This window comes from Lissotriton helveticus, chromosome 4_1 (genome assembly GCF_964261635.1).
Source record: "Lissotriton helveticus chromosome 4_1, aLisHel1.1, whole genome shotgun sequence".
Taxonomy (NCBI): Eukaryota; Metazoa; Chordata; class Amphibia; order Caudata; family Salamandridae; genus Lissotriton; species Lissotriton helveticus.
In genome coordinates this window covers 1,567,657,358-1,568,794,654 of record NC_136063.1, presented here as the reverse complement: position 1 = coordinate 1,568,794,654, position 1,137,297 = coordinate 1,567,657,358, and the positions used below count along the sequence as shown (strand labels likewise).

The 1,137,297-nt window shown below is 45.1% G+C and overlaps 3 protein-coding genes across 5 annotated transcripts in view; 2 read left to right on the top strand and 1 right to left on the bottom strand.

The window, feature by feature from the left end:
- The window catches only part of STK17A (serine/threonine kinase 17a), a 252,980-nt gene extending 242,069 nt beyond the window's left edge, over positions 1 to 10,911 (top strand). Inside the window, exon 7 of the mRNA XM_078688192.1 lies at positions 4,757 to 10,911. Coding sequence (XP_078544318.1) covers positions 4,757 to 5,105 — 349 coding nt within the window. The 3' untranslated portion in view covers positions 5,106 to 10,911. The remainder of the gene's footprint in view (positions 1 to 4,756) is intronic.
- Positions 10,912 to 182,148: 171,237 nt separating this feature from the next.
- Positions 182,149 to 519,383, bottom strand: COA1 (cytochrome c oxidase assembly factor 1). 2 transcript variants are annotated; one of them, XM_078688190.1, is made up of 7 exons: positions 519,058 to 519,382; positions 488,157 to 488,267; positions 378,787 to 378,873; positions 269,702 to 269,803; positions 198,325 to 198,476; positions 191,365 to 191,441; positions 182,149 to 182,349 (listed from the first exon to the last, which is right to left on the bottom strand). In XM_078688190.1, exons 1-7 carry the CDS (start codon positions 519,149 to 519,151, stop codon positions 182,223 to 182,225), a joined length of 750 nt encoding a protein of 249 aa, XP_078544316.1. In that variant the 5' UTR covers positions 519,152 to 519,382; the 3' UTR covers positions 182,149 to 182,222. The 2 variants fall into 2 exon arrangements, with proteins under 2 accessions (XP_078544316.1, XP_078544317.1); XM_078688191.1 differs by lacking the exon at positions 488,157 to 488,267 and having other exon boundaries at positions 519,058 to 519,383.
- BLVRA (biliverdin reductase A) lies at positions 518,613 to 738,703 on the top strand. Of its 2 annotated transcripts, XM_078688188.1 has the most exons (8): positions 518,613 to 518,884; positions 518,928 to 519,069; positions 594,452 to 594,580; positions 617,083 to 617,202; positions 630,287 to 630,384; positions 657,508 to 657,615; positions 691,713 to 691,884; positions 736,916 to 738,703. In XM_078688188.1, exons 3-8 carry the CDS (start codon positions 594,453 to 594,455, stop codon positions 737,169 to 737,171), a joined length of 882 nt encoding a protein of 293 aa, XP_078544314.1. In that variant the 5' UTR covers positions 518,613 to 518,884; positions 518,928 to 519,069; position 594,452; the 3' UTR covers positions 737,172 to 738,703. The 2 variants fall into 2 exon arrangements, with proteins under 2 accessions (XP_078544314.1, XP_078544315.1); XM_078688189.1 differs by lacking the exons at positions 518,613 to 518,884; positions 518,928 to 519,069 and adding an exon at positions 523,665 to 523,798.
- Positions 738,704 to 1,137,297: the final 398,594 nt, after the last annotated feature.

The window sequence follows — 1,137,297 nt, the reverse complement described above, 5'->3', positions numbered from 1 at the left end:
TGGTGGTGTTGTGGGTGTGGTGTGGTGGGTGGGTGTTGGGTGGTTGGTGGTGTGTTGTGGTTTGTGGGTTGTTGGTTGATCATGAGTATTCCCTCTCACTCACTCCCTCTCACTCCCTCCCTCTCACTCACTCACTCCCTCTCACTCCCTCTCACTCACTCTCACTCACTCACTCCCTCTCACTCACTCTCACTCACTCACTCCCTCCCTCTCCCTCCCTCTCACTCCCTCCCACTTACTCACTCCCTCCCTCTCACTCACTCTCACTCTCACCCCCTCCCTCTCACTCACTCACTCTCACTCACTCTCTCCCTCCCTCTCACTCCCTCCCTCTCACTCCTTCCATCTCACTCCCTCCCACTCACTCTCACTCACTCCCTCCCTCTCCCTCTCACTCACCCCCTTCCCTCTCTCCCTCCCCTCCCACTCACTCCCTCTCACTCACTTACTCCATCCCACTCACTCACTCACTCCCTCCCACTCACTCCCTCCCACTCACTCCCTCCCACTCACTCCCTCCCACTCACTCCCTCCCACTCACTCACTCCCACTCACTCCCACTCACTCACTCCCACTCACTCACTCCCACTCACTCACTCCCACTCACTCACTCCCACTCACTCACTCCCCACTCACTCACTCCCACTCACTCACTCCCACTCACTTACTCCCACTCACTTACTCCCACTCACTTACTCCATCCCACTCACTCACTCACTCACTCCCTCCCACTCACTCCCTCCCACTCACTCCCTCCCTCCCACTTACTCACTCCCTCCCTCCCACTCACTCACTCCCACTCACTCACTCCCTCTCACTCACTCCCTCTCACACCCTCCTTCCCTCTCACTCCCTCCTTCCCTCTCACTCCCTCCTTCCCTCTCACTCCCTCCTTCCCTCTCACTCACTCCCTCCCTCTCACTCACTCCCTCCCACTTACTCACTCACTCTCTCACTCCCTCCCTCTCACTCCTTCCATCTCACTCCCTCCCACTCACTCTCACTCACTCCCTCCCTCCCTCCCTCTCACTCCCTCTCACTCACTCACTCCCTCCCCTTCCCTCTCTCTCCCTCCCCTCCCACTCACTCACCCCTCTCACTCACTCCCACTCACTTACTCCATCCCACTCACTCACTCACTCCCTCCCTCCCACTCCCTCCCTCCCACTCACTCCCTCCCTCTCACTCACTCCCTCCCTCTCACTCACTCACTCACTCACTCCCTCCCACTCACTCCCTCCCTCCCTCCCTCCCTCCCACTCACTCACTCACTCACTCCACTCACTCACTCACTCACTCACTCACTCACTCACTCACTCACTCACACTCACTCACTCACTCCCACTCACTCACTCACTCCCACTCACTCACTCCCACTCACTCCCACTCACTCCCACTCACTCCCACTCACTCCCTGTCACTCCCACTCACTCCCACTCACTCCCACTCACTCCCACTCACTCCCACTCACTCCCACTCACTCCCACTCACTCCCACTCACTCCCACTCACTCCCACTCACTCCCTCCCACTCACTCCCACTCACTCCCACTCACTCCCTGTCACTCCCACTCACTCGCACTCACTCCCACTCACTCCCACTCACTCCCACTCACTCCCACTCACTCCCACTCACTCCCACTCACTCCCACTCACTCCCACTCACTCCCACTCACTCCCACTCACTCACTCCCACTCACTCCCACTCACTCCCTGTCACTCCCACTCACTCCCACTCACTCCCACTCACTCCCACTCACTCCCACTCACTCCCACTCACTCCCACTCACTCCCACTCACTCCCACTCACTCCCACTCACTCTCACTCACTCCCACTCACTCACTCTCACTCACTCCCACTCACTCACTCACTCCCACTCACTCACTCCCACTCACTCACTCCCACTCACTCACTCCCACTCACTCACTCCCACTCACTCACTCCCACTCACTCACTCCCACTCACTCACTCCCACTCACTCACTCCCACTCACTCACTCCCACTCACTCACTCCCACTCACTCACTCCCACTCACTCACTCCCACTCACTCACTCCCACTCACTCTCTCACACTCCCTCTCACTCCCCCTCACTCACTCTCACTCCCCCTCCCTTTCCCTCCCACTCTCTCTGTCACCCTCTGTCACCTCACCCTGCCTTTGTGCCAGCCGGGGCACACTCACAGCCGCACCCGAGCACTTCACAGATCTTCAAAAGACCATTTGAATGTTAATGAGGCCTTTGTATTTTACCTCTTCTTAGGCCCCTGCAGCTGTACTCTGGCCATTGCTAGGATCGCCTGGCCGGCAGCCCCCACAGAGCAGCAGAGTCTCTCGTGCTGCTGCAGACACTTAAAAAAAAACGTAAAACACAGGTATGATGTCTCGGGGGTCCGCGGGCCGCCAGGGAAGGCTTGCTGGGCCGCCCCTGGCCCGCGGGCCATACTATGAGTACCCCTGCTTTAGAGTATCTGCAACCTGGAGCAGAGCGGACTCTGTCGAGGGCTTAGAGCGGAAGTCAGACTGCTGAGGATGAGGAATGTTGGCTTCTTTTTAGGAATGTCATTAATTAGCACCAATTTTTCAATGATTTTACCAAGGACAGGAAGTAATGAGATGGGTTGAAGGATTAGAGAGAGTTGAAGGGTCTGCCTATTGTTTTTATGAAGGGGTTTAATGGCAGCTAGTTAACATCTGTAGGGACCTTTGCAGTAGACAATGAAGAAATATTAAAATCTTAATAATCATTGGAGTCCCAATGTTACCTTTGTGTGAAGGATGTATGGTGGACAGGGATCAAAGGGGGATCCTGAGGGAATACTTGTGGTGCAACAAAAGTCCAACTGATGATCGTTCGACTTCTTCTTTATTGTTGATTCAAGATAGTCATGATTCCAAACTTTACAGCCAAAAAAGAGGAAAAGAGGAGAGCCCCCCCATCGACTGGACCCAAAAAGAGCTGTAAGGTTTACATCAATGGCACCAAAGACCACCGAGTAGAACCATCGAGTAGGTGATGAGCTGTTTGAGAAGTTGTCTGCGGCAATGGCAAGACAGAAAAAGACTTTGTCAAAGTGGGTAGTCTTCTGCATCAACTTCTGCAACGCACTTGCCAAAAAGCCACCTCTGAAAGAGTTTAAGGCTCATTCCACCCAGACCACATGGCTAAAACGTCTGCACAGGCATGCGGAGTACCTGTCTTCTATCTGTTGGGCTGTGAAGTGGGCCTCAGTACACGTTCAAGATGCATGACAGCTAGGTCCATTGGGAAAGGCAATTCACCCCTTTTTACTCCAGGACTTTTTGTTATGAACCTTTCCACAGACCCACCACTGGGGAATGTACTGCTTTGGATTCTATTCTAAATGTGAGGAATCAGTGATTAGAAGCATCCATAAGAACAATTTACTTAACTTGGGTAACGCTCTTTCTGACAAATACTTTAACTCTTTCTTCATCTAAAAAGTTTCCAACTTAGAGAGATGTAGACTGGTACATCTAATTGTTGGGCTCCGCAATGGAGCCAAGAAAGAAACTGACACAAATTTACAGGGGTGGTGCTTGGATACAGCTCCATCATCACTTCTGGGGTGGAACAAAGTAAATCCAGAGCCGCTTGATGCCACCTACCGACACGTGTAAGCATTGCTTTTAAAATCTTCCCAATCCAGTTTGGTGCCTGGGGGTATACTAAAGCAGAGGATTCTGCGGTTAGCTATAGATTCCACCAGAAAGACTGTTACTGAGTGTAAGAACTTCTGTTCTTTAGAATAACTATAATTTTGTTAGTAAAAAAATCATTAAGGTCATATTGACTTGCCCACTGGCTGCCACTGAGCTACAGTATCATCTTGCTCCTATCCCGTCTTGCTGTTTTTCGGGCACATATTAAAGTTTGAGTCTTAGAGACATTGGTCTTTTAGTGATTTTATATACCATGGGTCGTGACCAGTTAGGTTCTGTTGGGAAGGGACTCCCTCATTAATGAGCAGGGATTATTTAAATGGGTTGAGGCTACTTAATAAACGGGGAAGCTGCCCCTCCAAAACTAAGGTGGGCTGATGGTCAGGTAGTAGCTTCCTCCCAGGAAGTCTCAAATTCTCAACTCGCTACATGAGCACCACTTGCACTTTTATCACTGCATAAGCACTTCAGCACTTTATGCATTTGTTTGAGCAGTTAGCCTATTTATGACAACGCCTATGGCTTGCACCCGGCACTTTAAGCACCTCTAGGATGCTTTAACCCATGCTGTGTGTGCTTCAGTTATCTTAAAAATCCCTGTCAAGCATATTGATATTTTTATGGTTTACTTGGCTGGTTAGCTTAGTGAAGATACTTCTCACATCTAAGGCTCTTGACACCGTATGTGCCCTGCTGGCAATTTGGGGTAGCAACTAGGTGGTCCAGTGCAGGGAGGCATTCTTGTTTAGAAGTGGTAGGTGTCTAGGCCCCCAACAACAGAGTCATCCAAGATAAGGAGAGCTGGTCTTATATTAAATGTTATCATTGTGTGTTAGTATATTGATTTTTATTGGCTGCGATGTTCGTGTACATTTTAAAAGATTTATGATTTTAAACACATTTTTGACTGATTTTCCCACATAGATTTGTGGAAGAGCCCTCTGTGCCCTTGAAAACTGAAGTACTGTACAATTTTTTTTAATTCTTTGTTCCGTAGGCTGTATTAGTTTTACAATTTGTTTGTTTTTTAATTACTACCTTGATTTTTCTTAAATTGTTCTTTTCGTTTATAGGGGCCGTGCTACAGCAGAGGACTGTCTACAGCATCCATGGCTGGCTCATGATAACATTCCAGATCTACCTACAAGTGCCAAGATTACAGTGGGGGAGCCAATCATAGATGAAGAGAAAGGAGAGGAAGATTCTGCTACGGAACACACTGTAGATCCAACCCCATCATGCACTCCAGAAGCACAGGAAAAGACATTAACAGAGGAGTTGCTTGTAGTTGCTTCCTACACACTTGGACAGTGTAGACAATCAGACAAGGAGACTCAGACTGATACAAAAGCAATATCAAAACGCTTCAGATTCGAAGAACCTTTGTTGTTGCAAGAGATACCGGGAGAATTTATCTATTAAGCACTTAATTGTGGGACTGTAAAGATGTTCAGCACCGCAGTATTCATGCAGCATCATATTGAGAGTTGACTTGGGGCCAAAGAAGACTGGAAAATGTGTAAACCCAATAGCTGTTAAGCCTACTCTGATATGCCATACTTCTAATTCCATGAATGGGTCAGTTGTGCCAGATTTTCTGGATTTTCCAAGGTTTGGAAAATAAAGAACATTTATTTTGTTGGGCTTTTGTTTACACAATATAGTCTTCTTTTATTACAAATGCATATTTATTTTATATGATCGCATCAGGGATAACTTAAAAACAAAGTTCTCTAAATCTTAAGGCAAATGTCGTCATGTGATGCAGGCTAATTTGATTTTTTTCTAGAATTGCAGTCCTTTGAAACAAAAAATCAATAGCTTGCAATGAAGTATGACCTAATAACTTTAGAGCCCCACATCATTTTATTCGTATGCAGTTAAGTGGATAACTATATAATTAAGGTAAAAGGCACATTAGCAGTAGAGGATGATTTGGATGTGTGGTCTTACTAACCCGAGTCATTTGGGGGCTGGAGCATTCCAGTATTATTGGGAACTCACCTGTTTCTGCCTCACGTGTTTCTGCCTCACGTGTTTCTGCCTCACCTGTTTCTCCCTCATCTGTTTCTCCCTCATCTGTGTCTCCCTCATCTCTCCATTCTCTTGCACTTTCTACAGTAAATGACCAGTTTCCCTAGATCTGTTTTCTGCTAGTGTTATGTGCAGTTTTGCTGTAACTGCATGGACCATACCATAACTATTTCGTAATCTGTTCAAACGTTCCATTAGTTGCCCTGGACAATAGACCATTCCAGCAATAAAAGCAAAGAGCACGACAAAATGCAAAAAAAAAGTATTGTGCCTTTAAAGCTTTCAAATACTTTTAGCATGATGTAGCATTACGCCTGCTGCCACCATTACGTTTGATTTACGCTGCCATGTAGATTCCAGGAACACTTACTCCTGACTTAGTGAGGCTTTCATTTCAGGAACAGTTTTTCTTTTTGTGCGATTTATGTGGCATCTTGCTTTTTCTTACTTTTATTGTGTCTTATTTGATGTCTACAAAATCGACCCTACATATGTAGCGTGAAACATTGTAAAGTCAGCCAAAACCATGCAGAGGAAAGAATGCTGATTCTCTACTTTCCTGAAGCTTGTATTAAACTAGCAAATTAGACAAGTTGCAAATGCAGCAGTGCGAACAGTAACTGAAATGAAGGCTCCACACAAGAACCAAGTACAGCCTTGGCTCTCCATATAGCTTTCAGGGACGATCAATCAATTATTTGTTAGATCACTGCTGCCCTTCCTTGGGAAACATGTGCTACATTCGCCATTTAAAAGTTATTATTGGTCTCGTTACCAGAGAAGTCTTTTTGTAAAGGTTTGTTCAGAAAAGCTAGTCCCCTGATAAAAGGGGGAATGTTTCCTGTGCAGACAGTACTCGAGGTGCATACTTTATGCAATTTCACCATGGAGATGTAAGCAAATCCACATTTGGTATCTGATTCTAATTTTATGGTTCCCAGTTTAAAATCCCGAAATCGATCCAGATTCATTTTTGAAAATATGCTTTTTTTTTTTTTTTTTTACAATTTTCTGGTTAGCAGAGCCGTATCCTGCTTCATGGGTTTATTCATGTCAAGTTTGAAGCATATTTTTATTTTCTTCATGTTGTAGGTTTCTCTTTTTCCTCATTCCGATAGTGATCTCTGTACCTGAGTTGATTATATATAAAGGATACACACATCCACGTCCTCTGCACCCATGATATATGCATATGCTAAGCTTTATAGATCCTTACTTTTAAAGTATAGTTTTAACTATATATGAATAAAACAATAACTGTATGGTGCCCGTTATACATTAGTGAAGGCCTATCTACTCAAAATAATTTGATGGTATTTCCATTCTAGGATTTCATTCCAGATGCATTTTCAGAGAGAAGATGGGGCTATCTGGCCCATAAATAACAGTTGCCCTTAATTGTCGCATACAATTTCCTTATTTTCCTTATGTATAATAGTTGTTCAAGCTGGCATTGGCTATGCTGTTCTGTTTTTGCATTGAATTAGGGTATCACAAAGAGAATACATGCACAGGTTCGAATGTAAACTCTCCTAGCCATGGAAATATTAAGTTCACTAACACTAGAGTTCGCGTGAACATTAGGTTACTAATTTATGCAGAACAATGTATTTGTTAATCAGCGTGATTTAATCTTAGCCCAGAGTACCATAAGGTCCATCATTTGGGAAAGCAGGGATATAAATCTAGTCAATGTCTAAATTGAATAACGTCTGCACTACTACATCGTTTTCACTATTTCGTTTTTTCCCCACACAAGTCATTTTGTACAACAAACTGCATTCAATTTATTCCATTTGGTTATTATATGGCATCATTTTCACAGATATTGATAGACATAACCCCTTGTTGAGTTTTCCTATCTGTCATGTTTGTATTTTGGATTCTTAACTGTCAACAACAGGTTTTATATTACTACATGTTTTTTTGTGCCTTACTAAAACATTCGTTATTTTATTTAGTGCTTTTTAGAATAGCTTGGTAGCTTTTTTGTTTTTCATGTAACAGTCGTTTTCAGCAAGTAACTCTTTCCAGAAGTACTTTCCCATCTTCCTTTTTAAAGTTTTTAGTATTTTGTGATGGGTTTGAACAGTTTTCTTGCAAATAATATTTCGGATCCAGTTTGGAGCATAGGATACTACTCTTTGAGATGGTCCGTAGATGCAATTTTTAATTTTTGCTTATAGATCCCATTTGTTGTGTGTCTTTTGTTCCCTAAACTAGATGAGCTACATAGTTCTCAGTCCTTCTTGGAAGACTATGCACAGTTTGATCTGTCTTGATATGATGCTTTGCTTTAATCAAGATCATGTGCGTTTGATTTCTTAAATGTTACTGTTCTTTGATCAGTCATTTTTGAACAATCTCTGTTCCCATCATTTATTTGGTATAGAATTACAACTGAAGGTTCTAGGTGGGGCTAATAGGTCATGTGTCTATATTAGGCTAAAGCTATATGATTATCAAGTATGACCTTTGTAAAATATAGATATGTTCTTCGTTGAGGATTTGAAGTGCTGATATGCCAGTGCCCAAGGGAATATTATTCTTCTGGTGGATGTATGACAATCTGTCCATGTTCTGCAGGTGTTTTATATTAGCTGCGTAATCGTGTTCAGATTAAGGGATGGGTCTAGCATCAGTATTTCCTATAAGTTGGTTGTTGCTCTTCAAAAACCCTTCATCTAGTATATTTTTTAATTTTATATTGATCTTCTCCCTGTTAGTCACTGCAATTACTCCACAGCAGTGAAAAACAAAACGTGTTTTCCACTGCTGTAAATTAACAATGTTCTGCCAGCAAACACCATTCCAACCACGACTAAGGACATACTTTAAGAATTTCCTGTAGGTGTTACCGCATTTATATAATTAACAGTGATAAATCACTTATTAAAACAGTTACTAATCCTTTTTTAGCTTTCTTTTTGTCCAACACACAATAAAAAAAATGATAAAACCTGTTGACTATAGTGGGTGGCTATGAGACCCTTATAAAAATTAAAGCTAGGTCCAAGTGAATAATGGGGATATTTTTCCACCTCAAGGTTTTGAGTAACATCCTAGACAACTCAACCATTACTCTTTAGCTGATGTTACTCAGAACCCCTCCGTGAAAATCACCTCTGTCATTCACCAATCCAACTATAATTCGATCTGTTACATTACTATAATTCCACCTGTATCACTAATTATTTAGTATGGGTATCTACCTCTAAATTGTGATAACACAGAAACCTAAAGAAATGGACACCGTTAACATTTAAATATATAGGTTTAAAGATCCTACATTTAATGCAATACTATTTAATTGATAGCATAAGTTTAGGTTTACTGCAGAAGACAGGATAAAGAGTAAGGGCCAGGGTTAGGATCTGGGTAAAGAATGTTCTGTCTAGATGTCAAAATGCCATGTTTCATTACATTTTATCCAACTTATGTCACATCATTGAAAATAGGGTTTAAAAAATGACCAGGGTGATTCTAACAGCATTAGAGTTACTTTTTGGGATCGCTATAAGTCTTAACAGTGTGGGTAAAATAATTTTTTCATTTTAAAGGAACTTATTGCAGTAGTTTCTTTTTGGAAGTCAATCGTAATACGTTTGCGCTTTCCTTTCCAAGGGACTTCTCTGTAGTGACATGTTGAATTCTGCGACTATTCTCCCCAAAAAACTGACCACTTTAAAAGGGTGTAGTTCTTCTTTCAGTTTGGAGGGCATTATCTGTGAATCTACAGAAGGGGTGTTCCTAAATGTTATGAAGCAGTTGAAGGTAGAATGGAGAGTGTCTGAAAAAACACCACTTAATATATTTTAGTCCTTTGAACACACTGGCAGTAGACAGTAATTAGGAGCACAGTTCTTTTACTTGAAAAAAGGTGCTAGAGCCATCCCTCGTACTCCAGGTCCCCGTGCCAATGCCTAGTTTGTTTTATATTAACTTCTTAGAGGTATGCTACCCCCACTTGCATTGGGTTGTCTAACTGTCTTCTGGATTATGTATTACACTTTACAACATAGACCAACTGTCTCTACCTGAATGGAATTATATAATATACTTTGACTGCTAGCTACAAGTTATGTATTCCACAGTGCCCCTGACAGCTTGCATTATTTTCGGGAGGAAAACTCCATGTTCTTGGCTGCCTAAATGCTTTTCTCAGAAGGTGTTGGAATGTAATGGTTCAACTGCTCATTTCCCATGAACAACTGATTTCCAGACGACAAATTGAAACCCCTGATGGCACTGAGGAGTGTCCATCATCAGCTACATTTGTAGTTTGTTCTTGAAATTAGCAAAGGCACTTAAGAGATCAACTTCCATACATTATTGTCATATAATAGGTACCACACAAGGCTTAACATGTAATTTTCGATATTTACTTTTAAATTGATTACCTTTACCAAATGTCACCGGCTAAAAACCTAACTATATGATATTTTCGTTGGATCACAAAGAAACATTTTTGAAGTAACCATTTTAAAGTTACAGATGTACATGAGTTAGCTAAATTATTTTGTAAGTAACCTGTTTATAATGTTCAGCCAGATGTACATGATTTAGTTGATGTGTTTGTAGGAAAAATGTTTATAGTGTTCAACTGTTCTCAGAGGGAAAATAACTTTTTACGATTCTGAACAACCCTAACTAAGAGTTGGTTGGTTTCCAGAAAAATCAAGTTTGTTTTAAATGTGAAACGAATCCATTCGCAATTAAAATTGGTCCATAGCAACAACTTGTGAAATCCATATCATTCAACGTTTTCTAGCACTGTGCTAAGATTCTGGAACAATTCAATTTTCTGTATTATTTAATATGCATTGTAAAATACTTGAAAAAAGAAAAAAAGGTGGTCCATTAAATTGTTGCAATTGTTACAAAGCCAGTTATTTGTTGGCTGCTCTGGGTCTTGTTCTATTTTTTGTTACTATTTGTTGTGCCTTAAATGTTGTTTTGTAAAATAGTTTTAATCCGATCTGAAATTTAGTATTTTATATAAATGGTAATATAAAAATGTAATAATAAGTTATTTTGGCCAGAGCAATATGCTCTTAATTTTCTGGAGAGGGCTTGGGGAGACAGGGTTACAGACAAAGATGTTGCTTTCAACATATTTTTGCAGAACTGCCTGAATCCCTCCACCCAAAACACACAGCCAAAGTGGTGTGCAATAAAGTTATTTTCTATTCTATGAGTTGGTGTATTCTTAATGATGTTATTGCAGCTTTTTAAATGGGTAGAGATTAACTTTGTTTTGTTACTGAATTACGTTTGTTAGTAGTTGGTCATCTTGCACTCATTCTTTTCCATTCTGGTCAGGATTCTTCTGCCAATAACTTAGACTGAGAACTGGTCTAACATATACTGGAGCTTTGAATTATCTTAGCGGTCCGCCATGATTGTGCATCACTCCATGCATCTGAACCTGGCCCATCTACACTAGTTTTTCTGCAGCTGTTACCCAAGTTCCCATTCTTTCTACCTCGTATTTGAGGCAGTAATGATTTTTAGGTCTCGCTGAGCCAGCGCATGCGCTGCTCTGCGAGACACTTAAGGCTGTAACACAATGAGGCTAGAGAATACTTCTCAGGGGGCAGGGGGCAACATGTGTGAGCGTGGTTGCTTTTGTGGACGATCGGGGACGGGCCCAGAAGGAAAAGGACTCCGTCTCTTCCTTACTGCCCAGAGAAGACACAGACAATGTCCTCTTCTTTTCTGTGTTGGCAGCTGACCCCCCCTTCCTATTATTCCCTATCTTTCTGTCTTGCTCCTCACTTACTGAAAACAGTGACTTGAAGAAACTGTTCACAACCTCTGTTTCCTTCTTTCATTTAGTTGCTTCCCCTGTGAAATGGATCCAAAAAAGAAAAACACTCTTGAGGGAAATGCCCTTTTTCTGACATTTTTCTATTCCAAAGTGCAGCCTCGGGATGGAGAGAAATAAAAGGTTTTAAATATGAAAAGAAATGCATAACTAAATAAAGCAAGACAGAGTGGTTGCAAAGTGGGCATATTGGTTTTATTCACATCCAAACACATCAGCCTCACTTTACAGACTTTGCAGTGAAGCGCTACTTTTCTTTTGTCGTCTTTCTTTGAACAGCATTGTAGTCCCCAGGTGGGGAAGTGCACCATCCCTGGATGTATTGCAATACCTGGTTGATGGGTGGATTGGAAAACAAAATGTGTACCTCTGTGTTTATGGATGTGGTCTTTTTAAACCATACTGTTTACGTTTATTAAGGAAATAAGCAATGGACATTGAAACGGTTCCTTTCAGGGCCCTGTAGTCGTAGTCATTGTGAGAAGTTGGCCTGATATATAGTGCTCACTATTCTAGTGATCACTTTGTATCATACCAAACAACCCTTATTGATGATTGGTTGTAAGTCAACCTTTTAGACCAGCTATCCTAGTAGCATGGACACGAGCAGTCTTCAGGCTAAACTCTAGAGGGCGTGTTAAGCCAGCTGTTTTACCATCACATATACCCCTTGAACACCAAGTGAAAGGACACCACACAAGTTGTTATAAAAATATAGGATATTTATTAATAACAGTTCTACCCTGATCTCTTTATGAGTCAGGGAGCTAAGCACAATACAAAACTCTTACGAAAATACTTTAAGTTGCACAATTTACACAAATGCCCGAGGGGCACGAAAAACCATATACTACAAAAGTGGAATGCGAAATACTAGCAGGTAAGTAACAAGATCCAGAGGCTTCAGGATCGCTAGAACTACACTACTGAACCTTAAGATTACGAGCAGGAGGCCTAGGGAGATCGGGTGCAGAGTGTGCACTCTCACGCGGGATGCGGGAAGAAGTCTATGGATGCTAGATTTCGTAAAGTTAGTGTTATCGGACGAATCCGACCAGTTAGGCTGAAAACGAAAAAGGATCTGGACACTTAGATAGTGAACCTGTGCTGGAGTACCGAAATATTCAAGTTACCTAGCCCAGGGGCCGCGGCTGCATAGGGTTCAAAAGACGTCTGGAATCCTCGTTACAGTCTATGGAGCCTGAAAGAAGAAGTTGCTGGCAGGCGACCAGTGATGAAGTTCGATGGGATCCAAGCCTGGATCGGAGTTGAAGATGACCTGAAAGCAGAGGGGACTCTGTTCTTGATCACTAGCCAGTGATCAGATGGGCACCAGGATGGCACCGGATGAGGGCACCTCGACCAGGTGAGTGGGCGACGCTTGGCTCTGCAGTCTCTCGGACCAGGAGGCGTTGTCGGCGACCAGGATGGAGGGGCGAGCTGTCCCACGAGGGTGTCTGCTGTCGGCGCTGCTGAAACCAGGATTGGAGCAACAAGCCTTGGCAAAGGCAAGCCCACGCGGTGGACTCAAGATGGCGTCTGGAGTGGACCAGGAAGGTCTAGGGTGCTCCTCTGTTGGAGGGGAGCAAGGGCCAGTCTGGAGCAACCAGACCAGCGGTGAAATCGTCGTGGTACGTCGTCAAGAGGGTCACTAGCCAATGGGCAAGTGACCGGACAACGTGGCAAGCAGCAAGGAAGCAGAAGGGCCCCACGCAGATCTCGTGGATGCTGGGAGGCTGGACTTCGGTGCTGGAGCTGCTTAGGGTTAGGGCTTCTCAAACCCCAGTGCACTTACTCGGGTCTCTCGGGGGTCGTGCTGGAGAAGCGTCGTGCAGGTCTTGAAGATGGCCGGTCCCACGGGTCTCGTCGCACCCACGAATCTCAGCTGTGCTGGATGATGTAGGTAGAGGTCAGAGATGGAGGGAAAAACGGGTCTCGTCGAGCTGGGCAGGCTTGATCCGGAGGATGGACTTCAGCAAACCGCAAGAGCTTCGATGGTGCCTGCTGGTGCAGGGTGGCTACTCCTTAGCCACAAGGGAGAGTCTTCAGAAGAGTCAAGAGTTCCTTTCGTGGAAAGTAGTTTCAAGATTCAAGATTATCTAATTTGGGAAGGGGGCCTGCTCCTATCTTTATACTAAGAAAAGGGGCTGGCACGCGACTAAGTCCTGCCCTATGGGTGGGACTAGGAGGGGGGTGGTTACACCCCTCTCCTTTGTCCGGTCTCTCCCCAGCTCAGGGGCTGGTGTGCCCTAGGAACTGGTTTGAGCCGGCATATGCACAGTGAGCACCGGGGTGCCACTTGCAGTCACCTTCCTTTCAGCCCTGCCTACCTGGGATACACAAATTCCTGTCTGGGATGGTGCTAGCACCGCCCCTGACAGGAAACCCTTTGTCCAGGCCTCCGTTGCTGGAAGGACTCCCAGCAGCAGGAGGGCAGACTTGTGTCTCGGTGGCAGCATCCATTTTGTGTAGCTGAGGCTGTGTCTGACTTTAACCGGGGTTCACAGTTACATACATGTCGTGTCCCTCTAGAAGGGTGGAATGCTAACCCCGTCGCCAGAATTGGCGAGGGGTTAGTATTCCAATTCGTATGACACCTTACTCGACATGTTTTGATAATGCTATACCAAAGTTAGCATTTAACCGCGAGGATTATAATGCACTTGTATATGGTATAGCGTTATCATGGAACAGCTATTTGGACTTGGTTCCGCAAGCTGCAAACGGGCTCAGCTCGTGCCAGAGCACCATCTCACATAATTCCAAGCACTCTGCCTTCAGGATTGATAAGGCCTGCCATAGGAGTGACTGATAGGAATATATGTGTCCATTTTAGGGTTAGATATAGGTATACTATATCTAAAGCAAAGGGTGATTACACCACCTTGCCCCAGCTGTCTTGCAGCCAGTTGTGTCAGTTTATGGATGGCCAGCCAGGGGTGGCATAATACATGCTTCAGCCCCTGGTAGGTCCTGGGTACACCTATGCCCTGGATACCTAAGGTATACTGTACAGGGACTGATAAGGTGGCTCAGTATCCAATCAGATATGTACCTAGGGTACATGGAGTCCATTTTAACAGAGAGAGCAGGAAGCCTGGGGTCCTGAATAGCAGGATCCCAGGCCAACTAAGTCAGAAACCAGCAAAACACTAGGCAAAAAGTTGGGGGCAACCATAGTCAGGTATCCACCTTCCTACAGTCATGTCCTTAACTTTTCAGGTAAAACCACTCGCTGATTTCTGAATAGTGAGTGAGACATCGTTAAGGTAAACATGTTGTTTCTGCTTACATTTCACATGCTTTACTTAACTTTTAAGGACAATAAAAAGTTGTATTTGAATATATATCCCTAGAAAACATGATAATTTCTAATATTGAAATGTCTTTTCTCTTAATGGAAATTAAATGTTAATGTTTCTGATCAAAGCATGTATTTTAAACACGCGCTTTTTAATCGATGAGTGTAATTTTTAGTTCCATTTAGCTTCAGAGCCGTGTGGGTGCAATACAGATTCCATATGCTTTTCTCATCCGTTTCTGGCAGCCTGCTGTAAATCGCGTAGACAACTTGTACCCAAATGGAGCTAATCACCCGGGACACCGACTTTTATTCCTTTTCAAACTTGTCACAGACAGTCTCAAAGCTCTCCCTGCAATGCCCCTTAACTGGTCTTGGTGTTCTGCTCGCTCGGTAAAAAGACAACGATTCGAACAGCTAAACATGTCAAGGCTGAATCAGGAACTACGGGGCATGTGTTTGCCTAGGACAACTGTCTGGCTTCTCAGGAAAGGAGCAGTAACTCATTTGCCTGGCATGAATTTATTGTCTGATTGGCACTTCTTAGTGCCGCCTGTTGGGAACTGCTTTGAGACAATTTATTAAGATTAGGTGTCTAGGGAAGAAGTATCGCCTGTGTCCGATAACTCTTTTTATGGTGTATAATCTATCTTCTGCAGATACTTCACCCCTCCCCCTTCTCTCCTTTTGAGGTTGGGCCAGTACTAGAAAGGTTCCATTGTAGGGTTGAGTTGATACTTACATCTGTCTAGTTTCCCCCCTCCTTAGGCTTTGGTTGGCCGCCAGGAAAAACAAGCATTGGCATAGCCAGTAACAGTTGATGTTGATGCACCAAGGATATTGTGCTGCATAACAAAATACTTATAAGGTCCCAAAAGCGAGACCCATTGGCTATGCCAATGCTTGTTATCATTATTCCCTATCTGAGAAGACTTCACTTCACCTTAGTTCTAATTCATTATATTCACTTTCTTTACCATAGGTTCTGTTTGTTTCATTTGTTACATTAAATGACAATGCATTGTATGTGACTTACACCCTGAGAGCCTATCTTTTAATGGATGTTTAAGCCTTATTTGTAAAATGCCAGTAAAATGTTTAAAAACATCATTGTATTGCAGGTCCTTGCAAAAGTAAGTTTAATAGAATTTGAATGTTGGAAACTCTACAAATATATAATGATACAGAATGTGATAACCAGCATGTTTCACATTTATTTTAAGGACAGAATTCATTTTAGCCTTAAATTTTTAGAAATATCTAATTTTTCAACGGGGGTCAATTTACTTAGTAGCAATTTGGAGTTACTATTAATGCAAAGGATCTTTCAAATCAGGACTGGGATATCAGACAAACTAAATAATAACTTTGACCATCACTGTAGCAGTATTCTTAGATTGTTCATCCTGATTGTGCTGTTGGGTTTTTCATTATCAAGGTCTTACCTTGTAGCAAACAACCATTCAGATAAGTGCCACCATTGATTTAATCAGGTTAGACAAAATAAGACATTTGACACCGGTATACCGCCATTTAATAATACCACATTCCTTTTGTTTCAGGCAAGATTTCATTTTCCAATTCGAACATCCAATGCAATCTTCTTTTATTTCCACTTTGTCCGTAATATGCATTTCCTACAAATGTCAGCACAACGCGTTCTTTGCACTTAAGGATTTCAAAGATAATAAATCCACCTCGGGTTACAAAACCTCAAGTAATCTCTTCATTCAAAATGGTCTACTTTCTGAACAGTTTACTTTTTGTAATGCGTTTGTATTCCGATTCCAAAAGATTTCTTAATTCGCAGTGAAGTAGGGCTCAATGAAAGGCGAGTGAAATGATGTATACCATGATCACAAAACTGTCAGGAGTACATGTTGGGTTCTTAACCTATCTGTTCAAGCCTGAATTTGCTACATCTTATCTTGAACCTTTACTCTGTTGTATACATTTAACAATAAAGCGTAGATGATGCATCAGAAACTTGATTTATGTTGCAGTCATATGCAACAACTGTAATATGATTAGGAATATTGAAGCGTTGGTACCATAGTGAGGGTTGCAGCAAAGTGTCTGGGTTTTCAGTTATCTCTAGAGTTTAGTATAAAGGGCATTTAGTCCATAGTGTTGCACTCATACACCACTATGTGGAAAATCCAAGTTGTCCCCTTTAAACCGGCCTGCATACACAGCTGCTCTGACCGACCTCAAAAACTACAGCCCCATCTCCCTGCTCCCCTTCCCAGCAAAAGTCATCAAGAAAGCCATCAACAGCCAACTCACCACATTCATCGAAGAGCACATCATCCTCGACTTCTCCCAATCCGGCTTTAGAAAAAAACACATCACGGAAACCGCCCCCCTCGCCGCAACAGATGACATCTGCCCCCCCCCCCCCCACTGGACAAAGGAGAAACTGCAGCTCTCAGCGGCGTTTGACACAGTCTCTCACCACACCCTAATACGCAGACTCCTCGACACAGGGATTCAAGACAAGGCCCTCAACCGGATCTGCTCCTTCCTCTCTGGCAGAACGCAGCAGGTCAGACTCCCCCTTTACTCTCAGACCCTACACCAACCACCTACAGAGTCCCCCAGGGGTCATCCCTCAGACCCATGCTCTTCGACATCTACATGGCTCCGCTTTCCCCCATCGTCAGAACCTGCGGACTCAACATTGTGTCATAGGCAGACGACACCCTACTCATCCTCTCCCTATCCAACGAACCCAACACCGCCAGACACAATTTCCGAGAAGGCATGGAAGCCGTCGCCAAACGGTTGAAAAACAGCTGCCTTCAATTAAACACCAACAAAAAACAAAACGGAAGTACTCATCATGGGCCCACACCCCGACGCCTGGGACGACATCTGGTGGCCCCCTGCCCTTGGAAGTCCGCCCACCCCCACGGACCATGCACACAGTCTGGGAATTCTCCTGGACTCTGAACTCAAAATGGGCAGCCAGATCAACGCCGTCTCGTCCTGCTTCCACACCCTCTGCCTCCTATGCAAGACCTTCAAATGGATCCCCCTCAAACACAGAAAGACCGTCACTCACGCCCTGGTCACCAGCAGACTCGACTACGGCAATGCACTCTACGCCGGAATAAACAAAAACCTCACACGAAAGCTACAGAACATCCAAAACGCCACTGCAAGACTGGTCCTTAACCTGCTAAGACACTGCCACACCTTCCAGCACCGGCACACATTCCACTGGCTCCCCATCGAAGCTAGAGTCACTTTCAAGATGCTCACCCAAGCTCACAAGGCCCTCCACAACACCGGACCAGTATACCTGAACAGCCGACTCAGATTCCACACACCCCAAAGGACCCTATGATCAGCCCAGCTCTCCTACGCCGTACCCCCCGCACCAGAAAGACCAGATCAGGCGGACGCTTTTTCTCCTTCCTCGCAGCCAGAGCCTGGAACGCCCTCCCTCTCTACCTCAGACAGACATCTCTCCCCATCTTCACAAGAAACCTCAAAACCTGGCTCTTCGACAGAGCCCCCCCTTGATGGAATCGAACCTGCAAACCCCCCCCCCTCCCCCAGCAACTTGTGACCCTCACGGGTGAGTAGTAGCGCTTAACAAACACATGATGGATTGATTGATTGTTTGACTGCTCAGCAACCTGAGGATCATTTTCGATTCAAAACTCACATATGCCCCACAAACCAATGGAGTTGTCAAAGGTAACAGATTTCCATCATTTGGGGGAAAAAAAGAAATCTCCAACCCAGTCACCACAGAGAGCTGGAACAAGACCAAGTGATGGTGCTTTTAGGCTACTACATAATGATATGCATCAGCCTTTGAAATAATCTCATCAGTAGGCTACAAAGATTACAGAAAGAGGCTGACACAATGTTGTTGCATTTACACAGATGAGGTCATCTTAAACTATCTAGAGTGCAATCCATTGGCTTCCAGTGGAATACAGAACCGAATTTAAAACTTTCTATTCACAAACCTCGAGTAAAGGTCCTTTTACTCCAAAATCTGGCACCTCATGGTATCCCAGCCAGGATCTTAAAACCAGGTTTCTTACTTCTACGGGCTTCTTAAGGTTAAAGGGTGGAGGCAGATCTTGGGTGCATAAGGTCCAAAGCTGATCTGTTTCAATTTGTTTCTTAGTCCAGTCTAGAAGTACCTGCTGCCTGAACCACTTATTTGTAGTATCTTTGGGCCTGATTCACATCGGTAAACTTACACTTTTGTATAAGTTTAGATTGATTGCTATTCACAAAGGTATTTTACTAGTAGTATCTTTATGGCTACTGAGTCTTCACACATAAAAATATAGGACAGCCGTTTACTTCAAATACAAGTCTCCTAGCAACAAAATTCATCATAATCACTGGTAATCGTTCTGCTGAGTCCGCATTGTCTGTTAACTTGGGGAAAGTATTTTACTTTGGCTTTTTTAGGTCCAATAATGAAATACCTTGGAGGACAAATAAAAAACAACTACCAGCTAATCGAACACCTGCACAGACACCTACCTCCTCTGATAGAAGAGACCAACTTAACAATTCTGGCAGGGTTTGGGAGTGGGATCCTAGAATTAGGCAACTTTAACGGGTACACATGCACTACTCACCATTTAAATAAGGGTGACGTTTCAGATGTGCATTTGGTTTTACTGACCTGTAGTCTTTTAGTGAGATCTTGCAATAAGCATGTGCAGTTGGCTTTTCTGTGCATTGGTCCTTGTTTAGGAACATGAACCACATGTATTATTGTTTTATCGTTTGCAATGTATCTTTCACAAAGCCCCCATTGACTGCAGCAGCCAGCTTTTAACTGTAAAAGGTCCATACTCAAATGCATCCTTAAATATTCCCTATGTTTTCATATCACAGCTGCTAGAAATTGTGTTACTGCTTGATTGGGGTTTGAGCCCTGGTCAAGCAGCAACCACAATACTAGTCTAAGTAAGGCACAGGCAAACCCCAAATTAACCTGTGTTCACTCCTTGGTAGCTTGGCAGAGACCAGTCACGCTTAACATAGAGGCATTGTGTAAAGTATTTATGCAACACTTCAAATGGTAAAACAGCAAAAACACTACACAAAAAGGATCACACGCGAGGTTAGAAAAGTACGGCTTAATTTATTAATAAAACAAGACCCAAACGACAAAGATGAGAGGTGCAAGGACCTGCACAGAGGATACATTGCACAATGGCAGTTCCGAAGGTAATGTGGGCTGCGGCGATGATGCGAGTCTTTGCGTTGGGTCCAATCCACGCGGCTGTAGAGAGGCTTTGGTTCTGCTCGAGGTTGAGTCGCGCAACAGAGGTGATGCGTTGATTTCACTGGATACACAGAGGCTGACAAAGCACCTTAATCCCACTTCTAAGGGTCCAGGCCTGAGGTGGCACCACTTGGCATGGTAGACAAACAAATGGCAGAGTCCAGGTGCAAGGTTGTTGGAAACCAGAGGCTTCAGATCAGGAGGCCAGACAGCTAGCCCTTGGAGTCACACTGGTTTCAACAGATGTAGGTCCAGTCCTTACCTAGGCAAGAGGGTGGTAGGACAGCAGGGCAGCAGTCCGGCAGAGTGGCAGTCCTTGTAGCAGCACAGCAGTCCTTCCTGGCAGATTATCCACAGGTCAAGAAGAGTACGTACTGAAGTGGTGGTGTCTGAGGTTTTCTTTTTTCACACAGTTGTGCCTTTGAAATGGGGAGAAACTTCTAGAGGCATGCCCTTAAAGTGTTCAGGTGACCTGCCTGCTTTGCCCTAGCACCAGCCTAACTGCAAGGGGTATGCAGTCCTTAGTGTGGAGACAGGACACAGCCTATTCAGGTGTAAGTGAGGCTGGGCTCCACACCAGTGGAGAAGTGTGGCTCAATGGTTAGAGCAGGCAGACCTTGATGCAGAGCTCTGGCCAGGGACCAGGGTTCGATTCCCGCCTCGGCGGGTCTCCGGCTCATTAATTCCCCTGACTGGATATTCTCGCCTCAGTGCCTGTTCTGATCATGGGTCCCACGCTGCAACTCTGGGCAATAGCTTGCTTAGTCTCCACAACGGCCCCAAAAGCGCTGGGATGCCTGGCTGCACTTGGGGGGGGTGCCCAGGAGTGGACATTTCCCAGGAAAGCCAGGAAGGGTTCTAAGCGGTATACGGACAGCGCCGGGACACCTCCGGTGGAGGTAGCTGTGCGCTTTACAAATTCCGACATTTACATTTTTTTTTTACCTCCCTCCCGTCCTGCCAATGATGTCCCAATATCCTGCCTAAGCTCACATTGTGTGTGGCTGTCTAGGAGGAAAACACAAAGCCCATCTGCCAACTACATTGAGTCATGTGACCAGAGACAGGCTGTATTTTCAGAATTATAATTTAAAATCTGACTTCGCCATAAGTTAGGAGTTTAAATTAGGATTCCAGAGATACTAAACATGAACCAGTTCTCTCTTCCCGTTTTGAAATTACACTTCTAAATGTAATAAGGCAATGCCAATGTTATCCTATGGGAGGGATGGGTCTTGCAGTAGTGAAGGTCCATCTTCACTACTGCCCCCTGGCCTTGGGGCTATCCAGAGCCTTGCTTAATGGTGGCTTATATGTATATGTATTAAAAAAGAAGATTTGGGCCTGGTAAAATGTGTATGTTGCCAGGTCAACACTGCAAACACAGGCTCTGCAATGGCGGGCCTGAGACATGCCTAAAGGGTTACTTAAGTAGGTAGCACAATCAGTGCTGTAGGCCCACTAGTAGCATTTAATTTACAGGCTCGGGGCACATGTAGTGCAGTTTACAAGGGACTTGTAAGTAAATTAAATATGCCAATTGGGCACAAGCTTATGGTACCATGTTTTGAGCGGAGAGCACAAGCACTTTAACACTGGTTAGCAGTGGTAATGTGTAAGGCCAGCAAAACAGATGTTGGCAAAAACAGGAGGCCTGAAAGCAGAATGTTGAGGGGAAACCACGCCAAAGATGTCCGGTCTAACAGCCCAACTCATCTGTAGGATCCGACATTTGCAATGGTTAAAACCCTCGCTGTTAACTGTTCTGTATGAGGAGAAGAGTAATTAATAGTTGTTAAAGACTGGCAGAGAGTGGGCAATAAGGCAGTCCCAGTAATTTTACCAAACAGGCCAATTTCTCCCCTATGTACTCTGTTCCCTGCTTCGCACTCACATGAAATTTAGAAAGCAGTCAAACAATAGTGGTTAGTGCCAGCTTGCTGGGCATTCTGAATGGCTGAGCCAATCACATCATCTCGTTCAAAATAATATTTCAAACATTGTTAAAATCTCCACTTGAGACTGATGCTAACAGTTTGAACCTTTTGACATCTAAACACTATTTCTCTTACTCCATTTTACTGCTGACAAACGTGTGAACGAGCATGCGCTTTCCTTATGAACTGCACTTCTTTTACAAAACGATGGCACTTTCCACATTCTTCCTTCCTTTGTTTTCCTTTAATATCTCCATGGAAACCAGGTGCCTGATTCAGAAAGGTTTTTGAGCACTGATGTTTCACATAGGTATGAAAGTACATTTATTTGCAAGTACAGATTCTGATCAGTGTTTCATGTTATCAAGAATTGTGTTTATTTGCACTCATGAGTAACATTTCTCACACAGAAACATCAACAAGAATGGCAACATTCCTGTGTGAGGAGAAGTGCTCTATGGTGATATTGTGTGCATTCCATGCAGAGTATGGTGACGAACGTGTAACACCCCCTCCCCAGGGCACCAGTTGCAGTGGTATCTGAATCGTCATGAGCAAACATACATGTGTGTGAACTATAACCTAGGCCAAGCTCATGGACTGCCGTCTGCCTAGACAGGGATGGGGGTCCAAACCATTACCTGAACGAGTTTTAAGGCTTCTGCTATCTGGAATTAAGTAGCGTGGTGATGGTAGTGTATCATGTTTATAGTGATCAGTAGAGTGAACAGGTCTGTTTTACTAGAGCCTCCTGGCCCTGCCTGGTACAATTATGCTGCTGTGTGCTTAGGTTAACCCTTGGCCTTCATTGGGTTGTGTGCAGTGGGAGGATATACAAGTGCCTGAGAGATGGTACAGTGCAGGAGAAATAGCGTGAGCTGGGTGTACGTTGATGAACATGTGCCCGGGAGATGGTTTAGTGCAGGAGAAATAGCACAAGCAGTTGCATGTGTGAGTGTGGATGTAGATGTACCTGGCAGATGGTACAGTGCTGGAGAATAGCAAGACCAGCTGCATGGGGGCTGAGATGTGTGTGTGTACCTGTGGGAAGATAGAGCACATAGGAGATAGAGATGTTGTAAGAGTACGCTACGATGTGTGCCTAGGAAGAGGTACAGTTATTGGAGACTGCATGTGTCTGAATGTGTGTGCACTTGAGAAGAGCACAATACACGGAAGACACTGGGTCTATGCTGCAGACACAGGGCTTGCTGGAGGAGCAGGGTGTGGTAGAGGCTTCCCCCAGACAGATTTGTGGACTGCTGTATTTCTGAGAGGTGGGTGGGACACACATTGAAGGAAGGAGAGCCAAGCTCTTTGGTGCACTTAAATCGGAGCTCTTTGTTTCTGAAAAGTCACTGGTTAAAGGGGCCTGGGCACACCTGAGGAAGGAGGTGGGGCTGTTGAGAGAATCATAAAGAGTGGGGCTGGGGTTCTTTGGTAACCTTTTGAAGCACATATCAAGGAGGCTGACATCCAGTTGTGAACCTCTAGTCATTCACTTGGCCTGTGTTTGGGGCTGTCCACATTGGACACTGTCCTTCTGTGATAGACTACTGTCTGGAGGAAGAGCAGAACAAAGAAATGGGCACTTCAATTTGAGCAACCCCCAGAACATGGACTCTAAATACAGAGACACCAAATCACAAGTGTGTCTGGAATTAGACTAAATAAAGGGGTCCTTAATTCCTTAATGCAAGATCTATATTAGCTTGTAGAAGCTCAGCATGATTTCTGGATGTTGTGACCAGGACTGGGGGATTAAGAGTCTGCCAGTGGTCTTTGCTAGGTGAGGGCACATCATCCAGAACACTCACACACTCTCCTGGAGCCTATAGCACCAGCTTCTGCCTGACTCAGTACTGATGTGCCCTGTGAGGGGGAGGAGATTGTGTGGAGGGAGTCAGGTTCCCGGGATAGTAGTGTGATATTCTGATCTGTTGGGGCTACCACACCATTTGCGCTCCGGGCCTATGTGCCAAAGTGTGCAACCGCCTTGCCAGGTGGAGCCTGCAGTAAAGATTAATGGCCATCGCCCATGGCGCTGGACTGTGATAGATGTAGGGCTATTGCCCAAAAACAGCATCATCACCCAAATATGGCCATCACCTTGTTTGTGCCACATATGACTGGCAGAGACCATGGAGAAGAGAGCGGGCCTAGCCATGTGTGTGCTGCTCAACCCTAGCTGTGTGTCACGAGGAAGGAGCATTAAAGTAGGAAGAGAGCCATTGCCCTGAACCGACATGTAGCTAGAAGATACTGTGAGCCGTGACCTGTGGAGAGAGAAAGCAATGATTTCAACTCCTGGACCGGACTGCTGAGGTGCACCTGGGGATTCTGCACCGCCATTAATGAGAGAGCGGATAAGACTGACAAATGGGCCCCCATACTCCTCAGAACGCGCTCTTAAATGACACCCTCCAGCGCAGGACCCTGGGATCTTACTAAAGAGCCTGTATAGTACTTCTGAGACTTCAGCGCCTTAGCGGGGCTTAGCTTGATTGCCACTGCATGTGAAAGGGGAATAACCATCAGCTATAAACGTTGAAGTGGGACTGGAAAACTGGCCCAGGTAACACTCGTGGGTATGCCTCAGGAAGGCTGTGTATGGCGTTTTGCAGTAAGTTGTATTGTACTTTCTGTTAGTAGATAAATACACATTTTTACATAAAAGCAAGTATTTGACTGGACAATCATTTCTTGGGGTTGCTGTGTGTATTTTGAATTTGAGTCTGTGCTCGCCTTGCACCTACTTCCTGCCCGAGAAGCCTTGGACTGCTTGACCACGCTATCACTGAGTCAAGTGCTAGAGAGGTACTGTGCTCAGTTTCTCAGAGTCCATTGTAGGGCAGGCCCTGGGATACCAGGAATAAAAGGCTTTAACCATCAAGGTTGAGCTCAGTAATTACTGCTTGCTCTGTGGCCCTCTGAAAGCGGTTTTGGCAGCGAGTCTTCCTACAAATGGTGGTAAGAACCTATAAACTCATGTTTGTGGGTATTCCCCAAGCCTTTAATGGTGGGTCACCAGCCACCTGGAAACAGTCAAAGAATGATTCCTGCAAATGGCAAGAGAAAATCTGTTTTCAAGGTTAACATGAGGAGTGAACCCCACTTCTCCTAAGATTTGTGGAGTAGGTGAAAGATTTTCTCCAACAATATTTGGACAAATATTTGCCTGTTGAGAGGAAAAAAGGAAACAATAGCAAAAATAAACTATAGCATAACATTTCCCTACGTTAAAATAGGCACATGTTCATTTTAGTTGTTTAAATGTGATTACTCTTGTGAATCTGCTTTGAGAATCTTACAATAATTAGACAGGTATTCAAAATAGAGTAACAAGCCTGCATGAGAAGATTTCTGGCTTTCAACTGGAGAGATTTCTGGTCATGGTCTAGGAGATCTTTCTCGGGCCTTACCCTAAGATCACTCCACTGCGAATTAAGAAATCTTTTCAGAATCTAGATACAAACACAGTAAACAAATGTCCATAACTTGAGGTTTGGTAACCTGGGGTTGTTACAATATTGTCGCACTCCTTAAGTACAAAGCCTATGGGCCATATCTAGGTAATTTCTATTTACCGATTCCTAAATACCGAATTTTACCGATTCGGTATTTAGGAATCGGTAAATAGTATGTAGGTAAAAAATCGGAAATTTTTACCGATTCGGTAATATTTGTTATTACCGATTTCTGTGTTTAAGGAATCGGTAATAAGGAATACTTTCCCATTCATTCATATGGGCCTGGAGGCCCATGGGAATGAATGGGAAGCCATTCACTATTACCGATTCGGTTAATACTGAATCGGTAATAGGGGGAGCATATTCAAGGGTGGCAGGGTGTCACATTGACACCCTGTTGCACCCCTGAATCGTACATGTGGTGCACATACATTCTCTTAGGGCATGTATGTCTGCCACATGGCACTTTTAAAAAAGCACAACATTGCTTTTTTAAAGGTATTCGATATTTACCACCAACTTGTAGTTGGTGGTAAATAACGAATCCTTAAATCAAAAATGCACTCACTTGAGTGCTCCCTACATAGGATCTAAGGATTCAGTACTTTACCGAATCAGTAAATTACGAATCCTTAAATCCTGCTACCTACATTAGAAAAAGCTAAATACCGGTCGGTAACGGGAAATTTACTGATTTTCGGCCGTTACCCACCGGTATTAGGCTACCTATATATGGTACAAAAGGGGATGATGGACGGAGCGTTTGAGCAAATCAAACACTCACCCCCAGTCAACTGATCTGGGTTTAATCCATCACCATTCTTTAGCCCACTCAGCCACCCCATTTCAGACATGGCTATATGCAAATCAGTCTGACCCTGTGCCTCATGGGAACAGTCCAGCCCGAACTGCCAAGCCATGTCTTCCATGGACCAGAAACAAGCATCCAGGGACCGGTTTCGGATTCATAATCCTCATCAGCCAGGCTATCTTGAATCCAGTGGCCAAGTGAGCAAGGGACTCACGTCTGAGCATACCCTGCCACACTTAGGGCGAACAAAGCGATACAAAAGGGGATGATGGACGGAGCGTTTGAGCAAATCAAACACTCATCCCCAGTCAACTGATCTGGGTTTAATCCATCACCATTCTTTAGCCCACTCAGCCACCCCATTTCAGACATGGCTATATGCAAATTAGTCTGACCCTGTGCCTCATGGGAACAGTCCAGCCCGAACTGCCAAGCCATGTCTTCCATGGACCGGAAACAAGCATCCAGGGACCGGTTTCGGATTCATAATCCTCATCAGCCAGGCTATCTTGAATCCAGTGGCCAAGTGAGCAAGGGACTCGCGTCTGAGCATACCCTGCCACACTTAGGGCGAACAAAGCGATACAAAAGGGGATGATGGATGGAGCGTTTGAGCAAATCAAACACTCACCCCCAGTCAACTGATCTGGGTTTAATCCATCACCATTCTTTAGCCCACTCAGCCACCCCATTTCAGACATGGCTATATGCAAATCAGTCTGACCCTGTGCCTCATGGGAACAGTCCAGCCCGAACTACCTACATATGGCCCTATGTCACGTTGTAGGGATGCATATAACTGAAATAGTGAAATAAAAAAATTGCATCGCATGTTCACTTTGGAAATCTAGATCTTGCTTATAAAAGAAGTGTGTGATTATTAAATGGCAGAATACCGGATAGTGTCAAATGCTTAATTTTGTCTAACCTGATTAAATTGATGTGACATATATATGGTTGATTGTTTTCTACAATGCAAGAGCCTTGATATTGAAGAACATAAGTTGAAAAGCGCTTTAGACCGAGGTATAAAAGCACAACCAATGAATAGTCAAGCTTATTGTTTAGGTGGTCTGAAATCCTGGCCATGATTTGAAAGGTTCTTTGCATTAATAGCAGTGGCGGTTTCTCTTTGTGGGCGTCGGGGCTCCGCCCCAGGTAATTTAGCCCCAAGTAATTTATCACGTTTCAGTGGATTTTAAAAATAAAGATCACCAGTACGTTTCTTTTTTATTTGTAAAAAAACAAAAAAAACGCAAAGAACACGAGGCACTGTCTTGGAGTCTGCTGCCTCCCACTGCCAATACCGCCGCGCTGCACCACCTGCTATGTCTTTGCCGGCTGAGAACCTCACAGCCCTGAAGGCTGTGATGTCATCAGGTAGGCAAAGACATAGCCTGGATGCCCAGTCTCCACCCCCTGATGGCGTGGAGATTAAGTTAGCCTCGGGCGTTTTTTAAACAAGCCCGGGATTACTAACGTCTCCACGTCAATCAGAGAGTGGAGGAGAGCTTGCTGTTGTGTCACCCCACCCCCTCCCAACTCGTCACAGGGCGTGGTGAGACCCACCCTGTGACGAGTTGGGATAGGGACCCTCTGCGCAGACTCTGACTAGTTCTTCCCGCGCATGAATGCTGTTGGAGGAGAGTAGCAGCCATTTTGCAGTCTTTCCCTGCATTAGAGGAGTGGTCAAGCGAGCGGAGACTAGCCGGGGTCAAGGTCGGAGCCTCAGAAGAAAGCGGACCGGTCGTGCCCTGCAGCAGCAGCCTAGTCCATCCATTTTGGTTGCAGGCTGCCAGGTTGCTGTCCGGACCGGGTCACCGAAGTAGAAGAGACGTGTGTGAACTCAACTCGGGCAGGTAGGGCCCCACAGGCGGGCGGGCAGTTTTTATCTTATTACCGTTACGAATCCTAATTGATTGGAACGTGATAAATATTACACTGGAAAGGAATGTCACAGTCTAAGACCGACGTTGTCTTCCAAGATGCCGCTCTCCTCCCCTTGTCATCATGCTGCAGTGCAAACTCTTCAGGTCTCTGGAGTCGGGCCTAGTAGTGCGATATCTTATTTCACGGTTGGATATCTTATTTCACGGTGCCTCCACCTTGTTGCTCATCAGAGCGCCCTGAAATACACGAGTTGGCGATGTGCGCTGTTTAAAAACTTATTTTGTGTTTAATGTAGTTGTTTGTATTGCGTTGCTCCATCTATAATAAAGAATAAAGAAGACATAGTGTAGAGAGGACAACCGACTTGCCTCTTAATTCACTTAATGGCGTTATCGTAATGGCGGGGAGGGTGCAGGAATGTTTCGAAGATCAAAAACGTTACTTTTTAATAAATGCCACCAAGTGCATAGTCCGCTATAAGATCACACGCTTCTGCATATATTTTTGGAAATTTGAAGAGACCTTATGGTATTTTTATTTTTGCTACATGGTTTTCTAGGCGATCTTAGTCATGACTCGTGCACAGGCTCCTAGAGCCAAGCCAGGCCCATAGCTTGAATCTCCTCATTCGTTTGTTGGTTTTCTCACTGCTAATGTCGAGACAGGCGTGGATAAGCACTATATACAGACAGATCGAGAGATAAGCACACACAGACAGGCACATAAATTCCCCTAAACTGAGAGCAAGAGACACAGCTCAGGGATTGTGAGCCTCGCAAGGTGATCGCTCCAAAGCCATCCTCTATATCCTTCATAGGGGCATGCCGGCCTACCTACAGTAAGAGCAACAAAGACACGCAGGCATATCTCGGACCCCCCCTGCTGGGCTTGTGCTCCAGTTCAGACCCCTGGTGCCCCATGCTGTGTGAGAGATGGGGGGTCCACAAAAAATATTGTCTTTTAAGTATGTGCACAGAATAGCCCTAATCAATATTTTTTATTTAAAAAGGCATTACTCATGCAATTATATTCTAACACACAGCACAACCGCCGTGATCATTTTAATGATTTGTCCCTATGGATTAATATCTTTTGCCACTAAGATGACAAAGATGCAGTTGCTTCGATCACAAATAACTCATTTCTTTTGAACAAGAAAACTCTTGAGTGCCAAGGGTCCAGTAGACCACATTTCCTTGTATACATATAATTTATAATTTGCACAGTGGCTCAGTTAAATCAAATAGAACCAATTTCCTTCTTACCCAAATAATATTATAAGAGGTGATGCCAACTGAGTAAACCATGAACTTTTGTTCCCATTCTGTTATTGTATGGTTCAGATATTTGCTGGTGGTCGTCTTCTGGAATAGAGTAAAACATGTGGAGGCAAATATTTTGAAATTCAAACCAAACCATTTGGATTTCCTGCCTGCTTATTTGCTTTGATGATGCTTGGGTTCTTAATCATAGGCTGAGAGCAGTTATAAATTAATTGTGACGTTGAGATTGTCCAGTTATTTAACTGACAGCTCATCAGGGATGCAAGGGATCAAACCACAAAGTCTTTTCCCCTCATTAGAAGATATACTTGTTTGTGTGGGTTCTCTGATGCACCTTAGGCACGGGCTCACAGCTGTTATTATTCACACAGCTCTGATGATGCACCTTAGGTACGGGCTCACAGCTGGTATTATTCACACAGCTCTGATGATGCACCTCACGCACGGGGCTGACGCAGTTATTATTCACACATCTCCGATGATGCACCTTAGGCACGGGCTCACAGCTGTTATTATTCACACCATGAGACCTAAAAACGAGTGTAACAGAGGGCAGAGGGGCACAAAAAACGAGGGGAAAACGAAGTGGAACAGAGGGCAGAAAGGGACAAAACACGAGAGGAACAGAGGGCAGAAAGGCACAAAAAAACGAGTGGAACAGAGGGCAGAAGGGCACAAAAACGAGTGGAACAGAGGGCAGAAGGGCACCAAACAACGAGTGGAGAGCATATGCACACCACAGAAAAACATAGTAGGCCTCGTTGTTTTAGTGGTCCCTTTTGTGGTGTGGCCTATACTGATTTGCATAGGGGGCTTGCTGTGTGTATTGGAACAGTAAGCAATAGACTAGAATTCGTCCCTGGGTAGTTACATTTGGCTGAGATTCATTCAATGATTGCACCCTACACTTCAGATATTAATAGGCTGACATAGGTGTTCTGACTAAACTGGGCCTAGTACACTGGTTATGCTTATGGGGTCACAGTTTGAGTAGGCAAGGAAAGCTCTTTTATTATACTGAAAAAGTATGTTCACTTGCATACAAGCTTATGTACTATTAAAATGCAAATCCACACATGTTCCCGAAGGCATGCTACTATATTTTATGAATCAATTGCTATTTCGTTTTTGTGCCTGTTTTAAGACCACTTATTGCACACTTACATGATTTTAAGAGAGTTCCCATTTTGTGAACCTGTGCTGTAAATACAAACCTTTTTTCCTCCTCTACCCTTCTGCGTGCTATCATTCCAAATAACTGACTAACCTATCCACTACTTAAAATGTACTTGCATGTTTCACTATATTAATTCAACACTAATCCTCTATTGGTCCCAATTTTTTTAATGTTTAGAATGTCACGAGCAAACCATGACTCATTTAATTTAAATGTTGTTGGAGGCATCCACTCCCACTCTTATGCATTCCTCCATTCACCTACGCAATTACATCCACACATCCTACCCTTACCCATGCCCCCAGCTATGCACTCACTTAATCTTTGGCCCAACCACCCTTGAACGCACACTTATCCTGCTCAGTTATCCACATGGATCTGCGTAAAGTTGTATATCCACCCATACCTATTCATCCCTGAACCACCTTCAACCAAGCACATATCCATCCACTCTTAGCTGCGCATTGATCCATCCTCTAACACCCGGCTGTTCACCCATATGTTCGCATGTGCATCAAGCTACTTATGTGATTAACACTGATCCACCTTAATATGCACATACAGTCATCCAACAGTCTCTTTAACTATGTATTCCTCTTAAAAGCCATCAGCGCATCCATTGACAACCACCTGTGTTTGCATGTTGCCTTTTGTGTATTGTCTCACTGCATATCTCTCTACATTTTGTCTGTATATGCTTCTGGGTATGCTTATAGTGAAACATGAATGTGTTTGCTGTTTATGTATCTAAACAACAACAAAGACATTACACACAAGCATTGACATAGCCAATAGGTCTCACCTTTGGGACTTTATAAGTGTTTAGCAGGGGTGGGGAATTCCTATCTCCCGACGCCCGAGACATCTAGATTTCTTACAAGGGCAAGAGGTTTTAATTTCTAAGTTGTCCAAAGGACAAGTAGGCAGTTTTATGGTAATCCGATACACAGCTGTTCAACCCTTTTGGTCACAGCCAGTTAATAATGAGCTCTGAGCAGTTTATTGGCAGTGAAAGGGTCAATGCAAAAGCTGGGGCCTGCACTTTAATTTCCCCAGAGCAGAACAACAACATGATGGAGCAGAGCTCAAAGTTGCAGCACCATATAAAACATCCACAGCACGGTCAGGTAAGTCTTTTTGCTTTCTCCCCGAGGCTCTTGTGTGGCTTCCAGGCCCTCCCCTGGTCCTTTCATTTTCTTCGAACACAAGACGCAGCTCCAGAACACAGACATCACTGGAATGTAAGAAGCTGCCTTAAGGGCCTCATGGCTCCTGCTCTAACTTTAACCGTGTGACCCCCTGCCTTTTATTCTGTGCTTAACCCTTGAGCCTCAAATCGGCCCCAAGATCCCTCTGCTCCAGGCGCCTACAGTAAAGCTCATGCTTTCCCTTCTCATGCAGCCCCTGCACAACCCTCCTTTACACTTTGCTTGGCCTGTACACCTTATGTTTCACCCAGTGCCTGTTCTTGCTAACCCCACTCCACCCCACCCCCCTCTGCTGCCCCCTCTGACTGCCCTGACCCGCTCCCCTTGGCTCTCATATTTTACCACATCCAGGGCTTACATTAAAGTTAATAAGTTTGCCCATGGGGAATTGATGCAATCCTCAGGCGCACCCTCATTTCTCTCCTTGCACTGGGCCTCTAGTATCACTTTGTGCGTGCACCGGGGCATCTTACAAAACCGCTGTAGCAGCTACAGCAGCTACGGAGTTCTTAATGGGCCTCTTCTTTCTGCAGGTCCAGACAAAGGTTCATAATTAACGTGAAATGGTGGATGGATAAAAGGATGTATGTAAGAATGGATGAGTGAAATAATGGATGGATGGATGAGTGCAAGGGGGAATGAATTGATGGATGGGGTGAAAGTGGATGGATGGATGAAAGGATGGATGAGTGAAAGAATTGATGGATGAGTGAAATGGTGAGTGAATAGATGGGTTGAAAGTGGATGGATGAGTGAAAGGATGGATGGTTGAATAAAAGGGTGGACTGATGGATGAGAGAGAGTGGATGAATGGCTGGAGTGGGTGGATGGCTGGGTGAACGGATGGATAGATGGGAGGAAGGATGGATAGATTGATGGAAGGATGGATAGATTGATGGGTGGAAGGATGGATAGATTGATGGCTGGATAGTTGAATGAAACGGTGGATGGAGGGATGAGTGAAAGGGAGGATGGATATGAGTGAAAAGGTGGATGGATAGGAGTGGAAAGGAGGATGGCGGGTGAACGATGGAAGAGCAAAAGGATGGCTGGATGGAGGTATGAGTGAAAGAGTGGATGGATATGAGTGAAAGGGTGGATGAGGGGGTGAAAGTGGATGGATGGATGAGTGGATGGATGTATGAATGGAATGAAGGAGGGATGGATGAGTTTGAATGATAGATTTGGAGCTGGAAGGATAGGTTTTGCCCCAAGGGCATTGTGAACCACTCGCTTTAGCAGCTATATAGGGGGTGGAGCTCTTGATGAGCCTCTTCTGTCTGCAGCTTGGAAGACAAAGGCCCATAATTAACGTGTAAGGGTGAGTGAGTGAGAGGATGGATGTGTGGGTGAAAGGGTAGATGAGTGAGTATGAGTGTAAGTGTGGCTTCCTAGATGGATGAATGAGTGAAAGGATAGATGATAGGGATGGTGGATGGACGATGAATGCGTTGATGAAGGAATGGGTGAAAAGATAGATGGGTTGCAGGGTGGATGGATCAGTAAGTCAAAGGATGGATGAGTGAAAGGGTAAATTGATGGATGAGCGGAAGGATGGAAGAGTCGAAGGGTAAATTGATGGATGAGCGGAAGAATGGGTGAAAGGATGGACAGATGGCTGAGATGAATGGATATGTTTGGGGATGGATGGGTGAATTTAGATATGGATGGATGAATTGACAAACAGAATGATGAAAGGCTGATGAAAGAATGCATGGAAGCCAATGTAAAGGTGAAATGCTAGATATCAGTGGGTGAATGAAAGGATAAATGTGTAGATCTGCAGAAAAGAGGCAAAATAAGGAAATCACCTGTATTCAAATCCTTCTATACTATGAGCCTGACATAACCAGAGAGGCTATTATCCGAGCTCTTATATAATGAGTGCTGCCAATTTTTGACGGTGCACTACATGATGGTACTAAAGGGACAAGTGGATTTTGTACAGGACAAGTAGATTTATGAAGCTGTCTGTCCCATGGACAAGTAGATATTTTATTAAATTCCACACCCCTAGTTTAGTTATCCAGCACAATATCCCTGGTGCAACAACATCAACTGTTGCATGGCTAAACACTTATATGGTCCCAAAGGCGAGACCTCTTGGCTATGCCATTGCTTGTTCTTAATTATTATTATTTAGTAGAATTGTAGGGAAACGTGAGGAATATAATACATACTTGATTTTATACACTGTTAAAAGGAAAGCATTTTTAATAAAGCGCCTGAAAAACCACCACCTCAGCTGCCGCTGAATAATTCTCTGACCTGTTGTAAAAGCTTTCTAAAACCCTGTTTTGGATCTGGTTCGTGAGGTACTGGGCACGTGTAAGCGTTAATGCATCTGACAGCCCAGGCCTCTCTTGGGGCCTTGTTGGCGCAGTCTGGGTTGTAATTAATGTGACCGAGTATATTCAATTCTATGTGGAAAAAGTAGGCATTTTACTCTGATGGGCTACCTTGAATGCCACTTTATCTCAAGTAGCCACTGGGTCAGTAGACAGATCCAACCTATTTATGCAACATTGTTAAAATTAATTGTGGTTTATTGCAATTTGGAATGGTTTATTCATGAGGCCTTGGAACTGATGATAGTTTTAGGGGAGGCAGTGGCCTCTTTCTGTTAAGCAAAATGGCTTCCGAAAGTCTTGAAAATCCACCATTTGGCTGCTAATTTTTCAAAATTTTCTCGGGGGAGAACCCCCCCGAACCCTCCTTAGGTGGTTCGGGCTCGCTCGCTGCGCTCGCTTGCACGGTGTGCTACACCAAAAAATTTCAGCCTCACCACTTTCAAATCTCACCAGCCGCCACTGATTAATAGTAACTACTAATTGCTACTGTGTAAATTGGACCCCTGATGAAAAATGGGACTTGTCTAGATATTGGAAGATAAAAATTATGTGAATCATACCGATTATCACATTCTGTATCATGTATATATTTGCTGACTGTCCTACATACAAATTCTATTATACTTACTTTACAATCGCCTGCAATGCCAATATGTTTTTAAACATTTTATTAGCATTTTAAATAATAGGCTTAGACATCCAGTAAGTTTTTAGTGCCTTACATTTAGACCATGGTTCCATATAATCTTCATCCTTCAAAAGTCACTATAATGAGTACATTTACACTGGATTGCTACCACAGATGATAATACTGCTAATGGTGCTAAGAGAACCCACATTTTTGGAGGTAACCTCAGGTACATTTCTTTAGTCCTCAAAGTAAACTGCAACGTTTGTAGAGACTAGGAAAACAAAACAGATATTTTTGAGTTGCACTGTGGGGAATGAAAAATTGCTTGGAATCCGACAGACATGTCTGGGAATCTTTTGCTCAGACAGGGGAAAGGAAAGGGGCCCACAGTCTGAACTTCCAAAATAAGTGTGCACACAGATGCTGGTATTTAAAAAAAACAAAAATAATTGTAAGAAATGGGGTTATTAGTTATGCATGATGTGAGTCATGTACATATAATATGTGCACAATGGTCTCCCTTCCGGTAACCAAGTACCCCACTGTAGCACTTGGCCCTCAGGGTAGTCAAGCAGAGTAGTCCAGGGCCTACTCAGGAAGTGGTGTGGGCCAGTAATCTCCATCCTCTAGCATGCAACAACACCACAATAAATCATTGTCCTGACAGTGCTTTATGCTTGAAAAGTAAAAGAGCATTTATTACACACACTACTAAATAGTACACATTAATTTACAAATAGATACACATTAATTTACAAATATATACGTAAGGTAGATGGAAAGATCTTTAGTCACAATCTTTAATCACATTTACCCTCCAGTGTGTCATGATCCCCATACTCCTAATACCCCCAACCTATACTAAATGCAACATCACAATATAAGAGTGTTTTATTTTAAATAAAGCAGACCTACTGGCTTTGTCAAGGGGTCACCACATTAAAATATAAGGCCATGATCACATACTAGGATTCTCCATTACAATTAATTAATGTATTCATATTTAAATGGATTCACTATCAATAAGCATTGCATTGTTCAGCAAAAAAGTTGTCAAAAAAGCATTTGTATTCAACACTACATTAAACGTGTTGTAGTCTTTACTTTGACAATTTAGCCTACATAGTGCAGCCATAGTGCCAACTACGAGGAGTCTGTGCTCTCCCGAGCTGAAGAGGGTCAAGTCTCTGCTCCGGAAAATCTTGGAAAATAACTAGTCTCCCCAGTTTATTCATCTTAAGACCTGAGAGACAGTGTCATTTTACAAACTCCTTCCAGGTGGCTGCTACACCTCCTACAGCCACTCCACCGGCCCGCTCCAGCGGTAAGTAAAGGAAGCAGCTGTGCACTGCATATTTTATGGTATGTTAAAATGGGTGCACTTTTCAAGGAGCATAACTATGGCAATTTTCTTAATCTTGGGCTCGTTTTGCTCCTAGTGGTGAGCTCTAGCCACCTAAGCCTTATCATCCGCCACAGACCTCATGGCTCCCTGGCGGTCTTGCAGGGCACCTGGAGAGAAGTGGAGTCCAAGTCTTCCCTCAACTGGTTCTCAGAGAGCATAAGGGGAGCGGCGCCAATGGCCCCGGAGAGACCCATCTAGCCCTGGGGGTCATTTGTAGGCAAAGTCCTTAGTCCATCAAGCAGCATCTCCTTTCAGCTGTCCATTATTCTGGTGTCGTTGGCGTCAGTTTGTAAGTGTAGGTGGAATGTACTAGATGCCAGACACACCTGTCCAATATTGTAAAACTAAATCATCCCTCCAAGCCTGTCCCAGCCCTCCTGTACAACATTCTGAGACAATCCAATATGGCAGAACCCGGCTTTCCCTTGTAACAGCTCATGTGCCTACTTAGTGGTGTGACTATGATAATGGGCATCCCCTCCCTTGTGCTCACTCCTAACCAGTTCTTAGGCAGCCCTCCCTTCCACTGGGTTTGGGCCAGGCTTGCTAGAAGGACAATAGAGGGGCATGCCCAGATATTCGCTACATCAGTCTGTGACAGAGAAGACATATTTGAAGTTAATCCAGTTACTGGCCACAGGCCAAACTGTCAAGGAGGGAAACTCCCTCCTTCCACCCAGGGCCCTTTGTCTTCTTTTTTGGGAGCAAGGCACATCTCATGAGTGACACTGTCCAGCTGCTAGGTGTCAGTTGAATGCTTCCAGCTTTAGAAAAGGAAAATGGTAACTTTTTTAATGTGCCTTTTGCTCAGTATGTAGAAAGAATTTGATTTCACCATTAAACTGGATTTTGGATAACTATAAGGATGATTCCTTGATTTATTTCTGTAGGTGCTACTAATCAGAATTGAACATTTATTCAATGTAACTATGTATCCCAGTGTTTTCCTATGGAAGCAACCAGCCTTGCTACAGTGAAAATAGCTTTTGGGGATATTACATTGTAAAGATATGTTCCACATTAACTTTCAAATGTCCGACTTTTAAATACCATACACCCTGCCTTTACGAGCATTAAGGCTTACTTATTGGTAACATATTCATATTTAAAAGGAATGATTAGGCCTGTCAAAGGGGAGTATTTTGACATTTCGAATTTGCAGTTGAAAATTGCTGTAGACATGGTACCAAAGTACAGCTATTGGGCTTCTCTTGACGTCGGTATCTCACATGCAGCTCGCACACGTTTAACCAGCCCAGAGCCCATTACTCAATCTATGCTGCAGCAGCCCTATCTTAGAAGGAGGACATTGGCAGTAAACATGCCCAGTCCAAATACCATGAAATTACAGTTAGTGAGACTTGCCCATAGTAAAGGTCTAAAAAAAACAGAGTGATCAAAAGCAAAAAAATCTCGCAAGCTCAATAGGTGGGACCCATTTGCAACAATCCTAATTGTTTTATGCCATTCTTCTGTAAATCAATTAAGAATTACTGTCATAATAGTGAATGCCTCAGCAATTACAAATAATAAAAGAGTGAATGAGACGTACTATCACACATATGTTCATCACACATTCTTACACAATTAGTCTAAAAACTCTGGTTTACTTGCGGTATTATATTATTTTTTTAGCTCGTTATTGAACCACATACAAGCAGTTCCTCTCTCTGCCCCTGCAATTTAGGGTGAATTTGTATACCTTTTCTTTCATAGTACTGTCGTAGCACTTTCGAATGTATAACAATGTGTACATTTTTGGTGGATCCTATTTCTCATAATTAGTGTCTTCTTATGGTGTATAGACTTGTAACCAATGAACTAATGATGTACCTGGAATGAGTTATCAAAGTCATTTAAAAGAGTAGACAATGAGGTGAGTAGATATGCCACATTTTTGTGCGAGACACCATTATTTCTAAAATTAATGTATATTCTGATGTTCTGTTCAAACTGCTCCTGCTCATTCCCCCTCCCATTAAGTGTCCTACTGTAAAGCCATCTTGCATCTTGCCTCTAAGGAACACCAAGTGAATTATGTCAATGTGATGGCGATTAACAGCGTTGTTAGAAAGTCTGTATTATGAATGAAGCTTCCATCATGTACCCATAGTATCATTTTCAAGGACTTTCACTGGAAGTGTTAGTGTAGATGTTCAAATTCTGTGAGTTATTGTTAAGGGGATATTTCATGTTGATCATCTCCGGAGGGCAGTTGCTGAGGGAGAAGATGGAAGATTTCTCTTACCTTAAGAAACAGGTTAGCGTTAATGCTTTAAAAACTTATGTGAATGTTTCTGATTTACCAATGCGACCCTAATTGTGATCATACTATGCTGAATCTGTAGACTCTTTTTATTTTATTTTAGAAAGTGTGATTTTGTGTATAAAAGCTCTTGGACATTAGCTATTCAGTTTAGTTTTAGGTCCATTAGGCTGTTTTTTTTTTGGGGGGGGGGCGGGGGCGGTTCTGTTGGATTTTTCAGATGTCAGTAGGATTGCTGTTACTGGGGACTTTATTATTCTATGTCCATTTGAGTTAGACTCACTATGGGATGTATCTATACTCTTCATGAGTTTAAATTTTAAAGTTCTTACCTAGATTTTGTTAACCAGGAATTTAGGAGCTCAATCTTTCTGGTGGTTCCAGATCAGTGGTTAATTTGTAATAACATAAGTGCCAAGGCTCTTGTCAGGAAGAGGCTTGTACCAGCCCATTTCTCCTGTTGGCGCCGCCTAAAACAGAACCAACTACTAACCATGGAAGTGGGGAGAAGATGTGGTGTAATGGCCAGAGCTGCTGACTTCAGAGCTGGGGAACGAGGTTTGAGTCTCGGCTTGAGGTCAACATCCTGTGATTTTGGGAAAATCACTTAATCTCCCCGTCCATTGGACTTAGACTCCATATGGGATGTATCTATACTGTTCATGAGTTTGATATTTAAAGTTCTTACCTTGATTCTGTTAACAAGGAATTAATCCGCTCAAACTTTGTGGTGGCTCCAGATCAGTGGTTAATTTGTATTTAAAAGAAAAAGCTAGGAATCTCGTCAGAAGGCAGCTTGCGCCCGCCCATTTCTCCTGTTACGCCACCAAAAACAGAACCAACTACTAACCATAAAAGACGGAAGATGTGGTGTAATGGCCAGAGCTGCTGACTTCAGAGCTGGAGAACTAGGATCGAGCCTTGGCTTCGGATCAAAATCCTGTGATTCTGTGCAAATCACTTAATCTCCCCGTAAATGAATGTGCCCTTAACTGGTGCTCATGAAAAACGCTGGTGTTAAGCACCGGAAACCACCGGTTCTAATTAACCTTTGCTCCAGATCATCCAGAAGCTCCAACACCTTACTTCTGAAACCACAGAGATTCCACTAGAAGAAAACATAGAACTGATCGTTTTCTGGGTTTGCCCTGAGAATTTGGAACATCTAGCCTCCTGAAGTCAGAATGAATCCCCACAACTGTATCCTTCAAGAAAGAAGTCCAAGTACTCCTTATAAACAAATGTCTTCCCTAGATCCTACGATACTGATTTCTCAATCAAACTCATGTCTGCTATTTTAGTGTTTTCGATTTCATCAGGCCTGACTTAACCCTCCCTTTTCTTGGCACTGCCTGATCCTGCTGTTTTCTTGACTGATATTTTTGGTTTTATTGGCTTATTGCCTCTGCTCTCTAAACATTGTAAAGAGTACCCCCCTTTTTCTCGGTATTACCCTATCCTGTATTTTTGTTCTCAAATATGATATTTCTCTGCAAATTTGTAAAGCACTCGGATACCTGCAAGGGTCATGTTCACGCTATAAAAAACTATCAAAATAAATAAATGAGTTTGCATTTATTAGGCAATTCTGTATTTTGTGCCTAAGTTGCATTTCATGCATATTTTCTCTGTACCGTATTTTAACTATTTCTGTATTCGAATTCCACGTTTTGCTCTATTTGTGGCCTAAAGCTCAACTCTTTAAGTTTATAATGTTTATTTCCGTTAACTCTGGGAAATGTTGTTATTCTGATGAGGAATGCAGTCTGTAGCTGCTAGATCAACAGGATACGCTGAAGCTGAATTGCTAAGGTAAAATTTTGGGGTAATCAAATTTTGGGGTTCTGATGATTTTTGTAGTTCGGCTCCCACAGTATCTCTGTAGAGCAGGTAAGGTCTTACACAGAGCCCCTTGCTGAAACACAAGACTGAAATTGATGCATTTTTTTGAAGCATTTTGGAAATATTCGTCCCTGTTACTTTGCATCCTGATACCACAGAAGTGGAAGCTGTTGCAAGGTCATCCTGCAGAGTTTATAGCTGCAGTACTGCTAATATACAGCCAGAAAATGGAAAGTTCCCCTCTAGGAGAATCGCCATAGGCCAAAACGTATGGCAATTGCCTACACACAAAACATTACATCCGCTTCCAAAAAAAGCTGACATTTACTTCAAAGCCTGAGTTACAGGCCTAATGCACTTTTACTAAGTGAACACACACAAAATACTCCATTCATGGCACAAACGGGGATTATGTCAAACATCATCAAATGCATATAAAAGAAACCTGCGCACGTCACTGGGTTTTGGCTCCCCAGGCTATTAGTGCTTTATATAAGCAAATAATTAGCCTTTCTTATCCAAAATGCCTTTTCTTTAAACTTTTATTTTATTGGAAGCCAAAAAAAAGTAGAGAATTAAGCTGTTTTCCTCCTGTTACTACTCTTCATCCGGTTAATCTCTCACTTGCTCCCCAACAACAGCTGAACATTTTCTTAACAGAGTTTAAGAGAACTGTATTGAAGAAAATCGGTTCCTTTAAGAATTTAAAAAGGACATAAAATACATACAAGTGATAATCATAGATCTAAACGTTAGACCTGCCCCTCTCCAGCCCCAAAGAGGAAAAGCTGACAAATTGGAAAAAATGCATGCAGGGTGGTGTGGAGTCGAACACGCTAACACGTCTGCAGTTGTATGTGGATTTATTTCTATAAAGAAGCCAGAGTACAACCTTCTTCCAAGCTCCCTCCAACATCTCCTCTGCACAAGCCATCCCGTCATCGCACTCCACTAAAGACAAGACGCACTGACATAGGACATAATGTGTGCAGTACTGATTACCTCCTACAAAACTATGAGGGGAAAATGTACAAGCCCCTTGCAGCATTTTTGCGCCGCCATTGAATCACTTTTTGTGACGCAGCGGTGGCGTAAAAATGTGCCCCATTTACAATGTGACGCATCTAGGGAGATGCGTCACATTGTAAAGCCCTGCATCACATTATACCTGCATCAGGTATAATGTATGCAGGATAAGCGTTCCCACGCAAACAAGCCTCATAGAAGTGACGCGGTGAAATCTACAAGATTTCACTGCGCCATTTCTAGGACGCCATTGTGGCAAAACCTTACGCCTGCTTGGAGCAGGCGTGACGCAGCACGATGAAGATAGGCCTCCCCATGCATTGCTCGAGTTTCTTCGTGCTTTCGACACGACTCCAGTAATGCATGACTTTTGCGCCAACAGATGCATTAGAATTTCTGATGCCGCATATGTCAATCCTTGCGCCATGGTGCGCCTTATTGTAAATACGGCGCATCCATGGTGGCTCAAGGGTTTCTCAGGGTGGCGCAGGGAAAGTGACACATCTCTACAGATGCGTCACTTTCTTGTAAATCTGCCCCTGAATGTACAAGCATTACTGATGCCAGATTCTTGGTGAAGCTTGCGCTGCAGGAGTGAGGAGCGCCACAGCGCTCTATCTCCACTGCAGTGGTGGTATTTTTTAATACCATTGCTATGGGAGAACTATGCAGACCCGTAGGGCCAATGGGGAATTACAGGTGTGGGGGCCATTTTCAGGTGTATTCAATCGTTCTCATCAAAGCACCAGTACCCTGTACAACCAGAGTTGGGGTTGTGGCAGGTACTGTCTTCCTTTGTTGCGAATTCTTGTGTCAGGAACGGCAAGTAGACAATATGTATTCACAAGATGACTTTATTCCAATTACCAGGACCCTCACGCCAGCAGGAGAGGCACGTACAACCGTCTCCTCACCGACCAGTCCCCATCTTGAGTTCTCGGCATTCCACCCACACCTGTACATTCTAATAGGCGAGGAACAGGTGATGCAATAGAATACTTACTCACAAGAACGACCCAACACATCCCCCTTCCAACAATATATATATTTTTTAATGAAAATGCATAAGCAATGCAAATCCAACTACAAGTAAATCTTACATAATAGCATAAGTAAAACAGAAAACGGAACAGAATACCTACAAATGTGTAAAGTTGTATAGTGAGCAATTAATATCCCATGAGGAAAACTTAATGTGAAAAAATCATCTGAGAGTTTTGGCTTCATCCAATATGCCTTAAAAATTATTTTCGTCCACTATGGACTCCTGTTCAGCTGCTGATCACGCACCCATAACTACAGAAAAACAATGTTAAAACATCATGCAGTGTGGGGAGCGAGTCTCTGTTGCCAACGCCAGAAGTATGGAGCCAATAAAAGTCGTGTTCTTATACAGGACACTTGGCCTCCTTTGTGTGCCACAGCCCGCACTAAAATAGTCGCAGTTGGTAACTTTGTTCTGTATTGTGGCACCGGTTGCCGGGCTGCGTTGCCAAGGCAAAAGACTGTGCGATGCTGCAAGTGAAAAGGTTAGCAAAGGCGGGCGTGCGTGCGTGTGAGTGAAAGAGAAAGAGAGACGAGCTACAAAAAAACTGTTGTGCTGTTAACATAAACTGGAGACTACTGCCCTTTCACCTGCAGTTTGGCACCCAAAATCGGATCGTCGTTGTAATTTCCGTATCGCATGATGCGCATCCCCGAAAAGCAGAAGCACTGTGTGTATATCCCCTCATGCTCCGTGATTTCACTTCACCCCCCCCCCATACACACACCCAAAAAAGAAACTACACATTATGGAGGTGTATTCATGCGTAACAGATTTGTCTGCAGTAGGTTGTTACCAAGCACTAACATGCTATTGCATATAGCAACCCCCTTAATGTTTCACTGCCCACGACCCAAAAAATAACACTCCCTTCAAGTGATAGACACCTGATGTTTAAGTATTGCTAAGTCTTTTTTTGTTAACTATACAAAAGTGGAGTATCTTTATTGCGCTGTGGTCAGAATTACATTTAAAAGTTATGTTCATTTGCGCGGTTTCTCTTTAAGGTCTGGTGCGGGAAAAGGATTTCTTTTCTTACTAAAAAAAACACACTTTGCTTATTGGATTCAATGCCAGTGTTAGAAAGCTCTCTGATTGGCGGCTCTACCTCTAGCACCTCAGGGTGGATGTGTTTTGTGAACCAAACATTTCAGCCTTTACAATAAAACCTGGATATACAATTTAGAGCAGGCTTATGGGTTACAGTTGTTCGAGAGCATCATGCATCATTAGAATAATTGATTCAATCTAAATGGATCATAGGATACAGCGAGGTGCATCCTCAAACTCTCTGTACCTGACGTTTGTTTCCATGCTGGTTGAGAATCATGAGGGTCGTACCTGGGAATGAACTTCCAATCTACTCAAAGCTCTGAGTTGGCCATATCTCACAATAGGTTATCTACTCCATTTCTAAGAAAATGCAACACTGGCAGGCGAAATAAATTAGTAGGGCTAGGACATAATCTGGTTAGAGTTTATTGTAGTACAGGGGTGGGTATATACAATGGTGTAGCTAGGTGGCGGCAGAGGTGAGCAGCACCTGTCTGTCGACTACCACCATCCCCAAGAACAAGTCATCCATCAGCTGCCAGACCGCCCACGAACAAGTCGTCCCTTGGCCGCAGTCGCCACCCCTGCTCTTACCTGCACTGGGCGTCAAGCTTAGGGTCCGGCTACGCCACAGGGTATATACTAGGGGGGGTTGGTTTTCCTTCACTGAAGCGTGCAGTACGCCCTGAGGATGTATTAAACCATTGGTTATATACTAGTGTTGTCCACATCAGTCAGTGTTTATAGATATGGATGCATGTCCCTCTAACTATGCTTCCTCTAGCCTTTCACAACTCGCCGGCTGCTTGCATGATTTTAACTAGAATTGCTAGACTGGTACAGTATATTTCTCATCTACACGCCAAGCACCCCTTCTCTTTCACTTTCTGTGATGGTGCGAGTTTACCAGCTTAGTTTATTTCTTTACACCATACTCACATGGGCTCATAAACATTCATACTATAAGCTGGTAACTCTACCACTACTGATATTCCGAACTTAGTGTACCTTGAAAATATACTTTACCTGTACACCTTTTCTTTTACTATCTATATTTCCTCTGGTCGATGAATCAGGTAGTTAGAAAAATAAGCATAAAATAACATTTATCTTGTTACTCCAGATGACCACAGACTTGGGAGCGTTTTCAAACTTTTATCTAGGCAATATTTTGTGAGTCAAGTACCAACATACATCAGTCACCAATTTCTCATGGAAGAAAATAATGATCAAATTAAGAATCTTTAGAGACTTAGTAATATTTCTAGACATTGGTACCTGGGAAGGGTGAGAAAGGGAAACAAACAGTACAGACATACCACATAGAGTTATATTTATCTAGAATGGTGCGAGGACCAACCCCTGGCCAAGGGCTGGAATGAAAGGGCTACCGACTAGACAGGAGCCAACAGGTCAGGACAGGTACAGGACTGGACAGGTAACCTCTTCTAAGTGTAACACCAGTGTTACACCCCTCTCTGGTGCTACTCTCGGTCCCCTTCTAGATGGACAGAGTTTTCTCCTTCAGCAATCTCCCGAATCTTCTTTCAGAGTGCTCGACCAGCCCTCTAAGCTTGGTGACATCCACGATCCCCTTTAGCATACGTTGGGTCAGTGACAGGTCTGTGACAAGTCGGACAATCTAACTGACTGAGCCTACCTTAGTTATACCATTTTCCAGGGTATGTACAACCCCCTAATGTTTCAATATTCATGTATTCCCTGCATTCGATTGGTCAGTGGGATGTGGAGAGGTCATCACACCATACTAATATGAAGTGATCTTTTAGTTTAATTTCTAAGTTCCCACCCTTAATTTTATTTTCTCATGCTTTTATTCCACCCAGCAACATTCACAATATTTATTGTACAATGTATAACATTTTATTTGAATCTTCTTCCTCTCTTCGGGACAAGAGGTAAAGTTCTCAGGCACACTGCTGGTAAGGTGGGAATTGGCAGCCCTTCAATGTCATTGTCCGAAGTGCGGCAGTGTTCCCAGCACATGCGCATTCAGATTTCAAGATGGCGATACAAGTCATCCTTCAGGCCCAAATACGAGCTAATAGCAAAATCAAAGAAGGACATATTAGAATATGAAAATAAATGAATGCACTGTATACCACTTATTTCTACTCTATCCCCATCACTTTATTTTAACTATTTCATTAGTAGATTAGCAAAACACTCAAGGTTTAGTTCAAGCAGAAGCATATGCATTAGCATGTGAGGTTCAAAGCAGCCATTTTAGGCACTAGTGTGCAGCTGCAAAGAATTCCCACCAAAAGCAAAGAACGTCATACTACTTAGATGCAGCAGACGCCACCGCAGAAAAGTTCCCGTGTTTTCAGTAGCCATATAACAAACACTATATTTATTTTGAATTTTATATAGCGCTGGCTAGACCCGGAGGTATCAGAGCGCTTTACATAAGGATCCACAAAGTTACAAAATTACATCAGATACAAGTTATATCAGTTCCCAATAACATTTCCAGAGCATCAGAAGATGAAGAAAACAGTGGCGGCTGGTGACATTTGAAAGTGTTGGGCGTAACTATATTGTCCTAATGCACCGCAGCGAGCAAGCCGGAACAACTTACGGAGGGTTCGGGGGAGAACATTTTGAAAAAAGAGTGGACAAATGGTGCATTTTCAAGCAAATTTGAGAAAGCAGGAAGGTCAATAAAGCAATTGTGAAAGTGCAGTTATTACATTAATAAAGAGATGTCATATAACATAGGTAGCTGCTTATTCAGTATGTGTGTCTTTGCTCTCCCTGTGCCCTTACATATCACTCCTCTGTGTCTTTGCTCTCCCAGTGCCCTTACATATCACTCATCTGTATCTTTGCTCCCCCTGTGCCCTTGCATATCACTCCTGTGTGTCTTTCCTTTGTCCGTGTCCTAACATATCTCTCATCTGTGCCTTTGCCTCTCCATGTGCCCTTACATATCACTACTGTTTGTTTTTGCTCTCCCCGTGTCATTACATATCACTACTGTTTTTTTTTTTTTTTTTTTGCTCTCCCCCTGTCATTACATATCACTCCTGTTTGTTTTCCTCTTATTGTGCCCTTGCATATCACTCCTGTCTGTCTCTGCTCTCACAGACCCCACTAGCTGGACACAGCAAGAACAATTGTCACAGTTAAAATACAATTTACACCAGGGAGTCTAAAATCGGAGCAGTAAATTTCATACGTAATTATTGCTGGTATTAATCTTTTACATCACACATAACAACAAATAGCATTGTATCTCGATGCTTCATCGTCATACCTGATATACACCTGATATACCTGATATATACCTGATATACACCGCCACTAAACAGCAGAACTGCGAGAATCCCTAACCGTGTCCCCAACAATGATCGTACATGTAGCAGCAGCATATTGCTTCGATTTGAAAGACGAGCTGCCCCATTGAAGGAAGGAGATGTTTCACAGAACAGTAAATCTGCCCTCGCGCTGCGTACACCCACAGCTGCAGGAACGCAAGAGCGTTTCCTCGCAAACAACCGCAGCATCCATTAGTCTTCACAAATTTGTTTTCTGGCAGCAAGTGATATATATGTGATTAAAATACATGATGCCTTGAAAAAACATGTCAGGCAGCCATGCCAAAGCCGTAATTGCACAACAGGCATTTAAAGATCCTGCGCACAAACTGATCGAGGGGAGAGCAGAAGAGAGGATCGAAGGTGGCAAGGCTCTGCGCTGTGGAGTGTTGTTTGACATGGCAGTTACCTAATAAGGGGTGTGTGATGCTGTAAACACTTTATCATGCAAACACCCCTTCAAAGGCAGTTGCTTCAGGAACCTTTCTCATGCGCGGGCTGTTGGCCCATCTCTAACTATGTTAATTCTGGCTGTGTGAAGCCCCGACCACCGCAACTGGTTTAAGCCGGGCCAGCAGAAGACACTGGTAGCGGCATACCGGCTGCTGAGAAAGAAATATTTCTACTTCTTCATTAACCAGTATCAGATAACGACGCAAAAATCTCACATTCAAAAACTGTGCCTGTTCGCGCAAGAGATGAGAAGGAGGGGGTGTGTGCAGTTATTTCTTGAGCATTGTATGATCAACAGCCACAGAAGCCGTCAGTGCATTGTTTATTTTAGAAAGCACTATATCGTGATAAACCAGTTCAAATGTCACTTGTGCTACTGCTCCTTATTTATTACATATGTGCGTCTGTTTGTTATTAATTGGAGAGTGGCAGAATTCTCTACAAAAGAACAATCCGTGGCTTAGGCCCTCATTAAGAGATGCAGTTTCACTCGGAGCGCTTAACTCTGAGTTATATTACTCCACCCACAATCACAGTGTCTCCAAGTGTGCCCCCCGCTCATTTTACTGCGGCAGGACTGTAGACTCTGGGCAGCAGCACAGTCTGCCACCCACAGTCTCCCTCCCCCCCCCACCCACCAGCAGACTAGTACCGACAGAAACCCAGGACTCCCACCCAAGCCACCCGCCTGACTGCAGCTCTCCAACTAAAACTTTCTGCCTGCTCGGAATTAGTAGCAGAAAAAGTCCATAGTTTTCTCCCTGGAATGGGGGGAAATTCATGGCAACAAATCATGTCTTTCACCCGGTATATTAGGTTTTGAGCCTACCGCAAATTTGCTCCTCGCTTCCCCCCCTCCCCGCCCCCGATATCCCCTCACCAAGTTGTTCCAGCCAACTTCTAATGAGTATTTTAGTGGTTTAATGTTCACTCTGTCATCTTCTCGGCTGGAGGTTACATTGAAATCATACCGGCGTCTGCCTGGTCGGAACGGAAGAAAGATTCAGCACATTGAAACTCGCTTCTGCTCATAATTCCTCTGGATTGGAATCATATCTTTCTACTTCAAAACATTATATAGTTTATCTCCTAATTTGTGCTTCTCTTCATATTGTGGAACAAACCTGTACATTCAATAGTTCATTTGTTTCCCCTTTTCAGGCTTCGCGGCTCAAGCCAGTTTGACTACAGCAGCGACAACAGTATGTAACAACAATAATGAGGGGAACGCAGTACGAACCAGGCTTGGATTTTCAGTTGAGAAAAGTAAATAATAAACTTTTACCTAACTTACCTATACCTTCCCAAGTTCCCTCCTTCAAGTTCCGACTCGGACTCCAGCAGACTCCCGACTCCCGCCGTCCTGTTTAACTCCCATGGTGCTCGATGTCATCACGCAGGAAGGCTGCAGGCAGCCTCCCTCCACCATAGCACAGCGCTGTGATTGGTTCGGCCGGCTGCCCCAACACCACGTGATTTCTCTGTATGCTGCAGCATACAGAGAACAGGGAGAGTGGGAGGGGTTACTCGAGGGCAGGGGGGAGCGGCTTGCCCGCTGTTATTATACAGTTAATACTGTCTGTTTGGACAGCCTCTCAGGCTGCCCAAACAGACAGTATTAACAACAGTGGGAAAGCCACTCCCCCCTCCCCTCGAGTAACCCCTCCCACTCTCCCAACCAGGAACTTCATCTTTCTCGCCGTGCGAGAAGGCAGAAACAACACACTATTTGTTTCTGCCTTCTTGCACGGCGAGAAAGCAGTGGGGCGGCGCCCAAACGCCCCCATGGAGGATCCGCCACTGGAAGAAAATGGAGCTTGAAGGGAAAGGGGGTAGGGTATAGGAGGGGGAAGGATGGAGATAGGATGGATGGAGAGACGAAGGACAGTCTGCCCAAAGTCCGGCTGGGTAGGTGACGGCCGAGGGGGAAGTCCACAGCCCATCTCCTCTATAGCTATCAGGTAGCTCCACCGGGCATTAGTCAAGCGGCTAGGTCTCAATGGGAAAACAGTTGGAGAGCAAAGAGGAGGAATAAATGGAGAGTAAAGGGGTAGGGGGAAGAGTATGATGGAGAGACGAAGTAAGGTCTGCCCCATGTCCAGCTGGGTAGATGAGGGCCGAAGGGATAGTCCACAGCCCACCTCCTCTATAGCTATCAAGTAGCTCCACCGGGCATCGGACAAAAGGCACGGTCAGAGGTAGGTTCACAAATTCAGAATCCTGAAGGGTAGGATGGATGGGGGATGAGTTTGAGGACATGTCGAAGTCCGGTTTATTCAGTGAAAAGTAACCGAGGCAGGGCGGACTGTGTTTACTATTGATGCCCCTGAGGAAGAGTCCCAAGGGACTCGAAATGCATCGGGCTACTACAAGGGCCACTACAACTGTTTACTACTAAGCATGATTATGTAGTCCTGTTGTGAAATTGTCATTAATTGTTAATACCACAGTTGAATGATACAAATTATTTTTGTTGATCTTTGCAAATTAAAAAGCAAATATTGATTTTGAAGTGTTGAGATTTATATGTTAAATTTTGTGTATAGTTCATGAATGTAGAACACAGTATAAAAAAATGAAGGTGAATCTGGTCTGACCCACTGACCAGGTGTAACAGTGCGCAAAAGTTGAGTGGTCTCACCACTCTAGATAGGTTGCTCAGTTCAGAGGCACGGTGTTTGGACAAACGTGCCACTTTTGCTGCACGCATGGTTATTAAAATAACTAAAATTCTATAAAACATTCCCCCAAATATTTTGTATAAAAAGAGGTGTGCTTCTCATTTTGTAAACTTCGTGATGTGTAGTACTGCCATTTTCACTGCTGAGCGCTGTCAGTGCTTGTTGGTCTATGGGGAAGGCACAGAGCCCCTTCTACTTTAAAACCCCTCCTGCTGCACTGTTATTGGATGTTGCTGGGGCACCTAGCGCAAAGCCTCTTTCATGTATTCATTCTTCTGCTGCATGCCAGCTGCCGTTTTAGGGTCAGACACGGCTTTGGTTCGCTGCTGTTTTCTAGCCGGTGTACGGCTGTCGGTTACTGAAATTGCTCCCGCTGCCCTAAAACCACACCCGGTTTAAATGCGCTCCCGCCTCACCGGATGTAAGAATTTTGCCTTCCAGGGGACCATGTGTCCGCAACAAGGGTCCCGACCGAGCTCATCCGGTCACGTTATGCAGCGCCCCGCTCACCGCTCATTCAGGGATCACGATGGGAGTGCAGCCACCACAAAATCTCCCAGTGCGCTCCGACGATGCGTATAGGGATCAGCAGCTCTTCCTCCCTCGGAGTGCGGAGGTCGCCATTTTGTGCCGCTCCGCTGCAGATCTCTCTCAGCCCCTGCGATGCTCAGCAAAAGGTCCTATATACGTATCCGTGGCACTCGTTCAGCTCTTAGTGGTTCTGTAGCATTTTCGCCGCCTCTGAGGCAAGTTTGGCGAGTTTTAAGGGCGCTAATGTGCTCGGAACACTGAAGCCGACTGGGAGCCGAGGTGAATCACGTCCACTCGGCTCCCGAGCGATATACACTCAGGTTACTCGTTAGTAAAGCACATTTAAACGCTTCCCCTAGATACAGAAATGTTATATGGTGCAATTATTAGTAATCACAAAACATGTTGGTTAACTTATTACATGTTATTTCGAGAGGTTTGAATTCAAGCAAGTTTCTTTACATATGAAACCTTGCTCCATCACCTGTCCTCATTCTGCAGCTTCATGATGTTGAGACTCATAAGTCAATCGCTCATGTTTACTGGTGTGGTTCAGGTGATTGTAATGTGAAATGTATCACAATGTCATAAAATAGATTTAAACATCCCTGTTTATTGTTGTACATTAACCATAAAACTGTACTTATGGCTAACATATATTCTATATTCTGTTAGATACAAAGGGATAGATTTTCAAGGTTTCTGTGCAAATGATGCATATATTTGGTTTGCAAATGCCTGCACATGGCAATCTCCTTAGGTTCCCCAAAAAACACTACAAAGTATAGCACAGTGCACATACATGGACGTGGCTATATACCACGCATGTACAAATGTGCCCTCTCACCAATAAATATGTATGCTTGAGCTGCTAATTTTACTAATGCACTTAACATAAACACAGCATTGTAAAAGTACCAAGAGTTTTAGAACTATACTAAAATCCTAATCCTGAGGCAGATTTTAGGGACATTTTCAAGAATTGTCAAATTTTCACAGTCACAGATTTAGGGTTATGCATGGGTTTGTGTGCGCCTGTTCTTGCATGTTCTATATGCAACAGCAGACGAAAAGCCACAAATGAGTACATTTGCCGGCATTCAAACGCAGGGGCGTAGATATTAATAGTTCATCGGGTGCAGTGACACCAGGCTTTAGGGACATTAGAGGCCTGTACACACAAATTATAGCTGTATTTTACTGTTCAGCCAGTGGATGGGGGCCATTTACCTTGCTTGCACCAGAGACCATGGCACCGCCGCAATTCAAATGCCTCTTTGTGATTCCCAACCTTGAAATCACAGGCAAACAGCCTTCAGTAAGGACTGGTGTAAGTATGTTTCAAGAATTGAAACTGGGTGGGAACATCACCCAGTTTAATACAGGGGTATGAATAGAGGGAAAAAAAGAAAGCACTTGCAGGTGTAGACTTGTCAGATTTCCATATGCAAAATTTTCAATTTGTACTATGGAATACCGTATATTGTTCCTGTCAGTTATTTAGGAGAAATCCTGGGATACAGTGAGAGTCTCTTAAAAGTTGTGTCATGGCACAAAAAGGAAATTCCCTCTCCTTTTTAATTCACAGGTGTATGTGTAGTGATGGATTCGTTCAGCAGTAGCAGAGAAACAGAACAGACTTGAGTCTCTCTCGTTCTGTCCATTGCATGTATAATGTCTACGAGTGTCATATTCCCATTGACCTTCTTTTAAAAGACACAAACAAAATTACCAGAGTAGCAGCTGAATCCAATACAATGTTTCATGAGCCCTATTAAAGTGGGGCCTGTTTTAAACACCTTTTGCCCCTGTATTGTGAAAACAGGATTCAGAAGGTGGTAATGTGTGATGAAAATGTTTGCGCACATTTGTGGTGTGGCATTTTCTTGCTGATGATGAGGTCTGTTATTTTTAGTGCTGCCCTCTTTTGTGCTGCACGACTGCAATGTGATTTTGTTTTGTTGTACTGAAGTTTTCATGTTGTGGAATATGCTATGTTTTATTTGTGGTGTTATGTTGCTCTGTGTATATTATTGCGATATGTTTAGTTGTTTACTTAGGCTATGTCAACAAACACTGCTATTATTTCCAGCCAAAAGCAGCCTTAAAGTTCCTTTTGGCAAGTAACCATTTACCACGGTCGGTAAAATAGCCCTGCTCCAACTCTTCAACTATGTAGGACACCAGGCAGGCCAAAACTGTGGCCACGCCATATGTGATATAGGTATAGCCCTAATGCTCTTCGCTACAGACAACCCACTGTTCTGTTGCATTCAAACACTGCTTGACACAAGTTATTGTCCCTCACCGAGCTAAGATTACCTTCTCAGCCCACCACAGTGATCGTCAGAATGAAATATATTGTTAAACGCGATCTTTGACCTCCGTGCTTATCACGTGTACGCAGAATGGCACAGTTCTCTTTCAGCCAGCAGTCACGTTGCTTGTGACGCTCACCTGAACGCGAGTTGGAATAAAGTGGGTGTCAGACAGATGTCACGCAAGTGGTATACAATTTTCTCATTTCCCAAGTGTTGCTTTTTTGCAGGGCAAACACTTTTTTTGAACGTGGTAACATCATCCTCTGGAATACATCACAGTTGTCTTACCTGGAGCTACTTTTATCAGAACACCGTGATCATGTTCCCATTATGTAATGCTCTCCCTGTGGTTCCCAAGCTCGGGTTGAGCTTAAGTACGCAACCCAAGTAGCGCCTGCATTGTGAACCGCGGACCGCCAGAGGGACTTCATTACCTTTCTCACCTGCGTCACAGACCCCAGCCTGCCGCGCGCCTTTCCTCGCGCTGCACGCAACAACTGGCACGTGACTCAGAGTTCTAGGCTTTCCTTCTGCCCTTGTCAAATCACAACACTGCCATTCCAGTTCACCCTTTCATTCTTGACTACCTCGAATCAAAATTATGACAATGCTGCTCTGTATTTATTGGAGCAGGGCTGCCGTTCGATATCAGAGCATTACCTTCCATCTTTCTGTTTACATTTCTGTATATTTTGGGCCTTATTTAGAGTTTGGCCAATGGGTTTCTCCGAAATAAACATGGCGGCTGTCCTGCCATCATATTACAAATGTATTATAGCCCACAGTACATGCAGGCAGGATGTCTACCACGCTTTGACCGAGTATCCGATCCACCAAACTCCAAATATGGCCGTTTGTCTGCATACCACTATTTTTAATTGCTTCTACTCTAGGTTGACCAGATCTTGAGAACCAAAAAACAGGACATTTTGCAAAAATAGAAGAAGGACTACAATTTTACATCAACGGTGCTGCGCAGAATGACAAATATTATCAACATAGGACCACAGAAGAAGCACTAAGAAAATAAAGAAAGTGTAATTTCTAAAACCAGCATCATACCTGTTAATTAAATTGCTTACTTATAACAACTGTTAACTAGCACAACTTTAGAACACCCAATTAGCGTCCCTCACTGGTTTCAATGGCCCCTATCTAAAAACCGGGACATGAGCCGAAATTGCCGAAATCTGCTGGGACAGCTGGTGAAAACCCAGGACTGTCTGGGAAAATCCGGGACGCATGGTCACCCTATTCTACTCCCGCTTAAGAAAGGCAACAGTGATAGGAGTAGAAAGATGACGGGCCCGATTCACAAAGGTAAAGTGAGACGAAAGTCTAACTTTCAACTTTTGGTATTCACAAAGAGCATTTATGAGTAGTAAATGCCCTTTGTGAATACCAAAAAGTCTGTAAAGTTAGACTGTCGTGTCACTTTACCTTTGTGAATCGAGTCCAATATATTTCACTGAGCCCCACTCATAATTGTCGATCAGTCATTTACAGAGCCAGTTTGCACGTAACTTGAAAAGCTTGCAAGTGTAAAAAGTTTAAGGGAGGAAAGACCACAAATTCATGCAGGTTTTGGAAAAAAGTGCAACTGCAGATGCAAGTTTGCTTTACATTTTCATATGCAGAAATGTACACCATGGGGAAGATTGTAAAACGACTTGAAGTAAAGTGTCAATTCTATTAAGGACAAGCAGGTGAGGATTCTGCTTTTCGTTATTTACTGCAAAACTAGAGTAACTAAAGAGCGTGCAACGTTATAGCGTTTTTTACTTTATTTATCATTATCAAACAAACAAAAAAATAGATCATAGTATCCACTATAAAACATTTTCTGCATGGCATACATACACGCCATCTAGAATTTGCATGTATTGACATCCTCAAGTACTGTCCGGCTTAATGTACGCAATGTTACACAGTTCTATGACATGACACAATTTCTCTTCTTAGCATGCAGCCCAATCAGGGAGTATCAATAGTATCAATAGGCTACTACAAAGCCAAACATCGAAGAAACAGAGGCCAGTGTCGCACACTCTGCACCTGCAGCGCAACAGTTCATAATGTTAACATTTGCCTTTTTTAAGCAATTACACATCAGTCCGATTTGTGGATGCATCATTCTCCATATTGGCCTCTTTTTTGTGGCACTGCTATGCTCCAGTATTTGATCTATTCTTCAGCTTCAGTTCTATTTCTGTTCCTTTCCAACAAATATGAACAGCTGCAAAGTAAACAGTTAAAACCCATTTACCTATCCTCATTCCCATTGAAAACAAGGACAACTTTACTTAACAGGCCCAGAGATGAAGATTATGCTTCTTTAAAGCATTCTGACCTCCAAAGATGCCTCCCTCTGCACAGGTTTCACATACAACTTTAAAGCTCTTATTTACTTAAGTTTTGTGTGGGCACTTAAACAACATGATGCAAACCACAGTGTCAATTTACTAACAATGTTAATTTGTTGCTTGGCTTCCTGCATAATCCATTTGACCTATGGAACAACAATAAAACAATTTTTAAAAAAACAAGGAAAATGCTCCCTAAATTAAGTTATACGCCATTGAGTCATTCGTTTATCTTAAGTCGGTGCTTCCCGAACCTTTCAGAACCACAACCCACATTTTAGCATGACCAACTTTTGCGAACCGCCTAGCTTTAATTAGGTGATTTTTTTACCTTTTTACCAAAAATCTTATTCCCTACTGTCCCCCCAGAACTCTACGCTCCTCTAGTTCACATGAACTGGTGGTACCTTGTACCAAAACTGTTTCATGGGGAGACAGAAGATTTCTTGTGTCAGCGCCCAAGCTTTGGAACATCCTACCGCAATCGATTAAAACATGCCCATCACTTTGGTCCTTCCGCAAACAACTTAAGACCTGGCTTTTTAATCTGTAAACTCAGCTTCCTCTTCTTTGGCTAGACAATGCAGATATCTTAGCGCCGAGATGCCCTTGGGCCTTCGTTCGCGCTTTATAAAAGCTGTTAATAAATAAATAAATAAAATGTAACTAAAGCTTTAATAGACATGTGGCAAGTGATATTTTTAATTTAACTAAAGCATCATGTGGTAGCACACTGTTATATACAGAGAGCACGTTTTCAGTAGAAATGGGCATACAGTTTTACTCAAATAACTCCATTCTACATAAATGATAATGTTTAGAAATCGGTGTTCAGAGAATATTTATCATTTGCGGATCATCAAGAAAAAGTACTCTGATTTGTTTTGATCCAATTATTTGTTTCCATCACACTTTAGAATAATAAAAAATGTGCTTCATTTTTGCTTTCCCAGCTGCTGAATATGTATAGTTTATTTACAAGTATTTACATTTTGTTGTGTTACAAAACATGATATCCTACAGCCTTTCCTTTCACACTCTCTGTACCCTAGCAAGATTGTCAAATAATTCACTTTACTTTTTCTAAATGCAGAGTGCTAGGACACCAATACCCATGTTAAAAACAAAAATATCAGCAATTTGTCAGAAGACATTGCCTAACATTTGACCTTTTTCATTGAAGCACAGCAAATGTGACAAGATAAATACAGAATTCAAAGGAATTTTTATTAATTCCTTGGACTTTCAAAGCCCACCAAAAATCGGCCAACTGTCTTAAGTTATGATGGTACATACATTTCTGATGGTCCAGAAATTTGGTAAGTACCCATCTGGATGTTGTCCTACTGATTAGGTAAAAGTTTGTCTCCCTGGGGTAAACACTATAAGATCAAAGTCCAATGCTCACGCAGCAACCTCTTAAACATGAAAGCCAAGATTTACTAATACTATGCATCAGGTTTAAATTACTTTTGTTACGCAAAACACATGCATAATGTTATGCTGGGATTTAATATGCAACGAAAATTAGGACTTGCAATGGATAGTTGGCTTATGTGCTCCTTTACGTTACTTTTGGTCATGGGGGCATTCCATGGTTGGTAGATGGGCATTCCCAAGCAACCACCTATCGGTTGTGACGTAAATCCTTTCTACAAACATTGGTAGACAGGGATTGTGTCGAGATATTATTTTTCTCATTGTTTTTCCTATTTTGCATGCATGCTGCTTTGTACAGCACACATACAAAGCAGAAAATATGCTAAAGAATAGTTTTTGTACTGGAAGTATCCCTTTCCAGTACAAAACCTATCCTTAGAGAACATAGACAACCTTGCACTATTGTCCAAGGGTGAGTGCTTGGCACAGAACAACCTAAAGTTTGCCAGAACAACGAGAGAGGCAAACAGTGCTGTGTCTAAGTAGATATGAAGCTGGTTACTCTCTCCCTTTCATGCAATGCAGTGCAATACAAATCAGCACAGCGACTTCAAACTCATTAACACAACTCTCAACACAAGAACTATCCCTGACATACCTAGCACACAAGGTAGCATTTCACAATATGGCTTATGTCAATAAGACATAGTACTATGCATCAACCCACCCACTCATTAAACACCCAGAACAGTACCACATAAACTGCCAGTACAGATCACACACTCTGCTAGACATTTGCAGCTGATCACCTACTCAAAACGCTCATGAACACTTCTAGACTACAAAACAATCAGAAGCACATCTATACTCTGTGAGAGGTAAAACTGCACAAGGAATCCTATCGGCCGTTTGCGACCATAAAAAAGCATTTTCTGATGTACCAAACCTTATTTGCTATTCGGTAACCTATTGCCGAATCGCAAATAAGGTTCTGCGATTTGGTGTTGGGATGGGCCGTGTTCAGAATCTTTTGCAACCAAAATGTGGTTGCGAAACATTAGCATTTCACCACCAACTTCAAGTTGGTGGTAACCCTTCGCAAATGGGAAGGGGTCCAAAAGGGAACCCTTCCCCTTTTTGAATGGTAGTACAAATCTTTTTTCAGAGCAGGCAGTGGTCCCGTGGACCACTGTCTGTCCTAAAAAAAATGAAAAGAAAACTTTTCATTTTTCAACACACTCATTTTCCTTTAAGGAAAACTGGCTGCATTTATAAAAAAAAAAAGATTGCTTTATTTAAAAGCAGTCATGGGCATGGTGGTCGACTGATCCCAGGAGGTCACCATCCCTTTGAGTTTAGGGATTTCCAATGGGTCATAAATTGTGACCTACCTCATTAATGTTCATGTGGTAGGTCGATTTGTGACCCACTAAGAATCGCTAAATGAAACTCATGGAGTTTCATACATTAGGAATAGAGATTACCTAATTGCGATTTGGAGAAAGTTGCAATTAGGTAATCTTTATTTGCACTATTGATACATGTATCCCGAAGTGAGGCTTGAATTCAGGGTGCTTAATGAGGGCCATATATTAAGAGTGAAACACCATGCATCTGAATTTGGGTTTGTCAGTAAGGTACCCCAACATATGCTACCGTGTGTGTGTCTGAACAGTAGACAGTGCGTGATAAAAAAAGATTATCACATGAACATATCCACTGGTGGCAACCATAATGGCAAGGTAATATGTAAATAGGAATCCCACAAGTCAAAATGAACTTGTACCTTTCTCCAACTCAGTGGCAACAATATTGTTCTGTCAGTTTATCACAGCTCTTCTACCAGTTCTTCCCACAGCGTGTCTTCTTAATGTTGAATCCCTACTTATTCTGGGTAAAATGGCGTGGAAAGGGTTGGAAACTGTGATAATCAGAGCATCCACTTAACAGTAGTAGGCCATGGGAAAGCTAAAGGGGCTTCCAAAGACAAACAGTGTCGATGCAGTCATATTGATGCGATTGTCAAACACCAATTCTAGCAATACAGCATGCACATCTTTATTTCAGCTATTGGCCATAAAAGAGCAAACAATATTGAATAAAACATTAACTCCTTCGCCTTATTTACAAAGGCGGCAATAAGCCACTTAACGTGGCTTAACGCCGCCTTTGTAAATAATGCCCCTATTCACCTAGCACTTAGCATGAAAGGGACATGCAATGGGTGTTGCTGTGGGCATTCTGCCGCAACACCCACTGCGTTTTGATTCTGCCCTATATTTACAAGGTATGGGGCAGCGCCAGAAATATTGCCAGGGAATACCTGCTCTTAAGCTGGCGATACATAGAGAAATGTTTCATTTCTCCCCGTATTTTGCTCTTTCTACGTCTGCTACATTCTGCAGCACACATTGAAACTGCAAATCGCCTGTAAAGATTGTTTATGTGCAGGAAGGTGTGCCTTCCTGCACATAAACAATCACCCCTGCAGAACAGGCACCCTTGCAACATGGCACAAGGGTGCCTGCACTGGCACTAGGCAGCTTCTTTAGCACCAGCTCTAGGGGAAATGCAGGGGTGCATTGCACTCTTCTAAATACGGCGCATCCCTGCGTTTTGAAACTGATGGAGCACAGCGTTACCAATTTTGGCATAACACCATGCTTCGTTAGTTTCTAGTGCATATGCCCCAGAGTTTCTAATGGCACCTTATGCATTGATAATGTACAGATACAGTCATGAGCTGCAACGTCTCAAAGTGTAAGTGCATGAGGGGAAGCAGAGACACTAGGAGCAACCTGTGCTGTTGTGATATCAAGACCCGCATTAAGCTTGGGCATCAAGAGCCTAGTCCTCTCCATTGTCAAAAGGTAATGAGAGACAGCAAAAATAATGCTATGTCTTCTGTCATATCTTAAAATACAAAGAGCCTCAAAATGTTTTTTAACCCCTAAAATCCGGCATGCTGGGTGTATATATTTTTTCCTCCCCTTCACATAGGCGGGACAGAAAAACAGTGCATGCACCACAGTTTCTTTAGGTGCACCACAGTAGAGGAATGCCCACCTATCCTGTTCATGTGGCCAACCCCACCCTGAGGTGAATGAGAGCAGGGGATGGGTGCTATGAGAAAACTGGAGATAGAGTTTACTAGCTGCCACAATACAGCCGTAGCTCCAAATTTGTTTTAAGTCACTAGTCATCATTCATAAGATTCTTCATGGACAGACCCCCTCATTTTTAGCCAATAAAAGTGTTTATTCACGGTAATTTGTGAGCACTATGCTAGTCTGGTAAATACCTACTCAAAATCCACACAGTCTCAACTATTATTTTTGGCCAGAGTGCGTTCTCATTTGCCGCAGCCAAAGAAAGGAACCTGTTTCCTCTGGCTGTACACTTGCAACCCTCAGGCTCTTTTCAGAAAGAAGTTAAAAACCTGGTTGTGCAACATTTATTTTCATTTATCTGAACCTATTTTGATAAGTGTTGGACGTTACCCTTTCTTCAGGATGATCCCCAAAGTTTTTGCCTTCACCTTCCTGTTTTCATATTATGTTGGCTTTTAGGACTCTGCACACTTTACCACTGTTAACCAGAACTCTCTCCTTTAAACATGGTAAAATTGGCTTACACCCAACTGGCACATTTAATTGACCTTTAAGTCCATAATAAAAAGTACTACATGTACCCAGGAACTGTAAATTAAATACTGCTAGGTGGCCTGCCGTACTGATTGTGCCACTCACTTAAGTAGCCTTTTAAACATGTATCAGGCCTGCCATTGCAGACTGTGTGTGCAGTTCCAACTGCCATTTTGACCTGCTAAAATAAACCTTTTGCCAGGCCTAAACCTTCTTCTTTAGTACATATAAGTGACCCCCAGGGTAGGCCCTAGAGAGCCGATAGGGCAGGGAGCAATCCATTCAAAAAGTGGTTCATGTGTTTAATGATTTACATGTCCTGGAAGTGAAAAAACTCTTGAATTTGTTTTCACTACTGCAAAGTCAACCTCTCATGTAGGATAATATAGGGTTACCTTTTTACATTTAATAAGTGCTAACTTTCAATTGGGAGCAGGTAGGAAGATCAAGTTTGGTGTCTAAAGAATTGTCATTTAAAACCCTCTTTAATGGTAAAGTCGGATTTTAAGTCACAATTTGAAAATTCCACTTTTAGAAAGTTGGCATTTTCTTGTCATAACCATTTGGTGCTTGCAGCCTGTATCCTGGGTCACATGACTAAGTGTACCTAGCAGTTGGCCTTTGTGTAGTTCTCCAAAACAGTGAGAAAAAAGTGGAATAGGTGCTGGCAGGATGGGCCATCTCTGAGTTGAGGAGGGGGAGGAGCTATCTCTCCCTGAATTCTCTCTGAACTCTCAGCCCCTGGGGCGGCTCCGCTAAGAGAACATTTCCAGATTTAGACTGCCTTTCCCTAGGCTTTGAGACTTTCTCTTGACCCCTCTTCCTCAATGTCACTCCTCGGATCCCTCGACCTCTCTACCTCAACGGCACACCTCTGACGCTCAGCAGAACTGTAAAGTTGGTTTTTTTTGTGAACTTTTTCTGTATTTGCCTACCATGCCTTTGCCCTGTATTTTTGTCTCCTCTTCTTCATGTTGTAAAGCACTCCGATACCCTCGGGTCTGGCCAGCGGTATAGAAAACCTCTAAATAATAAATAATAAATAATCACCTACCACACTTACACATCACAAAGGCTTGGCCAGAGCACACTAGTTTTTTGTGCCCCCATTCAAACTGGGGCCAGATCAGGGAGGCAGGAAATTCCAAACACCTCAAGGGGTGGAACCTTCTAGAACCTTCTCCTACTTCAAGGCTGACACCATGTACACATATTGAACCTTGAGACCCAATTCTCAGTACACATGTTTATCTGTGGATACTATAGAAGAAGGACTTCTGTGCTGCTCTTCTGTCAGAAGGGCTGCTACCCGCGAATCTCCAGCAATGACCGTCCGCGATACCCGACAGGATTTTCGCACTACAGCGACAACAGTCCACAATGCCTGGCCTGCTCTTTGCGCTACAGCAACGACCACCCTTCATTCCAGGCTGAAGTGACTCCAAGGGTCAGCTGACTGACCTCCTATCCTGACCTACAAGGACATAACAAGCTCCAGAGCCCTCCCTTCATCTGCACAGCGGACATGCTGCATGGACCAGCAACTAGACCTGCCTGAGTCCTGCAGGCATCTGCTGGAGTAAGTTCCTGATGCCCAAGAGGTGCTCCTCAGGTCCTGGACCCTTCCTGTGGCATCAATTGAGCTCCCTCTTCAGGAAAAGGAGAAATCCTGATGTTTTGGGCCTATCCACATCAAGATGTTGCCACCCTCGCTGCCCGCCAACGTGACGCTCTGGTGAACCCAACTCTTCATGCCACAGCGATCACCAGCAACGCCCGGCAACGTGGGCACTTCAAGCTACAGCATCGAGAGTCTGTGGTTATCGCCAATGCAAATCTCCAGCAATGACCATCTGCCACACCAACTGGATCTACAGTGACAAACCGTCCACGACACCCAGCCTGTTCTTTGCGCTACGGCAACAACCTTCTGTGACACTCTTCCTGTGGCCCACTATGAACAGAACTCTTCACACTGGACTTTAGAAGGTAACTCTTTCAGTGGAAGTAACCTGGTCCCTGTATCTGGCCCGTGCTCCATCGTGGTCAGCCTAAATTTGTGACTTTCACCCAGCCACGCATGACTAATTAACCGCGAGTAGTGCTTTGTGGTTTTAGGTGCTATTTTTACCTGAACTCTTTAAAATTGCAAATCTTTGGTTCTACTTATTAGATTTTTATTGTTTTGGTCTAAAATAATTCCTTAGATTTTACTCTATATTTCTAAATTGGTGTGGGATTTTTGTGTGTTGTGTTTTTGTTTTATTACTGTTTGAAGTGCTGCATAAATACTTTACCCATTGCCTCTAAGTTAAGCCTGACTGCTTTGTACAAGCTACCAGAGGGTAAGCACAGGTTAATTTGGGTTTGCTTGTGACTTTACCCTGACAGGAATTGTGTTTGCTGTTTAAGTAGGGTTTCGCTCCTCTCAATCAGTAAACCAGTTTCCTACAATGTGTAATATGCTCTTTCAGTGAATAGTTAGGACTTTAGTACCAGGAAGCTATGGTTATCTTCGCTTAAGAAATACCATATAGTGCCTGCTCTCATCCTCCCTCCGATGACAAGGATATCTTCAAAAATAGCACCATTGTCAAACAGGTGGTTCAAATGGGGAAAATGTCAGTATTGCAAGCAATTTAATTAATAATGAGTGCTGTGGTAGCTGCTTCTCTGCATACTTGAAGGCCAGAACCCTCAAGTTTCATTGCTATGTCATATGATCTCATGCTGCCTTGTTGTTTCTTGTATGGATTCCATGTTCCACAACAGCTGCTCCTTGCTGGCTGGTTTACCAGCTGCATACCATGTGGGCTCCTCATTAAAGGTTTCTACTTGCTACAGTGTTGTCTTCCTTATCGCCACAAGTGCAAAGAAGTCAAATAAAGTAGCCCAAAAAGCAACAAAGTTAGTAAAGGACATTTGTATTAAGAAGTCCCAACAAGTTAAAGGAATACCAGAAAATGAACTACTAAACAGTGCTCTTCAAGGAAGTAATTCAGCGGTTGTAGGAAGCTCGCTCTGTATATACTATACCTAAGTACAGTAAAATGTGCACAGAGTCCAGTGGATCCCCAGAGGCTTTACAGAGGCTAAAGTAGATAATACTATTACTCTAATTTGTGGTAGTTAGGGCGAGCAGATAGGTTTATCCGAGGGCTGTGTCAAGCCATTGTTATACACACTCAGGCAAGAATGATTACACACACTCAATGACTAAATCCCAGATCAATTGTTTGTAAAAATATTACTTTCTGTATGTTTATTACTTAGAACCAAAGATACATAGTTACAGTAAAATACGTTTTGGAATGTCACAGTTTTTAAGTATAAAAAGTGGAGACAGTACATTTTTAAAACAGTTCAATGTTAACCTACGGAGGAATAGCAATGACAATTTCACAGATAAGTACACAGCTTACAATTCTAATCTTCGGGTTTTAGTATCAACACTGGTCAGGGGTCCGGTAAGTGTAGAAAATGCACCACCAGGGTCACTGGGGCGGCCGGGTACAGAGGTCAAATTCGGTCACTGGGGCCCAATGTTCATCAATTGAGACTGAGGGCACTTATACCTCGAAACTTACTTTGGGAATCGTTGAAATGCCAAGGGGTGCCAGACGAATTACTTGTGCAAATAATAAGATTACACAAGGATAATTTCGCACAAGTAAGATGGGGCCAGAGGGGCGAACTCACCAAGGCTATCCCTGTAAGAAGGGGTGTACGCCAGGGGTGGGTTCTGGCGTCCACCTTATTTTCATTGTATGTGTTGGACTTGGCCTTTTTGGCAGGTTCACCCCGAAACTTTTTGCATTCTCCTAGCCTGTTTCTGTACCCTGGTGTTGGTGATTTTAGGTCTCTGCGCACTTTTTCACTGTGGTCCAGTGTAAAGTGCGTGCGCTCTCTGTGTATGTGTGGTGAGAGTGGCCTGCCCTCCCATAGGAATGCAATGGGATATGTGTGTCCATGGTAGTTCCTGATGTGTGGGGAATGCAGGGGCGAGTTTGGTATGTGCAAACTCGTGAGATTAAATGCTGGACGACGGTGTGCCCAGATTTAATGTGTCTAGTGTAGAAGTGCCACTTTGAGAAGTTTTCATTTCTGTGTGCAGTGAATGTGAATTGACTGTCTGGCTTGTGATTGACAGGAGCTGGCTGGTGTGCTTGGCTCCAGGAGCCAGGATGGGTCTGCCCGGTGGTGAATGGAGAGAGCTGCATGTTGATGGAAGGGAGAAGTTGCACCTGGGACCTGAATAGGGCTGTGCCTTCCCTACACAATGCTGGCTCCACCCCTGTGGTGCGTCTGATGTCCCTAGCCTGTCCCAGTGAAAGGGAGAGAGGGGCTGAGCAAAACGAAGTGCTCAGGAGTTCCCCTGAACCAGTTGTAGCTGGTTCTCCCATTGCCTGCACCCTTTTAATCAAAAGAAATGTGGGCATTAAATGGGGGCTGTGACCCCATGTAAAATGTTCTTGTTCTCCTACTTGAAACTACCAGGGGCGTGCAGGCTTGCCTCCCTGGGCCCTGCCCAGCCCCTGGATGCCTGATGGACTTTCTTTTGGACCTTTTGCTTTATTTTTGCTTTAGCCAAGGCTTGCTACAGCCTTCCTGCGCCTTATTTTGGGGCTGGGCGCGCTTTGATTTACCTTCCCTAGGAAAGGGAGAGCCTGGGGGCTGAGCAGCGCGGCGCTGCAGCCCTTGCCGAGGGAATCTCCCTCGTAGGGATTCCCTCCCTCCTTGTGGGCTTATTGCGGGTGCCACCCCGCTTCTTTAATTATTTATATTATGGGTGCCCACCCCGTTTTGCGTGCCAGTGGTAAAGCAGGTGCCACCCCGCTGTGCATTTTTTAAATTATAGAGGGAGCCTGCCCCTCGTTTTTGCCCCCGAGAATCACCGCCGCGGCCCTCGCCGAAAACCAGAAGTCAGGTAGGCCGCCCGGGACGTGGGCGGGACCTGCCACCCAACCGGAAGAGGCCGGCGTGAGCTGCGATGCGGGGTTCCCATGCGGAGGGGAGAGCCCCGCGGTTGTGGCAGATGGCAGGAAGCCCTGGGTCCCAGGAGGGGGCCCAGGTGAAGCAGAAATGGCGGCCGAGGCCGCCAATGGCAATGTGGGGATCCCAGGAGTGCGGCGAAGCCCCGCAGGAGAAGTACTGCCGCCGCCCGAGTGGAGGAGGAGTCGCCCATCAGCCCCGGTGAGTGAGGGCTGGGCGGGCGACATAGCCGGTGCTGCTCTTCAGGGCAGCCCCGCTCGACAGAGGGCTGCCCCAACAGTTGTCCCAGGCGGAGTCCAGGTGGGGGAGAGGCAGAGCTTGAGCGGTCCCGCTGGGAGAGCGGGCCGCTCCAGAGTAGCACAAGTTCCTTACTTGTTGTATGAGCGGACATGCCGTTGCGGGCCGCTCCACCGATGCCCCTCTTTTGTTTCAAGGGCCCCGTGGAGGTCCTGAGGTCCCGGGGACCCGTGTTCCCCCAGAGCCATGGCGCTCAAACGATGGGGCATTTCTTTTACTTAGGGGGCAGTGTCAGGCCCCACAGTTATTTTCGAGCCAGGTGGCTCCAACGCCCCTAAGCTGTTTCTAGAGCCTAGATGGCTGCAACGTTTGGCTCAATTTATTCCCAGGGGCCAGTGAGAGCCCATGTTGCATTCTGACTATTTACAGCTGCCCTGCAAGTAGTGAGTAGCTGCACAGTTTAGGCGCCATTTGAGTAAGAGTCCCTGAGAGGGACAGAAGTGGCACAGAGGTGCCAGGCCTTCCACAGCTGCGCAGCACTTAGTGCCAGCTGCAGCGTTTAGGCCCCGTTATTGTTCTCAGCTACCCAGCAAGTAGTGGGCAGCTGCAACGTTTAGGTTTGCGCAGATGGCGCACTCCTGACTGGCGCTGCCTAGGCAGCACACCCTGACATTCTGGACACAGGGCATTTGAGCCCTTTTTTGGAGATGGCCAGTTGGCCAGGGGGACTGGTAAATGTATAGGGCGCAAGGCCCTAATGTGATTTATGTGCTGAAGTGATTATGGTGCTAGAAAATGTAATGCATTTAGTATGTTTTACGCACCCTGTTTTGATACCTCTACATATGGTTTATGATTAGGAGGTTATTTTGCATTTCATGTGGTTATGCTAGTGAGATTATGTTTCACTGTGCGAGGTACGCCCCTAATGTGAGTTATACTTAGGAGGTAGGGTCTAATGTGTTTAGACTAGTGAGGAGATTGCATAATGTGTTTATGCTGGTGAGGTTGGCGCAGAATGTAATTTGCGCCTTATGTCACTGTGCATAATGTAGTTTATGTTACAGGTTGAGTTGGAGTACAGTGATTACCAGTAGTTACTGGTTGTATGTTTATGATCTATTTTTACTTGTACCAATTTCTGCTAAGTGCTGATCCTGACAGTGGCTCACGTGGCCCTGTCTTGTGTAAATAATCCTTTGTGAATATTGCCCATGCCAGTTGGCACAGTGTATGTTATGTGTTTACTATTCTAATGTGTTATGAGAATACAAAGGCTATTTTTATATAACCTTGTGTGGAGTTCCTTTTGTGGTGGTCCTGGGATGTTGTTGCAGTGTGCGTGCGCAAATGCTTTACACATTGCCTCCGGGATAAGCCTGACTGCTCGTGCCAAGCTACCAACGGGGTGAGCAGGGGTTATCTTTGGCATGTAACTCCCTTGCCCTGACTAGAGTGGTGGTTTCTGCCTGGCTTTGGCGCATAGGAGAAAACAGATTTTTTAGAAGATTATTAAGTCTACCTGTACAAACACCCTTAATTCCCATTGTTCTGGACCTAAATGTCAAACTCACAGACCACCACGCTATATTAAGACCTCTACTATTTTGGGTGCGACTCTTGTCAACCATATAACTGACACACTATAAGGAAGGCATAGAGGAGATCCTAAAGATTGACCAGAGCAGGAGCATCCTGTGGCTTAAGCATGTTTCTTCTTGGTTAGGGAAATTAGGTCTATCTTATTTTTGGGAAGAACCAACTCAGTTGACATTACTTTCCAGGAAACTGTTAAAATCCACCTTCTGGGCTTACATTCAAAATAGTGTGCTACATAGCTCGGTAACTGGCACACTAACAACAAAGTTCCTTCTTTTCAATTAGCCAAATCTTTATACATGAAGTTTAGATATGGTGTGCTACAAATGAATGTGTTCAGAAAAGGGGGTGGTGATGAACAGAGTGTCTGAATTAAGCAGACTTTTACTCTTACCCAGTCCAAAGATCAGGGCTTGATCCATCACCGTTATTTAGCTCACTTCCCCATCCCAGCTCAGAACCTGGCTATATGCAAATTAGTCTGTCCCTGGCCCAGTGCATCATGGGAACAGGGCAGACCAAACTACCAAGCCAATTCTTCACCAGAAAGGAGACAAGCTTCCGGGGACCGGTTTCTGCCATTTCAGGCGTCGTCGGCCCGGCTTGCTTGAATCCTGATGGAGCAGTGAGCAAGGGACTCATGTCTGAGTATACCCTTCCACGCTTATGGTGGACAAAATTATTCAGAAAAGGGGGTGGTGATGAACAGAGTGTCTGAATTAAGCAGACTTTTTTACTCTTACCCAGTCCAAAGATCAGGGCTTGATCCATCACCGTTATTTAGCTCACTGCCCCATCCCAGCTCAGAACCTGGCTCTATGCAAATTAGTCTGTCCCTGGCCCAGTGCATCATGGGAACAGGGCAGACCAAACTACCAAGCCAATTCTTCACCAGAAAGGAGACAAGCTTCCGGGGACCGGTTTCTGCCATTTCAGGCGTCGTCGGCCCGGCTTGCTTGAATCCTGATGGAGCAATGAGCTAAAAAATGGTGTTGGATCTAGCCCTGATCTCTTGACTGGGTGAGAGTACTCTGCTTAATTCAGAGACTCTGTCCATCACCACCCCTTGTTGTAAATAATTTTGTCCACCCTAAGCGTGGAAGGGTATACTCAGATGTGAGTCCCTTGCTCATTGCACCATCAGGATTCAAGCAAGCCGGGCCGAAGACGCCTGAAATGGCAGAAACCGGTCCCCGGAAGCTTGTTTCCTTCCCAGTGTAAGAATTGGCTTTTGTAGTTTGGTTTGCCCTGTTCCCATCATGCACTGGGACAGGAACAGACTAATTTGCATATAGCCAGGTTCTGAAACTGGGATGGTGCAATGAGCTAAAAAACGGTGTTGGATCTAGCCCTGATCTCTTGACTGGGTGAGAGTACTCTGCTTAATTCAGAGACTCTGTCCATCACCACCCCTTGTTGTAAATAATTTTGTCCACCCTAAGCGTGGAAGGGTATACTCAGATGTGAGTCCCTTGCTCATTGCACCATCAGGATTCAAGCAAGCCGGGCCGAAGACGCCTGAAATGGCAGAAACCGGTCCCCGGAAGCTTGTTTCCTTCCCAGTGTAAGAATTGGCTTTTGTAGTCTGGTCTGCCCTGTTCCCATCATGCACTGGGACAGGAACAGACTAATTAATTTGCATATAGCCAGGTTCTGAAACTGGGATGGTGCAATGAGCTAAAAAACGGTGTTGGATCTAGCCCTGATCTCTTGACTGGGTGAGAGTACTCTGCTTAATTCAGAGACTCTGTCCATCACCACCCCTTGTTGTAAACAAATGAATGTGAACACATCAAAATGGGATAGTAATCATGATGGAAATAATAATGAGTTCTGTGTATTGTGTCAAAATGAGACTAAAGAAAATGATTTACATATATTATTTTTCTGTCCCGCATATGATAAACCCAGGAACAAATGGATCAAACCCATTTGTAGAAACATGAATACTAGGTTTTGTCTAGAGGCGGAAAGGATATTGAAAACAGATACATCCCCAAAAATAGTTTTCAGTATTAGCAGATATTTATTTAATGTGAGTTTCATAAGAGCTAAAGCCTGCATGAAGTTTTAACGATTCACGAATATGTACACTTAAGCCTATGGTTTTAGTAAGATACGCAAATGATCTTTATGACTTCATGGTGTTACAAGGTAACTTTATGACTTAATATTTGCACTAAAAAAGTATCTGTAGTTTTTAGAAGATCATGTAAGGAATTGCACTGAAAGGTACAAAAAATGGAGGACAGGGTAATTATTGAGTAACGGATACTGATTCAAGCGCTCCATACAAATGATTTTACCAAATAATAAATGCCTAGTTTTAATGTATTTATTATATTATATATTTTAATTGTTATATTGCAGTTAGGTCATTCTTTTTTATTTCAAATAATTTTTATTTAAGAACAAAAAGAAACACAAAAGTAAAAAGTACATTACAAAGAAGTACACTGTTTGGTCACCGTACATTGCTGAGTTAACTTTAGAGAGCAATCGTTTACCGGCGTCTGTGATTGTAATACACATATATAATAAACAGTGATACAGAATCAAAAATTAATAAATAAAGAATAGCGAAATAAATGAATAAGCATACAATTACATACAAAAGTCTGCTGTTATCGGCTAGGTCAAGTCCAGGAGATCATATCCTGCAGGTGAGATTAAATATTGATTGGAACATACACTAGGTTACATTCATACAATGGGACATAGTATGACACACCAGTAAGTCTTGCTGGGTTACATCATCAGGTCATGGAGGATCAAAGTGGAATGAGGACGCATCAAGCGATTTCCAGAGTCTTTTGTTGGATGCTCGCCAAGGGGAGGAGTGCAGCGCTGGATTATCAGGCCCTCTCAGAAAGGATAGCCAATCCTGCCACATTTTAAAACAGACTGCCGATGAATTTTTCCATTTGCACAAAACCACCTTACATGCCAACGTGAGCATGATGTCTATAAGCTGGCGATCCTGTGCATTTGGTAATTGTGGATCTAGGGCACCCAGTATAACATATACAAATTCCCTCACTGGTTGTATTTTGAAAACATGTTGTATACAATCAAAGATTTTCCCCCAGTAAGTTTGTAGGGAGGGACAGTGGAACAGCATATGCGCTAAATCACCAGTACCAGACTGGCAATTCCAGCAATTTGGGCTATCTCGTAGGTGGCATTTAAAGAGTCTATCCGGGGTCCAAAATGTCCTATTAATTAACATGTATTTGGACTGAGAGAGGATTGGGGATACCTTATTAGAAATGGCATTACTGTGGATCGTATTCCAGTCAAACTCAATGCCCGTGGAGTTGGGGTCTGCTTCCCATTTAATTTCCTCCTGTCTGTGCGATTTCCTAGGTAGAGGAAGGAGCTGCTTATATACTTTAGAGACAAAGTGACCGGCCGCAAGTAGGCGCGGCGTGTGTGTCTTGAGCCAGGGAGTGTGTGGGGTAAGGCAGCGCGCTGAGATAATGCCCTTAAGTTTCAGAAAATTGTAAAAGTCCATAGGGGTTAGGTTATGCATGGTTTGAAGTGTGGAGAACGGTAGAGGCTGTGTCCCTTCATAGAGATCCTTCACCATATTAATGCCCTTCTTGGACCAAGACTCCCAGTAGAGGGTTATGCCTTCCGTTTTAAAGTAAGGGTTCCGCCAAAGCGCCATCGTCGTTGATTTCCTAATTTTCAAATTAGAGTTATGAGCCTGGTCTAGTCTTAAAAGAGCGCGCCTAGTGTTCAGCAAAATGTGTTTGGAGTGTGTTAGGTGGGAGAGATCCATGGTGAGTAGGGACGTCAGTGGCATATTATCTATGATGGCTTTATCAATATTTAACCATAGCGGGACATAAGACGGGAGTCCAACAGCCATTGTGCCCCCTGTTTGCATAGGAATGCTGTCTGGTAATTCCTGAAGGAGGGCAAACCCAGGCCTCCTTTTTCTTTCGCCAGCTGTAGCTTTTTCAGTGATATCCTGGCTTTCTTGCCTTGCCACAGGAAAGCACAAAACCGCTTGTCTACTTTGTTAAGGAAGTCATCAGTGAACGTCATCGGTAGCATGCTGGCTAAGTAGTACACTACGCGTGTGACCATCATTTTAAGGGTTTCCGCCCTCCCCCACCATGAAAGGTATTTAGGTGACCAGCCATCTAGTAAGGTAGAAATCTTCTTTATTATTAATTAATTTTTCATTGATTTTTAATGTGGATACTAGGTCCTTATCGAAATCGAATCCCAAGTATTGATACAATGTGGCCGCCAAGTCAGACCCGAGTCCCCAATGATATCTCTGTCGCCTATATTGTTAAGTAATTTCACCTCCGTCTTATCCTTGTTCAACTTGTATCCTGACACCAGCGAAAATTCGTAGATGGTCGACATAAGTGCGGGTATGGCCTCTTCTGCTTTTTCCGACATAACCAGCATGTCATCTGCATAAGCAGTGAGTTTAATATAGCAACCCGGAAAGGGAATACCAGCTATTTTGTCATTATTCCTTATATGATAGAGGAACGGTTCAATGGCCAACAGAACCAAAAAAGGGACAGGGGGCACCCTTGTCGCGTTCCCTGCTGTAAGTTAAACGAGGAAGAGAAAGAACCCCCTGCCCTTACCTTCGCAGTGGGGCAGAAATATAAGGATATTGTTAGCTTCGTAAATGTTTCTCCCAAATTGAATTTATTTAGGACTGCTTCAAGGAAAGTCCAGTCCACTTTGTCAAAAGCCTTTTCGGCATCCAGGGTAATTGCTACTGTGGGGGTGTCTAGGAGTTTCGCTTTTTCCAAAACATGCACTAATACCCTCGTGTTGTCACTCGATAGTCTGTTTTTTAAGAACCCTGCTTGTGATGGATGGATAAGTTTTGGGAGTACCTGTTGAAGACGGGCTGAGAGAATCATGGCTAAGATTTTACAGTCAAGATTGATGAGGGAGATGGGTCTATAATTTTTCGGGAGAGACGTATCTTTGCCCTCCTTGGGGAGAACCGCAATAGTGGCCTCAGAAAGCGTACCCTTAAGTTCCTCAGTGCGGTTTATTTCCTGAAAGAGGTTTAGAAGAGGTTCAACTAGAAGAGAGGGGAACTTTTTGTAGAATCTAGCTGAAAACCCGTCAGGGCCAGGGGCCTTCCCGCTTTTTAGTGCTCTAATCGCTTTCTCAATTTCACTAACCTCAATTGGCGCGTTAAGATTCGATTGTTCTACATGGGAAAGTGTTGGGAGGTCACACTCATTTAAATATTCCTGAATCTTGTTTTCGTCTACCATTTTATTCTTGGCGTAAAGAGTTTCGTAGAATTCTCTGAACACCTCAGCTATCTTATCAGGCTCCGAGTGTGCCGCCCCAGAGGCATCTTTTATGGTGTTAATTGTGTTCTTCTGTACCTTAAATTTCAGATATGCGGCAAGGCTCTTACCCGCTTTATTTGACTCGCAAATTTTAAACCTACGCCTCTTGTCTAACCAGACCCCAGCTCTTTCACTTACTATCTTATTATATTCGTACTTTTTTGTTGGCGATTTTATTCAGTGTTATGCTATCCCTGGTTGCCTGATGCCAGTTTTCTAAGGTTTGTATCTCTTGTTCTAAGGTTCCTAATATCATGTTGTGGTCTTTGTTCATAGCTGATCTAATCCTAATGCACACCCACCTAATAGTGCTTTGTAGGGCCTCCCATCTGATGAGTTCAGAGGTGTCCCCCTGTTTATTAAGTTGTAGGTATGATTGAATAGCAGTCTGGATAGTTTCCCTGTGCTGTTCCTTTTCCAATATCTCATTGTTTAATCGCCAGGACGACTTCCAGGAAGAGGGCTTTACATTAGTGATTGACAGTGAAATGCAGGAGTGGTCCGACATAACTCTTGGCTCTATTGACGTATCTTCTATTCTTGGGATACCATTTTGAGTGATGAGGAGATAGTCTATACGGGAGTAAGAGTCGTGTGGGGAGGAATAGAATGTGTAATCCCTGCCAGTGGGGTTCTGTAGCCTCCATGAGTCAACCATGTGGAATCGAGTGCACATGTTAACGAAAGCTTTATGGGATTTGTTCGTCCGGAAGACGCACTTGGAGTCTCTGTCAAGGGTAGGGTCCATGGGGAGATTGAAGTCTCCAGCCAGGATATGTACAGCTGAGTTTGGAATGGTTTCAATTTGTTTAGCTAGATCCGACCAGAATTGTAGGTCACTGGTATTTGGGGCGTATACATTCGTTACATAAAATTCCGTGTTGTCTTTAGTTAGCCTCGCTGTAACCCACCTCCCTTTTCCATCTGCTGTTGATGAGAGAAATTCCACACGTGCTTTTTTCGCGATTAGTGTTAGTACCCCATTCTTCTTGCCCACCGCTTCAGATCCCACAACCTCTGAGTAGTATTTATTCTTTAGTGTGTAGAACTGTTTAGCATCAATTTCAGTCTCTTGCAAGAGAACAATGTCCCCCTTCTGCCTACGCAGATAGTCCAATATCTTTTGTCTCTTGATTGGCTGGTTCAGCCCTTTGACGTTCAGAGAGAGTTTTTTCAATTTGTCTAAATTGGACGTTCCCAGCGGTGTATTAATTGTGGAATTTGCCATTACAAAGGGTTACCGAAAAGGCTTCACCGCCCCCCAAGTTAGCATTGACCTCCAGAGTACCGTGTATGATTTCCTTCGTGGCATTGGAATGGTGTTATTGACAGACCTGCAAGAAATATTGTTGGACCAGCCTAGACAGCAAATAATATCATCAGTGCATAAAATAAACAAAACATACAAAAGGAATAAGACAGAAATGAAATCCTCTCCCATCCCCTCCCCCCACCCACCCCACCCAACTTTAGATCAACAGGCATGGTGACGAGGGAAAACGGCTTCCCTCCCTTGGCATATACCTAAGGATGTCTAAAGTTCAGAAACTGAACTTAACTGGCTTACAGAACCTTCCATGTGCATAAGAACTATCTTATAAAAGCTTACAAAACCATTCTGCCCTGTCAAAGTTTACAGAGCCATTTTAGGCACATAATAACCTGGAGTAGTCAAACGTGTGAACTTGTATTTGACCAGCGAACAAGTGCAGTTAGTGTATACAAAATCTTTCGCTCGCATAAGGACCATCTCTTACAAACTTACAAACCCATAAGGCTATGTCAGTTTATTTACAAAACCATTTTAGATGCCTAGTATTCTAGATTAGCAAAACGTGTATTCTTGTACTTGAACCGCACTCAAGTGTAGAGGTTGTATACAACGTTTCCATTAACCATAGACTCCCAATTGCCTTATGTCCATCAGTTCGGCTCTGTTTACCAGGGTTAGTCCGTGAGGCAATCATAAAAATAGACAACGTGAGATAACTGTGGAACCATTGTGAAGCCATCATGGCCCCTTGTTCTACCAATTAGAGTAAAGTAAAAGAGGCACGAGCCAGCCCCAACAGACCCCTATCCTGCGGTCTCCAGTATAGGTGACACTCTAGTTATCATCATAGGTATCACCCGTATATGAACTCACATATAAATCATTTACACAATGGTTAACGTATGCTGAAACAGAAAACATACAATAGCATGCATGAGGCACAAAACTGTATAAGGATATTATGGTGGACCACGTGCTGAGACTGCTGACGTGTCCATGTTGATCTCATCCGTGTCGTCCAGAAGTCGCTTCAGACTTGTGGGGTCCGAGAAAATCTGTGGGGAGCCCTTAATGACCACTCTATATCTTGCGGGACCTACAAAGACAAATTGGTATCCCAGGGTACGTAGTCTAGGTCGGAGATCGAGCAAGGCCTTCCTAATGTCGACTGTTTTTTTGCTATAGTCTTGCGATATGTATATCTTGGACGTCTTCCATAGTATGTGATTATTCTTTCGTACAAAGCCCAGAATTTGCTCGACATGTTGATACCTTAGCGGCTTACAGATGATAGCTCTCGGCCCCTTTTGGTTCTGAGGAATTCTGCCTGGGACTCTGTGGGCCCTATCAAACTCTAGTGGTTGGCGGAAGTTGAGGTTGGTGGCCTTTGAAAATATATATAAATAATATATCTTTCCTTATGGCTGTGATTTCCTCCTTCGTGGATTTGGTCACCTCATGTACCTCTGCCAGCTTATTCAAGATCATGTCCATCGTTTCATTGATGTATTTTTTCCCTTTTAAAGGTGATACCGGTGCCGGTGGTTCTGCCTTGAGTCTCTTGAAGGTTTTCTCTGTCTTCTCCCCCATGTTGTCCAAGGTGGTGAACTGGGTTCGTTTGGCTCGCGGTTATTGATTATGCTGCTGTGTTTGCGCGCACTGAGGCTGGTCTTGCCTTATTATTGCAGGCTTTACGCTGATACAGTGGCGAAGTTCGTACAACATATACCTCAATTTGTCACGCAGTGTACGCTGATTGCTTTATGTATACGCCAGTTAGTTAATATCGCCACATCTGTGCGCCGTTTTCATGCCTTCATTGCCATGAGAGCCCTAGGATCTTACTGCATTTCAGGGCACCTCAGCCGGTGTAGCGTGAACAGTGAACCCTTGCTGATCTAGGGAATAAGCAGATATCTCCTTAAGCAGAAGTACGATTGCATTATCTTGATGAAGAGCCCGCCATTTTGTTCAAATTTTCCGTCTGGAATATGATGAAATCTTCCGTGCACATATCTTATAGAGTCTAAATATTCACCGGTTCCCCACCTGGGTCAAGAGCACTCATCAATGGGATCATGTCATGCTAGTGCCATTGGTTGGTTGCGCTGAACGAACTTCAAGGCAGCGTTTCCCTGCCTCCTCAGGTTGTTAGACTACACTTCCTCTGCTACCACCGCCATATTGCATGACAAAGTTTACTTGGTCGCGCTGGTGCGATCGTGCTAATGGCCAGATGACAAAATGAAATTAAGCAGGTCCTGGACTCTGTCTGGCAGTGACTCTGCCCAGTCTTGCCTTGCCTCGCAGCCGGAATCCTCCCGCGCCTCTATTCACATTCTGGGGGCACGTTTTTCCTCTTTCATTCTCCGCCGCCATTTCGCGAGCCGCAGTCGCCGTGAGCGCGCTCTATAAGTCGTGTAGGCAGATTTTAGGTATTCATTCCCACCAGGCTTTTGTGACAGCAGCATGCAAGGGGCAAGGTCGCTTGAGGTGTGGGCTCACTTACTATCAGCACACTTTTCTTGATGCACGCATTTCCTTTTCAGCCCGAACGCTGCCTGTGAGCCGCCATTTCCGATCCGTGGAGGCAGTCCGATGCGCTCGATTTCTGAACTCGGATTTCTCGGACTCTGAGCTATGAATCCCCGCTCAAGAGGCACCAGGGGAGAGCCTTCACCTTCCGATTTACTATTCCACTCTGCTAAGCCTCGTTGCACCGCTAATTACGCTCCGGGCATTACTTGAATCAAACGCCAAGGGAGGAGGTGAAACCCTAAGCCGCCATCTTCCGCGGCATCCAAACCACGTCCCCCGCAGTTAGGTCATTCTAGTGTCTATTCTTACTATTGCCCCTTACCTTGATGAATTGTTACTAATTGAAGGCAAAGCTGTATCAATTGTACTTAAATAACTTGTATGTGAATATTTACGATGTATCATTTATGGTTTTAATTGAACCGAAATAAAGAAATTTTGAATTTGAATTTGACTGGGGGCACTCAAAGAGGTGCCGGTTGAAGGTTAGTAAAATTGGAGTTGTGGGACAATCTCCAGGGGTATAGACCTGCACTGGGGGGGCCATGAGGCAGCACCAAACACACACCATCAGCGGTGCAGAGGTGGCCAGGTGCAGAGTGCCAACACAGTGTTGGGCACCCAACGTAAATCAATGGAGAATGAATATTTCAAATAAAGGCTGCAGGCTCGGTCCAGGAAGCTGGACGAATGGAGCCGGTGGCTCTGGAGGTAAGTTGGAGTGTTGAGGAACTCAGGGACCCCCTGAGTCGAGCTCCCCAAGGCCTGGGGGTTGTGGGTAGTGGGGTGTTTTTGGACATCAGAAAAGTCTTACCAAGCTGGTCGCGGTTGGGGGACCCTTCGTGTTGCGGCTGCAGGTGTCGTCATGGAGTCCAGGAGAGGTCACTCTGGTGTGGACTCCTGCTCAGGACCGCTGGGGAACCTTTTTGGGATTGGTAGGTGTGAGGTGGCGCCCCCGCGGCCCCCCAGGAGGGCTGTACTACCCCGCACCTACCTCGGTCTTTTTCACCACCGGGACTACAAAAGCGCACCCCCTATCATATGGCGAAGACAGAACCGGGCACTCCGGCCATAATCCACGAGGCTCCGCCCTTCTCTCTTCCCCAGGGACCAACCAGAACCACGAGCCCGGAGGAAGCATATCCCTCCGACCCCGGAAGTCCCGCCTTGGCGGCAGAGTCAGCACAGGATAAAAGCGGGATCCGAGTAGAACACCCCGTCGGAGTTTTGTGGCAGGAGATTCAGACCGGAGCCGGAGTAGGAGAGCAGACGTGTGACGAAGAGGTGTGGACCGAAGAGTGGTGGAGCCCACAGGAGGTGGCTGAAGAGCGGCCGTAACTCACTTGGAGAGTTACGGCGGACCGGGTGAGTGTCTTAAGCCTTCCTTACCCCGACTCATTAGGAGTCTTAGTAACGCCCTGTAAATATACCCTTCTCTTTAGCATCACGTCCCTTGCACTGTAGCATATTTGTATAGCACTCGCACTGTTTGAAGCGGCCCCCTGTCCCCGTTCCCACACCTCCCTTCCCGACACCCTTTCTACAAACCCCCCTTGTGTTCCGGCCTCCCTACGCCCTCCTTTCCTCACGATATCTTTTCTCTTCCCGCCCCCTCACGACCCGGGTGACGGTGTTCGGTATAGCATTGGAGCATAAGGATAAGACTAACGGTCCTTTGTTTCTTTCTCTTACTGCCCTCCGTGGACCTCCCCTACATCGGAGCTGTCGTTGGAGAATCCCAGACCCAGGACTGCACCCAAGACCCGGAGCGGACTGCGAACCCGGACTCTCTTTGCATTCCTTTTTGTTGGGACATTGATTCTGCCTCCTTGTATAAATAAACTTACAGAATAGCACACTACATACGGCCTCCTCGCCTGCTTTTCCGGCCCGCAGATCGCCCAGCCTTACAGTAGGCCACTTCAACTCGGGCCAGAGGTGTTGGGTGCAGAGGTAGGTCCGGAGGTCTGGTTGTGCAGTTCAGCAAGGCACTAGACCTCTTGGTGTTGGTTTCTTTGTGGATACAGCCGCTGTCCTCTGGAGTTTTTGGTCTTTGGGGAAGGCAGGCAGTCCTCCCAGGGTTATGGAGGTCACTGGGCCTGCAGGACGAGTCGTTTTTTGAAGCAGGTTTCTTCGACGGCTGCAGAAAGTCTAGTAGGGCTGGGGCCAGGACAGTTGTCGTCTGGAGTCTTCACTGCTGGTACAGCTTTTTGGCCCTTCTTCTTCTTTAGGTTGCCAGGAATCTAAGGAATAAGGTGCAGGGGTGCGCCTAAATACTAAATTTAGGGGCATTACAGGTGCTGGGAGGTAGCAACCAATGGGCTACTTAACTTTAGAGTGACTACACCCTTTGTATGTCTACTCCCTTTGGGGAGGGAGCATACCCTAATCCTATTGGCTGAAAACCTCACAAACAATATGGAGGATTTTCAACAGAGGGGGTCACTTCAACTCAGTACACTTTAGGGGTGGTCCTGGCTGAGAGGAGACACCCCTCTTTTGCTTACTAATTTTCCCGCCGACCTTGCTGCCAAAAGTGGAGCTTGGTCAGGGGGGCAAGCATCTCCACTAGCTGCAGATGCCCTGGCTAACATAACAAAGGCTCACCGCCCTTGTATGCTGGTCCTGCTCGGGTGTAGGTGTGAAGCACTTCTACCCAGAGCAGGCTTTGTTTCTGAGCCACGGGAGCACAAGGCTCCCACCTCAGGGGGTCAGAAACATGTCTGGAAGTGGCAGGCTGGTGCAGACTAGTCAGCCGCAAAGAAGCGATTTGGTTGGTTTTCAGGGGCACCTCTGAGGTGCCCTTTGAGTGCATTCATTAATGAATCCAACACTGGCTCAGCGTGGGCTCATTAGTTTGCGATGCTTTGTACCAAACACCTTGGGATTCGGTGAAGCCGTCATGGAGCTGTGGAACTCATATTGACACGCTTCCAGCCCATGTACTCCGTATGTCTTTACTATGCCCTTATAATGCCTATGAATGGACTTAGACACTATAGGGGCATATCTGGTCATGCAGGTATGCCCTCACCAGAGGTATAGTTTGGTGAGAGGCCTCTTAGGGTGGCATAATACATGCTGCAGCCCTTAGAGACCCGCTCTGGTCACAATGCCATTGGTACCTTTTACAAGGGTCTTATACGTGGGCCAGAGGTGTGCCATGCAATGTGTTTTTTTCGCTTTGCATGTGTGCTTCATTCTGCAGGACACAAAGAAAGAGCAAATCACAATTATTGATTGTTTATGTGAAGGAAGGTGTCCCTTCCTGCACATAAACAATCGTCCCTGCAGAGCAGGCAACCTTGCAGCATGGCAGCAGGGTGCCTGCACTGGCTCTGTGCAGCTTTTTTTGTGCCAGTGTTAGGGGAAACACAGGGGTGCATCATATTCTGGTGAATGCGGCACATCCCTGTATTTTAAAAATGTCAAGACAGCCGCGCTGCCAAATTTGGCGCAGAGCCGCGCTCTGACATATGTTTTTGTTAATATGCGTGTGTCTAAAGAAGGAAGCTATGTGCAGAAAGTTGATGATTCAAGATTCTTTACCCAAGTGTGCTCTAAGGATTGTTCATTAGTTGTACTGTCTATTGTTTTTATTTGTTGCAAAACTTTAATGGTATTTCCTACCTTTCCTTTGTATGCCTTATTATAAATATGTATGAAACTAGTTGTGACGGAAGCACTCTTTCAGCCTTCCGACTCACTTCCTTCCCCCGTGATACCCACCCCGTTACACTAGTGTTCCTAAATGTTTTTTATTTCGTGTATCATAATTTCTTGAGAAGCCATTAGTCCGTATGTATTTTACTTTATTAGTACAGCCCTACTACGTCCGAGTTTGCCATTTGTGTGGCTTTCACTGTCTGAAACCTATAAAATGTGCTTTTTTTGGGAGATGTGACATACTTTTCTTACTTCCACAAAGGCAGACTCCACGTCGCTCTGTCTATACTCTTATCTATTTTGCTTTTCAAACTGAGCAATTTCGATGTCACTCTGATTATTTATACTTAGACTTTTTGCTCAACTCCACAAAGGCAGACTCCTCATCAGTCTGTCTATATTTAGACTTTTCCTGCTTTTTGACCTCTGTGCTAGTCTGTCTTCTGACTTAATACTTAAACTATTTAAGCAGATTCTATGTTAGTCCTCTGGCCTTCATGGACTCCCTATGTATACCTATATAAACATTCTTATTGAAGGAGCCCACTAAGCACCAGTGCCAATGCTGCAACTTGGAGAATGACCAAGGATCACTGTGGTTAGTTTAATTAACTATCAAAACAAAATGTCAGTAATTAGCTCCTGCTGGAATATGGGACATATCGAGATTTAAACCTGAAGAGTATTTAACAAGTATTCAGCAGAAGTGTGTAGAACAAGGTTTTTTTAACGAATAATGGGGTTCAACTCTGGCTTGCTACCAGCGCTTTCCAGTAATCGCCTGTGTTCAAATGATGGCCACTGACATACATTGGAACATTCACTACATCATCCATCATGCAATCCTTCATAAAACCCAACTCCTGGTTCTAGGTAAAGCTTCGGGATACAAAGGGGCAGGTGTTTTTGTTTTGCGTAACGCAGTGCAGCTACAAAAGATGAAATCGGGAGAGGGCTGGCACATGAGGTTGAGAGGGTAAGACTGCAGGAGGATCTGGGTATGTGGATGTGTTGAGTCGGGTTAGTGATTACAAGTGGGGCAGTGGAGTAGAAAAGTATAAAAGGGTTACAGAGGAGGTGCTTGAGATAGGTCATGGGTGGATTTGGACATGTTTGACGGTCATCTGTGTCATATAAAGGTAATGTGCTAAAGGCATACCTGTACAGCTGAGGACAACTTGGTATGTCAAGCTTGGATTTAGGGAACAAAAAGTAGCCCCATTCCTACAGCAAGCCCCAGATAATCAGTAAGGGGATGTCTTGCTTTAGTGGAGTAGATGTTATCACATCTGAGCAATTTAGGTGAAACACTGTTGTATCCCATTCAGGAATGTAGCCAAAACAAATGAAATGACTATTAAGACTCAAGCTGGAATACTTATTTTGTCATCTAAGTTTCTGTTCGCATGTAGCTTGTTGGAGGGGTCTTAAGAGCACTGCATATAAGGGGGTGAGTGTGTGAAAAGCTGGAGAATCATTATTTTGCACAAGTGAATACCATCTTAGAAAGGTAACATTTTGGAGTGAGGACACAGAAACTTGGCGAAGTGGTGGTGGAATTCACCACAGAGCTGAGGTGACTTGTTTTTTGTGACTGTTTGGAGAGCAGTTTGTTTTGAAGAGCTATCGTGATAAAGTGTCAAAGGAATTGTGGTTAAAGGGCGACAACTCCTCTAGATAAAGTAGTGTTGTGGGCAAAGCTAGTGGGACATCCCATGGCATGTGATGGGGAGATAAGGAAAGAGTGAAATAAATGTCAGTAGACAGAAAAAAGAGAGAAAATATTGGGAGATAAGAAAACTAATATAGGGTTATGTTCTCAGTGTTGGACGCTGTGGTATAAAATTCGTTGTAAGATGAGGCATTTTGTTAAGGGTTGTAGGAGTGACCACAAAAATAGACAAGATAATGTTTGAGGGTATTGAGGTAAGCATGATGTTCAATTCTTCTGTGAGGCTTACAATTTCTCTTGCAAACTTTTAATACGTTTAACAGGATACCACCAAGGAAACCTGTCATAAGGCCTGGGGCAGGGAAATGGTGAAGAACCTATTAAGATGGGTGTTGTTTTTAATCTTGTATTGAGATATCAAGTTGACACACTATTGGCAAGTGTTATGGTTTGGTGATGGGACATAGTGTACTTGGACTGCAGCATCAAAAGAAGCTGGGAGTAAGCCTAGATTTCACTAGTTCTCCACAAGCTGTGGTCAGTATGAGAGAGAAGGATGATCTGATTTTTGGGAAAGCCTAATTTGGGGAAAGCCTGAGGCCTGATATGCTGTCTGAGAAGGAAGGCTGGACCTGCACCCTTTATCCCAGGCTGAAGTGACTCTAAGGGTGTGCTGACTGACCTCCTGTTCTGAGTTATAGAGACACAACAAGGTCTAGAGGCCTCTCTGCTAATGCCCTACTAATCTGATGCAATGGACCTGCAACTAGACCTGCATGAACCCTGCTGACCTCTGTTGAAGTGAATTCCTGATCCCCAAGAGGTGCTTCCCAGGTTTTTAGGTCCTTGATGTGGCATCAGTTGACCATCTCCTGGAAGAAAAGGAAAAATCTTGAAGTTTGCACTCTTCGCATCCACGAACAGGCCCGTTCGTGCTAAGATCTTGCCGACTCCCAACACAAAGCTCAAGTGAACCCAGGTCTTCATGCTACAGCGACCACCAGGGACGACTGGCAATGTGAGATCTGCACTACGCTCTATTGCATCAATAGCCCACTGTGACTGCCAAAGTGAAGCTCCAGCAACAACCATCCGTGATGCCCCAAAAGATCTTTGCATACATCGAGGACTGTCTGTGATGTCTAGTCTGGTTTTTGCAATTGAGCAACGACAATCCGCAACACTGCTCTTCGCGGACTCCTCCACTGTGAACAGAACTCTTTGGGCGGACTTTGAAAGGTAACTTTTTCAGCGGGACTAATAAGGTCTCTGTATCCAATCCATGCTCCATTGCGGTCAGCCTGAACTTGCGATTCTCACCCCATCTTACACAACCAGATAATCACAAGTGAAGCTTTGTGATTTTAGGTGCTACACTTACCTTGAATTTTTAAAATTGCATATCTCTGGTGCTACTGATTGGATTTTTGTTGTTTTAGTGTCAAATAATTTATTACATGTTATTCTATGTTACTACATTGGCGTGGGATATTTATTGTATTGTGTTTTCACTTTATTACAGTTTGTGTGCTGCCTAAATACTTTACACATTGCCTCTAAGTTAAGCCTGACTGCTTTTGTGCCAAGCTACCAGAGGGTTAAGCACAGGTTAATTTAGTGACTTTTGTGGTTCACCCTGGCAAGGATTCTGGATGCTGCTTGAGAAGAGCTCACACCCCCCTTAACCAACAACAAAATGTCTTACAAATAAAAATTACACTTCAGAAACACAGCAGTCAGTGTAAACATCTATATTTAACTGTACAGGGAATGAAAGGAAGTCTAAAGTAGGCGCAGTGAATACTCACAAGTAACACAAAAATCGCTGGGATTCTAGAGAACAATGATGCTAGCAGAAGCAGATTTTCTGCCCCTAGTTTTTCATAACAAAATATCCACAGAGATTTCTCTAATAATGATGGAAACTCTCACCCGCATCATTTGGCATGCTTCATCCTTGAGTTCCTCCTCACTGTGACTAGTTATGTATTTGTCCATGGCGGGCTCACCAGGAGCTCTACAGGTGGGAAAGGTGAATGCCAACATTTCTCAGCGGCACAGTATACAGTCTAAAACAATCCACAGACATGTTGTGGATCATCAGAATACCTCACCTTTCTGCGTTCAAATCATAATAATCCAGTTAAAAGTTTATTGGGAGTGTACATTAGTGGCTCAGTTTTAATCTTAACATATCTATCACATCATTAAAAATGACCTGGCTAGGGCGTGGCTTGGTAAGCCAACATGGCGGACGTGTGCTAAGCCGGCTCCGTCCAGCCCGCCAAATATCCGACATTTATCCTAACATCCTGGGAAGATCGTCGCCGAAAAACAAGCTTCCGCGACACCGCTCTGGCTACTCTATTTTCCGCGGTAAATTTGACGCTGGGGGCTGCCCAGGAGCTGAGATACGATGCAGGGGTGAGGTATGGCCGAGTGGGGACGGACCGGTGCGCTGCGTACGGTGCTGCAGTCCTCGTTTGGGGGCCGAGATAAGACTCCGTCCTGACTAACGGGCACACCCTGCTGCGGCGAGCAGAATGCTTCGACGGAAGAGCCCAGCCGTGGCTCTGTGGTGCAGACAGCTGGGCTCCCGGTGCGGACTGGGAGGATCCGGTGGCCAGATCGGGCCACGGAGGTAGGGCTGTGCCGTTGCGGCAGGAGTGGTGGCTTGGGCCAGGCCCCCTTGACAGCAGTGGTGTGGCTTGAGTGTGGAGGCGGCCGGCGATAGGGGCGGCTGGTCTGATCCACGCGGTGCCTCCTTCGCCTTGGTGCTGCGGGGGGATCAGTGGCACGGTTGGGCCGCGCGGGGTGCTGTTGGGGACCGGTAAGCTGCCTTGCCCTCCCCCTGGCAGCGTCCCGTGTCTCCTGTGGTTGTGGCGCAGTGACGGTGATTGGGGCCCTCCCTGGCGCTGTGGTGGGGATTGGCGGCATTGCCGGGCCACTTCAGTGCGCCCCAGATGGGACAGGATCTCTGGGGCGACCGAAGGGCCAGCGTGTAGGGGTATCTTACTGGCTGGTGCACAATTGGCGGTTGGGGCGGACCACGGGATCTGACACTATCTGGGTCGGCCCGGAAGGCTCGGAACGCAGCCATGACCAGAGATAAAGGAGGAGGAGGGTCGACCAAGCAGGGGCCTATCGACAAGTTTACCGGCCCGGGAGCGGCGGCTGGTGTCTCTGGGAGCAAACCGGGAGTGGTGCCAGACAATGCGGCCCTCATGGCTGCTAGAACCCAATCCAGGGACATTTTGGATGCAAAAATAGGAGCGGTTGGATCGGACGTGATGCTGCTGCGGCAGGACCTGCGAAACGCGGTGTCCCGCATTACAGAAACTGAGACCCGCATATCGGGAGTAGAGGACGACGTGACGGAGCTGAAGCGAAAGGAGGCTGCAATGGAGACCATCCAAAAGGGCCTCATGCTCAGAGCGGAGGATGCGGAGGGACGGGCCCCACGCAACAATCTCCAGAGCGGAGGATGCAAAGAGGGCAGTATGGAACGCTTCCTCATGACCTGGCTGGAGGGTTGCGTCCCCCCTGAGGCTATGTCCAAATGTTTTGTGGTGGAAAGGGCTCATAGGGCGCTTATGCAGAAGCCTCCGGTGGGGGCCCACCCACGGCTGGAAACTGCCAAACTACTGAACTTTCTGGACAGGGACGCCATCTTGAAACAGGCCTGAGCCAAAGAACCCTTGTTCTTCAATAATACTCGTATTCTGATATTCCCTGATTACACGTGGCAGGTCCAGCAGCAGCGTCAATCTTTCATGGCAGCTAAGGCCCGTCTGCGAGAGCTTAAGCTTCCCTATGCCTTGTTGTTTCCGGCCCACCTTCGAGTGGTCTTTCACTCCCGCACTCATTTCTTCGATACCCCGGAAGAAGTCTTCCAGTGGACGGACAAAACTGTTCGGGTGAGACCCCACACGCCGCCGGGCAGAGAGTCGGACTCGTCCTTGAGTGATGAGGCCGGGGGGGCCCTCGTGGTCAGCGGCAGAGGGGCAACAGAAGGTCACGATCACGGCGGCGCCCGCAGTCCTGTGGCGCCTCCTCCCGGGGGGTGCCGGCCCCGGGGAGCCAAACACTGGAACCTTAACTTAGGATGCTGGAGAGGTGCTGTGGACCTACATTTACTGACTTCCATGATGTGCTGAACTGGGCTTGTCTTACGGTCAGGTTTGAGCTGGCGGGAGCCCTTCCAGGGGGACATGGGCTATGAGTTGGGGATCCATTTGTTGGAGCAGTGCCCATCCCACCATTGGGGATCGGGGACCAGCCCTGCCACAACAGATACTTCAGTGTTCTTGAGGTATGCGGTGGGGGTTTGTTGGGTGGGGATTGTTTTTGTTTACAGGTCGCACTTACACTGCAGGTCCGCCACAGATTACACGTGTTGAACTATAATGCCACCGCTTATGGCTAGCATTCCTGACTGTGGGTGGGGGATGCAGAGCGGCCACCGTGTCCTGAGTTGTAACGTCCGCGGGCCCTAGACAAGATCAAGCGGGGGCCATACTCCACCATGCAAAGAGGGTGAAGGCTGATATCCTCATCTTGCAAGAGACACATCTTATGGGCTTGAGCAGCAGTGGACAGACACGCAGGGGCGCTACTTGTTTCTACGGGGTAGGGTTGGGGAGAATCCTTTTTTATTTTGGGCAGTGTATATGCCCCTCCCCCATTGCAGTGGAATTTGATTGAGAGGCTGCAATCCCTGTGGGCTGATATGCCAGATGTATTGTCCGTCGTGGGCGGGGACTGGAACGATGTCATGGACACAGCCACGGATAGGACCGGAGTTGGAGGTGGCCATAGGAGCGTTCTCCCTACAAAACTATACTCTCTAGTGAAGGGGTGGACTGGGTCGAAACCTGGCAGCGCGCCCGCGGTGCGGCTCAGGGATTCACATACCTCCCAGGCATGATTATATCTTTGTTCCCCTGGTGATGGCTAACAGAGTGGTGGCGGCGGGGATTTTGCCCCGGGGCCTTTCGGACCACTCCCCGGTGTTTATAGACCTATGCATGGGCAAGGGTAGACAACCGTTTCGATGGTGCCTGGCGGTGTGGCTGCTTGAGAACGCGGAATACGCGGTGGATATGGGTGAAACCATTGCCCAATATTTGTCTGCGAATGTGGGTTCCGTTTCTGGTGTGGCCACCTTGTGGGAGGCACTGAAGCCCACTCTGCGAGGAGTGGATATCCCCTGGTGTGCGGCGGCTCGCAGGAAGCGTAGGGAGGAACTGACTCGCACTGAGACCAAGGTAGAGATGCTCGAGCGACAGAAACATGAAACAGGGAGTGATCTAGGGGTGCGGCAGTTATTGTTGGCCCAACAGGAGTGTGCCGCACTGCTGATGGATGAGGCCCGTCAAGTCTGGCTGGCGACGCACAGTAGAGTGTATCAATGCGGGGAAAAGTCTAGCAAGATGCTGCAACGCCTTTGTTAAGGCACGTTTCAATCTCAGGCCCTACCGGGAATCTTGGACCAGGCGGGGACTCCGATCACGGACCCTCCCGCCATCACGGAGAGTTTTGCTACATACTACGCGGATCTTTATGCCCCCCGGGAATGTTTGTCAGCTGATACGATATATAAATTTATCACTGACTTGCCACCTAAGGCGCTACCGGACCAAAGTCAAAGTCAAAATAAGCTTTATTCGATTTTTAAATTGCAAAATCATTGCACATGTTAAAAGACATGTTTTTAAAAACAATCTGTACAATTAAAAAAAAGTAAAAAAGGATAAAAATAGAAATCGAGACTATGTACAAGGCTATAAATCATCAGAGGTGACAGCGGGCAGATTATTTCATTAGAACGAACTCAGGGTTAGGATAGGATGATCATACACATATATACATGTGCACTGCCAACATTTTTCTGAACCAATACTATGTTTATTTATTTATTTATTTGTGACATTTGTAGAGCGCACTGTTACCGTACGGTGTCCTGGCGCTATCTTGATAACTCCTAAACTGCATCCCCGGAACTAGTTTACAAAAAGCCACGTTTTTAGCTGCCACAGGAAGACCATTCCAGGCCAACGCCGCCCCTCGGCTAAAACTCCTGCCTCCCCAACACACTTTCCTGATGCGTGGGGTCTTGATCAATCCCAAAGTGGCAGACCTCAGAAGTCTACCTGGTTTATACAGGGGAAAGTGTTGCCCCAGGAATGCTGGGCCTATACCATGGGTCGCCTTATAGACAACACACATGCTTTTAAATAGGATCCGCTTCCTTAAATGCATGCATTAAATACATGGGATCATATGATATTCCTAATGCAAACAGAATAGGTAAATAGAAGAAAAACAGAGTACTGCACATATATCACATAGTGTTCCTGAGACTGATAAGTATCCTTAGATAGGAGGAGACCGCTTTTATGACAAATTCAGATTCCAATTGTTTTAATTTAAGGATTGCCGCTCTACATCCCCTTATTCCCCATTTTGTAAGGATCGGTTTCAGAAACCTTTTCCTGGGAGTCTCATAAAATTTGCAAAACAAGATGCAATGGATGTTAGATTGTTGGGATGAGTCATCGCATGGGCACTTCACCAAATATTTAGACCAGTCGTTACGTTTGGGAAATGTTACCATGCGAAAGTAAGTATCAACACGGAACCTAGTTAGCAACATTCGTGAATAACAGCTTCGGTCTAATAGTAAGTAAAGCTGTATCCCTACATGAGAAATGAGTAACTGATTTGCCATAGCGGTGTGTTTACCCTTTTCAGATAACCACCTTTTCTTATCCAGATGTTCCAGGATCAGTTTTTTGAGGGTACGTCTAGGTATCCTTTTTATGCTTGTTGGGGTGTCAAAAAATTCTCTATGCCCAATATCAGACATCATAGTTTTTATATAATTTAACCATTTTATATTTACAACTCCATCTAGCGACAGACAATCAGTAACGATATCTCTATTTAAGGTCGTTTCCGGCGATACCCAAATTTTGTGCCATAAAAGCAATGGAGAGGACTTAATCGTGTCCGAGATATATGGTAGCCCAACTTCGCTATGGCTGAAATAATTGGACATGGATTTAGGGGCTGCTAATAGGTAGCGGATGAAATAATTTTCACAGTATTGAATCTGTTCTGCCTGGACAATCCCCCAGATCCCAGCCCCATAGATGCCAGTAGGAGCACATTTGGTTTTATAAATTTGGATGAGTTCGTGTACCAGTCGCCCGCTCAATTTTCTGGCAAAATTTATCAGGGCACCGTTGGCCCTAGAAAAGGCCAATTTTCTTGCGAACACCGTCGCGTTCCATGTTCCTCTGCTATCAAAGTTAATTCCCAAATAAGAGAATCTATTAGTATTCTCGATCTTATTTTTATCCAGAAAGATTGCCCTACTAGGTCTTGTCGTGGTACCACAGGTCATAGAATATGTTTTTGAGACATTGATTATTAGCCCTCGAGTACTCATATATTCTGCAAATTTAACCACTGCCCTTTGTAGGCCAATGACAGTTCGTGACATGATTGTGGCGTCATCCGCATACAATAGAATGGGAATCGGGCTTACCTCCACAGAAGGGTAGTCAAACTGAAATTCCTTTAGATATTGTCCTACGCTATTGATGTACAAGGTGAAGAGAAAGGGCGCTAAGATACCCCCTTGTCTCACACCTCTTCTTATGTTAAATTTGGCAGAACATTCTCCCCTCCTCCCATACCGTACCCGGGCCCCTGCATCCCTATACAATTCCTTGATAAATGATAGAATCTGTTGGTCTATGTCCATATCACTAAGACTCTTCCATAACATGGAGTGGTCCACGCAGTCAAACTCGGAACTTAAGTCCACAAATGTAATGAATAAGTTTCCTCTCTTGGCTTGAGTGTATTTAGCTGTTAGTAGTGCTAAGTTTAGGCCCTGTTCAATAGTGCCCTTGCCTGTACGGAAACCATATTGTAAGTTGGTAATAATATCTTTTTCCTCCGCCCAGACCTGCAGCCTATTAAGGATTATCCTGCCAGCTACCTTCATTAAAGCATCTAATAGGGATATCGGACGATAACAGACGGGGTTATTCCTATCCCCTTTTTTAAAAATTGGTATGACAATCACTTGGGGCCAAGTTGAGATAAGGCCGAAAGCATTGGAGCGGTTTAGAACATTTGTTAACAAGGGTGCCCAAAGACCTAACTCGGATTTATATATGTCTATCGGGACACCGTCCGGGCCTGGTGCTTCCCCTGGAGCGCTTTCCTTAATTGCCCTGATAACCTCTACGTAATCGAATACGATCCCCAATGGGAACGTATCTGCTAGACCGACCTCTTCAAGTAGTACAGTTTGGTTATCTGTATCTTTATGGCTCTCAGCTGTAGTAGAGTTATCATATAAGTTGGTAAAGTGCGTAACCCAGGTGTCCCCTGGGATAGCTAAGTCGATGATGTCCGTTTCCTTATCTTGCAGAAAGGGTGCATTAACTGCTTTCCAAATGCTATATTGTCATTCCTTAGGCATGCCTCATGAAGGTTCTGCCAGGTTTCGCTTTTTAGCTCTCTTTTCCTTCTGGCTAAGGCAGCATGGTAAGATCTTCGTGTCTGCCTTACTAACTCCGTCAATCTAGGGACTTTGTGTAGGGCACGTTTCAGGTTGTGATGTGCCCTAGAACAGTCTTTATCAAACCACCCCTGGACTTTATGGGTATTATTTTTATTTTCCTTGTTAGTTGTTTTTTAATTTTGTCCGTAATTTTACTGAAGAAATCAAGAACTTTGTGGTTCTCTTCGGACAGTGAGAGACAAATTTTCATATGGTCATAAATGTTAATTACCAATTTTCGAATAAAAGCTTCGGGATCTACTTTGTCCCAATTGATGGTATAGCCATTGGAGCTTGCAAGGTTAATGGGGGAATTATGAATAACCTTGGGATTTGTTTCCACTCCCTTTATTTTCAAACAGAAAGAAATAGGATAGTGATCACTCATGGGGGTATCAAGTGTCTCCCATGACAACACAAGTGACAAATATCTGGAGGACAAGAGGGTGAAATCAATTATGGAGTTTGCCCCTCTCCCATTGAATGTTGGTTTGAAGTCTACCGCCGGTGTGCATCTTTCTTAACATAGATTAGGTCAAAATGAAATAGCAATGTATTCAGCAGATCCCCTAGCCTGGAGTGGATAAAGTGAGTTGGAGCATCTTCCCTATCCTCCCCCAGGCCACAGGTACCAGTAACGCTGCGCGTGCAGAGCGTACAACTAAAATCACCCACCCATAAAAGTGCCAAGTCGCCATCCTCTTTTTCCTCTAGGCTGGTCAACGAGCTTCTGAGACTGTTAATAATCTCTTCCCATAAGGATGCATGAGCATTGTTATAAAAGTTAATAATGGCCATGTTATTCAATCCTGACCAGTTAAGTAATAAGATCTTGTAACAATCTGTAAAAATAAATTTAGCAACTGAGATCCCTGCTGTGTTTGAAATGTAAATACACAGGCCCCCTTTATTTCGACCATATGGGCTTACAGTAGCGGGTGTATTGAAAGTTTGATATCCTATTAAGTTAATTTCTTGGACCGTCCAGGTTTCTTGAAAGCACAGTATATCATAATTGTTTACTATGTCTGTCCATTCTTGAAGGTCTACTTTGTCCTTTAGGCCCACTATGTTCCAGGATATAACTGACTGGCCCTTTGGGGTTGTCTTTTCAGTGACAACAACCTCCACAGCCTTAGTTCTTGTGTCAGATGTCCCTTCTTTCCTGTATATCGTATCACTTGACAGTATGTATCGGTGCATAGTGGTCCCTCGGCACCTCATTAATAAGTCAGTCTACCCCTTCCAATCCAGAGAGTGAGGCGAATCGGTTAAAGGTAGAAATATTAAAAATAGGGCCTGCTGGATTACGCATATATGGATTCCAGGGTCTTGATGGATTAATTAATAAGGCTTGGGGGTGGAAGTAACTTAACTCACGTGTTGATATTCCTTCCCCGCCTCTCTCAAGGTACCAGTCTCTAATATGGGTAGTTGCCCTGCGATCCCTGAAATTAATATTAATAACAATCCCCTGTATATCTTTCGGTCTGTGGCCCATCCAGCCTAATCTTCTTACATGTAAGATTTCACCATCTATGTTCTTTCTCAGCCAGTGGACTACTTTGTTTTTAAGTTCTAAGTATCCTTCTGTTTTCCCCTCTACCAGTTCTGGGACCCCAGTGAGTGCTATGACATAAGGCACCGCCTCCGGAGGGAGATCTATTTGTTGAGTGGTTCCTCTTAAGTTCTTATCAGAGTGATACACCCTGGCAGTATTTCCATGATTGTTATCTGGCTTGCTGACTTGCCCTCCGGCTCTTTCTTCCCTAGGTATCCTATGGCCAGTATCTGTTTTCGGGGGGGGGGGGGCAGTGTGTTCTCGTGGGGTGAGGGTAATAAATCAACACTATTCAATACGTTAGTTATTTTCGGCCCTGTGGATAGCACACAAGTGGTCTGGTTCTGCCTATTTGCTAGCAGTTCCCCGAGTAGTTCGGTATTAGTTGCAGTCGCTTCCTGGATGGACCCCAGTTGTTCGGCCATTCTTTTCACTCTCTCCACAAGTGGTAATAGTAGAGATTTGACCAGGTGTTCAATGTTTCCCATTAGGTCTCGGGTAGAATGGGAATGTAGGGCAAGTAATCTGGCACGGTCTTCCTTACTGCAAGTCTTGGGCCCTTTAAGGGGCTCAAGAATATTTTGTGTGTTTTGGCGCGCCTACCCATTTGGCTATTCCCCCCTGCTTTTTTTTATTTGTTGGTCTTAACCCCCAGTGATTTATTTTGTATATTCTTTTTGGTGGTGGGCTTCAGGGATGTCAGTGGGGTAAGCTCCTCAGAAGTGATTTCTATTGGGGATCCTATGTTGGGGTCGTTGGTATTAAGCTCCCTACTTATCTCTGCTGATTCTGTTAGGTCTTGTAACTGTGAAGGGATACTAGTGTCATTAATTGAATTTTTATCCGTACCTTGATTTGGTGGTGTGGTCGCTAGCTGGATGGGACCCAGGGACGAACGTTTGTTATGCAGCAGTTCTGAGGACAGACGACGCTCAGTAATAGCAATCTCACGTTCTAACACTGAGGCGGCCCTGGTTATGAACTGATCTAATGTCCCTCTGACAGTCCCTCCCACCAGGGATTTCCTGCCTTTACTGGGGCGTGAATTCATCTTTCTGTTACGTATTTTTATTTTACGCAGCTAGTGGTACGAAAATAATATCCGGATCACGGGGATTATATTAACACAAATGTTACACAGTTCAAAACTGTTAGAAATCCAGTCATTGGTGCCACTTATGGAGTGATGAAATCTTACTTTGATTGTCCCGGGGAACCGATGTAAAGGGGGGGGGGGCCCAGCCCGGCCTCCTCTGGCCCCGGACGGCCACAGACGGCCCGCCCTTTGCCCGGGCTTAGCCCGGGACGGCCCGCACGCGTCTCTTGACACGGAGGAAGCGCCGTTCTTTTCAGCGCCTCCGGGCACGGAAGTGGGAGGGCCTGGGTGCGCAAAGGATTCTGGGGGCTGTAGTCCCCCCGATCGGCGGCCGCGTTATGCTCCTATGGGAGGCAGCGGAGGGGACCAGCAGCCGGAGGTGTCCGCGCTCCAACAGCGCTATGCAGCAGCTGGGCAAAAGATCTAGGTGGCAAGAAGTATTCAGGCAAGTCTCTGACAGCGTCTCTGGTGAGGGACCAGCTGGAGGCCCCCTTGACGGAAGAGGAGCTGGGATCGGCCTTGGGAGAATTTAACCCTGGGAAAGCGCCCGGACCCAATGGGTTTCCGAGTGAGTTCTTTTGCCGGTACAATGTGCAGTTGGCCCAGCATTACCGGGCGGTGGTGGAGGAGGCCCGGGAGGAGGGTGTGCTTCCGCCGGACTGGAGACATGCGGAGGTGGTGGTGTTTCACAAGCCCGGGTGTCCCCCGGAACAACATGCTTCCTACCGTCCTATCTCCCTCCTAAATGTGGAGGCCAAAATCCTGGCGAAGGCGCTGGCCAATCGCCTGCTGCCCCATTCCACATCATTTGTGCATCCCGACCAGGCGGGGTTTATGCCCCAGCGGGCAACCCGGCACAACATTAGGAGAGCTCAGGTGGCGGTTACAGCGATTCAATGAATTGGGGAACCGGCGGCACTACTCTTGGCGGACATGGACAGGGCGTTTGACTCCCTGAGCTGGGTCTAACTGTTCGCCCTGCTCCATAGACTTAACCCAGACCCGCACTTCCTCTCCTATGTGAAACTCCTCTATACGGGTCTATACGGCGTCGGTGCGGGTCGCCGGCGCTGCCTCCTCCACCTTCCCTATTCAGAGGGGCACGCAGCAAGGGTGTCCTCTGTCTCCCTATCTTTTTGCCTTGGCCATGTAGCCTTTGGCGGACTGGGTGTGCATAGACGCCCAGGTACGGGGATTTGAATGGGCCACAGGCTTGTCCGATAGAATTGTGCTGTATGCAGACAACGTTCTTTTATTCCTGACGGCAATTGACAGGACGGGGCCACGGCTTTTGCGAATCATGCATATTTTTGGGGAAACATCGGGTCTGTACATGAATTCTCGCAAGTCCACGCTGTGGGTGTTGGAAGGTCAGACGAGAGTGGGCGCGTGGGCATCTGCGGTCCAGTCGGCCGCGGGCGGTTTGAAATATCTGGGAGTGGTGCTTTCAGATGTACCGGCCATTGCCTGGGAGCGTAATCTGACACTGGTATGGGAGCAAGTTCGCGCAGGCATTAAGTCCTGGTCACTTATGCTCCTGACACTGTACAGTAGATCGGCCATCTTCAAAATGGTAGCACTCCCACAACTTCTTTACCAGCTGCAGAATCACCCGTACCCGATCCAACCTAAATGGTTCCAACTAGTGAATTCTGTGCTGGGGCAGTTTCTGTGGGAGGGGGAAAAGTGCACATGGCTATACGCACATGTTTTTTATCCACTTATTGTGGAGGTCTGGCTTCTCCGGATCTTCTCTCATATTAACAGGCCTCGCACCTGCTGGTCCTCAACGAGTGGTAGTATGACGATGGGGGGGGAACCCGTCGTACGTGCTGAAACGCTGCCTGATGGGACATCACTCACTACACACACTGCTGTACTCGGTGCGGCTCCGTAGCACGCTGCCATCAGCCACACGGGTAGTGTTTATGGTTTGGAGGCAGACCTGGGAGACCCCACTATGGAACAATGGGCGACTGCCCCAATTGGCGGCCCTGCCCGGGTTTCGGTGATGGGACGCCATAGGCATCTCCACCCTGGGTGATGTTTTAGGGGGCACTACACTCAAATCCTTCTGGGATCTACAGGAGGAGTTTCATATGCCCCGGACACAACTCTATCGATATTTGCAGTTGCACTGTCCCCTAGCCTGCAGGGCCTGGATTCGGTACCCGAATTTAGCCCCACTGAAGCAAACGTTTTTATGGGGGATTTGCAGGAAAAGAAGATTTCTCGCATTTATCAGTCCTCGGTCATGCACTGCTCCCCTACACTCCAGAAACTCCGGGGGGGACTGGAAGGCAGATGTGGGCGAGTTAGAGGAGGAGGATTGGACGGAGGCCCTGGAAGCTCCACGGGGGCAGCCCGGCTCCGCCTGGTCCAGTTTAAATACCTCCACAGGGTCTACTATACTAGGGCACGTCTGTGGCGGGCGGGGTGTCTCGCTGTAGTCAGGCAGAGGGTACGTTTATACACACGGTATGGCAGTGCACATCACTGGAGCGCTTCTGGAGGGGGGGGTTTGCATGTCTGTCTGAGGTCCTGGGTTGGGAGCTTACACGCACACCACAGCTGGCGCTGCTCCATGTCATGGAGGGTGTGGGCGGTAATATTTATAAACAACATCTCCTGCTCCTAGGCCTTCCGTTGGCTAAACGAGACATTGCTAAGGCATGGAAGGCGAAGAGGGCCCCCTCGGTGGCTGCCTGGGAAAATGGCCTGGATTTTTGCTTGGGTCTACAGCAACCCATATTTGTGGCCAGGGGGTACCCGCGCAAACACTACAAAATATGGCTGCTATGGGCGGAGTATCAGGGCCTCTGGCTGGAGCCCCCGGCGACAGAGGAATCTTCACTACCAGCATGAGTCTCTTGGGCCGATACAAGGGTAGAGAGGGAGGGAGCAGGGTGGGTGTGAGAGTCAGGATTAGGACATTTGGATCTCCTCTAGTAGTTGCGGATGAGACAGTGTGGGGTTAGTGTGATCTTTAGGGGGGAGTGGGAGGGTGGGAGTTGGGGAATGGGTGCAATGTCGCTCAATGATCATATGTATTGTATTATTGCTCCTGCAAAAGTCGTTTGCTGTCATGGTTATATTTGGTTTGCTTTGGCAGATGACTCTGGTGTGCAGAGCTCTGCGCAATATATGCGAATTGACAAATAAAAATATGTTTAAAAAAAAAAAAAACGACCTGGCTATATCAGTTTGTACTGTGTGCCTTTATAGTCAATCTGTCATCTACATGTTTCTCCCCTTTAGTTGCCTATCCTGGATCATGGGAAAACATTACAATGGGTTCTTAATATCTGGTTCTACCTACATCTATCCTAGCTCTAACAAGGGAATGTGGTAAGAAGACATGGCGACAAATGCACACTCATCCACTTGGGTACGTGTACCAAAAGAGGAATTGCCCTCCTTCTCTTGTTCTAGCAACGAATAGAAGTCAAGTGACAGACAGTAGGAGAATAAAATAATTTCTCAGTTCATCAAATACCCTTTGTATGATTTGTCCTAGTTATTCGTCCTAGACTATTTAACAAAAATGTAGCTCTGCGGTAATTTTTTCGTTACTCATGTTACTATCAGTGACATTAAAAAGAACTCACCCACATGCTCCAATGACTTGCCTGACTACAAGTCATGCAGAGGAAAATGTGAAAAAACAAGGTTCATTTTTTAGGTCTCGCCTAGCGCTGCAGCGCGAAAGCGCTGCCATCGCTTTGCGAGTCATGCAGTATACACTATAGTGGGGGAAGCTCTGTTTAAGCTCGCCCACTCTCCGCCCATCTTTAGGATTGGCTTAGATCGTAAATGATGCCTTCTGATTGGTGTTTAGCTTGCTAGTTCCTCTTCCTGACGGCCTTGTTCTGATTTGTATCCTTCCAGGGCTCTCAGCCCCTTTACTTTAAAAACAATTTGGTTGCCGTGGCTCACCCCCTTCCCTTTTGCAGTCCATGGCTTCTGGGGCGAACCACACCCGCTCTCCCGTTCATGCCTTTTTGCCCACCTTAACTCCCGTTTTAAATGCAATAGAACTTGCGTAAATGCGAGTTCTATTGCATTTCAAATGCTTGTTTTTAAAGTAGTTCCTCCAAATTTCAGCAGCAGTTGCCTGTTTGTGGGCAGCAGCGCGCATCACTTCCGCCTCGCTAGAGCTTCCCTGGAGCCCACACTTACCTTTAAATATACATTTTACAGCAGCTGTCCGCTAGCATTGAAAGCGAAAGCGCGCACAATATAAACACAGCACTTCCTGTTTGTCCAGACTTTTCGCGGCGCATGCGTACTATTTACAGCATCGCGCTCATGGTGAACATACTTGTGACAGACTTCCACACAAGGAAACCGGACGCCGGTTGTGTTTTGTCATGTGTCTTGTGCGGTTTTTAAAATGTGAAGTTTATCGCTTCTAGGCACGTAGAACCATTGCGTCCTTGCAATTTGTATGGATTTGCGGCGGGGATGTTTGATTTTTAATTCAGCTTACTGATTGGAAGAAGGTAAGACACGTGCTATGGTTCGAATCCATTAAAACCTGGTGTCCGCAGCATAGGGTGTGTCACATAAAGATAGATCGCAGTAATCCTTCAGTTTCCCATCCCTTTAAGCTTTGTTGCCACTATCATTGGCCTTGATTTGTATTTCTTTTTCATGTGTAGGACAGTACCTTATACACGCTCGGTGCTTCCGCTCTCTACCTCTTTGGTGTTCACCAACATGTTGTTACTAAGTCCTCTTGTTTCTCTCTCCTTTCCGTAGCATGTACCCATCCCTCCTTTCATTCCCCAATGTTCTCATTATGCCTGTCACCCCTTTCACCCTATCCTTGCCTTTTTTAACCCTTCTCTTGCGTTTCTTCCCCTACTGGTCTACCTTTAGCTCCGGCTTCTGCGTCAGCTCTTGCATTCTATTTCCTACCACTCCCTGCGTTTCTCTTCACCTGCAGCTTCACCCTCTCACATTGTGTCTCTTTCACTGCTGGTTTATCTCATACTACACAGTTGCTCTCCTCCGCTATTACCTCACTGCATCCGTCACTCTTGTTTTTCTCTGTCCTTTCCTTTGCTCTCCCCCCTGTGTTTCTGCCCCTCCCCATTTGCCTCTCCTTTTGATCCCCCAATGCTGTTTCTCTGTCTTTCCCTCTAGTCCGCACCCGTATTTTCTTTGCCAGTTTTATATAGCGCAAAGTCAACCCAAAGGTATTGGAGCGCTTTACATGAGCACCAGTTCCAAAAGCAGCCTCTCTGCCACTACGCCACATCTTTGCTCACCTTCTCTCTACTTTTTCCTCCCAACTCTCCATCTGCTGTTTCCCTATCCTCTGAAAATTCTGCGACCTCGTCTTTCCTGCTGTTCCTATATCTTCCCTGTTACTGTACTTTCCCTCCCATCCCTGCGCGCCGTCTAGCACTGCTGTTTCTTGCACCCTCCCTTTGCTGCTTCTTGACCCATCCCCTCTGTTAATTCGCCCCCTGTTCTGCTGTTGATTGGTAGGAAAAGGCTTGAGGAACGTATCAGGTGGAGTATTGTGTCTTCTTTACGTTGGTGTAGGCGTTTAGTTTAGGAGAAGTGGCACAGGAAGTGCTACTGGCTGTGTGTGTACTCGAGCTAGTAGTTGGGCTACTGTGTTGCTTGTTTGTGTGATGCTCTGTGTAAGGCTCACCCGAGTCCGTGTACGAGCAGGGGGTGGAGAAAGTTTTGGAAACGCAGTTTGGGGCTAATTTTCCCTCCATGTTAAGGAACAGTAGATGTTTCAGCACACAGTCTAATGTGCTGCATAGCTAAATGCATATAAGGTCCCAAAGGCAAGACCAATTGCATTGCAAATGCTTGTCTTACTGGCCATTACTCCTTAACTTTGACTTTGTCACCTACTGGTGCACTTTTGGATAAAACAGACATGATGGTCAACTTTACAAAAAAACTAATTGTGGCAATTATAGTCAACCACGCACCTAGGAATCAGACTGATAGAAATGGTTGTGATCATGGTGTATCTACCATTTAAAACAAGCTTAAGAAGAACATCAATAAATATTGGAATATGAACAGCCAACTCTACCAGAACCCTATTGTCTTCCTTCATAATAGGTATCAATGGACTAAAATTTCCATACTACACCTTTTGAAAACAGACAAGGGCAGACACAATCCACCATTTGGACCCTAAGAAGTCATGTGCCACTTACCATGTGGTTTTTATAGTGTCTGTAATTTGATCACTAGAAATAAACAGTTGAATCGAGGATTAGAAGAAAGAAATGTTACCAATTGCAGTTGTAACTTTAGTGTGTACGTGCTCAAATGCCTAAGCCTTTTTAGATATATGGGAATGACCACCCGAAGAATAAAAACAAGGATTAAAAAACACCGAAGTAACATCAGGAGCTGGAAACTTACCACTTAATTCATATCACACTGTAGGGAGAATAATAAAATACTAGTTAAACCCCTAATAGACCCCATCGTATATAAATTAATTTCAATTCAGACATCTGAACTACATGAAACTCACTTTTTTAAACAAAATATATAAAACGGCAATACTAGAACATTACATAATAATTGAAATAAAACAAATTAAGCATTTTAAAAATGTCACTTCATTTTTTAAGAACTTTATAATTCAAATAATACCACCTAAAACGGAAAATAATCACATCACAAAAAATAACCACCTCAAAGAAAAGAACGTACTAATAAATATTAAAACTAGGATATTAATGCTAACTTTATTAGACACCACAATCTTTTAGTAAACAATATTTTAATAAAAACATTTATTTAAAAAAAATCTACTTACCTTCGTCTATCTATGCCACAATATTTTTGCAGTCACCCTGTTTTATTACCATGATATTGTGGCCCAGTCATACTTCAGACTCCATATTTAGGTATCATATCATGGGTGAGAGAGTTGAAGAAATGGAAAACAAAACAAATGGGTGAGGTGGGAGAAAGAGTCAAATTATTACATTTTCTTTTTTTTTTTTTTTTATTTCAAATCGTTTTTATTGAAGTAAGAAACCAAAGTAAAAGACAGTACAGTAAATCTTCCGTTACAAGTGATTCGATACAGATATTGTCAGACAAGCACAGAAATTACAAATAATAAGAAAGAAAGAGAAAAACAATTCTTGCTTATCTCATTGATACAGATTAATATGCCGAACACTCAACGTGTGGACGTAGCGGGTATGACTCTAATATATGGACGCAGGTGCACACTCATATATCTCAAGTTACTATAATAAGAACAAGAACACACTGTATCAAGGTGGATCAAAACGGAAGGAGGATATATCTAACGATTTCCACAGCTTCTTATTGGATGGACACCACGTAGAAGACTGTAATGCCTGATTAGTAGCACCTCTTAGGAAAGACAGCCATTCCTGCCAGATCTTGAAATGTACCTCATTGGCACATTTCCACTTGCATAACACTACCTTACAAGCCAATGTTAACATTAAATCCAAAAGCTGGCGATCTTGCTCATTTGACAGTCGTGGTTCCAGCCCCCCTAGAATGACATACACAAAGTCCTGTACAGGTGTTATCTTAAAGACGTGATGAATGCATACAAATATTTTCTCCCAGTATTCTCTTAGTAAGGGACAGCTGAATAACATGTGAGCAAGATCCCCAGTCCCCGATTGGCAATTCCAGCACGCAGGAGAGTCACGTAATTTACATTTAAATAGCTTTTCCGGAGTCCAGAACGACCTATTTATAAGCATATACTTCGTCTGGAATAGGATGGGTGATACTTTGTGGGCAAGTGCTGACTTATGAATCAAGTCCCAGTCAAAATCTATTCCTGTGGAATTCGGTTCCGCTTCCCATCTCGCTTCCACAGTTTTGTGAGATTTCCTGGGCAACGGTAGCAACAGTTTATACACCCTAGAAACGAAGTGACCTGCGTACATAATGCGTGGGAGATGCGTAGTCAGCCATGGAGTGTAGGGTGAGAAGTTGCGGCTAGTTAGTGTCGCTTTGATTTTTAGGAAATTATAGAAATCTATCGGAGGTAGAGCAAACTTCTGCTGTAAGCTTGAGAACGGGATCGGGTCTCTATTGTCATACAAATCTCCCGCTAGGTTAATACCCTTTTCGGACCATGACTCCCAAAAGAGTTCCATACCCGCATGTCTAAGGTAGGGATTTCTCCATAGTGACATACATGATGACTTAGAAAACGTTAATTTGGTTTTGTGCGTTTGGTCAAGTCTAAGTAGGGCCCTTCTGGTATTTAGCAATATATATCTGGAGTGGGGCAGGTGCGACAGATCCATGGTGAGTAAGGACTCAAGAGGAGCGTGGCCCACTATTGATCTTTCAATGTCAATCCACACAGGAGTATAACTTGGTGATTTTATTAACCATTGAGCACCCTGCTTACAAAGAAAGGCTGTCTGATAATTCCTGAACGAAGGCAGACCCAGGCCGCCTTTATCTTTCGCCAATTGTAGCTTCTTGAGAGATATCCTGGCTTTCTTGCCCCGCCACAGGAAGTTACCAAACAGCTGGTCTATTTTGGAAACAAAATTATTCGAGAACGTCATAGGGAGCATACTGGCCAGGTAGTTAACTAAGGGAGTCGACATCATTTTGAGAGTTTCAGCCCTGCCCCACCAAGAGAGAAATTTTGGGGACCAACTTTCTAGTAGAGTAGATATTTTTTTCAATGTCAATTCTTCATTTATTTTCAGAGTGGAGACTAAATCTTTATCGAAGTCCAACCCCAGGTACTTAAAGCATTTGGGCTGCCATGTAAGACCAGAGTCTCCTAAGATCCCCTTATCACCTATATTGTTTAGGAGTTTGACCTCTGTTTTGTCTTTATTGAGCTTGTAGCCCGAGACCCTAGAGAAATCTTCAATGTCCGACATGAGTGCAGATACTGCCTCCTCCGCTCGTTCAGAAAGGACAAGCACATCATCTGCATATGCTGTTAATTTGACCGTGCAGTCTCCAAATGGTATGCCTGCGATTTTAGGGTCTTTCCTTATATGGTATAAGAACGGCTCGATTGCCAATAAAAATAACGAGGGCGATAGAGGGCACCCCTGCCTCGTACCTTGCTTTAAGCCGAATGAGGACGAAAACGATCCACCCGCCCTAACTCTTGCCGAGGGGCAGCAGTATAGGGACATTACCAGCCGTGTAAATGTTTCCCCTAAGTTAAATTTGTTAAGGACTGCTTCAAGGAAGGACCAATCGACTTTGTCAAAGGCCTTTTCGGCATCTAACGTTATTGCCACCGTGGGGGTATCTAGAAGTTTAGCTTTTTCCAGCACATGTGCCAAAATCCTTGTGTTGTCACTGGACAACCTATTCTTAAGAAAGCCCGCTTGAGATGGATGGACTAGCTGCGGGAGTACCTTCTGAAGACGGGCGGAAAGTATCATAGCTAGGATCTTGCAGTCAATATTAATTAGCTAAATAGGCCTGTAATTTTTTGGGAGCGACGGGTCTTTCCCTTCCTTAGGAAGTACTGCGATTGTTGCCTCTGCTAGAGTACCTCTGACTTCACCAGAGCTATTTATCTCCTGGAATAGGTTTAGTAAGGGTCCAGTCAATATAGAGGGGAATGTTTTGTAAAATTTTGCTGTAAAGCCATCCGGGCCTGGTGCCTTCCCTCATTTCAATTTTTTAATTGCACTTTCTACTTCTTGAGCACTAAACGGGCCATTTAGACCAACCTGATCCTCGTCGGACAACCGTGGAAGATCACACTCACCCAAATAATTCTTAATCTTATCTTCCTCCACCTTTGCATTTTTTGCATAAAGGTCTTCATAGAATACCCTGAATACCTCAGCTATCTTATCTGGCTCAGAGTGTGAGTTCCCCGAGGCGTCCTTAAGGATGCTAATAGAATTCTTTTGAACCTTAAATTTCAAGTATGAAGCAAGGCTTTTCCCAGCTTTATTGGATTCACAAATTTTAAATCTCCGTCCTTTGTCAAGCCAAACTCCCGCCCTTTCACTTATTAATTTATTGTGTTCATATTTTTTATTTGCCAAAGCATAAAGAGTCATATCGTCTCTAAGCCGTAGACGCTTCCTTTCAAGATCTACAATTTCACTTTCCAGGGATTCCAACTTTGCATTATAATTTTTATTCATGGCTGACCTAATCTTGATACATACCCCCCGTATGGTACTTTTCATGGAATCCCATCTAATAAGATCAGATGTGTCCCCTTCTTTATTAATTTGCAGGTAAGAATCAATCGCAGCTTGTATTGTGGATCTGTTTTGAGCATCGCTTAGTATCTCGTCGTTCAGGCGCCAAGACGTCTGACGAGGGGAGGATTTGGCATTTGCGATGGATAAGGAGATACAAGAGTGGTCAGACATCACACAAGGCTCTATGGTGGTAGACTCTATTCTGGGTACCCCATTCTGTGTGATGAGGATGTAGTCGATCCGGGAGTACGAGTCGTGCGGTGCAGAATAAAAATTATAATCCCTCCCTGTAGGGTTCTGAAGCCTCCATGCATCCACTAAATGAAAGCGTTGACACAGATTGATGAAGGCTTTATGAGATTTGCTTAATTTGAAAGGACAATGGGAGTCCCTATCTAACGTTGCGTCCTTCGGAAGATTGAAATCACCACCCACTATGTGAATAGAACTATCTGGGACATTTTCCATATGTTTATTTAGATCCTCCCAAAACTTGAGGTCATTGGCGTTAGGGGCATATATGTTCGTAACATAAAACTCTGTTTTGTCCCTACTTAGTTTGGCCGTAACCCACCTCCCGTCCACACTCGCCTCGGAAGACAAAACCTCCACCTTTGACTTCTTCGCAACAAGAATTAAAACACCATTCTTTTTATGTACTGACTCGGCTCCCACAACCTCACTGTAAAACGTATTCCTCAGGTGGTGAAACTGTTTAGCCTCCAGCTTTGTCTCCTGTAACAATACAATATCGCCTTTTAATCTTCGTACATAGTCTAAAAATTTTTGTCTTTTGATCGGTTGGTTCAACCCCTTAACATTGAGAGATAATATCTTCATTTTGTCCATATTACTTACTCCCATTGGAGTATTCACCGTGTTATGTGTGAACAGTTAAGTGATGCTTCATCCGGAGAAAGACATTCATCACAAGGGACCACCAGTAGTATGATAATCTATCAACCCCCTGAGACTCAGAAAGGACATATGAGCGAACATAGAGTCTATGACCCTCACCACCATCAAGTGTTAGTGCAATAACGAAAATGCAAGCAAGAAGAATCAAAATTAAAAGACATGTAACACAAACCTGAACCCCTAATCCCCTCAACCCCCCACCCACCCCACCCCACCTGTATTCAGTAGGCATGGTGATTGGAGAGAGAGTGCGATGCAGCCTCCCCGTGCCTAAACATATCCATAGGAGTTTGGAGCATACGGACCTGTGGATAGTCACTGCATTCTCGTAATATGTTGCTAACTAATGTAACTACGTTAAACCATACATCTAGTAACCTAGTGCATATGATGGAATTCAAAGACTGCAAGAGAAAAGATAAATGAAACATGGCATTTCTTTAGTGTGTGTGAGTTACAGAACCAACAGCATTACCAACTGGTATAGGCTTATGTAATGAGGCATACTAAAGCGTATTAACTTGAGATACAAGTATACAAATGTGGAGACATGGACTCCGTAACCAAAAGACCAATAGAAGCGCCAGCGCGCCCTTAACCTGGGCCTTAACCTGGACATTCAAAAGTACAACAGATTGAGCAACACAAGAGTTGGAGCAGATTCTTGCGCTTACTGCATCCTTTCACAACTAAGAAGAGAAAACCATTGGAAGATGTGTGCAGCATGATGGCCTTCACTTATAACCTGAGGCTGAAGCTTGGCCAGATGAACTTTCAGGATTGTTTGTCTCCATATCTAAGTCCTCAGGGCCATCCAGCATACGTTTTAATTTCAGGGGATCGGAAAAAATGTGCGGAGAGCCCTGAATAATCACTCGATACTTTGCCTGACCAGCGAATCCATATTGGAAGCCCCTTTTCTTCAACAGCGGTCGGAGCGCCAAGAATGCCTTCCTGACGTCAACCGTTTCTTTACTATAGTCCTGCGAGATATAGACCTTAGCAGATTTCCACAAAATGTGATTGTTTTTTCGCATGAAGGTAAGAATCTGTTCTACATGCTGGTACCGTAGCGGTTTACAAACAATAGCTCTGGGACCTTTTTGATCCTTAGATATCCTGGCCGGGACTCTATGGGCTCTATCAAATTCAAGTGGTTGTAGAAAAGTCATGTTAGTAGCTTGGGTAAACCAGGACTCAAGAAAGGCCACGCAGCTCCCTAGTTGATCCTCCGAACCTTCCGGAATACCAAAAATGCGTAGATTCCCCCTTCTATTCCTGTCTTCCAATTCAGCGAGTTTCCGTGTCGTTTGATCTGCCGCTATGCATAAGCGTTTTACGGCGTTGCAGGTCTTGACTTCCATATCCTCGAGTCTGCTAATCCTCGTTTCTGTCTCTAATAGTTTTGCATTGGTGTCGCGGTTATCTTGTCTGATCGCTGCTACCTCTTCTTTGGTAGCTTTCGCCAGATCTCTGACTTCATCAAGTCTGTTAAGTATTAAGTCTATCGGATCCGGGTTATCCTTCCTTCCTTTGCCAGGTGAGGGCAGATCAGACTTAAGTCTCTTTAGGCTTTTTGCTAGCTCTTTATCTGCCATAATCGCTGATGGTGTAGACTGACTGGTCGTTGACGGTGGACCTCCTGTCTTTGTGCCTGATCGTTATGGTGCACTCTTCTTCGCCGGCCTCCGGTACTCTGTTCCTGGCCTGATACCAGCAAATGACCAATGATAAATCAGGGCCACCCAGGCGCCGGAGCGATAATCAACCTATTTGTCCGTTTCCTGATTGGGATCAGGCACCGTGATGAAATGTGCGTTTCCTCACTTCAGGGTAGAAGCCTGCGTCGCCATTTTGAAAGCCACCACGTGCACCACTCTCACGTAAATCCTGCCTTAGTAGGACCACCTTGTCAGCCTACCTTGCTTCAACCTCAATAGTAGCGTTTAGTAGGGGCCAGTCCCAGAAGCCTGCATCCAAGCATTCACTGAAATTCTTCTTTCCCTTTCCTCGTTTACTGGTGTAATACATGGGTCAGTTGTGGTTCAAAAATCCCCACGTATTGCGTTCCTCACATTTATCCGGCACACAGATTTTGTAAAATGCGAGGTGTGGAAGTCACAGTCATTTATCATTGCAATGATTAAGCACAGCGTGTAGCAGGCGCAAGCTTCAGGAACCTACATCCAAGTATTCACACAAATTCCTTTACCAGCCCTTGGTTTTGCACATAGCTTATTTGCCCATTATAAGTCACCAAATATCACTTTCCTCGCATTTAACCAGCCCTCAGCCATCACAATATACGAGTTGCAGTAATACTAGAGCCTTAGCAACACCTCGCTTAATTTGAGTAATTTGAGACCATGGCCTGCTTTCACATGCAAGTACGTAATAAAGCCTCAGAATTCGAAAATCGCCAGAAAACACATGTCCGCTTGTTATTAATTTGATTGGAAAGCGTCTTCACTTCTTTTCCCCGTGGTACATGTTGGTAACAGCAGAGCCAGATCCGATGTGCAGATCCTCAAAAGTACGTTAGGCCGCCATTTTGTATGAGCGCGAGCGGTGAGCACCTCCTGAGCTGCTCTTGTTGTGCCCCAAGCGCTGGTATTACTCACGGTTTTCTTCGTTTTCGTTTTCCTTGCGCTTATTTCAAAGTCCGGTCCGCCACCGGAGTCCTCAGCTGTCCGCCCTTACATCGCGGGGGATCCTCGCCTGTCGTCCGCCGGCATCCTGGGCGGTCACGCGGTCCTTCCTCCGCCGCAGTTCACTGGAGCCCGGCAGCAACCGGAGCGGAACTACGGAGCAGCCAAAACCCGACTTCTCCCTCGCGGAACTCGCCGATCGAGCCCTCTATGTGATCCTCTCACATTCCGGCGTCCGATTCTTCCGTTGTTGTCGGCGCTGAAGGAGTTTTACACGCTCCAGATCTGAATTACGGCCACAGCACGGGCAGAGAGACTCACAGAGCCGCCATCTCTCTCGGCGTCCAAACCACGCCCAAATTATTACATTTTCAAGTATTTTTCCTAGTATTGGATTGTGGTGTTAGTGGAGGTATTCCCCTAATATAGACTTCTTAATCAGCACTGCTGTTTTAGATTTACCGATTTATTTGAAAAGGTTAGTATGTGTATTGTTTGTTTTTGAAAGGAAGATGCCTGATATATCTCTACTACCTTTTGCTTATGCAATGTAGAAAATGTTCTTGATACCAAAGTTCTACAGAAAGAGTGATCTACAAGGTTTGCAGCCACCAGCATGGAGCAGCATTTGATACCAATGGGTGAATGCTGAATTCCCTCATTATGGAAAATTATTGTTTTTTTTTTTTTTTTTTGTTTTTTTCCGGTGTAAGAAGTTTATTGCACTTTTCATCACATACAAAAAAAAATCACATACAGTGTATTCGCCTACAACCGCAAAGGGCCGGCTACAAGTAATCGCAACCGAGATCATTAGTATTAGTTGTACACAGCCCATCAGCCGACATCCAGCGGCGTGTTATCCGATAGCTCCCACTTGTATGTCAGTGCTGTACCCGCCTACTTATACATCAGTAGTCTTACATTTTCACATTTTTTGCTTAACTGGATCAAACATAACAGTGTATTACCCAACTTGTAATTCTCCCCTTGCTGCATTCACTCTGCATCACAGCATCCTCCCTCCTCAGTACCATTACTATATAATTTTTCGCATTGTGTTGTCACCTTCAGACGTTTACTTCACTCAACTTCCGCTTCTGATTCTGACGCACCATGTTCTAGTAAATAGGCACGCAGGTACCCCCAATAGTCTTTGGGCCTAGAACTGACTGGCAACTCCTCCTCGTACGTGGTAAGCGTGTCTCGACAATAAACCATATCCTCAATCCAGCGCTTTACCTCCGGGGCCCTCTTGCTGTTCCAGTGCATAGACACCCTTCTCTTAGCTAGCAGTAGCGCAATAGCACAGAATTTGCGCTTCAAGGCTCTTAGTTGCGGAACAATACCCAACAGACAGACTTTCGCGGCACACAGCATGGAAACCCCGAGCATATCGTTCAAAATTTGTATGACTTGTTCCCAATACCCTGCCACTTTACGACAGTGCCATGCTAGATGCATGAAGTCCGCATCCTCTTGTTTACACCTGCAACATTGTGAATCCTCCCTCAAGCCGTATTTATATAGTCTCTGAGGAGTGTGGTACACTTGATGCAAATACTTGTAATGTATAATTTTCAAGTTCCCGTTTGGTGTCAGCATACCCGTAAGCATGCAGGAGGAATCCCATTCTACATCCGTTAGGGGTTCTGCCAGCCCAGCGCTCCATTTGTCCCTAGCCTTGTGTGTATTTTCCCCCACCGCCCCCTGTATATTCGCATATAGCTTGGATACTAGGTGAGATGCTGTGGGTGTAGTGAGGAGTAGTTGTAGGGGTTCAAGGGTAGGCGGCTCTTCCGGATGTGATGGGTAGTGTTCCCGAAGTGCTCTCTGTAGCCTATAGTAGTTGAAACTAAAAAGTGGAGATGGGTTTCTGATGTATTGTAGCTTGTCTAGTGTCTGGAATACGCCATCCTTGTACAGGTCCCCCAGTGTATCTATTCCAGCCCGCCTAAACAGATCCATGCCGACCCGCTCTTGCGTTACCGAAAGGGCCGGGTGATGTGCCAGTGGAAGCGTGGGTGCATATAGTGGTAGGCTGTCTGCTGCTTTACCCATCAGTCTCCATGCCTCTATGGTTGCGTTAACCGGATTAATGTCACGGTCGTGTAGCCTAGTGCGTTTATGCGTCAGTATATTGGCTAGCGGGATCGGGTCAGTGTCCCCCGCCTCCACAGCCACATGCGTCAGAAAGGGCACTTCGTGGTACCAGAAGTGTGCGTATTGCGCCTGAGCGCATAAGTAATATAAGTAGAAGTCTGGTACTTTGAAACCCCCCCTAGCATATGGTAGCGTCATGGTGCGCAGTTCCATCCTCGCCTGTTTCCCCGCCCACAGCAAACTAAGTACCAGCGTTTTGATATTACGGAATACAGCAGCTGGAGGTTTTATTGGGATATTGTTAAATAAATACAGGAACTTCGGCAGAAGCACCATTTTAACTATCGCGGCCCTGTCTGCCAACGATAGAGGAAGTCTGTTCCAACTTTTAATTTTGTCTTCCAGGGATGCTATGGTTCGCCCGTAATTCGTCCTAATAACCAATTCAGGGTCTCTGTGGAACCATATTCCCAAATATTTGGTGGGTTCCTCTTGCCATTCCAGCGGATAGTCCAATTTCGTCGGACGTGTGCTGTCCGTCAGTGATAGGACAAGGGATTTATTCCAGTTTATCTGCAAACTGGATTGTTGGCCAAATTTTATGTACTCTCTTAGGAGCGGATTTAGGTGTTGTTCAGGATGTTTAACATATAACACCATGTCATCCGCGTATAGCGAGATATGTATGGGTCGGGAGGGCATTTGAATCGCCGAGTAGTGGTGATGTTGCCGGATTTTACAGGCCAGTGGCTCCAGCACTAACGCGAAGAGCATCGGCGAGAGTGGGCACCCTTGCCGAGTACCTCTGCATATTTGAATGGGTTCTGATATGTATCTGTTTACTCTGATGCGTGCCGTTAAGTTTGTGTATAGCATCGCTATCCATCCCAGAAATATCAATGGAAATCCCATACGCACCAGTACTGCTTGGATAAAGGGCCAGCCAATAGTGTCGAACGCTTTAGCCGCGTCTAGTAGCACTGCCACAGCCTTCGTCTCCGGAGCAAGATAGTGCGCCAATGCGAACAGAGTGCGGGTGTTATGTGTGGTGGCCCTGTCGGGGATAAATCCAGACTGATCAGGCCTGATCAACAGCGGCATAAGCGGTTTTAACCTGTCTGCCAGCAGACTAGCTATGATTTTGGTGTCTACATTTAACAACGAAAGGGGTCGGTAGGAATCACATTTATCTACTTCTTTGCCTGGTTTCAGCAACGCGATGAGTAAGGCTTCCCTTAGAGATGCTGGCAGCGTCTGGGCCTCGTGCGCCGCCCCATATAGTTGCACTAAATGCGGGGCGAGTAAGTCAGCGTACGTCTTATAGAATTCCGTTACGAAGCCATCCGGCCCCGGCGCTTTGTTATTAGGTAAGCGCCTAATGGTGTCTGTAACCTCTTCTACTGTTATAGGGCGTTCTAAGTATTTCCTATGCCCATCACCTAGCCATGCCATTTCTACATCCTCCATATACTTCAATAATTCAGCCTGTGATGGTGATGGGCGTGCCTTATAAAGTGTGCCGTATGAGTACATAAATTCTTTCAGTATCCCCTTGGTATCCGTAACCACCTCCCCGGTTTCGGTACAAATGGACGCTATAGTTTGTGGTGATTTACCTGCGCATATCTTCGTGGCCAGTTCTCTGCCGGGTCTACCCCCTTCCCCATACCTTCTAGCAGTTGCTCGCTTAGTCACATATTGAAGCTCGTCCGTTGCAAATTTATTGTGTTCCGTTAACAACGCCTGAATGTCCCCCAATACTTTAGTGTCTCCCGTCTGGGTGTATGTCTGTTCCAGTGTTTGAATGGCCTTTTCTCGTGTGTGTAGTTGCTGTCGGATATCTTTGAGGATGCCTGAGGTTGTACTGATACAGACTCCCCGAATTGTAGCCTTAAAGGCCTCCCATAGCAAACCCGGGTCCTCAGTTGTCGGGCCGTTAAGATCAAAGTAATCCACTATTGCCCTATGTATGGTGGTAACGTATACGGGGTCTCGCAACGCAGCTGCGTTGAAGCGCCAAGTGAAGGGTGGTGGGTCGTAATGTGGGATAGCTACCTCCAGCAGTACCGGACTGTGATCTGATAGTGTTCGTGGTAAGTGTTTGACATCTATAACCCATGAAAGTACTTCTTGTGTGCCCAGCCAGTAGTCTAGCCTAGACCAACTGTTGTTCGCCGCGTGTATGTGTGTCGCTGTTGTCACCCCTGGGTTACGTGTTCTCCACAAATCTACCATATGTAGGTCTTCCATGGCGTCCCGCAGCATTGTCCTGGCATTCCCATGTTGTTCCAACGTATGTGCTGCTCTGTCTAGAGTGTCTCGCAATGTAACATTGAAATCCCCTCCCCATATTACGTGAGTCGTCTGCATGTCAGTGATGATGTGCCATATCTTACTGAAAAACCCCGGGTCATCCACATTAGGGCCATACGTGTTCACCAATAGTATCTTTTGTCGTCTAACCGTGCCAGCTACAATCACGCTCCTCCCATCTGTATCTCTGTGTATGTTTGTAATCTCAAAGCCCGTTCCCTTTCTTATCAATATGCTCACCCCTCTAGAGTAAGACGAGTAGCTCGAGTTGGTTACAGATTCAGCCCATTTAGTACCCAGTGTGGAGGTGCCGTCACGTACCAAGTGCGTTTCCTGTAAAAAAACGATGTTAACTTGCAATCGGTCAAAGTAAGCAAACAATCGCCTGATCTTTTTCGGGTTGCCTAGACCTCGCACATTCCAAGTGAGAAATTTCAGCGTACTAATACTTGCCATGAGCGTGCACTTGCAGATTAATTATACATTTCAGGCATTGAGCCTGCTTCCTATTGTGCGTGTGTGCAGTGTCACACCTTACAGCAACTGAACGTGACAGCGGTATACGTTGTACGTAAACATCATTCGCATGATAATACATGACTAAGGAGTTCGCCATGCTTCTCAGACACAGAGGTTGCAGTTGGATAGATCCTGTATTTCCCTCCCTCCCCCCACCCACTTCAGCACCCAAACTTTGCCAAAGCCATCCCTGAACAAACTGGTATCGAACATGCTTCGGGGTACACCCTCCTGGGGGTGTCACCAGGTTCACACATCTCCATCCACATAGTGGATGTGGACGGACGCATGCGTATGTTTCGGTATATAACATGTGTGTAACTTCCTCTAACCCCTCAACCCCTCCAATAGAACCAGCATCGATGAAATGGTACAATGACAGTCCACCAAACTCCCCACAATTACGTGTCCTAGTGCATCGGAGAGGAGGAGCCGTGCCACGGACATTGTCTCTCTCGCTAGTTAAGCTGTATAACGACAGGCCCAGCCAGGGTGCCTGCCACCGACCTGCGGCCCCACACCCCCATCTGCTGGCCTACCCAACTCCTCTCATCGCCATCAGCACTCTTGATACTCACATCTTGATTGTCTCTTCCGCGGCACATCATTATCAAGGTCCGTATTCACAGTAAGTTCGTAAGTGCCTCGCCAGTCCATCGTCAGCTACATTCGTATTCGCCATGTCACGTTGGAGTGTCCGCAGTCGGGTGCAGCTACCGCTAGCTGCGTCTTACACGTGAGCACCGTAGTTTAGTTCAGCCCATCCTCAATCAAACTTAGTCATTCCACATCACTCGTTGGTTCATTCCGATCCTGCTGTTTTCGTCGTTTCCCTTGTTGCCTAACATATTCCTGTGCCGCCTGTACCGTCTGAAGTATGACCGGTTTCCCGCCGTTGGTGATTTTGAGTTTCGCCGGATATAACATGGCGTACTCCAGACCAAGTTCCCTCAGCTTCTTTTTTACTGGAGCGAATTCCTTCCGAGCCAGTTGTACCGCCATGGTGTGATCAGGATAGAACTCCAGTGTGTTTCCCTGATGAGTAATTTTACCCAGTTCTCTGGCCAGCCTCAAGACCGTGTCTCTATCCCTGTAATTAAGCATGCGGGCAATGATCATGCGCGGGGCAGCGCCAGGCTTCGGTACGGGCGCCAGCGATCGATGAGCACGTTCCACCAGGAACACTGGGGACAGTTTCTCGGAGCCAAAGATCTCTCTCACCAGTGCTTCTATATAGGTCTCCATCTTCCCTGTGTTTGTGGATTCCGGCAGACCCGAAATCCGGACGTTATTCCGCCTGGACCTGGCTTCCTGGTCCTCCACTCTGGCTCGTAGGCTTTCCACTGTTTTTTCCAGGCCACCGCAGGTCTTGGATGTGGTTCTTTGGTCATCTTCCACCTGTGAGATTCGCTGTTCGGCTTCCACAATGCGCCCGTCGTGCTGTTCAATTTTCGCCGCCATATTGTCCACCCTCTGCACCACGTTATCAAGTTTACCGTTCATCTCCTGCAGGCTCTGCTGGATCGCCCGTAGTACCGACTCCATGCCCGTGCCTTCCAATAGCTCTTGGCCCCCTTCCGCTTCGGTGTCAGTCGTAGTATTTTTGCCCTGTTTTCGTGTTTCGAATTGGAGCTTGGTTTGCTGCCGGTCCGGTTTCCCCATTTCGTGGTGTTGTTTTGGCGTAGACTGCCCGGTCGTCTTAGGGCTGCCAACCGTCGTCGCACTGGTCGTGGAGTTGGCGCGATGTGTGGATGCTGCAGCCCCCCACCGTGCTGTACGTGTAGTCATCAGCCGGCTAACGCAGGTGTGGGTATGATTGGGGCCGTGGTGGGTTAGCGCCTTGCAGGGTCAGCGGGTGTTGCCGTCCATGGATCCCTTGGGGCGCAGCAGAAACAGTACCCCACACCTTCGCACCCCCTTGCTGGAAAGATAGCTTCTTTTAGATCGGTGGAGCTGGTGTGATGTTATGGGCAGAGTCCATAGGTCTGTGGCGCGGCTTTGGACACCGTACACAGCGTGCGCGCCTTGTGCTCCGTGCGAGTCGCAGACCGCTTCTCCCACCTCGCGGGATCCCGGCCACCGGAATGTAGCCTAGTGGTTCATTTCGCAGCACAGCTAGCAGCGAGGGTAGGGAGCCCCACTCATACACCGACCTTCAATGCTCCACATATCCGCCAGGCAATTATGGTAATCTTCACCACACCCGGCGCCCGGCTTGATCGTTCGCCGCCGCCGGTCATATGCGTTCCAAGGGCGCCGCCATCTTGTCTCTGGTGGAACGCACGGCAAATCTCTGCGGTTCTTCGCCCTGTCACTGTCCTCGATCGCCGCACCGCCTCATATGTTGGTCAGCACCTGCAGTCCTTACGGCGCCGAGTAGGCTCCTAGTCCCATTCTACCTGACTGTTTCGCAAGCACTGACCTGCCGATCTTCGCAAGCGGCCATTTTGTGGCGCCGCTGTTAGGTCTCCGTTAGTCGGGTTGGATCTACCACAAACAGCCCATTTGGCGTCTTCTCCTTGCAGGACAATGTCGGTCTCGAATTCCGATGCCCAATTCACTGTCCGTTACCGCATTAGCTGGGGATCTAAGGGGTCAGAGGCCGCTAGGCGCGCGACCGTCCGGCGGAGCTGACACACTAGCCAGCCATTCTGCAGTGCGCCCTCTAGCGCCCCCATGGAAAATTATTGTTGCTAACCTTGTATCTATATGTCATGTTTATTGAAAATTGTTTTCACTGCCGGAACAACTGAATTAGCAGTTTTATTTTTGCTAAACTACTGATTGTAAATGTTTATGCCTTTCATTTTCCCATGTGTGATCATTCCCTCTACCCCCTTTTGATTTAGGTTTAGCACATTGCATGTTATTAGTTGTATTCCATTGCATGGAGTGTTCTATTATTTTCAGTTGGGAACTTGGGGGCATATTAGCAAGAACCTCGTTAAAATTATCGGCAGGAAACTGCGCTTTAACGGCGATAATGGGCTTGCTAATATGCGTTATAGAATTCCAACAGAAGCCCAGATTAGATGTCCTGGACATCTAACCTGGGCTTCTATTGGAATTCTATAACGCATATTAGCAAGCCCATTATTGCCGTTATGGCAGCAGTTTCCTACCGCTAAAACGCCGATAATTTTAACGAGGATCTTGCTAATATGCCCCTTCATTCTTACTTCATATTTCTCTTGGTTAAGTGGAGACGCTAGTAGCTGGTAACATGATTGAAGTCCTACATTGGTTTTCGCTCTTAGATATATTCTGAGTTTCAAGACAATCCAGCATAAGTCACATTATTAGTGATGAGGTTGTGAAGCAACTCGAAATCCCTGCCCTTAGGAGATTGTAGATCAGTTCTTCATTCAGGACTACATACCAGTTATGGGGAACTCAGCTCTATGCAGACAAAGTGGAAGTGTCTGTCAACACTCAGTGTGTCAAGCCTTTTGCAGGTGGCATCTGAAACACAAAAGAGAGGCATGCACAAAGATGTCGTTTGTGCAAACAAAGTTTGCTTGTTATGCAGCTTGATTCCATTGATTCCATACCACTTTTTGGTCACTGTTGTCTGTGCCTCATTCATGTGAATAGTATTTCTGTTTCAGTGAATATGTGACTTGGAGATAGTGGACGATAAGGACATTGTTTTTGGCAGAGGTTCTTCACTTGTTAGTCACATTACTAAATTAATCCTGCCAGTGGCGCAGCTAGACAACCGGGGCGGCCCCTAAGATTGCCGTCCGGGTGCAGGTAAGAGCGACGGGTAGGGGCAGGTGGCGGCCGATGGAACACTTGTTCTTGGGCCGGGGAGATGGTGGTAGTCGATAGACAGGACTACTGGTGCCTCCAAAAACAGTGCCGCCTGGTGTGGACCGCCCCCGGCTTTCCCTAGCTGCGCCACTGAATTCTGCCATGGGTATAATTTTTGGGTCATAGTTGGTCACGAGAAATAACACCTAAATGTCATCATTGTATTTGCTTTCCATTTCAGCATTATTAGAATTTTCTTTTACTGTATTACTAAATATCTGCATGGTTGTAGTCTGTGATGTCAATTAGAGAATATCACCATACCAGAATACCATTGATACAGTATCTAGGACCTAAATATGGAGGATGTAATTATATATAGTTCAGTATATATTTACCATTCTTAATTCCAAATCTACATAACTTAAAGGCATATGTATCGTTAAGTTACGTATATGTGGAGTTAAGTATACTAACTGTATACTTACCTGTATATATTTACCCGTCAATTGGTCCTCAGCATTTCTGGTAGGATATTTTGGTATTGATATTCCCTATTCGATATTTCATACCTCCATCAATCCATTTAATTTGCCTCACCTCAGTTACATCCTTTAATTAGGGCTTTATTACATTTTCTTTTAAAAAACTGCAGATGTTTTTGAGTAACCCCAACTAACGTTTGGGAGGAAATTCAAATCATTTGATGTGACATTATCACTCTTCCTATTCCCAGCCCTAATCACAGAGAGTGACCACCCCAGCAACAAGCATTGGCAATGCCAATAGATCTGGCTTTAAAGGAATGTTGTATGGTAATATGAAGCATTATCTGTAAATAGCTTGGGAATGTATATATGTATCTGTGTGGAAGCAAATAACTGTAGAATAATATTGGCTTAGTTTAAAAGTTCAGGTGACAGTTGCACTGTGAAGCCAGACCTAAACATCTATGTAGGTTAATGACTGCCTGCCTCCATCTGTGCTGCTGCCAGAGAAAACACCATAAATTATCTAGTCATCTAAGACACTTTAATAGCATTACAATGCCATGCGTGTGCCCTTGAAAGTTCAAGCTCAGTCAGCTGGATAAATAAAGAAATTATCACAGCTGAGTGGAGGGCAAATACTTTTTTTTGTGGAAGCACACAACTTATTCCCAATCAAAACTGTACTCTTGGCTCCCAACATGTGGGCGGAGCCACAGCCCCTTTCTAGTGAAGGTCACACAAATGCCTGATGACAGCTGCACTGTCAAGCCAGACCACAACAATGCTCCTATTCTGCATGTTAAAGCAGTACAAAAATAAAGTGCATCCTACCCTAAGTCCCCATCCTCCTAAGGTTGACATATTGCCCAAGGGAAGAATAAGTCCAGTACCTAGCAGTACATGTTTCTGTGTCTGGATGGGATTGATGCATCTGGTGGTGTTAGCACAGGCACCCTCTAGGTCTATTGAGGTAACCATTAGCTTTGGCACTCCCTATGTGTGGTCGATCCATTGATAAACACAATATGTCATTAATGTATGGCGAACCCTGTGGAAAAGGCAACAGCCATAAGTAGTAGAAGAGGATTATGTGTAGGGACCTGGATGTCACAGAGTTCAGGGTCACTTCATAGAAATTTATGCCGAAAAGATGTCCCAGGGGCAACCTCAATTCATATGAAGGTTTTTGAGAGGTTCTGCTATTTTCCATTTTATAGAGGATATTTATCTATGTTAAATCCCACCAGCAACAGCAGCCCTCTACTTCCTCTTTACAATAGAGGTCCTGCATCGGCAATGGAAATAATTGAGAAAGCCTGCCTCCCCTAGACACTAGCCATGGCTTTGTGCTGTTGGAAGATTAGAGCAGAACTTTGAAAATCAATTTTGGAATGGTCCCTCTGCTACTTTGGTGTTTACCCTGTTGCCTGCAGGCTATGGGCTACCTTCAGAGGAGGAACACCTGCAGTGACCCAACATTGACCCCAAAGCCACATTCTTGCTGTGACCTCCCACAGGGTGTGGATGTTATGAAAATGTTTAGCAGGACCTATTTCCAAGTCTGGCGAAAATTTCACTGGTTGCACTTTTATTGTATCAGATATGAGACTCAAAACGCTGTTGGAAAAGGGGTGAAGGTCTCTTGAAATTGATTTATATGATTACCACTGTCTCCATCTTGGCTAGAACACATGTGGGCAGTGGGGTACAATCTAAGAAGGCTAACGCCGTACTTCTCTACTGGAGAGGCTACAGAAGAAGATTGAACTGATTTCGGTTATTTTAGAGGTTGGAATCACTATTATCAGCAGTTGATTCAGAAAATTGAAGTTGGACTCAGCCCACATATCTGTGACTCAAACTGTCTTTTTTTTAGGTGGGAAACCTTTTCATTTGCAGCTCAAGAAGATGAAGCAAAACTGTGAAGGACAGCAACTCGCTTTTAGAGCAAAGTGTCTTACCCACTCCAGGTGGTACCAATTATCCTGGGACTAAGTTTGCTAATCTTTCTTGTCCGGGTGTAATCCAGCTGGGAAGGGAAGCTTAAGAGGACTGAACCTGCTGTCTGAAACCTGCGAAGAAAGTTGAAGACTGGGCCTGCCCTCCTTCTTGCAGCTGACCTTTTTTTAAATTTACCAGGACATAATACAAGGCCTTTTCTTGTAACTGACGAGCTGCCAAGTGGCAACTGGGCCTGGACTGAACCCTACTGTTCGGCCTCTGACTGAGCCTCTAAGTGACTCCCCTGATGTCCTGGAGGGCTTTAGAAATGTACGCCTGTAGTGGATTGGGACTTAAAATACTAAAGTCAGAAGGTGAAATCTTTGACCAAGACACACCAGGCTAGTGTATCAGACACACGTTCCAGCTCGGTCAGTACCAAATTGCACCTGAGTCTGGGTCTTCGGCGAGCAATGACTATTATAGGCGCTTTAAACTTTTAAAATCCTTATCTCTGGTTCCTCTTATTGGATTTCTCTAATTTTGTTTATTAAATTGCACTCTTTTTTAAAATTCTTTTTGGGATTGTTATTGCGTTGCATTTCAACTTTATTACTGATTTGGCTCTGCATGAATACTTCACACGTTGCTCTAAGTTAAGTCTGTCTACTCTATACCATAGCTAGCAGGGGGTTAAGCTCAGGGTAATTTGGTCACTTTAAGAGTTTAGCCTGACACAGGTTGTGATTATTCCGTCACCCAACCCACTTAATAATCCAAATTCTTACACTGAGCTACTCTTCTTTCCTTTTCCAAATCCAGGATCTGTAGGGATGCTTAGCCAAGGACAATATGGCATACAGGGTAGAGCTCGATTCAAAATAAATATTTTATTAAGTTTGGCATGAGTAAGACATTAGGTTTCCCATTAACTAAAGGACTATGGGGTCCCTCTGTGGTGCCGAGATCCTCCAGCTGGTGTAAACTATCACCTATTGGAAAGTATCTACTGGCCTTTGCTCCATTTCTTCAAGGATATCTGGGGAGGAGACATGATCTTGCTTTCTGGATGATTTGGCCCACAGGTTGGGCCTGTGGGAAAAAGTAAACCTTGTTTCAGGCAGTGTACCTTCTGAGGTTGGAAAAGATCTGAGTGAGCCTTTTGATTTGAATATACTCATTCTGTATGATGTGATGAATATTCCCAAATCAGATTTGTCTTGCCAAATTTGTCTTTAGTTATACTTTTTTTGTAGCTCTGAACAACCTTCTGCTGGACATATGCTCCTGGCCCACAGATTCCCCCCCACCCCCGCCCCATTTCCTTTGCCAGGGCGCAGGTGCCATACGTCATTGTTTTCTATGAGCTCTTCAATGGATGTGAGTCTGGAATGGGGTTTGTCTCAATCCATCCTCATTTCTCATAGCAGAAGCTTTCATCCAAGAGGGCTTTAAAATCCCCCACCTTATGAGGTCATTATTTGCTGTTCCAAAAATACTTTCCCCTTAGTGTTCCCATACAAAAAAAGCACCAGAATTCTTACACACATGATGTGGCATGTCCATCACAGCAGCGTTTGGAATGCCAACTCCCCATATTTACACGATCTCTCTGGGCTTTATGTCATCCCCCAGAGTAGCAGATGGGAGATACTCAATTTTTCTCATAAAAAGATGGACTCAACATATGTAGGGATGAAGGATGCATTTTACTTTCTTTTAACTATGTAGTTATTGCTTTTCACAGTACATAGAATGTTAACATAAACGAAAGGCCATTCTGAGCCCACAGTGCTAGTCATATCTCACATAGTACCACATGAGCAGAGTAGGAAGATACTTCAGTACACCTAAACCACAAAGTGTGCTTTCAGTAAAGAGTAGTAGCATGCTTTACTTCTCAGGTTGTCCTAAACCATTCTGAGTACTCCTGGGAATTTTGGGCACTTATGCCTCATAGACATCACACCTCTCAAAAAAAATTGAAAGGAGGGCGTACCGGGGAGGAAAGGACAGGGAAGCTTAACTCTGGGAATAGGGGAATGACTGGGCCTAAGAACGATGGAAGGGACTCAGTGACCAGTGGCTCGGTAAAGGGATTCGTTTTTCAAAGCAGGTGCAGAATGGTCCTGGCCTGGGCCAGATTTTTTATTTTACAGACTTGCACAGTACTCAAAATGTTGTTGACTGTTGTAGGAAATTGGGGTATTAGTTGGGGGAGTGAGTACCAACCTCAAATAATAGGCGCAATCCTTGTCAAAGTCACTTAATTAACCTAGCGCACCTCCTGACAGAGCAGACAGCTTTCACTTTGAGGCAATGTGTAAAGTATTTATGCAGTATCAAAACAGCAATAAAGGTAAAGCACAACACAAGACAATTCTCAAATCAATTTCGAAAAATCAATCAATCAATCAATCAAAACACTTGTATAGCGCGCTACTCACCCGGAAGGGTCTCAAGGCGCTTGGGGGAGGAGGGGCCGTGATGGAGCGAGATAGAAAACAAAATTTTGTTTAAACTCGCAAAGTCACATTTCCATAACATGAATAAAATTATTAATGATTTGTGATATGTCGTGCTAATACAACCTAGATTAAACTTTACACGTGGGGGGACTAACATGTGTGCTCATAAACGTGCATAATTGTTGCATCTTTTTGTTCGTGCAAAATAATAAAATAATTTATTGTTTTCGTTTTTGTCATTACTAACTGCTGCAAACTTAAAATAAGCATGTGCTTGTTTTGCTTTTCCTTGTCTGTGTGATGTCATTTCTACTATTCTAGGTGCATATGGGTCTCATTGAAAAACGGAGACTGGTAAATATAAACGCTGCTTTATTTGTTTGCAATGGCTAGGTAACATTTTGATTAATCGGGTGGGCTAATTATTTAGTAAACCATGGGGTGGATACAGAATATACTTTATTTCTTACATTAATACTTTTCTTGTGTTTGTTTTATACTAGAGATCATAAGTTGCCTGCTTTTGAGGCCTAGCTATTTGAGCCGCAAAATGAGAGTTGAACTATAATTCTGCAGAAAGTCACGAGACGCCCATTCTGAATTAAAACGTTTATTGAAGCTGCATTCACAAAGCAAAAACTGATGAGCTGACATCATTCTGTCGGACATGGCCAAGGTCGAAAGTGAACTTTTTGTCAGTCCTTAACTTGGCATCCGCGGAAGTTGCACTGTAAGACTATGGAAGCTGCGAGGATGACTTAAAACAAAGTTGCAATCGCAGGAAGCCTCTGGCTTCACGTGGAAGAGACAATGGTCTTTGTAAGACATGATTTTGTGGAACTTTTTAAGAATCGGGTGACATGTCACTTGTCACTCTCAGCCAATGGGACGTCGAGTATTTCTGAAAACTTTCCTTTGCTAGTTTAGTTAGCGTAGAAAGGTATAAAAAGTCATGCCCTTAGGGTTGGGCTGGCTACTGCTTTCTGACTTTCCGATGAGGGTGATGTGCTGCTGGACTTTGCGTGGAGCACGTAAGAATCCTCAAAGAACTTTACTTTAATTTCTGTCTATTTAGCTCAGTTAGGGAAATAGGTTTTAGAAATGCTAAACTTTATATAATTTCTTTAAATTAATTCAATTGCTTAATTTGTATTTTTCTTATTTCCTACCATCATGCTTGCTTTATTGCTAATAAATTTCATTTATAAAACTTTCAACATATATACCATAATTTAGAAAATAAAATCTTACTTTTGACAAACAAGCTGGTCTTGGTTATTTAGAAGTATAGGTTACCATTAGCTAGATCACGTCGCCTATGGTGGTCGTTTAAATGGTTGAGTTTTATTCTAATGACAATATTCTTTCTGCAAATGTATAAAAATGTATATTTTGTGTAGATAATGTGTATATAGATTTATTCTGACCACCTGATTCAGTAGGCCCAAAATATATCAGGTTCATAAATGGGTCCATGTTTAGTATAGAATTTTGTTTATAGGTTATGAAGTTGGGTAGCGTAGTTTATGATATATTTTCTATAGCCCGCTGGATCAATTATCTGGTAGCAGAAATTGATGGTTGCTAAGCGGTAACCAAGGTAACATGTTGGTTGCTAAGGGTTGCGTCATGGTATGAAAATAGGATCAATGTTTTAACACTCGTTATGTTCGTTTTTCGTGCCTATCTGTAAGCTATACCGGTATAGATTGTGTGGCGAGAAATTAGTCACGCAAGCCATCTGTTCGTTTGTAGTGATATCGCCGAGTATCACAAGAGGTATCGCCGTGTACCATAGTGTTGTCGCCGAGCAGCACAGTTTTAGGGCTAGGTCTGAATCTTGTATAGTGAGGATTTTCTAAGAAATCAAAGCAGCATGAGAATAGGGACAAAGCGCCTTCCATAAAACTCACTGTGATGAGAGTATTAGTTATATCCAAGCTTGAGTGAAGGGTAAAATTAGCGTCGGTGCATGATTATCTATAAACAGGTTAGAGTCCTGTACGGGTACATGTTTCATATCTATAAACAGGTGAGAGCCCTGTACGGATAACGTCGTTATTTTGCTAACGGTGCATGATTTCTATAAACAGGTGAGAGTCCTGTACGGATTTCGTGTGTGTTTGAATTTAGGGAATTTTCCGTGTAAAAGTGCGAGTTTGAGTTGTATTTTATGTTCAAGTGGAACTCTTAGAACTTTCACTTCGCGGTGGGTTCAGAGCAAAGCGAGTTCATAATTATACGTGTTAGAAGGGTGGGGTAAGGTTACTCTACTGACAATTGAATATTATCCTTAGTGTGAATAGCGCCGTCTATTCCGAAGTGTGGATACTTGAATGTATGTAAACTATCCTAAATAGTGAAACGAACAGATGTTGTCTTTATAAGTCATTGTTAAGAATTAATTTACACTGAAAAGTGTTCTTAAAATGGCGCTGTGAAAAGATTTTGTGAAGGAGGGGTAAGCGCCAGGAGTGAGAAGCGAGAAACCGCAGCTGCTGTGTACGTCACAGAGCCGCGCAGGGATTGGGTGACCTACGTCACAAGCTGTATTCTGATTGGCTCCTGAGTCTCTGACGGCCTGTGAGCTGATTGGTTCTTAGGAAAATTTCCAAAATTATTGGTCGAGCTGAAAAGTGACGCAGCTCAACTGCCATTGGCTTGTTGGTGTGTTTCGCGCACGGATTGGTTGTTTGCGGAACATCCCGGAAATATTTTACGAACGATTTTGTGAAATAAATTTTACTTTTGAAAATGAGTTATCATTTTAAACATGTTGAGAAAAAGACAACATTATTTCAGAAATTTAAGAATTTATTTTCACCTGACAAGAAAATCGAAACGCGAGGTGGTAAACTACTTCATAAGTATAAAACACCTGCAGCGTACATGGAAGGTGAATACGGATATCATACTGTCTTATGGTTCGACAGTTGGAAACGTTATACTAAAAACGATGGTGTTTTGGCTTGGCCTGATGATGGTTCATTTAATGTAAGAGTTTTAAGAAACTTACGAGAGAAAATGAATGCTCTTGTTCCAAAACCGAGACCAACTCAATTTGAAGCTTTAGTTGAGTGGGAAGATGAAATGTATCAGTTACAAAGAGAAGCTAGTGGAATTAAAAGACCTTCTAAAAATCCATCATGGAAAAGAGAAACTCATGAAGATAGATTACGAATGTGGAGACAGGGAAACATGAGTGAAGGATTGTATTTAATTCATGAAATGGTAATGGGTTCTCCTACAGGAAAATCTATGGAAAGTGAATCTGAGGATGCAGTTATGGAAGAAATATATACAACTGCTAGAAAGAAACAGCCTAATCAGCCTTTGAGACCTCCTAGATCATGGTCTACTCCGGTGGTTTCTACTGAAACTTCACCGAGTGCACCTCCAATTAGCGAAGCTCCTAAACTTTATCCAAATAATAGTGAAATCACTGAAACTCCTAGAAGACCAGAATTTGAGAATGCTCGAAATGAGGGTAGACATTTTTCAATGACTCCAAGAGCAAGGGAACCTCCAAAAGATTATACAAGAGAAACAAGAAATGTTGAGGATGATGATTATAATGAATACTTAAGGTCTAAAGAAGAATTAATCAAAAGAATGACAAAAGGCATGGAAGCTGTCACAGTTCCAGTAACAATAGGTCCTGTTCAGCCTGTATTTGATCAAAGAAATACAAACAAAACTGGATTAACTATTCCTTTAAATACAGAAATTCAAAAGCCTGCTGAAAAATTTTATTCAGATTTGACAGAATTAAACACTTCTAGATCGAGAATGCCTGATTTAACCTTTAATGAGGATTTATCTCCAAAAACACCAATGGGTGCTATGTCAGATGTAGGAAGTCCTGAAGTCAGGGTAACTACACCAAAGCTTGATGTGGCCAAATTAAAAGCAAATATTGAAGAATTAATAATTGGAACAATTGGCCCAGATAGTTTAAATTACTATCGGGATGATGAACTATTATTCATTTGCAAAAGTATTCAATGGAAAACGAAAAATAAATATGATCAATTAGAGGATCTAGCTGCAGAACTTGAAATCGATGTAAGTAAACAAAAGAATTTTGCAAAACATTACAGATTAGATTTCTCAGAAAGCGACATTGAGAGTTTGAACTCAATGGGAAGAATAGTTCACATTAAAGATTTGATTGTCTATATCAAAAAGCTAGGAGAACTGAACAAATGGAGAGTGAAATGGACTAAAAGGAAGGAAGATGAAAGATTAGAAAGAATGTCAAAACAATTTCCAATGAGAGAAGTTGCAGGTGGAGGATATGTTCATGTCCCATGGTCGAGACAAGACATTCTGTTATTTACAAATGATTTTCCAAAATTAAGAGAGAAACCTGTTGAGTGGTACAGACAAGTCGATAGATTTATCAAAGTATCAAAAGTTCTGTGGATTGATTTGGATGGATTTTTTGACATTGTTGTTCCATCTGATCTTTGGACGGAATGTAAAATATCTATTAGTTGGCCAAAAACAGAACCTGAGCGAATCAAAGAAACAGGTGCCCCAAATCCACTTGTAATGGATTTTTATGAGAAAGTAATTGTTTGGATGAAAAACAAAATTCCACCCAAAGAAGTTGATTGGGTTAAAATAGAAAGAACAGAGCAGGAAACAAAAGAATCAGTTCATTCTTTTTATGAAAGACTACTGTTAATCTTTAAACAATACAGTGGTTATGAAAAATTAGATGAGAAAGACATGAGTCATTTTATCTATAGATTTGTTTATGGTCTAAAACCTGAAATTGGAGAAATGATCAGAACTAGTATTGTCGGATGGCAAGCACTATCTATTGATGATATTCTGAGAAAGGCAAAATATTGTAGCGATGAATTAGAAGTAAAACAGAAGAAGCTGAAGGAGAAAGCCATGTGGGCACAGGTAAAAGTGGCTGAGCAACAGATTGCCAGCATGGGAAATAAGAACACTAATTTTGTTCAAACTGGAAATACGAACCAGATACAAGGAAAGTTTAAAGGTAATAATTTCCAAAAGAAATTTAGCCCAAAGATAGAAGAGCTGAAACAAAGATTACCTTGTTTTAATTGTGGCGAAATTGGACATTGGAGGGACGAGTGTCCTCATCCTCCTAGAAACTTAAAGAATCCCTTATTGAATCCACAGATGCAGAATGGTGTTAACGTGCAACAACAGCTACAGATGCAACAGGGGTTAAATGAATTTAATATTCAGCGACAATTACAACAACAGCAACAACAACAGGTGAATAATCGTCAGGACCAGTTGCCACAACCACCTTTTCCGAATTGTGGGGGAGTTCAAAAATATAATCCAAACGTGGGATTTCAGGGATGTGAACAGGTAATAAAACCACAAAAACAGCAAAAGCAGCAAAGGGTTCAAATGCAAAATGCTTCACAACAGTTTTTATTGACAGAAAGCCAAGACAGTGATTCTGATGATTATTGCTGACGGTGCCCGAGAGAGGAGGAAGAGTGTGTTGTTGGAGCCACTCTTGAGGTTGACCAGTCTGGTCCTTATGTAAACGGGAAAGTTAATGATGTAGACATCACTTTTCTAGTGGACACTGGTGCTACCCGTTCTACTGTTAGATCAGTGGAAATTGAAAACCTACCTCTCTCTGGGGATACCATCCAAGTTGTCGGAGTAAGTAATCAGCAAATTAAAACAGACCTAACTGATCCAGTACCAGTTGAAATTGGAAATTACAGAGACAAACACAGATTTGTGGTTTGTAATAGTAGTCCAGTAAATCTATTAGGTAGAGACATCCTATGTAAAATGAATTGCAGAATATATTGTTCTCCTGAAGGAGTTGAATTACAAACAATGGAGGAAGATGGTTTGTACAGAATGACAATGATGATGATGGAAGCAGAAGAAACAAAATTGTTTCCTGCATTTGAAGAAAAAGATTTACCTGAAGAGCTAAAAGAAACAGTGAAATCTGAAATATGGGATTTTACTGGGAATGAGATGGGTCTGATGAAAAACGTAGATCCTGTTAAAATTGCATTGAAGCAGGGAATAGAATTTCCAAACACTCCACAGTATAAAATGAAAACAGAGACAATTGAAGGTATTACACCTGTAATTGAAAAATTAATCAAGCAAGGTGTATTGGAAGAAATGAAGAGTAGCTCTTGTAATTCACCAATTATGGGAGTTAAAAAGGCTAACGGAACATTTAGGATCGTACAAGATCTGAGAAAGGTTAATCAAATTGTTATTCCATGTTGTCCTGTGGTTCCAAATCCAGCAGTGATTCTATTTCAGATTCCATATGATGCTGAATGGTACACAGTCATTGACCTTTGCAATGCATTCTTTACTGTTCCTCTACACCCAGACAGTTATGAAATCTTTGCTTTCAGATTCCAAGGTAAGACCCTTGGATGGACAAGAATCCCTCAGGGCTATACAGAAAGTCCTTCAATCTTTAACGAACTGTTAAAAAGATCATTAGAAGATTTAGACTTACCAGGTAGGTCTACGTTGGTGCAGTATATTGATGATTTGTTAATAGCTGCAAAGACAAGAGAAAATTGTGTAACAGACACAATAATTCTGTTAAATCGCCTTGCAGAAGAAGGACATAAAGTGTCCCCAGCAAAACTACAGTTTTGCAAACAGGAAGTGAAATATCTTGGTCACAGAATTGCAAAGGGAAAAAGACAAGTAACAATAGAGAGAATAAAAATGATTCAAGCAATGTTACCGCCAAGAACACAAAGACAGGTCAGAATGTTCCTGGGAATGGTAGGTTACTGTCGACAATGGATAAGTGGATTTTCAGTAATTGCGAAACCACTACAAAGACTGACCAAATCAGATGTAAAAGATCCAATTATTCTCAATGATGCTGAGATGGAATCTTTTGAGAACTTGAAAAAGAGCTTATGCCAAGCTCCTGCTTTGGGTATGCCAAATTATGAGAAAGATTTTGAACTGTATTGCAGTGAGAGAGAAGGATGTGCATTATCTGTGTTAATTCAGAGACATGGAAATTTAAAGAAACCTATTGCATATTTCTCTGCAGTTCTTGATCCAATTGCAAAAGCATTACCAGGTTGTTTAAAAGCAGTTGCAGCTACAAGTATCAGTCTTGAACAAAGTGAAGGAATCATTATGGGATTTCCTGTGAAAGTTTTTGTGCCTCATTCAGTTGAAATATTACTGACAAGAGGTAAGACTCAACATTTAACAAGTAGCAGATTGACAAAGTATGAGAAAATCATACTAGGAGCAGATAATGTTTCGATTTCAAGATGTTTGAATCTGAATCCTTCTACATTACTGCCTGATTCTGAAATTGTTGATGACATCGAGACAGAACATGAATGTTTAGATGTCATGGAATTCTGCACAAAACCAAGAAAAGACATCAAAGACAGACCTTTGCCTGAATCGGATTTTGTCTACTTTGTAGATGGCTCATGCTTAAGATCCGAAGGTGGTGTCTTGAAAGCTTCATACTCAGTTTGTACAGTCGAAAACATTAAAGAAGCATCATGCCTTGAAGGAGTTCGTTCAGCACAAGTGGCTGAATTGATTGCTTTAATTCGTGCATGTGAAATATCAAAAGATATAAGAGTTACCATCATTACTGATAGCCAGTATGGGTACGGAGTTGTGCATGATTATGGACAACTCTGGTCACAGAGAGGATACATGACATCAACAGGATCACCAATTAAAAATGCAGTTTTCATTAGAAGATTAATTGAAGCAATACAATTGCCAAAAGAAATTGCCATAGTCAAGTGTGCAGCACACACTAGAGGGACTGATTATATTTCCAAAGGAAATGCCTTCGCAGATGAAACAGCAAAGTACTGCGCAAGGAAAAATTATTCTTACAATCGGAATAGAAGTACAGAAACTGATTCAAATTCATTAATGCTAACAACTGTTGTAGAAACATGGAATGAGATTAGAGATTTACAAAACGAAGCAGATGATGAAGAAAAAGACCAGTGGTTAAGATCAGATTGTAGACAACGTGATGAAGATGGAGTGTGGGTTTACAAAGATGGCAGAGTAGTTTTACCAAATTGCATGATTTCTGACATGGCCAGATTATATCATGGTCCTGCACATTTAGGAAGAGATTCTATGGTCAGACTGTTTAAAGAAACATGGTTCAATACCAAATTTAGAACCATTGCAGAATCTTTTTGTCAAAGGTGTTTGTCATGCCAACAAATGAATCCAAACAGAAAATCAGTGGTGGGGACAGGAATAATTGGTCGAGAGGGTGGTCCCTTTACCAGGTTACAAATAGATTTCATTGAAATGCCCTTACACAACTGTTTGAAATATGTACTTGTAATTGTATGCTTGTTCTCAAGGTGGGTAGAGGCTTTTCCTACACGACATTGTGATTCAATTACAGTAGCAAAACTAATGCTCAGAGAAATCATCCCAAGGTACGGTTTTCCAGTCACTATTGAGAGTGATGGAGGAAGTCATTTTGATAACAAACTATTGAAGTTAATTTGCGAAGCTATGAGCATTGAGCAGAAAATACACTGTGCATACAGACCAGAGGCATCAGGTGTAGTTGAACAAATAAATGGAACTATCAAAAACAGAATTGGAAAAATGTGTCTAGAGACAGGAGTTAAGTGGACTGATGCTCTTCCACTTGTTTTGATGTCAATAAGAAGTACACCAGATAAAAAGACAGGTTTGAGTCCTCATGAAATTTTGATGGGAAGAGTTATGAGGCAAGCTTTTGTACCTGTAGGTAAACTGTTGAGCATAAATGACAGTGCAATTTTGGATTACTGTAAAAGGTTATCTGATATGGTAACTTCTGTGTCTAATCAGGTGGGAACTGAAGCACAATCAAATGACAAAGTTTTGACACATGATCTGAGACCTGGAGACTGGGTCAGAACGAAAGTACATCGGAGGAGGAATTGTCTATCTCCTAGATGGCAGAAACCTAGGCAGGTAATCTTGATCACTACTAATGCTGTAAAGTGCAGAGGATTGAAGCGCTGGATTCATCCAAGTCATACTATTCCAATACCAACTCCTGAGAATTCTGATGTTGAAAGTGATACCACAGATGACTCTGATTCTGAAGTAGAAGACAGAACAGAAGGTGAAGTAATTCCAGATTCTGAAGATCGACAAGAAAGTCGACATCTGGAAACTGTGCCAGTGAATGGAAATGTGACAAGAAAAGACTTAGAAATAATTGAAATAGATTCTGAAGGTGAAGAGAATCTGCTAAAAGGAAAGATAACTGAGGATTCGGTTGTCTATGTTGAAGACAGAGAAGCTGAACCAAAAGAAGTTTCAGACCAGGAGAGTATCGAAAGGCAGAGAACAAACTCTGAAGTAAGGAACAAAATTCCGAAATCTGGGAAGCTAGAGGTAATTGAGGAAGAGGAAGAGAACGAATTACCGAGTACCAGTGATGGAAGACAAAGTGAAGTTCCTGAAGGAGTGAAATTGCCGTATAGAGAAGTTCCTGAGTCAATTGAAATTTCAGACTACGAAACTGAGGAAAGTGACGTGGAAGGTGGAAGTGAAAGCAGAAAGAAAAGGACTTGGAAATCTGAATCGAATAATTCTGAACCAAAGAAAAAGTACGTGAGAAAAGCAGACTACTGGCCTGGTGGAAGATTGAGAGTCAGATTGATTAAAAAGCCAATAGAACAAGTTGAAGAAATCAGTAGTCAAAAGAGTCCTGGAAAAGAGGTTGGAGTTGGAAGGAAAATAGAAGTGATATCAAGAAAAGGGAAGAGAATAATTAGACCAAACCAGAAATACAAGTCTCCTGAGTGGACTTACTTAGTAATTCCACCTGTTATTGACATATATGATAGTAGTGAAGAAGAAAACGAAATCCAAGAAATTAGTGACAATGATTGAAGTACAAATTTATTAAATTGGCATAAGGCTGAAGAAATCCTGTTAGTTGACACAAGGTCGAAGAAAACTGTCTAATAGAAGAAAACTTATGTATGACATAAGGTCGAAGAAATCTTGTTTAGGGTTATAAAAGAAAAATATATTTTAAAAGGGGGGTGTATATAAATTTTAAAATTTATTTTTTATTTTTATTTTATTTTTGAGGCTAAAACTAACCTAAAAAAATGCCTTACATTAAGGAGAGCACTTCAAAATGCTCTGTTTTTAAAAGATGCTGTAAGATGACTCTGGTGTGTCTGCTCATTTTAGTTCTGCTCTGGTTGGTACTAGCTGTGATTATACCTTTAGAAATGAATAGAGAATTACACAAAGTTAACTTAACAAGCAAAGCTCTGGTTAGCCAAACTAAACATAGTGCATCTGCAAAAGTAATTGATCATCAGCCTAACATTCATCAAGATAAATCAATAGGTGATTTTTCAAGCAATACTTTCACAAAGCTTTTGAGTGAATATGTAAAGGTAATGGATGCAAAGGATTGTTATGTATGCGTTAAGTTACCCGCTTCTGTTTCTGAGGGAGTAACATATAATATGCTTCCTCTCACTTATGCTGTTACATGTAGTGTATTAACTAGTTTATTTTATCAAACTGGTCGTTTAGAATATTACTATTCAAATTATGATGAGATTTTTGCTAATGTCAAGATTGATAATGCTTTAAATAAGCATAAGAAAGCTAAACAATTGAGAGAATATTTCCTTGTTACTAACGAACTCACTTATGAGTATGCTTACAAGAATAATCTAACATGTAAATTAAGTGCTGAAGGGAAGAAATTTCTGAATATGGTTGAGGAGAGAAGAGCAATTTATAAGAGAAATGAATTAGTCAAGCAGACTAAGTCATCATTCTGGCAAAAAGAGGATGAGAAACTAAATGGCAAAATGCTTGAAAATATTGCAATTCACATAGACAAACCTGTTAGTGGAAAGCTTTGCATTAGAAGAGATAACACACTTTTTGATAATTATTTTGTAGGTGCAAGCAACTGTGAAGATACTTATCAGATTATGGGAGGTTGGGGATTTAAAGGTGGAAAAGATCCTATCTTTCCTGGAATTTATTTTGTTTGTGGTGACAAAGCCTACTACAACCTTCCAGACCATTGGTATGGAACTTGTTATGTGGGAATTGTTTTTCCTAAAGTGTTTCATGTTGACAGAGATTCAGAAGGATTATTTAAAATTCATAATTATGTAAATAGAGCTAAAAGAGAAACTTTTACTGAAGTTCTGGGAGATATTTTTCAAGCTGTAATACCTTTTGTTGGTATAACCCTAAATGCAGGGAGAATCAGAAAATTGTCCACTATAGTTGATAGATTATCAACTGACACTGCTGATGGGTTTCAATTAGTGAATGTTGAAGTTATTGCAATTAGATCCATGGTAATTCAAGACCGTCTTGCTTTAGACATACTCCTAGCAAAAGAGGGAGGAGTCTGTGGCATTTTACATGTCCAACATTGCTGTACATATATACCAGATGAAAGTAAAAATATTGAAATATATATTAAGAATATCACACAAATGCATTCTGAAATAATTCCTTTAGAAGAAGAAGATTTTACTGGGAAACTTTCAAATAGGTTTCAAGCAATTAAAAACTGGTTTCATAATATCGGAAGTTCAATTCTTGGCAAGATTCTGGCACCTTTGATTATAATAGTATTCATTTTTATTTTGACTAAAGTAGGTTGTTTGTTGCATAAAAGAAAGAAGCATATGAGAGAAAAGAAGAGAATCTATAAACTCAGAAAAGAAGAGGAAAGGGAGATTGAGTTGCAGGAGTTACATAGAGAGCGTCATGTTAATTGCAAGGATTATGCTGAAACAGACTTTTAGGTTTACTAATACAATGAATTTGAATCGATTTCTTATAAATTAAATTTACCAAAATTTTGAGTGCTGGTGTGGTGATTTGTTAATCACCAGATGAGGGAGTTGATGGAGCGAGATAGAAAACAAAATTTTGTTTAAACTCGCAAAGTCACATTTCCATAACATGAATAAAATTATTAATGATTTGTGATATGTCGTGCTAATACAACCTAGATTAAACTTTACACGTGGGGGGACTAACATGTGTGCTCATAAACGTGCATAATTGTTGCATCTTTTTGTTCGTGCAAAATAATAAAATAATTTATTGTTTTCGTTTTTGTCATTACTAACTGCTGCAAACTTAAAATAAGCATGTGCTTGTTTTGCTTTTCCTTGTCTGTGTGATGTCATTTCTACTATTCTAGGTGCATATGGGTCTCATTGAAAAACGGAGACTGGTAAATATAAACGCTGCTTTATTTGTTTGCAATGGCTAGGTAACATTTTGATTAATCGGGTGGGCTAATTATTTAGTAAACCATGGGGTGGATACAGAATATACTTTATTTCTTACATTAATACTTTTCTTGTGTTTGTTTTATACTAGAGATCATAAGTTGCCTGCTTTTGAGGCCTAGCTATTTGAGCCGCAAAATGAGAGTTGAACTATAATTCTGCAGAAAGTCACGAGACGCCCATTCTGAATTAAAACGTTTATTGAAGCTGCATTCACAAAGCAAAAACTGATGAGCTGACATCATTCTGTCGGACATGGCCAAGGTCGAAAGTGAACTTTTTGTCAGTCCTTAACTTGGCATCCGCGGAAGTTGCACTGTAAGACTATGGAAGCTGCGAGGATGACTTAAAACAAAGTTGCAATCGCAGGAAGCCTCTGGCTTCACGTGGAAGAGACAATGGTCTTTGTAAGACATGATTTTGTGGAACTTTTTAAGAATCGGGTGACATGTCACTTGTCACTCTCAGCCAATGGGACGTCGAGTATTTCTGAAAACTTTCCTTTGCTAGTTTAGTTAGCGTAGAAAGGTATAAAAAGTCATGCCCTTAGGGTTGGGCTGGCTACTGCTTTCTGACTTTCCGATGAGGGTGATGTGCTGCTGGACTTTGCGTGGAGCACGTAAGAATCCTCAAAGAACTTTACTTTAATTTCTGTCTATTTAGCTCAGTTAGGGAAATAGGTTTTAGAAATGCTAAACTTTATATAATTTCTTTAAATTAATTCAATTGCTTAATTTGTATTTTTCTTATTTCCTACCATCATGCTTGCTTTATTGCTAATAAATTTCATTTATAAAACTTTCAACATATATACCATAATTTAGAAAATAAAATCTTACTTTTGACAAACAAGCTGGTCTTGGTTATTTAGAAGTATAGGTTACCATTAGCTAGATCACGTCGCCTATGGTGGTCGTTTAAATGGTTGAGTTTTATTCTAATGACAATATTCTTTCTGCAAATGTATAAAAATGTATATTTTGTGTAGATAATGTGTATATAGATTTATTCTGACCACCTGATTCAGTAGGCCCAAAATATATCAGGTTCATAAATGGGTCCATGTTTAGTATAGAATTTTGTTTATAGGTTATGAAGTTGGGTAGCGTAGTTTATGATATATTTTCTATAGCCCGCTGGATCAGCCGCTACTGCTCGAACAGCCAGGTCTTGAGTTGTCTCCTGAAGGCGAGGTGGTCCTGGGTCAGCCGAAGGTGGATGGGGAGGGAGTTCCATGTCTTGGCCGCCAGGTAGGAGAAGGATCTGCCTCCGGCGGTGGCTCTCCGGATGCGTGGTACTGTGGCGAGGGCGAGGCTGGCGGACCGTAGCTGTCCGGTGGGCGTGTGGAAGGTCAGGCGGTCATTGAGGTACTTGGGGCCCAGGTTGTGGAGAGATTTGTGTGCGTGGGTGAGGAGCCTGAACGTGATCCTCTTGTTGACGGGGAGCCAGTGCAGGTTCCTCAGGTGGCCGGAGATGTGGCTGCGTCGAGGGATGTCCAGGATGAGTCGGGCGGAGGCGTTCTGGATACGCTGCAGTCTTTTCTGTAGCTTGGCTGTGATTCCGGCGTAGAGGGCGTTTCCGTAGTCTAGCCGGCTGGTGACGAGGGCCTGGGTGACCGTCTTCCTGGTTTCGATCGGGATCCATCGGAATATCTTGCGGAGCATGCGGAGGGTGTGAAAGCATGAAGAGGAGACAGCGTTGACTTGTCTGGTCATCGAGAGGGAGGAGTCCAGGATGAATCCCAGGTTGCGTGCGTGGTCTGTTGGCTTGAGGGCGGCGCCCAGGGCTGGGGGCCACCAGGAGTCGTCCCAGGCGGAGGGTGATGGTCCAAGGATGAGGACTTCCGTCTTGTCTGAGTTCAGTTTCAAGCGGCTGTTCTTCATCCACTCGGCGACGTCCTTCATCCCTTCGTGGAGGCTGGTTCTGGCGGTGTCGGGGTCTCTGGTGAGGGAGAGGATCAGCTGGGTGTCGTCGGCGTATGAGATGATGTTGAGGTTGTGTTGGCGTGCGATGGCTGCAAGAGGTCTCATGTAGACGTTGAAGAGGGTGGGGCTGAGTGAAGATCCTTGCGGGACGCCGCAGATGACTCCGGTGGCCTCGGAACGAAACGGGGGGAGGCGGACTCTCTGTGTTCTTCCCGCGAGGAACGAGATGATCCACTTCAGTGCCTTCTCTTGGATGCCGGTGTTGCTGAGGCGTTGGACTAGGGTGCGGTGGCAGACAGTGTCGAACGCTGCGGAGAGGTCCAGGAGGATGAGGGCCGCTGTTTCCCCGTTGTCGAGAAGGGCGCGGATGTCGTCGGTGGCTGCGATGAGGGCGGTCTCGGTGCTGTGGTTGGCTCTGAAATCGGACTGCGAGGGGTTGAGGGATCCATTCGTCTCGAGGAAGGCGGCAAGCTGTCTGTTGGCGATCTTCTCGATGACGTTGGCAGGGAAGGGGAGGAGCGAGATGGGGCGGAAGTTTTTGAGGTCGGTGGGGTCCGCTGTTGGTTTCTTCAGTAGGGCGCTGAGCTCGGCATGCTTCCAACTCTCCGGGAAGGTGACGGTGTCGAAGGAGGTGTTGATGACGTCTCGGAGTTGGGGTGCGATGGTGGAGTCGGCCTTGTTGAAGACGTGGTGGTGTAGTGTAGTTCCTATCTTCCCAATAGGCTCTGCGCATTGGAATAATACCTACAGCAGTAAAGGCCTAGGCCAGACGTTAACTAGGTCTACTACTGTCGATACTAGACTTAAAGTTTTGGGTTTGCCAGCTTAGCTCAGAGTTCACTAGAAACTTTCTCGAATGTTCAAGGAGGACTTAACTTCCCTGATTAGACAAGAAGGGATTTAGTTTCTGACAACCATAGAACATGACAACTTTGCTCTCCCCTAATCAAGAGTCAATCTCGAGAGTCGTGTGAACAAAAGGCAAATTATTTTACTCAGTCAGTACGTGCATTCTTAGTCTCATCAGAATGTAGAGAAAAGGAAGAGACGGGCGTGTTCAATAAAAAGGTGTTATTTATTGATCAGTCTCTTTTCTCATACAAGAGAAATGGATCGATATTATTGCAATACTTATAGTTAAGTAAAGTGCATACATTAAGAGCAGCAGTATAAAATAATACTGTAAAAACATTGATATAGTTTCTAAGCCATAAGATGTTTAAAATGAATAAAATATATTACATACACATATACATTTGACTAAACGTACTCAACTGGTGTTTCTAGATACGCCTACCCCGTGTACCTGACCTAAGTCTAATACGAGGGCGGGAATAGATAGTTACAGTTTAAGTTAAGTTTGTTTTTGCCAAGTGAATAACTAAAGAATTCTCTGTGAGGGGTTATTCAGTTCTGTACCTGGAAGTTAGGATGAATGAGGAATGGTATCTCTCTCTCTGGTCTCGATATTCCAGGCTGCCTGCGAGGGCTACCCGGAAACGCCGGTGCTGGATTCTCGGCAGGAGAAAGCAGCTTCTCTCAGCGCGTCAGGAAGGCGGGGCTGCTGCCAGCGGGGTCTGCTCTGCTCTTGGCTTCGGCAAGTATGGCTGCTCCGTCTCGTCACCACGCGTGTGTTTGCATATGGCAAGATCGGTAATATTTATACCTTTAAGGTGCCGAGATTGACGTAAGGATGGACATAGATACGTCAATAAAGATGTCATACGATTTGCTCGTTAGCACATTCTTTTACTAAAGTTCTCGGTGAAATCAAAACAATCGCCGCAGGGTTTTGCCCAGGTTGTCATAGGTTTGATTTGTTATGAGAACTCCGTATGCCTTATCAGGGGCTGGAGGAATATCGCTTGTCTAATTAGATCGCAAGCGTTATGACCTAATCAGATAACACGTTCCTGTGCCGTAGTGTGACTGCGTCAGATAACGGTATCTGCATCATGGGGGTTTTCTGCCTCATGGGCTGACTGCTAGTTAACTTGTTGGTTTGTTTAACTAGAATAGGGTCAGGAATAGGGGGATCGATTCAGAACCTATAGGAATACATGACACCCACTCCACGCTAACTATGGACATATTTACTAATCTAGGCATAGTATAACATAGTACAACATACTATAGAGTAGTGTGTATACCTTACCACCCCAAAATACATAAATGCATTTTGAAATTCTTCAAATATACGGAAAATTTGCAGACATATATATTGTATGCACTCAAGCTGTAGAATAATGCCAAAGTAATCGCATTTGTATACATTATTTCTCGTTTGGTATATGAGAATTACACATGAAATGGTTTCTTAAGTACAGAAAAAAGATTCGAGACCATTCCATCACAGAATAAAATATTTATGAACATACCAGCTGGCAGCTAAAGTCTATAAAGTATCTAAAAAATAGAAATCTTAGTTCTTTAGGAATAGTTTCTTACTTTAAGCAGAAGATAAGTGTCCCGAAAAACCGAAAAAATGAATTGGGGCTTCTGAAAGAGTTGCTGTCCGTGAACTGGAGTGAAAAATAGTTCATGTGACTTTATTATTTAAAGTTGAAGGCCGAATTCAGGGAACGCCGTGTGCGGGTTTGTTCAAAAGTCTCTATTTCTGTTCGGGTGAGAACATCATATCATTTAGGCTTTCGAAAAAACTGTCAACAGCTTCCTGGGAAAGTTCCACTAACTCGGAAATAGGTGTAATCATGCATTCTTGTGCATGATTGTCTCCATTGACATTCTGATTCGCATTGCTGACAGAAGGTCGTACCTGTTCGATGCTGCTTTCATCTTGAACTTCACTACCCATCAATCGTAGTGGTGAAGCTTCCACGAATGCCGTCATCAGGATTGGTAGCCTTTGAGGGCAGCACAAAGCATGAACCTTGATAGGGCTCAACAATGTTTCTGCATCCATCGGCGCATCCGATTGTAGCGTCAGACAGGTGTCTAACACGCATTCTTCACCGCATAGCAGACACCTCAATACAGGTAAAACACATCTTTGCCACATTGGTCGAAATGATAGAAACCAAGTCATGTTCAGGTCTCTAAGCCAGGAGAGTCCCAGGATTTTTGATATCCGGTCCCGGTATCCAATGGCTAGGATTGTTTCTTCCCTTGTCGCAAGAGTTTTGTCTGTGACATGGGTTGCCATAACGAAAAATAAGGACTAAGAATAGGATTCCTGCAATTAGTCCCAGGATCAGGGGAAGTCCGCCAAAAATTGAATGGACGAAATCTGGAAAAATACCCAGTATGGCTTTGAATGGTGTTAATGCCATCGAAAATACTGTCTTAAATACCTTTGAGACCCCATTGGTATCAGAAATATTTAAGATTTCATTCAGGATTTCCGCGAAATGTACGGGGGAATTAGTTGATAATAATGTATGTATCTCTGCAGTCGTCCTTGCGACTTGTAGATCATACGTTTCTTTTGATGACGAGAGCCTGGTAGGCGTCTGAAGAAGCACTGTTTTCATTCTGCTTAAAGTATCTATTCGAATAGAAGTAATTTTCAAATCGGGCCATGCCCTTGCCTCCCTGTCTGGGAAGGAGCTGGGGAACAATGAGCGCCCACAGCACTTGACCTTCGCAGTCGTAGTTACTAGATAAGGAGTCCCTGGCATAAGACTACAACATCTACGGTCTACAATAAGAATGTAACTCCCATTATAGAGTCTTTGAAAGAATGGTTCTATTTCTGTTGCAGGTGCGCCTTGCTGGTGACATGAAAGGTTGTATGAATTCCCTTCACAGGCTCCATGCAAACTAATTCCGTTACACAGAAGTGTGCCACTTGGTGACATCGCACAATTGTTGCCACTAAGAAACACTTTCTGTCCTTTATTACTGACACATGCATGTGAATAGGGCAGGTTCCATGTTGTTTTAATGTACCCCTTTCCCAATTTCTCGTACATGCCAGCCTGTATATATTTTTGGCAGTATTGAAACCTGAAGGTTGAGATTGGAATATTAATTATCCCATGTATTATCCATTCACTGACAGGTCGTTCTGACATTGTCACTGGTAATCTTTCGAGTTTTTCAATGCTCAAGATTGTATAATCAGCACCCTTTTGTGCCATACTGATTTGTCTATCAGTAAGGTTAAAGATTTGGAATAGTGACGTTGTGTTGATTAAACGCCAAGGCACATAGCCTGAACGCAGATTTTGTAACGTCCAGCCAAGCTGTACAATAGAACGCAATTGAGACTGACCGTGTTGTAATAACAGTAAGTCTTGCGATAATATGTCGATTGCTGAAGACACAATGCTGTCCAAAGAAAAAATTCTGGAGGACAGAGTCATTAACCCATTGTCCACTACAGAAAGTGATTTTTCCAAATTAATACGGTCAATTTCCCGTATTCTCAGCCTCATTGTATGCTGCATATACAGAGGCTGCTATGAAACGCTTTTGACGCTGTTTGCGTGGTCCCAAAGTGAAATCACGCAAGTCAGCACCATCAGTAAGTAAAGTTAGGTGTTGCTTAATTTCTGCCAGTGTGGAAGTTTGTAGCCACTGAAGGCATAATTTGCCCACACTGTAGGTGGTTATTATCCCTGGGTGATGTCTTTGAGGATATCTAGGGTCTGGCCTGGTCATTTTGAACCCCTGTGTTTTGTTCAGGAATCTGTCTTGACAGTTATTAGTATCTGTGGGCCAGATCAACCACTGTTTCCAATCAGGATGTGTTCTGTTTTGGTTTAATATATGGTTTACTATATGGTTTACGTCTATCTCTTCATCTGTATCAGAGTTATTGCTAAACATTGTTGGCTTTGGAATAGACGGTTTATTTAAATCTTTGATTTTGGCTAGGCCAAGACAGGTGGTTTGTTGAACAGTGTCATTTAAAAATATCATTTGTTCTGGGATCATGCAGGCTCTAAACAAAGCTTCTATACCCTGTACTTGCCATTCTTTTGTACCCCAAACACTTTTCAATTCAACATTTTTGTCCCAATATTCATAACCAAAAGTATTCATTTTTTCAAAGAATGAGTCTGAATATAACAATTTTGTGTTGGTTATCATGGTCTTGGTCCCTGTTTTGTTTGACAATTTAAAATAAAATGTTTCAGCATTACTTGTGTTAAAACCTGAAAAATATGAATATTTGTCGTAAACGGTTCTTGAGCTCCCTTTTGGAGGTGTTGCACAATGTTCCCATTGATTATAATTTAAAACATTTCTAGGTTGTGCAGATCTATGTAAAAACTGGTTACCATAGTGGTTATAGCAATACATACTATCATAATTTGTAGAACCCTGTAAATAATCATGTTTGGTAAATTTAGCAGACATTACTAAGTCAGACATCATATCATTAATGCTTTCGAAGTCCCAATCATCAGCAAATGAGTTTGGTTTTGCAAAGTCACTCAAGGAGATCTTAATTTGGTGTGGATATTTCAGGATTTCGACCGGACCATAAATTTCATAGTCAGTGTTGTCCCAGGCTACCCCACCCGGTATCGGATTGGCTGTGAAGTTGGCTGAAGAAAGTTCTCTTTTCTCGACGTGTGAGGATGTGTGTGGTTTGAGGATCAAGTTGATTTTCTGACTTGCTGTGTCCATTTTAGCATATTTTCCCTCAATGAAGCGTCCCAAAGTAAGTACCATGATGAGCCAAAGTATGAGGATAAATGCACCAAAACCCACCCAAAATTCAATCCATGGAGAAATCAGATATGTTTCTTTCAGTTGTTTCAAAAGTTCCTTAGCTTTATCTTTAAAGGTTTTTGATGATGGCTGTGTCTTTGATTCACTGAACCCTTCAGAGGAATCATCGAAGTTTATGAAGTAGCCGGAAGCAGTTCTGTCAATTGTTCCAATTGGTTCAGGATTTCTGTTTCTTGCATTTTCACTTGTTACTTCATTATAGATTGGTGTGTCTCTGCTAAATGTTTTTATTTGGGTTTTCAGAGGTCTGAGTTCTATTGCATTGCTGCATAGTCCTTGTTGTTCTTCTGTAGGCGTTTCGAATGTGATGAGCCTCTTTGTTAGGACCTCTGTACTGGTAGCAAACCTTGGTGTTCTGCTACTTATTGGGAGTCCACTTGGCCTACTGTTTGTTATCGGCCACATGTTGTGGTTTTACCAGGTCGATGGATACAACTCGGTTCTCCTTTTTTCCAGCAAGTGGCGGTAGTACAACTGATCTTGTCCCGTTGACAGACAAGACAGGAACTGCTTTTCTGTAAGAAGGCCCAAATTCCTTCTTTACCGCGATCTTTTCCCTGACTAGATCCCCGACTTTTGGAATCCAGACAGGTCTTGCTGGGACAGGTGGTGGTTCTTCAGTGGTTGTTGGCTGTTGTTTCAACTTTATGTTGCTCAGGTCTTTTCTTGTTTTGTTTAAGTCCTGCAAAATAGCCAAACGGTCTTTGATATCAAAGGTTTTTTCTTTCACCACTGAAGTCTGACTATCAATGTCAGAGATCATCATCCTAGTTCCAAATGATAATTCGTACGCACTGAATCCCTTCAGAGAATTTCTTGGCAAGTTATTGAGACTACGTTGGACACTTATTAGATGTTTGACCCACCCAGCTCCCGAACCTAATACCTTCGCCGTTATAGATTGCTTTATGTCACGGTTTTTTCTTTCAACAATTCCGTTCCCCTCAGGGTGAAATGGACAAGAGTACCGCAATTGCACGCCCATGCTGACCATGGCCTCCTTATAAGCCCGAGAGCTAAAAGCAGGACCATTGTCCGAATGCAGCATGCCAATTGCGTATGTGCCGATAAAGACTCGCAAATCTTTTATAACAGTTCTGGCGTCAGCCGTTCGCTGGGGCCACATCCATATGAATCTCGTGCACGAATCCACTGCGACCAAGATATATTTATAGTTACCATCCCTTTGTAAGGGACCGCAGTGGTCTAGATAAACACATGCTAATGGTTTATCCGAGATTAGAAGGGGCGTCTGAGCTGGACGTCTCACCGTTGATACTTTCATTCTTTGACAAATTTCACATTCTAGAACATAGTTCCTTGTTTGTCTTCTCATTTGTGGCCACCAGTATCTCTGTTTTAATAATGATACTGTGGCTGAGACGCCAGCATGTATAGAAGCAAGCCCTTCGTGTGCCGCTATTATTAGTCCTAACCTATGTTCAATGTTTGGAATTGCCCTATCCCCCACTCCAGGGATTCGAGCAAAAGGAACATTGTTTGGGGGGAAAACATGGCGGCCGGCTAATCAGCGGGTCGCGGATGTCGGAATAGTGGTGGTGTTAGTTTGATGAGAAAGGGCCGACTGTCGGCGTTTTGACTCAGGGTTTGCACGTACCAGGTTGTTAGGCAGACTTGGTGGAAGTCACGGCGAGCTACCGGCAGATCCTGGAGGCTGTCTGCCGGCTGGGTCCGGGAGACCAGCAGCAGCAGCAGCGGCAGCGGCAGCGGCAGCGGCGGATGGCGGAGAACCCAGCCCTGCAAGCTGCCGAGACTGAGAGTGAGGGGGCGGAGTCGCGCTACCTGCCGGCCGGGAGATGGGAGCGAGCGGCGCAGGGGGTCAGCAGAGGACGCCGAGTGCTTGCGAAAATCGGCACTCCAACAAGCGGAGGAAGGGGTCGAGGGCTGGAGGCCATCACGAGCAATCCCAACCCCAAAGGCATACCGCAAGGGGCCCGTGCGGAGCAAGTAAGCAGGGGGGTGAACGAGGGAGGAAACCCCACAAGATACCAGTTAAGGAGTAAGAGGCTGGGAAAAGACATTCTTGTGGGGTTAAATAAAAGTGATAGCACACAAGGGGGGGTGAAAAACGCTGAGACAGAGGAAAAAGCTTTCCCTAAGCTTACAGCATATAAATCTAAGGTCTCGCCTTCAAAGAGAGAAAAGAAAAAAAGACAAAAAAAAAAAGAAACTGGATTTAAGACCCCAATAGCTCCTTCACTTAACCTCTATTTTAAGCCAGTCCCAAAGGTGCTGGTGTTGAAGCCTGACTCTACCCCTCAACCTCAAGTTAGGGCTGGTGAGGCAGTAGAGCTCGAGGAAAAAATTGAATATACATCAAAGTCTATGGAAGAAGAGGAACGTGAACAGGACTGGTCAACTCTTTCAACACCAAACCCATTTCAGGTTTTGGATACAGAGATGGAGGCAGATAAGGGGGCTAGTTCTGATGTAGAGGTATCTATGGAGCAGATATTCCAATCTACAACATCAGTCACATTAAATATGTTAGCTGAAAGCTCACTTGTCGTCTCTGCTGAATTGGGAGAGAAGGCGGTAGAGGATATATTTACAAAGAGGGATGAAACCCGTAGTAATGAAAAGACGATGTTCTCCACAATTGAGTTGGGCTCAGGACAGCAAGAGAGATCTGCCTCATTAGACGTGTCCGTTATGGAACTCTTAAGAAAACTGGAACAGGATATCCATTTAGGTTTCGAAGCCTCTAGGAAGAATCAAGAGCGTATTAGTGCCACATGTGCGTTGTTAGAGGATAAGATAGATAAATTAACGACACGTGCAGGAGAGATGGAATCCGCAATGAAAGCTGTGCAGGGAAGAGTTCTGGATAACCGTAAGGAGATAGAGACTCTATATTCTAAAGACAGGCAAATGGATGAAAGGATAGAAAGGCTGGAAAATATGCAAAGGCGCAACAACCTAAAAATTCTCAAACTTCCAGAAGGAAAAGAGGGGACAGATATAAAGACTTTTGTAGTGCAGTTGCTGAAGAAAGAGTTAGCACTAGAGGAAACTGAGGAAAATTTAGTCCGTGATATTCAGCGAATACATCGAGATCCTTTTAGGTTGAATCCAGACCGGGCTAAGCCAAGAAAAATTTTGATTAATTTTGCGATACTCATTAAAGGAGAAAATTCTGTCACTTGCTTTAAAGAAAAAATCTATTGTGATAGATGGAGTAACAGTTGATATCAGGTCTGATTTGTCACCAGCTACAGCAAACAGGCAATGGGAGATGGGAAAGCGATTGACACCCTTAAGAGAGATAGGAGCTACGGCTCAATTAAAATTTGCCGCCTTTCTAAAAGTCATGTGGCACAACAAAATGTATACATTCCGTACAGTGGACGAGGTAGATGCTTTTTTGGATGTTACTCATAATGAAAAGAAATAGAAACAGATTATCGGCCATAATATTTGTAAAATAGTAAAAAGATACACCACCACGGAGACATCCACAGGCCTAGGCCATGGGAGTAATGGATGGGTTTTCCAGGGAGGGAAGTGAGTGTAGGGAGAGGGGAGGGATAGGGGCAAGGGAGAAAATTAAAAAAAACATTCCTCATGAGCGGTCTTGCTGTGACTTAATCAGAAAGAAAAAATGGGCAGTATGTGACAAGCATGACAAGTATGATGAGCAGGGCTGGAAATAAGGAGTTACGGTTCCTTACATGGAATGTCAATGGGCTCCGAGTTAAATCTAGGAGATTACTGATTTTGAAATATTTAGAAGATTCACCAGCGCAGATCATCATCTTGCAAGAAACACATTTAACACAAAAGGAAAGCAAAGAGGTATTTAGTACTCAAAAATGGATTGCAAATGCTATTTTTACATCCCAAGACTTGGTTACAAAGGGAGTAGCTATTTTGATTAGAAAAGGATCTGATATAGTAGTTGAAAATAGTGTAGTAGATGGTAGAGGAAGATGGGTGATCTGTAGATTACGACTGTCGAGTGAAGTGCTGACAGTTGTAGGCTATTATGGTCCGAATATAGATGATCCCACAGTTTTAGAGAAAGTTGAACTTGAGTTATTGGATTTTCCAGGTAAAATCATTATGGCAGGGGATTTTAATACAGTATTAGACGGTAAGCTGGATAGAGCAGGCAACGCCAGAGCAATAATGAATAGTAAAATGACGGCCAAGGTTAAGTCAATGATGGGGCAACTAGGACTCTGTGATATTTGGAGATTTAAATTTGCACAACAGCTAGGGTTTACTTTCTACAATAAAAAGTATAAACACAGCTCACGGATAGATTTTTTTCTGATTGACAATAGACTGAAAGAGAGAGTTATAGGTGTAGATCACATAGGGGCGCATTTGTCAGATCATTCTGGTGTGAGTCTAAATTTGAGGTTGGAAGCAGAAGAAATCATTTCAGTTTGGAGACTAGATCGGACAATTTTAGCTGATGCAGAGGTCCTAGAAACTCTTAAAGAAGAGATACAAGTCTTTCTAGAAGTAAATGTGGGCTCAGCTAAGGAAGATATAGTATGGGAGGCGTGTAAAGCGTTCATGAGAGGTAGAATGGGAGCTCAAGGGGCAAAGAAACGAAGACTGTATTATAGTCAGGTCTCAAAGTTAGAAAAAGAGATTCGAGAGTGCGAAATCAATCGAATCCCCCAGGATGTGACTACTTCAGATGGCCCATGGGAGAAAAATCTTTTAGACTTAAAGGTTCAACTTACTGCAATACTTACACAACGAGTTAAAGAGAGATGGGAAGCTAGTCGGTTGGCACATTTTTCATATGGAGAGGGATGTGGCAAGTTACTAGCGTGGAAAGCCAAGAAAGATGTCGTACGTAATCATATTAAAGAGATCAAGAAACCGGGCATAGATCAAACTATAACAGAAAACAAACAGATTGTAGAAGCATTTCAGGAATACTTTACGAATGTTTATACAGAAGACCTTTGTCCAGATAAAAATGAGATTGAGACCTGGCTAACCCTAATAAAACCACTGTCAGATGAGGATATGCTTGGGCTTAATAAGGAAATCACTCAAGAAGAGCTGATGAAAGTGATTAAGGATAGCAAAAGAGGGAAAGCCCCTGGATCAGACGGTCTACCCGCAGAAGTGTATAAAGCCCTAGGAAATACGTTGGCCCCCACTCTGTGTCACTTGTATAATAGAATTTTTAGGGGGGAAGTGAAAATTCCAAGCTCTTGGAATGAGGCAAACATTGTTCTAATACTTAAACCAGGGAAATCTCCAAAAAACATGGATGCCTATAGGCCGATTTCACTTTTAAATTGTGATTATAAATTCTTTTCTAAAATTTTGGCTGATAGGCTTGGTAAAATAATCCATAAATTGATACATGAAGACCAAAGGGGTTTCATTAAGAGTAGGTACTTAAAAGACCTTACCTACTCTTTGATAGGTTTGATAGATTTAGCCTCTAAATATGAATATCCCTTGGCAGTGATAGCATTAGACGCTGCCAAGGCCTTTGATCGAGTTAATTTTGCATACTTAAAAACTCTCCTGCAATATCTTAATTTAGGAGACAAATTTACGCAATCCATTTTTTCATTATATTGTGCCCCGACTTCGCGAGTACTTATAAATGGAACTCTTACGCTTCCTATTAGGGTAATGCGGGGCACCCGGCAAGGATGTCCCTTATCACCTTTACTTTTTAACATATATATAGAGCCTCTTGCTTGTAAAATTAGAGCCTCAGAAGAGATACCTCCTTTTGCTGTGATGGGTTGGGCAAAGAAATTAGGTTTATATGCGGATGATATTATTGTTTATTCTACTAATTTAGTTAGATCTTTGGAAAACTTAGTAAATACAACAAAAGACTTTGGTAGGATTTCTGGTTACCAGTTGAATCAAGAAAAGACCGAGATAATGACCTGGAATCTTAACACGAGAGGGGTAAAAACTACAGCAGAAATGAGATATCTTGGTGTCAGGATTACACAGAAGATTGAGGACTTGGCTAAAACTAATTTTGACAGAGTGAAAAAAGAGGTTGGCGATACGCTAAAAGGCTGGATAAACATACCTTTGTCAATATATGGGAGATCTAACCTTGTAAAGATGGTGATTATACCAAAAATTACTTTTTTGTTTGAGACTATTCCGTTGTGTTTTAAAAAGGAATGGTTGGCGAAAATACAAAGTATGATAACTTCATTTATTTGGGCGTCAAAATCCTCTCGAATTTCATGGAAAACAATAAGAAGAAGGGTAAATAAAGGAGGGTTGGCGGCTCCAGATTTACAAGTATATGCATGGGCTTTTTGTTTAAAAAATTGCAGGATGTTATTGGGTACCCTTGTTCAATCTCAGATCGGCGGACTTTTTGGGATAATGCTGAAGATATCAGGTTATCATGAGTTTGGATACTTATATAAGTTTGGAGACCCTAAGTTTTTTAAAAAGGTGAAACTCAAGACTCTGAGGGACCTGGCCGAGATTTGGTATAAAATAAGAAAAGTATTTAAGATCCCCTATCTAAGTTATATGGCTCCGATATGGGAATCGCCGGGAGCTCCTTCCTGGACAAGAGACGCTTTAGCTTTAAATTTGATAAAGGAGCCCGCCTTGCAAAGATGGAAAGATTTATTTCTAGACGGAAATTTAATTTCTTGGAGTTCTTGCCAGCAAAAGTGGGGCCCAGTTTTTTCAAAATACAAGTACTTACAGATCCAAAGTTGGGCAAATCAGTCAGAATCAGGGATTGGTCGGGAAAATGATTTTGAACTAAAGTTGGAGTCAATGGTTTTTAAGAAGGAAGTTGCTTGCTGGTACTGGCGAATTTTGGAAATGGAGGATGGAACATTTGATTTACCAGAGACCCTGTGGAAGAAAAGCTTGCCAAGGATCGCGACAGAAGACCAATGGCAAGTAACTATGAGCATGCTATAAAGAATTGTTAAACCTGCAAACCTAAGGCGAAATGTTTTATTTACCATTCACAGGGCATACTGGTCCCCGTACAGGCTCTCTAAATTTAAGGATGGAGGAATAGTCGAATGTCCAAAATGTAAAGCTCCAAATGTCGATGACTTACACATGTTTGTATCGTGTCCGAATATCAAACAATTCTGGATTGAAGTGAGTAACTCCCTTTCCAAAGCATTGAACCAACCCATTGAGGTAAGCCCTGAATTAATTATTACCGGGAGATATGATTTACAAAATAGAGTTTTGGGTAACAATGTTAGACTTACTTTTTATGCTATGTTATTAGCACGCCGAGAGATATGTAAATTATGGGTCTCACCACTCAGTCCTACTTTATTGGACTGGATCTTAGCCATGAGATACATGGCTAAGCTTGATATGTTAGATCGCTCTAAAAGAAATAGAGGTTTTTGGATACCCTTCCTGCTAAATTTTGATTAAAGTTATATTTATGTTAAAAGTCGATGATTAAGCCCGTGCCTGTCTAGCTGGTATATGGATCATCCGAGTACGAGGAATAGAGATGGTGGAGGATACACATCTTGGGTCGGGTGGTCAAGAAGGACAGTTGAGAGGAGACCAGAACCAAAAATATGTGTTGTCTACGCCCCATAACTCTAGACCAGCCTAATAGACAATAACAGCCCAGTGGCGGATAAGTACGAAGTTATGGGCGGCAAGTGAGGATAAAAAAAAAAAAAGAAAAAAAAAGGAACATTGTTTGCATCAGTTATGTATGAGTATTTTACTGGAAAGCCTTTAGGGAGTGGTTCTATCGAATCCTTTTCTGAAGCGCTGACAGCTTGTAATATTTCGCTGTCTATTTTAGTTTTTGACCGGGTGACGGCAGCTACGGAAGCCGTTTGCACAGCTGCCTTCGCGGCCTCATCAGCCAATGAATTCCCTGCAACGTGAACGCCAGCACGTTGATGACTCAGTGTATGTATCACGTGAGTCTTTGGTAGTTCTTTTTGTAAAAGAACTACTTGTTCCCAGAGCATTTTATGCTTGATTGTGCCACCTTTCGCATCCTTGAAACCATTCTGAAGCCAGATCTGCAAGTATTCATTGTAAGATTGAACGCAATAATACGAATCGCACACTATGAGTGTAGGGAATTCTCGATCGGTATTTTCAAGCGCCATCTTGAACGCCAGTAGTTCAGCTCGCTGAGCTGTACAATCTCCTAAAGATTGTGTTTTAGTGATTGCTGGTTTAAATTTTCCTTCGTGCCAGCGACCTTTAACGATCACGCACGCAGCACTGTAAGCTTGCTTACCCTCCACTGCGGGTTGTGCTGATCCGTCTGTATATATTATACAGCCGTAGTGGTCTAGAGGCAGAATTTCGGTCGGCGGAGGACATTCAAATTCATATTGGAGAAATTCTTGTGTTTTTAAGTAAGGATCAAATTCGTACGCCACGTCTGTTGCAGCAAGAGAATTAGCCCATTGTATCCATCTCGGATGGAGTGCTTTAGCATTTGGAATGCTTGCCTTTGTTACCGCCTCTAAGGCTGGTATTGGTGTCACGATTATTATTCGTTTACCTTGTGCCAGGGCTCGTTCTTTTGCTATAGCTGTCTGTGTTGCCGTAAGAATTTTTTCCGTTGGGCTAAATTTCATTTCAGCCTTAGTGTACAAGTGTGATTTGAATGCAATTGGTACCTTTTCTCCCTCATTAGAGGTCAGGTATGTGAATCCACATCTCCCTGGGATGACTCGAATCACAAGATTGCGTGTGTTATCACGTGTTTCTAATTTTGTTTTAATTAGCATGTCTGTTTGTAAGGATCTCAAAATTTCTGTGTGTATTTGAGTCCAATTGGATCTTTTAAAATCTGGTTTAATTAGATCATAAAGGGGTTTGACCCTTTCTGCGTAATTTGCAACGTATGTTCTTCCGAAATTTAGGAAGCCTAGAATCGACTGTAAGTTTTTTAGTGTTCTAGGTGCTTGGAGTACGGCACATTTCTCTAGGAAATTGTCAGCCAGGCTTTTGCCTTCACTTGATAACTCATATCCTAAGAATAGGACTGTCAGATGGGCAATTCTGGATTTTTTAAAGTTGAATTTGTAACCCTGTGCAGCGAACCCAAGTATTATGGTGTTCACTCTTTTCAAGTGAGTCTCCAAGTCATCATCTGTTAAGTAAATGTCATCGACATAGGATAATGCTTCATCATCATACAGATGAAGTAATTCTGTTACTCTCGCTGAGAATAAACCCGGGCTGTTCTTGTACCCCTGGGCTAACCGACAGAATTGTTTTTGAGTGCCATTTACTGAGAATGCAGTTAAATATCTGCTCTCTGGTGCTATGTTTTGACAAAAGAATCCATTGGAGATGTCTAAGGTTGTTTTGTATTTTTTGCGCACTATGTTATTCATTAGTGCAGCACTGTGTGAGTTTTGCACTGCAAAAGTTTTGCAACATGTGTTAAGGTGTCGGTAATCCAAAACTAGACGATAAGAAACAAAGGGTTGTTCATTTGTGAGGTGCAAGTTTCAATCACCCCCTGGTATTCTAGCTGATCTAGTATTTCATTTACCTGTTTTTTAGCTTCTTGCTTAATTTCGGTACTGCCTTTGTGCAGTAGGTTGTGATTTTAACTGGATTTTGTGAGGAGGGGAGTCCTCATCCCATCCTACATGATTTTTATATAAAGCAGGCGCTAGAGCCACTGCCCACTTTCTGGCAAGTGTGTATTTTTTATGAATTGGAATTTGATTTGAGAAGGCAGGCATAATTACTTCTTCGCCATGAGAGCACTCCCTGACAAACTCTGGTGGCCAGTCTTTTTCAGCTAGAAGGATGTCATAACCCTTGGAGAGGTTATCCCAAAATAGTCCCCTTATTTTCCTAGTCTTATCTCCCTCTATACGTAATGTTATCTCGTATATCTTGTGAGGTTTGCTAACCCTGGTGTCTGCAGTTTCCACTTGAAGATATTCATTCGTGTCCACTGTCTCCAGATGATTCATAAGGACTTTGCGAGCTATGCTCACTTCTGCTGCGCTGTCTAGCATTGTCTGAGCCCACTCTCCGTTTTTCAGTTGTGTCCTCAGTATTCTCGGCATTGTTAACTACCTTGATACTGGCTACCTTCTTTTTTGGAAATTGTAATTTCTTTTTTAGTTGAGCAGGTTCCTTGTCTTTGGACTTGGCGTGCTCTTCTCTTTGTTCTGATCGTCCTCTTCTTTCCGATTTCTGCGAGGAAGTCTGAAAAGATTGAGAGGGACGTGTATCAATGTCTTGATATCTATCAGGCTTTTTTATATTATCCCTATTTCTAAGGTTATATCTTTTCCCAGAGGAGTCACTCTGGGGTGACCTGTGTCTTTGGTTCGGAGATTTCTCTCTTCGCCTAGGAGACCTTCCTCTGGACTGGAATTTCTTTTCTTTAGGATTGGATTGTTTGTTTCCATCCCAGTTCTTTTTTGGTGAATTATTATTAAAAAATATTTTTTCTGGACTTTCAGTCAGTTGCGGTTTTACTGGTATTCCACCTAAACTATCTCTACCTAGTTCCTCATAGGATTTTTCTATGATTCTGGCAATTTCAGCTGGTTGGTCTGCTATATCTGTCTCTTTTAACCTCTGGCGGATCGCCACGTTTGCTGCTTCACCTTTTATGTTGGCTAATAATATAGCCGAGACCTGTTTGAAGTCTTTCAGTAATTTCATACCAAGAGTTAAAGCAGGTTCTGGACCGTATTTGTCTTGAATTTGTTTTAGCACATCTGGTATCACCGAAATGGATGGAACACCGTGCGTTTTTGTGTAGATGGAAGCAAAGACTGTACCCCAAGTGTCACAGTCCTCTATGTGTGGTGCGATTCCCATTGGGAGACAGATAGTCAGAATCCTGTGTTTTTCTAGCGGGGTGGTGTCAGGAAACACCGCCTCTATTTGGGTAATTTTCTGTGCCAACCAGAATGGTATTTGTTCCCGTTTAGCCGGTACTTTACCTAGGCAGGATTGGATGTTCTGTGGTGTAATTTTATTTGTGTTCCCCTGGTGAGGGGTCAGCTGTGGAAGTTTAATCGCTGGCTGAATTGTTGAAGTCCGCATCACATACTGAACTAATTGTCTATGAATTTTTATTAATTGTTTTAGCTGGGTTAACAGCTCTGCTGCAGACATCCCATTGATGTCTGGATGTGGTGTGTATCCGGCTAGGACCGGCCACGTTGCTCCTGGTCTTCCTAAAGGACCGAGCCTGGTGATGTGATTGTTATGTTTTAGGGCGCCATCAAATAAGAGCAAATGCTCTTGGAATTTGAGTGGTACTTCCACCTCCTCGAAAGGAGTGTACTAATTAGGAGGTTCCTCTATTTTGTAATAGTGGAAGTACTTTGTTACAGCATTTGCTGCTGGAAAATGTATCCATGAATAGTATACCTCTGTCTGCCGATATTCGTGTGCCTCAATTACGAATATGACTGTACCACCTCTAGGTGTCAGTCCATTTTCTATAAGTTTTAAGGTTATAGATTTTCTTTTAATGACCGGGATGAGTATTATCTCCGGGTCTGCATTTTGTAGTGCAGTATCAGCTTCTGCTATGTCAGCTGCTAATCTAACTGCCTCTCTTTCTTCATCACTGTCTGCCATTTTACCGACAGGATGGTTATTTTGTTTGTTTGCAGATCAGGTTTCTTATGGAAACAAAGATTAGATGCACAATATTTTGGAACTGTTTATCCTTCAACGTTGACTATACCAAGAACCATACATAGGAGTTCCCTCCTGCGAGGTCTGGCGGATATAACCTTTCACCCACTCCAGACGTCTTTGGAGTATTATGGGAAAAGGGGTCTGAGTGAGAAAGCACGACTGAGTTACTCTAAATGTCTTACGTTGGTTTTATCGCCCTTTCCAAACGCGTTGGGCGCCATGCAGTGTAGTTCCTATCTTCCCAATAGGCTCTGCGCATTGGAATAATACCTACAGCAGTAAAGGCCTAGGCCAGACGTTAACTAGGTCTACTACTGTCGATACTAGACTTAAAGTTTTGGGTTTGCCAGCTTAGCTCAGAGTTCACTAGAAACTTTCTCGAATGTTCAAGGAGGACTTAACTTCCCTGATTAGACAAGAAGGGATTTAGTTTCTGACAACCATAGAACATGACAACTTTGCTCTCCCCTAATCAAGAGTCAATCTCGAGAGTCGTGTGAACAAAAGGCAAATTATTTTACTCAGTCAGTACGTGCATTCTTAGTCTCATCAGAATGTAGAGAAAAGGAAGAGACGGGCGTGTTCAATAAAAAGGTGTTATTTATTGATCAGTCTCTTTTCTCATACAAGAGAAATGGATCGATATTATTGCAATACTTATAGTTAAGTAAAGTGCATACATTAAGAGCAGCAGTATAAAATAATACTGTAAAAACATTGATATGGTTTCTAAGCCATAAGATGTTTAAAATGAATAAAATATATTACATACACATATACATTTGACTAAACGTACTCAACTGGTGTTTCTAGATACGCCTACCCCGTGTACCTGACCTAAGTCTAATACGAGGGCGGGAATAGATAGTTACAGTTTAAGTTAAGTTTGTTTTTGCCAAGTGAATAACTAAAGAATTCTCTGTGAGGGGTTATTCAGTTCTGTACCTGGAAGTTAGGATGAATGAGGAATGGTATCTCTCTCTCTGGTCTCGATATTCCAGGCTGCCTGCGAGGGCTACCCGGAAACGCTGGTGCTGGATTCTCGGCAGGAGAAAGCAGCTTCTCTCAGCGCGTCAGGAAGGCGGGGCTGCTGCCAGCGGGGTCTGCTCTGCTCTTGGCTTCGGCAAGTAAGGCTGCTCCGTCTCGTCACCACGCGTGTGTTTGCATATGGCAAGATCGGTAATATTTATACCTTTAAGGTGCCGAGATTGATGTAAGGATGGACATAGATACGTCAATAAAGATGTCATACGATTTGCTCGTTAGCACATTCTTTTACTAAAGTTCTCGGTGAAATCAAAACAATGGCCGCAGGGTTTTGCCCAGGTTGTCATAGGTTTGATTTGTTATGAGAACTCCGTATGCCTTATCAGGGGCTGGAGGAATATCGCTTGTCTAATTAGATCGCAAGCGTTATGACCTAATCAGATAACACGTTCCTGTGCCGTAGTGTGACTGCGTCAGATAACGGTATCTGCATCATGGGGGTTTTCTGCCTCATGGGCTGACTGCTAGTTAACTTGTTGGTTTGTTTAACTAGAATAGGGTCAGGAATAGGGGGATCGATTCAGAACCTATAGGAATACATGACAGTGGGGGCAGTGGTCAGTCGGGGATCCGGAGTGGATGGTGTTCATCGTGCGGGCTGTGTCTTCGGTGGTCACTGCGGTCCAGGTGCGGAGGGTCGTGGTGGGGTGCGTTGGTTCGGCGGTTGGGTGTGAGGATGGTGTGCCGAAGCTGTTGTGGATGTCGGCAATCTTGCGGTGGAAGAACGAGGCGAGGGAGTCGCAGAGATCTTGTGAGGGGGTGATGTCGTTGTTGCCGGTGCTAGGATTGGAGAACTCCTTGACGATGCTGAAGAGTTCCTTGCTGTCGTGGGCGTTGTTGTCCAGTCGATCCTTCCGTGATTTCTTCTTGGTGGTGCGGATGAGCTGGTGGTGCTTGCGGGTGGCGTGTTTGAGGGCGGTCATGTTGTCTGTGGTCTGGTTCCGGAGCCAGGCTTTCTCGAGGGTGCGGCAGTTCTTCTTGGAGTCCTTGAGTTCGTCGGTGAACCAGGCGGCCTTCTTGCTTCTGGGTCTGCTGGGAGGGTTCTTCAGTGGTGCGAGGTCATCGGCGCAGGCGGTCAGCCACTGCGTGAAGTTGCGGGCTGCTTCGTTGGGGTCCGGTGTGCTGGCAGGTGGGTTCTGGCTGAGGGAGGCGGTGAGCTGGTCGGCGGTGATCTTGCTCCAGCTTCTGTGGGGGACCTGTTGCGGGTGGTGGTGGGTTGTGGTTTTTCTGAATCTGAAGTGGACGCAGCTGTGGTCGGTCCAGTGAAGTCCGGTGGAGTGGCTGAAGGCGATGTGCTTGCTGGATGAGAAGACGGAGTCAAGCATGTGGCCAGCGTAGTGGGTGGGGGTGTTGACCAGTTGCTTGAGTCCGAGGTTTGCGAGGTTGTCCAGCAGGGTGGCGGTGTTGCGGTCCTTGTTGTTCTCCAGGTGGAAGTTGAGGTCCCCTAGGAGGATGTAGTCGGCGGAGGGGAGGGCGTGTGGGCTGATGAAGTCCGTGATGTCTTCGCTGAATTGTGTGCGTGGTCCCGGGGGTCTGTAGATGAGGGTGCCTCTGAGGGTCGTCTTTGGGTCGGTGTGAATCTGGAAGTGGAGGTGTTCGGCGGCGGTGAAGATGTCGTCGGCGTCGGTCGTGATGCGGATGGTGTTCTTGTGGACGATGGCGATGCCTCCTCCAGTCTGATTTACGCGGTCCCTCCTGATGATCTTGTATCCATCCGGGATAGCGATGGCGATGTCGGGGGCTTCAGATTCAGAAAATAGTATACGTTTTCATAAATAAAATGACACTAAAAGATAAAAAAACAATAAAGGAAACCAGATTTTTAATTTTTATTAAATTTAAGTTTCATAATAACATCAAAAAGCGTTAAGCGCTAACCAAGTTGGATACGAAAACAAGGTTTGACCTGCTTGGAAGTTCTACCTTCAGAGTTAGAGCCTGATTTAGAGTTTTGCAGATGGGATACTCTGTCAAACACCTGATGGATATCCTGTCTTTAAATATAATAAATCAGACCCTTTCTATAAATGTAATCACTTTTTTGGATCTCAGATTCAACCAGCAAGGCAAGGCTGCAGGCTGTTGCTGAATAGAACTCGAAGAGGCGGGATACTTTCGCTGCGAGGTCCTGCTGAATTGGATTTGCTACTGCAGAAAAGCTCCGAGCGGGAATACCCTGAATCTTTGGTCCAGTGGCAACGCACCTTCATCAGATTGGCTTGTCAGGTTGGTCCCAGTCCTGCAGAGATCTTTGAAGCCAAAAATATTCTAAGCCACAGGTTTTAGGAAAGGTTAGGGGGAATGCACTTTGACGCCAGCCAAGATTTCAAAACCTTGGGGAAAGCAGTGTGGGTGGACAAGACTCACTTCAAAAGAGGCCAGCAGCATGGTCCAAGACAGGTCCAGGCGGGACTTGTCAGCTGGGCAGATGCTGAAAAAGCTTGTTGTGCCCCTGTAGATGGAATAGGATGATAGCTTTATGACCATTGGAGCCAATATTTTTGTCTTTGTTACAAGATGGAGAGGAGGCCCTAGGCTCTTCGCAGGTCACAGGCAGCAAGTCCTGACCACTTCTGTTCTTCCACACATCGACAAAGTGTTCTGAGGTGCATGCCAAGGGTGCCAAATTTATGCCGGATACCAACCTGCGGTTTGCGGGAGACTCCTGGCCCCACCCGTACCAATATAGTACAAATTCTCACGGACAACCGTGCCCACTATTACAGCACTTCCTGTGTGCCTTACTGCAACCAACCCCACAGTGACCCTCTCTGCCTAAACCCAAGATGGCAAAACCCTTCTCCCCTTGAGCAGAGCCCTTGTAACTACTCCAAAGGGGTGGCCAGGGAATGAGCAATCCCTACTCTGTTGTTACTCTAAACCAGTTTTGGGGGCAGCTCCTCTCCCACTGAGTCTGGTGACTGCCTGACTGGAGGAACTGACTGCCTGTCTGAGGGAACAAAGGAGGGCCCTGCCTTGGTTGCAGCTAGCATTTGCATGTGACAGTGTAGGCCTTTTTGAAAAGTTCCTGGGCACAGCCCAGGTGGTTATCTTCCCAGAGGAACCGAACACCTCCCCACATCCAAGGCCTTTGTCTCAGCACTGAGAGCTAGATCCCACTTTATTAAGGGAGCCGCTAGCTCCTGGGTGACAGTTGGAGCTCATGCAAATGGGCCAACAGAGGCTTTATGCAATGAAAATGTAACTTTCTATAAGTACATTTTCCAAACTATTCGACACAAATCCAACTTCACCAGTGAATTGGGCTTGTAATAAATATTTCAAAGATTCCAAGAATTAAATTTGCATCTGTTTCCTAGCTGTAGATATATTATTACAGTTAATATTGTATCCCGCTGCTTTCCTATGGACCAGCCAACCCTGCTTTCGGGGCCTTTTCCCTGTAAGGACATGTTGAACAATAAACGTGTTTACACGTACTTCTTTTAGATACCATGCATCCTGCCTAATGGGCAGTAAAGCCAACTTGGGGGTGACATATTAAGTTGTAAAAGGAAGGTTAAGGCCTTAAAAATGAATTATTGTAACTGATAGAATTTGCAGTTTTAAAACAGCACATCAAGCTACACATGGTAGGCCTGATGGGAGGTTTACACTGTCAATGTAGTGAATGGCACAAAAGGTGCTGCAGTTCACCGGGGACATTTAACTTACAGGCCCTAGGTGAACATTCATCATGTTCAAAGGGGGAGCACAGCACTTTACCACTGGTTAGCAGGCGTAAAGTGCACAAAATTATACAGCCAGCAAAAACAGTCAAGGAAAACATCCGAGGGTGCACCACACAAAAGATGGCCATTTCCAACACATATCATAAGTCATATATGTGTATGATATTCCTATGGCACGAACCAAGCCAAAAGGCAGCGCGAGATGTACAGGGTCAAAGACAAACATAAAGTCAACAAGTGATAGTAGAGGTAGCAGGGTTGTGGATGGTTAATGCATTTTAATATAGTGATCTTTAAAGAGGTGAGTCTCCATTTCTTTCCTAATTTGGAGCAGCGTTATGGTGGTCCTGATGGAGATGGGTGCATATCCTCGGTGCATAAATGGAAAAGGCCTTCTGCCTTGTTTCAAATTTCTTCATCTGAAGTTCAATATTGTCCTGGCTCTGGGTGTGCAGAGACCCGCCAGAGATGGTGAGCTTGTCTGCTAGTTAAGCGACTGTTCTGGTCTTGATGGCTTTGTAAATGATGCACCTTTATATTGAAGATAGTGCAGGTTTGGCAAGGGGAGCCAATGGAGTTCCATCAGGATGGCAGTAATATGATCATATTTCTTCAGGCCTTGTGAACTCCAACAAATGTGTGCCTGTGCATGTTTGCTATTGTGCTTTTAGACAGAAATATCTCAAAATGAATGCCTAGCATCTGCATAAGCACACTTATACAGTGAAACAAATATGTAAATATGATAATGAATATAGTCAAACTATTTCCTTCTCAACTGACCAAGGCTGAGACCAGCAAAGCACCATGCAATGTCAACCACCAACAAAATCACCCCACCAGCACCCCAACTAGCTCTCCAACAAAAACCTCCCCTCACCAGCATCACTCCAACAATACAGAGCACATCATCAACAAACAACGTCACCCTCATCAACCAGACGAATCTTTGAACCCACAGATGGAAACAGTTGTCTACCAGTGCATCCGCAAGCCATCCCAGTCAGAGCAACGACACTGACAGCAAGAAACTGAGCTGTTCCTGAAAAAAGTGTGAGGGACCAGATGCAACCAATGGACGCGTTCGTGTTCTGTGCCGCTTTGCATGTGGCAATGCCACTGGGAAATCTCTGGTGCAGGAGAGTCCAGGGAGGAATCTGGATGCTATGGATTGAACATGGAGTCAGTTGGAGATTGCAGTGGAAGTGGAAGACTGTGTTTGGTGGCTTTACCAACAAAGCGCTATGTGATTATGCTTTACAATCATCAATTACAGTTTAAATTCAGCCTGGGATCCTTTATGCTAAGTTGGCAACTGTTCAGCACTTCATTTCACGTGTCCACAATCTCATCATTCAGGATGTGCCATCGGTTCTTTGTGCCTTGTGTAAGGGGCGCCATTTCAGGTCAGTGAGCGGATGAGCTCACTGACGAATGTCCACTTACTTCCTAATTACAAGACTGTCGGTCGCCAAACAGCAACTATCTGAGTTGATGACAAACATGACAATGTTGCTGGCAGTGACTCAAAAATGTATTAGCTTCTCAGTTACAAGATGCAAATCAGGAGACAACAAAAACGTGAGATAAATCTGTCTCTACGCCAAATACCCAAAGTCACCCATGGCTTATCCGACAAAGACTAAAGAGGTAAAACTCGACGCCAGGAAAAGACCACGGCTGCTGTCACATAGCAGCAGACAGGCGTTAGCAGCACATTTTGGAAGACACATTGACACACACGACATGACAGGTTTTGTGAGTGAGTTAGGTCTGTACTGAGTGCCAGGTGGTATAGTGCTGTCGGTATGCCCAAGAGAGCAAGAGTAGTGTATAAGCTTGGTCTAGACTAGAGTAGTTTGTGAATTTACAATTGGCAACTTACCTACAGAGGTTTCCTTAAAATGGTGATGAGATGTACATATCAATCAATCAATCAATCAATCATTGTTTGCTAAGCGGGACTACTCACCAGTGAGGGTCTCAAGGTGCTGGCGGGGTGGGGGCGGGGGGGGGGGGGAGTATGGCGGGTTGGCTGCAGGTCCTGATGGGTGCTGAGGTTTAGTCGACCTATGTACCTGCTCATATTGCAAATGGAAGGGTAAGCTAAATCACTATAAAGATCACACTATTATCACATGGAAATGGTCTTATTAATCAGTAAATAAATGTCTCTCTCCTTTTTTCCTGTCCTTTGATTTGCTCTACTTTTGAGTTTCAGCATGCCTCTTCTACAACTCTGAAATTAGGCGTACTTGACAGAATATGAGTTTGCACTAATGATAATAACACATTGGAAAAGTCCATGGGCCTGGACAAAGTAGTAAATCTGCTCCTGCAGATTCACTTCTATGTGTGGATTTACTACTCCTGGGAATTCACCAGTTCCTATTGGAAGCTGCTCCTGGCACAGGTTTCTATTCGGATTCCATTGGGAATCACTTGATTCCAAACTTTTGTTTCCATGCCCTCTCTATCGAGGTTTCTTCAGCATAAGAACTCTGGAAGGTGGAATGGATTCCCTTATGCAAATCCACTTTTTCCCTAGAAGGAAAATTATGCTAGCTCTGTGCTGGAGTAAATCTCCTACCATTTCCAGGAGATGGGTCTGATTGTGTGTTGGAAATGAAGATACAATTCGATATTTGTGGCCATTTCCAAAATGTCAAGGCAAGCTTCCCCTTAAAACGCACATTTTCCTACTCTTTTAGTTGATTCATGGCTGTGGAAATATCTGCACCCATGGCAGAGATCTCTGCCTCCAGAAATAGGCTTACGTCTGCCAGAAACCCCTTTATAACTTTCCAGCAGGCACAGAAAAGGTCAATTTGACAGTAAACGTACAGGGTGAATAGGGCTCTTCATATTTTTGTACAGAAGATGCACACAAAATGTGAGAATATGTCCACATAAAGGAAATAAACATGGACTAGAATGCCTGCACATATCTATATCACAAACATTAATAGCTACCAATGTATTCAGACCAACAAACATACATGCATAAATCCACACACGCCAAGGCACACATTTTTTTATAAACTTTATTGACATTTTCATCAAACCACCGAGTCATGACCTCTTTCAGCATAATGACAGGTTTGTTCCGAAAGAAACTGAACACAATATGTCGTGATACAATCAGTCAGAGCCGTAATTGACATGTATTAATCTTTATCATGCGCATGGTCTGATCACCATCTCATTTATTTTGCTATAAACGGCCTATCTTCAGTTAAATCATTGAGTGACACGAAACTATTGACCAGAAACCGGAACCTTGTTCGACTACCAGATTTCCTAAATACGTTGCAATCTACCCTCCCGCCCATAATGAATAATGTTAATGAGCTGGAGAGAACCATCTCCAACTGGCAATTACGGGCATGTGAGGGGCATGTCCCAATTACAGAGGAAAGAAAGGTGCCTGAAGCGGAATGACACCTCTAATTGGTTCACTGAAGAGCTAAAACTTGTAAAGCTTAAAACTCGCCAGGCGGAACGGAAATGGCAGAGAAGTTATTCCCCTACAGAAAGGAAAATGTATTAACAGCACTAACAGATTACAAAGCAGCTATAGTGGAGGCGCAAAAAGCCTTCTACTCTACCCGGGTACTTAACTCTAATAACAAATCTAAAGTTATCTTTAAAATTGTCAGAGAGCTTACCAGTCCTGACCGAATTACTCTGGCCATTACCCCTTCCCAGGCCTTATGAACACATTTTATTGAAAAATTAAGACCATTCAGAACTCTATCTCCACTAGCCCTCAGGAATGGAAATCACATAAGAAACATGTAAATCCCATAACGATGTCCACCTTTCAAACCATTACCGCCGATCGGCTTGAGGAACTTAGAAACAAGATACAATCTGGCTCCCCCAATGACCACTGTCCTATTAGGATACAAAAAGGACTTATTTTTAATTTTCCGGCAGTAGAGCAGTAGAGTGCAGTAGAGAGCTGCAGAACGGGAGTCGCAGCAATCACAGCGGAAGCAGGCAAGCGAGCGGTCGGCGGTCGGGCGGCAGTACGAATGCCGAGAACGCCATTCGCCAAACCCGCTAGACTCGGCAGCTTGCATTAGGAGCTAAGCCAAGCCAAGCCGACTCTCCTGACATTTGCAGTGCGATCTGAGCTAGGACTGCGGCAGCGGCGGCGGCGAGGCAAAAGCGAGGTGAAGGGCACTGCAAGGAGAGGCAGCAAGAGGTGCACTGCAGCGTGGTGAATTGGTGCTCGGAGAACGCCCAGCCCCTGCCTCTGGACTGCGGAGAGGTGAGGTGAGGTTTGGAGAGGCGCGACGCAGGGAGAGGCGCTATGAAGTGCACTGAATTGATGCCCTGATAACGCCCTGCATTTTGCTTCTTGCCTCTTGCCTCCCTGCCACCATACAACACCTGAGACAGCCTCCAGACAGCCTTCCTGCGTACGTTACACAACAAACCGCAAACACCAAACGGCATACGGCTCCCCACCCACGAGTGAGGGAGGGTGAGGGAAAGCCGAGCTGCGGAGGACCATTGACTGCATCAAACGGTGAGCAGGGTAGAGCGGGGTGAGATATTCAGGCATCTTGTTATACCAGCATCAGCAGATCCCTGCGCTTAACAGGCTGTTATTTGCCTAACTAATAGCTGACATCATATGCTTACCTACCTAACTCCTGGGTGAAATTGTTGAACTTGTTGAACTTATATGAATTTGTGTACAGCCAGAGGTGCACTTGAGGACGCTGATTGATAGCGCAATTAATATTTACCCCACCTCCAAAAGTGGTTATAGGGGGATCTGAAGGCAAAGGCAAAGGCGTAGGGTGAACAAAGGAGGTAACCGAATCACAAACAAAAGTAGAACAGCACTTGGAAATTCAGCCTTCTCTCTGTCTTCAAATACACTTTGCCACCCTCCTAAGCAGCCATTTGATCATTTCTTCCATCCTCGCACTCTATCTTGTCCACACGGGATGAGATCCGGCAGGCTAAGGACAAGTGCACCACAAAAGAAAAAGAAACGTAGAGGGGAAATTGCGCTGACAAGTACGGAATCTGATCAGATTGTAAATCTGTCGCTGAGTGACCCTGAAATCTTTATAGACAATACTTCTCAACTTCCGGGAAGGGTTCTGTCAGGCTGGCCCGCAAATCCTTTAGAAACCAACCAAAAATAACATCAAATTTGCCCTTCTGAAAGACGCCGGGTCAGTCGTCTATTCAAGCAATAAGGATATTGTGGGCTTGCCAATTCCCCTGAGTCCCATAGTAAACATCAAAAAGGGCAGTCTTGGTGGAAACGTGGTCAGCAGTCATCTGTCCGGCATCAGCAAGTCTGAAGTGGCAGCTCAACTCGAAGACAAGGTTCCGGGAAATCCAGCAACTAAGCCCACTTTAACCCACCAAGAGCTGTTCAATGCTACCCATAGCATAAAGGACGTTCAAACCGAACCAAATGGAGGGTCAATGAGAAATTCAGTTGTAACCAACCCTGCCCTCCGTGAGGCCAGTTTCAGTATACCATGCAGTCAAACTTGCGATCCCGTAACTTATCTTAAAAAGGCTAGTAAAAAGGAAACGAAGAAGGAAGACATTGACACCCTTTCTCCACTTGAGGACGGCGAAACTGATCACGTCCAACGGGAACATCCCACAGCCAGTGTTTCTGAGCCCATGACACTCATAGAGGAAACTGATCCAGCTGAAAAAGATCTCTCCTATCTTGAGTCAAAGGAATGGGAAAAAATGCTGCTCTCATACGGAAATGCCATCCCCGGTAATCCTGGGCCATCGTCCTCACCAAAGGAAGTGAAAAACGAGGACTACACTCAAGAAAAAGCATGGGCCACTGCCTTAGACATCCTCCACAGGTCAGCCGAAGCAATGACCTATCAAGCTAACAAAATGGATATCCAAATCAGTCTCCTGAATACACTGGCTGTGTACGTAGTCAAAATCGACAACAAGATCTCAAACCTTAACAGCTTGATCAGACGGGCCCAGGCAGCAGCAGACCTCCCGCAACAAGGATGCGACTGCTCACCAATAATAAAGAAACTTAGCACACTCCCAGGGATAATGGAAAAACTTTTGGCAGATCTAAAAGAAATTACAAATCTTAAGCCCCCCCTGGGAAACTGCAGTGACGGCGTCCTAAGTGAGGACAACATAGTAAAAATGGGAACAAACTCAAATGAACGAGGAGTCACAGAAATCGATTTCCCTCAATCAAATGATACATCGGGGATTGTCTGCCAAAAGAGTGAACAGCAAAAAAAACCAACTGTCGATAGAGCAAATTCCACCCCTCCATCTCCAATCGAACAAGCCTGGGGAGATCCTGCGGGAAAGGGGAAAAGACAAAGGAAGCGGAAAGGCCGCAACAAATTGGGTAAGTGCAAACAAGAACTGAGCCTTTACCCGATGTTTAACACCCTTAGATGTCCGACAGCTACAGAGTGTGTTAACCCAAAAGAAACTGAGGAGTCAAGAACTAAATTAGAAGAACTACCAACACTGCTGGAAAGGAAAAGCAGGACGAGCGGGGCTTCCCCCACGCCAACAGAAAAGCTATCAATTCGGACAACTTCAGGAAAAAAGGCGGGCAGCGGGTCAATGGAGCAAATAATAACTACCGACACGCCTCCTTCAAATACTCCCCCGCCGCAGGACGTAAAGGTGCAGCGCCAAAATTCTAGCCACCCTGCAAAACAAGTCGACAGAAGCATCACTCCAAATCAGGTGCATACCAACAGTTCTGTCAAAAACCATCAGGGTGCAAGCCCTGTGAGAGATAAGGGAGCTGTGGCAGGCAGAAAACCCCAAAAGAGCCCTAGCGATCAGAAGGAGGCACTGAATCTTGACCCCTCGACAAGTACAGATCATTGGCACTGCGCCCAAACATCAGAGGCAAATTCAAGGCTGAATAGGGCCCCTTCATGTGGCGACTCCAACTTTACACTCTTCTACCCGGAGTACAAGTCCAAAGGCAGCCGTTGACATTCTCAATTGTGGTAACATCTTAAAACTAATACAAGCCACTGGCCTGTTAAATGGCATAACCACACAAGATATCACATCGATAGAATGCATTGCACCAAGTCACGGCCAAATAAACGAAACCACAAAGGTCACTTGGAGATCGGCAGAGGTAATGAACACCATCCTAGGGCACACAGACTCCTTCAAGCAGTGGGGCACACTGCTACAACCTGGTAGGGTAGCGGGATACCCACATGTCTTGCTGGTAAGTCAAGATCCTAAGCATACACGGGCAGAAAGGGGAGAAGTGTACTCAGTCCTCAGGGGCGCATGCAATAAAACTCCCACCTGCGACGACAAACAAAGAATACTGAGAGAAGACTGGATCACACCAAATAGGGATCGGGAAGAGGTAGGCACATGGTCATGGTTGGCAGGCACCCTAAATACAACTCGCCTGTTACGATGACAGAATAACAGTGAAAAGGACCTAAATATGTGTCCTTTAAAGATATGTTCTTGGAACATTAACGGACTAGCCAACAAACTGGAAGATAAAGCCATAATCTCTTATTTTCAGGAATTCAAGATACTACTACTTCAAGAGACATGGTTTCTCGAACCGCAGCAAATCGAAGGTTTCAAAACACATCACATTCCAGCACAAAAACTGAAACCTTCGGGAAGAGGCAGTGGTGGCCTAGCAATTTACATATCCATCAGAAATGCAATCGCTTCATGGGATTTAGGTGGTTCATCACATTCCCTCCAGTGCGTGGGAATTTCCTTTATCTCCGACAAAGCCCAGCGCAGGACCCTGTTTTTAATGAATGCCTATGTCCGCCCGAACACAGCATCAAGGCAATCCTTCGCAGAAGAAGCAATAGCAACTGTACTAAGAGTGAAAATCGGATCCCTCGATCCAGAAATAATTCTATCAGGTGATTTCAACATGTGGCTAATGCCAGACCTGGGCAAAAACGAGATAACCAAATCACATGAAAGCATTTGGGTCATACCCCCGCAGGACCCCCCAGGTTGGCACAAGGACGACTCGAAAGGACGCTCCTTACAAGGCAACCTAGAAAATCTGGGCCTCAGAGCCTTAAATGGGCGCTTTCCTCCAGACAAGCCACCTTGCTTCTCCTATCTGAGTAAAAATGGCGCTTCGTTAATTGACTATACCTTTGTCAGTCTTCCACTTCTCCACCAAATAACAGGTTTTAGCCTTGGAAGCAGAACTGAAAGCGACCACTGCCCACAAGAAATATCACTTATGACCAGATTAATCCAACATGAAGAAGACAGGACACTGCCATTTGATGCTACACGATTAACTTAAAACGAATTAAGTGCTCTTTCAGCAACTTTCAACAAATAGCAGCAGATGCTAAACTTATTATGGAGAGCACCAGTAGGCCCACAAATGATGAAATTGCTAACTGGTCAACATTTGCAATCGAACTGATCGATAAACACGCAAAACCAATAAGGCAGGCGAACCTGTACGGGCAAAGGCAGACGCCCAGTCGCAACCCCGCAATACAATCTGCTACAAGAAACATGAATCGGACATGGCGGGCTTTAAAAACAAATCCAACGGATCCTTAGTTAGTAACAAAATTGAGAGAGGCTCGCAGCTATCTAAAGAAGGCAAAAAGAGAACAACGCAGAAGTCTCTGGAACTCCTTCTGGGCTAAGCTGCAGAATGACATTAAAACAAACAATTCTGCTAGGTTCTGGCGAACCATCAATAGCATTTCTGGGCGAGCCCCAAAAGTCGCGTCCTCATGTATACTGGAGACTGAGTGTGTCGCCTCCCTGTATCTTCACTTTAATGACCAAAAAGTAAAAACCCTTCATCAGAATTTTAATGTCGAAGATATTTTTGCTCAAAAAGCGGCAGCTAAGCCAACTAATTGTATCATCAAATCCCCTTCAATGAAGGAATCTTTTAACGTTGGCCAGAAAACTGCACTACCAAATGAGTGCCCCAAGACGCAAAGCAACAAAGAATCATCAACAATCGAGGCGGCTCAAATCGAAAAACTGATCAAAAAGGGTCGGAAGGACGGTGCCCAGGGCCCTGGTGGAATCCCTCAGGCTCTGTTTAAGGAGGACACAACCTTCTGGGCCTCGAAGCTAACCACCCTCTTCAACTGTATCCTGCAAAATAACATCATACCACCCTCCTGGCAGGGATCAATTTTGGCACCATTCTTCAAAGGTGGGGACAAAAAATCTCCCGGGAATTTTCACCTCATAGCCCTCATTGACAATGAAGCAAAGTATTTTGCTGGTCTGCTTCTTAACTCACTTAGGGCATGGGCTGCGGAACATTCTGTAATTCCTCTGAACCAAACTGGTTTTACAAGTAACACCGGCACCTCGGTCAATCTTATGACCCTCTCTTGTCTGATCGACCAGGCGGAGGTAAGCACTTGCCCACTTTTTTATGGGATTTATTGATTATAAAGCTGCCTTCGATAAGGTGAACAGAGCCAAGCTCTGGCAGAAGCTGTACAGACTAAACATCCCAAATGATCTCTTAAGAGCTATACAGCTTCTCCATCAGGACACATGGGTCAGGATAAAGATTGGGGACGGGTCAAGACTATCACGTCCAATTCCGACGACAAAAGGACTCAAACAAGGATGTGTCCTTGCCCCAATACTTTTTAATTTGTTCCTATCCGACCTTCCTGAAGCCTTAAATAAGGTAAATTCTCATTCACCCAAAGTAGCTGGTTTCCTGTTGTCAAATCTTTTATACGCTGATGATGTCGTACTTCTTAGCAAAACAAAGATCGGCTTGCAAAGACTCATGGACGCCATCTCTGACTATTCAAATAAGAATGAGCTCCAGATAAACAGCAAGAAGACAAACATTTTGGCGGTACGTTCAGGAAAGGCCAAGAAGTTGGTTTGGGTCTTGAATCAACAAAGGATTGCTGAATCCAAATGCCATAAGTACCTTGGTGACTCTTTTAACAACAACGGCAGATACAAAACTCATTTAGAAGAACAAAAAAAGAAGGGTTCCGCGCTTGCTTTCGCAATCAGTTCTATACATAAGAAACTACAAGGCCCAACGTTTGCTCCAACAATTCAGGTAGCGCAAGCAAAAATTATTCCCACATTACGGAAGCGAGGTTCTAAAAGGCTTGGATAGCGGCCAACTGGACAAAATTATTGCAAAATTTATAGAATAGTGTTCAAGCTACCAAGTCAAACATCACCGGCCCAAATTAGGTTGGTACTGGGAATCTGCCACCAATCACTAGCCAGAGCCATGAGTTTTCTAACGTGCTGTCATAAATTGAGGTCATCGAGGGAAGGCAGCCTAGCGCAACACCTATGGTCTTGCCTTCAAACGAATCTATGGCGAGCAGGGCATGCATATTGGGAAAGAGGATTACAAATATTAGGCCTGAAAGACCTTTGGGGCATGCAAGTAAGCCATAACGAATTCAAACGTCTAGCGAAAATAAGCACAAAAAAGCTCTCTTCAGTGGAAGACAAGGCTCGGCTAGCAAAAAGAAGTCACTGATGGATGTCCTTGCAATCCTACGTCCAGTTGACCCCACAGGAGTACCTAACTCAACCATTCACTGCACGAATAAAATTAAGTTTCCTAAAGTTGAGAATGGGAGTTATCAACCTGTTGGTCCATTTGTCAAAATGGAAAAGAGCCCACGGACAGGAACAATGCAGACTCTGCGGGAATCACAAAGAAGACATAGTACACATCTTTTGTCTTTGCCCAAACCTGCTGAACGAAAGACGGTCCCTCCTGAGGAAACTCTGGAACACAAACATGATTAGATCGTGTAGAGCAGCAGTCTTGGCTTGCTTTGACCCTCGGAACACTAAATTAAACTGTGCCCTAGTAAGGTTTTTGGAACAAGCAGAAAAAAACTTGGAAAGGCACAATTACAAACCTAGTTCCAACTGCCACCTTACTGTATAACGGACATGATCCTTAGCTCTCCCTTTTTATAAGTATTTTTTTATAAATTTTTACAATTTTCATAACGCATATGATCCTATACTCATTTTTACATATATTTATTGATATATCGTTCTTAAAATTCTGTAATTTGCAAAGGTTTTTTTAAATCATGCAATAAAGACTACCAAAATTTTCCGGCTACCTTTCTCTCGCTCTCCTTAACACCTCCTTAGGGCAAGGGTTAGTCCAGCGTGCCTTCAAAGAGGCAGTGTTAGTCCCACTACAAAAGAAGGCTGGAGTACACCCCAGCCTTCTAAGCAACTACAGACCTATCTCACTCCTCCCTTACCCGGCAAAATTGCTGGAGGCTCATGTAGCTAAACTTCTTTGTGCCTTCATCGAAGAATCACACTTTCTGGACTCTCACAGGCAGGCTTCAGAACATTGCACTCTACTGAATCAGTCATCTTGAGTGTCTTAGACAATCTGAAGGAAGGAGCAGACAGAGGATGTACTCAGGCCTTGGTTCTACTAGACCTGCCCGCTGCGTTCGACACAGTGGACCATTCCATCCTAGCGGATAGAATGGCAGTGGCAGGTCTGAAAGGCACGGCTCTGGATTGGATGCTCTCATTTTTGGGGGAACGCACCCAATCAGTCAGGCAGGATCAGTACCACATGTAGGGTACCTTAGGGGTCATCCCTCTCTCCCCACCTGTTCAATATCTCTATCTGTCCCCTGATCCGAGTTCTCAAAAAAAGGGGAGTGGAGGTATATAATCACGCAGATGACATGTAGCTGATCTTTACGATTGATGACACAAATGACTCCAAGGTCTTTTTCCAACATACTATGCTCTTCATCAAGGAATGGATGACTCATAATTATCTCAAATTAAACTCGGATAGAACTGAGATAATTATCTCTAACAACAGAATAGAACAGTGGACTCCGGCACACTAGCCAGCTGCTCTGGGGACTCCACCCATCCCAAAAAATTCAGTCAAAAGTCTGGGCATTAAGATAAATGCTAATCTATCTATGCAGGAACAGATTAACCTGGTCACGTCCTCGTGTGTTTTTCACTTGAGGACCTTTATGAAAATTAGGACATTTTTCTCCAGGGAGGCCAGCATAGCCATCATGCTTGCCTCAATAATGTCCAGGCTGGACTATGCCAACACCATCTATCTAGGGCTCCCTGCTAATCTAACTCACAGGTTACAACTGATCCAAAATCCAGGCTAGTCTTTCAGCAACCTAGAGACTGCCATACCAAGCCGCTAATGAAGCAGCTACATTGGCTTCCTGTGACTCAGCTATCCATGTTTAAAACCGGATGCATAATTTTCAACACACTTCATGAGACGGACCCCAAATTCATCTCCACAAAGATCTCAAGATACTTACCCACACGGAATCTCAGATATGCTGACCATTCCTAGATTCAAGCGATAGAGAATGGGTGGCTCTCGCTTTTCGGTACTGGGCCCCAAACAATGGAATGCCTTGCCAATAGAAATCAGATAAACACCAGAATATACCAGTTTTAGGAAACAAAATGAATGAAAACATGGTTATTCACTCTGGCCTACTGTTAGAGCCTGTAAGACAGCTCTCCCTCTCCTCCCAGTGCCAAGAGACCGTTGGTAATCGTGCGCTTAATAAATTCCCTAAACATAAAGATAAACATTATCAGCCTGTGCCTACCAAGTCAGCAACAGATCAAATAACATTTGAGGTAGGGTAAACAATACTTAGCAGGATACAACCAAGGCCCACATTTACTAAAGTTTTCCCGGGCATATGCATGGTGCAGTTTTAGCACTGAACATGCTGGCCTTTATAACGTTAAGTAAATTGAAGACATTTTATGCATTATGTGAGCACCCATGAAAAACATTCGTAAAAGTGTGCGTTAGGTGGTATGGAGTGATATGCACCAGAGAAGCCCCAGGTGATGTGATTCATTGGAGCACTAGGGATCTTCAAATTGTGCACCAACTTTCTTTATAAGTTGTAAATTGCGACTTACTACAAAATGGATGCCTGTGATCCCATTTTAAATAAAGTCAACTTTACAAAAAATGCAGCCCATTTTCCTTTAAAGAAACAGGCTGCCTTTAACTTTTGTTGGCTAAGAGGGCAGCAGGTAGGCGGTCAGCACAGCAAGAAAGCAGTTCTTTCAAAATAGCAGTCCAGCAGAGTGGCAGTCCTTCTTCCTAGCAGAGAAACCACAGGTCCAGAAGTGTACTGAAGTGGTAGGGTCAGAAGTCCAGTTCTTATTCCCAGTGGTGCCTTCAAAGTGAGGGAGACTTCAAAGAAGTGCTTTGAAGTGCACAGAGGATCTCCATTCCTGCTCTGGCTCCAGACTCACTACATGGATGTATACAGTCCTTTGTGTGGGGACAAGACATAGCCTATTCGGGTATAAGTGTGAGGCTGTACAAAGAACAACTGATGTAAGGAATGCTGAACAATGTCAAACATTCACATCCAGTACAGTGATCTGGGCCTAAATCCATTGTTTATTTGCTCACCATACCATTTTGGACCCAGCCATATGCAAATCATTCTTGATCCTGTTCCCCATGAGAACAGTCCAGCCCGAACTGCTTGGCCAGATCCTCCCTGGACCAGAAACAAGCATCCTGGGACCAGTTTCGGGGTATCACCCCTCAACAGCCAGTCTAGCTTGACTCCAGTGGCATGTTAAACACGGGACCCACATCTGTGTATACCCATCCCACTTGGGTTGACAAACGCAAAAAAAAAATTGATGGACAGAATGCTAAACAGTGTCAAACATTCACCCCAGTACAGAGATCTGGGCCTAAATCAATCGTTTTTTTTGCTCACCATGCCATTCCAGTTTGGACCCTGCCATTAGCAAATCAGTTTTGACCCTGCTGGCCATGGGAGCAGTCGGCCCGAACAGCCAGGCCAGGTCCTCCCTGGACCAGAAACAAGCATCTTGCGACCGGTTTCTGGGTATCACCCCTCATCAGCCAAGCTAGCTTGACTCCTCCCTCTCATAATTGCCCAGGATGGTCCATCAAGAAGTCAATGGCCCATCAAGTCACACCTAAGTTCCTTTTGTGTTTGGCTGTCTAGAGGAAATGCACAAAGCCCAGCTGTCACCCACCCCAGACGTGTATTGGCGACCGGCTGCAGGCAGTCAGGACTAAGAGCAGAAAATGGCAATCTTTATAAAAGTATCATTTTTAAAATGGCAATGCTGCATTCGACCTTAAAAGTAAAGAGGATATTGGGATAGATTTACAAGACACTGACACATCTGTAGAGATGTGTCAGTTTCCCTGCACCAGCCTGCGATACCCTTGCGCCACCATGGATGCACTGTATTTACAATACAGCGCACCATGGTGCAAGGATTGACAGATGTCAGAAATTCTGATGCATCTGTTGGTCCAAAAGCTCTCTGCTTTAGCCCCACTGCATTACAATTTCCTGAACAGGTGACCTCCTGTGATCCCATTTTAAATAAAGTCAACTTAAAAATTAAAAGAAACAGGCTGCCTTTAACTTTTGTTTTTGAGGATTGGCAGTGTTCCTGTGGACTACTGCCTACTCCCCTTCCAACATTTTTTTAACACTTACAAAGTGGAAAGAGTTTGTAAGGGTACCTTTCCTATTTGCGAATGGGTTAACACCTCCTTTGAGGGGTGTCAGTAAAATTGCAATGCTTTGTTTTGCTACCTGATTTTAGTTGAAAACACTGATAAATACCAAAACAAATCACTGTTTGGAAGGGACACCCTACACTCACCTCTTCCAAATAGTGATTTGTTGGGTGTTGCTTAACTCATTTTGCAATTCGGTAATGTGTTACAAAAAGCCATTTCATGAATCATGGTAATTTGCTTCATGGGAGTACTCAATACTGTGCATCAGGGAAGCACAGGGCATTTTTCATGAGATGAGCAATGAGTCTTGTGCAATACAGGAGTCCTGGATGATGTACCATACTGTAACATGGCTGTGAGAATTATGGGTATATGATTATGTGTAGAGGGAACAAAGGTTGATGTGCAAAAAGTGGGCACATAACATGCCACAGTGCCTCGTGTCATGCGTAACACCTACAGCCTGGGTTTTAACCAGCATCATTTTGCATGCCCGGATTTTAAGCCTGTTCTTATAATGGTGAAAGTAAAAATATTCATGCCAGAATGGAAAATGTTATTGGCTAAATGCCTTAGCATGTCTTAGCCATATAGCAACTATATACGTGGAGGAATGGATAGGGAGAAAATACAATGAAATGTACATGTTTTTGTTGTGCTGCGTTAATGTGTTCTCTGCTTTTTTGATATTCTGCATTCTGAACAAAAAGTGTGCAATAACAAAATCCCACATTTTCCTTAACTATCATCTTCTCATTGAAATGCATTAGCCATTTCAAAATGTGGCAAAGAAAGATGTATGTCAATCATTTTCCCAGACTCCTGACTTGAAAGAACTTGCTTGGTATGTGTATTAAGTTGATAGATAGTGCACTCCACTAACACTATTGGTAAAGGTTTCTGCAAAATATGAAACAAGCATTTACAATGCAATGGTTTCGCCTTTGGAAAAGTTTGAGCTATTGGCATTGCAAATGACAAAATTTGTATTCATGTGTTGGTTTTGAAAACAGATAAATAAATGGTATTGTTATTTACATTGCCATTAGCTTTATCTCTCGCAAATGTGAGACCTATTGTACCCTACGGATGAGCTCAGCAGACAGCAATTACTACCACACACACACCCAGAGCCAGCCACACACACACCCAGAGCCACACACACACACACCCAGAGTCACACACACACACCCACAGCCACACACACCCACACACCCAGAGCCACACACACACACCCAGACACACACAGACACACACACCCAGAGCCACACAGACACACACACACACACCCAGAGCCACACACACCCACACACCCAGAGCCACACACACACACCCCCACACACCCAGAGCCACACACACACACCCAGAGACACACAGACACACACACCCAGAGCCACACAGACACACACACACACACCCAGAGCCACACCCACACACCCAGAGCCACACACACACACCCAGAGCCACACACACACCCACACACCCAGAGCCACACACACCCAGAGCCACACACACACTCACACACCCAGAGCCACACACCCAAAGCCACACGCACACCCAAACACCCAGAGCCACACACACACCCACACAACCAGAGCCACACACACACACACACAGAGCCACACACACCCTCACACCCAGAGCCACACACACCCACCCAGGGCCACACATACAAAAACGTCCCTAGTTACAGTTTAACCGGCTTGTATATGGCTTTGTACTAATGGAATATGTTAATGTAACAACCCACGGTATGATGTTTCATTGGGTTCTCTGCTCGTGATGCATAATTCTGTCCTCAGTAAAGTTACCGGAGCGTTCAAAATACCGCGATCGTCCCCAGCAGTGGCAAAGCCAACGCTGTCTGTACAGCACTGGCAAAGTAAGAACGATTGGATTTGCCAATGCTTGTTTGCTGTATTTGTATCACTGGGAAAACATTTTCCCCCCCAGCACCCGAATCAGATTAGAGGGTTCCTTTACCGCCCTCCACCAAAAGAAGGGATTAATTCTTTCTTTTGGAGACATTAAATGTCTGAATATTTCCTAAGTAAGAAAGTGGTGATTAATAGTGAGAAACCTGCAGCACGCGGCGCCCCAGGCTCCCAGGAATGTGGAAGGAATCCCCCCCCCCACCTCAGTGACTCAGGGCTTGGTTTAGAGCTCGGCGGGGTGATTCACTTAGAAAAGGAGGATGGAATTTCCCTAAAGTTTGTGGCGAGCCCGCCCTCCCCACGGCAGCGTTCCAATGCCCCCTCAATGTTTTCACTGTTGCACAAGTGCCAGCCCGACCCTTGTGCACCAGGCAGGCGCTGGGCTGTGTGTAGGAAGCATGTGTGTAAGAGTTGTAGGGAGTTTTGTGAGCGGGCGGGGGGCGAGACATCCTCGTGCACGTGTCTGTGTTCTTGGACGGCTGTTCACGGGCACGAGCAGGGGGGGCACGTGTAAACGATCCGTCCGGAGGGGGGGGGGGGTGGAGCATCATCATATCATTTATAAATATCGCCGAGGGAGCCGCTGGTGGGGCATCCTTTCCAGAGCTGCGCCCGAGGGTGCTGCCAGGCTGTGCCCACGCTGCTCCAGAGAGGCCCGGTGAGTGTATGGGGGGCTTTAGCGCTTATCGCGCCTCGAGGCGCTAGGGACCAGCCAGCAAAGCTCGTGGAGCGCTTCAATGTACATCCGGAAGCGGTGCCAGGGACAGTTTATTTTAAGAGTACTCAGTAAGAGGCGAGGAATGCGTGGCACGGGGCCCGGTGGACTTTTTTTCATTTTACGCACAAGTGGTTGTTGTTCTGAGCACCAGAATGGTACAAACGGACAGTGACGCAGCCTAGGGGGGTGGGGGCGGGGGGGAAGGGGCGTGGGGGCGGGGGCTTTGCAGAAGTCTCCAGCAGCAAGCACAGACTGCTCCCACAAAAGGAGAGGTTGTTCGAGGTGTTTTGAATGTGTTTGTCTCTTTGGCACAGAGCCCTGCGGCGTGTCACCGCACTGGTCACACCAGGCCCGGCTCCAGGAACTCATCGGGGGGGGGGGGGCTCTCTATACGCTATTAAAAGAAAAATTCTATATTGCCTTGTCAATGTTTGTTACAAGTAGGAAGTGAATGCAGCGTGACTTCCTTAAAATAGCTGTGCGGGGCTTATGCTTGTTTTCAGTGTGGCTCAAGCAGTTAGTGTTGGCAATGAATTAATCCGCGTTATAACTTGTTAATATCACAGCATCCAACTGACCCTATGTACGACCTTCGTGTCCTTCAAGCTTAGGTGCGGCCGATGCCAGGCAGACGTCACTCGTTGCGGTGCCTTCCAGGAGAAATTACCAAAACAAACCTTCAACCAAAAAAAAAAAAGCACCGCCCACCGCCGCATGACGTGGGCAAAAGCCTAAAATTCTCGGGAACGCCCACGAATCTGCTCTGGCATAGACGGACAGATCTCTGTTCCAATGGCTAGCCTCCATTTATGGAGCTAGCCAATGGAACAGAGAGGCGGTGACCAAGCCACATACTGTTCTCATTAGATTTCGCCTGCGCCGAAAAGCTGCGCGGTGCGCAGCTTTCGACCAGGCGAAACCTAAAAAGCAAAGATACATGTATTGTCTAGAATTCTCTCACTTTGCTGGGTTAGCCGATGTTTTCTATACCCTGGCATATATCTACTTTTTTGTCATAAGTCTTCCTAATGGGAAAAGACTCTGCTAACTGGTTTTGTCTTTTGATTAGGGAATCGACATGTATTAGATAGCACATTGAAGCACTTGTCTACTGTCTAAGATTTTTTTTTTATTAAAACATGGCATGCTATCAGTAAATTACAAACCAATGTAAATAAAATGTGATAAAAGAGCAACCTCCTTCACATAGCATGACTCCAGCAGTTCAACCAATAGAAAAGCTAGCAATTCCACTTTATATCATATACGATTTACAACTGATTATTTCAATAATAATTAATTAGAAAAGCAACCGGAAAAAAGTGAGAGATATTTTAGATAGTTTAAATTTTGCTGATAGATTTTTTAGAGTATCTGTATTTTACTTAGAACAAGAGACATTTTAGAGATAAAAGTATATATGTGCAATTATGTACATGTGATGTGTGCACTGTTTGATCCAAACGTTGGACATAATGTAGCGGAGACCGAAACATTCACGTGTAACCCATTCTTCCTTTTAGACACTGTTAAATTAAATTATTTTTGAGTTTCTGATTCCTATGTTTAGGATCAAATCAAGTTTTGATTTTGTGGAGATGGATGTTGATACAATGATGACTAGTACATATCCATCTTCGATCTATTTTTGACTTTTTTTATCAATGTATGTGAGAACTGTTGGTTAGCAACCCGTTTCATGTAATCAAACTACCTTTTACCACTCCCAGTTACTGTAATTGATTTACATATGTGGTCATGTGACAGAAGATATATTGAATTATTTAAAACATATCTTTGAGAATAAATCCCTTGTAGGCAGCTCTACTTGTTTAACTTTATTACCCCAGCCCACAGAGGTGTATTGGGTCACCCATAGTTATTAATATATATCTTTATAAAAGTGGCATTTTAAAAATTATAATGATAAATTCAACTTTACCAGTAAAGAGGATTTAGAATTACAATTCCAAAGGTAAGAGTAATAATGAATCCCCGGTGTTAACCTACAGGAGGGGTAGGCCTCACAGTAGTGAAAAACGAATTTGTTTTCTTTTCTACTACCAGGACGTGTAAAAGGTAAAAGGACATATTCTACCTTTTAATTGAACAAAAATGTACCCTAAGGACTACCTAGGGCCTACCTTAAGGGTGATTTATATGTAATAAAACAAGAGTTCAGGACTTGGCAAAGGGGTTGTAAATGCCAAGTCGACCTGGCAGTGTAAACTGCAAACAGAGGCTCTGCGGTGGCAGGCCAGAGACCTGTTTGTAGAACCACTTAAGTGGGTGGCACAATCTGCAGGCCCACAAGTAATATTTAATATACAGGCCCTGGGCACATTTAGTGCACTTTAATAGGGACTTATAGGCAAAGTAAATCTGTCAATTGTGAATAAGCCAATGTTACCACGTTTTTGGTGAGAGAGCACAAACACTTTACCACTGGTTAGCCGTGATCAAATGCACAGAGTTCTAAAGCCAACAAAAACCAGTTCAGCAGAAAGGGGAGTAGGAAGGCCAAATGTTTGGGGGTGATCCTGCAGAAAGAGCAGTTTCCAACAGGACTCCCCCTCCAGCCTAAAGCCAGGGTAGACTAATCAACCCCTTGATGGAGCTCCTTTCTTAGGCGATCGAACGTTGACAATGGCCCACTACTGCAGGGACATTTGTCAGTTCAATGCCTCACTAATCTCAGTTGGATCCCTCTATCTATACTCTCCTGAGCCACTGAAGTGCCCCATGGGGAATCCTTCTCCTCCCCTGTGGACCACATCTGTACAGTACTTAACCTTAATTTGCTCACATATGTATTCCAGTAGGCAGATAAAACCACCATGGCTGACAAAGTGATGTGAACCATTTCATCCCTTGGGTTTGACTTCTGTCCTCAATCCAGGGAAAACTCTGTCCACAAGGGCAGCAACCAACAGAGACAAATGACAGATGTCAGTATCCAGAGGCAGGCTCCAGGCCTCTCTGACCTCTGAGGTTCATCAGTGTGTTGGGTGGGGGGGTTGGGGGGGGCAGTTGCCCCAGGAGCCTTGCCCCCTTTTTTCACTCTCCCTCCCACCAGTTCAGGGATGGTATTCTGAAACTGGTCGCTCAGCCAAGGGTCTGTTTTATTTTTATTTGCAAAGTTTTATATAGCACTGGCTATACCCGGAGGTATCAGAGCGCTTTACATGAGGATCAGCAAGTTACAGGATACATAGTTATATCAGTTGAATCAGCGAGTTACAGGTTACATAGTTACAACCGTTTGAATCAAAGAATCACAGAGGGAGGGGGAGTGAAGGAGACACGAACGGGGAGAAGAGGAAAACAATGTCAGATGACCGGCTGGGTAGGTGACGGCCAAGAGGCCAGACTCCTCTATTTCTGTGTAAGACAGCTCCACCGGGCATCGGCCAAAGTTGCTCAGGCTCTGTGGTAGTTAAGAACAGTATTGGTATCCGCCCAAGGGGCGTCGTCATAGTTCCATCGAAGGCGGAGGGAAAGAGACATAGACGGGGAGACGAAGAAAAAAACAATGTCAGATGACCGGCTGGGTAGGGGACGGTAGCTGCATAGGACAGCTCCACCGGGCATCCGCCCTGGGGCTGAACAGGGGTCAAGGGTGAGTCCTCCCTCATCTCGGCAGTACATCTGGGCTTCTGCTTGGGAGTGGTATTACCAGAAAACTGAACTGTCAGGGCGCCCTGGGAGGCTATCCCTCAGTTCTCCTGACACCACTGGCAACTCGTTTCCCAGAATGCAGCCTATGAGCATCTGGGGACTAACTATGACACTTCAATTGGTCACCTCCCCACCCCATTACAGGGATACCAGAGCTATAGGGCAGAAAAAGTCCTGCCCATGGGCCTGATTCACCCTACACACCTGTCCGGTGTACTGGTCTGGGGAAACTAGCTTTTGTGCTATCATAGTTTGGCTGTCCCTTTATCCCCCAGGACAGTGACTGGGACCCCATTTACTTTCACCTGGTGGTCTATATCCCAGCTGCGAGAGATGATGGCATGGGTCTATGACCTGTCCCGGCGTACTACTTACCCCTCAGGCCACATTAGCTACTCCTGTAGAGTTCCCACCAGTGGGTGGTCTCTTTGGACAGAGACCCCTGCTTGTGTCCTAACTGGGAACAATCAAAGCAGTGGGGGTTGGAAATGGAGCGCCCTAGGCCACCGCCCACCAGAATCTCCCTCTTTCTTCTCAGAAGGGACATGGGAACCCTTTCCTTACCCCTTAACCTGAGACTTGTCTGGGTCTCCCTTGACCTCCCCCTCACTCAGCTGGAGGGAATCACCCTTCTTGTAGTCACCCCAGGAACTATTGGACACTCTGGGGCAGACCCAGAGGTCCCCCTCCTCAAGTGTCAGCTTGCTATCAACCAGTGTTAGCGCAGCTCTGTAAAACAAATAGCAAGCATATGCTACCACAAAATTAAGTTGTCTAGCCCAGTATGATCCTAATCCTTGCTGCCCCTCACCCAGCCCTTCAGTGCCTTGCTGGAGTAATCTAGGAAGTCCACCCAGGTCTGTGTGGGAAGTTTGTGACTGCTCCTGAACTTCTGTCTATACCTCTCAGGGGTCAACCCAAATGTACTAATAAGTCGGGCCTTCATTAGAGTCTATTGTGTGTGTGGTACTATAACTCAAGTGTTAGGAGTGTGTCCCTCCCCACTGTGGGCATGTACCTCCACTAGTTACCCCACCCCCACTACTCCACAGGAACCTTGTGCACCTACAGAGCCACTTCATATGCAGAAAACCACATATCAAGGTCATCCCCCATCACATAATTGGGTACAAAATCCTTTGGGATGCTGGCCCTCCCTTCTCCAGTGGACACAGCCGGTACGCCGCCACCATTACTGCTGGACTCCACTTGCATGGCTTGGATGTCCAGCGGTCTGAGGCTTAGCTCATGGTCCATTCACTTTCGCTCCATGGCCAGCCTCCTTTCTTGCAGAGTTTGCTCTTCCTCCAGCTTAGCAAACTCCAACATAAGCTTCCTCTCCTCCCGTCTGTCCTCCAACTCCTCTGGGGGCAGGCGCCTTGATGACACACTGCTCTCTGCAGTGGAAGCTCCAACCTTGGAAGGATGTTGTCCCCCTCCTCCACCGGAAGCAGTTCAAAACCCTCCTGTGAGTCTTGATTCAATTCTTCCTCATCATCCAGCTCCTCTTCCTCCTTATTGTTTGTGGGGGCCTGACGGGCCTCTGCACTTACCCTTACAGCCTTTTGGAGCTCTGCCTTCTTAGTGCTCCTCTTGGCAGGCAACCCATTCTCCTGGCAAAACTCCTTTAGGTGGGCTGCAGTGTATCTCTCCAGGTTTGCCAGCTCAAACTCAATTTTTGCAGGTGAGATCACAGATCCAACAGGAAGGTTGAGAGAGGATACATTTGGAAAAAGTAAAAATGCCATTTAGGGAGAATTGACTCGAATTGGTCTTAGGTATGGGATGGTAGTGTATACCAAATGACTGTATGGCACTGCACAAACACAAGTCCTATCCCCACCGCTGATCACCAATGTTAGCAATTGGCTTTCTGGTTGGCAGAGGAATGCACCCTGACCAAGCAGGACCCACAATCCTGGTCAGGATAATGCATAAACACACTATAAATTAAGATGTGCTGATCCCCTGGTAGCCTGACACAGAGCAGCTAGCCTTAACTTAGCCTTAACTTAAGAGGTAATGTGTAAAATATTTGTGCATTACTTGAAACAGTAATACAGTGAAAACACCACACAAAGAGATACCCCACCTGGTTAGGAAAATAGAGTTTAATTTAACAACAAAAATCTAATAGGTAGAACTGGAGTTATGAATTTTTAAAGAATAAACGGCAATGTAGTGCTAGAAACCATAAAGCGCCAACTGGGGTTATCTAGTCACGCCACACCGGGTCAAAACCAAACGTTTAGGTCGACCAAGATGGATCGCGGGTCGAATGCAGGGTCCCGCTATAAAGTACATTGGTTGCATCATCGTTGAAGAGGAGATGCGGCGACGTCAATCCACACAGATAGGCAATGTGTTGGTTCCGAGTCGCGGGACGGTGATGATGCGTCATGAACGGGATCGATGCACTGCACGGTGATGCATCGGAGTTGACCCTTGCAAGGGCAGAGATGTGTCTGTATTGGAGGAGATGAGTCAGTTCTGAGGCCTTGCGTCAACGGCAGTGTGTGGATTCTGCTGGAGCAGCACTTCAACCCCACTTTCATGGGTGCAGGACTGGGTTGGGACCATTTGGCAGGGCAGACTCACAGATGGCAGAGTCCAGGTGCTGTAGCAGGTGAGTTGGAAATCTTTCATGTTCCTGAGACTTCAATCAGGAGGCAAGCCAGGAAGCCCTTGGAGTCATTCTGGGTCTGGGTTCAACTGATGTCGGTCCAGTGCTTCTCACCCAGGTAAGGAGGGCAGCAGGTAGCTGGTCAGCACAGCAAGAAAGAAGTTCTTTCTGAGTAGCAGCCCAGCATAGTGGCAGTCCTTCAGTAGCACAGCAGAAGGCTGAACAATGTCAACCATTCACCCCCATCAGCCAGTGTAGCTTGACTCCAGTGACATGCTGAGCATGGGACCCACATCTTGGCATACCCGTCAAACTCGGGCGACAAATGCAAAAAAACTAATTGTCAAACATTCACCCCGGTACAGAGATCTGGACCTAAATCCATTGTTTTTGCTCACCATGCCCTTCCAGTTTGGACCTAGCCATATGAAAATCAATCTTGACTCTGCTCCCCATGGGAACAGTCCTTCCCGAACTGCCAGGCCAGGTCCTCTCTGGAACGGAAACAAGCGTACTGGGATCGTTTCCTGGGTATCACCCCATTTCAGCCAGTCTAGCTTGACTCCTCCCTCCTATCCTGCCCAGGATGGCCCATCAAGATCTCGATGGCTCATCAAGTCTCACCTAAGCTCCTTTTGTGTGTGGCTGCCTAGCAGGAATGAACAAAGCCCAGCTGTCACCCACCCCAGACGTTTATTTTGGATACCGGCTACAGACATACAGGGCTAAGAGCAGAAAAAAGCCATCTTTATAAAAGTGGCATTTTTAAAATTGTAATGATAAATTCGACGTTACAAGTAAAGATGATTTAGTATTACAATTCCATAGGTACTAAACATGACAGCTCTACCTCCCCCAATTGGGAATTACAGCTTATTAAGTGTAATAGTGAATCCCCAATGTTAACCTATGGGAGGGGTAGGCCTCACAGTAGTGAAAAAATGAATTTGGGGGGTTTCCGATACCAGGACATGTTAAATTTAAAAGGATATGTCCTAACTTTTAACTACTCAGCACCAAGTCCCATGCTACCTAGGGCCTACCTTAGGGGTGACTTGTATGTAATAAAAAAAAGAGTTCGGACTTGGCAAGGGGTTATAAATACCAAATCGACATGGCAGTGTAAACTGCACACATTGCTCTGCAGTGGCATGCCTGAGACGTGTTTGAAGGACAACTTAATTGGGAGCCACAATCAGTGCTGCAAGCCCACTAGCAGCATTTACTTTACATGCCCTGGACACATGTAGTGCACTTTACTAGGGACGCATAGGTAAAGTAAATCTGGCAATTACGGATAAGCCAATGTTACTACGTTTTAGGGAGAGAGCACAAGCACGTTAGCAATGGTTGCTGAATTTGTTGGTTTTAAGACCCTGTACACTTTACTGCTATGAGGAGGAGAGGCGGTGTGTTGAGTAAATTTATTTTTTGACGAGCCCCCTCAAATTCCTTTTTCGTTGGCTAACCTAAACATTTTATTTTGCTATTCATACACCAATTATCCTGTGCTTGTGGCAGTGATGAGATGAGTGGTGGTCCAGTGAGGTTTATGCGTGGTCACAGATGCACATCACTCTAAGCTGTCGTCACTTCTTTTTTCAAAAACCCTTCTTCTCCCACCTTTAGTCTTAACCCTCATGTAAACTCTACCCTCAAGAGCTCTGCCCACTGTGTCTGTTGACAATTCATTGAAATCAGATTGTGCTCCTTCATCCTCTTCTGGAAGATATGTAAGATAGCAGCACCTCCTTCCTCTTCATTACAGAGATGTATTTGCTTTATGTATAGAAGCATGCTTGGCCATGAACTACAGAACCTGTTCGTGATATTATCCTGATGACTGCTATGCTATGCCCTTGTGCGAGACGTGCAATATTTTTGTTTATGTATCCTGCAACATAAGAGTCGTTTGTTGGTGAATAAACCAAAACAGCTTTACCTTCTCCATGATATACTAATATGTTAAGAGGATATTTAAAGTATAAGATATATAAAATAATGATATTTTTAAAAAAGAACTGTTTCTCATATACATTAGATTGAAAAAAAATCCTCTGTACTAAGGAAAATGACTTTACCCGGATGCATTGTAGTTTGAGTAAGTTAAGTGACTTATGAACGTATCCAGTGACACTCAAATACTACTTCAATAATCAGTGTCACAATGTTGGCTTAAGGAAGAAAAACAGTTTTTTTTATTACTAAATAAACCAAAAAAATAAACAGTTGCAGTGGTGAGTGCAGTGTTATGATCGGTCCGTCACATCTTCAGAAAAATAGCCCTGCTCCATGTCTTCAGTGCTGACACCTGGAAGGTACACTGGAATACGCTGCCCATCATTTAGATGTAAAACGACTTCCTGGAGGCACCATCTTATGCAAACAAAAAGAGAAGAATATATAAGCACAATTTTAAAAGAATACACAGTTGTGATCTCACATTTACTACTAACAGCTAATGTCGTGGGTGTAAACACTTTTTAGGAATTCTGCCTGTATTTGTAATTTGTTTGAAATTAATATTTGTATTGCTAGAGCAATTGGTTCTTACAGAATTTCTTAATGCAAGGATTGTCCCTAATTAACAAGATTGTTTAGTACACATCATAATTTTCATAATATACAGGGTAGGAAGCAATTGTGCTTGGGGGTAGATGGTAGTATTTGAAAGTAATTGCAACTTGTGTTAAAATATATTAACACGCCTTGTGAATAGGCCCCATTGTACTATTTCAATTGTTGTTTAGCATGGTTAATCATTTGCTGCCATGTATAAGATGTCTAGTTCGCCTGATAGTTAAACTTGTCTAATTTATATTGCTTTCATGATCTATTACAGGTGAAGTCTAGTTTCTAGGGGTGTGTTCAAATTGTGTAAATTCGTTGTGCATAATTGAGTAAAAATTTTGGAAAATTAAGCGAAATTGAGCATAATTAAATGAAACACAAATCTGTCATTTAGTTCTAAATGTTAGCGCAAAATATGTCCTCTTGTCGGTTTTTGACATGAGGAAGCATTTTGCCCCAACACTATGGCAAGAAGAACAAAATAGCCACAAAACAACAGTCACTGTTCTTTGCGTTGACCCTGCACTACTGCACTATAATTTACCCATTAACAGCAGCATAATTACGCAGGTTGGCGTAACGATGAAATTTCAGGAATTTTGTGTAACAGCGATATGCCACATTCCTGAAATAGTTAAAACAATATATTGTAAATTTTGCTTAACTTGGACGGAGAACCAGATTTGCATCTTGGCATGACACGAACCTATCTAACATTGGAAGAAGGAAAGCATTCGATTTAACTAGCAGAAAAAAAGTAATAGTTGAATCAAAGTTAACTATTGTAGTTTTATGCGGGCATTTTCCATTCAAAGAATATTAAATTCACTTTCACCATTGCAGACTGGGACCATGCATCCACGCTACCTCCAGCAGACAGATGTGAGACGGATTTCAGTTTGGGGTCTGACCTTTGGAGCAGATTATTTTTGGATCCACCTTTACACGGAACAAACTTATAATGATGATGTGCAGTTAGCACTCTGTACACTCATTGTAGTCTAATAATATTAATACAGAATTGAATTTCATACGTATTTCTGAAATGTTCCCTGGTAGAACAATAAAATCACATAGCATGTGCATACTAATGATTAAGATGCCTCATGAAATTGTAATTCTCACTAATAGCTACACAAATGTTTTAAGATGTAACATTTAGTCAAAAGTCAATACATATGTACACATGACTGTTTCCATAAAGTATTCATGCTGTTGTATTCACTAGTGACCATGCGTGCACATATATTCAAATGTCGAGTCCACGTTAACTATTTTGTTAAAGTTATAGTAACTAAAGGCCTTAAGCTTTTGGATTTTAATGTTGAACCTTTATCGTGAAAGTTGCTTGCTTGCATGTTCTCTCCTCTACAGGCGCAAACCGAAGGCTTCATTAGCTAGTGAGAAAGGCATTGTGTATTATAGTGATAGTAAGGTACGGGATCAAACTTTTGACAAGAAGACGACGTACTAAAGAAGTTGGAGACAGGTTCTCATGGCGGAGAAGGGGACGCTCAAGGTCGATCAAATGTTCCAATCTGAAGGTGTGGAAGAAAGGAGAAAGTTGCCAATTGCTATCGTGGAAGCTGGAGATGTGCTGAAGATGATGACGTGGGTTATCTTGAATGCTTTATGTGTCAATTGGTGTGGTATTGTTAGAGAGCAGAGACCCTTAGGATTTCATAAGGTGCAGACCTCCATGCTTTATACCTGATTGTGTGGCTTTATGCAATACATATTATAGACTTGGATCACTTGTACTGAATTCTCCATTATGCTGACACATTTCCTTGTTTCCTCTGCTTAATTGGGGTTCTTTCCAAGATCCAGAAAAGAATAGGGTAAGCTAGGTTTCTTTAGATTTGCTAATAACTAGGCAGGAGGATCGAATTCTGTAATGTAATCTTCAGATCCTCTTTCTCATTAGCTGCATCACAGCAGCTGAGTTCCTTGTAGGTTTCATATTGTTTAGACTGAATTTCAAAAGCAGATTCGTATTTATTTTGGTGATTCTGTATTTTTACAATATACTTCTGAGACTCATTTATATCAGCTTCTTTCTAACCTTGTAATAAATCCCTTTAACATCACTTAGTAGTTCTGGCCTACTTGAGTGACTAAATGAGTTACACTGTTATTGAGATTTAAAATTGATGTCAATTCCCTTTTACCACTCAAGCAACTACCAAGATTTATTGACCCAAGAAGAAGACAAGATTGAAGGGCTCAGAGCTTTCTCAGATGCTAGCAGAGCAAGGATGGTTATTTCTTGAAGTAGAGGGAGATAGAAATGTTATTCTAGACTAATCCAGTCCTAGCCCCAGTACCTAGAGTCCATGTCCCAACTTGGAAGACTGGCGGAGTTGAACCAATTCGGGAGAAAGTTGTAATGGCAGAGGAGTGAGTATCGATAGGGTTGTGTGTTGCAGTGGCTTAGACTTAGCTTGTGGGTTGTATGAGAATAGCATTCTGTCTATTGGAGATGTTCTGAATGTTGTGTGAGTGAAGTGTTAAGTTGCAGTTATCAGGTCCGACGTGGCCTATGATCCCAGGATAATACTCAATAGTACAGAAGAACACTGTATTATAATTGTCTGCTAATAGTTTGTGATGTTTGTTTTGAGACGTCGTCGATGGCACAACTGAGTAAGGGACATTGGTGTGTGAAAGTAAGATGAGAGGTGCAATGGACCCTATGCACATGAAGATGTTGTACTAAATGGAGTGATTCCCTGTAGGTCGAGGTTTCAAAGATGTGATTGAATAGGTCGGAGAAAGGGTCATATATGAACCATTTATTTTATGATTGAACATTGTTGAACAAGTTACTTATCTTTGTTAACGCATTATCTGGTAGAGACTTTATCTAGCTGCATATTCATTACCTTTGAATTTCCCAGGAGTCAGGCTGGATCTGGAAACTTTTCCTCGAGCAATACCCCTTGACCGTGCTGTAGGGTGGCTCCATTTGGCTCTGCGTGACTTTTTTGGCATCGTTAGTGTTGGTTATGACGTCACGGTCACCTATATAGGCACCACCCAGGCACGCGGACATAACTACTTTTAGTTTTTTCCATGGCAGAAGCACAGAGAACCACAAAGTAACTGACGTAGTTGTGTGCAAATCCAGGGCCCTGAAAAGGGGAGTAACCCTAGCCCTAACAAAACCAGTCTGTAATGCGGGGAAGCATGGGTGGGGCTGTACGGAATCTGCAGCTATATAGAGTTTCTACCAGATAATGCGAAACCAAAGGTAAGTAACTTGTTCATATGATAGAGACTTCAAGCTGCAGATTCCTTACCTTTGAATTGAATAACTAAGCCATACTATCCAGGCGGTGGGTTTGGACCAATACCTTACACTAGGAAGTCCTGCAGGACCGAACTGGCAAAATTCCCATCCCTGTGGACCTGACTGGCCAGGTAGTAGTGTTTGGCAAACATGTGCAAGGATGCCCATGTTGCTGCTTGACAGATGTCCAGGACTGAGACACCCCGAGCCAAGGGCCTTAGTTGTAGCCTTTCCCTTGGTGGAATGGGCCCTTAATTCCTCAGGGGGCTGCTTCTTAGCCAGTACTAACAAAAATGGGCTGGCTCCTATCAGTAAGGCTGAGCCTATTAAACAGTCTAACAAGGAAGTATGCCAATACTGATATATTCATTTAACACACCTCATGACAACCAAAGAAGAAAAGAAATTCAAAAATGGGAATTGCTATTTAAAAGCTATTTATTCTTAATTGGTTTGGAGAATTCCAAAAGTGACATTGCAAGCGCAAAATTGAGAAATAGGACATGAAAAAGAAGGTAAAATCTCAATCACCACTTCTATGTTTGATATTTGAAGTGGTGATTGAGATTTTACCTTCTTTTTCGTGTCCTATTTCTCAATTTTGCGCTTGCAATTCTCCAATTTATTATGTACTAAGTGTCACTTTTGGAATTCTCCAAACCAATTAAGAATAAATAGCTATTAAATAGCAATTCCCATTTTTGAATTTCGCTTCTTAGCCAGGGCATAGCAGATTTTAATGCAACAAACGACCCAGCGAGAGATGGTCCTTTTTTGCACTGCACGCCCCTTATTAGCTCCCACGCACCCCACAAAGAGTTTGTCATCCACCTGGAACTCTTTTGTGCTTTTTTTGGGTCCAGACAGTGGAGACGCTCCTCTTCCAGCATGATGGATTGACCGAGATGGAATAGGGCCACAACCTTTGGCAAATATGAAACATGCGTGCAAAGCACCACTTTGTCTGGAAGCGTGCAAGATGGCGCCTGCTACTTATTCACCCTCAGAGCAGATGTTATCACCCCCAGAAAAGCTGTCAGTATGGTAAGCAGCTGGTGGTGACAGTTGTGCAAAGGAGCAAACATAAGAAAAGTGATGACCAAATTAAGGTCCCACTGCAGCACAACAAAGGGTGTGGGCGGAAACAAGTGTGCCAGCCTTTTTAAAAACCTATTTACAATTGGAGACCTAAATAGAGAAGGTTGGTCTGGCAGCTGCAAAAAAGTGGATAGAGCAGAAAGATAACCCTTGAGAGTACCCAACTCAGGGCCCTGCTGGGCAATGGTTAGCATGAATAGAAGAACAGTGGAAAGAGAAGAAGAAAGACCGGTCAATATATATCTTTCTGTACAGTATATACAAATTTCTGCCACCAGCAGGCATATACCGTTTTAGTGGACAACCGCCAAAATAACGTTGCATACCTTGGGAGGAAGGTCAAAAGCCATCAACTATCGCCGCTCAATCTCTAAGCATGGAGTCGCAGAGTTGACAGGTTTGGATGGGGGACCGTCCCCTGCAGCCGCGACAGAAGATCCTCCCGCAGGGGCAGCCTGATCGGAGTATCGATGCTCATTTTCAGAAGCTCTGAATACCAGCTTCTCTTTGCCCATTCCGGAGCCACAAGACTGACTTGGGCCTGGTCACTCCTGATCTTCTTCAGAACCCTGGGCAGGAGTGGTATGGGCGGAAAGCTGTACAGAAAGCGTGTGCTTCATTCACGAAGAAAGGTGTAGTTGAGTGATAGCCGCCTTGGAAACTCCAACGCGCTGTATTGCTGACACTGCACTGTGTGTTCTCTTTGGAGGTGAACAGACTTAACCAAGGATCTCCCCAGTGCTAAAAGAGACCTTGCCCCACCTCCGACTGGTGACGCCATTCGTGATCTGCAAGGCATCAATGGCTGAATTCATCCTCCCTGGCATTAAGAGAACCTGCCGGTGTTGAACCACCAGGGTCATGCCCTGATGTTCCAGCCATGACCAGAGACGCAGGGCCTCTCGACAAAGGGTCCACGACCCCACCCCGCCCTGCATGTTGCAGTAACACATTGAGGTGGTGTTATCCGTGAACACCTGCAGTACCTTCCCCTTGACAGAGGGAAGAAATGTCTTCAATACCAATCGAATCGCTCGAAGCTCCAACAAATTGATGTGGAACCCCAACTCTGCTGGAGATCAGTGTCCCCTGATCTCCACCTCTCCCAGATGGCCGCACCATCCCACAAGTGACGCATCTGTCACCACTGTGAGATCTGGTTGGGGAAGGTAGAGGGGTCTGCTGTTGACCCAATCGTGTTTCATCAACCACCACTGAAGATCTCTCACAGTTCCTTCCGAGATCTGGACCATGTCGGTGAGATTTTCTAGGTGCTGTGCCCACCGGAACTTCAGGTCCCATTGCAGAGCCCGCATACACCACCTGGCAGGATTTACCAAGAGGATGCAGGAGGCCATGAGGCCCAAAAGCCTCAGAGTCAGTCTCACCGAAATCCAGGATAGAGGCTGAAACATCGGAATCATAACCTGAAAATCCTGGACTCACTGCTCGGGAGGATAGGCCCGAAACTGCTGTGTGTTCAGAACAGTCCCAATGAAATGGAGCATCTGAGAAGGAGACAGGTGTGACTTCAGCACGTTTATAGAGAACCCCAATGAATGTAGGAAGTTCGCCGTAGTCTGAAGGTGGGAGACAAGAGCCTGGGGCGAGGATGCCTTCAACAGTCAATCGTCAAGGTAGGGGAAGACTGACACCCCTAACCTGCTCAGATGAGCTGCGATCACCGCTATCCCCTTTGTGAACACACGAGGAGCACTGGTATGGCCAAAGGATAGCACGATAAACTGTGAGTGCTTGCGGCCTACCCTGAACCGCAGGTAACGCCTGTGGCTTGGCAGGATAAGGATGTGAAAATACGCATCCTGCAGGTCTAACACTACCATCCAGTCTTCTTGGTCTAGGACAGACAAAACCTGAGCTACAGTGAGTATCTTGAGGAAGAGATTGACGGTCCGAAGATCTAAAATGGGTCGCAACCCTTTGTTCTTTTTTGGAATCAGAAAGCAGCGGGAATAACACCCACTGCCTACTTCTGAATCCGGGAAACTCTCTACAGCTCCCTTGGCCAAGAGAGCTGTAACTTCCTCCTGAAGCAATTTTAAATGATCCTCCACCAGCCGTTCTTGCTTTGGCAGAATAGGAGGAAAACAAACTATTAGTAGCTTGAAGGCTGCCGCTGAGTAGCGCCCACTTGATAATTGCCCTTCAGCAGTCTTGAAAATGTTCAGCTTCCCACCTAATAAGGCAGCTATTTAAAACACAAAGGGCCTGATTAAGACGTTGGTCGGAAAGCCTCCGAACGACATGGTAGGTTTAAAGTCTGACCGCCGTATTATGATGACGCCGGTCGGAGTTTAAACCGGCCTGGGAATCCGACGTGATTCAGACGGGCTCAAGGAGCCCGCCAGCCAGTCGGAAAGCCCTCCTAATCCCTTAAGGATGGCGTTTCCTTCGTCAGATTTTGAAGTCGGTTTCGAGAGCCAATCCATGTCAGCCTTTCCAACATGAATTGGCTGTCGGAAACTGACTTTAGGGGCACCTAGCAGGGCCCTCTTTCCCCCTGTGTCTCTGCAATTGGCCCTGAGGGCACCTATGGAGCCCCCTAAACATCCCTGCACTTTGTGGCAGGCAAGTGAGGTGCCTGCCACACAGTGCAGGGATGTTTTAAAACTTACATTTTTCAAAGGGAGCTTGTGATGGGGTGGTTTCAGCATGTCGCACAAGCTCTCATTGAAAAATGGATGCCTCCGATTGCACCATGTGCAATCGCATCCAAATGATGCAGTTGGAACCGCCAATCTGAGGTCGGCAGGTTCCCAAATCGGCAACGGAGTCAGATGGAGGCAATTCGGACCGACATCGTATTGAGGGCCTATGTCGTTTTATGTGAAGCTCAAAGCTCAAAGCTGACAGTACAGTATGATGCAGTCTATCCTTTTCTGACAAGTTATTTCTTTAGTTCGTTTTCACCTTTCTTTCTTGCAACTCATTCCTTCTCTTTTTCCCTTGCTTTCATATTTTTCTCTCAATAAACAATGTATTCCCTCTCTCCTGCTTTCACTTTCTTCCACCTTCTTTCTCTCTTTATTCCTATCTTCTTACACTACATCTTTATTTGCCTACTTGTTTCTCTCTTTTCCTCTCTTTGTTTAGCATTCTTTTCAGTTTCTTTTTCTTTTTTCTTCTTGTCTTTATTTTACTCTTGCCATATTTTCCTACATTTTTCTGGTCTCCCTCCATTTTCCTCTTCTTCGCTTCTTTCTTACATTTTGCTTACTTCTCCTCTTTCATTCTTTTATTACTCCCTTTTTCCTGTTTTTCTTTTTTACGCTAATTCTTCCTTCTTCATTCGTTTCTCTCCATAATTCTTTCCTTTTTCATTCTTTTTCATCCCCTTTGTCTTTCTTCTTTACCATTTATTTATTCCTCCTCCACCTTCTTTTTGCTTTCTCTCCTTCTATGCTTTTTTGTCCTATTTCTTTATCTGCTTCTTTCTTTCTCTGCTTTTTTCTTTTTCTTTACTTATTTTCACCCTTTCATCCAGTCCTATATCATTTTCCTGTCTTCAGCTTTCCTCCTCTCTTTTATTCTTTCTGTCTTTCCCTTTTTCTTGCTGCATTTGCTTATTGTACACTTGCCTTTTTCCCCTTTCTTCCTACTCTGCTGTCCTTTTCTCAATGTTTCTCCTTATTTCTTTTTTGTTCTTTTTTTTCTACTCCATCTTTACCTTTCAGCTCTCATTTTTTCTTTTCCATACTTTCAATCCTTTTCTCATTCTCGTTTTATTTCTTTTCTCTTTCTCCGTCGTGCTTTTTCTTATTTTTCCTACTTCTTAGTTTATTTTTTCGTTCTTCTTTTTCTTTCATTGATTCCTTTCAGTTTATTTTATTCCACCTCTTTTTTTTTCTTCTTAATTTCTTTAATATTGTATCTCCTTTATTTAGCTCCTTTTTCTGTTTATTTTTACTCATTCTTTCTCTCCTTTCTTTTGTTTTCCTTCCCTGTATTACTGTGCTTCTTTATTTCTTCTTTTCCATTCTCTCTTGCCCTTTTTTCCCTCAGCCTGTCATCCTTTCCTTTCCCTGTCTCCTTCACGCTTCCTCTTCTCTCGCTCTTTTCCTCTTCTTTTTACCCACACTCTCGATCTTTCTCCTTCTCCCTTTCGCTATCTCAAGAGGAAAGAGACAAAACTGACCCATAGAGACGCCAAATATAAACAACTTACAGCATAGATTCTGTGCTATTCATTTTGTATTCTCCGTGTCAGTGTATACGTTCTTTGGCGTCTGTGCAGATCTATCGAATCCCTTAATAGGCAGTAGCTCATAACAGTTTTCAATCTTCGGAAGTAGCTCACCCTGTAGGAAAGGTTGAAGTCCCCGATATAACCCAAGCTAATAACATATCGAATATATGAGCCAAAGACATTGAGGGTTATGCTGCAAACTATACTCAGAAAAAAACCTGACCTGCTGTGGGAGATGTCCCTCACAGAGCTGGTGTAGAGATACCCGCCCGACTTCGTTCCAGACACCGGTATTTTCATCTGTAAAAGTCAGATAATAAGGCAGGCTTATCAATGCAGAGGAAGTGTAATACAATTTCCAAAATAGACATGGTCTGCTTCGAAATAAGACCGCATGGAATCCAGATGTTCATCCTGAAACAGTCTCAATTCACCAAAAAAACAAAGTACAGGTGTAGATTTAGATCTCTGGCTTAATGTACTTTCACTTTTTTTGGTATTCACCATCATTTCACATTAGTGTGCCTGTGAAGCTGTGCCATGTGCAGGTTTCCAGGCAGTTACATCATGAACCCCTCACTTTACCAGCCAGATTGGGAAGTGGGTGACAATGAACCGATCTGATTAATATAAAACATTTTTATTTTGATCACAGACGGCTCCGTCTTCAGTTAGCTACTGATGAATACCACTGCAAGAAGATAGTATGCTAGCACTGTGGAGTGGTGGACTAAACTGGAACAAGCGAACACTGAAAGTAGGAAGGAGGGTGATGGATCGATCTTGGAAAGGATGAAAAAGGTAGACAGTTGGAAAGAAAGAAGGGAGGAATAGTGGATAAACAAAAATAATGAGATAAATATGAAAACAAGACAGAAATAATGATTGAGACAAGGAAGGAATGAAAGAAGGAAAAAGACTGAAAGAAGGATGGAGAAAAGGGAAAAAAAATCAGAATTTGTTCAAGGAAAGCAATCCGCTAAGTTGCTGGACTTGCGTGCTTCATATGCTCACTCACTACTATCCGGGATATGGTTCAAAGTGGGGGTATTTTATTACTCTGGCTAATACTTTGTTTCCAGGTGCACTTCTGTGAATGTCCTATGGCTATTCCAGTGGGTTCCTAATCTAGCTGTATGGAGTTCTACACAACACAGAAATCTGCAATGGGTATTGAGCTTCCTGAGCAAATGCAATGTTTTTCTCTGCTGAGAAACCAATTTTTCTGTGCAGAAGGCTCTTTCCCAACACCTTCAGCACATCTGGGTGACTGATTCCCCTTCCTATCCTAGAAAGGGATTTGATGATGCAGATAAATTAGCTTGCAATATATGTGTTTAACTTGTGAACATATTAAAATCAGAATGCGCAAAGAATAGAATAACTAGAAAATGTGGCTTTCATTCAATGTGTAAATAACATGTAGCATGATAACATGAGGATTATTTCTTAGTAGTAAGCATCTATTCCTATCGCAGTTCCACTGCTAAGTTGGCTAGGCCTCTTTTATATTTCTCAACCCTTACTGTGCCTTAAACTTTTTCGGAATAAATAAATTGTGCTTTTAGGAAATGTTGAACTATGCTATAATAAATAAATAACACAATCAATCATGGGTAGCAGAATGGAAAAATGCACGAAAAACAGGTGTTTAAAAATAAAGCTATTGCATTCACTTTATGTATATTACAGAATAATATACATTAGTAGGGGCACAGAGAAAAGCAACCAGACACACACATGTCCAGTGAGTAGGTTCAAATAAACAACAGAAGAGTGAAGCTAGAAAGCCAGAGGAGCTTTCAACTGGGATCACTCATGTTTGTTAGAAGAGCCCTCACTCTTCTAACAAACTTGAACATTTTAATTAGGTGTCCAGGGCCTGACTTCTTCTTGGATGCACTTAAGCAATTTACTCAACCACAGCATCCACCTCAAGTTTTTAACCTGGCCTTACTCTCCACCTCATAAAAATTCTCTATGGGAAGCAGTAAGCCCATTTTAATCTCTCCTTATGGACCAGCACTTGTCACCCAAATAAACCCACTACACTGTAATCAGGTGTCGTAGCACAGCGGAGAGGCACTCGGCCTCTCTGGTGGAGGCCCAACGATGAAGCATGTCACCAACTAGGTTGGTGAGTGAGGGCTCTTCTAACAAACATGAGTGATCCCACTTGAAAGCACCTCTGCCTTTCTAGCGTCACTCTTCTGTTGTTTATTTGATATTTCCCAGGAGAATAAGAGTGGAAGCAGCGATTTACCTTTCTATCTTTTTATTTATACACAGTGAGAAGGTTTGCCATGATGTTACAATAATCACATGTGAACCAAATGTATGTCAACTCCACTCTCTGAAACATTTGGGGAGAGGATGTAGCCTAACGGCTAGGGCAGTCGATCTCAAATCTGGGGAACCAGGTTCGCATCTCGGCAACAACGCTCAACATCCTGTGATTCTGGGCAAATCACTTAATCTACCCGTGCCTAACAAAAATTAATGTGTCCTTACGTAACGCAACTGGGGCTCATGTAAAGCACTCTGATTCTCGATACCTTCGGGTCAAGTTCACGCTGTATAAAACTCCAGAAAAAAAATCCAATGAACATATCCATAAGCAGTAGAATTAATTCTAAGGGTAAGTAAATTACAAATGAGTAGTGGACTGAATGACCACCTTGTTGGTTATTGACTTCAGTTGATTCTGTTACCCAAGCACGCAAGGAGTTATTGGGTTGCCCTTCCTTCGTAACACACTTTTAGAAAGGTAATGCGTTCTTGTCCCAAACATTTGTACCTCCAGCTAGTGTCCTAGGTCACAATACTGCGAATGGCTCTGCTGTTGGAGTTGGAGTATTGCTTCCAGAGAGCAACACAAAGGGGGCTTAGGTGTGGACAGAATGATTCATCCTAGCAGGATAACTGGGGCGGTGCTGTGCCCAGTCCTACATACATTTCAAAGAGTTTTGCATACTACACACACAAAGAAACTTGACACCAGGTCTGCCCTTCCTTTAGCCACCCCAACACAGTTTGGGGCCTTGACAGAGGAAGGGGAAGAACTTTCCAGAACCAGATGTAGGGGTAGGCAGGAAGCCCCCCATGCAAAGGCTAACACCAGGTATAAATCCAGAGCCACTCACCAGAATACTCTCAGACTTGCGGAAGCTACAGAAGAAGGACTACCCTTGTGCAAGAGGTCTGCCCTGACGAAGGACTGATCTGCTGTCTGAGAAGGTAGACTGGAACTGCTTGCCTGCATCCCAGACTACCCCGAGTGACTCCAAGGATCAGTTGACTGACATCATGTGTGAGCTACAGGGGCACAACAAGCTCCCGATGTCTCCCTGCAACTGCCCAGCAGGACCTGCCTGGACCTGCAAATGCACTTGCCTGAGCCTGTTGCAAACCTCTGCTGGAATGAATCCTGATCCTCAGGAGGTATCCTCCAGGCCCGCGACCCTTGGCTAGCATCAGTGAGAGCTCCTACTAAGTGAAAGGGTGAAAAATCCTTCCGTTTGGGCTACTCATTAATGGGCCTGTTCACACTGAAACTCTGCTGCCCGCCAAGACTACCAATGCGAAGCTCTGGTGGGACCAGCTCTTTGCACCGACAATGACTGTCTGCAGCGACTGGCAATGTGAGTTCAGCACGTCATGCTACAGCAACAACAGGCCGTGACAACCACAAACACAAAGCTACAAAAATGACCATCAGCAACGCCCGACTGGCTCTTTGCACTACAGCAACAACCATCTACGAGGCTCCACCTGCTCTTTGCGCTACAGTGATGAACGTCAGTCACGTTCAGCCCCCTCTTTGCTACCGCTGCTGCTGTCGCCCAGAACAGAACACTTTGCATCAGAGTTAGAAGATATCTTTTCAGCGGGATAAACCTGGTTCCTGTATCTGATCCGCGCTCCATCTTGCCGGCCTGAACTAGTTACTTTCCCCCTGTCTAGATCGACCAGATGTCTGCGAGTGGCGCTTTGTGCTTTTAGGTGCTATTTTCATTAAAACCTTTGAAATGTAATATCTCTGGTTCTACTGATTACTTTTTTTGATGTTCTTTTTTAATTTTATTTATTAAAATGTACTCTATTTTTCTAAATTGGTTTTGAATTTTTCTTGTGTTGTGTTTTCACTTAATTATTGTCTGTGTGCTGCATAATTTAAATATTGCCTCTAAGTTGAGCCTGTCCTCTTTATGCCAAGCTTCCACAGGGTTAAGCACATCTTAATTTGGGGTTGCTTGTGACTTCACCCTGACAAGAATTGTGGTTGCTACTAGAGTAGGGTTTCATCCCCCCTCAACTAGCAACCCACTTTTCTACAATAAGTAATATGCTCTTCTTAGTAAGGCATAAAAAGAATAAGAATAAGGATATATTGCCTTGGTCGTGTAGCTAATATAAGTGGAACATTTTATAGCACCACCTGGAGATAACGGTACCAATGCATTGTGACTGTTTAACGCGCTAGGATTATACTATAGCCAGGGAGGTGAGTACTTACGAGATATTTCTCCTTGTAATTATGAGGCTTTCAGGAATATGTTAACAATACAACTAAGTTTATGAAAATGGCAATATAAATCTATACGTAAACAAAAAAAGGAATATGCTTTTCTTTCAGTGAATAGTTAGGACTTTAGCACCATGAAGCTATGGTGTATCTTGCGCTTAAGATATAGTCTTCAATCCACTATCAGACACTCCCTGTCCCTTTTTAGGTCTCGCCTGAGCCAGCGCATGCACTGTCCTGGCGAGACATTTAGGAGTGGAGTTTTAGAAATCCTACCACAGCTTTTTTTTGGTAGCATAGAGTTTGCGGTTACGCACACAATGATGAGCAGAGGCGCCATCTGGCTTTCCTCTCTCGTCATGGTGCGCTCACATTGCACACCACTCGCCTGCCTGCTTTCACTTTTCCCGGCGCGCGCATGCACCACTCGCTTCCTTTTTTTTCTTTTAGCGAGTGCGCACACACATCTCCCGGGCTTTTTTTTTGTTAACTTTCACTTTTTTGTCCTCGTCAGTTACCGGGCTTAAGCACGCAGTCCGTGCAATAAATTTTTTCAGATGTACGGAAACTCGACCCGAAGGTATCGGAGCACTTTACCAGTTGCATTATAGATGGACACATTCGTTTTTTAAGTATGATTTGGCCAGAATCACAGAATGTTTCGGCCTCTCGCCAGACTCGAACCTGGCTCCTCAGTTTCCAAGTTGGTCGCTCTAGCCGTTAAAACACACATCGGTAAACTGAACCTGCCGACTGGTATTCTAAAATCCACCTCAATGCTCGTTTATTTAGCTTTCCACGTCTGTAAGCGTGTAACCATAGACAACAATACAGCATAATTTGAGGTTTATCACATTTCAGATCTAGAAAGAGAAGTCGGTTTACCCTTGGGCATAGGTTAAACGAACCACTATCTTGGAAAACCTCATTTGCAGTCAACAAGATAAAATATTTGAAAAAAATGCACAGTAGTAGAGTGAAATTTTAAAATCTTTGCATTACGTGCTCAAATTTCATAATATATCTAATGTGAAATGTTTGTAAAAAATGCCATTTGCACCAATTACAGACTTGTAAAATATGCGCTTTATTTTGTCTTACCACATTGATTAAAGCATTTCTTTTTACGTTCGAAAACATGCTGTATTAAAAAAACCTAATGTCCAGAGAAAAAAGTTATTTGTTTTGCGCAGTCCTACTTCTATCTCTAGCAGCAGCTTTCCCCTCCCTGCTATTATGCTGCATGACGGCTCAGAGCAGTGATAGTGCTGTAGCTTCATTTTCGAGAATCTACTTGGGAGAAACTTGTTCAGCCAGAAACATGTCTACCTCGATCCGCAAAATAGTGCCTCGGAATTTAGCATATGTCATTTTTACGTTTAGTTATAGCCAGATTTTGTTGTTTTACCTGTCAAGTCAGGTAATGCAGGGAAGGAAGAAATACGATGTCAAGGTAGGTGCTGCGTGTTTATTCGAAAATGAATGGTTAAAGTCTGTTTAATTCTGTCTTTCACTCAAAGTTTTAAAATATATTGTAAGTGGGGATGTTCTGTGCTAAAGTTTTACTTTTTAATTCTACTGCATATTTTGTATTAGACTAATTTCATTTGTTGTTTAAGTATCTATCTGTAATTCGGTATTTACACAAATGCTGAGATTACACCAAACAGGATTTAGGAATAGCATTGGTGCACAAAACCGAGTGTTCATTTGTACGTCTGTACACATGTGATGGCTACACATGCCCGATAGAAACCCATATCTGAACTTTGAATAACTTGTACGGACACAGCCAACCTCGCTTGTGTTTCAGCCAATGCTATTATATATCAAATTGCCCTGGAGTTATTAGGCGACCTGTATTAGCACTTCAGAAAATGTAACAAGTAAAATAGATCAATGTTTAAATGCTTCAAGCTGCGGTTAAAGTCGATGTGGTGTACAGCCTATACATTGAAAGTTTGAAAAGGGGACAGACACTGATCACATTACAGCATCATATTATAGTTGTATGTAGTACTTAGCACCCCTTATGAAGCACATTTGTAAACAGATTACACTCCACTGCAGGGGCTTGCGCTCAGATGAGGTACCTTTGTTTTGATGCTCTGCACGAGGACCAAAGCTTGACTCCTAGTTCACTTTTATTGTCAAGCCTTGGCATGTGGCCAAGCTAAAAGGTGTGCAAGATAAAACGCACAGTCTTATAAGGTGCTAGGGCATCGGTGGAAAGTATCCGACTGCGTGGCTGGCCCATGTGGGAAGTGTTTTAATCTGTCAAAAGAAAACATGGGTTCCCTAATTACAAAAACAAGTATTGACATAGCCAATAGGTCTCGCCTTTGGTACGTTATACGTGTTTAGCCATGCAACAGTTGATGTTGTTGCATGCATATTGTGCTGCATGACTAAATACTTATAAGGTCCCAAAAGTGAGATCTATTGGCTATGCCAATGCTTGTTCTTATTCTTGCAGGTTCTTGCGTTCTCCCTTTGTTGCGGTTTTGCTTGCTTTCTCTTCCTCTGTCTTTCTGATCTGTGTGTTTTTCCCTCTTACACTTGGTAAATATCTGATGAGGAAACATAAGTGCCAGTGGCCCTCATTGGCTCAAACTAAGCTCTGCCAATAACTAAATAATAGCGGACGTGATACATTACCCGAGCTGTAGACTTGTCAATGCGGTTGTTGCTGTCAGTCAGTCTTATGTTATGAACTTTAAGTGGTGGTGCACCAAGTGCTTCTAGCGCTTTTGAATTAGTACCAAGCTGATCAATGGCTGACAGATAGTATTCTTTCCTGGCAAAGTTCTCTAAACAAAAAAAAAAATAAAATAAAAATGCTGTTAAGACTTTGAACATGTATTGAAACAAATATCTAAGCGTGTGATATGATATGCGATATGCGTTTATAATAGTCTACAGCAGTTCAAAACATTGTCAACCAAAATATGGATTTGCCTATTCCTCGTGGAGGTTGGCACAGCAGTGATATGTGTAACATTAGGTAAAAATAGATATGTCTGAAAATCTAATTAGCAGCAGTTTAAGTGCTGAAGAAATTCAAAGCTAAATCTAGGGTAGTAAATTGTGATTTTGTGTTCCATGGACATGTAAAGCGTTATATCTTTCATGTTAAAGCGATTAACAGCATGAAAAAAGCACATGGCCCAAATATTGGTTGAGGACAAACCCGTACAGTAACAGTCATATTGCAAATAAACGGTGAACTAACCAATAAAGTACCATTATTTTAGTTTGTACATGATCTGGCTGAGAAGCTGAGATGACTATTGGAAGGTATTAATCGGAATGTATATAGTGACATAGATTGCGAATTTAGTTTCAAACGTAATACAAAAATTTTAAAAAAAGCAACAGAGCACAACACACTGAGCTACCTTTCAAAGTTAGCACAAATCTTTTTTGTGTAAAGGAGCCCTATGCATAAAGGAGTTCCGGCCTGATATTTATATATATATCAATATAAATAAATATATATCTCGATCTATATATCTATCTATCTATCTATCTATCTATATATATTACCTACTGGCGGTCGCCAGTAGGTATATATAGTTAGGATTTTTTCTCTATGGGATTTTTGAAAATTCTATGTCTAATAACTTTGGCGTTTGTGGACGGAATTGGCTAAAATTTTCAGGAAAATGGCACATTTTGTTTCTGAGCAGCCCTTGAAAATTTGGGGGGGGTTCGTCAAGGGGGGGCCGAGAAAAAAGGGGGGTCCCAAAACGTGTTTTTAACATTGAGTTTTCCATAGGGCGGTTGGCCTCACTTTTAGCCCGAACGGCGGAATGGATTTGCACGAAACTTGGCAAAATTGTAGGGACTGGTAGCCCGATGTGCCTTTGCTAGGTCTCAATATATGTGCTCCAGTGGATTTTGAGAAATTAACGTTCAAAAAAAGATATATATCTGTAACAGCGGACCGGGCAGCGCTCCGGTTCGCGGACTTTTCGCGGTACGGAGCTTTGTGAAGCGAAGCTGATTGGTTCTCCGGCGTCTGTGAACATTCCAAACAGTCCGTAGCGGCCGCCATCTTGTCTCTCGGTAGGATCGAGAGACAAGAGGAGGCCAAAGCGAAGGGGCAAATGACCATAAGGGGGCATAGTAGATCCTCGCTGACCCCCTAGGTTTGATGTGGAGGTTTTAAAAGGGCCCCGCGGGGCAAAAAAAAAATATAATAATAATAATCGAACGGCTGAATGGATTTGCACGAAACTTGGTAAAATATTAGGGACTGGTAGCCCGATGTGCCTTTGCTAGGTCTCAATATATGTGCTCCAGTGGATTTTGAGAAATTAACGTTCAAAAAAAGATATATATCTGTAACAGCGCTCCGCTTGGCGTAACGGAGGTTTGCGAAGCTGATTGGTTCTCCGGCGTCTGTAAACATTGCAAACAGTCCGTAGCGGCCGCCATCTTGTCTCTCGGTAGGATCGAGAGACAAGAGGAGGCCAAAGCGAAGGCGCAAATGACCATAAGGGGGCATAGTAGATCCTCCTTGACCTCTTAGGTTTGATGTAGAGGTTTTAAAAGGGCCCCGCGGGGCAAAAAAAAAATAATAATAATAATCGAACGGCTGAATGGATTTGCACGAAACTTGGCAAAATTGTAGGGACTGGTAGCTCGATGTGCCTTTGCTAGGTCTCAATATATGTGCTTCAGTGGATTTTGAGAAATTAACGTTCAAAAACAAGATATATATCTGTAACAGCGCTCCGCTTCGCGGAGATAAAATTATATCTGTATTACCTAGCTGTTGCTAACACCAGTTAGCGACGGCTAGTAGGAGATAGCGACCATCTTGGGCCCCACTTTGCATGTGAGTGATATTTATCACTAATGACATGCAAAGTGGGCATGCCAAGATGTTAGCGACTGGAAACAGTCGCTAACATCGCTATCTCCTATTATCAACTTTTGGAAATATTCGCGATAAGCGCGAATATCTCCAAAAGCTAGCACCTGCCCTGAGCAGTTCTTAGCCATGTTATCCAATGGGAGGTGGATAACATGGCTAAGAGCATTAGCTCGGTAATGCATGAATATCGCTGAGTTTTCAGCGATATTAATGCATTGCGGTCGTTTTTTATCGTATTTGCGATAAACCTTGATAATAGCAAGGTTTATCTGCGATAATTTCTGACGATGCTTAGCGGTAAAAAAATCGTTGCTAAGCATCGTTAGGGATAAATATCGCTTAACTTTGGTAATATGCCCCAACGTCTGTTAACGTTCGATTCGAAGGAAATCAGGAAGTGTTGAAAAACATTGTCTGCGCCATCTTGTCTTTTTTCAAATGCCACACTTTTGTCGTGCACGGCAGTCATTTTAGATGCCTTGACCAGACCCACTCTGTGCACGCTGTCGATCCTTAGCATGGCTCCCCACCCTCGCAAGCATCTCCCCCAGGCAGTGGTCACCCCCGCTCTCTGTCTTATGCATGGGTAATAAATCTCCCCCCATCTGCGCTGCTCTTCCCTGAGAATCACACCCTGTGCCCGCCCGACACCTCCCTTTCGCCCTATTCACTACCGCACCCTCTGACACTCCTTTTCCTCTGTGTCCGATTGTCCAGGCCGGTCCTAGGGTATCAGCTAGCCCTGCAGATGTAGTTTATGGCCCCAGCTGTAAAGAATCACCCTTCTTCAAAGGAGTTATAGTAGATCAAGGCCCACACTCGATGAGATCCGTCACAGCAGACGCGTTCCTATTATCTGAAAACCATCCTGTATTGTGATTGGGGAGGGGACCGAGCCTGAAGCGGAAGATTCCAGGGATGACTCTTTGTCAAAGTTTTTACAATTATGTGTCACATAAAAAATATATAGCACTCCGACAAAGTAGTAAGATTATAAAACGTTAATAACTTATAAATATATACAAGAAAACAAAAACAGTAATAACATATAAACATTTTTAGGGAAAAACAACGAAGTAGCGGTCGGCTGTGCGAATAGTCCCAACGCAGCACAACGTCCAGATTTCTGGCGTGGGGCGTCGCAGGGGGTGGGTCATCAGTAGCAAACTGTTGTGCGAATAGTTCCAAGGCAGCAGAACGATGGCACCAAGGTGATGTCCAGTAAGTTGCCGCACTGGTTTTGGTATCCTACAATGCTGCTCCGAATAACGGCGTGGGGCGCCCCGGGGGAGGCGGCGTGAACGGGCCTCTCCAGGTGGAGTCTCATCTGTTGTAGTGGGGCGCCCCTTTACCGTTTCAGTTGCCATTCCGTCCGTTTTTGGTCCACTATGTCAAAAGCCGCAATTCAGCTGAGTTGCGCCCACTCTTGCGGTGCAGCGATAGGCGGCTGTCACAGGACTCTCAAAATGGCGGCAGGCTGTTTCCTTTTTGGGCCTGGTCCACTGAAATGGCCCTGGGACACCTTGGAAATCGGACGCTTGTCTGCTAGGTCTTGGACCCCATTCTCGAAAGCGTCCCCTCCGCCTTGAGGATTCATCAAAAGTTTTGGGGGCCCCCGACTCCTGTAGGCTTCTGGTGGGGAGCGGCTGCCATGATTGCTCGCGGAATGACCACGACGGAGCTACGAGATGGTGGTGCTCTCATGCTGACGCCAGCTTCAGTCTGAAACATCCAGAAACAAGGTGGGGCTTTCATCGTTTGGGAAAAAAAAAAAGTTTTCATCCAATGAAAAGTGTTGTTTTTAGGTCATATGATCAAGCCTTCCATCATTAGGAAACCAAAAGTAAAATGAACCAATGAAAAGTTTTATAAACAAGTCACATGACCTGTTATGCGGCATAGGGTATAAAATGCGGAGAAAATACGTTGGCACGTGAGGCGGCGTCAGTAGCGGACCGATGTGCGAATAGGCCGAAGGCAACACAACGCGCCAAGATCCGGATGGCACCGAGGTGGTGTCCAGCAAGTTGCAGCACTGGTGTGGCCATCCTACAATGCTGAAAGTCGGCGTGGGGCGCCCCGTTGGCCTGTGAGTTTGCGTCAGTAGCGGACCGATGTGCGAATAGGCCGAAGGCAGCACTACGCGCCAAGATCCGGATGGCACCGAGGTGGTGTCTAGTAAGTTGCCGCACTGGTGTGGCCATCCTACAATGTTGAAAGTCGGCGTGGGGCGCCCCGTTGGCCTGTGAGATGGCGTCAGTAGCGGACCGATGTGCGAATGGGGCCAAAGGCAGCGCAACAATATTTTCGGAATAGAAGACACCACAAGGCGCTGAGATGCCAAGATCCGGATGGCACCGAGGTGGTGTCTAGCAAGTTGTGGCACTGGTGTGGCCATCCTACAATGGTAAAAGTCGGCGTGGGGCGCCCTGTTGGCCTGTGAGATGGTGTCAGTAGCGGACTGATGTGCGAATGGGGCCAAAGGCAGCGCAACAATATTTTCTGACTGACACCACAAGGTGCTGAGATGCCAAGATCCGGATGGCACCGAGGTGATGTCTAGCAAGTTGCTGTACTGGTGTGGTCATCCTACAATGCTGAAACTCGGCGTGGGGCGCCCCATTAGCCTGTGAGATGGCGTCAGTAGCGGACCGATGTGTGAATAGGCCGGAACCAGCACAAGGCGCCAAGATCCGGATGTCACCGTGGTGGTTTCATAGTTGAGAGGCACTTCATCTGCAGTGGGGCGCCGAGATCCGGATGGCACCGAGGTGATGTCTAGCAAGTTGCTGTACTGGTGTGGTCATCCTACAATGCTGAAACTCGGCGTGGGGCGCCCCATTAGCCTGTGAGATGGCGTCAGTAGCGGACCGATGTGCGAATAGGCCGAAGTCAGCACAACGCGCCAAGATCCGGATGTCACCGTGGTGGTTTCATAGTTGAGAGGCACTTCATCTGCAGTGGGGCGCCGAGATCCGGATGGCACCGAGGTGATGTCTAGCAAGTTGCTGTACTGGTGTGGTCATCCTACAATGCTGAAACTCGGCGTGGGGCGCCCCATTAGCCTGTGAGATGGCGTCAGTAGCGGACCGATGTGCGAATAGGCCGAAGGCAGCACAACGCGCCAAGATCCGGATGGCACCGAGGTGGTGTCTAGTAAGGTGCACTGGTGTGGCTATCCTACAATGTTGAAAGTCGGCGTGGGGCGCCCCGTTGGCCTGTGAGATGGCGTCAGTAGCGGACCGATGTGCGAATGGGGCCAAAGGCAGCGCAACAATGTTTTCTGAATAAAAGACACCACAAGGCGCTGAGATGCCAAGATCCGGATGGCACCGAGGTGGTGTCTAGCAAGTTGTGGCACTGGTGTGGCCATCCTACAATGGTAAAAGTCGGCGTGGGGCGCCCTGTTGGCCTGTGAGATGGTGTCAGTAGCGGACCGATGTGCGAATGGGGCCAAAGGCAGCGCAACAATATTTTCCGAATAGAAGACACCACTAGGCGTTGAGATGCCAAAATCCGGATGGCACCGAGGTGGTGTCTAGCAAGTTGCTGTACTGGTGTGGTCATCCTACAATGCTGAAACTCGGCGTGGGGCGCCCCATTAGCCTGTGAGATGGCGTCAGTAGCGGACCGATGTGCGAATGGGGCCAAAGGCAGCGCAACAATATTTTCTGAAGAGAAGACACCAAAAGGCGCTGAGATTCGGTTACCACCGAGGTGATGTCTAGCAAGTTGCCGCACTGGTGTGGCCATCCTACAATACTGCTCCGAATAACGGCGTGGGGTGCCCGAAGGGGGGGGGGGGGCGGCGTGAACGGGCCTTCCTAGGTGGAGGCTCGTCTGCTGTAGTGGGGCGCCCCTTTACCGTTTCAGTTGCCATTCAGCTGAGTTTCGGCTGCTCTTGATGCTACAGCGACAGGCGGCTGCAACAGGACTCTCAAAATGGCGGCCTGTTCTTTGGATTTGGGCCTGGTCCACTAAAATGGCCCTGGGACACCTTAGAACTCGGACGCTCGTTTTTTTTTTCCTTTCCTGTACATGCAAAAAAAGGTAAATGCCCGGTACGTTACACGCTTCATCTGCCACGATGAACTCTCCAGAGGAACCGAAAAAAAATATAGTTATGGTAACTATACCATGCATCGTCATATGGAGAGGTGGCACCAATTAATTATAGTGCTGCATAAAAGAGAGATTTGGAGGAGAACCCCTGACCTGCTAGTACATTCATCAAAGAAGTGGCACTGACAGCATCAGAGGCAAGGGAAACGGTCACAAATATTTAGAAGAACTTTGGAAAGGTTAAAATGACATGTTTAGATTGTGGCAAATTAATTTCATGTGGACAGATGAGTGTTACTCTAATAAATACAGCATATGAACATCATCATAGTCGATGGTTGGTAGAGACATTTTGACTATATCCTGGACCTGCCCGTCCTCGCCCAAAATGGCGCCGGAATAAATGGGACTCGTAACTCCTTGTTGTGTACTGGTTGCAGAACCTTGAAATCACGAGATACGTATGCAGTTTTGAAGCACATGGCGGGCTTTGATTGAATATTTCGACATCCCTATTGATATTAAGTTCTGATGTGTTATTGATTACTGTACTATTGAAAGTTCGAATTAACGTCACCCATGGTACTTGCCCGCAAATGTATATCTAGATAATTTTATTGTAACTGGCCCTGTCGTATTTTAATTATAAAATGTACGTCCACCGATTCCGTAACTGTTAGACACCTTAGTTCTTGCAACCTAATGGCCCGCCCGTTACGTTCCTCTACAGTGTAAATGTCTACTCATCATATACGATTACAGTTTGCTCCGTGGCTGGCCCACGTGGTTATAGGCTCGTATTTGTATAATGAAATTTTCACAATAAAGGTTTTTAAAAGAAAACATGGTAGTAGTATATACATTGGTAAAGTTTTTAATAATAGTCACTGTTTTAGAATCATTAAAAGGCAAGTGAAATAAAGCAGACCAATTACATGAAGGGTAAAAGGTTTAATACGAAGGAACGCAGTAAAGATAAATGGTCAAGGGCTGTTGTGTTTTCTATTCCTGCAACATAAAGTGATCGATAAGAATCTCATATTCAGGCGTATCGGCGACTAAGACAGCAGGTCGACCCTCTTTTGCTCAACGGCTCCGTCATGGGACGAAGAAACGCTCTTTTTCTCGAAAAAATAATATATTTTACTTGCAGGACAGTTGTAAATTTTCCGGGAAAGTACATTACCCTGGAACATTATAACATATATTTAAGAAAAAATAATGTTCGGAAGTAATAAAAAGCGTAATTTTTAGGTCATATGACCAAGCCTTTCATCATTAGAATAAGAAAAGTAAAATGAACCAATGAAAAGTTTTATTAACAAGTCACATGACTTGTTATGCTTACGTTACGCGCTGCGCGCCCCGGATGACTTCCGGATGCGCTAACGCGGCGTGTCATATGACGCATTACGCGACAACGCAGGTCCAGAATATAGTCAAAATGTCTCCACCAACCAGCGGTCGGAACACAACCCCTTTCAGCAGGCTAAATAGTTCTGTTAAATGACAACAGAAGGGACAGGCAACAAGAACCATTAGTCAAAGAGGGGAGGGCTAGTTCTTCTCTACCGGGTTACATTGGGGCGCTACCGGAACTGATCGAATTGGTAGTCTACAGTGTTTCTGGATGTTTCAGACTGAAGCTGGGGTTAGCATGAGAGCAGCACCATTTCGTAGCTCCGTCGTGGCCATTCCGCAACCAATCATGGCAGCCGCTCTTTATCGTTATTTTGGGCGGGGTGGGTGGCGGAGCCGAGCTCTTTTGCAGCCATCATTGTGTGGAGTTCAGTTCATTTCACTAGTTTTGTATTTGTCATGAGGGGTTGTTCCTAATGTTTCTATTTTAGCGAGGTCAAAAAGAGATCCCATTAGTGGCCTACTGATTTTGCTCGATTCCTTTTCTTTTTTCTTTTTACACGATTTTTCGTTATCTGCAAAGACTAAACAGAGTATTGCGACTCTGTGTTTGTTTGTAAATAGAGAATGAACCAAAGAGAACCAATTCTAAAACAGTAAATACTTGGATAACAATCAATCAAATGGAGAGAGAAGCAGGCACGACGTATTACAACGGGGGCAAAGGCCTGCGTTAACTACCCTTCACTATGTGCAAAGAGAGAGTACTCCTAATAGAAATGAGGGGGGGGGGCACCATTCAAAGCAGATCAGTGTGCATAAACACGAAAATGTTTTCACTTACCACGTACTTGACATTCGACAGCTTTTGATATTTGCTATTAAAAAACCATTGAAATTCACTGAAAAAACCATAGGTTATAGACCATATATAGTTAGGAATTAGCATTTACAAAACCTTGAAAATTCACTGAAAAAACCATAGGTTATAGACCATATATAGTTAGGAATTAGCATTTAAAAAACCTTCTTTTACTCACACAAAACCATTGAAATTCCATATATAGTTAGTTGCACTAATTATATATCGCGCACCCGCAATCCACTGCTGATGATGTCACATATTACATCATTCATGACATGGTCAGTGACATCACTGATGACATCACTGATGATATCTCAAATGACATCACTGATGACATCACTGATGACATCTCATTTGACATCAATGACCACATCACTGATGATATTATTCATGTGACAATACAATGCATCTCCTCACATTTTAATATAACCTCTGTTTCACCCAGTGTTAAATACAGAGTATAATTTTTGAAACCATTGACACACCAATACTGGTTACTACATACGTACTCACTGATTCCTACGTCTACACACACATTCACTCATTCACCCATACAATCATTCATACATACAATCACTCATCTTTACAACACTATCATATGCACTCATACACCTATACAGACACTCACACTCTGCCACTCATCCATGGAGTTACTCACACACCTAGTCAGTCCTGTAAAGAATCAATCATACTTCCATTTTCTTGTCTATACAGTTAAACATAGAGCACCTTACATTTTCAAACATATACTAACACATACTTACTTTCTTATACAATCATTGATACAAGTACACATTGATCTGCACAGAGTCACACATCTCCCAGCCAGCCACACACACACTCAGTCTCCCATACAAATACTTGGACAATCAATCAATAACCCATATAGTTAATCATATAGCTACTGATCAACACATGCAGCAGTTTACAGAACAACAGACATAATGATGCACAAATTAAGACAGTTTAGTCACTAACCTATGCACTCAGTGAGACACATTTAATCACTCACTCATACATTCAGTCATGCACCTACTAAATCCTTCGTCCAGACAGTTATACATCTACTCATTCTTCAATATGTAAAACATATTTAAACTTTACAGAAACACACAGTCACTGAGTGATGTCATCAGTGATGTCATTTGAGATGTCATCAGTGATGTCATCAGTGATGTCACTGACCATGTCATGAATGATGTAATATGTGACATCATCAGCAGTGGATTGCGGGTGCGCGATATATAGTTAGTGCAACTAACTATATATGGAATTTCAATGGTTTTGTGTGAGTAAAATAAGGTTTTTTAAATGCTAATTCCTAACTATATATGGTCTATAACCTATGGTTTTTTCAGTGAATATATATATATATATATATATATATATATATATATATATATATGTATAGAGAGAGAGAGAGAGAGAGAGAGAGAGAGAGATATCTCTATATATAAATATATTTATTTATTTGTTTGTATATATATTGCTTTGACATGAAAAGAAACATGCATGTGAGGAGCTCAGGAAACACGAAATCTAAAATGCAACAATTAAAATATTTAAAAAATATACTCTTTTGTAGATTGTATAATTGAGGCGAGGCTTGTGTTTGGCAACTGGACATGCACACAATTGCAAATAGTGTAGGTTGGCTTATTAGATCGTTGATAGATTCTGTATGAACATATCAAATGATATTGCACCAGTCAGCATTGGGGAGTCCAGGTGGGGCTTGCACATGCATTCTGGGAAAGTAAGTTGATTACAATCCTCATGTGAAGTTCATTGAGGTGCAAAGGGTCTTGTTTGAGAGTGACGCACGGAACTGGATTTTCAAATATATTCTTTGATGATATAATTAAAGAAAATATGCGTGCAGCCTTTTACATTTCGTATGCAAAGGCCGTGAACAGAGGGACTTTGTGGCACATGCATACACAAGTTCTCATTTTCATATCAACTGAGGACAGATGATAAATGAATGAACGAAAGCAAAGTGTATTGTATAAGTGGAAGCAAAATGTTTTTGTTCAAAAGGTTTTGCATTTTGCGGATTTCCATATCTTTTTGTATGTTGCTGGTGTTGCTACAAAGGATTTTCTGGTTCATAGGATTGTATGCTCGCTCACCTGTCACTCTGTAAGTTCGTTTTTAGTTCTCCTAATACCACAAAAGGTCAAATAGCAGAGAGAATTGTTTCTTCAAAAAGCATGCATGCACTCATTCTTTAACAAACATTGGCAAAGCCAATGGATCTACATAGTAAAAGATTGAGACATCTATCTCCCTATTCTTGCTTGCATTAGTATTAGTTAATGACAAAATGGACTATAATGCCACACGATGCATGCACCCCGCATTAATGTGCATGCAAGCATCAAGAAAGATACGCAGATATCTAGGAATGGGTTTGTATTAAAGAAAAGCCATTCCAAAATGGTTCTCAATGAGTATACATGGCTAGTGGCTATTTTAAAATGGCAAAGTAAAAGCAAAGAAAGACGTTTGTTGGGGGTGTGAAAGAGATAGCGAGCAACGACAGCATTATGCAGCTGCCATGCCCTCGTAAAATACATTACAAAAAAATGTAAACAAGTAGCGGGATCAGGGCGTGGGATCGGAGAACAATATGAAGTGTGTGTGTGGGAGCAAGAATGAAGGAACAATAGATGGGAATTAAAAAGCATAAATGGAGAGCAGAGGGTAGGAATGCAGGAGGAACAAAAAGACTCCTGCACTACCGGGGAGTGCTGAAAGGAAAAGAAAAAAAGAGTCCCTTTAAATCAGAAATGGAACAATGAAACACATCCAATTAGAACACTTTGAGATGAAAATGCTTCTCCCCAGGACAAACTCAAAAATAAGGTGCAAAGACATTGAATTAAGAGCACAGATCCGAGACAGGCAACAAAGGCATCCAATCATTTCATGAACATTTCATGAATGTGGTTGCCACCAATAAACGCAATCAGAACTCCTTTGCCTGCCTGGAAGCACATGTTAAGAACTTTCTAAGGTGCCCTGCTAGTATTCCTCACCATGGCCAGTGTGCTTCCCTATTAACTGTCAAACAGATGACAAAATTATCATACTGTGAGGTTATATCCAAGGAGACAATAGAGGAACTGAGGAAGGATTGAAAAGTAATGCAAGCAGGTTCATAAGGTGAAGATTAGGGTCCTTTCCATCCAAACATGCAAAGTTACCGGAACACCACTGTGAGTGACTTTCGCCACTGGTGAAACTAAATACACCACACATTTCGAAGATCAATGCTAGACAGAGGCTATGTGAAAGTGGAGGGAGAGCTCACAAGGCAACATGGCTATTTAAACCTTTTCTTGGAGAAGAAATCACTAAGAAGTTGTGCTGGACCTCAGTACCTGTAACAGGGCAAGAAAGGACATCAGGAAGCATTTAATAATGACTGCATTATTCTGCAGGACTCAAGGTTCCCCAGGGTCTTTTAAATGAGGGATCTTTAGAGTTTCTGCTTGTGGAGCTACAGCCGGCTCCACCATTAGAAACCCATCACCTCTCCTTTATAGGGCCATCAGGTCATAGTGATAGTCGCACCACAGTCACTTGTTTTTCCTACCTGGAAAGACATGGCAGTCCCAGATTGGGAAATTGCACAATGACCCCCAAATGTAGAAACAAAGAGCCAGTGCACCAGCCCATTTGAATGTTTTTTTTGCAAGTCCAATCTAACATTTTGGGATTGTGTACATGAAAATCACAATCAGTTGCTGAGCAGGCATAACAGACATTGTGCCTGATTCCCCATGTTCAGCGCCTTTGATGGATTCTTGACACTGGTGACTCCACTGAAGTCATTGAGATACCTGACTGCTTAAGAGGAACTCTAAATTTAGCAGGCACTTTTCAACCAGGGCAGCTGAAGTCATAGCTGCAAATGAACTGGTGGACTAACGGGCTGCCCACCAGGATCTAAATGACCCAGTTAGTGTCTTTACATCATCTTGGCAGTGATGCTGCCTTCTACCAGCTCTTCCGTCTTTCATCTTCCAGAGATACAAATTGTGTGCTTCAGGAATGTTCAGATTTGGGCTTCAGTACTTTCTAAATGTTTACTCTAGAGATGATAAGGTGTGTTTCCAGTTGCGTTTAAATTCGTGCTAGAGTGTACTTTCCGAAGGTTGGAGGTCTAAAGTCTCTGAGTGACATGATTTGCAGGACCTCAAAAACTATGTTAGAGCACAGTTTATTAAAATCAAATAAAAAATAACGGTATTTCTTATGATACCCTTGATCGTAGAATGTAAATATAAAGCAATTGTTGCTATATGACGCAGATAATTTTAGCCAAAAATGTAAAAAGACAGTGGCTACATTTTGGGAAAGACATTATAATGGTTAAAAGCATCTGCCTTGAGGGTATTGTAGCCATAATACAGCAGTAACTAGTGACAACATTGTCCTCGTAGCATTCTGGCTCACAACTTACCTAGGTACTTTATGAAAAGTACGATACTAGAGAAACACAATATGTGGAGCGCGCGCGGCGCCGATCAAGTTGGCCGCCTAACCCCCGAAGTGCCGTACAACAGCGGGGAATGCCGTGCTAATTATCGCTGCCCCAGCAAGCTTTCATCGGTGAAACGGAGAGATTACCAAATCGGAAGAGCTCCTGCAGGTTTCTCTTCCTTTTTTACGCGCCTCCAACGCTTCTGTCTCCTGAAATGGCATAATCTCCCGGAAAATCGGCGCCGGCCGCCATTTTGTTTTTTCTATGACAGAGATTTCAATCTTCTCAGGTATTTTGAGCGCACAATGACTTTTACTATTATAATTCATGTTACTTTGGAATAACTATTCCTTTGTGTGACCAGGAGTACACCTTTATTATGCTTGTGCTGCGCCAAATTCCTGGATTCACCTTAATATATGACTTTACCTCACCTATAATGCTCTTTTTCATGTGCCTTAAATTCACCCCTTGGCTTTAATTTTTGCTATATTTGCGAGGTACCTGATCTCCTAAGCGCAATTGTATTTCTTCCTATTTCAACAGTGCTTCAGTGCTTCACTAGTTCCAATATTCTGTACTGCGCAGTTACTTCAGTTGCTGTGGTTGTTGCTGGCGGTTTCTCCTGTGTATCACTGAAGTGTGTTGCTCCTCCATTTTATGGGTAGGAGTAAGAGGTCACTTACTACCAGCAAGAGATTCCCGTCTCGCACCCCTGTTTTGAAACCCCCTCATTTGGACTCTGTGCTCAGTGGTGCTTTTGAAATGGCACATTCTGGTTCTTCAAAATCTTCAACTTTATCTGTGCCCTCCACCAAAATGCAGTCTCCGGCTTCTACTGTCAAACGTCTCAAGAAAGACCCTACCTCTCCAGTGAAACTGGCTTCTCCTGTTTCCTTAGATATGGTCCTTGACGAAATTCGCACCTTACGCCCTTTCATTGAAGAGACTAACTCACGTCTCCAGTTGTTGGACATCAAATAGGCATCTATGGAATCCCATATCACTAATATGGAGCATCAAGTCGGTGACTTTCGGATTTTTTTCCTATTAAAATATCTACTTTAGAGAGGGAGGTCTCTTTGCTCAAGAAATCGGCAGAGGACCTTGAAAACAGAAAAAGACTGACCCTGTCCAGTTCTTCAATACCTTTCATATAAAACTTCTGGACCTTGCCCCTTCTACAACACTCAGCATTCAATGCACTCATAGCTTGGTTCCTCATTTATCCTAATCTGCTGCACCTTCAAAGCCAAGGGGTGTGATCTTTTTATTTTTTAAATTTACAGACCTGCTGCTAATCTTAAATGCAGCCAAACACAAAAAGCAGCTAATTTGGCTAGGTTCAAAACTTTACATTTCACAGGATGTCTCACAGGCAACAGCTAAATGACGGAAAGAGTTCCTTGATCTTCGTCCAGCCTTGTGTTCACTTGGAGCACGTTACAGACTTTTCCATCCGTGCATGTCCAAGGTTACCTTTCAAAACAATACTTCTTCTTTTGATGATCCAGCTGACTAGAAGAAATCTATCCATTCACATTCCTCCTCTTCTATGGAATCTTCTGGCCCTCGTACTTCCTCAATCTCCCCCTTAACGTGACTCTCTCTCATTTATTACCATGTATGGTTACTTGCTGTTCTTTTGTTTTCTCTAACAGGTTGTTGATGGTGACTATTTACCACTGTGTTATCTTTAATTCTTAATGTGAATGTATTCTTCTTGCTTTTTGCAGATGTTTCCCTTGATGTCTCTCTCTCTTCGTTTCCCAATCATTCCATTTGGTTCCCCATTGTGTTGCTTCTTCCCCGGTTGGTTGTGTCGTATTCTTCTCTGTGTCGCTACTTCCCACCTGATTCCTTTATTTATTCCCCTTAAAAGGTACGTATTACAGTCGTCAATCTTTCCTGTTTTTCCACTTTGTTTATCATTTCAATTTGTATCAATTGTTGATATGTTCTGTCTTCTTCTATTGCTCTTTTTTTTTCCTCTTCTCTTTCCTTGATCAATCTCTGTTCCTTCTCTCATTTCCTCACTATTGCATATTTTGCTTAGTATACAATTTTAATGGATTTACATTCAGAGTTATATCCTGGAATGTGAAGGGTTTTATTAATCCAATTAAAAGACAGAGAATCCTTTCCCATCTTGCCTCCTATAACTCTGATTTGGCTCTCTTACAAGAGACCCACCTTACAGAAATTGAAGCGTTAAAATTAAAAAGAGGCTGGGTGGGTTCAGTTTTATTCTCCCCGTCTGCCAAAGGGAAAAATGGTGTTATAATCTTATGCCACAAAAAATTTAATTGTAAAGTTATTTCCCACAAAGACGGTAGATGGTTATTAGCGAAGTTGTTAATTAATAATGTTTCTTTATCTGTTTTTAATGTTTGTGGCCCTACACATCCTGATTGTTCCTTTTGGCCATTGATTACGCAGAAATGTATTCAATTTAGAGAGGATCTTTTCATTTTAGGAGGCAATTGCATTCAAGTCGTAGATCCATTTCTTGACTGACAGTCACATGTTTGTTTTGTTCCCCATAAGACTCACAAATATTTTAAAACTCTATATCTCAAGCACACCTTGTAGATTCTTGGAGACTTTCCCACCCAAACACTCTCGACTTTTCTTTTTTTTCTCCTCCTCACTCCTCCCTTTCCAGCCTTGATTATATCTTTCTCTCTCAATATTTGTCTCAGAACCGGTTATCTTTCTCTATTGAGCCTATAGTTATCTCAGATCATGCTCCAATAGTAACTGATATTGATTTGCTCCCTCCACGTCCCAGGTCTTCCCGATGGCGTTTTAATAACGCTCTTCTTCTAGACCCTCTTTTCTCCTCTTCCTTTCACTCTTTAGCAACATAATTTTTTTACCATGCTCATTTCCCTATTCCACTGCCCACGATCTTTTTTTACAGAAGTTCACTAATCTAATGACAGTTATTCTTGATGCGTATTACTCTCTTTCTTCTTCGTCCCCTCCTATTGTTCAAAACTCTCTTCTTCAAATACTCTTCTCTCTGTCTAAGGCTTCCCTTATTTATAAGTACTTCTTAGCCCCTAATCCAGATCATGTAAAATCCAAGTTGGAACACTCTTGGGAATCTGACCTGGCATGTGAATGGAATGTAATCTTTTGGGACAAACTTTGGTCCCGCTCCTTAAAAATATCTTGTTCCGCTTCACTTACACAATCTCTATTTTTCCTTTATCACAGACTTTATCTCACACCTGTATCCATTTCGCGCTTTTCACTTTCTTCTGATCCTAATTGTTGGACCTGTGGTTCTTCTAACGCTGGTTTCATGCACCTTCTCTTTCTTTGCCCTTCAGTTTCTATCTTTTGGGGGAACGTCTGGTGCTATATCTCTCGCCTGTTTCATATTTCCATCCCCTATTCTATTCCTCTTCTTTTTTCTGGAAGTCTCTCTGACTCCATTGATATACCTTCCTCTGATCATGGTCTTTACGATCTTATGCTTGCTTTAGCTTTCCAACATATTTCTCTTAACTGAAAAACACTCACAAAACTATCTGTACTACATTAGTGGAATAGTCTTTGCCAATTTCATCGACTTGACATTGCTTTCACCTCCGCCTATAAGCCAAGGATTAATAGAGATTTTTTTGGTTACCCTTTACTAAATATTTAGATCAACTAGTCTTAACAGATAAGTCTTGTTTACATTCTGAACATTTTAAACCTCCTTGAATATATGTTTTCTCTGTTCTTCTATTTATAACCTTTGTTGGCTTATTGTTAGGAATTAATTATTAGATATTCTTTCACATTTCTTTGTAATATGCATTACCCTAATATACCATTGCATAAAACGTTCTCCTCTAATTTTCCCTTCTCTCTTCCCCTTACCCCCTTTTTCCCCTTCATTTCCTATAAAATTTAAAATAGCTTTGATTTTTTAAATAATACTAACCAATTCTTCTGTTATATTCCTAGTGATTATACTTACTCTGTATTGTGGGTTCCTTATATATGTTGTTAATTTTCAATAAAGCCTTTTAAACTCAAGAAACACAATATGAACCAGGGACCACTGGGAGAATTTGAGGGCAGCAATCGAGAAACCACTGTTAACTCTTAATTTCTTGTAGACACTGTTGCTAACTGAGTAAGTCCAAAAGCCATTAAAAAGCCATGAGACTGGCATTCTCTAAGCGTAATTCTTAGAGAACCCTTGTGACAGTCTCAACCCTAAAAACCTTGTACAAGTCAGGAAAGACTCACACCCTGAGACATTCATTTTAGAGCTCTTTTTCCCGCTGCTGAAGCGTATACAAAATTGGACAACGTACGTCTACCCTTACTGCATACTCCATCTTACTGCTGTAGACACACTACATAATTTCCTGTGTCAGGGTCCCATTGAAAATGTAGCAAGAAATAGGTGACATAGGTTGCCGGCTTTCAATTATAGCTAAAGTTTTCAAGTGATAAATCCGCTCTTATTGCAAGATTAAACAGAGGTTGTCCATTGATTGGTATGATTAGTACAAGGAAGGACTAGGCAGCAAAACAGGGTACTCTAAGAGAGGTGTCGCTTAAACGTTATATATCCTTGCACTGCACTGACAACTGTGAGTAACTAAAAAAGGTGAGGAGTTATGAAGAGTTTTTGTTGTTAATGTTTGCTTTTGAAAATTATATGAGAAGTAAGGGCCATATTTAGTTTAATGCACAAGGTACTCTGTCACAAATGTGGCAGATGTCCTGTCCACTGAATTGCAAGTGCACTATGGTCATTGGCACTTGTAATATGGCGGTCGGAAGAGCTGCCCTGTTTGGAATGGACACCCTGTAGCCAAATTCTATTTTGTCAGGTAAATGAAACACTTCAAAGTAAATGAATATACAGTTATGGGATTGAGTCTTGTAAAAAAAGAGGAATTGGATTCTAGCTCAAGACTTTCATATGTGATGTAAACCTTTCCTCTGACCCATATGTTTAATATGGTTGCACCCAGTCATCTAGAACTCTGTGGCAGAGGTCAAATTTAAGCTTGACTTAAACAGCTGCGGTTTCTTCATGAGGGCAGGGGAGCATCGCCCCCCTCCACTCCCCAGCCCGCTGTGAGCCATGCTAAATCATTGCGAAAAATTAAATGTCAATGAAATTATGTAATCTCCATTTTATTATTCACAAAGTGTGTCGAAGCCATCAGCCTGCCAGGGAGCCGAGATAAAGGATGGGAGTGACCTCTGCTGCACTGAGGTCTGGTAAAAGTGAGCAAGTCAAAGTTTGCCCAGATGTCTTCAGCCAGTTAAACTGACATGCACACTTTGCAGGTCTCCACCAAGCTGTCACAGACAGCTGGGTGGAGACCAAGCACAGGCCTACAGGGCCTAAAGCAGTATCTAGCCAGCTGCTCTACCCAATCCAGGCACTGCTCTCATGCAGCATGAGAGCAGCGTCTGGACTGGTTAGGGATGTTTCCTCTTCCACTGGTGCCCATGGAGTCACGGACTTCAAGGACACTTAGGTCGCAGCCCAAGTAACTGCATTTATTCTATTTTTAATATAAATGTAATGCATGCAAGTGCTTTTATTTTAAATTCTAGTTTTATGTAAATGTGTTTTGGGATGCAGTGGAGCACTTAGCTCGCCCCACCACTTTTTTATGTTACCAGCTGCTCCTTGACTTAAATGATACTTGCAGTTCTACACCTCCAACAAGCCTGGTTGACTAAAGGAAAAGGTACTTGACTGTGGTGGTGCATCATGCTACCTGGTCGGGGCTTACAGAACCTAATGGGGTGAGGATATTAAGCTGCATTATTAATATATGGCCTTCAGTTATTGTTCTATGATAATATAGTAGCAATATGAGTGTTCCAAGAATCTCTGGGACAACTGATTCTCTCACACTTAGACTTCGATGTGATATTGCTGGAAAGAAATACAAAAACCCTGATGAAGTCCTTTCAGAGCAGAGACGAAGCATGTTGGCCGGGCTGTTTTTTTGAGGTTTTGAAGAATAATAAAGAGACAGCCAGTACTGAACATGGTAGAAGGGGCGGAGAAGAGACCCTACCGTTAGAGAGATGAGACTCTTTCTCCTTCCCTTTAAATCCATACATCTGACAACCGGTTCTGCAAAAGACATCATCCAACATGGCAGGAAAGCCGCCGACGCCAGCAATTTGCACCCGGAGGTGCTCACCAAAAGAAGACCGGGAATCCCGCAGTGCAGGGAGATTCATGAGCACTAGAGTGGGGGCAGACTTCAAGCCCCTTCATCCAATACTGCATTGAAGCTGCCGACACCAGCAATTCAAACCGAGGGATGCTCATCAAAAGCAGGTCGAGGATCCCGCAGCGCGGGACACACCTGGGCATGGCCCGGGCAAAGAACAGGCCCGTCTGTGCCAGTCTCTGGCCTTAAGAGGCTGGGCTGGGCATCCCCTCTAACATGAGTACCTCGAGCTCTTGCTGGGTTAAATTTTCCTAAATCCAGGTGGACTTTTTCATTATTTTCACCTTGTGACTGTAACTGTTTTAGCACAATGGGGAAGAGGAGAGGTAAGGGCATTGCCATGGTACCCCACAAACATACAACTATTAAAATGATGCTAGAGAGAGGGGTGATAATCACTGAATTCGCCCTTACTGAGCGCAGGCTCTCTCTCTGGCAAGGCAGTGGCATAGGGGAAATAATGCATAATGTGTCTAACTCCGAAGCTGACCGTAGGATGTCCGAAGGGGAGTTCAAGGAAAAATGCTGGCTAACTCTGGCATAACAGACTCTTGTGTCCCCTATTAGCCCTGAAGGTGTCATTACCACTGTGGATATCCGTAGCCCTGAACCAGTCGTAGAGAGAAAGAAATTGACCAACCTGAAAAATCGGGGGGGGGGGAGTTGCCATTGCTGATTGATTCAGAAATTGGGAGCGCAGGAGGTCAAACCCTGTACCACGACTTTATATCTCCCTCCAGAAGCCTCTCCCTGTGTCATGGCTGGAGTGCCCCCATTGAAGAACAGTCAAACAGAGTCATGGTAGCAAGCTCGTAACAAGATGACAGATTGGCTTGAGGTCAACAGAAACTTTAAGTCGTCAGATGGAAACAACATCTTAATGGTCCGCAGGATAAGCTGAGTTGGGACTGTCCCAAAAGACAGACCTGCAGGTTGTATCCTAGTCAGCTTTCAACAACCCTGCATTGTGGGGGACTTGTTGCATCAAACTCTTTTAAGAACATTGGGTAAACCATCTATTGTTACACTTCCATGGGATACTTTAACAGACCTCCCCAATCGCTATCTTACACCCCAGCCGAGACTATCACTTGGAACCTTTGTGGGGCTTGACAAGTAGTAACAGATATTCCCCACTGATTGATTGTAATGAGGTCAACTGACAGCACTTTCTTCTCACTCTCCTTTTGACAACAGTCTACTGTCAAAATGACTTATTAAATATGGTTTGTTCATAAAGATGATATAAACAAAGATTTTTTTCTATTAAATACTGTTGTATTTGGTCCTTCTCTCTGTGATATTACTCTGTATACAGAATAACTAGTTGAATGACCATTTGGATTGAATTTCTAGTCCTTTGCGCCTTTTGTGGGCTGAAAAAGATACGTCAGGACCAATTGTTTTATGACTGAATTCATTCCCAGGTCCTCTGACGCTCTCTGGGAGAACCCCATTAGCATGTAATGGTAGCCTGTGATATGGGCATGTCAATTCTTTGGTTGACTTATGTGAAAAACTCGTTTGTTGAGGTTGGTCTTTCTCAAGTTTTACACGACACCACTTCATGTGCATCTAATTAAAAAAAGGGGTCTACATTGTTACTAGCTCAACTGTATGATAAGACGGTCAAAGTTGAGTCACAGAAAGTAACTATTGGAAAGTATTTGTTCTTTAGTGTGTAGGCTTCCCCAGTAAGTTATGTCTGGGAATCTAGAAGGGCCTGAGAGCTTTTTTTGTTATTTAGGTTTAGAGCTGACACAGTGCTGTACCTACTCTGTTTTCCTCTAGGGTATTAGCCGAATTTAGATGCGATTGCAGGTCTGTGCAATAGTGGTGCTAACCAATCTACGATTCATATCCTTTTTTCTGTACATTGTATGCATTGTATACCAAAACATTTGGGGTTCCATTTCTGAGAGTCAGAAATTTGAGACTTTGTGCTTTGGCCTGCGGCTTTCTCCAATGTCTTTGGATTAAGAAATGTGTATGGCTGTAACTTGTTTTTTACGAGCTGCTCTTCGCTTGTGTGGCACTATGGACCATATTTAAATGATGTGACACTGTAACATATTTTATGGGTTGCCATTTTAAATGTAAGGTACTGTGCACTATACTTCGCAGGGTTTTATTCTGGATTTTATTGTGTGTGGTTTTATTTTTTAACACTCATCAAATATGGAAGCATTTGATCTGTTTTTATGTTTTGTATGCTTTTATGGTTGTTTTATCAATCGAATAACGTTATTTTTTAACTTTGAACATTGACTAGAGGAGTCACTGAGATCAGAGACAAATGGAAGGGCAGTAGAATTAGTCACATTACAGGAAAAATACTGTTTACAGATCGTCGTAACTGCCTATTTTGACTGGAATCAACTTGCAGCCATTAATAGCAACACTTCTTTACACTACATTCTAAAAGATCGTTATTAGATGTAAAAGATACTCCTCTCGTATAAAGATAATATTTTTTCATTTAACTTGAAACATAGGCACTGCAATTTTTCCTTCTTTTTTACAACCTTCTTTTTTGATTTGCTATGTAATATAAAATCATAAAGAGCAATAAAGCATAAATAATAAAGAAACATCCACAACCAGCCAGTTGCAATAGACATTCAAAATTTACAGTAACCGTGCATTTAACATGTACTAATGTCTGTTGAGTTACTATAACAATCACCCTAAACTTCGTGATTTTTCTGGGGCATCCCATTGACTTGAACATAAATAGCTCTGCTTTGGGCATTAGTCCATCACCCGAGTCTACTTCACCGCTTAGGGAGCAAATTCTGACCTTCAGTGAGGTCCAATATCCACTGGAATTGGTGCAGGGGAGAGGATTCCTACAAGAGGAAAAAGGTTCCTCATTGAGGAAACCAAAATAATCAAAACAGCAATTCAACATATGAAAACTCATTTTGGAGATACAGTTGTACTAAGGTGCATGCAAAAGAAAACCATTTTGTATGCACCTAACTAGGAACCAAAGTTCAAAAATCCTTTGCAGGTGTAGTCCCGGAAATCTTTGCAAATTTCTAAAATTCACAAATTTGTGACCATTAAGCATTAAACTTCCCCTTGCAGATTTGCAAATTGATTTAAGAATTGGGCCATAAACTTCTTTCAGAAGACGTTTGTGACAAAAAAAAAAGTGTGAAATTGCAATGAAATTGTAATCATAGTTTTCTGGACTTAGTACAAAACCTGAATATACAATATCTTTTGGCACATAAAATAATACTTTTTTTCCCTTCTGTTCCTTCTTTGCTCTGATTGCGAACTGCTTATTGAACAAATCTCTGACTGAAAATATCAATACATTTTGGCCTGTCTATGTCTCATAGCTTACTGATAAATTAATGAAAACAATTATGGAAATAAAATACCGCAGGTCAGAAAGGCTCATTTCATACAACGATTGGGGCAGGCCTTTAAGAGGCCTGGAATAATATCATGGGCAAACAACTAAGAGGTTTTTGTCCAAAGCCCTATTGTGAGAATGTTCAGATAAGCAGATGGGTAAACATTGCTAATGGCTCGGTTGGCCAGGATCTAGTAAATGCTGTCAAATAAATAATTTAGCCCGTAAAAACTGCAATGCAATCAGCAGATGATTAAATTAATAAATAAACGGTATGCGAATGTCACGACGTGTCACCATGGCAACACGTAAATATGACTAGCAGACCGGCAGGTAATCGAATTAGTGTTGTCAACTCCGTTTCACCACAATATAATATATTCAAGCACATCGCACAAATCAACGCGAGCCAGGCAGCCTTCAATACTGCTGTGTAAATGCCTATTTTAAGACTCTGAACTCGTCACTGACAGGAAGGAGCCATATAGATGCATTTATCAAAGTAGTGAGAAAATAAGCAACTGTATGCGGCTGAAGGGCACGCAGTGTTTGAAATCCATGGGACCCTGCCTTGCAAATTTGTCGTTTAACTAAACAGATGCGTGATCTGCTTCTGAACTAGGAAGCTCTGGAGGTTTTAAATCTGAAATAGAAAATCCGTGGCCTTATCGGGCCCTGTGCTTGAGAGAGGAAGTGCCTCCGGATGTGGTGAGAAACGGAACAGTGTGCTCGACAAACTGCTTTTAAAACAGTGGTTCTGCACACTTGTGGTTACGGAAACGTGCAAGGCTCTCTAACATAGCAGACACAGAGGGCTCATGGACACACTCCAGGCTGCACGTTAAGCGCGCACATAACAACTTGCAAGTCAGTGTAGAAAGCATCCTACAAGGCGTGTCCAGTTATGGAGCATGATTTTCAGGACACAAAACACTTTCATAGACCGAGTCCCTGTAAAGAAGCCCCCTGCAAGCTCATCTCTCAGACTTACCCAGTGGGCATTCAGGGGAAAGAGCCTGGAGGTGTCAGAGAGGAGCCCAACCTTAACAGCAGCTACCACTCTCACCTCAACCTTGGAATAAAAGGAGGATAAACAAATGCAAGGCACAGCAGACATGGCAACTGAGCACTTAGGCTCTTTATTCTCTTACATGCACTCACTTAGCCTGCCCCGTGTGTGTCATTCATGCTATGCAAAGTGCAAGCTAACTTTTAACAGCATACCTTTTTTATTTGTACACAATGACATGCCCACCTAATTTACTTATTTTGAAACCCGAATGGCCATTGCATTCTGTGAACTAAAGCCCCACCCACCTAAAAAAACAAGAGACGAAAAAAGGATTTGTACAAACAAGGGCGAACACGTTACCAATTCAGCCCCTTTAATAAATAAAGCCAAATTTTAATAGGCGGCAGATTAATAGACGATCTAGAATCTGATTGTTTCGATAGTAAAACGAGAGTGTGTGGTTTAACATGAAATAAAGATCAATGGAACTCAACTTTCAGACCTTAGAAGAGGAAGAAGTAGCAACTCATATTCCATTCTCACCAAACATTATTGACTATTTCTGTTAGTACCCTGAAATGCGACAACATCTTGCAACATTAATGGCGACCCATTTAAAAGAAAAAAAAACAATAATATGAAAACATGAGAAGCTAAAACACAAGTTATTTAATATATTTGACAAAGGGGGGGAACTGCAAATGCTACAAATAGTATGAGACACCACACGGAGTACTAGCAGTACGGAAGTGACCCTTGTCATAGATTCCTAAACCAAACACTCGAAGGTGACACCAACATAGAGGTAGGACACCTATTTGGCTGAGACAATTGGTCAGAAAGGAGGGACTACAATGACAACATCCACAACATAAAAAATGAACTGAGCCAGAGGCCCCAACGTCCGTTTTTTGTGGTAATAATGAGAAAAAAATAAACACAAATTTAACACACATACACAGCATCATCTAAACTACTACATACGTTGATTACTAACGAGTGATGCTAACCAATCCTGCAGGAGTACAGTGTGGAGATTCATAGCACTCTCAAAGTGTGTCGCAGAGAACTTGATCTGCTACACACTGCCTCAACTTGGTAGATTTGGGTGACAGTGACACACAATAAAACTATGTTCTTAAGAGAGCAACAGCTTCTCTGCTGCTCTGGTTAAGAGAAGAGAAAGAGGAGCCAATGAGAAATGGTCCTCTCTTAAATTTGGGACATTTATTTCATTTATTGAAATTTGTAGGGATGCTGAGACTACCATCCAAAAGTGGGACTGTCGTGGCAAAACAAGGATGCAAGATCAACCATCTTGAATGACAGCACATATATAACTCTGTACTAGCATCTTCAGGCTCTTTTGAGGAAGTAATGTGTTGAGTAGTTTTGTGTTTATGGAACAGAAGTAGAACGTACAACGTAAAAGGATAATCTATAGTATTCTTTAATGCACATGGATAAGTGCTGAGAAAGAGATGGGTCTGCCTGGAGAGGTACAGTTCACTGACTTAAGATATACTACCAATGTAGAGTAGCACTAATGGCTTCCCTAGAACTAATTGTTCACACCAAAATGTAATAAAAGAAAGCACCACCTTGTCTAGCATAACTGATAATTAGAGCCATGCACTTTAATAAAGTTCCATGAGAAATGAGTATTTGGCTGGAAATATTTCCTGAGCTAGAGATATGCTACTACCTATGTTCCAGTTCTATGTAAGATGGAGTTTACGATGAGCCACCCCTTATGGGCTACATAGAAGAGCATCTACATGGGCCTGTACTTTGGGCCAGTGCCTATGTTGATTTAACCATTCAGCTAGGATGTGTAATTGACTGTTTGAGAGTGCTTGATCTATTGTTTGGGTGTCTGTCAGTCAGCAAGGAGGCCATGGTGAGTAGCTTGGTGCAGTTTGTCTTGTTGAAATGCGTACATGTTCACTAGAAGAGGTGACCAAAAAATCAAGCAGGCCAACCTCCTCATTAGAACTTCATGTCACTCTTCATCAACACAATGCCCTTGCATATCACTACCACACCACAGGCAGAGAATTCTGGTGCCTCTTCTCTCAGCTCAACCAGTGCTACCCCAATCTGCGATTTTCTTTTACACAATGGAGCTACTATATTTTTTTCCCATGGGGTAGGTACTAAGGCAAAATAATGGATTGGCTACAGATTACTTGTAAAATGGGGTCAATAGCTACTTAACCCACCCGAAGGAAGCGAGCTGCAAAGGAGCTTAAGGGAAATGAGAAAAAATCGAAAGGAAATGCTGTATAATCCATTCACGAAAAGTGGGCATGAACTCAGAGTACTGGAAATTGTAAGACCAGAGAAGGAGAAGAACAGCGAAAGTAAGGTCCTTGGAGATTGCGGATGTTGGATATGCCTTACAGATATTGTTAATCTTGACGGCAAATAAAATAGAGATGCCCTTGCACACCTGTAAGAGGATCAAGTGTGGTGTGGCAGTATTTAGGGCAAGACAATAAAAAGCTCTTTAGAGGGATATTAGAGTGAGCAATTTGGGAGTAGTAGTAATTAGCGCTGGAGGTACAAGCTAGCTTTTTATAAGAATAGAGAGGCAGGCAATGCATTATTGTACTGGGAAGTGACTAATCACACCACCAGATGCATTCTAGTACTTTTCAGTGAAGTTTACACCTTCTTTCAGTTACAACCAGGGGGAAGGATGCAGGTGGTGTCCTGAGACGTTTTAACAAGGATAGTCAGTTTGAGACAAGCTAGTGAACCTCTTATACAAAACCATTAAGATGCCATTAAGCACGGTGCTAAAGCTAGAACACATAGGAAAGTAACGAGGAGGTGAAGTTCTCCTCAGTGAATTTAGAAAAATGGTGCTTAATTGTGGGGAAGGGCTGCTTATTGAGCCTATTGTTGGAGACAATGGGGAAAAAAACCAAAAAAAACATGGAATGTGGATTCAACCAAGACAGAGGAACAGGCTCGTTACAAGATACCTGTAAAATAAATGGGGTCAAAAAGAAGGTCCAAACAGAAACTAATTGAGTGTTGGGTAGTGCAGTTAATGAGTAAACCAGTATAGGGAAGTGAGCATGTGTCCTGCTTAAGTACAGAAATCCCCAAGAAGGAAGCAGTGAGAATTGCTGACTATGATAAGGTTAAGTCGGTCAGCTTCAGGAGAGCTTAAGTTGCTAAAGAGCAAGGAAGAGTAGTATCACAAGATGTCAGTAAGGCTATATGTTGGTGAGACATCTATTTTACAACTCAATAATATAGCTATGGAAAGGTTCAAGAGACAGAGGGGAGAGCTTTAGAAACTCCTTAAAAATGATGGCCAAATCACCATATTTTTAGATCTGGTTTGATAGAGCAGCTACCACCAGGCATATTGTGATCAATCTAAAAAAGAGCTTTCAGGGGTACTACGGAGAGAGGCTTTGGCTCCTTCTACAGGTTGGAAGCCAGGAGCATATGCTTTCTTTGTGCAGAAGTTGTGTGTTTCCACAGAAAAAAAGTGATTCCTCTCCACAATGCTGCGATTATTTTGTTTGTTTATCCAGCTGTCAGAGTCAGCAGTAGTAACACTACCTTAGAATGAACATTCAAGGGCACACACATGGCATTGTAATACTGTTAAAAAGCCTTTTACTTTACAATGCTTGTTTTCCTCTGGTAGCAGCACAGATGAGAGAAGGGCAGTGTAAAAAATATATTACAGCCCCAGCATCCTCCTCTTCCTTCCATAATTAACGTTCAACTTCATAGGACAGATTTGTGTTTGAAAGAAGTATGGCTGCCTAGGGCTACATGGATTTTTAGGTCTGGCTGGACAGTACAGCTGTCAGACAAATGTATGTGATCAACAAAAAGAGCTTTCAGACAACTACTGAAGGGGCATGATCTGTTTATAATGAAATGTTATGATAATGGCACTAGGCCTATTTATTATAAACAGCATATTTTAAAGTCAATAGACATGTAAGAGTGGATTGTTATTACTCTATACAAAAGCCTACATATAGGTATTGTTTACATGGAATCTCACAGATTGCTTTAGTAGGCAAGCGTTTTGGTGTTGCTTAACCCATGTGACTAACCGAGGCTATAGACGATTGGCTCTGTGAGAATATATTAAAGACAATGGGCTTTTAAAGATGAGTTGTTATTGCACTATGCTAAAGCACGTAGACACAACATATCGGTAGGGTAGCACACCAACTGTTTACTCAATTAATTTTACTTGAATCATGTCCATTGCTTTGTGTATTGCGTGCTCACTGGAAACGTGCGCAGCCCATGAAGCACGACATCAACTGAACAACATCCAAAAAAGGGGCACATTCCGGCCCAAACCTGTGGCACAGCGTTTTTAATTGCATTTGCATCCATTTTAAATCATTTGTCGCTTCTATCTATTTTTTATCATTTTTCATGCGTTTCTTATTCTATTTTATCATTCCTCTCAGTTCTGTATCCTCATGCAAGGAAAAGCCATTTTCATGGTTTCTTATGTTCCTGCGGGGCCATCCGAACCTCTCCCAAGAACACGACAAATGCTGAATCCATTTAAAAGCAGTTTATTAAATCCCAATGCATTTCAGACCTCCAAGGGGTCCTTCGTCAGGGGAAACTGAAAGCAAACAATTAAATGTACATTACTTATATGCACTGATAATACAACATAATCTTATTCATTACACAAATATTTTTATAATGTTCACATCAACCCGAAATGTATTCTGAATGCAATCTTTTGTCTAACCACGTCTTCCTCATAAAAGGTCAACATCATCCGCCCTCTTGTTCCCGATAATTATCAGAGCAAATCTTAGTGCGTACATTACTCTAAGTTCATTATCATTATAAGGCTACCACTTATGCATTTCCTTACCCGCTGGTAACTTGACAACTTCCTTACTCAATCTCAATGCCGGAAAGGAATCCCCTTCCCTTTGCGACAAACTGATTTTATGCTTAACCTTCGCCCCTCCTCCCATGAACCTCCCTGATTAGTGCAATGTATTCGCCAGCTGGTCCGTGGTTCAACTCCCTGTTTTGCCTCAGAAAACTCAAACACCCATAATGCAACCGATCGCTACGTCGTGTAATACATCATGTAATCCATTGTGGGCAATGCAACTGTCGCTCCTATTACCAAACACAATACTAGACATTGAATCATTCTGTGCGCATATTATTTCTAAAATGTCCAATATTTAAAATTTCAGTTATGTTCTGACTTGCGAAAATAAACTTGCTTCAAGGACCAAGATATTACGACGAGCATGAGGATGACGAGGCGTTTTCTTCAAAATACTTCAATCACTCACTTCTTTGAGGGTGCTTACCCAGGGGGCTACAATTTAGAACATAACATATCTGTAGGGTAGCACACCAACTGTTTACTCAATTAATTTTACTTGAATCATGTCCATTGCTTTGTGTATTGCGTGCTCACTGGAAACGTGCGCAGCCCATGAAGCACGACATCAACTGAACAACATCCAAAAAAGGGGCACATTCCGGCCCCAACCTGTGGCACAGCGTTTTTAATTGCATTTGCATCCATTTTAAATCCTTTGTCGCTTCTATCTATTTTTTATCATTTTTCATGCGTTTCTTATTCTATTTTATCATTCCTCTCAGTTCTGTATCCTCATGCAAGGAAAAAGCAATTTTCAAGGTTTCTTATGTTCCTGCAGGAACATAAGAACAGAACTGATACAGAACTAAGAGGAATGATAAAATAGAATAAGAAACGCATGAAAAATGATAAAAAATAGATAGAAGCGACAAAGGAATTAAAATGGATGTAAATGCAATTAAAAACGCTGTGCCACAGGTTGGGGCCGGAATGTGCCTCTTTTTTGGATGTTGTTCAGTTGATGTCGTGCTTCATGGGCTGCGCACGTTTCCAGTGAGCACGCAATACACAAAGCAATGGACATGATTCAAGTAAAATTAATTGAGTAAACAGTTGGTGTGCTACCCTACAGATATGTTGTGTTCTAAATTGTAGCCCCCTGGGTAAGCACCCTCAAAGAAGTGAGTGATTGAAGTATTTTGAAGAAAACGCATCGTCATCCTCGGCGTAATATCTTGGTCCTTGAAGCAAGTTTATTTTCGGAAGTCAGAACATAACTGAAATTTTAAATATTGGACATTTTAGAAATAATATGCGCACAGAAGGGTTCAATGTCTTGTATTGTGTTTGGTAATATGAGCAACAGTTGCATTGCCCACAATGGATTACATGATGTATTACACGACGTAGCGATCGGTTGCATTATGGGTGTTTGAGTTTTCTGAGGCAAAACAGGGAGGTGAACCACGGACCAGCTGGCGAATACATTGCACTAATCAGGGAGGTTCATGGGAGGAGGGGCAAAGGTTAAGCATAAAATCAGTTTGTCGCAAAGGGAAGGGGATTCTTCTCCGGCATTGATATTGAGTAAGGAAGTTGTCAAGTTACTAGCGGGTAAGGAAATGCATAACTGGGTAGCCTTATAATGATAATGAACGTAGAGTAATGTATGCACTAAGATTTGCTCTGATAATTATCGGGAACAAGAGGGCGGATGATGTTGACCTTTTTATGAGGAAGACGTGGTTAGACAAAAGATTGCATACAGAATACATTGCGGGTTGATGTGAACATTATAAAAATATTTGTGTAATGAATAAGATTATGTTGTATTATCAGTGCATATAAGTAATGTACATGACGAAGGACCCTTGGAGGTCTGAAATGCATTGGGATTTAATAAACTGCTTTTAAATGGATTCAGCATTTGTCGTGTTCTTGGGAGAGGTTCGGATGGCCCCGCAGGAACATAAGAAACCTTGAAAATGGCTTTTTCCTTGCATGAGGATACAGAACTGAGAGGAATGATAAAACAGAATAAGAAACGCATAAAAAATGATAAAAAATAGATAGAAGCGACAAAGGATTTAAAATGGATGCAAATGCAATTAAAAACGCTATGCCACAGGTTGGGGCCGGAATGTGCCCCTTTTTTGAAAGCACGTAGACAGCCATTTCGTTACCTAAAATCTTGGATTACCGTAGTAGGCAAGTAGTTGGTGACCCACCAAAACAAACGCGAAAGACGAGTTGCACTATGATAATCCCTATTAGGCTCTATTAATAGCGATTTTATATTGTTTTGACAACTGTATTTTGTACGTATTTGTAATTTAGTGTTATGTGGGAAGGCTTTTGACCAACAAGTAGGTCTGGTTATGGGGACAAGCCACGGATAAAAGTTATAGACCTGATTGTTTATAATGAAAAGTTACAATAAAGGCTCTAGGCCTGTTTATTGATTGTGAAAAGCATATTTTAACTTCAATAGGCATTTAAGGGTAGCTTGTTATTACTCTGTACAGAATGGCATTTTGTTGCATGGAATCTCACAGGTTACCTTTGAAGCAGGACTAATATATTAGGCACGGGTTTTGATGCTGGTTGTCTCTCTGACAAACCAAGGGTATAGCAGATGCGTACTATCTAAATCCTTGTTAAGCCCTCTTAGGAGAGACAGTATTTTGCTTTGCCAAATGTCATTTTGTATACTATGTAAATGTATGACTGTATGCCTGATGGCTGCCTTGTGGGAAAGCTTAAAATACGTACAGAAGGCCTCAGTTGGTTATGGTGACAAGCCAATGATAATAGCTAGTGGCCTTAGTCATTCACTAGGAAAAAGTATTTTAAATCCCAAAAGTCTATTCTGATAATTATGAAACGTTATGATAAACGCAGTAGGCCTGACACATTGATTGTGAATCCAAGTGCTAAAATCAATAGGAATTTAAAGATGGATGATTATTTCTCTGTGTTAAGTATATGGGCAGGTATTTTGTTCCATGAAAGGTCACAGATGACCTTTGTAAGGAAAGAATGTGGTGTTTGGCAGATACAGCCACACCACAGAACTCTCCTGGTCCTATCATTCCATCGTACACTTTACCATCACCGAATCCCCTTGCACCATCCCCAACCACCACAGCGCCCCTTTTCACTGCTGGACCAAGGTAATACAACACCAATATACCGACTCCCTCACCCTCTTCCAGCCCAACGCCTCCTCCAACCTGAACCAAGCAGTAGAGAACTTCAACGCCTAGATCACCTGTGCCGCTGACTGAGTCGCCACCACCAATCCAGCCAAAACAAATGGACCCACCACACGAGCTAGCTGGTACACCCCAGAACTCAGTGCGGCGAAACGCAGATGCATACAACTGGAAAGAAAAGGGTGCTCCAGCAGAAACAACAGTGATTGAGCCATCTTTAAGTCTGCTCTCAACAACTACCACTACCTCCTCAAAGCCGCAAAAAACAAGGCCCGACACACCACATCGAGTACAGCACCGACTAGACCAAGGATGTCTTCGCCATCGTCAGAGAGTTCCCCTGCCCATCAGCCATAGAATCACCAAGGCCCTAATGAACTCCATCCACTCAGGAGCCCCTACTGACCTGTGCTCCGATCGACACTTCAACCCCAGAAGCGACGAGATCAGCCATCAGCTCACCACCATCCTCAACACATCCATCATTATAGCCACCTTTCCCTGGAAACACGTAGAGGTCCAACCCCTCCTCAAGAAACCCTCTGCCGACCTCAATGACCTCCAGAACTATGACATCATCTCACTCCTACCGTTTCCCGCCAAAGTCCTGGAGAAATCCATTAACCTTCAATTCACGAACACCTGAAAAGAAACAACCTTCTAGACTCCTTCCAATCAGGATTCAGAGCCAACCACAGCACTGAAATGGCCCTGATCGCAGCGAAAGACTACATCCACACCCTACTTCACAGAGGGGAATCAGCCACCCTGATTCTTCTCCCCCTCTCTGCTGCCTTTGACACCATATCTCTTACCACACAATCATCAACTGACTGCACCAGAGTGGAATTAAAGACGACGCTCTTAGATGATGGCATCCTTCCTATCAGGGCGCACACAGAAGATCCATCTACCTCCCTTCACTTCACAGCCAAAGCACACCATCTGCGGTGTCCCGCAAAGCTTGTCCATCAGTCCCACCCTCTTCAACATTTACATGATGCCGCTAGCAGACATCGTCAGAGCCCAGGACCTCAACATCATCTCCTACACCGACGACACCCAGCTCATCCTCTCACTCTCAGCAGACCCAACTAAGACGAAAACCAACTTTTCCAATTGCATGAAGAACGTCTCAGCCTGAAAGAAAGCCAAATACCTGTAACTCAACTTGGACAAAACCGAAGTACTGATCTTCAGCAGCCACACCTTTGGAATGACTCCTGGTCCCCATCGGAACTCAGATCCACCCCCACTTTGATAGATCACTACAGCAACGTTGGCATCATCCTAGACCTCTAACTCTCCTTGAAACAACAGGTCAATGCTGTCACCTCAGCCTGCTTCCACACGCTCTGCCGAATTTTCAAGTGGCTACTCACCGGCAGCAAAAAAACAGTGACCCAGTTCCTTATCACCAGCTGTCTGGACTCTATGCAGGCACCACCGGCGAACTTGTGTAAAGACTCCGGCGCTCCCGAACGCAGCAGTCAGACTGATCCTCAACATGCCCAAAGGGACCCACATCTCCCAGCACCTGAGAGACCTCCACTGACTCCCCATCCAGAAGAGATGCCATTTCAAGCTTTGACCCATGCCTACAAAGCCCTCCATGACGAAGGACCAGCATACATGAATCATCGCCTAACTTCCACCAGAAACATCTGCTCCACTCATCTCACCCTCACACCGACACTGCCCATCTGCTGCTGTCGCACAGGAGGACGATTCTTCTCCCACCTCGCCGCCAGATCCTGGAATGCCCTTACTCTCCACCTTCAAACATCACCCTCATTGGCGGACTTCAGGAAGGGACTCAAGACCTGGCTCTTCGACTGAGGCCCGCAGACCAGCACCTGGATACCCTCACGGGTGATAAATCACGCTATATAAGCACAGTTTGATTGATTGATTGAATGACTGCCTCTGACAAACCCAAGTGGTAGAAGATTTGCACTGTAATAATTCTTGATAGAATCTCTTCTTAGCTGTCTACCAGGATCTTTTTGTAATAAAAAAAAACAATTAAATAACACATACATCCATATACATAAATATATAGATAGAGAAACATAGAGGGCCTGTGGGTCAAGTCTGTTCCGCTATTGGTATGTCCGAGTGTGATTTACTCTCTGCTTCCACCCATGACAGCACACTGACTATGGCAATGGTTCAGGCCAGATCAGTCATTGGCTTTCTTGTCCTGTGAATGATCGCATTTTCTGATCACATCTGTACATCCACCTGAAAATAAGTGCACTTCTGGGTCAGGGGTGGTTGTCCAATTCTTTAGTTTTTTTTCAATTTTTCCATTATATATCCACTTTCATTCCTAGCTTCTCTCCTTATTTTAATGTTTCTTAAGAGGATACTAGAGCTCTACATGCAGCACTAACAAGTTGCCTGATTGTCACTCATTTCATCTGCAGGGCGCTACATCCAACGAGGATACTTCCCCTAAACAAGGTGACCAATATGGAATACTGTTATAAAAAGTGTTTTATTGTTTTACCATTCCAAGATCCCGAATGTGTTGGTTCTTAATGAGGTAGCCAGGATGGAACTTTAAAACAATGATAGACTAATTACAATACTTCTGCAAGATGGACACCCTCTGCTACGTTTAGGTTGGTTATCACTGCTGGCCACATGCGATATTGTATCCTTATATATCAGCATTCCCCTAGCAATCCGCCTTGGAGGTGGGTGAAGCAGCTTTAAACTGTAGATCTGCTCCTTGTGCTGTGCCCACTGAATTCATTATCGTCCTTTTGAGAATTGCAATGATGAAATACTTCTTCATTTTCCAAAACACCTTCTATTTGCAATAGGGGCTACTTTTGCCCCTGATCTAGCCATTATTTTCATGGACCATTTTGAGAGAAACTATGTCTTCAATGACCTTAATCCATATCGTACCAACATAGATTTCTGGATACGTTACATAGACAATATTCTAATGTCTGGGCAGGCAGCACCACTGAACTGGCAATCTTCCACACCTGGCTCAATCAAAGAACGCTTGCTATACAATTCACCATACAATCGGACGTTCAACGCATTGACTTTCTGGACATCGCCATCTATGTGGTAGACCGCAAACCTGCAGAACCAAACTCGCTTCTCAGGTACAACAGCCATCATCCACAGGGACTAAGGGACAATTTGCCCTTCGGGCAATTACGCCGCATCCGTAGGAATTGTGCAAACCAATCGAATTACATGTCAGAATCTGAAGATCTTGCAAACCGGATGATTGAACGCGGTTACCCCACAAGATTGGTGAAGAAGGCAAGAAAACGGGCTTGGTTCAGCCCCCGAGAAACCCTATTACATCCTAGAGAGAGAGCAGACCCAACCAATCAAAGGATGATCTGTGTCACAACCTTTTCCACCAGGAGTAACGCCATAAAGAAGGTCATTAATAAACACTGGAGTCTTAAATCGGATGATATAGACCAGGTGGCACCCCCTATGCACTCTTACAAGAAGGCCAAAAGTATCCGTGATCACATTGTCCGCTCGTTTCTGGAACCGCCAGTGACTGTACAATCATTATGGAACCTACCACCTATTCTCGGCCATCACCGCTGTGGACACTGCAAGGCATGTGCGATGACAATACAAACCAAAGATTTTGAGTACAAACAACTCAAGATTACCCTGAAAAGTCACACGAATTGCAACACAAGCAATGTGATCTTTGGGATTGTATGCCCATGTAGCCTGGTAGCCTGGTATACATCGGCCAGACTCAGCAGAAGATCAAAGTAAGGATACTGCAACATTGTAGTCGGATCCGCTGTGAGGTCGCTGAAGCACCTTTGGTAGATCATTTCAGAAGAATGGGGCACGCCCCTGAATCCCTCTGCTGGCTCGTTCTAAAAAAAGCCACTTTGGGCCCCAGAGGGGGCGACATTGGTCAAATATTGAACACCAGGGAATCCAAGTGGATGTCCCTTTTTGACTCAATCAGAAACGGTTTGAACGAAATGGACAGCAGCCATGCCCAACTAGCCATTCTGTGTCCTTAGATTGCTCATTGCAACCCCTCCATACCTTTTACTCCTGTGTTAGGTTTGTGTGCAACTATTTATAACACTCTACCCTTCTGCATTTTTGAGGTACCATGTTAGTTGTTACAGACCTTAACTAAATGTGTTTTTTCATGACTCTTCTATTTTGCATAAGACGACTTACCCTCCTGCGTTGAGCGGTACGTGTCTCTGATGGCTGGTCCTGTCTTCACAACCCAATCAATTGCGCAAATGTCTCCACCCTCCTGTGAGAGAGGTGCACAGATGGGTGCCATGAACAATGACACATTTTCCTGCTTTATTCTACATGTCTCATTTCCACCTTGGATCAGAGAGTTTTTTACCTTGACTGTCATGTATTATGTGTTACCATAAGGCCGTTTTCCTCCATTTTCCACTCTCGAGGCATTTCTCAGTTTAACTACTACGTTTGATCGGAGAGTCTTTTTCCCCAATTGTTTTGTGAAAATTCCATTGTGGTTTTATATTGCAATGCTATTCCCAGACCCTATTCTGCCCGATACCGGCTGTTTCTTACATGCGAGCGTTACGTGATTTCACTCCATACATTTTTATTATCAATACTTTTAACATTCTGTGTTCACGTAGTTCATCTTACTAGGGTATTGGATGCTCTACCGCCCGATCACTATCGCGGCATGTATGCAGTTTTTCCTCCCTGGCTGCCAGCCCTGTAGTTTCACACATTCGGCGTGTCGTAACGTGCACGCGCTGAACCTTCCTCGGGGTGCTTATCTACGACCCTGACAGTCCGCATTGTTTTTGGATTTACAACAGACACGGCTTCGAGACATTCACGATCTCAGGTAAGGAATGGGAGCGGACACCCCCGCTATTGTCGAGTGTGTGTTACTCACACCGATTGTTAGGTTCTAAAAATAGTTTTGGCCTTGCTTTTAATTCTCAGATTCCGTGATTGCGCTGACCGAACTCGGCGGCATTTAACACCTTCACTGCAGCGGCTATTCCGCCGCAGCGCTAAGGGGCCACGCGGCGCGCCCTTGCTGGTGACAGAACCGCTCCGTCACCAGCCTCGGTTGAGCTGTGCTCATGACGGAGCGGTTCCGTCATGGCCCCGCCCGCTCAATAGAACGCGCCGCGCAGGCGCGAAATTAGCGCCGCACAGGCGCGAAATCAGCGCCGCGCCGGCGCGTTGGGCGGGCCATGACGGAACCGCTCCGTCATCAGCACAGCGCTACCGTGGCTGATGACGGAGCGGTTCCGTCATCAGCACGGAAGTGGTTAAAAGCAACTTTTTCTCACATGCGTTTGAGACCCAACACATGACCAGTAAGTATGCACTGGCAACTGCTGGTACTGACTCTGTTTTGTACCTACTGTACCGAGGTTTTTCAGCCCGGTTTCTCTTTCTTTATTCCCTTATCGTGTTCAGGGAATCCTGTTGGACATATCTCCCCACGTCTGGAGCCTCTGCGCCCATACCACCATGTAGATTTCACAGTGCAACACAGTGTCACGGTAATTATAATTTTTCCTTCCTTTTCACCCAATTGGAAATTAGTTAGACCTTGGAGCTATTGATTCTTTGCTATTTCATCTTAGGTATTTGGCCCCTTCCATTCCCGCGTCCCCCCTGTCCTGAGGAAGACCCCCCCACTAAGGTTACATCGTTACCTAGAATGTATTTGGGGTCGAAACGTCGAGAACCGTTGAACCTCCCAGCACTTACCTCAGTTGGGATATGTTCACTATGGTTTTGTAAACATGGCACTTAAGAAATTGCTAAACATTTATTGTTTTGACGGTGGCTCCTTTTGGAAGCCATCATTTCTGTATTTGTTTCTAAACTTGGGTCACTTTGACCGGCACTTTCCCTGAATTCCCTTAACCCTTGCACACATTTGCACTGATCCTACTCCCCCCCCCTCTCCCACCCTGGGGCACTTCTTTTTGTCGTTTTTTGAACAATAATGTTCTATTGGTGTCGGATTTAATCTTCCAAGGATTTACCCTTTTCATTCATTGTGATTAAACAGTGAATCCATGCACTTTGTTCTTTGAATTGTCCTTAAATGTTTTTTGAATACTGTTTATTCTTAAGGAATTTGTACTGGGACCCCTTCTCTATGCACCATATTTAGATGTCAGCATGCTTTCGGTGTGTTTTATTATGGTTGTGTCAGAGGGAGAATGTAAAAATGTATTTCAGTATGGATGCATGAGTGCAAAGATTAGTGACAAGCTGTGCGTATGATAATGTATTGATTGCCTAAGCCCATCAATGACACAAAAAGACCTTCTAGTCATAAGCGATACTTATTGGCATTGTTATTACTTCTTTTAGAGTGTGGGGAAAATGAAAGAATCTATAGCAAGGGGGAAGTTAGAACAAGGTCAGGCGCTGAGACTTCATTAGTCCAGTCTTCTTTAGTGACTAAGATTAACATCAAGAAGTTCACTAAGAGATTAGGAGATGCAGGGGAAGCATACTTCACTGTGAGGAGCAAAGTTGCTGGTGCTAGATCATTACCAATGCCAGACTAGCCGTAGTGGGCACTGGGCATTTTCCCTGTTGGCCAGAAGGGTGGGGGCCGGGTTTGTTACTGGGTGCAATATCGGCCCCCTGTAACAAAAGTAGCACCAGTATTACCCCAGCAGCACCACCCCTCTCTCCCCGGGGCCAGTCGGAGTTAATTGGCAGGCCTTGTTTGCGTCTAACCATGATCATTACCATGTTTCACAATGCACCTACCCACCCCCACCCCCTGGCATTTCTTTCGATGTATACACACCCAAAACCACTCTGAGAACACATAGTTAGTAGCATTTGACAAAAGCATTCAAATAAATTAATAATTTCTGTATACAAGCAGTGATGGACATGACATGCAAAAACATCAAGAAGCAATGAGAACGTGAGGTGTATCTCCCTTTCAGAGGTCGGATCTATTTATTTTGAACCACTAGACCTTTAAGGGTGGGTTGTAACCTATAGGCCTTAAGGGTAGATTGTTATTAAATTGCGTTAAAGCTTGGAGATGTGTATTTTGTTACATGGAATTTCACAGACGACCACAGTAGGCTAATGTTTGGTGTTGGCAACTCCCATGACAAAACCTCAGGCAAGAATCTTTGCAGTTTGAGATTGCTGGTTCTGCCTTTTTAAGTAAAGGCTGTATATTGTTTTGCCAGCTATAATTTTGGATATATTTGTAATTGTATGACAGTATACTGATAGCTGTCTTCTGAGAAATCATATACCGGCTACACTAAACCTAAGTTTGGTTATGGTGACAAGCCAACCATAACTATACGCCTGATTTATTCATTGGCAAACGTTATGTCAGATGCTATAGGTATGAGCTGTTCATTATGAAAAGTTATGAAAAAGGCAGTAATCATGAGCAATTTATTGCGAAAAAAGTAAATTTAAGCCAATAGATCTTTAAAGGTGGATTGTAATTACACCGTGTTATAGGCTGTTTACAGATTTACATAGAGCCCCACAGATAGTCACCTCCTCTGGCAAATACCTGGATTAAAAATCTGCAATGTGGTAATCTTTTTTTAGGTAATTTTCAGTGGCTTGTGTGTTGTTTTGCCAACTGTAATTGTAGGACAGTATGCCTGGTGGTTGCAAGATTATGCCTAATACAGGTGGGCGTCAGTTGGTTATAGTGACATGTCAATGATGAAGGTTATAGGTGTGATTGATTCTTTGGGAAAGATTATCTCAAATCCTATATGTCCTATCTTTAAATTCTGAAAAATTATGATAAAGGCAGTAGGCTTGACTTATTAATTGTAAAAATCATATGTCAAAGCCAATAAATAGCCTTTAAGGGCAGACTGTTATTATACTATGTTAAAGCATGAAGGCAAAACATTTATTGCATGGAATCTCGCAGATTACTCTTGATGTTATTTACTTAATTAGACATGCCACGGTGCATGAAGATTAATACTGTGCTAATCTTTGCTAGACCCTCTAGGGAAGACCTGGCAGGCGTAGTTGTTTTCCAGGCTCTTGTAATACAAAATAAAATGTATATCTACAGACATACATAGGGTCTTTAAGTCAGTCTTTCAATATCATTCACATTCTACTTTTCTCCATGACACCAGATTGAATGAGGTAGTTGGTTCTATTGCTGTGTAAGTGACAGTAATTTGCTTGATGACGTGCATGTCCACCTGGAAATAAGGGAGTTGCAGTGCATGGGCAAGTGGGTCAATCCTGCAGTTTTCTATTTTTATTTTCTTCATAGGTTCATTTTGTATTTCTTTCCTTCTTCCTCGTCTTTGAGACCATGCTGCAGCTCCCAAGATAGGCCTACCTGGCTGCTCACTTGCCACTCAGTCAGTCAAAACACTTTTATTCGATAAAATAATATCATAAAAAGACATGGGTACAATAATATTCACAACAACAATTTTCCATTTTTTTTTTTATTTTAAAAATTCATCAAGATGAGGAAAATCAAAATATCAGTTTCAGAGTCAGGTTGAAATAATTGGGGCACATATACTCTTATTCTTAATCCGCACACCAGCTACTAAGAAACTAGCGACGTAAAATATAGTGGGGGGACTACTTAACAATTGTAAATACAGGAGGGCTGGCCTAACCTGTAAAAACCCCGCCTTCCTCAGAATAGGCAAGAAGAACTTCTTCCTAATGTCTGAGTAGTACTCGCAGAACATAGTAAAATGTAAAGTGTCTTGTGCAGAAAAGTTATTGCATTTACAAGGGTTAGAATTTTCAGGAGTGCCCCAGGTAGGGAAACAGCCCAATGTCAAATGCATTAAATTGAAACGAAATCTGGTTAACAGGTGCCAGTGAAAGGGACTGGTCACCAGGGTAAGATAGGGCTCGAGTCCAGGGGAACTAACTAAAGCATAGTTCACTCGGACTGTGGGTTTCCTCATTTCCAACTCCTCCCTCTCTAGAGACAACAGATTTAGCAATGCATTTTTTGACTGTCTGACATCGTCTCTTGTTATGCTCTTGGGGGAGGAGAAAAGCTCACGTCGCCCTATTTTAGAAAATGTTGATTTAATGTACGCCAGCCATGGGATCCTGCTGGCTCTATCCAACGAAAGGCAATCTTTAAGGATCATATGAATCAAAGAAATTTCCTGGTTAAGCCAGGTCTTCAGCCAACAGGTCAAGGGGGGTCAATTTTTATTAGATCTGTTACATACCCCACCCCTAACTCTGGGGCCGATTAGGATCGCGGTTTTCCCGCATCCTCCGGGCCGGCGGAAGCCACCGCCGGCCCGGAGGATGCGGGAAAACCGCTGGGGAGGCATAAAAGACCCACCGCCAAATTAGGATGGCGGTGGGTCTCAAAATTGGTCCGCAGCTTTTCCGCCGAGGTCGCCTTCTGACCACGGCGGAAAAGCTCTAACATGGCTGGCGGTGTCTATCAGACACCGCCAGCCATATTAGGATGGCGAAAAACAGATGCCTTTCCGCGGCGGATTCTCCGCCGTGGAAAGGCATACGGTGAATTCTTTGGGGGCCCGTTGCGGGCCCCCAGGGTGAGTGGGGGGTGCACATGGGGGGGTACCTATGTTACCCCCCTGCATTTGCGTGCACGAAGCGGCAGGCACCGCGCGGTGCCTGCCGCTTTGTGCATGCAAATGCTAAGCATGCATATTTAACCTTGCGGCGGGTGCTGCTTCAAGCAGCACCCGCCGCAATGTTAAATATTGAGGATGTGACCGCCAGGCTGGCGGTCACATCCTAATTGCACTGGAGGGACCGCCGCTGCCCCTGCGGGCGGTCCCTCCTCCTCTAGGGTGGCGGACGAACGCAGGTCCGTCTGCCATCCTAATGAGCCCCTCTGTGTGAATGGTAAAAGTGACGGTAGACTGCGGCACTGTTAATACCGATCTTAAAAATTTATTTTCTGTCACCTGAATTCTATCTTGAGGGGAATAGCCCCAGATTGAAGAACCATATGTGGCAATGGCTAAACATTTAGCTTTATAGACCTTTAAAATTGCCTCCATTGGTCTAGCCTCCAACTTTTTTGTAAATCCCATAAGGGCTGAAGTAGATCTGGCAAACACATTACTGGCAAACACATTACTTGCCACTCATTTAATATGCAATGTGGCACATCCTGTGCGCCCACTACTTCTAAACTGGGTAGCCATCTGGAATGGTATTGTCTATAGTGTATAATTGTTCCATCATTCCAAGAAGGCCACAATGTTTAGAATCATTATGTTGGACACCTTGGATCAATACCACAGTGATACATTGTAGTGCAAGGTTTACTGAGCAGCCCACTTGGAGTGGTATTGTGCATACTGTATCATTGTTTTTACCACTGCAAGATCGACAACTCATTGCTTCTAAACGTGGCAGATACGGTGGAACTTTAAAACAATACTATACCATGACAATGCAATTGTAAGGCAGTCTCACACTGCTACGTTTGATTTTAGTTTTATATTGTAGGTTTATGCCAGAAAAATTAAGGTGGCAGCATGTTTCCTTTTCCCATTTTCTTTTTTTTTAAATTATCTATAATTTGCTTGATAAGTATGTTCGTCTGTTTATGTGTGGAGGGTTAGGTGTGTGAATGTAAAAATTAGTCACTGGGTGGATAAATGTAAGTATGAGTGCATGAATGAGCAGGAGGGAACACGTATGATGGCTCCTTTGGTGTCTGAGCTTATAAGTGATTGAGAAGGAACTTTCAGTCATAAGTCAGACCTTTTGGCATTGCTATTACTTGTTTTTCTTAGCTGTTTGCCTGCTGAATGTTGTGTGTCACCCTTCTTTTCCAGAAACTAATCACATCTTGCAGGTTTAAGTTTAGAAAGGTGTGACATTTATTTACCCATTCAAATTGTGCATCTTTTAGCAGCCTAATAGATTAAAAAGGTTTTTAGCATGTGCTGCTAGGCACATGTGTGGTGAGAGAAATTTCTCTTTATTTAGGTGTAAGAATGAAATGAGCTTCTTTATGTGTTACTGAAGCATGTGCCAAAGCCAACTGATTGGTGAATCCTTAGTAGGTTTAATTGTGATTAAAGAGGATTAAAGAGAGAGAATAGAAAAAGAGAAATATACCACAAGAGGAATATATATATATATATATATATATATATTACCTACTGGCGATAGCCAGTAGGTATATATAGTTAGGATTGTTTTCCATAGGGAAATCGCAACATTCTATTGGGAATAACTTTGGCGCCGGTTGAGGAATCTGCCTGTAATTGTCCTTAACTTTGCCTCGCTGCGCTCCGCTCCTTCCCTGAAAGTTTTGGGGGGATTCGTCAAGCGGGGGCCGAGATAAAAGGGGGGTCCCAAAATGTGTTTTCCCCATGTTAATTTCCATAGGGCGGTTGGACTCACTTTTAGCCCGAACGGCTGAATGGTTTTCCACCAAACTTGGCAAAATTGTAGGGACTGGTAGCCCGATGTGCCTTTGCTATGTCTCAAGATATGTGCTCCAGTGGTTTTTACGAAAATTAACTTTGAAAAAATATATATTGGGCTACATTGGGCTATATATATGTTAGAGCCCAAATGTAGCCCAATGTAGCCCAAAGATGGCCACCAGAGACAAAAAAAACAAATGTAGCCCAAATATCAGCCAGATGTAGCCCAACTATAGCCCAATGACAGAATGTCCCAGAGTGTTCTAAAGAACAACTAGAGCGCTAACAGTCTTACTTATGACAAAAGTATGGCACACCTGAAGTCATCTTGATTGGAATAAAGTGTTAACACTTAAAACATTTAATTTGCAAAGGAACAAAATGAGGGGGTTCATTTTGTCATAGAAATTATGATTAGTGCTGAAGAAAGAAAAATTAGGGCACATTTTTAGTGACTTCTCAAATCCTCTTATATTTCATTAAAAAAATTCTGATATGCAGTCTCCCAAGATGGCCACCAGAGACAAAAGAGCCCAAATGTAGCCCAAATATCAGCCAGATGTAGCCCAACTATAGCCCAATGACAGAATGTCCCAGAGTGTTCTAAAGAACAACTAGAACGCTAACAGTCTTACTTATGACAAAAGTATGGCACACCTGAAGTCATCTTGATTGGAATAAAGTGGTAACACTTAATACATTTAATTTGAAAAGGAACAAAATGAGGGGTTTCATTTTGCCATAGAAATTTTATATATATATATATATTCACTGAAAAAACCATAGGTTACACACCAGTTATAGTTAGGAATTAGCATTTAAAAAACCTTTGAAATTCACTGAAAAAACCATAGGTTTCAAGCCTTATATAAGTAGGAATCAGCATTTAAAAAACCTTTGAAATTCACTGGAAAAAACATAGGTTTCAGGCCTTATATAGTTAGGAATTAGCATTTAAAAAAATTATTTGAAATTCACTGAAAAAATCATAGGTTTCAGGAGTTATATAGTTAGGAATTCGTTTTTAAAAAACCTTTGAAATTTACTCAAAAAACTATAAGTTTTAGTGGTGTTATAGTTAGCTGGACATTTTACTCATACAAAACCAATGAAATTGCTCCTATATAGTTAGTTGTACTAACTATATTTCGCGCACCCGCAATCCACAGTGATGTCATTTGAGATGTCATCAGTGATGTCACTGACCATGTCATGAATGATCTAATATGTGACATCATCAGCAGTGGATTGCGGGTGCGCGAAATATAGTTAGTACAACTAACTATATAGGAGCAATTTCATTGGTTTTGTATGAGTAAAATGTCCAGCTAACTATAACACCACTAAAACTTATAGTTTTTTGAGTGAATTTCAAAGGTTTTTTTAAAAACTAATTCCTAACTATATAACTCCTGAAACCTATGGTTTTTTCAGTGAATATATATATATATATATATATATATTCACTGAAAAAACCATAGGTTATAGACCATATATAGTTAGGAATTAGCATTTACAAAACCTTGAAAATTCACTGAAAAAACCATAGGTTATAGACCATATATAGTTAGGAATTAGCATTTAAAAAACCTTATTTTACTCACACAAAACCATTGAAATTCCATATATAGTTAGTTGCACTAACTATATATTGCGCACCCGCAATCCACTGCTGATGATGTCACATATTACATCATTCATGACATGGTCAGTGACATCACTGATGACATCACTGATGACATCTCAAATGACATCACTGATGACATCACTGATGACATCATCCAGTGACTGTGTGTTTCTGTAAAGTTTAAATATGTTTTAGATATTGAAGAATGAGTAGATGTATAACTGTCTGGACGAAGGATTTAGTAGGTGCATGACTGAATGTATGAGTGAGTGATTAAATGTGTCTCACTGAGTGCATGGGTTAGTGACTAAACTGTCTTAATTTGTGCATCATTATGTCTGTTGTTCTGTAAACTGCTGCATGTGTTGATCAGTAGCTATATGATTAACTATATGGGTTATTGATTGATTGTCCAAGTATTTGTATGGGAGACTGAGTGTGTGTGTGGCTGGCTGGGAGGTGTGTGACTCTGTGCAGATCAGTATCAATGATTGTATAAGAAAGTAAGTATGTGTTACTATATGTTTGAAAATGTAAGGTGCTCTATGTTTAACTGTATAGACAAGAAAATGGAAGTGTGATTGATTCTTTACAGGACTGACTAGGTGTGTGAGTAACTCCATGGATGAGTGGCAGAGTGTGAGTGTCTGTATAGGTTTATGAGTGCATATGATAGTGTTGTAAAGATGAGTGATTGTATGTATGAATGATTGTATGGGTGAATGAGTGAATGTGTGTGTAGACGTAGGAATCAGTGAGTACGTATGTAGTAACTAGTATTGGTGTGTCAATGGTTTCAAAAATTATACTCTGTTTTTAACACTGGGTGAAACAGAGGTTATATTAAAATGTGAGGAGATGCATTGTATTGTCACATGAATGATATCATCAGTGATGTGGTCATTGATGTCAAATGAGATGTCATCAGTGATGTCATCAGTGATGTCATTTGAGATGTCATCAGTGATGTCATCAGTGATGTCACTGACCATGTCATGAATGATGTAATATGTGACATCATCAGCAGTGGATTGCGGGTGCGCAATATATAGTTAGTGCAACTAACTATATATGGAATTTCAATGGTTTTGTGTGAGTAAAATAAGGTTTTTTAAATGCTAATTCCTAACTATATATGGTCTATAACCTATGGTTTTTTCAGTGAATTTTCAAGGTTTTGTAAATGCTAATTCCTAACTATATATGGTCTATAACCTATGGTTTTTTCAGTGAATTTCAATGGTTTTTTAATAGCAAATATCATAAGCTGTCGAATGTCAAGTACGTGGTAAGAAATTTTTTTCTTCGTGTTTATGCACACTGATCTGCTTTGATTGCTGCCCCCCACCCCTCATTTCTATTAGGAGTACTCTCTCTTTGCAGATAGTGAAGGGTAGTTAACGCAGCCCTTTCCCCCTTTGTAATCCGTCGTGCCTGCTTCTCTCTCCATTTGATTGATTGTTCTCTTTGGTTCATTCTCTATTTACAAACAAGCACAGAGTCGCAATACTCTGTTTAGTCTTTGCAGATAGCGAAAAATCGTGTAAAAAAACAAAAGGAATCGAGCAAAATCAGTAGGCCACTAATGGGATCTCTTTTGACCTCGCTAAAATAGAAACATTAGGAACAACCTGTTGAAAATAGCAATGCGTATGTATATAAGCGGCGTTCATTTGTGTTCACAGTACCCCTTGTTGATTGTTTCAATCGAGCATTGAATTGTTCGAAGTTAATTCTCTTAACGATCTTCTCTACCTGCAAACGAGGAAGAATAGGAATATTCTATCTCCCTTTGCAGATAGTGAAGGGTAGGTAACGCAAGCCTTTAACACGTCGTACCTATTTCATTCCTCATTGATTGATTGATTGTCCGAACATTGACTGTTTGGGAATTAGTTATTTTTGGAGGTATTCCCTGTTTGCAAATAAACGTAGGAAAATCTTTGCAAGTAGTGAAAGGGTACGTAATGCGGACCTTTCTCCCCCGTTGTAATCTGTCATGCCTATCTACTCCCCACTGATTGATGCACCTTTTTCACCCGGACCATTTACTAGAGATACGTCATCTGGCCCGACCAGAGAGCACCCCTAGTGAAAAGGACATATGCAATAATAACGAAGTGATCACTGTATCCTGTTAACAGAAACTTTACCATGAAACAACCTGGAAAGAAAAAAATAGGAAAACGAAAATCAGTAGGCCACTGATGAACATGAACTTTTATTAAACAACAAACAAAGAAACGATAACATAACGTAATGATAAAACCTATTAATGTCCTAGAAACAAGAAAACGTTAAAGTATGCCAGTGGTGAGAGACCAGAAAAACAGTCCGAGAAACCAAATCACCCCTCGCTGTCCCAACTCATGCACTCTGAAAGTTCAAAGTTTTGAGGAGTGCTTGTAACATTGTCTGAAGCCTATTTGCAATTGCTTCATCTTCACTATTCTTAAAGTAAGTGGGGGCTGTTGTGATGCGGTGCCACCCTGAACCGCTTGACGGAGGCCCCCGAGGGACGGTGTCATGTCGCGGACTCGGAGGGGGCGCTTGGCTCCGGCCCCCTCCCCAAGTCGTGTTGCCCTGGTTTTGCCTGAGATCGCCCCCGACATAGGTGGCCGGCTCCCGGGGTCAAGCGGAACTTTTTTCCTTTTGGTGACTCTTCCATTCTTCACCTTGTCCCACAATCCGTTTCACCTAAAGACACGCTGTAGTGGGGCACCCCTTTTCCGTTTCATTTGCCATTCAGCCCGCTTTTGCTACACTGTGCCTCTTCCGCTATTCAGCTGTTTACCGCCCGCTCTTTCGACTACAGCGTCTCGCTCACCATGTACTTGAGTTGCTCCCGCTCTTGCGGTGCAGCGATAGGCGGCTGCCACAGGACTCTCAAAATGGCGGCCATCTCTTCAGATTTGGGCGTGGTCCACTAAATGGGCCTGCGACACCTTGGAACTCGGACGCTTGTCTGCTAGAGCTTGGGCTCCATTCTCGAAAGCGTCCCCTCATCCTTGAAGATTCTACAAAAGTCTTGGGGGCCCCCGACTCCCGCAGGCTTCTGGTGGGGAGCGCCTAGCATGATTGCTCGTGGAATGGCCACGACGGAGCTACGAAATGGTGGTGCTCTCATGCTAACGCCAGCTTCAGTCTGAAACATCCAGAAACACTGTAGACTACCAATTCGATCAGTTCCGGTAGCGCTCCAACGTCACCCGGTAGAGAAGAACTTGCCCTCCCCTCTTTGACTGATGGTTCTTGTTGCCTGTCCCTTCTGTTGTCATTTAACAGAACTATTTAGCCTGCTGAAAGGGGTTGTGTGCCGTCCGCTGGTTGGTGGAGACATTTTGACTATATTCTGGACCTGCGTTGTCGCGTAATGCGTCATATGACGCGCCGCGTTAGAAAGTTTAATAAATTATGAAACACAATAAACAATCCTTAAAAAATAAAAAAAATAAAAAAATAATCAACAAAAGCAACAGCTAGGTAATACACATATAATTTTATCTCCGCGAAGCGGAGCGCTGTTACAGATATATATCTTGTTTCTGAACGTTAATTTCTCAAAATGCACTGAAGCACATATATTGAGACCTAGCAAAGGCACATCGGGCTACCAGTCCCTACAATTTTTCCAAGTTTCGTGCAAATCCATTCAGCTGTTCGATCCTACCGAGAGACAAGATGGCGGCCGCTACGGACTGTTTGGAATGTTTACAGACACCGGAGAGCCAATCAGCTTCGCTTCGCAAAGCTCCGTAACGCGAAAAGTACGCGAAGCGGTGCGCTGTTACAGATATATACTTTTTTTTTAACGTTAATTTCTCAAAATCCACTGGAGCACATATATTGAGACCTAGCAAAGGCACATCGGGCTACCAGTCCCTACAATTTTGCCAAGTTTCGTGCAAATCCATTCAGCCGTTCGATTATTATTATTATTATTTTTTTTTGCCCCGCGGGGCCCTTTTAAAACCTCCACATCAAACCTAGGGGGTCAGCGAGGATCTACTATGCCCCCTTATAGTTATTTCCCCCTTTGTTTTGACCTCCTCTTGTCTCTCGATCCTACCGAGAGACAAGATGGCGGCCGCTACGGACTGTTTGGAATGTTGACAGACGCCGGAGAACCAATCAGCTTCGCTTCACAAAGCTCCGTTGCGCGAAAAGTCCGCGAACCAGTGCGCTGCCTGGTCCGCGCTTACAGATATATATCTTTTTTTAAACGTTAATTTCTCAAAATCCACTGGAGCACATATATTGAGACCTACAAAAGGCACATCGGGCTACCAGTCCCTACAATTTTGCCAAGTTTCGTGCAAATCCATTCAGCCGTTCGGGCTAAAAGTGAGGCCAACCGCCCTATGGAAATTAACATGGGAAAAACGCGTTTTGGGACCCCCCTTTTTTCTCGGCCCCCCCTTGACGAACCCCCCCCAAATTTTCAAAGGCTGCTCAGAAACAAAATGTGCCATTTTCCTGAAAATTTCAGCCAATTCCGTCCACAAACGGCAAAGTTATTAGACATAGAATTTTCAAAAAACCCATAGAGAAAAAATCCTAACTATATATACCTACTGGCGACCGCCAGTAGGTAATTCCAGCAAACAATTCTCTCAGACATAAAGAGAATGCACCGAGCCCCAATTCGTTGTTTTCAGCGCGTATTTATTTCAAACAGAATGCGGCAAACAGCACCCGACGCGTTTCGAAACCTGTAGGTTTCTTGGTCATGGGTCAGATTGGAGTTTACCATGGTCACATGATAAATACAAGTCACATTTCAACATAATCAAGAAAGGACTAGAAAAAAGAAAAAAAAAAAAAGATGGAAAAAGATTTGACCATCTAAGAGATAAGGCGGTTTCTAGTCCCGTGAATATGCCAGCTGGAACCTCAGTGCAGGATGACATGCCACTGATTCCAACAGAAACAGCCACTACCTCGCAGAACCAAGGGGTAGTTCAACAAAATAAAACCCCAGAAGGAGTAAAATCCAGCATTTTAAAGGAATACGACATCTTAGCCAGGGGAAGGCAGGAAACAGCCAGTCCTCAGTCGGCAAGAGGTCGAGGTCGCGCAGGCAGAGGCGCCAAGCGGGCCGCAAAGCAGCCCGGAAATATCCAAAACCTCATGGGAGTGATGACACGAGGCAAAACGGCGACAAAATGAATGACAACATGACGGTACTGAACCTTTCAGACTTTACTCTTACTAAAGATCAAATTAATGTATTGTCACTAGGCCTGACTTTCTGCCCTACCCGAAGTTTTAACTACACTGAAAGTAGAATTGACTTGTTTTTCTTTACTCGGCGACCTCGCCGGTAGCCCGCCACCATTGAGAAGGCAGAGGTCATAGCGAAGCACGTATTGACCTATATATATATATATATATATATATATATATATATATATATATGCATACATACACAACTGAACAAAAATATTAAAGTGATGTTATAGTTAGGTGTTGAACTGTGATAAGAACAATTATTTAAAAAAAAACACTGAAATACGCCAGCTAAAGTTTAGTCAATTAACTACAACTTGTGTCCCCCATCGTGCAGTGCTTATGACCTCACTGTGAAAAATTGGGTTGTTGGTTGACTGGGGTGTGAGCCCTGGTCAAGCAGCAACCACAATCCTTGTCAGGGTGAGGCACGAGCGAACCCCATCTTAACCTGTGCTCGACCCTCTGGTAGTTTGGCACAGAGCAGTGAAGCTTAACTTTGAGGCAATGTGTAAAGTATTTGCTCAAATCTTAAAACAGCAGTAAAGTGTAAAACACCACACAAAAAGATACCACACCAGGTTACAAAAATAGAGCAAAATGTAGCTTGTGCTGTGAGCTCCCACCAAGCAAAAGCAAACAGCTACTTCCCGAGTGTGGGCACCTCAATAGGTAGCAGGAACTGGCCCTGGAAGGTGGCATTCGCCAGGGCCATTCATGACTCCAATAGGGCTCCGGACGCACCCCCTCCATTAAAGTACTTAGCCCCGGGGAGGTGGTTGTTCCTGGGCTGTGCCCCCCCTTAATTTGAACAAATTGCCCTGGAGAAGTGATAGTCCCCGGGGCTGCTCAGAGCCATGGTGGCCCCCAACGTTAATTTTTAGGCCTCGCATGTGCTGCTCTCGCCAGAGAGGACCTTTTGGAATTGATTCTGCCAACACCTTACACGCACGCGCAGGGATGGAAAAAGATGGCTGCTCTCGCCATTTGTCCAAACCAAACAGCATGTGTGTGCATGTAAGGACAGTGGACAGCCCACGGCCATATTGATAAACACATGCTTTCACTTTAAAAGCAGTTTAAAGTGAAAGCACGCCGCCATGCGCGCGCGTGTGCACTGCGCGCCAGTCCGGCCGACCTCCCTTGTTAGAATTACTGTAGAGAGAAAATCATTAAATTCCTGACACCTAGAATTGTCTCTTGCCTAAAAATTCTCAGCGCTTCGTTAGGGGTAGGAAACGCTACATAAATTTAAATACAACAATGAACATGCTCAGAAGAAAGCCTACTTACATACGTCAGTCACCAGCACGTGAGAGCCTCGGCCGCTCCTCCCACACGCCGCCTGCCAAAACTCTGCACATTAGTGAACCCACAAGGGGAGAAAGTAGGGTCACCAGTGTGGGGCGTCCCAGGGATCGCTCGCACTGCGCAGCTTCGTCATCACTCTTCCAACCGGAAACCCGCTCCAAATATCTGAAACATTTCTGGAATTAGCAAATACTATTCCCATTGAAAGTGTTTCCAAATGCATCGTGTTCAGGGCGAGTACGCTGTGCTACGCGCTTTTTTTATTCCCATTATGGCAGTAAGGTCTCCCCGTTTGCAGTCGACCGTTTTTGCAAGTGTGACTTTTGAGTGTGTTGGGAAGCGCCACGTGGGCTGAGAAGCCAGGTTCTGCTTCCAGCGGGCAGTGCTTGTTTGCTGAAAGGTGCAGGCTTTTTGCCCTCCTTCATTCTTGGGTACCAAGTTCTGTTTCCATGTCTGTTAAGGGGCACAGTGCTAAAGTGTTTTAATGCACCATTCGTACACAATGCGGAATCCTCTGTGTCGGACGCCTGCCTTGAAGGGGACCCATTGCCAGGGCTTGGGGGAGGTGGGGGCCTGAATCCATCTCAGCTTTGGGTCTTCTGTCGGGACATTTATTTTTTAATGTTTGCAGTTTTTTTATAGCGCGTACTTGGCCCGAGGGCACCGTAGCGCTATACGTGAGCATTAGATTACGTTACACAAGGTCAGAATACTTTTTTGGGGGACTGTGGGCTAGCGAGGCTCAGGTCATAGCGTGGCTCTACCGGCCATATCACGGGCACAGGGGAGGCCCATTTAAGACATTACTGGGCATGTCATGCTGTTGGAAGACGGAGCTGAAGTGCGGAACACTGTTGGCATGTCACGACAGCTCTGGTCATATCTAGCAACTGCTTAGCAGCATACCATGAGCACTGAGGAACACTGAGCTAACCCAGGCGGTACTGAGGTCCCCAATGGCCCACGGTAGGCACTAAGCTAAGTTAGTGTAAGTCCTTGGACGCTGTAGAAATAAAAGCTTTTCGGGGGAGAGGGAGCGGACGCAATCATACAACACACAAAGCATGCACACATGGACTAAACTCCCTTCACACTGCTGGTGTCATTTCCATTCACCTAGCTGAAGCCTGTGACAAGATGTCCCCACAACACGGGTGCGTTGCTGCAGACACTAGGCCTGGCATAGCGACACATGGGCAGGCACAATGGTGTTTTACCCCCTCATGTTTTACCTTGATCCCTCGATGGACATAGTGGCATGAGCAGTGACACTGCCACGCACTACACCGCGCCATTATCACAGGGCGCGTCTGCCCCGCACCATCTCTCATTTTGGGAGCTATCATAAGGACAGGCAGGTTGGCGGGTGTACGTCATCTGCTCATGATGACACACGTCACAGGAGATCACACAAATCACAGTTCACCATACAGTCCCTAGTCTTGTTCTCTGTTAATGTGTGCGCTACCCAGTGGATCTTGTCTTAAACTCAGCCCCCCACTGGCCGGTCAGAGATATTTCGAGTTGAGGCATATGCACTTAACTATGGGCAAGCCTTAGCATGAACTGAGTATATACATGATGGTACATGCTTTGCACCGTTACCACATGCGTGGTTTTGCTGTGACCACAATGCCCGTGAATAGCACACACCACTGACTTCCGTTTGGAGTACTTGGGTACCAAGAATGAGTTCTGTTTCCATGTCTGTCTCTTGAATTTCTATTTAAACAACATGTGTCGACAATGGATTCAGCCACATTGATTGAGGAACATTGATAGTACTCCGTTTTTATATACGCTTTTTAGACATTTCATTCCCTTATATTGCAGAGAAACTATAAAATGGTCCTGATTAATGGCCGACACTGCATTGAAGGGGCTTTAGATAGGGAGAAACATGTTGACCCCTCTACCTTAATTGGGTTGAAATATCACTCCCCTTTTTCAGTTTTAGCTTAGGCAGGGCTACAAGTGGGACAGGTCCTGCTGTTGCTCAGCACTGGCAGCACTAAAAAGCAGGTGCTGAGATGGGTCTCTATTAGGGTCTTCATTTTTGCCCTCATCCTCGGGGTGAAAACACATAATCTCAAATCTACAGCAGTGTCCCCCTTCACTGCCTTTGATGTAACTTCAAAGAGACTTGTTATAGTTCTTTCAGTCTCATTATTTCAGAACGGAAGCATTTTTAATATGCTGTACAACAAAGCCATATTTCTTGCTTATTTATCTTATGCAACTAACAACCATTGACAGATCCAATAGTCCTGGCTTCTTGTAGGTGTAATGTTACATGTTGTATTATATATCTGGACACAATGGCAGAAGAGGCAAAATACTAGTGGGGCAGCACACTATGCTAAGCACATATTTTTAGCTTAAATGTTTTACGCCACGCTCTTAATGACATCGACCAAGCCCCTTTGAGGAACCTCCCAGATTTTTCATCCCACTTAAACTCCTGAGCTTAGATATCCTCACCCTTCACCAACATCTGCAAGAACATTTAGGGTCTTCACTCCTAACTACTCCATCAAGTACCCCTTCTGCATTTGCGGTATTTTAAGCTATTGGCATATTAAATGACAATGCCTTTTATTTATGTTTAAAAAATGAAAGCAAAAATAAAAGGCATTGTCGTTTGCAATGTCAATAGCTCAAACTCGCATAAATGCGAGACCTACTTCATTGCAAATGCTTGTTTCATTTAGCCACGGGGAGGTGGCAGTGCCCGGGGACGTCGTGAAGGCAGTATGGGTCCCCCACATAATTGGCAAATGTTTTGCCCGAAGGAGGAGGAGGCCCCTGGGGCTTTGGGGGCCATGTGTGCCATCCCCCATTTATTTAATGTGATTTGCCCGGAGGGGGTGGCGGCCCCCAGGTTGCAGGTGATGCCGGGCAGTCACTCCCTGCATACATTAAAAGCAGATGCCCTGGGGAGGTGGTGGTCCCTGGGGCTTTCATAAGCCCGAGGATGGGAGCCATGTGTGCCCCCTCCCCTATTATTAAGGAATGCCTCTAGGAATTGGCCCACCCATGGGGTTATTAAAAACAAGCGTAGGAGCCCGTACTTTTAAAAAAACAATACCACAAATTAGCGAATATCGCGATTTCACAGCAATTGTATTCTAAAAAATGTGCTTTTGGCATGGCAGGGGTCCCCCTAGGGCCCCAGGAACAACTTTAGGGAGTCAGGATATTCCTACCCTGCTCCCTTTTCTTTTCAATTTTTTTGTGTGACTCGTCTGAAGCTGCTTCCTGGTTGAAGTGTTCAAAGCCAATCACAGCTCTGCATTTCCATGCACAAGCTTGTCATTTTTCAAGATTACTCGCGAAGGACCTGCGGCCACAGATATACAAATCTGGATTTCCTTTAATTTCTCAAAAACTACTGAACAGATTTACACCACATAACAAAAAGCATGATCTGCTTAACCAAATCTACCTTTCTGCCAAATTTGGTGTATTCCGTCTAGCGGTTCAGGCTGTAGGTGTGTTCAAAGGTCCTATGGAAATTAACATGGAAACACCCACTTTTTTTACCCCCATTTTTCTCCACCCCCTCTTAATGGATCACCCTAAAACTTTTCATGCACAACAAGACTCACTATGATCCTTTTTTGGGGAAATTTTCATGACCATTCGTCAAAACGGCACCAAAGATATGGCAAGTCAAAAAACGCTTTTCTATGGAAACATGGTCCTAGTCCTAACTATAACTACCTAAAGGCAACTGCTAGTAGGTAATATATATACAGCAGCTGCTCCGTAGGGGCTAAGGGGCTCAGCACCCTTTATTTTTTTACCTCAAATAATAAGACATAAGATGCAATAAATAAAAATGGACATACACACTTACAGCACAACTCTTCATCTGTCCCAGTCACCCTCACGCCTCAAATACTTGTCTTTGCACGGCACCGTTAGTAAAGTGCTGATGCGCATGTGCATATACTTTAAATTGCCAACGGTCAACAATTGCCGGGCTGAGTAACTCACAAATCAGAGGTCCATGATGTCATCTGCTTGGCAAAGTAATAGCCTCCTGGCATAAGCTACACCCCTAGATGACACTGGACTAAAGTAAGCCTCTGGGCACCTCAGGCTCAAGCCCTACTGCCGCAGAGGTTATATGTCAGTCAAGGACTCGAGCTATGTCACCCTACCCTTCCCAACTCGTCAGTGAATTGAGAGGGTACATTAGCTTTCACTGACTCCACCCCACCCTGTGACGAGTTCAGGAAGCCTGGGCTTAGGTGCTCCAGACAGGAAGATCAGCACTGGATTCTGCGTAGTGTATCAGCTCGAGATTCGATGAGACTGATAGAGCGCCCTGTTGTTTGAAAATTGTAGGGGTGCACCATAATCCCAAGTAGTCAGCACCCACATATTTAGTGGGCCATGTTATTGAGTGACTTTATAATGTAGCACTAGGCCGGGGATCAGTGCAATATATAGTTGTGCGCATATATTGTTTAAAGAACTAATGTAGTGCCATATTCGAGAATATGCTTTAAGTAATTTAGAAATAATTGCTTCACGTGTTAAATGTGTATTAGATTTGAACGTGCCATATTAAAGTTGCACGTGTAGTTTGTCACTAAAGAGAAGTGGTGTTCTAACGTAAGAAAGAGTAATGTTTAGGAATGCTTTGAAATAATGCTTTTATGATGATTTAAATGTGAAGTTTTAGAATGGGTTTAATGAAACGCTTATGTTGTTGTATTAGAAATGCATTTAAAAGTGTAAAGGCCTGAGACATGAAAACGCCAGCAGAGGCCCTACTCTGGGTTTCTTAGCATAACCAGAAACGTAGAGTTGAATATTTTCCTTTGGAAAAGGCTTCCGTTTGCAGTTAAATTTCGAATGGTAACTTAGAGCATGTAAAGGATTGCTTCTCATGCATTTCTTTTGCAGGTGCAAGGCCATGTAGCTTGTTAGGTAGAATGAGCCTTTGTTTAGAAGTTAAGCTGGTAGGAGTATGAACCAAGGGAGTGCGCAGGAATGCAGAGATGCAACATTTGGCGGAGAAGGTGCCTGGGACCCAAGGACACAGTGACGATTTCTGGAAGAAGATGGACCTGTGCTGGAAAAGTACGAGGAGCTGCACCTGCCTGAAGGAGGTGTGCCATGGGCGTGTTTACTGTTTTGGGATTTTGTATTAGGGAAAGTGCCCAGAGGGTGGAGAGTTAGTTGCTATTGAAACTAGGGTTAGAGTCAGTTGGAGTTAGACTGAGTCCTGTATAAGGCAGTCTAATTGGATATGTAGTTAGACATGGGACTTAGAGGGGACTAGGCAGGAGAAGTTAAGGAGCATCTTAGAACGAGCTCAGTAGCTTAGGCTATGTACCTGGAAGGAGTGAATGTGCTTCTTAGGGAGCCTTCACAGCTGACACCTTTTCCTCTTACTTGGGAGATGTTAAGTAGGGATGTCACCTTAGTGTTAGTGTAGGGACAGATGAATCTTTCTTTTCCATTGGAGCAGATGCAGTCGAGACTTCCAGTGGGAACTGTTATTGCTTGTCTAATGCTTCTTGAATTAACGTTGCTCTTTATTTTGAGTCGCCTGAGACTCCTGCGTAGGATTATGTTTGTATTAGTGCCAGTCTATTTCTTGAACCTCTTGCTGAGGTGCTTGTATGTTCAGTTGTTATTAGCTTTGTAATAAATCTTTAATTTTTTTCGGAGTCAGTGGTCCTTTAGAGTGAGATGTAATCGTTCATTGGTAAATTGTTAAAAGTATGAAATTAGAGAACTTCCTTTACACTTCTATGCAGACTAAAGAGATGCATCGACCAGGGATTCTTGAGATTGGTAAAGTATAAATCTAGACGAGAATCCCAGCCTCGTTAACCCACTGCGCAGAATCCAGTTCCAAGCTTCCCGTGCTTAATTGATTGTTTTGCCGAAGAGAGTCTGAACATGCACTGAAAAACAGTGAGTGCTGCAAAGCTCAGGTAAGCTCTTTTGTGTCATTATTTACTGTCTGTCTGGTGAACTTCTTTTCCATAAAAACAGCCACCTCCACTAGATAATTGGTGCCTCAGTCTGGGGACCATAGCTGCTTGTTTGTGGTGACCGGGACTTTTGTCAGATGCATAGTAGGCAGTCCCAATGTTTGCAGAAACATTGAAATGGTACTGATTGTCTGTTCTGTGCTGGAGTAAGGTGGTCCTTCACTTCGCTCCTCGCTTATTTCAGTGCTGCACAGTCAGGGAGGTGAGGTGATAGTGGCTATCTTTGCCTGCCTGAGGCTGGTGTTGTCATATCTGTCATGAACGAGTAATGACGTGGGGGTGTTAAGCACTGCATAGGCCCTGGGCATTTACTAATACATCCAAGATCACACGTGGTGATATTACAGTAAGTGCACTATTGCGAGAGATAGCCACACTGGGAATGGAATGTCCTCGTACCTGGGGAACAGCCCAGCCTAAATAGCTGGTCAAAGCAAATACAAAATGTCTACTAATGAGGTAATTTTAACCTTCTGCCTCATGACAAGATATGACTCAGAAGTGTGACCTACCCAACATGCATGCAGTTTCAAAGGTCATAATTTGCTTTTGGAAATTTCTTCAATGATTATCTAAAATTGCAAAGGCTCGAATCCGCCTGTAAATAAACTTCCATTCAAGCCCAATCCCGGAGGGCAGACCTTGAGCCTGCCGATGTATTAACTCTTTCTACGATGCCTCTGACACCCTCAGCACAATCTGGTATCAGCGTTGATGAAAAATTGCATGTGCAGCATTAAATCTGATTGTTAAAACCCAATTCCTCAACATCAATTTTAGATAGCAGGGACAAAATAATTTTCCACTAAGCCATCTTGTCTGGTTATGTGAAGGAAGCTACTAAATGAATTGTGTCTGGTACAACAGCTTTGTGTCTTAATGTTTGTTCACAGCGTACACCCCCAAAGTCACAAATCATGGCCTGGTGTGAAGAATTACCTTCTCCTTTCGCCATGGCAAACTTCAGTGTACTTTTTGGTTTAGCTGCCAGTGAGTGGTGGTGTAGAGAGCAGTGTTTACATAGCATAGTTTGCGCCTCCTGCTTTCTTCCGCTCTGACACTCACATTATCCCAATAAGCAAATTTGTGTCTTCTATTTTCATATTTGTTCGTTTGTAACTATTATGCATAAGAATAGTCCATAGTTTATAGACCTCAAAAGGATGAAAGTCCGTTTAGCCAGGTTTTAAGCAATCAATAAACTGCATGAAAACAATGCTCCTGTTCGCTCAAAAGTGTTGTAAGTGCACAGGAAGTTCCTATGCTGAAATATCTGTAAGGGGTGCAGTGCAATAAAACAAATACTCAGAGAAATGAGAAATGTTATGAAGGTGGAACAGCAAGCAAGGAAACAGGCTGCAAAACATAATCAACACTATACTGGTTGAAAAAAGGCAGCAGACAATGGAGGGGGGGTTGGCCAGCATGGGAGTAGAACCCCCTTGGTGACGGGCTCCTAGGATGAACAGGGAGATTAGGGTGCTTTTACTTTATTTATTATTTTAGTTTGCATTTTTTCAAAGAGATACAAACCGAGGTAAGGCAAACTCAGAATGCTTAAAATACTGTGATGGAAACACTGCAGAACTTTACATCTTTACAACGTAGCAGAATATCCCTTTCAGTTCACTCACTTCAACACCATTCCTCTCAGCAGGACTATACCCATCATCATGGCAATGCTAGTCAAGGCATTCACTAGATTTGCATGTATGCCCAAACTCTGCCACAATACTAAGAAGCCTTGACACCGGGGATTCTGGAAGCTCTTCTATCCACCACTATCTCCCGAGCCTAGAACAAACTCTTGAAGGTGTAACTCACAGGTGGTACTCTATATTCAAAAAGTACCGTTAGTCAAGACTTTTTAATTTTACTACTTCCAAAGCCACAGAAGTATTTCTATCTGCTGCAAAGCCACTGGCTCCTTGATCTGGAAAGAAGCTTCCCGAACTCTCCTCATGAAAATCTCGTTCGCTAGGCAAATTCCCAATTGTTTCTTTTACGCCTCACCACTTTCTAAGTTTACCAGCCACCACTATGTATATTTGCACCCCTTTTAAAAGTTTTACAGCTGCCACTGTGTGTATGTATATGTATATGTATATGTATATGTATATATATATATATTACCTACTGGCCGTCGCCAGTAGGTAGTTATAGTTAGGACCTTGTTTCTAATCAAACCGCGTTTTTTCTTTACCAATAACTTTGGCGCCGGTTGACGAATCTTCGCAAATTTCAGGGTGATTCGGCAAGCGGGGGCTGACAAAAAAGGGGGTCGCAAAACATGTTTTCTCCATGTTAATTCCCATAGGAAACTTTAGACACGGCTACAGCCCGAACTGCTGAACGGAATTACATCAAATTTGGCAAAGAGGTAGCCCTTGTTTCAGAAAAAACTATTTTTGTTAAATGGTGTAAATACATTCAGTAGTTCCTGAGAAAATCTAAAAATAGAGGTCGAAAAATGCATTTCCCATAGGAAACTTTAGACACGGCTACAGCTTGAACTGCTGAATTGAATTATTCCAAATTTGGCATAAAGGTAGCCCTTGTCTCAGAAAGAACTCTTTTCCTAAATGGTGTAAATCCGTTCAGTAATTGCTGAGAAAATCAAAAAATAAAAGTTTCGATATTTAGAGGCACGGAGGATCCGCGGACCCTCCCGACCACGAGCTGTATTCTAATTGGCTGTCAACACTTCAAACCAGGAAGTGTTGGCAGCCATCTTGTGCCTTGGTAGAACCGAGGCACAAGAAAAGAGAAAAAGAAACATGCAAAACAAGAAAAGGGGGCAGGGTAGAAACACTCTGATACCTAGGCTGCTCAGGGGGTCCCACAAGGACCCCCAGGGCCCCAAAAAGCATGAAAAAAAACCCAGAAAAATCCAAAGGGGATCCCGGATCCGTCCGGGAAAATAAAAAAAACGAAGAGCGGGCTCCTGCGCTTCCTTAATATTTAGCCCATGGGTGGGCCAGGTCCCGGGGGCAGTGAAAAAAAAAAGTGTGGGGGGGCCCCAATCCCCCCACACTGCCCCGGGGACCGCCACCTCCCCATGGCTTGATTTCATAGTTGGGGGGGTCACGCAGCCCCTCCAGCCCCGGGAACCGCCACCTCCCGGGGCTAATTTAAAAATGTCCTCCACCCCCCAGGGCTTTCCTTTTTTAATGTGCGGGGTGGCTTTTTATTAATTATTTAGCAGGGGCACACGCCCCCCACTGCCTCAGGGACCGCCACCCCCAGGAGTTTCTTTAAAAAAGAATATCAGACCTGTGTGAGGGGGCTCGAGCCCCCCCACACGCCCCAGGGACCACCACCTTCCCAGGGCTTTGCAATTGTTGGGAGGGGAACTGCACGGCCCCCCTCCTGGAGCTCTTGATGGCCCAGGGGACCGCCAGCCCCCAGGGCCGGCTCCTGCAGTGTCCCGGGGTGCCCACTCCCGGGACACGGCTGTTTGCAATGACAATGCAATGCAATGTAATGCAATTAGTGGTCCAGGCCATGCCCTAATGCCAACTAGCCCACCAGGTACCTCCAGTAAGCGCCACAGGGCTGCCTTGCAGAGAGGTGGTCCAGGCCACGCCCCTTTTGACACCTCTCTGCAACGCAGCTCTGTGACGCTTACTGGAGATACCTAGTGGGCTAGTTGGACCCCAGGGACCCTCAGGATTCAAGGGGACTTAATCCCCCAACTTAAAACGTGCCACGGGGCATGTTAGCACAGTGGTGAAGGGAGGGAGGTGAGGCCTGAGGTGACGTGTGCAAACACGCCCAGTGGCGTGTTTCAAGTTGGGGAAATAATTCCCCTTCAATCCTGAGGGCCTCTGGGGGCCAACTAGGCCATCAGGTATCTCCAAAAAGCGCCAGAGGCCTGCGTTGCAGAGAGGTGGTCCAGACCACGCGCCTTGTTACACCTCGCTGCAACGCAGCTCTCTGGCGTTACTGGAGGTACTTGGTGGGCTAGTTGGACCCCAGGGCCCCCCAGGATTTAAGGGGACTTGATCCTCCAACTCAAAACGCACCAAGGGGGCGCGTTTGCACAGTGGTGAAGGGAGGGGGTGGGGCCTGAGGTTACAGGTGTGCAAACACGCCCTGTGGCGCGTTTTAAGTTGGGGAATTAATTTCCCTTCAATCCTGAGGGCCCCTGGGGGCCAACTAGCCCATCAGGTATCTCAAAAAAAGCACCAGAGGCCTGCGTTTCAGAGAGGTAGTCTAGGCCACGCCCCTTTTTACACATCGCTGCAAAGCAGCTCTGTGGCATTACTGGAGGTACCTGGTGGGCTAGTTGGACCCCAAGGACCCTCAGGATTCAAGGGGACTTAATCCCCCAACTTAAAACACACCACGGGGCGCGTTTGCACAGTGGTGAAGGGAGGGGGCGGGGCCTGAAGTTACAGGTGTGCAAACATGCCATGTGGCGCGTTTTAAGTTGGGGAATTAATTTCCCTTCAATCCTGAGGGCCCCTGGGGGCCAACTAGCCAATCAGGTACCTCCAAAAAGCACCAGAGGCCTACATTGCAGAGAAGTGGTCCAGGCCATGCCCCTTTTTACACCTCTCTGCAATGCAGCTCTGTGGCGTTTACTGGAGGTACCTGGTGGGCTAGTTGGACCCCAGGGACCCTCAGGATACAAGAGGACTTAATCCCTCAACTTAAAATGCGCCACGGGGTGCGTTTGCACAGTGGTAAAGGGAGGGGGCGGGGCCTGAGGTGACATGTGTGCAAACACGCCCTGTGGCGCGTTTTAAGTTGGGGAATTAATTCCCCTTCAATCCTGAGGGCCTCTGGGGGCCAACTAGCCCACTAGGTATCTCCAGTAACTGCCAGAGGCCGTGGTTGCAGAGAGGTGGTTCAGGCCACGCACCTTTTTACACCTCTCTGCAATGCAGCTCTGTGGCACTTACTGGATGTACCTGGTGGGCTAGTTGGACCCCAGGGACCCTCAGGATTCAAGGGGACTTAAAAATCACCTAACTTAAAACATGCCACGGGGCGCGTTTGCACAGTGGTGAAGGGAGGAGGCGGGCCTTCCTGCACCTCTGACTTTGGGGTAGTTTTAATCCCCCTGCCCTATTATGTACTAGGGCTTTACAGAGGAGGTCATGCTAATCACAGTGATACCCCAACGCATAGTGTTCCTTAGTGTATGTAGGTGTTTTCACTGTATTCTAAGTGTCTTTTAGCATAGCACTGTCTCTAAGCCTGGTTAGTCAGAGTCAGTTACCACCAGTATCCGTCTGAAAAAGTTGGGGACACAGGATGATTTTGCAACAATGCCTCTTTCTGCTCCTCTGTTTGTTATTTCTGCACGTCTTGCTTCTACCTGCACTTTTCTTCGTCTTTGAGGACCCCTGTTTCTTCATTCTGCATTACTTTTGCTTCTTTCTGTGCGTTTTTCTTCTTTCTTCACATGTCGTACCTCTGTAGGCATAGTAAGAAACTAGCATATAAAAAAACCTTAGAAATTTACTTAAAAAACTATAGGTTTCAGGCACGTTATACTTCGAACTTAGCATTTAAAAAACCTTTGATAATCACTGGAAAAAACATAGGTTTCAGGCATGTTATAGTTAGAAATTAGCATTTAAAAAACCTTTGAAATTCACTGAGAAAACCATAGGTTTCAGGCACGTTATATTTAGAAATTAGCATTTAGAAAAACCTTAGAAATTCACTGAAAAAAACATAGGTTTCATGGGTGTTATAGTTAGTTGGACATTTCACTCGTACAAAACCAGTGAAATTCCCTGTTATAGTTAGTTCAGCTAACTATACCTCGCGCGCCCGCAATGCACTCCTGATGACTTCACATATTACATCACTCATGACATGGTCAGTGGCATCACTCATGACATCACTGACTATATATCAAATGTATTGCTTGATGGATAGCCATGTTCCTTAATTTGTGAACATAATATCCATATAATACAAAGTGCCATTTTTGACCAAAAAATAATTGTCCTTGTGGTGTGTTCAAGCATTACGGTTTGGTTCTCTAAATAGTGACGTTGAACCTTTCTCAAAATTGTAAATGTTCTTCACAAAAATTGAATGTTGTGGATACATTGATTTCATTGGACAAAGCAATTGACATTTTCCCGACGGAACCACTTCTTTATATATAAAGGAGGAGGGCACAAAGGGACCCACTCTTAGGGTATTTATATACCCGGAGACCGCCACCTACCTGGGGTTTCATTATAGGGGGCTGCCTGGACCACTGTGCCCCATGACCACCACCTTCCCGGGGCCAATTTGTAAGAAATAGTGAGGGCCAGGTGTGGGGGGGGAGGGGATTTTTAAGGATGATGATGATGATGAGGGAAAATTAAATAAATAATACATTTTCCCTCATCATTGTCCATCAAATTCGAGTAAGCTATAGCATGTAAAATGCTCTTGCTTACTTGAAGCAGAGCAGAATTGCTTTTTTGGACAGAGGGAGCTGAATGTTCAGCAGCTCCATCTACCCGAAAGCAATGCTGGCTCCTGCAGGTCGCAGGAAGCCGGGGGCAGCGGGGGCCTTCAGGGTCCCCCACGGTCCCCAATGAAAATTAATGGGTGCCCTGGATGGGAGCATGGTGGTCTGGCCCAGGGGGTGGGGTCCCTGGGGCAAAATCGGCTCATGGAAGGGGCCTTCAGGCTCCCCCACGGTCCCCAATGAAAATTAATGGGTGCCCTGGATGCGAGCATTGTGGTCTGGCCCAGGGGGTGGGGTCCATGGGGCAAAATTGGCTCAGGGAAGGGGGCCACGCAGCCCCCTTTGATTTATTAAAAAAAAGGAAAAAAGTGGACCTGGGGAAATGGGGTCCCTCGGGCTGTAATCAACTTGGGAGGGGCGCCACGCGGCCCCCTCCCCATTCTAAAAATACCTGGCCTTGGGGATGGGGTCCCTGGGCCAAAATCGGCTCATGGAAGGGGGGCTACGCAGCCCCCCCTCTAAAACAAGAAGAAAAAAAACGCTCGCATCTGGCCAAAGGCCCTGCCCCCTTTCTCCGCCACTCTGGAAACGCACCTCCTTCTGTGCTTCTGGTTGAGGGATATAGTCACCTTGGCTGCTGATGGTCCTTGGGGGCCAACTAGACCTCCTGTTACCTCCAGTAAGCGCCACACAGTGGGATTGCTGGGAGGTCTTTGGAGGCCACACCCCCTTTCTCCACCACTCTGCAAACACGACACCTGGTGTGCTGCTGGCTGGGAAGTGAAGTCCCCTTGCCTCCGGAGGGCCTCAGGACTAAAGTGGACTTCTTCCCCCAACCAGTAGGTGCGTTTGCAGAGTGGTGGAGAAAGAGGGCATGGCATCTGACGGCCTCTCAGGAATCCAGCTGTGTGGGTCTTACTGGAGGCAACAGGAGGGATGCCTCTCAGTGGTTCAAAAAGGTGCACAGACTATATGGTCATTCAATCCTTGGCATCCTGCAGAGACCACAGGTCAATGATCATGTTCTTCAGTTGAAATTGTGATACTGCAAAATGTGTGTGAAGGAGATACACAGCTGTCAAAATATTGAAGGCTAAACAAAAAGAAAATGCAGTGCTTACCGGTGTGTGTGTTGTGTTTTTGGGAGTGATTAAGTAAAGGAGATGCGAGGAAGTGCATTCAGGAGAGAGCGGAAAGGGTGCTGAAAAGGAAATAGATGAGGTTTAAGATATGGTGATGGGTGAGATGTGGAGCGAAAAATGGCTTACATGTCTAACATGGAGTGAATATTACAGAAGTAATTGAGACACTTTGAAGACCACTACCCCTGCACAGGCCTCAGTAAGGTTTAATTTAGGCTCACAATTTTAGAATTTAAACCTATTCAGTACTATTCACAACAAAATCATTGCTATTAGTCATTGATCTTAAAGAGCTAACAACCATAGACAACGCCAATAGCTATTAACATATCAAGTAGTCCTGGATCATTGAAGTGCATGTCAGCGGAGTTATATATCTGGCTGCAATAACAGGAAGCTTAAAGAGGTACCAAAATATAAGTCAGCTGGTATACTTTGGGAATCCCAGGAATTTAGTTTACATGTTTAATCCACACCCTTAATGACACAGACCATGTCACTTTTAGAGACACCCCCCACGTCATTTTTTCATTCCACTTAAAGCCCTGTCATTTAGAGACAGTAAATCTCCATTGAATGACCACTAAATCTGGACAAACAGTTTTACTGATAAACTTATGCAGCCCACAAACGATGATTGGAAATTGGGTTTCCGAGATCATTATAGCATCGCCAAGTAAAGTGTCTTGATTTGCTTTTATCCTATTAAAATCTTTGTTTCCTTCAGCATCAGGAATTACAAAAAGGTGCTTCATATGTATTTTTATAGCTGCTAAAATGCTTTGAAATATTTGTAGAATGCATGTACAGATATTTACATTTTGCTACATGTTATAAGAAATTAACGTCCAACCGCCTTTCACTTCACACTCCCTGTACCCCAACAAGACTTTCATAAGTACAGTTCACAAAATCCTCCAACTTTGCAGTAAAGAAAGTAAACACCAATTTCAGTGTAAAAAGAATAAGCAACAATTTGACATTGACCTCCGTCTTTGAACACAAAGCTAAAGTGACAAGGTAAAAACACAATTGTAGCCATCTTTACAGCTCGTCCGTCTTCTTTTGGGTAGGGGGGCTGCAGTAACCAGCGCATCCCTGCTTTCAGCACCTATGGCAAAAATACATCTTGTGGTAGTAAACCCTGTAATTTTGCAAATTGCATGGTTTGTAACAGAACATTTTTTTTTTTTACATTTCTTTGTTGTCTTAGAGAAAGACGCTTTGCCATTTCCTACTTCCTGTAGGGCAATCCCCGACAAAGGAGATCGACGTCACTGCATTGCATAGATAATTCAGAACAGGGCAATATAGTTCAGATTGTGGAACTAGCCAATGTACGCCAGTAAAAGGCAGTTCTTGCTAACAAATGTCTTAATAAAATGTAAAGAGAAAATGATCAATATGCAAATACAGTACATCTACGTTTAGGCGCATTTGCAATAGGATGCAATAAAAGCAGACAATAAAGTAGAAAAGAGCGTGCTATGTATGCCACACACTGCTCTTGGTTATGTTATGTTAAGTGGGATTTGTAAAGCGCGCTGACACCATGGGTTTCCTGGCGCTGTAGAACAGGGGTGAGGCTGAGGACGGGAGAGGCGGGGGATTTAGCAAGGTGGGGGAAACAGGAAGGCTTTAAGTAGTTTCCTGAAGTGAAGGAGGGAGCTGCTGGATTTGATGGTTAGGGGAAGGGGATTCCAGAATTTAGGGGCCAGGAGGGCAAAGCGACGGCCACCAAATTTGTTGGTTTTGGTTTTGGGAACAGCAAGCAGGTGGAGGTGAGCTGAGCGGAGGTTGCGAGTGGGGCGGTGTTGATTGATGAGAGAGGTCAGGAAAGCGGGGCTGGTGCAGTGGAGGGTTTTGAACGTGAGGCAGCCTAGCTTGAAGGCCGCCCTTTGTTCAATGGGCAGCCAATGCAGCTTATGCAGTAGGGGTTTAGCCGACTGCCATTTGGGGGTTTTGTAGATGAGACGGGCTGCTTGGTTCTGCACAACCTGGAGGCGGTGTGATTTTGGAAGTCCGTGATACAAGGAGTTGGAAAAGTCCAGGCGGGATAACACCAGGGAGATGATAACCTGAATCAGAGCGGCTGGTGGGAGTAGATGACTGATTTTGTGAATTTCTCGAAGCTGGAACGTGCAAGCTGAGATGACAGTGCCAACTTGGGGTCTGAGGGAGAGTTCGGCATCAATGGTCACACCGAGACTCTTCACCGATTTCGCAGGAGTTGGGGGAGGGCCTAGTTTGTTAGGCCAGAACTGCGGGCCCCAGTGAGAGGGGCTAGATCCGGGGAGAAGGAGCTTGGTTTTTCCCGGATTTAGTTTTAGTTGATTGCAGTTCATCCACTCCTTAATGTGTATCATGGTGGAATGAAAGTTGGCCACAGCATTCGGAGAGTGGAGTGGGAAAATGATCTGCAGATCATCAGCGTCGTTGTACACTGTAATGTCCCATTTTTGAAGTGAGTGGATCAGGGGTCGAAGGTAGAGGTTAAACATTAGGGGTGACAGGGAGGAGCCCTGAGGGACTCCACAGGTAGTGGAAGTTTTGGAAGCTGTGTAAGGGCCCAAGCAGACGGCTTGCGTTCTGCCGGTCAAGAAGGATTGAGTCCATTTGAGGGCAGAACCCTGGATGCTGGCCTGCTCGACACGGTGAAGAAGGATGTTGTGATCAACCGTGTCGAACGCGGCCGACAAATCCGGGAGTACGAGGGCCTGGGGGATTCCAGTGTCAGCGTTCCTCCTAAATGTGTCAAGGACTGCCAGGATGACAGCCTCGGTGGAATGGGCTGGCCTGAAACCGGCCTGGTTAGGTTCCAGGTGGCAGGAGGTCTCGATAAAGTTGGAGAGACACCGGGTGACATGAGCCTCCATTAGTTTAGAGAAGTATGGCAGGAGAGAGATGTGCGGTAGTTGGCGAGTTCCACCGGCTCTGAGCCAGGTTGCTTCAGGAGGGGCACTAGGATGGCCTCCTTGAAGGAGTTGGGGACAGTACCTGTGCAGAGGGTGCCATTCAGCAGAGGTAGGATGCAGTCGGGCAAGTTGAGGCAGACGGTCCGTAGGACCGAGGGAGGACAGCAGTCATTTGGAGAGCCTGATTTTACCCGGTTCGCGAGTTCAGCTAGTGAGTTGGGGTTGAGGGTGCGGAAGTGGGTAAAGATCAGTGAGTTAGGCAAAGGAGTGTCTAGGGGGGGTGTCTGAGGGAGGTGGGGGATGGAGTCCTTGATTTTATTGATTTTCTCGACAAAGAAGAGGTTGAGAGCATCGCAAGTCTCTTGAGTGGGGGTCTGACCTGGGAGAGTTCTATCGTCTGAGGTGAGTTCGTTCATAATTTTGAAGATCTCTTTTGATTTGTTGTCCGCGGACGAGATTCTTTTAGAAAAGTGTTCTGATTTAGCTAAAGAGATTGCATTTTTGTATTCCCTGCGAGCTATGATATATTGTAGTCTGTTAGATACGGAATAGTTGTGTCTCCATGTCCGTTCCAACTGGCGTACCTTCAGTTTGTGTTGCTTAAGGTCGTCAGAAAACCTTCTGTGGGAGTTGGGGTGGCGGGTGGGTGGAACTTTGGTGAGGGGAGCGAATTGGTCGCTGGCAGATTTTAGCCAGGTGCGATGTCGCTTTCCAGCCTATCGATGTTAGTTGGCGGGTTGATGGTTGGTCGGGTGTCTGATAAGGTCGAGAGGAAGCCTTGGGAGTCGTGGGAACTCCATTTGCATGAGAGGCCGCCAGCCATTAAAGGGCCAGGGGTTCTGCCGATATAGGAGGAGGAGGGTTAGGGCTCCTACATCCGTTTTTAGGCTGAAGATTAGATTGTCTACTTCCGGGAGGGCAAGGGAAGAAGTGGAGGTAGAGTTGAGGTGTTTTGATATTATGGCTGCCACCCCACCCCCAGGGCGATCTCCGGGGCGATCGGTATGGAGGATGTAATAGTCTGGGGGGAGGGCCGCCAGGATGTCAGGGAGAGAATCTGTGGTCAGCCAGGTTTCTGTAAGCAGCAGGACGTCTGGCTTCTCGGTAGACAGGAGGATATAGATGTCGGCTTGGTGTTTTACTAGGGAACGGGTGTTCAGATACAGCACCCGGATGAGAGTGTCACTTCTGGCCGGTGTGCCGAAGGGGGGTGCTCTGACGAGGGGGGCGGAGGTCTGACCGTGCAAGGCCAGCTGTAGTGATGCGTCTGGAGGTGGTAGGGGAGGGTGAACAGTGAGGGAGTTGTAGTTCTCTGAGCGAGTCAGCGGAGTATTAAATGGGGTAACCAGCTTGACTGGCCCCTGGGCCCGGTCTGGCGCGGACGGGCGCAGACGGGCTTACCTTTGGCGCGCCCGCTGCGCTCGCCCGCTGCGCGTCCGGGGAATGCACATTGATGTAGGGTGGTGGGGGGCGTGGCCTCACGTAAGTGGGCATGGCCAGGGGCTTGGCGCGAGATGGCGGCGATGGCTTTCCCAACACGCGGCAGCGCTTACATCCGTTGCGCGGGGGAATTTAAGCAGGAATTAGAGGGGGAAAGTGCCCAGTAGTGAGTGACCAATTCTGGTAAAATACAAACAAATACAGTGATTTTTAAAACAATTTAGCGAGCGATTCTCCCGGCTTCCGCCTCAGGAGTGTTCAATGTCCTATAGCGCGGCTTGTAGTCAGCGCGGCTTATGTAGGCTGGAAGAAGTGGGCGTGGCCTCACGTGAGTGGGCGTGGCTAGGGGGCATGGCGCGAGATGGCGGTGATGGCTTTCCCAACCCGCGGCAGCGCTTACATCCGCTGCGCGGGGGAATTTCAGCAGGAATTAGAGGGGGAAAGTGCCCAGGAGTGAGTGACCAATTTTGGTAAAATACAAACAAATTCAGTGATTTTTAAAACAATTTAGCGAGCGATTCTCCCGGCTTCTGCCTCAGGAGTGTTCAATGTCCTATAGCGCGGCTTGTAGTCAGCGTGGCTTATGTAGGCTGGAAGAAGTGGGCGTGGCCTCACGTAAGTGGGCGTGGCCAGGGGGCATGGCGCAAAATGGCGGCGATGGCTTTCCCAACCCGGGGCAGCGCTTACATCCACTGCGCGGGGGAATTTCAGCAGGAATTAGAGGGGAAAAGTGCCCAGGAGTGAGTGACCAATTCTGGTAAAATACAAACAAATACAGTGATTTTTAAAACAATTTAGCGAGCGATTCTCCCGGCTTCCGCCTCAGGAGTGTTCAATGTCCTATAGCGTGGCTTGTAGTCAGCGCGGCTTATGTAGGCTGGAAGAAGTGGGCGTGGCCTCACGTAAGTGGGCGTGGCCAGGGGGCATGGCGCGAGATGGCGGCGATGGCTTTCCCAACCCGCGGCAGCGCTTACATCCGCTGCGCGGGGGAATTTCAGCAGGAATTAGAGGGGGAAAGTGCCCAGGAGTGAGTGACCAATTCTGGTAAAATACAAACACAGTGATTTTTAAAACAATTTAGCGAGCAATTCTCCCGGCTTCTGCCTCAGGAGTGTTCAATGTCCTATAGCGCGGCTTGTAGTCAGAGCGGCTTATGTAGGCTGGAAGAAGTGGGCGTGGCCTCACGTAAGTGGGCGTGGCCAGGGGGCATGGCGCGAAATGGCGGCGATGGCTTTCCCAACCCGCGGCAGCGCTTACATCCGCTGCGCGGGGGAATTTCAGCAGGAATTAGAGGGGAAAAGTGCCCAGGAGTGAGTGACCAATTCTGGTAAAATACAAACAAATACAGTGATTTTTAAAACAATTTAGCGAGCGATTCTCCCGGCTTCCGCTCAGCAGTGTTCAATGTCCTATAGAGCGGCTTGTAGTCAGCGCGGCTTATGTAGGCTGGAAGAAGTGGGCGTGGCCTCACGTAAGTGGGCGTGGCCAGGGGGCTTGGCGCGAGATGGCGGCGATGGCTTTCCCAACCCGCGGCAGCGCTTACATCCGCTGCGCGGGGGAATTTCAGCAGCACTTAGAGGGGGAAAGTGCCCAGGAGTGAGTGACCAATTCTGGTAAAATACAAACAAATACAGTGATTTTTAAAACAATTTAGCAAGCGATTCTCCCGGCTTCCGCCTCAGGAGTGTTCAATGTCCTTTACTAAATGCCTACCTAGTTCCACTCCCATCACATATCTTTGCTTTATTTGTGGATATTCTTTACGTTTTTCGCGAGCCACTGAATTGCTTTCATGTTTTCTTTTTCAAATGTTCCGACATTTGTTTTCCTCACTTTACAAAGTGACTATGTTCACTTTTCAAGCTGGCCTGGTTGCCTGGGACTCACACTTCGATAAACCACAAAGAGAATATTACACACCTTATACGCTTCATTTTCAAGCGCAGCATCATGTTCTTTCCCATAGTCCCTGAAATGTAATTGATTTACTACTGACTCACCAAGGTGTTTGTTATTAAACCTTTAATACTGTAATCCCATGACTAAAAGATAACCTTACAAACCATCTGTTTCCTGTATTTAAATATTTCACAAGTTGAGCACACAAGGCGTGAACCGATTACAATGACGTAGGCCGTAAGAACAAAACCCTGGTTAGGAGACAAACAACTTACTTTGCATGTAATAGTACATGAGAGCAGATCCTCCTCCAGACACCACTCCCAGGTATATGGCCATTTGTTGCAGCCCTTTGATAGAAGCAGGCATCCTGCTGTCTGAAAATAAAGAGAGAATGATTATGATGGACAATAAATTTTAGCATGACAATGCTATTTACTGGTTACAACTAAAACATCCCGATGAGTGAAGAGCCTCAAGAACAAAATGTAAGTATTGTCGGGTTATTGGCAGTTATATTTCCTATTACCGTGTGGCCACCAAAATCAGATGGCCTGCATCAGGTGGTAATTAACTAAAAGCACCAAGAAATATTATATAAAACACTCACACGCAAGACCATGGGTGTTTGCAGCAGGACAATTCAAGGCTCGCAAGAGACACCCTTGATACTACCAAATGCTGCAGTAAATTGTAAAACAGCAGCAACAGCAGCTCGCCAGAAGGAGACTGAGCCAGAGAAGGAGGGCAGAGGGGTTACCTTACCACTGGAATTCACTGGATGTGATGCCCATTATGTACTCACAAGATTTTGCTTTGCTATACTACACTGTCCACTTTGGCCATCACTGAAGAAGGACTGCAGTCCCACATTGGCATTAGGACTTCCAACCCGTGCTCCTGTGTCTGTAAGTAGTCCTCCATCCCTGTGACACTGGTTCTGGCATCATCTCTTGGCATTACCACATGGAATATGTCATACCCCCTTAAGTCACATACTGGAAAGGTAATGAATGCCTCTTTGGAATGGAATACCATGTTTCCCATTGACAAGGAATTCAGTGGCACACGCATAGCATAATAACCACAGCAAATGACTCCAGATCTCCTTAGCCATTTACCTGCATCCATGAACACACACAGATGTTTGTGGGTATCCTGGCAAAGCATCATATACATATACATGCACTAGATCAATAATGCAAACATCTGCACACACCGCACACTGCATGTGCATTTGGGCAAATAAAGTCAAGATTTCAATGCTTGCACATCATGAACTGCTGTTCTCCTTGGTAAGGTGATACATGTTTCACACCACAGTGGTAGGGGGCTGCATGTAGCCAGCAAACCCGGTCTCCTCTTCCCCATTAAGGATGAACCAGGCCTAAAATCAACCATAAGGTATATGCACTTCACGATGAGGGTCAAGAACCACATGAGAAGATGTCGTCACCAAGGCCAGCATACTTAACCTACCACCTACTTAACTCCAAATTAGCTTTAGAATATTGAAAAAACACAGTTTGTAGCTCATTTTATTTATATATACATTATTTCTCCTTCTGAGGAGCATATAATGTTTCTACTGTCACCTAGCGTTTTGCTACAAGAGATGGACTTGGGAAATTTGGTGGGACTCGGGGCTGACGATGATGTTGGCCTTGTGGAAGTAGAGTTGCCACTGCTGACCAGAACAAGAACCATTTGTGGCAGTGCTCGGTACTGGTGCCTTGGAGTAGTGTTGTCGGTCTACAAATGAATCTCGGACAGCCACACTGCTATGAGCCATCGCGTGGTCAGGCACGGCTGGAGTCTGCCAGATATGTAATGATATGCCTTATGCAGCACACCTCTCAGCTGCCCCCCTCAGTGTCCTCCGGTTACCTAGTGGCCTTGCTCTAGCAGAGTGCTATATGCTTATTATGGCAACTCCACAACAGATTGCACTGCGTAAACAGAGTTCCCATCCATTTGCGATCAAAGGACTTCTAATCGTGATCGACTGCTTGTAATTTGATGGTAGCAAGGCAAGGGTGCCAGCTGAGGTTAAAATGGCAGTCTCGTGGGCAATGCTTTTTTAGCTTTGAATCCGTGCAAGTAGAAAGTAATATCCAATGTGTGTTGGTATCAATTTTCCTGTCATCGAAATAACAGCACTTGGTCTGCTGGCAGCAATCTTCGGGCAGAGGGGATGTTGCTTTTCATATGTCGGTCTAATCAGAAAGTAGAAGGCCAGGAAAGTGCTATTCCTGGCTATACCATTATGCTTCAGGGAGTCATTATTTTTTTTTTAGACATGGAAAGAACAAATATGAATACATTTCACCCTGACTGGGTGGAAAGGCACGTGTTGTCTCAACCACATCTGAGTGCGGGAGAGTAATTTCCACTGCATCCAGTTTTACAGGAAGTTTTTAGATGCACACACTCAGATGTAGTGGATTGCTTTCATATGTTGTGGTCCTACCCCCAACCTACAGTCATATTCGTGTCGTATTTTTGCTTTTTTCAGGAAAAAAAATAATTTTATATCCTTTAGAATTACATCTAAAACTGCCTTTTAGGAATCACTTCTGGACCAAGCTTATTTTTGAGGGGGTGGAGAGGAGAGGACACCGTCTGGTTATAGTTGTGACTGTAACTCAGTTTGGTTAAAACTAAATAGAAATCAGACTTCCCCGCGTTATACTTTAGCAGGACATCCAGGATGTTAAAGATTTGTCAATTGGGATATTAGTTTGCAATGAGAAACAACACAATTTCTAAATGTAATAGTTTTGGAACAATTTTACAATAGCCAATGGAGTAACGCAAAATGATGAGGTGAGGCGCATAGCTTGGCCAGTAAGATTGTGGGTGTGTGAGCTGTAGAATTTCCAACAATTACGCTGGCACACAGGAGTTTACTTACCAAATTCTTATGCAGTGCTGAATCCAAAAATGCTGTGTGTGCTGCATGGGAAGGAGAGAGCAGGAAAGCACAGATATGGCACTCTCCTCCATTCTCCTTAGCGCCTGTGGTAGGCGGGCACCACACACACTTCTTTGCACAATAGTGCAAGGGTGGCTGCAAGAGTGTAGCATAGGTTTTGTGCAGGAAGGGTACCCTTCCAGTATAAAATACAATGCTTAGACTAATTTTAATACTTTTCCCACTTTGTATTTGTGCTGTACAGTGCAGCTCACATGCAAAGTCGGAACACAAAAGAGAAATAAAAGCATTTCTCCTTGAGAGTGCCTTTTTGAAAAGGGCATTATATTTTCACGCAAAACTATCTACTTTATTTAGTAAATACGATTTTGCATCAAAAAACCATGGGTTGTTGCATGGGAACGCCCTTGGCGCTAAGTAATGCAAAGTAGTGATATGCTCTTATTTGCATCACTTTCAAGTGAATTTCCAGTGTAGTGTAGTTCCTATATTCCCAATAGGCTCTGCGCATTGGAATAATATAAACAGCAGTGTAGATGTAGGACTGAGGTTGACTAGGTCTCTACTGACTATATTAGACTTAATTAGTTTTGCCAGCTAGCTCAGAGGTCACTAGAAACTTTCTCGAGTAAACAAGGAGGAGTTTAACTTCCCTGGATAGACAAGAAGGGATTAGCTTCTGACAACCATATAAAATGACAACTTTGCTCCCTCAGAATAAAGAGTGTATCTCTAGAGTCGTGTGAAAACAATAGACGGTTATTTCACTCAGTCAATCGTGCGTACTTAGTTTCACCAGAGTGCAGAGAAATAGAGAGACGGGCGTTTTCAATAAAAGGTGTTATTTATTGAGCATGCAAGAGAAATGAATTGTCACAATTGCAATACTTAACATAAAGTAAAGTGCGTACAGTAAAAGGAGTATTATGAAATAATACTGTAAAAGCATTGATATGGTTTCTTAGCCATATGATACTTTAAAATGGATAAAATATATACATATACATAAAAACATTGACTAACGTACTCAACTGGTGCTTCTAATCTACGCCTACCCCGGTGTACCTGACCTAAGCCTAATACATGGGAAGGAGTAAGTAAGTTGCAGTTTAAGTTAAGTTAGGTTTTTGCCAAGGATCTGAATCAAGAATTCTGTTAAGGGTTTAGTCAGCTCCGTACCTTGTTTCTTAGAATGAAGGAGGTCTTGTATCTCTCTCTCAGGACTCGATATCCCAGCAACCCGCAAAGGCGGCTGGAAACACCGGAGCTGGATTTTCTCGGCTGGAGAAAAAGACAGCGTCTCTCTCAGTGCGTCAAAAGGGAGGGGCGGCTTCCTTCGGCTCCTCGCATCAGCTGGGCTTCCGGGCAAGTAGATGGCCGCTCTGCTCCAAACCACCGTGTGTTTGCTTAAGGCAACGTTGGTATATTTATACCTGAAAGGTGCCGGGTTTGACGTAAGGTTGGACATAAGACGTCACCAAGAACAGTTCTTTCTGACTCTAGGAGTTTTTGTGCAAATCAAAACAAGAGCAGGGGGATTTCCCGGGCTGCTGGAGGCTTGGTTTGTTTAAAGAACGCGTTGTACTTTCTAGGAGTCTAGGGGAGTAGCCTTGCCGTATTTGGACTGCATGGGCTATTACTAAATATGGATATGATTCTTATGCCTTTATAAAAGTTACTCCTGATAGGTTCACTCAAGTCTGGAAACAGCCAGTCTTTACAAGCTCGGATGACATTGAGATAGCTCTTTTAAAATTTGACTCCTCACTGATGGAAGCCATTAACACTCTGGCTCCTCAGAAAATAGTCAAGCAACCTACCATAGCTAAAAGGGAAGCATGGTACACTGAGGCCCTAAAAACAGAAAAACAGGGGTGTAGGAAATTGGAGAAACCATGGAGACGGTCACATAAGGGGGAAGATAAAGATCGCTATTTAACAGCTATGGCCACCTACTATAAAAATATAAAAAGAGCAAGGAAAGTCAGTCTTACCTCCCAAATAACAGAGGCAGGTAATTCCACCCGAGAGCTATTTAAAATCATACAGACTTTTACCAACCCTGTAATATGTGAGAGCCCGGATGTTTTTACTCAAGATCTCTGTGATAACATCTCCCAGTTCTTTGAAGAAAAAATTGAGGGAATATATAAAAAAATTACGAAAGTCACAGGTCCTTTAGAGACTTTGGCTCCTGAGACTCTCCCCACAATGACCCCTGATAAAATGCTTCATGTAATCCCAGAAGTTACCTTAAAAGACCTGACCACTCTTATTGGTAATATGAAGACTGGCTCCCCCACTGATCTGATCCCTGCAAAAATGATTTCCCCTTTGGTGGAATCATTAGGCCCCACTATTCAGAAGCTTATAAATCTTTCCTTTGCCGAGGGACAACTTCCACAACCCTGGAAAGAAGCGGTAGTGAACCCTATACGGAAAAACACCACTCTTCCCTGGTCAGAACTCTCCAACCTCCGCCCTATTTCCCTTCTCCCTTTTATTAGCAAATTGGCTGAGAAACACGTTAATACCATCCTTTCCAAATTTATCGAGGCGACAGGGGGCCTGGACCAATCACAATCTGGGTTCAGGCCCAACCACAGCACTGAATCGGCCCTCCTCTCTGTGACTGATAAGATCAAAATGTCACAGGATAGAGGAGGTTCCATGATATTAGTGCTGTTGGACCTGTCTGCGGCCTTTGATACCGTGTCCCATAACATCCTTCTCAGCCGCTTGCAGGGAGTAGGGATCGGAGGCTCAGTACTATCTTGGCTGGAGAGTTTTCTTTCCGGGAGATCGCAATCTGTCAGCCTGGGCCCCTATCGTTCCACCTCGAAGGCGCTCACAAAGGGGGTGCCACAAGGCTCATGTCTCAGCCCTACATTGTTTAATGTATATGTGGCCCCCCTTGCTGAGATTGTGCGGAAGTATGGGTTCATACCGGTTTCCTACGCTGACGACACCCAGCTCCTCTACCCTTTCAGCTCCCTTGGCCCTACAGTCAAGGAAAATTTTGCTGAGGGTATGAGGGCAGTGTCACATTGGATGGCCGCAAATTGCCTCCAATGTAACGTTGCAAAAACAGAGGTTATGCTCTTTGGCAGGGCGAGCCTTCTCTGGTCTCCTGAATGGTGGCCGCTGGACTTGGGCCCAGTTCCTACATCTAAGCCTCATGTAAAAAATCTAGGGGTTAAGATTGACCAAAAACTGACCCTTAAGGAGCATATCAATCACATTGCAGGACTTTGCTTTTACACCATTGGCCTCCTAAGACGAGTATTTCCATATCTTCCTGATACTTACAGGAAGACACTCGTGCAGGCCTTGGTCACTAGCCGCCTGGACTACTGCAACGGCCTGCTGACGCTAGCAAACGCTGATGCAGTAGGTCGTTTGCAGGTAGTCCAGAACACGGCCAGGTTGGTTATGGGTGTACCGGCCAGGACTCCCTCTAAGCCTTTGTTGGTAGAGCTCCATTGGCTCCCTATACGGCAGCGTATCAGCTTCAAAATATGCTGCACGGTCCACAAATGCTTATATGGGGACAGTCCTAAATATCTATCTCAAACTCTTGAACTGTACCAACCCAGCCGGTCACTTCGTTCGAGTAACCAAGCACTCTTAAAACCCCCTGCAACAAAAAGAGCTAGGCAGGGAGACCGAGCATTCTCATCGGTTGGTCCTGCCCTATGGAACAAACTTCCCATAGAAATAAGGATGAATACCAACCATCTATCCTTTAGAAAAACCCTGAAAACTCTCCTCTTCCAGGAAGCATTTCAGGCCCTTTGATGCATTTAAAGACTACGATAACTTTTGGCTGGCAAAGCGCGGAGATACCCTTATGGGATTGATTCCAGCGCGATACAAGAAATTAAAATAAAATAAAAATAAATAAATAAGGATATTATTTATTATAACCACATAAGGGCATAAATCGGGAATATCGAATTAGGGTCCTAGATAGAAACACAACACCCACTCCACGAATTAATGTCCATCATTACTAACAACTAAGCAATATTAACATAATTGATGCATGTGTGTTTTCCAACCCACCCCAAAATACATAAATTGCATTTGAAATGGTATATGGCAAATACATGAAAATGAGTATTGGTACTGTACGCTTTTCAAGCAGTGTTATCAGTCAGTTAAATGCAAATATATATATATATCAGCTGAATGAATTGCGAAAATTACACATGAAATGGCTCTGAATACAGAAAAGAAGGTCGAGACCATTCCATCACATATTTATACAAATGCTGTACATGTGCTAGAGGCTGAGGTAAAATATTGTCTCTAGAGTTCCTAAAATAGAAGCTCTGTTCTCTAAGAATAGTTCTACTTTAAGCAGAGTACTTTGTGCCAGAAAAAGGGTAAATATTTTGGAAGTGAAAAAAAATAATTTCGCTCTCAAGGGAAAAAACAGTTCCAATTGTTTTCAGTAGCTGTGTTTATCAAAAACTGAAGGCCGAATTCAGAGTTCAGGGAACGCTGCGTGCTCGTTGTTTAAAAAGTTATTCTTTTTGTTCAGGGGAGAACATCATTTCATGCACAAAATTCGGGATAATGCCCAGAACTGTTTCAAAGGGTGCTAACAGTCCCGAAAAAATTGTCTTAAATACACATGCGATGCCACTGGCATCAGACATGTTTAAAATTTGACCTAACATTTCTACGAAATGCACGGGGCAATTTGTTGATAATGGGGAATGTATCTCTGCTGCTGTCCTTGCAACATGTTCATACGTCTCTTTGGACGAGGTTAAAAGCACAGTTGTCTGTAAAAGAATGGATTTCTTTCTGCTTAAAGTAGCAATTCGTATAGAAGAGATATTCAAAGAAGGCCATATTGCCTCCTCCATGTCTGGATTGCTGTTTGGATACAATACTTGCACACAGCAAGTGACCATGGAACTAACGCTCACGAGATAGGCTTTTCCTGGCACCATGCCACAACAGCTGTGGTCACTTATTAGAACGTAGCTGCCGTTGGAAAGCTGTCTAAAGAATGGCTCTATCTGTGTTGCAGGAGTGCCGTGCAGGTGACATGAAAGGTTATTTGAAGACCCTTCGCAGGCCCCATGCAAGTTAATACCTTGACACAGAAGTGTACCGCTTAGTGATTTTTTACAATTGTTACCACTAAGAAATAGCTCATTTTTCCCTTCACTATAACATTTGTGTGTATAAGGTAATTTCCATGTTGACTTGATGTATCCTTTACCCAACCTTTCATACAGGCCTGCTGGTATATATTTTTGGCAATACTTAAACTGGAAAGTTGTTATTGGGATTGTTCATTCTATGTATTATCCATTCAATAACAGGTCTTTCTGACATTGTTAATGGTAATCTCTCAAGTTTTTCAATGCTCAGAATCGTATAGTCTGCGCTTTTTTGTGCCAAACTGATTTGTTTATCAGTAAGGTTAAAGATAGAGAATAATGATGTTGTGTTGATTAAACGCCATGGCACGTAGCCTGAACGCAGATTTTGCAACGTTCAGCCAAGCTGTACAATAGAACGTAATTGGGACTGACCATGTTGTAACATTAGCAAGTCCTGCTCTATTATATCAATAGCAGATGATACAATGCTGTCCAGTGAATATATTCTGGAGGGCAGAGTCGTTAACCCATTGTCCACTACAGAAAGTGATCTTTCCAAATTAATACGATCGATTTCTCGTATTTTTTCAGCTGTTTCAATTTGTGTTACTTTCCAAGCCTCGTTGTAAGCAGCGTATATACCGGCGTATATGAAGCGTTTTTGACGCTGTTTGCGAGGTCCCAGTATGAAATCACGCTAGTCAGCACCGTCTTTAAGTAAAGTCAAGTGTTGCTTAATTTCAGCCAGTGTGGATTTTTGTAGCCGTTCGAGGCATAGTTTCCCTACACTGTAAGTTGTAACTATCCCTGGATGTTGTCTCTGGGAATATCTTGGGTCTGGCCTGTTCAGTTTTAACCCCTGTATTTTGTTCAGGAATCTATCTTGACAGTTATTTGTGTCTGTGGGCCAGATCAACCATTTTTTCCAATCAGGATTTGTTCTGTTTTGCTGAAAAATATGGGATACGTCTATCTCCACATCTGTAGTGCTATTACTATCAGGTATGGGCTTAGGAATAGACGGTTTGTTTAAGTCTTTTATCTTGGCTAAACCAAGACAGGTTGTTTGCTGAATGGTGTCATTCAGGAATATTATCTGTTCTGGGATCATGCAGGCTCTAAATAATGCTTCTAAACCTTGGACCTGCCATTCTTTTGTACCCCAGATGGTTTTTGTTTCAATGTTGTTTTTCCAGAATTCAAAACCAAATGTAGTCCAATTTAGCTTTATTCGATTTTGTTTAAAAACCATAAAAGCATACATGTTAAAAAAGAAATAAAATAAAACAATCATGACAATAATTTCATACAAAATGCATAGAATGACAGAAGGATAAAACATTTGTATATGCTGCATCAATAAATTCTATTCTTTAGCAGTCATTTTTTTTCCCATGCCCATGTCCAGAGTACATTTTTTCAGGGTGATTAAGGGCAGGAAAGCCATGGCCACAGAGTACACGGGTAATTCTGCCCTTCGGATGAACTGACTCGGCCCTTGGTTTTAGGCAGGTGGTATATGCCATACTTGGGTAAAAGTCACGAAGATCCCAGACAGATATAGGGCCAACACCTTCACGGGGATACGAAGTTCGCATGTAGGGAACAACTAAACTGCTTCTAAATTTAATTAGAACAAGATCACCATCAATGTCTTTTTTAAGGGGACCTAGCCAACCCACCCTTCTAACGGCCATGATGGTACCGTCCAATCCTAAGGGCAGGGGCCTATTTTTAGTTAGCCAGTGCGTGGTTTTGTTACGTAAATCTTCGTCCCGCTCAATGTTCCCACGTTTGAGTACTGGAACTCCCGCAAGAACACACACAAAGGGTGCAGCCTCCGGGGGTAACTGTATGTGTGCTGTATTATTTGGCTCTACTCTTGTAGCTGTATGTTGTTTGGGGCCGGATTTGGGTTTAGCTTTAGGGGCATTGGAGGGTAAAAGGATAGGGACTACATGGTGAAGTTGATTATTACTGGTTGTAACAGATGGATTGGGACAAGTTGGTGCTAAAGGTTTATCGGCACATAATTGGTTGGACTTAATACATTTCTCTATGCCCAACAACCTATCCTCTAGGGTGGAAATCTTAGCAATCAATGGTGAAATAAGTGAACCGACCATTTGTTCAATCTGGGACAAAATATTTGAATTAAAAGTTATTACCAATTGGTCCATTTTTTCTTCCAGTTTTAGAAAGGGGTTAGTTGGAATCAATGGAGAGCTAAAAGACAATTTTTGTTGTTTTAGTTTGTTCCCTGTAAGGTTAAGCCCATCCCTCTTCCTTTTGCTAGTTTCGTACTGAGGGTTAACTGTGGTTGGTGTATTAACGATTTGGGATTTGGGAGGATGTGCCAGAGGACTTGGGATTGGTGTTGACATAACAGAACAAGGTAAGAGAGTTTTAGTGTCATTTCTCGGTACCACAGTGGCATAACTAGTTTTGCAAAGAGAATTTAGCTCGTCCAACAACGAGAGTTGCACTATACCATTAATTGGATCTAGCGACTGATCAATGAGTATGCTAGTCATTGCAGATACGTTCGTTAAGGTAGTAGGTGGAGATGGCATACAAAGAACTTGTGACCCTGGGAGCAACCCTTTATGGCTGATGGGTTTATTGGTCATTCCCTTGTAAGACATAGTAAAATATGCAACGTTAAGATCTAACAAAACTGCAGAAATAAAACAGAAAGTGTAAGAACTATTAGCAACTTAAGTCCAATGGCCAATCTCTTGCCGGAGTGTCAGAAAGATCTACCAGTTATTACCTTGACAGTGTCTTAGGGTCAAAGGGGGTGGCCCCGTCCCGTCCTCTTCGTGCCTCTGAGGGCCACAGAGGGCCCGCCCTTTGCCCGGGCTTAGCCCGGCGGCGCCCGGGTGTATTTGAGCGCAACCGGGCGTCTGGACAACGTAGGCGGCGTCCTGGCCGCAAGATCTACCGGGTAATGTAGTCCCTTGGTCCCGGAGTAGGCGGGAGGGGTCAGGAGCAGGAGCACGGACTGCCTGGTGCTCCGTGCGGCAGAACGCAGTTTGCGGGAGCAGCGTCCTGCAGGTGAGTGCCCCCAAAAGACTCTGGCAATATCCCCGCTTCGCCGGGGCTCCCAGGTGTATTTGAGTCAAAACCAAATGTAGTCATTTTTTCATAAAATGTTTCAGAATAAATCAATTTAGTATTTGTCAACATTGTTTTCATTCCTGTCTTATTTAACATTTTAAAATAAAACGTTTCTGCATCACTTGTGTTAAACCCTGAGAAGTATGATAATTTCTCATAAAATGTTTTCGAGCTGCCTTTAGGCGGTGTTGCACAATGTTCCCATTGGTTATAGTTAAAAACATTTCTAGGTTGAGCATTTCTATGCAAATAGTGATGACCATAATGATTATAACAATATAACTTTTCATAATTTGATGAACCCTGCAAATAATCATGTTCTGTAAATTTGGCTGACATTACTAAATCTGACATCATATTATTAATATTATCAAAGTCCCAATCATCAGAAAAAGTACTTGGTTTTACAAAGTCACTTAATGAAACCCTGAACTGGTGTGGATATTTCAAGAGCTCAATCGGGCCATAAATTTCATAATCCGTTTTGTCCCATGCTACCCCACCGGGTATTGGATTGGCTGTGATGTTCAATGATGACAGTTCTCTTTTCTCAATGTGAGATGACTTGTGAGGCTTTAGGACCAAGTTGATGTTCTAACTTGCTGTGTCCATTGTACTGTATTTTCCTTCAATGAATTTTCCCAAACATAGAACCATGATGAGCCAAAGTAAGAGGAAAAGTACACCAAACACAATCCAAAATTCAATCCATGGAGAAATCAGATAGGTTTCTTTGAGTTGATGAAAGAGTTCAGTTACTTTGTCTTTGAATGTTTTTGTTACTGGCGTTTCTTCATGTTCACTTGGATCATCAGAAAAGTCATCGAAATTGATGAAGTAGCCAGATGTAGTGTAGTTCTGTCAGTTGTTGGAAGTGCTTCCGGATTTTCTTTAGTCTTTGGATCTTTCTTTGAGACATTAGTATAGTCCGATGCTACATCATTGTAGATAGGTGTTTCTTCATGAACTGTTGCAATTTGGGTTTCAAGAGGCACAAGTTCCATGGCTTTGTTGCATAGTCCTTTTTTATTCACTGCAGGTTTATCGAATGTGATTAGTCTCTCAGTTTGAACCTCTTGGATTGTAGCAAGATTTGGTCTTCTGCTATTTCTTGGGAGTCCACTGGGCCTACTACTTATTATTGGCCACATGATTGTGGTTTTACCAGGTCGATGGATACAACTCGGTTCTCCTTTTTACCAGCAAGGGGCGGTAGTACTACTGATCTTGTTCCGCTGACAGCTAAGACAGGTACTGTTTTTCTGTAAGAAGGCCCAAATTCCTTCTTCACCGCGATCTTTTCTCTGAACAGATCCCCAATCTTTGGAATCCAGACAGGTCTTGCTGGGGCAGGTGGTTTTTCTTCAGTGGCTGTTGGCTTTCACTTTATATTACTCAGACTTCTTCTTGTTTCATTTAAGTCCTGCAAAACAGCCAAACGGTCTTTGATATCAAAGGCTTTTTCTTCTACCACTGAAGTGTGACTATCTAAGTCCTGGATATGCATTCTAGTACCGAACAATAGTTCGTAGGGAGTGAGACCTTTTAGAGAATTTCTTGGCAGATTGTTAAGACTACGTTGGACACTTGTTAAATGTTTGACCCACCCATCACCCGAACCTAATACCCTCGCCGTTATAGATTGCTTTATGTCCCGGTTTTTTCTTTCCACTAACGCAATTCCCTCAGGATGGAATGGAGAAGAGTACCGCAATGCAATGCCCATGCTGGCCATGGCCTCCTTGTAAGCCCTAGAGCTAAACGCAGGACCCTGGTCAGAATGTAGCATGCCAATTGCGTATGTGCCGATAAAGACTCGCAAATCTTTTATAACAGCTCTGGCGTCAGCCGAGCGCTGGGGTCTGCATTTTAAGTGAATCTAGTCTTAATATTTATGGGATCGCATTTCTCCTGCTGGATTTTTGCGTATAGATAGCCTTATGCTTTCTAATAGAGGTGTCCTGGCACTAGTCTGGTCCGGTTCACGACTGCGATCTCGGTTGCAATCAGGACAATCTTTTGCAAATTTGTAATGTTGCAAGCTCATCCCCGGCCACCAGTGTTCTGATTGTAATTCTTTTAGAGATTTCACGATCTCTAGGTGTCTTAGACCCAATCCCATGTGTGCGTCTTCAATCAAGAAGACTCTCCGGTTCGTGTTTGGAATTACTCTATCCCCTACTCCGGGATTTGAGCAAAAGGAACGGAGTTTGCATCTATTATGTATGTATAATTGAGTGGATAGCCGAGAGGTAATGCTGCATAGTCGCCTTTTAATGAAGCTTTTACCGCCAGCATGGTTTCTCCGTCTATGTATTTTTTAGAACGCTTTTTTGTGGCTACGGAAGCCGGTTGGTCCGCTTCTGCTGTGACTCTGTTAGCCAATGAATTCCCTGCAATGTGAACGCCATCACGTTGATGACTCAGTGTATGTATCACGTGAGTCTTTTGTAGTTCTTTCTGCAAAAGAACTACTTGTTCTCAAAGCTTTTTATGCTTTATTGTGGCACCTGTGTCATCTTTGTAACCGTTTTTGATCCATGTCTGCATGTCATTATTGTAAGACTTGACGCAGTAATGCGAATCGCACACTATGAGTGTGGGGAATTCGCGATCGGCATTTTCAAGCGCCATCTTTAAAGATCTTATTTCTGCTCGCTGAGCTGTACAGTTTCTGAGTGATTCAGTTTTGGTAATTATTGGTCTGAATTTACCAAAGCGCCAGCGACCTTTAACAATCGCGCACGCTGCGTTGTAGGATTTTTTCTCTACATCGTAGTGTTGTGCAAATCAGTCCATGTAGATTACACATGTGTACTGTTCGAGAGGCAGAATTTCGATTGGCAGAGGATATTCTTCTTCATATTCTAGATCTTCTACTTTTTTCATTTTCGGGTCAAAATAGTATTTCACGTCTTCTGCAGCGAGAGAATTTTCCCATTGTATCCATTTTGGATCTAATGCCACAGCAGTCAAATTGCGTGGGCTTGTTAATGCCTCAAGGGCTGATTCTGCTGTTAAAACAGTTATTCTTCTGCCTTGGGCTTGGGCTCTTTCTTTTGCTGCAGCAGTTTGAACCGCTATTAGAACCTTTTCAGTAGAACTGAATTTAATTTCAGCTTGTGTGTACAAGTGTGATTTGTAAGCTATTGGTAACGTTTCTCCCTCATTAGAGGTTATGTACGTGAATCCGCATCTTCCTGGGACGTTTTCGCGAGTTTGCAATTTAGTTTTAGCTAACATGTCTGTTTGCAATGATCTTAAAATTTCTGTGTGTTTCTGAGTCCAATTTATTGGTTTGAAATCAGGTTTTATTAATTCATAGAGAGGTTTAACCCTCTCTGCATAATTTAGAATGTATGTTCTTCCGAAATTCAGGAAACCTAGTATTGATTGTAAGTTCTTCAGCGTTTTAGGTGCTTGGAGTACAGCACACTTCTCTAATAAGTTATCTGCTAGGCTTTTGCCTTCACTTGATAATTCATATCCTAAAAATAGGACAGTTAGATGGGCAATTTGTGACTTTTTAAAGTTGAATTTGTAACCCTCAGCTCTTTTCAAGTGTGTCTCCAGGTCATCATCTGTGAGATAGATGTCATCGACATAAGATAATGCCTCATCATCATATATTTGTAGTAACTGTTACTCTTGCTGAGAATAATCCTGGGCTATTCTTGAATCCCTGTGGGAGTCGACAGAAGTGTTTGTGCGACCCCATTATTGAGAAAGCGGTCAAATACCTGCTTTCAGGTGCAATGTTTTGACAAAAGAATCCATTAGAGATGTCTAATGTCGTTTTATATTTTTTGCGCACAATGTTATTCATTAGTGCTGCACTGTGTGAGTTTTGTACTGTAAATGTTTTGCAGCAGGAGTTTAGGTGTCTGTAGTCCAAAACTAGACGATATGAATCGTCTGGCTTGGAGACAGGAAACAAAGGATTGTTCATTTGTGAGGTGCATGTTTCAATCACCCCCTGATATTCAAGTTGATCTAAGATCTCCCTGACTTGCTTTTTAGCTTTTTGCTTAACAGGATACTGCTTTTGTGCAGTAGGTTGACTTTTTATTCTGGATTTTATGGTAAGGAGAATCCTCATCCCATCCTACATGATTTTTATATAATGCAGGAGCTTGGGCTACTGCCCATTTTCTTGCTAATGTGTATTTTTTATGAATTGGAATATGATTTGAGAAGGCAGGCATAATCATTTCTTCGCCATGAGGGCACTCCCTGACAAACTCTGGTGGCCAGTCTTTCTCAGCTAACAGGATGTCATAGCCTTTCGAAAGGTTATCCCAAAAGAGACCCCTTACTTTCCTAGTCTTGTCCCCCTCTATACGTAATGTTATTTCGTATAACTTATGGGGTTTGCTAACTCTGGTGTCTGCAGTTTCCACTTGAATGTATTCATTCGTGTCCACTGTCTCCAGAAGATTCATCAGGATCTTGCGAGCTATGGTCACTTCTGCTGCGCTGTCTAGCATTGTCTGGGCCCACTCTACGTTTTTCAGTTGTGTCCTCAGTATCCTCGGCATGTTTTATTATTTTAATATTGGCTACCTTCCTTCTTGGAAATTGTAATTTTTTACTTTGATGAGCAGGTTCCTTGTCTTTGGACTTGACGTACTCTTCCTTGTGTTCTGACCGTCCTCTTCTTTCCGATTTCTGTGAGGAAGTCTGAAAAGATCGAGAGGGACGTTTATCAATGTCTTGATATCTGTCAGGTTTCCTCAATTTATCCCTATCTCTAAGGTTGTATCTTTTCTCAGAGGGCTCCCTCTGGGGAGACTTGCCTCCTCTTTCCGGAGATCTATCTCTCCGTTGAGGAGACCTTCCTCTGAACTGGAATCGTTTTTCCCTGGGAGTGGATTGTTTATTACCCTCCCAATGCTTTTTAGGAGTATTAAAATTATTTTTAATAAATGTTTGTTCAGGATTTTCAAGTAGTTGGGGTTTTACTGGTTTCCCACCCAAACTATCTCTACCTAGTTCTTCATAGGATTTTTCTATGATTCTGGCAAGTTGAAGAGGTTGTTCTGCTATATCGGTTTCTTTTCATTTCTGGAGGTATGTTATATCATCCATTGCCAATTGAACTAATTCTCTATATGCCTTTGTTAATTCTTTTAGTTTAACTAAAAGTTCTTCACTTGACATTTTTTCAATGTCGGGATGTGGTGTGTAGCTGGCTAGAACCGGCCACGTGGCTCCTGGTCTACCTAGTGGACCGAGCCTGGTGATATGATTTTGATGTTTTAGGGCGCCATTAAACCAGAGCAGGCGCTCTTGGTAAGTTAGTGGGATTTCAACGTCCTCTAAAGGAGAGTATTCATCCGGAGGTTCCCCTATTTTGTAATAGTGGAATTCGTGTGTCACAGCGTGTGCTGCTGGAAAATGTATCCATGAATAGAATACGAATATGACTGTACCACCTCGTGATGATACTCCATTTTCTATAAGTTTTGTAGTTATAGTTCTTCTTACATTTGCCGGAATGATAATAGCATTCGGGTCTTCATCTTGGAGACTTGTGTCTTCCGCTAGGAGTTGAGCTGCTGTTCTAGCTCTATCCCTTTCTTCGTCACTTTCCGTCATTTTTACTAACAGAAAGCATTTTGTTGCAGATCAAGTTTCAAGGAAACAAAGATTAGGTGCACAATATTTTGGAACACTGTATCCTTCAACGTTGACTAAACCAAAAACTATACATAGGAATCTCTTCCTACTAAGTTCCGGCGGATTTTAACCTTTTACCCACTCCAGACGTCTATTGGAGTATTTACAGGAAAAGGGGTCTGTGTGAAAAAGCACGCCTAAGTTACTCTAATGTCTTGCGTTAGATTATCGCCTTACCAAACGTTGGGCGCCATGTAGTGTAGTTCCTATATTCCCAAAAGGCTCTGCGCATTGGAATAATATAAACAGCAGTGTAGACGTAGGACTGAGGTCGACTAGGTCTCTACTGACTATATTAGATTAGTTTTGCCAGCTAGCTAAGAGGTCACTAGAAACTTTCTCGAGTAAACAAGGAGGAGTTTAACTTCCCTGGATAGACAAGAAGGGATTAGCTTTTGACAACCATATAACACGACAACTTTGCTCCCTCAGAATAAAGAGTGTATCTCTAGAGTTGTGTGAAAACAATAGACGGTTATTTCACTCAGTCAATCGTGCGTACTTAGTTTCACCAGAGTGCAGAGAAATAGAGAGATGGGCGTTTTCAATAAAAGGTGTTATTTATTGAGCGGTCTTCTTTCTCATGCAAGAGAAATGAATTGCCACAATTGCAATACTTAACATAAAGTAAAGTGCGTACAGTAAAAGGAGTATTATGAAGTAATACTGTAAAAGCATTGATATGGTTTCTTAGCCAAATGATACTTTAAAATGGATAAAATATATACATATACATAAAAACATTGACGAACGTACTCAACTGGTGCTTCTAATCTACGCCTACCCTGGTGTACCTGACCTAAGCCTAATACGTGGTAAGGAGTAAGTAAGTTGCAGTTTAAGTTAAGTTAGGTTTTTGCCAAGGATCTGAATCAAAAATTCTCTTAAGGGTTTAGTCAGCTCCGTACTTTGGTTCTTAGAATGAAGGAGGTCTTGTATCTCTCTCTCAGGACTCGATATCCCAGCAACCCGCAAAGGAGGCTGGAAACACCAGAGCTGGATTTTCTCGCTGGAGAAAAAGACAGCGTCTCTCTCAGTGCGTCAAAAGGGAGGGGCGGCTTCCTTCGGCTCCTCGCATCAGCTGGGCTTCCGGGCAAGTAGATGGCCGCTCTGCTCCAAACCACCGTGTGTTTGCTTAAGGCAACGTTGGTATATTTATACCTGAAAGGTGCCGGGTTTGACGTAAGGTTGGACATAAGACGTCACCAAGAACTAACAGTTCTTTCTGACTCTAGGAGTTCTTGTGCAAATCAAAACAAGAGCAGGGGGATTTCCCGGGCTGCTGGAGGCTTGGTTTGTTTAAAGAACGCGTTGTACTTTCTAGGAGTCTAGGGGAGTAGCCTTGCCGTATTTGGACTGCATGGGCTATTACTAAATATGGATATGATTCTCATGCCTTTATAAGGATATTATTTATTATAACCACATAAGGGCTTAAATTGGGAATATCGAATTAGGGTCCTAGATAGAAACACAACGCCAGTGCAAAACGTGAAGTAAATTGGGAAAAAGATTTTGCATCAATTTGAGTAACTTTTGTGATGCAAACATGGAACAAAATCTTAATAAATATACCCTATAATGTTAAAATGTAGAATACGACAAGCAGGGGGCACAACAAGAGGGGCTTAAGGGGCAGTGGAAAGGGCAAGTAATGCAAATTGGTATGGGTACCAAGTGAGAGAAAACACATTATTTGTGAAATAACCAAACAATGTTAAATGTTCTTTTCAAACAGAGAGAGGGAGAGTGTGTGCATTTTTAGTTTGTGTGTGTGAAATCCAACAGACACCTCACTTTGCCCTACTGAAAACTCCTGTAACCAACTATTTATCACAGAAGACATTTATTAGGGCGGTGTAACATCCCAAGACCCCGAGAAGCTATGTACCTGAATGGGGTCCACCAGGAGAATGTGGTGAGTAGTCTATGAGACTCCCATTTCTTTCAAACATTCATATGTCATAAGCTGAGCAAGGGGCCCTGAAGGTTGGGGGCACTTGTGCCACAGGGGCTGTAGGGGCTTATATTATGCCCCGTTCTCTATCATCCTTAATAATGAATTGGTGGAGGAGTAATGTTTTACAGATGGAAATTAGTGTATTTATGATGTACATTTTCTCAGTTTTTATCTTGGCATGTGGAATAACAATCAATGTTTACTGCTTTTGTATGTGTTGGTATCTAACCAATAAAACTTGAATCAAGTTGGGGGGGTAGGTGAAGTGTGCGTGGCTGCAGGTATATGGAAGGCATCTTGTGCAACATGCTCAACTTTTGTCAGATCAAGGTGGGATCCTTGACCTTGCGCACCTTCACCACATCTCCTGACCAGAGCTGTTAGTTCTAGAGTGACTCGTTTACCTGGTCGTTACCATCATTCGCTCCTTTTTCCACTCCCTGGCCTCCAACCACAAAGGCTACGACAATAGCATGGGAATCTAAACATTAGAAAGACCACAGATAATTCACGGTGGATATACTTCTTTGCAAACCATTTAAATTCTCATGCTGTAGTCTGTTTTGAGAATAGAAGGTATTGAAGTACAGGTGAGAAATTGAGGATTCCTATAGAGAGAGAGAATAGTTACGATGCACATTGTGTTTAATCTTGAAGCTCTATAAGGTGGTTTAGGTGAATTTCAATTTAACTATTTGATTTAATAAGGTCAGTATTAAAGAAGATTAGCATGATTCTTCATATATATAGGTCATCATCAATATCAATATCTTTATGTGAAGTTTGGTGCGATATATCAGTATGACAGAGTTCATGTCTATTATGGATTTCTCTTACCATAGGTCAACCACTGTTAGATGTAAGATAAATGTTTTTTTTTAAATATATAAAGTGTTGTATATTTACTTGTTATAAGATTATTAACTCAATTGGAGACTACACTATTATCATCATCTTGTGAACAGTTGGATGTCTTATGTAATATAGGAAAATAATAATATGAAAATTACTCTCACAATTATTTTCCTTAGATGTTTAGAGAAAACGAAGTCTATGATCTCCACAGTTTCTTGTTTAATACTCTGTATATCATGAGTGAGCATATACACCTGTAGTTGTAGGTATTTTGTGTAGGTGTATTTGTGACAATTAATGTTCATATTTGTGGTCTATCTCATAACTGTTGAAATATAAGGTTTTTATCTAATTATAAAACCATTTTTAGGGATTCTACATTTTTATATAGCTTTTTTCAACAGCCTTAAAAAAGAGGCTTGTCCATGAAACACGTGTTAACGGGGTCCACCAAAAGAATGTGGTGAGTGTCCAATGAATCTCCGCTCACTAAAGCCCATCACAGTACGGAGTTCCCCCAATTCCCCACTGTAAACTCCAGAATAATAATAATAGTAATAGTTTGATGACTCAGTTGCAGTGTATTGCACTACCATTCCAGGAAAAGCCTTTCATATTTATTTCCTCTGTAGTAACCCAAAATGTCACTTTCAGTACAGTGGAGGCAGAAGCTAACCCGGAGTCATAAAAATGTCTTGGCTTTCTAGCCAACCGAATTTTGTAGTCTCTAATTTGTACTTTTGCCTTTTCCTTAAATATGGGGCTACAAGCCCAAATCAACTTGAAGAGTGAACTTGAGTTACATAACTCAATGCCTATTTTGGAGCGAAGGAATACTCTTGACCTAAGCCAACACCCACACTGCCCCTCTCACGTACATAATCATGACCACTGACATAACCGTGAGCATTTTTTAGGAGAGTAATGATGGAAGCCAAAGGTAACTCATAGGTCACATGCAATGCACCCATTATATCTACCACCACTTAAGCTATAATCAATCATTTACATTCCCAGACAATTTAAGTTTAAAGTGCATGCATCTCACCAAGAAGCCAGTATTTCATGATTCCTTTGTATAACTAACTGGAAGAACCCTGAATACAATGCTTGCAACATTGACGGTGAAAGACAGCCTTTACAACGCGGACATTACAACACAATGCCTTTTATTTTAGTGATTAGGTTAAAGGCATTGCATGGAAAAGGATGTGTGGTAAAAGCATGCGTGGGCAATGCATAAATTGTAATGTTCTACAACTCCATTGGCAGGTACTTTTCAGGTACTCGACGATGAGCAAACACTCTGCAGTCAAATCCTCTCTCCCAGGCAGCACCATTTCAAACTGTGATTAGCTATAGGGTGGATTCTTAGCAACATGTCCATGTCAGATTCCTAGCTCAGGAGAAGTTAAGCTCTAAATCAGAAGTCTAGAGGAGGGTAACCTTAGTCAATAAATGTGGTAATTATAATATTTGATGCTGTTTTATGACCACTTAACGAGGACCTTGTGATTTATCTATGTAATTGTATTTTACTGACAGTTATAAAATGTAACTTTGAAGCAGGATTGCATGTTGTAGCAACAGAAAGTAACCATGGGTGATTTTCCTAGCCATTTGTGTGCCCAATTCCATTGTACTATCATGGCTCTTGACACTGGGTCTGATTCAGCCTTATGGAGGGATATATTTTAGACCAGGATGCCCCATTGATATGTGCAATTCAGTGCTTTCCTATCAATGTTAACCCACAAAGTGGAAATTGTAGTAAGAATATTATTTGATAAATGTAGTGTGCTAAATAATAGCTACATGTTTGGTGAGGGTAGCTCCTCAATGGCAGTCATAGCATTACGTTCTGTATTCCCCAACCTGGCCTTTTTCGCTCCCATATGAATGATTTGATGAATGTTTCTATCCACATTTAAAGACTTTTGTGGATGAGGATAGGCAGCATTCCCAAGTATTTTGAGCACTGCGCCACAGTCCATTTTATTATTTGAATTCTAACACATAACCAGTGTTCTACTTTTTCCCCAATGGACAAAATCAATCTGCATGTGGGATATCAATGGATTGAGGTTATCTTTTACCATGCTTTCTATAAGAAAGTGGACTAATATTTGCAGTCGTAAACCAACTTCCAACCTTCAAACCCTTTACCAACCTTGTCCCAAACTCCCTCTGTGCCAGATCATGTATCTAACGGTGGATGTCAGTAATGTTACTTATATACTTCCTCAGATCCTTGCTATGGTCTGAGATAAAAGCGCAACACTGTTGAAGCCTCAGCATTTTACAGACTCCTCCTTCCTTTGCTAACAACACATCTAAAGCAAGGCGGTTCTGCATCACCATTGCTCTTATCGACACCATCTCTCCATCCACAAGCAACAAAGACTGAGCTGTATTTGCTGACAACTTAGTTGATAACCTTCTGATCTTTACGCCATTCAGGACCAATAATAAACTTTGTATCAGATCCAAGATCCATAAGGATCAAACAAATCCACCCTACAGGCCAATTGTTTCCACAATTGGGACTCCACTGGAAGCAATCTCCAAGTTTTTAGACCAAGTTCTACGACCATATATCTCTTTGGCACCATCATACGTGAGAGATACAGGCGACATCATTAAAAAAGTGGAGAATTTGCCATTCAATGAGGGCAGAGATCTACTTGTGACCCTAGACATAGAGTCATTGTATAGCAATATACCTCAGAAAGAAGCCATTGAAGCGACCTTATGGTTTATCGACTTACATCAGATCCCTTGCTGCAAGACATTCATTGAAGAATGTCTAACGATGGTTTTAAAGGAAAATTTCTTTGAATTTGGAAGTGATCTTTTCTTGCAAACCAAGGGCGTAAGCATGGGTGCTTCAATGGCGCCCTCGATAGCCAATATCTACATGATTCATTTCGAAAGCAAATTCATTCACAATGAAATAGCACCATTCTTCGAGTCTGTTTCCCATTGGTCCCGGTACATAGACGACATCTTTTTTGTATGGACCGATGGGGAGCAGACTCTGAAGGAATTCCTCCTCTGGTTGAACCTCACTGATAATAACTTGCACTTTACTGCACATATAGATGAGTCAAAAGTTGAATTTTTAGACATCTATATACAAAATAACGGTGGCTCCCTTGAGGTCAACCTATATTCTAAACCTACTGCCCGGAACACACTCTTGCACTTTAGCAGTTACCACCCGCGGTGTCAGAAAGACAGTATACCGTTCTCTCAATTTTTGAGAGTTAGACGGAACTGCACGAATATCAAAGATTTTGACATCCAAGCAGTAAAAATGAAAGAGAAATTCATACAAAGAGGCTATCCGCACCGCTTAGTAAGAACAGCCTATAAAAGAGCTCGTTTTTACGACCGAGACACCTTATTGAATTCCCAAAAACAAAAAACTGATTCCAAACTAGTGTGCGTAACGAAACACTCAACGATGGATTCAACAATAAGACATATATTCAACTCCAATTGGCATCTATTAAATTCCTCAGATGACCAAGAGAAAATCCAGAAACCTATGTATGCACATAGACGCAATCGGAACCTAAAGGATCAGATAGTTCATTCCCGACATAAAATCAAGACACAGAACACCACTTTTATCCAGAAATCGATTAATGGAACAAACGCAGTGAGAGGCACCTCACGGTGCGGTTCTTGTCACTCATGTGACAGCATTATAACTGGTGACAGCATGCATTTTAATGGAACAACCATTCAGGCTAAGGAACTATGGAACTGTAACACGAAAAACGTGATATATCTGATCATATGCCCCTGCAATTTGGGCTATGTCGGTGAAACATCACGTATGATTAAAACAAGAATTACAGAACATAGGTCAGCAGTGAAGACAAAACGACTGGCAGCCCCACTTGTCAGTCATTTTGTGGAGTACAAACATAAACCGGAGGACATAAAATGGCGCGTCCTGGAGAAAATACATTTGCCAGAAAACCAAGGCGGTAATCAAATTCGAAAGAAACGTGAGGTCTTTTGGATCTTTACCCTTGGGACGTTTAACCGGGGTTTGAACCAAGATCTACCCTGGGAGAACGCAATAATCTAAGAAAAAAGTAATCGTTATCAAGCACTTTACCCACAACCTATTTTTATTTGAACATTTAATTGTTGGTTAAAGTATTGGGACATTTACGTTTAAATATTGAGACCCGCCCTTCCCAATCTTTAGGTTAAACTGTGAATTAGGTAATATTCTTTTAAATTTTGACCCCGCCTTCACTTTTGGGATCACATTTAAAGGAATAGAAGAAGGACTTCTTGTTATCGTTCATTCAATCGCTTGAAGCCCTGACGGAAGGAGACGCGCCGGATCCCGCTATCTCAAACACGGTAAGAGCCGACTCGACTCTGTGCCATACCTGCTCCTCTGCAGGTCAGCGGGCTCTATTTTGCACTGGAAGCCGCTTTAGTGAGGCTCCACCTTGGGGATTTTAGCGGTTAGTTAACCATAGAATATTTACCATGGACAATATCCTCTTTTTTGTTATATCACCCCCAGAGTCTTGGGCCATTACCACATTATAACCGGTACCGAGCATAACGCAATTGATACCTTTGCGGGAACACCACACGAAGATAGGACCCTGAAAAGCGACTAACACACGGACGTCTTCGTCTCCGCTCATCAAACCGGATTAAAGCCGCCAGGTAAACAAAACGTTAAGGGACTAGGGTGAAAAGTTCATGAGTACCTGGCTAGATCATCGACCAACCCTAAGGGAAAAATAACAAATAATTGTTACTCTTTCCCTTTCCCTTATTCTAGAATGATCCTGGAAGAGTGTAACAATCAGTGTTTTTAACTTTGACCAAAAGTTCGTGTAAGACGCGGGACAGGGCGAAGTTGAACCACGTCCATACAAACCGTAGCTCCTGATAGACACAAAGCCATCAACACGTTCTGTGTTATTTACAGCAACTATAGCTAATAAATAAGGTAAATCATGAAAGAATAGAGAATGATAAACGTGAACATTACCCGAGACTGTTAAATAGCATGAGTAACGAAATAAATAGATTTGAGTCTATGCTTGTCATATTTACACAGGAACTTTCCCTTTTATGAACGAATAAGTAAGTGACGGATTTACCTACGGCTACAGAAATTGGGTCGCGGCATTATTCAACGCTGAAGACTCATAAAAACTGAACAGAGGAGGGAGTGAGAAGCTTGCAGTGAATACTGCCATACCAGGTAAAACCTCCAATAAAGATATATTTTTTAATGAAATAGGGGTCAAATTTGGCAACCGGTCTGGTTTTAAAAAAACTAAAATATGTATCAAGAACTTTTTAATCCCAAAACGGTTTACCTCTTTACTAAACAGATATCACATACCGTCCTCATCTAACAAAGAGAAGGTGCCTCACTCCCAACTCAAGTTTCTCGAATAGCTGCAACTAAATGATGGTGAATATATACTGTGATTTGCTTGATTACTTAATAATGCACTTTTAAAAGACTGGGAAGATAATTCTCATAATGACCTTTGATCCTGTCTATGAAAAATAAACCCCTAATGATTAGATAACATGTGTAGATAAAAATACTTCTGCCTCGCCATAGACCTGAATTCCCTCTGCTTCATCTATTATCTTGAGACAATGGTTACCCATCTAGTCTCTCTAGAACTTAGATATAGAGAAATATAAAGTAATACAGTCATCAGTAACAAAATGAATACGCTCTGTTGGTTTCTACGATTCTGTATTATCATATATATGCAAATACAAGTCTGGCTAAGGAAATGAATTTATTTCTGATTCTTTTAGAACGGATGTATAATACTTTTTAATTATCAATGGACTGTTATGCACTGTTGTAATGTAGTGGTCACTTTCGGTTATTCAAAATAAGAATTGTTAACTGTAACCTAGAAAGTGTTAGCCGAATATTCATCTAAATATTGTTTTATTTTGTTTAGAAAAAAAGTGGCTGCATATTCTAAAAAGTCCTGATGAAGACAAAAGATTGTCGAAACGCGTTGACACAGCCCAAGTCCAACAAAAATTTAGAGAAACATCTCTAAAACTGAATCTTAACTGCTTTCTTCTTTTTGATTTTGATTTTGATTTTATCAATATACTATGGAATTGTTATTTAATATCGATGCATCAAATTTATAAACATCATACTCCATATATATTCAAGTGATATTCACTGATTCGTCTTTTTATAATGTTTTAAATGAATTTAAAATTAAAAATATATTTTTTGATATCATAACAGTCTGTTGTACCTATTGTTCTTTTTGTGTATTTATCCTAATGTGTTCACACAAATATGTTGTGATTTAGCCAGTTCTTTGTAGCCTAAGTCTGCCTGGGTGTGTGCTTTTTCAAAATTAATGAAGCCTCAGCATTTTACAGACTCCTCCTTCCTTTGCTAACAACACATCTAAAGCAAGGCGGTTCTGCATCACCATTGCTCTTATCGACACCATCTCTCCATCCACAAGCAACAAAGACTGAGCTGTATTTGCTGACAACTTAGTTGATAACCTTCTGATCTTTACGCCATTCAGGACCAATAATAAACTTTGTATCAGTGCTCCAAATACATCTCCAACAATCTCTCCTGCACTTGTACCACGTTTTCTCAATGATGTGACTCTCCACAAGGAAACATAACAGCCACATAATGTGTGCCATACCAATTCAGTGGCACAGTCTACATGAGCCCCCTCGCAGCCATCGCACGCCAGCACAACCTCAACATCATCTCCTATGCCGACGACACCCAGCTGATCCTCTCCCTCACCAACGACCCCACCACCGCCAGAGCCAACCTGCACGAAGGGATGACAGACGTAGCCAAATGGATGTCGAACAGCCGCCTGAAACTGAACTCGGACAAGACGGAAGTCCTCATCCTGGGATCCTCACCCTCCGCCTGGGACGACTCCTGGTGGCCCCCCGCCCTGGGCAGCGCACACAAACCAACAGACCATGCACGCAACCTGGGCTTCATCCTGGACTCCTCCCTCTCCATGACCAGACAAGTCAACGCCGTCTCCTCGTCGTGCTTCAACATCCTACGCATGCTACGCAAGATCTTCCGAAGGATCCCCTCCGAGACCAGGAAGACGGTCACCCAGGCCCTCGTCACCAGCCGTCTGGACTACGGCAACTCCCTCTACGCCGGAACCACCGCCAAACTCCAGAAGAGACTCCAGTGGATCCAGAACACCTCAGCACGACTCATCCTGGACATCCCCCGCCGCAGCCACATCTCCGGACACCTGAGAGACCTGCACTGGCTCCCGGTCAACAAGAGAATCACCTTCCGGCTCCTCACCCACGCACACAAAGCCCTACACAACCAAGGCCCAGCATACCTCAACAGCCGCCTCAACTTCTACGCTCCCAAACGCCAACTCCGATCGACCAGCCACGCCCTCGCCGCCGTCCCTCGCATCCGAAGAGCCACCACAGGAGGAAGGTCCTTCTCCTACCTGGCCGCCAAGACTTGGAACTCCCTTCCGACCCGCCTCCGCCTGACCCAAGACCACCTCGCCTTCAGGAAGCAGCTCAAGACCTGGCTGTTCGAGCAGTAACGGACCCCCTCCCCCCCCAGCGCCTTGAGACCCTCCGGGTGAGTAGTGCGCTATATAAATGCTTTGATTGATTGATTGATTGATTGGCAATAGGACATAGGCACAAAATACACATTTGGCACCACTTATACCGCTTCCTGCAAACATTTCTTTGCAGTGGCTTCATTTGTGAAGATATGATCAAACACACTTTGTCCCACGAAAATCTTATCATAATAGGTTTGTAAGTATCTAATGCAAAGTTTTCCTCACTGTTTAAAATCCAAAGCTATTGGACCATAACTCCGTTTACCCGTATGAGCTAACTCCTCCTTAAATACTATGCATCTTACCTTGTTGGCAGCACGGTGCACTTAACGGTGACTTATTCAATGTTTAAAATGAGGATGTCCTCACCTGTCATAAGGGTAGTTTGACAGGTTTGTGCAGCAGGGTTCAAGCTGCTGTTGTACGGCAACACAGGGTAGGCCTGAAGCCATGTTTTCACTGCCACTGCAGTGAGTGGCACAAAAGGTCCTGCAGTCCACAGATGACATTTAACTTTCCATGCCATGGGTGTATTTCTGCACCAATTGCTACGGCCTTATAGGAAAGTTAATTGTGCCAATCAAGGTTAAGCCAATTTAAGCATGTTTAGGGGGAGCACAGGCACTCTTGGTTAGAAAGGGTATCAGTGCACAGAGTTTGAAGTCCAGCAAAAACTAGGTCATAATTTTTTTAAATAAATCTGGGGTGACCATGTGGAAAATGAGGATATCCTACACACTCTAAACCTCTATTAATCACTACTTCTAGGTATTTTGGGTCGTTGTCATACAGTGCATGGGGTAATGGTTTAACTGCAACCATGGAGATGCGAGTCACATTTACTGCAATTGACTTTGTATCCATAGAACTTGCAGAAAGAGCAAATCAAGGTGATTACAACTGGCAACAATCTATCTGTATTAGTAATAGTCAACAGTATATCGTCCACATACAGAAATGATTTGATCTGTCCCTCAATTAATGTGTATGGTCTGGATCTCTGGAGATGATCTGATGGCTGTTGACAGGCGCTATAGTGCTAAAAGAAATAAGAAGGGAGCCCTGATGGGTACCTCTTTTGATACTGAAAGGCTGTGAAAGGTATCCCCCTCAGTTTACTTCTACTACTGTTATATTATACAACCATTTGCCATTAGATATGAAATCATTACCAAGACCTACCCTTTGTAGCATCCGAAAAAAGTATCCCCAATCTATCCTGTCAAATGCCTTTGCGCATTTAAAGACAGAACTATTGCCTCAAGTGGTTGATCCTGCATGTACAATAGGGATGAGTCAATGCTTGCATATGTAAGCTATACATGTGCCAAGCACAAAAACCACCGGGATTCATGTACCAAGGATAGGAACACTTCCCACAGCATGGCAGCCAGTATCTTTTGATATACATATTAATCAGTGATATTGGTCAGTGACTGCCTCAATCTAATGGTTCATAGGGATATTATTGCCATTTTTTAAATATAGCCAAGGAAGCCTATTATTTCAGCTTCGTTATATGCTGCATGCAACATAGGGGCTATGAGGTGTGATCCTGTCTTGTCGAACACTTCTGGGAAGACATCATCTCCGGGGATCTACAAATGTGCAGGAGTTTAATAGCTTCAGATATTTCCTCAAAATTAGTCCTATCAATAATGACCTCTCTTTTTGACTTAGAGATGTCATTTTAAGTGGATTTGAAAATTCTTCTGCACCTGCAAGTTCAGCATACAAAGCCTTCACATAATGATGCAAATGTTTAAGCTATATCAACCATTTCGTATTGTGGAATAGTTGAGTGGAATTTCTTTGGCAAGCTGAAAAGACAGTTGCGAGCACAATTTTCTGATCCCAGTCATTTGTGCAGTATTGGGGATGGATGTGACGCATACTGGGCTGTCAGACTTTTGACTGATGACTCTAATCTGGTCTGTTCCGGTTTGGAATTATGGCAAGCTAATGCAGAGTGATGTTTGCTAAATCCTGTCCACAGGTGGCTCTTTCAGCTGAAGTTGGACCCCTTCGAGAATGTAATATTTTTAATAGGTAATAGTCTAACAGACCATTGCCTACTCTTAAAAACATCAAACTTAAAAGATTCATTTTCTTTTTTTAAATGCATCCCGTTTTCCTTTAAGGAAGACGCCATTTCAAAACAACAAAAAAAGCAAATGCAGACATGGTGGTCTTCTGATCCCAATAGGTCATTGTGTTGGCTATCATTCCTAAGGAGTCGCAAGCTGAGACCTACTTCAATAATATCCATGAGGTAGGTCAATTTGTGACCCAGTTGGAATCGCTATTCAAAAGCACAAAGGTTTCTTACATTAGGAACTGTGATTTCCAAATTGTGAAGCGGTAACAATCTCAATTTGGTATTCGAAATTCCTAATTTTTGTACATCTGTCTATAAGAATCTTACTTATATATGCTAGCCAAAGAATTTTAAGAGAATAATCCAATCCACTGCAATCCTTAATTACGGCCTTAGTAAACTGTGACTCAGCCTTGCACCACATGTCATACCATAAGTGGACCAAAATGGTTTGGATAGAGTCCTCTTTACAACCTAAACACATCTCCCCATTTAAAATAAAAGAAGGTGGACATTTGAGGACTGCCAAAAGCTGGCTAAGGAATTGATTTTCCAGTCTGTAAAAGAGTGCACCCCAAAGATGCACAAATACTACCCCATAAGAAACACTTGCTTTTGTAACATTTCCCAGATGGGTTTATTACCAAGTTTTGCCGCAAATCGAATCACACCTTACACAGTATGCGTAAGGTGAGTCTGTCTGTTTTTGATATGTGTGCTCCAATTACCACTAGAGCAGAATTATACACCCAAATGAGAGAAAGGATTAACTCTAAAAAGTGGAATGACATTCACTTTATGCAGTCGGGTCATTGGTTTCCCCAAATCATGGTGCAACATTTATCTAAATTTACTTTCGGATCCCTATCCTCCATATATATAGTAAAAGCATAAATAAGGCTTTGCAAGCCTTTCGGGGACCTGGTAAGCAGGACTTCATTGTCCGAATAGAGGGTGAGTCGGTATTGAGGGCCACAAGTTGTTTATCCACGCCATTAATATAAAGGGTCAATAAGAAGGGGTCTGGACACACCATTGCCTCAACCATCTCTTCATCCTTAAGGGTACTGCACATTCTCCTTGAGGTTCATATCTGACCTTAGCTGTATGTTTTTCATACATGCGAGAAAGCAGCAAAATCCAATTCTCGGGTGTGCCCAGGCATCTTAGTGTCTGCAATTATTTAGCATGGTTGATTATGTCAAAAGTGCTAATCAGACTCCTAAAACAGAGGTGCAAATGCAAAGTTTTTTTCCTTGTGTATTTATTTACTAACAAGTACAAATTAAGACACTGTTCAATTGTTCCCATACCCCTTCTGAATCCATACTGTGCATCTGAAAGGAATGAGTTTTCTTCTGCTGTGATCTCTATTCGTTCCAAAAAAATTTCTCTCAGAAACTTTACTGATGAAACCAGAAGGGATATGGGTGGAAACAATTTTAGGTCAGTCTTATTTCCCTTCTTAAAAATAGGGGCAATAAATGTCTCTAATTAACTCAAAAGAAAGAATTCCGCACCTAAAACTAAAACAATAGTGATGAGCAACCCCCAAAGATCAAGATTTGTATATCATCCAGAAGGCAGCTGCCCGAAACTGGGACCAATCCTGTGCCATAATTATTTAGAGCAGAATAGTCTTCATTCTAAATGATGGCCACAATGTTTACTGTAGACAAGCTTCTTTCTCCTCAACATCAGAATGCCTGCCCTCCTTCTTTGGGTTAAGGTTTGTGGAGAAATAATCCAACAAGTCAATGTATAAGACTGACACTTCCAGCGTAGGGGTTGATTTTTCTCTAAAAACTGGCATATTTAAGATTTTCCAAAATAGGATATTTGAGTTTCTGTTGCATGAATCAAATCATCCCAAGCATTTTGCTCGATTTATTGTTTCCTTCTTGCCAATGCCTGCAGATAGATGTCCTTCTCTTTCGTTGATTTCACACAAATCGTTACTTGAAATTTTTTATGGGCGAGCGCCCAGGTGTGATCAAACCATCCTCTATTCATATGATGAATCCTGTGCCAGTGTGCTAAGTAATTGATTAATCTCAACACAAATCAAATTGTAGGCATGTACCACATTCTTTTAACTGTGTAAAGTGAAGGAAGCTTGACTGTTAGCTTTTATTAGCGTTGTGAGGAAGTTATCTGGATTAACACCAACCCATTTTAATCTTGTCCCAGTTTGCCTTTCTGCCATATAATTCTCTGCTCTACTTCCCTTTGAAAGACAGAGGTTGCTTAATTATAGTGACAGCACTAGAGGAATGTGATCACTCATGCAATTAGGTACAACTTAAAAATATAATGGGAATCCTAAATGATTGAAGGAAATTTAATTAAAGTCAATTGCACTAAGTAAACCCCTATTTGTAAACATAGGTTACATAATTTGCATGACACTACAAATGTCATGTGTCATCAATGAATTATACTTTATCATTAATTTACTCTAAATGGGTTAGGCCCTCACCGCATATATCAACCACCCCACAAACTTCTTTAGGTGGAAGTAAGCACCTATTAGTGTTGAAGTCCCTGGCCCAAAATATTAAGAAATCTCTAACCCAATGTGAAACAAATATATCTAGTTCCTTTTCCAGTTCAGCAACAATATTAGATTGTGTGATGTCAAATATATTATTATAATAATTAATTTTAACCAGGTGGGCATTTCCCTCCACAGATTGCATGATGAATTAAAAAAAATCTGAATATGTATAGGTCTTTTTTACCGTGGCTAATAGCATACTTAAAATTGAAGTTACCAGCCCACCCTTCGCCTGACCTGCTCTTGATAGAATAGGTGGGGTGCTGATTTAAAGAAAGACATTTATATTCACGTTGTTCACCAGCCAAGTCTCCTGCAAATCTACCAGAAAGAAATCAGCTATAATGTTAAGAATGCCTGAATCATTAATTTTTTTTAAACACCCTCTATATTCCTGGAGATTGTGTTTACAATGAATATAGAGGAGGGTTGCGTCTGAAAAACAGGGCAAAGAGAAAGGCCTGACTCCACGCTTTCCTTCAAAACTGGACCAATGGAGTCCTCATTTGTGGTCATAGGTATAGCCTGATTTTGACCATCAGAAAGTCAGTCGAGTTCATTCAAGCAATCTAAGGGCATTCACGTATTAGAGGTTGGGACAGGGTCCACATGTAATTCATTCCTCAGCCTGTTGTGGTAATTTTCCGAAGTAGAGCTGTAAGACTCAGGTCTATAAAAGAAGCCAAAATGTAAAGGCTGGATCTGATCTCCTGCTCGGATTGAAGGGTTATAGGTGTTGGATAACCTATGTAATAGATAAATCCCCCAAAATTTGAATTACGAAAACCAATGAACACACAATCCCCTTCCCTCATTTTTCCGACCCATGACATCTTCCTCACTATTAGCATTTCATGGAAAATATGTTGGTACACTGCCAGCCATGTATACAAACCAATGGACTACTTAGTTCTTCAACTCAACCAAGTTCTCAAGATAGTTGGAATGTAGAACGAGCAAACCTTTTAAGATGACCACATATTGGGTGGCTTCTGGGTGGAGATGAAGATTTTCCCGCTGGATTGGGTTACAGGCAGAATGAGTTTCAGATAACAGGACTGCGATAATGTTCTTATTATTTGCACTCTCTGTATTTTTTCCACAACCTCACTGAGAAACACAATACCTTGAGCCAGATAAATTGACCCATCTTTACAGGTATGTCACTCGTTGTTGGAGAGATGTGTTGGAGATTTGACCATGACTGGTGGGCCTGCAGTTGGCAGACCCCAAAACTGGCTTGAGATTAAATCATATCTCTTGTTAATACTAGCCACTAGATTTTCAATTGTTGACTCTATGACCAACAATTTGCTCTGGACCTCATCTAGAACAGACTTAACTGACAACTCCATGGTACCCAGAGTATTATGCAAATCATTTAAACGGCATCAATTTCTCTTCAGGGTGGGCCAAGTTTCCTCAAACACACGGTCAATTACAGATTATTCCTTTTTTGGGGCTTCATTTTCAGTCGGGTTTCCCGAGCAGAGTAATTTTTCTTTTTAGGGGTGGGTGAATTATGAACATTTTCATTGTGGATATATATTGTAAAGAGAGAATCATGCAGCACGCATAGATTAGAATTTGTAGCTAATATTTCCACACCATTATGTGTTGGCCTTGTTTGCAAAGCCAGCCCCATTTCTCGAGGAGACTGGGAAATATTTAGCTCAACGTGTTGCTACATACAAGTTCTGCACGTATTCAATCTCGCTATAAATCAAACCCATTGCATTAGTTAAATAGTAATGGAATTCGAAACCCCTTATCACAAGCACCTTACATTTTTCTCTTCCCCGTTCTTAAAAAGATGTATGGGAAAAAGCCTGATGTTAAATGTCAGAGGGGTTGCCCAATCCAGCTTCCATCAAGCACGGATGGGCCCAGAAGGGGCAGGCTTGGCCCAGTCTTCGCCTTGGCATGTCCCGCGCTGTGGAGCAAAGTTAGTGCTTAAAAGCACTTCAACTGCAGGGAGGAGGGGCCCACTTTGTCTACCCCCTACTGGCGATGGCACTGGAAACGTTATATGGGACAAGTGGTGCCACTGACATCCACAACAGAAAAGCATACCGCACCATGGAGTAAAAGTTATGGGGCAGCTAGTCATGCACATCCACAATAGAAAAGCGCCCCACCAATTTAATAGCTAACAACAGCCTCATTGAGGATATTGCAGAACCCTGGGGCATGAAGATTTTGACATTATCTGCAGCCAGTTTTAATTCAGCATCCCAAGAAAGACATTTACAGGGGTGCCCTCACACACCGTAACTATAGTAGGAGGTGAACTGCCCATTCTGTCTCTCTGACCACTTTGCTAATGGACTGTAGACGAGGAGGCTACTTTGAGAGAACGGGAGGCTGTCATGATCCACCCATGTCTAGAGGGCTCCTAAGGGAAGGCTAAGATAGATTAGAAGGGTCAAACTAGTAGAATGAAGTTTCAATGTCTCTATCTTTGCTCACCAGGGACTGTTTTATTGTAGGTTTCTCTCACAACACACCATGTTTATCTTGTTTAGAGCATTTCCTAGTTCTAATGGTGTCTTGTCCTTCCTGTATTTATTACAATACAGTATTCGTTGAGCCAAGGAAGCCTCTTCCCACCAGGAGTAAGGCATCCCTCAAAGAAATTACAGGTAGGTAGTATTGAGCACTAACAAACAAGAAAAAAGTTGTCTCCTCTCACAATGTCTTTCTATTCTCAATTCTTCTTTTTCTTCTCTATCACCATCAATGAAAATATGAGACTTCATCTTCCTTTCCTATTTATGTTTAACATCAAGTTTCAATCTTTTTAAGATAACAAGATGTAGAAATGTTTCTCTCTTACCCCCTCTCTTTTCCCTTATAAGAAAGGTCCTGAATTCCTCTGTTCTCTCCTGGTGGAGCATTTCTTCTTTACTTCTGATAAAAATGTTCACATTTATTTTCCCATTATATAAACACCCTTTTCCTTCTTATTGAAACGCACATTTATTGGTACTTGTCCGCTGCCATTCCCCCTTTTGTCAACTGCTTTCATCCCGTCCCCCTTCACCGGGACACTTGCCAGCCACAACCCGCCCTTGGTGCATGGAAGAAAGTCGATGCACTTCTAGTTGTGGAATTGAGGATGCCACAAATCCCCAGCTGCTTCGGTTCTTTTTCTTCTTCCACCACGTGCTACAACCCACTTGACAGCCTTATTGCAATATATAATACAGTCCCTCAAGAAAGTGCTGCAAACAACCTTCCAGGAAACCCAAAATTTCAGCAGGGGCCACATCACCAGAGAAGGCTAATGTCAAATCTCTTTTTCAAATCTCTTTTCCCAACCTTCAAAGCAACCTATCCAAATCACACAATGTAATGGCCCTTCTACAGCGGAGAGAACTAAAGCGAACCTCTAATGTGACCAGCAAACGTTTGAACCTAAAGCTTGCTAACTGATGGGCACCACCCCACCTAGGGGGCGTGGTGCCTTTAGTGGCAGCAAAGGGCGGAACAGTGTAGGAATCCCATCCGGGTCGAGAGACCTGGAAGTGGAAGGTGAGGGCTCACAAGCAGAGAATTCCGGAAATGCCGCAACCGGATACACGTCACGCGGGGTCCCCCGGAAACAGGAACTGGTGGGGGGTTTAAAAGCCTGAGGGGCAATAACGCCGCCCTCTTTGTCCACTCGCATGCGGAAAGGTCGGAGGTCGCGGAAGAGTTATCACGCGAGAGCCGCGTCTAGCATCGGCGGTCCGTGCGGAGCAGTAGCGGTCGTACGACCTTTTAGCAGGTGAGAGGGCCTCACAGTGAGGTACAAGCGATAATGGATACGGAATATAATTTTGAGATTTCTGTTTTGGTGATATCGGAAGCATGATCAGAGGGGGGCTGGGGCCGCGAGCATCTGCGCTAGCCCCACTCAGGAATCTAATTGCACGCGGGTCGCGCTAGCTGGGGGGGGGGGGCTCGGAGAACTTTGGCCAATTCCCGCCCGCCTGATAAGGCGTGCGAGCCTAGGGTGGGGGCGGTGGTCGGCCGAAGGGCGGCAGCGAGCTCGGGGTCTCATTAGAACTGCGCGGCGAGTAGAACGACCTGCGCGTGCGGATTTCGGAAATGAGTCTGGGCTCATTCAGCAGCGCTCCGGTATAGTCGTGATACACGCAGGGAGATCAGAGGAACAGTTGCGCCGCGCCGCAGTCAGGGCAATCTGCGCGCATTATTTACATTAGCGAGTCTGGGCGCATGCACTCGTTGAGGAGAAAGACAGCCGGGTGAGCGCCGTTTAGTCAGGGATTACGGCGCATTGGCTGACAAGACAGCGTGCTTAGGCCGGGAGCATTCGGTGAGCCCACAAGGCCTTTTTAACTCATTTGTGGGAACCGCATGCAACAAGCATTGGTTAAGGAAACTGATCCCTGCCATATAATTCATTGGTTTCATCGGCTATTAGCAGGGCGACAAGAGGGGATATGCACATTTGTTAAGGGAAGATGGTGAGAGGGTGGGGGGCATTTAACCGTGAGTAAAGGTGGGTACGGGTGAGTATTACCAGCACTGAGTCGACCAAAGGGGAGGTTACTTGCACGGCGGCATGTGACTAATGAGAGTGATATGGGTGAGCTGGCGGTGGTATTGTCAGCGCCCTGAGGAAAAGCATGGGGAATATTTGGCACGCAGGTATGATAGCGTCAAGAGCAATGCATGTGCTACAATAAAGACAAGAGGGCGATGGTGTTCAGGGGTGGATCGCATGCTCAGGTTAAGAGGGCTACACTGGCGGAGTAAGTATGGTCAGTGCCCCGGGCAAACGCATGGGGTAGGGGGTTTAAGCGGCAGTGAGGAGCCTCAGGACCTAGGGCAAAGGGAGGCTAGAGGGGAAGGGAACGAGGACTAATGCGTTTCTGTATTCATTAAGTGCAGAATGCCTCCTAGACGGGCTCGAAAGGGCAAGGACGCCCCAGCCACAAAGGATGACTTTCGCTCACTGGCAGAGCTGTTGGAGGTCACTAAAGAAAAAGGCATCGACTGGGAGTTACGGACATTGTCGCAAGGGGCTGGGACTAGCGCACAGGAAGACGCAATAAGGGTCAAGCGGGTACGGCGGAAGCCGGAGAGGTTTAAAGATGCGCAACCAGATAAGCGCAACAAATCGAGGGACTCTCAGGCCACTCTCAGGCCCCACAGCGGGAACCCAATTAATCAGTTACATGTCTATGAATCATGGGGCGGCATCAGAATTCCCAGGGACAAGGTGGCTCCAGTACGACAACAAATTCAGGCAAATGAAGGCGGTTCATCCCGAGGTAGCGTGGGACCAGCGCGAGATTAACATATGCACTCTGTGTTTTGCTCTACAATTCCAGTGAATAAGATGAGTCAGCCCTTTCGGGGGGACAGGAGGTCTGGAGATAAAAAACTGGCCTGCTGGAAGTTCAATAAGAACGAGTGCAACCGGGGCACAGCATGTAACTTTAAACACTGCTGTTCCTTCTGTGGCGTTCAGGGACACCCAGAGATTAGATGCTTCAAGAAGTTGGGGAGGCCAAAAGAGCAGCCTGCCCACACCCAATCCCAAGCTAAGGGACGCCCCTCCCAAGCACCCTAGGAGCTTACAAACGCCCATCCAGCTTCACGTCCTGACACATCTCCTTAGTAAATATGACAAGTTACAAGAGGCTCAGTTCTTACATAGAAGCTTTAGTTTTGGCTTTCGCATTCCATCCTCGGTTACCCCGTCCACGACTCCACCGCGCAGCCAACGCTCAGTGCTCCAAAACCTAGAGGTGGCTAGGCAGAAAATCGAGAGAGAAGTATCCTTGGGGAGGGTGGCAGGCCCCTTCCAACAGTTGCCGAGGCCCGACCTCGTATGCTCACCATTGGGGTTAGTACCGAAAAAAGATAAAGGAAAATTCTGTTTGATTCATAACCTGTTGAGCCCACCAGGGCTGTCAGTCAATGACAAGCTTGACCCATAGCTGTGCACAGTGCGTTACACCACTTTTGATATGGCAATCCAGAAGCTATAGGGTCTAGGGGAGGAAGCGTTGATGGCTAAACCAGACATCGAGGCAGCCTTCCGCCTCCTGCCAGTACACCCTGACGAGACAAGGTTCCTGGGGTTCACCTTTGAAGGGGAGTTTTTCATTGACCTCTGCATGCCAATGGGGTGATCCATCATATGCGCGGTGTTTGAAATGTTCAGCAGATTTCTAGAGTGGACAGTGGAGCAATTGCTAACATCAGTGACATCTGTTGAGGTCGTGCATTACTTGGATGATTTTTTGTTTTTGGGACCACAGGGCTCCCTTGTGTGCAGGAAGGCCCTGCTGGGCTTCCAACATCTGGCAAAAGCGCTGGGCGTACCTTTGGCCGCGGAGAAAACAGAGAGGCCAACCACTCGGTTAACTTTCCTAGGCATTGAAATAGATACCAAGGAAGGGGTATGCAGACTTCCCGGGGAGAAGGTAGCAGCATTCAGGTCAGCCATTGAGGCTTGCTTGTCAGCACGAAAGGTGACGCTTCACCAATTACAAGTCCTGGTGGGGCAGCTGAATTTCGCGCTACAAGTGATACCTATGGCAGGGCTTTTTCAAGAAGTATCGGGAGGGCGATGTCTGGCTTGCGGGCCAAGCATCATCACACCAGGCTCCCGACGGATGTCAGGAACGACTTAGCCATTTGAAAGGATTTCTAGAAGAATTCAATGGGACGGTGGTCTGGCAACAGCCTAGTCACCCCAATGCTGATTTGGAATTGTACACAGATGCAGCGGGCAGCGTGGGCTTTGGGGTGGTCTTGGGCCCCAGGTGGTGTATTCAGCACTGGCCGGAGGAGTGGGTGTTGTCAGGCCTCACCCACAACATTACATTCTTAGAGCTGTTCCCAATTATTGTGGCTTTGCATTTGTCGGGCGACATTCTGAAAAACAGGCATATTGTATTTTAATCGGATAGCATGTCAGTAGTGATGGCGATTAACAACCAGAGGGCGAAATGCACCTGGGTCCTGCGCTTATTGAAGGAATTAGTCTTGCGATGCTTGCAGCGCAATGTACACTTTACTGCCAAACATGTGCCGGGGGTGGACAACACAGTCGCTGACGCCTTGTCCCGTTTTAAGTTGGCAGAGATTCACACCTGATGGTCGCAAGCAGACAAACAGATGACGAACTTCCCGGAGGGACTATGGAAGCTTGGTGCCCCACGGCCCCTGAGTTGATAATGGCGTCATTGGCCCCAAGACCAAGAGTATGTATGAGAGGTCATGGCAATCATACCTGACTATCCTAAGGGGGTCAGGGTCAGTAGAGAGGTTCTCACCACAAAGTGTACTGGAGTTCATAGTTCATCAGAAAGGGAGCGGACGATCATTAGCTATGGTGAGGAGACAACTCTCGTCAATAGCATTTTATGCGGGTTTAGGGGGGTGGTGGATCCCACAAAAGACCCAAGGGTGAACAGAGCAATGAGGGGTTGGGAGCGCTCAGCATCAGGAGTGAAGGGCAGTAGGAGACCCATGGATGCTAGCAGACTTACAAGTATCTTGGAAATACTGCTCAGAATCTGCTTTACGCCTTACGAGATGCAGTTACTCAGATTGGCATACTCATTAGCGTTTTTTGGGGCATTTAGGATTTCGGAATTGTTACCAGCGTCAAAATCAGACAAGGAAGGGGGCATACGTTGGGAAGATGTAATCCTGACCAGGGAATCACTTCAGGTCAGTGTGCGGAGATCAAAAATAGACCCATTGGGTAAGGAAACCTGGGTCCAGCTATGTTCAGTTGTGGGAGCCACCTGTTGCCCGGTAAGCTTGGCCAAGAATCTTTTCCAGATTAGACCCCTCTCACCAGATTTCAGTTCACTAGGATATGCAAGCATGCTCTGGAATGTTTAGGGGTGGAAATGGCACATTTCACATCCCATTCATTCCGCATCGGCGCAGCCACGACGGCGGCTGCCCTATGCCTCCCCGAGGAAACCATTACGAGGGTGGGTCGTTGAAAGTCAACATGTTTTGAGCGATACGTATGCCCCCAGTTAGCATGAGTCGTCAGTCAATTCTTCTCCACTTGTCCCGTCTCCCGCTGATTTTATCCATTTCTAAATTTGATCTAGGTATACTGTGCCAGAGGGCCCAGATATGCTGGTGTGGCCATTCTTTTATTCGCAGATCAGGGCACTTCTTCAAGAATTCGCGTGAGGACAGAATACAGAGTGCGAAGGGAATTGACCACCATTGGGTTGGGGTAGGCGGACAGCAATTAGCGGAGGTGCCAACCGATCTGCGGACGCCATGGCCCAGGGCATGCCTGTTCCCGATATAGTAGGGATTCATTCAGGTGGCAATGATATGATCCCAGCGGGAAGGAGGGGTGTAAAGTAGGCCCTTTGTTCCGTTCTGTCCATGGTTAAGAACATGTTGCCTAACACTAAAATACTATGGTCTGAGGCGATACCGCGTCAAGTATGGGCGAAGGGAGTGCCGCCGTAGGCAGTTAATAAATCAGTAAAGAGACTGAACCAGTCAGTGGCCGAAATTTTAAAGAAATCCAGCATTCGTACCATCAGGCACAAGTTAATACAAGTGTCAAGGGCAGAGCTGTATGCGTCGGATGGGGTACACCTGTCCAACGTAGGTTTGGAGTTGTTTATACAGACTATTTTGGGAGCACTTGCTGAGGAGTTAGAATGCCCAGGGGGGGAGGTCGAGTCCGCCAGTGAGCGCCTCGCCCTGTGGTGGGGTCCTGGGCAAGAGAAATGACAGGGACTCCGTTTGTCGCTGGCTGCTTGGCCCCAGAACAGGGCTTGCAGTCTATCGGGGCTCCGGGCTGGCGGGAGAGGGGGCTGACCGGCTGGTGGCTTTGGACTCTTTGGCTCTACCCAGGAAGCCGGCGCTTGTCACAAGCAGTGGAAAATTATCTACCAGCTGCTCTGTTGGCCGGGGCGGTCAGCTTAAGGAGAGCAGGGTATCTTGGTTGTGGCCTGCTGGCACAGCCCGAAGGTAAAGCAAAAGGACCTGTGGAGAGACCATTGTAAATAGAATGGAAATGTTTAACACTGATATCTCATTTGCGTGCTGTGGTGTTTTAATTAAAGCAAGAATAAAGGATGGTCACGAAATTAATAGAAGTGAGGCCAATGGAGTAATTGGCCGTATCTGAAGTTAATGAAGTTTACACTGTGAAGACCAAATACTGACTCAAGTGTTTCTATGCGAAGGGAAATGGGAAGGGAATGTGAAATTCACTTTGTATGCCAACTATTCGAGTGGTTCTCAGGTTTATAATATTTTGCTTGACGTCACGAATCAGGAATGCACAAAACCAAGATATCTTTTGTAAAGTCAGGTAAATAAAGATACTCAAAACGTCTCTCTGAGCTTGTTACTGCTCTTCAAGACCTGTCAGTTTCTTGAAAATGACAATCCTCACATGCCTTAGTGACAGCCACTAAATCATATCTCTTTATCCTCCTACAATCCAGGGGTCGCTACTAGCTTTCCTAACCCACCGTACTCAGGTAGCTAGAAGAATAACATTTCCAATCTACCTGTCAGATCAAGCTCAGATACATTTCTCAAAAAATTCAATCTGACATACACGAAGCCTTGGACCTATGAATATGCAAGTTAAGCGAAGAGGTTACAAATGACACAGACAGAGCTCCAACTGAACTGCCCTCACACATCTAAAATTCAGAGATCATAGTAGTTCATTCCACAGATTACAACAGCTCTTCACAAAGATTTTAACAAAATACAGTTCCACGCTTCAAATTAGTTATTGATTCACAGTCGGGACAAATATACATCAGCTCACTGACGTGAGGGCGAAATCATTAGCTCAACATTTCACATTTCAGTCACTCATTTGAAGGAGCAGCTGTACAAGGCATACAGTTAAAGGCAGGCCTGAAAGCATTCTTCAGTGTTGCATGTGATGCCCGAGGGCCTTGTTTTTGTGTCTCTTCAACAGAGCCTTGGTGTCCTCGAATAATAAAATCCATGTCATGAGTCTGCACAACAGTTTCTGCCTGAGGGTGATTTATGACAAATTACTGAGAATAAATAGCCATAAAAATAAAGGAGTTCCCGCAATTAGTATCGCATCATTTTATTCAAGGTTTATTCTAGACTTGGCTTTGGGGTAATTTAGCGCCATTCATAGCTCATGGAGTGCATACAAGTTAAGAATGACGTGCGGCCTGGAATGCAAAATTGGAGGCGAGGAAGGATAGGATTTCAGATTTCAGAAAGGTGGCTTCCCTGCCTGTGTCCTTGATGGGACACACGTTTGCTGCAATTTCTTGAGTGAATTTCATAGCGTGACCTGCTTGGCAAGCATACACCCCTTCTATATCACTTGGGTGGATTTCCTACAGAGATTAATTTTACTATTTTACACAGTGGCAAGGTCCCTTGTACTGGTTTGGAGTTTTACCCCCAAGTCCCTTCTTGGCCTCCATTGAATTATCCTCTCAATATTCCCATTGCAGCTGAGATGCCAACTTGATGGTCTTCAGAGTTTGGGCCCTTTCAGCAGCACTCCCAGTACAAACTGGGAGTAGAGTCCCACAATGCAAGCGTTTGCTTTTTATCTGGTATTTTGGAAGTGGCAACATAAGCAGTAAACTTGTATATCTGATGTAACTACTATAATGGGTTATGTGCATGGTGAATATCGTATGCCCTCTAATAACTATACAGTATAAACCATGGATACAGCCCTGTAGCTTCATAAGGACACCCAGGGTATATCATCATTGTGTCCCACCACATTGGTGCAAAGCTTGTAGATCCATTTCTGCTCCTTCATAAAAAAGATATTTTGTGATGTTACTGATGTGTGATGGTATGAATGGCTTCTCTAATACTGTCCATAGGAAGTCTTCTTCTCGATGCTGTTTGTCAAGAAAATGTTTGGTCAGACTGGTCATGGATTTTCTGCAACGAAACGAGCTCTTATGTTCCAGCATACGTACGCGTACTTTCCGCATCGTCATACCCACATATCTGATCGAACATAGGCATGTAAGCAGGTAGATCAAATTAACGCTGTTGCAATTCGTGAAGTCGGTCTGTAGCCAAGGCCGGTCAGTACCGATGTCTATTTGCGTCGAATCTTTAGTTTGAGGGCAAATGGAACAAGTTCCACAGGGATGGTGTCCTGTTACTGGAGGCAAATCCCATAAGGTACCTACTGCTCTCCTAGGAGTTTCTTTGGGCCGGGTATGCACCAAACGATCCTGAATGTTACTCGATCTCTTGAAAGCAAACAAGGGTTGGGCAATACAGTTGCATTTTTAACCTCCCATAAGGACTGGACTTTTTACTTGTGTTGTCCACAGTCTGCTTTATCCACTCTATGAGCACTATTTTCTTTAATGATCTTCCATTATTCCACTCACCACGTGCTTTCCTACAAGGCAGCACGCCGCCCTTTTTTATGTTTGTAATAGTAATAGCTGCTGGTCCTCATTAACTATAGTGGCCGCACTTATTTATTTATTTAATTTGCAGTGCAGTCCTCTTTAAGGATGGCGGACACGCTTGTTTTATTAATTTAATTTTCCAGCTCGAGACCAATTGCTTTGAAAATGCTTGTTATTTTAGACCGAGGGGGATTAAGTTATTTGCATAGGGTAACAGCCTGGAAGTTGAGAATGCACAGCTTGGCCACATTTTCCCAATGTTTTAATGGGGGTTAACACTGCCTCTCTTCCCCCTCAGTCTTACTGGGAGAGGAGGGAAATTTGAAAGTATACAGTGAAGTTTAGGTTAGCTCCTTATAATCCAAGCCTTTTGAGTAAAGATGCTCTATAAATGATAACATGACATTAAATTTGATTGAGATACACAAGCAAATTCCCAAATAACCCCTAACAGTTCTTTAGACTCTCAAAATGTTCACTTTTAATTTGCAAAAAATTAAGCGACTATGGGCAATATGTATCAAGCCTTTTTCCCGTTTGCAAACAAGCAGAATGTCAGAATCTGCCCGTTTGCGAATGGGAAAAAGCCTTTTCGGATGTATCATCCCAAAAGGCCATTGCAAAATAGAGAATCACAAAATTTACGGTTCTCTATTTTGCGAATGCAATTAAGGAATTGCAAATTGCGATTCCTTAAATGCAATTCTGGAAGCACCAGAAATTTGCTATTTGGCCTTAAGGCATTGCAAATTACCACCAACCTCAACTTGGTGGTAATTTGCATGTATGTGCGCAAAATGTGCACACATGCATATTTCAGGGGTGCAACAGGGTGTCCTTTTGGCACCCTTAAAACCTTAAAATTGCATTCTCAATTTACGATTCTCTATTTGGTAATCGCAAATTGAGAATGTCTTCCGAGTCATACCTATAGGCCTCCTAGCCCATAGGAATGAATGGGAAGGTATTCCATATTTGCGAATCTCAATTTGCGATTCGCGAATAAGGAATATGTAGGACTTGCAAAAAATTTGGAAAATCCTACATACATTGCATTTTGCGATTCTCTAATTGCGAATCGCTAAAAATCGCAATTTGAGAATCGCAAAACTCTTTTTTTATACATATGGCCCTATAACATTGCACCGCTGTTACAATTCTCTTTTACTTGTAAATTACAAATGCCCAATTTGGAAAAAGGTCTAAACTGTTCATGCTATTTATTACAGATTAAAAGTCAGCCTTGCGCATATAGTGTATGAATAATTACATTAAAACCAACATCTCTGCTTCAGGACCTGAATACAAAGAATGGTTCTTCAAGTCTGCCAGATATCAGCAGCGTGAGTCACTTCCTCAACTATTAAGCAGAAATTGCTAATATAATTTGCAGCAAAAAATAAGTATTCTATGGGTTGACACATTTGAATGCATGGGGCACTGGCTGGGTGCCTTTGTCAGATGACTAATTTAACAATTTATTACTGAAAGAACTTAAATGATTCATGCTCCCCGGCTAATAAACTTCCTGGGGATTAAGAGTATCCTGCATCCTGTTTTAAATTAACCATACAAGCGTGACAAGCAACTTTAGCTGAAAATTGCCCATTTAGAAGATTACACAAACGTCTAGGAAGAACAGCTCTGGATCTCATAAAACATTTCCGTACAGGCAAGCTCTTCGGGAAAGGATTTACAACTACATGGGAGTGCTGGTGAATAGGGAACCTCATGAAGGCTTGCTTTAAAGGGCTAGCATTTTGAGTACAAGTCCTGTCGGAAGCCGTACGTTTATGTATCACCCATTCCTGCACAAACAAATAAAAGCCTTCATGACTCTATAAAAAGAATGCTTTGCAATCTGGAGGTTTACAGGCAGAGGCAATATTTGAAGGTACACTTCATGACTAATAAATCACCATGCATAACAGGATTTCATTAATTATTTAAACTGGCATTGCACAGTTAGTCATAAGGAGAACGCCTTGTAGTTCAAGGTGTTCTTTGTCAAGACTTGCATTCGGGTGTAAAGGTTAGCATTGATCCTGAATCTTGTTAGGGGGGATTTCTATACTAGACCCTACACTATGACAGGGAGACACTGAGCATACAAGATGCTTAAGCAAAGTATACCAGTCATAGTTTTTGAAGACCAGACAGATGTATTCAGAACTAGTCCACAAAATATGACCCCCATTTCTCATGTTATTCGCAGGCCACAGGCGTAGACTAGAGAGTCGTACCCAGTGTGCCATCTACCACTGTATTTCATCCATTATAATACACTGGTATCCTCCCTATTGAACTGGGTGTTTGATTTTGGAGAAAAAATACAAACATTAAACAGCTTGCGCTAATGATCCTTAATTTCAAAGTCAGATCATGAAAACTTTCCCAACTCACCAAAACGGACTTGTTTTTGAGTGAGGGATTGTGAGAGGTCTTCGGATCAACCATCTCAGACACTCAGATCTATAGTTTTGTATTTAAAATGTCTAATATCCTGATTACATACCAAGATTGTGTTACTCAGATTCGTCCTCCCTTACCCGACACCTCATAGACAGGCTCTACACTGAATGAAGAAGGTGATGACGAAGGAGAGATTAGATTACTATAAATAGCCATACGTCTTCTGAACATTATCTACTCATCTTCCTTCCTTATCCCTATCCTTCTAGGTGTCAATGACTGGACACAATGAAGCTCTGTGAAGTTTCTTCTTGTTTGCACAAGGAAAGAGTGACTCTTCCCAGCAGCCAGTGTCACTCTGCACATAGTATACTTAGAAGGTTCCCAGTTAGGGGTAATATACTTAGAAGATTCCCAGTTAGGGGTAAACATCATAAAAATGCCACAAAAATCCTCCTTGGCAATCTTGGTAGTTCTTGATTGATGAAAATGAAATAATGCTGGTGTTGGAAAGAAAGAAACAAAACAACCCTGAACTAGGGTTGAGAGAGAGGCAAGTATATATCTTCCAGAACAAGAATTCAGGCAGGAGTCCAGCCTCAAGCACAGCAATAAATCAAAGACAAACATGGTAAAAAGAGGGCAATGGATGTGATGAATATAAGGGAAGGAAATGAGTTGTGAAGAATGCATCTCTTGTAAGTAGCACCTTAAATATAGTCCAAAAAGGAAATTGCACCACAGGAAATATACAACCTCCAGCTTTGATTGAGAACTTCAGACAACAATCAAGGAACATTCAAAGGGTTCCATAGAAGGCCAATATCTTCAGTGATATGGTGTCTTGTAAACAAGAGAAAAAGCCCTATGTTTGCCATCCATCTTTCCCGTGAGCTTCTAGGTCCCCTCTACCACACCTGAAGCCAGTACTCCATAGGATTCCTGGAACACCTTTCTGTTGACTGCATCTCTAAAACACCAGTAGAGTTTCAGCTGTGAATGGAGAAACATCTTCCTTTGTGTTGAGCTCAGAGGCAAAACATTTGTCTCTACATGCGCTGACCACGGAAACCACCTTCTCATAACTGCACATCACTGCCTCTAGTAAGTTCCAAGAAAAACCAAAAGTGGTGATGGACGGAGCGTTGACAATACAAACACTCACCCCCAGTCAACTGATCTGGGTTTAATCCATCACCGTTCTTTAGCTCACTCCGCCACCCCAGTTCAGACATGGCCATATGCAAATCAGTCTGGCCCTGTGCCTCATGCGAACAGTCCAGCCCGAACTGCCAAGCCCTGTCTTCCCTGGACCGGAATCAAACTTCCCAGGACCGGTTTCTGGCATTACAGCCGTCTTCAGCCGGGCTTGCTTGACTCCAGTGGCAAGGTGAGCAAGGGACTCACATCTGAGCATACCCTGCCAACTTAGGACGAACCAAGAAAAAACAAAGGTGGTGATGGACGTAGCGTTGACAATACAAACACTCACCCCCAGTCAACTGATCTGGGTTTAATCCATCACCGTTCTTTAGCTCACTCTGCCACCCCAGTTCAGACATGGCCATATGCAAATCAGTCTGACCCTGTGCCTCATGGGAACAGTCCAGCCCGAACTGCCAAGCCATGTCTTCCCTGGACCGGAATCAAGCTTCCCAGTACCGGTTTCTTGCATTACAGCCGTCTTCAGCCGGGCTTGCTTGACTCCAGTGGCAAAGTGAGCAAGGGACTCACGTCTGAGCATACCCTGCCAACTTAGGGCGAACCAAGAAAAACTAAAGGTGGTGATGGACAGAGCTTTGACAATACAAACACTCACCCCAAGTCAACTGATATGGGTTTAATCCATCACCGTTCTTTAGCTCACTCCGCCACCCCAGTTCAGACATGGCCATATGCAAATCAGTCTGACCCTGTGCCTCATGGGAAAAGTCCAGCCCGAACTGCCAAGCCATGTCTTCCCTGGACCGGAATCAAGCTTCCCAGGACCGGTTTCTGGCATTACAGCTGTCTTCAGCCGGGCTTGCTTGACTCCAGTGGCAAAGTGAGCAAGGGACTCACGTCTGAGCATACCCTGCCAACTTAGGGCGAACCAAGAAAAACCAAAGGTGGTGATGGACGGAGCGTTGACAATACAAACACTCACCCCCAGTCAACTGATCTGGGTTTAATCCATCACCGTTCTTTAGCTCACTCCCCCACCCCAGTTCAGACATGGCCATATGCAAATCAGTCTGACCCTGTGCCTCATGGGAACAGTCCAGCCCGAACTGCCAAGCCATGTCTTCCCTGGACTGGAATCAAGCTTCCCAGGACCGGTTTCTGGCATTACAGCTGTCTTCAGCCGGGCCAAGCCGAGCTGGCCAAGCGGCCTAAGGTGCCGTTAACGATTGAAAATTGAACGGCAGCGTTTTTAATATATGCCAGCGTATATTGCGAGAAATTTCCAGAGCGCTGTTTGGCCATATTTAAATATATGGACGTGATTCGGAAAGCACAGATTACGGGGAGTGGGTATGCATGGGCGCAATATGACGAGTAGTTCAAGGCCCGGATGGCATGGAATCCAGAGGCAAAGTGGGGAGAATTGGATTCTGACTTATGGCAGCATACAATGGGGGCATCAGCTGGGGGTAAGACCATATTCACAGCAAGCGGTTTGCCTTTAGTGTCCTGGACCTTTCAGGGGAAGCCCACCCGGGGAGGGGTGGGGGTTGCAACAGCCACACAAGTTGTGTCAGGAGCATGCTGGGAATTCAACAAGGGCATGTGCACAAGGGAGTATTGCAGGTTCAAGCTCGAGTGCTCCCAGTGTGGAAAGAAACACCCTTTGGTTAGGTGTTGGTGACCCAAACCCCAAGGAATTCAGCAGTGGCAACAGACAGGCGCTAACACATCAGGTTCCTCACAGCAGTTCCAAAGCGGTAGAGGTGCTAAGGGACCTCAGAGGGCTGGGCCCAAGGGCTCCTACGCCAGTTAGTTTGAATGCATTGAGAGCTGGTGTGCAGGATTATGAAGATTTGGGAGCCAAGCGGGTACTGTTGGAGAGTTTTGAAGAAGGGTTTCGTTTGGGGTACAAGGGGCCACGGCAGAGGCGGTGGGCAAAAAACTTGAAATCAGCCTTCGAGCAGTGGTGCAGGACAAGTTGGATAAGGAAGTGAGAGAAGGTAGGATGGCAGATCCGTTTCATGACTGGCCCTTGGAAGACTTGATTGTGTCCCCGATCGGGGTGGTGCCCAAAAAAGAAGTTGGTCAGTACAGACTAACTAATACAACACTTGTCATTGGCCGGAGGGATTTTCGGTCAATTATTTCATTGACGAAGAGGCAGCCTCAGTGTCATATTCCTCAGTTGACGTTGCTATGTCACTGGTTGTGACCGCGGGCGCAACTGCAGAGATGGCGAAATGCGACATAAACTCTGCATTTCGTTTGCTTTCTGTACACCCGGACGATTGGAATCCTTTGCGAATCCATTTTGAAGGTCAATGGTATGTGGACAAGGCTTTGCCGGTGGGTTGTTCAATGTCTTGTGCTTTGTTTGAGTGTTTCAGTACTTTTTTACAGTGGTATTTCACACAACATACTGGTCACAGGCTGATAACACCCTACTTAGACAACTTCTTTTTTTGTGGCTTCCCCGGGCTCCGCGGAGTGCCAGGCAGCACTGGACAAGTTCCAGGAGCTTATGGGTGAGCTGGGTGTGCCTTTGGCGCCAGAAACAACGATGGGTCCTTGTATGACCATGTCTTTCTTGGGCATTGAAATTGATTCAGTTGGTATGCAGGCACGATTGCCAGTTGAGAAGAAGGAGAAAATGTTGGATTTGTTGGAAAAAAGGCTTTCTAAACACAAGGTAACGGTAAAAGATATACAGGTTTTGTTGGGACATCTCAATTTCGCCTGCAGGGTGGTCCGGTCGGGGAGGAATTTTTGCAGGAGACTGGGGCGTGCTTTGTCAGGACACCATTTGCCGCACCACCATGTCCGCTTGTCGGCAGGGGTGAAGGAGGATCTGCGTATGTGGAGAACTTTTCTGCATTCCTTTAACGGTATACCATTGGCCAGGGACGATGATTTTCAGTGGGATGTTCAGATTTTTTCAGATGCGGCAGGTAGTGATGGTTTTGGTATATACTGGCAGAGGAGGTGGTGTGCGGAGCGATGGCCTGAGCAGTGGAAGGATGGTGGGAGGAGCATCGCCTTTTTGGAACTCTTCCCAGTGCTGGTGGCGCTGACATTGTGGGGTGAGAAACTGGCCCATAAGAAGGTGTTGTTCAGGATTAATAACATGGCAGTGGTTCAAATCATCAACAGACGCCGGACACACACTCGACCCCGTCTTCTCATCCAGCAAGGACATCGCCTTCAGCCACGCCACCGCACTCCACTGGACGGACCACAGCTGCGTCCACTTCAGCTTCAAAAGGACCACGATCCACCACCAACAGCAACAGGTTGCACGCAGAAGCTGGAACAAGATCACTGCCGACCAGCTCGCGACCTCCCTGAGCAAGAACCCACCCACCAGCGCAACGAACCCCAGCCAAGCGGCCACCAACCTCACGAAGTGGATCAGCGACTGCGCAGATGACCTCGCCCCTCTGAGGACCCCGCCTAGCAGACCCGGCAGCAAGAAAGCCCCATGGTTCACCGACGAACTCAAGAGCTCCAAGAGGAACTGCAGAGCCCTTGAGAAAGCCTGGCGCAGAGACCCAACTCCGGACAACATGACTGCCCTCAAGCTCGCCACCCGAAAACACCACCAACTGACCCACACCACCAAGAAAACTGCATTCAAGGAACGACTGGACAACAACGCACACAACAGCAAGGAACTCTTCAACATCGTTAAAGAGCTCTCCAACCCCAACGCCGGAAACAACGACATCACCCCTTCGCAAGACCTCTGCAACTCCCTCGCCTCCTACTTCCACAACAAGATCGCGGACATACACAACAGCTTCAGCACCCAACCGACGCACGCCACGACCGAACCACCGCCCCCCACCACCACCCTCCGCGCCTGGACCCCGATCAGCATTGAAGACACCGTCCGCACAATGAACTCCATCCACTCCGGATCTTCGACCGACCCCTGCCCTCACCACGTCTTCAACAAGGCCGACGCTGTCATCGCACCCCACCTGCGGGACATCATCAACACCTCCTTCGACACCGCTACCTTCCCAGAGAGTTGGAAGCACGCCGAACTCAGCGCCCTACTAAAGAAGCCATCAGCCGACCCCACCGACCTCAAGAACTACCGACCCAGTTCGCTGCTCCCGTTTCCCGCAAAAGTCATCGAGAAGACCGTCAACAAGCAGCTGGCCGCCTTCCTCGAGACGAACGGATCCCTCGACCTCTCGCAGTCTGGCTTCCGGGCCAACCACAGCACCGAGACCGCCCTGATCGCAGCAACCGATGACATCAGAGCCCTGCTCGACAACGGTGAAACAGCGGCCCTCATCCTCCTAGACCTCTCCGCGGCCTTCGACACTGTCTGCCACCGTACCCTAGTACAGCGCCTCAACAATGTCGGAGTCCAGGAGAAGGCACTGGAGTGGATCATCTCCTTCCTCGCCGGAAGGACACAGAGAGTCCACCTTCCCCCGTTCAGATCAGAAGCTACCGAAGTCATCTTCGGCGTTCCTCAAGGCTCCTCGCTCAGCCCAACCCTCTTCAACGTCTACATGAGTCCCCTCGCAGCCATCGCACGCCAGCACAACCTCAACATCATCTCCTACGCCGACGACACCCAGCTGATCCTCTCCCTCACCAATGACCCCGCCACCGCCAGAGCCAACCTACACGAAGGGATGAAAGAGGTAGCCGAATGGATGAAGGACAGCCGCCTGAAACTGAACGCAGACAAGACGGAAGTCCTCATCCTGGGACCCTCGCCCTCCGCCTGGGACAACTCCTGGTGGCCCCCAGCCCTAGGCAGCGCACCCAAACCAACAGACCACGCACGCAACTTGGGCTTCATCCTGGACTCCTCCCTCTCCATGACCAGACAAGTCAACGCCGTCTCCTCGTCGTGCTTCAACATCCTACGCATGCTACGCAAGATCTTCCGATGGATCCCCACCGAGACCAGGAAGACGGTCACCCAGGCCCTCGTCACCAGCCGACTGGACTACGGCAACTCCCTCTACGCCGGAACCACCGCCAAACTCCAGAAGAGACTCCAGCGGATCCAGAACGCCTCAGCACGACTCATCCTGGACATCCCCCGCCACAACCACATCTCCGGACACCTGAGAGACCTGCACTGGCTCCCGGTCAACAAGAGAATCACCTTCCGTCTCCTCACCCACGCACACAAAGCCCTGCACAACCAAGGCCCAGGATACCTCAACAACCGCCTCAACTTCTACGCTTCCAAACGCCAGCTTCGATCGACCGGCCACGCCCTCGCCGCCGTCCCCCGCATCCGAAGAGCCACCACAGGGGGAAGATCCTTCTCCTACCTCGCCGCCAAGACTTGGAACTCCCTCCCGACCCACCTCCGCCTGACCCAGGACCACCTCGCCTTCAGGAAGCAGCTCAAGACCTGGCTGTTCGAACAGTAGCAGACCCCCCTCCCCTAGCGCCTTGAGACCCTCCGGGTGAGTAGTGCGCTATACAAATGCTTTGATTGATTGACAAATGCTTTGATTGAGCAAGAGACGAGCAGATTTTGAAGTTGCTGCGGGTGTTTGTTCTTGGTTGCCCGAGACAAGATATTGCGTTCAGGGCTCTGCATATCCCTGGTGTGGACAATGACATTGCGGATGCTTTGTCTCATTCGCAGTGGGAGAAATTCCATGGGCTGGCCAAAGAGGCAGACAGGACACCGACACCAATGCCGGAACATCTGTGGTATGTAGGCAACGTAGGGTTGTACAGCCGGTGGTAGGTTCATTGTCAGCTTCTACTCGTGAAGTTTATGCTTTGGCCTGGAGGGAATTCTTAGCGTCAGATGCCTGTCGGAGGGAGGAATCCTGGAGGCTCTCTGAGGATGTGATTCAGTTTTTGCTAGATCTTATTGGAAAAGGTCTCTCTAAGGTCACCATCGCAGGGAAGTTGCCAGGTATTTCTTTTATGGGAAAGCTTTTGTGGGGTTATTCCCCTTCTGCGGGGGAGGTGGGGAGGAGGATGTTGGAAGGGTGAGATAGGGAGCGGGGCAGTGCACGTTTGGCCTGAAGGCCTTTATCTTGGCAGACTTTGGCGCGTTTGGTGGCAGTGTTACCTGTCGTTTGCAGGGATGGTTTTGAGGCATGTTTGTTTTCTACACTCATGGTCTGGATGTTTTTTTGGAGCTTTTAGGGTTTCCGAGTTGTTAGGTTCCAGGCTTAGAGTAGGTATCACTTGGTTAGATGTTTTCTTCGCCGAGAAGGGAGTTCAGATTTGGCTGGCCAGTGCTAAAACAGATCAGAGAAGTTGTGGTAAAGGGGTTTGGCTAGAAGCAGCTTCCCCGGTGTCGAAATGCCCTTTATGTTGGGCTCGGCGTTGGAGGAGGCTATCGGGCGGGGAAGATAGTTTGAGGGTTTTTCATCATGCTGACGGGGTTAGGGTGACGGACTATCAGCTGCTCATGGTGCTGCGTAAGGCACTGAGACAAATAGGCCTGGATGGGGCTCAGTTTGGGACACATTCCTTTAGGATCGGGGCAGCAACAGAAGCTGGTAATCGAGGCTGGTCTATGGGGAATATTATGCGACTTGGGCGCTGGTCATCCAACTGCTTTCAGCTCTATGTGCAGAGCGATGCAGATGAAGCGCTTGCGTCAACCTATTTTTCTTGAAGCTCATATTGTTTTTTCTTGTTTCAGGTTCTGTAGCGGGGCCCCGCTCTACGGAGCTGACCATTTGGATAGTGGGGCACTCTTTCGTAAAATGGGCCCATGTACAAGCTGGCAGTTGTTATTTCGGATGAATGTTGGGATTCAACGAACGCTTGTTTAAAATTCTTTGGAAAGGGAAGGGGGGAATGTTATGGAAGGAGTTGGTTCCGTCTTTGAATAAGTGGTTGGTAGGGGGCCAATGCCCGGATGTTTTGTTAATCCATTTGGGTGAAAATGATGTGTGTGAGGTGAAGGGAGTTGTTTTGTTGAGGGCAATTAAACGGGATTTGGCTCTTTTGAAGGCCAAGTGGTCTGGTTGCCATGTGTTGTGGACTGAGCTTGTGCCTCGCAGAGTTTGGGGGGGCACGTAAGAAGGTCAATTTGGAGATTTCTAGATTCTGCAGGAGCCTTGGCTTTGGGAGAGTGTGCCATAGGGACATTAAGTTCGACTCTGTGAACTTTTTCAGGAGCGATGGAGTCCATTTATCCCGGATGGGTATGGACCTCTATTTGTTGGAGGTTAGAGAAGTCTTATCTAGGTGTCTTAACGTGCTGGAGCATTCAAAGGCAGATTAATTGAGCGCTTAATTAGAACAGTGTGAACAATGGAGTCAGTCAGGCGCTGTTACATTTTGGGGGGGCAGAAAGGGAGGGGTAGTCTCCTCCACCCCCTCACCCCCCCTGGCTTTCTGGGTGGCGGGGATTTGTGGAAGTTTTGCCAGGATTGGCTGAGTTTTGTTTTGGCTAGTTAAAGTTGGGTCATCAACAAGGATTGTTGGGGCAGGTTGATTGTTGGGGCATTTACAGAGGTTGGGTGATCGTAAGTAGTGAAGGGGCAGGCAGGGGAGTTTTGTATAATAGATGTTCAGTTTTATAAGCTTATGTCATATGCATTGATTTATTGATATTGTATTTTGTAATGTTGTAATGTTCAGGTGGGGGCGGGTTTCAAATAACGGTTAGGGGCGGGGGAGTGTTATTTAGTGAGGTTTAGTTTTGTAAGGCATTGGCCAAGGAGTTTTAATTGTTATGTGCACCTGTTCCAATAAAGCGGCCTTTTTCACACACAGAAGTTGTTCGTGGTGTGCTCCCCCCACCCCTCCTTCCCAAGGGGGGCTTGAGGGGGGCGGCCAACCGAAGGGAGGTCCCCCCCCCCCCTTGGCTGTTTGGGGAGGGGGTGGGGGTTTGAGCACTAGCGGGCATTTTGTTTTGGGCTTCTTTTTATGTAGCCTAATTGTAGCCCAACGTATAAATGCATTGGGCTACTGCTCCCAGCCACCATTTTGTCTTTGGTGACCTAGTGGCTGGGAGCGTTGGTTAGATAAATTCCCCCACCCCCACCGCCTCTTAGTTTTTTGTATTTCCCCTCTTTCTTTTTCTTAGAATTTTTATCTCATTGATTGGGTATTTCCTTTTTCAACAACTTCCCCCTTTTTTCTTCTCATGGATTTCTTTGTTGGTTCTGGTGCGCAGGGTAGGTTTGTTGTATTGTCGCTGGAGCAGGTGCTGTGCAGTGCTGGGATTTGTGGAAGTTTTGCCAGGGTTGGCTGAGTTTTGTTTTGACTAGTTAAAGTTGGGTCATCGACAAGGATTATTGGGGCAGGTTGATTGTAGGGGCATTTACAGAGGTTGGGTGATCGTAAGTAGTGAAGAGGCGGGCAGGCGAGTTTTGTATAATAGATGTTCAGTTTTATAAGCTTATGTGTTATGCATTGATATTGTATTTTGTAATGTTGTAATGTTCAGGTGGGGGGCGGGTTTCAAATAACGGGTAGGGGCAGGGGAGGGGAGTAGGGGATTTAGGTATGTGTTATTTAGTGAGGTTTAGTTTTGTATGGCATTGGCCAAGGAGTTTTAATTGTTATGTGCACCTGTTCCCATAAAGCAGCCTTTTTTACACACAGAAGTTGTTTGTGGTCTGCTCCCCTCCCCACCCCTCCTTCCCAATGAAGGTGCACGTAAATTTTACACTTCATGACGCACCTCTCCTTCTCCTCTGGTTGTGCGCACAGTCTGCTCGGGAGAGCGTTTGCACACCTCACTGGTGGCACCTGAATATGGGCTCCCTAAATGTCCATACACATGCTGTAGTACCTTAACGGGCATGTCGGCACAGTTGCCCTTACTATGTCGTCCTCTGCCTGTCTGCCAACGGCCTCCTTTTAAAGCTGGTATATGCTCCAATTCTCCGTCTTCACACAACGCTCCATATAGGTTTGTCGCGGTGGATCTCTGGGCACCGCAGAGTGTCACAAAATATGCAGTAATAACTCGTAGTTGCACAACACACTTCTTTCTGTCAAGAGGTGTATTATCAAGTGACAGGAACCACCTGTGTCTAAGCCAGACACAGTTACAATAAAGTCTGTCAACCACTTAAGCGCAGAATGTTGACTATGTCATCAGAATGTTCATATGTCATAGCAGTCTCAGCCTAGCTGAGACTGCCTAATAATATTATGACCGTGATGTTGCAGCCTAGGGTCATGTTAAGACGCAGAACTCACTCAGAGTCTACATGCAACTCCAATGATGTGCTAATATTGTTAACATAGTTTTATTATCAGTTCCGGCTGGACTGTTCCCATGAGGCACATAGTCAAGACTGATTTGCATATGGCCAGGTCTAAACTGGGGTGGCATGGTGAGGAAAACAATGATGGATTTAACCCAGATCTCTTGACTGGGGGTGAATGTTTTGATTTGTTCTGCATTCAGTCCAGCAATTGTGTGTCTTTTACCATAGTTTTATTGCCATTCTCATCAATGTAAGATACAATCAATAGACAAGTACGCTAAATAGAATTGAGGAAGTATTTCTTTTGTCATATGATTAATAGGTTTTATTTTGTGATATCCATAGTTTTTGCTGGAAGGTGAAACAATAAATAAAGTTATATAAAAAAGGTTTAAAAAACAGGTACACTTTGTTCCATATTTTCCACTAAACCAGAGGTCATGATGAATATTTCCTCTTTTGAGTCTCACATTTCCAACAAGCGTTGGCAATGGGGGGGATTCTCCCTGTGAGAATTTTTTTTAAAAAGTGGGCAAATTGTGCATTTTTCAGCAAATTTGAAAAAGCAAGAAGGTTAATAAAGCAATTCTGAACGTGTAGTTATGACATCAATAAAGAAATTTCCTGTGAAATGTCCAGAGGGCAAACAAGACAGGTGGAAAGGAAGGAACAGGAAAGATGTATTACGAAGATATCCCAGTGAATAAAATGATCTCCTGCAAGGAGCTATAATATTAACCGAATCATCTGCCCCATTGTCCAGTTGGCCTTACCTTCAGCAAAGCAGCTTCAGGTCGGCAAAGCATTCAGTCCTTCTCCCTGAGGGCCCGTGCTCTGCGCTACTTCAGGGGCAGCTTTTGGACGGGATCATGTGATGCTATAGTGTTGATTACATTAAATAAATTTAGCAGGTGAGATGAGACCCAAGCACGAGCGAGCAGTAGGCAGCACTGTCTGGCAGTAGGCAGCAGTACTCACGAACACGAGCCACGAGTGGTCTGTGGCGCGGTCTGCTCCCCTCCTACATGACGTCCGGTCACAGTCACGCTTGCGCCTTCAGCGTAGAAATGGCCGATCACTGTCTGCATGGCTTTATAAGCCATGACAGTCATTGGTCATGCTTGGTTACACAGTGCCCACGGGTGCCGCCCAATGCTTAGGACTGCGAGCCAATCCAGATGCTGCTCCAGCAGCGCCAGGATAACAGGATTGGATTGGGCTGGGGATACTCTCCGCTCATTAGGAGACCGGGGGCTGCAGCATGAAACAACCCTCGGTCTCCTAAGGTGCAGCCTAGTGCGCTTGTTCGGGCCGGTCGGAAAAATAATCAGCCTAAAACCGAACATGCGCACTAGACCACCACCACTGACCCTTGCTGCATGTTGTTGTTATGCCTGCTGCCAGTGCGTTCCCCACCCCCTTCAGAGCCAGCCATTGCAAGCCTGTTGCCTGACTGCCTCTGGCGTGGCCCGGTGACCCGCCGGCTGGCCGGATTAATTATACTAGTGGTCCTGGAGGAGTAAGGTAAATTAACTTAAATTGTTTAAGTTAATTTAGTGACACAGCACCCCCAATTGTGTGCAGTGGGCCATCGCCCAAGCGCCCTAATGAACGCACCGCCACTGATTGGTCCGTGCTCCAGCAGAAAGAAAAAGTGAAGCCAGCTTGAGCTGCCCAATAAGAAGGCAACAAATGAGAATGACAATAAAGCCCACCAATTGTAAGTAATGGGCGGAGGCCAAGCCCTTTCAAGTACACAATATCTCTCACAAGCGAGACTACATGAATTGCGCATGTGTTGACCCAGTCAAAACCTATAAACCTTAGGAGCCATACTACTGAGTGCTAGCCTACATGCATTTCATGATTTGCCGTGTTCTAATAACTAACCACAGCTTAAGTACAAAGTGCACTTACTATATACATGGCCATTCACCTTTCCTCAGACTAATTACTAACTGAAACATTATCTTAAAAAACAGCACTCATCTAACTACAAGGCACATAGGCCCAATATAAACTGAGAAAACTCGTAATTGGATGTCCTTTTAGGAAGTACTTGGGCAGAGACAAACATTTTCATGCTGTCCATACCAGTTTCACTATGGCAGTGTTGTGCTGCTGTTTACACTTATAATTTACTCCTGAAAAGAGTACCCAAAATGGTAGATAATCAAGGTAAATTGATTAGATAGTAAATGATGAAGTTTTGAAATAGTTATTTTGTCTTTGAATGTAGCTTATTGTGCTATGCCGAATATACAAACAGAATTTAAATTAGCTATTGTTTAATGTAACATCTCAAATTAACTTTCTTCATATACTTTTTGCATCAATAATTATTTTTTTTTTTTACTTCAAATGGCATATCTAGTGAACATAGCCCGGCGCAGGTCAGAGTGCGGGGCTGGCAGCTGACTTGTCCACGGGGGTGGGGGGGATAGTGGTAGTCGACAGACACGACTTGCTCACCTCTGCTGCCCCCAAAAACAGTGCCACCGGGGCAGACCGCCCCCCTCGCGATGCCACTGCAAAGCAATTGTTCAACTTTATATGACTTGTGATCAAGTTCTCCGACCAAACCAGTGGTGTCCAACATAAGCACCAGGGAATGTTTACATTGGCTTTTCTTAGACTTTAAAAATATTCCTTGCATCGATCCAGAAGAGTAGATTAAATACAAAGAGCAGATACACAACTACCTGAAGCAGGTAATCATCATAGAACTCATAAATAAACCAACAATGGATATTCAGGTCCCAGCAAATTAAATACATTTTTAAATATCCAGTAGTCTTGTACGATCTTTGAAAGTGGAGTCACAATACAATTTCAGATATATGTAGAACAACACGAACCACTACACAACTGCAAATTATGTTTTAGGCCCAAAAGGGGACTGAAATAACAAATATTAAAGAAGACGCCTGCATCTTACTAGATTAATGCTACCAAGCTGCACCATTTGTTCTTAATCTCCATGTGCATACAGCCAAATAGATTACTGTATCCCAATGCAAAGACTGACAGTGGATACATTCATTCATTTGCAGTCATAGCAAGTTGATAAGATATAAGACTCCTGAATACTTCCAAATTACAGCTTAGTGGAGCCTACCTCTATGGTTAACTTTATTCCCTCTACGATTGAACATATGTATGTCCATTAGCAAAGGTAATCGAAAATACCACAAATATATGAGATGACAACCAGACTTACTTGGAAAATGAAGTTGGGTGGCAGCCCAACAGAAACTGCCTAAAGCAAAGGTGAAACTCTATGGAAGAGAGCTTCCAGTGGCTTAAAGGCTGAAGCACAGAAATCTTTGAGGGCAGAGTTCAAGCATTCAAACTAGTGATAGCCCCAAGCTTCAGTTATGTGTTTGGTATGTTGCCTTTAAAGATCCCCTTAACCCCTCTCAAATCAATAGACCCCATGATACAGAAGTTTATATGGGTTTGAACTCTATCAAGGGTGACCATATGAAAACTTTACACTGCTATTATTTCTGGAGGGCTGTGTCCACCCCAAATGCTTACCTTGTATAAAGCCATCCACCTCTCATAGATGGCCTACCATCTAAACCCTCATAAAGGGGCTTCATTCTGGACCGGGTTAGAATGCAGCTCCAACATAGCGCTAACACCTCTTTATAATGGGCGCAAAGCCTTGATAGATCCCATCAACCCCATGTTGATTGAAAAGGATAGTGTCTGGCTCTCGGCTCACAAACAACTGGGGGAAAACAGTTTCAACCATAGAAAATATGGCTTTAATGATTCCAAATTCCTCCTTCAAATGGCAGGACTGGAACACCAAGAGAATAAGATCTTGGGACCATGTCATGACTGGTGATAAACTAAAACTGTTTGATGATCTCAAAACTGATTTGCATCTGCCCAGCCATCAGCTCCGACATTGCTTGCACTCCCATTTGGGAACGCCACAAACCCCACTTGCCTCTTCTTGTCATACCTACTTGGTTACATGAGAACATTACAAGAAACTGGTCTCCGGCATTCGTGAACTGCTGGTCATAAAACTCTACTATGACCCAAACGAAAGGTCACTGAGACTCAAAGGGGAAGACCGGCTCCAAGTTGCATACTTTGACAAGGATCGGATCCACCTACTCCAAACACATGATAAGAGGTTACAAGAAGCATATGTCAAATTTAGCTTCTTTAAAATCCTTCATGACTGGGATTGGATACCAAGTGAACTGCACCAAGCCTGCATGTCTGCACAGATGAGTAGTTTTGGTTCTGTGACTCGCCTGGAGGAGACATTTTACATATCCTGTGGTCCTGCCCTGACATCTAGGCCTATTGGAGTTGAATCTGGTACTCTTGACTTCCTTCCCCTGAGTGCCAGACGTACGGTAGCTGTAGCCCTTATAACATCAAGGTTGGACTATTGCAACAGCCTTTATGCAGGACTAAATAAATCTGCCCTGCACAAGCTTCAAATGGTCCAACACGCAGCTGCCAGACTGGTTCTCAGGATGCCTAAGAGATCCTCAGCCTCCACAGCGTTGAACACACTACATTGGCTTCCAATACATAAGCGTATCCTGTTTAAGGTTCTCCCAATTACCTATAGAGCCTTCTACCATCATGGCCCACTCTATCTGCGTAAATACTTCAGACACTATCAACCATCACGTTCTCTTCGGTCCTCCACTGCAAACCTGTTGCATGTTCCCAGGTTCAAAATGACAACAAGAGGAGGAAAATCCATTGCGGTCATTGGAGCAAAAGCCTGGAATAAGGTACCCATATGGATGCGCCAATCCACCACGGAACAAAATTTCAGAAAACTTCTAAAAACTTGGATCTATTCCCTGCCCAACTCTGAATGTATGAGGCTCCTAGGATATGTTGCCTAGCCAGGTCACCTTTCTACCTCTTTTACCGCTTTTCTGCCTGAAGGGAATCTAAGCGCCAAGATACTCCTTGGAGTGGTAGTTGCGCTATACAAGTGCTTTCTCACATCACATCACATCACTCTCAAGGACACGAGTGGGATCTCACTCCACCCCTCTCCACAACTGGTGATACTGTATGACGCAAAGGGCATCCTGGGGCTCAATAACCACTGGGAACACTGGATTGACTAAGCTTTGGAGACTGTGAAAATCTGCCTTTTCCGCTGATGGAAAATGTCGGTTCCCCCTATACAGACAAACTGGATGGAATCCATGGCCATAATGGCTTCCCATGAACAACTGATATACAAAAGGAATGTTCAGGTCCGGGAGTATTCCTCCTTTGACTGTCTATTTCAGTACCTATTCTCGCATGCTGACTATCTTCACTTGTTGCTCTTGGACTGGTCCATGGCACTCTTTGATGTGGTAAGGTCTACCCCTTACGTGCCCCACAGCTTTATTGTTACTCCTATAGTTTCTATCTTTATGTTCACTGATGTTGCTCGATTTTCTTTTATGTCCAGCAACGCTCTGTATTAGTCGTGTAGACTCCTATAAGTTCAAATGTATTATTACAGTAGAAACCATCACGTTATGGAAGTTGTTGTAATAATGGAGTATGGTTACTACCCATGTTGGTGGCTCATTGACTGTGGTTGTTTATTATTCGGGTGTCCCCTTTAAGGGGTATGTTCTGTATTGTGTCAGACATCTTGAATACTGATGGGTATTGTTGACTATAAACAGATTAAGAAAAGAAAATAGTGCTAGTGTTATGTGATCTGTAAGTTGAAATTGCTGCAGACCTGCTAACTTTAAAAAAGTCACTGTGTAAGGAGGGGTGAAGCATTGGAAGGCTGTTGACCTTGTGCTGTAAACTACCGAAGAGGCACCCTCTCCCACCAAATTCGCCTCCTCCTTCTCCCCCTCAAAAAACTTGCTAGGCCTGGTGCAGATGTTCTGGGTGTTTTCACGCCCCTAATGAAAATCAACAGTTCATAGCCTCCAAAGACAAGCTGGAAATACATACACTCTTTGCAGTGGCTTCCAGATCAATTTTGCTGCCACCGGGTGATATCGACTGTCCATCAGGTGACTGTGTTAAAGTGTCGAATGATGGGTCTGTTGCTATGAATAACAAGCATTTGCAATGCAATCGGTCTCGCCTTTGGGACCTTATATGTATTTAGCTATGTAGCCCATTAGCCTGGGTGCTGAAACATCTACTGTTCTTTAACATGGAGGGAAAGTAAGCACCAAACTGCGTGACACGCCAGGTATGGGAACACATGGAGAGAAATATTGCCTTTCAGCGGGAAATGGTATAGTCCAAAGGTCTAGTTTTAATATAAAATCAGGGCCTTTTGTGATCATATCACTGAAAATACAAGATTTGAAAAAATATTATTGTAAACAAGTGCTCGTGGCAGAACATTTCTATGGACTGGAATCTAGAGAATGCTAAAGTGATTCTGGTACATGTTTCTTGTTCTCTGTAGTCTTATCTACACACTGTACATACTTCATCTGCTCCTGTTTTACAGTGCCTCAGATCCTATACATGTCTTATAGATAGCAGCATATATTTATGAATAAAATAAAAATGCACATATAAAATACAAATACTAATTCATCTTGACCTCACCCATCTACCATGTTACTGCACAGACTTTAAAACTCATTACAGAAAAGTGAATTGGTAGGCATATTATCACAATAGGCCAGGCATGAAATGCTGGTTACGTGGCGCAGATATAATAAATATGTGATTCAAGAGTGAAAAAATCTTGCCACACGATTTGTTAGCCATAAAAGGGAAACATCCTTTACAACGCAACTTTTACCACGCAGTGCTTTTACATCGCAACTTTTACAACGCAAACCATTACAACGCATTGCGCTGGGGGGCGCTCTAGGATAGGGAATAGATTTAATTTACTATCCAACACCTTCCCTACTATCCACGGGCACCCCAAAGCGATATGTGTTGTAATGGTATGCGTTGTAAAAACTGCGATGTAAAAGCATGCGTGGTAAAAGCATGCGTTGTAATGTCATACATCCGCCATAAAATATTAATTGTGCACGTTTTAGCAGTGGCCACCTCCAGGCCCTTTTCAGGAAATGATCAGGAAATGAATTACGCTGCTTTGCTGCTTTCCTAATTAATGGCAACGTATTCAGAACACGTCCTACTCAACAATGCCAGTCAGGAAATACATTCGGTTTCGACGTGGTGATGGCAAAAGGCCAAAATATCCTGCCGCATGGTGATTAAGCTGGACACGTATCCTGTTGCGTCATGGTACTTTTATATATTTAATCTATAAACCTCCAAAAAATCTACATCTGACCATGGGCACTTTTTGTCCCTCTAGTAGTTCAGGACTTTTCCAAATTGCCTTTATAGTGGAGTGTTCAGTTTAATCAGGTATTGTATTTAGCAAAGATTGGAACTGCCAGTGCTCCGGTATTATGTCGTATCCAGCAGGTAGTGTCAAAGAGAGGCCTTCACACTCCATACCGCACCTTTAGACGATTGTCTGTGTCAAGAATGATCAGCATGCACTTGTTGGGCGAACACAGGTCCTTGGTGGAAGCAGCTTTGTTTATGACCTGTTCTTGGCAACAGTTCTTCCTGAGTTAACAAACAATGCCTGAGGCTTGAAATCAAGGACATCACGTGCCTTCTCTTCAAAGATCCGCTCTGACAGCTATGGTGGCCCCACTAGACTTCACCAAATGGAGAGCCGGGTTTTCTCGAAGAGTGCCGTGAAGGCTGGAGGATATACACATCTCAAACGTTCAGAAAGAGCAACATAGAAGCATACCGTAATAAATTGGCAAAGATGCTATGATGTGGTTAATTTTCGATTAGTGTTTTTGGTGGAACTATACGGGCAGTATTTTTGTTAATACGAAAAAAAGAGCTGGGAGTGCGATATTTATGTCAGAAACAATTTGAGTATTTAATGAAAAACATATAAATCAATTAATGCGAAAATACAATCAAGATTCTTCTCTTTCTCGTTTTCCAGCAGCCGACGCGTTTCGTCCTAGAGGCAGGACGTCATCAGGGCTGCAATAGTAAACAAACAATACAAATACATCATTATATGTATACAATATCACTCAATAACCTTAGTAACCTGTGAAACGAAACAACATATCTACAGGTAACATATTAAATACAATACAGCTCCTGGTGCCGAATGATACTGTCCGAACATTAATTGACATAAACAGTTCTGCTGATAAGCGGGAATACATTCCTCAAATTATCCAATTGGTTCCATCAAGTGCATATTTCACAACATATTTGTTGTGCCTGATTTTACACACTAACATGTTTAATCTACATCCTGTTATGAAGTGCCAGCAAACTGTTGTACAAGTGTTAAAAAATAATCATTCATGGATAATGGACCGCTCACCTAATATTTGTTGAAATGAGAATCTTCTTTTGTTATGGCTCCTAATTTTAAACCAGTGGTCTAGGCAACAGTTACTTCAAGAGGCCAATTCTTCATATACACTCTCGTAATATTGTCAAACTGAGGTGAGGCAAAAAACGGAAAAAACCAATGAGTTACCCAATCAGTTCCTGAATATCCACCCAGATAACCTTCACTACTCAGGTTTTCATTATTATCCTGTACTAACTCCAAGTGCCAAACCATGATAGTATCCATACCTTATCAAACTCAACGTTTCGTCTTCTCTCTAAATCGATTTAACCATTCTTTAAATCGAGAGTCTCTTAAAAACGATCCACCCGTGGCTTCTCGCACCTACAAAGTATCCAGAACACACTAATATAATCTAGAGTTCTATATATCTCCTCTTTAATGTAAGCCCAGGGTGTTTCCCTATTAACTCACCGCTTTCCAATATTGTGCAGCCAAGCGGGAAAACAACTTCTATGTCTGCAGTCACAAAGTCCATCTATTCATCAACTGCTTATTCTAAAAAATATTGATGACAAAAAAAAGGAAAAAAGGAACAGATGCTGTAAATTTGGCATATCCTATATTCGAATTTCTTTCTTATAATCCTCACTACCTCAGTATCTCGCTTACCTTCGTAAACTCGCCTCGTGAAACCTATGACCACGCCAACCGGGTGCGATAAATCCCGGAAGTGCGGTTGCTCCGATCTCCCTTGGTTAAAAAAGATTCCTATAGCCAATCAGAGCTCTCAAAACTTGCGCGCGCATTGTTATGCCGTTCACCTGTCAGAGAATGTGAGTTCCCATTCAGGTCCGCTATCGTTTCGTTGCCGCCTGTCATTTACCAATCATGCGCACTACGCTATTACGAGGTTGGGTCGCTGCCTCTGTTCATTTGTTGATAGTATATCCGGTCATGCGCAAATAACTGTTCTGCAAGTCAATTTGATTCCAAAGTCTTTCCGGTCCTGCGCATTGGATGGGCATAAGTTTCCAGTCTGGTCCGCAAGTGTCGAAAACTATTGATATATACTAAAAGGAGGTTTTCTGCAAGTCAATTTGATTCCAAAGTGTTTCCGGTCCTGCGCATTGGATGGGCATAAGTTTCCAGTCTGGTCCGCAAGTGTCACAAACTATTGATATATACTAAAAGGAGGTTTTCCCTGGATAGTTCTTATAATCTCTGCATCATGATAACCTCTAATAATACGCATATGCCCGCTCGTCTACAGTCATTGCAAAGCCGTCTACACGTGCTCCATTACACCATACACCACGTACACCATTGTCCATTTCGCGCGAGACTACTTCTTAGTGTATTTACTCACACGTTCGTTGTGAATGTCCCAAAGCCAGTTATCAAGCTCTCATCGGCAGAGGCATCTATCTATCCAATAACACCGTGTGCCAGCACACTTTTGACAGAAATAACATAGCTACCTCTATCTCTTCTTATTGTTGCTATACTTATATGTTACTCTGGTTTACACAAGATTACATCTTTATATATTTACTAACACGTTCGTTTAAAATCATCAAAACCCATTAGCAAGCTCTCATCAACAGAGAAGTATAACTATCCAATACCTCCGTGTATCCGCACACTCATAACAAAAATACCGTTGCGACCTCTACCCCTTCTTATTATTCCTATGCTTGTGTATCCCCCTTTTTTAGTCAATAATTTGCGAGTATGTCTTCATATAGATGATTATTACACCGGGGCATATTAATGTAGTATTACCATATTATCTCGGAAAGATTACCAACCGATTGGTCTAGTAATGGATTATATATACATGCACTCGATAAGAGAGTATCCCATGAAAAATAAAGAGACCAACAGTTTGCCTGCTCAACATCTCAGGATGTGTACAATGGACACATTAAATCTGCACTTCATAAGGAAGTATCCATAAAGAAAACAATAATTGTTAAAGATTTTATGCCAAAAAATGGTGCAGTTCAGAGTCAATATTTAAGCCATGAGTCATACTGCGACATTTGATTATCCAACGTGCTTCTGTTTGGCGGATTCGAAGTTCCCAATTCCCCCCCCTAACATGCTGTGGCACCTTTTGTATACCATGGAATTTAAATCCCAAGTTGGCACCATGCTCCTTTTCCATATGCACGTAGAGTGGGGATCTAGTGTCACGATTCATCACTGCTCGTCTATGTTCCTGCATTCTTATTTTCAAGGGTCTTTTGGTGCTGCCTATATATACTTTGTTGCAGCTACAGATGATAACATAGATTATTCCTACACTGTTGCAATTAATGAAATCATTAATGTAAAATTGCTTGGATCCATTAAATCTGAAAGTTTTTGTTTTGTTAATGCCGTGCGAGCATATGACACAGGATCCACAGGTGTAAAAGCCTTTAGGCTGGGTGGATAACCAATCTGTCGTTGGCTTCTTTGTTGGACGAATATAATTCGTCGAAACTTTATCCCTAATGGTCGGGCATTTTTTGAACGTGATTGCGGGTCTATCATCCAGTATTGTGGATAGACCCGGGACACCTCTCAATAGGGTCCAATTCCTACTTAGTGCTTGTCTGATTTTTTCTTTTTGGACACAATATGCAGTGACAAAGGAAAGTTTGTGCCTAACTAATTCTCTCTTTTTTGGAAGTAAAGTGGTTGCTCTGTCAATTTTAGATACTTTCTCACTGGCCCTTGCAAGATCTTTTTTGGCATAGCCTCTCTTACTTAGTCTCAGTTTCAATTGATTGAGTTTATGAGTATAGTCTTCATCCCCACTACAATTTCTGCGGGTTCTGACCATTTCACCGTAAGGTATTCCCCCAATCACAGATCCTGGGTGAAAACTGTCTGCTCTTAAGATCGAGTTGGTGGCCGTTGCTTTTCTAAATAGACTGCTGCTGATTTTATCTCCAACTGCTGTCAGTGTCACATCTAAGTATTCTATACTTGATGTACTGTGATTCATTGTCAGTTTCACATTGAAATCATTATGATTCAAGTAGTTCAGATATTTTTCAAGCTCATCGGAAGTACCTCTCCATATTATTAGGATGTCGTCGATGAATCTGGCCCAGAATACCACCAGATCCATCCACTCACCAGCTCTGCGGCACCAGGCGTGCTCCCTCTCATACCAGCCCATAAATAGATTGGCATAAGAGGGAGCAAACCTGGATCCCATCGCCGTGCCCCTGATCTGGTGGAACCATTCATCCTCAAATAGGAAGTAATTATTTTTCAAAATTAGCTGACTCATTTGAATTAACATTTTAGAGTGGTGTCTTAAGCTCGCACTTCTGCTGCCCAAAAAGTACTCTAGCGCTTGAATACCTTTGTCCATCTCGATGCAGGTATACAGACCCACTACGTCTAATGTTGCCAAGATCATCCCATCTTCCCACTTGAAATCCTGCAATTTGTTAAGAATGTCAGTGGTGTCCCTCACATATGAAGGTAAATTCACCACTAACGGCTTAATAAAGCCATCAACAAACTCTGACATACGTTCTGTAACACTGCCAATGCTGGAGACTATGGGCCTACCTGGTGGATTAGCCCTGTCCTTGTGGTGAACGGCATAACAATGCGCGCGCAAGTTTTGAGAGCTCTGATTGGCTATAGGAATCTTTTTTAACCAAGGGAGATCGGAGCAACCGCACTTCCGGGATTTATCGCACCCGGTTGGCGTGGTCATAGGTTTCACGAGGCGAGTTTACGAAGGTAAGCGAGATACTGAGGTAGTGAGGATTATAAGAAAGAAATTCGAATATAGGATATGCCAAATTTACAGCATCTGTTCCTTTTTTCCTTTTTTTTGTCATCAATATTTTTTAGAATAAGCAGTTGATGAATAGATGGACTTTGTGACTGCAGACATAGAAGTTGTTTTCCCGCTTGGCTGCACAATATTGGAAAGCGGTGAGTTAATAGGGAAACACCCTGGGCTTACATTAAAGAGGAGATATATAGAACTCTAGATTATATTAGTGTGTTCTGGATACTTTGTAGGTGCGAGAAGCCACGGGTGGATCGTTTTTAAGAGACTCTCGATTTAAAGAATGGTTAAATCGATTTAGAGAGAAGACGAAACGTTGAGTTTGATAAGGTATGGATACTATCATGGTTTGGCACTTGGAGTTAGTACAGGATAATAATGAAAACCTGAGTAGTGAAGGTTATCTGGGTGGATATTCAGGAACTGATTGGGTAACTCATTGGTTTTTTCCGTTTTTTGCCTCACCTCAGTTTGACAATATTACGAGAGTGTATATGAAGAATTGGCCTCTTGAAGTAACTGTTGCCTAGACCACTGGTTTAAAATTAGGAGCCATAACAAAAGAAGATTCTCATTTCAACAAATATTAGGTGAGCGGTCCATTATCCATGAATGATTATTTTTTAACACTTGTACAACAGTTTGCTGGCACTTCATAACAGGATGTAGATTAAACATGTTAGTGTGTAAAATCAGGCACAACAAATATGTTGTGAAATATGCACTTGATGGAACCAATTGGATAATTTGAGGAATGTATTCCCGCTTATCAGCAGAACTGTTTATGTCAATTAATGTTCGGACAGTATCATTCGGCACCAGGAGCTGTATTGTATTTAATATGTTACCTGTAGATATGTTGTTTCGTTTCACAGGTTACTAAGGTTATTGAGTGATATTGTATACATATAATGATGTATTTGTATTGTTTGTTTACTATTGCAGCCCTGATGACGTCCTGCCTCTAGGACGAAACGCGTCGGCTGCTGGAAAACGAGAAAGAGAAGAATCTTGATTGTATTTTCGCATTAATTGATTTATATGTTTTTCATTAAATACTCAAATTGTTTCTCACATAAATATCGCACTCCCAGCTCTTTTTTTCGTATTAGCTCAGTTTCATCCGGGGTGGGACGGTGCCCCGGTAGTTGGTGGAGTGTCCATAAGTGTGATTTTTTGTGTACTATCCCTAGTGCACCGTAGTAAACCCAACGTCGTCCTAAAATCTTGGTTATAAAATTGTTATTGGGGTTGTAGTAGCACAGGGACCTGTTAAATTATGGATGATGACAGAGATAAACTAGCCGCAGAAGTTTTTCAGAGTAGACAGCCCAATGGTGCCGCGGGTACTAAAAGAAATGACACCAAAATTAGTCTTAGAGATAAATTTTTGAAATTAGAGAGGCTTCGTAAATCCGAGTTGAGCAAATGGTGGGATGGTGTAACCCTCAAAAATTACATGGAACAAAAGAGGGTACCTCGAGGACTCCGTATCCTCATATTCCCAACTTATGATGATCTTGATGAAGACCACTTAAAAGAGTGGGAAGAGAATCTGTACACTTCATCATTTACTATGATGAATATTCTGATTAAGAATTCGGACAGGAAAGTAGAAAAATTAAGAGTTCAAATAGCTGATTTAGAAAAGGAAATCAAAGAGATGAATTTACCTGAACTTACAGACAAAAATTATCTTATTTTGAAAGATGTTATTAACAAACATCAACTGCAAATTAAGGATAAAAAACTAAGTAAACTAAAAAGAGATGAGCGGGACTACAATGAGGGAAGAATCTTTACGTTTGCCCGAGGGTATGATGAGGTGGCCAAACCTAAACCTAAATCTAATCAAATGGCTGGGGCAGCACAATCAGGTGATTTAAGCACATCTACAAATTATAGTAGTTCTAGTATCTCCTCTATTGAGGATAACACAATGGGTGCTGCAGGAGGAGCACCGAAAAAGAACTCTTCTTTTTGCGACGAACTAAAAATGATCAAGAAGGGTCGGAAAAAGTTCACAGGAGGACTAGAAGGGGGAGGAGGAAATCCCACAAATACAAGGATGGGCACCAGGAGTCAAAACAGGAACAAGAACTAGAACAGTGTCAGGCTGCCCCTGGGGAATTGGAAGTCATTAATCTGTCGGATAGGCACTTAAATGAACATGAGGTTTCAGTTTTGCAAAAAGGATTAAAATATTGTCCTGTATACAATTGTGATTACACAGAGTTACATATTGATTTGTTTAAATTTTGTAGGAATTTAAAATTGAAAAGTTTTTTTTCAACACTGGATGTAAATGTGCAGAACAAAATACTGAATAAAGACTCTGAAATGACATTATCCGAGTTAGAAGATGTTCATTTGTTAATGACTTTCTCAGGGGAAATGGATCTCACTGTAGACGATGTTGCAAGTCTATGTGAAATAGAAACAAATTACCAATGCACCAGCGGATTGCGTAGTAAATCTAAATTCATTCCCCATGGCAGCCAATACGCAGCAATTGACCTTTTTATGGAAAAGACTTTGCAGGAATTTTTTAAACTGCAAGATAATTATACATTGAATCACCATTATAAAGATAACCTGTCCCGGCAAGAAAGATTAGCCTTATCAAATTTAAAACAAGATCCCTCAATAATCATCAGGGAAGCTGATAAGGGAGGGAACATCGTTGTGATGAATAGGGCAAATTATGTGGCAGAGATAAGGGAACAATTGAAGGATGAGAATTGTTACAAAAAAGTTAAAACTAATCCGTTGAAAGAGGTTTCCCAAAATATTTTGGAATACTTATGTGTATGGAAGGAGGAAGGACTGATAGAAGATTCTGAATATAGGTACTTAAATGTTAGTCATCCAATGTCTCCCTTCCTTTACACATTACCGAAAATCCACAAGGACAGGGCTAATCCACCAGGTAGGCCCATAGTCTCCAGCATTGGCAGTGTTACAGAACGTATGTCAGAGTTTGTTGATGGCTTTATTAAGCCGTTAGTGGTGAATTTACCTTCATATGTGAGGGACACCACTGACATTCTTAACAAATTGCAGGATTTCAAGTGGGAAGATGGGATGATCTTGGCAACATTAGACGTAGTGGGTCTGTATACCTGCATCGAGATGGACAAAGGTATTCAAGCGCTAGAGTACTTTTTGGGCAGCAGAAGTGCGAGCTTAAGACACCACTCTAAAATGTTAATTCAAATGAGTCAGCTAATTTTGAAAAATAATTACTTCCTATTTGAGGATGAATGGTTCCACCAGATCAGGGGCACGGCGATGGGATCCAGGTTTGCTCCCTCTTATGCCAATCTATTTATGGGCTGGTATGAGAGGGAGCACGCCTGGTGCCGCAGAGCTGGTGAGTGGATGGATCTGGTGGTATTCTGGGCCAGATTCATCGACGACATCCTAATAATATGGAGAGGTACTTCCGATGAGCTTGAAAAATATCTGAACTACTTGAATCATAATGATTTCAATGTGAAACTGACAATGAATCACAGTACATCAAGTATAGAATACTTAGATGTGACACTGACAGCAGTTGGAGATAAAATCAGCAGCAGTCTATTTAGAAAAGCAACGGCCACCAACTCGATCTTAAGAGCAGACAGTTTTCACCCAGGATCTGTGATTGGGGGAATACCTTACGGTGAAATGGTCAGAACCCGCAGAAATTGTAGTGGGGATGAAGACTATACTCATAAACTCAATCAATTGAAACTGAGACTAAGTAAGAGAGGCTATGCCAAAAAAGATCTTGCAAGGGCCAGTGAGAAAGTATCTAAAATTGACAGAGCAACCACTTTACTTCCAAAAAAGAGAGAATTAGTTAGGCACAAACTTTCCTTTGTCACTGCATATTGTGTCCAAAAAGAAAAAATCAGACAAGCACTAAGTAGGAATTGGACCCTATTGAGAGGTGTCCCGGGTCTATCCACAATACTGGATGATAGACCCGCAATCACGTTCAAAAAATGCCCGACCATTAGGGATAAAGTTTCGACGAATTATATTCGTCCAACAAAGAAGCCAACGACAGATTGGTTATCCACCCAGCCTAAAGGCTTTTACACCTGTGGATCCTGTGTCATATGCTCGCACGGCATTAACAAAACAAAAACTTTCAGATTTAATGGATCCAAGCAATTTTACATTAATGATTTCATTAATTGCAACAGTGTAGGAATAATCTATGTTATCATCTGTAGCTGCAACAAAGTATATATAGGCAGCACCAAAAGACCCTTGAAAATAAGAATGCAGGAACATAGACGAGCAGTGATGAATCGTGACACTAGATCCCCACTCTACGTGCATATGGAAAAGGAGCATGGTGCCAACTTGGGATTTAAATTCCATGGTATACAAAAGGTGCCACAGCATGTTAGGGGGGGGAATTGGGAACTTCGAATCCGCCAAACAGAAGCACGTTGGATAATCAAATGTCGCAGTATGACTCATGGCTTAAATATTGACTCTGAACTGCACCATTTTTTGGCATAAAATCTTTAACAATTATTGTTTTCTTTATGGATACTTCCTTATGAAGTGCAGATTTAATGTGTCCATTGTACACATCCTGAGATGTTGAGCAGGCAAACTGTTGGTCTCTTTATTTTTCATGGGATACTCTCTTATCGAGTGCATGTATATATAATCCATTACTAGACCAATCGGTTGGTAATCTTTCCGAGATAATATGGTAATACTACATTAATATGCCCCGGTGTAATAATCATCTATATGAAGACATACTCGCAAATTATTGACTAAAAAAGGGGGATACACAAGCATAGGAATAATAAGAAGGGGTAGAGGTCGCAACGGTATTTTTGTTATGAGTGTGCGGATACACGGAGGTATTGGATAGTTATACTTCTCTGTTGATGAGAGCTTGCTAATGGGTTTTGATGATTTTAAACGAACGTGTTAGTAAATATATAAAGATGTAATCTTGTGTAAACCAGAGTAACATATAAGTATAGCAACAATAAGAAGAGATAGAGGTAGCTATGTTATTTCTGTCAAAAGTGTGCTGGCACACGGTGTTATTGGATAGATAGATGCCTCTGCCGATGAGAGCTTGATAACTGGCTTTGGGACATTCACAACGAACGTGTGAGTAAATACACTAAGAAGTAGTCTCGCGCGAAATGGACAATGGTGTACGTGGTGTATGGTGTAATGGAGCACGTGTAGACGGCTTTGCAATGACTGTAGACGAGCGGGCATATGCGTATTATTAGAGGTTATCATGATGCAGAGATTATAAGAACTATCCAGGGAAAACCTCCTTTTAGTATATATCAATAGTTTGTGACACTTGCGGACCAGACTGGAAACTTATGCCCATCCAATGCGCAGGACCGGAAACACTTTGGAATCAAATTGACTTGCAGAAAACCTCCTTTTAGTATATATCAATAGTTTTCGACACTTGCGGACCAGACTGGAAACTTATGCCCATCCAATGCGCAGGACCGGAAAGACTTTGGAATCAAATTGACTTGCAGAACAGTTATTTGCGCATGACCGGATATACTATCAACAAATGAACAGAGGCAGCGACCCAACCTCGTAATAGCGTAGTGCGCATGATTGGTAAATGACAGGCGGCAACGAAACGATAGCGGACCTGAATGGGAACTCACATTCTCTGACAGGTGAACGGCATAACAATGCGCGCGCAAGTTTTGAGAGCTCTGATTGGCTATAGGAATCTTTTTTAACCAAGGGAGATCGGAGCAACCGCACTTCCGGGATTTATCGCACCCGGTTGGCGTGGTCATAGGTTTCACGAGGCGAGTTTACGAAGGTAAGCGAGATACTGAGGTAGTGAGGATTATAAGAAAGAAATTCGAATATAGGATATGCCAAATTTACAGCATCTGTTCCTTTTTTCCTTTTTTTTGTCATCAATATTTTTTAGAATAAGCAGTTGATGAATAGATGGACTTTGTGACTGCAGACATAGAAGTTGTTTTCCCGCTTGGCTGCACAATATTGGAAAGCGGTGAGTTAATAGGGAAACACCCTGGGCTTACATTAAAGAGGAGATATATAGAACTCTAGATTATATTAGTGTGTTCTGGATACTTTGTAGGTGCGAGAAGCCACGGGTGGATCGTTTTTAAGAGACTCTCGATTTAAAGAATGGTTAAATCGATTTAGAGAGAAGACGAAACGTTGAGTTTGATAAGGTATGGATACTATCATGGTTTGGCACTTGGAGTTAGTACAGGATAATAATGAAAACCTGAGTAGTGAAGGTTATCTGGGTGGATATTCAGGAACTGATTGGGTAACTCATTGGTTTTTTCCGTTTTTTGCCTCACCTCAGTTTGACAATATTACGAGAGTGTATATGAAGAATTGGCCTCTTGAAGTAACTGTTGCCTAGACCACTGGTTTAAAATTAGGAGCCATAACAAAAGAAGATTCTCATTTCAACAAATATTAGGTGAGCGGTCCATTATCCATGAATGATTATTTTTTAACACTTGTACAACAGTTTGCTGGCACTTCATAACAGGATGTAGATTAAACATGTTAGTGTGTAAAATCAGGCACAACAAATATGTTGTGAAATATGCACTTGATGGAACCAATTGGATAATTTGAGGAATGTATTCCCGCTTATCAGCAGAACTGTTTATGTCAATTAATGTTCGGACAGTATCATTCGGCACCAGGAGCTGTATTGTATTTAATATGTTACCTGTAGATATGTTGTTTCGTTTCACAGGTTACTAAGGTTATTGAGTGATATTGTATACATATAATGATGTATTTGTATTGTTTGTTTACTATTGCAGCCCTGATGACGTCCTGCCTCTAGGACGAAACGCGTCGGCTGCTGGAAAACGAGAAAGAGAAGAATCTTGATTGTATTTTCGCATTAATTGATTTATATGTTTTTCATTAAATACTCAAATTGTTTCTGACATAAATATCGCACTCCCAGCTCTTTTTTTCGTATTAGCTCAGTTTCATCCGGGGTGGGACGGTGCCCCGGTAGTTGGTGGAGTGTCCATAAGTGTGATTTTTTGTGTACTATCCCTAGTGCACCGTAGTAAACCCAACGTCGTCCTAAAATCTTGGTTATAAAATCAGTATTTTTGTTAAGAGCATAGCACGAGGTAAAACAGATGAGGGGCAAACTTTTAAGTGATATCACTGTTTGACACAGAGGGTCTATGTTACAAAATGGAGGCCAAAGACTCCAATGTAGGCATCCTTGTCCTTCATAGATTTCCTTCACATCAATTCACCATCGTCTCAGACTCTCAGTGCTCTTTTCTTTTTAAGGGGCATCACCACCAACCTTTGCTCCCTGCCCTCTTGACATCCTTCCTCTCTGTGCTTCCCATGATGCATCCGCACTGCAACCCTCGTCTCACGAGGTCTTCAGAGGGTAAAAATTGTTGACATTATTTGCAATTAAGTTTCAAGCTGTCCATTGTGACGTTTGGGGATTTAAAGTAAGTGGAGTTGTTACTAAGTTGCTAAGTTGTTAGAGGTTTCAGTAAGTAGGAATGTGCGTTGTTTCACACCTGCAGAATGTCCCGGCACAATGAACACAGGCTGGAGGACAAACCGGTCGATCCTGTCCTTCCCGCATCTTACTTGCTGGAGCTGTCACAGCGGAGGCTAATTAATTTAAGTGCACGTTTATTTACTGACCTAATGTTATCCAACTTTAACAGATCCCATAACAATAAATCAAATGTATTGTATTTTTTATTTGTAAATAGAGGGCGAACGTGTTGCAATATACAGAGTTAGTTTTGTAAATAAGCTCTCTGACCCACAAAGGTGCTAGCTTGGTGTGGCGCCAAGATGCTCCTTGGAGTGAACGTTGTGCTTTATAAATACCATCATTCTTTCAAAGAGATTATCAAAAAGATGTAATCTCGCCAACGCCGAGCTAGTCAGAGGCAATCCACACAAGGACAGTAGTTGACTGTTGAGAGCTGGATTCATAGAATGTTCCAAGGCGAAAAGAAATGGAGGGGGAGGAGAGGGAGTAGAAAAAAGACTTTGGGGAAGGGGGGTGGTGGGGGGAAGCAAAGGAAGAAACAACACATGTCCTCACCTAATGAGAAACCGGCACTAGGTACATAAACAAATAAAACAATGTGATCAGAAAGCTAATGCAATAATAGGGTTGAAAACGCAGAGACTATAATAGCCACAAGGATAATGCCATTCGAAAGATAACGCACTAATACCACAGGTGAATGCGATCCATTAATTGCAATGCAGTGTTAACACGTAAGTAATTATGAAGATTCAGGACTTGACATAGGCCTGATTACGACTTTAGCGATGCATCGCCGGGTGCGCTGCACCACCAAAGCCGTGGTCAGACCGCCTGCCAGATTAGGAGTTTCCTCCTGTCTGGTGTGCTTCTTTTGGCATTTCCACAGACGTGTCTCTAAAAATGAGCACCGCATTCGGAACGCCAAAAACAGTTCCTGCACAGCATGGAGGAAAAAGTCCATGACCTGCAGGAACTGGTGTGCATGCACACAGGTGAGCTCATGTTGTGCACCCTGTGTGCATCCACAGGGCACTGTGGGGTCCCCTTTGTTTCCTCTCTGCCAGGGTTTTCATGGAGAAGGAACCGCCATGAAAACCCTGATAGAGAGAAAACTCCTAAAATGCTTAGCATAATGATGCCTCAACACTGCCGCTTGACTCATAATAGCGTGTTTTGGAGACTGCCACTGCTGTGCCCCCACGAGTCTGGCAGTCCATAGACCTCCAGATTCGTAATCGGACCCCCCTAATCATTATGCCACGTAGTCGTAGCATGCACATTCCTCAATGCTGTGACTGCCCCTGATAAGACAGACACGTGGTCTATGGGTGTTTTCAGCAGGCAGCACACTTGGTTGTACATTGACTCACTGTCCATGCTACAGGTTTATCAATTCTCAAGGAGAACAGCATTGCACCCAACTGACTAATGCGCTGGGGATGAGAAAATCTATCACCATCACACTTCTGTAAAGTAGGTAACTTCACACATACCCAGACTCCCACACAAAATAGACTTCTTCACGCCAGCATGCTCTCATATGTTTCTTTGTACCTTGATTAGTGAGGCACAATTTTCTCCATAACCACATTCCCGATCACATCAGTAGAAACCCTTTTCTTCACCAGAAAGGTGTCATTGTAGTTCTGGGATAGTTCCCTTTAAAGGAAACACAGGGCGAATGTTGAGACGGAAAAATCTTCTGCATGACAATGGGCATGCAACCTTGCCCTTTATGCCCCAAATGTACTGATAGCTGCATCCCTAATGCTGATTTTTGCTGTCATAGGCAAACACGGATCATGCGTGTGCACCATGACATAGGCCTGTACCACGATTTATAGTCTTGTTGGAATGGAAGGGGTGCCCAAAGCACTACCATCATAGCAGTGAAAGGCAACTGCCTTCACCAGGAGTTAACCAGTTCAAGCCCAGTGGTGGCAGGATATAGTGTAGTGATCAGTGGGGGTGAACAGATCCTTTTTACCTGTGTCGCTGGAGTGAAGCCTACAGGCTCACTCGTTTAAAGTTCTGCTGCTGTGTACTTAACTCACCTTGACCTACATTAGTTTGGTGAGTAGTGCATGTGTGGAGAACTTGTTCTGGGTGTCTGTGCGCCTGTGAATGGAACAATACAGAGATAATGCAGTACTGTGCAGTGCGTGCATGGTAAATACAAGTTCCGGGTGTATGTGTGTCTGTGAGCGATACAGTACATGAAGGGTACAGTGTTGTTCAGTGCGTGCATGTTAAATGCATGTGCTGGGTGTATGTGTCCATGTGAACAGTAGAATTCATGGGCGACTCTGAGTTTCATTTTGGGAGACCTAGGGCTGAATGGTGAAACATGAGGAGAGTAGGTAGAGAAATCCTCCCAGACAGATTTGTGTATTGCTCTATTCCTGTAAGCTGGGTGGGACACACAGGAGAAGGAAAAGCCAGGCTCCATTGGTCCACTTCAAATGGTGATGCTCTTTGATTCAGAGAGAGGTCACAAGGAAGGGACCTGGCCACCTCTCAGGAAGGAGATGGGACTGATAATGGAATTATAAAGAGTAGGGTTGAAGCTTTGTGATAACCTTTTTATAAACATAACACTATGGCTGACATCCAGGTGTGAACTCTAGTCACTACCATGGCCTGTGATGTAGGGCTCTCAGCTTTGGAGTCACTCCTGCTATGACTGCTTTCTAGAGTAAAAGAGGGCAGAGGAGCGGGTACTTCAAAAGGAAGTACACCGCCAACATAAACTTCAAAGCCTCAGATTCTACATCACATTTGGTGTCTGGAAATGGACAATAAAAAGGGGAGCTTGAGACTCCAAAAAATGGTTACTGTCAAGCAGACACTCAGGCATGTCGTGGAGGAGAAGCTCTGGAAGACTTGTGACCAGGATTGAGGATTAAGGTCTCCCAGCTTTGTGAGGGGATTTCACCCAGGGAATCCAAGACCATCTACCCTGGAGCACTAGCACCTGCCTGCTTCCCCAGACCAGTGTGCCCTGTGAGGAAGAAGAGAGTGTTGGAGGGAGTGAGGTCCAGTGGGGAATCCTGTTGAGTGGACTCCCTTTGTGAGGTGTGAGCGACACCTGCTGCACGGATCAGGTCACGGCACATGACAAAGTCAGTGACCTCTGTATGCCAGAGAAGGGTTGCCATAAAGTGAGCCGTGATCATCGCCATGCCCAACAGGTGTTTGGCTGTGTACGGTGACCCCGTATGCTAGGAAGGACTTCCATGCAAAGATTGCCAAACTGATTGGGTTGTAGCCCATGCGCAGTGGTGAGCTGGTGACATCATATGCCAGTAGGGGCCGCTACAAAGGAATTTGCTGTGCTGATCAGATCGGAGCCTGTGAACATGGAGAAACGGTGACCCCATATGCTAGAGGGGGTCACCAGAACCAGGCAAGAAGTGTGACCTGGTTGGGGTTGCCACCAGAGGAGAGAGGCTGCCGTGGGAAACCATGTGGACCCACACTGAGACACACGGTCAGTGTCAGGACCTTTGCACTAATTCCCCCCTTCCCACTCACCCTGGGACCCAGCCAAAAATATACCTGCGTTGAGGAGTCCCGATGAACCTCGGGTTGCTGCGGCAAAATAAATGATTATGACTACCTTTACACAAACATTGACAAAATGTGTGCAAAATGTCATGTTGTAAAAAAGGACACCCAAATATAATTTAGATTCTGCTTCGTAAAAGTTGCAGATGATAAGATAGTGTTGAGATATAATATATTTTAACTAATATAGATAGGACTATTAACCATGAATCATTATTTTCACTCATTTGTTTGTGTTAGAATAATGTAGGAGGAAAATCTCACGTTATGGATTTTTAATACTAATGGATTAGTTTTAATGTGAAAAAGCTACAAAAATGTATTTAATGTTGTAATGTGTACACCGAAAATGACAAAACAAAAGTAGGTGCTACATAAATATACTTAAAGTGCTTTCATGAAACTTACTTAACGTGTGTTTTATATATGTATCAGTTGAATAACATAAGCAAAAACAAGAATTTATATGTATTTTCTTATGTCATTAATGTTGACATTTACAAACTTTTTAGGAGTACTCTATACTTACATGCATTAATTATGAACAAATTGAAATGTTTAATAATGTATTCTGGAATGATATGCTACTTTCCTATTGATGTGCGATTCACAATTTAACATGACATCTCCTTGACTGAATAGCGTAGTTGGAACAATGTCTGTTACATTGTGGAACAGCTGCTTGAGAAAGAGCACACATAATTTCTTATGTTTCTCTTTTTAAATGTCCTTTTCTTCAATGGGTCCTATGCTTACATGACCTTAGGAAGCTGCGTAATTGATTTACTTAAGTTTTACAGATTTGTATCCTCTTTACTGCTACATTATACCCATCTACTTGGACTAAACAGTGGATCTGTGTGGTCTGGTTATTGGGTAATGCCAGGGGGTGGCACCCCGGAAACCTTGCCAGTATAATTGCTATATTTTGGGATCTGGTGGGCGCAACAGCTTTCTTCCTTGATATGGGTTTCTGATCTTTGATTCAGATACCAATTCTGCTGTCGGGACTAGCACGCATTGCTCTTGACTGGGGTTCTAGCGCAAATTGAACCTTTCGGATGAAGGGTTCTTGTTATGATGTTGTAACTGTTGTTACAGCAACAGACTGAGACAGATTGCTGTCTTGACGAACTGGAACTGGTTACTTGGAATTTCGCAGAACTTTCCTGAGAGTCTTTACAAGGCTCACCTGGCTTCCTAATCCTATTGGCACATACCCTGTATGCGTCCAAATCTGCCTCAGCTGAGGAACATTTTCCTCCATCATATTCTGCCTCAATCTAAGAAGCTTGGTATATTTCATTAAATCCTTTACTAATTGATTATTAGCGATGTTTGCACATTTTATTTGAATTCAAATGTTCTTTATCTATAAATGATTAACTAAGCTTTAAATTCTTAAATCTGATTCTGCTGTTCTGGGAGTGAATTATTTGTTTTGTGTTACTTATAGTCACTGTGGGACATTTACTTAATTGAAATGTATTTGAGTTGAATATACAGTTATCCTTCTCCTGGTCCTCATTGGGTAACTGTCCATTCTTCTGATATTCAACCCCTTTCATCAAAGAGCAAGATCCATCGGAGGACCAAACTATATGTATAAGGTAGCGAGAGGTTACAGTACAGTGCATCCTATGCAAGGGCCCAATAAAGGCCACAGCAACCCTGTGTGAGAATTTTAAGGACCATGTGCAGCCCATCTGGGCTGCATGCAGAAAATCCACCAGAACCAACCGCTGCTGCTACAGCACCTGCAGAGGGGTCACACTCAGGAACTCCGGTCGCTCCGATGCTGCAGTGTGGGTAAGACTGATTTCAACCTAGTTGGCCCTCCGTCCATCATCTCCTTGTGTTTGCTTTATCTCGTTAATAAACTCTTTCGTGAGCTCCGCAGCAAACTGCACACCATTGTCAGTTATGAGTACTTTCAGGATCTCTTCTTTGTGGAAGACATTCTGAAAGAAGACAAACAATTCCATGGCTGCACGGTGTACACATTTAATTACCACCCAGCGGTTGTGAAAGTTCAAGTTAACCAAGATTTAACACTAAGATAACATTTTTTTTTGTGAATATGTTCAGTATGGTCGAGTGTTGCAAGAAAACCATAAAAGTGATAGTTTTAAGTGGTTTGTGTTGGAAAAAATTAAAGTTAGCCGACGAAGTGGCAATATGGAAAAAGTCAGGACGAAGAGAGAACAGTGGTTCATATTCACTATGGATACCATCAATAAAGGCAGTGGATGTCTTGTGTATCATAAGGCTTTCGATATAACTGGACTTCAGTTATATCTTTACATGGATAGAGACAAAGAAACCATGAAGATAAAATATAGGGTCCTATGGGAAGTGATAGATGATACTTGAAAAAGGCTAGGATGGTATCTATTGGGGAACTTGTAGCTAACTAAATATAACATTTTGTGCAATAATTGTTATTGCAACATAGTCCTCAAGACTGTACCACCCTCATTCGAGAACAGGGGGTCTAGTCCATTTTATTAAACTAGAACAGTTTTTTTTTATAAAATATGCCTATAGCACCAAACCTCACGGGTTTAATACATTTGTGCATTTTATATCTAAAGACATTGGTGCTGTAGTAATCTTTGCCCGATACCTTTGAAGTCATACTGGTGTTTTCCGATTTTTTAAAAATATACAAGAAGGAGATTTACTATAAATAATACAAATAATCCTTCCCGAATCTTTACGGCATATAAATATGCAAGGATAGACTTGTCGAAATTGTTTTTTAAAGAAAAATCTTTTGAATGATTTAAAGGTATATTTCTCCGGAGAAAAGCGAGTTTTCTCTTTTTTGAGATGGCGTCCATGTTAGGAAGTATAATCAGTAACCGAGAAGATCGACGTCATTATATCGCGTCCCAGCTGACACGGAAGTTGTGGGCCATGCGAGCGCCAGAGCAGTGATTACTCTCACGTGTGCCTTTTGAAAGGTGGTATATATAAAGGGAGTTAAAACGAGTCGTTGTTTTAAGACTGTATTTTATCCGAGGGTGAGGACGGTCAACCTGAGTGGGGCAATACTACGGTAAGAAATTCAGCCAATCCAGCTAACGGAGTTGCTTTTAAATAATTGTATTTAGGTTTAGAAATAACGGCTAGGTAAAGCATTCTCAGTAGGATTTGAATAATGCCGCGAGCTTTATTCCCAAGAAGGGCTCAAGAATTAAGTGATCAATAAAAAAGAGCCCAGGTTCGTCTGTGAATACACTATAGAACCAAGAGTTCATGATAAACGGGCTCGTAAAGTAAAAAGATTAGCTAGAAGAGCACGGTTTTGTCCTTAAGTATATTTTAGGATGTACAGTCCCAAGCGAATCGGTGGGGGTATAGACATAAGTAGAACAAAGGGTTTCTCCTCTGAGCTATATTTTTATGAATAGCTGAAGCTATGAGCTTTAGTTCAATTAAATTCAGGCAGTGCCTAAATTCTGCTGTAAGAATAGAATAGCATTGTACAACGAGCCTTTGAGGTGAGAAAAATAGAGCGAAGTAGGGTGGCTTCAACATAAGGATTAGTGCCCATACTTCAATACATTTATGAATTAGGGCAAATAGGAATAACTAAGGTGTATCCATAAATAGAACATTATGATTATAAAAATCAATATATATATAGTTAGGGTACATACAAGAAAGTACATTAACCTTGGGAAGTCGTATGCCACAGGATTGTTAATCCAACGCTAAATAATACTGGAGGGATATCAATGAAATAAAGCCAGTCTCTAATATAATAGATATAAAGAGGTTCTGGAGAGATATGAAGAGAACGGTTCAGGTATAAAAAAAAAGTTATTTTAAAGAATCTTATTGATTGATTTTTTTTTTTAAGGATTTTTATTGTTTTCAACATTCCTCATACCCTTTCAAATAAGCGCCACATTTAGAGCCATTACGCAGATGGCCCATCGAACATTTTCCGTGTCAATCAAGGTTACTCAACCGTCCCCTATCCCCAACAGTCCTAACACCCCCTCCCCTTTACCCCCACCCCCTGTCAGTGTGCCCCATCCCATTTAGCCCTGAATGTAGCTACTGAACTGTCCTATCTTCCAGCCAATCAAACAGGGAAAAAGAAAAACAAAAAACAAAAAAAGGAAGTTCCATTAGCAAACTACATGTTCCCTTGCGTCACCGCTCTAGCCCGCTAGTACCCTTAACACTGGAATATGCAAGGCGGCCCTCCCTCACATTACAACTTGGTACGCCATCCCATGCTTAACTTCTTGTTAGTTCGCCGACGTCGCTCTCTCCCCCTGTTCTATCTCTACATCCTCCTCCCCTTCCTCAACATCCACAGCCGGGGTTTGGAGATCTGCCACCAAAGCCCCCCATGCCCTGGTCGCCTCCAATGCCTTATCATTAGCAGTGCGCCTAGCCAGTTGCAAGCGAAGAGTCCCTTCACTGCCCGCCCAATTTAAAAAGCTTGCTCTCCATCTCAGATAATTAGGCCCTGTCTTCGACTTCCAGTGCATGGTAAGCTCCCTTTTCGCCATAATTAACCCTAAGTCATATAACTTACTAGTAATCTTCGTGTTGGGTGTATGTGGGAACCAAATTAATAAGCAAGTCCCCATCTCTGCTTCTATCGTTCGTCCTGTCACCTGATTTAAGCATGCTATCACATCCTCCCAGTAAGACCCCAACCCCGTACAAGACCAGAACATGTGACGGAAATCAGCTCCATCGGCATTACACCTCGGGCACTGTGACAGGGAGCCCCCGAAATACTGTAGGATTTTAACCGGCGTCAAATAGGCCCTATGTAATGTGAAGAACTGAACCAATTGGAACCTGGCGTTACGTGTACCCTTCCAGGCACGCCGCATCAACTGAGGCCATGTCGTCTCCGGTATGGGCTTACCAATATCCGCTTCCCATTTGCCTTTCAGAACATCTAGGGGTGGAAGCTGCTCGGTCGGCAAGCGTCTGTAGAGGCACGTGATAGCCTTGAACGTACCTGCTGCCATGGTTACATACTGGCAACCCAATGAAGTCGGGGGTTCCAATAGCCCCATCTTCCACTGTCGTTGAATCCCTACTATTAGGGCAGCATGCAATAAATAGTCTCCCCGCGGTAACCCAAAAGTGCTCTGCAAGTCTTGAAATGAAAACAGAGCTCCGTCTCTGTATAAATCACTCAACATATGGAGCCCAAGCTCCTCCCAAACAGCCAAAGCAGACCAGGTAACCCCCTTGCGGAAGGGCTGTACACATGCCATGGGGGATCTCCGGAGCATATGGGCGAGGAAATCCCGCTCGTTTTTGGCTCCGGTTCCTGCATAAGCGGAGTGTGCGTTCCTCAAGAGTGAGCTGATCGAGACTGATCTTCTGTTGGAGGACTATAAATGACAATACATGCCGGGGAATTACTCTACCGTGCGGTCCATCAGGGTCTCTAAACTCCCGAGCCACCGCCTGCGTGAGCCACTGTAACTGCGATGCCAGATAGTACCATTCAAAGTCAGGGACCGCCAGTCCCCCCTCTGCCCTCGGTCGCATCAGCGTGTTTAGCGCAACTCGTCTTCTACCCAAACCCCAGATGAACCCTGTAGTCAAGGCCCTAAGCCTCTGAAAGAATGACGCCGGGCCCCATACGGGTAACGTGCGAAAAAAGTAGAGCAAACGTGGGAGCGCCACCATTTTCAACAGTGCCACCCTCCCGGCCACTGACAGAGGGAGGGTTCACTAGAACCCCATACTGCCCTGAAGCCCCCTCATCGCTCTGCCTACATTGCCCTCCAGGAGGTCGGGCTGAGTATGATAGATGTGAGCACTCAGGTAAGGTAAACACTGGGGTTCCCATCGCAAATCCCCCACCGTTAGAGGCACTCGGTCAACCGGGGTCAAAGGGAACAAACAGGTCTTACCCCAATTCACTTTTACCCCGGAAAAACAGCTGAACTCCCGAAGCAGGGCTTTGGCACCCTGCAGAGAGTCATCTACATCAGCCCAAAACAACAATAAATCGTCCGCATACAAGGAAATGTAGTGGACCTCTCCTGCAGCGATAGACCCTCATACGACCATCCCAATCGAGCGTGTGACGCCAGCGGTTCAATGGCCAGGGCAAACAGTAAAGGGGATAAGGAACAGCCCTGGCGAGTACCTGTCCCCACCCAATATGCTGCTGAGATGGCAAGCCCCGTTCGAACCCTAGCGGTGGCTGAGTTGTATAACCGTTTAGTCCACCGTATGAACTGATCTCCAAGGCAAAATTCCTTCAAGACTTGAAACAGATACGGCCATTCCACGCTATTGAAGACCTTCTCAATGTCGACCGAGAGCACCACCGCGCCCGGTGCCCTATCGTGTCCTTCCCCCATAACCCTAATAAGCCGACGTATACATGTCGCTGTGTTCCTAGTGGGGATGAAGCCCGCTTGATCTGGGTGTATCAGGGTACCCATGTGTCCCAGGAGGCTCGTTGCAAGAATCATACTCAGAATTTTGTAGTCCACCGTGAGCATTGAGAGTGGCAGGTATGCCGATCCAGAGCAGGCATCCCCCCCTCGCTTCAACAACGGTACTATGATCGCTTCTCTAGCAGTCGAAGGCAACCTGCCCAGTTCCCACGCCTCCCTGTACACAGATTGTAAATGCGGTGCAAGGAGGTCTACATACACCGCATAAACTCCACAGGGAGGCCGTCCGCTCCTGGTGTTTTCCGCCTAGCCATGTGCCTAATCACTGTTCGAATCTCTCCTAGTGAGATTTCCCCCCCCCAGCCCGCCCCCCTGTTCAGGGTCTAAACCTAGGAGCTGCGCTGCAGACAGGAAGTCGTTAACCCCGTCCGGCAGGTCTTGCATCGTGCTCTTATAGAGCGACATGTAATAGATCAGGAACTGATCATTAATCTCCTTTTGTGAGTATACTAGGTTCCCGGCCGCTGTAGCCAGCGATAAAATCGGAGTGCCCTGGGCTGCCGGGTTAGCCAACCAAGCTAGTAGGGAGCCCACTCTGTCCCTCTCTGCATGCGCCCGTACCAAGTATTCCTTATAGTCAAAACAGCGTACCGTTCAATTTGAGTAGCCACTTTTTCGCTCGCTGCAAGGACTGCCTCCAGTCCCTTTGGATCTATATTGCTAGCCTTTTCTGCCTGGCGCAAGCGATCTTCCTCCTGCTCTATATCATGCAATAATATTTTGCGAGCCCCTGTTGTGGACGAAATACACACCCCTCTCACTAAAGCTTTAAAAGCGTCCCATTCCTGGGCCCTGCTCGATGCTGTCCCCTTATTCTCCGTAAAGTAATGCTCAATATCATTTCGGACCTCCACACAAAAAACTGGGTCTTCAGTGTCATGGGGTTCAAGCGCCAAGTGGGGATCACCTGTCGCTGCCTGGTCCACTGTACCGCTATCAGACAAGGGTTGTGATCAGATATCGTCCTCGCCAATTATTCACTATGGTAAGTCAGCCCCTGAGCTGCCGGCGAACATAAGATACTGTCCAGCCGTACATGTAAATCATGCGGCACCAAATAGAATGAGTAATCTCTATCCGTGGGATGGTGCGTCCGCCAGGCATCGACGAGACCCCAGGTGCTCTGCCACTCCCGCCTCACTTTCGCTAGTCGGTGAACCGCAGATTGGGCCAGCGGAGGATGCGATCGGTCCAAATCTATGTCAGTGACTGAATTAAAATCTCCCCCAAAAAACACCGTGCCAGTCAGGAATGACACCAGCTTCCCGGACAACCGTGAAAAGAAAGCGGACTGTTCCACATTCAGGGCATACACACTACACAGTGCGACATCCCTCCCATCTAGTCGCCCTTGCACCGCCACAAATCTCCCCTCCGGATCAATCACCGTCGTCAAAGGCTGGAAGGGAACACCTGATCTCACCCAAACCAATGTCCCTCGTGCATATGCAGAATAAGTAGTATAAAACAATTGGCCCCTCCATCTCCGCTGCAACGCCGCCCCTCAGTCTGATCAATGTGTGTTTCCTGCAAACAGGCCACTTGAATCCCCCTACGCACTAAATATGCATGAACCTTGTATCGTTTCGTCATGGAACTCAGCCCCCGCACATTCCAGGTGATACATTTCAACTCAAGTCGGGTCCCCATACCTGAGCATGCTACAGAACAACCTCTCCCTTAGCTTGGTAGGCACACTGACATTCCCCTGGAACCCCAAACATCCCCACAAGCCCTCATCCCTCCCCTCCCCAGAACAGGTGCTAAGCCATAGTTACCCATTCAAACCCAATCCCCGATAATGGGAACTCTCTGGTAGCTACCAGAGTCTCACAACTAGCGTGAGGTCGAGGGGGTAGCTCTACACCAAGTCAAGCTGGACAGCGACTCCACCGCCCCTCCACCCACGCTCAGCCTCAGAAGTAAACCCCCCCCACTCCACCATGTCTCAGAGGAGCCCCCTACTAAACAATCGCAGGTCCCGTCCCACTAATCTATGAAACATTGGAATAAACCTCCTGCTACTGTCTCAAGGCCTACATCTGCGCCCTCTTCCATCGTATTCCATAGCTAAGATTCCACCCCCTTACTGCGTACAAACTGGAACAGGTAAGGTTCATTCGTCCAGGAGGCCATCAGCAGTCCCCGGGGTAACATGAGGCATGTTCAGGCCGTCCTCCTCTGAGCCCTCCGACACCAACTCCTCCTATCCCCGCTGAGATCCTGAGTCCGCCAAAGGTGCAGTGGCTGCTGCTCCCGATATGGCGGAGACCGCCTGGAGGGCCGTCTGCCATTCCAATTCAGTCTGCGACGTCGACGGTGTTTGGCTAGGTACCGCTTGTTTCCTGGTTCGTCGGCTTCGACGAGGTTTCAGTCGGGCCTCCATCGTCCTCTCCTTCCCCTTATGACCATCAGTTCCAGCTCGATATATTTCTAACCAGCTCCATGCATCATCCGGGGTACTATAGAAGGACGCTTTACCATCCACAATCACTTTCAGACGAGCCGGGAACAGAAGAGAGTACTGTATGCCCTCGTCTCAGAGGGCCTTTTTGACCGCCAGAAATGAAGAGCGGTTGCACTGGACTTCATAGGAGTAGTCAGGGTGGATGGAGACAGAGGCATTATCCACTCGATAGGGGCCCATTGTCCGTGCTTTCTGTAGGATAGCGTCCCAGTCTTTAAAGTGCAATAGGCGTGCCACCACAAGTCGAGGGGGTCGGCCAAGAGCCGGTGGGCGGGCCGGTATCCGATGAGCCCGCTCCAACGTGTAGAACTGCGACAGTACATCGGGGGCAACCACATCACGCAACCAGGTTTCCATGTAGTTGATCATACTGTCCCCTTCAATTTTTTCGGGTAGGCCCACCACCCGTATGTTATTACGTCGATTACGTCCTTCGGCGTCCTCAGCTCTTTTCTCCAGGTGCTGCACCCTTCGCAACAAATCCCCCATCTCCGCATCTGTCGCCTTTTGGGCCGGTTCCAGCACTTCCAAGGTAAATTCCGTGTGCTTGACACGGTCCACTAATTTTCCGTGGTCCGCCCGCAATAGCCCCAAACTCATCGACACTTGCGCTATTTCATGGTGTAATGCTTCCCTCGTGTCCGAAATGGCCTTCAGAATTTGGTCCATCTGCTGTTGTTGTAGCCCTGTCGTCAGTGCTCTGGATGGATCTTGATCCTGACTCTCCGGTAGTTCCTCAGTGGGGTCAGGAGGTATCGCGCCGGGTTTCGGCCGTGGTTTCCCCATATTCCAGGTCTCCAGTTACTTTCCAAGACGTTCGCCAGTCGGGACCTCACAGAAGCAGTCCCCAGTGGTATGGGTGCTGGCACGGGCTGTCAGCCGTCACCACTCAATGCTGGCAGAGTCCCAATCGTTCTGGCCACCCTTCTGCAGGTCTTGCGCGGTCACAGGTGGGTACCCCAGGCGTCCAGCCGCAACCACCCGAGACCTCCGTTGCCAGGCGGCTTTCCAAGCACCACCAGGCGCTGGGCAATCACGGATGGGCTTCACCCTCAGCGATGCAGTACCTCTCCGCAGCAGCCCCGCTAGGCCGGCTCCAGTCGCTAAGGGCCAGCGCCTATGTCACCGTCCCAAACTCCGGACGAATGGTCTCGTGGTGGCCACCCCTGCAACCTCTGCAGCATGCACCGGGTCTTCAGTGCCGCCGCACTCTCCAATGCTGCCCCTCAGGGTTATGATCCATTTCAAACACCTCCTAGTGTAGGGGAAAGGCCTGTTAACCTGCCGCGACACAGCTCCGCCCGCTGCTGGCCTCTCTCAGGCCGCTACGCCAGTCGTGCGGGCATCCGGCCTTAATCCCCCTGTGGCAGCAACACTCACGCCGATGGATGGGTCCCCACCGCGAACGCGGCAACGTTTTGTCGTCGGGGGTACATGTGTGGCTCCGAGCTGGCCGTTCTTACAAGCGATCGGGTGTCCTACGCCCCTGCACCAGTACTACGTGTTGTACGGGTCTCCTCTCGTCGCCACCAGCCCTCGGTCACAACATCCCCCGGCTACTGGGATCTCCTGCTGCACTTCACCAGCAGCTCCGACCACTGTCTAGGTTGCAGCAACGCCACCTCCGATCACTGGTGATAGGCGCACTTCACCGGACTCAGCTGCAGCCGGCTCGTCCCCTCTCCGCGACGGCCTTCCAGTCACACGAGGCCGAGGATGCAGCGTTCGGAGCAGGCCCCACCAAGATGGCCGGCACTCCCCGAGAAGGCCGGCAGGAATCTCCGCTCCGGTGCTGCAGGCAAACGTCTCCTACGATCCCCAGTTGTCACACAGGGATCCACGCGGTTCCAGGGGGCCCCTCCGAACCACAAGCGCCGTCGGGGCAGCAGTTAAAACAGGATAAGCATCGAGGCGAGCGCGGAGCTCTCAGCTCACGCGTCCATGCTCGTCGGTGGTCAAGCCACGCCCCCCTTAAAGAATCTTATTGAGGACAAGCAGTAGTCATATAATCTTCTTTTTTATAGGTTTTTGGACCCTAATCAGAAAAGGCCACCTGAGAACTAATATTCTACTGCAAGTAATTACAAACGCCCTAGAAGGTTCTATAAAGAGCCAATGTTATCAGTGTACAACAAACATATGTCTTACTAAAGGTAATAAAGATGTTTACCCACTAGCAGTTATATAAGAGAGGGTGCAAGTGGGTGGGAGTCATACATGATGAGATGTTGTGCATTAAGTACATATATGTTCTATTTTGTACAGATAGACTCTCTAAAACAGGACAGAGCTATCTTCTATATAAGACTGAATATTCCTCAATGAGGTTTCTGACATTTTAAAGCATACGGTGAGGTGCTTGGATCATAGCTATGCCCGCATCCTAGATAGGTAGATCAAGCAAGGCAGCACACTAATAATAAGTCGTTGTTGATTCTTCTGCCAACAGTCTTTTATACAAAGGTTGTCTTCACAAGCCTTGGATGACCATATTTCCCCCAAATGCACAGATGAGAAAGGGTGCTAGCAGGGAGATCTCACCCATTTAAGCAGGTGAGATAAGAGTGTGCATCCATAAGTGTAGATTGATGCATTGCAGAGTGAGACAGTAGTATAAGATGTATGAAGATACGAGTGGTTTGAATGCTATCAATATGACTGAAGTGGGGTAGTAGGAAGATTGCACCATATCTAAAGGGAAGCATATTTTTGTTATTTACAGTTCTTTAGTTACCTTGTTTGATACTGTATTATTTTTAAACTGTGTTGGAATGTGGTATGGTTTATGAAGATAACAAAGGAGATACTGTTTATAACATCTCCAGCCGGTCCGCCCAATAATTAGCAAATGGAAATCTTCTGTTTACAATAGATACATCGGGGTGTTGCTATTGGTGTCGTAGATGTATTTTACTACGTGGTTTTGGAGAATAAATATACCATTGACCGTATCTCATTATAGGTGATTGTATGAATACCTTCAATATAAGACAGAGTGCACAATATAGAGGTCTTGATAAAGATGGACTAATAAGACAAAATTCCATCGAAACGTGTCAACGCTACATTCTGATACACAATCCTGTCCTTGAGCATTGGTGAAAGAAGGCTAATTGTATATGGCATATTCCCAGGCTTGTAATACCATGTTATGACGGAGGTGTAAAGTGTTAAGACCAATTTTTCTGTCTAGCTTTTAGTGTTTCACTCTTGATGTTTTCATGCTTATTGTGAATCATTTTTTAATGTGTTGCATTTAAAAAAAAAAAAATTCTTGTGTTATGAACTGTATAAATTGATGTGCTTTTTTAATTGTAATATTTCGATGTGTGAACATTGAGGTTACTCTTTAACATTATTTACCCCAAGGGATCTTCCTTTTTCACTCAGTATGGTCGAGTGCCAATTGGACTCATGGCCTAATTAAGAATTTTAATGGGTGAAATGGGAACTCTTCTTACAGTATGGGTCATGTCACTTTCGGCATAACTATGACAACACTTAAACTTATTTTCCATTAGTTGTCCTTGCCAGGCTACCAGCTGTTAGACCGCAGCTTGCTTTTAGTAAAGCTTGGCCTACTTGACTTTTGTTTGACAAATCCACAATCTTATCTCTCTAACCACATGGAGGAACAATTGCCTCTGCATACCACACAATCCACAATGAATAGTTCAGATCTAAATTCCCAGTATTTAGACGATCAGACAGGAAATTCAGGGCCAACTCTCCTGATTGCTAGTAATTAGCTCTTTCAATGCTTTATCTTCTCTCATGCTCTCTTCCCATTCATCTTTATTCATGCCTGTGAATTTAACTGCAAGGACCATCTCATCAACTGTTTCCTCCTCATCAACCAATTCAGCTTTCATTGGCCCATGGGCCAGACAGTCTTCAACAATATTTTCATACCTGGTAGATATTTTATCTTAAAATTATACCCCTTCAGGCTCAGACCCCAACTGTAGATCCTCAGTGTAGTAAGTTCCGACCCTTTAGTAGTAACAGTATATACTGCAATCTTGTGATCAGTCCTAATCATGAATGGCATTTCCCAAAGGAAAATTTGAAATGCTTGACCACCCAGTATGTAATCCAAGACCTCACTTTTGACCACCGAGTCCTGATTTTCCAGTCCCATCAAAGCACATAAACAAAAAGCTACAGCTTGCTTGTTTCCATCTACTGGTTGTGTGAGGCGGCACATAGCCTTTTGCTGCTGGCATCCATGGCAGCATAGTTGGTCTGTTCAGATCAAATAGTCCCTGAGATAGGACTTCTGTAATAGCCAATTTCATTTGTTCAAATACAGTTTAACAAAAAACATTCCATAAGGACTGCACATTTTTTTTAAGAGAGAACACATCTGTTCCACTAGGCTGGCAAAGTTTGTAACGAATCCTGAAAACAATTCAGCAAATTCCACGAAGGACTTCAACTCCTCTTAGTTGTGTGGGACAGGAACCTTTTCTATAGCTTTCATCAGGTCATTGTTTACATTTGTCTTTTTTCTTTCTTGATATAGCTATTCCTGCTGGTCGACCATCTACTAGGTAGGAGATAGTGGCCCGACTTCAGCAGTGGAGGCCATACCAGATGAATTTCAGTGGCTGGTGATTCTGCAGGAGGAGAAAGAGGAGGCAGATGCTGCTGTCCACGGCCCCAGCCAGCGTCTTTAGCCTCCCGGCAAGAATAATGCCAGGACCGCTGGCAGCTGCTCATCACATCACTCCACTTAGCTGCCACTCCTCATGCTCAGATCGCCTTTTCTCAGCACTGCATCCTGCATAGGCTGGCGCGTCTAGAACGTTGAACTGCACACATTGAGGGGCACCTCAAGCAGCGTCGGACCGGCATGTAGTGCTCTCTTCTTTATCTCCTTTTTTAATATTTGTTTTGGTGGGAGGGACTTGTGAGTGGAGAGGGTGGGAGTTGGGACCTGGACTGTTTCTTTTGTCTTTTTGTTGGACATGGTTGGGGACAGGGAGATTTGTTTGGGGAGAGGGGTGGGCCTGTTGTGGGTGGAAGGGGTGGGCAAAGGGTAATAAATAATGATATTACTTTATTCATGTCTAAAATCTTTTTTAGTTGTTTTACTTTGCACTGCTGCCTTTAGTGCAGCCTGTTTTTAAAAACATCTGCTTACAAAAGTGTATATCATTTATGAAGCACAGTTATAGCACACCCTTATTCGTTACAATAAATCCAAAATGCATGTTTTGGATATGTATATATCAAGACAACAAATACTCAAGTCCAAAGGTGAGTATACTCTATTCCAATCATATAGGGGTTTTCAGGATAATCCACAAACATTATCCATTGAAAAAGTTGATTTATTGATGTACACGAAATTCCCACCAGTTATTGAAGCCAACCCGTGTTTCGTCTATACATATCCGTATTTAGACTTTCTCAAAACAAGATCACTATGTTGTAGGCCGAGGTTCCAAAGCGCAACGGGTCATCCGCACGACTAGTGTTATGATGTGCACTACCAGTTACTAAAATCAGAGCGCATTTCCAAACTTCGGCCAATAATTCAATGTGCACCGGTGTAAGTAGCCATAATAGTGTTCTTATACAAATAGGATAATGATAATCCTATGCAAGCGTCAATTTCTGAAGTGGTACTAAAACATTGACGGGCCATACCATGATAAGTCGGTCACCTTTTGAAACAAAGTAGCTGAACAACACACTGTTCGTATGTGACTATCCGTGAAACAAATGGTTTGCATAAGGACACTATTATGGCTACTTACACCAGTGTGCATTGAATTATTGGCCGAAGTTTGGAAAGCCTGCAGACAGTAAAACAGAAACAATATTGTATACTCAAGGAGAAGGACAGAAGGTAAGCTTCATGAGGAGTGTACCAAGAAGACTCTGCTGCATTCATTAATTTTATGACTTCTGTGCGATCAATTAACTGAAAAGTGAGAGAAAATGACAACCAATCAAGTGGCTGCATGAACTACCTGACTGATCAATCTCATAACTATCATCAAAATATTTAGCCAAGTGCGTGCATAAGGTGATGATGTGACATCACATGTCTGTCTACAGTAGTTACAACAGGCCCCCCACTCGACCACACAACAACATGATAGAGGAGATTCAAATTTGAGCCAGAACACACTAAGCAGCAATGCATTTCCCAAGCCACCTTTCACCAGTCCACAGAGCTGATGTGGCCTCTTAGAGCCATTGTCATGTGGGTTTTCCTGGAATTGATAACTTTCTTCTTCTAGCTGTTATTGAGGTAATCCAGCCCTGAGGGAGGGGTGGGGGGAAGCAAAGGAAGAAACAACACATGTCCTCACCTAATGAGAAACCGGCACTAGGTACATAAACAAATAAAACAATGTGATCAGAAAGCTAATGCAATAATAGGGTTGAAAAAGCAGAGACGATAATAGCTATACGGATAACGCCATTCGAAAGATAACGCACTAATACCACAGGTATTCATCATCCTCCTGACTCCAAATAATGAATCTGTCCAACGCCGTCCCGAATCCCGACCCAACCCAAACGTGAGAGACAGACCTGTAGTGCACTGCTGCTGATGATGAACAAGAAGAGAAACATTGAGTAATTTCTTTGTGTAGATTTGTGTTTGTTAACTAAACAGACTGGTCTGGTCTTTGAGGATTGTGAACTAGAAAAAATAGAGTGGACCCGGCAAGCAAATCTCGCAAAGTGTCAAAAGGGAAGGGCCAATCACCTTCAGGAAAAATCCCATCAAGCCGCAGACATTGCAAATCATCCCAATCAAGCTTACAAATTATAGTTGAACCCCTTCGCACACTGTCTGCCACCATATGAATAATCACTCACAATCACCCAACAATATATCACTCTCTATTGCAATATATTTACCTGTTACAATCCAATCATGATGGTACATAATTGTTGATCCTCTTTGATGCTTGCAACATACATGGGCAGTCTTGTAAATCAAATGTTCTGGGGCAGTCCTGCTAGGGGATAGAAAAAATTATAAGCACAGGATTTAGGCAGGCATATTCTCTCTAATGTCCTTGAAGGAAAGGGGGGCTTCTTAACTGAACACTGGTCTAACTCTGATCCGGCCATACATGTGCCTCAAACCGTGTGGCTGCCTAAGTCAGACACAGCCAAATAAAAAATATATAAGGTTCCTCTAGCTAGATCCATTTTTTTAATAGGAGTTTGGCGATAAACTCCTATGGTGGCCTACTCAGGGAAGTAGAGTTTGTCCTCAAACTCAGGTGGTTCGCTTAGAAGTTGGTCAGCTAACACACTATGACCTGAGTTTGACTAATCACCCTCATCATCCTCATATGGTATTTTAGGTATATTGTAATTCAGTGGTATAAATTGTAGGTTAATTTTGATCATTGTCAATCTCTCCAAGCATTGAGGCGAGGGACTGGTCCTTCTCAATGCACTGATCACACACTCAGCAGACACACTGGCTACCGAATAGCTCAGATACTTTATTGCCAGCCTGCTGAGCTGTGGCTAATGGCTCATCTTTGCATACCAATACACCAATGGGTTTTGATACACATAGACCTCTCTTGGGTCATCCAGATACTCATGGAACATCCTCTCGATGGTCATTAGTTCTGCCACTTGGTCGACCTCTTTTGCCTTCGCCTCTGCACTGGACCTAAGCCCCGCCATTTGATACCAAGTAAATGCAGAGGTTGTGGATGATTCTTGTGTTCCTGTTGGTGTTGCCTCCGGTGTTCTTGCTGCTGGTGCTGGCTGCATTGAGACAACAGGACTGCCCTCTCTGGAAGTTGAAGGCAGCACCCCAGAACTTCTTTGCTTGAGAGGGACTCTAAGTTACAGCTGTTCTTCTTCCAGGACTCAGACTCGTTCAACAATCCACATCTCATATTCTGGAACACTCCCTCTGGAAAAGGAATGAAAGTGGCCAGTATTCATTTTTTTTATGTGGATCCAGTATTGTGGCACAAATGTACTCTCTGGAGGACACAATGTCTCTTTGCAGCCTTGTATTCTCACTCAAGCAAATGATTAAGGTCTGAACTAAGGTAAACGCATTGGTCCTTTAGCAGATTCAACAATGGGATAGCTTGACCCATTGTTCTGTCCTCCTTGCTGACTTCCCATGTAAAAACCTCAAAAGGAAGTAGCATCTCTGTCAGAGATTGGACTAGTTTCCATTTGTCCATCTCAATGGTCATGCTTTTAGTTACATCCCCTCCTCTTTGCATGACATACTCATTGTTTGCTTTGTACTGCTCAAACAGGCATTACAACATGTAATAGGTTGAGTTCCAACGTGTTGGCACCTCCTGTATGAGGGCTTTAACTGGTACTCTATTAGCAAGCTAAATGATCCTCACCTGATTCCCGGCTTTAAAAGAATGGCTAAAATGAGGGTAGATTATTCTGCAGATGGTCAGTAAGTTGCTGACTAGGTCTTTTTTTAGAAAGTCCTGCACAATGATGTTGATGCGATGAGCCAAACACAGGACCCTGAAATAGCCACCATCTGCCATGGCCTCAACAATATTATTTCCCTTGTCCGTGACAACAAACCCAATTCTGAGACCTCTGGATCGCAGCCATTCAAACACCTTGCTGTTAAAGTCTTCCAAGATATATGCAGCTAAATAGGATTTCTCCATGGTGAACATGGCTACTGTTGCATGCCATTGAACACCCTTAAAAGTATCTTCAGCACTAATACCACTCGATATCTGTTGCTTAACCCCCACAAAAGAAGTCCAGTGTTAAATGATACACATAAAATCAGTGTCTTGACAACTGGTCCACATGTCTTTCGTCAGGTGGATAGTCTGAACAGCATTCTACTGTAAAGTTTTTCCAACCAATTTCAGCACATCGTGATGGAGCGCTGAAACAGCCACTCAGGCAAAGTAGGTTGTGCCGGGAACCTTCCAAACAGGGAAAAATGGAACCACAAAGTGTAAAAAAAAGCACTCCTTCCACAAAAGAAGAAGGGAGGAGGTCCAGCGCTAACGTTTTAGTAAGCTTCCTGTTGTACAAACGTGTTGTTGAGGTGTTTCGTTCGTAGTGCCCCTCCTGCCTAAACATGCCCATTATAGTAGCCTAGATTTCTGTCTTTTGTGGTGCCACTGACGGAGACAACTTCTGGAGAGAACCGGGAGGTGGTAGACTCAATGTGCATCTTGGGGCAGTCACTGTATGCTGTTGCTGTTGTGTCTCCATTCGATTCTTGTGCCATTGGGAGGTTGCGGAGGCGGGTGATTCTGATGCACTGTTGGGGAACAGGGCTGCTTTGCATAAAGATGTCACCCTGTTCTTCCTTATAACCTCGACCTCCACTGTAATTGGAGGCCCTGGAGCCAATTTCCCTCTCACATTACCTTGACCACCACCACCATGTGCAGAAAGTTGATTAAGGTCACCTCCCAGAAGACTGTGTGATGCTTTTTCAAATGGGTCTCTTAGCCTCCAGGACCATTGTGTGTACCAAGCTTATCTCAACGAACACTAGAAAAGAAGGCCCAAACTGCGGAGGTGTACTTTTTATGTGGGTCACTGGTGGCACTGACAATGCAAGGAGAACTGGAGGTAGGTTGGTGTGTCGATGATTGGGTCTATGCATTTTGTGCTTCTACTGAGCGAGTGGTCGATGCTGGTCTCAGTGTGGGCTTTACAAATATAGCAGCTGGCATTGGCAGTGGTGCTACATCCCTCAAAGCAGGTTGAATAGGAGGGGTAGTGTCAGTCTTCCCTGTCCCACTCAATATATCCCACTTTACTGTGCCAAACCAAAATGAGAAACGCTCCAGAAGAGCAATGGCCGAAGGAGGCTGGCCCAAAGCCCCCCTTTCTGTATGAAAGATCATTATGCATTCATTTATGAGATTGCAATAGACTGCGACTCAATGTAGCTGTCTGTATGTAAGACCACAAAAGTATACATGGCAGCAAGAGTCCTATTTAATTTCAGTACTTTCAGTTCCTTTCCCAAACCTTTTAGCATAGTATAAATCAGGAGTCTCCTGAGGGGCAGAACATCAACCATGTAATTTCACCAGGGTGAAATACTGTGTAGTATGGGTATTATGTTACAGTTGTATTCTCTTTTGTTACTGTGAATGCTTTTCTGCATGCATTATTTTTTTGAGCAATTTACCTGTCATGCATGAGGATTCTAGAGTGTGAGCATGTAAGCAAACACTTGATGTGCTGCTGTACATGGAAGCGGTCGTGGGTCCTTTATAAGAATAAATCTTTCTTTATGAAGGTATACATTTGCACCCAGATGTCTTATTTCTACATTGGATGCTACATCTGTATGGTGAAGAGCGATTGTGGGCATACAGGGACCTACAGACAGGCTACGAGCAACATATTAAGCAGATGCGTGCAAAAACAGCAGACCGTGATTCATAATAATGAATTTGAAGATTTTTCACTTCTGTGGTTGTAACTTTTTAACTCCTGTATTGTGTACACTTGACGCATGAGACTTTTTATTTATATCTGCAGTCTTCGGCTTTGTTTTAAGGGCAGCTGAAGGGCAGTGAACTCAAGTGATGTACTTGCCGTTCAGAGCTCGAGCATGCAGGGCCGGCTTTAGCACTGGTGGCGCCTAGTGCAACAATGCTTTTTGGCGCCGCCCAATGACCACCTCCGCCACGGATTCCCTCCCCACCACTCTTTAACAGTCTCCATAACCAGTCCCTCTCTCAGAAGCATTTAATGAATTTTATAGCGTTACTCATAAAAGTGAAGGGTGTCAGAGCACTTTAAATGTAAATGCCAGCATTTGTAAAGCGCACAGCTACCTCCAACGGAAGTGTCGCAGCGCTGTCCGTATACCGCTTAGGAACCCTTCCTGGCTTTTCCCTGTGAAATGTCCACTCCTGGGCACCCCCAAGGTGAATCCAGGCATTCCAGCGCTGTTGGGGCCGTTGTGGAGATTAAGCAAGCTATTGCCCAGAGTTGCAGAGTGGGACCCATGATTAGAATAGGCACCGAGGCAAGAATTATCAGGTCCGAGGAAACCAAGCCCAAGACCCGCCGAGGTGGGTATTGAACCCGGTTCCCGGACCAGACCTCTGCATCAGGGTCTGCCGCTCTAACCATTTGAGCCACACTTCTCCACTTTACATAACACACACATTACACAGAGACTATCAATCATAGGTGTGTAAATCAGTGTATAGGAAATGTTACATAAGACAGAGGACAACAAGGGGTGGATTCACATATTATCCATACGGGTAGGCAATATAGTTGAAGAGTACTTGGTCTGGAGAAGCACAAACTCTGAATTTAAAATGTAACACAATGGGTTGGGGCTCTCTTTAATAACAGAAACTGATTTCTACCGAAATGAACCCTTTTTGCAACATTAGAATAATGAACGTCTGGGGCAAAAAAAAAAAACCATACACTCTAATCTATACCTTGAAGTCTACACACAGTTCTTTGATGACAGTTAACAGCTCACTGTAAACTGCAACTAACAAAAGGAAGTCTCTGACAAAAGCAGTAACCTCTGACCTGTTTACATTACATTCACTTTGTGATCTGCATGGTTCATGTTCTTCGCAGCAGGCATACTAATCCTCTGCCCTACCTTACCATTTATCAAAACTTCCATGAGTCAAAACTTCTACAAGACAAAACTCCGATCTCGCATGGAAGAACATTATTCACCGGAGTTCTCTTGACATATTAATTGTTGTCTGAAAATTGCTGAAGGCCAGGAACGCAGCAGCAGGTGCTTTTAAACACAATATAAACTAGTAACCAGGCGCCCCCATGCGAAGTCAGCGCCACCGGTCACACCGCCCTAGCGCCGACCCTGCCAGCATGACTGTACTCTATATGCGCGCTGTTCCAGAATGCGAGAGATCATTTATTTGAGGCATTTACCAGCGGAGCAGAGGTGTCTTCATTCTTCTTGCTGGGTGTATGCAGGACTATGACGTGGTATTGTGTAATTCAAGCTCTATTTCCTTTTGAAAGCACATTGGAACATGTTTTGGACGGCCATCCTGGAAAGTTAGATTATTTTATTTGATTGACTTGGGATTTATGACGTTCCTGGGCAATTTTGTCTGTGTTTTTAGTTACGGCTGTTTACACTCTTATTTAAAACAATGATTGTACTTATTACAACATTTCCGTGCTGACGCCTCAATACCCAGGACATTGCCTGTTTGCACGCCAGGACAGGCACACACGTAACATTCCATTTTACAGTGATTACGACTCTCTCGTCTATGGAACATACCTCACATATCTTCTAAGGTTGTATATTCATTTCATGTGCAATTTAGCTACAGTTCAGCGGTGACAGGTACACCTTGCTTGTTATTTTTTTTTCTCAATTTAGATTAGATCCATTGGTTTCTATTGGTATTTACACCTTTCCTCTTAATGGCTATGGCCAAAAATGTGGTACAACCGCCACCTTTTCTAGAGAATCCAGGCAAACTATCAATGGCCTAGAATAAGTGGCTTAGGAATTCTGAAAACAACTTAGTGGCAATAGATGCATCTGAATACAATGTCATTAGACATGCAGTTTGTTGTTTAACAATTTAGAAGACACAGGTCAACAGGTATTTAATAATCTACTGACAGTAAGCGCACCTGATGGTGATGACACTTGGGATGTTTACATTGAAGCATTAGCCCGCATAGGTGAACAATACACTGATGAGCCTTCTGTTATGCTAAAAAGGCATAATTTATTTTAAACGTAAGCAAATGTTAGAAGAGTCTTTAGAAGATTCCTTGTCTGTACTCATAGTTTTAGAGGCAAAATGCTAATTTGGGGCCAATTTAGATGTATACTTCCGCGATCAGCTAGTATTCAATTGCAATAACAAAAATATTAAAGAATGTATTTTGACATGCAAGAACCCTTCTTTGAAGGAAGTTCTTGATATTGCGTGCAACATAGAGCGTTCTTATAAATAATAACGGAAGAGCTTAGGAGTAAAACTATAGATTTTAGAAATAGCAGGCAGGTGGCTGCTGTGGCAGGAATAGATGATTTTGAGGTTAGTGTAGTTTTCAGTAGAAACAAAGTTAAGAAAAGCATAGAAAAGAAAATGACAGAAGCATGTCATAAGTGCAGGCAAAATATCACATGGGAAATAGTAATATGCGACCTGCATAAAGGCAAGAAATGCAATAATTGCAACAATAAAATTACATTTTTATACTGTATGCTAATCTGCAAAAAAACACCTAAAGTTAACCAGGTTAATATGGAGGACAACGCTTTCTGTGAAAGTTTGAAAAATGTGTTAACTGTAGATGTTAATACACTTAATGATTCTCGTAAGAGATGTAAAGGTCAAATTTGTGAGGTGCAATTTGGTGCAGTCAATTTGAAGTAATGGCTGACTCTGTCTCACCAACCACCACTCTTGTAGATCTTACGTTTGAAAAGTTGTGGTTCAGACATTATTGAAAGCTACAGATGCAAATCCAAAGGTCTTCAGAGTCTAGGATATTATCATAAAAGGCTACTCTACTGATGATTCAAGGGTTTGGAGATATTTATGAAGATCTATGCAGCACTGAATACACAGGATATTTTAGGGTGGCAAGATCAAGCGAAGTTTGGAATCATGCTTAGATCTGGCCACCCGGAAACGGTGGTAATGGGAGACTTACCTGCTTTATCTGTAGAACACGTGCACAGAAGTGATAATGATAGTATCTTAGATGGATTAATCATAAAATGGGTTTGAGCATACTATTAATTTGAAAAGTGATGCCACACCAGTTGCTCAAAAGGTCATATCTGTGCCCATTTCCGCAAGAGAAAAAAAAAATTGTTGGTTGAAATAAGCACACAAGGCACGATCACACCGGTTGAGACTTCTGAGGGGGTTTCAGCTGCCTTTATAGCCTGAAAAAATCTGGAGATAAACGTTTATGTGCAGTCATAAGAGTGTTGAACCGCTATATACTAGTTGATTGCCACCCTCTTCCAAGGATTCATGATATTCTAACCAGTCTTGGTGGTAGTAAGCACTTCACCATCATAGATCTGCATTCAGCATATCACCAGATTCCCCTTACTAAGGAACCCCAGCCATTGACAACTTTAGTTACCTCATTTGGTTTGCCTGGCATCCGCTGCCAGTGTTTGTCTGAGGAACGGACTGAAGCGTTTGCTTCTAAAATGCTAAGTGCAGCAGAAAGAAATTATAGCACTATCGAGAGGGAAGCACTAGCTTGTTCATTGGCGGCAGAAAAATTCAAAATGTATATTTGGGGTTTACGGTTTGAATTATTTACTCATCACAAGCCCTTGATATATATGTGAGTGGCAGTTGCTCTAACAAGGCCTCTTCAAGACTAATTAGATTGTTGTCTAGATTACAAGAATTCAATTTGATATAAATATCTGCCCGTGGGTAAAAATGTCAGAGAGGACTGTCTCTCACGTTTACCTGTGAAAGATGATGGAAGTCATGAGAAGTACATGGATGAAGATGAATTTTTGATGATGATAAATGATGCTACAGAACAGTTTAGAATAACAGACAAGGAATGGGATGATACTTGTACCAATGATAAATGTCTGAACAGCGTTAAAAAGTACTTAATGGATGGGTGGCCATGTGATAGAAGTCTAAGTATGGAAATGAGATGTTTTGCTCAGGTGGCATCTGAGTTATTTCTGGTCAATGACATCATTGTGAGACAGGACATCTTTGTGCAGTCTGTAGGATTGCATAGCAAACTAATTGCTCTTGCTCATGAAGGACATCTAGGGATTACTGCTACTGTCAAAAGGATTAAACAGAGTTACCGGTGGCCTTGAATTGATGGTCAGTTTAGGAAATTTGTAGAGAAGTATGCAGAATGTTTGTGTTCTGGCATACCAAAAGCTGCTTGGGAGAAAATTGAGCTGGATTTCTCTGCTCCGTTCAACATATTAGGTTATGATATAAAAAAAAATCTCATTGCAGCTATTGACTACTTTCCAAATGGTTGTACTTTGCATTTATCAAAGTAGCTGACTCTCATAATGTGAAATATTTGGAAAAGTTGTTTTTTATGGAATGTATCACTAAGGAGATTGTAACGGTTAATGGCATGCACTTCATCTCTGTGGAGATGGCCACATTTCTCAGAAAACAGGACATCAATCATATCAACGTGGCATTGTATAGACCCTCTTCCAATGGTCTTGTTGAAAGAGCTAATCGCATGTTGAAAGAGGGAATGCAGACAGCAATGGCTAACAAACTCAATATAGCCAATTATTTAGAAGATAAAGTGTGGAGTTACAATACAACCCCAGACAGTGCCACAGGTATTGCTCCATTTGTTCTTTTAAGTGGAAGAAGGCCTATATCTGCTTTGATTCCTGCATGGTTGGATGATACATTGGGACAAACCAATGGAGTATTAGATCTGGAGAAGGTGCATGAACTTGTAAGAGAAAGACAAGGAGCCTGTAAAAGAAATGTTGGTATACATAAACATGTGATGGATATGACTGTGGTGCCTGGAAATGTGGTTTTTCTTAAAAAGCCAATGAGAGAGGTGAAAGGACATGCTACATTTTCTAAACCTTCCAAAGTACTGAAAGTGTCCAAAATGGTTGTTTTGCTGGAAGACAAAGGGTGGTGGAATAAAAATGCACTTGTAAAATTGAGCAAAGAACAGGCAAGCATTTTAAGAAATAGAAACATTTGAGGGCGTGAGAGTGGGAAAAATGACACAGGAAATGAAGATTTGATTCCTCTTGGAGAACTGTTAAACTCATCTAATGTAGAACATGCGACAACATCTAAAGTTGTTTCTCTTGCCATGAGCGGTAGTCGGGGTGTGATAGTTTAATTACTACCAGACCTTTCATGCACACTACGGGATAGAGTAATACTGAATGTGGAGAGGGAAGGGGTTTACTCAAAAGTGATAAGGTTGGAATAGCTCCTATCAGGTTCAGAGATTATGTGACTTTTTTATCTGTTTTTGACAATGTATATTTAGAGTGTGAGTTATGTACTTTACTTGTAGTTTTTATAAAAAGGGGGATAGCGTGGTATGGGTATTTTGTTATGGTTGTATTCTCTTTTGTTACTGTGTATGCTTTTCTACATGCATCATTCTTTTACGGAATTTACCTGTCACGTATGGGGATTCTAGAGTGTGAGCATGTAAGCAGACCCTGGATGTGCTGCTGTGCAGGGAAGCGGTCATGGGTCCTTTAACAGAATAAGTCTTCCTTTATGAAGATATCCATTTGCGCCCAGATCTCTTATTTCTACATTGGATGCTACACAGTGCATGACATAACGTGTTATATGTGTTAATGTATGTTCTGGAGACGAGTGCAGCAGGTCTACCACCTTTAGATCTTTGTTCTTTAGAGTTACAAACAATTGTTCTTAAGTTACAATTCACAATGTCACTATTTAGCTTCTGAGTTCAAGTGGAATAAGAAAAAGTGTTGCCATCTTTCAATCTCCAATTCACAATTTAGGTAAAAATTGACCGGTACGTCTTCACTACCATAGCAGTTTAACCAATCTACAGATTGAAATCTTTTCAATGTATGAGGTAAGTGTCAGTAATACTCAGTATATTTAGATACTTCTATACAGGGAAAGGGGGCACCGGTATACTTTACATTCAGCTCTAGAGTATGTGGCTGCCAGGCTCATCACAGAGGTTGAAGGTGGCATGCTGCCAAACAATAAAAATACTTCAAAATGTGTGAGTACTAGACCCTAGATATTTCAGTAGTGGAACCGACTGAAAAAGCAGGGAACTTTTGCATTCAACCACTTAGTTATATCATGAGAGAAAATAAATCATTTTAAATCTAGAGGTGGCAGGAGTCATTAAATATCCTGAAAGGTAGATTTTTGGCTTGTTCCTGAAAAGAATAAGTTCGAATGCTTAGTGCAGCAGGACCGAGGAGAGATTTAGATTGTCACATTGCATACCGCATCAGGGCACACAAGTAATGGTGGCAGAGCTTGGCAACTGAAGCAGAGATGTGTGTGTGTATGGGGGCTGCATGAACAGCCGAGTGCTGACTCCACCACTAACATTTCTGAACAATATATGGGGGGGTGGGGAGGGGGCACAATTATGTCACTGCACTACCACCCAGCAAATCTTATCTGTTATTAGATGAGGGACCGACGGTATCCAGGCTTTTTGGGTGTTGAACTGTAATTAACACCTATCATATTTAAGTTAAACTTGGAGGGACTTGTTTTTAATGAGGCAGTAACTGCCCTTTTCCAAGGTACTTCCAAAACACTGGTGATAACCTGGCACTCTCTGCCATGCTATTCGCTGTGCTGCTGATTGAAATCAAGTGTGTGGCTTCTATCTGAGTCTCAGAGCCCTCTAGATAACGTGGAAGTTGGCACAAGTAAGCAAATAAGGATCCCACTTCTCAAACAAAATATGTTGTCCCTCTACTTTCTAAAATTCCCAACACTTTAAAACGTCCTCCCTAATTGCATGCAAAACAATAGGAAAACACATTATTGCCAAATGTTGGCACACATGGCCATGTAGGTGAATGCCAGGTTTGGTTCACCCACACCTCTCCTACTTCCCCTGCAGAGCATATGGTGTGCGACACTTGGCCCACCGTCCTCATTTTTTCTAGAGGTTCTTCTTAAAGGGCTGTGTTGAGTTTAAGTGGTCTCACACCATGAATTGTGACTTCTTTTACAGTTTGGTTTCCCTTTAAATTCTGGCACTTGTACTTTTACTCCCCCTCCCTTAATAAGTGCAAACATATAAGTACCAAAGAGCAAAGTCAAATAGAAGCAAACTACTACCATGGGATGTTTGAGATCTTTAAGCATGTCACAGCGTTAAAACCGAGCATCCCACTGCTATGTTCGCTCTCACTACCATAAATGCCCAGGTGTTCCTTCAAATAATTTCCCAGTAAGGCAGAAAAACAAGTCTATGACACTGCATCACACTGAATTCCTCTCCGCTGCGCCCACAGGAGGAAGCCCAGACGTGGGTCCCGTGCTCACTACGCCACTGGATTCAAGCTAGCCTGGCTGATGAAAGGTGATGTCCAGAAACTGGCCCCATGATGCTCGTTTCCGGTCTAGGGAAGACCTGGCTTGGCAGTTCGGGCTGGACTGTTCCCACAAGGCACAGGGTCAAGACTGATTTGCATATGGCTGGGTCCAAGCTGGGGTGGTGTGGTGAGCAAAAGAATGATGGATTTAACCCAGATCCTTGTGACTGGGGGTGAATGTTTGCATTGTCCAGCATTCCATCCATCAATTGTTTCTTTTGCATAGGAGGAAGCCTCAGTACCTCATTGGATTCTGAAAGGCAAGACATATTGAGTTACTGTCTTTGCTACTCCTAGCTATCAAAGGTGTTACTACTCTATTGCTATAAGACTATATTTTTCTAGATGAGTTCTATTTAATAAATTAGTGTTGTTGTGTAAGTTATTGAGCAAGTGCGAGTTCTTGCAGCTGTGTGTTCATGTAGAAGGTGAATGCATTTCCACTTGTTGGGGTGCTACTGTGTTGTGAACAGTCATCACGTGGATGGATGCTTGTGGCTCTGGTTGCATGCACGGATCATGTGTACTCTCATTGGTTTGAGGATAAATTCTTTTCATACATGTACATGGAAGGTGTGCACACAGCTATGTAGGAGTCCCATTGCAGTGGTTGTTAGAAGGCAGAACATGTACACGTGTGGTGTGTACTTCGCTGTGAGTGTGTCTGTTGCTATGGCTGTGAATAATCAGTATTTGTGTGTGTGGTGGATGCACCCCCCACTGAGTCAATGTACCCATTGCAAAGAATCAGTATATATGTGCGTGTGTGTGTGTCCATGGTACATGGGTCGCTGCCCTATGTGGTTGCTTCGGAGTTGACTGTATTGCCATGAATATGTGAGCATATGGAGGCGTCGCCATGCGGATTGATTCCGTAACTTCTTGTTAGTTGAGGTGGATTAACAGGTACCAGGTAATTTCTAGTTGGAAGATTGTCGCTTCAGGTTCTTGCTTTGTGTACTATGAATTTTATTATCATGTGTTAATACTATTGCTTAATTTCTCCTTCTAGCTTCATTCACATGTGTTTGGCACCACTAGGACAGTGTGCTTTAAAAGCTCTTCGAATTCCCTTAGCAAACTTGGCAAACTGCAGCAGAAACTCAATCAAAAAGTGATGATAGCATAAATGGGGACATTTCTTTTTATCTCCATTCCAAATGTAAAATTTGAGTAACATATAAATGACAGTATCTTAGCGTATTTTATATTCTCATCTGCTGTGAACGCACCTAAAAACACTACGTTTTTTTGGACATAATCATGTTATTATTGGTTGAAGTGAAATGATAAAAGCTTAATAAATCACTTCATGAGCTTTTGATAATACATTTTTATTTGTGTACTGCATTCTCGTACAAAGACATAAAGGTCAGGGGTGTGACCTGTGCTTCTCAGATACACCACATACACCTGGCACTAAAGGTGCAGCAGTAAATAGGCGTTACCATGGCACTGTGTGAATGTTGTTCCTACGTGTCCTTACAGTGTGATTTTACACGAATACGTGGTGTACTTCCACATCAAAGAACTGAATGGCGCACCCTTTCTCTTTGCAAGAGTAGAGATAAGAAATTATGCCAGGAAAACCACAAAAATGTGACGCACAGATGTTTGCAGACTTTTGGACTAGATCCAGTAATACTGAAGAATTTTTACCAAAAACAAGTTCAAAGAAAGGGCTAACCTGCTAATCTAATCTGAAAGTACTGCAGGCTTCCAGCCAGCGGATGTCTTGATGAATCCTCAATTGCATGGTATTGGATCTGGCCCTTTTTGCAAGGCTATCCTCTAACTCTTGGCCTTCCTCTCATTTTATTTTACCTGCTTTTTGAGGTTTTAGGACTTTGGGCACTTTACCATTGCTAACCATTGCTAAAACGCATATGCTCCATGCCTAAAAGGTATTGGTGACTGGTTTATGCATGATTGACATATCTGATTTACTAGTAAGTCCCTAGTAAAGTGCACCAGGTGTGCACAGGGCCTGTAAATCAAATGCTACTAATGGACCTGCAGCACTGATTGTGCCACCCACATGAGTAGCCCTGCAAACACATCTCAGACCTGCCACTGCATTGTCTGTGTGTGCAGTTTGAAACTGCCATTTCGACCTGGCAGGTGCCCCCTCTTGTCAGGCCCAAACCTTACCTTTTACTGCATGTAAGTCACCGCTAAGGTAGGCCCAAGGCAGCCCAACAGGCAGGATGCAGTGTGTATAAAAGGTAGGACGTGTACTGGTGTGTTTTACATGTCCTAATAGTGAAATACTGCTAAATCTATTTTTCACTACTGCAAGGACAATCTCTCCCATAGGCTAACCTGGGGATAGCCTTGAAATATATTTTAAGTGTAATTTCTCATTGGGTGCCGATAGAGAGATACCCACACAGCCTGAAATTACTCTAATTCATAAAGCTGACAATCACAAGTCTCATCCTTACCCTAGAGCCTCACTCCCTCTTATGATGCAATTGGTATTTTGTTAGTGGTTGCTCTTCCTCACTAGAGTGTCAGACCTCATTTCCCTGCTCCTTAAGATGCCCACCCAAGGCTGGCCTCAATAGAGGACCCCAGGCAGACTCTGCACATCCTATACCAGACTTCCGTCCACCCAGTCTCAGGACAGGAACCCTAGCAGCCATATTAACGCATCAAGCCCGGACAGGGTAGCTGTCGCTAAAGCACTTCTTGACTCGGTCAATGTAAATCCCCCTGGCCCATGCCCCATACCCCACCGGTGTCAATTCCTAGCTCTCACAGATGTATTAAGCGACTTCCTCAAGATTCTTCAGCCCTTGCCAGACACAAAAGCTTTCATAGGAGTTTGAACATCCTGTTAGATTTGGCGACCATATTGGACTTGGCTTACATTTAAAAAAAAAAATCAGGCCCGGTGCTACCTTTATTTAGCTTTAACCTGCAAACAAGGGCAGACATGACATCAGAGCTTACCAGTAATTGCGTGAGAGACAGTTACTCTCGGATTCGACAACAGCCACAATAACTTCTCCTGAAACCGATTTTCTTGCTCTTCCTGACCTGGAAAGGGAGCAAGAAAATGATACTGTTTTAACAAATAAATAATCACAGTATGAATCAGAATTATTGTACGTTAAATAATGCTACATTTAATTTGACCTTTTTATGTCATTTGCGATACAGTGGGACACAAAATGTTTGCTCAGCATTTACCCTTTCATACGTGTGTACACCATTAGAATGCTAGAGCAACAGAAACTTCAATCTGGCAATAGTTCAACCAAATGGAATTTGTTATTTATTTTATTGTCATCAGACAATGAACTAGAACAAGAAATCACACTACTGGCACCCAGTGAGCCCAGTATCTCCAAGAACCAGTAATTACCCTGCTGAACAGTAGAGGGTGACATTTTTCAGAAAAGTGCAAAATACATGGCACCTGCTTTTTCGCTGGCACTTCATTTCACCTGGTCAGTCCCTCCCAGACTGGAAAAGCAGCCTGAGAGAGTTACTTGAAAGAAAACCACTCCAAACAGGTTCAGAGGGTTGAGAGTGAGATAGTGAATTCACAACCTCTCTTTAAACAAGCATTTTCAATGCAATAGGTCTCGCATTTCTTAGAGTTAGAACTATTGACGTTGTAAATGATAATATGTTTCACGTCTGAGTTTAGTGTAGTGGATATATGTAATGTATAGTGGATGTACATTGTTTGTACTGTGTGGTAGGTTGAATAGATGTTAACTTGCACTGAAGTGTAATACGTTTTAAGTGTCAGATGTAAATTAAGTTTTCGGATACAAAAATACATTTAAGAAGACCTCACTTTACGGGTCTAGCTATTATATTTGAACTATTCTGTGATCTGTGGTTATTGGATAGGGTACTGGGTGTAACATGTTACTCTATATCTCAATTACTTAGTTTAGAATTGCTTCCCAAACAATGCCAGTTTAAATGTCATGCCTTAGGTCCCTGTTACAACAGAGGTCTGAACACACTATAATTGAGAGATATATGTGTATTTAGTCAAATGTCAGCATTTGCATTGAGCTGGAGATAATATAATGTGAAGACATTAGGAAAGTCACAGAAAAGAGCAATGTTTGTGATTGGAAAATATCAAAAGTAATCAGTTTCTCTCCGGACGAGCAACAGCAGCAAATACAGCACAAGGTGAGGACAGCAAATCTATAAAATACCTGGAGCTGACACTGTCCCTTACACATCCAGAGTGGGTATGTTGTATTTGTGTGGGCACACGCAGCTGTGTGTGTGTGAAGGACGTGGTACCGAACGTCAAACGACGCCAGAGTTTAAAAATACATTCTATATCGCAAAACATTGAAACAAACACAAGGGGTGAATAATATTGTTTGAGCTCCTACCTCTACTTCTGGCACGTCTCTTGCTGACAGGGCAGTGGTGGTGCAGTTCGGAACGATCAAGAATCTGAACTTAAGACACAGGAGTGTCCATCTGTGCCATAAGCCCAATGCGAGAAGACAGATCTGATATCTGAATGCTCGAAATAGGGTAAAAACGTGTTTCTATCACTAACCTCTTCTCAAGTCCTTTGTCATGTAATTAAAGAAATGACGTAAAGTTTGTAATCCCGTTTTTGAAACACTGGGGAGACATTTACCGTTCATGATTTCACTGTACAAATATCATCCAATACGCAGCCGTCCAACTAAAACCTGTAATAGAAATGGTTTTAGGCCTGCCCTGGCCCGCCGCTTGTACATTGTGGCAGCGCCTGCAGAAACGCAATAGCTAGTGAGCCGCTTTGCATCCTGGGGATTATAATTTTCACTCGAAGCTCCTGTATAACGTGTTGTTGCTTGTGAACCACAAGTCACACAATTCTCTGGGAAGGCACTTTAGAGACTAGATGGGAGGAATAGAAACCGAACTGGTCATGTGACCTATTCATCCACCTCCATAGTTCCTTTGGCTCTCCAGTCTGTCGTCGCTGCTCTGTTTCATTTGCTGTGGAGATCCTTGTCTGGTACCGGGATGTGAGAGAAGACTCCTGGAGAAGCCTTATGTCTGTGCATAAATTAAACAAGGGTCAAAGAATCATTTGGTTTCCCACTGAACCATTTCTCTGGAAGGCTAAACACTTGGAGAAATATGGAATGCCTTCAGCAGTCAACGATGCCCAAGCAAACCAGTGGTGCGTGCGCACCACAGAGGAGCGGGGGCTAGGGAGCGCGGCAGCAAATGCGCGCTGCTGCGATTGCTAGTCACCGACGGGAATGAGCAGAGCAAAGGCGGGGCACGCGCCCGCCTTTGCCCAATTGCGTGCTGGCTTTAAAAAAAGTACGCGAAAGCCAATAGAGCCGCGGAAAGCAAAACCACACGCACGAGCATGTGAGCAGCTTTCAGAACACCATACAAAGGGCTCTCGCTGCGCGTGCAATGCTGTGCACAGCAACACAAGCACGAGCCCTAAAAATATGTTTAAACGTGGGACCCAAACCAAATAATTTTCTTCCAGCCCCAATTTCTTTATGACCAAGCAAGGAAGCGTCCCCAGGGTTGGTGTTTAACTGACAGCTGTCTCCCATAGGTGAGGGGACAGCGCCTGAAAAGTCTACTGGAGGAGCTGAGGGTATGCCTAGTGCCTGGTGTATGCCTGTTGAGAAAGGGAATGAGCCTGCCTGCCCTTGGAGGAGGAGGAACTGTGAAAGAAGAGAATGCTATTGTGTTCCCCTTGTGTGGAGCACCCAGAAAAAGCAGACACTACCAGGGAGCGAAGTCAGGAGTGACCTGAATTTTGAGGGGGTCCTCTGGTCTCTCGGTGCGGTCCCTACCTCAGATAAGTCCCAAAGATTGTTTACGCCATGCAAGGACATGTGCTTTCCACTAGGGCTGTGACTCTGAGTGGCTGCTACTGCACTGTGCTCCTGTTGGCATGCAAGGCCTCAACTGCACTATGTCGGCCTAGTAGACTGTATCTGCACATCGCAGGTATGAACCACACTGGTCCAGCGGCCCGTACCTGCACGTGGTCACTAAGAATCTGGCTTGCTGAAGAAGTGGCTCAGGCTGGCGAGACCACGCCAGGACCCTCAGACCTGAACTGCACCCACCCAGCGACATAGACATCAGGGAGTGGCTAGTACAAGCACAGGTGCCCCATCACATTGCCTTACTTACCTGTGAAGACCGGCACACAGGCATTTCCAAGCTTCCCCCTAGGACCAGAGCACAAGCTGAGACCTGCTCAAAGGAAGACGAGTGCATGGACTCGAGACATTCTACCCAAAGTAAACTAAGGGCAAGTTTGAGGGACTGAATTGCACTTCTAAATCCTATGGGGTAGCTGTGATAATCTGCAACTGTGACTAATTTGTGCCTCTGCCACTAGATATTGGGGACTACAGAATCTGGATGTCGCCTAGAAGACGAGACTATTGGGACGGTTTAGTGCCAAATGAAGAATGCAACCAGGTATTTAACCACAGAATCTTGAGAATATTTGGATTGTGCAGTATTAAGTTCTCTTGTGTAATTAAATAATGTTCGTGTACTAAAGCAGAAAACAAGAGCTGGGCTGGACATAGAAGTTATTTTCTGTAGGATGATAAAGTCCTGAGCTCTTGCTTCTCACACTCCCTCGGAAGGCTTGGACTGCTCCCCCTCGCCATAATGAAAGTCTAGTGCAGAAAGGGTTGTACTTTAGCCCAGTTTGCAGGGCCATGGTAGGACGGACCAAGGACAACAGTGGCAAATTATCTCAACTGGCATGGTTGGGCAGAGTTAGGGCTGGCGCTAGGCATAGGCAGTGTGGGCAGCTGCCCAGGGACCGGAGCCAGCTCACACTCATGGGGGTCTCGCAGCACTGTGCCACGTTTCCAAGGACCTCAGTGTTATGAGGCACAGGGGACAGGTGTAGCCCCTCCCCTAGGCTTCCCAACCATGGTTAAGCGCTGCGAGGCCCAAAAGACAGCCCTCCCTCCCCTGTGCCTCCCAGCCGTTAAGAGAAAGGGCTTCAGCCCATTGCCAGGTGCTTTGGCTGGGCTGCTGGCTGATATTCCAGTTCCATTGAGCAACTTTTAGTGGCATCCCTCAAGACATTTCAGCTCAACAAGTTTTGATTTTTTTGTTCTTTATCACCTTCCCTTCTTGGACTTTCTATCTGGGCCTAATCGCTGTATCTGCAAGTTAACACTGATTCTTAAAAGGGTACTTAAAGTCCCCTTGTTAGTGCTTCTTGCCCCCTCATGAATGAAATGCAGGGCTATCCTACAGAGATCACACTCAAAACAAAGAATGACGTCACATCACAATGGGCACTGCTCACCATAGATAAAGGGAAAAGGAGTATAGCAGAGCATAAGCAGGTGAGTTGATAATAAAATGGGTAAAACAAATGGTAGAAGGTGCGAGGATGGCGGAGAGCGGACAGGTGATTGTAAAGTAGGGAAGATAGATAGGCAGAATTGGCATGGAAAAGTAAGTGGCTGGAGGAAAGGGAGGTTGGGAAGAGAAAGAGATGGATGAAACAGGCAGAATCAGTGCGAGAAGGGAAGAGCCTGGAAGAGAGCAGTAGCGTAACAAGCATTTCATGGGCCCCGGGGAAAGGAAAGAAAATGGCTCCTTTGCTGTTGGGGTGTAAAATACAGCAATTATCAGGGCTCAGGGGGGCTTTAGGGCTCTGGGCCCTGGTGCCACTGCACCTACTGCACCAAATGGTAGCTACGTCCCTAGAAGAGAGATGAGATGAAGGGCATAGCGTGCAAAAGAGAGGGATGTAAGAGGGGCAGAATCTGCTCAAATAGGAATGAGGATTTGGGAGTGCAGAAGGGGTAGTGGATATAAAGGAGGAGAACAGGTGAAGTGATGTAAAAGGTTGGGGGGGTAGTGGTGAAGACCAGCACATGGTGGGGAGAAGTGGATGTTATAGGGTGAGAACCTGCAAGAGGATGGTACAGTGAGGAGAGATGAAATATGAAGAGAAGAGCATGCAGGGGAGAGGTGTATATTTGAGGGACAGAACGAACAAGGAGGGTAGAGATGAAACTTGAAGACTAGAACATGATGGTTGGAGGTGATGTAAAAGGGGCAGAACAAGCAAAACATGTTGATGCAGGAGGGAAAGATAAAAGCTGGAAGATAGAGCATAGATTGGAGAGGCAGAGTCATAAGAACGTAAGTGGCGGGAGAGGAAATGGTGAGAGGTACAGTATGATGCAAGAGGACAGGACTACCAAGCACATGTAAGATGCTGTGGGAGAGGCACAAGGGATGGATGGATGGATAGATAGATAGATAGATAGATAGATAGATAGATAGATCGATCTAGGAGGGGCAGACCCAACAAGAGAAGGTTAGAGGGTGGAAAGAGATGAGAGGTGAAGTGTACAGCAGACAGGAGAGAGAGGTGGATGTAAGAGTACCAGAATCAGAGAGAAAGGTAAGCGCTGTACTTCATTTGAGCAGGTGGCTGTCAATGGGAGCTGTCAGGATTAATTTTTCTGCGTCAAGCAGTTACTGAAACCAAAAGAAGGAAAAATGCTCACAGAAAAGAAGGAGAAAGAGAAAGGCAGAAACACGGTCACCAGGGGAGAAAGCAAGAACCTCGAAGAGTGAGATAGAATGGTTGGCGGTTTCTAGCAGTGGATTAAAGATGCTTGAGGTAGATTCAGGACTAGGCAGGCTTGGTGTTTGGCATGCTGATATTTAATGATGCTGACCATGGGTTTCGGAGCAGCGCTTTGGGCACTGGCACTCAGTGAAAAGAGGTAAGAGGCTGGAGGGTGAAAGGGGAGAAGTGGGTGTGAAGGGGAGAGGTGGGTGTGAAGGGGATACACCAAGTACAAATGTTAAGAGGCGGGGGAAGAGATGAGAGGTGAAGGGCAGTACACGGATGGGAGCTGTAGAAGTAAGAGGGGCAGAATCAGTGAGAATGGTAAAATGAGGTGAGATGAGGTGAACTGTAGAGGATGGAGGAGAAAGTTGGATATCCGAGGGATAATACCAGTAAGAGAAGAGACAAAGATTTGAGAGAGGGGAGAGATGGATGTAAGAGGGGTAGAGTGCACAAGAAAAGGTAAGAGTTTGGTGGAGAGAAGAGGATGGTGAAGAAGAAGAGCAGAGTATGGTGGGGGAGGTGGGTGTAAGAGGGGTAGAATCAACAAGATAAGATGCTTCAGGAGGATGGCAAGGGAGAGGTGGATGTAAATGGGGTAGAACTAGTGACCGAAGTTATGAGACTTGGAAGGATGAGAGGTGAAAGGTAGTGTATGGAAAAGAGAAGTGAATTTAAGAGAGGCAGAACCAGCCAGACAACATAAGCAGCAAGGCCTGGGAAAATTGCTGCTTTTCAGCAACATAGTTACAACTGGCCTCATGAGGGAGATGAGGTAAAGAAGGGTGAGCGCACAAGGAGAGGGGGGGGCTGAGGAGTGGGGGGCATTCCAGAGAGCACATCAAAGCACATGGAATGAACTGCTAATCATTGAGCCTATATGAGTAGGTGTCCAGAAGGCTCACGGAGACAGATGTTGCATTGGAAAGTTGGAGGGCCAAAAGTGTTTGGTTAGGAAGCTTGGTGCATGACTAGACTGACTTGCGGATAACCGAAGGGGTCTTGCAAGAGTCTTGTATTCAGTTATCACTTTAAGCAAAATCCAGGGGCAATTTGGTTATTACATCTTAGGCTAAATAGGGGTTGAGCAGCTTGGTTCTGTACCCATTGCATTTTGGCAAGTGTCTTCCCTTTTTTTAAATTGGAAATCTCTGGGATTTTGGTAGCTTTATTTCGCAAGTCAGACACCACCATCCCCAACCTATAGATATTCTACCTTGCTGGTTTTCCGGTTGTTTTGTTGCATTAATTTACTACTTGCCTGCTTAGGGACTGGTACAGTATAACTTTGGGAGTTTTTTCTTTGCTAATGGCCAATTGTAGTCTCTTTTCAGCCATTTCTTCTTTATATCTTAAAGTTAGCTCAGCTCTTTGCATCTCTTAAACATGGAGTTTGAGAGTAAATGATGTATCTATGTGTTCAGTGTGTTGCTGTGGTCTTGCATTTGGTGCTTTTTTTCTGCCAAATATCTCAACGCCCACTTGTGTAAGACATCTGTGCCATTTGCAGTTCACCCACGTCATCTAGCACTTATCTCTTAGTGTGTTAAGCCCCCTCGTCTGCTGAAAACCAAAAATGCCTTATCCATCAATCTCATTGGCATGAAGGGAAGTTTGGAGTGTCACTTGAAGATTTGCTGCTTAGCTCTAAAACAATATATCTTGGAATATTAACCATCCACTAAACTGGAAACAATCAGTGAACATTGCAGCAATGATATTAGTTTTGGAGAGAAATATGCTTAGCTTTTCCTCCTGGTTCGATCATTTTAATGTACTTCACTTAATAGAGCTTTACATTATTTGTAATTGTTTTGTTAGGATTATTATTTATATTTCAGCCTTTTATTGTTATCCACACAAGGTAAGTAGCTTCTTGCAAAGTTGCTTCAGAGATGCCAGATAATTATTGTCAATTGATGTTACTTCCTGTGATGTCACTTGCTGTGAGTTTACACTTTATGTGAACTATAGAGGCTCCTCATGTTCCTATTCTGCCCAGGGCCCAAAACGTCCTAGGACCAGCCCTGGGCACAGTAGCCCCTGTCAGTCTTGTAGCCCCCCAAGCGAGGCCTCCTCTTCTCAATACCATCACAATGGCAGTCATTCAGTGCAAGATTATAAACGGTCTTCAGTCTATTTTTCTTTTCTAGTAGACAGAAGGCAAACCGTTTTAATGTTGCATTCAGGACTCCGCTTGGAAGCCAGGCCTTTCAGCATTGCCAGAGCTTGTACCCTTCCCGACCTCAGGCAGAGAACCATGGGAGCAGGGTTAGACAAGCATTTACAATGCAATGGTTTTGCCTCTGTTAAAGTTAGAGCTATTGGCATTGCTCTTGACATTATTTTTATTTATGTTTTTTTTTAACATAAATAAATGGCATTGTCATTTACAATAGCAGGGCACAGGGAAGGGGGGGCGAGGAGAGACTAAGGAGAGCTGCGGGCTCAGGGAAGGGGGGGGCGAGGAGAGACGAAGGAGAGCTGCGGGCTCAGGGAAGGGGGGGCGAGGAGAGACGAAGGAGAGCCGCGGGCTCAGGGAAGGGGGTGGCGAGGAGAGACGAAGGAGAGCTGCGGGCTGTTGTAATGCTTGCATGGATGAGTTGGTGGATGCATGGATGGGTGCATGCATGGATGGGTGTATGGATGGGTGTATGGATAGATGCATGGATGGGTGGTAGGATAGATGCATATATACAGCCAATCCCTCAACAATTTATGCAATCCACCAACCCATACAACCAACAACCCATCCATGCATCCACCCATACATCCATGCATCATGCATACATCCATCCATCATGCATCCATCCACCCACTGGGTCCCACTACGACCCCTCTAAATATAACTAATTTTTTCTGTATATAGAGATGACTGTATTCACTAGTATATGCAGTAGACCGTTCTACTCTAACATTCCTATGTGACTCTTGCAGTACATCTATTCATATCCCTTCCATATGTATATAGAAATATAACGAGAATCAACAGTCTCTTCTTTGTGTGACTACATCTAGTACATTTCAATTGTTTTCCTGTTGGTATCTTTTACTTAACGCATCTAAATCAAAGTCCTTAGGTTTGGCAACTGGTTCTTATGTAAAGCGCTCTGACACCTTCGGGTAAAGTTCACGCTACATAAAATCACATTAAATAAAACTTTACCCCACAATTCCAACCATCCATTTGTGCCTAGGCTTACATTTGTGCCTAGGCTTACATTTTACGGCCTCGAAGCACACAGAGAAGGGACAGTTTACTAAGTCGAGGCTTTGTAGGGTGCATGGCAGGGGACAGTTTTAGGCGGCAAGGGAGGGTAGGGAGCAGAGTCAGAGTACTTCACGGAGGTAGGGGGCAGTTTTTTATGGTTCAGGGCAGGGGGCTTCGGTACTTTTTGGAGCCTGGCCTTATTTTAAAGGGCTCAGTTCAGGTGGAGGAACGGCACAAAACACCAGGCAGACAGAGGGCAGAAGGACACAAAAACGAGGGGAAACAATTATAACTGAGGGCAGATTGGCACAAAAAAACTAGGCAGACAGAGGGAAGAAGGACACAAAAACGAGGGGAAACAATTATAACTGAGGGCAGATTGGCACAAAAAACTTGGCAGACAGAGGGAAGAAGGACACAAAAACGAGGGGGGGATGATTCTAACGGAGGGCAGAACGGCACAAATTACGAGGCAGACAGAGGGCAGAAGGACACAAAAACGAGGGGGGGTGATTGTAACAGAGGGCAGAACGGCACAAAACACGAAAAAGTGCAAGCGATACCTTTACAATAGCACTTCACCAAATACCACCTAGTCGTCACACAAATCCACATAAGGGGGAAAAAAAACTCATTGCAATACCTGAAGTAAAGCACCTGTTGAAGGTCATAGATTGATTATAAAAATTATATATTCTTGGTGCTCAAAAACGCTGGTGCCCATCACCCGCAACCACAAATTAAAACCTTTTGCCAGAAAAATCTCTTGGCGAGTCTCCATTGATAATACTGAACATGTAATGCCTTTAGCAGCAGTGCTTGCACCACCTTGTAATACTGTCATAAACATGCCAAGTCACTCATTCGCTCAAAAAAAAAAAAGGGCGCAGATGAGAATGCGTCAGAGCAATACCAATAAATGCAGTATCCACGAAGCAGGTGGTCTTTTTATGCAATACATTTTTAAATTGTCTGAGAAGAAGCAGGAGTGTGTGCTATATAAGCCGAAGAACAAATGTTGTTGTTTCCCCCTGTGAGTATGTTGTGCATTGCTGGCTCTGCAATGAAAATACAAGCAGCTGCTGGTGATGGCAGAGGTCTCCAGTCTGCCCTTTCCGAAAGAACTTGAGGCTTCCTTGCATCCACAGTCCTTAATTATGCGTGGGAAGAAAATGCAAATGGAGATGGCCTCCAGCAAGGAGGGGTAATGTGTGCGCCCCAAAATCAGCAAGAAAGGGTGAGAATTTGGCAATGAACAATAAATGAAATGGGCACAATTCATTAAAAAGAAAATAACAGGAACAGTCGGGGATCGAACCCCGTGCCGTTTGATTGCATGACCAGATAACCAACCATGTGAGCCGTCCTAGACTTAAAGATGAAGCAGCCACACTTTCCAGAAGTAGGGTTATAAAGGGGCTGCAAAGTGCACTAACAGTAGTTAACTGTGAAGTCCTTCTGTATGCGTTGATAGAAAATGTATGTGGAGGCTCCTGATGTGAGCAGGCTGGTATTGTTAATTACAACAGAAGTGAATTCCTGCTCAGAGAATCGCTCAGAGGATGGTCCCGCTCGTCAGAGTGTGGTAAGTTAATGATGAGGTACCCAGGCAGAGCGGCGCCCTCGAGTAGGATGTGAGCTGGTGGGTATGGTAGTAGGAGCACGCGTATGGCTCTGTGTATTACGCGGGACCCAAACGGCCTCCAGTAGAGGGCTAAACTGTGTGCAGCCCTAATATCATCACGAAAGGGTACAAATTTTACAACGAAAAATCAATAAAACAGAGAAAATTAGTTAAAAAGAAAATAACTGGAACAATCGGGGATCGAACCTGGCACCTGCTGATTGTATGCTCAGATAACCAACCGTGTGAGCCACCTTCCCCATTAACAGTATTACGGAGAGCGGGAGGGGGGGGGAGGGGGGAACTGGCACCGGGAGAGGCTGCAGAGCAGCACCGCCAACACCCAGAGATGCAGGCCGGGCCACGGGATTGCCAGCAGCCGCCGCTGCCCCCAGGACAGAACCACATCGCTGCCGGCGGCTGAGATCCCCGGGGCTCCTGTACTCCCGAGCCTCCTGCACGCACAGGTCCTCCCACAGGACACGGCAGAGTGAGCTCCGCTCCGAGGGGAGCCGACCCTCGCTGCCCCTCCGAGAGGTCCAAAGGGAGAACTCTCCGACCACCTCCAAGACGAACGGAACCACGCCCAGGGAAAAAAACGCTGGAACGCCCCCGAATCTGGTCCGGCCTTGATGGACAGATCCGGCTCCCAATGGCTAGCCTCCATTTATGGAGCTAGCCAATGGGAGCCGGGGGTGGGTCATCGATCCCACATAGAACTCATAAGGTTTTTTAGCGCATGCGCACTACGTGTGCACTTGCAGGCAAAACCTAAAAAAGTCAGTCACAAAAGATTTTTAGGAATTAGCCTGTTTTTCGGATGGACTCAAGTCCCTCTGCCTGTAAATAATAGCGTGGACTCTCTACCGACTGACCAGCACAGTGAGTGAAAACAACATTTGAAAGGTCTTTGTACCTCAGCAGAGCCTGCTTGGTGGAGGGCTGTCAGTGACTAGCAGACTTTTGTTTCACATACGAAGAGCTTCCTCTTTTGTGGTTCCCATTAGCAGGCAGATATCGGGAACCCGAAGCACGCTTCTGAGAAAAAACATTAGGTAATCACGAGAGGCGCAAAGGCAACAACCAGTAAACAACAATTTTAGGAACTTACTTTCAGGGGGCCTGCATGGAAAGATACAAGGCCGGATCGCACAGCATTGTTGAATTGGCTATATTGTATGTCCTTAGTAGTAATTACGTAGTAGTTGCTCCCAATACCTTCTACCACCGTATTATGAAAACACGATTCTGGAGGTTGTAATGTGTGACAAGAACGTCTGTACATATTTGCGGTGTGATATTTTGTTGTGGTTGTGTTCAGTTATTTTTATGCTTCTGTGTTTTTGTGCTGCATTATTGAAATGTAATGTTGTGTTGTATTGGAGTAGTCATGATAAAGATTTTACTTTCAGTGGGTTTCTCTGGTAATACATCTTTTAAATTTTTTTTAATTCATGTAATATATTTAAATTAATTAATTATTGAATTTCAACTTAAGTTAATATTGCTGTAGCATTTGTTTTATTTTGCTTGACATTCCAATTAAATATACACAATTATTGTACATTAATATTTAGCTTAAAAATATTTCTAACGTTTTTTAAACTTTAGTGAACTTTTAAACTTTTCACTGTACCTTAACAAAGGTAGAGCTCTGCTTATCTAAGCTATTTTTTGATGATTCAAGCCAGTGACCAGAGATAACCACAGAGCTTCCCCACCTACGTACTAAGTTTGTGAAGTAGATGAGAATTATCTCTGATCCGGAAGCAAAAGCTCCAGAATGAGGGCACTTTGAGCTGAAAGGGCTTGTAATTCAACCCTGAAAGCACTTGCACATTAGGTCATGATTGTAAATGTTAATTGGATGTAATAGGTAAGAGGTTGCCAGAGGTGGACCCCTCATAGGTACATGATGTTTATGGGTATGATACTAGTAAGATGGAATAGAAGATGAAGGGATATGTGTATTACTAGGGCTGGAGATCTCTTCTGATCACAGGCTTAGTCATCTTCACTTCTGTTTGCCCCAAGATTTTGCACTGAAGCAAAGCATCTTCAGCCTGTCTTTGTGGCCAGAGCTACCAGTCTACCTCCAATTGTCTTGTAGCTATAGTATGTTTCTGCAACATTAAAAGAGGAAGTGTTACAGCATCCAGTGTAAGAGGGATGGATGTGCGGTAGTGATCGTGTGGCATGGTCAGGGTGGCCCAAGCCTGGCAGCCATGGGCATGTGGCTGGCAGCCACTAAGAGCACACAAACATCTCCAGTCCTCCCTATTTTGATTGGTTTTTTTTGAGGAGCAGGAGCTCAGATGCAATACACCACTGGAATTTCAGCAACGGCTGTGCTTCAAACGTGTGCTACTTATTGCCATTTGCAAATTGATACAAATTTGACTGATCTGTTAAACTTTAAAAATTCTGGTGGTCTCAGTTAAATTTATCTTTTAGGACTAATTCATATTCTACATTTGCATATCGTACTTTAAGTCTTCGATTAGAATGATTTGCGTACCTTCAAGTAAGTAGTCAGTAAGACTAACACTACATTGTTTGTGGTAATATCCTGTCTATCCAGTTACTATAAATTAACTGTGCAGATTTATTGGTGATCCAAATGGTATATTCAAGAGACACTAGTTTGCCTCAAAAGATAATCTATTAGGGTCAGTACTTTACATAAGCTTGCCACCTGCTGTGCTCTGTACACCTACTTGTGTCAGGTTTTCTGTGCATTCAGGGCTGTCAACAGAGCGCATAGTGTTCAACTGATCAATGTATCATATTAGAGTTGAGCCCCAATATCTCTCCAAATATGTATTAAACATCCCAGTAATATCAGGTTCCACATGTTATTCCCCATTAAGGGACTCATACTTGTGATGGCAGGTAAATTAGGTGGTAACAGCAACTAGTAAACATAACACTGGTCACAGCATTACCACACCAATTTTACCAGGTGAATCATAAGGAGTCCATAAAAGGTGTTTGATACTTTCATTACTTCAGGCATTGTGTCATTAAAAGAACAGAATAACTACTTGTATTTTTATTTTTATATTGAACAATTTTGACATAACTCACCATCACAAAATCAAGAATAAGCGGCATCATAATTACATATTTCCAAACATCAACATCATATGTCAGGTCACATTTACAATATTAGAGAATTCAAGGGGTTTCCAGAGTTTCAGTATCTGTCTGGGGAGTAGGTGGAGTGCAGATATCCCTCTATATTGATTCCATGTCCCCCATACCTTTCTCCAATTACCAGGGCACCCTCTTGCATCATAGACTGACTTCTCCCTAAACATGCACCAGTCTAAGTATTCTGTCCATTTGCTCAGTTTGGGAGGTTGACTCGCTCCCCACTGGTGTGCTATATTCCTTTTTGCAATCATGTATGCCAGAGTTGTCCATTGTGTAGTGTATTTATTGAGATCTGTCGGCTCCCAAACATTAAGGATACACCTTCAATCCTCGGCAGTATGTCTATATGAAGGACTTCCCGTAGTGTTCGGTGTACGGCCTGCCAGTATGATTGTATGTGTTGGCAATTCCACTGGATATGTATAAATGTCCCTGTTTCCCCGCACCCTCTCCTGCACTCTTCATTCTCTGCTTTCCCCATTTGCACCAAGCCAGGCCCTGTAATGTAGATCCTATGCAATATTTTGAGCTTCACCAACCTCAGTCTGGCCTGGATGGCAACCTCCCGCGGGGAAGAAACTGCTTCCTGCCAGCCCTCTTCGTCTAGCTCCAAGCCATCTCTGACCCATTTCTCCTTTAAGCATTGCAGCGGATATTCCATGTTATTAATCAGTTTTATTTATAAATAAGTGAAATGGCCCTCTCCGGGAGATGGCCATCAAGTATTCTGTCCTCTAGGGGGGAGGCTTCTGGAAGTGTGGTGTTACCGGATACCTGGGTGAGCAAGGCGTGTCGTACTTGAAGATATCGATAATATTTAGTGTCTGCCAAGCTGTATTGCTGATTAAGAGAGGGGAAAGGGATAACCGTCCCCTCCCCCCAGATATCTTTAATTTGCGAAATTCTGATTAGGTCCCATTTGTCGAAATCCTCTTTTTTCCACAGGCTCCTCAGTCTCTCGGAGCTCCATAGTGGAGTGGCCAGCGTGAATCTGCCGTCCCATCCCAGTTGTTTGTTGGCCGCATGCCATACATGGATTGAGTGTGCAGTTGGTACAGTGAGAGGGAATCTGCGGGTTTTGGCATATAATGCTTTATTGTAATCTTCCCCTGGGAGCAACCACCTGTCCATGGCGTATCCGGGATCGTCCGGACAACCATAAACTCCATTGTTAACTGCAGCAAGGTGGGGTGCCCAATAATACTTCCTAATATCTGGAAGACTGATGCCCTATTGTACCAATTGAGCGTCAACCTAGATAACGCAATTCGGGGCCTGCCGTCCCAAAGGAGTTCTCTTTGAAAGTCTTCTATTTCTTTAAAATAGGACGCAGGGACTGGGTCCATTCCATTCTGGAGAGCGTATAAAAAGCAGGGCAGAGCCATCATTTTGAAAAGGGCCGCCTTGCCCAATAAGGAAAGAGGGAGAGATTTCCAATGTCGGCTATTCAGCCGCCGTATAGGTGGTTCCAGACAGTTCCTCGGTAGAGTGGGTGATTCTCCCTAGAGGACAAAGACTATTGACTTTAACCAGTTTAGGGTAAAGCCAGGGTATTTCCCAAATATTGCGAGAATTTCAAAGAGACCGATCAATGAGGCTCTTGGGGAAGTCATATAAAGGAGAATGTCGTCTGCGTATACCAAGATCTTGCCCTCCCAGCCTTGGGCCCATCGCATTCCGCAAATTACTCGATCCTGCCGAACCCAAGCCGCCAGGGGTTCCAGTGCTAATGCAAAGAGGAGCGGAGATAAAGGGCATCCCTGGCCTGTGCCCCGGCTCAGCTGGGAATCTGGAGACTTACAGTTATTCACTACCACCCGGGCCATGGGATTGGAGTACAACAGACCGATCCAGCTCACAAAAGCAGGACCAAACCATAATTTGCTCAACACTGCAAAGAGAAATGGCCATTCAACTCTGTCAAATGCCATGGTAGCATCTAGTGATACCAACATGTATGGTTGATACTCTGCCCAGCACCCCGTGCAGGCGGCGCAAATTGAGGGCCGTATTACGGTGTGGCATGAAACCCGACTGGTCAGGGTGGAGTAATGTGTTAATGACTTTAATCAGACGTGTTGCCAGCAGCTTTGCGAGGACCTTAGGCTCTACATTTAGTAGCGAGATAGGCCTATAGGACGCACAGTCAGATTTGGATTTGCCTTCTTTATGTATGACTACTATGTTTGCGACCAGCTGATCATACGGCAGTATACCTTTATCTCTGCTTTCCACAAACAAGGAGCGGAGATAGGAGGCGATCTTGTCCGGCCAAAGTTTGTACAGTTCAATGGGGATGCCGGTAGGACCTAACGCCTTTCCTGAATTGGTCCCCCTTATCGCCTGTGCTTCTTCGTCGTCTGTTAGCAGGGATTCTAGATAAACTTTATTTTCGTCTGAGAGGGTGGGAAGCCTAATGTCCTTGAGCATCTCTCTGTTTTCGTCCTCTGTGAATCTACCTGTAGTGTGGTACACTGCCCGATAATGTTCCCCGAATGCGTCAGCTATTGCCTGTGTGTCTGTTACGGGGGTGGGGCCTTCGCCAGGCAATTCCGGTACCAGGCGAGATGCCCAGTCCTGTCTGTCCAACCATGCTATTAGCCTTCCCGCCTAATCACCATGTTCACAGATTCTGTTCTGGACCTCTCTGCCCTGTGCCCTGGCCCTATCCTCTGCTATGCTTTTAAATTCGTCTTGCTTTAACTTCAGGAGATGGAGTCTTTCGGGCGTCACTGCCTGGGCTACTTCCTCTTCTGCTTTTAACACTTCTTTCTCCGCCTGCATGAGATATGCCTGTATTTCCCTCTTTTGCCCGGCTATCAGGGAAAGGATCTCACCCCGGACGACCATTTTGTAAGCCTCCCATATCGTCTGAGCTGAATCGACCGTACTCATGTTTTTTTAAAAATAACTGTCCGTAGCTCGGACAATGCTCCTCCGGGTGTCCGGGTCCTTCAGATACCATGAGTTAATGGGGGCAACGCTCCCGGCATTCAACTGTCTCGGTACCACTCTCATCCAGACCAGGGAGTGATCCGAAATGCCTGAGCACCGAGACAGCCCTCATCGCCGCCACAGATGACTTCAGACGCCAACTAGACAACGGCGAAACATCAGCCCTCATCCTCCTGGACCTGTCAGCCGCCTTCGACACGGTCTGCCATCGCACTCTAAACACGCCTCCTAGAAGCCGGAATCCAAGAGAAGGCCCTTGACTGGACCACGTCCTTCCTCACCGGCAGAACCCAGAGCGTCCGCCTCCCACCCTTCCGATCCGAAGCCACCGACATCATCTGCGGCGTCCCCCAGCGCTCATCCCTCAGCCCGACGCTGTTCAACGTCTACGTGGCCCCACTCGCACTAGTGACCCGCCATCACAAGCTCAACATCATCTCCTACACCAAGGACCCACTCACCGCCAAAACCAACCTCCACGAGGGAATGAAGGCCGTCGCCGACTGGATGAGGAGCAGCCGTCTGAAGCTGAACTTGGACAAGACGGAGGTCCTCATCCTCGGATCCAGACCCTCAGCCTGGGACGACTCTTGGTGGCCGACCACACTGGGAACAGCACCAACACCCACCGGCCATGCACGCAATCTAGGATTCATCCTCGACTACTCCCTCTCCATGTCTAAGCAGGTCAACGCCATCTCCTCCTCCTGCTACAACACCCTCCGCATGATCTACAGGTGGATCCCGACCGAAAAAAGAAGAATGGTGACACAGGCCCTCGTCAGCAGCAGACTGGACTACGGCAACGCACTCTACGCAGGAATCCCAGCCAAACACCTACGACGACTACAGCGCATCCAAAACGCCTCCGTCCGACTGATCGTCAACGTCCACCGCCGCAGCCACATCACCCCCCACCTGAGAGACCTACTCTGGCTCCCCGTCGAAAAGATGATCACCTTCAAGCTCCTCACCCACGCACACAAAGCACTCCACAACGCCGGACCAGCCTACCTGAACAGCAGACTCAGCTTCCAAACCCCCACCAGCCAGCTCCGCTCTGCCAGCCTCGCTCTCGCCACTGTCCCCCGCATCCAACGAACGACCTCCGGCGGCAGATCCTTCTCCTACCTCGCCGCCAAGACCTGGAACACCCTTCCTACCCACATACGGCAGACCCAAGACCTACTCACCTTCAGAAGCCTCCTCAAGACCTGGCTCTTCGAGCTGTAGCAGCACCCCCCCTCCCCTCAGCGCCTTGGGACCCTCACGGGTAGTACTCTGATTGATTGATTGATTGATTGAGCCCAAGTGACGAAACTCTTGAATAGTGTGTGCTTGCGCTGCTGGGACTAGGGTGTAATTAATGCGTGATAGGCTACGGTGAGCTCACGATAGGTGAGTGTATTGGGCCCTTTCTGGATTGTGTGTCCTCCAACCGTCCACCAGCCCCATTTATTTATTTATTTATAGGCTTATTACGCGCCGGCATCACACCCGAAGGTGTATCTCCGCGCGGTGCTGTGAAATGGACTGGTTGAAGAAACTCCTCCTAGAATAGTACAGTTTTTAGGCGCTTCCTGAAAGCAGGGTGACTGGGGCACTCTCTAAGGGAGAGGGGGAGGCTGTTCCATAGACGCGGACCCATGATGGAAAGGGCGCGGCCTCCCTGTCTGGTCTTATAATGTCTGGGAACCTGAAGCAGTTGTTGGTTGGTGGACCTGAGGATACGGGATGGACGGTGATAAACAAATTTATCCGCCAGGTAATGGGGTCCCAGATTGTGTAGACTCTTGTGTATCACACAGCAGATCTTAAATTCTACCCGTTTCCGGATAGGAAGCCAGTGAAGGGCTTTGAGGAGGGGGAGGGATGGAGTTCTGGGGGGGGAGTTAGTCACCAGCCGTGCTGCGGTGTTCTGCACCACCTGTAGTTTATTGAGCACTCCCTCGCTGGCCGCTAAGAGTAGGCCATTACAGTAGTCCAGGCGGCTCAAAACGAGGGCCTGGACCAGGGTCTTCCGGGTGTCATCGGGTAGAAGGGGGAACACCTTCCGAAGGAGGCCAATAACGTGGAAGCATGACCCCGCAGTGGTGCCGGCATGGTGAGAAAGGGTGAGGTCCTGGTCTAGACGAACCCCCAGGTTTTGTACCACCTGTTTAGGGAGCGGGGCATGTCCCAGGCTTGAAGGCCACCAGTCTGGGGTCCAAAGGATTTTCGCCTCCCCGAATAACATGACCTCAGACTTTCCCACGTTGCACTGTAGAAAATTCTTGGCCATCCAGCTGGCAATTGCAGTCATGCCGTTGGAGAAAGCTTGTCTTATCTCCGGGGTAAAGGTTTTAAAAGTGAACAGCAGCTGCGTGTCGTCAGCGTAGGAGATTGGCATAAACCCAAAGGACCTAGTCATGTTGGCCAGAGAGGAGACATATACGTTAAACAACGTAGGGCTAAGGCAGGAGCCCTGCGGGACTCCTCTGATGATGTTGGCCGAGGTGGAAGTAAAGGAGCCCATGTTCACCTTCTGGGTCCGCTCTGAGAGAAAGCTGGTGAACCACGCCAGGGCAGATCTATCAATGCCTATCTCCTTTAATCTGGTAAGGAGAATGGCGTGGGATATGGTGTCGAATGCTGCGGACAAGTCCAACAGCACCAACACCACAGACAGACCTCTGTCCAAGGACAGGCGTATGGCATCCGTAACGGAGAGGAGGGCGGTCTCGGTACTATGCCTAGGCCTGAACCCGGACTGAGAGTGGTCTAGGCTGCCAGTCTGCTCAATGAAAGCGGAGAGATGGTGATTGACGTGCTTCTCCGTCAGTTTGCCGATGAATGGCAGCAAAGAAATTGGCCGCAGATTGGTCAGGTCCGACCAGGGGATGGCGGAGTTCTTCCTGATAGGCTTGACCGTGGCCTCCTTCCATACCTGGGGGACCAGTCCCTCAGACAGGGAGCAATTGATCACCGTTTGAATGCAGGGGCTAATGACACTCCCCATAAGGTGCATGACACGGGCAGGTACGGGGTCCACTGGGCTACCTGACTTAATGGTCCCAATCAGGGAGTTGACCTGGTCTAAGGTGATCTCAGGGATGAGAGATAATGAGGCTGGGACAGCGCAGGCTGTTCCAGCCTGGGGACTGGAAGAGGGAACATTATCATCCGCGGATGTGCTTGATTGGGAGATATTTTGGTAAATGGCATCAATTTTATCCGAGAAAAAACCGGCTGTTTCATCGCACAGTTTTTGGGTTAACACCTCTGCGCTGTCGCAAGCGACAGGTTTGGTGAATGTGCAAAGCACCTGGTACAGCATTTTGGGGTCGTTGCTAGCCCCAGAGAGTTGGGAGATAATGTGGGACTTGCGGGCAGCTCTGATGTTTTTATGATAGAGTCTCATTGCTGAGCTATACCTGTCCCTATCAATGGTACTGCGCGAAAGTCTCCAAGATTTCTCCAACTTTCTGCAGGCTCTTTTCTCCGTGCGCAGTGCGTCTGAGTACCATAGTTCTTGTTTTCGGTCCGACCGCTGATTGCAACGTCTTAGAGGGGCGATCAAGTTGACCGCCGTACTCAAGGCATTGTTAAATTTGGACAAGGCCAAATTGGGGGAGTCAGATGGGAGAAAATCAGGAGGAACAAAGGCAGCACCAAAGGAGTTGGCGGATACCTTGTGCCACTGCCTGCGCCATAACGGCAGGGGGACAGGGTTGGGGCGTTCCTCCAGGAGAGTAGGGAGGGAGAAGTTAATTATAAAGTGGTCGGTCCAATCCACCTGCGGACTCAAGAAAGTTATGCAACCACATCTGTGAGGATCTAATGTCCCGCGGCGGGTGTCTGTCAAGTGCACCAGTTAGCACCGCATTAAAGTCCCCTCCTATTACTAGAAAGCCCTCTGGGAGTGATAAGAGTATAGTGCCAATGTCTTTGAAAGTGTCATTCTGAAGGCCCGGTGGTACGTATACTGATACAAATGTAGCTGTCTTCCCCTCCCACTGACCCGAGACCCCAATATATCTACCTCGTGTGTCTGACCAGGTGGCCCGTACTTGAAAGGAAATTAATTTTTAACTAGGATGCCTACTCCTCGTGAGCCAGAGGTGAAACCTGCATGTGCCACCAACTTATAAGCTCCCCTATGCAATGCCATACATCTATTTCCAATTAAATGCGTTTCCTGTAAGAGGGTGACGTCTGGGGCTTGTCGCCTAATAAAGTGGTTGACCATGCCACGTTTGACCTTATCTCCCAGACCATTTACGTTCCAACTGAGAACTCTAACCCCTATTTCCAGGTGTGTACTCATCTTTGTTGACCCTTGGATGTCGCACATGCCGATCTCTCTCCGTGATGGTGTTAAACAAACAAATACATCAAAGAAATCAAACCTAACGATAACTGCCCCTCTCATTCACCCCCCTCCCTGCACCCCTGCCCTCTGGGCTCCAAACTGCCCATAATCCAACTTGCAGAGTGCCTGTCGCCCTAACTGTTACTAAAAGAAGAAAAGTGGGGCACGTGTTGTCTCCCACGGCTCCCGCCCCGCCCCACCAGTTAAACTGTGCTTTGTTACATTTACAGGTTGTCAAGAATAATTTTACTCCCCCCCCTCATTATTGGGTTGACCCGCTAAAGTTACGGTTCTCGTCTATAGTTCTAGTGATCCCCGAACCCATCTCCCCTCAGCACCAACCCTCACACGGAACCATTTCACCACATTGTCTCAATAGTATAGAGTCAGCGATTCTCCAGCCAGTCTGCCGCTATCTCAGGATTGTCAAAAAATCAGGCCTTTCCCCCTGCTTCCACACGAAGCCAGGCTGGGAACAGCATAGCATATTTATATCCCTTGTCCCTTAAGGCCTTCTTGATTCCTAGGAAGGAGCGTTTTTGTCGCTGCACCATCTGGGTAAAGTCTGGGAAGAAGGTAATTTCCGAATTTTCATATTTCAGGGGGGCCCCGTCCGGGCATGTTGGAGTATCGCATCACGATCTCGAAAATTAAGAACTCTTGCCAGAATCGGTCGGGGGGCGCTCCTGGCTTTGGCCGACCTCAGAGTACTCTATGGGCTCTTTCAATAACAAAAAAACTTCCGAGCCCCCTGTGCTACAGGTGATTTAAAATGAGGTCTTCCGCAAAGAGATCCGCGGCCTGCCCCTCCGATCGCTCCGGGACTCCCAAAATTCGCACGTTATTGTACCTTAGACGCCCTTCATAATCGTCCAGTTTGATTTCAGCGAATTTGCAGATTTTCTGCAGTTCCTCAACGTCTGTCTGAAGCTGGGAGGTGTCCTCTACTAAGCTCGTCACAGTGAGTTCCACTTGTTTGATACGCTCATTCTTTTTGTTTATGTCTGCCCGCAGCAGGTTGATTCTACCGTGATGGAGTCCATTTTATGTTCCAGTGAAGTCTTGATTCCAGCAATGGCCGCCAGAACGTCCTTGAGCGTGGGTTCAGGATGAGAACCATTCACCTCGCTTCGAATTACGGTTCTTGAGAGAGGATTCGGACATGTTAACTTTGGGGAGCGTATTTTTTATCTAACTTGGTTTGTTGCCCTGGTTTATAGCCTCTATTAGACATTGTTCTTCGGGTAATATACGAGATGCGATCCCCCAGCGATTTGGGCCCCCCGCCGACAAGCAGGAACTCTTCACCAAGTCACAATGATTCCGTCTTCCACCGGGAACTCGCTGACGGGTGGATGCGCCTCGTCCGTGTACAATCCCCGCCAGTAGCAGTCTGCGTGATGTACCAAATCTGCGCCACTTGCAGTGATGCTCACGGTATACTGCGGAGACCGAGAGGTCTGGCCACTCCAGTCACCCAGCTCGTGCGAGGGCAGAACCTCCCCAAAATAAGGAGGGGGTCTGCCCCTATGGGGTCCCCAAAAATGTGTCGCACTGCACCAGCTCCACTACTGAGGCTACACCATGCGGCGCGGAGACTGCTAAAGTTATAATGGCGCGAGCGGCGCAACGTCACTCATAGCGAGGCTCCAAGTGTCTATGGCCTGCAAGGGGTAGTGCCCAGTGACTCCCAGCTGTATATTCACGGTGGAAATCAACCCCCGCAGAGACTCTCTGCCGCTTACGTACTCTCACGCGGGGCTCAGCCAGCGGCGAGGGCATCGGCGAGGGCACTCACTGTGCAGACCACATCTCCGCACCTCCATGGCTTCACCTAATTTCCGCTGTTCACCTTTCCCAGCGGCAGCCCCCCCTGAGTCTCCAATGGACTCAGATCCGTCTCACTCGGGCACGGCCCAAATGCAAAATGCCCAGCGGGGAGGGGTGGGGGAAGGAGGGAAAGAACTCCCACCGGGCGATGCAAGCACTGGGGGTAGGGGGGGGCGGCGGCTGAGCCGAGCCAGCAATCTCCGGTGCTCAGGGCGGCTCCTTCTCCTTGCCGCCCTTGCTGTGTCTGGTGTCCGTATGCCGCCGTGGCCCCGGCCTCACCGCGCCCACCGCAGCTCCCCCAGTATATGGCTAGGAAGCCCTGGGCCCAGATCTCAAATTCCGCTCCGCTTTCCCAGGAGTACATGCCTCTTTGAAACAACAATGGTCCCTTACGGCGTTTCGATCCGTTTAGAGCAATATGCGGATCATCATCAGGACATACAATGAATGCCTAACAATTAAAAGCCTCATTTGCCTAAGGAAAGGGGGGAGAAAAGGGGACAGTAAAAACCATTAAGGTCAATATAGGCAAGGTTCTCAGAGTATCCAAGTAGGATGGATACTAAATGGACCGAAACGCCATCGACGAAACTGTGCACCTTATACAATTATAAACCTAAATGCCTCTTGGATTGTAAAGGTGCTACTGATTTCTGTTCAGACAATTGAAACTGTACATATAACGGAACCGTAAGCTTTTGCCTAAAATCCCTTTGTGTTTCTATGTTTTCTAATTGTACTTTGACTGTTTGTTGAGTAGGGTACAGGTTTGTGCCCTACTTTGTAAATTTGTGCTGAATTTGTTCGTACATTGTTGAAAGACTAAATACTATACCTCTGTCATGTCAAACTAATATAGTAACGACTGTGTCTATATTTATTGAATTTTATTTCTTTGCTTGTAAGGGACCATTGTTGTTTCAAAGAATCTACTCCCAATGTCCCTTGCCGACTTTATTGGGTGCCCTTGTTGTCCTTAATATAATATACAGGAGTACATGCCGTCACCACTTAACGCGGGATCCCTCTCTCGCAGCTGCAACTTTCACTCTAGGCCCCGGTCTCCGCTGCTGAGACAGGCCGCTCCCCAGCAATGCCGATATCTGAGTCACTGGGCAACGCAGGAGGTCCGCAGTTACCGTATTCTGCTCACCAACCTTTCCGGTTAGTGGAATGCGCACCAGAAACGGATAATTTACTGGATTTATAAGGGGGAGAGGTTAGGGCCGGTGGAGCTCTGCTAAGTCGCTGCCATCTTCCTTCGCGGCTTAGCCACGCACCCCAACTTTATTTTGATTTCTGTCAGGCCTTCACCTTGGCAGATGATTTGATGTAGCATCTGCTGAATACATACATTGATGTCACTCAAAACCCAAAAGTGAAAAACATGCCCATAATTCACGTTTTACCCACTTATACTTTTGTCTTATGTATGGTCCCCTGTCATATAGTTACTGCTTACCTATATACCGTGTTAAGTTAGCATGAGCTTATTAAATGTTTAAACGCCATTTTTAGGTCGAGCCTAGACGCAAGCAATGCGAAGCATTGCTTAGTCTGCGAAGACATCTATTGTCACCCGTTTCTGGGAATGTGGACACGAGAGGGTGCACGAGCGCAGAGCGCAGATTTCACCTCGTGGGCGCGCACGGCGCCGTGCCCCTCTCGTGCCTCACATTCCCATGCGCACACAGCCAGCCCCCACACAGGCACACACGCTGCCGCCCCCCCCGCCACACACACACACACATACAGACACACACGCATACACACGCCGCCGCCCCCTACCCCCCCTGCACGCACACACCCCCGCCCCATGCATCGTGAGATGCCATCCCCCGAATCTCGGTACTTACTAGGTAGGCGCCGGAGCAGTCAGCGGAATCACCACCTCTTCCTCCTTGTACTCCGGCCCGTCTAGAGTCAGGCTCCTCTGCAGCCCCGGGTGGAGGAGGCAGTGGTGGCAAGGCGGGCCGGCTTCAGGGGAAGGACCGAGAGTGGCTGCAAAACCGGCAGCTTCTCCCAGACCGGGGGCGCATCCCTGCCAACATCGCAGGAAGCGGCGGTTGCAGGCCCCCAGCGTAGTTAACAGGCCCCCGCGGTGCGCACACTGCGAAGAGGAAAAGGGGACGAGACCCACGGCACAGGGAGGCGGTGCGCGCCAGGCCTCCGTCGCTGCCTTGAACCTGTGCGCGCGCTCCCCAGCCTGTCGCGAGCACGCCTCCTTCTGGCTACTAGCGTGTCCCAGCCGCCGCGGTCACAGAGCAAATATGCCCGTGAGACTATTGCGAGTAAATTAATTTTTCTTGTTTGAATAATGTACTTGTTGATAGGCACGATGTGTATAAATACGGCGGTTTGTTTTATAATGGTCCTTTGATAACGGGCCGAACCATAAGGTATTGCTTAACAGAGTTTTTAAAAATTAAGCACTTGTTGAAAGGCACGCAGTGTAGAAAAACGTCAGCTTGCTTTCATATGGTCACGTGACAGCGGGCGGAACCGGTGTGTTTCACGGTATAGGGAAGCTACCGCGAGTTCGGAGGGAACCCGTCCGGGTGAGTTGCAACGGAGGGCAATTTGAAGAAGTAGCATACATGGCGCTTATCGACGCTTTAAGTTTGACTAAAAACTCGTATCACTGCCTTTCAGCATCGCCTAATCCCAAGGAAGTTTGGATCAGGCACGAGAGTTTCGATTAAATGTAGCACGGCAGAATATGCTTTGTCAAGCTCAGTCGCTTGAAAATCGTCAACTCCACATATTCCCTTTATCGGTAAGAGAAGCACACACAATTGTGAACATCGTGTTTCGAGTGAGTTAGAGGTTAGCTGTTTTTTTAAAGAAGCACTACCATTTTTTGTTTAGGAACCGCTTTTGAAGACATCCGTTTGTGAGTACTTTTAGACTTTGGTATTTATTTTGAAGCATGCAACATAAGATGTTTTTTCTTCAATAGCACCCGGTCTCACCATGAGGAAAGGCTTTAATGACATGAGGGTATTGAATTAAAGAGCACGGTTGAGGCACAGGTGGAGTCTCTTTGTTAAGAATTCTTTTGGGCACAGGTACCTTCTCACATTTTCTCCTTCCAGTGCAAATCCTATCTTATGCATGTAATTTAGCTCGAGCATCTCAATATTTGATAGACTGAGCAACAAATGTTTGTCTTTTGTAGTGTCCGTCAGCAGGTTGATTATCAAATTTGTACATGCTCCAAACAATTGGAAAAATTACCTCATGAAGAAGGGTTTTTCAGAACCCGAAATGCATTGGGCTTTTTAATTTTCAAATGTGTTTACTTTGAATTTACAAATTGTTAAATCAATGTATTTTTTTAGCAAAAGTACATCATTGTGAACAACTAAAGTGAGTTTAAACTACTAGTGATTCACGGTTTGAGTTAACAAATCAGGTATATGTGTGTTTTTAAATACAATTTGAATCAGATGAAACACCGAAACTTTGTTGACATTGATTGATTTTTGGGATAAAATGTTTGAGTAAAATTGTTTTTGAAACCATAGGGACTTAGACAGAGCGCCCTGCAGACCTGGGTGTTCCCAGGCCTCGACAAGAGCAGATAAATAGAAAGCCATTTTCCGTATTAATGTATTGCAGATTTAATCTGCAAAATGTAATGGCGCAAAACTTTGACACACCCTGTAATTACTGCATGCAATAAACACCTCATTGGTTATAGCTGCAATCCCTGTGCAAACAGGTGCCTGAGAGGGGATTGACATTTAATGACCCGCTTGTAATAATGCACTGAGTCTTAAATGTATTATTATTACTATAGGTGTCACATTTGCGAAAGTTATAACTATTGGCATTGTAAATGACAAAGCTATTAATTTATCTATTTTCAAAACCAACACATAAATAAAAAAATTGTCATTTACAAGACCAATAGCTCAAACTTTCCTAATGCGAGACCTATTGCATTGCAAATGCTTGTTCCTTTTTGCTGCTTCTGCACCCAGCACATAATTGTTGTTTTAGCTTTCAGCCTAGAAAAGCGTTGTGATTTACGTGAGAATAATATGTTATTGCTCTGATATAAGTTTTGCTTGGTAAACTATGTCTGTACAGTGAGTGCTGAAGCTTCAAGGATAACTCGACACAGTATTGTTGTGAGGTCTGATCTTCGCACCTTCATAGACATAACATAAGTGCAGCTTCTGCCAAATTCTGGCTTTAGGCGCGTTTTATATTGCTTTGCTTAGAGCACACGATACACACTTGATGCGGTTCGCATGCAGAGAGCTGGTGGAAGCTGATGTGATCCCTTCACACTAGGATCTTGAGGTATGGGGCCGCCCTGCTAAAACCCAAAGAGACCTTCTTAGATATTAATATAATATGCTAGTTAGGGAGGGTGAGAATTAGGTGTTGTTAACCTTTATTCATTACAGCATTTTAGCATGCTGTCACCTTTGGCTTTCTATGGACTAGTAACTATGCTGATAACTTTGCTTCTGATAATATGTTTCTTTGTATTATCTAAGATACTGCGTTTGAGAAAACGGCATTAGTAAATAAATATTTCAAATGTGCATATGTCCTCATTTACTCCACGTTCTGGTTTGAAATGATTGTAAGAGTGCTCATGTGTTCCACGTGACCTGAGGTATTGTAAGTTCATGTTCTGGTTTGTCTAAACATTGGGAGTTTGTTATGACCAATGAGACACTGTAGCTAGCTCGGTAAGGGGATTTTGCATACTGAGGTGAGTTTTGGGTCACCCTAATTCACTGAGGTTCCAAATCTCTATGCACAGTTCTGTAGGAGAACGGAATCCCTGATACATGGCGCCCGATCGTTGGTGGTCTTATATCATGAGACTCGAGTAGTATATCATTCAAACCTTAACCCCTTCACTGTTGTTTCCGGAAAACAGTGGTGTCAGACAAAACCTACCTATTTTTGAAATAGGTCTTTTCAAGCTTGAATCTTTCTAAAACGGTTTCCTTGAATTACTACCCAGTTGTGCTACAAAGTTAACTTTATTTTTCTACATTCCTGTGCTGTCATGGCCCAGCCAGTGGACATTCCACAGCATAGTCGCATCGCGGTGCGCAATCATTTGCTGACTTACAATGTACCCGCGGAAGGCTTGGCTGTGATATTGGTGGTGAGTGCGGAAGCTGCTTACCCGTACGAACTTTTTTATTCGTGGGTGACATTTCCGGCTGTGGACGGTAATTCTGGTGTGTTCCACACTTACACTCCCTCACCTGTGCCGGCTGAATATACTCCGTACAGGGCACAGGAGGTACCTATTGATACTTGGCAGCATCGTGTTTGGTTTGGTGGCGCCCTCCCCCATTCTTTAACAGCTCCGAGGTTAGGTCCTTTGTCCATTCCGGGCGCAAATTGGCCTGTTTTGGCTGGATTTACTCCTCACCCTCTACACGGCAATTGTGCTCTTGCTGAAATTCGTAGACTACATGTGATCTCTATTGCCGTGATTAGAGCTTTAGTGCAATACATAGCCCGCAATCTTCCGGGTGGGCCCCCGGGGGGTGCGGCGCTTCCGCCGGACAGGGCCGTTTGAAGCTCAGTCCCGTAATGGTCAATGCAGTGATGGGCAAGCGTCCCCAGGATAAGGATGAGTTTCCTTCCTAGCTTGCCGAGAAGTTTGACCAGCTGGAAGCTGTATTTCCGAACACGACTCCTGGTGAAAAGCACAGGATTCTGACATTTAGTTTGCCAAAAGATTTGGCCCCTGAAATCGGTGACTGTGAAACCTGGGGTAGAACATTTGCGGCAGTTTATGCGAGGTGTTACGGCACTCCGTCTATGGATGTCCTGCCTACGGTCCTTAAACGTGCTCAGGATGATCACGGACCAGAGGCTGCGGTTGAATTGGGTATGCGCCTGTGTGGCACCTTTGATGTGGTTTGCGATCTCATTCTTGCTAATGTCAAGGGGGATGCAGTGAACTTTCAGGTGGCTAATGCTTTGGCGGCAATTCCCGATGCCGAGAAACCCCGACAGTTAGCGAGGATTATTGTGGCGGCTTATAAGACCGTGGGCCGCAATAGTAGGGGTCTCAAGCCTTTTTCTGTTAAAGAGAAAAAGCAACCCCAAGGGCAGACTTCAGAAACGGAAGTTCAGCCCAAGTCCAAAAAACAAAATTGGCCTAAAGAACAGAAACAGGGAAAGCAACAGCAACAGCAGCAGACACAGGAATCTCGTCCTGCGTCTCCGTTACCTGCGCAAACAGAACGTGTTTATGACTTGCGCGATCGCGCGACGATTAAATCACCTGATCGATTTCAGGTTTCTGATCAACGCTCTCCTCGTTCCTTTCAGGACTCATTGGCCTCGAAGACCGGTGGTGGAGGAGGCGGAAGGGGTCGGGGTGGTCAGCAAGGACGTGACCAGCCCCGCCAAAACGACGGTGCAGGAAAGCAGGACGGCTCAACGCCAAAGAGACCGCAGTTTGCCAAGAAGAAGGTCGCGGCTTTAACAGTGCATCGATATGCCACAGATAGTGAGAACGCGGCTTCGGAATCTGACATGGGCTCTGACCTTGCTGGAATTTGTAGCGTTATTCCAACAGGGAATGACGTCCTCAAAAGCACTCAAAGAAGTAATTTCCTTTCAAGTTCAAATCATTCAAATAAAGTTTTATTCAGAAAGTTTTTGAATCCATCAAATTCATGAAGAAATGTCAATTGTTTTATAATTCACTTATGATACAGAGCCCAATGCATTTCGGGCATTTAGCCCTTCTTCAGGGGCATACTTAATCTGTGGAGGAAACATAAACACAACCATATTCATATATCTAGAAACATTAGCGGATCATGTTTGTTTTGGCAATCATATAACATCAAAAAAACTTTATCGATTGTAAGCAAAGTACAATTATGCATGGTAGCTCAGATGTGAAGACATTTTTAACGACATTTTGGTTAAAAAGAAACATCACGTACGTATGTTTTTAGGGAAAGAGATTAGAGCATGTTATTCACCTATATGTTAGGTGTCAATATGAAAAGTCGATAAGGGAACGTACCGTAGTTTTCGGCAGCATGCGCTTGCTTAGCTGTCTGTGCAATAAAATTCAATGTAACGGGCCAAGTTCTAAGAATACATGTGAAAAAAACGGAACCGTTAGAGATTAGTGCGACGATAAATACGTGAAAACGGTACAGGGTCTGCCGTCTTCAATGCACACTCACCCGTTTGAGAATTCGAGTTCGCTGCCGGTGAAAAATCTCCAGTACGAGCACGCCAATGTGCACAGCGTGTCAGTTGAAAACGAGAGTGCTGTCATATTTAACCCGGAAGTATCTATTATCACGTATTTATCGTCGCACTAATCTCTAACAGTTCTGTTTTTTTCACATTTATTCTTAGAACTTGGCCCGTTACATTGAATTTTATTGCACGGACAGCTGAGCAAGCGCATGCTGCCGAAAACTACGGTACGTTCCCATATCGACTTTTCATATTGACACCTGACCGATCTGTCACTTTGTGTCTTTAATTAGCATTGATAAGAATCACATCTGAGCTACCATGCATAATTGTACTTTGCTTACAATCGATAATGTTTTTTTGATGTTATATGATTGCCAAAACAAACATGATCCTCTAATGTTTCTAGATATATGAATATGGTTGTGTTTATGTTTCCTCCACAGATTATGCCCCTGAAGAAGGGCTAAATGCCCGAAATGCATTGGGCTATGTATCATAAGTGAATTATAAAACAATTGACATTTCTTCATGAATTTGATGGATTCAAAAACTTTCTGAATAAAACTTTATTTGAATGATTTGAACTTGAAAGGAAATTGCTTCTTTGACTGCTTTTGAGGACGTCATTCCCTGTTGGAATAACGCTACAAATTCTAGTTTACCTCTTCCAAGACTCAGAAGGAAGATCTCGAATAGCACCGATATACACTTAACTACCTTCTTACACTTTACTTAAATTTGAGTGCGACGTTTCTGCAATAAATTTTGGTGTTACTCTGACCTTGCTGGACAGCGCGGCGGAGATTACCATTGTGAGAGAGGCCCTGCGTCCACTACTGAAGGTGACAGCGACTGATATTTATGTTGTGATAGAAGCAGCTGATACAAGAATTGCTCCCCCTGATAGACTTTATGAAATTGTCCTATTAATCGAAGGTGACATACAACGTACCATAAAAGGGGTATTTTGGGAAAATCTTTCGTCTACGTATGACATTTTGCTTTCGGAGGCTGACTGGCCCCCACCTTTTGTGCTCGCAGCACCGCGAGGGGAGGAGGTAATCCTCCTGAGTTTCGCGAACACAGTCTCGAAAGAGGATGCGCTGCATTTTGCAGAAGAGTGGGCTAAGGCTCTAGCGCCGGCTCTGTACCGCAACCAATGTGGTTGGGATAAATTGTCCCCAAGCCACGAGATTCCTTTACGGTCTCAGCCGCAGCCTCAACCTCAATATCCCATACGGCGTGAAGCCAAGGCTTCCGTCGCGGCAATCCTTGAACAATTGGAATATCAGGGAGTAATTGAAACATGTGTGTCACCGATGAGCCGGATGGTTCATATCGTTTGGTATTGGATTACCGGCATTTAAACTCGCATTGCCGTAACTGTGCAGTACAGAATACTCACGGCTCTGCCCTAGTGGATAGTCTTGTGCGTAAGCGTTTTAAGACCACGCTTGACATTTCCAACGGTTTTTATGCCCATCGATTGGATGGTCTAAGTTCCCAATGGACGTCCTTTACTTGCGGCGGTGTCCAAAAACAATTTCGGCGTTTGCCTATGGGCTATAAGAATAGCCCTGGGATTTTTACCGGCCGCAATGTCTCTCTTTTGGAGAGAATCGACCCAGATGCATGCTCGTATGTGGATGACATATATCTCACAGACGACGAAATTTGGGAGCATCTGTGTCGAGTAAACAGCATAATTTGTAACTTTGCAGACAAGGGTTACAAATTTAACTTTGCAAAATCGCACATTGCGGAGTACACAGTGTTGTTCCTGGGCTATGAGCTCCACAACGAAGGTAGAGGTTTGGCTCCTCACTTCCTGGAGAAATGCGCTCAGCTGCGCGCTCTGACAACACTGAAAAAATTACAGTCTTTGCTGGGTTTCTTAAATTTCGGGAGAACTTACATTCCGGAATATGCCCAGCGTATCAAGCCTTTGTATGCTTTGATACAACCAACTTTTTCCAAATCATGCTGGCTGCCTGAGCACTCAGTCATCTTGCAATCCTTGCAGGCTGATCTGCTCGCTTCTAAATTCTTACTAACTCGTGATAACCACACTAACCTGGTGATAAGAATCATTCCTGGGACGGTGTGTTTCACGTACCGCACTTTCAATGAAGGAGACACAGTACCTATTGCTTACAAGTCACACTTGTACACTTCGGCTGAAATGCGTTTTTCCACTGTGGAGAAAGTTTTGACGGCTGTACAGATGGCGATTGTTAAGGAACGTGCTCTGTCACAGGGAAAACGCATGTTGGTTGTTACCCCATGCCCTCATTTGGAGGCAGTTACAAAAGCCAATGTACCGAATTCTAAAGCTTTGCACACTCGGTGGATTCAATGGGCTACTTCCTTGACGTCCACGGATGTCACGTTTATTTTTGACGCCTCATTATGGTCGCAGGAGTACTTGCAGTATGAATTCGTTCATCCTGCTCCTCTAGCTATGCGACCTTTGGAGGACTTCCATTGCATCATTTACACTGATGGTTCGGCGCAGGTTGAGCAAGGCTCTAAACACGCCTACGTTTCCGCATGCGCCATTGTGGTCGGTGCCATGGTGAACGATGAGTTCAAGTCCAGAGTAGTGCACACGCAGACTCTAGGGGACTGCACCGCACAATTGGCGGAGCTTTGTGCTCTTTTACTCGCGTTGGAGTACGCTGATCCTAGTGTGACAACTCTAATTGTAAGTGATTCGTTTTACTGTGTCCAGTCTTACAATGAAAACTTGTTCTTTTGGATTCAGAATGACTTTTGTGATTCCAAGGGTAGCACAATAAAACATAAAATGATCTGGGTTCGAGTGGCTGAGCTCAAAGCGCAGTTGCCACTCGTGTTTGTGATTCATACTCTCGGCCATCAGCGTGTGGGAGTTCACGCTGTCGGTAACTCGCTTGCTGATGAAGCGGCGAAATCAGCGGTATCGACATATTTAGTTGCAGCAGTTACACGGTCCAAAAGTAAGATTGATGATGACATCTTGGCGGCTGTTGCTGCCACTGAGAAGGGAGGTAAACATGCTACGGGGTTCCCTTCGAAGTAAACATACCACTTAAGTCCCGAAAAGGTTCCTTTTGTAAAAATTCCTGAAGTTGGAGAATGTTTGATTCCCAACTCGGATCGCAGAGCTAGCTTGATTACAGCGGCGCATGAAGGAGTGGCGTCTGCGCGTGCGGGCGTCTCGGCCACTGTAGCTCAATTACAACAAAGTTTCTGGTGGCGGGGACTGTACAAACAGACGCGAGACTATGTCCTTCAATGTGACATTTGCCAGCAGATTAAACCTTCGACTGCTGTGCGTCCGCCACAGACACAGTTGTACATATCTAATAAACCGCTAGGTTGTGTTTATTTAGATCACTGCGGTCCTTTTTCCTCTGATACTGCGTATAAGTACATCTTAGTAGCAGTTGATTCATGCGCACGCTTTGTGTGGGTATGGCCCCATCGCAGCGCTGATTCACGGACTGTCATAAGAGATTTGCGTGTCATTGTAGGGATTTTTGCCTGTGGTACCTTCCATTCGGATCAGGGTCCGGCTTACGCCTCTAAGGCGTACAAGGATGCCATGACTTCGATGGGGGTCCAAGTCAACTTTTCGTCTCCCTACAGACCTGAGGGTAATAGTGTAGTGGAGCGAATGAACCGTGACTTAAAGCAATCATTGACAGCTCGAGTTATAGGCACTGGCAGAAACTGGCTGGCCCACCTCAATGGCGTACAGCGTGCACTTAATAATCTCCCTAGAAGGTCTCTGGGTGGGCGGACCCCATACGAAATGCTCTTTGGCATCAAGATGTACGTCCCTGACCTTGATGGTCTAGACTGCGTGGCTCGCGCCACAACATTTGACGTAGATGAACATTGCAATGTTTTACAGGATCTACAAAAGACCAGAGACAGTCTTGCAAAGGAACATTTGCCCTCCACATCGGATGTTGCGTTGCAGATCCCAGTAGTTGGCTGGCTACCCCAAGTTGGAGAACTGGTTCGAGAGAAGATCGATAACAAGAAAGAATTTGGTCCTTCCTACCGAGCTCCGGTTCCCGTCCTTGGAGTGAAGGGCACAAGAGCAGTCATTTTACCACCGCTTCCAGGTCGTAAGGAAAACAGGTTTATCTCAATTGACAATGCCAAGATACACAGAGTGGCCGATTCTTCTTAGTATGACACCGGCAGTTTCCTGTCCTTCCATTGTGAGAAATTCTTTTTTGGCCACTGCTTCTAATCCTGAACCGGAAGTGGCCATCGAGTTGCCTACAATTTCTAGTCCTTTATTGAGTACTTTGCCTGGTACAGACCATGATGAAATTGATTATACTTACCCCACTGACTTATCTATGCCTGCTCTGCAGACACGTTTGACCACAGAATCCAGATTTTCTTTTGACACTGTTTCCGATGCCTCAAAGAAGCCCTCACGGTTTGCAGTTTATGCCAGTTTATTTAAAAAACATTTTTTGATTCCCCTTGGACATATATTTGGCTGGTGCTTTTTTCAATTTACCTTTTTATGTCAATAGGTTTTGTGTTTTATTTTTTCTGAATTGTTAATGGACACTATGTCGAGGAAAGAACATGCATTCGACATCTCAATGGAACTTTGGCCCCCCTTTCCTCGTCACATTCTGCACACAGACTGAAAAGAGACTTGACATTTGTTAACATCACTGCTTGGCCTGTCCTTGATGGGATTGTGTGGGATGCCGTTAGATTTCAAATCCATGGCCCTACTGAGGTTGTTAATGTCCCTAATGTGCTTAGAGTTAACATGGGGGATGTAGTGAAACAAAACATACGTTCTGATGATTGGGATCTTCAGGCCGTAGAGACTTTGTTTTCTGATTTGAAATACTATGCTGCCTTTGATGCTGAGGATTTGTACTTAGAATCTGCTAATTATGGTGATTTGTTTTGCTTTCAACATTTTGGCAATCACTTCTTACATAAAACTACTTCCAGAAGGAATACTGTAAATTATACGCAATGGGAGCATTGCCCAGCTCCTATACAAGGCAGTTCGAGTACTTTTTTGAAAAAGTACACTTATTTTACCGACTTCAATCAGTCCAATCCCGAGTCCTTTTATTTTAAAATGACACAGAAGCCAATGTCCAAGGTTAGACTTACCGATACCAAATTATTCTACGCGAAGTCCTTTCTTGATCAGCTGGCTGTTGGCGGCTACGAATTGTGGAAGGAAACTATTGACCTTAAATCTGTTTGGGGTTCTAAAAGCTGGCAGGTACAAGGCACTGAGGCTTTGCACCGAGCATGCCTCATCCCAAATCATATGTTGTTTTTGAATTCTTCTATTTCACAGACAACATGCTTTGGATTGGCTACTTCTAAAAATTTAAATACACCTACCATCCCTGAGTTAGAAGAATATTCTGGCTGGAGTAATTTTACTCAGTTCTCCATAAGGGAATTGCAGACCCTATTGCTAAATTCATCCTTGAACATATCCAGTATGGATCCAAAAGGTTGGCTTATGTGGCACAGAAGTGCTGATTCATGCCAGCACCGTTTTCTGGATTTATCTGATGGCTTTAAACAGGTCAGACCTGATCCACGTTTTGAAACTGACCATTCTGTCACGACTTATTCAGTAGGCAAATTATGTCAAAATTGGCTGCGGTTAAACTGCATCTTTCCAAGCTGAATAATGATGTGGACTTAAATGATTTCATAAAAGGCCCAGCTAGTGGCAGATCAAAAAGGTGGATATATGCGATTTACAATGAAATCTGGAAGACATCACAGATTGAGGCGGCTACTCGCCTTAGAGCTACTGATCATGCTAATCTAGAAAAAGTGCTTGCAGTGGTAGATAATAGTATTAACATGCTTTCTTCCCGCATTTACACGTTAGATAATATTGTGTCCTCTGTAGTAGATATTGTGCAGGATGAAGTGTCTGTGTTGTACCATGGTCAAAATCAGTTGCGTTCTATTATGCAATTTGCGTGTACCCTGCAGACGCTGAAGGCTGGCAAGGTGCCATGGACCTACATGAATGTGTCCTCCCTCTTTGCCCCTTTTAATTTAACTGACAAGCAGCGCTTGATTTCCATGCGAGATGCGTCTTTTTCCATGTTACATATTGAAAGGTTGGAATCCTTGCCTTTCTCTGTGGAAGAGGCCACTGCTGCAACGTGGCTTATCCACGGTTTAATAACATTACCATTTGCTTTATATAAATTTACAAATTGTATGCGATATGTTGCTATAGGTCGATATGAACCATTAGGTAATGCATTTCTCCATGAAGTCTGGTCCCTCCCATTTACTTACAGGTGTTTAAAAGACGGACAAGAAGTTTATCTAAATGGGGAGGAGTGTACAGAGACTCCAGATCACTCTTTAATGTGTAGACACATTCAATTGCACGGTTCTTGCAACAAGGACCGGCCTAATTTAGCCTGTGTTTTGAAAGGAACACCGGTTCCCGCAATCATCCCCACTTTTACATTACTGGCAAACGGCAGTTATTTACTTTTAAATAATGAGGATTGTTGTGGGTTAATTAAAGGTGTTGCTTATGTGGTGACTGTATCTGAACGTGTGGTTTGCTGCAAAAATGTTCTGTACCCACCCCCGCATGGGAAAGGGGATGTTTCCATCTGGCTGTGCATCCCAACCTTGACGGCAGAGTTCAATGGCATGAGTAGAATAAGAGCTCTTATGTCCCAAAAAGAAGTGGCCTTGAGTTCGGCTCAAGAAACATTTGTGCTTCACATAGCTAACACCCGCACAGAAGTACAGGCCCTTTTAAATACTGATTTGCCATTGCATTTCGGCGAGCTGATTCATTCAATCTTTAACGCGTCCACCACGACTGGGCTCGCACACTTTTTTAAGATAGTTAGCAGTGGTCTTGTGACTTAATTTGAAAAAATATTTGGGGTCATTCCTGCTTTCTTCCATTCTATATTTTCAAGTCTTTTTGGTGGATTCCCGGTTTTGCTGGCACTGGCGGCAGGCGTTCTGGTGATATTTTGCTTTATTAAAAATGGATGCCCTTCCTGTGCAAGAAGCCGCGCAGCCCCTGCTGGCACTGTTTCGCAACAGGATGCTTGAATACGATGGCACACTGCCGCTTGCGACTTTAAGCATGGCATATGGATTATCGTTTCGATTTTCCTATTTTACATGTGTCCAGCCTGTGTTTCATTGCCTGAGCTGCGATTTCGACTGGGCCCTTGATTTGTGTCTCTGCAAGACGGTGTCTCCTGACGTCGATTTTAATCAGCTGATGAGTCCCATCGTTACGCACGAGTTGGTTTGTTCTGGCGAAAAGATTATGGCCTTGGCAGCGATGCATGGACTAATGGGTCATTGGAACATACTCGCAGCAGCGCAAGATTTCTTGGCACAGAGCTTTCTTGAGGACCCACCGAGTTGTCCTCTGATGCTGATAGAGGCTCCGGTACTAGAAGAGCACGTATGTTCTTTCCCACTATTAAATTGGATGGCTGAACTGTTTTCGGATGAAGACGGTGACTTTATGTTGGAGGCTGTTGCTGCATATTTTACATATTCGGTCTTGCCCTAAAAGCTTTCCAGGTTTCCAGGTTTCTGTTCACAACCCCTTTTTCTACTGACATAATTTTTTTGCTGATTGTGAATGCATTTTTCACCTCCCAGACCTATTGACTTAAGTGAAAGTGGACAATGAATTGGCAAGTTGGAATTTTTTAAGTGACTTATGAAAGCCTTTTTTCCACCATTTTTAAATTTTGACATGGCTCGTCGTTCTTGAACTCTGCTTTCATGAAGTGCCCCTTGCCTTGTCTTATCTTATCTTATCCGTGCTCGGATCATGGGGGGGTGTCATATAGTTACTGCTTACCTATATACCGTGTTAAGTTAGCATGAGCTTATTAAATGTTTAAACGCCATTTTTCCTTTTTGCTGCTTCTGCACCCGGCACATAATTGTTGTTTAGCTTTCAGCCTAGAAGAGCGTTGTGATTTACGTGAGAATAATATGTTATTGCTCTGATTTCAGCTTTGCTTGGTAAACTATGTCTGTACAGTGAGTGCTGAAGCTTCAAGGATAACTCGACACAGTATTGTTGCGGTCTGATCTTCGCACCTTCATAGACATAACATAGGTGCAGCTTTTGCCAAATTCTGGCCTTAGGCGCGTTTTATATTGCTTTGCTTAGAGCACACGATACACACTTGATGCGGTTCGCATGCAGAGAGCTGGTGGAAGCTGATGTGATCCCTTCACACTAGGATCTTGAGGTATGTGGCCGCCCTGCTAAAACCCAAAGAGACCTTCTTAGATATTAATATAATATGCTAGTTAGGGAGGGTGAGAATTAGGTGTTGTTATCCCTTATTCATTACAGCATTTTAGCATGCTGTCACCGTTTGCTTTCTATGGACTAGTAACTATGCTGATAACTTTGCTTCTGATAATATGTTTCCTTGTATTATCTAAGATACTGCGTTTGAGAAAACGGCATTAGTAAATAAATATTTCAAATGTGCACGTGTCCTCATTTACTCCACGTTCTGGTTTGAAATGATTGTATGACGAAAGAGTGCTCATGTGTTCCACGTGACCTGAGGTTTTGTAAGTTCATGTTCTGGTTTGTCTAAACATTGGGAGTTTGTTATGACCAATGAGACACTGTAGCTAGCTCGGTAAGGGGATTTTGGGTACTGACGTGAGTTTTGGGTCACCCTAATTCACTGAGGTTCCAAATCTCTATGCACAGTTCTGTAGGAGAATGGAATCCCTGCTACACCCCAAAGTAATCTGCCCCTACTTTCAACTACTACGAAGGGGCAGTGGAGTAATGGGTGAACCATACATAACATGGTTTCTCCTCCCTGACCCAAGTGTGAAAAAAATTCCTTGTCAGGCATTATTAACCAACCACCAGCACCACCTTCCCTGCCTTCCTTCCCTTCTGCAGCTATGCAGTCTACTTTCAGTCAAATCAGACAAGTAACACTCCATTTACCAACTCTTAGAAAGGCTTGTCAGCCTGGCCCGGTGATAAAAACAATGGGTAATGTGCTTTGTTGTCAATGTTGCAACGTCATGGCAGAGATTATAATATTTGGAGTCTGCAGTAAAGATAAGGCTTTCTATGGAAGCCATGCACAACAGTTTTTTATGATTCCTTGGTCTAATGCTCCAGAGGTTTTCTTATTGTATTTTGTAATCTATACTAATATAATAAAGAGAGAGCCCAAACCTTTGAGGCGGGTAATCTCAGGAACCACAGCACCAATCACAACACCCAATACAGCGTTGGGAAGGGCAGTTGCAGCAGAAGGACATAGGCTATGCAGACGCCCACCATATACATTTAAAAGGTAAAAGAACCGTGCCAGCAAAGTATTCCCTTGTGGGCGTGTCTGCGTTGTGCTGTGGGCGTGTGCTGGGGGCGTGACAAACGCTGGGGGCGTGTGGTGCGTTCCGCCCTTCATGCCATGTCTCATATCGTGTGCTGTGGGAGTGTACTGGGGGCGTGGGCGTGTGCGGGGTGCGGGATTACGGAAAAAAAAGCGAGCATTGTGCCCATTATTTCATTGTTTTTTCTTCCCAGGTTCTGTACATTCCAGCTCCAGGTGTCCACCCTGCTCCCTTTAAATACCCCGGCACCCCATAATCATAACCCACCCGTACTCCTTAAAATACCCCAACACCCTTAAACACTAACCCATCTTAACCCTATAAATATACCCTGTACCCCAAAACCCAAACCTATCCCTAAACACATTCAACTACTGCTCGCCAAAATTATATAAAAGCAGCTATGCCCATTAAGAGGGGGCCAAGGATGGCTATCTCCTGAAGACTACAGGGTAGGGAGACCAACGTAGGGTATCCCCACCCCACAGCATACCAAAGAATGCCCCTTAAGAGCACCAAACGTTCAGTTTTGGTTCATCCCACAAGATTAGGGTCCCCGCAAAGTGTTGTGAAAGTTGAAAAAACAAGGGACCTTTAGTGGACAAACAAAAACTGTCGAGGAGGGTACAGCTATGCAGCTGGTCATGGACCTTCATCCTCATAGATTGCAACTGTCCCACTCTTTTCAGTTGGCAACAACCACTTTATTATTAGGGTGCATTTGTCTTTCTAAAAAGTGCCAGAAACTTTTTTAAAAAAAAACAAATAATTTAAAAAAATGTTGTTTAAAGTTCAGAGTCTGTAGGGTGTTCATCACTTTGCAATTAGTTCATTAAAATAGCATATATAGAATATTTACAAAGAAGCAGATGTCTCCTAATGGAAAGGTATTGAATTATGCTTGATAGTCAGTTAGTGCATGTTTTCTTAACTCAAGTGGACTTAAGGTGTGGTCTTAAAGTACAGCAGGGTTGTGAGCTTTACTCCCTTTATTTTCTTTTATGCAAAGCATGCTCTTCTGGAATTACACAATGTTAGACTGTTAATATAGATGGAAAGATTTTCACTGTGAATGAGATTTTGCAGTTGGTGATATTTTTTTAGATGTTACTCCTACTAGGCTTCAAGAGAGATGGCCATTGAGTGATGGTTTGTGAGAGGGCCGTCTCCTCTTGACTAAATCCACTCTCCTTTGCAGTGTGCCACCCTGTACGAATACATCCCCACTTTCCACATTGCTCTCCCTCTCATACAAACATAGCGGTCTCTTTTGTCCCTGGGCTCCGTTCAGATCCAGAGCACCTTCCAGTAGTTATTAACAATAGTCATACAGATACAGAAGGTTTAAAGAAAGGAGAGATATTCCCAACAGTTGAAAGAGTAGACTCAACAACAGAGGTTATGCCAATCAGGAAATTCTTTAGAGATAGAAAGGCAAATTACAAAAATAAAGCAATCAGTCGGTAAGCAAAAAAATAAAACTCGTAAAACCAAAAGAACAAGAAGCGTCGCCTCACTACTCTTAGAGCAGTTAAAAAGGGAAAAATAAAATGCCAATAACAACATTATCATTTTATTTTTTGTTGCTGCATGGCTCGGTTAGGCTGGGCAGGCTGGTGGCTCATGAAGAAGGAGTGGTTTGTGCACACTAATGCGCATGACAGCTTGGCTGGCTGTCTTAAGCCGGCCAAACAGTCATGCCCACTTCGCATATCCTGGTGGGGAACATCTTGGTGGGGAACATGAACAGACTCCCTGTCCCCATCTGAGCGCCGAACCACTTCTGCCAACCCACTTCTCTACCAGCCGCCACTGCAGAAGAACCCTTAGAGCGGACTTACTCAATGATGCATGTGTTGGGCTAAGTCAAGGGGAGTGTTAAGGGTCTGCGGCGTGGTGACAACGCACCCCCTAACTTACACAATGCCTTAAGATGATGGCATCAATGTTTAGTCCTGAGCCATGCTAAAAGTAAACTGTGGGGCACCACCCGTGTGGCATCTGATCTGTTTGCCCCCAGACAAAACATACAAGAGAGATAGACATAGGTACAAATAGACCTTGGGTGCAGTGCAATTTTAGCAATTGCAACAGCAATAATCTAATCTATATGCTGACATGCATTTGCTCCATTCGATATGTGGGCATGACAACTTGTAAAGTCCGCACAAGAATGCTAGAGCATAAGAGCTCTTTTCGCTGCAAGAAGTCCCACACAAGACTCACAAGACATTTCTTGGAGAAACAACATCATGAAACAGACTTCCAATGGACTGTCCTTGAGAAGCCTTTGATACCTGGACATATAAGTGATGTAGCTAGTTACCTTTTCTTAAAGGAACAAAAATGGATTTATAAGCTCCAGACAGATACTGTTGGATTGAACGATGATATTCCCTGGACCCTGCTATAGGGATCTAGCTTGGGGTTCAGTGTACTCCAGCATGAACTTAGGTTACGCCCCCCCCTTCACATGAACTTAAATATATATTTCAACACCATATTTAGATGCTATACATCACAGAAATGAACATAATTATCTATGCGGGGTGGCACATGTTTTACTACCAAGTAGAGGACCTAGGTAGAGTGTTGCTGTGGTATGTACCATCACGATGAATACAGACCTTAAGAATATGACCTTTTATATCAAAACAAGTATATGTATACCTCAGGAGCAGGGGACTCTGTACCATTAATATGGTCAAGAGGTTCTTCTTGTATCTACTTGTAGCCTGTGTCACTTGGTTTATACTGTGAGCGAGAACTAATATTATTGGATACAACGACTTTACCCTATAATACCTACAGCCTTATTGCTTGTTAGGCATAGAATATCGATTTCACTCAAACTTATAAACATTATTTAATCTCAAGATAAAGATAGGTTATTTAGATACCTTATTTGACAAACTTTGAGCCATATAGTTGTGTTGCCGAAATCGTTATAGTAATGAAACTACCGCAATGGGCGATATGATGTCATTGGGTAGGTAAGAGTGTATACGATCTCGCGTCTTGTACTTTAGAACGCGGTGCCCCCAACGCGTGTGATCTTGCGTTTCCATCAAGGGCAATGCCGAGCGCTTCACTTCTGGTTTCCTAGACAAGATCGCGGGCATAACTAGGTAACAGAGCATTGCCGGGCGAATGATCGCAACATCTAATGTGCCCTCGATCACCCATGGCAACTATAATTAAACGAACTACAAAAAAATCGAGGGGATGACCTCACTCAGTAGTCCTTAACGCGAGTTCTCGCGCGATTTCGAGCGCAAAGGAGTGCGCTTCATTTTTTACTAAAAACGGGGTGAATAATAATGTTCTTGTGTTATATGCCATTAAATAAGCAGAGATAAGCACTGGGGACTAACAAAACCGCTCTGATTTTACGAAACTCTGTAAACTGAGGCGGAAGGTTACCATACCAACAACCCCCGGAGAAACCACTAAAGAAGAGACCATCTACAAGTCGGTGCCTCCCCCAAGACTCAGATGGGAGCTTGAGGTACCGACGGATAGGTGAGTCTACAGCTGACCACACTGATTAGGAGTCATCAAAATCTAAGTATGGAAAACTTAGCCATAATGAATGATGTTGATAGAGTTTGTAGCTTACTACTAATCCCACTAGGAACATGTACATATTCATGTTAGAAGGTAGACCTGGGAGGCTTTGAGGCTGGGCACACATAGTTCGAGTGCGGGAGTCTCTTCACATGTTGGTCTCTAGATATAAGGGGATTTTTTGTACAGGAATGATGTTGGGCATTTTAAAAGGCTGTGTAACTACGCTTTATGGTGCTCTATTTCTGTTTTACCTCTTATATTTATGTAGTGCGGGGCCTCGTATAACCTGAGCAAGGTCCAGGTGAGGTGAGGTCCATTTCCCTACCATGAAGGGTGAGCATGAATACATTATTTTCCTTTTATTGTTTTTGGTGAAACACATTGTATAGAGGATTGACACAGTAAGTTTACAATTAACGACTACACATTTCTCTCCATAGAATTCGCATTTCCCAATTGACATGGAGGGCTAATGTCTTCGGTTGTTACAGGTTGTACCGTATTCAACCATTTTTACTTTTCCCACTTTGGTGGTGGTGGTGTTTTTTTGTTTCATTACTACTAGTGCAACTATTGAAAGAACAGAGGCCCTAACGAATGCCAAGGGATTAAATACCCGATAGGCAGAAACATGTTGGCCCGTTACTAGACATATATTTTGTTGACTGTCTCTCTTGCACTGTTCTAGTTTTTTAATTAGGAGGTGTGGTTCGTCCGCAGAATAAAGTTATTAGTAGGAGGACACTCCATCCTATTTTAAAGTCACTATATTTTCTGTTGCACTGTTATTCACTTGACCATCAAAGATCAGCCATCATTGACGGTTCGTTTGTGTTGGTGGACCAAATCCTTAACCAGCAACAAACGGTGCGGCGCTTGATGTCCCAATGATCAGGGGACCAGCCTGATACGCACCTGGGTTTGGCCAAATGATAGGACTGATCATTAAGTCAATTTGATGGTAACCCTTTGCTAATTGCTTAGGATTTGTCAACCATGTATGAATGATCTGTACTGTGTTGGTTTTTTCTATACACATAGTGTTCACTTTTTATTGAAATATGCTGTCTTCATGTGATTCATACACCCTGAGATTCTGGTGACTCTGATTGACAGTTCAGCCACATAATTAAGCTGGTAGACCCCCTGTGTTTTTGTGTTATACAAAAGTAAATTGTTCCCAACAAGAAAGCAATCCATTTAGCTAAACCATAATCTGTTATTCTACATTCTTTAATGTCAATGTGCCTTTGCACCTGTGTATTACAACGTGCACGGATATATTTTATAATCAAATATGAATATAGTTTCCTTCATAATTTTAAGTGCCCTTCAGCCTCAGTACACCTGCTAAGTGTTGCTGCTCTAGCAGGCCTAGAAGCCATTTTATTTGAGGTCGCATGTTTGCACATTTCCTGCATCTCGCAGTAAATGTTAACCTTGTTTTCGATATTGGAAACCAGAAGCACGATCATAAGAAAATTAATGAAGTCAGCAGTGTGGGAATTGTATCGGTGCTTCAGGGACTCTTCGCATTTTCTCCATGAAAAGATCTTACCAGTTGCACAATAGATAAGTTACACTGAAAGTAACAAGTGTCTGTCATGTGTTTGAGCTCCTGAGACTTGCACAGAGGGAAAATGTGCACAAATTGTAACATACATTTTAGCAGTATGCGGTTCAACTGGTCATTTTGGGTGAGAGCTTCAGATGGATGAAATGACAATTATTTCCTCATTATCTGCAATGCTGCTCGCTATTTTTGTATTAAAGACGTTAGACCTTTGCCTTCTAGGGTGGATATGTGTTTTGATTTAAAAGGTAGTGGGGTGAATGTAATTACAGAGTTATGTGGATCCACTAACCAAGAGATCAAAAGAAGACCAGCATCCATGCTATCCAAAGATGTGTGAGAAAGGCTGGATTCTTTGTTTCAAGTAGTAGAAAAATGTGAGGTGTAAATGTTGACGTCAACAATGAGTGCAAAGTTAAGTCCTCTTTTACAGCCAGAAACATTATTTGTTAGTATTTTTTAAGTAAAGCAAAAAAGACAAGCGTACCAACAGCACGGCAAACTGCAACAGGCAATACATAAATGTCAGAATACAGGCATAAAACCTAAGAGGGGACATGCTACATAAAAATAGAGCTACGATTCCACTGTTGAAGTGTCATCTAAAAGTATGTCCAGCTAGAGCACATCGTCTGTCAAGTAATTATTGTCTTTATATGATAGCTATCCTGTTTTAAATATATATGTGTCATGAAACCCAACACTACTCACCACAACAGCAGTGGTAAATTGATAGGCCTTTGTACCCTCATAATGCCACTGACAAAGTTGAGATCTGGACAGAATACATTTTGTAGAATTCTTCTGTCCAAATTTCTCAAAGGCACTTCAGAGAGTACAGTGAGTTTGCCTTCAACGGGTGTCAAGCTGGTGAAGCGGAGCGCTGCCTGAATGTAATTTCAATAATGGTATATGTACAAGGTTTAGCTGGGGATTTAAAGATTTCCTTCTCAGCAGTCATAGCGGCAAATAAGCCTCTTATGGCTGGGACAGTGTCAGTCACAAAAGATGTGTGCCTCAGTTCTTGACAAGGAATGCTTATGCTGGGATCTATTTACACTTTGCAGAACTTCTACCACTACGAAAACCCAAAGCACTTATGGAACACATATATGACAGCCATGAGCACCAAAAATAATGAAATATTTTAAGAAAGACGATAGACACTGGGAAGTGCAAGAACAAACGACAGCTGTAACCAACATATAAATTTACCTGTCAACTCACCCACATTTGACGGGTGTCCCCTCTTTTTACTCCTATTTACCCACCTGAAAGAAGCCTTCATTGACTTTAATGGGTCACTCGCTTTAGAAACCTGTATCACCCTCTAAAATAGTATTAATTTCCCCTTCACCTTAATTGGGTCACTCTCTTAAATGCCTGACTTCACCCCCATTTTTAAGTCAAGAGGTTGACAGGTATGTGAACGGGATTCATGAGGTACAACTCTCTGAGTGAACAATGGAACTGAAGTCACTGAGCCAGCAACAGGGCCACCGATGCGTCTTGCTTCTCCAGCGCCAGGCTCCACTCAGTCTTCCCCCGCCTCACTTCCTGTTGGCGCGCCTAGACGAAGCGTGTCGGCTTGAGTGTGTCCCAAGTGTGATACCATTCAGACAACACTAGAGAGAGCTGTAACGTCGCCAGGACCTGATATTTTTTTCAATTGTACCTTCTCATTGGCGACTTGCCTGAATATAATTTATAACATTTCCAGGTTTTCTGCTGGGCTTCGCCATGTTTTTAGGGCGGGGCGTCTTTTAGTCTAATCTCCATTGCTGGACAGGCACAGCAGAGAGCCACACATGGTTGTAAATTCCATTATACTAGCTGCTTAGGAAGTAGGATGATCCCGAAAGTAGGCACTTTAAAAGCACTTTTTGCCCTTTAACAAGACCAGGTGAGGTTAGGGCAGAAAATAACTTGTTAATTCAAAATCAGCCCCAGGGAATTTTGAGGGCATACACCATACAAGCTGCTAAAGACATCAGTGGGGATACTGTCGTAAAGCACGTACTGTGAAGACAAAAGAATGTCACATATAGACACTCCTCGACAGCCACGGGCCATTTTAGTGTCCAGCTGCATATGTATTTTATTTTTTCTTAATTGACGGCAAGGTACATCCCATTGTCTTTTTGTGCCCTAGGCTTTTAACTTAATAAAGGGTCATAAACCAAAACCTATTGTTACATCACACTCGGGTAGCGGGCTAGTGGTGGTGTAATCGTGTAAGTATGTCTAGGTAGGGTAATTTGTAGCATGGCGATCCAACGACAAGCAGTAAGTGGTCACCCACAGACTAGTTCCTGATCGTGAATGATTTTGAAGGTGTGACGTTTTCATAGTTCAGCATGATAGCTGAAGCCCCACTGTAAGTTGCAGGTAGGTATGAACTGTTCATACCTACCTGCAACTTACAGTGGGGCTTCGGCTATCATGCTAGAAATCCATAAAAAGGGCCCTTAACAGCTTGCAAAAGAAAAAGGCCAGACTTTGATCCTATGTTTCGCTAGCAGAAAAAGAACTGTAGGTATATTCGTAGGACATATGATGATATAAGATTCATAATGGGGAAAGTACGAGAACACGAGGATAATTAATGCTACTATCGCTCCCAATAATTTTCCTTTTCTCCATCTTTCAAACTGTCTTACTTTAGCCCTCTCACACTCTCTCCTTCCTATCAGTGTTTTAGTTTCACTACTGTGGCAGAAATGTCCCAGGCATGTTAGTATTCAGGTGGAAGGCGCGCTTAAGGCAAGCTCGTCTGCGCTCGTCTGCGCCGAGACTGGGCCTAGGGCCATACCCCCTACATCTCAGCCTCAAAAGACCAGGCAATACAGCGCCGAAACTCTCCATAGTATTAGGCCCCTAGGTACGGACTGTGGCCTGCAATGTTATCATGCATTAGAACTCCCAGATACGTGTCCAAAATGTAAACTAACTCTCAAACCCAAGCAGGTCCAAGAAACAACACGCGAGCACTGTATGTTTATGCTAAACTGCAGATCCCTGCCTAAACACAGGGCGGAAATTGCCCTTCTGTTAGAAGAACGCATGCCAGACGTAGTGTTCCTCACGGAAACGTGGCTCGCGACAGACTCTGATCCTGTCCTAGTAACCGCCCTCCCTCCAGGTTTCAAAATTACTCGGCAGGACCGACCTGAGGGGAGAGGTGGAGGCCTAGCAATTATACACAAAGAACAGTTTCACTGTCGAGTTATCCCGGAAGCAATCCCAGATTGTGAAAGCTTAGCCTTCACTCTGGAACTCTCTCCTAACAACTGCTTCTCGGGAACAGTCATATACCGCCCCCCAGGTCCCCCTAAGCAATTCCATAATCACCTTTCTTCGATTGTGGCTGAACGCGTTAGCACTGCTTCTAACTTTATTCTTTTGGGTGATCTCAACCTCCATTTCGAGACTGTTCTGGATCATATAGCCATGACACTTGCAGATGACCTAGCCGCTTTACAACTAATCCAACTTGTGAAAACTCCGACTCATGTTAAGGGCCACTTGCTGGACCCTATGTTCAGCAACTGTGCAGACCTTGTAGTAGGATCACCGATCCCCCTCCCGTGGACAGATCATTTGCTGGTGCCTTTCACCTGGACCAAAGCCACCCCCTGTAAGGCCCACGATAAGACACGCTAGAACCTGGGCGCGGCTGCCAGTTGATGAATGGATAAGTCAGCTCGCCAGCATTCAACCCGTTTACATTGAGGACCCTTGTTTGGCCAATCAGGTATATGAAGACTGGATCATACAATCCCTTGAAGCCACTCTCCCCCTGAGTAAAATAACGCTGAAACGTTCCCAAAATACTGCCCCCTGGTACTCAGAGGCTCTCAGGGAAACAAAAACGCCAATGCAGGAAAATAGAAAGACAATGGCGTCTAGACTACTCTTCGGAGGCAAAAAGTCGATATCAAGAGGCAATTAATGCCTACAAAGCTAAAGTCAAAGCTGCCCAATCGGTATACTTCTCTGACAGAATTATACTACCAAATCCAAACCCAAAGAAATTTTTCAAATACTGAAAAAACGTACCAAACTTCCATCTTCTAGCCAGCACGAGGCAAAAACTACAGCCCAGTGCAATGACTTGGCAGAGTTCTTTCACCAAAAAGTCAATAAAATCTACTCATCCTTCCCCTCTACAACCACTGCCCCCCTAGTTCAGGCCCAAATAAATTTGGTAGACATTCCATCAAAGCTTCCACCTATATTGGATCACTTTCCCCTTTTAGACCTGGAAACCTTGGAATCCGTGGTTCGTAAGGTAAAATCGGGTTCTCCAGGTGATCCGGCACCTCCATATGTTATGATGTCAGCATCTCAGGTCACCTTACCAACCATTATGGACCTTCTGAACGTTTCCATCACCTCTGGCACTGTCCCCCCTGCCTGGAAGCGGGCCATGGTCCGAGCCCTGCTAAAAAAAAACAATCTGGATCCCTCAGATTTGAGCAATTACCGGCCTATTTCCCTGCTCCCCTGGGTGAGTAAAATCCTGGAGAGATACATTAACCTCCAACTGGTGAACTTCTTGGAAAACAACCAACTGCTAGATACCACCCAGACGGGCTTTAGACCCAAACATGGAACTGAGACCGCCCTCCTTGTAGTCACCGAGGAAGTCAGAAAAATCCTAGATCAGGGAGGATCAGTGGCAGTGATCCTCCTTGACCTTAGTGGGCATTCGATACGGTCAGCCATGACACCCTGCTGAACCGTCTTTCAAGTGTCGGAACAATGGATAAAGCCTGGCTCTGGTTCAAGTCCTTCTTGAAGGATAGATCTTTTCAAGTATTCGATGGAGAGACAGTGTCCATGAGTAGACCATTGAGGTGTGGAGTCCTACAAGGCTCCTCCTTAAGCCCTGCGCTTTTCAACATCTATATGAGACCACTGGCTGAGGTTGTTCGTCCTTTTGGGGTTAAGATTATTTCTTACGCGGACGACACCCAGCTGGTGGTCTCATTGGCGCAGGAGGCCAACATTCCATTGTCAGGCGGTCTAAGAAAATGCTTAGAGGAGGTAAAGTGCTGGATGTCTTCCTCATCCCTCAAGCTCAACGGGGATAAAACGGAGCTGATGCTCCTGGGCCCCCCTTAAACCCCATCTTTTTCAACTCCTTGTGGCCCCCCTGTCTAGGCACCCCTCCAGCACCCAAGGACAACATTAAGAGCCTCGGGGTGTGGCTGGACAAGACCCTTTCATTTAACATCCAGGCTACAAAACTCTCGGCCACATGCTTCGGCCTTCTTAGGATGCTAAAGAAAATCCTCCCCCTCCTACCTATGGAGGCAAATTTTTTTTGACACTGTGGTTTTGTTATGTCCAGGGTCTGTGTGCTTCTAAAAGAGTGGTACTATCACAATTCTCCCAAAGTTGTGGAATATAGGGACTCCTCTCTTTTGTTTTGACTTTTCTCCTTGTCCCTGACTGGAACATTAAGGAGACCTCCTTTCTATCTTTTGACTGGCAAAGCAGGTGGCCATCCAGGGCCTGATACAATCCTGCTTAGACTTTAATAATGTCCTCTATCTTGGTGCCCCGGAGTACACCCTGCGCAGAGTGCAGAACTGCGCCGCCCGCACACTGCTACAGCTCCCACGCAGACTATCAGCCAAAGCTGGACTGATTAGCCTGCATTGGCTACCAGTGCATCAGAGAATTCTCTTCAAGGCCATGTGTATTGCCCACCAGGCTTTCTGGGACACAGGCCCTTTGATCACCCGTGACCTAGTAAATCAGTACCAACCCAGCAGAAGCCTTCGATCTAGCCAGGCTTTCATGGCTATAGCGCCAAGAATAAAAAAGGCAAGGTCTGGCGGCAGAACGTTCACCTATAATGCCACCAAGGCCTGGAACTTACTCCCTCTTCTTCTCAGATCTAACCCCAACTTGACATTGTTCCGAAAACAGCTAAAAACATTTTTGTTTAACCTTCCACAGTAAATTCAGCTAGCTACTCTGTCACGCCATCCTTGTTGGTTCCTAGCGCTTGGACGCCTCCGGGCAGCAATCGCGCTTTTATAAATTTATTTTTCATTTCTTTTTTTCATTTCAAATAGAGTCCGCGAGTAAATGGAACCCAGTATAGGCAGATGATGAAGGGAGAGAGTGGTGCGAAATTTGAAACAAAAACTGATTGCAGACTTAAAGAAAGATTTTGGAGGATCAAATGAACAGGCAACAAGAGCATGCAACTGGGTGGAACAATAATCCAGATGGTTTGCACAAGAATGAGAAAGAGTTTTAGTGGCCCTGAAGTGTGCTTTCCCTCGTCTAGAACCTCCAAGAGCACCCGAGTCTTGGCTTTCTCTTCTGGGTATAGAGGTCAGTTTCAGCCGTCATCTCAAATGCCATCGAATTACTGCAGTGCTGATCTACATGTTGTTATGCCGGCACCTTTAAGTACATTGTGGCAATAATGTGCAAGTACTTAATCATGCAGGCCATATAAATATACGCTCTTGGTAAACAGAGTAGTGCTAAAAAAAGGCACTTCAACCCGCTGCTCTGACACAGTGTGTTCCCAAGGCCTGTGGATTATTAATATTTACTGACTTGTCAGATATGACACCTTTTGTTGTCTTGTGTACCTAATGCTGACACCTCCAGCACACCTGTTTTAATATATCATTAGCTTGTAAGGTGCTTTTGAATCATAATAACAAGGATGAAAAGTGCTATCATCATTATAATGAAAGGTTCACTGCTCCATACACACCTGCTGCCAGTAATTCACTTGGAATCAACCCCTAAACGTTCACAGAGACAACATTTTGCAACGCCTACAACAAACAATCTGGGGAAGTCTCTTAAAGCAATACACAGAGCTTTTATTTCTTGTCTCTTGTAAAATCAGCCAATCGATACCCGAAAGAGATGCAAAGCCCATATTTTTTTGTATCCTTTATGACAGCAGTATAACCGGTAGCTCCAATTTTAACCCCTGAAATAAAATATAAGCCGCGTTGGAACTTTCTTTTTTGTTTTCTTTACTTGTTTGGCATTTATTGGGGGTCTCCAAAATACTTTTGGTTGTATAGTGCGTGTTAGACCTGGCGTCCTTGGTGTGGGTCTCCTCTAACCTTTTGCCTTCACCCTCTTGTTTTCTGAATCCGTTTTTGTTAGCTTTTAGTACTTTGTGCACTTTAGCAATACTAATCAGTGCTAAAATGCTTGTGCTCTCTCCTTTAAACACCTAATTGGCTTATTTAATTTACGTGTAAGTCCATAGTAAACGGGTACTATATTATATTGTATTTGCATTTATATAGCGCTTACTACCCCTGATGAGGCGTCAAAGCGCTTTTTTGGCGAGTAGCATGGTACTCCGGAACCCGTAAAGGATTAGTGTTGCAAATTAGTATAGTGATATATGAAAGTAATTTTAGTGGTGGATATGTTATTCAGTTATTTGGATAGAGAAGGGTAGCGATGGGATAGAAGAGGAAAAGAGGTTTGCATTTATATAGCCTTTGCTACCCCTGGTGAGGTTATATGTACCCAGGGTCTGTAAATGAAATGCTACCAGTGAGAATGCAGCACTGACTGTGCCATTCACTTAAGTAGCCCTTTAAAGATGGTTCAAGCCTGCCATTGCAGCCTGCGTTGGCAATTTTAAACTGCCATTTCAACCTGGTAAAGTAAACCTCTTGCGAGGCAGGCCCCCGCCCCTTTAAAAATACATATGTCTCCTCTAGGGTAGGCTCTACACAACCCAGAGGACAGGGTGCAGTGTATTTCAAAAAGTTGGACATGCACTTTTAAGTTTTGCATGTACTGGTAGTGAAAAACGGTTACATTTGTTTTTCACAACTGTGAGGCCTACCTCTCCCTTAGGATAACTTTGGGTTAACTTATTCAGTTTAATAAGTGATAACTTTCCAATGGGAGCAGGGAGGAATATTGAGTTTGGTGTCTTGAAAATTGTAATTGAAAGACCTCTTTAATGGTAAAGTCAGATTTTTAGGCACAATTCTGAAAATACCACTTTTAGGAAGATAGTATTTCTTGTCCTAACCATTTATTGCCTGCAGCATGTTCCTGAGTCACATGACTAGGTGTTGCTGGCAGTTGGTTTTTGTTTATTGCTCCCAGACAGTGAGACAAAGGGAAGATAAGTGTTGTCAGGATGGACCACTCTGAGCTAATGAGGGGGGAGCTGTCAGCCACCACACTTGCACAACACAAAGGCTCTGCCTGATCATTCTCATAAGGTGTTTGAAACTGGTCTTTTGAAATCCCAGAATAGCTTGAGCCAGGACAGGGAGGAAGGGGATGTCGGACACCTCAAGGGAATGAACCTCTAGAAGCTTCCTCTACTTCATAGTGGACACCAGGTATAAATATTGGACCCTTAGACTCAACTCTTTAGTACAAGTCTAGACCGGTGGGTTCTGCCAGGAAGAAGGACTACAGTGTGTCATAAACGTCATATAAACGATGTTATGTTATGTTAAGGAATTTGTAGAGCACATATATATCCTGAGGTGTCTTGGCACTAACACTTGCTCTAACAGAATTGAAATGAAGCCCTAATTATTAAAAAGCCAAGTTTTCAGCTCCTTTCCAAAGGCCAGCAAGGACATAGAGGCCCAGATATGTAATGGAAGAAGATTCCAGATCTTAGTAGCACCAGCAATTAAACGTCTTCCTCCCCAGTTCATCCTCTTGAAACCAGGGATCACTGTTTTTTTTGGCCCCTGAGGATCGCAGATTTCCGCTGGGTTTGTACCAGACAAACGTACGTCTCAGAAACTCAGGGCCAATATCATAAAAAGCCTTGTAGGTTATGCAAAGAGCCTTACATTTCTATGTGAATCCTGCATGGTAGTCTGGGTAGCCCACTGATAGCCCGGGAGGCTGACTGAAAATTGGGAATACCCAAGAGCAACCACGCTGCCGCATTTTGCAAGCTTGCAATTTATTCAGGTATTGTTCTTGCAGGTTTAAATACAAAACCATTGCAATAGTCAATTTTTTATAGGACTAGGGTTTTGATTAGTTTTTTAAGCTTCTTAAGGAACGTATGGGAGAATTGCTATGATCATCCTAAAAGGAGTTAAATGAGGATGAAACCACTGAATTAACCTGATTTCCAATATTCAGTCTACCGACAATCACAACTTCTAAGTTCTTTGCCTTTTTCACAGGCTTTGGGAGTAGTCCCATTTCCTCTGGTCACCAGGTTGGAGCCCAAACATGGGTATTATTTCCCAAAAAAATCACCTCAGTCTTTCCAGAGTTAAAGTTTAGGCAGTGATTGCTCATCCAATTACTGATTGCACACATGCACTCATGAAACTTAATATCGATCATGTCTCCATTTCTAAATGACGACACCACTATTGGAGTACTTTAGCTGATTAAAACTGCTGCGTATAATAGGCCCTTTTTCTTTTTAAGTAGGCCTTTGTACTTGGTCATAATGAGCTTAAAAGTTCTTTATCAAGTGTGCAGTATAATGCCTTTGCTCTGGTTGTTATTTGACCTTTTTGCAGAGCAGCATGGACTGACTTTCCCTAGCACCCATGCCGTCATCACCAGTATTTCTGTGTGGTGAGATTAGCCGGAACACAAGGGGAAGGGGTCTGGAACAAACAAACTAAATTAAAAAGTAAAAACAAATAACTAAAACAGCGAGCTAGAATAACAAAGGTTTTGTGGCAAGTAAGTTAGTTAGATTAACGAATACATCTCAATTATTGGGCCTGTCTACTACTTGTGCTAACATATCCTTCAGCTCGTCACTTAGACCACGATAGAACAGCGACACTCTCTTATTTTTTGGCCAGTTGGCCTCAACGACAAGACGGCTTCACTGGGATAGGTAGCTCAAAAGGTCTCAGCCACCTTGTTGCCGCTGTTCCAAGAGTTCATTGTACACCATTTGGGAGTTGGTATGCCGATTGAAGATTTGTTGAAGTTCCCCTTCAAAGGAATAGTAGTTGTGAGGGATATAACTGTCTTCTGTTACCAATGGGACTGCCCAGGAGGCCGTGTCTCCCGCAAGATAGGAGAGCACAAAGCCTACCCTGGACTCAGTGGTAGTAAAAGCGGTGGGTTGGCACAGGAAGTGCAGATGACACTGGGTCAAGAAGATATTTAGCTTTTAGAGTCACCAGTAAAGCGTTCTAGGGCCGCTGCCACCTGAGTGATTAACAATGGGTTGAAGGGAGCTGCTTGACTCAAGGTGTGGGCCCAGTGGTAGAGGCCGGCCCCCCACAGTTCTGTTGGGTGGATTCCATCTGTTGGGAGAGTGTCATAACGTGCATGCGTAGGCTTTGGTTCTCTACTTGTGACAGTCCCAGTTGTCTTTGCATGTCCTGGAGGATGCGTTCCGGATTATTACGAGAAGATTCCAGACGCCATGCTGCCCAGGTAACCAGTATATTTTTTAAAGGCTTCCCACTCTGTCATAAATATAGTAAGAAAAATGCCTTTGCTCTGGTTGTTGGTTGGCCTGTTGTGGGAGCAGCATGGAGCGACTCTCCCTAGCACCCACGCTGCTGTCATCTGAATTTCTGCATGAGGAGAATGGCATGAACACAATGGGAAGGGTTTTGCAACAAACAAATTAAAATAACAAGTTAAAACAAATAGCTAAAACAATGAGCAAGAATAACAAAGGTTTCATGGCAGAATATCAGGTAGCCAAGGGATGGGTTGCCGTTACAAATGATCGCTTACCCTGTATGTATGTATTTATACTTATTAAGCGCAACTGTCACCCAAAGGGTCTCCTGGCGCTGAGACCATATCATACCATCAGGTGAAACGCATTACATTGCTCTTGGGAACAGGTAGGTCTTAAGATCCCTTTTGAAGGAGGTCAGATCTTGTCTACTCCTCAGTGCCAGAGGTAGGGTATTCCATAACGTGGCGGCCGTAAAACTAAAGGCACGGCCGCCCATCCTTACTCTGTTGATCCTGGGAATCCTCACCAGGAACGCGGAGGAAGATCTCAGAAGTCTGGCAGTTTGATACCAAGAAAAGAGATTTTGAAGTGGTATCGGTCCTAGTCCGTGCAGAGCCCTGAAAACAAGGCATAAGGCCTTAAAGGCAATCCTCTGCTGGACAGGTAGCCAATGAAGATCAGCCAGTGCTGCAGATGAAGAAGCAGAGCGTGGACGAGATAGAGCCAATTTAGCAGCCATATTTTGAATCCTCTGCAACTTTAGGATCAAGGTCTTAGGGGCTCCCAGAAGTAGTGCGTTACAGTAGTCTAACCTACTGAGAATAGAACTACGCACTACCTCTGCTCTGGCTCCCAGGGGAAGTAACAGCAAGATCTTACGTAGGGCACGAAGCAGGCCCATACAAGTCGCCGCGGTCCTATTTACAGAGACGTCAAGCTGCAAGTTAGGCTCAAACAGAACTCCCAAATTACGGGCCGACTCTGCGGCCTCCACCGTACCCGGAATGGAAGTTGGCCAAAAGTCGTCCGGTAGCGCGCGGGGGAGTCGGTCTAGGGAGCAGTGGAGTACCTCAGTTTTTGACCCATTAAATTGAAGCGAGTTAACTCGCAGCCATTCTGCTGTAGCCGACATACAGCGGTGAAAGGTGTCTCTCGAGACTGTCTCAGTACCCTCAAAAGAAAAAATCAGTTGAGTGTCATCGGCATAATTGATGACTGATATGCCAAATGACTTTATCAGATCTACCAGGGGTCGAAGATATAAATTGAAAAGAATCGGACTGACCGCTGATCCCTGGGGGACACCTTGATTCACCTGTCGTGTGGCTGATCGAAATGGTGGTAACGCCACAGCTTGCTGTCTGTTACAGAGATAAGATGTTAACCATCTTAAAGCCAGGCCAGTTACTCCCACGCTCCGAAGGCGACCCAGTAAAACCGCATGGTCCACCGTGTCGAACGCGGCCGACATGTCAAGCAGCACTAAAAATGCTGACTTACCCCTGTCGACACGCGTTCGTAGATCGTCCAACACGGTAACCAATGCGGTCTCGGTGCCATGGGCCGGTCTGAAGCCGAATTGGGCTGCATCTAGGCAGGAGTTGGTTTCCAGGAAATTGGACAAGGCTCTCGTGACCCACTTCTCAATAATTTTTATCGCAAATGGTAGAAGCAAAATGGGCCTATAATTGGCCGAGCATAGAGGGTCCAGAGAAGCCTTTTTTTAGCAATGGTGTTACTATTGCCAACTTCCAACTGTCTGGGACTGATGCTGTGGTCAGCGACTGGCAGCAGATGGAATAGAGCGGGGTAAACAGCTCATCTTGGAATGTCTTCCAGATCTTGTGTGGCATTGGGTCAAGCGGTGAACCTGAGGACACGCCATTGGCCAGGACGCAAAATTCCTCCAGCGAGGGGATGGGAAAACAGGACAGCTGGGAGGGCTCTTCCTTGTTGTCCTCCCATCGGGTCCCGAGTAGCGGGGGAGTTCCGGAGAGGAAGATGAAGACAGCGCGGACTGCCCAGACACCATGAGTCCATTTAAAATGGTCCTGATTTTCTCCTCGAACGCGAGGGCCAAAGAATCACATAATTCCTGAGAGGCCGGGATGGCTGGTACTGTACAAGACGGATTAGTTAGGCTATTGACCAACTTAAACAGGGTCTGCGATTTATTAGGAGCCTTAGCCAAGGTGTCTTCCAGGAACTTTGCTTTTGCCCTCCTTAGCTGGGCCTTATATTCCTGCAGGGCCGCTTTATACGCTGCCCTATCCAGCTCCTTATACCCTCTTCTCCAAGTACGCTCCGCCTGTTTACAGCGGAGCTTGTGCTGTCCAAGATCGTCGGTGAACCAGGCATTGGCTCCTCTAGGTCTGTTCCTCACCCTCCGTAGAGGGGCCAGCTCATCCAAAGATGTCGAGATTTGCTGGCAAAGGACGGCATAGCTCTTATCCACACTATCCTCCACAATAAAAGTTCTGGGCAGTAATGTGGGTAGGTTCGGTTCCCTGAAAAGGCGAGACCATTGCCGATTAAACTTGGTGCCGCCCGGGTTACTTGGTTTGAACGGAGCAGGCAAGGCAATAGACATAAGGATCAGTGCATGGTCAGTCCAGCATTGATCCACGACCTCTTCCACTACTACCAGCTCCTTCTCAGCAAATAGCAGGTCTAGAATGTGCCCCTTAGCGTGAGTAGGTGACAGAACCAACTGTACAAGTTGAGAATTACTACACGCTTGGCAAAGTTCTCTATAGGCCAGGTCTTGAGGGCCGGAGGGCCAGAGATTGAAGTCGCCCAGTACTAAGAATTTAGCATGGGAGTTTGAGAGGTCGTAGATCAGATCAACCAATGACTGGAGGGCCGATGTGGTCAGAGAGGGTGGTCTGTAGCATAAAAGACCTGCTATCAGAGTGCCGCCCTGGGCCGTAATAGAGAAACCCATGAGCTCAAACCCCAGCACCTCTTTTACCACCAGCTGCGAGAGGGAAATTGAGTCTCTGAAAATATATCCTACTCCACCCCCCCTACCAGAGACTCGGGGGTATATCTTATAAGGTAGCCCGGTGGGCAAGCCCAACCAAGTTCCACCCCACAATCCACCTTAGCCCAAGTCTCAGTAACAAATAATATATCCAAATGTGAGGATTCTATTAAAAGAGCGATCTCAGCATAATGCTTTACGAGAGAGCGAACATTTAACAGGTCACAGGAAAGAACCCTATGAGAGGATGGAGTCGACAAACATTGCTTACCAGCATCGGTGTGACTCGGTGGATCATACGGATCCTCCCGAGGGTCTACCAGATGAGATGTAGCCGTAACGAGCACACCGGGAGCACCCGGGACGCGAACGGGCGCAAACGGGCTTACCTCTGGCGCACCTCCGGCGCGTCCGCTGCGCGCACACGCTGCGCGCCTGCTCGCCCATTCTTATTTATGATATTACGCCGCACGGGCTTCCGGCTACTAGAGCCTCTAGACCCGACCAATATGGCGCCTGAAAGTGGACCAAGCGTCCGCACCCACCCAAGATGGCGGTCGGAGCACCACAACCAAGAACCCCACTACCTAAGTCCCGCCAAATGCGGGTGAAAAACATTTATCTTGCAGGTAAGCCTGACTATACCCCAAGTTGCTGTAGTTGCAAGCGCCTAATGAGTAGGCAAAGAATACAAACAGCGCGATCAAAAGCAGCGCTATTTAAAAACAATATGCCCTGGAATATAGAGATACAAGTTAAAATATGCACAGTAATGCGCGCGATGGTAGAGAGGTCTGCAAAGCGTACCGAGAGAGCAACTTAAATAAGCTCTCCAATGCGCGGGCTTCCGGCTACTAGAGCCTCTAGACCCGACCAATATGGTGCCTGAAAGTGGCCCAAGCGTCAACACCCACCCAAGATGGCGGTCGGAGCACCACAACCAGGAACCCCACTACCTAAGTCCCGCCAAATGCGGGTGAAAAACAATTATCGTGCAGGTAAGCCTGACTATACCCCAAGTTGCTGTAGTGGCAAGCGCCTAATGAGTAGGCAAAGAATACAAACAGCGCGATCACAAGCAGCGCGATTTAAAAACAATATGCCCCGGAATATAGAGATACAAGTTAAAATATGCACAGCAATGCGCGCGATGGTATCAGGGCAATGGTTCCTCTGTGAGCCAAAGTCTTTGGAACTAGGAGGTCGGGCATCAGATTCCACTACTGAGGGCCGGCGCACATAGATACATATACTATAACACAATGTCTTCTATTAGGAGAGAAATGTTGGGTGCAGTGTTTGATAACCCCCCTTTGAGCTGGGGAGAAGTAATGACACTGGGCGCATATATTCTGTTATACACGGTGCGCCTGAAAGCCCACAAGGTAGTAGCAATGTGCCCAATAACACAGGATGAGCAGAGAAGTGAAACCGTCTGCCGACCTCCACCAACAAGGTTTAATTGTCCAAAATGATTCACCCCCTAAAACAGAGAAACGTCGTCCATGGCCAAGGGCTCAGCCTCCCAGCATCCACACTGGCTCACTCCCTCCCTAGACCTTAGTAGGTATATTTATCGCCAGGGTTGGTATCCAGTGGAGTTGCAGTGGTCCTCAGGAGGAGATTCTTCTTCAACAGAGCTCCTGATGGGAAGCATCAAGTGTTCTAGAAAGGAACCTTAAGTAGTGCTGGCATCCACGATGGATGCCGGGAGTACATTCTATTGTGAGATGTCGGCCGAGCGTCTCAATTGGGAGGCAGCAACACTTCCTCGGCAGACGTAGTCCCCAGGGCCTTGGTATCTCTTTGAGAAATTCATATACACTGTGGCACACAACACAATGTGGGCAGTAGTATATCATCACCCCCAGAATTGGAGGAGGCAATACATATGGTGCAAGAAATGGCATCAAATAATGGTGCACATAATGTAAAGCTGATGCCAGTAGACACCGTGGTATGAGGTCTACTGATGGAGTTCCACCACCACCCAGAAGATTTACTGTACTCTAACCACACCGTCCTGATTTATACAGGCACACTGCCACAGGAGATACCAGGAGTATCGCTCCCTGGAACCAGATGGCAGGGCCCACACGGTGGAAGGGAGCAGAGCTGTTCTGGGGGGAGCATGCAACAAGGCCACGCCCTGGGAGTCCCAGACACTGTGCTGCTAAAAGGACTGTCACTCTCCTGAACTGCTGCCCTGCTGTGCTGCCCTGCAGAAGCCTCAGGGACAGGACAGGTTTCCAACAATATTGAACACAGCACCTGGTCTCTGCCATCTGTGAGTTCTGCCCTCCCAAGTGGTGGCACCACAGTCCTGGACCCATGGAGATGGCCCTGAAGGTGCACTGCCAGCCCATATGTGGATTAAGCAGAATGCATGTCCTCCACAGCGCTTCACAGAACCAATGCATCGTCTCTGCTGCTCGACACATCAGGCTCAGAACCGACGCATCGCCTTTGCTGTGCCGACTTTCCAGATGCAAGGATTTTGCATCACCCAACCAAGCCCATTGGAACCGCCACGGTGTGACGCAGTTCCACGCAAGGTCATCGCATTGACTTCGTGGCTCCCCAGAATTGCCGCTGCGTGAGACATCTCTTCTCCAGGACCTCGCATCACCGCTGCTGCACAAAGTATTCTCAATACTAGACTATGCGTCTCTTCACAACCAGGATTAAGGTACTGTGTTCAGCTGACCTAAGGGGGTCCCTGTAGCTGGGCCCCACATTCCATCACAGTCAGCCTGAACTTTTGACTTTGTCTCAGTCTAGAGCGACCAGATATCCACGGGTGGTGCTTAGTGCTTGTTGGTGCTATTTTCACTGAATTCTTCAAACTTCCAGATCTCCATTTCTACTGACTCGATTTTTGTTGTTTGGGTCTTGATTTATTTATCAGAATATACTCTCTTGCTCTAAATTGGTATGGGAGTTTCCTTGTGTTGTTTTTTCACTTTCTTACTGTTTGAAGTGCTGCATAAATACTTTTTGACATCACCTCTAAGTAAAGCCTGACTGCTCTATGCCAAGCTACCAAATGGTCGAGCACAGGTTAATTTGAGGTTTGCTTGTAACTTCACCCCAACTAGGATTTTGGTTGCTGCTTGAGCAGGGTTTCAGCTTCCTCAACCAGTAACCCAATTTCTTACAGTGTTGAATGTATCTTACAGTAGCTTTGTAAAACAAATGAGGCAGTGAGAAGAAATTAGTAGAAAGGTCACCTCATCTTCGCAGGTTCAATCATTTAACCCCTTCGCTGCGGGGCGTTTTCACCTGCTGTGCAGAGGGGGAGGGGGGCCGCACGCGGCGCTGTGCTTGTGACGAGCTCAGCTCGTCATGAGGCACAGTGGAGCTGTGCTCATGACGAGCGGAGCTCGTCACGGCCACACCCGTTTTGGAACGTTCAGCACAGCGGGGAAATTATCCCCGCGTGTGAACGTTTCAACGGCCATGACGAGCTCAGCTCGTCATGAGCACATCTCAACCGTGCCTCATGACGAGCTCACATGGATTAAACAAAAAGATGCCTTCCTAAAAGACTTTGCCAAAACATATTCCCAAGTCAACAAGCATTTACAATGCAATAGGTCTCGCATTTACACAAGTTTAAGCTATTGGCATTGTAAATGACACTGCCTGTTATTTATGTTTTAAAAACGGAAACAAAAATAAAAGGCATTGTTATTTGCAATGTCAATAGCTCAAACTCGCGTAAATGCGAGACCTATTGCATTGCAAATGCTTGTTTCTCCACAGGCAGTTATACACATTCAGGCATGTGATTTAAACAGTCCTGTTGCTGATCCCAGTATACTTTCAAAGGGATCGAAACCGCGTCGACCACTTGTATAGTTACACACATTTGTCCATTGTCTCTTATTAGTGTGTTTACTATTGTGGATAGCTTCATTGATATTGTACAAAAGCTTCTCCTTCTTTTTGCCTGAAAATCTTTTTTGTTTGTGTTTGTTTACGTTCTCTTGTACCGGATGCAGGATTGTATCCCACTGTGTTGTTTTGTTGCTCTAAATATTTGCATATTCTTACATTTGATTACATTTTGTGTCCGGCTGGACACCCCTAAATATAGGACTTATTACAGGCTATATTTTATCCAATTGTTCAAAAAGTTTCCTTAAGGACTGCTGTTGATGTTTAAAAAGCTTTTAAGAAAGAGCCATTTCTAAAACAAATGATGTAGGTGTTTAGCAATTGCTGTAACACTTCATTGCACATGCGATAACCAAGATTTGTTAACTGAGGGTTGAGAAAGCGCCTGCATGTTTATAATGCGCAGAAAAAAACATATAATGTAACAAGGATATTTCAGAGAGGTTATCACGCAGGCAAAATGTTGCAGTACTCCCCGAATTAAAATAAGGGACAGCAAAACACAAGACTCCATACAGTGCTAGACTTGAACCGAAAAAGCAGAGATTGCTCCCTATTTGTTGGTTCAAGGCCAATATAAAAACTGGCACAGGAGAAGCAAGCAACTTGTAATAATTTAACACTGTGCTTTTCATACTCTCTGAAGCAAATCTTCTTTCCTCACAAAACTAGAGATATGAACACTGACCCAGTAATTTATCTTTTTTCTTTATGGCTGTGGGGCCCCGTGCTGCGCACACCAACTAGCCTCCCCCTCTAAAATCAGGATCATGTCTCGAAATGCGGGCCTCCCGCTCCGCTGCAGCTCCACACTCACGGTGCGGCCCAAGAGGAGAGAAGAAACCTCACTCACTGGAGGTCCATCGTCGGAGGTGCTCTCACTATGATCCGCTCCTGACCACACTGGAGCCTTGTGGTGAATACGAAGTATGAGGGATGAGTCAGATGTGTGTTGTAAAATTAACACTGAAATACACCAGCAATTATGCTTATTGCAAGCATTCCTCCGGTGACCTTTTTTGTGTTTGATGGAACACCCTAAGTGGTAAGCGGATGCCCAGACGTGGGTCCCATGCGCCCTTTGCCATTTGAACTGAGTTCCCCAATCGGGCGACACCAGTCTGGGGTTGCTTGTGTTCTGGATCAGGGAGGACATGGCCTGGCAATTCGGACAGGACTGTCCTGGTGGAGCCAGGGTCAAGACTGATTTGGCGGCCTGGTCCAAAGTGAGATGGCATGGTGGCCCAAAAAAACTGTGGGTTGGAATGATGCTACCCAGAGCAATTGCCAGTGGTTAGACTTATTGCAAGCATTCTCGTGGCCTCTTGTGTGTTTGGGAAAGATGACGCTCGCCATGCAAACAGTGCAGAACCAGCAGAACCACTATTTATTTGATTTATAACTTGTAGTAGGTAGCTGTCTCACCACGATTGCAGCAGTACATAAATCAATTCAATTCTCAGTGGTGTATAGTTAGTTATTCCGAAATATTTTTCCTAATAACTGATTGTCGTTATTAATCCGAATCCTGTGGTTAAAGCAAATCCACACATTTTGCCATGCAGCCCATAACAATTCCGAGATCTCCACTGTTGTGTTCATTTTATTTAGAAGGAACATGCATGTTCACACTTGATGGCACTCCCAAGGCAATCATCAAAACAACTGGCAAGAGCAATACCAGAGTTTACTGCATTGGACAAGGGTTCGAAGCGGAGGGATCAGAGAAATGAGTTCCAAAGTTTGACAGCGGCTACCTTGAAAGCTATGGCACCCATTTCAATTATGCCAGTAGGAGGGATCTGACACAAGGCAAGGTTTGCCGATCTTTGCTCTCTACAAAATTATTGGCAGCTACATTTTGCAGCCTCGAAATCCTGTTTGTCTGAATGTATTACTTTTTTACTAATCTTTAGCCCTTGAAATGGTCCATTTTCTTTGCAAGGACAGACAGTAAAGTGAGCGCTGTGTGGTAGAGTTTTCCTAAGCCTGGAGTCTGATCAACAAATTTGAGATCATTTGAAGTTGAGCTTAATTCATTTGAGATCAGTTGTTTGATTTTCTCTGCTGCTCCTAGGTAGATATTACTGTAATCGATGCTCAGTTGAATCTCATTGTCATGTAAAAGCAACAGTCCAACTAGATTCTGTGCCTGAGGTCTCAAAACTTTTCTGTAATGAGCTACTTCTGATCAGTGAAAATCGCTCTGAGCCACTGAAGTCCACTTAACTTGTGCATTGTTACCAGTCACCCCCTCGCCCAGCTTAATTGACTTTAAACCTAATGTCCATGGAGCCTGATACTATGTTTTGAACAAATATGTGACATGGGGTACTATGATAGTGATGCCATGTGCATCAGTGAGTGCCTTGTTTGTAGGGATGTGTGAACATGTGTGAGAATGACTGAGATGTGCGTATGGGTGTCTGAGAGCCTGTCGAAACAATGAGCAGGAAGAACCTACTCTAGTGTGCACTGTACCTATAGAACACAATGTTCACAATTTTCAAACAATGGTTACTAACACACATAAACATAATACCACGATATTAATATACTTCATAACACTGTTTACTCATTTAGTTCACTCATTAAACGGATTATCTTCATTTACATAATCACGTTACATTTATATGTTATTTCATCACATATATTTTCAATAAACGCATTTAGTAATCCTACTCCTTGGTACATTACATGAAAACTATCTAATTTCTACAATGATTCCATAGTTGCTGCTGAACCGTATTTAGTCTCTGGCCCAATGCATTTCGGAACGCTTGTTCCTTCCTCAGGGGCAGTATTCTGCAATTAAAGATTCTCAATTACTATACATATATACAAGCACGGGTACATGCACTTCACCGGTTTACTAATACAGGGTCTACCATAACAATCAATCTAGTTCTGAATATATCATACAATGCAATAATGTACAATACTGTCTCAAAGTTTTACTAATATAGTGCACAACACTCCTTGTCTCATGATGTAACCTGTTGAATGAGGTTAAACAGTACTTGTCAGTTCTCTATATATTGAACACTGCTACTCATGAAACATAATGTGGATCATAATCACAGCCTCTCATGTATACTTAGTGTGCCATTCCCAATGTATACAATTCACTGCGTGAGCTAGAAAGTATATTATGTACTCAGATTAAAGCTAAGGGCTAACTATACCACTATACAACAGCCTACAATGTTGTGAGACTCACCGCCGCTTCAATCAGCCTGTCTCTGCTCCGTAAAGGTTTGTTTATATAAGGTGGCCTCGTGGATTGATCTTTAGTATCTGAAACTAAATCCATAGTTGCCATTAGAATGCTTGCCAACTATGTTGTTACTAATAGCATATTATCTGAACTCTACACTCACCCGTTGTAAATATTAACAATGACGCTACCTGCTGAAATCGTCTACTTCTGTGGCGAGGCTTTTTATTCTATCACATCCATTGCTAGAAGTGAACGAGTACCGCCGGCCTGCGACCAGGAAGTCAGGCAGGCCGGTGCGACAACCGGAAACAGGAAGCTACCCCGCCTCCCACTGAAGAGCCGCGATTGTTTGGAGCACCGGAGCAGGCAGGAGCCTACCCTGTGCCCCGGTGCCGAAGGAGGGAGGAAGAGTCCTGCTGCCGGGCCCTGCAGCTGAGGAGAGCCGCCGCACCAAGGAAGCCGGTGAGTGGGTTGCTGAGCTGCGAGGGGGGGCATGTGTGTGTGCGCGCGGGGGGGGCGGCTGTGTATGTGTGTGTGCGTGCGTGTGTGTGTGTAAGTGTCTTGGAGTGACTGTGTGTGACTGTGGGGGAGGGGGGGTGTGTGTGAGCGAGTGTCTGTCTGTATGCGCGCGCATGTGCACGGCGCGGGACGGGACGTGCGCGTTCGCGCACCCAAATCCAGGAAAAAAGCTCGTAACACCCTCTTGTCCTCCTTCCCCCGTGACAGGCAACATTAGGTCTCCAGCTGGACACCTGCATCCTTCGGATGCAGTTTACCAGCTCGACCTAAAAAGGGGAAGAATATCTTTTTTTGTTTGAAGATAGACTCTCACCCACATATTTTTTTTTGCCATGCTTCATCATAGAGTCCTCCTCCAGTATTTACAATCATTACCGGACCGGCTCAACCTCACTTTTGAAGGAAGCACTTCGCTATCACAAATTTTTTTCTAGGATATTTTGTCACACTTTAAAACGCCTGAGGGTGTACCACCGTTTTTTTAATGTTTTATTCCAATAGCACTCCAAACAGGTTAAAAACAAATTTGGATGTTCAGGAGTGTCAATTACTACAACATCCATAGGCCAACATTTTTCAGCCAGTGAACTTATTGCCCTGAAAGATCTCCAGCTTTCATCACAACTGGAAATATCCCCACACTACTCTCTTATGAAAAGTGATTATCACTTAATTATGTTGCATGCGTTTAGATACACTCAGCAATCATGCTAAAGCATGCATACACAACATGCATGCATTCGCACTATATCTCATTATTAGAACGACTAGTTGTCCAGCCTTTTATTGAGGGCCCACTATGCCCCCTGGGTTGTTGTCGGCTAGCGGTATCTCAGTGTCACACCTTCGTCCATGAGTATCGCCCATCATTTTTCTTAAATCAGACCCGCGACTCCCAAATATTGGTCGAACTGATGCTATATTTGGTAACAAGTTTAGACAATCATGAAGGGGTAGTTTAAATCTCAAGCACAGAGAAAAACAGTGGTTTAGAGAGATGAAAACAACGAACATTAAAGAAGCAGAACTTCTGGCTAAAGAGGTTCCAGCTTAAATCATAAAAATCCAGAGACAATGGAACGAAAGTATTTATTGTGTTGGAACAAAAAATTCCAGAGAGTGGGATCAGACGTTTGAATGGCAAGGGAAAGAGGAGGAGAAATCAAGAATACTCATTTCTCTTCAATCCCACTTCCTCTGTGCTAAGCAGATCATTTTGAGTTAAGAAACATTGATGAAAGTTCTGAAACTATTGTGTAAACAATGGAATGTTCTTCTCATACATAGAGACTCATGGCTGGGATTTCATAAAGGGTTCAGTAATCAGTGTGCAAATCAGACTCAGACTGAAGAGTCAAGCAGAGTGATACAGTAAGTATCATCGATATTAACATTTTCAGCCATTACACTAGGTAGTATTTTTCTCCGCGGTCACATCAACATTACCTCCTACTCACTGGCTGACCCCTTTGACTCAAAGGGTGATTGGTCAGCCGAGTTTAGAGTGACTCTTAAAACACCACAGTCATCCTTGTGTTTGAGTTTATCTGTCATCAACATTTCTTGTGTCACAACCGTAAGAGAGGATTTATTTTATTTTTCTCTAGTTCTCACTCATTTTCTGTCTCTCCCAATTACTGAATAGACGAGTGATTGGAAGTGTGACAGATCAGAGTCTATTTACATAATATTAATGACCATTATGTGCAACCCCACGTCAATGCTAGCTTTCCACATTCTAAAATCAAAACATGTCTACTAGCGTTCGTGGCCAATACTATAGTATTCATTTTACACAGAGTTGGTACAGGTAAGTAAGCACAATTCCTGAAGTGTGGTTAGGATTAGGTTTACGTAAATCTAATTCTGCTTCCTACCTGCAAGTTCTCTAAACATATCTTGTCTCTTTTCAAGGTTTCGCTTTGAGACTCAGAGATTTTGAGCCAATGTCATGTTTTGAGGGACACAGGTGAAAATCTTGAATTACCATCATATTGGTGCGTCAACAAAGTCTCTAGGCCTAGTTATGGCAAGACTGTAGTTTGGTGCAGATTCCAACCACACTCTAAAATACAGTGAAGCACACATAATTTTCAGTAGTTACTACAGCTGTACATGCTCACTTTATTAATACCCACTTATATTCTAAGCAAACACAAGGGGATGATGGACGGGGCACTGAAACTTTTCAGACACTCACCCCCAGCCACAGATCTGGGTTGAATCGATCCTTGTTCTTTAGTTCACTTTGCCACCCCGGTTCAGACACAGCTATATGAAAATCAGTTTTGACCCAGTGCCTCATGGGAACAGTCCAGCCTGAACTGTCAAGCCACGTCTTCCCTGGACTGGAAACAAGCATCCTGGGACCAGTTTTGCCTGGTAGCACCCCTCATCAGCCAGGCTAGCTTGAATCCAGTGGCAGAGTGACTGGAATGTCATGGGGAGCAAAAAAACGATGAATTGAGGCCCAGATCTCTTTTTGCATTTATTACCTGAGTGGAACGGGTATGCCCAGATGTGGGTCCCCCACTCCCCATGCCACTGGAGTCACACTATCCTGTCTGATGAGGGGTGAAACCCTGAAACCGGTCCTAGAATGCTTGTTTCCAGTCCAGGGAGGAACTGGCTTCGTAGTTCGGGCTGGACTGTTCCCATTGGGTGCAGGATCCAGACTAATTTGCATATGGCTGGGTTCAAACTGGAATGACATGGGGAGCAAAAAAACAATAGATTTATGCCCAGATCTCTTTATCGGGGTGAATGTATAACATTGTTCTGCATTCTGTCCATCAACTGTTCTTTTTGCACTTATATTCTAAGGCCTGCCAAGGTGTGGACTAAGGCTCCCTTCTGGAACAGGCTACCTGCTTGCAGATCTTGGTTTGCGTTAGAGAGCAGTCTCACACGCTCAGAACGTACAAATGTGCAGATGCGGGACACATATTCATATGCAAAAAGTCAACAGCCTCTTACTCCAGCTGAGCAGAAGCAGACCTTATCTTAAAAGGCATACACTGGTGGTTAGCACTCACAATCTATTATTACAGAGCTTACTGTGAATGGTATTCAGGTAGTGAGGCTCATTCACTGTAGACATCCAGATATCAGGTAGACTAAAAAATGTGAAAAATCCAAGGGAATAAATGGGTGAAACCCATTTCTCATGCTTACCTATTCTTCTGTTTGTCCCATTTGGGAGCACATTATTCTGATTGGTTAACTTGTAGGCTTACATAGATGACACTGCTTGCATTGAGGTTATAATTGTTTTATTTAGGTCAGTGGGAGTGTGTGTTCTTTCTCTCTCTTTCCCTGTGCTGCTTCCCCCTTCACTTTGCCCCTAACCCTGCTCTCCATGTTGCATATTCCATGCCTCCCCTTCAGATTGTCCTTGTTCTATTTCTCCTACCTCTCCCCCAGCTCATCTCTTGCTTTCACCACCCTAGTCCTCATGTTTTTTTTACAATGTTTGTCTCGGTTGTAGAAATCCTCCTCACTCCAAGGGTAGTAGATGTCCTGCTACAAATGTTATCTGTAACTTTTAGTAGAAAGATGGGTCACTTTGCTAAAGTTTGTCTTGGGTAGAAATTTCAAAAGAAAACTGTAGAGTGTGTTGTAGAATCAGATGATGATTCAGACTCAGAAATCATGAGATGACTGAACCTGTAACTGGTAATCCTTCTTTAGGTGTTGATCCCATCGTCGAGATACTGGTTGGAAATAAAAAACTCCAGCTGTTGGTTGATTGCGGTGCTAGGATTACCATGATAACTCAAAAGTTGTTCACCGAAACATGGGGTGACAGAGAGTTATTTCCTCTTGATAGCTCGCCTGTCTGTTAAGAGGGACGTAAAATTGAACTACTGGGTTTTGTTGTAGATGGTTTGATGTTCAAAGGAAGAAGGATCAGAGGCAAAATGTATGTTCTGTCAAGGGCCTCAACATTTGGGTTGTTCCACCAGGGATTGTTTGGGATGATACTCATGCCAGACACTAAAGAACAAGTTATGCTTGTTACATGTGGAGAAGAGCGCACCATATGAAAAACAGAGTTTCCCTCTATTTTCAGTGATGTGCTGGAAAAAAATTCTGGGTTCAAGCACAAAATCATTGTAAGGGATGGTCCAATTTCAGTCAAGTATACACTCAGAGGTGTGCCCCCATTTAGTGTTAGGGATAATCTTAACAAAGAACTCAAAAGCTTGTGTGACAAGGGCATCATTGAACCAACAGAATCATCTTTATGGTTGTCACCTTTAGTGTTGCTCGCAAGAGAGGTGGGCAATTGCACGTATGTGTGGACCTTAGATCTCTCAAGTCTAGTCTTCTTTGAAGAAAACTGATGCACTCAAGTGATGCACACCTAGGATAACAAGAATGGTTAGCAAGTTGTTGCAATATCAATTTGATGTTTCACATATTCCTGGTGGGAGAAATGGATGGGGAGATTATCTGTCTAGCTTTCCTCAAAGCAATGATGGGTGTGAAGGTACTAGTTTTCAAGAGCTGTGTGAGGAAGATGCCGAAGATTGTTTTGTGGCTGCTATGGACATTTCTGATATTGTTGGATCAGAAGAGGATTGGAGAATAGCCTTATTATAAGATAACCTTCTCCAACAAGTAAGTGTATTAGTTAGGAAGGGGTGGCCTAGAGAAAAGGTGTTGTCCCCTCTCTTACAACCTTATTGGAAAGTAGAATCTGAAATCTCACTAGAGGATAGTATACTCCTGAGATGTGATAAACTTATTCCTCCTCATTCTGTAAGACCTACTATTGTCAAGAAAGCTCATGAAGGACACTTAGGTGACACTCTCTCTAAACGTCGTGTCCTGGTGGAAAATTGTCCTGAGTGTTATTCAGCTGAAAAGAAAACCTTGAAAGTTGTCCTTCCAACACTTTCACCTGTTGAATGTCCTTCAGGTCCTTGGGTTAAAGTAGGTGTTGATATCATGTTGATATCATGGGTCCATATGAGGTTTTACCTTTCGGGTGGAAGTACATTTTAGTGCTTTGGACTATGCATCGAAATAGCCCGAGATTAAAATAGTCAAGGAATCTAGCTCGGCCAGTGTCATCAATTTTTTTTAAAGACGTTTTCCTTTTGTTGTTATTTTTGCTTGTTCTCTTTTGCTTCCCTGTCTTGTTTCCTTGTCTATTTTTTACATTTTATGTTATGCAGGAGAGGGGGAGGTATGTAGTATTCTAAGTTTCTATCTTGTTAATGGTATGATGTCATAGTGTCTGCGCACGCTGAGAATGTTGTTGTTCAAAGCTGTGAAATGTAAACGTTACTTCTGTGCTTCTGCTGAACCTGGCAAGTGATGATCTACAGCTGTGTATTTATCTACAATAAATATTTACTTAAACTTGACCGTGTTGGAGTTAATTACTAGCCTGCAGGCTTGTCAGCACTTCCCACGCCCCACTAATAACTTTTTTAAAACTTTTATTTTGCACTGAAGCATGACATATATATGCCCAAATCATAATTCTGGTTCTAATCATGAAAAGGATATTACGAAATAAAAAAGCCCAACATCCTAGTACCATAAGTGTGTGGGCTTAAAACTATCCTTGTATGTTCCAGTAGTGCACTGTGGTTACACATGAATCATTATTCAAAATATAACATTGTAGAAAAAATTAGCTGTGCCTAACATCTACGCATTTCAGAACACCTTAAAATAGCTTTTTACCTATTTCAAGATGGGTGCACCGTGAATGCGCATGTATGGCGGGCATGACGAAATGGGTTTGTATTATTTAGCAAACCTATTCAAAATGCACGCCCTGGATGTGAGAGCATTCACTGGGACCATATTGGAATATGTTTGCTTAAATAATAAAAATGTTTTCAAAGATGGCAGTCGCAGATTTCTATTTGTTGAACATACCCATTTCAGGATGGACACTGCGGATGTCTGCACATCTCCAACTGATATCTAATGAAAAAAAAGGTTTGAGAAAGCGGATAGCTTGCACTGCCAAGCCCTACCGGCTGTGCCAATGCTTGTTTTAAAATGTTGTCAAGGAGAGAACATTTCTCCAAACCAATATGGAAGTAGCCCTGCTCTCTTGCTCAGCTTTTCCTGCAGGGCGGAATTTGTTGTGGCGATTTTGACTCGACCACTGAGAATTTTTCCCAGCATCCAATGGATATGCAAATTACTTGTGAAAACAACTGACTTTTCCTTAGTCACAAAGTCTGTATACATTGGCCGTGTGAATGCACTTGAGTGCGTACTTTGCATATTACCATAATGTGTCTATATGTGAAATCATAAAATGAATGTTGATAAATGGACGTGTTCTGTAATACAAAACTACCAGAGGTCTGGGATGACAACCTCCTGAATTTAAATCTCATTATAATTGCACATGCCCATTAGTTATGCTCAGTTAATTCACTTCACCAGTCATTGTATAATTGTTTCTCTTAACGTGTCAGACAACTGAAGCATTCCTGTCTGGGGCTGATCTTTTGTAGAGCAGACGCACGTGGCAGACAGTAATCCGGCAACAAAAGGAATAGCTCTATACATAATTTAAATACTGCACACAAAGAACTCTGTAAGGCACACGTGCCTACGACACAAAAAGCACGAAAAGCAAACGGAAGGGGGAATGGCGGAGGCATGAATCCCCTAGCATTAAAATGGCAGATTTCCCTGCGCTTTCTTGGAAACTAGACACAATTCTAATCACTAGGAATTGACGTTTTTCTATCATGTAACATATTTAGAGGCACTGCAAATTTCACAACCAAGCTGAAATTAAATAAATGCTATCGGAAAGGCTTGATACCGCACTTACATCCTTTTTATTAAAATAGAATGTCACTTATACATATTCTTTTCAAATGTATTTGTGTAATACTATTTATTTTATTTGTGGTTTACATTTAGCCCTCTTGCAATCAAGTGTCCAGTTCAGAGTCTTAAATATACACAGCATGCCCACAAATGGTGTATACTACTGCGGGCATGTCCCATGTCACAGTCTCATTACAAAAACATATTTTATATATATATATATATATATATACACAAACACACACATATATATGCATACATATACACACACACACATATATATACATACACACATATTTAGAAACACATTTATATACACACACGCACACACACTTGTATATATTTATATATATATATATATATATATATATATACATACACATATACATACACACATACACACACACACACAAAATACAAGAAACATCTGTACCTCCCTTTTGATTGAAAAATGGTTGAAGAATAGACCCACTCTCATTAAGGCATGAGCATGAGAGAGCTGTAAAGCTACTTTCTGTGACATTACGACCTATGACCTTACTCGATGTGCCGCTATCCTATCCTGATACTTTTGTTTTTTGAGAAAATGTGACCCGCTAAGTAATTATGGATGTTTTTTATGCCACTGTGTTCCATTTATGCTTATTAGCCCCCCCACATATTTTTGGGGGACTAGTGACATGGAGCTGACCATTGTGTTGTGCCTGTGTTCCTGAACAGAACACATGTGGAAAGACAGGGTTAAGGAGAGCAAAGAGGAAGTGCAGTGAATATGAAGATGGATGGAGGGGAAGTAAAAGAAGATACAATGATGGTATGAAAAAGGTTGAAAAGCGATGACAACAGTAATTTATGGAGAGAGGGGAGGGTGCTGGGTCGGGCTAAACTAGAAAATAGGCTATAGCACCAAATTAAAGTGGTCCCCATTTGCAGATTTTGAGATTTCATAAAGTAATATTTGTAAATCAAGCAACTCTGCACTTTTTAATACAGGCTATGTGCAGTGGCGGCTCTTCTGCTAAGGTGGAGTGTCGCCCCACTGCTGTTAGAGCAGTGAAAAAGGAAAAAAATAAAATTATAATAACTTTATTATTTTATTTTTCGCAACTGCAGGGCTGGGTTTGGGTGGGGCGGGCTGGTGGCTAAAATGCACAGCCTGGTGGGGAATGTGCACAGACTCCCTGTTGCCATCTGAGCGCCGATCCACAGCACTCAGACCAATCACAATGCTGCATAGCAGTGTTGTGATTGGCTCAGGGGAGCCGGTGTGTCCAGGTGCTTCCTACAGCTTCTTCCGGACTGGAGTCAGGAAGAGAAGTGATGACGGAGGAGAGGCGGCGGAAAAGGTAAGTGCATTTTTATATTAGATTTTTTAATCCCCCTCCCCCAGTCCTTCCTGCCTCACCCCCTCCCCCTCCCCTTCCCAAACAGCCGCCACTGGCTACGTGGATGGTTTATGAGGAGTGGGGGACTACATACATCAGTGCTTGCTGCAGGCAATGTTTGTGGCAATATTCAATATGTTCCTTTGCTATCAAAAAGATACAAAATACTGACACATCCCTGCTCTTCGACTCACAAAGCAATTTTAGTCTGTCAACCTTGCCTTCAATTAGATAATAGCACCCACAGTGCAACTTCCTCATTCTCTCAATCTTGCCCCTTTTCTTTTATGTCTACTGTTTCCACTTTTCTACCTCTGCTGTTGTTCTCAAAGCTTTAGTCAAATGCACTCTAAACAGGGCACTTACCACGCACTTTAACCTTCCAAGATGTTGTATGACACCAGGAAACCAGCCCAGCCACAAATCCAGCTGACAATCAATCAATCAAAACATTTGTAAAGCGCACTACTTACCCGTGAGGGTCTCAAGGCGCGGAGGGGAATGCTGTTACTGCTCGAAAAGCCAGGTCTTGAGGAGCCTTCTGAAGGTCAGCAGGTCTTAGGCGTTTGCGTAGTCCAACCTGCTGCTGATGAGGGCCTGACCGTTCTTGTTTCTGTGGGGATCCACCTGTAGATCTCGCGGAGCATGCGGAGGGTGTTGAAGCAGGAGGTTGAGACGGCGTTGACCTGCTTTGTCATGGAGAGGGTGGAGTCGAGGATCAACCCTAGGTTGCATGCTTGGTCGGTGGGCGTTGGAGCTGTTCCCCGTGCGGTCGGCCGCCAGTAGTCATCCCAGGCCGAGGAGGTGGATCCGAGGATGAGGACTTCCATCTTTTCCGAGTTTAGCTTCAGTCGGCTGTTCATCATCCAGTTGGTGACAGCTTTCATTCCTTCGTGGAGGTTGGTTTTGGTGGTGCGGGGGTCCTTGGTGAGGGAGAGAATCAGCTGGGTGTCGTCGGCATAGGAGATGATGTTGAGGTCATGCAGTCGGGCGACGTGGGCGAGAGGTGCCATGTGGATGTCAAACAGTGTTGGGCTGAGGGATGAGCCCTGGGGTACACCGCAGATGATCTCAGTGGCTTCGGAGCGGAAAGGGGCAGGCGGACGCTCTGGTTTCTGCCTGAGGGAAGGAGGTGGTCCAGTCCAGGGCCTTCTCTTGGATTCCAGCATCATGGAAGCGTGAGCATAGGGTGCGGTGGCAGTCCGTGTCGAAGGCGGCTGACAGGTCCAGGAGGATGAGGGCCGCGGTTACTCAGTTGTCTAGCAGAGCCCGGATGTCATTGGGGGCGGCGATGAGGGCAGTTTCGGTGCTGTGGTTGCTGCGGAACCCGGACTGGGATGGGTCTAAGATGCTGTTCTCCGCGAGGTAGCGGGTTAGTTGTTTGTTGACGGTCTTCTCGATGACCTTCGCCGGGAAGGGGAGCAGGGAGATGGGCCAGTAGTTCTTGAGGTCCTTGGGGTCCGCCTTGGGTTTTTGAGTAAGGCGTTGATCTCGGCATGCTTCCAGCTCTCCGGGAAGGTTGCTGTCTCGAAGGAGATGTTGATGGCTTTCCGGAGATGAGGTGCGATGTTGGTGCTGGCTTTGTTGAAGATGTGGTGTGGGCATGGGTCTGACGGAGATCCGGAGTGGATGTTGTTCATGATTTTGATGGTGTCGTCGTCGTTTATGTTGGTCCAGGAGACCAGGCGGTCGGTGTGGATGGTGGTCGTGGGGGCAGAGGTCACAGTGGTTGTTGTGGCGGTCATGGTGTTGAAGCTGCTGTGGATGTCTGCGATGGAAGAAGGTGGCCAGGGAGTCGCACAGGTCTTGCGAAGGTGGGATGTCGTTGGTGTTGGAGATGGGGTTGGAGAATTCCTTCACGATGTTGAAGAGCTCTTTGCTGTTGTGTGTGCGTTGTTGTCTAGGAGGTCTTTGAAGGAGGCCCTTTTGGCGGATCTGATGAGGTGATGGTTTCTGCAGCTGGCGTTCTTGTGGGCTGCATAGCTGTCCGGTGTTCGTTCACTGTGCCATTTCTTCTCTAGCTTTAGGCAGGTTTGCTTGGTCTTCATTGAACCAGCTGGCTTTCTTGCTGGTGCGACTGATGGAGGGTCTCTTGATCGGGGTGAAGGTTTTGCCGCAGTCGTTGATCCACTGTCTGAGGTTGCGAGCGGCGCTGTCGGGGTCGGTGGGGCGGAGGATCTGTTGGGTGCGGTAGTGCTTGGTGGGTTTCCGGAATTTGAAGTGGATGCAGCGATGGTCGTTCCAGTGGAGTTGGTTGAAGGAGACGTGGGGGCTTGCGGAGAAGATGGGGTCAAGCGTGTGACCGGCGGAGAGGGTTGGTGTTGTGATAAGTTGTCTGAGTCCGAGGTTGTCGATCAGGGTGGTGTAGTTGGTGTTGTTCTTCTTGAGGTGGAAGTTCAGGTCCCGGAGGAGAATGTAGTCCGTGGAGGCGAGGGCGTGTGTGCTGAAGAAGTCGGCGATGGAGTTGCTGAACTATGGTCGGGGTCCAGGGGGTCTGTAGACGAGGGTTCCTCTGAGGGTGGTGTTGGTATCTGTGTGGATCTGGAAGTGCAGGTGTTCAGCGGTGCTGAGGGTGTAGTCTGTGTTGGTTGAGACTCTGAGCGTGTTCCTGTGGACGATGGCGATTCCTCCGCCTACTGCATTGGTGCGGTCCTTGCGGGAGTTCCTGTAGCCGTCCGGGATGACTGTGGCGATGTTGGTTGCGAGGAGGGGTTCAGCCAGGTCTCCGTCAGGAAGGCGACGTCTGGGGAGGTTGAGTCGAGTAGGCCCTAGAGTTCAACGGCATGTTTGTGGGCGGAGCGGGTGTGGAGCAGGATGCATCTGAGGTAGTTGGGTTCTTTCCTGGTGGTTGGGTTGCGGGTCGGATGCTGGTGAAGCTGCAGTTCCGGCAAGAGAAGGGTCCTTGGGTGTGCTTCGGGGAGGCTAGGAAGCAGGTGTGTGGGCGTCCTGTGTTGAGAGCGTGGAGGTTGCTGGCATCGTAGCAGAGACAGGAGTTGTGGCGTTTGTGGGGGCCAGAAGTTCTGGTGCTGGGCGCGGTCCAGGCACGGACGGCGCAGACGGGCTTGTCTTCGGCGCGCTAGCGGCCGCCCGCTACACGCGGCCGCACAGCGGACACCATTTATGGGGAGATGGGAGGGAGGAGCAGCTGGGAGGCGGGAGTGGGGCGGGGAATGGGCAAGCAGGGGGCGGAGCCGCAGGGGCACAGCAGCGGGAAGAAAAACGGGTGAGGAACGGCAGAGGGAAACAGAGGGCAAACAGGGCACAGAATCAAGGGGGAGAAGAAAAATAGAGCAAATTCAGGCAAAAACCAAATACAGGGAACAAAAAACAAATACAGGGTACAGAAATCACAGGGGGGAGAAAGGAGATGAGGGAAATACAGGTGGTAAAGCAATACAAAACCAAGTGCAGCGAGCGAGCCTCGAACTCGCGTCCGGCAGCAGTAGCAAGCAGGGGGGGGGGGTACGCTCAAAACTGGCGGAGCTGTTGCGGCTGCTAGGGGAGCGACCTGCCTGCAGGGCCGGACTGGGAACCAAAACCGGCCCTAGCAAGTGCTCGGCCGCCCCCCACTCCGGGGTTGGGGGTGCCACCGAGCTCTTTGCCAGGGCCGGTTTCGTCCGATTTTGTTACAGGGCCGATTTTGCAGCTATGGTGCAAAAATGGCCCTGTAACAAAATCGGCCCCCAGGGGCCCAAAACGGGCCCCACCCGTGCGGCACACCGGGGGATTGCCCGGTGCCCGCTACGGCCAGTATGGGCATGCCTGCCTGAGAGCAGGGTCAAAGGTCGCTCCCTGACACACTGACCTATCAGACTGGCCCTTCTGGAACTGCAAGATTGCTCTTTAGGCCAGTCTGAGCCTGAGACAGACAGAGAGAGAGAGAGAGAAGGAGAGATAGTATGAACAAGTACATCTGCTACAGATTAACAGTGCACTTGTTTCATGTAAAACCTACGGCTTTAACCCAACATATTTTGGGAAAATGTGCATTTAAAGATTTTTTTTCTCTCAAGGGAGAACAGTTCAAAAATCCAACGCTCGGGAGAGTAAAGCTTGTTTGGCCCCCCAAGCCATTTGTGTTTGTCCTTTCTGTGTCCCGGTAGGTGGCGAGTGCCGTTTGTTAGTTAACCAATGAAATGGCACTATTCACATTAACCTTAGAGCGCCCTTCATTTTCTCCAACACCCCTAATTTGCTATCCCTCCTTCCCACGTGGCCACTGGGCCTCTAGTTCCAGCCACCAAAGACGTGATAAGATAAACAACCACGATAAACTGCACAGGTCTTAAGCGGTTTCAGCCCTGAGGCGTCACACCAGAACTAATGGACAGTTGGAAGCTGCAGGTATGATGGAGCCCAGTGGGGACCACCCGCTTCTTAGCTACCAGGATGCAATCAAAAGCTCATATTAATGTCACTTCTGGGTCTTTGTCAACACATCTCAAACACACAGCAAATCACATGCACGTTACGCAGTTTTAAAGTCATATACAACCAGGGAAATTACTGGAACATATAGTTTCATTTCACATACTTTGCACACTTCGCTGCTTGCTGTGGAAGTAACAAGCACTCGTGACTCAAGTCTTGTTACAATTTCCTGCCACGCATACCTCATGGGGAAGTGCTCACATGACTATTTTGCTTCAGGATATGACTGTTTTGCTTTTCATAATGAATGCAAATGAGCTGATCCCGGAGCGCAGCGAGGGCAGGGCTGAGCTACCTACAGTCACGAGTCAAAAAAATCTCTATTACAGTCGCTTTTCATGGAGCCAGTAAGCCGTTTCCGTGCACAAGTTCGAACATGGCAGGATTTGCTGTCACTCATATAATTAGATGGCCGCAGGGACACCGGCCGGCCAGTCTGGGCTTTCCTTCTGCGAATCTTCCAGACTGTCTGCGTCCCTGCGGCCATCCCGTGTGGCTTTTTGCACTTAAGTGACACGCAAAATTGGGTTAATAAGACGGGACGTTCTGCGCGTAGACACAAATTACTAATTATAATCGTTATGTCCCATTAAAAATCTGCAAGGCATACACAACTGTGCATCCTGATTAGCTAAAGTGTGCAACCGACCGCGTATTTTTCGCACCGTCGTCAGCCCAAGATATATTGACCAATGCAACCCCCTCGACATTGGGGAAAATGTGGAATGGAATTGGGCTGAGGTAGATGCAGTCAGTCAGTCAGTCCCTCCACTCTGACCAGCTGAGCCAGCCACACTTCCCACTACACACACATGCACACTATCTCCAGAGTATGTAGGTTCCCCGTTGAAAAACAAAGCCAGGGAGTTACCGGCACTGCATTCCCCGTTTATTATCATTTTTTTGGTATGTGTATCCCTCCCGGGAATCCCCACAAACATCCATCATATCCTCCCTTTTGTTCCCTCTTCCCACCCGTCGCCCCTGGTTGAGGTTGGAGCAGCAGACGAGGGCTGAGGATACAGATCACAGGCCCTTCATGGGCTCCCGGTCTAACAAAGGATGAAACTGAAAGCGCTCTGTGTACAAAGCCTGCAGGGACGGCGACTGGGCAATTGCAGGACGTGCCCACAGTGAAATACCCGTCAACGAGGTCCAGCTATTACATCCCAATCTGCCTGTCAAAATTCAAAAGGAAGAAGCACTGTCATGTTGTAACAAGACAACACGGTCCATGGTTAAAAACAAATAAAAAAACATGCCATACCTGCCAATTAGGCTTGAAAACATTTAATACAGAAAGGGAACAGTTCTAACAATAAGAACAGCAATATTGTATATACCGTTCACAACAATACCAGCTTAATTTCTTTAACATGGGCTCATGCCCAAATAATAGCCAGGACATGGCTGCTATTAGCAAGCACTGCAGATTCGCAAAGTTTTGTATGTATCATTTTCTACACAAATTTGGCTAATTAGCAGTTATGTTCAGTGCTTAATTCGTAAAAAAAAAACACAATGTCAGGCCGACTCCTATCTGGAGTTAAAAGATTTGCACACATCACTCCAGCTCTCAACTGCCTCAATTGACTTCCCATGGAAGGGAGATGTATCTATAAATTGGCCTGCATCACACACAAAACCCTTCACTCTCCTGACCCCAACTACCTAAATAACAAACTGAGAGAGCAGGTTAATCCAGAACACTAAGAAGCTCCAACTCACTCCTTCTTATTCATCCGAAATTGAAAAAGAAAACCACCCAATACCGATCGTTTTCTGGCAACGCTCCCAGGATTTGGAACGCTCTTCCTGGAGTCCTCAGATGCAACCCCTCCTTCTCCCGTTTTAAAAGGGACCTGAAACTCCATCTCCTAAACAAATACTTTCATGACCAACGGCAACTAACCTAGTCTTCTTTATCTGAGTTGTTTCCTCTCTCTCTGGACATTCAAGTATAGTGGGTGACCGGACTATGTCACTCTCACCTTTTCTTTTATTGCTCTCTCCCCCTCCGCTGCACTGCATATTTATTAATTTTTCTGTGGTTTGCTTCCTTACTGCCGGCCTACTATGTAATGTAATGTCCTTCTGCTGCTTACTGTGTGTATGTAAAGCACTCTGTTACCTACGGGTCAAGTTAGCGCTATATAAAACTTTTAAAATAAATAAATAAATAAAATAATGGAAGTCATTGCAGCGTGCACTACCCATTGCCATTGTCCCATTACACTGGGTCACCCCTTGGCCGTCACCTACCCAGCCGGACTTTGGACATAGTTCTCTTCGTCTCTACCCCTACCATTGAATCTGTGAACTTGTCACCAACCGTTGAGACCTTGCACTCTGGCCAATGCCTGGTGGAACTAACTTGATAGCTATAGAGGAGATGGGCTGTGGAATTACTCCCGACCGTCACCTACCCAGCCGGACTTTGGGCAGACTCTCATTTGTCTCTCCGCCGTATCTCCCTCCTACCCCTTTAACCTACTCCCTTACCCTTCTACGCTCCATTATCTCGTCTGCTATGCTCTTTAAATGTTTTCTTGCAACAGATGTAACGTGTAACTGATGTAACTTTGTAACAATGTGGATCCTCATGTAAAGAGCTCTGATACCTCTAGGTTTAGCCAGCGCTATATAAAACTCCAGCCCTCCCGATAGCAATACCAACCCAACTAATAACCATGACACTTCTACAAGTGTGACCAATCACACTTGTAGATCACAAAGCTATAAGAATGGGTTGGCCAGCAGGTATTTGTCATTTTAAATGTACACAGAATTATTAAACAACTGTTGTGCTCATTCCAAAATTAGACAGACAGGGCCACAAAGTGGCAGGCTGTCATAAGTGCTGGTGCCAACGTGTAAGTGCTGTGTGCTGAGCACCAGAAACCACCAGCTTAAATTAAGCACTGGTTATTAGAACCACTGGGTAATAAAGGAAAGTGCTCCGTTTTGTTTTTCCCTTTTGTGCTTCTCCACTTTTCCTTGTGCTGCTGTCTCCCTCGCGTGTTTCTCCCGCTGCCCCTGTGTTGCTGTTGAGAAAGTTTAACATTTTAAACTAAATAGACCTCCTTAATTAACATTACAAAATGTGCCTTCACATTTGAAAAATGTGATTTAACTTGGCCATGGAAAGGTTGTATAGAAAAATAAAACATAGGAAATGTGCTTCTCTAAATGTGCTAAGTAAAACATGTAGCTTTAAACATAGGAGGTGTTTTCTTGAACATGTAGAGCAATTGTGCAGTTTATTAAAATACAGTAAGCTCACATTCGTAAAGTGCTTTGACGAGTAGGCCTTACATTTTCTTTCGACCTTTGTTTGCCTTTTAAATAAAATACCTTTTAGAAAATGTTGACCTAATGCTAGCATCTGACTGCCAAATTTTTCATCGTTTTAAAACATGCTGCTCGAAGAAAAATGTATTTCTTTTGTTCTTCACACCATATGATTTCACTCTCCCTAAAACAATGTGCTTCCCTGTATTTTTCATAATGAATAAAGTATTGGTAATGTTAAGCTGAAGATATTGCTTTACATGACCTAACCAGGACTTTCCCTATTGAAATGTTCCATTGCTTTAAACTAGCCCTTTGTCCACACAATGGGACACTGACAACAGCTGACAGAGTAGGCCTGCAAGGGTTCTCACAAGAACCTTCCCTCATGTATCTAGTATACAACATTTCAAAACTTTTAGATAACTGCCCACCGGCGTGACTGGTTACCGTGGGAATCGGGAGGAGAGACGACAGACCATCGGAAGATCTTATTCATTGGACGAACATGACTTAACCTGCTGGATTTTGCAACATGATTTATGTTTTCATATATACGTGTTCCTAGTAAGAGATAATTGATGCCTTAATGCCTTCCTATCGTCAATGCTTTATGCAATGCTTTCTTTTTTCATGCCCAAATAATTGGGAGCTACTACAACAGCGATCTACCTTGCCCTGACCCTTTCTGCTGGGAGACTTTCTGCTTATGCTGATCATAGCTACTGCTCTGATTATTTTCATCTGATTTATTAACAGTTGTTACTGCAACTGTTGGGGAACTCGGCTGAGTTTCCTGGATTGCTCTTTATGGGGAGTTAGTTTCTTTGATTAACGCGATGCTCCAAATATCTTGCTCTTTCCAAAGGGACTCTTTATGGGTTCTGAAGATAGGTTAGGTTCTCTTATACTAAGATAGGGATTATATCCTTTTGCTGTCTATTTTATGCTGTTTCTGACCACATTTTCTTGATATTTCTGTTATCTGACTTATTTGAATAAAAACGACAAAAACAATTATTAATCTCTTAATGAGAAATAAAGCTTTTAAAACAATTCTACACCTCTCATCATAGACTGAATATTAAAATACTGAAAGTTGATGATTTTTTTTAATGCATTTAATTGCAGCTCCATTCTAAAATGGTGGCAACAATTAATTGGCCTAGAGACAGAGTGTCACCGAAATCTGAGGCCTCTACTGTAAGTGTTTTAAGTTGAACAGGTTTTCCATTGGCCCCAAATTTCAGGCTCTAACACTCTCTCCCTCTTGCCCTTCCACTCACTCCCCTATGCTACTCACTAGCACCTCTCCTCTATGACCCGTTTGCACTCACTGTTCTTTTTTTTTTTTTTAAGATGTATTTGTTTTTAAAAAGGCAGAACAGCAAAATGCTGCCAGTCCTCCAAAGCCCTTTCACCAACTTAGAATTCAATTTGATTTGTAATAGACTGATCTAAGTGGTGGCCATCTTTTTAAATAATTAAAAACATTAAAGAAAATGGCACCTGCATCATTCTGTAGATGTGCACCAACAGCAGCTGAGTCATTGAGTCTTTTTTTGCTGATACTAAACAGCAACGCATAGAAGCACTGCTTTTTGCCAAAGCTGTTCACCATCACCTAAAAGCATTGGAAGAGCCAGTAGACCCTAAAGGCGAGACCTATTAGTTTTGCCAATGTGTGTTATTCTGTGGTTTTTACGAAACGTCTCTTTCCAGGTAGTGATGGTCCCAGAGTGCCATGGCCTTGAACGGAGCATGGAAATGCTGTAAGTGAAATTCAGTGATTGTGGATACAAAGGAGATTGAGTCCTATCTGGAGAGAATCTGGATATTTGTCAGTTTTCCAATGGAAACTTTCAAAGTCCTTGAGCACTCACTGGAATCTTGCACTTCCGATTTTGCAGTCTTGAGATCCACAAATCAGGAATAATTCTTCAAATTGGTCGCCAAAGAACAGCAAAGCAGCACATCTCTAAGCTACTGTGGGACAGTGTTCCTCACTCCTTCTGTTCCACTTTTTAGGACAGGATTTGAGCAGGCTGACTCTCATCTTTAAGGAACTATAAATGCAGTCTTTGTGGTTCCTTGTTTTACTACACACCATATTTACCAACACTTTATGTTTCTTGGCATTTGTGGTTCCAAAGGCAGCAGGAACGAGCAGGAAACAGAGTACTACACTGTGTATGCAGTGTACCAGAAAGCCAACACCCCCAGCTCTGCTAGACAAGCACAATCCAAAACAGACACAGCAAGTGAAAACACACCCTTCTGCTTCTAGTCCTGAAAATCAAGGGTTATGTCTACAGGAAATTGAGGAAAGTCATCTTCTAGTTTGTGCATTTTTCAAGCAGTTATCTTATAGCCTTACTGTAAGTTCCCAGCAACTCCTTTCCCAGTAGTGTGGCATGCTGACAAAAATATTTGGAGATTTAGTGTGGGAACACCATGCTCACACACCACATGTCTTTAGCCTTTTCAAATTTGGCTGAGGGTGTAACCTCTAGTATTCTCTCTCTGTTATATCAAAGGCTAAGCAATCTGTTAATAAGAGAACGGGTTAGAACCACCAGCTGCTTTGTGAATCTATCTGTGTCATGGTTCTGTTTCCCTAGGGCCATGGGCACAGCTAGTTAGAGTCACTCAGACCTTAACCAGCCATCCTGCATTGGCACCTCAGGCTGTCAGTAGCCCAGAGTGATCCATTCGCATATACATTGCCATTTTTAACAGCTGTTCTAGGCAGAGTAATGTGGGATTCTGATTGACTGGACTGGAGTATAACAAATAAACTGTTTATAAAGTATATGAAGACAAACTTCAACAATTTTAATTCAGATTCATGAGTCTAACAAAGCTGCATCCCCCACTAACAGCATCTTGAAATATCCTTCAACTCCTTCCTAGAGGTTAAACAACAATATCATGAAAGCTGATTGTGAACCATGAGTTGGCAAGCCCAGTGGAAACTTTACATAAAGGGAAATGAAGGGAAAGGTAACATTTATCTTGTGGCATACTTTCAAATCTGCAATTGGTAGAAGCCTTTACAGAAATGCACCCAGGTCACCTGTACGCACTTTTAATGCAAATATATTCGCTAGCGTACACAAACACGGCTGTTATCCGTCAGGCCACATTACATTTACCACTATAGATATGCTGTGGTACAGAACACAGAGCAATATTAACAGGCAAACTTCTAAACAGGCAAAATGCAACGCGTTTTTATTTTAATCTGTGGAGTGGAATTAGAGTTACACTGCAGGAGCAAAATAAAAACTACGCTCAAAACTGTTGTTTTTTTTAGCACTCCCAAGGGCACAGCAATGTAATTTACCTTAGTAACAATAGCAATAAGGTACTTACATTGCAAGGGCCCTGACAGTGCCCTTGAAAGAAATTTCCCCAGCAGGGAAGCCTGTGTGCGCTCCCTATCTGCAGAGATCTTTAGTACACACATTCTCTCCTGCTGGCAACGCGCTTTCAAATTAACGTAATGCAATTAACATACAGGTAATTATATTGCCTAACCCCTGACAATGCAGGACCGCACATGTATTCCTCCTTTCTCGCATTCCTCACCTTGGAAACAAGGAAAAAGGGCATTCATCCTTTTTTAGCACTCGCCTATTAGACAGCAATTACACGGTCTGTTGAGAGAGACATTGTCTCCTTACAGCGGACCTACAGTCTATGCATTATTTGCCATTGGTTGGCTTTACTGTCACTCCCGTTTGCTTCTTATTCATAAGCCGGTATGGGCTTCACTTTCTTTTCTTGTGTTTGTACCTCCCCTGGAGCATGGACATATTACTTGTGTCCTTTCACAGCAAATTCTTCAGGGGCTACTTTTTTATTTTTGTTTAAGCACTCCATGTGGAGTGCATCTCATATACTCCCCGCCCGCCCCCGTCATGCTTGTGTTACTCTTTCTCTGCTCGTGTGCTTCTTCCCGCCTCTTTATGATGTGTTTGCACCTCCCCTGCATGTTTTTTTCATCCATGTGCTGTCCCCCCCCCCCGCTTAACATTGCTTTCTCATCTGTTTGTTCTTCTCACTCCATGTTGCTCTCTCTCCGTGTTTGTCCCCCACCCGCGCACTGTATGGTTTCCATTCGCTCCCTGTTTTGCTTCCCCTGCCCTCAGCGTTTCTTACCCCACACATCTAAAAAACATTTAAATAGATTGTTTTTAATTTTTTCCAGAATGAAGGTCTTCTAAGACCCTCATTAGGACGTGCCACATAAAATGGTCTGGTATTTATGCATCCTTGGAGCTATTGAGATCAAGGTTACCAATAAGTCTGGGGTAGGGAAAATTCTGCCTATTATGACTTGGATCAAGAGCGTCCACTGGGAAATGAGGAATTACTGGGAAAATCAGTAATTGTGGGTCCAATTCTACCAGAAATTCCCAATTTTCTCCCAGACTTTCACAGAGGTTTTGGCAGCTTTTAGCAGCAGAGTAATATGTGTGTGAAAGAGAAGAAATGTGCAGTGTTCTTGTGAATCTCATAATTTTGATCATGTGGTATTTTCTGTTACTGGCCCCACTGGACTTATGAAGGCACTTCTAATGAGGGCCAGATATCTGAGAGGGGAACAGCTTACCATAATTCTAAGACTCACACAAGTGAGCCTAAAATGTCAAGTCCAAACTCCTCTTTACTGCACAGATTCTCTTCCTCACCAGAAATTGTTTAAGGAGGACACCATACAGAATGCTTGCCTATAGAGAGGGCTTTAAACACGAGGCAAGCCTGTTTGTATTTTGTTCTGGCTTCTGGAGAAATCCAGTAATGTTCTAAAGGATAGGAGTAACACGGTCAAATTCTTACATGCCTGGCTGCAGAGTGCATTAATGCTTTGAGTGCTGCGAAGGTGAATTTCGGAATACCTGGACAGTCGAACATCCATAATCCAAATTTATTATGACCGCTTCTTAACTACCATATAAAATCTGTGGATTGTAGAAAAGGTTATAATTTTTTAGGAAAGGAAGAGTTGATATAGGAAATTCTAAAGTATGCTCGGTTTGAGGGAACATGGAGAGCATGATAATATTTATCCTTAAACCAAAGGATTTTGCCACAGACAAGAGACCGGGCAAAACCATCAATGTGGAGTTTACATAGTCCACAACACTGTGTTAGCCTTCAGTTGTGATGGTTTCATTGGCAGATTTTTAGTGTGAAAATGTCTGGGAAGGACCTGAATTTGGAATTATCTGCATTTGGTTGCCTCAAGACACTTCATTCCTCCATCACAATTCTCCGTGGTTCCATAAAGAAATTAAAAGGCATGGGTGCCAGGATGAAACCCTAACAGACTCCACAGGCGATTTGTTGAATGTCAAAAGTGAAGTTCCCCTATCTTCATCACATGTTTGTGGTTGGATAGGATGGAAGTAAATCACCAAATGACCTTGACTTTGAAGGACACAAGGTTTTGCAGGCTGTGGGTCAGTCTTCAATGATCAACAGTGTTGAAAGCCACTGAGAGTTCCAGAAAGGTTGAAAGACTGGTAATACTTTTGTAATAAGTGGATCCATACCAGCAAAGAAACAAAAATCAAATATGTATCACAATGGAGCCAGGCAGTGCAGTAAGATAAGGAATCCAACTGACAAGAACCAGCCTACGTTCCATATCAACCACAGAACCTCTCACAGCTTTCCATGGGTTCCTAAAAAGCACTACTTCTAAAACTAACAACTAGATGCAGAACACAGGCTCATTAAGTACCTCCTATGTAACACTTCTTTATCATTTTGTTTAAAAAGAAAAAAAAAATTCTATTTTCATCAATAAAACAAACACAGTGGCATTGGTGTTGTAGGTTAAACTGAGATTATAAATCCATTTGATCAGTCTTGTTCTTCCTGAAAACAAGCAGAAAGTGTTCATTTTTATGTTGTCCATTCATTTCACCGTATTCCTTCGGTCTAGGCATTCCATGACCCATCTTTCTTTGGAATGGATTTTCCCCATTGAGTTTTGGGCTGGACCTCATCCACCTTACACTTTGGACACCCCTTAGGTACTGGTTTCCAACAAACATTGGAAACAGATTCTGGGCAGTGATTGTAAAAATTCACGAAAAAAGGTCAAAATTCAGGAGTAGTTTTCAGAATAAAAGCTTAATTTTACAGACCCATCAGCGCAGGTCAAGCTACAATATAGAAGTAAGTAAATGGCTGACACAGGTAAAAGGCTAAATGTAACTGGGATTAATTAATGATAAAAAAACACAACAGACATATGTACATACCCCTAAGCCTGCATTATTTTCGACTTAACTCTTTTACGGAACCATACACCATAACCCTGAACTACACTCTCCTCTATTAGGCTAGGTGTTTATGGTTTAGAAGGGTACCTCTCCCTGTAATAACAGAAAAAGGTGCGTCAGATGGCTCACCAACAGCTGAATGCACCTAGATAATGTCCATTTGAGATATAAACACCAAAACCTCACCTATGTTGGAATACCTCTAATGAGAAAATGCATACTGGGTATGCCACTAAAAGGAAAACACATCACAGGGAAGGGAATACACCAACAGTGAGACACATGCTAAAGACCTCTCCAACAGAGTAATACATGATAGGAAACCACCGACAGGGAAAACACTCAAGTTAACCAAACAAGAATGAAATGTGTGCTAGGAAACCCACTACCACCAGGGACACATATGCTATGTAAAAGCCGATGGGAATGGGAGCCCCCCGTCTCGGCCTAATCTGATATGTAAGCAAGGTAGTCCACCAACAAGGTAACAACAAGGACACATGTACCAGATCAACCACCAACAACAAAATGTGCTCCACGTCATCCACCATTGTGGAATCATGTCCTGCAAACACATCAATGTGGAAACATGCTCTATGGAACTCCTAAGTATGAATCTCACACAAGTTAAAATGTAACTTATCCGTACTGCTCAGGATAAGAGTGCCACGGCTCACTACTTGAGGTGATATAGGTGCTGAACAGACATTCAGGGAAGTCTCACTTGATTGACTTTTCCCCTTGTTCAAGGCATGGTTCCCTCCAATGTCCTCCTCCTACCTTCTTGTTCCCGTTGATGGTGGAGGGTTAAGGACCAGGTTACTATCTCTAGCTATAACCCTTCCTGTGGAGCTCAATAGAAATTACTCTTCTTGTTTTCTTGCACGGTGATACATTCGCCCACTCCAGTGTTAATAATGCCGAATTCTAGAAGGTCAATAGCAAGCAAACCATTTACATACCCAGAAAACTTGTCTGGCTGGCACTGGCCCCTTCTTGGCAGGGTCTGGCTGGCACTGGCCACTTCTTGGCAGGGAATGTCCTGAAAGTCGTTGGAAGCAAAGTTGATCTTCTGGTACTTGACAACACTAAACACACCACCACCATCCAACCAGCTCAAGCCCTTGCACTCAATCTTGATCTGTCAATCACCACTCTCACATACACACACCAAAGGGAAAATATTTGAAGTCATTCCTGATCTAAAATAATCATCCTTGACACTCAGATTGCCTCAGAGGTCCTCCACTACTTCTGCATTCTCAGACACCTTTTTCCCAAAATCCCTGGAGAATTAGCCCACTTTTAACTACTGACTAAGTTAACTCAGTCTACCCTGGACTGTCCAGACAGACAATCTCCCACCTCTAAGTGATCCAAAACACTGCTACAGGACTGGTAGTGTAAAAGCAGTAATAGTACTCCATCTTACCCGACAGTTGACTCTCTGCTCTACATCCCTGTTAACTCATAAGCTACCTCAAAAATACCCCAAAAACAAATTACAGTACCACAACACTGGATACTACATACGCTCCTCGGACAAAGGCCTTCTCCAGATCTTATGTATTCAGAACAGGAGTTTGACACTTTGCAGTTCAAAAGCCTTTACTATGGCATGCGCTCCAAATTAACATCTTCAACAAAGCTAACAGCCGCACTCTAAAGCTGCACACCCCTCAACAAAGCAATCTTGCAGCACATTTGACTGCCACCAACCATGCCAGTCACCTGTAACCAGGCAATTTCACACACCGCTCCAATGCTAACAAACTCACAACAGAGGTAACTACTATCCAACAAGACCAATCACCTCGCGGTAACAGCAGCCATCTTGCAAAAATGACATGCACCACACAGCAAAGACACACGGCATGGAGCAAGGTCACTCACTGCAAATATGACCACTTTGCAACAGTGCTCACAACCTCTCACCAAAGCCAAGAACCTTATCCTAAGACAAAAGCTCAGAACATATTTTTCGAAACATCTTCCCAGTCACAGCCCCAGGAACGTAGTGTGAGGTGATACAACTCACAAAGCCATGCTATATCAGTGTTTTCATTCAGCAAGGTAACTTCATCTGCACAACAGCTCTTGTACTTATGTTCCCTTCTGCAAGCTTTCACCATTGCTGCAGGAAGAGAGATGCAAGTGGAATTCCAAGTTGCAAGGCTGAATGAAAATGCAGATTGCTCCAACTTAATATTAAACAAGGAGCTTAAAGTCAGGTTGGGTGGATTCTTTGTTAATATCTTGTGCAAGACAATTTCTTGAGGCATTCTTCTGTGAAAACAGTGGTGGTGAGATCCAGAGGCGTAAGGGAAATAAGGATGGAGGTGCAATGTTAAGGGGACTTCAAATATCTGTGGGTCATTGGGACTCCTGACCTAAATCGAATGAAGGTCACTAGAGGAGTCATGAAGATGAACGAACCATTGCAGAGTGAGGGCCACAATTGGTACTGGAGAGTAAATCCCAAAACTGCCACTGGAAGGTGAGGGTTCAGTGCTGCCTTTGCAGGCAGAGCCCAGGGCTGGCATTGCAGGCAGAGCCCAGGGCTGGCATTGCAGGGTGTCCCCTGATCTGAACACTATGTAGTTTCCCAAGTGCCTAATATGGTATGTAAAGAGCTGAACTAGTACAGTGTGAGAGCACCACTGCCACTGGACAGAGAAGGTCCAGTGCTGCCACTGCATGCCGAGGGCCCTGGGCTGGCACTGAACAGTAAAGGCATGGTTTTAACACTCCATGCTGAGGGCCCTTTCTTTTTTAAGACATGAAAAAATATGTATTTGCTTCGCTAATCTAAATAATTTAAAATAAGCTAAATAAAGCAATAAGAATCCTAGAATTGATGGTCTAGGGTATTCTCTTTAAAGTGTGCAAACTAGTCCTTCTGGACACAATCTTTTCTCTTGTATTTACAGAGGGCCCGCTGCTGGCACACCATGGGTTGGTCTAGTGCTGACACTGCAGGGTGAAATAAGAATCTAGTGCTGGCAATGCATGCTTAGGGCCCCTCTCAATCAGCAGTGGTGGAGCACCATTGACTGTGCTTGTGGTGAAGAGGCGCACACACCGGGTGGTGTCTGTGGAGAGTGGGAAGGGGCCGGTTGCAGCACTGCGTCACTTGTCTGGCCACACGCAGAGTCAGGTCCATTGTTCATCGGTCCATCGTCTGAAAAACAAAGAGCGGCCGATAGCCGGCTTGATGCCTCGAAGTAACCCCAAGGCAAAATATGCCATCAACTGAGCACAGGGAAATCTGTTTGGAGTAAACAAGCATTGGATGGGCAACAACAGACAATCATATGTTGGCTCGCACAGTGTGACCTCAGTCCAGGCAGGTAATTAGATGATATTACAGTAATAGTTCACTCTCCATGTTTGCACCACAGTGCACATTAACTAGCTGAACTAGACGTGAATAGGGACAGTGCACCGTATTACTAATAATGTGCACTCCCATGGCAGCCACAAACTTGCCCTGCCCTGGGGGCAGTGCGCCAGTGAAAGACGGGCGGGCTGATTGCAGCAAGCAGTCTGCCATTCACAGCGTAGGTGGCACCTGCCCTGCACTTTCATGAGAGAGAGATCCCCCAACAGGAAAGTGCAGTGAGTGACTGCACCTGCCTGCACACGGATGCCTGGGACCCCTTTTCCCTGCTGTCTGAGGCACTTCCAGGGGGCCCACTGTGTGCCACATCTCGGTGGTGCACAGTATGTCTCCCGATGATCTCTTTGCTTCTGTGCCTGCATTCACAATACAGCAAAACACACAAAATGATGGACGGAATGTTGCACAATGGCTAAACATTCACCCCCAGTCACAGATCTGGGTTTAATCCATCGTTATTTTGCTCACCAAGCCACCCCAATTCAGACATGGCCATATACAAATCAGTCTTGACCCTGTGCCTCATGGGAACAGTCCAGACCGAACTGCCAAGCCATGTCTTTCCTGGACCGGAATCAAGCATCCTAGGACCGGTTTCTGGCTATCAGCTATCTTCAGCCATGATAGCTTGACTCCAGTGGCTTAGTGAGCACGGGACCCACGTCTGGGCATACCCATCCTACATAGGGTTTTTGCATTCACAATACGGCAAAGGCTCCGAAGCAAAGTGTTTTCCTCACCCCATGCAAATGAGAGAACACCCCTTTAGGACAGCGCGGTTACGTGTGTTTGTTATTTCTTTAATATAGAAGGTACCACACAAGTATATTTGGCCCCTTTTGTAATACCAAAGTGCCCCAGAACACAAAAAGCAGGCATACACTACTATGTGCCCCCAGGCAATTTACGTAATAAAGCCATGGGTGTGCCTTCCTTAGAAAATATGCCCTCAGGAATTCAATGACCACCTCAGTTGTTATGCTTCTTACATAGCCAATCCATTGACTTAAGTCATCAACTACAACTGCCAAAAACGTAATCTTTAGCAATTGGTAACTTTCAAAGCCCAGCAATATCTATCACCACTTTCTCCGGTTCATTTGGCAAAAAAACTAGATAAAGTACTGCCCAGCAACCTTCCAATGCATATCCGACAAAACACACTTGCAGCACCCATTTATAAAATGTTATACTTGATCATCCATATGTGGCTACCGATAATATTTTCTTAACATTTCCCAAGCATCTGAAATTCCATAATTCCAGTAATGTGCAATTTAAATACATTTATGTTTCACTCCCTCAGGTGATCTCAAAACATCCAATCTAGCCACTATATCATCCTTAATTGACAGTTCATCAAAAAGTTAGGTGAAATCTCGAATCTCTTTTTCAAACATCTAGCCCGGGCCACCCATGTACAATGTAAACTTCGACTTCCTGCAAAACCTTTTCTTTGGCATATGCTTCCTAATAATCCTTAGCAGAAATAATGTCAACACACCTCTGTAAGGCTTCTGCAGCTGCAATAAAACAATTCTCATAAGTCTTACGACTGTCAATTTCAGTTTAAACAACTGGACTCCTTGACAATCAATCAGCCTGCACATTACACCCCAGGCACAAATTGAATTTCAAAAACTGACATCCTTAGCAATGAGTTGAACTAATCTGTTTGAAGCTTTACCCCTTCCTTTACCGCTCATAAATGTGAATGGTTTGTGGTCACAGTACAAATCAAATTTCAAGTCCCAGAGGCTGGTTTTAAATCATTCTATAACCCATGAACATACCATTGCTTTGTGTTCAATAGTACTATAATTCAGCCCACCCGATGAGCTCACGTGAGGGAGAGAAAAGCTACACATGTTCTCGGTTATCATTCCACTGACTCAGAGCCGCACCAGTTCCAACTGTGTCCACATGTACAGTCACAACACAGTTGGCTCAAACGCTGAATGGTTTAGAGGGGGTATGGCCATCCAGCAATGGAGTGAGTCACACTCCATCTGAGCTCCCGCTGGAAGACCCCCATCCGCTATCATCCTGCAGACTGAGTGAGCCCTGGGGTGCACTGATGCCCCTGTGTGTCCCCGCCACCCTCCCTGCACACTGTAGGGTCCTGATAGGGGCAGGACAGGTCTCTTACCTCCAAAAATGGCAGGTAAGCAGGGGCCTCTAGAGGATTTTAGGGGCCCTGGGCCAAACATATTTTGGGGGCCCCGTTCTGGACAGTTTTAAATTTATGATCCAATTTCAGCCCTCTTTGGCCTGTCACTGACACTGTCAGGCTGGTTCAAATTCTAAATGTTTTATCTAGTATTCTGGGATAGAGGTGTGCATTTATGATATTATAAAACAGCAACACATCACTAATATTATAGCAAATAATCTCTGCGACCCACTGCCATTTCTCATATGTGAAGTCTTGTTTTGATCTAAAAAGAACTTTTTTATGGATGTTGCATGGTGTTGAATAACAAACACAAAATTTCTCTGCAAAATGCCTGTAACAGACTCCCACATATTACCTGTATTAAAATAAATTAAAAGATAATGGTATTTAAAACAATCTATGTTGGAAAATCATTCAAGGTCATCAGGGCAGACCTGTGGGGAAACTAGGCCAGATCTATCGGGGGCCCTAAAAGGCTGGGGCCCTGGGCCAGAGCCCACTTTGCCCATGCGTTAAAACGCCTCTGCAAGCAGAGGGAAGAGACTGCATTGATCTGGCTCTTTATGGTGAGCTTGCTGTCCGGGATAATGCCTAGGTTGTGGGCGTGGTCTGTTGGAGTAGGTGAGGGTCCTTGTTCAGAAGGCCACCAGGATTCATTCCATGGGAGGTGTTGTTCCTGAAGATCAGCACTTCTGTTCAGTCTGTACTGAGCTTTAGACAGTTGTCCTTCATTCAAGTGGTGACGCTCGCCATGCACCTGTGGAAATCGCCCATCGTGGTGGAGGGGTCGTCTGATGGTGAGAGGATGAGCTAGATGTCTGCGTAGGATATGATGTTTAGTTCATAAGTTCTGACCATGTTGGCCAAGGGGGTCATGTTGATGTTGAACAGTGTAGGGCTGAGGGACGGGCCTAGAGGAACACTGCAGATGATGGTCTTAGCTTCCGAGGTGAAAGGTGGTAGGCGGACTCTCTGGGTTCTTCCAGTTAGAAAGGAGGCAATCCATTTAAGGGTGTCTCCTTGGATTCCAATGTGATGAAGCCTCTTGATGAGGGTGTAGTGGGACATGGTGTTGAACGCTGCTGAGTGGTCGAGCAGGATCAGGGCTGCCATTTCACCCTGGTCACGGGGTTTATATGGTTAAGAATACTAAACCATAAAAAATATTTATACAAATCCATCCATTGTATTTGCTTAAAATGCAATGAAATGAACACCACTGTCTTATAAATAGAGGGCTCTTCAGAATTCGTAACCATTTTAATAACTCTGTTTTGGCAACCCTCTTGAGATCAGCGATGTATGGGGCTTGGTGCGTAATTCATCTGAAAACCTTTAAAATAAAACCTAACGGGGAGAAGTGACTCCTGTCTTCCACCACAAAAGAGGTTTAGCATTACCCCTATACTTGCATGGTCAGGATATGGCCAGACCTCATCTGCATAATGATCTTCTATCAGAGCTCATATGGTGGTTTAAATGGTAATACTACTCCGTCAAAAATTTTGGATCATTCTTTCACCAGTTTCTTTATTAGCTCTGGCATAAATTTAATCTCATTTGTCAATTTATCCTCAAATGTATTCTCTTTAAAAAGAAAGTTTTTAGAGTCCTATAAAACATGAAGATCATTTGCAAATAATATGCCAGTTCACTCCCAATCCATCTAGGTGTGTGGCAAGGTGAATCTGGGAGCTTTCGTGCTGACTGCAGTCATCTTTTTCCAGACTGCCGTTAAATTTAGCTTGTATTTGTTGACCTTAATTAGAATACTCTTCATCAGGTGAAGAAGTCAATGCCATGTGCTCTCCTCAAGTATGCCAATTGAATTACGAACAGTTCTGAACCACCTGGCAATTTTGTCTGACCAGCCCGTGGGGGCAGACACAGCATGCAAGTGTGAAGCACTGCTGCTTTGTTATTGGAGGTAGATATTGCAGCACCTCTGTAAAACTGTCCCCCAGTTACAAAACACGTCCCCACCCTTCCAGTCTCCTGGGAAAATGCCCAATGCCTGCTACGGCCAGTCTGGCCCTGTAAGTCATTGGTTAATGGCACTGTCTTGCTGTTACAGAATGGGTTCCACGTTCATGTTGTATCAGATATGATGCCTATGCACTTAACTTTTGTGACAACAGTTACCCTAAGTGTGTTGACTGACTGAAAACCTGTGAACATAGACTTCCCAAATGAAAGACTGACTTTTCTTAAAATGAATGCTTGTCTGTTTTCTTCAAACTAATGAGGGTATGGGGTGCACTCAAAATGTTTTCTTTTAAAAACTTCCTTATTCAAATTACTCTTAGGGTGCTGCGTCTAACAAGGGTTGTCACCCCTTGTGAGCTTAAGTTCAACACTAATCGCAAGCAGCGTGGCTTGAGAGAGTCGCGCACTGTCCACCTCGTGCAAAAACACCTCTTACTTGTATTAAAAAATAAACACGATATTTATGTTCATACAATTGTATTTTCTTCATTTGTTTTGACAATCAAAACCAAAATTATTCAGAACTCTGCCGAGGAAAGATTGTTTACATCGAGACATTGGTCGGAATATCAGGTGAATGCTCGAACTAGTGAAAATCAGAATATTGTGCTGACAGAGGACTTGAGCTCAATGGAGTCTTTCTGTTACGCCCAAAGTGATATGGTTCCCTTAAGATTTTTGCAGTACCACACATAAAGTTAAGAAGATCAGCCCCTGAAGAAGGAACCAGTTAGGTTCCGAAATGCATTGGGCGTCATCTATGAAACTGTTTAACTCATTGATGTAAAATGTATAATGACCAATGTATATTTGTAACATTGATAAAGTTTTCATTCCAATTGATTTGATTGTTATGTGCAGAGTTATGAATAATTTTGATTTTGATTGTCAAAACAAATGTAGAAAATGCAATTGTATGAACATACATATCGTGTTTATTTTTTAATACAAGTAAGAGGTGTTTTTGCACCATGTGGACTCTCTCAAGCCACGCTGCTTGCGATTAGTGTTGTCTGTTTTCTTCAGCATTCTTGCTAGAGACGGCAAGTGCTCTCTGTGACGGCCAATGGTCCTGTGGTCTGAAAATATGAGGTCATCCGCATGTATCGGAATTGTTATTTTGGCTAAGCCTAAATGGGCGGACATAGCATTGACAGATAAAACAGATTCACAGAGGTCACTGATGTGCATATTAAACATTTATGGTGTTGTCTAATCCCAGTTAAACAATAAATCCTCTTGGACTCTTCCACATGGTTACTTACTTTAATACTGAACTTGTACTGGGGCGCAATGGGCATACGACTGCTAAAACCTTAGCCAATAGCCAGGGTGTTTTTTCTGTAATTTGGTGTAAATCTGATCAGTACTTTTGAAGTTTTTTATATTTAAATACAATTTAGAATTACAGTTTCAAATTCTGTAACACGACAGTGCTCTTGTAAAGCACTTTTGGGTATTATCCATGCTATATATAACTGCATAAATAAATAAAGTAATGTACATTCTGAACTACAGTCTCGGTTCACAACATGTGGGAACAACACCACCTAGTGGAGCAAGCCAGAAATTGAGCAAAAGTTGAAACTGATGCCTAAAGTCTCACCTTGGCCGCTCTGCCAACGCTATCTCGCATGTCTTGCAACCGCCAATAAGCCCTCTTCTCGCCCCTTCTGATATTTTACGCGTCTGCTTGCTGGATTATTATAGTAAACATCTATTGGAGCATCGCAAAAATAGTTGCGACACATCTCTGGATCCTGGTGGATTTGTTTTTTACACGGTTGGGGTGCAGCATTAAAAGGTTTGAAGAGATAGGGGTTAGGGTGAGCAGGTTCAGGAGCTCGGTGTTATGCAAGCCTCTGCAGCACTGGGGAGGACACCCTTCAGAGGCCCCGCAGTCACATATCTGCAAGACACAGGAGCTTCATAGAAACCTCACATTCTGCTGTAGGGAGTTATTTTGTGTTAGGCTGCTGTTAAGGGGCACAAGACAGTACCATTTTGATTGTAAGCAGACCCAGAAGCAAGAAGGCATCCTGGTTCACCAACGACCTCAAGGACTCCAAGAAGACCTGCTGCACCCTCGAGAAAGCCTGGCTCCTCGACCGGACCACCGACAACATGACCGCCCTCAAACACGCTACCCGCAAGCACCACCAGCTCATCCGCACCACCAAGAAGAAATCCCTTAAGGAACGACTGGACAACAACGCCCACGACAGCAAAGAGCTCTTCACTATCGTCAAGGAGTTCTCCAACCCCAGCACCGGCACCAACGACATCACTCCGTCACAAGACCTCTGCGACTCCCTCGCCTCGTTCTTCCGCAAGATCGCCGACATCCACAACAGCTTCGGCGCCCCACCCACGCACCCAACCGTCGAACCAACGCCCCCCACCGCCACCCTTCGCACCTGGACCACGGTGACCACCGAAGACACAGCCCGCACGATGAACACCATCCACTCCGGATCACCGACCGACCCCTGCCCACACCACGTCTTCAACAAGGCCGACTCCACCATCGCACCCCAACTCCGGAACATCATCAACGCCTCCTTCAACACCGCCACCTTCCCGGAGAGCTGGAAGCACGCCGAGATCAGCGCCCTCCTGAAGAAACCTACAGCGGACCCCACCGATCTCAAAAACTTCCGCCCCATCTCGCTCCTCCCTTTTCCTGCTAAAGTCATCGAGAAGATCGTCAACAGACAGCTGACCGCCTTTCTCGAGACGAACGGATCCCTCGACCCCTCGCAGTCCGGCTTCAGAGCCAACCACAGCACCGAGACCGCCCTCATCGCAGCCACCGACGACATCCGGACCCTGCTCGACAAGGGGGAAACAGTGGCCCTCATCCTCCTGGACCTCTCCGCTGCGTTCGACACGGTCTGCCACCGCACCCTAGTCCAGCGCCTCAGCAACATCGGTATCCAAGAGAAGGCACTGGAGTGGATCATCTCGTTCCTCGCCGGAAGAACACAAAGAGTCCGCCTCCCCCCGTTTCGCTCCAAGGCCACCGAAGTCATCTGCGGCGTCCCGCAAGGATCTTCACTCAGCCCCACCCTCTTCAACATCTACATGAAACCTCTCGCAGCCATCGCACGCCAGCACAACCTCAACATCATCTCTTACGCCGACGACACCCAGCTGATCCTCTCCCTCACCAGAGACCCCGACACCGCCAGAACCTGCCTACACGAAGGGATGAAAGACGTCGCCGAGTGGATGAAGGACAGCCGCCTGAAACTGAACTCGGACAAGACGGAAGTCCTCATCCTGGGATCTTCGCCCTCCGCCTGGGACGACTCCTGGTGGCCCCCAGCCCTGGCCACCGCACCAAAGCCAACCGACCACGCACGCAACCTGGGCTTCATCCTGGACCCCTCCCTCTCGATGACCAGACAAGTCAACGCCGTCTCCTCATCGTGCTTCAACACCCTGCGTATGCTTCGCAAGATCTTCCGCTGGATCCCGACCGAGACCAGGAAGACTGTCACCCAGGCACTCGTCACCAGCCGACTGGACTACGGAAACGCCCTCTACGCCGGAACCACAGCCAAGCTACAGAAAAGACTCCAGCGCATCCAGAACGCCTCCGCCCGACTCATCCTGGATGTCCCCCGACGCAGCCACATCTCCAGCCACCTGAGGAACCTGCACTGGCTCCCCGTCGACAAGAGGATCACGTTCCGGCTCCTCACCCACGCACACAAGTCTCTCCACGACCTGGACCCCAAGTACCTCAACGACCGCCTGACCTTCTACACGCCCACCCGCCAGCTACGGTCCACCAGCCTCGCCCTCGCAGCCGTACCACGCATCCGAAGAGCCACCGCCGGAGGAAGATCCTTCTCTTACCTGGCTGCCAAGACTTGGAACTCCCTCCCCATCCACCTTCGGCTGACCCAGGACCATCTCGCCTTCAGGAAACAACTCAAGACCTGGCTGTTCGAGCAGTAGCATACCCCTCCCCCCAAGCGCCTTGAGACCCTCCCGGGTGAGTAGTGCGCTATACAAATGGCATGATTGATTGATTGATTGAAGGCTAGTAAAGGCACTGACCAGTACCTGGTGTACACAAATAAGCAGTGCACTTCAACAGGACATGGACAGGGTCAGTAGAATAAAAGCAGTGAAAAAACAAGGTTAATGTTGACCTATCTTGCACTTAGTCAAAGGGGGAACAGCCATTACAATGAGGGGATTACCCCGCACTGCCATTACAACGCGGGGATTACAACGAAAGTCGTTGCAAGGCGCTGTTGGATAGGAAATAGTTTAATTTCCTATCCAACACCTTCCCTACTGTCAGCGTGGGCTGGAGTTGGAATAGAAAATTAAACTATTCCACTATCCAGCACCCTCCAGCGAAAGTCATTGTAACGACTTTCGTTGTAATCCCCGTGTTGTAAGGGCATGCGGGGTAAAAGCCCGCGTTGAAATGCCATACAACCAGTCAAAGAACAATCACACTCCTTTCAGACAACATATGATACAGATGCAGCACAGCTCAGCAATACACCACTGTGGCTTCATGGATTTTTAAAGAATAATGAACAGGCCGGAACCTCCGGGAGCAATGAAACATTAACGAAGGGGCGGGGAATGGATTTGGCAGGACAGCATACAAGGAAACACATTCTACAGGGCGCAGATTTAAAAGCACAGCTGGTGAGAGGGTGGAGTGTGAAGGGGATCAGGTAGGGAACACAGACCACCTGTTGTTCTCAGCAGTAGCCCAATGGCCTGAGTCAAGGAGTCAACGGTGACAGGGAGGTAGGGCTGGGGACAGGCACTAGTGTTTTGGGTCACTAATCCTCAAGGTTCAGTTCATACCATGGGCCATGTTACATTGAGTGCCCGGGCGGCAACGGACATGTGCGCCTGCTTTCTGCATCCTGAGGCACTTTGGTATTACAGAAGGGGCTGCAAAACAATGCAAAGGCCCTACTTTTCTAATGCAGATTTCATGGTGCAACAAGTGAACCACAATGATCTCAGGGGGTGCTCACTCATCTGCATGGAGGTGTACCCCATGCAAATGAGGGAATATATTGCATCTACACCCGTGCCTCATTATTGATCCTGGCACAGAGGCAATGGAGGTATCACTTTGCCTCTGTATTTGCACCCTATTGTAGATGTATGAGCAGAGGCAACGAGCTGTCAGGGGGCGCGATGACTGTGCTCCACAAAGGTGTGATGCACAAGAGGGAAAAGGGGTCCCATGACCCCCCAGACATCTTCCTAGAGGCAGGTGCAGATACCCGCTGCACCTGCCTGCAGGGGGGGGATCTCTGTCCCCCTTTAGAACGAAGGCCATGAGGCCGCCTTCAAAGTGAAAGATGGACAAGCAGCTTCAGACATTTGGTCCATCTTTCACTAGGGTACTGTCTCTAGGACAGACATGAAAGCAGAGCATTAACTGTACTAGGGAGCAATTACTAGGTCTGTGCCTGGCGAACCAAGCTAAAGATGTGCCGCAGATCAGTACAGTGTGTCTTATAAACAATAAGGCCTCAAATGGAAAAAAATAAACAACCCTGAGTAGTCAGGCAAGATAGGGTGTTTTTCAGAACCTTAAGTGCACAAACAATAAGAGGCCATAGCCAAAAACTAAAGAGCCAGTGAAAGCTAGAATCATATTTAAATCCTAGATTGCAGACTACTATAAATGTCATAGGGCAGACTGCGCGCTGTAAGGGACAGGCATCCTTAGAATACTTGTTAGCTTTAGTACCAATCATCAGCGATAAGTAGCTTGTGTCATTGAGTGAGGGGGAGCAGGTGGGCATATTGGGAGTAGGTGTTTGAGTAAGTATCATGGTGTTGAAATCCTACTGTGTGAAAGTCAGTGCCTTGGAGGAGGAGGGGGGGATCTTCATGCACTGTTCTGATATATGTGAAAAAAGATATTCCCTATTAATTAATGTGTTTTCAGTTTTCTTGGGACAATTGCGGAATAAACGTCTTCCTCATCTGGCCCCACAGGAGCAGAAAATAAGCTGGTTCAAGTTGAGATGGGAGAGGCCAGATGGCAGAGTTTGCTCCTCCACCTCATCACTCCCTGCTTTTGTCAATTTCATTATAAAATTCTAAATAGACTACAGTGTTCCCGATGTAAAAGAATGGTGCATATTGTTTGATAATGTGTAGGGAAGTCGACCTGAGGAACGTGGTTGAAACTTTTGAGAGGTCAATCAATCAATCAGGATTTATAAAGTGCTGCTATTGACCTGCAAGGGTATCCAGGCGCTGCGAGCCCAGCTGCTGGAGAGGCATCAGGTGAACAACCAGGTCGAGTCCCCTTCAGAATTCCTGAAGAGAGGGTGAGGTCCGGATGTGTAGGGAAAGACTGTTTCAAGACTTCATGGCGAGGTAGAAGAGGCGTCCACCTCTGTTGCATCACCAGATGCAGGGATGTGAGCGAGAGAGAGGGAGGTAGAGCGCAGGTGTCTGGTGGGTTGGTGGAAGTTCAGGTGGTGGATGATGTATACAGGCAGTTGATTACGCAGGGCTTTGTACGCATGAGTCAGCATCATGAATTGGTATCTCTTATCGAGAGGGAGCCAATGGAGCTTCTTTAGGTGTGGGGTGATGTGGGTCCATTTGGGAATGTCGAGAGATGAGTCTGTCTGCTGAGTTCTGTAGGTTCTGCAGTCTCTTCAGGAGATGGGTGTTGAGTACACAGTACAGTGTGTTGCTGTAGTCCAAGTGTATAGTGACGAGGGCTTGAGTGATGGTGCGGCTGGTAGTGACTGGGAGCCAACTGAAGATCTTTCAGATACGAGATGATATTCAGTCCGTAGGTTCTGACGTTGGTGGCCAGGGGGGTCATGTAGGCGTTGATCAGAGTAGGGATGACGGATGAACCTTGAGAGACGCTAGAGATGATGTTCATGAGTTCTGAGGAGAAGAGTGGAAGGCGGATTCTCTGGGTTCTTCCGGTGAGGAGGGAGGCGGTCCACTCAAGGGCACCCTCTTGGATTCAGACCTAATGAAGCCTGTTGAACAGGGTTTGATGGGGCACAGTGTCGAAGGCTGCTGAACGGTCTAGTAGGATCAGAGTGGCCGTTCCTCCCCAGTTTAGGAGGGTTCCGATTTCGGCGGCAGCTGTGATCAGGGTGGTTTCAGTGCTTGGGTATGTGCAGAATCTGGATTCAGATGGGTTAGGCCAGATATTTGCAATTTGACACCAGACTACATTTACTATTTTATAAATAAAATCTATGATATCTTGTGAGGGTATGTTTTGTCTCTGCAGGGAGAAATGTGGGCAATCACCTCTTTGACTGGGCTCACAGAGGGTTGATTGGGAAGTGATACTAATGGCGAGAAGGCAGGGCATGTGACAGGGGTTCTCCCATGCGCTGACATTTAGGGTTGATTGGACTATAAAACCTGAATGTGTAATGTCTTTTCTACTCCAAAGTCACATCAATCATCAGTCTAGCCCCTTGAGAACCAGAAGCGGGTTACCTTATGCAGCCTGACATGCAGCCTGATGTCAGATTAGCCAGACCCCCACTCTTTTTGTCCTATAAAAAAACGGTGGTATTTGCAGGCAATTTAACATTTGCACTTGGACTCCCTTGGTCTTTCTGCTTTTATAGGATTGGAGGAAAAATCTGACTCTGGGCAGTGGGAGGTGGCTAAATAGCCTACCAGTTCAACTTCTGGTGCTCTAACTCTAAAAACTCGAGTTTACAGAGATCCCGGGTTTAAAACCCCCAACAACCCCCACAACGGAGAGCACCATTTGCTTTTGCGGTGGAAAAGGCAAAATAAATAATTTCGCTGGATTTATCGGGTTTTGGCTCCACCTGGTGGCTAATCTGTATAATTGCCGCCCCGAAACGAAGAGAATGCACATCAAATGACCAAACCACACCACCGATTTGCAAGTAACAATACCTTTTCTTTCCTTGACTGGAGCAGCAATCCACAGGGCGCTCACCCTTTCCTTGTAATTTACTAAAATCTCACAGTTGAGTCTGCACATGAAGCGGTAAAACTACCTAGAACAAGCATTTGCAATGCAATCGGTCTCGCTTTTAGGACCTTAAAAGTATTTAGCCATGTAGCACATTATCCTGCGTGTCAGTGCTTTAAATGGGAAAAAAAAGAAGTGTAGGTATTCACCAAATTGATTTGTGGACTAGGGGTGGGTTTAGGGGTGGGTTTGGGGGCGTGACTATGGGCGATGCTAAGGGGCTTGCCCAGGAGCACATATTTAATTTTATTAAGATTTTCTTGGTGTGCAAATGTGCATAATGATACAGAAGCCTTCCTTTTTTCTTTATTATCGCATATGATCGTATATTCAAATACACAAGTTCAGGATGTATGCTGTACAGTAAAATATTGTGTTAGATTTAATGCACTATAATGTTGCTTCATTCATAAAACAAAATAGGCTATATATAATGTACACGTGAGAAATCACTATCACTTTTAATAAACTCCTCTCAATGCGACGATATAATCTTATGTACCAAGGTAAAATGCTTCCACATGTTAAAGAATACATTTTTTATTTCAATTTTAATGTTTTCAAGGCTCGATTTCTGTAAGGGCTCTTCAAGCCAAGCCGGATTCTTGATTCAACTCTGACTTGCTATCCTTGTTTATTTGTTGGTTTGTCCACCTCTGCCTTTCCCAGAGCCACTCCATTAACCCTAGAGAAAATGGCCTCTTTAAAACAAAATACAGTTGGGTTGAGACACTGCAGAAAAAACATATCTGCACTGGGGAGAGAAAGAGTGGCCAAGTACTTGCTATAAGTGAACCCTTTTACATGCGCTTCACGCCGGACTGTGGTAATACAAGGCTTTTCGGGATGGAAGCTATGTATTTGCTGTGCTGAACACTGCAGACAACACTAATGCATGCAAAATCACGCACAGTGACACACGAGCACTTATGCACAATGAAGCTTGAGAAAATATTCTTGCTTTAAAATAGTGAACCTGATTATCATTGTCAACATTTGATAATGGAGGAACGGGCTTCATTGATTGCTTATTTGCCTTTACTCTCTGAATCCAGTCTTCTACTGGCAACGACCCATTTCAACATTCAACTGCATTCAATACTTTTGTTTTTAGAAATGGTTACATTTGCTGGCCTCACATTACAAAACCTTGATTCCCACCCTCTCTGTCACCACCTTTTCCCTACAACCTTGCTCCAGACAAGTGTTGGCATACTCTGATGTACTAGCACGTCACTTCGATTCCACTCAAGTCACAAGACATAGCTGTTAGCAGGCCCTTCCCACACACCTACAGTGCTATTCACTTAATAAAAATTTTGGGGGTGCGGGAGTAGGGGGGGGGGAGAATCTGATTCTTCCAGCTATCAGCAGAGTAAAGATGCAGGGGTTCTAAGAAGGGGTGAAAGAGCAACACAGCATAATTAACAAGTAAACAGTCTTTTAAAGACCTGTGAAGTACTCCGTTGCGACTATATATGTGCCCGGGAAGCTGTCTCAGCCGGGCTGACACGACAGGGAGGGGGGGCGGCTTGAACCCTTTTAATCCCAATGGGCGTTGCGCGCCTGAGTCTGCTGCCGAATTATCACAGTGCAAGTTATCACTCGATTATCAGAGTGCTGCACGAAAACAGGCCGACTCGTTGTCAGCTGTGTTGCTCTTCTTTCGGCACATACCCATTTCCTTTCTGCGTTGCTGCCCCGTGAGTACCGGTACTCTGTTTGACCAAGGAGAAGTTCCGGTACTCAAGGGCAGAAAATTCAGAAATGCTGGTACTTAGTACCGGTGGGTACCGGCCCATTTAAAGCGCTGCTGGGTGTTATATCTACTGTTCTCATTTAGCCTAACACAATGCCCTAGACTTGAAACACTATTTGGAGTAATGCACTGAAGCAACACTTTTTTCAACTGCTTCAATGCCTCACAAATATTGGTACAAAAATTCCCAGCATACTGGCAAAACTACATGCCACTTGTGCAGATCACGAGACCTGCTCCATACGGTTTCGCACCTAGGACTTTGCACTCAAGACAGCCAGTGATGTGACTGCGCTGTCCCCGCTCAGTTCATGATTAAGCCTGCAGCCAGTGCTTAATTTGAGCTGGTGGTTTCAGGTGCCGATATTCAGCAGGGTGGTTCTATGAGTTAAACACCCAATGCTGGGATGTACAGAAATCTGCGGGGAAAATCTCAAAATCCCGTGACACGTGGTTTAAATCAAAGTGCAGTAAGGTGTATATTTGATGCTTAATAAACATATGATGCATGCTATTACAATACTGTCATCAAGATGACTAAACATAGATTTTTAAAAAAACAAACGCATGGATGAAGGTTTCACAAGACAGTATGTTTTAAAATAAAGACAAGAACCATTAGTTTCCCAGAAAGGTCAACATTCTTCCTGATACCAATGATTACTTTACACCATAAAAGAACTAAAAGTGCAACATTATAGTCTAATAAAGCAAACACAATGGTTTTTTTTGTTTTTTTAGAGGTGGCATTCTGAACTCACATATTTGAGGTGCTTTCTTAAAAGAAGGATTGGTAAAATGAAAATAATTGGCTAAAATAACACAATTTTGTTAAGAAGGGGGTAATCCAGGTTTTCTGGTTCCACTTTTTATAATGACATGGGTATCTTTTTGCCTTTTTTTATCTCAACTGTTAATGTTTTGTTTTTCTCTTTTTGAATATGAAGTAAGAGCGAGGGTGGCAATAAGAAGCCACTTGAAACCTCGGCTCGTTGTGGGCTCAAGGTTCCAATGGGACCTCAAGCTGAGCCAGAGCCAGGCTCAAGCTGTCAGCAGCTCGCTCATCTCTAGCAGTAGACTCTCCCTTCATTTTGAACCAGTCTAAAATTGTGCATAGAATGTAAGAAGTGGGTTGTGGTTTTGAGTCTCAGGAAATGCAATTTACTAGAGAATAGATTTATTGAGGGAGGATGCGGGGGGGCGGGGGGAGGGAGATACGCCCCTGGTGTTACTGCCCATGTTCTGTTAACTTTGGCGTGTTTCAGTATGGCACGGTAACCAGAGACATTATAAGGCATCAGCAAAGTGGGCTCTGGCCCAGGGCCCCAGTCTTTCAGGGGGGCTCTGTTAGACCCAGCTCTGTTCTGCAGAGACTCTTGCCCTGATTAACTTGAATAGTTTTAAAACAAATTTTAAATACCGTTTTCCTTTCTTTTTAATGTGTGTGATGTTTCAGTCTATACAGACATTTTGCAGAGAAATGCCGTGTTTATGTTTCCGGCAACATGCATAAAAAAGGATCTATTAGATCAAAACAGCATCTTGCATGTGAGAAATGGGAGGATGTCACAGTAATTATTTGCAAAATTAGAGAGCTTCTGCTGTGGTACAATATTGAAAACACAGGTCACTCTCCCTGAATATCTGATGTAATTCGGCCTGGGCACTCAGTGACCTGCCCAAAGGAGGGAAAGAAAGAGCTGAAACTGGATCATAAAGTCAAAGCTGTTTCGAACAGGGGCCCCAAAAATAAGTTTGGAACAGGGCCCTCAAAATCCGTAAGATATCCCTGGCAGCAAGGAAGAATTAAACGTTGTGAGAATGGATTAGAATTTTTTTTATTTCAGTGCACGGGGTTGGATGCTGATCATATTCAAGAAAGGTCTTCTTTGGACTTCGCGAGCAGTCCATTGTTATTTTTAGGTCTCGCCTATGCAGCGCGCATGCGCTGCACAGGAGAGGACCTCATGTCATCGATGAGCTTTTCTGCCCAAAAACGTGCAAGCGTTGCATTGCTTTCTATCGCAAAGCGTGCACGTTTGGCGATTTACTCGCGGGAACGAGCGGCTGGCATATGGCAGCAATTATCGCCACGCCTGCCGCTCTCTCCCGCGAGTGAATAGCGCAAGCTCCCTCCTCTCCCCCCCCCCCTGCTGCGAGGCGCGCGCTTGTTGCTGTAATGTTCCGGGACCTTTTCCACGGAGCTGAGCCGCACGGTGAGGGGCAATTCAGCTGTTTTATTCGTCCCCAGAGAGCGTTCTGTTTCTCTTCCACCACTCATTCGAAAGCTATCATTTTCTTGATTTTATAGCTGAGAAACAGCATTTATTCTCAGGCTGCAGGACGCTAAGAGTCCTCCGATCGACGCGCTATCGACGACTCCCAGTGTATTTGGTGTCTCATTATCACTCTAGGCTAAATGATACACTTTGGAGTCTGGAGAGACAGAGTCAGTGGTGCTGGCTGCACTGTTCTAGCCCGCGCTATTGAGCTGGGTGTCGAAGCAATGTGATTTATGCGATCAGAGGGAACATTTCTGTCGGGGTGCTGAATATTAAACACACTGCAGACTGACTGCTGACAAAATCAGCTCTGCCAAAGTCATCAGCAAATGAGGAAAGATCTGTAGCGTACACGGCGCAGACAGTGAAGAATGTGGCCTGGCATTCTGTGCTTTTCAATTTTCGGAGTCTTCGATTTTCTTCCCGGGGATTTTGTTGGTGTTTACGTCTCCCCATCACTTAGCAGCAGCGAGGGCCATGTGTTTTTACCTGTGACGTAGCTGGGCTGCAGTTTAAGGCGGCTGTCCTACCTGATTGGGAAACGTCACAGCTTTTAAAAGTAGAAGTCTGAGGACATAAGAGCGAGGGGAGAGCCCAGCCTGATGCCTTACGAAAGGCTATTTTTTTACTTTAACAATATGTTAAGCAACATAAGGTACCCTATGCTGTAACATTATAGAGATATTTGAGTAACTGAGAAGTTCATTGACAATATACGAACAAGGCCAAAGGAAGAGTTCCTTCTTAAGGTCATGGACCTCCATAGTGATGTGCAACATCTTTTTAATGACCAGCAGAGGTTACTTTATTTATTATACAATGCTCACATCAGCAACTATCCCACGTACCACTCAAATCCTTGGTGTCTTGCTTTCCCCCAAGAAGGAGATGTTGAGGTTGCACTCGTGAAAAGTGAAAGTGGAATCTGTAGCGCAAAATTACGCACACCAAAAAGGAAGTAACAGTAATTTGTGCAAAAACATATCAGAATCAGTTTACTGTAAATCAGATAAAAAAGGCTTCATCTCAGAATGAGTAGTAACAGGCAGACATACTCTTTCTTCTCTGTAATGAAATGAATTAATCGCGCCTCTGTGCTGATCACTATTCACTTTAGAAAAATATCACAAGATTGAAAACAGAACTGCTGCTACAATGATGCTCTTTGACATGACATGCTGCCCCAACAGGACGAATTATGATGTCCCAATCCAAATATAATAAGTTATTATAGTTCAGCAGCTACTTCACCTTATCACATGTGACTACAGGTGTCAACTTGATTGTAAAAAGGAAATTAGAAACAGGTGTTTGTATAGCGTTAGCAGTAATTATTATATAATAAAGTTGCAATATCTACTGTTTAGTTATGTTTGATTCAAATTTTCCATTAAAAATGCATTTTTTTATCTGCTACGTTTGAGCATTCCAAATTTCATGAAAATCAGCCTATGGTAAAAAAAAAAAAAGCTAAGGTTGAGGTACAAAGAATTAGTGATTTCCCATTTTAAGTCCTGTAGGAGTGTTGCTTTATATAGAACGCATTTGCAATGTAATAGGTCTCGCATTTGCGAGAGTTTAAGCTAATGGCATTGTAAATGACAATGCCTTTTATTTATTCGTTTTAAAAACAACACATAGATAAAAGGCATTGTAAATTACAATGCCAATAGCTCAAACTCTTGTAAATGCGAGACCTATTGCATTGCAAATGCTTGTTTAATCTGGAGGGGGGGCGTGGGGGACTCCAGAACAGCGCCCTCTGTATTCTTTTAAATGGGGGGGGGAGCATGTCCTGTAATATTATTTAAATACCATGTTCAACAAAATGCATACAAGTGTGATTCCTTTAAGTATTGACAAAAATTGTATATGTAAGATGTTTATTATACATGTGCATTTCACAAATTGAAAGCGCAAAGACGGGCCCCCTCTAGGAGGCAACTAAAGAAACAGCAACTCACCACCGATGGCCACCAGGAGACCTCCTATAACGATGAACAAAAGAGCTGCCAGCACCCGGTATTTGGTACTTCCGTCCCACAGGCTTTTCAGACAGACAGTCCTCCTGTGAGCTACAAAAGAAACAAAGATGTGCATCCAGGTAAAGCAACGGGGAAAAAAAGCCTGAACATTTTTTAGGCAATGATTGCGTTTTAGCTGTATATTGTAAATACATATATTTTACTTTCCAGAGTAGTTGGATCTTCGACAACAGATACCAAAGACATAAGTTGTCTTAATGCGATTTAAAATACACAGACGAGGATCATATTTCTGAAACATTCAAGGTGTGCGTGCCACATAATTGTATCGAGGGGGGACAGATTTTGGCCCGGTACTTTGTTCTTTTCTTCTACTCTTGAGGGGTTCAAGCTAAACTTTGCGGGGCCCTTTAACTGGGCATGATTGTCACCAACAAACCATAATTGAACAATTAATTATAATGTGCGAGTTTCACGCAGGACGAATGTGCTGCCCATAACAAGGCCTTAACAATGTCAACTAGAAGCGGAAATGTGAAGACCAGAAAAACGGGAATGCCAGCCACTCACCACCCAATCGGCGTAGCAGCACTGCGCACCCCAGACACCGGCACTCCTCACCGATTAAGCTCCGGTAACATTTCCAGCAGGAAGAAGAAGTATCTGCTGCCCATCTGGCACTTGTTGGGAATGACGGGCTCCGTGGGGTGGTGGGGGGAGGGGGTGTTGAAGCAAGGAAAGGCACACAGAGCGGCAATAATGTGCATACAAAGTAAAGCAAGACACACGGCCGCCATGATGAAATGTAAAAAAAATAACTATTTAGGAATCTGCGCGGCCCATTGTGTGAGTGGCCCCATTGAGAAAGTGATTCTTAATGCACAGACAAGCAAGCCATGGGGTGCGTGTGCACTTTGAGTGTGGGACAAGTATGTGCTTTAGTGCGTGCTAAGGAAGGAATGAGCACTGACACAGTGAATCAAGATAACGGGACAGGGCGTCCGCTCGCCTGGGAGACACTCTGTGCTCCAGCCTCTTCCTGTGTTGCACAGCTCCAGTGAGTAGCTACCTGAGCCTCAAAGCACACAGAAAGGAAGGGAGTGGCTACACTGGATGGGTCAGCTGAAGCAGTGCATGTCGTGCCTGCACAAAGAGAAACCCATTAAGCCATTCGGTGCTGATGACGGCTCCCGGTCGTCATCAGTTACGGTGGGCGTGTGCTGATGACAGCCGGGAGCCGTCAGGACCACGCCCGCGATCGGAATGTGCCGCACAGGCGCAGAATTCCGGCCGCAGCCAGGGGGTTAAAGAAAAGAGTGTTTACAGAGAAAATAACACGTACCGTGTATCAACTGAAGAAGGCAGCATTTACGAAGGACAAAGACATAAGCCAATGAAAAATATGGGCTGAGATTGGGAGGGGCTTCTCTTCCATACTCTACTACAGCAGATCCCCAGAGCAGCGCATGTGGGCAGACTCAGGCTCGGCATAAAAACGAGTATCTGCTAGCAATAACTAGTATAGACTGCTGCACATTGGCAACAGAAGGGAGGGTGGGTGTAGTGATGTAACATTATATTTTGCATGCATACCTATGGATGTGTACTAGGAAGCGTGGTATCACTGGTTTGTGTTTCATGTAACAGTTGTGGAAGTTGACTTGATTTTGGAGCAGTGTCATTTTAGCTCCACCCCTAAACCTCACAGAAATATAAATCTTCAGGTGCATTTCATACTTTATATACTCAGTGTTTTAATGTCATAATGATGGTGGAGTATTGAACTGTATTTCTGAAATGCTTCATTGTAGAATGTTAAAGATTTATTAACACAAATATTAATGTTAAAGTTAATCATGATATTGTAGTTCTCGTATGTAGATACTTTGAATTGTGCAACATTTTGCTGAAACTGCATTACACATGAAATCATGGGTCCTGGTACTCTCATATCCTCGCTATAATATTGGGACTGGTTGTGGCGGCTGGTGACATTTGAAAGAGGTGAGGCATAAACTTTCTGTCAGAGTGCACTGTGGCGAGCGAGCGCGGCGAGCGAGGCTGAACATCTTAAGAGAGGGTTCGGGGGACTTTTGGAAAAAGAGTGGGTGAATGGTGCATTTTCAAGAAAATTTGAGAAGCACAGAGACTAGAGCTGCAAACACACATAGAGCCAGTGGCAGCACTGACTAGGACTTGTGCCACACACAGAGCCAGCTGCAGCACAGAGACTAGAGCAGTAGATAAGTGTAAGAACTAGAAACAAATAGAAGTGCCATACATACACTAAACAGAACAAGCTTTCAAATAACAGACACCCCAAACAAAGGATGCTCCATACCCAGATTATACATCGCTATTAGCTTTAAAAAGAAAGTCACAAAGCTAAAACCTAACACAGGAACTGGCAACTCACAAGCACAGTAGCTGAGTGCCATTTTGCATGAAAATATGTTTAGAAACAAAGTGTTTCAGCATTAAAGTGATTTCTTTTCTGTAGCCCTGTTACTAAGTTTAAATAACTATAAGTAACTATATAAGGATGAGCTGAGATAGGCGAACAATGTTAAACTCTTTATACACCATGACTTAGCCTTTTTACACACCAAAATACAGTGCTTAAATTTACTCGATCTACAGAGCTGGATTCAAGGCACAGACAAAGCATAATACAGCATAAATAATGCACCCAGTACAGAGTAGGAGTGTAAACGTACAAGTTTAAAAAACACAAAACAAACTCTGGCCTGAAGAGGAAAATGGTGGGTTCCAGGCAGGCAGTCACAAAGCAAACCTTCTGATTTACAGGACATGTTTACACCACACATCACCTGACTGGGAGGGTGGGACTGGGTGAGTCTGGGAGTAACAAAACATGAGTAGCATTTCCAGGGCATAGGCGCTGTTTTGTAAAAGCATGGCACTGCTCAAACGGCACAGCTGCTCTCCAGCCCCACGTATACCACTTTAATTAGGGAAGTAAACACGCCTGTCTGTGTACATTTCTGGTCACCAGCTAATAACTTTCAGAAGCCCAAACCTTTCTGTGAAATAATTTTCAGACATTGGTGTAGTGTAGCACTGCATAAGTCACTCAGTCACCGGCCGGGGAGGTCCCAGAATTTGATCTCAGCCTCAGGGACACTAATAGTGCAGGTTGTCTCGTAATTTAAATTCATTAGATTCTCCTCCTGCTTCCTGCTCTCGGCTGGCAGGTGCACCCGCCGCGGGCCTCCTGGAGGTGTGTACGTTAAGAGCCTCTGACGGCGACCTTTGAGGCTGTGGGATCCGTGGGGGAAAAGCACCTGTACTAACCCTAGGGACTCACGCAATGCACTTCTAAAACACTGTAATTGTGGCGCAGGTGCTTGGAAAGATATCAATAAGCATTACTGTGCCCTAGTCAGGCTGCGCAACCTGTGCACTCCTTCTGACCCTCTGCGCCCTGTAGCGCAAGAGCTTTGCAAACTTTCCACACCCGTCGACCACTTTCTGCGGACACAGTCTACCAACTCGGCTGCTGGGTTTTCCTGTGGTCTATCATGTTCCTGTCTCTTGGGTGCAAACAGAGGCGAACCCGCGAAGCCGCCTTGCGAGACCCCTCGGCCTCGTGCCCACCCCTCAGCCACCTGCTGGCCCCCGGATTGAGTGCGGGAGTCTCCTCATTCAATACTTTGAGCCCTGGGTGAAGTAATGTCTGGAGTCGAGAGGGACACGCAGCTGCTCCTGCTACTCGCCCCTAGTGCCAGGTAAGGAACCCCCGTGCCTTCCTAAGTGTACAGTACTTAAATAAAATAAATAAAGTACTTACGTGCTGCCTTTCATCAGAACTACTGACTGTCTGACGACACAGACTCTCATACTTCGTCAGACGAGTCACGTCACGACGAGGTCTGACCTGACGAGGTCGGCGCGCCCACCTCACTCTCCCGAGATTACCATCCTCGTGCGCGGTAACTTAAGTCAGCCAATCCTGGCGCAGCATTAACATCGCCACTGCGCCAGGATTGGCTAAAAGAGCAGGGCTAATACTGCCCATAATGAGACCCGGCTCCCCCGGGTCTCTGCCTCTTTGAGTGCTAGGGGAGGAGGAGGAGGGAAGGGGCTACTGCGTGTGTGCGCATGCGTGGGCAAGTCATAAAAATGACTTGTCCTAAATGCGCACACAGCTGCTGCCCTCCCTGCCACGCTGACGCTGCTGCTATCTGCCAGCCTGCCACTCACTGCTGCAGGCCCGCCCCCCACCAGTCCTTCCGCGATGATGTCCGTCCCGACCGACCTCAAATGCATTTGCATTATTAATGACTGTACTGTCGTAGGCACGGCAGTGTCGGTAATGGGTATGCGCAGTGTCAGACAGTGAGTGACACAGTCAGTGACGGTCGTCCATGGCTAGTGGGGCAACGCCCCAACGCCCCCAATGGACGAACCGCCACTGTGTACGTATATCTAAAAGTTGGGTGCAGATTTGTTTCACTAAAGTTAGCATGACCAAAAGGTCTTAAGCTTTTAGGCTTCCCCGTTTAACTTTAAATGTGAAAGTTTGTTTGCTTTGCATATTCTCCTCTGCAGGTGCAGTTTCAAAGGCTTCATTAGTTAGGGAAAGGAATATTGTAGAGGTAGCGAGGTATGGGAAGAAATCGTTGGCAAGAAAGAGACATGCTAACAAAGTAGGAGACTGACTCCCATGGCTAAAACGAAAGCTCAAGGATGCCCTGATGTTCCAATTTGGAGGTGGGAGAATCGAAGGAAGTAGCCAATTTCTACTTTGAAGATGATGGAATGTTATTGGAGATAATGACGGAGATTTTGTATGTGTTAATAGGTGTTTGCATTTTTAGACAGCAGACGCCCTTACACTTGGAGAAGTACAGACCTCTTGCTTTATTTCTCATGGTGTGGCTTTATGTTGGACTTTCCGCATGACTTGTTGAACTTGTACTGAAGACTCTATTGTGCTGACACCTTTCTTACTTCCCTGATTTAAATAAGGTTTCTCTGATCCCTTTTTTATAGTAGGGCTTAATAGATTTTCTTACACATACTCATGTATAGGCAGGAGGATCAAAACTTGCAATCTAATCATAAGATTCTGCTTCTCATCTTCTGAATTGCGGGTGTTATTGAGGATACATTTAGTTTGATGCTTTGGATTTCCATTAGTAATTCTGTATTTCTACAATCAACATTTCATTTTTGGCAGTGTAATAACATAGCATCAACAAAAACAGAGTTCTAAACTCTGTTTTTGTTTGCGCTATTTAAAACTGTCAAAAATAAAATGTTTAGGCATGTCACATGCTCTAATTTACCCCTCCAAGAATTAAAGAGAAGGCGTTAACCTTTGATAGCAGAGGTAATGCTTTGAGGGGGAGATTGGAGAGAGAGAGAAGGAGTGCATGACAGGTACAATCATTTTATTTTTGACAGTTTTACAAAACTCTAAATACGGTTTCTGCATGCAGGAATCGGGAGGCAGGAGACTAGCTTTGAAAGTGGTGGTCTCTCACCTGAATTAGGAGGGTTGGCATGTATGTTTGAGGCACACATCCTTTGCTTAAAGTGCAGGATATGTCAATGTGAGTTGTGTTGCACTGCAAGCTTCGGCCTGCACCCACTACATTTCCTTAAAGAACAGTTTGAGACACAAGGTTAAAGTCCCAAGAAATGATTAGTTCATCTGCTGTGGCTTGCGTCCCAATCCTCAGGTTAACATGGTCATTTTGAGTTTGGACCGAGGCTAAATAAACAACAGGACCATACCGTATGCTTCTTTAGTCAACTCGCTGCATTGTCTAATGTAGATGTAAGCCGCCACCGCAAGGTACCGACTATTATTTCTGTACAGCATTCAAGTCAGCAAGTGACAGCACACACTGGGATGGGCACGCAATAATTTACTTATATCATCTGAAACGGATTTATGTTTCTGATGTCTGAAAGTCATGTGAATTATGCGATCTGCATGCACGAAGAGACCGATTTTGCGTTAAATTGTTCCATATATGGCAGTACTTTTTAGGTTCAAGTTGTTATGCATATTATGTGTTTGGAATTTGTTTGGAATTAATCATTCCAACTTGTATGCTGATCTCCTTTTATAGTGAAGGATGTTTATACGCACAGGTGCAGCAACTTAGCCTTGCGTTATTTTTCCCAGCTTTTATAAAAGGAAAATTGCTAAGTTGCCAGACTAGGCTTTTCTTTTCTTAAAGTACATAAATTATATATATACATTTTTTTTTTAAAAGCCAATATGGGAAATTTACATGGACTTTCACCCTCCCCCAGACCTTCCAACCCCACCCCCTAAAGTTGTTTGTAGTCTCCAGGAAAACCTAAAGAATAGAGGAGTTGGTTCAGCGCATTCAGTAATTAACCACTGCTTTTGAAGAGAAGAAATTCCTTCAATTAATATACTTTATCTCACTATAGCTCAGAAGCTCAAACTGTGGTTTTCAACACACATGAGGAGGCAATTATGCGCTGAAAAAACACTTTGTCTCCGTGCCTAGTATTGTGGTAGAGAAAGACAATTTTTGATGCTGTACCAACAGACCAGTGAATAGAATGAGCAATATATTGCCGCCCTACGAATATTGGTTGCAAGTACCATAGCTATGTGGATCAGATGATCAGAAACTAAGTAGTTTGCCATTGTTTTACAAATAAGTACAAGAGAAACGTTTGGCTTGAAGAAACCTTACTTTAGCACAGACTATTGCAACTGCACAATATATTCAGCAGTCAAGCAATTGTGAAAGAATTGAATCAACAGGAAGGAGCACAATTTTCATCCAACATAAATATGGTTTCTAAAGAGAAATATAATTATGCCGACTCAAAAAGGATGGCTGGAAAATGTGGACAAAGAGATCTAAAAGTTAAGACAAACGTTGTGTGTGCAAAGTGTGGATATGACCACCAGCACTGCAATGTGTGTGGACTACGGGACACTTTGGCAGAATGTGTAGGAACAAGTAAAGACAGAGGGTGTATGTTGTGGAAGATAGGGAATGAGTTGAAGGGAACATGGACAATTTAGTTCTTATGCTTAAGTGCAAGAGTGATGACAAACCTATGTGTGTGATGATTATTCAAAACAGAAATGTAGCATGCATGTTGGATTCTGAATCCCTTATCACCATAATAGGCAGAGCTTTATTTTTGAAGGAGTGATCTGACAAAGTTAAAGGAGAGTGATATTAGACTGGATGCATATCAGAAGAGCCACATTATTTTGGATGGGCAAGATTATTGTCAAGGGATGGAGTATGTCTAGTAGACCTTATGTGACAGAGGATGGTGATTACATAATAGGCAAGCAGCATTTAAAAGCTTTACATATGAAGTTTGACCCATGTTCTGTGCCACAAGTGTCCACAGGAGATATTTCTGACCCTACTGAGGTTATTTTGGAAACTGCAAACAAGCGTTTGATGGTGCACTAGGGATGTTAAGCAGTTTTCACAATATGATCAAACAAATTGAATTTGGTGCCTGTAAAGACAAGGTATGTGACATTCCCCTGACCACTAACCATGAAGTAAATGATATTGTAAATACATTGTGCACAGAACGAGTGAGAGAGCCAGTAGAGTCATCCTAATGGCTATTCATTGTAGTGATTACCAGGAAAAGAAATAGGGAAGTTCGGTTGTGTGACTCCAGTTCATTTAGCACCATCAGCTGAGATCTTTACCAGCTCAGCCCATCCTTCCTGCTAATTCAAGCCCATTTAACCCTCCACACCTGGGCAAATTTTTTAATTCCAACTTGTGACAAGATGGATGATTTTTTCTTTCCCAGTTTCAGCTCAAAGGTAAGTGTACTTGGCATGGTTTTTATTGGGGGGCGGGAATATGTGCTACTGGGATTTCTTCTGTACTCTATGGATGTGGTCTGCTTATAGGAGTTTTTTATGTGGGTTCGGGTACAGAAGAAGATGATAATGGACATGATAGAACGTTGAACTGAATACCGATACTTTCAATTAAAAAAAAGAATTCATTGCTTCTCTTTTTTTTTGCCGCCCAAACCAGCTACCTATCCTTCACCACCTCATCCAACAAAGAATACATGAAGAATACCGCAGCTTATAACAAGTCCCTTATTGCAATACTTGTGTCACAGATGGAGTCTGTTTAATAAACACAAAAATACAGAAAAAACAGTACAATATGCATCCTGACTGTTTAGCTATTGCAATAATCATGGTAAATGGGAGGACCTAAGTAAAAGGGCATCAATAAAAATTGCTCTTTGCAAAAAAATGGGGGGGGGGGGACCAGATACCATAATAATAACAAGCACTGGCAAAGCCAATACGTTTGGTCTTGTCAGTCTGTGGAATGGTAAATGTGTTGTTGTTACAAGCATGATTCAAAAATGAAAGGATCAAATGAAAACAAGTAGCCACCTAAACATAACTGCCATGTGAATAAAAATTAAGAATGTAAAAAAACATTCACTGATGTGGCCATTCCACTACTAAGCATCTCTGTTGTGTCATGCATTTATTATTATTAGTTGTTGAAGAGGCAAGAATAACTATCTACCTAATCAAGCACTGAACTCGCAGACAGTTACAATATTACGTAAAACACTTTAAAAAAAAGAGACCCATCTAACTTGGCATCCAATGTGAAGGCAAAATCAAAAGCCGGTATTTCATATTGATATAAACAATAAAATAAAAAGTACAGCTTAAACCAGCTTTGTCACTGAAGAGAAAGAAGCTGTTTTATGTAGATATATAGATGTGCATAGGCTTTGTGCAGTTACTCAAAGTGAAGGGAGTCAATGGGTAAAGTAGGCTGATCCACTGTACCTTGCTGTATCCTGCACTGGGAGGAAGCGAACTGTTAATGATAATTTAACAGACCAATGGATGAATCCACCTGACAAAAAAATCCCTCCATGTGTCAACTCTATGTATGTATACTATATATGATTTTGTTTTGGAAAAACAATAGACTGGTGTGACAGTTAAAGCTGTCTCAAAAAGCAGAGCTCATAAAGATATAAAATGCTAAAAAAAAACATTAGAAAGTTAAGCATTGATCTTCAGCTGAGGGACTAAAGTGCACATCTTTTTAGGCAGATGTGCGCATATGATGTAGCAAAATGTCTTCATTTACAGTGCAAGAGATCCAATGGCTTGAGTAGTTCGACCCAGTGCCCTATTGTAGAGGATGTGGTTGGTGTAAGTAAAATGTGAACAACTGTAGGACAGACCAGTGAATTAAGAGGTGTGACCCAGAACACCTCTCTTTATTTCCATGCATTGTTTTCTAGTCAGTGAAGCTTACGACAACGCTAAAGTTGTTTCTACAGCAGATCTAAAATGTGTGACCTATCAGCTGCTGTGCCTTTGTTTGCTTTCTTTATATGCTCATACAGCTGTGCATGTCTAGTGAGTATAGCAGAACTACGAGCATCAGCTTGCAAACAAAAACAACTATTTGAAATCTTGATAAATGACTGGACAATTTAAATTATCTATCAAGGTGCTCACAATACTGCAAACGACAACAAGGAAATGCATAGCCAGGTTTATACAATACATAACCAGGTCTATACATTGTCAACACCTTTTGAAAGGCAAAGCTGAGTGTTCCCACCACTTACAAGATATCAATATAAACCAGTAAAACATCCTTGGGGAAAAATGACTCACTGATGTCTAATAAAACTGTGTCAAGGGTATTGGACTGTAGGTGAGTTTTTCCTAATTAGAAATAACGCCTAAATTAGACATGGTTCAGTTAGGTTGACTTGCACTAAGTTTTTGCAGAAAAATTGCAGTATAACAGTGCATGTATAGGTCTCTCTTTCTCTCTCTCTATCTGTGCTTGTTTGTTTTTCAATTACAGTAAAATCATCGAAAAAGAAGGCTAAACATTGGTGCCTGCATTGTATTATTTGTGCTTTGTTGAGGAAGCAATGTTCAGGATGTTCCTTTATTCTGTAACTTTTTACGGGTTCCTGTTGATGTGGCTTCTTTACCCTGAAACCTTATAAAGACTGCTGTATTTTGGAGGTGAGCTAGTTCTTTTTTTGTTTTCTTACAGAGCAGACTATGCCAGTCTGTTTATTTGCTTTACACTTAGACTTCTTTTGGCAGTCTAACTGCGCAGACTCTGGCCTAGCCTGTTTATTGATTAGTTCTTGTTTTGAGTTTTCTTCAGTTTCACCTTATGTTAGTCCTCTCACAGAACGACTTTGACTATTTTGATTAGGATTAACTGATCAACTATCTGATTACTTTTTGATTTCTGTAATTATCATAATTTTAAATAAGCCTATGAAATTTAACCTGGAAGAATCCTGTCTCATAAAGGTTTATGCTCGTTAGCCTTGGACTAAGTCTTACGAAGACTCACAAGGCGTTACAAAGATTCAGACAGTTGTGATCCTGCACATTGACAATCTTAATTAGCTAATTAGAGCATCAACAGGGCATTCCTACTGAGCGATGCATTTTAATGAATTTCACTGGCATAATTACCAATGAGTTGTTAAAAACATCTGACTTGAGATATGGCATACTATGAACAGCAAGACGCACACATTGTGAATGAACAAACTGCTTGAACTGTGAGCCAGGAAACCATTATGTTTGAGTGATTGTCTGAACAGCTATATAGTGCTGTGTAACTGGCTAAAACACAGCAATGTTACAAGAATGCGCTGAGAAGAGGTGGGAGCACATCTGGACTGCAGCGACAAATATAATTCCATTCTTGCGGTAAATTCTCATCTCTTAAAATTATTATGAATTAGAGTAATGTCAGTTTAGATTAGAATAAGTATCAGTACACACAGGCAGTGGAACAGGCTGTGCAGTGGGTAATAGCTCATTTTGCGCCGAGAAGAGGCTGCTAACCTTTCTAGTGCTCACTAGTAAACAATCAACTAAACGCAATTGCACAACTCAAGTAAAATGGAGTTTACAACAAGATCATTAGGTGATAGGCATGTACATCGCAGCCCTAAAACCGAACTGTGTATGCACCGGTTTGAGGAAGCAGAGTCAACAACTGGGAGCATGTACCCCTACTTTTCCATGGCCGCAGTACACAATCATCCTCTCGCTGACACTTACGGCGCTGTACAGGATTCACAACCAAGGGCTGTAAGCTGTTGAAATGTGGTAAAAGGCTCTTTAGGACAAGAATCAGCTGCCTGCAGTAATGCCCTCTGTCCCTTTCAATCAAATGTTTCATTGGGTTTTGAAAGGAATGGAATGAGAATTTGCCTAGCCTTCGTGCTGGTAAGTTCCAATTCTATTAAGGACTCGGAGGCGAGGATTATGCCTTCTTCCTTCGCTTTATTACTACACACAGCAGCAAGAAAAACAACAAAAAACGATATTTCCCATGAACACTTGGGAAGCAGAAAAGTCTGAACAATAGTCCTTCGTTAGTGTCAGCACTTCGGCAGCTCCCATCATGCACCGCTGCTGCTTCCGCTTCCGCTTCCTCTTCCTCTTCCTCTTTCTCTTTCTCTTTCTCTTTCTTCGCGCGAAGCCCATGTTCCAGCATTCTCACGCATCCTGTTGGGACCATCAATCCCTGCAAAAACCGCAATGTCAGTTACCGACCAACTACTTAGCACAACTTAAGGCACATGGCAAGAGAAAACAGTGCAAAGCAATTACAGCCAGAACAGCAGAAACATTCCATGAAAGAGTTACTTACATTCCATACGGGGAGGGTCCACTTCTAGGAAGTCATTGGGAGGGATAATCCTCGCCTCCGAGTCCTTAATAGAATTGGAACTTACCAGCACGAAGGCTAGGCAAATTGTCATTCTATGGCAGGACCGGAGGCTTCGGATTATGCCAGTTCAAAGCTTGTCGACAACTAGACTAGCCACTTCCGGCTTGAAATAAAACCTCTTAAAGGTGGAATCTGACGACCAATTGGCCGCTCGCATCAGATCCTCCAACCTAGCCCCAAGGGCAAACGCTTTAGAGGCCATTGCCCCTCTCGCTGAATGAGCACCAAATTGCTTGGTATCAATCCCCGCCTCCTGCATCACCCAACGCACCCACCTGGCGATTGTTGGGGAAGAAACAGCCTTGTACGGTTTTCGTAGGGCAATGAGAAGTTGTCTTTCGCCCGGAGGGCGAGTGTCATCAGTCATATCCTCATAAGCACGGAGGCACTGCACTATACACAGTTTAGGGGAATCTGGAAAGGCCGTGTATGAAATAACCCGTGTGTGGGACTTAGTCCGCCTACTCACCGTGAAAGACACCCCATCGGGGGAAAAAACTCTGACAGTAATGTCAAGAGCTCGTACGTCCGAGACCCTCCTGCAGGATATCAAGCACAAAAGCATTGCCAACTTAGCTGTGAGTTTCTTACGAGAAAGAAATCTATTTGGCTGCCAAGACAGAAATAAGTTCAGAACCCTATTCACATCCCAAAGGACAGAATACCGTGGTTCGGGAGGCAGCGAGAGGGGGATCCCTCTCAGAAGTCTGCACACCAAGGGGTGCTCCCCAACCAGGGAACCCTGCACAAGGTCGTGACCAGCCGAGATTGCAGAACGGAAAGTGTTGATTGACCGATAGGCTAGGCCATCTTCCGCCAAACCGGCCAGGAAGTTAAGAACGTGGACTACATCTGCCCCCACGGGATCAAAACTCGGTCGCACACACCAGCGAAGCCATCTATGCCAGGCTGCTCGGTATCTCCTGGTCGTGCCATCAGCCCATGTCTTGGAGAGCAGATCCTCTGCTTTCCCCGAAAGGCCTTGGAGTGTCCAGCGATGCCGGAGATCCTCCAAGTCATCAGCCTCAGCGATCCCTCCTGGACCAACCGGTGGGGAACCCCGTCCAGAGTGAGCAGAATGTGAGGAGAGTGGGGGAGTAGGATTGGAAAATCCCAAGAAACTTCCAGAAGAACCAGAAACCAAACTTGAGACCTCCACCATGGTGTGATCAACACCACCTCTGCCAACTGTCGACACAGCAAAGCTGACACTCGCATTATCATTGAAAAAGGAGGGAATGCATACCCCCTCTCGTCCGACCAATTCTGGAGGAAAGCGTCCGTTGCCTCCGCCAACGGATCCGGGCGCCAACTGAAGTACCTCAGAAGCTGATGATCCAGGTGCGACGCAAACAGGTCCACTGTGAAGGGACTCCACCTGGCCGCCAACAACGAGAACACCTGAGGGTCCAGCTTCCACACGCTGGCATCCAGAAGGTGCCGGGAGTGCCAATCTGCCACTTCATTCTGCCGACCCGGCAGATACTCCGCCATGACCGACACCTGATGGTCCAGGCAAAAGTGCCAAAACTCCCTCGCAAGGTCCGCTAGCGTTTTGGATCTGGTCACCCCAGATGGTTGATATATCGGACCGCCGACACGTTGTCCATCCGTAGAAAGACACACGATTGCACTCGTCCAACACTGGACCGCAAAGGACCCCGCTAGCAACTCCAAGCAATTGATATGTAACGATTGCTCGTGGGCGGACCAGGCGCCACCTGTGGAAAAATCTCCGCACCTGGCACCCCAGCCAGATCGACTGGCGTCTGACTCGATAACTATGTCCGGGGCTGATCCAAAAATCGCACGGCCATTCCAGGCCTCCATGTGCGTCAGCCACCACTGCACCTCGTCCCTCACTTCCTCCGACAGAGGAATCAGCTGAGAGTAGGTCAGGCCGTTCCTTAGGTGATATGTCTTCAGACGCTGCATTGCCTGATAATGAAGAGGGCCTGGGAATATGGCCTGAATCGAAGATGACAGAAGACCCACCAAACGCGCCAAGTGGCGCAGGGATATGAGAGGCTTCGCCAGGGTCTGGCGTAGCACGTGTCTGGTCTTCGCCATCTTTCTGGCAGGAAGACTCAATGTGGAAGACACAGAGTCTATGTTGAACCCCAAAAAGGTGGCACACTGGACGGGAACCAATGGGACTTCCTCTCGTTGATAACGAAGCTCAGTCCCTGAAGCAGGTCGACTGCAATCTGCAGTTGGGGAACTAGCCGCTCTGGACACTGGTCCATGAACAGCATATCGTCCAGGTATACGATCATTCTCATACCCCGTGCCAGCAAGGCCTCCACCGCCGGACGCAGCACCTTTGTGAAACACCATGGCGCCGAGGAGAGCCCGAAGGGCAGCGTGGTGAATTCGTAAACTTGACCATCCCACCTGAACTGGAGGAAACGACGGTGAGGAGGGAAAACCGGAACCGCCAAGTAGGCGTCTTTTAAGTCGAGCCTGACCATCCAATCGGACGGACGCAACACATCCCTCAAGAGGTGAATCACCTCCATTTTGAAATGGCGGTAAACCAGCCACTTGTTGAACTCCCTCAAATTGATGACCGGACGTCGGCCCCCGTCGACCTTGTCGACCAAAGAGAGGTTGCTGAGGAAACCCCCGGGATGCTGGCGCGCGCAGCAGATCACCCCTTTGTGGAGGAGGGCGGAAACCTCTTCGCGCACCAAGTCTGCATCTTGCTGCGAGAAAGTAATGGGGCGGGGACGATGCAGCTGACACGGACGACCATGGAACTCCAGCTGGAAGCCCTGGACCGTCTGCAGCACCCAAGCATTGCTTGTAAGGGAAACCCATGCTGGGAAAAACTGCGCCAAGCGCCCCCCTACCCACAAACTCGCTGAGGGTAGCACACTCACCTCTTCCAGTACACTGTTGCTGGCCTCTTTGGCCCCCGCGGCCACGGAATCTCTGTCCCCTTGTCGGGTAGAAGTTGTTGAATCAGGCGTTGTCTTGAAACTGACCGCGGCCGGAGCCTTGCCTCCGATCGGACCTGTTGCCACGACCGAACGAGCGGCCCCTGCCACGTCCGGCCCTCTCAAAAACCCGAGGGGCAAAAACTTTCTTTATATTGGACTGTGCTCGATCCAGAGAAGTGAATGTGGCCACAAATTTGCCGAGCTCCTTAATGAAAGGGTCCCCGAACAGTCCCCCATGCGCCACTGCGCCAGCCTCAGAAGAGGCGAGGTCACCCAGCTTAGGGTCGATCTTAATCAATAGCGACCTCCTTCTCTCAGTAGAGAGGGCGCAATTCGCATTGCCAAGAAAAACAATGGCCCACTGCGCCTAATTGGAAAGGACCTCCGGGGATATAAGATCCCCCGAGACCTTGGCCTCTTCGGCCATGTGCAGAATCTTAGTCATGGGACCCACCGCATCTAACAGCTTGTCCTGGCAGGTACGCCAGGACCTATCTATACCCTTCCTAGGGTTCTTGACAAATTTAGCCAAAAACGTTGCCATCTTCGGGTCAATATCGGGGTCATCCCCACCTGACTGCTAAGGTGGGGCGTGGACACTCCGCTCTAAGGCGGTTGCGTGGGTCCTTATCCACGGGCTTTCGCAAACGGTTCGCCACATACTGGGCCACCTTCTTCCCGGGAACCCAGTCCGAAGACCGGGGGTGGACTATATGGTCCGGGTCCAGCATGTCCGAAGGGCCCCCGGAGGCAGCCGCTTGGGACGGAAGCCACGACCTAGAGGAGCAGACCTCCTCATCCGTATCCGGAGAATCCCCATCCTCCTGTGGCTTCGGGGACATAGTGCGCGGGGTCGGTGGTGGAACCTCCATCGGGGGCGCAGGGGTGGGATGAGACCCCTCGCGCGCCATAAAGGCGCTTTTAACCCAAGCAAAAGTCTCAGAGTCAACCCCTTCAGTACAAGGCTTCTTATTAGAAGGGGGAGGGTGAAGGCGCCGGGGCAGGAATGAGGGCCGCAAGTTTCGCGTACGCCTCATCCATTCGCGCTGTGAGGCGCTGCTCTAGGGGAATCATGGCCTGATCAACTGCCCTAATAAATGGCGTCATCCACCGCCAGGTAAAAATCGTCATCCCAACTGGCGTTATTCAGAGTGTCCTCCTCTGGGTACTGGCCTTGGTCCCCCTGCATCATGAGGTAGGTTAGGCTCCGCAGGGTATCAGAGATATGGCACAGCAATTAAACAAGGACCCTCACGGGTACTAATTTCAAACTGGGAGGGAGCCCAGAAAATGTGGGGGCACGAAAGGCACACAATTTAAGGGGGGCTAGCCCAGGGGACGCTGCAACCCTTCAATTTACAGGGCACCACCCGGTAAAGCGTCCCACCGCACCAACAGACTGGTGCTTATTCCGACCCCTCAGGGTGTAAAGAAGATGAAATACAACCTACACAGGGCGTTCCAGTCAGGGGGAAAACCTAATTTTGCGACCCCAAAGGGGTGTCTGACTGGTTGGCAAGGGACCAGACAAGCCTCCTGTGCAAACGCGCGAAAAACGCTTTGAAAAGCGTTCCTCCGTCGCGCTGGTCACAGAGGGAAAAAGCTCGCCCCCTAGCGGTGGGAGGACCACACCGCGCGGTCGCTGGGCACAAAATCGCGTGAGGAGCGCTAAAAGCGTCCCGCTATAATCAGGGGATTCTAAAAATAAGGAAATATGTCAGTGCTAGCCAAAACACCACACCGCTAAAACCACAGGCCCCAAAACCCAGGAGAGAGAGCAAAAAAACACTTAACTTGCTGCTGAGCAGCGAAGAAAGAGGAAGAGGAAGCACCAGCGGTGCATGATGGGAGCTGCCTGAGTGCTGACACTAACGAAGGACTATTGTTCAGACTTTTCTGTTTCCCAACTGTTCATGGGAAATGTCGGTTTTTGTTGTTTTTCTTGCTGCTGTGTGTAGTAATAAAGCGAAGGAAGAAGGCATAATCCAAAGCCTCCGGTCCTGCCATAGAATTGTTAAATGCTGCTGCCAGTCTGTGGGTCAACCCTTCGCTGCATAGGTCATTATACCTAGTAAAAATGCACCAGCAGCCTAGACCAACCTCAATGCACCTTTCACATGACTTTATGTTGCTATCAATTATTACGTCCTGCAGGGCAGTGTTGATCAGCAGCCACGTTCAAAGCTAATTTGTGTAATTGTTATAAAAGCATTCTGGATTGTCAACTATTACATCGCTGAGTAGAAGTTTTTCGTTTAATATAGCACACATTTAGCGTGAGGGCGTTTTACATGAGCAACAGATTGAACTACACAACGTCATATCTACATTTTGTTTTAGGCACAGGGAGATTAAGTGATTTTCCCATAATTGCAGGTCGTTGAGCCGACGCCAGGACCTAAGCCTAATTCCAAAGTCAGCAGCTCTGACAGGTTCTGCATGGTCAACACCAACTCCAGCACATCAGCACCACGGTTTAGTTTATGTTTGAAATGAAAGAACTAAGGGCTGGAGGGGGTACTTCGTCACAATAGCAACATAGTACCCTCTACACCAAACTGAAGTTGTGTCTGCCTCCTTTAAAGTTGGGCTTAACTTAAGCATGTCAGCGATGGAGACACATTTGTTTCTGGTGCTGACCTACTTCTCCGATAGCCCAATGGAGTAAGGGAAGTTGGAGGTTTACCTATTTCTCCGCCCGCCCTATTTAGAGTGGACAGACAATGGCCAGTTTTTACTTTCAAACACCACCATCCAAAACTTAGGGGTAATTGAAAGCAAACACAATTAACACCCTGGCCATGGTCGAAAATTCCAATGGGACGCGATCATTGCTTTTTTTATTTTCAAAAAGAAAATTCCACTTTGGAATTTTGTTTTTGAAAAAACAAAATGAAATTGAAACTGCCCCATATAGCACCATTATATTGATAGAGCTAATGGAGCAAGGATTCAAGATCAAAATCCTGATTAACTGTACTAATCGGTAGAAATGGAAAAGAAAACGAAATTATTATGCACACACAAAAATACACGTAGGAGAAAAGCTTTATGCATGCTTAAATAACGAAGAATAAAATGCAATGCAACTAAATCACGCTTTAAACTGGAAAATGCTTTTGCGCATGTGCAACCTAAGATTAAGTAAACAGTCATGCGACTAACTCGTACTGAGAGGGAAAAACTCTCACACATGCGTAGAAACTAATAATTGAAGCCTGGTGGTACCGCATGCTTGGCATATGCTTGCTCAAATTTTAAGAGAGCTATTGCTGCTAATGCTTTTGCTTAATGGAAAAGATAATAAAATGGGACAGAGTAGAAGTTGGTGGTGAACAGTGAAGATCACATATTTGAGAAATTAACATCTGTTTATGATTTCTTTATTAATAGTTTACGTTTGGGCCTATTGACATAGGCAAAGAAGAAAAGATGGCGGCGAAAAATGGAGGAAAGCTGAGTTTGTGCAGTGTATATAATGTGTAACCCGCTGACCGAGTGTCGGACAGGCTGCCAAGAGCCAAGGACAAAAGCCATGAGAACTATTTTCAAATGTGGAACTACATATGAATTTGTACTTGATTTGTTACATTAGATATGTGTGAGAGGAAACGGGATAGAAAAATAAATATGCTAAATGGGAAGGGTTTGTTAAACAAAAGGGTTCATTAAGAAAGAGCATATGTCAGCGTGAGGTGATGACAACTCCCCTGCCCCTGGTCAATCCAAGTTTGTATTCCATCATGAATTGCAACTTTTGAGGGTGGGACATGCAGAAATAAAGACTATAACTAGAGTGACTTAAGAGTAGTAAGTTAGATGATGCTGCTGAGAAAGATACGAGATGCTCGGATGCGAGATGAGAAGCTAGAGAGGCGAGAACTGCTGCTAATGAGAATAAGAGAGAGAAGACTGGGAAGATTCATACCTGAATGACAACCTGATTAGATCGAAGATTCTGGAAGAATATCGAGGAGGGAGAGAGTGTGAGAGAGAGATGCGCCCTGTGCGTCGGTTTTATAGAGCAGTCTATTAAGTATTGCCCTGTCCTAATTCTGTCCTATAGTCTTTGTCTCCTGATCCCCCATCAGGTGACCTCCACCAGCCCTTCTGGCCAGAGAGTTGGTTTCCGTTATCATTTTGGTTAATTATAATTCTGTCACAAATTTGCATATCATTTTGCAAATGTATGAATTATTGTGCCTTTTGTCTCTACATCTATCCACTCTAAATCCATTGATTCGTTGAATGAGTCTGTGATTTTGAATGTACTTTGCTAAATGAATTTTTCTTTCCCATGAAAGTTGATGGAGTTTGCACTGTGAATTTGTACTAATGAGCGTTCATTTATTGACCGAGATTCAGATAAAATTCATTGAATCTTACCCAGCGTCTGTGGTTATTTCGCTGAAATCTGTAAGTTAGTTAGTTAAATTGTTAATAGCATCATCAACTACTCAACTAATGGTCCATCGACCAAAGGAAGAGTGTTGATCTGTGAAGATTAGTTAGTCTCAAATGTTATTGAGCCTGTAATCAGGATTAAAGTGAAGTATAAAACTTGATTCCCTCCAGTGAAAAACCCTGCCAGGGAAAGTGATGTGTATATGGGACCAATTGGAAAATGTTCATGATTGTGAGGTGTTCATCCCTGACATGTCGCTGGATCAGAGCCACATGGCACACTTTCAATGCAAAGAACCGCTGTGATGGTGGTTCCTGGCAATGTAAGAGCTGTCCACTGGGCAGCCCTGAGGAGTAAAACAGAGTCAAATCACAGCTTGATTTTTTTTAATATATATATTTTTTTGTTTTAAATCAAACAACACAATTGTAGGCAATATCAGGATAAAGTTGCATTCAGAGTAACATGCAATGAGGTTTAACTATAGTTGAGGGTTATCTCACACATCTGACAGGTATTTGTATCATAATAAACCACACTCCATAGGAGCTGCCAATCATGAATCGCTGCAATGCAAGATGCTAGCTCATTTGCAATAAACAATACTGTCAATGTCTTATAAAAACAACTCACCCTCTTGTCATTAACCTGACATTGCGAAATGCAATCTCCCTCCCCTCCCTCTTATCCCATCCCCCTCCTCATTGGTGTATCAACTGTACGTGATTACTGGTGGTAACAAGTCCCAGCTGTGTCGGCATTAATCAAATACAAAACATCAAGTAATGACACAATTCTCTGCTGTCAGAAGTAGCTCCAAAGCAGATAACCAGTGTGCTCATCCCCCTAGAGTAATGTAGTCCCTCAGGGCGGTGCATCTAATTCTGGCGGGCCCGATTCTACATCAGAGTCCGTATCTGGGATTTTTAATAACTGTACTAGCGCCTCCCAGGCCTTCGCCATCTCTAGCACCTTGTCACTATTAGCGCGGGTCGCCAACTGCAATCTCGTAGTCCCCTCACATTCTGCCCATTTAATAAGCTCGCCATCTCTGAAAACTAGGACCCTTAATGGCCTTCCAGTGAGCCGTAATTTCCCTCTTCACCAGCAGAAGCCCCAAGTCTATAAACGTACACGTTATCTTATTCTTAGAGGTGTGCAGGTACCAGTGCAGCAAACAGAGGCCTATAGTGGTTTCTATATCTCTACTTATGACATCTTGCAAAAGTGTTACCACCTACTCTCAATATGTCCCAAGCTGAGGACAATCCCACATCATGTAGCAGAAATCGGCTCCCTCCGTATTACAGCGCGGACACACTGCTGAATTCACATTAAAATATTTATAAATTTTTACTGGTGTAAGATAAGCTCTGTGGAGAATAAAAAAGTGCACCAATTGAAAGCGTGCGTTCCTGGTGCTTTTCCAGGCGCGCTCCACCAGTCCCGCTCACGATTTCTCAGGGCTGTCCATGCCTAAGTCCTCCTCCCATTTTTTGGAAGCGATATCAGTGGGGTTAGTCTCTCATGCGTCCTTCGCTGGTACAGGCACGTAACCGCCTTAATGGTGCCAGCTGCTAGAATTACGTATTGACAAGCCATTGAGGTTGGTGGTTCTCTGAGCCCTTCCAATGTGCTTGGATGGCTGTTATAAGCGCCAAATGCAATAAGTATTCCCCAGGGGCCAAATCATATCTGTCCTGCAATAGCTCATAAGGAATTAAAGCACCATCTTCATAGAGATCTCCCTAACGGCTAGGGCGCTCGACCTCGGACCTGCGGATCTGGGTTCGAGTATTGGTAACGACACCAAAACCTCCTGTGATTCTGGGCAAATCACTTAATCTCCCCGTGCCTAAAAAATGAATGTGTGTCCTCATGTAACGTAACTGGTGCTATGTAAAGCGCTCTGATACCAGATTCGGTTCGGGTCTAGTTCGCTATATATAAAACTGCAAAAAAAAAACACAAAAAAAACCCTCTCCGCCCAGTCAGTCCGTGCCACCCAAATACCACCATGTGGCAGAGCAGTGCACACTGCCAGCTGGATCTCAGGGGCAAACGGCCGCTATTTGTGCTCGCCGCTGACTTATGTTTCGGCAGAGTTTAAAAGTCCCCATCTCTCGAGTGAGAGAGGAGGCCGAGAGCGAAAGCTGCAATATTAATCTTGAAAGCGTCTGTCTATTAACCTGATTCCCCTTTACGCCGTCTGAGCCCCGAAATGTCTGTGTTACTGTCTGAGTAGGCCACTGCAACTGCACCGCTAAATAATAAGTTTCAAAGTCAGGGACCGCTAAGCCGCCCTCCAATCTCGGTCTCATCAACGTGTTCAGTGCCACTCTCCGTCTGCCCTTGGCCCAAAGGAACCCAACCACCATCGACTGAAGTTGCTTAAAAACAGAGGCTGGAATCCAAATAGAGGTAGCGTCCTAAAATAGTATAACAGTCTTGGGAGTGCTATCATCTTAAGAAGGGCCACCCGCCCAGCTACCGAGAGAGGAAGTGTGCCCCAAAACTCGATACAACCTTTAAGCCCCCTAATGGCCCTGCCCACATGGCCGTCGATAGGTCGGTTTGGGTATGGTAAATAAGAGTGCCGAGGTACATCATGCATTGACGCTATCATCGTATTACCTGTGTAATAAATGGACCTTCGGTCGTCGGCGCGGCAGGAAACAGACAAGTCTTGGCACAGTTTACCTTAAGGCCGGCAATCGTGCTAAGGTCCCCCAATACAGTCTTCGTGCCAAGAAGGGCGTCCTCCGTGTCAGACAAAAACATAAGGAGATCATCGCCATAAAGTGCAATATGATGAATTTGCTCGCGCACTTAGAGCCCCGGATAATGCAGGCCCGTCATGGCTAGGGCGAATAGCAATGGGGAAAGGGAGCAGCCCTGTCTTATTCCCTTACCCACGATACAGGCATCCCATATCATCCCACCCATCTTTACCCACGCTGTAGACCGTCGATACAAGAGAGCTGTCCAATCAATAAAACCATCCCCTAGGCCAAATTGCTGCATAACTTGAAACAGTTATGGCCACTCCAAGCTTCTCAATATCTATTGCCAATACAGCAGCAGAGACTTTGTGGTAGGTATCAGCATCTAAGATACTAGGAAGGCACTGTACATTCCGGGCCGTATTCCGGGTCAGTATAAACCCCGCTTGGTCCTTATGTATCAGTTGGACCATAAATGGGAACAGACGGGCCGCCAAAATCCGGCTTAGAATCTTATAATCCGTAGTCAACATTGACAACGGGCGATAGGCCGTCCTATCATGAGGAGGTTTCCCCGGCTTTAGCAGTAAATCTAAATGTAAATTGATACTTGTATAGCGCACTACTCACCCGCAAGGGTCTCAAGGCGCTTGTACGAATACCGCTGTGAAACCCATCCTGGCTTTTCCTGTGAGGTGTCCACTCCTGGGCACCCCCAAGGTGGAGGCCAGGCATCCTTAGCGTTGTGGGGGCCGTTTTGGAGATTAAGCAAGCTATTGCCCAGAGTTGCAAAGTGGGACTCCATGATTGGAATAGGCACCGAGGCGAGAATTATCAGGTCCGTGGAATTTTGAGCCCAAGACCCGCTGAGGCGGGGAATTGAACCCTGGTCCCGGGCTAGACCTCTGCATCAGGGTCTGCCGCTCTAACCATTGAGCCACACTTCTCCAGGTAAAGTTACCACCTCACGAGTAGTAGCCCTCCTTGCGGTATTATACAGTGTTACCAACCTAGGGGCCACGAGATCGACATACGTACTATAGAACTCCACAGGCAGGCCGTCCACCCCTGGGGTCTTTTTCCAGGCCATGTGCTTTATAGCTCCGCGGACCTCTCCTAAGGTGATGTCCTGACCCAACAACTCAGCCCGCTCCCTATCTAACGCTAGAAGATCCGCCGCCTCCAAGAACTCCTGAATGGCCTCCTCGCTAGGCGCCACCTTGCTCTGGTACAAATCAGTATAGTAGGTAAAGAACTGATCATTTATCCCCGTTGCGTGTAATGGACATCCCCATCAGGAGCATGAAGTTCCAGGATGCCCCCCCCCCCCCTTCGTGCTGGGTTAGCTAACCATGCCAATAATGCCCAAGATTTATCGCGCTCAGCATGACAACGTATATCATATTTTTTATAGTCGAAGCAGCGCAGCTGTTCAACCTGCACGGCAGCCTCTTCCCTCGCTGCTATTAAAGCTTGTTGTCGGTCTGGGTGTTTAAGCCTCTCTCTTTCAACTTCACGCAGCCTCTGATCCGCCCTCTCTAAATCCTGCAATAATACTCTACGTACTCCCAGCTTATGCGCAATGCAATGCTCTCTTATTACGCTCTTAAAAGCATCCCATTCCACTGCTATGGACAAGGTGGTACCAGTGTTGTCCCGAAAATAATTAGCAATGCCAGTCCCCACCACCTCCCGAAATGCCTGATCCTCCAATAGCTCAGGGCTTAAGCGCCATGTCGGGATTTTGGAGCGCCCCTGTAACAAGTTTACACCTAAAAGCTAGGGGTTATGGTCTGACAGCGTTCTGGTGAGATATTCGCTGTGCTGTACCTTTGCGTGTATGTCAGGAGAGCAAAGCATTGCATCCAGTCGAACATGGAGGTCGTGTAGTGCAGAGAAAAACGCATAATCCCGAGAGTTTGGGTGGTGCGCCCTTAAAGTGTCTACTAATCTCCATCTATGTTGCCAATCCCCCCTGATCCTTGAGAGGTTATGGACAGGTGCATCAGGGAGAGAGGGATGGGATCTATCCATCATTACATCCGTAACAGAATTGAAATCCCCACCCATGAGTACGGACCCGGTCAAAAATAGAGCAAATTTCGCAGACAATTGTGTAAAGAAGGACGATTGTTCCGTATTTGGAACATATATACTGCCAAGCATCACATCCCTGCCATTCAGCCGGCCCGCCACTAGGATATACGTCCCTCGGGATCTTTTAGTTGATGCGTGGGTTGGAAAGGACTCCCGCTCAGACCCATTTCAATACACCCAGCGCAAAGGCAGAATAAGTCATTCAAAAAACCAGCCCTCGGCACCTGCACTGCAATGCTGCGTCCTCTTTTTGCTCTATGTGAGTTTCCTGAAGGAAAGTCAGTTGGACTCCTCTACGCATGTATTTTATGCCTTTGTAACATGGTATGCATACCCCAAGCTATACATTTTAAGTCAGATATTGAACCCATTAAATTGTTCCACTCTGGTCATGAACAGCTCGTTGAAGAAAGTTACGCCAATACCTCCTGAACATTCTCTTATAACATAAAGAACAACCCCAACTCCCCCTACCCAGGACAGGCACTAAGAAACTAGCCCCCATCCAAACTAAACTGAAACTAACTTCCCTCTAGTGGCTACAGAGGAACAATGGAAAAGAGTGGCTGCAACCTGGTGGTTACCTTCAACAAGAGTACACGCTTGTGCCTCATTTAGTACTCTCTGCCCCAGCCCAGGAAGGCTTCCCGCCATTAGAATAAGGTAAACTCCCCCTCCCACCGCGACTAGTGAATTATATAACAGCAATAAAATAAACTGTACAGTGCAAGAGGACACAAAGGCAGGTACCTTCTCAATCGGGCCGGTAAAGGAAAGCGGGTTAAGCAAGCATGAATTAAGGTCATCAAACAATTTCGTCAGCTGTGCCTGGTGTGACATGTGGCAACTGTAAACTACTAGTTTGGAACCCATCTGTGTCTGTGTCCTCAGGAGTCTCTGTGCCAGCTCCCAATGACTTCTGATGGTCCTGGAATAGTTCCGACACCGCCCGCAGTGCCTCAGTCCTCTCCCTCTCCGTCTGGGAAGAGCTGGGTGTCTTCAGAGTGGCAGGGCGCCGCAGCGACCTCCGGTGGCGCTGAGGCAGCCGCTCCAAAGGTGCACGCTCCCCAGGCTCTGACCTGTTTTGTAAGTCTCGAGCCTGTCCCATGCCTCCTTCGGGTAATCACAAAAGTGCGTTGTGCCATCGAGGATAATCCGAAGTTGGGCCGGAAACATCAAAGAATATTGAAGTCCCTCATTCCTCAGAGCACTCTTGACGGCCAGGAAAGACACACAACGTCGTTGGACTTCCAACGTATAGTTCGTGAAAATTGAAACCTTGCTGTTATCTACCGTATAGGGCCCAGAGGTGCGTGCTGTCTGAAGGAGGAGGTCTCTGTCCTTATAATGGAGGAGTCTGGCCACTTCCGGACGTGGTGGTCGGCCCGGCGCCGGGCCGAAACTCAGTGAGTCCTTTCCAGCGTGAAGAACTGGGTCAGCCCCTCCAGTGCCACCTTGTCTCGGAGCCAGTCCTCCAGATACTGGACCATATTGGCCCCTTTCACTCTTTCCAGCAGACCCAAGACGTGGATGTTGTTTCTCCCGTTGCGCCCCTCAGCGCTCTCGGCCCTTTTCTCCAACACTAATAACCAATTGGAGACATCTCCCACTTGTTTAGCGAGGGATTTATGTGCCAGTCTCAGAGTTGCCAGAGATGTTTCGACCTGCTCCACTATATCCGCCAGCTTGGTATGCTTGGCCTGCAGCAGCCCCAACCCCACCGACACAGCAGCAATGTCCCGGTGTAAGGCCTCCCTTGTGTCTGTGATAGTCTGGAGTATTTGAGCCAGCTGCTGCTGCACTCCTGTTTCGACGGGCACGTCAGGCGAAGCCGGTCGCCGCTCCACCTGTCCCAATTCATCCTGATACGGTTGGGCCAGCACCTGTTTCCCTCTAGGCTTCCCCATTGTGCAGACTGGAGCTAGGACACCCCCTCCAGTCCAGGCCACTCGCCTCACTCTGCACTGTACCCCTTCGCCCTAGGCACTATACCAATGTCAATCAAAAGTTCACCCGCACTCTGTGTAGCCCGCATTGCCCGGGCTTCAAGGACTCCCAGAGTACTCTCCCCTCAACAGCGCCAACAACGATCCCAGCTTGCAGGTTGCTCCGGGCAAGAGAGCAGGCAGCGGCCCCGTCAGTAATTTAGAGCGGCCGGGTGACCCAGGTTGCCCCGCACCTCTGCTGCACAGTCAAGTTCTGACACCCGGTAGGTCTGTCTCCAGCAACGCAGGGCCCGAGTATGCTCCCCAAACAGCCGGTGCTAACAGGCAGTCCACGGGAGAGGTGAGGAGGGAAGTACCCCCCAGCCTCAACGTCCAGCTCTCCCCAGCACGTGTGGGAAATCACTCACTCGCAAACACCAACAGCGATCCAGGGTCCAGCCCAAGATCCTCCCGCACGGTGGTTAGTCCGACACGATCCAAGCCAAGGATCACCACCGAGCGGTACCATTATCCTGCGTCACACGGCCTGATTGCGCATGAGCTTCCGCATCGATCTCACCAGGGACCCGCCATGGTCGTCAGCGCCGCAGGGACCCCGTAGCACTCCTAAGCGTGTCCTCCTCAAAGCAATGCCAGCCCCGACCTCCCGGTCTCCGCCAATCAGGCTGCAGGGCTTCTCACCCAGAATCTTTCAGTAGCATGGCCGGCTTCTATCGCTCGGCGTCATCTTGAGTGCCTCAGCTGAAATCTTCTCGAGGCCGTCGCTGCAGTTAAACGCCCCGCTTCTGCCAGGCAGGGGCAGCATCAACTCCCCAGGTCTTCACTCCGCAGCTGGAGTCTCTGTGATGCACTCCCGAGGCCAGGGTCGTAGTTAGAGTAGATAATTAAATGGGCCAACACGGAGCTCACGCGTCCTCCGCCATCCGCCTGCAAGCCATGCCTCGTCAAACCATAGCTTGATGTGAAAATCAGTCCCTAAGTTATGCACAAGCTGACTTTTGGCCATCATTCATAATTAAGGTGCAATTATTCCCCAAACCAACTATTGCTGCTGGGAAGACCCAATCTGAAATTTGAAGAAAGAGCTGTAGCAAGTTACTCAACAGCCAATGAAATATCATGAAGGAACAAATTGTGCCTAATTTTTAGGCGGTAAAATAAGGATAATATGACATTCGATCTTGAGACAAGAAGCTTCATTATGCTCCTTTGAAACCAATTGAAATTTCCCGCATCACCTGTCTGTAGGTATATTTGCTGAAATGCCATACCTGACTGAATCTCTCCTCTCAGAAATTGCTGTTTTGTACGCTTTATTCTGGCGCTATGTGCTTGTGGCTATGGCAGTGACATGAGACTGCACAAGTACTGCCAGGAAGGCTCTCAGCACCAGTGCAATTTTCAGATGCCACACTGGTGGTGGAAGCCATAACCAATACTCTGTCTTCTTTGTGTGAGAAATAACGAACAACCCTGCCAAGTACCTTGCATCAGGCAGTAGACACATTTCAGTGTGGTGATCCGCATCACCGCACTGAAATGCATTGTCACGCATTTATGCCGCCTCCTCAGCAAGCCGGAGCAGAGCACTGCTAATTAGCACCACAATGACTGACCAAAGCTCTTAGCTGGCTGCACCGCATCCAAACGCTGCTTGTGGCAGGCTTGTGGGCAGGCGCAGCTGCCTACAGTGTAAAACATTCACCGACACTGTGGCGCGACATATTTGATTCACCTAGGATGCCATGAGGGTCATTGCCCAATCGCTACTACCGAGACAGCCTTCCAGGACACACGGTCTAAGAGACACACACCTATAGGCATCAGGCGGGCATAGCACAGTTTAACCTTGGAAGCCAGCACAGCCAGGAGCCCGCCGCTGCTACAGCTCCCACTGGGGCCCACCAGTGTAATGACCACCTGCAACCGACCCCTGACAGACTGTAGCTGCAACTGGAGTAGGGGTCTGGTCCCACCCTGCACTGCAGTCCAGTGCCTGGTGCCATGAATGCTGCGAGAGTCGAGAACTCTCTGGTGCAGCGCTGCCTAAGAGACGCTGCGACTGGCCCGTACCGTCCGTCATGTCGCTTGCTGACAATCAAGTGTCACTCACTGAACCTAATTTAATTTTCAAATTACTTGTAGATGAGCGCCGTGCGTCATTATTCAGCCAGCACTGCAAGTAAAGTTGCAGCTGCTGAGCTCTGCATTGCAGTCACTAGTCAGTCTGCGGCTGTCAGTCTACACAAAGTCGTAAGTGCCACTCATCTTATTTAATTCACATTTAGAGGAGCGTGTCATCATTCAGCCTGTTACTTTCTGTAAGTTACAGCTCCTCTGCATTGATTGCAGTCACTGTCTGCTAGTCTGGATCATGGTTACACATTTGTTTAACAGTATGATCATGTTACAAGGGGACTAGGTTAGTGCCATTCCATTTCTGGTGCTTTGCAGCGGTTTTAAGATCTTCTTATTTATATGCTTACCCATCTTCATTGCTTCATTTTTGCTTGCGATCAAGTGTCACTCATAATCGATGAAGGTCACTCATCATTAGGTTCTGGGAAGTGGCATCAAATGCTGTGTTTCTGAGGTGAGAGGCAGGCGAAGTTGCAGCGGCTCAACAGGTCCACAGCTCCCTCGGCCGCCCGCAGTGGGCCCCAAGCAAATTGACTTGGTTGCGGATTGGAATCCGGTGGGCCAACCGCTTCTTCAGATTCTGCAGACTCCACAATAACCACATCTCAATAGTCAACTCCCACTATATGGACATACTTTCCCACAAAGAGTCAAGAAACAAAACCAATGTCCTTCCAACAACACACACTAAAGGTAGCTCGCTGCACACGGGTGACTGAAGCAAGCGTTTCTGTGCGCCACATAGGAGTAATAAACGCTATATAAATGCTGCACTACAAGTGGCTCCATGTCACCTGTGGCATTTTCTGCAAGTCTGACATCTTAAGTTAACAACACTGAATATTCTGTGGCTTATAGCTTCAAGCCTTACATTACAGACATTAGTAACACTTGACAATATTGTGGCATACATTAAGTTCCACGGTTGAGCAATGGTCGCAGCTCTTTCAATGTTCATGCCCATTCACTCCTGCAAACTCACCTGCGTGCCTGACTCTGTCTGACGAAAGTCATGGCTCATCCTGGGAGATAAAGGTAGTGACAGGGGCCAGGGGACTCTAGGGGCACCGGCCGGCGGGGGTCCAATGCTCAGAGCAGCAGCCATGGAGCCCCGAGTCAGCGAACTCGCCCCCTTCCGACCCTGGAGAAGCCGCCTGCGTCTGGAGCAGGCGAGGGAGAGGAGGCGCTGCTACACGAAGCTCCAAGGAGAAGGCACAGCCTTCCACCCGGGGCAACTTTCTTCCCACATGAAACTCTGTTGATCGCTCTGGTGAGAGGCCCCCTCCTCCTTCCCTTTAAACTTTGTTTTTGACTTTGCTGCCTCCCGTTCTGCGAACAGCTGCCTTGGCGCCTGTGGTCTTTCTTCCCTGATCCCTGGTCTCCGGTTCGAACTCCTCTGCCCCAGCTCCTCATGGACGATGAGGCTGTGACTTTGCTGCGGACTGCCTTTCTCCCCCCGGACTTGCTGGCTATGGCAGTCCTCTTCCTGGACTTTCGGACTTGGACCTTTGTGCTCCCCGACATTTTCTTTTTATGACTCGCTTCTTCTTCCTTTCTCCTCTGCCATTTTAGCGATCTCTGACCTCCTCTCTGTCCTAGCGACATTTCTATTGTCTCTCCTGCTGCCTGGCTGTCTTACCCGTTACTATCTGCTTCCCTCTCTCGTTTGTCTCACTTTCCTGCCCTTCTCTGTCCCTCCCTTGGTGCTGTGACTGCATCCCCCCTCCGACCCCACTTAACGGAACTCTGCTTTTCTGTATATAGAGAGAACTCTAATCACTAGTATATGCAGTAGACCTTTGTACTCTCTACCATTCCTATGTGACTCTTAGAGTATATCCATCCGTATCCTTCCCTATGTATAGAGATAACTCTAATCACTAGTATATGCAGTAGACCTTTGTACTCTCTACCATTCCTATGTTACTCTTAGAGTATATCCATCCGTATCCTTCCCTATGATTATAAAGATAACTCTAATCACTAGTATATGCAGTAGACCTTTGTACTCTCTACCATTCCTATGTCACTCTTAGAGTATATCCATCCGCAGCCACTCCCTATGTATATAGAGATAACTCTAATCACCAGTCTCTTCTTTGTGTGACTTTACATCTTGTACATTTGCAAATTTTCTGTTTGTATCTTTTATGTAACGCATGTAATCCTTAGTCCTTATGTTTTGCAACTGGTTCTTATGTAAAGTGCTCTCACACCTTCGGGTAAAGTTCGTGCTATATAAAATCGCATTAAATAAAATAAACAAAACACCACCGATCCACCAGCTACACTTCACTCCCCATAGATAAACAGTACGGTTTGAGGGATCACGTGACAACGGCGTCTGGTTAGCTCGTATACCGGCCTCTCATTGGTCGTTAATTTAGACGCTTTTGCTCTGTGAGTTTCAGTGCTTCTTGGAGACAAAAGTGTTCTAAGTCAACCACGTCTCACCTGTGGGTCACAGCGGGGACACATTGAATCTGTGGAACACCGAACTGAGCCTATTCGTTTCTTCTACATATTCAAAACCAAGAACCGGGGCAGGTCATCAACAGAGAAATAGGACATGTTCACAGTGGCTGAAGACATGCTGATCATACAGGCTGTCATGCATCCGCTGCAAACGGAGTGAAAACCAACCTAGAAAACTCCAAGAACTTTTAAGCTACGTAATAGCCTCCGCCCCCCCCCCCTTCCATCGGCTACGGCTAGGCATTGCGCATGGCAAGCGAGACAGCAGATAAGCAGATGCGGCCAGTGGGGTGAGAATCGCTACCCTATATGACGATTTAAGACCACCTGCTACTGCAATCAACAACAAATTGTGCGCTCAACGCTTTACCTGTTTCACACGGTAAGTGCAGTGAAGTCTCACTTCTGTCATAGAAAAAGTGACTAGCAAATCTGCGATGAGATGCGGAGGTAGGAAATTCCATATAATGTGCCTCAATTGTTTCCTGTACGCCGGTGCACGAGTGGCGAGTCCAAATACTGGTGATTTGGACTTCCAATATATGGAGATCTTTTACCGTTTCAAGATGGCTGCTCTATTTACCCTTGCAGCAGTTCCGCACCTCGTGTTGTTTCACTTTTGTCTTTATGCACGTTTCCCAATTAGTTCAGAAGCTAAATACATTTGCAGTGACTTGAACAAAATGTAGCACAAGACTGCAGCTCGCATATTGTTCAATTACTTATAGCAAGGGGTTTCAACAACGGCAGAGGCCATTTTGAAATGCAATGCGGTACAATACTTTCTGATGTCCGCAGCGCCCTTTAGCAGAACTGAGGTCAGCGGCAAGCACGTGATGCTGCCGAGTGCTCACAACATCCATGCATGGGCTTTTTAGGTCTCGGCCTATTTCCATTCCGCAGGAATGGAATAGGACGAGTCTATAGCAGTGAAACCAAGAGTTTCACCAAGAGCCAAAAAAAGAGGTTTTTCACGAGTGCATGTGCTCTCGTGCACGAGCTTGCCCGAGCCTTAATCTGCCTGCCTCCTGCCTTGAAGGCAATCTGCTTCTCCGCCCCCTGCTGTTCCCTCCCACTCGCTCGTACATCACGAGCCTTCTCTTCTCTCTGCTCTCCCCTCAGGCGCCGTGACATACTTCAAAGGCTTATCACTTCACACGGCCGCAGGCCGTGCAACCAGAGCACTTCAGTTGGTGCGCAGCCCCCCTCCCAGCACTGCCTTGTTACTCTCTGCAGCCGTGACTCCCTAAACACTTTTTATATTTAATTAGCAGCAGCAGCATTTCTCCTGCGCCAGGCCACATCAAAGGCTCTGCTCCCCGCACCCCCCCCCCCCGCCGTCACTTATTCACGGCCGCAGGCCGTGACTCCCTAAACACTTTGTTATATTTAATTAGTAGGCTCGAGCTCCCCTGCTGTCACTAATCTTTAATGTGTTTCCAGCCTGAGATATTCGTCGCTTTTTGATCCTCGCGCCTTTTCCCTTTCAGTTTGAAGGCTCGAGGTCTCCTTCACGCTTCACTACTCACAGCGTATTTATTTTACATTAGAGACTCGTGCTGCTCTTCGTGCTGCTCTTCGCGCTCCACTGCACGCAGAATATTTACATTTGGTTGGCAGGCTCGTGTTTGTTGGCAAATTCGTGTTTCTGTCAGCGCCCTGCCTTTTAGCTGATGCATTTTCACACGAAATGGCTTGTATGTCATGGGACACACGCCTTTTGATTCCCATTTTTTTCTTCCATGAGCCCAGAGGAGGTTAAAATATTCCCCTTTCCCTCTCTGTGTGCTGCCTTAATACACTGTGGCAAGAGATGGTCTGGATTTTACATGCGGCTTTCTTTGTAATGCGATCCGAATACATTATGCTTTGTTTCATTTGCAACATGCACTGGCGAGCCATGGGCATGCTGCAGCTCTCGATTTATGTAACTGCTGCTTTCAAGATTGTGAACAGAAGCTGCTCGGTTGCAAGGTAAATAATAATAATTCAACTCCCCACACACACACAACCCCCCGACAAACACAACCCCCGACAAACACAACCCCCCTCACACCCAACCCCCCACACACACGCAACCCCACACACACGCAACACCACACACACGCAACACCACACACACGCAACACCACTCACCCACGCAACGCCACTCACACAAGCAACACCACTCACTCACGCAAAGCCACTCACATACACGCAGTGCCACTTTCACCCACACAGCACCACTTTCAGACACGCAACGCCACTCACACCCACGCAAACCCACTATCACCCATGCAACACCACACTCACCCACGCAACGCCACTCACCCAAGCAACACCACTCACACACGCAACGCAACTCACTCACGCAACACCACTCACACACGCAACGCCACTCATCCATGCAACGCCACTCATCCACGCAACGCCACTCACACATGCAACGCCACTCACCCACGCAACACCACTCACACATGCAACGCCACTCACCCACGCAACGCCACTCACTCACGCAAAGCCACTCCCACCCACGCAGTGCCACTTTCACCCACACAGCACCACTTTCAGACACGCAACGCCACTCACACCCACGCAAGCCCACTATCACCCACGCAATGCCACACTCACCCACGCAACGCCACTCACCCAAGCAACACCACTCACACACGCAACACAACTCACCCACGCAACGCCACTCACACAGGCAACGCCACTCATCCACGCAACGCCACTCATCCACGCAACGCCACTCATCCACGCAACGCCACTCATCCACGCAACGCCACTCATCCACGCAACGCCACTCACACATGCAACGTCACTCACCCACGCAACACCACTCACACATGCAACGCCACTCACCCACGCAACGGCACTCACGCAAATCCACTCACACCCACGCAGTGCCACTTTTACCCACACAGCACCACTTTCAGACACACAACGCCACTCACACCCACGCAAGCCCACTCTCACACACGCAACGCCACACTCACCCATGCAACGCCACTCACCCACGCAACGCCACTCACCCACGCAACGCCACTCACCCACGCAACGCCACTCACCCACGCAACACCACTCACCCACGCAATGCCACTCACCCACGCAACAACACTCACACACGCAACGCCACTCACCCACGCAACGCCACTCACTCAAAGCCACTCACACCCACGCAGTGCCACTTTCAGACACGCAAGGCCACTCACCCACGCAACGCCACTCACCCACGCAACGCAACTCACCCACGCAACGCCACTCACCCACGCAACGCCACTCACCCACGCAACGCCACTCACCCACGCAACGCCACTCACCCACGCAACGCCACTCACCCACGCAACACCACTCACCCACGCAATGCCACTCACCCACGCAACAACACTCACACACGCAACGCCACTCACCCACGCAACGCCACTCACTCAAAGCCACTCACACCCACGCAGTGCCACTTTCAGACACGCAAGGCCACTCACCCACGCAACGCCACTCACCCACGCAACGCAACTCACCCACGCAACGCCACTCACACAAAACAAAATCAACTCACATACGCAAGGCCATTCACCCACGCAACACCACTCACCCACGCAACGCCACTCACCCGCGCAACGCCACTCACACAAAACAAAATAACTTTGACATTTTACATATCCAAAACTCAAACTTATCTATTGCGAGACCTATTGCATTTCCAATGCTTGTTTTACATTTAAACATTTCCCATAAACGTGTCCGTGCATTAGCAATATGATTTCCCTACTATAATATCGACGATCTCCGAGTAAGTCTGTAGCTGCCAAGGTTTCAAATTGCTATGTGTGACATTTTCATAATTTCAGTGTAATTATGAGTGACATTTCAACGACTTTGAGTGACACTTTCTTGCAAGCAGAAAATCAAGCAGTGAAGACGAGGGAAACAAATAAATATCAGAAATGTGACTCATTTGAGGAACGAGAAACTATTAGATTTTAAAACTGCTGCGAATGCCTGAGTTGGCGGACTCATAATTATAACGAAATTATCAAAATATCACACATAGCAATCTGAAAGTTTGGCCGCTGTGAAAGAGGGCGGGCATCACTTCACAAGACATAAACAATGCCAATTAGGAAAAAATAAAACATAAGGAGCATGGTGAAACAAGAAGAATAAAACAAATAACTTTTACCAGGTGTTCAAAATTAATGTGATAGGAACAGGTTTATCACTTGGAGTGGGGTGAACTCGGTTAGTAAAGCTGCTGCTGTAGGGGCCACCTTATTCATAAGCAAATGCTTTTAGTAGTAACTTCACAAGTCTTACTTTTCTGCTATCAGCCTCAGATGTCACAATTAGAAAAAAATGAAGAGCCTACATCTAGAAAGCAGGTCACATGGCGCCGCTAAGAATTAACACCAAAAAGAGACTTGCCTTTAGACTACAGAACCATAGGGCTCTATAACTTCCTCCCAATTGGTTCCGGCACCCGGTAGATCAGTTCAGTTTCAAGCGGAGTAGCACAGCTCAAGTACAGATTAATTCAACTTGATTAGTGCTTCTTCGCTGATGCATGCACTATTTCTTCGACCTGTTGTATTTTGCCCGTCTGTCCCTTCCTTCCTATTGCTCATTTTCTCTCCTTTCAGTAATTGCTTTTTCCTTTCATATTTATTTGCTTGTTTTAACTTTTTTTAAAATAACTTTTTTACCCGTTCTCTGAAAGTATCGGAGCTCTGGCTCGAACCCGGTTCCTCAGCATCAAAGACAGCCGCTCCAACCATTACCATTTACATATACTAATACCCAAGTGTTCCCACTTGCAACGCTCTCTCCAAATCTGGTCTATGTGGGTACATTTAAATATCAATGAAAGGAAACAGAAAGATCTTGCTTGCTCCTGCAGTCTTCTGGGAACAATAATTCAAACTGCGAAAAATGCCACGTTTCACTGAATGTATTTGTTGTTTGTTTGCTCTAAGGTGCACAAGAGACTTCACCGGCCGTATTGCCAGACAGAAGGCTGGCACAAAGTGACACCACACCACCGGAGTACTTCTCTGCTTCTGCTTGTGCAGCTAAGTGCCAACTAGTAGAGCTTGAAGAAAGCCGCAAAGAAAGCTGTTCCTACCAAGAAAGTGGTAAGTGAGGAAGAGAAGAAGGAGCAGATTGCCACCACTGGTATACTGCCCTTTTTTACAGTAAACTTGGTGTGCCTGCTTCATCCTCATCTGGGCAGCAAGCTGAGAGCAGCACTACTGCATTAACAGTACCACCCTAACATAAGCCCAAGGCCATGTCTCTCAGCGAGGCAGCCACTGCAATCATGGTGACGAGCAGTGAGTCTGAATTGGATTTTTTTAAGCCACAAAGTACCTTTTTGTTGCAGGGAACTAAGCAAAGTGGACAACAGGAGCCGCAGCCAGCAATAGTTCTTCCTAAAGTAAGAACAGAGTTTCCCGATGAGCAAGATGTAGCTCTTGAGCCATTGGCTTCACGATCACCAGCAAAAAAAGAAAGGATAATCCACCATCTTCTCCAAGTACTATTTTGGCTAGCTTGGATTTGATCGTGGCACTGTATCTTTCCACTAGGCCTGCTGATTGGGGGTGGAAGATGGCATGGGGATGGCTTATCCTGCCTGAGGTGCCCGGGTCCCTTTTCCTACATTGTAGCGGAGACAAGCCAAACATTGTTGGACCAGTCTGGTGGCAGTAGACCAGAGTTGGTTGTTATCCCACACTTCCTGTAATATTTTAGTCATGGTGGCAGCATTGGTGTGTGCTGGCAAATGTGTCATGTTCAACAATGGGAGGAGATAAGCGTTTGGTAACTTCCAAAGTGTTGCATCTTTGGATCGCCAACAATTTTCTTCATCAAGCATGCCCTCCTTCTCCCAATTTTGAAGTTCTTCAGAGGTGGCAGTGGGCTGGATGTCCCGGATCTGTTGTCTAACATCATGCCACTTCTCTGCTTGGGATTTTACTATGTACATAGGGGTATGTATTCTTTCCTGTGCAGTAGTCCGGGATGTCTCATCAGCAAAGGCATTTCCTAATCCTATTTCGTCTGTTACCTTCTTGTGTGCGTTGCATTTAACAATAGCTAATGTTCTAGGTAGTGTCAAGGCTTGGAGCAATGCAGTGACTAAGTCACCATGCTGAATGGGCATACCATGTGATGTTAAGAACCCTCTCTCCTTCCAAGGAATACCAAAACTGTGAGCTACTCCAAAGGTGTACTGGGTGTCGGTATAGATGGTGACAGTGAGATCCTGGCTAAGGATACAAGCGCGGGTGAGAGCTATAAGTTCTGCGGCCTTGGCCGATTTCTGAGGTATGCGTGCAGTCTCAACAATGGTATTGGTAGTAGTGACAGCATAAGCAGCAGATGTGGTACCGTTTGATAGTTTAATATAATACCCGTCCACCCACAATTGCCCATCCTGTTCCGTGAGAGTGGTGTCTTTCAAGTCTATACGTCCCTTAGTCAGAGGCAGTCATGTGGAATGTTTGGGATGTCAAGATCTGGTGTGGGCAGGAGTGTGGCAGGATTCAAGGTCGCACCTCTCTTTAGCGTGATATGGGGTGCTAACGGCGTTCGTTCGTATCCTGTTAGTCGTGCACTAGTGAGGTGTTGTGTCTTTGTCTGATTCAGTAATATGTTGACTGCGTGGGGAACTAATACTGTCAATCTAGATCCCAACACAATCCCTTCACTTTGTCGGATAGAGACGGCCACTGCTGCAACCGCTCTAAGGCAAGAGGGAAGACCTCGGGCCACAGGGTCTAGAGTGGCCGAAAAGTACGTGCATGGGCGTTGTTTGGTGCCGTGAATTTGGGTCAGGACCGAGAGAGCACATCCTGAGCGCTAATGGGTGTTGAGGCAGAGGGTTTAGAGTAATCAGGTGTGCCCAATACTGGTGCAGAGCAAAGAGCGTGGCGTAAGTCTTGAAAGGCTTGGTCGTGTTCATGTGTCCAAGGAAGAGGTGTGGGTGTGTCTTTTGTAATCAAAGCAAGGAGTGGCTTAACTATGAGGGAAAAATTTGGTGTCCATTGGCGACAAAAGGAAGTGAGACCAATTAGTGCACGAACATCGCTTTGGGTGGTGGGAGAGGAAAGGTGTAGTATTGTTTGGATGCGGTCAGGTGTGAGAGTACGTCCCTCCTTAGACACCAGATGGCCGAGGTAGGTCACCTGCGGTCTACAAATCTGTAGCTTATTCTTGGATACCTTATGATGCCAAAAAGCGTAGTGTAGTAAGAGAGGCAGTGCGAGCCAGGGCCGGAGTGTCTGCAGCCAACAGAATGTCATTGACATATGGATGAGAACAGCGCCTGGTGTCAACTGTATCTGGTCGAGCTGTTGTTTAAGGGCCTGGGTGTAGATGCTAGGACTTTCGGTATACCCTTGAGGAGCCCGACAGAATCTGTACAATCTGTTTTTTATGGTGAAACCAAAAAGATAGCGTGAATCAGGATGTATTGGTATGGAGAAAAAGGCATTTTTGAGGTCTATTACTGTGAAGGTGGTAGCAGTTGAGGGGATCATTTTCAATATAGTTGTTATGTCTGAGCCCACAGGATATTGTGGGACCACTATTTTGTTAATTGCGCGAAGGTTAATGACAGAACTGTATATTTTCTCAGAAGTGGACGTACGTTTCAAAACTGGAAGGATGGGGCTATTGCAAATGTTAGACTGAACTTCCTCAACTACCCCAGCTGCAATCATATCCTGTACTATAGTCATGAGAGCATTTTCACTGTCGGCAGAAATTTTATACTGAGGGAGGCGACGAAGTGGTGCATTCTGTTTTACTGTTATGTGGACAGGATCCATCACAAACTCCCCCACGTTGGTGTCCGTGATGGCCCACAGGGTGTCTGGTAACTGGGACAAATCCTCCTGTTCGGAATCCGTGAGACAATAAAGGCGGGATTCATAATCAAGGGGGCAATCATTATCAAACAGTATGACTTGTACATTCTGAGGAGAACAGCGAATGGTGGCTCTGAAATGCTTTAAGAGATCAATGTCCATCAAATTGTCTGGCCAGTTCGGGGAGAGCAGAAAAGAGGCCATCACTGCGTTCCCCTGTATGTCGAGGGGCACCTCAGTAGAAAGGGGGTTGGTGGAGGGCGTGCCGTCAAATCCTACAGAAGTGACCGATAAGCCAGACAGGGGTGCCCTAGGAATCAGCTTATGTGAGAGGGCACTTCTAAAGGCCCCTGTGTCGACCAAGAATTTGCCCTGAGTTCCAACCACTGAAGCTGTGAAATAGGGGCCTGATTGATCAACTGGAAGTTCCACTGGTTCCTTTCCCTGTCCCTGGCTTTCTCATGCAAATTCATTGTCAGGGAAGCGGTCAACTGAAAAAACGTGTGCAAAAGCCTGTCTATTGTTATCAAAGACATTGGGGTGTTGTCCGTTGGAGGGTGGGACTCTTCCTCTACCTTTACTCAGTCCCCTTCCCCGTCCCATTTTATTTCGCTGTAAAAGAGGACAATCTGCGCACCAGTGGCCAGTTTCCTTACAATACACGCATTGGTCCTGGGACAGTTGACAAGGGGGGGGGGGGGGGGGTGTTCCAGCAGTCACGGGCATCTAATTATACTTTGGACCTCTACCGTTTCCTCCCACTCTAATGCTTATTTGGGAAAGCATTACTTTTTCTTTGAGTCCTTTTCTTTTCTCATCTTTTTCTTCCTCTATCTTATTCTGCAGATGTTCATAATATTGGGCCATAGTCAAGATCTGTGTTGGTGTTGCAGCAGGCCACGGGCTTTCGCTACTCTGTAACCTTGTGGAGATGGGTGGCAACAATCCTTTAACAAAAGTCTGAACTAGTAAGTGTCGACCTGTCTCAGTCATCGAGTACTGTCCACTATAGTCCATAAACACCTGGCTGAGGCGGGAGAAGTAGTCAGATGTAGTTTCCTCAGATTTTTGTTTACAAGCAGTGATGGTTGTCCAATCTACTTTTCTAGCTGGAATTGTGGCCTTCAATTTTTTTATTATGTTACCTGGCAGCTCTAAAATAGCTTTGCAGGCCTTTTACCTGGTTTTCTGTACCTATCCATTGTCGTCAAATCTTCCCACTTATGAACAAGGCTCATTGTCAACTTTCCTTATGGGTCTCCAAATATCTGGTGGCAGAATTAACCCAAAGAACTGATCTATGTCAGTCAGTGTTATTGTATAAGTGGTAATAACCGTGTCCAGCCCTTCGTAGGATTCTTCCGGGGGTCAGGCAAGTCCTTTTTGAAAGCTAAGATGTCAGCTCGAAGCCACGGAGTGTACACCCAATTATATAACGTCCTACTTTTGGCATCTGGACTATCCAGTCCCTCAGCGGTGACAAAGACTGGAGCTGCTTCCCTTATTGGTGCCATACACCCTCCAGTCACACCCTCCATTACTAGTGGCTTTTCCTCGTCCTCCTGGTCTCTCCTTAAACCCACAACATACATACAATTGGTTAAGGGTTCGAGGGAAGTTTAAAGACCTGAGCACAGTTATAACCCCCCTGGGAAGAGTATAAAAAACAACGGAAAACTGTGGGTCTACCAACAAAAATCAAGACTATGTGTGTGTAGGACTGGCTATGTGTCTGCTACCAAAGTTAAATAGAAGACAAACCATTGGACAATTAACCACTGTGAAAAATGTCCATCAGTTACTCGTTCTGTGCCACCCAGTACATCATTTGATCTACTTCACAGTAGGTAGTCCATTGCCTTATCTCCGTAAATATGAAAGGGAGATAATTAATGAAGGATGGATGTCTGGTAGATGTTATTCACTTGTAACTGAGAGCAGTGCATTAGTGAAAAAAGTGAGTGTGTTGGATGATGCATGCAATGTAACTTTATTCTGGAGTCATGCACCTCCAACGTTAAAAACAATAGAGTGCAAAAAAGTCAGATGGTTCAAACAAATAACTTCTGACACTCTCCTTAGACCCTCCATCATTTGTAGCATGAGTGCTAACAAACTGTTGCTTTCCTCAACACTTCCTCTCCCCTCTGTCAACTTGCGATACAATCCTCTAACATGGTCTGCTGGTGTCACTTCGTGGTGTTTCTCATAAAGAGAGAATGTTTCATAAGCAAATTGTTGTAGGAAGTAACCCTTTTGAGGTGGTGCATAGGCCTCAAGATAGCACGGATCTGGCTAGAGGTGAAAAGATCCTCCAGGCAGGTACGAACTAGACCATCCAAGGCCTGTTTCAGTGGAGATGTAATGCGGGGTGTGTGGGATCGAGCAGAAGATGTGGGCTATGGGTCAGGTTGAGCGGGAGGGGCAGTGGGATTGGGAGGTAGGGGTTGGGCATTTTCAGAGGGTATATTTCCATCGGCCGGCTGTGGGATAGGATGGGGAGGGACATGGTACGGTGGTGGTAATGGATTGAGGAGAAGCTCCTCTTCATGGGGGTCTGCTCGTGCTAGTGGTGTATGACGCACAGGATACTGACCAGACGCATTTAACCTGTGGTCTCTGTCTGCACGCGCAAGGTTGGATGCAACTCTTTCCTGATGTAATTCTATTAATGTCAAACATAGCTTGTCGCGACCTTCGTCTAAGGACTGTATTTCTACAGCCCCAATTTTGTGAGATTCAAAAGAACCATATATGGGCCACTGAGTCTCTTTATCCTTGGACGTGTATTTATGCCATAATGAATTATACATTATGGGAGAAATACCATATTTTATGTACATATCCTTACTTGAGGTACCTTCCAGGGGAGCCGGCTGACTATCTTCCAACACCTTCGATCGAGATATACAACAACCAAACCATTGTGCAAATTTACTAAACGCGGGCATGTTTTTCTATGTCAAAAAACGTCTCTACAAATTTTCTAGTTCGGACAAAAAGTCCACATTACCCACCCAATATCACTTTTTGCAAAGAGTGACTTCTTACCGAACAAAACCAGATAACCAAACAAATAACAAAAAAGGTGTCGCAAACCAGCGACCCTACCAGTATCCTTTGTCTCGTTCTCCAGGCGGTCTCTTTACTGCAAAGATCGTCCATGTCTATCGGGGGCCCGAGTCAGGACCGGAGCCACTTGCGGGGGTCTTTTCGGATGTAGTGAAGGTCGGGTGGTGGCTAAGAGGACAAGGGTCTTTTTCGCGTAGGCATGCCCCACCACCGTCCGTTCAACTACCTTGTCGGGACCCCTCAACCGGGCAACCGCATTGCTGATCGGACCTACGTTGGGCGCCAATTGTGGATTTGGGGGTCTTTTGGGGGACCACCAAAGGTGCAGGGTCACCCTATAGCCCACGGGTCCGTAATACAAACTGAGACCAACGCTGGAGCCAGAGAGAAAGGATATTTATTACTATCTCATGAGAGAGAGAAAGCATCAACAACAGACACCCATAGCTGTCTGAAGAGGCGGTCTGCTGAGTGCTTTGGTTCTGCACCTTATTTACCCTTTATCCCCACCCTGTGCGTGCTAGGTGAACAATAACAAACACCAATAATTTACAGACAAGCAATTGGTCAGTTTTGATACAATCAACAGGTGATGGCTGTTTTGCCCCTGCAGGGCATAGGTGAAAAAGGAATGATTATATGTCAAACAAAGGTTAATCTGATAGGTCCACTGATGGTAGCGATGAGGCCCCTGCAGGGTGTAGGCAAAACGCATGTTTATACAACAAGTAGAATTCAATCTGATAAGTCCGCAGATGGAAGTTGTTGGAACCCTGCAGGGCACAGGCGACAGGAATGATTACACAGCAAGCAGAGGTCAATCTGATAGGCCTGCAGATGGTAGCTGTTGGACGCCTGCAGGGCGTAGTGTGCAGGGAGAGGACGATAAACATCTGGGAAACTCCCTGTCTGACTGGTTGAGCATGTGCTGGTCAGTTTGTGGCAGGCCAAAGCATGAACACGGTGTGAGCATCCGTGCAGGAATGTGACAGGTCAAAAGGGGAGCTCCAGAGTGTTCGTGATACAGAGAGAAGGTCAGTCATGAAGGGTATAGCACAAAATGGCGGAGTGAATGGCAAGATAACAGACCTACTTTTCCACATCTTGTAAAATCACAGTACAGACCTGTGTTATCATTGTATCCGATACTTTGCGACCCATACACATGTACTGAAAGTACATTCCTAATGCTTTGTGTAGTATTTTCCGATCGAAAATAACATACACCCTGCAAAGTTTATTTTCATAATTCTAATGGGATGCGTATATTAGTCTTCATAAGCAATCACTTATTTTATTTCCTCGTTTTAACGTGGGCAGAACAAGCAATTAGCAGAGGTTATTTATACTATAATCATGATTTGCTTAAAGGCCTATGTTATCTCCTTTTCCACAATGCCAAGATGTATTGATTTTCTGAAATTACTTTGTTGACAAAGTTTGATCTAATTACTTTCCTAGAATGAAAAGTATTGACAAGTGGTTCTTCAAGCACAATTTTTAGAGAGCGACACGTGCTTTAGAAGCATGTAGCAGTGAAAATGTCAAAAGCGTTAAATATATTTGAATCAATGATGAAATAGTGTGTTGTTTGCTTATAGACCTAATATTTATTTTAAACAAGTGTCCATTTTAAGCTCAATATGATGGTTTAGTCTCCCGCTTAAACACGTAAAAGGGGAATTAAGTGAACATGACCAAATTTAAATTGTCCTCCTACTAATTCTCAGGAGCCACCTACATTTCCACACCTCTCCTTCCTCCCTCCCGAACCTCTGCTTTAGGATGTTCCCTTGCCCAATTCTTATGCCCCTCATCTCTGTGGATACCCGTCAATCTAGAAACTCCACTTGAATTCTCAGCCCCCATAGTGAGGGAGATGGCAATAAACATAAGAAAGTGCCACCAGACCACCCCAGAAACCCCAACCCCTTTACATCTCACCAACCTTAAACCCCAGTACACTCACTCCTTCTCCTTCACCTACCCTCACAACCTTTCAGCCAATGCACCCAAAATCTTTAAGAACAGACTAGTTAAGCAATACCCTGAAACACCTATAGATGACCTCTACCATAACTCTTCCAAAGGTAACTCACAAACGGATCTTATTTTTTACACCACCCACCAGGCCAAATGGAGAAATAACCTACCTAATCACCACGAGTCACCAAAACCACCAACATCCCTTACGTCCAAATATTGCTAATCTCCACGTCATCGACCTTCAAAATCAACGCCACCATAACCGTATACAGAAATGGCAAAGTCCTGCTATAAGCCAATGACTTCAACCTTCGCCAATTTGACCTCGCCTTCCCCAAGCTGCGAAACTCCATTTCTATCCCTTCGAACTATTCAACCACTTCCCAACCCACCACCCACAACCCGACCCAAGAAATAACGCTCCTGAAACCTGCCACAAACTCTCAATTAATGAACTCCTCCGACCCACACTCCACCCCATGCCATATCCCTCTTTTCCTCCACCCCTCCCACCTCGAGACACCACTCCCTATCTCACACCCACACCCCACTCAATACACTTACCCTAATCTCCCTACCTGCAGAAACACTAACACTTGCCCAACCACCGCCCAATCCTCGTACAAAAAAATACCAGTATACTCACTCGAGAAGCACTCTCCCCACTGTCCCCCACCTCCACCCATCCAAAGACACGTGTCACCTCTTCCCGTAATTCTACCACCCCCACCCTCTTCCCCCAACCTATACCTCCAATCTAATCTGCCCCAACTCCTCCCCTCCCCTAACCCAAAACCGATTGCAGTACTAACCAAATGCCTTACATGTATAGTAAAACAACTCCACACTCTCTTATCAGTGAACCCTCTGCACATCATATCCACAACTGAAAGCCTATCCCATCTCCATACCCAAATCAACACAATCACTCAGGGCATAAACAAAATCCTTCTCAACACCAAAGCCCCCCCTTTTCCCGCCCAATACTCACAACTCTTCTCCCTCATAAACATCAGTGAGCCCTCTCAATTGCCCAAACCCCAGACAAACAGCTGGCGCTCCACCCATCCCAACACCCATTATAACAGACCGAAAAGAGCGAAACCTGAGATGTCCTTGAGAGAGGCAATGAATCTTGCTAAAACCTACAACCCCAGAACAACCCAAACCCTCTCTTCCAACATACAGGTAATCACCGGAATTGGCAGACCCAACAACCAATTTAGGACTACAAGACTTCCCTCTCAACGCACAGTCATACCCCAGGTCCCCCCCCCTCCACCCAAAACCATTCCATCAGCTGCAAGGTCAACTGCATGCTTGTTAACTGCAGATCTGCAGTCAAGCACGCAACAGAACTGGCTGATGTCATACTGAATTACGACATTGACATTGCGTTCATCACCGAAACCTGGCTCAATGAAACATCCTATCCGACCCTTGACGTACTAGTCCCCCCCCCCCCCCCCCCCCCCAGTTTCTCCATCATTAGAAAGGACGGAATAGACCAATGCGGCGGCGGCATTGCCATCATTCTTGAGAACAACATCAAAATACCTTAAACCAAATCCTTCCTGAATACCTCAACTCCAATTTAACAGGACAAGACAACAAAGTAACCAAATGCCACCTCATCTACCACCCTCCAGGAAACACTCTTGCATTTGGAGAACAACTATCTGACCTACTTACACACTGCTCCCTATCCAACTCTGACAACATCATCCTAGGTGACTTCAACCTACACCGGAACAACAGAAAGGACGCTTTCATACAGTCACTAAATGAACTCCTTCTCACAAATGGGCTCATCCAATACTGCAAGGGACAAACCCACAACAAAGGCTCCACCTTAGATGCAATCATAGCCAAAAACGAAATAATAAGCATCAATTGACTGTTTAGACCACCCTATCATTCTGTGTAACATCAACCAAATTGCAGCTCTACCACTCAAAGCTCAGACTACCCATCAATGGAGCAGAAACGTCAACCCCACCCCCCTCTCTGACCTCGAAGAAACAATAACATCACTTCACCTGCCCTCCACAGACAACCTTAACACAGTCAAGCTCACTACACTGTACAACAGGACAATGAAAACGGCACTTGATCAACTAGCCTCCGTGAAACACAAAAGGATCAGAGACATCCCTTCCAGAGCCTGGTTCAACAAAGACCTCAACTCCGAAAGAAGAAAAGTAAGAGCCGTTGAGAGACTCTGGCGAAAAACCCATCCACAACCAACCTCTTCCAACTCAGAAGAGAACCCAGAAACAAAAAAAACATATAATCAAAGAGAAAGCCTTCTTCCAAAGTGCACTGGACAAAGCTAAAAACTGCCCCAAAGAACTCTTCAACAGCATCCAGAGACCTCCAAGCCCACCAAGTTAAATCCTCCGGCCTCCAAACTACAGTGTAACAACCTGGCCACATTCTTCAATGACAAAATCACCAAAATTGATCTCTCCCTAGACCACCACCCTCAATCCCAACCCAGCAAGTCATCACCCTTAATGAAACCAAACCCAGCCCCAGTTCACTCCATGAGCTCCAAAATCGAGACCCTTCTCCTGACGACCTCCAAAATAAACCTATACCCAAGAACCCCCTCTTCTCCCAAGAGTTTGAATGACTTCAACCCTCTCTCAGAACAGGACATTTCCAGAGTGATTGCCAACTCCAAACCCTCCAACCACTATGCAGACCCACTACCTGCTTCCCTGGCTAAGAATCTCAACCGCACCCTAACCCCACTGTGGACAAAGGTCATCAATAGTTCTCTAAACAACGGATTGATGCCCGACTGGCTTAAACAAGGCCAAATCACCCCACTACTAAAAAAACCTGATGCTAACTCGAACAATCTCAAAAACTTTAAGCCCATCACCAACCTTCCTTTCCTAGCTAACATCTTCAAGAAATCTGTTCTCTCCCAACTCAACCAACACCTGGAATTAAACAACCTACTTGACTCACACCAATCTGGTTTTAGGAAGGGATGCAGCACAGAAACCGCTATACTGAGTATAACTGATGACATTCACAACCCCCTTGACTCTAACAGATCCTGTCTGCTTGTCCTCCTCGACCTATCGGCAGCTTTTGAGACAGTGAAGCATAGCTGCTTTTAGATGCCCTACAAAAGCATATCGGAGCAGAGGGCAATGTTTCTGCATAACCGATCCCAATTCATAAAAATCAAAAACTGGATGTCTGACATCTCACCCACAACCTGAGGTGAGATGTCAGACTCCCCCACACTCTTCAACATTTACATGGAACCCCTCACTACCATTCTAAAACAAGCAAATATCACCTATCCTATCTATGCTGACGACACCCAGCTGTACCTCGAAATAACCTCCCTTAAAGACATCCTCTGGCTCAACTCCACACTCTCATAGGTAGAAAATTGGCTAAGCCTCAACCACCTCAAACTCAACCAAGAAAAAAATGAATTTCTTGTTTTCTCCAATCACGACCAACCCCCTCAGATCCATGAATCGATAAACAGCTTTGACTCCCTAAACTGTAAACTTACCCCAGCAAGCTCAGCTAAATCTTTAGGGATCTCTCTGGACACAATACTTTACATGAGCTCTCACATAAGCCCCACTGCAAAAGGTTCCTTCTACAGCCTAAAACTCCAACAAAATCAAGCCTTTTATACCCCCCAATGAACCTAAAAATCACAACCTAAGCTCTAGTTCTGTCCAGAATTGACTATGGAAATGCAACATTAACTGGGGCAGCTAAAACACAAATAGCCCCCATGAGAACCACCCTAAACGCAGCAGCAAGAACGGTCACAGGCTCCAAGAAACATGACCACATCACCCCTGCATTGCAGGACCTAAAATAGCTACCTGGTGAAGCAAGCTGCTGTTTCGAAACAGCCTCTCTCACCTATAAAGCCCGACACACAGGCAAACGGGATTACCTCGCAGCCAAACTCACTAAAGGAGGACAATCGAGAAACCTAAGAAACTCCAACTCACTCCTCCTAATTCTTTCTCGAGGAACGCCCCCAAAATCTGAAACTCTCCTTATTCATATCAGGACTAACCCCTCCTTCAAGAGTTTCAACAGAAAACTAAAATAATTTCTCCTCAAACGTCATCTCTATGCCTCTGGACAATAACCACCCTATTTTTTTTTCTCAAACAATGTAACCTCCAATATCTAGATGTGTCATGGTCCTCGACGGTCTATGCTTCTATGCATGTATGCTGTTGTAAAGTGCTCTAGTACCCCTCAGGTCATGTAAGTGCTATATAAAACTCCTAAAATAAAAAAGGCATAAAATAGAAATAGGCACTTGGACGAAATACACACTGGTTTCACCAATCATCGAATTTTTTTTATACTTAGAATTTTCTATATACTTGATACATCCTCAAAAAACATAATAGGCCCGCTTTACGAAATCGTAATCAGGGACAATCTAATTTATGCTTACGTGGTTCAGAAAGTATGACTCTTCAGTGAAATGAGACAAAACAAGCATGAGTAATGCATTACTTTCTTTAGATTGAAGAATAACTGCATGATATTAAACCAATAGATAAATGACAAACCGGCCTCTGTCTGACAAGACAGAAAACTGCATAAAACAACAAATGTGCTTTACTAGCAACAACAATGGGTTTAAGCTTAAGAAAAAAGTTTGATTCTCTGTAGAAACGAACCTCACTCCTTGATTACATCTAAAACAAGCATTTGCAATGCAATGGGTCTCACATTTGCGAAAGTTTAAGCTATTGGCATTGTAAATGACAATGCCTTTTATTATCTGTTTTCAAAACCAACACATAAATAAAAGGTATCTTAATTTATAATGCCAAATGCTCAGACTCTCACAAATGTGAGACCTATTGCATTGCAAATGCTTGTTTCATAAGCTTCCCATTGCCCCTCTTTTACATGTCTCGTTGTGTAATACTAAGAGGGGAAAAGATTTTCGGTAAGGTAAAGAAGATCGCACATCTAGTCCAAGAACTCTAGTAAGCAAACATGTTGGTGGTTTTCTTGATCAAACAGTCAAAAAGTACAGGGACAGAGATAGAGTGGTCATCATAGTCATGGACTTGTACTTGCAGTTTCCATGACAGCATGGCAGGAATGAGATACCACAACCAATACCAAATGTCCTTTGCATTCCCTTCTACCCTTTATCCATTTTACATCCTAGCCCTTCCCTTATCCCCCCATTAGGAGAAAAACGTTTGTGGCTAGCTAAATGAGTACCTGATTTTTAAAATATTGTCAAGCAACAAAGTAACATAAACCTCCCAAAGTGATTACTTTCAATAGAAGATACTGATAGATAGCTCACCTAACTATGGTGAAGTATTGCTGTTTGTACCTTTGTGCAAAATAAAAACTTAGGTGACTATCTAGTTTCTAAAATGGGTGCATTGTGTTTTTCTCTAGACACACAGGCCACCAGCAGTGCCATCATTGCATGGACATCAGAGGTGGCAATTATTGGATCCCAACGGATATTATGAGCCTGAGATTGTCTGACCATATCGTCCGATAATGAGGCATTCAAATCCCATCCCATAACCAGTATTCTATCTGGTAGTTGTAGAAGGAGATCACTCAGCCCTGGCAAGCGGAAGACATTGGTGGTGTGGTAGGACACACATTGAACAAAGATTCATGGGGACCTCTCCCCATGTGCCCGACTTATGAACATATTTTCCCTGATGGTTAGGAACAAAAGGGACTGATTTCTCATGAGAATCCCCCCCCCCCCGCCTGGAGTCAAAAAGACATAATAGTCAGCCAAAGCAACCAAAGCTTGGAATAAACTGCCTTTGAAATTGAGGATGCATCCATCTGAAGCGATGTTTCGTATTAAATTTAAGACTTGGTTTTGTCAATCATCCACAGTGGTGTTAAGCGCTGCTGTTGCGGAGAGGCCGTCTATGCTGGGATCAGGGGTTTTTCTGGGGGATAGGGCTCTGTTATTAAGGACTGAGATGTCTTAGCGTAGAGACACTCCGGTGGAGTACCAAGCTCTTTATAAGCTATAATCCAATCTAATCTAATCTAGTGGTGTATCCCGCATGTGCTATTAACGAATATCCACTTCTAGTCAGGGCCCTACAAGAATTGCCCAGGATATGAGTTTTCTGTTTTAATATAACATCCGGACTGTGTTTTTTAATGTATTGGAATACCATCCCCCGTTTGAAGTCACGATAATTTGCTAAAACCTGATGGATTGTCTGATATGAGTAGCGCTCGTGAGTATATCATGGTGGAAACACCGGATACCAAGGTAAGTGTTCCACATCTCTTATGCAAAGTTTAAGTAAGGTTGGAAGGGGAAATGCCTAGATTTATTAATGTCTTCTTTTGGTAGGAACTCACTCAAGGTTATGATATCCTACTGGCTGAAAAAGACTGGCCACCTGACTTTGTAATGGATTGCTCAAAGGGAGAAACAGTGATGTTACCAGCCTTTTCAGACCTCGTTCCAGAATCAAATAAACATTCATATGCCAGAGAGTGGGCTTTGCTCTAGCTCCATCGTTATAGCACAGCCATGTGTGGTGGGATATCGGTTCACCTTATCATGACATTCCTTTGAGGGCAACCCCACTATCTCAAAGACAATATCCAATAAATAATAAGTAAAACAACAAGATCGGGAAATCTTATGACAGCATGAATATCAAGGTGTGATCGAAAGGTGCACCTCTTCAATAAATAATACTTTGTTTCCAGTAATGAAACCTGATCAATCATATCGTCTAGAATTAGATTACAGAAATCAAAACTTAGCTACCCGCACATTCACAGTACAAAATGCACACAGTGCCGCACTAATGAAAAACATTGTGTGGACGAAATACAAAACAACACTTGATAACTCAAAAGATTTTTCTGGCAAAGTTTAGTGCCTGGAAGCAGATATTTTACAGCCTTCACCACACTAGGTTGTTAGATACAGCTCTGCTGTTTACCTCAGGGGTATAAGAATGGCCCTGGGCTGTTCTGAGCCAGAGTCATAAAACTACTTGAAATTTTTGATGATCAGGCTTTGTCATATACGTCGATGACATATATTTAACTAACAATGACATTATAGAACACTTAATGAGAGTGGACCTCATAATTCTGGGGTTGGCTGATATGGACTTTAGATTCAGTTTCCTAAAAACAAAAAATTGCCCACCTCAGTGTCCTATTTTGGGGCTACGAGCTGTCAATTGAAGGCAAGAGCCTGGCAACCTATTTTGTTTAGAAAAATGTGTTGCTCCAAGCTCCAACAACTCTGAAAAGACTACATTCCATATTAGGGTTCCTAAATGTTGGCAGAACGTACATTCCAGATTACTCAGAATGAGTCCCACTTTGACCTCCAGTAACGACGTAATACACACATGAAGAAGAGGGACTACGTGTTCAGAATCGCCGTTTTCCGGGGTCAGGGAAACTACCAAAAGTTTTAAAACTGCCCTCACACACAGTACACTGTGTCATGCTTCATCATAGGGCTGCTAACACATCTGAGTAAAGATTAAAAATACCCCGACTTTCATCAGGACTCACATATAAAGATCTCTTGGGTTTTAGCCCTACCTGCTTGATCCAGGGGTAGAGGGTAGGTACCCTTCTCAGTGAATTCTCCAAATTCCAAACTAATTGTATCGGAATGATTTCCGCGGGGAACCGAGTTCCTTATAATGTAAGACTTGAACTGGCAGGGGAGCGAGGACAGCTCCCTATTGTCACACTTTCATCAAGGTACGCTGTCGCAGGACCTGTTGTCCCTTCCGGCTTCCTACCTACCCTGTACCCCTGGATCAAGGAGGTAGGGCTACAACCATAGGGATCCTTAGATGTGAGACCTGATGAAAGTCAGGTATTTTATTCTTTACTAGCTGAAACATGTCAGCATTTTTGAAGAGTGGAGGGGTAAGAGACTCATAATAGCCTTCCATACCACCATCCACTGGTCACCTATTTGACCTGTTTTACTCTGGGCAGGGAATCCATGATTAAAATTGGATTGAGGATATCCCGTGTCCATTTTTAACTACTATTCCTGCACCTTTATTCACTTGTGATCTCTTGTTGGGATTATCTTTCTGTGTTGTACTGTCTTCCCCTCCCTATTGCTTCACCTCCAGCGTTGGCTTGAGCGGAGGTGTGTTAGCAGCTCTATGATGAAGCATGACACAGTGTACTGTGTGTGGGAAGCTTTAAAACGTTTGGTAGTTTCCCTGACCCCGGATCATGGCGATTCTGAAAACGTAGTCCCTCTTCTTTGTGTGTGTATTATATCATTATTATAGCTTCCAGACATTTACACACACGTGAGCACAACAAACTTGGTGATCCGTGTACACATACGTCATGTTCAACGAAGGTGACACAATGCCAATTGCATAAAAATCACATTTCTCTACTAACGCAGAACTGCGTTTTACACTCACTGAAAACTTTCTGACTGTAATGAGAGAGCATGCCCTGGCTCAAGGGAAACTAATTGTTGTTGTGGCCCCAGTACTAAACTTGGAGGCAGTTACCAGAGCAAGCGTTCTGAATGCTAAAGCTCTCCATCCAAGATGGATGCAATGGGCAAATTCCCTCACTGCAACAGATGTAGACTACAGATTTGACACTACATTACAAACACAAGCATTTTTACAGTACTATCAAGAATATCTTCTGCTGAATGAAGTCATTCCTCTAGATCGCTTTGAGTACATCATTTACAATGATGATTCTGCTCAGCCTTCTGTAGGGACCAATCACCAATATTCAGCCGCTTGCGTAGTCATAAAAGGTTGTATGCCCAATGGAGCTTTCTATCCAGAAAAAGCCTACATGCAGTCACTAGGTGATTGCACAGCACAGCTGGCAGAACATAAGTCTCTGGTACTGGCAAATCAGAATATGGATGCAGAATTCCCTACACATACTGTGTGTGATGTGTATTATTGTGTAGAGACATATGAGTTCCTTTTAATATTTAAGTCAGAATGGATTCAGAGATTCGAAAGGCTGCACATTAAAGCACGAGTTGCTTTGAAAACAGGTGGCAAAGCTGAAAGAATGCTTGCCATGGGCTCTTGTAATACATACAATAAGTCATTTATGAGTTGGCGTTCACATTGCAAGGAATTTACTGGCCGATGAAGCTACAACGGTGACGGTTGGCACTGCCACAGTTGCTGCAATCACTTGTACAATGTGTGAGAATAGATAGAGAGATCTTGGTGGCTGTTAATGTGGCATGCAGTGACACACCTGCCCGAAAGGCTTTCCACTTAAGTACTCCTACAAGTTAGATGCACAAAACACACTGTATGCTCAGATTCCAGGAGTGGGGGACAGAGTAATACCAAAGAGTGATCGCAGATTAGGAATAATTCTGGCTGCACATGAGGGTCTGGCTTTAGTACCTGCAGAGGTGGCTGTTACAATTTCACTATTTAAGCAATGCTATTGTTGGCCTGCCTACAAAGAGACCACGGCCTTTGTCCTGAGATGCGACATCTGTCAAGAGATAAAGGGTTCCACAGTGGCGCCTCCACCCCAGACACCTCTTTTGATTTTAAACAAGCCTTTGGTTTGTGTTTATTTGGACCATGGATGCCCCCTATCATCTAACAGGGCTTAGAAGTATATCTTTGTGGCAGTAGATTCCTGCTCACGATTCCTTTGGGTCTGGCCACAGCGATGGGCTGACACCCAAACTGTCATAAAGGATCTGCGTTTCTTTATCAGGACCTACCCCATTGGCAAACTGCATTCTGATCAGGGTCTGACGTTTAGCTCACAGGCTTACAAAGAGGACATGAGAAGTTTGGGTGTGACCCTGCGTTTGTTGTCTCCATACAATTCTGAGAGAAATGCTATAGTGGAGAGGAAAAAACGTGCAAGCAGTCTTAAAGCAGTCTTTAACAGCAAGGATAATAGGCTTGGGTCGCAGTTGGGTCCATTACCTAAATGGGGTCCAGAGGGCTGGGAACAATATGCCAAAGTCCCTTAGTGGTCAGACTCCTTATGAGATCCTGTTTGGGGCAAAAATATGGTCCCAGATCTCGATAAGGCCAGCACAGTGGGAGTGGAAACATCTTTTGACATAAATGAACGTTTGACTGGCCGCATATACTCCTGGGTAGCTACCAATCTCCTCTTGCATCCATACAGGAGGTTCAGATTGAATCTTTATTTACGAATGAAGCCTGTTCTTTTCAACAAGAGACATCAATAAACAACAATGAAGTATGTCTTCTACCTGTTTCAAAAACGACAACTCTGCAGGCAACAAGTACAAAACACACAGATTTCGATCCAGAATCCTAAAAAGAACATGGTCTATGTCAATGTGCCACAGATCAAGTCTTCATCTAATTCGAACCAACTTGCTGAGCTGCCTAAGATAGACCGGACAGCTTCTGGATACTTCATCAACTTCGATGACTTCTCTAACAGACGCATTGGAGGCACCACCGCCCCTGCCTTTTTAGCTGAAGGTGCGTGTTTTCTATCTGAAAAGAACATATTTTGTTTCTCCATGGTTAAACGTTTGGATTACCATTGGATTACTTTTCCTGGTCCTCTGGAATGGTTTTGTGACTGTGTTCTTTCTTCTCCTGAACGGACATTTCATCCCAGAACGCTCTGCAATACACATTGTAAATTTGGTTATGAAACCACAAAAATCATCACTGTGAGCAAAGAGACTTGTCCCTGGTGAACATTTCAGCTGTTCCAGTTCCAAATGGGATTGTATGGGACATAGTGTCATTTGATGTGTATGGTCCCACTGAACTTTTGCAAATTCCACATTTAGTTAAAATGTCCCTAAATGATATTATCACCCCCAGTACTATTTCTGATGATTGGATGTACGAAATGTTAGAAGACCTGGACCATTCAACTGTATTTTCTCCTGATCAGTTATATTATGGTTCAGCTAATTTTGATGAGATATTCTGTTTTCAGCCTTACAGTCATCATTTTCTACACAAGGCTAGTACACCTTGTGAAGTATTTAACTTTACACAATGGGAACATTGCCCTGCAACACCAAAGGGTAGTTCAAAAGCAGTCACACAGAAGTTTGACTATTTTTCTGGGTATGGCACAACTGACCCGGCCTCATTTTACTCTATTGTACTGTCACCTGAAAGGAAAAATACTTTAACTGACACCAAGCTAATTTACTCTGCTTCTTTCCTCTCCCAGCTCTCTGAACAAGGTTTTGACTTTTGGAGTGATACAGCAGATGTAGAATCTATCCGGGAGACTAGAGATTGGCAGTTGGCAGGCTCAGGAAACTGAGGCTTTACTTAGGGCCTGTTTAATACCAAAACAAATTATTTTCCTGAATAAAACTGCAACAGACAGCGTGCCTTGGCTTGGCAAGATCAAGGATTTGAATACACCACGGGTTCCCGCTCTTACATGATTTGACAACTAGCAGCAATTTGCTTTTGGGGGAGGGATTACTGAATAGTGCGAACTAGACCCAATGGTATCAGGACGCTTTACGTGAGCACCAGTTGTATTACAGATGGACACATTCATTATTGTTAGGCACGGGGAAATTAAGTGATTTGCCCAGAATCGCAGGATGTTAAGCATTTCTGCCGCTACTCAAACCCGGTTCCCCAGCTCTGCGGTCGACCACTCTAGCCATTAGGCCACATCTTCTCCTATGAGAACACAATTGAAAACATGCTATGTAAGAGCAAACATAACTCATCAGATCCCAATTGAAAGGGGTGGTTAGTTTGGCCACTAGATGCTAACAAATGTCATAATAGATTTGTAGGCAACACAGAGGGATCTACAGCTAATAGGCCTGACATGGGATCTGTGCAGAGTGAGCATTCAGGGGTGGTAACAACCAACAGTGTTAGGATGTTGTGCCTTGATTGGCTAAAAACCTCAACACTGTCTCAGGTACACCAGCACTTGTCCCTTCTGTCTGATGACCTAGACATACAAGGCTTTTTAATGGGTCCTCGGAAAACACGTCAAAAGCGCTTCCTTTATGCCATCTATAATGAAATCTGAAAAGTTCTCAACAAGAGGATGTTGAAAGTCTGCATGAGATTGATAGGACCAATTTAGAACACGCTCTTGCAGTGGCGGGCAATGGTTTGACTACCCTATTGACGAGGATTTACTCCTTAGGTAACATTGTCTCATCCACAATAGATGTACTTCAACAAGGCTTGTCTGCATTACAACATGGGCCGTCACTACTTGGGTCAATCCTGTTGTTAACCTGGACGCTACAGACATTACTTTTGGACCACATGCTTTGGTGACAAATGTGTTTTCACAATATCACCTTTCTGAACAACAGGTAACTATGGCAACTAAGGATGCTAAATACACTAAAAGACATTGAAAAACTGGAGAAATTACCTTTTTACAGTTGCTGAGATAGCATCCTCGTATTGGATAATCCATGGGTGCATTACACCACCAACTTCGACTTTCCACTTTCAGTACTGTCTACAACACCATCAAGTGGTCAGATACGAATTGTTGAGTGAAGGGTATATACATTAACAATGGGAGCTTCCTTTCACATTCCGGTCTCGGAATAAGGATTCTGAAGTTTTTCTCAGGGACTCTGATTGCAAGAATACTTTAAGTGGGTCCCTAGTCTGTAACGATGTTTCGTTGCACGGAGCATGAAATGCTTCAGTGGTGAACCTGTCTTGCAACTTAAAAGGGTCTCCAGCGGCCATGATAAGTCCGACTTTCAAATTGCTATCAAATGAGAGTTACCTGACGTTGAACAGTCAAGTTGTTGTGGAATGAAACCAGGGGTTGCCTATGTGGCGCTCGTATCTTCCATTGTAACATCCTGTACACAAGTTTTGTCTCTGCATGCCCATGTAGCTAGGGAGGATACGCTGTGGCCTTCAATTCAGCTTACCAGTGTGTGTTTTGAAGCCCCGAGCAAACTGAAAGCCATATTATTTCAAAACGATGTGGGCTTAACTTCAGCCAAGGAGATGTTTGATTTTCAGGTGGCGCGTTCCTCTTCGGCGATACAAGTGCTTCTCCGTACCAACTTCCCACGACATTTTGGAGAGCTGGTCCATCGCATTTTTAACATGTCTAGTACGACTGGCATTGTAGGTTTTTTTTAGGAGCATTAGCTCAGGGTAGGTCAGCACCTTCCAAACAGTGTTCTGATTTATTCAATCCTTTATCCACTCTGTCCTCTGAAGCATCTTTGGAGGGCTTCCCCTGTTCCTAGTTGCAGGGATATTGCTTTTAATATTTTTGCTCTGCAATGGATATCCCAGTTCAAGATAAAATGGCTCTGGCACTGCCTCATGTCCTGTCGTATACTGCATTTGTTAGGCACGTCTTTGCTTCAGGAACTGGATGAGATTTTGTTCCTGCCATTGCAGCCTGTATGGTTCATGTGCACTTACAATGTGTGCCCTGGACTTGTGCTTGGAGTCTCAATTGATTGAAGCTTCAGACATACACATACTAATGAACCCGGGGAAGGCCTATTTGTGCTGCGGTCCTCTGCAGATTCCATTGTTCCTGGCCACATTCTATAAGCTTCCCTGGGTTGCCTCTGCACCTGGTGGTTTGGATCTAGGCTCTGTTTCAATGTAATATTGTGTGGCAAACTTGGCTCCCTCAGCGGCTGCTGTGAGGGTTGGATGGGAACATACTTGCTCTATCAATTTGCTCTAAGGTGTGCCTCAAATAGCTTCACTGCTGAATTTCTGTGGTGTGTGTAAAATGTGAACTTAACTTTAACATTTCCTGTAAACTTAGCTTTTTTGAAAAAAAAAGAAAATATACAAATTACAGAATCAATTTAATACACACATGTATAGTTTACAGTTTATAATAAATGAACACAATGACAATATAACTATTTTTTGTGTGAATTTGCACAGTTATTATTAACCGGCATAACGTATATTAATTTTTATAAAGACAAAAATAATATGCCTAAGTAGTCAGTGTGTGTGTGTGTGTGTGTATATGTATGTGTGTATATAAATATATCTGTACCTCCATATATCGATATATGTGTGTGCGTACTGTCACTTAAACTTAGCTTACCTGTGGTCATGCTGCTTGAAAAAAACAAATTTGAATTTTTAGAAATAAAAATAGTATTTACTATCTGAGCCCTGGAACCTCGACACCCAGTAGGTTGAGCAGATAGTGTTCCGAGTTGAGCAGATAGTGCTCCGAGTCAAGGACATCTGCCCAGCTGCTGCTGAGTGCGCTGTATTCTGTGCTGCGCTGCGCCCACTGCAGCACTCTCCCACAGGATAGTCAACACTACAGCGGGCCGTAACTCTTACTGGACCTGCTGCAAACATGTGGGGGAGTTGTTGCTGCACCCAAAGGATTAGTGCAGACACTTTCACCTCGCTGAAAAAGGGGCGGTCCGCACCCCTGCCCTTCTACGTTGCCCACAGGGATTCAGGTGGCGCTGCCTGCTTCTGCCATTGGTACCGAGTCGGAAGAGTGTTTCACTGGGTCTGGGATTGGAACGGGAACTAAAGAACCAGGCAAACTGACAGACAGGACAGGCCTGGAATGGAACACAAAAAGAGTACAAAAACATCACAGTAACGTAAAATAAACTCAGGGAGAGTGATACAGTAACACAATAAGTTGAAATTGGGGATAGGGAAGTTCAGAAGGGGTTGGATCAAGGAAAAGGCAGCCATCAAGGAGAGAGAGAAGGCCAGCCGGGCAACATGGCGGACGCGACTCTCTTGAGCTCCGTCCGGCGGGCCCTGCATTATCCTGTAAATCCACCGTGGAAGTGTTCCCAACTCCTGACTGTCGGGCGGGGTAGGCGTGGGAACGGCTGCAGAGGCTGCGGGAGCGATTTGCGGCGATAATCGAGGCGCCGGCGGAGGAGAATCGACCATTGTGCAGCAGTGTGTGCAAACTGGAAAGGCGCGAAACTCCGCCTACCATTCGCACACTGCAGAAGACGGCCGGAGCCGAGGCGTTGGTGGAGCCGAGGAGAGCTGAGCCTGCTGGGCGCAGTGTGACCCTGTGAGATGCGGTGGCTGCTGGAGGAGGCCCCGTAGCGGAGAACCAGGCAGCAGGCAGCGCCCGGAGGGGGCGTAAGACGCTACGGGACAGGCGGCGGAGGCGGCCGGTGCCGGGAGGAGTCGGAGGTGAGGCACGGAGGGCCGTGCAGCGGCGAGGCGCATAGGCCTACTCACGGCGTGACGCTTGCGCCACCTGAGCAGCAGAGGGAGAGGCGGAGGCTCGCCTGCAGGCATACCCGAGACCCGGAGGTAATACAGCAAGAGGCAGCGGGGTGGACCGTGGAGTGCATCTCCTGCGTGGTCTGGAGGACTATTGGCTGCGGGCGATGGTGGCAGGCCTGTGGCGTGCTGTAGCGGGCTGGTGGTGGACTGTGGCACTGGGACCTGGCCTGGCGGGCGGCGGCTGTCTGGAGCTGGCTTTTTTGGTGAGCTGAGGTAGACGCAATTACCACCACATTGTCAGCTGTTGAGACTGGAACCACTTAAAGCTGGACATTCGGACTCTCGCCTACTTGTTGGGGGGGAAGCAGGCGCTCGACTAAAAAGTCCAGGAATTGCAACTTGGAACCGGGGGCAGCCGCTGGGGGACAGAGACGAGGTGGCAAGCTCTGCGTCCCAAGGGCTGAGGAGCCATTTTGTCCCAGGCGCCATTTTGATCAGCGCAGCGGCGTGAGGCCCTGTCCCTGAACTGTGCTGGCTGCTCCCTGCACGCTGCCGCGGTTGGACACTGGGACTGAGTCAGAGGAGGGAGCTGGACAAGGGGACCCCCTGTGTGGCTGTAGCAGGGACGCCCCTGAGAGCGGAGCATAGCCTGGGCCCATCTGTCTCATTGGGAAGGGACGAGCACTGACTGGCACCGCTGGGCTACGCGGCGACTGGACTTCGGTCGCTCCGGGCGAGGCGCCTGGCAGCAGGGGGTGGACGAGGTTGTCATTTCTTTCACCCCCCTCCCCCCCAGTTGGCGCGTGGCGCTATCCGATTGAGCACGGCGGACTTCCTTTCAGGTCGCTACTGGGCACGGAGACAGGCACGTCAATGCCCACAGCGCAGCAGCTAGCAATGGGCAGGCTAAGAGACAAGACCGCAGCGAAGCAACAAGAAGCGAGTGGCGTAGACCACGCGCCCGAGCAGAGGCGGACAGCCGTGGAGCCTGTGGCCGCCTTGGCAGCCAAGATGGACACTGTCCTGGCGGCGGTGGAACGCATTGGCGCCACATTGGTACAAACCAAGACCTCCCTGGAAGCACGTTTGGACAAAGTCACAACTAACTTCACGCTACTTCATGCGGACCATCGCAAACTGTCGGAATCGGTTGCAGTGCAGCGTCAAGCAGTTCAAGAATTGCAACCAGTGGTGCGCAGTCACGCCTCGGATCTGTAGGACCTGGTCGACCGAGTGCATGCGCTAGAAGATCGCGCGGACGATGCGGAAGGGCGCTCTCGGCGCAACAACGTCCGAGTGGTAGGCCTGCCGGAAGGAGAGGAAGGGAAAGACCCCGAGAGATACACTGAGGACTGGCTGCAGTCGCTCATGCCGGATGGAGCTCTATCCCCGCATTTCGTGGTGGAAAGGGTGCACCGGGTGCCGGCGCAGGCTCCAAGGCCAGGAGCCCGGCCTCACCCATTTCTTTTCAAACTGCTCAACTACCGCGAGTGCTCCATGAGACCAGGAAGTTGAGTGACCTCAGGGTGGGCAGTAGCTGAGTGATGCTCTTTCCGGACTACAACGCAACAGTGCAGAAACGGCACAGCTCCTATCTAGCAGTCAAGAAACAGCTGCGGGAGTTGAAACTGCCATACTCCTTGTTGTTCCCCTTGCGCTTACGAGTGGTCACTAAAGAGGGCGCGCGCTTCTTCGAGGCTCCATCTGATGTCTGGGACTGGCTGGAAGAGACGGGACAATGGTCAGGGACGAGACCGGCGGGCTCAGACAGCGGCGGCTGGCAAGAGCAGCGCTCAAGGAGAAGGAAGAGGGGGTCTCGGTGGAGCGCGGGCCCGGGGCTGGCAGCGCCCAGTCCGGAGAAGATGAGGCAAGAACGACAGGAGGCGCTCAAGGCGGTGGCAACGCTGGGAGTGGTGGACGCTAACGGAGGCGCAGAGTACAGGCAGCAGTTGGAAATAATTGCTAGTGGGTCGTCCTCGCCATCCACTGTGATATCAGAAGACATTATCCTCCCTGCAGTGACTCCGCAGACGGCGGACTACATTGTGTGACTGATAACAGGCCTGCGATGGACTATTATAACGTCTATACCCGTCAGGCATGCGTTGGCTGCGACATGCTACCGGGGCTAGCTCCCGTCCCTAGTGACTTGCACACGTCTAGAATGCGGGTTTGCTGAGGCAGCATAGCTATGTTGAGGCGCGCCGGCTGGGATGGGCGGTTGGACGCCTGCTGCGCAGAGTGGTCTCTTGGGGCAGGATGCACCGTCCCGCCACACTGTAGTTTGTCAGTTGTACCGAACACATCTCAGACACTCTAAGGACCCTGGATAAGGGAATCTCTAGGAGCATTTGCTGTTCACACATTTTGGGCCATTAGCGGCACACCCACCAGGGCAGCCACTACGCTGACCTCCCACCTCTCCTGAGGGTGAATCCTGTTGAAGTTTGGACGTATGCCCCTCCGGGGATTCGCCCTTTTCGTTACAAGGTTCCCTTTTTCATTGTTTCTGTTTAGTATGCGGCACATTGACTGTCCCCCCTGGCGCTGTCCTCTGCTTCCCCTGGAGGCCTCTCCATGGTTAGGTGAGGGCAGGACATACGCAGCTGCATGGCGCACACTAATATATTGACATGGAACATCCGCGGTATGCACACACCGGCACGGCGCTACTCAGTATTCTCCTACCTGCAGCGGCACGGGGCGGGGATAGCCCTCCTTCAGGAGACACATATGACACAGGTCGAGCTTGGCAGGCTGCGCAGGCGCTGGCGGGGGCAAATATATGGCACCACCTTCTCGGCACATGCACGAGACACATTGATATGGGTAAGAGCAGGTGGCCCATTCAGCTGTAACGACGTGCACATAGATCCGGAGGGTAGATTTTGTCTCGTGCTGGGAAAATCAAATGGTCAGGAACTCCTGCTAGGCTCCCTCTACGCCCCCAATATGAACCAAGCCTCTTTTCTAGAGTCTCTTAACCAGGTCCTTTATCCATAAGCTGGCCTTCCCTGGTTGCTAGGTGGGGACTTCAACATGGTGTTGGACATCGGACTGGACCGCTCTTTCCCACCGCTCCGAGCTACGACGGCGGTCCACCGCGCAGGCGTTCAGGGATTGGCTCGTGCAATGGGGAGTACACAGACAAAGTGTACTCGTACTACTCCCCTGTACATGACCTACATGTCCGGCTGGACCGGATAATTGGCTCCCAGTCGCTGCTCCACTTGCTTACCGAGTCGGAATACTTGGGGAGGACGCACTCTGACCACAACCCCCTCGGGCTTAAGCTTAGCTGGGAGACGGACCGCTCGCCTGTGCCTACATGGAGGCTCCAACCGGCTGCGCTTGAGGACCCTGAGTTTCGTTCCTCATTGGGCACGGCGGTTTTAGATTACTTTGATAATAATGAGGGGACTGCAAGCAGCGCGACGGTGGAATGGGATGCGCACAAATCAGTCATACGGGGCACTGTATGGGAGCCTCATGGAATATACGCAAGCAACTGTCCACTTCCCTCACGCGATTGGAGAATGAGCTGCTACAGTATGAGAGGGAGGGCGAGGGGAGCGGGCCGCACACGCAAACACTGAGTGACATGCGCGCTTCACATGCAACCCTCATGGAACAGTTGAGGTGTCACAACTATGCGGCGCATACAGCTAGAACATACGCTAAGGCAGATAGAGCCGGACGACTGCTCGCCTGGCTGATTCAAAGGGAAAGCAGGGGAACCCTAATCGGAGCTCTGCGCACGCCGTAGGGAGGGATGATATATACGCAGCGCGAGATAAACCGCACCCTGGTTGGGCACTACACGCAGTTATACCGGGCCCGGGGCACTGGTCTTGGGGGTGCACTGGGAAACTTTCTAGACATGGTCTCCCTGCCGGTGGTTCCTGAGGACCTCCGAGACGCCCTCAATGCACCCCTCACGCTAGAAGAGGTGGGCGATGCGATCCAGTCCTTAGCAACTGGGAAGACGCCGGGGCCTGATGGCCTGCCGGCTGAATACTATAAAGCCTTTAGAGACACCCTGGCTCCCTTACTCTTACGCACATACAATGCGGTGATGGATGAGGGCTCGCTCCCCAAGTCCATGCGGGAGGCGTTCCTGTTCTCTTTGCCCAAACCTGATAGGGATCCAGTGAACCTGGGTTCCTACAGGCCGCTGGCGATGCTTGATGTTGATTACAAGATCCTAGCAAAGCTGCTGGCTGAACGGCTAGCGCCAGTGGTCCCACACCTCGTACACGCTGACCAAAATGGGTTCGTGCTGGCGCGGTCCACGTCATTGAACCTCAGGAGGTTCTTTAGAATAGCGGCTGAGGCGACGGGGAAGTGGCCTAGGGCGGGATGCCTAATGATTGACCTGAAAAAGGCTTTTGATAGCCTGGAGTGGGGGTACCTGGCTGAGGTGCTGCTGCGCTTGGGGTTTGATGCGGACTTCCTGCACATGGTTGACCTCCTCTATTTAAACGACCTGTAGTGGGAGTACGGTTGGGCCCATACGTCTCGGAGGAGGTGCTGGTAAGCAGGGGCATCAGGCAGGGTTGCCCCCTGTCACCCCTACTGTTCGCACTAGCAATAGAACCACTGGCGGCGGCGCTGCGGCAGACCCTAGGCGCGGGCATTCCCCTAGGAAATGCTACACACCAGGTCTCGCTATATGCTGATGACCTTCTGGTATTCATTAGAGACGTGCACAGTATACCGGAGCAGCTGACTCAGCTACTGAACAAGTTTGCCAAAATCTCGGGACTTCGGGTAAATGTGGCCAAGTCCTGTTTATATGCGTTCGACAGCGAGGTAGGAGACCCAGAGTACTGCCTAGGGAGCAAGAGAGTCCAATGGAGGGCTGATACCTTCAAATACCTGGGGATCCAGATCTACCGCCAACCAACCAACCTGTTTGATGGGAACCTGGGGCGGGCGGTGACAGCGCTCAAGTCCCAAATAAGTTTTTTGGTCCATGCTTCCGCTGACAATTACAGGCAGATTGGCGCTGACCAAAATGATCATGCTTCCCAGACTCCTATACTATTTTGTTAATTTGCCTTTGTTCATCCCGGCCTCTTTCTTCTCTAAACTCAATGTGGTCCTCCGTGACTTCATCTGGGGCACGTCCAGACATCGACTAGCGCTGCCGAAGCTGTTCCTACCAACGGACAGGGGAGGGTTGGCTGCCCCTTGCTTTGAACACTACTACCTGGCCGCGCAGCTACAATGGGTTGCCCGATGGTTGGCAGATAGGGGTAGGAAAGACTCTGCCACGATCGAACCGCCATACTCTTTAGGCCGTGTCGTAGCTCTCTTTCACCCACTGGCGCCGCCTGAGAAGCCCACTCCGCCTTTACTGTCGGTAGCATACAAATGCTTTCGCAGAGCCCTATTCCTCACCCGTAAGGTGCTCCCATACGTGCCTGCTATACCCCTGGAGGGCTCCCCTGGAAGCGGGGGGGGCGCACGCTCACCCTCTGCTGGAACAGTGGGGAGAGGCACTAGGAGATTTATACAGGGATGGAGAGCTGGTAGCCTATGAAATGTTGATATCTGAAGATGGATTACCTCCTGGGGGGTTCCTGTTCCACCGCTCGCTAGTAGCAAAGATGGTGGCTCGCTATGGCGACGGAACCTACACAGCACCTAACTATGCAGTACCTGCACGTTATGGGGAGGGGTAGGCACTTGGTCCGTTGGTTCGCCGCATTGATACGGGCGCACACGGAGATCGGTCTAGCCCCGCTCAGAGGCAAGTGGGAACGAGAGTTGGTTTGGGTGCTAACTGATAAAGAGTGGGAGAGGCTCCTTAAGAGTTTGGTATGCATTCCCCGAAACATGCGCCTTCGCCAGATACAGCTCTTCATTGTCCATAGGGCCTATCTCACGCCTGAGCTAATCAATAGGTACTTCCACCGTTCCGACGCGACTTGCCCTAGGTGCGAGGAGTTAGATGCAGGGCTGGTTCACCTCTTGTGGAGTTGCCCTGGGCTGGGCACTTACTGGCATGCGATATGTGGAGCGCTTGGGGCATGCACGGGCCGTATCATACCCTTCAACTGGCCTGAGTACCTTCTGCATCAATTCAAGAGGAGGCCCCAGGATAAGGCATCGTCCCGTTTCCTAGATCTGGGACTGGTGGTGGCTAAGCGACTGCTGACGAGACGTTGGAAGGCACGCGAACCGCCTGCTGTGCAGGCGTGGGTATCCTCTTTTAGGGCGTGGGCACAGGCGGAATGGATAGCCATACGGAGGGAGGAGACGACTGTGCTTCGAAAGGAACCCATGGCGGAGCGGTGGGAACGCATGCTTAACGCCCTACACCTTCCGGGGGAGTCGGATGCACTCGATGCTGGAACGACCTAAACAGCTACCCCGGGCGGTGGGGCATACCGCGGGCCACCTTGTTGGCAGGGCGGGATGGCATACTAGGCCTTTCTGCCTTTCGGCGCGCAGGACTGAGATACATGCATGCTCGCACACAATGATGCACTTGGGGGAGAGCACTGGGGGGGTGGGGCAGGAGGACGAGGATTAACATGCGCTTCTGTATATGCTTTTGCCGCTATTGTTTAAATGTTTGCATTAACTGTTAGATTAATGTCATCTCTATGCGTACCTACACAGTAGTGGGATTCACCTTGTGAATATGTTATTGTGCATGATTGGACTGGCGGCAGCCATACAACGCTCCAAGAGACGCCGGGACTCAACCCTGCATGTACAGGCTAGGCCACAGTGCACATACTACTCGTATGTGCCACGGTGAGCGTGGCTACATGATGATGTAACACACTGACCCAAGATATATCAATGCTGCATTGGCGTGCCTGGACTGTCATGTTACGCTGACTGAATTTTGCACTGTACTTCGGTTCATATAAAATAGATTTGACAAAAAAATCAAGGAGAGAAAGAAACAGCACAAGCATTGAAAATACAATAGGTCTCACCCTCGTTTAAGTTAAAGGAATTCTGTTTGTAATTAGGTGGCTTTTTAGCTTTGCTTTTATTAGTGTTTTTCAAACTTTCATGTGCATAACATGCATATGTATGTGTATGCATGCATTTATATAGATATGCAGATGTGTGTGTATATATATATATATATATATATATATATATGCATGTGTGTGTATATATCTATCTATATATATATATATATATATATATATATATATATATATATATATATATATATATATAATATACACATACATATATATGGCAGGGGAGTGGGTTCCTACACCTAATAAACACCTGGAAAGGAATTCCCGTGAGTGCCGTCTTTGTGTGTGGGCTTGTATTGCCCGGACAGTGTGCTGACATACATATATATGTATGCATTTATATTTGTACTTATATAGATGTGCAGATGTATGTGTATGTATATATATGTGCATGTGTGCGTGTAGAGAGAGAGGTAGAGAGTAGAGTGCACAGAGTAGAGTGCAGAGAGTGAGTAGTAGAGATTGTAGTAGAGAGTGAGTAGAGAGTAGTAGGGTAGTAGAGAGTGAGTAGTAGAGAGTAGTATAGAGTGAGTTGTAGAGAGTAGTAGAGTGTAGTAGAGAGTGAGTAGTAGAGTAGTAGACTGTAGTAGAGTTGAAGAGAGTGAGTAGTAGAGAGTGAGTAGTAGAGAGTGGGTAGTAGAGTGAGTAGAGTGTGAGTAGTAGAGAGTAGTAGAGCGTGAGTGAGTAGTAGAGAGTGAGTAGTTGAGAGTGAGTAGTAGAGAGTAGTAGAGAGTGAGTAGAGCGTGAAAGAAAGAAAGGGAGAAAGAAAGAAAGAAAGACTGGGTAGTGTTGCGGCTCCTCTGGATAGGGAGTGACTTGGCTCACTGGTAAATAACACCTTCCCATACCTCCTCCGCATGACGGCTGGGTTCCCTGCTCACTGTTGTCTGATTTTGTGGAAGGAAGTAGAGTTCCTCCTTTAATTATTACATCGGAATAATATTTCCGCTGCCGAGTCCAACCCTTGGGCATGTAAGGGGGGATGCAGGAGGGATGCAGTGCCCACAGATCTCCCCGGGGGGGCACAGAGAGGGAAGCAATTGCTGAAAGGAAGTCATTAGCCAGGTTTGTTCTTGAAGGCATGGATTTGTGGACTCGCTCTACAGTTTTTTGGGATTTCCTATTGCCTGTGTCACTAACTAGCACTGAACACCAGTAAACGCACTTTAGAGGCTCTGGGAGACCTATCAAAACTCCGGCCATACCGTTTAGAGTCTGAGCTAGCTCAGAGGGAGAAAGCACCTGTTTCCAAAGCAGGTGTATAAGCGGGAAGAGTGAAAGTTAAGTAATAAAGATCAGTAGGCCAATGCTCCTGCTGCGTAGACAAGTATGGCGCAGGAGACTACAAACATGAGTTTCCGAGTGCAGCTGCTAAAACGAAAATGATTTGGTTGAAATAAATTTCACAATGTGGTCTGTCTTTCACAAACTCAATGCAATACAGCGATACGGAGCTCCAAGACTTATACCTTCATGATATATCTCTAGGGTTTGGACTGTAAGTTGGGCCCCAAGCGACGCCAGAGCTGCAAAGGCCTGTGTTATGATCCGTGTTATGTTCCTGCCAAATCATTTCCTCTTTGCAAAGCTCCCCCGTTTCTCAAAAGAAGATCGCAGGGTCACTTTTGCCAAAACAAACTCAACTAAACGCGCAGTGGGGCTTGGCGCAGGGCTGTAACATATTCCCCTGCGGTGCGGGGGGCCCATTCGCCCCAAGATCTATGAATATTTGGGGGGCACCCTCATCCTGTGATATGCCACTGACCTGGCGAGGAGTGAGTCTACACTCAAGAGCTGTCTGTGCTCGGAGGACGAGACACCCCCGGGGTACCTCGCGAACACGCACTCCTCAGCTCCTGAAACCACTGCTTCCGGGTGTTTCACGCCCCAGGTGCCACCGCAGCCCCCTCCCCCGTACACACATACACACGTTTACTGACCCACGAGAAGAGGAGATTTTGATTGTTGAACCTGAAACACGCATTTCTACGCAGCCTTCACGTGCACAATACGGGAGACTCCTATCCGCTCATTAACTTCCAATGATGATTCTATGGCTTCAGTGTGTAAAGAATCACCTGTACATCTCACTGGAGTGACATAAGGACTGGGACTGAGGGGGATCTCTCAGTGTACGTATACAGGTGAATTTCACTCACAGGTTAAAAGAAAACCACATCTGCCAATTCTTCGACACAGTTTTTTTCAGTACAAAGCCTTGCTCGTGTATTCGGCTTTTTTCAACTAAACAGAATATTAAACATGCTCTTGCAGTCATTTTAGACTACCTATTACCTTTTTTTGTTTGTTGATCCAGATACTTTTAAGTGTATTTCTCATTGGACTGTCCATTTTGTGAGAAAACGAGGATTATTGATCACATTGAAAGACTCACTGTTACTTAGATAAAGATGGAGCAAGATAAAAAAACAAGCTTACAAAACATGCGCTCGCCAGGCAGCCGCGGTTATGACAGAGACTTTTCTCTGTTTGAGACGGCCCACTTGGACAGGATCGCCTGCTCTCCTTCTGAAGTAAAAGGCTTCAAATCTTTATGGGGCCATGTGTTTAAACATGGCCCCATGAAGATAAGAAACCTTTTACACAAGAAGGAAGGCAGATGAGCTTGTCCAAGTGAGCTGTCTCAAAAAGAGAAAAGTCTACTTCACAGTATGCTCTTTCCCAATGGCTGGCCACCGTTTAGCTTAAACGGTGATGCCGGCCAATGGGAAAGAGGGGCGGGTCTTAAAGCCCATTACTGAAACCTCCTCAAAAACATAAAATCTCGCCAGCGAGACTGCGCATGTGCGCAGCCGAGACTTAAAAAGGCAAAACAAGGGGGCGTGGCCTAGCGGGCAAAGATGGTGGACGCAGCTTGCTAGAGCTCCCACCGGCCCGACATTGATTTGCGCATTTATCCTGGCTCCCGGACCCACTCGGCAGCATACCGGTTCCGATTTGGTGGCGGAGGGTGACAGGTGCCCTCCGGTGTAGCGAGCGGGGTTTCCGAGCTCCTTGCGGTGAAGAAAATGGCAGTGGCGATTTGAGGCCTGGTCCCGGCGTGCACAGCCGGGGCTTCAATTTTGGTGGAGCCCGGACGGGCGACTTTGGTACTGGCCCGCGGCATCGGCTACTGGTGCTGCCCCGGGCATTCAGCTTGACACCGGAGCGGAGTGTGGACGTCCCGCTGTGCCCCCCGCCGCTGTGGTGTGCGGGGACCCCCGCGGTGTGAGGACTACCCTGAGGCCCATTGAAGAGCCTGGACGCGGCCTAACATATACAGCCTTGACATGACCAGGGGCGGAGGGGGCAGTGGGCCCGCCAAACAGGGGCCCATCGATAAATTCACTGGGCCGAGTGGAGGTGCCGGTGCTTCGGGGGGGGGGGGCTGGGTGCAGGACCGGACAATGCAGCACTTATGGCGGCGATCACCCAATCCAGGGATATGCTTGACGCCAAGATAGGTGCAGTTGGGGCAGATGTGACCTTGCTGCGCCAGGACCTTCGCAACGTGGTGACCCGCATCACGGAGACGGAATCCAGACTCTCGACTGTGGAGGATGATGTGGGAACCCTGAAGCAGAAAGTGATCGCAATGGAGAAGATTCAGAGCGGCCTTTGCTCCGGGTTGAGGATGCCGAAGGGCGCGCGCGCAGCAATAACCTCCGCTTCGTGGGATTTCCCGAGGGCTGCGAGAAGGGGAACATGGAACGCTTCCTGTCCCAGTGGTTGGAGGGCTGGTTACCCCCGGACGCGCTGTCATGGTGCTTTGTGATAGAGCGCGCCCATAGAGCCTTGACGCAGAAACCGCCGACCGGAGAGCGGCCCAGACCGGTGATCGCTAGGATTCTGAACTTTCACAACAGGGACACCATCTTAAGGGAGGCGAGGGCAAAAGCCTCTGTTATGTTCGAAAACCAGAGAATCATAATTTTTCCGAATTACACGAAGATGGTGCAGCAGCAACGACATTCTTTCATAGCGGCCAAGGCGAAATTACGTGGCTTGAAGCTCCAATATTCTTTACTTTATCCGGCCCGCCTTCGAGTGATTTTCCAATCACGGACCCACTTCTTTGACACCCCAGAGGAGGTCTTCAAGTGGACGGATGAGACAGTGAGGGTCCGGCCACATGCTCAACGGGGCCTGAACCCGGGTTCCTCCAGGAGCTCCTCTCAGGAGCGGGCCGACCAGCGTGTCCGGAGAAAGAGACACAGGAGTTCTGGGTCACGGCAGCGCTCCTCTTCTCGCACTGGGGCGCGGGATGGAGCACCTACGGACTCGGACCAATCCAGCAAGGAACGTTGAAGGACATTGGAGTGCGAGGTGACCTATTGATGTCGTAGATTTTGGCAGTGAGTGGTCGGTTGCTATGCCCAGCTGCCCGGATGGTTTGGGACTGGGTACCTTGACACTGTTCGCTCTACATGTTAGTGATGGTGTGGGCTGCGGGGTGGGGTTCGGGGTGCCTGTTTATAGGGGCTACTTCCCTCCTTCATAGGCGGGTGTTGGTGAGGGGGTTCTTGGTGGTTAAGTGGGTAGTTGGGATCCATTGGTATGGTTGGCCTTGGGCACTCTGTTTTGGGCCCGAGGTTGCCCATGCCGCGACAGATACATCTGTGTTCTATGAGGTATAGGGAGGTATAGGGGTGGGGGGCGGGGGATGAGGAATGGGCAGTTCAGGGGGGTGTTTTGGGGGGGGGTACGGGTGGGGGGGGTGGAGGGTGGCCGGTTACTTGTGCACGTGATTTTCATGCCATGCTAGTTCTGGTGCTATGTATTCAGGCCTGCTGTTGGGTGCTCTTGCTTTGTGTTCCCTGGGATCATGGCTGATGCATTACCTCCGGGGCCCCAGGGGGCGTCTATGTGCATATTGAGCTGGAATGTCAGGGGAATGTTGGATAAAATTAAGAGGGGTGCCGTCCTGCGATGGGCGAAGAGGGAGGGGGCGGATGTACTGCTCTTACAAGAAACGCATATGATGGGGACGAAAGCACTTAGTCTGCAGAGATGGGGACGAAAGCACTTAGTCTGCAGAGATTTGGCTATCACCAAGTTTTTCATGCTGGCTTTTCCAGGGGCTCTAGGGGGGTCGCCATCTTGATCCATAGACGATTAGCTTATGTTCATGAGAGACAATGGCTAGACCCGCAGGGCCGCTATATTATTGTGAAGGGGATGGTGGGTATGGAGCCTGTTGTGTTTGGGAGTGTCTATGTCCCTCCCCCTCTGCAGTGGTCCCTGGCTGAAAGGCTGTTTACGGTGTGGGCGGAAGTCCCAGAGTCCCTGGCGGTGATGGGTGGAGATTGGAACGACGTGCTGGATGCGAATATGGACCGCAGAAGGCTGCAGGAGACTCTAGCGGTGGCCGCCCCCTCCCATTCTGCGGCCAGAGACTATACGTATGTTTCAGCGGTGCATGGCTCCTTTTCACGGCTGGATTGTGTGTTTGTGCCCTGTGTGTATCTGAGCAGAGTGCGAGGGGCGGCTATCCTGCCTCGGGGGTTGTCCGACCACTCCCCAGTGGCCGTAGATGTTGAGTTGTGCAGGAAGAGGCGGCCGTTTCGGTGGCGAGTGTCCCCGTGGAATCTTCAGCAGGCTGACTATATCCATCATATGAGGGGGGCGATAGCCCACTATTGGCAGGAGAACCTTGGCGAGTAGACGGAGGTGACAATAGCCTGGGAGGCTATGAAGCCCACGTTGCGTGGAGTGGACATAGCGTGGTGCGCGGCGGCTTGCCGCTGACGCCGGGAGGCCATAGTTGCAGCGGCGGCGCGCGTGGAGGTCCTCGAGCGGCGGTGCCAGGGGAAGGGAGATGGCGAGGCCGTGCGGTTACTCCGGCAGGCGCAGCAGACTTATGCGTCCGTACTGCTTGATGAGGCCCGACAGGCTTGGCTAGCCACACGCAGTAGGATTTACCAATGGGGGGACAAGTCATGCACTATGCTTCATAGACTGTGTCAGAATACCATGCAGCCGCTTACGCTGCCTGGACTCACGGATGATACTGGCGTTACGGTGACGGATCCGGTGGAACTGGCGGCTAGCTTCGCGCGCTATTACGCAGAACAATATGCACCGCAGGATTGCCTCCCGGCTGACGCGGTGGACAAGTTTATTGCTGACCTGCCCCGAGGGCCATCTCCGACGAGACGCGGGCAGTATTGGACCTCCCTATTACAGTGGATGAGCTGGGAGACGCGCTGGCGCAGCTCAATACTGGCAAAGCGCCCGGGCCTAGTGGCTTCCTATGCGAATTCTACAAGAAATTCCAGCTCCAGCTGGGGACCCACTACAAGGCAGTCCTGGAGGCTGCGTGTGAGTCGGGTCGGTTGCCCGCAGACTGGCGACACGCTGAGGTGGTGGTGTTCCAGAAACCGGGTAGACCAACTGCTAGACATGATTCGTATCGCCCCATATCATTGCTTAACATAGAGGCTAAGCTGCTAGCGAAAGCGCTGGCGAACCGGCTTCTCCCTTACGTGGCAGACCTTGTTCATCCGGACCAAGCAGGTTTCATGCCGAACAGAGCGACACGACACAACGTTAGACGGGCACAAACGGCCATAGATGCGATGGGGCCACGGGGGAGCGGGCTGCCCTGCTCCTGGCGGATATAGACAGGGCGTTCGACTCGGTGAGTTGGGCTTACTTGTTTGCGCTCCTGCCTTGCCTTAATCTGGGCCCGGTCTTTATCTCATATGTTTGGCTGCTGTACACTGACATCACGGCGGCCGTGCGGGTCTCGGGAGCGGTCTCAGTGCGGTTCCCGGTCGGTCGTGGGACCCGTCAGGGCTGCCCGCTGTCCCCGTACCTATTTGCGCTTGCTATGGAACCCCTAGCCTCCTGGGTGCGAATTGGTGCGCAGCTGCGGGGCTTTAGATGGGACGGGGGACGTTCTGACAGGATTGAACTGTATGCGGACGACGTCCTTTTCTTCCTTACGGACCTCGATAGATCGGGCCCGCGGGTGTTAGAAATTATGAGAGTCTTCGGAGAGGTTTTGGGTCTGTACCTTAACCCGCGTAAGTCCACCTTGTGGGTGCTGGGCGATGGAGCATGTGCGGGCTCCTGGGCGTCGGCCCTAAGAGTGGCGGTTGGAGGCCTGTTGTACCTAGGTGTGTTCTTGTCCGAGTCTGCGTCGAACTCCTGGGAGCGTAATGTGGTACCGGTCTGGGACAAAGTTCAGTCGGACCTTAAAACGTGGGCCCGGATGCCCCTTACTATTTTTGGTAGGTCTGCGATTTTCAAGATGGTTGCGCTTCCACGCCTGTTGTATCAACTGCAGAATCACCAACATCCGATTGCACCCCAGTGGTTTCGGCAGGTTAATTCTGCGCTGGGACGCTTCTTGTGGACTGAGGGGGCTGCCAGGGTGGCGCTGCGCACATGTTTTTTGTCCACCTACTGTGGTGGTCTTGCGACATCAGATGTGCTGTCATACTACCAGGCCTCCCACTTGTTGGTTCTGAACATATGGTGGTACGGAGATAGAGGGGATCCGGCATACGCCTTGGAGCGCCTGCTGATGGGGGATCACACCTTGCATACGATTCTATACTCGGCCAGATTGCGGCGGTGGCTGCCCCGAGCCACGCAGGTGGTGTTTACGATATGGCGACGAGCACTGCGCCGCATGGGTTGGTGGGGCAGGCTGACGGCTGAGACTCCTTTGTGGAATAATGGGCAACTCCCCGCATTAGCCTCGCTGTCGGGGTTTGGCGGATGGGATTCAATTGGGATTTCGTCATTAGGAAATGTCGTCTCCGGCGCGGCCCTCAAGTCGAGTTCCATATGCCCAACACCCAGTTTTTCAAATACCTCCAGCTCCGCCATGCGCTTGGACCCAGTTTGGTGGGCTTGGAGTCGCTGCCGGAGTTTAGCCCTCTGGAAGCAAAGGTCTTCATGGGAGACCTTGGCGAAAAGAAGGTATCCCGTATCTATCAAACCCTTGTCACTCATTGCTCCTCCTCCCTCCTTAAGTTGAAGGAAACCTGGGCGCGGGATATTGGCCCACTGGATGACGATGATTGGAGAGAGGCTTTGGAGTCCCCGCGAGGGACTGCTATCGCGGTGCGCCTGCGCCTGGTTCAATTCAAATATCTACACAGGGCCTACTATACGCGAGAGCGATTGTGGAAGGCAGGCTTGATTGGGTGTTTGCGATGTGGTGCTGAAATGGGTACTCTGCTGCATACTGTGTGGTCCTGTCCCGGTCTGACTCGGTTCTGGCGGGGTGTGTGGGGCTGTCTATCGGAGGTACTGGGATGGGATCTTCCTCGAACCCATCGTCTGGCCCTTCTCCACATACTGGAGGGTGTTGGGGGAAGCGTATACAAGCGTCACCTGTTGTTGCCGGGCCTTGTCGTGGCCAAGCGAGACTTGGCACAGGCGTAGAAGAGTGATCGGGCCCCCCCGTTGAGTGTTTGGAAAGCAGGGATGGACTATTGTATGGGGTTGGACGCCCGGTGTTTGAAGCCAGAGGGTGCCCCCGAAAGCATTTTAAGATCTGGAAGAGGTGGGCGGAATATAGGGGTTTGACATTGGATCCCCCAGCGGAACCGGATGAAGAGGTGATTTTGATGGACGGGCTGCAGGCCTGAGGAGACGCTAGCTCTTGTACTGGATACAGACGACTACTGGTGTTCGGCTATGATTACGTGCACGGGGTTGGGGAGGGATAAGGGGGGGCAGCGGGATCGTTGGGGGGTTCTGGGTGGTGGGGGGTTGGGTGGGGTCGTTTCTGATTGGGTTTGCATCGTGCTCCTATATGCTTTGATGTTGTGGCAGGGCTCTCCTGACTGTGGAGGACTGCATATATGCTTTGCCTGATCAATAAAATAAAAATTCTGTTGTGAAAAAAAAAAAGGCAAAACAAAATGGCTGTGCCCTTGCGCACAGCATGTTGGCATTAGCACTGATTTTTCAGTGAAGCATGTCCTACTAGCATGGGAAAGCAGTGCGAATGAGCATTTTTCGTCCATTGACAGAATTCACAGAATGTTGCAGATATTTTTTTGTAACTCTGCGAGTTCTGCCCAGGCCTATTAAACAGTTTGAGCATGACTAAGGTTTAGCAACCACCCCCTCAAGGGTGACACAATCTATCTGTGTCATGCAGGGGTCTGCCTGGGGCAGGTCTCCCGCCCACTGTCTCTGTGACATTACAGGGAGCCCCCACTACGTCAGAAGTGGCCTCACCAGGGTTAGTCTTGACTGGGGTGTTCTGTTCTCAGAACTGACAACACCTCTGGTCCCTACCACTGTGGACTGTTTCCACCTCCTGCCCCTTCATCTGGGCCTCAGTACCCTCTGCTGGAGAGTGGTACCCCCAGAAAATGGAACTGTTACCATGCTTTTCGTGGCCGCCACCACCAGCTCCCTTAACACTGTGGTTCTCCCATTATTGGTGGGTTTCTTGGTACAGGCCATATCCCACTGCCTGGATCTCAGCTGGGAGCATTCCAAGCACTAGGGTTGGAAATGAAGCGCCCTAGGAATCTGCCCACCAAACTTCCCCTCCTATGCTCAGAAGGGACCTAGGAACACTTTACCCCACACTAAACTGGCACCTGTGTGGGCCACTGTGCACCCACCCCATCTGTTGGGGGTAACCTGAATCACCCTCCGTAGGCTCACTCCCCAATGCCGTCCCAGACACTCTGGTACTTGCCTAGAGATGCTTCCTTTACAAGCTTTCTGGGGTCAGTGAGCTTGCAGTCAACCAGTTGTTGGCATAGCTCTGGAAAACAATGACTGAACATGTGCTCTCTTGCTACTAAATTGTGCAGCCCTTCAAAAGTATTCACCTCACTATTATTCACCCATCCAGGGCCATACACAGGTAACCCACAAATCCCCCCAAGAGTGGTGAGACCGTTTCTGACTGTCCCTGACCTTCAACCTGCACTCTTCTGGGGTAAATCTATATTTCTTGACAAGTGTCTCCTTCCTGGCAGGATACCTCATCATGTCCCCCTTCTTTAGGGCAAGAAGAGCATCCCTCTCATCACTAGGTAGATGCCTACAAAGGCCAGCTCCCCTATCCTCTCCAAGGACCCTGTTCATCTCTAGAGCTACTTCATATGCCTCAAACCACCTATCTATGTCATCCCCTACCTCAAGTTCAGGCACCAGGTTTCTGGGTATATGGACCGTTCCTTCAGCACTAGACACTGTATTTTCACTGCCAAAATTCCTGCTGGACTCTACCAGCTGTTTGTCCTCCAGGTCCACCTCTTTAAGACTCAGATCATGAGCAAGCAAGATTTTCACTCTTCCAAGGCCCCCCAGTGTCCATGGCAAGTTTTTCCGTGGCTAAGGCCTTCTCAGCCTCAGCCCTTCTCTTCTCCGTCTGGGCTCTTTCAGCCTCAGCTTTCTTTCCTCTGCAGCCAGTTAGGCCAACTGCAGCCTCAGGCCCCTCTTAGCTTGTCTTTCCTTCAACTGTTCAGGAGACAGAGTATGGGGGGATACACTGCTTCCTGCAATGGATCCAGCAGGGGATTCCATTTCTGTGGGCTCCCCCCTCTCCACTGGAGCTATTTCCTCCTCCTAAATCTTCTCAGGGACATCACCCTCTTAGTGCCCTGCTTCTTGGGCCAGGAGTAGAAAGAGCTTTCCTCTATTCCTCTATAGAGCACTAAAACTGCAAAGTACCCCTCCTCAGCCTCTTCCTCAGGGCCATCACTCTCTTGGTCCTCTGGTAAAAGTACAAACCAGCGGACTTCATCAGAGGCTCACAGGGCTGTCTGATGATCTCGCTTAGCAGACCTCCCCCTCACAGCCAGTCCCCTCTCCTTCCAGAACTCTTTTAGTACCCTCATACTCCACAGTGACAGGCAGGTGAAGTCCAGTTCCATTCTGGCAAGGTATCACAGGTGCAACAACAAAAGTGTCTTAAGTGTATGGAGGTGAAGCCGAAATCACATTTGGAAAATGTCCAAATGAGGGGAAAAAAGGAGAATTTAAAAAAAAACTCATTATCTCAGATATGGGATGGTAGTGTACACCAAATCCTTGTATGGCACTTCACAAACACAAGTCCTATCCTCACCGCTGATCACCAGTGTAAGTAATTGGATTGTTGGAGACTGTTGTGTGAGCCCTGGTCAAGCAGCAATCGCGATCCTTGTCAGGGTAAGGCAGAAGCAAAACCCCAAATTAAACTGTGCTCTTGGTACAGAGCAGTCTGGCTTAACTTAGAGGCATTGTGTAAAGTATTTGTGCTTTACTTCAACCAGTAAAAAATGAGAACACCTCGTAAAAAGGATCCTATGCCAGATTAGAAAAATAGAGCTTAATTTAATAAATAAAACAACAACAAAAATCCAATTGGTAGAACCAGAGTTATGATTTTTTTTAAACTGTAAAATAGTGCCTTAAAGCAGAAAGCTCCAACGGCGTCTTTTTGGTCATGCTGGAGCTTGGGTCAGATACAGTCCCAGATTAGCCCAGATGAAGTTTTACCTCCTCAATTTTTCTTCCAAGAGTCCCTTTTGAGTTGGAGAGGGTCACAGGGTGAAAGGAAAGCATCAGAGGCAGTGGTAATTGTGGCGCAAATAGCAGACTGGGTGTTGCGAATGGGCGGGCTGGAGCTACGCATTTGCAGTCCTCCGTTTACGATCAATGCTTGCTAAGCGAAGAGATGGGCTTGCGGCAGCTCATGCCGATTTGCGATGTGAGTGGCTCGGTTCAAGTGTGGGCAGCAGTTCCTTTAGAGCAGCAGTCCAGCAGAGTGGTAGTCTTTGTAGCAGCACAGCACTCCTTCTTACTGGCAAAGTATCTGTTAAATCGCAGTTTACAAACGTGAACATCACCGGCGCCATCTTGCCTAACAAGAGCCATTGTCCGCACGTAAACGGCATCCATTTTAGGTGCCGCGGCCATCTCGCACTTTGCAAGTCACCCACGATTCACCCTGACCTCGCAACCGTCCCCGGTGCCCTGATTCAGCATGACCAAATGCACTAAGGTCATAAAACCTTGTCCTCGTGACAAGACCCTGGAGCCACTTCCCGCCCTAAACACGTTTGTCCTTTCATCCTCCACACTCGAGCAGGTCCTTCTGATAACCCCCAACTGCACCTGGCCACTCGATCCAGTCCCAGGCTGTAAACCAAGCCCTGCTGATGTAGTTTATTGCCCCTACACAGCAGGACTTGTTGCACAAACAGAAATGCTTGATCTTATCACTTGCATAACCCTTAGATGTGACTGATCACACACATTTGCAGATCCTGTCGGAATGTCCAGCTGCGAGATATCAATCACTAATTAAGACCCGGGTGGGGGATGACAAACTTTTTGGACTCTGTGAGAACCTGCTGGGGGCGGGAATTCTTAGGATGTTTGACCACCAATAAAGTTACTGTAAATTGTATAAAAAGGAGAGCAGCGGAGAAGTTGTTAGAACACCTCCTGAAGACATCCCTTGTGTCAGACCTGACGTGTTCTCCTCTAGAGCTATAAACTTGTTCTTGCTTTCCAGTGTCCAGCGCCTGCCTCTTTATTTAGGTAACTATCGATATTGGGAATTAGAGGCGTCTTGCGCTAAACAGCCTGGGTATTCGTTAGAGATCGGCTGTTTTTCCACAGTATCCACAGGTCCAGAAGTGTACTAAAGAACTGGTGTCTGAGGTCTGATATGTATGCCCAATTGTGCTTTTGAAGTGGAGGAGAAGCTTCTAGATGTTTCCATATCAAGTGTACAGGCATCCTGCCTTCCCTGCCTGGCTCCAGACTAACTACAGGGGCTGTGCAGCCCTTAGTGTAGAGACAGGACACTGTCTACTCAGGTGTAAATGCCCATGCCCAGCTCCTCCCTCACATCCTAACAGTGATGGTCCATCCACGCACACCCAAGCTCCCTCTTGTGTGTGGCTGTCCTCAAGGAATACACAAAGCTCAACTGTCAGTTACACTCAGTCATGTGACCCAGAGACAAATGGCTAAGGCAAGAAAATGGCAACTTTCCAAATCTTGTAACAAGCAAGCATCAGGACTACATTTCCCATAACCACTAAATCACATGACATGAGTATATTTGAAAGAATCATGTGATCAGTATCACCAAACACTCGTTCAACACAGAAGCAGGCAGGAAACTCCTGAGCCACAAAGATCTCTAAGGTAAAGAATTGCACGAGGGGGACAAAAGAAGCGAATTTATAGAATAAATACTAAAAATCCATCACTCTCACCCTTGCAGCAAATAAAATTAAAGTTGAGAGAAAAAGGCGATGCCGTCAAAACGACACAGCGGCGGGAAGCCTGCGGGCTGAAACCTCAAGTAAGTAACTACTAGTAATGGGAAATCGCACCACAGAGTCCCGTAAATGTTTGAACATTCTCATTACAGAATTCTTTCCACTTTATTGTCACACAGACCCTGCCGCCGTCGCTTAAACTTTGCGCCATTGAGAAAAAAGATTACCAACGGCAGCGATTACGAGTAAAGAAAACTAGCAGACATAAGTCCTGATGCTGTAACATTGATAAGAATCTTAGTGACACCATGTCCCTTGTATATACATAAAAAACAGACACATTACGAGCTCTTTATCTCTGCAGAACCATCCGTCATTCAGGAGTCCCGATCAGGACAGCCCCAAATATACTTTTTATAAAGGTAACAACGAGCGCAAATGACCTGTGGTACTTAATTAGCACAAGTGAAAGGTGCGATTCTGAAATGTGTCCTCCATTGTCTTCACATAGGTACCCAACTAATAAAAGCCCTGAAGAAAAGTCCGGCGAACAAGACACGGGCTTGGAAACACGTCGGCTTACCTTTGTTCATCTTAGCTTATGAACATTAATCTCGCAAAGGGCCACAATCATAACACTGTATATTCAATGAACAAAACAACGTTCTCGAAATTCATGCCCTTGCGTGACCAATCCTTAATTAGACAGAAGTTATATGGCGTAGGTCTGGTGTCAAAATCTATTAGTAGGGTACAATTTAGACCTCTTTTGTGAAAAGTGTATTGTAAAAATTGTAATGTAGAAATGTCAATGTATATTTGTATCCCAATTGTTTGTTTTGGTGTTAATTGTAAAATTTGTACATAGTGAACCCTTGTTTCCGTGTGACAAAGTAAATCCTCAGACTACCATATAGGTCGATCAAAGTGACATAACTTGTACTTTTGCAAAAAAAATAATTAGAACACCCACGGATTTAACACCGTAGAGTGAAAAAAATCTGCTCAAAATAAAAAAGTGGCAGAACTAAAAAGCGACTGGGTCTCCATTTTTTCGAATACAAATCACGTTGTCCTACCCGGCGCTAAAAAGGACACAACCCTCCTTCTTTCATACCTGTATAGAGCGGTAAACCTTCCGCGAGGGTGCAGCATACAAATCATTGCTATTTCAATTAAGCTGTTGAGATCAATTTAGGAATAGGCTGGCGTCCAGCCTATCAAACTATGCCTGAGGAGGAAACTTTGTCATTCACAGAAGCATATACCAAAAACCTAATTTCAGGACCTTCTCCTTTTGCGTCACTAAAATTGAGTACGAATGCTCAACAACAGAATGAAACAGAGAAATTGATGCGCTTGAGTCAAAAACATGTTCGGACGGAGTTACATGGGCCCTTTTTATTTCAACATCTAAAATCAGGAACCATCCCTTGGGGACTTCAAGTAAAAAACGTCCCAGTGGTCTTTACAGAGGACCCAGTCTATAAAAAAGGCTTCAGTTATATTGCCACCAAGTGCAGTCGGGACCTAATGGTCCACAAAGTGGAGACTGCTCAAAGAATTTGTTCAAAGGAACAGGAGGAAATTGACGCATTAACCAAAGCGATTAAATGTAAATGTAAATGTCATGGTACTTATAGAGCGCACTGTCACCAGACGGTCACCTTGCGGTGTCGCCTATGCGGCTTCCTGGCGCTGATACTCATACCGCTGTGGAACCCCTACTGGCTTTCACTGTGAAGTGTCCACTCCTGGGCACCCCCAGGGTGAAGCCAGGCATCCTTAGCGCTGTTGGGGCCGGTGTGGAGGCTAAGCAAGCTATTGCCCAGAGTTGCAGCGATTACTGGCAATCACAACACATTGGAAGCAAAGGCTTTATTAGAGAAAATAGAGAAAGAACTGCAAACGTTCAAGGACACTACAATAAACTATAGAATCAACAAATTTGAAAAAGACAGCAAAGCATTTAACTTAGAGACTGTTTATCCGTACTTGAGGGAAGACTTTTATACCCAATAAGAATCCCGCCGAGCCCTCTCCCAATACCAAGGGCGATCTAAAAATCGTTTCCTTACTTTCTCAGAGAGTTCATCCTCTGACTCTTCTGGTGATCCAGATTCCAGCGAAGGCACATCTAAACGTCCGAATACTTTTTTAGAGAAGGGCGAAGGCAGAGGCCGCGTAAGGTTCAAACCTCAACCACAAGCATGGGAGATGAGAACCAGAAACAAGAATTATTTCAAAACGTAACAAATTCTTCAATCATTAATCTTTCCACCAAACAGCTCGCTGTACATGAGCGATCAGTCCTTGAACTAGGGATTAAATTCGTCCCAACAGCTAAAACTGATATAATAAAACTAAAGATAGAGGCACAAGATCTATTCAGAAAAATCAGATTAAAAGCGTTCTTTCACAACAAAGAGAACACAAGATCACTAGAACCATCAAATCTATCGAACAAATCGTCTTTCACTCCGACATCGCAAATGGTCCCAAAACAAATACTGGCTTTCGAACAAGCAGTTCTTTCCTCGCTCACGCAGTTAGGGCAACAAAAAACTTTTTTTAGGAGAAACATCACGAAAGACCAACAGACAGCAATCAAACATCTAAGTGACGATACATCCATCGTAGTGAAGCCGGCCGATAAAGGGGGAGCCCTAGTGGTTTGGCAAAAAGATACATACCTAGAAGAAGCAACCAGTCAAATAGGAAATACTGAATGGTACAGGAAATTAACAGATGATCCGACAAATAGGATCCAGACAGAGATACAAATCAAACTCAAAGAAGGACTTGATGAAGGCATATTGGGCCCAAAGGAATTTGATTACATGAGGAAGAAAAACCCGTGCACACCGGTAATCTATTTCCTACCCAAGGTGCATAAAAATCTGCAAAATCCACCCGGAAGACCGATAGTCTCCGGGTGTGAGTCTATCCTGGAACCGATAGCTAAATACGTTGATGTTTTTTTAAAACCATTTTTGAGCGACGTAAAATCCTACATTAAAGACACAGCGGATTTCATCAACAAAGTTGAAAATCTTCCGTTTGATGAGAATAATGAACTAATGGTGGCGTTTGATGTCAATTCACTGTATACACAGATCCCTCAAGAGGAGGGATTAGAAACCATTGAGTTCTTCCTAGACACAAGGCCCAAACCACAAAGAGTGCCCACAAAATTTATAATAGAGCTGACCAGCTTGGCACTAAAACAAAACTTTTTTCGATTCATGGACACCTTCTACGTGCAGGTGAAGGGGACAGCCATGGGGTGTCCTTATGCCCCAGAGATGGCGGTCCTCTTCATGGCCCTGTACAAAGAAAGGTTTGTCTATCAAAACAACCCGTATGGTGAGCATATCTTGAAATGGTATCGCTACATAGACGATGTCTGGTGCCATTGGAGTGGGACCCAAGAACATCTGGCCCAGTTCCATGAATGGTTGAATAGCAGGCATCCAGACATCAAATTTAGCAAGGCACACAGCAAGACTCGCCTAACGTTTCTGGATGTTGAGGTCTTTTCCCAGAATAATGAATTGGTCACCACACTACACCGTAAACAGACCGATAAAAACACCATCCTCCATTACCGGAGTTTCCACCCACAGAGTTTAAAAGAAAACCTACCGTACAGTCAACTGTTAAGAATTCGACGAAATTGCTCTATAAAAGGAGATTACCTTACACATGCAGAAATCTTCTGCGAGCAGTTAAGAGCCAGAGGCTATCCAAAGAAAATGTTAAAACATGCGACTAAACGTGCTTGATTTACACCCAGAGAAGTATTACTAACAAAAAAAAACAAAAAACACTGGAACAATTAGTCTGTGTCTCAACGTATGGCCCACACACAAATCGATTCAAATCAATAGTCCTAAAAAATTGGCACTTGTTGTCAAATCTCGCAAAACCTATGTTTGCTCTCAAAAAGAACAAAACCCTTGGCCAACAATTAATAAGGGCAGATTTAGGCACTTCAAAAGTGAAAAGTGATCTCCGCACTATATGGAACTTGAATCCAGTGCAAGGCCATCACAAATGCGGCACTTGTGTATCATGTACAAGCACCATTGAAGGTACAATGTTCGAACAAAACACCATAAAATGGAGCCACAATGAATTCATTAATTGTAAAAGTAAAAACATCGTCTATGTAATAATTTGTCCATGTGACAAAATATACATAGGAAAAACAAACCAACAAATCACACAAAGATTGGCACACCATCGTTTCAGGATAAAACAGAAAGTGTTGACCGCACCCATGGTGCAACACTTCATTGACCATAATCACACTGAAAAAGATCTAAGATGGTTGGTTCTCTCGGGAATAAAAACTCCTTTAGGGGAGGAAATGTGGAAACTCTTTTACTCAGGAGACAAGCGTATCTAATTATGAAATTTAACTGCGTGATTACGGGACTAAATGAACAATTTGAAGTCTGAACACGTGACTGGGTCCTCTGTAAAAGATCTTGTAACAAGCAAGCATCAGGACTACATTTCCCATACCACTAAATCACATGACATGAGTATATTTGAAAGAATCATGTGCTCAGTATCACCAAACACTCGATCAACACGGAAGCAGGCAGGAAACTCCTGAGCCACAAAGATCTCTAAGGTAAAGAATTGCACGAGGGGGACAAAAGAAGCGAATTTATAGAATAAATACAAAAAATCCATCACTCTCACCCTTGCAGCAAATAAAATTAAAGTTGAGAGAAAAAGGCGACGCCGTCAAAATGACACAGCGGCGGGAAGCCTGCGGGCTGAAACCCCAAGTAAGTAACTACTAGTAATGGGGAATCGCACCACAGAGTCCCGTAAATGTTTGAACATTCTCATTACAGAATTCTTTCCACTTTATTGTCACACAGACCCTGCCGGCGCCGCTTAAACTTTGCGCCATTGAGAAAAAAGATTACCAACGGCAGCGATTAAGAGTAAAGAAAACTAGTAGATGTAAGTCCTGATGCTGTAACATTGATAAGAATCTTAGTGACACCATGTCCCTTGTATATACATAAAAAACAGACACATTACGTGCTCTTTATCTCTGCAGAACCATCCGTCATTCAGGAGTCCCGATCAGGACAGCCCCAAATATACTTTTTATAAAGGTAACAACGAGCGCAAATGACCTGTGGTACTTAATTAGCACAAGTGAAAGATCCGATTCTGAAATGTGTCCTCCATTGTCTTCACATAGGTACCCAACTAATAAAAGCCCTGAAGAAAAGTCAGGCGAACAAGACACGGGCTTGGAAACGCGTCGGCTTACCTTTGTTCATCTTAGCTAATGAATATTAATCTTGCAAAGGGCCACAATCATAACACTGTATATTCAATCAACAAAACAACGTTCTTGAAATTCATGCCCTTGCGTGACCAGTCCTTAATTAGACAGAAGTTATATGGCGTAGGTCTGGTTTCAAAATCTATTAGTAGGGTGCAATTTAGACCTCTTTTGTGAAAAGTGTATTGTAAAAATTGTAATGTAGAAATGTCAATGTATATTTGTATCCCAATTGTTTGTTTTGGTGTTAATTGTAAAATTTGTACATAGTGAACCCTTGTTTCCGTGTGACAAAGTAAATCCTCAGACTACCATATAGGTCGATCAAAGTGACGTAACTTGTACTTTTGCAAAAAATAATTATAACACCCACGGATTTAACACAGTAGGGTGAAAAAAATCTGCTCAAAATAAAAAAAGTGGCAGAACTAAAAAGCGACCGGGTCTCCATTTTTTCTAATACAAACTTTCCAAAAGTGGCATTTTCAGAATTTTAATTCCAAATCCAACTTCACCATGAATAAGCATTTTTAATTAGGATTCTAGAGACCCCCAACATGAAAAGATTATCTATTCCTATTTGGAAATTACACTTAAAAAATATAATAAGGCAACTCCACTGTTATCCTATGGAAGAGGTAGGCCTTGCAGTAGTAAAACATGAATGTAAATATTTTCATTATCAGGGCATGTAAAACAAACTCAAAACTACATGTCCTACTTTTTAATACATTGCACACTGCCCTCTGGGTGTCCAAGGCCTACCCTAGCATTTACAATGCAATAGGTCTCGGGTTAATTAAGTTTGAGCTATTGGCATTGCTTAATATTGCAACACTAATTGCACCAAAAGTCTATAAATTGTAGGCCAAAAAAATGTGTCTTTATTTTTGTAGCAGTGGTGGCATGTTGCGCTTTAGATGAATATGTTTGAAAGTAAAGTGCGCCATACTGCGATTGCTACAATAGTTATTTGTGGATGCGTTAACAATTGATGTGTGCACTGATGGCTGGTGGTGTGTGTGCCTGGTGGAAGTGTGCACTGCCGGCTGGTGGTGTGTGTGCCTGGTGGAAGCGTGTACTGATGGTTGGTGGTGTGTGTACCTGGTTAAAGTGTGCACTGAAGGCTGGTGGTGTGTGTCTGATGAAAGCGTGCACTGACAGCTGGTGGTGTTTGGGCCCGGTAAAGGCGTGCACTGACGACTGATGGTGCCTGTGCCTGGTGTAAGTGTGCACTGACAGTGTGGTGGTGCGTGTGGTGGTGTGTGTGTGTGTTGTTGTCTGTGTGTGTGGTTGTGTGTGTGTGTGTGGTTGTGTGTGTGTGTGGCTGTGTGTGTGTGTGTGTGGCTGTGTGTGTGTGGCTGTGTGTTTGTGGCTGTGTGTTTGTGGCTGTGTGTATGTGGCTGTGTGTATGTGGCTGTAAGCACTTGAACTTGTTCACCAGCTACACGTTGTTCAAATCTGCTCCCAAAACTTTGTTGATGTCAGCCGTAAACGAGATCAGAGCCAACGTTGAGTTTTGATCTTAGCAGAGGCGCTGTTTTCAGGAATGCCGGTTAATAGGGTGCAGTTTCTGATTATTGTTGGATTGGTGTTTATGGCAGTCGGGTAGGTGTATGTCCTGTTAGGTTGCCAGTGTGTTATAGGTCCTAGGTCAAGGAAGGAAATCTGCCCCTTGGCCACAACTTGAACTGTGAAATACAACAACAGCCAGGGTTCAGTGAGCCCTCCCGGGCCTCTGTCCCCGGCACCACTCCACCTGCTAAACCAATGGAAGCAACACCCGTGTAGGTTTGTAAAGACGGGGCAAGGATAAGCATTTACAGAAGATGTCAGAGTACGTATGTATGGTGATATATGTATGCATATTGACATATGTGACGCATGACTGTCAGAATGTATGTAAACATTGCAGGTCTCGGTCCACAACATGCACATTGCTGCACTCACCAGAAGACCGCGTTGGCGCATATGAAGGTGAGGGTGCACAAAGGCCTATGCCAGAGCCAGCCGGAGCCCGGGAACCATGCAAGCAGCACCAAGGCGGCCCGTCAGTCGCCGCGGTGACCCCCTGGACGGGCTGCCCATCCTTGCCATTGCCAGGCTCCCGCGCCTCCTCCGCCTCCCCATCCACGATCAAGAAGATAAGAACAGTCAGTGCTGCGCAGGGCTGTCAATCATTTGTAGCGCTTTCGCGCGCTACAAGATTGACAGAGCACAGAGACAGCCTTTCAGATGCTAATCAGAGCATCTAACTGCTAATGGGTTAAAAATAACACTGTTTGGCAAAGTGGCAAAATACATTGTTACTCCCCAACAATTAAACGTGCCAGGAGGCACAGAGAAAGGAAAAATAACTTCCGGTCACCCTTCTTCCCTAGCACACCCTGGACCTAGAGGCTGGTGCGCTCTGTGTTGAAGTGCATGCAGCACATGCAACAGGTGCGCCTCCATGAAGGAAGACAGTGATGTGCGTGGACATGGAGAGGTGTGTGGCGAGAATAAAATGAGCTCCATTAGCTTTTAAAACAGATACGTGGTAAGAAACAAAGAATCATTACCTAAAGGGAGTATACGTTTTATGTTGAGAAACATCTGAAATTGAAATGGACGTTTGATTGTGTTTATATATTGTGGGGATAATATACTGTTTACTTGTATTCCGCGCTCGGTGGTACAAAGCGCCTATGCGTGCTTCACAGGACAGTAGGAAACGTAGCACCTAACTGCCAACTTGCAAAAACTTTGTTCCTGATATCAGGTTTCAGTGCTAAGACCTGCCAGAACCTACTTGCCCACAGTGAGGATGGATGTGTAGGACTCCAGGTAGACCCGGCTGCACTGCTTGATATCCTCCAGCCCCTTCACTGTGATGTCTGTAGCGTTGCCCAGACCCAAACCCACGAGGTAGAGCATACTGGAGTCAGCGGGGGGCAGCGCGTGCCCCGCAGTGAGGAGTGCATCCCGGGATCTGAAATAGTATGGGCTGGGCACCAGTAGACGGAGCACAGTATGATGCTGACGGCTGTCAGTGTTCCCACTTCCAGCCCGGCTCTCTTGATACGAGACACGGTGTCTTGGCTGCACTGCACAGCACTTCACACAATTCACACGAGTGTGGGTGTGGTCTTGGGTCCTCCACCAATCATAAGCATTGTGCTGCTCTGATGTCAGCGCGCGCTGCGCGCTCATTTGTCACCGAACCTTCTGGCAACAGTGATAGGCGCACGCCACGGCCTCATCGTGGTCGGCGCCCGCCCAAGCCACAAAAAAACACACACATGTTTAATAGCAGCCCAATAATTATCCCCCCGCCAGGCATGGGTTTTTCCCGCACAATTGGAAAAAAGGTCGCCCAATTGTGCGGGAAATAGCCCAATCTGGCAACACTGCTCCAGGCTCTGCTGCTGCCTCAGCTGCGGGGGCGCGCGCTCCCATCATGAGCTGAGGGCGAGAAGCTCCAGTTACAGGGCGAGGAGAGCGCGCACGTACGGCCGCGTGAGAGGCAGGGGCGGCACGCGACTGAGGCAATCCTGGTGTGTTCGGTTGAGAGAGGGTGCCCCTCCTTAGGCGCTTGGTTACTTGTTGGGGGCCTGTAGACGACTGTGCACCTGCCCGTCCTTGTGCAAGACAGTCTGCCCAATGCTCACCCTCATTTGGCGAACGTCACCATATTTAAACAAGGGAGCGGGAATACACGCCGAGACGAGGTAGGAAGGGGGGAGCTCTGTGTGCGTGCGTGTGTGTATGCGCGGCGGCGGGGGGGTTCTGTATGTGTGTGTGTGTGTGTGAGTGTGTGTATGCGCGGCGAGGGGGGGTCTGTATGAGTGTGTGTGCGTGCGTGTGAGTCTGCTTCCAAGGAGCCTTGGGAGACAGGAAGCGCGCGCGACCTGATCCCAGTTCCAAGGTTGCGCGTGCACCTCACTTGTCTCCTGTCTCCCTTGACTCCTTGAAAGAAGAAATGATTGCAATAGAGTCTCGGAACGACAGATCTCTTTGCGATCTGTTCGCAGTCCGAGACCTAAAAAGGAAGGATTGGGCCTGGCTGAAGTTTTAATTTGCCATGTTTAAATGGCAGGGTGAAACTGCACACACAGGCTCTGCAGTGGCAGGCCAGAAAAATGTTTAAAGGGCTACTTAATAGGGTGGCACCATCAGTGCTGCCGACCCGCTAGCAGCATTTAATTTACAGGCCCTGGATACATATAGTACAATTTTTCTTGGGACTTAGATGTAAATTAAAATATGACAATTTGGTATAAGCCAATGATATCATGTTTAGAGTAGAGAGCACATGCACGTAAGCACTGGTCAGCAGTGGTAAAGTGCACAGATTCATAAAGCCAAAAAGAATGAATTCAGCAGAAGGTGAGGGACAAAGGCAAAAAGTTTTGGGATGACATTGCAGAATGGTTCAGGTCCAACAAGTTGTAACTATAAAAATGAAAAAAAAGTGGCATTGGAAAGGATTAATAAACAGTATATCTAAAAGAGATACAACATTGTTACAGTGTGTAGAAAGGGGCTTTGTTGACCCAGTCGTTTTAAATTTGAAAAATGAAAGTGATTTGGTTCTAGTGCACACACCATGTATATAAAACCTAAAATGCCAATAACTTTCTTACAAACAAAACCCCATTGTTACAGTGTTTTACTATTCAAAATTCTCTTGTGTGAAAAGATGGAGTCTACATGTTGCAACCCCTCTCTTCTTGCCTCTAGCTAGGCTGCCTTAGCACCAAAAGGGCCTGTAAACATTTCTGGGGTGGCCTCTTGCCCACATAACTTAATAGAAACACAGAGTGTTGTTCTGCGTGAAGAAGGTTGCTATCCATCTCTGCTTATTAGCTGTGATGTCCCAGCATGCTGATAAGGCCACGTTGTTCTGAGATGTGGAGTGTTTGCAGCTTCTGCTCATACAAACTCAGTCTCCCAGGAAGTTGAACATTTCCTCTCTACTCTTCTTGCCTGTACCTAGCTTAAATACACTTTTTTCATTATTTAGAAAATAGAAGGTCTTACATAGGATGATGTCAAATGCAAGAATTAACATTAATCATGGTGCACTTCACATACATCTATAAAGCATTATAAACCATGTGAATACATATATGAATTGTTGCTGAAATAATAAATGATAATAAAGAAAATGGTACATGCATATGAATACCATATGTGTTTATAATTGAGACCTGTACACGCAAATAAATCTTTGAACTTTATGAAATGCAATTGGGTACATATGCAGAAAAAGTGAAGGGTTTGGCAAGGCCCTCTTACCAGAGATTGTTTAGTGTTATATTGTAATATTGTACCTATTTTTCAGTTTATGACTGTACATTTGATGTTTGCCTTGTGGGAAATGTTATGCTCAATACAGTAGGCTTCAGTTGGTTATGGTGACAAGCTAATGATAAAGACTATAGACCTCATTGGTTCAGTTGTAAAAGTAGGTCCAATGGCGCAGGTCTGATCTGTTTGTTCTGAAAGTTCAGGAAATGGAAGTCGGGCAGACTAATTTATTGTGAAATCATATGTTAAAGGCATTAGTCTTTTCAGGGTGGGTTGCTATTACACCATGTATGCATTATGCACCATATTATTCCAAGATGGCCGCCCACTGCTATGTATAATTGTGTGCTTATTTTTTTTGTTATTGCAGAGGTTTGTCTGTCTCCACTCGGCTACGTTTTCTCTTTTTCTTACTTTCGTTCTTTAAATTTATCCCACATATGCTTGTTGAGTTTGTGTGTGGAGCTTATTTTGGATGGGTGAGTGTGCGAAGGCAAAAATAAGTCAGAGAGGGGCATATGCATCAAAGTAGGCTTTTGCGATTCCTTAATTGCGAATATTAAGGAATCGCAATTAAGGAATTGCAAAAGCCTATGCATGTCGAAATCGCTAAGAAAATAGCAATTTCTAAACCTTCCTTAATTGCGATTAACGAATCTCTATTCATTCCTGCGGGCCTAGAGGCCTATAGGAATGAATGGGAATTGCATTTGCAATTTGCGAGTACCAATAGGTACTCGCAAATTGCGCATACAATTTAAAGAGCGCTAGGGTTCCAAAAGGATACGCTGTTGCACCCCTGAAATCTGCATATGTGTACATGTTGCACACACACATACCCTAAGGGCATGTGTGTGTAAAACGGAAGTTTTTGCAAATTACCATCAAGTACAGATTGATGGTAATTTGCGACTCCTATTACCGAAATCGCTAATTTTTTTACTTTAATGCATTGCATTTAAGGAATCTCAATTTGTGATTCCTTAAATGCAATCACAATTTAGAGATTACTTAAATTGCGATTTTTGCATTTGGAATGATGCATCCTAAATGCAAAAATACAGGTCGCAAAGAGGCAGATTCTGAGAATCTGTCCGTTTGCGACCGGTTTTTCGTTTGATGCATGTGGCCCAGAGTGAATGCATGGATGTAAAAGTGCAGGGATGAATGCATGTATGATAAGTTACTGAGTGCTAAAACTCACCAGTGGATGAAGAAGTACTTTCTAGTATAAACCACAACTAATAGTATTGTCAGTGCTTGTTTTTATAGAAACACTTATTAGATTATTTCATATACTGATCAAACAGATCCTCACTTGTTTGAAGCGAATGTGATTCTGTATGCACTACGCCCATGAAATTACAACATTCCATTATTTTTTGTAGTAATATTTGGTCCATTTATTTAGTTTAAATAAAATAATTTTAACAGTTCTTTATTGAGAAAACAATAAAGTTCTACTAGTACATAAAAATAACAGTATCAAGCATATATTGTCTATTTGCATGCTAATAAGTGAAAACCGAGAAACAGCAAATGAAAACAATGAGGTCAAGCCGCGATTGTGCCATTAGCTTTGCGTGCCTTTCCTTCCTTGAAACACAAGGTTAAGCAGTAAAAATACATAGACTAAGAAATAATTATCTAACCTTGAACTATGTGTTATGCTTGGTACTTTGTTTTCCTGAGGGGCGACAGGAGTAAAGAGGTTGGTAATAGGATGAGAAGGAACAGGTCATAGTCCTACTTTTCTGTAAGATCAGGTAATACAGAACCAAAATAAGGAAATCAAAGAACCAAAATGGGTAAGATGCACTAATTTCCAGTACATTCATTTGCACTTTAAGGCGACCAGTCTTAGATCATGGACTGTATAAGGAGAGTGACTGCACACTTTCTATTGTCAGAAAGGAGATCGCATTCCAGAATTCGTTACCTTATCAACTGTAATAATATACAGTGAAATAAGTTCCTTATTTGGTTTCCACAGTGCAACGCAGACTAGATGAAAAAACAGCAAAAAAAGAGACAGAAATCACAAAACAATCTGTTACCTATTAAATGTAAATACCTATATGGTAAGTACAACTCAATCATTTGTTTGCTATGAATCTTCATAATTACTTTTTCTTGCTTATGTGATTCATTCTTTGAAATAATTATTTGCTCGTGAATTCCTCATTCAGTATTGTAGTGTTGCCGCTCTAGTGTTCACGCTACGTAACGACGTAGCGTGAGCAGCGGCCATTTTGTATTCGCGCGTCCCCCCAGCGCGAATGAGTCGGGTGCCGGAGCGGTGCACAGTCAGCACGCTCAGCGCTCTGTGTGCCCTATTAATTTAATATAATAAATAGCGTAATCACCCTCATCACAGTGCCTGTCTTTATTTAGCCACATCTTTACAATGGCGACGAGGGAGTAAGAAAGAAAAAAAAAAAGAGTCTGAGACGGGGACCCACAGGGAACAGTGGGGACTAGGAAGAAACTCGAACCCTGGCCATCTCTCCTCACACTACCAGAGGACTGAGAGACCTACCCGTCGGACAGCATCACCGGAGAGTGGAGAGACACACAGAGCGTGGCAGAGGCGGCTGCAACCTGCTCCAACAAGCATTGGTAATCGAAAAAGGTACGTGAGATACCATCCAGGCTCACCAGGTGCTAGAAGGACCGCAGGGTGGCACAGGAAACCTGTCCTGTAGGAAAAATCCGGCTGGATAGTAGCACTGGCGGATCTAGGGGACGCAGAGAGTGGTGAACAAGGAGACACCCAGCTCCTACCAGACGAAGGGGAGGAGAACAGCGCGCCAGGCAGCCCCAAAACCCAGAGTGTCACGCCGCAAAGGCGGGAAACCATGTGCGCTCAATCGTCCTCGGCGACAGCACCGATTCCCTTCCTGCCAAAACCTGGAGAGCCCCTAATGAAGTGGGAGGACTGGAAGGAATACATCACAAATTACATTGAAGTCCTGGAGGATGAAAACAAAGAAGCCTTCACGAGTGTCCGGAAAAGAAGAATCTTACTACACAACTTGGGCCCGGAGGGAATCAGGGTGTTCAAGAACCTGGTACCCAAGCAGAGACAATCAAGTGACGACGATGTATATGCGCACGTCCTGGAAGAGCTCGATGAACATTACCGACCGGCGGTTTGTGTATCGATAGACCGATACAATTTCCAACAGCGGAAGCAAGAGCAGGGCGAATCTATCGATGAGTATGTCGCGGCCCTAAGAAAATTGGCGTCCACGTGTCAATTTGGCGGACTCCATGATGATTTCATCAAAGACCAAATAGTGATGCCTACGACAATGAAATCAGTACAGGACAAGCTGTGGTCCAGTGGGGACACCACGTTGAAGGAGGCGATTGCGATGGTGAAGAAAGCCGAACTAGCACGGAGATGCGCAGAAGCGGCGAAGAGAGAAATGGCGGCAAAGCCTATGGTCAACAGAATAGAGGACGAAGAGCGAAAAGGCGGGAGCAGGAGCACGGGTTCGACCTATAAAGGACCTAACAAATGGCAGGGAAAGCCAGGACCGCCGGGAAAGCCCTCGTGTTACCGGTGCGGCAGTTGGGCCCATGAGACGAATGACAAAAGATGTCCAGCCTAAGTGCATGTTCTGCGGAGTAATGTGGCATTACGAAAAGGTTTGTCGGAGGAAAATGGCCCGAAACACGGTGAAATTCGTCAACGGAGACCAGGAAGAAGGGGAAAGCAGGAGCCAGGAGGAAGAGGATGAGGTACTATGCATTGAGGAACAGGTCTTGAGCGTAGGTGCTAGGAGATCGAACAAACCCTTGCTGGACATGTTGATAGGTGGAGTGATGATAAGCATAGTGGCGGACTCAGGATCACCGTACACGTTAGTACAAAGGGCAATGTGGACAGAAAAATTCTTACCCCATTTAGGCCCACACCTGGAACCGCCGGACATCAGACCAGTCACGTACCTGGGAAACCGCATCCCCATAGCAGGATTTCGACCCCTAACGTTCGAATTCAGAGGACGCAGTGCGGATTGCAAACTTTATGTGACGGAGAAAGGCCCTTCGGTATTGGGCTGCATGGACCAAGGAGACCTGGGCATCAAGCTGGACCCCGGCGGCGCAGTACAGGTTCTATTGACGGAACCTGAAACATGGCCGGACATGGAGAAGTGGAAAAGAGACTTCCCCAAGGTATTCGGGGGAAGAGTGGGAAAATTGGAAAAGTTCTCGCACAAGATTATCCTCAAGATGGATGCCACGCCAGTGTCACATAAAGTGAGGATGTACCGATAGCAGTGAGGGAGGCGGCACAGCAAGAGCTGCAAGATTTGGAAAGAAATGGCATAATTGAACCCATCACATGTGCGGAGTGTCTTGCCCCCTTGGTGGTGGTGATGAAAGCAAACGGCAAGATCCGGCTGTGCATGGACCTGCGCGAACTTAACAAAAACATTGTTGTGGAAAAGTTCCCGCTTCCCCGCATAGAGGAAATGCTAGCGAAGACCAAAGGAAAGAAATGGTATTCCACCATCGACTTGACGTCGGCGTACCATCAGATAGCGTTACATCCAGAGAGCAGGAGGTTGACGTCATTCATCACCCCGTTCGGGTGTCACCAATTCTGCAGGATGCCCTTCGGGCTAGCGTCAGCAGCGGCAGTCTTCCAAAAGCTGATGCACCGTCTCTTCAAGGATTTGGAAGGGGTCCAATACTTCCAAGACGACATTCTGGTCATGGGAGCTGACCAACGGGACCACGACGCCAAGTTAACCAAGGTGCTAAAGGTACTGGAAGACAAGGGACTGACTGCAGAGTGGGAGAAATGCCACCTAGGCATGGCATCCGTCACCTACCTAGGGCACGAAATAGGTGAACGAGGGATCACACCCAAGAAAGAAAATGTAAGAGCAATCTGTGATGCCCCACCGCCAGCCAGCAAGGAGGAGGTCAGGTCCTTCCTGGGCATGGCCGAGTATTATAGCAAATTCATACAGCATTTCGCTTCAAAAACCCATCACATGCGGATGCTCACAAGAGAAAAGCGGTACAAAAGGGGGTGGTGATGGACGGAGCATCTGAACCAATCAAACACTCACACCCCGTCAAAAGATCTGGGTTTAATCCATCACCGTTCTTTAGCCCACTCTGCCACCCAGTTCAGACATGGCTATATGCAAATCAGTCTGACCCTGTGCCTCAAGGGAACAGTCCAGCCCGAACTGCCAAGCCATGCCTTCCCTGGACCGGAAACAAGCTTTCGAGGACCGGTTTCTGGCATTACAGCCTTCTTCAGCCCGGCTTGCTTGAATCCAGTGGCAAAGTGAGCAAGGGACTCACGTCTGAGCATACCCTGCCACACTTATGGCGGCCAAAAGCGGTACAAAAGGGGGTGGTGATGGACGGAGATCTGAACCAATCAAACACTCACACCCAGTCAAAAGATCTGGGTTTAATCCATCACCGTTCTTTAGCCCACTCTGCCACCCCAGTTCAGACATGGCTATATGCAAATCAGTCTGACCCTGTGCCTCATGGGAACAGTCCAGCCCGAACTGCCAAGCCATGCCTTCCCTGGACCGGAAACAAGCTTCCGAGGACCGGTTTCTGGCATTACAGCCTTCTTCAGCCAGGCTTGCTTGAATCCAGTGGCAAAGTGAGCAAGGGACTCACGTCTGAGCATACCCTGCCACACTTATGGTGGCCAAAAGCGGTACAAAAGGGGGTGGTGATGGACGGAGCATCTGAACCAATCAAACACTCACACCCAGTCAAAAGATCTGGGTTTAATCCATCACCGTTCTTTAGCCCACTCTGCCACCCCAGTTCAGACATGGCTATATGAAAATCAGTCTGACCCTGTGCCTCATGGGAACAGTCCAGCCCGAACTGCCAAGCCTTGCCTTCCCTGGACCGGAAACAAGCTTCCGAGGACCGGTTTCTGGCATTACAGCCTTCTTCAGCCCGGCTTGCTTGAATCCAGTGGCAAAGTGAGCAAGGGACTCACGTCTGAGCATACCCTGCCACACTTATGGCGGCCAAAAGCGGTACAAAAGGGGGTGGTAATGGACGGAGCATCTAAACCAATCAAACACCAACACCCAGTCAAAAGATCTGGGTTTAATCCATCACCGTTCCATAGCCCACTCTGCCACCCCAGTTCAGACATGGCTATATGCAAATCAGTCTGACCCTGTGCCTCATGGAAACAGTCCAGCCCGAACTGCCAAGCCATGCCTTCCCTGGACCGGAAACAAGCTTCCGAGGACCGGTTTCTGTCATTACAGCCTTCTTCAGCCAGGCTTGCTTGAATCCAGTGGCAAAGTGAGCAAGGGACTCACGTCTGAACATACCCTGCCACACTTATGGCGGCCAAAAGCGGTACAAAAGGGGGTGGTGATGGACGGAGCATCTGAACCAATCAAACACAAGAGAAAAGACGGCGTTTGCATGGACAGAAGAAACCCAGAGGGAGTTTGAAGGCATCAAGGAAGAGGTGACCCATGCCATACCCCTCCGAGGGTACGATCCACAGGGGCGGACAGTGGTGACAACTTACGCCAGCGACAAAGGACTCGGCGCGGTCCTTATGCAAGATAGAGGAGGTGGAGTGGTGGAGACACTCAGTTTTGCGTCCAGGACTCTGACAGACACTGAGAAGAAGTTCAGTGTTATTGAAAAAGAGATGTTGGCGGTGGTTTGGGCCTTCGGAAGATTTCGCCTGTTCCTATGGGGCACAAGGTTCCAGCTGAGAACAGACCGCAAGCCATTGGTGCGGGTCCTCACGTCAAGTGGGCACGCGAGTGCCACCCCGAGAATAGCGAAAATGACTCTTAAACTACTGGAGTATCCTTATGATGTGCAGTACATCCCAGGCAGTAGAAACAAAGTCGCTGACTACTTGAGCAGGGCAGCAGCTATGGACTCAGCGGAAGAAGAGAAGGAAGAAGGGGACGAAATGGTGGCACTGATGGAGGACCCGGAGAAAGTAATAAGCATCCATGAATGGAAGGAGGCGTACCAAGAAGACAAGAATATCCAGGAGGTGAAAGGATACATCACCGGCGGATGGCCAGAAAAGAGACATCTCAACGGAGAGATGAGAAAGTACTTTGAAGTGAGAGAAGAGCTCTCACTTGGCGACAAGGGAATTTTTATGTACAGAGGGGAGAAAGTGGTCCCCCCGGAAGGACTCGTCCCTAGACTACTAGCCATACTACATAAAGGCCATTTAGGAATTGGGAAGACCAAACTGAGAGCCAAGCAGGGTTACTGGTGGCCAGGCATGGACACACAAACTGAACGACATGTCAGGGAATGTAACCAATGCCAACAAGCTGATAAGACCTTGACACCATTGAGGCCGTCCATAGGAAAATTCGACACACCGAGGAATCCATGGGAAGAGCTCTCCATCGACATCTTAGGGCCCATCCTGGACAATCAAGGGACACCGAAATACATATGTGTCCTGGTGGACAAATACTCGAAGTGGCCTGAGGTACATGTAAATGAAGAAATGGACACGGACACCATACTGAAGTTCCTCACTAACATATTCCTCCGAGAAGGCATAACCAAATGTGTGTTAAGTGACAATGGCCCGCAATTCACGTCAGACAAATGGCTAAAATACATGGAAAGAAATGGAATCCGCTCCAAACACAAGTCCATATATCATCCTGCAGGAAATGGACAAGTAGAACGGTTCAACAGAGTTCTAATGGGCTCCATCCAAGCAGCCATCATGATGGGGAAGGACTGGGAAAAGGAACCGCTACATATGCTATGGGCGTATCGCATCACACCCACAGGAACAGGGTACAGTCCCTTCAAATTCTTAGAGGTAGAGACCCATTTACGAAGGACAATTTGGCGTGGAAAGACAAGACGGTTACTAGCAAGTGGTCCCCAGCTGTGGTGCAAGCAAATTTAGAAAGAGCCCAGAGAATATATTTGGAACACTACAACAAGAGAAGGAATGTAAAAGACACGCAGTTGGAAGAAGGAGAATGGGTAAGAGTCAAACTGGCTACACTCCAGCGCAAGGGGGACAGTAAGTACAGCAGACCGCTCCAAGTCAAGGAGGTATTTGACAGAGCAGCAAGGTTGAGCGACGGGAATGTGTGGTCTCAGGATCACATGGCTCGATGCAACAAGATAGTGCAATGGCCCCCGGACGTGAGAGAACATGAAGTGACGGATCAGAGCACATCAGAGAATGAAACAGGTGATCATGAAGGAGAGTTGGAAAGCACGGAACCAGGGTTGGGACAAGAAGGTGGAGAAACCCCACAGGCAAGCATGACAAGGTGAGAAGGGAGAGAGCCGGTGGACGGTGAGAGATCGTATGCCCACAAAGGTTAATAGTCGGAGTCCCCGGCCAAGGAAGAGAAGGAGGCAATATCCACTCCGGTAAGGTGCACCAGAGGTGGGCGATTGGTGGTGAGACCCTCCAGGTTCCGGGACTATGATATGAGTGATGGACGCTGAAGCTGCCACAGACTAAGTTACTTTGTTGGATAAAAAGGTGAGATATGTAGTGTTGCCGCTCTAGTGTTCACGCTACGTAACGACGTAGCGTGAGCAGCGGCCATTTTGTATTTGCACGTCCGCCCAGCGCGAATGAGTCGGGTGCCGGAGCGGTGCACAGTCAGCACGCTCGGCGCTCTGTGTGCCCTATTAATTTAATATAATAGCGTAATCACCCTCATCACAGTGCCTGTCTTTATTTAGCCACATCTTTACAAGTATTCGGTTTATTTAAGGACTTGAAGACTCTGAAAACTTCCTTCAGTTAATGTCATGGGTCAGTGGGGGCGTGGCCAAGCAACATGGCCGACAGGCGTGAGCTCCGCCAGCTCCTGTCCTGAGGACCCAGATATCCTTCAAATATATCCTACCTGGGCTGTTTTTTACCTTATTCAGGGGTCGGAAGCTCCTCTCGTACTGGGGGGCCCCCATCCTGGAAAACCGCCGACGGACATCCGCGAATTGCCCCGGAGGCGGTGCGGGCGCTCTGAGGGCTGGGCCTCTGACTACGTGAGGCCGGGGTCTGCGGCCTGCACCGGAGCGGTGTTGCAGGGACGGACCGGCCCTGCGGCGATTCCAGGGGATCGAGGTGCTGCTCGGAGGACGACGGAGCCCGCTGCCATCTGGGGCTCCGCCTTGGATGCGACAGTCTATGGCTGGTGGACCTGTGGACGGCCTCTGCAGCCCGGCCCGTCCTGATTCAGAGGTGGGGAGACGCGGCGGCCGCCCCTCCCCCAGGCGCTGCATCGGAGCGGAGCGGGAGCCTCCCGCCGAGTGAGCGCACCTCAGGGGAGATCTCCTTAGTTCTCTGGGGCCTTGGGGAGCTGGCCTGGAGCCTGAGGTGGCTGGGGAGTGCGGGGCATCGAGAGGCGCACGCGATCGGATCTGTGCCCCTCCCCCACTGAACCGCCATCTTGCCCCTGCGCCGTAGCGGCCGCTCCCAGCAGCACACAGACTTGTTACCCAGAGGCCCGCTGCCCCAAGCTGGACTACCACCATATGCGCATTATTGGAGAGCGCCCTGGGGGCTTGGGAGATAGGGCCCGTGGATGTAGGAGTGAGGGATAGTCGTGTGAGAATCCCGCTCACCACGAGGAGCCTGCTTCCTGCGCTGGCCTGATTGCCCCCTCACTGCCTGACCGGCGGAGCACGTGGGTGCTGCTGGTTGTTGCTGCCCACCTTCCTGCGGGCCTCAATCCTCTCTTGGGTGCTTTCTGCGGGCGCAGACTGTTGCCCATACAGTTGCTGCCGCCTTGGTGGGAGTAGGCGGCCCTGCACTCCTGGTCGAGGCTGAGTTGACTTGCCTGGAACCTGGCGATACTGGCATGCACGGGCACCCCCCGCATTGCCGCAGCCTAGAACTGCCTGGAAGTGAGATTTGGCGTCTGGCATTGTGATCTGAGGAGAGTCCTAGAGGCAGGTGCCTGGAAGGCGGTCGTTGAGTGAGTTCCTTGACGGTCCACTGGAGGGGTTGCGGTGACTTCTTACCTGATGGCAACGCGCAAGGACAGGATGTCGCGGTCCACCCAGCCCAACACCATTATGCAATATACTACCCCGCGCCTGCCATCGCAACGGATTACGCGCCAGACGGGCCAGGAGGAGAGCGCGGATGGGCCGGCGGAGCCTTCCCGGGCGGAGATATTGAAGGCTATACAGGGCTCTCATCCTGCGCTGGAGAAGCAGATAGAGACTGTATCGATAGATGTCAATCTACTGCGGACGGATCTCCGAAAGGTGGCGGATAAGGTCTCAGATGCTGAGGGCAATGTTACCCAACTACAGGGGGGGGTGGCCTCCTTACTGAAGACGGTCACGCATCTCACGGCCACGACGCATGCATTGGAGAGGAGGGCTGAAGACGCGGAGGGTAGGGCGCGTCAAAGCAACATTAGGGTCCTAGGTGTGCTGGAACGATTGGAGGCGGGAAATGCCGAGCGCTTTCTGGAGACCTGGATACGCACTCAGATGTGCCCGCAAGGCTTGTCGAATGTCTTCGTCATCGAGCGGGCGCATAGGGCCCTGGTCCCCCCTCCGCGCCCGGGTGAAACCCCAAGGGCGCTGATTGCAAAGATCCTGAACTATAAAGACCGGGACTGCATCTTTGAAGGCAGCAAGGGAGGCGGATTCTCTCACTATAGAAATTTATCCTGACTACACTCAACTGGTACAGGAGCAACGGAAGTCCTACCTGGGAGTTAAGCAACAACTCAGGGAGATGAAGCTCCAATATATGCTGTTGTATCCGGCCAAGCTCAAGGTGATTTCACAGGGCCGAGCGCACTTCTTTGAATCCCTGGCAGAGGTGTGGGAGTGGCTGGAGATAAGGGGCGATGACCTGCCCCCGGGTGAGCGTGGAGTGCCCCGTGAGACGTGGGGGACCCGTCCTCAGCGACGATGTTGAGGAAGGAGACGACGCCGGTCCAGATCGGGGGGCTCCGTGGAGCCTCGAGTCACAGAGGGAGAAGATGGTGCTCTGCTTTTGGGACCTTCATTGGTGGTGGCTGGTCCGGGGTCCCCCGGCGCGTCCGCCCCTGAGGAACTCTTTGTTCCGGACACCCTGCAGGACACTGTGCCAGGTACAGACTCTACGGCTCCAGTGATCCCGGAGACTGGCCTATCCGAGCCACTGCCGGTGAAGGCTCCAGCTTGAGGTACTGTTGGTTTATGGACTGTTGTCCTCCGCTTTGGGGGGCCTCTTGTTAGGTCTCTGGTCTGTGGGAGGTGCTTGTGACCTGTACTATTTTCCCTTGGATGGTTGGGTGGAGCGAAGGACTTGCATCCTATTGAAGGAGGTATGTGAGAGGTGGTCCGTATATTTTTGCATGGAGAGGAGCCCGAACTGGGGCTGATACCAGTAGACAAGCCTAGGGACTGTCCTGCAACTCTGGGTCCCATGGGGGGCTGGAAGGGGGGGTGGGTGGTGTTGGTTTGGTTGTTTGTGGGTGTGTGTTGTGTGGATTGAATGGGGTGGCTGTGTACGTCCTGGCACCGGCAGGGGGAAGGCAGGGTAGCATTTTTTGTTGTTGCTGTCATCTTGCTCGTGGGTGGGGGTTGGGGGGAGCTGTTTTGGGGGGTTCTGGAGTCGAGGGTTTTTGGGGGGGTGGGTTGGGATGGGTGCGGGTATTGTTGCTGGCATTAAGTGTACTGTGATACAGGGTTATGTGTGGCTGGTCAGGCGGGCTGGATCTCCAGGCCTAGATAATGTTTGGGCCCGGGGGTGGCGGATCACAATGTCTGTATTCTATGGCCCGGATGGGCGCAATCCCCGACTATGGGTTTTAATTTCTTAATCTGTAACGTGCGTGGATTGGGTACTTGCACCAATGAGACACAGGGTCCTTTCCTTCCTCAAGCGACATGGGGTCTCCGTTGCGTGTCTCCAGGAGACCCACTTAGACGAGGAGGGTGCCCAGCGGCTGTCCAGGAAATGGAGGGGCCAGATGTTCCATTCCTCCTTCTCTACTTATGCCATGGGGGTCCTAATCTGGGTGGTGCCTGGGGTTCCCTGTGCCGTTCAATATGTTGAGGCGGACATTGAAGGCAGGTACCTGCTGTTGTGGGTCAAGCTAGATGGTAGGGATTTTCTGCTCTTAAACTCTTATGCACCAAATGTCGATGACCCTAGTTTTTTCTCCCACCTTCAGGAACTCGTTGTCTCGGACCTGGACGCTCCCTTCCTCTGGCTTGGGGATTTTAATTGCGTGTTGGATCCGGAACTGGATCGACATCCTCCCCGGTCTGGCACGAAGCCACGCATGACAGCGCGCCTCAGGGACGCAATGCACAATCTGGGGGCTATGGATGTGTGGCGTACGGCCCACCCCACGCAGAGGATCTAAACTTGTTATACCCCGGCGCACGGCACCCATAGTAGGTTGGACCGCGTCCTTGTGGCCAATATTGCCGCTTCTCTCTCATTGACGGTAACCCACCGAGCCCGTTTTCTGTCGGATCATGCCCCACTGATGTGCATGGCGCAATGGGCTGACCAGGCTGCGCGTCCCCGCACTTGGCGCATGCCAACGGACATTCTGCAGGACCAGGTGGGGAAGGACCATGTGGCGACTGCCCTGACGGACTATATAGATTTGAACTGGGAGGGCGGTGATTTGCCCTACTCCACCAAGTGGGAGGCCCTGAAAGCGGTGGTACGCGGTGCCTGTATGGGCCTTACATATGGGGTCCGGAAGCAATTGCTCTGCGGCTTGCGGGATGCAGAGGATATACTCCGGCGCTGTCGGACTCTACCGGATCCCGGAGTCTCAGACCGGGCGGCCGAAAGGGCGGCCCAGGTGTCCGTTCATGACATTCTTATCCGCCTCGACAAATATACTTTGGGCCAATATAGACAGCGTCTCCACCGCGAGGGGGACAAGTCTGGTCGTCTGCTGGCCTGGATTCTTCGGCGTGAATTCGCACCGGAGCGGATAGTTGCCCTACGGGCTCCAGCTGGTGGTATGGTGCACTCGGAGTCTGATATTCTGGAGATCCTCCGCTTCCACTTGCAGACGGTGTATGCGGCTGACCCCTCGATCACGGAGGCCTCCTATCGGCCTTACCTGCAGGGATTGGCTTTCCAGGCCCTCTCGGAAGAGGCGGCCGAGGAAATAGATGCGGCGTTGACGCTCCGGGAGGTTAGTGTGGCATGTGCCGCCCTGCCGCGGGCTAAGGCGCCAGGCCGCCTGAATTCTACCATTCGTTTGGTGATGTCCTGGCCCCCCTCCTCTTACAGGTTTATAATGAGGCCCTGGGGACTGGCGTTCTTCCGCCCACCATGAATCGGGGGGAGGTCTGTATGATCTTGAAACCGGGTGGGTACAGTTGCGATCCCGCGGCATTCCGGCCTATCACTCTGATCAATACCAACGTTAAGATCCTCACCAGACTATTGGCCACTCGCCTAGCCCCACACATGGCACACTTGGTCCATCAGGACCAGTGTGGGTTTATCCCTGGTCGTAATACTGCGATGAACTTGCGGCGTCTGACCCATATCCTGCACGAGGTGCGTGGGAGGGGGGATCCCCACATACTGGTGTCAATTGACCTGGCTAAGGCCTTTGACCCGGTCAGCTGGGGATATCTCTTGGAGGTGCTCCAGATGGCGGGGCTAGGGCCAGTGTTCTGCAATTGGATCTGAGTGCTCTACGGGGCGCCCCGGGCTAGGGTTCGGCTTGGTTCGGCCCGCTCCGAGGAGTGGTCCTTGGGCAGGGGCACCCGTCAGGGGTGCCCCCTGTCGCCACTCCTATTTGCCCTGGCAATAGAACCCCTGGCAGTCTCCGTTCGTGCTGAGATGGCGTAATGGGGCATTAGGGTGGGCGATTCTGTGAACGTGATCTCCCTCTATGCGGATGATGCTCTGTTCTATTTGACCTCCCCGAGCGACTCGCTTCCCGCTTTGATGCGGCTGCTAGACCACTTTGGAGCGGCCTCCGGGCTGCGCATTAATCCTGGGAAGTCTTTGATTTTCCCGCTGGCGGGATGTGCTGCCGATCCGGGTGTGAGCCTCCCGTGCCTGGGGCTGAGATGGGAGCTGGAGACATTCCAATATCTAGGCATTCAAGTGGCTTCGTCGGACGAACTCCTGCTGGCCCGCAACGCTGAACGGGTGCTCCGCTCTCTGCACCAGTCTGTGTCCTTCTGGAATACGCTTCCTCTCTCCCTTATGGGGCGGTTAGCGGTTGCTAAGATGGTGATGTTGCCTAGGATGTTGTATGTCCTGCAAAATACCCTATGCCCGCTCCCCCGCGAATATTTTGCACGCTCAACTCGCTGCTTACATCTCTACTTTGGGCGGGCGGGTGTAGTAGAGTTGCCCTACATACTGTGGTCCGGAGTTGGGAGGAGGGAGGCCTGGAGGCCCCGAGGTTTGACCTCTATTATTATGCGGCGCAGCTCCTACCAGCCGCGAGGTGGTTCGCGGATACAGATAACTGGGAGCTGCAGCTACTGGCGGGCAGGGCGGACGAGAAGACTTTACGAGTGGCTTTGATGCAGGGAAGGGGAGCGGACGAGGACCTGCCCTATGTGGTGCGCCACGTAGCGGGAGTCTGGCAGAGATTTGTGGAGAAAGTTTTGCGGCGGGCCCCCTTTCATAGGGAGCTGCTGGTGTGGATCTTGGCTCCGGTGCTGCGGATGGAGGAAAATGTGTCCTTCCGGGAATGGCGGGCCGGCGGATGTGAGACTCTGGCAGACCTGTATCCTGATGACTCCTTCGTGTCTTTTGAGCGTGCCACGGAGGCCTTTGACCTGAGCAGGGGACAATACCTGCACGACAGGGGACTCCAGGAGGTGGCACCGACGACCTGGCCTCAGTTCCCAGAGGCGCCTCCACTGACTCACACCCTCAACATCCTCCTTTTCCTGTGGCAGAGGGAAGCGGCTGATCTCTTTACTGTCCTCAGCCATGCGACGGGATTCGACCCCGCCGATCGCGCCGTCCTGGGCGGCCTGGGAGGCGGACCTGGGGATGACTCTGGAGCCGGGGCAGCGCAAACGTATTGGGCTCCTGACCCGGAAAGTCTCGTGTAATGCACGGTTCAAGTTGATCCACTTTAATTTTGTGCATCGCACCTACATGACCCCGGTCTCCCTGAATCACACCTCGGCGGATAGGCGGGACAACTGTCCTAGGTGTGGGGCGGAGAGAGCTGGATTCTTCCATTTGGCTTGGGAGTGCCCGCAGGTCGGTAGCTTTTGGAGTGAGGTGGTGGACCATATTGGCCGTGTTACGAGCCTCCGGATTGCCCTGGATCCGCTTCATTGTCTCTTGGCCCTGGTACCCAAGCCCAAAAAGAGGAATTTGTCTTACAAGTTTCTACAGTTGTTACTGGTGTTGGCAAGGCGGCGCGTGGCCATTACTTGGATGGGGGAGAGGGCCCCGAGGTCTCCCTGTGGCTTAAGGATGTTAGAGAGTGGTCCCTGGCTGAGGAGACACATATGCAGCGCACGCGCCGCGATGAAAGGCTCCAGGAAGACTTGCTAGCTTGGAGGATGATGTGTGCAGAGGGGTTGCCAGATGATGACTCAGATGCCACTAGCGCCGAATTGTTCACCCCTGAGGGGTCTGGATCCGAGGAGGAGGTGGTGGGAGGCGAGATGGAGGGCCCTGGTCCGGAGTAATGCCCTGTTGGGCGCGCACTAATGTTCCCTATCATATAACCCTGTGATTTGTCTTGATTCCCTGAGGATTGCTACTAAATGTGATGTCTGCACCTTATTGGGCTTCGAATGGATAACCTGGCTTTTGCACATACTCTATTATTGATGCCACGTATGGGGGGGGGGTTGTTTGTTGTTCTGTGTTAGACTGTGTTTTTATTACAAAATGTATCTATCCAGAAGGATGGGAGTAGGGCTCCATGGAGGACGTAAGAGGGGAAATACGTGAAAACCAGCGGACACTGGAGATACACGTGTAAAGTATGCAAACGACTATGATTATATTTGTGCCATTTGCCCGGCCTCCGGGATGTGGGCCACGTGGCTGTGTACTATCCTGAATGTTGCATATTGCTAATTTTACCTCTCAGTGCTTACGAGAGGTTTTGCCTGTTTATGTCCTCTATTATACACTCTGACATTAGTCCATAATAAGTTTTTAAGTGAGCCATACATCTGTTGGCAACTTATCCAAACATTGTGGCTGGAGTTCAGTATTCCCGAATTTCTCCTTTGTGGCACCTCATATTCAGATTTATTTTGCTTTTAAAAATAACATTGTTTGATTTATAATTCATGAGTGTTGTCCGAAAACACAACCATATGCTAGAAATGTGGAACACTTTTGTATGGTTTTCAAAAGTGATGGTTGTGCATTCTAGAGGGCTGGCCCCTCCTCAGACAACAGCCGACCGTCGGACCTATTTTCTTTTATCTTTAAAGATAGAATACATTACAAGTCTATATTTACTTCATATTGTTTCACTTTGTTTTTGTAGACGTGTCTCAGAATATCTATTTTTAGTGGTATAATTCATAATTTTGGAGAAAAGATGTGACACTGCTGTGCCATATATGCAGGCCGTCTCATATAGCATCTTCGCTGTAAAGCATTCACTTTTGTTTTGTCAGTATTTCAGAACACTGCAGGTATATTTAGATGCACCGAGCAGACAAACAAGGAAGCCTTTTTAATTCTACGTTGGACTCCCTTGATAAATGCTAACATAATACGTTAGAGCAACTAAAAACATGCAGTAATTGTATTCTTTATTATCTAAATGTTTGGTGCAGGTTATCTATGAACTAACTACATATAATGTATATAAAGATTTTGTTTTCTTTTTCAGCATGAAGAAAATGTTTGGAGTTGTCGTGGTTGGCATTGGCACTGCAGGATCAGTGCGCATCAGAGACTTGCTCAATCCATTGCCCTCCAGTCCTTCTGAGATTCTGAAGCTCAAAGGATTTGTATCAAGGTTAAGAGTTCAAATTAGTAGTTTCTATGTGACTGTGAAGTTGAAGGTGTGCAGTTGGAACCTCGTAAAATCGTGCCTTACCCGTAGCTAAAAGTACTTCTACTTAACTGTATGAGTAAAGTGCCTCACATCAAAAGTGGCAGGATTGTCATTGTGATGTTTGATGTTGTGACTTCTGTGGCGTATGTGTGACATCCAGCATTTATTGTTGTTTGTTTTTCACTTGCATGTGTGTACATTTGTAGTTGTTGGTTTTCTATTTGGTTGCTGGGGTGCGGTGCCCGGATTTGTCCCAGATTGCTTGTGGTTATTGATACTGATTTGGCGGCAGTTATATATCTTTAAAGGAAGGAAGACCACTGGCACTTGTGACAACCGGAAGCAGAATAAAGATGTATTGCTTTCGTGTCTTCAAGGAATAGAAGGTTGTAAAGACACAAGGTGGAATAGCTGGTTCAAAATCAATTTCCTTGACCCTAGGACGACCAAAATATTTAAAGAATGGTCACCTTTAAGGTGATCAATCTTGATGACTTGACAAAGCTACAGTCAAGTGGCAGACATGGATTACTTCCTAGATCATCAGTTCTAATGTCACTATTGGGAAGTCAGTGGCCTGATGATGGGAAACTGACTAGTTGCCAAATTATTCTTTAAAAACTGTGGCCATGTAGCAGCCAAACAACCAAAACATCAGCCAACAATAGGACAATGCTTTTAACAACTTTCGACCCAAGGTTAATTCTCACAGTATTATGAAGACGCGGAAGAGAACAAATGATCTCTAGACAACAGGGGTAGAAATGCAGGAAATGGGTTTCATGCAGATCGCATAGAGCGCCAGTGAAACTGAGTATTGGCTCTCTTCAATGCTACGTCAAGAATGATGGAGCAATACTGTGGCGGGTAACACGTTTTATGCCTGGACAAATACCTGCTAGTAGGTTCAGTTGTAAGTAGTTGCTGCAGTGTAAACGTCATCCTCTTTATTTTATTTTTTTAATTCTTTTTTATTAAACAACAGGAATCGGCGCTAAAACATGAGTCATGTGAATCATTACATACAGGAGGAATTCATTTGACGTCTTATTGACAATCATGGTGACTACAAGAATAGAGCAATAGTACATCATGGGATGCATTCTTTATGGTGAGGGCAAATCATCCGAGATGAGGCTGCGTGGAGGACCACAAATTTCCCCTCTGTACGTGTTCCATGCCCCCCAGATGTGAGACCACTTCTTAGGACAGTCCCTCGCACTCTATACTGTTTTTTCCCGGAACATGCGCCAATCCATTTTTTTCTTCCATTCTGTTATGGTTGGTGGGTCTGCAGCTCCCCACAGCGGAGCTATATTCCTTTTTCGCTACAGTGAGGCCCAGTGTTACCCAGATCCTACCCGCTCTGCTCAGGCCGTGGGTTCCAGCACATTCAGTAGGCATCTCTTCGCTTCAAGGCGGAGGGTCAGGCCCAACACCTGCATGTATTTGACGCCAGTACCTCTGGATAAGATCACATTCCCTTAGGATATTCATAAACGTCCCCTCAGAACCAGTGTCTTCTACATTCTCCCCTTTCTGCCCTCCCCATTCGAACCAGGCAGGGGTCCAGTAATGGCTGAGAAAGCCACTTCCATTGGGGAGGCTAGTGCCTCTTGCCATTCCTCGTCGTCCAATTTAAGGCCATCCCCTTCCGACTTAGCCATGGTGCCCTGAAGAGGGTCTGCTGTGTTATTTATCAGTTTTTTATATGTGAGGGAGATTGCTTTCTCTGGTAGATAGCCATCAAGCAGCCTGTCCTCGAGAGGTGTGGATTCTGGGGGAGGGGAGCCTTTAGTTAGGTGTGATTGTAGCGCATGTCGGACATGTAGGTAACAGAAGTATTCTGGTTTGGTGAGCTCATGTTTCTGTTGCAGGAAGGCAAATGTCACTACTTCGCCCTTTACCCATAGGTCTCCAATAGACGAGATCCTGATGAGGTCCCATTTGTCAAATCCTTTCGACTTCCATAGCTTGTTCCTTGTGTGAACTTTGTAATGTGTTCAATACTAAAATGCTGTGTGTAGTAGAGTATGTTTTGGGGCTGTGCCTTGTATCAGAGAGCCCTGCCCTGTTGCTGATGTTTGGGGTAGCCCCTTGTCAGTTATCTTGGTGATTCACAGGCTATTGACCTTTTTCACTAAACACTTTCAGACTTGACTAAAAACTTCACAAGATGTTTTCTACCATGTTGTAATCGGTCACCTGAGAAAGAGATCCTCGGTATGTGGCTACTCAGAAAAATAGCAACCCAGAAAATACCAATGCTTTCTAATGAACTCTTATGGAAAGGAGTACCTGGGCTAGCCCTTTAAAAACTCAACCTCATTATTCCCTATTGCATATAACACATACTTCCAAGTGGAATGATTACTGTACTGCTGTTGTTTCCCGAGAACAGCGTGGGCCTTCATTCTTCTGAAGTCGACAAAACGATTGCCATTGTGTTGGTAAGTAACTGTGGCTTTTTATTGATTTTAAAGAGTAGAATAATGGTAAACGTTAATATTACTCCAACGGTACTATGACATAGTGCTAGGTGGGAGAGTAGTAATGGGAATTTATCATGGGTGTACGCTACTCTGGGGGATTTCAGACCACATTGGTTTTATTCCAGAGCCTTCCGAACTATTCGCACATCTGGGATGTCTAATACACCTGGGTTGTGACTTCAGAGTCAAAAATTCTAATCCTGAAAATCTCAAGAATGTTGGGTCGAGATGTTTACTAATACAACTTTAGACTAGGATTAGGCGAGAACATGCTCTTCAAGTCGATGTTTCACCAAATGTGGTGGTGATTGCTTGTTGTGAAGCCAGTGATCTAATAGAAGGGTTGAATAGGGTAGTTATTTAAAGCTGTCAAGCTCCTAGTGGTGTTAATAATACAAGTCAATGCAACAGTGTAGAAGCAGCAAGAAGTGCTGCTAATGAGTGAGAATAAAGATTTGCGACTATTTAAGAGAAAAAATCTATCTTTGTAAGAGGCTAGGACCAGAGCAAGAAAAGGTAGAAGATATGTCCAAAAAGACTGTAGGGAGACGGAAGGGAGAAACAACAAGATTAAATGAAAATTGTCAGTTGGGAGAAACCATGAAATTGTGTTGTGTGAAGTAACACACGTGAATGGTGGGTTTGGAGAAACAGCTGGGACAAGGAACAGCTTTCCACATACGTTGAGGATAGAGAGACAGCTGCTGAGAATGAAGAAAGAAAGTTGGGACAAGGGACAGTTGAGCTTGCACACAGACAGTGGAGACAGCCATCAGTGACAAAGGGCAGGTACTGACCTGTACTGAGGATGGAAACAGGCAGCAAGGACTGAAACAGCTGTTTAAGAGCACGGAGTCTGGAGTGATACAACAGAGGCAGTGCACTGCTTCTTCAGAGCCCTGCAGATGGAGATAGACACTGGAGACCGGTAACCACATCTCAAGCACTTTGGGATGTGTGAGAGAGCTGCTCATATTTTCTTGGGATGGATACAGAGAGTGGGGACCTGAGGCAGTTGTTTAAGTATCAGCAGGTACAATATATAGATGCTTCAGAGCACTGAGGCCATAGAGAGAAAGAGAGCGAGAGAGACCAGGGTCAAGGACCATCTGCTTAAGTACGGTCAAGATAAAGCGAAAAAAGGAAGCATAGACAGCTGCCCAAAGAAGTGAGCGATGAAGAGAGACAGAAGTGATTGGACCAGTGTTGAGTGTCATTCCTTGTTGTCATTTTTTTAATGAAATGAGCAAGCAAGAGCCCTCCCAATGCAGCACTGAACCACCGCTCCGTGACCCTTTCATCCGATCAACCACTGCAAAAGAAATTAGAGGGAGGTAGCATCAACTCTTTTTTTCCTAATTCAAAAAATGAGAACTAAATGTGGGTGTCAGTTTATGGGATGAGTATAGAGTAGCTGGTGTGGGGAGCTTGACCAAGTGTGGGGTGTTTTGTAAATTGATGTATAGGGTGGATGACAGAATGTGCCCAAGTGTGTCAGTAGTATATGTGAGTGTTAGTGGATATGATGTTTGTGGATTTAAATGTATTCACTAAACAAATTACAATCTGGTGTTTTCGGACAACATTTTATTTCTTGGAAATGAGTTTCTCTTTGGAATAGATCATAATTAGCCGAAGTGAAAATGTATTTCATGGTGAAATATTTATTTTTAGAAGCTGGCAACTGAAGTTTTAAGTAAAATGACTGAATTTCTAAAATGTTTTTATATCTGTCGGTCATTGACTCATGTGACGTCGAACTAATTAAGCAGTAGCCCCACTCTCAGATTTGTTTGAGTCTATGGTCTATGGCCTATGATTGGAGATTTTTATATCTTGGATTTGCCAACCCTGCCGCTTCCATATAAAGGTTTTACCATTATTTGGAAGAAGGTAAATGGAAAACTGAAGTGATGAAAGATGTATTCTGAAATGTGGCCTTGCATATCCAGGTTTTCCTAACTGGCTGTAATAAATAAATAAATACATATATATATATATATATATATATATATATATATATATATATATATATATATATATATATCTGCGCAAACTCCAAAAACAGCCACTACTGGTTCCCTTAAACATCGGAACCCTCCGGGCAATAAGGAGACGGACCACAAACTGGATACACAGCTGTTTAATGTGCAGGGGGTTGAAAATAGCGAGGGCAAGACGCGTTTCGGGCTGCCAAAGCCCTTGTTCACATGCATAGATTCAACGTCTTTTTTTCTTTTTTATAATGCAGTGCTAGCCCGCCATTTCTCTTTCAGGTCACATGATCATAGACATAAACAAAAATAGTTTGTATAGATTTGATTTACGATGTACTGGCATAATCACAATTTAAAAACAATAAATTATTTTTAACATTGATTAATTACATCCTTATATTTTTATATATACATATGTATTTTACATCAATTAATTATAATTTTTCCTGGATGAATCCATCAAACCCTGGCTGTTATGTAAGATCACGCATGAATATCAAGTCATAATAACCATGTATAATGCCCATTCGATAATGATTTGGGATAAATCCCTGTACAGATTTTAACTAATGCCTGAACAAGCAGTAATAATTACCACATAAGGCTGGACATATGGGATAAATCCCCATGCAAATCTTAACCAAAGGCCTGTGCAAAATATAGCAATTGTGCAAAATTACGCAATTTATGTAAAGTATATAAAACAATGCCAGTTTCTCCTATTCGTAACCATTATCACGGTTTGTAAAGAATATCGCGACCTTTAAATGAAAGATAAACGGGACAAGTGGTAAAAGTGCACAATCTAATATACTATAACATTGAATCCCAGTCTGCAAATCATATAGATTGTTAAAGTGCATAAATGCAAAAAATGAAGGAGAATTAAACCAAAAACAAAACAAAGGAGGGATGCAAAATACTGAGAGTGTATGATGATAAAAAGCCTGTGTATATGGTGCCTATATGTATATCAGGACAATGGGGATTTTACATATATCTCCATTTTCTTAGTCCTAATAAAAACCATATAAAAAAGCATATTAATACCAGTGTTAATATATCATCATATTAAAAAAGATATAGAAAAGGACACCACCTATATAAACGAGTGTTAAAAACCAGTTCTCACATCTATGGTACATCAATAAATACCTAAAACCCAGTGAAAAAATATATATATTTTTATATACATATGTACAAGGAAGAAGCAGCGCAATGTATGGAAAAGTGGCTGACAAGGAACTTGACCAGCCACTTTAATTTCATAAATGAACATAGTATTTTGTACAAGATGATACTTGAAAACCAGATGGCCTCCCTAGATCACAGGGAACCTGACGTATCTAGGGGGTACTGAGGCGCTAACAAAAAGCCCAATTTATTTATCACTAAGTGGTGTAGGAGGCAGATTCTAAGATCGAGTGATTATAAAAAGTGACGTAGATCCTCAGTATTATTAAGGCCATTCGGCCATTTGCTGTCGAATTCAAGGATCAAACTCGACTCTAATCGCCTCAACTTAAGCTCCCTGTTGCCACCTCTTCTAGATTTCGGGATAGAGGCTATCACATAATAAGAAAGACAATTAAGATCCCTATCATGTGTGCTTTCAAAATGGCGGGCCACCGGATATGCCTGGTCGCTATGAAGGATAGCTCTGATATGCTGCAATATCCTGACGTGCACCTGCTGTTTTGTGCTGCCTATATAATTTAGGCCGCAGGTGCACGTCAGGACATATACAGCATATTCAGTTTTACAGGTGTGGCTACCCTTAATTGGAATATCAACAGCAGAAAATGGCGTTTTGTAATGGGTCTTGTTAATCCCAAATTTACACGCCCGACAGGAAGTACATTTTCTAAAACCCGCTGCTATTAACCAATTGGGCTTTTGTTGCAATTCAGGGCTACTTTGATCAAGAATTGCACCCATATTTTGTGCCCGTCTAAAAGTGACCAGGGGTTTATCAGGTAGAATACATCCCAAAATGGTATCTGTTTGGATAGTAGGCCAGTGTTTGTTTATGATTTGTCTGATTTTATTTTGCTGGCTACTGTAGTCTGTGATGAACCTAGGGCATACTGTGTCATCAGTTTCAATTTCATTAGTAGACATACTATTTTTGTTAACCAGCAAACTTGTTCTAGACAATTTCTCAGCCTTAACTAGGGCCTGGTTAAAAATCTGGTCAGAATAGCCACGCGCCCTCATCCGTACTCTTAATTCTTCAGTACATCCTTTGAAATCCTCAGCAGTACTACAGATTCTTTTTAACCTGAGGATTTCTCCATAAGGTATACTATGGATCGTATGTTTTGGATGTAGGCTTGAGGCGTGAAGCGTGGTATTGCCCGCCGTGGCTTTTCTGTGTAAAGTAGTCTGGATGCGGTCATTGTCATCTACATATATCTTGACATCTAAAAATTCAGCTTGCCTGGCACTAATGTTGGAAGTGAATCTTAGATTAAAGGGATTGTTATTGATCTCAGTTAAGAATAGATGTGCTTCTTCCTCATCCCCTTGCCAAACAATGAATATGTCATCGATATATCTGAGATATTTTACAATTTTCTCTCGCATCCAAGTCTGGTGTAAGACCCTGAGGACCTGCTCCTCCCACCAGCCCACGTGTAAACACGCGTAGCTGGGGGAGAAACAGGCCCCCATGGCCACACCCCTCAATTGTTTCCAGATTTCTTTTCCAAATGTAAAAAAGTTATTATTTAGACACCAATCAATTAAGCTTAATATCACCTTGTTATGTCCATACATTTCAATAGGTCGTTGGCCAAGATAATGAGATATTGCATTGAGGCCATCCGTATGAGAGATACTGGTGTATAATTGCTCAACATCAAGGGTAATGAGCAACATGTCATTCTGCCATTCCAGATCCTCTATTTTCGCCAAAAAGTCAGTAGTATCACGCACAAAACTCGGCAGTTGTTGAACCCAGTCCTGTAAAAAGAAGTCTATATATTGCCCCACATTTTCTCCGCAGCTGTTGATAGCGGAGATAATGGGCCTTCCAGGGATCGGATTTGTTCCTTTGTGGACCTTTGGAATTAGATACAAGGACGGCAGTACGGGATGCTCATTGTACATAAATTTGAATTCATCTGCAGAGATGAGGCCTTCTCTGCGATATTTGAGAAGCAGTTTGTGCAAAATTTCATTGGCTTTCAAGTACTCTTTGTTGTTTGATTTTGTATAACAAACAGGGTCTTGCAATTGCCGTAATGCCTCCATAGAGTATTCGGATTTTGGCCATATAACAATGTTACCCCCTTTATCTGCAGTTTTTATTACAATATTGGGGTTGTCTTTTAATTTTTTCATGAGTTCAAAGTATTTGGCCCGTTGCACATTGTACTTCCTTCTTTTATTATTGTTGACGCTTTTGTATAAGTCCTTGATGTCAGCAACTATGCAATCCTGAAAAACATCTACTGCATCTTTTACCATGATCGGTACAAAATTAGATTTTCTTTTGAATGGGGTGATTCCAGCACCTTTTTGAATTACATGAATTTTTTCTAATCTTTTTTGTGTGCTGGTGTCATCATCATTAATCAAAGATTGAGAGTTAGTTGCATTGTCTAAATCATTTATATCAAGAAACAGCGGGACATCAGAGGCTGTAAGTTGTGCCATGCTTTCAATATTCTCAATATCAACATTGGTGTCTTTGCTGGTAGTGGATTTAAATTTTTGTAGTGCAAAGAATTTCTTCAGTTTTAATTTGCGGATGAAGCGATATACATCTACTCTGGTGGGAGCATACTTAAAATTCTGTTCAGGGCAGAAATTAAGACCCAATAGTAGGAGTTGTTCTTCTGCTTTGGTTAAGATTACATCCGACAAATTCACAATGGATTGGTTTAATTCTGTTTTTTCTTTTTCCATGACTGGTTTGTTTTCTTGTTGTTGTTCCATCCGCCTTTCTTTGCATTTCCTTCTCCTTTCCCGTCTTTTTTTGTTTCTGCGGGTGTTGTTGTATCTCTTTGCCGTGGTCGTAGAGTGCGCAACCTCTCTTCCACTAAAAAAGCCATCTCTTCATCTATTCCAAGTATTGGCAACGGTAGGCTGGTTGAAGGTAAATCATCAATTGAGCTCACTGACTCGCTTGATATTGACGCGATATCTGAATTCGAGCTCCCCATTTCAGGTTGTTGTACTTCCCTTCTTGTTGATGTTGTTGACTCTTCTAACCCAGTGCCTTTACCTCTGATTTGTTGTCTTTTAGTGGCATTGTATTTGCGCGAAAACGTAAATATCTGACCATTAGCATAGTCCGCCGCATCACGTGCAAACTTACTCACTTTTCTAGCTTTGATTTTGTCAGTGTGTTTTTTCAATCTCTCTTGCATGTCATTTTTCAATTTTTTACCCATTTCAGTTTCTTCAATTGCATTTATTTGTTCTTCCAATTTAATGATGTTAAGCAGGATGGCTTCTCTGTCAATGGCAGCATATTTAATTAAAATGTGGACCGAATTCATCGAGGCTGCTAAGTTGTTTTGGCCCCATTCCTTCAACATTAAAGGGTTTGGATTTTCATAAGTTGGGGCCAGCATAAATCTTAAACCTCTCGGTACCCGTTTGACTTCAGCATATTTAGACAGGGAATAATATTCCCACCACTTTGTTATTTCAAGCCGTTTTTCTTTTTCTAACGCTTTATAAAGACTTTTAATGTCCGTTTCAGCTTGTGTAGTTGAATTGCTGACAGTTTTATTAATGCTGCTACTCGGCGTTATGACCTGATTAAATAACAGCTCTGCTTCTTCCTCCCTCACACGGAACTCCTCCGCAGACATTATCCTCGCTTTCAACCCAGTAATGATTTATGCATTATATATATATATATATTATGATGCACCCTAAAACATTTGAAAACAATAATAGCTATATATTCAGATATAAATAGATATAGAAAAGTGCAGAGACCAACAACTTCAAAATGATTACTAAGTATTCCAATGTTGCCAGTGAGGTGAAGAAAATCATGTATAGAAACTGGTGAATTGTTTAATCTGATGTGATCATGGGCAAGGATCTACCTGAGAGACTAGAGATTACATTCAGACGATCGAGATCCATCAAAGATCATCTGGTTGAAAGCCATTTGGGGGCAGTGAAACAAAAACGGGATCTGGTCATCTTACGAGGCTCCTTCCCCTGTGGCAAATGCAGGGCCTGCGCCACGAGTAAAAGTCTGACGACATACGAGGTGCCTGGGTTGAAAGAAGCAAGAAAGATTACCAATTTCATGATGTGCAGCACCACATTTGTGGTATACTGCTTGACTTGCCCTTATAATCTCAGGTATGTGGGAGCACTATAAATCAGGTGAAAATGAGGGTCCACCAATATCAAAGGGCCATCGCCAGTAATGACACAAACTACCCAGTGGCGCAGCATTTTGCCAGCCACCACATGAGAGACAGATCCCTGTTACAGTTTTTCTGCTTAGACCATGTCCCCAGAGATGTCAGAGGAGGGGACAGGGAAAGGAGACTCGAATCAAGATTCATCATAGATCTCCAGAGCAAATTTCCAGGAGGTTTAAATAGTGGAGAAGAACTTGCCGTACATCTGGGAACATAATGACTCCTCTGGAATAATATGGCCAAATTAGAACGTAATAATAGGACTACAGATAGTGTACCACCTGTGGGTCAAATAGGTCCCATATAGGGCGTTGAAACATCTATGTAATACAGGGTATTACTGGGTAGAGGGGAGTGCGAGACCTTACAGTGGATTATATTAACTTGAGAGAAGTGGTGGTATGAGCCCATAGAGGGCAAGAGCAAGGGAGTTATTCCACTGGCGACATACTGAGATCTGCAGTTAATTTAAAATGTCTAATTTACAGAGCAGTCCCCACTAGGTAAATCTTGTAAATAGTATTATTTGAATATGTACATAATGTAAATATTCTACACAGGATGCACAAGGAATGAAATGTAATTCTATTGATTTTGTTTTGCACCCTCTGATTTGATGACGTTCATGATATGAGTTGTGTAATTTAATCGAATTTTTGAATGAATTACGAGGTTTAGAGAATGCAATGGAATGAAATATAATACTGTTTCCTAAAACACATTCAAAGATGACGCCGAGAGTTTTGTAAAAAGCACTGTCCGTTTTTTAATCACTGAGATAACCAAGTGTTTATATGTCGCCATGACAATGGGGCCGCCGACATTGATGAAGGCAGGATTGCCGAAACGCGTTTGTTTTGTTTATTCTATTTTTTCGCCTAATAAATCTGTAACAGATTTGCAGTAACACGAGTGCTGGTCAATTTCTACCTTTGTGGAAGGAGCTGAAATATATATATATAGCTAATATTGTTTTCAACATTTTGAAAACAATATTATCTATATATATATATATATATATATATATATTTATATATATATATGTGTGTGTATATATATATATATATATATATATATATATATATATATATATATATATATATTCACTGAAAAAACCATAGGTTATAGACCATATATAGTTAGGAATTAGCATTTAAAAAACCTTATTTTACTCACACAAAACCATTGAAATTCCATATATAGTTAGTTGCACTAACTATATATCGCGCACCCGCAATCCACTGCTGATGATGTCACATATTACATCATTCATGACATGGTCAGTGACATCACTGATGACATCACTGATGACATCTCAAATGACATCACTGATGACATCTTAAATGACATCACTGATGACATCACTGATGACATCATCCAGTGACTGTGTGTTTCTGTAAAGTTTAAATATGTTTGATTTATTGAAGAATGAGTGGATGTATAAGTGTCTGGATGAAGGATTTAGTAGGTGCGTGACTGACTGTATGAGTGAGTGAATAAATGTGTCGTACTAAATGCATGGGTTAGTGACTAAACTGTCTGAATATGTGCATCAGTATGTCTGTTGTGATGTAAACTGCTGCATGTGTTGATCATTAGCTATACGAGAGGTTATATGTGTTATTGATTGGTTGCCCAAGTATTTGTATGGGAGATTGAGTTTGTGTGGGGTGGCTGGGAGGTGTGTGACTCTGTGCATAGATGTGTGAGCAGTTGATTCACTAGGTGTATGAGTTCAAGAGTGCATGTGGAAACAGCTACATGGGCGGTTGACTGTGTGCATGAGTGTATTGATGAGTGAATGGATATCTCAATGCTACATGTCATAGTAAGTACATATGTAAAACACAGTACATGTGAGAGTTGGCATATATAAATAACTGTGCATGAGAGCCACTGAATGTGTGAGTGGCTGTATGGATCATTGTGAACTTGTATCAGGGATTGTATAAGAGAGTAAATATGTGTTAGTATATGTTTGAATAAGTAATGTGTATATCTGTATAGTTGAGGGAATGGAGGTGAGATTGTTTCTTTGCATGACTGACTAGGTGTGTGAGTAACTCCATGGATGAGTGACAGTGTGGTGTCATCAGTGATGTCATTTGAGATGTCATCAGTGATGTCATCAGTGATGTCACTGACCATGTCATGAATGATGTAATATGTGACATCATCAGCAGTGGATTGCGGGTGCGCGATATATAGTTAGTGCAACTAACTATATATGGAATTTCAATGGTTTTGTGTGAGTAAAATAAGGTTTTTTAAATGCTAATTCCTAACTATATATGGTCTATAACCTATGGTTTTTTCAGTGAATTTTCAAGGTTTTTTAAATGCTAATTCCTAACTATATATGGTCTCTAACCTATGGTTTTTTCAGTGAATTTCAATGGTTTTTTAATAGCAAATATCATAAGCTGTCGAATGTCAAGTACATGGTAAGTAAAATCATTTTCGTGTTTATGCACACTGATCTGCTTTGAATGCTGCCCCCCCCCCTCCCCCTCATTTCTATTAGGAGTACTCTCTCTTTGCAGATAGTGAAGGGTAGTTAACGCAGGCCTTTGCCCCCGTTGTAATCCGTCGTGCCTGCTTCTCTCTCCATTTGATTGATTGTTATCCAAGCATTTACTATTTTAGAATTAGTTCTCTTTGGTTCATTCTCTATTTACAAACAAGCACAGAGTCGCAATACTCTGTTTAGTCTTTGCAGATAGTGAACAATCGTGTAAAAAAACAAAAGGAATCGAGCAAAATCAGTAGGCCACTAATGGGATCTCTTTTTGACCTCGCTAAAATAGAAACATTAGGAACAACCCCTCATGAGAAATACGAAACTAGTGAGATGAACTGAGCTCCACACCATGATGGCTGCAAGACAGCTCGGCTCTGCCACCCACCCCGCCCAAAATAACGATAAACTCTATGCAAATATTACAAATATATACAACACACCAGCAAAGTAACAGGGTAAAACATTTTATTAAATAACTATTTACATAACTATTTTATACTTTTTGTTGCCCGATCCGGCTAGCTCAATCGATCGAGCATGAAACTCATGCACTCTGATAGTTCAAAGTTTTGAGGAGTGCTTGTAACACTGTCTGAAGCCTATTTGCACTTGCTACAGCTTCACTATTCTCAATGTAAGTGGGGGCTGTTTGAGGACGTGACTGCATTTGAAAACAATGTGATGCGGTGCCACCCTGAACCACTTGACGGAGGCCCCCGAGGGACGGTGTGATGGCGCGGACTCGGAGGGGGCGCTTGGCTCCGGCCCCCTCCCCAAGTCGTGTTGCCCTGGTGTGGCCTGAGATCGCCCCCGACATAGGTGGCCGGCTCCCGGGGTCAAGCGGAACTTTTTGCCTTTTGGTGACTCTTCCATTCTTGACCTTGTCCCACAATCCGTTTCACCTAAAGACACGCTGTAGTGGGGCGCCCCTTTACCGTTTCAGTTGCCATTCCGCCCGCTTTTGCTACACTGTGCCTCTTCCGCTATTCAGCTGTTTACCGCCCGCTCTTTCGACTACAGCGTCTCGCTCACCATGTACTTGAGTTGCTCCCGCTCTTGCGGTGCAGTGATAGGCGGCTGCCACAGGACTCTCAAAATGGCGGCCGGCTCTTCAGATTTGGGCGTGGTCCACTAAAATGGCCCTGCGACACCTTGGAACTCGGACGCTTGTCTGCTAGAGCTTGGGCTCCATTCTCGAAAGCGTCCCCTCAGCCTTGAAGATTCTACAAAAGTCTTGGGGGCCCCCAACTCCCGCAGGCTTCTGGTGGGGAGCGGCTGCCATGATTGCTCGTGGAATGGCCACGACGGAGCTACGAGATGGTGGTGCTCTCATGCTGACGCCAGCTTCAGTCTGAAACATCCAGAAACACTGTAGACTACCAATTCGATCAGTTCCGGTAGCGCCCCAACGTGACCCGGTAGAGAAGAACTTGCCCTCCCCTCTTTGACTGATGGTTCTTGTTGCCTGTCCCTTCTGTTGTCATTTAACAGAACTATTTAGCCTGCTGAAAGGGGTTGTGTTCCAACCGCTGGTTGGTGGAGACATTTTGACTATATTCTGGACCTGCGTTGTCGCGTAATGCGTCATATGACGCGCCGCGTTAGCGCATCCGGAAGTGCTCCGGTGCGCGAAGCGCAGCTTCCCGGAAGCGATCCGGGGCGCGGCGCGCAGCGCGTAACGTAAGCATAACAGGTCATGTGACTTGTTAATAAAACTTTTCACTGGTTCATTTTACTTTTCTTATTCTAATGATGAAAGGCTTGGTCATATGACCTAAAAATTACGCTTTTTATTACTTTCGAACATTATTTTTTCTTAAACATATGTTATAATGTTCCAGGCTAATGTACTTTCCCGGAAAATTTACAACTGTCCTGCAAGTAAAATATATTCCTTTTTCGAGAAAAAGGGCGTTTCTTCGTCCCATGACGGAGCCGTTGAGCAAAAGAGGCTCGGCCTGCTGTCTTAGTCGCCGATACGCCTGAATATCAGATTCTTATCGATCACTTTATGTTGCAGGAGTAGAAAACACAACAGCCCTTGACCATTTATCTTTACTGCGTTCCTGCGTATTATACCTTTTACCCTTCATGTAATTGGACTGCTTTATTTCACTTGCCTTTTACTGATTCTAAAACAGTGACTATTATTAAAAACTTTACCAATGTAAATACTACTACCATGTTTTCTTTTAAAAACCTTTATTGTGAAAATGTCAGTATACAAATACGGGCCTATAACCACGCGGGCCGGCCACGGAGCAAACTGTAATCGTATATGATGAGTAGACATTTACACTGTAGAGGAACGTAACGGGCGGGCCATTAGGTTGCAAGAACTAAGGTGTCTAACAGTTGCGGAATCGGTGGACGTACATTTTATAATTAAAATACGACAGGGCCAGTTACAATAAAATTATCTAGATATACATTTGCGGGCAAGTACCATGGGTGACGTTAATTCGAACTTTCAATAGTACAGTAATCAATAACACATCAGAACTTAATATCAATAGGGATGTCGAAATATTCAATCAATTCTCGTCCCCGCCCGCCATGTGCTTCAAAACTGCATACGTATCTCGTGATATCAAGGTTCTGCAACCAGTACACAACAAGGAGTTACGAGTCCCATTTATTCCGGCGCCATTTTGGGCGAGGACCGGCAGGTCCAGGATATAGTCAAAATGTCTCCACCAACCATCGACTATGATGATGTTCATATGCTGTATTTATTAGAGTAACACTCATCTGTCCACATGAAATTAATTTTCCACAATCTAAACATGTCATTTTAATCTTTCCAAAGTTCTTCTAAATATTTGGGACAGTTTCCCTTGCCTCTGATGCTGTCAGTGCCACTTCTTTGGTGAATGTACTGGCAGGTCGGGGGTTCTCCTCCAAATCTCTCTTTTGTGCAGCACTATAATTAATCGGTGCCACCTCTCCATATGACGATGCATGGTATAGTTACCATAACTATATTTTTTTCCGGTTCCTCTGGAGAGTACATCGTGGCAGATGAGGCAGGTAACGTACCGGGCATTTACCTTTTTTGCATGTAGAGGAAAGGAAAAAAAAATCGCGCGTCCGAGTTCTAAGGTGTCCCAGGGCCATTTTAGTGGACCAGGCCCAAATCCAAAGAACAGGCCGCCATTTTGAGAGTCCTGTTGCAGCCGCCTGTCGCTGTAGCATCAAGAGCGGCCGAAACTCAGCTGAATGGCAACTTAAACGGTAAAGGGGCGCCCCACTACAGCAGACGAGCCTCCACCTGGGGAGGCCCGTTCACGCCGCCTCCCCCCCCCCTTCGGGCACCCCACGCCGTTATTCGGAGCAGCATTGTAGGATGGCCACACCAGTGCGGCAACTTGCTGGACCCCACCTCGGTGCCATCCGGATCTTGGCGCGTTGCGCTGCCTTTGGCCCTATTCGCACATCGGTCCGCTACTGACGCCACCTCACAGGCCAACGGGGCGCCCCACGCCGACTTTCGGCGCAGCATTGTAGGATGGCCACACCAGTGCGGCAACTTGCTGGACACCACCTCGGTGCCATCCGGATCTTGGCGCGTTCTGCTGCCTTCGGCCTATTCGCACATCGGTCCGCTACTGACGCCGCCTCACAGGCCAACGGGGCACCCCACGCCGACTTTCGGCGCAGCATTGTAGGATGGCCACACCAGTGCGGCAACTTGCTGGACCCCACCTCGGTGCCATCCGGATCTTGGCGCGTTGTGCTGCCTTCGGCCTATTCGCACATCGGTCCGCTACTGACGCGAACTCACAGGCCAACGGGGCGCCCCACGCCGACTTTCGGCGCAGCATTGTAGGATGGCCACACCAGTGCGGCAACTTGCTGGACACCACCTCGGTGCCATCCGGATCTTGGCGCGTTCTGCTGCCTTCGGCCTATTCGCACATCGGTCCGCTACTGACGCCGCCTCACGTGCCAATGGATTTTCTACGCTTTTTATACCCTATGCCGCATAACAGGTCATGGGACTTGTTTATAAAACTTTTCATTGGTTCATTTTACTTTTGGTTTCCTAATGATGGAAGGCTTGATCATATGACCTAAAAATAACACTTTTCATTGGATGAAAACTTTTTTTTTCCCCAAACGATGAAAGCCCCACCTTGTTTCTGGATGTTTCAGACTGAAGCTGGCGTCAGCATGAAAGCACCACCATCTCGTGGCTCCGTCGTGGTCATTCCGCGAGCAATCATGGCAGCCGCTCCCCACCGGAAGTCTGCAGGAGTCGGGGGCCCCCAAGACTTTTGTAGAATCCTCAAGGCTGAGGGGACGCTTTCGAGAATGGGGTCCAAGACCTAGCAGACAAGCGTCCGATTTCCAAGGTGTCCCAGGGCCATTTCAGTGGACCAGGCCCAAAAAGGAAAGAGCCTGCCGCCATTTTGAGAGTCCTGTGGCAGCCGCCTATCGCTGCACCGCAAGAGTGGGCGCAACTCAGCTGAATGGCGGATTTTGGCACAGTGTACCAAAAGCGGGCGGAATGGCAACTGAAACGGTAAAGGGGCGCCCCACTACAGCAGACGAGCCTCCACCTGGGGAGGCCCGTTCACTCCGCCTCACCCCCCCCCCCCCCCGGGGCGCCCCACGCCGTTATTCGGAGCAGCATTGTAGGATACCAAAACCAGTGCGGCAACTTACTTGACATCACCTGGGTGCCATCCACATCTCAGCGCGTTCTGCTGCCTTGGGACTATTCGCACAACAGACCGCTACTGACGAGCCACCCCGCGGGACGCCCCACGCCGTTATTCGGAGCAGCATTGTAGGATACCCAAAACCAGTGCGGCACCCAGGCAACATCACCTGGGTGCCATCCAGAACTCAGCACGTTGTGCTGCCTTGGAACTATTCGCACAAAACACAGCTACTGACCATTGTTGCTTCTTTTTTCCTAAAAATGTTTAAATGTTTTTACTGTTTTTGTTGCATTGTATATATTTATAAGTTATTAAAGTTTTATAATCCTACTACTTTGTTGGAGTGCTATATATTTTTAATGTGACACATAATTGTAAAAACTTTGATGTACAAAGAGGCATCCCTGGAATCTTCCGCTTCAGGCTCGGTCCCCTCCCCAATCACAATACAGGATGATTTTCAGATAGTAGGAACGCGTGTGGTGTGACGGATCTCATCGGGTGGGGGCCTTGATCTACTGTAACTCCTTTGAAGAGGGGTGATTCTTTACAGCTGGGGCCATAAACTACATCTGCAGGGCTACCTGATAGCCTGGGACCGGCCTGGACAATCGGACACAGAGGAAGAGGAGTGTCAGAGGGTGCGGTAGTGAATAGGGCGAAAGGGAGGTGTCGAGCGGGCACAGGGTGTGATTCTCAGGGAAGAGCAGCGCAGATGGGGGGAGGTTTATTGCCCATGCATAAGACAGAAAGCGGGGGTGACCAGTGCCTGGGGGAGATGCTTGCGAGGGTGGGGAGCCATGCTAAGGATCGACAGCGTGCAGAGAGTGGGTCTGGTCAAGGCATCTAAAATGGCTGCCGTGCACGACAAAAGTGTGGCATTTGAAAAAAGGCAAGATGGCGCAGACAATGTTTATCAACACTTCCTGATTTCCTTCGAATCGAACGTTAACAGACGTTATCTCTCCCACACTACCGGTCCCCCTGGGCTTAAACGCCGAGATGGTAGGGACTGCATCCCGTGGACATAGGCCGAGACGTCACTCAGCAGAAAAAAAAGAAAAAAAAAAGTCTATAAACATACAATAAGTTAAAAGTCAATCATTCTTGTTTCCTTGTAGTACGCTCCCCAGTCCGCTTCCCGTTACGCGAACCGGGCGCACCCCACCAAAAAAAAAGGATTTTTTTTTTTTTTTTGCCCCGCGGAGCCCTTTTAAAGCCTCCACATCAAACCTAGGGGGTCAGGGAGGATCTACTATGCCCCCTTATGGTCATTTGCCCCTTCGCTTTGGCCTCCTCTTGTCTCTCGATCCTACCGAGAGACAAGATGGCGGCCGCTCCGTACTGTTTGGAATGTTTACAGACACCGGAGAGCCAATCAGCTTCGCTTCGCAAAGCTCCGTAACGCGAAAAGTACGCGAAACGGAGCGCTACCCGGGACGCTGTCACAGATATATATCTTTATTTTTGAACGTTAATTTCTCAAAATCCACTGCAGCACATATATTGAGACCCAGCAAAGGCACATCGGGCTACCGGTCCCTACAATTTTGCCAAGTTTCATGCAAATCCATTCAGCCGTTCGATTTTTTATTTTTTTTTGCCCCGCGGGGCCCTTTTAAAACCTCCACATCAAACCTAGGGGGTCAGGGAGGATCTACTATGCCCCCTTATGGTCATTTGCCCCTTCGCTTTGGCCTCCTCTTGTCTCTCGATCCTACTGAGAGACAAGATGGCGGCCGCTACGGACTGTTTGGAATGTTTACAGACGCCGTAGAACCAATCAGCTTCGCTTCGCAAAGCTCCGTAACGCGAAAAGTACGCGAAGCGGAGCGCTGCCCGGAGCGCTGTTACAGATATATATCTTTTTTTGAACGTTAATTTCTCAAAATCCACTGGAGCACATATATTGAGACCTAGCAAAGGCACATCGGGCTACCAGTCCCTACAATTTTGCCAAGTTTCGTGCAAATCCATTCAGCCGTTCGGGCTAAAAGTGAGGCCAACCGCCCTATGGAAATTAACATGGGAAAAACGCGTTTTGGGACCCCCCTTTTTTCTCGGCCCCCCCTTGACGAACCCCCCCCAAATTTTCAGGGGCTGCTCAGAAACAAAATGTTCCATTTTCCAGAAAATTTCAGCCAATTCCGTCCACAAACGCCAAAGTTATTAGACATAGAATTTTCAAAAATCCCATAGAGAAAAAATCCTAACTATATATACCTACTGGCGACCGCCAGTAGGTAATATATATATATATATATATATATATATATATATCTGTAGAACCTGCAGAATTGATCAGACTGATGGTTCTGATGCATCTGGTGCCTCGAGGTTGGATGTGGTGGCCTCCTTTGTTGTCGGTATGGAAAGGCCAGATAGAAGAGGAGAGCCAGATAGTAGCACGTCATCTTTTGGTAGATGCCCTATAACATTATGTATTTTTAAAGCAGGAGAAGGATTCTGACTGACACTAGGCCCCCCGGCCAGCCCAGAATTAGAAAGTCTCGATATAATTGCCTTTACCTCCCCTTTAGAAGTGACCCATTTGCGTAGGGGGCTACCCTCCACCTACCCTTTCGCATGTGCTGTAACAGTACCATAGGGTTGCGTATTGCTGTAAAGATCAGCGATCGTTTTTAGGGCATCCAGTAGACTTAGCAAGTTTAAGATTATACTTCCTCTTAACCGAAGGAAGACTGGCTGAATCATTAAGGTCCTCCAAAATATCTGGTGATGAGTAGCTCATGTTCTGTGACAGTGAAGGTGAGGGAGGCATGTTGTCAGCATCCACAAGTTGCTCAATAAATAAATCATTTAGTTGCTCTTCAGGTCCCAGAAACATTGTATCAGCCTTTTGAGATGACAGCGTCGTCCCTGAAAGGGGAGAATCTAAGTCCCCCCCCCCTCCCCCGCCATGTGTCTTGGTTACCGCTGCTGAGTTCTTCTGCATATTCTATATTTCATTCTTGCTAACGGTACATGCTGATTGATGGCACTTTTATGAGATGGGTCCATATGGAAGGGGAAGAGCCAGTTGAGGTGGGTGAAAGTTGTACATCACTTCTTAACAGTGATGCACGTGCTGCTCTTATCGGTCAATTATTTTGGCTTAATGTTAATATGAAGGGGCTGTATAAGTTGTCCGAGGCAGAGGCTGTCACTCAAGTATTCACCTTGGTATTCACTTTAAACAGGAAGGTTAGGATTGTCCTGTTGGGATGAAAGTAACTTCCAAGAGTGTACCTGTTCTCAGATATCTTACAGACCTGGGTTCCAAAATTGCCTGTCCTCAGGAAAACTAACTTTTTGGGACTGATAGTAAAAGGTTGAAATCGTAGGTCTTCCCATTGAAATTTTATTTATGTGCAAGGAAGAAGAGAAGTGTATTGATACCGCTTGGAAAACATTTCCTTTTAACTATGGTCGGCATGGTGGCTAACAGAGTTCATTGATTTTTCCTAATTGAAAGGGGGAATTCTGCGTATTTTATTGCAATATGTCATCCTAACAGTGGTCAGGAAGGCTCCCTTAGAGAAGGGTCACCCACAGAGTTCCCACGAGCTAAGTAACACTTTGCAGGAGATTTAAAGCTAATTTTAATGACCATAATGGAAAGAACAGATGTTTATAGCTCAACTGTTATTTCAGAAAAGGCCTCTTAGGCTTTTGCTGATACGGACCTCTGTTGTTGGAGGGAACTTAACCCAGAGGGTAAATTGTTTTCCTTTTACTCCCTCTGCCATGCCTACTATTGATTATTTATTTATAAGCAAAAGCTCTCTTCCTTTAGTTAGTTAAGTGGAGTTTAGCTCCAATACTTTCTCAGACCACATCCTGGTAATACTGCATGCAGGTTATGCTCTTTCCGTCTTAAGACAGACTTGGAGTTGATGAAATCACTCTGAGAATTACTTCTTTACTTCTTCACAGATAATGACCCTAATAGCTCCAAGCGAGCCTCGAGATGGGAGAAAAAAAGGCTACTATTTGGGGTGCACTGCACTTATTAATCTTATGGTCATACTGAAAACCAAAATGAGCACTAGCAAAAAACTGTTCACACCAGCCCGACCTTATAGGAGGCCTGGACTAGAATGGGTCGCCTCAGTCCGCCTACTTCTGAAAGCAGCCCCAGGCCTGCCGTCTACCACGGATATGCCAGAGTTGCAGAATGGCCAGGCCAGCTCTTGTAATTTTATAACCCAGCAGCAACTTTGAAATGGTACGGTCAAGTAAAGAGCAGAAGCTGGAAAAAGAGCTGCAGGATCTTGAAGTGGCTCACAAAAGCTCTTGTCCCAAAAATAAAAGTTGATCGGAAGGCGCTTGTTTAGGGAGTGAGACAACCTTTAGACCTTTAGGACACAACTATACTGATCCAGTGAGTTTTACAAAGAGATTCTCAGTCATATCTCAGTAGCTTCCCATTGCCTAAACCCTCCAAGTTGGATAGTGCGCTTCTTGATGGTCACACTACTTTTATTTAGTTTTGTCGCCACTCAAAGAGTTATAAAGCCCATTCAGTCAGAGGCCTGGTGGCTTTTACCCTCGATATAACAACAGTATACAATAACCATTGTTCTTCCAATGGTGATGCCTTATATTTAAGTTATTCTTAATTCTTTTAAGGAGCCCTCACTTTGTATATTTTTCACTTCAGCTACCACCTGGCATTGTCCAGTGGAGCGCAACGATGTTTTGCAACGGGTTCACCTGTCGTTTAACAAATAACCCCACAATTTGGGTGGACTACAAGTACATTAATTCATGCCCTGGGGAAATAAACTCACCATTGCCATCTGCGATCAGTTATTTCCATATTTCTGACAGGAACTCGACAAATATTTTAATGGCCTTATTCTAGGTGATTCTCTGGTGGGCACCGATGAGTCTGAGACCTGCAAAGATGTTGAATTGATTTGGGACTGGATGTGGTTCTGCACTGAGAAATTCGCCCCATGGGGCACATGTGTTTGATGATATGATGAGGGATAATGAATCAAATAACCTGAACTTATAAGGAAGTCGAAAGTAGTTTACTAGAGTAATATTACTTCAGACACTCTTACCACTTACACATACTTACTTTGTAACAATTGCTCTGATGTCTGAAAACACGTGGCTGATTCAGAAAAGCATCTGTGCTCCTTGCATATTAATATTCCCTGAATGTTCCTTTTTTGGCGTCTTGGAACTAATTCAAAAGAGCATGTAAGAGTACCTAAAGGAATACTACAGGAATACTACTTTACATTCTCCAAACTCCTTTCTCATTAGGCCCCAGAGTACTTTTTTACCGGTCTTGATGTGGTTTTATTATAAATATATTGGGAATGAGTCCTAGGTTTTAACTGCATGACTTTTCGTTGCATCTGTGTATTCAGGAGAGCTCTCGGCCATGTTAATCAAGTCCAACAGATGACCCTTAAGGATGCTCTGGAGAGTGATGAGGTTCATGCTGCCATCATCAGTACAGACAACCAAAACCATGAGGAGAGCGTTAGGTAAATATTCTGACTTCTTCTTGGTTTTGTAGTGTGCGTTATGTGTTATTAGTCATATAATATCTGCCTTTTCACAATGTCTATGAGACGATATTGTGACTCAGTGAGTCATTAATAGAGGATGTTATAACAGGGAACAGCTTTCAATTATAGACCCAATGTGCTGAATCATTTTGCAGTCACAATGCCCTTGATCCGCGAAAACATAAGGTTTGCAGCTTCTGCAAAGTACAAAATACACATTGTGATTCGGAAAGGTCAAATGCCCTTTGCGACACATGGCCATTCGGCAGGAGTAAGGGGGATGAAAGAAGAAGCGTCACTGTCCTACCAAATCAAAGTAGAATGTATGGATGCTTTAAGACCGAAATTGTAATTGATCTCATACCAGCTCTCTGAAAGCAATAGTATCCCATTTGCAAAGAGTAACTGTGAGAAGTTAGCCTGGCATATGATGTCCACTAGTTCTAGTGGGCATCTTGCACCAGTCTAATCGACCCTTATTGATGGTGGTTGTAAAGTCAACCTTATAGAAAGCTATCGTAGTGGTAGCATGAACCAGCAGTCATCAGGCTAAGACTTCAGTGGGCGAGTTAAGCAAGTTGTTTTACGAATTATAATCCCTTGAGCACCAAATGAAAGGACACCACACAAGGTATATATCAGATATATATGTATTTAATCTAAACACAACCCCTCTGCACTCTTTATGAGGTCAGAGGTAAAAATACAAAACAAGTCACTGACTTAATATACGATAAGTTGCACAGTATACGTTATGCCCTAGGGGCCTCACAAACCACATACTAAAATAGTGGTATAGGAACCACAAGAGAACAACCAAGGTTAGGAAGTAGAAGGCCCACGGGGGACGCGTGCAGTGTCTAAACACAGCCGCGGGTTACCATTGACTTTCTATTGGAACGTAAAAGTTACAAATATACAATTTAAGGACACTTCCGGATGGACTAGGATGGAACCCTTTTAAACTAGGACACTTCGAGAGTCAAGACCCACGGGAGCACTGGAGTACTCGTGTTACTTCACCCAGGGTAACCGGGTACATAGGTATCTTTTCGTGTCGGGTTTCGTCGTAGTTTTCAATGGAAAGCTGCAAAGAAGTGCTGCATTCGACCAGTGGAAAAGTGTCCGGATGGACCCAAGGGTGGATCGAAGATCTGAAGAACCTGAAAGCAGAAGGGACAGAGTCCAGGAAGGAACCAGGCGATGTCGGGTGATTTCAGGTGAAGAAGTCGAACTTGTCTCCTCAGCCACGAGGTCCAGGAGGCATCGACGATGACCAGGCGCTGGATTCGAGCTGTCCCACAAAGGATCTAGTTGACTGCGGTGTCAGTATCCGGATTGGACCGAACAAGCCTTGGCAACCGCAACCCACGCAGGATGTCAAGATTGGCTCTTTTGCAGACCAGCAAGGTCTGTGGCGCTTCTCCTTTGCAGGGAAGCTGGAGCACAGCCCCAGCTCTGGCGCGAAACTGGACAAAGGGAAAGGGGTGTAACCACCCCCTGCCCAGGTCCACCCATAGGAGGGAGCTTTTCAGGTTGTCCAGCCCACAAACTTAGTATAAGTATGGGAACTGTGTCCCTAGGACTTTAGATTACCCTAGACGAATCTTTACAAGACGTATCCTGGACCTTTGAAGTTCCATTCTGACTGGAAGACGGAAGATATCGCCCTTGTGGTCAAGGAGTGACCACCCTGTGTAAACAGGCACCAACAGCAACTTTGCCAGTCTGCATTTTCGAGGCTCCCGCTGGATCCCGAAGAATCTGTGACACAGGACACATACTTCCAGACATCTCTAACCCTGACCCACATCCACAGCAAAGCTGAGACACGTGGCGGACACGAGAGACATGGGACCGGAACTCCTGGACATCCTACATTTTGCTACCTGCACTCCTTTCCTGAAGCCTCAGTAAGTTGTGCATTGGGGTACGAGAAGCCCCAGCCCCGAGCACCATTTGCACTGAAGCCCAGGCCCCCACACTCCACGAGTCTCCAGTGGGCCCCGCTTTTGCATTTGAGCTCAGCGCGTCTTGCCGGTTCCTTGCCCGTTGGCTAGTGCGCCCCCTGAAGACTTTTCTGTACAACAAACTTGCTTGCCCCAGCAACTAGTTTGCACCGGGCTATGCATGGAGCACCTTGTGTGCCCCAGGCAGTGTCTGGAAAGCATTCACTGAATGCAGCCCTCCCTGCCTCAATACACTAAAAGCCTGTCTGGGGAGGTGCTGGCACCTCCCTGGACAGGAAACCTATTGTCCAAGCTTCCCTTGCCGGAGTTTCGTACAGCAGCAGGAGGTCAGACTTGTGTCTGTGGCAGCAGCATCCATTTTATGATGCTGGGGCTCTGTTTAACTTTAACCGGGTTTAACAGTAACTACGTCTTCTCCCTCTAGAAGGGTGGAATGCTACCCCCTCCGCCAGGACTGGCGGGGGGGAGGCTAGTATTTCAAAGTGTTTGACACCTTACACAACATGTTTTGATAAAGCCAAACCAAAGTTAGCATTAACCGCGAGGATTATAATGCATTTAAGAGGATATGGTATGGCTATATCATAGAACAGCTATAAGGAGATGGTTCCGAAAGCTGCAGAGGGGCTCAGCTCATGCTAGGGCACCCTCTCACATAAGACCAAGCACTCTGCCTCCTGGATTGTCGAGGCCTACCACCATAGGAGTGGCTTATAGGTGTATATGTGTCTCTATATATATATATATATATATATATATATATATATATATATATTCACTGAAAAAACCATAGGTTATAGACCATATATAGTTAGGAATTAGCATTTACAAAACCTTGAAAATTCACTGCAAAAACCATAGGTTAGAGACCATATATAGTTAGCTGGACATTTTATTGACATAAAACCAATGAAATTCCATATATAGTTAGTTGCACTAACTATATATCGCGCACCCGCAATCCACTGCTGATGATGTCACATATTACATCATTCATGACATGGTCAGTGACATCACTGATGACATCACTGATGACATCTCAAATGACATCACTGATGACATCACTGATAACAACATCCAGTGATTTTTTGTTTCTATAAAGTTTAAATATGTCTTACATATTGAAGAATGAGTGGATGTGTAAGTGTCTGGACGAAGGATTTAGTAGGTGCATGACTGACTGTATGAGTGAGTGATTAAATGTGTCTCACTGAGTGCATGGGTTAGTGACTAAACTGTCTTAATTTGTGCATCATTATGTCTGTTGTTCTGTAAACTGCTGCATGTGTTGATCAGTAGCTATATGAGTAACTATATGGGTTATTGATTGATTGCCCAAGTATTTGTATGGGAGACTGAGTGTGTGTGTGGCTAGCTGGGAGGTGTGTGACTCTGTGCAGATCAATCTGTACTTGTATCAATGATTGTATAAGAAGGTAAGTATGTGTTAGTATATGTTTGAAAATGTAAGGTGCTCTATGTTTAACTGTATAGACAAGAAAATGGAAGTGTCATTGATTCTTTACAGGACTGACTAGGTGTGTGAGTAACTCCATGGATGAGTGGCAGACTGTGAGTGTCTGTATAGGTGTATGAGTGCATATGATAGTGTTGTAAAGATGAGTGATTGTATGTATGAATGATTGTATGGGTGAATGAGTGAAGGTGTGTGTAGACGTAGCAATCAGTGAGTGCGTATGTAGTAACTAGTATTGGTGTGTCAATGGTTTCAAAAATTATACTCTCTTTTTAACACTGGGTGAAACAGAGGTTATAATAAAATGTGAGGAGATGCATTGTATTGTCACATGAATGATATCATCAGTGATGTGGTCATTGATGTCAAATGAGATGTCATCAGTGATGTCATCAGTGATATCATTTGAGATGTCATCAGTGATGTCATCAGTGATGTCACTGACCATGTCATGAATGATGTAATATGTGACATCATCAGCAGTGGATTGCGGGTGCGCGATATATAGTTAGTGCAACTAACTATATATGGAATTTCATTGGTTTTATGTCAATAAAATGTCCAGCTAACTATATATGGTCTCTAACCTATGGTTTTTGCAGTGAATTTTCAAGGTTTTGTAAATGCTAATTCCTAACTATATATGGTCTATAACCTATGGTTTTTTCAGTGAATTTTCAAGGTTTTGTAAATGCTAATTCCTAACTATATATGGTCTATAACCTATGGTTTTTTCAGTGAATTTCAATGGTTTTTTAATAGCAAATATCATAAGCTGTCGAATGTCAAGTACGTGGTAAGTAAAAACATTTTCGTGTTTATGCACACTGATCTGCTTTGAATGCTGCCCCCCACCCCTCATTTCTATTAGGAGTACTCTCTCTTTGCAGATAGTGAAGGGTAGTTAACGCAGCCCTTTGCCCCCTTTGTAATCCGTCGTGCCTGCTTCTCTCTCCATTTGATTGATTGTTCTCTTTGGTTCATTCTCTATTTACAAACAAGCACAGAGTCGCAATACTCTGTTTAGTCTTTGCAGATAGCGAAAAATCGTGTAAAAAAACAAAAGGAATCGAGCAAAATCAGTAGGCCACTAATGGGATCTCTTTTTGACCTCGCTAAAATAGAAACATTAGGAACAACCTGTTGAAAATAGCAATGCGTATGTACATAAGCGGCGTTCATTTGTGTTCACAGTACCCCTTGTTGATTGTTTCAATCGAGCATTGAATTGTTCGAAGTTGGTTCTCTTAAGGATCTTCTCTGCCTGCAAACGAGGAAGAATAGGAATATTCTCTCTCCCTTTGCAGATAGTGAAGGGTAGGTAACGCAAGCCTTTAACACGTCGTACCTATTTCATTCCTCATTGATTGATTGATTGTCCGAACATTGACTGTTTGGGAATTAGTTCTTTTTGGAGGTATTCCCTGTTTGCAAATAAACGTAGGAAAATCTTTGCAAGTAGTGAAAGGGTACGTAATGCGGACCTTTCTCCCCCGTTGTAATCTGTCATGCCTATCTACTCCCCACTGATTGATGCACCTGTTTCACCCGGACCATTTACTAGAGATACGTCATCTGGCCCGACCAGAGAGCACCCCTAGTGAAAAGGACATATGCAATAATAACGAAGTGATCACTGTATCCTGTTAACAGAAACTTTAGCATGAAACAACCTGGAAAGAAAAGAATAGGAAAACGAAAATCAGTAGGCCACTGATGAACATGAACTTTTATTAAACAACGAACAAAGAAACGATAACATAACGTAATGATAAAACCTATTAATGTCCTAGAAACAAGAAAACGTTAAAATATGCCAGTGGTGAGAGACCAGAAAAACAGTAAGAGAAACCAAATCACCCCTCGCTGTCCCACCGCCTGCCACGCCCAAAAAATCGATAGACTAGGGAAAATGCAAGTCAGTAGAACATCCGCCCCCACTCTGGAAACTTCCAAGGTGGGGCAGGGTTGCGGCTACGCCCAGCCGGGAGCAGCCCATATAAGGCAGGTCCTGCTGCCACGCCTCGGCCAGGAGATCCTAACGTAGGGTGTAGCCGGAGGAGAGGCCGAGGCCAGCGGGACCCGGCCAGGGGATTGCCTTTACAACGCTGAACAGTTGCAGGGGGGGGGAATGTCTCCTCGACCCTCCCCTCTCTCTCCCAGTCCGGCCGCGGTGGCCCTTGAGAGTTGCAGGTACTCCCGCCACATGCTCTTCCGGTCCGGCCACCAACGGTCGGGGGGCCGAGGACGACGGGATCCGGCTGCAGCCGATAAACCAAGAAACCCGTTCATGGGGCCAGAGCCAGGGGCGTCCGGCCGACATCTACCGGAAGCCCGGCCCGAAGACGGACGGGACACTTCTTCTTTCATGAATAATGGCTGCGACAACACTGGGGGGGGATGTCTTGCACATGCCTCCGACCCCCCCCCCCCTCGTCCTCATCGCCTGGTCCGGCCATAACAAATCTCAAGCGAGACGCCGTGGGGTGCACTGGGAGGGAGAGACGGTGCGAACAGGCCTCTCCCGCCTCCCCAGGTGGAGGCTTCCAAGCTGCACCCTCAGCGCTCCAGGCGCCCGGAAAAGGGTTCTTCCACTGTGGCCATGCTGCAACGTCTCGCCCGGCAGGGTGGAGCCCGTCCGCTCATTTGACCCCGCGATCGCCAGTAGCTACCGAACTCTCAAAATGGCGGTCGACCTGGCAAGAGCGGGCCCAGCATAAAGAAATGGCCCGGTCACTGGTTGACTCCACCACCGTAGTCCTCCACGACCTTGAAGATTCTAGAGGAGCCGCGGGAGTCTCCGACCCCCGATGGGGAATGACTGCCATGATCGCCCGTGGAGTGACGAAACTGTATCCGCGGGACGTCGGCGCTCCCATGCTGGCGCCAGCCTCACTTTGAATTACTAGAATCCTGCAGACCTCAGTTCCGGTGAAAGCACAGTGTGACCCGGTAGGAAAAATTGTTGCACCCCCTCCCCTTTTTCACTGATAGTTCAAACCACCGATCCTTTCCTTTGCCCTTTTAACGGAACTTTGGACTGCCTCCCCCTCTTTTACATTTTCTAGAGAAAACAAAACATTAACCACTACATTAGCATAGCAGTTGACACCAGAACTGTTTTCAAATTTAAAACCAACAACATCTTCAACAAAATCCTTTTTGTTTCTGCTGTGACCCTGCTACAGCACAGGCATTGTCCCCAGCAGTAATTCTGCGATGCCGGTAAGAATAGCTGTGGTGCCTACTGGACTCACTCACCCCCGCGGCGCCCCACGCCGTTATTTGCTGGGCGGCAACTTACTAGACATCACTTTCGTGCCATCTAGATTTCAGCGCGTTCTGCTGCCTTGGAACTATTCGCACAACAGACCGCTACTGACAAGAATATTTCATTATTGGTGCTGTCAATTTCAATAAATCTATTGGATAATTCAAAAGAAATTGCCACGGTCTCTTCGTTGTTTAAATGTTTTTACTGTTTTTGTTTTGTTGTATATATTTATATGTTATTAAAGTTTTATATTCCTACTACTTTGTTGGAGTGCTACATATTTTTAATGTGACACATAATTGTAAAAACTTTGATGTACCAAGAGTCATTCCTGGAAACTTCCGCTTCAGGCTCGGTCCCCTCCCCAATCACAATACAGGATGGTTTTCAGATAGTAGGAACACGTGTGGTGTGACGGATCTCATCGGGTGTGGGCCTTGATCTACTATAACTCCTTTGAAGAGGGGTGATTCTTTACAGCTGGGGCCATAAACTACATATGCAGGGCTAGCTGATAGCCTGGACAATCGGACACAGAGGAAGAGGAGTGTCAGAGGGTGCGGTAGTGAATAGGGCGAAAGGGAGGTGTCGGGCGGGCACAGAGTGTGATTCTCAGGGAAGAGCAGCGCAGATGGGGGGAGGTTTATTGCCCATGCATAAGACAGAGAGCGGGGGGGACCAGTGCCTGGGGAAGATGCTTGCGAGGGTGAGGAGCCATGCTACGAATCGACAGCGTGCAGAGAGTGGGTCTGGTCAAGGCATCTAAAATGGCTGCCGTGCACCACAAAAGTGTGGCATTTCAAAAAAGGCAAGATGGCGCAAACAATGTTTTTCAACACTTCCTCATTTCCTTCGAATCGAACGTTAACAGACGTTGGGGCATATTACCAAAGTTAAGCGATATTTATCGCTAACGATGCTTACCAACGAATTTTTACCGCTAAGCATCGTCAGAAATTATCGAAGATAAACCTTGCTATTATCAAGGTTTATCGCAAATGCGATAATAAACGGCCGCAATGCATGAATATCGCTAAAAACTCAGCGATATTCATGCATTACCGAGCTAATGCTCTTAGCCATGTTATCCACCTCCCATTGGATAACATGGCTAAGAACTGCTCAGGGCAGGTGTTACTTTTTGGAGATATTCGCGCTTAGCGCGAATATCTCCAAAAGGAGATAGATATCTTGCATGTTGTAATGCAAGTTATTGTGGTATATGGAACTCATACCATAATCTCTCAGGAAAGCAGAAACTGATCCTTTTGGGACCGCCTAAAAAGGCCTAGGGGGTGAGGAGTACTCTACTTTGCCCCCTTTTCACGTTCCGAACTATTTTATTTTACTCTCTTCTGTAATTACACAAAATAGCAGCGATAAGATGCATCGGAGACACACAGTGAGAGAAAGGAGGCCGGAGATGAAGAAGAGATGTCAAATACACATTGGAGATAATATAGTGGCAGAAGGGAAGTAAATATGAGTAAACTTACCATGTAACATAAAAATGTTGCACTCTATACTATAAGTCTCATTTTATACTACAATCACTTCGCTACAACCTCATAAATTAAAAATAAAAATGAATAATGTCTCAAACAATTTTTGATTTCTAAATATAAATTTATTCTTCAGAATTTTCTAAATTTGAAAGAACTAGTAACATGTCCTCATCAGCAATGTCCTCATGAAAAGTCTGCAATGATGATTCTTGTAACTCTATGGTCTCCAAACATTCGATAAATTCGCCATCAAGAGATTGATCAAAAAAATCATTCAAGTCATCTCCTCCTTGTGACAATATTTCATTATTGGTGCTGTCAATTTCAATCAATGTAGTGGAATCATTCAAGTCATCTCCTCGTGACAATATTTCATTATTGGTGCTCTCAATTTCAATCAATGTAGTGGAATCATTCAAGTCATCTCCTCCTTGTGACAATATTTCATTATTGGTGCTGTCCATTTCAATCAATCTCATGGAATCATACAAGTCATCTCCTCCTTGTGACAATATTTCATTATTGGTGCTCTCAATTTCAATCAATGTAGTGGAATCATTCAAGTCATCTCCTTGTGCCAATATTTCATTATTGGTGCTGTCCATTTCAATCAATCTAATGGAATCATACAAGTCATCTCCTCCTTGTGACAATATTTCATTATTGGTGCTCTCAATTTCAATCAATGTAGTGGACAATTCAAAAGAAATTGCCACGGTCTCTTCATTGTGAGCCATTTTATTTTGAAATTGCTTGCTGTAAATTGCAGAAAAAAATAATCCCTTTCATTTATCGTTTTTAGTAATACATAATATAAAACTAACTTTATCAAGTATTTAGTATAACAGAAGGACTGCAAATAAATAACAGAAAACATTTTTCAAATTATCTTCAAGTGTACAACATAGTTCCCCTTACAAATTAACAACTCACCTTTTTAAAAGTAGGAGAAGTGTTAGTACTGTGTAAATCAAACACCAGAAATTCACCACCAAAAATTCCTCACAAATGTACCCCAGACAGTAGTATCACAAAATGGCTGTGGTTTCCTCTCATTTGAAATATATACATAACCAATTAACTTTCATCACACACAAATACAAAACCAAACTAACATTTTAATTGGTTCTAAATTTCAACACTTTCAAATGTGTTTTCCCCATGCAATTTTCCATAGGACATTTACATACGTCTACAGCCTGAATGGCTGAACGGAATTACACCAAACTTGGCAAAATGGTACATCAAACCTAAGAGGTCAGGAAGGATCTACTATGCCCCCTTATGGTCATTTCCCCCTTCGCTTTGGCCTCCTCTTGTCTCTCAATCCTACCGAGAGACAAGATGGCGGCCGCTACGGACTGTTTGGAATGTTGACAGACGCCGGAGAACCAATCAGCTTCGCAAAGCTCCGTAACGCGAAAAGTACGCGAAGCGGAGCGCTGTTACAGATATATATCTTTTTTTGAACGTTAATTTCTCAAAATCCACTGGAGCACATATATTGAGACCTAGCAAAGGCACATCGGGCTACCAGTCCCTAATATTTTGCCAAGTTTCGTGCAAATCCATTCAGCCGTTCGATTATTATTATTATTTTTTTTTTTTGCCCCGCGGGGCCCTTTTAAAACCTCCACATCAAACGTAGGGGGTCAGCGAGGATCTACTATTCCCCCTTATGGTCATTTGCCCCTTCGCTTTGGCCTCCTCTTGTCTCTCGATCCTACCGAGAGACAAGATGGCGGCCGCTACGGACTGTTTGGAATGTTGACAGACGCCGGAGAACCAATCAGCTTCGCTTCACAAAGCTCCGTTGCGCGAAAAGTACGCGTCCTGGAGCGCAGCCCGGTCCGCTGTTACAGATATATATCTTTTTTTAAACGTTAATTTCTCAAAATCCACTGTAGCACATATATTGAGACCTACAAAAGGCACATCGGGCTACCAGTCCCTACAATTTTGCCAAGTTTCGTGCAAATCCATTCAGCCGTTCGGGCTAAAAGTGAGGCCAACCGCCCTATGGAAAACTCAATGTTAAAAACACGTTTTGGGACCCCCCTTTTTTCTCAGCCCCCCCTTGACGAACCCCCCCCAAATTTTCAACGGCTGCTCAGAAACAAAATGTGCCATTTTCCTGAAAATTTCAGCCAATTCCGTCCACAAACGCCAAAGTTATTAGACATAGAATTTTCAAAAATCCCATAGAGAAAAAATCCTAACTATATATACCTACTGGCGACCGCCAGTAGGTAATATATATATATATATATATATATATATATATATATACATATATATATATATATATATATATATATATATTATATCTAAGTAAGGGGTGATTACACCACCTTACCCAGGCTGTGTGAACAGACCTGTGGTGTCAGTTTGGAGGGATAGCCAGGGGTGGCATAATGCCTGCTGCAGCCCGGTAGGCCTTGGATGCACCTATGCCCTGGGTACCTATGGTACACTATACAGGGGCTCACAAGGGTGACCCAGTAACCAATCTGGTATGTACCTAAAGTACATGGAATCCATTTTATAGAGAAAGCAGATAGACTGGGGCCCTGAAAAGCAGGGTCCCAGGCCAACTAAGTCGAAAACTAGAAAAACACCAAGAGAAAAGTGGGGGTAACCATATAGTCAGATTCCACCTTCCTACAGTAACCTTTACTATTCTTGTTCTAGCTTCCACACTGTGAATATGTGTGTTTGGGATCAGATGGAGCAGACAATGGCCCTGGGGAACTCTGCATAAACCTTGTACATAGGAGCTCCTAGTATAAAGTGAAAATAAGGATGTAGCAATTGTAAAGTTAGATGATGAGTCAACAAATAGCACATTGCACTTTAAATTTAATTTAAGAGGTTACCTTCCTTTACCAAGGCGGGTAAAGAAAATAAAAATAAAAAGTTGTACTTTTTCCAGCAAGCCAATCGGTTGGAATTTTTATTCTTCTTTAAAACGAGACAGTTTATATAGTATAGTATGATCAGCAACATATAGATTCTGTTCTGGAGGGCAGAACCTTCCAGGTCACTATGCCACCTTTTCACTGTAAGGAGCATGTTATCAAACACAGGGTTCCGCAGGGCTCGATCCTGAGCCCTTTGCTCTACAATATCTTTGTACAGCCGTTTGCATTGGTAGCCAGGAGTAGAATTGTCATATGCCGATGACACCCAATTAGTAATCGCCTTCTCTAAGAAACATGAATGAAACCTCGTTAAATTCAAGGAATTTATGATGGCAATTGCTGATTGGATGACAGCAAATTGTTTGCAACTAAACGCAAGCAAGTCGGAAATACTTCTGCTCGGGAGAGACAGTGGTATGTGGTCAGAGCATTGGTGGCCGGATAAACTCAAACCTGCACCCATACCTAAGGAGGCAGTTAAGAACTTGGGCATCTGGATTGATAGAAGTCTGTCCTTTGATATTCAATGAAAGGCAGTTTCAGGTACGTGCTTTGGGCTACTGAGAGGGCTGATACCGCTACTGGGGTTCTTTGATCCCTCCGTTCGTCAGACCATCCTACAGGCCACGATTCTGTTTAGGCTGGACTATGGAAATTCTTTATATTTAGGGGCCAGCAAGTCTTGTATTCTGAGACTTCCAAGAATACAAAACTCTGCATCCCGGATTCTGCTTTCATTTTCTAAATCATGCTCAGTGTCTAAGTCCCTATCCAAACTACATTGGTTGCCAGTAGAGTGAAGAATTGAGTCCAAAATTCTCTGCATAGCCCGTAAAATGTTGTCTCGTCAAGCTCCCACTGTCCTAGCTAATATGTTAGTGCTGTATATCCCGAGTCGACCTCTTTGCTCTACGGATCAAAGGTTGGTCTGCATCCCCCGTGTTCGCAGAGTCAGAGCTGGCAGCCGGTCTTTTAAGATGCTGGAGGCTAAACTTTGGAACTCTCTTCTCTCTGCAATTAGAGGACTCCAGAATCATTTAGAGTTCTGCAAAGCCATAAAGACATGGCTTTTCCCGGGGTAACTCTGTTACCTTTCTCAGTTCTGCTTTATCTATGTTTACCTGGGTAGCACTGGGACGCCCCATCGCAGGGGCAGCTATGCGCTGTATAAAATCAGTAAATAAATAAATAAATAAATAGAGGGAATTGGACATATTGCAGGATTCAATGAAAACAGTAGGTGTAAGAAGTCCTGCGTACCTTTGTGGTTTTCAATAATGAATAGATTGTTTTAAAATTTGGATTAAACTGTAAATGTTTTAATATCGTGCTTCTTATGTTGTCGCCTTGTGTTTTTTTTGTACCATATGAGAAAGATGTTGCAAATTGTAAGTTTTTAGTAAACGAACAATAAATTCTTCTACACATAAACTTCTCAGGGTCCTTCATTAAATACCAACTTTGTATTTTTTTAAAGCATCCCCTGTCCCTTCAATGAGCAGAGGCTGCTTAAAAGGTTTTTTAGCATATGGCAAATGAAGGTATGGAAGTGTGTTGTCCCTGGCAGTCCGCCTTTCCTTGCCTCATAAATATTAATGATGCAAGAGTTATCGCAATTCCCTCCGAATATGCATTTTGCAATACAACCGAGTAGGAGGACATCATATGCGGTGCAAAAATGAAGAGGGGTCACAAAGTAGTCAGTTTTTAGGCACACCGGGTTACTTTGCGCCTCTTCCACCCCATGACAGTGACTCATGTTATTATTTAGAGCTGACACTGTGATTAAAAAGACTCTTTATCATGTTCACTTACATCACAAAATTGGAAGACCTGGCTTGCAGTAAGTACATCTCTTTGATGGCTGAAATGGAATATAAAATAAAATGTTTTTAATTCGTGTATTTTTTAAGGCAGTTTCTGGAGGCTGGAAAACATGTCCTTGTAGAATACCCTATGGCACTGTCTGCTGCTAAATCTGTGGAGCTGTGGCAGTTGGCGGAGTTAAAAGGTAAGCATATGTGTATTTCTAGCCATGTAAGGTAATAGGTAATAATTATTGTGGTGCAGCATTAAAATGTGCTTATTATGTGCTATAAACAGCGCTTATCTATTAATCGATGGTTTTGGCATTATCACCAGTTGAGTCTAGTGTAAGTTGTGTTCGGTCAAGTTTTGGGTTCACATTTACCTCCAGCCTCTTTTCTTTACACAGTGCTAAAAACAAGAGCGTAATGTTAAAAGAATAGGTTAAAAATGGGTGCCAATTCGGGGCTGCTTTTTATTCCCTATTTCGTGAACATGTAAATCAGTCATGAAAACAAACCCATTCCTTGCCACAATTAATATTTGTATTAGGGTATTATTGTGCTTAGTGTTTAATAGAGAGCTGTTAAGTCAGGCTTTAATTTTGTTTTTCTATATTTCTTTACTCTGTCCTACCACACCTTTGCATCCTTTCAGCTATGTTTGAGGTATCTTTCCGAGTCAGCCTATGTATTTTTAGAGTATTGATTGTCTTAGACCCATCAAAGATCAGTTCTATACATCAGCATCACTACTTCCATATTTACATTTCTAAGTACCCCTTAAGTCTCCACCTGCTTGCATTGACAGCAGACACACTCCTTCATTCTTTGTCTTCCTGAATTATAGTAAATGTGTTCTCCTGAGGGTTTCCTTACACCTTCCCACCATGGCCTGTGGTCAAGACCCATGGTATACTCCTGTTCTAACTATGTCCAGTGGGCGAAAAGTTCCTAATTTCCTCCACAGTCATTTATTGAAAAAGAATTTAGGCCAGTCAATGTATGATGTACTGAATTAGTATCACATGTCCAACTGTGTTTCTGCATTTAATGAACAAACTTCCATTCTCATTCTTAGGCTGATTTTGGTCCATGTATTTATTCATAGTCCGTCACAAAGTGTAGATAAGGCTCAGTTAGTCAAATACTGTGAAGGTTCTTGGCAAGAAATACCCCAAAACTCAATCTCACTTTCTTCTAACTCTGTAGAAATTGTGATCTATTCTCTCTATTGCTCCATATATACTCCTCAGTTCTAAGTAAGGGTGCTTGGGCAACCCTTAGCCCTAACTCCTACATGTGTAATATCCTTGCAGGACAACCCACTATTAACTACTGAGCATGTTCTTAAATGGAGAGTATATTAATTTTCTCTGGTTTTGTGTCTATTTGAGCTTGCTGAAATTGTATAGGGCTGGGACCTCTGAGGACCAACTGTCAGTTGCAGAGCTCTAACTCTTCTGTGTCTTTATTTTTCATGTGCAGGGAAGGAATCCAATCACTTCATACATAGAAAAACAATGCTTCAAGTGGCCCTTTGTTTATTATTGTAGTAGTTGTGTTTGCATTTGCTTATGTAGTACATACATATGTGGTCTGGACTGCTATTAGCAAAACTTGTAACATTATTTGTTTTTTGTTGCATGTATGACTCTCTTCTCCTAATCTACCTATGAAAGGTTGGTAGGTCTCAGATGCAGCCTTTCACAAAACTTCTTAAAGGTTGCATCTCAATAGAGGTGCACAATGACAGTCCTGGTTTCTTAGGAGAGCTGGTGTTACCAAAGAGAAGAATGTCAGCTTTATCTGTGATTAGTTTGAACGCATAGTCACTTAACAATTGAGATAGTCATGAAAAGTAGATTTAATTGCCAAAAATGCCTTGTCCAATCTGTTAATAAGCTGACTGTTGTTTGCATCACAAAAGTGAATGAAGCCAAAAGAACATTATGTTTATTCAAGGGAGCAACATATATATTGAAAATAGTAGGTTTTGAACAAGATTCATAAGAGATCAGCTCTGTAGATAGCCTGAAAAAAGATCTGAGAACCACAGGGCAGTGTTGGTGAAAAAAGAAGTTAACCAGGCTAGGGCATCACATCTCGTTCCTTCATCCGCTAACCAAGATGGGAGTGTCAGTGTCAAAAGCAAATGAGAGATGAAGCGGGAGACATTTTATCCAGGAAGATATGTAAATCATCAAGGACTGCATCCAAGAACAGTTACATTCAATGAGAAGGTCACAATCAGGCTTGTTTAGGTTCAAGAAAACGGTGCTACTGGACTACAATGGGGCAGTAACGAGATGGGATTTAAGGCCCTCAGTTTTGCTTTCAAGTTCTTTAACTCCAGGGGTCCTTTATATCTTAGACCTCGGTTCAAACTCTCATCACAGGTAGGATTCCCTTCTCTCTAGTAATCTTAGGCTGTTTTAAACCCCTCCTATTGTTAAATCCAGAAGATGTGGCTGTTCCTTTGCCTATCTACAGCCAGACTGTGGAATGCCATACCCGTGGGTTTGAGAAGTTGCCTATCTTAAAAAGTCTACAGGAAAAGGATTAAAACGTTTTTCTTCGACTCGGTAATAATCCCCTCCTGAGCTGATTTCTGCCCTTGAACTCAGTGAACACTCTTTGTAGCGCCTTGACTCCATTTTAGGTAACGGCACACTCCATAAAATGTATTGTATTATATGAGCTGATGGTTTGTGTAGACAGCCAAATCGGCTTTAGACTTTTTAAAGCACTGTTTCACAATAGCCTATTTCCATATCGGAGGAGCAAAAAATGTGACCATTCAGATATTACAAATATTTGTCAAGCGTTTATTTCCATTAGGAGTACGGTTCTGGTTAAGATTAAGGTTAGCCTTATAAATTTATGTTAGGGTTGTGGTTAGGATTAGGGTTACAGTTAGGGTTAAGTTTCAAACCTTTCTGCTGTATCCTTTGCAAGCCGGCCTATGTGTAGTAATCCTGGGCGAAGTGCTACGCTACGCTTGCGTAGTTTGTGAAGTTTGCGCAACGTTGCACTACGCAAATTGCACGTAGCACAGTGCAAACATGCGTAGCGGTCATTTTTTGCTTGCTCTTGGTCCTCAATGTCAATTTGGCGACCGCGAGCGAGCAAAATGACATCCCGGTGAGACTTTTTCCTCGTTCTCGATCAGCAACATCAAGTTGCCGATTGCGAGCGTGGAACATAAACCTCCCGGCGAGATTCTCAACGCGGGGAGGTCAGGTTTCTCATTGTGAGTGGTCGCGTATCCTCGCGACGGCTCGCGATGAGAAACTACCAGTCCGCGTTGAGAAAGCTGCTGCTCGGGTAGAAATCTACTCGAGCGGCAGAAAACAACCGCTTGCACTGTGCAAGATGCGATTTGCACTGATTGCATAGTGTGGACAAGCATCCGGCACTGTGCAATCAGTGCGAACAGCATTTTGCACAGTGCACTACGCAGTTCGCGTAGCTACGAGTAGCTCGCGTAGCTATGCGTAGTGCAAAGTGCACTTCGCGTGGCGCTGCTAAGTGAATTATGCCCAGGGTTTATTGTGTAGGCTATAGTAGGCACAGTTCACAGTGCCTCTCTCCTCTGATTTCTTGGTGCTATGTAATGCCAAGAGTAAAGATAGAGGGAGCTGTGTCACCTTTGCACTTTTCCCATGATGTTGAAAGATACACAGGTGAGGGTTCCCCCTCTTGAACATCCAAAGCTACGTCATCTGGAGCTACTAGTGAAATATATCAGTGCCATTGTATTTGCATGAAAAGCAAGGGTCAGAAAATTATTAAAACCTACTACATATTTCAAATTAATTTTAGCAAATCAGTATAGTGCCTTCTTTCTTTAACAATTCTCTTAAGATTTGTATTGTGGAACAGTATTACCACATAACACATAAAAACATAGTAAACTATAGTAACTTGCAAGAGTCACACCGACATTTCTGGATGTAAATCATTCTCTTTATTTAGAGTCTATGTCCTGAAAGAGGGCATGTCACGAGTTAGAAGAAAGGTCAGTAATCCACATCAGGTATTGTGTCCTTCAAATACAGATATCATTTCACATAAGTATCTAACTATATTTGTTAGAGCGTTAACATCTCTGAGGATTGTGAGAGAGGATAATATATTTCGCTCTGAGGCAATAGCAAGGCAGATCAAATAAAAGTTAAACCTGTCAACTAAGCTGGGTTAAAGATGAATGTCACTTGAACCCCTTAGATATGTCTTGCATATCAACCAGTGGAGATGTGTGGTGCAGTGGCCAGGGCAGCTGACTTCAGAGCACAGGGTTCATGGTTCGATCCCCGGCGGCAGCTCAGCTCAGCACCATGTGACTCTGGGCAATAGCTCACTCAATTTCCACGACGGCCCCCAGTGCCTTGTGACCCTTAAGGTTGAGTAGTTTGCGCTTTACAAATGCGGATTTACATTTACATCTATTTTAACCACAAAACCCTTTGTGGTTCTCTTGTTTCTGTACAAAACCTCGGTCATGAAACCCCCTATTTTACGGGAGCCACTCCCAGTAGAGTACCTTAGTCCCGAAAAGCAGCTTCTGCCTCTGCTAAACTATGCTTACAGGAATGGGGGTGTTTGCAATCCTGCCAGAGAAGCCCCTATTCTTGCGGGATATATATATGAGAGCCTGCTCTGAATCCCTAGAAACAGTATGCACACACTTTTTTGTGTGTTGGGTGCAAATCATGTGCACTTTGATTATCCCCATAATAATGGATAGCTCCACGATTATGAATATTGTTGGAGTAAATGGAATGTACACAACACCATATTTTTCACATATCTGCAGCAAATTGGCCTTAAAATCCCTATTTGTTTTGTGGCATCATATTATTATGTTTTTTGTTGCTGAGCCATTTAACATCCCTGCATACCTATTGCAGACTTGAGGTCTTTATTTAAATATCCAGACAGATAGCATGCCCCTAGCATCTGTTTTGGTCTCTGTCTCTCCCTAATTAAGGAAAGCTTATATTCCTGTTTCTGCACATCATCTCTGTGGCGCTTGTGGGGGTGCTCTCTCTGAACCCCATGCAGCTGAACAAAATTCTTTCATTTGTACCATTTGGAAGCATTGGCAAATGTTACATTTAGAACCATGTTGATGCAGAAACTGGAGTAGTTGCAAGATTATCCTGTAGGAAAGGTTGACACCATAGCTACAGCCGCTGTAATTTCATGCAGCAAAAAAAGGAACTGAACCTTAAGCAATGAAGAACAGGAGGAATGTGCTCATTTTTTGATTCACAAAATACAATACTTTTTTGCTGACTTTGCGAAAACGAAGAAATCACATTAACTTTAAAGCTCCCTTTAAAGGCCTACATCAATATGCTAAATAACCATGACTGTAAAACTTCAAACCATGTTAATAGGTATCAAGGCCCGCAATACGTAATAAAATCATCAAAATAAATTTTGTCATTGGTCTGCGCACGATATTTAGACAATCTTTAAATGCATATTAAAATGTGCAACTTCAGTCTTGTGCACCTTGTACTAACTACCAGTAGGGAGTTATTTCTGACCGAACTAGGGACCTTAAATGAAGTCCTGCACTAACATGCAACTAATGCGATTTTATGTCTTTATCCGAGAGAACAAATAAGAGATATTGCAAATGGTGGAAAAAATACACTCCGTACCTAACGTTTAAAGCTCATCCTTTCCCAATGGACAGATGCTACGGCACTGATTTTAACCTATTACTGTTCCAAAAATATGGCCCCATTTGGCTCAGGTTTCTAAAGGAGGACATAGGGGATAACAGTTATGCATGTTTCTTAGTTCAGGTTCATTGTGGTTCACCAGTAATCCTATCATTAATGGTTCCATCCCTTACTGCACAGCACCACCTTAATATAAGGCATTGGCAGTGCTGAAAATGGGTCACAAACATAGGAGCCACTGGCCTGCCCATCTATCACTAATATGACAGGGCCACCAGGTAGGTTTTGGTTTAATTTAGAATTTACCCAAGGACTACTTTAGCGACCTGCTGAGACAACTAACTTCCAGGTTTCAGATCAGGACCCTTGTCCTCACTGACCTCCAACTCTGCCACACACACTCTACCTGCACCAGCCCAACAGTTTGTAATAGCGTTACAGAAACATTTTAGCGCTTGCCGGCATTAAAGGTATCCTTAAGTTAAAGCATGTATAGCATTCACACAGACATACTACAGTCAGAATCAACACATCCAAGTACAACCATTAATAATCTGATTTAGAGACACATTCTGTCTAAAATAGACCATCCGCGCATTCCAGCTGAAGCCTAATTTCACCTAAGCAGTTGCCAAATACAGAAATTCTAACTGTAAACCTTACAGATGGCACAAGTAGAAGGTAGCATTAGGAGGAACCATGACCATTACACAATGTGCTGCTTCCTATGGCGAGGCCCCGACTCTGGCCCCTTTCCATCCCCAACTCCCTTCTCGTCTCAAATGATTACCTTGTAACTGATCCCTTCCATCATCAGTTGAGATCGGGCCAACTCTCACTTTGCAAAACGTGAGGTTTATTTACTCCTAAATGTATCTGCTGTTGCATTGCTCTGGATAATGTCATGTGTGACACATGGCAGTAAACTTCAGCGTCTGTTGTCTACTTCCAAGGTTAGACCTACTCACTGATTCATTGCTTGAATATTTGTTTTCACCATCTTGATTCTTGAACCATAAGTGTTCTCCTCATGTGGTTACAGAAAACACTAACAGCCATCACAACATCAGCCTTTGTTTGGACATGTCCCGATATCTCTGTTTAACAACGCACTGTACTTATGACTTGTTCTTACACTCAGCAGTCAGTTTGAATGAATGAATGAAGCGATATTTATATAGCCTGACTGCTGCATTAGAAGAAGCGTCCTGGCACTTCTGAGAGACAGGTGAGAGCGAAAGGGTTACAGCTCCCAGACAACACTGTTTTCAGCTGTTCCTTAAAGAAGCTTTCGGAAGAAATGGACCGGAGGGAGAGCGTTCCAAAGACCTGGTGCCAGAACTGAGAAGAACCTACCCCCAGCTCTAGCTTTTTGATATCTAGGGACACACAGGAGATTGAGATTAGCATAACGGAGGTCCCTAGCAGGAGAGTTGTGTTGAAGCATGTCTTGGGTATTTTTGGGACCTCTTTGGTGGAGAGCTCTGTGGGTGGTCATGAGCGTTTTGAACATAATCCTGGAATTGATGGGAAGCCAGTGAAGTTCCTTGAGCCCTTGTCTGATAGACTGACATTTGGTGATAATCAGAATAAGTCTGGCTGGGTATTTTTGTACCCACTGCAGTCGAGACAGTAGGTTCTGCGGGCACCCAGATAGAGTATGTTGGCATAGTCTAGTCTGGAGGTGATCAGTGTGTACAATCCCCTTATGGGTGTCTAGGGGTAGGTATTTTAACATCTTTCTCAGAGATATTAACAGACCAAAGCAGGCAGCGGCTGTGGTCTTGATGTGGGGTTTTAAGGATAGGGCGGTGTCCATCATGACCCCAAGGTTCCTAGCAACTGTGGAGGGGGTGGGGGCTGGGCCTAGGTCAGGTGGTCAAAGACGCAAGTCGTCAACAGGGAAAGAGGACCCAAACATCAGAATTTCTGTTTTGTCGGAGTTGAGCTGTAGAAGGCTATTATGCATCCATTGAACGATGGACTTGAAACATCCCTGAAAATCCCAGATTACAGTGTCATTGAGTTGATGGAAGGGTAGCATAAGTTGACTATTGTCCGCGTAAGATACCATGTTCATACCCCAACTTTGCGCAACTAGAGCTAAAGGGGCCAGGTAGATGTTAGAGTTGGGATGAGTAATTAACTCTTGGGTACGTCACAACCTATGGCTCTAGATTGGGAGGTGAAGGGCAAGAGGAAAACTGACTGTTCTCTGTCCTCTAGGAAGGAGCAAAGCCATTTCAGGGTGGGGCACGTGATGGCCAACTCTTGCAACCTTTGTTAAAGGATCAAGTAGGACACAATTTTAAAGGCGGTGGAGAGGTCTAGTTTGATGACCACCACCTTCTGCCTTGAGTCGAGGTTGCCTCAGATATATTCGGAGACTCCGAGGAGGGCTAGTTCTGTGCTGAAGCTGGGACGGAAGCCTGAATGGGAAGAATGGAGAATATTATTCTCTTCCACATAGCTGGTAATCTGATGATTCACTAGGGATTCAAGCATCTTGCCAAGATGAGGGAGGATGGAGATGGGCCTATAATTACTCAGGATGCACGGGTTGGCATTTGCTTTCTTTAACAGGGGAAACACAAGGGCCTTCTTCCATTTTGGAGCCACAATTCCATTTTCTAGAGCCAGATTAAAGAGGGCATTGATTTGCGGATTAATGGCAGGGGCAGCTTTAGCGAGCATGAAGAAGGGCAGGGGTCTAGGGGTGAGTTGGATTTAATTTTATGGATTGTTTGCCCCAAGTCCACTAGTGAGATTGGCACGAATGACTCGAGCCGTGCCACCATCTTGTCTTTGGTGGGGGGTGGGGAGATTAGGCTGTTTGCTGAATTTAGAGTAGATATTTTCCACTTTGGAGTGGAACAATAGGGAGAGGTCTTCAGCCAGAGACTAAGAAGCTGGCACTCTTTGTTTGCAAGCTTTTGGCTGCAAACAAATTTGGATTATTTAAAAAAAATGTTCTGGGGGCGGTGTCAGCGGCTGCAATTTGCGAAGAAAAGAAAGCAATTTTGGCTTTTTAAAAATATTTCTCCAGAACTGTTTGAGGATAGTGCTATAAGCTCATTTGTCATTAATGTCATAGTTCCTTCACCACTTTCGCTCCAGTTGTTTGCATGAACGTTTTTCTGCCTGAAGACTGGGTGTGAACCAATTAGCAGACGGTGTGGCAGAGGGTTTGGGGAAAGCTAGGATATCAAAGCCTGTACTTGGGAGTTGTTGAAGGAGTTGCGTGCATCCTCCATACCTTCCGATGTGATCACTTTAATTAGTGAGAACATATGCGATAGGTTGGACTCGGGGTTATTCTGCCAGGGTCTAGAGATGTTTTTGGGATTCGTGGAGCCCAATCGGGCAGAAGGAAATAATATGTGGAAGGACACTAGAAAGTGATCTGTCCAGACTAGTGGACGGGGGGAGCCTACTCTAACGAATGTGTAGTTCAAGAATATCAGATCCAGGGTGTGACCACCCTTGTGTGAGCCCCCATTATCAGTTGGAGGAGGTTAAGGTCACACATAGCTTGTTTAAATTGCTCTGCCAGGGAGAAGTTGGGAGATATCTGAAGGTAAAAGATCAGACTCTCACTGATGTCAATGCCCTCAAGCTTTGTAAAGGTGCAGCTAAAGATAGAGGGGTGTACAATGTCGATCCCACCACCCGTACCGGCAGCATGATCAACATGGATGCCCGAGTAGCCTTCCTCAATGGCGAGGGCAATGTCTTGGGCTAAGTGGGTGTTAAGCCAGGTGCCTTTAGGAATAGTATATCCCTGGTATGGTCATTAAGCAGATCCCAAATGTGAGATTTATATTTGGGGAGGAATCTTACATTATTGCGACCAATATGGATGTCGTTTGAGAAGAGGGAGAAGGACTATTCGCCACCCTCAACCCAAGGTGGAGCTCTGAGTCTCAAGGTGTCGCCTGGGGCTGTGCAGGGGATGTGCCATTTGAACTTGCACATAGGGCAGTCGGTTGAGTGGTTAGCCTGCAGGTTGAAAAACTGCAAGGTGCCACAAGATGTAGGACGGAGAGCCAGCAAGGTGTGATTTCCATAGTGTAGTCTCTGAGGATTGACTGGGGAGAAAAGGACAGCATGGCTGGCGCTGGACACTGACAGGTGGAGACGGGCTTGGCTCTGGCGTGCCAGCGGCACACCCACTGTACTCATTCGCAGTCTGACTGGCATCAAATACGCCAGGAGAGCATTACTAGCCCCCCCACCTCAGCTACTGGAGAGCTCACCAATGTGCGAGGAAGCAAATGGTGTCAGAAGTGGGGAACGGACACTAACAAGGGACTGTTCCTGAAAAAAAGCATTTTGTGAAACGGAGAAGAGCCTCCTAAATTAGCAGCAATAGTTACGTAAAAATAATCACTCTTGCTTTCAACTGTTTTAACGATTAACAATTGTGTCCCCGTCTACTTGAGATCTATAAAGAAGCTAGAGAATTGGGTCGGTTGCCGTCTTCCATGAGAGAGGCACTGATTATTCCCCTGTTGAAACCAGGTAGGGATGGCCAGGATGTAACGTCTTATAGACCGTTATCCATGCTGACGACGGACTACAAAATCCTGAGTAGAATTTTAGCGACTCGATTGCTGCCTCATATGACCGCCCTAGTCCATCAAGATCAGGCTGGTTTTATACCAACTAGAAACACTTCTTCCAATATACGACGGCTCATCAGAGTCATGAGGACCGAGCACCTTGGCCTGGTCATGCCGGCGATCCTTTCGGTCGACATAGAAAAAGCTTTTGATAGCCTGGAATGGACGTACCTTGGTAGAGTGCTGGACCGGTTCCGTTTAGGTGAGCGATTTGGGAGTTGGGTCAGAGTGCTATACTCATCTGCAGTAGAAAGAGTGAGGCTGGGGAAACTGATATCCACCCAATACCCAGTGCTACAGGGAACGAGGCTGGGATGTTCCCTATCCCCCCTGCTGTTTGCGCTGGCCATAGAACCGCTGGCGGTGCAGGCGAGATCGGGACTGCACTTTGACGGACTAAGGTATAATGCGCTGCCTTTGATTAGGTTCAGGGTCCCTTTCTGTTTTTCATATAATGCGCTGCCACAACGCATATCGTTGTATGCAGATGATTCAATCTTGTATCTGGAAAACACGGAGGGGGCACTGCGAGGAGCAATCACGCTGCTAACGAGATTTGGAAACTTATCGGGACTCAAAGTGAATTGGCGTAAGACATGCCTATATCCGGTACGACCATGCGAGACGGTTCCAGCTCTCCCCCAGGGGATAAAATGGGAGCCGAAGTGCCTCACTTATCTTGGGGTTCGGATCTACCATGCTGCTACAGACATCCTGGATGGTAACATAGGACGCTGCGTGAGGGCCTTGAAAGGGTGCATGGCATTTTGGTCCACGCTTCCGTTGTCAGTAATGGGGAGGATAGCCTTACTTAAAATGGTGGCATTACCGAGGCTGCTTTATAACTTTAGGACACTACCGGTTTGGGTCCCACCATCGTTGTTTAAAGAATTGAGGTCGATGGTCGTTGGTTTTTTATGGGGCACTGGTAGGAAGCAAATAGCCTTGGGGACACTTATGCGGCCGAGACTGGAGGGGGGTCTAGCAGTTCCGGATTTTGAACTTTACTATCTAGCAGCGCAGCTGCAGGTTCTTACACAGGCGGTGGCCACAGAGTTTCGGGGCCCTGAACAGGGGAGAGGCACAGGGATTCAAAGACATATGCTCCTACAACAAGCACTTCTCCCCAGAGACCTATCTCTAGAAGAAGGCACTTTGAGGTCATGCTGGAACCGTAGTCAACGTAAAGCGGGAGTCTTGCACCCATATGCTCCTGAGATCCCACTGGGAATGCTGACGGCACTTCCACATGGGGGTGACTGGGCTGTTCTCGAAGAATGGGAGCACCTAGGAGTCCAGATGGTAGGGGACCTATATGAAGAGGGCGAACTGCTGTCTTTTCAGGCCCTACAGGAAAGATATGACCTCCCGAATGGGGACTTCTTGATTCATGCGGCGGTAACGAGCGCAATTAGGAAACACTGGAAGAAGAGGCAAATAGAATCTCAGACTACAATGGCATGCCAATATGTGGTGATGGCAGCGGGGACCTTTAAAGCGGTCACGTGCCTCCAATTGCGGATGCTGCACGAGGGGTTATCGCCTTTAACGGCTCTAAAATTGAAATGGGAAACAAGCACAGGTCGACCGCTGCCAGATATCACATGGGGACATATCCTCAAGAGAGCCTGGAAGGGCACTCGAAACGCACGGCTTCAATTAATACAGCTTTTCATAGTGCACCAAGCCTATTTGACTCCGGGAAGAATTCAGAGGCACTTCCAGGTGCAAAATGCTGCATGCCCCAGATGCTTGACAGAAGGGGTAGAGCTGGAGCATATGCTGTGGGACTGCCCGATTCTGGGGAGTTACTGGACGGAAGTGGGTACACTTTTGAATGAAGTTACGGGCAGGGAATTGTCTTACGATATGGCCACGTGTGTGCTGCTCTGGTTCCCCCACACACCCAAGACGAAGATAACAAGCAAATTTATAGATCTGGGACTGATTTTAGCGAAGAGGGAAATCACCTTGCATTGGAAGTCGAGGGAAGGACCATCACACAGGCGCTGGCGGGCGGAACTTTTGAAATGGGCAAGGAGTGAGAGCACGGTCCGGATGCAACTAGCCCAACGATCGACTCAGGAGAGGGCCTTGGATCAAGCAAGGGCGTGGGAGGCCTTAGTTCAGGCCTTGATAGACCTTCAACAAGTTGATGAGGACTAGGGCGCATAGACTTTCAGTGTAATACTTAGACTTTACAACAAGTAGAAAATGTACCACTGCTAACTGAGTAACATGTGTTATTGAGATTTGGAAGTTACATGCCCGCACCAATCAGGGGGGGTGGGGGGGCGTAAAGGAATGTTGGGTTATAAAAGAAGACATGTTTCGTAAATAATGATGAGGTGTTGCATATGACGTTGTATGATGACAAATCTTCAATAAAATATGTTTTAAAAAAAAAATTGATTAACAATTGTGTAAAGAAGCGAGGGAGTCGATTTAAGTATAAAAATAAGATTATTTATTTTAGTGCCTTAAAGTGACCCGCTGGTGCAAGATAAAAGACGTCCTGCTTCAGCAGACTCCAACTGCTTCTCCTCCAAGTTAAACAAACACAATTACATCGGTGAATTCCAAATGACATAAATACAATCCACATTACCTCACAACAACCATGCAACAGGAAGCTGTTCAATGATTAAACACTACCTGAAATTAACATAAACAAAAGGAGAAAAAGTAAGATTTACCACATGTTCCTTTTTTTTTTTTAAGGAAAGAAAACAAAACAACAAACGAAAAATTTAATAAAAGTAAACTTACTCCAAAATATAGTTTTCGAACTTCTTTGGTACCTTAGTGCACCTTTTTTGTAACAAGATATTACCTTCATCAGAAATACCTTGCTTGACATTCTCACCCAAAATATCTTCTACTGGTTCAACAGGATGAGCATCAGGAATGCTTCCACTGGAGCCTCCACCATCCAAAAGTCTCCCAGTAGAACCTTGAGTAAGAACACACTTCCCACCACTCTCATCAAACCACACATCACCATTCACAAACTTTTCCTGCTCAAACAAACACTCCTACCCAGGCTTGAGAACAATTATAGAACTTTTGTTCCACCAACCTTTATCTTTTAGCAAGACAGCAGAATCAGAAACTCTCTCTATGGCACAGAGAATTTATAAAACCCTTGCGTTGTAAGAAAGGTTTGATAACACGCACCCAATCACCAATTTCAACAACTTTACTTTTAACTCTATGACAAGTATCGTGATAAGATTTTCCATAGATACGAGATGAAGTTATGTTATCTCTGGCGTTAGCAATGCAAGACTCCAAAATATCACCTTTCACATTTTTGCCAAAGCAGGTGTCAACAACGTCTTGACTTGCCTACCTCTCATCAAAAAATACGGAGTCACTCCAGTGCACGTACGTGGAGTAACATGATGACTCCAAATCTTTTCCCTCAAAAATTCTAAAACATCTAGATTGCTCTCCAATGCAGTCTGAATCCCTTCTTTTATGAACCTATTGGCCCTCTCCACTTGACCATTGGCCCTTGGACAATACAAAGACGCCTTTTCAGAATGGACCCCACATCTTTTTTTAAAACTTAACATCTTGGCAGAAACAAATTGCACATCATTATCGAATATAAGAACTCAGGGTGCTCCTTCAATTTTGAAAATATAGTCTAAAAACGTATAACCTCATCTGTGTTGGGATGTTAAACAAAGGTATAATACATCCACTTTTAAAAATTGTCAATGACAAGAATCAAAAATCTGCTCTCCCTGCCCAAACAATCATATGGCCCTGAGAAATCAAAAGAAACTCTCTCCCAAGGTCCCAGGGGAACCACCTGAAAACAGTTCAAGGCTCAGTAGAAACCTTCCAATGTTTACCAGATCTAACACACACTTTACAGTTATTCACATACTGTTCAACAAGAGCATCCATCCCAGGCCACCAATAATGAATCTTCAGTCATTTTTTTGTTCCAGAAAGCCCAGGAGGCCCAGAATGAGCCAAATGAATTAGCTTGTTCCTAATACCCGCAGGCGGTACAAATAAACCACGCCTCAACAAAATGTAATTTTCAATGCTAAGCTCACTCGAAACTTGAGCAAAACTTCGAAGACCGGGATCTAAATTCCTGCTAGGTGGCCAACCACTAACCACAAAGTGTTTAACTTTGAACAAAATACTATCCATACAAACAAACTCATTCCACTCTTCTTCTGAAATGGCAGAATTACAAGAACTCGCAGCATCCGCTAAAGCAACAACACATTCATTCTGGTCAGTGATGACAAACAATCCGCAGGACAATTCTTTCCACCAGGAATGTGCTGCATTTCAAAATTGAATTCTTGTAACCTCACAATGAGTCTCACAAGCATGGAAGAATCATTACCCGATCTAACATCATCCATCATATACACAAGCGGCTTCTGATCAGTCACTAAAACAACTGAACGCCCCCACAAAAAGTTCTTACATTTTTCCACTGCCCACACACAAGCCAAGGTCTCCTTCTCAATAGTACTGTAATGTTTTTCTACTCTACGCGAATACCTCTGGAGATCAAAGATATGACTCTTTCCTTACTATTTGAGTAAATACCACCCCTAAACCAATGGCACTGGCATCTACTGTAACATACAATTTTCCATCAGGATCAAAAGTATTAGGTCCAGGAGTCCTTGCAATACATTTTTTACTTGACTAAAAGCCTTATCATGTTCTGTAGTCCAAGCAAATGGAGCCCCCTTTTTAAAAAGTTGTGTTAAAGGTTGCCCAACAAGAGCATACCCTCTCACAATTCTGGCATAGTACTCTCCTAAGACTAGAAATGAATGTAATGAGTCCTTGTCCTTTGTCCAAAGCACTAACAAGGTCTGCCTTGGGAAAAATATCATTACAAGTAATCCTACCTATGACCTAAGTAGTCAATCTCATTAACCAGAAACTTACACTTGTCCTTACTTACTGTCATTCATTTACTTTCCAACACTTTAAACACATTTTACAAAATGATGTTATGCTGATCACATGTTTCTGCAAAGATCAAAATGTTGTCTTGAAAATCCTGAACTCCTCTCAAGCCCTGAAATAATTTCTCGATACATTTTTGAAAAACACTGGCCCCTGAGGCCAGCCCAAAGGGCATTCTCAAAAATCATAAAGACCGAACAGAGTGTTGAAAGCAGTGTGATCACTAGAGGTGTCATCAAGAACTACCTGATGGTAGGCAGATTTAAGATCAATCACGGAAAAATACTTTGCTCCATTAACTGCTGCTAACAACTCCTGTATTTTAGGCAAGGGGTAAGTATCCACGACAATGTTTTTATTCAAGGACCTAAGGTCCACACACACCCTCAACTCTTGATCTTTTTTTAAGAGCGATAACAAGGGCAGAAACCCACTCAGAACTGCCTGTAGGCTCAATTATGTTTTCAGCACATAAGGCATCCAAATGAAATTTTAACTTCTGACGCACACCTAAAGTAACCATGTGAACCTTGTGCTGAATAGGCACAGCTCCTGTTTTAAGTTTGATTTTGTGAGTAAAACCTTTAACCTGACCAACTTTATTCTGAAAAACAGTTTTGTGTCTAGCTACAATAGCATCCACACTTGACTTCTCAACCTTCACACTTTTGACTTGAATGTCCCTTAATTGAATTGGGCAATCCGTACTCGGACACAAAATGACACCCAGCTTCCCCAGGTCATACAACCCTACTATTTACTAACCATACATAGCTACATAGATCTTTGTAACAACATTGTGCCCTTTAAACTTCAAATTCTGTTCAAAGTATCCCAACATATGAATTTCAAAATTACCAAACGCCTTGGGATTAATATCAGTGTTTTTCAGCTTCACATCAACCCAATTTTCTTTAAAAAAAAAATCTGACAAAATGGTAATTGATAGGCCCGAGTCAGCCATAACTTCTAGAGCCACCTTCCTAATATGTACAACAACCAAAGGCGCATTAAAAGAAACTCCAACATTACTGACAGTGTGATTAAACGAAGAATCATAAACAGTAAGAAGTAAGTTCTCTAAATCATGCTCAACATTAGATGCTCAACATTAGATCTAGTATTAACTGTGGTATTAGGAACTGCTTTTGGTGCCCTGCACACATTCTGAAAGTGACCATACTTGCTACATTTTATAAATTTCTTCTTTAAAGCAGGACAATCAGGACTATTCGCCAGATGTAATTTTGACCCACACCAGTAACAGCTATGTTTAGTAACCCTTCCTACTCCGGTCCTGCCTGAACTTTCAACAGACTGTATTACACATACAGGAGAAAAAAACCTTATTCTCATCACTTGTGATGGCTTTGGCAGATTGAATAGATCTTTCTATACCTTGCGCTAGGTCCAACACTTCACCCAAAGTAGGATTACAACAGTCTAAAAGCCTCACTGGCACTTTTTTAGATTCACAGTTGAAAACAAACTGGTCTCTTATGCAGAAATCAAAGTTGGTTCTAAACTCACAATTGGCAGGCAACACTTGCAACCTGCTCCACAATTGATTTGTCCGCATGTTGTTTTCTTTTATGAAAAGTATGTCTTTCTATCATAATTTTAGGCTCATCTTCAAATTGTTTCTCCAATCTTGCTACAGCTTCCTTAAACACATTCCACCCATCACCTTGACCTCTTGATGCAGTTACAAGAAACAGATTTTCAAACATTTCTATGGCTGCTGTGCCCAGAAAACCAAATATAATCGCTTCCTGTCAGGAGAAAAACCATTCCCATCAATACCTACAATATAAATTTCAAACGTTTTCAAGCATTTATTCCACCATTAACTTTGGCTTACCAGGAACCTGTAAGAAAACTGCAGGTTGATTATAGTACTGAGAAGTCGCCATGACTCAGTAAAATATCTTCTGGTGAACAAAGAGAAAAGAAAATAGCAATAAGCATGTATATTTGTGCTACCAAACACAATTCCAGAAAAAGAAGCAGTAAGCATACAAGCACAGATTCATGAGAAGCAAACAGAAAAAAACAGGACATTAAAATGCACATTACATAAGTACTTGGGATAAGTGTGCATATCATTCAGATGGTTGAGTCCCAAGAAAATAAATGAAGAAGTGTGTGTTTCACTGTCACTGACACACAGCCAAGAAACCGAGCTCCCTCGTTGAAGTGTGCGCACCTCTGAGATGCACAATCAGTATATGAAGATCTAATCAGATTTCCTGACGAAGAAAGCAAATAAATCATTTTTTCCACAATAGTGTATGTATCACAGAAACGCACACGCTGCAGCGCCGATGACTTCACACCGCTGCTCCAATGAGGAAGGATCCAGTAAGGAACTAACAGCCTGATTCATCATTCTCCCGTTTTGCGAGCCCCTAATAGCGATTCATAAGGAATCGCTATTAAGGACTTGCAAAACGGGATTCATGTAGAAATTGCATAAAGAAATGCGATTCCTACACATTCCTTATTTGCGATTAGCAAATTGCTAATCGCAAATAAGGAATAACTCCCCTTTCATTCCTATTGGCCTAAAGGCTCATAGAAATGAATGGGGAGTTATTCCTTATTTGCGAATAGCAATTTGCTAATCGCAAATAAGATAGCGATTTCAAGGGTTCCAGGGGTGTCCAAAGGACACCCTGTAGCACCCATGAAATGTAATCTACATTGGTGTTGCGCACACACATGTCCAAAGGACGTGTGTGTGTAACATGCAACTTGGAAAAATGCATTTAAATGCATTTTTCTAAGTTTTCGCTATTTACCACGAGGTTTGACCTCGCGGTAAATAGCGGCCCAAAATAGCGATTTCGGTATTTTAAAATGGTTCATGAATTGCATTTAAGGAATCTCAAATAGAGATTCCTTAAATGAAATTCCTCGCAAATATGCGAATTCTTTAATAGCGATTTTTGCATTTGGGATGATGAATCCCAAATGCAAAAATTGCACTCGCAAAGGGCCAGATTCTCAGAATCTGGCCCTTTGCGAGCGCAATTAAGCTTGATGAATCAGGCTGTATAGATCTAGAAAGCCAACAGCTTGCATATCAAGCAAGCACTGTGGAAAATAAAGCTCTTCCGTAAGGAACCAAAATGGGTGCCAAGTAACGTGGTTTACGTCTGTTTTCTAGAGGAAATAGGTCGCATGCACATCTCCCAGCAACCAAGCAGACATCACACATAGAATCTTCACCACAGAGACGCGAGCAGTCAGTCGAACGATGCAAGGTATCTGTCAGGTCTCGTGCTCTTCTTGGATGCACAGGAGCAGAATGTCGCAAGTTCCCAATGCCCCACCAAGATTCCACAGAACACGTGATTAACTACGTGTGCCAATGAAACCCCACGGGGGAAAGGGGATGGGACAGAGAAGAGACACCCACACCTTGTCTGATTCTTCTTTCAACTTCAAACTTTTCTCTATTCTTCAGCTGCTTTCGCTTGACAGGTTTTTTTCTACTGCAAAGGAAACACTCACATTAGCTGATTGAACTCTAAGCAATCTAGTAACATGTGGCCTCACTTCTAGAGACCTACCTGTCTTGTGTGTGACCTATGCTCCTCTTCTTGTGTTTTAATATATAGTGTTGCTTCAGCCTGCAGTAGATATATTACAAGAATTATTTATCTTAAAATCTTCTCCTTTTCTTTTTCAATTTTCTTTCTTTTTACTTATCTTTTACTGATTCCTCACCTGCGTGTGCATAGCTGTTGTGTTTTACTGATTCGAATATGGTAAGTATTGACATTGAATCAAAACTATTTCGCTTCACCTATTGGTAACTCCACTGTAATATTTACACTTATTCTAACTCAAAAAATTTGACTACAAACTATTGATTTCTCTTAAGGCTTGAAGTTACTTCACTTCCTGACTATGGTTACTTTCTACTAAATGCTCGCTAAATTCAAATCTCTCCTTGAATGCCCAGCACTATTTATTCTACTAACGACTTGTGCTTACTCTACAATTTACTTTCTTTTACACAGTGTCTTGAATTTGTGCTTGCTCCCTAGACAACTCTAATTTCCAAAACTGCGCATGCTCGAGAGAGCCGCCTCTCGAACTCTGAGATTGCGCACTGCCTCAAAATCACATTAAATCAGAACGACCTTACTTGGGAAATGGATATTTTCAGTTCTGTGTTCTTCCAAGGCCGCAACGTCAATTTCAATAAGTGCGACAAAGGTTTTCCCTATACTAACTTCGCGGCGCTTATTCAGGAAAGTCCTTCTCTCCTCTGGAGTCGGGTGAAGTGCGCCACAGCGCGGGCTCCACACCTGGACCTAGATAATTGCCGGCAAAGACTAGAGCGCTAACCTGCTGCTTCAAGTCTCTATTTCTGGTGGCCATTTTAGCAATAGTACGAGCAGTAAGCTTGTTCTGACCATACACTGTTCGCTTCTTAAATCTGAACCTATGTACAATGGTATTTAACCCAAGCCCTTTTACCTTAGGTGACCTGACAATCCTGACAGTACCCTTCCTCAAAGTACTTCCTCTCTGCTTGGACTTGTTTGGGAATCTTTGATGAAATTCTTTAATCAATTTAGGGGCATGTACATCTGTAGACAACTGCCACGATCTATCCTCAGGACCATAACCTTTCCAGTCCAAAAAATAGTACAATCGTCCCTTCTTGAACTTAGAATCTAAAACTTGCTGCACCTCAAACTCTTCTACCTTCTCAGATTGAATTGGTTTTGGAGTTCTCTTGATCCGCAAATCTTTTGTCACCTTTTTCAGTAATGAGACATGAAAAACCGGATGAACCCGTAGACCCCTGGGCAACTTCAACTGATAGTTCAGGGTACTCAATTTTTTCTCAAACTGGTAGGGACCTACAAATCTTGGCTGTAATTTTCTAACTCCTTTTAGCGCATGGTTTTTTGTATTCCACCAAACCTTGTCTCCTACTTGTAACTCTGGTTCTTTTCTTCTCTTTTTGTCTGCATAATACTTGTAACTTTCCCTTGCCTTGGTTCCATTTTTTGTGGCTGAACTATGTACTTGTGTTATGTGTTCTACCAAATCAGTTACTGCCGGGACATCTACCTCATGAAAATTTAAGGACTGATGAGGATGCCTGCCATTGTTGAGATAAAAAGGAGTGTAACCTGTAGAAACATTCTTTGCATTGTTGTGCGCAAACTCTGCTGCCCACAGGTAATCTGGCCAATCACCTTCCTGATCTAATAATCACAGTCTAAGGTACTGTTCTAACTCCTGATTTGTTTGTTCTGTCTGGCCATCTGTCTCTGGGTGATAACTTGTAGTGTACCTGGTTTCTATGTTCAACTTCTGAGTGAAAGCCTTCCAAAAGTGGGAGAGGAATTGAGACCCTCTATCTGATATCAAGACCTTGGGTATGCCATGTGCTCGAACAATTGTTTGACTAAATGTGTGTGCCAATTTCTCCGCTGTGGGCACCCCTTTTAATGGTACAAAATGGGCCATTTTAGTAAAGGAGTCTAGACATACCAATATGGTATCGTATCCCCTGCTTGAAGGTAGATCTACTACTAAGTCTAATGTTATGGTATGCCAGGGATAAGGGGGAGTTGGTAAGGGTTGCAGTAACCCTTTAGGAGCTTGCCTCTCTGGTTTTCCCCTTGTGCAGATCTCACAGGTGGTCCCATATCCCTCCACATCTTTAATCATGTTGGGCTATCAAAATCGTCGTCTCACCAAGTCTTCTGTTTTAGCAATTCCTTTATGTCCTGCCAATATGCTATCATGACTTTCCTTCAAGGCCTTTTGCTGCATCTCAGGCATGGGTAAATACAGAGCTCCATTATGATATGGTAAGCCTTCTCGAACCTCTCGTCTTGAATCCTCTCTTAACCAGTTCTCCAGTTCTTCCGAGAACTTGAGATTTTGATTTCCCTCTTTCCGAGACTCTTGCAATATTGCACCAACCATCCTTTCAGCGGCTATAATAGACTGGTTCTTGACTTCTTCAAATACTCCCTCTGTGCCCAACCTGGACAAGGCGTCCGCCTTACCGTTTTGTGCACCAGGTCGATAAGTGATAACAAAATCATAGTCAACAAAATATAAAGACCAACGTAATTGCCTTGGTGTCAATGTTCTGGCTGATTTCAAAAATTTCAAATTTCGATGGTCAGTATAAGCTGCCATTACATGCTTAGCTCCCATAAAATAGTGTCTCCACTCTTTGAATGCATCCTTGATGGGCAATAACTTTTTTTCAGTTATGGTGTAGTTGACTTCTGCTGCAGTTAATTTTCTCGAATGAAAGGCCACCGGATTGAGTTGTCCAGTAGTTTTATGTCTTTGAGACACCACCCCTCCTAAGGCCAGATTGGAGGCATCTGTTTCCACAAAGAAGGGCTCTGAAGGATCTGGATGAAGTAAAATAGGAGCAGTGGTGAAATCCTTCTTCAGTTGAGTGAACGATTCCTCTGCTTCTGTGGTCCACTCAAACTTGATACCCTTCTTCAGCAGTCGAGTAAAAGGAATCAGTTTTTGGGAGAAGTTTTGAATCAACCTCTTATAAAAATGTGCGAATCCAATGAAACTTTGAATTTCCTTCACTGACCTAGGGGATTCCCATTCAATTACTGCTCTGATCTTACTTTCATCCATTGTAATTCCATTTGGAGAAAGCACGAATCCCAGAAATTCCACTAATGTAACACTGAATGCGCACTTCTCCAGTTTTACAAATAAACTGTTTTCTCGCAATTTCAACAGGATCTTCTTAACATGCTCTTCATGTTCTTCCACGGTGTCAGAGTAAATTAAAATGTCATCAATGTACACTATTACATTTTGATCAATGAAATCTTTCAACACATCGTTGATAAAATGCTGAAAGGCAGCTGGTGCATTGCATAATCGGTAGGGCATTACTTGATATTCGAAAAGGCCATCCTTGGTTCTAAACGCCGTCTTCCATTTGTCTCCTTCACAAATTCTGACAAGATGATAGGCCCCTCTCAGATCCAGTTTGGTATATACTTTCGCCCCTTTTACCTGGTCAAACAAAACTGAAATTTAAAGGCAATTGATATAGATTTTTTACTGTTATCCGATCGATCGCTCTATAATCTATGCAAGTTCTCAACTCTCCACTCTTCTTTGGAATAAAAAAAAGTGGGGAGGAGACTGGGGTTTGTGACGGCCGAATGAATCCATTATTTAGGTACTTTTGTATATATTCCTTTAGATGCTCATCTTCTCGTTCAGTCAATGCGTAGATTCTGCTGCATGGGAGATTGGATCCTGGTTCCAACTCTTATCTTACAATCAAATTCTCTATGTGGTGATGGCCTTTCCGCTTTCACCTCACTGAAAACATCTTCAAACTCCGCATATTCTTCTGGTAATATAGTATTTATCACACAAATTGTTGCCTCTCTTTCACTCAAATGGAACGCTGGGCTTTTCTCATGGGCATTTTTACATCCTTTGAAACAATTCTCCTTGCAGTATTCTGAATTCATAACTATCAATCGGGCCTCTCAATTGATCATCGGATTATGCTCCGTGAGCTATGGCAGACCGAGAATTAACTGAAACTGCGGCGCATCTACCAAATTGAATTGCAGAGTTTCTAGATGCCCATCTTCAGATTCAAGCTCCACTGGTTCTGTGTGACTCAGTATAGGCCCTGAAGATAGGTTTGTTCCATCGACGGCTCGAACAGCTTCACTTCTTTCCTTCTTAATTGCCACAAGACCAATCTTCTCTGCAAACTTCAGATCGCAAAAGTCGCCTGTGGCACCTGAGTCCACCATTACCGTTATCTTTTCCAATTTCTTCATTCTAAAGCTTAAGGTCCTCATCATAATCAAGTGTGGGGCTGCTGATTGTAAGGTATTAGCCAAGGTATGGGTATTTGGAGCTGTCTTTGATTCGGCAACCACCAGTCCAACTCCACTTACTGGTGGTGCAAGGCGTTTTCCGATGGTGTTTGCTTGGGTTTTTTAGGACAATTACGAACAAAATGCCCTACTCCTCCACAATAGAGACATTGCTTATTTGTTCTCCGTCGTTCTTTCTCTTCTTTGGAGAGTGGTTCTCGAATTGTTCCGATCTGCATGGGTTCGCCTCCACGGGCGGAGTAATTTTCTTTACTGCCTTCAGTCTTTACTCGATCAAATCTAGCCACACTAGGACGATAATCTCGCCTTCTCTCTCCTCTTCATACGCTTTGTCTGAAATCAATTTCTAATACTAAATCGATTAATGCAGAGGTCTCCGTGGGCCTATTTGGCACTTGTGCCAAGGCATCTTTTAAATCGTCTTTTAAGCCACGATAAAATACAGCTGCTTGTTTATTCTCGGGCCATTCTGCTTCTACCACCAACTTGTTAAACTGAGCCAAGTATGCGATCAGATCTCTGTTGCCCCGTTTTATCTCCAGTAATTCTTTGTCTGTTGCTTGTGAGACCCTTCTTCTGTCAAATATTCGAAGGAACTCCTTTTTTAAATCATCCAGGTTGCATAAAATTGGGTCATTTCTGGTCACCAACGGCATAGACCAAGACGCAGCATCCCCACTTAAATATGACAGGATAAATGCCACTCGAGATTGCGCATCGGGGAAAACTGCCGGGCGACACATAAAATGTAAAGTACATTGTGTCAGGAATACTTGGGCTTTTTGTGGGTCTCCACTGAAACGTTCTGGTGGAGCCAAAGGAATTACTAAGGGTAAAGAGTGAATAACCTGTGTGGTCACCTTAGCTTGGGGAGAGGAATCTTCATTAGGATTCCTTTCAGAAAATATTGGATGTTTTAAACTAGGGCTGGACACTATACTACTTACTTTAATGGATAAGTCTGTAGTTTCCTTTCTCAACTCCCTATTCTCTTCTCTGACTGAGATTAATTCCCTTTGGATCCCTTCTAAAATCTCACCTAACCTTTTTAAGTCCAAACCTTCCGCCATTCTGCTCAGGTGTTATAATAACGTGGGCACTTCACTCTGTCAGGTCTCGTGCTCTTCTTGGATGCACAGGAGCAGAATGTCGCAAGTTCCCAATTCCCCACCAAGATTCCACAGCACACGTGATAAACTACGTGCGCCAATGAAACCCCACGGGGGAAAAGGGATGGGACAGAGAAGAGACAGCCACACCTTGTCTGATTCTTGTTTCGACTTCAAACTTTTCTCTATTCTTCAGCTGCTTTCGCTTGCCAGGTTTTTTTTCTACTGAAAAGGAAACACTCACATTAGCTGATTGAACGCTAAGCAATCTAGTAACATGTGACCTCACTTCTAGAGACCTACCTGTCTTGTGTGTGACCTATGCTCCTCTTCTTGTGTTTTAATATATAGTGTTGCTTCAGCCTGCAGTAGATACAAGAATTATTTATCTTAAAACCTTCTCCTTTTCTTTTTCAATTTTCTTTCTTTTTACTTATCTTTTACTGATTCCTCACCTGAGTGTGCATAGCTGTTGTGTTTTACTGATTCGAATATGGTAAGTATTGACATCGAATCAAAACTATTTTGCTTCACCTATTGGTAACTCCACTGTAATATTTACTCTTATTCTAACTCAAAAAATTTGACTACAAACTATTGATTTCTCTTAAGGTTTGAAGTTACTTCACTTCCTGCCTATGGTTAGTTTCTACTAAATGCTCGCTAAATTTGAATCTCTTCTGGAATGCCCAGCACTATTTATTCTACTAACGACTTGTGCTGACTCTACCATTTACTTTCTTTTACACAGTGTCTTGAATTTGCGCTTGCTCGCTAGACAACTCTAATTTCCAAAACTGCACATGCTCGAGATAGCCGCCTCTCGAACTCGGAGATTGCGCACTGCATCAAAATCACATTAAATCAGAACGGCCTTACTCGGGAAATGGATATTTTCAGTTCTGTGTTCTTCCAAGGCCGCAATGTGAATTTCAAATAGCGCGACAAAGGTTTTCCCTATACTAACTTCGCGACGCTTATTCAGGAACGTCCTTCGCTCCTCTGGAGTCGGGTGAAGTGCGCCACAGCGCGGGCTCCACACCTGGACCTAGATAATTGCCGGCAAAGACTAGAGCGCTAACCTGCTGCTTCAAGTCTCGATTTCTGGCAGCCATTTTAGCAATAATACGAGCAGTAAGCTTGTTCTGACCATACACTGTTTGTTTCTTAAATCTGAACCTATGTACAATGGTATTTAACCCAAGCCCTTTTACCTCAGGTGACCTGACAATCCTGACAGTATCCCGTGCAGGAATCTTCGGCGCATGCAAGTATCCACGAGCACACCAGTCCTCAACTACCAAAATGGTAATGAACTTCCCAAACGTTAAAGAGCATACGTAAACAGTACTCTGAAAATCACTGCATGATAAATCAGGAAAGTAGAAAGCTTGGTCCTCCGATATCCGATAGTGGCTTTCAGCTTTAAGTAGAAATAAAAATATTAGGAAATCCTCTAGGACCGAGTATGAAAATACTGCCTTCAGGATAAAAATGAAACTGGCACAGTAGGTCAGCACTAACAACTCGTCACCATTGTAAAGAAGCGTGGGAGTCAATTTAAGTATTAAAATGAGATTATTTATTTTAGTGCCATAAAGTGACCCACTAGTTCAAGAGCAAAAGAAAGAAGTCCTGCTCCAGCTGACTCCAATCACTTCTCCTCCAAGTTAAATAAACACAATTACAACAGTGAATTCCAAATGACATTGACCAATTCCACATTACCTCACAACAGCCATGCAACAGAAAGTTGTTCCATGGTTAAACACCACATGAATTAACACAAACAAAAGGAGAAAAGTAAGATTAACTACAAATTATAAACAAACTTTGGAAATGGTAACCGATTCACACACAGTCTAAGGAATACGGTAAAGGAGCGATCGTACGACCCTGCCCCTGTGCGTCCGTTGCCTGACTGTCATCAAATAGGACCAGAGAGCTCTAGTAGCCCCTCCCACCTTAGCTACTGGAGCGCTAACCAAAGCGCTAGGCAGCAAATGGTGTCGAAAGTGGGTAACTGACATTAGCAAGGGACTGTTCTTGAAAAAAGTACTTGGTGCTACTGAGAAAAGTTTCCTAAATTAGCATCAATAGTTATTTAAAAATAATCACACACGCTTTCTACAGTTTTAACAATTAGCAATCGTAAATGCTTGGATGAAATTCTTTCTTTGAGCTATGCCTTCGAAAGGTAGTTCTGGTTTGAACAACCATCTCCTGTCACAAATGATTCCTCCCCTCTGACCATCCATACTATAACTTAGTTAATTGAAATGGTTGTCACTGCAGAGGACTTACAGCTTGTACTCCTTAGAGACATAGGAATGACCACACTGCCTTGACGGATGGTAAAGTCTAGGGCTGAGCCCTAGGGGATGGTAAAGTCTAAACACTTTTAACAAAAATTCTCAACCAAATCAATTGATATAAAATCCTAATGATTCGAATATATTGTGCTCTTTATTTTTACAGAGTCCGTTATCAATGCCATGTTTTTTTTAATATAAAACATAACCGCCTTCCTTACATATCTTGTGAAGACATGCAAGCATACCCTTTGACACAAAGCATAACCATTGGCATACTTGTAAAGATAAATCAGCAGAAAGTGACCATACACAGTTGAAAGTATAACCATCCTCTGAGGGTCAAAGAAGGATTATTTTGCCTGGTGTTGCAGTGACAGTAGTCCTAGTAAAGAGTGACATTTTGGTTAGGCACTGGAATATGTATTTCAGTCCAGAAAGCTAGACATCTGTTATTGGCTGAAGGAGGCAGATGTTTGGACGTGGAGCTTGTTTCTGGAGGAGCCTACCCACCTCTTCTCTGTTCAGTTTGCCTCACAGTTGGTTCTTCCTCTGCCAAGGGGTTGCATTACAACTCGCGCTGTAATTTTTCTGCTGTTCCTAAATGTGAAGTTTAGAAAATGTTCAACTCCTAACATAACCCCTGCCTGTTTATCTATTTTCTTGAATGATATGTCACCCTACTGAAAGTTATAAATATGATTAATACTGTTTATGAAAGGCCTCATCTCTGATACTGCAGGTAAAGTTCTCCACGTGGAGCACATTGAACTTCTGTCCGAACAATATAAAGAGTTGAAAAAAGAAGTTACCGGGAAGGAACTTTTGAGCGGGACTTTGCACTTCACAGGTCAGTCAAATGACAGTTGACATTGTTGAATATTTTCATGGTACAGCAAATCACTTTTCAGACCATTTCCTACCCATACCACAGTGTTCTGCATGGAAAAGCTTTAGTAGCAAATGTTTGTTTAAATTAGTAATATTTTATGTTTAACTCCATATTTAGTTCGCACAACTTAAGATCGCGGGGAAAGCCTGTGTCCAAGAGTGGAAGTTGGCATGGGAAGTTCTGTAAGTTTGAGATGGATGAAGTAGAAGACTTGTGGTTTATTTTTTTGTTTTTTACAGTTTTTATTTGAATTTCAAATTTATTACAGACATCACCCCCCCCACCCTCCCCACCCCCGGAGAACAGGTACCCATCAATTTTTATTACATGAAAAAGCATTAGTGAGCATAGTCAGTTTTAGGAAAGAAAAGACATACATACAGAAGGAAAAATATCTTATTTGCAACAACAAATGGCCAATGAATATTATTCCCATAATCATTCCTCCTGAATCCAAGCTAACAGTGGCGCCCAAATCTTCATACCCCTGTTCCGCTTATCCCTCCCTTTGTTTCTGTAAATGGCAACCTCTAGGTTGCATGTCGCAAGCAGCCTAGCTCTCCATTGTAGAAACGAAGGTGGTAACGGATCTATCCATGCTGATGTGACGCAAAGCCTGAAGACGGCAATAGCTACAAAAATCAGCCCTTGTATTTGGTTTGGTCGGGCGATGCTAGATGTACCCAACACGACTTCTTCAGTTGTAATGTTAACCCTACAGTGTGCGATAACTGAAAGGAAGTCAGAAACTTCTGCTAATACTTTTGCTAGTATAGGGCATGAGGCAAACATATGAATTATGTCCGCCGCGGAGAGTACACATCATGGGCAGATTGTACCTTTCCCAGTCCCCCATTTTGCTATTTTGTCAGGAGTATAGTAAAGTGAGAAGAACGTTTTTGAAAAATTGTGCTTGGAGATTCATGGACATTAAACAAGTGAGTGACATTTCGTAAGCGTTGAGGGATGCTTGAGGAGAAACATCGAGTCTAGTCTGCCATACCGCCCCATGTTTGTCCATATCATCTGGTAAGAATAAATTCAGCCCTGCATATATCTCACCAATTCTTGGAGTTTTTGCTAGTCTTAGTTTATCTATAATTTGACAAGGTTGAAATTTGATGCGACCACCCCCTTTCTTTAATATTAAAAAATCCCTATTCGTCAAACTAAAATCTGATTTCAATTCATCAAATGATTTAATTCCGTTAACTGAAAAGAAACACCCAAGCTGTCTAACCCCTGATTCAATCCATCTCTGCATGCATACATCCTGGAATATTTCTGGAAGATCCGTATTCTGTGACACGGGGTGTAGAAGGAATACCGACCTAAACATACTAGTTTTTTTAGCTTTTCCCCATATTTTGACAACACTAGAAATGGTCTTAAATTTCACTTTTTTTTTAAATAATCATCATTTCTATGACGCCACAGACAGCCAGCGCTCCCATCCCCCAGGATCAGTTCTTGTGGAGTGGGTATGTTCCGACCATCCGGGTTAGCGATTAATAGGCTAACACTGTATTTCAGCACTTTAGCCCAATAATATAATTTAAAATTGGGTAGTGACCATCCACCTCGTTTTCTAGGTAAGGTAATCCATCTAAGTGCTCTACGTGGTCTATTGTATCCCCACACAAAACGTGAAAACATAGTATCTATATTTTTAAACTAGAGGGGAAAATTCTAGACATATAGCACGGAAAAAATATAAAAACTTCGAAAAAAATAACATCTTTACAACATTAGTCCTACCCCCAATAGTTAGATGTAAATTATGTAGCCGGAGTAGTTCCTTCTTGGTACGATATATAAGGGGCTCGATATTATCATCAACGATATTTTCGTTTTTAGCGCTAATACTAACCCCTAGATATGTCGCCTTATCAATTGTCCTTGGGTCCTTCATCGTGATTTTATTGTTAAGCACTATCTGAGTTTTGCTAAAGTTCAATTTATATCCTGAGACTCTACCAAAGTCGAGGGCTTCTTTTTCTATCTAATTTATAGAGTTATTAGGGTCTCCTGTAACAATGGCTATATCATCTGCGTATGCCAGATATTTTGTTTCTAAATCCCGTACTTGGATTGGGAGGATTAAGACATTATTTTCTAGTCTATGTATAAATGCGTCAATATAAATATCAAACAGGAGGGGCGAGCAGGGGGCACCCCTGTCTTGTACCCCTAGTGATGGCAAAGCTTTCAGAAAGTACCCCATTAATCAAAACACGGGCACTAGGGTTTACATAAAGCCGTTTGATTGCCGTTATATATTTCTCTCCAATCCCACAGTTTGACATGGCTGCCCACAGGAATTTCCAGGAGACCCTATTGAACGCCTTTTCCGCGACCAGCAGTATAAGCGCCATAGGGTCTCCTGTCACTCCCGTGTAATCAAAAAGAGAAATAACTCTTTGTATGTGGCCAGTTGTGGATCGTCCAGGAACGAACCCGTGTTGTCGTTCTGAAACTATTTTATGAATAATGGGTGCCAGCCGTGCTGCCAGCAATTTAGAATACATTTTAGAGTCCCCATTAATCACGGTAATGGGGCGATAAGAGCCCATTTCTTTGACGTCATTGTTCTTTTTAGGAAAAACAATTATTTTAGCTAGTGACCAGGACCTTGGTGGGTTCCCTCCCTGAAAGATATATTGAAAGAGTGATGTTATGATGGTCCTAAGTTGTGGAGCGAATTTAATGTAAAAATCGGTGGGAATCCCGTCCATACCCGCTGCCTTCCCGTTAGCCAGGGACATTATCGCCAGTAATATTTCCTCCCAGGAGATTGGACCATCTAAAAGTTCCTGATCTTCTGTTCCCAGGTGATCGGGAGTAAATAAATCCAGATATAATCTGGGGTCGCCACATTCGTTCTCATCTTCCTGGTATATTTTCCTATAGAACCTCTGGAATGCCGTTCTTATTTCCGCAGGTTCAGATCTTAGACCCAAATCTGGGTCCCTGATTTCTTTTATTAATGCAAATGAGATCTCTTCTCAAGTTCTAACGGCTAATTGATGTCCCACTTTTTCACTTAACTCTTATGTTTTTTCCCTATTGATACTGGCTCTAGCAACTGCTCTTCCGACTAATATTTCTGAAATATAGTTTTTAGCGATTGCCACCTTCGACACCTCATTTTCTGTCGGCCTTTCTTCCTGTACCGTTTTAAACAGCTCCTCCTCTGCTCTTCGCAGGTCTTGTTCTAGTAATGCCATTTTTTGTTTTTCTTTTTTGTTATATTTAAAGGAAAAGTTCATAGTTTCGCCCCTGACACAAGCCTTCAGAGCATCCCACACCATGTCGATTGAGGTAGATCCCACGTTATCTTCTAGAAAAGCCGAGATCCAAATTCTCTTGTTGGTAATATGCATCATTGTTTAATAATGCCCTTTCAAATGTCCATGTGTTTATGTTGGATCTCTCGGGGACATTCATGAGGCTAAGCTCCAGTGGATTATGGTCTGAGAGAATTCTAGGTAATCTGTCAATTTGACATGTTGTTCTCGGGGAATTAGACATAAGCATGTAATCTAATCTTACATGCCTTGAGTGTGGGTGTGAATAATAGGTGTACCCAGGGTCCTCCGGATGTTTCGTTGACCAACCATCTATTAAACCATGTAGCATACACATGTCTTTTAAGGCTTGGAAAACTTTTCGCTTCCTTCCCTGAAATGTAAATCCTGGATCTATAGACCATTCGCTAGGCAGATGAATATTTAAATCTCCGCATATAATCAATGGAAGAGGCCAGTGTGTTAATTCATTAGAGACATTATTCAATACATCCGGGTCATCACTGATATTACCATATATAGTGCATATTGTTAGCTTGCCTACCCCGTTGTTATAGTGGCATTCTACTATTGCAAATTGTCCTAATGTATCCGCTACGGCCCATGGAAACTGTAGCCCCCCACCTTTTGCTAAAATAGCCACCCCCCTGGTGCGTGTCCCCTGCGTTGTAGCTACTATGAGTCGATATCCTAATGTTTTAAGTAAGTATTGCTGTGACCCCTCAATGTGTGTCTCCTGAAGACAAATTATGTTGGCTCCAGATACTTTAAGACCCTCCGCAACTTTCTGTCTCTTCTTTATATCGTTAAGGCCGCAGATATTCATTGACAATATGTTGATTTTAGCCATCAAAATTTCTCATATACCATCTCCGAAAACAATCAGTTATTCTGGCTCTTTCTTTCTTCCTAATCTCTGTGTATTTCATGTGTCCCTTGTAAAAATACTGAGCCCTGTTCTCCCCCCCCATCTTGCACTTCCCCCCCACCCTTCACCCACCTGCCCTCCCTGAGCCCCCCACCCACCTCCCCCCATTCCACCCAGTGAGGCACCCTAGGTGCCAAAGTACCCAGGTGTGGGCGTCCATGTGATCTGCCCGCCTCAGCACACCCTGTGGCCTGGCCCTGTATGCGTGGTTTGTGCGAGTTGGATTAGTTATGTAATTAAACATTTCCACGTGCTTTTTTGCATACTATATTATTATATCAAGTTGTGTATTGCAGCTTTTAATGTTCTCCCACCCATTTATCCCTACTTGTTATCCCCCCTATATTCATGCATTTAGAGTTACTGGTTCGCATTGCTTCATTTTTTCCCAAAATTGTTAGTAGATATTCCAGAATTTCTTGTCCCAGACTCTGAAATTTCTCTTAGATAATCCTGGGCCTGGCCTTCACTGGTAAAGCTTCTCGTTACGCCCTTATATACAATTTTCAATCTCGCCAGGTTTTGGGGGAAAACTGTCGCTCCAATTTTTTCGAAGGGCGTAAACAATTGTTGCATCTTTCATCTTCTTTCCACGGTGGAATGGGCGAAGTCCGGTCTAACAAAGAATTTAAACCCTTTATACTCCCTCTGACTTGTTGGTCTTGCAAGATCGTATATAATTTCTCGAACGAGGAAGTTCCCAAAGTTAATCAGCATAGCCCTGGGATATTGCTGCGGTTTCTGAGAGTATTTAGGCAACATCAGAGGGAATCGATGGGCCCGCTGTATTTCCCTCTCCATATCCCAGGCCTCAAGTTCCGGAAAGGCAGATTTAAGAAGATTGATCATGGATCCTCTAGCATCATTTCCCTCAAAACCTTCGGGAATTCCGAGAAACCTCAGGTTATTTCTTCTTGATCTATTTTTATGATCCTCGAATTTTAGCATGAGGTCTTTTATGATCCCGTCATGCTCCTTTTCTGTTTTTTGCTGCTCGGTGACATCAATTTCCAAGTTTTCTGTGCGCGCTTCTGCTGAGGCCATTCTATCTGAAATCTCGGTACATATATTTTCAACTTTCTTGATTGCACCTTGTAGCTTTTCAATAGCAGCATGGTTTCTTTAGCTATCTTTTTTTACGTCCTTATGAAAGTTCTTAATGGAGCTCAGAACATCGCTCAGCGAGGATTCTACTGACAATACTGCGCCACGACTATTTCCCTTTGGTTTTGGACTTCCCCCTTCTGTCTCCTCCAAGCTGCGATGCTGATGTACTATTTCTCCCGAAATTTTTGAGGATGGGCTTTTCCGTGTGGCATTTGTTCTTGCTTTAACATGATCGGTGTTAGTGCCTGGATCTGTAGTCTCCTCATTTGTAAAATTACTTTGCCTTTTACGTTTTGGCCTCTTTTTTCCCAGTTTTTTACTGGAGTTCGTGCTTTGTCTGGTTTTGCCAGATTTTCTGGAATCATTGGAGCCTAAGCCCTCCGGGGTTGCTTCGTCAAGTAAGCCAGCACTCGTTTCACTTGATTCCGTTATTTCACTTGACTCACTTGAGATGGACATCCCGGTTTCATATATGTCTGAGTCAGATTCCTCCTCGGTAACCGCGTTGTTTACTGACTGCCGTTTAATCTCCGGTCAGGATGTTTGCATACAGGGAGAGGAAGAGGTATGCTTAACGCTCCCCGTGGGCGATCCTCTCTTTCTTAGATTTGTCCGTTTTGCCCAGTTATTGTTGTACTTACAATTGATGTTGTCGTTGTCTCTTCTTTTCTCAAGATGGGCACTACGGTCAGGCTTCCTAGATCCGAACTTTGATCTTTTTCCCCACCAAATTGCTTTGCTCAATGCACACACCAGGTACCACAAGGCAATCCTTGCAGGTTCTACTCATGTCGCCTATCTGGTTGCAAAGTTGTTTTGCATTTCTTTCAAGATTGCTCAGACCTTCCTTGGGCAGCGGGCTAAAGATATTAGAGATTTTAGGCTGAGAGATTGTCGATAGTCCTGTGTTTTTTGCAGCGGCTTTCAGGTTTTTTATTGTTTGTAACCTTTGCGCTTTCTTAGCCAATAATTCCATATCAGCATTATCCTCTGGATCTCTCCCCTTCTCATCCACGTTCTCTTTCCGTTTCGATTTTGCCTTTTCCTTTTGCGAATTTTTTTCTGCATTTTTATTTTTATCTTTAATTATGTTTCTCTCATGACCTTCATGTCCTGAATTTCTCTCCACATTATTCTCCTTAGCTTTGGATGCTCTAGTTTTGGGTTCTTTTTGTCTGCCCTTGTTTCTTTGTGAGGCAAGCGCAATTTGTGTGTTTAGATTGCCATGAGTATCTTGTATATCTTCCAAGCTTCCCAGGTTCTCTAAGCATTCTGGGTTTGCAAGTGTCTGTGCGTCCATCACTTGTGCCTCTTGTAGACTTTCCTCCCATCCCACCTCTTGGATGAGCGCTGTCGGGGTCTGCTCCACTGCTTGCATCCCTATTCCGGCATTTCCGTCAACTCCCGCCATATCCTGTGTCTGTACCGATGTCTGTATTGTTGCCTGTATTCGCATCCAACTTGGTTGTTTTTCCTTCAGTCCTTTAGCACTTCTGACTGGTTCTGGTGTCCTTCCTGCTCTGCTTTGCTTAGTTGGCCCTTTTACCGCTTTTAACGCTTCTACCGCATTAAAAATTGCCTTTAAAACTGCTTGATCAGCTGTCCGGGCACTTTTTTTACTCTCGCTGCTTCCGTGCCTGCTTATGTCCTGCGAGCCACTGATAAACCAGTCTATCTTAGTTACATGAATTATAACTGGAAATGTAGCCACACCTGACCTCTTCCATGTTTCAATTTTGTCTGTACTCTCTGTCTTCCCCTTGCTGCGCTTAATATTGCTTGGCCTGCTTGGCCTCTTCACTTTCCTCCGCTTTATACCCCCTTTGTGTTGCATTCGCTGCTTTACACTGGCTTTGCTACCGACCCGCTGACTCTGTTCGCACACCCCCGTGTCTCCCTGACAACGAGGCACGCTATTGACGCTATGCATGCAATGCGCGTGAGATTTAACGCGCCCGCTCTGTGTCAGCCTATGACGTGCTGACGAGTGTCCAATACAAAGAGATAGGCGCTGGTAGCGGTATCAGGAGCGGGAGGCCGGTTAAGCGGAGTGAAGAAGAAGGTGATTGCTATCACTGAGGAATCAGGCAGAGTTACGAGGTAAGGGCCGATTAAATTACATTGAGGGCAGGCGGCCACGCGCTGTTAAATCCGCTGCAATTATGCGTGTAGAGGAATCCGAACCCCCGCTCTTCAACTCTCGAGCCAAGGCAGAGAGTACACGGGCACAAACAATGAAGCAGGGTTGTCTGCCCGAAACCCCCCCGTATCACAGCTTTGCACAATTTTGCACAGAAAACCAAGTCTTAGCGGTATTGCGGTATTGCGATATTTGTATATTTAAAAAAAAAACTTACAGCTGCCGTCTTCCCAGGGTCCGTAAAGGGCATGCGAAAGACACAGCGCTTGAAGCACAGAGCTCAGGACTCAGGGCACAGGGCTCAGAGCAATATTGCAGTTACGGCTGTAGACAGAACCTCATGGGCTCATGAAGCCCTATTCCGCTAAGAGCTTTTAGAGTCACAGATTGACAAAGAGGCACGGAACCCCTTGTCTCGGGCATATACGGCATACACGGTTTTTCAGTATGCCAGTATTGAAGTGTTGAGAAGCGGAACACGGTGCCAGATAAGCAATGGTACTCGGCACACGATGGCACACAATGGTTTATCGTGGTTTATCGATGGTTATCAGGCTCTTTGCTCATTGCTTGTGGGTTTTTGAGGTACCAAATAACTTGTGCCTATTGTATGCAGAGTACCCCCATATGTCCACTTTTCATTCCTCATGAAGGTGGGCTTGGAGGCAGACCAGGGAAGTGGAGGAGAATCAAATATGACTATTCACTAATTAAGTTCCCCATTTTCCTTCTTGAAGCACCTAGAAATACCCTACACCACCCGGTAGAATTTCCATCTGCTTTCTGGGTTCATGACATCGCAGAGGACCGCTTCTTAAAATGAAATCCATTTTTAGAAGATTAGCTATCCGTATTTCTACATATATCTTGGTTCCCTTGGTAAATATTATTGAGATTCAATATTCGAGCAGTAAACAAAGAGAAAACAGAAATGACATTATAATATATATCTGGAAGGAATTGGCTCCTGAACTCTTTCCGATACTTCTGCAAATCTGTATTCAATCTCTGACCAGTGGATCTGTGCCAACTTGCTGGAAACAGACCCTGGTGACACCCCTTTTGAAAAAAAGCATCGCTTGACCTAGCTTGTCCCAAAAGTTACAGACCCATTTCTCTTCTACTGTACCCAGTCAAAACCCTGGAACGATTAGTTAGTAAATCACTCTCCCAGTTCCTAGAAACTAATAACATACTGGAAGATGTGCAATTTGGTTTCCATCCTGGCCATGGAAAGGAGACCACCCATGTGACTGTTATGGATGATCTACGAATGCGAGCAGACAGGGGACAGTCAGATATATTGATTCTTCTTGACGTGTCTGCCGCATTCGATACTGTAAACCATGAGGTCCTTCTGTCGAGACTTGAAGAGATTGGGGTTGTGGGCACTGCCCTGAAGTGGTTTCAATTGTATCTATCTAATGGACAACAGGCAGTAGCCCTCCACCCCCACCCCCCTCCCCCTCCTCCCCCTATTGATCCAAGTTTTCCAAAATTTTGCATGGTGTCCCGCAGGGATCTGCGATCAGTCCAATCTTGTTCAACATCTATATGAGCCTTCTACTTGCTGTTATAAGTGCGCATAATATCAATCTTGTGAACTACGTAGATGACACACAACTTATTCTGTCTTTAGAGGGAGATCAATCTGTATCTCTGTATCTCTGGAAGACTTTCATGCTTGATTGCAGGACACAGCACTTTGGCTCAGAGAGAATGCTCTTCAATTCAATGGCGACATGACCGAGGTCCAGCACTGTGCAGCTGGAAGGATTCCCCCTATACTTCCGACTGATTTCTGGCCCATTCCCACTGCTACCACACTGGTCCTTACCGACACGGTACGCAACCTGGGAGTTATGTTCGATAGTAGACCGACTCTTGATATTCATGTGAATAAAACAGCTGGGAGCTGTTTTTCTTTGATCAGAGTACCTCGGAAGATCCTCCCGATGTTTTCAAAACAGGCTAGAATATTGATAGTAAGAAGTACTATCCTGAGTAGGTTGGATTATTATAACGCTCTGTTGCTAGAGTCTCCAAGATACCTGATTGAGAGACTCCAGAGAAAACAGACTGTGGCGGCTAAGTTGGCACTAATGAGACCACGACTCTCCTCTGCCTCTCAGGCACTCTGAGTTGCATTGGCTCCCAGTATCGCAAAGGATATAATTCATATAATTCAAGTCACTTTGTATAGTGTTTAATTAATTCAAAAGATCTTTATTTCGGCATTGTGCCTTAAAAGAAGACAGTGAATAAAGAAAAACATTGTAGTAATAATAACAGTATAAATTCATTATGTAAGAAGCAATTACAGCAGAATTTAACGACACAAAAGGGTTATACAGAATACATAGGTATCAGACGCAGTTAAAAAAATATTAAAACAATAAATAATATCATCTAACATATAAGAACATGTAAAAAGACAATATGCCATGGGCTAAGAGTACAGGATTAAGTGCGTTCATTAAATGACCTGCGCTTAAACCACATAGCGGGCAAAAATTTTGAAGCGGAAAATACAGTCGATCCTGTTGTGTCAGTTTTTAATATTCTGAATGCCTGCATGCATCTTCGAAGGCCCAGGTTTTTGCATAGGGGAACCAGCCAATAGTTCCTGGCCTTAGAGTAACCTGGGCAAAAAAACAGTACATGCAACTCGTTTTAAATGGTAGATTTACAAGCTGGACAGCTGGACGGGGCAGAGATTGACCACTTCCAGGTAAAGGCTCGGAGCGGTAAAACACCGTGCCTCCACTGCACGTATAGTTTTTTTGCCAAAAGAGGGTAGATGTCATCTAAAAATTCCTCATAAAGATAAGAATCTTTAACCAGGAGAAAAGAGGCTGTTATAGAACCAGTATGTGGGTTGCATTGAGAAGTGGTCAGACTATCTACACGAAGAACATTCGTGAGCTGTGTGCATGAAAGTTTGTTACATCCCTGTTCTGGATTGAACCAAAGCTCTGGAAGTTTTAACCTTATGAATTCTTTCTTTATGTGAGCAAGCCAAGGGAATTTCCCCGAGCCGGAAAAAGACAAAATCTCCTTGAGTTCGTCTCTATAATATAGCAGCTCCGGGGTAACCCAGAGTCTGCACCAAAATCTCAAGGGTTTGAGTGCTAGCTTTCCTTGTATTGATCTTATACCCAGGTCGAGCCTTAGGAAAAGGAGTGGTGTACTCGATGGTAGAGCTAATAGCCCTCTTAGGAATTTGTTTTCAGTCGTGGTGATTTCGGAACTCAGTGAGTAGCCCCACAGCTCACCCCCATACATAATAGCACCCCTAGCTTTTGCCTTATAGATCTCAATGGGTGATCTCAGAGGTTTGATTGTAGATTTATTAGATACTTTGAGGATACCGCCCGAGAGTTGGGCCAGTTTTAACTGGGATTTTATTTGCTGGGGGCCCCAGGTAAGATTTTCATTTAGTGTGACCCCAAGATAATCATAGATACTGACCCTTTCCAAGGGCATCGGCCCTAAGCTGGGGTTCGCCCTGGTCATTCGCGGAGGATTGAAAATCATAAATTTAGTTTTTAAAGAGTTGATCTCCAGGCCTCGAATGGTGCAAAATCCTGGAAACCATCCAGTATTCTCTGGATCCCCATAGGGGTTTTGGACATCAAGTGGGTATCATCGGCAAACATAATTGCCGGTACCCTGTTACCGGCCAACTTTGGGGCATCGTCGTGGGGGACTCCAGTAAGATGCTTGATCACTCCGTTGACATAGAGGCAGAACAGGGTCGGTGCAAGGACACAGCCCTGTCTTACCCCCCTGTCAACGGGAAATCTAGATGTAAGTGAGCCATTTTTCCCACACCTGACCTGGGCACTATCTCTGCACCCAGCCAAGTACAGGGAACCATCATGCCGCTCAGAATCGCGTTAAACATAATCTGAAAGTAAGGACCCCAGATTCCCGGCTCCTGCCTGAAGAGAGCCCCTGGAAGTTTGTCCAGGCTGGGGGCTTTTCCAGAGGCAAGTTTGGAGATGGCATTACAAACTTCTTGCACCCTAAACTCTGTCGCCTCAGGGTGGGATAATACGGCGGCCTGAACCGCTGAATCCACTGTGGGATTGATGAGACCCTCGGGAGAATATAAAACCCGATAGTGCCCTTCCCAGGCCTCAGGGGCTATGTTCGGTTCGATTGCTTCTTTCAACTCACCACTACCATTATTTACTATGTTCCAAAATTTACGGAAGTCCTTAACTTCAAGTGCCAATGAAAGACTGGACCATTTTTCATGGTCCCATTCTTCCTTGGCACAGTTGACCATCCTCTTGTAATCTGGCCTCTTAATTTTTATTTTTGTTCTGTCATTTATTTTTTTTTAATTTATTTTTTATGTTTAAAGACCTTTATTGTACAGAATGTGGTTTACACAGCACATAGCCTACAACCCCTAGGGGCCGGCCGCGTATAGCGCGAATCACATGAAATATTGGCAGGATAACACAGCCGTGTGGCCGACAACCCTGGGGTCCGGCGGCGTGATGGAACAGAAGGGAAAGAGAAAAACATTGTACACATCATACATTGCATATCACGATGAAGAAGCAGGTCTGTGGTTTTTATTGTTTTTGTAGTGTGATAATGGTTCTCTGCTACCGGAAACAAGCTATCAGTATGCGTGCTCATATGTAATTATAGTGAAGAACCATGACAGTAATTGACAGCGATAACAGGAGTATAAAAAAGGCTAGAATTCAGTTACATGCGATGCCGCTCTAACGTGAATAGATAGGTGGTGGTATAGCGCATCAAGTCAAAGGAGTAGTTTCGTTTAGCGGCGGTGTCAGGAAGAAGCCGCCATAGCCTTAGTTGGTGTGCCTGGTGTCTCTATGTGTGCGTCGTCCTCCCATATCGGTGGTGTTGGTGTGGAGGTCGGGAGAACTGTCTGTCCGCCTCCGGGTGTCATGTTTCCCGGTCATATCTCCCAGGTCATGTGTATGGGAGTTTGTGGCATGTGGTTGCAGAGTGTGTATTAAGTGCCAATAGGAACATGATTACCAATATCACATGCGCAACATATACAGTGTCTCGCCAACAGAGAGAGAGAGGTCCCGGTCGTAAAACATGACCAGCGTTTAAACAAAAACGTGAACTACATCAGGGGGAGATAGGAGGAGGAGGACAACGGAAAGGTGAAGGCATTCGTCTGTTATTTTTGTTCTGTCATTATCCTTAATGGCCAACAAAAGCTCTTGTTTCGCCCGCCTGCAGGCTGGCGTGTACCAGGAGCTGTGTGAAGCCCTTTTGGTCCTCCCAGTTACCCGTGGATTCAGTAGCTCAGCCAAAGTTAGAGAGAGCCTATTATTAAGTTCCTCTAGTTGAAATATATATTCTTGTGATAGAGGTTGGCCAGTTAGTATTGCAAGCTCATTGAACATGGGAAGAATTGAATTGTAGAGATTCCCTAATAATTCCGTATGTTCGACTAATTTATGCCAGCTAACTCTACGTCTGTCATTAGAGACGGTGAGATTACCGTCATTCCCTTTGGAGGATGCAACAACGCTTCCACAGCTGTAGGGTAGACCCAATTTTAAAATAAGAGCATTATGGTCACTGTCTGCTCTTATAACAACATTAAAATCAATGACCAAAGGCCACAGCCTTGTTTCCACCAGTATATAATCAAGAAGAGACACCTGTCCCGGTTTGTTATAGGTATATTTAGCTGGGGTGTCAGAAGGAGTACAACTGTTACAAGCCCGTAAGGAGTAGTTTTAAAGTGAGTGACAAAATTTGATTAGTTAACGGGGTCCAAGCCTTTGGAGAGGGAGCCTGGATTGCAGGTATGGACCAGTGCTCATCCTCTGCAATAAGTGCATCATCCTTTAGGCCTTTAAGGGGTTCATAGTGACAGTTCAGATCACCGCCCACCAACAATCGGGTACCGGTCGGAATCGTTGGAATAAAGAGGAAAAGGTCCTCAATGGTACTGGACTCACTAGTTGGGCTTACGGGGCGAGAATATACATTAATCAGTGCAATTTTTGATGTGTCTGGCCAAGTAAGGACCACACACTGAATGTCTATAGAGTTAGTATTCTAAACCTTAATTGTACATCCAAGGTGAGTACCCACCCAAATGGTGAGGCCCCCGGACGGGCGGCCCCTCCCGCCCCATACAGCCGGGACCGAAAATGTAACAAAGCCTATCCGGTGTAACTCAGTGCGTGCCCATGTCTCCTGAAAGAGACAGATGTCGCTTTCGTCCACGAAAGAGCCCCAGTCAGGGCAGGTCAATTTGCTGGGGAGCCCAGCCAGATTCCATGATAATATTTTAAGTGAATTTGGCCCGTTTTCCCTTAGTGAGATCATGCTTCCCATGTTAGTCCCCTCCTCCCACTGGGGGCGGGGATGTGTTGATGGCCTCAACTGCAGAAACACAGGGCTTGTTGCAGCTACCAGTGGAGCTCCTGTTATTAAGCAATAGTGTTGGTGTAGGCTCCCCGCTTCCGCCCACCATCCTTGGCATACTAGTGCTATCTATTTTCCTTTTATCTGGGAGACAAGCCAGTGTCGTATCAGCCATAGCAATGTCAAGCGCTGCCCCCCTTGAGGTCCCCTGATTGGGCCACCGTCAGTCCACCTGGTCTAAGCTGCTAAACCTATTTTGTAGGCTTATGGCGGTGGGCCTGGAAAGTCTCTGTGCCACCCCGGACCACCGCCTCCCTTCACCTGATTCCAGGGTTGCTCAGAGCCTTGGCTAATGCCAGTTTGCCCCAGGGGATAAAAGTATGACAAAGGGAGCGTCTGTATAGCTGTATTCGTACAAGCCTGACCCCAATGGCAAATGTGAGACACCGTCCGTGTGTCTCTGAAGTTAATTAGCACGCAATCCCCGTTTAGATCCTTTGCCCTATTGCCCAGCCAAGAAACCCTTCGAACAAGTAGTATTTCACTGGTTACGGTTGGTGGCAAGGGCCTGTGTTTATTGAGCCAGTCTGTAACCTTGTTCTTAAGAGAGGTATACGACTCCTCTTTCTCATTGGTCAATGTAGGAACCCCTGCTAAGACCACCACTTGGGGCTGGAGTCTGGTGGAAGATTGATTTGAAGGGGCTTTAAGTTACCTGGACATTGTAACTGTAAAATTGCGTTAGGGACCTTACTTAGTGCGGGTTTTGGCCGTGAGTTTAGGTCCTGGCTAGCATTGGGAGCAGCAACTACACACCCCATTGTCCCTGCACCCATTGACCTGCCCTCCTGGCCTAACAATTCAGAGCCGGAATCTCGTGGAACAAGCCCAGCCAGACCCTCTCCAACCAAACCAGTTGGAATCACAGGTAGACATTTATCACCAGCTCTCTTTTGAGTTCCTACCGCCCCCTGGGATTGATTAGAAGCATTAGATAAAGACAATACATTTGCTTCAATTGCAGCTATTCTCGCAATAAGAGGGGACAAAAGATCAGAGAACACCACCCCCACTTTAATCCAAAAATCATTGTTCATGGTGGGGACTTGAGCATTTTGTGGATCACCAATCGTGAGTTCCACATCAGTGGGCGCTTCTTCTTCGACTTTACGTGGGCCCAGGGTTTGAGATTCAGGTTCCTCCAGCCTTCTTCTTCTTGATTTGACGGAGGACTTTTTCATACAGTTACCCGTGTCCCGTTTCTTTTAACTGCTCTTTTGGGCTTAGGTGAAAGATCTTTCCTCCTTAACGGGTGAGCAGTCATTGACCTTGTTTTCGGGTGTGATGACTCAACTGGTGGCCTTGGGTCTATTACGAGGGGTGTCTGAGTACTTTCCAGAGAGTTTGTCACCCTGAGGGGGGAAGAAATGGTGCAAGCCGGCCTCTGTGTGGAAAAGTTAACAGGTAAGAAGGCAGCCCCCGGCTGGGGAGAGTGGACAAGCGTGCCCATCGATAGCCGCCGTTCTGCAAATGCTATTTCTTGCTCAAGGACGTTCGATGCTTTGGTAAAAAAATAGTCCAATGTTCCCATCATGCCCTCGCTTTTCAAATTCGTCTTGTCCTTAGTGACACCCATCGCCATCTCTGATAATTGATAAACAGTTGAAACCCCCTGTTGGTAAGATCAGATACTGGACTTACCGTCCAACTTATTACTTCCGATTTTCAGGCCATGTGTTAGAGAGTGGGCCCGGCCCGGTCTTCTCCGGTCTCGAACGGGCCCGCCCTTGGCCCGGGCTTCGCCCGGCGCACGTCCCGCCCAGCGGGGCCAGCTCACAGTTATTAGAGCTGTGTGATGTCAGGGGGAGAAGCTCGGTGATGGCAGCGGAGACTCCTGGTCCTCGGAGTCCCGCTGGTTCCCTTTCTCCCCTCCGGTATGGCAGGCTGGTCTGTGGCGCAAAATCCGCTGCGAGCGGCTCCCGCGAAGCGGGGGCCGCGAGCGGTATTAAGGCAGTGGCTGGTGGAGGAGCGCGGTGATGTCAGCAGCAGCGGAGACTCCTGGTACTCGGAATCCCGCTGGTTCCCTTTCTCCCCTCCGGTATGGCAGGCTGGTCTGTGGCGCAAAATCCGCTGCGAGCGGCTCCCGCAAAGCGGCGGCCGCGAGCGGTATTAAGGCAGTGGCTGGTGGAGGAGCGCGGTGATGTCAGCAGCAGCGGAGACTCCTGGTACTCGGAATCCCGCTGGTTCCCTTTCTCCCCTCCGGTATGGCAGGCTGGTCTGTGGCGCAAAATCCGCTGCGAGCGGCTCCCGCAAAGCGGCGGCCGCGAGCGGTATTAAGGCAGTGGCTGGGAGAGGAGCGCGGTGATGTCAGCGGCAGCGGAGACTCCTGGTCCTCGGAGTCCCGCTGGTTCCCTTTCTCCCCTCTGGTATGGCAGGCTGGTCTGTGGCGCAAAATCCGCTGCGAGAAATCTTCGCTCCTCCTCGGCTAAACTGGCGTAGGTGCCCAGAGTCAGAAGAACTAAATCAGGAGGAAGGGCCTGCCGTACCGCAGCCTCACGACTCTGGAACAAACTTCCATCTGAGATCAGGCAGGTGGATGATCTCTTCCAGTTTAGGAAAAGGATAAAGACATGGCTCTATCCTCGAGTATGTCCTCTGCCACTTTCCTAATCTTTTTCTTCTGGTAACTGCGCTCTACCGGCATCTGCGCTAAACTGGACACATGTATCATAGCCCAGGTTACCCATAGGGTGATAGCACGCTTTACAAGTGTTGATAATTATAAAAATAATAATTCAGCCACCTAGGGTGAGCAAGGCAAACTAATCAATCAACCATAGTGTGCCCGTAGAGATTGGCCAAGCCAGAAATGCATCAACACATAATTTAGAAAACGACCAGAAATTGTTACCAAACTTAATACGGTTCCAGAAAGTCACACCCTAAAGATTAAAACGTGTATTGTCTCGAGAAGGGTCCATTTTAACATTATTTCCTGTTTCTGCACATTAATCGGTTTGAAATCATCACGCCTCATGTAATCCAATTTGCTTTGTATTTTCCACAATCTTTCTATGCGGTAATGTAATTAAATAAGATTAAGGGTTTGGGCAAATTTATATATAGAGATTTTGTTAAGTGCAATCTTTCTAAAACATAATCCCATCATGCGGAAAGTTTCATACTGTCCATGAATTTCTAAGCTAAGCCGGGTTGTGACCATTTGTAATATCCCACATGTTTTCCATTTTCACCAAGGCACCCACTTTAAACTCTTTTTTTGCCTATAAACAGTTTTTGTGTTAATTGTTACTGTGTGCATCAATGTTGTATATTTGCTCTAAGACTGTAAATTATAGTAAAGATTAGGTTGTTATACAAAACAGTCTGCATTTATGTAGAAGATGACTCTCCTCTTCAGATAACAGCTTCTAATTTGAAGATGGTGTACAAGTGGAGTGCAAAAAGTTTGATAGCAGGCTGAGAAAAGAAATTATATTTTAGAAGGGTCACCGGGCAGACAGAATGATCTCGGCTTTTTGGCAAGAGACAGTTTTCATAATTGAACAATGTTAGTGTGGTATCGTAGACAGTGTGATCTTTGTACTGGGTTTGACAAAATGCTACCACACAAAGTCAATCCAGACATGTCAAAGAGTCTTTTCCCAGTGCTTTTGACAATAGGATCTCACAGATAAGGACATCATAGTTTTTTTATTCATTGTAAGAAATATCTTGCAACTAGAAGTATATTCAGTTTCAATTTCACTTGTTTGCATCTTTTGACAATAAAGATAAAGTTAAGCAGCTATTTTGCTCAAAGTTATTGGGTTAACCTGGGCGTTCAGTGGTTCGCTTTAGAGATAGAGAGGAAAAACAAACATGTTTAAGTTGAGGGGAACCAACTCTACCTTTGCTGAACGAAATTCTGATTTTCATCATAACAGTGCTGGATTTCGGCTTAAGGAATCAACTGAACACTGCAAGAAATGAGTGCATTAGTTGATGAGGGTAATAACCACAACCCTTGTCAAGGTGAATCCTTAAAGTCACTAAATTAAACTGAGCTCAACTCCCTGCTAGCTATGGCACAGAACAGACAGGCTTGACTTAGAGGCAAGGTGTAAAGTATTTATGAAGTATGAAAACAGTAATACAGGCAAAACACAACCCCAAAAAAATCCCAAACAAAAATTAAACAATAGAGTAAATTGTGATAGAGAAATTGACACCAAAGTATCTAAATTCCAATAAGTGAACCAGGGTTATGAACTTTAAAAGATTAAATGTTAAAATAGCATAAAAAACACAGTCATCTGGTTACGCTTTACCCATCCGTAAGTTAAGGTTGATCGCAATGGAGCGGGGTATGATACAGAAACCAGGTTCAACCCGGTGAGAAGTTTTACTTTCAGACATAGTCTCTGAAATGGAAGTCGAAAGTCCTCAGTGGGACAAGGCAACAGGCTGTGGCCAAAGAGGGCTCCATGTCGTTAGATAGCCACTGGACAAGGTCTCAGTTGAGCCGTTGGCTTTCGGCGGGAAAGCTCAGAGTGGAAGAAATGTGAATTTCACACCCAGAGAAGGTCCCTTGCTGGCCAGATACTTTTGGCATCTTTGCCCAGTTAAGATTTCTACCTTCAAACGTAGAGCCTGATTTAGATCTTGGCGGATGTGATACTCCATCACAAGTATGATGGATATTCTTTCTGCTGTATTACAAGTGCAATAGGATATAATGCAAATGTAATACGGCGGATGGGATATCCGTCATGTTTTTGACAGAGCATCTCATCCCCCAAGATCTAAATCAGGCCCATGGTCACCTTTTTATAGCTCTGATTGTTCCACTTTTTTGTCCTGGGTAGAAAGGGAGAGCAAGTCTAATCTTCTAGGGTACTCTCAGGTCACACACAGCAGGCCCAGTCCTGTTCTGTTCTTTCACAGGTCTAGAAGGTGTTCTGAGGAGGGTACTGGGGATGCCACATTTATGCCTAGCAACAGCCTCTGGGTGTGGAGAATACCTGGCCACTCCCTAATCAATGGGATAAAAGTTCCCAGGGGTGACTCTACCCACTTATGCAGCTTTCCTGTGTGCCTTACTGCAGACAATCCCAAAGTGTCCCTTTCCTTGTAAAACCAAAATAGCAGGAATTTCCTTCCCCTTTGCAAAGCCCATGTGCCCACCCTAGAGGTGCGGTTCAAGGGAATGAGCAATCCCTTCTCTGTGGTCACTCTAAAGCAGTTCTGAGGGCAGCTACCCTCCACACCGTGATTAATGCTTTCATAACTAGAGGAACAAAGAAGGACCCTGCCCAGGTGCCAGCTAACATTTGCCTGTGACAGGATAGGCCTCTTTGAAGTTATTCAAGTTTCTGGGCACAGCCCAGATGATCATCCTGCCAGAGGAACAAGCACACCTTCAAACACCTAAGGCCTCTGTCCTGCTCAGTTTGTGAACCTCATCAACATGGCTATTCAGCTGCCAGGTGACAGGTGGAGCTGATGTAAATGAGCCTTCCAGAGACTTCAGGAAAGGAGAAAGTAATTTTCTAAAAGTACATTTTTCAAAATATTTATTAAAAATCCTACTTTGACAGTGTATCAGGCTTGTCATAAATATTCCAAAAGATCCACAAATTAAATTCGTAGTGGCTTCTTATGGAACAGCCAACCCTAAAACCGTGAAAATAGTTTTTGGGGCCTTTTCACTATATGAAAGTGTTCAACATTGAACGTTTACATGGCCTACTTTTAAATTCCATCCACCCCTCCTATGGGCAGTAAGACTTACTAAATTAATATTTAAAAGGAAGGTTTAGTTCTATTGACAGGGGTTATTTTGACAGACTGAAGCTGCAGTTTTAAAACTACGGAGGCTACAAAGGGTAGGCTTGCTGTCATGTTCGCAGTGCCGCTGCAGTAGGTGGCACAATGGGTGCTGCATCCCACTGGTGACATTTAACTTGGAGGCTCTGGGTACATTTTTACCATACACTAGGGACTAAATATGCCAATTAGGAGTATGCCAATTTCATCATGTTCAAAGGGGGAGAACAGGTCCTTTACCACTGCTCATCGAAAACAGTCAAGGCAAAAATCTGAGGGTACACCAGGTAAAAGATGGTAATTTCCAACAAGAATCTTCAGCAATCTTTTTGAGTGGTCCTATCTTGATGTATGTCATGACAAATGTCATGCTCACTCCTCAGTACACATGAATGAACAGTCAGTGCTCAGCTAAATGAAGGTGGTATTGGGTTTAATTTGAATCAAAATCTCACAAATGGTAGTGCACTGAAAGGTTAGTCTGCGTTTTGTTCAACACATGTGAACTCCCTCAGGGCATTTAACATTCTATGTCAATTTGGTATTGGTCCTTTGCATACATGCAATCCTCACATTTCTAACCATTCTCAATTCCTTAATCGGTTTTGGCTATTAAGCCCCATGGTTGACACCTCGCTGCATGTCTTCGACCATGAAACTGCCTTAACGTACGGTCTTGTGTCTCGGAAAAAAAAATCCAATCTCATTTTTTCTGATAGATTTGTTTGTTAAAAAAATAGCAAATTATAGGCATTGGCAATTACACCTCATGACATTTCCCCAAAGCCATATCAATACGTTAAAAGTGAGACAGTTGCCCATCGGTCAGGAAAATACTGTGCATAGTACTTTGCATTCCCAACTTATACCTGCGAGAAAATAGGCACAATGGCTTAAGAGCCTCTTTAAAACTCTCCCCCCCCCTTCCCATCCCACCCATTAACCCATTAAACCAAACCATTGTAGAAAAAGAGAAAGATGAGTGGGGTGTAAACTGGATGGCGAGTCAGAATTGAAGATATAGAGTGTTGTGAGAAGGTGTCATTATGAATACAATCTATTGGTGGTGTCATTTTGGATGCCGGAGATGCTATTTAAAACTGGAAGAGGTACAGAGTCCTAGTAGTAGGAGGACACACCATCAGTGGAAGGCCCGGGGAAAGATACGGCACCAATGGACCCCACCTGTATTCGTAGTTCTTGTAATCATCTTTAAAGATATCTGCCATTCTCTCCATTTTGAGCGCTCTCTAGAGGTGGGTGTGCCATTGGGTCAATGCAGGTGTGTCCTTTTTCTTCCATGCTGCTGCAATTGCAGTTGTATCCGCCCCAAGACAGGCCCACATCATCGCCTGATCCCCCTTTGTCTGGTACTTTAAGCAGGAATCTCTGAGTCCCAATAGTGCAAATTCTAGTGTGACTGGATATGTCTTTGATTTGTGCTAGAATCTCCTCCCAAAAGAGACGAATTGTGGGGCAATCCCAACTAATGTGACAACTTGACAGAAGGGGAAAGTCAGGAGGTGGTATAGGAATTGCTTTTAAAAACCATCTTAAAGTACAATGGCTCTCTTCCATTAGCAATGATCTAATGGAACTAGGCGTCTTTAAAGTGTCAGTGTCCCCAATAATTTCTTGGGAAGGGGCCTTGCTCTATCGACCACCTGGTCCCAAATCCAAATCTAATTTCTCCACGGCCCTGACAGAACTGTGATATTGGAGTTAAACACATACGGGTGGCCATACCCTGGATCTCATTTTTACCAGCTCAGAACAACTGAGAGTATCACAGCCACTTCCCCTTATTTGGTCAGACCACTACATGATTAAATTTTTCCTTTTGCTTCAATCAAGACCAAAATATAGGACTAATCCTACATATACAAACGGGCAAAACAAAACGCCATGGCACAACTTAACTCTGGAGAATTTTAACGAAACATTTACCCAATTCTCCCCCAATATTGAGCTAAATGACCGAGATCCCTCAGCTATGTTATCTAGCTTTAATTCAGCCTTAAAAAAAACATTTGATATAGTGGTTCCATTAAAAAGTGTCAATCCCTCATTGAGGCGACTTTCGGCTCCCTGGTATTCGGGTGAATTGAAAACCCTAAAATCCACGTGCAAAGCACACGAAAGAAGATGGAGAAAGAAAAAATTACTCGAGGATAGGAAAGTCTATAAAGCATCCCTATCCCACTATCATCAATCAATAAAAACCGCCCGATGCTCATATCTACATAATCAAATCGAACAATCTAGAAATTCCACTAAAGCTTTATTTGACATTGTCAAAGACTTTTCCTCTCTCTTAGCATGCAAACAAACTCCGCCTGAATCCCAAATATTATGTGACTCTATAGCACACTTTTTTACGCCAAAATTGCCTAAATCTATGTTAACTTTCCTGCCACCAACACCAATAACCCCTGTTCAAACATTAATTTGGAAAACTCCTCCATTTCTATTGTAGGTGCTCTCAACCAGTTCAAGCCCATTGAACTTGCTGATACAAATAATCTATTGCTAACAGCAAAATCCGGCTCACCAATGGACCTATGTCCACCTAGTGTTATGGCTCTTCTGTCTCCAACTTGCGCTCCCATTATCCAAAACATCCTCAATGCCTCTATTTCTACCGGCCTTATTCCGAGCGCCTGGAAAGAGGCCTCTGTTCGGCCCATCCTAAAAAAGCCATCAGCAGATCCCCAGGGGTTAAGTAATTCCAGGCCAATATCCCTGTTACCCCTACTGGGGAAACTGCTGGAATCCACAATAAATACACAACTCAGTCAGTATTTGGAAGCCAATGACATACTAGATCCCTCCCAGTCGGGCTTCCGCACCGGCTTCAGCACAGAAACAGCCATTTTGGCTGTTACTGACTCGCTGAGACGCACCCTCGATGCCGGAGGATCCTCGATCCTGATCCTCTTAGATCTCTCCGCAGCTTTTGACTCGATATCTCATCAGCGGCTAGCGGAGAGACTGATTGAGTGTTGCATCGGGGCATAGCCTTACAGTGGCTGAGGAATTTCTTAATGGACAGATGGGAAACCACTTCACTTGGACCATTTGTCTCAAAAAATAAATTCCTGTTGGACAAAGGGGTGCCCCAGGGCTCTTGCCTTAGCCCCATCCTCTTTAATATATACTTGGCCCCCCTGGCCAAGATAGTCCAATCTTTCGGCTTCGAGATAGTCTCGTACGCCGATGATACGCAGCTACTATTTTCTATTGGCAAAAATATTACTGACGAGAAACTACGCTTTTTGGGCGGTATGTTAGCAATCGCGAGCGGAAGGAAGGAGCGGTGTCTGCAGCTTAACCTGGGAAAAACGGAGCTTATGCTCTTAGGTAAGGACGCCCACTTCTGGACTCCTGACTGGTGGCCTCCCCAATTGGGTAAAGCCCCAACGCCATCCTCCTCAGTGAAAAGCCTAGAATCCAGCTGGATGTTATGCTTAACATGAAAGACAATGTAAAAAATATCGCAGGGTCCTGCTACTATAACCTGCGTCTACTACGTAGAATTATTCCCTATCTACCATTAGAACACCGTAGAACTGTAGTGCAGGCAATGGTGGTGAGCAGGTTAGATTACGGAAACGACCTGTTGGCTGAAGTAGGCGTTACCACTCTGGCAAAATTGCAGGTAATACAGAACACCGCAGCCAGAATGGTTCTATATTGTCCTCCTGGATCCCCATCCCTCCCCTTGCTCAGACAACTGCACTGGCTTCCGGTGCAAAAAAGAACTTTGTTTAAGATATGCTGTCTCTCCTTTAAAGCACTTAAAGGGGAGGGACCATCCTACCTCCAAAATAAACTTTCCAAACAATCACATGAATGCAATTTAAGATCTAATGCTTTAGCTCTCTTGAAGATCCCACGTATTCGATTAACCCGCACAGGTGGCAAAGCTTTCTCGTACATAGCCCCCAAATACTGGAATTCGCTACCGGTGGCCCTGCGAAAATCCAGCACCTATATGTCTTTCAGGAAACAATTAAAAACATTCTTGTTCTAAGCTCGCCTCTTCATAATATAGCTTTTTCTTTGTCTCCTCATTCTGGATTCCCATTTGTAAAGCGCTGAAATGCCCCCGGGTGAGTCATGCGCTATATAAGAATCCATAACATAACATAACAAAGTCCCCTAATAGGCCACGTCTTTCCAGCATAGATCAGAGGCCTCTTGGAAGATTGATTTTATTCTCGTGGGATAGAGATACTAATCATAGAGTCTTGTAGTGCGCTTCCTGCAAACCCATAAAGTCTTCTTACTGGTAATATCCCTCCAGAGATATCTCCACTGTTCCTCCATAATCTCCCTCCCAGAAGCCTATTTGTGTCGTGGCCACAGGGAGTGCCACGTAGGGAGCAATAGCGCATATAGAAAGGAGATCACCAATTTAGAGGATTCCACCCTCTGCACAAAGGTTTCTATGGGCGTAAGTTCACTTGTGGCTGCTTCTCTAACCAAGGGATGTATCGCCCAATGTTTAAGCTGGGGGTAGTGAAAACACTCAGAGGAACGATGTGAAAGGTGCATTGGGAATGCTCGAAAGTCAGCAAGTCATAATTATGGAATAGATCGTACAGTGTCAAACAGCCACCCTCCCACCAAGAGTCAAATGGTCCCCGCCTGATCACCAGGGGAACTTTGGGTTAAAGTGGAACGGAGTGTAGGAGGAGGGAAATGTCATCTACTCTGTTGCCCCTATGACTCCATCCAATAGCTTGAGAGTGGTCCGAGTGGGGGTCCCCAGATATGCGTTCTGGGGTCTGTCCTTTCTTGGCTTCCAAAGCATGTCCCAAATCGTCCTGCCTATCGCCCTATCCAAGTGCAGCCAATGTTTGTCCGATTCCCTCAGGGACCACTTGGTAATCACCTGCAATTGTGCTGCCTTATAGTAAAGTAGAGAAAGTCAAGCAGGGCCACCCCTCCCTCTTCAGTCGTCTTATGAGGGTGAAGGGTAAATGCTCCCTCCCATTCTGCCAGATATAACGAGTAATTAAAGTTCATAGTTTGGGGAGGAAGTCTCACTCTAGGTCTATGGGGAGTGCCGGGAACAGGTAAGGTACTTTCGGGAGAACCATCATTTTAACCACATGATTGCGGCCCAGCCACAAGATATATAAGGGCTTTCATCGTTTAAGGTCTTGTTGCAACTGGAGTAGTAAGCAGGATAATTTGCCCTATATAACCCCTTGAGGTTGGCTGTGATCTTGATGCGTAGATGTGTAAGACTGTGTTTAGCCCACTGGAAGGGGGAAGCCTTGACCAGTGAGGTCATCTCCCCCTCTGGGAGAGTAAGATTTAACATGAAGGACTTGGACAGATTGACTCGGAAGCCTGCCACCCTCTCAAATATTCAAAGTTCTTCCTTGAGGGTGAGAAGAGAAGACTGGGGTGATGTAAGTGTCAGCAAAACGTCATTTGCAAACAGAGATGTCTTTTGTTCATTGGAACCAAACCAGATCCCCTGTATCTCCTGTTTTGCTTGGATTCGGGCTGCCAGAGGTTCAATGCAGAGAGCTAGCAGTAACTGAGACAGTGGGCACCCCTGTCTCGTCCCCCTCCCCAAGGGGATTTCAGATTAGCTGACTCCGTTAACCATCACCCTGGGTTGTCGTTGGGTGTAGTGTCCTCTAATCATTGTAATAAAGGCTTCGCAGAACCCGAAGCACCGTAGTGTATGAAAAAGAAAGGGCCAATCCATCTTAGCGAATATTTTTTCCACATCGAACTCCAACAATATTGCTGGGATTCGGTGTCTCAACACCTTTTTGATCAAATGAAGTACCTGTCGAACATTATCATGGGTTTGTCTGCCTTTTATGAAGCCTGATTAGTGTGGGTGGATGAGTTCCAGCATCATGTCTTCTAATATAGTTGCCAGAATCCTAGAATACAGTTTGGCATCCAGGTTTAGCAATGCTATCTGCTGATCAGAAGAACAGGGTTGCAAGTTTTTCCCTGCTTTTGGTATCACCGTGATCAGGACTTCATACATTGACAGGGTAACAGCTGTGCCGGCGGCTATAGAGTTAATACGGTGGGTAAGGTGCAGTGTAATCTCTGGCGCAAATCTCTATATATAAAAACGAATGTATGTCTGTTTGTCCTTTATGCATTACTACACCATTCATCCGATCGCCATGAAACTTTGGGAAGTGTTTGAGTACATTCCCGCGAAGGTTTCTGGTATATGCATTACTACGCCATTCATCCGATCGCCATGAAACTTTGGGAAGTTGTTGAGTACTTTGGGGTGTTTTTGAGTACACTCCCGAGAAGGTTTTTGGCATAAAATCTTTTAAATATCGCCCCCCCAGGGCCCTCATAATCTTTCGAATACTGATGTACACACCAGACGGAAAAACAAAAAATCGTGTATCCACAAGCACTCCAATAAATAAATAAATAGAATTAAAATGACACTTTGAAATGTTTTCCATATTAAAATGAATAAGTTTCAATAAAAATGACACAATGTAAATTGAATGTTATCATGACGAGTTTCCTTGAATTTCCTTTCTTCGGAGATCGCAGCATCGCGCGACGGGTAAGCTAGTGTTCTATAAAAATGAGCTGTCAAGCCGTCGAGCCCTGGAGATTTATGAGGTTTCACCGTTGTAATTGCTAGCCCCACTTCTGCATCAGTAATAGGTGCTCCCAGGAGAGCATTCTGGGTAGGTGTGACTTGTGGTAGATCAATCCAGTCAAAGTAGGCTATCGGGCTGTGCTATCTGCGGTGTTGGCTCGGTATAGCTCACCGTAAAACGCTCCAAATAACCTGGCTGTACCCATGTCCGAGGTTTTGATATTTCCCCCGCTTCATAGATCCCCCCTATGTATTCCTTTTCTCTTCTCCCTCAGCTGCCTCATGAGATGTGCCCCAACTGTATTCATGTGTTCGCGAAGCAGACATGAGAATAGGAGTTCTGCTCCGTTGATATAGATTGCATTAATTTTCCCTTTTAGTGCAGTCAGTTTAAGTTGAAGGATGTGTAAGGATGTTAATTTATTTGCTCGTACACTTCTCTGAGCTCTGGCTCAAGGGCTGTCCGCTCCTTTGCCCTTTACTTGGTTAAGGTGAAATTTGCGTTCCAGGCATTTACCCCTGAATACCGCCTTGAAGTAATCCAAGTTATTCGAGGGAGTGGTGTCCTGTGGCAGATTCAATAGGAAATATTATTTGATTGCTGTTCATAAGCCTTCACGTAATAGCAGATCACAAGTTAGGTAGGTGGGGAAGAACCACCTTGAAGATCCGGGTGCGTGGATCCTCCAGGTAAGACAGACTGATACCGGGGCATGATCTGAGATTGTGATCGGGTGGATCTTTACTGCTTTGAAGGCACTCAAGAGGCCTTGACTGTGAAATACGTAGTGTAGGCGGTTGTATGTCTGGTGTACATGGGAAAAGAAGGAGAAGTCCTTTGTGGTGGGGTAAAGAGTTCTCCAGGCATCTCTGAGCTCCATTTTCTGAATGGTCTGTTTAGCACCTTTTCGGAAACTTCTAGTGGGGGCGCGATAAGAGTGGGTATTATCAAGGGTGGAGTGTGATGTAAGATTAATGTCTCCCATGAGTACCACCGGACCCTCTGCAAACCCTCCCACCATTTTTAACAAAGTGGTGACAAAAACAAGTTGGCCAGTGTTTGGAGCATATGCTGATACAAATGTGCATATTTTCCCCTTAATCTGCCCTTTACCATAACCACTCTTCCCTCTTTATCTGTCTTGTCTCCCCCTGGGTGAAATTCCGTGGCGGCATAGAACAGCAGCGCAACCCCTTTCTCTTTTGTTTCCGAAGAGGCTTTATAAACCAGAGGGTAACTTCTGTGCTTCAACCTGTGGTCATCTAATCTTTTAAGATGTGTCTCTAGCAGCATCACAACATCAAACTGGTGATCTGTCAAGTATTTCCAGACCTTCTGGTGCTTAAGTTCAGCCCTTTCACATTCCAGGAGACTACAGTAACCATTTTAACCTATTAAGGGATTTCAGGGGGCGTCTTGGTCAGAGCCCCGCTGCAAAGGCTAAATGATAGCAGCAGTATGTTGAAGCACTGCTCCTTGCATCCACAGTATGTGAGGCCGAACAGTGCCACTGACCCCCATGGACCTCACATGGTCCAGTATGTCTCCACTGGCCCGAGATCAGGTGTAATCCATCCCTCTCAGGTGTCCCGCGGCAAGGTGCTCTTTTCCAAGTCTTCACTCTGTAACAGGGCCAGTTGTAGTTGGGCACAGAGGTCCTGCATCTTGCCATGAGCTTCTATTGTGCATTTGTCGAGCCCTTGAGATTGGGGCTCTACCTCAAGTAACCTGGTGCCAATGGAGTCCACATCCTGTTGGATGGAGGCCATGCAGTTGGTGAGGTCTGCTTTAAACTGATCCATGGAGACGGTCATGTCCATCCTGAGTTTCATGCGTAGTTCAGTTTTGAACTCTCTCAAAGAAGCCAGTAGGTCTCTCTTAGTAAGCTCCAGATCTTTCCTCATTTCCCTGGGTATCCTTCTTCTCTGCAGGGCCAAAGTAACTGGACACTCTATTTATAGAGTTCTTTTTCGGTGGTATAACAGCAGCTAGACGCTCCACAGCATGCGACAGGCCGTACTTGCCGCCTTTTCCCTTGGCTCTGAGTACGCGAGCTGGGCGCCTTCCCGACTCCCCTAGGGAGGTGCCGTTCCCAATGTGCATTAAGGATTTCTATCACCGGCCCCAGTTAAACCCTCCCCGTGATAAGGTCAGGCAGGGTGAAGCTTTAACTTTGGCGCTACCGCGCTGAGTTCGTCCCGCTGTCTCCCTGATTACAGGCCTCGAGATGCTCCGTTGTGTCAACATAGGTGTTCATTCGGGGAGCCCTACTGCAGGCCCCCCTTCTGCACACTGCCGCTGCCTCACGGGACTGCCATTTTGGAGTCAGGCAAGGCTGTCTCCTACTTCATGTGGCGAAGAGTTCGGCCATGGGCTCCCACCGCGTAAGTCCGAGGGTGCTTGTGGTCAAGCCGATGCCTCCCACTCACCATTTCACGTTTCTCGTGGCATCGGGACTCCATTTCCTCTTAACTGTGGTTGAAAGTGCTCCTGCTCGTGGGTGCCACCAGCGGGTGACTGCAGGATTGGGTAATTTGCTTCCTCCTGGGATGCTCAGTTCCTCTGCTGGCTTCGTTATAGCACTGGTATTGCTGGGACGGCTGGGATGGCCCCGCGGGCTATCTCCCTGCCGAGTTTGTGTTTGAGTCCTGTGCCGCATCTTAGTTGGTGTCGAACTTTCCTTCCAGCGCCTTCTGTCCACCGTATACCTCCACAAGTGGGGGCAGAAATCTCCTTCTGGCCTCGCCCTAGGCCGATTGGCCACTGATGCTGTGTGCTGCTGTGTAACTGTGCTTCATAATGCGCTTAGAAAAGCATCATGGCAGCAGAGCCGGTGTGGATCACGTCCACCCGGCTATCTTGCTTGGCCACGCCTCCTCCATCCTGTCTCATTTTAATCATCAAAGAAAATAAAGACGTTTTGGAACACATGGAATTTGGAACTAGACTTTTGTGAGATTTGATTCAAATTGATCTTGCTGTCGCACCTTTGGAGCAACAGGTGGGTTGGTGTGGTGCACGTAATAGTATCATATTGATTATTAATAACTTGGGACAAATGGGAACATGCGGTGTCTTGAGATGCTCGCTGCTCTGATCTGTTGATTGATGGTATAGGGTCGAGTTATGGTTCAATACAACACAGTTATCAAAGTGGAATTAAAGATGAGAATTTCCAGCCAGGGTTTAACATTTTTCTAAAGAGACAACACTATAATACAATCTCATTATTAAATAAATGTACCATAAAGCGATGATCAAATAGTAAATGCATACACTGACTAATAAAAACAATAATGACAAATAATACAATGATAATGAGATAAAGTGATGAAGACTGTTTGTGATCAATAGATGAGCATGACCACTGGAACAATACTGAAAATGAGAAACCCAAAACAACACCATACAATCACGGTAAAACAGCATGTTTCACAAGTCAAACTGAAATCTTTGCATCCGTTATGCAAACCATTGCCATTTGCTATCCTAGTGTAACACCCAAAACCAATAAAATAAAAATGACTTATTGGCAAATCAAACAGAAATGTTACAGTAATCGTGCACAAGATACAGTTTGAGAAAGTGGTTTAAAGTGTATGGGAGGATACATCAATCTCTTGGTTTAAGGTTAGATAGTGTTGGCCTCTTTAACATATGGACACTTCGTGACTTGGGGTTTTGTAAACTTTGGATCAGCAGCTCCACTCATAGGAAGGCCAAACGTAATGATGAAGTAGGGCAAACCATAGTTTGAGCCAAGGGTCAATGAACAGTGTGTGAGCCCAGCAAAACAAAGAACATACACTAGGTCCACATAGTTCTTTTCAGTCTTGCTATATATTGCATACAGACCAACTGGGTGTTGAATCTCAGTAACGCAGGAGGGTCTGAAAATCAACAAAAACAATCAAAGTACATGAAGGGGGTGCTTGCAATGCATAATCAATAATGAGCCCACACTCAATTCCTTCAGTAGGTTCTTGAATGAGATCTCCTCCAGTCTCTGATGAGGAGTAGAGAAGGATTCTGGGGTGCTGTGTCCAAATCTCTTAACTCATGGAACCAGCTAGGAGTGTCTGTCAACTAGTTTGTATTTTATCAGTAGTATCTTCTTGAAGCTAAACATATGCTATGTTTTTGTTACAGAGTGAATTATGGGTGTGTCTTTTTCACTTTGCAGAATCTGCCGTCCATATATATCCGTGAGTGGCTCCTTCTGTCAGGTTCACGGTCTCTATTGGCGGTGTCCTGCTTCCTACAACCTTGTTGGGGGCGCACATTTTCTGTAATTGTCCCTTCTCTTTTGAATACTGTCTTGTTTTATCTGCGTAAGATGTCCATCTATAGAAATCTCAGAAAATTATTTAGAATTTACCTATTTTGCTTACTCTTTTCTCTGTGACTGATAGTTGTCAGTTCTAGTGCTATTATGCCCTAAAGCAAACATTAGTGCTTTAAAAAGTCTTTCATTCAATTAGTTCATTATGCACATAGGTGTGGCCGGCAGCAGGGCAGGCTATCAGAACTGCAACAGGGTCGTACACTGAGGTTTTTTTTTTTAAACCAAGGGAAAAGGAAGCACCTTGCTCCACATTTTGAAAGCACTGCAGCTGACTGCATGTAGCTCTGTCTCCGAGGGACAGTTCCTTCAGCTGAACTGGAGCTGAAGCGTATATTTCCAGTCTTGAAAGTTGTGCTGCAGCTCACTTCCATTCACTTCCCATCCATCCTTAAGTTTGTAAAGTTAACCAACTAGGCTGGGCAGGGGTTCCCTCCTTAGAGGACCTTAGGGAGGGAACCTCTTTCCCTCTCCTATGCTGGCCTCTGCTTATATGCAACTGGCCATGTGCAGCCTCAAGGGGCCTGTTCTGGCAGTAAACCTTTTGCACTCCCTTCAGTCAAGGACTGTTGACAAAGGAATGGGAAAAGGAAGGTATGTCTGTTCTTGTTCTCGGTGCAAAACATCCGCTGTCGAAATATCGAAATATCATTCTCATATATATATATATATATAAAGATGTTTGCGATAATCTGAGGGTCATCTTGACAACAGGTACACTGCTAGTGATTGTAATAAATATCCTGTGCACACAAGTTCCCCACCGCAAAACCTATAATGCTACTTCCAGCCAGGGCGTTTGCAGGTGGATGAAGGGTGTGCTATTCACAGTGGCAGCTGGCATGTACCGAGGGTGGTGAGACAGGCACTAAATAAATAAATAAATAAATAAAATAGACTTACCTTCCTGGCTTGCAGAGCGACGTCCTCCTCACTCGAGTGTCTTCTCGAAACTCCGGACCCAGGAAACTGCACTACTCAATCCTGGCACTTCTCTCACAGCATGAGAGCAGCACCATGATTGGAGGGAGCAGCCTTACTCACTGGAGGTCTGCGCTTTCTCTAAACCTGCTGTCTAACACAGCTAGGTTAGAAAAGTTAAAATGTGCATGTCTGGTGCGCCGACGCAAGACGGCCGGCCAAAGAGACATGCTCATTTTAAACTTTGGCGCAAAGCTCCCTGCTGCTGCCACTCAGCAGCAATGGCCCCATCGTTCCTAACACTTAATTCGGGATGGGTTGCTGAAAAATAAAATGGTAATAAATAAACTTTATTACTATTTTATTTTTCAGCTGTGGGGCGGCGCTCCTCTAATCAAATGGAGGAGCTGGTCCTGGCTATTCCCTCAGGACTACTGGATGTGGGGACCAGTAGAGCATCTTCACAATCTAAGGGCACACCAAGGATGTTTCTGAAAAACGCCAGCTCGTCAGTTTCATGGGTTCCTCAGTATCGCAACCCCACACACTATTACCAGAAACCAAAAATACGGTGGACCCTTTATGCATAAAGGAAAAATTATGAGAATGTTATGTTTGATTGTAAAGAGCAGAGGCCCTCCACATTGGTCCTTGTTTCAGATAGTTGTGCCATCGCCCAATAGTCCCCCATCCTTGGATATCTAATTATTAGGTAAGTACTTGAATGTAATGATGCCGGGACCCACATTACTTCTTCCCACTTATACTCTCTTTCACAGTAGACATTATGGGCCTGATTACGAGTCTGTCGGTCCTTGGGCTGCCAGACTCGTGAGGGGGCGACAGTGGCGGTCTCCCGGCCACCCTATTACGATTCAGGTGGTCGGACCACCACAGCTGCCAGGGAACCGCCGTTACCTTGTGGTGTTGCGGCGGTCAGGAGGCCGTAATATGCTTGGCGGGACTGCCATGGTCCAGCCAAGCATATTACGAGTTTCCTCTCTGCTGGAGGTGTTAGGGAGGCTCCTCCACCATGAATACTGTGGTATGGAGAAAACAAAGGGGGCACTGCAAGGATATTCACAATCTTTGAAGCACTCGTGTCTTATACAGCATTTAATACAACAATGTGGGAAAAAAAAAGAATAGTATATTGGGCTTTTGTTTCTTCTTTAATATCACATGGTCTTCCACTCCCTTAAGCCAACGCGTTTCGTCGTGATACGGTATGACCCTATGACTTCCTCAGGGCTGGAAGTAATACAAATATCAGGGTTGTAGTATATAATACATGAACAATAACATTTTTTGGTGATGCAAGCCCACATCAATCCTAACCCAGTGCAAAAGGGCAAGTCAAAGCAAAATTCGTGATCCAACATAAGTACAAATGCATAAAATTGACTCAACATATTCTTAACTAATTGCAAAATATACTCAATGTCTATACTTCACTTATTATTTCCTCTGTTACATGACATACATTATAAGCTATTCAAAAGGCATCCATAATAAAACAAGAATATTGGCTAATACTCTCATAATGTGGTACATATTATAATAAAATAACATCTAGTTCCCCATGTTATCGTGTTATGCGAGTCATATCTATACCACTAATCGGACCCTGGTGCTGTGGGCTTGAATACTTTTGTTCAATCTCTGATTGAGTTTTGGGGAATTAGGGTGTTTTTCCCTCCTTTGGATGCACCGTAGGACAATTAAAATTGCTTATTTTGTTTACTAAAATTGGTGTGAATACTATATGAGCGCCTATATACCCTCCACACCCGACTTAGGGGCACTGCAAGGCTCCTTGTGCCTCCTCAGCATGTGGATGCACACAGGGGGCACTTCATGTGCTACCCCGTGTGCATGCACACCAGTTCCTGCACAGCCTGGACTTTTCAGTCCAAGCCGTGCAGGAACTGTTTTGCCATTCCCACTGCAGTGCCTACTTTCAGGGCACTGTCGTAGGAACATTAAAAAAAAGCGCGCCAGACAAGAGGAAACTCCTAATCTGGCGGGCGGTCTTATCACGGATTTTGTGGTGCGGTAGTGGTGCGGACCCGGCGCCTCACCGCCTAAGTCGCAATAAGGCCCAAAGTGTATTTACAGCCAGTAAGTATAGAGCTGGCATGATTTTGCATAATGATACAAGGTACAATTAATCCTTCCTAACGTAACATCTAAGCAAATTGTTACCACTGACATTAGTGTTGTCTAAATAGAATATATTACATTAATAGTTAAGAGGCAGCTTAAAGGAGTGTACACACAGGGACATTCTAGCTTTCTTATCTCTGCAACTCTCATATGCCATTCTTGTCCCTTTATATACTTTAGTGTCAATAAGATTTGCTCATTCTTGTTTTGTGATAGTCACAGCTCATGAAATGTATATTATAAATGATGCCACCAGTTTCTATAAGCAATGAGAGCAGAATGTTTTTCTCAGCTATAAAGCTTCTTCATCTTACAGGGGGATACCTGGACGAGCATCGCTCTGGATTTCCTTCCTTCAGTGGGATAGCTCGCCTTACTTGGTTAGTTGACCTGTTTGGAGACCTCACAGTGACCTCGGCCACTAGAGAGAAACAGGAGGAGAATAAGTATTTTAAAATGACTGCACATTTGCAGACTGCAAACAAAAGGTTAGTAGCATAAAGATGGCAATGAGTCTGTAAAATAGCTGGTGGTTTTTGGTGTTAAAGATAAATGTTAATATATACATAAATGTACAGAACTAAACCGCTGACACTTCATTTGTATTCATAGCAACATTTCCTCTTGAACATTCTTCAGTCTGTACGGAAGCTAATGTAATCAACTAGGTGACAACTAATTATGTCTTTCTAAATATAAAACATGAAGAGGTGATGGGTGAAATTGCAGCCCAATATTTTGTTACCCACTGTGCCCCTCCGTTATTGGGGACAGCATACGCAATTTAGTCTAGGACCTGCTCCAGTAGGTATAGTTCCGACCAATCACCAAATCATGTCTCCTCTGAACACCAACACATGTATCCCTAGAATGATTTCTGCCTTGTTGGGCCTCTTCAGTAAGATGCAGTTTGGATCATATAGCTCAGCGAGTGCTGAATTCTGTAGGGCCATACTCTTTGCATTTAGGGTGTAACAGACCTGCCAACCTGCAGAAATGTTTAATTGTGTGAGAAATAGATGGGACTTTGTGCCAAGCACAGCCTGAGGCACTTTAAATTCACTGCCCCTCCCTCCAATACCTAACAAACAAAAATGTTCTGTTGCTTATGTTCTGAGTAGATTTCACACACAGTAATGGACATAGGCTGCACAGAGCCCACAAACTATTAGCTGGAAACCTGCAGTCTACAGGGGTCTTCAGCTATTTGTGTACATACAGTGTGAAATCAGCTCCTCACCGGGGGACCTTGTGAAGGGAGCCGATATCGTGTGACACATGGTGGCAATGCGTGAGTTGAAAGGTCTGACATAACAGTAAAGCAACAAAGGGGATGGGAGTAGTGCTTATAAAATTCTCAGCTGCTGGAAATCACTACATTCCAGTTCATAATCTTTTGCCTGCTACACCACTTCTTTTTGGGAGCAGCCTCATGCAGATTTGTCATTTAAAGCACACACATGCACAGAAGCTCTCAAATTTGTCATTGGCAAGATTAGATACCATACAAATAGCAGATAAATCTTTGTTGCAAATGGATTCCCTCCGATTTATTCCACAATCATTTTTCTCTTTTGATGACCTGGTTCTTGGCTAGTCTCACTCATGATAAATTCATGCTGATTGCACTAAGTTTGTTAACCAGCAGTGTCAGACTTTCAAGATGAGGCCACTGTGGCGCAGCTGGGGTGAAAGGCACTGGGCTATTTACAGATGTGCATAAGCTTGTGCGCAGGGGCGGTGGGTGAGATTTTAAAGTGGTGGGGCGCAAACTAATTAGCATACAGCACGTTGCGAGCGAGCGCAGCGAGCGAGCCCGAACCCCAAACGGGGGGTTTTGGGGGATAACCCCCCCCAAACAATTTTGAAAAAAAGAAGAAAAATCGTGCATTTTCAAGCAAATTTGAGAAAGCAGGAAGGTTAATAAAGCAATTGTGAAAGTGCAGTTATTACATTAATAGATGGCATAACTTAGGTAGCTGCTTATTCAGTATTACCACAGATCTTCATACATTCTGTCCTATTATGCTCAGGTGCTGAATTCAGACTATAAGACTTTCATGGAAATCTCAGCTCTAAGAGTAGAAGAAGTTACACAGCAGTGTAATGGTTGCCAGGTTCGTTCCGCAGGAGCGTCAGGAACTTGAAGAAAAGTCCACAGTCTTCCCCTACGGCCTTCCGACTCTATTAGACTCTAGAGTAACGAATGGCACGCAAGGGGAAAACAGGGAAACAAAACAAGGAAAGGCGGGGGAAGAAAAACAGTCTTACAATATACTGAATATTAGACTCTAGAGTAACGAATGGCAAGCAAGGGGAAAACAGGGAAACAAAACAAGGAAAGGCGGGGAAAGAAAAACAGTCTTACAATATACTGAATATAAAAGAGGCAGCGCAATGCGCTGTTACCGTGATTCTGGTTGAGCTGAGCTTTGTACACACTTCACATAGGTCCACGCAAGTACCAAAACATAAATGGTATGAAGGTTTTCGCAATTTGCCAAGGGGAAAGGTTTGATAGGCAACACAAGCAACGAATCGTTCACCCTGCGGGAGACAGGTCCGGCCAGTGAACAAAGGTGAGCAAATCTGCGTAGTCTCCAAATAGAACAAACACTACAAAACTTTTAAAGACAGAGATAACAATGCATTTCTTACCTCAATCAGAATTTTTTGTATTCAACCAACAAGTAGCAGCATTCACTTTTAATGTTTAATGGTTTATGTAGCTTGGAAAGGGAGTGTGTCAGCATATATACAAAAACCACACACAGCATGCTAGCCAACACGTGAGAAGGCCACTCAACATTCATTAAGCAAATCCATGAATGTTCTTCGTCCAACATGCACCACACACAGCAAAGTACCCCTTCATCCTTTACATTTAGTTGTTGGCTTGGCTGATGGCTCGAGCTGCAGGAAGTAAGACAGGTAACAGGAAAGTTGAATTGACAAGGATGGTGATAACTTACTCACCATGCAGGAGTAGGAGCACATGGAGTCTTATTGTGGGAGTAAGTGCACAGTTTTCTTTCATAAATGCAAGATGTTCAATTTTCACATGAATTGTAAGTGAGCGGGAATGCCCTTTGCAATGCAACCCATGTACTAATAGGTTACAAAATAGTACAATCACAGAGTGTCGCAAGATTACCTGCTATTAATGAGGCACATCGAAACCCCTTATGATTGATGGCAAATACAGGCTTCAGTGAAGCACACTTTAACTTTGACCAGATAGCTAGTTAATTAATTACAACAACATTTTACAGATTTCCCAACACCAGCTGAACCTTACTGGGAATGCAAAAGGATGGAATGCTCATGATAGCATGAAAATGTAGACATTGTCACCCTGCGGCAGTATGGGCCGATCTCCCTAAACTAGTCAAGAAACACTGGTCCTGTTGACCAAAGGATCATGGCAATAGCGGTCTCCAAGGAAGCAATTCCATCAGTGTAGCTCGACCATGGGTTTGCATCGAAGGCTACTCTGGGGATGTTAGAGGGGGCTTTCTGTGCGATTGCTGGCATGTCTCAGATACTTGGGCGGAGAGGCAAGTGCCCAGACTCCAGCAACAAAGGTGAGTGCAAGATCCCCAACTAGATGTTCCATGATGAGTAGTGAGTGAGAGCATGCACAGCTGGCCATTGACCCCTGGCCATCTGGGTGAATTTTAGCCAGTCCTGTGTTTTTAGTCCACAGCTCTTGGCATACGAGCACATGTAGGCCAGTGGTTGTAATGGGGCATGAGAAGCGTCAAGCACTTAATTCCCATGCAGTTAATGTGCCCAGCACGTGGACTGGTGATTATGATGGACAGCATGGAGTTTCACTAGTTGCAGCTTGTTTGTTTTAAAATACAGGGACAAAGGTAACCAGTATCAAGGGTCCTAATGCAAGGAAGGAAGTGGCCTCCCTGGCTACTGTTTAAACAGTGAAATGCGGCAATTATCAGGGTTCAGTGGGCCTGCCTTAGCCTATGAGCAGCTTCGGCATCACATCATTTCATGTCTTTTTGTGTGGAACCGGGAAGCGCCTCACTTTAGCATCTAAGAACGTATTGTTCCAATACAAAATCTGTAAAGCCCTGAAAATTCACAAGCTACCCAAACCATAATTTGTTCTTTCTATCAGGCACTTGCAGTGATTGCATTGCACACATGGCAATTCCTAATTACCTCTTGATTGACATCATGTATAACATGAAGGACACGTTTTCTCATCAACCCGATAAGGGGAAAGTGCAGACAGCCGTTGTGAACTTCATGGAGCCGTTTCGAATTTTTAATGTCGATTTTTAATGTTTATAGTCTTTGACATGCACCTGTCCGAGACTACAAATAAAGAAGAGCTATATTTCAATCGAACTTAAAGGAATAGTCACCTGTTTTAAGCTAGGACGTTAGCTTTAAATGCCACATTTCTTCCGTGTTTTGTAAATTAAATCTATGTACAGCCATTCCCTCAGAAATGACAACGATCACACTTTTTGAAGACAGACACTTTACTTTTCAAACAACATTGCGTCATTTGCAGGCGCAGCCATCAATAACATACACATTACTATTGTGCAAACATTTTGATAATATTATGCTAGATGCTATCATTATTAACGATTCCCGTCCCTGCAAGATGTAGCCTTACGGCTAGAGCGGTGGACCTCGGACCTGGGAAACTTTCTCGGCAACCACGCTGCACATCCTGTGATTCTGGGCAACTACCAAACAAAAAACATTTATAATGAATGTGTTCATCTGAACCGAAACTGGTGTTCATGTAAAGCGCTCTGATACCCCATGCCTTGGGTCTAGTTCACGCTAGATAAAACTAAAAAAATAGGCGCAGTCAAAAACGGATGGTATTCAGTTCTTCGCTGTGGGAATTGGCTTCAACCATAACCTGCAGCCAGCACTTCCAAGCGCTGCAGCTGGAGCATGAGAGCGAGGGAAGTAGGAAACAGAATTACCTCAGAGTAAAGAGGGTTCAGTAACGAAGGAAGGTGAGGACGAGTTTGCACAGCACCCCCCCTGCACCAAGACTGCTTCAGGGAGCAGCAGCGTGAACATGCTACGCGAGCTCAATCGGACCAGAACATCGATGTGCCTTGTTCAAAATGCTTTTGGGCTGCCCTTTCTTGAAATGCCGTTTCTGTGGCTGATTTGGGGGGGCTGCGGCATGCTGCCTCAGTCACAGACATGTTTCAGAAGACGGTTCCTTGAGATGTGATGAAAGACTGGGAGTAGGTCATATATTACCGAGGGAGGGAAATGGCATTGTCTCCAGAGCTGTCATTGCGTTACGATTTGCAGCTGTGGGAAAAAATCGTCCCAAAATCATTTTGCATTTTTCTCTGCCTGTGGTACAGGGAATGGAGTTGCGTTTTTCTCTGCCTGTGCAACAGTGAATGGAGCAAACAGGGGGGCTTATTTACACGCCCTTTGCACCACAGGTATGCCACTTTTTTCCACATTCAAAGAGACGCCCCTTGGCCTTTACTTTAACACATTACCGAAGGTCCTGCGCCGAGGACAATTGTGGATAACAAGGTTACAGCTGCCTTCTGGTAAAAATGTATGGAGCAAATTCACTTTTCTCAATTTTTCAATTTTGAAAGGCATTTCGATAGAAAGTCTATTAACCCCAATTCTTATTCTAGTGACATAGAAAATAGGGCAATACCAGCTTGCGTCATTTTGTACAAGGATTGACATTATTGACATTGGTTTGTAGAGCACAAGGAAGGAAAACAATTTTAAGCAGAACTATAACCCTGCCCCAGCCCGAGCAGCCTTTCAGAGGCACTGGCATGAGGGCAGTTTATATCATGCAAAGGTCTGTCGGACCTTCTGTAAGCAGTGACTTGTCAGATCCGCTGCCCCAGCTCTACGGTCCTCAAGTAAATCTACTGATGCCCTCCCGGCCTTCCAGAGCTACTGACTGAGGCTCTGAGGGGAACCAATCAACTGTCCACACTCCAGCCCTAGTACTGACGCTCCAGAGACAGTCTACTGCCCAGCCCGTGCTCTAACGTCTGCCACTATATCTGCTGATCCCACCCCGCCCTACCGGCCTTCCAGGGGCACTTGTTAGCCACTCTACTGGCCTATCCCCTGCTCTTATTAGCCACTCTACTGGCCTATCCCCTGCTCTTGTTAGCCGCTCTACTGCCCGCCCTGCTCTCCAGTATGCCAATAAACCTGCTGATCCTACCCAGTCCTACTGGCCTCGAAGAAGTGGCGGCCCGAGGGTGCCCCCTGCAGGCCTGTGCTCCCTGTCGCCGGCCCTTTGCCCGCAGCCTGCCGCAGGTCCCGTGTGAGTGGCCCCTCCACCTGCACCGTGTGCTGCCGAGGCAGCAGCCAGGAGGCCGGTTTATTAGCCGGAGAAGCCTGGCTGAGTTGAGGGGTCCCGGAGGAGGATGAGATAAAAGGGGCAGCCCTGTCATGCACAAGGAATTAGAGTGAGAGGCCCTCGCAGGAAGAAGAGTGCGGCCCACCCATGAGCGGGGGAGCCCAGCCTGCCATGCTGACTCAGCCCCACATCACATAGCACTTCCTAAATTTGTCTCTCGAGTTCCCGAATCACTGGCAATTTCCTCCTCCATAAAACATACCCAGAAATTACTGGTCAGCCTGCGCCGCCCCCGCCTCCTTCCACCCTGCCAGCCTGCCTGCAGCAGCGGGTTCCCACTCACGCAGAGGAGCGGAGCGGCCTAGCTCTGGCCGGCGATGCTGAATGTGATTGCAACACCCTTTCTCGTGCATTGTGAATACCCAGGGGTTCGTGACCAATCAGAGGGAGGAGACCGAAGGGCATGCCCTTAACATGGCCTGGGAGCTCCCTGGTGCCCTGGGCATCCGTATGCATATGTAGGTCTGAATGTTTGTAATCGGGAGGGCTAGAGTCATGCAGGGTACGGCAGGCAGGCCTACACGAAAACCAACAAAACCACTAGTACTAACCACAGCTCGAGTGACGTGAGTGACGGTCTGAGTGACGGCCGGTCCACGACCACGACGAACAACTCACTCAGTGGTGCTGTGCTGTGTCAGAGAGAGACTGAGTCCGTCAGAGAAGAGTCAGTGAGTGACGGTCTGCTGGCTGCTGCCTGGCCCTGCTGCACGCACGAGGAGACAGAGAGGGAGCCCCCGCCCTACAGCCGCACAACTAGGAAACGTCACGGCGCGCACCGGCGCACGTCCCCGAATGAATCATGGCCAATCAGTCCACCCACCCACGCGCCAGCATCCAATGATGGATTGCCTGTATTTCGGCGAGGTGGACCAGCCAATCCTGGCGCTGCATAAGCGCCAGGATCGGCTAGGGGGTCACACAGTCTCCTCGCCCTGGCGCCTTCATAAAGGACGGGGCCCAGCCAAAGACACACCCCCCTGCCCCTGGCCCCTTCGGTCCCCTACTTGACGAAGTTGACGGCTAATTTAGGTAAAGCGCATGCGCGGGCAAGTTTCCTCCTGAATTCCTCATGCGCAGTCCAGACTGTGTGACACTGTGATGTAATGTTGTTGTAACGTAACCCAGCCCCACCCCCTGTGCACTCCCTCTTCCATCGGGTCTGTCCCGGTCAGAACACCCGATTGAAGCGCCGCTGTATTTTTATGCTGTATTTATTTAGGTGCTCTCTAGACTCTCTCTGCTGCAGCCGCAGGTGCGTCCACCAGGCTTAGTGGGGCTACGCCCCTACGCCCCAATGGACGCACCGCTGCTGCTTGTGTGCATGAGTGCGGCCTGCACGTGTATGACTAACATCATGCGCAGTCGAGTAATTGGGCATAGGCAGCTTGTCGCAGAAGGGACTCTGCAAGGATTGGTTCTAACCTGGGTTTGGCCTTATAGTACTGGGATTCATAGTATAGGGTTGTTGAACTTACGGGAAAATTTGTAGTATTTCATTGTAATGTTCATATAGATGAATTCGCCCTAAAGTGCGGTCTCACTCCATTTTTTTAAATTTTTTGGGGAGTTTTATATAGCGCGAACTAGACCCGAACCGAATCAGGTATCAGAGCGCTTTACTTAGCACAAGTTACTTTTTTTTTTTTTTTTTTACATGAGAACACACTTTCATTTTTAGGCACGGGGAGATTAAGTGATTTGCCCAGAATCACAGGAGGTTTTGGCGTCGTTACCGAGACTCGAACCCAGATCCCCAGGTCTGAGGTCGAGCGCCTTAGCCATTAGGCCAGCTCCTCTCCCCTCATCTGGCCCTACACAGTCCAGCAAGGTGTCAAATTGGCGTAAAACATACATGCAGAGCTAGAACTTCCAGTTTTCAACACACTACAACCACTTCTCATGGGACTTCAGGATTTATCATATATTTCTGGCTCTGCTCATAATCAGATATCAGGCCGTTGTCCCCCCTGTTGGGCCAAATTATTCAGCTCCAAAGCAGAGGGAACAAAGGCCTTACCCACACAGCAGTTATCTGTGATTGGCTCTTTTCCTGGGAGTGGAATGGGGTGTGTGGGAAATCAGTATCTGAAAATTAGCTTGTCACATTGCACCTGGGCTGGTGCAGCCCAGGCTCACTAGAACAAATTGGAGGGCCAGACCTCTGGAGCCAAAAAAGTAGGAGCTCGCATTTCAAATGTTGCTTAGAAGGAACAGGAAGTGATGCCATCTAGGGCGGAGCTGTGGCACACAGAGGAGCTCTCTTAAGAGAAAACGTGAAGTTACCATGACATCTAGAACTTTCCATCCCCACTTAGAGACCAAAACTCAAAAATACCATGGTGCTGGCTCCTTTATGCGTCCTGAGGACCATTTGGGGGAAAGACATGGAGCTCACTGCCTCCCACCCAGACCCCCACATGTGCTCTGGAAGACAGCAAGACATTTCTGGCACTTGGGGAATATCTGCAGGAGGGTGTTCTGCTTGCTGGTTGAAAACGGGCTTTGCATGATGCTCCTCTCCGAGCACAAGAGGAGCTTCAGGAGCCGGGCAGAGGAGAAGGCTTGTGTAGGGAGCCTGAAAATTCAGCTCCTGACTAGGACTGGCTACCAGGAGCAAAACAAGCCGTAGATGATCAAAATTGGCAATACAGGATTAGAGTAATGTACAATTGAAAATGTAACCTTTAAAGTTAGAAAAGCGAGGGAGTCTGTGTCGCTGTGAGGTATTTTGCAGTATTACCAGTATTTCATCATTTTCCTGTAGAGTGTAGCGCCCCCTTTCTGAGCCAACATTCAGCCCTGGAAACTCCATCTTCCAAGGCCCACCACAATGAAACCACAAGGCTGGGCTGCCCCTGGAGCTCGTGCCTGGGGTGGCAGATGCACCCTGCTTTACACATCTGCTCCAGCGGCAGGAGCTAAGGTGGAGTGGCTCCTGCCATGGCATGAGCAAAAGGAGGATGCGGACTCCTGTGCATCACAGGAGCTGTTTGTGGGAAGCTGCTGGGGTCGCAAGGGCCTAGGGGCTGGCAGAGTTTGTGGGTGACAACAACAACAGGAGAGATGTCCGGTCAAACAAGAAGAAATAGGTGTGTGTCCTATGCTAGAAACTAAAGAAAACTAGGAGTCATACAGCAACCAAAAGGATAACACCTAGCTGAGAACCTCCCATCAGCCCACACTTCTGGCGCAGCATCATCATGTGGGATTGGGTGGTGGATCCAAACAACGCCCACCCCATCAAATGATGGTGCGGAGTTGGATACCAAAGGTGAACTCTACCCAAGGTGTTTCTCAATTGGTGCTGATGGGGTGCAGTGCTATAGTGTAGAGATGTGAGTGAGAGTTAAAAATGACTACCAAGACAAAAATTAAGTTTAATCAGGATTGTCTAGGTGCCAAGGTTAAAAATAACGCCTGATAGTCTGAAAGTATAACTAAACTGTGGCGTTGTGCAGGGAGGTCAACATGTTTCAGCCGAGCGGAAAACACTGTCCGGCTTTCTTCAGGACCAAAAAGATGAAAAAGCTACTGCAATAATGTGAACCAGTGAGAATAGTGTGGATGTGTATTAATAAAATTCATATCATCCTACCAGGAACTTGGATCCCCAATGTATTCTGGTGGAGATAAATATGTTATCCTTTCCTATCAAAAAATTCGAAAAAAGGAAAAGAAAATACACAATTACATAATATATATAAAGTTGCTTGTATATATCCCTGTGATCATAAAGAAGCAGCACAGAACACACACCAACGGAGAGGAAATCCACTCCGCTAAACAAAAGTATATTTAACTTATGTTTTATTCAATCCACTTGATTAAAGTAATTTTGTAGAATAAAATACTCACCCAGCTTTTTGTGGGGAATAGCCTCATCTCACCCAGCAACAGCTCGGGAATATGAGGCCCCGCTCTATTATGTAAAATAAGATGGACATGATCAATACATCTTGTTATTGTGCCCAGCATAATCGCTAAACAATCTTTATATTAAACTAAACCTAGTGGTTTGCTATGGACACCTGTCACTCGACCATAGAGGCTGAAAAACTACAGAGACTAGTCAATGATGCAGAATACTCTGTACCATAAATGAAAGAAAAAGAGGGTAAAAATGAGCTGTTAACCAAATGACCTCTAGCATGTATTTAGTATACTACAAAAACCCTATTTGAAGTGAAGAGGATAATATGCCAAAAGGGGTTGTAGTCATAAATCCCAAAGTATCAAAGCCCCTGAACGATCATTTAACGGGGTTAAGGGGCTCAATACTCTTTAAACAGGAGTCTTACAGTAAAGTAGCCCCGGACCTACCTATCCGTCGGTACCCCTCTCTGGCGTCCGAGAGGAAGTGGAGGTGACGGTCAGGCACGCTGTCACGCTATTTATACTGGAATGAATTGGTTAATTGGTTTCAATCAGTGCCTGATTTTCGCATTACGCCCGTCACTGCGGGTGCGCAATAGTAGTGCTGTTGGTCAGTGGACGCGTGCGCTGTAAGGTATACATAGATAGCGCAAGCGCATCAGAGCGCGTTCAGAATGGTTTGAAACCCCGAAGAGTTACTGATCCTTGGCGCATGCGCGGTATCGCTAACTTGATAAACGCATGCGCTGTGAGGGTTACATGAGCAGCGCAGGCGCATCATGGTGGAAAGCATACTCGTAATAGTTTGAGGACCTAAGAGAGTTACTGATCCTCAATGCATGCGCGATCTTGCTGTCTCGCTAGAATGAACTGCGCATGCGCTCTGATGAGGACTATAGCGGTACAAAAGGGGGTGGTGATGGACGGAGCATCTGAACCAATCAAACACTCACACCCAATCAAAAGATCTGGGTTTGATCCATCACCGTTCTTTAGCCCACTCTGCCACCCCAGTTCAGATATGGCTATATGGAAATCAGTCTGACCCTGTGCCTCATGGGAACAGTCCAGCCCGAACTGCCAAGCCATGCCTTCCCTGGACCGGAAACAAGCTTCCGAGGACCGGTTTCTGGCATTCCAGCCGTCTTCAGCCCGGCTTGCTTGAATCCAGTGGCAAAGTGAGCAAGGGACTCACGTCTGAGCATACCCTGCCACACTTATGGCGACCAAAGCGGTACAAAAGGGGGTGGTGATGGACGGAGCATCTGAACCAATCAAACACTCACACCCAGTCAAAAGATCTGGGTTTGATCCATCACCGTTCTTTAGCCCACTCTGCCACCCCAGTTCAGACATGGCTATATGCAAATCAGTCTGACCCTGTGCCTCATGGGAACAGTCCAGCCCGAACTGCCAAGCCATGCCTTCCCTGGACCGGAAACAAGCTTCCGAGGACCGGTTTCTGGCATTCCAGCCGTCTTCAGCCCGGCTTGCTTGAATCCAGTGGCAAAGTGAGCAAGGGACTCACGTCTGAGCATACCCTGCCACACTTATGGCGACCAAAGCGGTACAAAAGGGGGTGGTGATGGACGGAGCATCTGAACCAATCAAACACTCACACCCAGTCAAAAGATCTGGGTTTGATCCATCACCGTTCTTTAGCCCACTCTTGCCAGAAACCGGTCCTCGGAAGCTTGTTTCCAGTCCAGGGAAGGCATGGCTTGGCAGTTCGGGCTGGACTGTTCCCATGAGGCACAGGGTCAGACTGATTTGCATATAGCCATGTCTGAACTGGGGTGGCAGAGGGGGCTAAAGACCGGTGATGGATTAAACCCAGATCTTTTGACTGGGTGTGAGTATTTGATTGGTTCAGATGCTCCCTCCATTACCACCCCCTTTTGTACCGCTGATGAGGACTATAGCCCAACTGAAGTCGGGCAAAATCCTCTAACATATGAAGCACCTGCTAACACATAGTTGCACTGTGCCTGACACGAGCGTCTATTCTACAGCGTTGTGCAGATGGAGACAATAAATTGGGGTTGTGGCCCATGTTGAACCCACTAATACATTAAAAGAACTTACAGTAATCATTCACGCAAAGCAGTCGCTAAAAGGTGGCTGGTTGCAACCAATCCTTGTCTGAATGTCAGGGCTTATTGTTCATGGAGTAATGCCCCGTAGATGGATTGACATATAGAAGTGTTGACCTTTGTTATTAATCCATACACTGATGGTCAAACTATATCCATACACCGTGGAGAAAATGACATGTACTCTCGCTACAACTGTATTGCACTACAGATGGCAGCTTAGTAGGACATCTAAATACAGTTTACTACATTGTTGTTGCGGGAAAACCTCCTATACACGGCCCGAAGACCAACGGCTGTGTTGTGGTCCGTAAATGAAAAAGCTCAGATAGATGTCTAGACATATTTTACTACAATGATATCCATGGAATGTCATCGTTAAAGCCTTTGCTATCACTTCGCAATTTAAAAATCCATTTCTGTTCTTTTACAAATAAGAACCTGGAGACATCGCTTGTGTGATGGAATAAAGGGGTGTTCTAAAATCACCCACCTCATGTCTTCAGCTGTATGTTTCAAGGACAAGAAGTGATTGGTCAGGCGGGTGGACTGTTTGTGACACCAGATAGTACTTTTGTGTTCACTGATCCTGATCTTAATTTTTCGAGTTGTGTGGCCAATGTACCTGAGTGAGCAGGGACATGTTATCAGGTATATAACTCTCTCCGAGTTACAATTTGTGTGTTTTTTGAGTAACCAGGGTTTACCCATTCTGAGATCCACTTTATCTGTTTTGTAGGTCTGGGGACAGACACTACAGGAACCACAAGGGTAGTGACCCTGGACTGGCGGAAGGTTCCAGAGTGTGTTGGTGGTATCCACTGTTTGTGCCCTCGGTCTTCGGTGGACCAGGGTATCGCGTAGGCTCGGTGCTCTCTTAAAGGAGAACAATGGAGAGGGGACACTTATATCTGCTACATTTAAAATGCCCCAGTGCCTGCGTACTGTTTTTTTAAATTTTATTGGAGAGGACACTAAATGTGCTTACAAAAGTGAGCCTATCTAGTGGAGCCTTCTCAAACCGCTAATCCAAAAGGGCCTCTCGATTGTTATTAGATGCCCGTTTCCAAGCCCTTTTGACTAAGTGTTTAGGCTCACTTTTGTAAGCACATTTAGTGTTCTCTCCAATAAAATTCAAAAAACAGTATGCAGGCACTGGGGCATTTTAAATGTAGCAGATGTAAGTGTCCCCTCTCCATTGTTGAACCTTCTGCCAGTCCAGGGTCACTACCCTTGTGGTTCCTGTAGTGTCTGTTCCCAGACCTACAAAACAGATAGAGTGGACCTCGGAATGGGTATACCCTGGTTACTCAAAAAACACACAAATTGTAACTCGGAGAGAGTTATTTACATGATAACATGTCCCTGCTCACTCAGGTACATTGGCCACACAACTCGCAAAATTAAGATCAGGATCAGTGAACACAAAAGTACTATCCGGTGTCACAAACAGTCCACCCGCCTGACCAATCACTTCTTGTCCATGAAACATACAGCTGAAGACATGAGGTGGGTGATTTTAGAACACCCCTTTATTCCATCACACATAAGCGATGTCTCCAGGTTCTTATTTGTAAAAGAACAGAAATGGATTTTTAAATTGCAAAGTGATAGCAAAGGCTTGAACGATGATATTCCATGGATATCATTGTAGTAAAATTTGTCTAGACATCTATCTAAGCTTTTTCATTTACGGACCACAACACAGCCGTTGGTCTTCGGGGCCGTGTATAGGAGGTTTTCCCGCAACAACAATGTAGTAAACTGTATTTAGATGTCCTACTAAGCTGCCATCTGTAGTGCAATACAGTTGTAGCGCGAATACATGTCATTTTCTCCACGGTGTATGGATATAGTTTGACCATCAGTGTATGGATTAATAACAAAGGTCAACACTTCTATATTCCAATCCATCTATGGGGCATTACTCCATGAAAAATAAGCCCTGACATTCAGACAAGGATTGGTTGCAACCAGCCACCTTTTAGCGACTGCTTTGCGTGAATGATTACTGTAAGTTTTTTTAATGTATTAGTGGGTTCAACATGGGCCACAACCCCAATTTATTGTCTCCATCTGCACAACGCTATAGAATAGACGCTCGTGTCAGGCATAGTGCAACTATGTGTTAGCAGGGGCTTCATATGTTAGAGGATTTTGCCCGAATTCAGTTGGGCTATAGTCCTCATCAGAGCGCATGCGCAGTTCATTCTAGCGAGACAGCAGGATCGCGCATGCATTGAGGATCAGTAACTCTCTTAGGTCCTCAAACTATTACGAGTATGCTTTACACCATGATGCGCCTGCGCTGCTCATGTAACCCTCACAGCGCATGCGTTTATCAAGTTAGCGATACCGCGCATGTGCCAAGGAGCAGAAACTCTTCGGGGTTTCAAACCATTTTGAACGCACTGTGATGCGCTTGCGCTATCTATGTATACCTTACAGCGCACGCGTCCACTGACCAACAGCACTACTATTGCGAACCCGCAGTGACGGGCGTAATGCGAAAATCAGGCACTGATTGAAACCAATTAACCAATTCAGTCCAGTATAAATAGCGTGACAGCGTGCCTGACCGTCACCTCCACTTCCTCTGGGACGCCAGAGAGGGGTACCGACGGATAGGTAGGTCCGGGGCTACTTTACTGTAAGACTCCTGTTTAAAGAGTATTGAGCCCCTTAACCCCGTTAAATGATCGTTCAGGGGCTTTGATACTTTGGGATTTATGACTACAACCCCTTTTGCCATATTATCGTCTTCACTTCAAATAGGGTTTTTGTAGTATACTAAGTACATGCTAGAGGTCATTTGGTTAACAGCTCATTTTGACCCTCTTTTTCTTTCATTTATGGTACAGAGTATTCTGCATCATTGACTAGTTTTTCAGCCTCTATGGCCGAGTGGCAGGTGTCCATAGCAAACCACTAGGTTTAGTTTAATGTAAAGATTGTTTAGCGATTATGCTGGGCACAATAACAAGATGTATTGATCATGTCCATCTTATTTTACATAATAGAGCGGGGCCTCTTATTCCCGAGCGGTTGCCGGGTGAGGTGAGGCTATTCCCCACAATAAGCTGGGTGAGTATTTTATTCTACAAAATTACTTTAATCAAGTGGATTGAATAAAACAGAAGTTAAATATACTTTTGTTTAGCGGAGTTGATTTCCTCTCCGTTGGTGTGTGTTCTGTGCTGCTTCTTTATGATCACAGGGATATATACAAGCAACTTTATATATATTATGTAATTGTGTTTTCTCTTTTCCTTTTTTCTCATTTTTTGATAGGAAAGGATAACATATTTATCTCCACCAGAATACATCCAAGTTCCTGGTAGGATGATATGAATTTTATTAATACACATCCACACTATTCTCACTGGTTCACATTATTGCAGTAGCTTTTTCATCTTTTTGGTCCTGAAGAAAGCCGGACAGTGTTTTCCGCTCGGCTGAAACATGTTGACCTCCCTGCACAACGCCACTGTTTAGTTATACTTTCAGACTATCAGACGTTATTTTTAACCTTGGCACCTGGACAATCCTGATTAAACTTAATTTTTGTCTTGGTGGTCATTTTTAACTCTCACTCACATCTCTACACTATAGCACTGCACCCCATCAGCACCAATTGAGAAACACCTTGGGTAGAGTTCACCTTTGGTATCCAACTCCGCACCATCATTCGATGGGGTGGGCGTTGTTTGGATCCACCACCCAATCCCACATGATGATGCTCCGCCAGAAGGGTGGGCTGATGGGAGGTTCTCAGCCAGGTGTTATCCTTTTGGTTGCTGTATGACTCCTAGTTTTCTTTAGTTTCTAGCATAGGACACACACCTATTTCTTCTGTTTTGACCGGACATCTCTCCTGTTGTTGTTGTCATTATCTAGTTGGGGTAAGGAGAGTTCAGGGTCGGTAAATAAATTCCCCTAGCCCCTCATTTCACTTCCTTTTTTCTGAGTTTGTGGGTGCCCTGGGTGGGACCGCGGCACCCAAACCCAAAAGAAAACAAAGCAAAAGATGCAGCACAAGACGCCACCCGAAGGGAAGAGTGGAGAGGCTTTGTCATCAGATATTACCAAAACGGATGAGGAGCACCCCACAATGCCCTGCAATTGACTTAATTAGCATCTTGCTTTTGCTCGTGGTGCCCTAAGGAGGGGCAGGAGCATCTTCAAAGGTACTTTGACAGACATATTGGGCTACAGTTTTTCTATTGTTTTTAAAAAGGTCATAAAAGGTCTCCTAGGGCCTTGCCCCATTGACACTAGGAAAGATTTTCATCGGCTTAACCACTCCCCAGGGCTGGAGCTTTTGCTGTCAGGCTCTGGAGTGAATAGACCGCTTGGGATAACTCCCATGACTTCATTCTGTGACCTGTAGATAGTAAAGAAATACTCTGACACGCATGTTCATGGTTTTTTTAATTGAAATACTTTATTGACACCATCAATGTCAAACAGAGAACCTATGATGAAGACATTGCTTATTAATAGTGTCTTTTGAGTTTGATGGTGTTGTAAGGCTCAAACTTGACATTTGTCAGATTCTATTACTGTGATGACCTCTTGACAAAGACCGTAGGCCTGGTAAATATAATAATGGTGCTTTTCCTTTTTAAAAGAAAGAACACTGACGGGAAAATAATTTATTGAGTGTTGTTGCGTGCCAGGGTATTGGGTTTCTAGCCCACACCCCCTCCTCGAGTAGGCCTTTGACTGCTCTGCTTCACTACCTTGAGAGAGTCAAGTGCTACAATGGGGATCATGGTTCCCAGTCATAAGACAATTGCTGTCCTATTACTGGTGAAGGACTCTTATCCTTCGCAGCTAATAAGCCAATTTCTTACTAGCTTATTGAACCTGTGGGTCTCTCGCTGCCCTGTGACCTGGTGCAGTATGCCTTTTTAGGGTTTTTATTTTAAGAAAAAATAAGAAAAAGAATGACTAAAAAGGTTTAACTAAAACGAATGTACTTGTGATAAGGATTGTCAACTAAAGACTGAACTTTCCGATTTTGAGTTCAACCTTGCATTTGCTTCATTCCTTCTTCCTGTTGGCAGGTAGGGCCACTTGCTATAGGAATCCTGTATTGTTTGGTATAATTTTAAAGGCAAGTGTGGGGAGAGAGGAGAGTGAAGTTTCCTTCATGTTAAATGTTTGGTCTGGTGCAACCAAAACCCTCATATATGAACAGAGTTGGGCTTTGCGTTGGCTCGTTTTAGCCAATTGTTGCCTTTAGTCAGTCCCGTGTAGGCATTGCTTCTGCTGTCCATGAAGCCAATAGTGTCAGGCTGACTAAACACTACTTTTTTGTTCTAAATATTTTATTGTCATTTTGGTACAATACAAAACACAAATAGTCGATATATGGATGTGTTGGGGATTCAAAGAATATAGCCATAGAAACACATAGATAATGATTATGGAGGTGACGTCATGGTATCGCTTACTGGAATTGTTGCGTAAGGAATTCAAGATAACGTTTTGGTACAAGATAAATGAGCTTCACATCATTCCAAAAGTAAACAATATAACAATTGGTGTGCTCTCTAGGGTGTGTTCAACCTACAACGCAATCAATATGTAAAGGAATAAAGTAAGTGGGTAGAGAATGGAGGGGAAGCCATGTGAGCTGTTGGTGGCACGTCCAACTTAAGGTATAGTAAAATTACAGTGTAGATAGAAGGCGAGGCCTTGAGAGTGTTAAAGATTGTGCATGAATAGGTCAAGTGTGTCCTATATGTTTTGTGAAGTAACCGGTTTACTTTTGTCACGTGATTGGTATATGTGCGTACCTCAGAGGTAAGTAACTTATGGCCACCATGTGGGATAAGGGGTATTGTTGAGAGATTTCCAGTCAATCAGTATGATTTTCATGGGCAATAGTGAGAAGCAGGTTTAGAAGAGCAAGGTCTAAGTCTGGAGAGAAAAACGGGTTGGAGAACTTCTCAATTACATGGCAGGATAAGCGGATGTTGTCACAGGCCAATCGGCCTTTGATCAAGCCAGTCTGAGTGAGATGGATCATTTTAGTTATCAGGGGAGTAAGTCGGTTGGCTAGGATTTTAGCATAGATTTTTGCTTCCATATTTATTAACGAGATGGGCAAAAATGTTTAAGGGTCAGAGTGATCTTTCACTTCCTTGTGGATGACCACAATATTAGACTCTGAAGCAGTGTCGGCCACTTTACCGGCTGATGTAGGGCTGACTCCAAGGGGTCTATAATCGTGAGAGCAAAGTTTTTTGTCAAATTGATGGGCAGTCAGTGCTCAGTTTGTAAAAACGTTCCTGGGCCCTCCTTGGAAGGCCACTGCAGCCTGCACCACCCATACCCTTCCAGCAGCAGTACTAACATAACACCTAACCATTGCACTCCTACAAGTGTGAGAAGTCAGACTATTTCAGGCCACACAAAGCTATAATAATGGCATGTTAGGCTGGTATTATTCATTTTCAATCTATATTGACTTAAACATGTTTGTTGTGGTCATCTCAAATTTAAAAAGACAGTGCCACCATGTTGAAGGACTATCACAAGAGCCTGTGCTGGCAATTAAATGCCGGTGCTGAGCAACGGAAACCACCGGCACAAATTAAGCACTGTGGGCAGCCTTTCCAGGCCAGGAGCTTTACCAGTTGTGATAGATTTTATTGGTAGAAAAATCTAATTTCAACCAATTGGTCTGTTTAGAGTTAGTTGATAGTCGAGAGAAATCCATTTTATTGGGGAGTCTTGAAGAAAGTTTAAGCAATCCTCAGTGGGTATGTTTTCGGTCGGGGGTATAATTCAGTATAGAACCTTAAGAATGACATTAGTAGTTGCTTGCAGTTTGCCACAGATGTATTTGATGTACTGGATTAGAGAGGAGTTACTTTGGTATTTCAGGTATACAGCTAGGGATCTGCCAGCCTTGTTCAAATAAAATAATTTCTTGCCTTTCTGGGCGTCTACCCATATGTGAGCACGTTTACTTACAGTGGAGATATATTTATATTTGAGGCATTTCAGGGTGGCCATGACTAGTAGGTCATTGATCATCTTTATAACAATTCTTTGATTTCAGTAAGTAGTTTGACCAGGGAGGCTTTGAAAGGTTTTGTTTTTCCTAGACATATGGCTGATCACTTGACCTCTGAAGAAGCAATTCAGTGTGTCCCAGAGTGTAATCAGAGAAGAGGCAGAAGCTTGTTGTGTGGTAGAGAAAAAAGGTGAAGTCATTCCTTGTAGGGTTGTGTATTTTCCAGACGTCGGATAGGAGGTGCGTTTTACATAGATAGTGCATTGCTTTATGAGCCTTCGGTACTCTGCACCTAAAGGCAGAGTGTCTGTCTAAATCGATGTCCATCTGGAAGTTGAAGTTACTTTTCAGGACAATTCGGGCTTGGGGTAAGAAGTGAAAGTTTTGCGGATAAGTTGTCCCAGAATAAATGTTTACCAATATATATTTCGGTTGTGCTGCTTTGAAGCCTTGTGATCAACCATCTGCCATTAATGCCTTGTTCAGACGTTATAATTGACAGACCCGAGGTCTTAGAGATCAAGGTTCTCACTCCTTTCGTCTTGGAGACCCCTGTGGAGCAGACTAGATCAGAGACCCATACTGATCGCATGAAGAGTGCTTCCATGTAGCCAATCCTGGTTTCTTGGAGGAAAACCAATTCTTCCTTAAGAGAGTGGCAGTAGTCTATGAATTTCCTTAGTTTCACTGGGTGGTTGAGGCTTTAGTGTTAAGGGAAACAACCTTGAGTAGTGAGGTATGTTGATGAAGTCATTTGGGTGGAAGGTGAATATCGCATGTGTGGTATGAGGCAGGCACAGTATATGGCGGCGCAAGGGGTATTGTGTCAAGGACACATGGCTCAGAGGGATAAAATGGGACGGAATGGAGAAGGAGGAGTGGAAAAAAGAAAATCATAATATATCGCTACTGAAACATCCCCCAAGTTAGGGGGAAGTCCCTAAGATCATCATGGCGATGGGTACTGTGCAAAAACCGGGATAGAACTCTGGCCAAATATATCAAGGGTTAACTAAATACGAAGCTATAAACATATGAGAAAAACATAACCTATTTGGTCAAACTATCAGTACAATCGGAAAGGCTTGAAGAACATGTTGTATCACTTTGAACGTCAAGAAGTGAACACATTACTCTTATACTCATGCAGGTTTACAGTTATGTAGACATGTTAGGAGTCCAAACCAGGAGGTTAGTTAAGGGGTCGTAGATTAACCTGGACATTTAACATGATACATGACGTTATCCGGAATGTAAGGGTTGTCAGAAGTATTAGTAGGACATGCTCAGGTAGACGGAGACCAGTGACACTGAAGAAACTCTTGTTAGGATTGGAGATAACGTCACAAAATGGTAAACAGTAAGTGGGAAAAAATGCAGGACAGCACAGCCTCTCGAGTCAGCGGCATGCAGCAGTATATATGAAGCATTTATCAGTGAAACAGAGTACGGTTAGTAACATGAATAATCATCAGCGCCATACGAAGTGATAGTTGAAGTGATAGGATGTGTAATATGGAGATAATAAGAACTCTAGTCAATAGGTAAGGTGTCAGCATAGATACAATTTTGTACAGCCAGATATGAGTTCTGCATGTCGCACCATCCCATCATAAACAAAAGGGGTAGCAGGATTAGTACATTAGAACGAGGAGCAGTCGGATATGGTGACAGTAAAATAATGGTTGAGATAATCATGGAACAGTGGAAGATCCCTGTGTTGAGAATAGCTAATATTTGACAACAGCATTTAAAGGGGAGTAAAAACAGGGCTGGTTTAATTATAAACCCCAAAGGAAGAGGGGGACTCTGAGAGATGTAACCCGACATTATTAGGTAAACCATAAATTGTGTACACAGTTAAACTGGAGAACTTTGCATGTTGTCCATGTGTGAGTCAAAGGTGCTTTCCAAAAAGGTCACCAAGTCAACAGGTTCCAAGAAAACATGGGTTTGACCCTTATGAGTGATTATAAATTTAGAAGGACCGACAAAGGAATGTTGAATCGCTCTTTCTGACCATGTCTTCTTGAGAGCCAAAAAGCCTTTCCTCCAATAGACAGTGTCTCTGATGAGGTCTTGCAAAATGCAAATCTTTGCGCCTTGCGAGGACAGTAATTTCATTTTCCTCATATGCGGCAAAATGAGCTCACAGTGATTGTAGCTTAGAGGTTTGAAAATTCAAAGCTCGTGGAGATGGTGTTTTTCAGAAGGTTGGAACCCTATGTGCCTGTTTGAGCTCAAAGTCTTTGTAGTACGAGATTCCCTCAGTCAAAGGGATCCTGGACTCCCGGAAGGCAATCACAGACCGGGCCTTGTCCTCAAAACCCTCCGGTACACCAGAAATTTGGCGGTTATCCCTTCTGTTGTGGTCTTCAGTTTGGCAATTTCACGCCTAAGGGATGATAGCATGGAAACATTTTTAAAAAGGTGTTTTAGTGTGCCGTTCTTCAATCTTCTGACGTGCTGATTCTGCCTTCAGTGGATGTCATGCTCGCGGAGACTTCAACTTGCAAAATGTCCATATAAGTCTTCATATTCTGCACAATGCCATGAACCTCATTCAATTTTTTAAGAATTGTTTTTAGACTAGTGAGAGGGGGAAGGCGGGGCACGGCTATGCGCCCTACATTGGAGTTTGCGGGGGCCCCGCGGGAGGGGGGCGCGATGGGTGCAGTGGCGGGGGAGAGGGGAGGCGGTGTGCAGCGAGGGGGGCGGGGCTCGTCCGGGCAGGTGCAGGGTCAGGAGAGGTGGTCAGTAGAGGAGGAGGCCTGCGAGCAACAGAGCGAGGGGGAGATGTCCCCCTTGCTCATTGAGGAATCTAAGAGCGAGGAGGAGGAGGGATCACAGAGAGGGGGAAAGTGCTGCCGGCGCACATGGCGCAAGGGGGGGTCAGTGGGGGGACGAGCTCATCCGCTGCCATCGGGGAGTAGTGCCCGGTTCTACAAGCAGGGAGTGGGGCGCGGAGGGACAGGGTTTGAACGCGGCAGGGCTGGGCTCGGGGCATAGGCTGGAAAACACTCCAGGTTTCAGGGAGTTGGGGGAGGGTTGGGGCGGGTGGGGGCCCGTGGGGGGGGGATGGAGGGGGATCGGGTGAAGGGGCGGGAGTAGGGTGCGGGGCGCTGGGGAGAGGGGGGAGGGGTCACTGCGTCAGGAGCTGGAGGATGTAGTCTGGAGCGCGGAGGAGGAGGGGGCGATTGGGGGTGGGGCTGGGGAGAGGTGGGTAGGAGTCACGGGTTGTGGCTGGATGCTCCGTTGCAGCAGGGGGGTCATTCGGCGGGGGCCGGGAGGGGTGCAGGGAGGGCGTGGAGGGTGGCGGGGGTTTTGGCGGGGCAGGGGACCTTCTTAACCCCGGCATGCTGGACTCCACTTCTTTTTTCCAGCAGGAACGTCTGGTGAGGTGCTCGGGAGAGCAGCATGCGCCTCCACTCCACCGAGGGGATGGGCCAGCTCTGCCTCGTGTGGGCGGTTTCGCTCCCATGAGGGACCAGTTGATGGCGTCTTATAAGGAGCGGGGTGGTAGGTCCCCGCCAGCCCCACCCCGGAAGGGTCGACACGGCCGACGGGGGCGGGAGTCTGGCAGCAGTGAGCGGGACCCCGTAGAGGAGCTTCAAGAGTGTAGACTTGGGGGAACTCATGCATACTTGTAGGGAGAAGGCAGGTCTCAGCAGGCTAGAGCCCGCGGAGGGCAGTGGATGGCAGGATGTGGCAGTGGGAGTGGAAGGGGACCTGGAGGATGAGAGGTCCCGGTTGGATTATGATGACAAAAGTGCAGAGGAAGGGGAAATTCGGGAGGAGAGGGAGGAGAGGGAGGCGGGTCGGGATGGGGGGGCGAGGAGTAATGTTGTTACTAGTCTTTTGCAGACACATGAAGTGCGGCGCAGAGAGAGTGACGGCCCCCACTGGTCAACTGGGTAGGCGGCGGGATCCCGTGCGGACGTTGACCTTGATGCCAGGTAAGGAAAGGGGGAGAGCGGGTCGGGGAGGGCCCGGCAGGGCACGGTGTCCGTGGGGACTGATATGGAGGAGGGGGCAGACGGGGCCCATCGTACAGTGTCGGTGGGGACGGAGGCGAAAGGTGGGGAGGAAGGGGTGCGCCTTAATAAAGGGCGGTACGTGAAGGACACTGGGGTGGGCCCGGACGGGGCAGGCGTTGGGGGGCAGAAGGGGGTGCGAAGGCGGCTGGGGGGGAAGAGGGGGTGATGGGGGGAAGGAAAGTCATGATATCCCAGTGCGCAAGCTGCCCTACATGGGCATCACAAAACCGCTGGGGGCGCACCTGTCTTTAGCTACCAAGGAAAAGATCTGGAAGGGGGAGTTTGTGGATATACTGAAACTCCTCCACCGTGAACTGACCGCGAAGGAGGGGTCGAAGGAAGAGTAACAGGAGTTAGCCAAGCGGCCGAAGGTGCCTCTGACCATAGAGAACTGGTCGGCGGGGTTTTTGATATTCGCCAGCATCTATTGCGAGAAGTACCCGGAGCGGGCGGTTGCGCTTTTTAAGTATATGGACGTGATCAGAAGAGCGCAGGTCACTTATGGGGGTTACGCGTGGTCCCATTATGATGAAGAATTCCGGGCACGCATGGCGGCAGATCTGGATGCGAAGTGGGGGGAGCTGGATTCTGACTTGTATCAGCAGACTATGGGAGGGGCGAAGTTTGGTAAGACGATCTACACGGCTAGCGGTCTACCTCTCGCGCCTCACCCCTTTCCGGCGGGGCAAGGAGAAGTTGTGGCAAACGCCAATGTTGGTGCCTGCTGTGATTACAACAAGGGTGCATGTGGCAGGCAGTACTGTCGGTTCCGGCAAGAGTGCTCCAAGTGCGGAAAACAGCATCCGGTGGTGCGATGCTGGGGGGTCGGGCGGTAATGTGGAACAGCAGTCCGCGACGTCCGGGATGCAGTCTGGGGGACGGGGGTGGGGGAGAGGGGGGTCGGGGGCTCTGGGAAAAGGCTCTTACACCGGTTAGGCTGGACCAGCTGGAAACCCTCCCGGCGTCTTATCCGCAGGCGGAGGGGGTGGGTGTGTTGAGGCGGGGGTTTCGGGAGGGTTTCCATTTGGGTTACGAGGGGCCGAGGATTGCCAGGTGGGCGGAGAATTTAAAATCCGTCAATGCTCACAAAGCGGTGGTGCGGGACAAGTTATTCAAGGAGGTGCGAGGAGGCAGGTTGGCGGGCCCCTTTCAAGGGGCGCCGATCCCATATTTGATTATATCTCCTATCTGCGTGGTACCGAAGAAGGAGCCGGGCCAGTTTCGCCTGATTCAACACCTGTCGTGGCCGGAGGGGACGCCGGTGAATAACTACATTTCGTCGGAGTTGTCCTCGGTGTCGTACTCGTCCGTGGATGTGGCGCGGCGGATCGTGACGATGGTGGGGGTAGGTGCCCTCGTGGCAAAGTGCAACATCAAGTCTGCTTTCAGACTGCTTCTGGTACATCCGGATAATCACCAGCTCTTGGAGATCCAGTTTGACGGGAACATATTTGTGGACAAGGCATTGCCAATGGGGTGTTCAATATCGTGCGCGTTGTTCGAGCGCTTCACTACCTTCTTGCAGTGGGCTTTTTCCTGGCACATGTGTAAGGACACGGTGACGCACTACCTGGATGACTACTTCTTGGTGGGACGGCCTGGTTCGGCGGACTGCCAGCAGCAGCTAGACGATTTTACGGAACTCATGGACTACCTGGGTGTGCCCCTGGCGCCGGAGAAGACGCACGGTCCCAGTACGGTGCGGTCATTTTTGGGAATTGAGCTTGACTCTGTGGCCATGGAAGCACGCCTGCCGGGGGAAAAGAAGGTGCATATGCTGGAATTGGTGGATAACATGGTGCGGAGGCAGAAGGTGACGGTGTGGGAGGTCCAGGTGCTGCTGGGGCATTTGAATTTTGCGTGTCGCGTCGTGCGGGCGGGCTGCACTTTCTTTAGAAGGCTCTGTCTGGCACTGTCCGGTTTGACGTTGCCACATCATCACTTGAGGCTGCCGGCGGGGACGAGAGAGGACCTGCGCATGTGGCGGGCTTTCCGACAGAGATTTAATGGTATGCCCATGGTGCTGCCGGAGAACTGGGAATGGGATGTCACCATTTCGTCGAATACGGCGGGGGTCTGTGGTTTTGGTCTGTACCGGCAGGGGAGGTGGTGCGCAGAGGAATGGCCACGGCGTTGGCAGGGTGGGAGGCGGAGTATCGCCTTTTCGGAGCTCTTCCCGCTGGTAGTAGTGGTGATGGTGTGGGCGCAGGAGCTGGCACACAAAAGGGTGCTTTTCAAGGTAGACAACATGTCAGTCGTGCAGGTTGTCAATAGGCAGTCTGCCAGGGTCCCACAGGTGCTCAAGTTGATGAGGGTTTTCGTGCTGCGATGTTTGGAGCATGACAATTTGTTTCAAGCACGGCATGTGCCAGGGGTGGACAATGACATCGCGGATGCTTTGTCTCGTTCACAGTGGCAGAGGTTCCATGGGCTAGCCTCGAAGGCGGACGAGCGCAAGACACCGGTGCCAGTGGAACTGTGGTCGGTAGGAGAGACCGGGTCATACAACTGGTAAGAGCGTCATTGGCTGTTTTCACATGGAAAGCATATGAGCAGGCATGGAATGAATTCTTGGACAGTGGGGCGGTGCGGCAGGGCGATCGCTGGGTCTGGAGTGAGCAGGTGGTGCAGTTTATGTTGGGCTTGATGGACAAGGGGTTGTCAAGAGTGACAATTGCGGGCAAGTTGTCAGCTGTCGCTTTCATGGGGAAGTTGTGGTGGGGGTACCCGCCGTCAGCGGGGGAGCTGGGTATGCGGCTCTTGGAAGGTTGGGTGAGGGAAAGGGGCGCTAAGGTGAATCAACGTCGGCCGATTACAGAGGAAATGCTTGGGGTTTTGATACGGATGTTGCCGACGTTTTGTTTTAATCGGGATGAGGCCATTATTTTCCACGCTTATGTTGTGGATGTATTTTGGAGCGTTTCAGGTTTCAGAGTTGGTGGGGCTCAAAGGGTGGCCTGGGGTCCTGTGGGGGAAGGTGGAACAGAGAGATCAGGAGGTGGCGGTGCTATTACGACGTTCTAAGACCGACCAACGAGGAACGGGGCAATGGGTGGTGATGGGCCTGGTGGGTAAGTGTGCGATATGCCCAGCGGCGTGGAGGAGTCCCTCACGTCCGGAAAGAGGGCAGCATCCGGAAGAAGTATTCAGTCGGTTTTCCGGGGGGAGGGTGACTGCGGCGCAATTGCTATGGGTTCTGCGGCACACCCTGCGGGTTATGGGTGAGAACCCGAAGATTTTTGGGACGCATTCGTTCAGAATCGGGGTCGCGACGGAGGCAGCAAGACAGGGTTGGGGGAGGGAGGACCTCATGCAGCTGGGGCGTGGGAAGTCAGACTGCTACAGGACGTACGTTAGGTTGCGGGGGGTAGGACTGGAGAAGTAAGTGGCTTGCTTCCGCTCTCTTACATGTGTGTCTTTACAGGTGCAGTGGCAGTGCCGGACGCGGCAGTCATGCCTATCCTCATTTGCATATAGCTAGTGTCTAACCCAGGGTGGTGTGGAGTGCAAAAAAACGATGGATTTAGGCCCAGATCCTTGTACTGGGATGAATGTATGACATTGTTCTACATTCTGTCCATCAACTGTGTTTTTTGCAATTTTCACCCCGAGTGGGCTGGGTATGCTCAGACGTGAGTCCCAGGCTCTCCACACCACTGGAGTCAAGCTATCCAGGCTGATGAAGGCTGATAGCCAGAAACCGGTCCTTGGATGCTTGATTCCGGTCTGGGAAAGACATGGCTTGGTAGTTCGGACTGGACTGTTCCCATGAGGCACAGGGTCAGAGCTGATTTGCATATAGCCAGTGTCTAACCTAGGGTGGTGTGGAGTGCAAAAAAACTATGGATTTAGGCCCAGATCCTTGTACTGGGATGAATGTATGACATTGTTCTACATTCTGTCCATCAATTGTGTTTTTTGCAATTTTCACCCCGAGTGGGCTGGGTATGCTCAGACGTGAGTCCCAGGCTCTCCACACCACTGGAGTCAAGCTATCCAGGCTGAATGAAGGCTGATAGCCAGAAACCCGTCCTTGGATGCTTGATTCCGGTCTGGGAAAGACATGGCTTGGTAGTTCGGACTGGACTGTTCCCATGAGGCACAGGGTCAGAGCTGATTTGCATATAGCCAGTGTCTAACCCAGGGTGGTGTGGAGTGCAAAAAAACGATGGATTTAGGCCCAGATCCTTGTACTGGGGTGAATGTATGACATTGTTCTACATTCTGTCCATCAACTGTGTTTTTTGCAATATCCTCATTATAGGACACTCATTTGTTAAGCAAGCCGAGAGGGCAGAATGGGATAAGCAACAGTTTGAACCTGGAATTGTACCCGAGGTTATTTGATTGTCAATGGCAGGGAAAAGGGGGCATGCGATGGCATGAACTGTTGCCATTCTTTGAACAAGGTTGTTCGACAGGGGGTCTGCCCGGACGTGGTGCTTATCCACCTTTGGAGAATAATTTGGTTCAATGCAAGGGCTTAGCTTTGGTCAAACAGATGAAAAGGGTTCTGTTGGAAATACGGCGCAAGTGGTCTGGTTGCCATGTAATATGGTCAGAAATGGTACCCAGGCGGATTTGGAGGGGAGCTGAGCGGCCTGCGGCCATAGATATGGCGCGCAGAAAAATTAACAGGGCGATGAGGCTTTTTTGTGACAGGGAAGGTCTGGGCTGGATGGAGCATCCAGAGCTGCGCTATGGGGCAGTGTATTTTTTCTGGGAGGATGGTGTTCACCTATCTAGATATGGGATGGAGCTTTATATTATACAGTTGAAGGAAGCATTGGACAAGGTTCTGGAAGTACAAAGATATCCTAAGTGTCAGGATGCCTAAGGGGGGGTCGAAAGCCATTAGGCCGGTTTTCAAGTGGTTTTTTTTTTCTAATTTTTTGGTAGAATTTAGGAGGGCTGGTTTTACTGTTGGGGTAGGTATAAGACGTTATTTAGTTAGGTAGATAGAAAGTTGGCAATTGTAGGTTTGTGTTTATAATTGTTACAGGGTGGATCCATGTGTAGGGGAGAGGGTTGGGGATATGTTAGAAATATATATTTAGTGAGGATTAGTTTTGTACGGCACAGGCCAAGGGATTTCTTTGTGGGGTGCACCTGCTTCCTATAAAGCGGCCTTTTACACACCAACAAGCTGGTCTGTGGTTTGTGCTGCGCCCCCACCCCCCTTTGTGGGCCCAAATTATTACTTCAACCTTGGAAGCCTCAGAAGTATTTGTAAACCAACAGGTGCAGATGTTTATTTTCTCTTCAGAGTCTCCCCACGTCTCACTTTGAGTGTAATAGGATTCCTGAATGTCCTATTACATGCAAGGCCTTTAGGTTTTTTCTCGGAATTAAAAGCCGTAAAGCAGGAATTCCCTTGACCAACTACTGACTTCATGTTTTTATTGTGGAAGTCATTTACTAACAACATTAAAGTCTTCCGAAAAAGTGGAATGACTTCTAGAATGCTACCACGTAATTGTATGCTTTGCAGTAAAGTTAAGTGACCCTCTGATCACGTACATTTGACTTGCCTTGCATCCCACTGGTGGTTCTTCAGGAGTTACGGGTGCAGTTTTAGCATGGAATTGCTTTTCCTATGTGTTTTTTTATTTAGCCATCTTTCAAGGCATCACTGCTCAAAGTTGAGTGGATTTTCGCTCTTTAGGTATTGAGGGGCTTTCATTGGAAGAGCATCTTTGGTTTGGGAAGTGGAAGGGCGCCCATAGTTTGACATTGCCACGCCCGTTCCAGAGATTCTAGTACTATTAGTGCTCCGCCCACTGCGGCTACCATACTCTTACTATCCTTGCTACTGCTGGCATGAGTAGTACTATTATTACATTTAATACTGCTAATAGTAGCATACTACAGCTACTACTGCAGCTCATTCTACTGCCGTTAGACATAGCACACCAACCAATACCACCAGTATTAAAACTACTTTTACTCATCCTGTGTCTACTAATAGTGCTATTTATCGCTACAAGTACCCCCTACAACTGGTATTATTAATACTACATTTGCTACCTCTGTGCTATGAGTGGCAGTTCTACTACTGCTTCTGGTGCCTGTTCTATGGCTACTAGAAAGAGTGCAATCAATAGCAGCAATGCCAAGTAACAGCATAGTTAGAATGTACTATATATGATAGCATCAGTAGTACTTGTATTAATGTTACTTGCAGTATTACTAATAGTATCAGTGTTGTAGTCCCAGTAGGAATAATATTACTAACAGATGTATTGTAGAAGTAAGATGATTAAATATGCTGAGAAAAGGCCCCCCTTAGAATTCATAGTAATTCTCACACTGTTTTATATCTTTTTGAATATCTTTTACAACCCATTATTAATAGCTTTTTCCTTCTCTGTTTATTCATTTGATAGCAGCAACTAGAGGCTCCATTTAATTCAAAGTTATATGTACATTGTTATTTCTGTTATTCCATTTTCATGATTTCTAACATAAACAGTATTCATTGTTTCATTGCGCACAATGTTAACAGAATTCCAATACAAATCCATACTCTTCGCGTATTCCTAGATCTATCTACAACGCCATCAACTGGATATATCGTATTTATTAAAAAAATAATTCATAAATTCATGCCCAATCTCACTTTATGGCTGCACAACACAATAAACCAACACATTTTTATAACGGGTTCCTGCCACCATGTTTTATTTAAAAAGTTGGCCCTTATCCTAATTGTCTATGTTGTTTTAATCCTCCAAACTCTTTTAATGGCATTTATCAGAGAGCTAGGACTTATATAAGATAGGATCAAATCCTGTTTCTAAGGTGGGTTACGTGGAAGGGAATATCACACAGGATAATTTCTTATTTACATTATATTTACATTTCTCCTAACACTATTATTTCTTAAAATACATACATTATATCTGAAAAATACCCTACAAACCGAAAACAATTATTGTTTTCATTATACCTTAAAAAAACTAATTATAGTTTTCATTATCATTATGCATTTACTCTTCAGAAACAGTCTCTGTGTATCTTCCTCATTTATCCACATTTACGTTGCAGCTTAAAATTAGGTATTTCAAAATGGCTTGTACTAGAAATCTCTTGTTTTCATTCTTTCAGGAATTTCAGAAATTATCTCTTATATATTTATTTCTTCCAACCTATGTTAAATTATATATTTAATTAAATGAGAGCAGAGCATCAAAAGTTAAAATGATATAATTTTTCCCTTATAATATGTGACATGTTATAACCATGCTAGTTTGATTTTTGGGTGTTCGTGTTGCTGTTTCTAAATCCATTTGGCTCGTACACCAGTTATTCAGGAGGCTGATCCTTTCATTTATATCTAAGCTCAAGAAAAGTGCTCCACCGAGTTCTCACAGAGAATAATCCCTATCTTCCTTGCAGCACAAAGCTCTATCACAGTGCACTTACTTATATACAGGGATGAACGACCTCAATCGTGTACAGCAGTTCATATGAAGGGACTCACATGTCCCCTGCATGGTGTACAGTTGTGTTCCTGTCTCATGAATGCCCAACTGCTTGTATCTGGTACACTTGTTTTCATTGTGACCCTCATCTCATACTGAACTAGCATTTGCTCAAGGGCCTAGACCTTTTTGTCTGTGTTAGTGATGTGGAGGACAGGCCCATTTGTGTAAGTAGAAGCTGGTAGCCTTCTGAACGCCAGATCCTAATGCTAACGTTCCAACTATATGTTGTTGTGTGTTTGTGCCTGTGTTAATGGTGTGTTTGTGTGAGCCAGAGTACTGGAAGTCTATGGGATTCATTTTGGATGCCCAAAAGGATTACTTACGTCACAAGATGGAGGTGAGGTTGTTTCCCCAGATAGTAGAAATGTATTGCTGTCATTCCTGGAGCTTGATGGAGGAGACCTAGACACTGAAGGTCCAAATTATTATTCCTAAAGTACTGCTATGTATTAGATGGTGTTGGTGAAATTTGGGATTGCAGACTCTGTTGTGCAAGGTAAGAAGACCCTTTAGGTGAGCCTCAGCCTTTTGTCTTTCCCTGGTTAACACTTCCTCAGTTGGCTTATGACAGCAGAAGCGGAAATGTCACCCTTTACGCCTCTGTTCGTGTGCTTCATGCTGGAGACTACCCTGCTGTGAAGAGCATCATTCTACACAAAGGTTGTGTCTAGAGAGTAGCCTATAGAGGACACTTGGGAGGAGAACCAACCCAAACTGGTTTTACAAGTGCAGACAGTGGATTCACATCTCCTGTCAGCCTTGACTGTTTTAAAGTGGGAGCCACTGACCGATTTGTTCTGGTTCCAAGTTCTGTGTGGCCAATGAAGGGAGTGATCTGCAGGGTACTGAGACAACTGCTGTGAAACTAGTACTGGTATCTACCTGATGGCCGACTTATCAGGGGTGAGTGGCATCACCTGAAGCAACACCCTTGCTGCAAAGGTTGACCTGTCCTGAAGCCCCTAGAAGCCAGAAAAAAGAGATAAGGAGGGTCTAAAGGGGTTTGTTTACCGACCCCGACATCCCAAAACCCCAACTCAATATTAAATAATAAGTTAGTGAGATGTCCGGTCAAAAAAATCTAAGTGCTGTACTAGAAACTTAAAGGCAAAGTGGGATCGTATAGCAACCAAATGAAGTAGCACGGGGCTGAGAAACTCCCATCAGCCCACCCTTATGGCGGAATATCATCATGTGGGATACGAATTGTAAATCCAAACCTCGCCCAACCTATCAGCTGATGGTGCAGAGATAGATTTCTGAGGTAGAACTCTAGCCACAGTGCAATTCAGATGATGCTGATGGACTGCAGTGCTGTGAATATGTGAGTGAAATTTAAAATTGGCTACTAGGCCAAAAAATGAAGTTTAATAAGGATTGTCCTAGTGTCAAATCTAAAATAACGCCAAATAGTATGAAAATATGACTATATTGTGGCGCTGTGCAGTGAGGTCAACACGTTTCAGCCGTATGGAACAACCTGTCCGGCATTCATCAGGACCAAGATTTAAATAGCTACTGCAAAAAAGTACAAGTGAGTGTAAATATTAATACTGTGCATCAATAGTTCAATAACTCCTATCAGGAACTTGGATCCCCAATGTTAACTGGTGGGATTTAGTTATTTGTCCATTCCTACAGAAGAGAAGAAAAACAGTGCACAAAGACTGCTATATAATAAAGTGCTATATATAGATCCCAAACTGACATAAAAGAGACAGTACAGACAACACAAAAGTAACAAAGAAGTTTTCTCTTCGCTGAAACAGAAGGCCATAGTCCTTCTGAATATTTAATCTTTATTCAGATAATGTTTTTTGATATAGTACTCACCCAGCATTATGTGGGAGATCACCTCACCTCGCTCGGGAAAAATGAGGCCCCGCTCTGTTGTGTAGAAATGAAAAAGTGGGGTCACAGTCAATATTGCATCTGCTGTGTCCAACTTGGTAGATCTATCATTTCTATATTTATTTGTAAAGAAACCCAGGTATTAAAAAAGACCTTCCCTTCATTTACCAAAGGGCTATGGCTTAGCAGGTGGCGTGAGACAGACTAGTTCCCAAACAGTGCTCAAGGGGCAAAAGTTAAAAGAATAAACAAAAAGAAAACGAAATTTCCAGTTTTTAGGTTTACAAGTCGAAGGATTGTCCGAAGGGTGGTCAAAGTAGAGAGCTCAAGGTTCTCTAAACCCCAATCCCGACCATCGAAAAAAATATTTTGAAGAGCCTACCTAACCATCGGTACCTCTCTCCGGCGTCCGAGAGGAAGTGGAGGTACCGATGGGGGCGTAGGCATGTTATTTATAGTTTGCTCAATGGGAAATTAGTCTCAATTAGGATTTCTAATTGCTGGCGATTACAGTCCGCCCGATCCCGACTGCGATTGTGTGGACGACAAGCCGCTAATCTCCAGGTGCAAGCGCCGCCTCAAAACTCAAAGGCGCATGCACGGAGATGTAATGTTTATTAACGGCGCATGCGCAATGGCACCGCGGTTCTCGCTCGCATTTATTAGTAGCGCATGCATGTGGAATATACACGTTTCTACCGCTAATAATCTACAATTGATGACTATTACGGCACTACGTCCTATAATGTTAGGATCGCTCGGCCCTGTTTGTATAAGTAACTATAGGGGCAATGTATAACTAATGTAAAGCCCCATAAGGGTATAGATTGTTTTAGTATGGAGAACCACAAGCCCAGCGCAGGATGGATCAATATCATTACTGCTTGATGTGCTATAAGTGGGCCATAGTATAGCACTAATGGGATAAATCATACTACAAGGGGGTGAAAAAAAAATATATAAAATATATAGCACGCATCAGCAAGGGATGCAGATGGTATCCTTGCCAAGGGGGGACCTTTGTAGATAAATAAAGACATATGTCTAAGTATAACAGACAGACATAGTTAATATGATGTATATACAGTTGTTATTTACAAACATGAATGGTATATATAGGGTGTCTCACAGAAATTGACATATATCTTTATCCAAACTTATTTGTAGTGTAGTAAGAATATACACATATAATGGAATGTGACTACAGTGAGGTCCAGGGTATGTCATCATTCAGTCCATCCCTATCGCTTTTAAGCTTGAAAATCCATTTCTGCTCCTTAACAAATAGGAATCTAAAAACATCACTGATATGAGGAGGAATGAAGGGGTGTTCAAGAATCACCCACCTCATGTCATCTGCTGTGTGTTTCTGTGACAAAAAGTGATTAGTCAGCCTCGTGGATTGTTTGTGACATCGGATAGTGCTTTTGTGTTTACCAATCCTTAATTTGATCTTGCGAGTGGTGTATCCAATATATCTAAGTGAACAAGGGCAAGTGATCATGTAAATGACTCTTTCTGAGTTGCAATTTGTATGCTTCTTGAGGAGCCAAGTTTTTCCTGTTCCCAAATCCACCCTGTCTGTTTTGTACGTTTGTGGACAAACACTACAAGAGCCACAAGGGTAGTGACCCTGTATCGGAGGTAAATTCCAAAGAGTGGTAGTCCTGTCTGCTGAGAGAATAACCCCTGCAGGAGGAGTGACTGTCCAACATGAACGAGGCGCATTGTGACCGGCCGGCCGGCCGGCCAGCCAGTTTGCAAAAGCAGAAAGCTATGGAGAGCGATCTGTGTGCCCAGGTATTGGCGAGCCCCAGACTTTGCTCCACAATTCCCGTTCGGAATCGTGAAACTGCTGTGTCGAACATGAGGCTACAGTGTGTTCTGAGTCTTTGTGCGGAAGTATAAAGTTGAAGCAGGACCTTAGCCGCTATGCAGAAGTTGGGAAGATGTTGCATGGCATGAGCCACTGCACCCAAAATGTCTCACTGTTGTGTGACCTGAGCTTCTGTGCTAAAATTGTGAAAAGTTGGTGTGGCTTCAGCTTCTGCACCTGTCTTGTGAACCAGAGGCGTGAAAAACCCTTGCTCAACCTACAACTGTGGCGTGACCTGAGCCGAGGTCTTCACCCACCTGATAATGCCTGTGTGATGCCTTACCTTCTGCAAGAACCTGGCTTGTGCGTGGCTGCACTGATCAGGACCTGAACAGCCCAGGTGGGGCTGCACATCGGACTACGCACCACTGTGCCATCAACCATTGCTTCCCGAGCAGTTGTCGACAGCCTAGAGCAGCCACAACCAAAAAGACGGCCAAGAGGAACTGTTGTCTCATGTTCAGCCACAGAAGAGGGGGAGCAGCCAAACTGAGGAAGAGCCAGGTGGTCCATGAGATGCCTTGCTGATTCACAGACTCAAAGACTTGTTGACTGAGAAACAATAACTAAGGCCAAATACTGAGTGCCAAAGTGTGAGTGTTTTGGGGGTGATATGCGACTGTAAGAGTGTTGGGGCCTAATCTTGCTACACACTACCCAAGGGAGGGATCCATCTGGTACAAAGGGGGGATCAGAGCCATGGTGGGGATAGGTACCAACATACTCTAGCAGTATGAACCTGATTGCATCATGTGTATACCTTGGTGTATTGCTTAGGACTCATTGCATCAAAATACTTTTCTTCTTGAAAGTCAAGCAATGGGTTGGACAATCTGTAGTATTCATACGCTGGAGCAAACCTGGCTTGCCAAAAGTAACGCGAAGGAATTTGAACGTAAAAAAAGGATGAAAGTAAACACGCAGAACTAAGTTGGCACTAAGTTTAATAACCAAGTACATTCATACTCTGAAAATAAAAGACTGGTGCATTACGTTTGAGACAAATGTGTAGTGCTTAACATTTGAAATAACTGTTTCCCAGCAATAGCAGCCTTGTTAAAGGAACGATAAGAGTTGTGAGGAAGAGTCACTGTGGAAATAAAATTTGCATATTCTTAGTGTAGCTTTTCCTATTTTGCTATCTTATGGGAACAGCGACAAGTCAAGGAGCATTAGGAAAGTGACATAAGAAATAAATACTAGAGGAAGTAAAGTTCTGCAGAAGAGTGATTATTTTTGAGCAAGATGCAATCAGTTTCACCACCACCACCCTTTATGAAAACGCCAGGAAATCCACCTATAGTTTGGAAAAAATGGTTCGATGCGTTTGAAACTTATTTGAGTGCAATAGGTGCGTCAAGATATCGCGCAGAAAGGAAGAAATATTTATTATTGCACTCATTAGGGTTTGAAGGCAGGGAAATCTTTAAACATTTACCTCCTTTAGTAAGAGACAACGCAGAAGAAGATATAGATGAATATACAGAGACAAGAAGAAGATTGGAGTTGAGGTTTGATATCAAACCTAGCCTTGTTGTGATTAGACATACATTTTTCAAAAGAGAACAGTTACCGGGAGAAGATGTCGAGACATATGTGTCAAGTCTAAGACAGTTAAGTGCAGAATGCGAATTTGAGGGCTTCAGAGAACAATTGATTAGGGATCAGTATATATGTAAATGTACTGACAAGTCAATTCAACAAAAACTGCTTAAATTGGGCAATCCAACACTTGAATAGACTATTCGTACAGCTAAAAGCATTGAATTGTCGAAGAAAGAGGTCAAGGAACTTGAAAAGAAGAATGAAGAAGCAGTTTCTGCGGTTAGGCCTAAGGAAAATAAGGCAGCGTCAGGGTTACAACGTTTTGAAAAGAACAGTTTTCCTAGTTCACAACGTTATGACAGAAATACTTATTCTAGACAGAGTGACATTTGTTATAGATGTGGTAATCTTTCGCACAATAAGGGTAACAAGTTCTGTCCTGCAAGGAACTCAACATGCCGTAATTGTGGGAAATATGGTCATTTTGCGAAGATATGCCAAAATAATAGACAGGGAAATTCAGTTTTCATGAACAAATCTCAAGAACCGGGAAATGTAAGTGGGGTAGGAAATGTTTCAGAGTTTAATGAAATTGCAGGTAAGGAATCTGATGCTATTAACAGTATCCAAGACGACCTTAGGGAGAACCGGGAAATGTAAGTGGGGTAGGAAATGTTTCAGAGTTTAATGAAATTGCAGGTAAGGAATCTGATGCTATTAACAGTATCCAAGACGACCTTAGGGAGATGGTTGTGGTGGTACGGGAAGATGGAGTCATCACAGGAGACCCTTCAGATTGTGTCGATCCTTATGAAGAATTTGTTGTGGGTGATAAAGTGCTTACCTTGTTAGTCGATTCAGGCGCAAGGATAACGATGATTACTCAAGAGTTGTTTAATGAAACTTGGCCTGAAAGAAAGTTAGAGCCACCTGATAGGGCCCCTGTTTCTTATGAGGGGCGCAAAATAGTTTTGGCTGGTTATTTTGAAGATGTCCTGCAGTTCAAAGGTAGAAAGATACTTGGGAAGATCTATGTTGCGATAAAGGGGTTAAACATTTTGGGCTGGTTCCACCAAGATCTGTTCCAGTTGGTTCTCAGACCAGGTACAAAGGAACAAGTAAGTGTGGTAGAATCCAACGACTGCACAGAAAAATTGGTCTTCACATATCCTACAGTTTTTGGAAAGGGTCTTGTAATGGTTAAAGACTTTACCCACGAGATAAGAGTGAAAGATGGAGCTATACCCATAAAGCATAAGGTGAGAAGTGTACCTTTTAGTGTAAGAGATAGTCTAGAAAAAGAGTTGAATGAGTTGTGCAGGATAGGGATCATAGAACCAATAGAGTCATCCTTGTGGTTGTCCCCACTTGTTGTCGCCAGGAAAAGAAATGGAGACTTACGCGTTTGTGTTGACTTACGCAGTCTCAACAAAAACATCTGGATTGACTCACAGCCTTTGCCGAAAATTACAGATTTGTTGTCACTCACAAGAGGTGCAAGATGGTTTACTAAGTTGGATTTAGCCTCCGCTTACCATCAGGTGGTGTTAAGTCAATCCTCTAAGCATTTGACGGCGTTTGTCTCTCCTTTCGGTAGTTTTCAGTACTGCAGGATGCCGTTCGGCCTCGCGTCGGCGGCAGCAGTATTCCAGAGTCTAATGAGTCAAATGATTAAGGACACGCCTGGAGTCATTGTTTTCCAGGATGATGTTTTGATTTTTGGCGAAAACAACTGTGATCATGACAAATCATTGAATCAAGTTTTGGAGATTATGCAGAACAAGGGAATTGTGCTTAAGAGTGAGAAATGTGTTTTTCTCAAAGATAAAATGGAATTTCTTGGACATGTTGTTTCGCATGATGAAGTGTTACCTCGTCCTGGGTTGGTAAAAGCCATTGTAGATGCATGTCCTCCTGTTGACAAATCTGGATTGAAGTCATTCATTGGTCTCCGTGAATTCTATTCAAGATTTATCAAAGATTATGCATCAAGAGTTCAACCATTAACAAACATGTTAAAGAAAAATGTGCCATTTAAATGGGATAAGAATTGTCAAGAAATTTTCCAATGGATTAAGTTACAATTAGTAAGTGACAGAATTCTTAAGCCTTTTGATCCAAATAAGAAATGTATTGTGACTGTGGATGCTGGTGGTTTTGGTCTTGGAGCTGTGCTTACCCACGAAAATGGCCATGTTGATAACACCATAGCATATGCTTCAAGGGTATTACGAGGGGCAGAAAGGAATTTCTCTGTCATAGAGAGAGAGCTATTAGCTTGTTGGTGGGCGGTCAGGAAGTTCAATCCATTTCTCTGGGGAAGTCATTTCGTGATACGAACAGATCATAGTCCTTTAGTCTCTATTTTAACTGGTGAGAAGATTAAAGATCACACACCAAGGATTGCTAGGTTATCAACTAAATTACTTCAGTATAATTTTGATATTGTCTACTTACCTGGAATGAAAAATGTAAGGGCAGATTATCTCTCGCATTTTCCGGTTACTGGTAATTGTTCAGATTTTGAGAAGGAAGATGATCAGGAGGATTGTTTTGTTGCTGCTTTGGATGTTGAGGGAATGTGTGCTATAAATGAGGCTGAGTGGAAAAGGAAATTGTTGAAAGATGAGGTACTTGTTCAAGTCATCAAATTTTTGAAATCAGGTTGGCCGAGAGAGAAGAATGTACCTTGCCAGTTTCAGACTTTCGTAAAAATTGCAGATGAGCTTACTGTAGAGGACGGTATCCTTTTGAGGTGTGGAAGACTTATACCCCCAGAGAGTTTGAGAAAACGTCTAATTGACGGTGCACATGAAGGACATTTAGGGAAAACTTTCACGAAACGTAGGTTGAGAGATGTGTTCTGGTGGCCGCAAATGGATGTTTGTGTTGACATGTTGGTTGATAGCTGTGTAGTTTGTAAATCCTCTGACAAAGGTCACAAGGTAAGGATACCCCCTTTGGAACCAATTGAACTTCCGGAGAGAGCGTGGGAGAAAATTGGTGTTGATTTAGTTGGTCCGTTCAATCTTTTACCATCTTCGTCACGTTTTGCTATTGTTGCCATAGATTATTACTCTAAATGGCCGGAGGTTCGTTTTATCAATGAGCCAACCTCCGCTAATGTGGTTCACTTTTTAAAAGATATTTTTTTGAGGGAAGGTTTTCCTTCTTATGTCATGACGGACAATGGTGTACAGTTCGTGAGTTCAGAATTCAACGTTTTTTTAAAACAAGGTGGTGTTACACATAAGAGGAGTTCTTTCTATCATCCTCAGACAAATGGCCTTGTTGAAAGGATGAATCGGGTACTCAATAATTGTGTGCAGTGGGCTATTGCTAGCAAATGTGTGGTGGAGAATGCGGTGCGTTCCATGCTATGGTTTTATCGCACTACAGCGCATTCGTCGACTGGGGTGTCTCCTTTTGAACTTCTGAGAGGGAGGAAACCTTCTACCAACATTTGTCCTGGCTGGATGTCAAAATGGGTGAAAATGGATGTTATGGATGGTATTGATGGTTTTGTGAGGGATAAAGTTAGTGGAGCTCAAGAAAGACAGAAGGTTTATTTTGATGAGGAAGAAAGTTTTATCACAAAACTTTTGTGTTGGAGATGTTGTTCGTATCAGAAATCCTGTTCATGTTACCAAGGTAAGAAGTAAATTCTCTGAACCTTTAGTTGTGGATAAAGTATGTGGAAATGCTGTGCGGGTCAATAATAAGAATTGGTGGAACATTTGTAAAATTGTCAAAGTTAAAAATGGGGATGTTGACTGTAATAACAATTTGACTAATTCAAGTTCTAATGCCAAGAATGTAAATGATAAGTGTAATGATGTTGACTTTGTGCCAGAACCTCGCAGGAGTTTGAGAGTTTGTAAAATTCCTGTCAGGTTCAAGTAATCTTCTTTGTTCTTTTATTTGCAGTTTTCCTTTGTAATTTTCTTTGTTCTTTTATTTGCAGTTTTCCTTTTGAGCATTCTTTCATTGTTCTTTCTTTCTTATTTTTTTCTCTTCCTGTTTTCTTTTCTTTGTTTTGGGAGAAAAGGGGATAGTGTAGTATTCTGAGTATTGTGCCTCTCAGGCACTTGTAGTAAGAATCCTGTTGTGTGGGCATTCCATGTTCTTTGCGGGAATGCAGGCGACCAGGCAGTTTATGCTGGTTCTGCCTGATGTCGCTGTTCATTCTCTTGAGCTGAATAAACCTACTTTGAAGCATGAAGACTGAGCGATTTAATGAGCAACTTACTACACAATCCTGTGTTTGTTGAGTGCTGAGTTGGAGCACCCCCGCGCTATCTCCCTGACAATCCCGTGACTGCTCACCATCACTACCCCTGAGAGTCATGTTCTAAAAATGTTGTACTTGGCCCGGATTGCAGAGCCCTACTAAGATGGACCCCAAGACACCAGAGGCGAACAGCCTCTACCCCCACAATTTAGGCCCACTAGCCCCTTGGCCCATCGAACTCGGTCTGATATCATTAAATTGAGTTGTGAGCTGAGTTTTTGTAGCTTTTCTCATTTAATTAGTTTCACAACCTGTGGAATGTTGTCAGATGTGTTTACTGGTGTTCAGCATTCTTTGCATGTCTATAACAAAGGGCTGATCCATTTTGTGTCTTACTCCTGCATAACGAACTGTCTTTGACAGCACTAGTGGTATTTTCTTTTTACTTTCAATGTTCGTATAATGTCACGGTTGGGCGTAAAAGTATTATTTGCAAAACCGGACCGTTTGTGAGCAAGGCTTGGAGAAAGTTGAAACACATCACTTACTGCTGGTTATGGATTAAAGGTGATTTCAAACACATTTAGGAGAATGCCGGCGCCAGCTCTATTCAGATGGCAGGATCTGTGAATATGTATATATACCACAACTAAAGCACCTGTATTGCTTAGCAATGTACCTCATCTTTTAATTCTTGTCACTACTTCTTGTATACTACCTAGAATTAAATGAATATGTGTAATGGTCTGATACTATAACTCAATATAAACAAAATAAAAATTGGATACGTAAATACACAGTGCAGCTCTCTTAGATTCTTTCTTTTCCTTCATTCGTTGTTATTACAGACTATAGAGACTGATGTTTCTTAACCACTACATTTAGAAATATGTATTTATTGGTTAGAAATAAACCCAATTTGAGCGTTTTGTTGGTGAGATTTGATAACCGGGTTCTATTATAGAGATAAAGAAAAGCCCTTTCTTTTTTAGGTCTGGCCAAGAAACCATTTTAGCTTTGTCCCCAGCCTCGCATAACAAAATAATTTTAATCAGCCCTCTTCAATCATTGGTGTTTTAAGTTGTCATTCACATTTTGCTCACCTCAGCATATGGTATGGGTCAAGGAATAAGTCCACTTCAACCATACCCTGTCTTGCAGTTCGCCTCATCCTATGTTCATACCCACCTAAAAAGTGATTTTCATTGCCAGGGCTGGTGGGCCAACACTTCACTTTGTCAATGTTTTTTTCCATTCTTTAGCCTTTTTGTCATCCATATGTCATCCATATGTGTTTCCCCCATGATTTAGATTACAGCAAGTCAAAACGAATTGTACTTTTTCCTTTTAAAAATAAGAATCATATTTCCCTGTGATGCGCATTAAAACTAAAAAAGACTTCTGTATCTTGACACCAGCCTGCTAGTTAGCACATATACTGTTTTATTAGTACTATCCCCAGTAATTAATTTGTTTTTAATTTAAGAATGTCCATTGCAAACATACAGTCACCATGTTTAGGCTGCAACATTGGTTACTCGTCTTATTTTTGTGCCATTTGATTTCAATGCAAATTGGTAACTATCTCACCAGCTTGCCAAGACCACATCTATTTCCTTTATCAGTGCTTGCTAGTAATGATTATTTAAAACAATTATCCCTCCCATACAGTCCCTACCACCTTCACATAAGTCTAGACTGTCAAAGAAAACTACCAATTTAAATATAATAACTTACACTGTCAATGGTAGAGCGGATCCGACGTCCTCATGCTGACATCAGGGGCCTCTCTGCTCCTGAATCACCAACAACACATTACATTTTCCCATCTTCAATCACACTCACCTGTCTCTGATTCCGATGCTTGGATTTGATATGTTACCCTTTTTACCAGTGTTTCAGCGATCCTGAAGCACATTGTAATTTAGTGTTTTTGAGGCACTCCTTTTTTTTCATAGTTCGTTGGGGCTTGTGAGTGGTACTCTGAAGTAAATAGCAAAAACACTAGCACCATTGCAAGAATCTGCTGCTGTATATCCACGTACTATATGTGTGAATTATGTCTATATGTGTGAGGTTCCTATAGAGCTAGCAAGAATTGACAAATATTTTGTAACAGCAGGACGATGATTGAAGGACCACAAACTGTAACCCTTGACCTTAAATGGATTGTTACCAAGACACGTGTGGACATTAACTAAGTAAGGTAATCTTTCACCCCGAACTCATCCCTACAAAAGACAATGGGCCTAATTACAGTGAGGCTCGGAAAGCCTCCCACTGCTTGTCGGAGACTTTCCGACCGACATTGTAGGTTTAAACTCCAACCGCCGCATTAGGATGACAGCAGTATGAGTGTAAACTGGCAGGGGACTCCGACAGGCTCAAGAAGCCCGTCGGACAGTCGGAATTGCACCATAATTCTGCCATCAGAATTATGATGTCAGTTTCCGACAGCCGATCCATGTCGGCCTTTCCTACATGGATTGACTGTCCGAAACTGACTTTGGGGGCCCCTAGCAGGACCTCTTCCCCTCTGCCCCTCAGCATTTGGGCCTGGGGGGCACCTAAGGTGTCTGCCACACAGTACAGGGATGTTTACAAACTTACATTTTTCAATGGGAGCCTGTGCTGTGGGCATTTTCAGCCCGCTGCACAAGCTCCCGGTCGCATCCTAATGGGGTTGTTGGACCTGCCGACCTATGGTCTGGTGGTTCCTTCCCCGAAACAGTGTCGTCGGAGGCAACTCCGACCGACATCATAATGAGGGCCATAGTTAGAAGAATGCTTGTTGGCCTTTTAGGAGTCTCTGCCTTCAAGGTATCGCTTGCATTCCACGTTGCACTTTTCTCACATATATACACTAACTTTTAACGTGTGAAATTAATTTGCAGTTGATTTAAATAAATTCTCTTTTTAATGAGCTGGCTTTGTAATAATATCCTGCTGTGCAAGGTTGCACTGAAATGACGATGTGGGGAGATTGATCTACGGCCTTTGGAGCTTTCCCCTTTGAAGGTATCGCTTGCACTATAACACGTTGCTTTTTTTCCCCATGTTGCCTCTCCCTTCTATTAACGCATGAAATTAATTTGATGTTGCTTTATGAATTTAATTTTTTTGTAATAAGTTAACTTTTTAATAATTTCTTGCTCTACAAGTTTGAACTGAATTTCTTTCTTTGTGATTATATTGTGAAGATTTTAATTAACCTATTTGCTGCTGCCGTCGGCCAACAGCCGTCGCGAGCACTACCTCCGTAGTGCTGCGCATGTCCGTTGGCTGACGCGGCCCCGCCCCCGCTAGAAATCACCCCCTCCGCGGCGGAATTTACGCCGCGGTTAACGGGTTAATCATACAATAAATGATTAATTCATTAATTCACTATATCCACATACTGGAAGGGCTAGAATGAACCTTTTTATTTTAAGCAGACCACAAATGTAAATCAACTTGCATTGCCACTATAAGGTATCTAATATATGCTTGAATGGATATTATAAATGTTTGGTACCATGCTCATCTTACGCTGTTAGAAATTATTTTTTTCAAATTTAGTTTTTTATATATTTGTCTCTTGGCCATGACTGTTTTGTGTATAGTTTCATTATTAACCAGATACATGCTGTTTAATGGATTAATTTTCAGTATTCCCATTTGCAACCCTGGGCCAGTTCCGAGTATGCCCAGTTAGCATTCCATGACCAGTTTCATTTAAATTATTTTTTCCATTTTTCATATTTCATAATTCATGACCAATTTACAATATGTGCAGTTAGCACAGCATAGTCAGTTTCAATAATACCAAGTTTGCACAATTCATATACTAAGCAGACTCCAGAAATCAGCAGCTCTGGTCCATCCAAGAAACAAGTCTTCTTTCACTGGTGAAGGGTAGAGTAACCCATTTGTTTGCTTTTCTACCATTGACCCGTTAAATAAATTATTTTATTTTATAGACGGACCTGCTTTTCATGCAATCTTCCTAACACTGCATTCATTCTCAGAGCTACTAATGGACAATGGAACACGGCCACCCAAGCACTGTCTCTGTGAATTTAAAGTTTACTTTTAAAGCTGCTATTGGTACGCACATGGTGTTTAGGCTCACGTGCACCAATTTTTTTCAAGCTATGGGAATTACTTTCATGCCCCTTGAGCAGCACTGTGACATCACACGTCAAGTGCAATAACTTATTAAATGGGTGCATCATTTTCTTATTACTGGTGCATTCTGACGTCACACCGCTCCCGTAGTAAAAGGAAAATCAAATACAATTCTGTAGAGGGATAGTCTGTTCTCCCACCTATTCTACTTTCAGGTCTAGTGACCAGTTCGTAACCTGTTTTATTATGTCCACGTACCACGTCACAGGCAGGTTCCATTGTGCTAGCAAGCACATCGTTGCCAATTTTCATTGTGCCATTTATTATAGCATTCGCAGCTTCTATAATAGTCAATTAGCACATATTTTTCACCATCAGCGCAACCTTGACCAGTTTACAAAACTATTTAACTATTCAATAACCAATATGCTTGGGCAATAAACGTTGAAATACTTAACATGTAAGCAACATCTCAACTGCAGCAGCTTTGCATTATGCGAACTGTCTGCACTTGTAGTACCTGCAAACACAATAGACGTCCACAGGCACAAACGTGACGCACTGCATGCCGTCTACAAAAATACTACAATTTATAGGAACAATATACATATTAATCATGGAGCTGGATTCACCAAATTGCCTGTGGTAGCGGGGATGATATCCGGTATCCTTTGACCCCGAAAACATCACAGGGCCTCTTTCCCAAACTTTAGCATGTCCAAATCCTGCTATTTGCTACTGAGGCAGGTAAAGGAACTGAAACCAAAGAAAGATAATTAATTTCTATATTCTTGCTGCTGCCTACACAACCTCTAAGACTGGCGGTCCAAAGCCAGTGCCAGGGGTATGAAAAAGCAAGATAGTGTTAGCAAGCGGTCGAACTACTAATCGTATCTGATGTAATGTTGTCATATGTTTTTACATACACTCTCATATCTACCTTTTTGTTCTTCCTTCCATTAATCTCACCACAGGCCACTGACCTGGATTGAAGAAAGAGCTCCAGGGCTGAAACGTGGCCGGACAATCAACTTCTGCTTCGAGTCAGGGACCGTGGATAGTTTACCAGATGTTCCCAGGGGAGCAGTCGGTGCTTTTATGCAAGACCAGGATCTGTTTGCCAAGAAGCTGTTGGGAGAGGTCTCTAACCAGGCGCTAGATGCGGAGAAGAGGCGCATACTGAAGTGCCTGGAACTTGCAGAAGAAATCCAACAACTCTGTGAGCACTGAACAAGCAGACTAACATTCCATGGGATGTTTCTGTGCCGTAGAATCGTATACGGAGGGCATACAGTTAAAGATGGCTGCTCTTCAGGGCAGATTCCAAATGTGATAATGGATCAGATAAAGCCACTGAGATAATACTGTGGGGGCAACAGTTTGTACAAGAAGATCAGATTCACTCAATATGTCCATGATTACAAACACCACTGCCACCAAGATGCCACAAAGAGAGATGCCATTTGTCATTAAAATTATACAAAATGACAGTGGATTTTCTTTATTAAATATTGTAATTGTTCACAGCATAAAGTGTCAAACACAATCTGTAGATATTGCATTTGAGTTACATTTCCAGGTACTCAGGATTTTTAAAGGAATGAAATATGTTGGAAAATATATGAACTTTAGCAATTAGGATTTCTGTTTAGTCTGCAGTGGATAATAAACATTGCCATTTTATGTCTTTTCAAATATGGTATGCAATATGCATACATATTTTATTTCTTAATTATTTAGGGAGGTTATAAGTTTTGCAATGCTAAATGCCATAAGCTAGCAAACGCTGTAGCAGATATTAATAACTTACCAATAATCAAATTCAACAACCACTTAAGTGTTCTCCTATTGTATGGCATTGTAAAGTTGGGTTATTGGGTAACACAATACTCGAAAGAGAAATGAGGCCCAAATACGGAAGCGGGGCATGAAGTGACTCTGTTTTGACCAAAACCGTATGTTCTAGAGAAAAGCGTAAAGGAACCCCAAGAAAATGACTTTTTGCTGGGGCACAGGCACACAATTGGGGGCCCTTGGTAGGAAACATTACATCTAACTGTGTCCTGACCATGTATAAAAAATATTTTACCGAAATCTTTTTTAGATTTTAGGTCGTGGGCGCAACAATGAGCCTGTAACTCTTCCCACTAGTCCATACCTAGTACTAAAGGTCTCCTGGTGTTCTGTTCTGTTCACTGCGCTAAATCTACTCCATACATGGATGTATGCGTTTTGCATTTATTTTGGGTTAGACTGATTTATATTGCCTTTAATGAAGTGCCATGTTGTTTAATTGCAACCATATTGAATGCTGATGTTACTTTCAGGGCTGTGCTGTGCTCACTCTTCTGACTTATTCAGCCTCCTTTTCATATTGGCAACTGTGAGGATTCACAAAAGACTAGCTCAGCATCTTAGAAATGTATAGTATCTGTCTTGTCACTGTGCTCTCAGTCTTTCTCGTGAGAAAAGCTTACAGCTGCTAACTCTCACTGCTGATTCTCTTTGTCGGTAAAATACACACACATTCTTAAGAAATTATGTGTGAAAATATATAAAACAAGCGCGCGCGGCGCACATGCACTGTCCATAATCCGCATTGCAAAGCCCTCTTGGTAAGCTTTCCTGGAGCACCTCTATATCTCTTGCATAGCAATTGCTTAAGCAATAGCTAGGCGAGACCTAAAAAGATATAAATACATTCATCTGTGTGTATATATATATATTATGGCGGCAGCACTAATAAAATAATCGGCATCTTACTTGTGGTCCGTGTCTGTTCCTGCTTGCTGAATACGAGAACCAAGCATTTCAGCTCGAGTGACAGATTTCCGCATATATATATATATATATATATATATATATATATATATATATATATATGCAACGCAATCCTTCCCAAAAGAAAAGGCGGAGGCCACATCGGGGACAAACCGGAGTCTCTTTATTTCACAAAATGCCACAGAGGGCGAATGCATTTCGGCGTCATTTGCCTTCATCAGCGCCGTGTGGAATAATGGGCAGGGAAATGTCCACGCCTTTAAATGTCCCGCTTTGATGGATAGGCTGTCTCTGTTCCTCCCCCTCAGGGCTCCACCTGATGTAGATTGCCTCATCGGTGCAACAACTACAGGACCCAGAATGCACCAAAATAGTATCGGGATCCCCAGGTGGTGATATTCGCAGGAATTGCCAGCAAACGGGACGGCGTGCAGCGCCTCCCCTTGTCCCATGACTTGCGAGTTCAAGATTCTCCTTCAGTCCCCAACCGCATAAACCGCTCAGCCCAAGATTCATCTCCGCGGGGGCATGTGACGAAGCAGCTAGCCCAATGAGAGGTACTGTGACCTCTGCACCGCTTCTCTTCGTCTCAGGCGTCGTGGTGGGCCAAACCTTGCCAATATCTTGACCGAGTACAGTTGCCGAAGCAGATGCCAGAAATGGTGAGGCCACTTGGTAATGCGGGGGTCTCCAGACACGCCTCTGGCCGGCGTGGATAAATGCAACGCAATCCTTCCCAAAAGAAAAGGCGGAGGCCACATCGGGGACAAACCGGAGTCTCTTTATTTCACAAAATGCCACAGAGGGCGAATGCATTTCGGCGTCATTTGCCTTCATCAGCGCCGTGTGGAATAATGGGCAGGGAAATGTCCACGCCTTTAAATGTCCCGCTTTGATGGATAGGCTGTCTCTGTTCCTCCCCCTCAGGGCTCCACCTGATGTAGATTGCCTCATCGGTGCAACAACTACAGGACCCAGAATGCACCAAAATAGTATCGGGATCCCCAGGTGGTGATATTCGCAGGAATTGCCAGCAAACGGGACGGCGTGCAGCGCCTCCCCTTGTCCCATGACTTGCGAGTTCAAGATTCTCCTTCAGTCCCCAACCGCATAAACCGCTCAGCCCAAGATTCATCTCCGCGGGGGCATGTGACGAAGCAGCTAGCCCAATGAGAGGTACTGTGACCTCTGCACCGCTTCTCTTCGTCTCAGGCGTCGTGGTGGGCCAAACCTTGCCAATATCTTGACCGAGTACAGTTGCCGAAGCAGATGCCAGAAATGGTGAGGCCACTTGGTAATGCGGGGGTCTCCAGACACGCCTCTGGCCGGCGTGGATAAATGCAACGCAATCCTTCCCAAAAGAAAAGGCGGAGGCCACATCGGGGACAAACCGGAGTCTCTTTATTTCACAAAATGCCACAGAGGGCGAATGCATTTCGGCGTCATTTGCCTTCATCAGCGCCGTGTGGAATAATGGGCAGGGAAATGTCCACGCCTTTAAATGTCCCGCTTTGATGGATAGGCTGTCTCTGTTCCTCCCCCTCAGGGCTCCACCTGATGTAGATTGCCTCATCGGTGCAACAACTACAGGACCCAGAATGCACCAAAATAGTATCGGGATCCCCAGGTGGTGATATTCGCAGGAATTGCCAGCAAACGGGACGGCGTGCAGCGCCTCCCCTTGTCCCATGACTTGCGAGTTCAAGATTCTCCTTCAGTCCCCAACCGCATAAACCGCTCAGCCCAAGATTCATCTCCGCGGGGGCATGTGACGAAGCAGCTAGCCCAATGAGAGGTACTGTGACCTCTGCACCGCTTCTCTTCGTCTCAGGCGTCGTGGTGGGCCAAACCTTGCCAATATCTTGACCGAGTACAGTTGCCGAAGCAGATGCCAGAAATGGTGAGGCCACTTGGTAATGCGGGGGTCTCCAGACACGCCTCTGGCCGGCGTGGATAAATGCAACGCAATCCTTCCCAAAAGAAAAGGCGGAGGCCACATCGGGGACAAACCGGAGTCTCTTTATTTCACAAAATGCCACAGAGGGCGAATGCATTTCGGCGTCATTTGCCTTCATCAGCGCCGTGTGGAATAATGGGCAGGGAAATGTCCACGCCTTTAAATGTCCCGCTTTGATGGATAGGCTGTCTCTGTTCCTCCCCCTCAGGGCTCCACCTGATGTAGATTGCCTCATCGGTGCAACAACTACAGGACCCAGAATGCACCAAAATAGTATCGGGATCCCCAGGTGGTGATATTCGCAGGAATTGCCAGCAAACGGGACGGCGTGCAGCGCCTCCCCTTGTCCCATGACTTGCGAGTTCAAGATTCTCCTTCAGTCCCCAACCGCATAAACCGCTCAGCCCAAGATTCATCTCCGCGGGGGCATGTGACGAAGCAGCTAGCCCAATGAGAGGTACTGTGACCTCTGCACCGCTTCTCTTCGTCTCAGGCGTCGTGGTGGGCCAAACCTTGCCAATATCTTGACCGAGTACAGTTGCCGAAGCAGATGCCAGAAATGGTGAGGCCACTTGGTAATGCGGGGGTCTCCAGACACGCCTCTGGCCGGCGTGGATAAATGCAACGCAATCCTTCCCAAAAGAAAAGGCGGAGGCCACATCGGGGACAAACCGGAGTCTCTTTATTTCACAAAATGCCACAGAGGGCGAATGCATTTCGGCGTCATTTGCCTTCATCAGCGCCGTGTGGAATAATGGGCAGGGAAATGTCCACGCCTTTAAATGTCCCGCTTTGATGGATAGGCTGTCTCTGTTCCTCCCCCTCAGGGCTCCACCTGATGTAGATTGCCTCATCGGTGCAACAACTACAGGACCCAGAATGCACCAAAATAGTATCGGGATCCCCAGGTGGTGATATTCGCAGGAATTGCCAGCAAACGGGACGGCGTGCAGCGCCTCCCCTTGTCCCATGACTTGCGAGTTCAAGATTCTCCTTCAGTCCCCAACCGCATAAACCGCTCAGCCCAAGATTCATCTCCGCGGGGGCATGTGACGAAGCAGCTAGCCCAATGAGAGGTACTGTGACCTCTGCACCGCTTCTCTTCGTCTCAGGCGTCGTGGTGGGCCAAACCTTGCCAATATCTTGACCGAGTACAGTTGCCGAAGCAGATGCCAGAAATGGTGAGGCCACTTGGTAATGCGGGGGTCTCCAGACACGCCTCTGGCCGGCGTGGATAAATGCAACGCAATCCTTCCCAAAAGAAAAGGCGGAGGCCACATCGGGGACAAACCGGAGTCTCTTTATTTCACAAAATGCCACAGAGGGCGAATGCATTTCGGCGTCATTTGCCTTCATCAGCGCCGTGTGGAATAATGGGCAGGGAAATGTCCACGCCTTTAAATGTCCCGCTTTGATGGATAGGCTGTCTCTGTTCCTCCCCCTCAGGGCTCCACCTGATGTAGATTGCCTCATCGGTGCAACAACTACAGGACCCAGAATGCACCAAAATAGTATCGGGATCCCCAGGTGGTGATATTCGCAGGAATTGCCAGCAAACGGGACGGCGTGCAGCGCCTCCCCTTGTCCCATGACTTGCGAGTTCAAGATTCTCCTTCAGTCCCCAACCGCATAAACCGCTCAGCCCAAGATTCATCTCCGCGGGGGCATGTGACGAAGCAGCTAGCCCAATGAGAGGTACTGTGACCTCTGCACCGCTTCTCTTCGTCTCAGGCGTCGTGGTGGGCCAAACCTTGCCAATATCTTGACAGAGTACAGTTGCCGAAGCAGATGCCAGAAATGGTGAGGCCACTTGGTAATGCGGGGGTCTCCAGACACGCCTCTGGCCGGCGTGGATAAATGCAACGCAATCCTTCCCAAAAGAAAAGGCGGAGGCCACATCGGGGACAAACCGGAGTCTCTTTATTTCACAAAATGCCACAGAGGGCGAATGCATTTCGGCGTCATTTGCCTTCATCAGCGCCGTGTGGAATAATGGGCAGGGAAATGTCCACGCCTTTAAATGTCCCGCTTTGATGGATAGGCTGTCTCTGTTCCTCCCCCTCAGGGCTCCACCTGATGTAGATTGCCTCATCGGTGCAACAACTACAGGACCCAGAATGCACCAAAATAGTATCGGGATCCCCAGGTGGTGATATTCGCAGGAATTGCCAGCAAACGGGACGGCGTGCAGCGCCTCCCCTTGTCCCATGACTTGCGAGTTCAAGATTCTCCTTCAGTCCCCAACCGCATAAACCGCTCAGCCCAAGATTCATCTCCGCGGGGGCATGTGACGAAGCAGCTAGCCCAATGAGAGGTACTGTGACCTCTGCACCGCTTCTCTTCGTCTCAGGCGTCGTGGTGGGCCAAACCTTGCCAATATCTTGACCGAGTACAGTTGCCGAAGCAGATGCCAGAAATGGTGAGGCCACTTGGTAATGCGGGGGTCTCCAGACACGCCTCTGGCCGGCGTGGATAAATGCAACGCAATCCTTCCCAAAAGAAAAGGCGGAGGCCACATCGGGGACAAACCGGAGTCTCTTTATTTCACAAAATGCCACAGAGGGCGAATGCGATTCGGCGTCATTTGCCTTCATCAGCGCCGTGTGGAATAATGGGCAGGGAAATGTCCACGCCTTTAAATGTCCCGCTTTGATGGATAGGCTGTCTCTGTTCCTCCCCCTCAGGGCTCCACCTGATGTAGATTGCCTCATCGGTGCAACAACTACAGGACCCAGAATGCACCAAAATAGTATCGGGATCCCCAGGTGGTGATATTCGCAGGAATTGCCAGCAAACGGGACGGCAGATATATGTGCATGTGTGTATATATATATATATACACACATGCACATATATCTCAGCTCAATCCAGAAGGATACGAAGCACTCGCTGGGTTTTTTAATTATATATTTATTAAGGGCAATTCTCCCAGACGCGTTTCGGCGTGGTGCCTTTCTCAATGTTAGAACTGCTTAAATATAGTATCTGGTGTCCAATTGGCTTATGCATCATGTTCCCAATCCTCATTGGTGGATTCACAGCCAATGGAAGGTCCCCCTTGTCCTAGGTTCTCAATATTATATATTTACATCAGCTATGCATTTCCAATTCAACATCAGACTCTGAGGTTTCTTTTTGTTCTACGATTCTTCTGTTTGCATTACCCCTTAAGGCTCTTCTTGAGACATCAAACGTACGGGCAAATGTTAAAATCCTGCCCTGTTCATCATAATGGGCATCTCTATTGAACTTGGTGTGTTTACTTTGTTTGATCTTTTCCTCATATGCGAGAAGACGTTTATTCATTGCTTCTCTCAATTCATCTCTAGCTTTGGCATCTTGTTCTTGAGAGATTAAGGTTTCAAGCTCCTCTATTTCTTTTAAGCATTTATCTCTGTCGCTCAATGCGAATGTAATTAATATTTTTAGCATGACTACAGACGTCTCAGTAGTGTATGCCGACCACTCATCTAGCAATTTAGGGTCTGGATTCTGGTAGGCAGGGATGGTGTAAATGCGCAGACTATACGCTGCACCTCAATATAATTTTTGTTCATATCAAGTTATAATTTGCCAATTTGTTATCATGTATTAAGTATGAATTTTCTTTTGCATCAATGCATGTATACCATTGAATGAATGGCTGATGATCTATATTATGGATACATGATAGCCCAATACGGTTCATATTGATGAATTCTGTCATCACAGTACTTTTTACCACTCAAAGATGGTGCTCACGAACTGTGAAGTAACAGTCCGTTGTTGATTTTCATGCAGATGTTGAATCGGAAATGCAAAATATTGGTGCCATATTTGTGACATATGTACAAGGTTTCCAATTAGTCATAGTCGACCATTTGTAAGTATACAAAATGTACCCTGCATTTCCTATAGAATGATAAGCGCTAGTTTAATGGTTCATTTCTGTTATCTTCCGACGATGTTTCGACCCTTTGTGCAATGTACGGTCTCTTCAGGACCTAGAAATGTAGGGACATCTGAAGGGTGGTTTACGCAGCCATGTAGTAGATGTGTGCCACAAGTGAGTATAGGAAAGAGATACAGCTTAAGAAGATACTCACAAGAGTCCGGGCCGGGCGCCCATGTGAGGGTAGAGTAGATGTCACCAATATGCCACCAATATTTTAGGTTCCTTTTTTCTCACTGGGGACACTACGAACTACTGTGATATTATTTCCTTGTACATATCTTGATTTCTTTCAAGAACTATATAAACTTGATTGTGAAATACTAAAATTAAGGTGCATGAGGTCTTTTCTCCTTTTGACATCACTCTAACCCTCTTCATTGCCATTGTGCATAAGTAAATATATAATATGGCAGAGCATCCGTTTGTGTGAACAGTTGGAAAAAGGCGCCAGACGAAATGCGTCCTGTTAGTTTTTCTTGTTAAATAAAGTACAGAGTTTCACCCGTAATAGAGTGCGGTCTCTTCACTTTATGTGCGGTTTAGAGCTTTAATATATATGTATAAATATATATTTAAAACTGTGTATTTACTTATCTGTAATTTTTAAACAAATGTCGTTACAATGCATGCCTTAACCACGAATATGTTAGAATTTTACGGGTAGGTATAAAACAAATATATATTTATATAAAGTGTTTATACTTACCTGTAAAATACATACATTTACAAACGCAGCCTTGATCACGCATATGCCTTTACTAACCATGCTATTACAACAAACTTCATTATAAAGGCATGCGTTGGAAAGACATATGCGTGATAACAGTTTATGTTGTAATGGTTATGTGTTATATTAGCATATGTGTTGTGATAACCGCATTGTAATGGCATGGGTTGTAACATAATACATTCGGCACTGCCATGTCATGTGTATGAATGTGGCCTCCAGTTCCAAACGTTTAAGACATTTAGGGGATCTATTTGCGAAGATTCTATAGTTACAGGTATGTGTAATGTAAAAAGTTATATATGCTTTCAAGGCCCTGTAGAGACGCAAGACCAACCAACGGCCCTGTCCCATTTCCAGTATTGTTTCCAGCATCATGGATGTCGCCGGAATGACGGGAATCCATTCCAAGTCTGTCTGTCTGTACTGGTCAGTTTTGCACTTTGTAGGAAATGGCCTGAGGCCACCCCATCATATCTAGGCCTCTTGAAAAGATATACATTTCTATGTATATGTCCCCCAGGATCTGACCTCCTCACTCTTCCAGACTAACAGTGGCATCATTAATTTATTTGCTTAAAAGACTTTGACCACCAGACCCAGGAGCAAGACCTCTGACCTCCTGGCCAGGGACCTGCTCTCACCCCCGCAGCTCTGCTGTTGCAGCGCCTCCACCGCACAGACTCTACCCTGATCAGCAGGGTTCGAGTCTGCTCCCTGCTGGTTCCATCAAGGTAATTGTTGCACTAGCCCTTATTGTATTTATTGGGCAGCCCTGTATTGGAATAATTACTGTGCCTCTTTCTTTTGTGTCTGTACCCTTTTCTGTTGTGCCCCTGCGTCTGCCTTATTGATGCCTCTCTCATGCCCTGCTTTTTCCTCTCCTTTAACTCTGCCGCCCTATTCCTGCCGCTGCAGTCCCACAGCCCCTCCCCCCGCCACTCACCGCCCACGCCTCCCAGCCGTGCTTTCCCACCCACGTCCCCTATTTAATGGATGTACGCAGCAGGTGTGCCAAAGGCAAGCCCGTCTGCGCCCATCCGCGGCCAGCGCCAAGAACCTGGATCTACGACCCCCCACCACTACAACTGCACCACCCTCCTCGCACTCAACCCCGGAAGGAACATCAACTGCCAGAGATCGACGCCGGACACCACCCACGGCCAGTTCTCCTGCCTATACTGCTGACAGTACTTCCCTATCGACAGTTCCCCCACTACAGCTGAACCCACGCAAGACGCCTGCACCACCGAAGCCCCGACGTGCATCCTCCTCAATGTAAGCTCCCTCCACAGACACGCCTATGAGATTTGGGACCTGCTCGACGCACTCTCACCCGACGTCGTTTTCTTCACAGAAACCTGGACCAACGCCACCTCCGCCCCGACATCGCCACCGCCATTCCCGACGGACACAAGATCCAAAGAAAGGACCACCTCCACCACACAGAAGGAGGACTCGTCATCTTACACAAGAGCTTCCGACTTTCCACCTCCAGCACGAGCGACCCTCTCTCCAACACAGAACACCTCCACTTTCAGATCCAGACCAGCCCCAGGACTAGACTGCATGGCACCCTCGCCTACAGACCCCCCCGGACCTCGCACCCTTTCCAAAACCGCCATTGCCGACCTTCTCTCACCCCACGCCATCACCTCAGCGGACTACATCCTCATCGGAGACCTGAACTTCCACCTCAACAACCGCAGTGACCCCGACTCCACCGCCCTCCTTGCCAACCTCGGACTGAAGCAGCTCGTCACCACCCCCACCCACAGAGCCGGACACACCCTCGACCCCATCTTCGCAGGTGGGAACAACACCCACTTCAGCCACACCGCTCAGCTCCTGTGGACAGACCACCACTGCGTACACTTCATCTTCAAAACCACCACTGCACCCAAACCCGCCCCACGCCCACCATCAAGGAACTGGAGCAAGATCACAGAAGACCACTCCTCCACGACCCCACCTCCACCACGACCAATGCGAACTCCACAGCCAAAGAACTTCACCGCTGGATCTCCAGCTGAGCAGACAAGCTTGCACCCCTCCGCCACCCCTGCAAACCATGCCCCCTGCGAGCCGCCTGGTTCACTACCGACCTCCAAGTAGCTAGGCGCTCCTGCCGACACCTTGAGCAAAACTGGTGGAAAAGAAAAACCACTGAAGACCTCAACACTACAGGAATGTCCTGAACAAATACCACCAGCACATAAGAACCACCAAACAACCCTTCATCAAAAACAAAATCCACACCAACTCCAGCAACGCTAAAGAACTCTTCACTGTAATGCAGCAACTCACCAAACCCCAGCGAAGCCACGGACGTCACTCCAACCCAGGATCTCTGCGACAAGCTCAGTTCTTACTCCCACCTGAAAAACAAGGCCCTTTATGACGACTTCAGCTAACAGACTCCGGACAGCACCCAACCCCACCACTTACAACCAGCCGACCATCACCACCTGGAACCCTGCCACCACAGAAGACACCACCACGACCATGAAGAACACCCACTCTGGAGCCCACACCGACCACTGCCCGCCACACATATACCACAGAGCCGCCGCCATAGCACCCGAACTAGGCCGGACTATCAACACCTCCATCGAATCCGGCATCTTCCTTGATGATTGGAAGCGGGCAGAGGTCAAACCCTTCCCCAGGAAGCCCTCGGGCGACCCGGCGGACCTGAAAAACTACTGGCCTATCTCTCTTCTCCCCTTCACTGCCAAAGTCACAGAGAGATTCGTAAACGCCCAGCTGACTGCCTTCATCGAAGAGAATGCCATACTAGACCCCTCCCAGTCCGGATTCCGCAGCAACCACCGCACCGACACCACCCTCCTCATTGCCACCGATGACATCCGCATGCTACTTTACCAGGGCCACAGTGGGGACCTCATCCTACAAGACCTCTCCGCAGCCTTCGACACCATCTCACATCGCACTCTCGCAGCCAGACTCCACGACGGCGGGATACGAGGAACTGCCCTCAACTGAATCCAATGCTTTCTCTCCAGTAGAACCCAGATGGTCAGTGTTGGAAATGGGATCCCCGGCTGGCCAGGGCTTTCGCCAAAGTCAGTCAGAGACCACCACACCCAAGTCAGGGCAAGGGAGTTACACGCCAAGATAACCCCTACTCACCCTCTAGGTAACGTGGCGCGAGCAGCAAGGCTAAACTTGGAGGCGATGTAGGCTAAGTATTTGAGCACGCACCCCAGCAACAACAACCAAAGGCCCACCACAAAGGAAACTCCACACAAGGTTATATAAAAATAGCCTTTTTCACTGGCAGGGCTTGGGTCATTAGACACACCACAGGGGGGCGGAGCCAGCATTGTGTGGGGAAAACCCAGCCCATCCAGGACACAGGTACACTCCTCCCACACATCACTCATGCTGATCTCCCACTCACCACCGGGCAGACCCATCCAGACTTCCTGGAGCCTGGCATGCCAGCCAGCTCCAGCCAATCACACGCCAGCACCCTCACAGCACACGTACAGCCATGTCTAGAAATGGCGCTTCGCTACTAGACACATACATGCTGCATACACCGTTGCGCAGCATTCACTCACACGAGTTCACACATACCAGACTCAAGCCTGTACACCCCACGCATCAGGAACTACCAGGGACACATACATTCCCCATGCATTCCTATGGGCGGGCAGGCCTAGCTCAGCACATGCACTCAGAGTGCGCACGCACTTTCCACTGGGACACAGTGAAAGTGCGCAGAATCCCAAAATCACCATCTCCAGGTCACCATTTCAAGCAAAAAGTCTTGGGGTGAACCTGCCCTAAGGGCCAAAGTCCAACAGTCAGACTCCCACCCTTACTCTCCAAACCCACAGAAACCAACTGCGGAGTACCCCAAGGATCCTCACTCAGCCCCACGCTCTTCAAAATCTACATGGCCCCCCTCGCCGCCATTGTCAGACAGCATGGGCTCAAAATTGTATCTCATGCTGACGACACCCAGCTCATCCTCTCCTTCACGAAGAACCCCGAAGACACCAGACTCTGCTTCCAGGAAGGGATAAAGGACGTCGCAGCCTGGATGAACAACAGTTGCCTGATGCTAAACTCGTAAAAGAAAGAGGTCCTCATCCTCTGACCCTCCACCACCGCTTGGGACAACACCTGGTGGCCCCCTGCCCTCGGGAGCCCACCCACCCCATCAGACCACGCACGAACCTCTGCATCATCCTCTACTCCTCCCTCACCATGACCCGCCAGATCAACTCCGTCTCCTCCACCAGCTTCAACTGCCTCCGCATGACTTTCAAATTGATTCCCCCCCAAATGCAGAAAAAACGTCACCCACGCATTCATAACAAGCAGACTGGACTACGGCAACGCACTCTATGCCGGAATCAACAGAAATCTCAAGCACAGACTCCAAACCATCAAGAAAACCGCAGCCCGACTCGTCCTCGGAACCCCACAGCACGAACACATGACTCAACACCTACGAGACCTCCATTAGCTCCCTGTCGAGAAGAGAGTAACCTTCAAACTACTCACCCACGCCTACAAATCCCTCCCCAACATTGGACCCAAATACCTCAACGAGAGAGTCTCCTTCCACGTACCCAAAAGGAACCTCCGCTCCTCCGACCTCACCCTGGCAGAAACCCCATGCATCCACAGAAACAGAGCAGGCGGAATAGCCTTCTCCTACGTCGCATTCAAGGCCTTGAATGAGCTCCCTGTCAACATCAGACACTCACCCACCCTACACACCTTCAGGAAGAACCTCAAGACCTGGCTCTTCGACTGAACCGGAGCTGCACCCCCCCACCCCCTAGTGCCTTGAGACCCTCACGGGTGAGTAGCGTGCTTTATAAAACCCTGATTGATTGATTGAGGCCTGTAGAGATCTAGAAAAGGAAGGTTTCTTTAGCATACGTTGCAGAGCTAGTTTTCAATATATTGCCCCTTGCTGTGCTACATGTGAGTTTCCATCACGCTGTAATCTTCCCCACATAGGCTTATGGTTAATGCCCCCTACCCTACTACCCCCTCAAGCAATTTTGTATCCCAGTTTGATATATCTGCACACCAGCGAGGCACGTGCTCGAGTTGTGCTGCTACATAATAAAGTTCCAGATCAGGTAGGCCTAGACCTCCCTGTGTTTCGTCCAAATGCACCCTACTTATCTTTGCTCTCCGGATTAAGGGGACCAACAAACTGTCCAATCTTTTAAAGCGGGTTATGGGTATGAGGTATGAGGCACAATACGTTTTGGAGCATACATAAGCACTAAATGAGCAGTATCCTCTTAGCCAGTGTGACCCCTACCATCACATAGAGTGGCACCATGTTCCAGAAACGTAGGCCTCCAGCCCCTGCAATATCCTGCTCATGTTAAAAGCATACAGATTCTCTGCTGTGTGTGCCAATATCCCTAAATAGCTGGACTTGTCTGGTTCTCAGTCTAGGTTCAGTAGGTTGAGCTCCACTTCAGACTTTCCCGCCAGTCCTGCTAATGAGAACAGGACCGTTTTATTTTTGTTGAACCATAGGCTGAAGGCCTTGCCTGACCCATCCACATCATCAAGTAAAAGAGGACTTATTCTCTGGGTTTATTTATATACATCAAGGTGTAATCAACACAAATAGACACTGTGTAGATAACCCTTCCATTTTTATACCCAATGGTCTCATCAAGATTCTAAGCCACATCGCCAGCAGTACTCTTGCTAAGGCGAATAATAAGGGTATGAGGGGCAGTCCTGCCTGGTACTCCATGTGATATCACAGCTCCTACACCCTGTACCTCCCGATCAAACTCTCACTGTGGGCTGAGGATACAATAAACGTACCCACCCCAGGAAATGGTATGCAAACTCCATTCTCTTCAGGACCTGCATCATATATCTCCAGTCTAGCGTCTTGAAAGCCTGTTGAATATCGAGTGCCATTGGGGCCATCTCATCCCGAGGTTCTTCTATCATATGCATCACATGGTAAGGGTATCTCAAATTCATCAGTGTACTAAGACCAGGGAGAACCCCATATTGATCCTCTTCTTTTAGGGCCCCCCCAACCAGTATCAGACTTTTGGTTAGTATTTTAGAGAGCACTTTCTCGTCTACATTGAGCATCAATATTGGTCGATATGCACTCAGCTCAGAAGCATCCTTATCCGGTTAAGATATCATTACTATAAAGGCCTCCCTCCTACTTTCTGGTTAAAAACCCTATATTTTAGCCTTTAAATATACTTCTTAAAGCTTGTCAGCTAGAACATTGGTAAAGGTTTTATAGAACTCCAACCGAAAACTCTCTGGCCCTGGAGCTTTCCTTGTGTGTAGCTCCTGTAGGACCTGAACTAACAAGGGAGAGAGCAAGGGATTCTGTTCACATTCAGTGAACGGGGAGTACTCCTGTACCCCAGGGTAATTATCAATAGAAACAGGGTGTAGCGGGGCAGCGGACAGAAGTAGGTTATCGGCCAGGAGCCTCACATCAAAACTAATACGTTTCATACAGAGGAAATCCTTCCCCTGCCCTACGATGTCTATAAATACCCCAATGAGAGTATTTTGATCTGCTTTTTCTATGCCTACCCATTGCGGTACAAGCTGACACCATAGGCATATTTTTGCCTCTTTGGTTCCAGGGAGTAGGATTGGGTGCGTCTTTTAGGGGGCGCAGACCGTCCACTTCCCTGGATTTTGGTCCTGAAGAAAACCTGGTTAAATATTACCTTCACGGTTGAAACATGTAGACCAGATACACATAGAGATACACGGGCTCATAATCACCCTCACATTATCTCGCCATTGTTTTTAACATTGTCCAGTTGCTTGAAAATAAAGTTTTATTTCTCCCAAGTTAAACCAGGACAATTTTTAACACACCTTTTTGTTCATGCACCTTCACTCACAACCTGCTCCACTGTAATCAGGTGTTGTAGCACACCCTGATGGCGCTAGGTCATTAGGGTGGACCCCGATGATGAAGCATTCACCACTAGGTGGTGAGTGAGGGGTTTTTAACAAAAGGAGAATTCCTTCCTTTTGTTCAACCACACACCCCATTAGGAATCTCTGATTCCACTTGGTGGTGCTCCTGTAGGACCACCAAAATCTCTTCTCACTGGATCTCTGCCTCTAAATCCGTATATTGGTCAGTTTTTGAAGCCAAACCTTATTCACAAAGTTGGTCTCCCTGTCACTGGTGTCATTCAGTGGGCTCTGGTATAGATTAGATAAATATACTGCTAGGGTCTCATTAATACTGGCTTGGTTCAAGGTGTTAATATTGATAAATACGAAGTTGATGTATGCCATGATATATGTACGAATAACAACAAACTTGCATCACTGTTGTCCAATCCACCCGATATGATCTCCCAATCAACACCAAGCCAGAAGTATGTGGTCTGGTAGGCTCTGCGACCTTGGCCTGAAGCAGCTGTTTGACAGATCACAGGTGGGGTGGCACATAACCCTTAGAGAAACATGTGAACAGGAAAACCCATATTGATTCAACAGATAGGCAGCAACACCACATTGGTCTTAGGAGATTGGCCCCAATAAAACACGTTTGGCCACACAAAGTTAGTAACACTCAGCCAATCAGAATGCAGCATCCACACTACACTAAGTGATCACTAGCTCCCCATGCCGGACATCTGAACACATACCCACTGGCCCCACATTGTGTCTACACAAGGTTGAGACCCACTTGTGTGGTGAACTGTTAGTGAGTTTTTAAGCTTATTTTTAGTCCACTTTTCTACTCCTGTGAGCTGTGCTGTGCTGAGGATATTGCCGTATGGTAGTACTGGCAGTTATAAGAGTTATGCTTTTGAACTGGCCACGAGGCCTAACACGCGTACCGTTTCCTATACAAAGATTTTCTTACCTTTTCTAAGTTGGTCGCGCGAGGCTGCTTCATCCGTTGTTCTGGAAATGCCACTACAGGAGGTCCTGTACAGCACCTGCGTGCCCAGAGCCATCCTGCTCTATTCACATTGGTGTGAAGCTATCTTTTTACCCAGTAGCCATAGCCGAGGTTCTTTTGTTGCTTCCGACTGTGTGTCTGGTTGTTATCTTTAGGGTGCTTTTAAAAGAACGTGGATAAATGAAAAATCTGGTGAGCCAGACGGAATTTCGTTCTCAACGAGTCAGTCAGCGTGGCAATTTCGGTCTCTCTACTCAACTCTCAACGGTCTCGAATGCAGAAATCTTTCGTGATATTCCAGAGAGGTTCTCCTCATCATTTTGAGCAACCAGTGAGGCATTTGTGTTTTGCCCGTGCTGACATTGTGGGAAAACGACAACATAATTTAATATGACTTTCCTGGGAATTCTGCCTACGCTGATTTTTTGGAGGAAAGTTGGTAAAATGACTTTGCTCGAGGCTTTAATGTTGTTGTTCTGAATGGGCATTGAAGGTCTTGATTCCTTGTAACTACAGTTTATAAATATAAAAAAGGATTTGTGGGGAAAAGGAGTTAGTTCAAAAGGTAGCAAATGTTCTCTTTTCTTGGGGTGTTTGTTGGCGGTCTAACACTCTTGTTGGTGGGTCAATCAACGCTGTTTCCCTTCTGACCTTTTGGGACGTTGTGCAGTGTCATATGCATATACTTGTACAGTGCATGTGAATCTGTTTTGTGCACCTTGAGTGTTCATAGTACGGATTTAGTTGGGTGAATTGACGTTTGTGAGCCATTACCATGAGTAGTTTAAGTTTGATGCATCAGGTATATGTATATTTTGAATGGAAGCTTTTGTTTTTAAGAGTGTCTTTGCTACTCATATTGTATTGGGTTACTGTGCTGTTACGGGAGTAGGACCTGCACATGTTTGGGCCAAGTTAGTAGGTTCCTGAAATTTGTGCCCTATGGTTCTTATGTACACCGTGGATTTGGTCATGTATGATGATTGTTTTGTGTTTTGGTCCACCCTTCCTATGGGGAATGGGTAAAGGGCAAAGAGTAAGCCAAATGAATGTGTTCTTTCCACTCTTCCTACGGGGTAAGAGTAAAAGGCACATTTAAGCCAACTCATGAGTGGTTGAAGGTTTGATGTGTTATTAGAATTTGAGTCAGGCGTCTTTCATTCACAACAACTTTACTGCACGAAATATTGCCTGATGCATTGTGATAAACTCTGCTAGTAATTCTGCATATGCAAAAACAACAGTTGACGGACAGAATGCAGAACAATGTCATACATTCACCCCAGTACAGAGATCTGAGCCTAAATCCATCGTTTTTTTGGACTCCACACCACCCCAATTCAGACATGGCCATATGCAAATCAGCCTGACCCTGTGCCTCATGGGAACAGTCCAACCCGAACTGCCAAGCCATGTCTTCCCTGGACCGGAAGCAAGCATCCTAGCACGGGACTCACGTCTGAGCATACCCGTCCCACTCGGGGTGGCAAATGCAAAAACAACAGTTGATGGATAGAATGCAGCACAATGTCATACATTCACCCCAGTACAGAGATCTGGGCCTAAATCCATTGTTTTTTTTGCACTCCACACCACCTCAGTTCAGACATGGCCATATGCGAATCAGCCTTGACTCTGTGCCTCATGGGAACAGTCCAGCCCGAACTGCCAAGTCAGGTCTTCCCTGGACCGGAATCAAGCATCGTAGGACCGGTTTCTGGCTATCAGCCTTCATCAGCCAGGATAGCTTGATTCCAGTGGCGTGGAGAGCACGGTACTCACGTCTGAGCATACCCGTCCCACTCGGGGTGACAAATGCAAAAACAACAGTTGATGGACAGAATGCAGAACAATGTCATACATTCACCCCCAGTACAGAGATCTGGGCCTAAATCCATCGTTTTTGTGCACTTCACACCACCCCAGTTCAGACATTGCCATATTCAAATCAGCCTTGACCCTGTGCCTCATGGGAACAGTCCAGCCTGAACTGCCAAGCCATGTCTTCCTTGGACCGGAAGCAAGCATCCTAGGACCGGTTTCTGGCTATCAGCCAGGTTAGCTTGACTCCAGTGGTGTGGAGAGCACGGGACTCACGTCTGAGCATACCTGTCCCACTCGGGGTGACAAAAGCAAAAACAACAGTTGATGGATAGAATGCAGAACAATGTCATACATTCACCCCCAGTACAGAGATCTGGGCCTAAATCCATCGTTTTTGTGCACTCCACACCACCCCAGTTCAGACATCGCCATATGCAAATCAGCCTTGACCCTGTGCCTCATGGGAACAGTCCAGCTCGAACTACCAAGCCATGTCTTCCCTGGACCGGAATCAAGCATCTTAGGACCGGTTTCTGGCTATCAGCCTTCATCAACCAGGATAGCTTGATTCCAGTGGCATGGAGAGCATGGGACTCGCGTCTGAGCATACCTGTTTCACTCGGGGTGACAAATGCAAAAACAACAGTTGATGGACAGAATGCAGAACAATGTCATACATTCACCCCAGTACAGAGATCTGGGCCTAAATCCATCATTTGTTTGCACTCCACACCATCCCAGTTCAGACATAGCCATATGCAAATCAGCCTTGACACTGTGCCTCATGGGAACAGTCAAGCCTGAACTGCCAAGCCATGTCTTCCCTGGACCGGAATCAAGCATCCTAGGACCGGTTTCTGGCTATCAGCTGTCATAGCCAGGATAGCTTGACTCCAGTGGTGTGGAGAGTAGGGGAGCACGGGACTCACGTCTGAGCATACCCGTCCCACTCGGGGTGACAAATGCAAATTCTGCATGTGCCAGTCGTTAATGTAATCTTGTTTAATGTGGTCACTATTGCAATTCTAATAGCTCCAGATGATTTTCATTGAACTTAAGGAGCTCTGTTTACAGAAAAGGTTGGAGACTCCTGCCCTAAACTATCCATCCAGTTATTTCAATGGAAGGTTCTAGGACTAACTGCATTTTTTAATTGACAGTTATAAATCACTAAAAATGTGAAAGATGATTTATAGTACCCTAACATACCTCCTAACGCTCATTTGGAGGGTGTAACCCTCCTTGGACTAATTTTCAGCCTCAAATCAAGCCCTTCATTTCAATAGAATTACCCACTCCTCCAAATCTCCAATCCCATCCGAAAAAGTGTCCATCTACATTGGTTCCAATAGAAATCGGAACACCATGCAAAAACTCCTGATGTTACCCTCTTTAGAGATGACTGCACAGTGCAGGGCGAGAGAGAAGCTTTTGACACTAAAATGCTGGGCCACTATGAACTTCCAATTGAGGTACATTTCATCTGTGGATTTTTTAACGGCAACAGGAGGAACCTGCTACTTCATTTTATTGTTACTTTTATGTTGCACCAACCAATCACATTAAAATAAAGAAGAAGCCCACATTGGCCTTTTGTGCAAGCGATTCGGCCTGTCGGAGTCTGTCCGAACTTGAAAAGGAACGGTTGAAAACGATGGAGCCTCCAAATTATGGTCGCTTGAAAGCCTTAGCTGTAGAAAACCAGCCCATCCCTCATCATGATCTTTCGGTGAGTGGGAGATGAGGCGAGCACGACAGTGCGCAAGCTGCCTGCGGCGGTCAAATAGAGGCTATTGTGCCGCCCAGTGTATGGCCGCGCGTCACAAGAGTACACGCACCCCTGTGTGCACTATGAGGTCACGCGGGGGTCGGTCAGGAAGGGCACGAGGACCTTGGGCGAGCACTAGTTTGGATCGGAGCCACAGGCGGGAGGGCGGGCGCCCTGCTCGCGCCTCCGCCATGGATCTTTACTTGTCCAACGCGATCTCACGCGACCAGCACGAACGAGGGGATGTGAGTATTAAGCGCAGCCTTGCAGGGGGCGGGGAGTGCGGGAACAGCGATGGAGCTACTGGGACCGCCAGGGTGCGAGTGATGTGCATTTAGAGGACTGGTTGCTGTTTCTATTAATGTGCTAGTCGGACTGGAGAAACAACTGGAATATTGAGGAACAACTGGAATATGTCAGTTCCAGGTGTTGGATTAGATGACCTACCCCAGACAGGACAGCACAGTCTTTCAATCTGGAATGTACATCCGCATCTGTGCTAGCACCTGAAAGTGCTATTCAGAGTTAATGCTCCAGTTACAATGTAATTAGCAGATTATTGGAACGCCCCGGGTGGTCTAACGACTCCCAGGGCAACATTCGACATATATTAGACTGTATCTACTTTCCACTTTGTTCTACACCTTAGGCTCCAAGGCCAGTGGCTTTCAGCCAATCAAACCCTTAACATATGCAAAGAAAAAGAGACATATCAGACTAAGAGGGTCTATTTTGAGGTCTGTCTTGACATTGCAGCTGTCAATTGTGTAAGCAACAGAAAAAGATCTTTCAGAAGCACCACACCAGAAAAAAGTTTAGAATCGGCTTACATGTTGAATTTCTAGGGGAACACATAGAGTATAAAAGGGGCACCCCAACAGCCCTAAGAACTTGGGAGTACTGAGTAAAAAAAAAAAAACAATTGTTATTTTGGGGTATTTTTTTCAACAACTGTTTTATTAGGGACCGCATCAATTGTAACCAAATGGTATTAATAAATTGAAAAAATATATATCAGGCAAACACAATAGAAAGTTGATCAACATAATGACACCATATTCGGCATAAAGGTAGATCTCTACCCATTAACCATGCTTTTTCTGATTTGGTGTAAATCTGTTCAGGAGTTTTTGAAAAATTAAGGTTCCAATTTTATAGATATCTGGACTATTGGGTTGGGTGTCACGCAGATGTCATGTGGGCACCCGACTTCAAATACTAGAAACATCTGAATGGCCAAGGGGGCTCCAGCAAGTCCTGTGGGAGCTCACGGTCTGGTTGCTGCCCGCAACATGAAGAGAAATGCTGTGGCCACCCCATTACAGGACACGGGTAGTCTGACCCTGGAAAAAAAAGTATAAGGGAGAAGGGTAGTGTACCCTGGCCCCTGAACCTTGTGCGGCGCATATCGGAGAGGCACCCTTCTCCCTCCTGGGGCCAAAAAACCTGTTGGTTTGCAGCAATCCTGCAGGACCTGCAAGGGAACCAGGCAAACCCACTTACTCCTGTGAGAGTCCTGTGGGAGCGCAGGACAACTGTGAGGAGACTGAGAGCAGAACCTGGCCCCCAGACAGCCCTGTGGCCATCCCCACACCATGCATAGCTAGGAGGCCATGTACGGTGTGGTTCAGCATAGTTATGTGTGGTACTAAAATATTACTTTAAATTAAAAATAACCTTAGAAATTCACTGGAAAAAGACAAAGGTTAAAGTGATTCTATTGTTAGGTATGATTATAATGTCTATATTTACATTAAAAAGAACCTTAGAAATTAACTGAAAAATCAAAGGGTAAAGTAACTATAACTCACACCCTTGCCATGCACTGCTTATGACCTAACAATGTACATCACTCACAACATGTTCTGTGACATCATATATAACATCACAACTGAAAATATATTATTAATGACAATACTGTGCATGGCGGAGGTGCAAGTTATAGTTACTTCAGGTAACTATAACTGGTAATTTTCAGTGATTTAGTTTAGTTTAAAATGTTCCTTTTACAGTCACATTTTCTCCTAGCTATAACATCAATTTAACCGTTGTTCTTTTCAATGAATTTGTAAGTTTAAAAAAAAATGTACAGTAAGGTTTTATTCAAAGGTTAAAGTGATGTTATAGTTAGGTATGGTAATAATACCTTACTTTACATAAATAAAACTTAGAAATATATATGTATATTACCAGTAGGGGTCACCACTGGGTAGTTATATTTAGGATCGTATTTCCATATGAAAAGCATGTTTTGGGCTTTGCTTATAACTTTTGAGCCATTTGGCCAAACGTTACAAAACTTTCCACCAAAAAGTCTCATCCATCTCAGCACCTTGCTGGAAAGTTTCGGTGTAATTGGTCAAGCAGAGGCCAAGAAAATGGGGGGTCCCAAAATGCATTTTCCTCAATAATTTTTCTATGGAAAAATTGCACAGTGATATAGCAAAAACTACTAACAGGAATAAAGGAAAAGTTGTCACAAAGCTAGAACTTGGTCCAGAAAGTGTGCTTTTTTGTGATTTGGTGTAAATCCATTCTCTAAATTTTGTGGAATATAGGCTAAAAACGTATATTTCACACAGCTTAGAGTCTGCGGATCTGACAGACCTCAAGACTAGATCTGATTGGCTGTCACCACATCAACAATGATATGGCAGCAGCTATCTTAGGACTAAGCACTGTGGCAAGGGCATTAGTTATTGTTACTTTAGGACTTATGTTACTGGTGAATTTCAGTGATCTTTTCTTAAATGGTACGTTTTAATTGACATTTTCACCTAACTCTAAAGTTCCTTTAACCTTTGGTGTACCACGGACAGGTTACTGCTGCAGATTAATTTATTAATTCATCCTCCTCATAACGCATTTCAGCTTACAAACAAGCCTTGATCATATATTGAGTGCCGCCATTGCTGACGTGAATGTATATCCTGACACTGTCATGTGATTACGTGCCTCACTTGAAAGTGAAAACATACTGCACGACTCATCTGTCTTCTATCACTGCCAAAATGGCTTTAACAATGATGTTTTGTATGTTTTTTTGTGGGCACTTTTGTTGATAAAGGAAATTGATTTACATAAATTAAAACTATTCTGATGAGAAATCAGGTTTTCATCAATAATAAAGTGATTTTGTTTCTTAAAATTTGTGAGACATTATACACAAGCATATGATTTAATCCAGAAATTAATATGCCTATATAAATTCTTCACTTCAGAATTTAATTATTCAAAAGTGTGCCCCTGTGGACTTCTACTCTGTCTAAAGTCTCTTAATAAATTCATATTTCATTCAAAATCATCGCAACCTTGGAAATAATTAATGCAAATTCATTACTGTACATGATAACCTGCCAAGATAATTTACTATATTAAAGCGGTTAACTAAAAGAAAAAGAAGGCAAAAACAAGTTTGAAAAGAGAGAAATACACATCTTCTATAAATTAGAACTACTGCACTAAAAAACCTTAGTGACAGGTTGATGGACATTCACACTGTTTTGTTTTTTGTCTTTACTCTTTCTATCAATACCTTTTATATTGTTGCTTTTTTTTCACTTCTCTTTTTTCACATATGTATATCAGAAATTAGGTTGTTGACTGAGGGGCTGAAACCCACAATCATTGTCAGGGTGACTCACCAAAAGGTCACTAAATTAACTTGTGCTTAACCCTCTGGTAGCTTGTCACAGAAGTCAAGTTTAACTTAGAGGCAATGTGTAAAGCAGGCTTCTTCAATGAGTACTGATAGCTCTCCAGCTGCATTTGAGTAGCTCGCCTGTGAGTGGCCCAATGTACTAAATTAAAGATTTTGCTTGACAGAATTAATATATTTATACCAAAATTGTAAAGTATGCATTCGAGATAACAATTTGTTTATTTTTAGGACTCATAAGATGATGTCTGAAGAAAAATAGTTGATTTCCCAAAATCATTTTAAAGCTGATATTTGGGTGATAAATCATGTGGTGTTTGTGAGATTTATTACTAATATTACCTTGGCCCATGAGCATTGCAGCTATGGCTGTTAAGTAATACCTATGCAAAGGCATTCCAAATTAACAGCACATTTTATTACATTGTTGCTAGTAACACTTCCTGACACACTTAGGTAATCACTGCTGTTAATTCTGCAAATGATTGCCACTAATATCTGGTTTGATGATGTCACTATTACAACACTAATAATATTAGTATCTCAGCATACTTTTCATCGAACATAAGTAGCTCTTTTTACAGAAAAAGGTTGGAGACCCTTGTATTAGAACACGGACAATGGCACTCTACTTCAGACACCCTTGCCAGTTCTCTGCTCCTCTGAACTCAGTTTGGAGCCTCTGTCTGCACTCTCCTGAGCCACTGAACTGAGCCACTCTTCTCCTCATCAGTGGACCCCATCAGTGAAGCACCTGACCTTAACTTGCTCACAGATGCCTCCCAGTAGGCCACAAATGTGCACCCATTCTAAAGAGTGTTTATCCAGCAGCAGCATTTCTGTTTTATTAGCTATCAGCTTCAGACAGTTTGAATGCATCCATTCTGCCACAGCAGACATGCAGTCCCACTGGGTATCATGAGTAGTTCCATGGTGGTCTGTGAAGCGGTGACGTTTAGATGCACCAGCGGTGTGCGATCCTTGACGCAAGAGTGACTATAGGATGCCACCACCCTCCAGACATGCATGACCAGTGAACGATGAAGAATAACGGTATCCTTCAGTGATGGAAGAACAAGTCAGGTGGGAGTCTTAGGCCTCACTTATGTGCATGGTATGCATGCGTTATAACACCGCAATACACAATATATTGTCCTGACAAAGGCCCCAGACTCGGAAGGAGCTTACAGCGTGGGCTGAAACATGTTGGCTTTGACGTATTAGGGTTGATTGAACAATTAGATTCAATAGGAACACTTGGAAATGTGTAACTTATACCCCAGTAACCTACAAATAAAGGAATTTTTGGGATATGCCAAGAGGTATTTTTAAACTTTCTACTCTATCTGGATCCCTGCTTATCCAGTTACATTTTTATCTAGGAACTCCCATATTTTTGGTTGAGTCCACCCTGGTGGTACCACTCTACCAGGGTGTGGATAGGCACCAATGATGAAGCATGCCACAATAAAGTGAGTGAGGCGTCTATTTCAATATCTCTTGATATCTGGGTGTACCTATAAAGGGATGTATGACAATACAACGCAAACTAAAAGAATGCATGCCTTTGCATCGCAGTTTTTAGTTCGCATGTACCATCACAACGCAAGTTTGTACAACGCAAACCATTAGTTTGCTTTTCCTTTGAAATGCATACAAAATCCCTTTACACACTAAAATCCCCCGCATGCTTTTACATCGCAATTTGTTTTTCCAAATAACCCCCCCCACACTAATACACTACCCTACATAACACACACTCCACAAGAGTACCCTACAGTAAAAAATAATACAGGACCCTAAAGCCTAAAACAGTACCCCAACTACGAACCCCTGACACAACCCTAAGCCCTAAACTGTTAAACAGTACCCTACACTACGACCCCCTAGCACTTCCATAAGCCCTAAGCCCTAAAACACTACCGTACTCTACGACCCCCTGACGCTACACTCAACCCTAAAACACTACCCTACGAGCCCCTGACACTACCCTAAACCCTAAAACACTACCCTACCCTACAAACCCCTGACACTACCCTCAGCCCTAAAGCCTAAAACACTATCCCTTACCTCTCTCTCTCCTCGTGGTGCCTCTCTCCTGGTTTCGTCTCTTCCTCGTCTCTGTCCCGGCGCACGTCCGTCCCGGCGGCCGTCCACTACATCACATGCTTTTTAAAAGCACATGTGACACGTTTTATTGTGTACACGTGGTAACGTCGCATACATTGTAACGCATGCGACATAACAGCATGCGATGTAACAGCTGCAATGTGATGGCTGTTCGCCCCTAGGAAGTAGCACCCCAGTCGGACCTTGTCTGTCTACTTCCTTCTCCTATTTTGCCCAGTAGCTCTTGTGTGATAATACTGAATGTGAAAGAATTCAACTGGACAGATTTTCTCTTGCTCTCCCTCTGTGAAGATACAATGAGTAGTACCTACCTCCCCAGTAGATTATGCCTATTCAGGTCCAAGAAAAAACAACTTTTAGCTCTCTATAAAGAGCCCTAGCCTACTGTACTGTGACTTTTTTTTCTCTCAGGACGACTGCGATGGGGTGTGGGCTGGCTAAAGGGACCCAATTAGACCCACTGAACAAAGTACCTTAAATCCTGGTTGCGGAGCATCGTGAGGATCCGCACAGAAGATGTGTCACACAGCTGAATCAATGCGTTGGTTCTGAGATGTGGCGAGAGTGTGGTGTGAGGTCATGCTGAGTCGTCTTCGAAGATTTCGTTGATGAGGGATTGCAATGAGAAGTCCGGAGTCGGGGATGCGTCAAGCAGTCGGGTCGCTGCCTCGGTTCCGAGGAGCTGCGAAGCTGAGTTGTGGAGTCGAGCGTTATTGTGATGGCTGCCGTCAATGGGAGATGTAAGGGCCTGCGCAGAGGATGTGTCACACAGTGGCGGTTCTGAAAGCAATGCTGGCTGTGGTGGCGATGTTAGTCTTTGAGGTGGATCCAATCCACGCAGCAGCGGAGATGCATCGATTCTGTTCATGTTTGTGCTGCACAGCAGAAGGGATGTGTCAATTCCACTGGATACAAAGAAGATGACAGAGCACCTTAAGCCCACTTCAAGGGTCCAGGACTGATGTGGCACCACTTAGCAGCGTAGACTCACAGATGGCAGAAACCAAGTGCAAGGTTGTTGGATGCTTGATATGCCCCTTAGGGCTTCAGATCAACTAGCTCTTGGAGTCACTCTGGGCTCAAGAGTTGCAGTTGAGTCCTTCTCACCCAGGCAATGAGGGAGCAGGCTAGCACAGCAGGGCAGCAGTTCCTTCAGAGCAGTTTCCCAACAAAGTGTCGTGTATTTCTATAGGTTCTGAATCAGTCCCCCTATTCCTGACCCTATTCTGATTAAACTAACTATCAAGTTAACTAACAGTCAGCCCATGAGGCAAGAAAACCCCCATGATGCAGATACCGTTATCTGACGCAGTCACACTACGGCACAGGAACGTGTTATCTGATTAGGTCATAACGCTTGAGATCTAATTAGACAAGCGACATTCCTCCAGCCCCTGATAAGGCATACGACGTTCTCATAACAAATCAAACCTATGACAACCTGGAAAATCCGTGCGGCCATTGTTTTGATTTCACAGAGAACTTTTGCAAAAGAATGTGCTAACGAGCAAGTCGTATGACATCTTTATTGACGTACCTATGTCCATCCTTACGTCAATCTCGGCACGTTTAAGGTATAAATATTGCCGACCTTGCCCTATGCAAACACACGCGTGGTGACAAGACGGAGCAGCCATACTTGCCGAAGCCGAGAGCAGAAGCAGACCCCGCTGGCAGCAGCCCCGCCTTCCTGACGCGCTGAGAGACGCGCTGCTATCTCAAGCCGAGAGACCCAGCACCGGCGCTTTCGGGCAGCCCTCGCAGGCAGCCTGGAATATCGAGAGCAGAGAAAGAGATACCATTCCTCATTCATCCTAACTTCCAGGTACAGAACTGAATAACCCCTCACAGAGAATTCTTTAGTTATTCACTTGGCAAAAACAAACTTAACTTAAACTGTAACTTTCTATTCCCGCCCACGCATTAGACTTAGGTCAGGTACACGGGGTAGGCGTATTTAGAAACACCAGTTGAGTACGTTTAGTCAAATGTATATGTGTATGTAAATATATTTTAATCATTTTAAACATCATATGGCTCAGAAACCATATCAATGTTTTTACAGTATTATTTTATACTATTGCTTCTAATGTATGCACTTTACTTAACTATAAGTATTGCAATAATATCGATCCATTTCTCTTGTACGAGAAAAGAGACTGATCAATAAATAACATCTTTTATTGAACACGCCCGTCTCTTCCTTTTCTCTACATTCTGATGAGACTAAGAATGCACGTACTGACTGAGTAAAATAATTGCCTTGTGCTCACACGACTCTTGAGATTGACTCTTGATTAGGGGAGAGCAAAGTTGTCATGTTCTATGGTTGTCAGAAACTAAATCCCTTCTTGTCTAATCAGGGGAGTTAATCCCTTCCTTGAACATTCGAGAAAGTTTCTAGCGAACTCTGAGCTTAGCTGGCAAACCCAAAAATTAAGTCTAGCATCGACAGTAGTAGACCTAGTTAACGTCTGGCCTAGGCCTTTACTGCTGTAGGTACTATTCCAATGCGCAGAGCCTATTGGGAAAATAGGAGCTACACTACATGGCGCCCAACGTGTTTGGTAAAGGGCGATAAAACTAACGTAAGACATTTAGAGTAACTCAGTCGTGCTTTCTCACTCAGACCCCTTTTCCCGAATACTCCAAAGACGTCTGGAGTGGGTGAAAGGTTATATCCTCCAAAACCTCGCAGGAGGGAACTCCTATGTATGGTTCTTGGTCAAGTCAACGTTGAAGGATAAAACAGTTCCGAAATATTGTGCATCTAATCTCTGTTTCCATAAAGAAACCTGATCTGCAAACAAACATAATACCATCCTGACAGTAAAATGTCAGAAAGTGATGAAGAAAGAGAGGCAGTTAGATTAGCAACTGAACTCGCAGATGCTGATGCTACCATGCAAGCAGCAGACGCGGATATAATACTCATTCCGGTCATTAAAAGGAGATCTATAACCTTAAAACTTATAGAAAATGGACTGACACCTAGAGGTGGCACAGTCATATTCGTAATTGAGGCACACGAATATCGGCAGACAGAGGTATACTATTCATGGATACATTTTCCAGCAGCAAATGCTGTAACAAAGTACTTCCACTATTACAAAGTAGAGGAACCTCCTGAAACGTACACTCCTTTCGAGGAGGTGGAAGTACCACTCAAATTCCAAGAGCATTTGCTCTTATTTGATGGCGCCCTAAAACATAACAATCACATTACAAGGCTCGGTCCTTTAGGAAGACCAGGAGCAACGTGGCCGGTCTTAGCCGGATACACACCACATCCAGACATCGAAAGAATGCCTGCAGCAGAGCTGTTAATACAGCTAAAACAACTACTAAAAATTCATAGACAATTAGTTCAGTATGTAATGCGGACTTCAACAATTCAGCCAGCGATTAAACTTCCACAGCGGACCCCTCACCAGGGGAACACAAATAAAATTACACCACAGAACATCCAATCCTGCCTAGGTAAAGTTCCAGCTAAACGGGAACAAATACCATTCTGGTTGGCACAGAAAATCACCCAAATAGAGGCGGTGTTTCCTGACACCACCCCGCTGGAAAAACACAGGATTCTGACTATATGTCTCCCAATGGGAATCGCACCACACATTGAGGACTGTGACACTTGGGGTACAGTCTTTGCTTCCATCTACACAAAAACGCACGGTGTCCCATCCATTTCGGTGATACCAGATGTGCTAAAACAAATTCAAGATGAATACGGTCCAGAACCTGCTTTAACTCTTGGTATGAAATTACTAAAAGACTTCAAACAGGTTTCGGCTATATTACTAGCCAACATAAAAGGTGAAGCAGCAAACGTGGCGATCCGCCAGAGGTTAAAAGAGACAGATATAGCAGACCAACCAGCTGAAATTGCCAGAATCATAGAAAAATCCTATGAAGAACTAGGCAGAGATAGTCTAGGTGGAATACCAGTAAAACCGCAACTGACTACAAGTCCAGAAAAAATATTTTTTAATAATAATAATTCACCAAAAAAGAACTGGGATGGAAACAAACAATCCAATCCTAAAGAAAAGAAATTCCAGTCCAGAGGAAGGTCTCCTAGGCGAAGAGAGAAATCTCCAAACCAAAGACAGAGGTCACCGCAGAGTGACCCCTCTGGGAATAGATATAACCTTAGAAATAGGGATAATATTAAAAAACCTGATAGATATCAAGACATTGATACACGTCCCTCTCAATCTTTTCAGACTTCCTCGCAGAAATCGGAAAGAAGAGGACGATCAGAAGAGCACGCCAAGTCCAAAGACAAGGAACCTGCTCAACAAAAAAAGAAATTACAATTTCCAAAAAAGAAGGTAGCCAGTATCAAGGTAGTTAACAATGCCGAGAATACTGAGGACACAACTGAAAAACGGAGAGTGGGCTCAGACAATGCTAGACAGCGCAGCAGAGGTGAGCATAGCTCGCAAAGTCCTTATGAATCATCTGGAGACAGTGGACACGAATGAATACCTTCAAGTGGAAACTGCAGACACCAGAGTTAGCAAGCCCCACAAGATATACGAGATAACATTACGTATAGAGGGAGATAAGACTAGGAAAATAAGGGGACTATTTTGGGATAACCTCTCCAAAGGCTATGACATCCTTCTAGCTGAAAAAGACTGGCCACCAGAGTTTGTCAGGGAGTGCCCTCATGGCGAAGAAGTAATTATGCCTGCCTTCTCGAATCAAATACCGATTCATAAAAAATACACACTTGCTAGAAAGTGGGCAGTGGCCTTAGCACCTGCTTTATATAAAAATCATGTAGGATGGGATGAGGATTCTCCTCCTCACAAAATCCAGTTAAAATCACAACCAACTGCACAAAGGCAGTACCCAATTAAGCAAGAAGCTAAAAAACAAGTAAATGAAATACTAGATCAGCTAGAATACCAGGGGGTGATTGAAACTTGCACCTCACAAATGAACAATCCTTTGTTTCCGGTCTCCAAACCAGACAATTCATACCGTCTAGTTTTGGATTACCGACACCTTAACACATGTTGCAAAACCTTTGCAGTGCAAAACTCACACAGTGCTGCACTAATGAATAACATAGTGCGCAAAAAATACAAAACAACCTTGGACATCTCCAATGGATTCTTTTGTCAAAACATAGCACCAGAGAGCAGATCTTTAACTGCATTCTCAGTAAATGGCACTCAAAAACAATTCTGTCGGTTAGCCCAGGGGTACAAGAACAGCCCGGGGGTATTCTCAGCGAGAGTAACAGAATTACTACAACTATATGATGATGAAGCATTATCTTATGTCGATGACATTTACTTAACAGATGATGACTTGGAGACTCACTTGAAAAGAGTGAACACCATAATACTTGGGTTCGCTGCAGAGGGTTACAAATTCAACTTCAAAAAGTCCAGAATTGCCCATCTGACAGTCTTGTACGTAGGATATGAATTATCAAGCATAGCATGGTTGACAATTTTCTAAAAATCTAAAATATGAAAAGACGTATCCTCTGCCAATCGACATTCTGCCTCTACGACATTACGCCTGTGTAATCTATACAGACGGACATGCTCAACCCTCCGTTTGGGGAGAACATGCATACAATCCCACATGTGAGATTACAAAAGAAGTGTGGCGCGGAGGTAAACTAAGACCTCTATTAACAAAATCACACTCAGTAGAAACTAATTCAGAACTACAAACTGAAATAATAGCTTTGAAAATGGCGCTAGATAATGCGGATCGCGAATTCCCGACACTTATAGTGTCAGATTCATATTACTGCGTCAAAGCATATAACAAGGATTTGCAGACATGGATTCAAAACGGTTACAAAGATGACACAGATGCACCAATAAAGCAGAGACTGCTCTGGGAACAAATAGCTCTTTTACAAAAAGAACTACCAAAGACTCACGTGACACACTCACTGAGTCATCAACGTGATGGCGTTCACGTTGTGGGGAATTCATTGGCTGAAACAGCCGCAGCGGCAGCCACTAAATCGGCTCCCGTAGATCGAAAAAAGCGTACATTAAAATACATTGACGGTGAAACGATGCTGGCGGTGAAAACGTCATCAAAAGGCGACTGCTCAGCGTTACCGATCAACTATCCACTCAATTATACATACATAATCGATGCAAACTCCGTCCCTTTTGCTCGAATCCCTGGAGTGGGGGATAGAGTGATTCCAAACATGGACAGGAGAAGCTTGTTAATCGCAGACGCACACATGGGCGAGGGTCTCAGACACCTTAAATTAAAAGATTCTCTGGAAGAATTACAATCACGGTACTGGTGGCCAGGCATGAGCCTGCACTACACCATGTTTGTAAAAAACTGCCCAAACTGCAACAGAGATCGCAGTGGGGAGAGAAGCAGTTTAATACCTCGTCGAATCAAGGCAGATAATATTATCAGCAAAAAGAATGGCTTGCGATTAACATATACAGGCTAGTTTCCACTTATAATGTAGATCACCAGCACTCGGCTGACGTCCGGACTGTTATACAAGATTTGCGAGTTTAAATGGCATATACGCTAAGAGCATGCTACGTTCGACCATTGTTTTCACTCAGGCAATCCAGCCTGGGGGGGAAACATGGCCAAATGAGCACAGCCCAGCGGGAATCTTCTCACTTCCTTCCTGAGGGTACGGGATGGTGTAAAGAAAAAACCAAGGCAGAAAGCAATCTATAATAGAAAGGATATTAGGTTCAGGAGCTGGGTGGGTCAAACATCTAATAAGTGTCCAACGTAGTCTAAATAACTTGCCAAGAAATTCTCTGAAGGGATTCAGTCCGTACGAATTATTATTCGGAACTAGGATGTTGATCTCTGACCTTGATAGTCAGACTTCAGTGGTAATAGAAAAAACCTTTGATGTCAAAGACCGTTTGGCTATTTTGCAGGACTTAAACAAAACAAGAAAAGACCTGAGCAACATACAGTTGAAACAACAGCCAACGACCACTGAAGAATCACCACCTGTCCCAGCAAGACCTGTCTGGATTCCAAAAGTCGGGGATCTAGTCAGGGAGAAGATCGCGGTAAAGAAGGAATTTGGGCCTTCTTACAGAAAAGCAGTTCCTGTCTTGTCTGTCAACGGGACAAGATCAGTTGTACTACCGCCACTTGCTGGAAAAAAGGAGAACCGAGTTGTATCCATCGACCTGGTAAAACCACAACATGTGGCCAATAACAAACAGTAGGCCAAGTGGACTCCCAATAAGTAGCAGAACACCAAGGTTTGCTACCAGTACAGAGGTCCTATCAAAGAGGCTCATCACATTCGAAACGCCTACAGAAGAACAACAAGGACTATGCAACAATGCAATAGAACTCAGACCTCTGAAAACCCAAATAAAGACATTTAGCAGAGACACACCAATCTATACTGAAGTACCAAGTGACAATGCAAAAAACAAAAATCCTGAACCAATTGGAACAATTGACAGAACTGCATCTGGTTACTTCATCAACTTCGATGATTCCTCTGAAGGCTTCAGTGAACCAAAGACACAGCCATCATCAAAATCCTTTAAAGACAAAGCTAAGGAACTTTTGAAACAACTGAAAGAAACATATCTGGTTTCTCCATGGATTGAATTTTGGGTGGGTTTTGGTGCATTTATCCTCATACTTTGGCTCATCATGGTATTTACTTTGGGACGCTTCATTGAGGGAAAATATGCTAAAATGGACACAGCAAGTCAGAACATCAACTTGGTCCTCAAACCACACACATCTTCGCACGTCGAGAAAAGAGAACTTTCTTCAGAACTTTCTTCAGCCAACTTCACAGCAATTCCAATACCTGGTGGGGTAGCCTGGGACAACACTGACTATGAAATTTATGGTCCGGTCGAGATCCTGAAATATCCACACCAAATCAAGATCTCTTTGAGTGACTTTGAAAAACCAAACTCATTTGCTGATGATTGGGACTTTGAAAGTATTAACAATATGATGTCTGACTTAGTAATGTCTGCTAAATTTACAAAACATGATTATTTGCAAGGTTCTACAAATTATGATAGTATGTATTGCTATAACCATTATGGTAACCATTTTCTGCATAAATCTGCACAACCTAGAAATGTTTTAAATTATAATCAATGGGAACATTGTGCTACGCCTCCAAAAGGAAGCTCTAGAACCGTTTACGACAAATATTCATATTTTTCAGGTTTTAACACAAGTAATGCTGAAACATTTTATTTTAAATTGTCAAACAAGACAGGGATGAAAACCATGATAACCAACACAAAATTGATATATTCAGATTCATTCTTTGAAAAAATGAATACTTTTGGATTTGATTATTGGGACAAAAATGTTGATTTGAAAAGTGTTTGGGGTACAAAAGAATGGCAAGTACAGGGTATAGAAGCTTTGTTTAGAGCCTGCATGATCCCAGAACAAATGATATTTTTAAATGACACTGTTCAACAAACCACCTGTCTTGGCTTAGCCAAAATCAAAGATTTAATTAAACCGTCTATTCCAAAGCCAACAATGTTTAGCAATAGCTCTGATACAGATGAAGAGATAGACGTAAACCATATATTAAACCAAAACAGAACACATCCTGATTGGAAACAATGGTTGATCTGGCCCACAGATACAAATAACTGTCAAGATAGATTCCTGAATAAAACACAGGGTTTCAAAATGACCAGGCCAGACCCTAGATATCCCCAAAGACATCACCCAGGGATAATAACAACCTACAGTGTGGGCAAATTATGCCTTCAATGGCTACAGACTTCCACACTGCCTGAAATTAAGCAACACCTAACTTTACTTACTGATGGTGCTGACTTGCGTGATTTCTTACTGGGACCACGCAAACAGCGTCAAAAGCGTTTCATAGCAGCCTCTGTATATGCAGCATACAATGAGGCCTGGAAGGTTACTCAAATTGAGACAGCAGAAAGAATACGGGAAATTGACCGTATCAATTTGGAAAAATCACTTTCTGTAGTGGACAATGGGTTAATGACTCTGTCCTCCAGAATTTTTTCATTGGACAGCATTGTGTCTTCAGCAATCGATATATTATCGCAAGACTTACTGTTATTACAACATGGTCAGTCACAATTGCGTTCCATTGTACAGCTTGGCTGGACGTTACAAAATCTGCGTTCAGGCTATGTGCCTTGGCGTTTAATCAACACAACGTCACTATTCCAAATCTTTAACCTTACTGATAGACAAATCGGTATGGCGCAAAAGGGTGCTGATTATACAATCTTGAGCATTGAAAAACTAGAAAGATTACCAATGACAATGTCAGAACGACCTGTCAGTGAATGGATAATCCACGGAATCATAAATATTCCAATCTCAACCTTCAGGTTTCAATACTGCCAAAAATATATACGGGCTGGCATGTACGAGAAATTGGGAAAGGGGTACCTTAAAACAACTTGGAACCTGCCCTATTCACATGCATGTGTCAGTAATAAAGGACAGAAAGTGTTTCTTAGTGGCAACAATTGTGCTATGTCACTAAGCGGCACGCTTCTGTGTAACGGAATTAGTTTGCATGGAGCCTGTGAAGGGAATTCATACAACCTTTCATGTCACCAGCAAGGCGCACCTGCAACTGAAATAGAACCATTCTTTCAAAGACTCTATAATGGGAGTTACATTCTTATTGTAGACCGCAGATGTTGCAGTCTTATGCCCGGGACTCCTTATCTAGTAACTACAACAGCGAAGGTCAAGTGCTGTGGACGTTCTTTATTCCCCAGCTCCTTTCCAGACAGGGAGGCAAGGGCATGGCCCAGTTTGAAAATTACTTCTATTCGAATAGACACTTTAAGCAGAATGAAAACAGTGCTTCTTCAGACGCCTACAAGGCTCACGTCATCAAAAGAAACGTATGATCTACAAGTCGCAAGGACGACTGCAGAGATACATACATTATTATCAACTAATTCCCCCGTACATTTCGCGGAAATCCTGAGCGAAATCTTAAATATTTCTGATACCACTGGGGTCTCAAAGGTATTTAAGACAGTATTTTCGATGGCATTAACACCATTCAAAGCCATACTGGGTATTTTTCCAGATTTCGTCCATTCGATTTTTGGCGGACTTCCCCTGATCCTGGGACTAATTGCAGGAATCCTATTCCTAGTCCTTATTTTTCGTTATGGCAACCCATGTCACAGATCAAACTCTCGCGACAATGGAAGATACGATCCTAGCCATTGGATACCGGGACCGGATATCAAAAATCCTGGGACTCTCCCGGCTTAGAGACCTGAACATGACTTGGTTTCTATCATTTCGACCAATGTGGCAAAGGTGTGTTTTACCTGTACTAAGGTGTCTGCTATGCGGAGAAGAATGCGTGTTAGACACCTGTCTGACGCTACAATCGGATGCGCCGGTGGATGCAGATACACTGTTGGTTCCTACCAAGGTTCACGCTTTGTGCTGCCCTCAAAGGCTGCCAATCCTGATGACGGCATTCCTGGAATCTTCACCACTACGATTGAAGAGTAGTGAAGTTCAAGATGAAAGCAACATCGAACAGGTACGACCTTCTGTCAGCAATGCAAATCAGAATGTCAATGGAGAAAATCATGCGCACGAATGCATGGTTACCCCTATTTCCGACTTAGTGGAACTTTCCCATGAAGCTGTTGACAGTTTTTTCGAAAGCCTGAATGATATGATGTTCTCTCCAGAACAGAAATAGAGACTTTTGAGTAAACTCGCACACGGCGTTCCCTGAATTCGGCCTTCAACTTTAAAAATAAAGTCACATGAACAATTACAATCCAGTTCACGGACAGCAATTTTTTCAGCATGCCCCTTAAAATATTTTTCTACATATTTTTTCCCGGGACACTGATCTTCTGCTTAAAGTAAGAAACTATTCCTAGAGAACTAAGATTTCTATTTTTAGATACTTTATATAGACTTTAGCTGCCCGCTGGTAGGTTCACAAATATTTTATTATGTGATGAAATGGTCTCGAACTTCCTTTCTGTATAGCCATATTAAGAGCCATTTCATGTGTATTTCTCATATACCAATAAGCAATAATGCATAACAATGCATGTTTACTTTTGCATTTAATTCATAGCTTAAGTGCATACAATATATATGACTGCAATTTTTCAGTATATTTGAAAATTTCGAAATGCATTTATGTATTTTGGGGTGGTAAGGTATACACTATACTCTATAGTATGTTGTACTATGTTATACTATGCATAGATTAGTAGATATGACCATAGTTAGCGTGGAGTGGGTGTCGTGTATTTCTATAGGTTCTGAATCAGTCCCCCTATTCCTGACCCTATTCTGGTTAAACTAACTATCAAGTTAACTAACAGTCAGCCCATGAGGCAAGAAAACCCCCATGATGCAGATACCGTTATCTGACGCAGTCACACTACGGCACAGGAACGTGTTATCTGATTAGGTCATAACACTTGAGATCTAATTAGACAAGCGACATTCCTCCAGCCCCTGATAAGGCATACGACGTTCTCATAACAAATCAAACCTATGACAACCTGGAAAATCCGTGCGGCCATTGTTTTGATTTCACAGAGAACTTTTGCAAAAGAATGTGCTAACGAGCAAGTCGTATGACATCTTTATTGACGTACCTATGTCCACCCTTACGTCAATCTCGGCACCTTTAAGGTATAAATATTGCCGACCTTGCCCTATGCAAACACACGCGTGGTGACAAGACGGAGCAGCCATACTTGCCGAAGCCGAGAGCAGAAGCAGACCCCGCTGGCAGCAGCCCCGCCTTCCTGACGCGCTGAGAGACGCGCTGCTATCTCAAGCCGAGAGACCCAGCACCGGCGCTTTCGGGCAGCCCTTGCAGGCAGCCTGGAATATCGAGAGCAGAGAAAGAGATACCATTCCTCATTCATCCTAACTTCCAGGTACAGAACTGAATAACCCCTCACAGAGAATTCTTTAGTTATTCACTTGGCAAAAACAAACTTAACTTAAACTGTAACTTTCTATTCCCGCCCACGCATTAGACTTAGGTCAGGTACACGGGGTAGGCGTATTTAGAAACACCAGTTGAGTACGTTTAGTCAAATGTATATGTGTATGTAAATATATTTTAATCATTTTAAACATCATATGGCTCAGAAACCATATCAATGTTTTTACAGTATTATTTCATACTATTGCTTCTAATGTATGCACTTTACTTAACTATAAGTATTGCAATAATATCGATCCATTTCTCTTGTACGAGAAAAGAGACTGATCAATAAATAACATCTTTTATTGAACACGCCCGTCTCTTCCTTTTCTCTACATTCTGATGAGACTAAGAATGCACGTACTGACTGAGTAAAATAATTGCCTTGTGCTCACACGACTCTTGAGATTGACTCTTGATTAGGGGAGAGCAAAGTTGTCATGTTCTATGGTTGTCAGAAACTAAATCCCTTCTTGTCTAATCAGGGAAGTTAATCCCTTCCTTGAACATTCGAGAAAGTTTCTAGCGAACTCTGAGCTTAGCTGGCAAACCCAAAAATTAAGTCTAGCATCGACAGTAGTAGACCTAGTTAACGTCTGGCCTAGGCCTTTACTGCTGTAGGTACTATTCCAATGCGCAGAGCCTATTGGGAAAATAGGAGCTACACTACAAAAGTAGCAGTCCTTGTAGCAGCACAGCTGTCCTTACTGGCAGTATATCCACAGGTCCAGAAGTGTACTGCAGTGGTGGTGTTTGAGGTCCAGTATGCATACTGAGTTGCTTTGAAGTCGGGGAAAAGCTTCTAGAGCTTTCCCCTCTAAAGACCCTTGGCATCCTGCCTTACCAGTCCTGGCTTCAGACTAACTACAGTGGGGTATGCAGCCCATAGAGGAAGGTAGTCTTGATTTGTTTGCAAAACAGAAACCTGGCTATCAGATGAGTCAAATCCCTCTATTGCTAACGCCATTGCCATGGGTTGCAAAAATATAAAAAATATTGTCAAGTGAGGAGGGGGGATGGACTGACAGTTATCCTCAGAGAAGAATGGGGTTGCCAATGCATAGAGGTTGAGGATTTGTTGGGGTGCAGAAGCCATGGGTTTCTGCATTTCTCTATCGCACCAGCACTCAGTTGCAAGGGTTCTAACTTATAGGCCACCGGGACCGTCTGCTTCTTTACTAAAAACTCTAGATAAAGCTATCACAAACGTAGCCCAAGATATTCACACTTCATGCTCTTAGATGATTTTAACCAACACTTAGATAAACCAAATGCTACTGAGGCCTTGGAGTTTAAAGAAACAATGAACTTGCTTGGCTTAAACCAATAGGTTGTGAAACCAACACACCAAGCAGGTCATACACTGGATCCAGTTTGCTCCAATGGAGGACACAGAACCACTGACTTGGTCGGATTACTATCTAATTCGATTTTCCTGGCAGCTGTAGGCAAAAGTAAATCTAGTACAGAGTGGGATGACCCGTAAAAGGAAAGCTTTTTAATAAAAATAGATTCTCTGAAATTTACGAATGTCTTAAAACAACATATCCCGAGCCAGTCAGGCGTACTGCAGGATGACGTCACAAAATGTGATAATTGGATTAGAAACACAACAGAGGAGCTTGCACCGGCCCTCCAGAGTAGGGTACATAGAAGAACGCCTTCCAGTCCGCAGTTCTCGGTCACCCTCAAAACAGAGGAAGACGCTGTAAAGTGCTAGAATGTAAATGGACAAAGGAATACGGTTGATAAAGAGACTTTTAAACTAACACAAAATTAATACTATGCTGCTGTAATCTAAAGAAGTCTATTTTGAGGAGAGTATTGGAAAGGCAAGAAACAGATCAAGAGAGATTTTCTCCATAGGCAAGAGTTTTTTGACCACATCGGCATGTGCCTATTTCCAGGCAGCTGTGGTCAAATGGTGTGAAAAGCTTGCAAGCTTTTTCAATACTAAGATTCAAAGCATTCAAGCCAGCCTGACAGTATGCGGGATACTTGCTGTAGACTTCGGAACAAAACAACATATGAGTGAGAACTCCTCATCTAGGATAAAGTTGAGAAACTTCAACACAATCCTGTTGTGCTGCTCCCTGAGGGCTCTAGAAGCCGTTAAATCAGGCTCCCCTAAAGACCTGTGCCCCCCTAAATTATTTACTTTGGGGGCGGACATTATCAATCCGGTTGCTAACTGGGTCTTAAATACATCAATAAGGACACCTGCAGTCCCTAGCGCATGGCAGCAGGCAATGATCCTTCAATTTATAAAAAAGCCAGCAGCAGATCCAGCTATTTTGGCCAATTACATTGCTTCCAGCCTTATCTATAATTTTAGAGAAGCAGGTGAATACGCAGCTGTCGAACTTCTCGGAAGTAAACAATTTACTTCACCCTAGTCAATCAGACTTCAGAGCCCGATATAGTACAGAAACAGCACTGGTTGAGGTATCAGAATATATGAGAGGTACCCAGGGTGAGCGGCCATATTTATTATGCCAGACTTAACGGCGGCATTCAATACAGTCTCTCACACGTTGCTGCTGGATCGTCTCTAGGCCTAGTGCCAGGGCAGGTGTTGGACCGGCTAACATCATTTTTAGTAAATAGGAGCCAGCAAGTTGGGATTTCCCCATTTTTAGCCAATCCACATGAGGTGTATACAGGTGTCCCCCAGGGTTTTTTTTAATTCATATCTCACCCCCTCTTGCTCCACTATCAGAAGAATTGAGTGGGACAGTGGTCTCTTATGCAGGTGATACACAACTGCTCTTCACCTGGAACAAGGGCACTGAGCTAAAGGGCACACACATTAAAACTTGCCTACCCACAGATTTTCACTGGTTAGCTAAAGCTCAACTAAAATGTAATGCGGCAAAAACAGAAATTCTCTTCTTTGGAATGTTTCCACAAGAGTTCTGACAAGCTTTCTAACCAGACTATGCCGCCACCCCCTCCCCCTCGGACCCCTGAAAGATGCAGTAAAAAATCTGGGGATCACATTTGATAACAGACTGTCCTTTAGTCCTTAAGTAAAAAGGTTGGTAGGCATCTGTTTTGGGATTATGAGGACCCTTGATAAATTCTGCCCCTTTTATCCTTTTCAGATTGGAAAACAGTTATTCAGGCATTGATAACATCTAGAATTGACTACGGGAATGCACTATACTTGGGCTTTCCCTGAGTACCTAATGGACAAACGCCAAGTGATCCAGAATGCAGCAGCTCGGCTCCTGCTAAATGTACCGATGCAAACTCGTATTAGTTCACACCTGCGGGGAACTCCCATTGGCTGCCCATTAGAGAGAGAGTCAAATTTAAAGCAGTGGTATTGGTACACAGAGCTCTATATCATACAGGACCTGCTTACTTCAGAATCAGATTTAGTTTCTATAACCCTACAAGAAAGCTAAGATCAGTCAACAAATTTGTAGGAGGAAACCCTAGGATTCAGTGGTAAAGATCAGGAGGAAGATTGTTAGCATTCCTGGGCTCAACAGCATGAAATCAGCTTCTGCTGGAGCTGTGGACCATGAGCAATTCAGCGTTGTTAAAAAAGAAACAAAACCTGTTTTATTGTGCAAGCCTAAGCCTTCACAGTGATAAGCGTGGCTAATTCCACCCGAGTGACTTACCTCACTCACCTATAGTTACCCAAGAACAAGTCAGCCGGACAGTGGAGAAGAATAACCAAAGCAAGTTTATTAGGCCACAAACTCCCATATGAGAGGGCCCTATATCGACCTCACCCCTAAGAGTGTGTCGAGAAGGACTGACTCACATCATCATGGTGATACATTATAATAGGAGAAGGCAGAGTAAAACACGCCCATAATGGAAAAGTACTGGTCCCACAAGAGTGTAGACAATGGCCTCATACAAGAGGCATCTGCACCTGCAATAGCAACACTTGTTATCATCTCCCAAGGACACAGAGCCAGGCCGCTACATCTCCAACACATGAGAACGGCCTGATAAGGAGTTTCGTTAGCAGGAGTTTCAGCTACAGTAAACCAAGAAATGAAAATATGCTGACATGAGGAATTATTCCTATTCCTACGGGAGGGGGAATGAGCGAGTGCAGTTTGCACGCACATAGAGAAATGATTCAAAATGGTGGCACACAAGCTAAGCTAAGAACACCCAATGATGTCACACGCATAAGTGAATAACTGAATAATGAGAACATAAATGTAAATGCGTAAACACAAGTAATTAGTTAGACACATTCCGCTAACTCATAAGCATAATGCACAAAGGGGCGGGACTTGAAATTGACGCCTATCAGACCCTCCTTTTAGCGGACTGTGGCTAACACGTTTGTTTCCATTTATTAACCAAAAGGAGGGCCTTTACAGCAAAATCTATTGGCTGGAAAGTCGTACTTAAACTAGAGCATCATCATGAATAAACATCAGCCAATTAGCATCAGCAAGCTCAACATCATTTGATACCGGATACTGTGTCGTTGGTCTCTTAGACTTTTTTATATTGCTGGCACACATAGAGCAACAAGGGGGAAGACAGTAAACACAGAGGCAGCATGACAGTAGGAAACCTATTACACCTACAATGACCATGAATATTTTCCAACCCCATGAAGAGAAAAGACCCCACAACCATGACTGTAAGGACCAAGTACCAGTATCTTGATGAAGTTCGGCGGCTAACCTATGGAGTTTCTGCACAGCCAAATTAACTGTCGGGGCGGAGTCAGGAATATACACGCAACAAGAGGTCCTGATGACGCGACAGGCTCCACCCCTATCCGCCAGGATGACGTCAAGCACCATTCTATTCTGGATCGTAAATAATCTCATAGCCTGCATCTCCAGGGACATATTTGCTGCAATGTCAGCTTCAGTATTCACTACCCTTTCCATTACCCTCGAAAGGCGTCTGATGGCCCTACTATTAAAGATAGGACCCCAGAATGGCAACAGGCCCTTAGAGAAATCCGTAAACTGCTGTCCAGCGGTGCCTGTTTGATCTACGTCATCAACTTGAATTTCCCTCCTTTTCCGCTGTCCTTGTACCATGTCAAACCTCCTATGTGTCTTATGGTAATCCGAAGGTGCCACGTAAACGGGAGGAAGTAGATACGCCAAGTAGCATGTTCCGCCCCAATCCTCAGGCAACCACAAATACCCATTATCTCCACATACAAAATAGACATTTGGGGGAGTGACGAGCGAAGGACTAAGGGTCAGGCGAATCGAGGCAGTTACATTACAAAGACTGTCACCCACCTTTATCGGACCTCTACCCCGAATACAAAAATAAGGCGAAGGCCCCACTACTGCTAGGGGCACCAGGGAATGACCACTACTATTTGTTGCAGGAGGGCATCTGTATACTAGAGAAGAGTTCAACTGTAAGAAACTCTCTCGTACTTTGTCAGTGTCATTGGGTATCAGAAACTTGTCCACTTTCTTCGAACAAGTTTCTAAGAATGTTTGGTCAAAACGTCCATCAGTAAATATTCGTCCAAGGAATGAGGGGGGCAAAGGGCGTACTCGCATGGTCAGTGTTGACTTACTGCTGGGGAATCGCGGGGTGAGAGAGTCTGGCTGCTGAAAGAACTTTACCATACCTAACAGGGTGTACCAGCCCACGCAGCTATTCACAGGAGTCAATTGCAGTGCCAATAACCTATCCTTCTTATATGCTGCAGAAGGAAGCAACCCACAGACCCAGCAATCTGTCACATTGTATACGGCATGTGCATGATGCAGTGTTTTTATGAAAACATTATCACGATAGCCTTTTCTTATACATTGTTCACCATAATCAACAGTAACCATATTGTGTTCCGGTAAGGGAGAAGGGGTAGGAACCAGTTTGTGGACGGGGTAAGCTTCATCCAGAAAAAACAGTATTCCAAGCATTATCAAGAACACAATAATGAGCACCACAATAACCACTATTTTACTTTTACGTGATAGGGCACGCCATGGTGAATCTTGTTCTGGTCTGCGAAGAGCAGCAAAAGGCTGTTCCTCCTCTGGGATCGGACGGCCAAAAGGGTACATGTCTCCTACAGAGAAGGGCAAGGGATATCCTAAAAGTTCAAAAACTAGGGGCACTACTAAAAGTTCAGACACTCCAAAACCGGCCAGAGGGGTTCTTCACCCTTCAAATGGGCTCTTCTCCCTATGTCCGTTAAAGCCTCATAGGCAGGCTTTCAATCTCGTAAACCCTAATCCCTCAACGGAGTCACACAACTGCAGCGACTCAGGAGCACAGAACTTGGGCTCGCATACAACTCTAATGTTCCATTCAGCAATGTCTCAGAAGTGCACCAGGGCTCCTTTTAGCAGTCCATCCCTATTGCTATGCTAACCTATCGAATATAGTCCACTCCTAGTCCCTACCTCAGCCCTTCTTCCAGTGCTCAGTTCATTTGCCTCCCTTTCCTGGGCCGCAAGTTATAGCGAGTGCTCCCTCGCACTTCGGGGTCTGAGAACAGAATTGGTGGGTCGTTTTGGAAAGAGGTGGCTTCGGTCGTTTGGGCACTGTGACCAAAGGAAGCCTCGTTACTCGTACTCAGGGCTGGCTTCTGTGCGTTCTCGTCGTGCTCCTCCCCGATCAGCAAAGCATCAGAGAAGGGGAGATACTGAGGCACTGACTCTGTTTCGTGATCTGCAATGCCACCTCTCACCCATGCATCATAGGGTAAAGGTAGTGGAACCTTCTTGACGTGGGAAGCATGTGTCCACGCCTTTCGACCCTCCACTCGAAGTGCGGTGCGGGTGGTGAGCAGCACCAACCGCGGCTCAGACCATCTAGGCTCCAAACAGGACTTCCGCTGGTACTTCTTGACGACTACCCAGTCCCCTGGGTTGATGCCGTGGCCGGGCCCCTCAGGCAGCGGCTTCAGTGTGTCTGCTACCTGCTGGTGAACAGAATGGAGATCTTTAGTCAAAGCATACAAGTAGTCTGTCAACATAGGATATTCTATCTCTGAGAAACATTTAGGTCTAGGAACACCCCACACATTGGCGGGCCTGCCAAATACAACTTCGTGGGGAGAGACACCTGTCTTAGAATTCACTGTGACTCGTGTGGAAAGTAAGGCAAGGGGGAGAGCGTCTGGCCAGTGTAGCCCTGTACTTTCCCGTATCTTGGCCATTTTCAGTTTCAATGTACCGTTAAATCTTTCAACTAAACCCGCAGCCTGTGGATGTAGGGCTGCGTGGAATTTTTGAGAGACTTGCAATCCCGTACATATTTGTTTCATCAGCTCAGCATTGAAGGATGTACCGTTATCACTCCAGATCACTCTAGGTAACCCGTACCTACTGAAATATTCCTTAATCTTAGCTGTCGACATGGCTGTACAGTCTTTTGTTGGAAAAGCCTCCACCCATCTACTGAATGCGCACACCACCACGAGTACGTATTTAAGGTTCTTCACTCTTTCCATTTCAATGTAATCCATCTGTATTACTTCAAAGGGATATGTTGGGGGTGCGAAATTGCCCACAGGGACGGGTGTTCCCTTCCCAGGATTGTGTCGTAAGCAAATCATGCACTGTTGTACCAAACGTGTGGCCACCCTGGAAATGTTCTTATTACTCCACACTGGATCTAATAATTTACATATTCCCTTGGCACTTATGTGAGCTGGTCCGTGAGCCATTGTCACCACTGGGAGAACATATGCATTTGGGAGCAACCATCGTCTTTTGTCCGTTACATCCGTCCAACATTCATCCGAGTCCAACTGCCCCTTTCCATTCTTCCATTCTTTCAGCTCCTCCTCAGTCACTTTCTCTTGTATATTCCGCACACTCTGTACAGTGTCTGCAAACATGTTAACGTCCGGTACCCATCTAGCTGGTCCAGCCACAAACATTCGTGGGAGTCTTGTCCTAGCAGTTTCCTTAGCTGTTTGGTCTGCAAACGCGTTTCCCCGCCCTACGTCATCCACCACCGCTTTATGTGCACTACACTTTATTACTGCTAACCGTTTGGGAAGCGTTAGGGCTGTCAGCAGTCATAATATCAATGGGCCATGTTGAATTCGTTGTCCATGTGATGTCAAAAATCCCCTCTCCGCCCACAGTCTCCCATAACTATGAGCCACGCCAAAAGCGTATTGGCTGTCAGTGTAAATGTTCACGTCCAACCCTTCACTCAATTCACATGCACGCATCAACGCTATTATCTCTGCAGCTTGAGCTGAGTTGTACGGGACTCTAGAAGTCTCCACCACTGTTTGTAAGGTCGTGACTGCATATGCTGCTGTTGTGGTACCGTCTGCTAATTTAAAACAAGACCCATCAACATACAGCTCCCCGTCAGGGTCATCTAAGGGCTTATCCGTCAAATCTACTCTTCCTTTTGTTTCCTCTTCTGTTCGGAACAGGCAATCATGCACTTCATCATCTTTCTCATCCGAAGGGAGAGGCAGTAGCGTGGCTGGGTTCAGGGTAGCACATCTTTTTATCGTTACATGTGGGGCAAATAGTGTCATCTCATAACCAGTCAGGCGAGCACTAGTTAAATGCTGCGTCTGTGTTCTATTTAGCAAAATGTCCACCGCATGTGGTACCATTACCGTAAGAGCTGAACCCAGTACGAGCCCTGCCGATTGTCTTATCGAGACTGCAGCAGCCGCTGTAGCCTTTAGACAGCTCGGGAGCGCTCTTGCCACGTTGTCAAGCATTGCGGAGAAGTAAGCACACGGTCTCTGTTTCCCCCAAAATCCTGTGTTAAAACAGACAACGCGCAACCTTCCGCCTCGTGCACATAGAGTACAAAAGGCTTCTGGTAATTAGGTGTTCCCAAGACAGGTGCAGAACATAGAGCAATTTTCAGTAACTCAAATGCTTCTTGACATGCAGGGGTCCAAGGTAGGGGCTCGCACACTTCTTTGGTAGTCAGATACAGAAGGGGTTTTGTTAGTAAAGCATAATTAGGTATCCACTGGCGACAGTACGATGTTATGCCCAGAAATGCGCGCACCTCACGCTGTGTGTTAGGTACTGCCATGTTAGTTATCGCCCTGACGCGCTCCGGTGTCAGCCTTCTCCCGTCCTTCGATAGGAGATGACCGAGGTAGGTGACCTCCTGTCGACAATATTGGAATTTAGGGAGAGACACCTTGTGTCCCTTACAAGGCAAATGGTGTAACAATTTAACAGTAGACTCACGGCATCCTTCCTCATTGTCGGAGGCAATGAGAATATCATCCACATATTGCAACAAGACATTGCCCTGTGGGAGCTCCAAGTCATCCAATTGTGCTTTTAATGCTTGGCTGTAAATACTGGGACTCTCTGTATAACCTTGAGGAATTCTACAAAATCTAAAATTTCATCCAGCCAATGAGAATCCGAAGAGGTAACGGCTATCCGGATGCACAGGTATACTAAAGAACGCATTCTTAAGGTCCAGCACAGAAAAATATTTAGCTGAGGGAGGTATCATAGTCAAAATGGTAGTAATATCAGAAACCACTGGGTACTGGGGCTCAACAACCTTGTTAATGTGACGTAAATCAATCACAAAGCGATAGACATCCGGTGTACCCTCACCTGCCTCACCCGAGGCACCGGAGGGTCTTTTAAGTATTGGAAGAATTGGACTATTACAAGTATTTGAGTCCGTTTCCTCTACTACCCCTGACCCAATCAAATCCTGTATTATCTGCAACAAAGCCTTCTCTCCATCCCGGGATATCTTGTATTGGGGTATGCGAGGTAGCTTCGCCCCCACCTTAACATTTATGGGCACCGGTGCAATGTCCATTTTTCCCACATCGGTATCGCTGCTGGCCCACAGACTCGCAGGGACATCCCTGAACTCAACCGGGAGGGGCTCTTCCTTCGAAAAACATTGCTGCGCACGCGCCACGGAAGGACCCAACGTGAGATACACACCATCTGGGGAACAGTAAATCGTAGCATTCAGCCTTTTCAACAAGTCCAAACCCAGTAAATTCTTACCACAATTCGAAGTCAAAAGGAAGGAGGAGTCAATAGTGAAGGGGCCAATCGTAAGTGCTAGGGGCTTAGAGATGGGGCTAACCACTGGGGTACCAGAGAACCCCACTGAAATATTAGTCTTGCCAGACAGAGCCGCCCCTGGAACCTGGGAACGTGCTACAGAACTTTTCGTAGCACCTGTATCCAATAAAAATTTCTGATGGGAACCCGACAAGTCTGCCGTTACATAAGGCCCACGTTGGTCAACATCCACAGAAACAGGTCCCACACTCTGCCCTACGCTGTCCTAGTTATAGGAAAATCCTGTCAAATCATCCATAGCGTATGCATCGCTGTAGAACTGGCGATCCCTGCAGTCATCGCCTTCCCTCTGAAAATGCTGTCTATCCTTTCCCCCGTCAAAATAATTTCCTCCCGGTCTCCTGCCCTCCTCGGACTGTCTAGTATCCTTATTCACATCTCCCCGACCCCGTCCTCTGCCAGGTCCAGCATGGGACCGTAGCAGTGGACAGTCTTTCCACCAGTGCCCTTCCTGTTTACAGTTAGCGCACTGATTGGGTCCCAAACGCTCTCTCCTCTCTCCCCTTCCGTAGCTACTTCCTCGACCAACCGACACGGGCGGGGCACCCCGTCCTCTACCCTTCGCCACCTGCTGCAACAAAACCTTTGTCTTTAAATCTTTCGCCTTCTTTTCTTGCCTGTCCTTATTCTCATTTTCTCTATGTTCATAATACTGGGCCATGCTCAAAATCCCTGAGGGGGTAGATGTCGTCCATGTACTCTCTGATGCTTGCAGTCGGGCCGATATTTCTGGCAGCAGATTCATAACAAATCTGTTAACAAAAAGACGTAGCCCTCCATCTTGAGATATATCTTGTCCGCTAAAATCCATAAACGTTTCTTCAAAACGGGTGAAGAAATCTGAAACTGCCTCATCCTTCTTCTGTCTGCAAGCCGTTAACTTATCCCAATCTACCTTTTTAGGAGGGATGAGTGAGTGCATATATTTAATTATGCGCCCTGGTAACGCTAATATCTCAGCCTTCGGCTTCTCACCTGGCTTTCGTTCCTTATCCCAATGCGTAAATTCTTCCCAAGTACCGCCCAACTCCTCTCTATGTTCTGAACCCTTCACCTGTCTCCACACGTCCACAGGAACCAATAATCCAAAAAATAATTCAATATCTGCTAAAGTCATTACTGTTGAGGAAGCTGCCTCCGTTAGTTCTTTGTAATAAGCCGTTGGATTTTTTCTCGAGTCGGGTAACTGCGCCTTCAAGGCAAACACCTCGCTCCTTTTCCAGGGCGTATACACTCATTGTTCTTGAAAATGAGCATCTATACGAGCTCTAGTCACTACCTGTGTTGTCGGGTCTACTATTTCAGGTACCTCAGGGTGAAATATAGGGTGCACTTCACGCATCGGATGTATCCCAGGGAAATGGGTCTCACCTGCCGCTGTTAACTCATTCCTGTACTCCAACAAGTACCTCAAACTACGGAGCACCTCTGTTACTCCAGTGTTAGCCCTATAAGCATGAGTCTTAATATCACGAAGAATCGCTGGTGCCTCCCCACCATATCCCTGCTCCCACAACGCTATTAGTGTCGTTGACATGTGCCACAAAGCATGCTGTTGCATCAAAGGCTCATAATCTTTCATAGTAGACCAAATATCCTCTAGTGAATAAATATTATTCCTGGCCCATTGACAAGCTTGATTAGCTACCATAGTCTTCTCATCCAATCCAACATTAGCACACGTAAGTAACTTCCGTACCTGAGTAAATAGTCCGCCTCCCGCTCCTCTAATGGGTGTTAGCAACGTGCTCTGGGGGGTGGCACTGGCAGAAACAGTGGGGATAGCGGGACCAGCGGAGAGCACCGGGGATAGCGCAGCAGACGCAGGGCTCGTCACCGAGAAAGGGAGCAAGGGTGCAGTGGTAGAGGGGGAAGTTTGTCCCGCTGCAGCGGAAGCAGGTGCACCGGACAAGGGAGGGGCACTTACTTGGGGAACTGAAACCACCACTTGTGAGGCGGAATCTCCGAGCACGGGGTACAGGGGTGGTGGAGCATATGGGGGAGGGGGTCGGGTGTTCAAAATATCCTCCATCTCATCTATGTCCTCTTCCTTCACCACATAACACTTGTTATCCAATAGCCTAAGACGCCTATCTGTGCGCTCAATCCGCAGCTCGTTCTCTTTCTTAGTATGTTCCCTAGCCTTCTGCGCCATGGTCTGTGCCGATCTCTTCAGAGTCACCTTCTCCTCCCTCATCTGCCGTTCTCGTGCCTCCTTCTGCCACATCCGCAAAGAATCAAACATACTCTGACGGCTGCGCCTAGCAAACAATTTGTCTTGTAAATAATCTAATTTTTCTCCGTCTAAAGAGCCCAGTAAAGGCCACTGTAAATCCACATTATCCTTTGTATACTTATGCCACAAAGTGGAAAACAAAATGGGAGGTAAGCCATGTTTGACATACATGTCGAAACTCGGAGAGCCCTCCTTCGGAGCGGGTTGGCTCTCAGCCAATCTAACATCTGAAACCTCATCGCAACACCCGAAACACCGCAATTTACTAAAACACGGCATCTTGTCCTCCTACAATCACACAACGGCACAAAGACCCACACTCATATACTCAGTTACCGACAGGTCACACTCACAGTTTCGATAGACATATATTTATTACATAGAATCCTGCACCAAAACACGTGTTACCAAAATGGGACAAGGCCCGTCGACCAAGTCCCGGGGAACCTGGACCCTACCGCAGACCGAACAGCGCACACCCGCTGTTCCGAGACTGGGGAACCAATCCGTCACCTGGGCAGCACTACAAATCGGCACGCACCACACCACGCGGGACCCGGCACTCTCCCGCAAACCACCATCTTAGATGTTCGGGTGAGCCCAAAATCCTCACGTAGCAAGCCGCTCACCAACCTGCAGTATTATCCAGTCGGATTTTTTACAAACCAACGTTCCCCAATCTCCATCAAGTCTGTCAGAGCGCCATTGGCACTCTGAGTTCCCCGGAGCACACTAGCCCCAGGAGCACACCGGCTCCTCCAATCACCAGAGACACACCGGTCTCACGGAGCTCTCCGGCTCCTCCAATCACCAGTCGGACCACTTACCTTCTGTGCGCGGTACCGACCTCTACCGTTCTCCACTTCCGGCTGCCTGGACCAACACGGTCAGCTCCAAAGTTCCGCCTTCTGGACTCCGGCGTAGGATCATGGACCGAGACCTCCTCCGATCAGCAGGGCGGGGCAGCGCTGCGAGAACCAAGCTCGGCATCAAGTGGGTACCCGGGCCCACCGTGCCAACCAGAGGGTCTCCGGCCTTCTGCTACCCGCTTATGGGTGAGAAAGGTCCTAATCGCGGAGTCCCTGTTCGGGCGCCATCTGATAAGCGTGGCTAATTCCACCCGAGTGACTTACCTCACTCACCTATAGTTACCCAAGAATAAGTCAGCCGGACAGTGGAGAAGAATAACCAAAGCAAGTTTATTAGGCCACAAACTCCCATATGAGAGGGCCCTATATCGACCTCACCCCTAAGAGTGTGTCGAGAAGGACTGACTCACATCATCATGGTGATACATTATAATAGGAGAAGGCAGAGTAAAACACGCCCATAATGGAAAAGTACTGGTCCCACAAGAGTGTAGACAATGGCCTCATACAAGAGGCATCTGCACCTGCAATAGCAACACTTGTTATCATCTCCCAAGGACACAGAGCCAGGCCGCTACATCTCCAACACATGAGAACGGCCTGATAAGGAGTTTCGTTAGCAGGAGTTTCAGCTACAGTAAACCAAGAAATGAAAATATGCTGACATGAGGAATTATTCCTATTCCTACGGGAGGGGGAATGAGCGAGTGCAGTTTGCACGCACATAGAGAAATGATTCAAAATGGTGGCACACAAGCTAAGCTAAGAACACCCAATGATGTCACACGCATAAGTGAATAACTGAATAATGAGAACATAAATGTAAATGCGTAAACACAAGTAATTAGTTAGACACATTCCGCTAACTCATAAGCATAATGCACAAAGGGGCGGGACTTGAAATTGACGCCTATCAACAGTTGACCTTGCTATGTTTTGCGCCAGGACACTCCTTGGAGAGGCTGCACGCAATTCAAATATCCTATCATAACATTTGTGTGTGGGCAGGATGCAGCATATTCAGGTGTAAATAGGGCTGTGTCCAGCTCCTCCCTCCCATCCTGCCAGTAATGGCCCATCCAGGCGCACCTAAGCTCCCTATTGTGTGTCGCTATCTATGAGGAATACACAAAACCCAACTGTCAGCTACTCCCAGTCATGTGACCAGAGACAGGCTCCAGGCACTCAATGGCTAAGGCAGGAAAATTCCAACTTTCTAAAAGTGGCATTATCAAAATTGTAATTTACAATTCGACTTCCCCATAAATTAGGATTTTAAATTACGATTCCAAAGACAATAAACATCAACTGGTTACCTATTCCCATTTGGAAATTACACTGATAAAATGTAATAAGGTAACTCTAATGTTATCCCAAGGGAAAGGTAACCCTTGTATTAGTGAAAAACCAATTGAAGATGTTTGTGCACCCACTGCTCGGAGGGAGTACGTGAGACTGTTTCCCAGCAACGTTTGAAGGTGGGACTGGGAGGGCGTTCGAGAATGACAGAGGCGTGCCTGTTTGGGATGGTGGGGGCGTATTATTACACCCAGACTGTGACATAGTTTGTGGTCGGGTTCGGATAATCGTAGTCTATTGTAAAAACAAGTTTGCGAGGAGAGGAGGAGGCAGCAGGGCGAGGGGAGAGAGGAGGGGTCCTGCACCTGTTTCCCTTGCGGGAGCGAGCAGGAACCATCTGTTAATTACAAACAGATGGTTTTGAAAGCTCGCTCCCGCAAAGGAATCACCAAACGTGCACGCGTTGCCATTAAAAGCAATGGAACGAGTGCACGTTTTTGTGCGACTAAGCGAACCGATTACTAAAGGTCTCTCCTAAGCAGCGCATGCGTGCTGCGTAGGCGAGACCTAAACACAGGCCTAAGCTGTCTACAGAGCAGAATAAAAATCACAAATGGAGAGGGGGTCTGGGGGTAGCAGATACAAGTTTTAGTAGAATAGAGAAATATAATTAGTAAACACTGCGGAATGGAAATTACATTGTACAGGCATGTACACGTCTCTGAGAAAATATGTAGATAGAAGTTGACCCAAAAGAACAAGATAAGCAAGTGGCTAGGTAACAGAACAGTAGACGCGTAGGGCACTGCTAGGCTTCAAAGCACGAGACAGTCAAAGGCAGTGATGGCGTGAAAATGTATCAAGAGCATGTGCACTTGAATCGCATTCCATAAACATGAGATTAGATGTTTTTTGCAGAAACTACTACTTTTTGCTGAAATCATAAAAGATAATGTGCTTGAGCAAACACTTGATTTGATATGCTAATGTATGACATATTTGTGGTTTCAGAAATATATAAGAAACTGCCTCGTACAATGTACGTTTTAGCTCAGTTTTCATTTCCAAGGAGCTGACTGATATAACGGGTGTATTTTATAAACTCTATATTATACTGCCAACAGAAGTCGTGTCATCTTTTACTTTCGCCAGGCAACAAACACATGACCTCAATCACATACATATATATTGAACTCCTCACATTTGAAAAGGAAGAGGACCCCTCCCCATTCTTGTTACACATCATAGAGCTTTAGCCATCCATTTTCGTGCACAGTTTTAATGGAACATGTGTATGGCTATTAGGGATAACAGTAAGTTGTGTATGCTTGTAGTCTTTGTTTATATCAACGAAGTCTGAAGTTCTGTATTTTTACCAAAAACATTCTGCAATGAACTGTCCTCTATTTCTACAAAGCATTTCATGAAGTGCAGTTCAGAATCCTTTCAAAGCATTACATGATGAGGCAATTTATTTTTATCAAAGCATTCTGGGAAAAGCAGCTCAATATTTCCCAAAGTCTACTAGAATACAGAATTGTTGGTCTCTCAAATCATATTGTGTCAAACGTATACTAAAATGTACAGTCCTGTGTGTGTATCCTAGTATGTTCTGTAAATTGTAGGCCCATGTCTCCGAACATTTTCGTAACGCATATCCATATCATTACAGGCGCCGTCTTCCTTCCTGGCCTTTCAAGTGATATAATCAATGTAATCTCATTGACGGAGCCTTGGTGTTACTCCAGCAGCTGTATGCATGTCCACACATATAGGGTTAAATATATTACGGTAACAATATACAGTCTGGAATAAAAAAGTTCCATATATACAAAAGCCCGACTTGTAGCTACAAGTTAATGCACCTCAGCCCTTGTCCTAAGGAGCTACATGACTCTGGAAGAATACTCACTCATTCAAAACCCTTTGCAACACGCCTTTGATCTCCCAATCAGCGTAGTCATTTGTCTTACACTCACACAACAAATACCTCACACCAATATATAACACTAGACTGAGATATTTGATAGCAATTTGTAAGTTACGGGCCCAGGAACGGAAATACTTGTTGCCTATGATCTATAGTGAGATGGCAACACTACCCTAAATTCTTGCATTCTTGCACATATGCTGTTCAGTGACCCTCCTCATTGTGGTATATCCAGTCAGACAGTCACAAAAACATTATGAGAATCGCAGTGCTACATTAAAAAAAAGCAGTGCAGTATTTGCGGTCCTACAACAACCAAGCATATTGCCCCTTTACCCAAAATAAATAATTCTGGGTGTTCATGTGGTAATCTGGCATTTCTTGTGGGCAGGGTCTGAAAAAGTTCAAGGCTGTGTTTCCTAGTTACAATAAGCAAAGCCACTGGAATTATGCGATTTTGTGGCTGCTGCATTTTTTACATTGCCATGGATTTGCTGCATTTGCCACATAATCCATCGCCTGTTCCATAATTTGCAGATTTTATCAGGAGACCAGATTATGAAAACCAAAAACCGGGACATTTCACAAAAATAGAAGGACTCCAATTTTACATCAACACAGGGGGCACCGAATGACAGCGGTCATCAGCACAAAAACACATTCAACGACACACTAAGAAAATAAAGTGCAGTTTTCAAACCCCGTAGCGTACCTCTAAGTTAAATTTCTTTCTGATAAGGCATGAAGAAAGACATCCCACTTACAACTCAGTTAGGCCCATTATCATGCTCTTCAGAGTCTTGTTTAATCCCTCCACAAGACTGTTGGTTTGGGGATGATAAGGTGTGGAGAACTTATAAGTTACTCCACACTTATCATACATGTACTTCATGTGTGTGGACATGAAGTAAGTGCCCTTTGTCAGACATTACACCTTTAGAACAATCCACACAGATAAAAAATACTTATCAGGGTCCTGGCCACCAGAGGTGCAGTCACCGACCTCAGAGGAATGTCCTCTGGGTAGCGAGTGGCGTGGTCCACAAAGATCAGGATGAACGTGTTGCTGAAAGCTTTCCTGGGGTCAAAGGTTCCAACAATGTCCATGCCTACCATCACATAGGGACAGCCAATGACAGGTAATGGGGTCAGGGAAGCCTTGGGCTTTTTTCCTGACTTCCCATTGGTCTGGCAGGTGGGACAGGACCTGGGGCTGTCTTCATCCAGAGCCAATAGAACCGGGCAGCAAGCCTTGCGAAGGTCTTGTCTTGTTCCAGAAGTCCTGCAAGGGGTAAGTCATGAGTCAAACCCAGTAGGAAGGTCCTGTAATACCAGGGGACCACCCGCACATGGGCTGCCCTAGATCTAGGAACCGTAGGCTTGCTATATAGGAGGTCATTCTCCAAATAGATCAGGTGATCGTCAGAGGTGTCAACTGGTGCCTGGGCCTCAGCTTGCTTCCTCAAGTCCTCGAGAATGAGGCAGTCTTTCTGCGCTTTGCAGAATTCCTTCCTGTTTGGCCCACCCTTAACTTGCCAACCAGCAAGCTCAGGCAGGAAACCTAGGGTGGCAATGTCCTCCCTGGTTGGCTCAGGGGCTTCCTCCTCATGCATCCCATCAACCTGGACAGGGGGAACTTCAGGGGCTGGTTTCCCGAGCCCTTTGCTCCCATTCTTCTTGGCACCTGCCTAGGCCATTGTTCAAAGCTGCAAGCCCCCTTGACTCAATTCCCTGTTTGGTCACGCAGACCCCTTCAGGCAATCCCAACATTTCCAAGTGTGACCTGAGCTCTACCTCCCTCCAGATAGTGTGCACTAGGTCATTGCCTAAAAGACAATCTACAGGTATGGCAGGGCTCACAGCAACTTTTAGAGAACCCGAGACCCCCCACACCCAAAGGGAACCAGAGCCACTGGTAGATGGCTTTCACAATTGTCCGTAACTATGACTTGGTAGCACGTGTTAGGGAGGAGCTACTCTGAGGACACCGGCTGAAACTTTACAGTATTCATGCTGGCTTATGTGTCCCTCAGAGCTAGCACCCGTTGCCTGTTGATAGTAACCTACTGCCTGTACTTAGAAGTATTGGCAGGCATATGGGCTTTTGGCAACATCTCCTTATCCCAGAGGAACACTAGGGTCACCTCTGTTTCCCAAAGCTAACTGGGACTACCTCCTCCCTGAGTACTACAGTCATCCACCCAGGTGTCTGCCTTCTGGTGGAGGGATGTGCCCTCTTGGGACATTTGGTGTCACCCCATTGGAGTGGCCTTATGCGTAGCATTCATTGCATTGGGGGACACACCTGTCCCTGTCTGCTTATCAAAGAACCCCTTCCTTTTTTAGGCTCAACCTGGGACTGGTGTCTGTTGTTCCTTGGGAATATTTTGGAGGCCTTTTGAGAACTCCATACTTTAATATTTAAATTTTTCTCCCCCCCCCCCCCCCCCCTCTTTCTTCTGGTTGGACCCCTGAACACCCTTTTTGGACATTTTAGTGCTCTCCCAGAGGTCCGCCATCTCAGCAGGCTTCCTGGGGTCAGTCAGCTCACTGACTACTAGATGATGGCGCAGCTCCAGAAAACAGAATGTGCTCTCTCAAAATTACAACCCACTGTACTCTTTAACTTTGCTGCCCACACCCAACCATTCAGTGCCATGCTAGAGTAGTCCAAGAAATCCACCCAGGACTGGTTGGGAGCTTCTGGCTGTCCCTGAACTTCTGGAAGTACTTTTGAGGAGTCAGACCAAACTTATTGATCAAGATGGCTTTCATGGAGGTGTTCCTGGTTTCCACCCCCATCCTCTAAAATTAAGCAGTGTGTCCTGCCCCACTGTACGCTTGTGTTATCACAATCCCCCACCCCAGTGCTCTTCTGGGATCTTGTGAACCCTTAGGGGTACCTCATAGGCAGAAAAGCATTTGCCAATATCATCTTCCACCACATTGTAGGGCACCAGATCCCTGGATATGTGGACCTTTTTGTCTCCTTCAGAAACTGCAGGTATGCTTCCACCAATGCTGCTGGTATCGGTCTGCTTTACTTTCAGTTTCAGCACCTTAACGCTCCTTTCAGTACCGAAACACTCAAAATCTAGTTTCTTCTCCTTGGCCAGTTTCTTCTCTTCCAGCCTGACCGTGGCCATCTCCAGATTGAATATCTCTTCTCTCTTCCTTAAGCAAGCTCCTCTGGGGACAAACTGCTGGAAGATACACTGCTCCTCACTCTGGCATGGACCTACGAATCAGGGGTCAGGTCACCCCCTTCAGCAGGCTGCTGTTTCACAGGACTCTGATCCAAACCCTTTGTTTGTCTATCAATCACATAATCTCCTTCAGTTTCTGTGTCAATTGACTGGTGGACTTCCGCCCAGGCCCTCAGCAGCTTTTGCAGTCCCTCCTTCCTGGTGGTTCTCTTGGCTGGAAGTACCATCTCCTTGCAGAACTCCTTGAGCTGATCCACAGTTTAGGGGTCCACGTTGCCAGCTCATACTCCATACTTGTTGTTCTGGATTTAGGCACAGCAATCAAGGAGAACATTTTGAATAAACAAAAAGGGCAATCAGGGAGAGTTTAAACTCAAATTGACTTTGGATGATTTATGTGGGGGTGGTAGTGTACCACAAAATTGCTGTAAGGCACTGTGTTAGACCTGGTGTCTTTGGTGTACATCCCTTTAAATATTTACCCTCTGACATTCTGTTTTTGCTGGCTTTAGGAATCTGAGCACTTTACCACTGCTAACCAGTGCTAAAGTGCATATGCTCTTTATTTAAAACATGGTAACATTGGTTCATCCACAATTGGCATAGTTGATTTACTTATAAGTCCTTAGTTAAGTGCACTACCTATGCCCAGGGACTGTAAATTAAATGGTACTAGTGGGCCTGCAGCACTGATTGTGCCCCGCACTTCAGTAGCCCTTTAAACGTGTCGTAGGCCCACCATTGCAGTCTGTGTGCGCAGATTTACCCTGCCATGTCAACCTGGGAAGTTAACCATCTTGCCAGGCCAAAACCTTCTTTTTTAAGACATATAGGTCAACCCTAAGGTAGGCCCTATACCGCCCTAAGGGCAGGGTGCAGTGTATTTAAAAAGTAGGACATGCACTTTTAAGTTTTACATGTCCTGGCAGCGAAAAACAATTAATTTTTCACTACTGCAATGCCTATTTTCACAATAGGTTAAACATTGGGATTACCTTACTACATTTTATAAGTGTAATTTTCAATTGGGAAATGATAGGCATCTCAGGTTGGTGTCTGGGACTTACAATTTAAAATTACAACTTATGGTAAAGTTAGATTTTACGTTGGAAGTTTGAAAATAACACTTTTAGAAAGATAGTGATTTCTGACTTTAAACATTCTGTGCTCCTGACTGACTCTGAATACACATCTGGTGTGGGGTACATCTGTGCTTTGTGCATTCCCTCCCGACAGCCACACACAAAGGGAGCTTAGGTGTGACTGATGGGCCTTTAACATTCTTATGGGTCATTCTGGGCAGGATAGGAGGGAGGAGCTGACACAACTCAATAGGCTGTGCCTGTCCCCACACAGAGAGCTACATATCCCCCTGTAGTAAGTCTGGAGCCAGGACAGAAAGTGCGGTGACTCTGTGCACTTCAAAGGCCTCACTTTGAAGTCTCCCCCCTTTCAAAGGCACAACAAGGTATACGTATTGGATCTCAGATCCCACCACTTCAGATCACTTCTGGAACTGAGGTCATTATACCAGGAAGAAGGACTGATGTGCTGCTGGGGAGACTGCCACTTTGCTGAACAGCTTTGCTGTGTTCGCCTGCTGCCTGCCAGTGAGAAGGACTGGACCTGCATCTCTACCAGGACAAAGTATCTCCAAGGACTTGTTGGCTTGCCTCCTGTTTCTGAAGTCTCAGGGATATCAAAGACTTCTTTCTTCATCTGGCAACCAGCACCTGGACTCTGTCTGCTGTGAGTCCGGCTCTACCAAGGTGTGCCAATCTAGTCCTAGACCAATGGAAGTGAGTTTTAAGTGCTGCAACTCATAAAATCCACACATCAATGAGGTTGCGCTGATCGGAGCCAGCACATCATTTCCCTCGACACTGATGCATTGCCACTCCTGCATGTACTGCGTCACCGTATTGCCCACTGCGCAATGCATCGTCCCCTGTTTTTGACATCTCTCCGAATTTGTGCATCTCGACTCGAACACATTGCATTTCCTACATCACATCTTCCCAATGTCCATCGCATCGTGACTTGATGCATCTTCGACTTTGCAGAGTTCCCCAACATAGCATCACCTCCCTTGTTTCATGCATCGCCCTTGGTGTCAACACATTCAAGGTACTGTTCAGGGGGCCAAGGCTGGTCCCTGTATCTGACCTGCGCTCCATCGTGGTCGACCAGAACCTTTGTTTCTGCCCCGGTCAAATGTGACCGGATACCCCAGTTGCCGCTATTTATTTCTAAGCACTACAAAACTGTATATTCTTTAAAAATTCATATCTTAACTTTTACTTATTGGATTTTTGTCTAGTTTTACTTATAAAAAATATAAGCTATTTCTCTAAACTGGTGTGGAGTCTTTAAGTGGTGTTTTCACTGTTACTGTTTTAAGTGTTGCACAAACACTTTACACATTACCTCTTAAGGCAAGCCGGACTGCTCGGTGCCAAGCTACCAGAGGGTGAGCACAGGTTAATTTAAAGTGTGTTACTGACTTACCCTGACTAGGATTGTGGTTCCTGCATGGACAGGTTGTATACCTATACCAACCAGAAACCCAGTTTCTAACACACTGCTCAAACAAATCCTCACTGCTGAACACTAGTGTAAGAAATGGTGTTACTAGTTGAGGGGGGGGGGACCCTTCTCAAGCAGCAACCACAATTTTTCTCAGGGTGTAGTCTCAAGCAATCCTTACATTTACCCGTGCTCAACGCTCGGGTATCTTGACACAGAGCAGTCAGGCTTTATTCAGATGCATTGTGTGAAGTATTTGTGCAACACTTCAAATAGTAACACAGTGAAAACATACTACAAAAGGAGCCCACAGCAGAGTTTGAAAAATTGAGTAATAATGATTGACAACTGGAAGGCACTGGTATCACTTTGAATTTTAAATATCAATCAAGGGTGGACCCTGGGAGTTATCCTCCCTTTAAGGATTCTTATGCTTATACCCCACTGGTTTCTAACAGTGGTTTTACTATAGATGGCATTAACTTTACTAGTTCTAGACCCTTATGTTGTGTTCAATCTCATAGTCCTTTATTGGTTATATTTAACAATGTTACATCTCTGGACACACAGTCAATAGCCAAGATGGGCTTAACTGGCCCAACTTTAGTTGGCAGTGAACTAACACCACCCTGCATTGTATGCAATACAAGACCAGCTTTGGAGGTTATTCGACAACTACCTATTATCTACTTTGATTTTCAGGTAAAAGCCACAATGGGTCTAGCTAGCCCACCACATGTTGTCAGTTACTTAACTGTGCCTAGGGATATAAGTAATGTAACCAATAATTTGGAGGGTGTCTCTCAAACACCTGGGTAGTCACTCTGATGGCCGGCCTTGCATCATTGACATCAGTTGTCTGTTGGAATGTGACGGGCCGTGGGGCCAAAGTGATGCAACCACATTGGTGTGAATTCATTGACAACTACGATATAGGCATATTTGAAGAAACTTGGTGTACTATACCTTTATTTAAATTGGGTTTTTAACTTACCATACTCCAGCCAAGCTGAATAAGTTTGGGAGGCCCATGGGTGGGATACCAATTTGGATGAAGTCTTCCTTAAATTCCAAGATCCAGCAATTAGAAATTGATAGCCCGGATATCCTAGGCATTGAACTTAGTATGAATAGGAATTCAAGCGTGGCACTTTTTAACATCTATGCAAGAGGGGTCAAGGGTGGTCTTGACTCTGCAACTATTCAATTCCTTGAGGCCTTTCTGGATAAATACCAGTTGTGCTCCAATTTTGATTGGGATCTCAATACTACATTTGAGCCACTTGACAAAGATGATATCAAATTATGGTAGAGGAGTATTATTTTTTTGCCTCTTATTAGCACCAGTGGCATTGTGCACACGCTTGATAGGCACTGCCTTAAATGACAACAGGTTGTTGCAAATTTAACAAGGAGTGTAGGCATTCAAGGCATTTCTTGGCCAAGGCTATAAAGACAAAAAATACTGGCCAGATCTCTGCTACTAGAAAGACCTACTAACGTAGTATGGTCAAAGCTAAGAAAGAATGGGATGGGGAGATCTAGTGAATGCGCACTTATTTAAAGACCACTCACGCTTTTGGAAGTTGGTTGCCAGGGGCGAGAATACATCAAGCCTTGAGCCTCAGAACTGCGTTTCCTCTTCCGATTGGTATATCCATTTTTCAGTTTTATATCAAGATGGCATCTCTACGTATTATGAGGGAGTTTTGTTTAACAGTAGCCTTTTGACCCCACCGTTTTCCCTAGCAGATGTTATTGATTCCTTGTCCACCTTTACAATAGTGAGGGCTTCTGTCCCTAATGGTCTACCGGTAGACATTTTTTACACAATAAAGATGCCTGGGCTGAATGCATATTCATTCTTGCAAACACCATTCCTATGGGTGCTCCCACTATAAATTTGTGGCAGGGTGCCGAGGTAATACCGGTCTGAAAAAAGGATGATAAGCGCCTTACGGTCAATTATAGGCTTATAAGCTTAATTGATTGTATACAAAAAAAGTTTGGCTGCATGGTGATAGCAAAAGTTTAGCAATGGATAGCAGAGAATTATATTATAAATCCGTTACAAGCTGGGTTCTGAGCAAAAATATCTGCTATTGACCAAATCTTCCAATTTATTATAATCTATTGGAAGACTGTATTGACCGACATGGGCAACTTATGTGTTGCCTTTGCCAATCTAAAATTTGCTTTAGACTTGGTACCCCATTATAGGCTGTGGCAAGCTCTTAAGGCCATGGGCATGCCCCACAATGATTTATCTTCATTTATCCGATTACATCAATCGAGTTTTTCTTATGTGCGATAGGCAACTCATGGCCAATTGACCAATAGGTATCTGGTATTGGAAGGAGGTCGCCAAGGATGTGAATTGGCCTTCACGCTATTTTCTTTATATTCACATGGCTTAGTACACTTTCTATTTAGATTCCAGCTGATGATCCCTTTATAGCTAATGCCAATACACCTGTACTCTCTGATGATACTCTTGTGGTCTCGAAAAACCCCGAGTGGCCTGCAAAATCTCCTTAATAGTTTTGGCACTGTCTGTTTGGAGCGCATATTAGAGATCAATATAGCCAACACTAAATTTATGGTATTCACTCATCACAAAAAGTTTAAAGGGTGTCTAATATCAGGGGACAAGACATTGGAGAAGGTGGAATCCTTTGATTACTTGGGAATCAAACTCACGTCCAATATGTCATGGTGACTACACTTTAACATGGCATCCGTTAAACACAGACAGATTGTTGATTCAGTCCTCAAAGGGCATCGTACTTCTTTTACTCAGCCTATTGCACCAGCTCTTCAAGTCTACAAGGCTAAGACCCAGGAGCGCCCTATATGGCACTGATTTATGGGGTTTTACTGATATTATTGACTTGGAGAGATCTGAGAGCATATTCTTAAGATCATTAGTCTCACTTCCATCTAGTACTCTGCTATCACTGGAAATTAGCTTAAAAAAAGTAGCACTAAAGGTATCTTTACGCTCATAGCTATCTTAATAAAGAATTCGGGGTACTCTGGAGTTGGAGCATTATGCAGCTTGGATCATTATACAGCTGCCCTCGAAGATATCATTAAGGCTGATAGATTCAATAAAATTCCTTGATTGTTTTTAATCAAAAAGCTTTTCCTTTCTATGGGCTTTAATGATTTCTGATTGCATCTATCTGTAGCTCAAATTCCTTCTAGGGGAGTAATGAAGAAACACTACAGGTGATATAAAGTATCCACACTATGATGATATGCTAAGCAGAACACAACCACTTGGTTGTATACGTATGTGTTTTTTTGTCTTTTTTTTGTCTCTTTCTTCCTTCACAGGTACCAATTTGGTATTTTTTGAGGGGCTATTTAACCCCTAAATTACTAAATACTGGCCAGCCTATTTTTGCGGTCACTACTGGCCAGCCTATTTTTGCGGTCAGTTTCTGTGCGATATTAGGCATACTATATATCCACTTCAATCGTGTAGAGTGTAGTAGGGATCGTACTAAGGTCCTGATGAGAAACGCAGTGGGGACTGCGTTCGAAACATGTCGACCATGTAGGGAGTACCTCATTTATGTTTTTGTTTGTTCTTTGTCCTGACGAAAGCTCTATAGACCCGGCTGGGCCCAGAGAGCTGAAACATGTTGACGCACCCATATATACATAGGTATATGGTAATCTAGTTACTCGATTACATATATATATCGACATTTTTAATCGACAGTGTCATCCCCTTTTTCATTAAATAATTTTTGGAGATACACTGCTTTTATAATAATTCACCCTCCCTATTATTTCTGGACACTTCTACCTGGACCAGAGGTAGCCTCGGGTGAGGCAGGCATACCACACGCTTTTGACTTCCCTATGAATATGCCATGACACCTGACGGGGCGGAAAAAAGATATACCGCATCGAAAGAATCAGGCTGCCTATGAGGGTTGTCAATTTTGAACTAACGGTTCAGTAGATACTAGTGTCCATTCCCTATTTTTTGATTACCTCCGGATCTAATCAGGGGAACTGAATGGACCGAAAATCCTCTTCCCTCACTTTTGATAGAAGTAAGAATTACCCCTACTTATCTCTTCCCCCTTTTTAAGGTTTCCAGCTAGGGAACTGATTAAAGTGTATTTTTTCTACTAACCAGGAACATTTTTACTTTTTATTATCCTCACTTTCCCTATTACTCACACAAAATTCACCACACACACAGTCTTTACACACCAAAAAAGTGCTCCCACGTAGTCGTAGGTCGCAGCACGCCCCGCCCCCTAGAGGGACTGGAAGACCCCTATGATGAAGCATGACACTATGGGATTCATAGTGTGTGATTGGTATTTTAAAAACACATAGTGCTTCTCTCTAAACATTTTTAGAGAAGAGCCTGTTTTCACTTGTCACTAAAACAATTAAAAAATTAGGAAAAACTATGATACAGAAGATAGAACCCCATTGTTTATATATATTCAAAACTCCTCTGCACTATCTGTCGTTTTGATAAATGTATACTGTTATTATGTGTTTTTTTTTCCTTTTAAAGAATTGTATTTATTGCTGCATTTTTATCAACCTTATTGTACACATTTATGGCTTGTGCCAAAATAAAGTTATATTTGACTTGACTTGAAATAGAGATTTTTTTTATTAAATAAAAAATGTGCAAAATGGCAAAAATCCAATCAGTAGAACTGGAGATATTCAATTGTAAAGATTTTAGTAAGAATAGTGCCAAAAGATGTAAAGCACCAAGTGTGGATATCTGGTCATGCCGGACCAGAACAGAGTCACAAGTTCGGGCTGACCGCAATGGAGCGCTGGCCTGCGACAGGGACCCAGTTAGGCCCGCAGAACAAAGTACCCTAAATTCTGGCTGCGGAGCTTTGCGATGTTCCGTTCAGAAGATGCATTACAGAGAAAAAGCCATTCGTATGTTCCGTGATGCGGCAAGACTGCGGTGTGAGGTCCTGTTGCGTCATTGGTGAAGATCCCGTCAATTGAAGCTTGCTATCTGAAGTCGAGGTTCCGTCACACAGTGGGGGTGATGCATCGGTTCTGAGGAGCTGCGATGCGAAGTCCGGCATCGCCGTTGAGGCTGCCGGGGAGATATGAGGAACTTTACTGAGAATACATCACACAGTCCCTTTTCCAAAGGCGATGTTGGCTGCCGTGGCAATGCGGGTCTTTGCGATGGTTCCAATCCATGCAGCAGTAGAGATGTGTCAGTTCTACTCAAGGTTGCACCGCGCAGCAGAGAAGCTGCGTTGATTCTACTAGGTCCACAGAGGCTGGCAGAGCCCCTTCAGCCCACTTCCAAGGGTCTAGGACTGATGTGGCACCACTTGACAGGGTACACTTAGAGATGGCAGAGTCCAGGTGCAGGTGCAAGGTTGTTGGAAGCCTGTTATGTCCCTGAGGCTTCAGATCAGGAGGTCAGCCAACTAGCCATTGGAGTCACTCTGGGTTCAAGAGATGCAGGTCCATTCCTTCTCACCTAGTCATGGAAGCAGCAGGCAGCAGGGCAGCAGTTCCTTCAGAGCAGACATCCATCAGCAGTCATTGTAGCATCACTGCGGTCCAGAAACATACTAAAGTGGTGGTGTCTGAGGTCCAGTATTTATACCCAGTGGCGGAGACCTTCCAGAGGTTTCCCTTTGAAGTCCCCAGGTACCCTGCCTTCCCTGTCCTGGCTCCAGACTAACAACAAGTGGTATGCAGCTCTTTGTGTGAAGGAAGGATCCAGCCTATTTAGGTGCAAGCAGGGCTGTGACCAGCTGCTCCCAACCATACTGATAGTGATGGTCATCCAGGCACACCTTAACTCCCTATTTTGTGGGGCTGTCTAGGAGAAATGCGCAAAGCCCAACCGTCAGCCCAAATTCATTTTTCACTACTGTGAGGCCTACCCCTCGCATAGGTTAACATTGGGAATTCTCTCTATAATTCCTGATTAAGAAGGCGGGGTTGTGCCATGTTTTATATAATTGGAATGGTGATGATAAATCTTCTTTGCTGGTGAAGTTGAATTTATCATTACCCCTTTAAAAGCGCCACTTTTAGAAAGATGACATTTTTCTGCTTTTAGCCCTGTGTGCCTGCAGCTTGTCTCTAATTCACGTCTGTGGTGTGTGACATCTGGACTTTGTGCATTCCCTCTAGACAGCCACACACTGAGGGAGCTAAAATATGACTGGTGGGTCATCCACATCCTGATGGGTCACCATGGGCTGGAGGGGTGGGAGGAGCTGACACACCTCTGTAGGGTGTGTCCTGTCCCCACACAAAGGGCTGCATACCCCCCTGGAGTGAATCTGGAGCCAGAGCTGGGAGGGAGGACCTCTGTGCACTTTAAAGCCCCTCTTTGAAGTCACCCCCACTTCAAAGGCCCAACTGGGTATAAGTACTGAGTCTCTGACCCTACCACTTCAGTACACTACTGGACCTGTGAAGAACTCTGCCAGGAGGAAGGGCTGCTGTGCTGCTACAAGGACTGCACCTGTGCTGGACAACTACTCTGGAAGAACTGCTTTTCTGCTGTGCTGCCCTGCTTTCCTCTGCCCTGCTGAGGAAGGACTGTGCTCATTTCACTTGAACCCAGAGTGACTCCATGGGCATGCAAACGTACCCCCTGTTCTAAATCTCAGGGACATAAAAGACTTTTCATCAAGCTGCAACAGCACCTGGACTTTGCGTGCTACACAAGTCTTGCCCTGCCAAGAGGTGCTAATCCAGTCCTGAAACCTTGCAAGTGGATATAAAGTGCTGCTACATCCAGAATCCATGTACTAATGCTGCTGCGCCGATTTGAATCGTCAAATCGCCCTCGCCACATTGCGCAAGGACGGAAACCATCGTGTCACCAGCTGCATGATCCCTCTCCTCCAGTTCCCGATGCATTGCTTACATCCTGCGGTTCAATAACGATTCATTCACAATTTGCCCAGCTTGACGACGATGCATCACCTACAATCCTGTGTTTCCACAGCGACACATCGCCTTTTGCTTCTCGCATCTTAGCCCCATCACCAATACATCTAACGTACTTTTCATCAGACCAAGGATGGTCCCTGTATCCACCCGTGCTCCATCGCAGTGGGCCTGAACTTTTCGATTTGTCCTGGTCAGGCGCGACCAGATGGCCCTGGTTGGCCTTAAAGCTTTTAAACACTTTATTTCCATTTAATCTTTAAAAATTCATAAATTCGGTTATACTTATTGAATTTTTATCCTTCTTGTCTTGTTTTGTTCATAAAAATACAAGCTATTTACCTAAACTGTGGAGTCTTTTGTGGTGTTTTCACTGTGTTACAGTTAGAAGTGTTGCACAAATACTTCACATATTGTCTCTTAAGTTAAGCCTGCCTGCTCTGTGCCAAACGACCAGAGGGTGAGCACAGCTTGATTTATGGTGTGTATCTGACTTACCCTGACTAGGATTGTGGTTCCTGTTTGGACAGGGTGAATACCTATGCCAACCAGAAACCCAATTTCTAATAGCCAGCAAAAACGAGAAATTCAGATTCAAGCCCAACCACAGCACGATAAATGGCTTTCACCACAGCAACAGATGACATACACATGATCATGGACAGAGGTGACACCATGGCTCTCATCCTATTGGACCTCTCACCTCTCCTCGGTTTTCAACTCTGTCTCCCACTCCATTCTCATTTAGTGTCTACATGAAGCCAGCATCCAAGGACCAGCACTGTGCTAGATCTGATTGTTCCTGGCAAACCGCAGTCAGCCAGGCCCTCTTCTGCTTGGATGCTCTCAACCTCATCTACAGAGTGGCAAAAGGATCAGCGCTCAGTACCACCCTGTTTAACGCATACATGCCCCCTGTCACCAGCATCATCTGTACCCACGGCATCAACATCATATCCTATGCCATTCAACTATTGCTCTCCCTCTCTGACATAATACTGAACACCTGAACCAACTTTTCGCCCTGCATGACGAAAGTAGCTGAATGTATGAGAACCAACTGCCTCAAATTCAACACCAGCATGACTGAAGTTCAAATATTTGGTAGAAACACCTTGCCGTGGGACTCAACCTGGTTGCCCGTGGAACTTGGACCAACCCCCTTCACTGCTACCCATACCAAGAACCTCAGAATAGTCATGAACAGCCAACTCACCATGACCTATCAAGTGAACCCTGCCCTGCACCCTGCTTCCACACCGTCAAGATGCTAATGAAGATCGTCAAATGGCTCCCCACCAACACTCGCAGAACCATCACCCAAGCCCTCATAAACAGCAAACTAGACTATGGTAACGCTCTCTATGCCAAAATCAACACTCAACTGACCAGATGACCCGCACTATACTGAATGGTACAGCCAAGTTCACTTTCAACTTCTCACAAAACACTCACATCACCCCGCACCTCAAAGAGCTCCACTGGCTCTCCGTCCATAAAAAAAAACACTCTTCAAACTGCTCACCCACACTTTATTATGCATAACAAAACACATAAATAACATTGATATATTAACAAAGGCTCGCTCTGTGCAGTCTTGCAATGTTGAAACATCATAACATCCTTTCCTGGGGAAGCTAATGAAAGAATATTTTGTTAAATGGAAATGGTGACCAAGGCTTACAGCTCAATTTAGATGATTTTCTGAAAACAAAAGGAAACATGAACATATACAGCTTGTTCACACCAAAATAAACATGCACCCTTTTGTAGAGCGGCCTTGTACGATCTATCTAGGCTGACTAAAGCAAAACTAAATTAGCCACTATTATTTTAATAAAAAAGTAAATGTTACATGGGTGTGCCAGGGTCAGAATACAGTGGCCATCATCTTAGAATGGGAATCAAAATCATTGCAACTTGGCAGCTGTTCGTGATGCATTTGAACGTGTCGCAATGCATGCACACTTAGACATCCCACAGCCCTTTTTTACATTTTCAGTGCATAGTTTGAGTGTCACCTACCAGAGATTTATCAGTGGGAGGTTGACTCATGTTTTGGATGTAATGAGTTAGCATTGAAATAAGTTTTGTTCGTGTGAAACCAGGTTTTCAGTTGTTTCTGAACAATGATAAAACGTGGTTGCAGGTGAGCTAAACAGTAATGTTATCTATGGTTTAGATACCTTGTAGATAAAGGCTTGTTTCACATTTGCATTGAAGCAGAATTTGATCTGCTGAGTATAAATGGTTTGATTGCATGATCTGTATCTTTTCTTTGATTTCTTATGTTTTGACATTCTTGTGCACATGAGCAGTTTGTGCAAATGCAATCTCAGGAATAGTTTCCAGACACCTACACCTGCCATCATTCCCTGTCACACTCTGCAGATCCCCACCCTATATTTCACGCTGCCTTCATTTTAAGTATAACTCTTTCCTTTTAACCCAACTCACCTAAACCCTATTCATTCTCCACTCCTTATTCTCCTCACATTTACCCTTATTCTCCTCGCTGTTTCCCTTATCCACAAACTCATATTCATCCATCCTCTCTTTATTCACCCTTGACCTTATAATGTCCCATTCACAGTTCACTTCTCACTCTCCTAGTTCTCACTTCTCCTACTGTTTATTCCACTCTAACCATCCTCCTTTGAGTTTATCTTACCCTCAACGTAACACTGTCACCCTCAGGCATATTTTTTCCATTGTGTCCTTTGGACCCGACCCTTCCTCATCAATTCTCCTCTATGCATCTCCCATCTAATTTCCTTTCCTGCGTAATTAACTTCATGTTTTATTCCCCACAGCTCTCTTCCCCTAGTATTCTTTCTACCTCCTCTCTGAACCCTCCAGTTTCCATTTTATGAACCAATTATTTTCTCGCCTAATACCCCGTGATATGCACCCCACTCATCAATTCTTCTTTCACCCCCTTCTGATCCTTCGTCTTCCCTCCTAACACTCTCACCATTCCCCAACATATTCCTCCTTCTCTCTCCCACACTTCTATTAGGATCAAACCTTCTCATTCCTCTTGTGCACACCCACTCTCAGCACCCCGTCTTATTTCTGGCTGCCATTCCTTACTCTGAAAGGATAACCCTTCCCATCTGCATCCACCCTCTTACACTCTCCTATAGAGACCCTTAAATATAATTTCTCCTTCTCAGCCTAACCTTTCACCACCTCTCTTTACACCCCTCACCTAAACCAGTTCAATCTCTGCCACTCAATGATTAATTGCCACTTTGTCTCAGTCACCCTCTGTGCCTTCTTCTTTAAACTCTATAACCCACTTTATTTATCCCCAACACTCTATCTGATCTCCACCTCTACACCTCCCCTCGCACCCGTTTCTATCGTACCCTGATCTTTTCAAAACAGGGCCCTCTGTTTTCCACCACATTCCTCCCACAACCTCCAACTCTTCTGTTAAGATCACTCTTTGCCTCCTCCCCCTGCGAAGCTGGTGTTTATCAGCTGCTCTCAACAGTACCGGATATTCTAATAGAACGTTTGTGTTTATCTTTTGCTTGCATTAGTAACTACATGCTACAGTATAGGGTTTCATTAAAGAATTAAAAAAATATAGTGACCATCAGGAGGGTAAAAAGCCAAACGATATCACTTCCACCACCTTTATTGGAATTTAGAGTTGTAGAGTTACCCTATATTCCTTTTAGATTGCTTCTAATTTACACTTGACAGAAGACCCACGTCTGCTTTATTTGGGTGTCATTTGTCCTTGGAAGACGAGATGCAGTACACCAGTGAGATCAAATTAGCATTAATTGTTATTTTGTTGAAACATTTGCCCAGTATATAGATGACATTCTGTGTAGTGAATTGGTTTAATGCAAATCATACACACGTGTATCTTTGGACGTGAAATAAAGCTGTCATTGTAGCATACTCCATCCAATCATATGCTGATATTTGAATGCCATCAATTCCGAGCTCATGATGATAGAGGGATATTTCCTCATAGCTAAAGCCCTGCTTCTAACGATGATCAATTGTGTTTTTATGGACAACTGCAGTGTCTGCACCCTGGGCTTCTCTTAATATTAATGATGATACTTACAATAGCTTGCTTTTGTGTGGCTCTTGTTACTGCAATTTCTAAACTTCATAGCATTGTAAGGATGTTATAGTACTCACTATATTGACCTGGAAAGACGAAGCTCTCAGTGCAACTTTCTGGGTTCAATAATTCCAAGGTTGTACCTGATAAATCTTTGAACAAATCCGCGAAAAACTTTTGCTGGACTTTGTTGAAGGGCAGTTGATGCTACAGCACCTGTGCTGTTTGTGTATCTATGTATACATATCACACAATTGTCACTTTTTTTGCACGGCACAGTCTACATAATGGCTAATAACTAAGGGCCTAACTTAAACTTTGGAGGGTGGCCCATTTCTCCTTCAGGGAGACAGAGTAAAATACTCCGTCGCCCTGACAGAGGTGCTGCCTGACAAATTTAGAAATGGCTGCAAGCTGGCGGTCATTTCTAAAGCGTGGGCAAGAATCTCCGCCAACACAGTTCCTATCAGTGCTATTTACAGTTGGGTGCAGGGCTCCGTCAACATGAGAGAGCCCTGCACCCAACTGTTTTCTTTTTTATTTCAAAATAGAAAATCCAAAAGTGGGATTTTCTTTTTGAAAATAAAATAAAAATGCTCCCCTCACCAGGGGAGTTTTCTCCCATGGCGAGGGGCCCACTTAGTACCAGAGTTTTCCTGGCAGTGGCACACAGTGAAAACTGACCATTAATTCCGCTCATTTAAATTAGGTGGGCGGAATTAGAAGTCTGTACAACACTTATTCCGCAGGTCCGTCGGAGGGATTTATTCACACCAAAGACGGAGAAGTCTCCACCGTGATTCAACCTATGGTCCACCTGCTTTTTCATATTTCAGACAGATCCTTTCTTGGCGGTATGTATTTTCTATCGCCGTTGTGATGTAGTATACATACTGCCAAGATATAAAGCGGGACCTAAATATATTATGATGATCTAACAATTAGATATCAAGTCATTTGCAAAGAGTAGCCCTAAAGTGAATTTGTCGCATGTTGCTAAATTGGTAAATGTATTGTGACAGGTGGGATAAATACAGGTTACCTCCTGTAAATGAAACATCCGGATCCGTTGTACTTTTTTCTCACACTAAAAATAGACATAAGATGTGAATGCAGACCCAAAAACAAGTTGCTACAGTTATTGATTCTGGAAAAAAAGGCATGGGCAGCATTGCTTTTTTGGTGTTCCTTAGGGTGCAAGGGAAAACCTTCTGCTAAAGCACCAAGTTAAGCCCTAGTGCTTTTGGCTGGAAGAGGAGGTTTTTCTGAAGGCACAGTTTGCAGCTCTGGCCAGCCCTTGTTTTCAACTGCTTCATCTAAATCTGAAATAAATAACAAGCATTTACAATGCAATGGTTTCGCCTTTGGAAAAGTTAGAGCTATTGGCATTGCAAATGACAAAATTTGTATTTATGTGTTGGTTTTGAAAACAGATAAATAAATGGCATTGTCATTTACATTGCCATTAGCTTAATCTCGGCAGTCACTCCCTAGTCACTCTGCAGTCACTCCCTAGTCACTCTGCCTGCACTCCCTAGTCACTCTGCCTGCACTCCCTAGTCACTCTGCCTGCACTCCCTAGTCACTCTGCCTGCACTCCCTAGTCACTCTGCCTGCACTCCCTAGCCACTCTGCACTCCCTAGCCACTCTGCACTCCCTAGCCACTCTGCACTCCCTAGTCACTCTGCACTCCCTAGTCACTCTGCACTCCCTAGTCACTCTGCACTCCCTAGTCACTCTGCACTCCCTAGTCACTCTGCACTCCCTAGTCACTCTGCACTCCCTAGTCACTCTGCACTCCCTAGTCACTCTGCACTCCCTAGTCACTCTGCACTCCCTAGTCACTCTGCACTCCCTAGTCACTCTGCACTCCCTAGTCACTCTGCACTCCCTAGTCACTCTGCACTCCCTACTCTGCACTCCCTACTCTGCACTCCCTACTCTGCACTCCCTACTCTGCACTCCCTACTCTGCACTCCCTACTCTGCACTCCCTACTCTGCACTCCCTACTCTGCACCCACACACCCAGAGCCACACACACACACCTAGGAGAGCAATCACAGTGAGGGGGCAGGGAAGCAAGCACAGTGAGGGGGCAGGGAAGCAAGCACAGCTAGGGGGCAGGTAACACCCATCAATCCTGAAACCCAACTTCAGAACAACAGTGCAAGCCTTGGGCCTTACCTTGTTAGGTAGAGGCAATGCTCTGCTTAACAGCATCCTGAACATCACACTGGCACTCCTGAAATACATCCTACACGCTGCTGCATCAACGTCCTGAAAAGCCTGGCCACATAATCCCAATATTGAAGGTACTATGCTGGCTCCCCTGCAGGTGTCCATCAACTTCAAGACCTGCTGCTAGTTTATAAGTCCATCAGAAATTACTTCTTTGCATACCTAACTGTGAAATTAGCCATCTTAGGTGGAAAGTGTTACACCAAGTGCCATGACATCACCAGATTGGAAGAGAAGAACTAGCTATGGAGAAGACGGAGAAGGTCTTGTCCATCTACCCACCTAGAACATGAAACATTCCCATCGACAACCTGTAGTTCAGAAAAATGCAGACAAAGCTTTCAATGAACACTACACAATACAACTTACATTCTACCTGCCTCACTTTAAACACAAGTACCGCACACTACTGGATTGTAAATAAGGGTTCATGCCTACTGTTCAGCGCTCCAATGCTCCACAGCTAGTTTCTCATAAGTACTACTACATGCATACATACACGCATGATGCAATAGCAGGTCTGTAATCCGTCACGCTTGCAGAAATTGTCAACTTTTGCCACACTGAACATGGAAGACCTGTCTTTCACATGCAAAGGTGAGGCTGTTATAAATGGCCATGAATTAAACCATGCATTCGTCTATGGTAGGAAGGTGGGTATTTTTGTGTGCTGGAGGGTAGGATATGCAGATGCTGAGGGAGGCAGGCAGGATAGCATGAGAGGGTGCCAGCTACCTTGATGCAATTTACCAGGGGGGTATCAGAGTGAGATGGGGAGAGGGAAAGACCAGGAATTTAAATTAGTTTCATGAAGAATAGTGGTGATAGGAGGCAGGTATGGTTTTTATTGAGGGAAATGGGCATCAGCGTGGTGGGTGTGCCGCTGATCATCGTATCTTAACACCTTTCGAAGTACAGTGCTTTGCTTAGCCAAGCTATATTTCTACATTGCCGTCCTAAGTCATTAAACAAAATCATCATTGATTTTTCTGTCCACGTTTCCTTAAAGCATACAATTCTATATAGTTGATGTTTTCTGCAAATCCCGACAACCATATAAATATTACAAAAAGAAAGACATCCGCTTTTTTTTGTTCGCAACAATTGATATTTAAAATGTTGCCATAGCGTACCTGTATCCGGTGCAGCCATCTTTCTGCTCTCTTGAACCATGCCCTCGAGGAAGTGTAGGTCGTGTAAAGTCCCGCTTCCATGCTTGGCTCTTGAATCTAGGATTTTCTAATTTATATTTTTGAACCCGCTTGAAGGTCGTCTGCCTACGTATTAATGATTGCAAGATTCTGCCCGGTGGAACTCGTGTTTCAGACTCATCACTTGGTCTCCACTGGAGCCCTGTATACGAAAACCTATGCGTTTAGGCCTTGACTCTCCTTGAGCATCAGTGGCACATTTCTGGCACTGGCTGATCTCTGTTGCCTGTTTCTGTGATTCACAGCTCGATTTTTTTCTTTTCTCAATAAATATTTTCAGCCTTTGAATTAGCATGCGGACATATCATCTTTAACAAGAGCATTATAAAGCAGCTCACAAAGGAAACTGCAATTATACCTGGAAACTGCAGAACACAAATACCTGCAGGTGTGTTACGTAAGAGCCCCACAATGTGAGATGTGAGATGTGCTTTGTCACAAAGCCTAGGAGCCCGTGACAAACTCTCTCCGTTCATTCCTACACCTGTCTTTGTCTGCCACAACAAAGGAGAGGCCATTCAAGCACCAGCACAGTCACAAGGTGTGCTGAAGCAGGCTACGATTGGAAGACACGTGAGCACTGCAGAATCCACACCTGCAGCCCGCGCTTTGTTTCTTTATGTCGCCCAAGCTAGGCCACTCGTCACTAGAAATCAGTAATATGTTTCATGAAATGAGTGCAAGTGAGAGCGTTGTTGTCTAAATAAAGCAGGTGCCACTTGGAGTTTCGGTTGCCCTGTTGCTTGTCGCGGGTCGCCATTAAAGCAGTGAGCCTGTGGCCTGCCCACAGTGAGACCGGCGTGTCCTTGCAGTCAGCGACCTTCAGTGCTGCTGACTGTGCTGTCCGAGCAGCCGGGCGGGGAGACAATGAAAGCAGAGCTGTGAACATAAAGATGGGGTAAAGCGCCTTCTGTAGCAGCCAGTGAAGGCGCTGCCTCCTCACACACGGAGGGAGTGGGCTTAGCCTCAGCCCCCCTGGGCACAGAGGGTTCTGAGGCTATGCGAATCACCCACCAGCTGGGTGAAAGGCCATTGTCCCAGTTCACAGCTCCTCAACACATCACACATAACAATGTGACCTGAGGCCTGCCCCGGAGGAGGCGCTGCCCAGCACGGTTGGTGGAAACAGCTGACACAATGGAAATCAAGAGCACTTCCATTTCTACCCGGGGATGGCAACGGGGGGTGGGGGGGGGGCACCAATGTGGATATGAAGGGGGGGTAATGGTGGTTGCCCAGTGCGGGGCGTGGGGGAGGCTTGGAGCTCGAGTGGGAGGCGGGGGCCTCTTGGGATGCGGGACAAAAAACATTCATGGCAAAATATAAAATGAAAGATGCAGGCAAAAACGCGGGGTACCGATGCCGCTTGACCAACCTGGCAAGCATGCTCGACATGTGGTCAAGGGGTGGCCGGCTGTTTTTCACCGAGTAAACACAGCATATTTCCTTATTTCCCAACTCCATGCAGTGAAGTATTGCAGCCACTGCTCACACATGTGAGTAAGGAGAGCGGGCTGTGCAACCCTGAAGTCACCACCGCAGCCTGCTCCCCTGTGCGCTGGGAGAATGGGGGCCTGGAATCAGTGGGGGAGTCTGGGGGCGGTGCCATCAGCTCGGATTATCTGGCATTTCTCAGACCCTTTGAGGTGCCAGGGTGTGAGAAGAGGCGGCTTGCGCGTCATGCGGGGGAGGGGGCTATTAACATAAATTCCACAGCATGCCCCGCCGGAGAAAGACATGGAGGGGATTGGGGGTAATCAGATAAGACTCTTCCGGGGTCGTAAATGTTCTATAGGTTCAATTACAAACACCAATATATACAGGGATCACGCAGCCAGCTCGAATTGTCATGGGCGCCACCTGCAGTCAGTCTAACTTTTTAGACAAGAACATCAACGCCTGGCTTTTAGTGTCCTTCGCATCTGGTGTTTCAGTCGCTGCCTCGGGCCGCAATGTACCGTGGACTGAAAAACCAGTGTTTGTGACACGGTGCTTTTTCACGGAGTTACAGCTGCAACGACTGCTGTTAGAGCCACCCTACTCCCCGAGCGAAAATATACTGCTTACCAACAACTCCGCACAAACTGTCTTGCGATGTGAACTCACGGACTCCGAGGGGCTTCGGGTCCCGGCTTTGCCTTCCACGGACGAGCTGCCGCCCATGCTCTTCAGTGCGGAGTGCGGTCCTCACGTGCACCGACCCCCTCACCCGGCGCTGTTTCTCTTTGGGGGTGGGGGGGGGGTCTCATGGTTTCCTTCGCGCGAGCTTTCCAGCTTGAATGAACAAGCACCTACGGGCACACGGGGAGGGGGGGCGGGTACGGACAGCGGGAGGGGGGGGCGGGTACGGACAGCGGGAGGGGGGGAGGAACGGGCACTCACCTGGACTTCTTCCGGCGGCCGTGGTCGGCATGAAATTAGGAAAACAAACACCCCAAAAAAAAAAACGAAACTCCGCCCACCGCCCAATGACGATGCAAAAAGGGTGGAGAGAGAAAAAAATGCAGGAACGCCCACGAATCTGGTCCGGCCATGACTGACAGATCTCTGTTCCAATGGCTAGCCTCCATTTATGGAGCTAGCCAATGGAACAGAGGGCGGATTCAAGTCCCCCATACTGAAAACTAAAGATTTCTCCTGGGGCCAGAGCTCCGAGACCTAAAAAAGAGGGGCAGGACCGAGGTTTAACCTGTGTTTTCAGAAAAAAACTGAACCCAGCAAAAAGTCCAAGGACTTAATTATGGTCCCTGGTGTAAGAGACACTCTAATGGAGGGGGGGGGACAAGACACTGTCCAAGCCCTCTAAATTGTCACCACTGACTAGCAGCTCAGTCTTGCACGAGATGTAACATAACATAACATGTACTGCAGGAAATAGTAGCCCATCCATTGATGAATGGCCACCAGACATTCCTACAGTCTCAGCGCCGGCATAGGAGCCTGGTTGTTGAGCCTGATGATAAGCTGGGTCTCTTTCAGGTAATAAAGGGCCCTGCTACCAAAGAAGCTAGTGAGTTCAGATAAAGGACAGACATAGATGTTGAAGTTCATAGGTAGCAGTGAGGAGCTTCGAGGCACCGTGAACACCTCTGCCACCTTGACTGACCTAAAAGGGGGGAGCATTAGGGTCAAAAGTCAACCCCTCCAGAAATTATTGGAGTCCCTTTAGTTCTGCGACACTTATTTAAGTTATTCAGGAATTGGATCAGGGATTGTGGCATGAAAAGTAGCAGGGGGGTCTAGCAGGATCACTCCTCCAAGTTCCAGCATCAAGGATAGATCTTTTTTCACTAAGCACAATGACAAGGGCAGGGTCAGTTCCAAGGGCTGTCACTGATTTAGATGAACTGGTTTGGAATATATTTTTATAAGTCTGTGGTGAGTAACCACACAGTGTATTGTGCCCTGATTCTTGTCTATATTTCCTGCAATCTTTAGGTTTGTCTACAGATTGAACGTTTACGGAAGTCTCTTGTATTATTATTTTCAGGGCTACTTTCGACCGATTATAAAGGCGCCAGCACCAACCCAGATACTGAATATGCCCCTTGGCAACAAGCTGCCGGTGTATCCTGGCTGCGATGTTTTACTCTTCAGTACGGAATTGGGTGAAAAGGTAAAGATGCCAGTTTAACATTCGATTTCCTAGACTAGTCCAGTGTAAGTCTCCCTGCGAGGTGCATGAGAGGTCCCCAAAATCACCCTCCAGGAATTTCAGGCGAGTCTCCTTTCGCTGAAAAACAATCAGTCTGTCAGGCAACAAAGGCACACATTTTGAGGCAAGATCTATGATACAGAGAAGAGATTTACAGTCAGAAGAACATTTAAAAGTGAGGAAAGCCTTAATGAATAAAAAGAAGGCATAAGGGAATGAGGCGGAATAAGTGAGTTAGTGAAAGAAAAGGAGAATGCTACGCAGCTATATTTATTGGTGTTAGCGAGATAAGAAGACATATCAAACTGCATTTTAAGCTCTTCTTTTATCCTCCTGCGGTCAATGCAATGAGTACTATTGAGGAAGGGAAACGTCCTTTACAGCGCAGTCCTTACATCGCACTACCTTTACAACGCAGTCATTACAACGCAACATCTTTTACATCACATGCCATTACAACGCATGTCACTACAACGCATACTATTACAACGCATGTCACTACAATGCATACCATTACAACTCATACCATTACAACGCATAGTTTTTACTCCTACGCTATCCAACACTTACCCTACTGTTGCACTCACTGGAGTGGGAATGGTAAATTTTACCCCTACACTATCCAACACTTACCCTACTATTGCACTCACTGGAGTGGGAATAGTAATTTTTACCCCAACTCTATCCAACACTTACCTTATATGCAATGTAATGCTATGCGCTGTAATGGTATAATGCAATGTAATGGAATGCGTTGTAAATGTAGTTTCTAAAAATGCGTTGTGGTGGCATGCGATGTAAAATCATGCGTTGTAATGGATGTTGCGATGTAAAAACTGTGTTGTAAAGGCATGCATTGTAAATGTATGCGTTGTAATGTAATACATTCATTGAGGAATATAATACAGGCTAATTCCACTACATGAAGGTATTTCTGAAACGCTTGGATACCTCTGAAAAACCCAATCACATATTAGGAGAGCCTGGCAAATCCTTTCTTTAAGGTCGATAAATTGAGAACATTTGAATTAGGAAGTTGGCACCTCTGATAGGCTAGTGGGTTTGGGCAGAGGGAGTCATGTGTAAGGAATGCCTGGCTCTTTCGTTTATCCTTCTAACATAGTGGCCTCTATGTTAACAAAGATATTGTGAGATAAATAAATAATTATTATTTATTGAGAAATCGAGGATTGCTGTCCATTTTGACCCACCATATGAGTATGCTTTCACCTATCGGCCCAGCAGCTCTGCTCTGATCGAACGCAAAAGCTACATTTGGACTCTCCCATGCTCATTATTATTATTAAGCTTGTAGAGCGCCTGGTTACTCCAACGGAGTGTCCCCGTGCTAGGACACCGTAAAGCCACAGCAACTGGCCCGGAACACCTCCCCTCCCCCCAGCTAAGGCCCTAACATGTGAGAAGCCTACTACCAGCCACCTGGAGGGTGCTGGAAAAGCCAGGTTTTCGTTTTTCCCGAACAATGTCTCAGATGGACAAGTCCTCAAATCCACAGGTAGGTCATTCCAGGCCTTAGCCGTGAGGAAGCCAAAGGAACTGCCTCTTGCCCGTACCTTCCAAACCTTAGGCATGATCAAGTTGGCCGTGCCCAACAACCTCAGGTTTCGAGCAGGTCTGTAGGCACTGAGAAGGGGGCATAAAAATCTTGGCCCTTTCTCGTTGAGGATCCTATAGCCAAAACACAAGGCCTTAAAGGTGACTCTAGCCTGCATATGAAACCAGTGTAATTCTCTCAAGGCAGCCCCCATCATTGCAGTGAGTGATACATCCTCCGACACAGCTCTGCTCCTTAATACCTTATATTCAAGTTACACCACAGCCTCCACCTATTCCTTAATTCTGGCTTGCCCTCCACTTGATAACATGATGCTTTTGAGGTAGAATATTTTTGCCAATGTTTGTTCAATGTTTGCAGATTTTTTTGAAGGAGTCTGGTTATGCCCTAGTCTGTACTAAAGCGTTTTGGTAACTGATACCTTTTTGTTCATTCGGGGTTTGCTTCCTGAGAGAAAGAATTCAGTTGGTCTTGAGCACAAGTTAATGCGTGAGTGATTAGTGAAATAGGGCGTGTTCTGCCTAGAATTCTGGGTTTGTGTAATATAAGCAGTAGAGAACAAAAGCGCATGTCTGGGTAGGAGGAAGCAGATGACTGACATTTGACTTCTGCAGCTTATAGTTGCAGTAATGCCTGGCTGTGATAAGGAGGTTTTTCCAGGCCCTAGAGCATCCTTGGGCCTTCTGGTTATAAACACAGGGCCCGATTCACAAAGGTATTTAAGTGTAGTAAAGTTACGAGTGCGGCATCTCCGCACTGGTGGCGGGATATCTGCAAATGAACAGCATTGTGGACAGGCAGACATCAACTCCAACAATCAGCTTTGGGAATCATCATCATTTTTTAACTCTTCCCTTAATACTAGAGACTACAATAATTGAATACTGTACTCTCCTTTTTACTGCTCTTTTTCTATATAATTTTCGTATTTGATTGAACATGTTTATCAATTTCTATCAATGTTATTAAATTTTATATGTGATCATAATTATTGGTTATATTATCTTCTTTTACTTGTGTTTGTATACTGTTATACTAAGTTTTTGCCAGTTATCTACATTGTTTTTGCCTGGATACTTTATTTTGCTATCGACAGCATTGTGGAGATTCCACCCCGAGTGGGGAACACTCTACACGCATAACTTAATTACACGTAAATTCCTTTGTGAATCAGTCCTACAGTCTATTGCAGCTAGGAACTACGACTTGTGTGCCTTGTCTGTGTGTTTGCATGAGAGGTAAGTTTAGTGCTTGAGCCTTTCTTGCTATGCTCACAAGAGACATCTGACACCTCTTCTGTCAATGCAGTTTCTGAGGTACCTGGATGTTGGTTGAGTGTATCAGCGAGTGGTGCTAGGGAGGGTCTAACGCGGGGTATTAAGTAATGGCTTCTAACAGTGAATGTCTTCACAGGAGCGGGAAAGAGTTGTCCTGTGCATTTAAGTATTTGAAGGGTATTTATACTCGGTAAAAGTCAGCAGATAGCCCACTGGTTGAGATGGACACCAACTTTAGTTAGCATTTGACCTGGAACCTGCCACAAACTAGGTAGCAATTGGAGCATGCTAGTCAGGGTATCGTTCATTGCCTCCATTTAGACTCAAAAGATTCCCGGTCCAGGTCGCCTGTTTTCAAAAGACACACCGCTTCTTTGCCAGCTATTGTTCATACTCACGCGGGGTGTGTATACTGGTTCACCGCTCACTTCCTTTTCAGGTTTTGGCGGTTGTTGCAGATGACGAGTGTAGGTATATCATGGTGCTGGGCTTGTTGGGGGGGATCAGTACTTTTTATTAATGTGTATGCTCCGAATGTTGACACCTCTGATTTCTTTCCTAAAATTACTGCATGCATTGACCGTCTAGGCGCTGATAATAGAATTATGGGTGGAGACATCAATCTTACATTAGACCCCACCACCGACACTACTGGCCCAGGTCGCATTACAAAGCCACATGCTACACAGGGACTGACCAACCTATTGCAATCCGCCTTATTGGCAGATCCTTGGCATACAAAGCATCCCCGGGTTTGTAGCTATTCATTCTATACTGCTGCTCACAGCTCATGGTCCCGGATAGACCATTGGTATCTTACACCACAATTACTTTTGGAGGTACGGGCGGTTGACTATATGCCATGCACACTGTCTGACCACTCTCCCGTTCTGCTTTCGGTGGATTTCCCCATGGTTCTAGGGCAACGGCCATTATGGAGATTCCCCTCGTCGGCTCTGCGTGACTCAGTGTTTCGTAGTGAAGTGGGTGCGGCTATTTAAGAGTATTTCTCGCTAAATGAAGGAACAGTGACTTCACAATGGCTATTATGGGATGCCTTTAGGGCATTTATTCGCGGGGTCTGTATTTCCAAGTATGCTGGCGTGCTCTGATCAATACCAGGGGACCTGGAGAGAATAGAGCAGAAACTTTGAGACCTGGACAGGACTGCGCAGACTACCTTGTCTCCAGAATCACTGAACGATCATGCAACATTACTGACCGACTTCACTGGTTTAGCTACTCGTGAAGTTAAATATCTTGGTTAATATGCTAGGACCCAGGTGTATGGAGAGGGCGAGAGGGCTAGAGGCCTAGTAGGACAGTCGCCCGCATCCTCAGACCCCAATATCAATCTGCATTCATCACACACCTTGACGTTGAAACTGGGACCACGCTGACAAAGGGAACAGACATTACTACAGCTTTTCTCTCTTACTATACTCGCCTATACACGACGTGCGACCCCCCCAGTGGGACGGGCCTTGGCGGACTATCTACAGGAGATAGCCATGGTCTGGCTTGAGGCGGGACAACGCAAGTTCCTAGCTTACTGGTTAGACGAAGAGGAAATTCGTCAGGCCATAAAAGATCTAGCTAGCAGCCGGGCTCTGGGTTCCGATGGCATTCCGGTGGAGTTTTATAAGGCTTATCAACACAAACTAGCTCAGCAACTGTTAGAAGTGTACAATAAGGCCCTGCAGAGTGGATCTCTTTCTCCAACTATGTGTGAAGCCATTGTCACATTGCTGCTCAAGCCAGGCAAATCGCCACGTCAATGCTCATCTTACAGGCCACTATCATTACTCAACCAAAATTATAAAATCCTTGCCAAATTATTAGCTACCCGTCTCTCATTACTCGTCGATACCACGCTATGCCCATTTCAAGCTGGCTTCATACCTGGAAGGTCCACTGCTCTCAACTTATATGCTATTTTCTTGGTGTTGGACCAAACAGAGGCCACATGGCCTTCGGAGGTCGTTCTACTAGACGTCAAGAAGGCTTTTGATTCGCTGGAGTTGCCCTTTTTATATGCTGTGATGCAGAAATTTGGCATTCCTATTGATTTTTTAAACCTAGTCCGCCTGCTGTATTCTGGCCCAGTGGCTCGGCTAAAGCTTAATGGTGAAATATCAACCCAGTTCCCCCTGTTGCGTGGCACCAGACAGGGGTGCCCTCTCTCACCGCTATTATTTATTGTGGCCATGGACCCCCTTGAGTGCCATACACAGGAACGATATCTCGACCGTGGGCTACAGTTACACACAGGCCCCCTCGTGGCCTTGTTTTATGCAGACGATGTGATGTTATTTGTACGGCAACCAGCGGAGAACCTATCCCCCCTCTTGCGAGAGGTGTACTCGGGTTGAATTATTAATTGGGCCAAATTGGAGATTTTTACATTGACCCCAGCGACTATCCAAAAAGATTTTGAGTTCCCCTTAAGTGGTGTACTGGCTCTACCAAATACCTTGGCATTTATTTGCATTGTAGTGCCCCTGAAGTTATCCGTCTGAATTATGGTCCCACAATTGACCATCTCACTATGCAGGTTGACAGGTGGATTAAACTCCCCCATTCCATTACTGGCAGGATCGCTATATTGAAAATGGTGGTTCTACCACGATTTTTATATCTCTTCCTAAACATCCCCATCGCCTTAACCACAAAATTCTTCAACACACTCCGGTCCTCACTTATTCGTCTTGTTTGGGCGGGTAAGCAGCCACACATAAATTGGTCCACCTTAATTATGCCTTACTAACGCGGATGGCTTGGTGTCCCTGATTTTTTTATCTTTATTACCTTGTTTCTCGGCTCCAATTCACATATCGCTGGTACCATCCCAATGCCAGACTTCAATATCTTAAGCCCGACCGCCCACAAAGATATCCTAACTCACTCTCCGTTGTATTACCATAGGGCCTGTCATGCTGTCCCACTGAGATCCAGACGCTGCCCACGACATGCTAGGTGTGGACCAAATTGCAGCGATACTTACAGAAATAATTTTTATATTCGGCCATATACCTTTAACTGATAACCCGTTGCTACCTCCTACCACTGAAGCCCTTACCAAACGTACATTAGCCAAGCATGGACTCCAGAAGATTGGAGACCTGTTTAGGGACTCACTTCCGTGTACAGTACCTGAAATCTCTTCTCATAGAGAGGCCACACACATGGATACATTTCTTCTTCACAGAGTACGAGGATCCCTTATTAAGGCTATACCGATGGCATCGGTGGAGCCGGAGGATTTTCCCCCTCTCAAGCTCTTTATAACCTCAACGGACAGTACCCACTTGGTTTCACGCCTGTACCATCCATCATTATCTCTTCGCCCTGTAGCTGGGGCCAAAGCAAGAGCGGCCCGGGAGCGGGACCTAGGGACACCAATATCTGACAGTGCATGGGAATATTGTTGTGCACAAACACGATATATCTCGAATAATCATCGACACAAATTATTACATTTTAAATATCTGCACAGAGTTTATGTAACCCCGAAATTACTATCGAAGATGGCTCCTGGGGTGCCACACGCATGCGTACTGCCCAGGTGTACTGCCCTAGAGGCTGCCGTCTCACACTTAGCATAGAACTGCGTGCCTGTACAGGCATACTGGGAAGAAGTCTTCCGGCGCCCATCTTTGATGGTAGAACACACGATACAACCTACACCATTGACTACACTGTTGGGGTATGTTCAGCCACTGAAGAAGAACATCAGAAGGTTCACCGCAATCGCCTTGCTTCTTGCAAAACGACAAATCTCCCTAAATTGGGGCAGAGCTCAAACGCCAATGGTGAGAGCCTGGCTCCGTGACCTGATTCACTGTGGTGCCACGAGCGAAGTGTACTCCACATTATTACCACCCATCTCATGCCTCGCAACATTTGGCAACCACTGAAGGATTATCTACTCACATATCCCCTAGATGAAACTTGAAGAGTATGTATGAAAACTGATGTATGAAAGACCACTCTGGGAGTCTTGCTTGGGATATATATTGAGGGCTTGATCATACTTACGACTAATGTAAGGCAAACCTAGCCTCACTACAGGTTCTGCTCTCATTGATATCTTTGATGCATCATACCATGATTATAACTATTCATTTCCTTTTCTTTTTTTGGGGGGGGGATTGCTCCTTTGCTCTCAGTCGAATTGTTGGGATTTGGATGTTTTCTTCACTATCATAACTGTATATTGTTGCTCTGGAAAACTGTATATTTCTATGCACTAGTTGTGTAACTGTTCTTATAAATCTCAATAAAGAAAATTTATAAAATGATCTTGTGTCTTTAGTGGACATCTTCTTGTGGCTTGCGGTCCTGCTGTGGGGTTGTCTTTGAATCCTGGGAGGGATCTCTGGTAAATCTGAGCACATGTAGGTACATGGGACATCTAAGTTCGTTAAATTCAGAGGATAAGAACACCACTGTGGATTTCCAGGTTTTGTGAAAGCAGGGACGTCTGTGCAACAGGCTGGCCGTCATCTTTTCCATTCCTACCACTGCCCACAGCTTATGTAGCCAATCTAACCTGGTTGGCACACCTTCTCTACCCCACCTGGCTAGTAGCACTTGTTTAGCCTCCCCCAAAACCATGCGTGATAGCTCACCCTTGGCATGATTTAAGGGGACATGTTAAGGCATTCGGAAGGCCTAGTAATATATATCTTAGAAATTGTGGCAGGTCGGTGTCATATGTAGTGTTTATGTCAGTCAGTATGGCATCCCAGAAGGACTGTACCTTGGGGCATTCCCACAGCAAATGTCTTAAGGTGCCTATTTGGCCGCATTGGTCCCAGCATTGAGCATCTGCCCCTGGTTTCCATCGCGATACCCTGTCTGGGGTATAATACCAGTAATGCGCTCTTTTGAGGAACAGCTCTTTACCTGCTTTGCTACAAGAGGAGGCTCTTGCTCTGTGTACAATGTCCTGCCATTCTTGTGGGGAGAATTGCCTCATGCATTCTGTCTCCCACCTGGGCTTCGCTGGTGTCTTGTTTTGCTGTGTGGGTGTAATTAAAAAGGTAAAAATGTCTGACAATAAACGCTTGTCCGAGGTTCTGGTTATCAGCCGTTTCCTGAACTTCGTTAAAGGGCGCCCTGCGTGTATGCTAACATTTGGTTGTGTCACCCAGTGTCTTAGGGCAAGGTATTGGCAATATGTTATTTTAGGGAGACTGTATCCCGCTGACAGCTGGGGGAAGTCCATTACCCCATTCTCGTCAGTGAGTTTGAGTTTAAAGCATTTATAAAGCGCATGTTCACCTGGCGGTTTCATGGCGCTATAGTATACTGAGCCCAGGAGGGCGGGAAGATCAGGAAGGAGGGGGAGAATAAGACAGTTATCGTGGGAAGGCTTGTGAAAAAAGAAAGGTTTTTAGCGCCTTTCGGAAGTGTGAGTATTGAGAGAAAGATCTGAGGTGACCGGGGAGAGAGTTCCAAAAGGCAGGGGCAAGTGTGGAAAATTTCGGGCCCCCCACTTCTTACATCTAAAGCGGGGGACTGTCAGCAGTTGTTGGGAGGATGAGCGTAGTTCCCTGACGGGGGCGTAGGCTTTGATTTCCGAGGAGATGAAGGCAGGGGCTGCGCCGACCCGAGCCTGAAAAGTGATACAGCCCATTTTGAACAAAGCTCGCTCTCGAATAGGGAGCCAGTGCAAGGATTTGAGGAGCGGGGTGACATGGTGGGATTTGGCCAGGTTGTAGACTAGGCGGGCAGCCTGGTTTTGGACTAGCTGCAATCGCCGCATACTGTAAGCAGGCATGCCGCAGTATAGGGCGTTGCCATAATCTAGGCGAGAGATTACCATTGCCAGGACAATGAGTTTTAAGGCAGAGAAAGAGAAGAAACGGGAAACTTTACGGATAGTGCGGAGTGAGAGAAAAGAAGAGGACACCACAAAGCTGACCTGGGAGTGCAGAGTGAGTTGGTCGTTCAACTTAATCCCGAGTGTTTTCACAGAGGAGGATGGAGAAGGGGGGGGGGCCTAGAGAGGGGGGCCAGAAGAGAGAAGTCCAGGGATAAGCATGGGCGGATTTTGCGGATCCACGATTCACGAATTTGCGGATTCACGGATCGTGGATCTGCAAAATCCGCGGATTTAGCGGATCGGCGGATTTGGGGGCGTGGCTTTCATGCCAGGAGTGGATCATCGTGCCAGATTGAACCCTGCCCTTCGTATTTATTCAAGAAGACGCCACCGTTTTGTGCCATACCTCTACTCAACTGGAGTACTTTCTACTGGATGATCAGTAAGTGCTACCTCGTTGGGTAAATGTATAGTGCTTTTACTACACTACAGCTGCTTAAAGTGGCAGAGAGTTGTCTACAGCGGCCAGGTGTGTGGTACTATGCAATCGCGCCGAAGGGCGCAGGGGTCCCTTGAGTGATCTGCCCATCATAGTGGGTAAATGGCGGGAAGACGGTGCACACCGCGAGTGTGTGGGCGGGGCCAAACGGACGGCGCTTCCATGCGAGTGCACATGGCTCTTGTGTGTATACAAGGTCAGAGACTGATCAGAGCAGCAGATGTAGAGACAGAAGCCCCTGGCCACATAACAGCACGGGGATTGCGCTCGTGAAGGTCAAAGTTGCAAAGGCCTTTGTCCAGCGTCACAGCTGATTTTCGACGGTATATTTGGGAAGAAGGCACACCTGCCCAGCCTCCACAACGGTATAATTCCTTTCCTGGTCTGTAGTAATTAATTTTCGATGGCGCCGGCAAGCTGCCAGCGCCATCCTAAGATAGTTACAAAATTAGCTTCAACAGGAAGCTCTAATAGATTAAATAAAGCAGGCGCTCGATGACCTGCTTTATCTTATCTATTAGAGCTTCCTGTTGAAGCTAATTTAGTAGCTATCTTAGGATGGCGCTGGCAGCTTGCCGGCGCCATCGTAAATTAGTTACAACAGACCAGGAATGGTTGAACTTTTGCCCCCGGAATCCGCCACTCGCGGATTGCGAATTTTCGGCAAATTCGCGAGAGTTCGCGGATCGCGAATTTACTGAAAATTCGCAAAATCCGCGATCGGAGCGGATTTAGCGCTCATGCTTATCCAGGGACTGGAGCAACCACCTGTCAAAACCAGCTCAGTTTTGTCTGGGTTTAACTACAGATGGTTGTGATTCATCCAGTCCCGGATAAAGATCATAACAGACTGGAACTTCACCATAGACTCAGGGGAAGGGGACAAGGTGAAAATAAGCTGAAGGTCATCCGCATAGTTGTAGACGGAGACCTCCATTTGCTGAAGGGCAAAAATAAGAGGGGCAATGTATAGATTAAATAAAAGGGGGGAAAGGGAGGAGCCCTGGGGGACCCCGCATTGTACTTTCCGGAGGTCCGCCGAGAAGTCACCCAGGCGTACTGCCTGGGTGTGGTCCCTCAGGAAGGAGGACAGCCAGACCAAGGCCGAGCCTCCAATCCCCGCCGCTCTGACACGAGATAGTAAGATGGAATAATCAACCGTGTCAAAAGCGGCGGAGAGGTCGAGGAGGACCAGGGCCTGGGGGTGATTAGTGTCCATGCCCTCTCTGAGGTTGTCAAGGACTGATAGGACCACGGACTCCTTGGAGTGTGCGGGGCGGAAGCCAGCCTGACGGTGGGCTAACACCCCGTTCTCCTCCACAAAGGTGCTGAGCGCTCTGGTCACGTGTCGCTCTAATACCTTCCCCAGAAAGGGCAATAATGAAATGGGGCGGTAGTTGACAAGAGCGGAGGGGTCAGCGCCCGGTTTTTTGAGGATAGGGACAGTGATGGCCGATTTAAGAGTTTGAGTGACAATACCCTGGGACAGTGAACTGTTGAGAAATTTAAGAGGGGGTTGCACACAGGTCGAGTAGATGTGCCTAAGGATGTGGGCAGGGCAGGGATCTAGAGGGGAGCCTGATTTGACCATGGGAAGGAGGGAGAGAAAAGCCTCTTCTGTCAGGAGGGGGAAGGAGTCGAGGTGTGCCCCGTCTGTCGGGCACTGGGGGTCGACAAAAGAAGGGGGGGGAGGGATGTTAGCTTTGATTTTAGAGATTGTGTCCAGAAAATAGTGTTAAGGGAGTTGCATAGATCCTGGGAAGGGGAGGTTTGGAGGGTAGCTCTGTCGGAGTAGGCAAGGTCGTGAACAATGGAGAAAAGTTCTCTAGACTGATTTTCAGCGGCCAGGATTTTAGAGGAGAAGTAGGCAGTTTTTGTAACCAAAATAGATTTTTTGTATTGAGACAGGAGGATGGTATATTGAGTTTTGAGGTTGGGGCAGTAGTCTCGCCTCCAGGCCCGCTCGGCATGGCGCACGGTGAGCTTTAAGGCCTTCAGTTCCTCATTGAACCAACGGTTCGCGTCGTTCACACGTCTGGAGGACACCCGCCTAAGGGGAGCGACATAGTCGCAACCTGACAAAAGCCAGGAGTTAATAGAGTCGGCTTGTGCAGAGGATGACAGGCCGTGTAGGTCCGGGCTGGATGCAAAGAGTGTGGCGGACAGAGAAGCCACATCCACCTGGCCCCAAGAGCGCGCCCAGATGTTTTTGGGAAGAGAGGGCTTAGTGACTGGGCTGAGGTGTAGGGAAAAGGACATCAAGAAGTGATCGGACCAGGTGCAGGGGGAGATAGACAAGGAGGCTATAGGACAGTTAAGGGACCAGATCTGATCAAGGATGTGGCCCTGAATGTGAGTGGGGGAGTGAACGTGGGAGTCGAAGTTGAGGGAGCGAAGGGTATCCGAGAATTCTTTAGAGGTCGAGCATTCTGCGGGGTCAGAGGGCCAAAAGCTAAAATCACCTTATACCAAGATGGAGGAGTTGTTGACTGCTAAAGTGGCCACTAGATCTTGGAAACCGGGGAGGAAAAGTTGAGAGGGTTGGGGGGGGCGGTACATAAGCAAGCAGGTAAGTGGGACTCTAAAAGACGGTGAGCGGACAACTAAAAAATCTGATGATCCAATGGAGGAAAAGGTAAGAGGCTGAAAGGAGAATTCTCTGCGGGCAATCAGGGCGACGACGACGCCCGATTTGCCGGAGGGTCGGTCGGCGCGCAGAGCATAGTATGAGGCAGGGAGGGTAGCTAACAGAGAAAGGAGAGAGTTGTCGCAAAACCAAGTCTCTGTAAGAAATAGGAGATCTGGTTTATGCGAGTCCAATAGAACGAAAAGTTTGTGACAGTGCTTAACTGCTGACCTAGTGTTAAGATAAAAGACGGATAAGGTGGTGGGCATAGGGGGAGCAGGGGGGAGGAAGGGTGAGGACGAAAGAGAAGGGAGAGGGCACGAAGCAGTCAATCCCAGTCTGCCGATGTGCGAAATCACAAGGTCATCCAAAGGCCAAGGGCCTTGGAGGTTGTAAAGCTGCGCAGAAGAGTAGTGTACAATCTGGGCATGGTGGAGAGCCCCTAGGCCCGGCCGGCCGCGGACGGGCGCAGACGGGCTTTTCTTTGGCACGCCTTTGGCGTGCAGACGGGCGCCCGCTCCGCTCGTCCGCTGCACGTCCGGAAGATGCACATGATTTATGGATAGATAGGGCGTCGGCAGGGGGGGCGTGGCCTCTGAAAGGGGCGTGGCCTCCGGGCTCGCCGGAATGGCGGCAAAAAGTGTTTTCAATTCAGGTGCCGCGGCAGCGCTAAATCCGCTGCGCGAACTGATCAGGAGCAAAGTGGGTGAGTTTTAAAAACAAATATTCAACAAGTGACAATCAGTGTCTTGCCATGTGAGGTAACTTTGTCCATGTCGCACCGGCAGAAACCTGAACCCTGTCCCATGCAGTCATCATGGCTCTTAACACCGGGGAAATGTATACTCCCACTGGGCGGTGGCGTCTGGGTAGCCATGGGACCTTCCTTATGTGTATGCACGCTACTGCCCGATCAATGAAGCACCAGTGCTTTTCAGACATTGGGCTGTACCATTAGACCATATATCGTAATTGGGCCGCTTGATAGTAACACACTAAGTGGGGAAATCCTAGGCCCCCATCTGCTAGTTTCAGATAGGTTTGTTGGCGTGCCATACAAGTTTTTTTCCCACCCCAAATGAAATCCACTAAGAGATGCCGAAATTTGGCGAGTGCCTGGGGTGGGGTTGCAGTGGGGGAATTTCCAATACATACAGTATACAGGGCAATATAGTCATCTTGACTGCAGCTACCATACCCAGCCAAGACAGTGTGAGTGGTCTCCAACATTGGAGAGCAGAGCGAGTGTTGTTCAGTAGGGTATTATAGTTCTCGCATACCATTCGATCAAGCGTAGAGAATATTTGGGGACCCAAATTAGGGAACCCTGAGTCGGCCCACCCAAAGGGGAAGTCGCTTTTAGTCGCTCTAGATCAGCACTAGGTATGGTGAGACTTACAGCTTGTGTTTTGTGGGTGTTCATTTTAAAGCCTGAGACCCGGCCAAAGTCAGCAAATTCCTGCATAATTGAGGGTATGGAGGTATCTGGTTGACTGAGAAAGAGCACCACATCATTTGCGTAGAGGGAGATATTATGTTCCCTAACTCCCATATAGATTCCAGTAATTATGGCATGGTGTCGGATACGCTCCACAAAGGGCTCCATATACAGAGCAATTAGGAGGGGCGAGAGATGACACCCCTGTCAGGTGCCGCTCCCGATTTTAAAGGGTCGAGACCTAATCCCATTCACACTAATTCTTGCCTCAGGTGCCTTATATGTGCTATTGACCCACCGCAGGAACCGCGGCCCAAGGCCAAATCTCGCCAATACCAAGTGCAGATGGGGCCACTGGACCCAGTCGAAAGCCTTCTCTGCATCTACCGACAGGAACAAAGTTGGCTTCTGAGAACGTTGCGTCTTGTCAATGAGGTGGCATAGTCATCTGGTGCCGTCGCTACAACCTCTTTCTGGTATAAATCCTGACTGATCGGGGTCCACTAGCCTCTGCATGTGTGGTGCTAACCGAGCTGCCAGTATGCTGGTGAAAATTTTGAGAACTACATTCAGCAGCGAGATGTAGTCGTATGATGTGCATTTCTTTGGGTCCTTTCCTGGCTTTGGCAGGACCACCACTGTGGCCATGCGCTTGGAAGTGGGTATTGTTTCTTCTGTACTGAAGGAATTAAAGAGTCTCGTAAGTATCGGGATTAAGCTCGGGCCAATCTGAGGAAAACCCATCTTCCACTGGGGCCTTGCCTGACGCCAGTCCATGAATCGCCTTAAGCACCTCCTCTGGCTTGATATCTGCATCGAGCTTATCTTCGTCCGTGGTCGGGAGAGAGGCAACCTCCGCCTGAGCGACATATGCCACTGCTGCTGCCTCATCGGAGGGGTCTGCCGTGTAAAGTGCTGTGTAGAAGTTTTCAAACTCAAGAGCTAATAGGTCATCCCCCTGTACTGTGTTACTATGTGCAGTTTCTATCTCTACTATATGGCGTTGGAGTGTTTGGGAACGTATCTGGCATGCCAGCAACTTCCCAGCCTTATTCCCTCCCTCATAAAAGCATTGCATGGTTTGGAGAAGAGAGTAGTCAGCCCTATCGAGGTCCAGTGCTCTCAGCTGCTTGCGAGCATTGGCAAGCTCACAGCGCACCCAGACTGCCCCCGTAGTACGATGCACTATTTCGAACTCTTTAACCTGCCCGTCGAGTCAGTCCCTTTTTTCCCTTCTGTCCTTCTTCAGTCTGGCCGCTATCACGAGAAACTGTCCCCAGATGACCGCTTTCAATGTGTCCCACAGTAAGCGTATGTGCGTGTGACCATCATCATTGTTCTCTAGAAAGGTTGGTATGGGCTCTTGAACCTCTTTAATGTTAGCGTTGTACGTAAGCAATTTATGGTTAAGTCTCCATTTCCTGTGCGTCTGATAGTCGACTTCTAGATGCCAAGAAAGGCTAATGGGTGCGTGATCTGAAAGTGATGCCGTGCCTATAGCGGTGTCCAATATCCCTAGGGTAATTTGTGGTGTGGTGAGGAAGAAGTCCAACCAGGCATAAGACTGATGCGCTGCAGAAAAAAAGGTGTAATCACGGGCCGTAGGGTTACGCTGTCGCCAGGCATCCGTAAGTCCCGCCTCTGCCAACCAATGCTGCATGGAAGCCGACAACACTCCCAAATGAACCTTCCATTGTGTGGTTCTGTCAAGAGTGGGATTGTGTACTATGTTATGGTCCCCCTACTATGAGATTCTCACCTGAGTCTTCCAAAATCGAGCCAATTGCGTCCCTAAGAAACCCCTCTTGTCCCTGATTGGGCCCATATAGTGATTCCAATGTGGAGATGTGGCCTCCCACAACCACCCGAAGTGCCAGTACCCTTCCCGGTATTTCTGTCTGCATCCCTAATATCCTACCTGGAAAGTGTGTTGCAAATAGCACTGCTACTGCCTTCTTCCCTGGCATTGATGAGAAAAATTGGAGGTCAAACCAGCGCGACCGGAGGCACGCCCAATCTGCGCATCCCAGGTGCATTTCTTGCAGAAGGCAGATATCGGATTTAATTTCTTTGAGGTGTGACCGGAGTGCCCTTCATTTTGCTGGAGAGTTGAGGCCCGTACGTTGAGACTTACTATTAAATTATTAAGGGGCGCCATTGAGACTGTATGTGCTTCAGGTCAGGTTCCCCTCCCTCCCACCATTCCCTGGTCCCTTCCGCTTGGTGTCCTCTTGATGGTGCGTATAGCCCAGGTCTTCCCAATTTGGGTGGTTCCCAATTATTGGTCAAAATGGTGCTCCTCCCTCCCCTTGTGATGCATGGAGAGGAGTGGGCCCTTATCCCTGGTTGTGGTAGCCCATCCGTGGCAGAATGAGCCCCCCTCACCCATCTCCATCGGATTTCACATCCTTTAAGATTTGCTGGGAGGCCCTCTGTGCTATGTAACCAGAAATCCCCATTTAACATCAGACTCGCTCTACCTGTGTCCACGCAGCATTTCCAGTTAGAAGGTACCCATTTACTCTCAGATCCTGGCTTGGGAAAAATTGTGCCAAGGAGATGCCAGAGAGAAAGAAAGAGATATCTATGAAAAAGAAACATATAACGTGAGTTCAAAACAAGGACTGCCCAACCTTGGCACCAATAGCGCCTTGGCGCGTAGCACCATCTGGTATTACAGTGGGGGGAAAGCGGGCTCCGCCTGCGACGGCTATATCCAATTCTCGACCCGGGTCCACCGATAACTGGCATGCTTATGTGATCTGTTAAATGCTCCAGAAGCCTCCTCATTCTGGTGCCTGATCTCCTCCGGCCTGCAGTTGCTTAATAGGTGCCGCTCGTTCCTTCTGGCTTTCTGTTTCTGAGGGTCGTGTCTGTGAGACCTTCGCAATGTAGCGTTCTATCCTTTTCGCTTCTTGCTCCGATCCGACCTCGCTTAGTTGTTGGTCCTCTGAATCACCTGCCACAAAGTCAAATCCCAGGTCTTTCTGCACCTCTTGAAGGGACATCACTGGATGTATGTCTTTGTCCCACACAAAGAGTAGTTTGAAAAGATGTCCCCACTTGTAGAGTATTTCATGATCTCACAGGAAAGTAGTATCAGGGCGCAGGGCTATGCGGCTTTGGAATGTTAACTGGGAGAGGTCTTGGGAAATGCCCACCTGCAGGCCCTCGAATTGGATGGTCGCCTTGTCCTGGGTGGCTGCCATAATAATTTCTTTTTGGCAATAAGAATGAAGGCATGTAAGAATGGCTTGTAGTTGGTCAAGGTTCCTTGCAGGGTGGCCGGCCCTTTGTGTGCGATCCAAAACAATCTCCAGATCTTCCAACACCGGGGTGATGTATCGGAAAAACCTGGTCACACAGTCCTCCAGTTTCCCAGTATCTGCGCAAAGTGGGACCCCTTTGATACGTATATCGAGCACCGGGATCTATTTTCTAAGTCTTCGAGAAGTAGGCTTAGCTCAACATTATGATCTCGCAGGTCTATCAATTATTGTGCATGCAAATGAAGTTCTTCCTCCCTTCCATCGCCTGCCTTCTCCAGGGTATCTACACAGTCTCCCAGCTCATTAATATCCATTCTGACCTGCTTCAGAACCGTGGAGACCTCCTGGCACAGCGCCGCCATGTCGTCCCGCAGCGAGTTGAACAGTTGCTCCATGAAGCGCCACGTGATCGGATCTTCCTTTCCCTGGTCAGCGTGGCCTAGTTCCCCTTCCCGGGTCTGAGATGATGTCAACTCTACTGCTTGTTCATTTGGCCGCTCGTCCCCAGGTTTCTGCAGGAGGTCTTTCATGTTGGTCTCTTTTTTGGTACGCCATTCTGATGGCTTCGCCCAGTGTATGCTGTATAGCTCCCAGGTCACCTCCTGGCCTTAGAGTACGTTTGTTCTCAGATGCAATCTACCAGGTGGGCCCAGTGAGCCTTGTTAGATGTGATAGGGAGCCATAGAGGGGGCTCTGACCTCACAGGGCCTCCCGTTATCTCCAAGTCCCACTGGTCTCAGCTGCTTTCCACTAGCTATATGGCCCCCGGCTTCATCTGATTCCCGGTCCCACCATCTCAACCAGCCTCGCCTGCTGTTATGTTCTGCTGTGTTGCCGTTCCCCCCCTTGCACCGAGTGGGTGCTCTCGCCACCTCATCTCTGCTCTTCAGGGGATCTAAAATAGCGACCGCCGCTTCCCCGCTCAGTCAAGGCCTGACACGGCCCGTCACACCTTGCCCATCCAGCTTTTGCTCTCCCAGGTAGCCGTGGGTCTGAGGGCCCTCCTCTTAGCTCCAAGCCAACTGCCACCTAATCAGGCATGCTCCAGGGACATCACCGTCTGCCCCTCATGCTGCTAACTGCTCTGGGTCCAGGTGTCGGGCTACTAAGTTTTCCGGGCTCAGTAAGTACTATGCCACCTCACACTTCCCCCGCCCGTCCTCCCATGTGCACCTTCTGCAACCCGGGCTCTGCTGTATTTCTAGGACCTGTTGCTACACCTCCCACTGCCCCGGCCACCTTACTTGGTTATGCGAAGCCTCCAGGACTGGCCCTCTGCTCTCAGGTCCCCGGCCTCACATCACTGCTCAGGACGTATCCAGGTCACTGGCTCACTCTTCTGCTGTCTCCTCGTGGTCCACATTTGCCGCACCACTCTTCCTCTACTGCTTCAGCTGGGCTGCTGGTGATGTGGTGCCGCAGCAGCTGCCGACCAACTGCTTGAGAGCTCCCACCCCCTTTGGAACAGTAAACAGGCTCCAATGCTGTCAGCGGCCTGCCGTCCATCTAGCACCCGGTGTAGGAAAGTAGGATCTGCTTACTACAGTTACCCCCACTTTTTGCTGGTGTTTCATTGTTTTTCGACTTTAGTCTGGCTGGGGCCCTCCTATCCAGGACCCCAGTCTAGCTGCTTCCTCTCTAAAATGATTGCATGTATATTAGGTACATTCCAGTTTTATTACTAGGGTACCCTTGTGAGTCCCCAGTATATGGTACACTATGTACTAAGGGCATAGGTACCCCAGAGGCCAACCAGGGGCTGCAGCATGTATTATGCCACCCCTGGGAAGCCTTCCAAAATGACACCACAGGACTGCTACTGCAGAATGGGTAAGGTGGTGCATGCACCCCTTACTAAGATATAGGTTAGCTATATCTACCTTTACCTTTCGACTAGCAAAAGCCCAATTCTTTGAGGAGCGCATACGCTTAGCATCAAATTCTTCTAGGGAAACCTTCAAAGTGGTGCAAGAACTCCTTAAAGTTCCCGAACCGGCAGCCACACATGACATTCAGAAGTGTAAGGAGTTGGCAGACTTCTTTCATACAAAAATACAGAGGATTCTTAATTCCTTACCCCAGATTACACGACCTCAAGTAACCCAGGAAGAGTATCCCTCTACTCAGCTGAGAGAGCGATCTATCTTTCTGGACACTTTTGGCCCAGTTTCAGAGGCTGAAACATTGAAAGCTCTTGTCTCTATGAAAAGTGGCTCCCCCATGGATCCGGTCCCTATTACATTTTTAAAGCAAGTAGCAACTTCCGTTGTGGCGCCCATTACGGACTTGATGAATGCTTCTTTCTCCCAGGGCTTGGTGCCACCAAGCTGGAAAACAGCAGTGGTAAAGGCACTGTTAAAAAAGCCTAATTTGGACATGGCGGAGTTGGCAAACTATAGGCCTATATCTCTGTTGCCAGGCCTCAGCAAAATTGCTGAGAAGCTAGTAAATTACCAACTGTCAAATTTCTTAGAGTCGAATGGTCTGCTCCGAGACTCGCAGACCGGTTTTCGTCCAGGCCAGAGTACTGACACGGCCCTCCTGGCAGTCGTAGAAGAATCCAGACGCATCATGGATTCGGGAGGATCAGTGGCAGTGATCCTCCTGGACCTGAGTGCTGCGTTTGACACCGTGAATCATCAGGTGCTGATTCAGCGACTGTCAGAGGTGGGTGTGGCAGGGGCCGCCTTGAAGTGGCTTAGTTCATTTCTTGACGGTCGGTCATACCAGGTTTGGGAAGGCAGCAACCGGACTACATCTATCCCCCTCCAGTGGGGTGTGCCACAGGGCTCTTCACTGAGCCCGACATTGTTTAATGTTTATATGGCCCCCCTGGAGGATGTGGTGGCCCCCTATAACATCAAAATCATCAGCTATGCTGATGATACTCAGTTAGTGGTCGCCCTTCCTCAACTGGTTGATAACCCCGATTTGCTGCACTCATGCCTGGGGGAAATACATACCTGGATGGACGAATCAGCTCTTAAGCTGAACGGCTCTAAGACAGAGATTATGCTGTTAGGGAACAAAGCCCCCTCATTGCCATTGACATGCTGGCCGAGCTGTATGGGTGATCTCCCCATTATGAAAGAGAAGATCAAGAGCTTGGGGGTCTGGCTGGAACAAGACCTTTCCTTCAGGACCCAAGCTAAAAAAACGGCAGGAGTGTGTTTCGCCCTGCTACGAGCAGCTCGTAAAATCTTTCCGCTTCTCCCCTTTCCATCGAGGAAGCTGCTGATTCAGGGGCTTATAACATCTCGCCTTGACTATAGTAATGGTCTTTTTCTGGGTGCCCCTGAATCCACCTTTAATAAATTACAGCAGGTCCAAAACGCGGTGGCCAGACTGCTCATGGGCATTCCCAGAACTGAATCAGCTAGACCGGCCCTCAAGGCGTTGCACTGGTTACCAGTGCGTGAAAGAGTAAAATTCAAGGCACTTTGCATTGCCCACAAAATTCTTCAGGGTACAGGACCATCCATTCTAAGAAATCTAGCAGTGCCTTACAAAGCGAATAGAACGCTGAGATCCGACCAGAAACATCTCCTCCTTGTCCCCAGAGTAAAGAGATCGCGTACGGGCGGGAGAAGATTCTCGGTGAATACAGCTACGCTCTGGAACTCTTTACCTTTAAAACTTCGCGCCGAGACCGGTACTTTGCGCTTTCGCAAAGGTTTGAAAACATATCTGTTTCCTGCGTGACTTGTCCTGACTAACTGACTGTTTTAGCTGTTGTTGCTTCTGTTCAAGCGCCGGGATGCCCTAGGGTAACTGTGCGCTATATAAAATTTTAAATAATAATAATAATAATAATAATCACTGACACATATAAACCTATCAGTCACTCCTATGGCAGGCCTTATCAATCCTGAAGGCAGAGTGCTTGGCTTTGTGTGAGAGGGTGTCCATGCATGAGCTGGCCCCTCTGCAGCTTTCGGAGCATATTCTCTGAGGCTGTTCTGTGATGCAGCCAGTCCATATACTCTTAAGTGCAATATAACCTCGCGGTAAATGCTAATTTTGGAATGGCTGCATGGAAACATGCCGTGTTTGGTGTCAAACACTTGGGAATCCTGCCCCCCCCCAGCCAGTCCTGGCGTCGGAGGTAGAATTCCACCCTTCTAGAGGGCGAGACATGTACACACTGGACTAAACGGTAATAGTTTAAAAGAACCCTAGCATCACAAAATGGATGCTGCAGCCACAGACACGGGTCTGGCCTCCTGCTGCTGGATGAAACTCCGGCTGGGGAGGCCTGGACAATAGGTTTCCTGTCACAGGGAGGTGTAACCACCTCCCAGTTAGGCTTTACTGTATTGGGGCTGGGTGGGGGCACTTAGAGAGTGCTTTTCAGACAGCACTGGGGGCTCATTTGGTGTCCCTGTGCATAGCCCAGTTTAAACAGGTCGCAGGGGCTGCCAGCACGTGCTCTGGCGTGAAACTGGACAAAGGAAATGGGTGTAGCCACCCCTCTTTCCAAACCCTCCCATAGGTGGGTCCCCAGAGTATGTCCAACCCCTTTTCTTAGTATAAGTAAGAGACCCCAGGCAACAGTACTTTAAATTATACCTGGATGAAACTCTGAAGCTGAATCCTGGAACTTCGACACACTACTAATGACTAGAGGACTGAAGAATCTCCCTTGGGGTCAAGGAGTGACTCCCCTGCTCAAGCAAGCACCATCGAAGTATCTTGCCGGTCTGCATTTCCAAAGCTCCCGCCGAACTCCAAAGTATTTGTGACCCAGGACATGGACTTCCTGACTTCTCAGAGGCCGACACAAGATCCCAGCAAAGCTCAGACCGACAGCCCTCACGAGTGATGTGGGACCGGAACTCCAGGACACCATGCATATTTGCTAGTGCATCAACTTCCCAAGTTTTTCCCAAAGTTGTGCACTGGGTTACTTGTAGCCCAAGCCCCGAGCACCAACTGCACTGAAGATTGTGGGCCTACACTCCACAAGTGTTCCGTGAGTCCGCTTCTTGCATTTCAGCTTGAAGCCCCTTCGCGATCCCTGGTCCGTCAACTGGTGGGTCCCCTCGAAGGTAACTCTACTTTTCTTTAGGCTTCCCTGGTTGCTCAAGACGTGCCCTGACTCCCCACTGCGTGGTGAGTCCCTAAGACCTTGCTGGTCTGCACCGAAGCCAATCTCTGCTTTCTGCGCGGGTTGCTGTTGCCAAGGCTTGTTGGGTCCAATCTAAAAACCGACACCGTAGCACTCGACACCCTTCATGGGACAGCTCGAATCCAGAACCTGGTCATCGTCGACACCTCCTGGTCCTCGTGGCTGAAGAGTCAAGCTTCACCTTCTTCACCTGCAAGCATCCGACATCGGTGGGCATCCGCTCATCGCCTTCCTGGTCACTGGCAAGTGACCCAGACTCTGTCCCCTCTGCTTTCAGGTTCTTCTCATCTTTGATCCAGACTTGGATCACACCGGCCACTTTCCACTTGGACGTCAGCAGCACTTTGCAGCAGATCTCCATTGAAAACGACGACGAAACCCGGCACGAAAAGACACCTCTGGTGCTCCTGTGAGTGTTGACTCTAGAACCTCCTAGTTCAAAAGGGGTTTGCTCCAAGTCCTCTTCTAAGTGTCCTTAATCTTTAAAATTCCAACTGCGACTTAGAAGTTAATGATAATTTGTGGCTGTGCTTAGACACTGCACGCGTCTCCCGTGGGTCCCCTCTGTCACTACCTTGGGTAGTTCCTGGTGGCCCCCGTGGTTCTACAGGCTCTAGGCCTGGTCTCTATGTCAGTCGTGGTTATTATACCACTTTCTTAATATAAGGTTTGGTACCCCCTAGGGCTCAACGTATATTGTGCTAATTTACTATGTGCTATTAAGTTTACTGAATGTACTTTTGCCTATAGCCTCATAAAGAAGTGGGATGTGTTTAGAATAAATACATATATTTTATATATATACCTGGTGTGGTTCTCCTTTCATTTGGTCATTCACGAGATTATAGACTGGTAAAACAAGCTGCTTTACATTCCTTCAAGACTTAGCCTGAAAGCTGCTCTCCACAGCTACCACTAGGATAGCTTACTATAAAGGTTGTCTTTAACCTACCATCAATAAGGGTCGTTTGGACTGATGCAAGGTGCCCACTTGAATAGTGGACAGCATATGCCAGGCCAACTTCTCACACCCAGCACTTCTCAGGGACTACGATTGCAGTTCCTTCCTGACTCTGCTGGGCTCCAACTAAGGTACAGGGCATTTTGACCCGGTTTGGGGGTCCCGGAGTGCACAAATATATGCTTTATTGGGCCGTGGCGAGCGGTGCTCCCGGGAGTCACCACTAGACCACCGCCATCTTGGCCATGGCCCCTGTATCTTGGTTTTAGAGAGAACATTTCCATGGTATTCAACTCCAGCAACATTTTGAAGACTTTGTTTTAGTTGACTTCTCATTTCTGAACAAGAGTACAGTCATCTTTTTACTTTTTCATTGTTTAGGTTATAATTAGGGCTGGGCGTATTTTGCGAAGTTCACACTACGCGAGCTACGCGTAGCGCTACGCGAACTGCGTAGTAGCATGTTCGCTCTTTGCAAGATGCTGTTTTCAATGAATGCACAGTGCGGACAAGCATCCAGCACTGTGCAATCATTGAAAACGGCATCTTGCACAGTGCGAGCTGTAGTTTTCTGCCGCTCGAGTAGATTTTTACTCGAGCTGCAGCTTTCTCAACGCAGACTGGTAGTTTCTCATTGCGAGCGGTCGCGAGCATACGCGACCACTCACAATGAAAAACATGACCTCCCCGCGTTGAGAATCTCGCCGGGAGGTTTATTTTCCACGCTCACGATCGGCAACATCAAGTTCCTGATCCCGAGCGAGGAAAAAGTCTCGCCGGGATGTCATTTTGCTTGCTCGCAGTCGCCAACTTGACGTTGAGGACCGCGAGCAAGCACAAAATGACCGCTGCACTCCGCTACGCAAACTACGCAAGCGTAGCGTAGTGCTTTGCCCAGGCCTAGTTATAATTCAGTGTGTTGCTTTCTAGGTTCAAGGTATATTTTCATCCAATTGCATTTTATCACTGACATGAAGTTCTCATTGGTAGCGCATATCTCACTTCTGAGAATGATCATTTTCTGTGAAAATGGTACCTTGATATGCAACATCCTCACTGCCTATTCCCTTTGTCCCTGGAACACTTAGATCTTTGATTAAGGCGTGCCTTGGTTCTGCACTGACACTAATAGATCTATTCCTTCAATTGTTTTCCTTTGTAAGCATTCCTGCGCTGACGAGTGATATGGGAGAGGCACAGAGTCAATAATGCACATTTTAAATGTGGTGTAGGAATGAAGTAATACTTTTGCCTCCCACAAAGAAGGACACAAATTAATGTAGGTATTGTCCAATGAAAATTGAAATTAATGGTTCTATAAAGTCTGAGAACTCGGTGGACCACATAGGAGCTTAGGAGAAATTTACCACGCTATTCACAATCGTTGGCACCAAGCATTACATGGTACAGGGTATGACTAAAGAGAAGTTTTGAAGAATACTTTATGACAACCAGGCAGCAAACGTGATTCAGCAACACGTAATCAGTCTGAGTGGGGCTTTTGTTTTCATTTTTTTGCTCACCATACCACCCCAGTTTAGACCTGGCCATATGCAAATCAGTCTTGACCCTGTGCCTCATGCGAGAGTCCTGCCTGGATCAGAAACAAGCATCCCAGTACTGGTTTCGGGGTTTCACCTCTCATCAACCAGGATAGCTTGAATCCAGTAGCACAGTGTGCCCAGGACCCACGTCAGGGCATACGCAGTGAGAAAGCAAAAGACACACAATTAATGGACGGAATGATGAACAAATCAAAACATTCACCCCCAGTCAAGAGTTCTGGGTTGAATCCATCATTCTTTTGCTCACCATGCCACCCCAGTTTAGACCTGGCCAAATGCAAATCAGTCTTGACCCTGTGCCTCATGCGAACAGTCCAGCATACTGCCAAGCCAGGTCCTCCCTGGACCAGAAACAAGCATCCTAGGACTGGTTTCGGGGTTTCACCCCTCATCCGCCGGGATAGCTTGAATCCAGTGGCACACTGAGCCCGGGGGCCCACGTGTGGGCACACCTGGCGCACTTAGCGGGAGAAAGCAAAAGACACACAATTGACGGACGGAATGCTGAACAAATCAAAACATGCCACCCCAGTTTAGACCTGGCCATATACAAATCAGTCTTGACCCTGTGCCTCATGCGAACAGTCCTGCCTGGATCAGAAACAAGCATCCCAGTACTGGTTTCGGGGAATCACCTCTCATCAGCCAGGATACCTTGAATCCAGTAGCACAGTGTGCCCAGGACCCACGTCGGGGCATACGCAATGAGAAAGCAAAAGACACAGAATTAATGGACGGAATGATGAACAAATCAAAACATTCACCCCCAGTCAAGAGTTCTGGGTTGAATCCATCATTCTTTTGCTCACCATGCCACCCCAGTTTAGACCTGGCCAAATGCAAATCAGTCTTGACCCTGTGCCTCATGCGAACAGTCCAGCATACTGCCAAGCCAGGTCCTCCCTGGACCAGAAACAAGCATCCTAGGACTGGTTTCGGGGTTTCACCCCTCATCCGCCGGGATAGCTTGAATCCAGTGGCACACTGAGCCCGGGGGCCCACGTGTGGGCACACCTGGCGCACTTAGCGGGAGAAAGCAAAAGACACACAATTGACGGACGGAATGCTGAACAAATCAAAACATGCCACCCCAGTTTAGACCTGGCCATATACAAATCAGTCTTGACCCTGTGCCTCATGCGAACAGTCCTGCCTGGATCAGAAACAAGCATCCCAGTACTGGTTTCGGGGAATCACCTCTCATCAGCCAGGATAGCTTGAATCCAGTAGCACAGTGTGCCCAGGACCCACGTCAGGGCATACGCAGTGAGAAAGCAAAATACACACAATTAATGGACGGAATGATGAACAAATCAAAACATTCACCCCCAGTCAACAGATCTGGGTTTAATCCATCATTCCTTTGCTCACCATGCCACCCTAGTTTAGACCTGGCCAAATGCAAATCAGTCTTGACCCTGTGCCTCATGGGAACAGTCCAGCCCGACCTGCCTAGCCACACTGACTGATAACGGGTGAAACCCTGAAACTGGTCCTAGGATGCTTGTTTCCATTCCACTAAGGACCTGGCCTGGTAGTTCGGGCTGGACTGTTCCCATTGGGCGAAGGGTCAAGACTGATTTGCATATGACTCGGTTCAAACTGGAATGGCATGGTGAGCAAAAAAAGATGGATTTAGGCCCAGATCTCTGTACTGGGGTGAATGTATTGCATTGTTCTGCATTCGGTCCATCAATTGTTCTTTTTGCATTAATAACTCTTGCAGACTTTTTCCTAGACCAATGAAGGACAGGGTGACCATCAGTGGATTTCCCTGTCTGGGTTTGCCATGTGCGATAGGGTGGACCACTGAAGGGAAAAGCAAACAAAGGTCCTGACACACAGGGAGAAAACTTGCTGTGTGTCATAAACATTGTAGTTTTTTCAGATGATGCACAGAAGGCTATAGTGATGCCTGCCAAGTAGGTAGGTTCGGTGGCAGCTGGCACAGATTGGTGGTGGTGAGGCGAGGAGGCGGGGGTACATGGACGAGAGGCAAATAAAAAATAAAATTCAACGTACCTCCTCGCTGCGTCCTCCCTCACCACGTCCTCCTCGTCACATCTCTCCTCTGGCTGGAACAAGTCACAAGAAGCACCCAGACAGAGGCTCCTTTGAGCCAATCACAACACTGCATTGCAGCATTGTGACTGGTGTGAGCGCCAAACCACGGCGCTCAGATGGGGACAAGGAGCCTGGGCATGTTCTCCACTCAAGCTATTGCTGCCTGGGTGGAGAACATGCTAAGTGCGCATTAAAATGTTTGGCCAGCCCCAGAGGGCCGCCCAACCATTCATGCGCATTTTAGGGAGTGCAAGCCGCCCCTCCCCTCCCTTGCTCTGTTAGCAGAGCAGCCCTGCCCAGCCTAACAAAGCTGCCGCTCCTGCAACAGGAAAAAAGAAAATGATAATAACTCTTAGTTATAATCATTTTCTTTTTCCTTCCACTGCTGAAAAGCAGTTGGGAGACGCATCTCCGCCTTAGCGGAGAAGTCGCCACTGGGTGGGTATGTCTAATTATGGCCGTCGGCCTCTGGTGGGGTTCAGGGCAAAGCCGGAGCCTCCTTCAACCCAGCAGGCAGGCAATATGCCATTGTTTAATTGAGACTCTTAATCTCCCACAACCGCCTTGAATTGTGAATACGTAAAATGTAATACAGTTGTAAATAAGTGAAATATAATTGTGCAGCACAAGTATGTACACTAACTTGTGTCTCATCACCAACCTCTCAAAGTACTTCCGTGCTCCGAGCTAGGTTTACGATATATCACTATCAATGCTAGTGTTTTCATGCATGTTATCTTTTTATCGAGTTCTTAAAAGTTTTAATTTGCAGTGTCTCTGTTCTACGTATGTGTATGTTTATGTTTTCTGTTGATTAACACAATCCAATACATATATAATGTTTTATATTCGCTGAATAATTCCAACCTGGCAATGTATTGTGGAAAATGGATGCTTGAGTAATATTAATACTAAATGAAAAGGATGCGTGAGTGATATTAACATCTTCTTACAGTAATTGCATGTTTAAGTGAACTAGTTTTGGTTTCTGTGTGTGTTTTATACATTTAGGGCTTTTCTTTTGTCTTGCAGCTTCACACTCCAGCAACTGGTTTCAATCTTGGCGATCCCAATAATTATTTGCTAGAAACTTCCTACAATAATCTCCATGATCCCCATCTGTCTGCGTTTTACAAACGCAAAAGGATGCTTCAAAAATTGAAACGGGATGGATTTATCACGGATGATAACAAGGTAAGACATCACTTGCGACAGAGACAGAGATTTCTAATTTTAGTACTAGTGCCTACAGAAGTATCTCAGTTTCTAAATAAAGTACTGGAATGAGGTTATTAATGCGGAAGGGGTGCACCTATAACATTTAATTTCCATATCATAAGTGCATTTTTTATGTTATTTTACAATGATCCTACAGTCACCTGTCTCTGTGAACCTCCAGGACAGAGGTGACCTCACCAGCGCTAGTTTAAGGGCCTGCTCCTGTCAGAACAGGTAATCCGTGGCCCACTGTTCCTCACACCATGGTAGACAACATCGTCCTATTACTTACTTTCCTTCTGGGTCCCTGTACTTTAACCTCGGGGGTAGTACCTTTGGAGACCTCCTGTGGGGCACCTCTGATGCTCTCACCCACTGGTTCTTTTCTCGCATTTGCCAACTCACTGACAAGGATGCAATCTATATGCACAGATACCTTCATTTCGGCAATAAACCCCCTAATCTCTAAGGAAACCATTGACATAAGGCAGTCATACATCCATGTTGCCCCCCCCGTAGACATTCCTTCTCCTACGGTTCTTCCCCTGAAGATACTGTTCTGGGGAATCCAGCTGTCCACCACCCGGACCACCTGACATAGGTATCCTACCGAGCAGTGACAGGAACCCCATTCACTCTGGCACTCTGAAAGTGCTTCCTAGAGCTCTTAGGGATAATCAGCTCATCTTCTGGACCCACCTACTAACAAAGGGGCACTAGACCATGCTTTACCCTTTCTCCTGAGAGTCACCTCTTCCTAGCACTGCACTAGCCACCATGCAGAGTGCCCACTACTGAGTGCTTTCCTGTGGCATGGGGAATTTCCCTTCCTGTGATCTGACTGATGACGATTAAAGCACTAGCCCCTCTCAAATGGCGTACCCCCTAGGTTCCTACCTTCCTGGTTGTATTAAGTGAGTTGGGGCACTCTTCCCTTGTCAGAAATGTGGGGCCAAAAAGAGGTCTCTTTTTTAACTTCCTACAGGGGGCCTGACCCACCCTTCTTGCAGTCAACCTCCGGGACCCTCTTGAACATTCTGGTACTAAGCCAGGTGTCCCATGGTCCCTCACATCAGTGTGCTGGGAATCAATTAGGTGCTGGTGCAACTCTGTATAATAATGACTTAAAACGTGCTCGCGCATAATCAAATTCTACAACTCATCAATGTCAGTTAACATTCTCTCCTTCACCCTCCCTCCAATGCTTTATTAGACTCAGCAACAACTTCTCCCCAAGACTCTTGTGGCTGCTTAGGGGTGTCAGGCGATAGTTTTTGGAGTGAGACAAACCTTGCAAATGAGGATGGCCATCATGGGTTGGTTCTAAACCTGCTGTGATGCCTTCATGGTCAACAGTATGTCCCTCTCCTTGGTGGGCATATGTTTCCACAGGCTACCCCTTAAACCCCCTGAATTACTATGTGCATGTGCATGACAAACAGTGAGCCACTTGTCTATGTTATCTCCAAACACATAGCTAGGCACAGTATTACTGCCACCATCCTCCCTGAATGCTTGCCTCCTCTCAGGGCCCAGTATTGTTTCCTACTTTTCCAAGGCCAACCCTCTACCCTCGAAAATCCTCCTCTTGCATTGATGTCTTCTCAACTTTATCCTCATTCTCCCTTGAGGTGATCTGTTCTTGTTGGGCCCATTTAAAACTTTCTTTAACGGCTCCTCTCTGTCCCATTTTAAGCTTCCCCGCTTTGCACATCACCTTAATTCCCACCATAGTACCGCCAGCCAGAGCAGACAAATCCACCCGCATTTTCTGGAAGGAAAAAATCAAGAAGCCAGCATTTGGTCAAAAATGGAAAAAAACGATTTAAAAAAGCCACAAATCCTTCTTGCCCACTAGACATCAAAAACAATTTCTTACCTCTAAGTCTGGATTGGAGTTTTTTTTTATTTGTAACCATTAAAAGTGAGTGGTAACTGCTGGTTGAAGTCCTGATTTGCCGCTGAACACCAATGTCCAGAATAAGATTATTAATTTGAGAGGGGCTACCCCTAGCAAACTAATAAATCCACTGTGTTTAGGCCAAAATAAAGTTGGAAAAAATCTCTGCTCAATCAAGTACAGCTATAGCACGAGCAGCATGCAAAACCTAGAGACGTGCATGTTAAATTCATGTAGTACCAAGAAAATGAAAGTAAAGAATACTGTACAATAACATTCCAAAACCAATTTAGGAAAATAGAGAAACTTTAAATGAGCATAAAGACACCAAGAAAATTAAAACAGTATAGGGGAACTGAAGATATAACAATCTAAGGTTTGCCGTTGGCAGGGGACCCAGCCATGATTTTAGGCCCAACCTCAGTGGAGCAGAGTTTAGGGGCACCAAGGTGTGATCCATGTCAAAAGGTTTATCTTTGGGCTTAGCTTCTGAAATGGAAGCAAGATCCATGGCTGTGACCGGTGGTGGTCAATCAAAATTGGGTACATCGTTGTTGAGCTCCAGCTGAAGCAGTTGTTTTTAGTGCCACAAGCTCCTAGAAGGGAAAGTCCTGCATTTTGTAACTACAAAGGTCTCTTCATGGGACTGATAGATGTGCCACCTAGACCCAGTCCAAAATGTTACTTTTGGACTTGGTCACCTTTTTCAAAGTTAAAATGCTCCAGCAGGGCAAGCCCAGCAATTGTTGCCTGGCAGTTCTTCATAAAAATCTAATAACTTTGCCACAAACCAGTTTTTGGTGCACCAAATAGCTCCAAGTGGGACAAACATGGTTTTCGTACCACCTCGGTGCAACCATCCTGGGAAAGCCCCAGCACCTTGTACCAGTTCTCTAATGATGGTAATAGTGGCTAAGTCCAATTTATTTTCAAATTGCTGCAACAATTCTCCCGGTCAGTTCTGCAGCACCAGCTCCTTAGGGCAGGCTTCTAGGCACCGGGGCCACATTAACTTATTTTTGGCATAGGTCAGTGCCACAAGTCTTCCAGCTGCGCTGCACTATGTCAAAAGAAAAGGGGAAGAATGCACCATATCTATGAGACACCCTGCATTCCTGTCCTCTTTTACTGCGTTGGCGCACAAATGGTTGTCGAGCACCAATGCGGGCTCCCCTTATCGCAGTTGGAGGTAACACAGTGACTTGCACTGAGTTGCCACACAACATAACTACGTGGCCATGAAAAGCCACTAAGGGTGGCTTTACGTGGCCTTGTAGATATGGCTCTGCTGTGTGCACGGCTGGAGAGTCATTAATAGTGACATTCTGGCAGCACACAGGGCTTGCAAATGAGCTCCTATTTCTCTCTCCAGGCTTGTCGCCTGCATCATCCAGTCCCCCTGTGGCCACTTGGGTCTTCTTGGAGTCCGAAGGAGTTCTGTTTTTTGTGTCCCTTAAGAGTCAAATGAAGGCCAACCACTTGATCCCTGGAGAGAAGTTTCAGTTCCCGGGTGCCAGCAGGATTCAAGAGTCTTTCAATCTTTAAGTTAGTCCTCTTATTCCAGCAGGAGTCAAGACTCCTCTTTGAGCAGACCCTTTTTCATCAGATTGAGGCTTCTCAGTTTGAGGAATGTTCAGATCAGGTAGTGGTTGAGATGCCCGATATATTCAGTGCACTAGCCAGTGATTGGACAGATTCTACACCCAATCCTAACTATTTTCTCACAGTCCCCCAACTCCTTTTGCATTGTTTCCTCTTTGCCTTACTGTACAATTACCCAGGAGTCCATGTTTCAAGATGGTAGAATCCAGCTGCCATAACCTGCAACCAGCTCTTTAGCCTCTCACCTATGTAGGTGAGCTCTTACCCTATTTGACACAGTGAAAACTGGTTCTCTACCCTGGTAAGACTGGAGCCTGACTGCCTGGGAGGGTCCTTAGCAAATAACAGGTAGAGCCCTCCCTAGCATCTCCAAGTCACAAGAGGTTGTTCTAAAGCTGCTCTTGTTTTGTCAGTTATTTCTATTCACTCACAGATAGCTAATCCCTGCTGTGTGGTCAGCAGTTAACACAAATCTGCTCTTCCTAGGCGCAGAATTGGACTAGTGTCATCTGGGCTGGAGTTGTTAACTCTCCCATCCAAACATGTGTATTCCAGTACCGGGAGGTGGGAAGAGTGGGTGAATTTGTTTAAGCCAGTTACTGTTTAACGTAAGTTTTCAAAAATCTTATTTCACCATTATATTACATTTTGAAAAATGGGTAGGAAATTATATTTAGCCATTATTCTAGTATTTCCCTAAACAGCAAATGAAATAAAGATTATAATCCAATCTAGGCCTGTTCACGGAAAAGTCTAGCAATGCCTACACATTGAAATAGTATTGGGTTTTATTTCGGCGTGAGCGCACACTAACCCTAATCTGTAATGTGTCCTACTTATAAAAATTAGAACAGTGCCCTGCGGGCTTACAATACTTACTTAAAGGGTGACTCATTCATAAAAATAGGCTTTTCCCACATGACAAAGGCACTTTTCCATGCCATATGTGGTCCTCCTGGCAGACATGTATTTTTGTATTATATGTGAGTGATGTAAATTCACATCACAACCCACATATGACATTTAACTTCCATGCCATAGGTGCAGTTTTTGTGCTGTCTAGAATGATCTTACATGACAGTTAAATAGACCAATTGGGTGAAACCAGTTTTACCACTACAATTTTAGGGCCAGAGCCCGTACACTGCGGCACTGATTAGCAGTGTGACAGGGCTCAAATAGGGCCCCAGTAAAGACGAAACAGCTTGCTCCCACCTCTAAAACAATGCTGTATCCTTTTTCGCTCTGAATTAGAGACATAATTAACTACTCATCAGCCTCATGTTTTCCAAAAATTTAATCTAGAAATACTTACTTGTATACACACAAACAGGAGCTTTGGTCAGCCCTCTTCATCCACGAATCTTATCAGATGCGATTCACATATTTCTTTCACCCATTGCAGTATACATTATAGAACAAAGAGTCCACTTCATCCATAAAATGTCTTGCACTGTTGAAATTAGAGAACAAAAAACTTGTCAGGACTATTTTCTACATGTTGGGTTTTTGTGAGGTTACATACAGACCCTCAATATCACTCAAATGATATGGCTTAACCTGTCAGCTTCTTTGGCCCTTTTGGAGGACCCTAGAGAGCTCTTGATCTAACTTTAAGGCTAGACATTATAAACGAGTGTGGGGTGTTATATCATTGCTAACCATAAATTTTGTTTTAGGGATTTTAATTGCAAGATTCTTCTCTTCACAGAATAATTCATTATTAGCCAGTGCTAGGAATGCCGACTTTGTAAGCTCCTGGCAATGAATGTCAGGGGGAATGAATGAAATGGGAGGGAAGGGAAAATACAGGAGGAACAAGGCTTTAGCCATAGAAGGCTGGGAGACTCTAATTTGTTTAGTGGTAGTTGTCTCAGGAAGCTGTGGCATAGTCAATTGAATCCTAAGGATAAGAAGACAGAAAATAAGGGGATCAGGTGTATTGAAAAACTGGGGGTAATGAAAGTTTGGTAGCCATCAATGAGATCAGGACAATGTAAAACACACACATTCCAGAAAACAATCAAAGAATCACAGAAAAGAAGATATCCAAATGGCTAAAAGGCCTTGAACTCCACATGCTAGTTACATGACACAAGGTGAAGAAGGGCCAATAGTGACACAAAATGCAATAGTGTCAGCACTAAAAATGCAATGTAAAAAACAAGGAATGTTTTTCAGCTGAGACCAGAAGATGGATGAGAATAAGCATGAACAAAAAAGGAATTGAGAGAGAATGGAAGGAATTTTAGATGGAGAGTTGGTCTAGGCAGCAGTGACACTATTGATTCAAATGATGATTGTACTGAAGTTTAACTTTAAGAACAGTTTAAAGAAGAAGAGATAATGACCCAGCAGTGGGATAAGCAGCAACAGGTTTGAGTAAGATTATGGAGGTTTGAAAGTGATGCCCATAGAACTATTTTAGAGAGGAAAAATGCAAATTATTGGGCTGCATTTTGCTATCCTTCATTGCAACAGCACAATCTCACTTGATGTCATGTGGTGAAACTATGCCTTTTTAGAAGTGGTGTGGTCATATTGTTTACTTGTTGCAATTGTATGATGGAGTTGTATGTCAAATGTGGATCACACAACTTCAATATGCAACAGTATTGAATGCAAAGTTCTAACTTGTACAATATCATCAATGTAAATATACATAAGGGAGTACAGATTTAGTATTCTAACTCCACATCTGTGCACCTTGATGATAATTGGTAAGTAGATTTCCTCCAGTTGAATGGTCGAAGTTTTAGAGTTGATAATTTAGTAAAATGCTGTGCGCTGATGTAGGGGTTCTGATGAAATATTAGGCTTTCCTAATGAGGCCCTCTTCCTCGTTAAAGTTCTCACAATATGGGATGGAGTCAAAATATAGAAACCAGAAACAATGATAAGAAGCTGTTTTTTTTGCATCCTTCCCCTTTCCTGCAGGAAATACCTGATCATTCACCTGGAAGTTCAGCTTGTTTTTATTACTGTTTATTGTCTTGATACTGGACCTGAATGCTGCTCTGTATCTAGCAAACTCCCCTTTCTTTGGTTTCTTTTATGTGATGTACAGAGGTTTTATTTTAAACTGTTTTTTTAGAACAAATTAAAGGCATTATACAGATATCTTTGTCTGAGTTACACATGATTTCAGCATTGCTTCACAACCTTCAAACAATCAGGGTTACATAGGACTACAATCTCAGGTGGCATTACATTTCTATTATGGGTGCAGCTATTTGCTCGGGTCAAAACAGCGAGAAAACTACTGGTCCATATGCAGTTGTGTGTTATCCTCAGCTGCCCAGGGCTGGGGTCATCAACGTCTCACCCACCCTCCCCAACAATGATTGTCTCTCCCGCCTCAATTCCATAGTAGAGGACATACAGATCTCACCTCTATATGCAAGAGACAGAACCCCGGCACTCTAAATATTTCGTACATAATTATCAGATAAATTATTACCCCAATAAAAAACACCAAAACGTAATGAGAGAAACGTTCTGTCACAGGAATTATGCATACAAAACAGTGATTTATTTCCTCAGAAACACATATATAATAATTTTTCAAACAGTCTTGGCATTTACAAAGGATAGATTCTGTAATCTCAGTAGAAATCTTGTGTCTTGTCTTTGTAGCACGACAACAGCCACCGCGCGTTTCGTCACCACCGTGACTTCCTCAAGGCTTATGTAGTATCACCATGAGAGCCAGCAGAATTGCTCTCACTTTGACTTCAGAAATCTCGAACTATTGGTAATCCTTTGTCAAAACTAATAGTATAAGGACTATGAATTCTTATTCCTATTATCTCAGATCCTGTCTTGTTTAGTTCTGTCCTAGACACTGAAGGTTGACGTGGATATTATGCTGGGCCGTTGAGACAGCCTATCAACTTGTAATTCTTCCAGTTTGTGTTGTTATATGGATTTTGAACTCGTATCTCAAGTATATAGTGAAGATACTAATGGAAAATTCTCAAAAAACACAAGTTCAGATCTGTATTATAGTTATCCGTCCGACAAACGAAAACGGTTCAGATCTTAGGTATATCTTGATCAAACCCTGTGAAACTCGTGAAGTAGTAGTCTTGTCTTAAGATACAGTCAAGAAGTAAAAAGATTTCAGTATTTCGGGTACTGTGATAAGACCCTATGTAAACGCAAAGCGGCAAACACAGCAGTTTACCCCTATATTTGTTCCATTTTCCCCACTAATGATCCCATTTTCGTGGGCACCCTCTTCCTTTATACACCGTTTTTTCGGCAATCATGGCGTAGTCCATATCTTATGCCCAGTCGCGTACGTGCAGTGTTGTGTCCACCCCCCACTTCTGGGCGATATTTAGTTTCGCTATAATCCAGCCCATCGTGGCCCACGACTGCTCTGCATGCGAGAGGTCAGTAGCCTCCCAGATATTAAGGAGACAAAGGAGACAAAGCGTGGGATATGGTTGTATGGGGTTGCCCTGACCAGTTGTCAGGTGACGTCTTTCCAATATTGTTGTATGTGGGGGCAGTCCCAGAGAATGTGTGTAAATGTGCCAGTCTGGTTACAACGCCGGAGGCGGAGTGGATCAAGCCTCCTACGCAACCTAAATAGCAATTTGGCGTCAAAATATACCCTGTGGAGAATCTTGAGCTGGACTAGCTGTAGTCGCATTGGAATCGCCACCTCTCGTGGAGAGGCCAGTGCCTCCTTTCAGTCCTTGTCAGTCATCTCCCCTAAATCAGTCTCCCAGCTCAACCGTAGCCTTAACATTGGGCCAGTTCAGTTGTTGACTAGTTTCTTATACGTGAGGTAAATAGCCTTACGGTCCATTGGGTCCAGCAGTAGTCTGTCCTCTAGCGGGGAGGAATCCGGAAGGGGGGTATCCTTAGGGAGTGGCGAATCAATGGCACAACTAATCGGGAGATATCGAAAAGCCTCCGACGATGCTAATTGGTACTTAATTTGGAGGTCCGCAAATGCTGCCTTCTTTCCTTTCACCCACATGTCCCCCACAGTAGAAATTCCAATCATGTCCCATTTATCAAACCCCGCACAGGTACTAAGATGGCCTAAAATGTCCGGCTCCCACAATGGGGTAGCCTTCGTCAGGAGTCCCTGCCATCCCAGCCTTTGCTGGACTCCATGCCACACTTCCACCGTACGTGCCGTGGGGCGAGTCGGATAGTTTGTATACAATGCCCTATTGTAGCCCCCCTTACCCATTAGCCAATGGTCCGTGTGAAAACTAGGGTGGTCGTGTGATCCGAACACCCATCTGTTAACGGCTATCAATTGCAATGCCTGATAATAGAGACGCATGTCCGGCAACCCTATACCCCCATCGTACCATCCCATAGTGAGCTTATTTATGGCAATCCGGGGCGGTCGGTTCTCCCACAATAATTCCTGCACCGCCGCTTCAATCTCCAAAAAATAAGAGTTGGGAACTGGATTGGGAGCATTTTGTAGGGCATAGAGAAAGCGTGGCAAGGCGAGCATTTTCAATAAAGATGCACATCCCAAGAGAGTAAGGGGCGGTGCCCGTCAATGCGTGACGTCGGACCTAAACCGCTGTAGAGGCCCCAAGAGATTTAGTTCGAAAAATAGTGCAGCATCAGATGTGATAAAATGCCCAAATATCGGAAACCCTGGGTCACTACTGCAATGTCGTATCCTCAAGGACTTCCTGGAGGGTCTCCCCAGTGTGCGCACAGCTGGGATTTGGACCAGTTTATCTAGTGCCGAGTCCGCACCAAATATATGGAAAATGTGTAACTCCCGACGTAGTGAGCACGCTGGAGAGGCAAGATAAAGCAAAATATCATCTGCATAGAGCGATATGCGGATGCCTCTGACACGCGGGTCTCCCTTAATCCAAACTGCAAGTGGCTCCAGCACCATGGCAAAAAGGAGCGGGGGCAGCGGGCATTCTTGTCTTGTGCCACGACAGAGAGGAAAAGAGGCGGAGTGATGATTGTTCACCGAGACGTACGCCGCGAGTTGTGTATGTAATAGTCTGATCCACCCAATCAGTTTGGGTCCAAACCCCATGTGGGCCAGAATAGCAAACAGATACTCCCAGGCAATAGTGTCAAATGCCATTGTGGCATCAAGTGACAGTAAAATTCCTTCTTCCTCGAGGGTGTCTATTCGCCCCAGTGCACCGTGTACATGTCGCAGATTCTGTGCCGTATTCCGACCTGGCATGAATCCCGACTGATCTGGATGAATAAAATAATTTAGATAAGGGAGCAGTCGATTAGCCAACAGTTTGGCCAGAATTTTGGCTTCCACCGTAATCAAAGATATGGGCTGATACGATGTGCAATCTTCCGCCTGTTTACCGGGTTTGTGAATAATCACGAAGGTGGCCGTGCGAATATCAGCCGAGAGAAACCCAGATACATAGCTTTCATTATATAGATTAGGCAAATGGGGTGCTAACTTCATTGTTTTGAGAAGTTTGATAGGAAGCCCGTTCGGACCCATCGCTATGCCGGCTCGAACATCTTGAATTGCCTTCTGGATCTCGTTTACAGATCTGACTGCATCCAACGCCTCTCTACCCTGCGGGGGGATGCATGCTACCTCTATAGTGGCGAGGAGATCTGCTGCCATCAAGGCTTGTGTGGCTTGCGGAATTCTGTATACATTCTCAAAATGGTCCGCAAAGGTGTCAGCTATACCTTGTGGGTCAATGATTAAATCGTTGTTAGGACCCTTTACTGCTCGTACCCATCTTGCTGACTGTTCCTTGCGTTCCAGCCAAGCCAGAAGTTTACCTGTACGCTCACCCTGCTCTTAAATCATATGACGAGTGGCCAGGGAACGCATGGTGGCGTCTTCCAGAAGCAGCTGCCTATAGTCCTGTCTTTTAATGTTGAGACGGTGCTGAGTGTCAGGATCAGAGGCCTGAGATATGGTCCCCTCTAGTTGCAAAACGTCCACTTCCAGTTCGACCATCCTCCGGTTACGCTCGGTTCTGTGGCCCACCATCAGAGATAGCGCCCTTCCCTTGATCACTGTGCCGTATGCACCCCAGAGTGTCACTACCGACTTTACTGATTCCATATTTTCTTCTAAATAATAATCTGTGTCTTGTCGCAGGTTTTCTCTTATGCGTGGGACCTTTAGTGCCGATGGTTGTATCATGATTGGGCCGGGACCATCAGAACAGGGGAGTGATCCGAGATTCCTCGCACCTAGCAAGTAGAGTCAGTGAATTCTTGTATGTCTTGGGCATGAGGGAACAGATAGTCAATCCGTGATTGACTGCCATGTACATCTGATTGAAACGTGTAGTGTGTGTTATGGGGGTGTGACCATCTCCATATGTCTACTATCCCCAAAGCATTAGTAAAATCACGGAGTTGTGAGCTTTGTGTCGGGTCATGTCTGGGCGGGAACTGGTCGAGTAGGCCGTCCATCATCAAATTAAAGTCGCCTCCCATTACTAATGATCCCACAGGCAAATCCAATAATAACGCCCCCACATCCTTCAATGTTAGGCGCTGCAATCCAGGCGGGGCATATACTGAAATAACATTAATGACTCTACCCTCCCACATACCAGTACATGCTTCATATCTACCCTGTGGATCTGTCCAGGTGTTCTGTATCACATATGGGCAGCCTTTATGTAGGAGAACCCTTACCCCTCTTGACCCTGTAGTGAAGCCCAAATGTGCTACTATGCGGTACCCCTTCCTAGTGAGGGCCATGCACGAATTTCCTATCAGGTGAGTTTCTTGAAGCAGTAGTATGCCAAGCGTATGTCGATAGATATACTGTAAAACAATGCCTCTTTTAATTTTGTCCCCAACCCGTTGACGTTCCAGGTGGATAGGTTAATTCCTTGAACCGTTACCATTAGAATAGAGCAGTAGTACAATAATTACTACGGATAGTCCGTCACATCCCGCATCACAGAGGCTCCCTCCTGAGCGACCCCCAGACAGCCACTATACATTACAATGCCTTGAAACATATCTTCCATAACTTGGATTTGATGCTAAATAAGATGTACACATGCCATTTGTCATTTCTTCCTGCTACAAAACTCCAAAAACCCCAGACCACTCAACAAATTAAACCCATGCTTGGGGGGCGCTAGGTGGCGCCGGACCAAGATGGCCGCACTGTAGTGAGGCTCTCGCCTAGTCGAGCCTAACGTCCATCCTACAACCTATCCTGACCAGCACAACTGCCTTGCACGTAACGGAAGCTGATTCGCCTTGCTGAGAGGAACGCTCCGGTGTTATCGCCTCCCGGGTGGCGCTCCCGGAGCCGGTGAAAATTGCCCCGCTTCCTGCGAGCGACGCCTCGTGCTCTCCTGCTGTTCTGGCCTCCCGGGTGAGCCGTCTGGGAAAGGCCGGGGCTTGGTGGCCTAGACGGAGGCACCCCCACCTCTGAGCGGCGCGTCCGTGTGGCCTACTTCATTGTCGCACTTCTGCCCGGGACAGCTGGATTTGGAGGTGAGACCCCCCCCCTGCCTACGATGCCTGCTCGCGCTCCCCCCCAGTCCTGCTAACCTGCATTGTTGGAGCCCCCGCTCGCTGGATCCCGCCGAGCGCCGCCTGCTCTGACCTGTCACTGAACGCGCCCAGGCGAGCGCGCAAATCACTGTGACTGGGCGACCGCTGACGGGACTTGCGGCACCGCTGCTCCTGGGAGCCCTGTTGACATCGTGGGGGGGTCTGCCTACGCTGAGTCATAACGCCTGGATCCCTAGCCCAAGTGGTGTGTCTCGGAAACGGCGGATCTTCATTGCTCAGGCACACTTCCCTGTGGGGATTGGGGCCGCGTCTGACACCCCCCACTCTCCCTCCTCCTCCTCACTTCTGCCGCGTTGCGCCTCAACTCTGATCATCAGCAAAGCCGCCGTCGCGGCCATCTTGGTGAGCGGCCCGACCTACTGCTGGATGCCTGGGTGATGATTTGGGCGGCAAATACCGCGATTCGACTCCTACGCCTCTTGTGCTCACTTGTGCCTCCCCGAGTGCTGTCCCACGACGTACAGTGAGGACTTCATACCTTCTCCTGTGTACCTTGTTTATCTACTGCAGAGGCGCATCGACTTTCCTCATGCTGTGGTGCGCAGGCTCCTTCGGTTTTAGTGGGGACCACATAACGCTGAAGCGCGCCTTTACCCACGGTCAGGTCTTGGAGCTCATCCCGCCTAGCCAGTCACATACCACAGGCGGAACACCTTCAACACGCTAACGCAGGCCTTTAGCCCTGACTCTTCCTCCCCCCGCCTGCCTGGAACTTGGAAGACCGGGAGACTGACATTGCGCTCCCTAACCTTGCCGTCCAGCTCACACCAAGTCCCCTTTCGCATGTACCCTCCTGAGAATTGGCGTCCATCTCGTCTGCAGGGTCGCACACGCCGAGACGAGACATGGGCCGCAACGACGCCAGACAGTCTAAAATTCCGTTCGAATCTAAGAAAACTTCAAAATCAACGCCGGAGGGGGGTGGCAGTCCTACGGCCTCGGCCCCTCAGGAGGATGACTGGAAAACACTCTTGCTGAAACAAAGCTTGTCAACAATTGACTCCAAAATAGATACCATAAATACGCGCATGGACAGTGTTGTAGCTCGGCTGGAACAACATGACACCCGAATAAAGGAGGTTGAAGATAGGATTTCGGGTTTGGAGGATGGAGCTACCTCTTCCCATAGTCACATCACTCAAATGGACAGGCTGCTCAAAATCATAGCGGACAAGAATGAAGATTTGGAGGCGAGATCTCGCCGTAATAACGTCAGAATTTTGGGCCTTGCGGAGTCCACCAACACGGGGAAGATGGAGATATTTGTAGAAAAACTTGTTGTGGAACTGTTTGGAAAGGAACCATTTTCCCCGCACCTCATCGTTGAGAGAGCTCATGGGTCTCTGGCCGCTCCCCCTCCTCCTGGGGCCCCACCGAGGCCCGTCATAGCACGTTTCCTTAACTATAGAGACCGGGATGCGGTGTTGAGGCGTGTGAGGGAGCTGGGGAAAGTGCACTATGAAAACACAACGCTATCCTTTTTCCCCGATTTCACCCCTTCGGTCCAAGACGCCAGACGTAAATTTGCGGGGGTGAAAAAGAAACTACAAACCCAGGAGATCCCATATGCCATGCTATACCCGGCCAAACTAAAAATCTCTCATCAGGGCAAACATCACTTTTTTCAAAACCCTCAGCAGGTGGAAGACTACCTCAAGCAGTGTAGGAAAGAACAGCACAGGGAAGAATCAACCCGCCGACGCTCCAGGTCGCATTCGCCACTATCACAGCAGGACTGATCTACAACACTGTGGTATGGTCCCTTGAAGTCGAAAGGCCCCGGGTTGCTGGCTTTGTGTAATCTGATATCTGTGTATACCGGTGAGGTATTAGCTCTGTTTTAACCCTTCCTGTTCTAAATGTCTCATGAGTGCTCGTACGTCCACCTCCGTCCCGCAGAACCGACCGGGGTCACCTGGTTGCATGTGGGTGTAAGTAGGGAGGTGGTTGGCAGGTCTGGTGCCCCTGGTTCAGACCCCCAATGGGTGTACCCCTGTATTCCTCTCCACCACTGTGGACGGGAACTTCTGCAGTAATTTCTTTGGGTTTTGTTCTTGTTTTATTGTGGTTTTGGGTGGTTGGGTGGGGAACTTATGCCCGGCTAGTTGGGGTTGCCGGTGTGGGTGGGAGGGCACTCCGATTCCCTACTGTCATGATTGATGGGCTGCTAATGCGAGATCGGGGCTGGTCTGCCGGGAGGGTGCCGGGAGGGAAATGTTGTTACAGTATATTTGAATCTGCTGTGATCTGCACTGAGGTACCACTATGCTACATATATTTACACTCGGTTGAATGGGTGACTTAGCACCTTCGCAACAGGCACAGCAGTTCCGGCTAGTGTCATGGAATATTCGAGGGCTGAACAACCCGAGAAAGAAAAGGCAAATTTTAGGCTATCTGGACAGGCAAGGGGTATCTATTGCCATGCTTCAAGAAACACACTTACGAACTGATGGGACCCCTCTGTTTGCATCTAGATGGGCCTCCTGCAAAGTGTTCTCTTCTTATTCAAATTATGCTAGGGGAGTGACAATACTGGTCCGGAGAGGGGTGCGGTTTACTCCAGCTGGGACTGAAATTGACTCAGCGGGACGATACTGCATGATATGGGGGACGCTACACTCGCATACAGTCCTCTTTGCCTGCTACTATGGCCCCAATACAGATGACACGTCTGCACTCCTCACGATGTGATGTAAGATTCAAACATTAGGCATACACCACGTTATACTGGGGGGCGATTTTAACACGGCTCTGGAGCCGGGCCAGGATAGATCCCACCCCCAGGCGTTGCACTACACGCATACCAAACGTACATTATCCACGCTTGTCGAGGAGCACCATTACATAGATGCCTGGAGGCACGTACACCCCTCCCTCAAACAGGGCACCCACCACTCTGCTGTTCACTCCACGTGGGCGCGGCTTGACTACGTGTTCCTATCGGCTGGCCTACTTTCCTGGCTGATAGGCGCTCTTCACCTTGCTAGAACATTCTCAGATCACTCGCCAGTCCTCCTCACATTACGCATACCCATTGATGTTTCCGCGTACCTGAGTAGGCGCCTCAACCCCGCACACCTCACTGACTCGGCCTTCAGGGTAGAACTGGAACGAGACATACAGGACTTCTTTGAACGTAACGAGGGATCCGTGTCAACTTTCACAACGGTATGGGAGGCCTTTAAGGTCACTGTCAGAGGGTGGTGTATTTCGAAAGGTGGGAGAGTCCTCAAGTCGCTTCGCAGCGAACTGCGCAAGCTAGAAACGGAGCTCCGGGACCTCGAACAGGGCATGGTTCTAGACACGGGTGGACATACTTCCTAAGGCACTCCTCAGGGAAAAGCTGAATGAGTATGCGGAAACGGCGGAAAAGGAATGCAAGTTTCTTGGGAAACCATACACGGCGCGCCTCTATGGCGAGGGTGACAGGCCGGGTAGGGCTCTAGCCTTTGCTGTCAGGCCCCCGAAGTACCACAACTACGTTGCGACCCTACTAGATGAATGTCAGGTTCCGCAGAGAGACCTCGCGGTACAACTGCGCATCCTCACCAATCACTACTCCACACTATACAACTCCCACAGATTGACGCCCATTGACTTGCAGACATATCTTGACGACACTGCCGTAGCATGGATAGGTCCATCTCAGCAGAAATTTTTGCATCATGAAATCGAGCTAGACGAAATAAAAGACGCAATCATGGCTATGAAGTCAGGTAAATCGCCTGGATCAGATGGGCTGCCAATTGACTTTTACAAGGCATATATTCATCTCCTGGCTCCTATCCTGAAACGGGTTTACTACTCTGCCCTTGAGGAGGGAACCTTGCCGACCACTATGCGTGAAGCCCTTATAGCATCATTGCTGAAACCAGGCAAACCTCCAGAACACTGCGACTCTTATCGACCTCTGTCGTTGCTCAACACTGATGTGAAAATCCTGGCTAAAGTGCTTGCGACGCGCCTTAATTTGTTGATGGAACGTCTGGTCCTGCCGGACCAGGCTGGCTTTGTCCCAAACAGGGCAACGTCACACAACCTATGCACCCTTCAGGCTGTACTGCAGGACATTAACCCTTGATGCGAGGCGGCTGCAGTTTTCCTAGACGCAACCAAAGCGTTTGACTCGCTCGAATGGGACTATCTTCTGGCCCTTCTGGAACGGATGGGGATCCCCTTTAACTTTCTCGATTGGATCCGACTACTGTATAGCAAGCCACAAGCCTCTGTTCTGTTAAACGGCTCCCGCTCAGCCCCGTTTGGGATCCATAGAGGTACCCGGCAGGGCTGCCCGCTCTCCCCGGTTCTCTTTGCGATCGCCATTGAACCATTGGTGGCCAAACTTAGGCAACATCACAATCACTGCTCTTTAATATACCCTGAACGGCAGCTACTCATTGCGTTGTATGCTGACGACATGACCTTGTATGTAGACAAACCGCGGGAGAACCTTAACCCTCTGTTGCGCGAGATCACCAAATTTGGAGCCATATCGGGGATACAAATCAATTGGTCGAAAGCAGCTCTATTCCCCTTGACGGACAAGACCGTCTCCTTCCCCCTAGATTATCCTCTAATGTGGGAAACTGATGAAATAAAGTACCTGGGCATAATAGTGACTAGGAACCGTGAAGCTCTAATTCGAGCTAATTATGGCACGGTCCTGGACAAGCTGACTGATTCCATCACTAAGTGGATCCACCTCCCATTATCAATCGCGGGGCGTATTTCCCTGATTAAGATGGTGGTCCTCCCCAAGCTCCTGTATTTATTTACGAATATCCCATACAATCCAGGCTCCTATTTCTTCCGCGCCCTCAATTCCCAGGTATCTAGACTTATCTGGGGTGGCAAGCAGGCTAGGCTCAGTCTAATGACGCTCATGCTGCCTTACCACCAAGGGGGGTATGATGTCCCGAATTTCCAGCGTTACTATGACTGTGCCCAAGAACACTTTGTTGTGTACTGGCTGCACCCCCCTCCCTTCATGGCTCATCTGGCGGTGGAGGACGGATATATGAGACCCGCTCAACCATCAGGTTATTTATATACTCCGTCCCGTGTTTCAGACCGTGACTTTACCACGGTGGATTGTACGGTGCAAGCCTGGAATCGCATGGCTGCTCACATGGGGATCGAGTTCTTATACTCGCCACGTATGTCCCTATCGCATGATCCCAGGTTAAGCGTCCCCTGCGAGGAGATAGGCCGTAAAATGCTTGCGAAGTATGCGGCCCATACTTGGGGCGATCTATATCTCCAGGGTCAGTTTTGCACGTCGGCTCAGTTCTTTGGGGACTCCACCCCTTCAGTAATGGACACGTTCCTATATACTCGGCTGCGCCAGAACGTCAAGGCGGTCACACCCAATTTTCCTGATGAACCGGACACAGTGGCACCTCTACATGTTCTCCTCCAATCTGATTCCCCGAAACATGTAGTATCGATGCTATATAAACATGCGCAGGCGCCCCTTCCCCCCACCACTCAGAGCTCGCAGTGACTGGGACAGAGATCTAGGCACACCATTGTCGGACGAACAATGGGAAGAAAGCTGCTCACACACCAATGCGGTAACGGGAAATGCACGTCTTAGACTGGTGCATTATAAATTCTTACACCGACTCTACTACACTCCGGCCAAACTGTTCCGCTTTGGTCTCTCCGACACTGACCGGTGTTTACGGTGTAGGGGAGAGGGTGCGGATTTTTTTCACCTAGCTTGGTTGTGCCCGGCAGTAGCAGCATTCTGGGATGAGATATTTAAGGCATTGTCTATTATGATTGGGGTGGATACTGCACCCTGTCCTAGGATTGCTCTACTAGGTCAGTCGAATCCTGCGATCGTCACGCATTGGAAATTTTTTGCGCTAGGACTCCTATTGGCCAAGCGTCACGTCGCGTGTCGCTGGGGCCGAGGTCGCGCGCCCAAATTCAAGACATGGCTGTCCACGATGTCTACATGGCAGGAACATCTACACACATACGCCGACCTTCTACCACAAAAATCACGCTCTAAAGACCTATGGGGTCCCCTCACCACATACCTTCTTAACTTGCCAGACGAAGATACATCGGAGGGGAGCGACAGAGAGCTGGGCTAGGCTGGCCTGACCCCCTGGCTATGAGCCAGGTCCGTGTGCCTTATAGGCGGGAGATAGTAGACCTCACTCCACCCCCTCCCTCGCCCCCCCCCTATGCACCATCCTACTTTCAGACAACCTGAGTGATTGGCACATGGGTGGGTAGCTAGGGACACTGCGATGTTCATGACACCGAAGGAGATTGGATCACCTGCCGCATCTGCCACTGCCCCCCTTGCGAATAGTTGAACTGCTGCGTATCCCCGTCACCAGAGCATTTCAGTATCACACTTGCATGTCACCTGTAGCGCTCCGTCCAATACGTCAGGTATTGTTGTGCTCTCAGTTTGGATCATAGACCACCCCCCCTCTTCTCCCGTCCCCCGCGGGCCAGGAGTGACATGCAACACTGCACCTCAAGACACTTCTTGCAGTTTCCTTGTATGTTAGGACTCATGGGAGGAGTGGGTTTCTGTTGATTTAGTTAGTTTGTTATCGCAGATAAACGGAACCTCAAGTGGATACTGTTGTATGTACACTGCTAACCTGCTTGCTAGAAGAGATATCTGTAAACAGCTCGCATAAACTTTATATCGCGGCCGGCCCAACGGGTTGTAGGCGGCATGCTGTGTTTTAAAGGTTGAAGGATAATCAGAGGAGGGACGAGGAAAACGTGTCCATTTATTTCCCCAAACAGTATCAGAGTTAATCAAGTGAAAAATGGACACTTGTAACAAGTCCAGACCGTTGGTTGGAAAAACTATGGTACCCTCAAAAGACCCAATGTGAATAGGTATAGCGGTATATATCGTTCCTCCGCCCCTACATTGTGGTTCGTTGGCAGTTATCATTGGGTACCATAGATAGTGTGGGTGCCTGCCTCAACCAGAGGCTCCTCTGGTCTGGGTTGCAGTGGCCAGAGAAAAAATTTTTTGGGTGGAAAGAAAGATCAAAAAAATTCAAAAAAAAGACTGTTAAAAATGAGATCAGCACCTAGAGAAATTTTAATGAAATGGTGAAGATCTTATAATAAAACCAATGGGTACTTGTCCTAGATCGGATTATGTGATCCAGAAGTATTCAATTACAAGGGTGTCGACATGTTTCAGCCCCCCTTGGCTCAAAGGAGTCTACGGGGCTTTCGTCAGGACGGAAAAGGACAGACAAACATGAATGTTCTACTCACACTTATTATGTGGAGTTCAATGGAAACAGCGAGGGTCAGTGTTTAAACCGCTCGAGTTTGAAAAGCCCCCTAATGCGGAGATTGTTGCTTTCATCGGGGAGGTTCAGAGCCGCGTGTCTGCGATCCTACGCTGCTTGTGCTGACTCTGCCCCCTCTGTTTTAAAGGTTACCACTCTACCCGGCGTGAAGTATATGCATGCATTACTTTGACTGCAAATGCTGCCGGCCTGCGGTGGCAGGTTGTAGGCGAATAGCTGTGTATCCTGTGTTTGTCCTTAATAAAGGTTTGTTAAAAAAAAAAAAAAAATCAAACCCATGCTTACCCACCCCATTAAAGTCTCTCCCCCCCCTGCCTCCCTGCAGAACGGGACCAGAACCGCCCGCCACTCCCAACATGCAGAGTGCCTGTCGCCCACCCATAAACAACATTAGGAAACATGAGCTACCCTACTCCAAATCCACATATATATACATAAACATCACGCGTTACCCGACCCCCCACCCCCCGAGACAAAGCACAAACCTGTGATCCAATGCGGCACCTAATTGCTATCCAGCGGTGCCCTCGAGCAATCACAGGTGCACCCGCGGCCCCATCAGTAGAAATAGCAGCTGTAGAACGACTGAAAGTGAAAAATAGCTTGAAAGTAAAAACCGTAAGTGGCCCAGTAGGGTGCTGGACCAACACCTTAAACTGCGGCTGAATGCGTTGCATATACATCGGGTCCCCGCCCTCAGCCCAACCAGCCAAACCATTATACATTGCATCAGCACACCGGGGGAAATAACCTTGTGCAATAGCATTAATTTGCTCTAGAGGGCTTCCAGAGTCCGGTATTCATATAGCATAGTCTTACCAGACTCCAAAGTCAATGCCCCCCTGTATGCCCCTGGGAATCGGAGTCAGAGTGCGGAGGAGAACGCCTCTGCTGAAGCCAGTCCTCAGCTTCTTTAGCAGTGGAGAATCCGTTTTTCGACTTCTTTTCGACCGTGCGCCAGCCTTCCAACCAGTCTAAGGTGTCGTCCGGTCGAGTGAAAAACCCCGATTCGCCATTAGCTTCCACCCGTAGCTTGGCAGGGAACATCATTGCATATTTAACATCTTGGTCTCGGAGGGCCCGCTTCACCTCCAGGAAACTGCGGCGTTGTTTCTGCACTCTCAGAGTAAAGTCCGGAAAGAACATGATCTTGCTGTTCTCGAAGGTAAGTGGGGGGGGGGGGCGCTCTCGCAGTTTGGAGAATGACATCTGGGTCTCGGAAATTAAACACCCGGGCTAGGAGCGGCCTCGGGGGCGCAACCGGTTTTAGCTGACCCCCCTGCACAAGGTGAGCCCTTTCAATCGAGAAGCATTTGGGAAGTCCACATGGTTGTCGATGTTTAAGAACTAGTTCCTCAACAAAAAGGTCAGTGGCCTGTCCCTCTGCGCTTTCTGGCACACCCAGAATGCGGATGTTGTTACGCCACATCCTTCATTCATATCATCCAGCTGTAGAGCCATTGCCTCGAGGGAAGAACGCAACTTGGTCACCTGCCGCTTAAGAAGGGTGGTATCCGTGACAATCTCCTTGGTGGTGCTCTCTACTGTCCCCACGCGTTCCGCCATTTTCTATATGTCTTCCCGAATCAGCGTGTAGAGATGTATGGTTGGAATCTCTACCATGGATACTGTTGTCAAGTTATGTCACAGAATGTTTTCATTTAAGAATTCTTCTAGAGACAGTTACTGGAGAGCACTGGTGATGTAGGATGCTGCTCAGTGCTGGGATGCTGTATTGACAATAAACATACACAATTATTGTCCAGAAACCTGTGAAGGCTCTTCTTTTCATGGTGACGAGGACCTGCGCGAGGGACAGGTGACAGCATCTTCACCCTTTGAAAATATTATAACAAACAACGATCTCGCAACAGATCAACCCCGTCAGCCCCATGGTACTCTGAGGAACTACGCACACAAAAGCAACAGTGCAGAAACAGAGAGAGACATTGGCGGACTGACTATTCAGTCGAAGCCAAAGCTCTATACAAAGAATCAGTGGCAAAATACAAAAATCTTATTTTTCATGCCAAGCAAAAGTATTACTGTGATAAAATAGAAACAGCAAAAAACTCCAATAAATCTCTATACGAGACCACTAAATATTTAGCTGGTCTCTCCGTCGATCTTACACCTTCCCCGTCCCAAGCTCTTTGCGATGCTCTGTCCAAATTCTTCTTTAGCAAGGTTGACGATATCTATCGCGTTTTTGCTAACAACGCCACCCCTTTCCAAAAGCCTTTAATTCACCATCTGGGCCCCTTATTATCGGAGTTTAGAGCGGTCACTAGCTCACAGGTACAGAACACGGTATCCTCCATCAAATCGGGCTCGGCCCTAGACCCATGCCCCCTGAAGGTCCTGCGTCCGATCATGGAGGCAGTTCTTCCGGCCATGACTGCTATTTGTAACTCCATGTTCTGTACAGGTATTTACCCAGAGATACTAAAGAAAACTCTCATAAAACCACTCCTCAAAAAACCTACCCTTGACAAGGAAGAACTCAAAAGTTACCGCCCCATTGCCAGTCTCCCACTACTAGCGAAAATAGTAGAAAAAATCATGAACTCCCAACTATCCTCCTTTATTGAGGAAAACAATCTCTTGGATGAGACTCAGTTTGGCTTCCGCCAATTCCATGGAACTGAGACCGCCCTGGTCAAAGCGGCGGATGATATAAGATCCATCCGGGATGCGGGAGGAACAGCTATTCTGATCCTTCTGGACCTATCGGCGGCCTTCGACACGGTCGACCATGTCACCTTGGTCGACCGTGTCGAGAGCATAGGTATTCGAGGCAATGCTAAGAATCTTCTAGCCTCCTTCCTGGCGAACAGGACCCAGGCCGTCACTGTTGGACCTTTCAAATCCTCTCCGCTGTCACTGCCATGCGGAGTTCCTCAAGGCTCATCCCTAAGTCCGACACTATTCAACATTTATGTGTCGGACCTTGCCAAAGTCATCAGGGCACATGGGATGAGCCTTACTTCCTACGCAGATGACACTCAATTGGTCCTCGCCGTCAAGAATGACGGGTTTAAAATAGCCAATGATTTCAATCAGGGCATGCTGGCAATTGAGAGCTGGATGGCTCATAATTGCCTGAAGCTTAACTCCGACAAATCGGAGGTTGTAATTTTTGGCAATTTATCCCCGGAGTGGTCCCCCCTTTGGTGGCCTCCATCCATGGGCCAGCCCCCAGACCCGGTCAACAAGGTGAGGAATCTGGGAGTCGTGTTCGACAATCGTCTGAACTTTTTACCACACGCTAACCAGATTTCCTCCTCAGCCTTCTACAAACTAAGGCTTATCAAGAAAATCCTGCCTTTCCTACCCGAGAACGCGGGCAAAACATTGGTGAGCTCCCTGGTCTTGTCGACCCTAGACTATTGTAATGCTTTGTTCCTAGGTGCCCAGGAAAGAGTGCTACTGAAAATGCAGGCTATTCAGAACGCAGCCGCCAGGCTCCTAGGGCACATCCCCAAATACCAACCGGTGTCACCCACCATAAGACAGCTTCACTGGCTACCGGTGAGAACGAGGATCAAGTTTAAGTCTTTGTGTTTGGTATACAAGGCGCTTCACAATGTCGGACCCTCGTTCCTCACCCAAAACTTGTCCCCTTACTGCCCATCCAGAACACTGCGCTCATCCAGCTCATTTGAACTGACGGTCCCCCGAACCAAATCTGTCACTTGGGGTGACAGAAGATTTCTTGTAGCCGCACCAAAACTGTGGAATACATTACCACACTCAATCAAAACCAGTCCCACCCTTTGGTCCTTCCGTAAGCAACTTAAGACCTGGCTTTTTAACCAATGAACTCCCACCCCCTTGTTGGCTAAACACTGCAGCAACCTTTTAGCGCCGAGATGCCCAAGGGCCTTCGTTCGCGCTTTGTAAATGTTGTTAAAAAAAAAATAAAAAAAAAAGATTAAGGACGTTTTTATCTAAGGATTTATCCGTGAGTACAAGTTTGCCTCTACTAAGAAGGATTGTTCAACTTTTCCTGGACTATTCTAACTTTTTACAAATTCATTTTTCATAAATTTGGATATTTGGCAAGTCCGCAATTGTTTGTTTGGGCCGCGAGCGTTTCCGTATATGCCTTTCAGCTCGTGTTGTGTTTTGAAGCTGCAAGTCTTTCCGATGCGCAAGCGCTGAGAGCGAGCCACTTTGAAGCCGCAAGGATTTCCGATACGCGAGCACTGAGAGCGAGCCTGCTGAGAGCGAGCCTGATGACGCTGTGTTTCCTAGCAACACGCTGAAAGCGAGGATGACAGGGTTATCTTAACAACGTTGACGCTTTGGAGCCCCGAGTGCGTTGTCTTAGCAACGTTGGCGTTTTGGAGCCGCAAGTGTTTCTTCACTCTGAGAGCACGGAAAATGCTTTAGAGCCACAAGTGTTTTCGTACTGAAAGCATGAAACAGCGTTTCAATAACTTACAGATCTCCATTATTATCACATTAAGTGCACAACAAACAAAAAACAAATTGTGGTTTTTTTTCATGGTACATACCAGACTTGGCCATTATCTTCTGCTCCACACGATAAGAAAATAAAAGAAGGACTGCTTCCAGCAAGGCTATTTCAAATGACTAAAACAGTGGAAAGACTATCTCAAGCTATTAAAAGGGTGACCAGGATACTTCATACAACTAAAACAGCGAAGAAAATTATTTTAAACATCGAGAAAAGCATACAAAAGTTTATCCTTCTACAAGAAATATCAAGCAACAATACCATCACATTTTGTTATTTAAAATTTTTATTTTAATTTTGTATTTTAAATTTTAATTTTTTTATTTCCCTACAGGTATCATGTCCGGACAATCTATGTCTTCTCCACCACCTTTTTTATCATCTCCAGGTGAACCAATTATTCCCTGGTTACAGTGGAAAAAACTATTTGTAACATATCTTTTAGCAATTGGTGGTGATAAGTATGGGCCAGTTAGGCATCAAGCAATTATTTTACATCATTTAGGAGTTGAAGGAAGAAGAGTTTATGAAGAATTACCAGAGATTTCTTTGGGGATGTGTGATGGGCAACCCAATAACATTTATGAAATGTCTATTCAAATGTTGCAACTTCATTTCACTCCCAAAAGAAATGTTGTTCTTGAACTCCATACGTTTTTTTGCAGGAATCAGAATGATGGTAAAGATATTACTTCTTATGTCTCTATCATGAGGGGTTTAGCTATAACATGTACATTTGAACAGTTAAATGACTCATTAATAAGAGATCAGATAGTGCGTTGTACTAGTAGAAGGAAAATAAAAGAAAAATTATTAATGAAAGAGTATACATTAGATGAGACCATTCTAAAACAGCGCATGGCTTCGCCTTATCTATCCTCCCCTCCCTATTCTTCAATGCTGCTGCCACCGTCAATATATATCATAATGGTATCATCCTTATCCAATTCACCAACCACAACCTCAATCTGATCGATCATATTTTTCCTCTCATTAAGGAGAGAGTCACTCTTACAGACCCCTCCTCCCCTTCCACTCACTCTGAAATCTTCAATTCCCATCCAGCTCCCCAAGTAAGTCAGAACTCCCAGATGACCCCATCCACTACAACATTATCTCTAGACCTCAATGACAACCCACCCAACAACACATTCTATCTTACTACCACCCCCCTTTGTAACATCGCCAATTTATTCACCCTCCCTCCTCACCCTGCACTTTCTCTTCCTCCCTCCCCCTTCACCGTTACTCCCAGCACCTCCCCTCAGCATAACAGCCCCACCTATACCCCCTCAGTTTCCAACACTGACTCCGCACAAACCACTCACCCTGCTCTTCATATCTCACCCTCCCCCTCACCTCTACTCCCAGCGCCTCACGTCTGCTTAACAGCCCCACTCTCACCCCCTCGGATCTCTGCATGGACACCCCGCACTCCCTCCAAACCCCTCACCCTGCTCTCCAGATCTCACTCTCCCCCTGCTACAGTACTTACAGCTCCTCCCATGGGCCCATCAACCCCACACTTACCCCCATGGTGCCTGACACAGCTGTATCTAAAGAAACTACTTCACCGTCCCCTCCCTCTGTCCACCCATCCAATAACGAAACGATCATGCCAGACACCAGACTTGACCTGATATTGTCAGCCCTTCAACAAGTCAAATCTGACATCTGAACCCTTCACAACCTTATCTTACAACAAACCAAGTTCACTGGCACTAAACAGGAATACAGTCCACACCCCAAGATTTATAGTCACTTTCAACGTCTTCCTGCAAGCACCCAAGCTCATGGGTCTCCACGCTGGAGCACAGTCCCACACCCTAATGCCATATCCCACCCTATCAGGGGGTTAAACCTTCTATCTGACTTAGATCTAGGGGCCCTCCGCCGATCGTACGAGCTACCCTACCCTCCACATAAAGAGGGACTTCCAGTTAGCCCTCAGACTCCCGAATTCACTCTATTCCGATCAACACACACAGAACCTCCAGACTCAATTCCAGAGGCATTGTGGAAAATAACCTCACTAGAATCCCCATCACAGTTGAACCCACCACAGTAATCACCCAACCACGTCTAAGCTGCATCCTCCTAAACTGTAGGTCCGCCTCCAGACATGCAGCTGATAGAGCTGACCTCCTTATCTCGAACGAACCTGACATTATGATCCTGACAGAAACTTAGCTAAATGAAACTTCTACTCCCATCATGGACATTTTGCTACCCCCTAACTAAGACATCACCAGACTAGACAGAACCGACAGACCAGGCGGTGGGATAGCCTGCATACACCAGATCAGCCTAACAGTGACCAACTCCAATGCCCTCGCTATATCATCTTGCGAATACCTATGCTGAAACATCGCCAACAACAACAAACAAATATGCTCTCTACACACCTTCTACCATCCTCCGGGAGATAACCTCACTTTTATAGAACACTTCATGGACATTCTAGCATCAAATGATAACCAACATATTAAGCAAATTTTCTTAGGGGATTTCAACCTTTACTGGGACAACCAGAACGACCCTTGGGTAAACAGCCTCAAAGCCTTCCTCTCTGATCTCAATCTCAACCAAATATGCAACAGCCCTACACACGACAAGGGTGCAACTCTCAACCTAGTTATCTCCAAAGTGGACTCCATACAGCTCGACTTGATACTCCCTTGCGACTGGTCTGACCATCATATCATTTCTTTCCAAGTCCTGGAAACCATTAAACAACTCCCTTCACAAACCCTTAGAACTAAGATCTGGAAGAGAAACCTGAAAAACGTCGGATCTGACCTTACAGCCTTAGCTAGCTCAAACCCTCTCCGTCCCCCAGAAGAGCTGACCCATGTACAGGGGCTGACAAATCACTACTTCCATTCCATGAACAACCTTCTAGACAAAATGGCCCCATTGCAACTGAAAAGAACATCCTCAAAAGACTCAAAACCATGGTATGATGGGAGGCTAAATGATGACAGACGCTCGCTCAGAGTGAATGATGTTGGAGAGACACACCCTCAACAGACCTCTTCAAACTTCTAAGAACATCCAGAAACGCCTATTTTAGAAAGATCAGAAAATCCAAAACCGATTTCTTCAGGTCTCAACTAGACCTAGCCAAGAACCATCCTAAAAAGCTTTTCGACCTTATCAACGCCCAAACTAAAAGCCTACCTAATGTCCTCAACGCCAGCCCACCCTCTCTACCCAACTGTGATGAATTTGCTTCCTTCTTCGCCTCTAAAACAGAATCCATTACATCTGATCTACTCAAGGATCTAATATCCATCTCAGACTTGAAAAAGAGCCCATCACTGCCCCTGGCTAGTGCCCTAGCTAATGACCTCCCATTATTTAAACTAAAAAACAACGTAACTTAGTCCCACTTCGACACTTACAGCGAAGACTCAATATTAAAGACGCTAAACATGTTGAAGCTCTCCAATCACTTCTTGGACCCGCTACCGGCAAACTACCTAAAAGACTTCATTCCCCTCTTACTACCCAGCTGGACCAAGATCATTAACACATCCTTCCTTCAAGGTGCCATTGCAGACATCCTGAAAATTGGACAGGCCTCACCTATCCTAAAGAAAACCACTGCGAACTCCTCGGACCCAAATAACTATCGTCCGATATCTAACATCCCTATGTTAGCCAAACTCCTAGAAAAATGCGTTAACATATAGCTGAATAGTCACATTGATCGATTCAACTTAGCTGAATAGTCACATTGATCGATTCAACTTGTTGAACCAATTTCAATCAGGCTTCAGAGCAGGTCACAGCACCGAATCAGCCATGACACTTGTATTAAACGACGCTTTTTTAAAATCCTAGACCAAAATGAAGCCTGTCTTTTAATCCGACTCAACCTATCATCAGCCTTTGACACCGTCAAACACGACAACCTGCTGGTTCTCCTGAAACACAGAATGGGAATGTCTGGAAATGTACTTAACTGGTTCGCCTCCTTCCTCCAAAATAGATCCCAAAGATTCAAGGTCAACCAATCCCTGTCCAACCCCATGCCAGTCTCATTAGGAGTCCCACAAGGCTCCTCCATATCACCCACCTTGTTCAACCTGTTCATGGAACCTCTTACTGATCTTCTCAGCCTCACCAAGATACACTTCCACATGTATGCAGACGACACCCAAATTTACATAAAGATACACTCACTAGAGGACATCAAATCGTTCAACACCACTCTACAAAAAACCCAAACGTGGCCGAAAACCATCTGAAACTTAGCTCCCTCAAAACGGAATTCCTCTTAATCGCCCTCCGAACAAAACTCACACTATCCTGGACTGGATGAAGCACCTAACAGCTCTTAATGGACAACCGCTCATAGTCGACTCAGCGAAATCTCTAGGGGTAACGTTAGACAGTAACTTAAAGATGCAGAAACACATTAGCGCCTCAACAAAAGGAGCCAACTTCCACTCTAATACCCTGTGAAAACTGAAACCGGGGATGCCCAAGGGTAACCAGGCGCTATATAAAACTCATTAATAATAATAATAATAATAAACCCTTTCTGCCCGCACCCAATTTCAAACAAGCAGTTCAAGCCCTAGTAATTCCCCGCGTGGAATATGGAGCAGTAACACTATGCAGCCTCCCTAGGTCATCGACTGCTCTGCTAAGAGCTACGATCAACTCAGCTGCAAGACTCATCACAGGTTTTAAGAGAAACGCTCACATTTCCCCAGACCTGAGAGCACTCAACTGGCTACCGTTTGAAGCCAGAATTCACCTGAAAATCGCTTGTGTGGCACACAAGGCTCTCTACCACAACGCCCCACAATACCTAGCTCAGAAACTGGTGCTCTCTGCGGGCAGCAGAGCCTCCAGGAGTGCCAAGACTCTTCTCCTACAATATCAACGATTTGCCAAGAAAAAAACGTATAACCGGTTCTGTTCTGGTATGGCACCGAGGAGAAGGAACGCCTTACCCAGTGAAACAAGAATGAACCCTTCCACTGCCTTATTCAAAAGAGAAGTGAAAGCTATCCTCATGGCTAAATTCACTTGAACTCTATGTCTATTCATTGTAATTTTTTTATTGTGTTGTTCTTTGTATACTATATCTTGCCTTCTAATTATGACCTGTAAAGCGCTTTGAAACTCGCAAGAGTCTTGTTTGCGCTATAGAAAACCTTCAAAATAATATAAATAAATAAAATAAATTGAAATAGCAGAAGGAATGGAACATACTGTTGCGTGGCTTAAAGAAAAAAATTACTAGTAAGCAAGTAAAAGTTGAAGCTGTTTAAATAATTTTTGAAAATAAAAGTGATGTTAAATTAAATTTTAAGAAAGCACAAGTTGAGATAGGATACCAATCTAAAGACATCAAATGTTTGTGTTGTGGTTCTCCAGGGCACATTGCTTCTAGCCTTAACTGCATAGCCAGAGGCACCTTATGTAGGAGTTGTGGAAAAAGGGGTCACAAAATGCCTTGTACAAAAATATATGGGAAGAATAAAGTGCAAAAGATAGAAGAAGATATTTGTGAGTACATTAACGATATTCTTTTGGTGATTGATGGCGACCAAAAGAATATCAAATTAACTGAAGATAGTAGATTACGCATTATCAGTAATGTAAAAAAGGAAAGCACGGATAAACTAGAAAAACCACATTGCAATATTTTATTTGAAGAAAAGGAGATAAATGTGTTGGCAGATTCTGGAAGTTTATATACCATATTCTATAATAGGTCTTTTGAAAAGAATTGGTCTACCGAGAATAGTCCAATTATGCATTCTCCTGATATTCGTGCAGTAGGTTATGCTGGAAAAAGGATAGAAATTAAAGGAATGTGTTGGATGACTCTCAAATTTAAGGGTGAAGCAGTTAGGGAAAGAGTTTATAATACAGATTTTGGATCAGATCTTTTGGGATGGCGTCACCAAAAAGATTTGATTATCATTATTGATCCGAATGCTAGAGAACCTGTTATGGTGTTAGAAAGAACATCTATCCAAGATATAGGTAATTGCAATGAATTATTTGACAAGTATCCCAAAGTTTTCGACTCTAGGTTAGGATTATTAAAGGGGTTCTCACACAAAATTATTTTGAAAGAAAAGGCCAAATCAGTTGTGCACAAAATAAGAAATGTTCCTAATTTAATGTTAGAACCTTTACGTAAAGAAATTGAAAATTTATTGAAACAAGATATTATAGAGCCTATCGAAGCATCTGAATGGTTGGCTCCCATTGTGATAGCTCCGAAGGATGGTGGCAAAATTCGTGTTTGTATTGACTTGCGTGACCTTAATAAAAACATTTGGGTCGATAGGGAACCCCTTCCAAATATATCAGAGATGTTATCAACCATGGGTGAGGGATGAATTTTCAGCATACTAGACATTTCTGCGCGTATCATCAGATCAAGTTACATGAATCGTCGAAACATTTGACTTCTTTTGCTACTCCTCTTGGTGCATTTAGATACAAGAGGATACCATTTGGACTAGCTTTGGCCGTTTTTCAAAGAGCTATGAAAAGCATATTTGGAGATATGAAAAAAGTTTGGTGTTTTCAAGATGATATCTTGATTGCTGGAAAAGATGTTTCTGACCATGACAGATTGTTTGGAGAAGTGATGAGTAGATTAGAGATACAGCTTAACGATAAAAAGAGAAAAATGTCAGTTAAGAAAAGAAAAAGTATAGGATCTGAGACATGAAGTAAGTTCAGATGGCATAAGACCCAAGAAAAGTATTGTAAAAGCAGTGACAATTGCTCCTGAACCTTCAAGTAAAGATGAACTCCGAACTTTTTTAGGATTGGCAGAATATTGTGCTAAATATGTGGGGCGCTTTTCTGAAATTGTTGAACCTTTGAGGATGATCATGAAGAAAAATGTTGCATTTGAATGGAGTGATGAATGTAAAAAAGCTTTTGAATTTATAAAAAAGAATATCTCCGAAGCACCTACTTTAGGGTGTTTTGAAGTGAAGGGAAAGACATATTTATCTACTGATGCCAGTGGTATCAGCATTGGAGCAGTGTTGTCACAAGTGGTGGATGGTCAAGAACGGGTCATAGGTTTTGCTTTGAGAAGCTTACAGGGTGCTGAGAGGTCTCATTCATTCATCGAAAGAGGAGCTTTAGCTTGTTGTTGGGGATTATGGGGACTTCCCTTCAAGGTCCGTACTGACCATAAACCATTATTATTCATCTTTATTGGAAGGTAAAGTGACACCCAGAATTTTCAGGTGGTTGTTATCTGTCATGGAGTTTAATTTTGAAGTTGAGTATGTTAAAGGAGAGAAAAATGTAATTGCTGATTATTTATTAAGTATGCAGTTGAATGAGGAATCTAATGAAATTTGTAGTGATATTGTCGAAGAAGATGTCAATAGAGGATTTACAGCTCTGTCTTCAGAGGAGTGGATTAAGGCTAGGGAGTGTGACTATGTGTTACCGAGAGTAGAATCTAAAATTATTCAAGGATGGGATCTTGGTGACAATAAAGATGTAGAATTGAAGGAATCTTTCAAAGTAAGAGATGAATTTAGTGTGAACAAAGGAAAAGTTATGAGAAGGCAGATAGTATCTCCCACTGGATTAAGGAACAGAATTCTTGATATTATCCATGAGGGTCATCCTGTTCAGGGTATGTCAAAACGCAGGGTCAGAGAGTCATCTTTCTGTTAACAGTGACAAGTCTAAACTTTTGCGTCAACCTCCCTTGGAATGTACCAAATTTCCATCAAGACCATGGGAGAAATTAGCTATTGATTTTTTTGGCCCAGTCAGTAGATTAGGTACAAGAGATAGGTTTATTCTTGTATTAATGGATTATCAAACAAAATGGTTTGTGGTGGAAACTATGGGAGAAATTAATACTGCCAATGTGATAAGGTTTTTGGAAAAGATTTTTTGGGATGAAGGAATTCCTGCTTCTCTGGTATGCGACAATGGAGTACAGTTTATCTCTAAGGAGATGAAAGATTTTCTTGAGAGAATAAGTATTACACATGAGGGGGTAGCTCTTTTTCGACCCCCCGCCAATGGTTTGGTAGAAAGAATTAACCGAATCATTATGGAAAATATCCAATTATCGCTTGCCAATGGTTTGTCATGGATACATGAGTTAAGAAAAATGATGTGGACACATAGGGTTATCCCACATTCTACTACTGGGGTGGGTCCTTTTGTATCCCTTAAAGGAAGAGAGCCAGGAAAAAAAGAATGTCCTATTTGGTTGTGAAGACAAGATAAGGTTTGGATTGATTGTGATGTAGTAAAGGAAAATGTGCAAAAAGGTCAAAGGAAAATGGTGAGTAGTTACAATTTAAGGAAAGGAGTGAAACAAATATGTATTCAAAGAGGTGATTGGGTTGTTGTACGCAAAAATGTATGGGTTCGGAAAGAAGAAAGTAAATATCTAGGACCTTTTTTATGTTAAGGATGTCAAATCTAACGTTGTAATTTTGGATGATGGTTCCACTTGGAGTTTAGGCAATGTTTGCAAAGTGTGTGAACCATGATTCATATTTTCTGTGTTATCAATGTTCTTATTATATAATTCATTGTCTAGTTTATTGTTTTTCTCTTTAGGACATTTTATTTTTATTGATACTTTGTATTCTCTTTTTATTATGTAAGAGTGGAGATATGTAGAGATGTCTTGTTGGAATCTCTACCATGGATACTGTTGTCAAGTTATGTCTCAGAATGTTTTCATTTAAGAATTCTTGTAGAGACAGTTACTGGAGAGCACTGGTGATGTAGGATGCTGCTTCGGGCAGGGAGGCTGTATTGAAAATAAACATACAAAATTATTGTCCAGAAACCTGTGAAGGCTCTTCTTTTCACAGCACCACTTCTGTTGCCACTGTATTGATCCTTACTTCGAGGGAAGTCCTTATCGCCGTGATTGCCTCGAGGATATCCTTGTTCGTAGGTTCCATGGCACCACTCGGGACCGCCATCTCCCCTCGGTCCTCACTCTGTTTCTTTTGCCATGCAAATTTCTCCAGTTTGGTCTGCACTGCTGTCCGGTTGTTGCGCCCAGATGCCATGGTATATTCGTCTCGGTGGCACCACTCGATATCGGGGTGCGACCGCTACTCCTCGCCGCCTGTAGTGGAGTTGTCCACTCGGCCAGTCGGTTTTTGAGTGGGGCACCGCGTTTACAGGACACTTAGTTGGACACACTGCAAGCACCCCGCCTCGATGGAATCAACATAGACCGGGTCTGCCCTTATCGTTAACCTGAGCCAGATGAATCACCTCTCTGCCTGGCAATCAAGGTGCCTCGGTCACCATTCCTCACACTGCACCTCATATAGATTAGGCCATCAGGCAGGGAAATCGGGAATCCAGGCCACCCCGCAGGGTCACTCCTGCTCTACAACACACTTCAAGAACACAGATAATCAAGCGCAGTTTCCTTTCCAGCTGCCCGCAGGTGACTTAATCTCCTACCTTGCTGGCTTCAGTCCTTATCTATACCTTAGAGGGTCATGCCGCAAATCATCCCCCAGTCCCAAAATTCCGGCGGGAACAAGCTGCTCGGTAGTCACTCCGGGCTGGATCTGTGGTGGCTCGCCAGCCACAATATACACAAACCTCTTTTTCAGGGCCATCTACAGTCACTACAAAGCCCAAGAAAGTGCAGCAGTCTCTTAGGCAGCCTGTGGGATCCAACTGTAATCAAGTCCCAGGGCCGCAGGGCTACTCCCGATCATGTCCGCGCCCGCCCTATTAAGCCTGCACTCATTCACGCAGTGGGGTCTCCAGGATCAGCAGCTCAACCCGACCTCCCTGGGACTTTGGGGCCAAGCCTCTCCCCTCCCATCCGCTGTGCGCCAGGGGCGCAGCAATGTCAGCGGGCACTCACCGTCAACAATCTCGGCCTCCACAAAATCAGGCCGCGACCACGGTCTAGCATAGTGCACTTCCACCCCCCCGGCCTCACTTCTGCCGGCAGGGCCTCTAGTTTTGATCCGGTGCACGGAGCGCTCTCTGGAATACTTCACCGATCCGCCCCAAACTTGGCACACACCTCGCCGGTCACCGCAGCACACCACGGAATTCCTCGGGGCGAGAATCGGGCCAGCGGACTGTAAAGATGACCAGTCAAGCAGGTAAGTAGTAAAGTCTTTATTCAAGTTAAATCCTGACACCCAGGTACGTCTACTTGCAATCGCCACTCACAAGCAACTGTCAAATCATAACTGTCAACCTGCCGGTGGTCAGGTAGAACACCCTGACGTCACAATGCACCGGCAGGTAGCGTGTGCAGAGAACATAGCGGCCGTGCTCTACATTAGATCAAAGCACTGGGTTAATAAACATAACACGGACCCTAAGTTATCCGGATAGTTTGAGAGTGGCGTTCCGGAGCAGAGCTACCGAGCGGCCATTCCCATCAGCGGTTAGCCACGCCCCCCCTGTACAGAGGTTTTTGATCTGTAGTCCTCATTTGTTAAAATCCCGAAACAAATTAGTTTTTCTTTTTTTTTTCAGCATTCTAAATTTATCAGAGTATACCTAGCATTTCAGGGTGATATGCCAAAGGCTTAGAATTATTTTTTCTTATGACATGTGAGGCCTGAGGCTCCTGCAGCTGTACGGCGCTTATTGGGGGCTGTGTGCCGGTCCAAGTCCTCATATTCTAGCCTGTGTGAAGTCTCCATATTATTCTAGCTTGTGTCTAAAATGAAAAGAGACCTATAAAGGTGCCTGATTGCTCCTCTTGTAGATTATCCCTTTCTCGGGACGATAGATGGAAAGAGGAAGTCCACAAGGAGCTTTGACCAAACCCTATTACAGAGTCCATTGTCCTGTGGTCTGTGTTCTTCGGCTACAGAAAATGGGATTTAAAATCTGCTGTGTATGCTCAATCCTGAACACTCCTTCGTTTTAGCTCCTTGGAAGTATCCCTTTTTTGGTGTTTAGGGATAGAAACTGCATCACTGGAATCCTCAGGTTTTATTAAGCAGACAATAACATATCACAGTATCAACCTCTGAGACTCTATAAATGTGGCTACATGCAAAACACATTTGGTATAGCGATTTCATTGATGTTTTAGATTGCCTCAAAATGCTTGATATGAACTCAGAATAGAAGGAAATATTAGAGTATGTCCTTAAAGAGAAACCTACGGCAAAAATTATCTCTCAGGTAACATTGTTTCACCAGAAACAGATCAATACTGTATGGGAATGTCAACCCAGTTACACTAGTAGCTTTGTTTAGTTTAAATCACTTTGCCACTCTTCATTGTCATACTCACCAATCAGATCTGTGCAGATACATTCTGGGGCTTTCCATTGTTTCTCTGTCATTGTGCCATATATAAGTTTGATGTCACTTTAACATACTGTGGAATCGCAGCAAATTACTTACCTTACTCACTTTGAAGAACCTCACCTGCCACAAATCAGTCCAATGCAGTCGTATACGTCTGTTGCACAAGGCATCTAGAACATGTTGTGCTGTGCCTGAATCAGGGATTAGTTCTTCTAGATGATAGCTCTTGTTGAGATCCTGTTTGAGACTATTTTTGCCACATAAGAAAGGTGACTTATTGCTTTGATGTGGGTTGTAGTGTGATGCTCTTTTTTTTAGATTGCTGCTGTATTCACTTGGCCCACGTTCACTCATATCCTGGTATTCTTGTCCAATGTGTTCTTTGGTCACGGTACTATTATAACACTGACAGTATAGGTTCTGGCTCAGATCCAATGGTATCCTGGCCCTCGAGGTTGTGGATTTCTATTCTGGCCTTACGTTTGGATGCTTCCAAAGTCCAAGACAACACGTTACATATTACACTCCAAATATGCACACTTTCTAAAGTTTTTCATACTAATCGTAGATGTGTGATGTGGTTGTGAAAAAAACAGTGAGAACGTTTCTAAATACCCACAATCGTATGATTTTGTTGATTCTGTCAACGTGGCCTCCCTTAGAAACATTCATGTCTCCAACACCTACCGTAACATATGTTTCAAAGTCTTACATTTCATGTACGTATCCAAATGTCCATAAATACTGATTCTGTTAATCAATGTCTGCTATTTTGCCCCAGGTGCCACTTTTTGCACACCTGACTTAAACTTAGCTGTGTATAATGTGTACGGAATTGAGCTGTAAGTCACTAATATGACAAACGTTATATTGACTTTACCCCTGATGTAGTTTTGTGCATCCTATTCATACTATTACATCATCCAGGAGTTTACATATTCATACAGTTCTTTTGGTTGTTTCCAGTTTATAAAAAATATCTACTACACAATTAATTTTCTGTTTGAGTATTGATGAAAATTACAATTTGCATGAAGGGCAGTATTTAGTAATATTGCATCTTATATTGCTTAGGTTATATGTTCCTTGAAAGAGTTCAATGACTACAGGCAGTACCTGACAACAATGAAGTTAGATTTCGAAAAAAGCTACCTAAGGGAGCAGGTAAGTGTTTTAAAATGAAATACAACTCACTGCTTTAAAGTACTCTCCATCACAATGAATTAACCATCCACTTAGCTTCCTCTCCTACAACTCGTCGGCTTTAAGCTTGCCTTTGACCATGTACAGGGCTCCGCTGCCTTTTGGCTAGATATGCACTATAAAAATACCATGTAATTGGCTAGACTTGAGTTATAGAAATACCATGCACATATATGCACCCATACATACCATAAGAAATTAGGGTACTAGCTGAGGGGGGTGAAATCCTACTCAAGCAGCAACCACAATCCTTGTCAAGGTGACGTCACAAGCAAACCTCAAATTGCCCTGTGCTCAGTCCTCTGATAGCTTGTCACAGAGCAGACAGGCTTAAATTAGAGGCAATGTGTAAAGTTTTTATGCAGTAAGTCTAACAGTAATAAAGTGAAACACAACACAAGAACTGTCACACACCAATGTAGAAGAATAGAGTAAAATGTAATTTATAATTTAAGATGAAAATGACAAAAACACAATCAGTAGAACTGGAGAAATGCAATTTTGAAGATTTAAATTGCCATAGTACCAAAAAACACAAAGCGTCAACTGTGGGTATCTGGTTGTGCTAGATCGGGACAAAGTCAAAGTCTCAAGTTCAGGCATACTGCGATGGAGTGCGAGACAGCTACGGACACCCAGTTAGGCCCACTGAACAAAGTACCTTTAATCCTGGTTGCGGAACTATGTGGAGTCCTGCGACAAGGAAGCAGGTGTGGAGATGTGTCGCTTAGCAGCAATTACGGGAAGCTGCAAGGCTACGATGCAAAGTTCTGAGTCATTGTTGAGGATGAAGTTGATGAGGGGCTTGCTATGTAAAGTCTTGATCGAAGATGCCATGCGCATATGCTAGTTCCAAAGAATTTGTAGGGCTTGACATACGGAGTCCTTTGTTGTCGTCAAGGATGCCCTCGATCAGGGGCTTTTGACGCTAAGGCCTACATCAAGGATGCATAACTCAGCTGTGGTTCTGATGAGAAGTCCTATTTTTGGGATTCATTGCGCAGTGCTCCGATGCAGAATATTGTGAAGCTATGCATTGTGCTGTGTCACTTCTGCTTGGACCAACTGTCCTGGCAGAACTAGTTCAGGCCTACTTCCAAGGGTCTGGGACAGCGGAGCACCACTTGGGATGACAGGACTCACAGCTGGCAGAGACCAGGTACTGGGCTTAAGGTTGTTGGAGCTGTTCTGTCTCTGAGACCCAGATCAGGAGGCCAGTCAATTATCCCTTGGAGTCAGTATAGTGGACCGGGGTTCACGTTGCAGGTCTCTTTCAGGCAGGAAGCAGCAGGGCAGTACCGCAGGGCAGCAAAGTGGCAGTCCTTCTTTCAGCCAGGCAGTACAGCAGTCCTTCTTCTGCAACAAGGCAGCACAACAGTCCTTCTTCTGAGTCTTCCACAGGTCCAGGTGTGTACTGAAGAGTTGGGTCTGAGGGTCCAATATTTATACCTGGTGCCCACTTTGAAGTAGGAGATGTTAGGAATTACCTATCTTCCTGCCCTGGCTTCAGATTGTCTGGGGTCACAATACACTGGCGTCAAACCCCTTGAAACAGTGCTCAGGCAGAGCCTGTGTGATGTGCAAGAGCGGTAGGTGACACCTTCTCCACCTCATCAAGTCAGAGATGGCCCGTCCTGCCAAAACAAATAGCCCTTTGTTTTACTGTCTGAGAGCGATACACAAGGACCAACTGCCAGCTACACATAGTCATGTGACCCAGACACAGGCTCCAAATGGTTAGGACAAGAACATGTTAGCTTTCTAATAGTAGAAAAACACACAAATGATGGATCAAACATTCACCCCAAGTCACAGATCTGGGTGAAACTCATCATTTGTTTGGTCATCATCCACCCCAGTTTGGCCACAGCCATGTGCCAATCAGTCTTGACCCGGCTCCCCATTGGAATAGTCCAGCCCAAACTGCCTGGCCAGGTCCTTCCTGGACCGGAAAACAAGTATCCTGGGATCGGTTTTGGGGTATTACCCCTGATTTAATTTGATTTGGAAATTTGTATAGTGCACGAATGCCCAAGGACATCTGGGTGTTGTGTGGTGAGGTACTGGAAAAGAGTGAGAGTGAAAAAAACCTAGTGAAGAGCCAAGTTTTTAGTGCCTTTCTGAAAGGAAGCAATGTTGGGCTGTTTTTTATGTCACTCTGTAGTGAGTTCCACAATTTCACAGTCCTCAGAACAAAGCTTCTTCCACCCCAACAATCTTTGTTGAATCTGGGGCTTTGTATGAGTTTGCTCTGCGCTGACCTTAGATTTATGACAGGTGAGTACCAGGTAAAGTGTTGTTTCAGGTACTGAGGACGATTCCCTTACAGTGGCTTGAAAGCTAGGCATAAGGATTTAAATTCTATCCTTTTTTCCACTGGGAGCCAGTGTAGCGTTCTTAGTCCGCGGGAGATTGACTGGAATTTCGGAATGTCTGGCTGCTGCATTCTTCAGACGTTGCAGCTTTAGTAGATGCTGTTTTTGCCGGCCCATATAAGGGCATTTCCATAATCAAGTCTGGACAGGGCTAAACTATCACCAGTGTTTTCACAGGATTTGGTGGAATGAAGGACTGAACGTTTCTAATTGTCTTTAGAATAAAGAAGACAGTGGAGGAAAGCTTATTTATCTGATGTTAAAACATCAGGTTGTCGTCATAAATGGCGCCCAGATTGTTCACCTTCTTGACTTGGACCAGAGAATCACCCAGACCGCAGACCGCTGGTCTGTGTGACCAAAAGGAGGTGTCGGGGCCCAGCATTCTTTCCCCCGTTCAGCTTTAGGCAGTTCAAGCTCATGCAGTTCGAGCTCATCCACTGATTCACCTGGGACAAACAGCAGTTAAAACAGTCTGCTGTTTCCTCTATATTACTAGAGATGGACACCACTAAAGATACGTCTGCGTAGGATATCAGGGAGAAGCCAAACTGCCTCTTCATATCAGCCAAGGGGGGAACATATATATTGAATAACGTAGGGCTCAATGATGAGCCCTGAGGTAAACCATAGAGAAGCATGAAATGCTCTGATGAGGATGTTCAAAGCTGAACCTATTTGAGCCTATTGCTCAAACAGGATTTATTCAGTTTAAGGGCAGAATCCTTAACCACTGCCTCTGAAAGTCTTCTGAACAGTATACCATGATTTACGGTGTCTAAAGCTGCAGATACATCTAATAAGATCAGAGCGGCCTTGGCACCAGTGCTCAGGATTGCTCTGAGCTCTTCACCTGCCATGACTAAGGATCTGTGCTATGCCCTTTTCGGGAAACATATTTTGGGGGATCTAGCAGATCCGCTGATGATATAAAGGCTGTTAGTTGGAAGTTCAAGATTTTTTCCAGAATCTTAGCCGGGTAAGGTATCCTGGAAATTGGTCAATAGCTGCTGATATTGCCTCGATCCAGATTGGGTTTCTTTAAGAGAGGTCCCCTCTTCAGCCAGACTAGCTTGAATCCAGTGGTATAGTGAGCACGGAGCCAACGTCTGGGCATACTCTTGCCACTTAGGTTGAAACAGCAAAAAAACACACAAATGATGGGCGGTATTCAGAACAAATAAAACAGTCACCCCCAGTCACATATCTGCTTTAAATCTATCGGTTTATTGCTCACCACCCCAGTTTGGATCCAGCCATATGCAGATTAGTCTTGACCCTGCTCCCCATGATAACAGTCCAGGCCGAATTTCCTGACCACATCCTCCCTAAGTGGGAAGGGTATGCCTCTTTTATGGACTATGGAATCATAATAACTATTGAGAACTTGTTGATGCGTGTTGTGAATATCTACATATATGTGTAACAACCAATTAGCCCAGCATAAAGTATCTATATTATGAATTTCACAGCATCAAATACACGTGTCATTGACTAATGTAGAAGCATTTTCAAAGTTCTATATAGCAATGGAATGAATTAGTGAGATTACCCTCAGGACAATATGTCATTTAACGATGATGGTGGACCCGGTGCTTAATTTGAGCAGATGGTTTATGGTGCTCGGTACCAACACTTAATTGTCAGCACCGGTACTTATGATACTCTGCCACATGGCAGTGCTGTTTGTCAAATTTAGAGAGGAGTACAACAACAGCTGTTTATTAATTCAATATACCTAGGGCCACTGGAATTATGTGATTGTGTGGCCATGACGATTTTCAAACAATTGTGTATTTCCCACATAATTCATTATCTGCTTCACAATCTGTAGATTTGAACAAAAAAAACTTTTTGTAGCTCAAACGGCTCAAAATTAACTAAAACACAGCAACATGTGTTGCCGTGCAGTGGATCCCCCTTTGCAACGGTTAACTGGTATCCTTTCTGGTGCTTATTGCAATATTTGGGTATTCAGCCTGTGTTAACGAGGGCAATCTATGCCAGCACAATTTTAACAAGTGTAAAAATTAGAACATAATGATGTAATACTATGACAAAAAGTGGTGCATTATGTCACACAATTTGCCTTTTCTTGCCACATAATTTAGTCAACCATGCCGCATAATTTGACACTCCCCTCCTGCATAATTCGAGTTCTGAATATACATTAATACCTGCCTACAAAGCCATTCTTATAGTTTTGGGGGGTCTGGAATAGTCTGAATTGCCACACTTGGAGGAGTGTGATGCTTAGTAGTTGTGTTGGTACTGTCATTGGCAGCACTGGAAGGGGCAATGGGTAGTGCAAGCTGCAGTGGCCATGTGACAAGGGCCTGGCACTTGTTTTTTTTCACAAATGAAGCACTGTATCCTTATTTAAAGTGGAATAAAAAAAAATCTACAGCAGAGGTCTTCAAACGCTTTGCTCCTAGCCCCCCTAGGCAAAATGTTTTGATGCCAGGCGACTCTCCAAAAGTTTATAGTAAGATTTAAGGGAGCGAATGGAGCAATGCTGGTCGGAGGGGCTGGGGATTATGAGGTCATATTCTGGGCCACTTTTTCTTTAGCTCATAATCCACACTAAACGTGTGAAATACTAAGATATTCTCCCATGGGGACAGAGTCAAGCAAGAGGACAAAGGAAAATATGCATGAATAAGCAGATAGGCCCATTTGAATGTAGGCTAGTATAAGCAAGAATATATGAATTATGATATGATATTTAGATAGGATTTGCAGTATATATATATATATATATATATATATATATATATATATATATATATATATATATATATATATATATATATATATATATATATATATATATATATATATATATATATATATATATATATATATATATATATACTTGAGACAGGTTAGTCCCAATGTAAATGACATGTCCCTCAGACTTGCTCCCTCAGACTTGAACCTAACTACCTGGCATTTCGCAAGAAATTAAAGACACACCTATTCCCTAAATAGAGTTCCCTCTATAAGTATCTCTCCTCTCTCCCTCCCCCTCAACAGGATCACTAACCTTATAGCGCGGGGATGCCCTTGGGTCACCAGGCGCTTTAGAAATCGTTATTAAATTAAATTAAATTAAATTATGTGTAACAATAACGTACTACTGCATTTCCAAAGTACCAACATGTAAAATGTAAAATCATTTCAAATTATAAGATAACAAAATGGTTTCTAATAATTCTCATTAGTACATTTGCGAAGATCATTCTCTGAAAGTTTCAGTGAAATTGAAATTAGCATTTACGTGCAGCACCATTTCTTTCTCAGTTGGTGCACACTTTAACATAAGGAAAAATAGTATTAAGGCAACTCTAAGATTATTTCTACGTTATCTAATTTACATTTAGTTCTGTTAATTCTTCATGTATATCTCATTGATCAAGGAAGACTGGTTAATAAACTTCCACCACTCGTTAGTTATCCATTTCACATTTATATTTCACATTAAAAGAATACCATGAAATCTTAGTAAGCACAACTCTGTTATTCAAACGTGCAATTTATATCTAGTCTACTCTTTTCTGCATGCTTTTACGATGCAATAACTAAGAGGGTCATTAGGATGGCGGGCGGCCCGCCATCCTAGCAATAACGGGGGTCCCGCACTCCAAATCATGATGCGACCGCCACGGTGCTGGCCGCATCCAGCGTATTAATATTGAGGACCAGCGTATTAATATTGAGGACGTTGCTGCTGGCTGCAGCACCGCCGCGGTGATGAAAATCGCATGTTATGTATTTCCATGCACAATGTGGCAGGCAACACTCGGTGCCTGCCACCTTGTGCATGGAAATGTAGGGGGGCACCATGGGTACCCCCCAGTGCAGCGACACCCCCCCAACAAGGGGGACCCGAAACAGGCCCCCAAAACCAATCCCCGCCAGCCTTTCCATGGCGGCATCACCGCCATGGAAAGGCGCTTGGCCACACACATCCTAATATGGTGGATGGTGCCTGCTAGGCACTGCCATCATATTAGGGGCCCTGCTCTGCCCGCCAGGCAATCGGTGCGATTGCCACTGACGAAAAAGCGGTGGACGGACTTTGCAGTGAGAGAAACAAAAGTAAACACTCATCTCCCGGTTAAAGGAACAATAAGTAATTTGTTAGAAGACATAGCTTGACTTCCTACCTCTGTCTTTGAATGCACAGAAATGTGAAAAGATAAAATCAACGTTTTAAGGCATCTTTAATTGCTTACGCACCTTCTGAACGTCAGCACTGTTATTTAGGGGTTGCTGCAGCAACCCCCAAACCTACCAGTGCCTAGTATGATTACGACCTAGCTTGGTAAATGCTGCAGGAAATATCTACCAAGTGAGGTTCATACTTTCTTTGTTGTAGAAATTTCTTGAAAAACAAGTGGCAAACCTGGATGGTCCTGACGTTAAAGCTCACTGTTTGCACCTACAACGAAGTGCCAAGAAATCCTTCAGAGGTAGAAGGGGACCACGAAAACATAAGTAAGTGTGTACTTTATTTGTGTTTTAACAACTCATAGATTCATGAAGCTCCTGTTTATGTTGGAATACTTAGTTATTTTTAAGAGTGTAACATGAAATACGATAATTAGCAGACATTGGATGTTAAGGAACAGTAATGGTAAATCCCCCACTTTCCACATTATTCTAGGTTTGTAAATATAGGGAACTTAGGAATCGTTTTGCTAGCACCAGCTTTTTCTTCTCTTTTTGTCTCAGAGGTAATCAAAAAATCAAATAGATCTCTTTTTAGAACGAAGGGCTATCTTCCCTACATAGTGTATGTGGGTGTGAATGCAGAGTGATGGATGAACGCAGCAAGTGCAGGTAACTGGCCTCCAGCAACTCGTATGCACTTGTTAAGTACACACTATTTATTGTGCCGTAGAACACTTTTCAGTGCTTAATTTGTAAAATAGTAAGTGCCAGTGTCTAAAGTTTTTCTCAGAACCTGCAGCCAGTGGTAATGAATGCCACGATTGTCGAAGACAAGGCTGCGTGATTTTGATTTCTCCTCATGCCTATTTCTTCCACACCCATGGGAGGAGATGTGCCCTAAAGACCAGAGGTGCTCACTTTGGAACTGGGGAACTAGGTTTGAGTCCAGCATCAGCTCAACATCCTGTAATTCAGGTCAAAACACTTAGGGTCCGATGTAGGTAATCCCAGATTACCGGTTCTTAAATACCGAATCATACCGATTCGGTATTTAAGAACTGGCAATCGGGATGTAGGTATTTTTACCTGTTCAATTTCCGAATCGGTAAGAAACGGTAATTACCGAATCGGTATTTACCGATTCTGTAATTGCCATTGATTCCTAGGGGCTTTGAGGCCCACAGGAATCAATGTCAATTACCGAATCGGTAAATACCGATTCGGTAAAATTACCGATTTTCCAAGGGGGACAGGGTGTCACTTTGACACCCTGTTGCACCCCTGATTCTGGCTTGTGTGCAATGTGACACACATACATGCCCTCAGGGCATGTATGTGTGCCACATGGCACCGGTGTACATGCACAGATGTGAATGTACACAGAAATTCATTTTTTACCACCAAGTGTTATTTGGTGGTAAATAATGAATTCCTAAGGGCCTGTGGCACTGTTTTTAGTGCCACCTACATCTGGATTTAAAGAATCGGTAAATTTACCGATTCGGTATTTTACCAAATCGGTAAATATACCGAATCTGTAACTTTACCGATTCTGTAAAGTTAGGCCCTCTACATCTGAAACTCCAAATACCGGTCGGTAATGGCCGAAATCGTCCGTTACCGACCGGTATTTGGCGACCTACATCTGGCCGTAAATCTCCTCGTGCCTATTAAAGAATTGACCTTGTATAATGTAATCTGATGTTTATGTAAAGCACTGTAATGCCATTCGGCCAAGTTCGTGCTATATGAAAAACTCAAACAAATGTACAGCTCCTGCCCTATAGTTTCAATTTTTAAGGTTTTTTTCATTGCTGCCTTCTCGTTTTGTGCTGCTTTTTCTGTCCTTTTCTTCCCATTACTTTAGTGTTTTTCTTTCGCTTGCTCTGAGTTAAAGCCTCATGAGGAAATGTAAGTTCCTGTCCCCAAAAATGAGTGCCTGTGGGCCCCAACTGTAACCACCAGCTCAAATTATGGACTGGCACTTACTTTAGATGTGTGAATGTGAGCCACAAGGACTGACGAGAGAGAAGTACCTGAATCTATCCCTCTTTGAGTGTGAATCTTACCCTGCTTTCCGGAGGGCCATGGTTGTGCATGTTTTTCCCTGCTGCTTCAAGAGCATTGGGTAAATGAAGTTTCAAAGTATGGCACTGAGTCTGTATTTGTATGTGTGAGCAGTGTGAGACTCACTCAGCAGGCTTTCTGGACCCACTGACCAGGATATAGTAACTATGAAAGTTTGCAAGAAACAATCATCCATAATCAGAAAAGGACCCGTGTTCACCCGACCAAGAGATTAACTTGTTCCTCTACAGGTTAACCCCCGACCAAGCCATTTATCCAACTCAAAAGCTGGGTGTTCTTTGCCCAACACAAAAAACGATTATGAGAACGAATCATACATATAAATTCATGTGCACCTTGCACACGTGATGGAAACATCAATGATCAATGAGAAAACGTATAGTACAAGCACTGTAAAAGAGTGCTTAGATTGTAGAAATAGGAGAAAAATCATATACGGTGTGTCTCACATGCCTAATAATTGAAGAAGCTGTATAAGGTTTAAGCTACGTTGAAATAAAAACTCATAACATTTATTTTCTGCAATCACGCAATTAATAAGAAATTAATATATGATTGACTAAACATTGATGCATTCTTGAGCTTCTTTTATAATTGTGTGGATTTGTATTATGAACAGGACTGTGTAATGGCTTAAGAAATTATCCTGTCATGCTCTCATTCTAATGCTCCATTGACTTTGAAAAGTTGGTGCAACGCTTATGTGCAATCAATTAGAAAGTTGACATTCTCTATAAATGTTCTTTATAACAATAGTGATTTATCTTTCCTAAAATGAAAAATGAATATAAATGAATAAGTATAAGTTGCAGGTATGTAAAATGTGGTAGTAGGCCACACTTACCAATAGATGATTATGTGAAATGATTCATTACACTTGACTAATGTATCAATTAAAATACACTTGCCTAAACCCAAAAAATATATTGTCACTCTATGCCTGAAAGGGTATTTTTATATATATATATATATATATATATTTATATATTACCTACTGGCGGTCGCCAGTAGGTAGTTATAGTTAGGATCGTGTTCCATAGGAAATCCGCAACATTCTATTGGGAATAACTTTGGCGCCGAATGAGGGATCTGCCTGTAATTTTCCTTAACTTTGCCTCGCTGCGCTCCGCTCCTTCCCTGGAAGTTTCGGGGGGATCCGTCAAGCGGGGGCCGAGATAAAAGGGGGGTCCCAAAACGTGTTTTCCCCATGTTAATTTCCATAGGGCGGTTGGACTCACTTTTAGCCCGAACGGCTGAATGGATTTCCACCAAACTTGGCAAAATTGTAGGGACTGGTACCCCGATGTGCCTTTGCTATGTCTCAAGATATATGCTCCAGTGGTTTGTACGAAAATTAACTTTGAAAAAATATATATTGGGCTACATTGGGCTATATATATGTTAGAGCCCAAATGTAGCCCAATGTAGCCCAATGTAGCCCAATGTAGCCCAAAGATGGCCACCAGAGACAAAAAAAACAAATGTAGCCCAAATATCAGCCAGATGTAGCCCAACTATAGCCCAATGACAGAATGTCTCAGAGTGTTCTAAAGAACAACTAGAGCGCTAACAGTCTTACTAATGACAAAAGTATGGCACACCTGAAGTCATCTTGATTGGAATAAAGTGTTAACACTTAAAACATTTAACTTGCAAAGGAACAAAATGAGGGGGTTCATTTTGCCATAGAAAAATTAAATGTATTAAGTGTTACCACTTTATTCCAATCAAGATGTTGGGCTACATCTGGCTGATATTTGGGCTACATTTGGGCTCTTTTGTCTCTGGTGGCCATCTTGGGAGACTGCATATCAGAATTTTTTTAATGAAATATAAGAGGATTTGAGAAGTCACTCAAAATGTGCCCTAATTTTTCTTACTTCAGCACTAATCATAATTTCTATGGCAAAATGAACCCCCTCATTTTGTTCCTTTGCAAATTAAATGTTTTAAGTGTTAACACTTTATTCCAATCAAGATGACTTCAGGTGTGCCATACTTTTGTCATACGTAAGACTGTTAGCGCTCTAGTTGTTCTTTAGAACACTCTGGGACATTCTGTCATTGGGCTATAGTTGGGCTACATCTGGCTGATATTTGGGCTACTTTTGTTTTTTTTGTCTCTGGTGGCCATCTTTGGGCTACATTGGGCTACATTGGGCTACATTGGGCTACATTTGGGCTCTAACATATGTATAGGCCAATGTAGCCCAATATATATTTTTTCAAAGTTAATTTTCTCAGCAACTACTGAACAGATTTACACCATTCAAAGAAAAGCGTAATCTGCGAGCCGGGCTCTACCTTTCTACCAAATTTCTTATAAATCCATTCAGCCGTTCGAGCTGTAGCCGTGTCTAAACGTCCTATGGAAAATAACATGGGGAAACACGTTTTGGGACCCCCCTTTTATCTCAGCCCCCACTTGACGAATCCCCCCCAAACTTTCAGGGAAGGAGCGGAGCGGAGCAGGCCATCTTCTTTGAGAAATTCGCAAAGATTTGTCCACCGGCGCCAAAGTTATTCTCAATAGAATGTTGCGGATTTCCTATGGAAACTAGGTCCTAACTACTGTCATTGGGCTATAGTTGGGCTACATCTGGCTGATATTTGGGCTACATTTGGGCTCTTTTGTCTCTGGTGGCCATCTTGGGAGACTGCATATCAGAATTTTTTTAAGGAAATATAAGAGGATTTGAGAAGTCACTCAAAATGTGCCCTAATTTTTCTTTCTTCAGCACTAATCATAATTTCTATGGCAAAATGAACCCCCTCATTTTGTTCCTTTGCAAATTAAATGTTTTAAGTGTTAACACTTTATTCCAATCAAGATGACTTCAGGTGTGCCATACTTTTGTCATAAGTAAGCCTGTTAGCGCTCTAGTTGTTCTTTAGAACACTCTGGGACATTCTGTCATTGGGCTATAGTTGGGCTACATCTGGCTGATATTTGGGCTACATTTGTTTTTTTTTGTCTCTGGTGGCCATCTTTGGGCTACATTGGGCTACATTGGGCTACATTTGGGCTCTAACATATATATAGCCCAAAGTAGCCCAATATATATTTTTTCAAAGTTACTTTTCTCAGCAACTATTGAACAGATTTACACCTTTCAAAGAAAAGCGTAATCTGCGAGCCGGACTCTACCTTTCTACCAAATTTCTTATAAATCCATTCAGCCGTTCGAGCTGTAGCCGTGTCTAAACGTCCTATGGAAAATAACATGGGGAAAACACGTTTTGGGACCCCCCTTTTATCTCAGCCCCCACTTGACGAATCCCCCCCAAACTTTCAGGGAAGGAGCGGAGCGTAGCAGGCCATCTTCTTTGAGAAATTCGCAAAGATTCGTCCACCGGCATCAAAGTTATTCTCAATAGAATGTTGCGGATTTCCTATGGAAACTAGGTCCTAACTATAACTACCTGATGTCATGAGTGATGTCACTGACCATGTCATGAGTGATGTAATATGTGACGTCATCAGCAGTGCATTGCACGCGCAAGTTATAGTGAGTCCAACTAACTATAACGTGGGAATTTCAATGGTTTTATGCGAGTAAAATTTCCACCTAACTATAACTGGTGTGAAACCTATGGTTTTTTCCAGTGAATATATATATATATATATAATCTCACACCAATGTTGCCCCAAAGAAGACGCCACACTCGGAGGGGTATCCGCACAAGCACCGCAGGTAGCAGCAATCACAGCCCATCAGCACGCGCCATTAGGTGCCAAACGCGTTTCGAGCTTTAACTTCGCTCTTCATCAGTGGCAAACAAGGAGGCTCAAGGTTTTTAGTTGGGACACCATATTTATTTAAATTTCACAAGACCCGCCCATGTGGGCGTAGGCAGAGTAGCATCATGGTTAATGTAGTCCATGCTTGTTAATGCCAAAGTTCTTGTAGTCCCAATACTGACCCAAGTGGGTTCCAAAGCCCCCAAGACATAATGCATCCTAAGTAGGTAAGTATTTAAAATGTTCACATGGATGGCCGCATGGCGACGGAGACTGCGTTGTTGCCAATATTTACCGGCGGCAATGGCCCCCTTCGATCTTGGTGATGCTAGTAACATCATGCATCACAGAACCGCCGGTCCGGCAGCAGGGCATCTTCCCGGCTGGACAGGCCGCTCAATTTCTCACACCAAGGTTGCCCCAAAGAAGACGCTACACTCGGAGGGGTATCCGCACAAGCACCGCAGGTAGCAGCAATCACAGCCCATCAGCACGCGCCATTAGGTGCCAAACGGGCTTCGAGCTTTAACTTCGCTCTTCATCAGTGGCAAACAAGGAGGCTCAAGGTTTTTAGTTGGGACACCATATTTATTTAAATTTCACAAGACCCGCCCATGTGGGCGTAGGCAGCGTAGCATCATGGTTAATGTAGTCCATGCTTGTTAATGCCAAAGTTCTTGTAGTCCCAATACTGACCCAAGTGGGTTCCAAAGCCCCAAGACATAATGCATCCTAAGTAGGTAAGTATTTAAGATGTTCACATGGATGGCCGCATGGCGCCGGAGACTGCGTTGTTGCCAATATTTACCGGCGGCAATGGCCCCCTTCGATCTTGGTGATGCTAGTAACATCATGCATCACAGAACCGCCGGTCCGGCAGCAGGGCATCTTCGCGGCTGGACAGGCCGCTCAATTTCTCACACCAAGGTTGCCCCAAAGAAGACGCCACACTCGGAGGGGTATCCGCACAAGCACCGCAGGTAGCAGCAATCACAGCCCATCAGCACGCGCCATTAGGTGCCAAACGCGTTTCGAGCTTTAACTTTGCTCTTCATCAGTGGCAAACAAGGAGGCTCAAGGTTTTTATATATATATATATATTCCAACTGTTGATTTTAAAGCCTTGACTTGACTTTATTCTTTAGGTCTTGTATTTTCCTCATGATGATTAGGTGAGGAATTTCATCTTAGCACTCTCTCGTGTAACTTTCTTTCATTTTCCCATAGCTTTCTGGAGGGAACTGATACATACTGTAATAACTGTATGGATACTACAGAGTGACATGAACTTTTGTCATAGCACATGGGAAGCTTTACCAAGGAGTTTTTTTTTGTGGACTAATCTGTGTGCCCAGGACAGATAATCAATTCCCAGGAACAGTGTGGGAATGAATGTTGATGTTACCACTTTTTTATCTTGTGAGCAGATGATTACATCTCAATCATCATACGTTAGTGGTGAGACAATCGATGTCATCTCAGGACTATATTGTTGATCCTTTGTAGTTAGACGGATGTAGTGTGGTCCAGAACGGCAGTGCAGTCCATCTTAGAGTGAATTTGAGCCCATTTCAAAGGGAATCCAGACCAGGCAGTTGAGCCCAAATGCTAATACTGCTGCTGCAGTTTTGACTGTCCCTTTTGCCCATGCTGTCTTGCGGACTCATACTGGCAGGTTTGCTAGCTTTCCGGTTCTCTCCTGTCCCCATCACTTGCCAACCCCTATGCCTGCTGAGAGAACTTTGAGAACTTCCCCCTGCCCTTGCTGGTGGCAAGAACCTTGTCCTAGTGGACTTTCCTTGGACTCCTTAGCTGGACCATACGATCCAATTGCCCTGCTGAGAGTTCCCCTTAAATTGGCTTTTTGTCATTTCCTTGATATGTACTCAAGAGCGTTATATTCTTAGAGACTGTATATTGATGTGTAGTTTTATACTATTTCTGTACTCTATGCTGAGACCAATGACTGAATGTCCTGAAATGTTGTTTTAATTGCTTGATTTCCTAATACAACTCTAATTGAAACCTTAAAGGTCGGAACTCTTTACATTTACTAATGTTCTTTCTACGGAGACTGCTCATAAGGTACCTGATTTTCTATTGTATGACAGGGATAGTCATAGATTATTTACAAAACATTAGGTTCTTCTACTGCTATTCTGTATTACCACCTGATAGTGAGCAGGCTGTGTGATTTTGGCCCGACTAAACTTCTTCAGGAGGTTTGGAATACTTGTTGTCATCCTGTACCTCTACACCATGGTATTTAGGGTGGTGCATTTGAACTTGATCACTAACTTGTATGTTTTTTACCAATTCCTGGGTAGCCAACAGTTGACACCCTAGTTTCATTTACCCCTCAATGTGATGAGCAAGGTCCGTCGAAGGACCAACGAGGGCAAATTGAAAGCTTTTTAGTAGTAAGATTAAAATAATTGGACCAAGGTAAAACGCTGGATCAGAACTTGGTAGCACATTAGATCATTTTGTCTGTTGATGTGAGGGACTCTCATTAGAGATTTGTCCCATTAGGATACAAGCCCACTTATCCATGGTTCAGCCAAATGATTGATGGAGTACCAGTTCCGCACCACTGAAGGCGACTTGTAGCGGGGGAGTGAGTATTAATAGGGAAGCACTTTACATTTGGCTAGGTTGTGGTGTTTTGAAATGTTTGTGTGATTTTATGCGAAGTTCAAGTTAATGTGTGAATGTGGCACTTAATGTAAACAAGTCAGGTCAGTGGTTTTCAGGTCCATCATGGCCTAAGATCCCAGGATAGAGATATACACACCTACTTGGTGGTCTCAGTGTAGAAGACACTAAGTGTAGTTGTCTGCTGTGTTATGGTGTGTGATGTGAGACATCATTGATAAAGGATAGGGACTTGACTTTGAAAGATAGTGAGAATTGGTTGGTATAGTTGATCTCAGTGCACAGAGAAAAACTGTGTCAATCAGAGCTAGCCACCGGTGATAATTTAGAATGTAGAAGAATAATTTTAGTTACCATGAGTGAGTGATAATCAGTTTTCTTTAATGGAACAGATAGACTTAGTTTTTGAATTCACTTGCATTGTATTGTGTATTTGCTTAGAAGAATGCACAAGAAATGGTAAAGGAGGATGAACAGCTGTCAGGAGTGAGATTGATGTCACAGTTTGCCGCGCTGGGTTTGGCCGGTTGGTGTTAAGGTACGCAGGGATTGGTTGAAAATGTCATAGAGACTTGTGCTGGTAGTGGTTGTGAACAAAGGATAATGGGAGCAAAAATGATTTCTTTGTTTTTATGGAAAATCATTAATGAAATTAAAATGTTAAACTAAAATTAAATTCTTTAAATCTATACTAAGGGTAGCATAGGGAGATGTGACTATACCTGTTAGGAAGGGAGAGGAAATAGCACCTGAGGGTATACCAGGACACACTGTTATGATGAATAAGTGGTTACACACATGTATTTGGCTCACATAATGACATAAAATTACAGAAAAGGATGATGTCTTACAATCTCCATGTTATTTGACATTTAATTTGAGGATCCTTGAAATCTTAACGCTTTCAATGTGTTGGACTGCTATCTCAGCCCCCTGAGTCATTTTGTCCACCATAAGCGTGGAAGGGTATACTCAGATGTGAGTCCCTTGCTCATTGCACCATCAGGATTCAAGCAAGCCGGGCCGACGACGCCTGAAATGGCAGAAACCGGTCCCCGGAAGCTTGTTTCCTTCCCAGTATAAGAATTGGCTTGGTAGTTTGGTTTGCCCTGTTCCCATCATGCACTGGGACAGGAACAGACTAATTTGCATATAGCCAAGTTCTGAGCTGGGATGGTGCAGTGAGCTAAAAAACGGTGATGGATCAAGCCCTGATCTTTGGACTGGGTAAGAGTGGTCTGCTTAATTCAGGCACTCTGTTCATCACCACCCCCTTTTCTGAATCGTTTTTGGCCACTATAGGTGTGGCAGGGTATACTCAGACATGAGTCCCTTGCTCACTGCTCCATCAGGATTCAAGCAAGCCGGGCCGAAGAGGCTGAAATGCCAGAAACCGGTCCCCGGTAGCTTGTCTCCTTTCTGGTGAAGAATTGGCTTGGTAGTTTGGTCTGCCCTGTTCCCATGATGCACTGGGCCAGGGACAGACTAATTTGCATATAGCCAGGTTCTGAGCTGGGATGGGGCAGTGAGCTAAATAACGGTGATGGATCAAGCCCTGATCTTTGGACTGGGTAAGAGTGGTCTGCTTAATTCAGACACTCTGTTCATCACCACCCCCTTTTCTGAATCGTTTTTGGCCACTATAGGTGTGGCAGGGTATACTCAGACATGAGTCCCTTGCTCACTGCTCCATCAGGATTCAAGCAAGCCGGGCCGAAGAGGCTGAAATGCCAGAAACCGGTCCCCGGTAGCTTGTCTCCTTTCTGGTGAAGAATTGGCTTGGTAGTTTGGTCTGCCCTGTTCCCATGATGCACTGGGCCAGGGACAGACTAATTTGCATATAGCCAGGTTCTGAGCTGGGATGGGGCAGTGAGCTAAATAATGGTGATGGATCAAGCCCTGATCTTTGGACTGGGTAAGAGTGGTCTGCTTAATTCAGACACTCTGTTCATCACCACCCCCTTTTCTGAATCGTTGCTCCCCAGGGGGGCAGAAAGCCTACTAGGCACTAGGTTTTTTTGTACATAAGGGTGGGGACTACCAAGAATGGACATGCTAATGCCCCCACACCCAAAAAAGACGTTCTGCCCCCCAGAAGGTAGATCTGGGCAATAGCCTCTTATCTGCCCTCGCAGGGGCAGAAAGCCCACTAGGCACCAGAGATATGTTTATGGGCCTGCCAGTGAGAAGACCCATAGGCAAGGGTCGCACCATATTTTTAGGCACACATTTTGCCTGTTTCAGTGATATTTGCATTCTCATCTGCACCCAGGTGGGGGCAGAAAACTACTAGAAACCAGTTAGAGTTTGTGACTGTGTAAACTGGAGTTTAGCTGACAATCTGCATGTAATGAACTTTGGCTGGCATTTTGCTGGCGGTGTGTGTGGACCTGCACTTGGCTAATTGTGTAGGTGGGCTTGCACTTGGTGACAGTGTATGTAGATTAGCGCATGCCTGGTGGTGTGTGTGGAGTGGTGCTTGGCTGGCTGTGTGCATGGATGGTACTTGGCTGCAGAGCCTGACTGGCTGTATCGGACACCGGGCATTTCCCCAGTGGACCAGAGCGTGGGGGCCAGTTTTCTGGCCGTGGAGGCTGGGTTTGTTACTGGGGGCCTGTTTTGAAGGGGATTCTGGGTAGGAAAAGGTTGGGGATCCACGCAAGCCATACCTCCCTGGACTCCCCAGGGTGTCTAGTTTTCAGAAATGTGTGGGTTTGGTAGGTTTCCCCAGATGGCTGTTGAGCCCGGGGCCAAAAACCCAGGTGCCCCCCTTGCATAACCAGGTCATTTTGTGATAGGTAATTATGTCTCCACAAAATAGTTTGGGCCCTCCCCTTCCTCGGGCACTTGGCCCACCCACACAAGTGAGGTACCATTTGTATCGGGGGGTTTTGGAGAATGTGGGGTGGGTGGAAGTTTTTGGACCCACGTAGATTTCACAACTTTCCATCTCAGAAATGTGAGAAATGTATTTTTTTTACAAAGTTTGAGGTTTGCAAGGGATTCTTGGTAACAGAACCTGGCGAGAGCCACACAAGTCGTCCCCCCCCCTGTGTTCCCCTGGGTGTCTAGTTTTCAAAAATGCATAGGCTTGCTAGGTTTCCCTAGGTGCCGGCAGAGCTAGAGTTCAAAGTCCATAGCTAGGCACTATGAAAAAAAGGTCAGTTTTCACTGTAAATATGTGGTGTGTCCATGTTGTGTTTTGGCCCTTTTCCTGTCGCGGGCACTAGGCCTACCCACACAAGTGAGGTACCATTTTTATCTTAAGACTTTGGGGAATGCAGGGTGGTTGGAAATTTGTGGATCCATGCAGATTCCAGAACTTTCCATCTCAGAAATGTGAGGAACATTTGTTTTTTGTGACAAAGTTTGTGGTTTGCAAGGGATTCTGGGTAACAGAACCTGGTGAGAGCCTCACAAGTCACACCCTCCTGGATTCCCCTGTGTGTCTAAAAATGTATAGGTTTGCAAGGTTTCCCTAGGTGCCGGCAGACCTAAGGTTCAAAATTCACAGCTAGGCACTTAAAAAAAAAGGGTCAGTTTTCACTGTAACATTGTTGTGTGTCCATGTTGCATTTTGTCGCAGGTACTAGGCCAACCCACACAAGTGAGGTACCATTTTTATCGGAAGACTTTCGGGAATGCGGAGTGAGTAGAATTATGTGGATCTATGGAGATTCCAGAACTTTACATCACATAAATATGGGGAAAATGTGTTTTTGTGACAAAGTTTGAGGTTTGCACAGGATTCTGGTTAACAGAACCTGGTGAGAGCCACTCAAGACACCCATCCTGGATTCCTTTGGGTGTCTAGTTTTCAAAAATGTATGGGTTTGCTAGGGTACCCTTGGTGCCGGCTGAGCTAGGGTTCAAAATCCACAGCTTAGAACTTTGCAAAAAGAGGATCTGTTTTCACTGTAAAAATGTGGTATGTCTATGTTGCGTTTTGGGTTGTTTCCTGACGCGGGCACTTGGCCTATCCACACTAGTGAGGTACCATTTTTATCGGAGGACTTAAGGAAATGCATAATTGTAAAGCAATTGGTATTACCTATTGACTTTCTATGCATTTCTGCCTTCCAAATGTAAGACAATGTGTAAAAAAGAAGTCACTTTAAAAAATGTCCTATAATTCACTTGCTAGTATGGTTACCTACAATTTTGGAGATGTGCAAATAGCTGCTGCTTCTAAGCTCTATATTTTGTTCCCATTTTGGATATTGATAGGTGTCCTTGATACCTATTTTTCACCATTTATATTTTACCAAATGAATTGCTATTTTCCTGGTACACAGTGAAAAACCGTTGCAAGACGCAGCACAGTTATTGGCTCTGGGCTCCTCGGGTTCTTGGTGAACCTACAAGTCCTATATATCCCCACAACTAGAAGGGACCCTCAGATGTAACAATATATTGCTTTGTAAAATCTTTCATTTTACAAGACAAATCTTTGGGACAAATGGCTGTTTTTCCAACTCATTTTAAATTTTTCTAATTTTCACCTGTTAGTTTCTATAAAAAAAAACTTGAATGATCTACACAAATGATGCCTTGCCGAATTCAGAATTTTGTCTACAGCAAGGTATAGCTTTCTGGGATCCATTATTGCTTTCCCACCCATTACTACCACTAACTGGAAGGAGGTTGAAAGTGCAAAAAGTAGCAAAAATAGTCTATGTCCCAGTGAAATGCCAAAACAGAGTAAATAATTTTGGTTTTCTGACAAACGTCTGCCTGTCCCTGAAAGCTGAAGTTGGTGATTTCAGCACCACAAAACCTTTGTTGGTACCATTTGCAGGGAAAACAACAGACACTTTCTTCTTCAGCCCCTTTCCCCACATTTTTTTTAAAAATCGCTGTATTTTGGCTAATTTCTGGGTCCCCTCCAGAGGAATCCACAAACCCTGGATACCTTTCAAATCCCATGAGGTTGGAAGAAAAGATGACAAATTTGGCATGAATACCTTATGTGGACAAAAAGTTACAGAGGCCTAAGCTTTAATTAACCCAAATAGCCTAGCAGCAAGAGACTGGCTCCTAGACCTGCTCAATTTGAAGTACTCAACGTATGGGATTACAAAGCCCATCAGAAAGAAAAGGAGAAATATCAAGGAAAATTTAGACGAGCCATAACCACATATGCAGATGCTAGGTAAAATGTGCAACAGAAAGCTTGGAGAGGTGACATTACTGAGGGAACAATAATGTACCCTGTCATGACAGTAGGAGATGAGGGGGGCGTGGCTTGGATGCCGAGGAGTTAGGCAGCGTGAGCCCGGAGCTCCGCGCCCGATCCCGGCTAACATCCTGCTAAACCGCACGAATTCCGGCGGAAAACGACCGTCCTTTCAGCTGAAGGCATAGGTGGAGCGGCGGGACCCCGAGGTCACAGCTACTTGCCGCTAATCAGCGCAGAAACCCGACTCGGCGAATCCTCGAGGAACGGAACGCTTTGACCCAAGATGGCGGCCTGAGGTCCGGGCCAGAGCTACTGCAGTCCGAGGGAGATCGGCGATCCCCATTCCGAGGGCGCCGGATGAATCGGGGACGCCGCCGGAGAAGTTACTAAGCGGTCGCACCAGAGGAGATCGCACACATCATCTCCCACTGCAAACGGGGAGACAGCGGTAAGCGACTGGCGGGCTTCCCCCGCGGCAAGAACCGAAAGCTGAAGACCCCGCGAAGAGACAGGGCTGCGGAGACGGCGAGCGGGGGATCCCGTTACGCGATACCAGCTGGAGAGGGGAGGATTCCCCTTGATTGCACAGGGGAGCGGCTTATCCAGAGCATTGCATCCGGAGCGCAGCCCAGATCCGGAGCGGAGAAGGCGATCGCGTGAAACTCAGACCTAAGGAGGGCGCCATCCAGAGCGTTTCACAGCGGAGGCCTACGTAGGAAGGACGCTCTGCCTGGGCTGGGGGCTTACGGCGCTCTGAGTGAAGATTGGAGCAGGTCCTGTACTCCCGCTATACAGTGGAGGGCACGAGTGGCGGAAACTCGACCGGGGGGGGCGCAAGAAGCACGAGGCCTATGAGCAGGCCCACACATCCTGAGAGCGGACTCGAAAGCAGCTGCGGACACGTGGGGACCCACGACCTGGGGAGGGGAGCCTCATAGGGGACGGACACGAGCGCCTGGTAGTGAGAGAGCCGATTGAGACGCCAGACCCGGAGGGTTGTAAACTGACCGGCGACGAGAGCGGCCATACCCAACCCAGGGCTCCAATGCCTGCTGAGGGTACGCAGGACATCGCATTGGAATAAATAGGGGAACCCCCTTTTTCCCTGGTGGGGTGCGAGCCTTACAGCGGCTGGAGGGAGACCTGACGCGTCCTGGCTGACTGCCCAGAACGACCAGCGCTGTTGTAGCGAGAGGCCGCCCGAGCACTGGTTCCTAGGCGGGGAGGGAGCCGGCCAGACGAGGCGACACTGAGAGCTGGCTGTAACTCGCTTCCTAGAGCTGACGGAACCGCTGGTGATTACCGAAGGCGCAGCCTAGCCTTCCCCCAGACGCAAAGGGAAGTCCCTCACCCATACTCTTTGGGTTTCCGAGAAGAAGACCGCCGTCGGGCGAACAAATCGAGATGGGGAAGCCGTAGGGGAAAGGGGACGGAGCTACTAGTCCTGAAACAACGGACGGGGCGGACCAGGGCCGCACAGAACTACAGCAAATGCAGGATCGTATATTGGAGGCTATCACGGCCACGAAAGAAGCCTTACATCAAGACATTGCTCAAGTAGCAACAGGATTGGGGCTCCTGCGAGCAGACCACGATAAGTTAAAGGAAAGGGTCAAGAGCACGGAGGTCGCCCTGCAAGAGATGGTCCAGGGGCATAAATCTATGGAAGGCTGGTTGGGCGATGCCCTAGACCGAATACTAGCGCTGGAACGACGGGCGGAGGACGCTGAAAATCGCAGCAGGCGCAACAACGTCCGCTTGGTGGGCCTTCCGGAGAACAAAGAGGGGAACGACATGGTTGCGGACTGAGGTGGCGCCGGAAGGGCTCTCAACTTTCTTCACGCTGGAACGGGCGCACAGGGTCCCGAACAGGCCGCCTGCCCGGGGCCAGCCACCCCATCCTGTGGTGACCAAATTGTTGCATTATAAAGACAGAGACTGGTTGCTGCAAAGGGCCAGAGAAGTAGGCCCCTTTCAGGTGGATAATAATAATGTGACATTGTTCCCGGACTTCACGTTTGAAACACAGAAACTTCGGGCTTCCTTCTTGTCGCTCAAATGAGAGCTGCGTGCGGAGGGCATAAAGTATTCACTCCTCTTCCCGGCAAAGGTCAGAGTCGTGGTGGACGACAACACACTCTTCTTCCCCACATCGGCGGATGCCTTGGCGTGGTGGGACACTTACAAAGCTGGAACGGACTGAGCTAGAATTAGAGCTGAGGAGGAACAGCGGAGGCAACCGACCAGAAAATCCCAGCGCCTTCGGAAGCGCCGACAAAGGACTAGAAAGCCAACGGCGTCGCAAATGGAGGAGGAGAGGAAGGCAGCACTCCAAGCAGTGGTGGACTTGTCGGGAACAGTGCACAGCCAGTCATGTAAGGGTTCAGAATCTGAGGGACAGGCCACAGGCTCGGAAACGGACCTCTCAGAACTTGGTGGGGCTAGAGGGCTGGTTGTGACGCCACAAACGTCGGAGGAAATCGTAGAAGCTTGAGAGGAAGGACTCTGAACGGCTGTATTACACATTGGCCCTGGGGGGACCGTGTCCATTGCTGCAAAAGGCTATGATGCAGAAGTACGGAAACTTGTGAGTGTTTATGGGTGGATTGTGGGGCGGGGGGTGGGAATATACTAGTTACCCTCGGAGTCGGGCTGTGTCCTGCTGGCCCCTAAGGTCACCGCAGTGGAGACTGAGGAATATAGGGATAGCGATTGGGGTAGTTGACCCTTTTGGTGAAGTTTGTATGGGAGCTACTTTGGTAAAGGTGGGTCCTGTTCTAGGGGGGAGGTTGCCTAGAGTAGTTGGGGGGGCTCGAGGCGAGGGAGGTTGGGTTTGGAGAATAGTTGCTTGGGAGGGGAGGGGGGTTCAGGGGAAAGCCGCCATAAGTGCCTGGACGGCGACTGTTGATACTGTGAACGGATGTACAAGGGACAATGGCTAGCTCTGGAGCGTGGAAATGTGTGACCTGGAACGTGCGGGGCCTGCATACTATGGCAAGAAGGCACAAGATACATGCTTATCTAGTCCGTAGAGGAGTTCGAATTGCGTTCTTACAGGAGACACACTTGACAAAGCAGGAGGGCATAGCGCTGCAGAGACGGTGGCGAGGGCAACTGTTTAACACCACATACTCTGCATTTGCAAGGGGTGCACTGATAAAGGTCTGAGCGGGGGTTCCCTTCCAAGTGACTAAACAGCTGATAGACCCAGAGGGCAGATTTGTGGCCGTAGAGGGGAAACTTAGAGGCCGGGACATATCACTATGCAGCGTGTATGCGCCCAATATAGATCAGTCCGCCTTTCTGACGATGCTTTCGGGCAAGCTGGCGAGCTACTTAGCAGGTCCAATGGTCATGGGTGGGGATTTCAATTCCGTAGTAGACACCACATTAGACAGGTCACACCCGCCACTGAATGCATCACCAGTGCATAGAATAGCGATGCGCAAGCTAGAGTGGCAGGGGAGATGGGGACTGGTGGACGCTTGGAGGGAATTGCACCCTACCGTGAGGGATTACTCATTTCACTCTAGCCTACATGACCTGCACGTCCGGCTAGATGTGTTTCTTTGCTCCTCGCTCGTACTTCCTGCTGTGGCAAACGCGGAGTATTTGACCTGCACGCTGTCTGACCACAACCCCCTATTACTGTCACTAAACTGGATGACCGAGATCTCGCGAGTCCCGACCTGGCAACTATGACCAGATACCCTGGACGACTTACTGTTCAGGGAAGGATTGGGCGAGAGTCTCAATCGATATTTCGAGGAAAATAGCAGTTCCACGACCTCCAGGGCAATGGAATGGGATGCCTGCAAGGTCGTCGTCCGGGGTCATTGTATAGGGGCATACGCGGGTGTCCGCAAAACACTCTTAGACGACCTCGATAGGGCCGAGAAAGGGTTGTGGAAAGTTGAATTGGAGCGCCCTAACCACCCCGAGCTCCAAGAAGTAGTTAGAAAGGCCAAGGAGGCAGTGGCGGTAGAAATGAAACGGTTGCGAAGTTTTGATCATAAGGTATACCTGACTAGGGCGCATGCAGAGGGTGATAAGGCTATAACGATGCTTGCCTGGCTGGCTAACCCAGCTAGGCGCAGCCACCCGATTTTGGCCATTGAGGAGGACGGAGGGCACACCTGCAATACCCAAACAGAGATCTTAGACAGGTTCCGAGCGTATTACGAAAGGCTGTATGAGAGCGGGTCAGAGGGCCAAGAGTCTGAAATTGACGCCTTCTTGGAGAGACTGCAATTGCCGCGGCTAGAACAAGAACAGGCGGATGATCTGGGTAGAAACATCACACTGGGGGAAATAGGGAGTGCAGTGAAACAGATGGCTCAGAACAAAACTCCGGGATTGGATGGCTTGCCCATATAGTTTTACAGTAGATACCTGGGGCTCCTAGCTCCGCGACTACATGCGGTGTATAATGAAGCAAAATCGAGAGGGAGGCTGCCTCAGTCCATGTGTGAAGCTCTAATGATCCCGCTGCTGAAGCCGGGGAGGGAGAGTAGTAAACTCTCCTCCTGTCCTTGTTGACGACGGACTATAAAATCCTGAGCAAAATTCTGGCCAACAGGCTGTTGGGCCATATGACGGTGCTGATCCACAGGGACCAATCAGGATTCATTCCCACGCGGAACACCACCAACAATATACGCCGGCTGATACGGCTGTTGGAAGACCCGTTGTCGACAACGAGCATGCCCTTGGTGTTCTCAATTGACATCGAGAAGGCGTTTGACAGCTTGGAGTGGGGGTATCTTTACAGGGTGATGGAGCGTTTCGGCCTGGGAGATAACTATATTGGTTGGACCAAAGTGTTGTACACGGCGGCCAAGGCGCGGGTCCGGATAGGCTCCCTGATTTCGAGTCAATATCGCGTGAGCCGTGGAACTAGGCAGGGATATTCGCTGTCTCCCCTGCTGTTCGCACTGGCGATGGAGCCTTTTGGGCGGAAGCCCGGGCGGGGCGCTATTACAAGGGCTTAGTTCATAGGGGGACGCCGCAGGCTATTTCGTTGTACGCGGATGACCTTTTACTATTCTTGGAAAACGCGGACGAGGAACTGGAGGGAGCAAAACGGCTTCTCGAACTTTTTGGAGGGCTGTCGGGCTTAAAGGTTAACTGGTCCAAATCCTGCTTATTTCCGTTACGAAGGGGGGAGAAGCGACCTGCTAATCTCCAGGTACTCTAATGGGAGCCTAGTTGTTTACAATACCTGGGAGTGCATATATACCATTCGGCAGCAGATATGTTAGAGGGCAATGTGGGCCGTTGTATCAGTGCACTGAAGGGGAGCATAACCTTTTGGGCCACTCTTCCGCTCTCGGTGACAGGCCGAATCTCCTTACTGAAGATGGTAGCATTACCGCGGCTCCTCTACTACTTCCGCATGTTACCGGTGTGGACACCGGGCTCTATCTTCCGACAACTGAGATCAATGGTGATATCCTTTCTATGGGGAACAGGCAGATGCAGGATAGCGCTTGACACGTTGCTTAGACCCAAAGATGAGGGGGGCATGGCAGTACCAGATTTTGAGTATTACTACCTGGCGGCTCAGTTACAGGCCTTCACACAAGAGGTGGCGAAGGTGTATCGAGGCCCGGAACCAGAAGGAGACGGGGGCACTCCGCGACATGTGCTGTCTTATATCACCCTGCAGCAGAGGCTCTTCACCAGAGACCTTTCCATGGAGGAGCAGACGTTTCGGCTGTGTTGGAATCGGGCGCAGCGGAGAGCAGGGGTACACCGAATGTACGCACCGGAGATACCGCTGGGTATGGTGACAGCACTCCCTCACGGTGGCGACTGGTCGCGACTGCAAGGGTGTGAAGATGCGGGACTGCAGATGTTAGGGGACTAGTATGAGGACGGGGTATTTCTCCCATTCCAGACCCTGCAGGAACGCTACGATCTACCGAGAGGGGACTATCTGATGCATGCTGCTGTGACTAGGGCCATGCAGGCGCACTGGGGGGAGGGGCTGCAGGAACCCGCTACATCCATGGCCTGCCAGTATACAATGATGGCGGCCGGCACCTATGAGGCAGTGACCTGCCTTTATTCTCGAATGCTGCGAGAAACGTTGAAACCACTGACAGCACTGAAGGCCAAGTGGGAACTGGATCTCCAGATGGAGATTCCGGACACCACCTGGGCGCAACTACTACGACGAGCGAGGAAGAGCACGAGAAATGCATGATTTCAATTGATACATTTCTACGTCCTCCATAGGGCATACCTCACCCCGGGGAAGCTTGGGAAGTACTTTGGTGTGGAAAACACAGCTTGTCCCAGGTGTAATACTGCAGAGGCGGATTTGGGGCATATGCTGTGGGATTGTCCGCACCTTCAAGATTACTGGCGGGAGATTGGAGAGGCACTGAACAACGCTACGGACAGAGAGATGCACTATACTAAAGCGGTAGGGGTACTACACTGGTTTCCACACACCCCCAAGAATAAGATAACCAGTAAGTTTATAGACATGGGACTAATACTGGCCAAACGAGAAATTACTAGAAACTGGAAATCTAGAAAGGGACCCACATACCAGCGGTGGCATAGTGAATGTCTTAGATGGGCGGCGAGCGAAAGCACACTGAGGTATCAACTAGCCCGTCGCACTGCGGACGAAAGGGCGGTCGAAGGGGCGACAGCATGGGAGGCACTAGTGCAGGCGCTCTCTGATGGCACGGGGGTGGAGGAAGAGGAGTACACAGACTCAGAAACGGAGGACCCCACTGGGACACCAGGTACACACTCTTAGCGAATAGTACATTCCTCCTAGCAATGACCCAACATACACTACGTGAGTATCCAGGCGCAGGCGCAGGCATTGGGAGAAGGGGGGGGGTTGGGATATAGGGGTAGATGAGGAGTTAGGGGGAGGGGGAGGGGTGAACAAAAAATAAAAGCAGACCACAGACATATTGGCATAAAGAACACAAGGGCTCGGGAACAGTTACGGAGAGTGTACAATGGACTGACGCCGCCCGACCTTCGGGATGTGGGCTTATAGGCTGAGTAAATGAATCGTCCGAGCAAATTCTTAATACTGCAGTTGTTATTGTGAAATGCCCATAAATGTGTGATATATGCAAGATTTGGTTCTGCAATAAAAACGATGTTACAAAAAAAATGACAGCAGGAGATGAGGTTAGAGGTATACGGAAGGAGAAGAAAAAGCATTTGGAGACAAACAGGACTGATGTTATGGCTGACGGTAAGGATAGTGATGTGGATGATGACTTCTTAAGTGACTTATTGTTGAATTGTCCACCACCATATAATGAAACTCAATCTGGGGAACAGACAAATGTGAGTTCAAAGGGAATCCCTAATGCACCAACTGTACCTGCAAACTCAAATAAACCCACACTCTTTTCTCCTATAAGAGGGGAAACAGGAATAACAGCTCCTTTCAACCTGATTGCTTTAAATGTTCCAGATGCTTTGCTGTTCCCGTTACTATTGATCCTATTGTACCTCTTTTTGAAGCAAGGTTGCAATGAAATACTGCCCATACATTGATCTTTCCTACTGGAATTAACACTTCAATTGGTAATCCAGTAGATGTAACCACGGGACCAATGCTCAGACACCTATTTTTCCAACCCAGGGCAATGTCACAGGTACTACAAGTGCAAGTTCCATGTTAGAATAGATACACTTTGACACAGCTAACAGAATGATCCAGAAGTCACCCCCATTTCACATGCCCAGACCAGGTGAACCAATGTTCAAAAGTCCAAAGTGTTACAGAGGACTTACCAACTGGATTTTAGTGACTGAGATCCAGATATCTTACTAACATGAGACCGACAGGAGTGAAGCTACAGATTAAGGAAATGAAGACTTTATGCAGAAAATGGAGTGAACTAGACAAGTGGGCAGGTATATGGCCAAAGAAGAAAGAAACAAAGAGGTTTAGGATGCAGATGCCTCCAGCTGTAATCGACGGAGAAGAGGAAGCATCAATGCTTCCTATGAGGGAAGTACTTGGAAAAGGGTATATACATGTGCCTTGGACTAGGACTGATATTTTTTATTTCACAAATGAGTTTTGGAAACTGAGAGATAATCCATTAGAGTGGTACAGACACGTTGAAAGGTTTGTGAACATTTCAGATGTTTTGTGGAAGGATTTGGATACCTTATTTAACATTGTGTTTCCAGGTAATACATGGATGGAATGTAAATTGGCTATAGATTGGCCTGAGTTAGAACCACCCAGAGATCCTAAAACAGGTGCCCCATCACCAGTGGTACTCAAAAAATACAACCCAGTGATTACTTTCTTGAAAACTAAAATCTCACCTAAAGAGATTGATTGGCTAAAATATTGACAAGACAGCACAAGAACTCAAAGAAACAGTGCATGCTCATTATGAAAAATTGATACGAGCTTTTAGGCAGAGCAGTGGAATGGAAAATGAGACCGACAAAGAGATGGGACATTTTGTCTAACAGTTTGTCTATGGATTGAGACCTTAGATTTCTTCAATGATTCAGCAGTATTTGATTTGCTGGCAGACTAAGCCGATTGACGAAATTCTGCAGTACTCAAAGTATTTGTAGAGATGTGATTGAAGTCAAACATAAGAAATTGAAAGAGAAACTGATGATTGCACTAGTAAAAGCTGTGCAGAGAGGTCAGAATCAGTTGGATTTTGATAATTTGGCTCTATAGCAGGGAGGTTATAATGAAGTTCCAATGATACATCATGTGGATGAATTTCAGCAACAGAGTTTTCAGCTACAAGGTAGAGATCGCAGTGCTCCGGTGGACTCGAGAATGGGTGTTGATGCAGCATCTTTGAAGAAAAGAAATCCTTGCCATGTATGTGGCAAATTCGGGCAATGGAAGCGTGAGTGTTGGTTTAATGTGAATAATAATGGAAATCAGGTTCAGAATTGAGGGTATGCACAGTCCCAAAGAAATAAAATGGTTCAGACTCAACAGATACAGAGACAAAGAGTTCAAAATTTTAATGTACCGGAAGCTCAAGCAATACAAGTACCACAAGCCCTGATGCCGCAACCAAATGCCAAGTCCAAAGATACAATACAAACCAGTCCCACAATGTAAATACAAATCCCTATGGAAATCAAGGTGTGGCCCAACATTATCCCATGACTGAAACAGATGATTTTGATTCAGACCTATCACAATGACGGGGCCTAAAAGGGGGAGGACAGCGTGTTTGGCACAGCCTTAAAGGTAGACCAGAGTTGTCAATCTGTGGATGGTGAGGTAAATAAGAATCCTATCTCATTCCTTGCTGACACTGGTATTACCTGCTTTACTGTAACAACAGCAGAGGCCCCTAACCTACCCCTCTCGGGGAGAAATAATCCATGTTGTAGGAGTTACAAATAAACAAGTGTCCACTCCAGTTTCTGAAGCGGTGCCAGTTAAAATAGGATCCTTTGAGGATCAACTTCAATTTGTGGTGTGTGATTTGAGTCCAGTGAATTTACAAGAATGAGACTTGTTATGTAAACTATATTGTTCCATTAATTGTACCTACCCCCAAATGATCTGGAGCTCCATATAAATGATGAAGATGTTGTCTTCAAGCTTACCAGACAAAGATCCAATTTTGGAATGTACCCCCATTTGATAAAAGTTGACCTGCCCTTAGAATTGTGAGACACAGTGTTACCTGGGACTTTACAAGCAAAGACATCAGACTTATTAAATGTGTAAAACCAGTCAGTATCACTGTGAAACCCAATGCTGAATATGTCAAGTTATACATGATACTAACGTCTGACATAATGCAATACTTTTAATAATGTTACCCTCTATTAGGATCATCTACTTGTAGGAGAGTAGGATCTGTTGCTTATAGTTACCCCCACTTTTTGCTGCTGTTTCACTATTTTTGACGTAGTCTGGCTGGGATCCTGCTATCCAGGACCCCAGCCTAGCTGCTTTCTCCTCTAAATTAATTGCATGTACTTTATGTACATTCCAGATTGGATTCTGGGGTACCCTTATAAGTCCCTAGTATATGGTATACTATGTACCCAGGGCATAGGTACCCCAGAGGCCTCTCAGGGGCTGCAGCATGTATTATGCCACCCCTGGGAGACCATTCAAAATGACACCACAGGTCTGCTACAGCAGCCTGTGTAAGGTGGTGCATGCACCCCTTACTTAGATATAGGTTCACTACATCTACCTATATCACTGCACATATAAACCTATCAGTCACCCCTATGGCAGGCCTTATCCATCCTGAAGGCAGGGTGCTGGGTTTTATGTGAGAGGGTGCTCCTGCATGAGCAGAGCCTCTCTGCAGCCTTCGGAACCTATATTTAGGGGTTGTTTGTGATGCAGCCAACCATATACTCAAGTGCATTATAACCTCACGGTAAATGCTAACTTTAAAATGGCTGCATGGAAACATGACCTGCTTGGTGTTAAACACCTTGGAATCATACCTCCACACCAGTTACTGTTGTGGGAGGTATGATTCCACTCTCCTAGACGGAGAAATATGACAACACCGGTACCAGCTTTCTCGACCCTGGCATCACAAGATGGATGCTGCCAGCCACAGACAGGAGTCTGCGCCCCTGCTGCTGGACGAAGCAAGGGAAGGCTTGACAATAGGTTTCCTGTCACAGGGAGGTGTGACAGGCTTTAGTGTATTGGGGCTGGGTGGGTGCACTCTCAGAGTGCTTTCATGTCTGCACTGGGGGCACATTTGGTGTCCCTGTGCATAGTCCAGCTCAAACCGGCTGCAGGAGCCATTTGCTCCAGCTCTGGTGCAAAACCTGGACAAAGGACATGGGTGTAGCCACCTCTCTGTCCTGACCCTCCAATAGGTGGGTACCCAGAGTTTGTCCCACTCCTTCCTTGGGTATAAAGTAGGAACCCCTGACTACAGGACTTCAGATATTACCTGGACTAAATTCTGCTACAGAAACCAAGTACTTCGAGGATATGCACAATGCTGGACAACTGAAGAATCTCCCTTGGAGTAAAGGAGTTTTTCCCCTGCTGAGCAGGCACCTAAATGCCTCTGACCAGTTTGCATCTAAGAAGCTCCTGAAGGACTCTGAAGATTTCTGCAACACAGGAGGTGGGTTCCCATAGTCACTGAGGTTCATCTGCGCTCTCAGCTATTCTGAGGCCCGTATCCCTCGTGGGGACCTTGCAACCAGAACCCCTTGGCACCGTGTACCTTTTCATGCAGCATATACTTTCCAGTGACCCCAGAAGCTGTGCTTTGGGCTACTTGTAGTCCGGACCCCGAGCAGTGTTTCCACCGAAGATTTCCAGCCTATACTCCACGAGTGTTCCATGAGGTGGTATTTTGTGATTCCTCTTGAGGTCACTTCGTGATCCCTGGTCCGTCGACCTGTGGGTCCCTGTGAAGGTATACTTAACTTTCCATGGGCTTTCCTGGTTGCCCCAGATGTGCCCTGACTCTCCATAGCTTGGAGAGTCCCCAGGACCTTGCTGGTCCTCACAGAAGCATCTTTCCTCTGACTACGTGGTTTGCAGTTGCCAAGGCTTGTTGGTGTTCATTCCGGACACTGACCCCCCCAGCACTCGACATCCTTTGTGGGACAGCTCACCTCCAGACTTTGGTCATCGTTGACCTCTCCTGGTCCCCGTGACTGCAGAGTCAAGCGTCACCTCTTCTCACCTGAAACACCCAACATAGGAAGGCATTCGTCTATCGTGCCCCTGGTCACTGTCCCCTATGCTTTCAGGTTCTTCTCAGCTTTGATCCAGGCTTGGATCACACAGGACCCTTTTCATCTTCCCGGCAGTAGCACTTCTTCGCATCACGCCATTGAAATCAACAAGCGTTTCCGACACCACTTGACCACTATGCACCTGGCTTCCCTGGGATACGTAACACGGGTACCTCGGTACTCTCAAGGGTGCTGGTCTTAGAACCGTCTATGTTCCAAAGGGTTTGCTTGAAGTCCTCTCCTACGTGTCCTTAATCTTAAAACTTCCAACCGCGACTTTCCCATAGAGTTGTACGGAGCTCGTGGCTGTGTTCTCACACTGCACCGACCTCCGTGGGTCCCCTGTATCACTTCCTTGGGGTCCAAGCGATTCTACATGCTCTAGGCACTGTGTCTAGTCAAGTTGCGGTTGTTATACCACTTTCTTAGTTTATGGTTCAGTCTTCCCCTTGAGAACGCTGTGTATTGTGCTATTTACTGTCATTCTAGTTGTTTAATATTGTGTGCCTTGCCCTCTAATCTCATAAAGAGGTTAGTAGAGAGCGTTTAGTAATAAATACATATATTTGATATATTCCTTGCGTGGTTCTCCTTTCATTTGGTCATTCAGGAGGTTATAATCTGGTAAACCAAGCTGCTTTACATTCCTTCGAGACTTAGCCTGAAGGCTGCTCTCCATAGCTACCACTAAGATAGCTTGCAATAAAGGTTGTCTTTAAACCAATCATCAATAAGTGTCATTTGGACTGGTGCAAGGTGCCCACTTTAACTAATGGACAGCATCTACCAGGACAACTTTTCACACTACTGCTCTATGCATATGTTACGTAGTCAAAGTTGCTGTTGCAGCCTCAGGATATTGTCAAAGATAATATACATATTGATTAAGCAAAAACAAGTTATATAAAAAGAACTTAAACTAAGAATCAGTATTTTCCAGAGGATCTAAGTTTTTAGAAGTTGTATTAGGAACCATTCTAATTAGAGTGGCTCCAAGGGTCACAGCTATAATCGCATCGCTTCAATGCCCTCAGGGGCTTAGGGGAAGGACGGCACTCTACTGAGTTATTGCAAACAATGGTAACCTGGTATAAGCTTGGGCGCACAACTAAATATATAGGCAGAGTACTAAAGGAAAAACAACGTAACAAATGAGTGCTCCCAAGGGAGAGGGATTAGTTACCACTCTATCCCACAAAACCCAAAATTGAATTCTGGGTATATCAATAATCGCAATGAAATTCCCCCTGAACACTTCACATGATTCTATGATATGAGTACATATACATAAAGTAGTAATAAGTAGTCAAATCTGTATATCGTGGGCTTAAAGATGCACCATATCCTAAAATTGTATTCAGGAATACAATTTTAGGATATGGCGTGTCTTTGAGCCGATACACGTACTCGTGTCCACACTTAAAAACTGCGAACTCTTACCGACGATATACAGATTTTACTACTTATTTGACTGGGTCAAGTAAAGATTTATCGTATGGGACAAGCACGAACAAATTGAAATTAGGAGTGGGACTTAAGTGTGGTTACTATTTATATATTACAGATTTTCAAATTTAACGAATTAAGGTGACTTTTACATTTGGAATCATTGAAAAGATGACTTAACAATGCATAGGATGAATACTTGAAAACGGAGATTAATGTAAAAATTCAGACTCATATTTAGATTTGAGAGTTTTTTGTTTGCTCAGAAGATATAATGAGCACTCTTTGAGCCCTGGTGAAGTCATTGATGCATGTATACAGTGCAAGACGAAACACGTGTTGGCTGCAAAGAGAATTCCTTTGAAGACAATTATTAAACTCCTACTGGATAAAGAACTGGATGTCTGTGCTCTGATGTTCTACGACTGTTACTTTACGAAAGGAATTTTTATTTAAGAAAAAATATATATTGGGGGCCTGGCTAGCCGGACTGCGAGATGGCCGCCATTTGAGCGAGCTCCGTCGGCCATGGACTACAATCCTGTCAAAATCCTGCAAATTGTGGGCTCCGGGGACTGCAGTCGGCGCCTGTGATGCCCGTTCGCCTGGTGAATGTGGCGAGCGTTTCCTGGTTCCCTGGCGGTGAAGCTCGGCGACATAGCGGCCTGAGAAGACAGCACCGGAACGAAACCCCTGCTGGCGGCCGGAGCAGGGAACCCCTCTCCTCCGGGCGGCCTTAAAATAAAACCCGCGGTCGCGCAGGCCCTCCACCAGGCATCGGGTGCGACCCCGAGAACTGCCCCGCCACATCACAAGAACACCGGGACGCTGTGAAGCAATGTCCCTCAAGAGAAAGAGCGACGGGTAGACACATCACCCGTAAGCACAGGGAAAAATGCGAAAGAAGGACTTTGGCGGTCGGAGGCAACCGGAGGCGCCATCTTGATTTGCAGCGCGGACTCAGGCTGCGGGCCGGGCGAGCTGGGGACGGAGCTCTGCCTACTGCAAGACACAGCAGCCAGCCGAAGGTAGAAGGGTGGGGAGCTGGTCTGTTGGGGGAGCGACGCGACTCATACCCCCCCTCGTGTGAAGCAAACTGGGGGCGCTCCTCCCGGGTGCGCTTTCAGCATCGCGTGGTTAGGGCACCAATTCTACATTGCACCAGACAACTGCAGGAATGCCAGGGGGGCTGGCATAAGCACAGCGAGGGACGCGGTCGCGCAATATCCTAGATAGCACTCCCCCCGCGCCGACCAGCTGGGACTAGCGCCTCCATCCTTCCTGCCCGACCAGAGGAGAATACACAAGCGTCATCTCACAGCTGTACCCCTTGCAGAGGGGCTGGGTGTGGCGGTGGAGGCACGACTGCTTATTTGGGGACGAATAGCCGGCACTACTAGAGGTCCCCCTTCCCCCCTGCGTTACCAGTGGCGAGCCACATTATTACCCTTCTTCTCTGCCATTAAAGAGGCGGTAGAGAGGACACGAGACGCAGCCAACCCCTGCCGCCACCGAGGTTTAATTCTTTGAAGAGTGGCGGTGTTTCCCCGGGCCTCGTTGCTTGGGCGCTGGGGTGGGGGTGTTTGTGCTGACAGAGCTGCGGCAGCGGGCAGTTACCTGGGACTCAGATAGCGGCTTGGACTGGAGTATCTCACCCAGCGACCAACATGGGACGAAACGACGCGAGACAGGCAAAGATATCTTTTGACAACGCCCGTCCTGCGAAACCTAAGGAGCCATCGATAGCGGAGACCGGGGCTACTGGGGGCGAGGGCAATGGTGAAGATCGGGAGGAGGACCTTCGCACATTAATGTTGGATGTACGCTCAAGTCTAAGGAACATAGATGCAAAATTGGATACGTTGACCGCTCAGATGGATCAGGTCAAAACGCAAGTCTCTACACATGAGACCAGACTAGATGGCCTTGAAAATAGACACACAGAGTGCGTAGAGTTCCACCGCGACACGAAGGAGCAACTACTCCACATGGACAGGCTGCTTATGGTCATCAAGGCAAAGAATGATGATTTGGAGGCACGTTCTCGAAGGAACAACCTCCGAATTACGGGAATTCCAGAGACGACCAACATAGGGAAGATGGAGACGTATGTAACTGACCTGCTCCATGAACTATTCGACCCGAACTTGTCCCCAGTAATTGTGGTAGAGCGGGCGCATTGGACGCTGGGCTCGAAACCGCCGGTGGGTGGCACCCCGAGGCCGATTCTAGCAAAGATCCTCAACTATCAGGATAGGGACCTCATACTGAAGCTAGCGCGTGAGAAGGGCCAAATATCTCACAAGGGCAATAACATCTCCTTTTACCCGGATTTCACACCTATGGTACAAGCTGCGAGGAGGGAATTTTTGCCTGCTAAACGTTTGCTGCTACAAGCACAAATGCCATATGCGCTCCTATAACCGGCCAAGTTGAAGGTAATGCACGAGGTTCGGCACATTTCTTCACGGACGCTAAATCCGCCCTTAAGTTTGCCAAACATATATGCGGCACAAGAAAGAAAACTCCAAATGCGAGGCAGAGTCCAGAAGAAGAACAGCTAAGTGAAAATGACTGAAATAATGTTGTGCTGATACTGCATGGTGTTGGGGATGGTTCCTTGATTGGTCGGGGGGGAGGTAGATGTCCATGTATACCACAGGGAGTGTTTATAATATTTGGTGCTACTTAACTGTCTGGATTGCTTTCCTGAAGTCGGGCGGATAAAGTTGGGCAGAATGATATAGCATAATGTTAGAATACAGGGCGCCGGCTGGGGCGAACGGAGCCACACATACTTACTCCATGACCACCCTGCGCAAAGAGGGGTGTATGTCTGGGGATCCTCGCCCACCTGGGGTGTATCCCAATGTTAAGTTACACACGCGCATTGCGTGTTTGCGGGGGGATTATCACACAACCTGATTGGGGGGTTGGAGTGGGAGAGGGGTGGGGGGGTTAATTGAGGGTTTGTTATGGCATAGGTTGCTGCAAGTTGAGTTAATATTAACACTACGAAATCATGTGTCTGAATGTCCCCGAGGGGAAGTACGAGAGATGATTAAGATAATTACATGGAACATTAGAGGAGTGAATGATGGCAGAAAGGCAAGGTTGATGCATACCTATCTACTGATGCGGTACAAAAGGAGGTGGTGATGGACGGAGCATCTGAACCAATCAAACACTCACACCCAGTCAAAAGATCTGGGTTTGATCCTTTTGTACCGCTTTGGCCGCCATAAGTGTGGCAGGGTATGCTCAGACGTGAGTCCCTTGCTCACTTTGCCACTGTATTCAAGCAAGCCGGGCTTAAAAGACGGCTGTAATGCCAGAAACCGGTCCTCGGAAGCTTGTTTCCGGTCCAGGGAAGGCATGGCTTGGCAGTTCGGGCTGGACTGTTCCCATGAGGCACAGGGTCAGACTGATCTGCATATAGCCATGTCTGAACTGGGGTGGCAGAGTGGGCTAAAGAACGGTGATGGATCAAACCCAGATCTTTTGACTGGGTGTGAGTGTTTGATTGGTTCAGATGCTCCGTCCATCACCACCCCCTTTTGTACCGCTTTGGCCGCCATAAGTGTGGCAGGGTATACTCAGACGTGAGTCCCTTGCTCACTTTGCCACTGGATTCAAGCAAGCCGGGCTGAAGACGGCTGTAATGCCAGAAACCGGTCCTCGGAAGCTTGTTTCCGGTCCAGGGAAGGCATGGCTTGGCAGTTCGGGCTGGACTGTTCCCATGAGGCACAGGGTCAGACTGATTTGCATATAGCCATGTCTGAACTGGGGTGGCAGAGTGGGCTAAAGAACGGTGATGGATCAAACCCAGATCTTTTGACTGGGTGTGAGTGTTTGATTGGTTCAGATGCTCCGTCCATCACCACCCCCTTTTGTACCTATCTACTGAGGCACAAAATAGATATTTGCCTCCTACAGGAAACACATCTGAATTCTAAACCGTCCGCAAGGTTGAGGCACAGTAGATGGGGGGAGATCTACTTCGCGATATACTCCAACTACGCAAGGAGGGTTGCCATTATGATACGAAGGGGGTTGGACTGGAGGGAACTCCTAATACATGTAGACCCAGAGGGGAGGTATGTCGGAGCTCATGGACAGTTATGTGGCAGATCAGTGACATTGGTAAATGTGTATGGCCCGAATACGGACACACCAGATTTTTTCAGGGAGGTTTGGGCTCGAGTTGAGGCAATGGGTTGTTCCACGATTATTTGGGGGGGTGACTTTAATGTAGTACTGAATGAATCACTTGATCGAAAGGGGACCGCTAGACAGTTGCACCCACATGCTAGCCTCGCGCTCAGGGACATAATGCTGGAAGGGAATCTTATTGATATCTGGAGAGCGCGTAACCCAAGTTCTCGTGAGGGTACATGCATTTCCACCCAGCACGCGGCCTGGTCCAGACTGGACTTGTGGCTGACGTCCCCTGACATTGCCACTTGGGCCACGGAGGTTAGCCACCTTGCCAGGTCCTTATCGGATCACACCCCGTGCCTCCTGGAATTGACGCCCCCAAGCACAATCCAACGGGCGTTTAGTTGGCGGCTACCCCACATGCACTACTGGATGCTGCCTTTGAAGAGGAGATCAGAGCTGACATTATTGACTATTTCACCCTAAACACTGGCTCAGTGTCTACGGAGGCGGCACTATGTGAAGCATTTAAAGTTGTGATCTGCGGGCAATGTATAGCGAGCCAGGCTGGCGTGTTAAAGGCCATCAGAGGCACTCTGAGTGTACTGGAGGGGCAAATTAAAGACCTCGAACAGGACTACTGCACCACCCCTAACCCTGAGAATTCAGCCGCAATTAAAGAGAAGTTACTAGAATTCGCAGAGGAGGCACAACGAGAATTAAAATTCTTAGGAAAGCACGCAGAGGCTAGAAGGTACGAAGAAGGGGATAGGCCAAGTCGGACGCTGGCAGGACTCATTAGGAAAACTAGGACTACGGCCTGTATTCACATGATTCATACCTCTGGGGGGGATACCGTTACGGGACAAGAGGAAATACTACAGGAGTTTAAGAACTTTTACTCCAACCAATACACTTCCACACAACCTGAGGCTCTAGAACATTTAGAAGACTTCCTTGACTCCATCGCACTAGTATGGTTTATTGACACCCACCGTAAGTATATGGACGTTCCGGTCACAGTAGAGGATATCAGAAAAGTGATAAATGGCCTGACCCTGAACAAAGCCCCCGGGCCGGATGGCCTGACGACAGCCTTCTACAAAGCCTACTCTGAGGAGCTGGCGCCTAGATTGCACGCAGTATATGCCGAGTCTTTAGAGACCGGGATCCTACCTGCATCCATGCGGGAGGCCTTAATCATGACATTGCTTAAGCTGGACAAAGATGAACACTCTATCGATTCGCACAGGCCGCTGTCCTCGATAAATGTTGACATCAAAATCTATGCTAAACTCGCGGCTGAACGCTTCCAGCCTCTTCTTCCGATGGTGGCCCTCCCGGACCAATAAGGATTCATACCCGGCCATTCCACGTCCCATAACCTCAGGACACTTTTTTCGGTGCTGCACTACCTCCACCCATCAGTGCACGCTGCAGCCATATTCCTAGACGCCACAAAGGCATCCGATTCCCTTGAATGGCCCTACATGTTCCTGATAATGGTACGCATGGGCTTTAGCTTGTTATTTATTGCCCAAGTCCGAATACTCTACACGATCCCGACTGCGCGAGTGCGCGTGAACGGCATGATATTGGAACCATTTCAGGTAACTAGGGGAACGAGACAGGGCTGCCCGCTATCTCCACTGCTCTTCGCTATTGCGATGGAACCTCTTGCAGTGAGAGTACGGCAACATAACACTGCCAGGGGGATTGGGTTCAGCTCCCGCAGATTGCTAATATCTATCTATGCGGATGATGTGACCCTATGCGTATTGGACCCCTCAGCTAATCTAGATCCTTTGCTGAGGGAATTCGTAAAATTCGGCGGACTATCGGGAATATCGTTCAATTGGGCTAAATCCGTGATCGTTCCATTGACGGACGGCACCCCTGAGGTGCGGTCGGAATTTCCTTTGCGCTGGACGGCTGATGAGGTCAAGTACTTGGGGATCTGGCTGAGTCGTAATCTCCAAGACATTTGGACTTTAAATTTTGGACGAGCGGTGGATTGGCTAGAGAGTAAAGTGGCCATATGGTCTAAATTACCCCTATCTGCGGCCGGGAAGGTGGCTTTGTCTAAAATGGTAGTCTTGCCAAAATGTCTTTTTATTTTTGAACATTCCGATTCCACTGACCAAGCAATTTTTTAATTGCCTTCGATCCCAATTGATATCTCTGGTTTGGTCGGGCGGACAGGCCCGAGTTTCTTGGGCCCTGCTGACTTTGCCGCTAAGACAGGGTGGGCTGGCCGCTCCGGATATGCAGTTGTATGCTCTATGTGCACAGGCCCAATATCTGCACTTCTGGACCTATCCCACACCGTACCAACCATACGTGGCGGTCGAACAGGACTCGCTAGCACCCTTGCCCCTGGCGGTTGCACTCTTTTGGAAGAGCCCCCGACCTTCTACCGACGTACACTCCGCCAACACTCTACGATGGGCATGGTGCGAATTACAGAAACGGGCACAGCTCCCGCTTCTCTATGCACCAGCCATACCCCTAAAAAACAACCCGATGTTAGCCTGCCTAGAGAGTTGTGGAGGACAGTTGGTGTTGGGTGGCACCCAGATCAACACTTTTGCTGATCTATACCCGGATGGGCAGTTCAGGGGCCCGCAGGCGGCATTGGAGGGGACGACAATTCCATTTGGAGAGGTTTTTGCCTACCACCAGTTGAAGGCGGCATGCAGGTCCCTTTGGGAGGGATTTCCAGAGGCCCCCCCTCCCACGTTGAATGCCTTACAGAACGTGCTGTCCCGTGCCTCTCACAAGAAGCTGGTGACAAGATTATACAACGAGATGCAAGAACAAGCCCCGATTGTGAAGCCTAAGTCTATGCTACTCTGGAATGAGGAGCTCGACCCTCCGTTATCCGACGACCAATGGCTGTTTTGCTGTAAACAGTTGTTAGAGCTATCCCCGAATTATAAGCTGCGTCTTATACATTTTAAATTTCTGCATCGCTACTATCGAACCCCAATGAGCCTGTTCCGAATGCACCTGCGTGAGGACGCTGGATGCTGGAGATGCAGTAGCGAGAATGCTACCTTTCTACATATGGCCTGGAGTTGTCCACGACTGGTTAGCTACTGGCTGGAAATATTTGAGGCCGTAAACCAAATAGTCAGAAGGTCGGATGACCCTCCCCCACATTTAGGCCTGTTAGGTATGGTTATCGATACAGAGCCAAAAGATAAGAAACTGCATGCATTGTTACTGCTATATGCACAACTACAAATTGCTCTTAGATGGGGGCGAAATAAATCGCCTGTCTTCAGTGCTTGGCTGGCAGATGTGACATATGGCCATACACAGTTAGGTACATACTGGGAATTGATGCCTGCTGCATCCCGGCCCGAGACATCTGGGAGCCCTTTCTCCAATGGGCTCGAGCTAGGGCGGCATCTCCCGCTTCGGATGGAGCGGGAACTGCAATAGATGGACAGTGAGAGATGACGGACCTATGTAAAATCTGCTGGAGACCCAAAGGTGTTGTAGTGGGGAGGTGCCCCCCCCTTTCTGTTGTTCTTTCAGCTGCTCCTCCCCTCACCCCTCCCTCCCTCATTCCGGGGTTCCCCACTATTGCGCGGGTGACGATCGGAGGCATATTCATACCTTCTGCCATTGCAAGGTTCACTACTATCCGCAAGCGCACACCACGGACAGTTAGATGCGCAATATGACGTACTACTGGGTACTATTCAGAAGACATGTGCCAGTTCGATAGATGCCCTCTGGTTGGGCTGTAAGGTGATACATCTGCCTATGCTGGTTCTTAATATAGCTACCTATGCTGTTTTGGTTTGGTTTGAGTTCTCCATTGTTAGAGATGTTCTCATTTAAATGAGTCTGCAAAGCCTACATTAGACATGACCCCCATTTGCACATAGTCACTTGTCACCCTTAACTGACATATGCCATTTATTATCTGTTCTCCTGTGACATATTGAAATGTACCTGCTAGGCCTAACGATCCACAGACTGTATTTATATAATTATTTGTGACTTGAAACGCGGCCGGCCCGAAGTGGTTGTAGGCGGGATGCTGTGTTAAACTGAGTTACTCCTGAGAGCGATCACTAACTGCTAGAAACTATGAATATGGGGCTTCCGGACAGTATCTGGTTGTAGGCGATGAGCTGTGTAATCACCCTCAAATGCTAATAAAGGTTTTTGAAAACTCAAAAAATATATATATATATATATTGGGACTGCTTTGCACTTATACATTGAACTTTATGTTACAAGTATATGTACTCATATCATAGAATCATGTGAAGTACTCAGGGGGAATTTCGTTGCACTCTAGTGAGTATTTCTCCCACTCAATATCTTAGTAGATGAGTATATCACCTCAGGGGTGTCCACTGTGTTATCGTCTTGCTGTGACCCATCTATATTTACTCTTCCTGCACCATGATACAGGCCATCTCAAGCTCCTAGCACCTCAGACCAGGGGCCCAACCATGGGCGACGGCGCACGCCTCGAGCATCATCTCTAATCAGACCTCTCTTTTCAGCCCTCTCCCATATGTCAACAACCCATTTCCATGCTGCTACTGTCAAGCTCATCCCGGTCATCCACCTCAGTGCTATACATCGTCATGCCACAACAAAAGCAAGGTTGACCAACCTACTACCAACCTTGTGTATGTTGGGTCTATGGAACAGACCTGGGAGACAATACCCGCTGTGTAGGGGAGAGAATGGGCTGCTAACCCATTGATTGTGGCCACTTCAGCATTCCAGAAATCTTGTAGTTTCGGGCCGCTCCAGGTCCTATGTGCAAACCCATCTTCCAGCTTCCCCCATTTGGGACAAGCCCTAACACTACCTCCATACATATGCATCCACGATCCCAATGGAGAACTTATAGCTCTGCACCTCACGCCAGTTCTCTCAATTCTTTAGGTCCCCATATCTGGGACAAGCCCTAACACTACCTCCATATTTATACATCCACGATCCCAACTGCGGACTTATAGCTCTGCACCTCATGCTAGTTCCATCAACTCTTTAGGTCCTCTGTGTTCCAGATCCCTATACATTGCTACAAGGGGGGGTGCCCCAGGCAATTAAGTCCAAAACACTTGTAGTATAGAAAAAACCTTTATTCCAAAATGTTTTTTTCAAAGTTCAGTAGTAAGTAAATCTCAGCCAACATGCTTCATTCCCTCTAGGAGAACTTCATCAGGGCGTATAATATCATGACAATGTATCAAGAAGCTTATATGACTGTTCACAATTCTCTCCAGTTTATTGCGCAGGAAGCCAAACTTCAGATGTGGACGGCTTCTACGTTTACGGCTACGACGGTTTTCGCCGACAAGCTTGTTTATGCCTGTGTAACTCGGATGGCTTCTAGCGAAATAAACTGAAGAGAATTGTGACCAGTCATATACTCTTCTTGATACATTGTCATGATATTATAAGCCCTGATGAAGTTCTCCTAGTGGGACCGAAATGCATTGGCTGAGCTTTACTCACTAATGAACTTTGAAAAAAGCATTTTGAAAAAAAGGTTTTTTATATACTACAACAAGTAGTTTGGACTTCATTGCCTGGCGCACCCCCACATGTAGCAACTACCTCCATACATAACCTGCAGTCTATGGGGGGGGGGGGGGGGGGGAGGGAGTGTCATAAAAGTCATAGGTATGTAGTTAAATTGAACAAGTTGGAATTTGGTATTCCTGGAAATACGCTTTGGGCTCCCCATAGTTTTACTCCACTCTGTGTCCATCAACTCTCTGCACAGCGATGATTCCCATTGTTCCCAAGTCTTAGCCAATGGTTTAGCGGTCATCACAAATTGTGCTTTATAAAGCATCTTCACAAGATGGCGTGCAGCACCCAATGTCACTAACATCTGAAGGACACAGTGAGCTTCTGAATCTCATCTGCTACCAGGTCAGAATTCCTCAAACGTGTATGCCAGAGCATGATGGGTCAAAAACTGGCTGGGGGAATGCTGTATACAACTCGTCAAGTGGCATAAGCTTACCTAGTTGGAAACAATCAGGTACCGAAATGATATCGGCTGCCGTCCACTCTGACAGTTGCTGTCTTATAAATGGGGAGAGGGGATCCCAAGTGGCAGCCCTATCAGTGGCAGATCGAAGCATACAAGGAGGACATATCTGTTCGCCAGAGGGATCTCCACTAGTACTGCAGTGCCACAGGATTCCTGGTGTCGCAATAATCACTTTTGGATTGAGGAGTTTTGCCAGTAGAAGCCCCTGGTTATCAACTAACCCAATAAGGCCGAGCATTTTAAGATCCCTACCATTTAACCACTGTGCCAACCACTGGAGCTAGGCGGCCAGATAGTATAATTCAAAATCAGAAGCGCCCAAGCCACCATATTCTGGGGCTCTCCGAAGTACTGCTAGAGAAATTCTATTACGACCCCCATCACAAATTAGGGCGCAAAGTAAGGACTCCAAACATTTGAACCAAGTGTGTGGTATCATGACCAGGAGGTTCACAAATAAATATAAGAGCCTGGGTAGCATAACCATCTTGGACAAGGCTATGTGCGCCATCACTGGCAATCTGAGAGAGCACCAGAATTGTACACTAGTCTCATGTCACCTGCCCCAAATTACCTTCCCGGAGATCATCCTAAGCATGAAACACCTAGATGCCCACATATCTGAAGGATCGAGGAGACCAGATGCTGGCAGATCAGCTGGCTGTGACTTCCCTGGCATCATGTGGAAAAGACAAGTCTTAGACTTTTTTATTCAAAGGTCCACCAGTACTGAAAACTGATTTAATAATGCCAAGGCATGGGCAACCCCTAGGTGGCGCCATCCACTAAATATAATATTAGGTAACCCGCATATAAGGATATAATATGTTCTTTGCCTTTTAAGATCACTCCATGACCTGTGCCCCTCCGTTGGAAAAGCTCTACCAGGGGCTTAATGGCCAGAGCAAATAAAAGGGGGGATTGAGTGTCGCGATGTATACCATATGAAGCTGAGATAACACCACCTGTCTGAACCCTTGTTGTAGGGTAAGCATATAAAAGACACACCCATCTGATCCATATGTTCCCCAGTCCCACCGCTTCATGACGGCATATAGAAAATCAAAGGACTTCTCCAGGCCAATTGGCATTATTAAAGCATCTGGGTAAAGGCCAATATCCTGGTGATAGAGGATATGATGTAGTCGACGGAGGTTCCCAGAGGTGGGCCTATTTGGAATAAATCCATTTTCGTCTGCATGTATGAGGCCAGGCATTAACAGATGCAATCTCAAGGCTAGAATTTTACTGAGAATCTTAAAATCAACATTTAACATAGAAAGTGGTCAAAACCCAACAGGATGTGTAGCCGATTACTTTGCTTTCGGGAGAGGGACCACAAGCGCATCCCTGGATGACAAAAAACCCTAAACGCAAGATTCCGCATACCTCCAATCTAGGGGCCAGGGCAGGAGGAACATAGAATAAACCTCTGCTGGCAATCTGTAATTGCCAGGAGTTTTCCCAGCAGCCATCTCTTTAATGGCTTATCGAATTTTTTGTTTGTCACTGCTCCCTGAATTACGTCTGCAAGGCCGATCAAGAGTATGCAAAAAGCAATGGTGCCAGGAATGCCATTAAGTTCCCCGGCGGCACCACCTCTGGATGGTTGTAAAGGGCCTTGTAGCAGTTACAGAAGGTTGCATTAATGGTCCCAGGAGCGTAAAATGAAGTCCCATCCTCAGATGGAATCAGAGTTATGGTTGTACCCCTAGTCTCCAGGCGTACCAACCATGCCAAAAATCTCCCAATATGCCCCCTTCCTCATGTACTCTTGTAAGGTAGTCTCACTCATCAAGACACTGGAGGCATTCCAGTGAATTGCGTTTGGATGGAGTTCTAGGATCCTCACCCTATTACCCAGATTGTGCATGCTGCTTTTCAGAGTAGAAAGCTCTCTGTTGTGTTCCCTTCTATCCCCAACAGTCTGTTCCATATAATGACCCCTCACCACTATGTTAAAAGCATCCCATTCGATAAGTGGGTCGATAGTTGTGGTTAAATTGAAAGTATTCAGCGATGGTCGCCTGTAGAGAATCCCTATAACATGCATCCTCAAGAAAGGATGTGCTAAGGTGTCAGGTAGGAGTCACCATGGGTTCAGCAGCGGGTGATGATCTGACAGCTTTCTCCCTAAATACTCAGTAGGGTCACATGTGGATCAAGGTGGGTCGAGTAAACAAACATATGCAGATGTGTGTGCAGTGTGCAATGGTGTGAGTAGTAAAATGAATCTCTTATTTGCTCATGTTGCACCCTCCAAATATCTGTGAGAACGCAGTGTCCCATCAAGTTTCGGAAACCCTGCTATGTTTTGGAAGCTAACGCCCCATGCAAATGTGGTGTAGACCTATCCAGGTGAACATCTGCAACACAGTTAAAGTACCCCCTTAAAAGGAGATCCTCCGCTATGACAGAGGACAGGGGTACGATAGGGCTTGAAGGAAAGGGAGCTGATCCAGGTTAGGGGCATATACACTCCCTAGAGTAACCTTCCTTCCCAGCAGCCTGCCCTTTACCATCACATAGCAGCCTTCTGGATCAGTGATGCAGTGGGTGGCCTCGAAAGGGATTCCCACCTGAAATCATAGCAATGCCCCCCGGGAGTAGGATACAGTTGGCCATGCCACCTACTTTGGAGGCGAACAGCTTCTTCTGCAGTAAGATGGGTCTCCTGTAACATCACAATGTTGGCTCCCCGGTGACACAAATATCTATGAATGTTAAACCATTTGGAGGCAGACTTCATTCCTTTGCATTCCCGGACAGTACAATTATAGTGCTGTTAAGGTTTCTTGTGTTTGACATTTATATGATAACTCCTGCTTCGCCACCTCCCAGCCACCCTGTGTACATCAAAGTCAGCAATGACCCCTGGTACAATCTAAAAACTTCCCAACAACAAACACCTGCTCCCAAGGACAGTCCAGCAACGGATGGCCATCCAAACCTGTGGAAAAATAACATTATTAAAGAGATACCATCTTCCGGTTCCTAGTCGGGCAATCTTATTGGGGGCAGGCAAGGTAAAGCAGAACACCCAAGTATGCATCAGTCGATCTCTTAAAGTAGCACGAAGGAGGTGCCCACCAAGGGTCAGGGCCAACAGGCCAACCCCCACAGCACCCATCCCACACAGCCCCCTCCCCCAAGCAAGGCCCAATCGAACTCCAGAAGCATGTAATAGCTCTATATGGCAGGGTACAAACAAATATTCACATTCTCACATCAAAATCATTAATAACAAGCAAGCAGTGCATCAAATTATATCCTCTACAGACTGTGGAGTTACCACTGGGAGAACCCTGCGTCCAAGGTCCAAGCTTCCCAAGTCAGATGCCACTGAGGGATGATCCAGTGAAGTGTTTATGCCAGCCTCAGTATTTTCTGAAGATGCTATTTCAGCTACAGCTAGTAGCACAGCCTTGTGCTCGTGCTCCATGCATGAGGAGGAGGGCCTCTTCAAAGTGGACCCTCCCATGGGCTGCCGAAGTCATCTCCATGTTCTCCTCCTAGAGGCCTATTTTTCCTCCTGTCCCCCCCATGCGGTGCTCCCACTTTGTATGATTCCAGCCATGTCCACACTTCATCAGGAGCGATATAAAAGTATGTATTGCTGTCTATGATAATATGTAGTTAAGCAGGGAACATCAATGAGTACTATATGCCCTCGTCACAGAGAGCTTTCTTGGCCTCCCCAAAGGACGCCGTTGTAGCTGCACCTTGGCACTGAAGTCTGGAAACACTAGTACCTTACTATTTTTAACTGTGAACGGACCATTGGTGCGAGCTTGTTGCAAGATGATGTCTCTATCTCTATAATGGAGTAGCATTGCAAATACCGGCCTAGGAAATCTACCTGGCGCCAAGGGGTGCACTGCTACTCAGGGAGCTCTTTCTAGGGAAAAGAATTTCGCGAGATGGTCAGGCGTAATTGTTGTAATACCCAATTTTCTAGATAGGAGACCATGTCTGATCCTTCGTCCCCCTCAGGAATCCCAAACGACTCCTGCCAGCTGCATCTTCAGCTCTATGTTCTACTGTGAGTATTCTGGCAGTGAGATCTTCCACCCTGTTGTCTGCTAACTGTTGCCTGGGGATCCACCAATTTATGGTGTTCAGCTTCTAGCAGTCTCAGCCCTTGTGAAACTGCACCAATGTCTTGTTGGCGTATATGTCCCCAATAGCGACTAGGACTCCGTCTAGATGAGAGTTGACTGAGGTGTCATCTACCACTCCATCCTCTTTGGACCCGAACAGTGGGAGCATGGAGTCCCCCACCTCTGGCAATGGAGCTCTGTTTCTAGGTTTGGTTTTACCCATAGTTGCGGTTAGCATGAGCTAGGATCTCAGAGTGGACAGGAAGCAGTCAGCACCATCAACTTGGACCTGAAGCACACTCAGTGTGTAACCAACTGTCGATGGGGGGTGTCGTTCACAATATTTACTGCAGAATTTGTTTAGTCTCTTTGGGCCCCGCTACCATACACCTCCCCGGTTGCTCCATGGAGGTCACAATGCACCTCCTTCAGTCAACAGGCCCACCAGCCCACCTCCCACTTACAAAAATTGTTTTGTAGTGCACGCAGTGTTTCAAGCAAGTATTGTGCTTAATTACCTCACATTCATTCTTTATGTGGGACGGGCAGCCAACAGATACTGCGTAGCACACCTGCATAACATACGTTTTTTGTCAAACTGCAGCACAAGTACGTAGAAATTGTTCATTCAGCATCTCAGTGTGCACCGTCAACTCCTATTTTTATTCAGTACACCTCCCAAGTCAGCCTACTCCTGTTATGGCCAGCTGCTGGCTTACCAAGAGGAAAGAGGCCAGTAGTCGGTTGCAGCATCCTGAATCATCCATCTGCAAGGGTGGTCGTATCAGGGCCAGGCCTCACCATTCACCTTCTCTGCAGCCTAAACCAGAAGGCTTCAGCCACGCTCATTCTCGCAGCCAGGTCTTGCTGCTTTCAGCAATGGTCCTTCATCTGCAGAGCCTGCACTCTCCTCACTCCCCCCATCATGTGGACCACCAATCTTCCACCCTGCCTCAGCCCCACCGGGTGCAAATGACCGTGGGCTGAGACCGCATGTGAGCCGACACATTTTACAGATGCCGCGTTTCGCTAAAAGGGGCTTGCCCATCAAGACCAGTCCCCTCCCCGCTCGCTTCGTCAAGAGCAGGGTCCAAATCTCACCACCACCTCCCAAATACTACTTTTCTGAGGGTGGTGGAGTGCAGGAGCCACAGAGTATGCACAGCTTCAGCCGAACATCTAGTCTGGCCTGGGACACGACCTCTTTCTTGTCTCAGGTGGCCACAGGCAGCTCACATCCCACAGATGCACCTCTCGGACTCCTTAGGCGGCTTAACGGAGCAAGACATCAGTCTCCTGGGGGCCTGTCCTTAGCCTCTGGTCCCCTTAGCAGTCTCCCTGTCTTGGACTTGGGAACAGGGGCCTCCACCTGGCCCTATGCAGTCACAGCCAACTGCCCTGCACACCTTGTCCTCACTGCACCGGAGGCCCCTCTCTGCTATGTATTTCAAATAGGCACCACGGGGACTCCCCTCCACTCAGTCATATACATCGCGGGATGCTCTGGCACCCCAAGGGCAGTCCCAAGGCTGGCCACCAGCCCAGCTCCCCGGACAGCAAAGGATTAAAGTTGGTCTGACACAGAGCTAGGGATTCACACGTCCGCAGTCTGGCCACACCCCTGGAAGTGCGCTAACCCATACTCGGATACAGTACCTCACTAATAGCCGACTCACCAAATCTAAGCAAATAATTTTTGGGCGCAGAGAATGCCGCCCTTAGAAGGTGTACTGATATGAAGCATGCAGCCTTGTTCCCCCTTCATGGAAGTGAAACTGCAAGGGATGAGGATGAACATGATTACCTTGACATGACTGAACCGTGTACAAAGCCAAGATCCGATATACAAGATGTGCGTTAGCCTGAATTAGATCATGTGCTGTTTGTTGATGGTTTTTGTTTGCGAAATCATGAAGGAAATCTGAAAGCTGCTTATGCTGAATGTACAGTTGTGAGTGCTGTCAGAGTGTCATGGCTGCAAAGAGTGTTTACAGCGCAAGAAGTGGAGTTGGTATCCTTGAGAAGAGCTTGCTGTGTCTCAGACCAGCTAAGAGTGCTGATATTCACCAACAGTCAGTACAGATTTGGTGTTGTACATCACTTTGGGCAACTGTACCCAGCATGGGTTTATGACTTCCTCTGGTTCGGCATTATTAAATGGATGAAGTGTGAGGAGTCTCTTGCAGTACCTACAATTGCCCACCAAAATTACAGTGGGGAAATGTGTTGCTCAGAGACAGGGCACTGATTATGTAACTGTTGCCAATCGTTATGCAGATGAGATAAAAAATAGTGTGCCTTGAATACCTATACTTTTAATGGGGGTCCAAACAATGAAAGTTCAGACGTCACAAATTGCAACTTGTAATTAATTGCTGTTTGATACTTTGGGAGGAAGTTAAAGGACTACTGGGAGAAATACCAGAAGCTGAAAAGCAAGGTTGGATTAGAGCTGGTTGTACCAAAAGAGAGGATGATATGTGGATTTATACCGATGGCAGATATCCGTTATCAGATAGCTTGTTACCACCTATGGCTAGACATTACCATGGTCCTGCCCAGGTCAGGACCTGGTTTAATACAAGAGTCAGATTGGTGGCTGAGAATTTGTGTCACAATTGTTTAGTGTGTCAATGACAAAATGCAGGTAGGAAAACTCAAGTCACAATGAGTCATGTAGGGAGATAAGGAGGTCCTTATAACCGAATGCAAATAGACTTCATAGAAATGGCCATTTGCAATGGTTTGAGATATGTCCCAGTGATTGTATAATTTCAAGATGGGTGGAAGCTTACCCGTCAGGAAGAAAGAAAAGTCTTACAGTAGCCAAACTGTTGTTGAGAGAGTAGATTCTGAGGTTTGGTTTTCTGGCTTATTATGAATCAGAGTGAGGAAACTCATTTTAACAATGAGGTCCTGAAGATGTTGTGGGCAGAATTACAAGTTGAGCAGAAGTTCCATTGCATTTACTGTCTAGAAGTTTCAGGACTCATGGAACAGATAAATGGCACTTTGAAATCCTGATTGGCAAAGCTGTGCGCTTTGACATCTTTGAAGTGGCCTGATGCATTGCCTCATGTGTTGATGAGTTTGTGAAGTACTCCCGACAGGAGAACAAGATTGTCGCCTCATGAAATCATCATGGGGAGAGCTATGAGATTGCCAGCTGCGCCTGTAAATGCTCTCCTAAACATCATATGATTCTCGACTACTGCAAAGGTTTGGGTGATGTGGTACATTCTGTGTCTTACCAGGTTGGAGAGGCTATGGCTGCAACACAACAGGAGAAGTGCATGAACTCAGTACCGGTGACTGGGTTATGGTAAAGAAGCACGTGTGGAAGTCATGCTTGGAACCCCGTTGGTGAGGGCCTTACCAAGTGATCTTGGCTACCATTACTGCTGTGAAGTTTGGATTTCTCCCGAATTGGGTGCATGCCACCCATACTCGCAAAGTCCCATGTCCCTTTGGGATATAAAAGTATCTGTTCCTGATTTGCTGGTGGTTACAGTGATGCTGCAACAAATGATGGACAGAATGCTGAAAGAGATATGGGTTAAATTCGGTTCGACTGGACTGTTTCAGCTCTAGACAATACAGAACACCGCAGCCAGACTCGTCCTCGGCATCCCTTGACACAAGCACATCAGCCAACACCTACGGAACCTCCACTGGCTCCCCGACGAGAATAATCACTTTCAAGATACTCACCTATGCCTACAAATGCCACCACAACACCAGACTCCGATACCTCAACGAGAGAAGGCCCTTCCACGTACCCAAAAGAAACCTCCGATCCACCAACCTCACACTCTCCAAATCCCTGTGCATCCGCAGATCCAGAACAGGGGGAAGAGCCTTCTTCTACATTGCAGCCAAAACCTGGAACGAGCTCCCGATCAACATCAGACGCACCCCGTCCCTGAACACCTTCAGGAAGACTCTCAAGACCTGGCTTTTCGACTTAATGGACCTTCGGACCCCCACCCCCCCACCCCCATACCTTAAGACCCTCACGGGTGAGTAGTGCGCTTACAATTCCCTGATTGATTGACTGTTTCCATGAGGAGCAGGGTCAAGACTGATTCGCATATGGCTCGGTCCAATCTGGAGTGGCATGGTGAGCAAAAGAATGATGGATTAAATCCAGATCCTTGTGACCGGGGGTGAATGTTTGCATTGTTCTGCATTTTGTCCATCAATTGTTCCTTTTAATGCTCTAAGTGGGAAGGGTATGCCCAGACGTGGGTCCTTTGCTCACTGCACCATTGCTTTCAAGATAGCAAGGCTGATGAAGTGTGGTGCTCCAAAACCGGTTCCAGGATGCTTGTTTCCTGTCCAAGGAAGACCTGGCTTGGCGGTTCGAGCTAGACTGTTTCCATGAGGAGCAGGGTCAAGACTGATTTGCTTATCAAACTGGGGTGGCATGGTGAGCAAAAGAACAATGGATTAAGCTTTAGCTTTAGACTGGCAACATAAAGGGAAACTATGTATATATATGAAAAGGTCTTCTACTAATATAACTTTTGTAGGTACTAGTGAATGTGAACATACATTTAAGTTCATAAAAATTGGGGACGATATTTGAAAGGAGTGAATCCTGTGTTTCCTGGGGTCTATTATATCTGTGGAAAAAATGCTTTTTACAGGTTGCCTGGGAGATGGTATGGTACTTGTGACATCGCAGTAGTTTTTCCAAAAATGTATCACGTGGGACAAATCGAGGATGCAACCAAAGACCAGCATGGGAGACTAAATAGAGACTAAATAGAGGTGTAAGTGCAAGTGAAGTAATAGGGATATTTTTGGAGCTTTAATACCATTTGTAGGAGTAGTACGTCATTAACACAAAAGTAGAAAGCTTTCTACTGTAGTTGATAGACTAGCTACCAATACAGCTGGAGGATTCTTAGCTGTTGATACATAAATTATTAACATTCTTTCCATTGTGGTACAAAATAAGCCTGCCTTACACGTCCTACTCGTAAAATAGGGCAGAGTCTGTTGGATGTTGTATGTTCAACAATATTGCACCTTTATACCTGATATGAGTAAAGACTTAAAAGGTTACATCACAGATATTACTGATATTGACAAAGACCTGAATGGGCTAAAAGGTGATAGAGCATGGGAATCAATAGGGAAGGGATTTTCTGCAGTTAGAAAATGCTGGAAGATCTAAGAAGTGAATTAGTGGCAAAAATCTTGAGAACATTAGGGCGATTTCTTTGTGCATATTGCTTGTATTAATGACCTAAAATGTGTAGGCATACACGAGTGAGATGAGGAGTGAAAAGAACAAGAGCTGAGGTAGAACTAGAACACAGAGTCAATACTATAATGAAATAAAAGCTCTTGAAGTCTCCAGATGTAAAAGTTGAAGACAACTAAACTGAGATCTGTGACATCTAATTGATGTGATGGCTTGATTTGCCATCAAGGGGGACTGATCCAGATTCAAAGCTGGTTATTCTTTGCACAACACATAAACAGATTATGAGAAGACAATCTAACATATAAATGCATGTGCACCTTGCACACCTGACAGAAACATCAATGAGAAAATGTATTGTCCAAGCACCGTAAAGAGTACTTAGATTGTAGAAATAGAAATTAAATCGTATACTATGTGTCTCACATGCTTAACAGTTGAACTTGTATAAGGTTTAAACCATGTTGAAATAAAAATGCATACAATTTAATTTCTGAAATCACGCACTTAATAAGAAATGAATATATGATTGACTAAAGATTAATGCATTATTGAGCTTCCTTTGTAATTGTGAGGATTTTTTTGATGAATAGGACTGTGTAATGGCTTTAGAAACTATCCTGTTATGCTATCATTTTAATGCTCCATTGATTTTGAAAAGTTGGTGCAACACCTATGTGCAACCAATTGGAAGCTGAAATTCTCTATAGATGTTCCTTATAACAATAGTGATTTAGATTTCCTAAAATGAAAAATGAATATAAATGTTTAAGTTGCGTGAGTAAAGGACGAGGCAAGATGGCCGCGGACAGGTTGTGCTGAATGGTCGCACCAGACCTCTCTCCCGTCGACACTGTGATGCCGTGTTTCACATAATATGTTAACGACCCCCCGATGGCCCCTGAGTGGTGGTGGCATGCTCGGCTAACAACCTACGCCTCGGGGCACCCGGTCAGCGCTGTGCTTAAAAGAAGTTTGCTAGCGGAACTCCTGTGGCTAAAGAAAAAGCTTAATAATTTTATGAGTTTCTTCGGATCTAAGAGAGCACTCCATCAGCAGCCGCCCAAAAGCCCCCGCGCCCTGTTAAACTCGACAAGGGGGAAGAAAGGGCAAAGGACCAAGCGGATGCAGGAAAAAATGCCCCAACTGAAGAGGCGCTTTCAGGAGGGCCTGCGAAGAACCCAGGGGCAATAAGGAAAATGGTGGCCCCGCCGTTAAAGAAGAAGACGGAGCCACGGGGGCAACCCAGTACGATTACCGGTACTGACCAGAACAGCCCCGCCGACACGCGATCTAAGACGCCGGAGAAACTTGCTGACAGAAGTGAAAAAAGCAAGCTCAGGGAAACCCCCCTCAGGCAGCCTACCTTGTCGGAGGTTTTTACTGTGCGATCCGCAGGGCTGGGAGGCGGAATTCCAGGTGAGCTCGGCGAAAACAGCGGTGGAGGTCTCCGTGGTGCTCTCAGTGCTGGTGGAGACGTCCTCGAGGACGCTGCAGACGTGCTGAACGCTAGCTCTACCGTAGCTAGGCAACAGCCTAGCCAGAGCTCCGCCAGCCGCGCAAGCAGCGTTACTAAGGCCCAGGATGCTGAACGGTTTCAGCAAGAGAGTGACTTGGTCTCGGACTCACTATTGGGAGGCATGATGGTGGAACAGGCTGGAAATGTATCCAAAGGTGAGATGGAAAGCGCGGATATGATGGGTGCAATCATGTTGCTGGAAGAGGAGTTGGTCACTTCAAAAAGTCCCAAGGCCACATGGGGGAGCTCGGTTAGCCTTGCAAACAAAGAAAGGTGTACTGATGGGGGTTCTAGAGACCAGGAAACATTAAAAAAGGCGATGTGGGCTCCGTTGAAGGAGAGCACTTTTTTTCCCTAAATGAAGACTCTGATTCAGTGCAGCCGAGCAAGGAAACCTCAGAGGAAGAGGAGGACGCTGAGGAGGAGTTATTGTCAGGTTCTAGCTCTTCAGGTACCGATACAGGCAACGGCACTACCCAGAAGAAAAGACAGTCAAAACTGAGTAGACAGTTGGCTGGGTCTCCGGGGGCACGGAGAAGCGGTTACTTTGGGATTATTCAGCAACCTCCCAGACATATCAGGAAGAGGATGCGGCTGGGTCTTCAAAGCACAGTGCTTCATTCGAGATTTTGTTTAACATGTTAAAGCAAATGCAAGCTGAGGCCAGGTCAGTGAGCCGGAAAGCAAGGCAGGATTCTAAGAAAATACAATTGACATTGAGGAAGACGAATAAGCTCTATGATGAACTTGTTGGTAGAGTCACGGAGGTTGAAGAGCGAACGGGCAAGCTTGAAGATGATCTTGGTAATTGGCAGTCCTTTAAGTCGACACAGGAGAAGATTTCAGAAGACCTCCAGTGGAAAATGGAGGATTTTGAAAACCGGCAAAGACGGAACAATGTTAGACTTTTGGGTGTGGCTGAGGGGTTGGAAGGGCAGGATACCAGACGCTATGTGATTAACTTACTCAAGGGTGCGTTCCCGGAGTCCCAGTGGCAGTGGGACAGGGAGATCCAGAGGGCGCATAGGTTCCCTTTCACTCAGAGGAAGGTCCACGGCGCAGAAGGGGGAGCACAGGCGTCCTTTCCTAGAGCTATTCTAGTCTACATGGGGATTTTTTTGTTACGGCAAGAAATCATCGAAAAAGGTAGGCCTGACAGTAAGAGATCTTTTGAGGGCACCACTTTCTTTGCTAGGCCAGACTTTTGTCACGTGACGGTCAGGAGAAGGTGGAGGTTGAGGCAGATGATTTCACAATTTCAGGCTCTGGGATCAGAGGCCTATCTACTGTTCCCTGCTAAGCTGAAAGTAACCACGAAAGGGAGAGCTAGAATGTTTCTATCAGAGATTAAGGCACAGCAGTTCATGGAAGAGCTAAAAAAATAGGATGTACAAGGAAAAAATTTGAACTGCTGGAGTGGTAGCGCATTAGCAAAACCAAGAGCCATGTGGGTCTTATAGGGAACAAGGGGTTTGGAAGGTCTCTCAGGGGGGTATTAGTTGGAGGGTGATGATGGGAGAGGGGTGCGACTGACGCAACCTAAAAACGGCCACATATAGGTCATTCTTGACCTATTTGCCTGTAGTGGGGGGGGGGGGGTAGGGGTTTTAAACACGGTCAACATTTTTGGTCTTCCTGGTTTGATAACGCACATTTTCACTGGGTGTGGGGTACAGTACAGGCAGCATAGACAGCGCATAAAAAATGCAGGATGTTGTTTTCACATTTTTTCTGTTGTAGGATGGTCTATGAGTTGGGATGTATTTGACGTCTTTTAATGCCTTGTAAGATTGCTTCAATTAATGTATGCGGCCTCAATGATCCGAATAAGAGATTAAAAGTAGCAGGATTGCTGAAAGCTCTCCAATTAGACCTGGTATGTCTCCAGGAGACTCACATTCAAGCAACACAGGTATATCTTTTGGAGCAGTTGGGGTTTGCAGTATTAGCAGCCAGTAAACAAGGGACTAGGACCAGAGGGGTGGCAATCTTGGGGAGAAGTAGGGATGTAGTGGTTCGCAGGAAAAAGGAGGATCAATGGGGAAGGTGGGTCATAGTGGAAATATGTTTTAAATGGGTAAGGTTTACCTTGGTTACAATATATGGTTAGAATACATGACGACAAAGCCTGGAAAATAAAGCACAAAATAAGGACGTGTGTAATGCGCATATCAAAGGAGTGCGACACAGAGAAATAGAGAAGGAAAAAAAAGCCAGAGAGAAAAAGAGAGGGATGGTAAGAAAAAGAGACAGAAAGGGAGAAGGAAGAGAGAAAGTAAGAGAGATAGAAGGAAAAGAAGGAAGAGAGAGTGAAGAGAGGGAAGTGAGAGAGAGAGGGAGAAAGACAGAGAGAGAGAGAGAGAGAGAGAGAGAGAGAGAGAGAGAGAGAGACACTGCCGCCCTGTGCATCCATGAGAATATATTTACCTGGTGCCACCGGAGTGTGCAGCAGTGGCCGTAAAACTCTGCGCATCCCAGAGATGTCGCTGAGTCCTGAGTCATGAATGACGGAGACCACATCAGCTTCTCCGCGGGTCTCACAGATGTCGCTGAGTTCTGAGTCATGAATGGCGGAGACCACACCATCTTCTCCACGGCCCGGCAGATCTGCCACATGTCGCTGAGTCCTGAGTCATCAATGGTGGAGACCACATCAGGTTCTCTGCGGCCCGGTAGATCTCACACATGTCGCTGAGTCCTGAGTCATCAATGGCGGAGACCACATCAACTTTTGGTGCCGCTAACCCTGGGGAACTCAGGTCTGTGCCACGTGGTGGTGGGCCCTTGACGGCTACATGAGCTTTGGGTGGTACTAACTCTCTGCATCTCAAGTCTGCGCCACGTGGTGGTAGGCTCCTGATGGCCATATGAGCTTCGGGTGGCACTAACCCTGTGCATCTGAAGTCCGCGTCAAGGGGATGGTAGGCCCATGATGGCCATAGGAGATCAGGGTGTGACTAACCTTCTGCACAACTTTTCAAAGGTTGTGACCCGTGGAGCATCCGCCATCCAGTCAGCAATGGCAATAAAGGATGTGACCTTGTCGATGTATTATATTTGCGTGGTCACATGGCCTGTGACCCATGTGCCGGATGGGTGTGGTGTGTGTGCAAATCTGCCCTCAGGGAGTGACCTTGAGATGTTGAGAACTAGACCACTGACCTGCACACCAACAGCTAGTACGCCTGCGACAGGTAGCTATGTGGGGCCAACATCGGAACGTAATCGGAGTGGCGTGGCGTGGCGTGGCATGGCGTACGACGGAACAGGGCAGGGATAGCTATAATGATGCGGACTGCTTGTAGTACTGCGTCTGTGAGTCAAGCGGACGGGCCGCAGCTGTCCCTCTGTGAGCCTGGGTGAACTGTTCATAACTCACACTACATAAGTATTGAAAAATCATTTTGTGATTCAGTCCGTCAGCTGGCATCTGTCCGAGGCATTTGTGAAAACATATCGGAGTTCTTTCTGTGAGAGATACCCCTTTCACACTGCCTCTCCCCACATCAGCAGGTAACGCACCCTCTTCCCACATTACCAACATACCCTCAACAACCTTCTGTAGTGTAGTTCCTATATTCCCAATAGACTCTGCGCATTGGAATAATATATCCTATAGATGTGACGTAGGACTTATGTCTACTAGGTCTCTATCGAATATATTAGACTTAATTGTGAGTGCCAGCTAGCTCAGAGGTCACTAGAAACTTTCTCGAAATCACAAGAAGGGATTAGTTTCTGACAACCGCATAAACATAGAAAAGAGGCAGGACTTGCACAGCGTGGTGAATCCACAAGGTAATCTGAGATGATGGTCTGTGGCGAGCTACCAGGGAAGACGCTGTCTGTGCCAATCAGCGTGAGATATAAAGACTAATACATAGCTCCCTCCAGTTGGAGGAAGACTCTCCGGTGCTCTGCGTTCAAATGACAATGAAGTCTAAAGGTTCAAACAAGTTCATGAGAAAGTTCAATCCACGAAATTGAAACGGTTGCTCCAGTATTTTAATCCATACTCATTATATTCATGAGTGGTGAACAATTACTTGAAAAGCAAATTCAACGAGTATAATCCATGAAATGTATCATGCAACGTTAACACTCCCAATCCCAATGCATTTCGGGCTGCTGTATAGCCCTTCCTCAGGGGAAAGCTCTACAAACGTAAAGAAGAACAACATGCCATCACTGATAGGTTCATACATATCAATCGGTCAACAGCTAAACAATTACTGACTAAGAGCCGTGCACTAATATAAACTCATATTTCGTAATATTACCAAAACGTTACCCCATGCAAAACAGCCTAACGGTGATGTCTTAATTTCATAAAGTAAAGTAAATCTCGGACGTACCGAACTGTGTCTAAACACCATGCGTTGTAACGAGAATAAAAGACCCATTAAAATCCATGCGTGAGAAGAAGACATGTCAAACGTGAAACTGCACACAATAAAAAACGTGCCCAAACATAAAGTAAACAGAGAGCGGTGACCCGCACTTTCTGACTGAGAGGGTTATTCACATGAGTTTGGGTTCACTGTTGGTTTACTCATTAGGCACGCCAATGGGATTACAGTTTCTAACGTTGCGGGTCACCGCTCTCTGTTTACTTTATGTTTGGGCACGTTTTTTATTGTGTGCAGTTTCACGTTTGACATGTCTTCTTCTCACGCATGGATTTTAATGGGTCTTTTATTCTCGTTACAACGCATGGTGTTTAGGCACAGTTCGGTACGTCCGAGATTTACTTTACTTTATGAAATTAAGACATCACCGTTAGGCTGTTTTGCATGGGGTAACGTTTTGGTAATATTACGAAATATGAGTTTATATTAGTGCACGGCTCTTAGTCAGTAATTGTTTAGCTGTTGACCGATTGATATGTATGAACCTATCAGTGATGGCATGTTGTTCTTCTTTACGTTTGTAGAGCTTTCCCCTGAGGAAGGGCTATACAGCAGCCCGAAATGCATTGGGATTGGGAGTGTTAACGTTGCATGATACATTTCATGGATTATACTCGTTGAATTTGCTTTTCAAGTAATTGTTCACCACTCATGAATATAATGAGTACGGATTAAAATACTGGAGCAACCGTTTCAATTTCGTGGATTGAACTTTCTCATGAACTTGTTTGAACCTTTAGACTTCATTGTCATTTGAACGCAGAGCACCGGAGAGTCTTCCTCCAACTGGAGGGAGCTATGTATTAGTCTTTAAACCGCATAAACATGACAACTTTGTTTCCTCAAGATAAAACTGATCTTCAGAGTCGTGGAAACAATAGATAGATATTTTACTCAGTCATTCGTGCATGCTTCGTTTCACCAGAGGTGCAGAGAAATAGAGAGATGGACGTTTTCAATAAAAGTATTTATTGAACAGCCTTCTTTCTCATGCAGAAGAAATTAACTGCTATCATCGCGATACTGGCTGTAAAGAATAAGGCGTACAGCAAGAAGAGTATTATGAAATAATACTGTAAAGCATGGTATGGGTTCTAAGCCATAAAATACATACATAAACAAATAAAGACTAAAAAGTACTCAACTGGTGCTACTAAAATACGCCCACCCCGATGTACCTAACCTAAGTCTAGTACGAGTGAAGAAGTAAGTGTGGTGTAGCATAAGTTTAGTATTCTTTTGCCAATAATCTATCCTAGATTTCTCTTAGGGTCTAATCAGCTCCGTACCTTGGTTTAGAATGAAGGAGGTCAGTCTCAGGACTCGATTTCCTAACACCCTGCAAGAGGAGCTTGGAAACACTGGAGCTGAATTGCTCGGCAAGAGAAAAGACAGCATCTCTCTCAGTGCGTCTGCTGGAGGGTCGGCTTCCTTCGGCACTTGCTGTAGCGAGATGCGTTGGACAAGTAGATAGTCGAACTGCTCCAAACCACTGTGTGTTTGCTTGGGCAAGTGTGGGCATATTTATACCTTGAAGGTGCCGATTTTGACGTAAAGGTGGACATAATAACGTCATCAAAGAGTCTTAGTTCTTTGAAAACTCCATGAGTTCTTGGACAAATCAATATTCAAGCAAGGGGAAGTCCCTAACTGCTGAAGCCGAGTTTTCCAAGAAATCGTTGTGGATTTTCGAAACTAGTGGAAGTAGCCATGCCGTATTTGGACTGCATGAGCTATGTCTAAATATGGTTATGATTTCTATACCTATATAAGGACATGGTGATTTATACCTATATAAGGGCATGAATCGGGAAAATTACACTAGGGTCCTAAAATGCTATACAACACTTCTTGGGCCCTGAAGTGTCCCTGTGCGATTGGACAAAGAAGAATCTTAGTCATGTAAAGATTTACATATAAAAAAAATATTTAAAGAAAAGAACAACAAATAAGACTGAAGGGAGTCTGGCGCTGTAGTCGCTGCCACGAAGTTGGGGTGACTGCCATTCAGGACTCAAGACACAGTTACACATGTGGAATCGGCTTGTGTTAAAGAGGATTAGTGGGACTACGTGTCGCGGGCCTTGCATATCGAAATATGCCTCACTGATCAGAGGGAGTCTGGTGCTGTGGTCGCTGCCACGGACTTGGGGTCACTGCCATTCAGGACACAGTTACACATGTGGGATTGGCTTGTGTTGAACAGAGTTAGTGGCAACTCGTGTCGCCGGCCTTCCATATAAAAACATGCCTCACTGATCGAAGGAAGTCTGCTGCTGTGGTTGTCTCATGGAGTTGGGGTTACTGGCATTCAGGACACAGGACACAGTTCACATGTGGGATCGGCTTGTGTTGAAGATGGTTAGTGGCACCATGTGTCGCCAGTCTTCCACAGTGTAGGCCCGAGGCAGTGGTGAGCAAGGGCCTACAGCCACGTGCATACGTTGGTGGCCCTACCGGCCTGCGTAGTTCAGGTTTAGTGGCACCATGTGTCGCTGGCCTTCTATGTGCAAATATCCCTCACTGATTGAAGGGAGTCTGGTGCTATGGTTGCTGCCACAAAGTTGGGGTCGCTGCCATTCAGGACACAGTTACACATGTGGGATCGGCTTGTGTTGAACAGGGTTAGTTGGCACCACTTGTCGCTGGTCTTCCACAGTGTAGGCCGGAGGCAGCCATCAGCAAAGGCCCACAGGTACGTGACGTTGACTTGAGCTGCACAGATTGGGAGCATTTAGTCTTCTTAACCCATTATAGTCTCTTACAGAATATGCATCGCTACTAATGTTGAATTGTGAACCGTGTAGCCCCAGTGTAGGGCGGAGGCAGCAGTCAGGATGGGCGCACAGCCATGTGGCGTTGAGTTGAGCTGCACAGTTAGTGGCACCTGAGTACTCCGCTTGTGTGCACCCTGCGATAATACGTGGTCCCGGCGGGCCGCACTGGGAGCAATGTCTTTTGTCTAATGAATTCTGCCTTGATAAGGCCACGTGGTGACGACTTATGGTGCAGTGAGTTAGTAGCACCTGAAGCACACAGCGTGTGCGCACCCTGCGATGATGCGTGGTCCGGGCGGGCCCCATTGGGAGCAACTTGTCTTGTGAACTGGACTGCGTCATCTGCAATTGCCACTGCATTTGAATTGTGAGCCCTGCTGTCCGCAGTGTAGATCGAAGGCAATAGTTTGTACAGACATAAGTCTGCGGAGCTGTGCCGCTGTGTTCACAGGGGGCTTGTGTGGAGGAGGCCCAAGGTCATGGAGGCAGCCACGTGCCAGGGGGAGGCTGCTGGTCTGATAGACTTTTTGGTCTTCCCACAAGTAAACCACGCCTGGAGCCTGGCCTATTTATTCATACTCCTACGCTGGAGTGGCCTACGGTGGACCAGCCCACTCTGCTTATGCTTCCAGGGGGGGACAACACAGCTACATGACCGAGATCTTCCCCACTGCCTAAGGTAACATGGTTGCATCCACTGTCCACTACACTACAAGTATCAATAGTATATCTCCACATGGAGAGGTTTGTGCTTTGCATAGTGAGGTCTGTGCAGCACATCAGGGTTACACTTGGCATTGTGCGCTTTAATATTGATGGGTGACTTGCCTCCTTCATATATAGTTGGTTGCCACATCTCCCAACATTCAGCTATTGTGCGGCTGAGGGGGCCATGGAATTTTAGGAAGGTCCGTTATCCTGTTTTGTCCTGCCTCGTTGGTAGTAGGGAGGGGGGTCCGGGGGGAGGTTGGTGGTGGCGCTGGGTGATTTGTGGCTTGTTGGGTGTCAGAGCTGCATGATCAGTAGCTCTATGACGTGTTGGTGTTTAGATGTGGCTGTGAGTTGGGTCCAATTCACGCTGTAGATAGTCGACCTCCTTACACCAGTTAAAGGTTGCTGTTAATTTGTTACTGCTAACTCGGCTTATCGCCTGCTTTTCGGATCGCATTGCAGATTTGGCTGGTAGTGGTGTTTTTGTGTTTTTTGTGCATGGGAACGCCTACTTTGCATATCATTAACGTTAGTTGTGGCTCTCGTTTGTGGCGATTTTATTTGCGTAAGGTATCGATGGAAAAGTGGTGAGATTTGCAGTTTTCACCAGGTTGAGAATGGGATAATAATTAAAAAACACAGAAAAAAAACATAAGTTAAATGAACATTATAATTAAAAATTAGCATTTAAAAAACCTTTGAAATTCACTGAAAAAATCATAGGTTTCAGGCACGTTATAGTTAGAAATTAGCATTTGAAACACCTTTGAAATTCACTAAAAAAAACATAGGTTTCAGGCACGTTATAGTTAGAAATTGGAATTTAAAAAACCTTTGAAATTCACAGAAAAAAACATAGGTTTCAGGGACATTATAGTTAGTTGGACATTTCACTCATAGAAAACCATAGAAATTCCCCTGTTATAGTTAGTTGAGCTAACTATAACTCGCGCCCCCCCAATGCACTGCCGATGAAGTCACATATGCAATTTTCCATAGGAACCGTTCATCGTGGCTACAGTCCGAACTGCTGAAGGGAATTACACCAAATTTGGCAAAGACGTAGTCCTTGGTTCAGACTCGTGCCTTTTGCTTAAATGGTGTAAATCTGTTCAGTAGTTCCCGAGAAAATTACAATTAAAAGTACATACATATCTATGGCCTTGGTGGCTCCACGTATCCTGCGCACACTCTATGCGCACCATCCCGATCACGCGCTGAATTCTAGCTGGCTGTCAAGTGGTTGTCAACATTCGAAACGAGGAGGTGTTGGCAGCCATTTTGTGCCTCGGTAGAAGCGAGGATCTAGAAATTTGTGGAACAAGTGTTCAAAACGTATAAAGCGGGCATGTAAGAAATATGTTGACCCTCTAGACCAGCTTAGGGGGTCCCCCCAATTTTTTTTTTTAAACTGAGAAATGTGCGCTGGGTGCATGGCACCGCCGTAAAAAAAATAAAAACGAAGCGCGGGCTCCTGTGCTTATTTAAAAATTAGCTACCTGGGAGGGCCAAATCTCGGGGTCTAAAATATTATTTTTGATGGGGGTTAGTGGGGCCCTGCAGCCCGGGTACCGCCATTCCTCGGTGCTATAAAATAAATGGGTGAGGGAGCTCAAAGGTCCGTCTAAGCCTCCGTGTCTTTTTATATTTTAGGAGGGCGGCTGAGTGATCTCCATTCTGGAGCAGTCAAAAGCCTTGGAGAACACCAACCCCCAGGAGCGGGGTTGGTATTGGGGTGCCTACCCCGGGACACTGCTGTTTGCTATGGCAGGGCGGGATTCAAGGGTCCCACTCTGTCATAGCAAACTTGAGGAGATATTATCAAGTGCCATTTTGCCGCATTTTTTTTTAAAAAGCCAAAATGCGGTGAAAATGATATCGCCCTATTTACTAGGCGACCCTAAGATGCATTAACACAGCCGGTTTGCTAACGGCTCGCCTCGTATCTCCAATGAGTTGCAATGTAGCCGTTCTCAGTGGCAAGGTAGGTGTTCCTATGACAATATGACATGGAAGAGGGAGGTATGACAACAGCGTTGTATTTACAAGGCGGCCCTGGATTTGAGGACCGATAGCAAAACTCTTGGTAATTGCGGTTTATGTCGGATCCTAACATCTGTTCTGAAGTAGACTTAAGCATGTTTAATATGCAAGGTGGTTTGATATGTTAAGTCCACAGTCTTATATTAACAAGCTTTTCACTTGCAAACATGAATTATCGCTGTATTTCTCGCGATATTGGGGGCATATTTATAAGGACAGCGTTAAAATTATCATTGCTTTATCGTTATGAAAGTGCTGTTAAAGCGGCCATAGTGGGCTTAATAATAGGCTTTTGAGAATTCGTGAGAATTCCAATAGAAGCCCAGGGGGTACACCAGAACATTTTAATGCTGCCCTTGTAAATATGCCAATTACAGACTCCTAATTTTACCGTAAAAAAAAATATCACCTACTACTAATTTTTATTCTTCCTCGGAATCCCATCCATGAGCATATATTCAACGCTGGGGACTGTGGGTGGACGCCCAATGTCCCTACGGTGCCAGTCAGCACGCTGCGTCCATTGGAAGCCACCATTACTCAAAATACAAACCAAGTTTGCTATGGCAGGGCGAGAGCCTCGGCTCTTACTCTGCCATAGCAAACAGCAGTGTTGAAAAAATCTTCCGGTAAGACAACAAAGGATCTTGAAGTTCATTATCGCCGTTTTAGCTGTAGTTTGTTGCCGTTAAAGTGGCGATAATTTTAACGCCGTCCTTGTAAATATGCCCCTAGGTTTTTGGAATGTCGACAATCCTGTCTCCCATTTAAATAGGCATGAAGTATTTAGTGAAGTGCAAACTGTGAATCGTGAAGCAACAGTGTCTGATTGTGATTGATAAATAATTGCCCATTGTTGAGTACAGAGTAGACAAATTGTACATGGGGTTTTGTAATGTCAGTGGCTATTGCTCGAGCCTTCTCTTGAGGTTAATTCGAGGAGTTGTGTACTTCTTTTGCTCGTAATGAACATAGTGTTCTGTCATCTCAGTTTGCTTTCTCCTCTGTCATTTAGAGGATCCTGGGTAAATATAACAGCTTCTGTACAGCCAGTACCTTTCAACCCTACCCCCAAACTGCTTACTGCCTGTTACCGTAGTAACAGTTCATGAAACACTTAATTGAGCACACAGGCCACAAGTTCACCATACAATGTTGCTAATCCAAACAGCAAGTGTGCTGGACTTTTTAAAGTTTTCTACAGGAACCGTTAATCACAGCTACAGACTCTGGTAAAGAGCTGGTAAAGAGTTAGCCTCAGTATTATACTTCTAGTTATAAACATTTCTACTTTTTAATTTTTACATCTTCTCTAAGCATGTGATTATCACACTAAATAATAGTGAAATGTTGTCAGAAAAAGAAGACGTGTACACTCAGTTTTTCTTTAATTAACTTTTATTAAAACAAAAACAAATAAATAGAAACGTAACTTGAAAATCAGTGTTCGAGGCTCGGAGTCACGTCCACATCCTGTTATCGTAGAGAGATGACTTAATCAACGCGTGCCTGAAAATGTACTGTAAATACGGTGCTCATGTAAATTGCTGGTATAGTTTTGGGTTAAGTTCTCGCTATATAAATATGTATAAAAAAAAAATCGAGCAATAGCACACACTTATAAATTTACTATACACTTTGTTTGCAGTATGGTAATGATCCAGTTTGTATGTTCGTATTTGTAGAATGAGCGAGAGAAAGTTATATAGTCGAAGGTTTTGTTACTGGCAGAGGTAAGATGGTTGCATAGGCTATTTACAGCACAATATAATGTGGTAGGGCGCAGGAGCAGCATTTTACAAACATAATAAATACATAGACACAGATAGATAGTTGAAGTGGGTACGGACACGTGTGCTTGACTCCATTTTATTACGCTACTGTTGGTAACAAGTAGAGTAGTAATCATGATATCATACACAGATATTCTATCATAAACAGTTTATGACTTCTGCTGTACAAAGGTAGGAGCACTATATGTGAAATAATACACAGAAGATTCTATCGTAAAGGGTTCATGAGCAGTGGTGCACTAAGGTAGGGTGGGTTTGTGTGGAGCCTGCGACAATGCGTGGTTCAGGCAGACCGCACTGGTAAGAATGTCTTTTGACTACTGAATTTTGCCTTAATAAGGCCACATGGCGATTATTTATGGTGCACTGATTTAGAGGTGCGTCTGGTGCTCTGCGTGTGTGCACTCTGTGATGATGCGTGGTTCGAGCGGTCTGCACTGGAAGCATTGTCTGTTGCCTACTGCCAATCATGATTGATCGGGGGCACAGTAATTGGAGTAATGTCTTTTGTCGATTGAATTCTGCATGAATTCCATTTAAAAGTGATAGTATGCCTCATTGCTGACATAAAACTGTTCACTCGACTTTGCGATGATTTATGGTGCACTGAGTTAGTAGTATCTTTGGCGCTGAGCTTGTACGTACCCTGCGATAATGCGTGGTCCAGAGGGGCCACATTCGGACCAATGTCTTTTGTCTGTTGAATTCTGCCTGAATACGGCCACTTGGTGATGAATTATGGTGCACTGAGTTAGTAGTACCATTGGTACTGAGCGTGTATGTAACCTGCGATGATGTGTGGTCCGGGCAGGCCGCCCTGGGAGCAATGTTTTTTGCCCAGTGAATTCTGCCTTAATAAGGCCACAGGGAGATGATTTGTGGTGCAGAGAGGTAGTGGTACCTGAAGAACTCAGCGTGTGCGCACCCTGCGATGATTCGTGGTTCGCACTGGTACAATGTTTCTTGCCTACTGGAATGTGTCATGTGCAATCGCCATTCCACCTGAATCTTGAGCCCTCACAATGCCGATCGAAGGCAGTAGTCAGCACAGACATTGAGGAATGTTTTTTGTCGCATCCTTTAACAAGATCTGAGAATATAGAGTACAATTGTCTCTGCCTTAAATAAATCAAGGCTAAATTCAATGCTGTCCGTAGTGTAGATCCAAAGCTGAATTCAAGTTGTGAACCCTGCTGTCCTCACTGTTGATCGAAGGCAGTAGACAGCACAGACATCAAGAAAATATTTTTGTCATATCCTTTAACAAAATCTGAGGACATAGAGTACAATTATCTCTACCTTAAAAAAATCAAGGCTGAATTTCATGCTGTCCGTAGTAAGAATCCAAAGCTGAATTCAAGTTGTGAACCCTGCTGTCCACACTGTAGATCGAAGGCAGTAGTCGACACAAACATTGAGGAATGCTTTTTGTCACATACTTTAACAAAATCTGAGGACTGAGTACTATTGTCTCTGCCTTAAATAAATTGAGACTGAATTCAATGTTGTCTGTAGTGCTGATGCAAAACTGGTATCAAGTTGTAAACTCTACTGACCGCAGTGTAGATCAAAGGCAGTAGTCAGTACAGACATTGAGGAATGTTTTTTGTCCCATCATTTAACAAAATCCGAGGACTGAGTACAATTGTCTCTGCCTTAAATAAATAGAGGCTGAATTCAATGTTGTCTGTAGTGCTGATTCGAAACTGGTATCAAGTTGTAAACGCACTGTAGATCGAAGGCAGTAGTCAGCACAGGTATAGACGAAGAATTTTTGTCACTTATTTTAACAAAGTCTGAGGACATAGAGTACAATTGTCTCTGCCTTACATAAATCAAGGCTAAATACAATGCTGTCCGTAGTGTAGATCCAAAGCTGAATTCAAGTTGTGAACCCTGCTGTCCACAGTGTAGATCGAAGGCAGTAGTCGATACAGACTTAAGTCTGCGGTGCTGTGGCGCTGAGTTTGCAATGGGCCTGTATCGAGGAGGCACGTGGTCATGGCGGCAGCCATCTGGCAGGGTGAGGACCTTCGCTGTGGCAGAGACTTTTCTCTTTGCAGAAGTCAATCACGCCCAAGGCGTAAGCTAATTATTTATACTCTTACGCTGGAGTTGCGTACGTTGGACCAGCCCACTCCGCTTCTGCTTCAAGGGGGGGGAGACAACACAGCTACGTGACCGATATATTCCCCAGAGTCTGAGATAATATGGTTGTGTACACTGTGCAGTACACTACACGTATCAATAGTATATCTACACATGGAAACGTTTTTGGTTTGTATAGTGAGTTGTGCATAGCATATCGCCGGTAGTGTTAGCATTATGTACATTATTGTTGATGTGCGAGTTCTTTCCCTTATACATAGTTGATTGCCACATCTCTGAACATTCACCTAGTGTGCTGTTGAACGGATATATTATTTTCACAAGGTCCATTGTCCTGTTTTGCGCTGCCTTTAAGGTAGTAGAGGGGGAGGGGTCAGGAGGGGTGGTTGTAGTGGTGGTGGCGCTAGGTGTTGTGATTTTGTTTCGTGTTGGAAGTGTTAATGTTAAAATGGGACTTTTATAGCGCAACGGCTACTCCAAAGGAGTGTCCCGGCGCTTTGAGCTCCTGGCCATGGAAAAAGAGCAAGAAACAAAACAATAACAGAGAAGGGGCACCCGGAGGGGAAGAAACTATCCAGCAAACAACCAAGTTTTCAAGTCTTTCCTAAAGACAAGCAGATTAGAGGTGCTTTGCAGAGACAACGGTAGCGAGTTCCACAGCTGAGGAGCAAGGAAGCTGAAAGACCGGCCGCCTAGCCGAGCCTTTTTAATGCGTGGTACCCGAGCCAAGGCCAAGGTTTCTGACCTGAGGGATCGTGCTGGTCGATAGAAGTCCAGCCTCCTCTGAAGATACTTGGCACCAGTGCCATGTAAGGCCTTATGGGCAAGAGTCATGGTCTTAAACAGTATCCTCTTCCGCACCGGAAGCCAGTGGAGGGATACAAGAAGATTAGAGGCGCTGGTGCGACGATGAAGGCCATAGATGGCACGCGCAGCCGCGTTCTGGGTGATCTGCAGACGTTGGAGGAGATATTCAGGCAGGCCCAGATATAGAGCATTGGCATAGTCCAATCTGGACCCTATGAGGGCCTGAACAGTGATCCTCCGATGATGCTGTGAAAGAAGGGGGAAAAACTTGCGCAGCATTCTCAGGATCCCAAAACAAGTTCCCGTAAGGATGGAAATCTGGGATTTGAGCGACAGCTCATTATCAATTTTGACTCCCAGGTTCTTGGCCCACTTAGAGGACTGTGAGGGAGGGAACATGTCGGCAGGCCACCATCCTCGCCAATCTGGTTCAGAGGGGCATCCGAAGAATAGTATTTCGGACTTGTCCGAGTTGCACTTGAGACTGTTTTGAGAAAACCAGCTGAAAACAGCCCCAAGGCACTCGCGGATCCCTTCGCCATCAAACTCTTCACCCTTGCGACAGGTGAAGAGGAGCTGAGTGTCGTCAGCATAGGAGACGATCCGGGCCCCATAGGATTCCGCCAATGTCGCCAGAGGGGTCATCAAGATGTTAAAGAGAGTGGGGCTCAGGATAGAACCCTGAGGCACTCCGACTCCCAATGGCGGCATCTCGGCGGATCCGGGTGGGACCCAGACCGTCTGGCGGCGGTTGGCCAAAAAGGAAGAAAACCAGTTGAGCACCGTCCCCCCTAGCCCGATGTCATGGAGCCTAATGAGGAGATCCTCATGGGGGACGGTGTCAAACGCCGCCGACAGATCTAGCATGACTAACAACACCCTGCCTCCCATGTCCAGCACCTCTCTAATGATCTCCGAGACTTCCAAGAGCGCCGTCTCGGTGCTTAGGTTGGAGCGGAATCCCGATTGGGATTCATGAAGCAGATCATTAGACTCCAAAAAGTTGGAAAGCACGCTGTGCACGTGTTTTTCCAGGATCTTGGTCAGTGCTGGAAGGAGCGAAATTGGTCTATAGTTGGAGGGTACCTCTGGGTCAAGGTTGGGTTTCTTGATCAGAGGGATGACCATGGCTTGCTTCCAGGTCTGAGGCAGAAAGCCTTCGCTCAAAGATAGATTCAGGATGGGATTGGCTATAGGGTTTATGGCGTCTGCCACTTTTGCCAGAAATTTTGCCGGGCAAGGATCTAATGGTGAGCCCGACTTAAGGTTCCTCATCAGGGCTAAAGATGTAGCAGCCGAGAGAGGAGGAAAATCGAGCAGGGCTGGTCCCGGGGGAGACAGAGACGCTGCCTCAATCGGCATCACAGACACATCATCTGGGTCTCTCTGCGGGAAAGAGACCTGGATTTGCCTAATTTTGGTGGTAAAAAAATTGGCAATAGTGTTAGCCCAGGTCTCTGCCGGAGCACCCTGAGTAGAGATGGACCGGGGACTAGTAAATTCACGCACGATTGAGAAAATCTCCTTACAGGAGTTAGCAGCATCGTCAATCCTATTGGCAAGATACCGTTTCTTGCTCTGAAGGACAAGTCCATGGTATGACTTCATCGTTGTTTTATATCGTTGTTTGGCCTCGGGCTCATACTGGACTCTCCAGGCACGCTCAACCACTTTACATTGCCTACGGGCAAGGGCTAGTTCCTCCGTGAACCAGGGAGCAGAGACCCGCCGAGCAGCGGACCTGGGCGGCTGTAAGGGAGCGAACTCATTTAGTCTGGCAAGAAGCCAGCCTTGTAGACTCTCCAGATCTTTCTCCAGATCCCCAGTGCCGACCAGAGGGTGATCAGTCAGAGCATGAGTAAGCATATCTGAGGTCACCCGGTGAAGTGTCCTATAGCTGCTGCCCTGCTGTCTCGTGGCGCTAGCAAGGGGGGCCGCGATAGAATGTATTTCGAAGCGGGCCAGAAAGTGATCGGACCACACGATAGGCAGAAGTGTAATATTCGTGATCGGTATGGTGGAAAAAACCTGATCGAGCATGTGGCCTTTATCGTGGGTTGGACCAGAGAGATAAGGGGAAAGACCCAGGGTCGATGCGATATCCAACAGTTTGATGGCATTTTGGTCATTGTGGTCGTCCATATGGAAGTTGAAATCTCCCGCAAGTAAGCAATGCTCCGATCTCAGGACAAGGACCGACATGACCTGTTGAAGGTCATCAAAAAAGGAGCCCACATAGTGCATAATTAGTACCTCTATTACATATTTGTCTTTAGATATGGGTGCGAGTTGGATGTAATTCACACAGTACATAGTTGACGTCCTTACACTAGTTAAATGTTGATATAAATTTGTTAGTGGTAAATTGGAACTATTACCTGTTTTTTTAGGTAGCATTGTAGATTTGGTTTATTGTTGAAAGTATGGGAAGTGGTGTTTTTTTGGGGTTTTTTCTACGAGAAAGCCTAGTTTGTATATTATTAATGTTAGTTGTGGTTCTGGTTTGTAGCGATTTTCTTGGAGGATGGAATAAATTGAAGAGTGGTAATATTTGTAGTTTTTACTAAGTTGAGAACGGGATGATAAAACTATCTGCGATGATCTGATCTACTGAAGCATTCACTCTAACCCCAAGATATACTGCCGAGTCCACGTATCTTATATCTGCCTTGATAATGTTTTAGTGCAAATTATCTGGGTTTTACCCTCATTCAATAAATATCCTGACCGGCAACCATACTCTTTCGCTATTTCGGCCAGAATTGGCATAGCATGCTCGGGGTCAGGAGTTATTACCGCCAGATCATCCGCATATGCCAACAGTTTATTTTTAAAGCCATTGAGCACTACTGCTCTAATCTGCGCACAGACGAGAATCCTCCGTATCAAAGGATCGATATATAATGAAAAAAGAATCGGCAAGCAGGGGCACCCTTGACGAGTCCCCCTCTTAATTAAGATCTTATCGGAGCTTTCCCCCATTATTTGGACACGAGCAACGGGATCCTGATACATAGCCATTTGAGCTCTCATAATTTTGGGGCCAAAGGCTCTGCCTGCCAGTATACCCCATAGATATTTCCATGCCACGCGGTCAAAGGCTTTTTCCGCATCGAGGAGGATCATGGCCATCCGCCCCCCCGAGGCAGCATGGGCGTCGAACAGTGCGATAGCATGCCTAATGTGGTCAGTCGTGCCACGCCCTGGAACAAACCGATGCTGCCACGGAGAGACCAGCCCACCAATGACCCCCCCAATCTCTTAGCCCAGATCTTGGAATACAGCTTTGTGTCCGCGTTGATAAGAGATATCGGACGGTATGACCCGGGGCTCTCCTTTGGTTTCCCCTTTTTATGGAACACGATTATGCTAGTTTCTTTCCAGGAATCTGGTATTGTTCCTGAACACAATATCCTGTTAAATAGGTCCAACAATAATAGGGCAATCTCTTTTTCAATACATTTGTACACCTCTTTTACCCGCGGCTAGCTCCTGTAACGCAGCACAAATCTCACTCTTTGTCAGGTCCTTATCTAACTCTTCTCTACCTAACTCGTTCAACAAGGGGCCTATATCCCCAAACTCGCCACTAAATATCCTGGTGTCAACCTCCTCGTTATATAAGGTTTGAAAGAAATTTTTGAAAACACGTAAAATATCTTTAGGTTCAGTATAATTACTACCACCCTCCAGTCTTTTGCCAATTACATTCTTAACCTTGTCCACTTATGAAATCAATAGCGGCAGAAATCAAAAGAATTGATGTGCTGCACTTGTCCCTGATAGGCAGGGTGAATGTTTTAAAAATGACGATGTTTCCCAAGGTTCGGTACCTATTTCGTGCAATACCACTTTTTATAGACGAGGGGGTGATTAAAACTCTAGAATCAATATTCATCAGGTTTATCTGGCAGTATGGCAAAGTCAGGCGTTCAATGAAGTATATGTCACTTCCCTGGGAAAGGGGTGAGCTGGCAATGCCAAATCTTAGGTTTTATCATTGGACGTGCCCAGATGGCCATACTCTTTCAACCTGCTGCTAATATGAGCTATTATTGGGAAGCAAGGCTACGGGACTACTGTTGCCGGAAGTTGAGCGCCGGTATTATAGGAAGATGCGTTATAAGGTTCTGGAAGGGGCTTGGGAGGTCTGGAACCTGGTGCAAAAGACTCTGGCTATCCCAAAAATGAACCCCTACCTCCCTTTATGGAATTCTAGCCTTTTCCCTCAGCTTAATAATGATAGGAATTGTCGGGATTGGGAGGAGCTGGGAGTTAATATTTTAGGGGATGTTATGGAAGGGGATTCAATCTTGGGGTTCCAAGTTATTCAGCAGAAATATGGTATTCCCTCTAATCAATGGTTTAAATATGGTCAGATTTCTCAAACATTGCTGGCCATTAGACCCCGTATCTCTTTGGGACCAGGCAATACGATGATGGAATACCTATTAAAAGGGGGCAAAAGGATCAAATCGGTATATAACTGGCTGCTGATAGGCACCCAGGATGATCTGGAGAAAACTGAGACTTCCTGGGCTGCGAAATTAGGGGATCCAGACGTCGACCTTGATAAAGCCCTACTTCTAAATAAAAAAATATTTCACTCTTCTAACTTGCGGGCACAGCATTATAAAATGATCGTTTAATTTATATTACACTCCAGCAAAGTTGTTCGAGCGGGGCGTAAGGGAAGATGATAGATGCCCAAGGTGTAATGATGGTCCCGCGGATCTACTACATATGTTTTAGCATTGCGAGAAACTAAACACAATCCACGAGGAAATTATGAAATTTTGGGAGGGGCTGCTAGATGTCAAGATCAATCTATCCCCTACCCTGATGTTATTAGGCATTGATTGCAAGCTGGGGCTGGCAAAAGAAGAGGAAGCTCTGTTTTTTATCTCGGTGGCGGTGCTCCGGATTCTTATCTCTGCTGGCTGGAAGGACTCTATAGCTCCTTCCTCTCAAATGTGGCTTGCCAGACTTTTGGGAATGCATAATATAGAATCTTGTTAATACAATCATAAGGGCAAAAAAATCCGGGAAATGGTTTTGAGTATCTGGGCACCGCTAAAAAGATGGAGGGATTCCAGATTATAAAATATAAATGGTGTTGTTGCTCTAGTATTAACCTAGGAATTGGGGTGGCCTCCATATCTGCGTTCATGCTAAATGTTAATGTATAATGTATATATATATGTCCTTTCTTTTTATTCCCCTATCAAGAACCGGTTTTATGCTTTGTACCTGTTTATCACCCGATCCGGGTTCTATATCATGTTTTATCATTTTCTAATGACAATGCTTCAATGAGTAATAAATTTTATAATTTTGTACCAGGAACTCTCAATAAATTATTTTTTTTTTTTAAAAGAGAACGGGATGATAATGAAAAAAGATAGAAAAAACAGATATGCTTAATGAACATTATAATTAGGAATTATATTTAAAAAACCTTAGAAATTCACTGAAAAAACCATAGGTTTCAGGGGTTATATAACACCCCTGAAACCTATGGTTTATTCAGTGAATTTCTAAGGTTTTTTAAATGCTAATTCCTAACTATAACCTGCCTGAAACCTATAGTTTTCTAAGTAAAAGAAAATATATATATGTATTCCAATTATTGATTTCAATGCCTTAACTAGACTAATTTTTTATTCTTCTATTTTCCTTATGATGTTTGGGGGGGGGGAATTTCACCGTAGCACTCCCTTGTGTAACTTTCTTGTACTTTCACATGGTTTTCTGGAAGGAACTGATTAATATTGTAATAACTGGAGTGATACTACCGTGTGTTATAACACCCTTGAAACCTATGGTTTTTTCAGTGAATTTCTAAGGTTTTTTAAATGCTAATTCCTAATTATAACCTGCCTGAAACCTATGTTTTTTTCAGTGAAAAAAAATAATATATATATTCCAATTATTGATTTCAATGCCTTAACTAGACTAATTTTTTAGGCTTCTATTTTCCTTATGATGTTTGGGGGGAGGGGGATTTCACTTTAGCACTCCCTCGTGTAACTTTCTTGTACTTTCACATGGTTTTCTAGAAGGAACTGATTAATATTGTAATAACTGGAGTGATACTACCGTGTGTTATAACACCCCTGAAACCTATGGTTTTTTCAGTGAATTTCTAAGGTTTTTTAAATGCTAATTCCTAACTATAACCTGCCTGAAACCTATGGTTTTTTCAGTGAAAAAAAATATATATATATTCCAATTATTGATTTCAATGCTTTAACTAGACTCATTTTTTAGGCTTCTATTTTCCTTATGATGTTTGGGGGGGATTTCACCTTAGCACTCCCTTGTGTAACTTTCTTGTACTTTCACATGGTTTTCTGGAAGGAACTGATTAATATTGTAATAACTGGATTGATACTACCGTGTGACATGAACTCTTACCCAAGTACATGGGAATCATTACCAATTAATGGTTCTTTGTGGACTAACATGTGTGCCTAGGACGGACAATCGATTCTCATGAGCCGTGTAGGAAAGAATGTTGATGTTACCACTTTTGCATCTTTTGTGCCGATGATTACCTCACAATCATCGCACGTTAGCAGTGTGACAATCAATGTCAACTCAGGACTTGTGGAACTATATTGACGATTGTTTGGTGTCAGACTGAAGTAACGCGGTCCAGAATGGCAGTGCAATCCAGCCCAGAGTGCATTCTAGCATTCAAGCCCTTGTGCCTAGCTGCTAATACTGCTGCTGCAGTATTGACTGTCCGTTTTCGCCTTGCTGTCTTGCGGACTCATGCTGGCAGGTTTGCTAGCTTTCCACTTCGCTCTTGTCCCTGTCCCTTGCCAGCCCCTATGCCTACTGAGAGAGCTTTGAGAACTTCCCCCTGCCCTTGCTAATGGAAGGCACCCTCTACCTAGTGGACCTTCGAGGGACTCTTTAGCTGAACCAGAGTTTCCAATTGTCCTGCTGAGAGTTCCCCTTGAACTGGCTTTTTGTAATTTCCTTCATATGGACTTGAGAGCTTTTTATTCTTAGATGGTGTATTGATGTGTAGTTTTAGACTATTTCTGTACTTTATGCTGCGACCAATGTCTAAATTTCCTGACATATTGATTTAATTGCTTGATTTCCTAAAGCAACTCTAATTGAAATCTAAATCGTCTTCAGTCTTTTAAATTTCCTAGTGGTCTTTCTACAGAGACGGTTCCTAAGGTACCTGATTTTTTAATGTATAACATGGATAGTCATTGAAAATTCACAGAATATTAGGTTCTGCTACTTCTATTCTGCATTGTCATTGCAGTTATAGTGCTATATTCTCGAGTTAGGCCCATGTAGTGAAGCTGCTCATTTTTTACATTGTCCTCACAAATAACATCTCCGGTCGCGACCTTTGGCACACATTCCCACGCACAACAATGTTGGATTAGTTTCTCCGAAACTAAGCTTGATATTACATCTGGCTTCACACAACATTATCACAACGCACTGAACATTATGTACAAGGTCTTGTTTCTCACTACGCACAAATGTTACTACTATCTTCATCCACAGGTCGACAGGGTGATCTATATTTACATAACCACTAATCTCTGCGTACATCACAAGGCTGCTTTCTATTATAAAAGATAAGCATCCCGATAGATTAGCAGAGAAGGTACTTCTGCTGACACTGAGCGTCCTTGCATGCTGAGAAATCAACACACAGTGATCTGACATCTCGTGATGGATGTTCAGTTTTGTGAGAAAGACAGCATCCTTCAATCTGTCCCATCAGGTAATGGGGCTGGATCATCTCTTGGGGGGATTCATGGCTCTTCACCTACACACACTCTAGGTACACTTAGAGTAGGGTCCGCATAGTAGGAGTATGCCTGATTACTGCCGTGTTTTATATGCCTGTATATATACATTGTGTTAGCACCATGGTCGAACTCTACCTACTATTTATGGTTTTGGTCCTTGTAATCACGTTTATCTGCTTCTATCTCCTAATCATTGCAGCATACATATTTTATGCAAGAATAACGTTGGTTCAATAAATAATATTGAAAACGTCCCTCTTTGTATTGTATATTTTCTAAGAGCAAGTGTGCACGAGTGACTGAGTGAAAAGGTTCTGTACTGTTTCTACGATCCCTGAGGGGAAAGGGTTGTCATGTTCTGTGGTTTCCAGAAACTATTCCCTCCCTGATAGGTTAAGTGGGCTTACGGTGGCAATGTGAGCTAGCTGGTCTGTAGGCCAAATTATCCTGTGGGGGTGTCATGAATCAGTCTTGACACCAAGCCCTTGTTTATGTTGTTCGAACATGGATTAGTAGGAACTACACAACAATTGGTTTGTGTGATTTTGCCCTTAGTAAATGTCTTTAGGAGGTTTGGACTTCCAATTGTCATCCTATACCTCTACAGCATGGTATTGAGGGAGGTGTATTTAAACTTGATCACTAACTTGTAAGTTGGTTACAAATTCCTGGTCCTCTTGGGTAGCCAACAGTTAACACCGTAATTTCCCTCACCCCTCAATGGACGAGCAAGGTCCATTTGGGGGCCAAAAAGAGAAAATTTAAAGCTTTTTAGTAGTAAGAGTAAAATAATTGGACCCAGGTAAAACACTGGATCACCATAGATGAAGATATGGCACCTGAAGTTGGAAGTTAAGGCAAATGTGGGACAACCAGAACTTTTCTCCAACATTTAGCACACTTAACACACCGATTCTATGTTTGGAGCAACCTATGGTTACCTTTCTAGTTATAAATGTGAGGTTAAGTCCTGTGGTATCTACCTTTTTTGTTTCAAAACTCTGCCTGCATGTGTTTATGGATTTGCTTGATGCAGTGCTCAGTTTGTAAAATAATGAGTGCTGGGGCCCAAGGTGTCTTCCCAAAGTATGCACTTGGTGCTATTAAAAGTCAAGTTGCAGAATACTCATCAGACTGCTCAGTCTTGAATCCTACGTATGCTTCTATAATCCAATACCTGCCTCTTTTTCTCTTTTTTCAGGATCATGTCCCTCCCTGCTTTCTCACTTTGTCACGTTTAACAGCCTTTCTCTTTCTCTGTCTTTCCCTCTTTTATGTTTTTCTCTTCCTTTCTGTGGATCAAAGTCTGTTGAGAATAAATAAGTGGTGGTCCCCAAAAATAGGTGCTGGTGGGGTCCACCTGCAAATACCAGCTCAAATTAAGCACTAGCTAGACGATTCCATATGCTACAGTCAGTTTTGAGTGAATGGATATGCCTATCTGGTATATATCTGTAGGACATTAGAGAATGGACACTCACAAATGAAATTCAAAAATGTATTTTAAGGTTTTTGGAAATGCTGACCGAAGAGTTAGAGAAAGCAGCAAAAGAAAAGGAAGGCCTCGGTGGGACACAGGATGGAATAAGAACGGGTGAACATCATCGAAGGAAACTTTTGCTTCGTTCCAAAATGGAGGAGGTTAGAAATAATCATTTGAAAGTAATAAAAAGTGCCTTTGTGTTGTGCATGGCATGCAACTTTATATTGACTGTCAGCTACTTTGCATGTTTAGTAACACCTCAAATATTTACACTTTTACGAACAGTTGCTAGAAAAGTTAGCTCCGGGGAACATCCCAGTTTTTTTTTAAAAATCAAGCATATTTAATTTAAAAAATGTCTTTGAAAAGTAAGCGAAACTTACAATTTATAAATTCTTCTTTACGCTGAGATGGCGACAAATCCCATTCATAAAGTAGAAGACAATCAAGCATGCACATAGTTTGTTATGATATTTAAGATGTCTGCTAACAAACGCATTTATTTTCTTTTAAGAGTAACCTAACCAGTTTAATTTGTACAATACAAACGAAACATGATAACGAAACAATAACTTGACAACGAAAATATAAGTGCAAATATGTATTCTTTTAGTTAAAACCTTTCCCAAGTTTAAAACAGAAATGTGACATCTTCCTTTCCCAGAACATTTCGTATTTCTCTATCATTAAAACCCTTATAGCTTTAAGTGACTACTACTGAAAATAGTTTCTTATGGTTTTACCTACATTATTTCTCTTGAAACGACCCCACATCTTTTTTATTTTTTTGTAAGCACTCTAAGTAAAGATACGTTTCCTATCTTAAGGAAACGCTTAAGGCTGTTAGGTATCAAAAATATATATTTACTCATTGTATGTGGGCAGCAGGTCTATACAAGTCAGGCTATAAAGATTTTAGCAGGGCATTGGCGTAGTTAAGTACAGCCACATTCCATAGTTGTGAGAAATTGGGTTGTTGGTTGAGTGGTGTGGGAGCCCTGGTCAAGCTACAGTCACAACGCCTTGCTGGGTGAACCACAAAAAGTCAATCAATTGACCTGTGCTTACTCCTGGTGATATGGCACGAAAAAGCAGTCAGGCTTAATTTAGAAGCCATGTGTAAAGTTTTTAAGCAGCACCCAGACCAGAAACAAGGTGAAAGCACAAAACAAGACAAATACCAGATCAATTTAGATCGAGTAAATTCTAATGAATTTTTTTATACCAAAGTGATAAAAATCCAATCAGTAGAATTAGAGTTATGAATTGCTAAAGTTTTTTGTAAAAAATGAACGCCTAAAAAAGATCAAAGCACCAACAGTGGACATCTAGTTATGAGGGACCTGGTCACAGTCAAAAATATGCTGACCACGATTAAGTTTGGCTGGGATGCAAGAAGTGGATAGGGCTTGGTTGGCCCTTACCTTCAGTCTTAGAAGATATTTTGAGAAGGATGTTCTGAAACGGTAAGGTTCAGCAGGGCACGGTTGCAGGAGGTGTCCAATGAGGGCGCTCCATTGCTGGATAGCCTTGGGTCAATGCTGCGGTGAAGAGTTCTACATCCGAACTCAGTCCCTTATTTGGAAGTTAAACATTTCCATCAGGCTGGGTGCCCCTTTGGTGAAGAACCGCTGAACAGGATTTGCTGCTGCAGGGAAGAACGGAGCGGGAGAAGCAGCTAAGTAAATCTAGCCGGTGATTAATTTTGGCCGGATAGGCACCCAGGTTAGTCCTGGTCTCCTCATAGTTCTCAGAGCAGTTTTGGTCAACATTTTTTTAAGCACTCAGTTTTTTGATTTTGCTATCTGGGCACCTTTAGTACCCCAATCAAGGGTCCAGAATTGGTTGGATACCAGTTGGGGGTTCAGGGCTCACTCGGGCTGGGTCCAGGTGCATGTTCAAGATGGTGGGAGCCTTTTGTGTCCCTGTGGCTCTGAACAGGAGACAGTCAAACTAGCCGTTGGAGTCACTGGTAGTCATGGGTTCAGATGAAGATGTAGGGTTCAACAGCTGGGCTGGCATCTGAGGGTTCATGGCAGGCTCCATGCAGCAAAGCAGTCTTGCAGAGTGCACAGCAGATCACAGCAGCAGGCAGTCCTTTGAGTGCCCTTCCACAGATCCAGGAATGATCTGAAGAGTTGGTGTCTGACATCCTATTTGTATACACTGGTTCCCTCCTTCTGGAAGGTGGGAGAAGCTTCTAGACAGTGGACAGTGCATGGAATTTACTGACTTCCATGCCCTGGCTCCAAGCTGGCTGTAGTGACAATTTGAAGGCAGAGCACTCCCTATTCAGTTGCAAGTTAAGCTGTCCTCAGCATTGTCCCTCCATCCTGCGAGCTGATGGCCCAGTCAGGCACACCTACCTCCTCCAGTGTATCACTGTCTAGGATGAATTCACAAAGTCTAAATGTCATTCACACCCTTTCATGTGACTCAAGTCGGTCTGCATGCACAAAAGGGATAAGGGCAGAAAACTGCCTACGTTCTAAAAGTGGAATTTTCAAAACTATATTCAAAAACCTACCTTTACCCTTAGATAGGGCTTTTCATTACAATTCCAAAGGCACCGAACAAGGCATAACTACCTGCTCTCTACTGGAAATCACAGCTTATTAAATATAGTAAGACATCTCCAATGTTATCCATTGCACCCTGTCCAATGGGTTGCCTAAGGCCTACCGTAGGGGTGATGTATATGTGGTAAAGGGGGAGTTTAAGGCTTGGCGAGGGAGTTTTCTTGCCAAGTTGACAAGGCAGCTTAAAACTGCATTCAGGCTGCAGTGTCAGGCATGGGACAAGTTTTAGAATGCTACTTAAGTGGGTGGGGGAAGGGCACCCTGGGGCTGACAGAGTTAGCAATAGTTTTCAAATCTTTAAGTTTTAGAAACACTATGAAAACGATGTCATGCCATACATTGAAAGTTACACTATTTTACTCTTTACACTTTAATATCTGTCTTAAATGAATATATGCATTTAAATGATTTGTGACAACTTCACTTTGTGAACTCATTTATCTTTCATATGCTTTTGAGATCTTATTTTCTATCTTGTGGTCCTGTATGATGAGCTGTCCTCCCTAACATTTGCTTTGGGCTGTTAAGGTATTATTGTCTAGTGCAATAACTCGGCTAAATGAGCTATTCCATCTACCAATGTGTCAAAATTTGCTTGAGAAAGAACACGAAGAGGGGTCTGTTTGATTGGTTCAACCCAATTAATTATAAAAGTGTCTTATTCTTTGTACTATAATCTTTCACTGCTAATATTTTAATATGTTTTGTCAAATATCAACCATATTGAGAATGCTCCCACGAGCGAAACGTTACAGTTGCACATACTATATAAGCAGAATTGTCAACATGTTTTTTTAGAAATAAAATGAATGTTGTATGAAACCTTTCCTACAAATCTTAATGGACCAATTACTGCTCAGACAAACCTAGTGCGTATTCTACCTTAATATCTAGGTTTCTGTTTCTCAACTCTCTTCAGTTTTCTGATGAAAAAATGTTGCTTTTAATAGAAATCATTAAAAATGCACTACAAGCCTGTTGCTTCTAAAACCTGGTTTGGCCGTCCTTTCTGACGAAGACGAAAATGACGTCTTAATATCCTATCTCTCACATCCTATGTGGTTACTGAATTCGTATGTATTGCAGTAGACTGCTAAAAAATCAATACAGTTTAACTGCTCACTACTCTAGCATGCCATAAATCGGACAACTGTTCTAGAAAAAAAGTTATAACTTTATGATTAAGTTATGCCCACTCATGTGAATACACTATGGCTTTTGGTCAATTCATTAAAAATCGTACTACAAGCCACCACAAAGGGATAATTTAAGTATATAAAAAAAACGACCAGAAATTCCGACTACATCTTACCCATCCTTCAAGAACTCTACTGACCCTGCATCGAGGCAACAATTAAATTTCTTTTGGATGCCTTGCATACAAATAAATAAAACAATTGGTTCTGTCGGGCGATACAATTGCTGTGATAACTGTGCTCAATACAAGAGAAAAAGTGTTTCACACTTTCTTTTACACAGTAAATGAGAAAAAACAATTGCAGTTTAAGAACACACCAGGAAAACTTGTAGATTTGATTTACTCTCATATTTTTCTGAATATTAAATGAGTGTCACAAATACAAGTAAATTGCGAAAATACAAAAGTGACTATTGTGAGAAGGTGAAATGTGGTGACTGATGAAGTGAACAGTACACTATATACAAAACATATCTATGTGACATAAATTAAAAGAATTTAGAATTATTGTCCTGTCTCCTTATTTAATACATGGAATGTGAGAACCAATACTGATTGATTATTGGTCAAGAAAACTGTGTAGACATATGTGAAGGTAGAGTGTCGACGTTTCAATGCTGGACACGGTGCGGAGTGGAAAGCGTCACTGCAGGTCTTCCTCAGAACTATGAAAGCAGCGGCGGACAGCCTATGAAATTAATTATAGACAGGTTGGTAATAGGATGTGTTCTAATAATTCGCGATCATTGAAAAATTGCAGTAGCTAGGAAAGTAGCTTACCACAAAGGCAGAGACTTCAATCAATGAAATTGCGCGAAACGGCGATCTAATGAAAGATCTACTAATAAGGAAAACACGTCTTTAGTAAACATATAATTTAATAACACCAAAATGCTCAGAAATTAATATATGGTATGTGGCCTTACCAAAAGGTCAAGACGTGTTGGGGATCCAATAGTGGTCTCCAGAAGGTGAATTAATTTAGTTAGGTTCAAGTACAGTAAATTAGTTGATTTCTAAAAATACAGGGTATGTGCATCAGTATTGCATGAGTATTACATGTGAAGGCTTATGAAATCATTAAGGCTATTCTAAGTAAAGGAATAGCCTGGAAAAGCTGAAATTCTCCACCATCAAGTTGAAGTCTGAAACATAATTAAGGAGGGTATTTTGGGTCATACGATCCTATATAAAACATTATGTGACACTGTTTTAATGGGAGGGGAATGATGCATACCTTAATCGTGGGCGATGCCACAGCAACACAAGACAACCACCAGCCGGTTGGAGTCCTGTGTTACAGCCTGTCGTGTCGTTGTGGTCACAGACATACGGGAGACAGCTAAGGATCATTACTACCTTTATTATTCTATATCTGTACAGAGCTGTGCCCACGCACGTCTGCCCACGCTTGTCCTCGATCTGCAGTGTCCCTCCCACACCCTTGACCGGATGTGGTGTCCGGTTCCCCCGATGTCCTTCCAGTCCCCTGCAGGGTCCTAGTGCCCTGCCCCAGGTCACTACATCTCCCCCCTTTGTCACAAAGACGTGACGAGAAAAGTTGAAACACAGAGATGTGTAGATAGAGATAGATGCAAGTCTGCCCGGGCACAGGTCGGTGTGCCTCCCATCATTACATTTCTTCTGTTAGTCTTTTTTGTTGTCTGCATGCTCTTCTCGGGCCGGCCTCCATCTGTTGCTCTTCTGCTGGTCTCTCACCATTGTCTCTTTCTTCCTGCTCTTCTTGTTCTGCTGTTTCCCCATCTTGACCTTCCCCTTTCTTCTCTTTTAGTTCTTTGAAATGTGAGCTGTTGCGTGTTATCCTCTGACATTCTGACTCTGCTGTAATCATTGGACCCTTCACTTTTGTTACTATGAGGGGGTCTTTGGACAACATGCTGTCAGATTTCCTTTGTTGTCGCTGACACACTACCACCGTGTCTCCTTCCTTTAGGTCTGACGAGCTGGCATGTCACTTGGCGTCTGCGTATTTTTTCATCTTTTCTTTTGCAATGTTGTTGTGATCTGGCGCCATAGTCACTTTTATTTGTGGTAACCTTGTTCTACTTGTTCTTCCCAGTACTAGCTCTGCCGGGCATCTTCCTGTGGAATTGTGAGGTGTGTTTCTGTAGTCACATAATACTTTGCACAGAGCTTGGCTAAGTGAATCTGCGCTAGCTTTGCCCTCTGAACTGCCTTTTTGATGGTCTCCATGTACCTCTCCATCATTCCATTCGCTTGAGGCCACAGCGGTGTTATCTTCTGGTGATTTATCCCTAGATAGGCCATGAATCTGCGGAAGACTTCTCCTGAAAATGGAGGACCATTGTCTGTTTTTAGTGTTTCTGATAAACCCCATGCTTCAAATATGTCATCCAATATCGGTAGTGTTGCTAATTGTGAAGTCATAGTCCATTAACCTTATGCCCTGGCGTTCAATCCTGAGTGGCATTTTGGCTGACGGGCTGCCATAGATTTTTACCAGCGCCTGATGGTCAGTTATGATGGTGAATGACTTTCCGTAGATAAACATGTGGTAGTGTTCACATGCCCATACCACTGCTAGGCTCTCCTTTTCTGGTTGTGTGTATGCCTTTTCAATGTCTGTTAAGCTTTAGCTTGCATACACAACAATTTTACTTTGTGAATCTCTCCCTGGCAGGTGATGCGCTAGTATTGCTCCTAGTCCTACTGGGCTGGCATCGACAGTTAGTTCAGTGCAGAGCAGTGGGTCAAAGTAGGCCAGATGTTTCACAGTCACCACTTCTTTTCTTATTTCCTCAAATGCCTTGTTGCATTCCTGAGACTAGATGAACTCTCTCCTTGCTTGGTCAGTTCTCTTAGTGGTGTGCTCACTGTGGCGAAGTCCTATATGTCTCCGCTGCCAATGAGATTCCGAAACTCAGTTGCTTGTACCTGAACAGACCCACGTGTGTGGAGAATGTCGTGATGTATCTGGACTGGTGGTCCAGTTTTAATTGATGGTACCCCTTTCACATGTCCAAATTTGAGAACCGGCAGGCTCCAGTGAGGCAGCTGATCATGTCGTTTAGGTGTGGTCCTGGGTGACGTTCCCTTGCGATTGCAGTATTTGGGATCCTCATTTCCACACAGATGAGGATCTTTGCAGTGTTTTTCTTAGGAACTGCAACAATCGGAGACACCCAAGGCGTTGGTCCTTCCGCAGGTTCAATTATGTCTTGTGCCCGTAAGCTAGTTATTTCCTCTTCACCTTGGGGTTGTAAGTGTATTGGTACTCCTCTATGATGCTGGGCCACCGGCTTGAATGCTTCATTGATATGTAATGTTATCTGTTTTTCTTTCAGCTTGCCAAGACCTTTTAAGAACTTTCAGTATGGCTGGGTATTCTTGCAGGATGTTCTCCGTTTCCGACATGTGGTATGTCATCACTAGTAGCCCCATCACCTGAGCCGTCCCATTGCTTAGCAGGCATGGTGCATGGTGCTGGGATGTCACCTTTAAGTACATGTATTTCTTCTTGGTAGGACCTGCCTTTGTATGTTAAGGTCTCCGTAAATTTTCCCAAATTTTCTACCGGTCTATTGGAGCTCCACGTGAACACATCCACGGTCGACAGTGATAGCTGTGGCTCTCATTTTCTGGTATTCTGACTGTCAAGCACGAACTTAGCTTGGTGGTTCCCTACACCGATGTCCACAGTGGCGGTTTTCTTTATTTGTTGCTTTTCCACGAGATGCACCTGCTCTACCTCTTTAGCGCGTCGGACATTAGATATAGTCTCGTCTCCCTCACAGGTGCTGCCGTTTCTTCTGACTCGGCGGAGGAGCTGCGATTTGCCATTTCCATATGTCGTGCATACCTGTTGCTGGTCATCCGTGTCCTCATTGTTCTGCCTCTTTCACTTCTGAATTGTCTGGCCATGCACGTGCTTGACAAATGATTGTCCCTATTGCACTTCCTGCACTTCTGACCCATTGCTGGGCAGGCACAAATGTGTGGGAATTCAGTAGCATGTTTGTTTGCCCTTCTTTGGTGGGGCTGGCGCCTGGAATGCTTTCTTTTTTAAATTCCCAGTGACACGATGTGCTAGCGCCACTCTCTTCTCTTTTCCCACCTCCATCTGCTTGGCGTGCTCTGTGGCCCCTGCTTCCGTGCAAGCCATCGTCAATATCTTTTCCAGCGTTGTTGGTTCCTTCAGAATGCTTGCTTGGACTCCACCGACTGACAACCTTCGATGATGTGCAATCTTATTGCTTGCTCATTGTCAAATTTGTCACATTCGCAATATGTGACCAGTCTTCTCAGTCTTGTTGCAAAGTCATCCAGGCTCTCTTCTCCTTGCTGGCATGCAGTGTTGAATGTGTATCTCTTGGCCCTGTTTGCCTGGTTTTAAGATGGCCGCCGCTCTTGCGATAGTTTGTTTAAACTATGCGCGCTTTCCTCTTCAGTCCTCTTCATGCACTCTCCAGTGCTGCCGTTTTCATTCAGTTCGCCTCGCGGGCAGACGCTTAATTTCTCTTTGCTGCCTATAGCGTCAGCGCTCTGACCGCTGCTCCGTGGGGTGGGTGGGCTCTCGCGTCGCTGCTCCCTGGGTGTGCTTCTGGCTCCTTTTCTTCTTTTCTCCTGTCGCGCTGATTGCCGCAATCTTTTCCTGTTGGCCAGCGGATCAGGGTGGGCTCCTGGTTCCGTCGTGCTTTTTCCGGGAAAGACAGCAGTTTGATCCACTTCTGTTCTTCCGATCCCTCCTTGATTCGCTAGTTGTCGTGTCGTTGTGGTCACAGACATTTGGGAGACAGGTAAGGATCTTTAGTACCTTTATTATTCTATATCTACGTCTGCCCATGATTGCCCTCGATCTGCAGTGTCCCTCCCACACCCGTGACAGGTTTTGTGGTGTCTGGTTCCCCCGATTTCCTTCCAGTCCCCTGCAGGGTCCTAGTGCCCTGCCCCAGGTCACTAAACAGGCTATTCTCTTCGTAAATGCAGCCAAGAATTAAAGTTGAGTGCTGCGGGGTAAAGAAACCCATTAGGAGGAAGATATTGTCATTGAACAAGTTCTCTAGACTAAAGTGAGTGTCAGTCTTGATGGCGCTCACCTTCAAAATAACGTGCTACGTCTATTCTGCCTCCAAGGAATTATTCATGTGAGGCCACGGTGAAAGCAGAGGGCTTTTCACTGATGGCTGACGTCATGATCAGCTGGATTTCCAAGCATGCACGCTACGGTGCAGCAGCTTAGTAGAGCTGTAAGAAAGTGATCTTTATCAGTTGCTTTAGCCTGGCAAGGTCGTTTCATTAACAGAGCGTGATCGTTTCTAAAGCAAGTATTTCTTTTATGTATTTCAAGAAAGTCCATCAGTTCACCTGATGGTGGAAAATGTCAGCTTTTCCAATAAGGAAGGTACGTTCCATTACTAAGAATGGCCTTAATTGATTTCACAAGCCTTCGCATGTAATACTCATGCAATACTGATGCACATACCCTGTATTTTTAGAAATAAACTGATTTACTGCACTTGAACCTAACTAAATGAATTCACCTTTTGGAGACCACTAATAGACCCCCAACACGTCCTGACCTTTTGGTAAGGCCACATACCATATGTTCATTTCCGAGCATTTTGGTTTTATTAAATTATGTTTACTAAAGACGTTTTTTCCTTATTTGTAGATCTTTCATTTGATCGCTGTTTCGCGCAATTTCATTGATTGAAGTCTCTGCCTTTGTGGTAAGGTACTTTCCTAGCTACTACAATTTTTCAATGATCACAAAATATTAAAACACACCCGATTACCAACCTGTCTATAATTAATTTCATAGGCTGTCCACCGCTGCTTTCATAGTCCTGAGGAAGAATCGCAGTGACGCTTTCCACTCTGTGCCGTGTCAAGGGTCGAAACGTTGACACTCTCCCATCACATATGTCTACACAGTTTTCTTGACCAATAATCAATGAGTATTGAGTCTTGCATTACATGTATTAACCCCTTCCATGCTCATGACGAGCTCAGCTCGTCATGCAGTACACTGCTTGTGTGCTCATGACGAGCTGAGCTCTTCATGAACAATGGGAGTCCAAGATGGTCAGCACAGAGGGGGAATTGCTGTAGCACTGATGTGGTTAAATAAGGAGACAGGACAATAATTCAAAATTCTTTTAATTTATGTCACGTATGTATGTTTTGTATATAGTGTACCGCTCACAGTGTTTTTCCTGCTTTTTGCTGCCTGCCTGCTACGGACAGAATTTGACTTAACCTCCAACACCTTCCGAAACACAAGCCTCCCCATCACAGTGGACTCGCTGGTGTGAGCGTGTCTTGCAATCGGCAAGACCTGTCATCGCTCCCAGCTGGAGTCCAGGGGTCGAGGCTTAGAGGCGAGTTTCAGCGTGAAGGGCACCGACCGGGGGACTGCGAGGACCAGCATTCCACAGTCAGCCCAGCTGGTGCCTCTTCCCCCGGCGGCCACGCCCACCGCCTCCCGGCTTCATTACTTTTCGCGACACCCGCTCCGCGGGTGCCGCTCCGCGGGTGCCGCTCATAGTGTTTTTCCTGCTTTTTGCTGCCTGCCTGCTACAGACAGAATTTGACTTAACCTCCAACACCTTCCGAAACACAAGCCTCCCCATCGCAGTGGACTCGCTGGTGTGAGCGTGTCTTGCAATCGGCAAGACCTGTCATCGCTCCCAGCTGGAGTCCAGGGGTCGAGGCTTAGAGGCGAGTTTCAGCGTGAAGGGCACCGACCGGGGGACTGCGAGGACCAGCATTCCACAGTCAGCCCAGCTGGTGCCTCTTCCCCCGGCGGCCACACCCACCGCCTCCCGGCGTCATTACTTTGCGCGACACACGCTCCGCGGGTGCCGCTCACAGTGTTTTTCCTGCTTTTTGCTGCCTGCCTGCTACGGACAGAATTTGACTTAACCTCCAACACCTTCCGAAACACAAGCCTCCCCATCGCAGTGGACTCGCTGGTGTGAGCGTGTCTTGCAATCGGCAAGACCTGTCATCGCTCCCAGCTGGAGTCCAGGGGTCGAGGCTTAGAGGCGAGTTTCAGCGTGAAGGGCACCGACCGGGGGACTGCGAGGACCAGCATTCCACAGTCAGCCCAGCTGGTGCCTCTTCCCCCGGCGGCCACGCCTACCACCTACACGCATTTTACTGTCATTACCTTCTCCGCGATGCGGGACGCGCGCGGGTCGGAGCTCGGGGCGAAGACCGGGCAAAGAGCGGGCCGTTTGAGGCCGTTCGAGAACGTGAGAGTCCGGTCCGGGCCCTTGCTCTAAGTCCTGCTCATACGGACTATAACCGTATGTACCCATTTATTTTATAGTCACTAAAATTGTCTACACTTCAGCTATCCACTAAGACTCAGTGAAACACTTTCACTAAAAATGAATACGAGGGGTAGCAAATCAAAACAGGTAAAAAGAGTTGGGGTCGGCGAGCAGCTGCTAGGACCCATGGACGACTTCATTACTAAGGCAAACACCTTCATTGACCAAAGTATTAGCCTGATTGAAGGCAGAGTATCCACTGAGCTTGATATTGCAAGGCGATCATCCATGGGGTTATTGGCAGCAGCAAGAACCCCTGAGACAGAGAGTATCTTAGTGCAACCATCACAAGGTAATAACAGACTTAGCCTCCCGAACATCATAGACCTTTCAGCCTCCCAACTTTCACTATCAATTTCAAATTCCGATTTAGAAAAAAAAACTGAAATCCTACTCGATCATACCCCAGAGGAAGTAAGACAAGCAAGAGGGAGGAGGGAGGGGGCCGTTAAGAAAAGAAAGGAAGAGGAAAAGGTAGATAAAACTGTAGCCAATGATATGGCTGATTCAACTGATCCCATTGTAACCTCAAATTTGGTGGGCCCAACCCTCCAAACAGCTGATACTACTGATTATCATGTGCTGATACATCATTCTCCACACGATATACCAGATACTATTATCTCAGGTTCCCCTGCCCTTTTATTTCCCACCAAAGAATCCGACACTCTTGAGCTGGTAAATAAAATAGCCTCACTATTAAACTCTTTCTTCCTCCCCTTAGAATCTAGATTATTAAATATTGAGACCCAACTGACTAAACTTGTAAATTCTACAAAAACTAAGTCAACTCAAGAACTCCAAAAAAAGGGGACAAATAACCCGGCCGTACCAATTCCACAAAAGAAAACGACAACCCTAGCCTGTCTATCTTCTAAACAACAAATAGCAGCAAAAGCTCCCACAGTGGTGAAACCCCCCCCGAAAGTTACAACGCTCACACCTCAGACCAACATGGTCCCAAAAACACCAGTAATAAAAACTCCAGCCCCAAAAGCGCCTGCTACCAAAAAAACAAATCCTTTAGTGAATAAAGAAAGCACGAGAGGAGCACACGAGGGCAGATTTCCTGTTAACTTGCCACCTGAGGCATGCCCATACGTGGTAGTGATGACTGGTGTACCAGAAGTAACGGGGGAGACTGTAGAACCTAATTGGTCCCTCAGAAATAAAGTGCAACATTGGTTAAACACAAACCGACCCATTCCCCCCAATTGCTCAAGTAGGATATCAACGGTATGCAGGACCCCATGGGTGGGACATAGCAAGAAAGTAATACAGGGAGATTGCATTGTGATTACCTTTGAGGATCCAAGAGTAGCTGAGTACATATGCTCCTGGGAACATCACAGTGCAAGTGGTGGGATTGACACAAAGTGCCTCTCCTTTTTTTACCCCAAAAAACATCATAATAATCACTTTCGCGAATTCGACAATATCTGGCGCAAAGCAGTCCCGCAGCCCTGGGAATTTGATAACTCCAGACCAAAAATGGCCCCGCGACAAAATGATTATGATAGCCCCTGGTGGCCAGTGGACTCAAACTACCAGCATCACGAGGGCCCATGGCAGATCGCGGGACCACGGAATAGAGCTAGAGAATGGGAACAGTGGGGCGGACCTCCACAGCGATCGTATAGATCCGCCTATAGAGAAACGCCACATTGGGAAAATTGGTTGGGTATACCGACTATGAATCGGTTTAGTGGCCTAGAAATGGTCGACTGACCATCAGTTGAAACTGTAGTGTAGTTCCTATTATCCCAATAGGCTCTGCGCATTGGAATAATACCTCCAATAGTATAGACCTAGACCAGACGTTAACTAGGTCTTCTACTGTTGATATTAGACTTAAAGTTTTGGGTTTGCCAGCTAGCTCAGAGTTCACTAGAAACTTTCTCGAATAGGCAAGGAGGAGTTAAACCTCCCTGGATAGACAAGAAGGGATTTAGTTTCTGACAACCATAGAACATGACAACTTTGCTCTCCCCTAATTAAGAGTGTATCTCTAGAGTCGTGTGAAAACAAAAGACAACTTATTTTACTCAGTCAGTACGTGCATTCTTAGTTTCACCAGTTTGTAGAGAAAAGGAAGAGACGGGCGTGTTCAATAAAAGATGTTATTTATTGATCAGTCTCTTTTCTCGTACAAGAGAAATGAATCGATATTATTGCAATACTTATGGTTAAGTAAAGTGCATACAATAAAAGCAGAATTATGAAATAATACTGTAAAAGCATTGATATGGTTTCTAAGCCATATGCTATTTAAAATGGATAGAATATATACATACACATATACATTCGACTAATCGTACTCAACTGGTGCTTCTAACCACGCCTACCCCGGTGTACCTGACCTAAGCCTAATACGTGGGCTGGAGTAGAAAGTAGCAGTTTTGAGTTAAGTTTGTTTTGCCAAGTGACTGACTCAAGAATTCTCTGCAAGGGGTTATTCAGTTCTGTACCCGAGATCTAGGATGGTTGAGGGATGGTATCTCTCGTCTGTGGTCTCGATATTCCAAGCTGCCTGCAAGGGCTGCTCGGAAGCGCCGGAGCTGGATTTCTCGGCAGGAGAAAGGCAGCGTCTCGTTCTCAGCGCGTCAGGAAGGCGGGGCAGCGCCAGTGGGCTTCGCTCTCTGCTGGGCTTCGGCAAGTCTCGCTGCTCCGATCTCGTCACCACCGCGTGTGTTTGCTTAAGGCAATGTCGGTAATATTTATACCTGTAAGGTGCCGAGATTGACGTAAGGATGGACATAGATACGTCAATAAGGATGTCATACGAGCTGGTCGTTAGCACATTCTTTTACTGAAGTTCTTTGAGAAATCAAAACAATGGCCGCAGGGATTTTCCCAGGTTGTCATAGGTTTGATTTGTTTTGAGAACTCCGTATGCCTTATCAGGGGCTGGAGGAATATTGCTTGCCTAATTAGATGGCAAGCGTTATGACCTAATCAGATAACGCGCTCCTGTGCCGTGGTCTGGCTTAATCAGATAACGGTTTCTGCATCATGGGATGGCTGCTAGTTAATTTGTTAACCAGAATAGGGTCAGGAATAGGGGGATCTATACAGAACCTATAGGAATACATCACACCCACTCCACGCTAACTATGGCCATATTTACGAATCTAGGCATAGTAAAACATACTGTAGAGTATCGTGTATACCTTACCACCCCAAAATACACATAATGCATTTTGAAATTATGTAATATACGGGGAAAAAATAGTCACATGTACTATATGCACTCAAGCAGTAGAATAATGCTAAATTAATCACGCATATGTATACATTATTAGTAATTGAATATGAGAATTACACATGAAATGGCTCTTAATACAGAAGAAAGGTTCGAGACCACTTCATCACAGTTCAAAAACATTTATGAACATGCCAGCGGGCAGCTAATGTCTATGAAGTTTTTTTTTTTTTTAAATAGAAATTAGTTCTCTAAGAATAGTTCTTACTTTAAGCAGAAGATAAGTGTCCCGAAAAATTTCAAAAATTTTTTGGGGGCTGCTAAAAAAATTGCTGTCCGTGAACTGGAGGAAAAAATTGTTCTTGCTACTTTATTATTAAAGTTGAAGGCCAAATTCAAGGTGTCGGGAACGCCGTGTGCTAGCTTGCTCAAGAGTCGTTATTTCTGCTCTGGTGAGAACATCATATCATTGAGACTGCTGAAAAAGCTGTCAACAGCTTCCTGTGAGAGTTCCACTAACTCGGAATAAGATGTAACCATGCATTCATGTGCATGATTGTCTCCATTGACGTTTTGAGTAGTATTGCTGACAGAAGGTCGTACCTGATCGATGCTGCTTTCATCTTGATCTTCACTACCCCTCAATCGTAGTGGTGAAGTTTCCACGAATGCCGTCATCAGGATTGGCAGCCGTTGAGGGCAGCACAATGCATGAGCCGTTACCGGACCCAACAATGTTTCTGCATCCATTGGCGCATCCGATTGTAGCGTCAGACAGGTGTCCAACGCGCATTCTTCTCCGCACAGCATGCACCTTAATACAGGTAAAACACATCTTTGCCATATCGGCCGAAATGAAAGAAACCAAGTCATGTTCAGGTCTCTAAGCCGGGTTAGTCCCAGGATTTTTGATATCCGGTCCCGGTATCCAATGGCTCGGATTGTTTCTTCCCTTGTCGCAGGTGTTTTGTCTGTGACATGGTTTGCCATAACGAAATATAAGGACCAAGAATAGGATTCCTGCAATTAGTCCCAAAATGAGGGGAACTCCTCCAAAAATCGAATGGACGAGGTCTGGAAAAATACCCAGTATGGCTTTGAATGGTGTTAATGCCCCTGAAAACAATGTCTTAAATACATTTGAGACTCCACTGGTATCAGAAATATTTAAGATTTCATTCAGGATTTCTGCGAAATGTATGGGGGAATTAGTTGATAACAATGAGTGAATCTCTGCAGTCGTCCTTGCGACTAGGAGATCATACGTTTCTTTTGATGACGTGAGCCTGGTCGGCGTCTGAAGAAGCACTGTTTTCATTCTGCTTAAAGTATCAATTCGAATAGAAGTAATTTTCAAGTTAGGCCATGTCCTTGCCTCCCTGTCTGGAAAGGAGCTGGGGAACAATAAGCGTCCACAGCACATGACCTTCGCAGTCGTACTTATGAGATAAGGAACCCCGGGCAGTAGACTACAACATCTGCGATCCACAATTAGGATGTAACTCCCGTTATAGAGTCTTTTAAAGAATGGTTCTATCTGTGATGCAGGTGTGCCTAGCTGGTGACATGAAAGGTTATTTGAGTTCCCTTCACAGGCTCCATGCAAACTAATTCCATTACACAGAAGTGTACCGCTTAGTGACATTGCACAATTATTGCCACTAAGGAACACTTTCTGTCCTTTATTACTGACACATGCATGTGAATAGGGCAAGTTCCATGTTGACTTAATGTACCCTTTTCCCAATTTTTCGTACATGCCAGCCTGTATATATTTTTGGCAGTATTGAAACCTGAAAGTAGATATCGGAATATTAATTATCCCATGTATTATCCATTCAATGACAGGTCGTTCTGACATTGTCAATGGTAATCTCTCGAGTTTCTCAATGCTCAGGATTGTATAATCAGCACCCTTTTGTGCCATACTGATTTGTTTATCAGTAAGGTTAAAGATATTGAATAGTGACGTTGTGTTGATTAAACGCCAAGGCACATAGCCTGAACGCAGATTTTGTAACGTCCATCCAAGCTGTATAATAGAACGCAATTGCGACTGACCGTGTTGTAACAACAGTAAGTCTTGCGATATTATGTCGATTGCTGAAGACACAATGCTGTCCAATGAAAAAAATTCTGGAGGACAGAGTCATTAACCCATTGTCCACTACAGAAAGCGATTTTTCCAAATTAATACGGTCAATTTCCCGTATACTTTCTGCTGTCTCAATTTGAGTTATCTTCCAGGCCTCGTTGTAAGCTGCATACATAGAGGCTGCTATGAAGCGTTTTTGACGCTGTTTGCGCGGTCCCATAATGAAATCACGCAAGTCAGCACCATCAGTAAGTAAAGTTAGGTGTTGCTTAATTTCTGTCAGTGTGGAAGTTTGTAGCCATTGAAGGCAGAGTTTGCCCACACTGTAGGTGGTGATTATACCTGGGTGTTGTCTTTGGGAATATCTAGGGTCTGGCCTGGTCAATGTGAACCCCTGTGTTTTGTTCAGGAATCTGTCTTGACAGTTATTAGTATCTGTGGGCCAGATTAACCATTGTTTCCAATCAGGATTTGTTCTGTTTTGGTTTAATACATAGTTTACGTCTATCTCTTCATCTGCAGAGCTATTGCTATTCATTGTTGGTTGTGGAATAGACGGTTTATTTACGTCTTTGATTTTGGCTAATCCAAGACAGGTAGTTTGTTGAATAGTGTCATTCAAGAATATAATTTGTTCTGGGATCATGCAGGCTCGAAACAATGATTTTACACCCTGAACTTGCCATTCTCTTGTACCCCAAACACTTTTCACTATCCACATTTTTGTCCCAATAATCAAAACCAAATGTATTCATTTGTTCAAAAAATGAGTCCGAATATATCAATTTTGTGTTTGTAAGCATGGTTTTTGTTCCTGTCTTATTTGACAATTTAAAATAAAATGTTTCAGCTTTACTTGTATTGAACCCTGAAAAATATGAATATTTGTCATAAAAGGTTCTTGAGCTTCCTTTTGGAGGGGTTGCACAATGTTCCCATTGATTATAATTTAAAACATTTCTAGGTTGTGCAGATTTATGTAGAAAATGGTTACCATAGTGGTTGTAGCAGTACATATTATCATAATTAGACGAACCCTGCAAATAATCATGTTTGGTAAATTTAGCAGACATCACTAGGTCAGACATCATGTCATTAATACTTTCAAAGTCCCAATCATCAGCAAATGAGTTTGGTTTTACAAAGTCACTCAACGAGATCTTGATTTGGTGTGGATATTTGAGGATTTCAACCGGACCATAAATTTCATAGTCAGTATTGTCCCATGCTACCCCACCCGGTATAGGATTGGCTGTGAAGTTGACTGAAGAAAGTTCTCTTTTCTCGACGTGTGAAGACGTGTGTGGCTTGAGGATCAAGTTGATTTTCTGGCTTGCTGTGTCCATTTTTGCATATTTTCCCTCAATGAAGCGTCCCAAGCATAGTACCATGATGAGCCAAAGTATGAGGATAAATACACCAAAGGACACCCAAAATTCAATCCATGGAGAAATCAGATAGGTTTCTTTCAGTTGTTTCAAAAGTTCCTTAGCTTTGTCTTTAAGGGTTTTTGTTGATGGCTGTGTCTTTGATTCACTGAGGTCTTCAGAGGAATCATTGAAGTTTATGAAGTAGCCAGATGCTGTTCTATCAATTGTTCCAATTGCTTCAGGATTACTGTTTCTTGCATATTCATTTGTTACTTCATTGTAGGTTGGTGTGTCACTACTAAACGTTTTTATTTGGGTTTTCAGAGGTGTGAGTTCCATTGCATTGTTGCATAGTCCTTGTTGTTGTTCTGTAGGCGTTTCGAATGTGATTAGCCTTTTAGTTAGCACCTCTGTACTTGTAGCAAACCTCGGTGTTCTACTACTTATCGGGAGTCCACTTGGCCTACTGTTTGTTATCGGCCACATGATTGTGGTTTTACCAGGTCGATGGATACAACTCGGTTCTCCTTTTTACCAGCAAGCGGCGGTAGTACAACTGATCTTGTCCCGTTGATGGACAAGACAGGAACTGCTTTTCTGTAAGAAGGCCCAAATTCCTTCTTTACCGCGATCTTTTCTCTGACTAGATCCCCGATTTTTGGAATCCAGACAGGTCTTGCTGGGACAGGCGGTGTTTCTTCAGTGGTTGTTGGCTGTTGTTTCAACTTTATGTTGCTCAGGTCTTTTCTTGTTTCGTTTAAGTCCTGCAAAATAGCCAAACGATCTTTGATATCAAAGCTTTTTTCTTTCACCACTGAAGTCTGACTGTCAAGATCTAAGACTAACATCCTAGTCCCAAACAATAATTCGTACGGACTGAATCCCTTCAGAGAATTTCTTGGCAGGTTGTTTAGACTACGTTGGACACTTATTAGATGTTTGACCCACCCAGCTCCCGAACCTAATACCTTTGCTGTTATAGATCGCTTTATGTCACGTTTTTTCTTTCAACAATTCCGTTTCCCTCGGGATGAAATGGACGAGAATACCGCAATGCAATGCCCATGCTGGTCATGGCCTCTTTATAAGCTCTAGAGCTAAAAGCAGGACCCTGGTCAGAATGCAGCATGCCAATTCCGTATGTGCCGATAAAGACTCGCAAATCTTTTATAACAGTTCTGGCGTCAGCCGATCGCTGGGGCCACATCCATATGAATCTCGTGCATGAATCCACTGCGACCAAGATATATTAATAGTTACCATCCCTTTGTAAGGGACCACAGTGGTCCAGGTAAACACAGGCTAATGGTTTATCCGAGATTAGAAGGGGCGTCTGTGCTGGTCGTCTCACTGTTGATACTTTCATTTTTTGACATATTTTACATTCTAGAACATAGTTCCTGGTTTGTCTTCTCATTTGTGGCCACCAGTATCTCTGTTTTAATAACGATACTGTGGCTGAGACGCCAGCATGTACAGAAGCAAGCCCTTCGTGTGCCGCTATGATGAGTCCTAACCTATGTTCCATGTTTGGAATTACTCTATCCCCCACTCCAGGGATTCGAGCAAATGGAACATTATTCACATCAGTTATGTATGAGTACTTTACTGGAAAGCCTTTCGGGAGTGTTTCTATCGCATCTTTTACTGTAGCGCTGACAGCTTGTAATATATCGCTGTCTATTTTTGTTTTTGACCGGGTGATGGCAGCTACGGAAGCCGTTTGCACAGCTGCCTTTGCGGCCTCATCAGCCAATGAATTCCCTGCAACGTGAACGCCATCACGTTGATGACTCAGTGTATGTATCACGTGAGTCTTTGGTAGTTCCTTTTGTAAAAGAACTACTTGTTCCCAAAGCATTTTATGCTTGATTGTGCCTCCTTTTGCATCCTTAAAACCATTCTGAAGCCAGATCTGTAAGTATTCATTGTAAGACTGAACGCAATAATACGAATCACACACTATGAGTGTGGGGAATTCCCGATCGGTATTTTCAAGCGCCATCTTGAATGCCAGTAGTTCTGCTCGCTGAGCTGTACAATCTCCTAGAGATTGTGTTTTAGTGACCGCTGGTTTGAATTTCCCATCGTGCCAGCGACCTTTTACAATCGCACACGAAGCACTGTAAGCTTGTTTACCCCCTACTGCGGGTTGTGCTGATCCGTCTGTATATATTATACAGCCGTAATGTTCTAGAGGCAGAATTTCGGTCGGCGGCGGACATTCGAATTCATATTGGAGAAACTCTTGTGTTTTTAAGTTAGGATCAAATTCGTATACAACGTCTGTTGCAGCAAGAGAATTAGCCCATTGTATCCATCTCGGATGGAGCGCTTTAGCATTCGGTATGCTTGCTTTTGTTACAGCCTCTAGGGCTGGTATCGGTGTAACGATTATTATTCGTTTACCTTGTGACAGGGCTCGTTCTTTTGCTATAGCTGTCTGTGTTGCAGTAAGAATTTTTTCCGTTGGGCTAAATTTCATTTCAGCTTTAGTGTACAAGTGTGATTTGAATGCAATTGGTACCTTTTCTCCCTCGTTAGAGGTCAGGTAAGTGAATCCGCATCTTCCTGGGATGACTCGAATCACAAGGTTGCGTGTGTTATCACGTGTTTCTAATTTTGTTTTAAGTTACATATCTGTTTGTAAGGATCTCAGAATTTCTGTGTGTATTTGAGTCCAATTGTTTTTTTTTAAATCTGGTTTTATTAGATCATAAAGGGGTTTGACCCTTTCTGCGTAATTTGCAATGTATGTTCTTCCGAAATTTAGGAAGCCTAGAATTGACTGTAGGTTTTTTAGTGTTCTAGGTGCTTGGAGTAAAGCACATTTCTCTAGGAAATTGTCAGCCAGGCTTTTGCCTTCACTTGATAATTCATATCCTAAGAACAGGACTGTTAGATGGGCAATTCTAGATTTTTTAAAGTTGAATTTGTAACCCTCTGCTGCGAACCCAAGTATTATGGTGTTCACTCTCTTCAAGTGAGTATCCAAGTCATCATCTGTTAGGTATATGTCATCGACATAAGATAATGCTTCGTCATCATATGTTTGTAGTAACTCTGTTACTCTCGCTGAGAATAATCCTGGGCTGTTCTTGTACCCCTGGGGTAACCGACAGAATTCTTTTTGAGCGCCATTTATTGAGAACGCTGACAAGTATCTGCTCTCGGGTGCTATATTTTGACAAAAGAATCCATTAGAGATGTCTAATGTTGTTTTATATTTTTTGCGCACTATGTTATTCATTAGTGCAGCACTATGCGAGTTTTGCACTGCAAAAGTTTTGCAACATGAGTTAAGGTGTCTGTAATCCAAAACTAGACGATATGAATTGTCTGGTTTGGAGACAGGAAACAAAGGGTTGTTCATTTGTGAGGTGCAAGTTTCAATCACCCCCTGGTATTCTAGTTGATCTAGAATTTCTTTTACCTGTTTTTTAGCTTCTTGCTTAATCGGATACTGCCTTTGTGCAGTAGGTTGTGATTTTAACTGGATTTTGTGTGGAGGAGATTCCTCATCCCATCCCACATGATTTTTATATAAAGCAGGAGCTTGAGCTACTGCCCACTTTCTTGCAAGTGTATATTTTTTATGAATTGGAATATGATTTGAGAAGGCAGGCATAATTATTTCTTCGCCATGTGGGCACTCCCTGACAAACTCTGGTGGCCAATCTTTTTCAGCTAGAAGGATGTCATAGCCCTTGGAGAGATTATCCCAAAAAAGGCCCCTTATTTTTCTAGTCTTATCCCCTTCTATACGTAAAGTTATTTCATATATTTTGTGAGGTTTGCTAACTCTGGTGTCTGCAGTTTCCACTTGAATGTATTCATTCGTGTCCACTGTCTCCAGATGATTCATAAGGACTTTGCGTGCTATGCTCACTTCTCCTGCGCTGTCTAGCATTGTCTGAGCCCACTCTCCGTTTTTCAGCTGTGTCCTCAGTATTCTCGGCATTGTTGAATACTTTAATACTGGCTACCTTCTTCTTTGGAAACTGTAATTTTTTATTTTGATGAGCAGGTTCCTTGTCTTTGGACTTGACGTGCCCTTCCCTGGGTTCCGATCGTCCTCTTCTTTCCGATTTCTGCGAGGAAGTCTGAAAAGATTGAAGGGACGTGTATCAAAATCTTGATATCTATCAGGTTTCTTTATGTTATCCCTATTTCTAAGGTTGTATCTTTTCACAGAGGGCTCCCTTTGGGGAGACTTAGGTCCTTGGTCCGGAGATCTTTCTCTCCGCCGAGGAGACCTTCCTCTGGACTGGAATCTTTTTTCTTTTGGATTGGATTGTTTGTTTCCATCCCAGTTCTTCTTTTGACTGTTTAGATTATTTTTAATAAATACTTTTTCAGGACTTTCAATTAGTTGGGGCTTCACTGGTATTCCACCCAAACTATCTCTACCTAGTTCTTCATAGGATTTTTCTATAATTCTGGCAATTTCAGCTGGTTGGTCTGCTATATCTGTCTCTTTTAACCTCTGGCGGATCGCCACATTCGCTGCTTCTCCTTTTATGTTGGCTAGTAATATTGCCGAGACCTGCTTGAAGTCTTTTAGTAATTTCATACCGAGAGTTAAAGCGGGTTCTGGACCGTATTCTTCTTGAATTTGTTTTAGCACATCTGGTATTACTGACATGGATGGAACTCCATGTTTTTTTGTGTAAATGGAAGCAAAGACTGTACCCCAAGTGTCACAGTCCTCCACGTGTGGTGCGATTCCCATTGGAAGACAGATAGTCAGAATCCTGTGTTTTTCTACCGGGGTGGTATCTGGGAATACCGCCTCTATTTGGGTGATTTTTTGTGCTAACCAGAATGGTATTTGTTCCCGTTTAGCTGGTACTTTACCTAGGCAGGACTGTATGTTCTGTGGTGTAATTTTATTTGTGTTCCCCTGATGAGGGGTCAGCTGTGGAATTTTAATTACTGGTTGGACAGTTGAAGTCCGCATTACATATTGGACTAATTGTCTATATATTTTAATTAATTGTTTTAGTTGTACTAAAAGATCTGCTGCAGACATTCTTTCGATGTCTGGATGTGGTGTGTATCCGGCTAGGACCGGCCACGTTGCTCCTGGTCTACCTAGTGGACCGAGCCTGGTGATGTGATTATTATGTTTTAGGGCGCCATTAAACAAGAGCAGGTGCTCTTGCAATTTGAGTGGTACTTCCACTTCCTCGAAAGGAATGTACTCATCAGGAGGTTCCTCTGCTTTGTAATAGTGGAAGACCTTTGTTACAGCATTAGCTGCTGGAAAGTTTATCCATGAATAGAATACCTCTGTCTGCCGATATTCGTGTGCCTCAATTACGAATATGACTGTACCACCTCTTGGTGTCAGTCCATTTTCTATAAGTTTTAAAGTTACAGATTTCCTTTTGTTGACCGGGATGAGTATCATATCCGGGTCTGCTTCATGCATAGTATTATCAGCTTCTATTAGTTCAGCTGCTAATCTAACTCTCTCTCTTTCATCATCACTTTCTGACATTTTACTGTCAGGAAGGTTATTCTGTTTGTTTGCAGATCAGGTTCCTTATGGAAACAAAGATTAGATGCACAATATTTTGGAACAGTGTATCCTTCAACGTTGATTGAACCAAGAACCATACATAGGAGTTCCCTCCTGCGAGGTTTGGCGGATTTTACCTCTCACCCACTCCAGACGTCTTTGGAGTATTATGGGGAAAAAGGGTCTGAGTGAAAGAGCACGACTGAGTTACTCTAAAGTCTTGCGTTAGTTTTATCGCCTTTCCAAACGTTGGGCGCCATGTAGTGTAGTTCCTATTATCCCAATAGGCTCTGCGCATTGGAATAATACCTCCAATAGTATAGACCTAGACCAGATGTTAACTAGGTCTTCTACTGTCGATATTAGACTTAAAGTTTTGGGTTTGCCAGCTAGCTCAGAGTTCACTAGATACTTTCTCGAATAGGCAAGGAGGAGTTAAACCTCCCTGGATAGACAAGAAGGGATTTAGTTTCTGACAACCATAGAACATGACAACTTTGCTCTCCCCTAATTAAGAGTGTATCTCTAGAGTCGTGTGAAAACAAAAGACAACGTATTTTACTCAGTCAGTACGTGCATTCTTAGTTTTACCAGTTTGTAGAGAAAAGGAAGAGACGGGCGTGTTCAATAAAAGATGTTATTTATTGATCAGTCTCTTTTCTCGTACAAGAGAAATGAATCGATATTATTGCAATACTTATGGGTAAGTAAAGTGCATACAATAAAAGCAGAATTATGAAATAATACTGTAAAAGCATTGATATGGTTTCTAAGCCATATGCTATTTAAAATGGATAGAATATATACATACACATATACATTCGACTAATCGTACTCAACTGGTGCTTCTAACCACGCCTACCCCGGTGTACCTGACCTAAGCCTAATACGTGGGCTGGAGTAGAAAGTAGCAGTTTTGAGTTAAGTTTGTTTTGCCAAGTGACTGACTCAAGAATTCTCTGCAAGGGGTTATTCAGTTCTGTACCCGAGATCTAGGATGGTTGAGGGATGGTATCTCTCGTCTGTGGTCTCGATATTCCAAGCTGCCTGCAAGGGCTGCTCGGAAGCGCCGGAGCTGGATTTCTCGGCAGGAGAAAGGCAGCGTCTCGTTCTCAGCGCGTCAGGAAGGCGGGGCAGCGCCAGTGGGCTTCGCTCTCTGCTGGGCTTCGGCAAGTCTCGCTGCTCCGATCTCGTCACCACCGCGTGTGTTTGCTTAAGGCAATGTCGGTAATATTTATACCTGTAAGGTGCCGAGATTGACGTAAGGATGGACATAGATACGTCAATAAGGATGTCATACAAGCTGGTCGTTAGCACATTCTTTTACTGAAGTTCTTTGAGAAATCAAAACAATGGCCGCAGGGATTTTCCCAGGTTGTCATAGGTTTGATTTGTTTTGAGAACTCCGTATGCCTTATCAGGGGCTGGAGGAATATTGCTTGCCTAATTAGATGGCAAGCGTTATGACCTAATCAGATAACGCGCTCCTGTGCCGTGGTCTGGCTTAATCAGATAACGGTTTCTGCATCATGGGATGGCTGCTAGTTAATTTATTAACCAGAATAGGGTCAGGAATAGGGGGATCTATACAGAACCTATAGGAATACATCACAAAACTCCAACTCTCGAACAAAATATACCAGTTCTAGATCACTTAGGGATGACGACCGCATGGTCAGAAAATGAAATACAATCTTTCATTGTTATTTTTTGGAATATTGCAGGCCTCCGCCCAAAAATAGAGGATGGCTCCGCCGCTTACTTCCTTGAGGAAGGCAAGATAATATGTCTACAAGAGACATGGGCGATGAAGGAGCTACACCTTGTGGGCTACAAAACGCACTTTTCTCCAGCCCTTCCAAGTAATGCAGGTAGGCCTAAGGGGGGCTTGGTTACTTACATAGCCAATACAATAATTAACTTGAAGATACTAAAAACAGAATATGCCCCAAATTTCCAACTGCTTTGTCTCTCGCTAGGGAAAAAAGCTACCATTATCCTAATAAATTTCTATAACAACTTAGAAGACGACCATTTTATTAACACCCTCCTAATAATCCAGGAAAAAATCGTCCACTATAAACAACTGTATGAAAGGGGATTTTAATTTACACCCTTGCCTATGCTCGGGCAGTGAGAGTTGCGGGATAGTGGATGAGCACGATAATCCTCTCATGCATTTTCCTCATGTAAGAACGGGAGCAGTCATGAATAACCTGCTCACAGATCTCGAACTGTCAATAGTAAATAAAAAAGACCCTATTAAGAACTTACCAGAACCTACATACCTAGGGAGGGGGCATGAGACCACCGTCGATTACATTCTCTCGACGGATGGATTGAGACACCTGATTAGGGATTCCACACTCATGATAAATACCCTAAGCGATCACTCTGCACTTAGGTTGGACCTCGACCTGAACAATCTAGTAACTCATATAACAATAATTGCAACCACCCTATCCCAAAATAGGCTTGAATTGGGCAAAATAAATGGGTTTACTTTAAAATGGGAAAAGATCGATCCCATTCAATTAACCAATAAATTAATAAAGATAACATACCCCAACATAATAAAATGTTTAGATCTTTCAACAGACGATGGGACGGTCCTTGAAAATTTTAAGATTATATTAGAGAAAATAAAGGTATTGTTGACTAGAAATTTAAAGCAAACTAAGTCATCTTCAACAGGATGGTTTAACCATGATTGTACTATGGCGCAAAGTCAGCTAAAAAAGGCCCTTAGACAACCAAACAGAGATCAGAAACAGATACAGCATCTCAGACTTCAGTATAATAAGGTTAGGAAGCTGAGAAAACAAGAACTGAAACAGGCTCTATGGGACGATCTCCATAAAAGTGCATCCACGAGAAATAGTGAGTCCTTTTGGCGGATAGTTAAGTCCCCTTTCTTATCCGATTCTAACAGACCTCAGATCGATGTTGCCATAGAAGAGGAAACCTGGGTAAATCACTTTTCAAAATTTTTTAAATTATCATCCCCAACAGAAGAATTATACCACTCTCTTCCCCCAGTTGAATTCCCAATTTCTCTACAATTTGACATACTCGATGTAGTACAGGCACTAAAACTAAGTAAAGGTGGCAAAGCACCTGGACCCGATGGGGTGCCCGTAGATCTGTTTAAACATCTTCCGGATCTCTGGGCCCCCATACTCACAAGAATATGTACCGCAGCAGCGAAACGGGGATTGATGGAGTCTTGGTCCAACTCCATCATGGTGCCAATCTTTAAAAAGGGGGACCGCCAGGACGTTAAATGTTATCGTCCCATTTCATTGTTAGATTCTCTGGGCAAAGTAGTGGGAAGAGTAGTCTTAGAACAACTTCAGCAATGGGCAGACGATAGGAAGATTCTATCGGACCTACAATTCGGTTTCAGGGAAGGTTTTGGAACTGTAGAACAGGCCCTCAATTTGAGCATGATTGTGTCTAAGTATATACATGCAAAGCGGGGGACAATCTACATGGTATACGTGGACTTGTCCTCCGCGTTTGACTGCGTATCTCATGCGAAGTTATGGACCCTTCTGAGAACCATGGGGGTGGATTCCCCCCTCCTGGATTTCCTAAGAGAGCTATATGCTGAAGCTGCCGCAAGAGTGCGCTATGGGACAAAAGGGGACCTCACCTCGTCTTTTAGAGTAGAGCGAGGAGTCAGGCAGGGGTGCGTCCTGGCCCCCTTCCTCTTCTCATTGTATACCAACGGACTGGAGGAGAAGATGTTGATGGGGGGGCAGGACCTCCCCAGACTAAAGCAACGCCTGATCCCCGCACTGCTCTACGCGGATGACGCGGTCATTCTGGCCCGCACACCAATTGAACTCCAGAAATCCTTGACCAAATACGCTGATTTTATGAGCGCTATAGATTTACATATAAATGTGAAAAAAACATTCGTCATGGTGGCTGGTGGAGGGCGTAAACGCACAAAGAACATCTATTTAAACGAACAAAAACTTGCGAGGACGCCCCAGTACCCCTACTTGGGCATAATGATAGATGAAAGATTAAATTGGAGGGCAGCCATAGAGTCTAGGAGGCATCTATTCAAGAGAGCAATCGTAGCATTGATGAACTTCTCACGACGACTTGGAAGGAGACCACCAGTAGAACTATTAAAAATCTATGCAGCAAAATGTCAAGCTATTGCTCTATATGGGGCCGGGGTATGGGGGCATGCCGATGTTGGCTCTCTCCAAATAGCAGAGAACTCCTTTATGAGATTCCTCCTTTCTGCTCCAAAGTGCTCTTCCATCTACGCCTGTCATGCGGAATTGGGAATCCCATATATAGAAGATCTGATAAAGGTTCAGCCACTGCCACTCTGGAGACGTATCTGGCTATCGGACAAGAACATGCTGACCAAACACATCCTAGAGGATTCCATGGCACTGGATCGCGCGCACAAAATAACTTGGCTTACTTACGTTAGGCATTTCTTCTCAGATCTGGGATTAGAAAAGTATTATACTACACCAGTGACCCTAACTGAAACAACAAAGAAAGAGCTGAAGCAAATAGCTATGAACCATCTAGAGACTCTTAGAATTACTCTGATATCAACTAAACAATCTGTATTGCATGCAAACATGGTACAGCTTACCCCGCAGATTCAACCCTATCTTACATTAGAAATTAGTACATATGACAAGATGCTCCTGACAAGGTTTAGACTCAATCTCTTTCATAGGCTAGTGGCCTTCCCAAAAAAAAATACTTGGGACTTAAATCTGGTTCATTGCCCATGTGACGATATGTCTCCACAGTCATGTATGCATACGATACTGTTTTGCAAATATTTTCATTCTCATAGAAAGATCTGGCTATTCCCATTGTTGAAATGCTGGGGTTTCAGACAGTGTCGTCCCGCCATGCTACATCTACAGATGTTAGATTCTGAACGTACCTGTTACCATGTACTTAACTTTTTAAAATGTATCATTAGGCATAGGAACAACCTCTAAAAAAAATTATATGTATGAACCCGTTCTTTTTAAATCCTGGAATTTGGTTAAATTACATGTTTGACATATCTGACAATTTTTAATGTAACTGTAAGAATTTTGCTACTGCTTTTATGGTTTTGCAATGTCAAAAACCGAATAAAGAAATGTATTATTATAGTGTACTGTTCACTTCACCAGTCACCACATGCCCCCTTCCCACAATAGTCACTTTTGTATTTTCGCAATTTACAGCCATTTAATATTCAATACTTCTTGAAAAATATGAGTAAATCAACTCTACCAGTTTTCTTGGTGTGTTCTTAAACTGCAATTGGTTTTTTTTTCATTTACAGTGTAAAAGAAAGTGTGAAACACTTTTTCTCTTGTATTGAATACAGTTATCACAGCAATTGTATCGCCCAACAGAACCAATTGTTTTCTTTATTGCCAATACCCAGGTTCTGAGGGACACCGGGTCGCCCCATTATCCATAATGTAATGCCTTGCATACAAAGCCATCAACCTGCACTGCGTCGCATCACACCAGTTTTCTTATCATATTTGGAGGTCAAAAAGTCCTGAGAGGTCAAATCATGCCGTGCCTCGAATTGAGATCCGAACTACACCAACTGTACTGACATTCATGAAACGATGTAAAAGAAATCTTTTCTGTGTGCACCTGAGTTCTTTTTACATGGATATGAACTGGCCTGAGAACACTCTACATCCAAACTTCTTAATTGCTTCTAACCTGTCATATGATTTGGGCTCTTGTTAGATCTACACTCTTGTCTAATGCTATTGTATCTTTTGGTTACTTGTAAAGCACCTTCACACTTCTGAATTACTGTATAGCACTTAAAATTAAATAAAATGTACACGCATTAGGAGGATAAGCAACGTGTTAAACTGTGAACTTTTTCATTCCTCTTATTTCCAGTAGAACAATTTCCCATTCATGACACATTTTGATAGGCACATCTTTTCTGTTCTGAAATGATTAGTGTAATTCACCTCACTTTTCCCTCCAATGGTCATGTGTGTTTGAGTTTCATGTTCCTAAATGCATCTTTATTTAGAGGTGCATACCAAGTAACTCCAACCCCTTGTTCCATACTCACATTCCAGTCATCAATAAGGTAGACATAAGTAACATAGGGCTAGATTCTAAAATACCGAATTTTACCGATTCTGTATTTTAGAATCGGTAAATTAGATGTAGGTAATAATTCGGCATTTTTTACCGAATCGGTAAGATTCGGTAATTACTGAATCGGTAATTACCGATTCGGTAATTGCCATTCATTCCTATGGGCCTCCAGGCCCATAGGAATGAATGGCAATTACCGAATCGGTAAATACCGATTCGGTAAAATTGTGAAATGGTCAAGGGTGGCAGGGTGTCACTTTGACACCCTGTTGCACCCCTGATTGGTGCTTGTGTGTCATGTGGCACACATACATGCCCTATGGCACAGGTGTTCATGCACAGATTTGCATATACACAGGTATTCGTTATTTACCACCAACTAATAGTTGGTGGTAAATAACGAATGCTTAAAGCCCTGTGGCACTGTTTACAGTGCCACCTACATCTCAAAATACAGATTCGATAATTTTACAGATTCGGTAAAATTACCGAATCTGTATTTTGAGATGCCCTACATCTCAGTATCCAAATACCGGTCGGTAACGGCCGAAAATCGGTATTTTCGGCCGTTACCGACCGGTATTTGGATACCTACATCTAGCCCCTAGATTTTTTTGCCTTTATCCATGGATACATTAGAAGCTAATAACTTTGAGAATCATTTCTAAGTTACACGTGCATAAATAACAGGAGTCTGTTAGTTTTGCTCGTAGAATGTTGTTGTTTTTTTGTTTGAATCTGGCTCTTGTCAATTTACCTTTGATAGAAAAATTAGCTAAATCAGTTGCATGTTATTAAATGGCACATAATACATTTGATGGCTACTGTAAACATAACATTGTAAATCATGTAACATTTAGGACTGGAAGCTCCAAGAAATGTTGCTTTTAATGAGAATTGGACAAGATGTCCGACGAGAGGCTAAATTAGAAGCACAACAAAAGAAATGCAAAGATGAAAGAGCTAAGAAGGTAAGTGAAACAGCAGTTGATATCACATCATAACACAATAATGTTAGCGCTTATATATACATTTTAATGTAATACGGATGTCATGCTCCTTTATTAGTAGCACAATAGCCATATGAATATGCATAGGGAACGAAGAGGTAAATCCAGCAGGTCTGTTAGTTGCAAAGAAATGTTTATATTTGAAGTATCTGTGCCATGTTGGCAGAACATTTTCAAAACAACAGCTTAGTCACTGACATTGAGTGGCAGACAGTAGAGGATTTCTAGAACCTTGCTCTCACATTTTTAATACTATTTGAGCAAGAGTTATGGTGTGCAGGGGAAGTGGTGCAGTTTGCTGTTTTTTTATTGTTATGGATTATTATTAATGTTAGTATAATTAGGATTATATTAGTAACAGAGTTCGAAAGAGTAAAGGCTGCTCTGAGATGTATTTCCTGAGACTTGACACATGGAATGAGCTCTTTCTATTTGGTTGTTGGATGCACAGGCAGTTCAAGTGCAATCCCACTTATTACAAACTACAGTCTAAGGAATTCTTCAACTTCATATCCACATTTTTTAGAAGATTTTAATGCTGGTGTGGTGCAGAGAAGATGGAGATGTGATAATAGCTTCAGAGGGTGGACAGATAGACATGAATCAATTGTTTGCTTTTTTGTTTCAGTCAATCAGTACATTGTTTATTCAGAGAATCATTCATGAAAAACAGGCATGCACACACACAGACACACACTCACAAACGTACATATATTACATAAGTAAATCATCCTAGTAAATGTTTACCAATAATTTCGGAACTAATATTTCACAATATTTCACAAAAAGAGGTCTAACTGTGAATTGTTTCCCATAATTCACAGTACTTAATTTATTTGCAGGATATTTAGCTTCACTTATATTTTTTTTTTAAACATATTTTATTGAATTTTTCATACATAGAAAACAAATGTACTTCTTCGATTATGAGTGCATCGTTAGGGTTCTCAGACTACATGTCAAAGATTTCTTGTAACAGTTACAGTCATGTGTATTATTGCTGACATTCTGAGTCATGCAGCGATATTCATAGTTGAACCACTTAACAATGATACAACGGTGCTCGAGGGCCCACGAAGGCGAAGGTGATATATGAGCTCTTTAACTTCCCCCTCCCCACCATATCTCCCATCCCTTTAACTCAGCTGGCTCTCCCCCTGTGCCGGGGCAGCACCCCTATTATCAAAATAACCCTCTCTCAGGTAAAGCATGTACATACACTCTATCTTTGTGTTAGGGCTCGATATTCTACATGCGTGCCTATATTAGATTCTCTGAGTGGTCATAGGAGAGGAAGCGGAGGGACGGGTGTGTGAGTTGACCAACGGGGGTTGGGGGGACCCCTCTATTGGTCCTGGGCTACAGGGACTGGCACCAGCGTTAGTGTCTTGAAGGCTTTCCATGGAAATTACTTTTTTACGCAGCCGACGTGCCTCCTCCCGCCTGATTATCGCACTTTCTGTGCTACCCCATCATACCACCTCCCCGTGCCAACCACATAGTGGTGGAGGCTTAGCTCATTTCCACAGCATAGTGATGGCACATTTAGACATGAGCAGAGCCAGGTCTATGAAGCGTAGTTGCACTTTCAGTGTTTTAGTGTGTCTGGTGACACCCAACAGGCAATTCCCGGCTGTTCTCGGCATGGGGATACCCGCTGCCGATACAAAAATGGCCACCACCTCTGTCCAATACCCAGCAAGTACCGGGCATGTCCACAGCACGTGGATCAGGTCCGCTGCTTCTGTCTTGCATCTAGGGCAACAGTGTTGCATACTTGGGAACATAGACTGCAGCCTGTGCCGGAGTAAGGTATGCCCTCTGTATGACCATATATTGGATACATTTGAATTTGGCATTTCGTGGAATTTTCCTGGGATATTCTGGGATCAAGCCCCACTCTTTATCAGTCAATTCTTTGTCTAAGTCCCTAGTCCATTTAGTGCGCAGCTCTGTCAAGGTGGTGCCGGTATGCGTTCTAATACTTTTATATAACCATTTGGTGAGATGCCGGCCATTGCCCATGAGATGTATCATATAAACCAGTTTGTGTTGAGCAGGTGCTTTACTGTGTGAGCCCAGTGTTTCTTCATGTAGTGAAGAACCACAGCGCTTGTGAGGTATAGTTTGTCTGTGACCCCATTATGTGTAGTGAAATTACCATGATCCATGAGGGTGCCTTCATCGAACATTGCACCCACTGTGGTTAGCCCGCCCTCAATCCAGGTCAGTATTTGCCGTTTAGTAAGTATGCCGGTAGGGGAAAGTATCCCCAGAAACGGCATGTTGTCAGAGTGGGGGCGGAGGCAGCTGCGTGTGTAACGTATAGATTGTTTCCAGTATGTGAATGCAGTGCGTAGAAGTGACGGGCGGTGGAGGGTATGGTGACCCGAGGCAACAAGAGTGTGTGTAGTGCACCTCGCTCTAGTTCCCGGGTTGGATAGCCAATTTTGTGCAGATTCCACCTTGCCAGCCAGAATGACAGCCATTGCAATTGGCTTGCATAGCAATAAGGGCGGAAATCCAGGACGTCCAGCCCCCCCTTATCTGTATCCAGCTGTAGTTTAGTCAGTCCCACTCTACGACGGCCGCTGCCCCATATCAAATCCTTCAATATCTTGTTCAGGGAGGGAAATCTGTCTGTCGGGAACACTACTGGCAAATTTTCAAAGGCGGGGCAGGACTACCATTTTGTGATCGCCCCTCTACCCATGACTGATAGCGGCAGGGACGTCCAGAATGTGACCTATGCTCTGAGCTCCCTGACAGTTTTGTTCAGGTGCCCTTCTATGAGGTCTGGCTCTATAGATTTGGAGAACCTGGTATTTAAAATTATGTGGGTCTACCGCTAGAGATATTGCCGAAACTGTATCTCAGTCGGGCTCCCTTCCGGGTGGAAGAAAAAGGCCTGTGATTTAGTCTCATTAATAGTGAGTCCTGAAATTAGTGCAAAGTGTGTAAAGATATCTGGTATTGATGCAAGATCAGACGTTAAATTGTCTATATATATTAATAAGTCATCTGCATAGGCAGATATCATATGTGTGGTATTGCCCAGTCGGATTCCCTTCTGTTCCGCCTGTAGCCGTAACCTAAGTGCTAGGGGCTCCAAGGCTACTACAAACAGAAGAGGGGACAAGGGCCGCCGATATTTAGCTTCACTAAGCAAATATAAAAGTTAAACACCATATTTCGTCTGAAACCTTTCATAATGACAGTGTTGCTCTTAGACCATTAATCAGTACACCTGCCAAGCTCACCCTTGTAGACCCCTCTTTGATGCAAGCTCTACAAAGGAATCCTCCCAAGTGTGTAATAATAACCATTGTAAAAGCAAAACCATATCAGCAAAAAGTTACTCTCTTCCACATTGCACTTTATATCCCTTATGTTGCTATTTGCTCCATAAAGTGCATTTTAAATATTAGCTCATTATCACAAACAAAAACTCACATTTCTCAAAACATTGACAGATATATCTCCAGTCTCAGGCAATGAATGCTAAAGGTATAATGCTCAAATACTCTAAATCAGAGTACTAAAATCAATTATTCTTGAAATATAAAAAATATGTGGCATGAAGATGTGCTTTTATGGTCCCCATTGGCCAAAAAAAGAATTCTTGACTTGACATAACAAGTAGTTTGGTTTGTAAATGTCACCAGAACCCTTCAATGCAAATATAGTTCCAGATTACACTGTTACGAATCATGTATGTATAACCATTGATCATTGGTGCCAAGATATGCTCTGATTGCCCATTCAGAGTGGAAGGGTGGATCTTGATTGCCTGTCTACAACATGGAGAATATGTTGTGGCAGCCACTGCAGGACTCAGGGACTCGGTCAGCAAAATAAATTAAAGGCCACATGTGGGTACACCCTGACCCCCAGTGCCATACCCCCAAGAAGTCAATTAAGAAATATATATTTTGTGTCATGGGTACCCCCTGTGGTACCTCAGTTCCAGTAATGTGTTGACATGGTACAAACAAAAAGTGCAAAAAAACAGAAGGGATGACCAGACCCTGTGGCTAACCGTCATTGTGCTGGCCATAGGCCATGTGCAGTGAGTATGGGCTAACTGTAGGTTGGGCACAGAGCCAACCGACTACAGTGCATGGCAAAAGCTGTGCAGCCAACCACCCCCCAAATGGTCTAAATTAGGTTGGATGTATGCTCAACTTTTAATAAGATGGAAGAAAACACAGAATGTCACCCCAAAAAAACAAAGGTTCAATTCATTTTATAGTTAAGTATGGTAATAAGGTTTTAGCTTATGTTAAAAATAACTGAAATTGGTTGAATAAAATAAGAGTTAAACAGGTGCTATAGGTTGGTGTTGCATGCGATAAGAACAAACGTTCTACAACCTTTACACCGCGGTAAAAACACCGCGGTGCCATTACCACGCGTCTTTTACAACGCAAGTCGTTACCACGACTTGCGCTGGAGGGCGCTCTAGACTAAGGAATAGTAGATTTACTATTCCAACACCTTCCCTACTGTATGTAGGCTGGAGTTGGAATAGTAAATCTTACTATTCCTAAGTCCAGCACCCTACAGCGCAAGTCGTGGTAACGACTTGCGTTGTAAAAGATGCGTTGTGATATACCGCGATCATTTTGATCGCGTTGTAACATCGTACATCCGAACAAACATTTAAAAATTGAAAAACCACAGAAATTTGCCAGTTAAACTTTAGTGAACTATTTACAATTTGCACCGCCATCATGTGCTGCTTATGACCTCACATATTGCATCACACATGGTATGCTAAATGACATAGTTGACGACACCACTGATGAAATGTGAAATGACATAATTGATGACATCACTAATGACATTTCTAATGACATCATCCTTATATACATTATTCAGTAAACCCTTGCATACTTTTAGAAAAGAAAGTTGTTAGCAAAGGGCCTAGAGTTACTGTGTGGAAATGTGGGAGTGCATAGAATTGAAATTGCCCTGAAGGCAAGTGTGGTAGTGTGTATTGAAACTTATATGGTGCACCGTTCACAAATCAGTAAAATTTGTGGTGTGAGTTGTACTCTTTGTTAAAAAAAGGTATAGGCTGAGTGCACATGATGTGGGTTGAAGAATATTGTTTCCAAGTTTCCAAGTAGGTTGTGGTTTAAAGACAAATCCTGTTTCAATAAATCTGTAAGAAAAGCCAAAGCTTCTGTTGACAATAGCTTTTCCACCAATATATTTCCCGGCATGTGCCCATGTTAAATAGTTGTAATACAATCCTATAGACTCATTTTATTTAAGAAAACACTTTTATAAGATGTGAATGTTTATTTTCAGAACTTTCTGAAGAATTTGAAGCAATGCAGATTGTTGTAAAATATGGGGGGTGGGACTTAGAAATGGTATAATTAACTGAGGTTGTAACCATGTCTCTAAGGTTGTATGTCATTGTGCTCCTTGCAGGAATGTATGTAGTGTATTTTTCCAAACTATGGAATGTTGTCCATAAAGTCTGGCAGATGGTGTTATATTAGTAGCAAATGCATACCCCTCAATCTCTTAACTTAAAATTGTGGTTTATGTGAAGTATTTAAGAGGGTGATCCTGTTAGGGTGAATTGAATTTGAACTCCTAGAAGGGTGTTCAAGGTTTAAAAATGGGGTGACCCCATCAAACTGTATGGAAGCATTTTGCTTGTTAGGTGTGTGAATACCAGTAAACATGGATAACATCCTCCAAATGTGGGTGATTTGACAGATGTGCTATGTATCTAGCATGTGGTCAAAGGTTAGGCTCATAATCACTTGATTGATGATCGAAAATCGGGCATGGGTGTAGGTTGGTGTAGGTTATTGTAGGTTATTGTAGGTTATTGAATTACTTACCCCATAGGACGCCATAACAATCTTTACATAATGTCATCAGTGATGTTGTTTGAGACTTTGTGAGTGTCAACAATGATTCCATTTAATATGTCATGAGGTCATAAAGAGTGTATGATGAGGGCTCAAGTTATAGTTAATTCATTAAACTATAACAGGTGAATTACTGTCTTTTTTTCTTTTTAGACATTTGTTCTCATTTCAACACCCAATTATAACGTCACTTCAACCCTTGTATTTTTGAGTGAATTTCTGTGTTTTTTAATGTAAGCCGAGTTCTTATTACCAAACCTAACTATCATCATATTAGCCTTTTTTTCAGTAAATGTAGATACTTATATTTAATAAAATGTAGATAAAAAAACAATTACATATAGAAGACCATTAAATACACAAACACACTAAAGAAGCTACATGAAAAAGTATGTGCAAAAACTGTTTCCCAGAGTTATATACCACAAAAAATCTCATAAACCTATTTATTTATGCAAATATTTCAAAACTGGTTTGGATGAGATTAAATGCTTTTTGACATAATTCATTATCAAATCAAATCACTACACAGCATTGTGATCCAAATCAGATTATCACCAGGTACTGGCTCTCTTTAGTCATATATTTTCTGCTTTTCTAGGCCTTTTGGTTCTATGGACATAAAGGGTTTGTTGTTTGCGGTATGAAGACTCCCAGAAATATGTTATATATCAAGTTAGTCTTGTTTAGCAGATTGCTTGCATCTCACACAGTAACTTCCTAAGAGGTTGAGCAAGTTAAATTGCCTCAGATTGAGAACAATGTGGTTGAATTTTGTTTGTTGGGTGAAAATGCAGACAACAGCCTGTCCTACGACTTTGAAAGGAAATAGGAATATGGGAGATCAGATTATTGACCCTACTGACATGGGACAAAAGCCTGGGCTGTAAAGTTATAATTACGGGGAAAAAGAATGGCTTAAATCTGTGTAAGAGTCTTCATTAATGTGTGTGTGTGTAGGGGTGGGTGGTCGTCAGTAGGTAGTTATAATTTGGACTTATTTTCCATAAGAATTTTTTGTTTTGTTTTGCTGATGACTTTGGTGCCGTTTGACCACTATTCACATACGTTTCAAAACTAGTTTGCCACTCAATTCAGCTACTGTCTGGAAAGTGTTGGGATGCTTTGCCAAGCATGGACCGAGAAAAATGGGAAGTTCCCAAAATGTGTTTCCCCCATGCAATATCCCATATGGATTTTAGACACGCCCACAGCCCGAACTGCTTAGCAGAATTACACCATATTTGGTAGAAAGCTAGATTGTGGTCCAGAAAGATCTCTTGGTGTAATTTCATGTAAATATGTTCAATAGTTTTTCAGTAATTAAAAAAAAGATGTATGCGTATGTAAAGACGTGAAGGGTTTGCATATCCAACAGATCTCATGCTGAGATCTGATTGCCTGCCATTTCTTCAACAAGGGAGTGGTGTCAACCATCTTGAGACTCAGGACTCAGCCCGAATTGTAAGATTTTTTTTTTTTTTAAAAAGGGGCAGGGTAAGATTACCCTGACCTCCTAGGCCTGGTGGTGGAGTTTTGTTTTTTAAATTTCGTTGTGAATTTGCGGATCCTTTGCTTGTTTTTTTAAGCCCCCCAGGTAGGCCAGGTCCCAAGGCATAATTGTTTAGATTATTATGGGGTACGGGGACAAACAAGGCGCCCCTCTCCAGGCTGATTTTGGTCCTGTGGCCCTCATCCCCCAGGGCCTGGACAAGGTTAAAAAGGGGGAGGGGCAAACAGCCCCCCTTCCCTGGCTGATTTTTCCTTCAGGGACTCAATCCCCGGGGTCCGGCCTCAATACCAGAGGGGAGGAGGGCTGCATGGCATCCCTCCCATAGCCATTAATGTTACTTGGGACTCCATCCCCCAGGGCCAGCTCTTGCTATGTCCCGGTGTGCCACCCCTGGGACATAACGGTTTCCCTGCCCACACTGACACAGGCAAGGCAACCTGTGTTTGCTCATGCTTGGGGGCAAAATTTCAAGGCTCCCCCAAGCAAGAACAAATATAAGGTATGCTACCAGCTGGCAGGAGGATTAACAACGCTCCCGCCAGCTGGGCGTTGACTTCAGATGTGTTTTCCTGTCTGCAGTGATGCGGGCAAAAAAACAGATCTGAATATTGCTCCCATCCTAGGGAGCAGCATTGTTAGTTGCTCCCTGTGGGCGAGACCAATGCTAGCTCCCGCTGGATGTGGGGAGCCGGCTGAGGCTGCAGAAGCTTTGTGGCTGCCCTTGCAGCTCCCAACCAGGATATGGTGGGTGTCCTGGGTGGGCACCCGGCCATCCGTCCTTTGCTGGGTGGGTCCCTGGGGATGGGGTGTATCTGGGGAGGGGGCTGCATGGCCCCCTCCCCCTTTAGTAATTGGCTGGGCCCCATGGAATGGGTCTCCAGGGACGATATCAGCCCAGGAAGGGGGGCTACATGCCTCCCTCCCCATTTAAAACGTGCAGGTCCCTGGAGGATGTGGTGCTCGGGCCAAAATCAGCCCAGGGAGGGGGAATGCACGTCCCGCCGGGAGATGGGGTCACCATTGCCAAATTCGGTCCATGGAGGGGAGAGGGCCCCACCCACATAAATATAGTGGTGGGCCTCTGGGGACAGAATCTCCAGGGTTAAAAATGCCATGGGTGTGGCAGCCATGTACCCCCACCCTAAACAAATGAACCAGGCATGGGCTTCCAGGGCCAAAATCAGCTAAGCCCTGAGAGGGGGACAGGTGTCCCTCACCTTGCCCCACAAAATATATGGTCTGCCCCAGGGGTTGGGGTCCCCGGGGCCAAACACTTCCTGGGGAGGAGGTCTGCAAGCCCCCCCAATATATATATAATGCCAGGCACCTGGAGATGGGGTCACCAGGGCCAAAATCGGCCTAGAGGTGGGAGCCTTGTGCCTCCCCTTCCCCCAAAATATGTTGCCAGAACCCAGGCAAAGGGGTCCCCAGGGCAAATAGCAGTCCAAGAAAGGGGCCCGGGGTTGGCTGCCTTTGTAGGATGGACCACAGCAGCTGCTGTTGGATTCGAATATGTTAATTATATATTACTTTTTTTTCAAAGTTTTATATAGCGCAAACTTGACCCGAAGGTATCAGAGTGCTTTACATGAGCACACGTTGCGTTACATTTGTTTTGTAGGCACGGGGAGGTTAAGTGATTTGCCCAGAATCACAGGATGTTGAGTGTTGTTGCCGAGACTCAAACCCAGTTCCCCAGGTTTGAGTTCAACCACCTTAGCTGTTAGGCTACATCCTCTCCCAGGATTTTTGTGTTAAAAAACCCTAGAAATTCATTGAAAAAACTAAAGGTTACAGGGACGTTATAGTTAGGAAATAGCATTAAAAAGCCATTGAAATTCAGGGGGGAAACTAAAGGTTACCGGGACGTTATAGTTAGGACATAGCATTAAAACTCCTTAGAAATTCCCAAAAAAAATAATCAAAGTTTACTGGCCCATTATAGTTATGTTCAGATTTTACACACACAAAACCATAGATTTTCAGCAGTTATAGTTATCTTATGTAACTATAAGTTGTGCCCTAAGGTAACTATAACTTGCACCCCTGCCATTCACAGTTTTCTCATTAATAATTTTATAGCAAATGTTGCAGTGGTATTATCAATTATACCATAAAAGAGGTCATGATTTATGTAATATATGGGGTGTTAGACCTGTCATCCTTAGGGTGGTCTTCCCCCAACTCTTTGCCTGCTTCTTTCCACTTTTTGTGGTATCTTGTTGTTGGCTGTAGGACTCTGAGCACTTTATTATTGCTTACCAGTGCTAAAGCGCATGTGCTTCTCCCCTAAAACATGGTGACATTGGTATATTCCTGATTGGCATATTCAGTTTACCTTTAAGTCCCTTTAAAGTGGTGTACCAAATGCCTAGGGTCTGTAATCTAAATGCTAATAGTAATTTCAGATGTCATCAGTGATGTCACTGGCCAGGTCATGAGTGATGTCATATATGAGGTCATAAGCAGTGCATTATGGGGGTGTAAGTTGTAGTTAGCTCAGGTAAATATAACTTCTGAATTCCAATGGTTTTGTACAAGTGAAATTTGAGCCTAACTACAACCTTTTTCTGTGAATATATATGTATTACACATAGATATATAAATCTACATACATATATGCACAAGAAAGGTTGCCCTCAGAGGAAGGTGCACTCTCAAACAGATTCGACATATTTATTCTGGACTGCAGCAAAGCCAGCAACATACAGAGAATTCTTATTTTCAGAGGCCTAATGCGTTTAGGACTTCCCCAATCCTTGCTGCCAGGTCAAATGCATGACAGTTTAGCAGACTGATTGCAGGCACCTGTTCACTAAGTTCTACCCTGAAGTGAGGCCTCTTAAAGTAAGTATAACAACAAGTGAATGTTGGTGTAAGAAGTCCTGCACATTTCATTTTATCCCAAGTGGGTTTGCTAAACCCCTACAAGAAATGAAAACACAATTCATCACCCTCAAGTGGGCAAATCCAAAGTAACATTACCAGGTTTGCTGGAAATCTCTTTAACCTGTTGTTCCGAATGTGACAAAACGTAAAGTCACACAGACCTGCTCCTTAATGCAGTGGTGCTGCCTTCACGGCTGGACCGCAGTTTAAATACACAAGAAATGTTGCCCTCAGACACAGGTGCTCTCCCAAACAGATTCTAATTATTTATTCTGGAATGCAGCAAAGCCAGCAACATAAAGAGAATTCTTATTTTCAGAGGCCTAGCGCTTTTCCTCAGTCCTTGCTCACAGTATTCACAGAGATATTAGCATTTGAAAAAAGCATTGGTGGACTTCGAAGGGCTAAAATCTCTTGAGAGCTGAAGGAGTGTTGACAGTTTCAATACATTTGTAAAACATTTGGCAGACTCTTAGCATGTTTAGATTACTCTTCGTGTTTTTAGATGTGTGCCAGTCCATAAAGGAGAGACGAGACAGTTAAAAGGGGGTCAACAAATAAGTAATTTGTTTATAGTTGTGACATCCAATGACAACTTCATATAAAATATGGCAAACATTTAGAATGTTTTAGTCTGAGAGTATGGTAAGTTCCATGCAGATCCATTGGTGGAGCGGTTTAATGGGGGCAAAATGTTTTTCATGTACCAATAAAGTTTCTGCTATTTAATGAATCTGCAAGAAATTTGACGTAATTATAGTAAATTAAGCCCAATGCAGGACTCTCAAATTTCATTCAGATCCACTAAGTGTGTGGAGGGGTTTGGTGGGGGATTAAAGGCTGGGACAACAATCATTATTTGTTAACATCTTTGGAAGTTTTGTATTTCTGAATGATATTTGACAGACACTTAGAATGTTTACCTTACTCCTGATAATTAGTTTCATGCCGCTTATCAAGCAGGTGCACACTTGGGTGCACCATTAAAGGAATGAGAGTTGAAAAAGGTATTTATTTATTTAATCCTAAATGTTACAGGCTGTTAGCAATTTAGGCCCAGGGCAGGGATATCTGGTTTCAATAGAATCTGATAAAATGAGTTGGGCAAGGTAAAAGTAGGGTCAAAATATATTTGATTTGATAATGACTTTAGTGCCATTTTCAAGCTTTATGTGAAAGTTGACGTTTAACTTCTGATTTGCTGTATTTCATGTAGGTCCATCAAGGGTAGGAATACTTAAAAGAGGGGCAGGAATGTAAATTTGATAATATATTTTGTATAATTAGGGTGACAAATCTGCTAATTTATGAGCAATTTACATGTTTGGTTGTCTGTTCGTATATAAAGTTAAGCCCTATACCCGTTTTCATGTAGATCTCACATGGGGGTAGTAAAGTTCAAAGAGGTTAAGTTTAAAGAACTTTGATGTGGTCCAAACTTTGATATAATTCAACAGATTTGCACAGTAGTTGAAATTCTAGAGTTTGGTTGTACCTTCACACTACAGTTGCCCATGACCGAAGGCTATCTGCAGCAATGATTAGCTGCAGGGTGGGTCTCTGACCAGGTCCTGCAGTCAACTCGTGGTGCATTCAGCTGAAGGCCTTGCAGAATGTGTGTGGCATGGTAAGTTTCTATAGGATACAGAGGCATTATGATTCACCACCACATCCACCAACCACCCACCACATAGATCCACACATCCACCAGTAAATCATGTATGCTTTCCAGCTAAAAAAAACACAATATGTAGTTGTGATTAGCTGGGGCATGACTTCTTAATGTAACTTCTTTGAAATCCACTTCAAAAAACACAGTTTAAGATCAGTTATGGTTTTGCAAACATGCATAATGTTAATAATCACTACTGATATCATTCGTAAAGGCACTTGTTTCATTAAGGATAAGGGCATGCGCATTGCATCTGATCTGTGAGTTATGATTTACACAGCTGGCATGCGAGCTAGGATTTACAGACCTAAACATAACTGGGGGATTTCAGGGAGTTTTCCATTTTATTCCTAAAATATAACTGCATTTACTCTGTGGTTGAATATTATCAGTGAATTTATCACAGGAGGGTGAGAGCAGAAACACCAAATTTCTTCTTGGAGGACCACGGCCAGATCTTCAGCTGCTATAGAAAACTATCAACTCAGTCAGTCAGTCATAATACTTTTATTTGATTTCATTAAAAATCATAAAAGTGTATACAAGCCACCATAATACATTGTAAATTGAATTTAAGGAATTTTTGACAATACTAGAAGTACATGCATAATGCAATCAGGTGCTTGAGCAGTCAACGAGTGATAGTTTTAAAAGTATCTCATTGTGAAATAAAATATTGTTCTAAAAATTTACAAACAGTAAAATGCAAGATTGCGGTGCTATTTGAAAATTGAGCGGGCCGTTCTGTTCTGGACTGCTCCAGTTATTTAATTTGCTTTTTGTTTTTTATCCAGTTCCTTTGCCACCATTTGCCAGAAGGTTATGGCTCTGCAAGATAGTTGAATTGACGAGCCTCCGAGACATTGTATGACTGCCCCTCTACATGTCCTTAATTGTGCCTTCCTCAGTAACTCACGGAGCAATGTTTTTCTGATTTCTAGTAATGAGGGGCAAATACATAGAAGGTGTAGCAGTGACTCTTCTCCTTGTCCGCAGAGGTGGCATTCTTTGGTCGGCCAGCTGCATATCCATTTCAGATTTGTCTTTTTCGTAGGAAAAGAGCTCAACTCAGTTTGAGTTTCAAGCAGGGGATGGGCGTACAGCTCAAGGTAGTGTCTACTTGCTTGGCAAAGTACAAGTGCTGGAGAAAATGAAGATGTTGCTTTGATTCCAGTATTTCTGTAATCTGGGTCCATCCAGCCACAATAGTAAATGCAGAGCATATGGAAAAGGGTTGAAGGCTAAATAATGAAATGCTGGGGCTTCTTTTTCCCAAGTAATAGATTTTAAATTAAACCTCCCGATGTCAAAGTGGGATGCGGACAGTTTTATATTGGCAAGCTTCTGTTGAGTGCTGCCTTTAATTATTCACCATTTCCTTCAATGTATAGAAACAACGCTTGCTGCAAAAGAGAGTGTCTTACCACTTTGATAGGATGCAGAAACTCCGCAGGAGAGGGACGTGTGAGAAGCCCGAAGTATCGCCTCCCAAAATCCCAAAACGGAGTAAGTACTGGATCCATGTGTAGAGCCTGGAGGAGTTTTTCATAGACATTTACTTCATCCCAGCCAGCGTTGAAGATAAGTGGGAGGCTCTTGATCAAAATTAGGAATTAATTATAAACCACAAAAGGGGGGTTTGCAAAAGGATAGCTGGCAGATAACCCGCTAACATTTAAATCCCCAAGCAGCAGCATGTTTCCCTGCATTACAAACTGACTGTTCTTCCTATTTCTAGATTGCGTTTCTCAAAACTAAGGAACCAATTATGTTTGATTTAGTTAAAATTTCAGTTGCTGCACAATGTGGATAAAAATAGCTTAGTGGTACTCAAATCTATGCTCTCCTAATGCTCTTGAAAACGAATGCACAAAACGTTTTTTTCTAATCAGAGTGCAATATTTTGTTCAGTTCTGGGATTTCCATTGATCTGTTATGTATGGATGTTCGATGGGGTTTGGTTGTGTATAGTTACAAAAGATTTGTTGTTAGTAGTTTGGTAATGGTTAGGATTGTCATTGTGAAAACTAAATGAGTTAGATCCTGCTAAATATTTGACAGGGTGTTTATCCGTACAAATGTCTTGTGATGACTTTTCCTTGAAGATTAGCCTTCACATAAACTGTGCCTCAGATTTCACAAAACATCACAAGATGTTAGAGAATTCTGTGAGAATGTTAATTTTCCTGGAAAGACGAAATTGACTTTAGCCTTTTTTTAAAAGAAAACATTTACAAAAATTCTAGTTTTCTAATAGTCATGTTTATATTATGTTTCAATTGCTTATAGGCCTTCCCAGGTATCTTAGAATCGGTATTAACTACGACTTTGATATAGTTAGTGCAAACTTAGGTTAGTTCAACCTTAGCATACCACTTTTGAGCATTTCGGTTTGCATGTCAGATCGATCTATACTCGTGTGGAAGTCTGTCAAAATAGTTGTTGCTGTGGACTTGATTTTTCAAACAATATGGTTGGGGATCGAAATTTTTCCATTCTCCTCTACGGTCTTTAGTGGTTTCAGGATCTGCCCAGGAAATCTGTGAAAAAACAGAGATGAAACGGTGTTCGAATTTTGAATGATGCCAACATAAACAAAAAAAAGTAAACTGCACAAAATTAAACATTTTCTTATTCTTTGACATCCACGTTCAGGGGCTTGGCAGGTTGCACTTCTTAAAAAAAGTCTTTAATTTTGGCCACCTTTTTAGAAAAATATTTCTTTTTTAACTAAATGTCTGTATTTTTTTAGCAGATAATAGAGGATCATTTATAGTTAAAATCTATTTTATAGTATTTCAGTATTTCAATGCGACATAAGACAAAAGCCATATGCAGTAAAGTCCATATTTGCAGCGCTGCGCGGCCTACAATCACAAAAATAACCAAACCATTCCCCTACCAATCCCCCATCACCAACACCTTTGTGCTCACTCCGATATACTGTGCCTAAGCTTTAAGTGGGTCCCCTCTGTCCACACCCTGCATGTCTGCCCTATCAGCTCGTGCCCTGTCATCGAGTGCCATTAAGCGCAGCAGACGTAGGTAAGAGGGCCATTTACACACGTAGTACCTGCCCTCCAATCCACAGGGGCACGAAAAGCACCAACTCCTCCAGCTCAGTGCCAACCAGCCCGAAATATTTGAAGTATGACTTTTTGGGGGAAAGTTCTTCTGCTGACCCAAATCTCCATAATGCTGGTTTGTGCTTCAAAAGCATCAAAGCAATGTCCCGGATCAGTCAGGAGTTTTCTCCTGGGGCGTAGGGGGCATTGATGTTTTTTTTACAGCCTAAGACTGCCATACTCCAGGTTCTCCCACAAAGGTAAACAAAGCTGCCTTGAAAGCCCCGAACAACATAGAGCAGGCCTTTTGTCTTCAGACTCATACCCCCACATCCATCAAGCATTTTTGTATTCGCAAACGGTGCGATTCCTTAAAATCGGCCGTTTGCGAATGCAAAAGTGCTTTTTGGGATGCATGAAGCAATTTTAGAATTCGTAACATGTGTGCGAATTCTAAAATTGCGGGTGCTTTTAAGAAGTCGCAGATGTGCGATTTCTTAAAAGCAATGCATCATTTTTTTTAAAAGTGAAAATTCGCAAATAGGGTGCCAAATTTACCGAGTGGTTGAACCACTCGGTAAATTTGGAAAAAGTGTGTAAAATGTGTAAAATGTTTTTTTTTCAACATTCATGTTACGGACACCCATGTCCTTAGGACATGTGTGTGTGCAACATGATGCGAAAAATACATTTCAGGGGTGCATGGGGGGGTCCTTTGGACCACCCCCTGCACCCATGAAATTTTCTAAGTGCCACTCGCAATTTCCATTGACTCCTTTTTGGCCCATAGGAATCAATGGAAATTGCGAAAATTAAGTTAAGAAATCGGTATTTCTTTGGGATTCGGTAAAAATTGCGATTTTTACCGAATCCCAAAAGAATACCGAAAATATTGATGCATATCATTTTGCATTTCTTAATTTGCGATTCCTTATTTTTCGCAAATTAAGAAATGCAAAAAGACACAATGATGCATGTGGGAGATAGTGCCTCTGCAGCAGCTGACCCGACGGGAAGATTTTTTGCAAAGGCAGAGCCTGATGAGGCTCCATTATAGGCAACTAAGCAGTTTCCCCACCTCTCTATGATATAAGGAAACTGACAGTGGATTGGGCATCTTGATGTCCTGAATGCCCTTTTACCGCCCCATCTAAATGGCCCTTATACCGTTTTGGTCAAAAGCTTAAAAATGTATCAAGGAAAAAATGACACATCATAACAACATCTTAATAGTATCGCTCTAAAGTAGACAATATTCTGGAATCTAAAAGTGGCTACCATAATAGTTTGTTTCTGTTTGTCTCCACCGTTAGCCTTTAAGAAAAGGTGCTCCAGGTTGATGTTCAAAAACTATTAAGTATATTGATTGTTTGCAGGTAATAGTGATGTTATTGTTTTTTTGTTAATGTAATGCTCTCTTCTCAAATCTCTCCACAGTTTCTCCTATGACGCACATCAAGACAGCTGCCACAATAAAGGCCCCTTCTCCCAAGCCAGCACAAAAGATTCAAAGGGTAGCCCAGAGACCAAGACCACCCGTTATTCCAATAAAGAAAGACTCCCCAGTCCAAGGTAAGTTCCATTCTGTCTTTCCCGACTTGTAGTCTTTCCTGTACATTTGGCAACTTTAGGCAAAAGATCAGTGCGATTTCCAGATCTGACATTAGCTTAATACGTGATAAAGGACTGTTAAGCACTTTGAAGTCACTAGGAAAATGTGTCAATCAGGGTGAATAATGATCATGAATTCATATGTTTACAAAATCACCGCAAGCTACCCCTGAATCATTGCTCTAAAAGTGTAGTACATACATTTTCTCTAATGACATGCTTTTACAATGCCAATTTGTTGGGGCTTCTTGTATCTGAATGAGAGACCTTGAAAGCATATATATTACAAAAGGTAAGTGCAAAGACTACACCATTAACATCCTTTCTGCGTGGCTCTTATGGGTTGATGTTGAATTCCATGGTAAAAGAAAATCCTCCAATTTCTAGAGGAAGAGCTTAATTTGAAGTGAATCCACCTATGGAACTACATCAACCACAGGGATAGTTTGGTGAAGGAAATTCCACCAAAATTGTCGCCTGGAAAAACCCTTTCACTAGAAATTCCATAAATCATTTCCCCTAATTTTCCAATTCTAAATCTGGTCCCTAATCTTTTAAATTAGTATTAGGTATAAGTTAAATATTTGCCTCTGTCACGTTTTTCCACTAACTGGAGACATTTAGAACCTTCGGTGTGTTTCATTTTTTGATATATATTGTCTTTGCATTGATTGAATTACATCACTTAGTTTATCTTCCTATTAAATGCTTCAACTTGTAGACTCTTCTTATACAGGCACTTGTAGTATCCACTTATCCTACCATTCCCTAGCAATTTGTTCGCCCATGTAAGATGATTTGCTCAACCTACTGGTTCTCATATTTCTACTCCAGTGCTTCACAGCTTCATGTTGTAGTGAGCATTCCATTGTAAATGGTTTAAGCTTAGAACAATTTAAACCTGGAAGTTTTAACCATTTACCTCTGGTACATACACTGCCATTGACTTTGAGTGCTTGGCCTTAGGTAAATCTTTTTTTAGTTTTCCTTATTCACATACTTCGGACATCACTGTAGACTACAGCCATGGCATTGACAAATAATACGGCATATTGTTTGGTTTAATTCACCTTAGAGATATGCATGCCATGTAGGTCTCATATTTATTAGCAATGTGCTCTGCACACAGAACCATCATCACCTTATTCATAGAGATCTTCTACAGAACCACCATCAAATAAATGACTAATTAAAGCTAAGTATTTTCTGATAATATCAACAAATTCTGATCTTGCAAATAAAACACAAAATCAACATCTATACTAAGCTACATATGCCCCTAAGTGCATAGCCTTTAAACTCCACTCCATATTGGATAGCCTTCAATCCCATCTTACCCACTGAACCTACCAACATCATGCACTCAGTCAAAGGTTTCCCATATGAAGACAACATCCTGCTATTATCTATTGTTAAATCTCTTTGAAGAAATGCCCTTACGTCCCTCCTCAAAATCGTCATTTCCTCCTTCAGCCTGGGAACCTTCCTGGAGGACCTCAAGGCAGGTCAGATCCTCCGCCTGCTGGAGCACCTAACCCACTCCCTCACCAACTTCCACCCCATCATCCACCTACTCAACTACAGATCACACACAAATATTTTCTACAGGCCTACAAATTTGTCTTCAAACCATGTTGCTGCACAAAGACATTCACTCTTCAAGGAATTCACAACTCCTTACTAATCAATGACAGTTGATATTAATGAGGAAGGAGTTTTTGATGTTTCCTGGAAATGGGCATTTTAGAGCGGTGATTGGTTCATCACTCGCAGTGCAAACTGAAGATGCAGCCACAAGCTAATCGGCCCAATGAGTTGTTTGTGAACTCACTTTAGCCCTAAGATCCATAAATACACTAAAGATCCTCAACTCTTATAAACTTCACAACCAATGACATTCAGCTGTTCAAAATGTGCCCTTATCTAATTTAGAACTGGATGCCAAGCACTAACTGAAGTTCAAACCAACAAAGTCAGAGTTCCTCCTATTCATCAATAGCTAGAAAGAATGACAGATACAGGCTTGACTACTGACACTAACGTAGATGTGTTTCACGCTTCCGCTGACAATGGAAAACCACTTGGATTCTCCCTCAACACAGACCTTACCTTTAAAGATTACACTACTAAATTCAAGAGACCACTGTACCAGGAGGAATCATGAAGGAAGCAGGATGCCATGTTCATGCTGACCACATCCAATGAGCTGAGTGGAACTGATCGAAACCACCCTAGAAAAAGTTGCAACGAAGCTAGATCCTGAACGAACAGCAATGGGTGACGAGGAAACAATTTAAACCGTACACAATGAACAATAACACCGAATAGCTCAAGACATCTTGGTGAACCAAAATAGGAACCGGGGCATGCAGGCTCTTCTACCACCAAAATAGTTGGCACACGAGAAACCTGCATGAGATGCATAAAGATGAACAATTTGCCATATATCTACAAGAGAATTGGAAACGGGAGGAACCCAGTTTGATGAATGACAATGCCCTTGTTTCTTTGTATCATCTCGCTAGGAGTGGAATGAAAAACCGAGTCAGTCTGCTCTTCAACAGCTAGCAGTGATTTTAGTGATGAAGAGACAATAAAGAGGAAAACATATTCCTCATTTCACATGGTAGCAACCTGAAAAACAATCAAAATACCTCAACTAGGGTGCAGATACAGCACGCTTTGACTCAGACACATCAGTCAGTCATTGTAATGGACAGTCAACATTTCAGGTTGGCCAGGCCCTTACTGAAGCTGTTCTCCACAAAGCGAATAATTTACACAACTGGTGGGCACAAACTCATCCCTTCAGCCGGAACATTTCCAACACAGATACAAAAAAGGATCGAGAAGCCATAGATTTTTAAGTATTTGCATCACAGTGCCAGAAGTTTTCTACCATACAAACCTAGCTTCAGATGGTATTGATTTTAATTGTCATGCAAAGGTAGTTACTTTGGTTCCCATTCCTGTACAGCATTTCTCAGTTTGCAGTATGCTATATGTGCAGCTGCTTATGGTATTAGATGTAATGTTCATTTGTTTGCAAAAACCTAACGAGCATTTGCAATGTCTATCAATCTTGCTTACCTTTGCATAGAAGCGAGACTGATTGTCATTGTCAATGCTTGTATGTAATAATCTGTCAAGAGCTCTGTCACATTTTCTGCAGTTTTGTGGTAGCCTTGAAAGCCTGCAAACTGGTGTTGTTAAACAACCTTCACACTCTTTCTGTTCCCCCTTGGGGAGCAGATGAGGTTGATTAACATCAATCTACCCCCTGGCTAATATAGTCTTTATGCTCCTCTTAGGCGGCAGATGGGGGTTTGTCTTCAATTTGCATCTGGGGACAGAGATACATTATTGCCCCTTTTGGGGTGTTGACATGGCCCAATACCTGGGTAAGATGCCCCCACCTTTTTGGTTTGCCTAAATGTAAATTCCCTAGTGGCTAGTGGGCTTTCTATCACCCCAGTACAGATTAGGGGCAACCTCACAAACCTCCTGTCTGCCCCCAAGAAGACCAAAAGAATCTATTGCTAATTTGGGGTGTGGGTATGACCTGATGCCAGGGTGCCCCCCATCATTCTGTTTGTTTTAGCTCCATTTAAACTTCATGGTGTCTAGTGGGTTTTCTGCCCCCATGTGGGCCTTCTCCATAGGGGAGGGGGCAGCAGGAAAGTTGTATTGCCTCTTTCAAGATGGCAATATGGTCCAATATAAGGGTAGAAAGCCCTTTAATTTTACCCCAGTATTACATCCCAGGTGTCTAGTTCCAACATGTGAATATAAAAGAGAGAGACCCCACTACACAAAGGGACAGGGTTCCAAATATGATTCAATTATCAAAAGTAAATTCTCTTGGATAATGCCATGCATTCATATATTCTTATCCAACAACTCCTTAAAGATCATACATTCCTCTATACCAGTCTTTAAAGGGACCAACACGACAATTAGTAATTGTCACATTTATCAACATTTGATATTAGTCATATCAAAAAGGGACTGAAGCCTAGTGAAATGAAACAATCCACCTTAAATATCAGAAATCTTTACCTGTCTTATTTATTTTCTAGTAGATTGATTAATTCTTTTAAATTGCCATGGCAGCCATCTTAGTATGTTATCAGTAATGGCTGCTGTAACAGCAAGATTGCTTCCCAAAACAGGGGTTTGAATCACACTAACAAAAAAGCATGCGGGAAGCCACAAGACAGTCATCCCACAAGTCCCTGTATACCACTCTACTATCTTTTGTCTAGTGCAGTTTCTATTTGAAATACAAAGGACTGATCTCTAAGTCAAGTAAATCTATAAATACCAACTGGCAATCAGAACAGCAGCTAGCAAACTGGCAGTAAATACTCTGAACTGATGTCCACTAAAATATTACTAGTAAACCTGCACCAATTATTATTAAAAGGCAGATTCCTTGAATCCCATTTAGTGTTACTTGTTCTCAAATCTCCATCTTTAATTTTGTCAAAATGGATGTTAAACTGTAAATGCGGAAAGTCTGTCTGTATTTAGAAAGAATAATACATGCAAATGAAATGTAGACAATTAGTATTAGAAGGTACTTTATTATAAGCCTGTTCTAATATGCCCATTAATTTTCTTGACACTAGTTGGTAGTAATGAGATTTGTCTGTGTCAACTAATGTTTCAGCACAGTGTACTTTTATTTGTAGTTTGTACCTGCTGCTTGTTTTGTCCACGCTACAAAGGTTAATGTCTTCCATTTTCTTCCAGCTGTGTGCTACTACATGTTTATGGGCTTTGCTAAAGTGTTGGCTTGTTTAGGAGGCTGGCAGTGGAGGGGGGTGGGATTCAATGGTGGGTAAGAGCAGAGTTTTAGGGACCTTTCTGGATAAAATGAAGGCTTCTTAGTTGGAAGGGTGGTCCCTTGCCTAATGTATTCATAGCAGTGGTGGTGTGGTAAAAGAAGGAGTTTAGTGGAACTGAACTGAGGGTGGGGGCTTTAGGTTTCAGAGGTAGAACAGTGCAATGCCAGTGAAGCTGAGGATCTTGAATGTAATCTTAGCTGTGATGGAAGCCACTGTGGTTAATGCAATGCTGGCTAATTGATAGTCAAGAACATCTCTGTTTATGACCTCATGTTGCTCACTGTTTGTTCACCTATCATGGCTGGTAGAAGATCATAGAGCAATGTAAACAACCCTGTTTTGGAGGTCAGTAGGATGTACCCAACATTACCTTTGGAGAAGACACTTATATTTCACATATAAGGTGAAAGGGCACCAAGAAAGAACATGTACCAGGGAGTGTAACATGTTACTAAGGCCTTAAGAGAGGAACTCCCATTTTTGTGCAAGTTTCATTCTGCTTTTTACTGTCCATTCCTAGAGGCTGGCACACAAGACCACTTAAACATCATCACATGTGATGGAAAGTAAAGGACTCTGGATCATTCCCCAAGAAGCTAGATCAAATCTTTTTGGCATCTATTCCTTGCTATACTTCATTCCACTGAAGCACATACACACATTTGCATTGACATGTTTGCAGTGAACCAATAAGAGCAGTGTCCTCCAACCACACATATAAAACTGCAACACTTGTTAACGGCAGCCTGGGTCAGAATTTTGTCTGGCATTGCAAAAAGAATGGTTTCTTTGCGTTTCTGCAGGAGAAGTCTGCAACAGATAGTTCCCTTGCATGGTCAGTATTAAGGACTTTATTATGATCAAATAATCAACCCTTTGCCTTCATGTGTATAGTATATGTATATATAAAAAGGTTTTTAAGGATTTAATGATACACCAGTACAATAAAATCATCACTGCCACCACTGTCACTGCTAGTCACGAGAGACTTGCTCCTCTTATTCCAGTATTACTTTGTAAGAAAAGGATAATATATAACAACATAAAAAGCTAAAACAGTTGAGTGCTTTTCTTTCAGACATGTATTGACATTTGTTTTAACATTTATACGTCTACCTTGTTCTTTTGACGCTCATGGCAATCCTTAAATTACTCTAATAAATCACCATTCAATGACTACAGCGAAGAGGGAAAAATCTCCATTGATTCCAGTTTTACCGAAACCCTCGCTTATACGACCTCCCAAGCCCAGCCAACAGAAGGTAAGAAAGTGATTTGCTCTATAACCTTATATCCCCAGTCATCTTCAGTGTAGTGACCTTACATTGAACATAGTTTAGAAAGTTTACAATAAAATACCATGTGGAAACAGTAGAATCTCGTTCAACAAGCAGAAGATGAGTCTGTTCTTTTGGATGTACTGATGCTATCTCCAGACAGAGAACATTTATTATGTGATTGATAGGATATGAGTGTTGAATAACGTACATTGATTTTTTTTCCTAAGTCATTATGATAGATTCTTCAAAGTAATTTTTAAAAGTATGCAATCACCCTCCTGTTTTGTGCTGGTGTTTGGACACATGTGTGCTGCATGTAAATTGCCATCTAAATAAAGATCCCTACCATCACCCTACCTTACTTGAAGTCATGGCCACATCAAGAATTTACCTTTCAATCAACTGTCTCTCCACGATCACATTATATTTTCCCATTTCCTGGGGCATCTTCGACCCTCATATTTTGACTTCTCCATGATCACGCACCATCCCACCCCTCCTCCACATCTGGTGTGACGTTGCTACTCTTCTTAATTGAACTCAGAATCAGAACCAGATGCTAGCTACATGGTTTGAGCAACATGGTACATGAGCATGAAGAGGATTCTATCCATCTCAAACCTTAAGAACTATAGTGCATTCTTGGTTTATCATTCTACATAGGGCAGGCTTGCTTGCTGTAATTATCCACTTTTACAGTGAGGGTAGTAGTATAACTGCTACATTGTATGTCAAAATATCTTTGACACAAATTTTTTCTAGCATCAATTATTCTTTACAAATATTCATATAGTTTTATGGCCAGGTTCCTTTAATCTGGCCTCATGGATTAATTTTCTTTTACAGTTCTAGGCTGGTAATTCATTAATTAATCTGAAGACAGGCTATTCTGAGCCCTGCCCTGCACGCAGAAAATGACATAACTTTAATTGAATTACCTCAATGTAATTCCTGCCCATAAATCCACCAGATCAGTCACAGAAATGAGTTCCAACACACACCTGGTACACAGCTGGAGACTCTGCACTAGCCAGATGTTTAAGAGGAACAGATATCACGCATCTTGCAGATTGGAACATTGTGCTAACATGCCCTGATCTAAGAAATTGTTCCATAGCTGTCATTGAATTTGTTCCTAAAGGAAGCTTAATGTGGGGACATCTATGTTAGGAACTGTACTGGGTTAGTGTAGACTGAAAATTTCCAAAAGCACCGCCTATGAATAATGCGTGACAGAGGATAATTCTCACGAGTTGCTGTCAAGGTTTTATTGCAGTTCATACCATGAACTTAGCCCTGTACTTAAAATGATTTGGCAACTGCACAATACAGTTCAAGAAATTTGAGCTTGTAAATGGCATAGATCCTTTCTGATACAGTGATCATGCAGCAAACATATGCCTCTGTTTTGGCCCGTTTGCCCTCTCTGGCACACTGTGGGGCATATTCTCAAGAACGTGTGATAATTACCGCAAAATTAGCTTAACGCAACTCTTCACATCGCAGTCTATCGCAGGAAAATAACACTGTGTTAATGTTGTATTCACAACACGGTGGCACCATGCAATAGTCTCATGATAATGCTTCAAATGACCGCGTTAAAATGAACGCAACGCCGAAAAAACGTGAAACACGAATGCGAAAATAGTAGCAATGAGGCCAATCGCGATACAAAAATCAGCGATAACCAGCGACAGGCCTGCAATTCCCATGCGTCATGCGTGAAAATGCACCATAACAGCAGAGTAAAAAAACAGTGAAATGACAATGTACGAGCACAACTTCACATCAGTGACGTAGAACAAATGAACATTGTCCCACATTAAATAGGCATCAACTCACAAACAGCCACAATGTACATTGCCATGGAGTCTGCATGTAAACTGCGCCAATGCGGAAACATACATGGAACACACTGTGAAACCGCATCTCCCCTTCACATTGCAGAGGGACAATCAACCCCTCCTGCACACAGACATATCATGTCCATGATCAATCAATTATTAAAGCATGGACGAATGTAGGGGCAGTGACTCCCACTCACGTACATGTGATGTTACCCATGTTGTGGGACTTGAGTCACAGGGTGCATCCCTGCATCATGATGGTACATTTCTGACCCCAAAAGGAGCCCTGTTGTCACTTGTAGGTCACATATGACAGCCAAAGTGGAATGATTTGGGACACATGTGAAACCCCGAAGAGTGGGATTCCGTACTAACTGTGACACACAGAACTGGCAGTTCGAATACGTGACACCCTAAACAGCCTCTCTGCACAGAGGTGACACATCCACCATCCATTTACAAATTACAAAATTGTTAGCACTACATGTCACACTCACACCTGTCTGAGTAATGTGCTTGTACAGATGAGTGACATGCACTCAGGGAATGTGTCTTGGAATGCATTTATTTGCACATGCTGTGCCTGTGGTCATTTTGTACTGTCCCATGATTGCTAAGGACTGTCACAATGTGACGTGCTCTTGAGAAGAAATTGTCAATGATGGTGTTCCTACGGGCTATTCCTGCTGCGGCTGCAGTGGGGTGTGGTCCAACTGCCTCATCTTCCTCATCCTCGTCCGGCGCATCTGGCATCCATCGGGCATTGCTGCATGCACATATGTTGTGCAACTCACAACATGCAACGATCCTCTTGCTCACAATGTCTGGGCTGTACAGGAGCCTTCTACCTGTGATGTCCAGGCACCTGAAACGTGACTTCAACACGCCAAATGTGCGTTCCAAGATGCTCCTGGTGTGTTTGTGGGCCAAATTGTACTGCCTCTGGGCCTGTGTGTTTGGGGCTCGGAGGGGTGTCATCATCCAAGTGCAGAGTGCATATCCTTGATTACCTGTGACAGTGCAGAGAGACATGAGTCAATACTTCGTTCTGCATGATGTGTTGGCAGGCTGACTGGTTCATTGGTGTCTGATATGTGTCACTTAGTGATTCGTGTATGAGATGTAGTGCTTGTTGCAAATGAGCGGCATAAATGTGTATTCCGTAGCCTCTGCTGCTCCCCCCTCCTCTCGAACCTATTCACTAGTGTGCGCAGCGCGGTTGCATCATTACGCCTATGGCACACCATTGTCATGCCTGTCTGCGCATGTCCACAAGCCTGACAACAACACTGTGATGTTGTGCGCTGAAGGTGGACGGCCAAGTGTGTGTAGGCCCATGGTAAGGACAGGGCGGACCCAGATGTAGAGTACATGCCTGGCTGAACTCGCCATGTGGTTAAGTGAGGGTAGACCTTTGACTTATGCTGCGGTGTCAGCGCCACACACAACAGTTGGCATGTCTGATCCCTGACCCCGAGCGGGCTTGCACTCCCTCGTTTACCCCTCGGCCGAGTCTGCACTCCGGGGGCATGCTACATAGCAACATTGTCCATAGCGGTATGGGTGGCACAGACACTACAACAAAGACACACGCATCAGTTACTTCCTTGGCAAGGCCTAAACTGAACCACACCCAGAGCCCCGTGTTGAACAACCACATCCCTACACTGTACTGCCATACGCAAGCCCACTCCGCTTACGCTCACAGGGGGGTACGACACAGCTACATGGCCCAGGTCTTCCACACTGCCTGAGGTGGCATGGTTGCACCCGCTGTACACAGCACAATGTAATGTTTTATGGCCTGGGGCCCTCATGCATACATAATGACCACACAGACACACTGAGATAGTTTGTGGAACTGGCTATGGGTACTCGCGCCTGGCACCTTTTATTGCCAGGGTCACATGTCCAGTGACGCCTGTGCTGGATAGGTGTTGGTTAGTGTAAGCCACCCCTCAGGGTTTGGTTGGTGCTGTCAACAACTACAACAGTGATCAAACAATCAGAAGTTCAAAGTTCAAACAGCGAGGGTACATGACGTGAGCTGCACAGTTAGTGGCCCCGGATGCACTGCAGCCGGCACAGGCACACCGCCAAGGGACGGTGACTTGCGATGCACTGAGGTAGGGCCACAAGAGCTAAGTGGGTCCTCGTTGATGTCCAAGGAGAATGTGGTGGAGTGTTATGGGGACAAAGGACGGTGTCCTTCCAGGGCATGATGCAGAGGGCAGAAGCAAGCAGAAACAGGCAATATGGAGGAGTTAAACGCTACAGACTCCTTTTTACCACCAAGTCAGTATCAGCTACATGATGATGAAGACAACACCCAGGCCATAGACTCAGCCGCCACCAAAGTACAACCGGAGAGTGTCAGTGGCACCAGAGCTGGAAAGTGGTTGGAGTCTGCGATGAGGCCTGAACAATGATATGAACTCTGCCATGAAGAGATCAGTTCCAAATGTGTAACCTTCTTGACCGCTGTGTAGGCCGGAGACAGAGGTCAGCATGGGTCAACTGCTGTGCAGCCAGCTCCTCCTGGATCTCTAACACACAACCTTGAAATGGCATGTGTAGATGATTTGTGGTTGACGGAGGTAGAGGCACCAGAGTAGAGGGGGTTTGCAGCCTGCGACGATGCCGTGTCCTGCCTGGTCCGGATTTTATTGGATTGGTGTTAGGCCTACTGGACCGCAGTGTAGGCCGAAGGCAGAAGTCAGCAAGGGACCACAGACCCGTGTGGTTGGAATGCTATGCACAGAGTTAGCGGCACCACATGGAAGGGAGTATAGTGACGTAAACTCAGTCATAAAATATATACTCTGCCATTTTGTAATCAAGACTCAGTTCCAAATGTTTAACCTACTTGTCTGCTGTGTATGCCAGGGGAGTAAGTCAACGAGAAAGGAGTACTGTGCAGGCCTGTGTTGTGGAGGCCGTAATGGTCTGAGGAGGCTACCAAGGTCGCGGGCCTCGGGCTTGGAGCTTGCACTGGCACGTGGTGAGCCATCCGTGTCACACGCCAGTGTCGGCAGGTGAGCAGTGAGGCCTGGATGCGCAGGGCAGACAAGACTGGTTGGGGACCAGCGGCCTGGGTTGCGGCAGGTGCACAGGATCGCAGGCACCGACGCTCACGGCGTGGGCCTCGTGGCGGGGTTAGAGGCGCCTCCCTGGCAGACACGTTGGCATTACGGAAGAAAACCACGCCCAGGGCTACGAGCTTTTTAGTCAAACCCCTCTGCTAGCCTGGTGTACGCCAGGCCAGCCCACTCCGCACATGCTTACAGGGGCGACTAACAAGCTACATTTCCGCAATCTTCACCACCAGCAGTATATGTCGATATGGACATGTCTGTGGTCTGAATACTGCAGTCTGTCCAGCACATCCACACCACTCTTGGCGTTGTGTACATTCTCAATCATGGGTCACTTGCCTCATCCACATATGCCTGGTTCCCACCTCTCCCCACATACTGCTATTTTGTGGCTGAGGTGCCATGCCATTGATGGCTCATGTACATGGCTAGCCCAGGTTACTGTGTTAAAATGTAAAATCTGATTCTCTCGTTTTTTGATTAAGCTATGCCTCATTCATTTTTCCCCCCTGCCCTTCTTCCAGCCTGGCTCTATCCTTGACACCGCATCTGTATAAACATAAGTAGAGGATCTAGATTGGGGCGTTGTAGGCTGTGTATACATGCAGAGTCAGCGCAAAAGAACAGCTGGCGACTGCTCATGGTTTTTCAGACAATGGTAAAGCCTTAAGTAAAGTTTACTCAGATAGCATATCTTGTTGTGCAGCCTTAGGACGCGACAATTGCACAAGACACCAAGGCTGTCAACTCTTGCTGTTACCTCATTTGTGTGTTATTCCCAAAGCTCTAATTACCTCTGGGTGTCCCTTGTTTGTGATCTTTTGCTATAAAAACCCATTTAACCATTGTACGGGGTGCTTCCTCCTAGAGTATCTCTATGGTGCTTTTCGGATGAGCCCCCATTGATGGATGCTAAAAAATTACCCTTGGTTTGTACTTCACTCCAGTGTCAATTCCTCCTTACTTGATAAAAACCCATGGACTAAGGGTGACCCTGCACCAGTTGGTTTTCAATAATCCGCTTCCACAAATTGGCGCCCAAACGTGGAGCCTCATCAAAGGCTTGCAGTCGGACCGGGGAAGGAGATTGTGTCGGTAAGACGAACTTCACTGAGGAGTGCAACACCTGAAGAGACTAGTTCTCGCGTCCAAGGTGATTTTTTAGCTTTCCGACTCTGATCTTCCTGGCGGCTGCTAACCTTGACTGGGGCCCTCCGATGGTCATTTGATTTTTGGATCACGGAGGATCGACAGGTGGAAGTTGAAGACTATGAATAAGGTAGATCTGTATTGAACCGGTTCTTTTTATCACTTGGAATTTGTTTGGAATTTGTCTGGGATTTTGTTTGGAATTTGTTTGGAATTTGTTTTGAACCATCTTTGAAACTTGCTATTTGATATTGATTAAAAAAATTCTTACAGGCAATGTGAGAATATTTTTTCATTTCTCTCTGTTTATAAGTTTTTATATCTTATATAACATGCCTGTATTTAGCACACTTTGGAGGTTTTGTTGTTGCTGCTGCGAAAAGCAGAGCATTTTGCAAGCAAGTCAGCCGGCGCCACCCGAATTTTGAGATGTACATTAAATGTGATATTGGTCCCATCATGTATAATACATTGTGGAACAAATATACAAAAGGGGATCCCCAGTTGCAATGACCATTAGAGGGGACAATGGACCCTCACAAACTTGAGTATTTAGAGAAACAATTGTTTTTAAAGAAATTTAGGCCAGCTATGTTTGACAGTTTGCGTATGTGAAGGAAAGAAGTAAAGGAGCGGCGGCTCAAGCTGGAGAAAGTACAAAGGAAACAAGAAAGGAAGACAGAGTATCAGAAGTATAAGGAATTGAAGGATAAGGAAGTTCAAGAGTAAAAGGAATGTTTAGATTGAGAGCATAGATTGCTAATATCTAAGAAATATATAGTCAGACCGACAGTAACAGCACAAATCCACCAAGAAGATGTGGATTCAGATATTAATGGTTTGTTGATTGAATGACCCCCACCCCCATATGTACCTTTAATACCTCTTCCCCCTGGACCACCAAATGTCGTCCCCCCTGTGCCTCTGGTTCCAACTGTGTTGCCCGTGGTTGTCCAGCTCCCTATTTTCCATTCAGTACCGGTACATCCCTTACCCCCTCCATCCCAGGCCACTGCCCCCCATCCCAGGCCACTGCACCTGAAATGACTGATGATCCTGTACTTTCTGTATCTGTCTCGTCCCCCGAATTCTTCATTCTACTGTACCTCAGTTGCGTCAGGACGCAATAAGGTTGATAGTACTAAAATGGTTAAGTAATTTAGAAATGGAGGTAGGAGAAATGATAGATCAGATACAGGATTTTTCAAAGGCGAGCTTCTTTGTCTAGTAAAGCTTTTTTATCAACATATAGTTCAATGGGAGATGACTACAGGACAGAATGGTCCCAAGGAAGTTAGAGCTATTCATCGACAGTGTCAGATAGGAGCCTTCCCTGTAAGTAGAGTTAACACTGCCATAGCAGCAATAATTGGAATGAACTCTCTTCCTCTCCTTGAATAAGACCCATGAGAGAAGCCGCGCCCCAGTTCATTCCTGGAAGAGGGAATACAGATAATGGTGTGGCTGCGAATTTATTTGTAGATCGATTTGTATCTGTTCGCTTAAAAAATTCTGAGAGTACCTGGGCTTCGGTAACCTCGAAAGCTATTTTAGATATGGCTCAGTATTATCAGAATCAGGTGACCACTGAGCAAGAACATAAAGAAGAAAAACTAAAAGAATTAAAAAATAACGTAATGATGGTCCAGGCCAATGGACCACAAGGTCGAGGTCGTGGTTAAACCTATGGTCAGAATTTCCAGTAGGGCCACCGCGTAAACAAACTCCACTCGCTAGGGCCAGATCAATGTGCTTATTGTAAGGAAAGAGGACATTGGCGTTCCAAATGTCCTGTTTTAGCTGCTGGTGGGAGAGGAAGGGGACAAGTGAATGGTAGCCGGGGGACTCCAGTTCCATGACAGCAGCTTCAACAAGTTCAAGCTCCAGAGAAATATTGGTCAGAAAATTATTTTGATCAATTAAATAATCAATATTCTATGGAGGACTGGACATCAGAAGAACATGTGGAAACGCATTTTGCCTCGCACAGCGTAGGACATGAAAGACCAGTTGAGATACCTGTAGACTAGTCAGGACCCTATATAACAGCCACCATACTTGGGCAGGATCAGAAATTTTTAGTGGATACAGGGGCGAAACGCAGTGCGATATCTCAAAAACTGGTCCCTGGGATACCCTTGTCTGCCCAAGTAATTACATCTTTAGGGTTTGATGGAACACCAACTCCTAGCCCTGTGTCCCAAAAATTGCCTTTGCAGGTTGAGAATTGTATTGCTTCAGCCTCCTTTTTACTTCCCCCACACGCTCCTGATAATTTGATGGGACTTGATCTGTTGAAATATTTCCATGTTACTATACATTGTTCCCCGTCTGGAGTACGTGTCATTTTTGGGAAAAAGACATTGCCTAAACAACATAATTTCTTTTTAAGTTCGGATCTTGATTCTGTTCCGCCATGTGTTTGGGCTACTGCTGACACAGATGTGGGAAGAATGGACATTTCCCCAGTATACATACAGGTTTGGGAGGGTGCTTCCTTACCAAGGGTCCTGCAATATAAAATATCAAAAGAAGGTGAGGTTGCGCTAATATCTATCATTGACAACATGTTACATACAGGAGTTGTTGAGGAAATTTCCTCTAATGTATGCAATAGCCCCATTCTCCCCATTATAAAACGGGGCACTGAAACAGGGGACAAGATTTACTGATTTGTGATCGATTTAAGAGAAGTAAACAAAATAGTGATCCCTCAATATCCTGTTGTCTCTGATATTATGACCTTGTTGATGTTAATCCCACCTACAGCCACTGTATTTTCTGTTTTCGACCTCAAGAATGCTTTTTGTCTCTATTCCTATACATGAGGATAGTAGATATTTGTTTGGATTCTCATTAAGGGGCCGCTCATTTAGATTTTGTAGAGCCCCACAAGGTTATACAGAAAGTCCTAGCACTTACAGTCAGGCACTTAAACGACAGTAGGATGAACTTCTTTTGCCACCAGGAGTTACACTTGTGCAATATGTCGATGACATTTTGCTGGCAGCAGGCACAGTTAATAATAATAATAATTCTGAGCTCATAACGCGCCTGGTTACACTAACCAGTGTGTCCCCGCGCTATTTCAGTGGCCTCAGCAAACCCCCCCATACAGCTCTCAACCTATTACAACTAACACCTTGGGAACAAGTATGTTTTAAGTTCCCTGCGAAAGATAGCCTCCGTAGGCTCCGAACGGAGTCTAAGAGGGAGAGTGTTCCAACTGCGGGCCACCAAAAGGCGGAACGATTTGCCACCCATCCTGGCCCTACTGGTCTTCGGGATGCACATTAGGCCAGCACCCTGTGACCGCAGGAGCCGAAAGGGCTTGTACGGAGTGAGCAGGTTCCGCAGGAAGCTTGGACCATTCCCATGAGCGATCCGATGACTGATACAGAGGGTTTTGAACTGGATGCGCTCCCTGATCGGCAACCAGTGCAGCGTCTCCAAGGCCTTTTTGGAGGGAGATCTTCTAGGAGCATTTAAGCAATTAAGCTTTGTAAAGAGGCCACTCTTTCCCTATTGCATCATCTTGCTGTTAAGGGACATAAAGTCTCTAAGAATAAGTTGCAATATTGTCATTCTGAGGTCACTTATTTGGGTCACCTCTTGTCTAAGGAAGGCCTCACTCTGACTAAAGACAGGATTCAAACCATCCTAAAAATTCCCATTCCAAGTACCCAAAAGGAAGTCAGGGCACTTATTGGAATTACTTCCTCTTGCAGACAGTGGATCCCCAACTTTTACTTATCATCAAACCTTTTTTGTCCCTTGTTACTAAAGACACTCCCTTTCCTCTACCATGGACTTCTGAATGTCAACAAGCACATCAGCAGCTTCGTGCATCCCTTTCTTCTGCTCCAGTGCTAGGCACTCCAGACTATGCTAAGCCTTTCATATTATATGTACATGAGAGAAAAGGATGTGCATTGTCAGTTTTGACACACCCGTATGGTAGTAAGCATCATTCATGTGCTTATTTTTTGGCTGTATTAGACCCAGTGGCCACTGGACTTCCAGACTGTCTTAGAACAGTTGCTGCCACAGCCATCTCTATACGACAATCTGAGGGGATCGTGTTGAGTAACAAGCTTATGGTTATGGTACCACATTCTGTAGATGCACTCCTTAATCAGACCAAGACACAATACCTGACTAGCGCTAGACTCACAGGATACGAACTTACGCTCTTGGCACCTCATATCTCACTCAAGAAATGTTTGACAATAAACCCAGCTACATTGTTACCTTTGCCAGCTGAACAAACTCATTATTTGCACGACTGTATTTTTCTGACAGAAGAACAAACTAAAGGATGAATAGATCTTAAATATACACCTTTATTAGATCCTGAGGGGGAATAATGGGTGGATGGTTCCTGCTTGAAATTACCTGACGGCAACACCTCTGCATTCTATGCCATAACCACATTACAAACCGTGGTAGAAACAGCCCGTATTCTGCAGAAATCTGCCCAAGCAGCTGAACTCATTGCGCTTTTAAGGGCCTGTTGAGGATTATCAGTGAACACATACACAGACAGTCAGTATGCATTTGGTTTGGCACACAATTTTGCCACCCTTTGGAAGGAAAGGGGATTCCTAACCTCCCATTGTTAAAAAATACAGCACAGTGAATTGGTAGATAGTCTTCTTACTGCCTTGACAGTGCCAAAGTTAGTAGCCATGATTAAATGTAGTGCCCACAAGAGAAATACAGACAAAGTGTGACAAGGAAATGCCTTTGCAGAAGAAGTCGCAAAAAATACTGCAAGTATACACATGAGTAGGATGTATGTATTATGATCCCAAGTTGAAAGATGGGAAAATATGTATACGGACATCAAATAAATTCAGCAGTTAGCTGCTGAATAAGAAAAGGCAGAATGGAAAAAGGAAGGAGAATTGGATGATGAGGGATGTTGGAGGTCCAAAGGTATGCTGAAATGGAAGTTGACTTATGCTTATTTACTGCCCTTTGTAACCATGCCTCATGGACCTGCTTACGTTAGTGCCAAAAACACCATCTCCCAACTAGAACAGGTTTGGGATAATCAGCACATTCGGAAAACAGCTGAGCATTTGGTTAAACATTGCATGATGTGTCTACAGCACAATCCCGGGAAGGGAGTATCAAGCCTTACCGGTGGATTTTCTCCACCCCAGGCTCCCTTCAAAGCACTTCAAATGGTTATATTCAGTTAGAGCACTGTAATAATTTGAAGTATATATTAGTAGTGGTTTGTTCCTTTAGTAAGTGGGTAGAAGCTTATCCAACCAAAGACAACACAGCCTTGACAACTGAAAAAATTCTGTTAAAGGAGTTCTTTCCCCTTTTGGGGTTTTTAGAGTCCTATGGAGTGACAATGGCCCCCACTTTACTTGCCAGATAATAGAGTACATAATAAAGGGTTTAGGGGTAAAACAAAAGTTTCAGTCTGCTAATTACCTCCAGGCAGCAAGTCTAGAGAGGTACAATGCCACATTGAAGTTGAAAGTAGCAAAGATACAGGCAACAACGGGCCTTAATTGGCCAGATGCTTTTCCCCTAATGTTGTTATCTGTTCGATCCATCCCACATAGTAAGATTGGACTTTCTCCCTACGAAATAGTTTTTGGCAGGCCTATGAATGTATGGGGACCCCCAAGGCCAAATGTGATGAAGAAAATACGGTACCCTATTTTGAGTGATTACCTGGAAAATTTGACTGAAAGGTTGTCTCTGATTTACCAGCAGGTGCATGAAGCTATACTAGACAAATCAGAGGGTTCGGCTCATGGTCTGGAACCTCGTTGGAAGAACTCCGAACAAGTCTTGCTGGCAACTCGAACTGTTGTCCGTGTCACCAACAGACGTAATTGGATCAACGCTTCACACTGTAAACGAATCCCAGCAATTGTTCTCCACCCGGAAGGCAGAAACGATCTGAAAGACATCTTGCAAACTCAAAAAAGTGTTCCTCCTCTGAATGAAGATACTTTGTTTCCTGATCAAACTGTGCCTTCCGCAACAAGGTACGCTCTAAGACCAAGGAAGGGAAGGAGCATAAAGAGATACCGGAGGACCAGTTGCAGTTAGTGGAACGGTTAGGTTGTGACACGGTAGGATCACAGAATTGGCTGAACTAGGTTCAGAGTGAGTTGTCATACGTGTTCAGTGGTGCCAATATTGGCAGCAGATTTTTGGACAATGGAGAAAGTGATTCTCGCTTAAAACTCATTGCCGACTACTACTCCTGTATCCATGGAACATTATTACTTCACCCTTTATTTATTTTTTGTCAAATCTGTTTATTGGCATTTATATTTTATAGGCATTACAATACTTGCGGAGTTCCATACATTACATCGCTGTGAGTATGACAAGCGTTCATACATACATAACATATTAAGTCCCCTAAGCGTTGCAGTTAGACACATGGATATAACCGGGTTTAGTACATGTACCAGGATATGTCTACAGCCAAGTGGGCCTGCGCGGCCCAGCCCTGTACACAGAAATGATTTTCTGAGAAGAACAGTAAAATTTCTTTTCGAATCAGAACAAACAAACTGCGGCATGGTCACAGATGTACAGTATGTGCTGTCCCCCTTCCTATCTCCGCCCCCGACAGTCCCCCCCCTGCTCCCCGGTCCACATGAACCTCCTACCTCCACTGTTCCCCTGCGCTGCAGCACAGTGCATTGCACCAGTCTAGATGTCAGGTGCACTGTACACAGTGTGCCACCCCAGCGCCCAATGTGCTCGGCTAATCCCCTGTCACTCCCCCGCTCACGGTACTGTCTGCTGATTGTAGGGCATTAATCCTACATTCCCAGTGCTCTGCAATAGGTTCCCTGCGCAGCCCCACTGTTTCCTCCCGCCGTATAGCGGTCCATTCTGCCCGGGCCCATGCTTGGAGGGACAGGGTCCAGGCCCGCACTCTAGGAGGATCTCGCACCTTCCACCTCTTGGTGAGGAGGCGCGTTGCCACTACCATTCCCAGGTCCAGGAAACGGGACGATACCTTATCTTTGGGAGGCCTCTTAAAATGATGTAAGAGGAATTCAGGCCAGTTACAGGAGATGGTGCGTCCAGTACATTGCTTAAGCAGCCCGCTAATGTCCCCCTAGTAATTGCCCAGCCCTGGACAATTCCACAGAAGATGGAGAAGATCGGCACTCACCTCACCGCACCTTGGACAGAATGCATCAGTTCTATGGAAGTATTTGTTAACTAAGGCTGGAGTAAGGTAGGCCCTGTGAACAATATATACCTGGATTTGGCGGAAGCGCATATTTCTGGGGATGCGCACTGGACTTTTAAGGATCTTCTCCCACTCTTTATCAGCGAGTGCTCGCCCCAGATCTCGCTCCCATTTGCCCTGCAGTGGGTCCAAATTTAGTTCCGTATGCGCTCTTAAGGATGCAGTGAACCATCTGACTAGGTGTCTACCCCTACCCATGACGTGAAGGTATTGTATAGTTAGATGCTGCTTAGGCTTTGTTGTCACATCCCCCCACCTAGTCGTCATGTGTGCCAGAAGGGAGCGGTGTAGCAGGAACCCCCCCGGAGGAAGCCCATCATCAGCGACCAGTGTCTCGTATTGGTATCAGTGTCTGTACAGTTCACCTAGCGTCTGAACATCAGCTTCATGCCATCTTCCTAACATGTGGCGCGTAAGGACCCCCTTGCCTCCTGGCGAACCTTCCAGAGGCACCGCTGGTGCGTAGGGGAGCACTGTCCGCGTGAGCTGCAGCGCCCTACGGAAACATTTGTACGCCACCGCCAACAGCAGCGGAGCAGGATGCGCCGGAGCCACTAACGGGTGGAATAGCGCAAGTACTCGCTCTAGTGTGTATGGTGGATCGTCCGTAGCCGTGTCCTCTCTCCCCCTGTCCGCTAGCCAGCGGGCGATCCATTGGAGTTGCGCAGCCATGTAGTAATGCTCGAAACAGGGAGCAGCTAATCCGCCTCTGTCAGTGGGGAGGAACAGTTTCCCGCGCGCCAGCCAGTGTCGGGACGTGCCCCAAATGAAGTCGCGCAGGACCTTGTTGAGCATGGAGAAAAAGGAAGCGGGTATAAATAAAGGCAGGTTGGTGAAGTGGTATAGAAGGCGAGGGAGCATGACCATTTTGGCAAGGGCCACTCTGCCCGTGGGCGTCAGCCGGAGCGTGGACCAGAAACCAATCTGAGATCTGAGCGCTGTCACCGCCCGTCCCAAGTTCCCATCAAAGAGGTCAAACGGCTGGCGATAAATTGATTTTATTTGATTCGTAATAAATTGTATTTTAAACACAATACACACGTTTTTTAGGATTCTTGATTTGTTCATTATATGTCTTAAATTGTATAATATTGCACATCTTTGGATTTAGTTGGCATTGTGAGTTATGAGGGAAATACACTAAAGGGCCTCTTAACAGGTGCGTGTTTTTGGGACTTTTTTCACCCAGGGTCTGTCTCATGGCCGCAGCCAGGGGTTCCATGGCCAGTGCGAAGAGTAATGGGGACCGAGGGCACCCCTGTCGGGTACCTCTGCCTACCGTCACTGCCTCCGAGACATAGGGTCCTAGCCTCACACGAACCACTGGATTTCGGTATAAGAGGTCCACCATCTGTAGGAAGTCTACATCTAGCTCGTATCTCTCTAACACTGCCTTCAGATAGCCCCACTCCAGGCAGTCGAAGGCCTTTTCCAGATCTAACACCAGGCACCCCGCTCTAGGCCAGTCTCTCGTTGCTTACGCCGCTACCCTGAAATATCTCCTGAGGTTCAGAGAGGTGGACCGCGTCGGCGCAAAGCCATTTTGATCCCAATGAACTAAGTGAGGGACCACCGGCTCCAAGCGGTCTGCAATGAGTTTGGCAAAGACTTTGTAGTCTACATTAAGCATCGCCAGTGTGTGATATGAGCCCAATGCTGTAGGGTCTCTGTCAGGTTTAGGCAGCGAAACCAGAAATGCCTCCCGCAAGAATGGTGGGAACAAACCTGCGTCTATGGCTGCATTATACAGTTGGAGGAGCTGGGGCGCTAGGATCTCCCTGTTCGCTTTGTAGTATTCGGCTGGCAGGCCGTCGGGCCCCGGGGACTTCCCAGTCGCCAAAGCCTGAATCTCGTCTCCCGCCTCCTCTAGAGTGAGAGGGGCACTGAGCGTGTCCTTCTGGTCATCAGTGGCAATAGGCAGGGCAATGGAGTCCAGAAACTCGACCAGTATATGTCTAGGGCCAGTACCGCGGGCCATATATAATTGTCTGTAGTGGTCAGTCAGCGCCTGGTGGATTTCACGCTGCGTGTAGACCATCTCCCCTCCCCCTGTGTGGATGGCACCCACCGGGGCACCACGACCCGCCTTTTGTACCAGCCAGGCCAGTAAGCGGCCATCTCTATCCGCCTTGGCGTGAGTCCTGGCCGTGTGCGCCGCATAATTGTGGCACCTCAGCCTTTCCATGAGGACCGCGTGCTCCCCTTAGGTCACTGTGCTTGGCTGAGTGTCTACCAGTCCCCTCATCCTCCCTCTCATACCGCAAAAGCTCGGATTCTATTCGAGTCAGGGAGTCAGACACTGTTTTACGGATGTTCCATGTGGCACCCATGCAGTGCCCGCGTATGGTCGCTTTATGTGCATCCCATTCCACCATGGGGTCGCTTGCCATCTCCGCGTTCTCCTCGAAATAAGCTAGGATGGCTGTGCCCAGTGAAGAGCGAAACTCAGCGTCTTCGAGTGCGGCCGGCTGGAGCCGCCACGTAGGCACAGGGGGTCGGTCTGCCCCCCAACTAAGTTGGAACAGAAGGGGATTATCATCTGAATATGTTCTACCCAGATACTCTGACCTAGTCAGGAGCGGGAGTAGTGACTGGGAGCCTATTATGCGGTCCAAGCGGACATGTAGGTCATGGACTGGTGTATAGTATGAGTACACTTTGTCCGCAGGGTGTTGTGCGTGCCACAGGTCGTGCATTCCCCAGTGTGTAAGCCAGTCCTGTAGTGCCTGTGCATTCGATGTTACTGCTGCAGCACGGAGGGGGGGAAGGACCGGTCCAGATGTGTGTCGAGAACCATGTTAAAGTCCCCGCCCAGTAACCATGGGAGGCCTTGTATGGGTGAAGGGTTTGGTTTAGGCTTGCCAGGAATAAGGGTTGACCTATGTTGGGGGCATATAAGGACCCCAGTAGGACCTCCTGCCCGTTTAGCCTTCCCTTTGCTAGAGAGTACCTCCCCTCCGGGTCTACCTGAGCATCCTCGCAGATAAACGGGATGCAGCCCTTACCCAAATCAGCGTGCCGCGTGCGTGTGCTGAGAATGTTGTGCCATATATCTGCCCTCTCCAGTGTCTACGGAGTCTATCGAGTTCTGTCTGGGACATATGTGTCTCCTGAAGGAGTGCAATCCCCACCCTGTGCCGTTGGAGATAAGAGAAGACAGAGTAGCGGCGCGCCGGGGTGTGCATGCCACGTATGTTCCAAGTCACGATGTTAGTGCATGCCATGTGTGTGGTCATAGTACAGCCCTGCAGGAGCCCAAGGGGGGTGCCCCAAACGGGACCAATGGGCAGCTGCTCGGGGCGAGTGATCAGTGTGCCGCATCTGAACCATAAGAACAATAACCAATAATGCAACAGAGTGGGCGTGTTTCCAACGGGGCATACGTCCAAACCAACAAGTGGGTCTACCACTTAGCGATGTGCAGTCTCAACGCAATGTGTATGCAATGGAGCGTGTAGCAAACAGTCAAGTTAAGGCGCTCCCTTGTCTAGGGCCTGTGGGTGTCTGAGAGGTGCTTGAGGATGTCTAAGACGTGTAGCACGCAGAGCCTGCGCGTGCCTCCTGTACGGGCCTTTGTGCACACCCAGGATTCAGTGTTGCCTAATCGCAGATTACTTCACCCTTTATTGTTATGTTATGTTATGTTATGTTAACCGATACTTCTATAGCGCGGCAGCTACTCCGAAAGGAGTGTCCCGGCGCTTTGGCGAAGAGGTCCTTCGAGGAAGGCAACATAACTGAGAGACCTTAAGGAGAGGCAGGGGCCTAACTAGTAAAGAGACAAGTTTTTAAGGCTTTTCTGAAGGACATAAGGTTGGAAATCTGTCTCAGAGAAAGGGGGAGCTCATTCCAAACACGGGGAGCCAAGTGATGGAAGGAACGGCCACCCTGTCTGGCGCGTTTAACGGTCGGGACTACCATTTTGAACAAAGAGGCGGACCGTAAGATTCGGTTAGGTTTGTAAAAGACAAGACGTTTCCTAATATAGGAAGGGCCTGTATCATGGAGCGCCTTGTAAGTCAACGTCAGACTTTTGAAAAGGACTCTCTTGGCTATAGGGAGCCAGTGCAGTTCTTTTAACAAATTGGAGGCACTAGCCCGTCTAGGAAGCCCATAGATAGCCCGAGCAGCTGAATTTTGGACTACCTGAAGTCTCCTTTCCAGATATTTAGGGAGGCCCAAGTAGAGACCATTTGCATAATCCAATCTGGACCCTACAAGTGCTTGGACAATGATCCTACGATGAGTGATTGAAATCAAGGGAAGAAATTTTCTGAGCATCCGGAGGATGCCGAAACATTTCCCCGAAAGGCAAGATATTTGAGGCCCAAAAGTTAAGTCATTGTCTACAATGATTCCAAGATTTTTGGCTTTGACACTTGCATTTGCAGGCGGAAACAAGTCCGGCGGCTACCATGAAAAGAACACTGAATGGCATACCTCAATAACACTTTCATACAAATGTTACATCATACTCATAATGCTACAAATACAACTAACTGCTGGGTATGTGGAATGTTGCCAGCCCATCAGAAGAAGGGAGGAACACCTCTCATTCCCCTGCCATTTTCACATAAGGGCACTGGTTCGCCCTTTTGTGGGCCTCTGAAATTAGTAATATTACTCTAGTTGATGTAGGAAGACTCAATGCCCAGCTAAATAAGGTTTGTTACCCCGATGATGAAGGTCTCCCGCAGGCCATAGAAAATGTATGGGCAATGGAGGAGTATCGCAGAGGAGATTCCTCCACAAGATACGTTTTTCCTAACTCTCGAACAGCCAAAGGTAATGGACCTCCTGTTATAGCTGTAACCAGGGCCCGATCTTTGTGTGAGCAGTATTGGTAGCATTCCTGTGGGAAAAAAATGACTGTACTACAGTATTGAATATCACTGGAACAAACAATAGTAGTTTTCTATCTTCCCATAACACTTACTTAATTTGTGGAAACAAAGGTTATTATCATCTACCAGTCGGATGGTCCTTAATATGTTATGTGTCCTTTTTGCTTCCTCCTGTGTTCTTATCACCTGCATCTTATCACAGAGACCAAAAACTATTTAATGACATTTCCTTGAATAGATTTTAAAGAACTATAACTAATGATGAAGTAGATGAAACTGATACTGCATTAAAGCAATATGTAGAGTTTAATGTGGGACTCTTCTTCTTCGTTGGTGCAGCCCTAAATAGTAGGAAAATCCGACGCCTAACTTGAGCAGTAGAAGCAGTAACTAATCAAACAGCGATGGCTCTGGGAAATATTGCAGAAGAGCTCCAAATTACGAGAATTGTAACTTTACAAAACAGAATGGTGTTAGATGCACTCTTAGCCGATCGTGGTGGAGCATGTCGCATTATCGGGAGTAGCTGCAGTGTGTTTATCCCTGACCATGCCCCATCTGTTTATGACGCCATTTCCAGGTTGCATAAAAAAAACTGCGGCAATACACCAAGACCAAGGAACATGGACTTGGTCTGAGTGGCTATGGGGAATCATTTCTACTTGGGGCTGGAAATTGTTAATGGGAATAGCAACCATAGGAATCATCTTTCTCACCTGCTGTTGCTGCATTCAATGTGGCCCTACAATATGTACAGCTTGTATAGCCACTTGTAATAATATTAAACCTCCCCCGATTAATGTTGACTAATCGAATTGAGAAAGGATGATGCAAACTGAAATTTACAAACTTATAAACATCGATATACAAGAGTAATATATGTACTTTTAAAATGGATTCAGCAAAGGCTAAAAAGGAAGGACTGTTAAAATGTAAAATCTGATTCTCTCGTTTTTTGGTTAAGCTATGCCTCATCCAATTTCACTCCTGCCCTACTTCCAGCCCGTCTCTATCCCACCGCATCTGTATAAACATGAGTAAAGAATCTAGATTGGGGCATTGTAGGCTGTGTATACATGCAGAGTCAGCGCAAAAGAACAGCTGGCGTCTGCTCTTGATTTTCAGACAATGGTAAAGCCTCAAGTAAAGTTTACTCAGATAGCATATCTTGTTGCGCAGCCTTAGGACGCGACAATTGCACAAGACACCAAGGCTGTCAATTCTTGCTGTTACCCCATTTGTGTGTTAGTCCCAAAGCTCTATTTACCTCTGGGCTTCCCTTGTTTGTGATCTTTTGCTATAAAAACCCATGTAACCATCATCCGGGGTGCTTCCTCCTAGAGTATCTCTATGGTGCTTGTCGGATGAGCCCCCATTCATGAATGCTAATAAATGACCCTTGGTTTGTACTTCACTCCAGTGTCGATTCTTCCTTACTTGATAAGAACCCGTGGACTAAGGGTGACCCTGTACCAGTGGGTTTTAAATATTCAGTTTCCACAACCGCAGTACATAGTGCTGTCATGTATGTGGGTGGGCATGTGGTTTGGCATGTTATATGTGAGTTTGTAAGGTGTGCATTCCCAGAGTTGTGAGTTGCATGATTATGGAGTTGAGGTCTGTGGTGTGTTCATTTGACACTTACCAATAAGCAGGTGCCATCCTGGAAGTGCTGGTTGATGATGGACTGGCGGAAGATGTATGAATAATGCACACTGCCTGGGTAGTTGGCGACGACATTGGTGAAGAGTCCCGGGTGGGCCAATATTACCTGCACATTGATTGAATGCGTGTGCTTTCTGTTGCGGTAATTGTGTGCAGTGTCTGCAGGGGGCACAAGTAGGACATGTGTGCAGTCAATTGCCCCCAATACATGCGGGAAGCCAGCTATGGCGTAGAAGCCTTGCTTGGTCTCCAGCTGTTCCTGCGCAGTGTGAGGGGAAGTATAAGTACGGAGTACCAAGCTGATGATGGCATCCAGGACAGGTGTGAGGAACTTGGATAGGGCTGGCTGTGAGACTCCTCCGACTCTGGCCGTTGTTGGTTGGAAGGTACCAGGGGCCAATAGGTGCAGCACAGCCAGCAGCTTTGTCTGAGGTGGGATGTTGGTTGTCCACTATGTTAGTACCTTCACCCTGTGGGCAATGATGGTCAGGATGCGGAGGATGGTTGTCCTTTTGAGCCTGTAGTGGGCAATGACATTTTCTGGTGTTAGGTCTGTGAGGCTGGTGCATTTCCTGAAGGTCCGCTGTCTTTGTCTGCGCTACCTCTGTGGTGGTCCGAGGGTGGGGGGTCTGGGTGGGGTGGCAGCTGTTGGTGTAGTGGCCCTGTTGGGGCTCTGAGGTGCATGATCAGTAGCTCCATGTCATCTGTTGGTCTTCAGGTGTGGCTCTGGGCTGGGTTCCCATTTCTGGTGCAGGTTGTCGTCCGACTTTACACCAGGTCATAGCAGGTGTTAATTTCCTGCTGCTAACTTGCTTTATTGCCTGTTTTGTGGTCTTATCGCCGATGTAGCTGGTCGTTGAGAATGTTGCGGAGTTGTGTTGTTGCAGCTTTTTGCATGGGAACGCCTACTCTGCATATCATTAGTGTTAGTTGCCGGGGTCATCAGTGGCAATGTTTTTGCACCTGCTATCGCAGGTAAACTGGTGATATGGGCTGTTAGCACCAGCTTGTGAATGGGGCGATATATTTATCGTGACTTTGGCTGCTATAAAGTGCTGATAACTCAGCGATAGATCCTTGAGAATAAGCCCCTGAGGTTTTTAACCATATGTATGTCTCCCACAATCTTACCATGAGATTTTGAAACTTTGTCAGTGATCCTCAGAGAAATTGCATAATCCGTTTTACCTTGGTTGGTTTGGAGGGATCGGTCATAACTTGGCGTGTCTCTACAGCTTGCTGCTAGACTACCAGAAGCAGCAGTATATTAGATCCTCAATGGTACCATAAGAACTTGCTAGTTCTAGCACCCGCGGTGCCCTTGAGAGTCATCCATGGGAGTCTCCCACTATGATGCACTATTTGGGTTTGCTTCAATTTGTAGTGATTCACGCAGCAAAGTATTTGCAATCCCTTCCCCTGGAGTGGGGAACCAGACAGGGATGTCCACTGTCGCCCCTCATATGACATTGGAACCAATGGCGGCGGCACTCAGGGATCGGGTGAGAGATTGGGGCAACACTAACCCTGTGGTTTCCCTCTACGCTGATGATATGCTGGTATATAGCTGGTATATATCCGGCAACCAGCTCAGTCTATACCTGTCCTCTTAGAGGTACTGAGAGACTTTAGTGCTGTGTCCGGTCTGCGAACAAACCATGAGAAGTCTAAACTACTCCCACTCGGGACCCAACCAAGTGCCCTTCTTCCTGGGATGGGGCTTCCCTGGACGTCCTTGGTTCCCAGATACTTAGGGGTTACACTGGCACATATGCCCGAAAAGTTGCTGGAACTTAACATAGGGAGGGTCGTGGAGGGGCTTCAGGGCTCCATACATTTTTGGAGAGAATTACCCTCATACCTAATGGGCAGGGTTGCTATCACTAAGATGATCATTCTGCCAAGGTGCCTTTATGCGTTACAGCATTCATTATACAAAATCGCAGCTAGTTATTTTAAAACACTTAATAGCCTACTGATGGACCTGCTATGGGGCCCTAAATGTAAACGTATCTGTCTATCAACATGACAAAAACGGGTGGGGTAGAAGTCCTATGTATGGAATTTTATTAAATGGCTGCTCAGTTACAACATGCAATTCACTGGTTGGATGGTCAGAATAACTGGAAAAAAAGACTGTTGGCAGGGACACATAGGGGAAAATCTTTGCCAAACTACTGATGCTTGGCAGAGGGGTCCCTAGAGAATGAATGCCCTTACATAATCCATCATGTAGCCGAGGTATGGGAGTACACAATACAAAAAGTGGTGAAACATGCACCATACGCCACGCACATGTCTTTATGGGTGCTACCACAGTTTACTAAGATCGCTGAGTTAATGTCAGTATGAAAATGGAAGGATGGGGGTTGCTTGACGATGGGGGATCGATACAATAATGGACAGTTTGTGACTAGGGAGAGCGCGAGGCCACTTGGATTTGGGCAGAGGACAATTTTTGCAATATGTAAAGATATCTGAGGTGGCTGGAGAGCTCTGGCCGTTCTTCCCTGAGAAGCCTCTCTTAACAAAAACATTGCAAGTAATGCTGTATATGGTCCAAGATCGAGGTCTGATTACGCACCTATACTGTGCAATACACGATGACTTGCTGAGGAAAGTACTCCCCACACAAGTGAGATGGGATGAGGTGGTGGGGGCCCCCATGATGGCATAGGGATGGGGCAGGATTCATGAAGGGGTCAAATTGGTGCGCTCTAATGCTCGATTCAGACTGATCCAATATCATTTTGTACATCAGGCTTACCTCACCCTCAAAGTGCTGGGCAAAATATACCCGGATCGGTTCGGCAAATGTCCCCGATGTAGGGAACCAGAGGCTGACTTCCTGCATGTGGTGTGGACATGCCCATCTCTATCCTCATTCTGGTCAGGAATTGTACAGAAACTATGGGAGGCCACGGGATGGGAGGTCCCCAGTGAGGCACGTATAGTACTATTAGGGCTACTGGCCACCCACAAGAATAGGAAACTTAGCAGGAAATTTGTACTCCTGGGATTCATTTTGGCCAACCGACGAATTGCTATCGCTTGGATGAGTCAGATACCCCTTAAATGCGAAATGTGGTTGGAGGACATGTGCGAATGGACAACAGCGGAGAAAGTTAGGATGAAACAGGTCCGAAGAGATGATAAATTAGAAGATGACAGCAGGGCTTGGACAGGAATGATCACTGATTTAAGAATCACCCCAGTCAGTAAATTGTGATGGATACATGCATAGACATGACATAACACAAGACCTATGATAACTCCCAGATGGATGAGACCAGAAACAACCTAGACACAAAGACGCAGAGCAGACATTCATTGGGGGGAGGGGGGAGTTACGTTACAATGTTGGCATGTCTAAATACACAAAAAATAGGTGAAACATTAAAAATGGTCCTAAAAATATGTAATTATGTTTGAGTAACAGTTCGAAATTGATTCTTTATTGAAATGACACAGGTTGTTAAAGTATCGTCTGTTGTAAAGAAACTGAATGTAACATCCAACGTATTGACAAAAAATGCCAATAAAGTTGTTTAAATAAGTGTTTGCAATCCCATTTGCCTCCCCTTATGAGCCTGATACTTGGGCAGTGCCTCCATCAGGCAGCAAATCAGAAAAGAATATATCATGCACTACATGCATGGTGGGAAGCTGCCCTGTTACCAAGGAGATCCTGCTCACCATCCTCACAGCTGGCAAAGGGTCTAGTGGTAGATAGCATACCTGAGTTTCAGGACTCACTATCCGTAAGTAAGGCAAACTGCTTTAACCAGTGCCCACTAAACATATGTCCGGGTGTATCCTTTCCTTGTTTGAAATTTGTGTAATGTAGTCCACTAATGATGTCAGGATGGTCATCACTTTTGTAAGTCCTCCATGAATTCCTTACTCATGGGCTAAGTATAAATGGATCACTGTGAGGGTCATTTAGGGTTTGGCCATATGAGAAACCCCACCACACATGCAGTTTCCTGCCCCATTTAGAGGTGGGTAAATGATTGACAGCCTATGGAGAAACCCCAATTTCAGTAGCAATCAGTCAAAGGTGGCAGTCTGCCTACAACAAGGCTGCCACCTTTTCATGTGTTTGGATGTTCACTCTGTTTATGTCAGTTATCCCAATGCATATTTTACCTGATGTTATGCATAACGGACTCAGCAAGTAAAAAAAGAACATCAGCCCATATGTGCAGAGAAAAATCTCCCTGCACATCAGGGCCAATATGTTTTTCTTTTTCCAAGCTTTGGGGGCTTGATTCTCAATAAAAAAAAGTGCTAAGCATGCCAGAAATCATGATGGTGAGCTTGGCAATAAGTGCATCAGTCGCTTCGGTGATGCACATCTGACAAACAAATCCCTGCCAGGCATGTGGAGTTATTTTATTATGACAAGTGGTTCTCTGCCATGGTGTTGGGCAGAGGTGAAGGCCTCTGCTGATCCAGCTGGATGGGGGCTGCCTATCAGTGTCTAAATCATCCCATATGTTTCTTTGGGACTAGTAGAATTATATTTTCCTTACTTGTCTCTGAAACTGTTTCAGAACTTCCCTCGCCTCTACCAACAGGCAAGTGCTATATATTCCTTCTTTCTTGTCTTCTAGGACTCAATGTATTTCAGCGGCGGCACCTCCTCTAAGGCAGGGGAGCGTGGCCCCACTGCTCTGTGACCAGTTTAAAAGGAAAATGAAAATGATAATTATTACCGTTATTATCATTTTCATTTTCCTTCCTGCTTGGGTGAGGGGCGGGTGGGTGGGGCTGGGCTTGCCAGTGCAGTGGGCAGGGGAAGGAGTGTTAAGCACACTTCCTAAGTGTGCATGACTACTTGGCCATCCCTCTTGGGCAGGCCAAACAATTCTGCACACTTTGCATCTTCAAATAAACAAAGGAAATCCAACATCAAGATGGGGGAAAAAGGAGAGTGATCAATGGATATTGCACTTGTTTTTAATAGTACCAGCCAGAGTTCAGAATAAAACTTTTTTTCACTCTAGCGCCAGGTACTTTTTAATTTCCTTCACCACATTCCCTACTCACCTTAAACACATACCCCACACACTGTACACCACACATAGCCAACTTGAAAGTGCTCCCGCGTATCCGTAGGTCGCAGCACGCCGCATCCCGATAGAGGGGTGCGAAGACCCCAATGATGAAGCATGACACCAAGGGGCCTTTTGGTGTGTGAGGGGTATTTTATCAAACACTGAGTGCTTCAATATCCATTGATCACTCTCCTTTTTCCCCCATCTTGATGTTGGATTTCCTTTGTTTATTTAAATATCATAGTGGAGCACAAATCCAACGAACAGCTCTACCTCCCTTCTTGGTTTAAGTTACACTTTGCATCTTCCCCACGAGGCTGCATTAAAACGCCTGGTGGGGAACATGCCCAGCCCCCAAGCCCCTCTTTGAGGGCTGAACCACTGTGCTCAGACTAATCACAACACTACTGTAAGGCAGCGTTGTGATTTGACAGGGGATTCTGGGAAGCTGTATGCTTTCTGTTGCTGCCAGAATACAACAGAGGAGAGGCGGCGGCAACCAGGTAAGTTAAGAAAATATATATATATCCCCCTACCTCATAACGACACCCACCCTCAGTTGCAGCCACTACTGATGTATTCTTCTTTTCGAGTAGATCGTTTTCGTGCTTATTTATTTCATCAAAGTCGGCATCAAGGGGCTGTTTTTTTTAGCCCCTCTACTCTTTACATCCTTTGTTTGTGGACACCTTATCTGAGAAGAGATATAGGATGTTTTCTGAGTGCACCCAGGTTGGAATTTCCTACATTTTAACTTTTGACACTTCTGTCATCTGGGTTTTCAATTTCTAATTTCTTTATAGATGTGATGTCTTCTTCATTTAGGGCTTTATGGTTTTTATGGACTTAGAAATGTTGCCGCTTTAATGATTTTATGTAATCTATCAGATCTGTGTTAAAATGTTCAGTTTTTTCCTCCTTAGTTGCTTAATGGATTTCTCCACTGTTTATTCCAATTGCCTATTTTTTCCCTCTTTCCTTAGTATTCATTATTTGCCCTCAGGTTTGTAGAATGGGAGCTTGGGGGAGAGGAAGGACTGTTTCCTTGCAGCAGCTTAATTGTTAGGAACATTCATCTTAAATCTCCTGCTCTGTCCACTGATGTGCCCAGTATCACCTCAACCCTGCTCTTGCTGGTTCACCTAGTGTTTCTTATTGGGCTCTCTATGGCAACCTGTATTTTTCTCCTTTGCCTAACTGAGTGGGTCCTTGGCCGATACCAATCTTGTGGTCTTTCGCTCTGTGTTAAGTTGGCTCTGGTGGGGAGGATGGGACTCCTGGATAGTTTCTGGATGCTGAGCATTGCTCAGAATGATGTAACATCACCAAGGGATATTGTGGTACAGTTGACTGCTAAACCTACATATTTTAAAGTACAGGGTGGATTTTACATTGGGCTTGTCCTTTCTGAGCACAGGTTTAGGACTGCCTTTCCTTAGAAAATATGGAGGAGGTTTTCTTCCTGCCTTAGCTGTTCCTCTTCAAGATCATATCCTCAATCCGCACTATATAAGGAGGGAGGCTGAGATTTCTGGTACATCGTCTCAATGTTTGCCCAAACTAGTTGCTTGTTCCGAGATTGCTCCTGTTTAAAGTCATTCAATCCTGTTTGGACATTTTTGCTACTGTTCTCCTGCCCACATTATTCTAATTTGTGTTGGCCTTTTTGATTTTTCTTAACTGTTTTTTCTGATTCTAGTTTTTTCTCCTCTATGAAAACGAAACTGTTTTTCACCAGCTTGCATAATTCTGCATCAGTCACTCCAGTTTCTGTTTTGGAGTGCAGGTTTACAGAGGGAAGTGGAACGTCCTAACTTCATTGCAAGAAGATTCAAGTTACATCCTTCCATTGGCTTGCATTTGACACAGGACACTAAGACAGGGGCTTTTTCTCGTCCTCACTGGGAGTGGGATTATTTAATGAGTTTCTGTTTGTTGTAATGGGGTCTTTAGTTGATAGTGGTTTGCACCCTGTCCAAGTAGGGACCCTCACTCTAGTCAGGGTAATTAATTATACCCTCAGAATAACACGTGCTCACCACTTTTGGTAGCTTGGCAAGAGCAGTCAGCCTTATCTCCAGAGGAAATGTGTAAACTTTTTGTACACACACACACAGTAACACAGTGAAAACAATACAAAAGGACCCCACACCAGTTTAGAAAAATAGCCAATATTTATCTGAATAAAGCAAGACGAAAACGACAAACATCCAACATGCACAAGTCAAGATATACATTTTCAAAGATTAAATAAAGTTGTAGTTCTTAAAAATCAATGGATGCGCTTGATAAGGGCAAAGTACCTTACATGCGACAAAAATCAAAGACGATGCGAGGTGCAGGGGAGGGGAGGCGTTGAAAAAACGAACTATGCGTTGGTTCCTTACTACTAGGCAGGGCAGGTGATGTGTAATTTGCGGGCATGATAACTCAGGTCCTTACTGCGGCGTCAATTAAGAAATCGATGCCCAGGGATGATTCTTCAAAAGTCAAGTTGCGCTGCGCTGATTCCACAGCATTGAAGCATTTGCGGAGTCGGGCGATGCGTCACAGACTTTGGTGATGCGGTGCTCGAGATTCACGCAGCAGCAGTTGTTTGGAGGCACTACAACAAAAAGCTGGGGCCTGTGCTGTAAGCGTCAATGTTGCGTCAAGCAGGGACCACGCAGAAAGATGCAGGCAGAGCTGATGCATTGAGTTTTGGCGGAGCTGCACCGGTTCCGAATGACGCTTGGAGTCGGTGCATGGATTTTCTTCTTTGTATCACCAGAACTCACTTACAAGAGCCCAGGAACTGGATTTGGCACCAATTGGTAGAGTCTAGGTGATTACAGGTAAAGTCTTTGATGGCCCGGAGACTTCTTAACAGGAGGCAACCTCAACTCAAGCCCTTGCAGAACATTGGAACCTGGATGTAGAAAGCAAAGGCCAGTTCTTTCGCTTCAAGGATAGAAGCAGCAAGCAGCAGGCCAGCACAGCAAAGCAAACAGCAAAGTGGCAGTCTCTCCTGACAGCAATCCATCTCTTCTTCCTGGCAGAATGTCCGCAACCCAGAAGTGTTATGAGTATATGTTGTCACAGGTCCAGTACCCATCTCAGCCTTTGAAGTAGGTCTTTGTAGTGCACAAGACCCTGCCTTTCCCTGCCTCAGCTCCAGACACACTACAAGGGGTGAAGACTTCTTTGCGTGAGGACAAGCACAGCACAATACAGGTTTCAGTGTTAACTCCTCCCATTATTCTAGCTCAGGGAGGCCCATCGGCCTGGTGATGGGCCATCAGGATATGCAGGGCACACACCTCAGTCCCTTTGTGTGACTGTCTAGAGTGAATGCACAAACAGCCCAACTGACATCCTGACCCATATGTGTATTCAGAGAAAGGCAGAAGCACAGAATGGTACTTGCATTGCACTTTCTAAAAGTGGCATTTTCAGACCTGCAATTTAAAACCCAACTTCTGGGACATGTAAAACACAACAGCACATGCCCTACTTTTTAAATATGCTGCACTCTGCCCATGGAGCTACCTTGGGCTTACCTTAGGGGTGACTTATATGTAATAAAAGAGAAGGTTTGGGTCTGTCAAGTGGGTGCCCAGTTCGGGCTGGACTGTTCCCATGAGGCACAGGGTCAAAACTGATTTGCATATAGCTGTGTCTGAACTGGGGTAGCGAAGTGAGCTAAAGAACGATGATGGATTCAACCCAGATCTGTGACTGGGGGTGAGTGTCTGAAAAGTTTCAGCTCGCTGTCCATCATCTCCTTGTGTTTGCTTTGTTTGCCCTAAGTTGGCAGGGTATGCCCAGATGTGGGTCCCTTGCTCACGTTGCCGCTGGATTCAAGCTAGCCTGGCAGATGAGGGCTGTTAGCCCAAAACCGGTCCCAGGATGCTTGTTTCCGGTTCAGGGAACAAATGGCTTGGCAGTTCGGGCTGGACTGTACCCATGAGGCACAGGGTCAAGACTGATTTGCATATAGCTGTGTCTGAACTGGGGTGGCGAAGTGAGCTAAAGAACGATGATGGATTCAACCCAGATCTGTGACTGGGGTGAGTGTCTAAAAAGTTTCAGTGCTCCATCCATCATATCCTTGTGTTTGCTTTGTTTGGCCTAAGTGGGTTCTCTTGCCAGGTCGAAAGAGCAGTTTCAAACTGCACACACAGACACTGCAGTGGCAGGCCTGAGACATGATTGTAGGACTACTCATGTGGGGTGCTCAATCCGTACTGCTGGCCCACTAGGGGCATTTGATTTACAGGCCCTGGGCACCCCTGATGAACTGTACTAGGGACCTACTAGTCAATCAAATAGGCCAATCGTGGCGAAACCAAATATCATTACGTTTTAGACAGGGAGCACTTGCACTTTACCCCTGGTAAGCAGTGGTAAAGTACCCAGAGTTCTGACACCTGCAAAAAGTGAAATGCAGCACACAGTTAAAAACAGGAGGCCAGAGGCAAAAAGACAGGGGCAACTACACCAAAAGATGCAGGATCTAGCACTGTTGTATTTTCTTAATGATCTCTGAAGAACCTCACAGTTTCTTCTTCCTTCCTTTTGCTAGACCTTCAGGAATGCTGGTCGTCACATGGCATGCTTTACAATTGTCCACCATAATTGGAATGACATTTCATATTTCACTTTTTTTAATGTATTTTTGTTTCATTTCTGGACCAAATGGCAGAAACATGCACCAGCTGCAGCATTTTGGAGAGATATTTGAATTAACATTTCCATGGAGAGTGCATTGAACACAATATACATGTGACTCACATCAGTTGCTCGACAGCATTGCAAAACATTAATATCAGCAATCCCATATTCCCCCCGAGTCCCTGATTCCCCTGCACTGGTGGTGCCCATCAGTTGCTAGGTACCAATCAAAGATAATTTAAATGTTTCATTAACTCTATTCAGCCTTATATATGATTCATTTGGTTAGTCGTGGCATTGTCTGCACATACTCAAAGGACATTTCATAGACTGCTGTTTAACCATCAGTCACTTAGAAGCTGCATTTTCCTGGTGTCTTAAGGTATTTTTAATTCAACCTCTTGGGTCTTCTGTTCTTGCTGGATCAAGATTTTGTCACAGAAGCCTGATGTTACTGGCACTTTTTTTGCTAAAATAAACCCCTGCTCATTGGATTTCCTCTGTTGGCTGGATATGTTACTCCTTTATGGTTAAATATTTGTTGGATGGGGGAGGAGCCACGCGAGTGACCAAGAAGGCCGCATGAAAGCTCGGCTCCGAGGACCTCGTTCCTCCTCCGGATAGATCCTAAAATAAATTCTGAGATCTGAGCCCACCACCCGACGGCGGAACTGCAGCGAAGCTCCCCGCGGCATTTCTGGGCCGAAACTGACATCAGGGCCCTGAGATACGCCGCTTGCTAACTCGCGGCCCACTCGCCTCCCAAGCCGGGGGCTTGAGTTAGATGCCGAGCCCAGCCGCGAATTGAACAACATTGGGGCCGGAAACCGGATGTCAGCGGTCCGGCCCCGTAACTACTACCTGCGTTACCGGCGTTTGGAGAGGCGGCCCGGACACATGGGGATGCCAAATTGTAAGGCAAACCTGCCCTGCTGGAACTCATTACAGTGCTTGCGGGCGAAGCGTTGACCTGAGCACAGTACGGGACGGGCGCCCGCTCCAGGGGAATAATTGGGCAGAGGAGACCTGGAGTGAAAAGCTGTGTCCTCCGGAAGGGACGAACAGCTGTGGTGGCTCCTGAGAGCTGTGAGACGGAGGTGAAGAGCCTCGGGCCGGGGAATTTAAATATGATCTGCCCGCCTGGGCGCGATGCCCTAAGGTGAATCAGCGGAGCACCAACGGGGGACCGCCCCGGGTTTCGAAATGGGTGGAAGACTTGGACTGGTGCATGTTCAGGGAAAAGTCGGTCTACGTGGCCAGGGGATGTCCTGAGAAATGGGGTAAGGTCTGGGGGGGCCTAGAATAGATACCGTGGAGAAATCTGTATGCCCCCGGCGCGACCGGTAGTGGTGGAGGCGCATGAATCCCTGTGACCCATTATTTTTATATTGTGTTTATTATTCTGTACATATGGGAAAGTAACAATGATCAGTGAGGGAACTGTTAAAGTCACCTGATGTTTTATTAGTTATTTTGTTAAATAAAAAGAATTAAAAAAATAAAAAATATATATATTTGTTGGATTCCACCGAGTTTTTGTTGGTCATGTCCACTCAGATGTATTCCATTTACAGTTAAAGGTTCCCTTTCTGGCCTTGCTACCAAATGTACTTGTACCTTCAAATACTCAGTTAATCTCTGTTGGGGCTATTTGGTATTACTAATCACTACTCTTTCCATCTCTCAAGTGTTCTGTGGGCTTGACCAGAATCGAAATTATTAATTTGGGTGAGAAAGCAAGTGGCACATGAGTATGGTGGGAACAAATCATCACAGAAAGTACCTTGTACCCTTCCCTCTTTTTCTTTTACTCCTGCTGTGTAGTCTTTGCAAGTGGATCAAATCTGGGGCAACTCTTTTAAATCCATAGAGGATGAGACCCCCACATGAGAGATACTTGAATACTGAAGCGCCATGAGCCCTTGCTCTTCCATAGCAGTACCCAGCATCCTGCCTCTCCCATTGATGTAGACAGAAGAGACAGACCTTCTGCTTGGTTGTATGCCAGAATACGGATAACAAAAAATTTGTGGCATAAATATTGTTATAAAATCATCGCTCCGTCTGATGTAGATTTTCTATTATTTACTCCGGTGGGATAAAATTTTTGTATACAATACTTTTGTCACATGATACTTAGGCCACGATATTCTGGTACTGTACCCTCAGCGAGGTTGTCAGCTGGTTTGACCCATTGGCTATACCAGACCTTCCAGGCTTGCTTCTGCATGGTGGAGGTGTGCCGGTCACTGGTCACCACCATGAAAGGGAACTGAACTGTGGGTGGCCGCAGAGGAGTTGTATTGAAGGACAAAGCCCATACCTCTACACCTGCTTCACTAAGTGCCTGTGGGTCATAGCTCAATATGTATTGACAGTTGCATGTTACTGCCTCTGACAATCCAAGTTGTAATCTCATCTCTCCTGTCCGGTTTGTTTCCAGGACAGTAACACAAGCCCCACCTCCCTGAGGCATAGCCGAAATACCTCACCCTATCACTTAACTGAAACAAGCAAATTATTCAAGTTGCTCCCCTTTATACAAATATTCTATGACACAGCAATAGTTCCACTCATTAATATATCCCTGTCTGATCTACTCATTAATATGCCCCTGTGATGTACTGTAGAAGGAAATGACTTGGAAAGTTTGTAATGGGTCCAGAATCACAAATGATGATAGTTTCTTATTGAGGCACAGAGAACCGTCACTCACAGAGCAGCTTGAAATCACTCCTTCCTGGTACCCTTCTTTATCTCTATCCCTCCCGTCCAGTGACAAATATAAGCCTTACACACACTGTGACGGTTGAAAAGATGCATTATTCTCTATAAACAAATGCTAATGTTTTATCTTTTTTCAGCTCAGAAAAAGGTTTTTACTTATCAAATAATTATAGGAAACTACTACCAAATATTACAAAACCAAACTACCACAAAAGCTAATGTTACCTGATTTACTAGTGATACGCAACTACTCTCAAGTAGGTGACACACTACACAAGATCAAACATGTTACATTTGAAAAAAGTTTGTGTGATGCTGTAAATAAGTCGGGCATTTCTGTAGTACGTGATTAGCCCTCACAATCTGAGGATAGGATCCGTGTTTTTATAATATATATAGCACAACCTGCTGCCGATGGCTATACTTGTTGTGTAAGGCCCTGGTCTAAACCCGAATTCATGGCCCAGCAGAGCAAGAGGCAGAAGTATATACTTCCATTAGAACATACCACCAACTGGAGGTAAAATGCTCTAAATGAATATGGGAGAAAAAGAAAGGCCATTATTTTAAGCTTGGTGCATAAGGCCTGTACGAGCCATTATTGGATATGATTGTCCTCAATGGAACTCTCAATATTCCAATATTCTAGTGTCGTAAAAAATATGCATAGATCAGTAGCAACACGTTTGGTTTTGATTCAGTCAATAATATAGAATTGATGATAGTATGTTGTTTATCTTATTTAAATATCACCTTGCAAGAGATATGAAGCATTTGGTCTCTTAATTAATTACATGCATACATGGTGATTATTTGATATATATATTTTTGATGATGAATTTAGTGGTGTGTTTGAAACATTGATGGAGCATGGTATGTGCTGGGAGAGGTACAGAATATGTGGGCTGACGAACAAGTGGTGCATCAACACAGGGCTTTTAGTGAGATGAGAAAAACAGGGGAGTCTCTCAAAGGGGCGTGGTCGATGTAAATAGAGCGTTGCTTAAAACACGTAAGGTAAAAAATGTGTGCTTAGCAGAGTGTGCTCCCCGACTGGTAATTTGCTGCCTCTGTCATTGCATCCATATATAAAATACAGCAAGTAACATTACAACTACAACAAGCCAGTACTATTGGCTTTGCCAATGGTTGTTAGATACATAACGTAATGAAGCAACAACTGTGGCATTGTTGTATAGAATATTGGAAATGCTTCAGTCTGAAATGATGAGACTTTGAAATAACCATAACGAGTCTCTTTGAAGTTACATCAAAGGCAGTATAGGGTGGTACTGCTGCAGAGGTAAGATTTTTGTTTTCATCCTGTGGGTGAGGTCAAAAATACAGAGCCCGATAGAGACCTGCATTAGCACTTGCTTTTAAGAACTGCCGATGCTGAGCACAGGCAGGACCCGGCCCACTTAAAGCCCTGTATCAATATGTTTACAGATAATGGAGGGTGTCCAGCTTCAAATGCATATTGTGCCACAGCCAGGGCATTCCAGAATGGTGCAACTTTCTGTAATGATCGAATAAACATAAATGGCTAGAGGTCATGCAATAAGCGAATCATGAGTTTGGCTTGAGACTTCCTCATCGAACAGATTGAAGCATACACGATAGCTGGACCTCGTCATCATCTGTGTTTGAGCAGCTGCCAACACACTCTAGTTAAAGCGGGGAGATCGATCTCAAAGCAAGGGTAGAAATTCATAGGTGTCCTCTGTTTGTTGATTATGGTCTGTAAATGTAAATGTAATGTAAATGTACATGTATTTATATAGCGCAAATCACCGACACGGTATCTAAGCGCTTGCTTAGGGAACCCGTCCTGGTATTCCCCTGTGAGATACCCCGGCAGGGTATCCACAAGGTGAAAGCCAGGCGAGGGGCCGTAGTGGAGATTAAGCAAGCTATTGCCCAGAGTCGCAGAGTGTGACCCCGTGAGTCGAGTAGGCACCGGGGCGAGAATTATCGAGTCCGTGGAATTTTTTAGAGCCCGAGCCCCGCCGAGGCGGGGAATGCACAGCTGTCACCAGACAATTATGTATCACCAGGCGTTGGCTCCACCCTCATATTTTGCACCCAGGAGCACATGTTTTGATTGAGCAGAAGTTGTGTGCTTCTACAAAAAAGTGCTTGCCCTACAATCAGCGGTAGTCATTTTCTTTATTTATCCACCTGCCTCAGCTTTCAGGGGCACACACATGACATTACGGTGCAATTAAAGTGTCTTAGATAATTAGATCATTTATGACATTTTTCTCTGGTGGCAGCACAGATGGGAGGCGGGCTGTCATTAATGTACCTGGATTTTTAGGTCTTGCTTGACAGTACGTTCATAAGCTAGACCTATTAGCATTGCCAATGTTTGTTAAACTGATTGCTTGCTTGATGAAACATGAGTGTTTGAGCTGTATTCTTTGCTAGACAAGAGGCAATGCAAGTCTACACGGTTAAGTCTATTTACCTACAGCAAATATTGCCTCTGCCTCCTGCAGCTTATGGGAAGTATTGATTGTTGGGTAAGTTGTGTGTATATACTGTGATTGATTAAATACATGCGTTATTTTGAGAGAGGATTTTTCAGTGTGAAAAACCTGGACCATTCTGAAAAGCAAATAATGATATTATTTTTCGTCAAATCTGTAAAACCCCTTTAAATATTCCAATACAAATTTAAAAAAAAGAGTACTATTAGCTTCTTGCCTATTGAATTTGTTAGACCGGAGAGCTCATGGGTGTACTTCAAACGTTTGTGAGTTCAGGAGCAATATTTATTCAGGTTTTGGAAAGCTATTATGAGTGATAACATGATGCAATCTCCCTAAGTAGGTTATGTCTGTATTAAGACGTTTTTTTTGCGCTAGCTACTCTTTTCTTTATATCGTACAGGAAGAACAAAAAGCTGAAGAAATACCGAAGCCTGATTTGAGCTTGCAAACCCAAGGAGGTAAGCTCTAGCTGGGAGGAGTAACAGTATTCAAATGATTTTCTTTTGGTTTCTCTACAGAAGATTTTGGTGATTTGGAGACCTCATATTATCAATGCTTTAATCAGTGTATGCATATAAGTAGTAGTGGGTCAGCCCCCCTTTAACCGCAGGCCATCTAGTCTTCAAGGTTTGCCTTTGGTTGACCTGGCTGTCTTTCAAGCCCATGGTTATATGGTCCATTGTCTGAGGATGTTCTACCATAGTTTGCCCTTCGTTTAGTGTTTATTTGTATCATATGTCCTTTCATACTCTGCATGGTACACCCTAGTGAACAGTACTGCTGTCTACACGCCTCCAGACTGGACGATGATGATGCAGATGGTGTTATGTATTTCCCCACTTTTTTCTCCTGTGTCCAAATACAATTTTTCTCCATGATGTACATGCTTTGCATTTGTTCTATACCAATATATGTATTTGGCTTGTTATCGAATATCTCACTAAAATGAAGGTTATATTGACCCATAACTATTCCCTTTAGGTTTTTGGTGAAGAGCCTCAAATCTAGCCCTACAACCCTTTGCTACTCAAGCTTTCACTTTCCCCGTCATCTCAACTCTCTCATCTGTCCCTTCTGTGCTTTTATATGTGCTTTTGTTTGTGCTTTCTCTTGTCCCTCATTTCTGCCTACCTCAGTCCTTTACCCTTGCTGCACTTCCTCCCTCGCTTTTGTGCTCTTGCTCCCACTCACCTCTCTCAGGCATTGGTGTCTTCTCTTTGATTGTTCCCCATGCCTTCTCATGAACAGTTCAATCACCTTAGAACGCCCCACATGCTTGTTTACTGGCCCTCTAAACCATTCCCATCAGGGGAGTGAGGTCTCTCTTCATTGAGTTCTTTGAATCCACAGCTAAATACCTCTAATAATTGCAGAACACTTCTAGGTTCTACATACAAGTGCCTTCTTTTAGACCATGCAGGAGTTGTAATAAAAGTCTTGATAATGACTATCATCGTTATAACCAGCATTGGTATATTTATTTAGGAAACATGAAACAAGCAAACATCATTAGATTTACGAAAGTGAATATGCAGATGTAGGTTAAAGCATCCTCTTTCTGTGATCCAGCCTTCTGGCTCTCTTTTCATCTCAGTGCTAATAGCTTTCGTTTTCTCGTTCACCTCCATTAGTCGTCACCTCTCCTATTCCATGCTATTGCTGTCCTCCCACCTTGCTGCATGCTAGTGCCTCACCTTCTTTACTGCATGGTCTCTTTCCCCTTTATTTGTTCTCACTCTTTTGCCCTCATTTCTTCTGCTGCATTGCTCTTCTCACTGAGGCTGGTCTACTCCTGAGCACTGTGTACAAGTAATACTGTTCTACACACTTCTGTTGGGTGTTGTGTATAACTAAAAGAACAAAATAGCTGTTTCTGGAGGCGTGGCCAGCAGGCTAAGATGGTGGACATGTTCTTTTAAATCTCTGCATCCCTGGCCCTAAATCCAACATAAATGCTAGCCCAAAGTGAAATCAGGGCACCATCTTACCGGCTGAGCAGCACTTCGACCCCCCAGAGATCCCTACTGACAATCTGTAGTGAGGAGCAGCGTGTTGATCCCCCCGATTGGACCATATAACATTGGACCTGACCCGCGCTGAGCAGAGGGTCATAGTGCGGCAGATCGATGGTGAGGTGTGCCTTTTCCAATACAGTGGTGGCAGAGATGGTCTATAGCCGGTATATGCAGCGGCTCTGACAGGGTACATAGAGCTGCTACAGACCTGGGAACCAGAATGCTGCCCAGAAAGAATATATGCTCCGTTCCTAGGTCCGGTATGAGGCCCCAGAACATGGTCTTGGGCGTGGGACCACACACCAATCAGAGGCACTAATAAATAAACTCTGACCTGGTGGTGCTGCATAGGAGTGATCAGCTGTCTACGCAAACTGGTGATTTGGCTGGGGCGGGGTCGGGGCCTGTTGAGCGAGCGAGCCGCCTGGTCGATTGCCGGTAGCTGTCCCAGCATGTACTGTGCAGTACTGGCATCATGTTGGATGATGGTACAGTGAGGTCTCCGGGATTCCGCAGTCTGAAGAGAGGAAACTGCGCTGGTGTGATCGTGTGATCGGTAAAAACGATGTGGTATTTCTATACAAGTCTCCCCCTCAAACTATCCCCCCTCCCCCGAGTGACTGCTGCCGAGTGGACCTGGGGGTCGGATCGGGCCTAGGCCACAAAGCATGGGGGTGGGGTATGGGACTAGTCAACTGCCGTCCTGAGGCAGTGGGTAACGCGGAAGGCTCAGGACTCCAGCGGGCCCAGATTCGGATGTGGGGCCTAAGCAAGTTGAATGAAGCCCTTTTTTTGCCACCTAATAACCCATTGGAGAGGCACAAAGGGACTTGGCCTAGCTCCATTGGTCGAGGCCTACCCACTTGAACACTGGAAACTTGTCCCTACTTTGTGGGCAAACTTTTGAGTCCTGGGTGCTCCACAGCCCAGTACAGGGTGGGAGCGGAAGTGGCCCTGGCTCTACTGTGCTCCATTGTAACAGAAAGAGACATGCTGCACTGGTGCGTGTGAGCTGAACCGACCCCACCAGAGGTCTAGTAAGGCCTTCCCTGGTGACCACCTGGCCACGGAAGGACAAAGCCAGCAGGGATGTGACACCTTTTCACCTTCCCGTCATAGCAAAACCTAACGCTGACCCGGGGGCTGGACCTGCCTAGGCAGCATTGGGGGAAGTAGTGGTTTGCCTTGAATACATACTCGTGGAACCTGGGGAGTGTACATTACCAATTTAGGAAAAGCCAGGGGACAAGGCAGGAAAAGACACGCAAAAACAACAGCAGGAGGGCAGATGATGATGAGTGGTGGAGGAGGGTGAGGGGGGAAACAAAAAGGTGACCATCTTGAATTATTGCAACCGAAGCCACCAGTTTCGACTGTGCTCACAATACACAGCCTCCTCGAACTCCAGTGTATTATAGATCTGACATCCCTACAAAAGGGAGGCACAGACTATCAGAGTTTAAGTGGACAGGTCAGGATCAGTGTATATGGAGGGGAGGAGTGGGTAATTAAAAACTACCCGGGGTGTGACAAACAGGCATTATTTATGTGAATTTGTGAATTGACTTATTTGTCTCCCATCGGCGCTCCTGACCAACACTGTCGTCCCGCCCACGCTTCATTGCCAGACACGGACACAGGGGAGACACTGAGGGTTAATTTCCCCCGGTACACGCTGGAAACGTAGTGGGGTTAGGGTTGGGAGACGGCATGAAAGGTACCTACTGCCCGAAATACTATTACATAAACCAACACTGGCATCAAACCAGACAGAGGGCACACCCTGACACATCGGACCCACTGGTGCCAGGACCCTGGGCTTAGTCACCCCATATTATGTCATGGACACGACCACTAAGGGGTACTTGGAGCTCAACAGATGCCCACAGCACAACTAATATTTATGGGTCGCCTTCGCTCCAATCCCCCACCCCCTTGACAAAGCCAGCCCTAACAATGGAGGAGCATCCAGAGGGAGGCTCACAGACAAAGACAACACCCGCTGACATGGCCCTAGATGAGAAGCTAGACAATGTGCTATCTGCAGTGGAGAAAATTGGGGAAGCCCTTGAAAGCACAAGGACATTGCTAAAAAAGCAAAATTGAAAAAATAACCATAGAATTCAATCAACTTCATGCCATCTAGCGAAAACTCGTGGATAAAGAGCGCACCACTGAATTACAACTAGAGGAACTGCAGCCGGTCACTCAAGAAAATACGACTACGCTGCAAATGCTCCTGGGTCGCGTGTCTGCTTTAGAAAATAGAACGAAGGATACCGAAGGAAGATCGGGACGCAACAACATATGTATGATTGGACTGCCAGAGGGAGTGGACGGACATGATGCTGTTACATATGCAGAGAACTGGCTGCGGGAGGGGATGCCTCTAACAGAGCTGTCTCCCCAATTTGTAGTTGAGCGGGCTCATCGTGTGGCATCACGGAGACCGCAACTGGGAGCCAATCCTAGGCCATTCCTATACCAACAACTAAATTATAGGGCCCGCGACAGTGTTCTCCAAGAAGTGCGCGTACGGCAGGAGATCAAAGTAAACAAAGCAGTATAAATGCTATTTCCAGACTACACGATGATGGTTCAGAAGCATCAACACTCTTTTGTGGCTGTTAAATGGCACCTAAGTGAGCTGAACATGTGAAACTCACTGCTTTTCCCTGCACCCTTTACAGTGGTGGACAATATCAGCAGAGGTGCCTCCTCCACCAGGGCGGAGGAGCATCGCCCCACTGTTTTCTCGCAGTGCGAGAAAGCCAAAACATAAAATGGTAATAACTAAAAGTTATTACCATTTTATATTTCATTTGCGCATAGCGGATGTGCAGGTGGGTGGGGCTGCTCTGCTCTTTGAGCAGGGCAGGGGAGGAGTAGTTTGCCCACTCCTGAGTGAGCAAAGACTGTTTGGTCAGACCTCTCGGGCTGCTCAAACCAGTCCTGCCAACTCAACCCCAGAACATGACCACCCCATTAGCCCCTGGCTGGGCGGCGTCCTGACCAATCATAATGCTGCTTGCAGCGTTGTGATTGGCTTAGGGGAGGGAGCCTGGCTGCCTGCTTCCTGTTCCTGTCGGAGGCAGGAGAGCAGGAGCAGATGCTAAGAAGACACAGGACCAGGAGGAAAGGTACGTTTAATTTTTAAATTTTTTTTTTTACATTTCTCCGTTATCCCCCCCGTGACACCCCCAGCAAATCCCCTCCTGCGACCCCTCGCACCGGCCCCCGCACCCGCGAGCAATGCCTACCCCTACTGAATAGCAATACTTGTCTCTTTGATAACCCAGAGAATGCATGGGATTGGAAGGAATCAGCAGGTCATGCGACAGCGACTACGAGCGAGGCTCACCACAACGAGAAAGCTTCCCGAATTATGAGAAGACGCAAACGCAGAAGACAGGGGCAAGCTGGTTGACCTGGACCACAAGTAACAGTGCCTAACCTAGAGCAAATGATATCAGAGGGGAGGATCGCCTTACAGACGGTGGCGGCGCTGCACACTGGGGCCTGCACCTTAGATCCAGATAATGATTCAGCAAAATCTACTAGTGAAGACAACTCTATGATTGGACGCATATCCAAATCTGAGACACTGACGCAACCACAGGTGACACCACAAACCGCAGACCTCATCATATGACCTCGCAAGAAACCTTAGGTCATAGATAACTCAGACGCCCTGCAGCATAGGGACCATCTGTAACATATCCAGGGAGCCCCCCCAAGGACAAAATGAACCATATGATAAACGCTAGATAGGATTGAGGTGGAAACATACATTGGCATTGAATTACTGTCTGGAAGAATATGCATTATAGCCATAAAGCAACCTGTGCAGCAATATGTGCATGGGGAAACTGGAGACCTAGCCCCTCACCCATTAGGTTATATATGCCAGGCCCACCACGTACGAGGGCATGCACCTGTTGCCAATGTTTGCATAATAGTTTGGGCGGATCCCTGTTGCTTATCTGTTCTGTCATTGTTAGGCAAGTTATGTTTAAATAGTTGTTTGGTATAACCACTTTGTAACTGAGCAACGCTTTCCTACACTGTGCGATCACCCCCTTGCACACAATACATGTAGTGGTACAAATCGTCATCTCACAGCAAGACAGGGTAGAGTGAGCCACAAACCACTGCCCCGACAATGGCCCACACAAACATAATAGCGTGGAATGTGAGGGGTATGCACATGCCGGCCCGCTGCTATTCCATCTACTCCTACCTAAAGCGTAGATCTACCCACATAGCCCTTCTACAGAAGACACACTTGACTACCCCGGAAGCCAACCATCTGCGCTGCCACGGCCAAGTCTTTGCCACTGGTTACTCATCCTATATGAGGGAGGGTGCTGATTTGGGTGCAGGCGGGGACCCACCTCATGAAGGAAGAAGTAAACACCGACCCCAATGGGAGATATGTGTTAATAAAACCCCCGACCTAATGGCCTCCAATTGGTGCTGGGAGCATTATATGCACCCAATGCGGAGCAGGCTCCATTCCTCCAGTCCCTCTCTACTATTTTAGCAGGATGGAGCGGACTCCCATGGTTGATAGGTGGAGACTATAACGCTGTCATTGACACTACACTAGACCACTCCTTCCCTCCATTGTCCAGCACACACTTCCTGACTAATGCCCAAACATTGAGGGACTGGCTGAGCCACTTGTAGCTGGTAGACCTATGGTGTGCACGGAACCTTAGCACAAGAATAAACTCCTACTACTCAGCACCACATGGACTCCATGTAAGCATTGACTAAATAACACCAAATGGTCGACCATATAGAATACCTCTGTTGCACAGGCTCCAACCACAACCCACTGCTCCTACAACTGAATTGGGGACAGCTCAGCCAGTAATACCCACATCGCGTCTCCACCCATCATCTCTAGAAGACACATTATTTTGCGAAGCAGTGGGATGTGCCACAGCTGAGTACTTTGAACTTAACAAGGTGTTTAAAGTGACCATGAGGGGTACATGTTTGGGTATTAACTGGACTATCCGCAAACATAATGATGAGGCAGTGGAGAGTGTAGAGAGGGAGCTCATGCAATTGGAAGCAAATTGGGCGACACAACTGGACAGTGTGGTACACCTAGAGGTGAAACGAGGTGAGCTGGCAGACTATTGGAATGCCTCAGATGCGTAAACTACGCAGTGCACTCTGCCCAAGTGCATGCAAACTTGAATTGTGCGGGACGCCTCCTGGCATGGCTGATATGCCAAGAGCAGGTGTTGCACCCAATACACACCCTTAGAAATGAGACTGGTCGTCCGATATATGTGCAAGCTGAAATGCATGCGGAATTGACCCTTTACTACAGGGCCCTGTTACACATCAAAAAACACCTACCAACCCATCACCCCAGTTGACATTGGGGCGGCAATACGGGCCTTAGACACAGGCAAAACTCTGGGTACCAACGGCCTTCCCTCTCACTATTATAAAACATACACACATACAGTAACGCCGCACCTACAGCTGTTATATATTGCAGCACTTAACATTGGATCCCTTCCTGCCTCAATGCAGGAGGCATTGCTTGTCTACCCATCTAAGCCTGACAAGGACCCAACTGAGCCTGGATCATACCGCCGCTGGCTCTACTAAACACAGACTTCAAAATCCTAGCCAAGGTTTTAGCTGATTGACTGGCCCCGCTGGTGCCTGCGCTGGTGAGCCCAGATCAGAATGGCTTTCTCCCATCCCACAAAAAGTCATGAATCTCAGAGGCTTCTTCAGGGTATCCATTTACTCTCTCCAACAATGGCCACACTCTGTGTTTCTGGTCATAGACCTGGAGAAAGCTTTTGGTTTCTTAGAATGGGACTACCTTTTTAGGGTTCTTACCAAATATGGATTTGAAGGCTGATTTTTCCAGCTGGTCCGACTATTATACACACAGCCAACAGCGAGGATGAAGACAGGCTGTTATATCTCTGCACCCATACCATACTAAATGATTTGCTGACTGGCTGTGCCTCCACACAGCAGTGTCACCGGTATCCCTTAGACAGCGATGGGAGGACGACAGGGGGCGCCGCTTCCAGGATAGAGAGTGGATAGAGGTACTGAATAGCCCCATATATGTCTAGTGTAATGCACACTTTAGGCTCATCCAACACTACATAATCCAGAGGGCTTATCTCACTCCAGTGAAAATTAACAAGTTCTATAATAGGACAGACGTGACGCGTCCCACATGTCAGCAACTAGATGCTGACTTGCTACACATGTTGTGGGCCTGCCCATCATTGTTTACCTACTGGCGCCAAGTTAGTGCCTTCCTGGCAGCATGCACGGGCTGCCATCTGAAGTGTACGTGGGACGAATTTATAATGCACCTTTACCTTAGAAGTAAGAAGCTAAAAGTCACTTCCTGCTTAGGCATGCTGACAGCTAAATGCCTGATCACAAAAAGACGGAAAAAACCTGATCCCCGTGCGCTGATTTCTTGGAGACAATGTTACATTCCGGACTGAAGATACCCGGGGTATCCGCCGCAAGCCTATCGCAATCAACAGGGAGGCCATAATACATGATTTTCAGTTAGCACAATCCGGCAGCAAACGGGCCCCCTCGTCTGGTGAACCTAATTGCTGAGGCAATGGGGGTGATTTGGGGTGTTGTGGCACTGGGGGTGGACCGGAGAGGGGGTCTCTTCCCCCCTCTCTTCTTTGAAATTGGGAGTCACGGACAACCAAACAGAATTATGGGGATCTCCCAGTCCCTAACCACAGATTCTACACTTAAAATCCTCTTGGGGCAGTGTGGCGGTTCAGAAGGAGGGACTCGGACAACAGAGGTCGGTAAATGAGGTTTTATTTTAATGAAAGTCTTTTTCTTCCTCTGTGAGTGTCTTTCGCGAGCTAAGGTTGCAGGGTCCAAGGTGTCTGCGAGTGCACGGAATCTTCTGGGGCTGGTTCGCCTTCTCTCCTCCTCTGGCGATGGCCGTTCTCTCTCTCTGGCCGGATCCCAGCGCCACATGCGGGAGAAGAAAGAGAGGGCTTTAGAGCACTGAACTAAGCCCTTTATGGTTCCCCTAGGGATCCCAGGGTAGTGCGGACACCGGTGCGTGGTGCTATATATACAGTGGCTAGTGCAGGACAGGTGACGGAAAGCGTGGTGAGGATAGAGGGGAGGGGGTGTTCAAGGAGAGAAGGGGCCGGAAGGTATATACGATTTATACACTATTTACACGGCGTTGCCACGCCGCCCCACCCACCCCGATACCCGGTCACGCACCTGAGTGAGCCACACTCCTCCGTGGGTGTGGCTGGGCGGTGCTTGGGAACATTGGCCTCTAGCCACTGCTACTCCTGCTCTCCGTTCCTCCGCAAGGTCTTCACTCGGTCTTTCTCCGTCCTCCACAGTCTCCCGTCGCTCTCCTCTCCTTTCCCGGGTGTCGAGACACACGGACCTCTCCACTTCCTGCTTTTTGTCCACTCCTCCGGCCGACTCGTCATTCGGGGGGCGTATGTGGTTCCTCCAGTAGGCTCGCTCGGCAAAGCAGCGCATCATAGGAGGGAGTGTCTTCTCCTGAATCCACGGCGCTCTTAAAGGTACAGTTCTCCTTGTTGGATGGGAGTTGACTCCACCACACTTCGGACTCCGTGTCCCAGGGGTCCTGAAGCGGCGAAAGAGAGGGGGTATCAGGATTGTCAGCTGACCACCAGTCCTTTGCAGTATCGGTCCCCGCCACCCCGTTACAGGCAGTTCCCATGGTTCATCCCTCCCTGCCCCCCTCCCCCTGCATGGCCACGTCCCACATTATCCTGCACCTAAGGGGGCCCTGAACTCGCTGGTGAACTGTGGAAGAAACCCATAGCATACCACAACTGGTGTACATACACGAAGTATAGATGCCGAATCAGCTGACCGTCACCAATCAAACATAGCCATTGTGCATCCCGCACCCTAAGTCACAGACTTGTTGGAAGAGGCCAACTAACGGATAAACATGTGTATCATGCAACTCCTACTTGCCTTGCACAACACTTAGAAACACGGGCGGAAGCGCACAATATAGATATTAAATGTGGGGCAGATTTACAAGCCCCTTGCGCCGCTTTTACGCCTCCGTTGTGTCACTTTTGTGACGCAGCGGCGGTGCAAAAGATGCACCATGGTGCGGGGTATTTACAACGTCACGCATCTCCCAGATGCGTCACGTTGTAAAGCCCTGCGCCAGAAGAGGCGTACCATCGCAGGGGGAGGCGTTCCTGCGCAGGAACGCCTCCCAAAAGTGGCTGAGTGAAATCAACAAGATTTCACTCAGTCACTTTTGGGCTCATGCTGCGTCAAAACCCTGCGCCTGTTTGAAGCAGGCGTAAGGATTGATGCAGCATTGTACACATAGGCCCCCCTGATCATTGCTGGAGCTGCGTCGCACTTGCGACCCAACTCCAGCATTGCGCCGCTTTTACGGCACAGATGCGTGACGCATCTGTGCCGTTTTTGCCCCATGGTGCGCCACATTGTAAATGCGGCGCATCATGGGTGGCGGAGCTGCGGCGCACAATTACTGGCGCATCCTTGCCGATATGCAGGGATGTGCCAGTAATTGTAAATCTGCCCCTAAATGTGTAAGGAAACGCATAAGCAGAGAGAGATAGATGTCTGAAAGGTTGCCATTACCAAATGCTGAGAAGTTACTTTTGTTTATATTAAAACTTGTTGTAAAAGACATCTGTTTATTGGCTTAAATATGTGCAAATAGCCTATTAGACTTAAATATCTGCAATGTATACTTGCTGGAACACGAAAATATCAAAAATAATGAAGCAGACGAAATGTATGCATACAACAAATCAATCATAATAAGTAATAATGTTAGCTTTCTATAACTCTGTTGGAGAATGCACACATTATCCCTTCTAACCGTAACAAAAAAACAACAAATCAATAAACAGATGTTGAAAAAAATGAAGGCAATTTCTGAATGCAAGTTACTGATAATTCATATCATAGATGTATTGCACTTAGAGGCTAAATAATGAGTATCACCATCCTAATCTAGCATTGGCATATGTGTTTAGGACACTGAATAAAGCAAAAATCATTAGATTTTGGAAGTGAATATTCACGCTTATGTGTTAAACCCACACACTTTCTGTGATATGGTGTGTTCCTTTTTGCTTTTGATGAACATAGACAATAAGAAACAGGCATCTTCCCTGTCAGTCAGTGTGACTTCCAGTAACAATTTATGGTACTGTGTCCTCCTAATCCGAGTATTTGTGTCTGACTTAAAGGACCTAAATAGTGGCTTAAAGTACTACAGTCTACTGTAGTGAAGACTTTTGTCTGACTAAAGACACTTCTAGGAATGATTTAAGATATTGCAGCCTGCTACAGCAGATACTTGTGTCTGGCTTAAAGTACCTCTACTAATGGCTGAAGGCACTGTAGTTTGCTGCAGAAAGGAATTGTGTCTGAGTCGAAGGACCTCTAGTAATAGGCCAAGTAACTGAAACCTGCTAAAGAAAGGAATTTTGTGTGACTCAGGGGACTTCTTGTAGTGGTCCATGGTACTGCACCCCGCATCAGGAAAGTGCCAATTGCAGTGCTTCGAAATTCAGAGGGCATGTAATGGCACATTATGCTGAGGGTCTTTTGGTGTGTTTTCTTTTTATTTACATCTAGTGGCTTTGGCAGGAAGTGAGTGTAAAAACAATAAATAGCAGGACTGAGCATGCATTATGAAGAAGTATTACGACGATAACTTGCATTTAATGCTTGTTATAGATTGGAAAGACAATCCAATGCATTCATTAAAACTGTATTTTTCTATTATATAGTTCAGACTTCTGATTCTTTACTGGGTCAAGCAAAAGTTGAACTCCCAAGCCCAGTCGTGAAAGAGCCGTAAGTAATATTGTCTGACTTAAAATATAGTTTATTATCATGCTTTGTATGTTGGGATGTGAATTGCCACACCTTGATTTTCTACTGTTGTACTAGGAACTGTATGAAAATGCATTCTTATGTTCCATCACTGAAGGTACGATGTTCGTCTATTGCTCACAAATAGTATTACTATACCTTGTGAAATTTTGACAGCTTTGAAGCTAAGAATATAGAGGCCGGTTAACAGAACTAATCTGAGATAAAATCTTAAACTTACTACTTTTGGTATTCACAGAAGGTATTTAGTGGTAGTAAAGTTAGGACTCCTAACTTTACTACTACTAAACTGAGAAAAAATCCTGACTTTACAACTTTCGGTATTCACAAAAGGCATTTAGTAGTAGTAACGTTAGAAGTCCTCACTTTACTATACTACTAAATGCCTTTTGTGAATACCAAAAGTAGTAAGTTTAGGATTTTATCTCAGATTAGTTCTGTGAATCGGCCCCATAATTAATTCCCGTCATAAGGTGCTGCTGCTAAGGCATTGCACAGTGTTTGTTTCTTCTACCGGTAGTGACAATACTAGGGGAATGTATGGTGTTGCATTGTCCGGCCTTCAGTTACTTTTCCACACAATGACCATTGAGCATTGACCATTGTATGGACATACGTCTTTCTGGGTACATCATGGCGGGAACGACCGTTCAATTAACACATTTCAAGTTCCAATAGTAGTTTACTTATTATTTTTCCTGTCTAATATGACTTCTCCTGTGCAAACTGCACTGGGACACACTATATATCTTCCTGGGTTACATATAGACTGCAGGTTTGAACCACTGTTTAAAACTGTGAAGGTCCCACAATAGATTTGGCCACTCCATGGCTGCATTCTCTGGTAAGGAATAGTCCACAAATTCTCAGGGGATAGATTTGTGGAAACTGCAGTAAGGCCACATAAGATGCAAATTTTTATGGCGAGAACCCAGACTATGGTGCTTTCGCTTTGGCTAGTGGTCTCTCTAGTCGATATCACCTCGTGTTAGGGATGACCTACTGTAAGATTTATGAAAGTTTCTATATGAGGAATGTTAGTACAATGATTCTGTATTTTACTATATTTGACCAGCATGACAAGCTAAAATAATTTAAATAATTTAAATAATTTAATGACAAGGTAAAATCAAACCAGGTTAACCACTAAGCAGCGTCTGTTAGACCTGACACCATTGGCGTGAGTCTTTTGCTGTCGCCTCTTGTTAGAATCGGGTAGCATGGTGCAGAGCGGGTGGGCCAAACTCCAGAGGAAATGTGTAAAGCATCCGCACAGCACACACTGGCGACACACAAGGCACACTACAAAAAGAGACTCCACACAAGGTTGCATGAAAAATAACTTGTGTATTTATTAAACACATTAGAAGGCAGACACAGGTGCATAATTTCCGTGCCTGCCGGCACCGGGCAACCATTCACTGGGCTATTTACAAGGCAGGGCCAATCGGGCCACTGCCAGAACCATCACAAGGTATAGTAAGTAAATGTAAAGTCCATCAATAACTATGGTATGATGTTAGGCAAGAAAACACATTCAATGGAAATCTTGTGCATAAATCACAATAGATTAGGGATAAGCCCATTATTCAGAACACCAACAACGTAACCCTGAGGGAAAACGTTAGGCATCACATTAGCAGAAGGCACATTGGGCATAATATCATAAAGCAACTCAGTAGGCCTTGACTTATGCATGTGGCATCAGTAGGCATGAAAATATTAGCCTGGGTGCACTTTACACAAACCCCACTTAGGCCCAGGATCAGCAGCGCCAACGTTTGGGAAAAAGATATAAGGCAGGATCACAGCACCTCCTAGGGCGCTAAAACACAACGTGCTGACCTTTCAGCCTCTTATTGGCATCAACCTCATTGGCAGTGGGCAAATAATGAAAACATCATAATATGACATTAGGCCTGAAAACATTAGGCATGAAAACCTTGTTAGGCATAAAAGCATTAGGCATGAATTACATTTGTAGGAGGCATCATCAGTAGCATAGAGGCCACAGTAGGCCTGCCAATTATACTCTGCACCAATCCTAGGGTATAAACATATTATCATGTGGCACCTCTTTGGCAGGAACACAATAGGCCTAAAATCAGCACTGCAAACCGGAGGGAAAAGCATTAGGTATCATCCTAGGTACCAATGCATTATGCAACAATATTATGCAATAAATCATATGGGGCAATAGGCCTCGCCAGCATAAACACAATAGCGCAGGCCTAGCCTCTGCACATCATAACCTGACGTTAGGCATGAAAACACATTTGACAGAAATCATGCTCACAAATCACCACTGGCGTAGTTGGGTGCCCCGATAGGCCCCTTCCTGCTGGCAGGCGATGGAGGCAGCCAGAATGAAGCATGCACTGCTCCCGCTTCTTCGGTGGCTGCAGGGCTCTCTCTGGCAACACTGTGGGGAGTCCCACAGGCCTTTTCCTTGGGGGGAGGGCGGATTGAAATACAGCACACAGGAAAGTAGCGCCAATGCTCCTCACCTCCTTCTGGGGCACAGCTATAGCGCTCATGAGGCGCTAGAGTCCTTCCAAGTCCAGGGTCCCCAGAATAAAGTAGCGCTCTGGCAGCACAGCACTGCAGGCGTCAGCTCCTCACTTCCTTGAAGTACAGGCCACCAAAGATAGCTCTTTAGCAGCACAGCGCAGCAGGCGTCACTCCTCCTCTGGCAACCAAGAAAATAGCGCCTTCAAGGTGCTAGGGAGCTGGTGAGGATCCCGAGTCCCACACAAGACAGTAGTGCCCACGAGGTGCTAGGTCGCAGGAATGCCGTCAGGATCCCACAGATTCAAGCTGCAGCAAAAATGCGGGGAATTGAATATATAGTGCTTTAGCAGCACAGTTCTGTATTGACAATAACCAGCTCTCCCTGGCAGCACAGGCAGCAGGTCCCACGCTCCTTCTTCTTCTGGGCAGGTGCTGGAAGCAACGCTCACCAGGCGCTAGAGAGGCCCAACAGCTCCACGGACAACAGGCAGTGCTCCACTTCTCTGGCAATGTAGACAATAGTGCCTACGAGGCGCTAAGAAGCAGGAAAGTCCTTCGGGGCTGGGATAGCGCTGCAGCCCTCACAATGCGCTAGACAGCAGGAGGAGCCCAGTCACTTGAAATGTAGCGCTCACGAGGCGCTAGCGGCCAGGAGACAGCTAATGCAGGGCAAGATTAGCAAGCAGCAGGGCAGCTCACACAAAAATAAAGCAGCAGTTCCTGGGAACAGTCATCCTCCATTACGATGGCAATCCTCCTAGCACAGCAGTCTCCACTCCAGCAGAGTCTCTCAGTGGTTCTGTGGACAGCAGAGGGGTACAGATGGGCACAGGGGCCAGCACACAGGCCCTTGCGGCGGTACTTCCTGGCAGAGTGTCCCCTCTCAGTCATGTCCACCCTCAGTCTGAGCACATGGCATCTCTACTGCTCTAATATACACCCCTCCTCCCACCTACCAGAAAGGGCTGGAAGCTTCTAGAAGGTTCCTGGCAGTTCCAGCCTCAACTGTCACTGTGGGGGAAGTGTAGAGCACCTTGTCACTTCAAACACTATACCGCCAACCCACCTCAGGCAGGCGGCACAAGCAGACAGAAATGGTGTCCATTTTAAAAGTGACATTTTACAAAGGTGCAAATAAAGGTGCGTACACCATTGTACAACATTTATTATTTTCAGTTCAGACACACCATGTCAGTAAAAAGGCTAGGGGGAAAAGCGAAAAATTGTAGGACAATAAGGGCCAAGTTCAACACCTCTTAGGTTTTTGCTGGTTTTAGATGCTTTGGACACTGTGCTAGTGCTATTCAGTGCCACGGTGCAAGTGCTCCCTATATTAAATTGATGTATGGATTAGTGTCTCCTTGATTGGCTTGTGCGGTTTACTTATCAGACCCTTGTGCAGTGCACTGCGTGTGCCCAGGGCTTGTAAATCACATGCTGCTGGTGGGCTTGTAGCACTGATTGTGCCACCCACTGGAGCAGCTTCTTCAGTGTGTCTCAGGCCTGCCATTGGAGAGCCTGTGTGCAGTCTGGTACTGCCCTGTTGACTTGGCAAGTGCACCCACTTGCTAGGGCCCGACCCTTCCCTTTTCTACATGTTAGCCACCCCAAAGGTAGGCCCAATGGCAGGGTGCATTGTAGGTAAAAGGTAGGACATGTCCTGATGGGTGTGGCATGTCCTAATAGTGAATTACAGCCATTTTTGTTTTTCACTTTTGCAAGGCTACCTGCTCCCATTGGCCAGAATGAGCAGTTTGATTATAACAACTTATAATCCTAACTGACCCAGGGAACATGGTAGAAAAATGAAATTAGTATGCTTGAACTAAGAATGATAAAATACATCTTTTAGTGACGTTGGTTTTAACATTCTGTGTTTGAAAATACCACTTTTAGAAAGTAGGTATTTTCTTGCCTAACTATCCAAGCATGCCTCTGCTAGGTTGTGTATTCCATGTCTGGTTTTTGAGTGACACGGGCTGGGGGGCTCCAGGAGACAGGGTGAGTCAGCACAAGGCTGAATAGACCTATCTGCATGAGAGGGAGGAGTAGCACCTGGGCTTGAATAGGGTGTGCCTGCCTTCCACAATGCTGTTTCCATCTCCTGTGGTGTGTCTGAGGACCCTGGCCAACACTGACAAAGGAAGAAGATGTACACTGGCAGAATGCACCCAGAACTGGTTTGGACTAGGTACAGACACTCTCTGCCTTCAGAGACAAAGGACTTTGGTGTATAAAAAGGGGAACCCAGACCCCAGAACTTTACATCACTTCTGGGAATGAAGACAAACCTTTGCTGAGGAGAAGAACCAGGAAGCTGAAGAAGGAGACTACCCCTGTGTGGTGTGTTAGGGGGTAGGCCTGCAGTGGTTGCTTCATTGCCAAAGAAAGGAGAAATAGACTGAGTGTGCTTTTCCTTAACTTGAAGAAGAATCTCCAAGGGCTTGAACTTGAGCTTGCCTCCTGCCTGAAGTCTCAGGGATACAAGACTTCACCAACCAGCTCCCCCTGAATTCCCTTGCTGGGAATTGAAGCGCCAGCTGTTGTGATGGGCTTCTGAGAGACTGCATGTCGCTGGGAGCTGGAGGCGCGACTCAACGACGTGAAGCTTGTCGCCGCCGCAGCAGTAGCCGTTGCATCGCCAAGGAAGCGTTCCACCGCTGTCGCCATCGCCTCACCGAAGCCGTTGCACCACCGGAGAAGCATGCTGCCGACATAGAGGTAGCCATCACATCACCGGAGAAGTGTGTCGCAGTGCCTGTCGCGGCTCAGGAGATCATCGAGTCGCTGCATGGCCATCGGGCGGGCATACATTGCATCAACGTTGTCGCATCGTAACCAAGTTGCCATTTTCTCGCATCGCACCGGAGAGCAGTAGGAAACCGATGCATCACCTCCCCACACAGTAAGAAAGCGAGCATCAACTCCCCTGCGCAGCAGTAGGGAATCAACGCATCCACTCCCCTAAGTGTAAGGAACCGACGCATCACCTTCCTTGTGACCCTTTTGTTTGCTTTGCTTTACGCATCCAAGGTACTTTAAGTGTAAAGTGTCGCATTTACAATCTAAAGTGAACTGAGATATTTGCTACCATTTTCAAGTCTATTTTTGAGTACAGTATTGTGGATTTTTGCATTTGGTTTTTATAATACAACCTGTGTGGTGTCCCTCTGTAGTGTTGTCACTGTATTACTGTATGTGCTTACAAATGCTTTACACACTGCCTCTGAGATAAGCCTGCCTGCTCGTGCCAAGCTACCAAGGGGATGAGCAGGGGTTAATTGAGGAGTGTGGCCCCTTACTAGAAGCAAGGGTTCCTATTTGGTCAAAGGTACCTAGCTCTGCCAACTAGAGACCCCCAAATCTGACAGCGTCTGACTATGAACTTTATTAAGACTTACTGCTTACAAAAAAGGGTTTTCTGAGCCTTTATTTTTTCAGGTATCAGTCATCACATTTTATCAGCCTAACAGGTTGAATCTCAAATGACTCAGTCAAAAGCTTCATGGGTCAGTGCCTATTTCAGGTGCCTTTCTATGCACATTTTTCGCCTGAGTTTTAGCACCCATTAAAACCTGGAATCAGGTGGAGTGGTATATCTCACAAAAATATCTCTCAACGAAGTTGGAACCACGGCCTATTATTGTAGATATCAATATTAGCATGACATTTATTAGAAAAAAAGTAAGTCCAGTCAAAAGAAATCTCACTGAGCATCTGTCACCACCTACTTTAACGCTTGACTCTGTGATGCAATCAGCTTTACTGATGGGACTTTGTAGTAAGTGAGTCAGGGTAGACTAGTAGTATAGTTGTAGAAGTGTTTATTTGGCTTAGAGGAAGCACAGCGACAGGGAGTAGTGACAGAAGACCAACTGTCAAAACACCACGTTCTGAAACAAAGCCTGGAACCATGAGGCCAACAAGGTTCCAACTACAGGTGCCTAAAGGGCACAACACAGAGAATACTACATTATCCTCTTTTCTATGAAATGAGAAACGAATAGAAAAAGATAGTTGGAAAAAAGAAGAAAAGAAACAAAAGCAAGAAGGAAGGAAAGAAATGACAGATGGAGAATAAAGTGAAATGGCACATCTGAGAGCAGAGAAAGGACAATAAAGTTACATAGCAATAATCTGGTACGACAAGGTCAAAATGCAGTTATCGCTAATCTGGTACAACAAGGTTAAAATGCAATTATCTGAACCTGGCAGGAATCCTACAAGTTCTGAGACTCCTGCGAGGCTCTGACCCAAAAGCTGCATCAACAATACCATTTCCTCTCTCATCAACGGAACTAGATGACACATCGCTACTATTAATCTTTACAACTTTACAAATGTTCCACCAATCCTTGTTGTTCACACGCACAGCATTCCCACAGACCCTGTCGACCACTAATGGTTCAGAGAACTTGCTCCTTCCTTTGGTGACATGAACAGAATCCTTTATGCGAATGACATCCCCAACAGAAATATTATGAGGCACAGATTTTTTCCTCTCATCAAAATAAGTCTTCTGTTTCCTCTGGGCTGCCAAAACATTTTCTCTCACCACACCATCAATGCCATCCATCACATTCATCTTCACCCACTTGGACATCCAACCTGGACAAATTTTCGTAGAAGGTTTCCTTCCCCTTAAAAGTTCGAAAGGAGAAACTCCAGTAGAAGAATGCGCAGTGGTGCGGTAAAACCATAGCATAGAACGTACAGCATTCTCAACAACACACTTGCTGGCGATGGCCCACTGTACACAATTATTGAGCACACGATTCATCCTTTCCACAAGGCCATTGGCCTGAGGATGATACAAAGAACTTTTCTTGTGACCAACACCACCCTGTTTCAGGAAACATTCAAATTCAGAACTAACAAACTGCACCCCATTGTCCGTCATGACCACAGAAGGAAAACCCTCCCTTAAGAAAATATCCTTTTTTTTTTTTTTTAGACAATTCTATACTCTTGGCCACACGGATAGTTTCTTCAAGAGTTGGATTGCCCAATGTTAGTAGTTTCTGTTGAATTGACTTGTCTACACATTTGCACACATATTGATCTCTAATCAGTTGTTCTCTGAAGCCTTCAAATTCGCATTCTGCGCTCAGAAGTCTTAAACTAGAGATATAAGTCTCAACATCTTCTCCAGGTAGCTGGTCTCTTTTGAAGAATTTGTGTCTAATTACTACTAGGCTGGGTTTAACATCAAATCTCAGTTCTAGTTTCATCCTTGTCTCAGTATATTCGTCTATATCCTCTTCTGCGTTATTTCTAATTAAAGGGGGCAAATGTTTGTAGATTTCTCTCCCCTCAAAACCCAAAGAATGTAGCAAAAGACACTTCTTCCTTTCTGCGCGATATCTTGACGCGCCTATCGCACCCAAATAGGTCTCGAAGGCATCGAACCATTTTCTCCAACTAATGGGTGGATTTCCCGGTGTCTCCAGGAATGGTGGTGGAGGAGACACAGACTGCATCTCTATTTGAAATGTGAAATCTCTTTAGAATTCCACTGAAGTACTTATTTGTTTGTTTATTCTTTTTGCTTTTATTTTGAATTCCACTAAAGTACTTATTTGTTTGTTTATTCTTTTTGCTTTTATTTTATTAATGTGCCCTGTCGCTGTGAATAAATTTGTCCATATAGTATTCAGGAGTTAAATTGAGCTGAACTGGACTCATTATGTGTATTTAATTACATTAGAAAACGCTGTTTAGCGCATTCAGCGCATCCGCCTTATCTGTAAACAAGGCTGCTTATACTGTTCAGCGCGTGTAGCGCATCCGCTTTATCTTTAAACAAGACCGCTTTATAAACGCACCCTTAGTTAGCTTTGAAGCTTTGAAGATTTGACAGACTTTTACACTTCTCCAGGGCATTTTCTTTTGCCAAACCCTTCATGACAGTTCTAGGATGTTGGGCCTGACATCCTTGGCATGGTTTTCCTTCCACCTTTTTGTCTTCAATCCTCCTGTTTTTCAGACATTTTTTTGTTGTCTTTAGGACTCTGCACACTTTACCGCTGCTAACCAGTGCTAAAGTGCTTGTGCTCTCTCCCTAAAACATGGTAACAATGGCTTCCACCCAACTGGAACCTTTATTTTACTTGCAAGTACCTAGTAAAGTGGTACTACATATACCCAGGGACTTTAAATTAAGTGTCACTGATGGGCCTCCAGCACTTCTTGGTCCACCCACTTACACAGCCATTTTGAATATGTCTTAGGCCTGCCATTGCAGCATGGGTGTGCAGTTTAAACTGCCATTTCGACCTTGCTAAATAAACCTTTTGCCAGGCCTAAACCTTACTTTTTAATACACATGTCACCCCCTAGGGTAGCCCCTCAACAGCCCATAGGGCAGGGTGCAGTGTATTTACAAGTTGGGCATGTACTTTTTAACGTTTACATGTCCTGGTAGTGAAAGGATCTTAAATTCATTTATCACTACTGCAAGACCTACCTCTCCATCGGATAGTGCTGGTTACTTAATTACATTTAATAATTAATAATATTTAATTGGGAGCAAATAGTATTGTCAAGTTTGGTGTCTAAAGGATTGTGTTTGCAAAGACTTTTTTTTTGATAAACAAGTTTTTATTGAGTTTTAGACCAGTAGTACTGGTGAAACAATAGAGCAAGGCACACAAAATACGACATCGCAAAAGATAAGTAGTCCATACAGGGCAAGACATCCAGCAATTATAAGACAGATCATATCAGTATAGGCCACCAGCATTAAAATACAACCAATTAAGTGAGCTGTCCAAGCCATTTTCCCCATACACCTGCATCTTTCTGAGGGTAGCCATGTGCTTCAAAGACCACCCATTCTTGCTGCGCACACCAATCAACACCCCTTCTACACTTTGACAGAGGGGGTGGTCTAGAGGCCATCCATTGCGAGGCGATATCACGCTTTGCCACCAGGAGGGCCATACCTAAGAAAGACCTCTCAACTCTTGTATCCCCCGGAACCCTTGAACACCCTGAGAAGGACAAGTAGGGGAAACCTCTCATCCCAGAACCTCTGGCAACTCCCGGGTCACCCTTGTCCAGTACTAGAGCACGGCATCGCAGGCCCACACCATGTGATAGAAATCTGCTTGGTCAGTTCTGCATCGATGACTTGTGGATGTGTGTCGCAGGCCTTTTCGGTGCAAACGGAGTGGAGAAAGATATACAGAGTATTTATTTTAAAAGTTTTGTATAGCAGGAACATGACCCAAGAGGGTATCAGAGCACTTTACAGAGAGATGCGACACCTATAAGAGGAGGCAATCGTGGCAGAACATAGTAATAGACAAAAATAACAATAGTTACTTACCAATAATAGTGGGCAAAAGAATTAGGCAGTAAAATAGGGCTAGTTATCGTGACAGTAGATGAGGAGTAGCCGATCAATGGGCTAGGAAGCACCCATCCGTATCCAGTTGAAGTGACTCAGGACCCCGACCAAGGACTTAGGACAGGCAAGTGTTCATCAGTAGCACTTTCATCTCCTTTTTGAAGGACACTGTTGACGGAATCAGTCTCATTTCCGTAGGCAGGGAGTTCCAAATTCTTGGAGCGATCCCCGAGAAGGAACGGTTGTAAATTTTCCTTTTTTTAAAAATTTTTGGGTTTAAGTAACAGGGTGCTGGAGCTCCTGGGGGTACGGGCATCACCCGACAACTCAAGTTTTTTTGCGAGGTAGAGAGGTGTGTTTAAGTCAAGGGCTTTGTGGGTCATGCAGGCAAGTTTTATGTGTATCCTAGCTTCAAAAGGTAACTAATTAAGAGATTTCAAGTCCGGGGATATGTGATTGCTCTTCTTGGAACCTGTGATGAACGTGGTGGCCGCATTCAAAGAGGCTCTGAGGGGGGCCAGTCTGTAACTCGGAAGACCGCAGAGTGTTGCACTGCCATATTCCTGCGGTGAGATGACTAATGCTTGTTCTGCAGACTTGATGTCATCAGGGAGAAGGAAAGGTTTTAGTTTCTTTAGAATGCGCAGTTTGAAGTTCACTCCTTGGTAGATGCACTGATGCGATCCTGTGTGTTCCTACCAACACTATTCTCAGGGATTTCATAGAGTCTCTGATATGTGGTGTGCAGTTGAGAGCGGAAAGATTTTTCATATATTCCTCAATGACGGGGGCTCACTTGGGTGGGGAAATAAGGAGGAATTCCGTTTTGAGGGCGTTCAGTTTGAGATGGTTGAAGGTTAGCCAGTTAAGGGTTTTGTGTAAGGTTCCGATGAATGTCTTGATATCATCAGGCAAGGAGATTTTCATGTACAACTGGGTGTCATCTGCATACATGTGGTATTGAATGTTATACGCTTGGTGATTTCAGTGAGGGGTTCAATAAATAGATTAAAAAGTGTGGTTGGGAGTGAGGAGCCTTGGGGCATCCCCAGGGTGCAAAGACTGGGATCGGAGAGGGATTGATTAGATTTAATTCTCTGTGTTCTGTTATGGCGAAAGGAGGCAAACCATATTAGTACTGAGCCAGAGCGCCCCATACTATGTTCTAGAAGGCTCAGGAGATTGTCATGTTTGACCGTGTCAAAGGCTGATGTGAGGTCGCGTAGGATTAATAGGCAGGATTTGTTCCGGTCGAGCAGTGTAAGAGCGTCATCAACTATAGGAGTGATGGCTGTTTCGGTGCTGTGGCCTTGATGGAAGCTCAATTGGAATTGATCTAGTAACTTGAATTCCTCAATGTGGTTACATAGTTGTACCTCTACACATTTCTCAATGAGCTTTGCCAGAGTAGGTGTATTTGTGATTGGTCAGAAGTTATTCAGATCCTCAGGGTCAGCCATAGGTTTTTTGAGAATGGGAAGAACTAGCCCGGACTTTAGGCAGTCAGGGATCTCACCTTGAAGTAGGGAGGCATTAACAATTTTGGTCGAGAGTGGAACTAGAGGCCCTATCATTTCTTTAAAGGAATATGAGGTAAGGGATTGTTGATGTGATTTGAGGGTTTCAGGGTAGAGAATGTTGAGAATGGATGGGTCATTGAAGATTGAGAATTGATTCCAATGAACATTGTTTTTAGGGGTGTAGTAGGTAGGAAGAAGGGACTGGGTAGTTAGGTGGGAGTCTAGTAAGGATGATAACTCGAGCAGGGCAGATCTTAGATCAGACTCAATGTTGTTGGATTTTCCAAGCAAGAAGGCGGCACAGTCCTCACAGTTAGGTTGGGGACTGACGGTGATTGGCGATTGAGATCAGCTCAAACAGTATTTTGGGGCGATTTCAGGCTTTGTCCAGTTGACTTCTGAAGAAGCTCTCTTTTGCAGTTCTGATGTATTTGTTGTACAGGCTCCTTCTTAATCTCAAAAGTTTAAGGAGTTCAGTAGATTGAGAGGATCTCCATGCTCATTCTGCTAGTCTCAAGTTGTGCCTGTCTGAGTATAGGCAGTCATTGAACCAAGGTTTGGAGTCTTTGTTGGATTTTCTTTTTAGTCGAAGGGGGGCAATTGCATCCAGAGCTTTTAGCATGGAGTTGTTGTAATGCTCCGTGAGTTCTGGACGTCTGCCATGAACGCGGGCGGAGGCAGGGACAGATTGCTGCGTGATATGAGGTCATTCATGTTTGCATTTTGCAGCAATCTTTTCCAATGTTGCAGTTTCTTGGGTTGAAGTCTTTGGGTGTTCCTTCGTTCTAGGATGAGGAAGGTGATAAAGTGGTTATCTGACCAGTGACAGGGGGCAATCGATTCAATCTGAATGGTGTTGAGGTTGGAAAGGATTAGATCAAGGGTTGAGCCCAAGTTGTGTGTTGGTCTGTCGCAGAATTGAGTCAGGTTGAGATCAAGTGGGAATTTTTTAAGACTGTTCACGGCCAGGTCATTCGGGTCATTCCAATGTAGATTGAAGTCTCCCAGAAAGATCCGGGGGCAATGGAGACCTAGATTGAATAAAATGGTTTCCATGGTTTATTCGATCAGAAGGAGGTTTTCTCCTGGTGGATAGTAGAAGATGTGTAGGTTGCATAGGGATCTTTTTTTGCTGATGATGTTGATGCTCAGGTATTCACAAGATGAGAGCGATGCGGAGGGAGACTGCTTCGCTGAGAGACTGTTATGGTAAATGCAGGCGACACCTCCACCTGTACTCTTAGCTCTGTCAAGTCTGATAATGTTGTGACTAGAAGGTACTAGGATGTCCAGGACAGGACCAGAGGAGACATTAAGCCACGTTTCGGTGAGAATCAGGAGGTCGGGTCCCTGATCAAGGATGAGGTCAGCGATGTCCGCTGCATGTTTCACAGTGCATCGGCAGTTGAGAAGCATGCATTTCAGGTGAGTTTTGGAGTCAGTGGGAGTAGACTGTGCGATATGAACTTGCACGAGGTTAGTGGTATTTAATGCATTACAGTTATGTGTGGGAGTTCTTTGTGGGTTTAGTGTAATTGTTTGAATGGGCTCCAGAATGACTCTTTTATGTCTAGGATCTCTAAAAGGGTATAGCGGCATAGTTTGAATGGGTCTAGATGTGACTGGGATGTCATGTTGAGTGGAGTTGTAAGTTAGGAGAAGGTAGAGAATGTCCGGGTCAGATCAGAAGTTCTTAAATCTAATGGGTCTGGACGGGGCGTTAGGGTAGGGAGTAGTATTCCAAGACCGACGGGGGATGTCTGCTTAGGGTCCCTCCTCTTCTCAGAGGGAGGAGTGGGTGTCTTAGGGTAATGGTTGGGCATTTGCAGGCTTGACTGCGGAGCCATGTTGGACGATAAGTCCGAGGCCAGCTCTGAGGTGATGATTATGAGGTTTTGTATGTCAGTTTTGAGTTTCTGGAGCTCCCAGTTGATTTCCTTTAATCTAGAGGCCGCATAGGGCTGTGTATCAGTGATCATGGAGGGGGAGGGAGAGGGGCCAGCAGGGTGTGGTAGTAGTTGAGGAAAACGTGAGAGGACGGTAAGGAGAAGGAATGATCCTGCAGAATAAAGGTAGTTGATTTGAACGAGATGCAGCTTAACGGAGGTGATGAGCTCGCGTGGGGTCATCAGTGCATCTCATCAGTCCTCGTCTTCCACGGAGCCTATCCAACCCTCCCACTGGGTCCTACGGTGGTACCGCGATCAGGAGGAATTAATCATGAATATGAGGTAAATCTGAGAAATCCCGCCTCGGCTCATGTGCCCCATTAATAGCTTGACTTCCAAGGGGTGATACTCTGGAAGAGTATCCGTTGGGAGGAAGTGGGTTTGAAGGGCATTTCTGAGTTGAAGGTATTTATGGAACTAAGCATGTGTACAGTTATAAGCCTGTTGAAGATCGTGAAAGGACCGCATATGTTTCCCCGACCATACACCCCCCAGTCTAGTGATGCCAATGAGGTCCCAGGTGTGGAAGCCACTAACAGACGCTAGGTCCTTTAATCAGGTGCCATGCCAAAGCGGTGTCTGTTGCATAAGTTTGGTCTCCCAGTGTACAGTTTGCAGGGAACACCCCCAGGTCACCAGGAACAATGAGAGAGAAATTGGCGCCCTGTAGTGCATGGCTTGAAGACGGGAGAAGTGCAAAAGGGAGACTTCCACCCGGAAGGCGGGGTCCGACCACCCCCCATTGAACCAGTCATGGATGACAAGCAGATGAGAGGATAGATAGTAGAGATATGATTCGTGACAGAGTAACCCTGTACGACAAACTTGTAATCAGGCCCTAAGTCTTTTGAAGATGATCCGTTTGTTCTTAGTTGGCCAGTACAGAGGCAAAAGATGGTGCGAGACGCAGACTTTTCAGAGTAGTCCCATGTGTAATTGGGCAGCTGCAGCATCCTCAAAGAGTTGTAATTGATGAAGCCAGTGTTTAGGAAGACCAGGGTAAAGTGTGTTGCCATAGTCAAGGCGAGAGTCGACTATGGCTTGAATGACTAGAAAATGAAATTTAGCCTGAATGAAAGGGGACATTCTCTCTCACAGCTTGAGATGTCAAAAGTAAGTATAGGTGACTTTGGAGATTCCATGGTAAGGTCTTGGTCAACAAACCTCAGGTTACGCACAAAAGCTACCAGAGAAGGCTAGTCACCCAGACTTTTGGGCAACTGGGTTGGAAACCAGAGAGGGGTGGTTGGCTATACCTATGATTAGAACTGCGTTTAAAAAAATGCAATTTAATACTGATTTTGTTCATCTTAAAAGCTAGTTCAGTGAGACAGTTATTGAAATTAATTGTGAAAGTATCTTGATCTCTACCCACCTCTACAATAAAATGTGAGTCATGTGTAGCACATAAAGGTGGATCTATAATGTTGATCAGTCTGGCTAAAGAAGCAATGTAAAGGTTAAAAAGGCGGGAGGGGCTGAATGAGGATCATTGTGCCAAACCACAGGAACGCATTTTAAGGGCTGGGTGTTGTGGGCCCATAACGACTGATTGGGATCTTCCTGTAAGAAACAAGGAGAATGAGTGAGTGTTATCGCCTGCTACCTTCCTGAAGGCCACCCCTGCCATACAGAACAAGCAATGGCAAAATTAATAGGTCTTGACAATGTACGAACTATTGACTTTGTCAATGTGAATTTCTCTTAGCCGTGTTCTCGAGCAGCACATCTGCTGTACAGCATGTCTGAAAGTTACTGAAAGTCCATTATCTCAGGATGTTGAGCGAATGCTGAGTCTCTTCGGCCCCCAGCCCCCAATGTTGAGTTTATTGTCCTGCCCCTATTAACACAAACAAGCATTGGCATAGCCAATAGGTATCGCCTTTGGGACCTTCTAAGTATTTAATTATGCAGCACAATATCCTTGGTGCAACATCAACTGTTGAAAGTGAAACACTTATAAGGTCCCAAAGGCGAGACTGTTTGGCTATGCCTATGGCTATGTCCTTCTGTTCATTTGTCAGCATAAATAAGTATGGGGCTGGTTTCCCTACATGGGGGGTACCAAAAGACCAAGAGTGACCGTGAATACAATAGTCAGCCTCAAATCCTGTGTAAAGGAAATATTCAAGATACTTTGTGCTTAAGAAGACCGTACGAGTAAGGTATGGGATGTCGAATAGTCTTCACTGAACACTTGAAACAATCATAAATGAAGATAGCAATATGTTGGACAATTCTAAGGAGAAACAAAGTATACATGACGCAGAAAGAGACCCTGCAAGTGTACACTTAACCAGTGCACAGTGCGATTCCAATAATACCATATATAGATTTTTAGTGCACTTGTTCTTACACTAACCATCACCATTGTAGAAGGTGATAACACATGCTTTCAAAAAGTACTGTATAACAAGGCTTCTTTAAACTAAATTTGAAATGTAACATAACTGTTTGTAAGTGTAGTAAGGTTATGGGCAGCAATAACGTGGAAGGGAACTTGTATCTCACTTGAACGATAGCTGGCGGTGTGCTTGACCACCTTGACAATACAGTAAACATTCGCCTAATATAAATGGGTCTTCTGTTGGATCAAGGGTGGCTTCTGTATTATTTGGCCTCATAAGGTCTGTCTAAACAACAACATACTGCTTAAGGTCCCCCACCCCCATTCCGGGAAGACGCAAAGAAATGCAATCACCACTCGAAAGGTTTCTCCCAACAGGGTGACATAAGAGAGTGGAAAGATGAGAAGACCCAGAAATATGTTTCAAATACTATTCCGACCTCCCTCTCCCCCAAAAGACATCTACTACGCACTTTACTGTACAAAACCTGGACAGCACTTTACATATATATTTCAGAATTACATTGCCCCTACCTACTTTTCATTTAGAATGTATTGGAAACATCATCAAAATGTGTCCACATTGTTTGGCTTGGAGTGGAACACTTGCCACACCCTTTGGCTATTTGCCCATATTAAAATTCACAGCGGGGGGCGTGGCTACGCAAGCGGCGATGGCGGTTGTAGCCTGCTAGAGCTCCCGCCGGCCCGCCATTGATCCGACGACTTATTCTGGTCCCCGAGCCACTGACCCGCAACCAAAACGGGGCTGAGGTTACCGGAGGCGCCAGTGACCATCCGGTGTGTTCGGTGGCGATCCCGCGCTCCCGAGCGGAGCTGGGCAGCGGGGTGCGAGGTGCGGCCTAGTGGACTGCGGAGCAGCCGGGGCCTCGATTTTGGAGCAGCCGAGCAGTGGGTTGCGGCCAGGGGACGGCTGCGGCGCCCCGCTGGCCCTGAGGCCGAGAGACTGCTGGCACCCATCCTCCCAGGGCCAGGCTGAGCCCTGGGGCAGTGTAGACGTGACAGGCGGACCGGAGCGGCAGAGGTGGCCTGGTGGCCCGGGCACAGCCGGGACCTCGATTTTCGCGGCCCGGTGTCAGGGGCCGGCAGCGTGGAGGAGGGACGGACGCCCTGGAGAGCCCGATCGGCGGTGAATGTGCCGAGGCAACTATTCGGCCTACCGACGGCAACAGTGAGTAGTGGGCCCCCCCCCCCCGGGCCCACAGACCAGAAGGGACGTTGACGCTGTGGCGCATGACGCAGTGGGTCCACGCACCGACGGCAACAGTGAGTAGTGGCCCCCCCCCCCCCAGGCCCACAGACCAGAAGGGACATCAACGCTGTGGCGCAAGACGCAGTGGGTCCACGCACCGACTGGAGGAGCGTTACCGGTCACTGAGATCCACAATCATCGGCGGCTGGGGGGGACAGCATAAGTGGGGGCAGTGACTAAGGTCCACCCGGTGCTATACCCAACACTAAGCCGACCCGAAGTGACTTGTCTGAGACTCCCCCCCCTCCCAGGGGCCAGCAGCAGTCCAGTGGCCCTGATAACTCTGCGATCATGACCAGGGGGGGTAGCAGCACCCCTAAGCAAGTAACCATCGATAAATTCACCGGGCCTGGTGGGGGCCATGGGCCATCAGGGGGCGGCTCGCCTGGAGGGGCGCCGGACAACGCGGCCCTTATGGCGGCCATAACCCAGTCACGGGACATGCTGGATGCCAAGATAGGGGCTGTTGGCGCAGATGTGACCCTATTGCGCCAGGACCTGAGGAACGCCGTGGCGCGGATCACGGAAGCAGAATCCAGAGTGTCAGTGGTGGAGGACGACGTGAGTAACCTTAAAAAGAGGATGGCGGCGATGGAAACTGCGCAGCGGATTACGGCGCTCCGGGTGGAGGATGCAGAAGGGCGCGCGCGCCGAAACAACCTCCGCTTCCTTGGATTTCCAGAGAGCTGTGGGAAGGGTGGCATGGAACAGTTCCTTACACAGTGGCTAGAATCATGGATGCCCCCGGGGACGCTGTCTGCATGCTTCGTTATTGAAAGGGCGCACCGCGCCCTGACGCAGAAACCACCTGAGGGCGAGCGGCCTAGGGCGGTAATCGCACGGCTGTTGAACTACCACGACAGGGACGCCATACTGAGGGAAGCTAGAAATAAAGAAACCCTCTTATGTGAAAATCAAAAGATCTTGATCTTCCCTGACTACACCAAACTCGTCCAACAGCAACGCCACTCTTTCATGGCAGCCAAGGCAAAGTTGAGAGGCCTTAAGCTACAATATTCCCTGCTGTACCCGGCGCGCCTGAGAGTGATCTTCCAGTCACGGACACTGTTCTTTGATACGCCGGAGGACCTTTTCAGATGGACCGATGAAACGGTGCAGGTCAGACCACATTCTCAACCAGGGCTCAATCCAGGCTCCCCTGAGGGCGCGCCTCGGCCACAGCGAGATCAGACGTCTAGACACGGACGAACCAAACGCTCCAAATCACGCAAGCGCGCAGCCTCGGCCGATGGCGCACGAAACACTGTTAGAACCGAGGACTCCGAACAATCTAGCACGGATCACTGAAGTCTCCGGGGCCTCGGCTCCCTCTTCTGCTATTACTGCTGCCAATCCTAGATGGACGCACCTGGTCGCCTGAGACACACCGTATCTTCAGCCGTATCGCGGCCTTGTGACAGTACATCTAGGGCCAGATGTAGGTAGGGTTTTACCGGTCGGTAACGGCCGAATTCGGCCGTTACCGACCGGTATTTGGCATTTGATATGTAGGGGCAGGTAAACAGGGAAAATCGGTAATTTTACCGATTCGGTAAATATACCGGTCGGTAAATTTACCGACCGGTATATTTACAGAATCGGTAAAATTGATATGTAGGTGGGACTCTTCTGAGTCCCACAAGGCCTACAAAATCGGTATTTTACCATCAAATTGCATTTGATGTTAAAATACCGATTCAGGTGTGCATGCACATGTGTGCATGCACACCTGTGCCATATGACAGGCAGACCTGCCCTTAGGGCAGGTATGCCTGCCATATGGCCCCTGAACCTTTTGTGGGGGTGCTAGAGGGTGTCAAAGTGACACCCCCTGCACCCTTGTCAAAATCGGTATTTACCGAATCGGTAAATACCGACCGGTAATGCCCCATTCATTCCTATGGGCTTCATAGCCCATAGGAATGAATGGAGCATTACCGGTCGGTATTTACCGAATCGGTAAATACCGATTCTTAACGATTCGGTAAATGGAACATCTGGATGTTCCTACATACCCCCACTTCTTATTTACCGATTCTTAATTACCGAATCGGTAAAATTTGGTAATTAAGAATCGGTAAATAAGTTTTACCTACATCTGGCCCCTAATGTCTACTGAGCGTGGACGAGGTTGTGGGGTGGGGTTCGGGGACTCCATGATAGTGGCTGCCACTCTCCCGTTTGTGAGACGGACACTGGGGGGAGGGGGTGAGTTCACTGTTCCTCTTTGGGATGTTGGGATCCATTGGTATGGATGGGCCTGAGCCCTCTGTTTTGGTCTCGGGACTACCCATGCCGCGACAGGTACCTCATAGTTCATTGGGGTATAGGGTGGGGGGAGGCAGGGGACGGGCGGTCAGGGTTGTGGCTGCTGAGTTGGGGTTGGGGAATGTTGGGGATTGTGGGGCTAGGGGGTTGGAGCTGTTCTCTGGGGTGGATGGTGCACTGCATGTGTGTGTCGTTATAATGATTCGTGTGACGTGGGGTGGGTGGCGCTGGAGTGGGGGGCTCGTGTGGTGGACTCCAAAGGACTATGGCTGACTCGACTCGGCGGCTTCCGGAAGACTCTATGCGGGTGATTACGTGGAATGTCAGGGGATTACTGGACAAAATCAAGCGTGGGGCAGTGTTGCGATGGGGTAAGAGTGCAGCGGCAGATGTGTTATTGCTCCAAGAAACTCATATGATGGGCACAAAGGCGCTGGGCCTGCAGAGGTTTGGGTATCAGCAGGTTTTCCATGCCGGGTTCTCGAGGGGATCCAGGGGAGTAGCCATATTGATACACCGTAGAATACCATACGTCCATGAGAAACAATGGGTGGATCCCCAGGGTCGCTACCTGTTTGTGAAAGGCATGGTGGGCACGGAACCTATAGTGTTTGGGAGTGTGTACGCCCCCCCCCCCTACAGTGGGCCCTGGCTGAGAGACTGTTTTCTGTATGGGAAGATATATCCGGGTCAGTGGCAGTAATTGGGGGAGATTGGAATGACGTAATGGATGTGTGTGTGGATCGCCGGAGGCGCCAAGAGACGACTGCAACTCCTCCCCTTTCCCTTCCACCCACCAGACTGCATGCCATGAGTGAGGGGCTGGGATGGGTGGATGCTTGGCGACATATGCACCCAGCGACCCGTGAATATACCTATGTCTCGGCGGTGCATGGGTCATTCTCGCGCTTAGATTATGTGTTTTTACCTCGTGAATGCCTGAGTAGGGTGAAGAGCGCAGACATCTTGCCGAGAGGATTATCCAACCACTCCCCAGTTTCAGTTAGCGTGGACCTCCTGCGAAAACGGCAGCCGTTCAGGTGGCGGATGTCCTCGTGGCATCTGCTACAGCCAGCTTATACTAAACCCTTGCGGGAAACCATAGATCACTACTGGCGGGAAAACCTGATAGAGGGGGCTGACGTAGAAGTGGTGTGGGAAGCAATGAAGCCTACCGTACGTGGGGTGGATATCGCATGGTGCTCGGAGGCCCGTAGGCGGCGCCGGGAACAGACTGCAGTGGCGGCTGAGCGAGTGGAGACCCTTGAACGGGAACGCCGCGAGGGTGGCGATGAGGTCGGACTGAGGCTGCTTCTACAAGCACAGCAATCGTACGCGTCCCTCTTGATGGATGAAGCCAGGCAGGCGTGGCTGGCCACAAGAAGTAGGGTGTATCAATGGGGGGACAAGTCGTGCTCCATGCTCCATAGATTATGCCAACACAACTTTCAACCCCTCGTGCTGCCGGGCATCACAGACGACAATGGGGAGGTACTGACTGACCCTAACGAGTTGGCAGCGAGCTTCGCCACGTACTTCGAAGCCCAATACGCCTCATGTGACCAATTGCCTGAGGGCGATTTAGCCCAGTTTTTCGCGGACCTCGCGCCCACCCAGGTGTCAGACGAGGCCAGGAAGGCCTTGGACGCACCCCTCACAGCGGAGGAGCTGGGAGACGCTCTGGGGCAACTCAATGCGGGCAAGGCTCCTGGCCCTAATGGCTACCCGTGTGAATTTTTTAAGAAGTTCCACGTACAGCTGGGGCCCCACTATCGCAGAGTTCTTGAGGCGGCGAGAGCGCGGGGCGCGTTGCCCCCAGATTGGCGCCATGCCGAAATAGTGGTATTTCAGAAGCCTGGTAGACCCCCGGGTAGCCATGACTCATATAGACCTATTTCCCTCATCAATATCGAGGCAAAAATATTGGCCAAGGCCCTAGCAAACCGTCTGGCTCCGTATATTACGGATCTGGTCCACTCGGATCAGGCAGGATTCATGCCCCACAGGGCGACGCGACATAATATCCGACGGGCACAGGCGGCGATAGACGCTGTTGGAGCCTTTGGGGACCGGGCGGCGTTGCTATTGGCCGATATCAACAAGGCTTTCGACTCGGTCAGCTGGTCGTACATATTTGCATTGCTATCGTGGCTCAACCTAGGCCCAATTTTCCGGTCCTATGTCAAACTACTTTATACGGACATCACGGCCTCGGTGCGAGTCGCTGGGGCGGTGTCGGAGACGTTCCACATTGGCCGGGGGACTAGGCAGGGGTGCCCTCTTTCCCCCTATCTGTTTGCCTTAGCCATGGAACCCCTAGCTGCCAGAGTCCGTAGTGATGCGCTGATTCGGGGCTTCGAATGGAATGCCACCCTATCGGATAGAATTGCATTGTACGCGGACGATGTCCTCTTCTTCCTCACCGATCTACAACGCTCCGGCCCACGTGTCCTGGAGGTCATGCAACTGTTTGGGGAAGTTTCAAGTTTATACCTGAACTTACGTAAATCCACCTTATGGGTACTACATGGGGACACGGTGACGGAGCCCTGGGCTTCGGAACTGCAAGTGGCCACAGTTGGTATGAAATACCTCGGGGTGTTTCTATCAAACTCGGCGGATACGGCCTGGGAACGTAACCTACTGCCCGTCTGGGAGCGGGTCCAGACGGATGTCAAGACTTGGTCCCGGATGCCCCTATCGATCTTTGGCCGGTCAGCTATCTTTAAGATGGTTGCACTACCGCGCCTACTCTACCAACTACAGAACCATCCGTATCCTATCCCACCCCAATGGTTTCGGCAGGTGAACTCGGTGCTGGGCCGCTTCCTCTGGGCTGGCGGTGCTGCCAGGGTAGCGCTGCGCACTTGTTTTCTGTCCACATATTGTGGGGGCCTAGCCGCCTCGGATATACAGTCGTACTACCAAGCCGCTCATCTCCTTGTTTTAAATGAATGGTGGTATGGTGACGGTGGAGATCCGGCCTATGCCCTGGAACGTGCGCTGATGGGTGATCACTCGCTCCACACCATTCTATACTCATCCCGGCTACGTCGGCCACTGCCGAGAGTCACTAAACTTGTATTTGCGATATGGCGACAGGCACTGCGTCGCGTGGGCTGGTGGGGTCGACTGACCGCGGAAACGCCGTTATGGCGCAACGGGTTACTACCGGAACTGTCTAAGCTGTCAGGCTTTGATGGCTGGGACTCTATAGGCATTTCGCAGCTCGGCCATGTGATGTCCGGGACGACTCTTAAGTCCTTTCAGGCCCTTCGTACCGAATTTGATATGCACCAATCTCAATTCTTTCGTTATTTACAATTCCGACATGCGCTGACGCCCAGTATAGCCAATCTTGACTCGCTCACCGGAATTCAGCCCGATCGAAGCGAAGGTCTTCATGGGCGATCTTGAGGACAAAAAAGTATCACGCATCTACCAGACCATGGTCACGCATTGCTCATCCACTCTTCTTCCGCTGAAGGCGCACTGGGAGGCTGATGTAGGACCATTAGATGAGGATGATTGGCGGGAGGCATTAGAATCCCCGAGGGGGGCGGCTATAGCGATACGGTTTCGCCTCATACAGTTCAAGGTTCTACACAGGGCCTACTATACCCGAGAGCGTCTGTGGAGGGCGGGCCTGATTGGGTCCCCGGAATGTCTGAGATGTGGGGCGGAGGTGGGTACGTTGCTCCACACAGTGTGGTCGTGCTCCAAACTAGTTGGCTTCTGGAGGGGTGTTTGGGGCTGTCTGTCGGAGGTGCTGGGCTGGACCCTCCCCCGTACCCACCGCCTGGGTCTATTACACATCCTGGAAGGGGTTGGTGGTAATATCTATAAGCGGCATCTGCTCCTACTGGGGCTGGTGGTAGCTAAAAGAGACATGGCCCGAGCATGGAAGGACGTGAGGCCCCCCCCCCTGAATGCATGGAAGGCAGGATTAGACTTTTGTATGGGCCTGGAGAGGCCAATCTTTGAGGCACGAGGATGCCCTCGTAAACATTTCAAAATATGGAAGAGGTGGGCGGACTACAGAGGGTTGACACTGGACCCCCCGGCGGAACCGGTGGAGGACCTATAGCCCTATATGCTCCTGCGAAACCCGTTCCCGCACACACACTTGACACGTCAAAAGCTTCCGTCATCATGGTTCACACACACATGCATGGGGTTAGGGAGGGTTGAGGGAGGGCTCAGGGAGTTGGGTGGGTAGATTATTGAAAAGATGAAGGTGGGGTTAATCTTTTCGTGTATCCTTGATTCCATTGATTCATTGTTTCAACGCTCAGATTTATATTGTGATTGTAATTACAATGCCTGGTGGTATCGTCCTGAATGTGGGATGCCACCTTAATTCATATGCTCATCTTTATCAATAAACCGGTTGTGAAAAAAAAAAAAAATTCACAGCGCAAAATAAATAATTTTAATGACACTAAAGTGATAACTATTCAGGGAGTGAGTGATCTACGCATGGATGTGTCGATCAGCACACTTGTAAACGTGTTCTTTGCCTATATTAACCAGCAGAACCCACCTTCTATAGGCAGTTAAACCTGCAGCTTGGACCACACTGGGATTGCTTCTATAGGCGCTGCATCCTATGGGCGAACATATATTTCTTTTATTATCTGTATATCGGTAGGTTATTCTCAGCACTGTTTTATGATGCAGCATTGTGAACTGTTTTAAATAACTGAATAAATCCTTTACCGATTGGAGAAAAGAACTGAACTGGTGGCTTCCCACTGACACACGAGTGTGCAGGCAGTGCAAATCACTAGTATTTTACAGATTTTCTAGGAGACATTTCAGCTCACAAAATAATCCTCAGGGCCTATGTTTTGAGAGCACCCCCTTCCCCACCGTCCCGCTGCAGCACACTAGCTGAATTGAAACACATGAGAGGGTGTCCGTTTTGTCAGTAAATTGAGATACCTCTATGAAACAAACAACTGAGGTGAAGAGGTAAGAAGAGGGCATGAAACAGACGCATCAGTGGCTGCTATGTTATTCTAAGTATTATATTATCACCGCTCAGGGGAGCAAGTCTCTTCCTCACCAGAGAGAGGCCAACGTCTGGGATGCTGGTAATGTAAATAAAGACTGCTCCGTAAGGGGTGGGGCAGTGTAAGGATTACTAATTCAACGACTCATTGCCTCTCGCAACAACTCACCATCTTCTGCAGTCACACTTTACGTTTTGGTACCTCTATGTCAAACACATAACTCTTTGATTGGATAATTAAGCGACGCCGATCACAAATTGCGTTACGTTTTTTTTTTCATAGATTAACTGGTCGGTGTTTGTAACTAACACACGCACGCACGCACACACATCTGGTCGTTGTGCATGAAAGCGCTCTCCAGGCATTTTATGTGTTTTACAGAAAATGAACACCCCTGAAAGTGCACATACAAGCATCGACAGTGTAATAAAGGTGAGCGATAAACCGTAAGTCAGGGAGATCAAAAGGCTCTGATTGAATACTGCAAGACCTATCAATTTGTCTCATGTGAACTCATCAAGGAGGAAGGAATATGCATGAAGCAGAATCCATTTCTAAATGTCAGGAGGCGTGAAGTTGGGTCTACATTCGTCCCTTCCGTTGCCTTTGACTTTTTTGGGGTGCAAGGAAGGAGCCGTGAGACTTGGACAGGATCTTGTGGGGTTCAATTTGATCCTAATGCACAACAAAGCAAACGACTAATCGAACGTGGAATACTTCATTTACCAACTTCGCCGGACTTCTTTTGTGGAATAGAACTGACCACCTAAAAAGCACCTTAACTTCCCTGTGCAGTCCTAGTTTTAGCGAAACGTTTTCTTCAGTGATTTTTCTAAAACTTGCAAACGTCCTGACAGACACAAATGTTGCAAAGCAAAACCAAGTGGAGGGCGTACAGCCGAGAGCAGGGACGTTTGGCGTTTCCCTTGCGGGAGCGAGATAATTGCTACCATATGGAGCCGCTCGCTCCCGCAAGGGAATCGCCAAACGTGCACACGTTGCTATGAAAAGGAAGCAACGCGTGCACGTTTTTAGGGCAAAAAAGATATCGATTACATGAGGTCCCGTCCTAAGCAGCGCATGTGCGCTGCGTAGGCGAGACCTAAAAAGCGCTTTGGAGTGATCTGTGCTAGCCGCATCATCGCGCTTTTTTCAGTGACTTTCAGCCATGCTGAATATCAGATGGGCTGCTAGACATGATGGCTAAGTGATGTTTGTGTTTTAACTACTTTTTAAGAAACCCATTAGTTTATGTACACATTGATGCATTTTAGTGGTATGTGTGTATGTGTACGAGGGAGACAGACTGAGAGCACAAGTACTCCTATGGAGTGCTTGACAACAGAGACAAAATAGCTCAGCAAACCGGGAGCGGTGTGAAGAGACATGTACTTGATCCATCCACTATAGAAAGCCCACATGCCATGACTATTGGCATCAAATCAAATGAGAGCGACAGTGAAGTTTACCAATGGTAGGAGATGGGCGGCCTGTAAGCCCACAGATAGAACACAACACCTCTCTGCGAGCCAGTGCATGCGCTGTCAAGAAACCTAAAAACAAGAGGAGGCCTCAGCACTTGGTTACCAATTCTTTAGAACTGCAACTGTTGCATTTTCGGTAATTTTTTCATTTTGATTTAGTTGTAAACATGTATTTGCTGGGCGTAAGGACAGAAATTGTTTTCAGAATTTGCAGTTAAAAAGCACAGAGTGCATGGGAAAATAATCAAGAGGGCATGAGTGACATATCAATGAAAATTATAGCACCTCGATCACATAGACCATAATATGTTAAAACACAGCAGCACTCTCCCAAGGTTGGAAGGGATAGGGACATTTTCAGCAGGCCCCCTCCTGGAAGAGGCACCGTGGTGCACTATGGGTGTGACTTTCGACACCTTCAGCATGTTCCACAGTGTGGGTCGCTGTAATCATTGGCCATGCTATGATGCACTGGCTCCCGTTGAAGAAACGTCTGTCCATTAAAGCTACAGGGTTTTTAGTGAGACAGGTGCCTGCTATCTGCACCCTCTCATCAAGCCATTCTCACCCTCAAGGTGCCTTAGGTCCTCAGGGGCTCTGCTAGCTCAAGTTCCCACTGTGAAGAAAGTTCGCATTGGGGGCAATTCTTTTAGCTTTTTAGCACCCAAGCTATGGATCTACTTTCCGCTTCAACTGAGGCAAAATAAGACAGAACTGATCTTCCATAAAAATGTAAAAAACTGGCTATCCAGATATGTTGAGCCTCCTTCCTCTAGGCTTTCAGTGACAGTCTGTCCTTTTACCAGCGCTGGGAAACATCAGTCTCAGTAGCTATGCGCAATACAAGCATTATTATTACTATGCAGGCGTGCCCACACTGACAAGCCTCCGTCACAGCTGACTTAATGTCGATGGCGCGCACGCCTACACTTTGAGACAGGCAGTGATAGTAAAGCATAGACAGCCAGATACCATAGTTCTTCACTGCCACACCTGTGTTGCATCTTAACGAGCAACAACATTGAGTCTGAGAAAAACAGCTCTTAGCTCAGCAAGAACCCTTTTACAAGTGCTGCTGCCTGCTGCTTTATTTGTAGCTGGGGTAAAAAAAATCTTTGAATTAAAAAGGTTTATTTTGGATTGGTTCACCTTAGCACATTAAATTACATTAATGCCCTTAGTGGGCTTCATTAGAATTAGTTACCACACCCCTTCTGCCCTGGAAATTTTCTCAATGCCTCAAGAGGCAAGTTAGTTGTCGTGTGCCTCTTATATAAGCCTTTATTGTTATGGACTCAGCAACATTGTGGCCCATTACGGCATGCACAAGACAGATTTTTTTTTACCGTGCGTAACATGAACTGCATGATTTCAAGATGTTCTCAAATGTGATTATCACAAAAAAGGAGGCACAGTGAATGACATATCCACAGTTTGGTCGAACTGGGCTGCTGATATTGAAACCAAGTTCTGTGGACCAGGGTGCCCAAATTAGTTTCTACTCTGTCCCTACAAAATATTCTGATCTGTTTCACAGTAGTGATCATGAGAGGCCCTGTGCGTCAGGCATCTTTGGGCAGTTAGATGAGACAATGAGGCTTTTTGAGTTAGATGATGCTTAGTGGCTGTTTTGAAAGAGTTCTGGTGGTGTGGAGGCTCTTCCGGTATAGGGATGCAAGGAGGGAACATTACTGGAATATTGAGACAACCAATGACTATGGTAGCAACTATGTACATTGGACCAATATTAGATTTGTAACCTAGGGTGAATGAAGGGTTCTGTAGAAACGGATGTATAGCTAATGATGCCAAGCCATGGATGGATTAGAATACAAGACAGAGGAGCATGTATAATGAATTGTGGTAAGAGCATGCAGCAGGATCCAGTCTGTTTTATGCCATTAGGGGTGCTTGAGGTGCATTTGGGAAGTATAATGGGGATCTATGTTGCACAGCTAAGTGCTTTTTGCTCAGGTATTTGGAATCCTTGTACAGAGATTAATGGTGGTAGGTAAGGCTCTTGAGTTACTCATAAAAATAAGCCATTGTAGAGTTTTACAGAAGAAAAGGAAGATTGACCAGGGGCGGTTGTTGAAGGTTTTAACCAATGAACAAGTGACATAATGAACCAGGATTTGTCTCTGTCAAACTTGGAGAACTGTGATGGTTCCAGTTATTATTAAATTGAGGTCTTATCCTTGTCGTAGAACCACACAGGATGTCGTCTGTTTTAGTGCTACCCTCCCAGCAACATATTCTGCTGCAGCTTGCACATTACCAGGCAATGAAGAATCCCTGAGCACAACTGTGCACACTTTGGGCCTGTTTGGAACTTCTTTGGAGCAACGATGAAGATTCCAGGATTCATCATATCAATTTGTTCCCCTAAAACATCTTTCCTTTAAAACAAATTAACTCCTCTAGTTTGGCACACTAATAGGCCTAAATCATACAACTAAATGTGAGAGTGTTGACCCTCTATGAGTACACTTAAAATCTAGAAAAACCTAGTTACCCTCTACCTTAAAATGGCTATAAAATAGAGTTCTGACAGTAATAATATGAGAACACACAATAGGTTCTAGTTCTTTTTTTAACTCTGTGCATGAGTGTGACACCACCACTTATGTCCAAAGAGCACAAAGATGCTTCCAAGATCCGTCCGATAGAGACCAAAATCTAGCACATCTAATGCGAATAACAAATTACAGCTCTGATAGCACCACAGTTGGAAAGGACAAAGCCATGGCTATGGGAGTAATTTGTGATAATAAGAAGCTGCCTTCTTTACGCTCTTTGCCAGCTGCTAGCTGGTTACGTGATCTCTTTACTGGGATGAAAATGAGTGAGCTGTTTTATATATATAGTCAGAAAATAGTGACCTTCATTCTCTTGCTGATTGCGGGATAGTGCAAAATGGGATTTCTTTGTAACATCTCGGTGGCCGGATTAGCAGGTCGCCAGATGCTATAGTGATGCTAGTATTTTTTGTATATAGGACTTGTTTCAACCCGCCTCTTTTTCCTATATTACCTCAATTCTTTTTGCTTGCAGTATGACATGCTATTTTTTCATTCAAACAACAACAGCAATAGTATGTATCACAAGTTGTGCTCTGAAACAAAACAAGCCTTCTCAATCACTACTTAGAAATGCAAGAGCATAAAATGCCCAAACGGGGGGATGCTGTTTATGGTGCCTCCTTTGCCTTGCTGTCTGTGCCAAAGGACACTTAGCAGTTCATAGAAAGCACTACTGAAGCAGTGAATATGCAGTAATAATAGAAAACGTTTGGTGCTTTACAAACTCCTGTAGATGATCACTTATGCAGTATTCAAGAGTTGAGTAATGACTGTAATTGTACTTCCATGTATATTGCACTTACTACTACAGAGAGGCATTGAAGCACTAGAGGTTAATTTAGATGGTCATAATTGCTGTCATGAAAATATTGCATGCAATTATTCCAGTTAATTAGGGATAGATTATATTAATGCCAATTAGTTGTGATCATTAGTGGGGGCTATGTGGTTTCAGGTGAATGGTTGATGAGATAGATAGGCTGGCGGAGATTATGTAATGTTGGGATACATGGGTAGGGTTTTAAAGAGGGGAGGTTGTGATCTGTTAAATGAGGTATCTGGCAATTGCAGAATTACAATAAGAAGGATTAAGGCAGACAGGCATGAAACTGAGATGAGGCTATACTCAGAAATAGAATACTTGCAGATGATGGAAGGTAGGAAGAGAGCCTTTCTGGAGAAAGAAAGCAGAAGAATCAAGTGGAAGTAAGTTAAGGAAAATGTTTCATGCAAAGTTTTAGGAGTATATTGTTAGAAGGCTTTCTGAGATAGCAAGCAAATGGAGGATGTAAGCTGTAGAAAGAAACAGTCTCATACATAGTGCTCCCCATCCGGGGCAGACAAATTGAACATACAATCATTTACACATCATTTAAGCATTAAGAGATTGAACCTGTGTTCCAAGATGAGGGTAATGCTTTTAAACATAGTCTGGATTATCCGAACCTTGGAACAGGGTCTGTATTCTGAACAAGGCGAGTTGGCACTGAAAAAATAGGTTTGATTTAATGATCTACCCTCACTATTCTGAATTTAAAGGTGTTTTCACTCACTCACAAACGATTAGTTATTTGACACTGGATGAGAGTGTATCACCAGTTAGCAGACAGATTTATACCCCATCACCTAATTCCATCAGATGTTATGTATGTTGTGCATGTTTGTGTAATTGGACATTGTAGTATATGTATTGTACGTATAAGTGAAGCAGAGTTATGGAGGCCTGAGGTTTCAATTTGAAAACCCCCTGGCATGTTCCGGTGCTTAAGTTAGGGGTGATGTTGTTTTCCCAGACAGTGGAATAGCATCTCCCTTTCTGAAGATGAAGAGGAAACAAAACCTTCTAGGTTGCAAGCATCCATGAGCCAGATGTTGGCTACCATGCAGCATAAGATGCAGGATACAAATATTTACATGTCCAAGTTTTGATAGTAGGAAATAGGATTGTTTTGATGAGAGCCATACTAAGCATCGAAAAGGAATTATAGAAACGGAAGATCAGATGGCTGCACTGGAACATTACTTCTAAAAAAAATGGAGGATTTTTAAAACTAATTGCACTTGGCAAAGTTGAAATTAGTACGAAAAGCGGAAGATGCAGACACACCCTTGTTGTGTTTGTTACCATCTAGTATACCAAACCTTTAAAAACAAAAAATGTGAAGAAAGTTGATTCCTGAACTGAAACAAAATGGAACATGGGCGCAGATTATAAATTAGTAAGCGGTGTACAGGGAGGTTGCACATTTTATAAAATGTATAGGAAAAAGCCTATTTTTGCATGATTACCCCATGTTTGGGACTGAGGCTGCTGGCTCTTTTGAGTCACACAGGAACTGCTGCATAAGTGGGTAGGATTACTCCAGTGGACCTTTTCCCCTGTTGGGTATTGCAGGCTGGGAGTCACCCTCACCCACAAGCTAGTGTCAGGCATAATAGTGGCACCCCTGAGCACCCTCTGCAGAACACTACTAGACATGAGGAAGACAAAAGGACTGCACCTGCTATTGAGATCTGTGAGGAGACCTGAAAGGCTTGACCTGCACCTGCTTGTACAGGGCGAAGAATTGGGTTTCAAGGGTCAGTTGACTGACTACCTCTTTTTTTTATGAACAATTTATTGATTTTTAAACAAGAGAAAGTAAAAGACCAGCAGTACGATGCAGTACAGTGATAATCAAGTCCCACAGTTGATTAGGTGATAAACCAAAATACATCAGGACCCCCACGGGTCTCAAGTGAAACATAGAGTCAAACAGGTAAGACAGTTTCAAGTTATGTGACCCAACCATTTGCCCAAGACCTTGTGGTATTTCTTCGGACAACCACGTGCTACATACAGGGCCTTCTCTTGCGTGCTGCCCCAATCAACCCCTTTACACTACTTCCTAATGCAAGCCGGGGTGGGACATTTCCAACTGGCGGCAATGTCACGCTTAGCCGCAATCATTGTTGTGTTAAAGAACAGCTTCTCATTCCGGGACCCGTCCAACCCATCTTTGATCCCCAGGAGCGTGTGTAATGGGTCGTGCGGGACCTCCCAACCCAAGACCTCGGCAAAATTCCTCCTCTATACTCCCCCAGTACTGTGCCAGGAGGGAACATGCCCAGACCATGTGGAAGAAATCAGCCTGGTCCTGGCTGCAGTGTGTGCAAGGCAGTCCGGTAAAGGCTGGCTCTGTGGAGGTGAGCGGGGGTTAGGTAGGCTACGTGCAAGTAGGTCAGTTGGATCAGGCAGAGCCTGGCTGATGCAGTAACTGTCTTGGGCGCCATCAGAGTATCCCTCCAATCTTCCTCCTCTAAGGGGCACACCCAGCCCTCCCACTGGTTTCTAAGCTGCTCCGGCGTTGTCGGGGTGTTGTTGGTTAGTGAACGATAAATGCGGGAGATACACGACTGACCTCCTCTTAAGCTAAAATGACAAGCTGTAAGGAACCCTTTCCCTGAAGAGCCCAACTGACATTTCCAACTGAACCTTCCTAGACTATGCCACTGGCTTCTGATAGAGTGGGTTTTAACCCCAAGTACTGTTCCCATTATCAAAGTGTACTCCTCCTAACAGCCAGAAAAACTTGGGACTTGGAAACGTTTTGGCTCAAAGATCTCCAGAAAACCTGGAAAAACCTGCCAAGTCAATCTGACAAAGCTGTGTTGTAGCTAGGCCAAAGATTCAGGTTGTTCCCATGTGGTGCTTTTCTGCAGCAACAAATTTGTTTCAGCTGGACCTCACAAAGAGGGTATATGGCCTTGTGGGGCTCTGTTTGGCTACAGCTTGCAGCCTTCCCCACTAGTGGAATCCAAAGTTCCAAAAAGTGACTAAGGGCCTGATTTAATATTTGGTAGATGGAGTAACCCCTGTTGGCCTCAAATTTAGAAATGACCTCAAAGCCGATGGTAATTTCTGAAGCATTGGCAGGAACCACCATCAATGCTTTTTAAAACGTTTGGTGCATGGCTCCGTCAACATGAGCCATTAATCAAACTTTTTTTTATTGTTAAAAAAAATCACAAAGTGGAGTTTTCTTTTTGAAAGCTAAAATTTAAATGCCCTCCTTACATTGGAAGCTATTTGCAGTGGCAAGAGGACCATTAGACAGTTTTCACTGCCCCTTACCTTCAGGGTTTTCCTTGCGGTGACGGGCAGTGAATATTGTCCTCTGTCTGCCTTAGGTTGGCGGACATAGGGGTTAGGCTCTGACAGCCCTTAATCTGTCAGGCTGTCGTAGGAGTATTACTATGGCGGGGACAGAGTAGTCTCCGTCTTGGTTACACCTATGATCTGCCGCATCTAAATTCGATGAGCAGACAATCATCTTGGTGGTAACAATACTCTATTGCTGTTGAGAAAGAGTATGCTTGCTGCCAAGATTTAGATCAGCCTGAAGGTGGCAAAATTATCTGGCCGGCGAGGGACCCTCCTTCGGAACAAATTTAGATATTCCCATTAAAAGTCAATGGTTTACTGGGACCTCTTCTGATGGCTATCTGGCAATGTGACACCTTTCTCTACCACAGCCTCCTGCCTTGCCCCACTGAGGATTTTCTACTCAAATTTCAGAGACTAATTCAGAAGGTAAAATCTCAGACTTCAACAAAACTGGTTTCTGCTGCCCACCCACGTTGCATCAGATTTGGCCTAAATCATGCCTACTTACCAATCAATGGCAACCAGATGATCGCTTAACTCTTTTGGTGCTATTTTTATTTAAAATGTTAAAAATTCTTTTCTCCGGTCCCTGTTATTGGATTCCTGTAGTTTTGGTGTCATTTTGTTCACTAAATTATTCTCCCTGTTTATAAATTGGAGAGGGATTTTTGTTTTGTTGTGTTTTTGACTTTTTATCAGTTTTGGTACTTTTTAATGCTTTTATGCAGTTTCTTAGATTAAGTCTTTCTGCTTTGGCATGGTGAGTAAAAAAAAGATGGGTGGGGATACTTCTCAGAACGATTGCTAGTGGTTAAACTTACTGGACGCATTCCTAACATCACCTTTTGTGTTTAATTTAAAACTGCTGCCTTAATTTAACTGCTTCTTCTGGTGCTGTTTAGATTTCAATCCCTTCGCTTCAAAACAGGGCATAGCTAGATCTTTTGACACCAGTGGCTGTTGGGGTGTTTGCCGACCCACAACGGCCGCAGGTGAGAGCGGGAGGGGGACGATCTGTGCATTTGCCATCCGCAAAAGCTGAAGGTAAGAGTGGGGGGGTCCGCCACCCCAAACTCATGCTGCCCGGGGCAGTTGGCCCCCCGACCAGCCCACCCCTTGCTACGTCAATGCTTCACAAGGCGAGGTAACACTAGAAGGCCCAACAGCAGTGGCCGGTGTAGGTACGCGAGGTGGGGATTGGGGCGAGAGAGGGGGAAGTCAGATGATGATGGAATAGGGAAAATGAAATACATAAATAAATCCTATTCCGTCATCTGTCAACATCCCCCTGCCCCCCTGCCTCACCGCGCTTACCTTTACTGGCTGCTGCTGGGAGCCAAACATATTTTCAGTAGTAGTTAACCATACTTGGGATCAAAAAACACGAATCAATTAACTTCTACAGATGTTTTAAACTTTAGCCACAGATTTAGTGATGTTTTGCGACAGAATAATTCAAATCATTAAAACTCGATTTCACAAAAACAAACTTTCTGCTATCTATTGTTTCATTATCATTAAGGTCATAAATTGAGTTAGTCTAAGAAAATGCATTCCATGTTTATATATTAATTCTTGCAGCTAATTTCAATGGAGGCTGCAGCCCCTTTAGCCTGCCCCTCCCACGGAGCAGAATGTTTCAATGGCCATTCTCAGAAACAAAACAATAGATTGGATTTAGGCTGTGACATTGACACAGTATTCCCATTTCGATATACAAGTCAACATAAATGTAATAGTGTCATTGTACTAGGACCTACCTTCTAATTTTTCAAAGTTATAACAGGGTCCCAGCCTATGTGACCAGTAGCCATATATGATGAGCATGATACATTTTATAGTCATGCTGCCTTATCTTTGCATTGTATCTCTATAACTTCCAATACCACTTTACTTGAGAAGATGACACCCAAACATTGGTAATTTCGGACTAACAATATTTTTTTCCTCAATGAACCATGCACGATCGCTCTTTTTCTTTCCAAAATATGATGTATTTTCTGGACATCAATTACCAAGTTATTTTTTATTTGAACGAATGTGGTTTGATTGCTCTTGTGATAGCAATGAATGGCTAAATACATAAGGTATCGTTGTACGCTGCTTTTCTCTACGCATCAAACGATAAATTTCTGTTATTTTCTTGTCTTTAGAGAAAAGGAAAAAAGCCCGCAGAAAACCGTACGTATACTAAAATTTCCTGATACAATTTTCGCAGTTGAAAACAGAAATTAAAGGAAAAAAGCGTTTGTGTAACTTTAAATATCGATTAGTCATTAACTACCTGCACATAAAAGAAGTTGTTTTGTGTCCAATATGTGCAGTGGCATAGCAAAGGTGTCCTGGGCCTGCGTTCATGCATGGGAAATGAAATATGCCCCTTGACTACTGCATTTCGTGATGCTAGCCATAAAACATTGAAGGAAAGCAAGTTTTGTTATTTTGTGTTTTAAGATATTGATCACACGTTATGTGAAATACATTATACATTGTACTATAGGTCTGTGTGTGTTTGCATAACAATACTAGTAATCGAATTTCAATGGCAGACAATACAAACTGATTTCACTGTTGTTCTTAATAATAGATTTTATTTAGCATGCCATTTAAATGTCAATACATTACAATACAAAACACCATCCAATTCGATGGTGCTTGTTTTATGAACAACAGAAAAACAAACAATTGTGTTAAAACCTGCAAGGTTTTCAACTTACACTTTGCAGGTTACGTGCAAATACTTTAGAGTGGGACAGTGGGTACATAACCCACTGACCTATTTTGCCAGGATGTAACTTACCTGTATGCTTCACATACTTCCCTGCTCTGCAGCATGGGTTAACCCTCTAATCATCTAAACCATTTAATAATGAGGCAAATTTGTGTCCATATCAGATTACTCTAAAATCTTTGCAGTACATGCTGCAATTGCGATGTTATCTTAACATAGAATCTGTTTGTGGTAATTTTACATGTAGTAGACTATATACTGACTGTCACTGACTCCGCTCCTCATTACTTCAAACTTTTTAATGCCAGTTTGTTCACAAGCTCCTACCCCTAATTTGTGGGTTATTGTAAATATTTTCAGCTTCACACCCAAAGATGTAAGCTTGCATATATCTATGCTCAGACGTACCGAGCAGTTTTTACACCCAAATCTTACCTCTGGCATAAGTTTCCAAATGGGTGAGAAAAATCCTAATATGTAAATACTTTTTTTTTTAAAGTGCAGGGAAAGAGATCTTTCAACCAGGAAAAATGTTGAGGGTTGCAGGGGTTTCCAGGGTTTTGTTGTTTCTCCATCTCTTTTTAAGTTGTCTGCAGGTGCTTTGGGGCTTGTGGAGGGCAGCTAGCTTTCTTGGAGTGTTGCTTGCCTGGTGCCTTCTTGAGGGGTGCCAGAGTGTCGACGCAGTTGGAGATCCATCGGTGAAGGTTGCGTGCTGAGGTGTTGGTAACTGTTGATGTCGGCGCTGTGGTAGTGCTGAAGGAGGTGATGAGATGTTCTTTAGTGGCCTTCAGTTCCAGGTATAATGGGGGCGGTGAGGCCAGAGGTGAACGGTGGGAGGGAGGAAGGCGGAGGGCACGCAGTGGTTGTCGGTCCAGGGGAGTTTGGTGGTGTGGCTGTAGGTGATGTTCCCATGGGTCAATCTGTGTGGGTCAGAGCGGTGACTAGCTGCTTGAGTCGGATGTTGGCAAGGTACTCCAGAAGGGATGGGGTGCTATGATCACTGGGGATGTCTAGGTGGAAGTTGAGGTTGCCGAGAAGGATGTCATCAGTGGCTGCAAGAGCTGGGCGTATGATGAGGTCTGCAATGGCATTGGTGAAGGGTGGATGGGGGCTGGGAGGCCTGTTGAAGAGGGTGCTGTGAAGGGTGGTGTTGGCCTGGATCTGGAAATGGAGGGTCTCCATGGTTGTCATTGGGTTGTTCGAGTGAGTGGTCAGACAGAGTGTGTTCTTGTGGGTGATACCTCCTCCTGGTCGGTCGGCGCAGTCCTTGCGGGTGATTTTGTAGCCATTGGGAAGGGCGACTGGGACATCTAGACCAGAGCAGAGATTGGTTCAGGTTTCCGTGAAGAAGGCGTTTCATAAATTCACATGCTTGAATAATTCCCTGTTGTCAGACTGGGAACCCCCAGTATTTTTCAACAGCAGTACCATCTTAATATATATCATTCCATCATTAACTAACAGGCGTTTTTTAAACCCATCCTCATCTTTATATGATTTAAACTTAAATTAAATTAAATCCAGTATTTGTAAAGCGCACAATTACCTGAGGGTGTCAAGGCGCTGGGGGCCTTCCGGAAGATTAAGCAAGCTATTGCTCAGAGTCACATGGTGCTGGGCTAACCTGCCGCCAGCATCTGGGATTGAACCGTGAACCCCATGGTCCGAAGTCCGGAGTCAGGCACTCTGGCCGCTGCGCCACACTCCATCAAATCAAAAGGCTTCCCCTGATGCTTCCAACTGTCAGCTTTTCTACAGCATGTTCAGAGTGCAAGAGCCCTATCTGACAGCTCTTCAGAGAGAAAGGATGTTTTTATGTATGGCAGAGGCAGTGTTGAAAACGTCTTTGTTTAAAACATGTTTGTCATATGGAGAAAAAAAAAATTTATGTAGAGGACCCACATGAAAAGTGTCTCTATTGTTTACATCCAGAGCACATGCTAGCTGACTGCGGGATATGTCAGATTTACACAGTCAAGACGTTGAAGGACAGAGAAAGGAGACTGACTTTGACACTTTTAGAAAAATAGAGAGAAATCAGCAGAAAAACAAGATTAATTACCCTCAGTCTCTGCCATTAAGAGTCAGACATCAGGTCCAAAACACTCAGGTCACAAGGTAAACATTGCAATGTCCGAGGTGAGGAGAATGTTGCTGAAATGCCTAAAACGAAGTCCAAACATGATCCTAAAGTATCAATATAAAGAAATGAGGCTGATAAGCATTACATTGCATAAGACATTTGGTGAGATTCAGGGCGAGATGGTGGAACAAAAAATGGAAACAAGATTACTACTAGAAGTGTATTAAGCTCCCATTCAGGTGCTAATCTCTGTTCTGGTGGGAATTCTCTAAACAAACCTCACATATATTTTTTTAATATTCTTTGAGAATAGAATTAAATTGTACATGGCTTCCTAAGAAATCGTGAAATTGCTACCAGATGAACCTTCAGACTTAGCTAAATGTAATAAGTAAGGCAAGAATTTATGTGTGTTGAATCTAACTCCTTCTCACGTGCCCAAAGCACAAATCATCTCCATTTCATATCGTAGGTTCTGACTGTTGAAAGAGCCATTGCCTTATTCCAGTCGATAACTTTATTTCGGTCACAGCGGACCATAAAAGCACATTACTGAATACATACATACAACAACATTAGAATTAATAAATAGCATAGAGCAATACAAAAGCAATCATATATTTGACATTAGTAGCAAATTAAAACTATACATTTAGCCATTCCATAGTAAAAACAGACTCAAAGTTCAATAGAGTTATCGGAATAATCACTAATTTGATGGGGAGATTGCAGCTACCCAGATATATCAGTACCTGAATACTTTTCTTTTAGCCGGAAAAAAATAAAATACATTTCAGCACCGACAGTGATTATTTGAAAAAGCTCCTACGCTTGTGCCACATCCCGTTCAAAAAACGCGGGACAGCAAAAACAATAGGGGGATGGGTATCGTACTTTAAAACTCTAAAAGCTTGCGAGCAGTGTCTAAAACCTAGGTTTCTACAGGTCGGAATCACCCAACGTTTACGTGATGCATAATATGCAGGGCAGATAAAAAATACATGAATTTCTGTTTCTAGCTTATATTTACATGCTGGACACTCGGTGTTCTTTTGACTATCCCATTTGCTAGTAAACGGCACATGAGGGATAGTCCCCAATCTGAATTGCATATATAATCTCCTAGCCGAAGATGGATGAATCAGGTCTAGAAACTCTTCTTTTTTGTATTCCTCTTTTACTCTAAGAAACTCTATTGTCAAACGATCGACTGTAGAACTTGCGTGAAGAGATAGCAGATTATGGTGCCTATAATGTCGAACCAGATCTGCCCTAGTTATTGATGGGCACGCTGTATCTGGAGCTTCCCAAAGCTTGGGCCTTCCTATCCTACTGCTAATTGCCTTAATGCAAGTGAGCCACGGTATTTTCTTGCTGCTCACACTTCGCCAAACCTCCCTAAATTCATCTCTATAGGAAACTAATTCAGGAACTGCCCATAGCCTTCTCCAATACATGAGTGGCCTTAGTGCTACTTCCTCCTCAATGGGAAGTAACCCTAAATCCATACGGAGGGGTACTAGCGGAGTGCTAGATGGAAGTCCCACCAAATTCCTCATGAATGCATGCTCTACCTTCATGAGTTTGGCGGGCCTACAGTGCCCCCATAGTTCAGCCCCATATAGGGTGGCCGCTCTAGCCTGTAATTTATAGATTTCGATAACAGGAGCAGCCGGCATGTACTCAGACAATCTGTGCAGTTTCAGTACCCCCCACCCCCGCCATTTGGGTTACTTTAGAGATGCCTTTGCTAATTGGGTGTCCCATTCCAACTGTTCCGATAAGGTAATGCCCAGATACTCAAAAGTCTTCACTCTCTCAAGGGGAGTGCCGTCCAGTAGTGGATTCGGGCGAGTAGACCTAGGAGGGTTGAGGATCATAAATTTAGTTTTAGTTAGATTGATCTCCAGACCTCTCATTATGCAGGAATCGGCAAAGCCATCCAGGGTACGTTGAATACCCATTGATGTCTTGGACAACAGCAAAGTGTCGTTCGCAAACATCAGCGCGGCACCCTCCCCGAGACTAGCCTTGGGGCATCACTATCCTTAACTCCAAGTAGGTGGTCTATAAGCCCATTAATATATAGACAGAATAGAGTGGGGGCCAGGGCACACCCCTGGCGCACCCCCTGTTTCACCGGGAAGTGTGCTGACAATTCTCCGTGCTTCCCGCACCTAACTTGTGCGTAGGTCTCCTTATGCAGCCTCACCAGCACGTCCAAAAGATATGGTGGGATACCAAGGTCATACAGTACCCTCCACAGCTTTTCTCTAGGGACCAGATCAAATGCGGACTTCAGGTCAACGAAGATGAGGTAGAGGCTGCCACCCTCTACACTCACCGTCTTCCAATATAAGACCTGAAGTCTGAATATCTGGTCGATAGTCAAAATGCCTGTCCTGAAACCTGCCTGGAATGGACTCAAGATCTCTTTCTCCTCAATCCAGCCCTGGACTCTGTCTAGAATAACCTGTCCCATCAATTTTTGAGTGGTGTCTATTAGGCTAATAGGCCTGTAATTGGACGGTAAAAGAGGGCAACTTTTTTATGAATAGGAACTATCTCTGCGCCACGCCAAGTATCCGACGGGTCCATACCCTGTAGAATAGCATTGAACAGAGCGCACAAATATGGTGCCCACATTTTTGGTTCTGTCCGGAATAGATCTCCAGGAAGCTTGACTAAGCCTGGCGCCTTATTTGGTTGTAATTTGTCAATAGCGGATTCTACCTCTCATAGAGTAATCTCCCAAACCCCCTCCAATCGATGCTCATGGAGCAGGTTCGTTAGCGAAGCAGAAATACCGCCATTGCCCAAATTTGCATACAATGCTCCAAAGTGAGCTTCCCAGACTGCTGGGGCTATGTCGGGTTCTACCGCATGTCTGCCTTATTCAGTATTTCTCTTCAATCTTCTGGCAATCTCAAATGTCCAAAGTCTAAGTCTTGATGAGCCATATCTTCAAGTGTAATGGATTGGGATGAAACACCTGACCCTTGTCCTTAGAAAGCAGGTTTGCATTTACTCTGAATTTTGTACCGGACCGTTGACACACATCTCCAACAGGTTTGCATACCAATGTTGCCATGGCCATGCTGGCGCTGCAAGAATTGCCTTGCATATCTCTTGCTTTATTTTGCACAATACTTTCGCTACTAATGGTATTGGTGGAAATGCATAACTGAATTTCCCTTTCCAATCAAGTGCATTGCCTTGAGTCCCTGCTCAATAGCATCTGCTCTCAAATTTCTCACACCTGCTGCTCAGATCTGTGGCAAACATATCTTAATCGCGTTTTCCCCATCTCAGAAATATTTTGCTCAGTTGTTGCGAGTTTATCTTCCACTCATGAGTATCGAAATGCCGTCTGCCCAAACGACCTGCCTGTTCGTTGTCCATCCCAGGAACATGCTATGCCATCAACGACACCTTGTTGCCAATGGGCCATTTCCAAAGCTCCTGTGCCTCTTTCAACAGGATCAACGATCTTGTTCCTCCTTGTTTCTGTATGTAATTTATTATTGTCGTATTGTCTGTTCTCACCATTACATGACAATTCCTTACTAACCAATGAAAGGCTATTAATGCCAGTCTCACAGCCCTCAGCTCCAACACGTTTATGTGTAATCTTTTTTCTTCCTTTGAACAAACACCATGAACTACTCTGTTCACTACATGTGCTCCCCAACCTGGCATTCAAGCATTAGTAGTCAGGTATCTTTGTGGTCTTTTCATTTGCAAACTTTGACCATTGAATACACCGTTGCTTCTCATTCACAGTTGAAATGCCTCTTTCATACTCTATGTTATATTGACTAATTTGTCCCAATCTCCATTCTTCTGTTGGGCTAACTCTCCTTGGAGCACCCTCATTCGTAGTCTGCATTGGGGTATCAACGGAATACATGAAGACATTATCCCCAACACTGACTTCATTCATTTCACTGTCACCCTTACTCTTTTCACCAGGATCTTCGCTTGAATAATCAGCTTGCTTCCTCTTTCCTGAGACAGGAATACCAGCCCCTTTACTGTCTTTAATCTTGCTTCTAAAAGCACCAAATCCTGACTTGGTTCCATTCATGATCTTACGCCTTTGCCTTCATACCAGGAAGGCTGATTTCTCCATCTTGCTCTACTTTGGTATTGCCTATAGCCTTGCCCTATCTGCCTCTTCCATCTATTTGTTGTCCATATGAACTGTTCCGTCCGTATTGTTCTTCGGTTGCATTCTGCCTGTAGGGACATAAAAAGGTTCACTGCTGTCCTTGTCAAAAGATCTACCTCTTATAACCTCTATGTGGTTGTCTTCCTTGCAAATTACCACACACACTCTCTATGTCTTCTTTTATTGCTCGATTTACTTCATCCACCTTACTGCCAAATACATTTTTACCATCAAGTGGATCATCCATCACCCGCACCTGAACTTCTGGTCTGAAAGTCGCACTTTTCAACCAGCCATAACTTTGCATAACTGTAGCATTTCCTACTTGACTAAATGCACATGTTGATGCATCGATGGCTGCATCTATTAATGATGCCAACACTAGCTCTCCACCCTACAATTTTGCCTTTGCTTTTTCCTTATCTTCCTCATGCAAGTTCTCTAGGAGTGGAGCTATGTTACTTGATAACTGCCTGTCATAGCAAGGTTATCAACTCATATCATAGAAGCAAACTTATGAAGAGGCTTCTTGGATTTCTAAAATGAGGGTTGTTGATCATCAATTTAGTTGCATTGCTCTCAGAACCATTAAGGATCTTTCCGCACAGTTTGGACAGTATATTGTCCATGCCAATGATGTGTATTCATGGTTTCGGCAGACCATTTAACTTAAAGGGTGTGTCCTTGATCTTAATACAGTAGCATTACCTTTACGTCCTCTATTCCTCTGAGTGTGGGTACTTCTGTTTAGGAGACCCCAACCTCCATAACATCAGCTGTGAGGACGTGGGTGCCCTTGCAGGTAAGATAATACATTCTGCATGACCACACAGCTTATTCTGAGAGACAATACAGTGTTACAGGAAAGACATTAGAACTAGAGGTACTAGATATACAGGTGGATTCCTTATGTTGTTAAAAGTGAAAATTCCAGAAAATATAGAAAGTAAACTGTATGACCCATATACCTGCTCTTCAGCTTTTCTTTCTCGGGATATTAGTTGCAGAAGTCATTCCTATGGAGTGCTTCTGACCAGACACTAGTTTTCTGGAGTATTCTGAATTGTTTATGTTATAGCTAGAACCTTTTCTCTAAAGATTAACAAGTCATCTGTGCCTAATTTATAATATAGAAGGAAGCAATGAAGGCTTTGAAACTGTAAGGCAATGTATGGGCAAAGTGAGACAGTAACATATATTTTCTGGGATTCGTATAGTGCACAACTGGCAGTAATGTGACATCATAGTACTCACACTCCTGGAACATTTACCAGTGAACCTGTCTATTTGGCTAGAGAGGTTAGTGGTGGTAGGATGACCTATGTGGGCAGAGATGGGTGATGTGGGAAAGTTAATGCTACCTGATATATGGTTGGGATACAGCAAAATTGCTGCTACTGGTATGCATGCTTATGTTTAAAGAGTGTCACAAAGGTGATAGGTCACACTTCATGCAGCTTTTCTAGACCTAAAATTCATGAGTTCTGTCCTGAAGTGTGTTTTCCTTTTTTGTGTTATGATTCACTAGTTTCATAGTTGATGGGTATTTCACATGATTAGCTTCAAGATATCTTAAATACCTGAAAAGTTAAATATTCATATTTTTGCCACCTTCTGGAGAGCAAGCTGGATTTTCCTGAAAAATAGCACTTTGAGTTTTTGACCAGGGTCTTCATCTAAGGAGGTAGATCTGAATTGTTTATAAAGAATGTTGGTCCCATTCCATGCAGCACTCGGTGTGTCTTACAAAATGCTCTAGAAACCAGTCCAGCTAAATAATGAGATGCTGTTCAGGGTTGCAAAGGCCGGGTTGATGTGTTCCCAGTTTTCAAGTGTAGAAATAGCTTCATTATGGAATTTGAAATGTGTTGTTTTTTGTTAAGGAGAGAGTCCTGGGCTCCTAAATTTAGATAATTTTCATAGTCTAGGTGGAAGGTTTCATAGTCTAGGTGAAAGAGTACAGACTGCGTGTGGCCTGAACTCTATCAGGAAAGCCTAATTTGGGGTTCCAGATCTGCATCCAGGCCAATTCCTAGGCTTTTTGTTGTGCTTGTTTAAGGTATTTGTTTCTCCTCGGTCTACAGGCCTGCCTGCAACCACGTGTATTGGTTGACAATTTCCAGAAATAATTTTTTACAGGTTGAGCTTAAGAGGTTTGACAGACATCCTGTTCTCCAGCATGATGAAGAAAAATGTTGATGTCATGGTGTTATTGAGGTTGTTGAACTTGAGGATGAATTTGTGAAAAGAAGGGAATATTTGAACCATGGGGAATGCTAGTATGTAAGTAGTAAAGTACCAAGGTGAATTTTGGTAGGAAGATGTTGTCATTCTGATAGGATAAGGAGAAGGAAATACAATCCAAGGCTTTTCCTTGAATGCCTGTCGTCTGAGGTTTGATCACTAGTTTTTGTTGGTGTCAATGTTGAATACAGCAGTGGTACAGTAGGATAAAGGTGGCTGCCTGTCTTGCTTTACATTCCCAAATAAAACAAATTCAGAACTCCCAAGATGAAGTAAAGCAGGGAAGAACCCCTGTAAAGGAGATTCAGCACTCACAAAATGAGGCACACCAAAAGACAGTTTCAAAATAAAGCATGGGGTTTTTATTAATGAAACACTCTCTAACAGAAAGACTTACCCAAATGTCAAATGAGTCAGGTAAAACAACATTCAAATATATATATATATATATACACACACAGTTTTCCTATGTTCCGGAACTGTCAAGTAGGAAACGGACTCCAGTGTCTCGGTGCAAAATGCTGGTTTATTTACGTGCAAATGTCGCCATGACGCGTTTTGGGCTTTGCAGCCCTTGATCAATGGGAGCAAAACATAAGCTGAAAATAATCGACGTCCAATGCAAGTAACAAGCACTGTCAAATGAAAGAATCAATTAGAGCAATGAAACGTATAGCTCATATATCACCATTTGAGTTAAACACAACATTCTGGTCCGCTTGACTGAGAAGCCCTTTCAGTCATCCAGAAGTCTTAATGGGACAGCAAACATTTCCTTGTGATGGGGCATCCACCGCACGAGTGAACTTCTGTATGAGTACCAAAACTTCCTGGGCCTCTTTTATGAGGTTTTGCCATAGGGCAGCACTGCAGGCCTTCCTACTCTGCTGTCCTATGGCAAAAGAAAAGGGCAGGAATGCTCCATATCTATCAGATACTGTGCATTCCTGTCCTTTTCCCTGCGCCTGTGCTCAATGGGCTGCTGTGCGCCAACGCAGACACCTTTGCACCATGGTGCAAGGGTGTCTTGTAAAAGGAATGATTATTTTGTGCAGGAAGGGAAATCTTCCTGCACAAAAACAATCCCAAGAGGCTTTTTCCTCTTTCTATTAGTGCTGCAGAGACATAAAAAAAGGAAAAACTAAGAGATATAAAGAAATTTCTCCTCGTTGTGCCTCCCTTACGCCTCCCCTGAGGAGGCGTAAGTTTTTGGCGCAGTCTCAGATTTACGATTTCTCGTAAATCTGAGGCAGTGTCGAAAAGCCATGGATGTTGCAGGGAACACCCCCAGCCACAGCCATTGCACACCTCTTTAAGCCGAAAAATGGCGTCAAAGGGAGCGATATTTATGAGGCAGCATTAAGTTAAAAAATAGTGGCTTAGTGCTGCCTCGTAAATATGGAGCAGGCACAAAAAGTGACATTCCAATGGCGCAAAGGGCCTCATAAATGAGGCCCTCTGTCTTGAATACCTTTTTACTAACAGGAGAGAGAGTTTTTATAAACTCCCCCTCCTTTCATCTATTGCAAAACCAAGGCTGACCGTACCGGTCTGTTTCAAAGTCAAGACGGAAGCCAGCCGAACGTCTGTGTTTTGACTCTGAAAGAAGTTGATTCCTCGCTCCCGCTTTCAAACGCGCATCCCACACGTTCTTTTCCAGCAAGCTCTGTGCTGAGAAGAAAAAAAATCCCACTCTGAAGCTGCAAGAATGCACAAAATGAAGTCATTCAAGAGCACAAAAATGATGTTATATATTCAATAAAAACACTCAGTCAGTTAAAACACATAGTCAAAGGTCACCACAATCTTACAATGTAAAAAATATATATAGCATTACGCTGCCCCATTGGTTTCAGCCTGTGTTCTTTAGTTCATCCACCAGTTTGTCCCTCTGGAAAGAGGCAAGAAAGTCTGAGCATCTTAGAGGATGTTGTGTTTTTATAGTAAATTCCCACATTTGACCGTATGCTTCCTTCTCTCCAATCTATTAGCCAAGAAGCCTTAATTTGCTGTTCACCTGTTATTAGCAGGATTGTTTGCATACAAGCTGGTTTTGTTTAAAAGCAAATTGTTAAATGAGTGTCTGAGCCCATTAGACATGGTCTTCGCGGTAACCAATGTTATGATTATTGTTTTTACAGCCTCTGTGATTGGTTTGATGGCTAGGTTTTGTTTAACTGGAAATTGACATCCTTTCTCTCTATGTCAGAACTTAAAATGTTTGCCATTCCTGCAACATGCATCACTGCAAAACCCTAAAGCCAAATCTTCCCTTAAGATGTTCTGTACAGAATGAGTCTGCAGCCCCTCTCCACTGGAAGGGAAGCTCTGAAATCTGAAACAAAAGAAAAAGAAAGAACTAACGTTCTAGCTTTCAGCATCATCTATTGTTTAATTAGAACTTTCCCTGCCTGGAGCTGTTTGTCCTTTTTTACCTTCTTTCAGCTGGATAACCGAATAGACTATCTCATCTTGTGGAGACCAGCCCATAAGAAGCCTTAAAACTTTAGTCTGAATTCCTTTGTCCGTGTTCCATAAAATTGACGAACCAGCCAGCCCTTCAAGTCATTGCCAATCACATTCTCTCAGAGGTCAGAGTAACTTTGATCCAGGTGCTTTGGCAGTACCTATTTATTTCCTTTTTAATCAATCTTAGTAAGATAATATTGGTGTGCTCAGAATGTTAACATTGATACCATGGAATTAACTGAAATGAAATAGTCTATTTTTCTCCAGTTTCCCTTTATTCCTTTGTTTACATTTCTATGTGTTAGACCTGGCTCCCTTGGTGTGATTTCCCTTAACCTTTGGCCTACAGACCTCTTGTTTTTGCTGACTTCTTTTTTGCTGGCCTTATTACTGTGCACTTTACCACTGCTAACTAGTGCTAAAGTGCTTGTGCTCTTACACTAAAACATGGTAACAGTGGCTTATACCCAATTGGCATATTTATTTACTAGTATGTCCCAAGTAAAGTGGCACTATATGTGCCAAGGGCCTGTAAATTAAATGCTACTAGTGAGGCGGAAGCACAGTTTGTGCAACCCACTTAAGTGGCCCTTTAAACATATCTCAGGCCTGCTAAAGCAGAGTATGAGTTTGCCGTTTTAAAGTGCCATTTAGAACTGGAAATGTTAACCTTTTGCTAGGCCCAAACCTTCCTGTTTAATACATATACGTAAACCTTAGGGTAGGCCTTGAACAGCACTGAGGGCAGGATGCAATGTATTTAAAAAGTAGAACAGGTATTTTTAAGTTTACATATCCTGGTAGTGAAAAACTCTTACATTTGTTTTTTGCTACTGCAAGGCCTATCTCTCCCATAGGAAAACATTGGAGTTGCCTTATTACATTTTATAAGTGTATCTTCCAAATGGGAAGAGATAGCCAGTTAATGTTTTTTTGGAATCCTACTTTAAAATCCTAATTTATGGTTAAGTTAGTTAGTTTAAATTACAATTCTGAAAATGACACTTCGAATTTGGCATTTTCTTGCCTTAGTCGTTTGGTGCCTCCAGCCTGTCTCTGGGTCACATGACTGGGTGTGGGTGACAGCCACACACAATTGGAGCTTAGGTGTTACTGGGTGGGCACTGGCAGATGGGAGGGAGGAGCTGAGCCCTGCCCCACATACACTTCACTAGGCTGTGTCCTGTCTCCACACAACAGGCTGTATACCCACTATGGTTAGTCTGGAGCCAGGGCCAGGAAGGCTGGGCATTTGTGCACTTCAACGGCATGTGTCTAGAAGCGTCTCCCTACTTTGAAGGCTTAACTGTGTATAAAGGAAGGACCTCAGGCACCAACTCTTCAGTACTCTTCTGGACCTGTGGATACTCTGCCAGGAAGAAGGATTGCTGTGTTGCTACAAGGATTGCCATTCTGCTGGACTGCTGCTCTAAAGTAACTGTTGTCCTGCTGTGCTAACCTGCTGCTCTGACTTGCTGCTCTCTTTCCTGGGGAAGAAGAACTGGACCTGCAACTTCATCTTGAACCCAGGACCTCAGAGTGGGTGAAAGGGCTAGTCTACTGACATCCTGATCTGAGCCTCAGGGACATAAAAGGCTTCCCAACCAGCTCCTGAACCCAGCTGCAGTGAGTTCCCGCCACCAGCCGGTCTCTTCGCACAGCAGCAGTGATTGCCCACAGGAGACTGCAATTGGAATGCCCCATCATGCCTTCCATGACACCCAACCTGCTCTTTGCACCACGCCGACTTCCACGCGCAACGTTCACCTTGCTTCTTGCGACTCTCTCTAAAGTGAACAGGACTCTTGGCACAAATCTTGTGAAGGTAGAACTTTAGTGGGACTAATCTGGGACTGTATCCAACCCACTCTCCATTGTCTAAACTTTGACTTTGACTCGGTCCAGAGCGACCAGATATCCCCGGTTGGCACTTTCTGCATTTAGGCACTATTTTACACTTTATTCTTTCAAAATTCATAACTTCGGTTCTACTGATTGGACTTTTGTTGCTTTGGTTTTGTCTTATTTATTAGAATGTGCTCTTTGTTTTCTAATTTGGTGTGACATCTTTTTGTGCTGTGTTTTCTCTGTTAATCTGTTTGAAATTTTGCACAAATACTTTCCACATTGCCTCTAAGTTAAGCCTGACTGCTCTGTGTCAAGCTACCAGCAGGTTAAGCACATGTTAAGTTGGGGTTCGCTTGTGCCTTAGCCTAACTAGGAAGGTGGTTGCTGCTTGAACAGGGCTCACACCCCAGTCATCCAGTAATCGAATTTCAAACACTATGTCATTAAGCTAATAAGATTTTAAAGATAATTTCTAGTGTGGCAGACTCAGGATGTCTATCACATTGCTGTTTGCTTCCCAGTCTGAGCAGGCACTTCACTAAGAGTCTTTCATTGGTTCTCAGAAAAAGCTCTATGTTTATAGGATTTAACTCTGAGTGGTGAAGCTTGCAGCTCACTTGAAATCCTCACTTGTAGTTTTGCGAACTTTAATTCATACATTTCAGGATTGAACCATGACACTTAGTTCTCTCTCAGTGCACCTTTAAATAATGAGTCACATGGTATGCCCAAGCCCTTACATGAACGGAGTGTCCACTACCGGTCTCTGGATTCTTTGTTCTCAGTGGACGCCACGGTGCCTGAGGATTTAGGCTTTTTGGAAGTTTGGCTTCAACAGCAGCAATCCATGGCACAAGCAGCTGGCATAATATTCTAATGTACCTGAGGGTATGTTAGGGAATTGATTTCACCTATTTGTGTAAGTAGATCAATCCACGTACAGGAAGAAATGCTCTTTCACCTTCAGTATCCAGGAGTTCGAGAATACTGTCTTGAGTCATAAGAATTTAGAGTCCAGTATGACATATCTATGATAATAGAGTTGATGTAAATTCATCCTTTTGAGTAAAAATCTTAAGCTTTCGTTACCACTTGCACTAATTAGCTAGTAAGGCTAATTAGCAAGTTGATGCGCCCAACCAAGTGTGACACCTCTGGCAAATCTTCCAGAGCAAGCACATTTACATTTTGATATCACAGTTCAAGTGAGTTTCAGGCAAGGATTCAGCGTTGGCCAAATTAAAGTCATATAGTTATATGTTTTGGTGAAAATGTAATTTCAAAGCAGGATTTCACGAAATCTGGACATTAGATCTGTATAAAGGACGAAACACGGGTTTGCTGTTGTGCAGTATCATAACAATAGGCTGTTGTTGTACCAAAGGAAGAAATCTTAAATTAACAATTCAAAAAAGCCTACTTTGGCATTTTTAATATTATCTTACATAACCTGAACATTTAAAATATTTCTGATTGAGAGGTGCTACAAATCGGTGTATAATTGCTCTTTATGGGCTTTACAGCTTTCACCCTAGGTACAGTGATGCATTTTCTTTTAGCAATATCTTCAGTTTGATCTTCCGACCACTACCATTGTAATAGTTACACTGCCTATTTGCATGGGCAATGCATTTACTGACATCATATCAGTGAAAATTTGAGGTTGAGTGTTTTCCACTTCCAACAACAGGACATGTTTTTATAAACTTTGATCTCTTGATATATCTTTTACTTCTTACAAATCCAAAGAAAGGTAACTGGTGTCTATCACGTTATGAAACTATACTTTAGCGGTCCTTGTAGGCAGGCCTTTAAGTGGGACGAAAAAACTTGGGGGTCTCTCGAAGAGGCATGGCCAATGTAATTAAGGGCGTGGCTTAAAAACACGTAAGCTAAAAATCTGTGCTTAGCACAGTGTGCCGCCCAACTTGTATTTTGCTGTTTCTGTCATTGCATGCAGATATATGAAACAAGTAACATCACCTACAACAAGTCAGGACTTTTGGCTTTGTCAATGGTTGTTAGTTGCATAAGATAAATAAGCAGCAACTATGACATGAATATAATCAGGACTTTTGGCTTTGTCAATGGTTGTTAGTTGCATGAAGTAAATAAGCAGCAACTATGGCATGAATATAATATTGAAAAAGCTTCCACTTAAAGCTCTGGTGACAGTACAGCAATGTTGCTGCTCCTGAGTTTCAAAAAGAGAAGGGAAATCCAGAGAGAAAATGACTATCTTTTTTTTGTGTTCAAATCTTTTTTATTAAGCAATAACAAAATTGAGGGCAACAATAAAACATCGTTATTCATACAAACATGTTGGAGTGGTGCCGAAATCAGTCATGGGTCAAAACATATAAAATGATAAATGAATAAAGAATAAAGAATAAAGAATAAAGTATAAAATCGTACCAAATAAGACAATAATCACTATATCGTTCCAATAAAGAAGAAGTGATAACAATTTAGAAAACAATAACAATCAGCATCGCATTATTACTATTGCATACAATTCCGTAGAAGCCTTCCATCTATAGCTAGGCATGAAATGTCATGCAGTACCTCGTCATCCTTGCACATTACGTCTCTGGTTATTATGCTCATTCTGTGCAGAAGTTACCCCATGGAATAACTAAGTATTAAGTTTGTCGGACAGTACCTTATGGTGGGTCGAAGGTGAAGGAGGAGGAAGCCTTGTCTAAGGAGGACCACAACTTGTTGTTGCTGACCTGCCATGGTGATGTGTGTAGAGCAGGGTTGTCAGTGCCCCTGATGCAGGACAGCCATTCCCTCCAGGCATTGAAAGAGACCTCTGTCGCTGCTTTCCAGTTGCATAGGATCACCTTGCAGGCCAATGTTAGTAAGAGGTCTAGAAGCTGGCGGTCATGGTCTCCCTTTAATGTCGGGTCTATGGCTCCCAGGATGATATAAGTGAATTCCCTTGTAGGATGTATGTCAAATATGTGTCCAATATAATCAAATATCTTGGTCCAATACGTGTGAAGTAAGGGGCAATTAAATAACATGTGTGGGAGATCACCAACATCCGAAGAGCAGTTCCAGCATGTCGGTGTATCTCGTAGGCCAGCCTTATGTAGTCTCTGTGGGGTCCAGAATGTCCTGTTGAGTATCATGTACTTAGTCTGCGACAGTATCGGTGAAACATTGTATGTGAGTGCCGATGCATGTATCCTGGTCCAGTCTATGTCTATACCAGTGTTGTTTGTTTCTGCCTCCCATTTGAACTCATTACGCCTCATTGATTTGTTAGGTGATGGTGCAAGTAGTTTATATATTTTTGAGACGAAATGTCCGGAGGATTGGAAGTGCGGAAGCATAGACGTTAGCCACGGTGTCGCGGGCTTGAAAGTTCGTATGGACATAGCCGATTTTATCTTCAGGAAAGCGTAGAAGTCAATCGGTAATAGGGAGTGCTTAGCTTGTAGAGTCGAGAAGGGCAATGGCATATTATTCTCATAGAGATCTGAGATCACGTTAATACCGTTATCAGACCAGTGGTCCCATATGGGGGCCGCGCCATTAATCTTAATCAATGGGTTGCGCCATAAGGATGCAGAGGTTGATTTGTGGAATTGCAGACCAGTCTTGTGGATCTGATCTAATCGCAAAAGTGCTCTCTTGGTATTGCGCAGGATGTATTTAGAGTGCGTAAGGTGTGAGAGGTCCATTGTAAGTACTGCAGAAAGCGGGCCTTGCCTATAATGGATTTCTCAATATCAATCCATAGAGGCGTATATTTAGGGTCTTCAGCAAACCAGGAAGCGCCCTGCTTGCAGAGAAAGGCGGCTTGGTAATTTCTGAAGTTGGGTAAACCTATACCGCCTTTTAGTTTTGGAAGTTGTAATTTTTTTATGGCAATTCTCGGTTTCTTCCCTTTCCACAGGAAGTCCGTGAATGTCTTCTCTATTTTATGCAGGAAATCCTCTGTGAAGGTGAAAATGACTATCTTTAAAGGATTTCCCTTCCCCTACATCGCTCACCTGGCATGACATCTTGCCGTAACTTCTCCTCTAGTGAGAAGGGAGCAGTATGAGCACGCGCACATCGATGTGCCTGCTATCACTGCAGTTCGGATATAGAGACCCGTTTCGAGGCCCCTTTAAACAAGCATTTACAATGCAACGGTTTCGCCTTAGGAAAAGTTTGAGCTATTGGCATTGTGAATGACAAACTTTTTATTTATGTGTTGGTTTTGAAAACAGATAAATAAATGGCATTGTCATTTACAATGGCAATAGCTTAATCTCTCGCAAATGCGATTTGTATTGCAACTATTTCAGTTAGCATTTTGCACTACGATGAAAACTGGCTAGAGATAGATACAAAAAACAAGTCTTAGCTAGGAGGTAATACTCACCAGACAGAGACACCCGGCAAAAATGACTTCACTTAAAATGACTTCACTTAAACTATTATATGTACAGCACTAAACATTGCACATCCTTCGTTGAATAATTGTTTGTTTACTGCACTAAAGATTGAAGATTACTCTAGTGTTATTTCTATAGTGCTCACGTGCTTCAGAGCAAAGAGGACTTTAGGAAAAACAGTTGTAAACAAATAATCATCGTGGGGGAATTATACTCAGGCATTGTAGAATTACAGTTCGTTTTGGAGCATGTAAATGCTATAGACGGGAAATGGTTAAAGGTGCTGGTTCAGAATTTGTAGCTGTGGTTCTGTGCATTTGCAACGGGTGCATTTAGTCGCAAAGTTTCAAACTAGAAGACATGGAATTCATTCCTAGTCTAATAAACTGATCAAATTGTGTGATCCTGTGTAAATCATGTTTTGCCACTATGCCCTATTTCACTTTCGAGTTTGTGTTGGGCAGGAAAATACATTATTTTTTAGAGGGGCCGGGCAAAGCTCCCACTCAGCCTGACCCAGGGTGCATGTCTCTTTCACAATAACTCCTCACTGCTCCAATATCTACAATCTCAGCCTTTCACCGAAAGTGCAGCAGACTCGGTGAAATGTCGGTCCGATGACAGCTAGACGCGCCCCCGCGTATTCTTCCTGTGGCCCAGTCCGCTGGCACACACTCTTATTATATAGCTCCTCCCTAACTCTGTTGTGGGAATTAACAGGTGGGAGTGTAAGGAAGCAGCTGTCGTTCCGGTTAGTGCATGAGCCTGTATGAAAGAACAAAGCCGCAAAACATATCCAAGGGTCATTAACGGCCCTGTGAGAGGTAGAGAGGCTGGAGAGAGGGGGAAATGGAACATATGGAGAGATAAAGGAAGGGTGAGAGGGTGGAGAAAAACAGGAACTACAAGAAGAGAACAGGAGTGAGGAAAATCCAAGAGAAAGAAGAAAAAACAAGTGAAAAACGGCGCGATAGACTATGGAAGAGACAGGGTGAAAAAGAGAGGGAGTGAGAACGACGTCATATAAAGGGGAGAAGGGCAGGAGAGGGAGTCGGGAGAGCGTGAGAAGGATGGTGTTAAAGAAAGGAGGCAGGAGGAAGAAAAATGAAGGAATCACTTATAAACATAAGCCTAGCAGGTAAAGGAAGAGAAGAGAGAGAAAAACCAGAGGCCCGTACAGCCGCCGGAGGAGCTGCATGACCCCCTTCTCCTCCGGCGGACACCAGCCCAAATACGGCCGTGGGGTGCCGGTAGGAGAGGGGGGGGGTGCAGACTTACCGCGATAGCAGCTCCGGCCAGCAATGTCCCGACGGCCGATTTTGATGCTGTGGAGAAGACTCTGGTGTTCCGCGGCTGGCTGTGTGGTTTGTGCCTCTCAGCAGGAAGAAGGGAGCGTAAGGATGCCGCCGAAGACAGTTTCTTGGGGAGATAGGAACATCTCGAGCATCCGCTCAGCCCCAGCTCCATGAAAAAATGGCGGCCGCAAACATGAGGCAAAAAAAAAAAAAGTAAACACCCATAGTGGCCACGTCTTCATGACGTTGCGGAGAGGGAAAGAATCTACGGAACGCCCACCAATCGCCTCAGTGAATGACGGACAGATCTCTGTTCCAATGGCTAGCCTCCATTTATGGAGCTATCCAATGGAACAGAGAGGCGGTGACCAAGCCACATACTTTTCTCATTAGAGTTCGCCTGCGCCGAAAAGCTGCGTGGTGCGCAGCTTTCGACAGGCGAAACCTAAAAACTGCCAGTGCTCAGCACCGGTGAGACCCGGCCCACTTAAAGCCCTGCTTGTAGGTATGAGAGCACCGAGTTCTGGAAATAGAAAATACACATATCTCATTGATCTCAAACTTAACACACAATTTCTGAGCCTTTACTCGTGGGATTGAGCTGCACAATTAAATCATAAAGAGAAGCAGAGTACAAAGATTCATAGAGGAAGTAGCGTCCCAAGAAGAGAGGATGTTGTCACTCTCTTTCTACACAGGGTCTTTGGGAGGTAGATGGGGGCCTGCTGAGCTAGTCACCGGTGACGTGCCTGCGTCATGGCTGGTATTCATGCCAGATACATCACTTCCCCTCACCTAAAAGGGATTTCCCTGTATCATGAAGGCTAATTGAAATAGCTTTGAGAGAGGGCACGTGAACAGGGGGCTAAGCCAGAAAATTCTTGTGAAGATCAGGAATGGCCTGGTGATCTGCCGGATATTCGTGGAGGGATATTATGACACAAAGTATGACTACCCTGCAGAGCTATGCCACAGCGAGGGGGAAATATTTTGGACAGTAATAAACCTGGCCTCTTTTTTGGGAAGGTGATAGGGTGGAAGAATGGCTCAGGACATGGAGATAAAAGGAGCATAGCATTTCCTTCCTTAAATTCGTCTTGGTAGTTTTAGTAGTGTACCTGTGGAGCAATGAACTGGCCACTAACAGGGGGATGCTTTTCATCAAAAGTCATGCAATGGTGGGTGTTGTGAACAGAATACCCACTAGCTACTAACAGTGCTGAGAATGTTGATGCTGAATAAACTGCCTCAAATGAAATATAACATTGAGCTAAATGGATTGCTGGCTAGCTAACTGCCTAGCCGATTCATTATGACATTCAGTGGTCCAGATTTTAAGTGTAGGCTGCCACGGCAGAGAGATTAGCCACCACAATACCGATAGATCTTTAGGGCATCGCAGAGGGAAGGTGCTACACCTAAATAAGGGCCCCAATGAGCTGGCGCTGTTTTGCCTACACATTCATGCGTGGAGAGAGTGGGCATAGGGGCATAGAGAGACACAGTACTGAGAAAATTAACAGAGCAGATAAAGGAGGATACAGTGACATTCGTCCTAGACATTAATGCTAAAAATTGGTCCCTTCCAGCCTAGCAATAAAGGTGATTTTGATTCCATTTGTGGGGCATATGTTGAGGAATATGAGCTATCAATGCGACCGGGCCAGTTTCGTTACAGAATACCAGATGAGTTGGCTAGAAAGAGTTGAAAGAGGAAGAATACCTGAATAGTAACATTTTTCCAGTGTTGAAGGACGTCAAGTCCTTTAATCCTAATAGAATTTGGTTTAGTTATCTTGGTTATTTTTATTTTTTATTTTTATAATACTTTTTATTAAACACATTGAATCGGCAAATCAGCTTGTAGCAGCGGCATTGATAATCACAAGTGTTACAGATATAAAATGACCACACATCAGGAAATACATCATTTATAGTGTTGGCGGATTGTCAAAGAGGGGGCACTTGGGGGGTTGCAGATATTACTTCGGTAATCGTTCCAGTTGTTGCAAATCGAGGACCATTTTTTGGGCATCCCCATGCCACGTATACCGTTTTTTCCCGGAACATGCACCAGTCCATGTCCGTCTTCTAGGCTTCTGCTTTGGGTGGATGTGCGGCCCCCACAATTGTGAAATGTTTCTCTTCGCTATCATTAGACCTAAGGTGACCCAGAGCTTACTTTTACTATTCAGGTCTGTCGGTTCCCATACATTTAGGAGGCATCTTTTCGCTTCGGGGCGAATAGTGAGTGCAAGTACTTCACTCAGGATATCGGGTAATTTGCGCCAGTACCGCTGAATGTGGTCACATTCCCACAGTATGTGCATAAAAGTTCCCTCCCGCCTGCACCACCTTCTACAATCCCCTGCTTCTGTTTTCCTGAGGCGGACTAAACTAGGCCCGGTGATGTAAATTCTATGTAGTATTTTGAGTTGGACAAGCCTCAGCCTGGCAGAAATAGCTACTTCCGTGGGGAGGCGACTTCCTAATTTTAGGCCATCTCCTTCCCACTTGCCTCTTAATTGCTGGAGGGGGTCTATAGTATTGTTAAGCTATTTCTTATGTCAGTGATATGGCTTTTGTTGGTACGTAGCCGTCGACCAGCCAGTCTTTAAGGGGGGAGGACTCTGGAGGGGAGGATCCTTTTGGTAGGTGTGTCTGTAGATCGTGGCGTACTTGCAGATATCTAAAGTCTTCTGAGTTGGCTAGGTCGTGTTTTTGTTGTAGGGAGGCGAACGTTATCATGTCGCCTTTTGACAATAAGTCCCCTATTCTTGAGATCCCAATTAGATCCCATTTGTTGAACCCTTTCGATGTCCACAAATTACCTAGTGTCTCGGTATCCCATAGGGGAGTCACCAGCATACGTTTCTGTCAGGGGGGGCCGCTGGGTTTTCGAGTACGGTGCCCTGTTGTAGTTCCCTCCCGACAGCAGCCATCTATCCATGGCAAATCCCGGGTCATCAGGGCAACAATAGGTGCCATGGTTGATGGCAGCAAGGTGGGCAGCCCAATAGTATTTTTTTAGGTCTGGAAGACCGATCCCTCCATCATATCAACTCAGGGGGAGTTTATTGAATGCTGTACGGGGTTGCCCATTCCACAGTACGTCCCTCTCGAGGCTCTCTATCTCTCTGAAATATTGTGCGGGAACCACTTCAGTGTAGTTTTGTAGTGCCTAGAGGAAGCTCGGCAGCTACATCATTTTAAAGAGTGTCGCTCTTCCCAGCAGTGACTGTAGGAGCGCCTTCCAGCTAAGTATGTCACGCGTCAACCTTTGTAAGGGTGGGAGCAAGTTACTATGGAATTGGAGGTTATGATCTGGGGTGACAAGTATACCCAAATATTGAAAGCCTACTGTTGTGATTTGTATTGGGCAGCCTTTGGGTGGGGGAGGAAGGGCCCCGCTGAGGACAAATAGAAGAGGCTTACTCCAGTTGATTGAGTACCCAGAGTATCTGCCAAAAGTTTGCAAAAATATCTAGCATACAGTTGAGTGACATTCTGGGGGAGGCTAAAAACAGTAGAATGTCGCCTGCATACAGGAAGATACGGTCTTCCCATGTAGATGACCATCTCAATCCACGTATCACTGGATCCCTATGAATCCAAGCCGCTAGAAGCTCCAAGGCAAGGGCGAAGAGGAGGGGGGAGAGCAGACAACCCTGGCAGGCCCCGCAGCCCACGGCACACTCTTCAGACTTTTTGTTATTGACCACCACTTGGGCCAGAGGTTCTGAGTAAAGGAGTCTGACCCATTGAGTAAAGCTGGAACCAAACCCCATCTTTGTTAGGTCTGCAAAAAGGTACGGCCCTTCGATGGTGTCAAATGCCATGGTGGCATCAAGTGAAACTATTATTGCCACCTCCTGGATTGTGGCTAGTCTCCTCATCACGCCATGCACTGTGCATAGGTTCAAGGCCATGTTGCGGTGGGGCATATAGCCTGACTGGTCCAGAAGCATCAGTCCACTTATGTCTTTAAGTAGGCGATTCGCAAGAAGCTTAGCTAGTATTTTGGGCTCCGCATTGAGCAGGGAGATAGGAGGCACAATCATTGTTAGGGTTTGCCTTCTTTATGGATGGTGACCAGTGTGGCTATTTTCTGGTCCAGTGGGAGCATCCCCATCCTCCTGCTCTCCTCAAACATAGCACGCAGGTACAGGGCTAGTTTGCCGGATCGTAATTTGTAGAGCTCAATAGGCAGACCATTAGGACCTAGGGTCCTTCCTGAGTGGAGACTCCTGATAGCTTGTGCTATCTCATCGTTAGTGAAGTCACACTCTAATAGGTTCTGGTCCTCTGCCTGCAGGGTGGGAAGTGCTATGTCTTGGAGTAGTAATTGGGATTCTTGACAGGAGAGACTTGTGTGCCCCCGAATGAAAAGTGTGCTGGACATAATCTGTGTGGTGGGTTCTCCACGTATCTGCTAGCCCTAAGGCCTCCAGAAAGTCAGGCAGTCATCGAATCGAAGGCCCGAGTTGTCGGGGTGGGTTTTAGTCTAGGGTGCCAGAAACTACAGAATTAAAGTCCTCTCCCACTACTAGAAGCCCTAACGGGAACGAGAGTAGTATTGAGCCCAAATCCTTAAAGGTGCTCCTCTGCAAGCCAGGCGGGACATAGACTGACATGAGTGTGAGTGGGTTGCCCTCCCATTGTCCCATGATCACTATGTATCAACCCCAGTCATCCGACTGAGCAGAATGTACAGAGAAGGGGAAGGAGTTCCTCAGCATTATGCCTACACCCCTGAAGCCTGTGGTGAAACCTGAATGGGCCACTAGCGTATAGCCCCACCTGTTTAACGCCTGACAGGAGTTACCCACCAAGTGTGTCTCTTGGAGCAGGATAACATCTGGGGCCTGCCGTCTGATGTATTGTAGCATCACACAGCATTTAACCTTGTCCCCAAGACCGTTGACGTTCCAACTCAATATCTTTATACTCTTTTCCCAGTGCATACCCATTAGAACCTGTATAATTCATGTAGTCCTCTCGAGGGGTGTATATCATACCTGTCGATTGAACAAAAACATGAACAAACTTAAATCCCCCAACCCAACTACCCCCTCCCTCCTCCCCTGCACTCTGGGCTTGAAACTGCCCATGAAATTAAAAATGCAGAGTGCCTGTTGCCCAACTGGTGAACTAAAAGCAGAAAAGTGGGGTATGCGGTGCTCTGTTTCACTGACCCCCCCATCACATCCAATGCTATGTTACACACCGAGAGGGGCCAAGTCACAGGACCTTGCTCCTAAGGAATGTGAGGTGACCCATCAGCTAGCGTCTGCCATAGGTTTAAATACCTGTTCCTGTCGGTAATGCAGAGAAAGTTCGGCTGAGTGAATGCTGAGTGGCTCCATCAAGTGGTATTGTGTGTCATGCTAGAAATCGATGTGGCCAGCGCCTCGGCCAGAATTATGTTCTTTAGCCCCCCTCCGTCCCTCCAACCCTCCAACCACTCAGAAGCAGCCTCTGGAAAGTCAAAGAACCAGGCTTTTCCATCAGCTTCCACCTGGAGCCGGGCCGGGAATAGCATTGCATATTTCACACCTTTGTCTCGAAGTTGCTTTTTGATGGCAAGAAAAGATTGTCGCTGTTTCTGCACTGCTTGCGTAAAGTCAGAGAAGAAGGCAATTTTAGCATTCTCATAATGAAGCGGGGGGCCACCCTGGCGTTCTGCAGTATGACGTCTCTGTCACGAAAGTTGAGTAACCTGGCCAGTATTGGACGAGGGGGTGCTCCAGGTTTCGCTGCCCACCGGGAATTCTGTGTGCCCTCTCAATGACAAAGAATTCTGACAGACCTTTAGGTTGCAGGTGGTTAAGAATAAGGTCTTTGACAAAAAGAGCCGTAGCTTGCCCTTCCGCCTTCTCCAGGACTCCAAGAATGCGAATGTTGTTGCGCCTGGTGCGTCCCTCAGAGTCGTTCAACTTGCTTTCGGTGAATTTTCGAAAGGTTTGCAAGTCTCGAATATCATTTTCTAGGTGTGAGGTATCATCAGCTAGACTTGTTGTAGTAGTCTCTGCTTGTTTGACTTTTCCCCTGAGTTTTGTGAGGTCTGCCCTGATGAGTGTTACTTCCGAAGAGATTGAGTCCATTTTCTGCCCCAGTGACGCTCTAATTCCGGTGATCACCTCCATGACATCTTTAAGAATGAGTTCAGGGGTATCTCCCTCCGTCCCCCCCACTGGTTTGTCTTTAAGCTGCTGGTTCTGAGGTGTCGCCTTAGGGAGTGTATAGGGGTCTAGCATGTTTTGCTGGGTTACTTCGGGACCCCTCGTCCCTGACATCCTGGCTCTCTCCGACTTGGTCACCAGATCGGTCTTGGCTGGTGAGGTGAGGGTTGCTGTTCACTACACTTCACCGTCAGACTGGCAAGGGAGTGTGTTGCCTTAGAACTCCAAGCCCCTTGGGTCCCACCGGACTGTGTTGTGGGGAAGACGCAAATAGGGACCCCGCTCTGGGTCACCGCCAATGGATACTGGAAGGCAGTAGTGGAATGTTCAACGCCTTAGTAAGGCCGAAGTAAGCGTCTCTCAAGGGGCCTGCAGTTTGTGTACCTCTCGATGGCATCTACAGGGCCCCTCTCCAGCACCGCCAAAGCTGAGGAGTAGGCCGCCGCCCAAGCTCAATGGTTGCGATTGGGATATTACTCCGGCCGGTAGGTCTAGCAGTGACCGGCCCAAGCAAGTTGCGGGGAATGCCCCGGGACTTGACGTGGACGGATTGGGGCCACACCAGTGCCTCCCTTGGTAAGTATTTTGGCCTCGGTTGTATCCGGAGATCGCCTCCGGGGCCAGAGCCAGCGTCCCAGGTCTCCTTCTTTTCCTCAGATCTCTACCTTCTCAGCAGTGTGTCCCCTCCAAAGTTGTGAGACCCTAAAGTGGGGCCCCAGTGTCGCAGCACGGGTGCACCACCACCAGGCCGGTCTCACTCCATGGTTGATCCACTGTAGGTCCTGAGCCCTATCTGCCTCTTATCGTGTCCTGAGGGTTGCTGTGTTGACGGTTGTTGCTCCGGACTCAGTTTGATGTGACCCGTGCCATCACAGGCCCGAGCACCGGGGTCATGCCAGGCACAAGCCGCTGTGCGTCGCGACTCCCCCTGCCTCAGTGTTTACTTGGCGGCCCGGCCTCAGCTCCAGAGAAGGCCCTGACCGATGGCGGCTGTAACTTTGGCAGCGAAAGTCTCACAGCCTCGGGACTTGGCTTGCTAGGGTCTGTACACCTTCCGACGATGAAATCCCATCTCAGGGATCGGATCTGTGTGGCAGATAAACGGGAGGGAGCCAGTTTACAATGAGCGACATTACCTTTCGGCCATCGCGCTATGCTTCGTAGCCATGCCCCCCGTTTTTTTTTTTTTTAAATAAATCAGAAGTGGTAAGGACCTGTGGCATACCAAACTTTCACTGGGGTGCTGTGTTAATAAACAGGAGACTCCAGATAAAATTGATAAAAGCAAGAAAGACGAGAAACACGATGAGTGGCTTGAAGAGATTGGATAATATTGTCATCAGTTCAGCAAGACTGACCAATGCAAATACACCATTGAAGCTTTATCATTACGAAACAAAGAAGGGTTTGGAAGGGTAGAAGGTATGGGAGGCAAGGAGGTACCGGGACTGGTGAGAAAATACCTTGATGTTTGAACTTAACTTTTTATAAAAATGTTATGCTTTTATTATGCATAGCTCCTTGCTGCTCCTGAGCAGGGCTCGCACTTTTAGAAATAATTCTCTCAATTGTGCGGGAAACCATTCTTAGATATATTATACTTTCATATAGTTTAAAAATATTGAAAATAGCAACCATCACATGTTTCCTGGCACAATAGTCACTTCTTGACTGCTGTTAAGAACTAAAATAGATGGAATATTGTAGTACAAAACAAAGTATTACAACATCAACATTTTCTTATCAAAATTATTCATATCAAATATTACCACTAATCCAACCACATAAGATTTAACACATACACGGTATATAGCTGATCCCAGTAGTTCTTATGAACACACAATTACCCATGGGTGATAAATGATTATGTACCACTAAATAACCATGCGATGATGATTAAACAATCATCTATGTGCAACATATTAAACAGGGCAATGTTACATGAACAAGAATATATTTTTATACATAAATAAAAATGAATAAATCATCATAGAAGTCATACATTGTCATTATCAAGTAAGTGGAAGTAACCAATATTATTCAATAAATCAATAATGTAAAAGTTGTCAATGTTTTGAATCATACCTTAATTGGATTCGTCCTCATCCATTCATAATATGTATCTAACATATCTTATTCATTATTCCATGATCTCAACAGCGATGCATATTCCCATCAAGTTCATAACTCATTAAAAGAGACACTGAAATATATGCAAACAAAGTGCAATTAGTACAGAATAACTATTTAAATTTGGTCATACAAGTTAGATATGTTATGGGCAAACAGTAGGTAACTTTTTCTTTCTATTATGCTATGTTCTAATTATCCTCCGATGTTTAACTATAGCCATTCGGTCTTGGAAAACCTTTCAGTTTGCAACATTCAAGAATATTATTCATCTGTGTTCCCTCTTCTTTCTTTAACAGTAGTGTAGAACAAGAAATATATTCAGATTTTATATTTACTTTCACAGTATCTAGCAAACGGAAAACAACCTTCTCTACTCTATGGCTCCTGTCTTTCCTGAAGTGAAAAGTGTTATCAGCAGTCACCATTTTTTCTAACTTGCTAACCTCTGACCCTGCTCGCAGGCAGGTCGCTCCCCACGATGCTGCATTGCTTCCATTGCCAGTCTTTGCTTCGCTTGCCTAATCCTGTTGCCAGAATTCACTTGCTTACCTAATTTTGCTTCCTTCGCCCCATTTTTTTCCCGCCTCACCTGTTTCTTCCACCGCTGCGTCCCTGCGGCCTCCCCCCTTCTATCACATTCGCCACCCCGCTCCCACCTCCCAGTTGCTCCCCCCTTCCCCCTCCCCTCATATGGAGACTGCGCAGCGGACGTGCGCAGCGAGCGCACAGCAGGTGCGCCGCTGGCGTGCCTAAGGCAAGCCCGTCTGCGCCCATCCGCGCAGACGTCTGCGTGGGAGCCAGTCTGACCCCCTGGCTCCCAGAACGCCACAACGCCAGCCCCCGCTACGATGCCAGCACCCTCCGCCCACTCAACGCCGGACGATCACACACCTGCTTCCGGCTACCCCGAGGCGCACCCGAGGACCCTTCTCCTACCGGAACTGCAGCTTCACCAGCAACCGGCCCGCCCACCCACCGAGCAGGAAAGAACCCAACTACCTCAGATGCATTCTTCTCAACACCTGCTACGCCTGCAAACACTCCATTGAACACTGGGACCTACTCAATTCAACCACCCCAGACGTCACCTTCCTGACGGAGACCTGGCTGAACCCCTCCTTGGCACCCGACATCGCCATAGCCATCCCAGAAGGCTACAAGATCACCCACAGAGACCGCACCAACGGAGTAGGAGGAGGAATTGCCATCGTCCACAGGAACACCCTCAGAGTCTCGACAAACACCGATGACACCCTTAGCACCGCCGAACACCTGCACTTCCAGATCCACACAGACCCCAACACCACCCTCAGAGGAACCCTCATCTACAGACCCCCCGGACCCCAACCACAGTTCAGCGACTCCATCGCCGACTTCGTCAGAACACACGCCCTCGCCTCCACAGACTACATCCTACTCGGGGACCTGAGCCTCCACTTCGAGAACAACAACGACACCAACTCCACCATCCTGATCGACAATCTAGCCATCCTCGGACTCAGACAACTCGTCACTACACCCACCCACTCCACCGGCCACACGCTCGGCCCTATCTTCAATGCAAGTCCCCACGTCTTCTTCTACCACACCACCGAACTCCACTGGACTGACCATCACTGCATCCACTTCACCTTCTGGAACCCCACCACGCACCACCTCACCCCACAGATGCCTTGCCTTTGCTGGAGCAAAGTCACCAAAGAACAGCTAACCACCATTCTCGCCCAGAACCCACACCCCGACCCCACTGACCCCGACACCGCAGCCTGCAACCTCAGACAGTGGATCGATGACTGCGCCAACACCCTCGCCTCACAGTCAAGAAACCCTCCAACAGCCACACCAGCAAGAAAGCCAGCTGGTTCACTGAAGTCCTTCAGGGCTCTAAGCAAACCTGCCGGAAGCTAGAGAAGAACTGGTTCCGAGAATGAACACCGCACAGCTACACAGCCCACAAGAACGCCACCCGCAGAAACAATCACCTCATCAGAGCCGCCAAAAGAGCCTCCTTCAAAGACCGCCTAGACAACAAAGCACACAACAGCAAAGAGCTCTTCAAATATTGTAAAGGAACTCTCCAACCCCAGCTCCAAGACCAACAACATCCCACCTTCACAGGACCTGTGCGACTCACTGGCCACCTTCTTCCATCGCAAGATAGCAGACATCCACGACAGCTCCAACGCCACGACCGTCCCGACAACCACTGAGACCTCCGCCCCCATGACCACCATACGCACCAACCACTTGCTCTCCTGGACCAACACTAACGACGATGACACCATCAAGATCATGAACACCATCCACTCCTGATCCCCGTCAGACCCATGCCCTCACAACGTCTTCAACAAAGCCAGCACCACCATCGTACCCCACCTCAGGAAAGCCATCAACATTTCCTTCGAGTCAGCTACCTTCCCGGAGAGCTGGAAGCACGCTGAGATCAACGCCTTACTCAGGAAACCCAAGGCGGACCCCAAGGACCAAAAGAACTTCTGGCCCATCTCCCTGCTCCCGTTACCGGCAAAGGTCATCGAGAAGACCGTCAACAAACAACTGACTCGCTACCTCAAGGAGAATAGCATCCTGGACCCGTCCCAGTCTGGGTTCCGCAGCAAACACAGCACCGAAACTGCCCTCATCGCCGCCACCGATGACATCAGGGCCCTGCTAGACAATGGAGAAACCGTTGCCCTCATCCTCCTGGACCTATCAGTTGCCTTGTACATGGTCTGCCTCCACACACTATGCACACACCTCCACGACGCTGGTATTCAAGAGAAGGCCCTGGACTGGACCACCTCCTTCCTCTCCGGCAGAACACAGAGCGTCCTCCTACCCCCCTTCCACTCCGAAGCCACTGAGATCATCTGCGGCGTACCCCAGGGCTCATCCCTCAGCCCAACGCTGTTTAACATCTACATGGCACCGCTGGCCCACTTCGCCTGACTGCACGACCTCAACATCATCTGGTACGCTGATGACACCCAACTGATCCTCTCTCTCACCAAGGACCCCCTCACCGCCAAAACCAACCTCCACCAAGGAATGAAGGCTGTCGCCGAATGGATGAGGAACAGCCGACTGAAACTGAACTTGGACAAGATGGAGGTCCTCATCCTCGGACCCACCCCATCGGCCTGGGACGACTCCTGGTGGCCGACCGCACCAGGAACAGCTCCAACACCCACTGACCACCCACGCAACCTAGGGATCATCCTTGACTCCACTCTCTCCATGACTAAGCAGATCAACGCCATCTCTTCCTCCTGCTTCAACACCCTCCGCATGCTCCGCAAGATCTACAAGTGGATTCCCACCGAAACAAGAACGGTCACCCAGGCCCTCGTCAGCAGCAGGTTGGACTACGGAAACACCCTCTTTGCAGGAGCCTCGGCCAAACTCCTGAAACGGCTTCAATGCATCCAGAATGCTTCTGCGCGCCTGATCCTCGACATCCCTCACCGCAGCCACATCACACCCCACCTGAGAGACCTGCACTGGCTCCCCGTCAACAAGAGGATCACCTTCAAGCTCCTCACCCATGCACACAAGGCACACCACAACACCGGACCAGTGTACCTCAACAGATGACTCAGCTTCTACACCCCCACCCGCCAGCTCCGCTCCGCCGACCTCACTCTCGCCACAGTCCTCCACATCCGAAAAGCGACCTCCGGTGGCAGATCATTCTCTCACCTCGCCGCCAAGACCTGGAACACCCTCCCCATCCACCTACGGCAGACCCAAGACCTGCTGTCTTTCAGAAGACTCCTCAAGACCTGGCTTTTCGAGAAGTAGCAACACCCCCTACCCCCAGCGCCTTGAGACCCTCACGGGTAAGTAGTTCGCTTTACAAATACCTGATTGATTGATATGGTTCCGATCTTTGCAGAAATTGACAAAATGACTAGAAAATGATTGTCTCTCATTGAAAGATATGGACGCCATCATAATGTGTTGCGCCTGATCAATGTATTATGATCCACCCCTAATACTGTGTCCATCAAATGATGGAATGTTGCAACACTGTGGCTTACATTATCTTGCCTCAGCAATATCACATTATGTATTTGGTAAACTTGTATATAATCAGTGGAAAACTCTTTATTCTATATGCTTCCAAAGCCAGAGAATATGACCAGAAAGCGAGTATTTCCCCTTGAAAACTAAGAACAACACCTAGGTATTGTGCGTCTGTATGTGGTCTGTATGCGTAACAAATAAAATGTATGTCGTAACTATATGTTATGAGGTATTGTAATAGCCCATAACAATTACAGTATCAATAGCAAATTCTAAAAAGATGTACACTTTCTCTCCAGTGCTTAACATATGCCTGACTGATGTTAAGCTATCCAAAATGCTTCTTTTTTTAGTTAACAACTTTCCCTTTTTATTTTCTCCTTAACGGGGAGATATGTCACCTATTTTAATTATGTACAGCCCTGAGAAAGTGAATTTGAGTCGTGTAACATGCGTCGTCTCTTATTTTAACTATTTAGGGTTTGAATACTGTTATTGTATTTAAGAATGGAGCATTCGAACAGTTAATAGAAATTGACAAATTCTAGCACTTTACTGCAAAATGTGTGTTTGTTGTAGAGCACCCAACAATAGCTCCGGCACATGATCCTGCCTTCAATATTGCTCTGAACTTTAGAAATATGTTGAGGATACTTATAAGATATAATTGCTACCCTAAAAACCTGTTCTATTACTCGGAGAGTCCGCAACCACCACAAAGTTATCAACACTGATCTTGAAAATAGCCATGTCCTGTTTCACAAAAAAAAGCATGACTGCTCTGTGCCTGAAGAGAGACATAGAGACAGTTCTAATACTTTCCCATGAGGAGGGATCTGAATTAGAGGCACAGCGTCTGAGTTCCAAAGTTATACAAAACGGTGCACTGTCAAGAATTGCATCCCAAATTACATAACATATATTTTTAGGTATCCCTAGATAAGGCGAGATTCCATAGCCTTGGCCTGAGTACGTTTTATTATTGGCAACCAGCCTTTGCAACGACTGTAGCAAAATAGAGCTACTTTTCCTGACAACTTTTGAGTAGGAAAAAGCAGTACGGGAAAAGAGGTGGCGCAGTGGCCAGAGATGCCAACTCTGGCGCTGGGGAGCCATGTTCGAGTCTCGGCATAGGCGCAACATCCTGTGATTCTGGCCAAATCACTTAATCGTGCCCATGGACAGCGCCTGGATACCCTCATGGGTGATAAACTGCGTTGTATAAATCTACTAAACTGCTACCATGTTGACTTGGGAGATGAGAGAAAGGCCAACATTAAATGTAATCTCCAGGTCATAAACTGAAGTCAAATGTGCAGGATGGAAGCCATTGCCACAGCCCGCCATTTTGAAGACTGGATGAATATAGCACTTTACTCCGCGATGCATTATATTGCGTGCTATTACAACGCGGTCATTACAACAACAGCGCTGTTAGTACGCGATGCATTTACATCGCAAGTCCTTACAACGACTTCCGCTTGGGGGCGCGCTGGATTTAGGAATAGTATTATTTACTATTCCTACTCCAGTTTGGACTAGCTACCATTTGCAATGCCATGCAATGCCATGTTCTCAACAGGCATATACCCTGCAGTTTGGAAAGAAGCCATAATTAAGCCACTACTGAAAAAACCTACTCTGGACCCTCTCCTCCCTGCAAGCTACAGACCCATCGCCTGCCTTCCATTCCCAGCTAAGATTTTCGAGAAGTCCATGAATATCCAACTCTCGAAATTCATTAACGACAACAACTTGCTGGATGACACCCAGTTTGGGTTTAGACAAGGACACGGGACGGAAACAGCTCTTCTGAAAGCTGCGGACGAAATCAGAACAACCATGGATACAGGAGGGGCAGCTGTTCTGATACTCCTAGATCTCTCTGCAGCATTTGACACGGTCGACCATGTCACACTGATCGACCGTGTCTCGGCGCTGGGCATAGGAGGCACAGCTAAAGATCTAATTGCCTCTTTCCGTCCGCATACTGTCAGGGTAGGGAATTTCACTTCTCAGACCTTCTCTCTCCCCTGTGGTGTTCCTCAAGGCTCCTCGCTAAGTCCGACGCTCTTTAATATCTACGTATCGGACTTAGCGAGAGTAATAAAAACTTACGGAATAGCCCTTACCACGTACGCCGATGACACGCAACTAGTGCTATCGGTGCACAACAATGGAGCCAGTGTCGCATCCAACTTTCAGGAAGGTATGAAGGCAATAAGCTCCTGGATGTCATCAAACTGCCTCAAACTTAACTCCGATAAAACGGAGGTGATGACATTCGGGAGCTTGCAGCCAGCATGGTCCCCACAGTGGTGGCCACCTGAGTTGGGCTCCCCCCCCCAACCAGTGGTAAAAGTCCGGAACCTAGGAGTCATCTTTGACAATAAGCTGACTTTTCACCATCATGCTAACGCTGTCGTATCTTCCGCCTTTTTTACCCTCAAAAAAATCAAAAAGCTTCTGCCATACCTACCTCAATCAGCCGGCAAAACCCTCATCAGCTCTCTAGTCTTTTCAAGAACAGACTACTGCAACTCACTCCTTCTGAATGCGCAGGAAGGGGTTCTCAACAAGTTGCAGACCGTGCAAAACGCGGCGGCTAGAACCTTACTTTCCATTCCTAAATTCACTCCCACTTCCCACCACATCAAAAGGCTCCACTGGCTTCCAATCAGGAGCAGAATCAAATTTAAAGCCCTATGTATAGCCTATAAAACCCTAAACCATCCAGGGCCCCAGTATCTAAAAGAAGCTCTTCATCCAGTGGAACAACGCAGGACGTTACGATCTTCCACAGCCCTCTTGCTGAATGTACCTCGTACAAGAAAGGCCACCTGGGGAGATAGATGTTTCACCACTGCTACAGCTAAGCTATGGAACACTCTCCCACTCCATATCAAATCTGCACCTACGCTTCTTAAATTTCGAAAAAGCCTTAAAACATGGCTTTTCTCTACCTCCTAACCCTTCGTCTTCAGTAGTGAGCTCAAAGTTCTGTAGCGCCGAGACACCCGTTTGGGTAATTGTTTGCGCTTTAAAAATCGCAAAATAAATAAATAAAATAAGTTTGCGCAACAGTAGGGAAGGTGTTGGAATTCATTTCCAATACCTCAGCACCCCCTAGTGGAATTCGTTTTAAAGACTTGCGCTGTAAAAATCATTGCATACTAACCAGTGGTCATTGTAACGACCGCATTGTACAGGTATCGCGGTGTAATTTCCATTTAGCCAGATAATAACTTAAGTGTAATCAGCATATGCGAAAATAAATATCAATAACATATTCATAGTGAATTTCATCCATTTCTCAAGTGTAGGCTCATACCGCATTTGAGCCGCTCCACCGCAGAGGTCAGAAGCGGTATCCATTTTACCAGCTTTAATTGCTACTTAATTACTGTTTACAATATTTACTTACTCCCATAAAGTAGTTAGCGTCAACACTAATGTAAAATAGGTAATTAAGTGATTAAGCGCTTGCCTAAAAAGTCAGGATGGCTTGGAATTAAAATATGTAACATTTCTGTTTCTTTGCTGTTAGGAGGATGTAAAGCCTGAAGAGGTTGTAGCTATGCCAAGCTGTCACAAGCCAGAGGGTAACTACTGATTAGTATATGTCACAGTCAGAATACAAAAATTGTGTCATTTCATAATTGTGTAACGTTACAGACATATATCGACTATAACAGTATATATTTTAATCAAACAGCTCCAGATGTTGAAGAGGGATACGATCGTGCGGCCACACTTCCTTGTGACACAATTTGTGATGAGTAAGTACTTACAAAAAATGGTCTCAAATTTAAAGTTGTTGTAGGTATGTCGTGTAATCTATATGGGGGTTGTATAAGTAGGCTGGTATTCATCTCGCCAATTCTCGTGCCACGGGCACCAGTAATCCTGGAGTGATTCCCTGAAATCAGAAAATTGGAAATAAAAATGCAGGAATCTTTGTTTCGTTCACAGTTCCTGTATGCTTTGCTTTCCCCTATTTCCTTGCAAAACTATACCCTGTAATCGCCTCTTTTGAGCAGGTAAAATAGCTGAAAATTCAGAATGAGCATTATCACCGTATTTCTTGTAATCCAGTCGGAGCCGGGAATAGGGATTTCAAGTAATATGGGACGCTAGGTATAGGTTTTTATGTGAACACTGCACAGCCATGATCGTGGAAGCGGTACTGTGTTACATATGATAGAAATGCAGCTAAGTCTGTGCCCACATTGAAGTCAGATGAAATAGGTCAGTTACTTCTCACCTGCCAATGACTGGAGGGTTCCTCAATGACAATACCTGCACCCCTCACTCCACTAGCTGTGAATCATCAAGCCACCGACCGATGACACACAGGTCCACCACAAGACTGCAAGCCACAGGTACAATCATGTTTCCCCGGTAACAGTGTGAGTGTTTGTTGCAGTGCCTCCTTTTCCAAGGAGCAACTACTTTAGAGGCATAGAGCTGATATGTAGGCAGAGGCAGGCCCTTAGCCAGAAGTATGGACTTTGGGGGGCTTGGGCCCACATAATGACCAGCAGTGGACTGGGTGGGAATTAATCGTTTTTATCTTTAGAATCGGTTTGAAAAAAGTCTTTAATTTTGATGATATTTGAAAAAAGGCAGTTTATTTGCTTATTGTTTATGTGTATTTTGTATATTTGCCTACAGTATGATCCCTGGGGTGTTTAGAGGAAATGGGTGACACACTGTAAATTTTAAAACATGCTAATCAAAACAGAAGATAATGTAAAGAGACTTTAACAGTGAGCTGTGGGTATTCCGAAAGAATACCAAAATCATTTGTGCCCAGTCTTGCAAATGTAAACACTTTTAGCTAACAACCTAACACAAACCGGAAGAAGACTTAAAGCCAATTTTACAGGAGAATTGAGGGCCCCTCCCAAGGGATCATTGTGATAGTCAGTCTGCATATCGCCTACAACATATTGGAGCAATCGCATGAATCAAAATAGAATATGATTCAAATATGGTTTCACAGTACATTTGGGGTCATTGCCATTACTCTTTTAGCAAAATGACGGGAAATGGCACATTGTTCAATAATAAACAATGCAAGCATTTTATTAAAGATAACTTTGTAGGCAGGGTTGCTGTTGGTTCACTAAGCAATGTAATTGGCAGGAGTTATGCCAGTTAACCTCTCTGGAGAGTAGGAGTAGTACATTAAAAGCTTGTCTGGCCAAAGGTATGAGTACACTATAACTGGATTTTAATATTAACACAATAAAACAATTGAACTTAAACATAAATGGTTTCAACTGATACATATAGGTGTCATCACTGTAGAGCCTAGTAGATATGCTTTTGCTCAATTTGTGTGCACCAATAATCCTCCAAAAATCCAACCATGACCAATTATAGAGGAGCATTGCCTTTAATATGTCAGAGCTTGAGGCGACCTTTGACCCTGTGCTCAGGCAGGTCGCCCCCCCCCCCAGCCGCCACACCGTCCTCCTGTGTCGCCGCTTGTACTGCCGCCTTGCTCCCCCCGCTGATTGCTGCTTCGTGAGTCCCCCTGCCCCTGCTCTCGTCCCTCGTTCTCTTCCTGCCTTATTGCACTTTGTCTGCCATTTTCTTGTCCCCCCCTTGCCTTCTGTACCCCCTTGTCGCCTTGCTGCATTGTGTTTTTTGGCGTATTTTGTACTCCTTTCGTGCATTCTGTGCCCCTTTCCCCTGTATTTTCTCCATGCCCTTTCCCCCGTTTCCTTCTGTTCCTCCTCTCCCACCTCTGCGTCCCTGCGGACCCGCCCCCCGCTGCTCCCATTCGCTGCCCCGCTCCCGCCTCCCAGCTGCTCCTCCCTCCCACAGCCCTTCATATGGAGGACGTGCAGCAGTGAAGGGAGCGACCTTTGACCCTGTTCTCAGGCAGGTCGCCCCACAACCGCCACACGGTCCTCCTGTGTCGCCGCCTGTACTGCCGCCTTGCTCCCGCCGTTGATTGCTGCTTCGTGAGTCCCCTTGCCCCTGCTCTCATCCCTCGTTCTCTTGCTGCCTTATTGCACTTTGTCTGTGGTTTTCTTGTACCCCGCTTGCCTTCTGTGCCCCCTTGTTGCATTGCTGCATTGTGTTTTTTGGTGTATTTTGTACTCCCTTTGTGCATTCTGTGCCCCCCTCCCCCCGTATTTCCTCCGTGCCCTTTCCCCCGTGTCCCTCTGTTCCTCCTCTCCCACCGCTGAGTCCCTGCGGCCCGCCCCCGCTGCTCCCATTCGCCGCCCCTCTCCCGCCTCCCAGCTGCTCCTCCCTCCCACAACCCTTCATATGGAGACCGCGCAGCGGACGCGCGCAGCAGGTGCGCCGCTGGCGCACCGAAGGCGTGCCAAAGGCAAGCCCGTCTGCGCCCGTCCGCGCCTGGACCGCGCCCAGCACCAGGACCCCTGGACCCCGCACCTCCCGCAATGCCAGACTGCATTACGACTCCAGCACCCTCCACGCACTCAACACCGGACGAGACCACTCCTGCTACCGGGCCACCCCAAAGCACACCCAAGGGCCCTTCGCCTGCTGGAACTGCAACTTCACCAGCATCCGACCCGCCAAACCATCAACCAGAGAACCCAACCACCTCGGCTGCATCCTCCTCAACATCCGCTCCGCTCGCAAGCACGCCATTAAACTCTGAGATCTCCTAGACTCCACCGCTCCCGACGTCGCCTTCCTGACAGAGACCTGGCTGAACGCCACCTCAGCACCAGACATCGCCATAGCCATCCCACAGGGCTACAAGATCTCCCGCAGAGACCGCACCAATGGACAACACACACCCACGCCGCTGGACACACGCTGGACCCCATCTTCTCCACAAGCCCCCACGTTTCCTTCAACCACACCACCGAACCCCACTGGACCGACCACAGATGCGTCCACTTCACCTTCAGGAAACCCACCACACACCACCGCACCCAACAGCTACCACGCCGCTGCTGGGGCAAGATCACCAAGGACCAATCAATCAATCAATCATCAGAATTTGTATAGCGCCTACTCACCCGCAAGGGTCTCAAGGCGCGGAGGGGGGGGGGAGTCGCTACTGCTCGAACAGCCAGATCTTGAGTTGTTTCCTGAAGGTGAGATGGTCCAGGGTCAGCCGTAGGTGGGTGGGGAGGGAGTTCCATGTCTTGGCCGCCAGGTAGGAGAAGGATCTTCCTCCGATGGTGGATTTGCGAATTCGTGGGACGGAGGCGAGGGCGAGGCTCGCGGATCGGAGCTGGCGGGTGGGTGTGTAGATGTGAGGCGGTTGTTGAGGTACTTCGGGCCCGTGTCATGGAGAGCCTTGTGTGCGTGGGTGAGGAGTCTGAACGTGATCCTCTTTCTGACGGGGAGCCAGTGCAAGTCTTTCAGGTGTGCAGAGATGTGGCTGTGGAGAGGGATGTTCAGGATGAGTCGTGCAGAGGTGTTCTGTATGCGCTGGAGTCTTTTCTGGATATTGGCTGTGGTGCCAGCGTAGAGGGTAGTCCAGACGGCTGATGACGAGGGCCTGGGTGACCGTCTTCCTGGTTTCAGTGGGGATCCATCGGAAGATCTTTCGGAGCATGCGCAGGGTGCTGAAGCAGGAGGACGAGACGGCGTTGACTTGCTTGGTCATCGTGAGGGAGGAGTCCAGGATGAAGCCCAGGTTCCGTGCATGGTCCGTTGGCTCGGGTGCGGTGCCCAGGGCAGGGGGCCACCAGGAGTCGTCCCAGGCAGAGGGGGATGGTCCGAGGATGAGGACTTCCGTTTTGTCTGAGTTCAGTTTCAGGCGGCTGATCTTCATCCATTCTGCGACGTCTTTCATTCCTTCCTGGAGGCTGGCTTTTGCGGTGGCGGGGTCGTTGGTGAGGGAGAAGATCAACTGGGTGTCGTCGGCATAGGAGATGATGTCGAGGCTGTGTTGGCGAGCGATGGCTGCGAGAGGGCTCATGTAGATGTTGAAGAGGGTGTGGCTGAGTGAGGATCCTTGTAGAACGCTGCAGATGACTTTGGTGGCCACGGATGTTCTCAGCACGCATCCTCGCCCTGAGACCACCCGCAGACCCCTCCGACCCAGACACCGCCGCGACCAACCTCAGACAATGGATCAACGACTGCGCCAACACCCTCGCCCCTCTCAAGACCTCCACAACCAACCACACCAACAAGAAAGCCGCCTGGTTCCCCAAAGACCTCCGGATCTCCAAGCGCACCTGTCGGAAGCTGGAGAAGAAATGGCTCCACGACCGAACACCAGACAGCCACACAGCCCACAAAAGCGCCACCCCGCAGACACCACCAACTCATCAGGACCGCCAAGAGGACCACCTTCAAGGACCGCCTAGACAATAACGCCCACAACACCAAAGAGCTCTTCAGCATCGTGAATGAACTCTCCAACCACAGCTCCAACACCAACAACATCTCACCATCGCAAGACTTGTGCCACTCCCTGGCCACCTTCTTTCACCGCAAGATCGCCGACATCCACTACAGCTTCAACTCCGACACCCCCGCACCTACCACCGAGACCACCACCCCTGCGATCACCACCCGCACCAACCCCCTGACCACCTGGTCCCACGTCAGCGACGAAGACACCATCAAAACCATGAACTCCATCCACTCCGGATCCCCATCCGATCCCTGCCCTCACCACATCTGCAACAAGCACAACCATCGCACCCCACCTCCGGAAAACAATCAACAGCTCCTTCGAGACAGCAACCTTCCCGGAAAGCTGAAAGCACACCGAGATCAACGCCCTTCTGAAGAAGCCCAAGGCGGACCCCAAAGACCTCAAGAACTTACAGCCCATCTCCCTGCTCCCGTTCCCGGCAAAAGTGACAGAGAAGATTGTCAACAAACAGCTGACCCGCTACCTCGGAGACAACAACATCCTGGACCCTTCCCAATCCGGTTTTCGCAGCAACCACAGCACCGAGACCGCCCTCATCGCCACCACTGATGACATCAGGATCCTGATGGACAAAGGAGAAACAGCCGCCCGCATCCTCCTGGACCTATCAGCAGCCTTTGACATGGTCTGCCACCGAACCCTATCAGCACGCCTCCACGACGCCGGAATTCGTGAGAAGGCCCTGGCCTGGACCACATCCTTTCTCTCCGGCAGAACCCAGAGCATCCGCCTCCCACCCTTCTGCTCAAAAACAACCGAGATCATCTGCGGCTTCCCACAGGAATCCTCCCTCAGCCCGACGCTGTTCAATATCTACATGGCACCGCTCGCCCACGTCGCACGTCAACATAACCTCAACATCATCTCCTACGCCGACGACACCCAGCTGATCATATCCCTCACCAAAGACCCCCACACCGCCAAAGCCAACCTCCACAGAGGAATGAAGGCCGTAGCCGACTGGATGAAGGACAGCAGACTGAAGCTGAACTCAGACAAGACGGAGGTCCTCATTCTCGGACCTACCCCATCAGCCTGGGACGACTCTTGGTGGCCCACATCGCTAGGCGCAGCCCCGGGAACCCACAGACCACGCACGCAACCTGGGGGTCATCCTCGACTCCAACCTTTCCATGACCAGGCAAGTCAACGCCGTCTCCGCGTCCTGCTTCAACACCCTCCAAATGCTCCGCAGGATCTTCAAATGGATCCCCCCTGACACGGGAAAACCGTCACCCACGCCCTCGTCACCAGCAGACTCGACTATGGGAACGCCCTCTACTCAGGAACAACAACCAAGCTCCTGAGACGACTACAACAAATCCAGAATGCCTCGGCAAGCCTGATCCTCGACGTTCCCCGATGCAGCCACATCACACCCCACCTCAGAGGCCTGCACTGGCTCCCCGTCAACAAGAGGATCACCTTCAAGCTCCTCATCCATGCACACAAGGCACTACAGAACACCGGACCTACATACCTCAACAACCGACTCAGCTTCCACACCCCCACCCGAAGCCTCCGCTCAGCCAACCTCGCCCTCGCCACAGTTCCTCGCATCTGGAAAGCCACCGCCGGCGGCAGATCCTTCTCCTTCCTCGCCGCCAAGACCTGGAACACTCTCCCCACCAGCCTACGACAGACCCAGGACCTGCTGGCCTTCAGAAGACTCCTCAAGACCTGGCTCTTCGATCAGTAGCAGCCCACCCACCCCCAGCGCCTTGAGACCCTCACGGGTATGTAGGGCGCTTTAGAAATGCAGTGATCGATTGATTGATTGAGGTAGGGGGAGGATTACTCTTACCTCCATAAGTGATCTTGATTGGAGCTGCAGTATGGGACCAGGAGTTCACTACACCAACAGTGTGCTCCCATGCCACCACTGCTCATGTCAAGGTGCTGAGTGCACTACACATCCTGGCCACTGGATACTTCCAGAGGGTCAACGGGGCCATGGCTGGCATCTTTTATTCAAGCCAATCCATGTGCTCTTGGGTATTACTGGCACACATCAGCAGGTGAGTGCAGAAGTGCATCACCATGCTCTTTATGGTTTGTTTTAACATAACAGACAAATTTGAGTGGCATGTATTGTCTTGCATATCAAATACATTACAATTAAACAGCATAATTAGAAACAGTTGCTGTACCACTTACAAAGTTCGAAATAATTGAAAAATTACAACAAGCATAAATAATTGAAAAATTACAACAAACATATCAACTGTGAGCCATGCCATGAACACATGGAGTAGTAAATACAAAGAGAGTGGGACAGGATTAGCTACAATCGGAAGGGAAGTGAGTGCAGGAGGGATGGCGAGGTTAGAGATGTGAAGTCAGATAGAGAGTGTATGTTTGTCTGAGAGTGAGAAAACAAAATCAGAGAAGAAGAGAATCAGCAGGAATTGGAAAAGAAATGCGAGGAATGCTTGTCTGTGTGCATTCTTGAATATATAAGGATTGTGCCGAATGCAAGCAAGAAGATTAGAATTATGATATTAAGAAGCTGCAAATATTACAAAACAAGCAAGCATGAACATTTGCCGTTTGGCCATCTTTTTGTGTAATAAGGAAACACATTTTGTTTATATTGATACATTTCTCACATGTATAGGAGAAGCGTGGCTCAGTGGTTAGAGGCGGCAGACCCGGAAGCTGAGATCGACCGTGGACCAGGGTTCGATGGCGGGTCTCGGGCTCAAAAATTCCACGGACTCGACAATTCTCGCTCCGGTGCCTACTCGAATCACGGGGTCACACTCTGCAACTCTGGGCAATAGCTTGCTTAATCTCCACTACGGCCCCTCGCGGCGGGATGCCTGGCTTTCACCTTGTGGACACCCTGCTGGGGTTTCTCACAGGGGAATACCAGGACGGGTTCCCTAAGCAAGCGCCAGGATGCCCTTTGGGTGACAGGTTTGCGCTATATAAGTACACCTACATTTACATTTACATTTACATTATTGTTCTGTCCTGCAACCGATGTAAGTGCCAGAGTCTCTCCCGTCGTAGACAATTATTCTTAGCCTAAAAGTGCTAAAAGTACTGTTGATGGCTTGGCTCATTCAGAGTTTTAGCTGTTAATCTGCACATATGGATAGTTTGAGAACACTGTCCAGGGCATTGCAAGGGCAAAATGAATATTCGATAGAAGTGTCTTGATTCATCATGTCTCACTCCGCCTCTAATCCCGCCTACTAGCCACGCCCCAGCTCAATTTATGGAGTACCTGCACTTATTTTTTCCCATTTAAAGCACTGCCACACCAGTGAGACAATGGGACACTATTGCCATTGTAGCAGGAAATGCTGGCCCTCTATTAAGTGCTTGCACTGACTGTCATTGACCAGGCACATTTAATGCTCCTTTTAATAGGTATTAATCTCATTATTTTCTTGGTGCGCGCTTCAACGAATGTCCCTTTGCCACTTTAGGAAGCTTCTCTGTTTGATGTTATTCCTGCCTTAATTCCTAAATTCTTGAATCATTTTCCCAGATACCGTAAGAAGTCCACGTGGTCAACGATACGCTTTGCTTGAGATTTCCATCGCACCATCCTTGCACGGTGAACTCTGCAGTACAACTTTCAGAGTAGATCAAAACGTTTAATTAGCTGCTAGTAACACCTGCTCTTTACAGTGCTGGAGAATAGCGAAACTGTGCTGCCATTCACTATCTGAAATAAACGATCATTGGCCGAGCCAAAGAATGCAGTCGTGGTGTGCTAATGCGTGCATGCTGCAGCTGTGCATTTCTGTGCTTGCATTCGTCAGCACATTTAAGCAAGAACTATTGCCTTTACCAGCTCTTACCTTCTCCTAACGCCTACCTTCTCCTCCAGGTTCGTATTTCCTCGTCTCTGCTTCCTTCTACATCCATATCCACTTTTTTGCACCCGGCGTTCTCTGTTCTTCATCTCCAACCTAATGCACCTCTGAAGCCTTGTATTACCCCCGAGCTTTCCACCACGCTGTAAACCATCATGTTACTGCCTCTAGCTTTCCCATTCTCAGACCAACAGCGTCACCTTCTTTCTCCTGCCTATACCGTTACGTTATTCTGCAGTAGCCCCGCCCTTCCCCAGGGCTAACCTTCTCATTTGAATAACAAAATATGTACAAACAATACCCTACAGAATCACAGTCATGCCATAAAAGTTGCTAACACTTAATTACATGCTATTTCCATATCAGTGGAACGCACCCGTCCCTTGCCTCTAAAGTGTCACCCAGCTAGAATGTCTAAGGATCCTTTGCTTTTAGCATCCTTTCCCTCCTCTGCCCGACCTTCTTCCTCTCCTTGGACTCTATTTTGCCTTCTGAGGCACTTACTGCTATTAGTTTTAAGGTGCCGAGGCAGGCAACCACGGGCACGCATCCGTGTGTCTGTGTGTATTAGCATTACTAAGTTAGACCTATTGGCTGTGGATTTACTGGCACCTCACCTCCACCAGGTGTATGGGGAGGCCTGGGATCGGGGTAAGCTACCGAAGTCGGCACGAGAGGCGATTGTCGTCCCGCTGTTGAAAAAGGGCGGTGTCCCTACGGCTCGAACGGCGTATCGGCCGTTGTCGATGCTCACAGTAGACTATAAGGTGTTGAGCAGGATATTGGCGACGAGGCTCTCAACTCATATGTGCTCATTGGTCCATCCAGACCAGTCGGGATTTATCCCCACTAGGAACACCTCGACGTGCATACGGCGTCTGATACGAATTATGGATGTCGAGGGGGAGGGCCCTGCGGGGGCGGCGGCGCTGTCGGTGGACATTGAAAAGGCCTTCGACAGCGTGGAATGGCCTTATTTGTACCGCGTGCTCCTTCGGTTCGGGCTGGGTGAGGGCTTTGTCCGCTGGACGAGGCTGCTATATGAGTCGGCCACTGCTAGGGTCCGGACGGGCCGCTCCATATCGGCGGCGTGCGTGGTCGGGCGGGGCACTAGACAGGGTTGCTCCTTGTCCCCGCTCCTTTTCGCTTTGGCGATCGAGCCGCTGGCGGCTCGGGCCCGACAGGGTCGGTCCTTTGCTGGAGTACTATCCCGAGGCGACATGCATTATATCTCCCTGTATGCGGACGACCTTTTGTTGTTCCTGGCAGATGTAGATTCGTCCGTGACGGGAGCACGTGCCTTGCTTCGTGAATTCGGGGACCTATCGGGCCTTCGGGTTAATTGGTCCAAGACCTGCCTCTTCCCCTTAGCCGTTCGCTGTGTTCAACCGGCGGTGCTGGACGGTCTGCGCTGGGAACCGGATTGCCTGCAGTATCTCGGAGTTCATATATATCACACCCATTCGCTACTGTACGAGGGGAATGTGGGAAGGGCCGTGAGGGGCATTAGAGGTAGTATGAGGTTTTGGCAGGTCCTCCCATTATCTGTCGCGGGGCGGATAGCCTTGTTAAAAATGGTGGTCCTACCGAGACTCCTTTATTTCTTCCGGACGTTGCCAGTGTGGATCCCATCTTCTTTCTTCCGCACTCTGAGGACCCTGGTGATCGGCTTTATTTGGGGCACTGGCAGGCGACGGGTGGCCCTGAATACTTTACTCAGGTCCCGGGATGAGGGTGGTATGGCCGTACCAGATTTCGAATGGTATTACTTGGCTGCTCAACTTCAATGGCTCACGCAGGCGGTGGCGCGAGAATTCAGAGGACCGGACGGCCCACAGGGTCGGCTTGTGCAGCGCCATGTTCTGTCCTTTATTGTGCTCCAACAGGAATTACGGCTGGAGCAGCTGACCCTCGAGGAGCGTACTCTTCGCAAGTGCTGGTTGCGCTGCCACAGACGGGGGGGGTGCCGAACGCCCTATGCCCCGGAGATACCACTTGGGATGTTTACTGCCATCCCGCACGGCGGTGATTGGTCGGCGCTAGCAGGCTGGGAGGACCTTGGGGTCCACATGCTGGGTGATTTGTATCGGGACGGTGCCTTGCTGCCGTTCGGTGCACTACAGGAGACATTCGGACTCCCGCGGGG

Coding starts and splice junctions, on each gene's coding strand:
- BLVRA (XM_078688188.1), top strand. CDS start 594,453: ATGAAGAAAATGTTTGGAGTTGTCGTGGTTGGCATTGGCACTGCAGGA. Junction 657,616..691,712: donor CGGGACTTTGCACTTCACAG/GTCAGTCAAATG, acceptor TTCATCTTACAG/GGGGATACCTGGACGAGCAT. Junction 691,885..736,915: donor TTGCAGACTGCAAACAAAAG/GTTAGTAGCATA, acceptor ATCTCACCACAG/GCCACTGACCTGGATTGAAG.
- COA1 (XM_078688190.1), bottom strand. CDS start 519,151: ATGGAATTTCCTACCTCCGCATCTCATCGCAGATTTGCTAGTCACTTT. Junction 488,268..519,057: donor GCACTTACCGTGTGAAACAG/GTAAAGCGTTGA, acceptor TTTCTTTTGTAG/CTCACAGGAGGACTGTCTGT. Junction 198,477..269,701: donor CATGTACTATTACATGCAAA/GTAAGTTGTTTG, acceptor TTTTTTGTTTAG/AGAACTTTGCCAGGAAAGAA.